This window comes from Periplaneta americana, chromosome 8 (assembly GCF_040183065.1).
Source record: "Periplaneta americana isolate PAMFEO1 chromosome 8, P.americana_PAMFEO1_priV1, whole genome shotgun sequence".
Classification (NCBI taxonomy): Eukaryota; Metazoa; Arthropoda; class Insecta; order Blattodea; family Blattidae; genus Periplaneta; species Periplaneta americana.
The window spans coordinates 6,659,506-7,812,938 of record NC_091124.1 but is presented as its reverse complement, the minus strand read 5'-3'; the positions used below and the strand labels follow the sequence as shown (position 1 = coordinate 7,812,938).

The following is a 1,153,433-nucleotide window of genomic DNA, read 5'->3' as shown; positions in this document are numbered from 1 at the left end:
TTAAACCCAAAACGTTCATCTATTATGTAAAAACAGAATATTTGTGTTATCACACTTGTAAATTGATAAGTCTGACGGCCTTAACAATACAACCTTGATGCATTAAAAGTGTTTCTATCTGTTTTCACTACCGTAGACCGCTATAGCAACTTTCAATCTTTACTTACTTACTGGCTTTTAAGGAACCCGGAGGTTCATTGCCGCCCTCACATAAGCCCGCCATCGGTCCCTATCCTGAGCAAGATTAATCCATTCTCTATCATCATATCCCACCTCCCTCAATCCATTTTAAAATTATCTTCCCATCTACGTCTCGGCCTCCCTAGAGGTCTTTTTCCCTCCGGCCTCCCAACTAACACTCTATATGCATTTCTGGATTCGCCCATACGTGCTACATGCCCTGCCCATCTCAAACGTCTGAATTTAATGTTCCTAATTATGTCAGGTGAAGAATACAATGCGTGCAGTTCTGTGTTATGTAACTTCATCCCTCTTAGCCCCAAATATTTTTTGAGAACATTATTCTCAAAAACCCTTAACCTATGTTTCTCTCTCAAAGTGAGAGTCCAAGTTTCACAACCATACAGAACAACCGGTAATATAACTGTTTTATAAATTCTAACTTTCAGATTTTTTGATAGTAGACTGGATGATAAAAGCTTCTCAACCGAATAATAACAGGCATTTCCCATATTTATTCTGCTTTTAATTTCCTCCCGAGTATCATTTATATTTGTTACTGTTGCTTCAAGATATTTGAACTTCTCCATCTCTTCGAAAGATAAATTTCCGATTTTTATATTTCCATTTCGTACAATATTCTCGTCACGAGACATAATCATATACTTTGTCTTTTCAGGATTTACTTCCAAACCTATCTCTTTACTTCTTCCAGTAAAATCCCCGTGTTTTCCCTAATCGTTTGTGGATTTTCTCCTAACATATTCAAGAAGCTGATGTAACCCGTTCAATTCCAAACCCTCTCTGTTATCCTGGACTTTCCTAATGGCATACTCTAGAGCAAAATTTTCAATCCTTATTTACTAAAAATAAAGACGAATACTTCAGTCTGCAAACAATTGAGATAATAAATAATAGTAATAATAGTAATAATAATAATGATGATAATGATAATACTTAATAATAATAATAATTTAAAAATACGAAAATTTTGGTAATTTAAGAATCATAGCAACATTGACCTGAGTTGATGATGATGATGATGATGATGATGATAGTGATGATAATGATGATAAAAGGAGAATTCACCTCGCCTGCCCAGAGAGGGCCGAGAAATTTTGAGCTTCCGCATCCAGATGTATTGCAAAACACCATGTGTCTCATGCTGAATAACCTGTTACTAAAATCGTTATTGTGCACAGCACAGCCTATGCGGGCACCGCAAATGGAGAGACGGGAAAGGGATTTATAGTGAAATAATGCGAGTGGAATACGCCGCTAAATCGTCTGGTAATGCTCTATTAGCAGCCATGGGGGCGGAGATGCAGCGTGTGCAGGCGGTGGCTTCATCGTATCAGCCAGGTTCACTCCCACTCGTCTCTCCCAGCTCCATTTCATGAGAGCCAATTTTCATCCCCATATTCGAAATTAGTGCATCAGAGCAGTTTCCACCTGTTCGATAAATTAAGGCCGTTTTAAACAATCTCCTGAGCTCAGATAAACATTGTTTACAACTTATTCTATCCTGCCGTAGTACCAGCGACATTCACAGAGCAATTTTGGCACTGTGTAGAGGCTATGTTCTAGATTTAGAATTCTGTTTAGGAAAGAGATTGCACAACAATACCCCAGTAACTTTGAAGGGCTATATTTTGGCAAAATGAGAACTTAGAGCCCCACTGGACATGTCATGGTGGAGATGGTGGCGCTCTGAAATTTCATTTGGTTGGTTGCCGAGAGATGTTGCTTGGATTGTATTGTATTGTATTGTATTGTATTTATTAACATTCCATGGTATTCATACATGCTTACAGCTAGAATATGGAACAAGTCAAAAAACTTAATAATATTATAAAATCTTAATTCATAGTCACAGTCTAGATGAAATATATACAGACGACATTTACAATATAGTCTACTAGTACAACACAAAGTTTTAGTATCAATTTCATGAAGTGTTATTGAATGTCATGAATTCACCTACAGAATAGAAGGCGTGAGAAATTAGGTACTTCTTTAATTTGGCCCTAAATAATTTTATGTTTTGAGTTTGATTTTTTACATCGATAGGAAGGCTATTAAAATTTTTACTGCCATATAACGCACTCCTTTTTGATAGCATGATAGACTTGCCGATGGAGTATGAAAGTCATTTTTTTGACGTGTATTTATGCTATGAACTGTTGAATTAGTTACAAAGTTTTCACGATTACATACGAGGAAGACTATTAACGAAAAGATATACCGACAAGCCATGGACATTATTTGTAGTTTTTTGAAAATAGTCCTACACGACTCCCTAGATTTCGCACCTACTATTATTCTAATTACTCTTTTTTGTAATAGAAATATATTGTTACTATCTGTGGAATTTCCCCAGAATATTATTCCCAAACTCATTACCGAGTGGAAGTATGCAAAGTATATTGTTTTTAAGGTATTGATATTTACTATCTTTTGCATAGCTCTAATAGCAAAACAAGCTGAATTTAGTTTGGGGGTAATTTCTTTAATATGATTTTTCCAATTTAACACATTATCGATTTTTAAGCCAAGAAATTTGGTTGTTGTTGTTTCTAATAGGGATCTATTATTAATTATTGCGCTAAAAATTTGCGAGGTTGAATTTGGACGGGATTTAAATTGAATTATGTTAGTTTTTTTTACAATTTAATACCAATTTATTGACTGACAACCAGTCAGATATTTTGAAAAGAATTTCCTCTGTTGAAGATTGGAACGTGTTGGAGTTATTGGCTGTAATTACTATACTTGTGTCATCTGCAAATAATATGGGATGACCTACATCTTTTATTAGGGGAGCAAGATCATTTATAAACACTAGAAAAAGTAGGGGACCTAATATTGATCCTTGGATGAAGAACAGAGATTTGATTTTTTGTGAATTTGTGCTCAATTAGATCGCGGAAGACAATTCCTTCACATCTGACAAGGAAACATTCTGATTGGGGCAGATAAAAAAGTTAAATTTTTTTCTTCCATCATGTTAATAATGCCAAAAGAAGTGCTTATACCAGTTTTGGCCGCTCTACCGCAATTACAAGGCCGTCTAGAAAGTGATTTTCCTTGGGGCCGTTTACAGAAAACAGCACAGTTGCATGGAGAGATTTATTGAAACAGATACAGCAATTGTTGCGCTATTTGTAAACATATCCCCTACTGGAACTGAGACATTTGTCATATCATGGAATCTATTTTTGTATCCTTGTGTCGTAGAAGTCTGCCGCCTGGGATCGGAACCAGCGTTTGACAGTCGTCTACACCTCTCTGTCGATCCCATGATACGACAAATGTCTTCGGAAATAAGCTCCGTAAGTGGCGGTAAATCCTTGTGAATCACCCTGTATATAAAACTTAATTTGTGCCGCTTGTATATTTATAAGTTACATATCTTCTCATGATCATGAAATAATGCAAATATCAGACGACGGTTTTATGCGGGCACCAAACTGAAGTTTCAATCATTAATTTATTTACACGATGTATGAGTTTCAGATTACATTGAAAGCTACAAATAAGATTTAATATGGATTTTTAGTTCAATACAACATGCAAGTATTTAAGTAACTGATTAACTAGCGGACTTACTCGTGTTAATTATGTAAGTCTGTGCGACTTACAGCTGTTTCGGTGCTTCATCACATCATCCTCAGAGCCTACTAGATCCCGACGTCATCTCGAACTTCTCTGCCTGTTGTGTGGGTGGGTTTGATTGTTGAAAAGTGGAGTGAAATAGTGTGTGTGTACTGAAATTGATCTCTGTGTTAAGAATTTGATCAGGGTATGTTTTAGTGTGTTTGTATTAGAGTCCTGCAAAACCGGTTGAAAACTGAAGGAACTTACATAGAGCTACTGAACGCCTGGCTTTATAGGCAGTATGCGAAGTACATCTGCTTGCGTACTGCCTCAGTATTCGGTTTAACGTGTATTCGAGTTGATTCGATCTCTCTGTGGGTGGACGGCTCTGGCGTATAAAATGAAGATCACAGTGAACCAGCCAGATATTATAGCTGCGGATCATCAAGAGGAACATACAGCATGCAGCGTGAAACTACAGACGTTGTAAAGCGTAAATTGCAGAAAAAAACTTTCGGTATCTACAAATTACCAAGGTTGTAATTTTTGCTTACACTAGAAAACTGAATTATAATATTACAATAATGACACACTTAAAAACAGTGAACTCGATCAATAGTAAAACTAAAACAGAAATAACTTTATATCTTCTGAAACCTACTACAACCAATGCTTTTAGTATGTTTACTATGACTAGAGTCATAAACGTAATACAGGTTTTCCATTCAGTTAAGTGAACCTTATCGCCCCGTACAATCTGCAAGGTTATTTCACTTCTACTCTGTATATGAATAGCTACTGTTTTGGAGGAATGCATTTAGAGTTAATAATTATTTAATTTTATGTTTTGTGATGAATTGTAATTCTATTTTGAATTTATTTTCTTATTATATCTCACATTATACATTATACTCATTTCATTTTCTACATACTAAATTGATGGAAAGATCACCAAACAACTCTAACCTCTCTAGCAACATTTGTGAAACGAATATTGGCCATTCCATGAATAAGTGTTTCCACCGAGCGTACCTTTAGACTAGTAAAACAGATTTATTAATACATAAACACAAGAAGTCAATTCTGATCATGTAGTCTATGATAATAGGCATAATAGGCCCTAATAATAATTGTGAACATCAAATAGTTGATATTAGCACGTGTGTAATAAAATAGTTCTTTGAATGACACTTGTTTTCTCTGAAGTAGATCTTTTCTATACAGAATGATTTGTTTCTAAACCTTGCTATTCTTTTGTTATTCGTAGTTTAGAAATGTGTAAATTATACTTATTTTGTACAGAACAACAACCATTGGAAGCCAAAGTAATTGTATTGTTGAAAATAACATTACTGTTTTTAAAGTACAAAAGTCATAATGGACTTATGTACTTATTTCCTATTTTGCTTTATAATGAATTGTAATTATATTTTTGAATATGTTTACATTATGATATTTCACATTATATATTACGTCTATTGCCTTTGATGTCACTGTGTCCATTGTTCATTTATTTGTTACTAGTCAAATTACTGCAAGTTCGAAATACAAAAATAAATGTATTAAAGTGTCAAATTATTTAGTATTCCTATTTGAAGCAAACATATTTTTGTAATTAAACAAAATAAATATCCTTCAATATTATTACTCTGTTTGTATAGCCTACTGAGAAAATGTTAAAGAGTTATTGTATGATTAAATGTACCTGGTGTTATTTGGAGATCGTATTTTCTTCCTCCTTACCATTTCTTTCTGTGTGAGATTTGTGTTCTAAATAATTCGCGATCTTACATGAACTTATGTAATATCGATCATTGGGTTATACAAATCGAACAAGATTCAGTCAATATGTGACGAGAAAGAGTTACGACGTAATCAAATGATGAAGTTATGACGTATACTGTTTAACACTGGTACAGAAAAACGCCAGCTATATAGCGTTTATGGGTAAGAAAAATATACATGGCTTGTGCACGTCTTGTTCTGTGAAAAACTATAACATTGTTTAAGATATCTATTAAGCAACTTTCATTAGTAAAACTCTAAAAGTTTAAAATATAAACGATACTTATAAAGTTACTGCAAGTTCACAATAATAAAGAAAATATAATAGTGTCGAATGAATTGTAAGAATACTTGCAAACACTTTTTTTTTCAATAAGACAACGTAAATTTCCTTGTTACTCAGGTTGTGTACTCGAAAAACGTTAGTTTCGTGTAAATCCGCCTGATGTTCTGTCTACTCTGCAATACATCAGGCGTAACCGCTCGACAACCGAATTATTCGGCCCGATGTTCATCGTAGTCGGTTGAGCTCCGACCGGTCGAATCTAAACCGGTTGTGTGCGCAGTTTTGGAGGTCTCTAGTTTGTATATTTCATATTGTTCTAGTGTGTTGAGTTTTTGGTTCTTGGGTTGTATGTGTAGGATTTCCAGTCCGCATTTATGTTATTGTATGTGTGGTTAGCATTGGTTATGTGATCGGCGTATGTAGATGTATTGTGTCCTCTGGTTATTGCTTTAATGTGTTCTTTGTAGTATGTTTGGAATGATCTGCCTGTCTGTCCAATGTAGAACTTGTTGCAATTATTACATGTGAGTTTGTATACACCTGTGTGGTCGTATTTATTTGTTTGTGTTTTTTGTGTGTTGAGATGTATTTGTAGAGTGTTTTCTATTCTGTATGCTATGTTGTATTTCTGCTTTCTGAATGAAGATGCGATCTTATGTGTGCTTTTTTTTCATATGTTAGTGTAATGTATTTCTTCTGTTTGTGTTGTGTTTTGCGTGTTTTTGTGTTTGTTAAATTTTTGTTTTGTCTTTCTTATGATGTTGTCTATTATGTTTGGATTGTAACCGTTTTCTTGTGTTATGTATTTGATTGTATTCACTTCTTCATTGTAGTGTTGTTGGCTCGTGGGTATGTTGAGTAATCTGTGTACCATTGTCCTGAATGCAGCATGTTTGTGTTGTATGGGGTGGTTAGATGTGTTGTGTATGTGTGTGGTGGTGGTGGTGGTGGTTGTTTTTCTATATATTTTGTAGGTGTGTTTGTTGTCAATTTTTGTCACGGTGATGTCTAAGAAATTTATGGATTTGTAGTTTTCAAGTTCCAGTGTGTATTGAAGTTTTGGGTGTATTTTGTTTATGTATTGGTGTAGTTTGTGTATTTGTCTTTTGTTTCCTTTGTATAGTATGAGTATGTCGTCTATATTTTATGTTGTCTGCATGTCTAGTTAATCAATTACTTATATTCAAGTGTTAAAAGAGTGTACGCAAGATTCAAAATGTATGCAAGTATTTATTGAGTAAGACATGTTTACCGGAGTACCCAAAACATTGTAGGGGGTCCGCCAAAATAGAGTGTGAGCTTTACGAGTCCGTGACACTGAAAAGGTTAGGAATCTGCACTAGACCAAGGATGACATCGATGAGAGCGTGAACGTACATGGGTGACGTCGAACGTCCCCACACGAGCGGGCGACTTCGCCTCCCCCACGGGACACGTGACAGTACACAAAGCCTTGCAAATGCCAGGCAAATAGGATGAAAGACTGCAGCTTGACCGGCGGCGGCAGTGGGTAGGCGTCGGCGAACCTGTCAAGATGTTCAACCTGTACCAGACCATGTCGCGCAAGGAGGGCGCCGACAAGGAGCCGCAGACCACGGGCCACGACCGCTTCTGCTCGCACCAGGAGCGCTTGCCCCGCAGCTACTACCGGCGCCGCAAGCGGGCCATGACCCGGAGGGCGCAGTCCGCCTCCGAGCTCAACACGCGCCCCGGCGCCAGCGCGCGCTTCGGCCTGCGCAAGCAGCGATCCGCCTGCACCGACGACGAGGACGACATCGGCTTCCTGAAGGCGGGCGTTGTGGCCCTGCCTGGGGAACGAACCCCGCTCCTCGCTAACAGATTCGACTCGCTCGCCAAACTCTTCTCTTGCGTTAGTCTGTCGCCCACTGACACCAAGCCGAAAGCCAAAGGCTCCCAGCGGTGAGTTGTGCCTTACATTGCTTTATCGTCAGTACTTGTACCCATAGGCGGAGAGAGAACCGTTTCCTTGGGGGGGGGGGGGCAAAGCAAAACCATAACGAGGTTATGGGGGACATCATTTACCTCCTCCCCCCCCTTTATAGCTTGACTATGGTACAGTATATCGGAATATGATTATTTAATCAAGGTATTTTCGAGGGCATATTTATTACAGTGTTATATCCACAACCGCGATGTTTCGGACCGAGTTGTATAAGGCCTGAACTGTAGGTTTACTACGAATTATAATAGGGCATCACCCTAGAACACATATGTAGAGTTGCCTCGTTTAATTATTAGGCAGCGGCATTCCTTTTAAGATTTGTAGGTCTTTATTGCATGCACCGATAATAAAATGAAAATGCGACGTTGTCACGTCTTCTTTGTTGCTGTTATATATTAATATAACATGAATATGGGCTAGGCTTAATTGCTCAAAGGATGAGTTAATTTTAAGAATATTTATATTATTTAGATTATTTATTTTAAATTAATTATTTAAAGAACTGTAATATAATTAATTTTCACTGTGAACTAGAACAAGACACACTGCTAAAATTTGCAACTCTGGTTTATACACTCCGCGTGGAGTTATTGGAGCGGCCTTCAAAAGACTTGACGACGACAATGGACAGCGCGACATAATTAAAATTATTGAAACTACAAAGCTTCCGTCCTCTTTGACACCGCTAGCCTACTAATTGAACGTGGCTACTTTAACAAATATGTCGGCCTTATAGGCTTAGAAATTAACAACTTTTGTCAGGTTTACTATGCTGCCATCTAGTTGTTACATAAGGAGTCACGTCACAATTCCCATTTTTGAATTGCATTAGCGACTGTACTGCCATCTCGTGTTCGTTTACGGCGGAAGAGTGGCGATCCTGGCGGTTGTTCTCTTCAAAGTGCTGCCGATTTTAACATAGCGATGAATTATCTGTTACATATATGATGTAGGGCGTAACTTAAAACAACCTACCTCTTTTTCTCTCTCGTACATAAACACATGCACACATCAATAAAACTACGTAACAGTGCTAACAGCAGCTTTTTTATGTAAAGCGTATCTTCCTGAAGATATCATAATTATGAAATGCAAACTCTAATTATTTTATTTAATCTCGTCTTTAAGTTTACACATTATACAGGGATCACTTTTCTTTTTTCTGCATTGTTGTGCGGTATGTTATTCATATTTCTCCAAGTGGCGGCCTGAACACCTGCAGACTTCTATAGGCTGTTACAAAAGAAACATTACAGTGCTTCCATTCCTCAAATAAGGTGTAGAAATTCTTATACATTCAGAAATTTAAAATAAATATTATAGTCCAGAGACATGATCTGAAGACATTATTAGGCCTAATTCATCAATTTAAGAACAGAAACTTAATCATAAACAAAAGCAAAAAAGATCCTTTGAATTCAACATTTTCTAACGTTGTAGAAAAAAAGTTCAGACAAGTTTGGGAGGGAGCAGTGCCACCCATGCCCCCCCCCATAACTCCGCCTATGATATCCTTTATTAGTATTGCCAAAGCGTATAGCTAGGGCGCACCACTGTAGCTTTATTTACCTTCCAATGGCGTCAATATGTTTATACATACATTAAGCGTACTGTAAGCTGGCGACCGGTAACTCAAAGCCTGCATCGGACGGTTCGCACGTATCACATTTATACGGTCATAGCTAGACTTCGTGGAATTGCCACGAGAATCGAAAGGTTTACTACGCACGCGGTATAGACTGTATGAGAAGGGGGCGTGCAACGGATGAAGTACAGTAGGCCTATGCCTCTGATGTAAACACTGAGCAGTATACTGCGGTTACAATAAAACCTGTATCCTGCATTCAAGAAATATACAGTAATGAATGATCATTGAAGTAGGAAATGTCTAAACATGTAAATACACAATTATTTTGTAGTGAGATATTCTAACTCTTAAAATTTAATGTAATATACTCACATCATCCTTGAATATGTGCATTGGAGTGAAGAGTTACGTACATTTTGAGCGACTGCAAAGTAATCTCCTCCGATGGTCACTCAAACAGTTTTTCTTTTGGGAAAATGTACGTTCAATATCACACGATGTAATAGGTGCATATTTGACGAACGGAAAGTCACTACTTTTAGTACACGAACTTCAGCCGTCTTGTCGCGACCTGATAGTACATAATTTATAATACGAAGTTGTGAATAGGCAGAATTTTTAGCAATAACGTTTCTCAACTCACATTTCACTTTTTCTGAAATTAGTGAATTGTTATTTTGGATAACGGTTTGTGGTACTTTATCCATTATATTAAGGGCTTCTGAGAGTTGTAGTTTAGACGATTCTAACAGGCTGATGCTTTTGGACACGATTTTAAAATTAGAGTCAATGAACACAATATCTTCCAATATTCAGAAGGCAATGATTTTACAGCTGCAACAGCGGAACTGTCTGTGCTATCCAATGCATCAATTACCTCCATTATTTTGCTGTAATGTTCTGCATAATAATTAACAGAATCCAACCACGTTCCCCAACAGGTCAAGACTGGCTGCGGGGGTAAGGGTATTCCAGGGGCAATTGTTTGTAACAGCAACACCCTCATTGTAGTATGTTTGATTGAATTCTTGTCTGCACTGAACAATGTTAAGCTTTGACTGTTCCAACCACAGTAATGCAAAAACAAGTGCTTACATAGGTATACATTAGCTGTAGCTGCTCTATCTATTTGGACCGGTCACAACTCTTAACATGAACTGCTTATACTACGAGACCGGGAGGTCGCTCACCTCCTCTATACTACCGTACATCGGCAACCAGATAGCATGCTGCGTGTGGCAATTCAACGAAGTCTAGTCATAGCTTTTACTGTCTTCCATACAGAGTGATTCAGAAGGAATGGCAAATATTTTAAGGGTTGGTAGTGTGGACTAGTCTGAGTAAAAAAATTAATATAAACATGTGTCCAATTTTCACTGGATGTGGAGATACAGCTGTTTGGAAGTTACGCATAACAAGGCTTGTAAATAGTACGAAGGAAGGAAAATGATTACGTATAGATGAGGAAGCGAGACCTGACATGTGAACTATGCGATAGGAGAAAGAATGAGGTAGCAGAAAGAGAGTTTGTTTCGTGAAGGTTAGTATTATAGGAATCCACCGAAACGGAAGTTCATCTCACAAGCAAACATTCTCATGAGGGCAGATAAAAAAGTTATTTTTTTCTTCCACCATGTTAATAATGTCGAAATAAGTGCTTTTGCAAATTTTGGGCATTCGAACTCAATTACGAGGGCCGTAAAAATAAGTTTCCCTGGGCCTGTTTACAGAAAGAAAACACAATTTCATGGAAATATATATTGAAACAGATACAGTGATTGTTGAGCTATTTTTCAACATATTCTCCACCGGAATTGAGTCGTTTGTCATACCGTGGGTCAACTTTTGTATCCCTGTGTCGTAGAAGTCAGCCGCCTGGGATCGGAACCAATGTGCGACAACTGTCTGCACCTCTCTGTCGATCCCATGGTATGACAAATGTTTCAATTTCAGTGGGGAATATTTTGAAAAATAGCTCAACATTTGTTGTATCTACGTAAAGATTACTATTTTTTTGGTCCTACAGAAAATTCGCTCATTTTTTCTCCTCTAATATTAATTGTTACCATAACAGATGTAGGCTATTCTGTAGGACCAAAAAATAATAATCTTTACGTAGATTCTTCTAGCAACAGTGCATATTTCTGTACAGATTACTGTGCACGTTACTGTGGAATCCCGGCCACCAAGTCACTCAACTGAGTGTGCTCCTTGTAATAATAATAATAATAATAATAATAATAATAATAATAATAATAATAATAATAATGGTTTATTTTAACTGGCAGAATTAAGGCCATTCGGCCTTCTCTTCCACTCAACCAGTATGATAGAAAATTACTACAATGCTATGAATATAACATAATTAATGCAATACAATTCAAAGCAATACAATACTACAATACAAGATTATATAATACATAATTAATACAATACAATGATAATTCTTTTCATCTTCACTACACGAATAAAATAATTATGTAATAATAATAATAATAATAATAATAATAATAATAATAATAATAGTAATGATAGTCATACCTAAATTAAATTAAATTATTAAACTCGATCACAATTATAACTTCAATTTGACTGCGCCCGTAAGAAATCGTTTAGCCTTTTCTTGAAAGTGGTTATTGTCTGGCAGCCCCTAATCTTCTGAGGTAGAGAATTCCATTCACGGGGGACTGAGACAGTAAAAGAGGATGAATAGTGGGATGTTCTGTGGACAGGAATTGCTAGGATTTGGCTCTCCTGTGACCTGGTGTTTAGATTGTGATTGGAGGATAAGTAGTTAAACCGGGAACGAAGATAATTTGGAGTAGAAGTGTGGAGAACTCGAAACAGAAGAGACAGCGAATGAAGTGTTCTACGGTTACTAAGTTGCAGCCAGGATAAAGATTTGAACGAGGGTGTAATGTGGTCAAATTTGTGAGCATTACTGATGAATCTGACACACATATTGTGCACACGCTGTAGCTTGTTCGAAAGGTCAGTTGTCAAGTCTGTAAGTATTACGTCACAATAGTCAAACAGTGGTAGTACGAGGGTTTGCACTAAAGTTTGTTTTAATTCTGGCGGGAGGAAGTTTCTGAATGGGTTAAGAGAATGCATGCTATAGCACACTCTCTTGGATATTTCCTTTATTTGGCATTCCCAATTTAAATTTTCGTCCAAGAAAATGCCAAGGTTTCTGACGACGGAATGGTACGGAATAGTGGCAATAATGGCAGTTGACTTAATATAAAATGTCAACATACATGCCCAGCTTGGAGTCAAGCCACAAAGGGAAAAACACTGGAGGAGATGGGTTCGATCCGATGCCGTGGATTGGACTTCGGCGTAGCTCAATGGTGAGAGCGCTTGGTAGACTACGTAGAACCAAGGACCCAGGTTCGATCCCCGGTGCCGGAGCCAATTTTTCTCCTCTAATATTAGTTGTATCTGTTTAAATAAATTTGTCTAATGAAATTGTGTTTTCTTTCTGTAAACGGTCCAGACAAACTTATTTTTACGGCCCTCGTAATTGCGCTCGAGTAGTCAAAATTTGTATAAGCACTTGGTTTGAAATTATTAATATTGATAATAATCGAACCTATATTTATAGGAACATTTTCTTTCTCAAAACGATGTGCAAAGCTGGTTCTTAAAGCGCTGGTCATACTTCATGACACAGCCCGTATATTGATTGTCCCTACGAAGAAAGCACTTAAAGCAATGGCGTGGTATGCCCTTCTCGGAATTATAAGTAATCGCATAAACAACCAAAATGCTAACACATTATTATTATTATTATTATTATTATTATTATTATTAATTTTAATAATCATTTGTCCATATATTTCTTGCATTTGGTCTATTGATTCATGTAGACCATTCCATTATTTCAATTCTCATTGTACTAATTTTATAATTATTATTTGATCAATGATTGATGTAGACCATTATATTGTTTGTATTTCATCTCATTGCCATTTTCTATCATTCATTCTCATCATCATTTGTTGTTTTGTTCTGTTTTGTATCGTGCAAAACTGTAATTGGCCTTGTGCTGTTGTTTTTGCACGTTAATATTCTAAATAAATAAATAAATAAATAAATAAATAAATAAATAAATAAATAAATTATTATTATTATTATTATTATTATTATTATTATTATTATTATTATTATTATTATAGGCCTACTTTATTATACCGTAGATATACGCTTTAATTCTTCACATTGTATCGTTGCAATAACATCCAGCCTTTGTCTGTTTATTATTTCTTCTACATTATAAACAAAAGAACACCATCGCTTGAATATTGTGACATGACGTTCAGACGCGTATGATTTATCGAACGCGATGGCGACAAAAAGAACTACAGTTTCGGCGCGTGGTTCCTAGATGGGGGTGCTGTGGTGAATGACGCAACCCGACATTGGGAAAGTAAAAATATTTTCGTGCGGTCCACTCGATGCGATCTAGTGGACGTTTGCATTAATTACAGTCGATGCTGTACTCAGTTCGTCAGGCGCATGCGTCTTGATTGTTCTATCAACAAACTTGAACGCTTCTCAGTGAGGCACGTGACAGGGCAGTAATTAAGCGTACAAGTGACTTAATGTTTTTTTTTTTTTGTTCATTTTGGATAGTTTTTTTTACATCTAAGCTCCACCTTATAGTCACTTTGGTTCGTACGTGCTACACAACGTTTCTTAAATTGGATGAAGAAGAAGCAAGAAGACTTTTTGAAAGAAACACGTGACTTTTTGTAATGAGCAGACATTCTCATCTCTTAAAGAAAGCTATTCTTGGGAATAGTTCCTATTTTTACGTAAATACGTCTATGCTGAAAGGTGATTCGAAAAACATTGCGTAACCGTAAAGTAAGATAACATCCAACGCTGCGCCAACTTTAACTGTTACTTGCTCAGTAACGGATAGGTATAGGCCTACATCATACATGTAACGGACGTCATAGAAAAATATTTGTTAAATTGTTCAATAACTCGCGATAAGTTAAAAAGGGAGGGAAGGATGATAATAAAACATACAGCTATACAAAAGTATCAGAAATATTAAAAAAAAAACTACAGTCTGATCCGTTTGGGTATGGATAATATTAATTTATTATTATAAAGCTATTATGATAATAGGAAAAATTTCTTGCCGGTTATATTATGATTAAAAGATGGGAGTTTCCACATATTATGACAATCAACAATGCATAATCTGAAAAGACAAATTAAAATCGTAGGTGATTAAAATGGCTACTACAAATCAACAGCGGACACAATATTATGTTCTTTGGTATGCTAAATTTGAGAGTGTTAAAGAGTTCAAAGGGTATCTCGACGTGAGTATGGCGTGCGTAATGTACCTAAATACGATTCCATAATGTTGTGGATCGAACATTTGTAGAAACAGATTCTGTGTTAAAAAATGCAGGAGGTCGCTGGCGAAACCCACTACGATAAGCAGCTATCTCTTGCCTTGGTCCCCAAACTCCCCAGATCTAACCCCTCCTGATTACTTTGTACTTTGTGTGGGGTTTTGTTAAAGACATTGTCTATTCACAGAAACCCAGGAACATTGATGATCTATTCAAGCTTTTCAATAAATCGCCCCTCTTACGTTACAACGGACATGGGCTGAATTGCATCACCGTTATGAGCTGTGCAGGGGGCGCAATGGGGGTCATGTTGAGCTCTGAGGAATCTCCCATCTTTCAGTGTTGTATGCACAAAGTTTCAACAAATAGAGTTCAGCAGTTATTCAAGGGCAGGTTCTTCACTGCAAACCCAGCATCCAGTCTTCCCGTCTTTCCACTTTCCTCTCCGTCTCAGTATGTGATCCATATACTTACTTATTGGCTTTTAAGGAACCCGGAGGTTCATTGCCGCCCTCACATAAGCCCGCCATTGGTCCCTATCCTGAGCGAGATCAATCCAGTCTCTACCATCATATCCCACCTCCCTCAAATCCATTTTAATATTATATTCCCATCTACGTCTCGGCCTCCCCAAAGGTCTTTTTCCCTCTGGCCTCCCAACTAACACTCTATATGCATTTCTGGATTCGCCCATACGTGCTACATGCCCTGCCCATCTCAAACGTCTGAATTTAATGTTCCTAATTATGTCAGGTGAAGAATACAATTCGTGCAGCTCTGCGTTGTGTAACTTTCTCCATTCTCCTGTAACTTTATCCCTCTTAGCCCCAAATATTTTCCTAAGCACCTTATTCTCAAACACCCTTAATCTCTGTTCCTCTCTCAAAGTGAGAGTCCAAGTTTCACAACCATACAGAACAACCGGTAATATAACTGTTTTATAAATTCTAACTTTCAGATTTTTTGACAGCAGACTGGATGATGTGAGCCATATACTGTATCTTAATGTTGTCTATCAACCGATTTCTTCTCCCGTTCACCATTCCTTCCAGTACATTAATCAATAGACAGTTTTTAGTTGGTTATTTAATGACGCTGTATCAACTACTAAGTTATTTAGCGTAGATTGGTTTGGTGACAGCGAGGTTGTATTTGGCGAGATGAGGCCGAAGATTCGCCATAGATTACCTAATATTCGCCTTATGGTTGAGGAAAACGTCGAAAATAAATCCAACCAGGTAATCAGCCCAATCTAGCACAGCTTCATTTCTTATTTTGTCTGCCCATTTCAGACGCTCCATTCCTCTCCATTCTAGATGTGCAGCGTACAAAATACTGCTTTCTGACATGAAGTAAAAACGTTATTTTGTATTACAAAAGATACTTGAACATTTTTATAGGACCGGGAAGTTTTAAAGCAGATATGGACATTTTTTCTAAGAAACTAATTCTGTATTGTGTTACATTTAAAGAAAACTTCAAGTCTGAAGAAAACACGTGTTCCCACTTCAGTTCAATATTTCACCCCTCTAAAAACTTATAACAGGAAAAATCTAATGCTGCGCTACTCTCTGCAAAATGCAGGGTATGCGACCACGTGAAAGATACTGTATACAGCGACTTCTCCTGGGCTCAATAAAGTCTGAAGTTTACATGAATATAAAACCATTTGTCACTCCAGAAAGGGATTTAACTTGATGATAATATTCATGACAGCGGTTTTTTTTATTATGCTTTTTTACTCTGTTTAAGTGAGAGGTCACATCACAATTATCTGCTAAGAATAGTAACACAGTCTAGTATATACAGTCATGAAGCTCAATACGTAGTAAATATGCATCTATAGATAGTTGCTAAACACTAGAATCGCTAATATTGCCTCATTACAGACAATGCGAAATAATACCGGCACAGTCTACTGGTCCTAGCACCCTCACAAGTCAAGCTTCGTGACTGTATATACAGGGTGCGTCAGAAAGAACGGATGGATTTCACATGGCAAGGAAATTGTAAAGATTCATCAAATCAAAAATTTATTGTTATCAACATATTCACCAATACATGCAGTTTATTTATGGAAAACAACATTATCCATATGATGTCCTTGGCTTTCAATACAGGCATCGAGGCGTTTTCTGATGTTCGCCGTCACTTTCACAGTCATAGCTGGTGCAATTGCCACGATTTCTTCATGAATCGCTGTCTTCAGTTCGTCCATTGTATGTGGTTACTTACGCCTTCAAATGGTCCCAAAGAAAGAAGTCGCAGGGCGCGAGATCTTACCGTAGCCTCGGACAATCTCAGTGCAATAGAATTTCGTCCAGGTGATTTCTTCTTTAATGTTGAACCTGTGATACGAAATGAAGCCACCCACCGCAAAATTGTATTCCGAGTTGGAATCCTAGCGTGACATCCGATGTCGAAATGAGTCCTGAGTGGCGATCACAGACTCTTCATTTTTCAAAAATGTCTCTACGATGAAAGCACGTTGTACACCAGACCAACACCATATTCTCAACTGAAACTGCATTCTATGGCTGACCCAACAGTCGTGGTCCCCCTCACTACATCTCTCTCCTCGTTGCGTATCGATAGTTTGAAATCCATCCGTTCTTTCTGACGCACCCTTTACTAGACTGATAGTACGTTGATGATACTGTACACTGGAGTCAGAGCAGTGTGGAGTTCCCATTTCCTGCGATCTATAGGCCAGTCGTCGGACATGTGTACTTCAGACGTGTTGACATCTACTGGCTTGTACACTGACGTTCAAAGATATCTGACCTACGATTTCATGATCGTGTAAGCGAACTTTCTATCCACGGGATAAGTCAGAACCAAAGATATAAGAAATTGACTAACTCTGAAATAGTTCCGCTAGTTCTCAATAGGTGACTCTATTATTGGGATGGTTAAAAAAGTATTTGGGGGAATGTTGACATAGATTAAGTATAAATTATTCTCATAATTAACATTATCAGCGGTTTCTCGCTAAATCTAATGTTTTTACACAATCATTAGAGGGGAATGAAATTTTGAATTTTATAATGCGGGTAATTATATTTATATACTATTGGCGACACTGACTGTTACCTTCGCAATCTATTCATAGAAGTAATAACTAAAGAAGCGACACTTATATCAACAAGTTATCTAACACTATCGATTAGTGAGGTCAGATATTTTTAAACGTCAGTGTACCCGATGTTGCAGCTCATATATTATGTATTGCCATCTAGTGTTCATATCTGAGTAGTCTGCCAGTGTGCTATTATAAATTGAGGTCTTATGAATAGGTGTCTTTGTCTTTGCTTATAGTTGAAGTGGGAAACCATTCGGTATTTGCTTTGAAATAACCATATTCCTACTTATTTATGTTCGAGGAAACCACAAAAGATTACAATTAGATTGACCGATACCAGGATTTGAACCCAGGACTTCCCGAATAGAAGTCATAGTTTTTACCACTGAGCCACTCATTCGGTTTTAGCAGCCTTTATTTCCAGGTACCAAATGAAGCTTATATGAGTTATTGGTATTGTGAATCTTTTACAAGTGTTTCAGCAGGTAAATAACACCGGCAACAGCTATTTGAAAATTCGGAAAAGAGATTTGTAGTAGGTTGACTGCTGATGTGACAAACCCTTACTTCTGATATTACTTGATGGAACCACTACGACCCAACACTGCGACCTTGTAGATTTTTTTGCTAAGCCACCAACTAGGTCCACTTCAAACTCGCATCATCTGACTACGCTAAGGTTTTCTGCGTACCTAGTTTTCGAAGCAGGCGCTCTCTTTTGTCTCTAGATGCCCGGGCTTGCCAGCCGTTGATCTGGAAACGCTATGGCATGACAGTGAAATGGAAATTGGACGGAACGATGTTGCTGCCTAACATGGGGAAACGGGATAACCTCGAGAAAAGTCCCAACTGCGATTTTGTCCGAAACAAGTGTCACGAATTTTTCAATATAAATTCTCAGGCTTAACAGGGATTCGAATCTGGATCGTCTGTGTGACTGACTGATGTTCTAGATCAGGCCTGCACAAGGTTTACGCTCTCCGAGCCGGCTCACAGCTCAGGAGCGGAATGCAGATATTAGCTGCGCTCTGTATAAGGATGGACTGGAAGAAGGGGTGATCTCGTACAAAATATACACAAAAGGAAGTACTATTACGAGTGCTTATGAAATGAATTCCCGTTCAGTGTTTGCAAAACTATCTTGGACTATTATTAATTAATAAAGAAATATTTATTTTACAGAAGTAATAGAAATTCTATAGCTACTTAAATGTACAATATCATTTTGTTATATTTTTATTTATCAGTACATGAAAACGAGGTTTTATGCTGTTGGAAGCTGAAAGGAACAGTAGCCTACTGATCGTAATGAAACATCAGTTACAGATGTTCGATGTCTGCCTTTATTAAAGTTGATTATAGAAAACAGTTTCTCATAAATATAAATGTTGAGCCAAACATAGCAATCATTTTCACAGCCAGCCTGTGTAGTCGTGGCTATTGTTGCTAATGTTTAGTCTTGTAAAACTCAACCAGGCTAGTAGTATTATTCAAACGATCTTTAGTCCTTAGGTCACATTGAAGATCAATAAGTTCGAGCTGTAAATCGTTAAATGTTATGTTCCGTCTTTTAGATTCCTCCATACTGTACCATAGCAGTAGGTAAGCAACGTGAAACAGTTACTGAGAATAGGCCTACACACTGCACTCCACTAGATAACTGAGTGGTCGTTTCCCTCTCCTCTACCCATAGCAAGTCTATGCCATTCTGACGTATCTTCCTCTCCGTTTCGGCGAGCGGTAAACACCGCTCTCCCGCTCCGAAAGAGCGCGCGCGCTCGTTGAGCGCTGTTTGTGCAGGTATGGTCTAGATCATTTAGCATCTTCACTTATAATAATTATTTTAATTTACTGATAGTACTTAAAATATTTTAAGAAAGTACGTATCATTTAACGTCATAAAATAACGTTTATAAAATTTACTGCTGTACCAAGGTTAAATGTTTTGTAAAAACCAAATTTACAGATTAAAAGATGGAATGAATTGTTATGTAACTTAAGAAAATACTCATATTTATGGCAAGTTGCATTTTGCCTGGGCTTTGCATTTCGTTTGGTTGGGTGTCATTAGATATTGAATGAGAACTTCCTTGGATTCGGCTATTCCGTTAGTGTTAATTATACATATTTATTCATTGGTCCGAAGAGGTGAAAGACGCTGCAAAGTCTGGATTGCCGTCAGTGCCTCTTACATTGGGTGGTGTTGCAACGGTCACTGGTCGGCCGGAACGAGCTTCGTCGGCGGCCCGCTTCGAAGAAGCTGTACCACCTGAAGATGCTGTTACTGTCCATACTATCAGCACTATAGACTTCCAACATTTCCCTGTGGATTTCACTTGATCTTTTCGTTTTACCGACAAAAAACGGACTACACCTCACTGTTCTTCACAAGTAGACGATGTTAGCACACATATCATTTTTACTCTGTAGTTACCGCTCTTTGCGCCAGGATGACACCTGTTCGAGCCATTGCTGTCTGTAGAGCATGAATCAAACTAACTATCTGTCAATTTTGAACATGCTAACCAAAATAGTATTCCGTAAAAAAATTATTGTGCGTTATTTTTCGATCCTCCTTCGTATTTCTGAGGTAGCCAGTAATTGCAAGGAAGAATTAAGCTACAATTGATCCCAGTGATAGGATACTAGAGCTATATGATGAACAGATTTTAAATTTCATTTGGGCAATAAACAGCTTTTAAGATAAATATTGTTGGCCTGTTTTATCTAATAATTGGCTGTGACTTGTTTCTTGTGCTTTATAACCAAGGTGTGGAATCCCCAGCTTCATTTCTCTTCCAAAGGAAGCCGTGCTTTGTATGTGTTTGGACCCACGAACCTTTGATCTATCCACTCGACCTTCGAGAGGACAAATAGCTGTAGCAAATTCGCTTCGATTTTTCCTGGTATACTTTTGTGTCAGTTTGCGTTATAAAAAGGTTCGACAGTATAAATAATTTCCGCTTTAACGAACTCGCGGACACGCAGAGTTTTGTTTCAGTGGGTCTTCAAGTTGCCACACAAAGTCAGTTGGTGCGCTGCTTTCCGGAAGCCCCATAAGTCCAATGTCCGGCAGAAGGTCAGGTCGGGTCGCCTTAACGTTCGCAAACCTGCTCCACATGCTCCAGTTGCTTAGATCCTTACATAATGGAGGACGGAAATACATGATTTTAAAGTTTTACGATTCACCGTACGTAAATGAAGCGAAATTTCTCAGAACTATTAAAATACAGGGAAACAAATAGCGTAGAACATAACAAAATTCGTCCCAAATTATTATCTACTTCATTTGTATATAAGTACGGTCAACATGCATTTGTGTGTATATTAAATGAAGTTCACGGTTGTGGCTGAAACTGCAGTCTTTACAGCTACACGTGGAGAGGGTCTGTTTTTTTAAGGAGAACTACGTCATTCCCCGAGTGTAGATGAGGGTACCTACGGAGTTTCGGATACCGTATCCCAAAAAGTGGAACATTCGAAACACTTACTTACTTACAAATGGCTTTTAAGGAACCCGAAGGTTCATTGCCGCCCTCACATAAGCCCGCCATCGGTCCCTATCCTGTGCAAGATTAATCCAGTCTCTATCATCATATCCCACCTCCCTAAAAATCCATTTTAATATTATCCTCCCATCTACGTCTCGGCCTCCCCAAAGGTCTTTTTCCCTCCGGCCTCCCAACTAACACTCTATATGCATTTCTGGATCGCCCATACGTGCTACATGCCCTGCCCATCTCAAACGTCTGGATTTAATGTTCCTAATTATGTCAGGTGAAGAATACAATGCATGCAGTTCTGCATTGTGTAACTTTCTCCATTCTCCTATAACTTCATCCCGCTTAGCCCCAAATATTTTCCTAACTTATGATCCTCTCTCAGAGTGAGAGTACAAGTTTCACAACCATACAGAACAACCGGTAATATAACTGTTTTATAAATTCTAACTTTTAGATTTTTTGACAGCAGACTAGATGACAAAAGCTTCTCAACCGAATAATAACATGCATTTCCCATATTTATTCTGCGTTTAATTTCCTCCCGAGTGTCATTTATATTTGTTACTGTTGCTCCAAGATATTTGACAAAAGTGATATTCCTCGAAAGTTACCACAGTTGGTTTTGTCGCCCTTCATTCGAAACACTTACTACACGGAAACTATAAGAGCTACGTTAATATACAGGGTGTTTCAGAAATACTTTGACAAACCTTAGAGGCATGTTCCTCACACCAAAACAAGAAAAAAAAAAGTTAATATAGGCTAAACATATGTCCAAAAATACATATGCCCACGTGCATCAACGTCGATTAGTGTAACCACTAGTTAAAATTGTCACCTAACCCCTGGTTAAGCATTTTTATGGTGGATCGACTTCGGTTACGACTTAAATAGAAGGTTAACCACAGTAATCTCTAACCGGCCATATTCGAGCGGTTAAAGGAGATAACCAGAGATTAGTAGAGGAAGTAAAGCAAAATGGCGGCCAGAGCCACAGATGTTTATTTCGAAGACGATTATTATTGTACAGTACTTGAATTACTTGGATAGGCCTAGAGCGTGAGTGTGAAGTTTCTATAGTGGAAAGAGAGAATTCTTACGAGACAGAAAATTTCAGGAGGATGTCGTTTAACAAAATCTACAAATGGCTCACTTGAAATAACACAAAAACAATCATATTTCTTCTATTGATCGGTTGCTTATGTTACGATTCTATGTAACTTATTTTCTATATTTTAAGAGGGAATACTTGAAAATCTCTTTCTCTATGTCACTGGCTAAACAAAGAGAAGTTATGGATGGATCTTAGGATAATGAACAGTAACCTGGTGTAAATGAGGTCCTGGATCGTACACACATTCCTACTAATCTTCTCCATCCTTTTCCTTTATGGAATATTCCTTCTTTTTTATGTAATATATTTAAATATAGTAAGTAAGTCTATCGATACTTTAACCTCATATTGGAATATAATCGTTTTTGGATTCAATTTTCTATTTTGTACGATTTTAACCTAACACTGAAAAACAAAGAAATGCAACTCGCAAATATAACATCGCCCAAAGGCAAACAAATGCAACGCGAAAATGTAGGACATGTTCATTTCGATGTAGAACGGAGTGAGCGCAGTCGTTTTTAGACGTTGACTATTATCTTTGCAGCGGTATGGATGCTTTCCTTTTGTCATTTTGTAGAAACAGTGTACCATCATAGACTTTACTCTGGTTAAATGAGGTGTCAGTTAACCAATGTTAAGTAATCGGTGATTATGAATGATGCACAGAAATTACATTTTAACCACCGTTACTGTTTAACCGTCGTTTCGTAATCTATGATTACAGCGTTTTTAACCGATGTTGATGCACTTCGCCATTAGTTATTTAGTTATTAATGAAAGAACATAATGAACATCTGTTAGATGTTGTAGCTTGGTAGCAAGTGTTGCAACTTTAATCAATTTAGAAACTCGTCACAAATGTTCAAAATGTTCTTCTCTTGCTTCCACTTTCATGTTTTAAGTTTCTGAACTGGTTAAAGTTGCAACACTTGCTACCAAGCTGACAATATCTAACAGATGTTTCAATATGTTCTTTCATTAATGACTAAAAAACTAAGGATTTTCGGACATATGTTTATATGAACTTTTTTTCTTGTTTTGGTGTGAGGAACATGAGTTGGATAGAGAACAGATGCCGCTTCTTAACAGTATATAAACCAGTTGGACTAGCTCCGTGAGGGGAGCGCGGAGAAAATGGCCGTCTTTTGCGTCTTCGGTGCGGCTTCATTGTATGAGTCAGGATCGATTACGTCAGTGTAACTTGAGATACGGAAGAGAGTAGTACCTCATTTTATAGCTTTAAGAAAACGGTGTCAGTGTATAAAATACTACTTTTATTCGACCATACTATAATACGCTAAGTACATGTGACGTAACTGTACCTTAATAACATACATTAAAGTACTACTATTCATTATGTTAGCCATCTGAATTTTCCAAGTTTCACTTATAACATAATGCGTATGCGCGGCCAAAATATTGTTTCTGGGTCTTTACATGTATACTGAAACAAGGTTTTTGTAATGTTTTAAATTTTGGAGATATTACAGGAAGTAATGTATTTGAAATCGTTCAAAAATATTTATTTATTTACTGAATATGACAGAATTAAGGCCATAAGGTCTTCTCTTCCGTCCTACAAGATAGTACATAGAAATATAAAAAAATACAAACAGTGACAAAAATGATATAAATTAAATTAAAGCCATATAGAGGGTCTACAGTCAAATAACACTCTAGACCACTTATTAAGTTAATACAATAATAAAAGATCGTTAATTTAACAGGAATAGCAATGATGGTAATCTAGGCTACTGCAACTGAACCACATTTTCTTAAAAGTTTCTTGATCTTTGAAGTTATTCTTTTATACATGAAAAAAAAATACCATGTGTTGATGTTCAATAATACTTCTAGGGTGAAGCGATCTTATATACTGGAGTCTCTGCCCCACAACCACCATTCACATATTTGAAATCAGACTAAGTTATTTGAATATCTTTGGCGATAGTCTGTCCTTGTCACATTTACAGTTTCTCCTGTTGCTCCGTATATTATAAATATGAATATAGGCTAAATTCACCATTAGTGAATCCTTCCACTATATCGAATATTGATGAGTGAGCTTTCTGCAAGGTTAAAAACCCTTCTGGCTGATACAGAATGTTCTGAGTACATGTGATCGAAAGACGTGCGTATAGTCTAAACTGACAGGCGTTTCATAGTATTAAGTATTATTGACATCAGAAGACAATTATAAATGTGTAAGAAGTTGTAATTCATCAAAGACCTTCTCCTTTGTGGATCCACAGGAGTCTGCGGACCACCAATTAGGAACCACTATTCTAAATAATTGGCACATGTTTCAGTCTAAATCAGGAATGCAGGTTTGTTTTCATATGTCAATTACGCCAATCAAACTCAGATATTTACTACTGCGTCACGGCACGTAGGCCTATGTATTGTTGGATACTGCTCTACATAGTTTGCACATGCTTCAGTGTAAAGCACAGATTCATAACAGGTACAGTAAAGGTGCGGTCACACGTCGCTACTTTTGCTGCGCAACTTTTCTTCTACAGATGCAAAATTTGCGTGTTCACACCTAAACCGAAAACAGCGTGCAACGAGATACTTTTCATGTCATGCAAATCGAGAGCTGCAAAATTAGCGACAGGAGATAGCGAGTCTGTTCACACACAAGGCGCTACTTTGCATCCGCATTTTAGCTCCAGCTTTGCATCTCTGTGTTGATTATTCAATGCATTTTGTTGGCATTATTTCGTAAACAATATTGGCAACTTTCTTGCTTGAATGGAAATTAAAAATAAACTGTATCATCGTCATACTGGGTGCACCAATAAAATATACCTGTTTATAGTATTTTTATATTTCGTAAAGTTGGTACACTTTTTCTTGTTTTAAGGTAACTGTTATGCAGGCTTTGGAGAATATTTCACAGTGGTTTTAATTACGCAACAAACAACTAATAGTAACAATAGTTACAAGAGCGGTATGTTGAAGTTTTCGTGTTCGAGGAAAAGTTTGAAAAAGCGAAACGTAGTTGAGCTTTTTTAATTTCCGAGAATTGAAAGAAAACATACCGCTCGTGTATCGTACATTATTTTGTGCGAAGATCGTTTATTACATACCTGAAAGAGGAATTTCTAATTAGTTGCAATGAAATCTCCATTTTGGTTTCTGTTCAATGACGGCAAATTTGCAAAACAAAAATATCTATCTTCAACATTGTTGCTATAAAATGTTTTCTGTGTTTACTATATTCCAGGAGGCTGTGATATACGTCTGTCTTTTTTTCCCCCAGTCTATGCATGCGAACGGTAAGGTTATGTAATGATTTATTTTTCATTTTAATATTTTAACAATATTATTTATATAACATATTGCAGTAATAACATCGGCATCTGGAATCTTGGTGATTTTTTCACGGCTTCCTTAATGTTACTTGCATCACGAATGCAGTAACTTTAGTGGAGTTGTAGAGTTTACTTAATTTTTGCAAATGTTTAAAAACAATAATTAACATTGCAATTTAGGTGAAATTGCAGTGGTAAGTTTCCAATTTATAATTATTACTATATTGAACGTCTCTAAAAATAATATGTTAGAAGCCTAAAGCAGTAAAATCAATATATCACTTAAGCGGTAAGAAGAGGGAAATTGTTATGTGTGTTAGGTTGATAATACTGAATGTGGAATTTTACACTTTCCGCGGATTGGTTTTGTGCGGAAATCAAGCAAATACGCACGATCTCGCACAAAATTCTTTTACTTTATTTGGAAACAAAATGATGGAAGACAACGACGAATGCGTCAAGAATGTGGGGTTTACAGACGAAGCGCATTTCCATCTTTTAAAGCATTAGTGAATTGCCTTGATGTGACGTTTCTGAGTTCTGGTCTATCAAACGATGTCACGGAACAGTCTTATCAAGCAAAAAATGCACTATTCGTTGAAACATTTGCACATTTCAACACGTGAAATCTGGTATTGAACTGTTAGCTAGTGTGCATTGTTTACGGAAACAATATATGAGTATTCTTTTTTTTTTTTCAAAATTCTTTTTGCCGGATATTCGACGCGGCGTCAGTTCTTGCGCAGCATCTTTTTTTTGGGCTCTGATTGACTTGATTTCCGTACAACTTCAATGTTTTCTTTGTCCTCGCCATCCTCCATCTTCCTGAATTTCTTTTTTCAGTATAAGAATGGTTCCTTTTTCTTTGAGTTTCTTACTACACTATATTGTTACGTCAAACGCTAAAATATTTATAAACAATATGTGTATGTAATGCTTACCCACTTCACTTTGCGTGATTCGAGTTACTGCGGATAGATGGCAGGACTGTGACTCATTTTCAAGCTGCGCACCACTTCGGCGGGTCACGTTATGCATGATGTGTATCTGTGAAGAGTTATGTCGTGTACTAGGGTGAGTGTTTGTTAAATTTTCGTGTAAGTATAGTGTAGGGAATGGATGAGGATGGGAGTAGGGGAAACCCGGTGCCGGCACGTAGCCTAATCCAGTCAAATAGTACCAAGGGGGCCACCAAGCTTAACGTCCCCGTCCGATGGACGAATCATTATCAACATTGACATATGCCTTCCCTTCATATGCACTGCGGAGAGATTTGGGATTTAATCCAGGCATATTTTTATTTTTTATTTTAATAGGTTATTTTACGACGCTTTATCAACATCTCAGGTTATTTAGCGTCTGAATGAGATGAAGGTGATAATGCCGGTGAAATGAGTCCGGGGTCCAGCACCGAAAGTTACTCAGCATTTGCTCGTATTGGGTTGAGGGAAAACCCCGGAAAAAAACCTCAACCAGGTAACTGTCCCCGAACGGGAATCGAACCCGGGCCACCTGGTTTCGCGGCTAGACGTGCTAACCGTTACTCCACAGGTGTGGACAATCCAGGCATATTGGTGCACAATTTAGTGATTAGAAGTTGTGGATCGCCATCTCCCCGAGGTAGAAATTTTACAAGAAAACTTCTGACAATATTGAACAATATAAAGTAGTGCCCCATCTGTTTGCAACCGCTGCTAAAGTTTCAACAAAACCATTATCAAAAATTCTGCGGCTGAAACTCTGAAAACTCTGCTCACAGGTCGCTATTTAATGTTGCGAACAGTTGGTTCGATAGCCGATAATTTTCGAGTTACCCTGTTCCCACATTATAGGACGTAAGTAGCGCGATATTTTTATGCACAGCTGTTGAGATGGCATAATTATATGACCGTAGTTATATGCCTTATTTTCAAACTTTAATTACGGAAACTTTATGAGAGCTGAGTATTTGACCTGAACTTTCTACGGCATTTTCAAACCAACTTTTGTGTTCTGTAGCTTGTGTTGGCAGCTACATTTTTATAGGGTCACTTTACCTTTACAGTAATTATAGGTGTTCTCACTTTGAAGGAAGAGTGGTTTCGACCCGACGAGGAAGCGCTTCCTTGGGAACTGCTTTGCTTTGCATACCATACTTCGGGATCTCTGCGTCAGTCGCGTCCCATCCTCCATTATCGTAATTCTGTTAACACATTATTATGTCTGAATAACGTCTGTATCGAATGGAGACAGTAACTAATTACTACAGACCACACTATATGTTGAAGTCTCATCACAAGAATAAGCACAACTCAGACATATCTCAATCATATAATTGTCAAAATCGGATTTTTGCGTACTGAAAGTTAATATTTCAACTAGCTGCAGTTATAAGCGAGTAAGCAATACCTTAATCCTGATATTAATAATGCCGATGCTTTTGAGAGTAGTGGCCAATTGTAATGAATGGCGATGTAATTGGCTACAGTTTTCCCTGATGTAAATTTCTAGGTAGCATTAGGCCTACTAGTTTGTGCTCTCTTTATAAACGCTTCTGTCTCAACTGTTGGTTACAAACTAGCTAATGCACTTCACTAGCTGCAGTCTCCAATCTTTGTGACACACCTGTCCTGTGTTAGATTTCAGTGTGTTCTTATCAAGGCCTCATCACGGTTCTAACCTCTATCAAATACACTTATTTATACACGGTGTCATTTTAAAGTTTTACTACATAAATATTCACCTCTAATTAATCTTTTCATTTTCATTATCATTATGATCACCATCACCACCACCCACACCATAATTATCGAAACGACTTTCACAGATAGGCCTAGAGCTTTTGATCTGTTCTGTCTCTGAATTATAAAATTATTATGAACTTGTTCACCGAGGGATTTCTTGGACTTCAAATGTTTTTCTTCCCTTAAAAGTGATTCTCCTTATCTTCTCCTTGTTTTCCCCATATTCCCCTTGTTTTTCTTGCTTTCTCCCTGTTTACCTTGCTTTCCTTTTGTTCTCCTTTTCTTCCCTATGTTTTCCTTGCCTTTCCCTTCTTCAACTTGTCTTCCCTTTGTTTACCTTGTTTTCCCTTTGTTGTTCTTCTTGCCTTACCCTTGTGCGCCTTGCATTCCCCTTGTTCTCCTTGCAATCCCCTTGTTCTCCTTGATTTTACTTTGTTCTCCCTGTCTTCTCCTTGTTTCCTTGTCTTCTCCTTGTTCTCCTTGTCTTTTTCTTGTTCTCTTTGTATTACCCTTGTTCTTTTTTTCTTCCCCTTGTTCTATTTGTCTTATCCTTATACTCCTTGTCTTACTCTCGTTCTCCTTGTCCCATTGTTATCCTTGTCTTCCCCTTGTTCTCCTTGTCTTCTCCTTGTTCTCCTTGTCTTTTTCTTGTTCTCTTTGTCTTACCCTTGTTCTTTTTGTCTTCCCCTTGTTCGCCTTGTCTTCCCCTTGTTCGCCTTGTCTTACCCTTGTACTCCTTGTCTCACTCTTGTTCTCCTTGCCTTACCTTTGTTCTCCTTGCTTTATCCTTGCTCTCCTCGTCTTTCGATTATTCTCCTTGTATTCCCTTCTTCTCTTTGTCTTACCCTTGTTCTCCTTGTCTTACCCTTCTTCTCCTTGTTCTCTTTGTCTTACTCTTGTTCTCCTTGCCTTATCCTTGTTCTCCTTGCCTTACCTTTGTTCTCCTTTCTTTCTCCTTGTTCTCCTTATCTTTTGATTGTTCTCCTTGTATTCGCCTTAACATTTTTGACTTGTGCCACTTTTCCCGAGCACTACAGAAATACGAAGTAGTATAAGGAAGAAATTAAAAAATAACTAAACGTTGAATGTGTCAACATTATGTGTACAAACAATAAATTGAAAATAACATCTTGAACATATGGTACAATCAAGTACAATTAAAATTGCAATGAGCCATGAACCTAAAGGACGTGGAAGAGTAGGTGGACACAATAAAACAAGGCGAGTAGTAGAAACAGACAAAAATGGCCAAACCATTTGTTTGATGTTATTGTTGATGATGATTATGACAATCTGAACAGTTATTATATCCTTAGCAGCAAACGATAAAAGATTTTAACATTGTGATGTGAGTTGGTTCGAATCCTGCTTACGGAAAGACAACGTGTTGTATCGGGGAATCAAAGTTCCTTCTGGCTTAACATAGCATCAGGTATACCACAGGGGTCGGTACTGGGACCATTGTTGTTCACAATATATGTCAATGGCATTACATCTCTTGTAAGGCATTGTAACTATCACTTGTCTGCTGACAACCTTCAGTGTTACATCTCTTCCCGCTTAGACCGAGTAAACGACGTTATAGATAAATTTAACGAAGGCATCTACTGGATTGTGACATGGGCAAAGGAACTCCATCTTAAAATCAGTTCTGGAAAGACACAAGCAATTATATTAGGACACAAACGGCAAACCGACGCTGTAAAGCACCTCGACATTTCCCCCGTTAAAGTAAGTACAGTGCATATCCCCTTCAGTTCTTCATTAAAAAATCTTGGCATTCACATGGATAATAATCTAAACTGGGACATGCAAATCACAGAAACCTGCAGAAAAGTAGATCCTATTATCCATGTGCTAAAAAGGATAAATGTTCATCGCCCCTCTTGATTAAAAAAGCCTCTTGTGCAGACGCTTGTACATTCCTATTTTGACTATGTTGACATTTTACTGACTGATCTTTCCAGCGACAACAAAAAGAAACTTCAACGTGCTCATAATTTGTGTGTACGTTTTGTAAGCAATTTCGCAAATATCATATTACCCCATCCGTGGAAGCAATAGGTTGGCTTAAGCTAGATAAGAAAAGAAATGTACGCTCACTTCTCCTTCTCTTCGAAATCTTGAACTCTTCTATTCCTTCGTACCTGTCGTCTCACTTCACTTACCTTTCTTCCCACCACAATCTGAACACACGCTCTCGCCATGAAACAATGCTAACAATACCATCCCATCGCACCTCCTCATACTCATCCTCTTTCACAATAGCTCTGCCAAGACTCTGGAATTCGCTACCTGCTAGCATCAGGGACTGTCGAAATAAAATTGAATTCAAACACAAACTTACTAGGCACTTGGTCAGACTTCTTGTAAAATATAGTTATCTTAATCTATCACGAAATATTTCAATATCTGGTAATTTCATTACTATACAATTTTGTTATTCTACGTTTAATTTGTAATTGAATAAATACAATTATATTACATTACATAATATTATATTATATTATATTATATTATATTATATTATATTATATTATATTATATTATATTATATTATATTATATTATATTATATTATATCATATTACATTACATTACATTACATTACATTACATTATAAATTGTTTAGATTTCATTAATCAGGTAAACTTTTCGTACTTTGATTCTTATTGTAATTGTAAATTTAATATTAATTGTAATTTTATTCTCCATATTGTCGTTGTAATCCCCTGGTAGAGGGGCAGAGAAGACCTTACTGCATTATCTCTACCAGGTTAAATAAATTTTAGTAAATACTACATAATGATTACGCTTACTTTAATAAATATAAATGCTTAATTTGAATAATTATTTTAGTGATAATAGTTTTATTTTCCCTGGCAGAGTTAAGGCCATTGTTTTATAATTATTAATTAATAATAATATTAATTGTTTAGTAGTGAAATGTTATTCGGCTTTAATGGTTTCTGGGTTTTCAAGAAATGAATTTAATTCATTTATTATTATTATTATTATTATTATTATTATTATTATTTATACTTCTATCTTTTATTTTATTAATATGAATGTTATGGAAGATAAGCTCTTTGGTATATATTTTTAATTTTTATCATTTTAATTAGTGTTGGTTTTATAATAACTATCCGTTTAATTTTGTTAAAATTTTATTTTTTCGAGAACCTTTTACGGTATGCAAAGGCATAGGTCGCAGTTATAAAAAATAGCTCTTGGTAATGTATCCAACACGCAGATTTCCTTTTCCTTGTTTCCCTTTATGATGGAGTCCTTACATAACTCCAAAACTCTGGATGTTTCAACATCTGTGACACGATGAAAGAATAAAAAATATCTCGCACCACGTCGAACATCGTCACAATTTTAAATCATCAAATTTAGCATACTGCTAGCTGGTGATAAATATACAACTGCTTTCCTGAATGTTTTAAATCGTATTGAAATAGTGTGGGCAGGAGAGGAAAAGTAAGCCATCTTCTGTACTCAACTTTCCTTAAAGCAAAATTCCTTCGCATTGTTTCAAATATACGTTGTCGATTATTAATCTAAGAGGATTCGAAACCCTGGCAGTGACATCTACGCAGTATGTAAACTACGCCATAACCGTTGCGTTACATTTGTTTCAATCGGAATGTGTCTGACCTTCAGTAGGAAGTGATAATATAAATCTGCTCCTTGTCTTGCAGCCTCATTCGGATCTGTTTGACAGGTCTTTCAGTTTAAGTGTTGGCAGGTTCTTGATCCTACGCGTAAGATAAATATAATTCTCGAGGAGCTTGCATATGAGATAGGCCATGTGTTTTGCGTCCAGCATCAACAAATCTTGTGTTACTCCAGAGTCTTCCGCTGCTCTGCTGCCGGGAGAAAATCGTCCTGCGCTTCACTTCTCGTGCAGACTTAATCTACATTTATGCCGAAAGTGAGCAAAATGCCAAAAATGAATATAAGGTACGTTTGAGACTCTTCTGTATCTTCGTAACAGCATTCCTTCATTTTACTATCACTATTTCTTAGAAATAAATACAATAACAATCAAATACGGCTGATAATAACGTTTGTATCTTAAAACTCAAATGAAATAGGTTCGATTACCAGTTAGAAACAATAATGTTAAATTTTTTTCTCTGTTTTTTTGTGTTGTTTCAAAAGATAGTTTCACTCCTTACTGACCACATGATTCAAGATCCTGCTAACACTGGATGCTTATTATTTCGGCGGATTATTTTCTTTCCCGAGTTAGATACTCTGTTTACCATTGCTGTAGAACAGCGGTGACCAAAGCGGGTGTCGTGATTACATCGTGTAATCACAGACATTCAATCGGGTACGAGGAGTTTCCTGTACATTGCTGTGTGTTTCATTCACGTACTGAAAGCAAGCAGTGGCAGTATCATGTCGCTCTACAAACTCTGTCTCTACAAGCAGTAAGAGGTGGTTTCGTAAAGAATGAGGAGAACTTTTTTTGTTGTTCTGTCGGACAAAATGTAATATGTTTACTTTGCTTAACGCTTGAATTAGGAGTATATAGAAACATTAATTTCCACGCTGAATAATGTATTATTATTATTATTATTATTATTATTATTATTATTATTATTATTATTGACCACTAAGTATGTGTTTCTATAATTCTTCTGTACATTCATGAATATTGATATTTTTATATCTTCTCCCTTTAAGGATAAAAATTATGAGGTTTCATTTCAATGTTAATCTCCATAATCTTTAGATGAGGGTAACTATTTATTATTCATTTAATAATAATATTGTAGAATAACTGATTCAATATTATGTGCCAACGAACTGTTAAACGCCAGGAATTGACATGTCTTAAATCATAGCCAGGAAGAGAAAGATGACATAAATAAATGTAAGGAAGTCGGCTACCTAATGGGGTTTGAAATATCTCGTGTTCTAAAGCCTTTTAATAGAACAGAATTTCTCAAAAGAGTAATGATTAAAATATCTTAAATAACTTGTTCATAAGAAGTTTTTAGCTTTGAAAAACTATGAATTTCTTGACCAAGTATCGAGAGAAGAATTTAGAAAATTCCTGATTATATTCAAGATGAAGGTTAAAAAAAAGAAGCAAGAAAAATCGTATATTATTCACTGGCTCTTGATGACAGCAGTGACATTACTGATACAGTAAAGCTTGAGATTTTTATCCGCGGGATTGATCAAGATGTTAGTACAGGAACCGCCACTGGTTGTAGTTTTCATGCCAAGTACCTTTCCTCCGTCTCCTTACTTCATAGGCTGTCTGTCGCATGTAATCACAGCAGCTCGAGTTTTGGTCACCTCTGCTGTAGAAGAAGGGCAGATTTAATAGACTTACTGCTTTAAAGCGATATTGTCACTATTGTGGCTTCTTTTAATGAAGTGTATTAGAGGCAAGTTATGTATGACCTAAGTAGAAGCCAGAAGGAACTGGATATGCATAAGTGCAAGAAGAGATCTCCTCTCGAAGTTAACGTTCGTAAGTTGAAAGTTCATATGCCTTCTTGAATCCTAGAAGTAGGAAAACTGTATTATGTTTCGCAACTATTATTTGTAAAATATGTACCTATGATATTGTAAATAGTCCTATAACTGTAGAATTAATGTGTCTGAATTTAGTTTCCTTTAGAGGCAATATACAATTCGTATCACTTACTTGATACTAGAAAGGCCTTAGTTTCGTCCGTATAATTATGCTTCATACCACAGTCTAGTATATACAGTCACGAAGCTCAATACGTAGTAAATATGCATCTGTAGATAGTTGCTAACCACTAGGATCGCTAATATCGCCTCATTACAGACAATGCGAAATAGTACCGGCACAGTCTATTGTTCCTAGCACCCTCACAACTCAAGCTTCGTGACTGTATATACTAGACTGTGCTTCATACTGCGATATTTTAAGATTTTGGTAATTATTCTTGTTCATTATAACTTGAAATTGTGCAGAACAGGATTATTTTCTTTCCTGAGTTAGCTATTCTGTTTGTTTACCATTGCTGCAGAAGAAGGGCAGATTTCCTAGACTCACAGCTTTAAAGCGCTATTGTTACTATTATGGCTTCTTCTAATGAAGTGTATTAGAGGCACGGTTATGTATGACGTAAGTAGAAGCCAGAAGGTACTGGATACGCGTAAGTGCAAGGAAGGATCTTCTCTCGAAGTTGACGTTCGTAAGTTGAAAGTTCATATGAAGGGTTTAGAGCCATAGTGGGCCAAGCGCCATTTATTAAAAACGGAGAAAGCAAGGGTTAAAGTTAAGTGAATACCATATTTTAATGAAGACTGATATATCATTTAGTTTGAATGTGTATACTTTATATTACTTGCCATATGTTTCCATTTAATTATGGTAATAACTTCATTTTAACCCTTATTTTCTACGGTTTTAGTAAATGGCGCTTGGCCCACTATGGTTCTGAACCCTTCATATGCCTTCTTGGATCTGAGAAGTAGAAAACTGAAGCAAGCAAAATCTATGCCAATACCTTAAGACAAAGATATATCATTTCATGATGAAATGTATGCCAAAAGTGAATAAGGACTAATAATCTTCTGTGTTTATTCGTAACTGAGAACACTCACTAAGGGCTGGGTGCTTATTTTGCACCATCCAGAAATTTCACTTATGAAAAGTGGAATTGCTAGATTATTTCCTTTATTTTATGTTTCCATATCCTTGGTTTCAAATTTTTTACTTATGAAACATAATCTATGTTGAAATTACCAATGAATTTTAGCCCATATTTTGGTATTGTAAGTTGAATTTTTATTAATGTTGTATTTTATGTTCGTCACATTCCATATTGAAAAATTTACAGTGATTCAGAGATCGAAAAAGTCACAGTGATTCGGAGACCGAAAAAGTCACAGTGATTCAGAGATCAATCATAGATATTTAGGCTCAAATTAACAGTGATATCTGATTAAAAAGAGATTATAAGACAAGTATTCTCTATCATTATTTAAAATAATATACTTTTAAATATGAGTTTTGAAAAGGTTGTAATTGCAAATCTGAACTCATCTGAGATATTTAGGAATAAAGATGTTCTATTTGCATAATGACAGAAATATCGTCAAATTGCAGTACGAGAGAGATAGGAGAAATAATGGTAAAACGGGCATGCCCTTGCTTAAGTTCAGGAAAAGTTAAATTTATTATCCAAATATGTTTAAAGTTTTCTTTTGAAACCGAACTTCAGAGTTCTCCTAAAAAGAAAGAATGAATGCAAATAGAACCTTTTATTCGCACCTAGTTTATATGTAGTCTATGTGCCTAACGTTAATTCATATTTGGTTTCCAGTTCGAAATACTTGATAAAGAAATTCAATAGCTCATTTGACTATCGTGCTAGAGTAAATCTTTGATAGATTCGTAAACATTTTCATATATAAAACTAATGCAAAAGATTTAGAATATTTTATATCATTATTACTAGTAATATTATTAAAAAATTCAATAAAGAACAATATTCGAAATAATTTAAGTGTGCAAGGTATAAGTACAACATGTCACCACATACTATGCTATTAACCCCTTCAGACCTGAATTTATATTTAAAAAATTGAAAAACAAAACTGGTCACATAATCATTCTGGGGATCCAAAATTTCCAAAACAAATCGTCACAGAAAATCAAAATTTGGGGACAATTTTGACCCCTGGGGCCCAAAAATTTTAAATTTAATTTTAATTGAGGTGTAGAAACGTTCCAAATTAAGTAATATTCTCCATTTCTATCGCATTGAATTTTTCAAAATATTTAAAAGTATCGAAGACATTCCAAAAAAGAAAAATAAAAAAAGAAACAATGTACAGTAGTGGCAAAAAAAAACCGGACCGACGGAATAATCAAAGTCCCCGAAATGAGCCACTGCGCATGCCACGTCCGCATTCACAGGATAGCGAGTAATCTATTGAAATTGTTGTAGTTTCGACTGCTGACATAGCCCATTTCGAAAGCCATTAGAAAATAAGCTGGTAACATTCATGTTCTGGGAATAATAAGTTAATTAAATAGTAAAATATCGCTGCAATCGAAAAGTATTGGGAATAAATTTGAATAAGGAACAAAAAAAGTTTCCTTCCCAGGCAGGATTCGAACCACGAAAGTCTTAGTTACCAGTCTATCGTGCTATCACTTTGAACAAGGCTCCGAAATCAGCCACAAGGGTCGGTCCGTTTTTTTTTTGCCCCTACTGTACACTATAATGTACATCAGGCCTGAAGGGGTTAAACGCCAAGCACTATGTGCATTTGAAAGCAAGAAAGGAGGTAAATATAGAAAACGATATTGTGGAATAGCTAAGAGCTATCCAAAGGAGGAGAGGAAAAACAAAAATAACTATTAAATAAATTTTTATTTTATTTTATTGGGTTATTTTACGACGCTGTATTAACATCTAGGTTATTTAGCGTCTGAATGATATGGTGATAATGCCGGTGAAATGAGTCCGGGGTCCAGCACCGAAAGTTACCCAGCATTTGCTCGTATTGGGTTGAGGGAAAACCCCGGAAAAAACCTCAACCAGGTAACTTGCCCCGACCGGGATTCGAACCCGGGCCACCTGGTTTCGCAGCCAGACGCGCTGACAGTTACTCCACAGGTGTGGACACTATTAAATAAATAAATAAATAAATAATAATAATAATAATAATAATAATAATAATAATAATAATAATACCGTATTTCCTCGAAAACCACGCGCAATTTTTTTCCCGAAATGTATACAATTGAAAAGTGGGCCGAATAACGGTTTATGTTACAATCGGCTGACTGTTACATCGTAGACCGTTGTTTCAACTAAGAAATTCATGGTTGTAACTCGTGTAGAAGCGCTCTGGTACAGATATTGAAAAACAATTTTTGTGACAGCTGTGTAAGACTATATAGAGCATTATTCCATTAAAAAGTCGGTTTTGAAAAAATTGTAACATAGACCGTTATTCGGCCCAACGCTTCAATTAAAAAAATACGGGTGCGCGGTTTATTTGAAATGAAATTGGCAACGTTGCCCGATTTTCTTTTCGCGCAATTTCTGAGGTAGTAGCGCATGACATTATCTTCCCTCGCGCGTATTTCAATTCTTAACATTGTTAAATGACGTTTGTATTAGCAGTGCATGTCAGAATCAAGTTCATGTGTGATAAGTAGGGTTTTTCATAGCACTAGTGATTAGCGCATAGTTTGTTGTTCAAAGAGTTTCAAAAAGTGTAGCATCTCCAATCAGCTGGACGGAATAGAGAACGATTGTGTATGGAGAAGTGATAGTGAACACGAATGTCCGGGCGACGAAGATGATCGTGACCTGATGACGAAATCAGTGAAGAATAAAGATATTTATAGTGATGACTAGTATTAATTATTATAATAAACCACGTAGCATAATACAAAATAAAGGTAGTTACTTTATTGACGCGTGTTATTAATATTGTAAGAGCTACTGGCGTGGCTCGGTCGGTTAAGGCGCTTGCCTTCCGATCTGAAGTTGCGCTCGGGCGCGGGTTCGATCCTCGCTTGGGCTGATAACCTGGTTGGGTTTTTTCCGAGGTTTTCCCTAACCGTAAGGTGAATGCCAGGTAATCTATGGCGAATCCTCGGCCTCATCTCGCCAAATACCATCTCGCTATCACCAATCTCATGGACGCTAAATAACCTCGTAGTTGATACAGCGTCGTTAAATAACCAACTAAAAAAAATGTTGTAAGATATCAAAACATCGTGTAAATAGCCATTATTAAGCAAGACAACTGACATGCGAACGCATAGGATGATTTTGAAATTCTTCCTGATCCAGGATAAAGTTTATTGTTAACTGAATTGTATTTGTGTGCGTTTGTTTTTTTATTTATCGTGGATAAATTAGTTGAAAGTTTTATTTTTGTATTTTTTTTCCGCCCTTCAAAAGTGTGGTGCGGTGCTTATTCGAAAGCGCGGGATATTCGGAAAAATACGTTAATAATAATAATAATAATAATAATAATAATAATAATAATAATAATAAATAATAATGATATATATGATAATGATAATGATGATAATAATAATAATAATAATAATAATAATAATTAGACTATCCGCTTTATAGACCTATAGATAGCCTAAGTTGCAAACCTTGTCCTTGCTTAAAGATCACGTTCTTGGGTTTGGATGTCACCTAAGTAGAGTTGCAAACTTTTTTTCAAGAAAATACGGGAGACTAAGGAATCGACAAAATTTCACATAGAAAATTAACAAATGATTCAGTTCAGTTACTAAAATACAACTTTATTCTACACTTCGGCAGCTAGGCTTAAATTAAGAGATTTTGAGACAGATTTTGTCTTGCATAATAGTTGAATTAGACTACAGTTTGCAGCCCTGATTTGATTAGATGTGTGGTGCTCCTGTTTTCTAACATCTGTCCAATTATTGTTCATGAGATAAATCATCCTCTCTATATGAGCATTACTACTTACAGCAATACTCACCAGTTTTTCCAAATTTATAACATTAATATGATTTGATTTTAAACGGGTGAGCACTGAAACCCATTTCTGGCAAGCATTCTTCACCTGACATAATTAGGAACATTAAATCCAGACGTTTGAGGTGGACAGGGCATGTAGCACGTATGGGCAAATCCAGAAATGCATATAGAGTGTTAGTTGGGAGGCCGGAGGGAATAAGACCTATGGTGAGGCCGAGGCGTAGATGGGAGGATAATATTAAAATGGATTTGAGGAAGATGGGATATGATGGTAGGGACTGGATTAATCTTGCTCAGATAGGGACCGATGGCGGGCTTATATGAGGGCGGCAATGAACCTCCGGGTTCCTTAAAAGCAATAAGTAAGTAAGTGAGTAAGTAAGTATTACTTTCTAAAAGGCTGCACATTTTAATTCCTTCTTGAATAATAAAATTCATCATACAAATTATCATTCATGGCAAAATAAAATGTCCAGAATACAAATTTGTATATTATGCAAAAATAAGAGAGAAAAATTCTCGAAGAGAAGAATAATACGGGAGCTGGGAGTCTGTTAAAATTTGGGGCAAATACGGGACATCTCGGGAAATACGGGAGAGTTGGCAACTCTACACCTAAGGCATGAATGTTTGTTTGTGGTCAATTTGATATCCTGTGTTGCATTAGTAGGAAGTTGGGCGTCATGCTGATGTCACGTTACGAGAGACTGTCTAATGTCAGCTTGAAAATACTGAATGACAACCAGTAACAAGTAAGGAAGCCTAAGAAGAAAGAAGAAGAAATGATGAATAAATTATACATTTACCAAACCATTAACCAATATACTTACCAACTCCAAATCATATAAGTATTTCATGTCCTTCTTGAATAGAATATTCGTGAAACTGTAAAATGTTAAATTATTCTGGGGGAAAAAAAATCGTATTAGTTCTAATCAACTATAATGAAACTGTAAGTCTTCAATTTCGCATACTATAATATTGTACTACTGGTTTTAATTTTTATTTTAATTAGGCATTTGATTTCTAATTTTGAGCCATTTCTTGTAATACCTGATTATTGCCAATTGTTGTTACTAAATAATGTATTTAATTCGTAAATTTTAAGCCATCTCTTAGTATAGCTATTTATTGCTTCCAAAATAACATGTTTAATAGCTATTATATATATATATATATATATATATATATATATATTTCTTCCTATAACCATTAGATATAAATATAGAGACATGCCTTGAGGCTTTATGAAACGATCCATTCTTTCATTAAGGTGCATTCTTGTACATAATTCATGTGAATTGTAACCTTGACCACAATTTTGTATGATAATTTTATTATTGTTAATTGCTTATAAAATATGTATTTTGATACCAACTATAACAACCCTAATATACCTCAGGGTGAAATAGGGTTTATTAAATTGGATAATAAAAAAAAATGATGAATAACATAATAATTAGTGTAGCGTTTAAGTACGCCACTGATTTTGTTGGTGTTAATACAGCGGAAAGCTTTTTTTTTTTCAATGTATTTTTGTCATTAGTGGTCTGTATTTTTTTATGGAACGGATGAATGTTAAGCTCACCTGTGCAACGCCACTGAGGCTGTTCGTCCTCCATAGCCACGCAGTGTTGCTTGTGACTTGAAGAGTCTTGTGCTGCAAGAGGGAGCTCTGCTTGTGATCAGTGTTCTGTGCCAGTGAAATAGTGAAAATAGTTCAGTTTCAAGTGAAGTGAAGGCCAATTTATAATGTGAGGAAAAGTGAAATTAATTTTACAACCGCTTTAGTAGTTAGTTATTTTCTGACTCGTCCTTAGAATAATTCAGGGGGTAGTTTTCAGTGTATTTTATGACAAAAATAAGATTTTTCAGCACATTTTATGGGGTGATTAGGGATAGGTTTTGAATACTTTCCACTGAATAATTGGGATACTATTGGATATGTTAAACTGAATAATTAGGGATAGGTTTCGGTTCATTGTTCTGAACAATTGGGGATAATTTTCGGTAATAATTAAATTAATTTATACGAGGTAGAGTCAGAAAGTAACCTTAATAATTGCTTTATTAATTGAATATGTACAATAAGACTACAAACACTTCATCACTTTTCAATAAAGTATAACAGGAACACTTGCATTGAACGTAGTGGGGACTATGTTGAAAAGTGATGAAGTTTTCATAGTCTTATTGTACATATTCAACTAATAAAACAATATTATTAAGGTTACTTTTTGGCTCTCCCTCGTATAATTTGCATGTAATACATTTACTGAAGATAGAATAAAAACTACCTTTGAGTCATATGGGTAGAAAAAATATTAGAGTTTAAAATTACTTTTTCCTAAAATTCTGAATGAAATGTAATCTAATTCTTATAATAATTATTACATACAAAACATCTTTAACCACTATGATAGAAACCTCTTAAAATGAAACAAATTTCTGTAAATCTTTGTTGATAATTTAAAATGTTTAACTAAAAATACGCTGTAGTACTATGAAGTAATTTAATTATTTCTAACGTGTTTTAAATGCAGTAACAAAAAAAATAACTTTTTGAAATTCTCCATGCGAGTTACTAGAATTTATTTCTCTGTATAACTTTTAAAAATTCCTTTTGTAAGTATCAAATTTAGTTGCATTAGATTTTAAAACAGTTAAATTTACTTAGAAACAAATTAATGATTGACGAGAAATTGTTTTCAGTTTGGTCTGAGTGTATCAAGTCAACAACAAAAATTCACAAAAACTTTAGTCAAACTGCGTTTCTTGTGTTGGAGAATAAAGATTAATACCTACGAAATAAACAAAACAACATTAAGAAGATAATAATAAAATAAAATAAATAAAAGCAAAGACATTTCCTTACGAAAACTATTCTTTAAAGAAGAAAATTAAATTGAATATAATAAGTAACATAGTTACGAACATAAGCTCGCTAATTGAACTCGGAAAGGGAGAAAGGGTGAGTGAAATAATTGGATTGTAGCGTGTGGCCTCAAGACGTGTAACACGTGGTGTTCGTGCTGGTGGATCATGGTGGAGTCTCCCCCCCCTCCCAGTCATGATATATTCAATTACCGTCACCCAGCAGTGGACTACGACCAGTTCCCCAGACGAGATCTGCACAGATCTCTAAGGAAACAGAAACCGTGTCCTGAGAAAGAGGTGGAGAAGATACCAAGTCGCAGATCTGCTTATTCCAAATGGATCAGTGTGTTTAGACATTTTCGCAAGCCGAAAGACCCCAGCCTCAATGTTTCAGGCCATTTAACCGACGGGTGAGTGCATGTAGTTCTTTTATTCGACTATGCTTTTAACAATATACTCCAACCTCTAGTAGTGCTTTTCCTGTTCTCTGTTCAATGTCATTCCTATTTATTCACCCATTCTTCCCTTCTCCTTCTCTTCGTTCACTTCCTCCCACCAAACAGGATTGACAGATTGTTTCATCAGGAATCCAGGACAGATGATGATGCTTCGTACCTTAACGTCAATAAACATTCGAAGTATAATTAAATTTACAATAACCTGATTTTATGAATATAAGGCCTAAGCTTTTAATTTTGTTACATTTTTGATAAGATTATTAAATTTCGTTTGAATTATATATATATATATATATATATATATATATGAGGCATTAGATTACATATTATAAAGTCTTGAATTTTATTAATAAACGAATATAGCTCCTTTACGCAATATTAACTATTACCAAAATGTAAAGAATGTGTTTCATGTATAGATCAGGCTGTAATATGACATTTTAATCAGACTTTATCGCGCCACATAAACAGAGTTAAAAGATTGCCACCCCATGTCAGAAACGGTAACCTGTAGAAGAGAACAACATGTCGATTAGTAACGACCGCCAGATGGAAGTACAGTTGCTCCATGCAATTCAAATGGGAGTTACAACGTGACTTCTTTTATTGTCGCTAGATGGCAGCATAGTGAAATTGATATAAGTTGTTGCCTTCAAAGCCCATAAGAGTGATCAATCTATTATATATGTGATCTGGGCTAATACTTAAGAACAGCTATATATGCAAGAACAAAATTAATCGACTAGCACTCTCATTGCACGCAGCTCCTCAATTTTCTACTTAAAGTTACTGGTATTAGCCTATCGAGAATTGCGGCGAGTAATCAGATATTTATTGTCGATATTTATTATGTATCCATTTGCTAATTTTAATTTATAAAGGCTATTGGTATATATTTATATTTTTACTTATTTAAACGAATATTCTATCTTATTAATTATTTCAATAGATTGGTTAACATATGGATAAATATTTGAACCTATGTCATGTCATTTCGGGTGAAGAAAACCAGTTGCCTTTTTCGTTTTAAAAAAGCGTTACGATCTCTTTCCCGAACAGAACCCGTTACTCGCTATTTCAAGAATGTTAAACAATACGCCGTATTGAAGAATGGGTGATGATGTCTTAAGATCTCTCTCGCCCACAATATTGGATCATTTTAAAGGCAGTAAACATGTCACAAGTGTTGCATTGCGTGCAATATATCATCTGAAAGCTACTTGGTATAGAGCCCGCATAAGTTGTGGGATAGATCTGATGGAAAAAGTATGTAACTTTTATCATCTATAGCAGCACAAAGAAGTTACTGCTCGATGTAAAATTCTAATTTTTTTTTTGGTCTACGTGAAAAAAGTCTGTGTGAAAAATAATTACTCATTCATTCATAGTGTTCTGCCCAAGGACAGGTCTTTCACTGCAAGCCCAGCATTCTCCAGTCTTTCCTATTTTCTGCCTTCCTCTTTGTCTCCTCATATGATCCACATATCTTAATGTCGTCTATCATCTGATATCTTCTTCTGCCCCGAACTCTTCTCCCGTTTTTCCATTCCTTCCAGTGTATCATTCAGTAGGCAGTTTCTTCTCAAACAGTGACCCAACCAATTCTTTTTTTCTCTTCCTGATACGTTTCAGCATCATTCTTTCTTCATCCACTCTTTCCAACACAACTTCATTTCTTATTCTGTCTGTCCACTTCACATGCTCCATTCTTTTCCATATCCACATTTTAAATGTGTCTATTCCTTTCTCTTCATTTCGCCGTAATGTCCATGTTTCTGCTCCATACAATGCTACACTCCACATAAAGAACTTCACTAGTCTCTACCTCAGTTCTTTTTTCAGAGGTCCGCAGAAGATGCTCCTTTCTCTATTAAAATCTTCCTTTGCATTACTATCCTCCTTTTGACTTCCTGGCAGCAGCTCATGTTACTGCTTATAGTACACCCCAAGTATTTGAAGCTGTCCACTTGCTCTACTGCCTCATTTAGAATTCGCAAGTTTACCTTCTTTACTTTTCTTCCTACGACCATGCTCTTCGTCTTGTTGGCATTTATCTTCATTTCATACTGCTTACAGCTGCATAGAGTACTATTATTCTTTTTACTTGACTTCGTTCATAGGCCTATGTCTCATCAGCTTCGTGGCTACAATATTTTGTAAGGGAGCATGTAATATTTAAATTATTTTATGCTCGACCATGCCGAAATGTAGTAATTATACACCTGGTAGCAGTCCTTTAATGCATGTCATTAAAGTACACCTACTCATTAAAGTACAGGTCTTCAGCCAATGACAAGTCAGCTTTGTACCGTTATATCGATTATTCTCGGATATGCAATCGACAGACAATTAGCGAAAAGTTACAGAGGCTGGAAATCCAATACTGTCGCAGAAGGTTATGTTCTGTTACTATAATAATTAGCGTTAATTGTAAATAATATTCAAATAAATTCAATTTGTCAGCTCGTTTTTCAATTCTAAATCAATTTCCAGGTTATATCAGAGCAATGTTCATTCTTATTCTGTGCCAAAGTCAATGACATTCGGCCTCGGAAAAAATCAATACTTTCGCGTCTGCGCACATCTCACAATTCAGGTCAGTTCGCACATAACCATAAAAAGACCTAATTTTCAATACTTTCAAGTTAGAAATATGGTCGAGCATAAAAAGTCGTATGAAACTTGCCTATAATTGTAATTAAGACGCTCGTATGAAAATTATGAAACTCGCTTGCGCTCGTTTCATAAACAAACATACTTGCGTCTTAATTACTACCATTATAGGCTCGTTGCATAATGTACTAATCACTAACAGTGATTGTTGTAAGTCTTAACATTACAACTAGGCAACGTTGCTTAAGTGCGAATGGCTCATATTGTTCTGGATGGCAAAAAAACTGCATCTTCCATGAACTAAGTCGCGTGAAAAGGGGTATAATAATATCTAAAAGTGGTATTTAACCAATGATTAGAAATAGAAATTCCAATTTTAAGAGCCAATGTAACAACCAAAGAAAAGCATCACAACAAATTAGGCAAACCACTTAGAGAAATACAGTTGCTTCAGAAATACTCTATTAGGAATTGGTTGGGTCACTGGCTGAGAATAAACTGCCTACTGAAGGGTGCACTGGAAGGAATGATGAACGGGAGAAGAAGATATCAGGTGATAGACAACATTAACATATACAGAGTGTTAAAAAATAACGTTTACAACGTTCCAGGGATGATAGAGGACAAACATCTGTTTTAAGTGACAAAACTTTAGCGGATGCACCGTTTTGCCGCTAGATGGCCTGAAGGATAGATGACTTGACTTCCGTCACAACACACACTGGTTGTATGTGTATGTATGTATTTATTCACACTGCAGTGGGTATATACCCGGTGGCAGTGGTAACTAATTACACTCAATAATGACAATAATAAACTTATTAATTAAAAATACAATTAATAATAATACTAATAATTAATACTAACAATAATTAATAATAATAATAATAATAATAACAACAACAACAACAACAGGGAATATACTAAATTAAATGAAACGATCACTTAAAATAACATTTGAAATAAATCTAATTTGTATCTTAAAACTAAGATCGAACTAAAACCCACGAATATGATATGTTCATATCTGCACAAGTACCTTTCAAATTACACTCATTTCGCTGTCAACTCACTCACTGCACTGGAACTACGACACATTTCACTGATTCTATCCTGATTTCACTAACACTTAAAAACATTTCACTGTTCAAATACTATGCACTGCCACTATAAACTATAAAGCTTCACTGACAGGAACACGTTTCACTTACACAGCACACTTCACTGACACGACATACTTCTTCACTGATACAACACACTTCACTGACACAACATAATTCTTCACTGATACAACACTTCAATAACAACATATCATTTACACCCTTTAAATACTGCGTATAATTATCGTCTATTAGTAAGGTCCTTAAGCCTATTTTTAAATACATTTTTGGTTGTTGGTAAAGACTTTAGTAAGTCTGCAGGTAAAGCATTCCAGTCCCTGATAGTACGATTGAGAAAAGAAAACTTTCCAGTGTCCGTCCTCTGCCTTCTTTCCCTCAATTTATATGAGTGGTCGTTCCTTGAAGAGTAATTTGGCGGCTGCAACCTATTTTTTATTTCTCTCCAGGCAGGCTCACCTCTGTATGTTTAGTTCTGTTTGTGCACGACCATCTTGTAGGGCCTTGTCTGTTGCCTAACAGTCTCCTTGGTGGTAATTATTTTGTTTTTCTAAGCGACGTCCTACCAGCACTTTTAGAACAATCTCATTGAACATCAGAGAACGAATATGGTTTCAGCATGATGGTGCCCCTCCACACTTTGATCGTAGTGTCAGGAACCACCAAAATGCTACATTCTCCGATCGTTGGATTGACAGGGATGGGCCGGTACCGTGGCCACCTCGATCACCGGACCTAACCCCACTGGATTTCTTTTTCTGGGGAGACGTGAAACGTTTTGTGTATGAGACACCGATCGATACGGCAGAAGACTTAGTTGCTCGCGTTGTTGAAGCTGCACATGTTATTAGAGACAATGTTGGCCTTTTTGAGCGTTGCAGACACTCCATAGTACGAAGGTACCAGTTGTGCAATGCCTTCAATGGACGGCAGTTTGAACACCACTTCTAAAACGACAATTGGTCTCGTTCCTTATGGATTATACTAACACTTACGTACACGATAAACGGCGCAGTCGACCTGGTTGGCAAGTTGATATAGCGCTGGCCTTCTATGCCTAAGGTTGCGGGTTCGATCCCGGGCCAGTTCGATGGCATTTAAGTGTGCTTAAATGTGACAGGCTCATGTCAGTAGATTTACTGGCATGTAAAAGAACTCCTGCGGGACAAAATTCCGGCACATCCGGCGACGGTGATATAACCTCTGCAGTTGCGAGCGTCGTTAAATAAAACATAACTTTTTTTTAAACGGCGCATCTGCCAAAGTTTTGTCCCTTACAAAATACATTTGTTTTTACCTCTTCTATTATCCCTGAAACGTTGTAAAAGTTATTTTAACACCCTGTATGTATCATATGCGAAGACTAAAATGGAGGCTGAAAATAGGGAAGATTGGAAAATGCTGGGTTTGCAGTGAAACACCTGCCCTTGGGCAGAAAGCTATGAATGAATGAAAACTCTTTCGGAACTGGGGGACTATTTTACAGGCTTTCTACAATGGAGGAAGACGCATTCAATCGACTCTCCACGTTTCACCATGAGAGCCAAGAAATTGCTGCATATCTCAGCTTCAGCTGTGTCCTGTAAACCGGTGTTCTAAGATGCTAGTCACATCGTCAATAGCTGTGTCTTGTTCAGCGCATGTGAATATGAGTTATTAGTGGAGGTCCCAGTATTTTCAAACTGAGAGACATGTGATAGAGCTTAATAACGGATGAGTGACACCTAGTGGCTGAATCATAGTCATTCTTAAAAGTGAGTATTTATTATGAAGGCTGCTAGATTTTCTATGTTTTCTAATTAATTTATATATTTTGTTGTTCTTTTTAGTGCTTTACATTTAGTAATAGTCTGCATTGTACGCCTTAAGGAGTAAGGTATACAGTACGATCATTTAGTCCTGACAGTCGCCGGAGATGTGCGCGTAGGACAGGCGAGTCCATTTAGTTATGCCAAGGGGTGTTTAGGTTATTTACCGACCGCTCGCCCTATCTCTACTCCGGAACTCTCCCCACTCCTCCTATTACTTCCCCTCTTTCGCGTCGCTAAGCTGTCAGGACTAAATAATCGGTCTGTACTTACTTACTTACAAATGGCTTTTAAGGAACCTGCAGGTTCATTGCCGCCCTCACATAAGCCCGCCATCGGTCCCTATCCTGTGCAAGATTAATCCAGTCTCTATAATCATATCCCACCTTGTCCACACCTGTGGAGTAACGGTTAGCGCGTCTGGCCGCGAAACCAGGTGGCCCGGGTTCGATTCCCGGTCGGACAAGTTACCTGGTTGTGGTTTTTTCCGGGGTTTTCCCTCAACCCAATATAAGCAAATGCCGGGTAACTTTCGGTGCTGGACCCCGGACTCATTTCACTGGCATTATCACCTTCATCTCATTCAGACGCTAAATAACCTAAGATCCATTTTAATATTAGCCTCCCATCTACGTCTCGGCCTCCCCAAAGGTCTTTTTCCCTCCCGCCTCCCAACTAACACTCTATATGCATTTCTGGATTCGCCCATACGTGCTACATGCCCTGCCCTTCTCAAACGTCTGAATTTAATTAAGGAGTAAGGTATATCTTTAATAATTATTATGATGTTTTCATGTTAATACACCAATTTAAAATGTTTCAATCCGTTGAGTTAGTATTATTCTTTTCAGTTCATAACTATGTAAGCCTACTTTACACAACTGTTGAAACTGGCTTCACACATATTTCCTGTTTTTTCTGTTTTTTTTTTTTTTTTTTTTGTGACCTTACATTCTGAATTATTGAATCAATTTAATGATTTTATGCTTGGTCAAAAGATTTGTAATTCCCGCCGTTGTCGCCATGTTGTTGTGTATACTGAATCTTCGCTACGCCTGTTCAATGTACGGGGAAAGATGGAGCTGATAAAGCCCAAAAGATAAAGGTTAACTTGAGGTTACGATAATTTTCTGAAGAATCAGGGATGTAATTGCTTCATATCTGAGCCATTCTTTATCGTTATTGCTACAAAGTAAGATGACGTAACGCCAGCGAAATCGTAAAGTCATCTTCAATTGTCTTCGCATACCATTTTAAGCATTGGATCAGAGTTCCGCGGATTCAAACCCGACCAAGAGCGACAAAATCCTTAGCATTGGCTTCCCTGGGGAGGAAAGTAAAGCTAGGGGTTCCGTGTCGTAGATTTACGGTACGTGAAAGATTTCTGTCTTTATTAGAGTGCTCCAGGTATTTCTCACCCACTTGAATTTCGAACATGAATAAACCCTGCCGTTGAAAGCATCGTTAAATAAACTACTACTAGCCTACTTTTATCTGTAGTAATGTCACAAGACCTCGAGTAACATTTATTAGGACTATTTCGTGAATAAAATAAAAATATAAATAATATATCGCTAAAATTCACTCACTAAATGTTAATAATTGTATATTTATGAATACTTAACCTATTCATACATTGTGAAGTCGAAATAAATGAATAACGATTACTGCAATTAAGAAATTGAATGTTATTCAGTAATGCCAATTGAGAAGAGCGAAATACAGGTTTAAAAATGTTAATTACATGTACTGCGCTTTTCTCTTGTTATTATAACAGAAATACGTTTTCATTATCTGCTGGAATCATAATTTAATTTAAACATTTTATAGTATAATTACAAATAACCTGATTAATACATTAATAATTAAGTGAACAGTTGTTACGAAGGAGTTATTTTCTTTAGATACAATGGACATGGAATTAGAAGATGAAGATGTAGATGTGGAAGTAGGATTTCGCACTTTATTTACTACAATGGATTCATGCTCATCGATTTACGTGGAAACAGTTGGCGACACTGACTAAACAAAAGAACGACAGAAATTATCGCGATGTATGACTGTGATTGGTTGGAATTCAAAATGTGATTACACTTCATTGGCCGAAAATGAAATGACGTCATATAAACGAAATAGTCATCACATAATTTTATAACAATGTAAATGTATCTGTGTTACATTAGTAATTTTTTGTTTTGTGTCTTTCGCTGTAGGAAAGAGCTGTTGGTAATGACAGCATGGAATTGTTGGGTATAAATACACACGCAGGAAGTGCGCTTTGATGCGTACAAAAAGTATGATAGTCCTAATAATTAGTCTTTGACCGCATGTCGAAGGATAGCATATCCCATTTGTAATGGAAAGCAATTAGCGTTACCTGCCAGTACTGTGGTGAATGCTACGTGACCACAAACGCGACATCGTCGTCCTATAGTAGGCTCCGAACCAAATGTTAGTTTAATACTTTCTCATTAGGCCTACACGAAATATGAAGAGACAGTTTTTAATCTACAAGTATCGATTTAGAGATTTTCGAATGATTACATGTTTTCACCATCCCTCCTACCGAAGAAGTTGTTTCCGATATGTCTCATGTAGTCTGTATCTTTTTTCTCTTCTTGTACGAATTTTGTTCATGCATGTAGCACGTGTGGGTGAATCCAGAAATGCATATAGAGTGTTAGTTGGAAGACCGGAGGGAAAAAGACCATTGGAGAGACCGAGACGTAGATGGGAGGACAATATAAAAATTAATTTGAGGAAGGTGGGATAAGATTGTGGAGACTGGATTAATCTTGCTCAATATAGAGACCGATGGCGGGCTTATGTGAGGGCGGAATGAACCTCCGGGTTCGTTAAAAGCCGTAAGTAAGTTAATATCTACGAGTTAATTCAACGAGAATTAACAAACGTAAAATGGAATTCTTTTACTGAAAAGTTAATGGGTCCTTATTGTTAGGAGCAGAACTAGGAAGTTGGTGCCAAAACTATTAAGTTGTTTTTGCTTGGACTAATGTTAATGTTATTTTTTATTTAACTGCTGAGGTTATATCAGCGTCGCCAGTGTGCCGGAATTTTGTCCCGCAGAAGTTCTTTTACATGCCAGTAAATCTACTGACATGAGCCTGTCGCATTTAAGCACACTTAAATGCCATCGACCTAGCCCGGGATCGAATCCACAACCTCGGGCATAGAAGGCCAGCGCTATACCAACTGTGCCCACCAGGCCGACGGCTGCTTGGACTATATCTCTACCGAATGAACAGAAGTAACGCAGCTCTAAACGTCAATAAACAGCACAAGAAACACGTACAGACTTAGAAAAAAAACTTTGTCTCATAGATACTTTAATTTTTTTTAATTATGGTTTATTTAACGACACTCGCAACTGCCGACGTTATATCAGCGTCGCCAGTGTGCCGGAATTTTCTCTCGCAGGAATTCTTTTACATGCCAGTAAATCTACTGGCATGAGCCTATCGCATTTAAGCACACTTAAATGCCATCGAACTGAGCCCGGATTAAACCGGCAACCTCGAGCATAGAAGGCCAGCGCTATACCGACTGCGCTACCCAGGCCGACCAGATAAAATATAAGTCCCAGAAAGGACATACAACGAAACAGAACTAATTTTATTACCTCAACTAGTCCTCTTGTGACCCAGGTCGTACGTCCTCTGATCATGCGCACTGCCACCTTTCTGAGACTTATAAAGTATCTGTACGACAAAACTACAGCTGCTTCTGCTACAGTTACTAGCCTATTAGGGCTTCTACTACTTTTGCTAATGCAATTGCTGCTTCTGCTACTGTTACTAGTACTACTGCTTCTCCTACTGTCACTAGTACTGCTGCTACTTCTGTTACTACTGACAATAATTCTGCTTCTGCTAAAACACTATTACTGCCACTGTTACTTCTGCTACTTTTATTAGTATTACTGCTACTTCTGGTACTATTGTAAGCACTATTTCTGCTACCATTACTATTACTACCACTGCTACATTTGCTACTGCTACTTCTGGTACTATTGTAAGCACTATTTCTGCTACCATTACTATTACTACCACTGCTACATTTGCTACTGCTACTTCTGGTACTATTGTAAGCACTACTGTTAGACTGGAAACAACTAAAAAACAACTTATGTCATGGCAGTATCTATGTTTAAAAGATTACATAAGTCTGTACACACTGTTAACTATAATACATTAATAATAAAACATAATGTTTTAAAATGCTGGATGATTAATCATCCCTTTTATAGTATTAGTGAATACTTTGAGTCCTCCGTTAATAACTTATGTTTTAATATAATTTTATTCACTCTGTTTGTTTCATTATGACTATGCCCATAGTATTTGTATAATACTCATGACTTTAATAAAATCTAATCTAATCTAATCTAAACTACTTCTGCTACCATTACTATTACTACTACTGCTACTTCTGATACTATTATAAGCACTACTTCTGCTATTAGCCTACTATTACTGCTTTCGCTACTTCTATTAATGCCACTGGTCGCCCTCGGTAGCGCAGTTTGCATAGCGCTGGCCTTCTATGCTCGAGGTTGCAGGTTCAATCCCGGCCGAGGTCGATGGCATTTAAGTGTGTTTAATTGCGACAGGCTCATGTCAGCAGATTTACTGGCATGTAAAAACTCCTGCGGGACAAAATTCCGCCACACCGGCGACGCTAATATAACCTCTGCAGTTGCGAGCGTCGTTAAATAAACCATAATTTAATTGTTAATGCCACTGCTGCTTCTGTTACTGTTACTGATACTATTTCTGGTACTATTGTTGGCACTACTACTTCTTCTGCTACCATTACTGCTGCTGATACTTTTACTAATGCCACTGCTGCTTCCTCTACTATTAACTAGTACTACAGTAACTTCTGGTACTGTTGCTGGTACTATTGCTGCTTCTGCTACTTTTACAAGTGCCATTACTGCTTTTGCTACTGTTATTACTACTGCAATGCTACTTCTGATACTATTTATGGCACCACTGCTGCTTCTGCTATCATTAATATTACTGCTTCTGCCACTTTTACTAATATCACTACTGCTTTTGCTACTGTTACTAATACTATTTGGTATTATTCGTGGCACTACTGTCCTTCCCCTACTATTACTAATGCCATCGCTGCTTTTATTACTATTGCTAGTAACACTGCTTAATCTGCTATTACTAGCATTATCGCTATTTCTGTTATTTCTAGTACTGTTGTTTCTGCTATTATTAGTACTACTACTGCTTTTGTTAAAAACTAGTACTACCGCCAAATCTACTATACATAGTACTACTGCTATTGTTACTATTACCATTGCTACTTCACCTTTTATTACTAGTACCACTGCCGAATTTGCTATTACTACTACTGCTACTTATTCTGTTGTTACTAGTACTATTGTTTCGCCTATTAATTGTACTACTGCTACTATTATTAGTACTACTGCTACTGTTATTAGTTCTACTGTTACGTTATTAATACTACTGCTGTTAACATTGGTACTACTGATACTTTTATCAGTATTACCGCTACTACGAGGTTTATTAGTACTACTGCTGCTATTGTTATTGCTTCCATTGCTGTTAACTGTTCTCATTATTATATCAAATATTGTTATAATGATGCTATTTCTTTAGCTGCAACTTTTGAATAATATTGACTGAAGTACATGTAGGCCTAAGAACTTCCTCAGCCTAATACCAAATATTGTGCACGTGGTACCTCTGTGACTTTGAATTGGCATAGGTCTAGACATCTGTGTAAGACAACAGATGACATACTGTACTGTACTTTGAGGACGGATGCACACTCTTTGTATAATCTTCCATGTAGTTATACCACAGTCTACTATATACAGTCATGAAGCTTGAGTTTTGAGGGTGCTAGAAACAATATACTGTGCCGGTACTATTTCGCATTGTCTGTAATGAGGCGATATCAGCGATCCTAGTGGTGAGCAACTACCTATGTATGCATATTTGCTACGTATTGAGTTTCGTGACTGTATATACTAGACTGTGGTTATATTGTAGGCATCTCCTCTTAATAACATCTATATTTAAGAGGGTAGTTTGAGAATAATTTCCTGTTTTCAGTAATATTGACAACACTGTTCCACTTCCTTTGTTTTGACAATGATGTGTGTGATACAAATATGTACACGTACAATACCGACAAAAGTTTTATCGGAACTGTTGTCTTCTTTTATACAGTGGTGTTTTCATTGAACATTAGCGGAATTCCTCCGTCTTTTGTTCGCGATCGTTGTTTGCTCGTTGCTGTTTTGTCTGTTGATAGCACCTGTCATAAAGTGCTGGCTGCATGGTTTGAATGTAGTTTCCCTCTATTGATTAACTGTCTTTGTTCCGGTTTCAATATGAGGGAGGTGAATTACTGGCTCTATGCATGGTGTAATAACGACGATTGTTCAGTGTGATGATATTTTAAAATGACAAAAAGCATCCTTTTACAATAAAACAAGCTATTAAACCCAGGTTTTACTTCCAATTCTGACTCGTACGTACGATATACAGACATTCTACAAAAATATATACAAGCTTCTTTTCGTTTATATCCTCATAATGAAAATGGGCCGTGTTGACATTTACATTTACTTTTTCCATTTTATATCCTTCACTTAACTGAAGTCGTGTATATATAAATTATATCACTCTTCCCTCTTTCATATCACATTATTCTCTCACTATCCGCCTCTCTTTTATGTTATTTCCTTGATATATTCTTCTTATTATTTAAATTGAGTATATAATATAAGTAGAATCCATATTCCAGCTACCTATAAACTGGAATGAAGTTGCCCGATTCGAAGTACATGTGACGTCACAGCGCAGGTACAGGTACGTTCGTATACAAAATAGTTACGCATCCTCTGTCCTCTTCGTCTAGAAAGTCAAATCGGAATGCAATTATAGTGTCTTATCGATCAATGCTGTTACTAAATGTATTACTTGAATAATTACATCTTTATGACTGGTTGAAGGTTCGTTGCAGAAGTAAAATGTCTTAGATAAGACGCTCAAGCGTGTAATATTGCAGGGCATAGTTGAGGATATTTAATATTTTCACTGTCAATATAGACAACATTACATAACAATTGTGTAAAATAGCCATAAAAGCGACAAAAACAGTGCACTGAAAAGTACTTCAATACCAAAAGGCACAAAACGTTTATTGAACGTAATGTGTCTCAGTGAAACTTGCAGCAGAGTCCGTATAGGCCAGTTTCTATCTGATGCTTTTCCAATTCACTGCGGGCTAAAGCAAGGAGATGCACTATCACCTTTACTTTTTAACTTCGCTCTAGAACATGCCATTAGGAAAGTTCAGGATAATAGACAGGGTTTGGAGTTGAATGGGTTACATCAGCTTCTTGTCTATGCGGATGACGTGAATATGCTAGGAGAAAATACACAAACGATTAGGGAAAACGCGAAAATTCTACTTGAAGCAAGTAAAGCGATAGGGTTGGAAGTAAATCCCGAAAAGACTAAGTATATGATTATGTCTCGTGACGAGAATATTGTACGAAATGGAAATATAAAAATTGGAGATTTATCTTTCGAAGAGTTGGAAAAATTCAAATATCTTGGAGCAACAGTAACAAATATAAATGACACTCGGGAGGAAATTAAACGCAAAATAAATATGGGAAATGCGTGTTATTATTTGACTGAGAAGCTTTTGTCATCTAGTCTTCTGTCAAAAAATCTGAAAGTTAGAATTTATAAAACAGTTATATTACCGGTTGTTCTGTATGGTTGTGAAACTTTGACTCTCACTTTGAGAGAGGAACAGAGATTAAGGGTGTTTGAGAATAAGGTTCTTAGGAAAATATTTGGGGCTAAGAGGGATGAAGTTACAGGAGAATGGAGAAAGTTACACAACGCAGAGCTGCACGCATTGTATTCTTCACCTAATATAATTAGGAACATAAAATCCAGACGTTTGAGATGGGGAGGACATGTAGCACGTATGGGCGAATCCAGAAATGCATATAGAGTGTTAGTTGGGAGGCTGGAGGGAAAAAGACCTTTGGGGAGGCCGAGACGTAGGTGGGAAGATAATATTAGAATGGATTTGAGGGAGGTGGGATATGATGGTAGGGACTGGATTAATCTTGCTCAGGATAGGGACCAATGGCGGGCTTATGTGAGGGCGGGAATAATAATAATAATAATAATAATAATAATAATAATGTTTTATTTTCGCTGGCAGAGTTAAGGCCATAAGGCCTTCTCTTCCACTCAACCAGCCTTAATCAATACAATACATAAATTTAAATTACAAATATTTTCACTACACTTAAAAGGTTCTCCAGCAATACTCTTCACTACACATTTATTTAAATTTAGATAAATCTATAAGGTAAAGTAGTAACTTAATTTATGAGCTAATTTAATTCAATGAATTGCTAATTTAATTCAATGAATGAACCTCCGGGTTCCTTAAAAGGCAGTAAGTAAGTAAGTAATCCAAAAGAACCAGTACCATCAAAATCTGAAAATTATGAAGATATTATCTCGACGTTTAGCATGGATTTGTGTAGCCTATCATGTTGTTCAGTGCTAACATCCCAATTAATAAATTATATAATCTACAGTTAAGAGAATTCTAGAAAAGTATACAGAAAATGAGATGAGCGACATATGGAATATCCTAATGAAACACAAAAAAATCAGACAATACGAATACCTTGTACTACATCATGCACCAATAACGTCATGTACTAATGAAATAATTTCTGCAATATCATCATTTCAAGTGACATCCGCATATGTTCAAGTTCCGTAACTTACGAATGCACGTTATTACTCACTGCAAAGAGCACGATGAAAATGAACATCACGGCTCAAGCATGTGTTTACTAGTATAGCTTCATAATGTCGGGAGTTGACTGTACTCCACGAACACGCAGCGACGACCTGTTTGTTTATATATAAGGATTACCTGTGTTCGGCGTACTATATACCCAATGTGTCTTTAACTTCAGTCTTTAGGTAGCTGGAATACGAAGCCTAAATATAAGACTTTTTTAGTCTCTGAAACACTTAAATAGAATAAGAATAAGAACAGCCCATGAAATCCATTAGCCTCTTCAGTCCTGAGACAGTTGTCTTATTTTTAAAGGTCAATACAATTTTACGCTTCAAGAAAAGTCACTGAAATGAGGAAAAATGCTGAAAAAATTCTGCAGGTTACAGTTAGGGCACAAATGCAGGTATATTATAGTATACTTCGAGTCTCTGCACATACATCTTGTATCATAATCATGGTATAGTATAGTATACTCAGGAGGTTAAGGCAAGGGCCTGCTGTAATGCTTGTTACGGGGTTAGCTCAATTTATTACTCTCAAATTGTCGAGCCAATCCAATTGAGATTTTTGCTCCCCTCGCTGACTTCCTCTGGTTAATTCCTTACTCTCTGTTTGTGCCTTCCGTTTTTGTACTATGTAAACTAAAATATGCACTATAGGGTAAAATTGCCTATTTCCGTGATACTCCTAATCCCGTGATACTTTTTAAAAATTGAATGTATGTCAAAGCTTTTGCTGTTCAACCATAGCGCCAGACATATTTCTCGAAAGAGTGCAGCTTTCGTCTACTTTTGAGACATCGGTGAGCTTTCTAGCAAGATACCCAATCCCGTGATATTCAGTGAAAAAACGTATCACGGAATTAGGAATATCACGGAATTAGTCAACTTTACCTTACATATAGTCCTACCATTCACATGTCTTATTTATATGAAGCGCAGAACAAATCAAAGTACCACTATATCTTGTTAATATTACAAAAACACATAATCATGCAAATTTTTATAAAAGTGCCTGAATATCCAATTTCCCATAACTCTTTAATATTCATGTCCATGGATAGGCAAAATCATAGTTTTCAATCAATGATATTATAACACAAACTCCTATTAATCTTTTTGCACACTTTTTGAATGTAGGGGAGACGTATCTTGAATCACTTTTCACATTAGAGTAGATGAGGGTAATTGTAAACAGGGGGGGGTAATTTTAAACAAATGCTGTGAGAAATACAAAACTGTCAATATAAAAATTTTAATTCGGAGAATATTTAAATTAACATGTTGGCTAACCTACAAAGCAGTTTGGCGCCAAATAGGAGTAACTGCTTAGTTGTGAACAAATGTTTTGTAAGAGTCTACAAAAAAGTTGAGAAAGAATTTTGCTTCACCTTCATTTTTGGCATTGTAAGCAAACGTACAGTGCTATTTTTAAGAATATGTTGTTTTTATGAGTAATGTATAGTAGTTAACATTATTATTACAATGGTTTTGAGATCTCCTATAACCTCATTTCATTAAATTATGATGTGTTTCCATTTGCCCCATAGTTTTAATTGCTTGCTGGTAATTGTAAACATGTTTTACTATGGTTAAATTTCGCACTTTTCAGTAATCAAAGAGACCCCCACCCAACTACACTGTGGAGGATTTAGAGAGGGCTGTCACAGATGTGAAAAATAGTAACTACAGTTATCGTGAACCTCAGGAGAGGTACTGAGTTCTATATCGTCATATATCATAGCTTGTAGGGACGAAATGTACCAGTGACCAAAATTGGAGTTGGAAGGAGTACAGCTCTTTCTTCTGAAGCAGAACAAAAAATGTTCAGTGTCTGATAGCCCGTGCGAAAATTGGTGTTTACAATTACCCTCCTCTCAAAGGGGTAAATGTAAACAGGTGGGGTAAATGTAAACTTGTAATTAAAAGATGAAAAAAGTTAACCTTATTACTTTAAACCCATTTTCAGGGAAAAGAAAGATCTAAAAATAATGCAATGTTTCTTTGTCATGCTTACCGTTACTGAGTGCTGTGTGTTGTTGAAATATATTTGAAATCTGTAAAAGTGTTTACAATTACCCTGGTCTACCCTATGTATTTTTTTTTTTAATTTTGAAAAATGAAATTTTTAAACTGAAAAAATGCTTGAAATAATTATATAAGACTATTTTACAACTTCCTACAGGTATTTTCCTGTTTTACAGATCTATTAAGGATAAAAAAAAATAAAATGAAGGGATATGTAAAGTGTTCCATGGTACAACAGGTTCGTGTACCTTGGATCATACCCTCTTGTACCTTTGACCATTTGAACACAGGGAATATAGGTGGAAATATAGCTGTAAAAGCTACAATAATTAAAAAAATGTATTATTCATCATTTGAAGGCTTCTCTGGTTGACATTTTATTTCCTGGAGGAGTCATAACTGCTTCAACAGCTTTCTTCAAGGCATCCGGATCAATTGGAGTCTTCGTAACTCCAGACTTACTTCGTGGCATGATCTTAAAATAAAAGAAAACCAAAACTGATAGCATTATGTACGTTGGAACATGTTCCTTGGTACAAGATGTTTTGTGATCCAATGTACAAAAGAGTGCACGTTTAAACAAATATGGCTGCCTAAACTAGAGATGAGAATAAATCATGGAAATTAACATAAACGTATTTACTCACCAGATGATAGGGAACACACCGTACTTGATTGATGTTTATGTTAGAAAACATATAACATTAACGAAATATTTACTTTCGGTACCAAAAAATTGTTTTGTCCATGGAAACCTAGGTCATATATACCCAGACAGCTCGGCCTTATAGGCTTTGACGGCAACAACTTTTGTCAGGTTTACTACGCTGCCATCTAGTTTTTACATAAAGAGCCACGTCATAATTCCCATTTGAATTGCATTAACGACTGTACTGCCATCTCGTGTTCGTTTACGGCGGACGGGTGGCGATGCTGGCGGTTGTTCTCTTCAAAGTGCTGACGATTTTAACATAGGAATGAACTATCTTGTTACATATATGATCTAGGATAGAACTCAAACTTTGTAATATATCAAACCGGAACTATGACCAGAGCTACCTAGCGACTTTCTCTAAAATCTACTGCAGTTCTAGGTCAGAAAGTAATACTTCTGTGTACGGTGAGATTCTACGGACGAGGCGTTAGCCAAGTCCGGAATTTCGAAACGAGTGCGTGAAAACATTTTCGTAGTACTTACGTAGCATACTTTTTGGCTGAATTACATGGAAATGCTATGTGAATTAATTAACTTATTAAATAAATCGCAGACTATTGAGATTTTTGTATGCTAGGAATCACAGAAACTGTAGTAGTCTTGTCTTTATAGTAGTTCTAATTACAACGTCATGAAGTTGTTTTTGTAAGTGAAGCTAAATAAAAATATTTTGTGTCTTAAAAAAAAGTTTGAGTCGGCTAGGTAACATCAAAAACCAGAAACAAAAAATGATCCAAGGAACACTATGCTCAAGGTACAACAGTCTCCCCTATAATAGTTATTATTATTGTTATCCAAATATTGAAACCCTATTTTACCTTTGGTATATTAGGGTTGTAGTTTGTTACATGTGAAATACATTATGTAGTGATAATACACAATTTTAAAGAATTAATAGTAGGTGTGAATCATAGTTACAATATAAATACACTAATTAAGAGACAGTAAACAATACTAAATACGTTATGCAATAATTACTTTCAGTTAAAACAAAATGAAATAAAATTAGAAATTATAATCGAAGGTGTAGAGAAATTGCAAGATTATTACATTAATTTGTGATCTTATACACAATTTTAAGCAATATTAATGAGATAATGCACATAATTGGCGTAGTTACAAATAAAATACCTATTATATAGTTGGTTTGCGATAGTAAAGAAAAAATAAAAACAAAATTACTTATGGTTACAAACTATATACCTGTCATCAAATACTCAACAATAGTAAAATCTATAATACAAACATAGTTATTGTTGTCATTACTATTATTATGTCCCAAAGATAGACACCTTGTTTTACATAGTGCATTAGGATTTTGTAACATCATTAACTTATATACAATTAACAGCTACAGTCTTGCGTGGATGTGGTGTATAAACTCTGTGAATTGTTTGTAACAACATTTTTTTCTACATTGACTAAAATGGCGGCGCATCAACAAACTCTTTTCTTAGTTACTTAGTTTCTATGGCTTTACAATGACACAATACGCGCAAAGCCTTTGAAAAAAACTTACTCCATATTTTCAATGCAAAACATATCGTACACATTATACAGTATTTACAATTCTAAAACATGACCGTACAGAAAATAGTATGGAGTATATAGTCACGTCGATTTCGTCCCGTCTTTTCTAGCTTCTTGTCGATTATGTTATACTGCGCTTGTCGGAATATACTCTGTCATGGCTACCTACTTAATGGTCAGCTGCATTAATCCATATTATGTAAATTTTAAATAATTCTTTCGTAACGCCTCATACACGGCCTGAATGTACGCTCTTCGACTCGATATGTATTCCACCCTCAGTCATTTGGAATTCAAAATTGTTACTTCAGAGAAGGAAGGTCGATTTGGAACAGGCTCAAGTGTACCGCAAAGTTATTGTTTTATGTAGAGAATATCGGATCTCTTCTCGCTTGCTAGGATCAGTTTACTCAGGCTTTCTACATCCCTTTGTCTTCCACTATTCCCGTTGTATAGGAATTGAATGGTGAATTTGCAAAACGACTTAAGTCCACATTTTTGGGGTTTTGAGTTGAAAGCATGATTATGTTACTGTGTGCAAGGGACATCGTTTAGTAGCAGAACGACTTTAATCCGCGACTTTTGTATAATTTTTATTAGCAGCAGAATACAGCACAATATTTGGTTAAGGGGTAAAGCGACTTTAGTCCAGTAAGTAAGTATATATATAGATATTGTGGCGCCATTTGGAATGTTCTCGTTGAGTCAGGGAGCTGCGCGCGCATCTAGCAAAAGGAGGTGAGGGGAAACACGAACCCCCTACGCTAGCCGCGGTACGGAGCGAGGGGCGGGGAGAAAAGCTACTGTGACCGGGCGGAATTAAGGAAGCATCGAGAAGCGGATTTCTCTCGAAGTTTCTGAAAGCCACGCGAATCGAAGATTCCAGAACATGTGGTTTAGTAATAAAAGCGCGAGTGGCCGACAGTTAGTCTTGAGTCTTCAAGTCTACAAGTGAGTCTTCGAGCAAGGAAGCCAGCCTTCGAGAGCAGCGACGTGTAGTGAACCGCATCTGAAGGACCTGAGTTCGACATGCAGTGGACACAGCAAGGAAGACCTGAGTTCGACGTGCAATGGACGTAGCCAGGAAGATCTGGGTTCGACGTGCAGTGAACTTGAACAGTGAGCTAGAAGAACTAGTCAAGGCAAGCGAACTGTGAACTGAGAACTGACAGTTTTGTTCTGCACATAGTGCTTTGTGAACATTAATTGAAATTAGGAGTACATTGTTGTTCTTCTCAATAATACATTTCGTGTATTGTCATTGTCGCTATGTGGAGTGCAATAACGATTATCGTGTTGCTGTGTTAAGTGGAATACCCATTGTTGTAGGGTGAATTATTAAAAAGAAGTCACATTGTTGTCGGGTGTGTGGTGGTTAGAGGAGAATAAAAGTCACAATATATAGTAGGAAATAAAATTAATTTGTGTTAACGTTGTATCAGATTCACTTTTTATAAAGAATTAACAACTCTTAAATATCCATTCCCGTATGATCATGTTTTCCTGTCAATATTCTTCGACTTCCTTCTATGCTCTATCGCTTTCCGATTTACAGGGATCTTGCTCCGCGTGTTATAATCAAAGCTCGGAACTTGGGGACTTGCGTCTTTGCACGTGGCTAAGCGACCGGACTTCAATGTCAACAAACTCCCGCTTCCAGCACAGAGGTACTGTCAGGTCTGCTATAAAGGTGGTTCCTGGCCGGAACAACATATTGATAATATTATGGTAGCTTGAAACACGTAATTTTAAAGAATTATATATATATATATATATATATATATATATATATAAACATGCAAAATTTATCAAATTTACAGTTCTGCTCTGTACATTTTATTACAGTATATGACTACATGGATTCGAAGATTTTCGAACCCATAACTTCTTCGTCTGTTAGTTAAACATGATTTGAAACGAAAGAAACTTATTTCCACGTCACATGAAGTGACCGGAGCAAACTTAAAATACTGAATGTTTTCACTGTCACTGTTTCCTGTTCGATTTTCAGCAGTTGCTAGCTGATCTCGTATCTGAGAAAGATAAGTACTCGTATTCTAAATTTTTCTCGAAAATAGTTTTCAATTTCTGTGTCACTACTAGGGAAGGTTCCACTACTACTTGATCCATGGCTATGGACAAATTTTCCACCAATTTAAGAGACTGCAATGTCTTTGAATGAATGCCCGTTTCCAGTCTCTAGTTTATGTGTGGCACAACTTACAAAATATAAACTCTTCATTCGAAGAAAATAATGTATCTCCTCAGAATTCCTCCACGAAATTCTGTACCTAAAATTTAAGAAATATATTTTCAAACTTCTATAATACCCATTCGAATACCACGTATTTTCTCATTCCTCTAACAGACCGTTTACCTGTAATTCTCTGAATGTCATTTGCTTCGACATGACACAGTTTCTTCGTTCGTCTTCTTGCCATTCGATGTGACCACGTTCTTAGTACATACTACTGTCCCTGAGCACTTGCAGGGTAAGCTTTGTATACGTTGTACCTGTAACCTTACTCATGCACACGACACACATGTCCCCAAGTTCCGAGCTTTGGTTATAATATCTAAGTAGGTGAACATTGACTTGTTTGCAGGATTTTCCTCTCTTTTCTCATCTTTTCTGCATTTCGCTCTGTCTAGTCATAATGCTTGTTATCGAAAGTCTTCTATATTTTAGGAACGTATGTATAAGTATTTACTCTGCCCTTTTTGTGCTTACTTTTGAAATGGAATTTAAAATGTATTACATACTTTAAGAGGGCGTAAGAACGTACAGTACACATTTTGAAATACTGCATAATATATTACTCTTATCAAACTGGGAATATCCCTCGTTTCGTAGCAGCGCAGGCTGCCGACAGACGTAGTGCGTAATTGGATAGGACATGAATTACACACACGACAGAGCGCGGGGATGAGGTGCGGCCAGACCTCTTGCAGTATCGACTCGCTCTGACAGATTCTGTTCCGCGAAACACGATTACATACCCGGCCGGGATGAAATTACGTACGTCTGTGAGGCAGAGCCATCTGATAGCAGCTGTGGCAACTAATAGCACTCCGCATGACGTATGTAATGTGAAATCCTGGTGAATATGTCCACGTGTTGCAATGAATTATGAACAGAACTTTACATAGCGTGTTCAGTTTTTCTCTTATTTCAAATAAATTTAACTAACTGTCAATTTTATTACTTTCGCATTAATTGAATAACTGGTAATTCATTAACTATTTTTTTTTGTAAATATTCCCCTTTCCGGAGGCGTATAATATTCTCTTGAAAAATAATAATCACTACAACAGGAGCGGCTTTAAGGGTAGTGCCCTCGTGACATGTCGGTGCCTAAATAAAATATAATTAAATCTAATTTAAATGTACATTCAGAGCGCTGTAAGATCACAAATACCATATCAAAACATGGATTTATCATGGAGTGATTCCAGCAGAACGTTGATTTGAACTACTGCACCACGTCGTGTCAGAGTAACAATGCTGTTCGTCCGCTCATGCGCTGCTGCAGCGTTGCCAACCTGAACACGAGCGATTCGGCTACAAACATCCCGAAATTCAGCTACAAAGACTGAAATTAAGCTACGCTCAAAACTTGAAGAATTTGCGTATGTGTTGTTCAATGTGCTGCGTTAAACGATTGTTTCATTGCCCGTTATATTAATTTAATAAAAATAATTCGAAAGAGCTACGAATACAATTATTATTATTATTATTATTATTATTATTATTATTATTATTATTATTGTTATTATTAATGTTAATATTTATAATAATCATTATTATTTCTTACAAACCGAAAAATCAATACATAGGCCTAAGCATCAACACACTTCTGTAGGTTTGGTAAAGCCATGCACCAATATAAAAAAGGGAAAGTATCTCACCTAATGAAATCTAGTCGATCCTTCTGATAACACTAGCTAAAATTTTAACTGTAAATATGTACCTATAAATACGTAGACAAATATGTATAAACACATGGACACTGTGTTTAGGACAAAGTGTCGCAGCAAGTGGACAATGGGATAGATATGCGTGGGAAGGGCCAGTTTTTTTAATCTAGTTTCTTTTTATTTGAAGTCGGAGTACGGTTAATTTTGCGGAGTAGGCGACCCCTAATAAAAACTCTGCTGTGTGCCGGGAAGTTCACAAACAGAGGAACTGTCAGGTTACTGGTTTACTTTTGTTGGATAGGCGACCCCTAATAAACCGCCTGACGGGTGTCTGCAAATTCACGAGTACAGAAATTGTGAGTTAGGTAATAGGCGCTATTCACATAATAGGAAAATAAAACTGAAAATAGCAATGCTATCCTTGCCATAAATGCGGGTCGCATTGTTCAGAATTCAGTCTGTGACACAAAGTTTCTACCGGTATGTTTTCGTAACTTTAATGAGGAAATTCTGGTGGGTATTAGTATGACAAAATAAATTTGTTAAAAGAAAGTGTTTACACATAAAACTTAAGTATTCACAGATGGTCGCTCCATCGAATCTCATTTCGGCTACATTTTGACGTTCGGCTACGACCATTCTGCTACAAGCTACATGACTAAAAATTAAGCTACGTTTAGCCGAATTCGGCCACGGTTGGCAACGCTGTCTGCTGTATAGCTGTACATAACTTTGTCATTCGAGCCAGCTGCCTACCACCTCAGTATGGGCATGCGCAGAAGTGTTTTGTAATCCATTCGATGGAGCTTCACGGTGGTGCAAAGGGCAAGGGGAAAGGTCTTATCCGTGCCATTCAGTTGACAACTCGATTCGAGGTGGCAGCACTAAATAACGAATATTTGTTCCATACCAGGGCTGACTTTCTTCCCGGAAAATACGTTATTGGAAAGAGCGCGAGCGTAGAGAAAACATCATATGAAGATAAACAGAAAGTAAATATATATGGGAAGACTAACTCTAGATTTGTTGATGTGATATTAAAAGTCTTTCATCTGTTTTCCTTGTGTTCTTTTTAATTGTTTGTTTCTGGCATTGGCCTAAGAAAGGTGTGATGGAATTAGTTCACTTCTGGTAGCAAGATCTCCAGTTTTAGCCAGAAAGTCATTGAACTTTTTGCTGAAAATTACGGAAAAATAGAGTTGAAGTATAGAACAGTTTAGAAAATTTCAAAGTTCCGTGAATTTATTATATTAATTTATTACTAGGTCTATTATTATTATTATTATTATTATTATTATTATTATTATTATTATTATTATAAAATATTCACGATATAAAACGGTACATTATCGTTACTTTTCATTTCTGACTTGAATGTTCTGGCACTACTCAGACAAAGTGGCTTCAGCCGCCACTGCACTACAATACGTTTAAAGTATTTCTTTATTGGAGTGGGATATCATCTTAGTTCTTTTATTTACCATCATAAAAATAGGAGTTTTCTTAACTGTTTTGTGCGTGAAAAGTAGGCCTTTTCTGAACATAGTGATATGATAGTAGGCTTAGCCTATATTATGAAACAAGTTTATAATGTTATATTTCTTTGCACGAATCAGTGAGTTTCATCATTTTGACCAATGCAACAATTGTATAACATTATAAACGTGCTTAATATACTATTTTTGTACGACAGCATTATAAAACAATTAATAAAGAATTAACATATTAAATTTGTAATGTTGAGTAGTTTTATATAATTTTCTCTTTATGAAAAAGGGGGGTTACTATGACAACAATGATGTATTAAATATTATTGCACGGCAAATAGTTTTATAATATGAACTTTATGGCAAAAGTTATACGGACATAGATGTCATGACGTTTTAGTTGGTATCGTAATATTTCACGGCTCTGGTACAATAATGTGGCATATTTTAGGCATGATTTTGACTAATAATAACGCTTCAATGCTCGCCATATAATTTGTGACAAAATAATCAATTCTTTTGCACTTATGAATATAGGCCTATAATTTTACAACATCTTATACCTATACGGGCCTAATAATATTACTTTACTGATTCTATGAAACTATTTATGATATAACGGTGTAACACTGTTTCAAATGTAATATTTAAATCAGTGATGTCAATAAAATATAAGTGATATTATGACCCAAACAATGTAACTAAAAACTCTATTGTTATTATATAGGCTTAATTGTTAGTTATTATAAACTACACTCTACAGTTAACATTTTCTGCCCCTAAAATTTAAGGCACTATTGGGTTCAAGTTTATGCATGTTTCATGTGAGAAGAAATCATTGTTCTGCATTATCAAATATGTCCACGTAATCATTTATATTTGAGGATAAAGTAACCACTGCAGCAATGGAAAATACGTGTAGAAATGAGTTGTGAACGGCTCATAGGAATAAAACACATTATAAATAAGGCAAACGAAAATACGCGCTTGTATTCTCACCTGTTACAACACTGGCGTCAACACTCGTGCGGATTACAATTGTAATCACTCTAGAAATGTATATATTAATTACTAAGCAAAAGGAGTCACAATTACATCCAAATACTCCAGACATCAGTTCTAAACTGTAACAATAAGGTACTAAAAATTTCATGCTATCAACATTGAAAGCTGAGATGTGATGACGTAATAACTAGCAATGGATTACAAATGTATGCCGCGAGTACTGGAGGGATAAAGATTGTTTATAATCGTAGTGTACAAGAAAAGTTATTTTAACGCACATTTAATGGCGTTTTCTATTCTATCACTTGTCACCATAGAAACAGAATGGTAGGCCTATTACTTACTTAGGTACAAATAGCTTTTGTGCGTGATCGTGCGTATTTGCTTGTTTTCCGCACAGAACCAATACGCGGTAAGTGTGAAATACCACATTCAGTATTCCCAACGTAACACACATAACAATTTCCCTCTTCTTACCGCTTAAGCGCGACATTCATTTTTGTGCTTTAGGCTTTTAACGTATTATTTTTAGAGACATTTAACATAGTAATAATTATAAATTGGAAACTTACCACTGCAATTTCACCTAAATTGCAATGTTAATTATTGTTTTTAAATATTTGCAAAAATTAAGTAAAGTCTACTACTCCACGAAACTTATTGCATTCCTGATACAAGTAACATTAAGGAAGCCGTGAAAAAATCAACAAGATTCCAGATGCCGATGTTATTACTGCAATATGTTATATAAATAATATTGTTAAAATATTAAAATGAAAAATAAATCATTACATAACCTTACCGTTTGTTTTAAGTTCGCATTTATAGACTGGGGGGAAAAAAAAAGACAGACGTATATCACGGCCTGCTGGAGTATAGTAAATACAGAAAACATTTTATAGCAACAATGTTGAAGAAAGATATTTTGGCTTTCCGAAGTTGCCGTCATTAAACAGAAACCAAGATGGAGGTTTCATTGCAACAAATTAGAAATTCGTCTTTCAGGTATGTAATAAACGATCTTCGCACAAAATAATGTACGATACACGAGCGGTATGTTTGTTTTCATGTTCTCGGAAATTAAAAAAGCTCAACTACGTTTCGCTTTTTCAATCTTTTCCTCGAACATGAAAACGTCAACAGACCGCTCTTGTAACGTATATTACTATTAGAGAACCCAGAGGTTCATTGTCGCCCTCACATAAGCCCGCCATCGTTCCCTATTCTGAGCAAGATTAATCCAGTCCCTACCATCATATCTCACCTACCTCAAATCCATTTTTAATATTATCCTCCCATTTAGTGTTCCTAATCATGTCAGGTGAAGAATACAATGCGTGCAGCTCTGTGCTGTGTGCTGTTCTCCAACCAGGAGATAAACCGTGAAAGGAATATGCTTACTATTGCGTCATCTATTGGAGCGAAGTAGAGAGATAATATTAGAGTTATAACGTCAGTTTAAATATCATGCGCTCTCCTGCATGTATGTTAGTTCCTGTAGGGAGGGATTAAAAGACCAAGGGATTAACATTGATCTAATTTTGTAAATAGGGTAGTATAAAAATGTTTATAACAGTGTTATAGTTTGTGCTTTGAGAGATAGCCAATAGAGATACGAATACCCACGCGTGTGACCTAATGACATCTTATGACATCAACATTCATTCACAGCATCACACCGCTTCGTTTCATTCCCTGGAGACATCGTGGTTGGAGTACAGTAACTTTCTCCATTCTCCTGTAACTTCATTCCTCTTAGCCCAAAATATTTTTCTAAGCAACTTATTCTCAAACACCCTTAGCCTCTGTTCCTCTCTCAAAATGAGAGAATGCTGTTGCTGTTAATGTTAAAATTGATCCATGATCTACTGTAATCTACTAGAGACTCTGTTCTCTTTGGACATCGTACAGTATGTTGTTGTTAGAGAGTGATATTAAGTATTCTAGAAAATGTGTATTTTGTTATTGTAATAAATAATAGTAATTTTTTGCTACAAGAGAGCAAAGTAGGATTTTAATCACGAATGGAATAGTTGTCCCCGAAGCGCAAGCCGAGGATGAATTTCCACGAATGCATAAAGTTTGTTTACTCTCATGTGGCATACAATATTTATACAACACGACGTTTAAAAAACTGTTATAATAATTTAATATTCAATACCGTTATTATTTTAATAAATAAAGTTATCTTTAACATTCATGTCACTGTTGCTAGTAACAACGTTTGTATAAAAGTTTACTACGGCATCGAGTAACAACTGCAAAATAGCTAAAATAGAATTACCCACTCCTTGTTCCTAGCAATAAAAACACAAATGTAAAAGATCACTCCATGCATTAGATATCAACATAACGGACTATTTTGTTGGGAAATGATTCGATAATAGTATTGTTAGGAAACTGGTTTATATACCACGGATTTTAAGCTCGTTTAGCGAAGGCTGAAACATACATTCTTTAATGCGCCTAGTAATAGGCATTATCATCGCGCGAGTGTTTGCCGTGTTGCATATATTTACGTATTTTTACATAAAATTGTTGCAACCTATCCTATTCGAGCCTAAAAATCCGAGGTCTATTTATAACATAATGGTATGCAGGGAGATGCACTATCACCTTTACTTTTTAACTTCGCTTTAGAATATGCGATTAGGAAAGTCCAGGATAACAGAGAGGGTTTGGAATTGAATGGGTTATATCAGCTTCTTGTCTATGCGGATGACGTGAATATGTTAGGAGAAAATCCACAAACGATTAGGGAAAACACGGGAATTCTACTTGAAGCAAGTAGCCTAAAGCGATAGGTTAGGAAGTAAATCCCGAAAAGACAAAGTATATGATTGTCTCGTGACCAGAATATTGTACGAAATGGAAATATAAAAATTGGAGATTTATCCTTCGAAGGGGTGGAAAAATTCAAATATCTTGGAGCAACAGTAACAAATATAAATGACACTCGGGAGGAAATTAAACGTAGAATAAATGTGGGAAATGCGTGTTATTATTCGGTTTAGAAGCTTTTATCATCTAGTCTGCTGTCAAAAAATCTGAAAGTTACAATTTATAAAACATTTATATTACCGGTTGTTCTGTATGGTTGTGAAACTTGGACTCTCACTCTGAGAGAGGAACATAGGTTAAGGGTGTTTGAGAATAAGGTGCTTAGGAAAATATTTGGGGCTAAGCGGGATGAAGTTACAGGAGAATGGAGAAAGTTACACAACACAGAACTGCACGCATTGTATTCTTCACCTGACATAATTAGGAACATTAAATCCAGACGTTTGAGATGGGCAGGGCATGTAGCACGCATGGGCGAATTCAGAAATGCATATAGAATGTCAGTTGGGAGACCGGAGGGAAAAAGACCTTTCGGGAGACCGAGGCGTAGATGGGAGGATAATATTAAAATGGATTTGAGGGAGGTGGGATATGATGATAGAGACTGGATTAATCTTGCACAGGATAGGGACCGATGGCGGGCTTATGTGAGGGCGGCAATGAACCTTCGAGTTCCTTAAAAGCCATTTGTAAGTAAGTAAGTATACTTTATTCTATGAGTCAATGTTTAGGAAATTTTTCCTAATTTTTACGAACATAATAAGTGTGTAATATTATAATCGTGTGTTATACGTTATTTTTTGTACCACAGCATTATAAAACAATTAATAAAGAAATAACGTATCAAATTTCTAATGATGAGTAGTTTGATATTCTTATATGAAGAATGAACATACTGGAACTCTAGTGTTAAAGGCTCTGTGACCAAGAAATTATTCTTTCCCAATGTACAAGACAGACTATGTTGCAGTCAGTTCTCAACCGACTTCTTTTACACCCAATTTATGACCGGCCATGGAAAATTCGGTTCCTACTTCGAAAGATTTAGGATCAAAAGTGCAGAAGAATCTCTGTGCATATGCAAAGAGAATCAGACTGTTGAACATTTGATTTTTCACTGCCCAGTGTTCGAAAGGAAAAGACACTTTTTAAGATATCATATCTCGGATTGCAATTTAAATTACTCCACACCCCTTTACCATTTTCTTAGAAAAAAATGTTGTTACAAACAATTCACAGAGTTTATACACCACATCCACGCAAGACTGTAGCTGTTAATTGTATATAAATTAATGATGTTATAAAATCCTAATGCACTATGTAAAACAAGGTGTCTATCTTTGGGACATAATAATAGTAATGACAACAATAACTATGTTTGTATTATAGATTTTATTATTGTTGAGTATTTGATGACAGGTATATAGTTTGTAACCATAAGTAATTTTGTTTTTATTTTTTCTTTACTATCGCAAACCAACTATATAATAGGTATTTTATTTGTAACTACGCCAATTCTGTGCATTATCTCATTAATATTGCTTAAAATTGTGTATAAGATCACAAATTAATGTAATAATCTTGCAATTTCTCTACACCTTCGATTATAATTTCTAATTTTATTTCATTTTGTTTTAACTGAAAGTAATTATTGCATAACGTATTAGTATTGTTTACTGTCTCTTAATTAGTGTATTTATATTGTAACTATGATTCACACCTACTATTAATTCTTTAAAATTTTGTATTATCACTACATATTGTATTTCACATGTAACAAACTATAACCCTAATATTCCAAAGGTAAAATAGGGTTTCAATATTTGGATAACAATAATAATAATATATGAAGAATGAGTTGCTATGACAGCAGTGATGTATTAAAATAATTGCATGGAAATTCATATATTAATATTAATTTTTTGTTACAATTTATGCCGTCATTAGGCTACGTTTTATTTGACATGGTATTAGTTCACGACACTGGAACAATAATGTGGCATATTGTGAACGATTTTAACTAATGATAAAGACTATTTATATTGCCGATTTACAAAACAAAAATATCTATGTAACTTGTGTGTGGCGTGGACTTTTTTTTTTGCACTCGTGTAATTTCAGTAGGCTCGTACTGAGAATCTTTCTTCTCGTGCAAAAAAAAAGTTCCATTTTGCACAGAAGTTACAAAAATAACCATTCTCTTCACAAAAGAAATACCGCAGTATTGCAAATTGTCAATATCTCTCTAGTCAATGTTCTCCAAACTTTTGTGGAAGGACCCAATCAGTTAGGCCTGTAATAAACGAGACTCATCATTAGAGCTAGAGTTCTTAGGTAAATAAATATTTTATTCATTCATTCATTCATTTTATTCCATAGATCTTACATGAGCAATGAAGCTTTAAGATGTGGAACATGTCAACATTTTACAATATTACAATTACAATTTTTACAAATTTTTATAGTTTTACAATTTAGTAATTTTCTACAATTTTTACAATGTTGTACAATTTTTTTTTTACATTTTGGCGAGATGTAGTGAGATGAGATGAGGTCCGAGGATTCGCCAAAATATTACCCGGCATTTGCCTTTTCGGTGGGGGAAACCTCGGAAAAACCCAACCAGGTAATCAAATCAAAGGGGGTAATCAAATCAAAGGTGTTGATGCCAAGGACTCGCCATAGATCATCCGGCTTCAGTCCCACGGCTGTGGAAAACCTCCGAAGAAACCAAAGTCCAAAGGGGGGTCCAACCCAAGCCCGAACGCAGCTCCGGAACAGCAGCCCAGCGAGTCTGCCGACTGAGCTACATCGATGGCTCTACTAAAAGTATACAATACATAGCCAATCAGATTATTAAATTTACAAACGCAAACGATCATTCATAAGTTGAGCTATATTATAATACAAAACAATTTAATTAAATTTAAGGCATAAACAATTCAACCAGTTGTGATATACAGAAATTGATAATACATATCATGCAAACTACTTCAAATTACAAACACAAACAATTTATCAGTAGAGCTATATAGATTACTATTCAATTTAAAGCATATACAATTCATCGGCCAAAACTATACAAATATATACAATACAAAGTAGCATACTTTCATTAAGCTATACAAATTTGTGCAATTAATATCAAGTAGATTAATTCAATTTATAATCATAAACAATTCATCAGTTGAGCTATACATATTACCATTCAATTTACAGTAGGTCTATATACAATTCCTCAGTAGAGCTCCACAGACTAGTAATCATTTTAAGAACATATACAATTCATCAGCCAAACTATACACACTATGCACACCGGCCATTATTCTTATAGCTTTCTTTTGTAAAACTGTACTGCACTGTAATAGAAACTCGCAATTGTGTTTTAAGTTTCGGACAAAGTCACCTGAGCATGTAGGCTATTCAAAATTCTATTTCACATAAAAACACATAATATTTTTAATTTTTAAATGTAAATACATATTTTAAAATATTCACATAAAACACATACAAATTAAGTTTTCATCAAATAATTTTCGAAAAAAAGCTCCATTTCAGATTAATTACCACCCGAATTTCAGTGCATTTGCTTAGACGTGACAGATGGCAACTGTTTCTCGGAATTGCTTATCTGTGGACCTTTGGACCAGTGGAATTGAGTCTGCTCTCTCATCACAAGCGATAAGAGCTGTCACCACTAAAAAAATTGTATTGTAACACACACAAACATTGATGTGTCATTTAATAGGAGTGCTTTGTAAGTTATCATAACGCTGATTCCGAAAGCATTACAATTTCATATTCATTCATTCATTCATTCATTCATTCATTATCTTCCATAGATCTTACATGAGCAATGAAGCTTTAAGATGTAGAACAAGTCAAAATTTTACAATATTACAATTACATTTTTACAAATTTTTACAATATTTTACAATTTTTACAGTTTTACAATGTAGTAATTTTCTACAATGATGAGGTGAGGTCCGAGGATTCGCCAAAAGATTACCCGGCATTTGCCTTTTGGTTGGGGAAAACCTCGGAAAAACCCAACCAGGTAATCAAATCAAAGGGGGAAATGAAGTGATGCCGAGGACTCGCCATAGACAAACATCATAAACATCAGCTGCCTCTGTTTTCGTCTCCAATCATAAACATGTATCCAAGGAGTGCATTGTTGTTTCTCAAAGACCAGGGCGCTCTTTTTCCCAGTACAAGGCAGAATTCCGCGATAATCGTCAGTCATTTGTGATGGACAACTTGAGGATGAATCTGATTGTGTTCCGTAATTCGTCAGTAGATGGCGAGACAGCATAATTTATACTGGTGACTTCTGCATATTGTTTATATGACATAAAATAATTGAAGCATAATTAAATATTTTTCCTTTTTTGTAACATATTTTCCAAATTTTTAGCATATAAACTTTTGGAAGATTTCCTGAACGCATGCGAAATAAAGGGTGCGGCAAAACATCCTCCTTAATTTAAAGTTTAAATAAAAAACAGATGGATCAAAATAAGGAAACTTTATTAATATGAATGGTATCTTAAGAGTGGGAATTTTTCATTTTTTTGAATAACGTGTCTCTCAAGTGGTGTCCTTTGCTATCAATGCATTGTTGAATGTGACTTCGGAAATTCTGCATCACTCTAACTAGCATTTCTTGAGGAATAAGACCAATTTCTTCCTGTATTGCATTTCTTAGGTCTGGCAAAGTCCTCGGCCGATGTTTGAACACCTCAACCTTAAGATGCCTTAATGTGTAATGCAGATGCTGAAGATGCTGTGGTTCTTTTTAGTGATGAAGCACATTTTCAGTTATCGGGATGCGTGAATCATCAAAATTTCCGATACTGGAGTGGACAGAACCCTCGTGAACTTCATGAATAACCTCTACATAACGACCGTGTTACTGTATGGTGCGCGGTTGCAAAAGTTGGGATACTTGGTCCTTACTTTTTTGAAGAAGATGGTGCTACTGTGACAGTGAACTCTCAGCGGTACACTTCTATGATCAACAATTTTTTGGCACAAAGACTCAGTGCGCTGCAGATTGACCAGATATGGTTTCAGCAGCACGGAGCCACCTCTCACACAGCTCAGATTTCTCTCCAAGTCCTGAGACAGATGTTTCCCGACGCTTAATTTCTTTACGTGGCGACGTCCCCTGGCCAGCACGATCACCAGACCTTGCACCCTTCGATTTTTTGGTATGGGGGCATCTTAAGGCTGAGGTGTTCAGACATCGGCCGAGGACTTTGCCAGACCTAAGAAATGCAATACAGGAAGAAATTGGTCTTGTTCCTCAAGAAATGCTAGTTAGAGTGATGCAGAATTTCCGAAGTCGCATTCAACAATGCACTGATAGTGAAGGACACCACTTGAGAGACACGTTATTCAAAAAATGAAAAATTCCCACTGTTTGGATACCATTCATATTAATAAAGTTTCCTTATTTTGATCCATCTGTTTTTTATTTAAAGTTTAAATTAGGGAGGATGTTATGCCGCAACCTTTATATTTACTAGAAAATGTTAACAAGTCACATGGGCTCTGTTCACAGACATGGTGGTCGGTACGAGTACACGGCGCTGGAAGCGGACTCCAGCGTGCACGAGCGCCTGGAGCTGGAGAGGAAGGCTCGGGAGCGGGCTCAGAATGCGTGCCAGCACTACTTGCGGTCGTGTCCCCGATACACCCTGCTGCACCACCTCAACGACATCGGTGAGTGTGTGACGTGTGGCAACCTGTATTGTTCAATAATTTCGAAGGAAAAATTGTTCCCGGGCCGGGTATCGAACCCAACCCAACGTACCAACGCTCTCCCAACTGAGCTACCCAGGAACTCTACCAGACACCGATCCAATTTTTCCCTCTGTATCCACAAACCTCAAAGTGGGCTGACAACCATCAAGCAAACAGCATTGGGTGCACACTAACTCTGTGTGACTTAAATTGTGGTTTTCTGTCAACGAACAGTGACGAGTATTATGCAAATCAAGCTTTCAGATATAACTCCCTGTAAAGTTGATTCGAATAATTTCGAAGGCTTGTTCCGGGACCTTTGGTTAAACGTACGAACGCTCTACCAACTGAGCTACCCAGGAACTCTACCAGACACCGATCCAATTTTTCCCTCTGTATCCACAGGCCTCAAAGTGGGCTGACAACCGTCAAGCAACCAACATTGAGTGCACACTAACTCTGTGCAACTTAAATTGTGGTTTTCTGTTAACGAACAGTGACGTGTATTATGCAAATCAAGCTTTCAGGTATAACTCCCTGTAAAGTTGATTTGAATAATTTCGAAGGAAAAATTGTTCCGGGACCTTTTGTTAAACGTACCATCGCTCTACCAACTGAGCTACCCGGGCACTCTACGAGACACCGATCCAATTTTTCCCTCTGTATCCACAGACCTCAAAGTGGGCTGACAACCGTCAAGCAATCACCATTGAGTGCACACTAACTCTGTGTGACTTAAATTGTGGTTTTCTGTTAACGAACAGCGATGAGTATTATGCAAATCAAGCTTTCAGGTATAACTCCCTGTAAAGTTGATTTGAATAATTTCGAAAGAAAAATTGTTCCGGAACCTTTGGTTAAACGTATAAACACTCTACTAACTGACCTACCCGGGAACTCTACCAGACACCGATCCAATTTTTCCCTCTGTATCCACAAACCTCAAAGTGGGCTGACAACCGTCAAGCAACCACCATTGAGTGCACACTAACTCTGTGCGACTTAAATTGTGGTTTTCTGTTAACGAACAGTGACGAGTATTATGCAAATCAAGCTTTCAGGTATAACTCCCTGTAAAGTTGATTTGAATAATTTCGAAAGAAAAATTGTTCCGGAACCTTTGGTTAAACGTACCAACGCTCTACCAACTGAACTACCCAGGAACTCTACCAGACACCGATCCACGTGTATTGTTGTTATTGTCAATTGATTATAGGATGAAAACACAGTTTATTTTGTGTAATTTCCTAAATTTAATCAATAAGGATGATTTCTGTTTTCCCTTGAAGGGTATGCACCATTTTAAAATAATTTAATACATAAACACAACTATAACATGAAATGCTCAATAGTTTTTCTAGCTTTGTCCTCTTCATCTGTAATCAACAATAATAATCCAGGTTACCACGGGACAGTGCAACGCTTTCCGCTACCAAGGCCGTGACAAGTCGGCAGAAAATTTTCTTCTAAGTCAAGACACCCGTCATATTGTATCTTAGTAACCTCCCGGAAGGGGGGGAACAGTTTCCATCTGTAGCTCTTACCAGAAATCCTGCAGAGTATGCTTGACAGAAGGGATTTTTAATACCTGTCTACTATTCAGCTCTGGATATAGTGCAGTTTATTGGCTTTTTGTGTACGCCTTGATGAAGGATTTTGTCTAGAGTGCAACATAACCGTCAAGGGGGTGTAATTAGTGTGTGTATGCTTTCATTAGATACACAGTAATGCGGTAGTAATTAGGCTTAATAAATAAACTAACAGTATGACAGGAACATACTGAAATGTATTCTACATAATTAAGTAAAGAAATGACGTTGACTTGGCTAGACAAAAAGTCAGTACCATACAAATGACGCATATTCTCATTATCATTATACTCGTATATGCTGTGCGTTTCGCAACATTTCTTTTCTTTATGATGTTATTACCAACGCTATTAATGTCTGCAGCTAATTTCCTCTAATTATCAGTTGCGACATACTTGTAATATGTCGCGCATCTACAGTAAGTAAGAAAATAAAACTTTCACTTTGTACATTGCATAAAAGATATTTTTCCTTGCATTCCCAGGAAGTGTTAGATACTCATATCTACCTCATTGTTATTAATTTAATTTCTTCCTGTAACCACTTCAATGACAAATTATTTTTCTTCACTTTCTCGCACTCATACCATATTAATGAGAAACTAAACTAACAGCTATGAAAATAAATAAGAACTTTGAAACAAAGAACGAAGGCGACGATCTGTGACAGATCCGAGCGACTGTACTCCAAGGCTTTTCGTTAACAAGCGACGGGATATTGCGCTCAATAGTTTTCAGATTGCACAATATATTTCAAAATGTTTTGATGCATGCAATAATACTTACTTATTAAAGACCTTACCAATAACGAAAAATGTGTTTAAAAATAGGCTTAAGGACTTTACTAGGAGACAGTACGGTAGTATATTATACACACTATAAACAGCAGAAATAACTAAAATGCTCTCTCAATTAATACCACTCAATAAAAGAATTGTATTCCAATGGATACCATCCCGTTGTGGAATCCTGGGAAACGAGAATGCGGATGCTTCAGCAAAGAAGGGCAGCACTGCTACTTACAGACCTGTTACTAAATCTACGTATTACTCTGTGAAAAGATTTATTAAATCTACATACTTAGACTTCAACAAACAAAATTTGATAACACAATCCCAAGGGAAAAAATGGAACTCTCTGCATCACAATCCACAGTTAATTCCCGATTTACCACGAAAATCGTCTGTAGCTGCATTTAGATTGGCAACAGACTATGATTGTTTGGCCAAACACCTGCATAGAATTGGAATATATCAGTCCCCTAACTGCCCATTGTGCAACTCAGACCAAGAAATGGATTCGGAACACCACAAAATCTGTGCTTCAGTGGCTAGTCATGATAATATCTTTGAAAAATATTGGAGTGCAAGAGGTCAAATGACTTTATTATCAAACGCCTGGCATTAGAAAACAACAACATATTATACACACTATTTAAAGGGTGTAATTTATGTTTTGTTATTTGAAATGTTGTATCAGTGAAGAAGTAACCTATGTTTTGTCAGTGGAGTATGTTTGTGTCAGTTTATAGTGGTAGTGCAAAGTATTTGAAAAGTGAAATGTTTTGAAGTGTTAGTGAAATCAGGATAGTGTCGGTGAAATGTGTCGTAGTTCCAGTGCAGTGAGTGAATTGATAGCGAAATGAGTGTAGTGCTGAAAAGCACTTGTGCATGTATAAACATATCATACTCGTGGATTTTAGTTCGAACTTAGAGTTAAGATACAAATTAGATTTACTTTAAATGTTATTTTAAGTGATCGTGCTTCATTTATTTATTTTATTTAACTAGTGAGTACAAATTAAAATTATAAAACAACAATTTTTCTAGCCACTACCGTAAGAGCCAGGCTCGTGTACGGTGTGGTCTCAGCCAATAATATAACATAAAATTTACAAGGATAGTTTACTAAATACAGTAAGTAACCTCATTCAAACACACAAAAAGAGAGAGAGAGAGAAAAAAACACATTTAATAGAAACTGACAATCAGAGAGAAGCCAGTGATATTTAATAAAAACATGAATATAGTCGACAGAAATAAAGGGTAAAAAAATTCATACATTTGTTAATATTATAATCAGGGAACGGATTTATATGGACTAAAAATATATGAAATATGTAAATATATATGTAGTTATTTTTACCAAAATATGGAATTAAATATGGATTTTTACCAAAATATGGAATTAAATATGGACTTAAAATTATAAAAAAATGACTATGTACGTTAAATATTGGTACATTTTAATCAAACTAAACAAAAAATATAATGGACGTACCTTATCTTCCAATGTAGTTTCAACAAAACACAATTTTTATTGTCTGTTACCATAACAATAGGTTACAAACATTTCTTTCAAGTGCTGAAAAGTGAATCTTCTTCTATTGTCTCTGAGGATAGATTTATACTGACTAAAAGAGCGTTCGACGTCACAAGAAGTAACTGGTACATAATTCAATTTCACAATGTCTGCTGGGGATAAGTCCAAGTTAATCTTCACTGTTGATTCACCACTCATCACAGCAACAACCTTTTGTAGTTCTTCATATCCAGGGTTTTTTGAAAGTACAGTGTCCACCTTAGCTCTTACTGCATCTGCAACTTTACCTCTACCACGATTCAGTTGTTCCACAGTACTATTTATAATTTCAAAACTTTCAGATAGTGAAAGGTGCCTATTTTGGAGACTTTTGAGCGTTTTTATGATGCATGAAAATGTATGCTGAATGTGAGCTAAGTCATTCTTCACACTTATGTCACAGGTAACTGTTTTCGCAGTATCAATTGAGACTGCATCTTCAGAGTCCAATGCAAGGAGACCATTGTTAATAGAGTCTATATGTTCGGCATAATATTCAACTGCTTCTAGCCATGTACCCCATCTAGTTAAAATTGGCTTTGGTGGCAATGGAATTTCAGGGTACATTTCTTTCAACACGTTAACTCTACTGGGAGCTTTGAGAAATACTTTTTTCACTGATGAAATCAACAAATCTACTTTAGGGAAATTGTCTCTGACCACTTCTGCCACACGATGAAATGCATGCGCCACACAAGTAAAATGAGTCAATTTAGGATATACAACAGATAATGCTTGTCCAGCTTTGACCATATAAGGGGCAGCATCGCTAATAAAGAATAACACATTATCGTACATAATACCCTTTGGCCACAGGATACCCATAGCTTCGTTGAACAGTTTAACTATAGTTTTGTTATTGCACTTTTCTAGAACATCACAATGTAAAAGAATTCGTTCAGAATATTGTTCACTTAACAAACCGATAACTACATTACCAACAAGTCTACCTTCTTTGTCGGGAGTCTCATCAATGGAAACCCAAATTGAACTATCTTTAATTTCATCTCTTATCTTCTGTATTGTCTCATCGTAGATGGATGGAGCGTACGTCTTCCTAAGTGTTGACTCATCCGGGATTGTATGTTGAGTATATTTTTCAAGGAATTCCCTGAAGACCTTATTCTTTAGTTTGTAGAGAGGAATATCAGCAGAGATGAGAGAACGGCACAGGTCGATGTTAAACTCAGATCTTACATTCGATGTTGTTGGTTGTGTTAAAAACAATTGTCTCTGCTTGGAATTTAGTTGTTTGTTGGCCTGATGTTTACTAGTTGTAATGTGTTGTTGCACCAGGAACTTTTGTGTAGATGATACTGCACACTGACACAAATTACAAAATAATATTTTATTGTCAGTTGATAAACCATCTTCTTTAAATTCTGAAATGTAACTTGTTAGTTTTGATTTTAAATTGACTGAATGACGTACTTTTGGCATATTTACCGTCTTTATAGTATGATTTACAAAACTGAACCTATGTGTACTCTGACTGGCATTTAACTGTTGAGCTGCACAACTGAAGTCTGTTAAAAATTTTAAATTAAATTAATACAGTTTTGTAACTTACTTTCCCATTGTTGATAGGACTGCTAATTTTCAAATAACTCTGATGTTAAAGGGATTACTGAACATGTGTTTAAATCTCTATTGTTGAAATGTATTTTTAAAAGTTAATGGAATTTTGTTTTGTTTTATTGTTAAACCTAATATAATATGGACTGTTTTATATGAAATATGGAAAATATATGGAAATTAACGAAAATATGTACTAAACTCTAAAATATGGAAAAATATGGAAAATAAAAGTAGGATTTTTCAACCCTACACATTGTGAAACATAAAGATAATGCAAAATATAAATTATATTAGCTTTATAAGTAAATATGTATTTACATATAAATCCTTTCCCTGATTATAATATTTGTTATATCATGTATAATTCATTTTATAAATTTCTTTTTTAAAAGCTTAAATTTTAAAATATCTCAAATTTGGAAAATGGTTTGTAATTTTATTATAAAGTCTTTGGCCGAAAATAGCACCATGTTTAAGAGCTGCACTTCTATGACATTTAGGCTCAATTAGTGGGAACGTATACGTTTGCCTTCAAGTACCGGTACGATATTCATGTCGATTAGAGTTATGTTTTATTTGATTTCTGTGGTAGTAAATTAGTAAACTACATTTATAAATTTCTTCAACAGTTAATACTTTAAAATCTGTATAAATTAAATTTGTTGGGTAATCCATATTTTTGGTCAGACAAATTTTTATTTATCTTCTGTGTAATAAAATTAATGGATTAAGTATAGATGATGCTATTCCACCCCAATTTATTATAATATATTGCAATTTACGGCGGCCGGGTAGCTGAATTGGTTCGATCCCAAGTGGTGACGGGATTTTTCTCATTGCCAAACTTCCAGAATGGCCCTATAAAATTGAGTACCGGGTCTTTCCCGGGGGTAAAAGGCGGTCAGAGCGTGGTGCCGACCACACCACTTCATTCTAGTGCCGAGGTCATGGAAAGCATGGGGCTCTACCTCCATGCCCCGCAAGTGCCTTCATGGCGTGTGACGGGGATACCTTTACCTTTTATATCGCAATTTTAATTTAGGATGCTTCTTGTCATTGTTATTATTATTATTATTATTATTATTATTATTATTATTATTAGTTGTATTTATTATTAATTGTCATTATTGAGTGTAGTTACTATTGCCACCAGGTATTTAGGCCTACCCATTTGCAGTGTAAATAAATACATACATACAATATTGCGCATCTTTTCAATCTAACTTACGCACGTTCAATATTATTGCGCAACCTTAAATATTGTGCAATAATATTGAACGTCTAAGGGCTGCTTAACAGTATGGATGATTATTATGACCTGTGTAAAAAATATCAGTAAATAAAGAGGCAGAAGGTTTGGCAGGGCCGACTTTAGAGAGAAACAAGTCATTCTGGTGGCGCCAACCTTGTTGCCCGTGCGGCTTCTGAATGTGTTGAACCGTTGCCATGCCGACAGGCTCTCGAGTGGACAAGCACTGGTTCGTGGTACGCGACACATCGGTGAAGACAGAGCGCCTGCTCACGCTGGTGCCCCTCAGCTCCAACTGCGCCATCGAGTGCAACCCTAGCACCAGGGGCACGATCCTAGAACTGTTCCTGGCTCTCCAGCACCCCTACATCTACCCCGTGTTAGACCTCGACTTCCGGGACGTGTCGGGCCAGACGTATGTGATCCTCGTCCTGCCCTTTAACAACAAGGGCAGTCTCAAGGACCTCATTTACAAGGTGGGCTACGCGACAGATTTTAAATATAAACCTTTAATCTTAATTGCATATAACCTATTGGCTTCATGTGCAACCTCACTTTTCTTGTAAAACAGTGATCGTCAGCACTCGCTGAAATGTGCAAAGGGTACGCGGTGCTGTCCCGTGTGCACTGTCGTGCAACAGGGAGAGATAGAGAGCATACCCGCTAGCAGCTACGGAGTGCACCCTAGTGCATTGCGTTTTCCGCGGGTAAGAGAGACTAGCTCCAGCGTGCTCTGTGCTGACGATCCCTGTTGTAAAAGTTGTGACATGTAGGCCCCAAGTTATATTTTGAACTGAATATGGCATAAGTAAATAAACTTCCATATGCAAGAAGAACTTAACAACTAGGCCTAATAGTTTGAGAACTGTAAGTTCGATACTTTTCTTTTCTATATAGGCCTACATCTGCAATATGATGTAATTTTATTCCAACTCGATTAAAAATTAGTTAATTCAGCTTGTGCTCCGAAGCTCTGTAATGATATGGCGTGGCACTTGAAAATCTTCGAAATGAAAGTGAAAACAAGGTAGCAGTAAGTATTTAAACACATATTATTATTATTATTATTATTATTATTATTATTATTATTATTATTATTATTATTATTATTATTATTATTACTACTACTACTACTACTACTACTACTACTACTACTACTACTACTACTACTACTACTATCATCATCATCATTACCTATTATCGTAATTACGAGGGGGATCCAGGAAATAACGACCGTTTTGTTGTAATAATTAAAAAAAAATATTTATTTGAAAAAACAAAGTCTGTTACATAACTGAAGCTTCCTTTACTTCTCTACATAATGACCACCTACATTTAAACATGTGTCGTATGTGTTCACTAGCTTTAGAATTTCCATGTTATACTCCTCTGCCGCCAGTTCATTAAGCCAGGTGTTCACTGTCTTCTTCAACTCTTCATCACTTCCAAAACGCGTACCACCCAGAAAGTCTTTCAGCTTAGTGAAAAGGTGAAAATCGCAAGGACTATAGGGCGGACGATCAAAGATGTCCCAACCGAATTGATCCAGCAATTCTCGAGTTGAAGCAGCAGTGTGCGGGCGGGCACAGATTTTGTGGTAGCCAAGATGTTGCGACACAATTTCACCAAGCAAAGAACGAGAAATGTCAGGAAAGGCAATATGCAATTCGTCGAGTGATGTGCGCCTGTCTTGCAAGATTCTGTCGTTCACTTTAGTCTTCAGGTCTTCTGTGATGAGTGATGGGCGTCCGGGTCGAGTTTCATCGTGGACATTTGTTCGCCCATTGTTGAACATTTCGCACCATTTTCTCACATTTCTTTCCATTCATTACAGTATCACCATACACTTCTTTCAATTGCCGGTAAATTTCTGCAGGTTTCAAATGTCGGGCATTCAAAAATCGAATCACACTCCTCACCTCACAGTCGGCGGGATTATCAATCACGTCGTTCATTTTGAAGTAACACAAAATGCACAATGGCGACTTGTTGCAACCAGTACTCACAACATTATGAGAACACATGTTAAGGAAGCCAGTTGACCTTCAAACAAGGAAGGGGAGTCAGCTGCGCGGCGGGTATGCGCGAACGGTCGTTATTTCCTGGATCCCCCTCGTAATTATCCAGAAATGAAATTTGGATTTGTTAAAATAATGTCCCTTAAGAGGTTAGGTACAGCTTACAGGAGTAAAATTTTGGAAATATTCAACATTTATTTCCTCCATTACTGTATCTTGTAGAATAATGACAATTGTCCACACCTGTGGAGTAACAGTCAGCGCGTCTGGCCGCGAAACCAGGTGGCCCGGGTTCGATTCCCGGTTGGGGCAAGTTACCTGGTTGAGGTTTTTTCCGGGTATTCCCTCAACCTAATATAAGCAAATGCTGGGTAACTTTCGGTGCTGTACCCCGGACTCATTTCACCGGCATTATCACCTTCATCTCATTCAGACGCTAAATAACCAAAGCTGTTGATAAAGCGTCGTAAAATAACCTACTACAAAAAATAATAAAAATTAGTATGTGTAAAACACTGTCCTGCTATATGAAAAATATATTGTTACGATTACAAAAAATTATTTACAGTTTTTTTTTTTTTTTTTTTTTTTTTTTTCCAAATTCAGTTCACTATGCAGTGATGAAGCGTATCCCACATAGCTCAAAAACTATCCAACATTCTGTGATGAAATTGTTTGTGTATATTTACGCATGTCATACCTACAATATGATGCAAAATCACTTCTCTACCTTTGATAGATTGTCTGATAAAAAATGAATTCATTAAAAAATGGTCAAATATCAGTATTTTCTTCTAACACAAAATAAAATATATATATATATATATATATATATTATTTATTAAGGAATGTAGTTGAAAGAGCATGATATTGTAAACATGAGTTTCAGCAATAAAATAAAAGAGGGAGAACATGAAAAAGTTGAAAAATGTATGAGTTATGAGGGAAATGCTTCATAAATAACTTTTTAAATCGTATTTTTTTTTTCATATATCAGAAGGACAATGTTTTACACATACCAATTTTCATTATTGTACAAGCTACAGTAATGGAGGAAAAAAATGTTGAATATTTCCAGAAATTTTACTGCTGTAAGCTGTACCTAACCCTTTAAGATATGAACTTGTGCTATACTGACCACATGGCCTAAGACTACCTTTACTTATGGTGATGTAGTGTTAATAATTTCTGCGATAGTAATGTACGTGATAATTGTGGTTGTGGTGGTGGTGTTCACCTTATTTTAAATTCGATGGGTCACACTTAGAACCATTTCTAGGCCATTCGTTATCTCGCAAAACCAATTGCGCTTTCACTTGCAGCTAGCTAACTCATTTATCCCCCACCATAAGGTTCTTACTATAAGCTACGGCGCACGCATGAGCTAGCAAATGGCTTGTAGTTTTGATTGCCGCAGGTTTATATCACTATGTTAAGAGGAAGCATATTTTAAGCGAATTTCGCGTCGAAGTTCTTGGATAGTTTTCTTGCATTGAAGAAATTCTGCCTCCTTACAGAGTCGATGGCAAGATGACTGGAGTCAGAAGTATGGACAGCGTAGTACGGGTTTGCCTATCTCGCAGGTACAGCGGTTAGGCCGTCAAATTTTAGAGGCCCTCTTGTTCCTGAAAGACCGTGGCTTCCCTCCCTGCAGTCATCTTCATTCTGGTAACATCATACTACAAAATGGAGTTGCCAGGTATATAGGCTAAATGAAAGTAATTTTTATTATACCTTAATTGTAATATTTTGAAGTCTGTCATGAAATAAAAAAAAAGACTGACACAAATTAATCTGAAAATGATTTCACATACTGACTGAATGTGAATTGGAAGACTGTGACCGCAACAGGAAGAAAGAACTTGAAGTTTCAGTAACATTAAATGCCTAGTCTGTATTAAAAAACTGACTATACAAAAATATAATTTTTAATTAAAGTATTATTGTAACTTATGTAACTAGTGTATAATGTTTGTAATTACCTTATACAGGGACATCATTTTATTTTTACTTCAATTTTTATTGTACCTGAGTTTTTGAATGTACTTCACTCCCACCCCTTCTACTAATGAAGTTCAACCGTCCTCCACACAGATCCAAGACCGCATATACAGTCATAGTAGCCTTAAGGTCACAGTTAACAGTACGTTCAAAAAATATGTTCTCGTTTTCCAGTGACGAAAGAGCTTTCAATATTGAATCATTTTCGCACAGGTACTCTCGTCCATTTGCCTACGTCGCATCCCGGTTTCCCCTACCAGCTTTTATTCGCCAGCTAGTGGCTGGGCTGTCTTAGCTCTTTTCTGAAAACATTAATTTCTGTTAGGAATTGGACATCTACGTAATATTATACAACTATTTAAAATAATTTAAATGAAAGAGCCTCGTTATGTAATTAACTGTCACGTGATTTCCCCCCCTTTCTATGACCCTACGACAAAACCCCTTGGACGGACAGTATATAGTATGTCTGAGTAATTTTATCTTTTCGGATCGGGCAGAAGTGAAGATTGAATTTACAGTACGTAAGGTACTCTTTTATAAGGTAGGTAAAGAATTATTTCAACATGAGTTACTAGTACGAAGGACGAAATTGGTAATTGGGATTACGTACAATAGTTTATAGTGCGATAATATGCACATTAGAACTGAAGCCTGTATCGAAATCAATGGCCACCATTTTAAAAAGTGTCATTAAATATCCATAGGCTATTATGATTATTTTTCAATTTAACTTCATTCTCAATAGTGTAAGCTAATGTATTGTAGACAGTATAATGTACACTGCATAATGACTACGTCCGCATGGACAGCTCAGTTCGTGAGTAAAAACACTCATTGTTAATACTGTACTGTATTTTGATTAAACAAAAACCTAATGAAAATTATCAAACTCAAAATCGCGATATTTCCAAGTTTACGTAAATGGATGAACTACTTTTCTTCTCTCCTATACCTAGTAAAGTGATTTGTTTGTGTTTTACACCAGTATCATCGAACTCTAGTCGTGGAAGGGAGTAGCAAACGGCGTTGATCCAGAGGTATAGGCAAGTTAATATTAAAAATGTTAGTAAAAATAAAATGATGTCCCTGTATAATGGTTTATAGGCCTAATGAAGATTATTCACATGTTACACCTACGTTTTGTGTTATTCTAGCATTAAAATATGTAAAAAAAATACTACGATATTATAAATTTACAAAATGTAACGTTATGAGGTAGTAGAGACATGAGTACTGGACATGACGTAATATATTGCATGGTTGCTAAGTAACCGTTTCTAAGACAATGTTATTTTGTTGTTGTTTTGAAGCTTTTTCTTACAGGTACGTTGTATAAAATTGTGTTGTGAAGGCGGTGATGACGTCATGAAATACTAATTCAGGGATGCAGAATTGGGGAAAAAAGGGGTGGAAGCATGGAGAAAGAGTTTGTTCCCCCGTCCACAATCCTCCGGCTTCAATGACGTATCTGTGACGTTTGGCAAGGACACTGAATACATATCTCTTCTTCCCCTACCATGACCAATGACACAAAGGTTGAAGGGAAGGGATGAGTTACATGTTCCGGCTTGTGACGTCTGACACAATTGTAGCACAGTTTTGCATCCCTGTTAGTTGCTAGGTAACCTTTTCTGGCACCAGCATCACTCCTATGATTACCATTATCGCTTCTCAATGAAATATTATGTTAATATCGGTATTGTTTTCCACTTTCACAATATGCTGGTAATTACCTTCCCAGTCTTCTTTGAAAATTGAGTCCAGAGCCATTTCCGTCAGTTCTTTTAATTTTTTTCAGAGACAAATCTGCTACATTATTTTTCCTCACTATGTGTTTCATCTCCAACCATGCTACTTCAATTTGTGATGAGTCACACATGTAAAGAGGATGCCTCAACATGGTGTGTCCACAATCTGCTAGTCTCTGATCCACTCTGAAAGTTTTTACCTGGGGCACATGATTCTGAATTAGTTTGTAGAGGTGGAGTTTTTCGCTAAATACAACCCTCTTTGTTCTCAGCCACTATTTCATATTAGGTCCCCTACTTTTTCTAGTGTTTATAAATGATCTTGCCCCCCTAATAAAAGATGTAGGTCAGCCCATATTATTTGCAGATGACACAAGTATAGTAATTACAGCCAATAACTCCAACACGTTCCAATCTTCAACAGAGGAAATTCTTTTCAAAATATCTGACTGGTTGTCAGTCAATAAATTGGTATTAAATTGTAAAAAAAACTAACATAATTCAATTTAAATCCCGTCCAAATTCAACCTCGCAAATTTCTAGCGCAATAATTAATAATAGATCCCTATTAGAAACAACGACAACCAAATTTCTTGGCTTAAAAATCGATAATATGTTAAATTGGAAAAATCATAATTACCCCCAAACTAAATTCAGCTTGTTTTGCTATTAGATCTATGCAAAAGATAGTAAATATCAATACCTTAAAAACAATATACTTTGCATACTTCCACTCGGTAATGAGTTTGGGAATAATATTCTGGGGAAATTCCACAGATAGTAACAATATATTTCTATTACTAAAAAGAGTAATTAGAATAATAGTAGGTGCCAAATCTAGGGAATCGTGTAGGACTATTTTCAAAAAACTACAAATAATGCCCATGGCTTGTCAGTATATCTTTTCATTAATAATCTTCCTCATATGTAATCGTGAAAACTTTGTAACTAATTCAACAGTTCATAGCATAAATACACGTCAAAAAATGACTTTCATACTCCATCGGCAAGTCTATCATGCTATCAAAAAGCAGTGCGTTATATGGCAGTAAAAATTTTTAATAGCCTCCCTATCGATATAAAAAATCAAACTCAAAACATAAAATTATTTAGGGCCAAATTAAAGAAGTACCTAATTTCTCACGCCTTCTATTCTGTAGGTGAATTCATGACATTCAATAACACTTCATGAAATTGATACTAAAACTATGTGTTGTACTAGTAGACTATATTGTAAATCTCGTCTGTATATATTTCATCTAGACTGTGACTATGAATTAAGATTTTATAATAGTATTACGTTTTTTGACTTGTTCCATATTCTAGCTGTAAGCAATGTATGAATACCATGGAATGTTAATAAATACAATGCAATACAATGTCATTATTCAGCACATATCGATTTGGAGACTTATCAATCTGAACAGAATGATGGGGGGAGCATTGTCCATAGCAACCACTGACCGAGGAGGAAGATTAGGAATTAGTTTTTCATTCACCCATTTCTCAAAATTGACATGGTTCATCTATCCGTGGTAAACTCCATTCGCAGAGCCAACTTCGTATTATCGCCGCGGCCTCATGCTTAACATGTCGGCATCATACAATAACGTGCGGTATGCTTTTAAAACAATTTTGCCGACCGATTGTTGCTCTGTAGGTTTCACTCTAAGCGTCACGTTGTCACATCTACTTCTTTGGTTAGAATAAGCACTAGTTTGTTATATTGTTAAATGGCTATTATACGAATACGTTGACGTTCTTAATTCTTAATAATAAGTCTTTAATAATAATTTTTAATCACATACCTTAATGTTCGTCCTCAGCACAAGACGTTGCAACCTCGGTTTTAGTCCACGTGGATTAGACAAGTAGGTGTCATTTAATAATGGAAGCAGCTTATTTGTTGCAGCATTGAAATTGAGGCGAGTGATTGGAGCGGCGACACAAATTGAAAACAATAATACAATTAAATTTCAAAGACCTACCGAATGTTATGCACGAGACCGCTCAAAGACCTGCCGAATATGAACCATGAGAGCACGGGGATTGTACACGAGTTGTGCATTGTTGAGGAAACCATTAAATTTCTGCTTCATGCATATAGGACAATAAGCCTATTTCCTGTACTGTGATTAATCTGTAGCTATGCCAAAATTTTTTGAAAGTTAAATTTCTGTACACCCAGGTTTCATCCACATAAAAAATTTCTCTCCCTTCATTACGAAATTCTTCAATCTTCTTGAGATAATTTCTACTATTACTTTCCTCTTGTTCTGGCACTTTACCCATCTTTTCAGTAATCAATTCAATGATCTGCCACTCCAAGGAAAATTAATTTTATTTTTAATCACAGGCAGAAGTTTTCCAACTGTCGACACTTTCTTTTCCTGAACGTAGAAATCATTAATCGTGTTTTAATGATTTCTACGTTCAGGATTTCTACGTTCTACAACACAAACAGTCGTATGCTCAAGGCGAGTTAGCTGTTTTTTCCCAGGAGTAGAGAGCTTTTCACCAGGATAACAGTTTCTTTCTAAATTCTCCTTTCTTACTTGTTTATGGTAGACTCTGCACTCCAGTGTAATATGTTGCTCTGTTAGTGGCATGAGTAATTAATGTGTAAATTTGTTGTTTTTTGCCTCTTTATCACACATTTCTATTATTTTTTCTATTACTTCACGACCCTCGAAGTGAATTATTTTCTTCTTCTTTGGTGGTGTCATGATTATACACACTGTATCAATACCTAAAGTGTACACAAAACACTACAAACTAAATGAAAATATGTCACTAATTACCTAATTACTCGACACAACATACTGTGAAGTATGAACTTCAACATGTTTTCCCCCATTACTTGATCACCAGCTTAATCTGATCCGAACAAATATGGCATTGTAAAATTTCTTTGCAGAACGAAAAATTATATTTTTGTTCGGATCAAACGACCAAACTAAAATTCTTTCAATAATTATTTATTATCATAATACACTGCTCTCTTAAAATGACTGAGTATATTGGGAATTAAATCAGTGGCTTCCCCAAAATACGCTATGAAAGGTTTAATATAAAATAATTTTATCTAAAAAATGAAACAAAAACGAGCAAAATTGTATTAAATATTTTTGTTTGAAATATCTCAAAGAATAACCGCCTGAAATTGACAGTATTTACGGGTCACTCTATGTAGCTCCAGGAGCTGCCTCCTTTTTGCAACTAAACGATTGTTAGCTCAGCTCCAATTCCACTGTAACTTACTACCAAATATTTATAATATCAATTTTTGTTTACCACCTGTGCTTATCTTAATATTTGGATTTATATGAACGTTTTCGACACTCGGTGTGTGTCATCTTCAGATATGGGGTCTATGTCATTGTGTGTTGTGAAGCCCTAGCTTCTTAATTATGTTGTGGGTTGTTCACTTGTGTATGGCCTTTCATGATTTCTTAGTTTACTATAAGCAGTATGTGGTTGGTTATTGTGATTCTGTTAAGTTCTATCTTTTGAAAAACCCGTATAGGACAATAAAATTATGTTAAAAACATTATAACGGGTTTTTCAAAAGATAGAACTTAACAGAATCACAATAAAACCAACCACATACTGCTTATAGTAAACTAAGAAATCATGAAAGGCCATGCACAAGTGAACAACCCACAACATAATTAAGAAGCTAGGGCTTCACAACACACAATGACATAGGCCCCATATCTGAAGATGACACACACCGAGTGTCGAAAACGTTCATATAAAACCAAATATTAAGATAAGCACAGGTGGTAAACAAAAATTGATATTATAATACAGTGAGCTTATCGGCATCTCCAAAATGAAACTAACTTACTACCAAATGCTGGGAATCACTACCGTTCTTGCACTAAATGGTCGGACATATTTTTTAGTGTATGAAACCAATGGCGGCTGGTGCTTCAAAATTTTGGTCGTTTACTTTCTTACTACAAAATATTAGGTCTACCATACTACAGTCGTAAAAATTTGCAAAAACTCCCTCGACTTTTCGTGTTTTTAGAGTGATCCTGGAGATGCTGGATGTCACTAACACCGTCCTTTGTCCACGCCTCTTCTCCGAACAAAACACAAGGAAAATAGAACAAATACTTTCTTCTTTCATAGCCACATAACTACTGAAACTTCTTGTACGCGTCAGAAATACTGGCACAAATAACACTATTAATTTATTAAAACAAATTCTTATGCGCCACCACGTGCTCTCAACCAATTCGACTTTACTGGAGTGGACACGGAAACCAAAAACACCAATAAAATACAAGCTCGCCCTCTAAAAAAAATTGTTTTCGCACCCAACTGCAGTCACGGGGCAGGCATGCTCTGCCTCTCTGACTCATTCTTTGTCGCTCATCACTAGCTCTGTGACCTACTGCCATCTGTTTCCATTTTACAAAGCTCGTTTACCTCCCTGTTCGTTTATCAACAACTTAATAATAATAATAATAATAATAATAATAATAATAATAATAATAATAATAATAATAATAATAATAAGGTTCACTCGATTGAGTATTTGTGTTTGAAATTGTTCACTCTTTGCTGTATTCGGATAGTGTTTTTTTCCTGTTCTTGCACTTCAGGAGATGATATCTGTCACATTTGTCGTTGCACAAACTATAATCTTTTCGCTGTAAGAAAAATCCTAATGTAAACAATAGCACGTGACTGAAGTGATGCTTCATTGGCCACTGTTTGGCGCCATAGATTCTCAGTATATGTTCCCGCCTACTGGTGTACATTCTGTTTCATGTTAAACATTTCCCGTTATTCGTCAAGTAGATCTAACCTCACTATTGTGCATCCGTTTGCTCAGGAAACTTTTACTTTATAATTATTGTAATTAAAACTCACTTAACTTATTATATACATTTAAGACTATTTGTTTTTCTCCGTTTTTGAAAGGGTTTCCACTCTTATGTTTAATAACCACACACACCGAGGATGCAGAAGCCATACTTCAGTACCACGTGCTTACTGAACAACTACGAGCTCAAGTGACGCCAGCTTGTTACAAGAACAGACTACCTCAGTATTACGTTGGTATTCATCCGCGTTCATAGTACATAACAAAATATAAAAGTAGCTTTTCTTTTACATAGCGTTTTACATATGAGTGAAGTTATATGTTTCATCGTATTTAACAACTAGAATTCAATTTTTTATTTTCAAACAATGCAAGATTATGGTTTCCAAATACGAACTATATTCTCCTGCGTCGTGTGAGTGTTTCGACTGTGAGCCAATCACGGGTTTGACAGCCACGTGCTTGTGTTTACATTAGGATTTTTCTTACAGCGAAAACAGTATACATACACAGTTCTCCTCTGGGCTATGGAATCTCGTCGTTGCACAAATCTTGTGGTGGAATCCATGGATCGCGTATCTGGTGATTGTATGTCTCTGCTGTTAGTTTTATTTGGTCCAGTTTCTTTCTATCATTGCGTCGACTCCATAGAATTCCAGGCCAATCTCGGCTCGTTTCCTTTCTAGCTCCTCCCGCAAGCTTTGGTGTTTGGTAGTGTCATGCTCAAGTCTTCGACGTAGTAGTTCTCTCCCGCTAGGACGTACACCAGTCGACTTGGAGCAGTTGTTCCAACTCCTAGCACTCTTTTGAGGTATTTCGCCTTCACTTTTTCTATCCTTTGCTTATCAACAACTTAAAATCCACACTGGACATCACCCCTCTCATCCCCTCGCCCCGAAGAGATACCCAAAATCAAGCCAGTCCCCATAAGAAGAACGGTCGTTTACTGTGGCAAGTCCTCGATGAGACTCCTACAAACGATTCTAGTTGGATGAGAAACTCACTACAGTTGATCATAATAATGGTGTACTTAGATCACAATAATTTAACTTGTAAATTTTTTTCAGGTGTAGCGCAAACTTGCTACAACCTTAAGGAGCCGCGCCTATGTGAAACAAAACATTAATTTCACCAAAAAGTGGAACCACCCCCTTTTTGCAGGGAGCCCTTCAATTGTTTAATTCAAATTTTTAACTATATCATACTTCAATGTGACGACAGTACTGTCAATCTTTGTCATTCCTCCAAGAGTGGATGTTGGTGTAACAAACTGTTGAAAAGCGTAAACCTTTCATTAGAGTAAGAAGTTACATACAGACATTTCAAGGCATGCATTGATTTCAGGTTGACAGGACTGGAGAACACTTTGCTGGGACACACATCTCGCATCCACCCTGTGATCTGGAGTCGAGCTCGGACAGAACCGGTTGCAGTGGATTCCATATGCTTTGGTAATAATACATGTTCGTGCTATCTACAATTGCAGGTCCACCGCTGTGGAGTAACATTTAGCATGCCTGTCCGCCCGGGTTCAAAGTTCAAATCTTGTTTGGGACAAGTTACTGGTTGAAGTTTTTCCGGGGTTATCCTTAAACCCATTAAGAGCAATTGCTGGGTAACTTTCGGCGCTGGACCCTGGACTCATTTCTCTAGCATAATCACCTTCATCTCATTCAGACGCTAGACAACCACGGCAGTTTATTAAAACATCGTAAAATAACCAGTTCAAAAAATCTGCAAATTACTGAAAGTGGAAATCTCTACATAATAATAAATGAATGTTAGTTAAGTGATACATGGAATGTTTATTGTTAAATGGTTAAACACATATATTAACAATGAATGAGAAGATACATATTGAGCAAATATGATATGTATTCATTATTTCATATTTCATTGTTTAAAATATTAGACCTACGATTTTATAAGAAATTACTTTCGAAACTAGGAAGTGGTACTGACGGTCAAAGATATTTGACCCGTGATTTTATGATAATATAAGCGAACTTTCTAACCACGCGAAAAGTCAGAACCAAAGATAATTAAAATTGACAAATTTTGAATTATCTCCGCTAGTTCTCAATAGGTGACACAATTATTGGGGCGATTAAAAACAGTATCTGGGGAAAATGATGATGTAGATCAAGCATAAATTATTCTCCATAATTGTCAATATCAGCGGTTTCCAGTTAAACACAGTTTGTTTTACATTCGGGCAATCAGCAGAGGGGGATCAAATTGAATTCTATAATGAGGATATATTTATGTACGATTGGCAACATTGACTATTATTTTCGACATCTATCATAGAAGTTATAACTAAAGAAGCCACACTCACACCAACAAATTATCGATCACTATCAATTAGTAGGGTCAGATATCTTTGAACGCCAGTGTACAAACTTACTCTGACTATTAATTTTGCAATTCATGTGAATCAAGCATCCGTATTAAACAAAATCTTAACAGTAGGCCTACTATAGTATTATAGCTGTTATAAACTTGTAAAGAGACAATCAATGTACTATGTTGAGTTGTTTCTTGTTAATATAAACAATAAGACCATATAGCCTATTGGTTTGAAGTTATGACAATTATTTGAAACAGATATAAAACTAGTCATTTGGTTCATTTACGAGGGCTATTCATAAAGTAATTTAGTAAGTAAAGCAAAATCCAAATAGGATAAAAATTTTATTGTGCCTAAATGTTGATTTAATTAAATTCTTCTTAAAAAGCTGTTGGCTACCAAAATAATCATGAAGTACACTTACTAAACAAGCGCTCAGAACTTTAAGATAATCAGTGGTAAAATTTTCATAGAAATATTTGTAATACTTTCTGAGATACTAACTTTTTTTATAAAAAAGCCGCCCTAAATAAGGGTTCGAATAGATCGGCCTACTAATCAATTCATAAAGAATAATCATGAAAACCAATTTTGTGACAATTTGAAAGGAAAAAGAAAACATTAAGATAAATGATATGAAACATAGGAAATCATTTACAATAAAAGTTTGTTGGGTACAAATGATTACTAATTACAGCTAAGGATGATTTTAACACACGAGATCCTATGACATCAATCAATAGGCTACTTAAAATGATTAATGTAACATCTTTCATCTTGCTTTTTCGGTGTATCCCAGTTATAATTTTATTATGTAATGTAACAATTTTGTAATAGCCTATGAGTGTGCATAATGTAAGAAATTCCAAACATAGTTTAAGTAAGTAAGTAGGTTTAAGTAGGTAATATAGAGCCTCAGATCTCACCTTAAATAAAGACGAATGCCGGATTGGATCCCAATTACCACGAAATAATAGACAATACAACAGCAACAAACACTTCTAATAGTAACCTACAGACAGTCGCGATTTGACCTAGGAGTTAAAGCGACTATAAATAAAGATAAATTACTTTTTCTTCTTGCTAAATCAGAACCTTTCGAACATTTCGAGGGCACACAGAGATTTGCCTAATTAATTGAACACTAATTATTTTACCATTAATAAACATTTACTGTGCTAGTAAATGACTAGGAGATAATAGCTAGGCTCTTATATGATTATAACTTGTAATGCCAAAGTACAGTACTGGTACCTACAGTTCACTTTGCACTAGATTTCAGTGCATTTCATTGCCATTATGTAATAGTTTTGTGGCTTCTTAAAGCAAAATTTCTACAATGCAATAACATTATACCCTTGGATTCGTAAATACGTGCAATAGCATATTTATTCAATGTAAATATAATTTGTTCAATTTCTCTTTCGTTTCTTTCTCTACTTTTTCTTGTCTTTTATTTCTCCTCCTCCTATTTATCCCACACTCTTCGCCCTCTTGCAAAACCCATTCTGAGGGCAATAATATTGTTAATACATCTAATTTTTGTTCGTCTGTAATACCTTTCTCAAGTTCTTTTGATATAATGGAATTTTGAAGGTACTGGTAATTGATTACATTAAATAAAATTAAATTTCTGTATACCATTATTTTTCTAGGTCATGTGTTGTTCGAGATGTGTGCAGGCTATGAATTGTGCACCCCACAACCGAGCCAGGGGCACCTTCTTGATCTCAAAAACTATCCACAGGTCAGTGCTTTTAATAACCAAGTTGTAAAATATGTCGCTGAATAACAATATATAATACACCGTGTTCCGCTTATAAGTATAATAAAAGAAATAGTTATAATTTCATAACAATGCATGCAAATGGGTTAAGATTGGTACCATTGTAAAGAGGAAATTGGGAAGTTTTAATCCATTGTTGTTACTTATTTTTAGAAGACTCACGCATGCGCAGATCATTAAATAAGAGAATTCGTATCGTATCTTTAGTCAGTCAGCATGTGGACGCCACAGCAGAAAGCCTTTTGTGTGCTGTCATTAGCAGAACATAGATCCATAATTCGTGTATACTTGGCTCGGAAACATGACGGCCTCTGTTCTTGGAATTGGTAATCCCTCATAAACCCCCATCCTCTACTCAACCCCTAGCCGCGTGGCAGAAATACAATAGATCCCAGCATTGCCAAATCTAACTGTCTTTGCCTCTAATACCTGATGGCTTTTACCCTCTTACAGTCAGTCGTTTCAGCTATTAGTCGAGGTCTTGTTTCATACTGTTGTGCGCTTCGATATGTCTGATTTTTTTCGGCCGTGGTTAACGAGTGGTGGAGTAGGTTATCCGCAGCCAGGGCCTTCTAATTCACCTGAAGATGCTGGACCATACTATACTATAGCCATTTTTATTTTCTATGTCACAAATTGATTATTTCCTTGTAACTCAAACAAAGTTTAACTTTTTCGTGAGCCACCGACATAGCTCAGTCGGCTGAGGCGCTCGTTTACCAGTTCGGAGTTGCGCTCGGGCGTTGGTTCGATTCCCGATTGGGCTGATTACCTGGTTTGGTTTTTTGCGAGGTTTTCCCCAACCGTAAGGCGATTGTCAGGCAATATATGGAGAATCCTCGGCCTCATCTTGCCAAATACCATCTCGCTATCACGAATCCCATCGACGCTAAATAACCTAATAGTTCATAGAGCGTCGTTAAATAATTTTTTTGTGTGTTTAGAAGCTTAAAGATAGCTCCATACATCTACATGTTTCTAACGAAATTAATTATACTTTTAATTTATTTGTAATAAACTTTCAAGGTGTTTTATTGCTTATTTTTTTAGACAAAATGTTATAAATGTAAATTTTATAGGTGCATGATTCTGGCCTGAATTGTACGTTGTGTTAAGAATGCAGAAAAATTTCATTCGGTTCCATCCAGTAGTTTCGGAATTATCAGAGAAACGGATTTCAGAAATATAGTTTGTTATAAAAAAACTCATACCGTTTTCCACTTACATCTCTATAACCAATGCCGCACCTCACATTAAAAATCATAACTTCAGGTCTAATACAGCTTCTTTTACGAGAAGTTGGTGTAGAAATTTAAATGTTTTATTGTATTTTATATAACAGACTTTTAAGGTGTAAAAACTGTACACATTCTCTTAATTAATAAATAATTAATTCGCATTTCGCATCTTATAACATTTCTTAGGCTTACAGAAAATTTGCATCGACATCACGCAACTAAACTAGCAGAGAAATAAGTGTGTTATTTTGTGGTTTAGTATGATTTTTGTGTTATGAAAGAAAGGATGCACAAGGAATTTATTCACAACTGGTATCTAAACTCGTCTTTATTTCACCGTCCTTAGCAACCTAACAATGACTTTATTCATAGCAGTGACTTAAAAGTTAACTCATAGCATTGAATTAAAATTTTAAGTTACTCTCTCCATGGCAACCAATACACTAGCAACAACAGAATTCATATTCTTTAATTTATAGCTTCTTCACAAACAACACATCACAAAAATTGGCCTACAGTTTGAAATTAAATTTAGACACCAGTAATGGATAAAATATTGTGTAGCACACGGAGTAAACAGAACTATAAATTACTATTCTATGATCAAAGTTTCCGAAAATTTTACCCGCGCAAAACCTTTAGTTAAATATGAAACTTGAATAACATAAGCCTTTTACACATTATATAATTTTGAATATCTTTGTTTATTATTTGGGAAAAACATTAGTGGAAATATAAGTACACATTTTTGTAAGTAAGTTTGTTAATTTTTATACCGATTTTGCTTTAGTAATTATAAATTAATGTATATTACAAAGATCATGGTATCGCTGAAAATCTCGGTTTCACGGAACACGTTTGTAAAACTTTTGCATATGACAATGACTTCAAGAATTGGCAACTCAGCTAAGGGTTTATCCCTTGCGCGTGCCTGCAGTTAAATGGTGAAGGGGATGAGGGAAGGTCGTCATGTTTTCGAGCCAAGTATACAGCGCTTGTTTCGCCGTCAGTACAATCTTAGACCGAGGGAAGCTGTACCGACGTACGTCTCAATAATGAAATGGGATAGGCAGCTCAGAGAAACAGGAAGTTTGTTGTCTAATGCAGGTAAACATTCCAAGCGTAAAGTGTCTGACGAAAATGTCGAACGCATTCGCGAGGCATTTCAGAGAAGCCCGCGGAAATCCATTCGACAGGCTAGTGTGCAGTTGAACATCCCACCAACAACAGTGCATACAGTGCTCCATAAAAGATTGCGTTTGCGAGCGTACAAGCTGCAACTTCATCAGATGATTACGCCGAATGATAAACTGGAACGAAAACGCTTTGCAGAAACAATGTTGGATAAAGTGGACGATGACGACACATTTCTAACTCGAGTCTGTTTCTCAGATGAGGCAACCTTCCACGTCAGTGGAAAAGTAAACCGACACAATTGTCGCATCTGGGGGTCGGAAAATCCAATTGTCGTAATTGAACACCAACGGGATTCCCCTAAATGGAATGTTTGGTGTGGGATCATGCGTGACAGAATCATTGGTCCCTATTTCTTTGCTGAAAAGACAGTCACTGCAAACACGTACCTGGATATGTTGCAACTGTATGCTGTGCCACAACTCCCAGATGGAGCAATTTTCCAGCAAGATGGGGCTCCACCACACTTTGCCAACATGGTTCGCACATTCTTAGACGAACAATTCCCTGCAAGATGGATCGGAAGAGGATCACCGTACATCACATGGCCTGCCAGATCACCAGATCTAACACCACCTGATTTTTTCCTGTGGGGGTTTGTTAAGGACCAGGTCTACAGGACGCCAGTACGTGATTTGGCAGACTTACAAGAAAGAATTTATGCTGCTGTCAACAATGTTACACCACAGATGCTTCATAACACTTGGGTCGAGGTTGAATACCGGTTGGATATTTCCCGTGCCACCAATGGAAGCCATGTTGAGGTTTATGGAACATAAGGTAACAAAAATTCCCAGTTTTCATTCTTTGTAGCAGTTGGTTTCAACTATATACTTGTATTAATTCAGAAGTTATAGCTATTTCTTTTGTTATACTTATAAGCGGAACACGGTGTATATGTATAAGATTCAAGTTCATGTCTTATGTACCCAGCTTTCATTTCAAAACTTTCCAATCTAAATAACTACCGTATTTACTTCAATTCAATTTCATTTAAACAAGAAGCATGTCAATTTAGATAGGTATCAAGAAAGAACTTTAAAATCAGTTTTAATTGCATTTTAGGTTTCATCCCTTCAACCCCCTCTGAAATATCAAATGGCATTGTGTGTGTGTGTGCGTGCGTGCGTGCGTGCGTGCGTGCGTGCGTGCGTGCGTGTGTGTGTGTGAAATATTGTTAATAACTTCTTAAATTTTAATTTTACAAAAAAAAAGTTTTATATAAAAACTGTTGGAGATAAACGATACAATATTATGCTAGTGTTCGAAAACAGTTATTCAGACATACAGAGTGTGACAGTGAACTTTTTTTTAAATAGCACCCTATATTAAAATGTACCGGTAAATATTCCGAATCGCCATTAAATTTACGTCTGAATGCATTGAAACTTTACCCATTCTCCTGTTTCTTGTCTCGTAATTATTTATTAAACTTGTTTTGTGAACTTCAAATTTGAGACAAATATGTAAAATCCATGTATTGTGGGTCCCTATCACCACGGCATGGCGCGTCCTCAGGTTGCGGATCAAGGAGACGGCCTCCAGATATGGAGGGTACCTGTGAATATATTGAATAAGCAGTCACGGACAGCCGATGAGGGGTGGTCCTACAGCTTGGGGGTTGGGTGAAGGGCTAACAACCCTTCACCGTAAAAAACAGCTTGTTACGAATCCTTCAAATAAGCCACGGAATGGGACTGATTCTCTGGCACGACCACAGCAAAGGCGAATCCAGAAATGCATATAGACTGTTAGTTGGGAGGCCGGAGGGAAAAAGACCTTTAGGGAGGCCGAGACGTAGATCGGAAGATAATATTAAAATGGATTTGAGGGAGGTGGGATATGATGATAGGGAATGGATTAATCTTGCTCAGGATAGGGACCAATGGCGGGCTTATGTGAGGGCGGCAATGAATCTCCGGGTTCCTTAAAAGCTTAAGTAATTAAGTATGTAAAATCATTAATATTTAATTAATATTTGAGGAGAAAAATTCGCTCAGCGCCGGGGATCGAACCCGGGTCCTTGGTTCTACGTACCAAGCACTCTGACCACTGAGCTACGCCGAATTCAATCCACAGCACCGGATCGAACCTTCCTCCTTCAATGTTTCCCTTTGTGGCCTGACTCCAAGTTAGGCATATACGTTGATGTATATGTCCAGTGTCAACTGCCATTATACTAGGAGCGCACTCAGCTGAGTGACTTGTTTGGCCGGGATTCCGCAGTTAAGTGCACAGTAATCTGTACAGATATATGCACTGCAGCTATGAGAATATTTTAGATTTATTAATTTGTCCTACAAAATAATATCTGTAATATTGACAATTAATAAATATGTAAAATCATGTTGAGTAGGCCATAAACTAAATAAAACACTATGACTAATCAAACTTTATCACAGGTGCTTCAAATGAGAACCATTCACAGCCAAACAGTATCCCAGTCTATTACGAAACACTCCATTGTAGATATGAGGTGGAACAGAACAGTCATGTAACTGTGATATGAGATAGAACAGAACAATCATATAACTGTGAGGAAGACAATCTACACCTACTTAAAATGAGAGGGATCCAATCCGGCATCGGAACTTGAATCTGGTGTGGCTTAGTGGTTAAGTGCCAGCGCATAAAGCTGGAAACCCGGGTTCGAGTCCCAATATCAGAGAGAATTTTTCTCCCTTCTACCAATTCTTCACCATATGGAAATGCAGAATTACTGCACTGAAACTCTACATGTTCTTGGGTACATCGTAGTAATAAAATGGGGTAGGTTTAAAAGAACTCTTAATATTACATGTACAATAAAACCTGTTACAGTACATCATTATTGCATTGTAGTCATCTGCAAGTTTACAAGTGCTAAAAATGGTGCAGAACCAAGGAGATCATTATAGGAGGAATAAAGTCAATTGCACTTGAGGTCATGCATATTAATCAGGGGCGGCTTTCGAAGGAGGGCTGCGGAGCTGCAGCACCCCCAAATATTTGTGGCTCTTGTCTCTTTTATGTTGTGAAATACATTTATTATACAGTCTCTATTTAGTGGCTCGAATTTTTAAAAAAAATTTCGCTCTCATTGGCACGCACGCAATCGTTAGTGAAGTCACTTCCTCCCCTGGTGCTGCCAGAGCGAAACGAGAGACAAGGACGGATTGGTAAAGCCACTTCCTCCTCTGGAGCTGCCAGTCTCGTCTCGGATGCTTTGCGCGTTAGTTTTACCCCTCCCCCTGCTGCCCCTCGCCGTGAATCCAGAGTTTCCTGGCGCTGCAAAATTTGCAGCAGTTTGTCAGCAGCACGCAGTTTTAAATACATTTTCTTTAATGTTGTGAGTATTACAAGTGCAACAATTTATTTTTTATTTATTTATTTATTCATTTGTTGTTGAACATAACAGGCAAAGCCCAATTACAATGTTATTTCGTACAATATTTACAGTTTATTCAGTTCAGTACCTTAACAATTCAGGAGAAATGTGAAATTAAGTGCCCATCAGTTGAATCTCATAACGGAAAGAGTCGCTAAACAAAATAGCCTACAAAGCTCGCATATTGTTTGCTAATTTGTCCAGTATCCACACAGTCTGTATTAGATTAATGTGTTTCAAAGACAATTTATTCCATCAGCTGGGCAACAAGATGGAGTTTTAAAATAAGAACAGTAAATGTAGTTCATGAGAAGAAGGAGACATTGCTAGAATGTTTTCAAACCATAATGTAATCTGAAACATCTAACAATATCACAACAAATGAGGCAAGCGCCCTGGTGCGTACTCTCGAAGAGCCTGAATTCAATTTCTGGCTCAGTTTTTTAATTTATTGATGTATCATGTAGATATATTATACAACTAGCTACATCATTGGCAGTTAGATATTTCTAAGATTCAAATCTGCATATAAAAATTAAATTATGGTTTATTTCACGACACTCGCAACTGCAGGGATCATATCAGCGTCGCCGGTGTGCCGGAAATTTGTCCCGCAGTATTTTTTAAATGCCAGTAAATGTACTGACATGAGCCTGTCTCATTTAAACACATTTAAATGCCATCGATTTGTGCCGGGATCGAACCCGCAACCGACTATGCTACCGAGGCCGACTCTGCATATCAAGCTTTGTTAATGCCATACAGACAATACGGAACAGTGCACAGTTGAGCAGCGAGGTCCGTGAAAATGAAAACCCTAAAAAGCGTCTAAGGTCGAAGGGATTCAGACAAGAGTTGCGGCAGCCAAGGAAGTGTGTGACCTCATTTTCACACAAGCCAACACCCGATACCAGTTCATTGATCATCTCTTCCGTGTCAAGAAAAATTTGAATGCTACAAAAGATCATTTCTTGAAAATGACCTAAATGTATGTGAAGCTTTTTCCAATGTTCGATAAATACAAACTAAAAACGGAACTCACTGTGTTGTATCAGAGACAAGAATTCAGAAATATCAGTGACGCAGTCAAGCTCTTGCAGTTTCTTCTATCTGAGAACTTGCAGGCCTCATTTTCAGAAGTTGTGGAACTACTGCGCATAGCTATCACCATACCAGTGACAACTTCCGAACCAGAACGTTGCTTTTCGTGTTTGAAGAGAGTAAAATCCTAACTTAGAAATATGATGAGAGAAGAGAGACTGACCGCATTAGCTATGTTTTCCATTGTAAAGACTATGTTAAATGACATATTGGATTTTAATAAGAAGATGATTCAAAAGTTTGCAACCTACAAGACAAGACACATGGAACTAATCTTTAAACAAGATAAGTTCCATGGTTTATTTCTGTATGCAGCTCCCCCGAATTCAATACCCACGAGCCGCCACTGATATTAATACAAAAAATTATCCAGTATCACTGAAATTACAAGACAAAATGTTTACAATACGAAAAAGTAGACTCTGACTCTCTGTAAATAAATAGAAAAACAGTTCTGTTTCTTCTAACAAACTTCAAATGCAACAATTTTTTATAAAAAGAGTACCGGTAACAATTCCAAAAAGGAAAAAGAAAGTAGGTACTTTAGGAAGTTGTAGTTAATATAGAGCAAATAATAGCTATGAAAAAGAACACATTAAAATCCAGTATTATTTTCTACAACATCGAATTAAAAAGAGAGAGGTTACTACCACCGCTCCTAAAATATTGACAATACAACATTACAACATTAAAATAATAGCTATCCATCTGAAAAATGGCTTCATGTTTACACTAGTGGATCCCTAACGTTATGAAACAAGATCAGGGACTGGCAAAACATGTCCTTCCTTTTCATTTCACTGTCATGTCAGAGAATTTTGATACGGAAGTAGTAGTTATTAAAACGTACAGCTAAAACTAAACATATCAGATACATGTTTACTAAAGCTGTTATAGCTTGTAACTGGTAAGCAACTGTTAAGACACTTTTAAACACTACTGAAGCAAGAGAATGAAGTAAGATTATCTCTCCGTTTTAAAAGTCTGACACAAAATGCAAAGTAGACAATTTGAACTCTTTAAACCAGAAATAAGTTAGAACGTCATCTCACCTCGGTTAAAATATATATTAAAGAAAGAAGCAAAACGATAACAGAAACCAAAACAAATTAAGAATAAGAGATGAACGTCACTTCCACGAAAATCCAGAAATAGTTTTCAATGCACCCAATGGTTGGCCACGGAATTAAGTTGCCTTGTCCATCATAGATTGGACAATATTTCCTTTCCCGAAATGTATCTTGTGTAACAGTGAAAAGGAAATGAATGGAACACATCTGCTGACATATGTGTCCGTCAACTCAGAAAATTGCATTGGATATGATACTACAAGGCAGACTGGTTCTGATTTTATCGTCAAATGTAGTTCATCAGACACCAACCAACCATTTCCAAGTGCCTGTGAGAAACCTTTTATCTTTCAACAAAATTATGTTAGGCTTACTCATATAATAAGAAAACTATTTTATTTTTGAAATTGAAATTGACAAAATAGTATTTCCCACTTAAATGGTAGAAAAAATATTTTTCTTACTCATACCAAAGAATTGAAAATACCATAATTCAGTAAAATCCTTCGTAACTGGCACCCAAAAATCGGCAATACCAAAAGAATGGCAGTTTTGGGTGGGCAAAAAAAAAAGTTTAAATCTGCCACATTGCCACAGTCTGGGCCGTCAGTTTTGCCACATTAGAAAGTTCACACGAACTTTCATTTTTTTTTGTGAATATTCGAACCTAAAATTAGTGAATTATTTGTGTGATGTGCTTTTATGTTTATTTAGTTATGTTTGGGCCGTCAGTGTTGCCACAATTATGAAATTCGCACGAACTTTCATTTTCTGTGAACATTCGGACCTAGAATTAGTGTTTTATATCTGTTGTGTGACGTGTTTTAATAAGGAAAATCCACACAGTTTTTATGTTTATTCAGTTATGAACAAGTGGTAGAGAAATAAACTTCACATGGCTTCAGTTTCAACATTTGGCACCATGAAATACGAACTTTTTTTTTCTCTATACATATATTTATTCAATTACCGGCAAAATTTAGTATCTGGAACTAACCTGGTCCCTTTGGTGATTTGGCTTTTGTAGGAGGTTAAAGAACACAATAGATGAGGATAAATTGAAATTTATAAATACATTACAATTATTTTGGAAGCATTGTAATTGATTGCTATTGTGGTGATTGTATCTAAAGCAACTTATTGAGAAACATTTACAAATGTAATCTTCATCTTACGATGTTTGGTGACGTATACACGTCCGTTGATGTGACATATTAAAGAATTTAAATACTATTGTAGTCACAATCATGCCATGGTATGAAAGAAAAATTTCACAACCTCGAGCGGGAATCGAACCTGCGACTTCCTGTTCTCCGGTCAGGCGCTCTACCACTGAGCTATCGAGTTCGTCTCATGCCAAAGGCCTGGAATTATCCTTTCATACTGGCGACTCTGTTATAGAGTTCTGTCCATAGCGTCTGATCTAGTGGTTGTGGCTCGAGGTTGTGAAATTTTTCTTTCATACCATGGCATGATTGTGACTATAATAGTATTTAAATTCATTATTGAGAAACAATTGACTTTGAAACTCAATGAATGATGCAGCATGTCTTTTATAGTGTTTTATGGCCATATTCGTAATAATTTGGTGGGAATGATATGTACAAAGATATACTGTGTGCTATTTGTTTATCTTTCTTCCTTGGACTGTAACTGTAAGAATGGTATTATTATACACATCTAGATTACACAACTTTTAACACTGTATCACTTCGGAATATGTATGATAAGAACTTTCTTGTGTTAAATTTTTAACGTACCTTATTAACATATTTCGACCTATTTTCGGTCATCTTCGGAACTGGTCGTTGTTGGTCTTGGCGCCTCTTGTTTCCTGTGTGGGTGCATTCATAGTGTAGAGTCAAAGAGTGTGTGTGTTTTGTATACGCCTGTGTGATTTTATTTGTTTGTTTGTTTGTTTGTTTGTTTGTTTGTGTTGTTTGTGTGTTGAGATGTTTTTGTAGAGTGTTATTTGTTAGGTATACAAACTCAAATGTAACACCTGCAACAACTTCTACATAGGACAGACAGGCAGATCATTTCAAACACGTTACAAAGAACACATCACAGCCATAACAAAATTACAAAACACCTCCACATATGCAGAACACATCACAAATGCCAACCACACCTACAGAGACATCAACACAGACATGGAAATACTGCACATCCAACCAAAAAGCCAGAAACTCAACACACTAGAACAATATGAAATATACAGACACACGAAAACACACCCCAACGATATTCTCAACACACAACTCAATTTCAAAACACACACACTCTTTGACTCTACATTACGAACGCACCCACACAGGACACAAGAGGCACCAAGACCAACAACGATCAGTTCTGAAGATGACATTTCAGCTCTGTTATTGATTTCTGTGATGTGTCCGACCAAGAGGTGCCAACCTTTCAAGTGGGTTGTCACTTATCAGTAATACCATAGTGTGTGTGCCTCCCCATCTGGAAAAGTCATACATAAGGCACATTGTATATAATTACACTTTTGTGGGAGTGGGAGAGCACTTTATAGCATGTTTTGCAGCAAATTTCTTCTTGAAGCATACTTCTTCTCTTTGTGATGTCATCTTGATATTCTGGTTCAGAAGTGATTCGAGTGATAGGTCGAAACATGTTAACAAGGTACGTTAAAAATTTAACACAAGAAAGTTATCATCATACGTATTCCGAGGTATTGTTATATTGGCAGCATTTTCGAAAAATGAGAATTTAGCCTGATTCTAAAAATTTGGAAAGAACATATCGGTGTTAAGTATTATGATTCATTTTCATGACATAAACTGTAGCACACATTGCTTCTGTCTATGAGTTGCTACTGTTCCTTATGGTGATATGTCTTCTTTCGTAGGTGGTAGAGGTGTTGGAGTTTATCTTCCAGAACCCTGAGAGGCGATTCCCATCGGTGGAGGAATTGCTGATGTGTGACTTCTTCCGTAACATTGATCTGAGGGAAATGAGAGCCACACCGCTACCGGTATTAAGTTATGATTATGTCTTCTAAAAATAATTGTCAGATTTTAAACCTTGATATAAGGGCAGCCCGAGGTTAAATCCTCCTCGACACTCAAATTATAGTAAATTTTAAAATTGACTGTATGCCTGCATATGTAATTTTTTTCAAGATGACCAGGTTCCTTTTATGGTCTGAAAGTGAATATCCAGCTGTTTTTATCATACTGGTATATCGCATTTCTGCTATTGTGAATCTATGCTGATCCGATTTCTTTATTAGTCCAAGCCTCACTTCATAAGACCTACTAGTACATGATGGTGTTACCAAAGTTTTATAAATTTTTAACTGAGTGTGCTTTTGCATTAGAGAGGGTTTCAAAATTGGATTTATGATTACAAAATCTGTATAAATTTTGTTATTTTCGTAGACATACAAGTATCTTTTCCTTCAATGTACGATATTTCAGTCGACCTGGTTGGCGCAGTTGGTATAGCACTGGCGTTCTATGTCCGAGGTTGCGGGTTCGATCCCGGGCGAGTTTGATGGCATTTAAGTGTGCTTAAATGCGACAGGCTCATGTCAGTAGATTTACTGACATGTAAAAGAAATCCTGCACACCGGCGACGCTGATATAACCTCGGCAGTTGCGAGCGTTATTAAATAAAACGTAAGATTTAACGATATTTTACAGCCTAAACAATTAAATGAATTAAAACAAATTTTATTTTTGACATCGTCTTTTCAGAGACAGTTATAACTTTACTTAAGAACAACAATAATGAGCAATAGTAATAATAGGCTATTATCTAACTATATTGCAAGTATTATCGTAAAAAAATATTCTTTGAGTTGCCAACTATTAGCTATATCCAGTCCTTTCGCTCACACCACACTCCGAAAGAGAAATAGTCTCAATCATAAATTAATACCAGTAAAGACATTTCATTTAAATACATAAGTAGATTGGTGTGTGGATAAACTTCGGGGCTTCTACCACGTTGTCTTGGTGTTGGTGGCTACGTTTTGACTGCTATGTTGTGGTCATCTTCAGAGCAGTTGTTAGATAAGGAAATAGTCTGCGAGCTCGTATATATATAGGCTATAACAACTGCTCTGAAGATGACCACAACACAGCGGTCGAAACGTCAGCTACCAACACCAAGACAAAGCGGTAGAAGCCCCAAAGCTTATCCACAAACCATGTACACCAGCCATGGAAGCCTAAGCGAACACTTAACATAAGTAGATTACTTTTTATTCTCTTGCATTGGCCCCTAGAAGATAAAATATAACAGAACAAATAAAATAATAACTAGGCCTAAGTGTATAAATAAATATAATGTTAAAAATAATTTTGGACATTAGTTAAAAACAAAATGCAATTAGAGATATCATTTAAATTAGTCCTTCTAAAATGTTTACATGATTTTCATTTTTACATTTTATATTTTGTCTTTTTATCTTACCTTTATCTCTTATTAATTCATAATACCGATAATGATTTTATTTATGAAAGTAATTGATTAGTACTGTACCTATTTGTGTTAATTTTCACTTAACACATTTCACTGTGAAACTTCTTAAAAAAAAGACTATATTCATGTTAAAATGCAAATATTTATTTAGAAGTACGAAGTACTATTAGGTCTCACTAAAGACAATTAACAATATAAAATCTTTATAAAAGCAAAAAGTTCTGAAACTGAATAATTTGCAAATAAAATATTCCATTTCCTCATAATTCTGTCCGTCACAGTTTATTACCGGTATTATCAAATCCTCTTCCCTCAAATATAACCTTCATACTTGTTTTGAATAGTTTAGCATATCGTAAATAAATGAGTAAGTTACAGAGATGAAATTTTAATAGAAACATATTTTCTTCCTTGTAGCAAGCATTTCAAGCACGCTTAACAACCTCGACCATGAGCCTGCTGAATGAAATCAAGCGTCAACAGAATGGTAGGAGGTATGTATATTTATTTGGTATTGCAAACTTACTAACTATATTGAAGTTGTTCAGTGTTCGTGGCAATTTGGCAAGAAGTACTAAAAGTAAAACCTAAAATCTATTTCACTAAATAATGTGTATTTCAATTAGACATTGGAATGCTTATGTGATAAATGTGAACTTGGTTCGCTTCAACTCTAAGCACATAATACAGTAGCCATCACATCAATTCATACTATAGGAGTTTAGGCTGAATTCTAAAGACTAGTGGACTTGTTTTCCTCAGTACTTTCTTAAAAATCCACTATAATTCATTATATACGGTGTTTCAAAAGTTAGTTCAAACATTAAACGGCTATAAATATTATAATATTTGAGATAGGGGAAAAAAACAAAAACATCACATTGTTGGGCAAGCAACGGAGTTTACAAAACATTGGGAAGATGTCCGCCGTTCTCTTGTTCAATGTACAGCATTCTGTCTGCGACACCATGCACAGCATTTTGCAGATAATGCCTTGGAATATTAGCAATTTCTTGCGAGATGGCATCTTTCAGTTGCAGTAGGGTTGTTGGATGTGTCAGGAAAACTCGTTCTTTAAAATAACCCCACAACCAAAAGTCGGCCAGATTGTAATCTGGAGGTAGCGGAGGCCACATTGTTGGAATCACCAAATCTATAAGACAATAACACTGTTGAATAATCGTATAAATGAAAGATAAAATATTTAACTTGCAAAATTGATCGTGCTACGAGTATATTTTTCTCTACTAATAACTTCATATTTTCATAAAAGTTGTACAGCATAGACTAATTTTATTTGAATATCTATGAACAAATTCAGTAGCTTAAATAACAATTAAAACTACACTTCTTGCATAATAAAATTTTGCATGCTATGTCAATCTTTAATTGGTGAAACAAAATACAAAAAGTTTTAAACTTTAACTTCACTATTTCGAAGGTTAACAGTCCGATTAGGTGCCTATATTACCATCATAGCGCCATAGTCCATGAAGAACCAAGGCTGACCGACTGCTGATCCCACGTCCACATGCCTCAGCAGAGGTTAAAGAACATGCATCTAATATGGGAGTGTCATATGGTCAGCATAATGATGCCCCCAACTATTATAGCTGGATTTTTAAACCGGATTTCACTATGTGTTCTAGCTCCCAAACTTTATCATGATGCTGTGGATGCACCAATGCCATACTTTGCCGAAATTTCGTGACAATATTTCTTCCCCATGAGGATTCGAACCATCGCTCATTCTGTAATGCGAGTCCAGACATGATGCCTTAGACCATGATGTTATTGTGTGAGGTGTATTACCGCTCCATTAATATCTGAGTATACCGGTACCATGCAACCAAGATTTCATGTTGTGTCATATTCAGATATAAAGTTATTAAACGATCACATCAAAACATACGGAACACATTTAAGAGATGGTTAGTAAGAAATATATTATTTGTGTATGTGTGCAATGAATAGAATTTCAACAAGAAAATCTACCTTTTAATTTGTAGAATGCTTTATTACTACGACAGGGTTATATTTCGCAGAGCCATATATTCGAAAAGTTTCATTATTACCATGATGACACGGTGGAAAAAGGACCCATGCCAGAAAAACTAAATTTTGTAGGAAAAGCATTTATTCCACTGAGATTCTCTCTTCAAGTAAAGAAGAGGCATACCATGTCTGCTAGACACATGCCATAAGACTGGAATTTCATAAAGGGTATCTTAGATGGTAAGATCTGTCTTATCGAAGAAACTAAAAATCGACAGGAATGTGGCATGGGCCCCTTTTTCATTGGGCCCCTCAATTGAAATCCTATTAAGAGAAAAAGTTTTGCCTTTTTTTTTATAAACTAATACCGGTACTCTTAGAATTTTTCCATATTATCAGTTTTCTCGAAGATAATAAAGATTGGCTAATTTGTCAATAAATGATTAATATTAAGACAAAACAAATATCTATAATATGTTAGAAGTCGCTGTAGTACCTAAAATTGGAGGTATGTTGTAGATCAGTTTAACCTTTTTCTGCTCATGTTTTCACACATTTATTTTAATTTTTAATTTTTAGTCATATTTTAAACTTCTTAGCAATTAGCATTATTATTTATAATTTAATTATGTATATGACAATTGTTTTTTAACCATGAAACTATTTGCATATCAACTTTATAAAGTGTTCATACTTTGTTAACACCACTTCTTAAAGATCTGAAAATGGAAAATTATTGCCAAAAACGTTCATCAATTTAAATTGTTCTACATGTTATGCTAATTATGTGAATAAATGATCACTTAGCATTTTGATAAGCTATCTAAGACTGCAAATACATTATGTAGTTATTTATTTAATTCCTATATTTAGCTTATCAAAAACCATCCAACATGCCTATAAAATTTGATGTGACATTGTTGTAGTTCAGTCAACTGTCCGAAGACAGGTCTGAATCTCACAAGCAATACAAAGAAGACACCACTTATGAGGCAACTAGGCCAGGAGATAATGGGGTAGGGTGGCCAGTTCCTTTCCCCCTGTACTAATAAACCTGTCACTAAGAAATCTAAATCTAAAAACATAATGAAAATCGTTCCTGGCCCTAGGAGACGAGCTCGCTAGAGAGCTATTTGTCACATTTGTGGATCGAAGAAAAACCACAGAACACAACTGGCATGCAACGATTGTGGAAAATGCGGTTGCAAAAACCACTGCAGTATACATGCAACACTTGCTTGGAAGATAGGGAAGAAGGTAGTGATTTGGAGTAAACTCAGGGAAAAGATCTACTAGAATGATTTGTTTTTCTGTTTTTTTTTTTTCTTCTAAAGTTATTTTTCTTTCTAGTTTGTATTCTTCTACCAAACTGCCTACTTGTTTTTACGAATTTACACTAAGGTATACTTGCTTATGTAAGAGATAATGACGTGTTCTTTTCTGTGTTTTAAACTGTTCTGTGATTTAAGGATTAAAGTTTTGTGTTCAAAAATACGCATTTGAAATTATTTGAGGGTTCACCAATCAAACCTGCCATCATTTAAGGGACTAAACTAGAGAAGAATCTATAAAAAAAAAAAAAAAGACAAAATGTGACGGGTGGCAGATAGAGCCTTGCGAGTGCTTGTGTGATTTAAAAGGGCTCGAATGCACGAAGTTTAACATAACAGTAAAGGTACATTAAATGTTAATTGAAAACAGTTAAAAATATTAAGCGATATTATAACAGCAATACTCTTTCTTTTGTTAACAGAGGTCGAAGAACACACTCTGCTTCTTCAGCGACAGAAACTGGATCATCAGGCATGAGGGAGCGCAGGTGAGTGAGTGTTCAGTAAGATCTCAAGGAATAATACAATTATTATTAAACTTATTAAACTTTATTCATTAATTACCACAAGGGCATTCAGAAGTTTTCATATGCATGGGATTTATTTACAAATGAAATTATTTTAATTATCCATGTTGAATCTTGCGTACACTACTTTTAACAATTGAATATAATTAATTGCTAACTAGTGGACTTACTCGTGTTAATTATGTAAGATTTGTCCGGCTTACAGCTGTTTCAGTGCTTCACGCACCATCCTCACCGTCTGATGATGGTGCGTGAAGCACTGAAACAGCTGTAAGCCAGACAAATCTTACATAATTAACACGAGTAAGTCCACTAGTTAACAATTAATTATTTTAATTATCTTTGACAAACATGGAAGAACTATACAGTAGGTACTGTACTTCGTCCCCAAACGGAGGATATTTATTATATTATGTAAACTGCATTACCGGGATAAATTTTCTTCTAAAATATTCATTTAATCAGTAAATAAAAGTAAGCTAAATTGAGAATATTTTAATTAATTTTAATATTAATTTATTGATTATCTTTATAACTTTTTACTGTGTTAAAAGTGTCTAACTAACAATGATTTCATTTATTTTATTTTGTTTTATTTTATTTCTGTGTTACAAAACTCATTCATTCATTCATTCATTCATTCATTCATTCATTCATTCATTCATTCATTCAATTTTTTCTTTCACTGCAAACCAGCATTTTCCAATCTTTCCTATTTTCTGCCTTTCTCTTAGTATCTGCATATGATCTATTTATCTTAATATTGTCTATCATCTGATATCTTCTTCTGCCCCGAACTTTCACCATTCCTTCCAGTGCACCCTTCAGTAGGCAGTTCCTTCTTAGCCCGTGACCCAGCCAATTTTATTTTCTCATTCTGATCAGTTACAGCATTGTTTTTTTTTTCCACTCATTCTTTCTAGCACAGTTCTTGTCTGTCCATTTCACATGCTCTCTTATAGTGCCACACTACCCACAAAACACTTCACTAGTCTCTACCTTAGTTCTTTTCCAGAGGTCTGGTCTTTTTCTATTAAAAGCTTCCTTTGCCATTGCTATCCTTCTTTTGACTTCCTGGTAGCAGCTGATGTTATATACAATAAATTGACTTTACTTTCTTTATTTTTCTTCCAATAATCTTGGTCTTCATTTTGTTTGCATTTGTCTTTATTCCATACTGCTCACAGCTGTCATTTAGCTTCAGTAGCATACCCCTTAATATCATCTCCTCTTCTGCTAAAAATGCCATATCGTCAGCAAATCTTACTTACACACTTTATTCTTCTTCCTTCTATTATCACCCCTCCTATGTTCTGAAAATAGTTCTTCACTAATAGTTACATATTAATTTAAAATTAAGGCATAGGCCTAACCTATAAAATACATACGTAATTGAAATGCACAAATCTTGCTCTGAAGCCATCTTAATACAGATGTGAAATGTTTGCTTATCGACTAAGCAGAGGAGAATTTGATGATGATGATGATGATGATTATTATTATTATTATTATTATTATTATTATTATTATTATTATTATTATTATTATTATTATTATTATTTTGCAAAATTATGGAGTTTTGATTGAAACTGAAAAAAATATTTATAATTTACAGACTTTGATTTGTATATGTATACATGAACAAATAAATTTTATTTTAATTTTTTTTTAATGAGCCTACTCAAGATGGTGTTTCAAAATTTCTTCGTTAATATAAAGCATAGCCTATTCTGTGATCCAGGATTTCTGAATCAAAATTTAACTAAAGTATATTAACGATGGCATTCCTATTATATGTCAAGGAATAGAGGAATGGAGAGAAGTTACATGTTTCAGGTTCGATGTAGTGAAAGATAAACAAAACAAGATGCTAGGTAAGAGGATCTGGAGGTATGGATAATTTTAAGTAGTAATAAGAGGGAGTTAAAGAGTTCTCTTTCTTTAAGTGGATTCCAAGACAACAGTTCTAGTGACAGTATTACATGATCGAATTTTCTAATGTTACAAACGAAACGAACGCAGATATTGTGAACACACTGTATGTTTTACTGGTATGATATTAAAATCAGTTAGATTACGTTGTTAAAACTTCTATAACAATATATTGTTGCATTGGTATTTAATTGCAACAGACATGCTTATGGAAACTTGTAAGAATTTGTTTAAATATGTGATGTAGCCCATAAGTTATATTTTTGAGAACTGAACACAGTTTTTTTTTTTGTTATTGGCAATAAGTCAGTAAACTGTGAATACAGACATTGAGTGTGTATTTGTATATGTGCATGTATCCTTCTGAATTTGCCTTTGAAAATAATTTCATTGAAATTACTGACTGGAACTTTAATGCTGTTGGTGCTCAATATAGTGTGTGTAGAAAAAGAATTGGTTAATTGTACTATGTTGTAAGAAAGCTTTAATATTTGTCCTTTACAGCTAAATCAATATACCTATATGTTTTAACACCTGGTAGAAAATATTAAGTGATTCTGGAATATTGAACAAGTTTAATGTAGATAAATATTGAAAGGCTTATATTAGTGTAACAAGTAAACCGTATATTTCTAAAGAAATATTATATAAATATTGTTGTAAGACAAAATAATACAATTTAGAATATCTGATGTCCTTAGATCATGCTTCATTATTAGTGTAAAATAAATTGATTCCAGGATCATCTCCTTTGTTGTAATAGAGTTTATAATTTCTGAATGTTTGAATTTGCAATTGAATTTTACGTTGTAATACTTTGTGTTATTGCTTATTATCAAGTAACTACAGTGAATGCCTAATATTGTGCAAATTTATTTTAATTCACCGTTAAGTGTTTGAAGAAATATGGTAGGCCTACACATGTGTATCTGCAATATGTTGATCCTTAATAGAAAATTATGGTATCTGGCACTAAGCTTTATTTATTTCTTCAAGCATGTTTATATATATTATTAATACACTACATAATTTCTGTTGTATATATACATTAATTAATGGGGTCTAGGATCACTTTTAAAATTACACTTAGCATGTTATTGTCATTAATGCAGTACTTTCTTAGCCTTTACATTTCAAGATTAAAATCTTTCACCAAACTTAACAGTTTTTAACTTTATTTTTTATCTACTTTATATCTAACTCTTGTTGACCAATAACTAACAAATAACAATAATAACCTACTAATAAATATTTATATGTTTACAAAGAGTACAACCTTAAAGCCGTAAAAAATTTTGCCTCAATAAATGTAAAGATAATAATTAATTTAAATCAATTCAGCTGACCTCCCTAATTCAGTCACTGCTAACAGAATTAGGAAGTAAATTGCTGCCTATCTTATACTAAATTATGCACCATAAAAATTAATGATTGGATTCTGTTTGGGGGGATCTTTGCAGAACAATTACTCTTGAGACTGCAGAGCCTCTGACGGACGAAGCAGAAATCAAAGTAGAAAAATATATTACAATGGTTTTGTAATGCCGAAGTATTTAAGGATCTAGAAAGACAAGTTCTCAGTACTATACGTACATTATTAAATGTAGCTGAAAGTTGGAATTTATGAAACAGTTATATTACCGGTTGTTCTGTATGGATATGAAACTTAGACTCTCACTTTGAAAGAGGGACAGAGGTTAAGGGTATTCGAGAATAAAGTGCTTAGGAAAATATTTGGGGCTAAGACGGATGAATTTACTGGAGAATGGAGCAAGTTACACAACCAGAACTGCACACATTATGTTCTTCACCTGACATAATTAGGAACATTAAATCCAGACGTTTGAGATGGGCAGGGCATGTAGCACGTATGGGTGAATCCAGAAATGCATATAGAGTGTTAGTTGGAAGATCTGAGGGGGGGAAAGATCTTTGGGGAGACCAAGACGTAGATGGAAGGATAATGTTAAAATAGATTTGAGGAAGGTGAGATATGATGGTAGGGACTGGATTAATCTTGCTCAGGATAGGGACTGATGGCGGGCTTATGTGAGGGCGGCAATGAACATTCGGGTTCCTTAAAGGCCATTTGTAGGTAAATAACCCAGTACTGTATCGAAACATTCTGGAGGATCCTGCCCCACACTTGCCTTTGGGATGTTCGATTCATTAATACGTAAACATATCCAAGCAATAATAACACCAACATTTTAAATTTTGGGTGACATTTGGATGGACAGTATAAGATGAAGGCGGGAAACCCTCCTCCTTTGTGTTATATGTCGTTAAACTTGTTTTGAAAGTAGAGTATATTATTATTACTGATCAAGACAATCGTTTCTGGTATTAAATGTTAGTACTGATGAGCATACGATACATTTTTTCCTTATCCACTGCCCAGACACTAAATAAAAGAGATTAAGATGAAATTAGAAGACTTTTAACAAATTCGAACATGAACATTATACTCCATGCATGAATTTGTTAGGAAGACGTTGTGAGAAAAATATAATAAATAAATAAATAAATAAACAAATAAGTTTAGTTTGAAGTATTCTGAAACAGAGTTTAGCTGCGCTTTTACTAGCCTATTTGTGTGGCATAGGGAGACCAAAAGGGTGGGCGACGTCTCTGTCTCTTCTTTATATCATTGAAAGTAATGGTACAGTATAAACTTTCTGCGATAAGAAGAGTAAAACAATTTAAATTGCAAATACCGATATTGGAAATTTAGGAACTATCCTAATCGGAACTCCCTGGCTCTCTGCTATAGTTTTAGAAGCTACAACGACTGTTACCACATCACTGGGTTTAGCTTTAAATTATCAGGAAATGATGTGCACATTTCTTTCACGTGTTTTTGACAGAAGAAGCAGGAGCTTCAAAAAAACACTTACTTTTTTCTCCATATCAAGCAATCAATAAAGAACGATTTCAAGAATAAACTGGAAACCCGAACACAAAAAAACAATGGAGAAACATAGCCCAAACTACTTCAGATGCACCCAATAAAAAGAAGTTAGTGCATACTTTCCGTTGAATACAAGACACATGACTGCCTTGCAGCTCATCTCTTTCGATTTGGAATTTATGAGAGCCCCCACTGTCCACTTTGTGTTACAAACATCAACATGCTACAGTGCTAGATGCTCCACTCTACTATGCTACATGATAGATACTGGGAAGCAAGAGAGAAATTCTATTAATTGATTTTTATTGTGTTTCTGATGATTTATCTGTATTTATGGGCAATGACAAGCTGTCAAACCCCACTGAATTTGAATAAATAATTAAATACATTTTTTTTTTTATTTTACCATAAATTTTCATACAGAAATATTGGTTTCGTCAAGATAGTTCAAAATATTCTATACACTCATTTACACTATAAAAATCAATGGCAGTCCATCAGGGGAAGCAAAGGAAGCACTGCTAGGATAACTAAAATTGGCTGGGGCAACTAAAATTAAAATAATAAAAATGTACCGGTACATTTGGGCCTATTCATTTTCCTCTCCAGATGGTATATCTAGTCAGAATGTACTTCTAAGAATTCCACGTGGGTTCTCGATGGCTTGGTGACTTACGTTTAAAATACTGCAAAGTTAGGATAAAAGAGGCTAGCTGGGATTTCTCTCTCTTTCTAGAGGTATTCCTATCCTTTAATTTACTACACGTCTTTGAATGGCTATGACAGGGGTCAGAGTGAGAAGCAAAAGCTATCAGGGTGTTCTCTTTCTCTCTACACCTCTTTTTCTCTCTGTCTTCTACTTCATGTGACATGTGTGGGGAAGGATTGCAAATGCTTGGTAGAAGCTAGCAGGGTGTTCTTTCTCTTTCTGAAACTCTCACACGCATTCTCATTATCATCCTTCATCGCAGAAAGAACATTGCAGAAACCAGTCAAAATATTGCTGCTACAGTGAGAGGAAATTTCGAAAATGTTTATGTAGAAACTGTAAGGAATGTTGGAGTATGTACCTTTCAAAGAATAATCTACAAACTATCGGCGTGTATACTGGGAGATATTTGATAATGTGTACACTCACCATGACATGAGGTTTGAAGATTGAATATTTGCAGGCTTAACTGCTACTATTATGTGGTGAAAATACTCAACAAATAAAAACAATTTTCGAAATTACTGCACTATTATGGCAGCAGGTTTGAAAATATCAGGTTAAAAATGGGCTCACTGTAGGCCTACTTAGGGTAGGAAAGAGTTTGAAAACAAAACCCCCTATGAATTATAACAAATACTGTCATTAGACAAGGAAAACTAGGCGAAGAAGAATATGTCCTTATGTAAGCACTGCTATAAATCAAACTTTTAAGCTCTAGGTATATTTTATTGCGTATTTGGATATTCGCAGAGTTGTTAACTGTGTTGTCTGGAAATACTCTGTTAAAATACATAGTCCTACTACATTTAAGAAAATTCACTGCTTCTCTTGACTATACACTCACTGCACGCCAATGTTAAAAATAATGTTTTATACCGGTACGTCTTGATTACACAACTTTTAACACTGTATCACTTCGGAACAGTGGCGTATACTGGTTAAAGGGTTTGGGCTACCGCTGACCCTATTATTACACAAAATATATCTAACAATTACTTTAATTTTAATTACTATGGTAAAACTAATAATACTAAATTATTACATTATGTTATATTATAAACTTTTTCTTTTGTAATTTCCTTGGGCTACCGCCGGTAGCCCCGGTAGCACGCAAAATACGCCCCTGCTTCGGAATATGTATGATAAGAACTTTCTTGTGTTAAATTCTAACGTACCTTGTTAACATGTTTCGATCTATTTTGGGTCATCTTCGGAACTGGTCGTTGTTGGTCTTGGCGCCTCTTGTTTCCTGTGTGGTTGCGTTCGTAGTGTAAAGTGAAAGAGTGTATGTGTTTTGAAATTGAGTTGTGTGTTGAGAATATCGTTGGGGTGTGTTTTCGTGTGTCTGTATATTTCGTATTGTTCTAGTGTGTTGAGTTTCTGGCTTTTTGGTTGGATGTGCAGTATTTCCATGTCTGTGTTGATGTCTCTGTAGGTGTGGTTGGCATTTGTGATGTGTTCTGCATATGTGGAGGTGTTTTGCAACCACACCTACAGAGACATCAATACAGACATGGAAATACTGCACATTCAACCAAAAAGCCAGAAACTCAACACACTAGAACAATATGAAATATACAGGCACACGAAAACACACCCCAACGATATTCTCAACACACAGCTCAATTTCAAAACACATACCAGTACACTCTTTGACTCTACACTACGAACGCACCCACACAGGAAACAAGAGGCGCCAAGACCAACAACGACCAGTTCCGAAGATGACCGAAAATAGGTCGAAACATGTTAACAAGGTACGTTGAAATTTAACACAAAGTTCTTATCATACATATTCCGAAATAATGTTTTAGTACAAATTTTCTTACATTGCTACAGTCCATCTCTGTTCACCACAAATTTCACATGATCACTGAGATTTAAACCTAATAAGTAGTTATGTTTGAAAAGCTGATGAACTTGATCTATGACCAACGGTGTTCTCATGATTGAATGCTAGTGTCCAGCGTATTGAAGTTTATCTGAAAATCATAGTTTCTCCTAGTGTAATATTGTCAGGAATTCCATTTCTGACTTAGAACACCGGTAATTCTGAATATCTTGCAGTATGATGCAAACTGTGGGCCTGTATGTGTTGAAAATGGACCTTGTTTGGATAATTTCAATTACATTTTCTCGAAGCAAGCAATAAGGAGGTTAGGCTATATATACAACTTTTCAGATGGAGACTGGTCCTTTTCTTTTTATAACTATTAGCCTGGGTGTTTGTATGCCCTGCATTTTGCTGAGGCTTGTGTCGTCTTAAATTCTTCCTGTTACAGCTTCTGAGAGGGGTGAAATATCAAGTTGAAGTGACAACACACGTTTTCTGAAGATTTTTGACTTTCTTATAGTGTATCATAATATACTTTTTTTTTTAAATGAATGTATATATCTGCTTTAACACTTTCTGGCCCTATTGTGTTCAACTGACTTCTGTACTGCAATGTACATATTTTTATTTTATTTTATTTTAGGAAAGGATAAGTTGTCTGGCGAAATACCTGCATTCAAGGAAAGGTTTAGGAACTCTGAAAGGGGAATAATAAATCCGAATAGGATTAGAAGTTCATTGACTTTACAAAGATATGACAGTACTTATTCCATCATAATTGAGCTACTGGTTTGACAAATATTTTCTCTACATAAAACTGTGTATTGTTTGAATATATTTCTTCTAGCAGGTAATTGCCAACACTTACGAAGTCAGCTAGAGAGAGGGACAAATTTGCAACACCTTCCATTTTTATATGATTGTTACTTGAATTTGATATTTAATAAATGCTCATATAGTGGCCAGCACTGGTTAATATTTTGATACAAACTGACCCTTCTTTTTTTTTTTTTTTTAAGTTAAATGAAGTGGCAGCTTATCACTATAATTTCGCTTGTAAATTTCGAACGAACCTGTCTCTTTGCATAGAACTACCATTGAAAAATTTACCATGACTTAAACAAGATCCATGACTGTGATTTCCATTACACATTGAGATTTTCAATACACTTATCAGTACTTCATATGTATGTCTCATCTTCACTGGCCTTCTCCACCACTTTACATCAGAAATTAAGCAGGATTAGAAAAATAATCTTCATAACCAGGCAGATGAAAGTAGTTGGCAAGTACCATTGTGAAACTCCTTTTCCTTCATAAGAAATCTAGATTTACAAGGTCAGTGTAATGATTGACCTGAAATATCTGTAGGTAAGTTACTTACCTATCTTAGAAAAAACGTCGATTCAACTGTGTTCAAATGGCAGTGAGGAAGAAAATTGTGTAAATAATATTTGTTTATAAAAATAAATAAGCACAGGAAAAGATCATTTTTTGCAATAAGAATATGGCCCAAGATCATATGTTTCACATGAATGTGCTTATACGTCTTAACTCACTATAAATACATTTTTGATTATCATTAATAAAAATAGGGTTGTGATTCAGACTATTTGCATATTATTGTTATGTTTTGTATTGTACTTATTAGCTGTCTTTTAGTAGGAGCAATTGATATTGTCAAAATACAAAGTTAAAATTATTGCAATGGGTACACAATATAATATTACTTACATCACTAAGGATGAAACAAGTTTATCCTAAACACTGGTTAGAATTTAAAATTGGGAGTCAAGATTCTAAAAAAGTATGCCCACTAGATAAATAAAGCTTACAACACATTTATCCCAAACAATATTTGACACTTTCTGTTTACAAAATAAGATAAGAGTTAACTTAGTAACAATTTATGATAAAATAATTAATAACTATACATACCTGTTACCAAACAATAAAAAAAAATCTACAAGTTGATTTTTCAATTCGAAATAACCTTTTACAGAATGAGAAGCCAGGTTTTCACTTTTACCTCTAATTTTTCTAGGAGACTTCCTGTTTTTCTTTTGGTAATATGTTTAACATTTCATATTATGTGGCAGTAAAGAGGTGATAAGGATGTAGCTTTTGATAAAGATAACATCACAGAAGGAAGTACATTTTTTCTATCTGTCTGTGTATAGGATGAACTATTAGATGAATTTTGTTGATACGCATTTTCTACAAGATCGTTTATCTGGTAATGAAAATGAACTACTTATAATAACTTTAGTGAAACTTGAACAGAGAAGTCAAAGATAATAGTTTTTTTTAGAAAAAACACATATTAGTGAGAGGGATTGTCCAGAGAAGGTTGCCCAAGTGATCCTAATTAGATATAGCCTACACAGAAAGAAACCTAACTTAATCAGCTAGCAGTAGTGAGTGTTCTGTGATAGCTGTATTCAAGAATGGCCATATATTGTTACTGAAAACAACACAACAATGGTTTAGTTGAAAACATTATTGACGAATTTTTCTTGAATTTGTTTACACTAAACCGTCCAAATGAAATGGTATACATCCTACTGTTGTGTCCCATTGCATTTTTTTTCCTAGAAAATATAATAATTATTTACAGAAGTGTATTCCAATCTTATTCAAACCAAAAATTATAGCACATATTTACAAATGTATTTATGCGAATTAAACTAAAAAAAATAATGTAACTCATAGCCTTTTGTCAGATGAAGCAAGAAATGGCACACCGGTATGAATCGGTACACTGATATTTTTTGCCTTACAAAAATAACAATAATTATTGTAGAACAAATATGTCGTTGCCTAACTTTACCTCAGTTAGTCTGCTGACAATTTCTAACCAGACAAGCTGGGTCTTTGACAGGTCTTCAAAAGATTTGTATATCGTATCATATTATATAATTTACTGTATTCCATAAATTTTACATTAGCACTGTAAGTTTGACATGTGAAACAAGCAAAAAAATTATAGAAAAATATATAGGCTTAAACAGGTCAATAGGGTAGAAGTTATGAATATGGGAAGATTTTGTTGCTGGTAATTCTATTCTAAACTTTTTCTCTTGGCCCTCCAAGGTTTTAAGACAATTAGGCAGTGCATTGAATACCGGTACTGTAGACCTAATACATAAATAATGAACTCATTTTTTTTGGGTACAGCTGAGACGAAGGAATAGATAGAAATTTGATTTGTGTCTTGTATTAAAATTGCGGATATTCTGATTAGTACCGGTACTAAAAGTATCTTCATTTTTATCTTGAAACTACATTAGGGAAAGACTGTAGGTAGGTAGTGAACAGAGTGGTTTTGGAGCACATTTACTATGAATAATGAACAGGAAATTCTTTTTGAAATCTCCCTTTACCATTACTTATTATAGATCTTAATCTCATCGCAATTAAATATATTACCTGTAAACTTCATCTTACGATGTTGCATAAGCAGTGCTGACTAGATCAGACGCTATGGACAGTACTCTATAACATAGTCGCCAGTATGAGAGGAGAATTTCGAGCCTTTGGCGTGAAACGAACTCGATAGCTCAGTTGGTAGAGCGCCTGACCAGAGTACAGGAAGTCGCAGGTTTGAATCCCGCTCGAGGTTGTGAAATTTTTCTTTCATTCCATGGCATGATTGTGACTATATCAGTATTTAAAATTCATCAATATTACCTGTAGTTTTCATACCGGTACTGTTAAGAAATAAAGTAAACCAAATTATATCAAAGTTAGATTATGGAAACAGAAAATTTGAGGAAGAAATCCAGAATTTCTTGGAGTGACACCTACATAATTTATTAATGATAACGAAGTGTTTTCCGAAAACCTGCCTTTCAGATGATAGATTTCTTTTATTTATTCATTCTATTTTAACTATAGGCCTACACTGAAAATAATACAGTACAACTATTTGAGTGTAATTAAAAGTGACCCAAGACTACCAGTAACTCTATTTAAAAAAATGGAGCTTCCCTGCAATAGGCCTACAACCAATACAATGATCAGTTGAAACGTCTTCTTTGCAGATGTGACCAAGATTCATCTAGTCCCGAGGTAGACAACAGTTGTTCTAGTAGCTTGAACGGAAGTTGTCATGATCAGGAGGAGGGGAAAATAAATTTTCGATATTTTTGGGAAACTCAAGTGTAACATGAGAAATTATAACCAAGTCAATATCAATATTAGTTTCATATTAACAAAAGTGTCCTGTACAATGGTTTAAAATTCTGTGATTATAAACTTAGGCACTTAGACTTGCTAACAAAGCTAATAGTGTAAAACATTACTATTTCAGAAAACTGCAACAAATTTTATAAATGATACAGTACTGAATGTTAGAATAAAACTCGACCACAATGATAATCAAAACCAAATGTGAATTAAATTTGTGTTTAATATGAAACAAAACCTATACTGATACAGTACCTATTTATTTAGGATGCCTATTTTGAGGTTAACAATAGTATATACGGTATAATATTTATGATAGAATTTGGAAACCATTGTACAACAATAGGTATCTAGAAACTAATCTGTTGAACTCCTAAAGACATATTCAGGGAATTTCTATATCCTTTATTTGTTATGCTATTAATAAAAAAGAAACATATTAATAATCGTTAAATGTTTTATAAAATATGTGGATGTTTGTATTTAGTGTTATCTGCATTTGTATATTGTTGGAATGTGTGCAATGTTTACTTGCTAATTTGTAATTTACACTTAATACTGCACCTTGTATCATAATATTATATTAAAATGAGCTTAAAATGTTGAATAAAACTAAAAGCATTAACCTTGTTTGTATCCCTTGCTTTTTGACTGCACTGCTTTATATTGTTAAGATTTGCTTACCCCAATTTTGTTCCTCCCTTTTGCTTCTAAGACCTGTTATACTGTGATTAATTTTGATCTTGTGGTGTGTTTCTTATTGTTTCATGTGCATGTCTCTTTTCCTTCTCTTTGCATCATGCAGACACTATACTGAAGACTATGACGTTTGGCTTGCTTGAAGGTAAACACTTGAAATGTTCACTATTCAGTTCTGTTATCTCACATAAGCACGTTCAATTGCATTTAGTACTCTGATATTGGGCACTGCAAGGAAAGTTACTGAACCATACTTAACTTTGTTTTGTATAACTAACAACATCACTGCAATTTATTTTTATATTCCTTTCCACTCACTGGATAAAAATACATTTACTTTAAATATAATGTTAGATTTTGGTACAAGAATCAAGGCAGTTGAGGTATGTATGAGCCATAGTATAGAAAATTATGTGATGTTACGGTATTTGATAAGGTGGCCATATTCTTCACAGTTGAAGCTGGGACCCCCCTCCCTCGATAATATTGCTGATTAGGTACAAACGTTATTGTATGTGTGATCATAACTTCCTGCTCCTCTATGCTGATGCACTTACAGAGGGGCATCGACTATGAGTCATAAAACGCGAATAAATAATCTTACGATTGTTTTCTATTCTAAAGCTGATTCAACAATGTCATATAGGCCTACATGCTAGGAATTTTACTAGGGACTCATTTTTGTAATTGGGTTTACTTGATAAAATGCGAGAAATATTGTTACTGGTATGGAGAGATGTTCTTTTTATTAAGTCCATTTATAAATAATGTAGTTTGAATGTTTCTTGCTAATTGTCAACAATAGTTATAATTTATGCTCTACATAGTGCAATTCAACAATGATCAATAGTAATTAAAGGGGTGGATGAAAAAAGGGTGTAATTCAAATAGGTTAGTTTTTAGATAAATAAGAAAAACTATCTGTAAGTCACACATGTTGTACTACAACAGAAATAAATTTATATGTTTGCAGATACATTGTAAACTTAAGTATACCGTATATAATTATGTATGGGCCCTATGTCTACATTAGATATGTACAATTACTCTAAAATTATTTTTTTTAAGTTGAAGTTACACTCATATTCCAAATATCCTATATTCATGGTTTATGAAGATTATTTGAATAAAAATATTTATCTTAATATAAACATCATATTTGTACATTTATGCTTCAAAACCAGAATACTGACAACAAAAGAAGCTGTGCCGTACAAATTATAACTGAAAACAAAAAATTAAATTCTTCTAGTACAGAAAAATATTACCGGTACCGTAACATAATAATATTATGACTTTCTCATACATAAAAAAAAATGACTAGACAATATCAGTACCAGTACTCTTCGAAGTCTGTTTCACCTCCTGGCGCCTCAGCAGACTGTGCTTCCCTGAAAATACCCATATGCCATTCACACTCATCTTCATTTACGTCATATTTTAGTAAATCAGTGACATCTTTCACTTTAGCTGCTTTTATGCCAACATGTGGAACTCCTGAAAGATTACTGACAACAGAGGCGTTTTCCTTCTGTAATAGAAACTTATCTTTACCAAACTAGATTAAGTTTGTGACGTCTGAACACTGCCATCTTGTGTATAGGTTAGTGCAACATATTTCTATATGGCAAATTTCGCACCACCTGGGGTATGGGTGATTGAAGGAACTAACTTCCATGTTTTATAAATATGCCAGTAGAGAGTGCAAATAACTGATCTTCAGAAAATAAGTGTAACCTGATTACCGCCATTCTTCATCCACCCCTCAATATTGCATAATATTATTGAAGCTAACGACAGAATGAATTAAATAAAGTGAATAATTAGAGGCCTCTACATTCAAAGACTGATAACACCCATAAAATAATATAGAATACAATATTAAACTAATAGGTAAAACATAGGCCGCGAGGAAAAAGATCTTAAGTAAAAATTTTGGTAATTTGCTAGAAGACGGGCAAAATCCAACATGGCTGACGAAAACTACCAAAAACGTTCTGCCAACTATGAAGTCCAAATGTCACCAAACATCGCAAAATCAAAGATGAAAAATGAGATATATATTCATATTTTTAAAGAAGAACAAGCCCTCCAAAAAAATGAAAATATATTTAATTTTTCGCCTTTGATTTTTTTTGGCGTTTCGTGGCATTCGAACTTCATAGTTGGTAGTACTTTTCTGGCAGTTTTCGTCAGCACTTTACCCCCAAAAATCACTAAAACACAAAACAAAACATAATCATTTATCACCTTATCAAATAAAATTCAATTCTCATTGACGTCTTCATCGACAACCACTTCACTTCCAGTACAAATGACACAGGCTTTAAGGCAATCTAAACTTAAACCATGCAAGCAACAAAGAACTAAACCAACACTTTGTCGTACAGTCAACTTTGCATAAATAAACCACGTCTTTACACTAAATGAAATTCTCTTCGAACACTTATTACACCTTAACTTCTACAGAAAATTAAGTAAATAATTCCTTTAAACCCAGAAAAACAGTTTTCTCACATTCAACACAATCCTCATTCACCAGCGAAAAAAGTAAACCAAAATCGACACAAAATTTAATAAATAATTTCAGAACACGGATTCCTTCCTTCCCTCTTACTTCAAAATTCCAACCTTGTGCACACAAAATAAATTATTACCACTGAAAAGTGCCTTTTCGTAAGCATGGTGATGCGCATTCGACAAATGCAGACAAATCTATAATGTAACACCGCTCACGTCAAACAACCAAGAAGAACTGACAACGTCATTATCCATTCAAAATTAATCAAAATTCTAGAATAAATTACAACTATAACTAATCAAATCGAAATAAAATCACAAAAATCATAAAATGACAAACTTTCAATAGCTTTATCCATCAGACACAACATAACACCACTCACGTCAAACAACCAAGAACAAATGATAACGTCATTATCCATTCAAAATTAACGAAAATTCTAAAACAAATGACAACTAAAACCAATCAAATTAAAAGAAAATCACGACGACACCTAGTATAAAAAACCTAGAATTAACATGTAAAAGTCACTAACATTTAACTCTGAAATAAAAAAAGTTGGTAATACTATATTCAACCAAGTGCCCGTCTTCTATCAAATTACCAAAATTTTATACTTTTCAGGAAAGCAGTAATTAGAGAGATTGAAATTGGTGTCAATTATAGAGGATATTACTTCTTCATATTTCTTCTAAAATAGGTTATGTTGCTCATTTAACAATTTTCTTGATTATTTCCAAAAATAGCCGCACTTAAGCCCTTTTAAGACTAGAAGCCAAACTGAGTAGAGGAGACTATTAAACATAAGACCTTTTCATGTCAAAATAAATGAGAAATGCAAATTATTAGGAATGCAAAATGGGTCTTAAACAATTATAGGACTGTTTACCCTGGTGCTTAAAGTTTTGAAAGGAAAGGGCATCAGTATGTGATAAAATGGCTAAAATACAATTTAGACCCTTTTATAGGGAAGCATGGAAAGAAAACATGTGATGGTTTGTAAGGAATAAAGTATTAAATATTCTTAAGTCCTTTATTCTGTGTGTGCTCGATTCAAAAAGTACTTAGAATATTTGGTAATGCTCTATAAATCCAGTCATGATTCTTATTTGATTTTAGACGTTTTACCAGAGTGTAGAGAATTGTTTCCGCTTTCAGAATATAAAAAAAATCTCATTTTCAAAAAAGATTGACTTAAAACCTTTTTCCTCCCGGCCACAGAAGTATAGTGTTAGAATATGGACATATGCATAGAATTCAGTCCTTAGTGGCTATGCAAGCTACTATGGTACATTACACAAATTATTTATATTTTATACTACTGCTGTTACAAAGAGTCTCAAGTACACAACACGAAATGGTACCTACATCATAACACGAGTTTTTTTTTACCCACGACTTGACATATGGTAATGCTAACATTCTAACTCTGCCTGTAGGCAGTTAAACAATAAATATTTACAATCGCATTTCATTTGACTTGGGAAAACTGGAACAACCAAGCATTCCGGCCCAAACCTGGCAGGGACAAAGGGACATGACTCTGAAAACCGGAACTGTCCCGGCTAAATTGGGACATCTGTTCATCTTATATTCGAGCCAATCAATGATCTTCAGTCTGCTTGGAGTATCTGTCCTGTTTAGAGCTGTGATTTGCTCTGTACCAGTACATTAGTGTGGTTGAATAAAACTAAATGTCTTGAATTTTTTGTGCATATTTATTTTTATTTTTATTTTTTTTTGATAACAGAACACTGTACAAAAAGTTTCAAGTAAATCACACTACATTGCTTTAAATTTAACGATGAGGAAGGAAAAAATATTAGGCCTACAATGTACACTTTCCCTTTCAGGACATAAGGTACGGTCAAAAACGTCCACGTCTATTTTTTATCCATGTAAAATGGTTCTTGATAATTTGTCCTATTTGAGTCGTCCATATAGATAGAATTTGGTGTATGCTGATGCTTCATATGTTAAAACGTCCATGAGAATATTCAGTAAACAGTTCGTATTAGCATTAGAAAATAACAACAACGTTTTATGCTCTTCTAGCATTGAAATATGCAAAAAAAAAAAAAAAAAAAAAAAAAAAAAAAAAAAAAAAAAAAATTATAAATTTACAAAATGTAATGTTATGACGTAGTAGAAACATGAGTACTGGATATGACGTTATATAATGTATGGTTGCTAAGTAACCGTTTCTAAGACAATGCTATTTTGTTGTTTTGAAGCTTTTTCTTACAGGTGTGTTGCATAAAATTGTGTTGTGAAGGCGGTGATGACGTCATGGAATACTTGTTGCTAGGTAACCTTTTCTGGCACTGGTGCCAGAATTAGTCCAATTGTGCACGATTTATAGCATCATAACAAGCGTGTTTTAATGCTAGAATTGCATACAGAAAATATTATTGTGTTCTTGTAGCCTCTTCATAGACATAATATATGACAGTAGTTGGTAAATTTTGCGCGATAAAACCAAACTTTCCTCTAAATAAATATAAAAGCTACTGTTTTCTAATTAATTCATTACGAACCTACACTTAGAATACAAATATAGCTTGTGTGTATGGTTTTAATTTTTACGAGTACCATTATTAAGAATTACACGTTTGAAATTTCTAATGAAAGTAAAGGAATCTCAGTAGCGTTGTATTTGACATTCATTGCCAGAATACCATTTAATTTTCTTTCATTTTTAATATCAGTCAATACTAATGGAAGAGGTAATTTCTGTTGCAGTGTCCAAGTTATTGAATTTAAATATTTTCTTTAAATAATTAGTAAAGTGTTTATATAAGAACAAAGTGTTCAGGGTTTCAGTACTTAGGCCTACAGTATTTATATTCACCTTGGTGTTATTATTAAGTTACACAGAAGTGGTTAATAGTCTCAGTAAAACAATAATATTGTTAAATTTATTGAGTAAAACAATAATTGTTAAGTTTATTGAGAGAATAGATTCATTTTTGTTTATGTTTTTATCCTCTCATAAGTTCCACAATGAAAACTATGATTTTGTCAACAGTAATCTCACTAGAGGTTTGATTTATCTAGAGAAAATCAAAACTCGAGTGGGATTTAATTGACATTTCACGACTAGAAGAAAGTAGGTATATAAAGATTAGAAGACATAAAATATTCTAATACAATAAAATATTAATTGACTTACTAAAATCCTTTTTCACTAATGTTAGATTCACCAAAACGTTTGAATGGAGCCGCAATTTTCAGTTGACTATCTATGCGGTAAACAAATGACGATCGTAAAACATGTTTGAAATTTTGGCAAACAAATGGTAAGGAGGTGATAAAAACAGAAGAAAGTACCCGTATATAAAGATTAGAAGAAATGAAGTAATCTAATACAATAAAATAGGTATTAATTGACTTAGTAAATTCTATGTCACTAATGTTAGCTTTACCAAAATGTTTGAACGGAGCCACCATTTTCAGTTAACTATCTATGCGTTAAACAAATGACAATTGCAAAGCATGTTTTATAGTACCGTAAAGAATTTGCATTTTGAAATGTTGGCAAACAAAGAAACAAAAGCTAGGGATGTAATAAAATTATAGCGATGATCGTTTGAAACACGTCCTTTCGTGCCGTTTTATTGGTCAGAAGTAGTATGACGTAGTAAAAGTATAATAGTCGATAGTAATCTCACTAGAGGTTTTCATTTATCTAGAGAAAATCAAAACTCGAGTGGGATTTAATTGACATTTCACGATTAGAAGAAAGTATATAAAGATTAGAAGACATACAATACTTTAATACAATAAAATATTGACTTACTGTACTAAAATTCAATTTTATTAATGTTTGAATGGAGCCGTCATTTTGAGTTGACTATCTATGCGGTAAACAAATGACGATCGCAAAGCATGTTTTATAGTACCGTAAAGAATTTGCATTTTGAAATGTTGGCAACAAGGAAAAAATGCTAGGGAAGTGATAAAATTGTAGCGATAAACAGCCGTGATTTGTTGAAACACGTCCTTTCGTACCGTTTTATTGGTTGAAAGTAGTATGACTTAGTAAAAGTGTAATAGTCATATAAAATAACATTTAAAGATGTTTGTAAATTACAATACCCTTAATCTTTATGTACCTGTGTCAGGAATTGAAAAAATGGGTTCTTGTAATGAAATTATCGTCACCATTTAGAAAATTCCAAGCTATTACTCTACTCAATAGTTCATCATTGTTTTACAGTTATTTGGAACCGTTGTAATGCGTGGTTATAATTTTTCCGACGTCTTATAGGTTATTTTATGTACAAAAATATTATAATTCCTAACAGTTGACATATTTATTTAAAAACGACTTACGTAATGGCCTCTGGAATCTACAGGTACTCCATTGAATAATTTAAGATAAATTTCTCTTGTACAAAATTATTTTTAAAAGTAATGCACTTATTGATATGAACTACGTAAATTAATGATTTATAAATGAAAATTAAGGACTACACAGCAAGACAATTCGAGGTAAGAAATCTAGTTATGTCGTGTTTAGTATGTTTTCCGTTAAAGAATGGCAACGGAAAAAAGTGGCTCCAAATATGGCCAACAAATATTGTGCTTTAGGAGCTGTATTTAGTCTGGTAGATTATATTAAATGATAGATGAATAACGGTTGAAGAGATTGTTAGAGTAAATTTCACAACAATCCTATTGAGATCACCATCGGAGGTTAGAGTCCCTCGATAATAATTGAATGTATTAGGTGGTATCAAAGAAGAAGTAAAAAGTGAAGAAGAACGTATGAAGTAAGGAAGAAAAGGGGGAGAAATAGTGAAAGATAGGACTAGAAAAAAGAAGAATAAAAAAAGACAAACTGATGGCTCAAAGAATAAGAGGTGTCGGAAGGCAAAGGAAATCACTGCTGCGAGGGTGGTAACACTATCATATGTAATTTCACTACCTCTAAAAATTTAGTACATGACTTGTAAATAGGAATAATTAATCTTTATATTATGCCACTCTCCAATTTCACTCTTCACGAGCCGCCACTGGTCAGATATCTTTGAACGCCAGTGTACCTTCTCATTATTTTGAACTATCTTATTGAACATCTCTTGTTCTCTGAGGCATCATTTTGTCTTTCTTTTTATCCGTCTGTTTTTCTTGTCCTACCTTCACTCTACTTTGCCTCCTTTCCACCTTAGGCCTACTTCTTAAGTTCTTCTTTACTTTTTACTACTCCATTTTCCTTTTCCATTCCCACTTACTATTCCTTAGGCCAGCGGTGGCGAAAATGTAATCATGCGCCGAGCCACTGTGTAAACTGCAACGTGCATAGCACCTATGGAGGGAGGCGGACACCCGAAGGGGAAGTAAAGCAACGTCTGACTTATTGACGGATTTTCATTTTCCTTACGTCAAGCACTTAAATACAATTTTATACAGTACAAGGCTACAAACTAATGTTTAGTACGTGTAACGAAGAAAGAAATGAACAATAAATGAACAATATCACAACCTAAAATTAACTGTCTTCAGAATGTCTCTGCGACAGAGTTTCAAAATCAGGAATTATGTCACTTACTGCCACTCGTAGTTGATCACGAAGGTATTTGTCTGTCAGTCGTGATCTAAATTTGGTTTTTATTATTTTCATTGTTGAAAACAATTTTTCACAAACGTAAGTTGTAGCGAACATGGCTTCAACAGAGCAAGCGAAAGAACGAAGCTTCGGATATTTATTTTTTATTCAACATTTGTCAAGTCCTTACATCTAGCTTTCATTTGACATCACATTGTAAATAAGTGAGTTCAAATTGAAGAGCTAACCGCATTATTCGTACATCTGCTGAAAAAGGGTCGACGTACAGAGATGATGATGATGATGATGACACTTAACCTTTTAATGTTTCATCAGTAACATGTAGTATAATGCCGTTTTATGTTATACAACCGTTTTCCCCGTAATACTTGTGAACAAACCATACATTTAATATTCTCATCATATTGACAGCAAAAAAATGCGTCCTCCCATCCTACTTGGAACTTTCGTACATGGTTTCGAGAGAGACATATGCCACTCGCAGGTCAGAGACAAATACAAATGGAACGGAGTTTGACTCCAGTGAGTGAGAGGGTGGGGGTTGGCGGGGGTTAGAAGCAGCTATCACTGCGAGCCACAATGTCTCGCGAGTCACGTTCTCGCTACAGCTGCCTTAGGCTATTAATTTCTGTTTTCCTTTTTACCTCGTAAATTCTTTCTCTACCCACTTCATTTCTTTCTTGTCCTCGTTCCAATCCTCGACCTCGTCTTTTCCATTTCGGTCATAATTTATCTCATTCTTCCTCTTGTCCTAGAACACATATTCTCCTTTTTCTCCGTCCTGTTTCACTCTTGATTCCTCTTCTTCGTTTTTCTTCACCATCTGGTGCTCCGTCTCATTTTTTCCTCCTCCGCTACGTATTCCATCCACAATAGAAAAGGTCTAACGAAAAATGTGTGTTCTTTGCCATCTTTTTTATCCGAAAAAGAAGAGTTGCTTTTATGATCTAAGTACACCTAGAATTTATGGTTGGATAGTCAACATTAGCACATAAAGGCATTTTATTAGGTACTTCAACTTGTTGTTTAGCTTCTTAAATCTTTTGTATTCGAAGTGTCTTTAACGAGGTCGGTATAAAGTTTTTAATAGTTTATTACGAAGCTATAAAGTAAACGCACCGTACTCTCCTGGAAGTAATCGATCAAAAGTTGGTATACACGTTTTGTTATACTCCTCTACTTTCAATTTAAGGCAATCTACATCAAGTTCAGATTTATATAGAGTTGTTAGAAATACGGTAACTAGATGGTTGTTTTCAAGCACTGTAGTATTTCTTTGCTTTAATGATGAAACAAAGGAGATGAAATTCCTTTATTTCCTTCTTTCAGTTCAATATTTGAATTCCAAGTTTTTAGACCCCTTTCGTTTGGTCATGTCTGCAGAATTTCCAGTCTTCATAAGTTAGGCCTATAATGACACATTGTGAGGACCGTGGCAGGTAACGAGGTAAGCAGTTTTCGTCAAATGAAGCCACTCGCGCAGTTACAGTTTCATGAAGGTTATCCTAAGAGACATGTTACAGAATGCTTGGAGACTCAGGATGTCCAAACGCAGGACTCTACAGTCTATACAAAACTAGAAAGGTATTGACAGTTCTCTCTCGCATACGCGGAAAAGGAGCGACGTTGTGAAGTTGTGCGGTAGTGCAGAGCGGTTCTTTGCGCCGCCTGTCTGCCGTGTCGGAACTAAGCAGTTGATACGAAATCGTAAACTCATAAATTTGTATCATACGGTAGTCTTTGACCAGACTAATATGATGATGATGATGATGATGATGATAATAATAATAATCAACACTTCCGAACAAAGCACGTGCTCGCTGCGAAACAGTCGGCAACGTCGGCCTGTTGTCATGGTCTCTGATTGGCTAGTTTGAGCGAGTGCCATGGTGACGCCTAGAAGCCGCTGAACTGTCAATACCTTTCTAGAGTCGACGGCAATTCGGAAGGCGGTAGTCTGCTAGCGTTTGCGTCGAGAGAGACAGATAGAGAGGACAAGAAGCGTACAACATTGCATCGTACTTCACGCGCACGTGCGATACAAATAGCGCAGGAGAGAATTTAAATTATCAAAAACAATAATGAACTTAGCCTTTGATTACTGTAAGCATGACACCAAACAAACCCTGTTTCCTTCACTAACAATATTCTTTGCACGGTTCTCAATCCCACACCACATGCTTCTGCAATCATTTCTTGCACGAGCTTCAAAATGGCCGGCAGCGTTCTGCTCGTCAACGTTTTTAAAATAATTACACACCTTAAACAATATTTTCCGCACCTGCCTGTGCAATACTTGTCTTTTTACAGCCTCTTCTTCCATTTATTTATCTTACACACACACACACAGTAAATGTTAGTTTTACTTATTCAGTATATTGAAACACTCACACGTGAACAAACGAACTCTGGAAGTACTTGTTACAGACTGATTCCGATTGGTTCTACTGTACAAGCTTGTGACGTCACATGCCAGAAATGCTACGGCGCATATAGCAGTCGACCGCCTTCGGAACTGCCGTCTAGTCTAGTTTTGTATAGACTGTAGTATGACATAAACACCTTGAAAAGCTCAGACCATCCTTCGCACACACTTTGATTTGCGTTACCTATAGCATTCAGATTAAAAAGAAATCAATGGCGCTGGTGCCATCTTTTAAGTAAAGGAGAAATGGATGTTTTCATATTATTTCGGTTTGAATTTCATTATAAGTTGTTGTTTAGTCAACTGTCCTAAGACAGGTTTGAACCTCATAAGTGATACCAATAAGGCATCACTCATGAGGCAACAAAGCCAGGAGATAACCAATAAAATTATGAATGCCTAAATTTATCTTTTGAGTAGTCTAAGTTATCAACACAATTTTTTGTATAGAACAAGATAAATAATCATATTAACAAGTTATCCTATTGTCATAATATTATCTACAATCATTATAATAATAATAATAATAATAATAATAATAATAATAATAATAATAATAATAATATAACAACATTATCAAAAAAAACAAATTGAGGATTATTATTTTTTGTTGTTGTACTAGTTTAGATATTTATACTGTTATGATGCTGATTGTCGTCTTCTAATTCTAATTGTGCATTATTGAGTGAGTTGCGTTCTACCCTCAGGAATCAAACGAATGTTTGATGTTATCTGTTCGGAATACTTTCTCTTCCGTTGAAGCTTCGCCGCGCTATTACTATATTAGCACGGTCTAGTACAAGCTCAATACGTAGAGAATATGCATCCAATGACAGTTAAACTTTAGTTGCTAGCCACTAGGATCGCTACTATCGCCTCATCACAGGCAATGCGAAATAGTACTGGCAGTCTGTTGTTCCTCGTAGGTACTCTCAGTTGCTAACCGCTTGGAACGCTGTATCGCGAGAAATGCAAAAAATCACCTCAAGCTTCGTGACTGTATGATATCAGACTGTGATATTACTTTGTACAGTGAAGACTAATGTCGTATTATTATTAAATTTATTATTAAATTATTATGATTGAATTTGTAGAGTAATGTAGACATTCGGTGACATGACAATCTTCCCATTAAGGCGATCTGCTGCTCTCGCACAACGTTGCATATTGTCTCCCTTAATCCCCGCCTGATTGTCGACAACACGCTATTCTGCCTCGTGAGCTTCTGCTGGATAATTTTGCCTTGATAGATTGACTGCAGCTGACGTCACATAAGCTTGCATAGCTATCCATGAATTTGTTCTCCAAGCGTGTGCAATTATCGACTCAATACTGAGAACAGGGAGAAGAGATCGAAAACCCGGACAATTGAATAGTGAATGAGTATGGCTTCCATGGTGCTACAGCCACACGAGGGGCCAGGACCGAGCTAAGCACCTGCCATCTAGTAGTTAAATGCGTAACTACTAGACGGGATAGGGGTGCTGCGAGTTTCCATAGGTGTTCTTAATCGTCAGTATCTAAATTATTTTGTCGATCCGTTACACACCTTACAACAGGGGTGTCAAGGTCAACGTCACGAATAAGTGGCCGCAGCACAGGAGCAATTGAGGAACAAATTATTGTTTCCGCTAAACTGGAGAATTATCACGTTAGCTTTGAACTGTGCCATTACAGTTACGACCAAATTTAACTAAATACACAATGTTGCCAACATAAGAACATGACTTTGGTCTGTGGTGGTGTTAGAAGGAGAAATTTGTTTATTTTTCTCTCTACCTCCTTCGTACTGAACATTACTGAGAGACAGCACCACTGTTACTCTTATTATTTATTTATTTATTTATTTAATAATAACATATACATAAAAACGTTACATTAAAATACCCCGAAAGAGCAAAGCTCGTGTTCGGGGACAGTTCCGTTACATAGATACACATACTTTGTAGACAAAATACTTAAGAAAAAAGCTCACATAAAGATTGTAATAAAATTAGTAAATAATAATACTAATAATAACTGAGTGAAAAAAGAGACGATGTTTAGATTGATGGATTAATATTAAATTATTATTAGTAGTATAATTAGTGCAGGTCATGTTGAGATAGTAACCAAGATAAAATAGAAAAATACACTTAGGATAGAAATAAACTTGTTTTACAATACATGGTACATAATATATATACAGGGAAGTCTGTCATATAAATTTTTTAATTCTGGATCTGAAAATTTCATTGCTTAAAGTAGTCAATTCTGGATGAAATTTTATTATCGAATTATATAGCCGTGGACCATAATTTGTACTGTGTAGTAAAGCAGCAGATGTGAAATATTTAGGTTCAACTAATTTAAGAATTTCATTTCGTCTCGTATTATGAGCATGTGGCTGAGCTACAAATTTCGTTCTATTTTTATGATAGAATTTCATTAAAGAGTATTCATAAATTTGGTCAATTCTAAAAACATTCAATTCAGAATGGATCAAATTTGTTGGATAATCCAGTCGCCTTTTCAAACAAATTTTGATTATACGTTTTTGCAACATAATTAGAGGAAAAAGAGCAGTTTTTGTAATGCCTCCCCATCCAATTATACCATATTGGATAACAGATTCAACTAGAGCCAAATAAACCAAACGTAATACGTGAGTAGGCAAGTACCTAGCCTATTTCAATGATTTTCCCAGGACCACCAATTTGTTTGGACATTTTTACCTAGAAGATTAAGACAGATATTACAAGCGTTCTCCATTATTACTAACAGTATGGTCATAAAAATTGTGTGTCCATTTTAACTCGAACTAAAATCTCTCTCGCATTTTCTTTTGTTTCATCATGGCCGAATGGGTTTATCTCTTCGGTATCGATGTTTCTAGTCGGCCATGGCGTTTATGACGTTTTTGTTTCGTAATATTGATAAACAATAATATAATTAAAGCGGTGAATAATTTCATGACCCCTATTTTTTTTTTTTTTTTTCGTAAAAGGCTAGTTGTTTTCTCTAGACCACAAATAAAACTGCAACGGGGTCATAATTACGTACTTCACGCTTTGGCGAACATTGACCGGAAATTTACTTTCCATTATTTAAGTCATATTCCATAAAACACGCTTTTTTCCCCCTTTATTTCGTTGTCATAACCTACTTTAACATCTTAATATATATGCATTTTCTTTTGGTACATTCAAAACATCGTCGTTGTACTGCATAAATTTTGCACTTGACTAACGGAGTGATTTATTTAAGAATATAGTCGCGAATTTTACTACCACCATTTCTATTGTCTTTTGTTTGACACGGCTCGGTACGGCCCGGTGACTAGTGGCCAGCGAGTAACGTCGACTATCGACATTGCTCTGCCGTGCGTATTATCCAGTTGTTCCGTTGTTTCAAAAGATAATTACATAGTCGTACATTTAACTAAAACATTATGCTTGTATTTGAATGCAATAAATCTGGAAAGCGTTTATATTTCACTTGACACGTAGTCACTTTCTATTTTTGTAATATTAGCATTAACACCATATTACATAACATTTTCAGAATATACTCTTATCAACGTCAAATACTAAACAGTCTCTCTTAAAAATGTAATTCAATTATTATACTAATTACAATATACTGTCAAAATAAAATATAAATAAAAATAATTTTATTTAAGAGGAGAAGGTAGTTAATACACAAAATATATTTCAAATTTCCCAAAACAAAAAAATGTAGATGACTCAAGTCGGGGGATCTGGGAGACCATAGTGCTGGTAAGTCACGGCCGATACACTTGTTCTAGAAGCATGTGCGTAAGAACTCTCGAACGTTCAAATAAAAGTGAGTCAGTACTCCGTCATGCATGCACTACAGCAGCTGCCTTTCTCAAAGAGGCACATCATCCGAAAGATCGCATAGCTATTATTTGCACAAAAATGGAGGTACGCACCACCATTAAGTCTGCCATATAATACATGAGTTCCAAACGTTGTAACGGTTGGAAATGTACTAGATGTATTTAGTTCGTGGCCACAGTGATGACATATATTATCTCGTTTAAACCGTTGAGTTCCGAACCTATGTTTATTAGAACATTTTGCCTTTTTATTGCCCTCTAGTCATCCCAGCAGTCTATACCTGTAATCTGAAACACTCAGTATTTATTAACATACCGTAATGTTTTTTTTTTATGATAAACCTTTTGATCCTGACACGTGTTGGTATAACAAACGTTCGTTCATTACTTTATTTTATTTATTCGCTCTTTCGTTCATTTGTTAGTTATTTAATTAATTATTTATATGCTCGACCATGCTGAAATGAAGTAATTATACACCTGGTAGCAGCCCTTTAATGGACCTCATTTAAGTACACCTATTCATTAAAGATCAGGTGTTCCAACAATCAGAAAACACCATTGTAGCAATATGAAAGCGCAAGTATCGATTATTCTCGGATATGCAATCGAAAGACACTAGCGAAACGTCACGGAGGCTGCAAATGCAATACTGTCGCAGAAGGTTATGTTCAGTTACTATAATAATTAGCGTTATTGTAAAAAATATTCAAATAAATTCAATTTGTCATCTCGTTTTTCAATGTCTAAATCAATTTCAAGGTTATATCAAGATTAATCTTTATTTTACTCTCTAGATTATATCAAGGTCAATGACATTTGTTTCTAGGAAAAAAAATCAATACTTTCGCGTCTGCACACATCTCACAATTTACGAGATATTGCACAAGGTCAGCTCCGCTCCCCAGTCAGATAAGAATAACATGAATACTTATGAATAATTTGAAGTTAGGAATATGGTCGAGCATAAAAAGTCGTATGAAACTTGCCTATAATGGTAATTAAGACGCTCGCTTGCGCTCGTTTCATAAACATACGCGCGTCTTAATTACTACCATTATAGGCTCGTTGCATAATGTACTATCTTCTGTCCTCTGTAATTTCGTGTCACTAACACAGTAAACATTGGAAACTACTACATATAGGCTATTTATTTCGCTTGGGGATCTCACTTTGAATTATATACAGCGATACAAAAAGTATTGGAATAATTAATAACTTTCGCTTTTTGCATTCATACCCGTAGTATACTTCAATATTCCAACAATTAAAAACCAAATTAGGCTATTCCAGAACCCTTTGCTGCAATAGCTGTATTAAAAAATCCACAAGTCAAAAGAAAATACCAGGACTTTGAATTTCGTTTTCACTATATTTTCCCCGAAAGGAATTTAAAATAAGCATAACATTATATATTTCTTTCTTTGTCGTGTTTCACCCTCTCCTTTGATACCAACTTTCAATGAAATATGGCGAAGTGAGGGACCGACACTAGAAAGGTACAGATCTCGTATTTTATCTCTGCCTTTCATAAGTACTTACGAGTTCGAAATTGTTTTCTACATATAGGTGGACTCCCATCAAGACTCGCTTCAAATTTTAATTCCGTATCTATACATAGGTTTTGAATTTTATTAAAAGGGTATTGCAGTATATTCTATTCTTGCTTCCCGCCGACATATGTCACAGAGGACTACGTAATTATTCTTAAATATAACAGTGCTTTATTGACAAATTATACCAATATAATAATAAAAACTAGTTATCTGAAATCTGGGTACATACGTCTGAGTCAACAAAAGTGTGTATGTAGAGTCGAAAAAAAATTTGTCGCACAGAAAGAAGGAAATGCGCATGATCAGATATATAACGAAACAAAATTAATTTTATTACCTCAAACGAGCTATTCCATTTCAAATCTACCGAAATATAGAGAAAATTGACCTTACAATTTCTAAATACAATGAAACTTTTTTGTACGTAGAGAACTGTGATACAATGCTTTGTGCAAAGTTTGAGACATCAGAACTTCATAGTGTTTAAATAAAAAATATTTAAATTTATCGTATTTTCATAAAATTAACAATTTTAAACTGTTGTAGCTCCGAAACCCTTTCACCCAATAATCAAAATCATGGTTTATTTTGATGCTGAGAAATTAAAGGTTATATTGACATATAAACAGATTTTCTTACTTTTTATGGAAATGCAGAAATTTAGATTTTTCCTCATTAAGACGCTTTCGCTTAGGAAAAATTATTTTAAAAATATATAGTTAGATTCCGCATTGAAAGTACAAATAAACACATATTTTTTTACTGATGGTATGTTGATAAGAAAGTATTGAAAATATCAAATAAAGAAAATAAATAGTACGCGCGTGAACTAACCAGCTGACTGTGAGACGGGAGCTAGACGAGACAAGCAAGGCCAGGAGACAAACACGTGATGTTTCGTCTAGTAGCGCATAGCTGGGCTAGCTTTATCACAAGTTTTGATAAACACAGGAGTAAAATGACGCCCAACGCTCGCTTATCATCATCTCTCGGCCAGTGCGTGCGGTACTGCGCCGTTCAAGTCTAGGCGTGTGAAAATAATTTATTTAATACCCTCTAAACTTATCGCCGTACCACTAAGCAAACAATGCCGAATCCCTCTTAATAATGCAAGGTTTTTTCTCAATATTTTTTTACATTTTTACAAATGAGCAAAAAGCCTAAAAGTAAGTAAAATCAGATTATCTGTCTCTCTGTACACAATAAAAACAAGGATTACTTCTTATCATAACCTACCAAATGTCAGCTTCAAAATAAGCTCTCGTTCAATGTTCTGCAGTAAATGGTTCCAGAGTTCTGAGCGCTGAAAGAGGCTTGTTTTTATAAAATACGCTAAATTTGTCGCTCAACAATACGAAAACCGTTTGACTTTCGATAGTATATTTTTGCAAATGCACTCTCCTCAGCACCTTGTATAAGTAGGGAAAAAATTAGAGTATAAAAAATGCGAGGTTTTTTACTGGCCGATTTCATATGGAATAGCACAAATAGTCTTCCCTTGTGACTCGGGTCGCTCGTCCTCTGATCATGCGCACTGCCTTCTTTCTGGCACTTATGAAGTATATGTGCGACAAAGCTTTTTTCTAAGACTGTATCTAAATGGGATATAAAGGAAGCTGTTGTTGTTAATACGAAGTAGTAACAGGTGGGTGTTTGTACTAGCGTGATTGTGTTATGGCCTGCAGAAGCAGCTGCAGCGAGGGAGGGGACGACGCAGGAGGCAGTTCTGGAGGGAGCGGCGGAGCCTGGGGTCGCGACGAGGACTCCACGGAAGAGCAAGCCGCTGAGCGCCCGCCCTCTCCTGCTCAGGTGGGCCGCGCCTTCCTGTTAACAGTGGCACTGTACGCATCCTAGCTCTATTGGCCCTGGATGGGATGTAAACAACGCAATGCTTATCTATACTTACTTACTTACTTACAAATGGCTTTTAAGGAACCCGGAGGTTCATTGCCGCCCTCACATAAGCCCGCCATCGGTCCCTATCCTGTGCAAGATTAATTCAGTCTCTATCATCATATCCCACCTCCCTCAAATCCATTTTAATATTATCCTCCCATCTACGTCTCGGCCTCCCTAAAGGTCTTTTTCCCTCCGGTCTCCCAACTAGCACTCTATATGCATTTCTGGATTCGCCCATACGTGCTACATGTCCTGCCCATCTCAAACGTCTGGATTTAATGTTCCTAATTACGTCAGGTGAAGAATACAATGCATGCAGTTCTGTGTTGTGTAACTTTCTCCATTCTCCTGTAACTTCATCCCTCTTAGCCCCAAATATTTTCCTAAGCACCTTATTCTCAAGAGGGCAGACGAAGCATCATGCATAGGTTGAGTAACAATAATTAAGATGCACATATTGTATATGTACGTGTGTGTATGTAAATAAAAAAATTCCAAATTATGTTTTATTTAACGATGTCTCGTGACCAGAATATTGTACGAAATGGAAATATAAAAATTGGAGATTTATCCTTCGAAGAGGTGGAAAAATTCAAATATCTTGGAGCAACAGTAACAAATATAAATGACACTCGGGAGGAAATTAAACGCAGAATAAATATGGGAAATGCGTGTTATTATTCGGTTGAGAAGCTCTTATCATCCAGTCTGCTGTCGAAAAACCTGAAAGTTAGAATTTATAAAACAGTTATATTACCGGTTGTTCTTTATGGTTGTGAAACTTGGACTCTCACTCTGAGAGAGGAACATAGGTTCAGGGTGTTTGAGAATAAGGTGCTAAGGAAAATATTTGGGGCTAAGCGGGATGAAGTTGCAGGAGAATGGAGAAATTTACACAACACAGAACTGCACGCATTGTATTCTTCACCTGACATAATTAGGAACATTAAATCCAGACGTTTGAGATGGGCAGGGCATGTAGCACGTATGGGCGAATCCAGAAATGCATATAGAGTGTTAGTTGGGAGACCGGAGGGAAAAAGACCTTTAGGGAGGCCGAGACGTAGATGGGAGGATAATATTAAAATGGATTTGAGGGAGGTGGGGTGTGATGATAGAGACTGGATTAATCTTGCACAGGATAGGGACCGCTGGCGGGCTTATGTGAGGGCGGCAATGAACCTTCGGGTTCCTTAAAAGCCATTTGTAAGTAAGTAAGTAAGTTTTATTTAACGACGCTCGCAACTGCCGAGGTTATATCAGCGTCGCCGATGTGTCGGAACTTGATCCAGCAGGAGTTCTCTTACATGCCACTAAATCTAGTGACATAAGCCTGTCGCATTTAAGCACACTTAAAAGCCATCGACCTGGGCCGGGATCGAACCCGCAACCTCGGGCACAGAAGGCCAGCGCTATACCGCCTGTGCCACCTAGGGCTATGTATGTATGTATGTATGTATGTATGTATGTATGTATGTATGTATGTATGTATGTATGTATGTATGTATGTATGTATGTATATGTTTTCGTTCTGAAAAAAATTGTGAAATGTTATGTTTCTTCGAATCAAATTTCTGCACATTTAAAGGACAAAACTAAAATTCTTGTCATTTATTATTACAATACCCTGCTCTCTTAAATTGGCTGAGGATATTTGGAATTAAATCGATGGCTTTTATATGAAATATTTCATATAAAATAATTTTCATCTCGGAAAGAAAGCAAAAAGGAGTAAAATTAATAATAATTAAATAGGCATGTCCGTCAAATTGCTTATCAAAGCCACAATGCTATAATTAGTAAAATATGACAACAATTGCAGTGTTAAACGTTTTCGGCACAAACTGTCTTCTTCAGAACACGTAACAATACAAGAATATGAACACTTCGTGTGGGAACATTATGGCTAAGACACATATGTTGATTACATATTAAAATATTTAAAACTAGACTGTATACGACATGTACATATAAAATGAATGGTGAATGATAAAATAAAAATTACATGACTCATATATATGGGGCCAAAACCTATGTAAAGAATCAAATGTTGGTAGTACCATTTCCCGTAACAACCGGAAGTAGGAGTAACCTATGGCCAACTTCGAAATTTCAAATGAGAACATGGGTCATTGAAGGTGCCATTGGAAACTACTTTAAAAAAAGAAACAACTTTTACTGAAACTTTTTTTAACGTTTTGCTGAACTTAGTGGAGTAAATATAGGCTCTATTGCCTTTCTTTCTCTCCCTTTTATTTGGAAGCCCATTTTATATTTTGTTTTCACTTATTTTCCTTTATGTCGTCGCCATAGAGATCATAAAATCATAGACAATCAACATTTGTGTTTATTTACAGCCCGACGTGTGGTGGTTGTCTGCCCCTCAGGAGCATCGAGATCTGAGCCTACACCTCCAGGACGACAGCCCTGTCTCCATGGAAACGCGGTGTCTCCTCAGGTAGCCGCAGAGACAAGAACCGACATCTTTCATCACGCTTGCCGGAATCAAGCATGTCTTTAATACTCTATGTAGATCAGTAGCTAGTAAGTCTATCGAGGATTATTGAGCGTGTAAGTCATCGAAACATTATATTACTATGGGCGTTTACGATTAATATCAATTTTTTCTCCCCCATTACACTTTCCATTTGATATAACAAGCGGTTGAAGTGATTTTTCAACAAATTAACCATATCATCTCACTGATTGGGCATCGCGAGGAAATTCATTGACCAAACATTTATCAATAGATATACACAACTTTAATTAAAGTGTAATAAAGATCCAGTCAAATATACGAATGCATGGAAAGCATTTTAAATGAGTTAGCGAGGAAAATTTTGTGTGGTGGCTATGAGTTTAATGAGACGTGTGAGTAAAAGGGATTGAGGTAATTGAAAAAAAAATGCTATTTTAATAATGTATAGAGCATTCCCTTACACTCGGATCTGCTACATGGCATTATAATTCTCGGTCGGCATGCGAGATCATGCGGGATATACTGGTATGTATTACGGAAGTAATTTATATAATAAAATGTATTTATGTCAAAGAAAATACTAAATTATTAAGAAATATTGCACCTACTGAATAACTTATGCATGGTACCTATCTAGTGTTTTTTTCTGTGACAATTGTCGTATGTAATTTGGTATCTTCCGTTGTAGTATTGCTTTCCGATATTGATAGAACTTCATAGGTTCTGATTTGTAAAATATTAATTTCTTCCGGTTCACTGCGTATCGAAAAAAATTTCTTATTTGGCTCAAAATGTCCCGCTTCGTAGCGTCGTGGTCTAAGGTATCATTTTTGGACTCGCTTGAGCTGAACACCTGGTTAGGTTTTTATTCCGAAGTTTTTCCCAACTCTGTGACGAATGTCAGGTAATCTATGGCCAATCCTCGGCCTCATCTCACCAGATACCTCTCGCTGTCAATTCCATCAACGCTAAATAACCTAATAGTTGATACAGTTTCGTTAAATAATAGACTAAAAACTTCTGTGAACTTCAAAAGTCTCCATTGTCAATCGAAGCTTTGTTCCAGTAATTGAATGGTTTTATATCGGAAATACACTCCCTTATTTTCATGTCGGATGCCTCTTTTTCCTTCGATGCATTTTTATATGTTCTGAATTTAAGTTTCTTGTGTTATGACATTTTGTCACTGTGACACGTTGAGTAACTGAGAGATTGATTTGGTAGCCTACTGATGAAGTCGTAATATGTAGATTGGTTGTTGCTTTCCAGGTGTGAGAATTGCCAGAATACACACTAGCTAAGAGTTGAGTACTTTCTGAATACGCTATAATATAGAATCATTATATTGTAACATAGAAAAATCTATTCGAAACTACTGTTTGGCTGTAGATGTTATAAAATATTACCTCTCCTACTATTTAAGTGAAATTGTGACGAATTTGGAAAATTTTAAGACGTCAAAGTACAGAGAACAACTTTATTGTCCATTTCTGTAATATGATTGAATTTTTATGATGAAAGTACTTGTCTTTGTCGTTGAAATTCCAACGTCTTTTTATAGAATATGAAAGGTTGCTATTTCGTACTTCAGTTTTCTATCGCTGTACTGCCATGTAGCGGATCCGTAAGTGAGAAAACGTTCTATAAAGTTCGATTATTTTGAATTACTTGGTATATCGTTTTCTAGTGATAACCGAGACAATGGAAGAGCTGAACAGACACTTCATATCTGCAGAAGTGTTTTCACAAGCGCAGTTAAGCATGAGACGCTTTCTTTATACTTTTGGTATTGAAATATGTTTATTTTCGTTAACTGTGATTACAAATCTTTCTGTACATCTACAGACGTGGACAAATTATTAGCAAAATTGAAGATTTTTATTATATATTTTTACAAAATATGATTCTTCAATTTAGACTACAGTTGACATTTTTGTGTATTTCCAAATAATTAGCCAAATTGAAGATTTATATTGTACATTTTTCAAAATTTAACTCTTCAATTTGGACTTCATTTGATATTTTTGCATATTTACAAATTATTAGCAAAACTGAAGGTTTTTATTGTATATTTTTACAAAATTCGATTCTTCAATTTGGACTACAGTTGACATTTTGGATATTTCCAAATTATTAGCAAAACTGAAGATTTTTGTTTTATATTTTTACAAAATTTGGCTCTTCAATGCAGTTGACATTTTTGCTAATTTATAAATTATTAGCTAAATTGAAGATTTTTATTATATATTTTTACAAAACTTGACTCTTCAATTTTAACTACAGTTGACATTTTTACATATTTCTGTCTACTGTAATGATGGAAATATGCAAAACTGTCAACTGTAGTTTAAATTGAAAAGTCAAATTTTGTAAACAGAATTATCATAAAAATCGTCAATTTTGTTAATAATTTGTCCACGTCTGTATATAGGTTTTCCACATTTCAGCGATTGGCTGTTCCCACATGCCATTGATGGCTGTTTCTCCAAAACTCTTCTTAAAGAACTCTCTTATCCATATCTTTCTTGATAATTCTTCTCTAAGTAACCCTGGGTCTCTCTTCGCATTGTGTCTCAGAGTATGAGTGAAACTTCTACCTTACTTTGAGGCCACAGTTCACACACTTTCGTAATATATCTCCACCATAACACAGTTCTGGATTTTATCCTATAGTCCATCTATCATAAGATCCACTCTTAACATAGATATGTATCATTCCGCACACTAACCATACTTCAACCTGTTATGTTGCAGCTTATTTATTTCAAATGTATTTTTCCCATTTTTAGGCCTCTGACGACATATATATTAAACGAAACAACTCAGTTATTTATACATTTTTACAAATGCCAATATTTGACAAACACATTAGCATTGACCACCTTATTTGTTACTCGTTGACACAACAAGCCTTCATTTGCCAATAATATAGATCACCTTTATGTACAATTTTACATTATACGAGATATTGTTAGATAAATAACTCTTTCTTACCCTCTCAAAATGAACTACAAAAGTCAATTAATCTTTTAAAGTTAACTCGAAACATATAGCCTATAACCTCAAAATATCAAAATATCAAGACGTAAGACAATGACATCGAATGGTAAATATCCAGTGAGAATTACAATTTTAATTTAAGTTTATACTGAAAAAGTACAGTACTTTAAGTAGGGAAGTGTATTAATTTTAATGATGACAAGAATGTAGATTGGATGTTTTGTACACAACCGCCATTACAAAGCAGTAACGATTTTATATCATCATTTATAACATACAACATTACATTATCTCTGCCACTCTAGAAAATTAATATAATATAGGTATGGAGTGTATGAAAAACAAAATAAAAATTGTTTCATGCGTTTCGATTATTTTTGAAGCGTCCATCTTAACACAACTTCGAAATCTCCCGCTAGAGATTTTTGTCATCACCATAGTAGTAGTGACAACATCAGAAAGACGAAATTAGCGAATGAAAGATTAATAAAAATGGAAAACAATTTTACGCACATACTTGCTTTTATAAGAGTTTTTCCCCTGTACCAAAATTATAATAAGGCTAGTAGAAATGGGAAACAGTTTTATGAAAATATTTTTGTCCTTTTTGCACGAGTATTTTTATGGAAGAAAAGGTACAAAAGAAAACAAATTCGAGAACTGGGACAAGATTGGTCCGATGCATATTCACGTACTACCATATCCTCTTCATGTGTTGGTAGCCCTGAAAATTTGACGTCATTACGAGGAAGCTGGCATTCGAAATTGACTGCTTCGGTACTTTTAGTATATAAGGAACATATCAGTTTGTGGTGGGCTGATGGGATCGTATTTTTAAGTGTCCTCTATGGTTTTTAGATTTCCAAATAAATTTTACAAGGCGTTTAAAAGTGATGGTTGTGTGTTAGTCATTTACATTAGGCCTACATATAGGTAGGGTAAATTAGGGTCTGTTGGACAGTCGGGCATGTTGGACACTTTGTACTTTAACGTGTTACCTCGCCACTTGTGGGCACCACATTCTGCTAGAAGTCAATGACTGAAGTAGTCCCACTCGTGGCTATTTCCGCCATTGACTTCTAGCCACAAGTGGCGAGGTAACACGTTAAATTACAAAGTGTCCAACATGCCCGACTGTCCAACAGACCCTAATTTACCCTATAGATCTTAAATTACACAGATATCAAACAATATCTGTAACAATTAACACGATATCGAGAAATTTGAGTATAAGAAATGAAATTTTTAAGATTCGTTAAAGGTTGCACACAAATGTGTAGGGCACCCGATGAGATATTTAGAAAGGAATTAGATTATATCTCCAGTGGATGACAAAATAGGAAAATAGAAATGAAATAGGAAAGAATATCTTCAAAGAATGACAGGAGTAAGGATCCACAAATGACCGTACATTATAAATATAAAGAGAAGAGAGATATAGGAAGATAATTTTAAAGATCGAACTGAGACCGGAATAGATCGATAGGCTTGTTTTGGAAAGATGCGCTATATTATTTTTTTGTTTCATTTGTAATTAGCTAAGTACATCACAAATAATTACAGACACCTTTACCACGAGTCTGAAATGAGTTAAAAAATCCGCTACATTCGCACGATGCTCCAAATGGTTTTAGAGTCTCTAGCAAGTAACGCTCACATAGTATTACCTTTTAACTTTGAACGGGAGAGTTAATGGACGAAAAAGGGTGAAAATAAGGTCACGTTGGATGGAAAACTCTCCTTTTCTCTAGACATCGTTACCTACCGGTATCTAATGTCTCGTGGGGTGGAAGCATTAGGGAAATTCAATTATCGAATTATCTATTAACGACAGAGTGACAATCGATGCTTCGGCAATAAGTTTAACTTTTCCAGTAATCTACGAGTAAATCTCTACGCAGATGGGAAATTCGGATGTCTGTCTAATTTTTGTATTTCAACGGAGAACGTTAATACGGCCAACGTCCTTTATTTAGCCATGTCTACTTCATTTTAGACATTTTTAATATTAGATAACAATTTAATTAAAGGACAGTTAAACATTAAAAAAAATCCTTTAATGAAAATTCAGTTTTAAAAGTTAACTTACTTTCCGAGAAGACCTTATAAAGTTATTATTTCGTTTCCATGTCTCTTGGAAACTGTTACATATTTCAATCTTTAATTACTGAATCTTATTAATATACGTATAATTTAGTTTTAATAAGTACGATATTAACCCGGGAGAAGGCGTATACGCATTATAACATGAGGAGGTACATGCGGTCAAAAAGACCGCGCTACTGAAAATGAGTTATTAAGCTCAACTTATTGATTTTTGCTTGAGCATTTTGTCACGTAATGTTATTTCTATTTTAAACATTACAAGATTTTCTATAATACAACCTTGGAACATTTTATTACATTTTCGTATTACATTTTTTTTTTTCTGTTTCAAAAGTTGATTACAGAGTTTATTTTTTTCTTTAATGCTATAATCTAAATTGCAGCAGCACAATGGTTGAATTAAATCTCTAATAAAAATGTGGAAAATATCATAGTACTTTTTAAAATAAAGTAACACAACAAGAAAAATTCAGAAGAAATTAATATTACAATATTATGTAGAAAATATGAAATAATATATTTTACATTTCACAATGAATCCAATCGAATATTACAAAAGTAATATTAACAGAACTAATAAAGTTACACAAATAATGTATAAATATTTTATGAATAATGCAGATTCGTTCTTCATATAAAATGCAGAACAGAAAATTAAGCTGTTATTTATATAACATGAGGATTGTCCGACAACTCAGAAAGAACGAGCACAAGTGCACAGCTGTGAGTGTTACATACACAAAATGTCAACAATGCTCCAATTAAGGTTGTGATGGAGTGGGGAAGTCACGCCATCACAATGTTGCCTTACTGGGATACGGTGCAATGCATTTTCATGTTGTAACATGAGAGAGCGTACTCGGTCAAAAACACCGCGTTATAAAAAGATCAAGCATAGGCCTATGTTCGAAATAGAGCACAACTTTGATTATTTCAGGTATACAAATTCCCAACAAGACATTAATTAAGGATATGAAAGAGTGAGGAGACCAGAGTTTTTCTGTCATTAAAGCAGTGCAGATTTAAAACAAAGTGCGGTCTTTTCCCCGCTATACGCCTTCTCCCGGGTTGCGATAGAATTGTGTACAGAACATGAAAATAGGGCATGGTTCATTAGGAAATAAGTAGATCTCGAATTTCCACAGCTGAAATGAAGTTCTTGAGAATAGTTGCTGGATATTCTTAATTGGATCAGAAAAACTCATGAAAATTTTTCAAAACGTTCAAATTACTCCAATGAAGACTGTTTAAAACAACATAGATACAATTGACTTGTTCATGTAAATGGAATAGATCCTGAATACGACAAAATTTTCGATACTTCCCTCGAGAGACACGATTTTTGTTAAGACCAGCAAGATATGGAGGGAAACATTACCGGGTCACTAGGTCCAACAAGGGAAAGGATGATGATGATGACGACGACTTTCAGATTATACCGAGTGTTTCAGAAATACTTTAACAAACCTTGGGAGCATGTTCCTCACACCAAAACGAAAAAAAGTTCATATAAACATATGTTCGAAAATCCTTAGTTTTTTAGTTATTAATGAAAGAACATAATGAAACATCTGTTAGATATTGTCAGCTTGGTAGCAAGTGTTGCAACTTTAATCAATTCAGAAACTCATAACAATGAAAGTTTACGTTCAACGCGTTTCGAGGTACAATCCAATAACTTAACTTAAGTTTGTAACCGATAACAATATTCATTTTATTAGAAAATCAAATGATGTTATCGATACAAGTCTGCTGACGCATCCATTGTATCCTAGATGGCTATGTGTTGACAAGGAGTCCATGATCCGACGAGTGCATACGTGTGTGGAAGCAAGAGGAGAACATTTTGAACATTTGATACGAGTTTCTGAATTAATTAACATTGCAACACTTGCTACCAAGCTGACAATATCTAAGAGATGTTTAATTATGTTCTTTCATTAATAACTAAAAAACTAAGGATTTTCGGACATACAGTATGTTTATATGAACTTTTTCCCTTGTTTTAGTGTGAGGAACATGCCCCAAGGTTTGTCAAAGTATTTCTGAAACACCCTGTATAAACTATTTTGAAATAAAACGAATGAGAAGGAAACTATATTAATAATACAGGGCGTTTGAGCCGTTTACATAGGAAAAATGGTCGGTCGCTTATTCCAGTTATGTCAAGTTCGGTCAGTGGTGGCAGTTACCACAGGTTCGCCCCAAGTTCGGGTCCAGGGCATCTCGTGGTCCGAGCTGCTAGCGCAATGCTTTGACAGGAGGAGACGTAAGAACTTCAAGTCCAAGAAATGGCTGCATCTAAATCCGTAGGCATGATCCGCGCTGAATCCCCTACTTTGTGTAGATTTTTAAATACAGAATGGGAGAATCTATTTTTATGTAGGCTTTTAGCAAATCATATACAATGCTTAGTATACAAAGAGTACTTTTTTATATAAAAAAGTACAATATATAACGACATTACGAGTTGAAACATATGGCGGATTATGAAGGATTTGATGGAGAAGAACGAGTTGTTCTAGTAAAGAGCCTGAAAGTGGAGTAGTACAGACCGATTATTTACTCCTGACAGCTCAGCGACGCGAAAGAGGGGAAGTAATAGGAGTAGTGGGAAGAGCTCCGGAGTAGAGATAAGGGCGAGCGGTCGGTAAAGGAATGCATTACAGCTTAATTGTATTAGAAACATACCGCTCTACCGCACGCATGACATCCGATCGCACCTTGCACATCGCCGGAGACTGTCAGGACTAAATAATCGTACTGTAGTTCATTCAAGCTGTGAGATATTACAATAAAATTATTTGTCTAACAAGTTAAATGTTATTTACCGTAGTTGCACAGTTCATAGAATTTACTGATTAGTAGCCTACACCAGATCTATTTACTGACGTACAATCGTAAGAGGAAACTAAAAATCTATTTCATATAATCTTAGTTAATATGTAAAAAAAAACGTACCAGTAACATAGGTAATATTAATGATCGGAACCTGCATTTCGTTGACCCAAAGAAATATAAGATTGATCATTAAGTTCATAATACTAAAGTTCAAAATATAATGATGATGATGATTATTATTATTATTATTATTATTATTATTATTATTATTATTATTATTATTACACTTGTACAGTATCTTACAATAATATTCTCCACTTATCAACTTTTACTCCCTGTCGTATTATTGAAGATGATCAATATTGGTAATTTAGAAGTTTCCCTAGTTTTACATTCGCTCACTGCAATATGATCGGTCACAGAACTCTGAATGACGCCGCTTATTAGGTACGATTGAATAGTCGTGTGTATTACGTCATCTGCCCCGAGTCTTGTACAGAGACCTGCATCAGAGCGAGCGCGGGATATCGTTATCAGTCCAGGAAGGCACTGACGGAATGAATAGCGATCATCTACGAATATTTCCGATAAATCACGAAGTAAAGAAACACACCGAGCGATCGGGTCTGAGGACGAGCGCTCGGTGTTCATGAGTGCTCTTCCGGTAGCAGTAAGCAGTAGGTGAATTGTAGACTTGTCTAATCAGTACGTTACATCAAAACGAATGTTGAAGATGATTCAATAGTATCGACGTCGATCTCAAGCAGATGCTCGGACACAGTCTCTGTTGGTGGTAAAAGATTACAAGACACGATGTCGAAAGTATATACCGAAAATAAAATTAAATTAGCAGAGTCAGAGTATTGGAAAAAAGGGAAAGCAGTTACTAGCTCTGCTTGGACTAAATTCAGAGAAGTAAGGGATAAGAATACCTTAAAGTACATAGGATTGTCCACACCAGGTGGCCCGGGTTCGAATCCTGGTCGGGGCAAGTTACCTGGTTGACGGTTTTTCCGGGGTTTTCCCTCAACCCAATACAAGCAAATGCTGGGTAACTTTCGGTGCTGGACCCCGGACTCATTTCACTGGCATTATCACCTTCATTTCATTCAGACGCTAAATAACCTAAGCGTCGTAAAATAAAAAATAAAAATATTCCCAAGTTAGTATGAGTAAAGTTCATACTACGTCCGAGATGAAACAAAATATATCGCTACTAATTTATTATTTGCATTTCATACATCGATAGACATTTTTAGTTATCACGTATTAAATTGTAATTTGTCTGTTTTATATACGTTTTATAGTAATATAACCAAACATTTCATTTGCATTTACAGTAATTATCACGATTAATTGTTAAACTAAGTAGGAATGAAATACATTTATACAGAAAATCATTTCAGGCTATTTCAATCTAAACAAAGAAAAATGTGTGTAATTAATTAAATTTCCACTAAATATATATAATTGTTCAGAACAATCGAATGATTTCTATAATGATTATTCCATTGTAGGATGAAATCATTCGAATGCATGAATGAATTGTTCAATAAAATTGCAGTATGTTGATTACTCATTCTATACGTAGGTCTATAGTCTGAGAGCAGCGCTCTTTTTTCTAATCGCCATGTAGGTCAGGTGTTTAATTTAATGAAGATCAGGGTCAGATTCTGGGGCTGTTAGAAGAGTCAGTACGCAACACCTACACAGAACATTAAAAGCTTATCATTCTATTGTTGCGTCATATGATTCTGAACTCGAAGCTCTTATCATTATCATAAAATGGAACATATTCTGTTATGCGAGTACATATTTTGTATAACTTCATATGGCTTGTTGTGGTGGTAAGGAAAGTTAATGAATAATCGAGTGATATTGTGAATATTTCTATTATTTCGAATGGTTTTGATAATCAAATGAATTCATTCGATTTCTACCAATACTGCACTACGTAGTACTGTAGCATACTGCTTCGCATAGTCGTTGAAGCGAGCGCTCGTTCTGACAGGGGAGCGATCCCCCGGGCGATCTCGAGCGAGCGGAGGCCAAACCCGAGCTCGAGCGATTACACACGAAGAGCATTCGGTAAAACCGATCTCAGATATCGTTAAGCATCGCTCTCTTGCAGGTCTCTGGTCTTGTACCGTGTTCTGTGTAGGTTTATGGTGGCATTGAGTTTGACATGACTGGCTTATTCGGTAGGATCCCATGGATCCGCCGCTAAGAGGGGATGCGCGCATTCGACAGTGACAGTGACTGTGACCGTTTGGCTGTGATAGAGTGCAGGTCGTTCGTTCTGTCAGTTGTGCGGCAATGGTAAACCAATATTCATTTAAAGCAGGCGTCTCAAGGCCAACGCATAAAAGTTGTTACAAAGAGCTAGTGTAGATAACGTAGTCAGCTGAAGAGATAAACGTAGTACCAGAAGATAGCCGATCTGATTCATGTCACACGCATGAGCGAGCTAAATTGTAACTGTCGCGGGAGAAATGATACAAAGCTGCACTTTTGAGTTGTACTGTCACAATAGGCGGTTGTTTTCGGAAGGAATAAAATTTCTTAAGTAGTTTGCGGTAGTAGTAGTAGTAGTAGTAGTAGTAGTAGTAGTAGTAGTAGTAGTAGTAGTAGTAGTAGTAGTAGTAGTAATACATTTATTTTCTAGTTACATATTAATAAGTAAAACGAAGGGATCTGAAGCATGAAGAACCATACATATTACGTAATTATTTAAGCACAAGGAACTGGCCACCCTATCCCATTATCTCCTGGCCTAGTTGCCTCATAAGTGGTGCCTTGTTGGTATCATTTGTGAGGTTCACACCTGTCTTCGGACAGTTGACTAGACAACAACAGTACTTCATTTCTAATAAGTGGTTTGTGGTATCTTTCTTTGTTTTAAGTTTATACTATATTTAATAAAATAAAATAAAATTATAATAATTAAATTACAATTAAACTTGTTTGTTGTTAAGGTACGTATTCTTACGACACGTCGATATTAATATATCAATTACAATAATAGTTAAATATTATGTTTAGTAATGGTTTCAATAATTAACAATAACCAAAACATCTCAGAAATCCACAATTATTTTAAATTAGAATTATTCAAATCTTAAATCTGGTCTCAAATTCTTTTCTCAAATCCTTCAGTACTTTACTATATTTGTTACACTGGTCTTGATTCAAATGAGGTAACAATTTTAGATTAATGAAGTAATAACAGTTACCCAGTGACACTTGCGATTCCCACAATTTCATGTAACTATGAAAGCTTTTATTTCTTCATACATATCCTTTCCTCGAAAATGGAGACAACATCGAAACGGTTGCAGATGTTTATTCAAACGTCGCGGCCAATGACGTCATCCAGAGATACACGAACTGGTCCCGCATCTTGTTCCACTCTTACATTGAAAAAGAGAGAGAGAGGAGGAAATGCTCCGAGGAGGCCCTATTGAGACGTCTGATTTAAAGGAACGTACGTACAGTTCGATTCAGCGTTATTGGCCCTTGTCCTTGGTTGTTTGGCTAGTGAGCGATCTGTGTGTTGCGTCATAAGAAAGAAATTTAATCACAAACGTGCATAGGAGGGGAAGAGGGAAGAGGAAGAATGAAAAAAATATCTATGCTCGCAGCTGAGAGACACTCATGTCAAGAAAATATAAATCATCATAACATTGTTCAGTCAACAGACATAATGGTTAGTGACGGAACGTGTGGAAGAATATTGTGTTTTAAGACGGAGAGTACCGCGACATGATAAGAAGGAAGCCTTAGGTGTTACGACTGTTTGGCCTGACCTATGTGACCCAGTCCGACTGCAGTGATGAGTAACTCGCTCATAGTCTGTCTATTTACTTTTTGCAAGGATCAAAATCCCTTAATCAAGCTATACATAGCCTACATAACACGTGAATAAAGAATAAGAATTCATGTAGTACAACCAGGCGAAAATGCAAACGTGAATATCCTGGCAGGCCAGTAGCTCTAAATGTACAATATTAAAGATTACTTGAAGACTCGATGAAGCAGGTTCTATAAGTCACAGAAAAAGACAAAAGTGTCGTGTTCTAACGTAGGAATAAATTAATGAAATTGGAGCACCTTTGGAACGTATTCCTCACAAATTCCTGATTGTGAGACTAAGCACAGGAGACAGGAATCTGTAAAACAGCTGCAGGAGTGGCAACAAAATTATGGACCATATTACGCAAAAAACAATAAAAATTCTGTTCAATAGAACTGATGCTTGTGAATGACAATTTATTGAGAAGTTGTTACATATGTGTAAGCGAATATGGACATCACATACAGCACCTTCCGTGAGCAGGGTGAGTACCAAATGTTGTGTTATACAGGGTGATTCAATTAAAGCGTACAAAAATTGCACCGAAAGAAAAGCATGAACTCCTAACATTTTGAGATAGGAAACTTGGAATCTGCGAAGTCAGCTTAAATAGATATGGACTTAAACATATCTATCGTTATCGCTTACTGTTTCCATATTATTTACACTTTAAAATTATTTTCATTACAAACCTGAGTTAACATCATACCATTTTGTACCTCACAACAGTTGCTCAAAATGACGGGGTCACCAACTTCAGTGCAAGCATGATATCGGCGTACAAGATTCTTTCGCACCTCTTCAAATATCTCTGACGTGTTTTTGATCACATCACATCACTGAGTTCTTATAAACAAGCAGTTTGCATATTTTCTCATAGGGAATAATCGAGTGGATTAATGTCGGATGACCTCGTTGGGTATAGTATAGAGCCTCCTCTTCCAATCCAGCGACCAGGAAATATGTAATCCAAATTAATGCGGACGTCTACACAGAAGCGAGGTGGTGCTGCTCGTGCTGCAGCCACATCCTTGGATAGCAAAGGGCACGTCCTTCAATAACTCAGGCAAAACGTTTTGCACTAACCGAAAGTGCATGGGTACATGTGACCTTTCAGACGGGTAAGTAGGAAATATGGCCTAATGAGATAGTCTTCTAGCTTACAACTGACTTGATCGACTTAATCGTCGACTTGGTTGGCGAGTTGGTATAGCGCTGGCCTTCTATGCCCAAGGTTGCGGGTTCGATCCCGGGCCAGGTCGATGGCATTAAGTGTGCTTAAATGCGACAGGCTCATGTCAGTAGATTTACTGGCATGTAAAAGAACTCCTGCGGGACAAAATTCCGGCACATCCGGCGACGCTGATATAACCTCTGCAGTTGCGAGCGTCGTTAAATAAAACATAACATTAACATCGACTTAATCTGGCTTCGCAGGTCCAAGTTCCCCATCTCAAAATGTTCATTAGTGCATCCTTTATTTCAGGCTGGGGCATTAATACCTCTATTGAGGTACTGCAGACTACCCCTTAACTCCCCACTGCACATTCCCTGGCAGAGACAGTTAAGGTATTAACATCATAGCTTTCCTCTCTCGCTGATCGTCTAAAATCCACCACTGATGCATAATTATTTACTATGTATTCGTTTCTGAAGCGGTGAAGCGAAAAGGAAATGGGCGGGGGTATAGCCTTTCCTTTTCCCTTCCCCCCTTATGCCCAGACCTGCTCTGTTTCCTGTTTCAGTTTTGCACGCGTTTATTGAATCACTCTGTATATACTTAAGTTTTAATTCACTTAACTTCCATGAGCACGCACTCTCGTTTAGCATTAGAGATATGGCTTCTTATCGAATAAACGACCGACCAATTTCCCGATCTAGAATGCTCAAGGTCTGTATTAAAATGAAGACATAATATATCAGTTTTAGAAAGTTCATCTTGCTCAAAGAACACTTGTAGATCTTTCAAAGGTATGTCTAGTTCGCAACTTAAAAATTTCAGAATTATTTATAGTCAACAGTTTGAATCTATATTTTAACCAAGAGCCTCAATAGTTTGTGCGTATATTAAAGAATATGTAGTAATTATAACAATATGCAATAAGATGGTTTGCATAATTTTCACAGACATATAAAATGAATAGCCTACCATACACTTACATTTTTAAGCGCCAAAATTCTCTGTCTTTACAAACTATAGCTCTCTTACGCTCATTGCTTAATTTAAATTGTGCCTTGTAGCTTTTCATTTTTTAAGTTTAGTTGTGCTAATTTTACTTCAAACACCCCTTGTATGTGGTCTTCCCAACATTATCTATTTAAAATTTTCTACAACTTCGCGGCCACCACTAAAACTCACCGGCTTTCTAACCAAGTTATTGTTGATTCTCTTAACACATTGCATAGTACAAATGCCATATAAAATATACATCATTTACATGAAACATAATATACAGGGTGAGTCAGAAACACTTGTACAAATTTTTGTGCGAGTTCTTCATACCTACAAACACACATTTCCGAAAAAGCCTGCTTTATTAATAATAATCATAAGATGCATTTAACGCTTGGTTTTCTAGGTATAATCCAAAAACTTATTGACCCAATGAATTGCCCCACTCAATTCATGTTGTCAATAACACAACTCTAACTGCCCATGTAGGTACATTGAAGGTGGCCATGATCCGACTTCTCCATGTGTGAACTGAAGCAGATGGAGGACATTTTGAGCATTTGTTATGAATTGTGAGTAGATAACTACTGATTGAACTGATAATGTGTTGTAAATGTATTCTGCCAATTTGAAGTAAAATATGATAGCTATGTTTTGTCGAATATCATCTTATGATTGTAATTCCCAAATCAGGCATTTCCGGATAAACGTGTGTACGACTTTTGTTTAGATACGAACACACCCCTCGAAATTTGTACGAATTTTTCTGAATCACCCTGTATATTATTCTTTTTCTACGTAAGTAAACGACTGTTTAACAGTGTTACCTCCAAAAAAAAATTCATCACCTTATAATTGAACAATAATAAGTTGTAATTGAAATATCAATTAATGTAGATTGCCATTCTTTCCTATTTATTTAATTTAATGAGAGTTATTCTAGTTTTTACAAGTGATGCATATTTTACCGATAATTCTATTCCAATACGCATATGTGTAAAGAATAATGGAATTTGAATTTGCTCAATTATTCTACGCCATAAAAATCTGCTAAAAGTTTCTCGTCTGAATTTTCTTGTATATCATTAAAATTATTATAAATCTGACAAAATTTGGAATTGATTAATCTTTAATTAAGTTTTGTAGAATTCAAATTACAAATATTTTATGAAAGTTTTGTACAGCGAATTGTTTATTGTTATGGTTACAGAAGTGGTCGCGGCGCTAAAGATGCAATATGCAAAAATCAAGAAAATGTTGGAAACAAGATAATGCCCTCGCAGCTGAATTTTGACAGACTACATTCCTTTACTTGTGATTTGGAGAGTGTGGTTACATCCGAGAAATACCATGACCAGTGATATCCCTTTCAGTAATGGTGTAATATGAGATGGAAATTATTCCATACGTATATAAAATCATGACAAATCTACACACAGTATTTTGAACTTGAGAATTTATTTCAGTGATGGAGAAACATAACTCTGGGTCCTAGTCAAGAGTGTGATTTTGTAACATCGCCCGTTAAACTCCGAAAACTTTTACAGATACGTTCAATTCGTCGCTACAAATTCTGCTGTGTCCAGAATGTCAGTGACTTACACTAGTGACTCCAGGCGACCCCAAAAGTAAAAGTCTAAAGGATTCATGTCTGGTGATCTGGCTGGCCAACCAACTGATCCTCCATGATTTTACCATTTCATTGCGACATAACAATAAAATAGACTAATGCACTTTCATAAAATGTGTTATAGGAAGTTTTAGTCTTGCTGCATTGCACCCATCTAATATTTGCACTTACTTATGAATCACCCTGTATAGCAACACATTTATTATAAAGTTTTTGTTTTAGTACAGAAGTCAGTTTGAGTTATAGTTACATTTCAGAGACAGTTAATATAAAATTATTTCTTTTTTTAGTTTGTGCAGACCACAAATTAAATTTACAGTAAATTATAGTGCGACTAATTCCTTGATATCCCGCTGCCAAGAATTTCCTTGCTGCGGGCAGGCCTAGTCACATTCCCGAGAACTCTGACCAGGAGGACCTGGCAAACAGGATAAGCATAGATATTGCTGGATGTGATGGCCGTTTGGATGTACACGTTTCTGACACATTAACCAAAAATTGTTGCTCATACGGCGACGTTCCCCATTACAAAGTGATGCTATCTACCTCCAAATACTGTCATTTAGTTCCTCCAAGGTGTGGATATTGCTTTTGTAAACCTTCTCTTTTTGGGGTCACATCGGAGAAGCGCGTAGAATACAATAAATTGCTAATAAACTTATCTTCAAACACCGTCGTTACTTCATTTACTGAAGCACGAACACTAGCGGAAACTTGTTGGAAGACTCTATGTCGAATTCTTGGTCAGTCAAGTCTCAGAAGAATGTCTCCTTAATTCTCTAGCAATTCCTGTTTTTATACACGTTGCTCTGTGTACTTAAGGTTTGCCACCAAAATTTAACAAACTGAGACAAGTAATATAAAATAGTGACCTCTCAACAGAGTGCAAAAGCACACACAAACAGTTTAATATTCTCCCAAGATGGTTTAAAAATCACAATTAATAGTTAACGTACTGTCTGAGCGCCAGGTCTGAAACCGCGACAGAAATTCGGCATGGAACCGAAAAGCGGGTGTTGACGTAAGACTGTACTGTACTAGCTAAAAATATACAACGCGGGAGGGATGCGACGTAGGAGCATTAAGCGTGTGTTTTTATTTTAGCTTTTTCGTCACGCTTTTCAATTATATTACTTATTTCCACGACCTTCAGAATGTAATACTTGATTTTTCTTCCGCATCGACACATCAGTAGTAGTTCACCACTCAATAGTTAATGTTAGTGCTAGGAAGGAAACATCAACACACACTCCCTAGATGTCCGTGCTGAGTCACGTACCCCCGCTCCCCACTTCCTCATACCGCACGGTTTCAAAGCTGACATTCAGTCAGTAATCTACACTGTCGGTCAGGAGGCAGACGACCTCTGGAGCTGGTTCTGTCCAGAGCAGTGTATATTGGAGAGTACCTCACTCTTTTGATCCTATAAATGCCGACACGGCGGCCATATTTACTCCTGCGGAGACTCAGTACACCGCAAGACTTGCGAAGGAACACAGGTTTCTAGTGCGATATTCCATCGTTATCTTGAAGAATGTCGTGTTATTGTGCAGTTAATTGTGTAATCAATTGCCGTTGTACAAAATTAGCATTAACCCACAAACAAGAGAAGGAATATACTTCAATGATTAATTTTCTCAACGACAATATTTTGACTGCGGGCTAAAGCAAGGAGATGCACTATTTCCATTACTTATTAACTTTCCTCTAGAATATCTCATTAGGAAAGTTCAGGATAACAGAGAGGGTTTGGAATTGAACGGATTACAGCTTCTTGTCTATGCGGGTGACATGAATATATTAGGAGAAAATCCACAAACTATTAGGGAAAACCGGGAACTTTACTTGAAGCAAGTAAAGCGATAGGTTTGGAAGCAAATCCCGAAAAGACAAAGTATAAGATTATGTCTCGTGACCAGAATATTATATGAAATGTAAATATAAAAATTAGAAATTTATCCTTCAAAGAGGTAAAAAAATTAATATATCTTAGAGGAACAGTAATAAATATAAATGACACTCGGGAGGAAATTAAACGCAGAATAAATATGGGAAATGCTTGTTATTATTCGGTTGAGAAGATTTTGTCATCTGGTCTATCAAAAAATCTGAAAATTAGAATTTATAAAACAGTTATATTACCGGTTGTTCTGTATGGTTGTGAAACTTGTATTCTCACTTTGAGAGGAACAGAGGTTAAGAGTGTTTGAGAATAAGGTAATTAGGAAAATATTTGGGGTTAAGAGGGATGAAGTTACAGGAGAATGGAGAAAGTTACACAACACAGAACTGCACGCATTGTATTCTTGACCTGACATAATTAGGAACTTTACATCCAGACGTTTGAGATGGGGAGGGCATGTAGCACGTATGGGCGAATCCAGAAATGCATATAGAATATTGTTGGGAAGCCGGAGGGAAAAAGATCTTTTGGGAAGGTCGAGACGTAGATGGGAGGATAATATTAAAATGGATTTGAGGTAGGTGTAATATAATGGTAGAGACTGGATTAATCTTGCTCAAGATAGGGAACGATGGCGAGCTTATGTGAGGACGGCAATGAACCTTCGGGTTCCTTAAAAGCCTTAAGTAAGTATAATGATATAATACTTATAATTGAAAATATCAAGGTGGGCAAAAGCGGACGTTGGAAACTATTCCAAACTGGTAATACTGGTAATAAAACAGTTCTTGATTTTCAAGAAATTTGTCTTAATAAAGGGAACTTCAAATATCTTATGCTAGATAGATGCACTCAGGATGTGTTAGAAAATTTATTTTCTACTGTCTGTTCCTTAAATCCAATCCCGGATGCAATAGAATTCAAACACTGCATTACGATTTATCAGTTTTCTTTAAAAAAAAAAACGAAGCATGGAAATTATGCAGTTTGCGATCCTGAACAATTAGTTGAGTTTCTAGATACCGATGTAAGTAAACCCGGAATAGAAAGGTCTAGTGAAGATGAATGTGAGCAAAAGAAATTTATATAGTCTAAATTGTAATTTAATTGAAAATAGAGATATTGACTTGAGTGAACAACAAGCACTGTACTATTTGTTGGGATCAGTTCTGTTCAAAATAAAACAATATAAGTTATATAGTATTTGTGAAACTGTTTTTCATCTCTAATAACTGATAACAGGGATGAATCTATAAATTTTATTAGCACATTAGTGACTCTCAAGTCGTACAAGGAAATGTCACTTGTATACCCTTGTAAATTCGTGTTTGATATAATTCTAAATGCAGGAAAATGTCAAACGTTGGTAGAAAATGAGTTGACAGTAAAGGATTTGAAGTCTGTATTCATTAACACTTCAACTCATACGTTCCCAACTTGTTATATTATTTTTGAAAAAGTCTTATCACTGTATTTTAGGACTAGAATGTATTTATTGTTAAAAAAATTTTCTGTTATAGAAAATGCACTACAACAATCTGCTAAATGTAGCAGTCGAAGTGTTGGTATGAGAATTGCAGTAGAAAATTGCTAATGTTATCCCCAAAGCTCGGATCTTGGGGACTTGTGTGTCGTGTGCTTGAGTAAGGTTACAGGCATAACGTACACAAAGCTCACGCTGCAAGTGCTCAGGGACAGTCGTTTGTACTAAGAAAGTGGTCACATCGAATGGCAAGAAGACGAACGAATAAACTGTCTCACGTCGAAGCCAATGACATTAAGAGAATTACAGGTAAACGGTCTGTTTGAGGAATTAGAAAATACGTGTTATTCGAATGGGTGTTATGTTTTTTTAAAAATGCATTTCTTAAATTTTAGGTACAGAATTTCGTGGAGGAATTCTGAGGAGATACATTATTTTCTTCTAATGCAGAGTTTATATCTTGTAAGTTGTACCACACATAAACTAGAGCTGGAAACGGGCATTCATTGAAAGACATTGCAGTCCTTTAAATTGATGGAGAATTTGTCCATAGCCATGGATCAAGTCGTAGAGGGACCTTCCCTAGTAGTGATACACTAATTGAAAACTATTTGCGAGAAAAATTTAGGATATACTTATCTTTCTCATATAAGAGATCTGCTGAAAATCGAACAGGAAACAGTGACAGTGAAATATTCAGTATTTTATTTAGGCCCAAGACTTTATAATAAAATTTCAAACCATTTTCCAAATTTGAAATTTTTTAAAATTGAAACTTTTAAAAAGGAATTTTGTAAAATTATCCATGATATATAATAGTAACAAATGTACTTTTTTTACCTTTTATTTCTATCGACTATATTCATGTTTTTATTGAATATCACTGGCTTCTGTCGGATTGTCAATTTATATTAAATGTGTATTTTTCTCTCGTTTTCCCTTTCTTCTTTATTCTTGCTCTTGTGTTGTATTTATTGGTTTGAATTAAGTTAATTACTGTATTTAGTAAACTGTCCTTGTAAATTTTATGTTATATTATTCACTAAGACTACACCGTACACGAGCCTGACTCTTACGGTAGTGGCTAGAAACATTTTTATTTTATAAATGCAATTTGTACTCACTAGGTAGCTAGTTAAAATAAATAAAATAAAAAAATTAAAGTTTGCTCCCGTCACTTCATGTGACGTGGAAATAAGTTTCCTTCGTTTCAAATCATGTTTAACTAACAGACGAAGAATTTATGGGTTCGAAAATCTTCGAATGCATGTAGTCATACACTATAATGAAATGTACAGAGCAGAACTGTAAATTTGATGTATTTTGCATGTTTATTTATATATATGCTATAAAATTAGATGTTTCAACCTATCATAATATTACCATTATGTTGTTCCAGCCAGGAACCACTTTTATAGCAGACCTGACAGTACCTCCGTGCTGGAAGCGGGAGTTTGTTGACATTGAAGTCCGGTCGCTTAGCCACGTTCAAAGACACAAGTCCCCAACTTCCGAGCTTTGGTTATCCCTATTGAAATAGACATAACAATAAAATAATAAAGTGCTATCTGTCATGAGTAATTTCACTATGACAATAATGTTTATTAATTCTTGTCTCCTGTGTTCAATAAACTGCAACAACATGTATGATATCGCCTTTAATCACCATCGTTCTAGCATTACTGCTTACGCTTCTGTGCCGAGCAAGGAGTAAATATGGCTGCCGCCGTCGAGAATGCGGTACTCTCTAATATACAGTACACTGCTCTGGTTCTGTCTATTGGTCTCGCAACCACGGATTACCGACGGAAGGAATGCGAATCAAACAATGCGATAAGGAAGAGCGGGCGACAGGAAAGGTCACGAAATAGCTTGAATGATATTCAAGAGTACAGTCGGAAGAGAAATGATATCGATAGAATCAGTCTTGCGTTGTGATAGTTACATTACGACTTTAGTTTGTTCCATTGCATGTGAATGCGTGTCTTGTATCGCACGGTATTATTATTTCATTCGTAAACATAATGTTGCGCGTTTAATTAGCTTCGAATTTTTCTCTTGCTACGTTCTTTATTTCCACAACGATGTCCTCATTTGTTCATCTTCTTGGAAGAGACAGTACTTCCATCGGCCCGTGCCTCTCCCCCCTCGGCGTGCCTACATACACACGTCAAAACAGAGAGCAACGCCACCATTGGTTTTCGGTAATAGTTTCTTGCGCGAGCTGTACCTGCCGTGGGGATCTATTGGCAGCGGGCCATCAAGCAAATAATCGCTATGTAGTTTCAAATTTAATCATTAGCAATGCGATAAATTGAACTTCGTACTTCAGTGTGTAGTTACTATATGTTTGGTAACAAAAAAAAAATATTTTAACGAAGAATAGCATTCAAGAACATATCTGAAATATTGTATATTGAAATTGAAACTGAATTTTTATAGTGGATTTTTAAATCTTCTAGGTAAATTATTTTCAGTAATAAAATAGCCTAGATCGTATTACAGGGTGTTTCAAAAGTAATGGTAAAAATTTTAGGGATGAGAAGTAAAAACGAAGACAAGCAAAATAATTCCAGTAAACATGGGGCGCAAATTAACTGTTTACGAGGTAATACGATTTTGTGTTGGTTGGGGCCCGCTGAATACTATGTACTAATTTCAACAAAGACGGTCTCATTTTTCTTTTATTTACTTACCGATCACGAGACCGTGAATTTTATAATTTTGGCTTCAACACCACAGAAATGTGATTCAACACACAAAAAAGAAACTTTTTTGTTTGAACAACAGTAAAGTTTGTGGATAAATTAAGGTACAGTACAATATGAACATGTTAACTGAAGAATTATTTTACAGCAGGTGTTCAAAATGCTGGCCATGCTCTTGAATGCATCTGTGTAATCTTTTCTCCAAAGACCCGCGAATGCGCTCGAGCAATTCCGGACCATTCTTCATTTTCTGGAAGGCATCTATAATCCGATGCTGCAGTTCTTCAGTTGTGGTGATGTCTATTGTGTAAATTAGGCTTTTGCATAACTCCAGACACAAAAATCCAAAGTATTTCAATTCGGTGATCTAGCTACAGGTCCTCCTCTACCTATCCACCGTTCATCATATCATCTGTTTAGAATAGTTATCGTCTCACACTTAGAAGGCAATGGGATGGGGAGAGTGCAGCATATGTACGAAGCATAAATCTTGCCGTTTTACCGTACTCAGGCGCTCGGTTCACTGCGAAACGGTTAATTTGCTGACCTATGTTTACTGGACGTTTTTGCTTCTCTTCATTTTTACTTCTCATCCTTAAATTCTTGACCATCACTTTTCAAACACCCTGTATATTCCAACACTTCGGCCACAGTTGTTGGATATTGTTTAGGAACTTCAGTTACGTAGTCGATAGATACTATTTCTCCATTCATTCATTCATTCATTCATTCATTCATTCATTCATTCATTCATTCATTCATTCATTCATTCATTCATTCATTCAGTATTCTGTCCAAGGGCAGGTCTTTCACTACAAACCCAACTTTCTCCAATCTTTCCTATTTTCTGCCTTCCTCTTTCTTATTGTCTGTCCATTTCACGTTCCAGCCTTCTCCATATCCACATTTCAAATGCTTTTATTCTCTTCTCTTCACTTCGCCGTAATCTCCCTGTTTCTGCCCCATACAATGCCACACTCTACTAGTCTCTTCCTTAGTTCTTTTTCCAGAGGTCCGCAGAAGATTTTCTTTTTTCTATTAGAAGCTTCCTTGGCTATTACTATTTCTTTTTGACTTTCTGGCAGCAGCTCATGTTGCTGCTTATCATACATGCATATACACACACATATATATGTACACATACACACACACACATATATATATATATATACACATACACATGAATTTAAAATATAACATTGTTTTTAAGTTCATAAACATTATTTTCTCGTTTTTTCAAAAAACGTAATTCCGTTCACATAAAATATGAATATTGAATACGTTGTTATTAATTTTATATTGTGTGTTTAATACGATATTGTCTATAAAGTATATTAGAAAACAATAAAATTATGGGTACTTGACTTGTAAATGTACCGTAACTGCAATTTATTGCAGTCTGTACTGCATGTTCTATCAACATTTAAGCAATTTAGAATTCGTAGCAATGGCAATAATGTGTGAATACAATTTTGCACGTCACAGTGCCACCACGATGACCCTCTGCAATCCGAGCTGCATACGTTTAATTCACACAAGTTCCTGACCCTCCGCGTAATCACGTCATGTAGATTGGGTTCTCCGTAAGCGAGGAATGTTTATGATCGAGTCAAGTTGGGATACTCCCACCGGGAATGGATTGCTCTGTGACCGATTGTCTAGCTCCTGATTGTAAATCCGACGTCATTACATGTCGCCATGGCAGCGAAACAATGGCGAAGCGCCTACTAATAACGTGGGCCTGGTCATTAGTTGCATGCATGTAACATCATATTGAAAATTAATCTAACTTCGCTTTTGCCGTAAACAACAAATTTCACAACGTCATCGTATGCCTAGGTGATAGAAGGGTTTTTGTGTTTGTCATTAGAGAGCGGATTGTAAGCCAGACAAGAGCTATGATTTTTTTGTTATACGCTTTAACATCTCTGGTCATATCGTGTATGTAGGGTCTTTGGGTGCGTCAGTAGGCCATTGTCTATAGTTGTGTTTCTGTTTGGGTCTAGGAATTCTCGTCACCGGAGATGTCGCCATTATACCTTCTTTTCATCGATTACATTTTAGTCCTGCGTTCTGGCCACCAGTTACATTTTAGTCATCGGTGTTCTCGTCACTGATTACATTTAATACTTTATTAATGTTTTATTGGAAAAATTAAACGAGATTTAAATTTCATTGTAAGGTTGTTTTCGTGGTTACGCTTATAAGTATAATGAGATTTAAATGCTATTTTAAGGTTGTTTCCGTGGTTACAGATATAAGCATAATGAGATTTAAATGTCATTGTAAGGTTGTTTCCGTGGTTACGCATATAAGTATAATGAGATTTAAATGTAATTGTAAGGTTGTTTCCGAGGTTACGCATATAAGTATAATGAGATTTAAATGTAATTGTAAGGTTGTTTCCGAGGTTACGCATACAAGTATAATGAGATTGAAATGTCATTGTAAGGTTGTTTCCGAGGTTACGCATACAAGTATAATGAGATTTAAATGTCATTGTAAGGTTGTTTCCGAGGTTACGCATACAAGTATAATAAGATTTAAATGTCATTGTAAGGTTGTTTCCGAGGTTACGCATACAAGTATAATGAGATTTAAATGCCATTGTAAGGTTGTTTCCGAGGTTACGCATATAAGCATAATGAGATTTAAATGTCATTGTAAGGTTGTTTCCGTAGTTACGCACATAAGCATAATGAGATTTAAATGTCATTGTAAGGTTGTTTCCGTAGTTACGAATGCAAGTCTAATGAGATTTAAATGTCATTGTAAGGTTGTTTCCGTGGTTACGAATGTAAGTCTAATGAGATTTAAATGTCATTGTAAGGTTGTTTCCATGGTTACGAATGTAAGTCTAATGAGATTTAAATGTCATTGTAAGGTTGTTTCCGTGGTTACGAATGTAAGTCTAATGAGATTTAAATGTCATTGTAAGGTTGTTTCCGTGGTTACACAAATAAGTATTTGGCAAAATAATTTCAGTTATCATCAAAATAATTTCAGTTATCATCAAATTTATTGTGTTGATGAGCATCACGAAGGAAAATATCGATTCACTCGAAATATTAGAGACTTTAGGGTTATTGCGAAGGTCACTCCTCATCCCGTAAAAAGAAGAAAGTGGAGGATTTAAACAGAAGGATCGCAGAATGATACCCTGATATCCTGGCTATAAAAAAGATGGTGATGTTCTTACATAAATCAGTCATCGGACAAAATTTGGATGGCATTTTGAAACATAAATCATGTAACATTTTATGCTGTGTGGCAATTTTCAATTAAATTGATATTTCAAACAAAAACGTTTAATACAATTTTGCTCATTTTTGCTTCCTTTACGATATCAAAATTGTTTTATATGAAATATTTCATATCATGTTTTGAAAAAGCCATTGATTTAATTCCCATTATGCTCAGTCATTTTGAAAGATTAGTGTATTATGATAATATTATTGAAATATTTTTAGTTTTGTTGTATAAATGTGCAGAAATTTGATCCGAACAAATGTAATATTGTAAAATTTCTTTGCAGAACGAAAAGTTACATTTGTTTGGATCAAATTTCTGCACATTTGAGGGACAAAACCAAAATTCTTTCACTAATTTATTGTCATAACACAATACTCTCTTAAATTGATTAAGCATATTAAGAATTTAATCAGTGGCTTTCCCAAAACACGCCAGAAATGTTTCATATGAAACAATTTTTATCTCGAAAAGGAAGGAAAAATGAGAAAAGTTGTATTAAACGTTTTTGTTTGAAGTATCTCAAAGAATAATTCCTAAAATTAATTGAAATACTTACGGTTCATTCTGTATATTGGTAGTACTGAAATTTGTTTGCCACTATAAATTTTCGTACATAAGAAAGGCCTCAATATAGTGTGGGTAGGATTATAGCTATCACAGTGTTTTAATTGTGCTCTTTCATTCTCTATATTATCTGAATGATTTCAAAATTGTCACGAAATGGCGTTATTGTGTTAGCCATTTAGATTTACTACAGTTTCTTTCTTTTCTGTATATTAGTTCCAATTTTGTCTATTAAGAATTTGAAATCAGAAGGAGAAATCCGAACTTAATGCTATATAGGCTATAGGAGCGTCACTTGGCTTTCTTTTCGGCAAAGTTCATTTTTATTTGTTTCAAAATGCAACAAATGCGCATAAATTATAATTTTCTTTCTTATGTGCATGTTATACACTTTTCTAACACTTGATCTTGGTGTAGATAGAAAGTTGAACTTAAGTAATAACAAACACTTTTAAACGATCTTAACTTCGAGATTATGAATGGAAATTTTGTAGAACAATGTTTATTAACTTTTAATATGAACGCACTCTTAAGTTTTCATAGTTAATTATTATTAAGCTTCATGTAAGTCAGTCATCAGTAGTCTTTCATTTTCGTACGAACTCTGCTGGGATTTAAGGAAACTTGTGGCATTCCTAATTGTTATTTATCCTCACGTTCACTGGCGCGGACGCATGCTCATGCATGTCATCATCTCGTTGACTAAATTGGGCAAAGGATTGCTACATACACGCAGATGTCTGATAGCTCCTCCAGTCTGTCTCCAAATCGATTGATAGCGCCTGTTTGCGCTGACTTCAATGTGAACATGACACAGAATATCAGTCTCACGATGTGAAGGCCACCATACCCCTTGTACTGACCTGTATTCAAGCTTTAATTACTGCTAAGGACCAGAAAATATATACAAGTAATATATGATTTCAATGTACGTTTTCAGAGTATCAGATAAAATGATAATTCCTCACCTTCACTACAGGGTGTTAACAGAAAGGCATTACAGGCTTTAAGGGCGAACAAAATTAACATATAGAGGGTGATTCGCTACTAATAACTCGTGCTTCAGGAATTAATTCTATGAGTCATTTCGAGCATAAATGTCATGTGAACGTAGATCCCATTATTATCAACTGTTAAGAAGTTACAGCTGATTGAATCCTACGAAAATAACAGTGGTAGAAAATTACTAAAAATTAACATAAAATACACAGAACGATTAATTCAAAATAGGTACTGTATTAATCACAAAATAAACATACCTCAGTTTGTAAGCAGAGTTTCAAAATATCCCTTCTTCCACTTCAATGCACTTGGCCGCACGGATGTGAATGGCGCGCGTAGTTTTCAGCACCAGAATGCACAGACGGGCAGACCTATCTTCCCCTTTCTCCCGTACTTCACGTCATAGCATACTCCTACGTTTAGTTTATGTTCCAAAGTCCGTATTATGATGCAAGCAACTCCAGAGCCTGATTCACAGTATAACGTTTCGATTTTTACAATATATTTAAAACTTCAATACGACTCCAATTCTGTGAATGGTTGTAAGCGTACCGTGGCTTAGTAAACAATGATGATGTCAGTTCAGACACTGACACCCAGCACGTCACAGACGGTAAGAGATGTGTGTCAAGTGGACGTTTTTAAAAATGTAACAGAAACTGCAATTTATTGGTCTAATTGAAAATGGCGAAAACTTTAAACGTATCGCAAGTAATTATAATATTAGTGTTAAAATTCTAAACAAAAATTGGAATAAATTACTTATATATGAAGTTGAAAGGGCGATTCCTAAATAAAGAAACCTTATGACTGTAAAATCCACTAGTCATTAGCAACCGGGACACTTTAGCAACCAATGTACGCACAACTTGACTATAGAGCTCCTTGAACATAGTAGACAGACATACTGTGAATGTAAACAACGACGTCATTGTGCTGCGTTATATTCTACTGTTAATAGTACAATATAGTGACGGTGGAAAATGAAGTAGGGTACATACCTCACAAGTTTTCATGTCCCTCGGCGACGTTGAAGGCGTTAGCGTTACAATGAACAACTATGTACATACTGTTGACTATGAATTGAAAATGCACTGTGATGGCCTGAGTTCGTTTCCTAGGGAGAGACGGAAGATCTCTGTACCTCTGATCACGAACCGGATTGTACACTAACGCACAGGTAAACAAAACTCAACGCGCCATGTCACTCCATGTGTACTCTGTTGCACTGTAACTTCACTTCATTCTTAAGGGGTTAGGTACAGATTACACCAGTAAAATTTTAGAAATATTCAGCATTTTTCCTCCATTTCTGTGTCATGTACAATAATGAAAATTAGTATGTGTAAAACAATGTCTTTCTGCTATATGAAAAAAATATTTTTACGATTTAAAAAAATATTTGTTTTTTTTTTTTTTCAAAATTCAAAATGGTGACAGTTCACTGTGCAGTGATGAAGCGTTTCTGTCATAACTAAAAAACTATCCAACATTCTGTGATGAAATTTTTTGTATGTATTTATGCATGTCATATCTACTATATGATGCAACATCACTTCTCTACCTTTCATAGATTGTGTTATAAAAATAAATTAATTTAAAAAAATGGTCAAATATTAGTATTTTCTTCTAACACGAAAAATGTGATTTATTAAAGAATGTAGTTGAAAGAGTACGATATTGTAAACATGAGTTTCAGCAATAAAATAAAAGAGAGAGAACATGAAAAAGTTAACAAGTTTATGAGTTACGAGAGAAACTCTTCATCACTGCACAGTGAACTGCCACCAATTTGAATTTTGAAAAATATAAAAATAATTTTTTCTTAAACTGTAAAAATATTTTTTCATGTAACAGAAAGACAGTGTTTTACACACACCAATTCCCATTATTGTACAAGATACAGTAATGGAGGAAAAAAATGTTGAATATTTCCAAAAATTTTACTGTTGTAATCTGTACCTAACCCCTTAAGCTGTCTCGGACTCTAAGCCTGGTCATTATACTACCAGACACGACTCTTATCATGGATGTTTGTAAAATACTATTTATTATTTTAAGAACAAAATAAAACTATGTTTGTTAGGAACTCTTTAGTCCTAAAAATATCATCATCATCATCCTTCACGAATTAGGCCTCTGTAGACCTGTTTCGGCCCCATCTAGCAGTCTCCTAAAAGGTCTTCCTGGTCGATGATGTCCTCTAGGTTTATACTGCATCATAATTTTTGGGATTCTTGAATTTTCCATTCTTCTTACATGATCTAGTCAATTGAATTTGTATCTGCTGATTTTTTCTTCTACTGACTCTACTTCTAATTGTTCTAAAATTTCTTCATTCCTTTTTCGGTCTAAAAGAGTATATCCTGCTGTCCTCCTGAAAAATTTCATTTCCGTTGCTTTGATTCTGTTCATGTCTTTTTTCTTTAATGTCCAAATCTTGCTTCCGTATAAAAGGGAGGGTAATGCTAGTGTAGGGGAAGGTGTTGTACCTTGGGTCAGTTGTACCTTGGGTCATTCATCATTTCTCTGCCATATGTGTTTTGAAAAATGAAGTATTACAATCAAGTTACATATTTGTACACAAGAGTCCTCTCACAAAGCTCGGTGATCTTCAGATACAGTGGTTTGCTTTATTTGTGAAGAAATTTGTTTTTGATCTCAGAAAGTATTTTATTTGTAGTGTGTTCTTAATTTTTTTACGGGGCTGTGTTATAATTCAAGACATTTCCAATAGTAAGGCAAGATCTTTGTTTCTTTCTTGTTCGAATGGTATATTAGGTTATTGTTAGAATATAATCTAACCTTTGAAACATGATGTTCAGTTCACAATGAGCAGTAGTTGTATCTCGGTCCACTTGAAGCATTGTACCTTGGGTCGACCCAAGGTACAACATTGAATTGATGATGAGCAGAAGTGTACAAATCATTATAACTTATTAGTTAATTTAATACTAACGGACACACCAGAAAAAGAAGAAATTGAAAGAAGTAGACTAAAAAATAAAAACCCAGTACCGGTAAAGAAAACAAAGAGGCAGCTTTCAGAGAAGAAACTTCAGAAGAAGAACAAGACATTGATGAATTAATATTACAGGATTCCAGTGACGATGACCTAACAACTTTGCTGGAAAAAGAGAATGCTGATGACGATGATGATGGAAACTCTGAAGAAGGCATAAGAGAAGGAAATTATACACTTGTCCGTTTTGCTGGAAGGAAGAAAGTTTCACATTACATAGCAAAAGTGTTGAGTGTTGATAAAGAAGAGTGTGAAGTCCAATTTCTGAAAAAACTTCCTGACTCCAACAAGTATGTTATCGCGAAAGATGATGAATATAGTGTGCCTTTAAGTGACATAGTCATGAAGCTACCACCTCCCTACCAACATGATTAATCTAAGAGACAAACTTCCCAACTACAATTCGCAGTTGATTTCAGTAGTTATGATGTTAAGTAGATCGATTTTGTGTTTGTTATCTGCTTAAAATGCATTATTGCATGAACATGTTGCAAAGGAATTGTATTTTTAATTTGTTTCCTATTATAGTCCAGAAGTTTCGTGATTTTTAGATATGTACACTTTGCATTCATATTTAAGTTTATCCACAATTTGTATTCTTGTTTCTTTTCTTGTAGCCTAAATTTATAATGTGACCCAAGGTAAAACATCGGGTGACCCAAGGTACAACCTCATGTTGTACCTTGGTCCATTATACTTGTACACATTTAATTGAATATAAAAATTATCAGAGTAATTAAATTCGTAAATAAAGATTACCAATGATATCTCAAAGAGTAGCTTCCATCTTATTTTATAATTTGGACAACCTAATAATCATAATATGGCAAAAATAGAAGCTAAATGTAAAAATGACCCAAGGTACAACACCTTCCCCTATTATATATTTTTATTCTTGTAGATTTTTGTACTAATTTAGCTTTTAATGTATGTCCTAAAAATATTACAGCTCATAAAAGAAAAAATTATTTGATATATGAAGGTGTAATTTGTGTTTAGTAGCCTATTAGAGCAAACGTTACTTTATATAACACTACGTACTTATTTTTGATACTTTCGTGAGTATGGGTCTTTTCCTAATGCGCCTACTTCGGTGCGATCTTAGTGACCCAAAAGAGGTGTGTGAAGGATTTTATACAGAATTGGAGTTGTACAGTAATAATAATTGGACCCATGTTCATATAACATTTTATGCCCAAAATGGCCTATAGAACTGCTTCCTAAAGCGCGAATCATTAGTCGTGAATCACCCTGTATAAACAAAAGTCCTAATGAATCTGTGTTCCTGGTGCACATTATTTTATTATGAGTGCTTTATGTGATTTTCAGTCATTTCTACACAATCTTTAGCCTTCGGAGCACAGAACCACACAGCGTTAAGTGCCCTGACTGTTGTTAGGGACTTCATCGATGGCAGAAAGGCCTTGTAGGCTATATGAAAAGGTTCTGCTACCTGTAACGTTCACACATAGATAAGGTCAAAATGTTTGAAGTACCCATATTGTAAATGTACAAATTTCATGTTCACTATATTTTATGATTCAAAATCCAATAATATAAATATAAATTTGCTGAAATTGTGCTCGTCATAGCTTTGTAAAAGTAATAATGTTTATGGTAATAAGGAACAATAATAAATTGGAATTCAGCTCAACAGTGTTCTATGAAGAGTTGAGTAATGATTACTTTCGTATGTATTCGAGCACGTAACGTACCATATGCAGATTTGTAGCATGATTATAGACTGTTTCTTGAGTAATTCTTTATCTTCAATCTGCATTCTTACTTACGTGAACAGTATAATAATCAATAATATCCTTGTAACACTTCTATAAATAAATATGTTAGCTGGAATCTACTAAGGAAGAGACTAGCGAAGTGCTTTGTGTGGAGTGTGCCATTGTATATTTGTCAGCCTGGATGGCTCAAGCTCTGGGGGCACGGCATGTGTCTATCGCTTGGTCCGAAAGGTTGTGGGTTCGAGTCCCGCCTTGGGCATGGGTGTTGTGTACGCACTAGTTTAAAAAAACGGAAAACAGAAAGCAGAGAAAGAGAAACGAAAAAGGGGGGAAAGAAAAAATGGAAAAAGGGGAAAAAAACAAAGTAGAGTAAATTTCTACAAAAAATAAAAAAGAAAAAAGAAAATATGGGGGCAGAAATATGGACATTACTACGAAATGAAGAGAATCGATTTAGAGGGTTTTTGGAATTCAATTATTGATGCGACAACGGAAAAGAAGGAAGTGTCGCGAGGATACTTATACAAATCAATCTTTAATAATAATAATAATAATAATAATAATAATAATAATAATAATAATAATAATAATAATAATAATAATAATAATAATAATCCGTGGCGCCACAGCCCATGAAGGGCCAAGACCGACCAGCCGGCTGACGGCCATATGCCGAAGCAGAGGTGGACGATCATCCAACCAGAATGGAGGTATCGTGTGGTTAGCACGATGAGCCCCCCAGCCGTTATAGCTGGTTTGCGTAACCCGATTTCGCTACCTATCGTAGCTTCCCAAGTGCATCACGATGCTGGGTGGACACCGGTCCCATACACTGGCCGAAATTTCATGGGAAAATTTCTTCCCCCATGAGGACTCGATCCAGTTCGCATTCCGTAACACGAGTTCTTGGCAGGATGCCTCAGACCACGACGCCACGGCGCGGGACACAAATCAACCTTTAGCAATTAAAATTTAGTTTTAGTCGATGCACCAGCCTTTCTATCATCGATCTGCCTATATTATTTCACACTTCAGCTGTGGAGTGTAACAAAATTTTGAGGATAAAAGTAGAACTTGAAAGAAGTAAAGTAAATAGCAGTGAATGCTTATTAAATTTTGAGTTAAAGAAATTATAAAATATTTACTTTTTCACGAGAAAAGGCTGTAAACTGTGCACAAATAAATGAAAATTATATAAAGCACCCGATTTAGTTTAACAATGAGGTAACTCTTTGCTCAGTAATATTGTTTTTATATTCTTTTGTTTTGGTGAATGCTATTCGTCCTTCATGCAGGCAGGCCTTTTCAGTTAACACACTTTATAATCTGACCGTCCACAAGTAAACTATGTGAATAGAAGTAGACACTTTCTAATAAGTTAATTAATTTAATTTTCTCAAAAAGAAAATTGTTGTTAGGAATTTAGTCACAATAAGTTCTTATATAATAAATGCTTTACTTTCTTTACTATATCGAAACACATCCATCTCAGAAAACGTCCATTGTGTACAGAAATGTCCATTAAATACTAAATATATAAAATTGAAGTAAACGCGATATCCTAGAACAGCAACAACGGGAATTTAAGTCTCTGAGAATTCTAATAAGATAATAATTTTACTGGGAAATGCTCACTGTTGTAATTTAAATTATATTGTGGAAGGTAACATGAAAGTGCATACAGGGTGTATGAGGAAATGTGGGACAAACTTCAGGGTGTAATTCCAGGCAGTGTAACGAAGAAAACTGTATATTTATAAAAATGTTTTCCAAACCTTCGTCCTCAGTTATTGATCTATTATCATGATTGCTACCGGTATTTTATCCAAAATGGGTGAGTTCAAAACCGGCCTAGAGTGATTGAATTTGAAGAGTGATTCTTTTGGAATTGAAGTAAAGCTGGAATATTCGTGTCGTAAAATTACGGTATATCACATAATTAAACAGCTTGACCTACATTTTATCGCCCATGTCAATATTCAACATTCTCAGCAATTATTTTAATTTCATTTATTGTATGTATTCCATAGAATTTTACATCAGTAGTGTAGCTTTGATATATGAAAATAGTAACAAATTATGCATAAATATTTTTTACAATTCATTTTGAAGGTGTTTCAGATAAATCTCTGGATAATATCAATGAATGCTTATGGTTTCAGTCAAGACTTATCATACAATATTCAAAGAATAAATTCTTTTATATTACATATTTTATGATTTGTAAAAACATTTTCGTCGCACTTGCAACATCATACATACAATTTCAAATATGTTAAACTCCAGTTATAAGTAGAGCAGATATTAATCAATATTAAGGTGAATGCAAAAATTGAGCTAAAAGTAAAAGATTAAAACATTACAAACATTTTGAAATATTACGAGCTTTTACTTACTTATACAATAAGCATTTCTTTGTTGATCATCTGATATTTTTTCTGCCCGAAGATAAGAATCTTAACGAAGCTCAATTTAAGAGAAATATAATTAAAAGTCTGTTTAATCCTTGTCCGTGCAGGGTAATGAATTCCATCATACAGGTCCCCACTTCAGAAATTGAATTTTTTACACTGTAAGACCAGACGCTTCCAGAAATGCCTGAAAATAGCCGCATCTGAAAACATAAAAAATCAGTTACTTTCGTCTTTAAATGTCTGGAATCACTTCCTGAAGTTATGGCCCAATTTTTTTCCTTCATTCTGTATTTCAAAGCATACGCTTCATTTTTACTGAATGGAATTGCTGTAACTATGTACTTATATTACCTATTTATCTATGTTTAGTATATTATTAAATTTTATATTTTTATCGGAAGGTGTGTAACAGTCAAAGACTGTGCTGGACTGTTGCTATGGTTAAGGTTAAGTTGTATCACTTGTTATTATTTTAACTGCACTTTTAAGGTATTGCAGAGTACTGTTTTAAAAATCGAATGCAGTTAAATTGAAATGTAACCATGCATTACGATGCATGGCTTAGCACGGTACGATAATACTACAAGGCAATAACGTAAATAAAAACAAGAAAGCAGCGTCTCGCACACAGATATTACCTGCATTTTTTACTGTTTGTGAAGTTGCTTTCATTCAGTGTTCTGTGTTTCGTCATTTGAGGAACGAAAATCAATGTGTATGTACACGTTGCGTGTCTTGTGGAAGTATGCTTTGCGATGGACAGCAGTGTTAAATAAGCATCTATGCGAGTTTGTAGAGGGTAAGAAACATGCACATTTATGTATGACTGTTGCATTAGTCTTAAGAAATAAATTATTTAGGATATTTTAATTACAGCTCTACAGGGTGTATTTAAATAAATCTGACAAAGTTATAAGAGATAATAAGAATATTTATACACATTTTTAATTTTATCATGCGACACTTGAAGACTGAGAAGTTGAGGTCAATTATAAGAATTCTGGCTCTGCCTATCTTTCGTCTTAGGAATCCCGTAGAATAGGTCTCCTGGTAATTTTATGTAATGGTAATGAGAATTATTATGGATTTTGAATGAACGGTCGGTTGGCGACAGAAGAAATGGAGGTGTCGTAGTGGCGAAGCCAACATTTTAGTTTGGGGTGACATTTTGGTAGGCAGAACTTATCCAAAGTAAACAATGCTTCTCTCTGTATCCAGTATCATTTAAATTGGTATGGAAATAGATTACTGTTATTATTATAGGTAAAGACAACTATTACTTTGTAATGTAACTGTTAATAATGATTGGCATATGGATCATTTTCAATTTCCGTGTTAGACGTGAAAAAATAAGCAAATTGAAGCCATACATCAGAAAAATTAATATATTTTGTAAATAGCTGATGTCTGTCATTGTAAAACTCAAAATAGTGCATAATTATAATTAAAATATTGCACAGAAATCATATATTTTAGCAGTACATTTTCCTGCTTCAAGTACACTATGAAGGTAATTGCAAATAAAAGTTGTAAGCTAAATATTACAGTAATAAGCAATGAATATTGTATTTGTTGGAAGTGTTCTAAAACAAATTGCAGCTGCACTTTAAATATTTGTGTAACTTGGGGAGGAGAAAGAAAGGGCACGAGTTCAATTATTTGGATAGGCACAAGTCCCACGGAAATGCTACTTCTAGCGCTGCCCTTCGATTATAGAGCGAAAATCTTCACCATTATCGTGTTCTTTTACCGAAGATTTGATTTAAACTCATTTACGAACTCCATAGGATTCCTACAACGAACTTTCCACTGAAAAAGCATTTTCTATTACTTTTCAATATTCAAGCTAATATTTGATTTTAAAAGATTAAGGAAGTGTATGTTTTTATGATTTGGTACTTTCCCGGTGTTCAACATGGTGGAAAATTTTTATACTATGTCGTAGGTATAGATTCACCCAACATTTCGTACTGTAGAATAGCACAACAATATAGGTTCCTCAAAAATTTCGTGCCAATTAAATATTTTCACTAAACATGTAAAAGATTCTTCCTTATTGTTTAAAAGAATGAGTATTATAAATCTGTACATAGGACCGACGTTTCGCTTATTGAATATGGCATCACAGAAGCAAATTTGAAATATTTCTACAGGATATATGTATATAAATAATTTCAATATTGTCAGTTTAATTTATTTACACCCTGTACAGTGTAGCTTCGACCAGAAACGAATGTTGTTTTGCAGTAATAATTTCAATGTATAATATGTATATTATGAAGGTAAAGTGTTTTAGCTCAGACTCAGTTGCTAAGAAACATCGATTTTTGGAATTTTATTCAAGTGCATTTTACATTTTTTAAATCCCAATTTAAGTTCTTAAACTATTTTGTCTGCGAACCGTTTCATAAGGAATATGAAACAAATTGAACAGAATTTCAGGCGAAATTGGTCAAGTAACAGGATTTGAAATAGTTTATACGTGAGACAAGTTGTAAGAGTAGCGAAAATCATCATATAAACCACCTTAATTAATCTTGTGAGATACGATATATGATTGTAGTTCAGAAATAACATCCAATGATTTTCTCTTACTAGAGGCATACCAAAAGTGACAAGTACATTAATATTACGAAGGAAAATTATTCCTAGAAATATATTCGTCATAACACAAACGAAATACATATTTTCTTTGCTTCTCCACAAATTTCCTTTGTTGAACAACTCATTATTTACTACCTTTATATAAAAATGAAATATAATGGAACTTATTTCATAAGGCATAACATGTTTGATATTATTGTCAGTCTCGAAGCAACGGGATAGCATATGATCCTTTATACAATCAAACATGTGGAAATACGTGAGAGCCAGATCTGGACTGTATGATGTGTATACAGAAATTACTATCGATTCTTCTCAATTCTATTTTTGTGCAGAGATGTGAAGGATATGCTACGCGTTCTCATCTTGAATAATATTTTTCTTAGCCTGGACATTTATAAATGTAATTTTATTGATTGGATTAATCCAGAATACTGAAGATGTCCAACGGGCTGTAAGACGTTTTCTTATTAACAGTATGATTCAGTGGACTGTTTTATTTGATTATACCATTAATATGTGGGTCACTTTTGGTACGACTCTCATAATTCAAGTATTACATCCATCATTCTATGACTAAATACTTCACTTCATAAGTGTAGAAAATCTAAAGAACTTTTCAATAATTACATCTGTTTACTGACTATGTAGTGTCTACGAATTAGAGTACAATTAAAAGTTCTCGAGTTGTTAAAGATTTCCTCCGTTAAACTTGCAGCACGCATTATAGATTTCTTTGATTAACTCTTACAGGATGTTAGTCTTTATATTATATGTTTTAATTGCCAATTTAAAACTTTATTTCGAAATATTTTATTTGGTTCCATTTTATCAGCGTATTCTGACAAGCTTGAGTTTAACCCTTTGCGGTAACATGACAGTTTACAAGAACTGTTTCTCATGTATTAGAAGAAGTATATAACTCCTACATTTTTGGAGATATGGAATACATTATTTCACAAGAAGAAAGATAAAATATATTCTATAAAAATAAATTGATAAATGTTACTTTTGACGCATAAAGGCTTACCTTTAGCTTTAAAGTTCTATCAACCATTATTGTTACGTGAACACGTGTTGATTGTTGCCATTTGCTCTCATTTCTTTGTATGAATATCTCAAAAACTGTTCACAAACGATCACAATGGTATTAGACTTTTCAGCCTTTCCGGGAAAACTGGGAATTCCAATGAAAATATCTTTTTCAGAATTATTTGTTTATTATTAGTATAAGGCATATGTAAGGCTCTAAATTTAAATATTCTAATGTTTTATTTTCAAAAGCAAAATATTTTACAAGTTTTATAGGCATTAAATCTGAGTGAACTTGGCTGTGTAATAGGTAGGCCTACTTTTTGTTTCCTTTAAGTTTGCAACACTTAGAGAGATCAGCTGTTAATGTATGTTTTTTCAAGGAGCTTTTGTTGAAGAAATGTTTTGAGAGTCTGCACTGTTAATTCCAGAGCTCCAAGGAAATTTTTACTCTACTATAATAAAATTATCCTTTCTGCCATTTATTTTCAATAGTTTGGGTTAGTAACAGTTACAGTTCAATTAGTATTTTGACTTAAAAGTGTCACAGTTGTTTGGAAACTGAAAAAATGAAGAACTTTAACTCATCTGTAACATTCCTGACAAAATGTGTGTAACATCCATAACTTGGAAGAAACAGCTATAAAATATTGTAAATTTATTCCAACTCAACAATGTAACTTTTATTCAAAGCAACAATAATAATTACTTCCTACAATTTAATTTCACTCCCGTCAACAATGGGATTTGCTCTCCGCACAGCAATACAGCGTTCGTTATTGCACTCCACAAACGACAATGACAATTTACTTGGACTATTACGAACAGAAATGAACTGTTAATCTTAACTAATATTCACAAAGCATTATTTACAACACAGAACTGTCAGTTCCCAGTTCACAGCTCGTTTGTCTTGGCTAGTTCTTCTAGCTCAGTCACACGCGTTCACAGAATCTCGAACCCCAGACCTTCAGAGACGATCCGCTGAACTTCGAACTCAGGTCCCCCAACTGCGGTCCACTGCACTCGAACTCCGAGCTTCAGACTCCACAGTTACGGACACAACTCAAGTCGCGCTCTGGTCTCGAAGCTGGCTTCACTGCTACACAAGACTAACTCGCTTACTGTCCAAGTCTGCTCGCGTTTCTTCTTTTATAACTAAACCATAGTTACGAGAAATTTCTACGGGTGTCCAGAGATAGCTCTCTCGAATTATCTGGATATCTCCACTTCGTTGCCGCAGTCGCTCTTTCCCCTTTCTGCCGCGGAACAGCGTGTCGCAACCTCCTCTCTCCTCTCCACGCCGCGCGCCGTCCCCCAGTGCTCCGTGGAGCCCGTGTCGACTCACGCGCGACCTGCTCTCTTGCGGGACGCTGGTCGTGAGTTCGAATCTCACGTCGCTGTCAGAATATTTACCGATTATGTCTTTGTGAACTAATTAGATGCCATTAAATTTACATAGCTTTCGCATGGACACTATGAAAATGAATCTCTTTTTGGTTGAGGCGGAGACCTGAGTTTTACACTTTTTGCTAATAAGATGCGAAGTGAGTTCATAAATCTTGTAATATCCGTGACAGAACCTTTTCTTTATTTTATGCAATAATAATAAATTTTATTCAACAACTTTTTTTCCTGTAAAATGATACTGACCTTCTAAATTAATTCCAATAATAAAAGTTGACGAATATTATTCCATTTTCAATATAATATAGAGTTTGAAAATAGTACAAATTTAACATCCGTGGCAACTGGAATGGCTGTCCCCTCCCTGATTCATCTTTCAAATATTACTTTTTTATTCCCTTGACACCCAATATATGAACTTGATAATACAGAGTGTATCTATATATGTGTCCATAAATGTGAGGGCATATTCCTGACACCAAAACATAACAAAAAGTTCATATGAACATCGGTCCGCAAACCCTTCATTAGGGAGTTATGAAAGGAATTTCCCGTAGTGACCCCTGATTATGTAATTCACCTCAAACTTGCATTTTTCCCACTTTCTTCTTTACAGTTGGTCATGACATTTGTTTTGTTTTATCTGATTGCCTTTTGTTTGTGTTATTCATCACATCACAAGATGTATTGAGTGAGAGAAATGACAGATATGCACTACATTTATGGCCTAGCAGATGGGAATACGGTAGCAGCACGTCAACTTTATGCAGAAGGGTACCCTGGGAGGCACTTACCTACGGTTTCTCAGAACTGAGTTGCTGCATTTACTTGATGCTGTACCTCTAGATGTCATTCAAAGAATGTGGTTTATGCACGATGGTGCTCCACCTCACTTTACTGTGATAATTCGCCAGTATCTCGATAACCAGTTTGCGAACAGATGGATTGATCGAAGGGGATCCATTTCATGGCCTGCCCGATCGCCAGATTTAAATCCAATGGATTTTTACCTCTGGGGGCATTTAAAATCCTTGGTGTATTCAACACCTGTACCTAATATCGATGTTCTGAGGGAGCGTACTCAAAATGGATTTGATGAAATCCGTAACGCCCCAGGACATTTGCACAGAGTACGGCAAAGCATGGAAGCAGGCTGAGGGCATGCATCGAAGCAGAAGGAGGTCACTTTGAGCAATTTTTGTAAATGTGTGTTGTTAAATGTATCACATGTACATTACCAATAAACCCATAACTCCCTAACGAAGGGTTTGCGGACCCATGTTCATATGAACTTTTTGTTATGGTTTTGTGTCAGGAATATACCCCCACATTTATGGACACATATATAGATACACCCTGAATTTTTGTTCGAATGAATCATCAGTGGTGAAGTAGATAAAACATTTTTTTCAAGAACATTGTAACAAACAGTACCACTTGAAGGGTTAAACTCATGCTTTAAAATTACTTTTCAGAAATGAGACAGAGTCAGGGTTTTAGATTTCAATTATATGATCACTGAGTTATTTTTTACACAAGACTCAACAGTGTCACTAATGGCCAATAACTTCAGTCCGTCTACTGTTATAGTCTTAGAGTAAAATTGTGATTTCCATGTACAGCAACTTCGCTACTATACGAACTGTTACTAACATAGCTAATCGAATATTATGCTTAATTAAGTCATAGCTTTAGCATTAAAAATCGGAGCTTACCAATTATTTGTGGTGTATAATTTAGTGTAATTGTTATTCTCTGGCCTATACTGAGCGCCTAAGTCTTAAGGAACTTTCGAACCACATATCACTTCTTAACAGCAGTCTGGTCTCGTAATAATGCCCGCCATTCTGTCTAACTTTTCGTCAGTTGATTACTATACGTTAGACAACGCTTCATTGAATCATACTTATTGCAGTTCCTTTTCTTGTGTTCTGTGTGCTGGACTGTCCGAACTCACATTCCATTATCGAAAATGTAAGTGACGTCGACATGATACATTTTCTCTGTACATTTATTGGTGTACTGTACATCTACGTGCAACGTACATTTTGTACCCGTTTATTATATTGTAAATAAATACTCCTAAAATTTCCATGAATTAAAATCATTAATTTATTATTTACTTTTAATTTTCATACCCCAAACCCAACAATTGAAAGGATGAGGATGATAAAGTCCTAAGTGACACAGACAAAATTTTACAGTAGAGCGTATTGAAGGTTTAGAGTCCAATGCTATTAGGTACGGTATCATAATTTGTTCGGCGTATACTTACGTCATCTGTCGAGTAATGTTTATAATGTTTTAATAGTACAGGGACATCATTTTATTTTTACTTTCATTTTTATTGTACCTGCATTTCTGAATGTACTTCACTCTCACCCCTTCACTAATGTCCTTGCTCCCGTCAGACACACAAACTTACGGCCGCTGTTGCATTCGAAGTCTTCAAGCAGTGAAGTAAACACTGCAGTGTATAGTGTGTTTCATAAATATGATTGCGTTTTCTATAGAAGAAAGAACCTATATTTCTAAAAATTATATTCAAGAAACGATAAATTCAATTTCAGAGAATATACTTCAAAATGTTTTTAATAATATGCGTACTGAATTGAAGCCTGCATTGTAATGAACGGCCATTTTCAGCAACTTGTTTAAAAATTCAGATTAGCTTATTTTGAATTGAGGTGACTAGAAGCAAAGGAATGCTAGTGACATTTGTAATAACATGAGTTAAGTGCATCCAGTGTAAGCAAAAGTATCTAAAATTTTAGTGGCAAAGGGATATTTTAATCGCATCACACATTAAAATTTAAATAAAAATTTCACCGATTTTACGAAAGCTTAAATATTTAAACCCCATTTTCCCAAAAGTAACTTAAGTGTACTTACAGTCCTTTACTTATGACCCCCCTCAATTTAAATGCACTCTCTATATTGTATGTTAACACCAATAATTAATATGCTAAATAAAGTAGACATTACATAACGAACATAGCCGCCTGAAAAGTTGAGTTTTTGAAAAAAAAGTTTTACTACTCTACTGTATTTTGATAAATTCCGTAAAGGTGATGATCAAACTGAAAATCGTAATATCGTATTTCCCTACAACATAAATGGATACACTACTTTTCTCTCCTCCTATACCTAGTAAAATGATTTGTTTACATACTGCACTAGTAACATCAAACTCCTGTAATGGAAGGGAGCAACAGTGTTTCCGAGTATAGCCAGGTTAATGTTAAAAATGTTGGTAAAAATAAAGTGATGTCCCTGTAGTTTCTCCATATGTAAAAGAAATAAACTCGCACAAAAGACTATTTTTGTTAAAAGTGTGGCTTTGGACTACCTCATTCCCATCCCTTAAATTATTAAAAGAGAAATTTTTTCAGCAAGAAGATTCAAGCACGTTACAGAGAACACATCGCAGCCATAACCAAATTACACAACATATCCACATACGCAGAATACATCACAAACGCCAACCACACCTACAGCAACATAGACACAGACATGGAAACTCCACATGTCCAACCGAAAAATCAGAAACTAAACACACTACAACAATACGACATATAGAGATACACAAAAACACACCACAACAAATCCTCAACACACAACTGAATTTCAAAACACACTCTACTTTACTCCACACTACACACACAAACGCACGCCCCCAGAAGACGCAAGGACCATGAAGATCTGAAGACGGCTCCAAAGCCGAAACTAGTCAACTAAGGTATTTTTAAACGTATAGTTCAAATTAACAAGTGAAATTCATATACATATTTTTATTCCTAAGTGATATAGTGGAGAGTCGGGTAATATCGGACATCGGGTAGTATTATACAGTGCGTTTCTTCCATCTACCACCATATGGTAGTACCTGAATGACATGGTTACGTTTCTCTATGCGACATCACAGAAACGTAACCATGTCAATCAGGTACTATCATCGTGTAGTAGATGAAAGAAACTCACTGTCCGATATTACCCGATGTCCGATACTACCCGACTCTCCCCTAGTGTTAAAAGTTATGTAATCAAGATGTATAATCAAGAAAATTAATCACCATCATCATCGTCGTCGTCATCGTATCGACATATTTACCACCACCACCACCATTACCACTACTATCACCATTACCACTCTATGTAATCTTAATTTCCCTTAAAAGCACCACGTGCCGTCTTGTGTATCGATGTCTATGTCATTCGTTATCTCGTAAAATCAAATGATTGCGTGCGCCGTAGCATATAGTAAGAAACTCATGGTGAGGTAAGTGTGCTCGCTTGCTACACGTAGAAGCGTAGCGAGGGAGGTAAGTTTTTCAGCCCACTTTCTTTTTCCCCTGGCTCGCAGGTAGGTTCCACGAGATGCCAAATGGCCTATACCTTACGAGATTAAAAGAGCTGGCTGGCTGGCTGCCTTTACGAGGGTTGGACCGTCCCAGGTCTCAGGTCCAGGGTCCAGCCCCGTTACGGGCCCACACAATTAGACACGCTTGACCCAGTGTCCGTCCTATACATGCAATTAGTGTCAGGTCCGACAGGTGGCCTGGGTAACATTCGTGAGTCCGATGCTGAAAGGTGGGCCCTTGTTTCAGTCCCTGATAAATGCAGATCCCATCCGCATACCAATAGCCTGATAAGCTCCAGGGACTCGTAGCCCAAAGTCCTCTCTATATCGACATCAGAAACCCATACTACTCCCTAGACTTCACCCCAGCCTGTTACTACGTAGATGATAGATGAAATGAGGTGGCGGCAGTGTGTGTTGGAGGAATGATAGTGGGAATCCGCAGCACACCCAGAAAAATCCTCTGTTTTGTTAACCACAAATTCCATCACAACCTGGCCGGGGATCGAAACCGGGCCGCCGGAATGGAAAATCAACAGTGCTGGCACTTTAGTACCAGAGCACTTTGCCGTGTGTAATTTATATACTTGTATTTATTTTTCTTTTTTGTAAACTACATTGCATCTTGTGTCACTAAAGCAGTGATGTCAAAGCAAGCGCTAAGTATGGAAAGAGGAAGGGTTGTGTATATGAACAAGCAACCTGTTGGATTAAGAAAACAGTGGTGCACAAACTTCAAACGGAACGTGAAATTTTATGTCGTTATTTTTATATGGCTTCTTTCTGTTTAATATTATCTATATTGTCTGTAAAACAAAAGTACTAACACTGATTTTTTAATATTGCACCTGTGTTTTAAATCTTAATAACATAATAGAGGTTAAGAAGGAATATTCACTTAAATTCCATAGTAGTATAATATTATACTGTATTAAGTGAATGAAACACATCATTCATAAAGAAAGTGATATTCCAAAGAAAGAGATTGAGTATGACATGATAAGTTGGAATTTATATTGATGGTATCTTTAGCCTTACAAAAATAATAAATAAACTAATCAAAACAATATTACAGTACAAAGCAAAGTTACCTAGGTACTGTATATGTTTTAAGTGTAACTAATATTACATAACAAAACCCTTATCGCATTATGCTTTTAAGGTGATATTTGTGAGCAACTTCCTATCATCAGAACATTAAATTATTTTCTTGAAATCTACTGAAGCTATAGAGCTGACATTTTTACAACAGATGGGCACGTATCTTTTGCTTATGATGTAACAGTAGTTGCTTTGTTAATTCATTTCCTTACAAACAATTTCCATGCGAATATTTTCAAAATTTTCAATACACTATCTTCAGTAATACGTATATACGGTGTATTAGATTTACGAAAACATTCTGTAAGGCTACTAAATAAATAGGCCTATACCTGAAAATTTCACTTTTCTATACGAAAAGTTGAGAAAATATTTCTTTTGAATAGAAAAAAAATCAAACTTGTGAAAAATGAGTATTAAAATTAAAACTTACATTCTTATAATGCACTTATACTTCTCAGGCAAATCTAAAAATTAACATGGATACAGTTTTAATAAGCTCTCTTCCCTTCATCTATTGAATCAGTGCTGGCCAACCCTGAATATAGCTCGACCAAGCGGCATATACCACCTCTTTCGTCTGTCTCTTTCCTTTCCGCTGTAAAGCGCTCAGGCTCTCCTGGGCTCTAAAGCGCGCGCTTGCTCCTGTGAGCATCAATTGACATGCCTGCACTAAAGTATATCGTGTAACATTTTGATTCTATGATTTTATTTTTAATACAGTGCGCCTCCTCTTGAAATCGTGTGCATGGGAGAGCTGCTTCTCTCCAGCTAGGTTTGGTAGGGTCTTGTCACGTGCATGGTTTAACAACAGTCTAGTACAGGATTGGAGAACTGGGCGACAATTGTGGCGTTACATCACTCATCGGATACGTAATTCACCCCTTCCTTCCATCCCCGCGTCATTGACGTGGTAGGGAAGAGGATTTGTATTCAGTGTCTGTCTTATGTGATTGCGTACGGGCCACAGATACGTCATTCAACGCCGGTGGACTGTGGACGGGGAACCAACGCTTTCCCCATGCTTTCCACCTCTCTCTCGCCAGTTACGTACCCCTGGTCTAGTATATACAGTCACGAAGCTTGAGTTGTGAGAGTACTAGGAACAATTTACCACGATACTATTTCGCATTGTCTGTGATGAGGCGATAGTACTGTGCTCCAACCACGAGAAAGTCTCTGCCGGATGAGACGAAGGGGAGTAATGCTGTGAATGAATGTTGATGTCATAAGATGTCATAAGGTCACACACATGGGTACTCTTATCTCTATTGGCTAGCTCTCACAGTACAAATCATAACATTGATACAGACATATTGATACTATCCTAGTTACAAAATTAGATCACAGTTAATCTCCTGGTCTTTTAATCTCTCCATACAGGAAATAACATATGCAGGAGAGCGCATGGTTTTTAAACTGGCGTTATAACGGTAATATTATTTATCTTACTAGGACTATGTTACAGGGAGAAAATATATATATTTCTATTTCTACAATGAGAATATTAATGTAATTGCCATTAGAGGTTTTGTAAATCTATTTAGAGAAGTTAATGATAATAATAATAAGAATGGACAGATGTTAGTTTCATTAAAAGTAACAAATATTAATCAGCAATTAATCTGTTAACAACTCCTTATATCACTCGGAAGCGAGTTCCAATTTCTAGCAACTGAAACTGTATAGGATGAAGAATATAAAGATGTCTTGTGGTAGGGTATAATGAGTAAATTGTTATGATGAGATCTTGTACTTAGCTGATGATATGCAGATAAATTTTGAAAACGAGAAGCCAAATAGATTGGGGTAGCGGTGCGCAGAATTTGAAATAAGAGAACAAGAGAATGCAGGGCTCGTCGATCGCTTAGCCTTAGCCAAGACAGAGTTTGGAAAGACGGGGAAACATGATCATACTTACGAATATTACAAATATAACGGACGCACGCATTATGCACACGTTGTAGCCTGCTGCTCAAATTTGCATTTGGGTTACTTAATATAATATCGCAGTAGTCAAAGTGTGGCATCACGAGTGTTTGTACAAGGATTAATTTTAATTTATCAGGAAGAAAGTGCTTCAGTCGCTTTAATGAGTGAATAATGGGAAATATTTTTTTGGAAGTGTGATTCACTTGTTCATTCCATTCCAGGTGACAATCCATATAAATACCAAGGTTCTTCACAGTCGAGCTGTATGGAATAGTAGTATTATTTACAATTATCGGTGGCAAATTTTGTTTGTCACACTTCGATTTTTGATGTTCTATTAAGATTGCCTGCGATTTACTTGCATTTAAATTAAGTCCGTGCGTTTTCGACCATATGGACATAAAATTCAAGTCATCATTAACTTTAGTTATAGCGTCATTTATGTAGTTAGGTCGAGTATGCAGATAGATTTGTATGTTGTCAGCATAAATATTGTGTCGGCAGGACATATCATATCATAAAGAGCAGCGTTGAAGATAAGCGAAGTAGTAAATCCACCTCAACCCACCGATATTCGAGTCTGGATTACCAGAATGTAAACCCGAGGCTCTAGCCATCTGGATATCGGTGCGTCATTTAGTTTTTCTTTGTTCATAATTTTTTAATACAAACGCATGGTCAGCTAGCAGGAGGGCAAGAAAGAAGCCGTGGAATTATAAATCATTCAGTTGCCGTGGATACCGACTTCAGATTAATGTTTCACACAGCCTTGCATTACGAGTATTGTTCCGTCGTCGCTTGCAAAACGCGCGGCGATGCGCTATTGTGTACTGCATTATGTAGAACCAGCGTTGCCAACCTGAACACGAGCGAGTCGGCTACAAACATCCCGAAATTCAGCTACAAAAACTGAAATTAAGCTACGCTCAAAACTTGGAGAATTTGCGTATATGTTGTTCAATGTGCTGCGTTTAATGATGATTTCATCGCCCATTATATTAATTTAATAAAAATAATTCGAAAGAACTACGAATATGATAATAATAATAATAATAATAATAATAATAATAATAATAATTATTATTATTATTATTATTATTATTATTATTATTATTAATGGGGTTGTTAATGTTAATATTTATAATAATCATTATTATTTCTTACAAACCGAAAAATCAATACATAGGCCTAAGCATCAACACACTTCTATAGATTTAGTAAAGCGTTGCTCAACCCAATCTACAAACCATGCAGCAATATAAAAAAGGGAAAGTATTTATTAACTCACCTAATGAAATTCAGTTGATCCCTCTGATAACACTTGCTAACATAAGTATACAAAAAAGTCACAGTGCCCATGTGTTTATACATATTTGTCTACGTATTTATAGGTACATACTTACAGTTATTGAGTAATAAATAGAATCGACGATCAATGTTATGATGTTTACAATGTTTTCGACAACGTGTCGCAGCAAGTGGACAATGGGATAGATATGCGTGGGAAGGGCCAGTTTTTAAAATCTAAGAGGCTTAAGTTTCATTGTTATTTTGAAGTCGGAATACGGTTCTTTTTGCGGAGTAGGCGACCCCTAATAAAAACTCCGCTGTGTGCCGGGAAGTTCACAAGCAGAGGAACTGTCAGGTTACTGGTTTACTTTTGTTGGGTAGGCGACCCCTAATAAACCGCCTGACGGGTGTCTGCAAATTCACGAGTACAGAAATTGTCTGTTAGGTTAATAGGCGCTATTCACATAATAGGAAATAAAACTGAAAATAGCAATGCTATCCTTGCCATAAATGCGGGTCGCATTGTTCAGAATTCAATCTGTGACACAAAGTTTCTACCGGTATGTTTTCGTAATTCTAATGAGGAAGTGAGGAAATTCTGGTGGGTATTAGTATGAGAAAATAAATTTGTTAAAAGAAAGTGTTTACACATAAAATTTGAGTATTCACAGATGGTCGCTCCATCGAATCTCAATTCGGCTACATTTTGACATTCGGCTACGACCATTCTGCTACAAGCTACATGACTAAAAATTAAGCTACGTTTAGCCGAATTCGGCTACGGTTGGCAACGCTGTGTAGAACAATGTTCCCCAAGAGGGAGCGCAACTGGTAGACTTCTCTCTCCCGTGAACAGTTGAACATCGCTCGCATACACGTTCAGTTGTTTACATCCGTATCAATCCTTACAGAAGAGCTTACGTGGTTTCATTTCCATGGAAAATGCTTACCAGCAAATGTCGAAGGCTCTCGTATGCGAGTGGTTAACCCTTTCGAGGAATCTGTTGGCACACAGGTCCCAGTCCCTCGATACTTTTCGGTAGCAATTTCTGTATTGCAGATATTCTGAAAGCAACAAAGAAACATTTACTAGGTTACGTGAAGGTTTTCAATGGTAGTATTAAAATAACATACTTTAAATTTAACTATTAGAAGTAGGCTTTTGTATTCAGCGCGCTCCTTTAGAAATGTGACTGGTTTTATTTCATTATTATCTATAAAGGTAAAGGTAAAGGTATCCCCGTAACATGCCATGAAGGCACTTGGGGGGCATGGAGGTAGAGCCCCATGCTTTCCATTATTATCTATATTAATAATAAATCTGTAGCCGAAATTTTTCTGGTAATTTTCGATTTTCCAAAAATAATTGGTCCTAACATATATAATTAACCACCCTGAAACCGAAAATCGCTTTTTTGAAATTTTTGTTTGTATGTATGTCTGTCTGTCTGTCTGTATGTTTGTTACCTTTTCACGCGATAATTGATAAACGGATTTCGATGAAAATTGGAATATAATTTATGTTCGTTGTAACTTAGATTTCAGGCTATATGGCATTCAAAATACATTATTTAAAAGGGGGGTTATAAGGGAATGTGAATTAAATAAATCGTAATATCTCGCTTATTATTGATTTTTGTGAAAAATGTTACATAACAAATGTTTCTTTAAAAATAATTTGCGATAAGTTTTATTCTTTGAAACATTTTGATAGGACGGATATTTAATGAGATAAATGAGTTTCAAAATTAAAATAACTGCCATCTAAGGCCGTATAATGAATTAAAAAACAAATGACCGTCTATAAGGGGCCTTGGACAGCAACAATCGAAAGCTATGAAAGATAGCCTACAGAGAATGTTTCTATGTTTTTATGAAGTAATATCGGAAGCTAAATTAACCGATTTGTATAATTAATTATTATTTCACCATTGGAAAGTGTAGTTTCTCTAGATGGATATAATGCTACAATGTTATTACAGTAACTTCTGATATAATATAATGTAATGTAATATAATATAATATATTATATTATATTATATTATATTATATTATACAACTTACTTACAAATGGCTTTTAAGGAACCCGAAGGTTCATTGCCGCCCTCACATAAGCCCGCCATCGGTCCCTATCCTGTGCAAGATTAAGCCAGTCTCTATCATCATACCCCACCTCCCTCAAATCCATTTTAATATTATCCTCCCATCTACGTCTCGGCCTCCCTAAAGGTCTTTTTCCCTCCGGTCTCCCAACTAACACTCTATATGCATTTCTGGATTCGCCCATACGTGCTACATGCCCTGCCCATCTCAAACGTCTGGATTTCAAGTTCCTAATTATGTCAGGTGAAGAATACAATGCGTGCAGTTCTGTGTTGTGTAACTTTCTCCATTCTCCTGTAACTTCATCCCGCTTAGCCCCAAATATTTTCCTAAGCACCTTATTCCCAAACACCCTTAACCTATGCTCCTCTCTTAGAGTGAGAGTCCAAGTTTCACAGCCATATAGAACAACCGGTAATATAACTGTTTTATAAATTCTAACTTTCAGATTTTAGGACAGCAGACTGGATGATAAGAGCTTTTCAACCGAATAATAACAGGCATTTCCCATATTTATTCTGCGTTTAATTTCCTCCCGAGTGTCATTTATATTTGTTACTGTTGCTCCAAGATATTTGAATTTTTCCACCTCTTCGAAGGATAAATCTCCAATATTTATATTTCCATTTCGTACAATATTCCCGTCACGAGACATAATCATATACTTTGTCTTTTCGGGATTTACTTCCAAACCGATCGCTTTACTTGCTTCAAGTAAAATTTCCGTGTTTTCCCAAACCGTTTGTGTATTTTCTCCTAACATATTCACGTCATCTGCATAGACAAGAAGCTGATGTAGCCCGTTCAATTCCAAACCCTGCCTGTTATCCTGAACTTTCCTAATGGCATATTCTAAAGCGAAGTTAAAAAGTAAAGGTGATAGTGCATCTCCCTGCTTTAGCCCGCAGTGAATTGGAAAAGCATCAGATAGAAACTGACCTATACGGACTCTGCTGTATGTTTCACTGAGACACATTTTAATTAATCGAACTAGTTTCTTGGGAATACCAAATTCAATAAGAATATCATATAATACTTCCCTCTTAACCGAGTCATAAGCCTTTTTGAAATCTATGAATAACTGATGTACTGTACCCTTATACTCCCATTTTTTCTCCATTATCTGCCGAATACAAAAAATCTGATCAATAGTCGATCTATTACGCCGAAAACCGCACTGATGATCCCCAATAATTTCATCTACGTACGGAGTTAATCTCCTCAAAAGAATATTGGACAAAATTTTGTACGACGTCAACAAAAGTGATATTCCTCGAAAGTTACCACAGTTGGTTTTGTCCCCCTTTTTAAAAATAGGTACAATTATGGACTCCTTCCATTGTTCTGGTACAATTTCCTTTTCCCAAATAGCAAGTACAAGTTTATAAATTTCGCTATATAATGCACTTCCACCCTCTTGTATTAATTCTGCTGGAATTTGATCGATACCTGGAGACTTGTACTTTTTCAGATTTTCTATCGCAATTTCGACTTCTGAAAGCGTGGGTTCGGGTATAAATGGCTCAGCAGTTTGTATTTCAATTTCGTCCCGATATTATTATATTATATTATATTATATTATATTATATTATATTATATTATATTATATTATATTATATTATATTATATTATATTATATTATATTATTTAAGTTATTTGAAGGGTTCAGAACCATAGTGGGCTAATCGCCATTTACTGAATACGTAGAAAACAAGGGTTAAAATTAAGTTATTACCATAATTCAATGGAAACATATAGGCTAGCAAGTAAAATAAAGTATACACATTAAATCTAAATGATGTCAATGTTCATTAAACTATGGTTGCATGTAATAAAAATTAGAAACATGTTAAAGGAATTGTCATTGCACCAATGAGTGGTCTCTGGACCAAAATGATCGCATTTTAATTATTTGGATGCAATTTAAATTAAGTAACATATTAAGTGATTTATCCTTCTATCAAACACGAATGTTCCCTGGATCAAATGTCCTATTTTAATTATGTAATTGCTTCATATTTATTTCTAACGGGTACAGCGGAGCGCACGGGTACGGCTAGTAGTATAATATTATACAGGGACATCATTTTATTTTTACTTCAATTTTTATTGTACCTGAGTTTTTGAATGTACTTCACTCCCACCCCTTCTACTAGTAAACTTCCAACCGTTCACGACACAGAGCCGAGGGCGCGTAAGCAGTACTGAGTTAGGAGTATAGTCATCATCATCATTGGCATTACGGCCCTTATAGTTTAGCCTTAGCCTCCCTCAGAACATCCGACCAATCACTCCTGTCTAATGCTCGTGTTCTCCATCTTCTAATTCCAACTTTTGTTAGGTCAGCCTGAACGAGGAGTATAGTACTTTCCAGAAATATCTTCGCGTTTTCCAGTGACGAAAGAGCTTTCAATATTGAATCATATTTTCGCACAGGTACTGTCGTCCGTTTGCCTACGTCGCATCCCGGTTTCCCCCACCTGCTTCTGTTCCCCCTCTGTAAAGTCGAGTAGCTGGGCTGTCTTAGCTCTTTTCTGAAAAACATTAATTTCTGTTAGGAATTGGACGTCTACGTAATATTATACAACTGATTAAAATAACTTAAATAAAAGGGCCTCGTTAAGTAATTAACTGTCACGTGATCTCCCCCCCCCTTTCTACGACCCTGCGACAAAACCACTTGAACGGACAGTAGATAGCATTTCTGAGTAATTTTATCTTTTCGGATCGGGCAGAAGTGAAGATTGAATTTACAGTACGTAAGGTACTCTTTTATAGAGTAGGTACAGAATTATTTCTACATGAGTTACTAGTACGAAGAACGAAACTGGTAATTGGGATTAGGTACAATAGTCTATAGTGTGATAATATGCACAAAAGAACTGAAGCCTGTATCGAAATGAACGGCCACCATTTTCAAAAATGTGTTTAAATATCCATATTATGATTATTTTTCAATTTAACTTCATTCTCTATATATTATTTTAATGTACCGAAGTACATATGATAGTTCAATATATCTTTGTGTAAAATTGTTGTATGTAATGTGTCTGTGATCTATTATATATAATAATAATATGATATTTCCATGCAGATATTCTGCGTCATCATATGATGAAAGAGTAATGGAACGGAGAAAATTATCTCCGGCGCCGGGATTTGAACCCGGGTTTTCAGCTCTACGTGCTGACGCTTTATCCACTAAACCACACCGGATTCCACCCCGGCGTCGGAAGAATCGTCTCAGTTTTAAGTTCCAACTCTTGGGTTCCCTCTAGTGGCCGCCCTCTGCACTACGTCATAGATATCTATGAACCTAAGACCGAAGTCCACACATGTGCTGAGGTGCACTCATTATGAGTGACTAGTTGGCCGGGATCCGACGGAATAAGCGCCGTCTTAAATCACGAAGCGATTTACGCATATCGTATATATTATTTTAATGTACCGAAGTACATATGATATTTCCATGCAGATATTCTGCGTCATTCTGTGGACTTCGGTCCTAGGTTCATAGACATCTATGACGTAGTGCAGAGGGCGGCCACTAGAGGGAACCCAAGAGTTGGAACTTAAAACTGAGACGATTCTTCCGACGCCGGGGTGGAATCCGGTGTGGCTTAGTGGATAAAGCGTCAGCACGTAGAGTTGAAAACCCAGGTTCAAATCCCGGCGACGGAGAGAATTTTTCTCCGTTCCATTACTCTTTCATCGTATTCATTCTCTATATTGTACGCTAATGTGGTGTAACAGTACAATATACACTGCATAATTAATACGTCCGAATGGATAGCTCAATTCGTGAGTAAAAACACTAAGTGTTAATACAGTACTGTATTTTGGTTAAACAAAAACCTAATGAAAATTATCAAACTCAAAATTGCGATATTTCCTAGTTTACATAAATGGATGAACTACTTTTCTTCCCTCCTATACCTAGTAAAGTGATTTGTATTTTACGCCAGTATCATCGAACTACAGTCATGGAAGGGGGGTAGCAAACTGTGTTTCCGGCTTTCTAAAAGTATAGCCAGGTTAATATTAAAAATGTTAGTAAAAATAAAATGATGTCCCTGTATGAACTATAAACAAGAAATACTGTGATGTTGCAAAAAAGTCGACTTGGACGTTTTAGCGGAAATACATGTTGTTAGCATCCATGATACTGTATTATTATGATGTACCGAAGTACATATGATATTTCAGTTCAGATATTCTGCGTCATCACATGATGAAAGATGAGTGGAACGGAGAAAAATTCTCTCCGGCACCGGAATTTGAACCCGGGGGAACCCAAGAGGTGGAACTTAAAGTGAGAGGATTCGATCCGACATCGAGGTAGGAATCCGGTGTGGCTTAGTGGATAGAGCATCAGCACGTAGAGCTGAAAACCCGGGAAGAAGTAATCTGTCTGTGCCACGATTTTATTTAAACTAACTGTCGGAATAACTTTAGACCAACCGTGGAAAATTTAAATCTGTAGTATGAGAATCTTCTGAAAACGAATTGCCATAAATACAAAGGAGTAACAGTCACGAAGTCATATATAAATTCAAGAACATTTTTGTTTTAGGTTGGTACCACGTTAAGATATTAGGGCATAATTTTCCTTCCCGCTTTTTTCAGACTGGGACTGGCACACGAATAAACGCGTGGTGTGGTTAAAAATTATGTTCTTATATTTTAATGCCTTAAAGCACGTCGCAAAACAAGTGAAATGATTTTTTTTAACTAAAGGAAGTCATCAGTACTAGAAATTTTGCTTTCTCTGTGTTTTTGTAGTTTATGTAATTTTGAAATTTCAGTTGTCTGTTTTATATTTTTCTCATTTTCTTGGCCTGTCCTGTATGTGTATTTCATTAATTCTCAAATAAGTTTCTGTTTGAATGTTTTTTAACCGAAATTATCTTAAAAATATCAGGTGTGAGCTGTAAAATATGGCGTTGAATTTTCTGTGAAATGCCTCACATGAGTTGGTTATGTGAGTGATTTCAGACGACTGCTAGGCCCATATTGCAGGAGAGAATGCGGCCTCATCAGATATGTAGTAATCAATGGGCACCCAAACACTATCAGAAGAGAGGAGGTAAACTTACCTCCTCCTACTCATTGCAAAAGAATGAAGCGTTCATGCAAGCGTTATGTTTAAAAACGTCTCCACTAATTACTTTGTTTCAGTGGCGGATCTACGGGTTGCAAGGTCGTTATTTTTTATGAAAAGACAGTAATTGCCCACATACACTTATGCCTCTGGTTTTAAGCTAGCTCAACTTTCTTGCGTGTACTTCTATGGCATGATTTACGTTTAACCAGTTCATCAATATTTGTTTCAAAAAAAAGAAGTTCAAAGCCTCAGAAGATAAACTAAGTGATTGTCAATTAACATGCTGCGATATTCATTCTTAAGTAGTTGAGTTTTGAAGACGTTTCTTCGTCTAGGGCAAGAGAAAAATAAGTTATAGAGGAACAACTTACAAAACTCCGTTGGTCTACGCATGCGTCAGTCTTAAAGAGTGAAACAATCTAATTGTCAGCCAATATTAGCGCGTACTGATAGCAGTGATGCGTCAGATGACTTGTCAATCTGTAGCGACAATGGTTCAGATTAATGGAGGGAAACTCCAGACTCCGCCTCCAGCACAGCAGCAAGGTTTAGTAACCTCCTTCAACGGAGTTTTTCCAATTGTAGGCATTTAGTGATTGTATTGTTTCCTTTTGTCAAATTTCGCAAAAGACTTACAGATTTAAACATACCTACTAAATCTGATTAGTCTAATAATGTAGCTAATCTGCGATGTATGTAATGGAAGGTGAAAGGAACTGGCCACCCTGTCCCATTATCTCTACTCTACCGCTAGTCTAGTTGCCTCATAAGCAGGCTTCGAGACTTTGGACCCGATACAATAAGTTTACTGTGCTTATACTATAGGTTGTTGACTCGCTGCAGGTAGTGAAAGGTAGATGTGTTGAGGTAACAACGTTGTTATTTAGAATAGAGTACAGTAGTATGGGGAAACGCACACATATGGACATTCTGAAAGTAAATATACATTACACAATGACAATGTCAAAATAACGTGAAAAGCATTTATTCTCCTGTCTTTTATAAGCATTTGTGTTTAATTATACACGGTGTTAAGGTGAAAATAAACATGTAGCAATTTTAATCTCTTCATTTATCCTATTGGTCGTCTTTAGGAAGTGCAGTTACAGTACAGAATTGCAATGTACTACAAGATACATTTCCAGTGTCTCAAACGTAATCTTTTTCAGTTGTCTACCAAACACAGTTTGTACTGTGAAAACTTACGCTCTACGTCGCATGACTTTATAGGAGCAAAACGAAAAAACCTAACATCATTGCAGTCTCTAAAAGACAGTCCTTTATTCTCGGGTGACTCTATGTCCACTAATTTGGTGTTTATATTACACAATGTTCCATACCCGTTATTTTTACATAAAATTGATTTCCACTTCTGTTTTACACGTTCAGTAACCTGTGTACTTTGTGTCTCATTAATTCTCTGCGTCATTTCCTCAACTAATTTGAGAGCTTCCGGCATCTCTTGCTCTGATTTTTCTAACCGTGTAATAGTTTCAGACACAGTTTGAAAATGGGTTTGTATGAAAACCAAACTATTCGTCAGAACCTTCAAATCCAGAGCGTTTTCCTTTGCGTGCTTGTTGTCATTCATTCTACAGTACCACCACCCACTGTACGCTTTACCACTATACTCAGTACGCCGTTATGCGGATTTCCCACTGAACTGCTCTATCGGGATTAAGATTTAATTTGGGTGTAGAATTTCAATTTGTTTAGGTCTGTTCGACCTTTAAAATCTTACATGATCTGAGTTCAGACCGGCGAGAGCCAGGTCGGTTTCTATCTATAATAAATTTTATATCTTAGTACGAGAGGACCAGATATTTAAAATAATTTTTTATTTATGATTATTATTAATTGTTACTGTTTTGGCAGATAAGAAGTCTCGAAGCCTGCTCATAAGTGTGCCTTGTTGGTATCACTTGTGAGGTTCAGATCTGTCTTCGGACAGATGACAAAACAAAAAACTAAGTAGTATTTGATAAATTCTCTTTCACTAAATTACTTCACATTTTTCCCAATTGAGTTTCACAATTTTATTCTATACGAAAACTTTCAAACATTCTCAATATTAGGAACATAATAAGCTTGTCGTTTCAAATGTTTAAGTTTCTATGATCTGGCTTCGCCTTGAAATAAACAATTCTGAATAATAATACAACTATTATAAATTAGATTGAAATGTTATTAACTCATAATGAACACACTAACAATTTGCAGTTTAACGTTGCTGTTTACATACCGGAGAGAATATATTTACCGTAGTTGTTATGGTGGTATTTATTGAAATGCTTTCCAATGTTATAACGGAATACACACGATAAATGTTTATTGCAAATAAAATACTTAATACTATCCCAGTCTCGGATACAGAATCGTTCTTCTTGCCATTCAACATAAAAGTTGTGTCTTGATGCTGAAGATGATATTGTCACTTACTTACGTTCGTCACTGCTTTGCGCAGAAATGAGATTTGTTTCACGGTTTTTGTCCTTGTACTGCGACATGCGTTCGCGACAGGATCATCTTGGCTGTAAGATAATTGCGCATGCGCGGAATGTGCAGACTTGGTTAATAAAAGCCTAAACTAACCAAATCTCATCTTCGTATATGCAAGATATGTAACCGGAGCACGAAGGGAACTTATTGATGTGATCTCGAATGTCCACGCGAAAATAAATCCAGGTAAGAATCACGCTGGCACTGGATGAGAGGTCCGCGCATGCGCCACAGCCAAACTGTTCCTGTGCTGCGAACCATTATTCTTATTGTTATGCAGAAAGAATGAAACAAAACACTATGCTGTAATCGATAGTGATCGTAAATGTTAGAGAATAGCCATTCTACCACAGTCTAATATCGTATACAGTGATATTTTGCATTTCTCGCGATACAGCGCGCCAAGCGGTTAGCAACTGAGAGTACTAGGAACAATAGATAGTGATGGTACTATTTCGCATTGTCTGTGATGAGGCGATAGTAGCGATCCTAGTGGCTAGCAACTAAAGTTCAACTGTCGTTGGATGCATATTCCCTACGTATTGAACTTCATGAATGTATGTACTGGACTGTGATTCTACCACAGTCTAGTATATACAGTCATGAAGTTCAATACATAGGGAATATGCATCCATAGATAGTTGCTAACCACTAGCATCGCTACTATCGCCTCATCACAGACAATGCGAAATAGTACCGGCACAGTCTATTGTTCCCAGTACCCTCACAACTCAAGCTTTATGATTGTCTGTCAAGAAAATAACAAGTGACTATCACAGTTTACCGCGGTAGACTTGTTACTGCAGTAAGAAAATTTTATGAAACAAGAAATTTTTCTCCGGGAGAAATTTAATATTTACTGGAGTAAGCTACTGCTGTAATTATTGGCCTTTTATGAAACATGCTACTAGTCTTGATTGATTCAGTTTCACGAGGGCTGGACCCGGAAGTTGGATCCTTGGGCACTTAGGCCGTTTAGGCCCATTTTTACGCCCTACGTGCGATTGAGGGAAAGAATACAGAGGACGGACACGGGAAAGTTTTCTTTTCTCAATCGTACTATCAGGGACTGGAATACTTTACCTGCAGACTTGCTAAAGGCTTTACCAACAACCAAAAATGTATTTAAAAATAGACTTAAGGACTTTACTAATAGACGGTAGTATATTATACAAACTAAAGGGTGTAATTGATATCTTGTTATTTGAAGTGTTCTATCAGTGAGGAAGTGTGTTGTGTCAGTGAAGTATGTAGTGTCAGTGAAGTCTATTGTATAAGTGAAGTGTTTTGGTGTCAGTGAAGTGGCTGTGCAAAGTATTTGAACAGTGAAATGGTTTTGAAGTGTTAGTGAAATCAGGTAGAATAGTGCAGTGAGTGAGTTGACAACGAAATAAGTGTAGTGCCGAAAGGTACTTGTGCAGGTATGAACCTGTCACACTCATGAGTCTTAGTTCGAACTTAGGGTTAAGATACAAATTAGATTTACTCTAAATGTTATTTTAAGTGACCATGCTTCATTTAATTTAGGATGCTCCTTATTATTATTATTATTATTATTATTATTATTATTATTATTATTATTATTATTAATTTTTGTTTTTATTGGTTTGTTTATTATTAATTGTCATTATTGATTGTAATTAGTTACCATTGCCACCGGGTATATACCCATTTGCAGTGTGAATAAATACATACACATATATTGTGCAAGTCCTACGGATGGCCTTGGTGGCATTCGTGAATCCTACGCTGACAGGCGGGCCAGCCTTCCTCGACCCTGTAGATAAAATTCCATTATCAACTGTCGGACCCGAACCCAGACCCTGGAGCACCAAACCCTTAGAACCTAGATCGGTATTAGAAACCTATAACTTACCATCCCCAGACATCATCCCAGCCTATTTCTACTATTACAGATGATAGATAAAATGAGGAGGAAGTGAAGTGTTGGTGGAATGAAAGAGAGACACTGGGTTGCCCTAAGAAAAATCCTCCGTAATTCTGTTTTGTCCAACACAGATTCCACTTATCGAAGATCGGGGATCGAACCCTTGTTAGCATTGTAGTCACAGACGCGGCCCAGTAGATCTTACGACCAAGTCTTGATAAACTGGTTCACTGCTGCCTAACGGTGTTCTGAGCGAGTATTAGCAACGCCCCTACAAAATTTACATGAACTACTAAGCTAAACAAAACATTGATTTAAGTTCTAATTCACTTTTATTACCACACTGATTTAAGTTAAGCACTACTCTAAATTCTAACGAACCCTCACTAATTTAACTCCATTATCTGTTCTTTCTTTGTTTTACTATGCTGTGTTCGACTCACTAAATAGGGGGAAACTGATCGAGAAACTGAAAGGCATGATTGGGGAGAGACACCCGCTAGTAAGAGCAATTGAATCCTGTCTACAGCGAAATCTAATTGAAATAAACAACAGCGTTGAAATCTCCGAGAAAATCATACAGACGAATGGAATTCTCCAAGGCGACCCGATAAGTCCCACGCTGTTCAACATCTACACAGCAGATGTGACAAACATAATAGGGGAAGACTCACAAGCAGAAATGATTCTTTACGCAGACGACATGGTGATAGGGTCGGAAGTAAAAGAGGACGTGCAGAAGGCGCTACAAAATCTAGAGAACTGGGCAGAGGAAAACGACCTGGATGTAAACAAAGAGAAGACAGTGCAAATGACATTCAGGAAGGGCGGAAAAATAGCACCCAATGACAGAATAACCTTATATGACGAGCCCCTACAAGTTGTAGGGAAATATAAATACCTGGGAATTACATTACAGACAACAGCAACATCTTTCGGTATGCACGTTCAAGAAAGAGCAGCAGCAGCCATCAAAGCCTCATACAACATTCCGAACATAACCAATCTGTCGACAAGCACAGCGATGACACTATTCAAAACGGTAGTAGCGCCAGTTATAACGTACGGAATAGAGTTCATTTGGGAAAAACTCAAGATTGGTGACATGATTAGAATAGAAAAAGTCAAGACTATGTTTATGAAACGGATACTAGGAGTCGGAAAAGCAGCACCATCCCGCCTTGTATATGAGCTCATGAGAGAGACATATTTCGCAGATGATATCAGATCGCAGCACTGGCTACCATCCACAGGACCCTACCAGGAACTGGTAAGCATAAGAGACCGGAAGAAGAAGGAGATAGACCTAGAGTTCTACAACACATCAGCCATGCTAGACGACAGCTGGACCAGGGAGTGTAGGAGCCAGAGACACGTGACAACAAGACTCGCAATACACGGGTTTCATCATAAAATATGTGTGAACAACAAGTTCCATGAACCGAACGAAGACTGCAAATGTGTGCTGTGCGGTCAAAGATGTAGGAAATACCACATCACAACGTGTGCGAAGAGAGTTAAACCAATAACAGACTATGGCAAAGACTAAATTTGGACATTAATGCTCAACTCGAGCGCATTTTTCTCATTATTATTATTACTATGCTGTGTTCATATTCTGCTGTTGTACGTTAACAACGTCGACCAATAGGAAACCGTTATTTCAACATACTGGAAAAGCTGCCTAGGAAATAAAATCTTGTCGAACGTGTTTCGGGATTGTATTTGATATAGGTGCTGACATCTAGCGATATGCATCAGAAATAAATGCCGCAAAACATATACCAAGCTTCTTTTTTTATAGTACTTTCAGTAATCGGATAAATAGATTGTGGCAGGGTGACCGTGGTTTTGTGCTAATCGCTTTTTGTTTGGCTTTACAGAATAGTGTTGCTTCAATATTTATGTAATTTGTTAACAAGTGAAGTGATATCTGTCCGTGAAGTATGTTTTTTTTTTTTTTATTGTGGACTGTGCTAAAATAAGGTGTTATCAAACGCGTCCATTTGTTACACACTTGATAACTTTTCGTATTCCAATATTCGATAGTCCTACAAATACTGTACAATAACGGTGAAATCGCGAAGCGCTAACTATTCCACTGAATTTAAAATTATGTCCTGCAAGCGGAGATCAATAAATACTGAAGGTAAGTGCAGCCCATAACTACTGGGTGTTCAGTTCAAAGTGTGTCATGGCTCGCTGTATGCCGTCATATGGCTAGTCGATGAGCCTAGAGAATTCAATCTTCCTACACTTCCGCAAAGACGAATTAACTATGTGGCAGAAAAGTTGCCTAGCAAGTACGGCGTTCATTCTGAAGAGTACGTACCGATACGTACGGTAACGCTGGTAGTGGCAGGAATGTGAACTGTTTAGAAACACGTAGTCTACTGAGGTGAGTTTTTTTTTTAACTGTCGGGGATGTGGGGAGAGAGTCAAAACGATTACTTACGTATTTGTTGACATTAACTTCGACGGTCAACATGGACACGGAGCATTTGATTTGTATTGTGGAATGTTGCCGTACGCAACCGATGATAACAAATACCCTGCGTACGACTTTCTCGAGCAAAACACAGTTCGAAAGAGGTTATGATAGCACCGTTGCTTACACAAGCTGGCGCATAGCACGCTCGAGAGTAGGTCTCTGTGAGTCATGACAATTTCTGCCGCTAGGTTCGCCTCTCTGCCCTATGAAATGATGAATAGTACCATTACAAAGCATTGTGCATCGTGAAAATAGTTCGATTAATTGTGCATTACTCATTGAGTACGAATATTACAAATATGCCAAGCATATTACAGTGTTATTTGAAGTTTGTTCAGCTAAGTTATATTCGAAAATTGTCTGTGTTTTGCTATGTGAAGAACTCTGTACCAACAGGTCGTATATTTATAGGTTAAAGTAAATGTCAAAGTTCTCTCATATAACAAGCAATGCTATGTTAAAAGTGGCGAATTGCATTTTCCGACTCTCGAATGATGTGACCCAAAATGTAAAATAATTTCATGCATTGTTTCACTTACCAAGCATTGCTGATATAGGCCTAATGAAAATGTGAACGACGTGATGTAAACATTGAAGATAATGTTGTTACTGTTTTCCCTTTCTCTTTTAGAAAATACCGACAAAAGTAATGAATTATCTTCATGCTGTACTTATTAGGTAATTAATGTGTATTTGTCTGTATTTTAGACCTGTGTATTGTTACGTAATTATCAGTGAATTAGGTAAGAGAACTTAACAAGGTTAGTACGAGATTAGGTAATGCACCTCAAACTGGTAACTAATGGCTGCTGCGAAATAGGCTGAGGTGGTTATCGTGTGAATCAAATTATATCTAGAATATCTAGTTTTATTATATACGGATACTTAAAGTTTTTTTTTTTTTTTTTTTTTTTTTAGCATGTGTTTGTAATTTTGTGAGGTTATGTCTAGCCTAATTTCTTTTTATTCTTGTATCATTACCAATACATTAATTTATTTTATATTCATTTCAGGTGTTACGGAGGTGTTACATCTATGGTGGCAACTCTACTTATGTTAGGATATGAAGTAACAGTATATATTCAACTTCATCATTTGCTAAAAATTAAAGAAAACTGTATGTCTTCGACTCATTCCATCGTCATTTCTTCTTATGTATGTGAACCACGTTCATTCTAAAAGTGCTACATTAAATGAACACTATAGACAACCTGATGGAACAATTTACAAGTTACTGTTAAAGTGCTCAACATTTTCAAGTGGTGCGATACCCATTGTTTCAAAATGTACATACATATTTTTACATTTCTATAAGTGGTGTCATAAATTATTTCAGCATATTTGTAAATTCTTCAAAATTAATTCTTCTAATTAAGACCATAAAGTAATGAAATAATATAGCCTAGGCCTATATGTGATTTTATACTACCGGTATTGATGTTGATCTTGGTAAATTAATCCAATTTCACAGTGTTGTCTTTTGTATTGTGGTTCATAACAATTATAACAGTATGTACGTGGAAATGTTTTTAAAATAATAAATTCTAGCTCATGATTTTAAGTGGTCGTTTCAATGGGAGGTTATATTGGAAAGATGATCACAAATGGATAATTTACTGCAAGATACAAGAACTGAATATAAGTGAGTGTTCCGTTGAAAGTGAAAGTGAAAATTTCGTTTTACAAGAGCTAAGTAGGCGTAATATTTATTTTAGAAATGATTTGAAAGCTACAGAATATGAAGAATAGACCTGTAACCATAGAAATCAACTGCGCATGGTGAGTGGCCAGGTTTCATTAATAATTGAAAGGAAGTAAAAATTATTTTCGGTTATTTGTAAGAAGTCGTCGCTGAACGATTCACATCGTTTATAGTTCACTTCTAGGGTATTGTTACACAAGATGGATGCACTGAACGATTCACATCATTTATAGTTCACTTCTGTGAACGATTCCATTGTCTATTGTTACACAACACACTAAACCTGGAGTAATTTAAGCTTATTAATCAAATAAATAATTCTACTTACTGTTTTTTATATGCTCACCTGTATGTAATTTCTATTTTATACATATTTCATTGTTATTTTCCATCCGAAGATCATTAAGAACGATGAATATTACTTAATATCTCCCATCTTTCTTCAAATAGTGTTTATATGCCATGTTAATTTTCATTTGTTTTCATAAGTTAACAATGATGCACATTGGGAGCAACTTATAAGAAATTATTTTCCTACACAATCCACGCTATATTCACGTTGTTTTGGAATTATTAATCGAAGAAGGTTTGCTTATTGTTTATTACACGCACATTTGTATGTAATTTTTATTCCATACGGTTTTTTTTCTATCCCCCGATCATTAAGAATGGTGAATATTGTTCATGCTTGTTTCTTGTATTTCTTAAAATAATGTTATGTGGCATGTTAGTTTTTATTTGTCGTTATTTACGTAAAAATGATGCGCCAAAAAATAAAAAATAATAATAATTTCGTACTCACTCCACATCCTATGTATTCACATTTGTTTTTCAGTGATTTATTAAAGAATGTACCGGTATTTAAAAGACTAATAATTTAGAAACATGTTACATAAATCATCCTTGTGCCAAAAGAGAATGCTCCCTGGACCAAACTGTCGTATTTTGCAGTGGTCGTCAGTATTCGCTGAAATGGGTAATAATAATATAATAAAATAATGTTGTACGTAGCATTTAGAAACATGTTACATAAATCATCCTTGTGCCATAAGAGAATGCTCCCTGGACCAAATTATCGTATTTTGCAGTGGTCGTCAGTACTCGCTGAAATGGGTAATAATATAATATAATTGTTTTGCACGTAGCAAGCGGGGTATTGGGGCTGCAAGCCCTGATGATGATCCTACGTGTAGCACATGATGTAAAAAGCGGGGTATCGGGGCTACAAGCCTCCATGATGATCCGACGTGTAGCACATGATGTAAAAAGCAGGGTATCGGGGCTCCAAGCCCCGATGATGATCCGATGTGTAGCACATGATGTAAAAAGCGGGGTATCGGGGCTGCAAGCCCCGATGATGATCCGACGTGTAACACATGACGTAGAAAGCGGGATATCGGGGCTGCAAGCCCCGATGATGATCTGACGTGTAGCACATGATGAAAAAAGCGGGGTATCGGGGCTGCAAGCCCCGATGATGATCCGACATGTAGCACATGATGAAAAAAGCGGGGTATCGGGGCTGCAACCCCCGATGATGATCTGACTTGTAGCACATGATGAAAAAAGCGGGGTATCGGGGCTGCAACCCCCGATGATGATCTGACTTGTAGCACATGATGAAAAAAGCGGGGTGTCGGGGCTGCAAGCCCCGATGATGATCCGACATGTAGCACATGATGAAAAAAGCGGGGTATCGGGGCTGCAAGCCCCGATGATGATCTGACTTGTAGCACATGATGAAAAAAAGCGGGGTGTCGGGCACTTAAAAGTGCCTTTTCGAAGGCATGGTGATGCGCATTTGACAAACGCAGTGTACGTACTTTCTAATAATCCCTTTTTATTTTTCGTTATTTACGTAAAAATGATGCGCCAAAAAATAATAATAATTTCGTACTCACTCCACTTCCTATATTTACATTTCTTTTTTCAGTGATATATTAAAGAATTTACCGGTATTTAAAAGACTAATAATTTAGAAACATGTTACATAAATCATCCTTGTGCCAAAAGACAATGCTTCCTGGACCAAATTATCGTATTTTGCAGTGGTCGTCAGTGCTCGCTGAAATGGGTAATAATATAATATAATATAATTATGTTGTACGTAGCAAGATCGATTATTCAATTGATAGGATATTTTATGAGGTTGTCATGACTGAGATATCTATTGTCAATTGCTTTTATTTGTCAGAAGGCCTTGACTGACGGGTATATAAGGACCGGCGGGGTTTGGGATGGCTTACAAGTAACAAGGGAGAGGGACACCAAGTATTTTAAAGATTTATGTCGTTCACTAGATGAGTTGATTCAACTAACCTGGAAATAATGTGAATCGTTCAGCGACGACTTCTTGTAAATAACCTTATTTTCTTCTTATCATCCTGTTTTCAATATTTAAATTTAAGCACCTTTCTCTTCCTTGTTATTTCGTGAGAGATTACTTCATACTAACACATATAAGCTAATTTTTTTCTGTACAGATAATAAAAATTACATACATAAGTAGGCTACTTGAATACTGACGATACAAACTTCATATACATACCTCATCAGGTATATTCAAGAAGACATCTAATGTACTGTAACCAGCACATGATTAAAATACTGATCAGATGTCCAACAGTTTCTTACTGCACTCTTCACTTCAAAAGTTTGGCACATAGTTAATGAAAATCTTGATCAGGAAATCATTCATAAAAAAGTTAAATGTACACGTTTAAAACTTTCCTATAACATAGGGCATCCTCATTGTTACTTTTAAATTTTAGGAATGTGCGCTTATAACTGTATCACAATCTGAAATAATCATAATATTTATAACACGAGGGTCCTTGTAGATAGTTCCAGTGTTCTATATGTAATTAAGAAATGGCCCAGTTTATTGCACTTTCAGCACTTTTCTATTTAGGGGCTTCTGATTAAGTTTCCTAATCACTTCGTATTTACTGGAAATATCTTTGGCAATATTGTCCAGTAGTGGCTTCACAAGTTTTCCCAAAAGAAAGAGGGACATTTCCTCATCTTTACATGTGTCGCACTTCAGTTCTTGCGAAAATCTTGGCTTCAGAAAAGAATACTACAGCGTTTACTATTACTATGCTCAATAGATTAATCAGTAGGCCTATAGAAATGTTTTCACCACTGCAAGAAAAAATCGCGTATTAATTATACTTCTCAATTATTGTGACGTTCGTATTTTTTTAAAAGAGAGGGAAAAGTTACGCCTTCTTGCAAATGCTTAATTATGAATTCAAGGAAATTAAAGATAATGCAGTACCTTAATTAGTTGCAATATCTTATTTAATAACAATATTAATAATATCAGGTGAAAAGGGTAGGCTATAGTGCGTATATGTAAGATGTCAAGTTAATTTATTTCCGGAAATGTTTGGTGTATGAACTGAAGTACAGAGCAGACAGTTCCTCAGTTTATACGTAATATGTTTTAATATCAAGAATGACAGCCTTTTATTGTAATATAATTGAGGAGTAGAAGTTTGCAAATTACGTCTATTGTCCATAAAATATTGTACGAAGCATTTAATAAGCAATGGTGAGTCCTTTAAATGTCCCAAATGTCAATGTCTTTTAAGTGTTCTGCTATGAATATATAGGGCAGAACAGCGCTCCGAGCGGCGGAATTGGCATTACGAGGGAACCACTTCAGACTCGTTTTTCAAGCTCTATGCGCCAGCTTGTGTAATCTCGTAAGCAACGGATAGCACACAGACCGTACAGTCCGCCATCTGTTGCTACGACGTTCAAGTTATACCGTACACGTTCTCATGTTCAGATTGAACGCCTTAAATATAGGCAACTTCTCTGACATAAAAGCTGAAACTCTCTTCAAATCGTTGACTCACAACAGTGACGTCATGACACATTTTGAAATGAACATCCAGTATAACTGTTACAGTTTTTCTAGCTTAGTAGCTTTTTTAAATTTCACGTGAGACTTTATGATGCACCATGTAGTAACTGAATAGGCACTATGGAAGTTCGAATACTGTAATATTTATAACTTAGTGCTTTCGGTCCAGGTTTGGTGAATATTTTGAGATATTTCATATGAGTCCGTTATTATCTTTGATAATTCATTACAATATGAAATGGGTGTACCACTGCACGCAGATGGGTCCGCTATTTTCACAATATGCAGGGTGTAAGGGGTATAAGTGTCGTCCTTTTCACAGTCGTCGGGGATCAAAAAGTATCCATACAACATAGGGTCAAAACTTGATAGTTTTTCCAGAAAAAATATTTCTTCTTTTATTTTATTCGCGTTATACTGCGCATATCGTTAGTAAAATTACGAAAACAATTACATCAGTAGGTATAGCCTATCTAGCAAAGAGTTAATATTAGTTTAAATACGTATTGTCCATACCTGTGGAGTAACGGTTAGCGCGTCTGGCCGCGAAACCATCTGGTCCGGGTTCGATTTCTGGGTGAATTTTTATTAATGTATTGCCAGCATAGGAAATTAAAAACAAAAACTGAAAATACTTTAGTTTTGTAGTGTGGAGTAGTAGAAACTCGACGTGATCACTGGGAGAGCTGTGGTCCCACCAACCCGCCCTAAATAGGTTCCTTACTTATATAGGAAAATCGTCGTACTTGAAGGAAGAAGGCGGCCATATTTCGTCGTTGTGACGTTATTTGAGGTGGAGTGGGAGAATGATTGCAGTGTCGCCAACTGTGGTAACCATTCATAGTATCTTACACATCTAACAAAACCTAACCTAACTTAACCTAACCTAACCTAACGGTTAGCGCGTCTGGCGCGAAACCAGCTGGTCCGGGTTAGATTCCTGGGTGAATTTTTGTTAATGTACTGCCAGCATAGGAAATTAAAAACAAACACTGAAAATACTTTAGTTTTGTAGTGTGGAGTAGTAGAAACTCGATGTGATCACTGGGAGAGCTGTGGTCCCACCCAACCCGCCCTAAATAGGTTCCTTACTTATATAGGAAAATCGTCGTACTTGAAGGAAGAAGGCGGCCATATTTCGTCGTTGTGACGTTATTTGAGGTGGAGTGCGAGAATGAATGCAGTGTCGCCAACTGTGGTAACCATTCATATTATCTTACACACCTAACAAAACCTAACCTAACCTAACCTAACGTGCTGCGCACCTATTGTAACATTCCTAACGTTTAGCACACCTGTTGTAACATTCCTCGTCCACACCTGTGGAGTAACGGTCAGCGCGTCTGGCTGCGAAACCAGGTGGCCCGGGTTCGATTCCCGGTAGGGACAAGTTATCTGGTTGAGGTTTTTTCCGAGGTTTTCCCTCAACCCAATATGAGCAAATGCTGGATAACTTTCGGTGCTGGATCCCGGATTCATTTCACCGGCATTATCACCTTCATCTCATTCAGACGCTAAATAACCTAAGAAGTTGAGAAAGCGTCGTAAAATAACCTACTAAAATAAAAAAAAAATTAAAAAAAAGTAACATTCCTCACAGTTTCATTTTGTTTGCCGATATTGGCATCCCTGCTATGCTTCTGCTGGAACTCAAGAGTCATCTAGTGGAAGTGAAGTGAAACTGCTATTCTGTTAATAACGTTTCCGAAGTTGTTTCTGTGTTATCTGCAAGAATTATTGTGTCGTTGTAGTGATAATTGCATTTATATTGTGCAGTAAAAATTGAAATGTGTCGTGGCTGAGATAAAAGTGTTCTAAATTGATTTCCAGCGTCACAATCCCAGTGATAAATGTGTGAATATTCGTTAGGAGTCCGTTGGAAGTGTCCGTAGAGTAATAAAAATTGACCGATTCCTGATTGGGACAAGTTACCTGGTTGAGATTTTTCCGGGGTTTTTCCTCAACCCAATAAGAGCAAATACTAGGTAACTTTCGGTGCTGGACCCCGGACTCATTTCACCGGCATTATCACCATCTCATTCAGACGCTAAATAGCATAAGATGTTGATAAAGCGTCGTAAAATAACCTACTAAAATAAAAAAATATGTATTTGTGTGTTCTATTACGTTTTCGTGAAATTAAATAAAATTGCATGCTTAAATGTATTAATATTCTGGCGTGAGAGACGTGGCAACGTGTTCAGCAGGCAGTACTCTGCACAGACGTAAGTACGAGTCAGCTGAATTCAAGCTCCCAGGGGCCTGTTTCTCAAAGCTCATGGACTAGTAATACTAGTCTGTACAGTAGTAATATTAGTTTATTTTACAAGTCTGTGTTTCTAAAAACTACAAGGTTAAAGTAGTAGTTACCAGGGGCCTGTTTCTCAAAACTCATGGACTAGTAATACTAGTCTGTACACTAGTAATATTAGTTTATTGTACAAGTCTGTGTTTCTAGAAACTACAAGGGTAAAGTAGTAGTTACCAGTTCACAGACTAGTAATATTGGTCGATTTCACCAGTTCAGAAGTGATTGTTTCTCAAAATGCTAATCTAGTTGATTATACTAGTATTCAACAGGAATATTCCTACAAGACTCTAAAGACTGGTGATTTCTATATTATCAGTTACCAGTGACAACCTTTCTCAGATAAACAAAACAAGATATTGTATTTATTTTTTTAATACATGTGGTTTAGTGATTCCGATTGAAGTGATGAAGTTGTTGTGAGAAGAGCTAAAACTATATCGAGAAAGAACAATTATTATTCCTTTACGAGAGCATTGTTTAAATATAATGAACGGTTTAAATAATGTGCTGAAAAGCTTGGAGAGTTGTTAAATATAGTGGGACCTGCCACAACAAGACAAACAAATAGAAGTCATGCATTATCAGCAAAGCTTCAAATAGAAATACAAATCGGGATGTTGATTATTTTCCAATGCCATCTGGTTTTTCTGCCCTAGACCAGCAACACATGCAGATTTTTTTCCTAATAATCTAATACCAATTCATCAACTGCAGTAATTTTTGCTGGCTTTCCTCCTCCACTGCCAGTTCTTCTGACATTGTCAACTTTAGCCTACAAATTAAATACAAAACGACACTAATTTATGAATAGATCAAACCTAAAACTGAAAAAAAAAAAAAAAAAAAAATAGCGATTTTTTTTTCAAGTCATAAGTGGCATCCATGTCGCCAGTAGACTCACTTGCTACATAATATGTTCATATTATGATACTGTGAACTTGAATTGGTACTCGTCAAAGTTGCTTTCTTAATGTTGGCCCAATAAGTGTCCCTAACGTATGCATAATCTTTGTTCTGAGGTATCAGTTCCATAGCCTCACTTATTACAAATTTTTTTGTCCAGTCGTTTACTTTATCATTTTTGTTATTATGCTTGAAAACGCACCGAATGATATATCCTTTGAGTCATTAATCATATTGAGTATAGTTAATTTGCTTTCAATTGATGGAATTTCAAGAGAAGAGAGAAGTAAGAACCAAAACACAAACAACTAATAACAATACCTACCAATGACTATAAACAAATGAACTCAATCAGCTGACCAGTGAAAGAGATCATGTGACTAGTGAAAAATTGTCACAAGTTACTAGACTGGTGAAATAGTTTGAGAAACAGAATCTACTAGAGCTGGTGAAATATACTCTGGTAACTAGTAACTGGTGAACTACTAAACTAGTATTTTTGAGAAACAGGCCCCAGGTGATATTATGACGGGGATAAAATTTATGTGTTGGCGACACTGCTGACGGGGATACAATTTATGTGTTGGCGACACTGGTGGTTTTCGGTGCGGCGTTTGAGGAAGAGAATTGTTATTGTAACGGTAAGTAGCAATATTTTATTTAATTTATTAAATTGTGATGTTTATTTAATCTGCGCTTTAGCAGTTATTATTGTGATATTTATATGCTTTAGCAAAAGAACTAGCCAGATATAGAATAGATTTCGTGGGAGTACAAGAAGTTAGGTTAGATGGGAATGGCATGTTACAAATCTTGTTGTATTATGGAGAAGGAAACAATAATCACCAATTAGGAACAGGATTCTTTGTTCATAAAATAATAAAATTAGCAGTAAAAAAGGACGAATTTATCAGTGACAGGTTATCGTATTTAGTACTTATCGTAGTTATAAATGCTCACGCCCCTACAGAAGAGAAAGACGACCATATAAAGGATAGCTTCTATGAGGAATTGGAACACACTTTTGATCAGTTATCTAGATATCACATGAAAATTTTATTGAGGGATTTCAACGCTAAAGTAGGACGGGAGGATATTTTTAAACCAACTATTGGAAAAGAGAGCCTACATATAACTAGTTAGGTTAGTTAACTTTTGCCACATCAAAGTAGAGTTAAGTTGTACTGCATTCCATGTCCGACCGCTCGCCCTTATCTCTACTCCGGAACTCTCCCCACTAATCCTATTACTTCTCCTCTTTCGCGCCGCTGAGCTGTCAGGACTAAATAATCGGTCTGTACAACATTCCGTCATAAGGATATACATAAATATACTTGATCACATCTTGATAGATAAACGAAGACATACTAGTATAGTAGATATTCGAACTTTCAGGGAGCAGACTGTAATTCTGACCATTATTTGGTAATTGGAGAATGAAGAAAAAGACTATCAGTAGCCAAGCGAGTAGAGCAACACGCTAATATTAGTAGATTCAATATTCTGAAATTAAAGGACGAGGAAACTAAGCAACGTTGTCTGGTCGAAATTTCGAATAGGTTTGCTGCTTTAGCAACTTCCGACGAAGTTGAGGAAGAGTTAGATGTTAATAGCGTATGGGAGAATATCCGAGATAATATCAAAATTGCAGCTGAGCAGAGCATAGGTTATTATGAAACTAAGAAAAAGAAACCATGGTTTGATGAAGGTTGTTCCATTGTACAGTGAGTTCGTAGGTTGGCCAGACGGTTTCGAGTCGTTAAATAACCAACTAAAAAATCAACAAGTAGAATATGTGTTTGAAAATTGAATTCCCGTCTTTCTAAATCATTTCGTATTCATAAACGGTTATTTTTATCGATGCTTCAAATTATTGTTATCTAATGTCGATGGAATTGGTGATGGTGAGATCAGGTCGCCGTGGAACAGTCTGGCCGAGTTACAAACGCATGGTAGTAGATAGAAGGAAACAGGCAAAATTGAAACTCTTACAGGATCCAATTGAGAATAGAGATAATTATTTCAATGAAAGACTAGAAGCAAGTCGTACACTTAGGAATAAAAAGAGAGATTACTTGAAGGAAAAACTGAAGGAGGTAGAAACAAATAGTAAGAATAAAAACATTAGAGATATCAGCAAGGGTAAACAACCTCCTGTCTTTCTAATCCACACCTATTGTCAGGGCTGGGCAAAATACTGACATCCAAGTATTTCAAATACAAATACAAAATACTTCAAAAAATTGTATTTGAAATACAAATATAAAATACTTAAAAAAAATTAACCAAAATTCATTTGTATTTCAAATACTCGATACAATATATAGGCCTAGACCTAAAGAAATATATCGTTGGCTTACTTAGGGTCACAATCAAACCTTACCAAAAATATGATACATATAAATTCAGTTCTTTTAAATACTTTTCCCTGACATTTTATTTAAGGTATCTGTCCTGTGACTAACAACCTAGTGCATGAATTTTCAAAATGATTTCATATTTATAAATTTAAAATTATCTGAATACCAATTCAGCTCCAAGCAGCCATGTTGAAAGACTATCACTGAATGCAGTATTGTCACCATAGGCAACTCCAGGGTTGCCAGATGCAAAGTTAAAATTTAAAAATGTTAGTTACAGGACACCATGGGTATTGGCAAACACAAAAGATAATTTATAATAGTGTGTGCAGGTTTGAATACATTTTATATTATTCTATACCTTACAGCCATTATGCCAAATTATATTAGGCTACTTGTGACTTTGAAAAATAACTTATAAAGACCTGAAAAAATATAAGGTATGTCCTGTGACTAACTTGAAATTGCTGACTGCCATAAGTATAATCATGAAAAAAGTGGTGAACCGAAAGGAAACAGCTGTTATGACTCACATATCTTCAAACTACATGAAATAAATTTTCAAGTGACATATAACAAGAAACTATAAGATTAATTTTTTTTTTTTTTTCACTGTAAAGTGATCACTTACTGTGGAATGACCCTATAACAATATTGTATTATAGCATGGGAACTAAAGGGGGTCACTTGATCCACCAGATTTCTTTTACAGAGCCCTCATAAAATTCCTTTGCTAGGGGATGAAATAAATAGAGAGAATTTGCAATTTACGAGATATAAAATCTTTGTAAGGAGTGATTTCTTATTCAAATATAAATGTTTGTTATTTGAAATACAAGTATTGAGCGCATGTTTGTAAAGAACTAATTTTGGACATGCGACGCAATCTTCCTTATAAATATATATTTCAGTATCCTATTACATCATCAGTGAATGCGCATCATTACAGAACTTCTTCCTCATTTCTAGAGCCCTGCAAGTGACATCTCAATGAAGGTGTGGTCGAAAGCAGCATTGCGACGGATCCTGCAGCCATCAATGTTGTTTTCTCTTCTCATAGTTCAGAGTAATGTTGAATTGTACTCAATTATTTTTTTAGTTCAGGATTCGTAAATATCTACAACAGTTTCTATTCTCATCTTATTGTATTGTATTGTATTTATTAACGTTCCATGATATTCATACATTGCTTACCGCTAGAATATGGAACAAGTCAAAAAACTTAGGGGAGAGTCGGGTAGTATCGGACATCGGGTAGTATCTGACAGTGCGTTTCTTTCATCTACCACCATATGGTTGTACCTGAATGACATGGTTACGTTTCTCTATGCGACATCACAGAAACGTAACCATGTCAATCAGGTACTATCATCGTGTGGTAGATGAAAGAAACTCACTGTCCGATATTACCCGATGTCCGATACTACCCGACTCTCCCCTAATACTATTATAAAGTCTTAATTTATAGTCACAGTCTAGATGAAATATATACAGACGAGATTTACAATATAGTCTACTAGTACAACACAAAGTTTTAGTATCAATTTCATGAAGTGTTATTGAATGTCATGAATTCACCTACAGATTAGAAGGCGTGAGAAATTAGGTACTTCTTTAATTTGGTCCTAAATAATTTTATATTTTGAGTTTCATTTTTTATATCGATAGGGAGGCTATTAAAAATTTTTACTGCCATATAAAGCACTCCTTTTTGATAGCACGATAGACTTGCTGATGGAGTATGAAAGTCATTTTTTTGACGTGTATTTATGCTATGAACTGTTGAATTAGTTACAAAGTTTTCACGATTACATATGAGGAAGATTATTAATGAAAAGATATACTGACAAGCCATGGGCATTATTTGTACTTTTCTGAAAATAGTCCTACACGATTCCCTAGATTTGGCACCTACTATTATTCTAATTACTCTTTTTTGTAATAGAAATATACTGTTACTATCTGTGGAATTTCCCCAGAATATTATTCCAAAACTTATTACCGAGTGGAAGTATGCAAAGTACAGTATATCATTTTAAGGTATTGATATTTACTATCTTTTGCATAGATCTAATAGCAAAACAAGCTGAATTTAGTTTGGGGGTAATTTCTTTAATATGATTTTTCCAATTTAACACATTATCGATTTTTAAGCCAAGAAATTTGGTTGTTGTTGTTTCTAATAGGGATCTGTTGTTAATTATTGCGCTAGAAATTTGCGAGGTTGAATTTGGATAGGATTTAAATTGAACTATGTTAGATTTGTTACAATTTAATACCAATTTATTGGCTGAGAACCAGTCACATATTTTGAAGAGAATTTCCTCTGTTGAAGATTGGAATGTGTTGGAGTTATTGGCTGTAATTACTATACTTGTGTCATCTGCAAATAATATGGGATGACCTACATCTTTTATTAGGGGGGCAAGATCATTTATAAACACTAGAAGAAGTAGGGGACCTAATATTGATCCTTATGGAGACGAATTAAAACATTTCAGAGTGCATGTAGTCGTCAAATTTACGTTTTCTTCTCATAATTTGGAGGCGCTTTGAATTTAGCTAAATCTATTTTCAGAATTTAGGCATTCGTAGAATTTATAATATTTTTACATTTCTCTCAGTTTAGAAACGCATTAACTAAGTCTATTTTCACAGTTCAGGATTTCGTCGAATTATACAAAATATACTCCTTCCACAGGTCAATTACGTATAGAATCCTGCAAGATTTCTGCTCTCACTTTTTCGAAAATATAATCATCTAACAATAATTATTATCTTTTTCCACAGCTTTGAATAGCGTGCACTTCTTCACGATCTACTGTTGTGATTGTTCAATCAGCTCGTCCTGTACTCAAGTGCCAATGGTTTTCGCAGGCCACATCACTATATTCTTGGGGTGCTTAATTGCAGGTAATGAACATTTAATTTAATTAATTCTGTACGTTATTTCTCTCTTGTTAAAACCTGGTTTGCTTCATAATTAATTGCCAGTAGCCTTTTGTATTGCTTACTTACTTACTGGCTTTTAAGGAACCCGGAGGTTCATTGCTGCCCTCACATAAGCCTGCCATTGGTTCCTATCCTGAGCAAGATTAATCTAGTCTCTATCATCATATCCCACCTCCCCCTTTTGTATTACTACCATCCATAATATTAAATTGGAATTATATGTAATTATTTTCACCCATAACTATAGTAAATGCAGTATTTTAATCTTCCTGCGGTAGCAGACTTATAAAAGTAATGTTTATAATACTATATGTAATTTATTATCAATATCATAATGTGTATTTCTAATTAGATACGTATAACTTAGAGTTGCCAGATGGCAGTATAAATATTAGGGAAATTCCCTTTTTTTGTACAAAAATTCGGGAAACTGATATTTTAGATATATCACACTGTTTCTTAAACTAAGTAAGATAGCAGGCCGAAACATTTTAACAAGGTAGTATAAAATTTAACATAAGAAAGACAAATAATACGTTTTCCGAAGTGATACAGTGTTAAAAGTTGTGTAATCAAGATGTATAAGTAAGATTATTTATTCCATTGACTGGAAAAAGTTATGAAACTTAATTGATGAGTATCATAAACAAAAGAATATTTCCAAGTTTAGGCTACTTCAATTTGACTGTTTAATATTTCTCTTAACAGTGACACATCATTTCTCACATCATTATAAAAATCTTGAAAGTCCAGTTTTGAATTGTCACAGCCTTAAAATTTCTGATTTAATTAAAACAGTGGAGCATCTATTTCTGCCGTTTGACCATTTGTGATTCATTGTGAGCTTTGTTAGTATTATTCTGCGTGGGCGGAAAGTCAATTGTATACATCTTACCACCTTCTTAAATAAACACTTTTTTTTTTTTTTTTTTGAAAGAGGATCCTCATCCCCAGAATTTTGCATCCCTAAATATGTAGACAGCATAATTAAGCCACGCATTACTTTAAATTTACTATTTATTATTTAGATCACATAATAGAAAACACGGAAATTTTACTTGAAGCAAGTAAAGCGATCGGTTTGGAAGTAAATCCCGAAAAGACAAAGTATATGATTATGTCTCGTGACGGGAATATTGTACGAAATGGAAATATAAATATTGGAGATTTATCCTTCGAAGAGGTGGAAAAATTCAAATATCTTGGAGCAACAGTAACAAATATAAATGACACTCGGGAGGAAATTAAACGCAGAATAAATATGGGAAATGCGTGTTATTATTCGGTTGATAAGCTCTTATCATCCAGTCTGCTCTCCAAAAATCTGAAAGTTAGAATTTATAAAACAGTTATATTACCGGTTCTTCTATATGGCTGTGAAACTTGGACTCTCACTCTGAGAGAGGAACATAGGTTCAGGGTGTTTGAGAATAAGGTGCTTAGGAAAATATTTGGGGCTAAGCGGGATGAAGTTATAGGAGAATGGAGAAAGTTACACAACACAGAACTGCACGCATTGTATTCTTCACCTGACATAATTAGGAACTTGAAATCCAGACGTTTGAGATGGGCAGGGCATGTAGCACGTATGGGCGAATCCAGAAATGCATATAGAGTGTTAGTTGGGAGACCGGAGGGAAAAAGACCTTTAGGGAGGCCGAGACGTAGATGGGAGGATAATATTAAAATGGATTTGAGGGAGGTGGGGTATGATGATAGAGACTGGCTTAATCTTGCACAGGATAGGGACCGATGGCGGGCTTATGTGAGGGCGGCAATGAACCTTTGGGTTCCTTAAAAGCCATTTGTAAGTAAGTAAGTAATAGAAACACAAAGACACATTTCCAAAATAAAGTGAAAATCCGGATTTCCGCTTTCTCATGACGTCGCTATCGAGTATTGATTAGTGTGAGAGTGATCATGATCGAGTGATTACTCGTACACTGGTGTTCAAAGATATCTGACCTACGATTTTATGATCGTGTAAGCAAACTTTCTAACTATGGGATAAGCCAGAACCAAAGATATAAAGAAATTGATAAACCTTGAGAGAGTTCCACTAGTTGGCACCATTATTGAGGTGATTAAAAAAAGCGCCAGAGAAAATAATAATGTAGATTAAGCATAAATTATTCTCATAATTTATTGGCAATATCAGCTGTATCCAGCTAAACCGAGTATTGTTTTACAATCAATAGTGTGGTATGAAAAAGTGAATTCTATAATGCGGGTATATTTATGTACCATTGGCGACACTGAATATTATCTTCGCCATCTATTCATAGAAGTAATAGCTAAAGAACCCACACTTACATCAACAAATTATCGACCACTATCTATTAGTAGATTCAGGTATCTTTGAACTTCAATGTACGTATATGTTGAGCAAGTTTCAGTGCCCTGTAGCACTGGAAGCATGAACATTACGTCATATTTAAATGGCTGTGCTCTTGAATTTGAATTCCATGCAAACTTCACAAGCTGTTTTCTCACACTTCTTCTTTCAACACCATGTTTAAAAGTGTAAAGACTTACAATTTTGATGCTGGGAACATGAAAGTTTTACTACATGTTCTATATATTGTGATTAACAAAACAAAGTAGCATTTTTTTATAAATTAAATACTTTCGAAATTAAAAATAAAACATAATATTTAGTTGAAAATAAAAATTTGAAATTTTGAAGTTGCATATATTTTTAGAAAATATGCTTTCCGTTTATAGATGTAAATTTAAAATTCTATATACTGATAGATAGTTATTTTCTAACCATATCATACATTTTGTAAAAAAAAGTCATGCATGAAACTTGATTAAATTTTGTAAGAGGAGATAGATTTTGGAAATATACAAATTTTTAAATTTTAATAACTCAAAAACCATTCATGTTATCATAAAAAGGTAAAAGGTAAAGGTATCCCCGTAACATGCCATGAAGGCACTTGGGGGGCATGGAGGTAGAGCCCCATGGTTTCCATGACCTCGGCACTAGAATGAGGTGGTGTGGTTGGCACCACGCTCTGATGCTGCAACTTAATATGCAAGAATACTTATAGGAAGAGTATAAAATTTACAAAATATGAAAGTCTATACCTTAAAAATGATATAAAACAAAAAAATTTACCCCTCACCCCTCTCAACGTATGTACTATTATCTAAAGCATGCATCAACGAAGTAGGACAATCTCGAAAATTTGTTTTCAGCTCGATTTTTTTTATTTCCTCAAATTTTTTCCACCGCTACGAATTCGCCACCCTGGGACCGGGCTCATGTGACCTAATTGTAAGTATATTAGGTATACTTTCATTTCTAAATATGATAATGCAGTATTTTAAGTGAACCCCACCTAAACTGATAGATCATTGCAGTGCGCTACTGTTCCCACTACATTTTCATAATATTGTACTGTACAAATTTCACGAGAGGATTCTTGCGAGGGGAATATGGCCCTTGCGGCATATGAGGAGAGGGTAAGCTAGTAATTCAGCGTCTCTGAAGGAGCAGGTGGATGGGGTGGTGTCATTGCCAGCTGGGACAAACAAGGTTCAATCATTGGCCAGTCGGTTCCGTGTTGGGAGTTGGTTTTAAGAGTGGAGGGAAAACTCGTATTCCTTACATGGATCTTCTCCTAAAATACGAACAGTATTGGTTTATGCAATGGAACGTAAACATATCTTATGTGTTACACAGTCTCTAATTTAATGCGCGATCATACAGTTTGAAGAATGGTTACTGAACTGTTTGCTTTGATCCAGGTTTTGGCTTGATACTGAGGACCATTACGTCTCATGAGTTGCGTGCAAGAGAAGGAAACAGCCTTACACTACAAACATACGTGGAATTACAGGAAGATAATCTGTGGTTATTTGGACCAGGAAACATTGAAATAGGCGACTCCGATCAGAGGGTAGACATAACCAGAGAGGAGTTGGTGATATAACTTCATATCTGGAGAGTAGATCGTTTCCAATCTGGGGTCTACTTCCTAAAGGGGTTTGATGTCTGGAGTAATGCACAACTTAACTGGTCTGTTATATTAGAAGGTTGTTGTTGTTTTCTAATGCTAGGCGTTTGACAATAAAGTAATTTGACCTCTTGCACTCCAATATTTTTTAAAGATATTATCATGGTCAATCACTGAAGCACAGATTTTGAGGTGTTCCGAATCCATTTCTTGGTTTGAGTTGCACAATGGGCAGTTAGGGAACTGATATATTCCAATTCTATGCAGGTGTTTGGCCAAACAATCATGGCCTGTTGCCAATCTAAATGCAGCTACAGACGATTTTTGTGGTAAATCGGGAATTAACTGTGGATTATGATGCAGAGAGTTCCATTTTTCCCCTTGAGATTGTGTTATCAAATTTTGTTTTTGAAGTCTAAGTATGTAGATTTAATAAATCTTTTCACAGAGTAATACGTAGATTTAGTAACAGGTCTGTAAGTAGCAGTGCTGCCCTTCTTTGCTAAAGCATCCGCATTCTCGTTTCCCAGGATTCCACAATGGGATGGTATCCATTGGAATACAATTCTTTTATTGAGTGACATTAATTGAGAGAGCATTTTAGTTATTTCTGCTGTTTGAGATGAAGGTGTGTGTTCAGAAACTATTGATAGAATAGCTGCTTTGGAGTCTGACAATATGTTGTTGTTTTCTAATGCCAGGCGTTTGACAGTAAAGTCATTTGACCTCTTGCACTCCATTATTTTTCAAAGATATTATCATGACCAGTCAATGAAGCACAGATTTAGTCTCACAATATAACTGCATTCTTAAATTTATTGATGTGGCATAGAAGATTCCTGAGACTTTCACTTATTGCAATGATTTCTCCATCAAAACTTGTTGTTCCATATCCAAGAGATCTATAAAGTGAGAAGAGACAGCACATAACACCTGCACCGGCACCTTGTTCTCTGGAGATCAAGGATCCGTCGGTGTATAAATGAAGCCAGTTTTGTGGAGGGTACATAATATTAATTGTCTCTAAAGACAATTGTTTCATTATTTCAGTGTTTATTTCTGATTTCAGTATTTCTTCTGTTAAATTTAGATTATTTCTATATTTAAGATGAGTTTATAGTTCTTAAATATTAATAAATATTGCTCAACTCTACCACACTGAACACGTGTGTTGAGTGCTCATATACTGTATGCTTGCAGTTGCGGCTGATTTTCACGTTTCCATGGGTACCATCTCCACGTTTGACGTACCTGAAGTGTCCTGCACAGCTCAGCAATACGATGACGTCACATGGACAAAAATCAGAAACTCCTTTCCGAACATGAACAATGCGAGGTGAGTATCTCTCATACAAATATTTATATTTTATGAATTAATTAGATCCAATTACATTTCAAGTTGCAGGTTTATGTCTCTACTGAAGTATAGCAATCAGATTTCAAATACTCCATTCTCTACATTGTTCGGTTTATTTTCTCTGTACTTTTTCCTTTTTCGACAAAATTTAATTTCTGCAATTTTAAAGTGTAAAAAATTTGATTTGTTTCATTTGTCATTTTACATTTTGTTTCTTCTGAAATCAAATCTTTTTGTTTCTGTTTGATTTAACATGGAGTTTCATGAGACTGGGACAGAAATAACATATTGTTGACACATTCATTCATCATTCATTTAACCCATAGTTACATAGTCGGAACATAGATCCTTCCAAGCGGAGGTTTCCATATCTGCGAGGAATTTAGTTACACTTATTTTCCGACAGGGGGCAGATGGACAAGTGATAGGCTCATCGCCTCAAAAGGAACCTATATTCCATTTCTGAAATCTGTAAAGTAAGTTGATGAGCTGATGAGAAGCGAATGGGCGGAGTCTATAAATGCGGAAGTGTCTTGCGGGCTGCATTGTTTATTTTAGTCCTGGACCACAGTTTTCAAGTGAGAACAAAATTTCTTTCACTGCCTTACTCCTAAACGAACACAAATTAAATTTTGAAAACGATTTTCCTCATCTTATCCCATTAAGGAAAAATTACATTTAAGTTTTTGAAAATTTCAAACATAAAAATTAAAAAATGTAAGATTTTACAGTTTTAAATTAACTTTCAGGATACAGTTTATAGTTTGGCACTTAGTTACAATAATCAGCTTCATTTATGTGCAAGATTGATGAAAATATTCAACTCTAAGTGCACTTTGTGTTAACATTAGTGTTGTAAAATGCTGTAAACTGAACCTGTAGAAAAATAATCCTGAGGGTATGAAAAATTGTAAAATGAAACATACAGCTTCCTGACTGTATGAAACATTAATATAATCAAACTCTACCGCCAAATTCGAATCGTTATTACACGGAAAGTGTGTAAAAATTGGCAGAATGTGACGGAATGACACTTGCTGAACTACACTTCCAGTTTAAACACTCAGCTAATTAAATCTGATAAGTGTCTGTTTTGGAAAGTCAAAATGACGATTTTTTTTTTAATTTCCCGGCCTCTATAGTCCATATGGCTGGGGGTAGGGGTTGTCCTTTGCACCACAGATAGAGTTGAAGGAGCTCCATCCGCCCCACTTATCACCAATTTTATCACTACACATACAGCGGAGTTATGTTGGCAGAATAGAGGTTTTTTTGGTGTTTTTTTCTCGAAAATTAGCTTGTGTTCAGCATTCCCAATTTGATGCTATCTTCAGCATAGTAAGTCAAGGGGGAATACAACACCATACTCCGTTCCTCGATATCGCCATTATTTCCTGAGATTAGAGACAAACATTTGAGGTAGTCAAAAAAAAAGTCTAGAAAAAAAGTACAACAGAATTGTTCGCTTTTACATGTGATTACTACATAACATGCGGGGATGCTACTGTGAACAGGACGGGTCTCTGAGCTCCTTCGTTCTCCTCTTGTAGAGAAACATCTGTTTTGGAAGGTCAACATGACCATTTTTTGAAATTTTGTCGGCCTCTCCCGTCCAAATGCACGGGGATAGAGAGTTGTCCTTTATACTGAAGATAGACTTTGAGGACCTGTATTCAACGCACTCATCGGCTTTGAACTCACTACATGTACTGCGGACTTATGGCGGCAAGAATGTGGGAGAAATAGTAACTCCCATTTTTTTTTTTTTTTCCGAAAATCAGCTTGTGTTCGCGGATTCCCATTTTGATGCTATCGTGTAAGAAGTAAGTCAAAGGAGATTACAGGACCGCATCCTGTTCCTCGGTATCGCCATTATTTCCGGAATTCCGGACTGAAATATTTTAGGTACCCAAAAAAACAAGCTGGAAAAAGGATTCTACAGTTAAAAGGCCAGGTCTATGAGCCGCTTCGTTCTCCTTGTGTAGAAAAAAGTCAGTTTTGGAAGGTCAAAATGATCATTTTTTGAAATTTTGCCGGCCTCTCCCATCCAAACGCACGGGGGTACAGAGTTGTCCTTTATACTGAAGATAGAGTTCGTCAAGCTGTATTCAACGCACTCATCGGCTTTGTTCTAACTACACGTACTGCGGAGTTATGGCGGCAAGAATGTCGGCGGAATGGTGGTTTAAACCCTACCCCTTTTTACTCGAAAATGAGAAAGTGTTCTCGATTGCCATATTGATGATATTGTGTAAGATGTAAGTCAGGGAGTAATACAGGGCCGCAACCCCTTCCTCGGTATGGCCATAATTTCCGGAATTAGAGACTCAAATGTTTTAGTTACCAAAAATTAAGGCTACAAAAAGTGCGCCGGATTTGCCGGAATTTTGCGGTCATTACTAGGGAAGATGCGGGGGTTGCTACAGTTAAAAGGCAGGACCTCTGAGCAGCTTCGTTCTCCTTGTGTAGAAAAAAGTCTGTTTTCGAAGGTCAACATGATCATTTTTTGAAATTTTGCCGGCCTCTCCTGTCCAGACGTAGGAGGATAGACAGTTGTCCTTTATACAGGAGATAGAGTTCGGCGAGCTGTATTCAACGCACTCATCGGCATTGCTGTGACCACACGTACTGTGGAGGTATGGCGGGAAGATATTCGGTGGAAGGGTGGTTTAAACCCTTTCTCTTGTTTTCTCTAAAATCATAATGGGATGATGTGGGGATGATACACTTAAATGGATGGGAGTCTGAGCCGCTTCGGTCTCCTTGTGTAGAAAAAAGTCTGTTTTAGAAGCTCAAAATGACCTTTTTTTTTAATTATGCCGGCCTATCCCGTCTAAACGCAGGGGGATAGAGAGTTGTCCTTTATACTGGAGATAGAGTTCCACGAGCTATATTCAACGCACTCATCGGCTTTGTTGTGACTACACGTACTGCGGAGTTATGGCGGCAAGAATGTCGAAAATCAGAAAGTATTCGCATTTGCCATTTTGATGCTATCGTGTAAGAAGTAAATCAAGGGGGAATACGGGGCCGCATCCCGTTCCTCGGTATGGCCATTATTTCCGGAATTAGAGACTCAAATATTTGAGGTACCCTTCCCCTCTTTTTCTCGAAAATCAGAAAGTGCTCGCGATTGCCATTTTGATGCTATCGTGTAAGAAGTAAGTCAAGGGGGAATACAGGGCCGCATTGCGTTCCTCGGTATGGCCATTATTTCCGGAATTAGAGACTCAAATATTTCAGGTACCCAAAAATTAAGGCTAGAAAAAAGTGCGGCGGATTTGCCGGAATTTATCGGTGATTACTAGGGAAGATGCGGGGATGCTACAGTTAAAAGGGCGGGCCTCTGAGCCGCTTCGTTCTCCTTGTGTAGAAAAAAGTCTGTTTTGAAAGGTCAAATTGACCATTTTTTTAAATTTTGCCGGCCTCTCCTGTCCAAACGCAGGAGGATAGACAGTTGTCCTTTATACAGGAGGTAGAGTTCGGCGAGCTGTATTCAACGCACTCATCGGCTTTGTTGTGACCACACATTCTGTGGAGGTATGGCGGGAAGATATTCGGCGGAAGGGTGGTTTATACCCCTCCTCTTGTTTTCTCGAAAATCATAATGCGATGATGTGGGAATGTTACACTTAAATGGGTGGGAGTCTGAGCCACTTCGGTTTCCTTGTGTAGAAAAAAGTCTGTTTTAGAAGGTCAAAATGACCATTTTTTTAAATTATGTCGTCCTCTCCCGTCTAAACGCAGGGAGATATAGAATTGTCCTTTATACTGGAGATAGAGTTCGACGAGCTGTATTCAATGCACTCATCGGCTTTGTTGTGACTACACGTACTGTGGAGTTATGGCGGCAAGAATGTCGGCGGAAGGGTGGTTTAAACCCTTCCCCTTTTTTTCTCGAAAATCAGAAAGTGTTCGGGATTGCCATTTACATGCTATCGTGTAAGAAGTGAGTCAAGGCGGAATACAGGGCCGCATCCCGTTCCTCGGTATGGCCATTATTTCCGGAATTAGAAACTCAAATATTTCAGGTACCCAGAAATTAAGCCTAGAAAAAAGTGCGGCTGATTTGCCGGATTTTATCGGTAATTACTAGGGAAGATGCGGGGATGCTACAGTTAAAAGGGCGGGCCTCTGAGCCGCTTGGTTCTCCTTGTGTAGAAAAAGGTCTGTTTTGGAAGGTCAAAATGACCATTTTTTGAAATTTTGCCGGCCTCTCCCGTCCATATGCAGGGGGTAGAGAGTTGTCCTTTATACTGGAGATAGACTTCGACGAGCTGTATTCAACGCACTCATCGGCTTTGTTGTGACTACACGTACTGCCGAGTTATGGCGGCAAGAATGTCGGCGGAAGGGTGGTTTAACCTTCCCCTTTTTTTCTCGAAAATCAGAAAGTGTTCGCGATTGCCATTTTGATGCTATCGTGTAAGAAGTAAGTCAAGGGGGAATACAGGGCTGCTTCCCGTTCCTCGGTATGGCCATTATTTCCGGAATTAGAGACTCAGATATTTCAGGTACCCAAAAATTAAGGCTAGAAAAAAGTGCGGCGGATTTGGCGGAATTTATCGGTGATTACTAGGGAAGATGCGGGGATGCTACAGTTAAAAGGGCGGGCCTCTGAGCCGCTTCGTTCTCCTTGTGTAGAAAAAAGTCTGTTTTGGAAGGTCAAAATGACCATGTTTTGAAATTTTGCCGGCCTCTCCCGTCCAAACGCAGGGGGATAGAGAGTTGTCCTTTATACTGGAGATAGAGTTCGACGAGCTGTATTCAACGCACTCATCGGCTTTGTTGTGACTACACGTACTGCGTTGTTATGGCGGCAAGAATGTCGGCGGAAAATCGAAAATCAGAAAGTGTTCGCGGTTGCCATTTTGATGCTATCGTTTAACCCGTAAGCACACGCGCTGGGGTAAAAAATACCCAGGCGTTATTTTATTTGCTGGCAACACTGTCCATCAATTTTAAATTCATCCCGCGTTTTCAGTATCTTTCTTTCAGATCTTTGTGCATTGTTGTACGTATGATTGAGTTAGTTTTCTTGTGGCTGCACAAGTTTACACATGTTTATATAAAGACCGGGTAAGAAATACCCCGCGCGTGTGCTTAAGGAGCAGTAGTAGCGAATAATTTTGATAGAGTTCCATTTGTATTTTACATTTCAAAATGGGTTTAGAGTCTACGCAAAGTCGTCAAATAGTAGGCTGGCTGGATGAAGAGGACGAACAAGAAATTATTCAAGGTGAATCGGAAGATGAAGATGATCATATTTCGGAAAGTGAACATAATACCGATACAGAACAGGAACAGAAACAGGAAGCAGATAGTAGTGATGACGACTGTGACGACAACGCTCCACTATCTCAGTTTACTACTTACAAAGGTAAAGACGGAACTTCTTGGAGGAAGAGTGTACCACCTCGAAATGTTAAGACCAGAGCGTGCAATATAGTTACTCACCTTCCGGGCTGTAAGGGACAAGCTCGCCAAGCAAAGTTACCATTAGAATCCTAGTCGTGTCGTATAGATGATAACATCATAGATGATATTGTCAAGTACACAAATATTTACATCAGATCTATCCAGAACAACTTTGTTCGCGAACGTGATGCTTCGATAACTGATCAGACTGAGATAAAAGCACTTTTTGGTCTGTTATATTTTGCTGGTGCACTGAGGGCAGCTAAACTCAACGCTAAAGATTTGTGGACAACTGATGGAACAATGGGAATAAACAGTTTCTTCTTTCTTTTGCGGTGCCTTCGTTTCGATGACATTACTACAAGAGAAATTAGAAAAGCGACTGATAGACTCGCTCCAATCAGAAGTGTTTTGACTCTATCATAAAGAACTTCCAGAAAAGTTATACAGTTGCTGAATATTGCACTATCGATGAAAAATTGGAGCCCTTCTGAGGACACTGCTTATTCAGACAGTATATCAAAAGCAAACCAGCCAAATATGGCATAAAAATATTTGGACTAGATGATTCCCGCACTTTCTATGTGTTGAACTTGGAAATATACTGTGATATGCAACCAGAAGGCCAATACCGTCAATCAAATTCTCCATCTGATGTAGTCAAACGGCTGATTACTCCTATTAGTGGAACTGGAAGAAATGTTACGTTTGATAATTGGTTTATGAGTGTGCCACTTGCCAAAGAACTTCTCAGTGATCACAACTTAACATGTGTTGGAACTGTAAGACTAAATAAACATGAAATTCCTCCTGAATTTGTGCAGAAAAGGCGTGAACAATTTTCCAGTATTTTTGGATTCCAAGATAGACTGACTCTCACTTCCTATGTTCCAAAACCAGGAAAAGTGGTTCTAGTAGCTTCACTATGCATTATGATGATGCCATTGATCCAGACACCAGAGAGGAAAAGAAACCGGAAATAATAACGTTTTACAATGCTACTAAAGGAGGAATTGATGTAGTGGATGAACTATGCGATACATACAGTGTGTCCAGAAAATCCCGACGTTGGCCACTTCCCGTGTTTTTTGGTCTTCTCAACATTACAGGAATTAATTCTTTAGTTATTTATAAAACTAACAATGCTACTTCACAAGGACCAATCATCCGCCGATCATTTCTGAAGGAACTGGCTCTCGGATTGGTGAAAAATCATTTGGCTCATCGGTTGACATTGAAGAATTTGCCTTTGGAAATCAGATCCACTGTTCGAAGAATGAATGGTGTGGAGGAACTAACCTAACCAACACAGAAACGAATGAAGATGTCCTCAAGTCGATGTGAGGTATGTCCTAGGAAGAAGGATCGTAAAACTAATACATCATGCCATAGGTGCAAAAGATGATTTGTAAAGAACATTCGGTGCCTTTTTGTGATGAGTATGCTGATACCAGAAGTGGTGATAGTGAATGAGTGGACGAGTGACGCCCATGAATACTTTTTCTTTCATTTTTACATTTGTGTTAGCACTGAGATCAAAAATATAAGATTGTGGTGTTTTTTTGTGGAAGACTTTCATTCAAAGTCAGTATTCATATGATTAATTGTTAAATTAAAAAGGAATGTTCAAATTACTTTAAAATATTCCTAACAATTATAAAATTATAGCATTTCAGTATTAATTATATTTTGTTGTTAGTAACACTTTATTTATTTTGGGGTAAAAAATACCCAACGCGTGTGCTACCGCTATAAAATAATGTGCGTGTGCTGACGGGTTAAGAAGTAAGTCGGGGGGAATACAGGGCCGCATCCCGTTCCTCGGTATGGCCATTATTTCCGGAATTAGAGACTCAAATATTTCAGGTACTCAACAATTAGGGCTAGAAAAAAGTGCGGCGGATTTCGCGGAATTTATCGGTGATTACTAGGGAAGATGCGGGAATGCTACAGTTAAAAGTGCGGGCCTCTGAGCCGCTTCGTTCTCCTTGTGTAGAAAAAAGTCTGTTTTGGAAGGTCAAAATGACCATTTTTTGAAATTTTTCCGGCCTCTCCCGTCCAAACGCAGGGGGATGGAGAGTTGTCCTTTATACTGGAGATAGAGAACGACGAGCTGTATTCAACGCACTCATCGGCTTTGTTGTGACTACACGTACTGCGGACTTATGGCGGCAGGAATGTCGGCGGAATCAGAGAGTGTTCGCGATTGCCATTTTGATGCAATCGTGTAAGAAGTAAGTCAAGGGGGAATACAGGGCCGCATCCCGTTCCTCGGAATGGCCATTATTTCCGGAATTAGAGACTCAAATATTTCAGATACCCAAAAATTAAGGCTATAAAAAAGTGCGGCGGATTTGGCGGAATTTATCGGAGATTACTAGGGAAGATGCGGGGATGCTACAGTTAAAAGGGCCGGCCTCTGAGCCGCTTCGTTCTCCTGTGTAGAAAAATGTCTGTTTTGGAAGATCAAAATGACCATTTTTTTAAATTTTGCCGGCCTCTCCTGTCCAAACGCAGGAGGATAGACAGTTGTCCTTTATACAGGAGATAGAGTTCGGCGAGCTGTATTCAACGCACTCATCGGCTTTGTTGTGACCACACGTACTGTGGAGGTATGGCGGGAAGATATTCGGCGGAAGGGTGGTTTATACCCCTCCTCTTGTTTTCTCGAAAATCATAATGGATGATGTGGGAATGTTACACTTAAATGGGTGGGAGTCTGAGCCACTTCGGTCTCCTTGTGTAGAAAAAAGTCTGTTTTAGAAGGTCAAAATGACCATTTTTTTTAATTATGTCGTCCTCTCCCGTCTAAACGCAGGGGGATATAGAATTGTCCTTTATACTGGAGATAGAGTTCGACGAGCTGTAGTCAACGCACTCATCGGCTTTGTTGTGACTACACGTACTGTGGAGTTATGGCGGCAAGAATGTCGGCGGAAGGGTGGTTTAAACCCTTCCCCTTTTTTTCTCGATAATCAGAAAGTGTTCGGGATTGCCATTTACATGCTATCGTGTAAGAAGTGAGTCAAGGCGGAATACAGGGCCGCATCCCGTTCCTCGGTATGGCCATTATTTCCGGAATTAGAAACTCAAATATTTCAGGTACCCAAAAATTAAGCCTAGAAAAAAGTGCGGCGGATTTGCCGGATTTTATCGGTAATTACTAGGGAAGATGCGGGGATGCTACAGTTAAAAGGGCGGGCCTCTGAGCCGCTTGGTTCTCCTTGTGTAGAATAAGGTCTGTTTTGGAAGGTCAAAATGACTTTTTTTTTTAATTTTGCCGGCCTCTCCCGTCCAAACGCAGGGGGCTAGAGAGTTGTCCTTTATACTGGAGATAGAGTTCGACGAGCTGTATTCAACGCACTCATCGGCTTTGTTGTGACTACACGTACTGTGGAGTTATGGCGGCAAGAATGTCGGCGGAATGGTGGTTTAAACCCTACCCCTTTTTACTCGAAAATCAGAAAGTGTTCTCGATTGCCATATTGATGATATCGTGTAAGATGTAAGTCGGGGGGTAATACAGGGCCGCAACCCCTTCCTCGGTATGGCCATAATTTCCGGAATTAGAGACTCAAATGTTTTAGTTACCAAAAATTAAGGCTACAAAAAGTGCGCTGGATTTGCCGGAATTTTGCGGTCATTACTAGGGAAGATGCGGGGGTTGCTACAGTTAAAAGGCAGCACCTCTGAGCAGCTTCGTTCTCCTTGTGTAGAAAAAAGTCTTTTTTCGAAGGTCAACATGATCATTTTTTGAAATTTTGCCGGCCTCTCCTGTCCAGACGTAGGAGGATAGACAGTTGTCCTTTATACAGGAGATAGAGTTCGGCGAGCTGTATTCAACGCACTCATCGGCTTTGATGTGACCACACGTACTGTGGAGGTATGGCGGGAAGATATTCGGTGGAAGGGTGGTTTAAACCCTTTCTCTTGTTTTCTCTAAAATCATAATGGGATGATGTGGGGATGATACACTTAAATGGATGGGAGTCTGAGCCGCTTCGGTCTCCTTGTGTAGAAAAAAGTCTGTTTTAGAAGCTCAAAATGACCTTTTTTTTAATTATGCCGGCCTCTCCCGTCTAAACGCATGGGGGTAGAGAGTTGTCCTTTATACTGGAGATAGAGTTCCACGAGCTATATTCAACGCACTCATCGGCTTTGTTGTGACTACACGTACTGCGGACTTATGGCGGCAAGAATGTCGAAAATCAGAAAGTATTCGCATTTGCCATTTTGATGCTATCGTGTAAGAAGTAAATCAAGAGGGAATACAGGGCCGCATTGCGTTCCTCGGTATGGCCATTATTTCCGGAATTAGAGACTCAAATATTTCAGATACCCAAAAATTAACGCTAGAAAAAAGTGCGGCGGATTTGGCGGAATTTATCGGTGATTTCTAGGGAAGATGCGGGGATGCTACAGTTAAAAGGGCGGGCCTCTGAGCCGCTTCGTTCTCCTTGTGTAGAAAAAAGTCTGTTTTGGAAAATCAAAATGACCATTTTTTTTAATTTTGCCGGCCTCTCCTGTCCAAACGCAGGAGGATAGACAGTTGTCCTTTATACAGGAGATAGAGTTCGGCGATCTGTATTCAACGCACTCATCAGCTTTGTTGTGACCACACGTACTGTGGAGGTATGGCGGGAAGATATTCGGCGGAAGGGTGGTTTATACCCCTCCTGTTGTTTTCTCGAAAATCATAATGCGATGATGTGGGAATGTTACACTTAAATGGGTGGGAGTCTGAGCCACTTCGGTCTCCTTGTGTAGAAAAAAGTCTGTTTTAGAAGGTCAAAATGACCATTTTTTTTAATTATGTCGTCCTCTCCCGTCTAAACGCAGGGGGATATAGAATTGTCCTTTATACTGGAGATAGAGTTCGACGAGCTGTATTCAATGCACTCATCGGCTTTGTTGTGACTACACGTACTGTGGAGTTATGGCGGCAAGAATGTCGGCGGAAGGGTGGTTTAAACCCTTCCCCTTTTTTTCTCGAAAATCAGAAAGTGTTCGGGATTGCCATTTACATGCTATCGTGTAAGAAGTGAGTCAAGGCGGAATACAGGGCCGCATCCCGTTCCTCGGTATGGCCATTATTTCCGGAATTAGAAACTCAAATATTTCAGGTACCCAAAAATTAAGCCTAGAAAAAAGTGCGGCGGATTTGCCGGATTTTATCGGTAATTACTAGGGAAGATGCGGGGATGCTACAGTTAAAAGGGCGGGCCTCTGAGCCGCTTCGTTCTCCTTGTGTAGAAAAAAGTCTGTTTTGGAAGGTCAAAATGACCATTTTTTGAAATTTTGCCGGCCTCTCCCGTCGAAACGCAGGGGGATAGTGAGTTGTCCTTTATACTGGAGATAGAGTTCGACGAGCTGTATTCAACGCACTCATGGGCTTTGTTGTGACTACACGTACTGCGGAGTTAAGGCGGCAAGAATGTCGGCGGAAGGGTGGTTTAAACCCTTCCCCTTTTTTTCTCGAAAATCAGAAAGTGTTCGCGATTGCCATTTTGATGCTATCGTGTAAGAAGTAAGTCAAGGGGGAATACAGGGCCGCATCCCGTTCCTCGGTATGGTCATTATTTCCGGAATTAGAGACTCAAATATTTCAGGTACCCAAAAATTAAGGCTAGAAAAAAGTGCGGCGGATTTGGCGGAATTTATCGGTGATTACTAGGGAAGATGCGGGAATGCTACAGTTAAAAGGGCGGGCCTCTGAGCCGCTTCGTTCTCCTTGTGTAGAAAAAAGTCTGTTTTGGAAGGTCAAAATGACCATTTTTTGAAATTTTGCCGGCCTCTCCCGTCCAAACGCAGGGGGATAGAGAGTTGTCCTTTATACTGGAGATAGAGTTCGACGAGCTGTATTCAACGCACTCATGGGCTTTGTTGTGACTACACGTACTGCGGAGTTAAGGCGGCAAGAATGTCGGCGGAAGGGTGGTTTAAACCCTTCCCCTTTTTTTCTCGAAAATCAGAAAGTGTTCGCGATTGCCATTTTGATGCTATCGTGTAAGAAGTAAGTCAAGGGGGAATACAGGGCCGCATCCCGTTCCTCGGTATGGTCATTATTTCCGGAATTAGAGACTCAAATATTTCAGGTACCCAGAAATTAAGGCTAGAAAAAAGTGCGGCGGATTTGGCGGAATTTATCGGTGATTACTAGGGAAGATGCGGGAATGCTACAGTTAAAAGGGCGGGCCTCTGAGCCGCTTCGTTCTCCTTGTGTAGAAAAAAGTCTGTTTTTGAAGGTCAAAATGACCATTTTTTGAAATTTGGCGGCCTCTCCCGTCCAAACGCAGGGGGATAGAGAGTTATCCTTTATACTGGAGATAGAGTTCGACGAGCTGTATTCAACGCACTCATGGGCTTTGTTGTGACTACACGTACTGCGGAGTTAAGGCGGCAAGAATGTCGGCGGAAGGGTGGTTTAAACCCTTCCCCTTTTTTTCTCGAAAATCAGAAAGTGTTCGCGATTGCCATTTTGATGCTATCGTGTAAGAAGTAAGTCAAGGGGGAATACAGGGCCGCATCCCGTTCCTCGGTATGGTCATTATTTCCGGAATTAGAGACTCAAATATTTCAGGTACCCAAAAATTAAGGCTAGAAAAAAGTGCGGCGGATTTGGCGGAATTTATCGGTGATTACTAGGGAAGATGCGGGAATGCTACAGTTAAAAGGGCGGGCCTCTGAGCCGCTTCGTTCTCCTTGTGTAGAAAAAAGTCTGTTTTGGAAGGTCAAAATGACCATTTTTTGAAATTTTGCCGGACTCTCCCGTCCAAACGCAGGGGGATAGAGAGTTGTCCTTTATACTGGAGATAGAGTTCGACGAGCTGTATTCAACGCACTCATGGGCTTTGTTGTGACTACACGTACTGCGGAGTTAAGGCGGCAAGAATGTCGGCGGAAGGGTGGTTTAAACCCTTCCCCTTTTTTTCTCGAAAATCAGAAAGTGTTCGCGATTGCCATTTTGATGCTATCGTGTAAGAAGTAAGTCAAGGGGGAATACAGGGCCGCATCCCGTTCCTCGGTATGGTCATTATTTCCGGAATTAGAGACTCAAATATTTCAGGTACCCAGAAATTAAGGCTAGAAAAAAGTGCGGCGGATTTGGCGGAATTTATCGGTGATTACTAGGGAAGATGCGGGAATGCTACAGTTAAAAGGGCGGGCCTCTGAGCCGCTTCGTTCTCCTTGTGTAGAAAAAAGTCTGTTTTTGAAGGTCAAAATGACCATTTTTTGAAATTTGGCGGCCTCTCCCGTCCAAACGCAGGGGGATAGAGAGTTATCCTTTATACTGGAGATAGAGTTCGACGAGCTGTATTCAACGCACTCATGGGCTTTGTTGTGACTACACGTACTGCGGAGTTAAGGCGGCAAGAATGTCGGCGGAAGGGTGGTTTAAACCCTTCCCCTTTTTTTCTCGAAAATCAGAAAGTGTTCGCGATTGCCATTTTGATGCTATCGTGTAAGAAGTAAGTCAAGGGGGAATACAGGGCCGCATCCCGTTCCTCGGTATGGTCATTATTTCCGGAATTAGAGACTCAAATATTTCAGGTACCCAAAAATTAAGGCTAGAAAAAAGTGCGGCGGATTTGGCGGAATTTATCGGTGATTACTAGGGAAGATGCGGGAATGCTACAGTTAAAAGGGCGGGCCTCTGAGCCGCTTCGTTCTCCTTGTGTAGAAAAAAGTATGTTTTGGAAGGTCAAAATGACCATTTTTTGAAATTTTGCCGGCCTCTCCCGTCCAAACGCAGGGGGATAGAGAGTTGTCCTTTATACTGGAGATAGAGTTCGACGAGCTGTATTCAACGCACTCATGGGCTTTGTTGTGACTACACGTACTGCGGAGTTAAGGCGGCAAGAATGTCGGCGGAAGGGTGGTTTAAACCCTTCCCCTTTTTTTCTCGAAAATCAGAAAGTGTTCGCGATTGCCATTTTGATGCTATCGTGTAAGAAGTAAGTCAAGGGAGAATACAGGGCCGCATCCCGTTCCTCGGTATGGTCATTATTTCCGGAATTAGAGACTCAAATATTTCAGGTACCCAAAAATTAGGGCTAGAAAAAAGTGCGGCGGATTTGGCGGAATTTATCGGTGATTACTAGGGAAGATGCGGGAATGCTACAGTTAAAAGGGCGGGCCTCTGAGCCGCTTCGTTCTCCTTGTGTAGAAAAAAGTCTGTTTTGGAAGGTCAAAATGACCATTTTTTGAAATTTTGCCGGCCTCTCCCGTCCAAACGCAGGGGGATAGAGAGTTGTCCTTTATACTGGAGATAGAGTTCGACGAGCTGTATTCAACGCACTCATGGGCTTTGTTGTGACTACACGTACTGCGGAGTTAAGGCGGCAAGAATGTCGGCGGAAGGGTGGTTTAAACCCTTCCCCTTTTTTTCTCGAAAATCAGAAAGTGTTCGCGATTGCCATATTGATGCTATCGTGTAAGAAGTAAGTCAAGGGGGAATACAGGGCCGCATCCCGTTCCTCGGTATGGTCATAATTTCCGGAATTAGAGACTCAAATATTTCAGGTACCCAAAAATTAAGGCTAGAAAAAAGTGCGGCGGATTTGGCGGAATTTATCGGTGATTACTAGGGAAGATGCGGGAATGCTACAGTTAAAAGGGCGGGCCTCTGAGCCGCTTCGTTCTCCTTGTGTAGAAAAAAGTCTGTTTTGAAAGGTCAAAATGACCATTTTTTGAAATTTTGCCGGCCTCTCCCGTCCAAACGCAGGGGGATAGAGAGTTGTCCTTTATACTGGAGATAGAGTTCGACGAGCTGTATTCAACGCACTCATGGGCTTTGTTGTGACTACACGTACTGCGGAGTTAAGGCGGCAAGAATGTCGGCGGAAAGGTGGTTTAAACCCTTCCCCTTTTTTTCTCGAAAATCAGAAAGTGTTCGCGATTGCCATTTTGATGCTATCGTGTAAGAAGTAAGTCAAGGGGGAATACAGGGCCGCATCCCGTTCCTCGGTATGGTCATTATTTCCGGAATTAGAGACTCAAATATTTCAGGTACCCAAAAATTAAGGCTAGAAAAAAGTGCGGCGGATTTGGCGGAATTTATCGGTGATTACTAGGGAAGATGCGGGAATGCTACAGTTAAAAGGGCGGGCCTCTGAGCCGCTTCGTTCTCCTTGTGTAGAAAAAAGTCTGTTCTGGAAGGTCAAAATGACCATTTTTTGAAATTTTGCCGGCCTCTCCCGTCCAAACGCAGGGGGATAGAGAGTTGTCCTTTATACTGGAGATAGAGTTCGACGAGCTGTATTCAACGCACTCATGGGCTTTGTTGTGACTACACGTACTGCGGAGTTAAGGCGGCAAGAATGTCGGCGGAAGGGTGGTTTAAACCCTTCCCCTTTTTTTCTCGAAAATCAGAAAGTGTTCGCGATTGCCATTTTGATGCTATCGTGTAAGAAGTGAGTCAAGGGGGAATACAGGGCCGCATCCCGTTCCTCGGTATGGTCATTATTTCCGGAATTAGAGACTCAAATATTTCAGGTACCCAAAAATTAAGGCTAGAAAAAAGTGCGGCGGATTTGGCGGAATTTATAGGTGATTACTAGGGAAGATGCGGGAATGCTACAGTTAAAAGGGCGGGCCTCTGAGCCGCTTCGTTCTCCTTGTGTAGAAAAAAGTCTATTTTGGAAGGTGAAAATGACCATTTTTTGAAATTTTGCCGGCCTCTCCCGTCCAAACGCAGGGGGATAGAGAGTTGTCCTTTATACTGGAGATAGAGTTCGACGAGCTGTATTCAACGCACTCATCGGCTTTGTTGTGACTACACGTACTGCGGAGTTAAGGCGGCAAGAATGTCGGCGGAAAGGTGGTTTAAACCCTTCCCCTTTTTTTCTCGAAAATCAGAAAGTGTTCGCGATTGCCATTTTGATGCTATCGTGTAAGAAGTAAGTCAAGGGGGAATACAGGGCCGCATCCCGTTCCTCGGTATGGTCATTATTTCCGGAATTAGAGACTCAAATATTTCAGGTACCCAAAAATTAAGGCTAGAAAAAAGTGCGGCGGATTTGGCGGAATTTATCGGTGATTACTAGGGAAGATGCGGGAATGCTACAGTTAAAAGGGCGGGCCTCTGAGCCGCTTCGTTCTCCTTGTGTAGAAAAAAGTATGTTTTGGAAGGTCAAAATGACCATTTTTTGAAATTTTGCCGGCCTCTCCCGTCCAAACGCAGGGGGATAGAGAGTTGTCCTTTATACTGGAGATAGAGTTCGACGAGCTGTATTCAACGCACTCATGGGCTTTGTTGTGACTACACGTACTGCGGAGTTAAGGCGGCAAGAATGTCGGCGGAAGGGTGGTTTAAAACCCTTCCCCTTTTTTTCTCGAAAATCAGAAAGTGTTCGCGATTGCCATTTTGATGCTATCGTGTAAGAAGTAAGTCAAGGGAGAATACAGGGCCGCATCCCGTTCCTCGGTATGGTCATTATTTCCGGAATTAGAGACTCAAATATTTCAGGTACCCAAAAATTAGGGCTAGAAAAAAGTGCGGCGGATTTGGCGGAATTTATCGGTGATTACTAGGGAAGATGCGGGAATGCTACAGTTAAAAGGGCGGGCCTCTGAGCCGCTTCGTTCTCCTTGTGTAGAAAAAAGTCTGTTTTGGAAGGTCAAAATGACCATTTTTTGAAATTTTGCCGGCCTCTCCCGTCCAAACGCAGGGGGATAGAGAGTTGTCCTTTATACTGGAGATAGAGTTCGACGAGCTGTATTCAACGCACTCATGGGCTTTGTTGTGACTACACGTACTGCGGAGTTAAGGCGGCAAGAATGTCGGCGGAAGGGTGGTTTAAACCCTTCCCCTTTTTTTCTCGAAAATCAGAAAGTGTTCGCGATTGCCATATTGATGCTATCGTGTAAGAAGTAAGTCAAGGGGGAATACAGGGCCGCATCCCGTTCCTCGGTATGGTCATAATTTCCGGAATTAGAGACTCAAATATTTCAGGTACCCAAAAATTAAGGCTAGAAAAAAGTGCGGCGGATTTGGCGGAATTTATCGGTGATTACTAGGGAAGATGCGGGAATGCTACAGTTAAAAGGGCGGGCCTCTGAGCCGCTTCGTTCTCCTTGTGTAGAAAAAAGTCTGTTTTGAAAGGTCAAAATGACCATTTTTTGAAATTTTGCCGGCCTCTCCCGTCCAAACGCAGGGGGATAGAGAGTTGTCCTTTATACTGGAGATAGAGTTCGACGAGCTGTATTCAACGCACTCATGGGCTTTGTTGTGACTACACGTACTGCGGAGTTAAGGCGGCAAGAATGTCGGCGGAAAGGTGGTTTAAACCCTTCCCCTTTTTTTCTCGAAAATCAGAAAGTGTTCGCGATTGCCATTTTGATGCTATCGTGTAAGAAGTAAGTCAAGGGGGAATACAGGGCCGCATCCCGTTCCTCGGTATGGTCATTATTTCCGGAATTAGAGACTCAAATATTTCAGGTACCCAAAAATTAAGGCTAGAAAAAAGTGCGGCGGATTTGGCGGAATTTATCGGTGATTACTAGGGAAGATGCGGGAATGCTACAGTTAAAAGGGCGGGCCTCTGAGCCGCTTCGTTCTCCTTGTGTAGAAAAAAGTCTGTTCTGGAAGGTCAAAATGACCATTTTTTGAAATTTTGCCGGCCTCTCCCGTCCAAACGCAGGGGGATAGAGAGTTGTCCTTTATACTGGAGATAGAGTTCGACGAGCTGTATTCAACGCACTCATGGGCTTTGTTGTGACTACACGTACTGCGGAGTTAAGGCGGCAAGAATGTCGGCGGAAGGGTGGTTTAAACCCTTCCCCTTTTTTTCTCGAAAATCAGAAAGTGTTCGCGATTGCCATTTTGATGCTATCGTGTAAGAAGTGAGTCAAGGGGGAATACAGGGCCGCATCCCGTTCCTCGGTATGGTCATTATTTCCGGAATTAGAGACTCAAATATTTCAGGTACCCAAAAATTAAGGCTAGAAAAAAGTGCGGCGGATTTGGCGGAATTTATAGGTGATTACTAGGGAAGATGCGGGAATGCTACAGTTAAAAGGGCGGGCCTCTGAGCCGCTTCGTTCTCCTTGTGTAGAAAAAAGTCTATTTTGGAAAGTGAAAATGACCATTTTTTGAAATTTTGCCGGCCTCTCCCGTCCAAACGCAGGGGGATAGAGAGTTGTCCTTTATACTGGAGATAGAGTTCGACGAGCTGTATTCAACGCACTCATGGGCTTTGTTGTGACTACACGTACTGCGGAGTTAAGGCGGCAAGAATGTCGGCGGAAAGGTGGTTTAAACCCTTCCCCTTTTTTTCTCGAAAATCAGAAAGTGTTCGCGATTGCCATTTTGATGCTATCGTGTAAGAAGTAAGTCAAGGGGGAATACAGGGCCGCATCCCGTTCCTCGGTATGGTCATTATTTCCGGAATTAGAGACTCAAATATTTCAGGTACCCAAAAATTAAGGCTAGAAAAAAGTGCGGCGGATTTGGCGGAATTTATCGGTGATTACTAGGGAAGATGCGGGAATGCTACAGTTAAAAGGGCGGGCCTCTGAGCCGCTTCGTTCTCCTTGTGTAGAAAAAAGTATGTTTTGGAAGGTCAAAATGACCATTTTTTGAAATTTTGCCGGCCTCTCCCGTCCAAACGCAGGGGGATAGAGAGTTGTCCTTTATACTGGAGATAGAGTTCGACGAGCTGTATTCAACGCACTCATGGGCTTTGTTGTGACTACACGTACTGCGGAGTTAAGGCGGCAAGAATGTCGGCGGAAGGGTGGTTTAAACTCTTCCCCTTTTTTTCTCGAAAATCAGAAAGTGTTCGCGATTGCCATTTTGATGCTATCGTGTAAGAAGTAAGTCAAGGGGGAATACAGGGCCGCATCCCGTTCCTCGGTATGGTCATTATTTCCGGAATTAGAGACTCAAATATTTCAGGTACCCAAAAATTAGGGCTAGAAAAAAGTGCGGCGGATTTGGCGGAATTTATCGGTGATTACTAGGGAAGATGCGGGAATGCTACAGTTAAAAGGGCGGGCCTCTGAGCCGCTTCGTTCTCCTTGTGTAGAAAAAAGTCTGTTTTGGAAGGTCAAAATGACCATTTTTTGAAATTTTGCCGGCCTCTCCCGTCCAAACGCAGGGGGATAGAGAGTTGTCCTTTATACTGGAGATAGAGTTCGACGAGCTGTATTCAACGCACTCATGGGCTTTGTTGTGACTACACGTACTGCGGAGTTAAGGCGGCAAGAATGTCGGCGGAAGGGTGGTTTAAACCCTTCCCCTTTTTTTCTCGAAAATCAGAAAGTGTTCGCGATTGCCATATTGATGCTATCGTGTAAGAAGTAAGTCAAGGGGGAATACAGGGCCGCATCCCGTTCCTCGGTATGGTCATAATTTCCGGAATTAGAGACTCAAATATTTCAGGTACCCAAAAATTAAGGCTAGAAAAAAGTGCGGCGGATTTGGCGGAATTTATCGGTGATTACTAGGGAAGATGCGGGAATGCTACAGTTAAAAGGGCGGGCCTCTGAGCCGCTTCGTTCTCCTTGTGTAGAAAAAAGTCTGTTTTGAAAGGTCAAAATGACCATTTTTTGAAATTTTGCCGGCCTCTCCCGTCCAAACGCAGGGGGATAGAGAGTTGTCCTTTATACTGGAGATAGAGTTCGACGAGCTGTATTCAACGCACTCATGGGCTTTGTTGTGACTACACGTACTGCGGAGTTAAGGCGGCAAGAATGTCGGCGGAAAGGTGGTTTAAACCCTTCCCCTTTTTTTCTCGAAAATCAGAAAGTGTTCGCGATTGCCATTTTGATGCTATCGTGTAAGAAGTAAGTCAAGGGGGAATACAGGGCCGCATCCCGTTCCTCGGTATGGTCATTATTTCCGGAATTAGAGACTCAAATATTTCAGGTACCCAAAAATTAAGGCTAGAAAAAAGTGCGGCGGATTTGGCGGAATTTATCGGTGATTACTAGGGAAGATGCGGGAATGCTACAGTTAAAAGGGCGGGCCTCTGAGCCGCTTCGTTCTCCTTGTGTAGAAAAAAGTCTGTTCTGGAAGGTCAAAATGACCATTTTTTGAAATTTTGCCGGCCTCTCCCGTCCAAACGCAGGGGGATAGAGAGTTGTCCTTTATACTGGAGATAGAGTTCGACGAGCTGTATTCAACGCACTCATCGGCTTTGTTGTGACTACACGTACTGCGGAGTTAAGGCGGCAAGAATGTCGGCGGAAGGGTGGTTTAAACCCTTCCCCTTTTTTTCTCGAAAATCAGAAAGTGTTCGCGATTGCCATTTTGATGCTATCGTGTAAGAAGTGAGTCAAGGGGGAATACAGGGCCGCATCCCGTTCCTCGGTATGGTCATTATTTCCGGAATTAGAGACTCAAATATTTCAGGTACCCAAAAATTAAGGCTAGAAAAAAGTGCGGCGGATTTGGCGGAATTTATAGGTGATTACTAGGGAAGATGCGGGAATGCTACAGTTAAAAGGGCGGGCCTCTGAGCCGCTTCGTTCTCCTTGTGTAGAAAAAAGTCTATTTTGGAAGGTGAAAATGACCATTTTTTGAAATTTTGCCGGCCTCTCCCGTCCAAACGCAGGGGGATAGAGAGTTGTCCTTTATACTGGAGATAGAGTTCGACGAGCTGTATTCAACGCACTCATCGGCTTTGTTGTGACTACACGTACTGCGGAGTTAAGGCGGCAAGAATGTCGGCGGAAAGGTGGTTTAAACCCTTCCCCTTTTTTTCTCGAAAATCAGAAAGTGTTCGCGATTGCCATTTTGATGCTATCGTGTAAGAAGTAAGTCAAGGGGGAATACAGGGCCGCATCCCGTTCCTCGGTATGGTCATTATTTCCGGAATTAGAGACTCAAATATTTCAGGTACCCAAAAATTAAGGCTAGAAAAAAGTGCGGCGGATTTGGCGGAATTTATCGGTGATTACTAGGGAAGATGCGGGAATGCTACAGTTAAAAGGGCGGGCCTCTGAGCCGCTTCGTTCTCCTTGTGTAGAAAAAAGTCTGTTTTGGAAGGTCAAAATGACCATTTTTTGAAATTTTGCCGGCCTCTCCCGTCCAAACGCAGGGGGATAGAGAGTTGTCCTTTATACTGGAGATAGAGTTCGACGAGCTGTATTCAACGCACTCATGGGCTTTGTTGTGACTACACGTACTGCGGAGTTAAGGCGGCAAGAATGTCGGCGGAAGGGTGGTTTAAACCCTTCCCCTTTTTTTCTCGAAAATCAGAAAGTGTTCGCGATTGCCATTTTGATGCTATCGTGTAAGAAGTAAGTCAAGGTGGAATACAGGGCCGCATCCCGTTCCTCGGTATGGTCATTATTTCCGGAATTCGAGACTCAAATATTTCAGGTACCCAAAAATTAAGGCTAGAAAAAAGTGCGGCGGATTTGGCGGAATTTATCGGTGATTACTAGGAAAGATGCGGGAATGCTACAGTTAAAAGGGCGGGCCTCTGAGCCGCTTCGTTCTCCTTGTGTAGAAAAAAGTCTGTTTTGGAAGGTCAAAATGACCATTTTTTGAAATTTTGCCGGCCTCTCCCGTCCAAACGCAGGGGGATAGAGAGTTGTCCTTTATACTGGAGATAGAGTTCGACGAGCTGTATTCAACGCACTCATGGGCTTTGTTGTGACTACACGTACTGCGGAGTTAAGGCGGCAAGAATGTCGGCGGAAGGGTGGTTTAAACCCTTCCCCTTTTTTTCTCGAAAATCAGAAAGTGTTCGCGATTGCCATATTGATGCTATCGTGTAAGAAGTAAGTCAAGGGGGAATACAGGGCCGCATCCCGTTCCTCGGTATGGTCATAATTTCCGGAATTAGAGACTCAAATATTTCAGGTACCCAAAAATTAAGGCTAGAAAAAAGTGCGGCGGATTTGGCGGAATTTATCGGTGATTACTAGGGAAGATGCGGGAATGCTACAGTTAAAAGGGCGGGCCTCTCAGCCGCTTCGTTCTCCTTGTGTAGAAAAAAGTATGTTTTGGAAGGTCAAAATGACCATTTTTTGAAATTTTGCCGGCCTCTCCCGTCCAAACGCAGGGGGATAGAGAGTTGTCCTTTATACTGGAGATAGAGTTCGACGAGCTGTATTCAACGCACTCATGGGCTTTGTTGTGACTACACGTACAGCGGAGTTAAGGCGGCGAAAATCAGAAAGTGTTCGCGATTGCCATATTGATGCTATCGTGTAAGAAGTAAGTCAAGGGGGAATACAGGGCCGCATCCCGTTCCTCGGTATGGTCATAATTTCCGGAATTAGAGACTCAAATATTTCAGGTACCCAAAAATTAAGGCTAGAAAAAAGTGCGGCGGATTTGGCGGAATTTATCGGTGATTACTAGGGAAGATGCGGGAATGCTACAGTTAAAAGGGCGGGCCTCTGAGCCGCTTCGTTCTCCTTGTGTAGAAAAAAGTCTGTTTTGAAAGGTCAAAATGACCATTTTTTGAAATTTTGCCGGCCTCTCCCGTCCAAACGCAGGGGGATAGAGAGTTGTCCTTTATACTGGAGATAGAGTTCGACGAGCTGTATTCAACGCACTCATGGGCTTTGTTGTGACTACACGTACTGCGGAGTTAAGGCGGCAAGAATGTCGGCGGAAGGGTGGTTTAAACCCTTCCCCTTTTTTTCTCGAAAATCAGAAAGTGTTCGCGATTGCCATTTTGATGCTATCGTGTAAGAAGTAAGTCAAGGGGGAATACAGGGCCGCATCCCGTTCCTCGGTATGGTCATTATTTCCGGAATTAGAGACTCAAATATTTCAGGTACCCAAAAATTAAGCCTAGAAAAAAGTGCGGCGGATTTGGCGGAATTTATCGGTGATTACTAGGGAAGATGCGGGAATGCTACAGTTAAAAGGGCGGGCCTCTGAGCCGCTTCGTTCTCCTTGTGTAGAAAAAAGTCTGTTTTGGAAGGTCAAAATGACCATTTTTTGAAATTTTGCCGGCCTCTCCCGTCCAAACGCAGGGGGATAGAGAGTTGTCCTTTATACTGGAGATAGAGTTCGACGAGCTGTATTCAACGCACTCATGGGCTTTGTTGTGACTACACGTACTGCGGAGTTAAGGCGGCAAGAATGTCGGCGGAAGGGTGGTTGTAAACCCTTCCCCTTTTTTTCTCGAAAATCAGAAAGTGTTCGCGATTGCCATTTTGATGCTATCGTGTAAGAAGTAAGTCAAGGGAAAATACAGGGCCGCATCCCGTTCCTCGGTATGGTCATTATTTCCGGAATTAGAGACTCAAATATTTCAGGTACCCAAAAATTAGGGCTAGAAAAAAGTGCGGCGGATTTGGCGGAATTTATCGGTGATTACTAGGGAAGATGCGGGAATGCTACAGTTAAAAGGGCGGGCCTCTGAGCCGCTTCGTTCTCCTTGTGTAGAAAAAAGTCTGTTTTGGAAGGTCAAAATGACCATTTTTTGAAATTTTGCCGGCCTCTCCCGTCCAAACGCAGGGGGATAGAGAGTTGTCCTTTATACTGGAGATAGAGTTCGACGAGCTGTATTCAACGCACTCATGGGCTTTGTTGTGACTACACGTACTGCGGAGTTAAGGCGGCAAGAATGTCGGCGGAAGGGTGGTTTAAACCCTTCCCCTTTTTTTCTCGAAAATCAGAAAGTGTTCGCGATTGCCATATTGATGCTATCGTGTAAGAAGTAAGTCAAGGGGGAATACAGGGCCGCATCCCGTTCCTCGGTATGGTCATAATTTCCGGAATTAGAGACTCAAATATTTCAGGTACCCAAAAATTAAGGCTAGAAAAAAGTGCGGCGGATTTGGCGGAATTTATCGGTGATTACTAGGGAAGATGCGGGAATGCTACAGTTAAAAGGGCGGGCCTCTGAGCCGCTTCGTTCTCCTTGTGTAGAAAAAAGTCTGTTTTGAAAGGTCAAAATGACCATTTTTTGAAATTTTGCCGGCCTCTCCCGTCCAAACGCAGGGGGATAGAGAGTTGTCCTTTATACTGGAGATAGAGTTCGACGAGCTGTATTCAACGCACTCATGGGCTTTGTTGTGACTACACGTACTGCGGAGTTAAGGCGGCAAGAATGTCGGCGGAAAGGTGGTTTAAACCCTTCCCCTTTTTTTCTCGAAAATCAGAAAGTGTTCGCGATTGCCATTTTGATGCTATCGTGTAAGAAGTAAGTCAAGGGGGAATACAGGGCCGCATCCCGTTCCTCGGTATGGTCATTATTTCCGGAATTAGAGACTCAAATATTTCAGGTACCCAAAAATTAAGGCTAGAAAAAAGTGCGGCGGATTTGGCGGAATTTATCGGTGATTACTAGGGAAGATGCGGGAATGCTACAGTTAAAAGGGCGGGCCTCTGAGCCGCTTCGTTCTCCTTGTGTAGAAAAAAGTCTGTTCTGGAAGGTCAAAATGACCATTTTTTGAAATTTTGCCGGCCTCTCCCGTCCAAACGCAGGGGGATAGAGAGTTGTCCTTTATACTGGAGATAGAGTTCGACGAGCTGTATTCAACGCACTCATGGGCTTTGTTGTGACTACACGTACTGCGGAGTTAAGGCGGCAAGAATGTCGGCGGAAGGGTGGTTTAAACCCTTCCCCTTTTTTTCTCGAAAATCAGAAAGTGTTCGCGATTGCCATTTTGATGCTATCGTGTAAGAAGTGAGTCAAGGGGGAATACAGGGCCGCATCCCGTTCCTCGGTATGGTCATTATTTCCGGAATTAGAGACTCAAATATTTCAGGTACCCAAAAATTAAGGCTAGAAAAAAGTGCGGCGGATTTGGCGGAATTTATAGGTGATTACTAGGGAAGATGCGGGAATGCTACAGTTAAAAGGGCGGGCCTCTGAGCCGCTTCGTTCTCCTTGTGTAGAAAAAAGTCTATTTTGGAAGGTGAAAATGACCATTTTTTTAAATTTTGCCGGCCTCTCCCGTCCAAACGCAGGGGGATAGAGAGTTGTCCTTTATACTGGAGATAGAGTTCGACGAGCTGTATTCAACGCACTCATCGGCTTTGTTGTGACTACACGTACTGCGGAGTTAAGGCGGCAAGAATGTCGGCGGAAAGGTGGTTTAAACCCTTCCCCTTTTTTTCTCGAAAATCAGAAAGTGTTCGCGATTGCCATTTTGATGCTATCGTGTAAGAAGTAAGTCAAGGGGGAATACAGGGCCGCATCCCGTTCCTCGGTATGGTCATTATTTCCGGAATTAGAGACTCAAATATTTCAGGTACCCAAAAATTAAGGCTAGAAAAAAGTGCGGCGGATTTGGCGGAATTTATCGGTGATTACTAGGGAAGATGCGGGAATGCTACAGTTAAAAGGGCGGGCCTCTGAGCCGCTTCGTTCTCCTTGTGTAGAAAAAAGTCTGTTTTGGAAGGTCAAAATGACCATTTTTTGAAATTTTGCCGGCCTCTCCCGTCCAAACGCAGGGGGATAGAGAGTTGTCCTTTATACTGGAGATAGAGTTCGACGAGCTGTATTCAACGCACTCATGGGCTTTGTTGTGACTACACGTACTGCGGAGTTAAGGCGGCAAGAATGTCGGCGGAAGGGTGGTTTAAACCCTTCCCCTTTTTTTCTCGAAAATCAGAAAGTGTTCGCGATTGCCATTTTGATGCTATCGTGTAAGAAGTAAGACAAGGTGGAATACAGGGCCGCATCCCGTTCCTCGGTATGGTCATTATTTCCGGAATTCGAGACTCAAATATTTCAGGTACCCAAAAATTAAGGCTAGAAAAAAGTGCGGCGGATTTGGCGGAATTTATCGGTGATTACTAGGGAAGATGCGGGAATGCTACAGTTAAAAGGGCGGGCCTCTGAGCCGCTTCGTTCTCCTTGTGTAGAAAAAAGTCTGTTTTGGAAGGTCAAAATGACCATTTTTTGAAATTTTGCCGGCCTCTCCCGTCCAAACGCAGGGGGATAGAGAGTTGTCCTTTATACTGGAGATAGAGTTCGACGAGCTGTATTCAACGCACTCATGGGCTTTGTTGTGACTACACGTACTGCGGAGTTAAGGCGGCAAGAATGTCGGCGGAAGGGTGGTTTAAACCCTTCCCCTTTTTTTCTCGAAAATCAGAAAGTGTTCGCGATTGCCATATTGATGCTATCGTGTAAGAAGTAAGTCAAGGGGGAATACAGGGCCGCATCCCGTTCCTCGGTATGGTCATAATTTCCGGAATTAGAGACTCAAATATTTCAGGTACCCAAAAATTAAGGCTAGAAAAAAGTGCGGCGGATTTGGCGGAATTTATCGGTGATTACTAGGGAAGATGCGGGAATGCTACAGTTAAAAGGGCGGGCCTCTGAGCCGCTTCGTTCTCCTTGTGTAGAAGAAAGTCTGTTTTGGAAGGTCAAAATGACCATTTTTTGAAATTTTGCCGGCCTCTCCCGTCCAAACGCAGGGGGATAGAGAGTTGTCCTTTATACTGGAGATAGAGTTCGACGAGCTGTATTCAACGCACTCATGGGCTTTGTTGTGACTACAGGTACTGCGGAGTTAAGGCGGCAAGAATGTCGGCGGAAGGGTGGTTTAAACCCTTCCCCTTTTTTTCTCGAAAATCAGAAAGTGTTCGCGATTGCCATTTTGATGCTATCGTGTAAGAAGTAAGTCAAGGGGGAATACAGGGCCGCATCCCGTTCCTCGGTATGGTCATTATTTCCGGAATTAGAGACTCAAATATTTCAGGTACCCAAAAATTAAGGCTAGAAAAAAGTGCGGCGGATTTGGCGGAATTTATCGGTGATTACTAGGGAAGATGCGGGAATGCTACAGTTAAAAGGGCGGGCCTCTCAGCCGCTTCGTTCTCCTTGTGTAGAAAAAAGTATGTTTTGGAAGGTCAAAATGACCATTTTTTGAAATTTTGCCGGCCTCTCCCGTCCAAACGCAGGGGGATAGAGAGTTGTCCTTTATACTGGAGATAGAGTTCGACGAGCTGTATTCAACGCACTCATGGGCTTTGTTGTGACTACACGTACAGCGGAGTTAAGGCGGCGAAAATCAGAAAGTGTTCGCGATTGCCATATTGATGCTATCGTGTAAGAAGTAAGTCAAGGGGGAATACAGGGCCGCATCCCGTTCCTCGGTATGGTCATAATTTCCGGAATTAGAGACTCAAATATTTCAGGTACCCAAAAATTAAGGCTAGAAAAAAGTGCGGCGGATTTGGCGGAATTTATCGGTGATTACTAGGGAAGATGCGGGAATGCTACAGTTAAAAGGGCGGGCCTCTGAGCCGCTTCGTTCTCCTTGTGTAGAAAAAAGTCTGTTTTGAAAGGTCAAAATGACCATTTTTTGAAATTTTGCCGGCCTCTCCCGTCCAAACGCAGGGGGATAGAGAGTTGTCCTTTATACTGGAGATAGAGTTCGACGAGCTGTATTCAACGCACTCATGGGCTTTGTTGTGACTACACGTACTGCGGAGTTAAGGCGGCAAGAATGTCGGCGGAAGGGTGGTTTAAACCCTTCCCCTTTTTTTCTCGAAAATCAGAAAGTGTTCGCGATTGCCATTTTGATGCTATCGTGTAAGAAGTAAGTCAAGGGGGAATACAGGGCCGCATCCCGTTCCTCGGTATGGTCATTATTTCCGGAATTAGAGACTCAAATATTTCAGGTACCCAAAAATTAAGCCTAGAAAAAAGTGCGGCGGATTTGGCGGAATTTATCGGTGATTACTAGGGAAGATGCGGGAATGCTACAGTTAAAAGGGCGGGCCTCTGAGCCGCTTCGTTCTCCTTGTGTAGAAAAAAGTCTGTTTTGGAAGGTCAAAATGACCATTTTTTGAAATTTTGCCGGCCTCTCCCGTCCAAACGCAGGGGGATAGAGAGTTGTCCTTTATACTGGAGATAGAGTTCGACGAGCTGTATTCAACGCACTCATGGGCTTTGTTGTGACTACACGTACTGCGGAGTTAAGGCGGCAAGAATGTCGGCGGAAGGGTGGTTGTAAACCCTTCCCCTTTTTTTCTCGAAAATCAGAAAGTGTTCGCGATTGCCATTTTGATGCTATCGTGTAAGAAGTAAGTCAAGGGGGAATACAGGGCCGCATCCCGTTCCTCGGTATGGTCATTATTTCCGGAATTAGAGACTCAAATATTTCAGGTACCCAAAAATTAAGGCTAGAAAAAAGTGCGGCGGATTTGGCGGAATTTATCGGTGATTATTAGGGAAGATGCGGGAATGCTACAGTTAAAAGGGCGGGCCTCTGAGCCGCTTCGTTCTCCTTGTGTAGAAAAAAGTATGTTTTGGAAGGTCAAAATGACCATTTTTTGAAATTTTGCCGGCCTCTCCCGTCCAAACGCAGGGGGATAGAGAGTTGTCCTTTATACTGGAGATAGAGTTCGACGAGCTGTATTCAACGCACTCATGGGCTTTGTTGTGACTACACGTACTGCGGAGTTAAGGCGGCAAGAATGTCGGCGGAAGGGTGGTTTAAACCCTTCCCCTTTTTTTCTCGAAAATCAGAAAGTGTTCGCGATTGCCATTTTGATGCTATCGTGTAAGAAGTAAGTCAAGGGGGAATACAGGGCCGCATCCCGTTCCTCGGTATGGTCATTATTTCCGGAATTAGAGACTCAAATATTTCAGGTACCCAAAAATTAAGGCTAGAAAAAAGTGCGGCGGATTTGGCGGAATTTATCGGTGATTACTAGGGAAGATGCGGGAATGCTACAGTTAAAAGGGCGGGCCTCTGAGCCGCTTCGTTCTCCTTGTGTAGAAAAAAGTCTGTTTTGGAAGGTCAAAATGACCATTTTTTGAAATTTTGCCGGCCTCTCCCGTCCAAACGCAGGGGAATAGAGAGTTGTCCTTTATAGTGGAGATAGAGTTCGACGAGCTGTATTCAACGCACTCATGGGCTTTGTTGTGACTACACGTACTGCGGAGTTAAGGCGGCAAGAATGTCGGCAGAAGGGTGGTTTAAACCCTTCCCCTTTTTTTCTCGAAAATCAGAAAGTGTTCGCGATTGCCATTTTGATGCTATCGTGTAAGAAGTAAGTCAAGGGAGAATACAGGGCCGCATCCCGTTCCTCGGTATGGTCATTATTTCCGGAATTAGAGACTCAAATATTTCAGGTACCCAAAAATTAGGGCTAGAAAGAAGTGCGGCGGATTTGGCGGAATTTATCGGTGATTACTAGGGAAGATGCGGGAATGCTACAGTTAAAAGGGCGGGCCTCTGAGCCGCTTCGTTCTCCTTGTGTAGAAAAAAGTCTGTTTTGGAAGGTCAAATTGACCATTTTTTGAAATTTTGCCGGCCTCTCCCGTCCAAACGCAGGGGGATAGAGAGTTGTCCTTTATACTGGAGATAGAGTTCGACGAGCTGTATTCAACGCACTCATGGGCTTTGTTGTGACTACACGTACTGCGGAGTTAAGGCGGCAAGAATGTCGGCGGAAGGGTGGTTTAAAACCCTTCCCCTTTTTTTCTCGAAAATCAGAAAGTGTTCGCGATTGCCATTTTGATGCTATCGTGTAAGAAGTAAGTCAAGGGGGAATACAGGGCCGCATCCCGTTCCTCGGTATGGTCATTATTTCCGGAATTAGAGACTCAAATATTTCAGGTACCCAAAAATTGAGGCTAGAAAGAAGTGCGGCGGATTTGGCGGAATTTATCGGTGATTACTAGGGAAGATGCGGGAATGCTACAGTTAAAAGGGCGGGCCTCTGAGCCGCTTCGTTCTCCTTGTGTAGAAAAAAGTCTGTTTTGGAAGGTCAAAATGACCATTTTTTGAAATTTTGCCGGCCTCTCCCGTCCAAACGCAGGGGGATAGAGAGTTGTCCTTTATACTGGAAATAGAGTTCGACGAGCTGTATTCAACGCACTCATGGGCTTTGTTGTGACTACACGTACAGCGGAGTTAAGGCGGCAAGAATGTCGGCAGAAGGGTGGTTTAAACCCTTCCCCTTTTTTTCTCGAAAATCAGAAAGTGTTCGCGATTGCCATTTTGATGCTATCGTGTAAGAAGTAAGTCAAGGGGGAATACAGGGCCGCATCCCGTTCCTCGGTATGGTCATTATTTCCGGAATTAGAGACTCAAATATTTCAGGTACCCAAAAATTAAGGCTAGAAAAAAGTGCGGCGGATTTGGCGGAATTTATCGGTGATTACTAGGGAAGATGCGGGAATGCTACAGTTAAAAGGGCGGGCCTCTGAGCCGCTTCGTTCTCCTTGTGTAGAAAAAAGTCTGTTTTGGAAGGTCAAAATGACCATTTTTTGAAATTTTGCCGGCCTCTCCCGTCCAAACGCAGGGGGATAGAGAGTTGTCCTTTATACTGGAGATAGAGTTCGACGAGCTGTATTCAACGCACTCATGGGCTTTGTTGTGACTACACGTACTGCGGAGTTAAGGCGGCAAGAATGTCGGCGGAAGGGTGGTTTAAAAAACCCTTCCTCTTTTTTTCTCGAAAATCAGAAAGTGTTCGCGATTGCCATTTTGATGCTATCGTGTAAGAAGTAAGTCAAGGGAGAATACAGGGCCGCATCCCGTTCCTCGGTATGGTCATTATTTCCGGAATTAGAGACTCAAATATTTCAGGTACCCAAAAATTAAGGCTAGAAAAAAGTGCGGCGGATTTGGCGGAATTTATCGGTGATTACTAGGGAAGATGCGGGAATGCTACAGTTAAAAGGGCGGGCCTCTGAGCCGCTTCGTTCTCCTTGTGTAGAAAAAAGTCTGTTTTGGAAGGTCAAAATGACCATTTTTTGAAATTTTACCGGCCTCTCCCGTCCAAACGCAGGGGGATAGAGAGTTGTCCTTTATACTGGAGATAGAGTTCGACGAGCTGTATTCAACGCACTCATGGGCTTTGTTGTGACTACACGTACTGCGGAGTTAAGGCGGCAAGAATGTCGGCGGAAGGGTGGTTTAAACCCTTCCCCTTTTTTTCTCGAAAATCAGAAAGTGTTCGCGATTGCCATTTTGATGCTATCGTGTAAGAAGTAAGTCAAGGGGGAATACAGGGCCGCATCCCGTTCCTCGGTATGGTCATTATTTCCGGAATTAGAGACTCAAATATTTCAGGTACCCAAAAATTAAGGCTAGAAAAAAGTGCGGCGGATTTGGCGGAATTTATCGGTGATTACTAGGGAAGATGCGGGAATGCTACAGTTAAAAGGGCGGGCCTCTGAGCCGCTTCGTTCTCCTTGTGTAGAAAAAAGTCTGTTTTGGAAGGTCAAAATGACCATTTTTTGAAATTTTGCCGGCCTCTCCCGTCCAAACGCAGGGGAATAGAGAGTTGTCCTTTATACTGGAGATAGAGTTCGACTAGCTGTATTCAACGCACTCATGGGCTTTGTTGTGACTACACGTACTGCGGAGTTAAGGCGGCAAGAATGTCGGCGAAAATCAGAAAGTGTTCGCGATTGCCATTTTGATGCTATCGTGTAAGAAGTAAGTCAAGGGGGAATACAGGGCCGCATCCCGTTCCTCGGTATGGTCATTATTTCCGGAATTAGAGACTCAAATATTTCAGGTACCCAAAAATTAAGGTTAGAAAAAAGTGCGGCGGATTTGGCGGAATTTATCGGTGATTACTAGGGAAGATGCGGGAATGCTACAGTTAAAAGGGCGGGCCTCTGAGCCGCTTCGTTCTCCTTGTGTAGAAAAAAGTATGTTTTGGAAGGTCAAAATGACCATTTTTTGAAATTTTGCCGGCCTCTCCCGTCCAAACGCAGGGGGATAGAGAGTTGTCCTTTATACTGGAGATAGAGTTCGACGAGCTGTATTCAACGCACTCATGGGCTTTGTTGTGACTACACGTAATGCGGAGTTAAGGCGGCAAGAATGTCGGCGGAAAATCAGAAAGTGTTCGCGATTGCCATTTTGATGCTATCGTGTAAGAAGTAAGTCAAGGGAAAATACAGGGCCGCATCCCGTTCCTCGGTATGGTCATTATTTCCGGAATTAGAGACTCAAATATTTCAGGTACCCAAAAATTAGGGCTAGAAAAAAGTGCGGCGGATTTGGCGGAATTTATCGGTGATTACTAGGGAAGATGCGGGAATGCTACAGTTAAAAGGGCGGGCCTCTGAGCCGCTTCGTTCTCCTTGTGTAGAAAAAAGTCTGTTTTGGAAGGTCAAAATGACCATTTTTTGAAATTTTGCCGGCCTCTCCCGTCCAAACGCAGGGGGATAGAGAGTTGTCCTTTATACTGGAGATAGAGTTCGACGAGCTGTATTCAACGCACTCATGGGCTTTGTTGTGACTACACGTACTGCGGAGTTAAGGCGGCAAGAATGTCGGCGGAAGGGTGGTTTAAAACCCTTCCCCTTTTTTTCTCGAAAATCAGAAAGTGTTCGCGATTGCCATTTTGATGCTATCGTGTAAGAAGTAAGTCAAGGGGGAATACAGGGCCGCATCCCGTTCCTCGGTATGGTCATTATTTCCGGAATTAGAGACTCAAATATTTCAGGTACCCAAAAATTAAGGCTAGAAAAAAGTGCGGCGGATTTGGCGGAATTTATCGGTGATTACTAGGGAAGATGCGGGAATGCTACAGTTAAAAGGGCGGGCCTCTGAGCCGTTTCGTTCTCCTTGTGTAGAAAAAAGTCTGTTTTGGAAGGTCAAAATGACTATTTTTTGAAATTTTGCCGGCCTCTCCCGTCCAAACGCAGGGGGATAGAGAGTTGTCCTTTATACTGGAGATAGAGTTCGACGAGCTGTATTCAACGCACTCATGGGCTTTGTTGTGACTACACGTACTGCGGAGTTAAGGCGGCAAGAATGTCGGCGGAAGGGTGGTTTAAACCCTTCCCCTTTGTTTCTCGAAAATCAGAAAGTGTTCGCGATTGCCATTTTGATGCTATCGTGTAAGAAGTAAGTCAAGGGGGAATACAGGGCCGCATCCCGTTCCTCGGTATGGTCATTATTTCCGGAATTAGAGACTCAAATATTTCAGGTACCCAAAAATTAGGGCTAGAAAAAAGTGCGGCGGATTTGGCGGAATTTATCGGTGATTACTAGGGAAGATGCGGGAATGCTACAATTAAAAGGGCGGGCCTCTGAGCCGCTTCGTTCTCCTTGTGTAGAAAAAAGTCTGTTTTGGAAGGTCAAAATGACCATTTTTTGAAATTTTGCCGGCCTCTCCCGTCCAAACGCAGGGGGATAGAGAGTTGTCCTTTATACTGGAGATAGAGTTCGACGAGCTGTATTCAACGCACTCATGGGCTTTGTTGTGACTACACGTACTGCGGAGTTAAGGCGGCAAGAATGTCGGCGCAAGGGTGGTTTAAAACCCTTCCCCTTTTTTTCTCGAAAATCAGAAAGTGTTCGCGATTGCCATTTTGATGCTATCGTGTAAGAAGTAAGTCAAGGGGGAATACAGGGCCGCATCCCGTTCCTCGGTATGGTCATTATTTCCGGAATTAGAGACTCAAATATTTCAGGTACCCAAAAATTAGGGCTAGAAAAAAGTGCGGCGGATTTGGCGGAATTTATCGGTGATTACTAGGGAAGATGCGGGAATGCTACAGTTAAAAGGGCGGGCCTCTGAGCCGCTTCGTTCTCCTTGTGTAGAAAAAAGTCTGTTTTGGAAGGTCAAAATGACCATTTTTTGAAATTTTGCCGGCCTCTCCCGTCCAAACGCAGGGGGATAGAGAGTTGTCCTTTATACTGGAGATAGAGTTCGACGAGCTGTATTCAACGCACTCATGGGCTTTGTTGTGACTACACGTACTGCGGAGTTAAGGCGGCAAGAATGTCGGCGGAAGGGTCCCTTCCCCTTTTTTTCTCGAAAATCAGAAAGTGTTCGCGATTGCCATATTGATGCTATCGTGTAAGAAGTAAGTCAAGGGGGAATACAGGGCCGCATCCCGTTCCTCGATATGGTCATTATTTCCGGAATTAGAGACTCAAATATTTCAGGTACCCAAAAATTAAGGCTAGAAAAAATTGCGGCGGATTTGGCGGAATTTATCGGTGATTACTAGGGAAGATGCGGGAATGCTACAGTTAAAAGGGCGGGCCTCTGAGCCGCTTCGTTCTCCTTGTGTAGAAAAAAGTCTGTTTTGGAAGGTCAAAATGACCATTTTTTGAAATTTTGCCGGCCTCTCCCGTCCAAACGCAGGGGGATAGAGAGTTGTCCTTTATACTGGAGATAGAGTTCGACGAGCTGTATTCAACGCACTCATGGGCTTTGTTGTGACTACACGTACTGCGGAGATAAGGCGGCAAGAATGTCGGCGGAAGGGTGGTTTAAACCTTTCCCCTTTTTTTCTCGAAAATCAGAAAGTGTTCGCGATTGCCATTTTGATGCTATCGTGTAAGAAGCAAGTCAAGGGGGAATACAGGGCCGCATCCCGTTCCTCGGTATGGTCATTATTTCCGGAATTAGAGACTCAAATATTTCAGGTACCCAAAAATTAGGGCTAGAAAAAAGTGCGGCGGATTTGGCGGAATTTATCGGTGATTACTAGGGAAGATGCGGGAATGCTACAGTTAAAAGGGCGGGCCTCTGAGCCGCTTCGTTCTCCTTGTGTAGAAAAAAGTCTGTTTTGGAAGGTCAAAATGACCATTTTTTGAAATTTTGCCGGCCTCTCCCGTCCAAACGCAGGGGGATAGAGAGTTGTCCTTTATCCTGGAGATAGAGTTCGACGAGCTGTATTCAACGCACTCATGGGCTTTATGTGACTACACGTACTGCGGAGTTAAGGCGGCAAGAATGTCGGCGGAAGGGTGGTTTAAAACCCTTCCCCTTTTTTCTCGAAAATCAGAAAGTGTTCGCGATTGCCATTTTGATGCTATCGTGTAAGAAGTAAGTCAAGGGGGAATACAGGGCCGCATCCCGTTCCTCGGTATGGTCATTATTTCCGGAATTAGAGACTCAAATATTTCAGGTACCCAAAAATTAAGGCTAGAAAAAAGTGCGGCGGATTTGGCGGAATTTATCGGTGATTACTAGGGAAGATGCGGGAATGCTACAGTTAAAAGGGCGGGCCTCTGAGCCGCTTCGTTCTCCTTGTGTAGAAAAAAGTCTGTTTTGGAAGGTCAAAATGACCATTTTTTGAAATTTTGCCGGCCTCTCCCGTCCAAACGCAGGGGGATAGAGAGTTGTCCTTTATACTGGAGATAGAGTTCGACGAGCTGTATTCAACGCACTCATGGGCTTTGTTGTGACTACACGTACTGCGGAGTTAAGGCGGCAAGAATGTCGGCGGAAGGGTGGTTTAAACCCTTCCCCTTTTTTTCTCGAAAATCAGAAAGTGTTCGCGATTGCCATATTGATGCTATCGTGTAAGAAGTAAGTCAAGGGGGAATACAGGGCCGCATCCCGTTCCTCGGTATGGTCATTATTTCCGGAATTAGAGACTCAAATATTTCAGGTACCCAAAAATTAAGGCTAGAAAAAAGTGCGGCGGATTTGGCGGAATTTATCGGTGATTACTAGGGAAGATGCGGGAATGCTACAGTTAAAAGGGCGGGCCTCTGAGCCGCTTCGTTCTCCTTGTGTAGAAAAAAGTCTGTTTTGGAAGGTCAAAATGACCATTTTTTGAAATTTTGCCGGCCTCTCCCGTCCAAACGCAGGGGGATAGAGAGTTGTCCTTTATACTGGAGATAGAGTTCGACGAGCTGTATTCAACGCACTCATGGGCTTTGTTGTGACTACACGTACTGCGGAGTTAAGGCGGCAAGAATGTCGGCAGAAGGGTGGTTTAAACCCTTCCCCTTTTTTTCTCGAAAGTCAGAAAGTGTTCGCGATTGCCATTTTGATGCTATCGTGTAAGAAGTAAGTCAAGGGGGAATACAGGGCCGCATCCCGTTCCTCGGTATGGTCATTATTTCCGGAATTAGAGACTCAAATATTTCAGGTATCCAAAAATTAAGGCTAGAAAAAAGTGCGGCGGATTTGGCGCAATTTATCGGTGATTACTAGGGAAGATGCGGGAATGCTACAGTTAAAAGGGCGGGCCTCTGAGCCGCTTCGTTCTCCTTGTGTAGAAAAAAGTATGTTTTGGAAGGTCAAAATGACCATTTTTTGAAATTTTGCCGGCCTCTCCCGTCCAAACGCAGGGGGATAGAGAGTTGTCCTTTATACTGGAGATAGAGTTCGACGAGCTGTATTCAACGCACTCATGGGCTTTGTTGTGACTACACATACTGCGGAGTTAAGGCGGCAAGAATGTCGGCGGAAAATCAGAAAGTGTTCGCGATTGCCATTTTGATGCTATCGTGTAAGAAGTAAGTCAAGGGAAAATACAGGGCCGCATCCCGTTCCTCGGTATGGTCATTATTTCCGGAATTAGAGACTCATATATTTCAGGTACCCAAAAATTAAGGCTAGAAAAAAGTGCGGCGGATTTGGCGGAATTTATCGGTGATTACTAGGGAAGATGCGGGAATGCTACAGTTAAAAGGGCGGGCCTCTGAGCCGCTTCGTTCTCCTTGTGTAGAAAAAAGTCTGTTTTGGAAGGTCAAAATGACCATTTTTTGAAATTTTGCCGGCCTCTCCCGTCCAAACGCAGGGGGATAGAGAGTTGTCCTTTATACTGGAGATAGAGTTCGACGAGCTGTATTCAACGCACTCATGGGCTTTGTTGTGACTACACGTACTGCGGAGTTAAGGCGGCAAGAATGTCGGCAGAAGGGTGGTTTAAAACCCTTCCCCTTTTTTTCTCGAAAATCAGAAAGTGTTCGCGATTGCCATTTTGATGCTATCGTGTAAGAAGTAAGTCAAGGGGGAATACAGGGCCGCATCCCGTTCCTCGGTATGGTCATTATTTCCGGAATTAGAGACTCAAATATTTCAGGTACCCAAAAATTAAGGCTAGAAAAAAGTGCGGCGGATTTGGCGGAATTTATCGGTGATTACTAGGGAAGATGCGGGAATGCTACAGTTAAAAGGGCGGGCCTCTGAGCCGTTTCGTTCTCCTTGTGTAGAAAAAAGTCTGTTTTGGAAGGTCAAAATGACTATTTTTTGAAATTTTGCCGGCCTCTCCCGTCCAAACGCAGGGGGATAGAGAGTTGTCCTTTATACTGGAGATAGAGTTCGACGAGCTGCATTCAACGCACTCATGGGCTTTGTTGTGACTACACGTACTGCGGAGTTAAGGCGGCAAGAAAGTCGGCGGAAGGGTGGTTTAAACCCTTCCCCTTTTTTTCTCGAAAATCAGAAAGTGTTCGCGATTGCCATATTGATGCTATCGTGTAAGAAGTAAGTCAAGGGGGAATACAGGGCCGCATCCCGTTCCTCGGTATGGTCATTATTTCCGGAATTAGAGACTCAAATATTTCAGGTACCCAAAAATTAAGGCTAGAAAAAAGTGCGGCGGATTTGGCGGAATTTATCGGTGATTACTAGGGAAGATGCGGGAATGCTACAGTTAAAAGGGCGGGCCTCTGAGCCGCTTCGTTCTCCTTGTGTAGAAAAAAGTCTGTTTTGGAAGGTCAAAATGACCATTTTTTTAAATTTTGCCGGCCTCTCCCGTCCAAACGCAGGGGGATAGAGAGTTGTCCTTTATACTGGAGATAGAGTTCGACGAGCTGTATTCAACGCACTCATGGGCTTTGTTGTGACTACACGTACTGCGGAGTTAAGGCGGCAAGAATGTCGGCGGAAGGGTGGTTTAAACCCTTCCCCTTTTTTTCTCGAAAATCAGAAAGTGTTCGCGATTGCCATTTTGATGCTATCGTGTAAGAAGTAAGTCAAGGGGGAATACAGGGCCGCATCCCGTTCCTCGGTATGGTCATTATTTCCGGAATTAGAGACTCAAATATTTCAGGTACCCAAAAATTAGGGCTAGAAAAAAGTGCGGCGGATTTGGCGGAATTTATCGGTGATTACTAGGGAAGATGCGGGAATGCTACAGTTAAAAGGGCGGGCCTCTGAGCCGCTTCGTTCTCCTTGTGTAGAAAAAAGTCTGTTTTGGAAGGTCAAAATGACCATTTTTTGAAATTTTGCCGGCCTCTCCCGTCCAAACGCAGGGGGATAGAGAGTTGTCCTTTATACTGGAGATAGAGTTCGACGAGCTGTATTCAACGCACTCATGGGCATTGTTGTGACTACACGTACTGCGGAGTTAAGGCGGCAAGAATGTCGGCGGAAGGGTCCCTTCCCCTTTTTTTCTCGAAAATCAGAAAGTGTTCGCGATTGCCATATTGATGCTATCGTGTAAGAAGTAAGTCAAGGGGGAATACAGGGCCGCATCCCGTTCCTCGATATGGTCATTATTTCCGGAATTAGAGACTCAAATATTTCAGGTACCCAAAAATTAAGGCTAGAAAAAATTGCGGCGGATTTGGCGGAATTTATCGGTGATTACTAGGGAAGATGCGGGAATGCTACAGTTAAAAGGGCGGGCCTCTGAGCCGCTTCGTTCTCCTTGTGTAGAAAAAAGTCTGTTTTGGAAGGTCAAAATGACCATTTTTTTAAATTTTGCCGGCCTCTCCCGTCCAAACGCAGGGGGATAGAGAGTTGTCCTTTATACTGGAGATAGAGTTCGACGAGCTGTATTCAACGCACTCATGGGCTTTGTTGTGACTACACGTACTGCGGAGTTAAGGCGGCAAGAATGTCGGCGGAAGGGTGGTTTAAACCCTTCCCCTTTTTTTCTCGAAAATCAGAAAGTGTTCGCGATTGCCATTTTGATGCTATCGTGTAAGAAGTAAGTCAAGGGGGAATACAGGGCCGCATCCCGTTCCTCGGTATGGTCATTATTTCCGGAATTAGAGACTCAAATATTTCAGGTACCCAAAAATTAGGGCTAGAAAAAAGTGCGGCGGATTTGGCGGAATTTATCGGTGATTACTAGGGAAGATGCGGGAATGCTACAATTAAAAGGGCGGGCCTCTGAGCCGCTTCGTTCTCCTTGTGTAGAAAAAAGTCTGTTTTGGAAGGTCAAAATGACCATTTTTTGAAATTTTGCCGGCCTCTCCCGTCCAAACGCAGGGGGATAGAGAGTTGTCCTTTATCCTGGAGATAGAGTTCGACGAGCTGTATTCAACGCACTCATGGGCTTTATGTGACTACACGTACTGCGGAGTTAAGGCGGCAAGAATGTCGGCGGAAGGGTGGTTTAAACCCTTCCCCTTTTTTCTCGAAAATCAGAAAGTGTTCGCGATTGCCATTTTGATGCTATCGTGTAAGAAGTAAGTCAAGGGGGAATACAGGGCCGCATCCCGTTCCTCGGTATGGTCATTATTTCCGGAATTAGAGACTCAAATATTTCAGGTACCCAAAAATTAAGGCTAGAAAAAAGTGCGGCGGATTTGGCGGAATTTATCGGTGATTACTAGGGAAGATGCGGGAATGCTACAGTTAAAAGGGCGGGCCTCTGAGCCGCTTCGTTCTCCTTGTGTAGAAAAAAGTCTGTTTTGGAAGGTCAAAATGACCATTTTTTGAAATTTTGCCGGCCTCTCCCGTCCAAACGCAGGGGGATAGAGAGTTGTCCTTTATACTGGAGATAGAGTTCGACGAGCTGTATTCAACGCACTCATGGGCTTTGTTGTGACTACACGTACTGCGGAGTTAAGGCGGCAAGAATGTCGGCGGAAGGGTGGTTTAAACCCTTCCCCTTTTTTTCTCGAAAATCAGAAAGTGTTCGCGATTGCCATATTGATGCTATCGTGTAAGAAGTAAGTCAAGGGGGAATACAGGGCCGCATCCCGTTCCTCGGTATGGTCATTATTTCCGGAATTAGAGACTCAAATATTTCAGGTACCCAAAAATTAAGGCTAGAAAAAAGTGCGGCGGATTTGGCGGAATTTATCGGTGATTACTAGGGAAGATGCGGGAATGCTACAGTTAAAAGGGCGGGCCTCTGAGCCGCTTCGTTCTCCTTGTGTAGAAAAAAGTCTGTTTTGAAAGGTCAAAATGACCATTTTTTGAAATTTTGCCGGCCTCTCCCGTCCAAACGCAGGGGGATAGAGATTTGTCCTTTATACTGGAGATAGAGTTCGACGAGCTGTATTCAACGCACTCATGGGCTTTGTTGTGACTACACGTACTGCGGAGTTAAGGCGGCAAGAATGTCGGCGGAAGGGTGGTTTAAACCCTTCCCCTTTTTTTCTCGAAAATCAGAAAGTGTTCGCGATTGCCATTTTGATGCTATCGTGTAAGAAGTAAGTCAAGGGGGAATACAGGGCCGCATCCCGTTCCTCGGTATGGTCATTATTTCCGGAATTAGAGACTCAAATATTTCAGGTACCCAAAAATTAAGGCTAGAAAAAAGTGCGGCGGATTTGGCGGAATTTATCGGTGATTACTAGGGAAGATGCGGGAATGCTACAGTTAAAAGGGCGGGCCTCTGAGCCGCTTCGTTCTCCTTGTGTAGAAAAAAGTCTGTTTTGGAAGGTCAAAATGACCATTTTTTGAAATTTTGCCGGCCTCTCCCGTCCAAACGCAGGGGGATAGAGAGTTGTCCTTTATACTGGAGATAGAGTTCGACGAGCTGTATTCAACGCACTCATGGGCTTTGTTGTGACTACACGTACTGCGGAGTTAAGGCGGCAAGAATGTCGGCGGAAGGGTGGTTTAAACCCTTCCCCTTTTTTTCTCGAAAATCAGAAAGTGTTCGCGATTGCCATTTTGATGCTATCGTGTAAGAAGTAAGTCAAGGGGGAATACAGGGCCGCATCCCGTTCCTCGGTATGGTCATTATTTCCGGAATTAGAGACTCAAATATTTCAGGTACCCAAAAATTAAGGCTAGAAAAAAGTGCGGCGGATTTGGCGGAATTTATCGGTGATTATTAGGGAAAATGCGGGAATGCTACAGTTAAAAGGGCGGGCCTCTGAGCCGCTTCGTTCTCCTTGTGTAGAAAAAAGTCTGTTTTGGAAGGTCAAAATGACCATTTTTTGAAATTTTGCCGGCCTCTCCCGTCCAAACGCAGGGGGATAGAGAGTTGTCCTTTATACTGGAGATAGAGTTCGACGAGCTGTATTCAACGCACTCATGGGCTTTGTTGTGACTACACGTACTGCGGAGTTAAGGCGGCAAGAATGTTGGCGGAAGGGTGGTTCCCTTCCCCTTTTTTTCTCGAAAATCAGAAAGTGTTCGCAATTGCCATTTTGATGCTATCGTGTAAGAAGTAGGTCAAGGGGGAATACAGGGCCGCATCCCGTTCCTCGGTATGGTCATTATTTCCGGAATTAGAGACTCAAATATTTCAGGTACCCAAAAATTAAGGCTAGAAAAAAGTGCGGCGGATTTGGCGGAATTTATCGGTGATTACTAGGGAAGATGCGGGAATGCTACAGTTAAAAGGGCGGGCCTCTGAGCCGCTTCGTTCTCCTTGTGTAGAAAAAAGTCTGTTTTGGAAGGTCAAAATGACCATTTTTTTAAATTTTGCCGGCCTCTCCCGTCCAAACGCAGGGGGATAGAGAGTTGTCCTTTATACTGGAGATAGAGTTCGACGAGCTGTATTCAACGCACTCATGGGCTTTGTTGTGACTACACGTACTGCGGAGTTAAGGCGGCAAGAATGTCGGCGGAAGGGTGGTTTAAACCCTTCCCCTTTGTTTCTCGAAAATCAGAAAGTGTTCGCGATTGCCATTTTGATGCTATCGTGTAAGAAGTAAGTCAAGGGGGAATACAGGGCCGCATCCCGTTCCTCGGTATGGTCATTATTTCCGGAATTAGAGACTCAAATATTTCAGGTACCCAAAAATTAGGGCTAGAAAAAAGTGCGGCGGATTTGGCGGAATTTATCGGTGATTACTAGGGAAGATGCGGGAATGCTACAATTAAAAGGGCGGGCCTCTGAGCCGCTTCGTTCTCCTTGTGTAGAAAAAAGTCTGTTTTGGAAGGTCAAAATGACCATTTTTTGAAATTTTGCCGGCCTCTCCCGTCCAAACGCAGGGGGATAGAGAGTTGTCCTTTATACTGGAGATAGAGTTCGACGAGCTGTATTCAACGCACTCATGGGCTTTGTTGTGACTACACGTACTGCGGAGTTAAGGCGGCAAGAATGTCGGCGCAAGGGTGGTTTAAAACCCTTCCCCTTTTTTTCTCGAAAATCAGAAAGTGTTCGCGATTGCCATTTTGATGCTATCGTGTAAGAAGTAAGTCAAGGGGGAATACAGGGCCGCATCCCGTTCCTCGGTATGGTCATTATTTCCGGAATTAGAGACTCAAATATTTCAGGTACCCAAAAATTAAGGCTAGAAAAAAGTGCGGCGGATTTGGCGGAATTTATCGGTGAATACTAGGGAAGATGCGGGAATGCTACAGTTAAAAGGGCGGGCCTCTGAGCCGCTTCGTTCTCCTTGTGTAGAAAAAAGTCTGTTTTGGAAGGTCAAAATGACCATTTTTTGAAATTTTGCCGGCCTCTCCCGTCCAAACGCAGGGGGATAGAGAGTTGTCCTTTATACTGGAGATAGAGTTCGACGAGCTGTATTCAACGCACTCATGGGCTTTGTTGTGACTACACGTACTGCGGAGTTAAGGCGGCAAGAATGTCGGCGGAAGGGTGGTTTAAACCCTTCCCCTTATTTTTCTCGAAAATCAGAAAGTGTTCGCGATTGCCATTTTGATGCTATCGTGTAAGAAGTAAGTCAAGGGGGAATACAGGGCCGCATCCCGTTCCTCGGTATGGTCATTATTTCCGGAATTAGAGACTCAAATATTTCAGGTACCCAAAAATTAAGGCTAGAAAAAAGTGCGGCGGATTTGGCGGAATTTATCGGTGATTACTAGGGAAGATGCGGGAATGCTACAGTTAAAAGGGCGGGCCTCTGAGCCGCTTCGTTCTCCTTGTGTAGAAAAAAGTCTGTTTTGGAAGGTCAAAATGACCATTTTTTTTTTAATTTTGCCGGCCTCTCCCGTCCAAACGCAGGGGGATAGAGAGTTGTCCTTTATACTGGAGATAGAGTTCGACGAGCTGTATTCAACGCACTCATGGGCTTTGTTGTGACTACACGTACTGCGGAGTTAAGGCGGCAAGAATGTCGGCGGAAAATCAGAAAGTGTTCGCGATTGCCATTTTGATGCTATCGTGTAAGAAGTAAGTCAAGGGGGAATACAGGGCCGCATCCCGTTCCTCGGTATGGTCATTATTTCCGGAATTAGAGACTCAAATATTTCAGGTACCCAAAAATTAAGGCTAGAAAAAAGTGCGGCGGATTTGGCGGAATTTATCGGTGATTATTAGGGAAGATGCGGGAATGCTACAGTTAAAAGGTCGGGCCTCTGAGCCGCTTCGTTCTCCTTGTGTAGAAAAAAGTCTGTTTTGGAAGGTCAAAATGACCATTTTTTGAAATTTTGCCGGCCTCTCCCGTCCAAACGCAGGGGGATAGAGAGTTGTCCTTTATACTGGAGATAGAGTTCGACGAGCTGTATTCAACGCACTCATGGGCTTTGTTGTGACTACACGTACTGCGGAGTTAAGGCGGCAAGAATGTCGGCGGAAGGGTGGTTTAAACCCTTCCCCTTTTTTTCTCGAAAATCAGAAAGTGTTCGCGATTGCCATTTTGATGCTATCGTGTAAGAAGTAGGTCAAGGGGGAATACAGGGCCGCATCCCGTTCCTCGGTATGGTCATTATTTCCGGAATTAGAGACTCAAATATTTCAGGTACCCAAAAATTAAGGCTAGAAAAAAGTGCGGCGGATTTGGCGGAATTTATCGGTGATTACTAGGGAAGATGCGGGAATGCTACAGTTAAAAGGGCGGGCCTCTGAGCCGCTTCGTTCTCCTTGTGTAGAAAAAAGTCTGTTTTGGAAGGTCAAAATGACCATTTTTTTGAAATTTTGCCGGCCTCTCCCGTCCAAACGCAGGGGGATAGAGAGTTGTCCTTTATACTGGAGATAGAGTTCGACGAGCTGTATTCAACGCACTCATGGGCTTTGTTGTGACTATACGTACTGCGGAGTTAAGGCGGCAAGAATGTCGGCAGAAGGGTGGTTTAAACCCTTCCCCTTTTTTTCTCGAAAATCAGAAAGTGTTCGCAATTGCCATTTTGATGCTATCGTGTAAGAAGTAAGTCAAGGGGGAATACAGGGCCGCATCCCGTTCCTCGGTATGGTCATTATTTCCGGAATTAGAGACTCAAATATTTCAGGTACCCAAAAATTAAGGCTAGAAAAAAGTGCGGCGGATTTGGCGGAATTTATCGGTGATTACTAGGGAAGATGCGGGAATGCTACAGTTAAAAGGGCGGGCCTCTGAGCCGCTTCGTTCTCCTTGTGTAGAAAAAAGTCTGTTTTGGAAGGTCAAAATGACCATTTTTTGAAATTTTGCCGGCCTCTCCCGTCCAAACGCAGGGGGATAGAGAGTTGTCCTTTATACTGGAGATAGAGTTCGACGAGCTGTATTCAACGCACTCATGGGCTTTGTTGTGACTACAGGTACTGCGGAGTTAAGGCGGCAAGAATGTCGGCGGAAGGGTGGTTTAAACCCTTCCCCTTTTTTTCTCGAAAATCAGAAAGTGTTCGCGATTGCCATTTTGATGCTATCGTGTAAGAAGTAAGTCAAGGGGGAATACAGGGCCGCATCCCGTTCCTCGGTATGGTCATTATTTCCGAAATTAGAGACTCAAATATTTCAGGTACCCAAAAATTAAGGCTAGAAAAAAGTGCGGCGGATTTGGCGGAATTTATCGGTGATTACTAGGGAAGATGCGGGAATGCTACAGTTAAAAGGGCGGGCCTCTGAGCCGCTTCGTTCTCCTTGTGTAGAAAAAAGTATGTTTTGGAAGGTCAAAATGACCATTTTTTGAAATTTTGCCGGCCTCTCCCGTCCAAACGCAGGGGGATAGAGAGTTGTCCTTTATACTGGAGATAGAGTTCGACGAGCTGTATTCAACGCACTCATGGGCTTTGTTGTGACTACACGTACTGCGGAGTTAAGGCGGCAAGAATGTCGGCGGAAGGGTGGTTTAAACCCTTCCCCTTTTTTTCTCGAAAATCAGAAAGTGTTCGCGATTGCCATTTTGATGCTATCGTGTAAGAAGTAAGTCAAGGGGGAATACAGGGCCGCATCCCGTTCCTCGGTATGGTCATTATTTCCGGAATTAGAGACTCAAATATTTCAGGTACCCAAAAATTAAGGCTAGAAAAAAGTGCGGCGGATTTGGCGGAATTTATCGGTGATTACTAGGGAAGATGCGGGAATGCTACAGTTAAAAGGGCGGGCCTCTGAGCCGCTTCGTTCTCCTTGTGTAGAAAAAAGTCTGTTTTGGAAGGTCAAAATGACCAATTTTTGAAATTTTGCCGGCCTCTCCCGTCCAAACGCAGGGGGATAGAGAGTTGTCCTTTATACTGGAGATAGAGTTCGACGAGCTGTATTCAACGCACTCATGGGCTTTGTTGTGACTACACGTACTGCGGAGTTAAGGCGGCAAGAATGTCTGCGGAAGGGTGGTTCCTTCCCCTTTTTTTCTCGAAAATCAGAAAGTGTTCGCGATTGCCATTTTGATGCTATCGTGTAAGAAGTAAGTCAAGGGGGAATACAGGGCCGCATCCCGTTCCTCGGTATGGTCATTATTTCCGGAATTAGAGACTCAAATATTTCAGGTACCCAAAAATTAAGGCTAGAAAAAAGTGCGGCGGATTTGGCGGAATTTATCGGTGATTACTAGGGAAGATGCGGGAATGCTACAGTTAAAAGGGCGGGCCTCTGAGCCGCTTCGTTCTCCTTGTGTAGAAAAAAGTCTGTTTTGGAAGGTCAAAATGACCATTTTTTGAAATTTTGCCGGCCTCTCCCGTCCAAACGCAGGGGGATAGAGAGTTGTCCTTTATACTGGAGATAGAGTTCGACGAGCTGTATTCAACGCACTCATGGGCTTTGTTGTGACTACACGTACTGCGGAGTTAAGGCGGCAAGAATGTCGGCGGAAGGGTGGTTTAAACCCTTCCCCTTTTTTTCTCGAAAATCAGAAAGTGTTCGCGATTGCCATTTTGATGCTATCGTGTAAGAAGTAAGTCAAGGGGGAATACAGGGCCGCATCCCGTTCCTCGGTATGGTCATTATTTCCGGAATTAGAGACTCAAATATTTCAGGTACCCAAAAATTAAGGCTAGAAAAAAGTGCGGCGGATTTGGCGGATTTTATCGGTGTTTACTAGGGAAGATGCGGGAATGCTACAGTTAAAAGGGCGGGCCTCTGAGCCGCTTCGTTCTCCTTGTGTAGAAAAAAGTCTGTTTTGGAAGGTCAAAATGACCATTTTTTGAAATTTTGCCGGCCTCTCCCGTCCAAACGCAGGGGGATAGAGAATTGTCCTTTATACTGGAGATAGAGTTCGACGAGCTGTATTCAACGCACTCATGGGCTTTGTTGTGACTACACGTACTGCGGAGTTAAGGCGGCAAGAATGTCGGCGGAAGGGTGGTTTAAACCCTTCCCCTTTTTTTCTCGAAAATCAGAAAGTGTTCGCGATTGCCATTTTGATGCTATCGTGTAAGAAGTAAGTCAAGGGGGAATACAGGGCCGCATCCCGTTCCTCGGTATGGTCATTATTTCCGGAATTAGAGACTCAAATATTTCAGGTACCCAAAAATTAAGTCTAGAAAAAAGTGCGGCGGATTTGGCGGAATTTATCGGTGATTACTAGGGAAGATGCGGGAATGCTACAGTTAAAAGGGCGGGCCTCTGAGCCGCTTCGTTCTCCTTGTGTAGAAAAAAGTATGTTTTGGAAGGTCAAAATGACCATTTTTTGAAATTTTGCCGGCCTCTCCCGTCCAAACCCAGGGGGATAGAGAGTTGTCCTTTATACTGGAGATAGAGTTCGACGAGCTGTATTCAACGCACTCATGGGCTTTGTTGTGACTACACGTACTGCGGAGTTAAGGCGGCAAGAATGTCGGCGGAAGGGTGGTTTAAACCCTTCCCCTTTTTTTCTCGAAAATCAGAAAGTGTTCGCGATTGCCATTTTGATGCTATCGTGTAAGAAGTAAGTCAAGGGGGAATACAGGGCCGCATCCCGTTCCTCGGTATGGTCATTATTTCCGGAATTAGAGACTCAAATATTTCACGTACCCAAAAATTAAGGCTAGAAAAAAGTGCGGCGGATTTGGCGGAATTTATCGGTGATTACTAGGGAAGATGCGGGAATGTTACAGTTAAAAGGGCGAGCCTCTGAGCCGCTTCGTTCTCCTTGTGTAGAAAAAAGTCTGTTTTGGAAGGTCAAAATGACCATTTTTTGAAATTTTGCCGGCCTCTCCCGTCCAAACGCAGGGGGATAGAGAGTTGTCCTTTATACTGGAGATAGAGTTCGACGAGCTGTATTCAACGCACTCATGGGCTTTGTTGTGACTACACGTACTGCGGAGTTAAGGCGGCAAGAATGTCGGCGGAAGGGTGGTTTAAACCCTTCCCCTTTTTTTCTCGAAAATCAGAAAGTGTTCGCGATTGCCATTTTGATGCTATCGTGTAAGAAGTAAGACAAGGGGGAATACAGGGCCGCATCCCGTTCCTCGGTATGGTCATTATTTCCGGAATTAGAGACTCAAATATTTCAGGTACCCAAAAATTAAGGCTAGAAAAAAGTGCGGCGGATTTGGCGGAATTTATCGGTGATTACTAGGGAAGATGCGGGAATGCTACAGTTAAAAGGGCGGGCCTCTGAGCCGCTTCGTTCTCCTTGTGTAGAAAAAAGTCTGTTTTGCAAGGTCAAAATGACCATTTTTTGAAATTTTGCCGGCCTCTCCCGTCCAAACGCAGGGGGATAGAGAGTTGTCCTTTATACTGGAGATAGAGTTCGACGAGCTGTATTCAACGCACTCATGGGCTTTGTTGTGACTACACGTACTGCGGAGTTAAGGCGGCAAGAATGTCGGCGGAAGGGTGGTTTAAACCCTTCCCCTTTTTTTCTCGAAAATCAGAAAGTGTTCGCGATTGCCATTTTGATGCTATCGTGTAAGAAGTAAGTCAAGGGGGAATACAGGGCCGCATCCCGTTCCTCGGTATGGTCATTATTTCCGGAATTAGAGACTCAAATATTTCAGGTACCCAAAAATTAAGGCTAGAAAAAAGTGCGGCGGATTTGGCGGAATTTATCGGTGATTACTAGGGAAGATGCGGGAATGCTACAGTTAAAAGGGCGGGCCTCTGAGCCGCTTCGTTCTCCTTGTGTAGAAAAAAGTCTGTTTTGGAAGGTCAAAATGACAATTTTTTGAAATTTTGCCGGCCTCTCCCGTCCAAACGCAGGGGATAGAGAGTTGTCCTTTATACTGGAGATAGAGTTCGACGAGCTGTATTCAACGCACTCATGGGCTTTGTTGTGACTACACGTACTGCGGAGTTAAGGCGGCAAGAATGTCGGCGGAAGGGTGGTTTAAACCCTTCCCCTTTTTTTCTCGAAAATCAGAAAGTGTTCGCGATTGCCATTTTGATGCTATCGTGTAAGAAGTAAGTCAAGGGGGAATACAGGGCCGCATCCCGTTCCTCGGTATGGTCATTATTTCCGGAATTAGAGACTCAAATATTTCAGGTACCCAAAAATTAAGGCTAGAAAAAAGTGCGGCGGATTTGGCGGAATTTATCGGTGATTACTAGGGAAGATGCGGGAATGCTACAGTTAAAAGGGCGGGCCTCTGAGCCGCTTCGTTCTCCTTGTGTAGAAAAAAGTCTGTTTTGGAAGATCAAAATGACCATTTTTTGAAATTTTGCCGGCCTCTCCCGTCCAAACGCAGGGGGATAGAGAGTTGTCCTTTATACTGGAGATAGAGTTCGACGAGCTGTATTCAACGCACTCATCGGCTTTGTTGTGACTACACGTACTGCGGAGTTATGGCGGCAAGAATGTCGAAAATCAGAAAGTGTTCGCGATTGCCATTTTGATGCTATCGTGTAAGAAGTAAGTCAAGGGGGAATACAGGGCCGCATCCCGTTCCTCGGTATGGTCATTATTTCCGGAATTAGAGACTCAAATATTTCAGGTACCCAAAAATTAAGGCTAGAAAAAAGTGCGGCGGATTTGGCGGAATTTATAGGTGATTACTAGGGAAGATGCGGGAATGCTACAGTTAAAAGGGCGGGCCTCTGAGCCGCTTCGTTCTCCTTGTGTAGAAAAAAGTCTGTTTTGGAAGGTCAAAATGACCATTTTTTGAAATTTTGCCGGCCTCTCCCGTCCAAACGCAGGGGGATAGAGAGTTGTCCTTTATACTGGAGATAGAGTTCGACGAGCTGTATTCAACGCACTCATGGGCTTTGTTGTGACTACACGTACTGCGGAGTTAAGGCGGCAAGAATGTCGGCGGAAGGGTGGTTTAAACCCTTCCCCTTTTTTTCTCGAAAATCAGAAAGTGTTCGCGATTGCCATTTTGATGCTATCGTGTAAGAAGTAAGTCAAGGGGGAATACAGGGCCGCATCCCGTTCCTCGGTATGGTCATTATTTCCGGAATTAGAGACTCAAATATTTCAGGTACCCAAAAATTAAGGCTAGAAAAAAGTGCGGCGGATTTGGCGGAATTTATCGGTGATTACTAGGGAAGATGCGGGAATGCTACAGTTAAAAGGGCGGGCCTCTGAGCCGCTTCGTTCTCCTTGTGTAGAAAAAAGTCTGTTTTGCAAGGTCAAAGTGACCATTTTTTGAAATTTTGCCGGCCTCTCCCGTCCAAACGCAGGGGGATAGAGAGTTGTCCTTTATACTGGAGATAGAGTTCGACGAGCTGTATTCAACGCACTCATGGGCTTTGTTGTGACTACACGTACTGCGGAGTTAAGGCGGCAAGAATGTCGGCGGAAGGGTGGTTTAAACCCTTCCCCTTTTTTTCTCGAAAATCAGAAAGTGTTCGCGATTGCCATTTTGATGCTATCGTGTAAGAAGTAAGTCAAGGGGGAATACAGGGCCGCATCCCGTTCCTCGGTATGGTCATTATTTCCGGAATTAGAGACTCAAATATTTCAGGTACCCAAAAATTAAGGCAAGAAAAAAGTGCGGCGGATTTGGCGGAATTTATCGGTGATTACTAGGGAAGATGCGGGAATGCTACAGTTAAAAGGGCGGGCCTCTGAGCCGCTTCGTTCTCCTTGTGTAGAAAAAAGTCTGTTTTGGAAGGTCAAAATGACCATTTTTTGAAATTTTGCCGGCCTCTCCCGTCCAAACGCAGGGGGATAGAGAGTTGTCCTTTATACTGGAGATAGAGTTCGACGAGCTGTATTCAACGCACTCATGGGCTTTGTTGTGACTACACGTACTGCGGAGTTAAGGCGGCAAGAATGTCGGCGGAAGGGTGGTTTAAACCCTTCCCCTTTTTTTCTCGAAAATCAGAAAGTGTTCGCGATTGCCATTTTGATGCTATCGTGTAAGAAGTAAGTCAAGGGGGAATACAGGGCCGCATCCCGTTCCTCGGTATGGTCATTATTTCCGGAATTAGAGACTCAAATATTTCAGGTACCCAAAAATTAAGGCTAGAAAAAAGTGCGGCGGATTTGGCGGAATTTATCGGTGATTACTAGGGAAGATGCGGGAATGCTACAGTTAAAAGGGCGGGCCTCTGAGCCTCTTCGTTCTCCTTGTGTAGAAAAAAGTCTGTTTTGGAAGGTCAAAATGACCATTTTTTGAAATTTTGCCGGCCTCTCCCGTCCAAACGCAGGGGGATAGAGAGTTGTCCTTTATACTGGAGATAGAGTTCGACGAGCTGTATTCAACGCACTCATGGGCTTTGTTGTGACTACACGTACTGCGGAGTTAAGGCGGCAAGAATGTCGGCGGAAGGGTGGTTTAAACCCTTCCCCTTTTTTTCTCGAAAATCAGAAAGTGTTCGCGATTGCCATTTTGATGCTATCGTGTAAGAAGTAAGTCAAGGGGGAATACAGGGCCGCATCCCGTTCCTCGGTATGGTCATTATTTCCGGAATTAGAGACTCAAATATTTCAGGTACCCAAAAATTAAGGCAAGAAAAAAGTGCGGCGGATTTGGCGGAATTTATCGGTGATTACTAGGGAAGATGCGGGAATGCTACAGTTAAAAGGGCGGGCCTCTGAGCCGCTTCGTTCTCCTTGTGTAGAAAAAAGTCTGTTTTGGAAGGTCAAAATGACCATTTTTTGAAATTTTGCCGGCCTCTCCCGTCCAAACGCAGGGGGATAGAGAGTTGTCCTTTATACTGGAGATAGAGTTCGACGAGCTGTATTCAACGCACTCATGGGCTTTGTTGTGACTACACGTACTGCGGAGTTAAGGCGGCAAGAATGTCGGCGGAAGGGTGGTTTAAACCCTTCCCCTTTTTTTCTCGAAAATCAGAAAGTGTTCGCGATTGCCATTTTGATGCTATCGTGTAAGAAGTAAGTCAAGGGGGAATACAGGGCCGCATCCCGTTCCTCGGTATGGTCATTATTTCCGGAATTAGAGACTCAAATATTTCAGGTACCCAAAAATTAAGGCAAGAAAAAAGTGCGGCGGATTTGGCGGAATTTATCGGTGATTACTAGGGAAGATGCGGGAATCCTACAGTTAAAAGGGCGGGCCTCTGAGCCGCTTCGTTCTCCTTGTGTAGAAAAAAGTCTGTTTTGGAAGGTCAAAATGACCATTTTTTGAAATTTTGCCGGCCTCTCCCGTCCAAACGCAGGGGGATAGAGAGTTGTCCTTTATACTGGAGATAGAGTTCGACGAGCTGTATTCAACGCACTCATGGGCTTTGTTGTGACTACACGTACTGCGGAGTTAAGGCGGCAAGAATGTCGGCGGAAGGGTGGTTTAAACCCTTCCCCTTTTTTTCTCGAAAATCAGAAAGTGTTCGCGATTGCCATTTTGATGCTATCGTGTAAGAAGTAAGTCAAGGGGGAATACAGGGCCGCATCCCGTTCCTCGGTATGGTCATTATTTCCGGAATTAGAGACTCAAATATTTCAGGTACCCAAAAATTAAGGCTAGAAAAAAGTGCGGCGGATTTGGCGGAATTTATCGGTGATTACTAGGGAAGATGCGGGAATGCTACAGTTAAAAGGGCGGGCCTCTGAGCCGCTTCGTTCTCCTTGTGTAGAAAAAAGTATGTTTTGGAAGGTCAAAATGACCATTTTTTTAAATTTTGCCGGCCTCTCCCGTCCAAACGCAGGGGGATAGAGAGTTGTCCTTTATACTGGAGATAGAGTTCGACGAGCTGTATTCAACGCACTCATGGGCTTTGTTGTGACTACACGTACTGCGGAGTTAAGGCGGCAAGAATGTCGGCGGAAGGGTGGTTTAAACCCTTCCCCTTTTTTTCTCGAAAATCAGAAAGTGTTCGCGATTGCCATTTTGATGCTATCGTGTAAGAAGTAAGTCAAGGGGGAATACAGGGCCGCATCCCGTTCCTCGGTATGGTCATTATTTCCGGAATTAGAGACTCAAATATTTCAGGTACCCAAAAATTAAGGCTAGAAAAAAGTGCGGCGGATTTGGCGGATTTTATCGGTGTTTACTAGGGAAGATGCGGGAATGCTACAGTTAAAAGGGCGGGCCTCTGAGCCGCTTCGTTCTCCTTGTGTAGAAAAAAGTCTGTTTTGGAAGGTCAAAATGACCATTTTTTGAAATTTTGCCGGCCTCTCCCGTCCAAACGCAGGGGGATAGAGAATTGTCCTTTATACTGGAGATAGAGTTCGACGAGCTGTATTCAACGCACTCATGGGCTTTGTTGTGACTACACGTACTGCGGAGTTAAGGCGGCAAGAATGTCAGCGGAAGGGTGGTTTAAACCCTTCCCCTTTTTTTCTCGAAAATCAGAAAGTGTTCGCGATTGCCATTTTGATGCTATCGTGTAAGAAGTAAGTCAAGGGGGAATACAGGGCCGCATCCCGTTCCTCGGTATGGTCATTATTTCCGGAATTAGAGACTCAAATATTTCAGGTACCCAAAAATTAAGTCTAGAAAAAAGTGCGGCGGATTTGGCGGAATTTATCGGTGATTACTAGGGAAGATGCGGGAATGCTACAGTTAAAAGGGCGGGCCTCTGAGCCGCTTCGTTCTCCTTGTGTAGAAAAAAGTATGTTTTGGAAGGTCAAAATGACCATTTTTTGAAATTTTGCCGGCCTCTCCCGTCCAAACGCAGGGGGATAGAGAGTTGTCCTTTATACTGGAGATAGAGTTCGACGAGCTGTATTCAACGCACTCATGGGCTTTGTTGTGACTACACGTACTGCGGAGTTAAGGCGGCAAGAATGTCGGCGGAAGGGTGGTTTAAACCCTTCCCCTTTTTTTCTCGAAAATCAGAAAGTGTTCGCGATTGCCATTTTGATGCTATCGTGTAAGAAGTAAGTCAAGGGGGAATACAGGGCCGCATCCCGTTCCTCGGTATGGTCATTATTTCCGGAATTAGAGACTCAAATATTTCACGTACCCAAAAATTAAGGCTAGAAAAAAGTGCGGCGGATTTGGCGGAATTTATCGGTGATTACTAGGGAAGATGCGGGAATGTTACAGTTAAAAGGGCGAGCCTCTGAGCCGCTTCGTTCTCCTTGTGTAGAAAAAAGTCTGTTTTGGAAGGTCAAAATGACCATTTTTTGAAATTTTGCCGGCCTCTCCCGTCCAAACGCAGGGGGATAGAGAGTTGTCCTTTATACTGGAGATAGAGTTCGACGAGCTGTATTCAACGCACTCATGGGCTTTGTTGTGACTACACGTACTGCGGAGTTAAGGCGGCAAGAATGTCGGCGGAAGGGTGGTTTAAACCCTTCCCCTTTTTTTCTCGAAAATCAGAAAGTGTTCGCGATTGCCATTTTGATGCTATCGTGTAAGAAGTAAGTCAAGGGGGAATACAGGGCCGCATCCCGTTCCTCGGTATGGTCATTATTTCCGGAATTAGAGACTCAAATATTTCAGGTACCCAAAAATTAAGGCTAGAAAAAAGTGCGGCGGATTTGGCGGAATTTATCGGTGATTACTAGGGAAGATGCGGGAATGCTACAGTTAAAAGGGCGGGCCTCTGAGCCGCTTCGTTCTCCTTGTGTAGAAAAAAGTCTGTTTTGGAAGGTCAAAATGACCATTTTTTGAAATTTTGCCGGCCTCTCCCGTCCAAACGCAGGGGATAGAGAGTTGTCCTTTATACTGGAGATAGAGTTCGACGAGCTGTATTCAACGCACTCATGGGCTTTGTTGTGACTACACGTACTGCGGAGTTAAGGCGGCAAGAATGTCGGCGGAAGGGTGGTTTAAACCCTTCCCCTTTTTTTCTCGAAAATCAGAAAGTGTTCGCGATTGCCATTTTGATGCTATCGTGTAAGAAGTAAGTCAAGGGGGAATACAGGGCCGCATCCCGTTCCTCGGTATGGTCATTATTTCCGGAATTAGAGACTCAAATATTTCAGGTACCCAAAAATTAAGGCTAGAAAAAAGTGCGGCGGATTTGGCGGAATTTATCGGTGATTACTAGGGAAGATGCGGGAATGCTACAGTTAAAAGGGCGGGCCTCTGAGCCGCTTCGTTCTCCTTGTGTAGAAAAAAGTCTGTTTTGGAAGATCAAAATGACCATTTTTTGAAATTTTGCCGGCCTCTCCCGTCCAAACGCAGGGGGATAGAGAGTTGTCCTTTATACTGGAGATAGAGTTCGACGAGCTGTATTCAACGCACTCATCGGCTTTGTTGTGACTACACGTACTGCGGAGTTATGGCGGCAAGAATGTCGAAAATCAGAAAGTGTTCGCGATTGCCATTTTGATGCTATCGTGTAAGAAGTAAGTCAAGGGGGAATACAGGGCCGCATCCCGTTCCTCCGGTATGGTCATTATTTCCGGAATTAGAGACTCAAATATTTCAGGTACCCAAAAATTAAGGCTAGAAAAAAGTGCGGCGGATTTGGCGGAATTTATCGGTGATTACTAGGGAAGATGCGGGAATGCTACAGTTAAAAGGGCGGGCCTCTGAGCCGCTTCGTTCTCCTTGTGTAGAAAAAAGTCTGTTTTGGAAGGTCAAAATGACCATTTTTTGAAATTTTGCCGGCCTCTCCCGTCCAAACGCAGGGGGATAGAGAGTTGTCCTTTATACTGGAGATAGAGTTCGACGAGCTGTATTCAACGCACTCATGGGCTTTGTTGTGACTACACGTACTGCGGAGTTAAGGCGGCAAGAATGTCGGCGGAAGGGTGGTTTAAACCCTTCCCCTTTTTTTCTCGAAAATCAGAAAGTGTTCGCGATTGCCATTTTGATGCTATCGTGTAAGAAGTAAGTCAAGGGGGAATACAGGGCCGCATCCCGTTCCTCGGTATGGTCATTATTTCCGGAATTAGAGACTCAAATATTTCAGGTACCCAAAAATTAAGGCAAGAAAAAAGTGCGGCGGATTTGCCGGAATTTATCGGTGATTACTAGGGAAGATGCGGGAATGCTACAGTTAAAAGGGCGGGCCTCTGAGCCGCTTCGTTCTCCTTGTGTAGAAAAAAGTCTGTTTTGGAAGGTCAAAATGACCATTTTTTGAAATTTTGCCGGCCTCTCCCGTCCAAACGCAGGGGGATAGAGAGTTGTCCTTTATACTGGAGATAGAGTTCGACGAGCTGTATTCAACGCACTCATGGGCTTTGTTGTGACTACACGTACTGCGGAGTTAAGGCGGCAAGAATGTCGGCGGAAGGGTGGTTTAAACCCTTCCCCTTTTTTTCTCGAAAATCAGAAAGTGTTCGCGATTGCCATTTTGATGCTATCGTGTAAGAAGTAAGTCAAGGGGGAATACAGGGCCGCATCCCGTTCCTCGGTATGGTCATTATTTCCGGAATTAGAGACTCAAATATTTCAGGTACCCAAAAATTAAGGCAAGAAAAAAGTGCGGCGGATTTGGCGGAATTTATCGGTGATTACTAGGGAAGATGCGGGAATGCTACAGTTAAAAGGGCGGGCCTCTGAGCCGCTTCGTTCTCCTTGTGTAGAAAAAAGTCTGTTTTGGAAGGTCAAAATGACCATTTTTTGAAATTTTGCCGGCCTCTCCCGTCCAAACGCAGGGGGATAGAGAGTTGTCCTTTATACTGGAGATAGAGTTCGACGAGCTGTATTCAACGCACTCATGGGCTTTGTTGTGACTACACGTACTGCGGAGTTAAGGCGGCAAGAATGTCGGCGGAAGGGTGGTTTAAACCCTTCCCCTTTTTTTCTCGAAAATCAGAAAGTGTTCGCGATTGCCATTTTGATGCTATCGTGTAAGAAGTAAGTCAAGGGGGAATACAGGGCCGCATCCCGTTCCTCGGTATGGTCATTATTTCCGGAATTAGAGACTCAAATATTTCAGGTACCCAAAAATTAAGGCTAGAAAAAAGTGCGGCGGATTTGGCGGAATTTATCGGTGATTACTAGGGAAGATGCGGGAATGCTACAGTTAAAAGGGCGGGCCTCTGAGCCGCTTCGTTCTCCTTGTGTAGAAAAAAGTCTGTTTTGGAAGGTCAAAATGACCATTTTTTGAAATTTTGCCGGCCTCTCCCGTCCAAACGCAGGGGGATAGAGAGTTGTCCTTTATACTGGAGATAGAGTTCGACGAGCTGTATTCAACGCACTCATGGGCTTTGTTGTGACTACACGTACTGCGGAGTTAAGGCGGCAAGAATGTCGGCGGAAGGGTGGTTTAAACCCTTCCCCTTTTTTTCTCAAAAATCAGAAAGTGTTCGCGATTGCCATTTTGATGCTATCGTGTAAGAAGTAAGTCAAGGGGGAATACAGGGCCGCATCCCGTTCCTCGGTATGGTCATTATTTCCGGAATTAGAGACTCAAATATTTCAGGTACCCAAAAATTAAGGCTAGAAAAAAGTGCGGCGGATTTGGCGGAATTTATCGGAGATTACTAGGGAAGATGCGGGAATGCTACAGTTAAAAGGGCGGGCCTCTGAGCCGCTTCGTTCTCCTTGTGTAGAAAAAAGTCTGTTTTGGAAGGTCAAAATGACCATTTTTTGAAATTTTGCCGGCCTCTCCCGTCCAAACGCAGGGGGATAGAGAGTTGTCCTTTATACTGGAGATAGAGTTCGACGAGCTGTATTCAACGCACTCATGGGCTTTGTTGTGACTACACGTACTGCGGAGTTAAGGCGGCAAGAATGTCGGCGGAAGGGTGGTTTAAACCCTTCCCCTTTTTTTCTCGAAAATCAGAAAGTGTTCGCGATTGCCATTTTGATGCTATCGTGTAAGAAGTAAGTCAAGGGGGAATACAGGGCCGCATCCCGTTCCTCGGTATGGTCATTATTTCCGGAATTAGAGACTCAAATATTTCAGGTACCCAAAAATTAAGGCTAGAAAAAAGTGCGGCGGATTTGGCGGATTTTATCGGTGTTTACTAGGGAAGATGCGGGAATGCTACAGTTAAAAGGGCGGGCCTCTGAGCCGCTTCGTTCTCCTTGTGTAGAAAAAAGTCTGTTTTGGAAGGTCAAAATGACCATTTTTTGAAATTTTGCCGGCCTCTCCCGTCCAAACGCAGGGGGATAGAGAGTTGTCCTTTATACTGGAGATAGAGTTCGACGAGCTGTATTCAACGCACTCATGGGCTTTGTTGTGACTACACGTACTGCGGAGTTAAGGCGGCAAGAATGTCGGCGAAAGGGTGGTTTAAACCCTTCCCCTTTTTTTCTCGAAAATCAGAAAGTGTTCGCGATTGCCATTTTGATGCTATCGTGTAAGAAGTAATTCAAGGGGGAATACAGGGCCGCATCCCGTTCCTCGGTATGGTCATTATTTCCGGAATTAGAGACTCAAATATTTCAGGTACCCAAAAATTAAGGCTAGAAAAAAGTGCGGCGGATTTGGCGGAATTTATCGGTGATTACTAGGGAAGATGCGGGAATGCTACAGTTAAAAGGGCGGGCCTCTGAGCCGCTTCGTTCTCCTTGTGTAGAAAAAAGTCTGTTTTGGAAGGTCAAAATGACCATTTTTTGAAATTTTGCCGGCCTCTCCCGTCCAAACGCAGGGGGATAGAGAGTTGTCCTTTATACTGGAGATAGAGTTCGACGAGCTGTATTCAACGCACTCATGGGCTTTGTTGTGACTACACGTACTGCGGAGTTAAGGCGGCAAGAATGTCGGCGGAAGGGTGGTTTAAACCCTTCCCCTTTTTTTCTCGAAAATCAGAAAGTGTTCGCGATTGCCATTTTGATGCTATCGTGTAAGAAGTAAGTCAAGGGGGAATACAGGGCCGCATCCCGTTCCTCGGTATGGTCATTATTTCCGGAATTAGAGACTCAAATATTTCAGGTACCCAAAAATTAAGGCAAGAAAAAAGTGCGGCGGATTTGGCGGAATTTATCGGTTATTACTAGGGAAGATGCGGGAATGCTACAGTTAAAAGGGCGGGCCTCTGAGCCGCTTCGTTCTCCTTGTGTAGAAAAAAGTCTGTTTTGGAAGGTCAAAATGACCATTTTTTGAAATTTTGCCGGCCTCTCCCGTCCAAACGCAGGGGGATAGAGAGTTGTCCTTTATACTGGAGATAGAGTTCGACGAGCTGTATTCAACGCACTCATGGGCTTTGTTGTGACTACACGTACTGCGGAGTTAAGGCGGCAAGAATGTCGGCGGAAGGGTGGTTTAAACCCTTCCCCTTTTCTTCTCGAAAATCAGAAAGTGTTCGCGATTGCCATTTTGATGCTATCGTGTAAGAAGTAAGTCAAGGGGGAATACAGGGCCGCATCCCGTTCCTCGGTATGGTCATTATTTCCGGAATTAGAGACTCAAATATTTCAGGTACCCAAAAATTAAGGCTAGAAAAAAGTGCGGCGGATTTGGCGGAATTTATCGGTGATTACTAGGGAAGATGCGGGAATGCTACAGTTAAAAGGGCGGGCCTCTGAGCCGCTTCGTTCTCCTTGTGTAGAAAAAAGTCTGTTTTGGAAGGTCAAAATGACCATTTTTTGAAATTTTGCCGGCCTCTCCCGTCCAAACGCAGGGGGATAGAGAGTTGTCCTTTATACTGGAGATAGAGTTCGACGAGCTGTATTCAACGCACTCATGGGCTTTGTTGTGACTACACGTACTGCGGAGTTAAGGCGGCAAGAATGTCGGCGGAAGGGTGGTTCCTTCCCCTTTTTTTCTCGAAAATCAGAAAGTGTTCGCGATTGCCATTTTGATGCTATCGTGTAAGAAGTAAGTCAAGGGGGAATACAGGGCCGCATCCCGTTCCGTTCCTCGGTATGGTCATTATTTCCGGAATTAGAGACTCAAATATTTCAGGTACCCAAAAATTAAGGCTAGAAAAAAGTGCGGCGGATTGGCGGAATTTATCGGTGATTACTAGGGAAGATGCGGGAATGCTACAGTTAAAAGGGCGGCCTCTGAGCCGCTTCTTTCTCCTTGTGTAGAAAAAAGTCTGTTTTGGAAGGTCAAAATGACCATTTTTGAAATTTTGCGGCCTCTCCCGTCCAACGCAGGGGGATAGAGAGTTGTCCTTTATACTGGAGATAGAGTTCGACGAGCTGTATTCAACGCACTCATGGGCTTTGTTGTGACTACACGTACTGCGGAGTTAAGGCGGCAAGAATGTCGGCGGAAGGGTGGTTTAAACCCTTCCCCTTTTTTTCTCGAAAATCAGAAAGTGTTCGCGATTGCCATTTTGAAGCTATCGTGTAAGAAGTAAGTCAAGGGGAATACAGGGCCGCATCCCGTTCCTCGGTATGGTCATTATTTCCGGAATTAGAGACTCAAATATTTCAGGTACCCAAAAATTAAGGCAAGAAAAAAGTGCGGCGGATTTGGCGGAATTTATCGGTGATTACTAGGGAAGATGCGGGAATGCTACAGTTAAAAGGGCGGGCCTCTGAGCCGCTTCGTTCTCCTTGTGTAGAAAAAAGTCTGTTTTGGAAGGTCAAAATGACCATTTTTGAAATTTTGCCGGCCTCTCCCGTCCAAACGCAGGGGGATAGAGAGTTGTCCTTTATACTGGAGATAGAGTTCGACGAGCTGTATTCAACGCACTCATGGGCTTTGTTGTGACTACACGTACTGCGGAGTTAAGACGGCAAGAATGTCGGCGGAAGGGTGGTTTAAACCCTTCCCCCTTTTTTTCTCGAAAATCAGAAAGTGTTCGCGATTGCCATTTTGATGCTATCGTGTAAGAAGTAAGTCAAGGGGGAATACAGGGCCGCATCCCGTTCCTCGGTATGGTCATTATTTCCGGAATTAGAGACTCAAATATTTTCAGGTACCCAAAAATTAAGGCTACAAAAAAGTGCGGCGGATTTGGCGGAATTTATCGGTGATTACTAGGGAAGATGCGGGAATGCTACAGTTAAAAGGGCGGGCCTCTGAGCCGCTTCGTTCTCCTTGTGTAGAAAAAAGTCTGTTTTGGAAGGTCAAAATGACCATTTTTTTGAAATTTTGCCGGCCTCTCCCGTCCAAACGCAGGGGGATAGAGAGTTGTCCTTTATACTGGAGATAGAGTTCGACGAGCTGTATTCAACGCACTCATGGGCTTTGTTGTGACTACACGTACTGCGGAGTTAAGGGCGGCAAGAATGTCGGCGGAAGGGTGGTTTAAACCCTTCCCCTTTTTTTCTCGAAAATCAGAAAGTGTTCGCGATTGCCATTTTGATGCTATCGTGTAAGAAGTAAGTCAAGGGGAATACAGGGCCGCATCCCGTTCCTCGGTATGGTCATTATTTCCGGAATTAGAGACTCAAATATTTCAGGTACCCAAAAATTAAGGCTAGAAAAAAGTGCGGCGGATTTGGCGGAATTTATCGGTGATTACTAGGGAAGATGCGGGAATGCTACAGTTAAAAGGGCGGGCCTCTGAGCCGCTTCGTTCTCCTTGTGTAGAAAAAAGTCTGTTTTGGAAGGTCAAAATGACCATTTTTTGAAATTTTGCCGGCCTCTCCCGTCCAAACGCAGGGGGATAGAGAGTTGATCCTTTATACTGGAGATAGAGTTCGACGAGCTGTATTCAACGCACTCATGGGCTTTGTTGTGACTACACGTACTGCGGAGTTAAGGCGGCAAGAATGTCCCCTTTTTTTCTCGAAAATCAGAAAGTGTTCGCGATTGCCATTTTGATGCTATCGTGTAAGAAGTAAGTCAAGGGGAATACAGGGCCGCATCCCGTTCCTCGGTATGGTCATTATTTCCGGAATTAGAGACTCAAATATTTCAGGTACCCAAAAATTAAGGCAAGAAAAAAGTGCGGCGGATTTGGCGGAATTTATCGGTTATTACTAGGGAAGATGCGGGAATGCTACAGTTAAAAGGGCGGGCCTCTGAGCCGCTTCGTTCTCCTTGTGTAGAAAAAAGTCTGTTTTGGAAGGTCAAAATGACCATTTTTTGAAATTTTGCCGGCCTCTCCCGTCCAACGCAGGGGGATAGAGAGTTGTCCTTTATACTGGAGATAGAGTTCGACGAGCTGTATTCAACGCACTCATGGGCTTTGTTGTGACTACACGTACTGCGGAGTTAAGGCGGCAAGAATGTCGGCGGAAGGGTGGTTTAAACCCTTCCCCTTTTTTTCTCGAAAATCAGAAAGTGTTCGCGATTGCCATTTTGATGCTATCGTGTAAGAAGTAAGTCAAGGGGGAATACAGGGCCGCATCCCGTTCCTCGGTATGGTCATTATTTCCGGAATTAGAGACTCAAATATTTCAGGTACCCAAAAATTAAGGCTAGAAAAAAGTGCGGCGGATTTGGCGGAATTTATCGGTGATTACTAGGGAAGATGCGGGAATGCTACAGTTAAAAGGGCGGGCCTCTGAGCCGCTTCGTTCTCCTTGTGTAGAAAAAAGTCTGTTTTGGAAGGTCAAAATGACCATTTTTTGAAATTTGCCGGCCTCTCCCGTCCAAACGCAGGGGGATAGAGAGTTGTCCTTTATACTGGAGATAGAGTTCGACGAGCTGTATTCAACGCACTCATGGGCTTTGTTGTGACTACACGTACTGCGGAGTTAAGGCGGCAAGAATGTCGGCGGAAGGGTGGTTCCTTCCCCTTTTTTTCTCGAAAATCAGAAAGTGTTCGCGATTGCCATTTTTATGCTATCGTGTAAGAAGTAAGTCAAGGGGGAATACAGGGCCGCATCCCGTTCCTCGGTATGGTCATTATTTCCGGAATTAGAGACTCAAATATTTCAGGTACCCAAAAATTAAGGCTAGAAAAAAGTGCGGCGGATTTGGCGGAATTTATCGGTGATTACTAGGGAAGATGCGGGAATGCTACAGTTAAAAGGGCGGGCCTCTGAGCCGCTTCGTTCTCCTTGTGTAGAAAAAAGTCTGTTTTGGAAGGTCAAAATGACCATTTTTTGAAATTTTGCCGGCCTCTCCCGTCCAAACGCAGGGGGATAGAGAGTTGTCCTTTATACTGGAGATAGAGTTCGACGAGCTGTATTCAACGCACTCATGGGCTTTGTTGTGACTACACGTACTGCGGAGTTAAGGCGGCAAGAATGTCGGCGGAAGGGTGGTTTAAACCCTTCCCCTTTTTTTCTCGAAAATCAGAAAGTGTTCGCGATTGCCATTTTGAAGCTATCGTGTAAGAAGTAAGTCAAGGGGGAATACAGGGCCGCATCCCGTTCCTCGGTATGGTCATTATTTCCGGAATTAGAGACTCAAATATTTCAGGTACCCAAAAATTAAGGCAAGAAAAAAGTGCGGCGGATTTGGCGGAATTTATCGGTGATTACTAGGGAAGATGCGGGAATGCTACAGTTAAAAGGGCGGGCCTCTGAGCCGCTTCGTTCTCCTTGTGTAGAAAAAAGTCTGTTTTGGAAGGTCAAAATGACCATTTTTTGAAATTTTGCCGGCCTCTCCCGTCCAAACGCAGGGGGATAGAGAGTTGTCCTTTATACTGGAGATAGAGTTCGACGAGCTGTATTCAACGCACTCATGGGCTTTGTTGTGACTACACGTACTGCGGAGTTAAGACGGCAAGAATGTCGGCGGAAGGGTGGTTTAAACCCTTCCCCTTTTTTTCTCGAAAATCAGAAAGTGTTCGCGATTGCCATTTTGATGCTATCGTGTAAGAAGTAAGTCAAGGGGGAATACAGGGCCGCATCCCGTTCCTCGGTATGGTCATTATTTCCGGAATTAGAGACTCAAATATTTCAGGTACCCAAAAATTAACGCTAGAAAAAAGTGCGGCGGATTTGGCGGAATTTATCGGTGATTACTAGGGAAGATGCGGGAATGCTACAGTTAAAAGGGCGGGCCTCTGAGCCGCTTCGTTCTCCTTGTGTAGAAAAAAGTCTGTTTTGGAAGGTCAAAATGACCATTTTTTTTAAATTTTGCCGGCCTCTCCCGTCCAAACGCAGGGGGATAGAGAGTTGTCCTTTATACTGGAGATAGAGTTCGACGAGCTGTATTCAACGCACTCATGGGCTTTGTTGTGACTACACGTACTGCGGAGTTAAGGCGGCAAGAATGTCAGCGGAAGGGTGGTTTAAACCCTTCCCCTTTTTTTCTCGAAAATCAGAAAGTGTTCGCGATTGCCATTTTGATGCTATCGTGTAAGAAGTAAGTCAAGGGGGAATACAGGGCCGCATCCCGTTCCTCGGTATGGTCATTATTTCCGGAATTAGAGACTCAAATATTTCAGGTACCCAAAAATTAAGTCTAGAAAAAAGTGCGGCGGATTTGGCGGAATTTATCGGTGATTACTAGGGAAGATGCGGGAATGCTACAGTTAAAAGGGCGGGCCTCTGAGCCGCTTCGTTCTCCTTGTGTAGAAAAAAGTATGTTTTGGAAGGTCAAAATGACCATTTTTTGAAATTTTGCCGGCCTCTCCCGTCCAAACGCAGGGGGATAGAGAGTTGTCCTTTATACTGGAGATAGAGTTCGACGAGCTGTATTCAACGCACTCATGGGCTTTGTTGTGACTACACGTACTGCGGAGTTAAGGCGGCAAGAATGTCGGCGGAAGGGTGGTTTAAACCCTTCCCCTTTTTTTCTCGAAAATCAGAAAGTGTTCGCGATTGCCATTTTGATGCTATCGTGTAAGAAGTAAGTCAAGGGGGAATACAGGGCCGCATCCCGTTCCTCGGTATGGTCATTATTTCCGGAATTAGAGACTCAAATATTTCACGTACCCAAAAATTAAGGCTAGAAAAAAGTGCGGCGGATTTGGCGGAATTTATCGGTGATTACTAGGGAAGATGCGGGAATGTTACAGTTAAAAGGGCGAGCCTCTGAGCCGCTTCGTTCTCCTTGTGTAGAAAAAAGTCTGTTTTGGAAGGTCAAAATGACCATTTTTTGAAATTTTGCCGGCCTCTCCCGTCCAAACGCAGGGGGATAGAGAGTTGTCCTTTATACTGGAGATAGAGTTCGACGAGCTGTATTCAACGCACTCATGGGCTTTGTTGTGACTACACGTACTGCGGAGTTAAGGCGGCAAGAATGTCGGCGGAAGGGTGGTTTAAACCCTTCCCCTTTTTTTCTCGAAAATCAGAAAGTGTTCGCGATTGCCATTTTGATGCTATCGTGTAAGAAGTAAGTCAAGGGGGAATACAGGGCCGCATCCCGTTCCTCGGTATGGTCATTATTTCCGGAATTAGAGACTCAAATATTTCAGGTACCCAAAAATTAAGGCTAGAAAAAAGTGCGGCGGATTTGGCGGAATTTATCGGTGATTACTAGGGAAGATGCGGGAATGCTACAGTTAAAAGGGCGGGCCTCTGAGCCGCTTCGTTCTCCTTGTGTAGAAAAAAGTCTGTTTTGGAAGGTCAAAATGACAATTTTTTGAAATTTTGCCGGCCTCTCCCGTCCAAACGCAGGGGATAGAGAGTTGTCCTTTATACTGGAGATAGAGTTCGACGAGCTGTATTCAACGCACTCATGGGCTTTGTTGTGACTACACGTACTGCGGAGTTAAGGCGGCAAGAATGTCGGCGGAAGGGTGGTTTAAACCCTTCCCCTTTTTTTCTCGAAAATCAGAAAGTGTTCGCGATTGCCATTTTGATGCTATCGTGTAAGAAGTAAGTCAAGGGGGAATACAGGGCCGCATCCCGTTCCTCGGTATGGTCATTATTTCCGGAATTAGAGACTCAAATATTTCAGGTACCCAAAAATTAAGGCTAGAAAAAAGTGCGGCGGATTTGGCGGAATTTATCGGTGATTACTAGGGAAGATGCGGGAATGCTACAGTTAAAAGGGCGGGCCTCTGAGCCGCTTCGTTCTCCTTGTGTAGAAAAAAGTCTGTTTTGGAAGATCAAAATGACCATTTTTTGAAATTTTGCCGGCCTCTCCCGTCCAAACGCAGGGGGATAGAGAGTTGTCCTTTATACTGGAGATAGAGTTCGACGAGCTGTATTCAACGCACTCATCGGCTTTGTTGTGACTACACGTACTGCGGAGTTATGGCGGCAAGAATGTCGAAAATCAGAAAGTGTTCGCGATTGCCATTTTGATGCTATCGTGTAAGAAGTAAGTCAAGGGGGAATACAGGGCCGCATCCCGTTCCTCCGGTATGGTCATTATTTCCGGAATTAGAGACTCAAATATTTCAGGTACCCAAAAATTAAGGCTAGAAAAAAGTGCGGCGGATTTGGCGGAATTTATCGGTGATTACTAGGGAAGATGCGGGAATGCTACAGTTAAAAGGGCGGGCCTCTGAGCCGCTTCGTTCTCCTTGTGTAGAAAAAAGTCTGTTTTGGAAGGTCAAAATGACCATTTTTTGAAATTTTGCCGGCCTCTCCCGTCCAAACGCAGGGGGATAGAGAGTTGTCCTTTATACTGGAGATAGAGTTCGACGAGCTGTATTCAACGCACTCATGGGCTTTGTTGTGACTACACGTACTGCGGAGTTAAGGCGGCAAGAATGTCGGCGGAAGGGTGGTTTAAACCCTTCCCCTTTTTTTCTCGAAAATCAGAAAGTGTTCGCGATTGCCATTTTGATGCTATCGTGTAAGAAGTAAGTCAAGGGGGAATACAGGGCCGCATCCCGTTCCTCGGTATGGTCATTATTTCCGGAATTAGAGACTCAAATATTTCACGTACCCAAAAATTAAGGCTAGAAAAAAGTGCGGCGGATTTGGCGGAATTTATCGGTGATTACTAGGGAAGATGCGGGAATGTTACAGTTAAAAGGGCGAGCCTCTGAGCCGCTTCGTTCTCCTTGTGTAGAAAAAAGTCTGTTTTGGAAGGTCAAAATGACCATTTTTGAAATTTTGCCGGCCTCTCCCGTCCAAACGCAGGGGGATAGAGAGTTGTCCTTTATACTGGAGATAGAGTTCGACGAGCTGTATTCAACGCACTCATGGGCTTTGTTGTGACTACACGTACTGCGGAGTTAAGGCGGCAAGAATGTCGGCGGAAGGGTGGTTTAAACCCTTCCCCTTTTTTTCTCGAAAATCAGAAAGTGTTCGCGATTGCCATTTTGATGCTATCGTGTAAGAAGTAAGTCAAGGGGGAATACAGGGCCGCATCCGTTCCTCGGTATGGTCATTATTTCCGGAATTAGAGACTCAAATATTTCAGGTACCCAAAAATTAAGGCTAGAAAAAAGTGCGGCGGATTTGGCGGAATTTATCGGTGATTACTAGGGAAGATGCGGGAATGCTACAGTTAAAAGGGCGGGCCTCTGAGCCGCTTCGTTCTCCTTGTGTAGAAAAAAGTCTGTTTTGGAAGGTCAAAATGACAATTTTTTGAAATTTTGCCGGGCCTCTCCCGTCCAAACGCAGGGGATAGAGAGTTGTCCTTTATACTGGAGATAGAGTTCGACGAGCTGTATTCAACGCACTCATGGGCTTTGTTGTGACTACACGTACTGCGGAGTTAAGGCGGCAAGAATGTCGGCGGAAGGGTGGTTTAAACCCTTCCCCTTTTTTTCTCGAAAATCAGAAAGTGTTCGCGATTGCCATTTTGATGCTATCGTGTAAGAAGTAAGTCAAGGGGAATACAGGGCCGCATCCCGTTCCTCGGTATGGTCATTATTTCCGGAATTAGAGACTCAAATATTTCAGGTACCCAAAAATTAAGGCTAGAAAAAAGTGCGGCGGATTTGGCGGAATTTATCGGTGATTACTAGGGAAGATGCGGGAATGCTACAGTTAAAAGGGCGGGCCTCTGAGCCGCTTCGTTCTCCTTGTGTAGAAAAAAGTCTGTTTTGGAAGGTCAAAATGACCATTTTTTGAAATTTTGCCGCCTCTCCCGTCCAAACGCAGGGGGATAGAGAGTTGTCCTTTATACTGGAGATAGAGTTCGACGAGCTGTATTCAACGCACTCATGGGCTTTGTTGTGACTACACGTACTGCGGAGTTAAGGCGGCAAGAATGTCGGCGGAAGGGTGGTTCCTTCCCCTTTTTTTCTCGAAAATCAGAAAGTGTTCGCGATTGCCATTTTTATGCTATCGTGTAAGAAGTAAGTCAAGGGGGAATACAGGGCCGCATCCCGTTTCCTCGGTATGGTCATTATTTCCGGAATTAGAGACTCAAATATTTCAGGTACCCAAAAATTAAGGCTAGAAAAAAGTGCGGCGGATTTGGCGGAATTTATCGGTGATTACTAGGGAAGATGCGGGAATGCTACAGTTAAAAGGGCGGGCCTCTGAGCCGCTTCGTTCTCCTTGTGTAGAAAAAAGTCTGTTTTGGAAGGTCAAAATGACCATTTTTTGAAATTTTGCCGGCCTCTCCCGTCCAAACGCAGGGGGATAGAGAGTTGTCCTTTATACTGGAGATAGAGTTCGACGAGCTGTATTCAACGCACTCATGGGCTTTGTTGTGACTACACGTACTGCGGAGTTAAGGCGGCAAGAATGTCGGCGGAAGGGTGGTTTAAACCCTTCCCTTTTTTTCTCGAAAATCAGAAAGTGTTCGCGATTGCCATTTTGAAGCTATCGTGTAAGAAGTAAGTCAAGGGGGAATACAGGGCCGCATCCCGTTCCTCGGTATGGTCATTATTTCCGGAATTAGAGACTCAAATATTTCAGGTACCCAAAAAATTAAGGCAAGAAAAAAGTGCGGCGGATTTGGCGAATTTATCGGTGATTACTAGGGAAGATGCGGGAATGCTACAGTTAAAAGGGCGGGCCTCTGAGCCGCTTCGTTCTCCTTGTGTAGAAAAAAGTCTGTTTTGGAAGGTCAAAATGACCATTTTTTGAAATTTTGCCGGCCTCTCCCGTCCAAACGCAGGGGGATAGAGAGTTGTCCTTTATACTGGAGATAGAGTTCGACGAGCTGTATTCAACGCACTCATGGGCTTTGTTGTGACTACACGTACTGCGGAGTTAAGACGGCAAGAATGTCGGCGGAAGGGTGGTTTAAACCCTTCCCCTTTTTTTCTCGAAAATCAGAAAGTGTTCGCGATTGCCATTTTGATGCTATCGTGTAAGAAGTAAGTCAAGGGGGAATACAGGCCGCATCCCGTTCCTCGGTATGGTCATTATTTCCGGAATTAGAGACTCAAATATTTCAGGTACCCAAAAATTAACGCTAGAAAAAAGTGCGGCGGATTTGGCGGAATTTATCGGTGATTACTAGGGAAGATGCGGGAATGCTACAGTTAAAAGGGCGGGCCTCTGAGCCGCTTCGTTCTCCTTGTGTAGAAAAAAGTCTGTTTTGGAAGGTCAAAATGACCATTTTTTTAAATTTTGCCGGCCTCTCCCGTCCAAACGCAGGGGGATAGAGAGTTGTCCTTTATACTGGAGATAGAGTTCGACGAGCTGTATTCAACGCACTCATGGGCTTTGTTGTGACTACACGTACTGCGGAGTTAAGGCGGCAAGAATGTCAGCGGAAGGGTGGTTTAAACCCTTCCCCTTTTTTTCTCGAAAATCAGAAAGTGTTCGCGATTGCCATTTTGATGCTATCGTGTAAGAAGTAAGTCAAGGGGGAATACAGGGCCGCATCCCGTTCCTCGGTATGGTCATTATTTCCGGAATTAGAGACTCAAATATTTCAGGTACCCAAAAATTAAGTCTAGAAAAAAGTGCGGCGGATTTGGCGGAATTTATCGGTGATTACTAGGGAAGATGCGGGAATGCTACAGTTAAAAGGGCGGGCCTCTGAGCCGCTTCGTTCTCCTTGTGTAGAAAAAAGTATGTTTTGGAAGGTCAAAATGACCATTTTTTGAAATTTTGCCGGCCTCTTCCCGTCCAAACGCAGGGGGATAGAGAGTTGTCCTTTATACTGGAGATAGAGTTCGACGAGCTGTATTCAACGCACTCATGGCTTTGTTGTGACTACACGTACTGCGGAGTTAAGGCGGCAAGAATGTCGGCGGAAGGGTGGTTTAAACCCCTTCCCCTTTTTTCTCGAAAATCAGAAAGTGTTCGCGATTGCCATTTTGATGCTATCGTGTAAGAAGTAAGTCAAGGGGGAATACAGGGCCGCATCCCGTTCCTCGGTATGGTCATTATTTCCGGAATTAGAGACTCAAATATTTCACGTACCCAAAAATTAAGGCTAGAAAAAAGTGCGGCGGATTTGGCGGAATTTATCGGTGATTACTAGGGAAGATGCGGGATGTTACAGTTAAAAGGGCGAGCCTCTGAGCCGCTTCGTTCTCCTTGTGTAGAAAAAAGTCTGTTTTGGAAGGTCAAAATGACCATTTTTGAAATTTTGCCGGCCTCTCCCGTCCAAACGCAGGGGGATAGAGAGTTGTCCTTTATACTGGAGATAGAGTTCGACGAGCTGTATTCAACGCACTCATGGGCTTTGTTGTGACTACACGTACTGCGGAGTTAAGGCGGCAAGAATGTCGGCGGAAGGGTGGTTTAAACCCTTCCCCTTTTTTTCTCGAAAATCAGAAAGTGTTCGCGATTGCCATTTTGATGCTATCGTGTAAGAAGTAAGTCAAGGGGGAATACAGGGCCGCATCCCGTTCCTCGGTATGGTCATTATTTCCGGAATTAGAGACTCAAATATTTCAGGTACCCAAAAATTAAGGCTAGAAAAAAGTGCGGCGGATTTGGCGGAATTTATCGGTGATTACTAGGGAAGATGCGGGAATGCTACAGTTAAAAGGGCGGGCCTCTGAGCCGCTTCGTTCTCCTTGTGTAGAAAAAAGTCTGTTTTGGAAGGTCAAAATGACAATTTTTTGAAATTTTGCCGGCCTCTCCCGTCCAAACGCAGGGGATAGAGAGTTGTCCTTTATACTGGAGATAGAGTTCGACGAGCTGTATTCAACGCACTCATGGGCTTTGTTGTGACTACACGTACTGCGGAGTTAAGGCGGCAAGAATGTCGGCGGAAGGGTGGTTTAAACCCTTCCCCTTTTTTCTCGAAAATCAGAAAGTGTTCGCGATTGCCATTTTGATGCTATCGTGTAAGAAGTAAGTCAAGGGGGAATACAGGGCCGCATCCCGTTCCTCGGTATGGTCATTATTTCCGGAATTAGAGACTCAAATATTTCAGGTACCCAAAAATTAAGGCTAGAAAAAAGTGCGGCGGATTTGGCGGAATTTATCGGTGATTACTAGGGAAGATGCGGGAATGCTACAGTTAAAAGGGCGGGCCTCTGAGCCGCTTCGTTCTCCTTGTGTAGAAAAAAGTCTGTTTTGGAAGATCAAAATGACCTTTTTTTGAAATTTTGCCGGCCTCTCCCGTCCAAACGCAGGGGGATAGAGAGTTGTCCTTTATACTGGAGATAGAGTTCGACGAGCTGTATTCAACGCACTCATCGGCTTTGTTGTGACTACACGTACTGCGGAGTTATGGCGGCAAGAATGTCGAAAATCAGAAAGTGTTCGCGATTGCCATTTTGATGCTATCGTGTAAGAAGTAAGTCAAGGGGGAATACAGGGCCGCATCCCGTTCCTCCGGTATGGTCATTATTTCCGGAATTAGAGACTCAAATATTTCAGGTACCCAAAAATTAAGGCAAGAAAAAGTGCGGCGGATTTGGCGGAATTTATCGGTGATTACTAGGGAAGATGCGGGAATGCTACAGTTAAAAGGGCGGCCTCTGAGCCGCTTCGTTCTCCTTGTGTAGAAAAAAGTCTGTTTTGGAAGGTCAAAATGACCATTTTTTGAAATTTTGCCGGCCTCTCCCGTCCAAACGCAAGGGGATAGAGAGTTGTCCTTTATACTGGAGATAGAGTTCGACGAGCTGTATTCAACGCACTCATGGCTTTGTTGTGACTACACGTACTGCGGAGTTAAGGCGGCAAGAATGTCGGCGGAAGGTGGTTTAAACCCTTCCCCTTTTTTCTCGAAAATCAGAAAGTGTTCGCGATTGCCATTTTGATGCTATCGTGTAAGAAGTAAGTCAAGGGGAATACAGGGCCGCATCCCGTTCCTCGGTATGGTCATTATTTCCGGAATTAGAGACTCAAATATTTCAGGTACCCAAAAATTAAGGCAAGAAAAAAGTGCGGCGGATTTGGCGGAATTTATCGGTGATTACTAGGGAAGATGCGGGAATGCTACAGTTAAAAGGGCGGAGCCGCTTCGTTCTCCTTGTGTAGAAAAAAGTCTGTTTTGGAAGGTCAAAATGACCATTTTTTGAAATTTTGCCGGCCTCTCCCGTCCAAACGCAGGGGGATAGAGAGTTGTCCTTTATACTGGAGATAGAGTTCGACGAGCTGTATTCAACGCACTCATGGGCTTTGTTGTGACTACACGTACTGCGGAGTTAAGGCGGCAAGAATGTCGGCGGAAGGGTGGTTTAAACCCTTCCCCTTTTTTTCTCGAAAATCAGAAAGTGTTCGCGATTGCCATTTTGATGCTATCGTGTAAGAAGTAAGTCAAGGGGGAATACAGGGCCGCATCCCGTTCCTCGGTATGGTCATTATTTCCGGAATTAGAGACTCAAATATTTCAGGTACCCAAAAATTAAGGCTAGAAAAAAGTGCGGCGGATTTGGCGGAATTTATCGGTGATTACTAGGGAAGATGCGGGAATGCTACAGTTAAAAGGGCGGGCCTCTGAGCCGCTTCGTTCTCCTTGTGTAGAAAAAAGTCTGTTTTGGAAGGTCAAAATGACCATTTTTTGAAATTTTGCCGGCCTCTCCCGTCCAAACGCAGGGGGATAGAGAGTTGTCCTTTATACTGGAGATAGAGTTCGACGAGCTGTATTCAACGCACTCATGGGCTTTGTTGTGACTACACGTACTGCGGAGTTAAGGCGGCAAGAATGTCGGCGGAAGGGTGGTTTAAACCCTTCCCCTTTTTTTCTCAAAAATCAGAAAGTGTTCGCGATTGCCATTTTGATGCTATCGTGTAAGAAGTAAGTCAAGGGGGAATACAGGGCCGCATCCCGTTCCTCGGTATGGTCATTATTTCCGGAATTAGAGACTCAAATATTTCAGGTACCCAAAAATTAAGGCTAGAAAAAAGTGCGGCGGATTTGGCGGAATTTATCGGAGATTACTAGGGAAGATGCGGGAATGCTACAGTTAAAAGGGCGGGCCTCTGAGCCGCTTCGTTCTCCTTGTGTAGAAAAAAGTCTGTTTTGGAAGGTCAAAATGACCATTTTTTGAAATTTTGCCGGCCTCTCCCGTCCAAACGCAGGGGGATAGAGAGTTGTCCTTTATACTGGAGATAGAGTTCGACGAGCTGTATTCAACGCACTCATGGGCTTTGTTGTGACTACACGTACTGCGGAGTTAAGGCGGCAAGAATGTCGGCGGAAGGGTGGTTTAAACCCTTCCCCTTTTTTTCTCGAAAATCAGAAAGTGTTCGCGATTGCCATTTTGATGCTATCGTGTAAGAAGTAAGTCAAGGGGGAATACAGGGCCGCATCCCGTTCCTCGGTATGGTCATTATTTCCGGAATTAGAGACTCAAATATTTCAGGTACCCAAAAATTAAGGCTAGAAAAAAGTGCGGCGGATTTGGCGGATTTTATCGGTGTTTACTAGGGAAGATGCGGGAATGCTACAGTTAAAAGGGCGGGCCTCTGAGCCGCTTCGTTCTCCTTGTGTAGAAAAAAGTCTGTTTTGGAAGGTCAAAATGACCATTTTTTGAAATTTTGCCGGCCTCTCCCGTCCAAACGCAGGGGGATAGAGAGTTGTCCTTTATACTGGAGATAGAGTTCGACGAGCTGTATTCAACGCACTCATGGGCTTTGTTGTGACTACACGTACTGCGGAGTTAAGGCGGCAAGAATGTCGGCGAAAGGGTGGTTTAAACCCTTCCCCTTTTTTTCTCGAAAATCAGAAAGTGTTCGCGATTGCCATTTTGATGCTATCGTGTAAGAAGTAATTCAAGGGGGAATACAGGGCCGCATCCCGTTCCTCGGTATGGTCATTATTTCCGGAATTAGAGACTCAAATATTTCAGGTACCCAAAAATTAAGGCTAGAAAAAAGTGCGGCGGATTTGGCGGAATTTATCGGTGATTACTAGGGAAGATGCGGGAATGCTACAGTTAAAAGGGCGGGCCTCTGAGCCGCTTCGTTCTCCTTGTGTAGAAAAAAGTCTGTTTTGGAAGGTCAAAATGACCATTTTTTGAAATTTTGCCGGCCTCTCCCGTCCAAACGCAGGGGGATAGAGAGTTGTCCTTTATACTGGAGATAGAGTTCGACGAGCTGTATTCAACGCACTCATGGGCTTTGTTGTGACTACACGTACTGCGGAGTTAAGGCGGCAAGAATGTCGGCGGAAGGGTGGTTTAAACCCTTCCCCTTTTTTTCTCGAAAATCAGAAAGTGTTCGCGATTGCCATTTTGATGCTATCGTGTAAGAAGTAAGTCAAGGGGGAATACAGGGCCGCATCCCGTTCCTCGGTATGGTCATTATTTCCGGAATTAGAGACTCAAATATTTCAGGTACCCAAAAATTAAGGCAAGAAAAAAGTGCGGCGGATTTGGCGGAATTTATCGGTTATTACTAGGGAAGATGCGGGAATGCTACAGTTAAAAGGGCGGGCCTCTGAGCCGCTTCGTTCTCCTTGTGTAGAAAAAAGTCTGTTTTGGAAGGTCAAAATGACCATTTTTTGAAATTTTGCCGGCCTCTCCCGTCCAAACGCAGGGGGATAGAGAGTTGTCCTTTATACTGGAGATAGAGTTCGACGAGCTGTATTCAACGCACTCATGGGCTTTGTTGTGACTACACGTACTGCGGAGTTAAGGCGGCAAGAATGTCGGCGGAAGGGTGGTTTAAACCCTTCCCCTTTTCTTCTCGAAAATCAGAAAGTGTTCGCGATTGCCATTTTGATGCTATCGTGTAAGAAGTAAGTCAAGGGGGAATACAGGGCCGCATCCCGTTCCTCGGTATGGTCATTATTTCCGGAATTAGAGACTCAAATATTTCAGGTACCCAAAAATTAAGGCTAGAAAAAAGTGCGGCGGATTTGGCGGAATTTATCGGTGATTACTAGGGAAGATGCGGGAATGCTACAGTTAAAAGGGCGGGCCTCTGAGCCGCTTCGTTCTCCTTGTGTAGAAAAAAGTCTGTTTTGGAAGGTCAAAATGACCATTTTTTGAAATTTTGCCGGCCTCTCCCGTCCAAACGCAGGGGGATAGAGAGTTGTCCTTTATACTGGAGATAGAGTTCGACGAGCTGTATTCAACGCACTCATGGGCTTTGTTGTGACTACACGTACTGCGGAGTTAAGGCGGCAAGAATGTCGGCGGAAGGGTGGTTCCTTCCCCTTTTTTTCTCGAAAATCAGAAAGTGTTCGCGATTGCCATTTTGATGCTATCGTGTAAGAAGTAAGTCAAGGGGGAATACAGGGCCGCATCCCGTTCCTCGGTATGGTCATTATTTCCGGAATTAGAGACTCAAATATTTCAGGTACCCAAAAATTAAGGCTAGAAAAAAGTGCGGCGGATTTGGCGGAATTTATCGGTGATTACTAGGGAAGATGCGGGAATGCTACAGTTAAAAGGGCGGGCCTCTGAGCCGCTTCGTTCTCCTTGTGTAGAAAAAAGTCTGTTTTGGAAGGTCAAAATGACCATTTTTTGAAATTTTGCCGGCCTCTCCCGTCCAAACGCAGGGGGATAGAGAGTTGTCCTTTATACTGGAGATAGAGTTCGACGAGCTGTATTCAACGCACTCATGGGCTTTGTTGTGACTACACGTACTGCGGAGTTAAGACGGCAAGAATGTCGGCGGAAGGGTGGTTTAAACCCTTCCCCTTTTTTTCTCGAAAATCAGAAAGTGTTCGCGATTGCCATTTTGATGCTATCGTGTAAGAAGTAAGTCAAGGGGAATACAGGGCCGCATCCCGTTCCTCGGTATGGTCATTATTTCCGGAATTAGAGACTCAAATATTTCAGGTACCCAAAAATTAAGGCTAGAAAAAAGTGCGGCGGATTTGGCGGAATTTATCGGTGATTACTAGGGAAGATGCGGGAATGCTACAGTTAAAAAGGGCGGGCCTCTGAGCCGCTTCGTTCTCCTTGTGTAGAAAAAAGTCTGTTTTGGAAGGTCAAAATGACCATTTTTTTGAAATTTTGCCGGCCTCTCCGTCCAAACGCAGGGGGATAGAGAGTTGTCCTTTATACTGGAGATAGAGTTCGACGAGCTGTATTCAACGCACTCATGGGCTTTGTTGTGACTACACGTACTGCGGAGTTAAGGCGGCAAGAATGTCGGCGGAAGGTGGTTTAAACCCTTCCCCTTTTTTTCTCGAAAATCAGAAAGTGTTCGCGATTGCCATTTTGATGCTATCGTGTAAGAAGTAAGTCAAGGGGGAATACAGGGCCGCATCCCGTTCCTCGGTATGGTCATTATTTCCGGAATTAGAGACTCAAATATTTCAGGTACCCAAAAATTAAGGCTAGAAAAAAGTGCGGCGGATTTGGCGGAATTTATCGGTGATTACTAGGGAAGATGCGGGAATGCTACAGTTAAAAGGGCGGGCCTCTGAGCCGCTTCGTTCTCCTTGTGTAGAAAAAAGTCTGTTTTGGAAGGTCAAAATGACCATTTTTTGAAATTTTGCCGGCCTCTCCCGTCCAAACGCAGGGGGATAGAGAGTTGTCCTTTATACTGGAGATAGAGTTCGACGAGCTGTATTCAACGCACTCATGGGCTTTGTTGTGACTACACGTACTGCGGAGTTAAGGCGGCAAGAATGTCCCCTTTTTTTCTCGAAAATCAGAAAGTGTTCGCGATTGCCATTTTGATGCTATCGTGTAAGAAGTAAGTCAAGGGGGAATACAGGGCCGCATCCCGTTCCTCGGTATGGTCATTATTTCCGGAATTAGAGACTCAAATATTTCAGGTACCCAAAAATTAAGGCAAGAAAAAAGTGCGGCGGATTTGGCGGAATTTATCGGTTATTACTAGGGAAGATGCGGGAATGCTACAGTTAAAAGGGCGGGCCTCTGAGCCGCTTCGTTCTCCTTGTGTAGAAAAAAGTCTGTTTTGGAAGGTCAAAATGACCATTTTTTGAAATTTTGCCGGCCTCTCCCGTCCAAACGCAGGGGGATAGAGAGTTGTCCTTTATACTGGAGATAGAGTTCGACGAGCTGTATTCAACGCACTCATGGGCTTTGTTGTGACTACACGTACTGCGGAGTTAAGGCGGCAAGAATGTCGGCGGAAGGGTGGTTTAAACCCTTCCCCTTTTTTTCTCGAAAATCAGAAAGTGTTCGCGATTGCCATTTTGATGCTATCGTGTAAGAAGTAAGTCAAGGGGGAATACAGGGCCGCATCCCGTTCCTCGGTATGGTCATTATTTCCGGAATTAGAGACTCAAATATTTCAGGTACCCAAAAATTAAGGCTAGAAAAAAGTGCGGCGGATTTGGCGGAATTTATCGGTGATTACTAGGGAAGATGCGGGAATGCTACAGTTAAAAGGGCGGGCCTCTGAGCCGCTTCGTTCTCCTTGTGTAGAAAAAAGTCTGTTTTGGAAGGTCAAAATGACCATTTTTTGAAATTTTGCCGGCCTCTCCCGTCCAAACGCAGGGGGATAGAGAGTTGTCCTTTATACTGGAGATAGAGTTCGACGAGCTGTATTCAACGCACTCATGGGCTTTGTTGTGACTACACGTACTGCGGAGTTAAGGCGGCAAGAATGTCGGCGGAAGGGTGGTTCCTTCCCCTTTTTTTCTCGAAAATCAGAAAGTGTTCGCGATTGCCATTTTTATGCTATCGTGTAAGAAGTAAGTCAAGGGGGAATACAGGGCCGCATCCCGTTCCTCGGTATGGTCATTATTTCCGGAATTAGAGACTCAAATATTTCAGGTACCCAAAAATTAAGGCTAGAAAAAAGTGCGGCGGATTTGGCGGAATTTATCGGTGATTACTAGGGAAGATGCGGGAATGCTACAGTTAAAAGGGCGGGCCTCTGAGCCGCTTCGTTCTCCTTGTGTAGAAAAAAGTCTGTTTTGGAAGGTCAAAATGACCATTTTTTGAAATTTTGCCGGCCTCTCCCGTCCAAACGCAGGGGGATAGAGAGTTGTCCTTTATACTGGAGATAGAGTTCGACGAGCTGTATTCAACGCACTCATGGGCTTTGTTGTGACTACACGTACTGCGGAGTTAAGGCGGCAAGAATGTCGGCGGAAGGGTGGTTTAAACCCTTCCCCTTTTTTTCTCGAAAATCAGAAAGTATTCGCGATTGCCATTTTGAAGCTATCGTGTAAGAAGTAAGTCAAGGGGGAATACAGGGCCGCATCCCGTTCCTCGGTATGGTCATTATTTCCGGAATTAGAGACTCAAATATTTCAGGTACCCAAAAATTAAGGCAAGAAAAAAGTGCGGCGGATTTGGCGGAATTTATCGGTGATTACTAGGGAAGATGCGGGAATGCTACAGTTAAAAGGGCGGGCCTCTGAGCCGCTTCGTTCTCCTTGTGTAGAAAAAAGTCTGTTTTGGAAGGTCAAAATGACCATATTTTGAAATTTTGCCGGCCTCTCCCGTCCAAACGCAGGGGGATAGAGAGTTGTCCTTTATACTGGAGATAGAGTTCGACGAGCTGTATTCAACGCACTCATGGGCTTTGTTGTGACTACACGTACTGCGGAGTTAAGACGGCAAGAATGTCGGCGGAAGGGTGGTTTAAACCCTTCCCCTTTTTTTCTCGAAAATCAGAAAGTGTTCGCGATTGCCATTTTGATGCTATCGTGTAAGAAGTAAGTCAAGGGGGAATACAGGGCCGCATCCCGTTCCTCGGTATGGTCATTATTTCCGGAATTAGAGACTCAAATATTTCAGGTACCCAAAAATTAACGCTAGAAAAAAGTGCGGCGGATTTGGCGGAATTTATCGGTGATTACTAGGGAAGATGCGGGAATGCTACAGTTAAAAGGGCGGGCCTCTGAGCCGCTTCGTTCTCCTTGTGTAGAAAAAAGTCTGTTTTGGAAGGTCAAAATGACCATTTTTTTTAAATTTTGCCGGCCTCTCCCGTCCAAACGCAGGGGGATAGAGAGTTGTCCTTTATACTGGAGATAGAGTTCGACGAGCTGTATTCAACGCACTCATGGGCTTTGTTGTGACTACACGTACTGCGGAGTTAAGGCGGCAAGAATGTCGGCGGAAGGGTGGTTTAAACCCTTCCCCTTTTTTTCTCGAAAATCAGAAAGTGTTCGCGATTGCCATTTTGATGCTATCGTGTAAGAAGTAAGTCAAGGGGGAATACAGGGCCGCATCCCGTTCCTCGGTATGGTCATTATTTCCGGAATTAGAGACTCAAATATTTCAGGTACCCAAAAATTAAGGCTAGAAAAAAGTGCGGCGGATTTGGCGGAATTTATCGGTGATTACTAGGGAAGATGCGGGAATGCTACAGTTAAAAGGGCGGGCCTCTGAGCCGCTTCGTTCTCCTTGTGTAGAAAAAAGTCTGTTTTGGAAGGTCAAAATGACCATTTTTTGAAATTTTGCCGGCCTCTCCCGTCCAAACGCAGGGGGATAGAGAGTTGTCCTTTATACTGGAGATAGAGTTCGACGAGCTGTATTCAACGCACTCATGGGCTTTGTTGTGACTACACGTACTGCGGAGTTAAGGCGGCAAGAATGTCGGCGGAAGGGTGGTTTAAACCCTTCCCCTTTTTTTCTCGAAAATCAGAAAGTGTTCGCGATTGCCATTTTGATGCTATCGTGTAAGAAGTAAGTCAAGGGGGAATACAGGGCCGCATCCCGTTCCTCGGTATGGTCATTATTTCCGGAATTAGAGACTCAAATATTTCAGGTACCCAAAAATTAAGGCTAGAAAAAAGTGCGGCGGATTTGGCGGAATTTATCGGTGATTACTAGGGAAGATGCGGGAATGCTACAGTTAAAAGGGCGGGCCTCTGAGCCGCTTCGTTCTCCTTGTGTAGAAAAAAGTCTGTTTTGGAAGGTCAAAATGACCATTTTTTGAAATTTTGCCGGCCTCTCCCGTCCAAACGCAGGGGGATAGAGAGTTGTCCTTTATACTGGAGATAGAGTTCGACGAGCTGTATTCAACGCACTCATCGGCTTTGTTGTGACTACACGTACTGCGGAGTTATGGCGGCAAGAATGTCGAAAATCAGAAAGTGTTCGCGATTGCCATTTTGATGCTATCGTGTAAGAAGTAAGTCAAGGGGGAATACAGGGCCGCATCCCGTTCCTCGGTATGGTCATTATTTCCGGAATTAGAGACTCAAATATTTCAGGTACCCAAAAATTAAGGCTAGAAAAAAGTGCGGCGGATTTGGCGGAATTTATCGGTGATTACTAGGGAAGATGCGGGAATGCTACAGTTAAAAGGGCGGGCCTCTGAGCCGCTTCGTTCTCCTTGTGTAGAAAAAAGTCTGTTTTGGAAGGTCAAAATGACCATTTTTTTAAATTTTGCCGGCCTCTCCCGTCCAAACGCAGGGGGATAGAGAGTTGTCCTTTATACTGGAGATAGAGTTCGACGAGCTGTATTCAACGCACTCATGGGCTTTGTTGTGACTACACGTACTGCGGAGTTAAGGCGGCAAGAATGTCGGCGGAAGGGTGGTTTAAACCCTTCCCCTTTTTTTCTCGAAAATCAGAAAGTGTTCGCGATTGCCATTTTGATGCTATCGTGTAAGAAGTAAGTCAAGGGGGAATACAGGGCCGCATCCCGTTCCTCGGTATGGTCATTATTTCCGGAATTAGAGACTCAAATATTTCAGGTACCCAAAAATTAAGGCTAGAAAAAAGTGCGGCGGATTTGGCGGAATTTATCGGTGATTACTAGGGAAGATGCGGGAATGCTACAGTTAAAAGGGCGGGCCTCTGAGCCGCTTCGTTCTCCTTGTGTAGAAAAAAGTCTGTTTTGGAAGGTCAAAATGACCATTTTTTGAAATTTTGCCGGCCTCTCCCGTCCAAACGCAGGGGGATAGAGAGTTGTCCTTTATACTGGAGATAGAGTTCGACGAGCTGTATTCAACGCACTCATCGGCTTTGTTGTGACTACACGTACTGCGGAGTTATGGCGGCAAGAATGTCGAAAATCAGAAAGTGTTCGCGATTGCCATTTTGATGCTATCGTGTAAGAAGTAAGTCAAGGGGGAATACAGGGCCGCATCCCGTTTCTCGGTATGGTCATTATTTCCGGAATTAGAGACTCAAATATTTCAGGTACCCAAAAATTAAGGCTAGAAAAAAGTGCGGCGGATTTGGCGGAATTTATCGGTGATTACTAGGGAAGATGCGGGAATGCTACAGTTAAAAGGGCGGGCCTCTGAGCCGCTTCGTTCTCCTTGTGTAGAAAAAAGTCTGTTTTGGAAGGTCAAAATGACCATTTTTTGAAATTTTGCCGGCCTCTCCCGTCCAAACGCAGGGGGATAGAGAGTTGTCCTTTATACTGGAGATAGAGTTCGACGAGCTGTATTCAACGCACTCATGGGCTTTGTTGTGACTACACGTACTGCGGAGTTAAGGCGGCAAGAATGTCGGCGGAAGGGTGGTTTAAACCCTTCCCCTTTTTTTCTCGAAAATCAGAAAGTGTTCGCGATTGCCATTTTGATGCTATCGTGTAAGAAGTAAGTCAAGGGGGAATACAGGGCCGCATCCCGTTCCTCGGTATGGTCATTATTTCCGGAATTAGAGACTCAAATATTTCAGGTACCCAAAAATTAAGGCTAGAAAAAAGTGCGGCGGATTTGGCGGAATTTATCGGTGATTACTAGGGAAGATGCGGGAATGCTACAGTTAAAAGGGCGGGCCTCTGAGCCGCTTCGTTCTCCTTGTGTAGAAAAAAGTCTGTTTTGGAAGGTCAAAATGACCATTTTTTGAAATTTTGCCGGCCTCTCCCGTCCAAACGCAGGGGGATAGGGAGTTGTCCTTTATACTGGAGATAGAGTTCGACGAGCTGTATTCAACGCACTCATGGGCTTTGTTGTGACTACACGTACTGCGGAGTTAAGGCGGCAAGAATGTCGGCGGAAGGGTGGTTTAAACCCTTCCCCTTTTTTTCTCGAAAATCAGAAAGTGTTCGCGATTGCCATTTTGATGCTATCGTGTAAGAAGTAAGTCAAGGGGGAATACAGGGCCGCATCCCGTTCCTCGGTATGGTCATTATTTCCGGAATTAGAGACTCAAATATTTCAGGTACCCAAAAATTAAGGCTAGAAAAAAGTGCGGCGGATTTGGCGGAATTTATCGGTGATTACTAGGGAAGATGCGGGAATGCTACAGTTAAAAGGGCGGGCCTCTGAGCCGCTTCGTTCTCCTTGTGTAGAAAAAAGTCTGTTTTGGAAGGTCAAAATGACCATTTTTTGAAATTTTGCCGGCCTCTCCCGTCCAAACGCAGGGGGATAGAGAGTTGTCCTTTATACTGGAGATAGAGTTCGACGAGCTGTATTCAACGCACTCATGGGCTTTGTTGTGACTACACGTACTGCGGAGTTAAGGCGGCAAGAATGTCGGCGGAAGGGTGGTTTAAACCCTTCCCCTTTTTTTCTCGAAAATCAGAAAGTGTTCGCGATTGCCATTTTGATGCTATCGTGTAAGAAGTAAGTCAAGGGGGAATACAGGGCCGCATCCCGTTCCTCGGTATGGTCATTATTTCCGGAATTAGAGACTCAAATATTTCAGGTACCCAAAAATTAACGCTAGAAAAAAGTGCGGCGGATTTGGCGGAATTTATCGGTGATGACTAGGGAAGATGCGGGAATGCTACAGTTAAAAGGGCGGGCCTCTGAGCCGCTTCGTTCTCCTTGTGTAGAAAAAAGTCTGTTTTGGAAGGTCAAAATGACCATTTTTTTGAAATTTTGCCGGCCTCTCCCGTCCAAACGCAGGGGGATAGAGAGTTGTCCTTTATACTGGAGATAGAGTTCGACGAGCTGTATTCAACGCACTCATGGGCTTTGTTGTGACTACACGTACTGCGGAGTTAAGGCGGCAAGAATGTCGGCGGAAGGGTGGTTTAAACCCTTCCCCTTTTTTTCTCGAAAATCAGAAAGTGTTCGCGATTGCCATTTTGATGCTATCGTGTAAGAAGTAAGTCAAGGGGGAATACAGGGCCGCATCCCGTTCCTCGGTATGGTCATTATTTCCGGAATTAGAGACTCAAATATTTCAGGTACCCAAAAATTAAGGCTAGAAAAAAGTGCGGCGGATTTGGCGGAATTTATCGGTGATTACTAGGGAAGATGCGGGAATGCTACAGTTAAAAGGGCGGGCCTCTGAGCCGCTTCGTTCTCCTTGTGTAGAAAAAAGTCTGTTTTGGAAGGTCAAAATGACCATTTTTTGAAATTTTGCCGGCCTCTCCCGTCCAAACGCAGGGGGATAGAGAGTTGTCCTTTATACTGGAGATAGAGTTCGACGAGCTGTATTCAACGCACTCATGGGCTTTGTTGTGACTACACGTACTGCGGAGTTAAGGCGGCAAGAATGTCGGCGGAAGGGTGGTTTAAACCCTTCCCCTTTTTTTCTCGAAAATCAGAAAGTGTTCGCGATTGCCATTTTGATGCTATCGTGTAAGAAGTAAGTCAAGGGGGAATACAGGGCCGCATCCCGTTCCTCGGTATGGTCATTATTTCCGGAATTAGAGACTCAAATATTTCAGGTACCCAAAAATTAAGGCTAGAAAAAAGTGCGGCGGATTTGGCGGAATTTATCGGTGATTACTAGGGAAGATGCGGGAATGCTACAGTTAAAAGGGCGGGCCTCTGAGCCGCTTCGTTCTCCTTGTGTAGAAAAAAGTCTGTTTTGGAAGGTCAAAATGACCATTTTTTGAAATTTTGCCGGCCTCTCCCGTCCAAACGCAGGGGGATAGAGAGTTGTCCTTTATACTGGAGATAGAGTTCGACGAGCTGTATTCAACGCACTCATCGGCTTTGTTGTGACTACACGTACTGCGGAGTTATGGCGGCAAGAATGTCGAAAATCAGAAAGTGTTCGCGATTGCCATTTTGATGCTATCGTGTAAGAAGTAAGTCAAGGGGGAATACAGGGCCGCATCCCGTTCCTCGGTATGGTCATTATTTCCGGAATTAGAGACTCAAATATTTCAGGTACCCAAAAATTAAGGCTAGAAAAAAGTGCGGCGGATTTGGCGGAATTTATCGGTGATTACTAGGGAAGATGCGGGAATGCTACAGTTAAAAGGGCGGGCCTCTGAGCCGCTTCGTTCTCCTTGTGTAGAAAAAAGTCTGTTTTGGAAGGTCAAAATGACCATTTTTTGAAATTTTGCCGGCCTCTCCCGTCCAAACGCAGGGGGATAGAGAGTTGTCCTTTATACTGGAGATAGAGTTCGACGAGCTGTATTCAACGCACTCATGGGCTTTGTTGTGACTACACGTACTGCGGAGTTAAGGCGGCAAGAATGTCGTCGGAAGGGTGGTTTAAACCCTTCCCCTTTTTTTCTCGAAAATCAGAAAGTGTTCGCGATTGCCATTTTGATGCTATCGTGTAAGAAGTAAGTCAAGGGGGAATACAGGGCCGCATCCCGTTCCTCGGTATGGTCATTATTTCCGGAATTAGAGACTCAAATATTTCAGGTACCCAAAAATTAAGGCTAGAAAAAAGTGCGGCGGATTTGGCGGAATTTATCGGTGATTACTAGGGAAGATGCGGGAATGCTACAGTTAAAAGGGCGGGCCTCTGAGCCGCTTCGTTCTCCTTGTGTAGAAAAAAGTCTGTTTTGGAAGGTCAAAATGACCATTTTTTGAAATTTTGCCGGCCTCTCCCGTCCAAACGCAGGGGGATAGAGAGTTGTCCTTTATACTGGAGATAGAGTTCGACGAGCTGTATTCAACGCACTCATCGGCTTTGTTGTGACTACACGTACTGCGGAGTTATGGCGGCAAGAATGTCGAAAATCAGAAAGTGTTCGCGATTGCCATTTTGATGCTATCGTGTAAGAAGTAAGTCAAGGGGGAATACAGGGCCGCATCCCGTTCCTCGGTATGGTCATTATTTCCGGAATTAGAGACTCAAATATTTCAGGTACCCAAAAATTAAGGCTAGAAAAAAGTGCGGCGGATTTGGCGGAATTTATCGGTGATTACTAGGGAAGATGCGGGAATGCTACAGTTAAAAGGGCGGGCCTCTGAGCCGCTTCGTTCTCCTTGTGTAGAAAAAAGTCTGTTTTGGAAGGTCAAAATGACCATTTTTTGAAATTTTGCCGGCCTCTCCCGTCCAAACGCAGGGGGATAGAGAGTTGTCCTTTATACTGGAGATAGAGTTCGACGAGCTGTATTCAACGCACTCATGGGCTTTGTTGTGACTACACGTACTGCGGAGTTAAGGCGGCAAGAATGTCGGCGGAAGGGTGGTTTAAACCCTTCCCCTTTTTTTCTCGAAAATCAGAAAGTGTTCGCGATTGCCATTTTGATGCTATCGTGTAAGAAGTAAGTCAAGGGGGAATACAGGGCCGCATCCCGTTCCTCGGTATGGTCATTATTTCCGGAATTAGAGACTCAAATATTTCAGGTACCCAAAAATTAAGGCTAGAAAAAAGTGCGGCGGATTTGGCGGAATTTATCGGTGATTACTAGGGAAGATGCGGGAATGCTACAGTTAAAAGGGCGGGCCTCTGAGCCGCTTCGTTCTCCTTGTGTAGAAAAAAGTCTGTTTTGGAAGGTCAAAATGACCATTTTTTGAAATTTTGCCGGCCTCTCCCGTCCAAACGCAGGGGGATAGGGAGTTGTCCTTTATACTGGAGATAGAGTTCGACGAGCTGTATTCAACGCACTCATGGGCTTTGTTGTGACTACACGTACTGCGGAGTTAAGGCGGCAAGAATGTCGGCGGAAGGGTGGTTTAAACCCTTCCCCTTTTTTTCTCGAAAATCAGAAAGTGTTCGCGATTGCCATTTTGATGCTATCGTGTAAGAAGTAAGTCAAGGGGGAATACAGGGCCGCATCCCGTTCCTCGGTATGGTCATTATTTCCGGAATTAGAGACTCAAATATTTCAGGTACCCAAAAATTAAGGCTAGAAAAAAGTGCGGCGGATTTGGCGGAATTTATCGGTGATTACTAGGGAAGATGCGGGAATGCTACAGTTAAAAGGGCGGGCCTCTGAGCCGCTTCGTTCTCCTTGTGTAGAAAAAAGTCTGTTTTGGAAGGTCAAAATGACCATTTTTTGAAATTTTGCCGGCCTCTCCCGTCCAAACGCAGGGGGATAGAGAGTTGTCCTTTATACTGGAGATAGAGTTCGACGAGCTGTATTCAACGCACTCATGGGCTTTGTTGTGACTACACGTACTGCGGAGTTAAGGCGGCAAGAATGTCGGCGGAAGGGTGGTTTAAACCCTTCCCCTTTTTTTCTCGAAAATCAGAAAGTGTTCGCGATTGCCATTTTGATGCTATCGTGTAAGAAGTAAGTCAAGGGGGAATACAGGGCCGCATCCCGTTCCTCGGTATGGTCATTATTTCCGGAATTAGAGACTCAAATATTTCAGGTACCCAAAAATTAAGGCTAGAAAAAAGTGCGGCGGATTTGGCGGAATTTATCGGTGATTACTAGGGAAGATGCGGGAATGCTACAGTTAAAAGGGCGGGCCTCTGAGCCGCTTCGTTCTCCTTGTGTAGAAAAAAGTCTGTTTTGGAAGGTCAAAATGACCATTTTTTGAAATTTTGCCGGCCTCTCCCGTCCAAACGCAGGGGGATAGAGAGTTGTCCTTTATACTGGAGATAGAGTTCGACGAGCTGTATTCAACGCACTCATGGGCTTTGTTGTGACTACACGTACTGCGGAGTTAAGGCGGCAAGAATGTCGGCGGAAGGGTGGTTTAAACCCTTCCCCTTTTTTTCTCGAAAATCAGAAAGTGTTCGCGATTGCCATTTTGATGCTATCGTGTAAGAAGTAAGTCAAGGGGGAATACAGGGCCGCATCCCGTTCCTCGGTATGGTCATTATTTCCGGAATTAGAGACTCAAATATTTCAGGTACCCAAAAATTAAGGCTAGAAAAAAGTGCGGCGGATTTGGCGGAATTTATCGGTGATTACTAGGGAAGATGCGGGAATGCTACAGTTAAAAGGGCGGGCCTCTGAGCCGCTTCGTTCTCCTTGTGTAGAAAAAAGTCTGTTTTGGAAGGTCAAAATGACCATTTTTTGAAATTTTGCCGGCCTCTCCCGTCCAAACGCAGGGGGATAGAGAGTTGTCCTTTATACTGGAGATAGAGTTCGACGAGCTGTATTCAATGCACTCATGGGCTTTGTTGTGACTACACGTACTGCGGAGTTAAGGCGGCAAGAATGTCGGCGGAAGGGTGGTTTAAACCCTTCCCCTTTTTTTCTCGAAAATCAGAAAGTGTTCGCGATTGCCATTTTGATGCTATCGTGTAAGAAGTAAGTCAAGGGGGAATACAGGGCCGCATCCCGTTCCTCGGTATGGTCATTATTTCCGGAATTAGAGACTCAAATATTTCAGGTACCCAAAAATTAAGGCTTGAAAAAAGTGCGGCGGATTTGGCGGAATTTATCGGTGATTACTATGGAAGATGCGGGAATGCTACAGTTAAATGGGCGGGCCTCTGAGCCGCTTCGTTCTCCTTGTGTAGAAAAAAGTCTGTTTTGGAAGGTCAAAATGACCATTTTTTGAAATTTTGCCGGCCTCTCCCGTCCAAACGCAGGGGGATAGAGAGTTGTCCTTTATACTGGAGATAGAGTTCGACGAGCTGTATTCAACGCACTCATCGGCTTTGTTGTGACTACACGTACTGCGGAGTTATGGCGGCAAGAATGTCGAAAATCAGAAAGTGTTCGCGATTGCCATTTTGATGCTATCGTGTAAGAAGTAAGTCAAGGGGGAATACAGGGCCGCATCCCGTTCCTCGGTATGGTCATTATTTCCGGAATTAGAGACTCAAATATTTCAGGTACCCAAAAATTAAGGCTAGAAAAAAGTGCGGCGGATTTGGCGGAATTTATCGGTGATTACTAGGGAAGATGCGGGAATGCTACAGTTAAAAGGGCGGGCCTCTGAGCCGCTTCGTTCTCCTTGTGTAGAAAAAAGTCTGTTTTGGAAGGTCAAAATGACCATTTTTTGAAATTTTGCCGGCCTCTCCCGTCCAAACGCAGGGGGATAGAGAGTTGTCCTTTATACTGGAGATAGAGTTCGACGAGCTGTATTCAACGCACTCATGGGCTTTGTTGTGACTACACGTACTGCGGAGTTAAGGCGGCAAGAATGTCGGCGGAAGGGTGGTTTAAACCCTTCCCCTTTTTTTCTCGAAAATCAGAAAGTGTTCGCGATTGCCATTTTGATGCTATCGTGTAAGAAGTAAGTCAAGGGGGAATACAGGGCCGCATCCCGTTCCTCGGTATGGTCATTATTTCCGGAATTAGAGACTCAAATATTTCAGGTACCCAAAAATTAAGGCTAGAAAAAAGTGCGGCGGATTTGGCGGAATTTATCGGTGATTACTAGGGAAGATGCGGGAATGCTACAGTTAAAAGGGCGGGCCTCTGAGCCGCTTCGTTCTCCTTGTGTAGAAAAAAGTCTGTTTTGGAAGGTCAAAATGACCATTTTTTGAAATTTTGCCGGCCTCTCCCGTCCAAACGCAGGGGGATAGGGAGTTGTCCTTTATACTGGAGATAGAGTTCGACGAGCTGTATTCAACGCACTCATGGGCTTTGTTGTGACTACACGTACTGCGGAGTTAAGGCGGCAAGAATGTCGGCGGAAGGGTGGTTTAAACCCTTCCCCTTTTTTTCTCGAAAATCAGAAAGTGTTCGCGATTGCCATTTTGATGCTATCGTGTAAGAAGTAAGTCAAGGGGGAATACAGGGCCGCATCCCGTTCCTCGGTATGGTCATTATTTCCGGAATTAGAGACTCAAATATTTCAGGTACCCAAAAATTAAGGCTAGAAAAAAGTGCGGCGGATTTGGCGGAATTTATCGGTGATTACTAGGGAAGATGCGGCAATGCTACAGTTAAAAGGGCGGGCCTCTGAGCCGCTTCGTTCTCCTTGTGTAGAAAAAAGTCTGTTTTGGAAGGTCAAAATGACCATTTTTTGAAATTTTGCCGGCCTCTCCCGTCCAAACGCAGGGGGATAGAGAGTTGTCCTTTATACTGGAGATAGAGTTCGACGAGCTGTATTCAACGCACTCATGGGCTTTGTTGTGACTACACGTACTGCGGAGTTAAGGCGGCAAGAATGTCGGCGGAAGGGTGGTTTAAACCCTTCCCCTTTTTTTCTCGAAAATCAGAAAGTGTTCGCGATTGCCATTTTGATGCTATCGTGTAAGAAGTAAGTCAAGGGGGAATACAGGGCCGCATCCCGTTCCTCGGTATGGTCATTATTTCCGGAATTAGAGACTCAAATATTTCAGGTACCCAAAAATTAAGGCTAGAAAAAAGTGCGGCGGATTTGGCGGAATTTATCGGTGATTACTAGGGAAGATGCGGGAATGCTACAGTTAAAAGGGCGGGCCTCTGAGCCGCTTCGTTCTCCTTGTGTAGAAAAAAGTCTGTTTTGGAAGGTCAAAATGACCATTTTTTGAAATTTTGCCGGCCTCTCCCGTCCAAACGCAGGGGGATAGAGAGTTGTCCTTTATACTGGAGATAGAGTTCGACGAGCTGTATTCAACGCACTCATGGGCTTTGTTGTGACTACACGTACTGCGGAGTTAAGGCGGCAAGAATGTCGGCGGAAGGGTGGTTTAAACCCTTCCCCTTTTTTCTCGAAAATCAGAAAGTGTTCGCGATTGCCATTTTGATGCTATCGTGTAAGAAGTAAGTCAAGGGGGAATACAGGGCCGCATCCCGTTCCTCGGTATGGTCATTATTTCCGGAATTAGAGACTCAAATATTTCAGGTACCCAAAAATTAAGGCTAGAAAAAAGTGCGGCGGATTTGGCGGAATTTATCGGTGATTACTAGGGAAGACGCGGGAATGCTACAGTTAAAAGGGCGGGCCTCTGAGCCGCTTCGTTCTCCTTGTGTAGAAAAAAGTCTGTTTTGGAAGGTCAAAATGACCATTTTTCGAAATTTTGCCGGCCTCTCCCGTCCAAACGCAGGGGGATAGAGAGTTGTCCTTTATACTGGAGATAGAGTTCGACGAGCTGTATTCAACGCACTCATGGGCATTGTTGTGACTACACGTACTGCGGAGTTAAGGCGGCAAGAATGTCGGCGGAAGGGTGGTTTAAACCCTTCCCCTTTTTTTCTCGAAAATCAGAAAGTGTTCGCGATTGCCATATTGATGCTATCGTGTAAGAAGTAAGTCAAGGGGGAATACAGGGCCGCATCCCGTTCCTCGGTATGGTCATAATTTCCGGAATTAGAGACTCAAATATTTCAGGTACCCAAAAATTAAGGCTAGAAAAAAGTGCGGCGGATTTGGCGGAATTTATCGGTGATTACTAGGGAAGATGCGGGAATGCTACAGTTAAAAGGGCGGGCCTCTGAGCCGCTTCGTTCTCCTTGTGTAGAAAAAAGTCTGTTTTGGAAGGTCAAAATGACCATTTTTTGAAATTTTGCCGGCCTCTCCCGTCCAAACGCAGGGGGATAGAGAGTTGTCCTTTATACTGGAGATAGAGTTCGACGAGCTGTATTCAACGCACTCATGGGCTTTGTTGTGACTACACGTACTGCGGAGTTAAGGCGGCAAGAATGTCGAAAATCAGAAAGTGTTCGCGATTGCCATTTTGATGCTATCGTGTAAGAAGTAAGTCAAGGGGGAATACAGGGCCGCATCCCATTCCTCGGTATGGTCATTATTTCCGGAATTAGAGACTCAAATATTTCAGGTACCCAAAAATTAAGGCTAGAAAAAAGTGCGGCGGATTTGGCGCAATTTATCGGTGATTACTAGGGAAGATGCGGGAATGCTACAGTTAAAAGGGCGGGCCTCTGAGCCGCTTCGTTCTCCTTGTGTAGAAAAAAGTCTGTTTTGGAAGGTCAAAATGACCATTTTTTGAAATTTTGCCGGCCTCTCCCGTCCAAACGCAGGGGGATAGAGAGTTGTCCTTTATACTGGAGATAGAGTTCGACGAGCTGTATTCAACGCACTCATGGGCTTTGTTGTGACTACACGTACTGCGGAGTTAAGGCGGCAAGAATGTCGGCGGAAGGGTGGTTTAAACCCTTCCCCTTTTTTTCTCGAAAATCAGAAAGTGTTCGCGATTGCCATTTTGATGCTATCGTGTAAGAAGTAAGTCAAGGAGGAATACAGGGCCGCATCCCGTTCCTCGGTATGGTCATTATTTCCGGAATTAGAGACTCAAATATTTCAGGTACCCAAAAATTAAGGCTAGAAAAAAGTGCGGCGGATTTGGCGGAATTTATCGGTGATTACTAGGGAAGATGCGGGAATGCTACAGTTAAAAGGGCGGGCCTCTGAGCCGCTTCGTTCTCCTTGTGTAGAAAAAAGTCTGTTTTGGAAGGTCAAAATGACCATTTTTTGAAATTTTGCCGGCCTCTCCCGTCCAAACGCAGGGGGATAGAGAGTTGTCCTTTATACTGGAGATAGAGTTCGACGAGCTGTATTCAACGCACTCATGGGCTTTGTTGTGACTACACGTACTGCGGAGTTAAGGCGGCAAGAATGTCGAAAATCAGAAAGTGTTCGCGATTGCCATTTTGATGCTATCGTGTAAGAAGTAAGTCAAGGGGGAATACAGGGCCGCATCCCGTTCCTCGGTATGGTCATTATTTCCGGAATTAGAGACTCAAATATTTCAGGTACCCAAAAATTAAGGCTAGAAAAAAGTGCGGCGGATTTGGCGGAATTTATCGGTGATTACTAGGGAAGATGCGGGAATGCTACAGTTAAAAGGGCGGGCCTCTGAGCCGCTTCGTTCTCCTTGTGTAGAAAAAAGTCTGTTTTGGAAGGTCAAAATGACCATTTTTTGAAATTTTGCCGGCCTCTCCCGTCCAAACGCAGGGGGATAGAGAGTTGTCCTTTATACTGGAGATAGAGTTCGACGAGCTGTATTCAACGCACTCATGGGCTTTGTTGTGACTACACGTACTGCGGAGTTAAGGCGGCAAGAATGTCGGCGGAAGGGTGGTTTAAACCCTTCCCCTTTTTTTCTCGAAAATCAGAAAGTGTTCGCGATTGCCATTTTGATGCTATCGTGTAAGAAGTAAGTCAAGGGGGAATACAGGGCCGCATCCCGTTCCTCGGTATGGTCATTATTTCCGGAATTAGAGACTCAAATATTTCAGGTACCCAAAAATTAAGGCTAGAAAAAAGTGCGGCGGACTTGGCGGAATTTATCGGTGATTACTAGGGAAGATGCGGGAATGCTACAGTTAAAAGGGCGGGCCTCTGAGCCGCTTCGTTCTCCTTGTGTAGAAAAAAGTCTGTTTTGGAAGGTCAAAATGACCATTTTTTGAAATTTTGCCGGCCTCTCCCGTCCAAACGCAGGGGGATAGAGAGTTGTCCTTTATACTGGAGATAGAGTTCGACGAGCTGTATTCAACGCACTCATGGGCTTTGTTGTGACTACACGTACTGCGGAGTTAAGGCGGCAAGAATGTCGGCGGAAGGGTGGGAAGGGTTTACCTTCCCCTTTTTTTTCTCGAAAATCAGAAAGTGTTCGCGATTGCCATTTTGATGCTATCGTGTAAGAAGTAAGTCAAGGGGGAATACAGGGCCGCATCCCGTTCCTCGGTATGGTCATTATTTCCGGAATTAGAGACTCAAATATTTCAGGTACCCAAAAATTAAGGCTAGAAAAAAGTGCGGCGGATTTGGCGGAATTTATCGGTGATTACTAGGGAAGATGCGGGAATGCTACAGTTAAAAGGGCGGGCCTCTGAGCCGCTTCGTTCTCCTTGTGTAGAAAAAAGCCTGTTTTGGAAGGTCAAAATGACCATTTTTTGAAATTTTGCCGGCCTCTCCCGTCCAAACGCAGGGGGATAGAGAGTTGTCCTTTATACTGGAGATAGAGTTCGACGAGCTGTATTCAACGCACTCATGGGCTTTGTTGTGACTACACGTACTGCGGAGTTAAGGCGGCAAGAATGTCGGCGGAAGGGTGGTTTAAACCCTTCCCCTTTTTTTCTCGAAAATCAGAAAGTGTTCGCGATTGCCATTTTGATGCTATCGTGTAAGAAGTAAGTCAAGGGGGAATACAGGGCCGCATCCCGTTCCTCGGTATGGTCATTATTTCCGGAATTAGAGACTCAAATATTTCAGGTACCCAAAAATTAAGGCTAGAAAAAAGTGCGGCGGATTTGGCGGAATTTATCGGTGATTACTAGGGAAGATGCGGGAATGCTACAGTTAAAAGGGCGGGCCTCTGAGCCGCTTCGTTCTCCTTGTGTAGAAAAAAGTCTGTTTTGGAAGGTCAAAATGACCATTTTTTGAAATTTTGCCGGCCTCTCCCGTCCAAACGCAGGGGGATAGAGAGTTGTCCTTTATACTGGAGATAGAGTTCGACGAGCTGTATTCAACGCACTCATGGGCTTTGTTGTGACTACACGTACTGCGGAGTTAAGGCGGCAAGATTGTCGGCGGAAGGGTGGTTTACCTTCCCCTTTTTTTCTCGAAAATCAGAAAGTGTTCGCGATTGCCATTTTGATGCTATCGTGTAAGAAGTAAGTCAAGGGGGAATACAGGGCCGCATCCCGTTCCTCGGTATGGTCATTATTTCCGGAATTAGAGACTCAAATATTTCAGGTACCCAAAAATTAAGGCTAGAAAAAAGTGCGGCGGATTTGGCGGAATTTATCGGTGATTACTAGGGAAGATGCGGGAATGCTACAGTTAAAAGGGCGGGCCTCTGAGCCGCTTCGTTCTCCTTGTGTAGAAAAAAGTCTGTTTTGGAAGGTCAAAATGACCATTTTTTGAAATTTTGCCGGCCTCTCCCGTCCAAACGCAGGGGGATAGAGAGTTGTCCTTTATACTGGAGATAGAGTTCGACGAGCTGTATTCAACGCACTCATGGGCTTTGTTGTGACTACACGTACTGCGGAGTTAAGGCGGCAAGAATGTCGGCGGAAGGGTGGTTAAACCCTTCCCCTTTTTTTCTCGAAAATCAGAAAGTGTTCGCGATTGCCATTTTGATGCTATCGTGTAAGAAGTAAGTCAAGGGGGAATACAGGGCCGCATCCCGTTCCTCGGTATGGTCATTATTTCCGGAATTAGAGACTCAAATATTTCAGGTACCCAAAAATTAAGGCTAGAAAAAAGTGCGGCGGATTTGGCGGAATTTATCGGTGATTACTAGGGAAGATGCGGGAATGCTACAGTTAAAAGGGCGGGCCTCTGAGCCGCTTCGTTCTCCTTGTGTAGAAAAAAGTCTGTTTTGGAAGGTCAAAATGACCATTTTTTGAAATTTTGCCGGCCTCTCCCGTCCAAACGCAGGGGGATAGAGAGTTGTCCTTTATACTGGAGATAGAGTTCGACGAGCTGTATTCAACGCACTCATCGGCTTTGTTGTGACTACACGTACTGCGGAGTTATGGCGGCAAGAATGTCGAAAATCAGAAAGTGTTCGCGATTGCCATTTTGATGCTATCGTGTAAGAAGTAAGTCAAGGGGGAATACAGGGCCGCATCCCGTTCCTCGGTATGGTCATTATTTCCGGAATTAGAGACTCAAATATTTCAGGTACCCAAAAATTAAGGCTAGAAAAAAGTGCGGCGGATTTGGCGGAATTTATCGGTGATTACTAGGGAAGATGCGGGAATGCTACAGTTAAAAGGGCGGGCCTCTGAGCCGCTTCGTTCTCCTTGTGTAGAAAAAAGTCTGTTTTGGAAGGTCAAAATGACCATTTTTTGAAAATTTGCCGGCCTCTCCCGTCCAAACACAGGGGGATAGAGAGTTGTCCTTTATACTGGAGATAGAGTTCGACGAGCTGTATTCAACGCACACATGGGCTTTGTTGTGACTACACGTACTGCGGAGTTAAGGCGGCAAGAATGTCGGCGGAAGGGTGGTTTAAACCCTTCCCCTTTTTTTCTCGAAAATCAGAAAGTGTTCGCGATTGCCATTTTGATGCTATCGTGTAAGAAGTAAGTCAAGGGGGAATACAGGGCCGCATCCCGTTCCTCGGTATGGTCATTATTTCCGGAATTAGAGACTCAAATATTTCAGGTACCCAAAAATTAAGGCTAGAAAAAAGTGCGGCGGATTTGGCGGAATTTATCGGTGATTACTAGGGAAGATGCGGGAATGCTACAGTTAAAAGGGCGGGCCTCTGAGCCGCTTCGTTCTCCTTGTGTAGAAAAAAGTCTGTTTTGGAAGGTCAAAATGACCATTTTTTGAAATTTTCCCGGCCTCTCCCGTCCAAACGCAGAGAGATAGAGAGTTGTCCTTTATACTGGAGATAGAGTTCGACGAGCTGTATTCAACGCACTCATCGGCTTTGTTGTGACTACACGTACTGCGGAGTAATGGCGGCAAGAATGTCGAAAATCAGAAAGTGTTCGCGATTGCCATTTTGATGCTATCGTGTAAGAAGTAAGTCAAGGGGGAGTACAGGGCCGCATCCCTTTCCTCGGTATGGTCATTATTTCCGGAATTAGAGACTCAAATATTTCAGGTACCCAAAAATTAAGGCTAGAAAAAAGTGCGGCGGATTTGGCGGAATTTATCGGTGATTACTAGGGAAGATGCGGGAATGCTACAGTTAAAAGGGCGGGCCTCTGAGCCGCTTCGTTCTCCTTGTGTAGAAAAAAGTCTGTTTTGGAAGGTCAAAATGACCATTTTTTGAAATTTTGCCGGCCTCTCCCGTCCAAACGCAGGGGGATAGAGAGTTGTCCTTTATACTGGAGATAGAGTTCGACGAGCTGTATTCAACGCACTCATGGGCTTTGTTGTGACTACACGTACTGCGGAGTTAAGGCGGCAAGAATGTCGGCGGAAGGGTGGTTTAAACCCTTCCCCTTTTTTTCTCGAAAATCAGAAAGTGTTCGCGATTGCCATTTTGATGCTATCGTGTAAGAAGTAAGTCAAGGGGGAATACAGGGCCGCATCCCGTTCCTCGGTATGGTCATTATTTCCGGAATTAGAGACTCAAATATTTCAGGTACCCAAAAATTAAGGCTAGAAAAAAGTGCGGCGGATTTGGCGGAATTTATCGGTGATTACTAGGGAAGATGCGGGAATGCTACAGTTAAAAGGGCGGGCCTCTGAGCCGCTTCGTTCTCCTTGTGTAGAAAAAAGTCTGTTTTGGAAGGTCAAAATGACCATTTTTTGAAATTTTGCCGGCCTCTCCCGTCCAAACGCAGGGGGATAGAGAGTTGTCCTTTGTACTGGAGATAGAGTTCGACGAGCTGTATTCAACGCACTCATGGGCTTTGTTGTGACTACACGTACTGCGGAGTTAAGGCGGCAAGAATGTCGGCGGAAGGGTGGTTTAAACCCTTCCCCTTTTTTTCTCGAAAATCAGAAAGTGTTCGCGATTGCCATTTTGATGCTATCGTGTAAGAAGTAAGTCAAGGGGGAATACAGGGCCGCATCCCGTTCCTCGGTATGGTCATTATTTCCGGAATTAGAGACTCAAATATTTCAGGTACCCAAAAATTAAGGCTAGAAAAAAGTGCGGCGGATTTGGCGGAATTTATCGGTGATTACTAGGGAAGATGCGGGAATGCTACAGTTAAAAGGGCGGGCCTCTGAGCCGCTTCGTTCTCCTTGTGTAGAAAAAAGTCTGTTTTGGAAGGTCAAAATGACCATTTTTTGAAATTTTGCCGGCCTCTCCCGTCCAAACGCAGGGGGATAGAGAGTTGTCCTTTATACTGGAGATAGAGTTCGACGAGCTGTATTCAACGCACTCATGGGCTTTGTTGTGACTACACGTACTGCGGAGTTAAGGCGGCAAGAATGTCGGCGGAAGGGTGGTTTAAACCCTTCCCCTTTTTTTCTCGAAAATCAGAAAGTGTTCGCGATTGCCATTTTGATGCTATCGTGTAAGAAGTAAGTCAAGGGGGAATACAGGGCCGCATCCCGTTCCTCGGTATGGTCATTATTACCGGAATTAGAGATTCAAATATTTCAGGTACCCAAAAATTAAGGCTAGAAAAAAGTGCGGCGGATTTGGCGGAATTTATCGGTGATTACTAGGGAAGATGCGGGAATGCTACAGTTAAAAGGGCGGGCCTCTGAGCCGCTACGTTCTCCTTGTGTAGAAAAAAGTCTGTTTTGGAAGGTCAAAATGACCATTTTTTGAAATTTTGCCGGCCTCTCCCGTCCAAACGCAGGGGGATAGAGAGTTGTCCTTTATACTGGAGATAGAGTTCGACGAGCTGTATTCAACGCACTCATGGGCTTTGTTGTGACTACACGTACTGCGGAGTTAAGGCGGCAAGAATGTCGGCGGAAGGGTGGTTTAAACCCTTCCCCTTTTTTTCTCGAAAATCAGAAAGTGTTCGCGATTGCCATTTTGATGCTATCGTGTAAGAAGTAAGTCAAGGGGGAATACAGGGCCGCATCCCGTTCCTCGGTATGGTCATTATTTCCGGAATTAGAGACTCAAATATTTCAGGTACCCAAAAATTAAGGCTAGAAAAAAGTGCGGCGGATTTGGCGGAATTTATCGGTGATTACTAGGGAAGATGCGGGAATGCTACAGTTAAAAGGGCGGGCCTCTGAGCCTCTTCGTTCTCCTTGTGTAGAAAAAAGTCTGTTTTGGAAGGTCAAAATGACCATTTTTTGAAATTTTGCCGGCCTCTCCCGTCCAAACGCAGGGGGATAGAGAGTTGTCCTTTATACTGGAGATAGAGTTCGACGAGCTGTATTCAACGCACTCATGGGCTTTGTTGTGACTACACGTACTGCGGAGTTAAGGCGGCAAGAATGTCGGCGGAAGGGTGGTTTAAACCCTTCCCCTTTTTTTCTCGAAAATCAGAAAGTGTTCGCGATTGCCATTTTGATGCTATCGTGTAAGAAGTAAGTCAAGGGGGAATACAGGGCCGCATCCCGTTCCTCGGTATGGTCATTATTTCCGGAATTAGAGACTCAAATATTTCAGGTACCCAAAAATTAAGGCTAGAAAAAAGTGCGGCGGATTTGGCGGAATTTATCGGTGATTACTAGGGAAGATGCGGGAATGCTACAGTTAAAAGGGCGGGCCTCTGAGCCGCTTCGTTCTCCTTGTGTAGAAAAAAGTCTGTTTTGGAAGGTCAAAATGACCATTTTTTGAAATTTTGCCGGCCTCTCCCGTCCAAACGCAGGGGGATAGAGAGTTGTCCTTTATACTGGAGATAGAGTTCGACGAGCTGTATTCAACGCACTCATGGGCTTTGTTGTGACTACACGTACTGCGGAGTTAAGGCGGCAAGAATGTCGGCGGAAGGGTGGTTTAAACCCTTCCCCTTTTTTTCTCGAAAATCAGAAAGTGTTCGCGATTGCCATTTTGATGCTATCGTGTAAGAAGTAAGTCAAGGGGGAATACAGGGCCGCATCCCGTTCCTCGGTATGGTCATTATTTCCGGAATTAGAGACTCAAATATTTCAGGTACCCAAAAATTAAGGCTAGAAAAAAGTGCGGCGGATTTGGCGGAATTTATCGGTGATTACTAGGGAAGATGCGGGAATGCTACAGTTAAAAGGGCGGGCCTCTGAGCCGCTTCGTTCTCCTTGTGTAGAAAAAAGTCTGTTTTGGAAGGTCAAAATGACCATTTTTTTTTAATTTTGCCGGCCTCTCCCGTCCAAACGCAGGGGGATAGGGAGTTGTCCTTTATACTGGAGATAGAGTTCGACGAGCTGTATTCAACGCACTCATGGGCTTTGTTGTGACTACACGTACTGCGGAGTTAAGGCGGCAAGAATGTCGGCGGAAGGGTGGTTTAAACCCTTCCCCTTTTTTTCTCGAAAATCAGAAAGTGTTCGCGATTGCCATTTTGATGCTATCGTGTAAGAAGTAAGTCAAGGGGGAATACAGGGCCGCATCCCGTTCCTCGGTATGGTGATTATTTCCGGAATTAGAGACTCAAATATTTCAGGTAGCCAAAAATTAAGGCTAGAAAAAAGTGCGGCGGATTTCGCGGAATTTATCGGTGATTACTAGGGAAGATGCGGGAATGCTACAGTTAAAAGGGCGGGCCTCTGAGCCGCTTCGTTCTCCTTGTGTAGAAAAAAGTCTGTTTTGGAAGGTCAAAATGACCATTTTTTGAAATTTTGCCGGCCTCTCCCGTCCAAACGCAGGGGGATAGAGAGTTGTCCTTTATACTGGAGATAGAGTTCGACGAGCTGTATTCAACGCACTCATGGGCTTTGTTGTGACTACACGTACTGCGGAGTTAAGGCGGCAAGAATGTCGGCTGAAGGGTGGTTTACCTTCCCCTTTTTTTCTCGAAAATCAGAAAGTGTTCGCGATTGCCATTTTGATGCTATCGTGTAAGAAGTAAGTCAAGGGGGAATACAGGGCCGCATCCCGTTCCTCGGTATGGTGATTATTTCCGGAATTAGAGACTCAAATATTTCAGGTACCCAAAAATTAAGGCTAGAAAAAAGTGCGGCGGATTTGGCGGAATTTATCGGTGATTACTAGGGAAGATGCGGGAATGCTACAGTTAAAAGGGCGGGCCTCTGAGCCGCTTCGTTCTCCTTGTGTAGAAAAAAGTCTGTTTTGGAAGGTCAAAATGACCATTTTTTGAAATTTTGCCGGCCTCTCCCGTCCAAACGCAGGGGGATAGAGAGTTGTCCTTTATACTGGAGATAGAGTTCGACGAGCTGTATTCAACGCACTCATGGGCTTTGTTGTGACTACACGTACTGCGGAGTTAAGGCGGCAAGAATGTCGGCGGAAGGGTGGTTTAAACCCTTCCCCTTTTTTTCTCGAAAATCAGAAAGTGTTCGCGATTGCCATTTTGATGCTATCGTGTAAGAAGTAAGTCAAGGGGGAATACAGGGCCGCATCCCGTTCCTCGGTATGGTCATTATTTCCGGAATTAGAGACTCAAATATTTCAGGTACCCAAAAATTAAGGCTAGAAAAAAGTGCGGCAGATTTGGCGGAATTTATCGGTGATTACTAGGGAAGACGCGGGAATGCTACAGTTAAAAGGGCGGGCCTCTGAGCCGCTTCGTTCTCCTTGTGTAGAAAAAAGTCTGTTTTGGAAGGTCAAAATGACCATTTTTTGAAACTTTGCCGGCCTCTCCCGTCCAAACGCAGGGGGATAGAGAGTTGTCCTTTATGCTGGAGATAGAGTTCGACGAGCTGTATTCAACGCACTCATCGGCTTTGTTGTGACTACAAGTACTGCGGAGTTATGGCGGCAAGAATGTCGAAAATCAGAAAGTGTTCGCGATTGCCATTTTGATGCTATCGTGTAAGAAGTAAGTCAAGGGGGAATACAGGGCCGCATCCCGTTCCTCGGTATGGTCATTATTTCCGGAATTAGAGACTCAAATATATCAGGTACCCAAAAATTAAGGCTAGAAAAAAGTGCGGCGGATTTGGCGGAATTTATCGGTGATTACTAGGGAAGATGCGGGAATGCTACAGTTAAAAGGGCGGGCCTCTGAGCCGCTTCGTTCTCCTTGTGTAGAAAAAAGTCTGTTTTGGAAGGTCAAAATGACCATTTTTTGAAAATTTGCCGGCCTCTCCCGTCCAAACACAGGGGGATAGAGAGTTGTCCTTTATACTGGAGATAGAGTTCGACGAGCTGTATTCAACGCACACATGGGCTTTGTTGTGACTACACGTACTGCGGAGTTAAGGCGGCAAGAATGTCGGCGGAAGGGTGGTTTAAACCCTTCCCCTTTTTTTCTCGAAAATCAGAAAGTGTTCGCGATTGCCATTTTGATGCTATCGTGTAAGAAGTAAGTCAAGGAGGAATACAGGGCCGCATCCCGTTCCTCGGTATGGTCATTATTTCCGGAATTAGAGACTCAAATATTTCAGGTACCCAAAAATTAAGGCTAGAAAAAAGTGCGGCGGATTTGGCGGAATTTATCGGTGATTACTAGGGAAGATGCGGGAATGCTACAGTTAAAAGGGCGGGCCTCTGAGCCGCTTCGTTCTCCTTGTGTAGAAAAAAGTATGTTTTGGAAGGTCAAAATGACCATTTTTTGAAATTTTGCCGGCCTCTCCCGTCCAAACGCAGGGGGATAGAGAGTTGTCCTTTATACTGGAGATAGAGTTCGACGAGCTGTATTCAACGCACTCATGGGCTTTGTTGTGACTACACGTACTGCGGAGTTAAGGCGGTAAGAATTTCGGCGGAAGGGTGGTTTAAACCCTTCCCCTTTTTTTCTCGAAAATCAGAAAGTGTTCGCGATTGCCATTTTGATGCTATCGTGTAAGAAGTAAGTCAAGGGGGAATACAGGGCCGCATCCCGTTCCTCGGTATGGTCATTATTTCCGGAATTAGAGACTCAAATATTTCAGGTACCCAAAAATTAAGGCTAGAAAAAAGTGCGGCGGATTTGGCGGAATTTATCGGTGATTACTAGGGAAGATGCGGGAATGCTACAGTTAAAAGGGCGGGCCTCTGAGCCGCTTCGTTCTCCTTGTGTAGAAAAAAGTCTGTTTTGGAAGGTCAAAATGACCATTTTTTGAAATTTTGCCGGCCTCTCCCGTCCAAACGCAGGGGGATAGAGAGTTGTCCTTTATACTGGAGATAGAGTTCGACGAGCTGTATTCAACGCACTCATGGGCTTTGTTGTGACTACACGTACTGCGGAGTTAAGGCGGCAAGAATGTCGGCGGAAGGGTGGGAAGGGTTTACCTTCCCCTTTTTTTCTCGAAAATCAGAAAGTGTTCGCGATTGCCATTTTGATGCTATCGTGTAAGAAGTAAGTCAAGGGGGAATACAGGGCCGCATCCCGTTCCTCGGTATGGTCATTATTTCCGGAATTAGAGACTCAAATATTTCAGGTACCCAAAAATTAAGGCTAGAAAAAAGTGCGGCGGATTTGGCGGAATTTATCGGTGATTACTAGGGAAGATGCGGGAATGCTACAGTTAAAAAGGCGGGCCTCTGAGCCGCTTCGTTCTCCTTGTGTAGAAAAAAGTCTGTTTTGGAAGGTCAAAATGACCATTTTTTGAAATTTTGCCGGCCTCTCCCGTCCAAACGCAGGGGGATAGAGAGTTGTCCTTTGTACTGGAGATAGAGTTCGACGAGCTGTATTCAACGCACTCATGGGCTTTGTTGTGACTACACGTACTGCGGAGTTAAGGCGGCAAGAATGTCGGCGGAAGGGTGGTTTAAACCCTTCCCCTTTTTTTCTCGAAAATCAGAAAGTGTTCGCGATTGCCATTTTGATGCTATCGTGTAAGAAGTAAGTCAAGGGGGAATACAGGGCCGCATCCCGTTCCTCGGTATGGTCATTATTTCCGGAATTAGAGACTCAAATATTTCAGGTACCCAAAAATTAAGGCTAGAAAAAAGTGCGGCGGATTTCGCGGAATTTATCGGTGATTACTAGGGAAGATGCGGGAATGCTACAGTTAAAAGGGCGGGCCTCTGAGCCGCTTCGTTCTCCTTGTGTAGAAAAAAGTCTGTTTTGGAAGGTCAAAATGACCATTTTTTGAAATTTTGCCGGCCTCTCCCGTCCAAACGCAGGGGGATAGAGAGTTGTCCTTTATACTGGAGATAGAGTTCGACGAGCTGTATTCAACGCACTCATGGGCTTTGTTGTGACTACACGTACTGCGGAGTTAAGGCGGCAAGAATGTCGGCGGAAGGGTGGTTAAACCCTTCCCCTTTTTTTCTCGAAAATCAGAAAGTGTTCGCGATTGCCATTTTGATGCTATCGTGTAAGAAGTAAGTCAAGGGGGAATACAGGGCCGCATCCCGTTCCTCGGTATGGTCATTATTTCCGGAATTAGAGACTCAAATATTTCAGGTACCCAAAAATTAAGGCTAGATAAAAGTGCGGCGGATTTGGCGGAATTTATCGGTGATTACTAGGGAAGATGCGGGAATGCTACAGTTAAAAGGGCGGGCCTCTGAGCCTCTTCGTTCTCCTTGTGTAGAAAAAAGCCTGTTTTGGAAGGTCAAAATGACCATTTTTTGAAATTTTGCCGGCCTCTCCCGTCCAAACGCAGGGGGATAGAGAGTTGTCCTTTATACTGGAGATAGAGTTCGACGAGCTGTATTCAACGCACTCATGGGCTTTGTTGTGACTACACGTACTGCGGAGTTAAGGCGGCAAGAATGTCGGCGGAAGGGTGGTTTAAACCCTTCCCCTTTTTTTCTCGAAAATCAGAAAGTGTTCGCGATTGCCATTTTGATGCTATCGTGTAAGAAGTAAGTCAAGGGGGAATACAGGGCCGCATCCCGTTCCTCGGTATGGTCATTATTTCCGGAATTAGAGACTCAAATATTTCAGGTACCCAAAAATTAAGGCTAGAAAAAAGTGCGGCGGATTTGGCGGAATTTATCGGTGATTACTAGGGAAGATGCGGGAATGCTACAGTTAAAAGGGCGGGCCTCTGAGCCGCTTCGTTCTCCTTGTGTAGAAAAAAGTCTGTTTTGGAAGGTCAAAATGACCATTTTTTGAAATTTTGCCGGCCTCTCCCGTCCAAACGCAGGGGGATAGAGAGTTGTCCTTTATACTGGAGATAGAGTTCGACGAGCTGTATTCAACGCACTCATGGGCTTTGTTGTGACTACACGTACTGCGGAGTTAAGGCGGCAAGAATGTCGGCGGAAGGGTGGTTTACCTTCCCCTTTTTTTCTCGAAAATCAGAAAGTGTTCGCGATTGCCATTTTGATGCTATCGTGTAAGAAGTAAGTCAAGGGGGAATACAGGGCCGCATCCCGTTCCTCGGTATGGTCATTATTTCCGGAATTAGAGACTCAAATATTTCAGGTACCCAAAAATTAAGGCTAGAAAAAAGTGCGGCGGATTTGGCGGAATTTATCGGTGATTACTAGGGAAGATGCGGGAATGCTACAGTTAAAAGGGCGGGCCTCTGAGCCGCTTCGTTCTCCTTGTGTAGAAAAAAGTCTGTTTTGGAAGGTCAAAATGACCATTTTTTGAAATTTTGCCGGCCTCTCCCGTCCAAACGCAGGGGGATAGAGAGTTGTCCTTTATACTGGAGATAGAGTTCGACGAGCTGTATTCAACGCACTCATGGGCTTTGTTGTGACTACACGTACTGCGGAGTTAAGGCGGCAAGAATGTCGGCGGAAGGGTGGTTAAACCCTTCCCCTTTTTTTCTCGAAAATCAGAAAGTGTTCGCGATTGCCATTTTGATGCTATCGTGTAAGAAGTAAGTCAAGAGGGAATACAGGGCCGCATCCCGTTCCTCGGTATGGTCATTATTTCCGGAATTAGAGACTCAAATATTTCAGGTACCCAAAAATTAAGGCTAGAAAAAAGTGCGGCGGATTTGGCGGAATTTATCGGTGATTACTAGGGAAGATGCGGGAATGCTACAGTTAAAAGGGCGGGCCTCTGAGCCGCTTCGTTCTCCTTGTGTAGAAAAAAGTCTGTTTTGGAAGGTCAAAATGACCATTTTTTGAAATTTTGCCGGCCTCTCCCGTCCAAACGCAGGGGGATAGAGAGTTGTCCTTTATACTGGAGATAGAGTTCGACGAGCTGTATTCAACGCACTCATCGGCTTTGTTGTGACTACACGTACTGCGGAGTTATGGCGGCAAGAATGTCGAAAATCAGAAAGTGTTCGCGATTGCCATTTTGATGCTATCGTGTAAGAAGTAAGTCAAGGGGGAATACAGGGCCGCATCCCGTTCCTCGGTATGGTCATTATTTCCGGAATTAGAGACTCAAATATTTCAGGTACCCAAAAATTAAGGCTAGAAAAAAGTGCGGCGGATTTGGCGGAATTTATCGGTGATTACTAGGGAAGATGCGGGAATGCTACAGTTAAAAGGGCGGGCCTCTGAGCCGCTTCGTTCTCCTTGTGTAGAAAAAAGTCTGTTTTGGAAGGTCAAAATGACCATTTTTTGAAAATTTGCCGGCCTCTCCCGTCCAAACACAGGGGGATAGAGAGTTGTCCTTTATACTGGAGATAGAGTTCGACGAGCTGTATTCAACGCACACATGGGCTTTGTTGTGACTACACGTACTGCGGAGTTAAGGCGGCAAGAATGTCGGCGGAAGGGTGGTTTAAATAAACCCTTCCCCTTTTTTTCTCGAAAATCAGAAAGTGTTCGCGATTGCCATTTTGATGCTATCGTGTAAGAAGTAAGTCAAGGGGGAACACAGGGCCGCATCCCGTTCCTCGGTATGGTCATTATTTCCGGAATTAGAGACTCAAATATTTCAGGTACCCAAAAATTAAGGCTAGAAAAAAGTGCGGCGGATTTGGCGGAATTTATCGGTGATTACTAGGGAAGATGCCGGAATGCTACAGTTAAAAGGGCGGGCCTCTGAGCCGCTTCGTTCTCCTTGTGTAGAAAAAAGTCTGTTTTGGAAGGTCAAAATGACCATTTTTTGAAATTTTCCCGGCCTCTCCCGTCCAAACGCAGAGAGATAGAGAGTTGTCCTTTATACTGGAGATAGAGTTCGACGAGCTGTATTCAACGCACTCATCGGCTTTGTTGTGACTACACGTACTGCGGAGTTATGGCGGCAAGAATGTCGAAAATCAGAAAGTGTTCGCGATTGCCATTTTGATGCTATCGTGTAAGAAGTAAGTCAAGGGGGAGTACAGGGCCGCATCCCTTTCCTCGGTATGGTCATTATTTCCGGAATTAGAGACTCAAATATTTCAGGTACCCAAAAATTAAGGCTAGAAAAAAGTGCGGCGGATTTGGCGGAATTTATCGGTGATTACTAGGGAAGATGCGGGAATGCTACAGTTAAAAGGGCGGGCCTCTGAGCCGCTTCGTTCTCCTTGTGTAGAAAAAAGTCTGTTTTGGAAGGTCAAAATGACCATTTTTTGAAATTTTGCCGGCCTCTCCCGTCCAAACGCAGGGGGATAGAGTTGTCCTTTATACTGGAGATAGAGTTCGACGAGCTGTATTCAACGCACTCATGGGCTTTGTTGTGACTACACGTACTGCGGAGTTAAGGCGGCAAGAATGTCGGCGGAAGGGTGGTTTAAACCCTTCCCCTTTTTTTCTCGAAAATCAGAAAGTGTTCGCGATTGCCATTTTGATGCTATCGTGTAAGAAGTAAGTCAAGGGGGAATACAGGGCCGCATCCCGTTCCTCGGTATGGTCATTATTTCCGGAATTAGAGACTCAAATATTTCAGGTACCCAAAAATTAAGGCTAGAAAAAAGTGCGGCGGATTTGGCGGAATTTATCGGTGATTACTAGGGAAGATGCGGGAATGCTACAGTTAAAAGGGCGGGCCTCTGAGCCGCTTCGTTCTCCTTGTGTAGAAAAAAGTCTGTTTTGGAAGGTCAAAATGACCATTTTTTGAAATTTTGCCGGCCTCTCCCGTTCAAACGCAGGGGGATAGAGAGTTGTCCTTTATACTGGAGATAGAGTTCGACGAGCTGTATTCAACGCACTCATGGGCTTTGTTGTGACTACACGTACTGCGGAGTTAAGGCGGCAAGAATGTCGGCGGAAGGGTGGTTTAAACCCTTCCCCTTTTTTTCTCGAAAATCAGAAAGTGTTCGCGATTGCCATTTTGATGCTATCGTGTAAGAAGTAAGTCAAGGGGGAATACAGGGCCGCATCCCGTTCCTCGGTATGGTCATTATTTCCGGAATTAGAGACTCAAATATTTCAGGTACCCAAAAATTAAGGCTAGAAAAAAGTGCGGCGGATTTGGCGGAATTTATCGGTGATTACTAGGGAAGATGCGGGAATGCTACAGTTAAAAGGGCGGGCCTCTGAGCCGCTTCGTTCTCCTTGTGTAGAAAAAAGTCTGTTTTGGAAGGTCAAAATGACCATTTTTTGAAATTTTGCCGGCCTCTCCCGTCCAAACGCAGGGGGATAGAGAGTTGTCCTTTGTACTGGAGATAGAGTTCGACGAGCTGTATTCAACGCACTCATGGGCTTTGTTGTGACTACACGTACTGCGGAGTTAAGGCGGCAAGAATGTCGGCGGAAGGGTGGTTTAAACCCTTCCCCTTTTTTTCTCGAAAATCAGAAAGTGTTCGCGATTGCCATTTTGATGCTATCGTGTAAGAAGTAAGTCAAGGGGGAATACAGGGCCGCATCCCGTTCCTCGGTATGGTCATTATTTCCGGAATTAGAGACTCAAATATTTCAGGTACCCAAAAATTAAGGCTAGAAAAAAGTGCGGCGGATTTGGCGGAATTTATCGGTGATTACTAGGGAAGATGCGGGAATGCTACAGTTAAAAGGGCGGGCCTCTGAGCCGCTTCGTTCTCCTTGTGTAGAAAAAAGTCTGTTTTGGAAGGTCAAAATGACCATTTTTTGAAATTTTGCCGGCCTCTCCCGTCCAAACGCAGGGGGATAGAGAGTTGTCCTTTATACTGGAGATAGAGTTCGACGAGCTGTATTCAACGCACTCATGGGCTTTGTTGTGACTACACGTACTGCGGAGTTAAGGCGGCAAGAATGTCGGCGGAAGGGTGGTTTAAACCCTTCCCCTTTTTTTCTCGAAAATCAGAAAGTGTTCGCGATTGCCATTTTGATGCTATCGTGTAAGAAGTAAGTCAAGGGGGAATACAGGGCCGCATCCCGTTCCTCGGTATGGTCATTATTACCGGAATTAGAGATTCAAATATTTCAGGTACCCAAAAATTAAGGCTAGAAAAAAGTGCGGCGGATTTGGCGGAATTTATCGGTGATTACTAGGGAAGATGCGGGAATGCTACAGTTAAAAGGGCGGGCCTCTGAGCCGCTACGTTCTCCTTGTGTAGAAAAAAGTCTGTTTTGGAAGGTCAAAATGACCATTTTTTGAAATTTTGCCGGCCTCTCCCGTCCAAACGCAGGGGGATAGAGAGTTGTCCTTTATACTGGAGATAGAGTTCGACGAGCTGTATTCAACGCACTCATGGGCTTTGTTGTGACTACACGTACTGCGGAGTTAAGGCGGCAAGAATGTCGGCGGAAGGGTGGTTTAAACCCTTCCCCTTTTTTTCTCGAAAATCAGAAAGTGTTCGCGATTGCCATTTTGATGCTATCGTGTAAGAAGTAAGTCAAGGGGGAATACAGGGCCGCATCCCGTTCCTCGGTATGGTCATTATTTCCGGAATTAGAGACTCAAATATTTCAGGTACCCAAAAATTAAGGCTAGAAAAAAGTGCGGCGGATTTGGCGGAATTTATCGGTGATTACTAGGGAAGATGCGGGAATGCTACAGTTAAAAGGGCGGGCCTCTGAGCCTCTTCGTTCTCCTTGTGTAGAAAAAAGTCTGTTTTGGAAGGTCAAAATGACCATTTTTTGAAATTTTGCCGGCCTCTCCCGTCCAAACGCAGGGGGATAGAGAGTTGTCCTTTATACTGGAGATAGAGTTCGACGAGCTGTATTCAACGCACTCATGGGCTTTGTTGTGACTACACGTACTGCGGAGTTAAGGCGGCAAGAATGTCGGCGGAAGGGTGGTTTAAACCCTTCCCCTTTTTTTCTCGAAAATCAGAAAGTGTTCGCGATTGCCATTTTGATGCTATCGTGTAAGAAGTAAGTCAAGGGGGAATACAGGGCCGCATCCCGTTCCTCGGTATGGTCATTATTTCCGGAATTAGAGACTCAAATATTTCAGGTACCCAAAAATTAAGGCTAGAAAAAAGTGCGGCGGATTTGGCGGAATTCATCGGTGATTACTAGGGAAGATGCGGAAATGCTACAGTTAAAAGGGCGGGCCTCTGAGCCGCTTCGTTCTCCTTGTGTAGAAAAAAGTCTGTTTTGGAAGGTCAAAATGACCATTTTTTGAAATTTTGCCGGCCTCTCCCGTCCAAACGCAGGGGGATAGAGAGTTGTCCTTTATACTGGAGATAGAGTTCGACGAGCTGTATTCAACGCACTCATGGGCTTTGTTGTGACTACACGTACTGCGGAGTTAAGGCGGCAAGAATGTCGGCGGAAGGGTGGTTTAAACCCTTCCCCTTTTTTTCTCGAAAATCAGAAAGTGTTCGCGATTGCCATTTTGATGCTATCGTGTAAGAAGTAAGTCAAGGAGGAATACAGGGCCGCATCCCGTTCCTCGGTATGGTCATTATTTCCGGAATTAGAGACTCAAATATTTCAGGTACCCAAAAATTAAGGCTAGAAAAAAGTGCGGCGGATTTGGCGGAATTTATCGGTGATTACTAGGGAAGATGCGGGAATGCTACAGTTAAAAGGGCGGGCCTCTGAGCCGCTTCGTTCTCCTTGTGTAGAAAAAAGTCTGTTTTGGAAGGTCAAAATGACCATTTTTTGAAATTTTGCCGGCCTCTCCCGTCCAAACGCAGGGGGATAGAGAGTTGTCCTTTATACTGGAGATAGAGTTCGACGAGCTGTATTCAACGCACTCATGGGCTTTGTTGTGACTACACGTACTGCGGAGTTAAGGCGGCAAGAATTTCGACGGAAGGGTGGTTTAAACCCTTCCCCTTTTTTTCTCGAAAATCAGAAAGTGTTCGCGATTGCCATTTTGATGCTATCGTGTAAGAAGTAAGTCAAGGGGGAATACAGGGCCGCATCCCGTTCCTCGGTATGGTCATTATTTCCGGAATTAGAGACTCAAATATTTCAGGTACCCAAAAATTAAGGCTAGAAAAAAGTGCGGCGGATTTGGCGGAATTTATCGGTGATTACTAGGGAAGATGCGGGAATGCTACAGTTAAAAGGGCGGGCCTCTGAGCCGCTTCGTTCTCCTTGTGTAGAAAAAAGTCTGTTTTGGAAGGTCAAAATGACCATTTTTTGAAATTTTGCCGGCCTCTCCCGTCCAAACGCAGGGGGATAGAGAGTTGTCCTTTATACTGGAGATAGAGTTCGACGAGCTGTATTCTACGCACTCATGGGCTTTGTTGTGACTACACGTACTGCGGAGTTAAGGCGGCAAGAATGTCGGCGGAAGGGTGGTTTAAAACCCTTCCCCTTTTTTTCTCGAAAATCAGAAAGTGTTCGCGATTGCCATTTTGATGCTATCGTGTAAGAAGTAAGTCAAGGGGGAATACAGGGCCGCATCCCGTTCCTCGGTATGGTCATTATTTCCGGAATTAGAGACTCAAATATTTCAGGTACCCAAAAATTAAGGCTAGAAAAAAGTGCGGCGGATTTGGCGGGATTTATCGGTGATTACTAGGGAAGATGCGGGAATGCTACAGTTAAAAGGGCGGGCCTCTGAGCCGCTTCGTTCTCCTTGTGTAGAAAAAAGTCTGTTTTGGAAGGTCAAAAGGACCATTTTTTGAAATTTTGCCGGCCTCTCCCGTCCAAACGCTGGGGGATAGAGAGTTGTCCTTTATACTGGAGATAGAGTTCGACGAGCTGTATTCAACGCACTCATCGGCTTTGTTGTGACTACACGTACTGCGGAGTTATGGCGGCAAGAATGTCGAAAATCAGAAAGTGTTCGCGATTGCCATTTTGATGCTATCGTGTAAGAAGTAAGTCAAGGGGGAATACAGGGCCGCATCCCGTTCCTCGGTATGGTCATTATTTCCGGAATTAGAGACTCAAATATTTCAGGTACCCAAAAATTAAGGCTAGAAAAAAGTGCGGCGGATTTGGCGGAATTTATCGGTGATTACTAGGGAAGATGCGGGAATGCTACAGTTAAAAAGGCGGGCCTCTGAGCCGCTTCGTTCTCCTTGTGTAGAAAAAAGTCTGTTTTGGAAGGTCAAAATGACCATTTTTTGAAATTTTGCCGGCCTCTCCCGTCCAAACGCAGGGGGATAGAGAGTTGTCCTTTATACTGGAGATTGAGTTCGACGAGCTGTATTCAACGCACTCATGGGCTTTGTTGTGACTACACGTACTGCGGAGTTAAGGCGGCAAGAATGTCGGCGGAAGGGTGGTTTAAACCCTTCCCCTTTTTTTCTCGAAAATCAGAAAGTGTTCGCGATTGCCATTTTGATGCTATCGTGTAAGAAGTAAGTCAAGGGGGAATACAGGGCCGCATCCCGTTCCTCGGTATGGTCATTATTTCCGGAATTAGAGACTCAAATATTTCAGGTACCCAAAAATTAAGGCTAGAAAAAAGTGCGGCGGATTTGGCGGAATTTATCGGTGATTACTAGGGAAGATGCAGGAATGCTACAGTTAAAAGGGGGGACTCTGAGCCGCTTCGTTCTCCTTGTGTAGAAAAAAGTCTGTTTTGCAAGGTCAAAATGACCATTTTTTGAAATTTTGCCGGCCTCTCCCGTCCAAACGCAGGGGGATAGAGAGTTGTCCTTTGTACTGGAGATAGAGTTCGACGAGCCGTATTCAACGCACTCATGGGCTTTGTTGTGACTACACGTACTGCGGAGTTAAGGCGGCAAGAATGTCGGCGGAAGGGTGGTTTAAACCCTTCCCCTTTTTTTCTCGAAAATCAGAAAGTGTTCGCGATTGCCATTTTGATGCTATCGTGTAAGAAGTAAGTCAAGGGGGAATACAGGGCCGCATCCCGTTCCTCGGTATGGTCATTATTTCCGGAATTAGAGACTCAAATATTTCAGGTACCCAAAAATTAAGGCTAGAAAAAAGTGCGGCGGATTTGGCGGAATTTATCGGTGATTACTAGGGAAGATGCGGGAATGCTACAGTTAAAAGGGCGGGCCTCTGAGCCGCTTCGTTCTCCTTGTGTAGAAAAAAGTCTGTTTTGGAAGGTCAAAATGACCATTTTTTGAAATTTTGCCGGCCTCTCCCGTCCAAACGCAGGGGGATAGAGAGTTGTCCTTTATACTGGAGATAGAGTTCGACGAGCTGTATTCAACGCACTCATGGGCTTTGTTGTGACTACACGTACTGCGGAGTTAAGGCGGCAAGAATGTCGGCGGAAGGGTGGTTTAAACCCTTCCCCTTTTTTTCTCGAAAATCAGAAAGTGTTCGCGATTGCCATTTTGATGCTATCGTGTAAGAAGTAAGTCAAGGGGGAATACAGGGCCGCATCCCGTTCCTCGGTATGGTCATTATTTCCGGAATTAGAGACTCAAATATTTCAGGTACCCAAAAATTAAGGCTAGAAAAAAGTGCGGCGGATTTGGCGGAATTTATCGGTGATTACTAGGGAAGATGCGGGAATGCTACAGTTAAAAGGGCGGGCCTCTGAGCCGCTACGTTCTCCTTGTGTAGAAAAAAGTCTGTTTTGGAAGGTCAAAATGACCATTTTTTGAAATTTTGCCGGCCTCTCCCGTCCAAACGCAGGGGGATAGAGAGTTGTCCTTTATACTGGAGATAGAGTTCGACGAGCTGTATTCAACGCACTCATGGGCTTTGTTGTGACTACACGTACTGCGGAGTTAAGGCGGCAAGAATGTCGGCGGAAGGGTGGTTTAAACCCTTCCCCTTTTTTTCTCGAAAATCAGAAAGTGTTCGCGATTGCCATTTTGATGCTATCGTGTAAGAAGTAAGTCAAGGGGGAATACAGGGCCGCATCCCGTTCCTCGGTATGGTCATTATTTCCGGAATTGGAGACTCAAATATTTCAGGTACCCAAAAATTAAGGCTAGAAAAAAGTGCGGCGGATTTGGCGGAATTTATCGGTGATTACTAGGGAAGATGCGGGAATGCTACAGTTAAAAGGGCGGGCCTCTGAGCCTCTTCGTTCTCCTTGTGTAGAAAAAAGTCTGTTTTGGAAGGTCAAAATGACCATTTTTTGAAATTTTGCCGGCCTCTCCCGTCCAAACGCAGGGGGATAGAGAGTTGTCCTTTATACTGGAGATAGAGTTCGACGAGCTGTATTCAACGCACTCATGGGCTTTGTTGTGACTACACGTACTGCGGAGTTAAGGCGGCAAGAATGTCGGCGGAAGGGTGGTTTAAAAACCCTTCCCCTTTTTTTCTCGAAAATCAGAAAGTGTTCGCGATTGCCATTTTGATGCTATCGTGTAAGAAGTAAGTCAAGGGGGAATACAGGGCCGCATCCCGTTCCTCGGTATGGTCATTATTTCCGGAATTAGAGACTCAAATATTTCAGGTACCCAAAAATTAAGGCTAGAAAAAAGTGCGGCGGATTTGGCGGAATTTATCGGTGATTACTAGGGAAGATGCGGGAATGCTACAGTTAAAAGGGCGGGCCTCTGAGCCGCTTCGTTCTCCTTGTGTAGAAAAAAGTCTGTTTTGGAAGGTCAAAATGACCATTTTTTGAAATTTTGCCGGCCTCTCCCGTCCAAACGCAGGGGGATAGAGAGTTGTCCTTTATACTGGAGATAGAGTTCGACGAGCTGTATTCAACGCACTCATGGGCTTTGTTGTGACTACACGTACTGCGGAGTTAAGGCGGCAAGAATGTCGGCGGAAGGGTGGTTTAAACCCTTCCCCTTTTTTTCTCGAAAATCAGAAAGTGTTCGCGATTGCCATTTTGATGCTATCGTGTAAGAAGTAAGTCAAGGGGGAATACAGGGCCGCATCCCGTTCCTCGGTATGGTCATTATTTCCGGAATTAGAGACTCAAATATTTCAGGTACCCAAAAATTAAGGCTAGAAAAAAGTGCGGCGGATTTGGCGGAATTTATCGGTGATTACTAGGGAAGATGCGGGAATGCTACAGTTAAAAGGGCGGGCCTCTGAGCCGCTTCGTTCTCCTTGAGTAGAAAAAAGTCTGTTTTGGAAGGTCAAAATGACCATTTTTTGAAATTTTGCCGGCCTCTCCCGTCCAAACGCAGGGGGATAGAGAGTTGTCCTTTATACTGGAGATAGAGTTCGACGAGCTGTATTCAACGCACTCATGGGCTTTGTTGTGACTACACGTACTGCGGAGTTAAGGCGGCAAGAATGTCGGCGGAAGGGTGGTTTAAACCCTTCCCCTTTTTTTCTCGAAAATCAGAAAGTGTTCGCGATTGCCATTTTGATGCTATCGTGTAAGAAGTAAGTCAAGGGGGAATACAGGGCCGCATCCCGTTCCTCGGTATGGTCATTATTTCCGGAATTAGAGACTCAAATATTTCAGGTACCCAAAAATTAAGGCTAGAAAAAAGTGCGGCGGATTTGGCGGAATTTATCGGTGATTACTAGGGAAGATGCGGGAATGCTACAGTTAAAAGGGCGGGCCTCTGAGCCGCTTCGTTCTCCTTGTGTAGAAAAAAGTCTGTTTTGGAAGGTCAAAATGACCATTTTTTGAAATTTTGCCGGCCTCTCCCGTCCAAACGCAGGGGGATAGAGAGTTGTCCTTTATACTGGAGATAGAGTTCGACGAGCTGTATTCAACGCACTCATGGGCTTTGTTGTGACTACACGTACTGCGGAGTTAAGGCGGCAAGAATGTCGGCGGAAGGGTGGTTTAAACCCTTCCCCTTTTTTTCTCGAAAATCAGAAAGTGTTCGCGATTGCCATTTTGATGCTATCGTGTAAGAAGTAAGTCAAGGGGGAATACAGGGCCGCATCCCGTTCCTCGGTATGGTCATTATTTCCGGAATTAGAGACTCAAATATTTCAGGTACCCAAAAATTAAGGCTAGAAAAAAGTGCGGCGGATTTGGCGGAATTTATCGGTGATTACTAGGGAAGATGCGGGAATGCTACAGTTAAAAGGGCGGGCCTCTGAGCCGCTTCGTTCTCCTTGAGTAGAAAAAAGTCTGTTTTGGAAGGTCAAAATGACCATTTTTTGAAATTTTGCCGGCCTCTCCCGTCCAAACGCAGGGGGATAGAGAGTTGTCCTTTATACTGGAGATAGAGTTCGACGAGCTGTATTCAACGCACTCATGGGCTTTGTTGTGACTACACGTACTGCGGAGTTAAGGCGGCAAGAATGTCGGCGGAAGGGTGGTTTAAACCCTTCCCCTTTTTTTCTCGAAAATCAGAAAGTGTTCGCGATTGCCATTTTGATGCTATCGTGTAAGAAGTAAGTCAAGGGGGAATACAGGGCCGCATCCCGTTCCTCGGTATGGTCATTATTTCCGGAATTAGAGACTCAAATATTTCAGGTACCCAAAAATTAAGGCTAGAAAAAAGTGCGGCGGATTTGGCGGAATTTATCGGTGATTACTAGGGAAGATGCGGGAATGCTACAGTTAAAAGGGCGGGCCTCTGAGCCGCTTCGTTCTCCTTGTGTAGAAAAAAGTCTGTTTTGGAAGGTCAAAATGACCATTTTTTGAAATTTTGCCGGCCTCTCCCGTCCAAACGCAGGGGGATAGAGAGTTGTCCTTTATACTGGAGATAGAGTTCGACGAGCTGTATTCAACGCACTCATGGGCTTTGTTGTGACTACACGTACTGCGGAGTTAAGGCGGCAAGAATGTCGGCGGAAGGGTGGTTTAAACCCTTCCCCTTTTTTTCTCGAAAATCAGAAAGTGTTCGCGATTGCCATTTTGATGCTATCGTGTAAGAAGTAAGTCAAGGGGGAATACAGGGCCGCATCCCGTTCCTCGGTATGGTCATTATTTCCGGAATTAGAGACTCAAATATTTCAGGTACCCAAAAATTAAGGCTAGAAAAAAGTGCGGCGGATTTGGCGGAATTTATCGGTGATTACTAGGGAAGATGCGGGAATGCTACAGTTAAAAGGGCGGGCCTCTGAGCCTCTTCGTTCTCCTTGTGTAGAAAAAAATCTGTTTTGGAAGGTCAAAATGACCATTTTTTGAAATTTTGCCGGCCTCTCCCGTCCAAACGCAGGGGGATAGAGAGTTGTCCTTTATACTGGAGATAGAGTTCGACGAGCTGTATTCAACGCACTCATGGGCTTTGTTGTGACTACACGTACTGCGGAGTTAAGGCGGCAAGAATGTCGGCGGAAGGGTGAGTAAGTCAAGGGGGAATACAGGGCCGCATCCCGTTCCTCGGTATGGTCATTATTTCCGGAATTAGAGACTCAAATATTTCAGGTACCCAAAAATTAAGGCTAGAAAAAAGTGCGGCGGATTTGGCGGAATTTATCGGTGATTACTAGGGAAGATGCGGGAATGCTACAGTTAAAAGGGCGGGCCTCTGAGCCGCTTCGTTCTCCTTGTGTAGAAAAAAGTCTGTTTTGGAAGGTCAAAATGACCATTTTTTGAAATTTTGCCGGCCTCTCCCGTCCAAACGCAGGGGGATAGAGAGTTGTCCTTTATACTGGAGATAGAGTTCGACGAGCTGTATTCAACGCACTCATGGGCTTTGTTGTGACTACACGTACTGCGGAGTTAAGGCGGCAAGAATGTCGGCGGAAGGGTGGTTTAAACCCTTCCCCTTTTTTTCTCGAAAATCAGAAAGTGTTCGCGATTGCCATTTTGATGCTATCGTGTAAGAAGTAAGTCAAGGGGGAATACAGGGCCGCATCCCGTTCCTCGGTATGGTCATTATTTCCGGAATTAGAGACTCAAATATTTCAGGTACCCAAAAATTAAGGCTAGAAAAAAGTGCGGCGGATTTGGCGGAATTTATCGGTGATTACTAGGGAAGATGCGGGAATGCTACAGTTAAAAGGGCGGGCCTCTGAGCCGCTTCGTTCTCCTTGTGTAGAAAAAAGTCTGTTTTGGAAGGTCAAAATAACCATTTTTTGAAATTTTGCCGGCCTCTCCCGTCCAAACGCAGGGGGATAGAGAGTTGTCCTTCATACTGGAGATAGAGTTCGACGAGCTGTATTCAACGCACTCATCGGCTTTGTTGTGACTACACGTACTGCGGAGTTATGGCGGCAAGAATGTCGAAAATCAGAAAGTGTTCGCGATTGCCATTTTGATGCTATCGTGTAAGAAGTAAGTCAAGGGGGAGTACAGGGCCGCATCCCGTTCCTCGGTATGGTCATTATTTCCGGAATTAGAGTCTCAAATTTTTCAGGTACCCAAAAATTAAGGCTAGAAAAAAGTGCGGCGGATTTGGCGGAATTTATCGATGATTACTAGGGAAGATGCGGGAATGCTACAGTTAAAAGGGCGGGCCTCTGAGCCGCTTCGTTCTCCTTGTGTAGAAAAAAGTCTGTTTTGGAAGGTCAAAATGACCATTTTTTGAAATTTTGCCGGCCTCTCCCGTCCAAACGCAGAGGGATAGAGAGTTGTCCTTTATACTGGAGATAGAGTTCGACGAGCTGTATTCAACGCACTCATGGGCTTTGTTGTGACTACACGTACTGCGGAGTTAAGGCGGCAAGAATGTCGGCGGAAGGGTGGTTTAAACCCTTCCCCTTTTTTTCTCGAAAATCAGAAAGTGTTCGCGATTGCCATTTTGATGCTATCGTGTAAGAAGTAAGTCAAGGGGGAATACAGGGCCGCATCCCGTTCCTCGGTATGGTCATTATTTCCGGAATTAGAGACTCAAATATTTCAGGTACCCAAAAATTAAGGCTAGGAAAAAGTGCGGCGGATTTGGCGGAATTTATCGGTGATTACTAGGGAAGATGCGGGAATGCTACAGTTAAAAGGGCGGGCCTCTGAGCCGCTTCGTTCTCCTTGTGTAGAAAATAGTCTGTTTTGGAAGGTCAAAATGACCATTTTTTTAAATTTTGCCGGCCTCTCCCGTCCAAACGCAGGGGGATAGAGAGTTGTCCTTTATACTGGAGATAGAGTTCGACGAGCTGTATTCAACGCACTCATGGGCTTTGTTGTGACTACACGTACTGCGGAGTTAAGGCAGCAAGAATGTCGGCGGAAGGGTGGTTTAAACCCTTCCCCTTTTTTTCTCGAAAATCAGAAAGTGTTCGCGATTGCCATTTTGATGCTATCGTGTAAGAAGTAAGTCAAGGGGGAATACAGGGCCGCATCCCGTTCCTCGGTATGGTCATTATTTCCGGAATTAGAGACTCAAATATTTCAGGTACCCAAAAATTAAGGCTAGAAAAAAGTGCGGCGGATTTGGCGGAATTTATCGGTGATTACTAGGGAAGATGCGGGAATGCTACAGTTAAAAGGGCGGGCCTCTGAGCCGCTTCGTTCTCCTTGTGTAGAAAAAAGTCTGTTTTGGAAGGTCAAAATGACCATTTTTTGAAATTTTGCCGGCCTCTCCCGTCCAAACGCAGGGGGATAGAGAGTTGTCCTTTATACTGGAGATAGAGTTCGACGAGCTGTATTCAACGCACTCATGGGCTTTGTTGTGACTACACGTACTGCGGAGTTAAGGCGGCAAGAATGTCGGCGGAAGGGTGGTTTAAACCCTTCCCCTTTTTTTCTCGAAAATCAGAAAGTGTTCGCGATTGCCATTTTGATGCTATCGTGTAAGAAGTAAGTCAAGGGGGAATACAGGGCCGCATCCCGTTCCTCGGTATGGTCATTATTTCCGGAATTAGAGACTCAAATATTTCAGGTACCCAAAAATTAAGGCTAGAAAAAAGTGCGGCGGATTTGGCGGAATTTATCGGTGATTACTAGGGAAGATGCGGGAATGCTACAGTTAAAAGGGCGGGCCTCTGAGCCGCTTCGTTCTCCTTGTGTAGAAAAAAGTCTGTTTTGGAAGGTCAAAATGACCATTTTTTGAAATTTTGCCGGCCTCTCCCGTCCAAACGCAGGGGGATAGAGAGTTGTCCTTTATACTGGAGATAGAGTTCGACGAGCTGTATTCAACGCACTCATGGGCTTTGTTGTGACTACACGTACTGCGGAGTTAAGGCGGCAAGAATGTCGGCGGAAGGGTGGTTTAAACCCTTCCCCTTTTTTTCTCGAAAATCAGAAAGTGTTCGCGATTGCCATTTTGATGCTATCGTGTAAGAAGTAAGTCAAGGGGGAATACAGGGCCGCATCCCGTTCCTCGGTATGGTCATTATTTCCGGAATTAGAGACTCAAATATTTCAGGTACCCAAAAATTAAGGCTAGAAAAAAGTGCGGCGGATTTGGCGGAATTTATCGGTGATTACTAGGGAAGATGCGGGAATGCTACAGTTAAAAGGGCGGGCCTCTGAGCCTCTTCGTTCTCCTTGTGTAGAAAAAAGTCTGTTTTGGAAGGTCAAAATGACCATTTTTTGAAATTTTGCCGGCCTCTCCCGTCCAAACGCAGGGGGATAGAGAGTTGTCCTTTATACTGGAGATAGAGTTCGACGAGCTGTATTCAACGCACTCATGGGCTTTGTTGTGACTACACGTACTGCGGAGTTAAGGCGGCAAGAATGTCGGCGGAAGGGTGGTTTAAACCCTTCCCCTTTTTTTCTCGAAAATCAGAAAGTGTTCGCGATTGCCATTTTGATGCTATCGTGTAAGAAGTAAGTCAAGGGGGAATACAGGGCCGCATCCCGTTCCTCGGTATGGTCATTATTTCCGGAATTAGAGACTCAAATATTTCAGGTACCCAAAAATTAAGGCTAGAAAAAAGTGCGGCGGATTTGGCGGAATTTATCGGTGATTACTAGGGAAGATGCGGGAATGCTACAGTTAAAAGGGCGGGCCTCTGAGCCGCTTCGTTCTCCTTGTGTAGAAAAAAGTCTGTTTTGGAAGGTCAAAATGACCATTTTTTGAAATTTTGCCGGCCTCTCCCGTCCAAACGCAGGGGGATAGAGAGTTGTCCTTTATACTGGAGATAGAGTTCGACGAGCTGTATTCAACGCACTCATGGGCTTTGTTGTGACTACACGTACTGCGGAGTTAAGGCGGCAAGAATGTCGGCGGAAGGGTGGTTTAAACCCTTCCCCTTTTTTTATCGAAAATCAGAAAGTGTTCGCGATTGCCATTTTGATGCTATCGTGTAAGAAGTAAGTCAAGGGGGAATACAGGGCCGCATCCCGTTCCTCGGTATGGTCATTATTTCCGGAATTAGAGACTCAAATATTTCAGGTACCCAAAAATTAAGGCTAGAAAAAGTGCGGCGGATTTGGCGGAATTTATCGGTGATTACTAGGGAAGATGCGGGAATGCTACAGTTAAAAGGGGGGACTCTGAGCCGCTTCGTTCTCCTTGTGTAGAAAAAAGTCTGTTTTGCAAGGTCAAAATGACCATTTTTTGAAATTTTGCCGGCCTCTCCCGTCCAAACGCAGGGGGATAGAGAGTTGTCCTTTGTACTGGAGATAGAGTTCGACGAGCTGTATTCAACGCACTCATGGGCTTTGTTGTGACTACACGTACTGCGGAGTTAAGGCGGCAAGAATGTCGGCGGAAGGGTGGTTTAAACCCTTCCCCTTTTTTTCTCGAAAATCAGAAAGTGTTCGCGATTGCCATTTTGATGCTATCGTGTAAGAAGTAAGTCAAGGGGGAATACAGGGCCGCATCCCGTTCCTCGGTATGGTCATTATTTCCGGAATTAGAGACTCAAATATTTCAGGTACCCAAAAATTAAGGCTAGAAAAAAGTGCGGCGGATTTGGCGGAATTTATCGGTGATTACTAGGGAAGATGCGGGAATGCTACAGTTAAAAGGGCGGGCCTCTGAGCCGCTTCGTTCTCCTTGTGTAGAAAAAAGTCTGTTTTGGAAGGTCAAAATGACCATTTTTTGAAATTTTGCCGGCCTCTCCCGTCCAAACGCAGGGGGATAGAGAGTTGTCCTTTATACTGGAGATAGAGTTCGACGAGCTGTATTCAACGCACTCATGGGCTTTGTTGTGACTACACGTACTGCGGAGTTAAGGCGGCAAGAATGTCGGCGGAAGGGTGGTTTAAACCCTTCCCCTTTTTTTCTCGAAAATCAGAAAGTGTTCGCGATTGCCATTTTGATGCTATCGTGTAAGAAGTAAGTCAAGGGGGAATACAGGGCCGCATCCCGTTCCTCGGTATGGTCATTATTTCCGGAATTAGAGACTCAAATATTTCAGGTACCCAAAAATTAAGGCTAGAAAAAAGTGCGGCGGATTTGGCGGAATTTATCGGTGATTACTAGGGAAGATGCGGGAATGCTACAGTTGAAAGGGCGGGCCTCTGAGCCTCTTCGTTCTCCTTGTGTAGAAAAAAGTCTGTTTTGGAAGGTCAAAATGACCATTTTTTGAAATTTTGCCGGCCTCTCCCGTCCAAACGCAGGGGGATAGAGAGTTGTCCTTTATACTGGAGATAGAGTTCGACGAGCTGTATTCAACGCACTCATGGGCTTTGTTGTGATTACACGTACTGCGGAGTTAAGGCGGCAAGAATGTCGGCGGAAGGGTGGTTTAAACCCTTCCCCTTTTTTTCTCGAAAATCAGAAAGTGTTCGCGATTGCCATTTTGATGCTATCGTGTAAGAAGTAAGTCAAGGGGGAATACAGGGCCGCATCCCGTTCCTCGGTATGGTCATTATTTCCGGAATTAGAGACTCAAATATTTCAGGTACCCAAAAATTAAGGCTAGAAAAAAGTGCGGCGGATTTGGCGGAATTTATCGGTGATTACTAGGGAAGATGCGGGAATGCTACAGTTAAAAGGGCGGGCCTCTGAGCCGCTTCGTTCTCCTTGTGTAGAAAAAAGTCTGTTTTGGAAGGTCAAAATGACCATTTTTTGAAATTTTGCCGGCCTCTCCCGTCCAAACGCAGGGGGATAGAGAGTTGTCCTTTATACTGGAGATAGAGTTCGACGAGCTGTATTCAACGCACTCATGGGCTTTGTTGTGACTACACGTACTGCGGAGTTAAGGCGGCAAGAATGTCGGCGGAAGGGTGGTTTAAACCCTTCACCTTTTTTTCTCGAAAATCAGAAAGTGTTCGCGATTGCCATTTTGATGCTATCGTGTAAGAAGTAAGTCAAGGGGGAATACAGGGCCGCATCCCGTTCCTCGGTATGGTCATTATTTCCGGAATTAGAGACTCAAATATTTCAGGTACCCAAAAATTAAGGCTAGAAAAAAGTGCGGCGGATTTGGCGGAATTTATCGGTGATTACTAGGGAAGATGCGGGAATGCTACAGTTAAAAGGGCGGGCCTCTGAGCCGCTTCGTTCTCCTTGTGTAGAAAAAAGTCTGTTTTGGAAGGTCAAAATGACCATTTTTTGAAATTTTGCCGGCCTCTCCCGTCCAAACGCAGGGGGATAGAGAGTTGTCCTTTATACTGGAGATAGAGTTCGACGAGCTGTATTCAACGCACTCATGGGCTTTGTTGTGACTACACGTACTGCGGAGTTAAGGCGGCAAGAATGTCGGCGGAAGGGTGGTTTAAACCCTTCCCCTTTTTTTCTCGAAAATCAGAAAGTGTTCGCGATTGCCATTTTGATGCTATCGTGTAAGAAGTAAGTCAAGGGGGAATACAGGGCCGCATCCCGTTCCTCGGTATGGTCATTATTTCCGGAATTAGAGACTCAAATATTTCAGGTACCCAAAAATTAAGGCTAGAAAAAAGTGCGGCGGATTTGGCGGAATTTATCGGTGATTACTAGGGAAGATGCGGGAATGCTACAGTTAAAAGGGCGGGCCTCTGAGCCGCTTCGTTCTCCTTGTGTAGAAAAAAGTCTGTTTTGGAAGGTCAAAATGACCATTTTTTGAAAATTTGCCGGCCTCTCCCGTCCAAACGCAGGGGGATAGAGAGTTGTCCTTTATACTGGAGATAGAGTTCGACGAGCTGTATTCAACGCACTCATGGGCTTTGTTGTGACTACACGTACTGCGGAGTTAAGGCGGCAAGAATGTCGGCGGAAGGGTGGTTTAAACCCTTCCCCTTTTTTTCTCGAAAATCAGAAAGTGTTCGCGATTGCCATTTTGATGCTATCGTGTAAGAAGTAAGTCAAGGGGGAATACAGGGCCGCATCCCGTTCCTCGGTATGGTCATTATTTCCGGAATTAGAGACTCAAATATTTCAGGTACCCAAAAATTAAGGCTAGAAAAAAGTGCGGCGGATTTGGCGGAATTTATCGGTGATTACTAGGGAAGATGCGGGAATGCTACAGTTAAAAGGGCGGGCCTCTGAGCCGCTTCGTTCTCCTTGTGTAGAAAAAAGTCTGTTTTGGAAGGTCAAAATGACCATTTTTTGAAATTTTGCCGGCCTCTCCCGTCCAAACGCAGGGGGATAGAGAGTTGTCCTTTATACTGGAGATAGAGTTCGACGAGCTGTGTTCAACGCACTCATGGGCTTTGTTGTGACTACACGTACTGCGGAGTTAAGGCGGCAAGAATGTCGGCGGAAGGGTGGTTTAAACCCTTCCCCTTTTTTTCTCGAAAATCAGAAAGTGTTCGCGATTGCCATTTTGATGCTATCGTGTAAGAAGTAAGTCAAGGGGGAATACAGGGCCGCATCCCGTTCCTCGGTATGGTCATTATTTCCGGAATTAGAGACTCAAATATTTCAGGTACCCAAAAATTAAGGCTAGAAAAAAGTGCGGCGGATTTGGCGGAATTTATCGGTGATTACTAGGGAAGATGCGGGAATGCTACAGTTAAAAGGGCGGGCCTCTGAGCCGCTTCGTTCTCCTTGTGTAGAAAAAAGTCTGTTTTGGAAGGTCAAAATGACCATTTTTTGAAATTTTGCCGGCCTCTCCCGTCCAAACGCAGGGGGATAGAGAGATGTCCTTTATACTGGATATAGAGTTCGACGAGCTGTATTCAACGCACTCATGGGCTTTGTTGTGACTACACGTACTGCGGAGTTAAGGTGGCAAGAATGTCGGCGGAAGGGTGGTTTAAACCCTTCCCCTTTTTTTCTCGAAAATCAGAAAGTGTTCGCGATTGCCATTTTGATGCTATCGTGTAAGAAGTAAGTCAAGGGGGAATACAGGGCCGCATCCCGTTCCTCGGTATGGTCATTATTTCCGGAATTAGAGACTCAAATATTTCAGGTACCCAAAAATTAAGGCCAGAAAAAAGTGCGGCGGATTTGGCGGAATTTATCGGTGATTACTAGGGAAGATGCGGGAATGCTACAGTTGAAAGGGCGGGCCTCTGAGCCTCTTCGTTCTCCTTGTGTAGAAAAAAGTCTGTTTTGGAAGGTCAAAATGACCATTTTTTGAAATTTTGCCGGCCTCTCCCGTCCAAACGCAGGGGGATAGAGAGTTGTCCTTTATACTGGAGATAGAGTTCGACGAGCTGTATTCAACGCACTCATGGGCTTTGTTGTGATTACACGTACTGCGGAGTTAAGGCGGCAAGAATGTCGGCGGAAGGGTGGTTTAAACCCTTCCCCTTTTTTTCTCGAAAATCAGAAAGTGTTCGCGATTGCCATTTTGATGCTATCGTGTAAGAAGTAAGTCAAGGGGGAATACAGGGCCGCATCCCGTTCCTCGGTATGGTCATTATTTCCGGAATTAGAGACTCAAATATTTCAGGTACCCAAAAATTAAGGCTAGAAAAAAGTGCGGCGGATTTGGCGGAATTTATCGGTGATTACTAGGGAAGATGCGGGAATGCTACAGTTAAAAAGGCGGGCCTCTGAGCCGCATCGTTCTCCTTGTGTAGAAAAAAGTCTGTTTTGGAAGGTCAAAATGACCATTTTTTGAAATTTTGCCGGCCTCTCCCGTCCAAACGCAGGGGGATAGAGAGTTGTCCTTTATACTGGAGATAGAGTTCGACGAGCTGTATTCAACGCACTCATGGGCTTTGTTGTGACTACACGTACTGCGGAGTTAAGGCGGCAAGAATGTCGGCGGAAGGGTGGTTTAAACCCTTCCCCTTTTTTTCTCGAAAATCAGAAAGTGTTCGCGATTGCCATTTTGATGCTATCGTGTAAGAAGTAAGTCAAGGGGGAATACAGGGCCGCATCCCGTTCCTCGGTATGGTCATTATTTCCGGAATTAGAGACTCAAATATTTCAGGTACCCAAAAATTAAGGCTAGAAAAAAGTGCGGCGGATTTGGCGGAATTTATCGGTGATTACTAGGGAAGATGCGGGAATGCTACAGTTAAAAGGGCGGGCCTCTGAGCCGCTTCGTTCTCCTTGTGTAGAAAAAAGTCTGTTTTGGAAGGTCAAAATGACCATTTTTTGAAATTTTGCCGGCCTCTCCCGTCCAAACGCAGGGGGATAGAGAGTTGTCCTTTATACTGGAGATAGAGTTCGACGAGTTGTATTCAACGCACTCATGGGCTTTGTTGTGACTACACGTACTGCGGAGTTAAGGCGGCAAGAATGTCGGCGGAAGGGTGGTTTAAACCCTTCCCCTTTTTTTCTCGAAAATCAGAAAGTGTTCGCGATTGCCATTTTGATGCTATCGTGTAAGAAGTAAGTCAAGGGGGAATACAGGGCCGCATCCCGTTCCTCGGTATGGTCATTATTTCCGGAATTAGAGACTCAAATATTTCAGGTACCCAAAAATTAAGGCTAGAAAAAAGTGCGGCGGATTTGGCGGAATTTATCGGTGATTACTAGGGAAGATGCGGGAATGCTACAGTTAAAAGGGCGGGCCTCTGAGCCGCTTCGTTCTCCTTGTGTAGAAAAAAGTCTGTTTTGGAAGGTCAAAATGACCATTTTTTGAAATTTTGCCGGCCTCTCCCGTCCAAACGCAGGGGGATAGAGAGTTGTCCTTTATACTGGAGATAGAGTTCGACGAGCTGTATTCAACGCACTCATGGGCTTTGTTGTGACTACACGTACTGCGGAGTTAAGGCGGCAAGAATGTCGGCGGAAGGGTGGTTTAAACCCTTCCCCTTTTTTTCTCGAAAATCAGAAAGTGTTCGCGATTGCCATTTTGATGCTATCGTGTAAGAAGTAAGTCAAGGGGGAATACAGGGCCGCATCCCGTTCCTCGGTATGGTCATTATTTCCGGAATTAGAGACTCAAATATTTCAGGTACCCAAAAATTAAGGCTAGAAAAAAGTGCGGCGGATTTGGCGGAATTTATCGGTGATTACTAGGGAAGATGCGGGAATGCTACAGTTAAAAGGGCGGGCCTCTGAGCCGCTTCGTTCTCCTTGTGTAGAAAAAAGTCTGTTTTGGAAGGTCAAAATGACCATTTTTTGAAATTTTGCCGGCCTCTCCCGTCCAAACGCAGGGGGATAGAGAGTTGTCCTTTATACTGGAGATAGAGTTCGACGAGCTGTATTCAACGCACTCATGGGCTTTGTTGTGACTACACGTACTGCGGAGTTAAGGCGGCAAGAATGTCGGCGGAAGGGTGGTTTAACCCTTCCCCTTTTTTTCTCGAAAATCAGAAAGTGTTCGCGATTGCCATTTTGATGCTATCGTGTAAGAAGTAAGTCAAGGGGGAATACAGGGCCGCATCCCGTTCCTCGGTATGGTCATTATTTCCGGAATTAGAGACTCAAATATTTCAGGTACCCAAAAATTAAGGCTAGAAAAAAGTGCGGCGGATTTGGCGGAATTTATCGGTGATTACTAGGGAAGATGCGGGAATGCTACACTTAAAAGGGCGGGCCTCTGAGCCGCTTCGTTCTCCTTGTGTAGAAAAAAGTCTGTTTTGGAAGGTCAAAATGACCATTTTTTTTAATTTTGCCGGCCTCTCCCGTCCAAACGCAGGGGGATAGAGAGTTGTCCTTTATACTGGTGATAGAGTTCGACGAGCTGTATTCAACGCACTCATGGGCTTTGTTGTGACTACACGTACTGCGGAGTTATGGCGGCAAGAATGTCGAAAATCAGAAAGTGTTCGCGATTGCCATTTTGATGCTATCGTGTAAGAAGTAAGTCAAGGGGGAATACAGGGCCGCATCCCGTTCCTCGGTATGGTCATTATTTCCGGAATTAGAGACTCAAATATTTCAGGTACCCAAAAATTAAGGCTAGAAAAAAGTGCGGCGGATTTGGCGGAATTTATCGGTGATTACTAGGGAAGATGCGGGAATGCTACAGTTAAAAGGGCGGGCCTCTGAGCCGCTTCGTTCTCCTTGTGTAGAAAAATGTCTGTTTTGGAAGGTCAAAATGACCATTTTTTGAAAATTTGCCGGCCTCTCCCGTCCAAACGCAGGGGGATAGAGAGTTGTCCTTTATACTGGAGATAGAGTTCGACGAGCTGTATTCAACGCACTCATGGGCTTTGTTGTGACTACACGTACTGCGGAGTTAAGGCGGCAAGAATGTCGGCGGAAGGGTGGTTTAAACCCTTCCCCTTTTTTTCTCGAAAATCAGAAAGTGTTCGCGATTGCCATTTTGATGCTATCGTGTAAGAAGTAAGTCAAGGGGGAATACAGGGCCGCATCCCGTTCCTCGGTATGGTCATTATTTCCGGAATTAGAGACTCAAATATTTCAGGTACCCAAAAATTAAGGCTAGAAAAAAGTGCGGCGGATTTGGCGGAATTTATCGGTGATTACTAGGGAAGATGCGGGAATGCTACAGTTAAAAGGGCGGGCCTCTGAGCCGCTTCGTTCTCCTTGTGTAGAAAAAAGTCTGTTTTGGAAGGTCAAAATGACCATTTTTTGAAATTTTGCCGGCCTCTCCCGTCCAAACGCAGGGGGATAGAGAGTTGTCCTTTATACTGGAGATAGAGTTCGGCGAGCTGTATTCAACGCACTCATCGGCTTTGTTGTGACTACACGTACTGCGGAGTTATGGCGGCAAGAATGTCGAAAATCAGAAAGTGTTCGCGATTGCCATTTTGATGCTATCGTGTAAGAAGTAAGTCAAGGGGGAGTACAGGGCCGCATCCCGTTCCTCGGTATGGTCATTATTTCCGGAATTAGAGACTCAAATATTTCAGGTACCCAAAAATTAAGGCTAGAAAAAAGTGCGGCGGATTTGGCGGAATTTATCGGTGATTACTAGGGAAGATGCGGGAATGCTACACTTAAAAGGGCGGGCCTCTGAGCCGCTTCGTTCTCCTTGTGTAGAAAAAAGTCTGTTTTGGAAGGTCAAAATGACCATTTTTTGAAATTTTGCCGGCCTCTCCCGTCCAAACGCAGGGGGATAGAGAGTTGTCCTTTATACTGGAGATAGAGTTCGACGAGCTGTATTCAACGCACTCATGGGCTTTGTTGTGACTACACGTACTGCGGAGTTAAGGCGGCAAGAATGTCGGCGGAAGGGTACCCTTCCCCTTTTTTTCTCGAAAATCAGAAAGTGTTCGCGATTGCCATTTTGATGCTATCGTGTAAGAAGTAAGTCAAGGGGGAATACAGGGCCGCATCCCGTTCCTCGGTATGGTCATTATTTCCGGAATTAGAGACTCAAATATTTCAGGTACCCAAGAATTAAGGCTAGGAAAAAGTGCGGCGGATTTGGCGGAATTTATCGGTGATTACTAGGGAAGATGCGGGAATGCTACAGTTAAAAGGGCGGGCCTCTGAGCCGCTTCGTTCTCCTTGTGTAGAAAAAAGTCTGTTTTGGAAGGTCAAAATGACCATTTTTTGAAATTTTGCCGGCCTCTCCCGTCCAAACGCAGGGGGATAGAGAGTTGTCCTTTATACTGGAGATAGAGTTCGACGAGCTGTATTCAACGCACTCATGGGCTTTGTTGTGACTACACGTACTGCGGAGTTAAGGCGGCAAGAATGTCGGCGGAAGGGTGGTTTAAACCCTTCCCCTTTTTTTCTCGAAAATCAGAAAGTGTTCGCGATTGCCATTTTGATGCTATCGTGTAAGAAGTAAGTCAAGGGGGAATACAGGGCCGCATCCCGTTCCTCGGTATGGTCATTATTTCCGGAATTAGAGACTCAAATATTTCAGGTACCCAAAAATTAAGGCTAGAAAAAAGTGCGGCGGATTTGGCGGAATTTATCGGTGATTACTAGGGAAGATGCGGGAATGCTACAGTTAAAAGGGCGGGCCTCTGAGCCGCTTCGTTCTCCTTGTGTAGAAAAAAGTCTGTTTTGGAAGGTCAAAATGACCATTTTTTTAAATTTTGCCGGCCTCTCCCGTCCAAACGCAGGAGGATAGAGAGTTGTCCTTTATACTGGAGATAGAGTTCGACGAGCTGTATTCAACGCACTCATGGGCTTTGTTGTGACTACACGTACTGCGGAGTTAAGGCGGCAAGAATGTCGGCGGAAGGGTGGTTTAAACCCTTCCCCTTTTTTTCTCGAAAATCAGAAAGTGTTCGCGATTGCCATTTTGATGCTATCGTGTAAGAAGTAAGTCAAGGGGGAATACAGGGCCGCATCCCGTTCCTCGGTATGGTCATTATTTCCGGAATTAGAGACTCAAATATTTCAGGTACCCAAAAATTAAGGCTAGAAAAAAGTGCGGCGGATTTGGCGGAATTTATCGGTGATTACTAGGGAAGATGCGGGAATGCTACAGTTAAAAGGGCGGGCCTCTGAGCCGCTTCGTTCTCCTTGTGTAGAAAAAAGTCTGTTTTGGAAGGTCAAAATGACCATTTTTTGAAATTTTGCCGGCCTCTCCCGTCCAAACGCAGGGGGATAGAGAGTTGTCATTTATACTGGAGATAGAGTTCGACGAGCTGTATTCAACGCACTCATGGGCTTTGTTGTGACTACACGTACTGCGGAGTTAAGGCGGCAAGAATGTCGGCGGAAGGGTGGTTTAAACCCTTCCCCTTTTTTTCTCGAAAATCAGAAAGTGTTCGCGATTGCCATTTTGATGCTATCGTGTAAGAAGTAAGTCAAGGGGGAATACAGGGCCGCATCCCGTTCCTCGGTATGGTCATTATTTCCGGAATTAGAGACTCAAATATTTCAGGTACCCAAAAATTAAGGCTAGAAAAAAGTGCGGCGGATTTGGCGGAATTTATCGGTGATTACTAGGGAAGATGCGGGAATGCTACAGTTAAAAGGGCGGGCCTCTGAGCCGCTTCGTTCTCCTTGTGTAGAAAAAAGTCTGTTTTGGAAGGTCAAAATGACCATTTTTTGAAATTTTGCCGGCCTCTCCCGTCCAAACGCAGGGGGATAGAGAGTTGTCCTTTATACTGGAGATAGAGTTCGACGAGCTGTATTCAACGCACTCATGGGCTTTGTTGTGACTACACGTACTGCGGAGTTAAGGCGGCAAGAATGTCGGCGGAAGGGTGGTTTAAACCCTTCCCCTTTTTTTCTCGAAAATCAGAAAGTGTTCGCGATTGCCATTTTGATGCAATCGTGTAAGAAGTAAGTCAAGGGGGAATACAGGGCCGCATCCCGTTCCTCGGTATGGTCATTATTTCCGGAATTAGAGACTCAAATATTTCAGGTACCCAAAAATTAAGGCTAGAAAAAAGTGCGGCGGATTTGGCGGAATTTATCGGTGATTACTAGGGAAGATGCGGGAATGCTACAGTTAAAAGGGCGGGCCTCTGAGCCGCTTCGTTCTCCTTGTGTAGAAAAAAGTCTGTTTTGGAAGGTCAAAATGACCATTTTTTGAAATTTTGCCGGCCTCTCCCGTCCAAACGCAGGGGGATAGAGAGTTGTCCTTTGTACTGGAGATAGAGTTCGACGAGCTGTATTCAACGCACTCATCGGCTTTGTTGTGACTACACGTACTGCGGAGTTATGGCGGCAAGAATGTCGAAAATCAGAAAGTGTTCGCGATTGCCATTTTGATGCTATCGTGTAAGAAGTAAGTCAAGGGGAAATACAGGGCCGCATCCCGTTCCTCGGTATGGTCATTATTTCCGGAATTAGAGACTCAAATATTTCAGGTACCCAAAAATTAAGGCTAGAAAAAAGTGCGGCGGATTTGGCGGAATTTATCGGTGATTACTAGGGAAGATGCGGGAATGCTACAGTTAAAAGGGCGGGCCTCTGAGCCGCTTCGTTCTCCTTGTGTAGAAAAAAGTCTGTTTTGGAAGGTCAAAATGACCATTTTTTGAAATTTTGCCGGCCTCTCCCGTCCAAACGCAGGAGGATAGAGAGTTGTCCTTTATACTGGAGATAGAGTTCGACGAGCTGTATTCAACGCACTCATGGGCTTTGTTGTGACTACACGTACTGCGGAGTTAAGGCGGCAAGAATGTCGGCGGAAGGGTGGTTTAAACCCTTCCCCTTTTTTTCTCGAAAATCAGAAAGTGTTCGCGATTGCCATTTTGATGCTATCGTGTAAGAAGTAAGTCAAGGGGGAATACAGGGCCGCATCCCGTTCCTCGGTATGGTCATTATTTCCGGAATTAGAGACTCAAATATTTCAGGTACCCAAAAATTAAGGCTAGAAAAAAGTGCGGCGGATTTGGCGGAATTTATCGGTGATTACTAGGGAAGATGCGGGAATGCTACAGTTAAAAGGGCGGGCCTCTGAGCCGCTTCGTTCTCCTTGTGTAGAAAAAAGTCTGTTTTGGAAGGTCAAAATGACCATTTTTTGAAATTTTGCCGGCCTCTCCCGTCCAAACGCAGGGGGATAGAGAGTTGTCATTTATACTGGAGATAGAGTTCGACGAGCTGTATTCAACGCACTCATGGGCTTTGTTGTGACTACACGTACTGCGGAGTTAAGGCGGCAAGAATGTCGGCGGAAGGGTGGTTTAAACCCTTCCCCTTTTTTTCTCGAAAATCAGAAAGTGTTCGCGATTGCCATTTTGATGCTATCGTGTAAGAAGTAAGTCAAGGGGGAATACAGGGCCGCATCCCGTTCCTCGGTATGGTCATTATTTCCGGAATTAGAGACTCAAATATTTCAGGTACCCAAAAATTAAGGCTAGAAAAAAGTGCGGCGGATTTGGCGGAATTTATCGGTGATTACTAGGGAAGATGCGGGAATGCTACAGTTAAAAGGGCGGGCCTCTGAGCCGCTTCGTTCTCCTTGTGTAGAAAAAAGTCTGTTTTGGAAGGTCAAAATGACCATTTTTTGAAATTTTGCCGGCCTCTCCCGTCCAAACGCAGGGGGATAGAGAGTTGTCCTTTATACTGGAGATAGAGTTCGACGAGCTGTATTCAACGCACTCATGGGCTTTGTTGTGACTACACGTACTGCGGAGTTAAGGCGGCAAGAATGTCGGCGGAAGGGTGGTTTAAACCCTTCCCCTTTTTTTCTCGAAAATCAGAAAGTGTTCGCGATTGCCATTTTGATGCTATCGTGTAAGAAGTAAGTCAAGGGGGAATACAGGGCCGCATCCCGTTCCTCGGTATGGTCATTATTTCCGGAATTAGAGACTCAAATATTTCAGGTACCCAAAAATTAAGGCTAGAAAAAAGTGCGGCGGATTTGGCGGAATTTATCGGTGATTACTAGGGAAGATGCGGGAATGCTACAGTTAAAAGGGCGGGCCTCTGAGCCGCTTCGTTCTCCTTGTGTAGAAAAAAGTCTGTTTTGGAAGGTCAAAATGACCATTTTTTGAAATTTTGCCGGCCTCTCCCGTCCAAACGCAGGGGGATAGAGAGTTGTCCTTTATACTGGAGATAGAGTTCGACGAGCTGTATTCAACGCACTCATGGGCTTTGTTGTGACTACACGTACTGCGGAGTTAAGGCGGCAAGAATGTCGGCGGAAGGGTGGTTTAAACCCTTCCCCTTTTTTTCTCGAAAATCAGAAAGTGTTCGCGATTGCCATTTTGATGCTATCGTGTAAGAAGTAAGTCAAGGGGGAATACAGGGCCGCATCCCGTTCCTCGGTATGGTCATTATTTCCGGAATTAGAGACTCAAATATTTCAGGTACCCAAAAATTAAGGCTAGAAAAAAGTGCGGCGGATTTGGCGGAATTTATCGGTGATTACTAGGGAAGATGCGGGAATGCTACAGTTAAAAGGGCGGGCCTCTGAGCCGCTTCGTTCTCCTTGTGTAGAAAAAAGTCTGTTTTGGAAGGTCAAAATGACCATTTTTTTAAATTTTGCCGGCCTCTCCCGTCCAAACGCAGGGGGATAGAGAGTTGTCCTTTATACTGGAGATAGAGTTCGACGAGCTGTATTCAACGCACTCATGGGCTTTGTTGTGACTACACGTACTGCGGAGTTAAGGCGGCAAGAATGTCGAAAATCAGAAAGTGTTCGCGATTGCCATTTTGATGCTATCGTGTAAGAAGTAAGTCAAGGGGGAATACAGGGCCGCATCCCGTTCCTCGGTATGGCCATTATTTCGGGAAATAAAGGCCATATCGAAGAACTCGAAGTATTCTTGTATTCGCCCTTTACTTACTTCGGACTCGATACCGTGAAAATGGGAATCCTGAACACAAACTGATTAAACTGAAAAAAAACCAAGGCTTTAAACTTCTGTTGCGCCTACATTTTCTCCGCCATATCTTCGCCGTATGTGTAGTGAGAAGAGAGCTGGTAAATGCGGCGAGTAGATCTTCACGAACTTTATCTATAGTATAAGAGACAACTCGCTGTTGCCAGGCATATGGACGGTAGGGGCCGTGATAATTAAAAAAGTGCTCATTTTGGCTTTGCAAAATCAGAATTTTCTCGACACGAGTAGAACGAAGGGGGCTCAGAGGCCCGCCCTTTTCACTGTAGCATACCCACATGTCACTAATATTCACGAATAAAATCGAGCAAATCCTTTGCACTTTTTCGTAGGCTCGTGTTGTTCAGATGTGCATTTTTTATCCCTTGCTATGAGATAATTCATCTTGACACTGATTGTTGTTTGCCATTAGGTATAGGTCTACATCGACTTTAGAAATGTGAGATTCGTTCAAAATGTTGGCATTTAGTGTTTTTTGTCTCATCTGGAAGCTCCTTTTTTATAGTTTAAAAAAATATATATATATATATATATATATATATATATAATTTTTACTCATTATCTAAATAGTCTCGTAATTATTTGGACATTTTTTGTAGTAATAAACGCATTGTACTTCGGATACCTTATACCATCTGCAGTGTCTGTTTCTCGTATTTCACATTTTCTGACATTTATTATTCTTGCAAGGGACAAAATGTAGATTCCAAATTGGGCAAAAGACTTCAGTGAGATACCAAGTCCAAGTTCAAAATTGTAGCTATGTTGCAAACTGAAATTATTATTTTAAATTGAATGTAGTTATTGAATTCCATGATTATAGTGATATAATTATTCTAATGTGGGATATGTTTTGAATGTTCGATTTTTCAGTTATGAATATTTTTCCTTTGGCATTCTTCATTTGCTTTGTCTTGTTTATGTATTTCATTATGTCTTTGTTGCATTGTTGATATGAAACATAGAGATATTAGAGCTATAACATTGCTTTTGCTTATGTTTGCAGGCTGATTCCTCGGGTAGATGGCAGTATGTCGCTGGAGTGCCTGACAGTTAAGTTTCCTTCATGTCGCAGACTGGTGTGGTCATATTGGCAGCACTGTCCTCGTGACATGCTACAGCCGGACACGTAAAGAGTTGCAATGTGAGGAGAAGGCAAGGTTGAAAGAGTGAGTGGCTTAGTTAAATAATACCAGTTTATTTCATGAAATGTATTAAACAACTTAATTGCACTATAATACGTGTGTGTGTAATATGTATAAAGGAATAGAGGAGAAATAATTCTTAACAATAAGAGACATACTGTAAACTGCATAAAAGCTAATTTCATTGTCAATGACTTTCAGTACCCAACATGTTACAACTGTTGATAAGAGGCTCACAGTATAAAATGTTGACGTCATTATGTCTAGTGTTTCGTAAAGAGAAGGTGTTGAAGGAATAGATAATGGAGACGCAATTTGTATTGAATAACCTTCAGTATAGTGACTACAACATTAAATGAGTGGTGTTATAAGTTTATTCAGCAATGTAGAAACAGGATATATTTATGAAGTCTATTTTAACAAAGGAATGCTAGTATAATGTTGATGATAGTTTTTTAAATAATCATTTGAATATAAATGTTTGACTATGCCTGTATACTTTGTATTTTATGACGATAAAGTAATGTCAATATGAACAAAATGACATGAAGGACGAATGCTTCCTGTGGACTCTTTGCTTGGAAGCGATCAGCACTTTGTACTTAACTAGTGACCTAACATAACATGCATTTACGTCATTGAGTTCATACCTTACATTGCAATTGAGGCTAACTACACATGTGTATGACTAGATTTCAGTCTGGTGTGAACAGGGCGCACAGCTGAATAGGACTTAACACGTCCAGCGCCTGAGTGGTCTCTGGGGTCTGCTATCTATATTTTTTGTGCGTGAAGGCAGTCCATATGGCTGTCAGCATGCCACTTTATTTCGCGAGATCTACAGATCTCCTGACGGCTGAATACGGATCGGGCCGCTGTGGCCCTATTCTATCGTTGGGGTTTGGATGGGGTTTATTATAAAATCATAAATCTAAACATAATAAGATGCATATCACTATGAATACAACATTTTATTTTGATCATTATTTTGTAATGAACTTACAGTAACATTGATACTAACGAATGAACATTGCATCGTACTCTCTTGCTTTAAAATGTTCGAAATACAGTGGAAGATGCTGTGAGGAATAAAAATGTAAATGTTTTCTTTTAAATTGGGTTGGGAATATCGACGAGAGTGGGAGGGAAAAAATATTTTCTACATAGTTTAACATTTTCGTCACCAGGTGCTATGCTAAATGCATGGAGTAATTAGTTTTTGTTTTCGCTACTTGGTGCGCTGCTAGATGTAAAAAGTTCTAGCCCGTCCAACAGATGGCAACAAGATCAGTTCCTACATTAGCGCCTCTAGCATGAGTTACGGAAAACTCAGTAAGTTTCGCATCCTGTTATAATCATCCATGACATCGCCGCGACCCGAAGTGGACTATGAAAATATTCCCGTCGTCGTCGACTTCGTCTGGTCGTCGTCTTTGGCTCGTCATCATCGAATTCATCTCGTCGTCGACTTCATTTCTTCGTCGTTGTCGATTTTGTCTAGTCGTTGCCGTCCACTTTGTCTCGTCGTCGTAGACGACATCGTCCCTACTTGCCGTCGACTTCGTCCCGTCTTCATCGACTTCTCGTTGTCATTTTCATCTGCCTCGTCGTCGACTTCGTCCCGTCTAATTTCGTGTAGGTGGCATTATCGATTTAGTCTCTTCGTAGTTGAAAAGTCATCTAGGTCTCGTTATCGTCTACTTCGTCTCGTCGTCGAAATCGTCTCGTCTCCGCCGTCTTCCTTTTCGTCGTCGACTTCGGCCATGTTCCCTGTCCAGGACGCCGGGATCTATGTACAGGCCTCCGCTTTCAGGATTCCGGGTTCCGGGAAAACTACTTTACGTTCCGGGTCCAAGACTCGCGGACATGGATAAAGAACAACCGGTTCCGGTTAGGGTTCTGGGACAACACTGTCTTCCGGGTCCAGGACAGCGAGTTCCGGATTCAGGACTCAGTTTACGGGTGGAGGACACCCAAACTCCCGGTTCCGGTTCCCAAACTCTGGGTTACGGTTCCCAAAATCCGGGTTCCGGTTTCCAAACTCGTATGTAATCCATCCATAATTGGATCATATATGTAATCCACACAGATTTCATTACGTAAGCAATCCATCCATAATTGGATTACAAATGTAATCCATCCGTAATTGGATTACATATGTAATCCACACAGATTTGGAATACGTATGTCTATAATTGGATTACACATGTAATCCATCCATAATTGGATTACACATGTAATCCATCCATAATTGGATTACACATGTAATCCATCCATAATTGGATTACATATGTAATCCACACAGATTTGGATGTCATATGTAATCCATCCATAATTGGATTACACATGTAATCCATCCATAATTGGATTACACATGTAATCCATCCATAATTGGATTACACATGTAATCCATCCATAATTGGATTACACATGTAATCCATCCATAATTGGATTACAAATGTAATCCATCCATAATTGGATTACATATGTAATCCACACAGATTTGGATCAAGTATGTAATCCATCTATAATTGAATTGCACATGTAATAAATCCATAATTGGATTACATATGTAATCCACTCAGATTTGGATCACATATGTAATCCATCCAAAACTGGATTACACATGTTTTCCACACAGATTGGGATTACATACGTAATCCATCCATAATTGGATCACATATGTAATCCATCTATAATTGGATTACATATGTAATCTACTGAGTTTTGGATTATGTATGTAATCCATCCATAATTGGATTACATATGTAATCCACAGATTTGGATGCCATATGTAATCCATCCATAATTGGATTACACATGTAATCCATCCATAATTGGATTACACATGTAATCCATCCATAATTGGAATACAAATGTAATCCATCCATAATTGGATTACATATGTAATCCACACAGATTTGGATCACGTATGTAATCCATCTATAATTGAATTTTACATGTAATCCATCCATAATTGGATTACATATGTAATCCACTCAGATTTGGATCACATATGTAATCCATCCAAAACTGGATTACACATGTTTTCCACGCAGATTGGGATTGCATACGTAATCCATGCATAATTGGATCACATATATAATCCATCTATAATTGGATTACATATGTAATCCATCCATAATTGGATTACACATGTATTCCATTCATATTTGAATTACATACGCAATCGAGGCATAATTGTTTCACATATGTAATCCACGTATTTGAATCACATATGTAATCTATCCATAATTGGATTACGTATGTAATCCACACAGATTTGGATTACGTATGTAATCCTAAACTCCGTGTAGGGATCCAAACTCCGAGTTCCGGTTCCCAAATACCGGGCAGGGTTACAAAACACCGGGTTCCGGGTCCCAAACACCAGGTTCCGGTCCCAAACTCCGTCTTCCGGTTCCCAAACTCCGGGTAGGGAACAATAACTATAGGTTCCGGTTCCCAAACTCCGGGCTGGGTTCCAAACTCCGAGTTCCGGCTCTCAAACTACGGGCAGGGTCCCAAAACTCAGGGTTCGGGGTCCAAAACTCCTGGTTCCGGGTGCCAAACACCGGGTTCCGGTTATAAACTCCGGGCTATGGCTCCAAAACTAGGGATCCCAATCTCCGTATCCCAAACTTCGGGTTACGTGTCGCAATCTCTGGGTTCCGGTCCCAAAGTCCGGATAATGTTCCAACACTCCGGGAAGGGTTCCAAAACTCCGGGTACCAGGGTCCCAAACTCCGGGATCCGGGTCGAATCTCCGGTTCCAGGTTAACAATTCCTGGTCCCAATCTCCGTATCCCAAACTCCGGGTTTCTAATCCCAAACTCCCGATTCCGGTCCCCAAACTACGGGTTCCGGGTCCCAAACTCTGGGTTACGGTTCCAAACTCCGGGTTTCGGTTCCCAAATTGCAGGTAGAGTTCCAAAACTCCGGCTTCCGGGGGTTCAAAACACTGAGTTCCGGTGTCCAAACTCCGATTTCCGGGTACCAAATTCCGTTTTCCCGGTACAAAACTCCGAGTTCCGGTTCGCAAACTCCGGGGTACTGTTCCCGCACTCCAGGTAGGGTTCGAAATCTCCGAGTCCCAAACTCCGGGTTCAAGGTCCCAACCTCCGGATTCCGGTTTCCAACACTCCGGGTTCCGGTTCCAGAAACTCCGGGTTACGGTTCCCAAATTCTGTGCCCCAAATCTGAGGATCCTGTTCCCAAACTCCGGGTTCCGGTTCCCAAAATCAGGTTTCCGGTTCCAAACTCCGGGTTCCTGGTCGGAAACCCCGGGTTCTGGATTCAAAACTCCGGGTTTCTTATTCAAAAGTCCGGGTTCCGGTTCCCATCTCAGGGTTCCGGGTCAGAAACTACGGGTTCCGGGTCCCAAACTCCGGGTTCCGTCTCCAAAACTCCGGGTTCCGGGTCCCAAACTCCGGGTTACGGGTCCCAAACTCTGGGTTACGGTTCCAAACTCCGTGTTCCGGTCCTAAACTCCGGGTTCCGGGTCTCAAACTCCGGACCCAAACGGTCACCAAACTCCGGGTTTCGGTTCCCAAACTGCTGGTAGAGTTCCAAACCTCCGGTTTCCGGGGGTTCAAAAGTCTGGGTTCCGGTGTCCAAACTCCGGTTTCCGATTACGAAATTCCGGTTTCGGGTTACAAAACTCCGGGTTCCGGTTCGCAAACTCCGGGCTACTGTTCCCGCACTCCGGGTAGGGTTCTAAATCTCCGAGTCCCAAACTCCGGGTTCCAGGTCCCAACCTCCGGGTTCCGGTTCCAGAAACTCCGGGTTACGGTTCCCAAGCACCGTGCCCTAATTTCCTGGTTCCAGTTCCCAAACTCCGGGTTCCGGGTCCCAAATTTCGGATTCCGGTTCCAAACTCCGGGTTCCTGGTGGGAAACTCCGGTTGCCGCGGTCCAAACTGCGGGTTTTGGATTAAAAATCCGTGTTCCGGTTCTCAAACTCAGGTTTCCGGGTCGGAAACTCCGTGTTCCGGCCCCAATCTCCGGGTTCCGGGTCCCAAACCCCTGGTTCCGTGTCCTAAACTCCTGGTTCCGGGTCCCAAACTCCGGGTTCCGGTTCCCAAACTCCCGAGTTCCGGATTCAAAACTCCGGGTTCCGGGTGCCAATTTCCTGTCTCCGGGTCCTAAACTGCGGGTTCCGGATCGCAAACTCCGGATAACTGTTCCCGCTCTCCGGATAGGGTTCAAAATCTCACAGTAACAAACTCCGGGTTCCGGTCCCAATCTCCGGGTTCTGCGTCCCAAGCTCCGGGTTCCGGTTTCCAACACTCCGGGTTCCTGTTCCCAAACCCCGGGTTACGGTTTCCAAACTCCATGCCTCAAATTCCGGGATCCGGTTTCCAAACTCCGGAATGCGGGTCCCAAACTCTGGGTTATGGGTCCCAAACTCTGGGTTCCGGTTCCAAACTCCGGGTTCCGGTTCCAAACTCCGGGTTTCGGTTCCCAAACTCCGTGTTCCAAATTTAGGGATCCGGTTCCCGTACTCCGGTTTCCGGTCCCAAATTCCAGGTTCCGGTTGCAAACTCCGGGTTACGGTTCCTAAAATTCCGTTTCCCAAATTCCAGGATCCGGTTCCCAAACTCCGGGTTTAGGCTGCTAAACACCGGTTCCGAAACTCCGGGTTCCGGTGCTCAAACTCCGGGTCAGAAACTTCATGCTCCGTTTCCCAATCTTCGGGGTCGTAACCCTAAAATGCGGGTTCCTGTCAAACTCATGGTTGCGGGTCCTAAACAAAAAATTAAAAAAACAAATTGAAGACTCAAAAAGATTTCCAAAACGGCAATATATTAAAAATAATTTCAAGCAAATTTTTGTTCTGAAATTTTTAAAATTTTTTTTTTAATTTCAATTTTTTAAATTTTTTTTGTAAATTTTTTTTAAATTTTTTTTGAGAAAATTTTTCAAACAAAAATTGTCAAAAAAATTTTCAAAAAATCTTAAATAATAAATTTTTCAAAAAATTGTACTAAAATGTCAAAAAAATTTTTCAAAAAAAATTTCAAAACATTTTGAAACAAATTTAAAAAGGAATTTCAGTTTTGAAAATTTTTCTGAAATTTTTTTTAACTTTTTTGAAATGAATTTTTGAATTCGTTTTAAATTTTTTTTAAATTTTTGTTCATAATTTTTTTGAAATTTTTTTTTGTAATTTTTTTTTGTTTGAAAAATTTTCTTGAAAATGTATTTTTGTAACTTTTTTAATTCTTTTTTTTATTTTTTAAATTTTTATGTACTGTTTTTTGAAAAATTATTTTCAAAATTTCTTTTCGCAATTTTTTTAAGTTTTTAGAAAATTTTTTTGACAATTTATATTTTTTTGATAATTTTCTTTTAACTTTTTCGAAAATATCTTTTTAAAAGTGTTGCTTGAAATTATTTTTAATATATTGCCGTTTTGGAAATCTTTTTGAGTCTTCAATTTTTTTTTTAATTTTTTTTAGTTTAGGACCCGCAACCCTGAGTTTGACAGGAACCCGCATTTTAAGGTTACGACCCCGACGTTTGGGACCCGAAACCCGGTGTTTGGAACCCTTATTTTGGGATCAGGACCCCTTAGATTGTGAAACGGAACATGAAGTTTTGGACCCGGAGTTTGGGCACTGGAACTCGGAGTTTGGGAACCGGTGTTTAGCAGCCGAAACCAGGAGTTTGGGAACCGGATCCCGCAATTTGGGACACGGAATTTTGGGAACCATAACACGGAGTTTGCAAACTGAACCAGGAATTTGGGACCGGAACCCGGAGTATGGGAACCGGATCCCGGAATTTGGAACACGGAATTTGGGAACCGGAACCCGGAGTTTGGGACCCATAACCCAGAGTTTGGGACCCATAACCCAGAGTTTGGGACCCGGACTCCGGAGTTTGGAAACCGGATCCCGGAATTTGGGGCATGGAGTTTGGAAACCGGAACCCGGAGTTTGGGACCCGGAAACCAGAGTTTGGAACCGGAACCCGGAGTTTGGGAACCGGATCCCGGAATTTCGGGCATGGAGCTGGGAAATCATAAACCGGGGTTTGCGACCCGGAAAGCGGAGTTTGGAACTGGAACCCGGAGTATGATAACCGGATCCCGAAATTTTGGGACCGGAACCAGGAGTTTGTTACTCGGAGATTTTGTACCCTATCCGGAGTGCGGGAACAGTTATCCGGAGTTTAGGACACGGAAACCGGAATTTGGTACCTGGAAACCGGAGTTTGCAAACCGGAAACCCGAGTTTTGGAACCGGAACCCGGAATTTTGAATCAGTAACTCGGGGTTTGGGACCGCAACGCGGAGTTTGTTTCTCGGAAATGTTGAACCCTATCCGGAGTATAACCGTTCGGTTACCCGGAGTTTGCGAACCTGAACTCGGAGTTTGGGAGCCGGAACCCGGAGTTTGGGAACCGGAACCCGGAGATTGGGAACAGGAACGCGGAGTTTTGGCACACGGAACCCGGAGTTTCAAACCGGAAACCTGAGTTTGGGAAACGGAACCCGGAGTTTGGAATCCGGAACCCGGAGTTTGGGACCGGAACCCGGAGTTTCCGACCCGGAACCCGGAGTTTGGAAACGGAAAACTGAGTTTGTGAACCGGAAACCGGAGTGTTGAATCCGGAACCCGGAGTTTGGGCCCCGGAACCCGGAGTTTCCCTCCAAGAACCGGGGGTTTGGAAACAGAATTAGGAGTTTGGGACCCGTAACCCGGAGTTTGGGAACCGGATCCCGGAATTTGGGAACCGTAACCCGGAGTTTCTGCAACCGGAACCCGGAGTGTTGGAAACAGGAACCCGGAGGTTGGGACCCGGAATTTGGGACTCGGAGATTTCGAACCCTACCCGGAGCGCGGGAACAGTACCCCGGAGTTCGCGAACCGCAACCCGGAGTTTTGTTCGCGGAAACCGGAATTTGGTACCCGGAAACCGGAATTTGGACACCGGAAACCAGAGTTTTGAACCCCCGTAAACCGGAGTTTTGGAACTCTACCTGCAGTTTGGGAACCGAAACCCGGAGTTTGGTGACCTTTGTTTGGGTCCGGAGTTTGAGACCCGGAACCCGGAGTTTGGGACCGGAACACGGAGTTTGGTCCCGTAACCCGGAGTTCGGGACCCGGAACCCGGAGTTTGGGACCCGTAACCCGGAGTTTCCGACCCGGAAACCAGAGTTTGGGAACCGGAACCGGAGTTTTGAATCCGGAACCTGGAGTTTGGGCCCTGGCACCCGGAGTTTCCCACCAGGAACCCGGAGTTTGGAACCGGAATCCGGAGTTTGGGACGCGAAACCCGGAGTTTGGGAACCGGATCCCGGAATTTGGGACACGGAATTTGAGAACCGTTACCCGGAGTTGCTGGAACCGCAACCCGGAGTGTTGGAAACCGGGACCCGGAGGTTGGGACCCGGAACCCGGAGGTTGGGACCCGGAACCCGGAGGTTGGGACCCGGAACCCGGAGTTTGGGACTCGGTGATTTGGAACACTACCCTGAGTGCGGGAACAGTAACCCGGAGTTTGCGAACCGGAACCCGGAGTTTGGGAACTGGAACCCGGAAATTGGGGCACGGTGCTTGGGAACCGTAACCCGGAGTTTCTGGAACCGGAACCCGGAGTTTTGGAAACCGGAACCCGGTGGTTGGGACCTGGAACCCGGAGGTTGGGACCTGGAACCCGGAGTTTGGGACTCGGAGATTTAGAACCCTACCCGGAGTGCGGGAACAGTAGCCCGGAGTTTGCGAACCGGAACCCGGAGTTTTGTAACCCGAAACCGGAATTTCGTAATCGGAAACCGGAGTTTGGACACCGGAATCCAGACGTTTGAACCCCCGGAAACCGGAGGTTTGGAACTCTACCAGCAGTTTGGGAACCGAAACCCGGAGTTTGGTGACCGTTTGGGTCCGGAGTTTGAGACCCGGAACCCGGAGTTTAGGACCGGAACACGGAGTTTGGAACCGTAACCCAGAGTTTGGGACCCGTAACCCGGAGTTTGGGACTCGGAACCCTGAGTTTTGGAGACGGAACCCGGAGTTTGGGACCCGGAACCCGTAGTTTCTGACCCGGAACCCTGAGTTGGGTACTGGAACCCGGACTTTTGAATAAGGAACCCGGAGTTTTGAATCCAGAACCCGGGGTTTCCGACCAGGAACCCGGAGTTTGGAACCGGAAACCTGATTTTGGGAACCGGAACCCGGAGTTTGGGAACAGGATCCCCAGATTTGGGGCACAGAATTTGGGAACCGTAACCCGGAGTTTCTGGAACCGGAACCCGGAGTGTTGGAAACCGGAATCCGGAGGTTGAGACCTTGAACCCGGAGTTTGGGACTCGGAGATTTGGAACCCTACCCGGAGTGCGGGAACAGTACCCCGGAGTTTGCGAACCGGAACTCGGAGTTTTGTACCGGGAAAACGGAATTTGGTACCCGGAAATCGGAGTTTGGATACCGGAACTCAGTGTTTTGAACCCCCGGAAGCCGGAGTTTTGGAACTCTACCTGCAATTTGGGAACCGAAACCCGGAGTTTGGAACCGTAACCCAGAGTTTGGGACCCGGAACCCGTAGTTTGGGGACCGGAATCGGGAGTTTGGGATTAGAAACCCGGAGTTTGGGATACGGAGATTGGGACCAGGAATTGTTAACCTGGAACCGGAGATTCGACCCGGATCCCGGAGTTTGGGACCCTGGTACCCGGAGTTTTGGAACCCTTCCCGGAGTGTTGGAACATTATCCGGAGTTTGGGACCGGAACCCAGAGATTGCGACACGTAACCCGAAGTTTGGGATACGGAGATTGGGATCCCTAGTTTTGGAGCCATAGCCCGGAGTTTGTAACCGGAACCCGGTGTTTGGCACCCGGAACCAGGAGTTTTGGACCCCGAATTATAGATGGATTACATATGTGATCCAATTATGGATGGATTACGTATGTAATCCCAATCTGTGTGGAAAACATGTGTAATCCAGTTTTGGATGGATTACATATGTGATCCAAATCTGAGTGGATTACATATGTAATCCAATTATGGATTTATTACATGTGCAATTCAATTATAGATGGATTACATACTTGATCCAAATCTGTGTGGATTACATATGTAATCCAATTATGGATGGATTACATTTGTAATCCAATTATGGATGGATTACATGTGTAATCCAATTATGGATGGATTACATGTGTAATCCAATTATGGATGGATTACATGTGTAATCCAATTATGGATGGATTACATGTGTAATCCAATTATGGATGGATTACATATGACATCCAAATCTGTGTGGATTACATATGTAATCCAATTATGGATGGATTACATGTGTAATCCAATTATGGATGGATTACATGTGTAATCCAATTATGGATGGATTACATGTGTAATCCAATTATAGACATACGTATTCCAAATCTGTGTGGATTACATATGTAATCCAATTACGGATGGATTACATTTGTAATCCAATTATGGATGGATTGCTTACGTAATGAAATCTGTGTGGATTACATATATGATCCAATTATGGATGGATTACATACGAGTTTGGAAACCGGAACCCGGATTTTGGGAACCGTAACCCGGAGTTTGGGAACCGGAACCGGGAGTTTGGGTGTCCTCCACCCGTAAACTGAGTCCTGAATCCGGAACTCGCTGTCCTGGACCCGGAAGACAGTGTTGTCCCAGAACCCTAACCGGAACCGGTTGTTCTTTATCCATGTCCGCGAGTCTTGGACCCGGAACGTAAAGTAGTTTTCCCGGAACCCGGAATCCTGAAAGCGGAGGCCTGTACATAGATCCCGGCGTCCTGGACAGGGAACATGGCCGAAGTCGACGACGAAAAGGAAGACGGCGGAGACGAGACGATTTCGACGACGAGACGAAGTAGACGATAACGAGACCTAGATGACTTTTCAACTACGAAGAGACTAAATCGATAATGCCACCTACACGAAATTAGACGGGACGAAGTCGACGACGAGGCAGATGAAAATGACAACGAGAAGTCGATGAAGACGGGACGAAGTCGACGGCAAGTAGGGACGATGTCGACTACGACGACGAGACAAAGTGGACGGCAACGACTAGACAAAATCGACAACGATGAAGAAATGAAGTCGACGACGAGATGAATTCGATGATGACGAGCCAAAGACGACGACCAGACGAAGTCGACGACGACGGGAATATTTTCATAGTCCACTTCGGGTCGCGGCGATGTCATGGATGAATTATAACAGGATGCGAAACTTACTGAGTTTTCCGTAACTCATGCTAGAGGCGCTAATGTAGGAACTGATCTTGTTGCCATCTGTTGGACGGGCTAGAACTTTTTACATCTAGCAGCGCACCAAGTAGCGAAAACAAAAACTAATTACTCCATGCATTTAGCATAGCACCTGGTGACGAAAATGTTAAACTATGTAGAAAATATTTTTTCCCTCCCACTCTCGTCGATATTCCCAACCCAATTTAAAAGAAAACATTTACATTTTTATTCCTCACAGCATCTTCCACTGTATTTCGAACATTTTAAAGCAAGAGAGTACGATGCAATGTTCATTCGTTAGTATCAATGTTACTGTAAGTTCATTACAAAATAATGATCAAAATAAAATGTTGTATTCATAGTGATATGCATCTTATTATGTTTAGATTTATGATTTTATAATAAACCCCATCCAAACCCCAACGATAGAATAGGGCCACAGCGGCCCGATCCGTATTTAGCCGTCAGGAGATCTGTAGATCTCGCGAAATAAAGTGGCATGCTGACAGCCATATGGACTGCCTTCACGCACAAAAAATATAGATAGCAGACCCCAGAGACCACTCAGGCGCTGGACGTGTTAAGTCCTATTCAGCTGTGCGCCCTGTTCACACCAGACTGAAATCTAGTCATACACATGTGTAGTTAGCCTCAATTGCAATGTAAGGTATGAACTCAATGACGTAAATGCATGTTATGTTAGGTCACTAGTTAAGTACAAAGTGCTGATCGCTTCCAAGCAAAGAGTCCACAGGAAGCATTCGTCCTTCATGTCATTTTGTTCATATTGACATTACTTTATCGTCATAAAATACAAAGTATACAGGCATAGTCAAACATTTATATTCAAATGATTATTTAAAAAACTATCATCAACATTATACTAGCATTCCTTTGTTAAAATAGACTTCATAAATATATCCTGTTTCTACATTGCTGAATAAACTTATAACACCACTCATTTAATGTTGTAGTCACTATACTGAAGGTTATTCAATACAAATTGCGTCTCCATTATCTATTCCTTCAACACCTTCTCTTTACGAAACACTAGACATAATGACGTCAACATTTTATACTGTGAGCCTCTTATCAACAGTTGTAACATGTTGGGTACTGAAAGTCATTGACAATGAAATTAGCTTTTATGCAGTTTACAGTATGTCTCTTATTGTTAAGAATTATTTCTCCTCTATTCCTTTATACATATTACACACACACGTATTATAGTGCAATTAAGTTGTTTAATACATTTCATGAAATAAACTGGTATTATTTAACTAAGCCACTCACTCTTTCAACCTTGCCTTCTCCTCACATTGCAACTCTTTACGTGTCCGGCTGTAGCATGTCACGAGGACAGTGCTGCCAATATGACCACACCAGTCTGCGACATGAAGGAAACTTAACTGTCAGGCACTCCAGCGACATACTGCCATCTACCCGAGGAATCAGCCTGCAAACATAAGCAAAAGCAATGTTATAGCTCTAATATCTCTATGTTTCATATCAACAATGCAACAAAGACATAATGAAATACATAAACAAGACAAAGCAAATGAAGAATGCCAAAGGAAAAATATTCATAACTGAAAAATCGAACATTCAAAACATATCCCACATTAGAATAATTATATCACTATAATCATGGAATTCAATAACTACATTCAATTTAAAATAATAATTTCAGTTTGCAACATAGCTACAATTTTGAACTTGGACTTGGTATCTCACTGAAGTCTTTTGCCCAATTTGGAATCTACATTTTGTCCCTTGCAAGAATAATAAATGTCAGAAAATGTGAAATACGAGAAACAGACACTGCAGATGGTATAAGGTATCCGAAGTACAATGCGTTTATTACTACAAAAAATGTCCAAATAATTACGAGACTATTTAGATAATGAGTAAAAATTATATATATATATATATATATATATATATATATATATATATATATATATATATATATATATATATTTTTTTTTAACTATAAAAAAGGAGCTTCCAGATGAGACAAAAAACACTAAATGCCAACATTTTGAACGAATCTCACATTTCTAAAGTCGATGTAGACCTATACCTAATGGCAAACAACAATCAGTGTCAAGATGAATTATCTCATAGCAAGGGATAAAAAATGCACATCTGAACAACACGAGCCTACGAAAAAGTGCAAAGGATTTGCTCGATTTTATTCGTGAATATTAGTGACATGTGGGTATGCTACAGTGAAAAGGGCGGGCCTCTGAGCCCCCTTCGTTCTACTCGTGTCGAGAAAATTCTGATTTTGCAAAGCCAAAATGAGCACTTTTTTAATTATCACGGCCCCTACCGTCCATATGCCTGGCAACAGCGAGTTGTCTCTTATACTATAGATAAAGTTCGTGAAGATCTACTCGCCGCATTTACCAGCTCTCTTCTCACTACACATACGGCGAAGATATGGCGGAGAAAATGTAGGCGCAACAGAAGTTTAAAGCCTTGGTTTTTTTTCAGTTTAATCAGTTTGTGTTCAGGATTCCCATTTTCACGGTATCGAGTCCGAAGTAAGTAAAGGGCGAATACAAGAATACTTCGAGTTCCTCGATATGGCCTTTATTTCCGGAAATAATGGCCATACCGAGGAACAGGATGCGGCCCTGTATTCCCCCTTGACTTACTTCTTACACGATAGCATTAAAATGGCAATCGCGAACACTTTCTGATTTTCGACATTCTTGCCGCCATAACTCCGCAGTACGTGTAGTCACAACAAAGCCCATGAGTGCGTTGAATACAGGTCGTCGAACTCTATCTCCAGTATAAAGGACAACTCTCTATCCCCCTGCGTTTGGACGGGAGAGGCCGGCAAAATTTAAAAAAATGGTCATTTTGACCTTCCAAAACAGACTTTTTTCTGCACAAGGAGAACGAAGCGGCTCAGAGGCCCGCCCTTTTAACTGTAGCATTGTCGCATCTTCCCTAGTAATCACCGATAAATTCCGCCAAATCCGCCGCACTTTTTTCTAGCCTTAATTTTTGGGTACCTGAAATATTTGAGTCTCTAATTCCGGAAATAATGACCATACCGAGGAACGGGATGCGGCCCTGTATTCCCCCTTGAATTACTTCTTACACGATAGCATCAAAATGGCAATCGCGAACACTTTCTGATTTTCGAGAAAAAAAGGGGAAGGGTTTAAACCACCCTTCCGCCGACATTCTTGCCGCCTTAACTCCGCAGTACGTGTAGTCACAACAAAGCCCATGAGTGCGTTGAATACAGGTCGTCGAACTCTATCTCCAGTATAAAGGACAACTCTCTATCCCCCTGCGTTTGGACGGGAGAGGCCGGCAAAATTTAAAAAAATGGTCATTTTGACCTTCCAAAACAGACTTTTTTCTACACAAAGAGAACGAAGCGGCTCAGAGGCCCGCCCTTTTAACTGTAGCATTCCCGCATCTTCCTTAGTAATCACCGATAAATTCCGCCAAATCCGCCGCACTTTTTTCTAGCCTTAATTTTTGGGTACCTGAAATATTTGAGTCTCTAATTCCGGAAATAATGACCATACCGAGGAACGGGATGCGGCCCTGTATTCCCCCTTGACTTACTTCTTACACGATAGCATCAAAATGGCAATCGCGAACACTTTCTGATTTTCGAGAAAAAAAGGGGAAATTCTTGCCGCCTTAACTCCGCAGTACGTGTAGTCACAACAAAGCCCATGAGTGCGTTGAATACAGCTCGTCGAACTCTATCTCCAGTATAAAGGACAACTCTCTATCCCCCTGCGTTTGGACGGGAGAGGCCGGCAAAATTTCAAAAAATGGTCATTTTGACCTTCCAAAACAGACTTTTTTCTACACAAGGAGAACGAAGCGGCTCAGAGGCCCGACCTTTTAACTGTAGCATTCCCGCATCTTCCCTAGTAATCACCGATAAATTCCGCCAAATCCGCCGCACTTTTTTCTAGCCATAATTTTTGGGTACCTGAAATATTTGAGTCTCTAATTCCGGAAATAATGACCATACCGAGGAACGGGATGCGGCCCTGTATTCCCCCTTGACTTACTTCTTACACGATAGCATCAAAATGGCAATCGCGAACACTTTCTGATTTTCGAGAAAAAAAGGGGAAGGGTTTAAACCACCCTTCCGCCGACATTCTTGCCGCCTTAACTCCGCAGTACGTGTAGTCACAACAAAGCCGATGAGTGCGTTGAATACAGCTCGTCGAACTCTATCTCCAGTATAAAGGACAACTCTCTATCCCCCTGCGTTTGGACGGGAGAGGCCGGCAAAATTTCAAAAAATGGTCATTTTGACCTTCCAAAACAGACTTTTTTCTACACAAGGAGAACGAAGCGGCTCAGAGGCCCGCCCTTTTAACTGTAGCATTCCCGCATCTTCCCTAGTAATCACCGATAAATTCCGCCAAATCCGCCGCACTTTTTTCTAGCCTTAATTTTTGGGTACCTGAAATATTTGAGTCTCTAATTCCGGAAATAATGACCATACCGAGGAACGGGATGCGGCCCTGTATTCCCCCTTGACTTACTTCTTACACGATAGCATCAAAATGGCAATCGCGAACACTTTCTGATTTTCGAGAAAAAAAGGGGAAGGGTTTAAACCACCCTTCCGCCGACATTCTTGCCGCCTTAACTCCGCAGTACGTGTAGTCACAACAAAGCCCATGAGTGCATTGAATACAGCTCGTCGAACTCTATCTCCAGTATAAAGGACAACTTTCTATCCCCCTGCGTTTGGACGGGAGAGGCCGGCAAAATTTCAAAAAATGGTCATTTTGACCTTCCAAAACAGACTTTTTTCTACACAAGGAGAACGAAGCGGCTCAGAGGCCCGCCCTTTTAACTGTAGCATTCCCGCATCTTCCCTAGTAATCACCGATAAATTCCGCCAAATCCGCCGCACTTTTTTCTAGCCTTAATTTTTGGGTACCTGAAATATTTGAGTCTCTAATTCCGGAAATAATGACCATACCGAGGAACGGGATGCGGCCCTGTATTCCCCCTTGTCTAAACTTCTTACACGATAGCATCAAAATGGCAATCGCGAACACTTTCTGATTTTCGAGAAAAAAAGGGGAAGGGTTTAAACCACCCTTCCGCCGACATTCTTGCCGCCTTAACTCCGCAGCACGTGTAGTCACAACAAAACCGATGAGTGCGTTGAATACAGCTCGTCGAACTCTATCTCCAGTATAAAGGACAACACTCTATCCCCCTGCGTTTGGACGGGAGAGGCCGGCAAAATTTCAAAAAATGGTCATTTTGACCTTCCAAAACAGACTTTTTTCTACACAAGGAGAACGAAGCGGCTCAAAGGCCCGCCCTTTTAACTGTAGCATTCCCGCATCTTCCCTAGTAATCACTGATAAATTCCGCCAAATCCGCCGCACTTTTTTCTAACCTTAATTTTTGGGTACCTGAAATATTTGAGTCTCTAATTCCGGAAATAATGACCATACCGAGGAACGGGATGCGGCCCTGTATTCCCCCTTGACTTACTTCTTACACGATAGCATCAAAATGGCAATCGCGAACACTTTCTGATTTTCGAGAAAAAAAGGGGACATTCTTGCCGCCTTAACTCCGCAGTACGTGTAGTCACAACAAAGCCCATGAGTGCGTTGAATACAGCTCGTCGAACTCTATCTCCAGTATAAAGGACAACTCTCTATCCCCCTGCGTTTGGACGGGAGAGGCCGGCAAAATTTCAAAAAATGGTCATTTTGACCTTCCAAAACAGAATTTTTTCTACACAAGGAGAACGAAGCGGCTCAGAGGCCCGCCCTTTTAACTGTAGCATTCCCGCATCTTCCCTAGTAATCACCGATAAATTCCGCCAAATCCGCCGCACTTTTTTCTAGCCTTAATTTTTGGGTACCTGAATTATTTGAGTCTCTAATTCCGGAAATAATGACCATACCGAGGAACGGGATGCGGCCCTGTATTCCCCCTTGACTTACTTCTTACACGATAGCATCAAAATGGCAATCGCGAACACTTTCTGATTTTCGAGAAACCCTTCCGCCGACATTCTTGCCGCCTTAACTCCGCAGTACGTGTAGTCACAACAAAGCCGATGAGTGCGTTGAATACAGCTCGTCGAACTCTATCTCCAGTATAAAGGACAACTCTCTATCCCCCTGCGTTTGGACGGGAGAGGCCGGCAAAATTTCAAAAAATGGTCATTTTGACCTTCCAAAACAGACTTTTTTCTACACAAGGAGAATGAAGCGGCTCAGAGGCCCGCCCTTTTAACTGTAGCATTCCCGCATCTTCCCTAGTAATCACCGATAAATTCCGCCAAATCCGCCGCACTTTTTTCTAGCCTTAATTTTTGGGTACCTGAAATATTTGAGTCTCTAATTCCGGAAATAATGACCATACCGAGGAACGGGATGCGGCCCTGTATTCCCCCTTGACTTACTTCTTACACGATAGCATCAAAATGGCAATCGCGAACACTTTCTGATTTTCGAGAAAAAAAGGGGAAGGGTTTAAACCACCCTTCCGCCGACATTCTTGCCGCCTTAACTCCGCAGTACGTGTAGTCACAACAAAGCCAATGAGTGCGTTGAATACAGCTCGTCGAACTCTATCTCCAGTATAAAGGACAACTCTCTATCCCCCTGCGTTTGGACGGGAGAGGCCGGCAAAATTTCAAAAAATGGTCATTTTGACCTTCCAAAACAGACTTTTTTCTACACAAGGAGAACGAAGCGGCTCAGAGGCCCGACCTTTTAACTGTAGCATTCCCGCATCTTCCCTACTAATCACCGATAAATTCCGCCAAATCCGCCGCACTTTTTTCTAGCCATAATTTTTGGGTACCTGAAATATTTGAGTCTCTAATTCCGGAAATAATGACCATACCGAGGAACGGGATGCGGCCCTGTATTCCCCCTTGACTTACTTCTTACACGATAGCATCAAAATGGCAATCGCGAACACTTTCTGATTTTCGAGAAAAAAAGGGGAAGGGTTTAAACCACCCTTCCGCCGACATTCTTGCCGCCTTAACTCCGCAGTACGTGTAGTCACAACAAAGCCCATGAGTGCGTTGAATACAGCTCGTCGAACTCTATCTCCAGTATAAAGGACAACTCTCTATCCCCCTGCGTTTGGACGGGAGAGGCCGGCAAAATTTCAAAAAATGGTCATTTTGACCTTCCAAAACAGACTTTTTTCTACACAAGGAGAACGAAGCGGCTCAGAGGCCCGCCCTTTTAACTGTAGCATTCCCGCATCTTCCCTAGTAATCACCGATAAATTCCGCCAAATCCGCCGCACTTTTTTCTAGCCTTAATTTTTGGGTACATGAAATATTTGAGTCTCTAATTCCGGAAATAATGACCATACCGAGGAACGGGATGCGGCCCTGTATTCCCCCTTGACTTACTTCTTACACGATAGCATCAAAATGGCAATCGCGAACACATTCTGATTTTCGAGAAAAAAAGGGGAAGGGTTTAAACCACCCTTCCGCCGACATTTTTGCCGCCTTAACTCCGCAGTACGTGTAGTCACAACAAAGCCCATGAGTGCGTTGAATACAGCTGGTCGAACTCTATCTCCAGTATAAAGGACAACTCTCTATCCCCCTGCGTTTGGACGGGAGAGGCCGGCAAAATTTAAAAAAATGGTCATTTTGACCTTCCAAAACAGACTTTTTTCTACACAAGGAGAACGAAGCGGCTCAGAGGCCCGCCCTTTTAACTGTAGCATTCCCGCATCTTCCCTAGTAATCACCGATAAATTCCGCCAAATCCGCCGCACTTTTTTCTAGCCTTAATTTTTGGGTACCTGAATTATTTGAGTCTCTAATTGCGGAAATAATGACCATACCGAGGAACGGGATGCGGCCCTGTATTCCCCCTTGACTTACTTCTTACACGATAGCATCAAAATGGCAATCGCGAACACTTTCTGATTTTCGAGAAACCCTTCCGCCGACATTCTTGCCGCCTTAACTCCGCAGTACGTGTAGTCACAACAAAGCCCATGAGTGCGTTGAATACAGCTCGTCGAACTCTATCTCCAGTATAAAGGACAACTCTCTATCCCCCTGCGTTTGGACGGGAGAGGCCGGCAAAATTTCAAAAAATGGTCATTTTGACCTTCCAAAACAGAATTTTTTCTACACAAGGAGAACGAAGCGGCTCAGAGGCCCGCCCTTTTAACTGTAGCATTCCAGCATCTTCCCTAGTAATCACTGATAAATTCCGCCAAATCCGCCGCACTTTTTTCTAGCCTTAATTTTTGGGTACCTGAAATATTTGAGTCTCTAATTCCGGAAATAATGACCATACCGAGGAACGGGATGCGGCCCTGTATTCCCCCTTGACTTACTTCTTACACGATAGCATCAAAATGGCAATCGCGAACACTTTCTGATTTTCGAGAAAAAAAGGGGAAGGGTTTAAACCACCCTTCCGCCGACATTCTTGCCGCCTTAACTCCGCAGTACGTGTAGTCACAACAAAGCCCATGAGTGCGTTGAATACAGCTCGTCGAACTCTATCTCCAGTATAAAGGACAACTCTCTATCCCCCTGCGTTTCGAAGGGAGAGGCCGGCAAAATTTCAAAAAATGGTCATTTTGACCTTCCAAAACAGACTTTTTTCTACACAAGGAGAACGAAGCGGCTCAGAGGCCCGCCCTTTTAACTGTAGCATTCCCGCATCTTCCCTAGTAATCACCGATAAATTCCGCCAAATCCGCCGCACTTTTTTCTAGCCTTAATTTTTGGGTACCTGAAATATTTGAGTCTCTAATTCCGGAAATAATGACCATACCGAGGAACGGGATGCGGCCCTGTATTCCCCCTTGACTTACTTCTTACACGATAGCATCAAAATGGCAATCGCGAACACTTTCTGATTTTCGAGAAAAAAAGGGGAAGGGTTTAAACCACCCTTCCGCCGACATTCTTGCCGCCTTAACTCCGCAGTACGTGTAGTCACAACAAAGCCCATGAGTGCGTTGAATACAGCTCGTCGAACTCTATCTCCAGTATAAAGGACAACTCTCTATCCCCCTGCGTTTGGACGGGAGAGGCCGGCAAAATTAAAAAAAATGGTCATTTTGACCTTCCAAAACAGACTTTTTTCTACACAAGGAGAACGAAGCGGCTCAGAGGCCCGACCTTTTAACTGTAGCATTCCCGCATCTTCCCTAGTAATCACCGATAAATTCCGCCAAATCCGCCGCACTTTTTTCTAGCCTTAATTTTTGGGTACCTGAAATATTTGAGTCTCTAATTCCGGAAATAATGGCCATACCGAGGAACGGGATGAGGCCCTGTATTCCCCCTTGACTTACTTCTTACACGATAGCATCAAAATGGCAATCGCGAACACTTTCTGATTTTCGAGAAAAAAAGGGGAAGGGTTTAAACCACCCTTCCGCCGACATTCTTGCCGCCTTAACTCCGCAGTACGTGTAGTCACAACAAAGCCGATGAGTGCGTTGAATACAGCTCGTCGAACTCTATCTCCAGTATAAAGGACAACTCTCTATCCCCCTGCGTTTGGACGGGAGAGGCCGGCAAAATTTCAAAAAATGGTCATTTTGACCTTCCAAAACAGACTTTTTTCTACACAAGGAGAACGAAGCGGCTCAGAGGCCCGCCCTTTTAACTGTAGCATTCCCGCATCTTCCCTAGTAATCACCGATAAATTCCGCCAAATCCGCCGCACTTTTTTCTAGCCTTAATTTTTGGGTACCTGAAATATTTGAGTCTCTAATTCCGGAAATAATGACCATACCGAGGAACGGGATGCGGCCCTGTATTCCCCCTTGACTTACTTCTTACACGATAGCATCAAAATGGCAATCGCGAACACTTTCTGATTTTCGAGAAAAAAAGGGGAAGGGTTTAAACCACCCTTCCGCCGACATTCTTGCCGCCTTAACTCCGCAGTACGTGTAGTCACAACAAAGCCCATGAGTGCGTTGAATACAGCTCGTCGAACTCTATCTCCAGTATAAAGGACAACTCTCTATCCCCCTGCGTTTGGACGGGAGAGGCCGGCAAAATTTAAAAAAATGGTCATTTTGACCTTCCAAAACAGACTTTTTTCTACACAAGGAGAACGAAGCGGCTCAGAGGCCCGCCCTTTTAACTGTAGCATTCCAGCATCTTCCCTAGTAATCACCGATAAATTCCGCCAAATCCGCCGCACTTTTTTCTAGCCTTAATTTTTGGGTACCTGAAATATTTGAGTCTCTAATTCCGGAAATAATGACCATACCGAGGAACGGGATGCGGCCCTGTATTCCCCCTTGACTTACTTCTTACACGATAGCATCAAAATGGCAATCGCGAACACTTTCTGATTTTCGAGAAAAAAAGGGGAAGGGTTTAAACCACCCTTCCGCCGACATTCTTGCCGCCTTAACTCCGCAGTACGTGTAGTCACAACAAAGCCCATGAGTGCGTTGAATACAGCTCGTCGAACTCTATCTCCAGTATAAAGGACAACTCTCTATCCCCCTGCGTTTGGACGGGAGAGGCCGGCAAAATTTAAAAAAATGGTCATTTTGACCTTCCAAAACAGACTTTTTTCTACACAAGGAGAACGAAGCGGCTCAGAGGCCCGACCTTTTAACTGTAGCATTCCCGCATCTTCCCTAGTAATCACCGATAAATTCCGCCAAATCCGCCGCACTTTTTTCTAGCCATAATTTTTGGGTACCTGAAATATTTGAGTCTCTAATTCCGGAAATAATGACCATACCGAGGAACGGGATGCGGCCCTGTATTCCCCCTTGACTTACTTCTTACACGATAGCATCAAAATGGCAATCGCGAACACTTTCTGATTTTCGAGAAAAAAAGGGGAAGGGTTTAAACCACCCTTCCGCCGACATTCTTGCCGCCTTAACTCCGCAGTACGTGTAGTCACAACAAAGCCGATGAGTGCGTTGAATACAGCTCGTCGAACTCTATCTCCAGTATAAAGGACAACTCTCTATCCCCCTGCGTTTGGACGGGAGAGGCCGGCAAAATTTCAAAAAATGGTCATTTTGACCTTCCAAAACAGACTTTTTTCTACACAAGGAGAACGAAGCGGCTCAGAGGCCCGCCCTTTTAACTGTAGCATTCCCGCATCTTCCCTAGTAATCACCGATAAATTCCGCCAAATCCGCCGCACTTTTTTCTAGCCTTAATTTTTGGGTACCTGAAATATTTGAGTCTCTAATTCCGGAAATAATGACCATACCGAGGAACGGGATGCGGCCCTGTATTCCCCCTTGACTTACTTCTTACACGATAGCATCAAAATGGCAATCGCGAACACTTTCTGATTTTCGAGAAAAAAAGGGGAAGGGTTTAAACCACCCTTCCGCCGACATTCTTGCCGCCTTAACTCCGCAGTACGTGTAGTCACAACAAAGCCCATGAGTGCGTTGAATACAGCTCGTCGAACTCTATCTCCAGTATAAAGGACAACTCTCTATCCCCCTGCGTTTGGAGGGGAGAGGCCGGCAAAATTTCAAAAAATGGTCATTTTGACCTTCCAAAACAGACTTTTTTCTACACAAGGAGAACGAAGCGGCTCAGAGGCCCGCCCTTTTAACTGTAGCATTCCCGCATCTTCCCTAGTAATCACCGATAAATTCCGCCAAATCCGCCGCACTTTTTTCTAGCCTTAATTTTTGGGTACATGAAATATTTGAGTCTCTAATTCCGGAAATAATGACCATACCGAGGAACGGGATGCGGCCCTGTATTCCCCCTTGACTTACTTCTTACACCATAGCATCAAAATGGCAATCGCGAACACTTTCTGATTTTCGAGAAAAAAAGGGGAAGGGTTTATACCACCCTTCCGCCGACATTCTTGCCGCCTTAACTCCGCAGTACGTGTAGTCACAACAAAGCCCATGAGTGCGTTGAATACAGCTGGTCGAACTCTATCTCCAGTATAAAGGACAACTCTCTATCCCCCTGCGTTTGGACGGGAGAGGCCGGCAAAATTTCAAAAAATGGTCATTTTGACCTTCCAAAACAGACTTTTTTCTACACAAGGAGAACGAAGCGGCTCAGAGGCCCGCCCTTTTAACTGTAGCATTCCCGCATCTTCCCTAGTAATCACCGATAAATTCCGCCAAATCCGCCGCACTTTTTTCTAGCCTTAATTTTTGGGTACCTGAAATATTTGAGTCTCTAATTCCGGAAATAATGACCATACCGAGGAACGGGATGCGGCCCTGTATTCCCCCTTGACTTACTTCTTACACGATAGCATCAAAATGGCAATCGCGAACACTTTCTGATTTTCGAGAAAAAAAGGGGAAGGGTTTAAACCACCCTTCCGCCGACATTCTTGCCGCCTTAACTCCGCAGTACGTGTAGTCACAACAAAGCCCATGAGTGCGTTGAATACAGCTGGTCGAACTCTATCTCCAGTATAAAGGACAACTCTCTATCCCCCTGCGTTTGGACGGGAGAGGCCGGCAAAATTTAAAAAAATGGTCATTTTGACCTTCCAAAACAGACTTTTTTCTACACAAGGAGAACGAAGCGGCTCAGAGGCCCGCCCTTTTAACTGTAGCATTCCCGCATCTTCCCTAGTAATCACCGATAAATTCCGCCAAATCCGCCGCACTTTTTTCTAGCCTTAATTTTTGGGTACCTGAATTATTTGAGTCTCTAATTGCGGAAATAATGACCATACCGAGGAACGGGATGCGGCCCTGTATTCCCCCTTGACTTACTTCTTACACGATAGCATCAAAATGGCAATCGCGAACACTTTCTGATTTTCGAGAAACCCTTCCGCCGACATTCTTGCCGCCTTAACTCCGCAGTACGTGTAGTCACAACAAAGCCCATGAGTGCGTTGAATACAGCTCGTCGAACTCTATCTCCAGTATAAAGGACAACTCTCTATCCCCCTGCGTTTGGACGGGAGAGGCCGGCAAAATTTCAAAAAATGGTCATTTTGACCTTCCAAAACAGAATTTTTTCTACACAAGGAGAACGAAGCGGCTCAGAGGCCCGCCCTTTTAACTGTAGCATTCCAGCATCTTCCCTAGTAATCACTGATAAATTCCGCCAAATCCGCCGCACTTTTTTCTAGCCTTAATTTTTGGGTACCTGAAATATTTGAGTCTCTAATTCCGGAAATAATGACCATACCGAGGAACGGGATGCGGCCCTGTATTCCCCCTTGACTTACTTCTTACACGATAGCATCAAAATGGCAATCGCGAACACTTTCTGATTTTCGAGAAAAAAAGGGGAAGGGTTTAAACCACCCTTCCGCCGACATTCTTGCCGCCTTAACTCCGCAGTACGTGTAGTCACAACAAAGCCCATGAGTGCGTTGAATACAGCTCGTCGAACTCTATCTCCAGTATAAAGGACAACTCTCTATCCCCCTGCGTTTGGAAGGGAGAGGCCGGCAAAATTTCAAAAAATGGTCATTTTGACCTTCCAAAACAGACTTTTTTCTACACAAGGAGAACGAAGCGGCTCAGAGGCCCGCCCTTTTAACTGTAGCATTCCCGCATCTTCCCTAGTAATCACCGATAAATTCCGCCAAATCCGCCGCACTTTTTTCTAGCCTTAATTTTTGGGTACCTGAAATATTTGAGTCTCTAATTCCGGAAATAATGACCATACCGAGGAACGGGATGCGGCCCTGTATTCCCCCTTGACTTACTTCTTACACGATAGCATCAAAATGGCAATCGCGAACACTTTCTGATTTTCGAGAAAAAAAGGGGAAGGGTTTAAACCACCCTTCCGCCGACATTCTTGCCGCCTTAACTCCGCAGTACGTGTAGTCACAACAAAGCCCATGAGTGCGTTGAATACAGCTCGTCGAACTCTATCTCCAGTATAAAGGACAACTCTCTATCCCCCTGCGTTTGGACGGGAGAGGCCGGCAAAATTAAAAAAAATGGTCATTTTGACCTTCCAAAACAGACTTTTTTCTACACAAGGAGAACGAAGCGGCTCAGAGGCCCGACCTTTTAACTGTAGCATTCCCGCATCTTCCCTAGTAATCACCGATAAATTCCGCCAAATCCGCCGCACTTTTTTCTAGCCTTAATTTTTGGGTACCTGAAATATTTGAGTCTCTAATTCCGGAAATAATGGCCATACCGAGGAACGGGATGCGGCCCTGTATTCCCCCTTGACTTACTTCTTACACGATAGCATCAAAATGGCAATCGCGAACACTTTCTGATTTTCGAGAAAAAAAGGGGAAGGGTTTAAACCACCCTTCCGCCGACATTCTTGCCGCCTTAACTCCGCAGTACGTGTAGTCACAACAAAGCCGATGAGTGCGTTGAATACAGCTCGTCGAACTCTATCTCCAGTATAAAGGACAACTCTCTATCCCCCTGCGTTTGGACGGGAGAGGCCGGCAAAATTTCAAAAAATGGTCATTTTGACCTTCCAAAACAGACTTTTTTCTACACAAGGAGAACGAAGCGGCTCAGAGGCCCGCCCTTTTAACTGTAGCATTCCCGCATCTTCCCTAGTAATCACCGATAAATTCCGCCAAATCCGCCGCACTTTTTTCTAGCCTTAATTTTTGGGTACCTGAAATATTTGAGTCTCTAATTCCGGAAATAATGACCATACCGAGGAACGGGATGCGGCCCTGTATTCCCCCTTGACTTACTTCTTACACGATAGCATCAAAATGGCAATCGCGAACACTTTCTGATTTTCGAGAAAAAAAGGGGAAGGGTTTAAACCACCCTTCCGCCGACATTCTTGCCGCCTTAACTCCGCAGTACGTGTAGTCACAACAAAGCCCATGAGTGCGTTGAATACAGCTCGTCGAACTCTATCTCCAGTATAAAGGACAACTCTCTATCCCCCTGCGTTTGGACGGGAGAGGCCGGCAAAATTTAAAAAAATGGTCATTTTGACCTTCCAAAACAGACTTTTTTCTACACAAGGAGAACGAAGCGGCTCAGAGGCCCGCCCTTTTAACTGTAGCATTCCAGCATCTTCCCTAGTAATCACCGATAAATTCCGCCAAATCCGCCGCACTTTTTTCTAGCCTTAATTTTTGGGTACCTGAAATATTTGAGTCTCTAATTCCGGAAATAATGACCATACCGAGGAACGGGATGCGGCCCTGTATTCCCCCTTGACTTACTTCTTACACGATAGCATCAAAATGGCAATCGCGAACACTTTCTGATTTTCGAGAAAAAAAGGGGAAGGGTTTAAACCACCCTTCCGCCGACATTCTTGCCGCCTTAACTCCGCAGTACGTGTAGTCACAACAAAGCCCATGAGTGCGTTGAATACAGCTCGTCGAACTCTATCTCCAGTATAAAGGACAACTCTCTATCCCCCTGCGTTTGGACGGGAGAGGCCGGCAAAATTTAAAAAAATGGTCATTTTGACCTTCCAAAACAGACTTTTTTCTACACAAGGAGAACGAAGCGGCTCAGAGGCCCGACCTTTTAACTGTAGCATTCCCGCATCTTCCCTAGTAATCACCGATAAATTCCGCCAAATCCGCCGCACTTTTTTCTAGCCATAATTTTTGGGTACCTGAAATATTTGAGTCTCTAATTCCGGAAATAATGACCATACCGAGGAACGGGATGCGGCCCTGTATTCCCCCTTGACTTACTTCTTACACGATAGCATCAAAATGGCAATCGCGAACACTTTCTGATTTTCGAGAAAAAAAGGGGAAGGGTTTAAACCACCCTTCCGCCGACATTCTTGCCGCCTTAACTCCGCAGTACGTGTAGTCACAACAAAGCCGATGAGTGCGTTGAATACAGCTCGTCGAACTCTATCTCCAGTATAAAGGACAACTCTCTATCCCCCTGCGTTTGGACGGGAGAGGCCGGCAAAATTTCAAAAAATGGTCATTTTGACCTTCCAAAACAGACTTTTTTCTACACAAGGAGAACGAAGCGGCTCAGAGGCCCGCCCTTTTAACTGTAGCATTCCCGCATCTTCCCTAGTAATCACCGATAAATTCCGCCAAATCCGCCGCACTTTTTTCTAGCCTTAATTTTTGGGTACCTGAAATATTTGAGTCTCTAATTCCGGAAATAATGACCATACCGAGGAACGGGATGCGGCCCTGTATTCCCCCTTGACTTACTTCTTACACGATAGCATCAAAATGGCAATCGCGAACACTTTCTGATTTTCGAGAAAAAAAGGGGAAGGGTTTAAACCACCCTTCCGCCGACATTCTTGCCGCCTTAACTCCGCAGTACGTGTAGTCACAACAAAGCCCATGAGTGCGTTGAATACAGCTCGTCGAACTCTATCTCCAGTATAAAGGACAACTCTCTATCCCCCTGCGTTTGGAGGGGAGAGGCCGGCAAAATTTCAAAAAATGGTCATTTTGACCTTCCAAAACAGACTTTTTTCTACACAAGGAGAACGAAGCGGCTCAGAGGCCCGCCCTTTTAACTGTAGCATTCCCGCATCTTCCCTAGTAATCACCGATAAATTCCGCCAAATCCGCCGCACTTTTTTCTAGCCTTAATTTTTGGGTACATGAAATATTTGAGTCTCTAATTCCGGAAATAATGACCATACCGAGGAACGGGATGCGGCCCTGTATTCCCCCTTGACTTACTTCTTACACCATAGCATCAAAATGGCAATCGCGAACACTTTCTGATTTTCGAGAAAAAAAGGGGAAGGGTTTATACCACCCTTCCGCCGACATTCTTGCCGCCTTAACTCCGCAGTACGTGTAGTCACAACAAAGCCCATGAGTGCGTTGAATACAGCTGGTCGAACTCTATCTCCAGTATAAAGGACAACTCTCTATCCCCCTGCGTTTGGACGGGAGAGGCCGGCAAAATTTCAAAAAATGGTCATTTTGACCTTCCAAAACAGACTTTTTTCTACACAAGGAGAACGAAGCGGCTCAGAGGCCCGCCCTTTTAACTGTAGCATTCCCGCATCTTCCCTAGTAATCACCGATAAATTCCGCCAAATCCGCCGCACTTTTTTCTAGCCTTAATTTTTGGGTACCTGAAATATTTGAGTCTCTAATTCCGGAAATAATGACCATACCGAGGAACGGGATGCGGCCCTGTATTCCCCCTTGACTTACTTCTTACACGATAGCATCAAAATGGCAATCGCGAACACTTTCTGATTTTCGAGAAAAAAAGGGGAAGGGTTTAAACCACCCTTCCGCCGACATTCTTGCCGCCTTAACTCCGCAGTACGTGTAGTCACAACAAAGCCCATGAGTGCGTTGAATACAGCTCGTCGAACTCTATCTCCAGTATAAAGGACAACTCTCTATCCCCCTGCGTTTGGACGGGAGAGGCCGGCAAAATTTAAAAAAATGGTCATTTTGACCTTCCAAAACAGACTTTTTTCTACACAAGGAGAACGAAGCGGCTCAGAGGCCCGACCTTTTAACTGTAGCATTCCCGCATCTTCCCTAGTAATCACCGATAAATTCCGCCAAATCCGCCGCACTTTTTTCTAGCCATAATTTTTGGGTACCTGAAATATTTGAGTCTCTAATTCCGGAAATAATGACCATACCGAGGAACGGGATGCGGCCCTGTATTCCCCCTTGACTTACTTCTTACACGATAGCATCAAAATGGCAATCGCGAACACTTTCTGATTTTCGAGAAACCCTTCCGCCGACATTCTTGCCGCCTTAACTCCGCAGTACGTGTAGTCACAACAAAGCCCATGAGTGCGTTGAATACAGCTCGTCGAACTCTATCTCCAGTATAAAGGACAACTCTCTATCCCCCTGCGTTTGGACGGGAGAGGCCGGCAAAATTTCAAAAAATGGTCATTTTGACCTTCCAAAACAGACTTTTTTCTACACAAGGAGAACGAAGCGGCTCAGAGGCCCGCCCTTTTAACTGTAGCATTCCCGCATCTTCCCTAGTAATCACCGATAAATTCCGCCAAATCCGCCGCACTTTTTTCTAGCCTTAATTTTTGGGTACATGAAATATTTGAGTCTCTAATTCCGGAAATAATGACCATACCGAGGAACGGGATGCGGCCCTGTATTCCCCCTTGACTTACTTCTTACACGATAGCATCAAAATGGCAATCGCGAACACATTCTGATTTTCGAGAAAAAAAGGGGAAGGGTTTAAACCACCCTTCCGCCGACATTCTTGCCGCCTTAACTCCGCAGTACGTGTAGTCACAACAAAGCCCATGAGTGCGTTGAATACAGCTCGTCGAACTCTATCTCCAGTATAAAGGACAACTCTCTATCCCCCTGCGTTTGGACGGGAGAGGCCGGCAAAATTTCAAAAAATGGTCATTTTGACCTTCCAAAACAGACTTTTTTCTACACAAGGAGAACGAACTGGCTCAGAGGCCCGCCCTTTTAACTGTAGCATTCCCGCATCTTCCCTAGTAATCACCGATAAATTCCGTCAAATCCGCCGCACTTTTTTCTAGCCTTAATTTTTGGGTACCTGAATTATTTGAGTCTCTAATTCCGGAAATAATGACCATACCGAGGAACGGGATGCGGCCCTGTATTCCCCCTTGACTTACTTCTTACACGATAGCATCAAAATGGCAATCGCGAACACTTTCTGATTTTCGCCGTTCCGCCGACATTCTTGCCGCCTTAACTCCGCAGTACGTGTAGTCACAACAAAGCCCATGAGTGCGTTGAATACAGCTCGTCGAACTCTATCTCCAGTATAAAGGACAACTCTCTATCCCCCTGCGTTTGGACGGGAGAGGCCGGCAAAATTTCAAAAAACACTTTCTGATTTTCGCCCTTCCGCCGACATTCTTGCCGCCTTAACTCCGCAGTACGTGTAGTCACAACAAAGCCCATGAGTGCGTTGAATACAGCTCGTCGAACTCTATCTCCAGTATAAAGGACAACTCTCTATCCCCCTGCGTTTGGACGGGAGAGGCCGGCAAAATTTCAAAAAATGGTCATTTTGACCTTCCAAAACAGACTTTTTTCTGCACAAGGAGAACGAAGCGGCTCAGAGGCCCGCCCTTTTAACTGTAGCATTCCCGCATCTTCCCTAGTAATTACCGATAAATTCCGCCAAATCCGCCGCACTTTTTTCTAGCCTTAATATTTGGGTACCTGAAATATTTGAGTCTCTAATTCCGGAAATAATGACCATACGGAGGAACGGGATGCGGCCCTGTATTCCCCCTTGACTTACTTCTTACACGATAGCATCAAAATGGCAATCGCGAACACTTTCTGATTTTCGAGAAAAAAAAGGGGAAGTGTTTAAACCACCCTTCCGCCGACATTCTTGCCGCCTTAACTCCGCAGTACGCGTAGTCACAACAAAGCCCATGAGTGCGTTGAATACAGCTCGTCGAACTCTATCTCCAGTATAAAGGACAACTCTCTATCCCCCTGCGTTTGGACGGGAGAGGCCGGCAAAATTTCAAAAAATGGTCATTTTGACCTTCCAAAACAGAATTTTTTCTACACAAGGAGAACGAAGCGGCTCAGAGGCCCGCCCTTTTAACTGTAGCATTCCAGCATCTTCCCTAGTAATCACTGATAAATTCCGCCAAATCCGCCGCACTTTTTTCTAGCCTTAATTTTTGGGTACCTGAAATATTTGAGTCTCTAATTCCGGAAATAATGACCATACCGAGGAACGGGATGCGGCCCTGTATTCCCCCTTGACTTACTTCTTACACGATAGCATCAAAATGGCAATCGCGAACACTTTCTGATTTTCGAGAAAAAAAGGGGAAGGGTTTAAACCACCCTTCCGCCGACATTCTTGCCGCCTTAACTCCGCAGTACGTGTAGTCACAACAAAGCCCATGAGTGCGTTGAATACAGCTGGTCGAACTCTATCTCCAGTATAAAGGACAACTCTCTATCCCCCTGCGTTTGGACGGGAGAGGCCGGCAAAATTTAAAAAAATGGTCATTTTGACCTTCCAAAACAGACTTTTTTCTACACAAGGAGAACGAAGCGGCTCAGAGGCCCGCCCTTTTAACTGTAGCATTCCCGCATCTTCCCTAGTAATCACCGATAAATTCCGCCAAATCCGCCGCACTTTTTTCTAGCCTTAATTTTTGGGTACCTGAATTATTTGAGTCTCTAATTCCGGAAATAATGACCATACCGAGGAACGGGATGCGGCTCTGTATTCCCCCTTGACTTACTTCTTACACGATAGCATCAAAATGGCAATCGCGAACACTTTCTGATTTTCGAGAAACCCTTCCGCCGACATTCTTGCCGCCTTAACTCCGCAGTACGTGTAGTCACAACAAAGCCCATGAGTGCGTTGAATACAGCTCGTCGAACTCTATCTCCAGTATAAAGGACAACTCTCTATCCCCCTGCGTTTGGACGGGAGAGGCCGGCAAAATTTCAAAAAATGGTCATTTTGACCTTCCAAAACAGACTTTTTTCTACACAAGGAGAACGAAGCGGCTCAGAGGCCCGCCCTTTTAACTGTAGCATTCCCGCATCTTCCCTAGTAATCACCGATAAATTCCGCCAAATCCGCCGCACTTTTTTCTAGCCTTAATTTTTGGGTACATGAAATATTTGAGTCTCTAATTCCGGAAATAATGACCATACCGAGGAACGGGATGCGGCCCTGTATTCCCCCTTGACTTACTTCTTACACGATAGCATCAAAATGGCAATCGCGAACACATTCTGATTTTCGAGAAAAAAAGGGGAAGGGTTTAAACCACCCTTCCGCCGACATTCTTGCCGCCTTAACTCCGCAGTACGTGTAGTCACAACAAAGCCCATGAGTGCGTTGAATACAGCTCGTCGAACTCTATCTCCAGTATAAAGGACAACTCTCTATCCCCCTGCGTTTGGACGGGAGAGGCCGGCAAAATTTCAAAAAATGGTCATTTTGACCTTCCAAAACAGACTTTTTTCTACACAAGGAGAACGAACTGGCTCAGAGGCCCGCCCTTTTAACTGTAGCATTCCCGCATCTTCCCTAGTAATCACCGATAAATTCCGTCAAATCCGCCGCACTTTTTTCTAGCCTTAATTTTTGGGTACCTGAATTATTTGAGTCTCTAATTCCGGAAATAATGACCATACCGAGGAACGGGATGCGGCCCTGTATTCCCCCTTGACTTACTTCTTACACGATAGCATCAAAATGGCAATCGCGAACACTTTCTGATTTTCGCCCTTCCGCCGACATTCTTGCCGCCTTAACTCCGCAGTACGTGTAGTCACAACAAAGCCCATGAGTGCGTTGAATACAGCTCGTCGAACTCTATCTCCAGTATAAAGGACAACTCTCTATCCCCCTGCGTTTGGACGGGAGAGGCCGGCAAAATTTCAAAAAACACTTTCTGATTTTCGCCCTTCCGCCGACATTCTTGCCGCCTTAACTCCGCAGTACGTGTAGTCACAACAAAGCCCATGAGTGCGTTGAATACAGCTCGTCGAACTCTATCTCCAGTATAAAGGACAACTCTCTATCCCCCTGCGTTTGGACGGGAGAGGCCGGCAAAATTTCAAAAAATGGTCATTTTGACCTTCCAAAACAGACTTTTTTCTGCACAAGGAGAACGAAGCGGCTCAGAGGCCCGCCCTTTTAACTGTAGCATTCCCGCATCTTCCCTAGTAATTACCGATAAATTCCGCCAAATCCGCCGCACTTTTTTCTAGCCTTAATTTTTGGGTACCTGAAATATTTGAGTCTCTAATTCCGGAAATAATGACCATACCGAGGAACGGGATGCGGCCCTGTATTCCCCCTTGACTTACTTCTTACACGATAGCATCAAAATGGCAATCGCGAACACTTTCTGATTTTCGAGAAAAAAAAGGGGAAGTGTTTAAACCACCCTTCCGCCGACATTCTTGCCGCCTTAACTCCGCAGTACGCGTAGTCACAACAAAGCCCATGAGTGCGTTGAATACAGCTCGTCGAACTCTATCTCCAGTATAAAGGACAACTCTCTATCCCCCTGCGTTTGGACGGGAGAGGCCGGCAAAATTTCAAAAAATGGTCATTTTGACCTTCCAAAACAGAATTTTTTCTACACAAGGAGAACGAAGCGGCTCAGAGGCCCGCCCTTTTAACTGTAGCATTCCAGCATCTTCCCTAGTAATCACTGATAAATTCCGCCAAATCCGCCGCACTTTTTTCTAGCCTTAATTTTTGGGTACCTGAAATATTTGAGTCTCTAATTCCGGAAATAATGACCATACCGAGGAACGGGATGCGGCCCTGTATTCCCCCTTGACTTACTTCTTACACGATAGCATCAAAATGGCAATCGCGAACACTTTCTGATTTTCGAGAAAAAAAGGGGAAGGGTTTAAACCACCCTTCCGCCGACATTCTTGCCGCCTTAACTCCGCAGTACGTGTAGTCACAACAAAGCCCATGAGTGCGTTGAATACAGCTGGTCGAACTCTATCTCCAGTATAAAGGACAACTCTCTATCCCCCTGCGTTTGGACGGGAGAGGCCGGCAAAATTTAAAAAAATGGTCATTTTGACCTTCCAAAACAGACTTTTTTCTACACAAGGAGAACGAAGCGGCTCAGAGGCCCGCCCTTTTAACTGTAGCATTCCCGCATCTTCCCTAGTAATCACCGATAAATTCCGCCAAATCCGCCGCACTTTTTTCTAGCCTTAATTTTTGGGTACCTGAATTATTTGAGTCTCTAATTCCGGAAATAATGACCATACCGAGGAACGGGATGCGGCTCTGTATTCCCCCTTGACTTACTTCTTACACGATAGCATCAAAATGGCAATCGCGAACACTTTCTGATTTTCGAGAAACCCTTCCGCCGACATTCTTGCCGCCTTAACTCCGCAGTACGTGTAGTCACAACAAAGCCCATGAGTGCGTTGAATACAGCTCGTCGAACTCTATCTCCAGTATAAAGGACAACTCTCTATCCCCCTGCGTTTGGACGGGAGAGGCCGGCAAAATTTCAAAAAATGGTCATTTTGACCTTCCAAAACAGACTTTTTTCTACACAAGGAGAACGAACTGGCTCAGAGGCCCGCCCTTTTAACTGTAGCATTCCCGCATCTTCCCTAGTAATCACCGATAAATTCCGTCAAATCCGCCGCACTTTTTTCTAGCCTTAATTTTTGGGTACCTGAATTATTTGAGTCTCTAATTCCGGAAATAATGACCATACCGAGGAACGGGATGCGGCCCTGTATTCCCCCTTGACTTACTTCTTACACGATAGCATCAAAATGGCAATCGCGAACACTTTCTGATTTTCGCCCTTCCGCCGACATTCTTGCCGCCTTAACTCCGCAGTACGTGTAGTCACAACAAAGCCCATGAGTGCGTTGAATACAGCTCGTCGAACTCTATCTCCAGTATAAAGGACAACTCTCTATCCCCCTGCGTTTGGACGGGAGAGGCCGGCAAAATTTCAAAAAATGGTCATTTTGACCTTCCAAAACAGACTTTTTTCTGCACAAGGAGAACGAAGCGGCTCAGAGGCCCGCCCTTTTAACTGTAGCATTCCCGCATCTTCCCTAGTAATTACCGATAAATTCCGCCAAATCCGCCGCACTTTTTTCTAGCCTTAATTTTTGGGTACCTGAAATATTTGAGTCTCTAATTCCGGAAATAATGACCATACCGAGGAACGGGATGCGGCCCTGTATTCCCCCTTGACTTACTTCTTACACGATAGCATCAAAATGGCAATCGCGAACACTTTCTGATTTTCGAGAAAAAAAAGGGGAAGTGTTTAAACCACCCTTCCGCCGACATTCTTGCCGCCTTAACTCCGCAGTACGCGTAGTCACAACAAAGCCCATGAGTGCGTTGAATACAGCTCGTCGAACTCTATCTCCAGTATAAAGGACAACTCTCTATCCCCCTGCGTTTGGACGGGAGAGGCCGGCAAAATTTCAAAAAATGGTCATTTTGACCTTCCAAAACAGAATTTTTTCTACACAAGGAGAACGAAGCGGCTCAGAGGCCCGCCCTTTTAACTGTAGCATTCCAGCATCTTCCCTAGTAATCACTGATAAATTCCGCCAAATCCGCCGCACTTTTTTCTAGCCTTAATTTTTGGGTACCTGAAATATTTGAGTCTCTAATTCCGGAAATAATGACCATACCGAGGAACGGGATGCGGCCCTGTATTCCCCCTTGACTTACTTCTTACACGATAGCATCAAAATGGCAATCGCGAACACTTTCTGATTTTCGAGAAAAAAAGGGGAAGGGTTTAAACCACCCTTCCGCCGACATTCTTGCCGCCTTAACTCCGCAGTACGTGTAGTCACAACAAAGCCCATGAGTGCGTTGAATACAGCTCGTCGAACTCTATCTCCAGTATAAAGGACAACTCTCTATCCCCCTGCGTTTGGAAGGGAGAGGCCGGCAAAATTTCAAAAAATGGTCATTTTGACCTTCCAAAACAGACTTTTTTCTACACAAGGAGAACGAAGCGGCTCAGAGGCCCGCCCTTTTAACTGTAGCATTCCCGCATCTTCCCTAGTAATCACCGATAAATTCCGCCAAATCCGCCGCACTTTTTTCTAGCCTTAATTTTTGGGTACCTGAAATATTTGAGTCTCTAATTCCGGAAATAATGACCATACCGAGGAACGGGATGCGGCCCTGTATTCCCCCTTGACTTACTTCTTACACGATAGCATCAAAATGGCAATCGCGAACACTTTCTGATTTTCGAGAAAAAAAGGGGAAGGGTTTAAACCACCCTTCCGCCGACATTCTTGCCGCCTTAACTCCGCAGTACGTGTAGTCACAACAAAGCCCATGAGTGCGTTGAATACAGCTCGTCGAACTCTATCTCCAGTATAAAGGACAACTCTCTATCCCCCTGCGTTTGGACGGGAGAGGCCGGCAAAATTTAAAAAAATGGTCATTTTGACCTTCCAAAACAGACTTTTTTCTACACAAGGAGAACTAAGCGGCTCAGAGGCCCGACCTTTTAACTGTAGCATTCCCGCATCTTCCCTAGTAATCACCGATAAATTCCGACAAATCCGCCGCACTTTTTTCTAGCCATAATTTTTGGGTACCTGAAATATTTGAGTCTCTAATTCCGGAAATAATGACCATACCGAGGAACGGGATGCGGCCCTGTATTCCCCCTTGACTTACTTCTTACACGATAGCATCAAAATGGCAATCGCGAACACTTTCTGATTTTCGAGAAAAAAAGGGGAAGGGTTTAAACCACCCTTCCGTCGACATTCTTGCCGCCTTAACTCCGCAGTACGTGTAGTCACAACAAAGCCCATGAGTGCGTTGAATACAGCTCGTCGAACTCTATCTCCAGTATAAAGGACAACTCTCTATCCCCCTGCGTTTGGACGGGAGAGGCCGGCAAAATTTCAAAAAATGGTCATTTTGACCTTCCAAAACAGACTTTTTTCTACACAAGGAGAACGAAGCGGCTCAGAGGCCCGCCCTTTTAACTGTAGCATTCCCGCATCTTCCCTAGTAATCACCGATAAATTCCGCCAAATCCGCCGCACTTTTTTCTAGCCTTAATTTTTGGGTACCTGAAATATTTGAGTCTCTAATTCCGGAAATAATGACCATACCGAGGAACGGGATGCGGCCCTGTATTCTCCCTTGACTTACTTCTTACACGATAGCATCAAAATGGCAATCGCGAACACTTTCTGATTTTCGAGAAAAAAAGGGGAAGGGTTTAAACCACCCTTCCGCCGACATTCTTGCCGCCTTAACTCCGCAGTACGTGTAGTCACAACAAAGCCCATGAGTGCGTTGAATACAGCTCGTCGAACTCTATCTCCAGTATAAAGGACAACTCTCTATCCCCCTGCGTTTGGACGGGAGAGGCTGGCAAAATTTCAAAAAACACTTTCTGATTTTCGCCCTTCCGCGGACATTCTTGCCGCCTTAACTCCGCAGTACGTGTAGTCACAACAAAGCCCATGAGTGCGTTGAATACAGCTCGTCGAACTCTATCTCCAGTATAAAGGACAACTCTCTATCCCCCTGCGTTTGGACGGGAGAGGCCGGCAAAATTTCAAAAAATGGTCATTTTGACCTTCCAAAACAGACTTTTTTCTGCACAAGGAGAACGAAGCGGCTCAGAGGCCCGCCCTTTTAACTGTAGCATTCCCGCATCTTCCCTAGTAATTACCGATAAATTCCGCCAAATCCGCCGCACTTTTTTCTAGCCTTAATTTTTGGGTACCTGAAATATTTGAGTCTCTAATTCCGGAAATAATGACCATACCGAGGAACGGGATGCGGCCCTGTATTCCCCCTTGACTTACTTCTTACACGATAGCATCAAAATGGCAATCGCGAACACTTTCTGATTTTCGAGAAAAAAAAGGGGAAGTGTTTAAACCACCCTTCCGCCGACATTCTTGCCGCCTTAACTCCGCAGTACGTGTAGTCACAACAAAGCCCATGAGTGCGTTGAATACAGCTCGTCGAACTCTATCTCCAGTATAAAGGACAACTCTCTATCCCCCTGCGTTTGGACGGGAGAGGCCGGCAAAATTTCAAAAAATGGTCATTTTGACCTTCCAAAACAGACTTTTTTCTACACATGGAGAACGAAGCGGCTCAGAGGCCCGACCTTTTAACTGTAGCATTCCCGCATCTTCCCTAGTAATCACCGATAAATTCCGCCAAATCCGCCGCACTTTTTTCTAGCCATAATTTTTGGGTACCTGAAATATTTGAGTCTCTAATTCCGGAAATAATGACCATACCGAGGAACGGGATGCGGCCCTGTATTCCCCCTTGACTTACTTCTTACACGATAGCATCAAAATGGCAATCGCGAACACTTTCTGATTTTCGAGAAAAAAAGGGGAAGGGTTTAAACCACCCTTCCGCCGACATTCTTGCCGCCTTAACTCCGCAGTACGTGTAGTCACAACAAAGCCCATGAGTGCGTTGAATACAGCTCGTCGAACTCTATCTCCAGTATAAAGGACAACTCTCTATCCCCCTGCGTTTGGACGGGAGAGGCCGGCAAAATTTCAAAAAATGGTCATTTTGACCTTCCAAAACAGACTTTTTTCTACACAAGGAGAACGAAGCGGCTCAGAGGCCCGCCCTTTTAACTGTAGCATTCCCGCATCTTCCCTAGTAATCACCGATAAATTCCGCCAAATCCGCCGCACTTTTTTCTAGCCTTAATTTTTGGGTACCTGAAATATTTGAGTCTCTAATTCCGGAAATAATGACCATACCGAGGAACGGGATGCGGCCCTGTATTCCCCCTTGACTTACTTCTTACACGATAGCATCAAAATGGCAATCGCGAACACTTTCTGATTTTCGCCCTTCCGCCGACATTCTTGCCGCCTTAACTCCGCAGTACGTGTAGTCACAACAAAGCCCATGAGTGCGTTGAATACAGCTCGTCGAACTCTATCTCCAGTATAAAGGACAACTCTCTATCCCCCTGCGTTTGGACGGGAGAGGCCGGCAAAATTTCAAAAAACACTTTCTGATTTTCGCCCTTCCGCCGACATTCTTGCCGCCTTAACTCCGCAGTACGTGTAGTCACAACAAAGCCCATGAGTGCGTTGAATACAGCTCGTCGAACTCTATCTCCAGTATAAAGGACAACTCTCTATCCCCCTGCGTTTGGACGGGAGAGGCCGGCAAAATTAAAAAAAATGGTCATTTTGACCTTCCAAAACAGACTTTTTTCTACACAAGGAGAACGAAGCGGCTCAGAGGCCCGCCCTTTTAACTGTAGCATTCCCGCATCTTCCCTAGTAATCACCGATAAATTCCGCCAAATCCGCCGCACTTTTTTCTAGCCTTAATTTTTGGGTACCTGAAATATTTGAGTCTCTAATTCCGGAAATAATGACCATACCGAGGAACGGGATGCGGCCCTGTATTCCCCCTTGACTTACTTCTTACACGATAGCATCAAAATGGCAATCGCGAACACTTTCTGATTTTCGAGAAAAAAAGGGGAAGGGTTTAAACCACCCTTCCGCCGACATTCTTGCCGCCTTAACTCCGCAGTACGTGTAGTCACAACAAAGCCCATGAGTGCGTTGAATACAGCTCGTCGAACTCTATCTCCAGTATAAAGGACAACTCTCTATCCCCCTGCGTTTGGAGGGGAGAGGCCGGCAAAATTTCAAAAAATGGTCATTTTGACCTTCCAAAACAGACTTTTTTCTACACAAGGAGAACGAAGCGGCTCAGAGGCCCGCCCTTTTAACTGTAGCATTCCCGCATCTTCCCTAGTAATCACCGATAAATTCCGCCAAATCCGCCGCACTTTTTTCTAGCCTTAATTTTTGGGTACATGAAATATTTGAGTCTCTAATTCCGGAAATAATGACCATACCGAGGAACGGGATGCGGCCCTGTATTCCCCCTTGACTTACTTCTTACACGATAGCATCAAAATGGCAATCGCGAACACATTCTGATTTTCGAGAAAAAAAGGGGAAGGGTTTATACCACCCTTCCGCCGACATTCTTGCCGCCTTAACTCCGCAGTACGTGTAGTCACAACAAAGCCCATGAGTGCGTTGAATACAGCTCGTCGAACTCTATCTCCAGTATAAAGGACAACTCTCTATCCCCCTGCGTTTGGACGGGAGAGGCCGGCAAAATTTCAAAAAATGGTCATTTTGACCTTCCAAAACAGACTTTTTTCTACACAAGGAGAACGAAGCGGCTCAGAGGCCCGCCCTTTTAACTGTAGCATTCCCGCATCTTCCCTAGTAATCACCGATAAATTCCGTCAAATCCGCCGCACTTTTTTCTAGCCTTAATTTTTGGGTACCTGAATTATTTGAGTCTCTAATTCCGGAAATAATGACCATACCGAGGAACGGGATGCGGCCCTGTATTCCCCGTTGACTTACTTCTTACACGATAGCATCAAAATGGCAATCGCGAACACTTTCTGATTTTCGAGAAAAAAAGGGGAAGGGTTTAAACCACCCTTCCGCCGACATTCTTGCCGCCTTAACTCCGCAGTACGTGTAGTCACAACAAAGCCCATGAGTGTGTTGAATACAGCTCGTCGAACTCTATCTCCAGTATAAAGGACAACTCTCTATCCCCCTGCGTTTGGACGGGAGAGGCCGGCAAAATTTCAAAAAATGGTCATTTTGACCTTCCAAAACAGACTTTTTTCTACACATGGAGAACGAAGCGGCTCAGAGGCCCGACCTTTTAACTGTAGCATTCCCGCATCTTCCCTAGTAATCACCGATAAATTCCGCCAAATCCGCCGCACTTTTTTCTAGCCATAATTTTTGGGTACCTGAAATATTTGAGTCTCTAATTCCGGAAATAATGACCATACCGAGGAACGGGATGCGGCCCTGTATTCCCCCTTGACTTACTTCTTACACGATAGCATCAAAATGGCAATCGCGAACACTTTCTGATTTTCGAGAAAAAAAGGGGAAGGGTTTAAACCACCCTTCCGCCGACATTCTTGCCGCCTTAACTCCGCAGTACGTGTAGTCACAACAAAGCCCATGAGTGCGTTGAATACAGCTCGTCGAACTCTATCTCCAGTATAAAGGACAACTCTCTATCCCCCTGCGTTTGGACGGGAGAGGCCGGCAAAATTTCAAAAAATGGTCATTTTGACCTTCCAAAACAGACTTTTTTCTACACAAGGAGAACGAAGCGGCTCAGAGGCCCGCCCTTTTAACTGTAGCATTCCCGCATCTTCCCTAGTAATCACCGATAAATTCCGCCAAATCCGCCGCACTTTTTTCTAGCCTTAATTTTTGGGTACCTGAAATATTTGAGTCTCTAATTCCGGAAATAATGACCATACCGAGGAACGGGATGCGGCCCTGTATTCCCCCTTGACTTACTTCTTACACGATAGCATCAAAATGGCAATCGCGAACACTTTCTGATTTTCGAGAAAAAAAGGGGAAGGGTTTAAACCACCCTTCCGCCGACATTCTTGCCGCCTTAACTCCGCAGTACGTGTAGTCACAACAAAGCCCATGAGTGCGTTGAATACAGCTCGTCGAACTCTATCTCCAGTATAAAGGACAACTCTCTATCCCCCTGCGTTTGGACGGGAGAGGCCGGCAAAATTTCAAAAAATGGTCATTTTGACCTTCCAAAACAGACTTTTTTCTACACAAGGAGAACGAAGCGGCTCAGAGGCCCGCCCTTTTAACTGTAGCATTCCCGCATCTTCCCTAGTAATCACCGATAAATTCCGCCAAATCCGCCGCACTTTTTTCTAGCCTTAATTTTTGGGTACCTGAAATATTTGAGTCTCTAATTCCGGAAATAATGACCATACCGAGGAACGGGATGCGGCCCTGTATTCCCCCTTGACTTACTTCTTACACGATAGCATCAAAATGGCAATCGCGAACACTTTCTGATTTTCCGCCGACATTCTTGCCGCCTTAACTCCGCAGTACGTGTAGTCACAACAAAGCCCATGAGTGCATTGAATACAGCTCGTCGACCTCTATCTCCAGTATAAAGGACAACTTTCTATCCCCCTGCGTTTGGACGGGAGAGGCCGGCAAAATTTAAAAAAATGGTCATTTTGACCTTCCAAAACAGAATTTTTTCTACACAAAGAGAACGAAGCGGCTCAGAGGCCCGCCCTTTTAACTGTAGCATTCCCGCATCTTCCCTAGTAATCACTGATAAATTCCGCCAAATCCGCCGCACTTTTTTCTAGCCTTAATTTTTGGGTACCTGAAATATTTGAGTCTCTAATTCCGGAAATAATGACCATACCGAGGAACGGGATGCGGCCCTGTATTCCCCCTTGACTTACTTCTTACACGATAGCATCAAAATGGCAATCGCGAACACTTTCTGATTTTCGAGAAAAAAAGGGGAAGGGTTTAAACCACCCTCCCGCCGACATTCTTGCCGCCTTAACTCCGCAGTACGTGTAGTCACAACAAAGCCCATGAGTGCGTTGAATACAGCTCGTCGAACTCTATCTCCAGTATAAAGGACAACTCTCTATCCCCCTGCGTTTGGACGGGAGAGGCCGGCAAAATTTCAAAAAATTGTCATTTTGACCTTCCAAAACAGACTTTTTTCTACACAAGGAGAACGAAGCGGCTCAGAGGCCCGACCTTTTAACTGCAGCATTCCCGCATCTTCCCATTCCGCCAAATCCGCCGCACTTTTTTCTAGCCTTAATTTTTGGGTACCTGAAATATTTGAGTCTCTAATTCCGGAAATAATGACCATACCGAGGAACGGGATGCGGCCCTGTATTCCCCCTTGACTTACTTCTTACACGATAGCATCAAAATGGCAATCGCGAACACTTTCTGATTTTCGAGAAAAAAAGGGGAAGGGTTTAAACCACCCTTCCGTCGACATTCTTGCCGCCTTAACTCCGCAGCACGTGTAGTCACAACAAAACCGATGAGTGCGTTGAATACAGCTCGTCGAACTCTATCTCCAGTATAAAGGACAACACTCTATCCCCCTGCGTTTGGACGGGAGAGGCCGGCAAAATTTCAAAAAATGGTCATTTTGACCTTCCAAAACAGACTTTTTTCTACACAAGGAGAACGAAGCGGCTCAAAGGCCCGCCCTTTTAACTGTAGCATTCCCGCATCTTCCCTAGTAATCACTGATAAATTCCGCCAAATCCGCCGCACTTTTTTCTAACCTTAATTTTTGGGTACCTGAAATATTTGAGTCTCTAATTCCGGAAATAATGACCATACCGAGGAACGGGATGCGGCCCTGTATTCCTCCTTGACTTACTTCTTACACGATAGCATCAAAATGGCAATCGCGAATAATTTCTGATTTTCGAGAAAAAAAGGGGACATTCTTGCCGCCTTAACTCCGCAGTACGTGTAGTCACAACAAAGCCCATGAGTGCGTTGAATACAGCTCGTCGAACTCTATCTCCAGTATAAAGGACAACTCTCTATCCCCCTGCGTTTGGACGGGAGAGGCCGGCAAAATTTCAAAAAATGGTCATTTTGACCTTCCAAAACAGACTTTTTTCTACACAAGGAGAACGAAGCGGCTCAGAGGCCCGCCCTTTTAACTGTAGCATTCCCGCATCTTCCCTAGTAATCACCGATAAATTCCGCCAAATCCGCCGCACTTTTTTCTAGCCTTAATTTTTGGGTACCTGAAATATTTGAGTCTCTAATTCCGGAAATAATGACCATACCGAGGAACGGGATGCGGCCCTGTATTCCCCCTTGACTTACTTCTTACACGATAGCATCAAAATGGCAATCGCGAACACTTTCTGATTTTCGAGAAAAAAAGGGGAAGGGTTTAAACCACCCTTCCGCCGACATTCTTGCCGCCTTAACTCCGCAGTACGTGTAGTCACAACAAAGCCCATGAGTGCGTTGAATACAGCTCGTCGAACTCTATCTCCAGTATAAAGGACAACTCTCTATCCCCCTGCGTTTGGACGGGAGAGGCCGGCAAAATTTAAAAAAATGGTCATTTTGACCTTCCAAAACAGACTTTTTTCTACACAAGGAGAACGAAGCGGCTCAGAGGCCCGACCTTTTAACTGTAGCATTCCCGCATCTTCCCTAGTAATCACCGATAAATTCCGCCAAATCCGCCGCACTTTTTTCTAGCCATAATTTTTGGGTACCTGAAATATTTGAGTCTCTAATTCCGGAAATAATGACCATACCGAGGAACGGGATGCGGCCCTGTATTCCCCCTTGACTTACTTCTTACACGATAGCATCAAAATGGCAATCGCGAACACTTTCTGATTTTCGAGAAACCCTTCCGCCGACATTCTTGCCGCCTTAACTCCGCAGTACGTGTAGTCACAACAAAGCCCATGAGTGCGTTGAATACAGCTCGTCGAACTCTATCTCCAGTATAAAGGACAACTCTCTATCCCCCTGCGTTTGGACGGGAGAGGCCGGCAAAATTTCAAAAAATGGTCATTTTGACCTTCCAAAACAGACTTTTTTCTACACAAGGAGAACGAAGCGGCTCAGAGGCCCGCCCTTTTAACTGTAGCATTCCCGCATCTTCCCTAGTAATCACCGATAAATTCCGCCAAATCCGCCGCACTTTTTTCTAGCCTTAATTTTTGGGTACATGAAATATTTGAGTCTCTAATTCCGGAAATAATGACCATACCGAGGAACGGGATGCGGCCCTGTATTCCCCCTTGACTTACTTCTTACACGATAGCATCAAAATGGCAATCGCGAACACATTCTGATTTTCGAGAAAAAAAGGGGAAGGGTTTAAACCACCCTTCCGCCGACATTCTTGCCGCCTTAACTCCGCAGTACGTGTAGTCACAACAAAGCCCATGAGTGCGTTGAATACAGCTCGTCGAACTCTATCTCCAGTATAAAGGACAACTCTCTATCCCCCTGCGTTTGGACGGGAGAGGCCGGCAAAATTTCAAAAAATGGTCATTTTGACCTTCCAAAACAGACTTTTTTCTACACAAGGAGAACGAACTGGCTCAGAGGCCCGCCCTTTTAACTGTAGCATTCCCGCATCTTCCCTAGTAATCACCGATAAATTCCGTCAAATCCGCCGCACTTTTTTCTAGCCTTAATTTTTGGGTACCTGAATTATTTGAGTCTCTAATTCCGGAAATAATGACCATACCGAGGAACGGGATGCGGCCCTGTATTCCCCCTTGACTTACTTCTTACACGATAGCATCAAAATGGCAATCGCGAACACTTTCTGATTTTCGCCGTTCCGCCGACATTCTTGCCGCCTTAACTCCGCAGTACGTGTAGTCACAACAAAGCCCATGAGTGCGTTGAATACAGCTCGTCGAACTCTATCTCCAGTATAAAGGACAACTCTCTATCCCCCTGCGTTTGGACGGGAGAGGCCGGCAAAATTTCAAAAAACACTTTCTGATTTTCGCCCTTCCGCCGACATTCTTGCCGCCTTAACTCCGCAGTACGTGTAGTCACAACAAAGCCCATGAGTGCGTTGAATACAGCTCGTCGAACTCTATCTCCAGTATAAAGGACAACTCTCTATCCCCCTGCGTTTGGACGGGAGAGGCCGGCAAAATTTCAAAAAATGGTCATTTTGACCTTCCAAAACAGACTTTTTTCTGCACAAGGAGAACGAAGCGGCTCAGAGGCCCGCCCTTTTAACTGTAGCATTCCCGCATCTTCCCTAGTAATTACCGATAAATTCCGCCAAATCCGCCGCACTTTTTTCTAGCCTTAATATTTGGGTACCTGAAATATTTGAGTCTCTAATTCCGGAAATAATGACCATACGGAGGAACGGGATGCGGCCCTGTATTCCCCCTTGACTTACTTCTTACACGATAGCATCAAAATGGCAATCGCGAACACTTTCTGATTTTCGAGAAAAAAAAGGGGAAGTGTTTAAACCACCCTTCCGCCGACATTCTTGCCGCCTTAACTCCGCAGTACGCGTAGTCACAACAAAGCCCATGAGTGCGTTGAATACAGCTCGTCGAACTCTATCTCCAGTATAAAGGACAACTCTCTATCCCCTGCGTTTGGACGGGAGAGGCCGGCAAAATTTCAAAAAATGGTCATTTTGACCTTCCAAAACAGAATTTTTTCTACACAAGGAGAACGAAGCGGCTCAGAGGCCCGCCCTTTTAACTGTAGCATTCCAGCATCTTCCCTAGTAATCACTGATAAATTCCGCCAAATCCGCCGCACTTTTTTCTAGCCTTAATTTTTGGGTACCTGAAATATTTGAGTCTCTAATTCCGGAAATAATGACCATACCGAGGAACGGGATGCGGCCCTGTATTCCCCCTTGACTTACTTCTTACACGATAGCATCAAAATGGCAATCGCGAACACTTTCTGATTTTCGAGAAAAAAAGGGGAAGGGTTTAAACCACCCTTCCGCCGACATTCTTGCCGCCTTAACTCCGCAGTACGTGTAGTCACAACAAAGCCCATGAGTGCGTTGAATACAGCTGGTCGAACTCTATCTCCAGTATAAAGGACAACTCTCTATCCCCTGCGTTTGGACGGGAGAGGCCGGCAAAATTTAAAAAAATGGTCATTTTGACCTTCCAAAACAGACTTTTTTCTACACAAGGAGAACGAAGCGGCTCAGAGGCCCGCCCTTTTAACTGTAGCATTCCCGCATCTTCCCTAGTAATCACCGATAAATTCCGCCAAATCCGCCGCACTTTTTTCTAGCCTTAATTTTTGGGTACCTGAATTATTTGAGTCTCTAATTCCGGAAATAATGACCATACCGAGGAACGGGATGCGGCTCTGTATTCCCCCTTGACTTACTTCTTACACGATAGCATCAAAATGGCAATCGCGAACACTTTCTGATTTTCGAGAAACCCTTCCGCCGACATTCTTGCCGCCTTAACTCCGCAGTACGTGTAGTCACAACAAAGCCCATGAGTGCGTTGAATACAGCTCGTCGAACTCTATCTCCAGTATAAAGGACAACTCTCTATCCCCCTGCGTTTGGACGGGAGAGGCCGGCAAAATTTCAAAAAATGGTCATTTTGACCTTCCAAAACAGACTTTTTTCTACACAAGGAGAACGAAGCGGCTCAGAGGCCCGCCCTTTTAACTGTAGCATTCCCGCATCTTCCCTAGTAATCACCGATAAATTCCGCCAAATCCGCCGCACTTTTTTCTAGCCTTAATTTTTGGGTACATGAAATATTTGAGTCTCTAATTCCGGAAATAATGACCATACCGAGGAACGGGATGCGGCCCTGTATTCCCCCTTGACTTACTTCTTACACGATAGCATCAAAATGGCAATCGCGAACACATTCTGATTTTCGAGAAAAAAAGGGGAAGGGTTTAAACCACCCTTCCGCCGACATTCTTGCCGCCTTAACTCCGCAGTACGTGTAGTCACAACAAAGCCCATGAGTGCGTTGAATACAGCTCGTCGAACTCTATCTCCAGTATAAAGGACAACTCTCTATCCCCCTGCGTTTGGACGGGAGAGGCCGGCAAAATTTCAAAAAATGGTCATTTTGACCTTCCAAAACAGACTTTTTTCTACACAAGGAGAACGAACTGGCTCAGAGGCCCGCCCTTTTAACTGTAGCATTCCCGCATCTTCCCTAGTAATCACCGATAAATTCCGTCAAATCCGCCGCACTTTTTTCTAGCCTTAATTTTTGGGTACCTGAATTATTTGAGTCTCTAATTCCGGAAATAATGACCATACCGAGGAACGGGATGCGGCCCTGTATTCCCCCTTGACTTACTTCTTACACGATAGCATCAAAATGGCAATCGCGAACACTTTCTGATTTTCGCCCTTCCGCCGACATTCTTGCCGCCTTAACTCCGCAGTACGTGTAGTCACAACAAAGCCCATGAGTGCGTTGAATACAGCTCGTCGAACTCTATCTCCAGTATAAAGGACAACTCTCTATCCCCCTGCGTTTGGACGGGAGAGGCCGGCAAAATTTCAAAAAACACTTTCTGATTTTCGCCCTTCCGCCGACATTCTTGCCGCCTTAACTCCGCAGTACGTGTAGTCACAACAAAGCCCATGAGTGCGTTGAATACAGCTCGTCGAACTCTATCTCCAGTATAAAGGACAACTCTCTATCCCCCTGCGTTTGGACGGGAGAGGCCGGCAAAATTTCAAAAAATGGTCATTTTGACCTTCCAAAACAGACTTTTTTCTGCACAAGGAGAACGAAGCGGCTCAGAGGCCCGCCCTTTTAACTGTAGCATTCCCGCATCTTCCCTAGTAATTACCGATAAATTCCGCCAAATCCGCCGCACTTTTTTCTAGCCTTAATTTTTGGGTACCTGAAATATTTGAGTCTCTAATTCCGGAAATAATGACCATACCGAGGAACGGGATGCGGCCCTGTATTCCCCCTTGACTTACTTCTTACACGATAGCATCAAAATGGCAATCGCGAACACTTTCTGATTTTCGAGAAAAAAAAGGGGAAGTGTTTAAACCACCCTTCCGCCGACATTCTTGCCGCCTTAACTCCGCAGTACGCGTAGTCACAACAAAGCCCATGAGTGCGTTGAATACAGCTCGTCGAACTCTATCTCCAGTATAAAGGACAACTCTCTATCCCCCTGCGTTTGGACGGGAGAGGCCGGCAAAATTTCAAAAAATGGTCATTTTGACCTTCCAAAACAGAATTTTTTCTACACAAGGAGAACGAAGCGGCTCAGAGGCCCGCCCTTTTAACTGTAGCATTCCAGCATCTTCCCTAGTAATCACTGATAAATTCCGCCAAATCCGCCGCACTTTTGTCTAGCCTTAATTTTTGGGTACCTGAAATATTTGAGTCTCTAATTCCGGAAATAATGACCATACCGAGGAACGGGATGCGGCCCTGTATTCCCCCTTGACTTACTTCTTACACGATAGCATCAAAATGGCAATCGCGAACACTTTCTGATTTTCGAGAAAAAAAGGGGAAGGGTTTAAACCACCCTTCCGCCGACATTCTTGCCGCCTTAACTCCGCAGTACGTGTAGTCACAACAAAGCCCATGAGTGCGTTGAATACAGCTGGTCGAACTCTATCTCCAGTATAAAGGACAACTCTCTATCCCCCTGCGTTTGGACGGGAGAGGCCGGCAAAATTTAAAAAAATGGTCATTTTGACCTTCCAAAACAGACTTTTTTCTACACAAGGAGAACGAAGCGGCTCAGAGGCCCGCCCTTTTAACTGTAGCATTCCCGCATCTTCCCTAGTAATCACCGATAAATTCCGCCAAATCCGCCGCACTTTTTTCTAGCCTTAATTTTTGGGTACCTGAATTATTTGAGTCTCTAATTCCGGAAATAATGACCATACCGAGGAACGGGATGCGGCTCTGTATTCCCCCTTGACTTACTTCTTACACGATAGCATCAAAATGGCAATCGCGAACACTTTCTGATTTTCGAGAAACCCTTCCGCCGACATTCTTGCCGCCTTAACTCCGCAGTACGTGTAGTCACAACAAAGCCCATGAGTGCGTTGAATACAGCTCGTCGAACTCTATCTCCAGTATAAAGGACAACTCTCTATCCCCCTGCGTTTGGACGGGAGAGGCCGGCAAAATTTCAAAAAATGGTCATTTTGACCTTCCAAAACAGACTTTTTTCTACACAAGGAGAACGAACTGGCTCAGAGGCCCGCCCTTTTAACTGTAGCATTCCCGCATCTTCCCTAGTAATCACCGATAAATTCCGTCAAATCCGCCGCACTTTTTTCTAGCCTTAATTTTTGGGTACCTGAATTATTTGAGTCTCTAATTCCGGAAATAATGACCATACCGAGGAACGGGATGCGGCCCTGTATTCCCCCTTGACTTACTTCTTACACGATAGCATCAAAATGGCAATCGCGAACACTTTCTGATTTTCGCCCTTCCGCCGACATTCTTGCCGCCTTAACTCCGCAGTACGTGTAGTCACAACAAAGCCCATGAGTGCGTTGAATACAGCTCGTCGAACTCTATCTCCAGTATAAAGGACAACTCTCTATCCCCCTGCGTTTGGACGGGAGAGGCCGGCAAAATTTCAAAAAATGGTCATTTTGACCTTCCAAAACAGACTTTTTTCTGCACAAGGAGAACGAAGCGGCTCAGAGGCCCGCCCTTTTAACTGTAGCATTCCCGCATCTTCCCTAGTAATTACCGATAAATTCCGCCAAATCCGCCGCACTTTTTTCTAGCCTTAATTTTTGGGTACCTGAAATATTTGAGTCTCTAATTCCGGAAATAATGACCATACCGAGGAACGGGATGCGGCCCTGTATTCCCCCTTGACTTACTTCTTACACGATAGCATCAAAATGGCAATCGCGAACACTTTCTGATTTTCGAGAAAAAAAAGGGGAAGTGTTTAAACCACCCTTCCGCCGACATTCTTGCCGCCTTAACTCCGCAGTACGCGTAGTCACAACAAAGCCCATGAGTGCGTTGAATACAGCTCGTCGAACTCTATCTCCAGTATAAAGGACAACTCTCTATCCCCCTGCGTTTGGACGGGAGAGGCCGGCAAAATTTCAAAAAATGGTCATTTTGACCTTCCAAAACAGAATTTTTTCTACACAAGGAGAACGAAGCGGCTCAGAGGCCCGCCCTTTTAACTGTAGCATTCCAGCATCTTCCCTAGTAATCACTGATAAATTCCGCCAAATCCGCCGCACTTTTTTCTAGCCTTAATTTTTGGGTACCTGAAATATTTGAGTCTCTAATTCCGGAAATAATGACCATACCGAGGAACGGGATGCGGCCCTGTATTCCCCCTTGACTTACTTCTTACACGATAGCATCAAAATGGCAATCGCGAACACTTTCTGATTTTCGAGAAAAAAAGGGGAAGGGTTTAAACCACCCTTCCGCCGACATTCTTGCCGCCTTAACTCCGCAGTACGTGTAGTCACAACAAAGCCCATGAGTGCGTTGAATACAGCTCGTCGAACTCTATCTCCAGTATAAAGGACAACTCTCTATCCCCCTGCGTTTGGAAGGGAGAGGCCGGCAAAATTTCAAAAAATGGTCATTTTGACCTTCCAAAACAGACTTTTTTCTACACAAGGAGAACGAAGCGGCTCAGAGGCCCGCCCTTTTAACTGTAGCATTCCCGCATCTTCCCTAGTAATCACCGATAAATTCCGTCAAATCCGCCGCACTTTTTTCTAGCCTTAATTTTTGGGTACCTGAAATATTTGAGTCTCTAATTCCGGAAATAATGACCATACCGAGGAACGGGATGCGGCCCTGTATTCCCCCTTGACTTACTTCTTACACGATAGCATCAAAATGGCAATCGCGAACACTTTCTGATTTTCGAGAAAAAAAGGGGAAGGGTTTAAACCACCCTTCCGCCGACATTCTTGCCGCCTTAACTCCGCAGTACGTGTAGTCACAACAAAGCCCATGAGTGCGTTGAATACAGCTCGTCGAACTCTATCTCCAGTATAAAGGACAACTCTCTATCCCCCTGCGTTTGGACGGGAGAGGCCGGCAAAATTTAAAAAAATGGTCATTTTGACCTTCCAAAACAGACTTTTTTCTACACAAGGAGAACTAAGCGGCTCAGAGGCCCGACCTTTTAACTGTAGCATTCCCGCATCTTCCCTAGTAATCACCGATAAATTCCGACAAATCCGCCGCACTTTTTTCTAGCCATAATTTTTGGGTACCTGAAATATTTGAGTCTCTAATTCCGGAAATAATGACCATACCGAGGAACGGGATGCGGCCCTGTATTCCCCCTTGACTTACTTCTTACACGATAGCATCAAAATGGCAATCGCGAACACTTTCTGATTTTCGAGAAAAAAAGGGGAAGGGTTTAAACCACCCTTCCGTCGACATTCTTGCCGCCTTAACTCCGCAGTACGTGTAGTCACAACAAAGCCCATGAGTGCGTTGAATACAGCTCGTCGAACTCTATCTCCAGTATAAAGGACAACTCTCTATCCCCCTGCGTTTGGACGGGAGAGGCCGGCAAAATTTCAAAAAATGGTCATTTTGACCTTCCAAAACAGACTTTTTTCTACACAAGGAGAACGAAGCGGCTCAGAGGCCCGCCCTTTTAACTGTAGCATTCCCGCATCTTCCCTAGTAATCACCGATAAATTCCGCCAAATCCGCCGCACTTTTTTCTAGCCTTAATTTTTGGGTACCTGAAATATTTGAGTCTCTAATTCCGGAAATAATGACCATACCGAGGAACGGGATGCGGCCCTGTATTCTCCCTTGACTTACTTCTTACACGATAGCATCAAAATGGCAATCGCGAACACTTTCTGATTTTCGAGAAAAAAAGGGGAAGGGTTTAAACCACCCTTCCGCCGACATTCTTGCCGCCTTAACTCCGCAGTACGTGTAGTCACAACAAAGCCCATGAGTGCGTTGAATACAGCTCGTCGAACTCTATCTCCAGTATAAAGGACAACTCTCTATCCCCCTGCGTTTGGACGGGAGAGGCTGGCAAAATTTCAAAAAACACTTTCTGATTTTCGCCCTTCCGCGGACATTCTTGCCGCCTTAACTCCGCAGTACGTGTAGTCACAACAAAGCCCATGAGTGCGTTGAATACAGCTCGTCGAACTCTATCTCCAGTATAAAGGACAACTCTCTATCCCCCTGCGTTTGGACGGGAGAGGCCGGCAAAATTTCAAAAAATGGTCATTTTGACCTTCCAAAACAGACTTTTTTCTGCACAAGGAGAACGAAGCGGCTCAGAGGCCCGCCCTTTTAACTGTAGCATTCCCGCATCTTCCCTAGTAATTACCGATAAATTCCGCCAAATCCGCCGCACTTTTTTCTAGCCTTAATTTTTGGGTACCTGAAATATTTGAGTCTCTAATTCCGGAAATAATGACCATACCGAGGAACGGGATGCGGCCCTGTATTCCCCCTTGACTTACTTCTTACACGATAGCATCAAAATGGCAATCGCGAACACTTTCTGATTTTCGAGAAAAAAAAGGGGAAGTGTTTAAACCACCCTTCCGCCGACATTCTTGCCGCCTTAACTCCGCAGTACGTGTAGTCACAACAAAGCCCATGAGTGCGTTGAATACAGCTCGTCGAACTCTATCTCCAGTATAAAGGACAACTCTCTATCCCCCTGCGTTTGGACGGGAGAGGCCGGCAAAATTTCAAAAAATGGTCATTTTGACCTTCCAAAACAGACTTTTTTCTACACAAGGAGAACGAAGCGGCTCAGAGGCCCGCCCTTTTAACTGTAGCATTCCCGCATCTTCCCTAGTAATCACCGATAAATTCCGCCAAATCCGCCGCACTTTTTTCTAGCCTTAATTTTTGGGTACCTGAAATATTTGAGTCTCTAATTCCGAAAATAATGACCATACCGAGGAACGGGATGCGGCCCTGTATTCCCCCTTGACTTACTTCTTACACGATAGCATCAAAATGGCAATCGCGAACACTTTCTGATTTTCGAGAAAAAAAGGGGAAGGGTTTAAACCACCCTTCCGCCGACATTCTTGCCGCCTTAACTCCGCAGTACGTGTAGTCACAACAAAGCCCATGAGTGTGTTGAATACAGCTCGTCGAACTCTATCTCCAGTATAAAGGACAACTCTCTATCCCCCTGCGTTTGGACGGGAGAGGCCGGCAAAATTTCAAAAAATGGTCATTTTGACCTTCCAAAACAGACTTTTTTCTACACATGGAGAACGAAGCGGCTCAGAGGCCCGACCTTTTAACTGTAGCATTCCCGCATCTTCCCTAGTAATCACCGATAAATTCCGCCAAATCCGCCGCACTTTTTTCTAGCCATAATTTTTGGGTACCTGAAATATTTGAGTCTCTAATTCCGGAAATAATGACCATACCGAGGAACGGGATGCGGCCCTGTATTCCCCCTTGACTTACTTCTTACACGATAGCATCAAAATGGCAATCGCGAACACTTTCTGATTTTCGAGAAAAAAAGGGGAAGGGTTTAAACCACCCTTCCGCCGACATTCTTGCCGCCTTAACTCCGCAGTACGTGTAGTCACAACAAAGCCCATGAGTGCGTTGAATACAGCTGGTCGAACTCTATCTCCAGTATAAAGGACAACTCTCTATCCCCCTGCGTTTGGACGGGAGAGGCCGGCAAAATTTAAAAAAATGGTCATTTTGACCTTCCAAAACAGACTTTTTTCTACACAAGGAGAACGAAGCGGCTCAGAGGCCCGCCCTTTTAACTGTAGCATTCCCGCATCTTCCCTAGTAATCACCGATAAATTCCGCCAAATCCGCCGCACTTTTTTCTAGCCTTAATTTTTGGGTACCTGAAATATTTGAGTCTCTAATTCCGGAAATAATGACCATACCGAGGAACGGGATGCGGCCCTGTATTCCCCCTTGACTTACTTCTTACACGATAGCATCAAAATGGCAATCGCGAACACTTTCTGATTTTCGAGAAAAAAAGGGGAAGGGTTTAAACCACCCTTCCGCCGACATTCTTGCCGCCTTAACTCCGCAGTACGTGTAGTCACAACAAAGCCCATGAGTGCGTTGAATACAGCTCGTCGAACTCTATCTCCAGTATAAAGGACAACTCTCTATCCCCCTGCGTTTGGACGGGAGAGGCCGGCAAAATTTCAAAAAATGGTCATTTTGACCTTCCAAAACAGACTTTTTTCTACACAAGGAGAACGAAGCGGCTCAGAGGCCCGCCCTTTTAACTGTAGCATTCCCGCATCTTCCCTAGTAATCACCGATAAATTCCGCCAAATCCGCCGCACTTTTTTCTAGCCTTAATTTTTGGGTACCTGAAATATTTGAGTCTCTAATTCCGGAAATAATGACCATACCGAGGAACGGGATGCGGCCCTGTATTCCCCCTTGACTTACTTCTTACACGATAGCATCAAAATGGCAATCGCGAACACTTTCTGATTTTCGCCCTTCCGCCGACATTCTTGCCGCCTTAACTCCGCAGTACGTGTAGTCACAACAAAGCCCATGAGTGCGTTGAATACAGCTCGTCGAACTCTATCTCCAGTATAAAGGACAACTCTCTATCCCCCTGCGTTTGGACGGGAGAGGCCGGCAAAATTTCAAAAAACACTTTCTGATTTTCGCCCTTCCGCCGACATTCTTGCCGCCTTAACTCCGCAGTACGTGTAGTCACAACAAAGCCCATGAGTGCGTTGAATACAGCTCGTCGAACTCTATCTCCAGTATAAAGGACAACTCTCTATCCCCCTGCGTTTGGACGGGAGAGGCCGGCAAAATTAAAAAAAATGGTCATTTTGACCTTCCAAAACAGACTTTTTTCTACACAAGGAGAACGAAGCGGCTCAGAGGCCCGCCCTTTTAACTGTAGCATTCCCGCATCTTCCCTAGTAATCACCGATAAATTCCGCCAAATCCGCCGCACTTTTTTCTAGCCTTAATTTTTGGGTACCTGAAATATTTGAGTCTCTAATTCCGGAAATAATGACCATACCGAGGAACGGGATGCGGCCCTGTATTCCCCCTTGACTTACTTCTTACACGATAGCATCAAAATGGCAATCGCGAACACTTTCTGATTTTCGAGAAAAAAAGGGGAAGGGTTTAAACCACCCTTCCGCCGACATTCTTGCCGCCTTAACTCCGCAGTACGTGTAGTCACAACAAAGCCCATGAGTGCGTTGAATACAGCTCGTCGAACTCTATCTCCAGTATAAAGGACAACTCTCTATCCCCCTGCGTTTGGAGGGGAGAGGCCGGCAAAATTTCAAAAAATGGTCATTTTGACCTTCCAAAACAGACTTTTTTCTACACAAGGAGAACGAAGCGGCTCAGAGGCCCGCCCTTTTAACTGTAGCATTCCCGCATCTTCCCTAGTAATCACCGATAAATTCCGCCAAATCCGCCGCACTTTTTTCTAGCCTTAATTTTTGGGTACATGAAATATTTGAGTCTCTAATTCCGGAAATAATGACCATACCGAGGAACGGGATGCGGCCCTGTATTCCCCCTTGACTTACTTCTTACACGATAGCATCAAAATGGCAATCGCGAACACATTCTGATTTTCGAGAAAAAAAGGGGAAGGGTTTATACCACCCTTCCGCCGACATTCTTGCCGCCTTAACTCCGCAGTACGTGTAGTCACAACAAAGCCCATGAGTGCGTTGAATACAGCTCGTCGAACTCTATCTCCAGTATAAAGGACAACTCTCTATCCCCCTGCGTTTGGACGGGAGAGGCCGGCAAAATTTCAAAAAATGGTCATTTTGACCTTCCAAAACAGACTTTTTTCTACACAAGGAGAACGAAGCGGCTCAGAGGCCCGCCCTTTTAACTGTAGCATTCCCGCATCTTCCCTAGTAATCACCGATAAATTCCGTCAAATCCGCCGCACTTTTTTCTAGCCTTAATTTTTGGGTACCTGAATTATTTGAGTCTCTAATTCCGGAAATAATGACCATACCGAGGAACGGGATGCGGCCCTGTATTCCCCGTTGACTTACTTCTTACACGATAGCATCAAAATGGCAATCGCGAACACTTTCTGATTTTCGAGAAAAAAAGGGGAAGGGTTTAAACCACCCTTCCGCCGACATTCTTGCCGCCTTAACTCCGCAGTACGTGTAGTCACAACAAAGCCCATGAGTGTGTTGAATACAGCTCGTCGAACTCTATCTCCAGTATAAAGGACAACTCTCTATCCCCCTGCGTTTGGACGGGAGAGGCCGGCAAAATTTCAAAAAATGGTCATTTTGACCTTCCAAAACAGACTTTTTTCTACACATGGAGAACGAAGCGGCTCAGAGGCCCGACCTTTTAACTGTAGCATTCCCGCATCTTCCCTAGTAATCACCGATAAATTCCGCCAAATCCGCCGCACTTTTTTCTAGCCATAATTTTTGGGTACCTGAAATATTTGAGTCTCTAATTCCGGAAATAATGACCATACCGAGGAACGGGATGCGGCCCTGTATTCCCCCTTGACTTACTTCTTACACGATAGCATCAAAATGGCAATCGCGAACACTTTCTGATTTTCGAGAAAAAAAGGGGAAGGGTTTAAACCACCCTTCCGCCGACATTCTTGCCGCCTTAACTCCGCAGTACGTGTAGTCACAACAAAGCCCATGAGTGCGTTGAATACAGCTCGTCGAACTCTATCTCCAGTATAAAGGACAACTCTCTATCCCCCTGCGTTTGGACGGGAGAGGCCGGCAAAATTTCAAAAAATGGTCATTTTGACCTTCCAAAACAGACTTTTTTCTACACAAGGAGAACGAAGCGGCTCAGAGGCCCGCCCTTTTAACTGTAGCATTCCCGCATCTTCCCTAGTAATCACCGATAAATTCCGCCAAATCCGCCGCACTTTTTTCTAGCCTTAATTTTTGGGTACCTGAAATATTTGAGTCTCTAATTCCGGAAATAATGACCATACCGAGGAACGGGATGCGGCCCTGTATTCCCCCTTGACTTACTTCTTACACGATAGCATCAAAATGGCAATCGCGAACACTTTCTGATTTTCGAGAAAAAAAGGGGAAGGGTTTAAACCACCCTTCCGCCGACATTCTTGCCGCCTTAACTCCGCAGTACGTGTAGTCACAACAAAGCCCATGAGTGCGTTGAATACAGCTCGTCGAACTCTATCTCCAGTATAAAGGACAACTCTCTATCCCCCTGCGTTTGGACGGGAGAGGCCGGCAAAATTTCAAAAAATGGTCATTTTGACCTTCCAAAACAGACTTTTTTCTACACAAGGAGAACGAAGCGGCTCAGAGGCCCGCCCTTTTAACTGTAGCATTCCCGCATCTTCCCTAGTAATCACCGATAAATTCCGCCAAATCCGCCGCACTTTTTTCTAGCCTTAATTTTTGGGTACCTGAAATATTTGAGTCTCTAATTCCGGAAATAATGACCATACCGAGGAACGGGATGCGGCCCTGTATTCCCCCTTGACTTACTTCTTACACGATAGCATCAAAATGGCAATCGCGAACACTTTCTGATTTTCGCCCTTCCGCCGACATTCTTGCCGCCTTAACTCCGCAGTACGTGTAGTCACAACAAAGCCCATGAGTGCGTTGAATACAGCTCGTCGAACTCTATCTCCAGTATAAAGGACAACTCTCTATCCCCCTGCGTTTGGACGGGAGAGGCCGGCAAAATTTCAAAAAACACTTTCTGATTTTCGCCCTTCCGCCGACATTCTTGCCGCCTTAACTCCGCAGTACGTGTAGTCACAACAAAGCCCATGATTGCGTTGAATACAGCTCGTCGAACTCTATCTCCAGTATAAAGGACAACTCTCTATCCCCCTGCGTTTGGACGGGAGAGGCCGGCAAAATTTCAAAAAATGGTCATTTTGACCTTCCAAAACAGACTTTTTTCTGCACAAGGAGAACGAAGCGGCTCAGAGGCCCGCCCTTTTAACTGTAGCATTCCCGCATCTTCCTTAGTAATCACCGATAAATTCGGCCAAATCCGCCGCACTTTTTTCTAGCCTTAATTTTTGGGTACCTGAAATATTTGAGTCTCTAATTCCGAAAATAATGACCATACCGAGGAACGGGATGCGGCCCTGTATTCCCCCTTGACTTACTTCTTACACGATAGCATCAAAATGGCAATCGCGAACACATTCTGATTTTCGAGAAAAAAAGGGGAAGGGTTTAAACCACCCTTCCGCCGACATTCTTGCCGCCTTAACTCCGCAGTACGTGTAGTCACAACAAAGCCCATGAGTGCGTTGAATACAGCTCGTCGAACTCTATCTCCAGTATAAAGGACAACTCTCTATCCCCCTGCGTTTGGACGGGAGAGGCCGGCAAAATTTCAAAAAATGGTCATTTTGACCTTCCAAAACAGACTTTTTTCTACACAAGGAGAACGAAGCGGCTCAGAGGCCCGCCCTTTTAACTGTAGCATTCCCGCATCTTCCCTAGTAATCACCGATAAATTCCGCCAAATCCGCCGCACTTTTTTCTAGCCTTAATTTTTGGGTACCTGAAATATTTGAGTCTCTAATTCCGGAAATAATGACCATACCGAGGAACGGGATGCGGCCCTGTATTCCCCCTTGACTTACTTCTTACACGATAGCATCAAAATGGCAATCGCGAACACTTTCTGATTTTCGAGAAAAAAAGGGGAAGGGTTTAAACCACCCTTCCGCCGACATTCTTGCCGCCTTAACTCCGCAGTACGTGTAGTCACAACAAAGCCCATGAGTGCATTGAATACAGCTCGTCGAACTCTATCTCCAGTATAAAGGACAACTTTCTATCCCCCTGCGTTTGGACGGGAGAGGCCGGCAAAATTTAAAAAAATGGTCATTTTGACCTTCCAAAACAGAATTTTTTCTACACAAAGAGAACGAAGCGGCTCAGAGGCCCGCCCTTTTAACTGTAGCATTCCCGCATCTTCCCTAGTAATCACTGATAAATTCCGCCAAATCCGCCGCACTTTTTTCTAGCCTTAATTTTTGGGTACCTGAAATATTTGAGTCTCTAATTCCGGAAATAATGACCATACCGAGGAACGGGATGCGGCCCTGTATTCCCCCTTGACTTACTTCTTACACGATAGCATCAAAATGGCAATCGCGAACACTTTCTGATTTTCGAGAAAAAAAGGGGAAGGGTTTAAACCACCCTCCCGCCGACATTCTTGCCGCCTTAACTCCGCAGTACGTGTAGTCACAACAAAGCCCATGAGTGCGTTGAATACAGCTCGTCGAACTCTATCTCCAGTATAAAGGACAACTCTCTATCCCCCTGCGTTTGGACGGGAGAGGCCGGCAAAATTTCAAAAAATTGTCATTTTGACCTTCCAAAACAGACTTTTTTCTACACAAGGAGAACGAAGCGGCTCAGAGGCCCGACCTTTTAACTGCAGCATTCCCGCATCTTCCCATTCCGCCAAATCCGCCGCACTTTTTTCTAGCCTTAATTTTTGGGTACCTGAAATATTTGAGTCTCTAATTCCGGAAATAATGACCATACCGAGGAACGGGATGCGGCCCTGTATTCCCCCTTGACTTACTTCTTACACGATAGCATCAAAATGGCAATCGCGAACACTTTCTGATTTTCGAGAAAAAAAGGGGAAGGGTTTAAACCACCCTTCCGTCGACATTCTTGCCGCCTTAACTCCGCAGCACGTGTAGTCACAACAAAACCGATGAGTGCGTTGAATACAGCTCGTCGAACTCTATCTCCAGTATAAAGGACAACACTCTATCCCCCTGCGTTTGGACGGGAGAGGCCGGCAAAATTTCAAAAAATGGTCATTTTGACCTTCCAAAACAGACTTTTTTCTACACAAGGAGAACGAAGCGGCTCAAAGGCCCGCCCTTTTAACTGTAGCATTCCCGCATCTTCCCTAGTAATCACTGATAAATTCCGCCAAATCCGCCGCACTTTTTTCTAACCTTAATTTTTGGGTACCTGAAATATTTGAGTCTCTAATTCCGGAAATAATGACCATACCGAGGAACGGGATGCGGCCCTGTATTCCTCCTTGACTTACTTCTTACACGATAGCATCAAAATGGCAATCGCGAACACTTTCTGATTTTCGAGAAAAAAAGGGGACATTCTTGCCGCCTTAACTCCGCAGTACGTGTAGTCACAACAAAGCCCATGAGTGCGTTGAATACAGCTCGTCGAACTCTATCTCCAGTATAAAGGACAACTCTCTATCCCCCTGCGTTTGGACGGGAGAGGCCGGCAAAATTTAAAAAAATGGTCATTTTGACCTTCCAAAACAGACTTTTTTCTGCACAAGGAGAACGAAGCGGCTCAGAGGCCCGCCCTTTTAACTGTAGCATTGTCGCATCTTCCCTAGTAATCACCGATAAATTCCGCCAAATCCGCCGCACTTTTTTCTAGCCTTAATTTTTGGGTACCTGAAATATTTGAGTCTCTAATTCCGGAAATAATGACCATACCGAGGAACGGGATGCGGCCCTGTATTCCCCCTTGAATTACTTCTTACACGATAGCATCAAAATGGCAATCGCGAACACTTTCTGATTTTCGAGAAAAAAAGGGGAAGGGTTTAAACCACCCTTCCGCCGACATTCTTGCCGCCTTAACTCCGCAGTACGTGTAGTCACAACAAAGCCCATGAGTGCGTTGAATACAGGTCGTCGAACTCTATCTCCAGTATAAAGGACAACTCTCTATCCCCCTGCGTTTGGACGGGAGAGGCCGGCAAAATTTAAAAAAATGGTCATTTTGACCTTCCAAAACAGACTTTTTTCTACACAAAGAGAACGAAGCGGCTCAGAGGCCCGCCCTTTTAACTGTAGCATTCCCGCATCTTCCTTAGTAATCACCGATAAATTCCGCCAAATCCGCCGCACTTTTTTCTAGCCTTAATTTTTGGGTACCTGAAATATTTGAGTCTCTAATTCCGGAAATAATGACCATACCGAGGAACGGGATGCGGCCCTGTATTCCCCCTTGACTTACTTCTTACACGATAGCATCAAAATGGCAATCGCGAACACTTTCTGATTTTCGAGAAAAAAAGGGGACATTCTTGCCGCCTTAACTCCGCAGTACGTGTAGTCACAACAAAGCCCATGAGTGCGTTGAATACAGCTCGTCGAACTCTATCTCCAGTATAAAGGACAACTCTCTATCCCCCTGCGTTTGGACGGGAGAGGCCGGCAAAATTTCAAAAAATGGTCATTTTGACCTTCCAAAACAGACTTTTTTCTACACAAGGAGAACGAAGCGGCTCAGAGGCCCGACCTTTTAACTGTAGCATTCCCGCATCTTCCCTAGTAATCACCGATAAATTCCGCCAAATCCGCCGCACTTTTTTCTAGCCATAATTTTTGGGTACCTGAAATATTTGAGTCTCTAATTCCGGAAATAATGACCATACCGAGGAACGGGATGCGGCCCTGTATTCCCCCTTGACTTACTTCTTACACGATAGCATCAAAATGGCAATCGCGAACACTTTCTGATTTTCGAGAAAAAAAGGGGAAGGGTTTAAACCACCCTTCCGCCGACATTCTTGCCGCCTTAACTCCGCAGTACGTGTAGTCACAACAAAGCCGATGAGTGCGTTGAATACAGCTCGTCGAACTCTATCTCCAGTATAAAGGACAACTCTCTATCCCCCTGCGTTTGGACGGGAGAGGCCGGCAAAATTTCAAAAAATGGTCATTTTGACCTTCCAAAACAGACTTTTTTTTACACAAGGAGAACGAAGCGGCTCAGAGGCCCGCCCTTTTAACTGTAGCATTCCCGCATCTTCCCTAGTAATCACCGATAAATTCCGCCAAATCCGCCGCACTTTTTTCTAGCCTTAATTTTTGGGTACCTGAAATATTTGAGTCTCTAATTCCGGAAATAATGACCATACCGAGGAACGGGATGCGGCCCTGTATTCCCCCTTGACTTACTTCTTACACGATAGCATCAAAATGGCAATCGCGAACACTTTCTGATTTTCGAGAAAAAAAGGGGAAGGGTTTAAACCACCCTTCCGCCGACATTCTTGCCGCCTTAACTCCGCAGTACGTGTAGTCACAACAAAGCCCATGAGTGCGTTGAATACAGCTCGTCGAACTCTATCTCCAGTATAAAGGACAACTCTCTATCCCCCTGCGTTTGGACGGGAGAGGCCGGCAAAATTTCAAAAAATGGTCATTTTGACCTTCCAAAACAGACTTTTTTCTACACAAGGAGAACGAAGCGGCTCAGAGGCCCGCCCTTTTAACTGTAGCATTCCCGCATCTTCCCTAGTAATCACCGATAAATTCCGCCAAATCCGCCGCACTTTTTTCTAGCCTTAATTTTTGGGTACATGAAATATTTGAGTCTCTAATTCCGGAAATAATGACCATACCGAGGAACGGGATGCGGCCCTGTATTCCCCCTTGACTTACTTCTTACACGATAGCATCAAAATGGCAATCGCGAACACATTCTGATTTTCGAGAAAAAAAGGGGAAGGGTTTAAACCACCCTTCCGCCGACATTCTTGCCGCCTTAACTCCGCAGTACGTGTAGTCACAACAAAGCCCATGAGTGCGTTGAATACAGCTGGTCGAACTCTATCTCCAGTATAAAGGACAACTCTCTATCCCCCTGCGTTTGGACGGGAGAGGCCGGCAAAATTTCAAAAAATGGTCATTTTGACCTTCCAAAACAGAATTTTTTCTACACAAGGAGAACGAAGCGGCTCAGAGGCCCGCCCTTTTAACTGTAGCATTCCCGCATCTTCCCTAGTAATCACCGATAAATTCCGCCAAATCCGCCGCACTTTTTTCTAGCCTTAATTTTTGGGTACCTGAATTATTTGAGTCTCTAATTCCGGAAATAATGACCATACCGAGGAACGGGATGCGGCCCTGTATTCCCCCTTGACTTACTTCTTACACGATAGCATCAAAATGGCAATCGCGAACACTTTCTGATTTTCGAGAAACCCTTCCGCCGACATTCTTGCCGCCTTAACTCCGCAGTACGTGTAGTCACAACAAAGCCCATGAGTGCGTTGAATACAGCTCGTCGAACTCTATCTCCAGTATAAAGGACAACTCTCTATCCCCCTGCGTTTGGACGGGAGAGGCCGGCAAAATTTCAAAAAATGGTCATTTTGACCTTCCAAAACAGACTTTTTTCTACACAAGGAGAATGAAGCGGCTCAGAGGCCCGCCCTTTTAACTGTAGCATTCCCGCATCTTCCCTAGTAATCACCGATAAATTCCGCCAAATCCGCCGCACTTTTTTCTAGCCTTAATTTTTGGGTACCTGAAATATTTGAGTCTCTAATTCCGGAAATAATGACCATACCGAGGAACGGGATGCGGCCCTGTATTCCCCCTTGACTTACTTCTTACACGATAGCATCAAAATGGCAATCGCGAACACTTTCTGATTTTCGAGAAAAAAAGGGGAAGGGTTTAAACCACCCTTCCGCCGACATTCTTGCCGCCTTAACTCCGCAGTACGTGTAGTCACAACAAAGCCAATGAGTGCGTTGAATACAGCTCGTCGAACTCTATCTCCAGTATAAAGGACAACTCTCTATCCCCCTGCGTTTGGACGGGAGAGGCCGGCAAAATTTCAAAAAATGGTCATTTTGACCTTCCAAAACAGACTTTTTTCTACACAAGGAGAACGAAGCGGCTCAGAGGCCCGACCTTTTAACTGTAGCATTCCCGCATCTTCCCTACTAATCACCGATAAATTCCGCCAAATCCGCCGCACTTTTTTCTAGCCATAATTTTTGGGTACCTGAAATATTTGAGTCTCTAATTCCGGAAATAATGACCATACCGAGGAACGGGATGCGGCCCTGTATTCCCCCTTGACTTACTTCTTACACGATAGCATCAAAATGGCAATCGCGAACACTTTCTGATTTTCGAGAAAAAAAGGGGAAGGGTTTAAACCACCCTTCCGCCGACATTCTTGCCGCCTTAACTCCGCAGTACGTGTAGTCACAACAAAGCCCATGAGTGCGTTGAATACAGCTCGTCGAACTCTATCTCCAGTATAAAGGACAACTCTCTATCCCCCTGCGTTTGGACGGGAGAGGCCGGCAAAATTTCAAAAAATGGTCATTTTGACCTTCCAAAACAGACTTTTTTCTACACAAGGAGAACGAAGCGGCTCAGAGGCCCGCCCTTTTAACTGTAGCATTCCCGCATCTTCCCTAGTAATCACCGATAAATTCCGCCAAATCCGCCGCACTTTTTTCTAGCCTTAATTTTTGGGTACATGAAATATTTGAGTCTCTAATTCCGGAAATAATGACCATACCGAGGAACGGGATGCGGCCCTGTATTCCCCCTTGACTTACTTCTTACACGATAGCATCAAAATGGCAATCGCGAACACATTCTGATTTTCGAGAAACCCTTCCGCCGACATTCTTGCCGCCTTAACTCCGCAGTACGTGTAGTCACAACAAAGCCCATGAGTGCGTTGAATACAGCTCGTCGAACTCTATCTCCAGTATAAAGGACAACTCTCTATCCCCCTGCGTTTGGACGGGAGAGGCCGGCAAAATTTCAAAAAATGGTCATTTTGACCTTCCAAAACAGAATTTTTTCTACACAAGGAGAACGAAGCGGCTCAGAGGCCCGCCCTTTTAACTGTAGCATTCCAGCATCTTCCCTAGTAATCACTGATAAATTCCGCCAAATCCGCCGCACTTTTTTCTAGCCTTAATTTTTGGGTACCTGAAATATTTGAGTCTCTAATTCCGGAAATAATGACCATACCGAGGAACGGGATGCGGCCCTGTATTCCCCCTTGACTTACTTCTTACACGATAGCATCAAAATGGCAATCGCGAACACTTTCTGATTTTCGAGAAAAAAAGGGGAAGGGTTTAAACCACCCTTCCGCCGACATTCTTGCCGCCTTAACTCCGCAGTACGTGTAGTCACAACAAAGCCCATGAGTGCGTTGAATACAGCTCGTCGAACTCTATCTCCAGTATAAAGGACAACTCTCTATCCCCCTGCGTTTGGAAGGGAGAGGCCGGCAAAATTTCAAAAAATGGTCATTTTGACCTTCCAAAACAGACTTTTTTCTACACAAGGAGAACGAAGCGGCTCAGAGGCCCGCCCTTTTAACTGTAGCATTCCCGCATCTTCCCTAGTAATCACCGATAAATTCCGGCAAATCCGCCGCACTTTTTTCTAGCCTTAATTTTTGGGTACCTGAAATATTTGAGTCTCTAATTCCGGAAATAATGACCATACCGAGGAACGGGATGCGGCCCTGTATTCCCCCTTGACTTACTTCTTACACGATAGCATCAAAATGGCAATCGCGAACACTTTCTGATTTTCGAGAAAAAAAGGGGAAGGGTTTAAACCACCCTTCCGCCGACATTCTTGCCGCCTTAACTCCGCAGTACGTGTAGTCACAACAAAGCCCATGAGTGCGTTGAATACAGCTCGTCGAACTCTATCTCCAGTATAAAGGACAACTCTCTATCCCCCTGCGTTTGGACGGGAGAGGCCGGCAAAATTTCAAAAAATGGTCATTTTGACCTTCCAAAACAGACTTTTTTCTACACAAGGAGAACGAAGCGGCTCAGAGGCCCGACCTTTTAACTGTAGCATTCCCGCATCTTCCCTAGTAATCACCGATAAATTCCGCCAAATCCGCCGCACTTTTTTCTAGCCTTAATTTTTGGGTACCTGAAATATTTGAGTCTCTAATTCCGGAAATAATGGCCATACCGAGGAACGGGATGCGGCCCTGTATTCCCCCTTGACTTACTTCTTACACGATAGCATCAAAATGGCAATCGCGAACACTTTCTGATTTTCGAGAAAAAAAGGGGAAGGGTTTAAACCACCCTTCCGCCGACATTCTTGCCGCCTTAACTCCGCAGTACGTGTAGTCACAACAAAGCCGATGAGTGCGTTGAATACAGCTCGTCGAACTCTATCTCCAGTATAAAGGACAACTCTCTATCCCCCTGCGTTTGGACGGGAGAGGCCGGCAAAATTTCAAAAAATGGTCATTTTGACCTTCCAAAACAGACTTTTTTCTACACAAGGAGAACGAAGCGGCTCAGAGGCCCGCCCTTTTAACTGTAGCATTCCCGCATCTTCCCTAGTAATCACCGATAAATTCCGCCAAATCCGCCGCACTTTTTTCTAGCCTTAATTTTTGGGTACCTGAAATATTTGAGTCTCTAATTCCGGAAATAATGACCATACCGAGGAACGGGATGCGGCCCTGTATTCCCCCTTGACTTACTTCTTACACGATAGCATCAAAATGGCAATCGCGAACACTTTCTGATTTTCGAGAAAAAAAGGGGAAGGGTTTAAACCACCCTTCCGCCGACATTCTTGCCGCCTTAACTCCGCAGTACGTGTAGTCACAACAAAGCCCATGAGTGCGTTGAATACAGCTCGTCGAACTCTATCTCCAGTATAAAGGACAACTCTCTATCCCCCTGCGTTTGGACGGGAGAGGCCGGCAAAATTTAAAAAAATGGTCATTTTGACCTTCCAAAACAGACTTTTTTCTACACAAGGAGAACGAAGCGGCTCAGAGGCCCGCCCTTTTAACTGTAGCATTCCAGCATCTTCCCTAGTAATCACCGATAAATTCCGCCAAATCCGCCGCACTTTTTTCTAGCCTTAATTTTTGGGTACCTGAAATATTTGAGTCTCTAATTCCGGAAATAATGACCATACCGAGGAACGGGATGCGGCCCTGTATTCCCCCTTGACTTACTTCTTACACGATAGCATCAAAATGGCAATCGCGAACACTTTCTGATTTTCGAGAAAAAAAGGGGAAGGGTTTAAACCACCCTTCCGCCGACATTCTTGCCGCCTTAACTCCGCAGTACGTGTAGTCACAACAAAGCCCATGAGTGCGTTGAATACAGCTCGTCGAACTCTATCTCCAGTATAAAGGACAACTCTCTATCCCCCTGCGTTTGGACGGGAGAGGCCGGCAAAATTTAAAAAAATGGTCATTTTGACCTTCCAAAACAGACTTTTTTCTACACAAGGAGAACGAAGCGGCTCAGAGGCCCGACCTTTTAACTGTAGCATTCCCGCATCTTCCCTAGTAATCACCGATAAATTCCGCCAAATACGCCGCACTTTTTTCTAGCCATAATTTTTGGGTACCTGAAATATTTGAGTCTCTAATTCCGGAAATAATGACCATACCGAGGAACGGGATGCGGCCCTGTATTCCCCCTTGACTTACTTCTTACACGATAGCATCAAAATGGCAATCGCGAACACTTTCTGATTTTCGAGAAAAAAAGGGGAAGGGTTTAAACCACCCTTCCGCCGACATTCTTGCCGCCTTAACTCCGCAGTACGTGTAGTCACAACAAAGCCGATGAGTGCGTTGAATACAGCTCGTCGAACTCTATCTCCAGTATAAAGGACAACTCTCTATCCCCCTGCGTTTGGACGGGAGAGGCCGGCAAAATTTCAAAAAATGGTCATTTTGACCTTCCAAAACAGACTTTTTTCTACACAAGGAGAACGAAGCGGCTCAGAGGCCCGCCCTTTTAACTGTAGCATTCCCGCATCTTCCCTAGTAATCACCGATAAATTCCGCCAAATCCGCCGCACTTTTTTCTAGCCTTAATTTTTGGGTACCTGAAATATTTGAGTCTCTAATTCCGGAAATAATGACCATACCGAGGAACGGGATGCGGCCCTGTATTCCCCCTTGACTTACTTCTTACACGATAGCATCAAAATGGCAATCGCGAACACTTTCTGATTTTCGAGAAAAAAAGGGGAAGGGTTTAAACCACCCTTCCGCCGACATTCTTGCCGCCTTAACTCCGCAGTACGTGTAGTCACAACAAAGCCCATGAGTGCGTTGAATACAGCTCGTCGAACTCTATCTCCAGTATAAAGGACAACTCTCTATCCCCCTGCGTTTGGAGGGGAGAGGCCGGCAAAATTTCAAAAAATGGTCATTTTGACCTTCCAAAACAGACTTTTTTCTACACAAGGAGAACGAAGCGGCTCAGAGGCCCGCCCTTTTAACTGTAGCATTCCCGCATCTTCCCTAGTAATCACCGATAAATTCCGCCAAATCCGCCGCACTTTTTTCTAGCCTTAATTTTTGGGTACATGAAATATTTGAGTCTCTAATTCCGGAAATAATGACCATACCGAGGAACGGGATGCGGCCCTGTATTCCCCCTTGACTTACTTCTTACACCATAGCATCAAAATGGCAATCGCGAACACTTTCTGATTTTCGAGAAAAAAAGGGGAAGGGTTTATACCACCCTTCCGCCGACATTCTTGCCGCCTTAACTCCGCAGTACGTGTAGTCACAACAAAGCCCATGAGTGCGTTGAATACAGCTGGTCGAACTCTATCTCCAGTATAAAGGACAACTCTCTATCCCCCTGCGTTTGGACGGGAGAGGCCGGCAAAATTTCAAAAAATGGTCATTTTGACCTTCCAAAACAGACTTTTTTCTACACAAGGAGAACGAAGCGGCTCAGAGGCCCGCCCTTTTAACTGTAGCATTCCCGCATCTTCCCTAGTAATCACCGATAAATTCCGCCAAATCCGCCGCACTTTTTTCTAGCCTTAATTTTTGGGTACCTGAAATATTTGAGTCTCTAATTCCGGAAATAATGACCATACCGAGGAACGGGATGCGGCCCTGTATTCCCCCTTGACTTACTTCTTACACGATAGCATCAAAATGGCAATCGCGAACACTTTCTGATTTTCGAGAAAAAAAGGGGAAGGGTTTAAACCACCCTTCCGCCGACATTCTTGCCGCCTTAACTCCGCAGTACGTGTAGTCACAACAAAGCCCATGAGTGCGTTGAATACAGCTCGTCGAACTCTATCTCCAGTATAAAGGACAACTCTCTATCCCCCTGCGTTTGGACGGGAGAGGCCGGCAAAATTTAAAAAAATGGTCATTTTGACCTTCCAAAACAGACTTTTTTCTACACAAGGAGAACGAAGCGGCTCAGAGGCCCGACCTTTTAACTGTAGCATTCCCGCATCTTCCCTACTAATCACCGATAAATTCCGCCAAATCCGCCGCACTTTTTTCTAGCCATAATTTTTGGGTACCTGAAATATTTGAGTCTCTAATTCCGGAAATAATGACCATACCGAGGAACGGGATGCGGCCCTGTATTCCCCCTTGACTTACTTCTTACACGATAGCATCAAAATGGCAATCGCGAACACTTTCTGATTTTCGAGAAACCCTTCCGCCGACATTCTTGCCGCCTTAACTCCGCAGTACGTGTAGTCACAACAAAGCCCATGAGTGCGTTGAATACAGCTCGTCGAACTCTATCTCCAGTATAAAGGACAACTCTCTATCCCCCTGCGTTTGGACGGGAGAGGCCGGCAAAATTTCAAAAAATGGTCATTTTGACCTTCCAAAACAGACTTTTTTCTACACAAGGAGAACGAAGCGGCTCAGAGGCCCGCCCTTTTAACTGTAGCATTCCCGCATCTTCCCTAGTAATCACCGATAAATTCCGCCAAATCCGCCGCACTTTTTTCTAGCCTTAATTTTTGGGTACATGAAATATTTGAGTCTCTAATTCCGGAAATAATGACCATACCGAGGAACGGGATGCGGCCCTGTATTCCCCCTTGACTTACTTCTTACACGATAGCATCAAAATGGCAATCGCGAACACATTCTGATTTTCGAGAAAAAAAGGGGAAGGGTTTAAACCACCCTTCCGCCGACATTCTTGCCGCCTTAACTCCGCAGTACGTGTAGTCACAACAAAGCCCATGAGTGCGTTGAATACAGCTCGTCGAACTCTATCTCCAGTATAAAGGACAACTCTCTATCCCCCTGCGTTTGGACGGGAGAGGCCGGCAAAATTTCAAAAAATGGTCATTTTGACCTTCCAAAACAGACTTTTTTCTACACAAGGAGAACGAACTGGCTCAGAGGCCCGCCCTTTTAACTGTAGCATTCCCGCATCTTCCCTAGTAATCACCGATAAATTCCGTCAAATCCGCCGCACTTTTTTCTAGCCTTAATTTTTGGGTACCTGAATTATTTGAGTCTCTAATTCCGGAAATAATGACCATACCGAGGAACGGGATGCGGCCCTGTATTCCCCCTTGACTTACTTCTTACACGATAGCATCAAAATGGCAATCGCGAACACTTTCTGATTTTCACCGTTCCGCCGACATTCTTGCCGCCTTAACTCCGCAGTACGTGTAGTCACAACAAAGCCCATGAGTGCGTTGAATACAGCTCGTCGAACTCTATCTCCAGTATAAAGGACAACTCTCTATCCCCCTGCGTTTGGACGGGAGAGGCCGGCAAAATTTCAAAAAACACTTTCTGATTTTCGCCCTTCCGCCGACATTCTTGCCGCCTTAACTCCGCAGTACGTGTAGTCACAACAAAGCCCATGAGTGCGTTGAATACAGCTCGTCGAACTCTATCTCCAGTATAAAGGACAACTCTCTATCCCCCTGCGTTTGGACGGGAGAGGCCGGCAAAATTTCAAAAAATGGTCATTTTGACCTTCCAAAACAGACTTTTTTCTGCACAAGGAGAACGAAGCGGCTCAGAGGCCCGCCCTTTTAACTGTAGCATTCCCGCATCTTCCCTAGTAATTACCGATAAATTCCGCCAAATCCGCCGCACTTTTTTCTAGCCTTAATATTTGGGTACCTGAAATATTTGAGTCTCTAATTCCGGAAATAATGACCATACGGAGGAACGGGATGCGGCCCTGTATTCCCCCTTGACTTACTTCTTACACGATAGCATCAAAATGGCAATCGCGAACACTTTCTGATTTTCGAGAAAAAAAAGGGGAAGTGTTTAAACCACCCTTCCGCCGACATTCTTGCCGCCTTAACTCCGCAGTACGCGTAGTCACAACAAAGCCCATGAGTGCGTTGAATACAGCTCGTCGAACTCTATCTCCAGTATAAAGGACAACTCTCTATCCCCCTGCGTTTGGACGGGAGAGGCCGGCAAAATTTCAAAAAATGGTCATTTTGACCTTCCAAAACAGAATTTTTTCTACACAAGGAGAACGAAGCGGCTCAGAGGCCCGCCCTTTTAACTGTAGCATTCCAGCATCTTCCCTAGTAATCACTGATAAATTCCGCCAAATCCGCCGCACTTTTTTCTAGCCTTAATTTTTGGGTACCTGAAATATTTGAGTCTCTAATTCCGGAAATAATGACCATACCGAGGAACGGGATGCGGCCCTGTATTCCCCCTTGACTTACTTCTTACACGATAGCATCAAAATGGCAATCGCGAACACTTTCTGATTTTCGAGAAAAAAAGGGGAAGGGTTTAAACCACCCTTCCGCCGACATTCTTGCCGCCTTAACTCCGCAGTACGTGTAGTCACAACAAAGCCCATGAGTGCGTTGAATACAGCTGGTCGAACTCTATCTCCAGTATAAAGGACAACTCTCTATCCCCCTGCGTTTGGACGGGAGAGGCCGGCAAAATTTAAAAAAATGGTCATTTTGACCTTCCAAAACAGACTTTTTTCTACACAAGGAGAACGAAGCGGCTCAGAGGCCCGCCCTTTTAACTGTAGCATTCCCGCATCTTCCCTAGTAATCACCGATAAATTCCGCCAAATCCGCCGCACTTTTTTCTAGCCTTAATTTTTGGGTACCTGAATTATTTGAGTCTCTAATTCCGGAAATAATGACCATACCGAGGAACGGGATGCGGCTCTGTATTCCCCCTTGACTTACTTCTTACACGATAGCATCAAAATGGCAATCGCGAACACTTTCTGATTTTCGAGAAACCCTTCCGCCGACATTCTTGCCGCCTTAACTCCGCAGTACGTGTAGTCACAACAAAGCCCATGAGTGCGTTGAATACAGCTCGTCGAACTCTATCTCCAGTATAAAGGACAACTCTCTATCCCCCTGCGTTTGGACGGGAGAGGCCGGCAAAATTTCAAAAAATGGTCATTTTGACCTTCCAAAACAGACTTTTTTCTACACAAGGAGAACGAAGCGGCTCAGAGGCCCGCCCTTTTAACTGTAGCATTCCCGCATCTTCCCTAGTAATCACCGATAAATTCCGCCAAATCCGCCGCACTTTTTTCTAGCCTTAATTTTTGGGTACATGAAATATTTGAGTCTCTAATTCCGGAAATAATGACCATACCGAGGAACGGGATGCGGCCCTGTATTCCCCCTTGACTTACTTCTTACACGATAGCATCAAAATGGCAATCGCGAACACATTCTGATTTTCGAGAAAAAAAGGGGAAGGGTTTAAACCACCCTTCCGCCGACATTCTTGCCGCCTTAACTCCGCAGTACGTGTAGTCACAACAAAGCCCATGAGTGCGTTGAATACAGCTCGTCGAACTCTATCTCCAGTATAAAGGACAACTCTCTATCCCCCTGCGTTTGGACGGGAGAGGCCGGCAAAATTTCAAAAAATGGTCATTTTGACCTTCCAAAACAGACTTTTTTCTACACAAGGAGAACGAACTGGCTCAGAGGCCCGCCCTTTTAACTGTAGCATTCCCGCATCTTCCCTAGTAATCACCGATAAATTCCGTCAAATCCGCCGCACTTTTTTCTAGCCTTAATTTTTGGGTACCTGAATTATTTGAGTCTCTAATTCCGGAAATAATGACCATACCGAGGAACGGGATGCGGCCCTGTATTCCCCCTTGACTTACTTCTTACACGATAGCATCAAAATGGCAATCGCGAACACTTTCTGATTTTCGCCCTTCCGCCGACATTCTTGCCGCCTTAACTCCGCAGTACGTGTAGTCACAACAAAGCCCATGAGTGCGTTGAATACAGCTCGTCGAACTCTATCTCCAGTATAAAGGACAACTCTCTATCCCCCTGCGTTTGGACGGGAGAGGCCGGCAAAATTTCAAAAAACACTTTCTGATTTTCGCCCTTCCGCCGACATTCTTGCCGCCTTAACTCCGCAGTACGTGTAGTCACAACAAAGCCCATGAGTGCGTTGAATACAGCTCGTCGAACTCTATCTCCAGTATAAAGGACAACTCTCTATCCCCCTGCGTTTGGACGGGAGAGGCCGGCAAAATTTCAAAAAATGGTCATTTTGACCTTCCAAAACAGACTTTTTTCTGCACAAGGAGAACGAAGCGGCTCAGAGGCCCGCCCTTTTAACTGTAGCATTCCCGCATCTTCCCTAGTAATTACCGATAAATTCCGCCAAATCCGCCGCACTTTTTTCTAGCCTTAATTTTTGGGTACCTGAAATATTTGAGTCTCTAATTCCGGAAATAATGACCATACCGAGGAACGGGATGCGGCCCTGTATTCCCCCTTGACTTACTTCTTACACGATAGCATCAAAATGGCAATCGCGAACACTTTCTGATTTTCGAGAAAAAAAAGGGGAAGTGTTTAAACCACCCTTCCGCCGACATTCTTGCCGCCTTAACTCCGCAGTACGCGTAGTCACAACAAAGCCCATGAGTGCGTTGAATACAGCTCGTCGAACTCTATCTCCAGTATAAAGGACAACTCTCTATCCCCCTGCGTTTGGACGGGAGAGGCCGGCAAAATTTCAAAAAATGGTAATTTTGACCTTCCAAAACAGAATTTTTTCTACACAAGGAGAACGAAGCGGCTCAGAGGCCCGCCCTTTTAACTGTAGCATTCCAGCATCTTCCCTAGTAATCACTGATAAATTCCGCCAAATCCGCCGCACTTTTTTCTAGCCTTAATTTTTGGGTACCTGAAATATTTGAGTCTCTAATTCCGGAAATAATGACCATACCGAGGAACGGGATGCGGCCCTGTATTCCCCCTTGACTTACTTCTTACACGATAGCATCAAAATGGCAATCGCGAACACTTTCTGATTTTCGAGAAAAAAAGGGGAAGGGTTTAAACCACCCTTCCGCCGACATTCTTGCCGCCTTAACTCCGCAGTACGTGTAGTCACAACAAAGCCCATGAGTGCGTTGAATACAGCTGGTCGAACTCTATCTCCAGTATAAAGGACAACTCTCTATCCCCCTGCGTTTGGACGGGAGAGGCCGGCAAAATTTAAAAAAATGGTCATTTTGACCTTCCAAAACAGACTTTTTTCTACACAAGGAGAACGAAGCGGCTCAGAGGCCCGCCCTTTTAACTCTAGCATTCCCGCATCTTCCCTAGTAATCACCGATAAATTCCGCCAAATCCGCCGCACTTTTTTCTAGCCTTAATTTTTGGGTACCTGAATTATTTGAGTCTCTAATTCCGGAAATAATGACCATACCGAGGAACGGGATGCGGCTCTGTATTCCCCCTTGACTTACTTCTTACACGATAGCATCAAAATGGCAATCGCGAACACTTTCTGATTTTCGAGAAACCCTTCCGCCGACATTCTTGCCGCCTTAACTCCGCAGTACGTGTAGTCACAACAAAGCCCATGAGTGCGTTGAATACAGCTCGTCGAACTCTATCTCCAGTATAAAGGACAACTCTCTATCCCCCTGCGTTTGGACGGGAGAGGCCGGCAAAATTTCAAAAAATGGTCATTTTGACCTTCCAAAACAGACTTTTTTCTACACAAGGAGAACGAACTGGCTCAGAGGCCCGCCCTTTTAACTGTAGCATTCCCGCATCTTCCCTAGTAATCACCGATAAATTCCGTCAAATCCGCCGCACTTTTTTCTAGCCTTAATTTTTGGGTACCTGAATTATTTGAGTCTCTAATTCCGGAAATAATGACCATACCGAGGAACGGGATGCGGCCCTGTATTCCCCCTTGACTTACTTCTTACACGATAGCATCAAAATGGCAATCGCGAACACTTTCTGATTTTCGCCCTTCCGCCGACATTCTTGCCGCCTTAACTCCGCAGTACGTGTAGTCACAACAAAGCCCATGAGTGCGTTGAATACAGCTCGTCGAACTCTATCTCCAGTATAAAGGACAACTCTCTATCCCCCTGCGTTTGGACGGGAGAGGCCGGCAAAATTTCAAAAAATGGTCATTTTGACCTTCCAAAACAGACTTTTTTCTGCACAAGGAGAACGAAGCGGCTCAGAGGCCCGCCCTTTTAACTGTAGCATTCCCGCATCTTCCCTAGTAATTACCGATAAATTCCGCCAAATCCGCCGCACTTTTTTCTAGCCTTAATTTTTGGGTACCTGAAATATTTGAGTCTCTAATTCCGGAAATAATGACCATACCGAGGAACGGGATGCGGCCCTGTATTCCCCCTTGACTTACTTCTTACACGATAGCATCAAAATGGCAATCGCGAACACTTTCTGATTTTCGAGAAAAAAAAGGGGAAGTGTTTAAACCACCCTTCCGCCGACATTCTTGCCGCCTTAACTCCGCAGTACGCGTAGTCACAACAAAGCCCATGAGTGCGTTGAATACAGCTCGTCGAACTCTATCTCCAGTATAAAGGACAACTCTCTATCCCCCTGCGTTTGGACGGGAGAGGCCGGCAAAATTTCAAAAAATGGTCATTTTGACCTTCCAAAACAGAATTTTTTCTACACAAGGAGAACGAAGCGGCTCAGAGGCCCGCCCTTTTAACTGTAGCATTCCAGCATCTTCCCTAGTAATCACTGATAAATTCCGCCAAATCCGCCGCACTTTTTTCTAGCCTTAATTTTTGGGTACCTGAAATATTTGAGTCTCTAATTCCGGAAATAATGACCATACCGAGGAACGGGATGCGGCCCTGTATTCCCCCTTGACTTACTTCTTACACGATAGCATCAAAATGGCAATCGCGAACACTTTCTGATTTTCGAGAAAAAAAGGGGAAGGGTTTAAACCACCCTTCCGCCGACATTCTTGCCGCCTTAACTCCGCAGTACGTGTAGTCACAACAAAGCCCATGAGTGCGTTGAATACAGCTCGTCGAACTCTATCTCCAGTATAAAGGACAACTCTCTATCCCCCTGCGTTTGGAAGGGAGAGGCCGGCAAAATTTCAAAAAATGGTCATTTTGACCTTCCAAAACAGACTTTTTTCTACACAAGGAGAACGAAGCGGCTCAGAGGCCCGCCCTTTTAACTGTAGCATTCCCGCATCTTCCCTAGTAATCACCGATAAATTCCGCCAAATCCGCCGCACTTTCTTCTAGCCTTAATTTTTGGGTACCTGAAATATTTGAGTCTCTAATTCCGGAAATAATGACCATACCGAGGAACGGGATGCGGCCCTGTATTCCCCCTTGACTTACTTCTTACACGATAGCATCAAAATGGCAATCGCGAACACTTTCTGATTTTCGAGAAAAAAAGGGGAAGGGTTTAAACCACCCTTCCGCCGACATTCTTGCCGCCTTAACTCCGCAGTACGTGTAGTCACAACAAAGCCCATGAGTGCGTTGAATACAGCTCGTCGAACTCTATCTCCAGTATAAAGGACAACTCTCTATCCCCCTGCGTTTGGACGGGAGAGGCCGGCAAAATTTAAAAAAATGGTCATTTTGACCTTCCAAAACAGACTTTTTTCTACACAAGGAGAACTAAGCGGCTCAGAGGCCCGACCTTTTAACTGTAGCATTCCCGCATCTTCCCTAGTAATCACCGATAAATTCCGACAAATCCGCCGCACTTTTTTCTAGCCATAATTTTTGGGTACCTGAAATATTTGAGTCTCTAATTCCGGAAATAATGACCATACCGAGGAACGGGATGCGGCCCTGTATTCCCCCTTGACTTACTTCTTACACGATAGCATCAAAATGGCAATCGCGAACACTTTCTGATTTTCGAGAAAAAAAGGGGAAGGGTTTAAACCACCCTTCCGTCGACATTCTTGCCGCCTTAACTCCGCAGTACGTGTAGTCACAACAAAGCCCATGAGTGCGTTGAATACAGCTCGTCGAACTCTATCTCCAGTATAAAGGACAACTCTCTATCCCCCTGCGTTTGGACGGGAGAGGCCGGCAAAATTTCAAAAAATGGTCATTTTGACCTTCCAAAACAGACTTTTTTCTACACAAGGAGAACGAAGCGGCTCAGAGGCCCGCCCTTTTAACTGTAGCATTCCCGCATCTTCCCTAGTAATCACCGATAAATTCCGCCAAATCCGCCGCACTTTTTTCTAGCCTTAATTTTTGGGTACCTGAATTATTTGAGTCTCTAATTCCGGAAATAATGACCATACCGAGGAACGGGATGCGGCCCTGTATTCCCCCTTGACTTACTTCTTACACGATAGCATCAAAATGGCAATCGCGAACACTTTCTGATTTTCGAGAAAAAAAGGGGAAGGGTTTAAACCACCCTTCCGCCGACATTCTTGCCGCCTTAACTCCGCAGTACGTGTAGTCACAACAAAGCCCATGAGTGCGTTGAATACAGCTCGTCGAACTCTATCTCCAGTATAAAGGACAACTCTCTATCCCCCTGCGTTTGGACGGGAGAGGCCGGCAAAATTTCAAAAAATGGTCATTTTGACCTTCCAAAACAGACTTTTTTCTACACAAGGAGAACGAAGCGGCTCAGAGGCCCGCCCTTTTAACTGTAGCATTCCCGCATCTTCCCTAGTAATCACCGATAAATTCCGCCAAATCCGCCGCACTTTTTTCTAGCCTTAATTTTTGGGTACCTGAAATATTTGAGTCTCTAATTCCGGAAATAATGACCATACCGAGGAACGGGATGCGGCCCTGTATTCTCCCTTGACTTACTTCTTACACGATAGCATCAAAATGGCAATCGCGAACACTTTCTGATTTTCGAGAAAAAAAGGGGAAGGGTTTAAACCACCCTTCCGCCGACATTCTTGCCGCCTTAACTCCGCAGTACGTGTAGTCACAACAAAGCCCATGAGTGCGTTGAATACAGCTCGTCGAACTCTATCTCCAGTATAAAGGACAACTCTCTATCCCCCTGCGTTTGGACGGGAGAGGCTGGCAAAATTTCAAAAAACACTTTCTGATTTTCGCCCTTCCGCGGACATTCTTGCCGCCTTAACTCCGCAGTACGTGTAGTCACAACAAAGCCCATGAGTGCGTTGAATACAGCTCGTCGAACTCTATCTCCAGTATAAAGGACAACTCTCTATCCCCCTGCGTTTGGACGGGAGAGGCCGGCAAAATTTCAAAAAATGGTCATTTTGACCTTCCAAAACAGACTTTTTTCTGCACAAGGAGAACGAAGCGGCTCAGAGGCCCGCCCTTTTAACTGTAGCATTCCCGCATCTTCCCTAGTAATTACCGATAAATTCCGCCAAATCCGCCGCACTTTTTTCTAGCCTTAATTTTTGGGTACCTGAAATATTTGAGTCTCTAATTCCGGAAATAATGACCATACCGAGGAACGGGATGCGGCCCTGTATTCCCCCTTGACTTACTTCTTACACGATAGCATCAAAATGGCAATCGCGAACACTTTCTGATTTTCGAGAAAAAAAAGGGGAAGTGTTTAAACCACCCTTCCGCCGACATTCTTGCCGCCTTAACTCCGCAGTACGTGTAGTCACAACAAAGCCCATGAGTGCGTTGAATACAGCTCGTCGAACTCTATCTCCAGTATAAAGGACAACTCTCTATCCCCCTGCGTTTGGACGGGAGAGGCCGGCAAAATTTCAAAAAATGGTCATTTTGACCTTCCAAAACAGACTTTTTTCTACACAAGGAGAACGAAGCGGCTCAGAGGCCCGCCCTTTTAACTGTAGCATTCCCGCATCTTCCCTAGTAATCACCGATAAATTCCGCCAAATCCGCCGCACTTTTTTCTAGCCTTAATTTTTGGGTACCTGAAATATTTGAGTCTCTAATTCCGAAAATAATGACCATACCGAGGAACGGGATGCGGCCCTGTATTCCCCCTTGACTTACTTCTTACACGATAGCATCAAAATGGCAATCGCGAACACTTTCTGATTTTCGAGAAAAAAAGGGGAAGGGTTTAAACCACCCTTCCGCCGACATTCTTGCCGCCTTAACTCCGCAGTACGTGTAGTCACAACAAAGCCCATGAGTGTGTTGAATACAGCTCGTCGAACTCTATCTCCAGTATAAAGGACAACTCTCTATCCCCCTGCGTTTGGACGGGAGAGGCCGGCAAAATTTCAAAAAATGGTCATTTTGACCTTCCAAAACAGACTTTTTTCTACACATGGAGAACGAAGCGGCTCAGAGGCCCGACCTTTTAACTGTAGCATTCCCGCATCTTCCCTAGTAATCACCGATAAATTCCGCCAAATCCGCCGCACTTTTTTCTAGCCATAATTTTTGGGTACCTGAAATATTTGAGTCTCTAATTCCGGAAATAATGACCATACCGAGGAACGGGATGCGGCCCTGTATTCCCCCTTGACTTACTTCTTACACGATAGCATCAAAATGGCAATCGCGAACACTTTCTGATTTTCGAGAAAAAAAGGGGAAGGGTTTAAACCACCCTTCCGCCGACATTCTTGCCGCCTTAACTCCGCAGTACGTGTAGTCACAACAAAGCCCATGAGTGCGTTGAATACAGCTCGTCGAACTCTATCTCCAGTATAAAGGACAACTCTCTATCCCCCTGCGTTTGGACGGGAGAGGCCGGCAAAATTTCAAAAAATGGTCATTTTGACCTTCCAAAACAGACTTTTTTCTACACAAGGAGAACGAAGCGGCTCAGAGGCCCGCCCTTTTAACTGTAGCATTCCCGCATCTTCCCTAGTAATCACCGATAAATTCCGCCAAATCCGCCGCACTTTTTTCTAGCCTTAATTTTTGGGTACCTGAAATATTTGAGTCTCTAATTCCGGAAATAATGACCATACCGAGGAACGGGATGCGGCCCTGTATTCCCCCTTGACTTACTTCTTACACGATAGCATCAAAATGGCAATCGCGAACACTTTCTGATTTTCGAGAAAAAAAGGGGAAGGGTTTAAACCACCCTTCCGCCGACATTCTTGCCGCCTTAACTCCGCAGTACGTGTAGTCACAACAAAGCCCATGAGTGCGTTGAATACAGCTCGTCGAACTCTATCTCCAGTATAAAGGACAACTCTCTATCCCCCTGCGTTTGGACGGGAGAGGCCGGCAAAATTTCAAAAAATGGTCATTTTGACCTTCCAAAACAGACTTTTTTCTACACAAGGAGAACGAAGCGGCTCAGAGGCCCGCCCTTTTAACTGTAGCATTCCCGCATCTTCCCTAGTAATCACCGATAAATTCCGCCAAATCCGCCGCACTTTTTTCTAGCCTTAATTTTTGGGTACCTGAAATATTTGAGTCTCTAATTCCGGAAATAATGACCATACCGAGGAACGGGATGCGGCCCTGTATTCCCCCTTGACTTACTTCTTACACGATAGCATCAAAATGGCAATCGCGAACACTTTCTGATTTTCGCCCTTCCGCCGACATTCTTGCCGCCTTAACTCCGCAGTACGTGTAGTCACAACAAAGCCCATGAGTGCGTTGAATACAGCTCGTCGAACTCTATCTCCAGTATAAAGGACAACTCTCTATCCCCCTGCGTTTGGACGGGAGAGGCCGGCAAAATTTCAAAAAACACTTTCTGATTTTCGCCCTTCCGCCGACATTCTTGCCGCCTTAACTCCGCAGTACGTGTAGTCACAACAAAGCCCATGAGTGCGTTGAATACAGCTCGTCGAACTCTATCTCCAGTATAAAGGACAACTCTCTATCCCCCTGCGTTTGGACGGGAGAGGCCGGCAAAATTTCAAAAAATGGTCATTTTGACCTTCCAAAACAGACTTTTTTCTGCACAAGGAGAACGAAGCGGCTCAGAGGCCCGCCCTTTTAACTGTAGCATTCCCGCATCTTCCTTAGTAATCACCGATAAATTCCGCCAAATCCGCCGCACTTTTTTCTAGCCTTAATTTTTGGGTACCTGAAATATTTGAGTCTCTAATTCCGAAAATAATGACCATACCGAGGAACGGGATGCGGCCCTGTATTCCCCCTTGACTTACTTCTTACACGATAGCATCAAAATGGCAATCGCGAACACATTCTGATTTTCGAGAAAAAAAGGGGAAGGGTTTAAACCACCCTTCCGCCGACATTCTTGCCGCCTTAACTCCGCAGTACGTGTAGTCACAACAAAGCCCATGAGTGCGTTGAATACAGCTCGTCGAACTCTATCTCCAGTATAAAGGACAACTCTCTATCCCCCTGCGTTTGGACGGGAGAGGCCGGCAAAATTTCAAAAAATGGTCATTTTGACCTTCCAAAACAGACTTTTTTCTACACAAGGAGAACGAAGCGGCTCAGAGGCCCGCCCTTTTAACTGTAGCATTCCCGCATCTTCCCTAGTAATCACCGATAAATTCCGCCAAATCCGCCGCACTTTTTTCTAGCCTTAATTTTTGGGTACCTGAAATATTTGAGTCTCTAATTCCGGAAATAATGACCATACCGAGGAACGGGATGCGGCCCTGTATTCCCCCTTGACTTACTTCTTACACGATAGCATCAAAATGGCAATCGCGAACACTTTCTGATTTTCGAGAAAAAAAGGGGAAGGGTTTAAACCACCCTTCCGCCGACATTCTTGCCGCCTTAACTCCGCAGTACGTGTAGTCACAACAAAGCCCATGAGTGCATTGAATACAGCTCGTCGAACTCTATCTCCAGTATAAAGGACAACTTTCTATCCCCCTGCGTTTGGACGGGAGAGGCCGGCAAAATTTAAAAAAATGGTCATTTTGACCTTCCAAAACAGAATTTTTTCTACACAAAGAGAACGAAGCGGCTCAGAGGCCCGCCCTTTTAACTGTAGCATTCCCGCATCTTCCCTAGTAATCACTGATAAATTCCGCCAAATCCGCCGCACTTTTTTCTAGCCTTAATTTTTGGGTACCTGAAATATTTGAGTCTCTAATTCCGGAAATAATGACCATACCGAGGAACGGGATGCGGCCCTGTATTCCCCCTTGACTTACTTCTTACACGATAGCATCAAAATGGCAATCGCGAACACTTTCTGATTTTCGAGAAAAAAAGGGGAAGGGTTTAAACCACCCTCCCGCCGACATTCTTGCCGCCTTAACTCCGCAGTACGTGTAGTCACAACAAAGCCCATGAGTGCGTTGAATACAGCTCGTCGAACTCTATCTCCAGTATAAAGGACAACTCTCTATCCCCCTGCGTTTGGACGGGAGAGGCCGGCAAAATTTCAAAAAATTGTCATTTTGACCTTCCAAAACAGACTTTTTTCTACACAAGGAGAACGAAGCGGCTCAGAGGCCCGACCTTTTAACTGCAGCATTCCCGCATCTTCCCATTCCGCCAAATCCGCCGCACTTTTTTCTAGCCTTAATTTTTGGGTACCTGAAATATTTGAGTCTCTAATTCCGGAAATAATGACCATACCGAGGAACGGGATGCGGCCCTGTATTCCCCCTTGACTTACTTCTTACACGATAGCATCAAAATGGCAATCGCGAACACTTTCTGATTTTCGAGAAAAAAAGGGGAAGGGTTTAAACCACCCTTCCGTCGACATTCTTGCCGCCTTAACTCCGCAGCACGTGTAGTCACAACAAAACCGATGAGTGCGTTGAATACAGCTCGTCGAACTCTATCTCCAGTATAAAGGACAACACTCTATCCCCCTGCGTTTGGACGGGAGAGGCCGGCAAAATTTCAAAAAATGGTCATTTTGACCTTCCAAAACAGACTTTTTTCTACACAAGGAGAACGAAGCGGCTCAAAGGCCCGCCCTTTTAACTGTAGCATTCCCGCATCTTCCCTAGTAATCACTGATAAATTCCGCCAAATCCGCCGCACTTTTTTCTAACCTTAATTTTTGGGTACCTGAAATATTTGAGTCTCTAATTCCGGAAATAATGACCATACCGAGGAACGGGATGCGGCCCTGTATTCCTCCTTGACTTACTTCTTACACGATAGCATCAAAATGGCAATCGCGAACACTTTCTGATTTTCGAGAAAAAAAGGGGACATTCTTGCCGCCTTAACTCCGCAGTACGTGTAGTCACAACAAAGCCCATGAGTGCGTTGAATACAGCTCGTCGAACTCTATCTCCAGTATAAAGGACAACTCTCTATCCCCCTGCGTTTGGACGGGAGAGGCCGGCAAAATTTCAAAAAATGGTCATTTTGACCTTCCAAAACAGACTTTTTTCTACACAAGGAGAACGAAGCGGCTCAGAGGCCCGACCTTTTAACTGTAGCATTCCCGCATCTTCCCTAGTAATCACCGATAAATTCCGCCAAATCCGCCGCACTTTTTTCTAGCCTTAATTTTTGGGTACCTGAAATATTTGAGTCTCTAATTCCGGAAATAATGACCATACCGAGGAACGGGATGCGGCCCTGTATTCCCCCTTGACTAAACTTCTTACACGATAGCATCAAAATGGCAATCGCGAACACTTTCTGATTTTCGAGAAAAAAAGGGGAAGGGTTTAAACCACCCTTCCGCCGACATTCTTGCCGCCTTAACTCCGCAGCACGTGTAGTCACAACAAAACCGATGAGTGCGTTGAATACAGCTCGTCGAACTCTATCTCCAGTATAAAGGACAACACTCTATCCCCCTGCGTTTGGACGGGAGAGGCCGGCAAAATTTCAAAAAATGGTCATTTTGACCTTCCAAAACAGACTTTTTTCTACACAAGGAGAACGAAGCGGCTCAAAGGCCCGCCCTTTTAACTGTAGCATTCCCGCATCTTCCCTAGTAATCACTGATAAATTCCGCCAAATCCGCCGCACTTTTTTCTAACCTTAATTTTTGGGTACCTGAAATATTTGAGTCTCTAATTCCGGAAATAATGACCATACCGAGGAACGGGATGCGGCCCTGTATTCCCCCTTGACTTACTTCTTACACGATAGCATCAAAATGGCAATCGCGAACACTTTCTGATTTTCGAGAAAAAAAGGGGAAGGGTTTAAACCACCCTTCCGCCGACATTCTTGCCGCCTTAACTCCGCAGTACGTGTAGTCACAACAAAGCCGATGAGTGCGTTGAATACAGCTCGTCGAACTCTATCTCCAGTATAAAGGACAACTCTCTATCCCCCTGCGTTTGGACGGGAGAGGCCGGCAAAATTTCAAAAAATGGTCATTTTGACCTTCCAAAACAGACTTTTTTCTACACAAGGAGAACGAAGCGGCTCAGAGGCCCGCCCTTTTAACTGTAGCATTCCCGCATCTTCCCTAGTAATCACCGATAAATTCCGCCAAATCCGCCGCACTTTTTTCTAGCCTTAATTTTTGGGTACCTGAAATATTTGAGTCTCTAATTCCGGAAATAATGACCATACCGAGGAACGGGATGCGGCCCTGTATTCCCCCTTGACTTACTTCTTACACGATAGCATCAAAATGGCAATCGCGAACACTTTCTGATTTTCGAGAAAAATAGGGGAAGGGTTTAAACCACCCTTCCGCCGACATTCTTGCCGCCTTAACTCCGCAGTACGTGTAGTCACAACAAAGCCCATGAGTGCGTTGAATACAGCTCGTCGAACTCTATCTCCAGTATAAAGGACAACTCTCTATCCCCCTGCGTTTGGACGGGAGAGGCCGGCAAAATTTCAAAAAATGGTCATTTTGACCTTCCAAAACAGACTTTTTTCTACACAAGGAGAACGAAGCGGCTCAGAGGCCCGCCCTTTTAACTGTAGCATTCCCGCATCTTCCCTAGTAATCACCGATAAATTCCGCCAAATCCGCCGCACTTTTTTCTAGCCTTAATTTTTGGGTACATGAAATATTTGAGTCTCTAATTCCGGAAATAATGACCATACCGAGGAACGGGATGCGGCCCTGTATTCCCCCTTGACTTACTTCTTACACGATAGCATCAAAATGGCAATCGCGAACACATTCTGATTTTCGAGAAAAAAAGGGGAAGGGTTTAAACCACCCTTCCGCCGACATTCTTGCCGCCTTAACTCCGCAGTACGTGTAGTCACAACAAAGCCCATGAGTGCGTTGAATACAGCTGGTCGAACTCTATCTCCAGTATAAAGGACAACTCTCTATCCCCCTGCGTTTGGACGGGAGAGGCCGGCAAAATTTCAAAAAATGGTCATTTTGACCTTCCAAAACAGAATTTTTTCTACACAAGGAGAACGAAGCGGCTCAGAGGCCCGCCCTTTTAACTGTAGCATTCCCGCATCTTCCCTAGTAATCACCGATAAATTCCGCCAAATCCGCAGCACTTTTTTCTAGCCTTAATTTTTGGGTACCTGGATTATTTGAGTCTCTAATTCCGGAAATAATGACCATACCGAGGAACGGGATGCGGCCCTGTATTCCCCCTTGACTTACTTCTTACACGATAGCATCAAAATGGCAATCGCGAACACTTTCTGATTTTCGAGAAACCCTTCCGCCGACATTCTTGCCGCCTTAACTCCGCACTACGTGTAGTCACAACAAAGCCCATGAGTGCGTTGAATACAGCTCGTCGAACTCTATCTCCAGTATAAAGGACAACTCTCTATCCCCCTGCGTTTGGACGGGAGAGGCCGGCAAAATTTCAAAAAATGGTCATTTTGACCTTCCAAAACAGAATTTTTTCTACACAAGGAGAACGAAGCGGCTCAGAGGCCCGCCCTTTTAACTGTAGCATTCCCGCATCTTCCCTAGTAATCACTGATAAATTCCGCCAAATCCGCCGCACTTTTTTCTAGCCTTAATTTTTGGGTACCTGAAATATTTGAGTCTCTAATTCCGGAAATAATGACCATACCGAGGAACGGGATGCGGCCCTGTATTCCCCCTTGACTTACTTCTTACACGATAGCATCAAAATGGCAATCGCGAACACTTTCTGATTTTCGAGAAAAAAAGGGGAAGGGTTTAAACCACCCTTCCGCCGACATTCTTGCCGCCTTAACTCCGCAGTACGTGTAGTCACAACAAAGCCCATGAGTGCGTTGAATACAGCTCGTCGAACTCTATCTCCAGTATAAAGGACAACTCTCTATCCCCCTGCGTTTGGAGGGGAGAGGCCGGCAAAATTTCAAAAAATGGTCATTTTGACCTTCCAAAACAGACTTTTTTCTACACAAGGAGAACGAAGCGGCTCAGAGGCCCGCCCTTTTAACTGTAGCATTCCCGCATCTTCCCTAGTAATCACCGATAAATTCCGCCAAATCCGCCGCACTTTTTTCTAGCCTTAATTTTTGGGTACCTGAAATATTTGAGTCTCTAATTCCGGAAATAATGACCATACCGAGGAACGGGATGCGGCCCTGTATTCCCCCTTGACTTACTTCTTACACGATAGCATCAAAATGGCAATCGCGAACACTTTCTGATTTTCGAGAAAAAAAGGGGAAGGGTTTAAACCACCCTTCCGCCGACATTCTTGCCGCCTTAACTCCGCAGTACGTGTAGTCACAAGAAAGCCCATGAGTGCGTTGAATACAGCTCGTCGAACTCTATCTCCAGTATAAAGGACAACTCTCTATCCCCCTGCGTTTGGACGGGAGAGGCCGGCAAAATTTCAAAAAATGGTCATTTTGACCTTCCAAAACAGAATTTTTTCTACACAAGGAGAACGAAGCGGCTCAGAGGCCCGCCCTTTTAACTGTAGCATTCCCGCATCTTCCCTAGTAATCACTGATAAATTCCGCCAAATCCGCCGCACTTTTTTCTAGCCTTAATTTTTGGGTACCTGAAATATTTGAGTCTCTAATTCCGGAAATAATGACCATACCGAGGAACGGGATGCGGCCCTGTATTCCCCCTTGACTTACTTCTTACACGATAGCATCAAAATGGCAATCGCGAACACTTTCTGATTTTCGAGAAAAAAAGGGGAAGGGTTTAAACCACCCTTCCGCCGACATTCTTGCCGCCTTAACTCCGCAGTACGTGTAGTCACAACAAAGCCCATGAGTGCGTTGAATACAGCTCGTCGAACTCTATCTCCAGTATAAAGGACAACTCTCTATCCCCCTGCGTTTGGAGGGGAGAGGCCGGCAAAATTTCAAAAAATGGTCATTTTGACCTTCCAAAACAGACTTTTTTCTACACAAGGAGAACGAAGCGGCTCAGAGGCCCGCCCTTTTAACTGTAGCATTCCCGCATCTTCCCTAGTAATCACCGATAAATTCCGCCAAATCCGCCGCACTTTTTTCTAGCCTTAATTTTTGGGTACCTGAAATATTTGAGTCTCTAATTCCGGAAATAATGACCATACCGAGGAACGGGATGCGGCCCTGTATTCCCCCTTGACTTACTTCTTACACGATAGCATCAAAATGGCAATCGCGAACACTTTCTGATTTTCGAGAAAAAAAGGGGAAGGGTTTAAACCACCCTTCCGCCGACATTCTTGCCGCCTTAACTCCGCAGTACGTGTAGTCACAACAAAGCCCATGAGTGCGTTGAATACAGCTCGTCGAACTCTATCTCCAGTATAAAGGACAACTCTCTATCCCCCTGCGTTTGGACGGGAGAGGCCGGCAAAATTTCAAAAAATGGTCATTTTGACCTTCCAAAACACACTTTTTTCTACACAAGGAGAATGAAGCGGCTCAGAGGCCCGCCCTTTTAACTGTAGCATTCCCGCATCTTCCCTAGTAATCACCGATAAATTCCGCCAAATCCGCCGCACTTTTTTCTAGCCTTAATTTTTGGGTACCTGAAATATTTGAGTCTCTAATTCCGGAAATAATGACCATACCGAGGAACGGGATGCGGCCCTGCATTCCCCCTTGACTTACTTCTTACACGATAGCATCAAAATGGCAATCGCGAACACTTTCTGATTTTCGAGAAACCCTTCCGCCGACATTCTTGCCGCCTTAACTCCGCAGTACGTGTAGTCACAACAAAGCCCATGAGTGCGTTGAATACAGCTCGTCGAACTCTATCTCCAGTATAAAGGACAACTCTCTATCCCCCTGCGTTTGGACGGGAGAGGCCGGCAAAAATTCAAAAAATGGTCATTTTGACCTTCCAAAACAGAATTTTTTCTACACAAGGAGAACGAAGCGGCTCAGAGGCCCGCCCTTTTAACTGTAGCATTCCAGCATCTTCCCTAGTAATCACTGATAAATTCCGCCAAATCCGCCGCACTTTTTTCTAGCCTTAATTTTTGGGTACCTGAAATATTTGAGTCTCTAATTCCGGAAATAATGACCATACCGAGGAACGGGATGCGGCCCTGTATTCCCCCTTGACTTACTTCTTACACGATAGCATCAAAATGGCAATCGCGAACACTTTCTGATTTTCGAGAAAAAAAGGGGAAGGGTTTAAACCACCCTTCCGCCGACATTCTTGCCGCCTTAACTCCGCAGTACGTGTAGTCACAACAAAGCCCATGAGTGCGTTGAATACAGCTCGTCGAACTCTATCTCCAGTATAAAGGACAACTCTCTATCCCCCTGCGTTTGGACGGGAGAGGCCGGCAAAATTTAAAAAAATGGTCATTTTGACCTTCCAAAACAGACTTTTTTCTACACAAGGAGAACGAAGCGGCTCAGAGGCCCGACCTTTTAACTGTAGCTTTCCCGCATCTTCCCTAGTAATCACCGATAAATTCCGCCAAATCCGCCGCACTTTTTTCTAGCCATAATTTTTGGGTACCTGAAATATTTGAGTCTCTAATTCCGGAAATAATGACCATACCGAGGAACGGGATGCGGCCATGTATTCCCCCTTGACTTACTTCTTACACGATAGCATCAAAATGGCAATCGCGAACATTTTCTGATTTTCGAGAAAAAAAGGGGAAGGGTTTAAACCACCCTTCCGCCGACATTCTTGCCGCCTTAACTCCGCAGTACGTGTAGTCACAACAAAGCCCATGAGTGCGTTGAATACAGCTCGTCGAACTCTATCTCCAGTATAAAGGACAACTCTCTATCCCCCTGCGTTTGGACGGGAGAGGCCGGCAAAATTTCAAAAAATGGTCATTTTGACCTTCCAAAACAGACTTTTTTCTACACAAGGAGAACGAAGCGGCTCAGAGGCCCGCCCTTTATCTGTAGCATTCCCGCATCTTCCCTAGTAATCCCTGATAAATTCCGCCAAATCCGCCGCACTTTTTTCTAGCCTTAATTTTTGGGTACCTGAATTATTTGAGTCTCTAATTCCGGAAATAATGACCATACCGAGGAACGGGATGCGGCCCTGTATTCCCCCTTGACTTACTTCTTACACGATAGCATCAAATAGGCAATCGCGAACACATTCTGATTTTCGAGAAAAAAAGGGGAAGGGTTTAAACCACCCTTCCGCCGACATTCTTGCCGCCTTAACTCCGCAGTACGTGTAGTCACAACAAAGCCCATGAGTGCGTTGAATACAGCTGGTCGAACTCTATCTCCAGTATAAAGGACAACTCTCTATCCCCCTGCGTTTGGACGGGAGAGGCCGGCAAAATTTAAAAAAATGGTCATTTTGACCTTCCAAAACAGACTTTTTTTCTACACAAGGAGAACGAAGCGGCTCAGAGGCCCGCCCTTTTAACTGTAGCATTCCCGCATCTTCCCTAGCAATCACCGATAAATTCCGCCAAATCCGCCGCACTTTTTTCTAGCCTTAATTTTTGGGTACCTGAATTATTTGAGTCTCTAATTCCGGAAATAATGACCATACCGAGGAACGGGATGCGGCCCTGTATTCCCCCTTGACTTACTTCTTACACGATAGCATCAAAATGGCAATCGCGAACACTTTCTGATTTTCGAGACATTCTTGCCGCCGTAACTCCGCAGTACGTGTAGTCACAACAAAGCCCATGAGTGCGTTGAATACAGCTCGTCGAACTCTATCTCCAGTATAAAGGACAACTCTCTATCCCCCTGCGTTTGGACGGGAGAGGCCGGCAAAATTTTAAAAAATGGTCATTTTGACCTTCCAAAACAGACTTTTTTCTACACAAGGAGAACGAAGCGGCTCAGAGGCCCGCCCTTTTAACTGTAGCATTCCCGCATCTTCCCTAGTAATCACCGATAAATTCCGCCAAATCCGCCGCACTTTTTTCTAGCCTTAATTTTTGGGTACCTGAATTATTTGAGTCTCTAATTCCGGAAATAATGACCATACCGAGGAACGGGATGCGGCCCTGTATTCCCCCTTGACTTACTTCTTACACGATAGCATCAAAATGGCAATCGCGAACACTTTCTGATTTTCGAGAAACCCTTCCGCCGACATTCTTGCCGCCTTAACTCCGCAGTACGTGTAGTCACAACAAAGCCCATGAGTGCGTTGAATACAGCTCGTCGAACTCTATCTCCAGTATAAAGGACAACTCTCTATCCCCCTGCGTTTGGACGGGAGAGGCCGGCAAAAATTCAAAAAATGGTCATTTTGACCTTCCAAAACAGAATTTTTTCTACACAAGGAGAACGAAGCGGCTCAGAGGCCCGCCCTTTTAACTGTAGCATTCCAGCATCTTCCCTAGTAATCACTGATAAATTCCGCCAAATCCGCCGCACTTTTTTCTAGCCTTAATTTTTGGGTACCTGAAATATTTGAGTCTCTAATTCCGGAAATAATGACCATACCGAGGAACGGGATGCGGCCCTGTATTCCCCCTTGACTTACTTCTTACACGATAGCATCAAAATGGCAATCGCGAACACTTTCTGATTTTCGAGAAAAAAAGGGGAAGGGTTTAAACCACCCTTCCGCCGACATTCTTGCCGCCTTAACTCCGCAGTACGTGTAGTCACAACAAAGCCCATGAGTGCGTTGAATACAGCTCGTCGAACTCTATCTCCAGTATAAAGGACAACTCTCTATCCCCCTGCGTTTGGACGGGAGAGGCCGGCAAAATTTCAAAAAATGGTCATTTTGACCTTCCAAAACAGACTTTTTTCTACACAAGGAGAACGAAGCGGCTCAGAGGCCCGACCTTTTAACTGTAGCATTCCCGCATCTTCCCTAGTAATCACCGATAAATTCCGCCAAATCCGCCGCACTTTTTTCTAGCCATAATTTTTGGGTACCTGAAATATTTGAGTCTCTAATTCCGGAAATAATGACCATACCGAGGAACGGGATGCGGCCCTGTATTCCCCCTTGACGTACTTCTTACACGATAGCATCAAAATGGCAATCGCGAACACTTTCTGATTTTCGAGAAAAAAAGGGGAAGGGTTTAAACCACCCTTCCGCCGACATTCTTGCCGCCTTAACTCCGCAGTACGTGTAGTCACAACAAAGCCCATGAGTGCGTTGAATACAGCTCGTCGAACTCTATCTCCAGTATAAAGGACAACTCTCTATCCCCCTGCGTTTGGACGGGAGAGGCCGGCAAAATTTCAAAAAATGGTCATTTTGACCTTCCAAAACAGACTTTTTTCTACACAAGGAGAACGAAGCGGCTCAGAGGCCCGCCCTTTTAACTGTAGCATTCCCGCATCTTCCCTAGTAATCACCGATAAATTCCGCCAAATCCGCCGCACTTTTTTCTAGCCTTAATTTTTGGGTACATGAAATATTTGAGTCTCTAATTCCGGAAATAATGACCATACCGAGGAACGGGATGCGGCCCTGTATTCCCCCTTGACTTACTTCTTACACGATAGCATCAAAATGGCAATCGCGAACACATTCTGATTTTCGAGAAAAAAAGGGGAAAGGTAAAAAACCACCCTTCCGCCGACATTCTTGCCGCCTTAACTCCGCAGTACGTGTAGTCACAACAAAGCCCATGAGTGCGTTGAATACAGCTGGTCGAACTCTATCTCCAGTATAAAGGACAACTCTCTATCCCCCTGCGTTTGGACGGGAGAGGCCGGCAAAATTTAAAAAAATGGTCATTTTGACCTTCCAAAACAGACTTTTTTCTACACAAGGAGAACGAAGCGGCTCAGAGGCCCGCCCTTTTAACTGTAGCATTCCCGCATCTTCCCTAGTAATCACCGATAAATTCCGCCAAATCCGCCGCACTTTTTTCTAGCCTTAATTTTTGGGTACCTGAATTATTTGAGTCTCTAATTCCGGAAATAATGACCATACCGAGGAACGGGATGCGGCCCTGTATTCCCCCTTGACTTACTTCTTACACGATAGCATCAAAATGGCAATCGCGAACACTTTCTGATTTTCGAGAAACCCTTCCGCCGACATTCTTGCCGCCTTAACTCCGCAGTACGTGTAGTCACAACAAAGCCCATGAGTGCGTTGAATACAGCTCGTCGAACTCTATCTCCAGTATAAAGGACAACTCTCTATCCCCCTGCGTTTGGACGGGAGAGGCCGGCAAAATTTCAAAAAATGGTCATTTTGACCTTCCAAAACAGAATTTTTTCTACACAAGGAGAACGAAGCGGCTCAGAGGCCCGCCCTTTTAACTGTAGCATTCCAGCATCTTCCCTAGTAATCACTGATAAATTCCGCCAAATCCGCCGCACTTTTTTCTAGCCTTAATTTTTGGGTACCTGAAATATTTGAGTCTCTAATTCCGGAAATAATGACCATACCGAGGAACGGGATGCGGCCCTGTATTCCCCCTTGACTTACTTCTTACACGATAGCATCAAAATGGCAATCGCGAACACTTTCTGATTTTCGAGAAAAAAAGGGGAAGGGTTTAAACCACCCTTCCGCCGACATTCTTGCCGCCTTAACTCCGCAGTACGTGTAGTCACAACAAAGCCCATGAGTGCGTTGAATACAGCTCGTCGAACTCTATCTCCAGTATAAAGGACAACTCTCTATCCCCCTGCGTTTGGAAGGGAGAGGCCGGCAAAATTTCAAAAAATGGTCATTTTGACCTTCCAAAACAGACTTTTTTCTACACAAGGAGAACGAAGCGGCTCAGAGGCCCGCCCTTTTAACTGTAGCATTCCCGCATCTTCCCTAGTAATCACCGATAAATTCCGCCAAATCCGCCGCACTTTTTTCTAGCCTTAATTTTTGGGTACCTGAAATATTTGAGTCTCTAATTCCGGAAATAATGACCATACCGAGGAACGGGATGCGGCCCTGTATTCCCCCTTGACTTACTTCTTACACGATAGCATCAAAATGGCAATCGCGAACATTTTCTGATTTTCGAGAAAAAAAGGGGAAGGGTTTAAACCACCCTTCCGCCGACATTCTTGCCGCCTTAACTCCGCAGTACGTGTAGTCACAACAAAGCCCATGAGTGCGTTGAATACAGCTCGTCGAACTCTATCTCCAGTATAAAGGACAACTCTCTATCCCCCTGCGTTTGGACGGGAGAGGCCGGCAAAATTTCAAAAAATGGTCATTTTGACCTTCCAAAACAGACTTTTTTTTACACAAGGAGAACGAAGCGGCTCAGAGGCCCGCCCTTTTAACTGTAGCATTCCCGCATCTTCCCTAGTAATCCCTGATAAATTCCGCCAAATCCGCCGCACTTTTTTCTAGCCTTAATTTTTGGGTACCTGAATTATTTGAGTCTCTAATTCCGGAAATAATGACCATACCGAGGAACGAGATGCGGCCCTGTTTTCCCCCTTGACTTACTTCTTACACGATAGCATCAAATAGGCAATCGCGAACACATTCTGATTTTCGAGAAAAAAAGGGGAAGGGTTTAAACCACCCTTCCGCCGACATTCTTGCCGCCTTAACTCCGCAGTACGTGTAGTCACAACAAAGCCCATGAGTGCGTTGAATACAGCTGGTCGAACTCTATCTCCAGTATAAAGGACAACTCTCTATCCCCCTGCGTTTGGACGGGAGAGGCCGGCAAAATTTAAAAAAATGGTCATTTTGACCTTCCAAAACGGACTTTTTTTCTACACAAGGAGAACGAAGCGGCTCAGAGGCCCGCCCTTTTAACTGTAGCATTCCCGCATCTTCCCTAGTAATCACCGATAAATTCCGCCAAATCCGCCGCACTTTTTTCTAGCCTTAATTTTTGGGTACCTGAATTATTTGAGTCTCTAATTCCGGAAATAATGACCATACCGAGGAACGGGATGCGGCCCTGTATTCCCCCTTGACTTACTTCTTACACGATAGCATCAAAATGGCAATCGCGAACACTTTCTGATTTTCGAGACATTCTTGCCGCCGTAACTCCGCAGTACGTGTAGTCACAACAAAGCCCATGAGTGCGTTGAATACAGCTCGTCGAACTCTATCTCCAGTATAAAGGACAACTCTCTATCCCCCTGCGTTTGGACGGGAGAGGCCGGCAAAATTTTAAAAAATGGTCATTTTGACCTTCCAAAACAGACTTTTTTCTACACAAGGAGAACGAAGCGGCTCAGAGGCCCGCCCTTTTAACTGTAGCATTCCCGCATCTTCCCTAGTAATCACCGATAAATTCCGCCAAATCCGCCGCACTTTTTTCTAGCCTTAATTTTTGGGTACCTGAATTATTTGAGTCTCTAATTCCGGAAATAATGACCATACCGAGGAACGGGATGCGGCCCTGTATTCCCCCTTGACTTACTTCTTACACGATAGCATCAAAATGGCAATCGCGAACACTTTCTGATTTTCGAGAAACCCTTCCGCCGACATTCTTGCCGCCTTAACTCCGCAGTACGTGTAGTCACAACAAAGCCCATGAGTGCGTTGAATACAGCTCGTCGAACTCTATCTCCAGTATAAAGGACAACTCTCTATCCCCCTGCGTTTGGACGGGAGAGGCCGGCAAAAATTCAAAAAATGGTCATTTTGACCTTCCAAAACAGAATTTTTTCTACACAAGGAGAACGAAGCGGCTCAGAGGCCCGCCCTTTTAACTGTAGCATTCCAGCATCTTCCCTAGTAATCACTGATAAATTCCGCCAAATCCGCCGCACTTTTTTCTAGCCTTAATTTTTGGGTACCTGAAATATTTGAGTCTCTAATTCCGGAAATAATGACCATACCGAGGAACGGGATGCGGCCCTGTATTCCCCCTTGACTTACTTCTTACACGATAGCATCAAAATGGCAATCGCGAACACTTTCTGATTTTCGAGAAAAAAAGGGGAAGGGTTTAAACCACCCTTCCGCCGACATTCTTGCCGCCTTAACTCCGCAGTACGTGTAGTCACAACAAAGCCCATGAGTGCGTTGAATACAGCTCGTCGAACTCTATCTCCAGTATAAAGGACAACTCTCTATCCCCCTGCGTTTGGACGGGAGAGGCCGGCAAAATTTCAAAAAATGGTCATTTTGACCTTCCAAAACAGACTTTTTTCTACACAAGGAGAACGAAGCGGCTCAGAGGCCCGACCTTTTAACTGTAGCATTCCCGCATCTTCCCTAGTAATCACCGATAAATTCCGCCAAATCCGCCGCACTTTTTTCTAGCCATAATTTTTGGCTACCTGAAATATTTGAGTCTCTAATTCCGGAAATAATGACCATACCGAGGAACGGGATGCGGCCCTGTATTCCCCCTTGACGTACTTCTTACACGATAGCATCAAAATGGCAATCGCGAACACTTTCTGATTTTCGAGAAAAAAAGGGGAAGGGTTTAAACCACCCTTCCGCCGACATTCTTGCCGCCTTAACTCCGCAGTACGTGTAGTCACAACAAAGCCCATGAGTGCGTTGAATACAGCTGGTCGAACTCTATCTCCAGTATAAAGGACAACTCTCTATCCCCCTGCGTTTGGACGGGAGAGGCCGGCAAAATTTAAAAAAATGGTCATTTTGACCTTCCAAAACAGACTTTTTTCTACACAAGGAGAACGAAGCGGCTCAGAGGCCCGCCCTTTTAACTGTAGCATTCCCGCATCTTCCCTAGTAATCACCGATAAATTCCGCCAAATCCGCCGCACTTTTTTCTAGCCTTAATTTTTGGGTACCTGAATTATTTGAGTCTCTAATTCCGGAAATAATGACCATACCGAGGAACGGGATGCGGCCCTGTATTCCCCCTTGACTTACTTCTTACACGATAGCATCAAAATGGCAATCGCGAACACTTTCTGATTTTCGAGAAACCCTTCCGCCGACATTCTTGCCGCCTTAACTCCGCAGTACGTGTAGTCACAACAAAGCCCATGAGTGCGTTGAATACAGCTCGTCGAACTCTATCTCCAGTATAAAGGACAACTCTCTATCCCCCTGCGTTTGGACGGGAGAGGCCGGCAAAATTTCAAAAAATGGTCATTTTGACCTTCCAAAACAGAATTTTTTCTACACAAGGAGAACGAAGCGGCTCAGAGGCCCGCCCTTTTAACTGTAGCATTCCAGCATCTTCCCTAGTAATCACTGATAAATTCCGCCAAATCCGCCGCACTTTTTTCTAGCCTTAATTTTTGGGTACCTGAAATATTTGAGTCTCTAATTCCGGAAATAATGACCATACCGAGGAACGGGATGCGGCCCTGTATTCCCCCTTGACTTACTTCTTACACGATAGCATCAAAATGGCAATCGCGAACACTTTCTGATTTTCGAGAAAAAAAGGGGAAGGGTTTAAACCACCCTTCCGCCGACATTCTTGCCGCCTTAACTCCGCAGTACGTGTAGTCACAACAAAGCCCATGAGTGCGTTGAATACAGCTCGTCGAACTCTATCTCCAGTATAAAGGACAACTCTCTATCCCCCTGCGTTTGGAAGGGAGAGGCCGGCAAAATTTCAAAAAATGGTCATTTTGACCTTCCAAAACAGACTTTTTTCTACACAAGGAGAACGAAGCGGCTCAGAGGCCCGCCCTTTTAACTGTAGCATTCCCGCATCTTCCCTAGTAATCACCGATAAATTCCGCCAAATCCGCCGCACTTTTTTCTAGCCTTAATTTTTGGGTACCTGAAATATTTGAGTCTCTAATTCCGGAAATAATGACCATACCGAGGAACGGGATGCGGCCCTGTATTCCCCCTTGACTTACTTCTTACACGATAGCATCAAAATGGCAATCGCGAACACTTTCTGATTTTCGAGACATTCTTGCCGCCGTAACTACGCAGTACGTGTAGTCACAACAAAGCCCATGAGTGCGTTGAATACAGCTCGTCGAACTCTATCTCCAGTATAAAGGACAACTCTCTATCCCCCTGCGTTTGGACGGGAGAGGCCGGCAAAATTTAAAAAAATGGTCATTTTGACCTTCCAAAACAGACTTTTTTCTACACAAGGAGAACGAAGCGGCTCAGAGGCCCGACCTTTTAACTGTAGCATTCCCGCATCTTCCCTAGTAATCACCGATAAATTCCGCCAAATCTGCCGCACTTTTTTCTAGCCATAATTTTTGGGTACCTGAAATATTTGAGTCTCTAATTCCGGAAATAATGACCATACCGAGGAACGGGATGCGGCCCTGTATTCCCCCTTGACTTACTTCTTACACGATAGCATCAAAATGGCAATCGCAAACACTTTCTGATTTTCGAGAAAAAAAGGGGAAGGGTTTAAACCACCCTTCCGCCGACATTCTTGCCGCCTTAACTCCGCAGTACGTGTAGTCACAACAAAGCCGATGAGTGCGTTGAATACAGCTCGTCGAACTCTATCTCCAGTATAAAGGACAACTCTCTATCCCCCTGCGTTTGGACGGGAGAGGCCGGCAAAATTTCAAAAAATGGTCATTTTGACCTTCCAAAACAGACTTTTTTCTACACAAGGAGAACGAAGCGGCTCAGAGGCCCGCCCTTTGAACTGTAGCATTCCCGCATCTTCCCTAGAAATCACCGATAAATTCCGCCAAATCCGCCGCACTTTTTTCTAGCCTTAATTTTTGGGTACCTGAAATATTTGAGTCTCTAATTCCGGAAATAATGACCATACCGAGGAACGGGATGCGGCCCTGTATTCCCCCTTGACTTACTTCTTACACGATAGCATCAAAATGGCAATCGCGAACACTTTCTGATTTTCGAGAAAAAAAGGGGAAGGGTTTAAACCACCCTTCCGCCGACATTCTTGCCGCCTTAACTCCGCAGTACGTGTAGTCACAACAAAGCCCATGAGTGCGTTGAATACAGCTCGTCGAACTCTATCTCCAGTATAAAGGACAACTCTCTATCCCCCTGCGTTTGGACGGGAGAGGCCGGCAAAATTTCAAAAAATGGTCATTTTGACCTTCCAAAACAGACTTTTTTCTACACAAGGAGAACGAAGCGGCTCAGAGGCCCGCCCTTTTAACTGTAGCATTCCCGCATCTTCCCTAGTAATCACCGATAAATTCCGCCAAATCCGCCGCACTTTTTTCTAGCCTTAATTTTTGGGTACATGAAATATTTGAGTCTCTAATTCCGGAAATAATGACCATACCGAGGAACGGGATGCGGCCCTGTATTCCCCCTTGACTTACTTCTTACACGATAGCATCAAAATGGCAATCGCGAACACATTCTGATTTTCGAGAAAAAAAGGGGAAGGGTTTAAACCACCCTTCCGCCGACATTCTTGCCGCTTTAACTCCGCAGTACGTGTAGTCACAACAAAGCCCATGAGTGCGTTGAATACAGCTCGTCGAACTCTATCTCCAGTATAAAGGACAACTCTCTATCCCCCTGCGTTTGGACGGGAGAGGACGGCAAAATTTCAAAAAATGGTCATTTTGACCTTCCAAAACAGACTTTTTTCTACACAAGGAGAACGAAGCGGCTCAGAGGCCCGCCCTTTTAACTGTAGCATTCCCGCATCTTCCCTAGTAATCACCGATAAATTCCGTCAAATCCGCCGCACTTTTATCTAGCCTTAATTTTTGGGTACCTGAAATATTTGAGTCTCTAATTCCGGAAATAATGACCATACCGAGGAACGGGATGCGGCCCTGTATTCCCCCTTGACTTACTTCTTACACGATAGCATCAAAATGGCAATCGCGAACACTTTCTGATTTTCCCTTCCGCCGACATTCTTGCCGCCTTAACTCCGCAGTACGTGTAGTCACAACAAAGCCCATGAGTGCGTTGAATACAGCTCGTCGAACTCTATCTCCAGTATAAAGGACAACTCTCTATCCCCCTGCGTTTGGACGGGAGAGGCCGGCAAAATTTCAAAAAATGGTCATTTTGACCTTCCAAAACAGACTTTTTTCTACACAAGGAGAACGAAGCGGCTCAGAGGCCCGCCCTTTTAACTGTAGCATTCCCGCATCTTCCCTAGTAATCACCGATAAATTCCGCCAAATCCGCCGCACTTTTTTCTAGCCTTAATTTTTGGGTACCTGAAATATTTGAGTCTCTAATTCCGGAAATAATGACCATACCGAGGAACGGGATGCGGCCCTGTATTCCCCCTTGACTTACTTCTTACACGATAGCATCAAAATGGCAATCGCGAACACTTTCTGATTTTCGAGAAAAAAAGGGGAAGGGTTTAAACCACCCTTCCGCCGACATTCTTGCCGCCTTAACTCCGCAGTACGTGTAGTCACAACAAAGCCCATGAGTGCGTTGAATACAGCTCGTCGAACTCTATCTCCAGTATAAAGGACAACTCTCTATCCCCCTGCGTTTGGAAGGGAGAGGCCGGAAAAATTTCAAAAAATGGTCATTTTGACCTTCCAAAACAGACTTTTTTCTACACAAGGAGAACGAAGCGGCTCAGAGGCCCGCCCTTTTAACTGTAGCATTCCCGCATCTTCCCTAGTAATCACCGATAAATTCCGCCAAATCCGCCGCACTTTTTTCTAGCCTTAATTTTTGGGTACCTGAAATATTTGAGTTCTAATTCCGGAAATAATGACCATACCGAGGAACGGGATGCGGCCCTGTATTCCCCCTTGACTTACTTCTTACACGATAGCATCAAAATGGCAATCGCGAACACTTTCTGATTTTCGAGAAAAAAAGGGGAAGGGTTTAAACCACCCTTCCGCCGACATTCTTGCCGCCTTAACTCCGCAGTACGTGTAGTCACAACAAAGCCCATGAGTGCGTTGAATACAGCTCGTCGAACTCTATCTCCAGTATAAAGGACAACTCTCTATCCCCCTGCGTTTGGACGGGAGAGGCCGGCAAAATTTCAAAAAATGGTCATTTTGACCTTCCAAAACAGACTTTTTTCTACACAAGGAGAACGAAGCGGCTCAGAGGCCCGCCCTTTTAACTGTAGCATTCCCGCATCTTCCCTAGTAATCACCGATAAATTCCGTCAAATCCGCCGCACTTTTTTCTAGCCTTAATTTTTGGGTACCTGAATTATTTGAGTCTCTAATTCCGGAAATAATGACCATACCGAGGAACGGGATGCGGCCCTGTATTCCCCCTTGACTTACTTCTTACACGATAGCATCAAAATGGCAATCGCGAACACTTTCTGATTTTCGAGAAAAAAAGGGGAAGGGTTTAAACCACCCTTCCGCCGACATTCTTGCCGCCTTAACTCCGCAGTACGTGTAGTCACAACAAAGCCCATGAGTGCGTTGAATACAGCTCGTCGAACTCTATCTCCAGTATAAAGGACAACTCTCTATCCCCCTGCGTTTGGACGGGAGAGGCCGGCAAAATTTAAAAAAATGGTCATTTTGACCTTCCAAAACAGACTTTTTTCTACACAAGGAGAACGAAGCGGCTCAGAGGCCCGCCCTTTTAACTGTAGCATTCCCGCATCTTACCTAGTAATCACCGATAAATTCCGCCAAATCCGCCGCACTTTTTTCTAGCCTTAATTTTTGGGTACCTGAAATATTTGAGTCTCTAATTCCGGAAATAATGACCATACCGAGGAACGGGATGCGGCCCTGTATTCCCCCTTGACTTACTTCTTACACGATAGCATCAAAATGGCAATCGCGAACACTTTCTGATTTTCGCCCTTCCGCCGATATTCTTGCCGCCTTAACTCCGCAGTACGTGTAGTCACAACAACGCCCATGAGTGCGTTGAATACAGCTCGTCGAACTCTATCTCCAGTATAAAGGACAACTCTCTATCCCCCTGCGTTTGGACGGGAGAGGCCGGCAAAATTTCAAAAAACACTTTCTGATTTTCGCCCTTCCGCCGACATTCTTGCCGCCTTAACTCCGCAGTACGTGTAGTCACAACAACGCCCATGAGTACGTTGAATACAGCTCGTCGAACTCTATCTCCAGTATAAAGGACAACTCTCTATCCCCCTGCGTTTGGACGGGAGAGGCCGGCAAAATTTCAAAAAATGGTCATTTTGACCTTCCAAAACAGACTTTTTTCTGCACAAGGAGAACGAAGCGGCTCAGAGGCCCGCCCTTTTAACTGTAGCATTCCCGCATCTTCCCTAGTAATTACCGATAAATTCCGCCAAATCCGCCGCACTTTTTTCTAGCCTTAATTTTTGGGTACCTGAAATATTTGAGTCTCTAATTCCGGAAATAATGACCATACCGAGGAACGGGATGCGGCCCTGTATTCCCCCTTGACTTACTTCTTACACGATAGCATCAAAATGGCAATCGCGAACACTTTCTGATTTTCGAGAAAAAAAAGGGGAAGTGTTTAAACCACCCTTCCGCCGACATTCTTGCCGCCTTAACTCCGCAGTACGCGTAGTCACAACAAAGCCCATGAGTGCGTTGAATACAGCTCGTCGAACTCTATCTCCAGTATAAAGGACAACTCTCTATCCCCCTGCGTTTGGACGGGAGAGGCCGGCAAAATTTAAAAAAATGGTCATTTTGACCTTCCAAAACAGACTTTTTTCTACACAAGGAGAACGAAGCGGCTCAGAGGCCCGCCCTTTTAACTGTAGCATTCCCGCATCTTCCTTAGTAATCACCGATAAATTCCGCCAAATCCGCCGCACTTTTTTCTAGCCTTAATTTTTGGGTACCTGAAATATTTGAGTCTCTAATTCCGAAAATAATGACCATACCGAGGAACGGGATGCGGCCCTGTATTCCCCCTTGACTTACTTCTTACACGATAGCATCAAAATGGCAATCGCGAACACATTCTGATTTTCGAGAAAAAAAGGGGAAGGGTTTAAACCACCCTTCCGCCGACATTCTTGCCGCCTTAACTCCGCAGTACGTGTAGTCACAACAAAGCCCATGAGTGCGTTGAATACAGCTCGTCGAACTCTATCTCCAGTATGAAGGACAACTCTCTATCCCCCTGCGTTTGGAGGGGAGAGGCCGGCAAAATTTCAAAAAATGGTCATTTTGACCTTCCAAAACAGACTTTTTTCTACACAAGGAGAACGAAGCGGCTCAGAGGCCCGCCCTTTTAACTGTAGCATTCCCGCATCTTCCCTAGTAATCACCGATAAATTCCGCCAAATCCGCCGCACTTTTTTCTAGCCATAATTTTTGGGTACCTGAAATATTTGAGTCTCTAATTCCGGAAATAATGACCATACCGAGGAACGGGATGCGGCCCTGTATTCCCCCTTGACTTACTTCTTACACGATAGCATCAAAATGGCAATCGCGAACACTTTCTGATTTTCGAGAAAAAAAGGGGAAGGGTTTAAACCACCCTTCCGCCGACATTCTTGCCGCCTTAACTCCGCAGTACGTGTAGTCACAACAAAGCCCATGAGTGCGTTGAATACAGCTCGTCGAACTCTATCTCCAGTATAAAGGACAACTCTCTATCCCCCTGCGTTTGGACGGGAGAGGCCGGCAAAATTTCAAAAAATGGTCATTTTGACCTTCCAAAACAGACTTTTTTCTACACAAGGAGAACGAAGCGGCTCAGAGGCCCGCCCTTTTAACTGTAGCATTCCCGCATCTTCCCTAGTAATCACCGATAAATTCCGCCAAATCCGCCGCACTTTTTTCTAGCCTTAATTTTTGGGTACCTGAAATATTTGAGTCTCTAATTCCGGAAATAATGACCATACCGAGGAACGGGATGCGGCCCTGTATTCCCCCTTGACTTACTTCTTACACGATAGCATCAAAATGGCAATCGCGAACACTTTCTGATTTTCGCCCTTCCGCCGACATTCTTGCCGCCTTAACTCCGCAGTACGTGTAGTCACAACAAAGCCCATGAGTGCGTTGAATACAGCTCGTCGAACTCTATCTCCAGTATAGAGGACAACTCTCTATCCCCCTGCGTTTGGACGGGAGAGGCCGGCAAAATTTCAAAAAACACTTTCTGATTTTCGCCCTTCCGCCGACATTCTTGCCGCCTTAACTCCGCAGTACGTGTAGTCACAACAAAGCCCATGAGTGCGTTGAATACAGCTCGTCGAACTCTATCTCCAGTATAAAGGACAACTCTCTATCCCCCTGCGTTTGGACGGGAGAGGCCGGCAAAATTTCAAAAAATGGTCATTTTGACCTTCCAAAACAGACTTTTTTCTACACAAGGAGAACGAAGCGGCTCAGAGGCCCGCCCTTTTAACTGTAGCATTCCCGCATCTTCCCTAGTAATCACCGATAAATTCCGCCAAATCCGCCGCACTTTTTTCTAGCCTTAATTTTTGGGTACCTGAAATATTTGAGTCTCTAATTCCGGAAATAATGACCATACCGAGGAACGGGATGCGGCCCTGTATTCCCCCTTGACTTACTTCTTACACGATAGCATCAAAATGGCAATCGCGAACACTTTCTGATTTTCGAGAAAAAAAGGGGAAGGGTTTAAACCACCCTTCAGCCGACATTCTTGCCGCCTTAACGCCGCAGTACGTGTAGTCACAACAAAGCCGATGAGTGCGTTGAATACAGCTCGTCGAACTCTATCTCCAGTATAAAGGACAACTCTCTATCCCCCTGCGTTTGGACGGGAGAGGCCGGCAAAATTTCAAAAAATGGTCATTTTGACCTTCCAAAACAGACTTTTTTCTACACAAGGAGAACGAAGCGGCTCAGAGGCCCGCCCTTTTAACTGTAGCATTCCCGCATCTTCCCTAGTAATCACCGATAAATTCCGTCAAATCCGCCGCACTTTTTTCTAGCCTTAATTTTTGGGTACCTGAATTATTTGAGTCTCTAATTCCGGAAATAATGACCATACCGAGGAACGGGATGCGGCCCTGTATTCCCCCTTGACTTACTTCTTACACGATAGCATCAAAATGGCAATCGCGAACACTTTCTGATTTTCGAGAAAAAAAGGGGAAGGGTTTAAACCACCCTTCCGCCGACATTCTTGCCGCCTTAACTCCGCAGTACGTGTAGTCACAACAAAGCCCATGAGTGCGTTGAATACAGCTCGTCGAACTCTATCTCCAGTATAAAGGACAACTCTCTATCCCCCTGCGTTTGGACGGGAGAGGCCGGCAAAATTTCAAAAAATGGTCATTTTGACCTTCCAAAACAGACTTTTTTCTACACATGGAGAACGAAGCGGCTCAGAGGCCCGACCTTTTAACTGTAGCATTCCCGCATCTTCCCTAGTAATCACCGATAAATTCCGCCAAATCCGCCGCACTTTTTTCTAGCCATAATTTTTGGGTACCTCAAATATTTGAGTCTCTAATTCCGGAAATAATGACCATACCGAGGAACGGGATGCGGCCCTGTATTCCCCCTTGACTTACTTCTTACACGATAGCATCAAAATGGCAATCGCGAACACTTTCTGATTTTCGCCCTTCCGCCGACATTCTTGCCGCCTTAACTCCGCAGTACGTGTAGTCACAACAAAGCCCATGAGTGCGTTGAATACAGCTCGTCGAACTCTATCTCCAGTATACAGGACAACTCTCTATCCCCCTGCGTTTGGACGGGAGAGGCCGGCAAAATTTCAAAAAACACTTTCTGATTTTCGCTCTTCCGCCGACATTCTTGCCGCCTAAACTCCGCAGTACGTGTAGTCACAACAAAGCCCATGAGTGCGTTGAATACAGCTCGTCGAACTCTATCTCCAGTATAAAGGACAACTCTCTATCCCCCTGCGTTTGGACGGGAGAGGCCGGCAAAATTTCAAAAAATGGTCATTTTGACCTTCCAAAACAGACTTTTTTCTACACAAGGAGAACGAAGCGGCTCAGAGGCCCGCCCTTTTAACTGTAGCATTCCCGCATCTTCCCTAGTAATCACCGATAAATTCCGCCAAATCCGCCGCACTTTTTTCTAGCCTTAATTTTTGGGTACCTGAAATATTTGAGTCTCTAATTCCGGAAATAATGACCATACCGAGGAACGGGATGCGGCCCTGTATTCCCCCTTGACTTACTTCTTACACGATAGCATCAAAATGGCAATCGCGAACACTTTCTGATTTTCGAGAAAAAAAGGGGAAGGGTTTAAACCACCCTTCCGCCGACATTCTTGCCGCCTTAACTCCGCAGTACGTGTAGTCACAACAAAGCCCATGAGTGCATTGAATACAGCTCGTCGAACTCTATCTCCAGTATAAAGGACAACTTTCTATCCCCCTGCGTTTCGACGGGAGAGGCCGGCAAAATTTAAAAAAATGGTCATTTTGACCTTCCAAAACAGAATTTTTTCTACACAAGGAGAACGAAGCGGCTCAGAGGCCCGCCCTTTTAACTGTAGCATTCCCGCATCTTCCCTAGTAATCACTGATAAATTCCGCCAAATCCGCCGCACTTTTTTCTAGCCTTAATTTTTGGGTACCTGAAATATGTGAGTCTCTAATTCCGGAAATAATGACCATACCGAGGAACGGGATGCGGCCCTGTATTCCCCCTTGACTTACTTCTTACACGATAGCATCAAAATGGCAATCGCGAACACTTTCTGATTTTCGAGAAAAAAAGGGGAAGGGTTTAAACCACCCTCCCGCCGACATTCTTGCCGCCTTAACTCCGCAGTACGTGTAGTCACAACAAAGCCCATGAGTGCGTTGAATACAGCTCGTCGAACTCTATCTCCAGTATAAAGGACAACTCTCTATCCCCCTGCGTTTGGACGGGAGAGGCCGGCAAAATTTCAAAAAATTGTCATTTTGACCTTCCAAAACAGACTTTTTTCTACACAAGGAGAACGAAGCGGCTCAGAGGCCCGACCTTTTAACTGCAGCATTCCCGCATCTTCCCATTCCGCCAAATCCGCCGCACTTTTTTCTAGCCATAATTTTTGGGTACCTGAAATATTTGAGTCTCTAATTCCGGAAATAATGACCATACCGAGGAACGGGATGCGGCCCTGTATTCCCCCTTGACTTACTTCTTACACGATAGCATCAAAATGGCAATCGCGAACACTTTCTGATTTTCGAGAAAAAAAGGGGAAGGGTTTAAACCACCCTTCAGCCGACATTCTTGCCGCCTTAACGCCGCAGTACGTGTAGTCACAACAAAGCCCATGAGTGCGTTGAATACAGCTCGTCGAACTCTATCTCCAGTATAAAGGACAACTCTCTATCCCCCTGCGTTTGGACGGGAGAGGCCGGCAAAATTTCAAAAAATGGTCATTTTGACCTTCCAAAACAGACTTTTTTCTACACAAGGAGAACGAAGCGGCTCAGAGGCCCGCCCTTTTAACTGTAGCATTCCCGCATCTTCCCTAGTAATCACCGATAAATTCCGCCAAATCCGCCGCACTTTTTTCTAGCCTTAATTTTTGGGTACCTGAAATATTTGAGTCTCTAATTCCGGAAATAATGACCATACCGAGGAACGGGATGCGGCCCTGTATTCCCCCTTGACTTACTTCTTACACGATAGCATCAAAATGGCAATCGCGAACACTTTCTGATTTTCGAGAAAAAAAGGGGAAGGGTTTAAACCACCCTTCCGCCGACATTCTTGCCGCCTTAACTCCGCAGTACGTGTAGTCACAACAAAGCCCATGAGTGCGTTGAATACAGCTCGTCGAACTCTATCTCCAGTATAAAGGACAACTCTCTATCCCCCTGCGTTTGGAGGGGAGAGGCCGGCAAAATTTCAAAAAATGGTCATTTTGACCTTCCAAAACAGACTTTTTTCTACACAAGGAGAACGAAGCGGCTCAGAGGCCCGCCCTTTTAACTGTAGCATTCCCGCATCTTCCCTAGTAATCACCGATAAATTCCGCCAAATCCGCCGCACTTTTTTCTAGCCTTAATTTTTGGGTACCTGAAATATTTGAGTCTCTAATTCCGGAAATAATGACCATACCGAGGAACGGGATGCGGCCCTGTATTCCCCCTTGACTTACTTCTTACACGATAGCATCAAAATGGCAATCGCGAACACTTTCTGATTTTCGAGAAAAAAAGGGGAAGGGTTTAAACCACCCTTCCGCCGACATTCTTGCCGCCTTAACTCCGCAGTACGTGTAGTCACAACAAAGCCCATGAGTGCGTTGAATACAGCTCGTCGAACTCTATCTCCAGTATAAAGGACAACTCTCTATCCCCCTGCGTTTGGACGGGAGAGGCCGGCAAAATTTCAAAAAATGGTCATTTTGACCTTCCAAAACAGACTTTTTTCTACACAAGGAGAACGAAGCGGCTCAGAGGCCCGCCCTTTTAACTGTAGCATTCCCGCATCTTCCCTAGTAATCACCGATAAATTCCGCCAAATCCGCCGCACTTTTTTCTAGCCTTAATTTTTGGGTACCTGAAATATTTGAGTCTCTAATTCCGGAAATAATGACCATACCGAGGAACGGGATGCGGCCCTGTATTCCCCCTTGACTAAACTTCTTACACGATAGCATCAAAATGGCAATCGCGAACACTTTCTGATTTTCGAGAAAAAAAGGGGAAGGGTTTAAACCACCCTTCCGCCGACATTCTTGCCGCCTTAACTCCGCAGTACGTGTCGTCACAACAAAACCGATGAGTGCGTTGAATACAGCTCGTCGAACTCTATCTCCAGTATAAAGGACAACTCTCTATTCCCCTGCGTTTGGACGGGAGAGGCCGGCAAAATTTCAAAAAATGGTCATTTTGACCTTCCAAAACAGACTTTTTTCTACACATGGAGAACGAAGCGGCTCAGAGGCCCGACCTTTTAACTGTAGCATTCCCGCATCTTCCCTAGTAATCACCGATAAATTCCGCCAAATCCGCCGCACTTTTTTCTAGCCATAATTTTTGGGTACCTCAAATATTTGAGTCTCTAATTCCGGAAATAATGACCATACCGAGGAACGGGATGCGGCCCTGTATTCCCCCTTGACTTACTTCTTACACGATAGCATCAAAATGGCAATCGCGAACACTTTCTGATTTTCGAGAAAAAAAGGGGAAGGTAAACCACCCTTCCGCCGACATTCTTGCCGCCTTAACTCCGCAGTACGTGTAGTCACAACAAAGCCCATGAGTGCGTTGAATACAGCTCGTCGAACTCTATCTCCAGTATAAAGGACAACTCTCTATCCCCCTGCGTTTGGACGGGAGAGGCCGGCAAAATTTCAAAAAATGGTCATTTTGACCTTCCAAAACAGACTTTTTTCTACACAAGGAGAACGAAGCGGCTCAGAGGCCCGCCCTTTTAACTGTAGCATTCCCGCATCTTCCCTAGTAATCACCGATAAATTCCGCCAAATCCGCCGCACTTTTTTCTAGCCTTAATTTTTGGGTACCTGAAATATTTGAGTCTCTAATTCCGGAAATAATGACCATACCGAGGAACGGGATGCGGCCCTGTATTCCCCCTTGACTTACTTCTTACACGATAGCATCAAAATGGCAATCGCGAACACTTTCTGATTTTCGCCCTTCCGCCGACATTCTTGCCGCCTTAACTCCGCAGTACGTGTAGTCACAACAAAGCCCATGAGTGCGTTGAATACAGCTCGTCGAACTCTATCTCCAGTATACAGGACAACTCTCTATCCCCCTGCGTTTGGACGGGAGAGGCCGGCAAAATTTCAAAAAACACTTTCTGATTTTCGCCCTTCCGCCGACATTCTTGCCGCCTAAACTCCGCAGTACGTGTAGTCACAACAAAGCCCATGAGTGCGTTGAATACAGCTCGTCGAACTCTATCTCCAGTATAAAGGACAACTCTCTATCCCCCTGCGTTTGGACGGGAGAGGCCGGCAAAATTTCAAAAAATGGTCATTTTGACCTTCCAAAACAGACTTTTTTCTACACAAGGAGAACGAAGCGGCTCAGAGGCCCGCCCTTTTAACTGTAGCATTCCCGCATCTTCCCTAGTAATCACCGATAAATTCCGCCAAATCCGCCGCACTTTTTTCTAGCCTTAATTTTTGGGTACCTGAAATATTTGAGTCTCTAATTCCGGAAATAATGACCATACCGAGGAACGGGATGCGGCCCTGTATTCCCCCTTGACTTACTTCTTACACGATAGCATCAAAATGGCAATCGCGAACACTTTCTGATTTTCGAGAAAAAAAGGGGAAGGGTTTAAACCACCCTTCCGCCGACATTCTTGCCGCCTTAACTCCGCAGTACGTGTAGTCACAACAAAGCCCATGAGTGCATTGAATACAGCTCGTCGAACTCTATCTCCAGTATAAAGGACAACTTTCTATCCCCCTGCGTTTCGACGGGAGAGGCCGGCAAAATTTAAAAAAATGGTCATTTTGACCTTCCAAAACAGAATTTTTTCTACACAAGGAGAACGAAGCGGCTCGGAGGCCCGCCCTTTTAACTGTAGCATTCCCGCATCTTCCCTAGTAATCACTGATAAATTCCGCCAAATCCGCCGCACTTTTTTCTAGCCTTAATTTTTGGGTACCTGAAATATGTGAGTCTCTAATTCCGGAAATAATGACCATACCGAGGAACGGGATGCGGCCCTGTATTCCCCCTTGACTTACTTCTTACACGATAGCATCAAAATGGCAATCGCGAACACTTTCTGATTTTCGAGAAAAAAAGGGGAAGGGTTTAAACCACCCTCCCGCCGACATTCTTGCCGCCTTAACTCCGCAGTACGTGTAGTCACAACAAAGCCCATGAGTGCGTTGAATACAGCTCGTCGAACTCTATCTCCAGTATAAAGGACAACTCTCTATCCCCCTGCGTTTGGACGGGAGAGGCCGGCAAAATTTCAAAAAATTGTCATTTTGACCTTCCAAAACAGACTTTTTTCTACACAAGGAGAACGAAGCGGCTCAGAGGCCCGACCTTTTAACTGCAGCATTCCCGCATCTTCCCATTCCGCCAAATCCGCCGCACTTTTTTCTAGCCATAATTTTTGGGTACCTGAAATATTTGAGTCTCTAATTCCGGAAATAATGACCATACCGAGGAACGGGATGCGGCCCTGTATTCCCCCTTGACTTACTTCTTACACGATAGCATCAAAATGGCAATCGCGAACACTTTCTGATTTTCGAGAAAAAAAGGGGAAGGGTTTAAACCACCCTTCAGCCGACATTCTTGCCGCCTTAACGCCGCAGTACGTGTAGTCACAACAAAGCCGATGAGTGCGTTGAATACAGCTCGTCGAACTCTATCTCCAGTATAAAGGACAACTCTCTATCCCCCTGCGTTTGGACGGGAGAGGCCGGCAAAATTTCAAAAAATGGTCATTTTGACCTTCCAAAACAGACTTTTTTCTACACAAGGAGAACGAAGCGGCTCAGAGGCCCGCCCTTTTAACTGTAGCATTCCCGCATCTTCCCTAGTAATCACCGATAAATTCCGCCAAATCCGCCGCACTTTTTTCTAGCCTTAATTTTTGGGTACCTGAAATATTTGAGTCTCTAATTCCGGAAATAATGACCATACCGAGGAACGGGATGCGGCCCTGTATTCCCCCTTGACTTACTTCTTACACGATAGCATCAAAATGGCAATCGCGAACACTTTCTGATTTTCGAGAAAAAAAGGGGAAGGGTTTAAACCACCCTTCCGCCGACATTCTTGCCGCCTTAACTCCGCAGTACGTGTAGTCACAACAAAGCCCATGAGTGCGTTGAATACAGCTCGTCGAACTCTATCTCCAGTATAAAGGACAACTCTCTATCCCCCTGCGTTTGGACGGGAGAGGCCGGCAAAATTTCAAAAAATGGTCATTTTGACCTTCCAAAACAGACTTTTTTCTACACAAGGAGAACGAAGCGGCTCAGAGGCCCGCCCTTTTAACTGTAGCATTCCCGCATCTTCCCTAGTAATCACCGATAAATTCCGCCAAATCCGCCGCACTTTTTTCTAGCCTTAATTTTTGGGTACCTGAAATATTTGAGTCTCTAATTCCGGAAATAATGACCATACCGAGGAACGGGATGCGGCCCTGTATTCCCCCTTGACTTACTTCTTACACGATAGCATCAAAATGGCAATCGCGAACACTTTCTGATTTTCGAGAAAAAAAGGGGAAGGGTTTAAACCACCCTTCCGCCGACATTCTTGCCGCCTTAACTCCGCAGTACGTGTCGTCACAACAAAACCGATGAGTGCGTTGAATACAGCTCGTCGAACTCTATCTCCAGTATAAAGGACAACTCTCTATCCCCCTGCGTTTGGACGGGAGAGGCCGGCAAAATTTCAAAAAATGGTCATTTTGACCTTCCAAAACAGACTTTTTTCTACACAAGGAGAACGAAGCGGCTCAAAGGCCCGCCCTTTTAACTGTAGCATTCCCGCATCTTCCCTAGTAATCACTGATAAATTCCGCCAAATCCGCCGCACTTTTTTCTAACCTTAATTTTTGGGTACCTGAAATATTTGAGTCTCTAATTCCGGAAATAATGACCATACCGAGGAACGGGATGCGGCCCTGTATTCCCCCTTGACTTACTTCTTACACGATAGCATCAAAATGGCAATCGCGAACACTTTCTGATTTTCGAGAAAAAAAGGGGAAGGGTTTAAACCACCCTTCCGCCGACATTCTTGCCGCCTTAACTCCGCAGTACGTGTAGTCACAACAAAGCCCATGAGTGCGTTGAATACAGCTCGTCGAACTCTATCTCCAGTATAAAGGACAACTCTCTATCCCCCTGCGTTTGGACGGGAGAGGCCGGCAAAATTTCAAAAAATGGTCATTTTGACCTTCCAAAACAGACTTTTTTCTACACAAGGAGAACGAAGCGGCTCAGAGGCCCGCCCTTTTAACTGTAGCATTCCCGCATCTTCCCTAGTAATCACCGATAAATTCCGCCAAATCCGCCGCACTTTTTTCTAGCCTTAATTTTTGGGTACCTGAAATATTTGAGTCTCTAATTCCGGAAATAATGACCATACCGAGGAACGGGATGCGGCCCTGTATTCCCCCTTGACTTACTTCTTACACGATAGCATCAAAATGGCAATCGCGAACACTTTCTGATTTTCGAGAAAAAAAGGGGAACCACCCTTCCGCCGACATTCTTGCCGCCTTAACTCCGCAGTACGTGTAGTCACAACAAAGCCCATGAGTGCATTGAATACAGCTCGTCGAACTCTATCTCCAGTATAAAGGACAACTTTCTATCCCCCTGCGTTTCGACGGGAGAGGCCGGCAAAATTTAAAAAAATGGTCATTTTGACCTTCCAAAACAGAATTTTTTCTACACAAGGAGAACGAAGCGGCTCGGAGGCCCGCCCTTTTAACTGTAGCATTCCCGCATCTTCCCTAGTAATCACTGATAAATTCCGCCAAATCCGCCGCACTTTTTTCTAGCCTTAATTTTTGGGTACCTGAAATATGTGAGTCTCTAATTCCGGAAATAATGACCATACCGAGGAACGGGATGCGGCCCTGTATTCCCCCTTGACTTACTTCTTACACGATAGCATCAAAATGGCAATCGCGAACACTTTCTGATTTTCGAGAAAAAAAGGGGAAGGGTTTAAACCACCCTCCCGCCGACATTCTTGCCGCCTTAACTCCGCAGTACGTGTAGTCACAACAAAGCCCATGAGTGCGTTGAATACAGCTCGTCGAACTCTATCTCCAGTATAAAGGACAACTCTCTATCCCCCTGCGTTTGGACGGGAGAGGCCGGCAAAATTTCAAAAAATTGTCATTTTGACCTTCCAAAACAGACTTTTTTCTACACAAGGAGAACGAAGCGGCTCAGAGGCCCGACCTTTTAACTGCAGCATTCCCGCATCTTCCCATTCCGCCAAATCCGCCGCACTTTTTTCTAGCCATAATTTTTGGGTACCTGAAATATTTGAGTCTCTAATTCCGGAAATAATGACCATACCGAGGAACGGGATGCGGCCCTGTATTCCCCCTTGACTTACTTCTTACACGATAGCATCAAAATGGCAATCGCGAACACTTTCTGATTTTCGAGAAAAAAAGGGGAAGGGTTTAAACCACCCTTCAGCCGACATTCTTGCCGCCTTAACGCCGCAGTACGTGTAGTCACAACAAAGCCGATGAGTGCGTTGAATACAGCTCGTCGAACTCTATCTCCAGTATAAAGGACAACTCTCTATCCCCCTGCGTTTGGACGGGAGAGGCCGGCAAAATTTCAAAAAATGGTCATTTTGACCTTCCAAAACAGACTTTTTTCTACACAAGGAGAACGAAGCGGCTCAGAGGCCCGCCCTTTTAACTGTAGCATTCCCGCATCTTCCCTAGTAATCACCGATAAATTCCGCCAAATCCGCCGCACTTTTTTCTAGCCTTAATTTTTGGGTACCTGAAATATTTGAGTCTCTAATTCCGGAAATAATGACCATACCGAGGAACGGGATGCGGCCCTGTATTCCCCCTTGACTTACTTCTTACACGATAGCATCAAAATGGCAATCGCGAACACTTTCTGATTTTCGAGAAAAAAAGGGGAAGGGTTTAAACCACCCTTCAGCCGACATTCTTGCCGCCTTAACGCCGCAGTACGTGTAGTCACAACAAAGCCGATGAGTGCGTTGAATACAGCTCGTCGAACTCTATCTCCAGTATAAAGGACAACTCTCTATCCCCCTGCGTTTGGACGGGAGAGGCCGGCAAAATTTCAAAAAATGGTCATTTTGACCTTCCAAAACAGACTTTTTTCTACACAAGGAGAACGAAGCGGCTCAGAGGCCCGCCCTTTTAACTGTAGCATTCCCGCATCTTCCCTAGTAATCACCGATAAATTCCGCCAAATCCGCCGCACTTTTTTCTAGCCTTAATTTTTGGGTACCTGAAATATTTGAGTCTCTAATTCCGGAAATAATGACCATACCGAGGAACGGGATGCGGCCCTGTATTCCCCCTTGACTTACTTCTTACACGATAGCATCAAAATGGCAATCGCGAACACTTTCTGATTTTCGAGAAAAAAAGGGGAAGGGTTTAAACCACCCTTCCGCCGACATTCTTGCCGCCTTAACTCCGCAGTACGTGTAGTCACAACAAAGCCCATGAGTGCGTTGAATACAGCTCGTCGAACTCTATCTCCAGTATAAAGGACAACTCTCTATCCCCCTGCGTTTGGACGGGAGAGGCCGGCAAAATTTCAAAAAATGGTCATTTTGACCTTCCAAAACAGACTTTTTTCTACACAAGGAGAACGAAGCGGCTCAGAGGCCCGCCCTTTTAACTGTAGCATTCCCGCATCTTCCCTAGTAATCACCGATAAATTCCGCCAAATCCGCCGCACTTTTTTCTAGCCTTAATTTTTGGGTACCTGAAATATTTGAGTCTCTAATTCCGGAAATAATGACCATACCGAGGAACGGGATGCGGCCCTGTATTCCCCCTTGACTTACTTCTTACACGATAGCATCAAAATGGCAATCGCGAACACTTTCTGATTTTCGAGAAAAAAAGGGGAAGGGTTTAAACCACCCTTCCGCCGACATTCTTGCCGCCTTAACTCCGCAGTACGTGTCGTCACAACAAAACCGATGAGTGCGTTGAATACAGCTCGTCGAACTCTATCTCCAGTATAAAGGACAACTCTCTATCCCCCTGCGTTTGGACGGGAGAGGCCGGCAAAATTTCAAAAAATGGTCATTTTGACCTTCCAAAACAGACTTTTTTCTACACAAGGAGAACGAAGCGGCTCAAAGGCCCGCCCTTTTAACTGTAGCATTCCCGCATCTTCCCTAGTAATCACTGATAAATTCCGCCAAATCCGCCGCACTTTTTTCTAACCTTAATTTTTGGGTACCTGAAATATTTGAGTCTCTAATTCCGGAAATAATGACCATACCGAGGAACGGGATGCGGCCCTGTATTCCCCCTTGACTTACTTCTTACACGATAGCATCAAAATGGCAATCGCGAACACTTTCTGATTTTCGAGAAAAAAAGGGGAAGGGTTTAAACCACCCTTCCGCCGACATTCTTGCCGCCTTAACTCCGCAGTACGTGTAGTCACAACAAAGCCCATGAGTGCGTTGAATACAGCTCGTCGAACTCTATCTCCAGTATAAAGGACAACTCTCTATCCCCCTGCGTTTGGACGGGAGAGGCCGGCAAAATTTCAAAAAATGGTCATTTTGACCTTCCAAAACAGACTTTTTTCTACACAAGGAGAACGAAGCGGCTCAGAGGCCCGCCCTTTTAACTGTAGCATTCCCGCATCTTCCCTAGTAATCACCGATAAATTCCGCCAAATCCGCCGCACTTTTTTCTAGCCTTAATTTTTGGGTACCTGAAATATTTGAGTCTCTAATTCCGGAAATAATGACCATACCGAGGAACGGGATGCGGCCCTGTATTCCCCCTTGACTTACTTCTTACACGATAGCATCAAAATGGCAATCGCGAACACTTTCTGATTTTCGAGAAAAAAAGGGGAACCACCCTTCCGCCGACATTCTTGCCGCCTTAACTCCGCAGTACGTGTAGTCACAACAAAGCCCATGAGTGCGTTGAATACAGCTCGTCGAACTCTATCTCCAGTATAAAGGACAACTCTCTATCCCCCTGCGTTTGGACGGGAGAGGCCGGCAAAATTTCAAAAAAATGGTCATTTTGACCTTCCAAAACAGACTTTTTTCTACACAAGGAGAACGAAGCGGCTCAGAGGCCCGCCCTTTTAACTGTAGCATTCCCGCATCTTCCCTAGTAATCACCGATAAATTCCGCCAAATCCGCCGCACTTTTTTCTAGCCTTAATTTTTGGGTACCTGAATTATTTGAGTCTCTAATTCCGGAAATAATGACCATACCGAGGAACGGGATGCGGCCCTGTATTCCCCCTTGACTTACTTCTTACACGATAGCATCAAAATGGCAATCGCGAACACTTTCTGATTTTCGAGAAACCCTTCCGCCGACATTCTTGCCGCCTTAACTCCGCAGTACGTGTAGTCACAACAAAGCCCATGAGTGCGTTGAATACAGCTCGTCGAACTCTATCTCCAGTATAAAGGACAACTCTCTATCCCCCTGCGTTTGGACGGGAGAGGCCGGCAAAATTTCAAAAAATGGTCATTTTGACCTTCCAAAACAGAATTTTTTCTACACAAGGAGAACGAAGCGGCTCAGAGGCCCGCCCTTTTAACTGTAGCATTCCCGCATCTTCCCTAGTAATCACTGATAAATTCCGCCAAATCCGCCGCACTTTTTTCTAGCCTTAATTTTTGGGTACCTGAAATATTTGAGTCTCTAATTCCGGAAATAATGACCATACCGAGGAACGGGATGCGGCCCTGTATTCCCCCTTGACTTACTTCTTACACGATAGCATCAAAATGGCAATCGCGAACACTTTCTGATTTTCGAGAAAAAAAGGGGAAGGGTTTAAACCACCCTTCCGCCGACATTCTTGCCGCCTTAACTCCGCAGTACGTGTAGTCACAACAAAGCCCATGAGTGCGTTGAATACAGCTCGTCGAACTCTATCTCCAGTATAAAGGACAACTCTCTATCCCCCTGCGTTTGGAGGGGAGAGGCCGGCAAAATTTCAAAAAATGGTCATTTTGACCTTCCAAAACAGACTTTTTTCTACACAAGGAGAACGAAGCGGCTCAGAGGCCCGCCCTTTTAACTGTAGCATTCCCGCATCTTCCCTAGTAATCACCGATAAATTCCGCCAAATCCGCCGCACTTTTTTCTAGCCTTAATTTTTGGGTACCTGAAATATTTGAGTCTCTAATTCCGGAAATAATGACCATACCGAGGAACGGGATGCGGCCCTGTATTCCCCCTTGACTTACTTCTTACACGATAGCATCAAAATGGCAATCGCGAACACTTTCTGATTTTCGAGAAAAAAAGGGGAAGGGTTTAAACCACCCTTCCGCCGACATTCTTGCCGCCTTAACTCCGCAGTACGTGTAGTCACAACAAAGCCCATGAGTGCGTTGAATACAGCTCGTCGAACTCTATCTCCAGTATAAAGGACAACTCTCTATCCCCCTGCGTTTGGACGGGAGAGGCCGGCAAAATTTCAAAAAATGGTCATTTTGACCTTCCAAAACAGACTTTTTTCTACACAAGGAGAACGAAGCGGCTCAGAGGCCCGCCCTTTTAACTGTAGCATTCCCGCATCTTCCCTAGTAATCACCGATAAATTCCGCCAAATCCGCCGCACTTTTTTCTAGCCTTAATTTTTGGGTACCTGAAATATTTGAGTCTCTAATTCCGGAAATAATGACCATACCGAGGAACGGGATGCGGCCCTGTATTCCCCCTTGACTTACTTCTTACACGATAGCATCAAAATGGCAATCGCGAACACTTTCTGATTTTCGAGAAAAAAAGGGGAAGGGTTTAAACCACCCTTCCGCCGACATTCTTGCCGCCTTAACTCCGCAGTACGTGTAGTCACAACAAAACCGATGAGTGCGTTGAATACAACTCGTCGAACTCTATCTCCAGTATAAAGGACAACTCTCTATCCCCCTGCGTTTGGACGGGAGAGGCCGGCAAAATTTCAAAAAATGGTCATTTTGACCTTCCAAAACAGACTTTTTTCTACACAAGGAGAACGAAGCGGCTCAGAGGCCCGCACTTTTAACTGTAGCATTCCCGCATCTTCCCTAGTAATCACTGATAAATTCCGCCAAATCCGCCGCACTTTTTTCTAGCCTTAATTTTTGGGTACCTGAAATATTTGAGTCTCTAATTCCGGAAATAATGACCATACCAAGGAACGGGATGCGGCCCTGTATTCCCCCTTGACTTACTTCTTACACGATAGCATCAAAATGGCAATCGCGAACACTTTCTGATTTTCGAGAAAAAAAGGGGAAGGGTTTAAACCACCCTTCCGCCGACATTCTTGCCGCCTTAACTCCGCAGTACGTGTAGTCACAACAAAGCCCATGAGTGCGTTGAATACAGCTCGTCGAACTCTATCTCCAGTATAAAGGACAACTCTCTATCCCCCTGCGTTTGGACGGGAGAGGCCGGCAAAATTTCAAAAAATGGTCATTTTGACCTTCCAAAACAGACTTTTTTCTACACAAGGAGAACGAAGCGGCTCAGAGGCCCGACCTTTTAACTGTAGCATTCCCGCATCTTCCCTAGTAATCACCGATAAATTCCGCCAAATCCGCCGCACTCTTTTCTAGCCTTAATTTTTGGGTACCTGAAATATTTGAGTCTCTAATTCCGGAAATAATGACCATACCGAGGAACGGGATGCGGCCCTGTATTCCCCCTTGACTTACTTCTTACACGATAGCATCAAAATGGCAATCGCGAACACTTTCTGATTTTCGAGAAAAAAAGGGGAAGGGTTTAAACCACCCTTCCGCCGACATTCTTGCCGCCTTAACTCCGCAGTACGTGTAGTCACAACAAAGCCCATGAGTGCGTTGAATACAGCTCGTCGAACTCTATCTCCAGTATAAAGGACAACTCTCTATCCCCCTGCGTTTGGACGGGAGAGGCAGGCAAAATTTCAAAAAATGGTCATTTTGACCTTCCAAAACAGACTTTTTTCTACACAAGGAGAACGAAGCGGCTCAGAGGCCCGCCCTTTTAACTGTAGCAGTCCCGCATCTTCCCTAGTAATCACCGATAAATTTCGCCAAATCCGCCGCACTTTTTTCTAGCCTTAATTTTTGGGTACATGAAATATTTGAGTCTCTAATTCCGGAAATAATGACCATACCGAGGAACGGGATGCGGCCCTGTATTCCCCCTTGACTTACTTCTTACACGATAGCATCAAAATGGCAATCGCGAACACTTTCTGATTTTCGAGAAAAAAAGGGGAAGGGTTTAAACCACCCTTCCGCCGACATTCTTGCCGCCTTAACTCCGCAGTACGTGTAGTCACAACAAAACCGATGAGTGCGTTGAATAAAACTCGTCGAACTCTATCTCCAGTATAAAGGACAACTCTCTATCCCCCTGCGTTTGGACGGGAGAGGCCGGCAAAATTTCAAAAAATGGTCATTTTGACCTTCCAAAACAGACTTTTTTCTACACAAGGAGAACGAAGCGGCTCAGAGGCCCGACCTTTTAACTGTAGCATTCCCGCATCTTCCCTAGTAATCACTGATAAATTCCGCCAAATCCGCCGCACTTTTTTCTAGCCTTAATTTTTGGGTACCTGAAATATTTGAGTCTCTAATTCCGGAAATAATGACCATACCAAGGAACGGGATGCGGCCCTGTATTCCCCCTTGACTTACTTCTTACACGATAGCATCAAAATGGCAATCGCGAACACTTTCTGATTTTCGAGAAAAAAAGGGGAAGGGTTTAAACCACCCTTCCGCCGACATTCTTGCCGCCTTAACTCCGCAGTACGTGTAGTCACAACAAAGCCCATGAGTGCGTTGAATACAGCTCGTCGAACTCTATCTCCAGTATAAAGGACAACTCTCTATCCCCCTGCGTTTGGACGGGAGAGGCCGGCAAAATTTCAAAAAATGGTCATTTTGACCTTCCAAAACAGACTTTTTTCTACACAAGGAGAACGAAGCGGCTCAGAGGCCCGACCTTTTAACTGTAGCATTCCCGCATCTTCCCTAGTAATCACCGATAAATTCCGCCAAATCCGCCGCACTTTTTTCTAGCCTTAATTTTTCGGTACCTGAAATATTTGAGTCTCTAATTCCGGAAATAATGACCATACCGAGGAACGGGATGCGGCCCTGTATTCCCCCTTGACTTACTTCTTACACGATAGCATCAAAATGGCAATCGCGAACACTTTCTGATTTTCGAGAAACCCTTCCGCCGACATTCTTGCCGCCTTAACTCCGCAGTACGTGTAGTCACAACAAAGCCCATGAGTGCGTTGAATACAGCTCGTCGAACTCTATCTCCAGTATAAAGGACAACTCTCTATCCCCCTGCGTTTGGACGGGAGAGGCCGGCAAAATTTCAAAAAATGGTCATTTTGACCTTCCAAAACAGAATTTTTTCTACACAAGGAGAACGAAGCGGCTCAGAGGCCCGCCCTTTTAACTGTAGCATTCCCGCATCTTCCCTAGTAATCACTGATAAATTCCGCCAAATCCGCCGCACTTTATTCTAGCCTTAATTTTTGGGTACCTGAAATATTTGAGTCTCTAATTCCGGAAATAATGACCATACCGAGGAACGGGATGCGGCCCTGTATTCCCCCTTGACTTACTTCTTACACGATAGCATCAAAATGGCAATCGCGAACACTTTCTGATTTTCGAGAAAAAAAGGGGAAGGGTTTAAACCACCCTTCCGCCGACATTCTTGCCGCCTTAACTCCGCAGTACGTGTAGTCACAACAAAGCCCATGAGTGCGTTGAATACAGCTCGTCGAACTCTATCTCCAGTATAAAGGACAACTCTCTATCCCCCTGCGTTTGGAGGGGAGAGGCCGGCAAAATTTCAAAAAATGGTCATTTTGACCTTCCAAAACAGACTTTTTTCTACACAAGGAGAACGAAGCGGCTCAGAGGCCCGCCCTTTTAACTGTAGCATTCCCGCATCTTCCCTAGTAATCACCGATAAATTCCGCCAAATCCGCCGCACTTTTTTCTAGCCTTAATTTTTGGGTACCTGAAATATTTGAGTCTCTAATTCCGGAAATAATGACCATACCGAGGAACGGGATGCGGCCCTGTATTCCCCCTTGACTTACTTCTTACACGATAGCATCAAAATGGCAATCGCGAACACTTTCTGATTTTCGAGAAAAAAAGGGGAAGGGTTTAAACCACCCTTCCGCCGACATTCTTGCCGCCTTAACTCCGCAGTACGTGTAGTCACAACAAAGCCCATGAGTGCGTTGAATACAGCTCGTCGAACTCTATCTCCAGTATAAAGGACAACTCTCTATCCCCCTGCGTTTGGACGGGAGAGGCCGGCAAAATTTCAAAAAATGGTCATTTTGACCTTCCAAAACAGACTTTTTTCTACACAAGGAGAACGAAGCGGCTCAGAGGCCCGCCCTTTTAACTGTAGCATTCCCGCATCTTCCCTAGTAATCACCGATAAATTCCGCCAAATCCGCCGCACTTTTTTCTAGCCTTAATTTTTGGGTACCTGAAATATTTGAGTCTCTAATTCCGGAAATAATGACCATACCGAGGAACGGGATGCGGCCCTGTATTCCCCCTTGACTTCTTACACGATAGCATCAAAATGGCAATCGCGAACACTTTCTGATTTTCGAGAAAAAAAGGGGAAGGGTTTAAACCACCCTTCCGCCGACATTCTTGCCGCCTTAACTCCGCAGTACGTGTAGTCACAACAAAGCCCATGAGTGCGTTGAATACAACTCGTCGAACTCTATCTCCAGTATAAAGGACAACTCTCTATCCCCCTGCGTTTGGACGGGAGAGGCCGGCAAAATTTCAAAAAATGGTCATTTTGACCTTCCAAAACAGACTTTTTTCTACACAAGGAGAACGAAGCGGCTCAGAGGCCCGCACTTTTAACTGTAGCATTCCCGCATCTTCCCTAGTAATCACTGATAAATTCCGCCAAATCCGCCGCACTTTTTTCTAGCCTTAATTTTTGGGTACCTGAAATATTTGAGTCTCTAATTCCGGAAATAATGACCATACCAAGGAACGGGATGCGGCCCTGTATTCCCCCTTGACTTACTTCTTACACGATAGCATCAAAATGGCAATCGCGAACACTTTCTGATTTTCGAGAAAAAAAGGGGAAGGGTTTAAACCACCCTTCCGCCGACATTCTTGCCGCCTTAACTCCGCAGTACGTGTAGTCACAACAAAGCCCATGAGTGCGTTGAATACAGCTCGTCGAACTCTATCTCCAGTATATAGGACAACTCTCTATCCCCCTGCGTTTGGACGGGAGAGGCCGGCAAAATTTCAAAAAATGGTCATTTTGACCTTCCAAAACAGACTTTTTTCTACACAAGGAGAACGAAGCGGCTCAGAGGCCCGACCTTTTAACTGTAGCATTCCCGCATCTTCCCTAGTAATCACCGATAAATTCCGCCAAATCCGCCGCACTTTTTTCTAGCCTTAATTTTTGGGTACCTGAAATATTTGAGTCTCTAATTCCGGAAATAATGACCATACCGAGGAACGGGATGCGGCCCTGTATTCCCCCTTGACTTACTTCTTACACGATAGCATCAAAATGGCAATCGCGAACACTTTCTGATTTTCGAGAAAAAAAGGGGAAGGGTTTAAACCACCCTTCCGCCGACATTCTTGCCGCCTTAACTCCGCAGTACGTGTAGTCACAACAAAGCCCATGAGTGCGTTGAATACAGCTCGTCGAACTCTATCTCCAGTATAAAGGACAACTCTCTATCCCCCTGCGTTTGGACGGGAGAGGCCGGCAAAATTTCAAAAAATGGTCATTTTGACCTTCCAAAACAGACTTTTTTCTACACAAGGAGAACGAAGCGGCTCAGAGGCCCTCACTTTTAACTGTAGCATTCCCGCATCTTCCCTAGTAATCACTGATAAATTCCGCCAAATCCGCCGCACTTTTTTCTAGCCTTAATTTTTGGGTACCTGAAATATTTGAGTCTCTAATTCCGGAAATAATGACCATACCAAGGAACGGGATGCGGCCCTGTATTCCCCCTTGACTTACTTCTTACACGATAGCATCAAAATGGCAATCGCGAACACTTTCTGATTTTCGAGAAAAAAAGGGGAAGGGTTTAAACCACCCTTCCGCCGACATTCTTGCCGCCTTAACTCCGCAGTACGTGTAGTCACAACAAAGCCCATGAGTGCGTTGAATACAGCTCGTCGAACTCTATCTCCAGTATAAAGGACAACTCTCTATCGCCCTGCGTTTGGACGGGAGAGGCCGGCAAAATTTAAAAAAATGGTCATTTTGACCTTCCAAAACAGACTTTTTTCTACACAAGGAGAACGAAGCGGCTCAGAGGCCCGCCCTTTTAACTGTAGCATTCCCGCATCTTCCCTAGTAATCACCGATAAATTCCGCCAAATCCGCCGCACTTTTTTCTAGCCTTAATTTTTGGGTACCTGAAATATTTGAGTCTCTAATTCCGGAAATAATGACCATACCGAGGAACGGGATGCGGCCCTGTATTCCCCCTTGACTTACTTCTTACACGATAGCATCAAAATGGCAATCGCGAACACTTTCTGATTTTCGAGAAAAAAAGGGGAAGGGTTTAAACCACCCTTCCGCCGACATTCTTGCCGCCTTAACTCCGCAGTACGTGTAGTCACAACAAAGCCCATGAGTGCGTTGAATACAGCTCGTCGAACTCTATCTCCAGTATAAAGGACAACTCTCTATTCCCCTGCGTTTGGACGGGAGAGGCCGGCAAAATTTCAAAAAATGGTCATTTTGACCTTCCAAAACAGACTTTTTTCTACACAAGGAGAACGAAGCAGCTCAGAGGCCCGCCCTTTTAACTGTAGCATTCCCGCATCTTCCCTAGTAATCACCGATAAATTCCGCCAAATCCGCCGCACTTTTTTCTAGCCTTAATTTTTGGGTACCTGAAATATTTGAGTCTCTAATTCCGGAAATAATGACCATACCGAGGAACGGGATGCGGCCCTGTATTCCCCCTTGACTTACTTCTTACACGATAGCATCAAAATGGCAATCGCGAACACTTTCTGATTTTCGAGAAAAAAAGGGGAAGGGTTTAAACCACCCTTCCGCCGACATTCTTGCCGCCTTAACTCCGCAGTACGTGTAGTCACAACAAAACCGATGAGTGCGTTGAATAAAACTCGTCGAACTCTATCTCCAGTATAAAGGACAACTCTCTATCCCCCTGCGTTTGGACGGGAGAGGCCGGCAAAATTTCAAAAAATGGTCATTTTGACCTTCCAAAACAGACTTTTTTCTACACAAGGAGAACGAAGCGGCTCAGAGGCCCGACCTTTTAACTGTAGCATTCCCGCATCTTCCCTAGTAATCACTGATAAATTCCGCCAAATCCGCCGCACTTTTTTCTAGCCTTAATTTTTGGATACCTGAAATATTTGAGTCTCTAATTCCGGAAATAATGACCATACCAAGGAACGGGATGCGGCCCTGTATTCCCCCTTGACTTACTTCTTACACGATAGCATCAAAATGGCAATCGCGAACACTTTCTGATTTTCGAGAAAAAAAGGGGAAGGGTTTAAACCACCCTTCCGCCGACATTCTTGCCGCCTTAACTCCGCAGTACGTGTAGTCACAACAAAGCCCATGAGTGCGTTGAATACAGCTCGTCGAACTCTATCTCCAGTATAAAGGACAACTCTCTATCCCCCTGCGTTTGGACGGGAGAGGCCGGCAAAATTTCAAAAAATGGTCATTTTGACCTTCCAAAACAGACTTTTTTCTACACAAGGAGAACGAAGCGGCTCAGAGGCCCGACCTTTTAACTGTAGCATTCCCGCATCTTCCCTAGTAATCACCGATAAATTCCGCCAAATCCGCCGCACTTTTTTCTAGCCTTAATTTTTCGGTACCTGAAATATTTGAGTCTCTAATTCCGGAAATAATGACCATACCGAGGAACGGGATGCGGCCCTGTATTCCCCCTTGACTTACTTCTTACACGATAGCATCAAAATGGCAATCGCGAACACTTTCTGATTTTCGAGAAACCCTTCCGCCGACATTCTTGCCGCCTTAACTCCGCAGTACGTGTAGTCACAACAAAGCCCATGAGTGCGTTGAATACAGCTCGTCGAACTCTATCTCCAGTATAAAGGACAACTCTCTATCCCCCTGCGTTTGGACGGGAGAGGCCGGCAAAATTTCAAAAAATGGTCATTTTGACCTTCAAAACAGAATTTTTTCTACACAAGGAGAACGAAGCGGCTCAGAGGCCCGCCCTTTTAACTGTAGCATTCCCGCATCTTCCCTAGTAATCACTGATAAATTCCGCCAAATCCGCCGCACTTTATTCTAGCCTTAATTTTTGGGTACCTGAAATATTTGAGTCTCTAATTCCGGAAATAATGACCATACCGAGGAACGGGATGCGGCCCTGTATTCCCCCTTGACTTACTTCTTACACGATAGCATCAAAATGGCAATCGCGAACACTTTCTGATTTTCGAGAAAAAAAGGGGAAGGGTTTAAACCACCCTTCCGCCGACATTCTTGCCGCCTTAACTCCGCAGTACGTGTAGTCACAACAAAGCCCATGAGTGCGTTGAATACAGCTCGTCGAACTCTATCTCCAGTATAAAGGACAACTCTCTATCCCCCTGCGTTTGGAGGGGAGAGGCCGGCAAAATTTAAAAAAATGGTCATTTTGACCTTCCAAAACAGACTTTTTTCTACACAAGGAGAACGAAGCGGCTCAGAGGCCCGCCCTTTTAACTGTAGCATTCCCGCATCTTCCCTAGTAATCACCGATAAATTCCGCCAAATCCGCCGCACTTTTTTCTAGCCTTAATTTTTGGGTACCTGAAATATTTGAGTCTCTAATTCCGGAAATAATGACCATACCGAGGAACGGGATGCGGCCCTGTATTCCCCCTTGACTTACTTCTTACACGATAGCATCAAAATGGCAATCGCGAACACTTTCTGATTTTCGAGAAAAAAAGGGGAAGGGTTTAAACCACCCTTCCGCCGACATTCTTGCCGCCTTAACTCCGCAGTACGTGTAGTCACAACAAAGCCCATGAGTGCGTTGAATACAGCTCGTCGAACTCTATCTCCAGTATAAAGGACAACTCTCTATCCCCCTGCGTTTGGACGGGAGAGGCCGGCAAAATTTCAAAAAATGGTCATTTTGACCTTCCAAAACAGACTTTTTTCTACACAAGGAGAACGAAGCGGCTCAGAGGCCCGCCCTTTTAACTGTAGCATTCCCGCATCTTCCCTAGTAATCACCGATAAATTCCGCCAAATCCGCCGCACTTTTTTCTAGCCTTAATTCTTGGGTACCTGAAATATTTGAGTCTCTAATTCCGGAAATAATGACCATACCGAGGAACGGGATGCGGCCCTGTATTCCCCCTTGACTTACTTCTTACACGATAGCATCAAAATGGCAATCGCGAACACTTTCTGATTTTCGAGAAAAAAAGGGGAAGGGTTTAAACCACCCTTCCGCCGACATTCTTGCCGCCTTAACTCCGCAGTACGTGTAGTCACAACAAAGCCCATGAGTGCGTTGAATACAACTCGTCGAACTCTATCTCCAGTATAAAGGACAACTCTCTATCCCCCTGCGTTTGGACGGGAGAGGCCGGCAAAATTTAAAAAAATGGTCATTTTGACCTTCCAAAACAGACTTTTTTCTACACAAGGAGAACGAAGCGGCTCAGAGGCCCGCACTTTTAACTGTAGCATTCCCGCATCTTCCCTAGTAATCACCGATAAATTCCGCCAAATCCGCCGCACTTTTTTCTAGCCTTAATTTTTGGGTACCTGAAATATTTGAGTCTCTAATTCCGGAAATAATGACCATACCAAGGAACGGGATGCGGCCCTGTATTCCCCCTTGACTTACTTCTTACACGATAGCATCAAAATGGCAATCGCGAACACTTTCTGATTTTCGAGAAAAAAAGGGGAAGGGTTTAAACCACCCTTCCGCCGACATTCTTGCCGCCTTAACTCCGCAGTACGTGTAGTCACAACAAAGCCCATGAGTGCGTTGAATACAGCTCGTCGAACTCTATCTCCAGTATAAAGGACAACTCTCTATCCCCCTGCGTTTGGACGGGAGAGGCCGGCAAAATTTCAAAAAATGGTCATTTTGACCTTCCAAAACAGACTTTTTTCTACACAAGGAGAACGAAGCGGCTCAGAGGCCCGACCTTTTAACTGTAGCATTCCCGCATCTTCCCTAGTAATCACCGATAAATTCCGCCAAATCCGCCGCACTTTTTTCTAGCCTTAATTTTTGGGTACCTGAAATATTTGAGTCTCTAATTCCGGAAATAATGACCATACCGAGGAACGGGATGCGGCCCTGTATTCCCCCTTGACTTACTTCTTACACGATAGCATCAAAATGGCAATCGCGAACACTTTCTGATTTTCGAGAAAAAAAGGGGAAGGGTTTAAACCACCCTTCCGCCGACATTCTTGCCGCCTTAACTCCGCAGTACGTGTAGTCACAACAAAACCGATGAGTGCGTTGAATACAACTCGTCGAACTCTATCTCCAGTATAAAGGACAACTCTCTATCCCCTTGCGTTTGGACGGGAGAGGCCGGCAAAATTTCAAAAAATGGTCATTTTGACCTTCCAAAACAGACTTTTTTCTACACAAGGAGAACGAAGCGGCTCAGAGGCCCGCACTTTTAACTGTAGCATTCCCGCATCTTCCCTAGTAATCACTGATAAATTCCGCCAAATCCGCCGCACTTTTTTCTAGCCTTAATTTTTGGGTACCTGAAATATTTGAGTCTCTAATTCCGGAAATAATGACCATACCGAGGAACGGGATGCGGCCCTGTATTCCCCCTTGACTTACTTCTTACACGATAGCATCAAAATGGCAATCGCGAACACTTTCTGATTTTCGAGAAAAAAAGGGGAAGGGTTTAAACCACCCTTCCGCCGACATTCTTGCCGCCTTAACTGCGCAGTACGTGTAGTCACAACAAAGCCCATGAGTGCGTTGAATACAGCTCGTCGAACTCTATCTCCAGTATAAAGGACAACTCTCTATCCCCCTGCGTTTGGACGGGAGAGGCCGGCAAAATTTCAAAAAATGGTCATTTTGACCTTCCAAAACAGACTTTTTTCTACACAAGGAGAACGAAGCGGCTCAGAGGCCCATCAAAATGGCAATCGCGAACACTTTCTGATTTTCGAGAAACCCTTCCGCCGACATTCTTGCCGCCTTAACTCCGCAGTACGTGTAGTCACAACAAAGCCCATGAGTGCGTTGAATACAGCTCGTCGAACTCTATCTCCAGTATAAAGGACAACTCTCTATCCCCCTGCGTTTGGACGGGAGAGGCCGGCAAAATTTCAAAAAATGGTCATTTTGACCTTCCAAAACAGAATTTTTTCTACACAAGGAGAACGAAGCGGCTCAGAGGCCCGCCCTTTTAACTGTAGCATTCCCGCATCTTCCCTAGTAATCACTGATAAATTCCGCCAAATCCGCCGCACTTTTTTCTAGCCTTAATTTTTGGGTACCTGAAATATTTGAGTCTCTAATTCCGGAAATAATGACCATACCGAGGAACGGGATGCGGCCCTGTATTCCCCCTTGACTTACTTCTTACACGATAGCATCAAAATGGCAATCGCGAACACTTTCTGATTTTCGAGGAAAAAAGGGGAAGGTAAACCACCCTTCCGCCGACATTCTTGCCGCCTTAACTCCGCAGTACGTGTAGTCACAACAAAGCCCATGAGTGCGTTGAATACAGCTCGTCGAACTCTATCTCCAGTATAAAGGACAACTCTCTATCCCCCTGCGTTTGGACGGGAGAGGCCGGCAAAATTTCAAAAAATGGTCATTTTGACCTTCCAAAACAGACTTTTTTCTACACAAGGAGAACGTAGCGGCTCAGAGGCCCGCCCTTTTAACTGTAGCATTCCCGCATCTTCCCTAGTAATCACCGATAAATTCCGCGAAATCCGCCGCACTTTTTTCTAGCCTTAATTTTTGGGTACCTGAAATATTTGAGTCTCTAATTCCGGAAATAATGACCATACCGAGGAACGGGATGCGGCCCTGTATTCCCCCTTGACTTACTTCTTACACGATAGCATCAAAATGGCAATCGCGAACACTTTCTGATTTTCGAGAAAAAAAGGGGAAGGGTTTAAACCACCCTTCCGCCGACATTCTTGCCGCCTTAACTCCGCAGTACGTGTAGTCACAACAAAACCGATGAGTGCGTTGAATACAACTCGTCGAACTCTATCTCCAGTATAAAGGACAACTCTCTATCCCCCTGCGTTTGGACGGGAGAGGCCGGCAAAATTTCAAAAAATGGTCATTTTGACCTTCCAAAACAGACTTTTTTCTACACAAGGAGAACGAAGCGGCTCAGAGGCCCGCACTTTTAACTGTAGCATTCCCGCATCTTCCCTAGTAATCACTGATAAATTCCGCCAAATCCGCCGCACTTTTTTCTAGCCTTAATTTTTGGGTACCTGAAATATTTGAGTCTCTAATTCCGGAAATAATGACCATACCAAGGAACGGGATGCGGCCCTGTATTCCCCCATGACTTACTTCTTACACGATAGCATCAAAATGGCAATCGCGAACACTTTCTGATTTTCGAGAAAAAAAGGGGAAGGGTTTAAACCACCCTTCCGCCGACATTCTTGCCGCCTTAACTCCGCAGTACGTGTAGTCACAACAAAGCCCATGAGTGCGTTGAATACAGCTCGTCGAACTCTATCTCCAGTATAAAGGACAACTCTCTATCCCCCTGCGTTTGGACGGGAGAGGCCGGCAAAATTTCAAAAAATGGTCATTTTGACCTTCCAAAACAGACTTTTTTCTACACAAGGAGAACGAAGCGGCTCAGAGGCCCGACCTTTTAACTGTAGCATTCCCGCATCTTCCCTAGTAATCACCGATAAATTCCGCCAAATCCGCCGCACTTTTTTCTAGCCATAATTTTTGGGTACCTGAAATATTTGAGTCTCTAATTCCGGAAATAATGACCATACCGAGGAACGGGATGCGGCCCTGTATTCCCCCTTGACTTACTTCTTACACGATAGCATCAAAATGGCAATCGCGAACACTTTCCGATTTTCGAGAAAAAAAGGGGAAGGGTTTAAACCACCCTTCCGCCGACATTCTTGCCGCCTTAACTCCGCAGTACGTGTAGTCACAACAAAGCCGATGAGTGCGTTGAATACAGCTCGTCGAACTCTATCTCCAGTATAAAGGACAACTCTCTATCCCCCTGCGTTTGGACGGGAGAGGCCGGCAAAATTTAAAAAAATGGTCATTTTGACCTTCCAAAACAGACTTTTTTCTACACAAGGAGAACGAAGCGGCTCAGAGGCCCGCACTTTTAACTGTAGCATTCCCGCATCTTCCCTAGTAATCACCGATAAATTCCGCCAAATCCGCCGCACTTTTTTCTAGCCTTAATTTTTGGGTACCTGAAATATTTGAGTCTCTAATTCCGGAAATAATGACCATACCAAGGAACGGGATGCGGCCCTGTATTCCCCCTTGACTTACTTCTTACACGATAGCATCAAAATGGCAATCGCGAACACTTTCTGATTTTCGAGAAAAAAAGGGGAAGGGTTTAAACCACCCTTCCGCCGACATTCTTGCCGCCTTAACTCCGCAGTACGTGTAGTCACAACAAAGCCCATGAGTGCGTTGAATACAGCTCGTCGAACTCTATCTCCAGTATAAAGGACAACTCTCTATCCCCCTGCGTTTGGACGGGAGAGGCCGGCAAAATTTCAAAAAATGGTCATTTTGACCTTCCAAAACAGACTTTTTTCTACACAAGGAGAACGAAGCGGCTCAGAGGCCCGACCTTTTAACTGTAGCATTCCCGCATCTTCCCTAGTAATCACCGATAAATTCCGCCAAATCCGCCGCACTTTTTTCTAGCCTTAATTTTTGGGTACCTGAAATATTTGAGTCTCTAATTCCGGAAATAATGACCATACCGAGGAACGGGATGCGGCCCTGTATTCCCCCTTGACTTACTTCTTACACGATAGCATCAAAATGGCAATCGCGAACACTTTCTGATTTTCGAGAAAAAAAGGGGAAGGGTTTAAACCACCCTTCCGCCGACATTCTTGCCGCCTTAACTCCGCAGTACGTGTAGTCACAACAAAACCGATGAGTGCGTTGAATACAACTCGTCGAACTCTATCTCCAGTATAAAGGACAACTCTCTATCCCCTTGCGTTTGGACGGGAGAGGCCGGCAAAATTTCAAAAAATGGTCATTTTGACCTTCCAAAACAGACTTTTTTCTACACAAGGAGAACGAAGCGGCTCAGAGGCCCGCACTTTTAACTGTAGCATTCCCGCATCTTCCCTAGTAATCACTGATAAATTCCGCCAAATCCGCCGCACTTTTTTCTAGCCTTAATTTTTGGGTACCTGAAATATTTGAGTCTCTAATTCCGGAAATAATGACCATACCGAGGAACGGGATGCGGCCCTGTATTCCCCCTTGACTTACTTCTTACACGATAGCATCAAAATGGCAATCGCGAACACTTTCTGATTTTCGAGAAAAAAAGGGGAAGGGTTTAAACCACCCTTCCGCCGACATTCTTGCCGCCTTAACTGCGCAGTACGTGTAGTCACAACAAAGCCCATGAGTGCGTTGAATACAGCTCGTCGAACTCTATCTCCAGTATAAAGGACAACTCTCTATCCCCCTGCGTTTGGACGGGAGAGGCCGGCAAAATTTCAAAAAATGGTCATTTTGACCTTCCAAAACAGACTTTTTTCTACACAAGGAGAACGAAGCGGCTCAGAGGCCCATCAAAATGGCAATCGCGAACACTTTCTGATTTTCGAGAAACCCTTCCGCCGACATTCTTGCCGCCTTAACTCCGCAGTACGTGTAGTCACAACAAAGCCCATGAGTGCGTTGAATACAGCTCGTCGAACTCTATCTCCAGTATAAAGGACAACTCTCTATCCCCCTGCGTTTGGACGGGAGAGGCCGGCAAAATTTCAAAAAATGGTCATTTTGACCTTCCAAAACAGAATTTTTTCTACACAAGGAGAACGAAGCGGCTCAGAGGCCCGCCCTTTTAACTGTAGCATTCCCGCATCTTCCCTAGTAATCACTGATAAATTCCGCCAAATCCGCCGCACTTTTTTCTAGCCTTAATTTTTGGGTACCTGAAATATTTGAGTCTCTAATTCCGGAAATAATGACCATACCGAGGAACGGGATGCGGCCCTGTATTCCCCCTTGACTTACTTCTTACACGATAGCATCAAAATGGCAATCGCGAACACTTTCTGATTTTCGAGGAAAAAAGGGGAAGGTAAACCACCCTTCCGCCGACATTCTTGCCGCCTTAACTCCGCAGTACGTGTAGTCACAACAAAGCCCATGAGTGCGTTGAATACAGCTCGTCGAACTCTATCTCCAGTATAAAGGACAACTCTCTATCCCCCTGCGTTTGGACGGGAGAGGCCGGCAAAATTTCAAAAAATGGTCATTTTGACCTTCCAAAACAGACTTTTTTCTACACAAGGAGAACGAAGCGGCTCAGAGGCCCGCCCTTTTAACTGTAGCATTCCCGCATCTTCCCTAGTAATCACCGATAAATTCCGCGAAATCCGCCGCACTTTTTTCTAGCCTTAATTTTTGGGTACCTGAAATATTTGAGTCTCTAATTCCGGAAATAATGACCATACCGAGGAACGGGATGCGGCCCTGTATTCCCCCTTGACTTACTTCTTACACGATAGCATCAAAATGGCAATCGCGAACACTTTCTGATTTTCGAGAAAAAAAGGGGAAGGGTTTAAACCACCCTTCCGCCGACATTCTTGCCGCCTTAACTCCGCAGTACGTGTAGTCACAACAAAACCGATGAGTGCGTTGAATACAACTCGTCGAACTCTATCTCCAGTATAAAGGACAACTCTCTATCCCCCTGCGTTTGGACGGGAGAGGCCGGCAAAATTTCAAAAAATGGTCATTTTGACCTTCCAAAACAGACTTTTTTCTACACAAGGAGAACGAAGCGGCTCAGAGGCCCGCACTTTTAACTGTAGCATTCCCGCATCTTCCCTAGTAATCACTGATAAATTCCGCCAAATCCGCCGCACTTTTTTCTAGCCTTAATTTTTGGGTACCTGAAATATTTGAGTCTCTAATTCCGGAAATAATGACCATACCAAGGAACGGGATGCGGCCCTGTATTCCCCCATGACTTACTTCTTACACGATAGCATCAAAATGGCAATCGCGAACACTTTCTGATTTTCGAGAAAAAAAGGGGAAGGGTTTAAACCACCCTTCCGCCGACATTCTTGCCGCCTTAACTCCGCAGTACGTGTAGTCACAACAAAGCCCATGAGTGCGTTGAATACAGCTCGTCGAACTCTATCTCCAGTATAAAGGACAACTCTCTATCCCCCTGCGTTTGGACGGGAGAGGCCGGCAAAATTTCAAAAAATGGTCATTTTGACCTTCCAAAACAGACTTTTTTCTACACAAGGAGAACGAAGCGGCTCAGAGGCCCGACCTTTTAACTGTAGCATTCCCGCATCTTCCCTAGTAATCACCGATAAATTCCGCCAAATCCGCCGCACTTTTTTCTAGCCATAATTTTTGGGTACCTGAAATATTTGAGTCTCTAATTCCGGAAATAATGACCATACCGAGGAACGGGATGCGGCCCTGTATTCCCCCTTGACTTACTTCTTACACGATAGCATCAAAATGGCAATCGCGAACACTTTCCGATTTTCGAGAAAAAAAGGGGAAGGGTTTAAACCACCCTTCCGCCGACATTCTTGCCGCCTTAACTCCGCAGTACGTGTAGTCACAACAAAGCCGATGAGTGCGTTGAATACAGCTCGTCGAACTCTATCTCCAGTATAAAGGACAACTCTCTATCCCCCTGCGTTTGGACGGGAGAAGCCGGCAAAATTTCAAAAAATGGTCATTTTGACCTTCCAAAACAGACTTTTTTCTACACAAGGAGAACGAAGCGGCTCAGAGGCCCGCCCTTTTAACTGTAGCATTCCCGCATCTTCCCTAGTATTCACCGATAAATTCCGCCAAATCCGCCGCACTTTTTTCTAGCCTTAATTTTTGGGTACCTGAAATATTTGAGTCTCTAATTCCGGAAATAATGACCATACCGAGGAACGGGATGCGGCCCTGTATTCCCCCTTGACTTACTTCTTACACGATAGCATCAAAATGGCAATCGCGAACACTTTCTGATTTTCAAGAAAAAAAGGGGAAGGGTTTAAACCACCCTTCCGCCGACATTCTTGCCGCCTTAACTCCGCAGTACGTGTAGTCACAACAAAGCCCATGAGTGCGTTGAATACAGCTCGTCGAACTCTATCTCCAGTATAAAGGACAACTCTCTATTCCCCTGCGTTTGGACGGGAGAGGCCGGCAAAATTTCAAAAAATGGTCATTTTGACCTTCCAAAACAGACTTTTTTCTACACAAGGAGAACGAAGCGGCTCAGAGGCCCGCCCTTTTAACTGTAGCATTCCCGCATCTTCCCTAGTAATCACCGATAAATTCCGCCAAATCCGCCGCACTTTTTTCTAGCCATAATTTTTGGGTACCTGAAATATTTGAGTCTCTAATTCCGGAAATAATGACCATACCGAGGAACGGGATGCGGCCCTGTATTCCCCCTTGACTTACTTCTTACACGATAGCATCAAAATGGCAATCGCGAACACTTTCTGATTTTCGAGAAAAAAAGGGGAAGGGTTTAAACCACCCTTCCGCCGACATTCTTGCCGCCTTAACTCCGCAGTACGTGTAGTCACAACAAAGCCCATGAGTGCGTTGAATACAGCTCGTCGAACTCTATCTCCAGTATAAAGGACAACTCTCTATCCCCCTGCGTTTGGACGGGAGAGGCCGGCAAAATTTCAAAAAATGGTCATTTTGACCTTCCAAAACAGACTTTTTTCTACACAAGGAGAACGAAGCGGCTCAGAGACCCGCCCTTTTAACTGTAGCATTCCCGCATCTTCCCTAGTAATCACCGATAAATTCCGCCAAATCCGCCGCACTTTTTTCTAGCCTTAATTTTTGGGTACCTGAAATATTTGAGTCTCTAATTCCGGAAATAATGACCATACCGAGGAACGGGATGCGGCCCTGTATTCCCCCTTGACTTCTTACACGATAGCATCAAAATGGCAATCGCGAACACTTTCTGATTTTCGAGAAAAAAAGGGGAAGGGTTTAAACCACCCTTCCGCCGACATTCTTGCCGCCTTAACTCCGCAGTACGTGTAGTCACAACAAAGCCCATGAGTGCGTTGAATATAGCTCGTCGAACTCTATCTCCAGTATAAAGGACAACTCTCTATCCCCCTGCGTTTGGACGGGAGAGGCCGGCAAAATTTCAAAAAATGGTCATTTTGACCTTCCAAAACAGACTTTTTTCTACACAAGGAGAACGAAGCGGCTCAGAGGCCCGACCTTTTAACTGTAGCATTCCCGCATCTTCCCTAGTAATCACCGATAAATTCCGCCAAATCCGCCGCACTTTTTTCTAGCCTTAATTTTTGGGTACCTGAAATATTTGAGTCTCTAATTCCGGAAATAATGACCATACCGAGGAACGGGATGCGGCCCTGTATTCCCCCTTGACTTACTTCTTACACGATAGCATCAAAATGGCAATCGCGAACACTTTCTGATTTTCGAGAAAAAAAGGGGATTTGGCGGAATTTATCGGTGATTACTAGGGAAGATGCGGGAATGCTACAGTTAAAAGGGCGGGCCTCTGAGCCCTTCCGCCGACATTCTTGCCGCCTTAACTCCGCAGTACGTGTAGTCACAACAAAGCCCATGAGTGCGTTGAATACAGCTCGTCGAACTCTATCTCCAGTATAAAGGACAACTCTCTATTCCCCTGCGTTTGGACGGGAGAGGCCGGCAAAATTTCAAAAAATGGTCATTTTGACCTTCCAAAACAGACTTTTTTCTACACAAGGAGAACGAAGCGGCTCAGAGGCCCGCCCTTTTAACTGTAGCATTCCCGCATCTTCCCTAGTAATCACCGATAAATTCCGCCAAATCCGCCGCACTTTTTTCTAGCCATAATTTTTGGGTACCTGAAATATTTGAGTCTCTAATTCCGGAAATAATGACCATACCGAGGAACGGGATGCGGCCCTGTATTCCCCCTTGACTTACTTCTTACACGATAGCATCAAAATGGCAATCGCGAACACTTTCTGATTTTCGAGAAAAAAAGGGGAAGGGTTTAAACCACCCTTCCGCCGACATTCTTGCCGCCTTAACTCCGCAGTACGTGTAGTCACAACAAAGCCCATGAGTGCGTTGAATACAGCTCGTCGAACTCTATCTCCAGTATAAAGGACAACTCTCTATCCCCCTGCGTTTGGACGGGAGAGGCCGGCAAAATTTCAAAAAATGGTCATTTTGACCTTCCAAAACAGACTTTTTTCTACACAAGGAGAACGAAGCGGCTCAGAGGCCCGCCCTTTTAACTGTAGCATTCCCGCATCTTCCCTAGTAATCACCGATAAATTCCGCCAAATCCGCCGCACTTTTTTCTAGCCTTAATTTTTGGGTACCTGAAATATTTGAGTCTCTAATTCCGGAAATAATGACCATACCGAGGAACGGGATGCGGCCCTGTATTCCCCCTTGACTTACTTCTTACACGATAGCATCAAAATGGCAATCGCGAACACTTTCTGATTTTCGAGAAAAAAAGGGGAAGGGTTTAAACCACCCTTCCGCCGACATTCTTGCCGCCTTAACTCCGCAGTACGTGTAGTCACAACAAAACCGATGAGTGCGTTGAATACAACTCGTCGAACTCTATCTCCAGTATAAAGGACAACTCTCTATCCCCCTGCGTTTGGACGGGAGAGGCCGGCAAAATTTCAAAAAATGGTCATTTTGACCTTCCAAAACAGACTTTTTTCTACACAAGGAGAACGAAGCGGCTCAGAGGCCCGCACTTTTAACTGTAGCATTCCCGCATCTTCCCTAGTAATCACTGATAAATTCCGCCAAATCCGCCACTCTTTTTTCTAGCCTTAATTTTTGGGTACCTGAAATATTTGAGTCTCTAATTCCGGAAATAATGACCATACCAAGGAACGGGATGCGGCCCTGTATTCCCCCTTGACTTACTTCTTACACGATAGCATCAAAATGGCAATCGCGAACACTTTCTGATTTTCGAGAAAAAAAGGGGAAGGGTTTAAACCACCCTTCCGCCGACATTCTTGCCGCCTTAACTCCGCAGTACGTGTAGTCACAACAAAGCCCATGAGTGCGTTGAATACAGCTCGTCGAACTCTATCTCCAGTATAAAGGACAACTCTCTATCCCCCTGCGTTTGGACGGGAGAGGCCGGCAAAATTTCAAAAAATGGTCATTTTGACCTTCCAAAACAGACTTTTTTCTACACAAGGAGAACGAAGCGGCTCAGAGGCCCGACCTTTTAACTGTAGCATTCCCGCATCTTCCCTAGTAATCACCGATAAATTCCACCAAATCCGCCGCACTTTTTTCTAGCCATAATTTTTGGGTACCTGAAATATTTGAGTCTCTAATTCCGGAAATAATGACCATACCGAGGAACGGGATGCGGCCCTGTATTCCCCCTTGACTTACTTCTTACACGATAGCATCAAAATGGCAATCGCAAACACTTTCTGATTTTCGAGAAAAAAAGGGGAAGGGTTTAAACCACCCTTCCGCCTACATTCTTGCCGCCTTAACTCCGCAGTACGTGTAGTCACAACAAAGCCCATGAGTGCGTTGAATAAAGCTCGTCGAACTCTATCTCCAGTATAAAGGACAACTCTCTATCCCCCTGCGTTTGGACGGGAGAGGCCGGCAAAATTTCAAAAAATGGTCATTTTGACCTTCCAAAACAGAATTTTTTCTACACAAGGAGAACGAAGCGGCTCAGAGGCCCGCCCTTTTAACTGTAGCATTCCCGCATCTTCCCTAGTAATCACTGATAAATTCCGCCAAATCCGCCGCACTTTTTTCTAGCCTTAATTTTTGGGTACCTGAAATATTTGAGTCTCTAATTCCGGAAATAATGACCATACCGAGGAACGGGATGCGGCCCTGTATTCCCCCTTGACTTACTTCTTACACGATAGCATCAAAATGGCAATCGCGAACACTTTCTGATTTTCGAGAAAAAAAGGGGAAGGGTTTAAACCACCCTTCCGCCGACATTCTTGCCGCCTTAACTCCGCAGTACGTGTAGTCACAACAAAGCCCATGAGTGCGTTGAATACAGCTCGTCGAACTCTATCTCCAGTATAAAGGACAACTCTCTATCCCCCTGCGTTTGGAGGGGAGAGGCCGGCAAAATTTCAAAAAATGGTCATTTTGACCTTCCAAAACAGACTTTTTTCTACACAAGGAGAACGAAGCGGCTCAGAGGCCCGCCCTTTTAACTGTAGCATTCCCGCATCTTCCCTAGTAATCACCGATAAATTCCGCCAAATCCGCCGCACTTTTTTCTAGCCATAATTTTTGGGTACCTGAAATATTTGAGTCTCTAATTCCGGAAATAATGACCATACCGAGGAACGGGATGCGGCCCTGTATTCCCCCTTGACTTACTTCTTACACGATAGCATCAAAATGGCAATCGCGAACACTTTCTGATTTTCGAGAAAAAAAGGGGAAGGGTTTAAACCACCCTTCCGCCGACATTCTTGCCGCCTTAACTCCGCAGTACGTGTAGTCACAACAAAGCCCATGAGTGCGTTGAATACAGCTCGTCGAACTCTATCTCCAGTATAAAGGACAACTCTCTATCCCCCTGCGTTTGGACGGGAGAGGCCGGCAAAATTTCAAAAAATGGTCATTTTGACCTTCCAAAACAGACTTTTTTCTACACAAGGAGAACGAAGCGGCTCAGAGACCCGCCCTTTTAACTGTAGCATTCCCGCATCTTCCCTAGTAATCACCGATAAATTCCGCCAAATCCGCCGCACTTTTTTCTAGCCTTAATTTTTGGGTACCTGAAATATTTGAGTCTCTAATTCCGGAAATAATGACCATACCAAGGAACGGGATGCGGCCCTGTATTCCCCCTTGACTTACATCTTACACGATAGCATCAAAATGGCAATCGCGAACACTTTCTGATTTTCGAGAAAAAAAGGGGAAGGGTTTAAACCACCCTTCCGCCGACATTCTTGCCGCCTTAACTCCGCAGTACGTGTAGTCACAACAAAGCCCATGAGTGCGTTGAATACAGCTCGTCGAACTCTATCTCCAGTATAAAGGACAACTCTCTATCCCCCTGCGTTTGGACGGGAGAGGCCGGCAAAATTTCAAAAAATGGTCATTTTGACCTTCCAAAACAGACTTTTTTCTACACAAGGAGAACGAAGCGGCTCAGAGGCCCGACCTTTTAACTGTAGCATTCCCGCATCTTCCCTAGTAATCACCGATAAATTCCGCCAAATCCGCCGCACTTTTTTCTAGCCTTAATTTTTGGGTACCTGAAATATTTGAGTCTCTAATTCCGGGAATAATGACCATACCGAGGAACGGGATGCGGCCCTGTATTCCCCCTTGACTTACTTCTTACACGATAGCATCAAAATGGCAATCGCGAACACTTTCTGATTTTCAAGAAAAAAAGGGGAAGGGTTTAAACCACCCTTCCGCCGACATTCTTGCCGCCTTAACTCCGCAGTACGTGTAGTCACAACAAAGCCCATGAGTGCGTTGAATACAGCTCGTCGAACTCTATCTCCAGTATAAAGGACAACTCTCTATCCCCCTGCGTTTGGACGGGAGAGGCCGGCAAAATTTCAAAAAATGGTCATTTTGACCTTCCAAAACAGACTTTTTTCTACACAAGGAGAACGAAGCGGCTCAGAGGCCCGACCTTTTAACTGTAGCATTCCCGCATCTTCCCTAGTAATCACCGATAAATTCCACCAAATCCGCCGCACTTTTTTCTAGCCATAATTTTTGGGTACCTGAAATATTTGAGTCTCTAATTCCGGAAATAATGACCATACCGAGGAACGGGATGCGGCCCTGTATTCCCCCTTGACTTACTTCTTACACGATAGCATCAAAATGGCAATCGCAAACACTTTCTGATTTTCGAGAAAAAAAGGGGAAGGGTTTAAACCACCCTTCCGCCTACATTCTTGCCGCCTTAACTCCGCAGTACGTGTAGTCACAACAAAGCCCATGAGTGCGTTGAATAAAGCTCGTCGAACTCTATCTCCAGTATAAAGGACAACTCTCTATCCCCCTGCGTTTGGACGGGAGAGGCCGGCAAAATTTCAAAAAATGGTCATTTTGACCTTCCAAAACAGAATTTTTTCTACACAAGGAGAACGAAGCGGCTCAGAGGCCCGCCCTTTTAACTGTAGCATTCCCGCATCTTCCCTAGTAATCACTGATAAATTCCGCCAAATCCGCCGCACTTTTTTCTAGCCTTAATTTTTGGGTACCTGAAATATTTGAGTCTCTAATTCCGGAAATAATGACCATACCGAGGAACGGGATGCGGCCCTGTATTCCCCCTTGACTTACTTCTTACACGATAGCATCAAAATGGCAATCGCGAACACTTTCTGATTTTCGAGAAAAAAAGGGGAAGGGTTTAAACCACCCTTCCGCCGACATTCTTGCCGCCTTAACTCCGCAGTACGTGTAGTCACAACAAAGCCCATGAGTGCGTTGAATACAGCTCGTCGAACTCTATCTCCAGTATAAAGGACAACTCTCTATCCCCCTGCGTTTGGAGGGGAGAGGCCGGCAAAATTTCAAAAAATGGTCATTTTGACCTTCCAAAACAGACTTTTTTCTACACAAGGAGAACGAAGCGGCTCAGAGGCCCGCCCTTTTAACTGTAGCATTCCCGCATCTTCCCTAGTAATCACCGATAAATTCCGCCAAATCCGCCGCACTTTTTTCTAGCCATAATTTTTGGGTACCTGAAATATTTGAGTCTCTAATTCCGGAAATAATGACCATACCGAGGAACGGGATGCGGCCCTGTATTCCCCCTTGACTTACTTCTTACACGATAGCATCAAAATGGCAATCGCGAACACTTTCTGATTTTCGAGAAAAAAAGGGGAAGGGTTTAAACCACCCTTCCGCCGACATTCTTGCCGCCTTAACTCCGCAGTACGTGTAGTCACAACAAAGCCCATGAGTGCGTTGAATACAGCTCGTCGAACTCTATCTCCAGTATAAAGGACAACTCTCTATCCCCCTGCGTTTGGACGGGAGAGGCCGGCAAAATTTCAAAAAATGGTCATTTTGACCTTCCAAAACAGACTTTTTTCTACACAAGGAGAACGAAGCGGCTCAGAGACCCGCCCTTTTAACTGTAGCATTCCCGCATCTTCCCTAGTAATCACCGATAAATTCCGCCAAATCCGCCGCACTTTTTTCTAGCCTTAATTTTTGGGTACCTGAAATATTTGAGTCTCTAATTCCGGAAATAATGACCATACCGAGGAACGGGATGCGGCCCTGTATTCCCCCTTGACTTACTTCTTACACGATAGCATCAAAATGGCAATCGCGAACACTTTCTGATTTTCGAGAAAAAAAGGGGAAGGGTTTAAACCACCCTTCCGCCGACATTCTTGCCGCCTTAACTCCGCAGTACGTGTAGTCACAACAAAGCCCATGAGTGCGTTGAATATAGCTCGTCGAACTCTATCTCCAGTATAAAGGACAACTCTCTATCCCCCTGCGTTTGGAGGGGAGAGGCCGGCAAAATTTCAAAAAATGGTCATTTTGACCTTCCAAAACAGACTTTTTTTCTACACAAGGAGAACGAAGCGGCTCAGAGGCCCGCCCTTTTAACTGTAGCATTCCCGCATCTTCCCTAGTAATCACCGATAAATTCCGCCAAATCCGCCGCACTTTTTTCTAGCCTTAATTTTTGGGTACCTGAAATATTTGAGTCTCTAATTCCGGAAATAATGACCATACCAAGGAACGGGATGCGGCCCTGTATTCCCCCTTGACTTACATCTTACACGATAGCATCAAAATGGCAATCGCGAACACTTTCTGATTTTCGAGAAAAAAAGGGGAAGGGTTTAAACCACCCTTCCGCCGACATTCTTGCCGCCTTAACTCCGCAGTACGTGTAGTCACAACAAAGCCCATGAGTGCGTTGAATACAGCTCGTCGAACTCTATCTCCAGTATAAAGGACAACTCTCTATCCCCCTGCGTTTGGACGGGAGAGGCCGGCAAAATTTCAAAAAATGGTCATTTTGACCTTCCAAAACAGACTTTTTTCTACACAAGGAGAAAGAAGCGGCTCAGAGGCCCGACCTTTTAACTGTAGCATTCCCGCATCTTCCCTAGTAATCACCGATAAATTCCGCCAAATCCGCCGCACTTTTTTCTAGCCTTAATTTTTGGGTACCTGTAATATTTGAGTCTCTAATTCCGGAAATAATGACCATACCGAGGAACGGGATGCGGCCCTGTATTCCCCCTTGACTTACTTCTTACACGATAGCATCAAAATGGCAATCGCGAACACTTTCTGATTTTCAATAAAAAAAGGGGAAGGGTTTAAACCACCCTTCCGCCGACATTCTTGCCGCCTTAACTCCGCAGTACGTGTAGTCACAACAAAGCCCATGAGTGCGTTGAATACAGCTCGTCGAACTCTATCTCCAGTATAAAGGACAACTCTCTATTCCCCTGCGTTTGGACGGGAGAGGCCGGCAAAATTTCAAAAAATGGTCATTTTGACCTTCCAAAACAGACTTTTTTCTACACAAGGAGAACGAAGCGGCTCAGAGGCCCGCCCTTTTAACTGTAGCATTCCCGCATCTTCCCTAGTAATCACCGATAAATTCCGCCAAATCCGCCGCACTTTTTTCTAGCCATAATTTTTGGGTACCTGAAATATTTGAGTCTCTAATTCCGGAAATAATGACCATACCGAGGAACGGGATGCGGCCCTGTATTCCCCCTTGACTTACTTCTTACACGATAGCATCAAAATGGCAATCGCGAACACTTTCTGATTTTCGAGAAAAAAAGGGGAAGGGTTTAAACCACCCTTCCGCCGACATTCTTGCCGCCTTAACTCCGCAGTACGTGTAGTCACAACAAAGCCCATGAGTGCGTTGAATACAGCTCGTCGAACTCTATCTCCAGTATAAAGGACAACTGTCTATCCCCCTGCGTTTGGACGGGAGAGGCCGGCAAAATTTCAAAAAATGGTCATTTTGACCTTCCAAAACAGACTTTTTTCTACACAAGGAGAACGAAGCGGCTCAGAGACCCGCCCTTTTAACTGTAGCATTCCCGCATCTTCCCTAGTAATCACCGATAAATTCCGCCAAATCCGCCGCACTTTTTTCTAGCCTTAATTTTTGGGTACCTGAAATATTTGAGTCTCTAATTCCGGAAATAATGACCATACCGAGGAACGGGATGCGGCCCTGTATTCCCCCTTGACTTCTTACACGATAGCATCAAAATGGCAATCGCGAACACTTTCTGATTTTCGAGAAAAAAAGGGGAAGGGTTTAAACCACCCTTCCGCCGACATTCTTGCCGCCTTAACTCCGCAGTACGTGTAGACACAACAAAGCCCATGAGTGCGTTGAATATAGCTCGTCGAACTCTATCTCCAGTATAAAGGACAACTCTCTATCCCCCTGCGTTTGGACGGGAGAGGCCGGCAAAATTTCAAAAAATGGTCATTTTGACCTTCCAAAACAGACTTTTTTCTACACAAGGAGAACGAAGCGGCTCAGAGGCCCGACCTTTTAACTGTGGCATTCCCGCATCTTCCCTAGTAATCACCGATAAATTCCGCCAAATCCGCCGCACTTTTTTCTAGCCTTAATTTTTGGGTACCTGAAATATTTGAGTCTCTAATTCCGGAAATAATGACCATACCGAGGAACGGGATGCGGCCCTGTATTCCCCCTTGACTTACTTCTTACACGATAGCATCAAAATGGCAATCGCGAACACATTCTGATTTTCGAGAAAAAAAGGGGATTTGGCGGAATTTATCGGTGATTACTAGGGAAGATGCGGGAATGCTACAGTTAAAAGGGCGGGCCTCTGAGCCCTTCCGCCGACATTCTTGCCGCCTTAACTCCGCAGTACGTGTAGTCACAACAAAGCCCATGAGTGCGTTGAATACAGCTCGTCGAACTCTATCTCCAGTATAAAGGACAACTCTCTATTCCCCTGCGTTTGGACGGGAGAGGCCGGCAAAATTTCAAAAAATGGTCATTTTGACCTTCCAAAACAGACTTTTTTCTACACAAGGAGAACGAAGCGGCTCAGAGGCCCGCCCTTTTAACTGTAGCATTCCCGCATCTTCCCTAGTAATCACCGTAGTAGTCACAACAAAGCCCATGAGTGCGTTGAATAGAGCTCGTCGAACTCTATCTCCAGTATAAAGGACAACTCTCTATCCCCCTGCGTTTGGACGGGAAAGGCCGGCAATATTTCAAAAAATGGTCATTTTGACTTTCCAAAACAGACTTTTTTCTACACAAGGAGAACGAAGCGGCTCAGAGGCCCGCCCTTTTAACTGTAGCATTCTCGCATCTTCCCTAGTAATCACCGATAAATTCCGCCAAATCCGCCGCACTTTTTTCTAGCCTTCATTTTTGGGTACCTGAAATATTTGAGTCTGTAATTCCGGAAATAATGACCATACCGAGGAACGGGATGCGGCCCTGTATTCCACCTTGACTTACTTCTTACACGATAGCATCAAAATGGCAATCGCGAACACTTTCTGATTTTCGAGAAAAAAAGGGGAAGGGTTTAAACCACCCTTCCGCCGACATTCTTGCCGCCTTAACTCCGCAGTACGTGTAGTCACAACAAAGCCCATGAGTGCGTTGAATACAGCTCGTCGAACTCTATCTCCAGTATAAAGGACAACTCTCTATCCCCCTGCGTTTGGACGGGAGAGGCCGGCAAAATTTCAAAAAATGGTCATTTTGACCTTCCAAAACAGACTTTTTTCTACACAAGGAGAACGAAGCGGCTCAGAGGCCCGCCCTTTTAACTGTTACATTCCCGCATCTTCCCTAGTAATCACCGATAAATTCCGCCAAATCCGCCGCACTTTTTTCTAGCCTTAATTTTTGGGTACCTGAAATATTTGAGTCTCTAATTCCGGAAATAATGACCATACCGAGGAACGGGATACGGCCCTGTATTCCCCCTTGACTTACTTCTTACACGATAGCATCAAAATGGCAATTGCGAATACTTTCTGATTTTCGAGAAAAAAAGGGGAAGGGTTTAAACCATCCTTCCGGCGACATTTTTGCCGCCTTAACTCCGCAATACGTGTAGTCACAACAAAGCCGATGAGTGCGTTGAATACAGCTCGTCGAACTCTATCTCCAGTATAAAGGACAACTCTCTATCCCCCTGCGTTTGGACGGGAGAGGCCGGCAAAATTTCAAAAAATGGTCATTTTGACGTTCCAAAACAGACTTTTTTCTACACAAGGAGAACGATGCGGCTCAGAGGCCCGCCCTTTTAACTGTAGCATTCCCGCATCTTCCCTAGTAATCACCGATAAATTCCGCCAAATCCGCCGCACTTTTTTCTAGCCTTAATTTTTGGGTACCTGAAATATTTGAGTCTCTAATTCCGGAAATAATGACCATACCGAGGAACGGGATGCGGCCCTGTATTCCCCCTTGACTTACTTCTTACACGATAGCATCAAAATGGCAATCGCGAACACTTTCTGATTTTCGAGAAAAAAAGGGGAAGGGTTTAACCACCCTTCCGCCGACATTCTTGCCGCCTTAACTCCGCAGTACGTGTAGTCACAACAAAGCCCATGAGTGCGTTGAATACAGCTCGTCGAACTCTATCTCCAGTGTAAAGGACAACTCTCTATGCCCCTGCGTTTGGACGGGAGAGGCCGGCAAAATTTCAAAAAATGGTCATTTTGATCTTCCAAAACAGACTTTTTTCTACACAAGGAGAACGAAGCGGCTCAGAGGCCCGCCCTTTTAACTGTAGCATTCCCGCATCTTCCCTAGTAATCACCGATAATTTCCGCCAAATCCGCCGCACTTTTTTCTAGCCTTAATTTTTGGGTACCTAAAATATTTGAGTCTCTAATTCCGGAAATAATGACCATACCGAGGAACGGGATGCGGCCCTGTATTCCCCCTTGACTTACTTCTTACACGATAGCATCAAAATGGCAATCGCGAACACTTTCTGATTTTCGAGAAAAAAAGGGGAAGGGTTTAAACCACCCTTCCGCCGACATTCTTGCCGCCTTAACTCCGCAGTACGTGTAGTCACAACAAAGCCCATGAGTGCGTTGAATACAGCTCGTCGAACTCTATCTCCAGTATAAAGGACAACTCTCTATCCCCCTGCGTTTGGACGGGAGAGGCCGGCAAAATTTCAAAAAATGGTCATTTTGACCTTCCAAAACAGACTTTTTTCTACACAAGGAGATCGAAGCGGCTCAGAGGCCCGCCCTTTTAACTGTAGCATTCCCGCATCTTCCCTAGTAATCACCGTAGTAGTCACAACAAAGCCCATGAGTGCGTTGAATACAGCTCGTCGAACTCTATCTCCAGTATAAAGGACAACTCTCTATCCCCCTGCGTTTGGACGGGACAGGCCGGCAAAATTTCAAAAAATGGTCATTTTGACGTTCCAAAACAGACTTTTTTCTACACAAGGAGAACGATTCGGCTCAGAGGCCCGCCCTTTTAACTGTAGCATTCCCGCATCTTCCCTAGTAATCACCGATAAATTCCGCCAAATCCGCCGCACTTTTTTCTAGCCTTAATTTTTGGGTACCTGAAATATTTGAGTCTCTAATTCCGGAAATAATGACCATACCGAGGAACGGGATGCGGCCCTGTATTCCCCCTTGACTTGCATCTTACACGATAGCATCAAAATGGCAATCGCGAACACTTTCTGATTATCGAGAAAAAAAGGGGAAGGGTTTAAACCACCCTTCCGCCGACATTCTTGCCGCCTTAACTCCGCAGTACGTGTAGTCACAACAAAGCCCATGAGTGCGTTGAATACAGCTCGTCGAACTCTATCTCCAGTATAAAGGACAACTCTCTATCCCCCTGCGTTTGGACGGGAGAGGCCGGCAAAATTTCAAAAAATGGTCATTTTGACCTTCCAAAACAGACTTTTTTCTACACAAGGAGAACGAAGCGGCTCAGAGGCCCGCCCTTTTAACTGTAGCATTCCCGCATCTTCCCTAGTAATCACCGATAAATTCCGCCAAATCCGCCGCACTTTTTTCTAGCCTTAATTTTTGGGTACCTGAAATATTTCAGTCTCTAATTCCGGAAATAATGACCATACCGAGGAACGGGATGCGGCCCTGTATTCCCCCTTGACTTACTTCTTACACGATAGCATCAAAATGGCAATCGCGAACACTTTCTGATTTTCGAGAAAAAAAGGGGAAGGGTTTAAACCACCCTTCCGCCGACATTCTTGCCGCCTTAACTCCGCAGTACGTGTAGTCACAACAAAGCCCATGAGTGCGTTGAATACAGCTCGTCGAACTCTATCTCCAGTATAAGGACAACTCTCTATCCCCCTGCGTTTGGACGGGAGAGGCCGGCAAAATTTCAAAAAATGGTCATTTTGACCTTCCAAAACAGACTTTTTTCTACACAAGGAGAACGATGCGGCTCAGAGGCCCGCCCTTTTAACTGTAGCATTCCCGCATCTTCCCTAGTAATCACCGATAAATTCCGCCAAATCCGCCGCACTTTTTTCTAGCCTTAATTTTTGGGTACCTGAAATATTTGAGTCTCTAATTCCGGAAATAATGACCATACCGAGGAACGGGATGCGGCCCTGTATTCCCCCTTGACTTACATCTTACACGATAGCATCAAAATGGCAATCGCGAACACTTTCTGATTTTCGAGAAAAAAAGGGGAAGGGTTTAAACCACCCTTCCGCCGACATTCTTGCCGCCTTAACTCCGCAGTACGTGTAGTCACAACAAAGCCGATGAGTGCGTTGAATACAGCTCGTCGAACTCTATCTCCAGTATAAAGGACAACTCTCTATCCCCCTGCGTTTGGACGGGAGAGGCCGGCAAAATTTCAAAAAATGGTCATTTTGACCTTCCAAAACAGACTTTTTTCTACAGAAGGAGAACGAAGCGGCTCAGAGGCCCGCCCTTTTAACTGTGGCATTCCCGCATCTTCCCTAGTAATCACCGATAAATTCCGCCAAATACGCCGCACTTTTTTCTAGCCTTAATTTTTGGGTACCTGAAATATTTGAGTCTCTAATTCCGGAAATAATGACCATACCGAGGAACGAGATGCGGCCCTGTATTCCCCCTTGAGTTACTTCTTACACGATAGCATCAAAATGGCAATCGCGAACACTTTCTGATTTTCGAGAAAAAAAGGGGAAGGGTTTAAACCACCCTTCCGCCGACATTCTTGCCGCCTTAACTCCGCAATACGTGTAGTCACAACAAAGCCGATGAGTGCGTTGAATACAGCTCGTCGAACTCTATCTCCAGTATAAAGGACAACTCTCTATCCCCCTGCGTTTGGACGGGAGAGGCCGGCAAAATTTCAAAAAATGGTCATTTTGACGTTCCAAAACAGACTTTTTTCTACACAAGGAGAACGATGCGGCTCAGAGGCCCGCCCTTTTAACTGTAGCATTCCCGCATCTTCCCTAGTAATCACCGATAAATTCCGCCAAATCCGCCGCACTTTTTTCTAGCCTTAATTTTTGGGTACCTGAAATATTTGAGTCTCTAATTCCGGAAATAATGACCATACCGAGGAACGGGATGCGGCCCTGTATTCCCCCTTGACTTACTTCTTACACGATAGCATCAAAATGGCAATCGCGAACACTTTCTGATTTTCGAGAAAAAAAGGGGAAGGGTTTAACCACCCTTCCGCCGACATTCTTGCCGCCTTAACTCCGCAGTACGTGTAGTCACAACAAAGCCCATGAGTGCGTTGAATACAGCTCGTCGAACTCTATCTCCAGTGTAAAGGACAACTCTCTATGCCCCTGCGTTTGGACGGGAGAGGCCGGCAAAATTTCAAAAAATGGTCATTTTGATCTTCCAAAACAGACTTTTTTCTACACAAGGAGAACGAAGCGGCTGAGAGGCCCGCCCTTTTAACTGTAGCATTCCCGCATCTTCCCTAGTAATCACCGATAAATTGCGCCAAATCCGCCGCACTTTTTTCTAGCCTTAATTTTTGGGTACCTGAAATATTTGAGTCTCTAATTCCGGAAATAATGACCATACCGAGGAACGGGATGCGGCCCTGTATTCCCCCTTGACTTACTTCTTACACTATAGCATCAAAATGGCAATCGCGAACACTTTCTGATTTTCGAGAAAAAGAGGGGAACCACCCTTCCGCCGTCATTCTTGCCGCCTTAACTCCGCAGTACGTGTAGTCACAACAAAGCCCATGAGTGCGTTGAATACAGCTCGTCGAACTCTATCTCCAGTATAAAGGACAACTCTCTATCCCCCTGCGTTTGGACGGGACAGGCCGGCAAAATTTCAAAAAATGGTCATTTTGACCTTCCAAAACAGACTTTTTTCTACACAAGGAGAACGAAGCGCCTCAGAGGCCCGCCCTTTTAACTGTAGCATTCCCGTATCTTCCCTAGTAATCACCGATAAATTCCGCCAAATCCGCCGCACTTTTTTCTAGCCTTAATTTTTGGGTACCTGAAATATTTGAGTCTCTAATTCCGGAAATAATGAGCATACCGAGGAACGGGATGCGGCCCTGTATTCCCCCTTGACTTGCATGTTACACGATAGCATCAAAATGGCAATCGCGAACACTTTCTGATTATCGAGAAAAAAAGGGCCGACATTCTTGCCGCCTTAACTCCGCAGTACGTGTAGTCACAACAAAGCCCATGAGTGCGTTGAATACAGCTCGTCGAACTCTATCTCCAGTATAAAGGACAACTCTCTATCCCCCTGCGTTTGGACGGGAGAGGCCGGCAAAATTTCAAAAAATGGTCATTTTGACCTTCCAAAACAGACTTTTTTCTACACAAGGAGAACGATGCGGCTCAGAGGCCCGCCCTTTTAACTGTTACATTCCCGCATCTTCCCTAGTAATCACCGATAAATTCCGCCAAATCCGCCGCACTTTTTTCTAGCCTTAATTTTTGGGTACCTGAAATATTTGAGTCTCTAATTCCGGAAATAATGACCATACCGAGGAACGGGATGCGGCCGTGTATTCCCCCTTGACTTACTTCTTACACGATAGCATCAAAATGGCAATCGCGAACACTTTCTGATTTTCGAGAAAAAAAGGGGAAGGTAAAAACCACCCTTCCGCCGACATTCTTGCCGCCTTAACTCCGCAGTACGTGTAGTCACAACAAAGCCCATGAGTGCGTTGAATACAGCTCGTCGAACTCTCTCTCCAGTATAAAGGACAACTCTCTATCCCCCTGCGTTTGGACGGGAGAGGCCGGCAAAATTTCAAAAAATGGTCATTTTGATCTTCCAAAACAGACTTTTTTCTACACAAGGAGAACGAAGCGGCTCAGAGGCCCGCCCTTTTGACTGTAGCATTCCCGCATCTTCCCTAGTAATAACCGATAAATTCCGCCAAATCCGCCGCAATTTTTTGTAACCTTAATTTTTGGGTACCTGAAATATTTGAGTCTCTAATTCCGGAAATAATGACCATACCGAGGAACGGGATGCGGCCCTGTATTCCCCCTTGACTTACTTCTTACACGATAGCATCAAAATGGCAATCGCGAACACTTTCTGATTTTCGAGAAAAAAAGGGGACATTCTTGCCGCCTTAACTCCGCAGTACGTGTAGTCACAACAAAGCCGGTGAGTGCGTTGAATACAGCTCGTCGAACTCTATCTCCAGTATAAAGGACAACTCCCTATCCCCCTGCGTTTGGACGGGAGAGGCCGGCAAAATTTGAAAAAATGGTCATTTTGACCTTCCAAAACAGACTTTTGTCTACAGAAGGAGAACGAAGCGGCTCAGAGGCCCGCCCTTTTAACTGTGGCATTCCCGCATCTTCCCTAGTAATCACCGATAAATTCCGCCAAATCCGCCGCGCTTTTTTCTAGCCTTAATTTTTGGGTACCTGAAATATTTGAGTCTCTAATTCCGGAAATAATGACCATACCGAGGAACGAGATGCGGCCCTGTATTCCCCCTTGAGTTACTTCTTACACGATAGCATCAAAATGGCAATCGCGAACACTTTCTGATTTTCGAGAAAAAAAGGGGAAGGTAAACCACCCTTCCGCCGACAGTCTTGCCGCCTTAACTCCGCAGTACGTGTAGTCACAACAAAGCCCATGAGTGCGTTGAATACAGCTCGTCGAAGTCTATCTCCAGTATAAAGGACAACTCTCTATCCCCCTGCGTTTGGACGGGAGAGGCCGGCAAAATTTGAAAAAATGGTCATTTTGACCTTCCAAAACAGACTTTTTTCTACACAAGGAGAACGAAGCGGCTCAGAGGCCCGCCCTTTTAACTGTTACATTCCCGCATCTTCCCTAGTAATCACCGATAAATTCCGCCAAATCCGCAGCACTTTTTTCTAGCCTTAATTTTTGGGTACCTGAAATATTTGAGTCTCTAATTCCGGAAATAATGACCATACCGAGGAACGGGATACGGCCATGTATTCCCCCTTGACTTACTTCTTACACGATAGCATCAAAATGGCAATCGCGAACACTTTCTGATTTTCGAGAAAAAAAGGGGAAGGGTTTAAACCACCCTTCCGCCGACATTCTTGCCGCCTTAACTCCGCAGTACGTGTAGTCACAACAAAGCCCATGAGTGCGTTGAATACAGCTCGTCGAACTCTATCTCCAGTATAAAGGACAACTCCCTATCCCCCTGCGTTTGGACGGGAGAGGCCGGCAAAATTTCAAAAAATGGTCATTTTGACCTTCCTAAACAGACTTTTTTCTACACAAGGAGAACGAAGCGGCTCAGAGGCCCGCCCTTTTAACTGTAGCATTCCCGCATCTTCCCTAGTAATCACCGATAAATTCCGCCAAATCCGCCGCACTTTTTTCTAGCCTTAATTTTTGGGTACCTGAAATATTTGAGTCTCTAATTCTGGAAATAATGACCATACCGAGGAACGGGATGCGGCCCTGTATTCTTACACGATACCATCAAAATGGCAATCGCGAACACTTTCTGATTTTCGAGAAAAAAAGGGGAAGGGTTTAAACCACCCTTCCGCCGACATTCTTGCCGCCTTAACTCCTTACTTCTTACACGATAGCATCAAAATGGCAATCGCGAACACTTTCTGATTTTCGAGAAAAAAAGCCGACATTCTTGCCGCCTTAACTCCGCAGTACGTGTAGTCACAACAAAGCCCATGAGTGCGTTGAATACAGCTCGTCGAACTCTATCTCCAGTATAAAGGACAACTCTCTATCCCCCTGCGTTTGGACGGGAGAGGCCGGCAAAATTTCAAAAAATGGTCATTTTGACCTTCCAAAACAGACTTTTTTCTACACAAGGAGAACGATGCGGCTCAGAGGCCCGCCCTTTTAACTGTAGCATTCCCGCATCTTCCCTAGTAATCACCGATAAATTCCGCCAAATCCGCCGCACTTTTTTCTAGCCTTAATTTTTGGGTACCTGAAATATTTGAGTCTCTAATTCCGGAAATAATGACCATACCGAGGAACGGGATGCGGCCCTGTATTCCCCCTTGACTTACTTCTTACACGATAGCATCAAAATGGCAATCGCGAACACTTTCTGATTTTCGAGAAAAAAAGGGGAAGGGTTTAAACCACTCTTCCGCCGACATTCTTGCCGCCTTAACTCCGCAGTACGTGTAGTCACAACAAAGCCCATGAGTGCGTTGAATACAGCTCGTCGAACTCTATCTCCAGTATAAAGGACAACTCTCAATCCCCCTGCGTTTGGACGGGAGAGGGCGGCAATATTTCAGAAAATGGTCATTTTGACCTTCCAAAACAGACTTTTTTCTACACAAGGAGAACGAAGCGGCTCAGAGGCCCGCCCTTTTAACTGTAGCATTCCCGCATCTTCCCTAGTAATCACCGATAAATTCCGCCAAATCCGCCGCACTTTTTTCTAGCCTTAATTTTTGGGTACCTGAAATATTTGAGTCTCTAATTCCGGAAATAATGACCATACCGAGGAACGGGATGCGGCCCTGTATTCCCCCTTGACTTACTTCTTACACTATAGCATCAAAATGGCAATCGCGAACACTTTCTGATTTTCGAGAAAAAGAGGGGAACCACCCTTCCGCCGTCATTCTTGCCGCCTTAACTCCGCAGTACGTGTAGTCACAACAAAGCCCATGAGTGCGTTGAATACAGCTCGTCGAACTCTATCTCCAGTATAAAGGACAACTCTCTATCCCCCTGCGTTTGGACGGGACAGGCCGGCAAAATTTCAAAAAATGGTCATTTTGACCTTCCAAAACAGACTTTTTTCTACACAAGGAGAACGAAGCGCCTCAGAGGCCCGCCCTTTTAACTGTAGCATTCCCGTATCTTCCCTAGTAATCACCGATAAATTCCGCCAAATCCGCCGCACTTTTTTCTAGCCTTAATTTTTGGGTACCTGAAATATTTGAGTCTCTAATTCCGGAAATAATGAGCATACCGAGGAACGGGATGCGGCCCTGTATTCCCCCTTGACTTGCATGTTACACGATAGCATCAAAATGGCAATCGCGAACACTTTCTGATTATCGAGAAAAAAAGGGCCGACATTCTTGCCGCCTTAACTCCGCAGTACGTGTAGTCACAACAAAGCCCATGAGTGCGTTGAATACAGCTCGTCGAACTCTATCTCCAGTATAAAGGACAACTCTCTATCCCCCTGCGTTTGGACGGGAGAGGCCGGCAAAATTTCAAAAAATGGTCATTTTGACCTTCCAAAACAGACTTTTTTCTACACAAGGAGAACGAAGCGGCTCAGAGGCCCGACCTTTTAACTGTAGCATTCCCGCATCTTCCCTAGTAATCACCGATAAATTCCGCCAAATCCGCCGCACTTTTTTCTAGCCTTAATTTTTGGGTACCTGTAATATTTGAGTCTCTAATTCCGGAAATAATGACCATACCGAGGAACGGGATGCGGCCCTGTATTCCCCCTTGACTTACTTCTTACACGATAGCATCAAAATGGCAATCGCGAACACTTTCTGATTTTCAATAAAAAAAGGGGAAGGGTTTAAACCACCCTTCCGCCGACATTCTTGCCGCCTTAACTCCGCAGTACGTGTAGTCACAACAAAGCCCATGAGTGCGTTGAATACAGCTCGTCGAACTCTATCTCCAGTATAAAGGACAACTCTCTATTCCCCTGCGTTTGGACGGGAGAGGCCGGCAAAATTTCAAAAAATGGTCATTTTGACCTTCCAAAACAGACTTTTTTCTACACAAGGAGAACGAAGCGGCTCAGAGGCCCGCCCTTTTAACTGTAGCATTCCCGCATCTTCCCTAGTAATCACCGATAAATTCCGCCAAATCCGCCGCACTTTTTTCTAGCCATAATTTTTGGGTACCTGAAATATTTGAGTCTCTAATTCCGGAAATAATGACCATACCGAGGAACGGGATGCGGCCCTGTATTCCCCCTTGACTTACTTCTTACACGATAGCATCAAAATGGCAATCGCGAACACTTTCTGATTTTCGAGAAAAAAAGGGGAAGGGTTTAAACCACCCTTCCGCCGACATTCTTGCCGCCTTAACTCCGCAGTACGTGTAGTCACAACAAAGCCCATGAGTGCGTTGAATACAGCTCGTCGAACTCTATCTCCAGTATAAAGGACAACTCTCTATCCCCCTGCGTTTGGACGGGAGAGGCCGGCAAAATTTCAAAAAATGGTCATTTTGACCTTCCAAAACAGACTTTTTTCTACACAAGGAGAACGAAGCGGCTCAGAGACCCGCCCTTTTAACTGTAGCATTCCCGCATCTTCCCTAGTAATCACCGATAAATTCCGCCAAATCCGCCGCACTTTTTTCTAGCCTTAATTTTTGGGTACCTGAAATATTTGAGTCTCTAATTCCGGAAATAATGACCATACCGAGGAACGGGATGCGGCCCTGTATTCCCCCTTGACTTCTTACACGATAGCATCAAAATGGCAATCGCGAACACTTTCTGATTTTCGAGAAAAAAAGGGGAAGGGTTTAAACCACCCTTCCGCCGACATTCTTGCCGCCTTAACTCCGCAGTACGTGTAGACACAACAAAGCCCATGAGTGCGTTGAATATAGCTCGTCGAACTCTATCTCCAGTATAAAGGACAACTCTCTATCCCCCTGCGTTTGGACGGGAGAGGCCGGCAAAATTTCAAAAAATGGTCATTTTGACCTTCCAAAACAGACTTTTTTCTACACAAGGAGAACGAAGCGGCTCAGAGGCCCGACCTTTTAACTGTGGCATTCCCGCATCTTCCCTAGTAATCACCGATAAATTCCGCCAAATCCGCCGCACTTTTTTCTAGCCTTAATTTTTGGGTACCTGAAATATTTGAGTCTCTAATTCCGGAAATAATGACCATACCGAGGAACGGGATGCGGCCCTGTATTCCCCCTTGACTTACTTCTTACACGATAGCATCAAAATGGCAATCGCGAACACATTCTGATTTTCGAGAAAAAAAGGGGATTTGGCGGAATTTATCGGTGATTACTAGGGAAGATGCGGGAATGCTACAGTTAAAAGGGCGGGCCTCTGAGCCCTTCCGCCGACATTCTTGCCGCCTTAACTCCGCAGTACGTGTAGTCACAACAAAGCCCATGAGTGCGTTGAATACAGCTCGTCGAACTCTATCTCCAGTATAAAGGACAACTCTCTATTCCCCTGCGTTTGGACGGGAGAGGCCGGCAAAATTTCAAAAAATGGTCATTTTGACCTTCCAAAACAGACTTTTTTCTACACAAGGAGAACGAAGCGGCTCAGAGGCCCGCCCTTTTAACTGTAGCATTCCCGCATCTTCCCTAGTAATCACCGTAGTAGTCACAACAAAGCCCATGAGTGCGTTGAATACAGCTCGTCGAACTCTATCTCCAGTATAAAGGACAACTCTCTATCCCCCTGCGTTTGGACGGGAAAGGCCGGCAATATTTCAAAAAATGGTCATTTTGACTTTCCAAAACAGACTTTTTTCTACACAAGGAGAACGAAGCGGCTCAGAGGCCCGCCCTTTTAACTGTAGCATTCTCGCATCTTCCCTAGTAATCACCGATAAATTCCGCCAAATCCGCCGCACTTTTTTCTAGCCTTCATTTTTGGGTACCTGAAATATTTGAGTCTGTAATTCCGGAAATAATGACCATACCGAGGAACGGGATGCGGCCCTGTATTCCACCTTGACTTACTTCTTACACGATAGCATCAAAATGGCAATCGCGAACACTTTCTGATTTTCGAGAAAAAAAGGGGAAGGGTTTAAACCACCCTTCCGCCGACATTCTTGCCGCCTTAACTCCGCAGTACGTGTAGTCACAACAAAGCCCATGAGTGCGTTGAATACAGCTCGTCGAACTCTATCTCCAGTATAAAGGACAACTCTCTATCCCCCTGCGTTTGGACGGGAGAGGCCGGCAAAATTTCAAAAAATGGTCATTTTGACCTTCCAAAACAGACTTTTTTCTACACAAGGAGAACGAAGCGGCTCAGAGGCCCGCCCTTTTAACTGTTACATTCCCGCATCTTCCCTAGTAATCACCGATAAATTCCGCCAAATCCGCCGCACTTTTTTCTAGCCTTAATTTTTGGGTACCTGAAATATTTGAGTCTCTAATTCCGGAAATAATGACCATACCGAGGAACGGGATACGGCCCTGTATTCCCCCTTGACTTACTTCTTACACGATAGCATCAAAATGGCAATCGCGAATACTTTCTGATTTTCGAGAAAAAAAGGGGAAGGGTTTAAACCATCCTTCCGGCGACATTTTTGCCGCCTTAACTCCGCAATACGTGTAGTCACAACAAAGCCGATGAGTGCGTTGAATACAGCTCGTCGAACTCTATCTCCAGTATAAAGGACAACTCTCTATCCCCCTGCGTTTGGACGGGAGAGGCCGGCAAAATTTCAAAAAATGGTCATTTTGACGTTCCAAAACAGACTTTTTTCTACACAAGGAGAACGATGCGGCTCAGAGGCCCGCCCTTTTAACTGTAGCATTCCCGCATCTTCCCTAGTAATCACCGATAAATTCCGCCAAATCCGCCGCACTTTTTTCTAGCCTTAATTTTTGGGTACCTGAAATATTTGAGTCTCTAATTCCGGAAATAATGACCATACCGAGGAACGGGATGCGGCCCTGTATTCCCCCTTGACTTACTTCTTACACGATAGCATCAAAATGGCAATCGCGAACACTTTCTGATTTTCGAGAAAAAAAGGGGAAGGGTTTAACCACCCTTCCGCCGACATTCTTGCCGCCTTAACTCCGCAGTACGTGTAGTCACAACAAAGCCCATGAGTGCGTTGAATACAGCTCGTCGAACTCTATCTCCAGTGTAAAGGACAACTCTCTATGCCCCTGCGTTTGGACGGGAGAGGCCGGCAAAATTTCAAAAAATGGTCATTTTGATCTTCCAAAACAGACTTTTTTCTACACAAGGAGAACGAAGCGGCTCAGAGGCCCGCCCTTTTAACTGTAGCATTCCCGCATCTTCCCTAGTAATCACCGATAATTTCCGCCAAATCCGCCGCACTTTTTTCTAGCCTTAATTTTTGGGTACCTAAAATATTTGAGTCTCTAATTCCGGAAATAATGACCATACCGAGGAACGGGATGCGGCCCTGTATTCCCCCTTGACTTACTTCTTACACGATAGCATCAAAATGGCAATCGCGAACACTTTCTGATTTTCGAGAAAAAAAGGGGAAGGGTTTAAACCACCCTTCCGCCGACATTCTTGCCGCCTTAACTCCGCAGTACGTGTAGTCACAACAAAGCCCATGAGTGCGTTGAATACAGCTCGTCGAACTCTATCTCCAGTATAAAGGACAACTCTCTATCCCCCTGCGTTTGGACGGGAGAGGCCGGCAAAATTTCAAAAAATGGTCATTTTGACCTTCCAAAACAGACTTTTTTCTACACAAGGAGATCGAAGCGGCTCAGAGGCCCGCCCTTTTAACTGTAGCATTCCCGCATCTTCCCTAGTAATCACCGTAGTAGTCACAACAAAGCCCATGAGTGCGTTGAATACAGCTCGTCGAACTCTATCTCCAGTATAAAGGACAACTCTCTATCCCCCTGCGTTTGGACGGGACAGGCCGGCAAAATTTCAAAAAATGGTCATTTTGACGTTCCAAAACAGACTTTTTTCTACACAAGGAGAACGATTCGGCTCAGAGGCCCGCCCTTTTAACTGTAGCATTCCCGCATCTTCCCTAGTAATCACCGATAAATTCCGCCAAATCCGCCGCACTTTTTTCTAGCCTTAATTTTTGGGTACCTGAAATATTTGAGTCTCTAATTCCGGAAATAATGACCATACCGAGGAACGGGATGCGGCCCTGTATTCCCCCTTGACTTGCATCTTACACGATAGCATCAAAATGGCAATCGCGAACACTTTCTGATTATCGAGAAAAAAAGGGGAAGGGTTTAAACCACCCTTCCGCCGACATTCTTGCCGCCTTAACTCCGCAGTACGTGTAGTCACAACAAAGCCCATGAGTGCGTTGAATACAGCTCGTCGAACTCTATCTCCAGTATAAAGGACAACTCTCTATCCCCCTGCGTTTGGACGGGAGAGGCCGGCAAAATTTCAAAAAATGGTCATTTTGACCTTCCAAAACAGACTTTTTTCTACACAAGGAGAACGAAGCGGCTCAGAGGCCCGCCCTTTTAACTGTAGCATTCCCGCATCTTCCCTAGTAATCACCGATAAATTCCGCCAAATCCGCCGCACTTTTTTCTAGCCTTAATTTTTGGGTACCTGAAATATTTCAGTCTCTAATTCCGGAAATAATGACCATACCGAGGAACGGGATGCGGCCCTGTATTCCCCCTTGACTTACTTCTTACACGATAGCATCAAAATGGCAATCGCGAACACTTTCTGATTTTCGAGAAAAAAAGGGGAAGGGTTTAAACCACCCTTCCGCCGACATTCTTGCCGCCTTAACTCCGCAGTACGTGTAGTCACAACAAAGCCCATGAGTGCGTTGAATACAGCTCGTCGAACTCTATCTCCAGTATAAGGACAACTCTCTATCCCCCTGCGTTTGGACGGGAGAGGCCGGCAAAATTTCAAAAAATGGTCATTTTGACCTTCCAAAACAGACTTTTTTCTACACAAGGAGAACGATGCGGCTCAGAGGCCCGCCCTTTTAACTGTAGCATTCCCGCATCTTCCCTAGTAATCACCGATAAATTCCGCCAAATCCGCCGCACTTTTTTCTAGCCTTAATTTTTGGGTACCTGAAATATTTGAGTCTCTAATTCCGGAAATAATGACCATACCGAGGAACGGGATGCGGCCCTGTATTCCCCCTTGACTTACATCTTACACGATAGCATCAAAATGGCAATCGCGAACACTTTCTGATTTTCGAGAAAAAAAGGGGAAGGGTTTAAACCACCCTTCCGCCGACATTCTTGCCGCCTTAACTCCGCAGTACGTGTAGTCACAACAAAGCCGATGAGTGCGTTGAATACAGCTCGTCGAACTCTATCTCCAGTATAAAGGACAACTCTCTATCCCCCTGCGTTTGGACGGGAGAGGCCGGCAAAATTTCAAAAAATGGTCATTTTGACCTTCCAAAACAGACTTTTTTCTACAGAAGGAGAACGAAGCGGCTCAGAGGCCCGCCCTTTTAACTGTGGCATTCCCGCATCTTCCCTAGTAATCACCGATAAATTCCGCCAAATACGCCGCACTTTTTTCTAGCCTTAATTTTTGGGTACCTGAAATATTTGAGTCTCTAATTCCGGAAATAATGACCATACCGAGGAACGAGATGCGGCCCTGTATTCCCCCTTGAGTTACTTCTTACACGATAGCATCAAAATGGCAATCGCGAACACTTTCTGATTTTCGAGAAAAAAAGGGGAAGGGTTTAAACCACCCTTCCGCCGACATTCTTGCCGCCTTAACTCCGCAATACGTGTAGTCACAACAAAGCCGATGAGTGCGTTGAATACAGCTCGTCGAACTCTATCTCCAGTATAAAGGACAACTCTCTATCCCCCTGCGTTTGGACGGGAGAGGCCGGCAAAATTTCAAAAAATGGTCATTTTGACGTTCCAAAACAGACTTTTTTCTACACAAGGAGAACGATGCGGCTCAGAGGCCCGCCCTTTTAACTGTAGCATTCCCGCATCTTCCCTAGTAATCACCGATAAATTCCGCCAAATCCGCCGCACTTTTTTCTAGCCTTAATTTTTGGGTACCTGAAATATTTGAGTCTCTAATTCCGGAAATAATGACCATACCGAGGAACGGGATGCGGCCCTGTATTCCCCCTTGACTTACTTCTTACACGATAGCATCAAAATGGCAATCGCGAACACATTCTGATTTTCGAGAAAAAAAGGGGATTTGGCGGAATTTATCGGTGATTACTAGGGAAGATGCGGGAATGCTACAGTTAAAAGGGCGGGCCTCTGAGCCCTTCCGCCGACATTCTTGCCGCCTTAACTCCGCAGTACGTGTAGTCACAACAAAGCCCATGAGTGCGTTGAATACAGCTCGTCGAACTCTATCTCCAGTATAAAGGACAACTCTCTATTCCCCTGCGTTTGGACGGGAGAGGCCGGCAAAATTTCAAAAAATGGTCATTTTGACCTTCCAAAACAGACTTTTTTCTACACAAGGAGAACGAAGCGGCTCAGAGGCCCGCCCTTTTAACTGTAGCATTCCCGCATCTTCCCTAGTAATCACCGTAGTAGTCACAACAAAGCCCATGAGTGCGTTGAATACAGCTCGTCGAACTCTATCTCCAGTATAAAGGACAACTCTCTATCCCCCTGCGTTTGGACGGGAAAGGCCGGCAATATTTCAAAAAATGGTCATTTTGACTTTCCAAAACAGACTTTTTTCTACACAAGGAGAACGAAGCGGCTCAGAGGCCCGCCCTTTTAACTGTAGCATTCTCGCATCTTCCCTAGTAATCACCGATAAATTCCGCCAAATCCGCCGCACTTTTTTCTAGCCTTCATTTTTGGGTACCTGAAATATTTGAGTCTGTAATTCCGGAAATAATGACCATACCGAGGAACGGGATGCGGCCCTGTATTCCACCTTGACTTACTTCTTACACGATAGCATCAAAATGGCAATCGCGAACACTTTCTGATTTTCGAGAAAAAAAGGGGAAGGGTTTAAACCACCCTTCCGCCGACATTCTTGCCGCCTTAACTCCGCAGTACGTGTAGTCACAACAAAGCCCATGAGTGCGTTGAATACAGCTCGTCGAACTCTATCTCCAGTATAAAGGACAACTCTCTATCCCCCTGCGTTTGGACGGGAGAGGCCGGCAAAATTTCAAAAAATGGTCATTTTGACCTTCCAAAACAGACTTTTTTCTACACAAGGAGAACGAAGCGGCTCAGAGGCCCGCCCTTTTAACTGTTACATTCCCGCATCTTCCCTAGTAATCACCGATAAATTCCGCCAAATCCGCCGCACTTTTTTCTAGCCTTAATTTTTGGGTACCTGAAATATTTGAGTCTCTAATTCCGGAAATAATGACCATACCGAGGAACGGGATACGGCCCTGTATTCCCCCTTGACTTACTTCTTACACGATAGCATCAAAATGGCAATCGCGAATACTTTCTGATTTTCGAGAAAAAAAGGGGAAGGGTTTAAACCATCCTTCCGGCGACATTTTTGCCGCCTTAACTCCGCAATACGTGTAGTCACAACAAAGCCGATGAGTGCGTTGAATACAGCTCGTCGAACTCTATCTCCAGTATAAAGGACAACTCTCTATCCCCCTGCGTTTGGACGGGAGAGGCCGGCAAAATTTCAAAAAATGGTCATTTTGACGTTCCAAAACAGACTTTTTTCTACACAAGGAGAACGATGCGGCTCAGAGGCCCGCCCTTTTAACTGTAGCATTCCCGCATCTTCCCTAGTAATCACCGATAAATTCCGCCAAATCCGCCGCACTTTTTTCTAGCCTTAATTTTTGGGTACCTGAAATATTTGAGTCTCTAATTCCGGAAATAATGACCATACCGAGGAACGGGATGCGGCCCTGTATTCCCCCTTGACTTACTTCTTACACGATAGCATCAAAATGGCAATCGCGAACACTTTCTGATTTTCGAGAAAAAAAGGGGAAGGGTTTAACCACCCTTCCGCCGACATTCTTGCCGCCTTAACTCCGCAGTACGTGTAGTCACAACAAAGCCCATGAGTGCGTTGAATACAGCTCGTCGAACTCTATCTCCAGTGTAAAGGACAACTCTCTATGCCCCTGCGTTTGGACGGGAGAGGCCGGCAAAATTTCAAAAAATGGTCATTTTGATCTTCCAAAACAGACTTTTTTCTACACAAGGAGAACGAAGCGGCTCAGAGGCCCGCCCTTTTAACTGTAGCATTCCCGCATCTTCCCTAGTAATCACCGATAATTTCCGCCAAATCCGCCGCACTTTTTTCTAGCCTTAATTTTTGGGTACCTAAAATATTTGAGTCTCTAATTCCGGAAATAATGACCATACCGAGGAACGGGATGCGGCCCTGTATTCCCCCTTGACTTACTTCTTACACGATAGCATCAAAATGGCAATCGCGAACACTTTCTGATTTTCGAGAAAAAAAGGGGAAGGGTTTAAACCACCCTTCCGCCGACATTCTTGCCGCCTTAACTCCGCAGTACGTGTAGTCACAACAAAGCCCATGAGTGCGTTGAATACAGCTCGTCGAACTCTATCTCCAGTATAAAGGACAACTCTCTATCCCCCTGCGTTTGGACGGGAGAGGCCGGCAAAATTTCAAAAAATGGTCATTTTGACCTTCCAAAACAGACTTTTTTCTACACAAGGAGATCGAAGCGGCTCAGAGGCCCGCCCTTTTAACTGTAGCATTCCCGCATCTTCCCTAGTAATCACCGTAGTAGTCACAACAAAGCCCATGAGTGCGTTGAATACAGCTCGTCGAACTCTATCTCCAGTATAAAGGACAACTCTCTATCCCCCTGCGTTTGGACGGGACAGGCCGGCAAAATTTCAAAAAATGGTCATTTTGACGTTCCAAAACAGACTTTTTTCTACACAAGGAGAACGATTCGGCTCAGAGGCCCGCCCTTTTAACTGTAGCATTCCCGCATCTTCCCTAGTAATCACCGATAAATTCCGCCAAATCCGCCGCACTTTTTTCTAGCCTTAATTTTTGGGTACCTGAAATATTTGAGTCTCTAATTCCGGAAATAATGACCATACCGAGGAACGGGATGCGGCCCTGTATTCCCCCTTGACTTGCATCTTACACGATAGCATCAAAATGGCAATCGCGAACACTTTCTGATTATCGAGAAAAAAAGGGGAAGGGTTTAAACCACCCTTCCGCCGACATTCTTGCCGCCTTAACTCCGCAGTACGTGTAGTCACAACAAAGCCCATGAGTGCGTTGAATACAGCTCGTCGAACTCTATCTCCAGTATAAAGGACAACTCTCTATCCCCCTGCGTTTGGACGGGAGAGGCCGGCAAAATTTCAAAAAATGGTCATTTTGACCTTCCAAAACAGACTTTTTTCTACACAAGGAGAACGAAGCGGCTCAGAGGCCCGCCCTTTTAACTGTAGCATTCCCGCATCTTCCCTAGTAATCACCGATAAATTCCGCCAAATCCGCCGCACTTTTTTCTAGCCTTAATTTTTGGGTACCTGAAATATTTCAGTCTCTAATTCCGGAAATAATGACCATACCGAGGAACGGGATGCGGCCCTGTATTCCCCCTTGACTTACTTCTTACACGATAGCATCAAAATGGCAATCGCGAACACTTTCTGATTTTCGAGAAAAAAAGGGGAAGGGTTTAAACCACCCTTCCGCCGACATTCTTGCCGCCTTAACTCCGCAGTACGTGTAGTCACAACAAAGCCCATGAGTGCGTTGAATACAGCTCGTCGAACTCTATCTCCAGTATAAGGACAACTCTCTATCCCCCTGCGTTTGGACGGGAGAGGCCGGCAAAATTTCAAAAAATGGTCATTTTGACCTTCCAAAACAGACTTTTTTCTACACAAGGAGAACGATGCGGCTCAGAGGCCCGCCCTTTTAACTGTAGCATTCCCGCATCTTCCCTAGTAATCACCGATAAATTCCGCCAAATCCGCCGCACTTTTTTCTAGCCTTAATTTTTGGGTACCTGAAATATTTGAGTCTCTAATTCCGGAAATAATGACCATACCGAGGAACGGGATGCGGCCCTGTATTCCCCCTTGACTTACATCTTACACGATAGCATCAAAATGGCAATCGCGAACACTTTCTGATTTTCGAGAAAAAAAGGGGAAGGGTTTAAACCACCCTTCCGCCGACATTCTTGCCGCCTTAACTCCGCAGTACGTGTAGTCACAACAAAGCCGATGAGTGCGTTGAATACAGCTCGTCGAACTCTATCTCCAGTATAAAGGACAACTCTCTATCCCCCTGCGTTTGGACGGGAGAGGCCGGCAAAATTTCAAAAAATGGTCATTTTGACCTTCCAAAACAGACTTTTTTCTACAGAAGGAGAACGAAGCGGCTCAGAGGCCCGCCCTTTTAACTGTGGCATTCCCGCATCTTCCCTAGTAATCACCGATAAATTCCGCCAAATACGCCGCACTTTTTTCTAGCCTTAATTTTTGGGTACCTGAAATATTTGAGTCTCTAATTCCGGAAATAATGACCATACCGAGGAACGAGATGCGGCCCTGTATTCCCCCTTGAGTTACTTCTTACACGATAGCATCAAAATGGCAATCGCGAACACTTTCTGATTTTCGAGAAAAAAAGGGGAAGGGTTTAAACCACCCTTCCGCCGACATTCTTGCCGCCTTAACTCCGCAATACGTGTAGTCACAACAAAGCCGATGAGTGCGTTGAATACAGCTCGTCGAACTCTATCTCCAGTATAAAGGACAACTCTCTATCCCCCTGCGTTTGGACGGGAGAGGCCGGCAAAATTTCAAAAAATGGTCATTTTGACGTTCCAAAACAGACTTTTTTCTACACAAGGAGAACGATGCGGCTCAGAGGCCCGCCCTTTTAACTGTAGCATTCCCGCATCTTCCCTAGTAATCACCGATAAATTCCGCCAAATCCGCCGCACTTTTTTCTAGCCTTAATTTTTGGGTACCTGAAATATTTGAGTCTCTAATTCCGGAAATAATGACCATACCGAGGAACGGGATGCGGCCCTGTATTCCCCCTTGACTTACTTCTTACACGATAGCATCAAAATGGCAATCGCGAACACTTTCTGATTTTCGAGAAAAAAAGGGGAAGGGTTTAACCACCCTTCCGCCGACATTCTTGCCGCCTTAACTCCGCAGTACGTGTAGTCACAACAAAGCCCATGAGTGCGTTGAATACAGCTCGTCGAACTCTATCTCCAGTGTAAAGGACAACTCTCTATGCCCCTGCGTTTGGACGGGAGAGGCCGGCAAAATTTCAAAAAATGGTCATTTTGATCTTCCAAAACAGACTTTTTTCTACACAAGGAGAACGAAGCGGCTGAGAGGCCCGCCCTTTTAACTGTAGCATTCCCGCATCTTCCCTAGTAATCACCGATAAATTGCGCCAAATCCGCCGCACTTTTTTCTAGCCTTAATTTTTGGGTACCTGAAATATTTGAGTCTCTAATTCCGGAAATAATGACCATACCGAGGAACGGGATGCGGCCCTGTATTCCCCCTTGACTTACTTCTTACACTATAGCATCAAAATGGCAATCGCGAACACTTTCTGATTTTCGAGAAAAAGAGGGGAACCACCCTTCCGCCGTCATTCTTGCCGCCTTAACTCCGCAGTACGTGTAGTCACAACAAAGCCCATGAGTGCGTTGAATACAGCTCGTCGAACTCTATCTCCAGTATAAAGGACAACTCTCTATCCCCCTGCGTTTGGACGGGACAGGCCGGCAAAATTTCAAAAAATGGTCATTTTGACCTTCCAAAACAGACTTTTTTCTACACAAGGAGAACGAAGCGCCTCAGAGGCCCGCCCTTTTAACTGTAGCATTCCCGTATCTTCCCTAGTAATCACCGATAAATTCCGCCAAATCCGCCGCACTTTTTTCTAGCCTTAATTTTTGGGTACCTGAAATATTTGAGTCTCTAATTCCGGAAATAATGAGCATACCGAGGAACGGGATGCGGCCCTGTATTCCCCCTTGACTTGCATGTTACACGATAGCATCAAAATGGCAATCGCGAACACTTTCTGATTATCGAGAAAAAAAGGGCCGACATTCTTGCCGCCTTAACTCCGCAGTACGTGTAGTCACAACAAAGCCCATGAGTGCGTTGAATACAGCTCGTCGAACTCTATCTCCAGTATAAAGGACAACTCTCTATCCCCCTGCGTTTGGACGGGAGAGGCCGGCAAAATTTCAAAAAATGGTCATTTTGACCTTCCAAAACAGACTTTTTTCTACACAAGGAGAACGATGCGGCTCAGAGGCCCGCCCTTTTAACTGTTACATTCCCGCATCTTCCCTAGTAATCACCGATAAATTCCGCCAAATCCGCCGCACTTTTTTCTAGCCTTAATTTTTGGGTACCTGAAATATTTGAGTCTCTAATTCCGGAAATAATGACCATACCGAGGAACGGGATGCGGCCGTGTATTCCCCCTTGACTTACTTCTTACACGATAGCATCAAAATGGCAATCGCGAACACTTTCTGATTTTCGAGAAAAAAAGGGGAAGGTAAAAACCACCCTTCCGCCGACATTCTTGCCGCCTTAACTCCGCAGTACGTGTAGTCACAACAAAGCCCATGAGTGCGTTGAATACAGCTCGTCGAACTCTCTCTCCAGTATAAAGGACAACTCTCTATCCCCCTGCGTTTGGACGGGAGAGGCCGGCAAAATTTCAAAAAATGGTCATTTTGATCTTCCAAAACAGACTTTTTTCTACACAAGGAGAACGAAGCGGCTCAGAGGCCCGCCCTTTTGACTGTAGCATTCCCGCATCTTCCCTAGTAATAACCGATAAATTCCGCCAAATCCGCCGCACTTTTTTCTAACCTTAATTTTTGGGTACCTGAAATATTTGAGTCTCTAATTCCGGAAATAATGACCATACCGAGGAACGGGATGCGGCCCTGTATTCCCCCTTGACTTACTTCTTACACGATAGCATCAAAATGGCAATCGCGAACACTTTCTGATTTTCGAGAAAAAAAGGGGACATTCTTGCCGCCTTAACTCCGCAGTACGTGTAGTCACAACAAAGCCGGTGAGTGCGTTGAATACAGCTCGTCGAACTCTATCTCCAGTATAAAGGACAACTCCCTATCCCCCTGCGTTTGGACGGGAGAGGCCGGCAAAATTTGAAAAAATGGTCATTTTGACCTTCCAAAACAGACTTTTGTCTACAGAAGGAGAACGAAGCGGCTCAGAGGCCCGCCCTTTTAACTGTGGCATTCCCGCATCTTCCCTAGTAATCACCGATAAATTCCGCCAAATCCGCCGCGCTTTTTTCTAGCCTTAATTTTTGGGTACCTGAAATATTTGAGTCTCTAATTCCGGAAATAATGACCATACCGAGGAACGAGATGCGGCCCTGTATTCCCCCTTGAGTTACTTCTTACACGATAGCATCAAAATGGCAATCGCGAACACTTTCTGATTTTCGAGAAAAAAAGGGGAAGGTAAACCACCCTTCCGCCGACATTCTTGCCGCCTTAACTCCGCAGTACGTGTAGTCACAACAAAGCCCATGAGTGCGTTGAATACAGCTCGTCGAAGTCTATCTCCAGTATAAAGGACAACTCTCTATCCCCCTGCGTTTGGACGGGAGAGGCCGGCAAAATTTGAAAAAATGGTCATTTTGACCTTCCAAAACAGACTTTTTTCTACACAAGGAGAACGAAGCGGCTCAGAGGCCCGCCCTTTTAACTGTTACATTCCCGCATCTTCCCTAGTAATCACCGATAAATTCCGCCAAATCCGCAGCACTTTTTTCTAGCCTTAATTTTTGGGTACCTGAAATATTTGAGTCTCTAATTCCGGAAATAATGACCATACCGAGGAACGGGATACGGCCATGTATTCCCCCTTGACTTACTTCTTACACGATAGCATCAAAATGGCAATCGCGAACACTTTCTGATTTTCGAGAAAAAAAGGGGAAGGGTTTAAACCACCCTTCCGCCGACATTCTTGCCGCCTTAACTCCGCAGTACGTGTAGTCACAACAAAGCCCATGAGTGCGTTGAATACAGCTCGTCGAACTCTATCTCCAGTATAAAGGACAACTCCCTATCCCCCTGCGTTTGGACGGGAGAGGCCGGCAAAATTTCAAAAAATGGTCATTTTGACCTTCCTAAACAGACTTTTTTCTACACAAGGAGAACGAAGCGGCTCAGAGGCCCGCCCTTTTAACTGTAGCATTCCCGCATCTTCCCTAGTAATCACCGATAAATTCCGCCAAATCCGCCGCACTTTTTTCTAGCCTTAATTTTTGGGTACCTGAAATATTTGAGTCTCTAATTCTGGAAATAATGACCATACCGAGGAACGGGATGCGGCCCTGTATTCTTACACGATACCATCAAAATGGCAATCGCGAACACTTTCTGATTTTCGAGAAAAAAAGGGGAAGGGTTTAAACCACCCTTCCGCCGACATTCTTGCCGCCTTAACTCCTTACTTCTTACACGATAGCATCAAAATGGCAATCGCGAACACTTTCTGATTTTCGAGAAAAAAAGCCGACATTCTTGCCGCCTTAACTCCGCAGTACGTGTAGTCACAACAAAGCCCATGAGTGCGTTGAATACAGCTCGTCGAACTCTATCTCCAGTATAAAGGACAACTCTCTATCCCCCTGCGTTTGGACGGGAGAGGCCGGCAAAATTTCAAAAAATGGTCATTTTGACCTTCCAAAACAGACTTTTTTCTACACAAGGAGAACGATGCGGCTCAGAGGCCCGCCCTTTTAACTGTAGCATTCCCGCATCTTCCCTAGTAATCACCGATAAATTCCGCCAAATCCGCCGCACTTTTTTCTAGCCTTAATTTTTGGGTACCTGAAATATTTGAGTCTCTAATTCCGGAAATAATGACCATACCGAGGAACGGGATGCGGCCCTGTATTCCCCCTTGACTTACTTCTTACACGATAGCATCAAAATGGCAATCGCGAACACTTTCTGATTTTCGAGAAAAAAAGGGGAAGGGTTTAAACCACTCTTCCGCCGACATTCTTGCCGCCTTAACTCCGCAGTACGTGTAGTCACAACAAAGCCCATGAGTGCGTTGAATACAGCTCGTCGAACTCTATCTCCAGTATAAAGGACAACTCTCAATCCCCCTGCGTTTGGACGGGAGAGGGCGGCAATATTTCAGAAAATGGTCATTTTGACCTTCCAAAACAGACTTTTTTCTACACAAGGAGAACGAAGCGGCTCAGAGGCCCGCCCTTTTAACTGTAGCATTCCCGCATCTTCCCTAGTAATCACCGATAAATTCCGCCAAATCCGCCGCACTTTTTTCTAGCCTTAATTTTTGGGTACCTGAAATATTTGAGTCTCTAATTCCGGAAATAATGACCATACCGAGGAACGGGATGCGGCCCTGTATTCCCCCTTGACTTACTTCTTACACTATAGCATCAAAATGGCAATCGCGAACACTTTCTGATTTTCGAGAAAAAGAGGGGAACCACCCTTCCGCCGTCATTCTTGCCGCCTTAACTCCGCAGTACGTGTAGTCACAACAAAGCCCATGAGTGCGTTGAATACAGCTCGTCGAACTCTATCTCCAGTATAAAGGACAACTCTCTATCCCCCTGCGTTTGGACGGGACAGGCCGGCAAAATTTCAAAAAATGGTCATTTTGACCTTCCAAAACAGACTTTTTTCTACACAAGGAGAACGAAGCGCCTCAGAGGCCCGCCCTTTTAACTGTAGCATTCCCGTATCTTCCCTAGTAATCACCGATAAATTCCGCCAAATCCGCCGCACTTTTTTCTAGCCTTAATTTTTGGGTACCTGAAATATTTGAGTCTCTAATTCCGGAAATAATGAGCATACCGAGGAACGGGATGCGGCCCTGTATTCCCCCTTGACTTGCATGTTACACGATAGCATCAAAATGGCAATCGCGAACACTTTCTGATTATCGAGAAAAAAAGGGCCGACATTCTTGCCGCCTTAACTCCGCAGTACGTGTAGTCACAACAAAGCCCATGAGTGCGTTGAATACAGCTCGTCGAACTCTATCTCCAGTATAAAGGACAACTCTCTATCCCCCTGCGTTTGGACGGGAGAGGCCGGCAAAATTTCAAAAAATGGTCATTTTGACCTTCCAAAACAGACTTTTTTCTACACAAGGAGAACGATGCGGCTCAGAGGCCCGCCCTTTTAACTGTTACATTCCCGCATCTTCCCTAGTAATCACCGATAAATTCCGCCAAATCCGCCGCACTTTTTTCTAGCCTTAATTTTTGGGTACCTGAAATATTTGAGTCTCTAATTCCGGAAATAATGACCATACCGAGGAACGGGATGCGGCCGTGTATTCCCCCTTGACTTACTTCTTACACGATAGCATCAAAATGGCAATCGCGAACACTTTCTGATTTTCGAGAAAAAAAGGGGAAGGTAAAAACCACCCTTCCGCCGACATTCTTGCCGCCTTAACTCCGCAGTAAGTGTAGTCACAACAAAGCCCATGAGTGCGTTGAATACAGCTCGTCGAACTCTCTCTCCAGTATAAAGGACAACTCTCTATCCCCCTGCGTTTGGACGGGAGAGGCCGGCAAAATTTCAAAAAATGGTCATTTTGATCTTCCAAAACAGACTTTTTTCTACACAAGGAGAACGAAGCGGCTCAGAGGCCCGCCCTTTTGACTGTAGCATTCCCGCATCTTCCCTAGTAATAACCGATAAATTCCGCCAAATCCGCCGCACTTTTTTCTAACCTTAATTTTTGGGTACCTGAAATATTTGAGTCTCTAATTCCGGAAATAATGACCATACCGAGGAACGGGATGCGGCCCTGTATTCCCCCTTGACTTACTTCTTACACGATAGCATCAAAATGGCAATCGCGAACACTTTCTGATTTTCGAGAAAAAAAGGGGACATTCTTGCCGCCTTAACTCCGCAGTACGTGTAGTCACAACAAAGCCGGTGAGTGCGTTGAATACAGCTCGTCGAACTCTATCTCCAGTATAAAGGACAACTCCCTATCCCCCTGCGTTTGGACGGGAGAGGCCGGCAAAATTTGAAAAAATGGTCATTTTGACCTTCCAAAACAGACTTTTGTCTACAGAAGGAGAACGAAGCGGCTCAGAGGCCCGCCCTTTTAACTGTGGCATTCCCGCATCTTCCCTAGTAATCACCGATAAATTCCGCCAAATCCGCCGCGCTTTTTTCTAGCCTTAATTTTTGGGTACCTGAAATATTTGAGTCTCTAATTCCGGAAATAATGACCATACCGAGGAACGAGATGCGGCCCTGTATTCCCCCTTGAGTTACTTCTTACACGATAGCATCAAAATGGCAATCGCGAACACTTTCTGATTTTCGAGAAAAAAAAGGGGAAGGTAAACCACCCTTCCGCCGACATTCTTGCCGCCTTAACTCCGCAGTACGTGTAGTCACAACAAAGCCCATGAGTGCGTTGAATACAGCTCGTCGAAGTCTATCTCCAGTATAAAGGACAACTCTCTATCCCCCTGCGTTTGGACGGGAGAGGCCGGCAAAATTTGAAAAAATGGTCATTTTGACCTTCCAAAACAGACTTTTTTCTACACAAGGAGAACGAAGCGGCTCAGAGGCCCGCCCTTTTAACTGTTACATTCCCGCATCTTCCCTAGTAATCACCGATAAATTCCGCCAAATCCGCAGCACTTTTTTCTAGCCTTAATTTTTGGGTACCTGAAATATTTGAGTCTCTAATTCCGGAAATAATGACCATACCGAGGAACGGGATACGGCCATGTATTCCCCCTTGACTTACTTCTTACACGATAGCATCAAAATGGCAATCGCGAACACTTTCTGATTTTCGAGAAAAAAAGGGGAAGGGTTTAAACCACCCTTCCGCCGACATTCTTGCCGCCTTAACTCCGCAGTACGTGTAGTCACAACAAAGCCCATGAGTGCGTTGAATACAGCTCGTCGAACTCTATCTCCAGTATAAAGGACAACTCCCTATCCCCCTGCGTTTGGACGGGAGAGGCCGGCAAAATTTCAAAAAATGGTCATTTTGACCTTCCTAAACAGACTTTTTTCTACACAAGGAGAACGAAGCGGCTCAGAGGCCCGCCCTTTTAACTGTAGCATTCCCGCATCTTCCCTAGTAATCACCGATAAATTCCGCCAAATCCGCCGCACTTTTTTCTAGCCTTAATTTTTGGGTACCTGAAATATTTGAGTCTCTAATTCCGGAAATAATGACCATACCGAGGAACGGGATGCGGCCCTGTATTCTTACACGATAGCATCAAAATGGCAATCGCGAACACTTTCTGATTTTCGAGAAAAAAAGGGGAAGGGTTTAAACCACCCTTCCGCCGACATTCTTGCCGCCTTAACTCCTTACTTCTTACACGATAGCATCAAAATGGCAATCGCGAACACTTTCTGATTTTCGAGAAAAAAAGCCGACATTCTTGCCGCCTTAACTCCGCAGTACGTGTAGTCACAACAAAGCCCATGAGTGCGTTGAATACAGCTCGTCGAACTCTATCTCCAGTATAAAGGACAACTCTCTATCCCCCTGCGTTTGGACGGGAGAGGCCGGCAAAATTTCAAAAAATGGTCATTTTGACCTTCCAAAACAGACTTTTTTCTACACAAGGAGAACGATGCGGCTCAGAGGCCCGCCCTTTTAACTGTAGCATTCCCGCATCTTCCCTAGTAATCACCGATAAATTCCGCCAAATCCGCCGCACTTTTTTCTAGCCTTAATTTTTGGGTACCTGAAATATTTGAGTCTCTAATTCCGGAAATAATGACCATACCGAGGAACGGGATGCGGCCCTGTATTCCCCCTTGACTTACTTCTTACACGATAGCATCAAAATGGCAATCGCGAACACTTTCTGATTTTCGAGAAAAAAAGGGGAAGGGTTTAAACCACTCTTCCGCCGACATTCTTGCCGCCTTAACTCCGCAGTACGTGTAGTCACAACAAAGCCCATGAGTGCGTTGAATACAGCTCGTCGAACTCTATCTCCAGTATAAAGGACAACTCTCTATCCCCCTGCGTTTGGACGGGAGAGGCCGGCAATATTTCAGAAAATGGTCATTTTGACCTTCCAAAACAGACTTTTTTCTACACAAGGAGAACGAAGCGGCTCAGAGGCCCGCCCTTTTAACTGTAGCATTCCCGCATCTTCCCTAGTAATCACCGATAAATTCCGCCAAATCCGCCGCACTTTTTTCTAGCCTTAATTTTTGGGTACCTGAAATATTTGAGTCTCTAATTCCGGAAATAATGACCATAACGAGGAACGGGATGCGGCCCTGTATTCCCCCTTGACTTACTTCTTACACGATAGCATCAAAATGGCAATCGCGAACACTTTCTGATTTTCGAGAAAAAAAGGGGAAGGGTTTAAACCACCCTTCCGCCGACATTCTTGCCGCCTTAACTCCGCAGTACGTGTAGTCACAACAAAGCCCATGAGTGCGTTGAATACAGCTCGTCGAACTCTATCTCCAGTATAAAGGACAACTCTCTATCCCCCTGCGTTTGGACGGGAGAGGCCGGCAAAATTTAAAAAAATGGTCATTTTGACCTTCCAAAACAGACTTTTTAATACACAAGGAGAACGAAGCGGCTCAGAGGCCCGCCCGTTTAACTGTAGCATTCCCGCATCTTCCCTAGTAATCACCGATAAATTCCGCCAAATCCGCCGCACTTTTTTCTAGCCTTAATTTTTGGGTACCTGAAATATTTGAGTCTCTAATTCCGGAAATAATGACCATACCGAGGAACGGGATGCGGCCCTGTATTCCCCCTTGACTTACTTCTTACACGATAGCATCAAAATGGCAATCGCGAACACTTTCTGATTTTCGAGAAAAAAAGGGGAAGGGTTTAAACCACCCTTCCGCCGACATTCTTGCCGCCTTAACTCCGCAGTACGTGTAGTCACAACAAAGCCCATGAGTGCGTTGAATACAGATCGTCGAACTCTATCTCCAGTATAAAGGACAACTCTCTATTCCCCTGCGTTTGGACGGGAGAGGCCGGCAAAATTTCAAAAAATGGTCATTTTGACCTTCCGAAACAGACTTTTTTCTACACAAGGAGAACGATGCGGCTCAGAGGCCCGCCCTTTTAACTGTAGCATTCCCGCATCTTCCCTAGTAATCACCGATAAATTCCGCCAAATCCGCCGCACTTTTTTCTAGCCTTAATTTTTGGGTACCTGAAATATTTGAGTCTCTAATTCCGGAAATAATGACCATACCGAGGAACGGGATGCGGCCCTGTATTCCCCCTTGACTTACTTCTTACACGATAGCATCAAAATGGCAATCGCGAACACTTTCTGATTTTCGAGAAAAAAAGGGGAAGGGTTTAACCACCCTTCCGCCGACATTCTTGCCGCCTTAACTCCGCAGTACGTGTAGTCACAACAAAGCCCATGAGTGCGTTGAATACAGCTCGTCGAACTCTATCTCCAGTATAAAGGACAACTCTCTATCCCCCTGCGTTTGGACGGGAGAGGCCGGCAAAATTTCAAAAAATGGTCATTTCGACCTTCCAAAACAGACTTTTTTTCTACACAAGGAGAACGAAGCGGCTCAGAGGCCCGCCCTTTTAACTGTAGCATTCCCGCATCTTCCCTAGTAATCACCGATAAATTCCGCCAAATCCGCCGCGCTTTTTTCTAGCCTTAATTTTTGGGTACCTGAAATATTTGAGTCTCTAATTCCGGAAATAATGACCATACCGAGGAACGGGATGCGGCCCTGTATTCCCCCTTGACTTACTTCTTACACGATAGCATCAAAATGGCAATCGCGAACACTTTCTGATTTTCGAGAAAAAAAAGGGGAACCACCCTTCCGCCGACATTCTTGCCGCCTTAACTCCGCAGTACGTGTAGTCTCAACAAAGCCCATGAGTGCGTTGAATACAGCTCGTCGAACTCTATCTCCAGTATAAAGTACAACTCTCTATCCCCCTGCGTTTGGACGGGAGAGGCCGGCAAAATTTCAAAAAATGGTCATTTTGATCTTCCAAAACAGACTTTTTTCTACACAAGGAGAACGAAGCGGCTCAGAGGCCCGCCCTTTTAACTGTAGCATTCCCGCATCTTCCCTAGTAATCACCGATAAATTCCGCCAAATCCGCCGCACATTTTTCTAGCCTTCATTTTTGGGTACCTGAAATATTTGAGTCTCTAATTCCGGAAATAATGACCATACCGAGGAACAGGATGCGGCCCTGTATTCCCCCTTGACTTGCATCTTACACGATAGCATCAAAATGGCAATCGCGAACACTTTCTGATTTTCGAGAAAAAAAGGGGAAGGGTTTAAACCACCCTTCCGCCGACATTCTTGCCGCCTTAACTCCGCAGTACGTGTAGTCACAACAAAGGCGATGAGTGCGTTGAATACAGCTCGTCGAACTCTATCTCCAGTATAAAGGACAACTCTCTATCCCCCTGCGTTTGGACGGGAGAGGCCGGCAATATTTCAAAAAATGGTCATTTTGACCTTCCAAAACAGACTTTTTTCTACACAAGGAGAACGAAGCGGCTCAGAGGCCCGCCCTTTTAACTGTAGCATTCCCGCATCTTCCCTAGTAATCACCGATAAATTCCGCCAAATCCGCCGCACTTTTTTCTAGCCTTAATTTTTGGGTACCTGAAATATTTGAGTCTCTAATTCCGGAAATAATGACCATAACGAGGAACGGGATGCGGCCCTGTATTCCCCCTTGACTTACATCTTACACGATAGCATCAAAATGGCAATCGCGAACACTTTCTGATTTTCGAGAAAAAAAGGGGAAGGGTTTAAACCACCCTTCCGCCGACATTCTTGCCGCCTTAACTCCGCAGTACGTGTAGTCACAACAAAGCCCATGAGTGCGTTGAATACAGCTCGTCGAACTCTATCTCCAGTATAAAGGCCAACTCTCTATCCCCCTGCGTTTGGACGGGAGAGGCCGGCAAAATTTCAAAAAATGGTCATTTTGACCTTCCAAAACAGACTTTTTTCTACACAAGGAGAACGAAGCGGCTCAGAGGCCCGCCCTTTTAACTGTAGCATTCCCGTATCTTCCCTAGTAATCACCGATAAATTCCGCCAAATCCGCCGCACTTTTTTCTAGCCTTAATTTTTGGGTACCTGAAATATTTGAGTCTCTAATTCCGGAAATAATGACCATACCGAGGAACGGGATGCGGCCCTGTATTCCCCCTTGACTTACTTCTTACACGATAGCATCAAAATGGCAAACGCGAACACTTTCTGATTTTCGAGATAAAAAGGGGACATTCTTGCAGCCTTAACTCCGCAGTACGTGTAGTCACAAGAAAGCCGATGAGAGCGTTGAATACAGCTCGTCCAACTCTATCTCCAGTATAAAGGACAACTCTCTATCCCCCTGCGTTTGGACGGGAGAGGCCGGCAAAATTTCAAAAAATGGTCCCATTAGCATTCCCGCATCTTCCCTAGTAATCACCGATAAATTCCGCCAAATCCGCCGCACTTTTTTCTAGCCTTAATTTTTGGGTACCTGAAATATTTGAGTCTCTAATTCCGGAAATAATGACCATACCGAGGAACGGGATACGGCCCTGTATTCCCCCTTGACTTACTTCTTACACGATAGCATCAAAATGGCAATCGCGAACACTTTCTGATTTTCGAGAAAAAAAAGGGGAACCACTCTTCCGCCGACATTCTTGCCGCCTTAACTCCGCAGTACGTGTAGTCACAACAAAGCCCATGAGTGCGTTGAATACAGCTCGTCGAACTCTATCTCCAGTATAAAGGACAACTCTCTATCCCCCTGCGTTTGGACGGGAGAGGCCGGCAAAATTTCAAAAAATGGTCATTTCGACCTTCCAAAACAGACTTTTTTTTCTACACAAGGAGAACGAAGCGGCTCAGAGGCCCGCCCTTTTAACTGTAGCATTCCCGCATCTTCCCTAGTAATCACCGATAAATTCCGCCAAATCCGCCGCGCTTTTTTCTAGCCTTAATTTTTGGGTACCTGAAATATTTGAGTCTGTAATTCCGGAAATAATGACCATACCGAGGAACGGGATGCGGCCCTGTATTCCCCCTTGACTTACTTCTTACACGATAGCATCAAAATGGCAATCGCGAACACTTTCTGATTTTCGAGAAAAAAAAGGGGAACCACCCTTCCGCCGACATTCTTGCCGCCTTAACTCCGCAGTACGTGTAGTCACAACAAAGCCCATGAGTGCGTTGAATACAGCTCGTCGAACTCTATCTCCAGTATAAAGGACAACTCTCTATCCCCCTGCGTTTGGACGGGAGAGGCCGGCAAAATTTCAAAAAATGGTCATTTTGATCTTCCAAAACAGACTTTTTTCTACACAAGGAGAACGAAGCGGCTCAGAGGCCCGCCCTTTTAACTGTAGCATTCCCGCATCTTCCCTAGTAATCACCGATAAATTCCGCCAAATCCGCCGCACATTTTTCTAGCCTTCATTTTTGGGTACCTGAAATATTTGAGTCTCTAATTCCGGAAATAATGACCATACCGAGGAACAGGATGCGGCCCTGTATTCCCCCTTGACTTACATCTTACACGATAGCATCAAAATGGCAATCGCGAACACTTTCTGATTTTCGAGAGAAAAAGGGGAAGGGTTTAAACCACCCTTCCGCCGACATTCTTGCCGCCTTAACTCCGCAGTACGTGTAGTCACAACAAAGGCGATGAGTGCGTTGAATACAGCTTGTCGAACTCTATCTCCAGTATAAAGGACAACTCTCTATCCCCCTGCGTTTGGACGGGAGAGGCCGGCAATATTTCAAAAAATGGTCATTTTGACCTTCCAAAACAGACTTTTTTCTACACATGGAGAACGAAGCGGCTCAGAGGCCCGCCCTTTTAACTGTAGCATTCCCGCATCTTCCCTAGTAATCACCGATAAATTCCGCCAAATCCGCCGCACTTTTTTCTAGCCTTAATTTTTGGGTACCTGAAATATTTGAGTCTCTAATTCCGGAAATAATGACCATAACGAGGAACGGGATGCGGCCCTGTATTCCCCCTTGACTTACATCTTACACGATAGCATCAAAATGGCAATCGCGAACACTTTCTGATTTTCGAGAAAAAAAGGGGAAGGGTTTAAACCACCCTTCCGCCGACATTCTTGCCGCCTTAACTCCGCAGTACGTGTAGTCACAACAAAGCCCATGAGTGCGTTGAATACAGCTCGTCGAACTCTATCTCCAGTATAAAGGCCAACTCTCTATCCCCCTGCGTTTGGACGGGAGAGGCCGGCAAAATTTCAAAAAATGGTCATTTTGACCTTCCAAAACAGACTTTTTTCTACACAAGGAGAACGAAGCGGCTCAGAGGCCCGCCCTTTTAACTGTAGCATTCCCGTATCTTCCCTAGTAATCACCGATAAATTCCGCCAAATCCGCCGCACTTTTTTCTAGCCTTAATTTTTGGGTACCTGAAATATTTGAGTCTCTAATTCCGGAAATAATGACCATACCGAGGAACGGGATGCGGCCCTGTATTCCCCCTTGACTTACTTCTTACACGATAGCATCAAAATGGCAAACGCGAACACTTTCTGATTTTCGAGATAAAAAGGGGACATTCTTGCAGCCTTAACTCCGCAGTACGTGTAGTCACAAGAAAGCCGATGAGAGCGTTGAATACAGCTCGTCCAACTCTATCTCCAGTATAAAGGACAACTCTCTATCCCCCTGCGTTTGGACGGGAGAGGCCGGCAAAATTTCAAAAAATGGTCATTTTGACCTTCCAAAACAGACTTTTTTCTACACAAGGAGAACAAAGCGGCTCAGAGGCCCGCCCTTTTAACTGTAGCATTCCCGCATCTTCCCTAGTAATCACCGATAAATTCCGCCAAATCCGCCGCACTTTTTTCTAGCCTTAATTTTTGGGTACCTGAAATATTTGAGTCTCTAATTCCGGAAATAATGACCATACCGAGGAACGGGATACGGCCCTGTATTATCCCTTGACTTACTTCTTACACGATAGCATCAAAATGGCAATCGCGAACACTTTCTGATTTTCGAGAAAAAAAGGGGAACCACCCTTCCGCCGACATTCTTGCCGCCTTAACTCCGCAGTACGTGTAGTCACAACAAAGCCGATGAGTGCGTTGAATACAGCTCGTCGAACTCTATCTCCAGTATAAAGGACAACTCTCTATCCCCCTGCGTTTGGACGGGAGAGGCCGGCAAAATTTCAAAAAATGGTCCCATTAGCATTCCCGCATCTTCCCTAGTAATCACCGATAAATTCCGCCAAATCCGCCGCACTTTTTTCTAGCCTTAATTTTTGGGTACCTGAAATATTTGAGTCTCTAATTCCGGAAATAATGACCATACCGAGGAACGGGATACGGCCCTGTATTCCCCCTTGACTTACTTCTTACACGATAGCATCAAAATGGCAATCGCGAACACTTTCTGATTTTCGAGAAAAAAAAGGGGAACCACTCTTCCGCCGACATTCTTGCCGCCTTAACTCCGCAGTACGTGTAGTCACAACAAAGCCGATGAGTGCGTTGAATACAGCTCGTCGAACTCTATCTCCAGTATAAAGGACAACTCTCTATCCCCGTGCGTTTGGACGGGAGAGGCCGGCAAAATTTCAAAAAATGGTCATTTCGACCTTCCAAAACAGACTTTTTTTTCTACACAAGGAGAACGAAGCGGCTCAGAGGCCCGCCCTTTTAACTGTAGCATTCCCGCATCTTCCCTAGTAATCACCGATAAATTCCGCCAAATCCGCCGCGCTTTTTTCTAGCCTTAATTTTTGGGTACCTGAAATATTTGAGTCTCTAATTCTGGAAATAATGACCATACCGAGGAACGGGATGCGGCCCTGTATTCCCCCTTGACTTACTTCTTACACGATAGCATCAAAATGGCAATCGCGAACACTTTCTGATTTTCGAGAAAAAAAAGGGGAACCACCCTTCCGCCGACATTCTTGCCGCCTTAACTCCGCAGTACGTGTAGTCACAACAAAGCCCATGAGTGCGTTGAATACAGCTCGTCGAACTCTATCTCCAGTATAAAGGACAACTCTCTATCCCCCTGCGTTTGGACGGGAGAGGCCGGCAAAATTTCAAAAAATGGTCATTTTGATCTTCCAAAACAGACTTTTTTCTACACAAGGAGAACGAAGCGGCTCAGAGGCCCGCCCTTTTAACTGTAGCATTCCCGCATCTTCCCTAGTAATCACCGATAAATTCCGCCAAATCCGCCGCACATTTTTCTAGCCTTCATTTTTGGGTACCTGAAATATTTGAGTCTCTAATTCCGGAAATAATGACCATACCGAGGAACAGGATGCGGCCCTGTATTCCCCCTTGACTTACATCTTACACGATAGCATCAAAATGGCAATCGCGAACACTTTCTGATTTTCGAGAAAAAAAGGGGAAGGGTTTAAACCACCCTTCCGCCGACATTCTTGCCGCCTTAACTCCGCAGTACGTGTAGTCACAACAAAGGCGATGAGTGCGTTGAATACAGCTTGTCGAACTCTATCTCCAGTATAAAGGACAACTCTCTATCCCCCTGCGTTTGGAGGGGAGAGGCCGGCAATATTTCAAAAAATGGTCATTTTGACCTTCCAAAACAGACTTTTTTCTACACAAGGAGAACGATGCGGCTCAGAGGCCCGCACTTTTAACTGTTGCATTCCCGCATCTTCCCTAGTAATCACCGATAAATTCCGCCAAATCCGCCGCACTTTTTTCTAGCCTTAATTTTTGGGTACCTGAAATATTTGAGTCTCTAATTCCGGAAATAATGACCATACCGAGGAACGGGATGCGGCCCTGTATTCCCCCTTGACTTACTTCTTACACGATAGCATCAAAATGGCAATCGCGAACACTTTCTGATTTTCGAGAAAAAAAGGGGAAGGGTTTAACCACCCTTCCGCCGACATTCTTGCCGCCTTAACTCCGCAGTACGTGTAGTCACAACAAAGCCCATGAGTGCGTTGAATACAGCTCGTCGAACTCTATCTCCAGTATAAAGGCCAACTCTCTATCCCCCTGCGTTTGGACGGGAGAGGCCGGCAAAATTTCAAAAAATGGTCATTTTGACCTTCCAAAACAGACTTTTTTCTACACAAGGAGAACGAAGCGGCTCAGAGGCCCGCCCTTTTAACTGTAGCATTCCCGCATCTTCCCTAGTAATCACCGATAAATTCCGCCAAATCCGCCGCACTTTTTTCTAGCCTTAAGTTTTGGGTACCTGAAATATTTGAGTCTCTAATTCCGGAAATAATGACCATACCGAGGAACGGGATGCGGCCCTGTATTCCCCCTTGACTTACTTCTTACACGATAGCATCAAAATGGCAAACGCGAACACTTTCTGATTTTCGAGATAAAAAGGGGACATTCTTGCAGCCTTAACTCCGCAGTACGTGTAGTCACAAGAAAGCCGATGAGAGCGTTGAATACAGCTCGTCCAACTCTATCTCCAGTATAAAGGACAACTCTCTATCCCCCTGCGTTTGGACGGGAGAGGCCGGCAAAATTTCAAAAAATGGTCATTTTGACCTTCCAAAACAGACTTTTTTCTACACAAGGAGAACAAAGCGGCTCAGAGGCCCGCCCTTTTAACTGTAGCATTCCCGCATCTTCCCTAGTAATCACCGATAAATTCCGCCAAATCCGCCGCACTTTTTTCTAGCCTTAATTTTTGGGTACCTGAAATATTTGAGTCTCTAATTCCGGAAATAATGACCATACCGAGGAACGGGATACGGCCCTGTATTCCCCCTTGACTTACATCTTACACGATAGCATCAAAATGGCAATCGCGAACACTTTCTGATTTTCGAGAAAAAAAGGGGAAGGGTTTAAACCACCCTTCCGCCGACATTCTTGCCGCCTTAACTCCGCAGTACGTGTAGTCACAACAAAGGCGATGAGTGCGTTGAATACAGCTTGTCGAACTCTATCTCCAGTATAAAGGACAACTCTCTATCCCCCTGCGTTTGGACGGGAGAGGCCGGCAATATTTCAAAAAATGGTCATTTTGACCTTCCAAAACAGACTTTTTTCTACACAAGGAGAACGATGCGGCTCAGAGGCCCGTTCTTTTAACTGTTGCATTCCCGCATCTTCCCTAGTAATCACCGATAAATTCCGCCAAATCCGCCGCACTTTTTTCTAGCCTTAATTTTTGGGTACCTGAAATATTTGAGTCTCTAATTCCGGAAATAATGACCATACCGAGGAACGGGATGCGGCCCTGTATTCCCCCTTGACTTACTTCTTACACGATAGCATCAAAATGGCAATCGCGAACACTTTCTGATTTTCGAGAAAAAAAGGGGAAGGGTTTAACCACCCTTCCGCCGACATTCTTGCCGCCTTAACTCCGCAGTACGTGTAGTCACAACAAAGCCCATGAGTGCGTTGAATACAGCTCGTCGAACTCTATCTCCAGTATAAAGGACAACTCTCTATCCCCCTGCGTTTGGACGGGAGAGGCCGGCAAAATTTCAAAAAATGGTCATTTTGATCTTCCAAAACAGACTTTTTTCTACACAAGGAGAACGAAGCGGCTCAGAGGCCCGCCCTTTTAACTGTAGCATTCCCGCATCTTCCCTAGTAATCACCGATAAATTCCGCCAAATCCGCCGCACTTTTTTCTAGCCTTCATTTTTGGGTACCTGAAATATTTGAGTCTCTAATTCCGGAAATAATGACCATACCGAGGAACGGGATGCGGCCCTGTATTCCCCCTTGACTTACTTCTTACACGATAGCATCAAAATGGCAATCGCGAACACTTTCTGATTTTCGAGAAAAAAAGGGGAAGGGTTTAAACCACCCTTCCGCCGACATTCTTGCCGCCTTAACTCCGCAGTACGTGTAGTCACAACAAAGCCCATGAGTGCGTTGAATACAGCTCGTCGAACTCTATCTCCAGTATAAAGGACAACTCTCTATCCCCCTGCGTTTGGACGGGAGAGGCCGGCAAAATTTCAAAAAATGGTCATTTTACCTTCCAAAACAGACTTTTTTCTACACAAGGAGAACGAAGCGGCTCAGAGGCCCGCCCTTTTAACTGTAGCATTCCCGCATCTTCCCTAGTAATCACCGATAAATTCCGCCAAATCCGCCGCACTTTTTTCTAGCCTTAATTTTTGGGTACCTGAAATATTTGAGTCTCTAATTCCGGAAATAATGACCATACCGAGGAACGGGATGCGGCCCTGTATTCCTCCTTGACTTACTTCTTACACGATAGCATCAAAATGGCAATCGCGAACACTTTCTGATTTTCGAGAAAAAAAGGGGAAGGGTTTAAACCACCCTTCCGCCGACATTCTTGCCGCCTTAACTCCGCAGTACGTGTAGTCACAACAAAACCGATGAGTGCGTTGAATACAACTCGTCGAACTCTATCTCCAGTATAAAGGACAACTCTCTATCCCCCTGCGTTTGGACGGGAGAGGCCGGCAAAATTTCAAAAAATGGTCATTTTGACCTTCCAAAACAGACTTTTTTCTACACAAGGAGAACGAAGCGGCTCAGAGGCCCGCACTTTTAACTGTAGCATTCCCGCATCTTCCCTAGTAATCACTGATAAATTCCGCCAAATCCGCCGCACTTTTTTCTAGCCTTAATTTTTGGGTACCTGAAATATTTGAGTCTCTAATTCCGGAAATAATGACCATACCAAGGAACGGGATGCGGCCCTGTATTCCCCCTTGACTTACTTCTTACACGATAGCATCAAAATGGCAATCGCGAACACTTTCTGATTTTCGAGAAAAAAAGGGGAAGGGTTTAAACCACCCTTCCGCCGACATTCTTGCCGCCTTAACTCCGCAGTACGTGTAGTCACAACAAAGCCCATGAGTGCGTTGAATACAGCTCGTCGAACTCTATCTCCAGTATAAAGGACAACTCTCTATCCCCCTGCGTTTGGACGGGAGAGGCCGGCAAAATTTCAAAAAATGGTCATTTTGACCTTCCAAAACAGACTTTTTTCTACACAAGGAGAACGAAGCGGCTCAGAGGCCCGACCTTTTAACTGTAGCATTCCCGCATCTTCCCTAGTAATCACCGATAAATTCCGCCAAATCCGCCGCACTTTTTTCTAGCCTTAATTTTTGGGTACCTGAAATATTTGAGTCTCTAATTCCGGAAATAATGACCATACCGAGGAACGGGATGCGGCCCTGTATTCCCCCTTGACTTACTTCTTACACGATAGCATCAAAATGGCAATCGCGAACACTTTCTGATTTTCGAGAAAAAAAGGGGAAGGGTAAAACCACCCTTCCGCCGACATTCTTGCCGCCTTAACTCCGCAGTACGTGTAGTCACAACAAAGCCCATGAGTGCGTTGAATACAGCTCGTCGAACTCTATCTCCAGTATAAAGGACAACTCTCTATCCCCCTGCGTTTGGACGGGAGAGGCCGGCAAAATTTCAAAAAATGGTCATTTTGACCTTCCAAAACAGACTTTTTTCTACACAAGGAGAACGAAGCGGCTCAGAGGCCCGACCTTTTAACTGTGGCATTCCCGCATCTTCCCTAGTAATCACCGATAAATTCCACCAAATCCGCCGCACTTTTTTCTAGCCATAATTTAGGGTACCTGAAATATTTGAGTCTCTAATTCCGGAAATAATGACCATACCGAGGAACGGGATGCGGCCCTGTATTCCCCCTTGACTTACTTCTTACACGATAGCATCAAAATGGCAATCGCAAACACTTTCTGATTTTCGAGAAAAAAAGGGGAAGGGTTTAAACCACCCTTCCGCCTACATTCTTGCCGCCTTAACTCCGCAGTACGTGTAGTCACAACAAAGCCCATGAGTGCGTTGAATACAGCTCGTCGAACTCTATCTCCAGTATAAAGGACAACTCTCTATCCCCCTGCGTTTGGACGGGAGAGGCCGGCAAAATTTCAAAAAATGGTCATTTTGACCTTCCAAAACAGAATTTTTTCTACACAAGGAGAACGAAGCGGCTCAGAGGCCCGCCCTTTTAACTGTAGCATTCCCGCATCTTCCCTAGTAATCACTGATAAATTCCGCCAAATCCGCCGCACTTTTTTCTAGCCTTAATTTTTGGGTACCTGAAATATTTGAGTCTCTAATTCCGGAAATAATGACCATACCGAGGAACGGGATGCGGCCCTGTATTCCCCCTTGACTTACTTCTTACACGATAGCATCAAAATGGCAATCGCGAACACTTTCTGATTTTCGAGAAAAAAAGGGGAAGGGTTTAAACCACCCTTCCGCCGACATTCTTGCCGCCTTAACTCCGCAGTACGTGTAGTCACAACAAAGCCCATGAGTGCGTTGAATACAGCTCGTCGAACTCTATCTCCAGTATAAAGGACAACTCTCTATCCCCCTGCGTTTGGAGGGGAGAGGCCGGCAAAATTTCAAAAAATGGTCATTTTGACCTTCCAAAACAGACTTTTTTCTACACAAGGAGAACGAAGCGGCTCAGAGGCCCGCCCTTTTAACTGTAGCATTCCCGCATCTTCCCTAGTAATCACCGATAAATTCCGCCAAATCCGCCGCACTTTTTTCTAGCCTTAATTTTTGGGTACCTGAAATATTTGAGTCTCTAATTCCGGAAATAATGACCATACCGAGGAACGGGATGCGGCCCTGTATTCCCCCTTGACTTACTTCTTACACGATAGCATCAAAATGGCAATCGCGAACACTTTCTGATTTTCGAGAAAAAAAGGGGAAGGGTTTAAACCACCCTTCCGCCGACATTCTTGCCGCCTTAACTCCGCAGTACGTGTAGTCACAACAAAGCCCATGAGTGCGTTGAATACAGCTCGTCGAACTCTATCTCCAGTATAAAGGACAACTCTCTATCCCCCTGCGTTTGGACGGGAGAGGCCGGCAAAATTTCAAAAAATGGTCATTTTGACCTTCCAAAACAGACTTTTTTCTACACAAGGAGAACGAAGCGGCTCAGAGACCCGCCCTTTTAACTGTAGCATTCCCGCATCTTCCCTAGTAATCACCGATAAATTCCCCAAATCCGCAGCACTTTTTTCTAGCCTTAATTTTTGGGTACCTGAAATATTTGAGTCTCTAATTCCGGAAATAATGACCATACCGAGGAACGGGATGCGGCCCTGTATTCCCCCTTGACTTACTTCTTACACGATAGCATCAAAATGGCAATCGCGAACACTTTCTGATTTTCGAGAAAAAAAGGGGAAGGGTTTAAACCACCCTTCCGCCGACATTCTTGCCGCCTTAACTCCGCAGTACGTGTAGTCACAACAAAGCCCATGAGTGCGTTGAATATAGCTCGTCGAACTCTATCTCCAGCATAAAGGACAACTCTCTATCCCCCTGCGTTTGGAGGGGAGAGGCCGGCAAAATTTCAAAAAATGGTCATTTTGACCTTCCAAAACAGACTTTTTTCTACACAAGGAGAACGAAGCGGCTCAGAGGCCCGCCCTTTTAACTGTAGCATTCCCGCATCTTCCCTAGTAATCACCGATAAATTCCGCCAAATCCGCCGCACTTTTTTCTAGCCTTAATTTTTGGGTACCTGAAATATTTGAGTCTCTAATTCCGGAAATAATGACCATACCAAGGAACGGGATGCGGCCCTGTATTCCCCCTTGACTTACATCTTACACGATAGCATCAAAATGGCAATCGCGAACACTTTCTGATTTTCGAGAAAAAAAGGGGAAGGGTTTAAACCACCCTTCCGCCGACATTCTTGCCGCCTTAACTCCGCAGTACGTGTAGTCACAACAAAGCCCATGAGTGCGTTGAATACAGCTCGTCGAACTCTATCTCCAGTATAAAGGACAACTCTCTATCCCCCTGCGTTTGGACGGGAGAGGCCGGCAAAATTTCAAAAAATGGTCATTTTGACCTTCCAAAACAGACTTTTTTCTACACAAGGAGAACGAAGCGGCTCAGAGGCCCGACCTTTTAACTGTAGCATTCCCGCATCTTCCCTAGTAATCATCGATAAATTCCGCCAAATCCGCCGCACTTTTTTCTAGCCTTAATTTTTGGGTACCTGAAATATTTGAGTCTCTAATTCCGGAAATAATGACCATACCGAGGAACGGGATGCGGCCCTGTATTCCCCCTTGACTTACTTCTTACACGATAGCATCAAAATGGCAATCGCGAACACTTTCTGATTTTCAAGAAAAAAAGGGGAAGGGTTTAAACCACCCTTCCGCCGACATTCTTGCCGCCTTAACTCCGCAGTACGTGTAGTCACAACAAAGCCCATGAGTGCGTTGAATACAGCTCGTCGAACTCTATCTCCAGTATAAAGGACAACTCTCTATTCCCCTGCGTTTGGACGGGAGAGGCCGGCAAAATTTCAAAAAATGGTCATTTTGACCTTCCAAAACAGACTTTTTTCTACACAAGGAGAACGAAGCGGCTCAGAGGCCCGCCCTTTTAACTGTAGCATTCCCGCATCTTCCCTAGTAATCACCGATAAATTCCGCCAAATCCGCCGCACTTTTTTCTAGCCATAATTTTTGGGTACCTGAAATATTTGAGTCTCTAATTCCGGAAATAATGACCATACCGAGGAACGGGATGCGGCCCTGTATTCCCCCTTGACTTACTTCTTACACGATAGCATCAAAATGGCAATCGCGAACACTTTCTGATTTTCGAGAAAAAAAGGGGAAGGGTTTAAACCACCCTTCCGCCGACATTCTTGCCGCCTTAACTCCGCAGTACGTGTAGTCACAACAAAGCCCATGAGTGCGTTGAATACAGCTCGTCGAACTCTATCTCCAGTATAAAGGACAACCCTCTATCCCCCTGCGTTTGGACGGGAGAGGCCGGCAAAATTTCAAAAAATGGTCATTTTGACCTTCCAAAACAGACTTTTTTCTACACAAGGAGAACGAAGCGGCTCAGAGACCCGCCCTTTTAACTGTAGCATTCCCGCATCTTCCCTAGTAATCACCGATAAATTCCGCCAAATCCGCCGCACTTTTTTCTAGCCTTAATTTTTGGGTACCTGAAATATTTGAGTCTCTAATTCCGGAAATAATGACCATACCGAGGAACGGGATGCGGCCCTGTATTCCCCCTTGACTTCTTACACGATAGCATCAAAATGGCAATCGCGAACACTTTCTGATTTTCGAGAAAAAAAGGGGAAGGGTTTAAACCACCCTTCCGCCGACATTCTTGCCGCCTTAACTCCGCAGTACGTGTAGTCACAACAAAGCCCATGAGTGCGTTGAATATAGCTCGTCGAACTCTATCTCCAGTATAAAGGACAACTCTCTATCCCCCTGCGTTTGGACGGGAGAGGCCGGCAAAATTTCAAAAAATGGTCATTTTGACCTTCCAAAACAGACTTTTTTCTACACAAGGAGAACGAAGCGGCTCAGAGGCCCGACCTTTTAACTGTGGCATTCCCGCATCTTCCCTAGTAATCACCGATAAATTCCGCCAAATCCGCCGCACTTTTTTCTAGCCTTAATTTTTGGGTACCTGAAATATTTGAGTCTCTAATTCCGGAAATAATGACCATACCGAGGAACGGGATGCGGCCCTGTATTCCCCCTTGACTTACTTCTTACACGATAGCATCAAAATGGCAATCGCGAACACTTTCTGATTTTCGAGAAAAAAAGGGGATTTGGCGGAATTTATCGGTGATTACTAGGGAAGATGCGGGAATGCTACAGTTAAAAGGGCGGGCCTCTGAGCCCTTCCGCCGACATTCTTGCCGCCTTAACTCCGCAGTACGTGTAGTCACAACAAAGCCCATGAGTGCGTTGAATACAGCTCGTCGAACTGTATCTCCAGTATAAAGGACAACTCTCTATCCCCCTGCGTTTGGACGGGAGAGGCAGGCAAAATTTCAAAAAATGGTCATTTTGACCTTCCAAAACAGACTTTTTTCTACACAAGGAGAACGAAGCGGCTCAGAGGCCCGCCCTTTTAACTGTAGCATTCCCGCATCTTCCCTAGTAATCACCGATAAATTCCGCCAAATCCGCCGCACTTTTTTCTAGCCTTAATTTTTGGGTACATGAAATATTTGAGTCTAATTCCGGAAATAATGACCATACCGAGGAACGGGATGCGGCCCTGTATTCCCCCTTGACTTACTTCTTACACGATAGCATCAAAATGGCAATCGCGAACACTTTCTGATTTTCGAGAAAAAAAGGGGAAGGGTTTAAACCACCCTTCCGCCGACATTCTTGCCGCCTTAACTCCGCAGTACGTGTAGTCACAACAAAGCCCATGAGTGCGTTGAATACAGGTCGTCGAACTCTATCTCCAGTATAAAGGACAACTCTCTATTCCCCTGCGTTTGGACGGGAGAGGCCGGCAAAATTTCAAAAAATGGTCATTTTGACCTTCCAAAACAGACTTTTTGCTACACAAGGAGAACGAAGCGGCTCAGAGGCCCGCCCTTTTAACTGTAGCATTCCCGCATCTTCCCTAGTAATCACCGGTAAATTCCGCCAAATCCGCCGCACTTTTTTCTAGCCATAATTTTTGGGTACCTGAAATATTTGAGTCTCTAATTCCGGAAATAATGACCATACCGAGGAACGGGATGCGGCCCTGTATTCCCCCTTGACTTACTTCTTACACGATAGCATCAAAATGGCAATCGCGAACACTTTCTGATTTTCGAGAAAAAAAGGGGAAAGGTTTAAACCACCCTTCCGCCGACATTCTTGCCGCCTTAACTCCGCAGTACGTGTAGTCACAACAAAGCCCATGAGTGCGTTGAATACAGCTCGTCGAACTCTATCTCCAGTATAAAGGACAACTCTCTATCCCCCTGCGTTTGGACGGGAGAGGCCGGCAAAATTTCAAAAAATGGTCATTTTGACCTTCCAAAACAGACTTTTTTCTACACAAGGAGAACGAAGCGGCTCAGAGGCCCGCCCTTTTAACTGTAGCATTCCCGCATCTTCCCTAGTAATCACCGATAAATTGCGCCAAATCCGCCGCACTTTTTTCTAGCCTTAATTTTTGGGTACCTGAAATATTTGAGTCTCTAATTCCGGAAATAATGACCATACCGAGGAACGGGATGCGGCCCTGTATTCCCCCTTGACTTACTTCTTACACGATAGCATCAAAATGGCAATCGCGAACACTTTCTGATTTTCGAGAAAAAAAGGGGAATGGTTTAAACCACCCTTCCGCCGACATTCTTGCCGCCTTAACTCCGCAGTACGTGTAGTCACAACAAAACCGATGAGTGCGTTGAATACAACTCGTCGAACTCTATCTCCAGTATAAAGGACAACTCTCTATCCCCCTGCGTTTGGACGGGAGAGGCCGGCAAAATTTCAAAAAATGGTCATTTTGACCTTCCAAAACAGACTTTTTTCTACACAAGGAGAACGAAGCGGCTCAGAGGCCCGCACTTTTAACTGTAGCATTCCCGCATCTTCCCTAGTAATCACTGATAAATTCCGCCAAATCCGCCGCACTTTTTTCTAGCCTTAATTTTTGGGTACCTGAAATATTTGAGTCTCTAATTCCGGAAATAATGACCATACCAAGGAACGGGATGCGGCCCTGTATTCCCCCTTGACTTACTTCTTACACGATAGCATCAAAATGGCAATCGCGAACACTTTCTGATTTTCGAGAAAAAAAGGGGAAGGGTTTAAACCACCCTTCCGCCGACATTCTTGCCGCCTTAACTCCGCAGTACGTGTAGTCACAACAAAGCCCATGAGTGCGTTGAATACAGCTCGTCGAACTCTATCTCCAGTATAAAGGACAACTCTCTATCCCCCTGCGTTTGGACGGGAGAGGCCGGCAAAATTTCAAAAAATGGTCATTTTGACCTTCCAAAACAGACTTTTTTCTACACAAGGAGAACGAAGCGGCTCAGAGGCCCGACCTTTTAACTGTAGCATTCCCGCATCTTCCCTAGTAATCACCGATAAATTCCGCCAAATCCGCCGCACTTTTTTCTAGCCTTAATTTTTGGGTACCTGAAATATTTGAGTCTCTAATTCCGGAAATAATGACCATACCGAGGAACGGGATGCGGCCCTGTATTCCCCCTTGACTTACTTCTTACACGATATCATCAAAATGGCAATCGCGAACACTTTCTGATTTTCGAGAAAAAAAGGGGAAGGGTAAAACCACCCTTCCGCCGACATTCTTGCCGCCTTAACTCCGCAGTACGTGTAGTCACAACAAAGCCCATGAGTGCGTTGAATACAGCTCGTCGAACTCTATCTCCAGTATAAAGGACAACTCTCTATCCCCCTGCGTTTGGACGGGAGAGGCCGGCAAAATTTCAAAAAATGGTCATTTTGACCTTCCAAAACAGAATGTTTCTACACAAGGAGAACGAAGCGGCTCAGAGGCCCGCCCTTTTAACTGTAGCATTCCCGCATCTTCCCTAGTAATCACTGATAAATTCCGCCAAATCCGCCGCACTTTTTTCTAGCCTTAATTTTTGGGTACCTGAAATATTTGAGTCTCTAATTCCGGAAATAATGACCATACCGAGGAACGGGATGCGGCCCTGTATTCCCCCTTGACTTACTTCTTACACGATAGCATCAAAATGGCAATCGCGAACACTTTCTGATTTTCAAGAAAAAAAGGGGAAGGGTTTAAACCACCCTTCCGCCGACATTCTTGCCGCCTTAACTCCGCAGTACGTGTAGTCACAACAAAGCCCATGAGTGCGTTGAATACAGCTCGTCGAACTCTATCTCCAGTATAAAGGACAACTCTCTATTCCCCTGCGTTTGGACGGGAGAGGCCGGCAAAATTTCAAAAAATGGTCATTTTGACCTTCCAAAACAGACTTTTTTCTACACAAGGAGAACAAAGCGGCTCAGAGGCCCGCCCTTTTAACTGTAGCATTCCCGCATCTTCCCTAGTAATCACCGATAAATTCCGCCAAATCCGCCGCACTTTTTTCTAGCCTTAATTTTTGGGTACCTGAAATATTTGAGTCTCTAATTCCGGAAATAATGACCATACCGAGGAACGGGATACGGCCCTGTATTCCCCCTTGACTTACTTCTTACACGATAGCATCAAAATGGCAATCGCGAACACTTTCTGATTTTCGAGAAAAAAAGGGGAACCACCCTTCCGCCGACATTCTTGCCGCCTTAACTCCGCAGTACCTGTAGTCACAACAAAGCCGATGAGTGCGTTGAATACAGCTCGTCGAACTCTATCTCCAGTATAAAGGACAACTCTCTATCCCCCTGCGTTTGGACGGGAGAGGCCGGCAAAATTTCAAAAAATGGTCCCATTAGCATTCCCGCATCTTCCCTAGTAATCACCGATAAATTCCGCCAAATCCGCCGCACTTTTTTCTAGCCTTAATTTTTGGGTACCTGAAATATTTGAGTCTCTAATTCCGGAAATAATGACCATACCGAGGAACGGGATACGGCCCTGTATTCCCCCTTGACTTACTTCTTACACGATAGCATCAAAATGGCAATCGCGAACACTTTCTGATTTTCGAGAAAAAAAAGGGGAACCACTCTTCCGCCGACATTCTTGCCGCCTTAACTAAGCAGTACGTGTAGTCACAACAAAGCCGATGAGTGCGTTGAATACAGCTCGTCGAACTCTATCTCCAGTATAAAGGACAACTCTCTATCCCCCTGCGTTTGGACGGGAGAGGCCGGCAAAATTTCAAAAAATGGTCATTTCGACCTTCCAAAACAGACTTTTTTTTCTACACAAGGAGAACGAAGCGGCTCAGAGGCCCGCCCTTTTAACTGTAGCATTCCCGCATCTTCCCTAGTAATCACCGATAAATTCCGCCAAATCCGCCGCGCTTTTTTCTAGCCTTAATTTTTGGGTACCTGAAATATTTGAGTCTCTAATTCCGGAAATAATGACCATACCGAGGAACGGGATGCGGCCCTGTATTCCCCCTTGACTTACTTCTTACACGATAGCATCAAAATGGTAATCGCGAACACTTTCTGATTTTCGAGAAAAAAAAGGGGAACCACCCTTCCGCCGACATTCTTGCCGCCTTAACTCCGCAGTACGTGTAGTCACAACAAAGCCCATGAGTGCGTTGAATACAGCTCGTCGAACTCTATCTCCAGTATAAAGGACAACTCTCTATCCCCCTGCGTTTGGACGGGAGAGGCCGGCAAAATTTCAAAAAATGGTCATTTTGATCTTCCAAAACAGACTTTTTTCTACACAAGGAGAACGAAGCGGCTCAGAGGCCCGCCCTTTTAACTGTAGCATTCCCGCATCTTCCCTAGTAATCACCGATAAATTCCGCCAAATCCGCCGCACATTTTTCTAGCCTTCATTTTTGGGTACCTGAAATATTTGAGTCTCTAATTCCGGAAATAATGACCATACCGAGGAACAGGATGCGGCCCTGTATTCCCCCTTGACTTACATCTTACACGATAGCATCAAAATGGCAATCGCGAACACTTTCTGATTTTCGAGAAAAAAAGGGGAAGGGTTTAAACCACCCTTCCGCCGACATTCTTGCCGCCTTAACTCCGCAGTACGTGTAGTCACAACAAAGGCGATGAGTGCGTTGAATACAGCTTGTCGAACTCTATCTCCAGTATAAAGGACAACTCTCTATCCCCCTGCGTTTGGACGGGAGAGGCCGGCAATATTTCAAAAAATGGTCATTTTGACCTTCCAAAACAGACTTTTTTCTACACAAGGAGAACGATGCGGCTCAGAGGCCCGTCCTTTTAACTGTTGCATTCCCGCATCTTCCCTAGTAATCACCGATAAATTCCGCCAAATCCGCCGCACTTTTTTCTAGCCTTAATTTTTGGGTACCTGAAATATTTGAGTCTCTAATTCCGGAAATAATGACCATACCGAGGAACGGGATGCGGCCCTGTATTCCCCCTTGACTTACTTCTTACACGATAGCATCAAAATGGCAATCGCGAACACTTTCTGATTTTCGAGAAAAAAAGGGGAAGGGTTTAACCACCCTTCCGCCGACATTCTTGCCGCCTTAACTCCGCAGTACGTGTAGTCACAACAAAGCCCATGAGTGCGTTGAATACAGCTCGTCGAACTCTATCTCCAGTATAAAGGACAACTCTCTATCCCCCTACGTTTGGACGGGAGAGGCCGGCAAAATTTCAAAAAATGGTCATTTTGATCTTCCAAAACAGACTTTTTTCTACACAAGGAGAACGAAGCGGCTCAGAGGCCCGCCCTTTTAACTGTAGCATTCCCGCATCTTCCCTAGTAATCACCGATAAATTCCGCCAAATCCGCCGAACTTTTTTCTAGCCTTCATTTTTGGGTACCTGAAATATTTGAGTCTCTAATTCCGGAAATAATGACCATACCGAGGAACGGGATGCGGCCCTGTATTCCCCCTTGACTTACATCTTACACGATAGCATCAAAATGGCAATCGCGAACACTTTCTGATTTTCGAGAAAAAAAGGGGAAGGGTTTAAACCACCCTTCCGCCGACATTCTTGCCGCCTTAACTCCGCAGTACGTGTAGTCACAACAAAGCCCATGAGTGCGTTGAATACAGCTCGTCGAACTCTATCTCCAGTATAAAGGCCAACTCTCTATCCCCCTGCGTTTGGACGGGAGAGGCCGGCAAAATTTCAAAAAATGGTCATTTTGACCTTCCAAAACAGACTTTTTTCTACACAAGGAGAACGAAGCGGCTCAGAGGCCCGCCCTTTTAACTGTAGCATTCCCGCATCTTCCCTAGTAATCACTGATAAATTCCGCCAAATCCGCCGCACTTTTTTCTAGCCTTAATTTTTGGGTACCTGAAATATTTGAGTCTCTAATTCCGGAAATAATGACCATACCGAGGAACGGGATGCGGCCCTGTATTCCCCCTTGACTTACTTCTTACACGATACCATCAAAATGGCAAACGCGAACACTTTCTGATTTTCGAGATAAAAAGGGGACATTCTTGCAGCCTTAACTCCGCAGTACGTGTAGTCACAACAAAGCCGATGAGAGCGTTGAATACAGCTCGTCCAACTCTATCTCCAGTATAAAGGACAACTCTCTATCCCCCTGCGTTTGGACGGGAGAGGCCGGCAAAATTTCAAAAAATGGTCATTTTGACCTTCCAAAACAGACTTTTTTCTACACAAGGAGAACAAAGCGGCTCAGAGGCCCGCCCTTTTAACTGTAGCATTCCCGCATCTTCCCTAGTAATCACCGATAAATTCCGACAAATCCGCCGCACTTTTTTCTAGCCTTAATTTTTGGGTACCTGAAATATTTGAGTCTCTAATTCCGGAAATAATGACCATACCGAGGAACGGGATACGGCCCTGTATTCCCCCTTGACTTACTTCTTACACGATAGCATCAAAATGGCAATCGCGAACACTTTCTGATTTTCGAGAAAAAAAGGGGAACCACCCTTCCGCCGACATTCTTGCCGCCTTAACTCCGCAGTACCTGTAGTCACAACAAAGCCGATGAGTGCGTTGAATACAGCTCGTCGAACTCTATCTCCAGTATAAAGGACAACTCTCTATCCCCCAGCGTTTGGACGGGAGAGGCCGGCAAAATTTCAAAAAATGGTCCCATTAGCATTCCCGCATCTTCCCTAGTAATCACCGATAAATTCCGTCAAATCCGCCGCACTTTTTTCTAGCCTTAATTTTTGGGTACCTGAAATATTTGAGTCTCTAATTCCGGAAATAATGACCATACCGAGGAACGGGATACGGCCCTGTATTCCCCCTTGACTTACTTCTTACACGATAGCATCAAAATGGCAATCGCGAACACTTTCTGATTTTCGAGAAAAAAAAGGGGAACCACTCTTCCGCCGACATTCTTGCCGCCTTAACTCCGCAGTACGTGTAGTCACAACAAAGCCGATGAGTGCGTTGAATACAGCTCGTCGAACTCTATCTCCAGTATAAAGGACAACTCTCTATCCCCCTGCGTTTGGACGGGAGAGGCCGGCAAAATTTCAAAAAATGGTCATTTCGACCTTCCAAAACAGACTTTTTTTTCTACACAAGGAGAACGAAGCGGCTCAGAGGCCCGCCCTTTTAACTGTAGCATTCCCGCATCTTCCCTAGTAATCACCGATAAATTCCGCCAAATCCGCAGCACTTTTTTCTAGCCTTAATTTTTGGGTACCTGAAATATTTGAGTCTCTAATTCCGGAAATAATGACCATACCGAGGAACGGGATGCGGCCCTGTATTCCCCCTTGACTTAATTCTTACACGATAGCATCAAAATGGCAATCGCGAACACTTTCTGATTTTCGAGAATAAAAGGGGAAGGGTTTAACCACCCTTCCGCCGACATTCTTGCCGCCTTAACTCCGCAGTACGTGTAGTCACAACAAAGCCCATGAGTGCGTTGAATACAGCTCGTCGAACTCTATCTCCAGTATAAAGGACAACTCTCTATCCCCCTGCGTTTGGACGGGAGAGGCCGGCAAAATTTCAAAAAATGGTCATTTTGATCTTCCAAAACAGACTTTTTTCTACACAAGGAGAACGAAGCGGCTCAGAGGCCCGCCCTTTTAACTGTAGCATTCCCGCATCTTCCCTAGTAATCACCGATAAATTCCGCCAAATCCGCCGCACATTTTTCTAGCCTTCATTTTTGGGTACCTGAAATATTTGAGTCTCTAATTCCGGAAATAATGACCATACCGAGGAACAGGTTGCGGCCCTGTATTCCCCCTTGACTTACATCTTACACGATAGCATCAAAATGGCAATCGCGAACACTTTCTGATTTTCGAGAAAAAAAGGGGAAGGGTTTAAACCACCCTTCCGCCGACATTCTTGCCGCCTTAACTCCGCAGTACGTGTAGTCACAACAAAGGCGATGAGTGCGTTGAATACAGCTCGTCGAACTCTATCTCCAGTATAAAGGACAACTCTCTATCCCCCTGCGTTTGGACGGGAGACGCCGGCAATATTTCAAAAAATGGTCATTTTGACCTTCCAAAACAGACATTTTTCTACACAAGGAGAACGATGCGGCTCAGAGGCCCGCCCTTTTAACTGTTGCATTCCCGCATCTTCCCTAGTAATCACCGATAAATTCCGCCAAATCCGCCGCACTTTTTTCTAGCCTTAATTTTTGGGTACCTGAAATATTTGAGTCTCTAATTCCGGAAATAATGACCATACCGAGGAACGGGATACGGCCCTGTATTCCCCCTTGACTTACTTCTTACACGATAGCATCAAAATGGCAATCGCGAACACTTTCTGATTTTCGAGAAAAAAAAAGGGGAACCACCCTTCCGCCGACATTCTTGCCGCCTTAACTCCGCAGTACGTGTAGTCACAACAAAGCCGATGAGTGTGTTGAATACAGCTTGTCGAACTCTATCTCCAGTATAAAGGACAACTCTCTATCCCCCTGCGTTTGGACGGGAGAGGCCGGCAAAATTTCAAAAAATGGTCATTTTGACCTTCCAAAACAGACTTTTTTTTCTACACAAGGAGAACGAAGCGGCTCAGAGGCCCGCCCTTTTAACTGTAGCATTCCCGCATCTTCCCTAGTAATCACCGATAAATTCCGCCAAATCCGCCGCACTTTTTTCTAGCCTTAATTTTTGGGTACCTGAAATATTTGAGTCTCTAATTCCGGAAATAATGACCATACCGAGGAACGGGATGCGGCCCTGTATTCCCCCTTGACTTACTTCTTACACGATAACATCAAAATGGCAATCGCGACACTTTCTGATTTTCGAGAAAAAAAGGGGAAGGGTTTAAACCACCCTTCCGCCGACATTCTTGCAGCCTTAACTCCGCAGTACGTGTAGTCACAACAAAGCCGATGAGAGCGTTGAATACAGCTCGTCGAACTCTATCTCCAGTATAAAGGACAACTCTCTATCCCCCTGCGTTTGGACGGGAGAGGCCGGCAATATTTCAAAAAATGGTCATTTTGACCTTCCAAAACAGACTTTTTTCTACACAAGGAGAACGAAGCGGCACAGAGGCCCGCCCTTTTAACTGTGGCATTCCCGCATCTTCCCTAGTAATCACCGATAAATTCCGCCAAATCCGCCGCACTTTTTTCTAGCCTTAATTTTTGGGTACCTGAAATATTTGAGTCTCTAATTCCGGAAATAATGACCATACCGAGGAACGGGATACGGCCCTGTATTCCCCCTTGACTTACTTCTTACACGATAGCATCAAAATGGCAATCGCGAACACTTTCTGATTTTCGAGAAAAAAAGGGGAACCACCCTTCCGCCGACATTCTTGCCGCCTTAACTCCGCAGTACGTGTAGTCACAACAAAGCCGATGAGTGCGTTGAATACTGCTCGTCGAACTCTATCTCCAGTATAAAGGACAACTCTCTATCCCCCTGCGTTTGGACGGGAGAGGTCGGCAAAATTTCAAAAAATGGTCCCATTAGCATTCCCGCATCTTCCCTAGTAATCACCGATAAATTCCGCCAAATCCGCCGCACTTTTTTCTAGCCTTAATTTTTGGGTACCTGAAATATTTGAGTCTCTAATTCCGGATATAATGACCATACCGAGGAACGGGATACGGCCCTGTATTCCCCCTTGACTTACATCGTACACGATAGCATCAAAATGGCAATCGCGAACACTTTCTGATTTTCGAGAAAAAAATGGGGAACCACCCTTCCGCCGACATTCTTGCCGCCTTAACTCCGCAGTACGTGTAGTCACAACAAAGCCGATGAGTGCGTTGAATACAGCTCGTCGAACTCTATCTCCAGTATAAAGGACAACTCTCTATCCCCCTGCGTTTGGACGGGAGAGGCCGGCAAAATTTCAAAAAATGGTCATTTCGACCTTCCAAAACAGACTTTTTTTTCTACACAAGGAGAACGAAGCGGCTCAGAGGCCCGCCCTTTTAACTGTAGCATTCCCGCATCTTCCCTAGTAATCACCGATAAATTCCGCCAAATCCGCCGCGCTTTTTTCTAGCCTTAATTTTTGGGTACCTGAAATATTTGAGTCTCTAATTCCGGAAATAATGACCATACCGAGGAACGGGATGCGGCCCTGTATTCCCCCTTGACTTACTTCTTACACGATAGCATCAAAATGGTAATCGCGAACACTTTCTGATTTTCGAGAAAAAAAAGGGGAACCACCCTTCCGCCGACATTCTTGCCGCCTTAACTCCGCAGTACGTGTAGTCACAACAAAGCCCATGAGTGCGTTGAATACAGCTCGTCGAACTCTATCTCCAGTATAAAGGACAACTCTCTATCCCCCTGCGTTTGGACGGGAGAGGCCGGCAAAATTTCAAAAAATGGTCATTTTGATCTTCCAAAACAGACTTTTTTCTACACAAGGAGAACGAAGCGGCTCAGAGGCCCGCCCTTTTAACTGTAGCATTCCCGCATCTTCCCTAGTAATCACCGATAAATTCCGCCAAATCCGCCGCACATTTTTCTAGCCTTCATTTTTGGGTACCTGAAATATTTGAGTCTCTAATTCCGGAAATAATGACCATACCGAGGAACAGGATGCGGCCCTGTATTCCCCCTTGACTTACATCTTACACGATAGCATCAAAATGGCAATCGCGAACACTTTCTGATTTTCGAGAAAAAAAGGGGAAGGGTTTAAACCACCCTTCCGCCGACATTCTTGCCGCCTTAACTCCGCAGTACGTGTAGTCACAACAAAGGCGATGAGTGCGTTGAATACAGCTTGTCGAACTCTATCTCCAGTATAAAGGACAACTCTCTATCCCCCTGCGTTTGGACGGGAGAGGCCGGCAATATTTCAAAAAATGGTCATTTTGACCTTCCAAAACAGACTTTTTTCTACACAAGGAGAACGATGCGGCTCAGAGGCCCGTCCTTTTAACTGTTGCATTCCCGCATCTTCCCTAGTAATCACCGATAAATTCCGCCAAATCCGCCGCACTTTTTTCTAGCCTTAATTTTTGGGTACCTGAAATATTTGAGTCTCTAATTCCGGAAATAATGACCATACCGAGGAACGGGATGCGGCCCTGTATTCCCCCTTGACTTACTTCTTACACGATAGCATCAAAATGGCAATCGCGAACACTTTCTGATTTTCGAGAAAAAAAGGGGAAGGGTTTAACCACCCTTCCGCCGACATTCTTGCCGCCTTAACTCCGCAGTACGTGTAGTCACAACAAAGCCCATGAGTGCGTTGAATACAGCTCGTCGAACTCTATCTCCAGTATAAAGGACAACTCTCTATCCCCCTACGTTTGGACGGGAGAGGCCGGCAAAATTTCAAAAAATGGTCATTTTGATCTTCCAAAACAGACTTTTTTCTACACAAGGAGAACGAAGCGGCTCAGAGGCCCGCCCTTTTAACTGTAGCATTCCCGCATCTTCCCTAGTAATCACCGATAAATTCCGCCAAATCCGCCGAACTTTTTTCTAGCCTTCATTTTTGGGTACCTGAAATATTTGAGTCTCTAATTCCGGAAATAATGACCATACCGAGGAACGGGATGCGGCCCTGTATTCCCCCTTGACTTACATCTTACACGATAGCATCAAAATGGCAATCGCGAACACTTTCTGATTTTCGAGAAAAAAAGGGGAAGGGTTTAAACCACCCTTCCGCCGACATTCTTGCCGCCTTAACTCCGCAGTACGTGTAGTCACAACAAAGCCCATGAGTGCGTTGAATACAGCTCGTCGAACTCTATCTCCAGTATAAAGGCCAACTCTCTATCCCCCTGCGTTTGGACGGGAGAGGCCGGCAAAATTTCAAAAAATGGTCATTTTGACCTTCCAAAACAGACTTTTTTCTACACAAGGAGAACGAAGCGGCTCAGAGGCCCGCCCTTTTAACTGTAGCATTCCCGCATCTTCCCTAGTAATCACTGATAAATTCCGCCAAATCCGCCGCACTTTTTTCTAGCCTTAATTTTTGGGTACCTGAAATATTTGAGTCTCTAATTCCGGAAATAATGACCATACCGAGGAACGGGATGCGGCCCTGTATTCCCCCTTGACTTACTTCTTACACGATACCATCAAAATGGCAAACGCGAACACTTTCTGATTTTCGAGATAAAAAGGGGACATTCTTGCAGCCTTAACTCCGCAGTACGTGTAGTCACAACAAAGCCGATGAGAGCGTTGAATACAGCTCGTCCAACTCTATCTCCAGTATAAAGGACAACTCTCTATCCCCCTGCGTTTGGACGGGAGAGGCCGGCAAAATTTCAAAAAATGGTCATTTTGACCTTCCAAAACAGACTTTTTTCTACACAAGGAGAACAAAGCGGCTCAGAGGCCCGCCCTTTTAACTGTAGCATTCCCGCATCTTCCCTAGTAATCACCGATAAATTCCGACAAATCCGCCGCACTTTTTTCTAGCCTTAATTTTTGGGTACCTGAAATATTTGAGTCTCTAATTCCGGAAATAATGACCATACCGAGGAACGGGATACGGCCCTGTATTCCCCCTTGACTTACTTCTTACACGATAGCATCAAAATGGCAATCGCGAACACTTTCTGATTTTCGAGAAAAAAAGGGGAACCACCCTTCCGCCGACATTCTTGCCGCCTTAACTCCGCAGTACCTGTAGTCACAACAAAGCCGATGAGTGCGTTGAATACAGCTCGTCGAACTCTATCTCCAGTATAAAGGACAACTCTCTATCCCCCAGCGTTTGGACGGGAGAGGCCGGCAAAATTTCAAAAAATGGTCCCATTAGCATTCCCGCATCTTCCCTAGTAATCACCGATAAATTCCGTCAAATCCGCCGCACTTTTTTCTAGCCTTAATTTTTGGGTACCTGAAATATTTGAGTCTCTAATTCCGGAAATAATGACCATACCGAGGAACGGGATACGGCCCTGTATTCCCCCTTGACTTACTTCTTACACGATAGCATCAAAATGGCAATCGCGAACACTTTCTGATTTTCGAGAAAAAAAAGGGGAACCACTCTTCCGCCGACATTCTTGCCGCCTTAACTCCGCAGTACGTGTAGTCACAACAAAGCCGATGAGTGCGTTGAATACAGCTCGTCGAACTCTATCTCCAGTATAAAGGACAACTCTCTATCCCCCTGCGTTTGGACGGGAGAGGCCGGCAAAATTTCAAAAAATGGTCATTTCGACCTTCCAAAACAGACTTTTTTTTCTACACAAGGAGAACGAAGCGGCTCAGAGGCCCGCCCTTTTAACTGTAGCATTCCCGCATCTTCCCTAGTAATCACCGATAAATTCCGCCAAATCCGCAGCACTTTTTTCTAGCCTTAATTTTTGGGTACCTGAAATATTTGAGTCTCTAATTCCGGAAATAATGACCATACCGAGGAACGGGATGCGGCCCTGTATTCCCCCTTGACTTAATTCTTACACGATAGCATCAAAATGGCAATCGCGAACACTTTCTGATTTTCGAGAATAAAAGGGGAAGGGTTTAACCACCCTTCCGCCGACATTCTTGCCGCCTTAACTCCGCAGTACGTGTAGTCACAACAAAGCCCATGAGTGCGTTGAATACAGCTCGTCGAACTCTATCTCCAGTATAAAGGACAACTCTCTATCCCCCTGCGTTTGGACGGGAGAGGCCGGCAAAATTTCAAAAAATGGTCATTTTGATCTTCCAAAACAGACTTTTTTCTACACAAGGAGAACGAAGCGGCTCAGAGGCCCGCCCTTTTAACTGTAGCATTCCCGCATCTTCCCTAGTAATCACCGATAAATTCCGCCAAATCCGCCGCACATTTTTCTAGCCTTCATTTTTGGGTACCTGAAATATTTGAGTCTCTAATTCCGGAAATAATGACCATACCGAGGAACAGGTTGCGGCCCTGTATTCCCCCTTGACTTACATCTTACACGATAGCATCAAAATGGCAATCGCGAACACTTTCTGATTTTCGAGAAAAAAAGGGGAAGGGTTTAAACCACCCTTCCGCCGACATTCTTGCCGCCTTAACTCCGCAGTACGTGTAGTCACAACAAAGGCGATGAGTGCGTTGAATACAGCTCGTCGAACTCTATCTCCAGTATAAAGGACAACTCTCTATCCCCCTGCGTTTGGACGGGAGAGGCCGGCAATATTTCAAAAAATGGTCATTTTGACCTTCCAAAACAGACATTTTTCTACACAAGGAGAACGATGCGGCTCAGAGGCCCGCCCTTTTAACTGTTGCATTCCCGCATCTTCCCTAGTAATCACCGATAAATTCCGCCAAATCCGCCGCACTTTTTTCTAGCCTTAATTTTTGGGTACCTGAAATATTTGAGTCTCTAATTCCGGAAATAATGACCATACCGAGGAACGGGATACGGCCCTGTATTCCCCCTTGACTTACTTCTTACACGATAGCATCAAAATGGCAATCGCGAACACTTTCTGATTTTCGAGAAAAAAAAAGGGGAACCACCCTTCCGCCGACATTCTTGCCGCCTTAACTCCGCAGTACGTGTAGTCACAACAAAGCCGATGAGTGTGTTGAATACAGCTTGTCGAACTCTATCTCCAGTATAAAGGACAACTCTCTATCCCCCTGCGTTTGGACGGGAGAGGCCGGCAAAATTTCAAAAAATGGTCATTTTGACCTTCCAAAACAGACTTTTTTTTCTACACAAGGAGAACGAAGCGGCTCAGAGGCCCGCCCTTTTAACTGTAGCATTCCCGCATCTTCCCTAGTAATCACCGATAAATTCCGCCAAATCCGCCGCACTTTTTTCTAGCCTTAATTTTTGGGTACCTGAAATATTTGAGTCTCTAATTCCGGAAATAATGACCATACCGAGGAACGGGATGCGGCCCTGTATTCCCCCTTGACTTACTTCTTACACGATAACATCAAAATGGCAATCGCGACACTTTCTGATTTTCGAGAAAAAAAGGGGAAGGGTTTAAACCACCCTTCCGCCGACATTCTTGCAGCCTTAACTCCGCAGTACGTGTAGTCACAACAAAGCCGATGAGAGCGTTGAATACAGCTCGTCGAACTCTATCTCCAGTATAAAGGACAACTCTCTATCCCCCTGCGTTTGGACGGGAGAGGCCGGCAATATTTCAAAAAATGGTCATTTTGACCTTCCAAAACAGACTTTTTTCTACACAAGGAGAACGAAGCGGCACAGAGGCCCGCCCTTTTAACTGTGGCATTCCCGCATCTTCCCTAGTAATCACCGATAAATTCCGCCAAATCCGCCGCACTTTTTTCTAGCCTTAATTTTTGGGTACCTGAAATATTTGAGTCTCTAATTCCGGAAATAATGACCATACCGAGGAACGGGATACGGCCCTGTATTCCCCCTTGACTTACTTCTTACACGATAGCATCAAAATGGCAATCGCGAACACTTTCTGATTTTCGAGAAAAAAAGGGGAACCACCCTTCCGCCGACATTCTTGCCGCCTTAACTCCGCAGTACGTGTAGTCACAACAAAGCCGATGAGTGCGTTGAATACTGCTCGTCGAACTCTATCTCCAGTATAAAGGACAACTCTCTATCCCCCTGCGTTTGGACGGGAGAGGTCGGCAAAATTTCAAAAAATGGTCCCATTAGCATTCCCGCATCTTCCCTAGTAATCACCGATAAATTCCGCCAAATCCGCCGCACTTTTTTCTAGCCTTAATTTTTGGGTACCTGAAATATTTGAGTCTCTAATTCCGGAAATAATGACCATACCGAGGAACGGGATACGGCCCTGTATTCCCCCTTGACTTACATCTTACACGATAGCATCAAAATGGCAATCGCGAACACTTTCTGATTTTCGAGAAAAAAATGGGGAACCACCCTTCCGCCGACATTCTTGCCGCCTTAACTCCGCAGTACGTGTAGTCACAACAAAGCCGATGAGTGCGTTGAATACAGCTCGTCGAACTCTATCTCCAGTATAAAGGACAACTCTCTATCCCCTTGCGTTTGGACGGGAGAGGCCGGCAAAATTTCAAAAAATGGTCATTTTGACCTTCCAAAACAGACTTTTTTCTACACAAGGAGAACGAAGCGGCTCAGAGGCCCGCCCTTTTAACTGTAGCATTCCCGCATCTTCCCTAGTAATCACCGATAAATTCCGCCAAATCCGCCGCACTTTTTTCTAGCCTTAATTTTTGGGTACCTGAAATATTTGAGTCTCTAATTCCGGAAATAATGACCATACCGAGGAACGGGATACGGCCCTGTATTCCCCCTTGACTTACTTCTTACACGATAGCATCAAAATGGCAATCGCGAACACTTTCTGATTTTCGAGAAAAAAAAGGGGAACCACCCTTCCGCCGACATTCTTGCCGCCTTAACTCCGCAGTACGTGTAGTCACAACAAAGCCGATGAGTGCGTTGAATACAGCTCGTCGACCTCTATCCCAGTATAAAGGACAACTCTCTATCCCCCTGCGTTTGGACGGGAGAGGCCGGCAAAATTTCAAAAAATGGTCATTTTGATTATCCAAAACAGACTTTTTTCTACACAAGGAGAACGATGCGGCTCAGAGGCCCGCCCTTTTAACTGTTACATTCCCGCATCTTCCCTAGTAATCACCGATAAATTCCGCCAAATCCGCCGCACTTTTTTCTAACCTTAATTTTTGGGTACCTGAAATATTTGAGTCTCTAATTCCGGAAATAATGACCATACCGAGGAACGGGATGCGGCCCTGTATTCCCCCTTGACTTACTTCTTACACGATAGCATCAAAATGGCAATCGCGAACACTTTCTGATTTTCGAGAAAAAAAGGGGAAGGGTTTAACCACCCTTCCGCCGACATTCTTGCCGCCTTAACTCCGCAGTACGTGTAGTCACAACAAAGCCGATGAGTGCGTTGAATACAGCTCGTCGAACTCTATCTCCAGTATAATGGACAACTCTCTATCCCCCTGCGTTTGGACGGGAGAGGCCGGCAAAATTTCAAAAAATGGTCATTTTGATCTTCCAAAACAGACTTTTTTCTACACAAGGAGAACGAAACGGCTCAGAGGCCCGTCCTTTTAACTGTAGCATTCCCGCATCTTCCCTAGTAATCACCGATAAATTCCGCCAAATCCGCCGCACTTTTTTCTAGCCTTAACTTTTGGGTACCTGAAATATTTGAGTCTCTAATTCCGGAAATAATGACCATACCGAGGAACGTGATGCGGCCCTGTATTCCCCCTTGACTTACTTCTTACACGATAGCATCAAAATGGCAATCGCGAACACTTTCTGATTTTCGAGAAAAATCCGCCGACATTCTTGCCGCCTTAACTCCGCAGTACGTGTAGTCACAACAAAGCCCATGAGTGCGTTGAATACAGCTCGTCGAACTCTATCTCCAGTATAGAGGACAACTCTCTATCACCCTGCGTTTGGACGGGAGAGGCCGGCAAAATTTCAAAAAATGGTCATTTTGACCTTCCAAAACAGACTTTTTTCTACACAAGGAGAACGAAGCGGCTCAGAGGCCCGCCCTTTTAACTGTGGCATTCCCGCATCTTCCATAGTAATCACCGATAAATTCCGCCAAATCCGCCGCACTTTTTTCTAGCCTTAATTTTTGGGTACCTGAAATATTTGAGTCTCTAATTCCGGAAATAATGACCATACCGAGGAAACGGATGCGGCCCTGTATTCCCCCTTGACTTACTTCTTACACGATAGCATCAAAATGGCAATCGCGAACACTTTCTGATTTTCGAGAAAAAAAGGGGAAGGGTTTAAACCACCCTTCCGCCGACATTCTTGCCGCCTTAACTCCGCAGTACGTGTAGTCACAACAAAGCCCATGAGTGCATTGAATACAGCTCGTCGAACTCTATCTCCAGTATAAAGGACAACTCTCTATCCCTCTGCGTTTGGACGGGAGAGGCCGGCAAAATTTCAAAAAATGGTCATTTTGACCTTCCAAAACAGACTTTTTTCTACACAAGGAGAACGAAGCGGCTCAGAGGCCCGCCCTTTTAACTGTAGCATTCCCGCATCTTTCCTAGTAATCACCGATAAATTCCGCCAAATCCGCCGCAATTTTTTCTAGCCTTAATTTTTGGGTACCTGAAATATTTGAGTCTCTAATTCCGGAAATAATGACCATACCGAGGAACGGGATGCGGCCCTGTATTCCCCCTTGACTTACTTCTTACACGATAGCATCAAAATGGCAATCGCGAACACTTTCTGATTTTCGAGAAAAAAAGGGGACCGACATTCTTGCCGCCTTAACTCCGCAGTACGTGTAGTCACAACAAAGCCCATGAGTGCGTTGAATACAGCTCGTCGAACTCTATCTCCAGTATAAAGGACAACTCTCTATCCCCCTGCGTTTGGACGGGAGAGGCCGGCAAAATTTCAAAAAATGGTCATTTTGACCTTCCAAAACAGACTTTTTTCTACACAAGGAGAACGATGCGGCTCAGAGGCCCGCCCTTTTAACTGTTACATTCCCGCATCTTCCCTAGTAATCACCGATAAATTCCGCCAAATCCGCCGCACTTTTTTCTAGCCTTAATTTTTGGGTACCTGAAATATTTGAGTCTCTAATTCCGGAAATAATGACCATACCGAGGAACGGGATGCGGCCCTGTATTCCCCCTTGACTTACTTCTTACACGATAGCATCAAAATGGCAATCGCGAACACTTTCTGATTTTCGAGAAAAAAAGGGGAAGGGTTTCTGATTTTCCGCCGACATTCTTGCCGCCTTAACTCCGCAGTACGTGTAGTCACAACAAAGCCCATGAGTGCGTTGAATACAGCTCGTCGAACTCTATCTCCAGTATAAAGGACAACTCTCTATCCCCCTGCGTTTGGACGGGAGAGGCCGGCAAAATTTCAAAAAATGGTCATTTTGACCTTCCAAAGACTTTTTTTTCTACACAAGGAGAACGAAGCGGCTCAGAGGCCCGCCCTTTTAACTGTAGCATTCCCGCATCTTCCCTAGTAATCACCGATAAATTCGGCCAAATCCGCCGCACTTTTTTCTAGCCTTAATTTTTGGGTACCTGAAATATTTGAGTCTCTAATTCCGGAAATAATGACCATACCGAGGAACGGGATACGGCCATGTATTCCCCCTTGACTTACTTCTTACACGATAGCATCAAAATGGCAATCGCGAACACTTTCTGATTTTCGAGAAAAAAAGGGGAAGGGTTTAAACCACCCTTCCGCCGACATTCTTGCCGCCTTAACTCCGCAGTACGTGTAGTCACAACAAAGGCGATGAGTGCGTTGAATACAGCTCGTCGAACTCTATCTCCAGTATAAAGGACAACTCTCTATCCCCCTGCGTTTGGACGGGAGAGGCCAACAAAATTTCAAAAAATGGTCATTTTGACCTTCCAAAACAGACTTTTTTCTACACAAGGAGAACGATGCGGCTCAGAGGCCCGCCCTTTTAACTGTTGCATTCCCGCATCTTCCCTAGTAATCACCGATAAATTCCGCCAAATCCGCCGCACTTTTTTCTAGCCTTAATTTTTTGGTACCTGAAATATTTGAGTCTCTAATTCCGGAAATAATGACCATACCGAGGAACGGGATGCGGCCCTGTATTCCCCCTTGACTTACTTCTTACACGATAGCATCAAAATGGCAATCGCGAACACTTTCTGATTTCGAGAAAGAAAGGGGAAGGGTTTAAACCACCCTTCCGCCGACATTCTTGCCACCTTAGCTCCGCAGTACGTGTAGTCACAACAAAGCCGATGAGTGCGTTGAATACAGCTCGTCGAACTCTATCTCCAGTATAAAGGACAACTCTCTATCCCCCTGCGTTTGGACGGGAGAGGCCGGCAAAATTTCAAAAAATGGTCATTTTGACCTTCCGAAACAGACTTTTTTCTACACAAGGAGAACGAAGCGGCTCAGAGGCCCGCCCTTTTAACTGTAGCATTCCCGCATCTTCCCTAGTAATCACCGATAAATTCCGCCAAATCCGCCGCACTTTTTTCTAGCCTTAATTTTTGGGTACCTGAAATATTTGAGTCTCTAATTCCGGAAATAATGACCATACCGAGGAACGGGATACGGCCCTGTATTCCCCCTTGACTTACTTCTTACACGATAGCATCAAAATGGCAATCGCGAACACTTTCTGATTTTCGAGAAAAAAAGGGGAAGGGTTTAACCACCCTTCCGCCGACATTCTTGCCGCCTTAACTCCGCAGTACGTGTAGTCACAACAAAGCCGATGAGTGCGTTGAATACAGCTCGTCGAACTCTATCTCCAGTATAAAGGACAACTCTCTATCCCCCTGCGTTTGGACGGGAGAGGCCGGCAAAATTTCAAAAAATGGTCCCATTAGCATTCCCGCATCTTCCCTAGTAATCACCGATAAATTCCGCCAAATCCGCCGCACTTTTTTCTAGCCTTAATTTTTGGGTACCTGAAATATTTGAGTCTCTAATTCCGGAAATAATGACCATACCGAGGAACGGGATACGGCCCTGTATTCCCCCTTGACTTACTTCTTACACGATAGCATCAAAATGGCAATCGCGAACACTTTCTGATTTTCGAGAAAAAAAAGGGGAACCACCCTTCCGCCGACATTCTTGCCGCCTTAACTCCGCAGTACGTGTAGTCACAACAAAGCCGATGATTGCGTTGAATACAGCTCGTCGAACTCTATCTCCAGTATAAAGGACAACTCTCTATCCCCCTGCGTTTGGACGGGAGAGGCCGGCAAAATTTCAAAAAATGGTCATTTTGACCCTCCAAAACAGACTTTTTTTTCTACACAAGGAGAACGAAGCGGCTCAGAGGCCCGCCCTTTTAACTGTAGCATTCCCGCATCTTCCCTAGTAATCACCGATAAATTCCGCCAAATCCGCCGCACTTTTTTCTAGCCTTAATTTTTGGGTACCTGAAATATTTGAGTCTCTAATTCCGGAAATAATGACCATACCGAGGAACGGGATGCGGCCCTGTATTCCCCCTTGACTTACTTCTTACACGATAACATCAAAATGGCAATCGCGACACTTTCTGATTTTCGAGAAAAAAGGGGAAGGGTTTAAACCACCCTTCCGCCGACATTCTTGCAGCCTTAACTCCGCAGTACGTGTAGTCACAACAAAGCCGATGAGAGCGTTGAATACAGCTCGTCGAACTCTATCTCCAGTATAAAGGACAACTCTCTATCCCCCTGCGTTTGGACGGGAGAGGCCGGCAATATTTCAAAAAATGGTCATTTTGACCTTCCAAAACAGACTTTTTTCTACACAAGGAGAACGAAGCGGCACAGAGGCTCGCCCTTTTAACTGTGGCATTCCCGCATCTTCCCTAGTAATCACCGATAAATTCCGCCAAATCCGCCGCACTTTTTTCTAGCCTTAATTTTTGGGTACCTGAAATATTTGAGTCTCTAATTCCGGAAATAATGACCATACCGAGGAACGGGATACGGCCCTGTATTCCCCCTTGACTTACTTCTTACACGATAGCATCAAAATGGCAATCGCGAACACTTTCTGATTTTCGAGAAAAAAGGGGAACCACCCTTCCGCCGACATTCTTGCCGCCTTAACTCCGCAGTACGTGTAGTCACAACAAAGCCGATGAGTGCGTTGAATACTGCTCGTCGAACTCTCTATCCCCCTGCGTTTGGACGGCAGAGGTCGGCAAAATTTCAAAAATGGTCCCATTAGCATTCCCGCATCTTCCCTAGTAATCACCGATAAATTCCGCCAAATCCGCCGCACTTTTTTCTAGCCTTAATTTTTGGGTACCTGAAATATTTGAGTCTCTAATTCCGGAAATAATGACCATAACGAGGAACGGGATACGGCCCTGTATTCCCCCTTGACTTACTTCTTACACGATAGCATCAAAATGGCAATCGCGAACACTTTCTGATTTTCGAGAAAAAAAGGGGAACCACCCTTCCGCCGACATTCTTGCCGCCTTAACTCCGCAGTACGTGTAGTGACAACAAAGCCGATGAGTGCGTTGAATACAGCTCGTCGCGAACTCTATCTCCAGTATAAAGGACAACTCTCTATCCCCCTGCGTTTGGACGGGAGAGGCCGGCAAAATTTCAAAAAATGGTCATTTTGACCTTCCAAAACAGACTTTTTTCTACACAAGGAGAACGAAGCGGCTCACAGGCCCGCCCTTTTAACTGTGGCATTCCCGCATCTTCCCTAGTAATCACCGATAAATTCCGCCAAATCCGCCGCACTTTTTTCTAGCCTTAATTTTTGGGTACCTGAAATATTTGAGTCTCTAATTCCGGAAATAATGACCATACCGAGGAACGGGATACGGCCCTGTATTCCCCCTTGACTTACTTCTTACACGATAGCATCAAAATGGCAATCGCGAACACTTTCTGATTTTCGAGAAAAAAAGGGGAAGGGTTTAAACCACCCTTCCGCCGACATTCTTGCCGCCTTAACTCCGCAGTACGTGTAGTCACAACAAAGCCCATGAGTGCGTTGAATACAGCTCGTCGAACTCTATCTCCAGTATAAAGGACAACTCTCTATCCCCCTGCGTTTGGACGGGAGAGGCCGGCAATATTTAAAAAAATGGTCATTTTGACCTTCCAAAACAGACTTTTTTCTACACAAGGAGAACGAAGCGGCTCAGAGGCCCGCCCTTTTAACTGTAGCATTCCCGCATCTTCCCTAGTAATCACCGATAAATTCCGCCAAATCCGCCGCACTTTTTTCTAGCCTTAATTTTTGGGTACCTGAAATATTTGAGTCTCTAATTCCGGAAATAATGACCATACCGAGGAACGGGATACGGCCCTGTATTCCCCCTTGACTTACTTCTTACACGATAGCATCAAAATGGCAATCGCGAACACTTTCTGATTTTCGAGAAAAAAAGGGGAAGGGTTAAACCCTTCCGCCGACATTCTTGCCGCCTTAACTCCGCAGTACGTGTAGTCACAACAAAGCCCATGAGTGCGTTGAGTACAGCTCGTCGAACTCTATCTCCAGTATAAAGGACAACTCTCTATCCCCCTGCGTTTGGACGGGAGAGGCCGGCAAAATTTAAAAAAATGGTCATTTTGACCTTCCAAAACAGACTTTTTTCTACACAAGGAGAACGATGCGGCTCAGAGGCCCGCCCTTTTAACTGTTGCATTCCCGCATCTTCCCTAGTAATCACCGATAAATTCCGCCAAATCCGCCGCACTTTTTTCTAGCCTTAATTTTGGGTACCTGAAATATTTGAGTCTCTAATTCCGGAAATAATGACCATACCGAGGAAAGGGATGCGGCCCTGTATTCCCCCTTGACTTACTTCTTACACGATAGCATCAAAATGGCAATCGCGAACACTTTCTGATTTTCGAGAAAAAAAGGAGAAGGGTTTAAACCACCCTTCCGCCGACATTCTTGCCGCCTTAACTCCGCAGTACGTGTAGTCACAACAAAGCCGATGAGTGCGTTGAATACAGCTCGTCGAACTCTATCTCCAGTATAAAGGACAACTCTCTATCCCCTGCGTTTGGACGGGAGAGGCCGGCAAAATTTCAAAAATGGTCATTTTGACCTTCCAAAACAGACTTTTTTCTACACAAGGAGAACGATGCGGCTCAGAGGCCCGCCCTTTTAACTGTAGCATTCCCGCATCTTCCCTAGTAATCACCGATAAATTCCGCCAAATCCGCCGCACTTTTTTCTAGCCTTAATTTTTGGGTACCTGAAATATTTGAGTCTCTAATTCCGGAAATAATGACCATACCGAGGAACGGGATGCGGCCCTGTATTCCCCCTTGACTTACTTCTTACACGATAGCATCAAAATGGCAATCGCGAACACTTTCTGATTTTCGAGAAAAAAAGGGGAAGGTTTAAACCACCCTTCCGCCGACATTCTTGCCGCGCTTACCTCCGCAGTACGTGTAGTCACAACAAAGCCCATGAGTGCGTTGAATACAGCTCGTCGAACTCTATCTCCAGTATAAAGGACAACTCTCTATTCCCCTGCGTTTGGACGGGAGAGGCCGGCAAAATTTCAAAAAATGGTTATTTTGACCTTCCAAAACAGAATTTTTTCTACACAAGGAGAACGATGCGGCTCAGAGGCCCGCCCTTTTAACTGTAGCATTCCCGCATCTTCCCTAGTAATCACCGATAAATTCCGCCAAATCCGCCGCACTTTTTTTTAGCCTTAATTTTTGGGTACCTGAAATATTTGAGTCTCTAATTCCGGAAATAATGACCATACCGAGGAACGGGATGCGGCCCTGTATTCCCCCTTGACTTACTTCTTACACGATAGCATCAAAATGGCAATCGCGAACACTATCTGATTTTCGAGAAAAAAAGGGGAAGGGTTTAACCACCCTTCCGCCGACATTCTTGCCGCCTTAACTCCGCAGTACGTGTAGTCACAACAAAGCCGATGAGTGCGTTGAATACAGCTCGTCGAACTCTATCTCCAGTATAAAGGACAACTCTCTATCCCCCTGCGTTTGGACGGGAGAGGCCGGCAAAATTTCAAAAAATGGTCATTTTGATCTTCCAAAACAGACTTTTTTCTACACAAGGAGAACGAAGCGGCTCAGAGGCCCGCCCTTTTAACTGTGGCATCCCGCATCTTCCATAGTAATCACCGATAAATTCCGCCAAATCCGCCGCACTTTTTTCTAGCCTTAATTTTTGGGTACCTGAAATATTTGAGTCTCTAATTCCGGAAATAATGACCATACCGAGGAACGGGATGCGGCCCTGTATTCCCCCTTGACTTACTTCTTACACGATAGCATCAAAATGGCAATCGCGAACACTTTCTGATTTTCGAGAAAATAAGGGGACCGACATTCTTGCCGCCTTAACTCCGCAGTACGTGTAGTCACAACAAAGCCGATGAGTGCGTTGAATACAGCTCGTCGAACTCTATCTCCAGTATAAAGGACAACTCTCTATCCCCCTGCGTTTGGACGGGAGAGGCCGGCAAAATTTCAAAAAATGGTCATTTTGACCTTCCAAAACAGACTTTTTTCTACACAAGGAGAACGAAGCGGCTCAGAGGCCCGTCCTTTTAACTGTAGCATTCCCGCATCTTCCCTAGTAATCACCGATAAATTCCGCCAAATCCGCCGCACTTTTTTCTAGCCTTAATTTTTGGGTACCTGAAATATTTGAGTCTCTAATTCCGGAAATAATGACCATACCGAGGAACGTGATGCGGCCCTGTATTACCCCTTGACTTACTTCTTACACGATAGCATCAAAATGGCAATCGCGAACACTTTCTGATTTTCGAGAAAAAATTCCGCCGACATTCTTGCCGCCTTAACTCCGCAGTACGTGTAGTCACAACAAAGCCCATGAGTGCGTTGAATACAGCTCGTCGAACTCTATCTCCAGTATAAAGGACAACTCTCTATCCCCCTGCGTTTGGACGGGAGAGGCCGGCAAAATTTCAAAAAATGGTCATTTTGACCTTCCAAAACAGACTTTTTTCTACACAAGGAGAACGATGCGGCTCAGAGGCCCGCCCTTTTAACTGTTACATTCCCGCATCTTCCCTAGTAATCACCGATAAATTCCGCCAAATCCGCCGCACTTTTTTCTAGCCTTAATTTTTGGGTACCTGAAATATTTGAGTCTCTAATTCCGGAAATAATGACCATACCGAGGAACGGGATGCGGCCCTGTATTCCCCCTTGACTTACTTCTTACACGATAGCATCAAAATGGCAATCGCAAACACTTTCTGATTTTCGAGAAAAAAAGGGGAAGGGTTTCTGATTTTCCGCCGACATTCTTGCCGCCTTAACTCCGCAGTACGTGTAGTCACAACAAAGCCCATGAGTGCGTTGAATACAGCTCGTCGAACTCTATCTCCAGTATAAAGGACAACTCTCTATCCCCCTGCGTTTGGACGGGAGAGGCCGGCAAAATTTCAAAAAATGGTCATTTTGACCTTCCAAAACAGACTTTTTTCTACACAAGGAGAACGATGCGGCTCAGAGGCCCGCCCTTTTAACTGTTACATTCCCGCATCTTCCCTAGTAATCACCGATAAATTCCGCCAAATCCGCCGCACTTTTTTCTAGCCTTAATTTTTGGGTACCTGAAATATTTGAGTATCTAATTCCGGAAATAATGACCATACCGAGGAACGGGATGCGGCCCTGTATTCCCCCTTGACTTACTTCTTACACGATAGCATCAAAATGGCAATCGCGAACACTTTCTGATTTTCGAGAAAAAAAGGGGAAGGGTTTCTGATTTTCCGCCGACATTCTTGCCGCCTTAACTCCGCAGTACGTGTAGTCACAACAAAGCCCATGACTGCGTTGAATACAGCTCGTCGAACTCTATCTCCAGTATAAAGGACAACTCTCTATCCCCCTGCGTTTGGACGGGACAGGCCGGCAAAATTTCAAAAAATGGTCATTTTGACCTTCCAAAACAGACTTTTTTTTCTACACAAGGAGAACGAAGCGGCTCAGAGGCCCGCCTTTTTAACTGTAGCATTCCCGCATCTTCCCTAGTAATCACCGATAAATTCGGCCAAATCCGCCGCACTTTTTTCTAGCCTTAATTTTTGGGTACCTGAAATATTTGAGTCTCTAATTCCGGAAATAATGACCATACCGAGGAACGGGTACGGCCATGTATTCCCCCTTGACTTACTTCTTACACGATAGCATCAAAATGGCAATCGCGAACACTTTCTGATTTTCGAGAAAAAAAGGGGAAGGGTTTAAACCACCCTTCCGCCGACATTCTTGCGACCTTAGCTCCGCAGTACGTGTAGCCACAACAAAGCCGATGAGTGTGTTGAATACACCTCGTCGAACTCTATCTCCAGTATAAAGGACAACTCTCTATCCCCCTGCGTTTGGACGGGAGAGGCCGGCAAAATTTCAAAAAATGGTCATTTTGACCTTTCAAAACAGACTTTTTTCTACACAAGGAGAACGAAGCGGCTCAGAGGCCCGCCCTTTTAACTGTAGCATTCCCGCATCTTCCCTAGTAATCACCGATAAATTCCGCCAAATCCGCCGCACTTTTTTCTAGCCTTAATTTTTGGGTACCTGAAATATTTGAGTCTCTAATTCCGGAAATAATGACCATACCGAGGAACGGGATACGGCCCTGTATTCCCCCTTGACTTACTTCTTACACGATAGCATCAAAATGGCAATCGCGAACACTTACTGATTTTCGAGAAAAAAAGGGGAAGGGTTTAACCACCCTTCCGCCGACATTCTTGCCGCCTTAACTCCGCAGTACGTGTAGTCACAACAAAGCCGATGAGTGCGTTGGATACAGCTCGTCGAACTCTATCTCCAGTATAAAGGACAACTCTCTATCCCCCTGCGTTTGGACGGGAGAGGCCGGCAAAATTTCAAAAAATGGTCCCATTAGCATTCCCGCATCTTCCCTAGTAATCACCGATAAATTCCGCCAAATCCGCCGCACTTTTTTCTAGCCTTAATTTTTGGGTACCTGAAATATTTGAGTCTCTAATTCCGGAAATAATGACCATACCGAGGAACGGGATACGGCCCTGTATTCCCCCTTGACTTACTTCTTACACGATAGCATCAAAATGGCAATCGCGAACACTTTCTGATTTTCGAGAAAAAAAAGGGGAACCACCCTTCCGCCGACATTCTTGCCGCCTTAACTCCGCAGTACGTGTAGTCACAACAAAGCCGATGATTGCGTTGAATACAGCTCGTCGAACTCTATCTCCAGTATAAAGGACAACTCTCTATCCCCCTGCGTTTGGACGGGAGAGGCCGGCAAAATTTCAAAAAATGGTCATTTTGACCTTCCAAAACAGACTTTTTTCTACACAAGGAGAACGATGCGGCTCAGAGGCCCGCCCTTTTAACTGTTACATTCCCGCTTCTTCCCTAGTAATCACCGATAAATTCCGCCAAATCCGCCGCACTTTTTTCTAGCCTTAATTTTTGGGTACCTGAAATATTTGAGTCTCTAATTCCGGAAATAATGACCATACCGAGGAACGGGATGCGGCCCTGTATTCCCTCTTGACTTACTTCTTACACGATAGCATCAAAATGGCAATCGCGAACACTTTCTGATTTTCGAGAAAATAAAGGGGAAGGGGTTTAAACCACCCTTCCGCCGACATTCTTGCCGCCTTAACTCCGCAGTACGTGTAGTCACAACAAAGCCGATGAATGCGTTGAATACAGCTCGTCGAACTCTATCTCCAGTATAAAAGACAACTCTCTATCCCCCTGCGTTTGGACGGGAGAGGCCGGCAAAATTTCAAAAAATGGTCATTTTGACCTTCCAAAACAGACTTTTTTCTACACAAGGAGAACGAAGCGGCTCAGAGGCCCGCCCTTTTAACTGTGGCATTCCCGCATCTTCCCTAGTAATCACCGATAAATTCCTCCATATCCGCCGCACTTTTTTCTAGCCTTAATTTTTGGGTACCTGAAATATTTGAGTCTCTAATTCCGGAAATAATGACCATACCGAGGAACGGGATACGGCCCTGTATTCCCCCTTGACTTACTTCTTACACGATAGCATCAAAATGGCAATCGCGAACACTTTCTGATTTTCGAGAAAAAAAAGGGGAACCACCCTTCCGCCGACATTCTTGCCGCCTTAACTCCGCAGTACGTGTAGTCACAACAAAGCCGATGAGTGTGTTGAATACAGCTTGTCGAACTCTATCTCCAGTATAAAGGACAACTCTCTATCCCCCTGCGTTTGGACGGGAGAGGCCGGCAAAATTTCAAAAAATGGTCATTTTGTCCTTCCAAAACAGACTTTTTTTTCTACACAAGGAGAACGAAGCGGCTCAGAGGCCCGCCCTTTTAACTGTAGCATTCCCGCATCTTCCCTAGTAATCACCGATAAATTCCGCCAAATCCGCCGCACTTTTTTCTAGCCTTAATTTTTGGGTACCTGAAATATTTGAGTCTCTAATTCCGGAAATAATGACCATACCGAGGAACGGGATGCGGCCCTGTATTCCCCCTTGACTTACTTCTTACACGATAGCATCAAAATGGCAATCGCGAACACTTTCTGATTTTCGAGAAAAAAAGGGGAAGGGTTTTAACCACCCTTCCGCCGACATTCTTGCCGCGCTTAACTCCGCAGTACGTGTACTCACAACAAAGCCCATGAGTGCGTTGAATACAGCTCGTCGAACTCTATCTCCAGTATAAAGGACAACTCTCTATTCCCCTGCGTTTGGACGGGAGAGGCCGGCAAAATTTCAAAAAATGGTCATTTTGACCTTCCAAAACAGAATTTTTTCTACACAAGGAGAACGATGCGGCTCAGAGGCCCGCCCTTTTAACTGTAGCATTCCCGCATCTTCCCTAGTAATCACCGATAAATTCCGCCAAATCCGCCGCACTTTTTTCTAGCCTTAATTTTTGGGTACCTGAAATATTTGAGTCTCTAATTCCGGAAATAATGACCATACCGAGGAACGGGATGCGGCCCTGTATTCCCCCTTGACTTACTTCTTACACGATAGCATCAAAATGGCAATCGCGAACACTTTCCGATTTTCGAGAAAAAAAAGGGAAGGGTTTAACCACCCTTCCGCCGACATTCTTGCCGCCTTAACTCCGCAGTACGTGTAGTCACAACAAAGCCGATGAGTGCGTTGAATACAGCTCGTCGAACTCTATCTCCAGTATAAAGGACAACTCTCTATCCCCCTGCGTTTGGACGGGAGAGGCCGGCAAAATTTCAAAAAATGGTCATTTTGATCTTCCAAAACAGACTTTTTTCTACACAAGGAGAACGAAGCGGCTCAGAGGCCCGTCCTTTTAACTGTAGCATTCCCGCATCTTCCCTAGTAATCACCGATAAATTCCGCCAAATCCGCCGCACTTTTTTCTAGCCTTAATTTTTGGGTACCTGAAATATGTGAGTCTCTAATTCCGGAAATAATGACCATACCGAGGAACGTGATGGGGCCCTGTATTCCCCCTTGACTTACTTCTTACACGATAGCATCAAAATGGCAATCGCGAACACTTTCTGATTTTCGAGAAAAAATTCCGCCGACATTCTTGCCGCCTTAACTCCGCAGTACGTGTAGTCACAACAAAGCCCATGAGTGCGTTGAATACAGCTCGTCGAACTCTATCTCCAGTATAAAGGACAACTCTCTATCCCCCTGCGTTTGGACGGGAGAGGCCGGCAAAATTTCAAAAAATGGTCATTTTGACCTTCCAAAACAGACTTTTTTCTACACAAGGAGAACGAAGCGGCTCAGAGGCCCGCCCTTTTAACTGTGGCATTCCCGCATCTTCCATAGTAATCACCGATAAATTCCGCCAAATCCGCTGCACTTTTTTCTAGCCTTAATTTTTGGGTACCTGAAATATTTGAGTCTCTAATTCCGGAAATAATGACCATACCGAGGAACGGGATGCGGCCCTGTATTCCCCCTTGACTTACTTCTTACACGATAGCATCAAAATGGCAATCGCGAACACTTTCTGATTTTCGAGAAAAAAAGGGGAAGGGTTTAAACCACCCTTCCGCCGACATTCTTGCCGCGCTTAACTCCGCAGTACGTGTAGTCACAACAAAGCCCATGAGTGCATTGAATACAGCTCGTCGAACTCTATCTCCAGTATAAAGGACAACTCTCTATTCCCCTGCGTTTGGACGGGAGAGGCCGGCAAAATTTCAAAAAATGGTCATTTTGACCTTCCAAAACAGAATTTTTTCTACACAAGGAGAACGATGCGGCTCAGAGGCCCGCCCTTTTAACTGTAGCATTCCCGCATCTTCCCTAGTAATCACCGATAAATTCCGCCAAATCCGCCGCACTTTTTTCTAGCCTTAATTTTTGGGTACCTGAAATATTTGAGTCTCTAATTCCGGAAATAATGACCATACCGAGGAACGGGATGCGGCCCTGTATTCCCCCTTGACTTACTTCTTACACGATAGCATCAAAATGGCAATCGCGAACACTTTCCGATTTTCGAGAAAAAAAAGGGAAGGGTTTAACCACCCTTCCGCCGACATTCTTGCCGCCTTAACTCCGCAGTACGTGTAGTCACAACAAAGCCGATGAGTGCGTTGAATACAGCTCGTCGAACTCTATCTCCAGTATAAAGGACAACTCTCTATCCCCCTGCGTTTGGACGGGAGAGGCCGGCAAAATTTCAAAAAATGGTCATTTTGATCTTCCAAAACAGACTTTTTTCTACACAAGGAGAACGAAGCGGCTCAGAGGCCCGTCCTTTTAACTGTAGCATTCCCGCATCTTCCCTAGTAATCACCGATAAATTCCGCCAAATCCGCCGCACTTTTTTCTAGCCTTAATTTTTGGGTACCTGAAATATGTGAGTCTCTAATTCCGGAAATAATGACCATACCGAGGAACGTGATGCGGCCCTGTATTCCCCCTTGACTTACTTCTTACACGATAGCATCAAAATGGCAATCGCGAACACTTTCTGATTTTCGAGAAAAAATTCCGCCGACATTCTTGCCGCCTTAACTCCGCAGTACGTGTAGTCACAACAAAGCCCATGAGTGCGTTGAATACAGCTCGTCGAACTCTATCTCCAGTATAAAGGACAACTCTCTATCCCCCTGCGTTTGGACGGGAGAGGCCGGCAAAATTTCAAAAAATGGTCATTTTGACCTTCCAAAACAGACTTTTTTCTACACAAGGAGAACGAAGCGGCTCAGAGGCCCGCCCTTTTAACTGTGGCATTCCCGCATCTTCCATAGTAATCACCGATAAATTCCGCCAAATCCGCTGCACTTTTTTCTAGCCTTAATTTTTGGGTACCTGAAATATTTGAGTCTCTAATTCCGGAAATAATGACCATACCGAGGAACGGGATGCGGCCCTGTATTCCCCCTTGACTTACTTCTTACACGATAGCATCAAAATGGCAATCGCGAACACTTTCTGATTTTCGAGAAAAAAAGGGGAAGGGTTTAAACCACCCTTCCGCCGACATTCTTGCCGCGCTTAACTCCGCAGTACGTGTAGTCACAACAAAGCCCATGAGTGCATTGAATACAGCTCGTCGAACTCTATCTCCAGTATAAAGGACAACTCTCTATCCCCCTGCGTTTGGACGGGAGAGGCCGGCAAAATTTCAAAAAATGGTCATTTTGACCTTCCAAAACAGACTTTTTTCTACACAAGGAGAACGAAGCGGCTCAGAGGCCCGCCCTTTTAACTGTAGCATTCCAGCATCTTCCCTAGTAATCACCGATAAATTCCGCCAAATCCGCCGCAATTTTTTCTAGCCTTAATTTTTGGGTACCTGAAATATTTGAGTCTCTAATTCCGGAAATAATGACCATACCGAGGAACGGGATGCGGCCCTGTATTCCCTCTTGACTTACTTCTTACACGATAGCATCAAAATGGCAATCGCGAACACTTTCTGATTTTCGAGAAAAAAAGGGGACCGACATTCTTGCCGCCTTAACTCCGCAGTACGTGTAGTCACAACAAAGCCGATGAGTGCGTTGAATACAGCTCGTCGAACTCTATCTCCAGTATAAAGGACAACTCTATATCCCCCTGCGTTTGGACGGGAGAGGCCGGCAAAATTTCAAAAAATGGTCAATTTGATCTTCCAAAACAGACTTTTTTCTACACAAGGAGAACGAAGCGGCTCAGAGGCCCGTCCTTTTAACTGTAGCATTCCCGCATCTTCCCTAGTAATCACCGTTAAATTCCGCCAAATCCGCCGCACTTTTTTCTAGCCTTAATTTTTGGGTACCTGAAATATTTGAGTCTCTAATTCCGGAAATAATGACCATACCGAGGAACGGGATGCGGCCCTGTATTCCCCCTTGACTTACATCTTACACGATAGCATCAAAATGGCAATCGCGAACACTTTCTGATTTTCGAGAAAAAAAGGGGAAGGGTTTAAACCACCCTTCCGCCGACATTCTTGCCGCCTTAACTCCGCAGTACGTGTAGTCACAACAAAGCCCATGAGTGCGTTGAATACAGCTCGTCGAACTCTATCTCCAGTATAAAGGACAACTCTCTATCCCCCTGCGTTTGGACGGGAGAGGCCGGCAAAATTTCAAAAAATGGTCATTTTGACCTTCCAAAACAGACTTTTTTCTACACAAGGAGAACGAAGCGGCTCAGAGGCCCGCCCTTTTAACTGTGGCATTCCCGCATCTTCCCTAGTAATCACCGATAAATTCCGCCAAATCCGCCGCACTTTTTTCTAGCCTTAATTTTTGGGTACCTGAAATATTTGAGTCTCTAATTCCGGAAATAATGACCATACCGAGGAACGGGATGCGGCCCTGTATTCCCCCTTGACTTACTTCTTACACGATAGCATCAAAATGGCAATCGCGAACACTTTCTGATTTTCGAGAAAAAAAAGGGGAACCACCCTTCCGCCGACATTCTTGCCGCCTTAACTCCGCAGTACGTGTAGTCACAACAAAGCCGATGATTGCGTTGAATACAGCTCGTCGAACTCTATCTCCAGTATAAAGGACAACTCTCTATCCCCCTGCGTTTGGACGGGAGAGGCCGGCAAAATTTCAAAAAATGGTCATTTTGACCTTCCAAAACAGACTTTTTTCTACACAAGGAGAACGATGCGGCTCAGAGGCCCGCCCTTTTAACTGTTACATTCCCGCTTCTTCCCTAGTAATCACCGATAAATTCCGCCAAATCCGCCGCACTTTTTTCTAGCCTTAATTTTTGGGTACCTGAAATATTTGAGTCTCTAATTCCGGAAATAATGACCATACCGAGGAACGGGATGCGGCCCTGTATTCCCTCTTGACTTACTTCTTACACGATAGCATCAAAATGGCAATCGCGAACACTTTCTGATTTTCGAGAAAATAAAGGGGAAGGGTTTAAACCACCCTTCCGCCGACATTCTTGCCGCCTTAACTCCGCAGTACGTGTAGTCACAACAAAGCCGATGAATGCGTTGAATACAGCTCGTCGAACTCTATCTCCAGTATAAAAGACAACTCTCTATCCCCCTGCGTTTGGACGGGAGAGGCCGGCAAAATTTCAAAAAATGGTCATTTTGACCTTCCAAAACAGACTTTTTTCTACACAAGGAGAACGAAGCGGCTCAGAGGCCCGCCCTTTTAACTGTGGCATTCCCGCATCTTCCCTAGTAATCACCGATAAATTCCTCCAAATCCGCCGCACTTTTTTCTAGCCTTAATTTTTGGGTACCTGAAATATTTGAGTCTCTAATTCCGGAAATAATGACCATACCGAGGAACGGGATACGGCCCTGTATTCCCCCTTGACTTACTTCTTACACGATAGCATCAAAATGGCAATCGCGAACACTTTCTGATTTTCGAGAAAAAAAAGGGGAACCACCCTTCCGCCGACATTCTTGCCGCCTTAACTCCGCAGTACGTGTAGTCACAACAAAGCCGATGAGTGTGTTGAATACAGCTTGTCGAACTCTATCTCCAGTATAAAGGACAACTCTCTATCCCCTGCGTTTGGACGGGAGAGGCCGGCAAAATTTCAAAAAATGGTCATTTTGTCCTTCCAAAACAGACTTTTTTTTCTACACAAGGAGAACGAAGCGGCTCAGAGGCCCGCCCTTTTAACTGTAGCATTCCCGCATCTTCCCTAGTAATCACCGATAAATTCCGCCAAATCCGCCGCACTTTTTTCTAGCCTTAATTTTTGGGTACCTGAAATATTTGAGTCTCTAATTCCGGAAATAATGACCATACCGAGGAACGGGATGCGGCCCTGTATTCCCCCTTGACTTACTTCTTACACGATAGCATCAAAATGGCAATCGCGAACACTTTCTGATTTTCGAGACAAAAAGGGGAAGGGTTTTAACCACCCTTCCGCCGACATTCTTGCCGCGCTTAACTCCGCAGTACGTGTAGTCACAACAAAGCCCATGAGTGCGTTGAATACAGCTCGTCGAACTCTATCTCCAGTATAAAGGACAACTCTCTATTCCCCTGCGTTTGGACGGGAGAGGCCGGCAAAATTTCAAAAAATGGTCATTTTGACCTTCCAAAACAGAATTTTTTCTACACAAGGAGAACGATGCGGCTCAGAGGCCCGCCCTTTTAACTGTAGCATTCCCGCATCTTCCCTAGTAATCACCGATAAATTCCGCCAAATCCGCCGCACTTTTTTCTAGCCTTAATTTTTGGGTACCTGAAATATTTGAGTCTCTAATTCCGGAAATAATGACCATACCGAGGAACGGGATGCGGCCCTGTATTCCCCCTTGACTTACTTCTTACACGATAGCATCAAAATGGCAATCGCGAACACTTTCCGATTTTCGAGAAAAAAAAGGGAAGGGTTTAACCACCCTTCCGCCGACATTCTTGCCGCCTTAACTCCGCAGTACGTGTAGTCACAACAAAGCCGATGAGTGCGTTGAATACAGCTCGTCGAACTCTATCTCCAGTATAAAGGACAACTCTCTATCCCCCTGCGTTTGGACGGGAGAGGCCGGCAAAATTTCAAAAAATGGTCATTTTGATCTTCCAAAACAGACTTTTTTCTACACAAGGAGAACGAAGCGGCTCAGAGGCCCGTCCTTTTAACTGTAGCATTCCCGCATCTTCCCTAGTAATCACCGATAAATTCCGCCAAATCCGCCGCACTTTTTTCTAGCCTTAATTTTTGGGTACCTGAAATATGTGAGTCTCTAATTCCGGAAATAATGACCATACCGAGGAACGTGATGCGGCCCTGTATTCCCCCTTGACTTACTTCTTACACGATAGCATCAAAATGGCAATCGCGAACACTTTCTGATTTTCGAGAAAAAATTCCGCCGACATTCTTGCCGCCTTAACTCCGCAGTACGTGTAGTCACAACAAAGCCCATGAGTGCGTTGAATACAGCTCGTCGAACTCTATCTCCAGTATAAAGGACAACTCTCTATCCCCCTGCGTTTGGACGGGAGAGGCCGGCAAAATTTCAAAAATGGTCATTTTGACCTTCCAAAACAGACTTTTTTCTACACAAGGAGAACGAAGCGGCTCAGAGGCCCGCCCTTTTAACTGTGGCATTCCCGCATCTTCCATAGTAATCACCGATAAATTCCGCCAAATCCGCTGCACTTTTTTCTACCCTTAATTTTTGGGTACCTGAAATATTTGAGTCTCTAATTCCGGAAATAATGACCATACCGAGGAACGGGATGCGGCCCTGTATTCCCCCTTGACTTACTTCTTACACGATAGCATCAAAATGGCAATCGCGAACACTTTCTGATTTTCGAGAAAAAAAGGGGAAGGGTTTAAACCACCCTTCCGCCGACATTCTTGCCGCGCTTAACTCCGCAGTACGTGTAGTCACAACAAAGCCCATGAGTGCATTGAATACAGCTCGTCGAACTCTATCTCCAGTATAAAGGACAACTCTCTATCCCCCTGCGTTTGGACGGGAGAGGCCGGCAAAATTTCAAAAAATGGTCATTTTGACCTTCCAAAACAGACTTTTTTCTACACAAGGAGAACGAAGCGGCTCAGAGGCCCGCCCTTTTAACTGTAGCATTCCAGCATCTTCCCTAGTAATCACCGATAAATTCCGCCAAATCCGCCGCAATTTTTTCTAGCCTTAATTTTTGGGTACCTGAAATATTTGAGTCTCTAATTCCGGAAATAATGACCATACCGAGGAACGGGATGCGGCCCTGTATTCCCTCTTGACTTACTTCTTACACGATAGCATCAAAATGGCAATCGCGAACACTTTCTGATTTTCGAGAAAAAAAGGGGACCGACATTCTTGCCGCCTTAACTCCGCAGTACGTGTAGTCACAACAAAGCCGATGAGTGCGTTGAATACAGCTCGTCGAACTCTATCTCCAGTATAAAGGACAACTCTATATCCCCCTGCGTTTGGACGGGAGAGGCCGGCAAAATTTCAAAAAATGGTCAATTTGATCTTCCAAAACAGACTTTTTTCTACACAAGGAGAACGAAGCGGCTCAGAGGCCCGTCCTTTTAACTGTAGCATTCCCGCATCTTCCCTAGTAATCACCGATAAATTCCGCCAAATCCGCCGCACTTTTTTCTAGCCTTAATTTTTGGGTACCTGAAATATTTGAGTCTCTAATTCCGGAAATAATGACCATACCGAGGAACGGGATGCGGCCCTGTATTCCCCCTTGACTTACATCTTACACGATAGCATCAAAATGGCAATCGCGAACACTTTCTGATTTTCGAGAAAAAAAGGGGAAGGGTTTAAACCACCCTTCCGCCGACATTCTTGCCGCCTTAACTCCGCAGTACGTGTAGTCACAACAAAGCCCATGAGTGCGTTGAATACAGCTCGTCGCACTCTATCTCCAGTATAAAGGACAACTCTCTATCCCCCTGCGTTTGGACGGGAGAGGCCGGCAAAATTTCAAAAAATGGTCATTTTGACCTTCCAAAACAGACTTTTTTCTACACAAGGAGAACGAAGCGGCTCAGAGGCCCGCCCTTTTAACTGTGGCATTCCCGCATCTTCCCTAGTAATCACCGATAAATTCCGCCAAATCCGCCGCACTTTTTTCTAGCCTTAATTTTTGGGTACCTGAAATATTTGAGTCTCTAATTCCGGAAATAATGACCATACCGAGGAACGGGATGCGGCCCTGTATTCCCCCTTGACTTACTTCTTACACGATAGCATCAAAATGGCAATCGCGAACACTTTCTGATTTTCGAGAAAAAAAGGGGAAGGGTTTAAACCACCCTTCCGCCGACATTCTTGCCGCCTTAACTCCGCAGTACGTGTAGTCACAACAAAGCCCATGAGTGCATTGAATACAGCTCGTCGAACTCTATCTCCAGTATAAAGGACAACTCTCTATCCCCCTGCGTTTGGACGGGAGAGGCCGGCAAAATTTCAAAAAATGGTCATTTTGACTTTCCAAAACAGACTTTTTTCTACACAAGGAGAACGAAGCGGCTCAGTGGCCCGCCCTTTTAACTGTAGCATTCCCGCATCTTCCCTAGTAATCACCGATAAATTCCGCCAAATCCGCCGCACTTTTTTCTAGCCTTAATTTTTGGGTACCTGAAATATTTGAGTCTCTAATTCCGGAAATAATTACAATACCGAGGAACGGGATACGGCCATGTATTCCCCCTTGACTTACTTCTTACACGATAGCATCAAAATGGCAATCGCGAACACTTTCTGATTTTCGAGAAAAAAAGGGGAAGGGTTTAACCACCCTTCCGCCGACATTCTTGCCGCCTTAACTCCGCAGTACGTGAAGTCACAACAAAGGCGATGAGTGCGTTGAATACAGCTCGTCGAACTCTATCTCCAGTATAAAGGACAACTCTCTATCCCCCTGCGTTTGGACGGGAGAGGCCGGCAAAATTTCAAAAAATGGTCATTTTGACCTTCCAAAACAGACTTTTTTCTACACAAGGAGAACGAAGCGGCTCAGAGGCCCGCCCTTTTAACTGTAGCATTCCCGCATCTTCCCTAGTAATCACCGATAAATTCCGCCAAATCCGCCGCACTTTTTTCTAGCCTTAATTTTTGGGTACCTGAAATATTTGAGTCTCTAATTCCGGAAATAATGACCATACCGAGGAACGGGATACGGCCCTGTATTCCCCCTTGACTTACTTCTTACACGATAGCATCAAAATGGCAATCGCGAACACTTTCTGATTTTCGAGAAAAAAAGGGGAAGAAACCACCCTTCCGCCGACATTCTTGCCGCCTTAACTCCGCAGTACGTGTAGTCACAACAAAGCCCATGAGTTCGTTGAATACAGCTCGTCGAACTCTATCTCCAGATTAAAGGACAACTCTCTATCCCCCTGCGTTTGGACGGGAGAGGCCGGCAAAATTTCAAAAAATGGTCATTTTGACCATCCAAAACAGACTTTTTTCTACACAAGGAGAACGATGCGGCTCAGAGGCCAGCCCATTTAACTGTTACATTCCCGCATCTTCCCTAGTAATCACCGATAAATTCCGCCAAATCCGCCGCACTTTTTTCTAGCCTTACTTTTTGGGTACCTGAAATATTTGAGTCTCTAATTCCGGAAATAATGACCATACAGAGGAACGGGATGCGGCCCTGTATTCCCCCTTGACTTACTTCTTACACGATAGCATCAAAATGGCAATCGCGAACACTTTCTGATTTTCGAGACAAAATTGCCGACATTCTTGCCGCCTTAACTCCGCAGTACGTGTAGTCACAACAAAGCCGATGAGTGCGTTGAATACAGCTCGTCGAACTCTATCTCCAGTATAAAGGACATCTCTGTATCCCCCTGCGTTTGGACGGGAGAGGCCGGCAAAATTTGAAAAAATGGTCATTTTGACCTTCCAAAACAGACTTTTTTCTACACAAGGAGAACGAAGCGGCTCAGAGGCCCGCCCTTTTAACTGTAGCATTCCCGCATCTTCCCTAGTAATCACCGATAAATTCCGCCAAATCCGCCGCACTTTTTTCTAGCCTTAATTTTTGGGTACCTGAAATATTTGAATCTCTAATTCCGGAAATAATGACCATACCGAGGAACGGGATGCGGCCCTGTATTCCCCCTTGACTTACTTCTTACACGATAGCATCAAAATGGCAATCGCGAACACTTTCTGATTTTCGAGATTTTTCCGCCGACATTCTTGCCGCCATAACTCCGCAGTACGTGTAGTCACAACAAAGCCGATGAGTGCGTTGAATACAGCTCGTCGAACTCTATTTCCAGTATAAAGGACAACTCTCTATCCCCCTGCGTTTGGACGGGAGAGGCCGGCAAAATTAAAAAAAATGGTCTTTTTGACATTCCAAAACAGACTTTTTTCTACACAAGGAGAACGAAGTGGCTCAGAGGCCCGCCCTTTTAACTGTAGCATCCCCGCATCTTCCCTAGTAATCACCGATAAATTCCGCCAAATCCGCCGAACTTTTTTCTAGCCTTAATTTTTGGGTACCTGAAATATTTGAGTCTCTAATTTCAGAAATAATGGCCATACCGAGAAACGGGATGCGGCCCTGCATTCCCCCTTGACTTACTTCTTACACGATAGCATCAAAATGGCAATCGCGAACACTTTCTGATTTTCAAGAAAAAAAGGGGAAGGGTTTAAACCACCCTTCCGCCGACATTCTTGCCGCCGTAACTACGCAGTACGTGTAGTCACAACAAAGTCGATGAGTGCGTTGAATACAGCTCGTCGAACTCTATCTCCAGTATAAAGGACAACTCTCTATCCCCCTGCGTTTGGACGGGAGAGGCCGGCAAAATTTCAAAAAATGGTCATTTTGACCTTCCAAAACAGACTTTTTTCTACTCAAGGAGAACGAAGCGGATCAGAGGCCCGCCCTTTTAACTGTAGCATCCCCGCATCTTCCCTAGTAATCACCGATAAATTCCGCCAAATCCGCCGCACTTTTTTCTAGCCTTAATTTTTGGGTACCTGAAATATTTGAGTCTCTAATTCCGGAAATAATGGCCATACCGAGGAACGGGATGCGGCCCTGTATTCCCCCTTGACTTACTTACGCGATAGCATCAAAATGGCAATCGCGAACACTTTCTGCTTTTCGAGAAAAAAAGGGGAAGGGTTTAAACCACCATTCCTCCGACATTCTTGCCGCCATAACTACGCAGTACGTGTAGTCGCAACAAAGCCCATGAGTGCGTTGAATACAGCTCGTCGAACTCTATCTCCAGTATAAAGGACAACTCTCTATCCCCCTGCGTTTGGACGGGAGAGGCCGGCAAAATTAAAAAAAATGGTCTTTTTGACCTTCCAAAACAGACTTTTCTACACAAGGAGAACGAAGCGGCTCAGAGGCCCGCCCTTTTAACTGTAGCATTCCCGCATCTTCCCTAGTAATCACCGATAAATTCCGCCAAATCCGCCGCACTTTTTTCTAGCCTTAATTTTTGGGTACCTGAAATATTTGAGTTCCTAATTCCGGAAATAATGACAATACCGAGGAACGGGATGCGGCCCTGTATTCCCCCTTGACTTACTTCTTACACGATAGCATCAAAATGGCAATCGCGAACACTTTCTGATTTTCGAGACAAAATTGCCGACATTCTTGCCGCCGGAACTACGCAGTACGTGTAGTCACAACAAAGCCGATGAGTGCGTTGAATACAGCTCGTCGAACTCTATCTCCAGTATAAAGGACAACTCTCTATCCCCCTGCGTTTGGACGGGAGAGGCCGGCACAATTTCAAAAAATGGTCTTTTTGAACTTCCAAAGCAGACTTTTTTCTACACATGGAGAACGAAGCGCCTCAGGGGCCCGCCCTTTTAACTGTAGCATCCCCGCATCTTCCCTAGTAATCACCGATAAATTCCGCCAAATCCGCCGCACTTTTTTCTAGCCTTAATTTTTGGGTACCTGAAATATTTGAGTCTCTAATTCCGGAAATAATGGCCATACCGAGGAACGGGATGCGGCCCTGTATTCCCCCTTGACTTACTTCTTATACGATAGCATCAAAATGGCAATCGTGAACACTTTCTGATTTTCGAGAAAATCCTTCCGCCGACATTCTTGTCGCCATAACTCCGCAGTACGTGTAGTCACAACAAAGCCCATGAGTGCGTTGAATACAGCTCGTCGAACTCTATCTCCAGTATAAAGGACAACTCTCTATCCCCCTGCGTTTGGACGGGAGAGGCCGGCAAAATTAAAAAAAATGGTCATTTTGACCTTCCAAAACAGACTTTTTTCTACACAAGGAGGACGAAGCGGCTCAGAGGCCCGCCCTTTTAACTGTAGCATCCCCGCATCTTCCCTAGTAATCACCGATAAATTCCGCCAAATCCGCCGCACTTTTTTCTAGCCTTAATTTTTGGGTACCTGAAATATTTGAGTCTCTAATTCCGGAAATAATGGCCATACCGAGGAATGGGATGCGGCCCTGTATTCCCCCTTGACTTACTTCCTGCAAGATAGCATCAAAATGGCAATCGCGAACACTTTCTGATTTTCCGCCGACATTCTTGCCGCCTTAACTCCGCAGTACGTGTAGTCACAACAAAGCCGATGAGTGCGTTGAATACAGCTCGTCGAACTCTATCTAAAGTATAAAGGACAACTCTCTATCCCCCTGCGTTTGGACGGGAGAGGCCGGCAAAATTTCTAAAAATGGTCATTTTGACCTTCCAAAACAGACTTTTTTCTACTCAAGGAGAACGATGCGGCTCAGAGGCCCGCCCTTCTAACTGTTACATTCCCGCATCTTCCCTAGTAATCACCGATAAATTCCGCGAAATCCGCCGCACTTTTTTCTAGCCTTAATTTTTGGGTACCTGAAATATTTGAGTCTCTAATTCCGGAAATAATGACCATACCGAGGAACGGGATGCGGCCCTGTATTCCCCCTTGACTTACTTCTTACACGATAGCATCAAAATGGCAATCGCGAACACTTTCTGATTTTCGAGAAAAAAAGGGGACATTCTTGCCGCCTTAACTCCGCAGTGCGTTGAATACAGCTCGTCGAACTCTATCTCCAGTATAAAGGACAACTCTCTATCCCCCTGCGTTTGGACGGGAGAGGCCGGCAAAATTTCAAAAAATGGTCATTTTGACCTTCCAACACAGACTTTTTTCTACACAAGGAGAACGAAGCGGATCAGAGGCCCGCCCTTTTAACTGTAGCATTCCCGCATCTTCCCTAGTAATCACCGATAAATTCCGCCAAATCCGCCGCACTTTTTTCTAGCCTTAATTTTTGGGTACCTAAAATATTTGAGTCTCTAATTCCGGAAATAATGACCATACCGAGGAACGGGATGCGGCCCTGTATTCCCCTTGACTTACTTCTTACACGATAGCATCAAAATGGCAATCGCGAACACTTTCTGGTTTTCTAGAGAAAAAGGGGAAGGGTTTAAACCACCCTTCCGCCGACATTCTTGCAGCCTTAACTCCGCAGTACGTGTAGTCACAACAAAGCCGATGAGAGCGTTGAATACAGCTCGTCGAACTCTATCTCCAGTATAAAGGACAACTCTCTATCCCGCAGCGTTTGGACGGGAGAGGCCGGCAAAATTTCAAAAAATGGTCATTTTGACCTTCCAAAACAGACTTTTTTCTACACAAGGAGAACGAAGCGGCTCAGAGGTCCGCCCTTTTAACTGTAGCATTCCCGCATCTTCCCTAGTAATCACCGATAAATTCCGCCAAATCCGCCGCACTTTTTTCTAGCCTTAATTTTTGGGTACCTGAAATATTTGAGTCTCTAATTCCGGAAATAATGACCATACCGAGGAACGGGATACGGCCCTGTATTCCCCCTAGACTTACTTCTTACACGATAGCATCAAAATGGCAATCGCGAACACTTTCTGATTTTCGAGAAAATAAGGGGAAGGGTTTAAACCACCCTTCCGCCGACATTCTTGCCGCCTTAACTCCGCAGTACGTGTAGTCACAACAAAGCCCATGAGTGCGTTGAATACAGCTCGTCGAACTCTATCTCCAGTATAAAGGACAACTCTCTATCCCCCTGCGTTTGGACGGGAGAGGCCGGCAAAATTTCAAGAAATGGTCATTTTGACCTTCCAAAACAGACTTTTTTCTACACAAGGAAAACGAAGCGGCTCAGAGGCCCGCCCTTTTAAATGTGGCATTCCCGCATCTTCCCTAGTAATCACCGATAAATTCCGCCAAATCCGCCGCACTTTTTTCTAGCCTTAATTTTTGGGTACCTGAAATATTAGAGTTTCTAATTCCGGAAATAATGACCATACCGAGGAACGGGATGCGGCCCTGTATTCCCCCTTGACTTACTTCTTACACGATAGCATCACAATGGCAATCGCGAACACTTTCTGATTTTCGAGACAAAATTGCCGACATTCTTGCCGCCTTAACTCCGCAGTACGTGTAGTCACAACAAAGCCGATGAGTGCGTTGAATACAGCTCGTCGAACTCTATCTCCAGTATAAAGGACAACTCTCTATCCCCCTGCGTTTGGACGGGAGAGGCCGGCAAAATTTGAAAAAATGGTCATTTTGACCTTCCAAAACAGACTTTTTTCTACACAAGGAGAACGAAGCGGCTCAGAGGCCCGCCCTTTTAACTGTAGCATTCCCGCATCTTCCCTAGTAATCACCGATAAATTCCGCCAAATCCGCCGCACTTTTTTCTAGCCTTAATTTTTGGGTACCTGAAATATTTGAATCTCTAATTCCGGAAATAATGACCATACCGAGGAACGGGATGCGGCCCTGTATTCCCCCTTGACTTACTTCTTACACGATAGCATCAAAATGGCAATCGCGAACACTTTCTGATTTTCGAGATTTTTCCGCCGACATTCTTGCCGCCATAACTCCGCAGTACGTGTAGTCACAACAAAGCCGATGAGTGCGTTGAATACAGCTCGTCGAACTCTATCTCCAGTATAAAGGACAACTCTCTATCCCCCTGCGTTTGGACGGGAGAGGCCGGCAAAATTAAAAAAAATGGTCTTTTTGACATTCCAAAACAGACTTTTTTCTACACAAGGAGAACGAAGGGGCTCAGAGGCCCGCCCTTTTAACTGTAGCATCCCCGCATCTTCCCTAGTAATCACCGATAAATTCCGCCAAATCCGCCGAACTTTTTTCTAGCCTTAATTTTTGGGTACCTGAAATATTTGAGTCTCTAATTTCGGAAATAATGGCCATACCGAGAAACGGGATGCGGCCCTGCATTCCCCCTTGACTTACTTCTTACACGATAGCATCAAAATGGCAATCGCGAACACTTTCTGATTTTCAAGAAAAAAAGGGGAAGGGTCTAACCACCCTTCCGCCGACATTCTTGCCGCCGTAACTACGCAGTACGTGTAGTCACAACAAAGCCGATGAGTGCGTTGAATACAGCTCGTCGAACTCTATCTCCAGTATAAAGGACAACTCTCTATCCCCCTGCGTTTGGACGGGAGAGGCCGGCAAAATTTCAAAAAATGGTCATTTTGACCTTCCAAAACAGACTTTTTTCTACACAAGGAGAACGAAGCGGATCAGAGGCCCGCCCTTTTAACTGTAGCATTCCCGCATCTTCCCTAGTAATCACCGATAAATTCCGCCAAATCCGCCGCACTTTTTTCTAGCCTTAATTTTTGGGTACCTAAAATATTTGAGTCTCTAATTCCGGAAATAATGACCATACCGAGGAACGGGATGCGGCCCTGTATTCCCCTTGACTTACTTCTTACACGATAGCATCAAAATGGCAATCGCGAACACTTTCTGGTTTTCTAGAGAAAAAGGGGAAGGGTTTAAACCACCCTTCCGCCGACATTCTTGCAGCCTTAACTCCGCAGTACGTGTAGTCACAACAAAGCCGATGAGAGCGTTGAATACAGCTCGTCGAACTCTATCTCCAGTATAAAGGACAACTCTCTATCCCGCAGCGTTTGGACGGGAGAGGCCGGCAAAATTTCAAAAAATGGTCATTTTGACCTTCCAAAACAGACTTTTTTCTACACAAGGAGAACGAAGCGGCTCAGAGGCCCGCCCTTTTAACTGTAGCATTCCCGCATCTTCCCTAGTAATCACCGATAAATTCCGCCAAATCCGCCGCACTTTTTTCTAGCCTTAATTTTTGGGTACCTGAAATATTTGAGTCTCTAATTCCGGAAATAATGACCATACCGAGGAACGGGATGCGGCCCTGTATTCCCCTTGACTTACTTCTTACACGATAGCATCAAAATGGCAATCGCGAACACTTTCTGGTTTTCTAGAGAAAAAGGGGAAGGGTTTAAACCACCCTTCCGCCGACATTCTTGCAGCCTTAACTCCGCAGTACGTGTAGTCACAACAAAGCCGATGAGAGCGTTGAATACAGCTCGTCGAACTCTATCTCCAGTATAAAGGACAACTCTCTATCCCGCAGCGTTTGGACGGGAGAGGCCGGCAAAATTTCAAAAAATGGTCATTTTGACCTTCCAAAACAGACTTTTTTCTACACAAGGAGAACGAAGCGGCTCAGAGGCCCGCCCTTTTAACTGTAGCATTCCCGCATCTTCCCTAGTAATCACCGATAAATTCCGCCAAATCCGCCGCACTTTTTTCTAGCCTTAATTTTTGGGTACCTGAAATATTTGAGTCTCTAATTCCGGAAATAATGACCATACCGAGGAACGGGATACGGCCCTGTATTCCCCCTAGACTTACTTCTTACACGATAGCATCAAAATGGCAATCGCGAACACTTTCTGATTTTCGAGAAAATAAGGGGAAGGGTTTAAACCACCCTTCCGCCGACATTCTTGCCGCCTTAACTCCGCAGTACGTGTAGTCACAACAAAGCCCATGAGTGCGTTGAATACAGCTCGTCGAACTCTATCTCCAGTATAAAGGACAACTCTCTATCCCCCTGCGTTTGGACGGGAGAGGCCGGCAAAATTTCAAGAAATGGTCATTTTGACCTTCCAAAACAGACTTTTTTCTACACAAGGAAAACGAAGCGGCTCAGAGGCCCGCCCTTTTAAATGTGGCATTCCCGCATCTTCCCTAGTAATCACCGATAAATTCCGCCAAATCCGCCGCACTTTTTTCTAGCCTTAATTTTTGGGTACCTGAAATATTAGAGTTTCTAATTCCGGAAATAATGACCATACCGAGGAACGGGATGCGGCCCTGTATTCCCCCTTGACTTACTTCTTACACGATAGCATCACAATGGCAATCGCGAACACTTTCTGATTTTCGAGACAAAATTGCCGACATTCTTGCCGCCTTAACTCCGCAGTACGTGTAGTCACAACAAAGCCGATGAGTGCGTTGAATACAGCTCGTCGAACTCTATCTCCAGTATAAAGGACAACTCTCTATCCCCCTGCGTTTGGACGGGAGAGGCCGGCAAAATTTGAAAAAATGGTCATTTTGACCTTCCAAAACAGACTTTTTTCTACACAAGGAGAACGAAGCGGCTCAGAGGCCCGCCCTTTTAACTGTAGCATTCCCGCATCTTCCCTAGTAATCACCGATAAATTCCGCCAAATCCGCCGCACTTTTTTCTAGCCTTAATTTTTGGGTACCTGAAATATTTGAATCTCTAATTCCGGAAATAATGACCATACCGAGGAACGGGATGCGGCCCTGTATTCCCCCTTGACTTACTTCTTACACGATAGCATCAAAATGGCAATCGCGAACACTTTCTGATTTTCGAGATTTTTCCGCCGACATTCTTGCCGCCATAACTCCGCAGTACGTGTAGTCACAACAAAGCCGATGAGTGCGTTGAATACAGCTCGTCGAACTCTATCTCCAGTATAAAGGACAACTCTCTATCCCCCTGCGTTTGGACGGGAGAGGCCGGCAAAATTAAAAAAAATGGTCTTTTTGACATTCCAAAACAGACTTTTTTCTACACAAGGAGAACGAAGGGGCTCAGAGGCCCGCCCTTTTAACTGTAGCATCCCCGCATCTTCCCTAGTAATCACCGATAAATTCCGCCAAATCCGCCGAACTTTTTTCTAGCCTTAATTTTTGGGTACCTGAAATATTTGAGTCTCTAATTTCGGAAATAATGGCCATACCGAGAAACGGGATGCGGCCCTGCATTCCCCCTTGACTTACTTCTTACACGATAGCATCAAAATGGCAATCGCGAACACTTTCTGATTTTCAAGAAAAAAAGGGGAAGGGTTTAAACCACCCTTCCGCCGACATTCTTGCCGCCGTAACTACGCAGTACGTGTAGTCACAACAAAGCCGATGAGTGCGTTGAATACAGCTCGTCGAACTCTATCTCCAGGATAAAGGACAACTCTCTATCCCCCTGCGTTTGGACGGGAGAGGCCGGCAAAATTTCAAAAAATGGTCATTTTGACCTTCCAAAGAGACTTTTTTCTACACAAGGAGAACGAAGCGGATCAGAGGCCCGCCCTTTTAACTGTAGCATTCCCGCATCTTCCCTAGTAATCACCGATAAATTCCGCCAAATCCGCCGCACTTTTTTCTAGCCTTAATTTTTGGGTACCTGAAATATTTGAGTCTCTAATTCCGGAAATAATGACCATACCGAGGAACGGGATGCGGCCCTGTATTCCCCCTTGACTTACTTCTTACACGATAGCATCAAAATGGCAATCGCGAACACTTTCTGATTTTCTAGAGAAAAAGGGGAAGGGTTTAAACCACCCTTCCGCCGACATTCTTGCAGCCTTAACTCCGCAGTACGTGTAGTCACAACAAAGCCGATGAGAGCGTTGAATACAGCTCGTCGAACTCTATCTCCAGTATAAAGGACAACTCTCTATCCCCCTGCGTTTGGACGGGAGAGGCCGGCAAAATTTAAAAAAATGGTCATTTTGACCTTCCAAAACAGACTTTTTTCTACACAAGGAGAACGAAGCGGCTCAGAGGCCCGCCCTTTTAACTGTAGCATTCCCGCATCTTCCCTAGTAATCACCGATAAATTCCGCCAAATCCGCCGCACTTTTTTCTAGCCTTAATTTTTGGGTACCTGAAATATTTGAGTCTCTAATTCCGGAAATAATGACCATACCGAGGAACGGGATACGGCCCTGTATTCCCCTTGTCTTACTTCTTACACGATAGCATCAAAATGGCAATCGCGAACACTTTCTGATTTTCGAGAAAATAAGGGGAAGGGTTTAAACCACCCTTCCTCCGACATTCTTGCCGCCTTAACTCCGCAGTACGTGTAGTCACAACAAAGCCCATGAGTGAGTTGAATACAGCTCGTCGAACTCTATCTCCAGTATAAAGGACAACTCTCTATCCCCCTGCGTTTGGACGGGAGAGGCCGGCAAAATTAAAAAAAATGGTCATTTTGACCTTCCAAAACAGACTTTTTTCTACACAAGGAGAACGAAGCGGCTCAGAGGCCCGCCCTTTTAACTGTAGCATTCCCGCATCTTCCCTAGTAATCACCGATAAATTCCGCCAAATCCGCCGCACTTTTTTCTAGCCTTAATTTTTGGGTACCTGAAATATTTGAGTTTCTAATTCCGGAAATAATGACCATACCGAGGAACGGGATGCGGCCCTGTATTCCCCCTTGACTTACTTCTTACACGATAGCATCAAAATGGCAATCGCGAACACTTTCTGATTTTCTAGAGACATTCTTGCAGCCTTAACTCCGCAGTACGTGTAGTCACAACAAAGCCGATGAGAGCGTTGAATACAGCTCGTCGAACTCTATCTCCAGTATAAAGGACAACTCTCTATCCCCCTGCGTTTGGACGGGAGAGGCCGGCAAAATTTCAAAAAATGGTCATTTTAACCTTCCAAAACAGACTTTTTTCTACACAAGGAGAACGAAGCGGCTCAGAGGCCCGCCCTTTTAACTGTAGCATTCCCGCATCTTCCCTAGTAATCACCGATAAATTCCGCCAAATCCGCCGCACTTTTTTCTAGCCATAATTTTTGGGTACCTGAAATATTTGAGTCTCTAATTCCGGAAATAATGACCATACCGAGGAACGGGATACGGCCCTGTATTCCCCTTGACTTACTTCTTACACGATAGCATCACAATGGCAATCGCGAACACTTTCTGATTTTCGAGAAAATAAGGGGAAGGGTTTAAACCACCCTTCCGCCGACATTCTTGCCGCCTTAACTCCGCAGTACGTGTAGTCACAACAAAGCCCATGAGTGAGTTGAATACAGCTCGTCGAACTCTATCTCCAGTATAAAGGACAACTCTCTATCCCCCTGCGTTTGGACGGGAGAGGCCGGCAAAATTTCAAAAAATGGTCATTTTGACCTTCCAAAACAGACTTTTTTCTACACAAGGAGAACGAAGCGGCTCAGAGGCCCGCCCTTTTAACTGTAGCATCCCCGCATCTTCCCTAGTAATCACCGATAAATTCCGCCAAATCCGCCGCACTTTTTTCTAGCCTTAATTTTTGGGTACCTGAAATATTTGAATCTCTAATTCCGGAAATAATGACCATACCGAGGAACGGGATGCGGCCCTGTATTCCCCCTTGACTTACTTCTTACACGATAGCATCAAAATGGCAATCGCGAACACATTCTGATTTTCGAGATTTTTCCGCCGACATTCTTGCCGCCATAACTCCGCAGTACGTGTAGTCACAACAAAGCCGATGAGTGCGTTGAATACAGCTCGTCGAACTCTATCTCCAGTATAAAGGACAACTCTCTATCCCCCTGCGTTTGGACGGGAGAGGCCGGCAAAATTAAAAAAAATGGTCTTTTTGACATTCCAAAACAGACTTTTTTCTACACAAGGAGAACGAAGGGGCTCAGAGGCCCGCCCTTTTAACTGTAGCATCCCCGCATCTTCCCTAGTAATCACCGATAAATTCCGCCAAATCCGCCGAACTTTTTTCTAGCCTTAATTTTTGGGTACCTGAAATATTTGAGTCTCTAATTCCGGAAATAATGACCATACCGAGGAACGGGATACGGCCCTGTATTCCCCCTAGACTTACTTCTTACACGATAGCATCAAAATGGCAATCGCGAACACTTTCTGATTTTCGAGAAAATAAGGGGAAGGGTTTAAACCACCCTTCCGCCGACATTCTTGCCGCCTTAACTCCGCAGTACGTGTAGTCACAACAAAGCCCATGAGTGCGTTGAATACAGCTCGTCGAACTCTATCTCCAGTATAAAGGACAACTCTCTATCCCCCTGCGTTTGGACGGGAGAGGTCGGCAAAATTTCAAGAAATGGTCATTTTGACCTTCCAAAACAGACTTTTTTCTACACAAGGAAAACGAAGCGGCTCAGAGGCCCGCCCTTTTAAATGTGGCATTCCCGCATCTTCCCTAGTAATCACCGATAAATTCCGCCAAATCCGCCGCACTTTTTTCTAGCCTTAATTTTTGGGTACCTGAAATATTAGAGTTTCTAATTCCGGAAATAATGACCATACCGAGGAACGGGATGCGGCCCTGTATTCCCCCTTGACTTACTTCTTACACGATAGCATCACAATGGCAATCGCGAACACTTTCTGATTTTCGAGACAAAATTGCCGACATTCTTGCCGCCTTAACTCCGCAGTACGTGTAGTCACAACAAAGCCGATGAGTGCGTTGAATACAGCTCGTCGAACTCTATCTCCAGGATAAAGGACAACTCTCTATCCCCCTGCGTTTGGACGGGAGAGGCCGGCAAAATTTCAAAAAATGGTCATTTTGACCTTCCAAAGAGACTTTTTTCTACACAAGGAGAACGAAGCGGATCAGAGGCCCGCCCTTTTAACTGTAGCATTCCCGCATCTTCCCTAGTAATCACCGATAAATTCCGCCAAATCCGCCGCACTTTTTTCTAGCCTTAATTTTTGGGTACCTGAAATATTTGAGTCTCTAATTCCGGAAATAATGACCATACCGAGGAACGGGATGCGGCCCTGTATTCCCCCTTGACTTACTTCTTACACGATAGCATCAAAATGGCAATCGCGAACACTTTCTGATTTTCTAGAGAAAAAGGGGAAGGGTTTAAACCACCCTTCCGCCGACATTCTTGCAGCCTTAACTCCGCAGTACGTGTAGTCACAACAAAGCCGATGAGAGCGTTGAATACAGCTCGTCGAACTCTATCTCCAGTATAAAGGACAACTCTCTATCCCCCTGCGTTTGGACGGGAGAGGCCGGCAAAATTTAAAAAAATGGTCATTTTGACCTTCCAAAACAGACTTTTTTCTACACAAGGAGAACGAAGCGGCTCAGAGGCCCGCCCTTTTAACTGTAGCATTCCCGCATCTTCCCTAGTAATCACCGATAAATTCCGCCAAATCCGCCGCACTTTTTTCTAGCCTTAATTTTTGGGTACCTGAAATATTTGAGTCTCTAATTCCGGAAATAATGACCATACCGAGGAACGGGATACGGCCCTGTATTCCCCTTGACTTACTTCTTACACGATAGCATCAAAATGGCAATCGCGAACACTTTCTGATTTTCGAGAAAATAAGGGGAAGGGTTTAAACCACCCTTCCTCCGACATTCTTGCCGCCTTAACTCCGCAGTACGTGTAGTCACAACAAAGCCCATGAGTGAGTTGAATACAGCTCGTCGAACTCTATCTCCAGTATAAAGGACAACTCTCTATCCCCCTGCGTTTGGACGGGAGAGGCCGGCAAAATTAAAAAAAATGGTCATTTTGACCTTCCAAAACAGACTTTTTTCTACACAAGGAGAACGAAGCGGCTCAGAGGCCCGCCCTTTTAACTGTAGCATTCCCGCATCTTCCCTAGTAATCACCGATAAATTCCGCCAAATCCGCCGCACTTTTTTCTAGCCTTAATTTTTGGGTACCTGAAATATTTGAGTTTCTAATTCCGGAAATAATGACCATACCGAGGAACGGGATGCGGCCCTGTATTCCCCCTTGACTTACTTCTTACACGATAGCATCAAAATGGCAATCGCGAACACTTTCTGATTTTCTAGAGACATTCTTGCAGCCTTAACTCCGCAGTACGTGTAGTCACAACAAAGCCGATGAGAGCGTTGAATACAGCTCGTCGAACTCTATCTCCAGTATAAAGGACAACTCTCTATCCCCCTGCGTTTGGACGGGAGAGGCCGGCAAAATTTCAAAAAATGGTCATTTTGACCTTCCAAAACAGACTTTTTTCTACACAAGGAGAACGAAGCGGCTCAGAGGCCCGCCCTTTTAACTGTAGCATTCCCGCATCTTCCCTAGTAATCACCGATAAATTCCGCCAAATCCGCCGCACTTTTTTCTAGCCTTAATTTTTGGGTACCTGAAATATTTGAGTCTCTAATTCCGGAAATAATGACCATACCGAGGAACGGGATACGGCCCTGTATTCCCCTTGACTTACTTCTTACACGATAGCATCACAATGGCAATCGCGAACACTTTCTGATTTTCGAGAAAATAAGGGGAAGGGTTTAAACCACCCTTCCGCCGACATTCTTGCCGCCTTAACTCCGCAGTACGTGTAGTCACAACAAAGCCCATGAGTGAGTTGAATACAGCTCGTCGAACTCTATCTCCAGTATAAAGGACAACTCTCTATCCCCCTGCGTTTGGACGGGAGAGGCCGGCAAAATTTCAAAAAATGGTCATTTTGACCTTCCAAAACAGACTTTTTTCTACACAAGGAGAACGAAGCGGCTCAGAGGCCCGCCCTTTTAACTGTAGCATCCCCGCATCTTCCCTAGTAATCACCGATAAATTCCGCCAAATCCGCCGCACTTTTTTCTAGCCTTAATTTTTGGGTACCTGAAATATTTGAATCTCTAATTCCGGAAATAATGACCATACCGAGGAACGGGATGCGGCCCTGTATTCCCCCTTGACTTACTTCTTACACGATAGCATCAAAATGGCAATCGCGAACACATTCTGATTTTCGAGATTTTTCCGCCGACATTCTTGCCGCCATAACTCCGCAGTACGTGTAGTCACAACAAAGCCGATGAGTGCGTTGAATACAGCTCGTCGAACTCTATCTCCAGTATAAAGGACAACTCTCTATCCCCCTGCGTTTGGACGGGAGAGGCCGGCAAAATTAAAAAAAATGGTCTTTTTGACATTCCAAAACAGACTTTTTTCTACACAAGGAGAACGAAGGGGCTCAGAGGCCCGCCCTTTTAACTGTAGCATCCCCGCATCTTCCCTAGTAATCACCGATAAATTCCGCCAAATCCGCCGAACTTTTTTCTAGCCTTAATTTTTGGGTACCTGAAATATTTGAGTCTCTAATTTCGGAAATAATGGCCATACCGAGAAACGGGATGCGGCCCTGCATTCCCCCTTGACTTACTTCTTACACGATAGCATCAAAATGGCAATCGCGAACACTTTCTGATTTTCAAGAAAAAAAGGGGAAGGGTTTAAACCACCCTTCCGCCGACATTCTTGCCGCCGTAACTACGCAGTACGTGTAGTCACAACAAAGCCGATGAGTGCGTTGAATACAGCTCGTCGAACTCTATCTCCAGTATAAAGGACAACTCTCTATCCCCCTGCGTTTGGACGGGAGAGGCCGGCAAAATTTCAAAAAATGGTCATTTTGACCTTCCAAAACAGACTTTTTTCTACACAAGGAGAACGAAGCGGATCAGAGGCCCGCCCTTTTAACTGTAGCATTCCCGCATCTTCCCTAGTAATCACCGATAAATTCCGCCAAATCCGCCGCACTTTTTTCTAGCCTTAATTTTTGGGTACCTGAAATATTTGAGTCTCTAATTCCGGAAATAATGACCATACCGAGGAACGGGATGCGGCCCTGTATTCCCCCTTGACTTACTTCTTACACGATAGCATCAAAATGGCAATCGCGAACACTTTCTGATTTTCTAGAGAAAAAGGGGAAGGGTTTCAAACCACCCTTCCGCCGACATTCTTGCAGCCTTAACTCCGCAGTACGTGTAGTCACAACAAAGCCGATGACAGCGTTGAATACAGCTCGTCGAACTCTATCTCCAGTATAAAGGACAACTCTCTATCCCCCTGCGTTTGGACGGGAGAGGCCGGCAAAATTTCAAAAAATGGTCATTTTGACCTTCCAAAACAGACTTTTTTCTACACAAGGAGAACGAAGCGGCTCAGAGGCCCGCCCTTTTAACTGTAGCATTCCCGCATCTTCCCTAGTAATCACCGATAAATTCCGCCAAATCCGCCGCACTTTTTTCTAGCCTTAATTTTTGGGTACCTGAAATATTTGAGTCTCTAATTCCGGAAATAATGACCATACCGAGGAACGGGATACGGCCCTGTATTCCCCTTGACTTACTTCTTACACGATAGCATCAAAATGGCAATCGCGAACACTTTCTGATTTTCGAGAAAATAAGGGGAAGGGTTTAAACCACCCTTCCTCCGACATTCTTGCCGCCTTAACTCCGCAGTACGTGTAGTCACAACAAAGCCCATGAGTGAGTTGAATACAGCTCGTCGAACTCTATCTCCAGTATAAAGGACAACTCTCTATCCCCCTGCGTTTGGACGGGAGAGGCCGGCAAAATTAAAAAAAAATGGTCATTTTGACTTTCCAAAACAGACTTTTTTCTACACAAGGAGAACGAAGCGGCTCAGAGGCCCGCCCTTTTAACTGTAGCATTCCCGCATCTTCCCTAGTAATCACCGATAAATTCCGCCAAATCCGCCGCACTTTTTTCTAGCCTTAATTTTTGGGTACCTGAAATATTTGAGTTTCTAATTCCGGAAATAATGACCATACCGAGGAACGGGATGCGGCCCTGTATTCCCCCTTGACTTACTTCTTACACGATAGCATCAAAATGGCAATCGCGAACACTTTCTGATTTTCTAGAGACATTCTTGCTGCCTTAACTCCGCAGTACGTGTAGTCACAACAAAGCCCATGAGTGAGTTGAATACAGCTCGTCGAACTCTATCTCCAGTATAAAGGACAACTCTCTATCCCCCTGCGTTTGGACGGGAGAGGCCGGCAAAATTTCAAAAAATGGTCATTTTGACCTTCCAAAACAGACTTTTTTCTACACAAGGAGAACGAAGCGGCTCAGAGGCCCGCCCTTTTAACTGTAGCATTCCCGCATCTTCCCTAGTAATCAGCGATAAATTCCGCCAAATCCGCCGCACTTTTTTCTAGCCTTAATTTTTGGGTACCTGAAATATTTGAGTTTCTAATTCCGGAAATAATGACCATACCGAGGAACGGGATGCGGCCCTGTATTCCCCCTTGACTTACTTCTTACACGATAGCATCAAAATGGCAATCGCGAACACTTTCTGATTTTCGAGATTTTTCCGCCGACATTCTTGCCGCCATAACTCCGCAGTACGTGTAGTCACAACAAAGCCGATGAGTGCGTTGAATACAGCTCGTCGAACTCTATCTCCAGTATAAAGGACAACTCTCTATCCCCCTGCGTTTGGACGGGAGAGGCCGGCACAATTTCAAAAAATGGTCTTTTTGAACTTCCAAAGCAGACTTTTTTCTACACTAGGAGAACGAAGCGCCTCAGGGGCCCGCCCTTTTAACTGTAGCATCCCCGCATCTTCCCTAGTAATCACCGATAAATTCCGCCAAATCCGCCGCACTTTTTTCTAGCCTTAATTTTTGGGTACCTGAAATATTTGAGTCTCTAATTCCGGAAATAATGGCCATACCGAGGAACGGGATGCGGCCCTGTATTCCCCCTTGACTTACTTCTTACACGATAGCATCAAAATGGTAATCGCGAACACTTTCTGATTTTCGAGAAAAAAAGGGGAACCACCCTTCCGCCGACATTCTTGCCGCCATAACTCCCCAGTACGTGTAGTCACAACAAAGCCGATGAGTGCGTTGAATACAGCTCGTCGAACTCTATCTCCAGTATAAAGGATAACTCTCTATCCCCCTGCGTTTGGACGGGAGAGGCCGGCAAAATTTCAAAAAATGGTCATTTTGACCTTCCAAAACAGACTTTTTTCTACACAAGGAGAACGAAGCGGCTCAGAGGCCCGCCCTTTTAACTGTAGCATCCCCGCATCTTGCCTAGTAATCACCGATAAATTCCGCCAAATCCGCTGCACTTTTTTCTAGCCTTAATTTTTGGGTACCTGAAATATTTGAGTCTCTAATCCCGGAAAAAATGGCCATACAGAGGAACGGGATGCGGCCCTGTATTCCCCCTTGACTTACTTCCTACACGATAGCATCAAAATGGCAATCGCGAACACTTTCAGATTTTCGAGAAAAAAAGGGGAAGGGTTAACCACCCTTCCGCCGACATTCTTGCCGCCATAACTCCGCAGTACGTGTAGTCACAACAAAGCCCATGAGTGCGTTGAATAGAGCTCGTCGAACTCTATCTCCAGTATAAAGGACAACTCTCTATCCCGCAGCGTTTGGACGGGAGAGGCCGGCAAAATTTCAAAAAATGGTCATTTTGACCTTCCAAAACAGACTTTTTTCTACACAAGGACAACGAAGCGGCTCAGACGCCTGCCCTTTTAGCTGTAGCATCCCCGCATCTTCCCTAGTAATCACCGATAAATTCCGCCAAATCCGCCGCACTTTTTTCTAGCCTTAATTTTTGGGTACCTGAAATATTTGAGTCTCTAATTCCGGAAATAATGGCCATACCGAGGAATGGGATGCGGCACTGTATTCCCTCTTGACTTACTTCTTACACGATAGCATCAAAATGGCAATCGCGAACAATTTCCGATTTTCGAGAAAATCATTCCGCCGACATTCTTGCTGCCATAACTCCGCAGTATGTGTAGTCACAACAAAGCCGATGAGTGCGTTGAATACAGCTCGTCGAACTCTATCTCCAGTATAAAGGACAACTCTCTATCCCCCTGCGTTTGGACGGCAGAGGCCGGCAAAATTTAAAAAAATGGTCATTTTGACCTTCCAAAACAGACTTTTTTCTACACAAGGAGAACGAAGCGGCTCAGAGGCCCGCCCTTTTAACTGTAGCATTCCCGCATCTTCCCTAGTAATCACCGATAAATTCCGCCAAATCCGCCGCACTTTTTTCTAGCCTTAATTTTTGGGTACCTGAAATATTTGAGTCTCTAATTCCGGAAATAATGACCATACAGAGGAACGGGATGCGGCCCTGTATTCCCCCTTGACTTACTTCTTACACGATAGCATCAAAATGGCAATCGCGAACACTTTCTGATTTTCGAGAAAAAAAGGGGAAGGGTTTTTTAAACCACCCTTCCGCCGACATTCTTGCCGCCTTAACTCCGCAGTACGTGTAGTCACAACAAAGCCCATGAGTGCGTTGAATACAGCTCGTCGAACTCTATCTCCAGTATAAAGGACAACTCTCTATCCCCCTGAGTTTGGACGGGAGAGGCCGGCAAAATTTCAAAAAACGGTCATTTTGACCTTCCAAAACAGACTTTTTTCTACACAAGGAGAACGAAGCGGCTCAGAGGCCCGCCCTTTTAACTGTAGCATTCCCGCATCTTCCCTAGTAATCAGCGATAAATTCCGCCAGATCCGCCGCAATTTTTTCTAGCCTTAATTTTTGGGTACCTGAAATATTTGAGTCTCTAATTCCGGAAATAATGACCATACCGAGGAACGGGATGCGGCCCTGTATTCCCCCTTGACTTACTTCTTACACGATAGCATCAAAATGGCAATCGCGAACACTTTCTGATTTTCGAGAAAAAAAGGGGAAGGGTTTAAACCACCCTTCCGCCGACATTCTTGCCGCCTTAACTCCGCAGTACGTGTAGCCACAACAAAGCCGATGAGTGCGTTCAATACAGCTCGTCGAACTCTATCTCCAGTATAAAGGACAACTCTCTATCCCCCTGCGTTTGGACGGGAGAGGCCGGCAAAATTTCAAAAAATGGTCATTTTGACCTTCCAAAACAGACTTTTTTCTACACAAGGAGAACGAAGCGGCTCAGAGGCCCGCCCTTTTAACTGTAGCATTCCCGCATCTTCCCTAGTAATCACCGATAAATTCCGCCAAATCCGCCGCAATTTTTTCTAGCCTTAATTTTTGGGTACCTGAAATATTTGAGTCTCTAATTCCGGAAATAATGACCATACCGAGGAACGGGATGCGGCCCTGTATCCCCACTTGACTTACTTCTTACACGATAGCATCAAAATGGCAATCGCGAACACTTTCTGATTTTCGAGAAAAAAGGGGGAAGGGTTTAAACCACCCTTCCGCCGACATTCTTGCCGCCTTAACTCCGCAGTACGTGTAGTCAAAACAAAGCCGATGAGTGCGTTGAATACAGCTCGTCGAACTCTATCTCCAGTATAAAGGACAACTCTCTATCCCCCTGCGTTTGGACGGGAGAGGCCGGCAAAATTTCAAAAAATGGTCATTTTGACCTTCCAAAACAGACTTTTTTCTACACAAGGAGAACGATGCGGCTCAGAGGCCCGCCCTTCTAACTGTAGCATTCCCGCATCTTCCCTAGTAATCACCGATAAATTCCGAGAAATCCGCCGCACTTTTTTCTAGCCTTAATTTTTGGGTACCTGAAATATTTGAGTCTCTAATTCCGGAAATAATGACCATACCGAGGAACGGGATACGGCCCTGTATTCCCCCTTGACTTACTTCTTACACGATAGCATCAAAATGGCAATCGCGAACACTTTCTGATTTTCGAGAAAATAAGGGGAAGGGTTTAAACCACCCTTCCGCCGACATTCTTGCCGCCTTAACTCCGCAGTACGTGTAGTCACAACAAAGCCCATGAGTGCGTTGAATACAGCTCGTCGAACTCTATCTCCAGTATAAAGGACAACTCTCTATCCCCCTGCGTTTGGACGGGAGAGGCCGGCAAAATTAAAAAAAAATGGTCATTTTGACCTTCCAAAACAGACTTTTTTCTACACAAGGAGAACGAAGCGGCTCAGAGGCCCGCCCTTTTAACTGTAGCATTCCCGCATCTTCCCTAGTAATCACCGATAAATTCCGCCAAATCCGCCGCACTTTTTTCTAGCCTTAATTTTTGGGTACCTGAAATATTTGAGTTCCTAATTCCGGAAATAATGACAATACCGAGGAACGGGATGCGGCCCTGTATTCCCCCTTGACTTACTTCTTACACGATAGCATCAAAATGGCAATCGCGAACACTTTCTGATTTTCGAGACAAAATTGCCGACATTCTTGCCGCCTTAACTCCGCAGTACGTGTAGTCACAACAAAGCCGATGAGTGCGTTGAATACAGCTCGTCGAACTCTATCTCCAGTATAAAGGACAACTCTCTATCCCCCTGCGTTTGGACGGGAGAGGCCGGCAAAATTAAAAAAAATGGTCTTTTTGACATTCCAAAACAGACTTTTTTCTACACAAGGAGAACGAAGCGGCTCAGAGGCCCGCCCTTTTAACTGTAGCATTCCCGCATCTTCCCTAGTATTCACCGATAAATTCCGCCAAATCCGCCGCACTTTTTTCTAGCCTTAATTTTTGGGTACCTGAAATATTTGAATCTCTAATTCCGGAAATAATGACCATACCGAGGAACGGGATGCGGCCCTGTATTCCCCCTTGACTTACTTCTTACACGATAGCATCAAAATGGCAATCGCGAACACTTTCTGATTTTCGAGATTTTTCCGCCGACATTCTTGCCGCCATAACTCCGCAGTACGTGTAGTCACAACAAAGCCGATGAGTGCGTTGAATACAGCTCGTCGATCTCTATCTCCAGTATAAAGGACAACTCTCTATCCCCCTGCGTTTGGACGGGAGAGGCCGGCAAAATTAAAAAAAATGGTCTTTTTGACATTCCAAAACAGACTTTTTTCTACACAAGGAGAACGAAGCGGCTCAGAGGCCCGCCCTTTTAACTGTAGCATCCCCGCATCTTCCCTAGTAATCACCGATAAATTCCGCCAAATCCGCCGAACTTTTTTCTAGCCTTAATTTTTGGGTACCTGAAATATTTGAGTCTCTAATTTCGGAAATAATGGCCATACCGAGAAACGGGATGCGGCCCTGCACACCCCCTTGACTTACTTCTTACACGATAGCATCAAAATGGCAATCGCGAACACTTTCTGATTTTCAAGAAAAAAAGGGGAAGGGTTTAAACCACCCTTCCGCCGACATTCTTGCCGCCGGAACTACGCAGTACGTGTAGTCACAACAAAGCCGATGAGTGCGTTGAATACAGCTCGTCGAACTCTATCTCCAGTATAAAGGACAACTCTCTATCCCCCTGCGTTTGGACGGGAGAGGCCGGCACAATTTCAAAAAATGGTCTTTTTGAACTTCCAAAGCAGACTTTTTTCTACACATGGAGAACGAAGCGCCTCAGGGGCCCGCCCTTTTAACTGTAGCATCCCCGCATCTTCCCTAGTAATCACCGATAAATTCCGCCAAATCCGCCGCACTTTTTTCTAGCCTTAATTTTTGGGTACCTGAAATATTTGAGTCTCTAATTCCGGAAATAATGGCCATACCGAGGAACGGGATGCGGCCCTGTATTCCCCCTTGACTTACTTCTTATACGATAGCATCAAAATGGCAATCGTGAACACTTTCTGATTTTCGAGAAAATCCTTCCGCCGACATTCTTGTCGCCATAACTCCGCAGTACGTGTAGTCACAACAAAGCCCATGAGTGCGTTGAATACAGCTCGTCGAACTCTATCTCCAGTATAAAGGACAACTCTCTATCCCCCTGCGTTTGGACGGGAGAGGCCGGCAAAATTAAAAAAAATGGTCATTTTGACCTTCCAAAACAGACTTTTTTCTACACAAGGAGGACGAAGCGGCTCAGAGGCCCGCCCTTTTAACTGTAGCATCCCCGCATCTTCCCTAGTAATCACCGATAAATTCCGCCAAATCCGCCGCACTTTTTTCTAGCCTTAATTTTTGGGTACCTGAAATATTTGAGTCTCTAATTCCGGAAATAATGGCCATACCGAGGAATGGGATGCGGCCCTGTATTCCCACTTGACTTACTTCCTGCAAGATAGCATCAAAATGGCAATCGCGAACACTTTCTGATTTTCGAGAAAAAAGGGGGAAGGGTTTAAACCACCCTTCCGCCGACATTCTTGCCGCCTTAACTCCGCAGTACGTGTAGTCACAACAAAGCCGATGAGTGCGTTGAATACAGCTCGTCGAACTCTATCTCCAGTATAAAGGACAACTCTCTATCCCCCTGCGTTTGGACGGGAGAGGCCGGCAAAATTTCAAAAAATGGTCATTTTGACCTTCCAAAACAGACTTTTTTCTACTCAAGGAGAACGATGCGGCTCAGAGGCCCGCCCTTCTAACTGTTACATTCCCGCATCTTCCCTAGTAATCACCGATAAATTCCGCGAAATCCGCCGCACTTTTTTCTAGCCTTAATTTTTGGGTACCTGAAATATTTGAGTCTCTAATTCCGGAAATAATGACCATACCGAGGAACGGGATGCGGCCCTGTATTCCCCCTTGACTTACTTCTTACACGATAGCATCAAAATGGCAATCGCGAACACTTTCTGATTTTCGAGAAAAAAAGGGGACATTCTTGCCGCCTTAACTCCGCAGTGCGTTGAATACAGCTCGTCGAACTCTATCTCCAGTATAAAGGACAACTCTCTATCCCCCTGCGTTTGGACGGGAGAGGCCGGCAAAATTTCAAAAAATGGTCATTTTGACCTTCCAAAACAGACTTTTTTCTACACAAGGAGAACGAAGCGGATCAGAGGCCCGCCCTTTTAACTGTAGCATTCCCGCATCTTCCCTAGTAATCACCGATAAATTCCGCCAAATCCGCCGCACTTTTTTCTAGCCTTAATTTTTGGGTACCTGAAATATTTGAGTCTCTAATTCCGGAAATAATGACCATACCGAGGAACGGGATGCGGCCCTGTATTCCCCCTTGCCTTACTTCTTACACGATAGCATCAAAATGGCAATCGCGAACACTTTCTGATTTTCTAGAGAAAAAGGGGAAGGGTTTAAACCACCCTTCCGCCGACATTCTTGCAGCCTTAACTCCGCAGTACGTGTAGTCACAACAAAGCCCATGAGTGCGTTGAATACAGCTCGTCGAACTCTATCTCCAGTATAAAGGACAACTCTCTATCCCCCTGAGTTTGGACGGGAGAGGCCGGCAAAATTTCAAAAAACGGTCATTTTGACCTTCCAAAACAGACTTTTTTCTACACAAGGAGACCGAAGCGGCTCAGAGGCCCGCCCTTTTAACTGTAGCATTCCCGCATCTTCCCTAGTAATCAGCGATAAATTCCGCCAGATCCGCCGCACTTTTTTCTAGCCTTAATTTTTGGGTACCTGAAATATTTGAGTCTCTAATTCCGGAAATAATGACCATACCGAGGAACGGGATGCGGCCCTGTATTCCCCCTTGACTTACTTCTTACACGATAGCATCAAAATGGCAATCGCGAACACTTTCTGATTTTCGAGAAAAAAAGGGGAAGGGTTTAAACCACCCTTCCGCCGACATTCTTGCCGCCTTAACTCCGCAGTACGTGTAGCCACAACAAAGCCGATGAGTGCGTTCAATACAGCTCGTCGAACTCTATCTCCAGTATAAAGGACAACTCTCTATCCCCCTGCGTTTGGACGGGAGAGGCCGGCAAAATTTCAAAAAACGGTCATTTTGACCTTCCAAAACAGACTTTTTTCTACACAAGGAGAACGAAGCGGCTCAGAGGCCCGCCCTTTTAACTGTAGCATTCCCGCATCTTCCCTAGTAATCAGCGATAAATTCCGCCAGATCCGCCGCACTTTTTTCTAGCCTTAATTTTTGGGTACCTGAAATATTTGAGTCTCTAATTCCGGAAATAATGACCATACCGAGGAACGGGATGCGGCCCTGTATTCCCCCTTGACTTACTTCTTACACGATAGCATCAAAATGGCAATCGCGAACACTTTCTGATTTTCGAGAAAAAAAGGGGAAGGGTTTAAACCACCCTTCCGCCGACATTCTTGCCGCCTTAACTCCGCAGTACGTGTAGCCACAACAAAGCCGATGAGTGCGTTCAATACAGCTCGTCGAACTCTATCTCCAGTATAAAGGACAACTCTCTATCCCCCTGCGTTTGGACGGGAGAGGCCGGCAAAATTTCAAAAAATGGTCATTTTGACCTTCCAAAACAGACTTTTTTCTACACAAGGAGAACGAAGCGGCTCAGAGGCCCGCCCTTTTAACTGTAGCATTCCCGCATCTTCCCTAGTAATCACCGATAAATTCCGCCAAATCCGCCGCATTTTTTTCTAGCCTTAATTTTTGGGTACCTGAAATATTTGAGTCTCTAATTCCGGAAATAATGACCATACCGAGGAACGGGATGCGGCCCTGTATCCCCACTTGACTTACTTCTTACACGATAGCATCAAAATGGCAATCGCGAACACTTTCTGATTTTCGAGAAAAAAGGGGGAAGGGTTTAAACCACCCTTCCGCCGACATTCTTGCCGCCTTAACTCCGCAGTACGTGTAGTCACAACAAAGCCGATGAGTGCGTTGAATACAGCTCGTCGAACTCTATCTCCAGTATAAAGGACAACTCTCTATCCCCCTGCGTTTGGACGGGAGAGACCGGCAAAATTTCAAAAAATGGTCATTTTGACCTTCCAAAACAGACTTTTTTCTACACAAGGAGAACGATGCGGCTCAGAGGCCCGCCCTTCTAACTGTAGCATTCCCGCATCTTCCCTAGTAATCACCGATAAATTCCGAGAAATCCGCCGCACTTTTTTCTAGCCTTAATTTTTGGGTACCTGAAATATTTGAGTCTCTAATTCCGGAAATAATGACCATACCGAGGAACGGGATACGGCCCTGTATTCCCCCTTGACTTACTTCTTACACGATAGCATCAAAATGGCAATCGCGAACACTTTCTGATTTTCGAGAAAATAAGGGGAAGGGTTTAAACCACCCTTCCGCCGACATTCTTGCCGCTTTAACGCCGCAGTACGTGTAGTCACAACAAAGCCCATGAGTGCGTTGAATACAGCTCGTCGTACTCTATCTCCAGTATAAAGGACAACTCTCTATCCCCCTGCGTTTGGACGGGAGAGGCCGGCAAAATTAAAAAAAAAATTGTCATTTTGACCTTCCAAAACAGACTTTTTTCTACACAAGGAGAACGAAGCGGCTCAGAGGCCCGCCCTTTTAACTGTAGCATTCCCGCATCTTCCCTAGTAATCACCGATAAATTCCGCCAAATCCGCCGCACTTTTTTCTAGCCTTAATTTTTGGGTACCTGAAATATTTGAGTTCCTAATTCCGGAAATAATGACAATACCGAGGAACGGGATGCGGCCCTGTATTCCCCCTTGACTTACTTCTTACACGATAGCACCAAAATGGCAATCGCGAACACTTTCTGATTTTCGAGACAAAATTGCCGACATTCTTGCCGCCTTAACTCCGCAGTACGTGTAGTCACAACAAAGCCGATGAGTGCGTTGAATACAGCTCGTCGAACTCTATCTCCAGTATAAAGGACAACTCTCTATCCCCCTGCGTTTGGACGGGAGAGGCCGGCAAAATTTCAAAAAATGGTCATTTTGACCTTCCAAAACAGACTTTTTTCTACACAAGGAGAACGAAGCGGCTCAGAGGCCCGCCCTTTTAACTGTAGCATTCCCGCATCTTCCCTAGTATTCACCGATAAATTCCGCCAAATCCGCCGCACTTTTTTCTAGCCTTAATTTTTGGGTACCTGAAATATTTGAATCTCTAATTCCGGAAATAATGACCATACCGAGGAACGGGATGCGGCCCTGTATTCCCCCTTGACTTACTTCTTACACGATAGCATCAAAATGGCAATCGCGAACACTTTCTGATTTTCGAGATTTTTCCGCCGACATTCTTGCCGCCATAACTCCGCAGTACGTGTAGTCACAACAAAGCCTATGAGTGCGTTGAATACAGCTCGTCGATCTCTATCTCCAGTATAAACGACAACTCTCTATCCCCCTGCGTTTGGACGGGAGAGGCCGGCAAAATTAAAAAAAATGGTCTTTTTGACATTCCAAAACAGACTTTTTTCTACACAAGGAGAACGAAGCGGCTCAGAGGCCCGCCCTTTTAACTGTAGCATCCCCGCATCTTCCCTAGTAATCACCGATAAATTCCGCCAAATCCGCCGAACTTTTTTCTAGCCTTAATTTTTGGGTACCTGAAATATTTGAGTCTCTAATTTCGGAAATAATGGCCATACCGAGAAACGGGATGCGGCCCTGCATTCCCCCTTGACTTACTTCTTACACGATAGCATCAAAATGGCAATCGCGAACACTTTCTGATTTACAAGAAAAAAAGGGGAAGGGTTTAAACCACCCTTCCGCCGACATTCTTGCCGCCGGAACTACGCAGTACGTGTAGTCACAACAAAGCCGATGAGTGCGTTGAATACAGCTCGTCGAACTCTATCTCCAGTATAAAGGACAACTCTCTATCCCCCTGCGTTTGGACGGCAGAGGCCGGCACAATTTCAAAAAATGGTCTTTTTGAACTTCCAAAGCAGACTTTTTTCTACACATGGAGAACGAAGCGCCTCAGGGGCCCACCCTTTTAACTGTAGCATCCCCGCATCTTCCCTAGTAATCACCGATAAATTCCGCCAAATCCGCCGCACTTTTTTCTAGCCTTAATTTTTGGGTACCTGAAATATTTGAGTCTCTAATTCCGGAAATAATGGCCATACCGAGGAACGGGATGCGGCCCTGTATTCCCCCTTGACTTACTTCTTATACGATAGCATCAAAATGGCAATCGTGAACACTTTCTGATTTTCGAGAAAATCCTTCCGCCGACATTCTTGTCGCCATAACTCCGCAGTACGTGTAGTCACAACAAAGCCCATGAGTGCGTTGAATACAGCTCGTCGAACTCTATCTCCAGTATAAAGGACAACTCTCTATCCCCCTGCGTTTGGACGGGAGAGGCCGGCAAAATTAAAAAAAATGGTCATTTTGACCTTCCAAAACAGACTTTTTTCTACACAAGGAGGACGAAGCGGCTCAGAGGCCCGCACTTTTAACTGTAGCATCCCAGCATCTTCCCTAGTAATCACCGATAAATTCCGCCAAATCCGCCGCACTTTTTTCTAGCCTTAATTTTTGGGTACCTGAAATATTTGAGTCTCTAATTCCGGAAATAATGGCCATACCGAGGAATGGGATGCGGCCCTGTATTCCCCCTTGACTTACTTCCTGCAAGATAGCATCAAAATGGCAATCGCGAACACTTTCTGATTTTCGAGAAAAAAGGGGGAAGGGTTTAAACCACCCTTCCGCCGACATTCTTGCCGCCTTAACTCCGCAGTACGTGTAGTCACAACAAAGCCGATGAGTACGTTGAATACAGCTCGTCGAACTCTATCTCCAGTATAAAGGACAACTCTCTATCCCCCTGCGTTTGGACGGGAGAGGCCGGCAAAATTTCAAAAAATGGTCATTTTGACCTTCCAAAACAGACTTTTTTCTACTCAAGGAGAACGATGCGGCTCAGAGGCCCGCCCCTTCTAACTGTTACATTCCCGCATCTTCCCTAGTAATCACCGATAAATTCCGCCAAATCCGCCGCACTTTTTTCTAGCCTTAATTTTTGGGTACCTGAAATATTTGAGTCTCTAATTCCGGAAATAATGACCATACCGAGGAACGGGATGCGGCCCTGTATTCCCCCTTGACTTACTTCTTACACGATAGCATCAAAATGGCAATCGCGAACACTTTCTGATTTTCGAGAAAAAAAGGGGAAGGGTTTAAACCACCCTTCCGCCGACAATCTTGCAGCCTTAACTCCGCAGTACGTGTAGTCACAACAAAGCCGATGAGTGCGTTGAATACAGCTCGTCGAACTCTATCTCCAGTATAAAGGACAACTCTCTATCCCCCTGCGTTTGGACGGGAGAGGCCGGCAAAATTTCAAAAAATGGTCATTTTGACCTTCCAAAACAGACTTTTTTCTACACAAGGAGAACGATGCGGCTCAGAGGCCCGCCCTTCTAACTGTTACATTCCCGCATCTTCCCTAGTAATCACCGATAAATTCCGCGAAATCCGCCGCACTTTTTTCTAGCCTTAATTTTTGGGTACCTGAAATATTTGAGTCTCTAATTCCGGAAATAATGACCATACCGAGGAACGGGATGCGGCCCTGTATTCCCCCTTGACTTACTTCTTACACGATAGCATCAAAATGGCAATCGCGAACACTTTCTGATTTTCGAGAAAAAAAGGGGACATTCTTGCCGCCTTAACTCCGCAGTGCGTTGAATACAGCTCGTCGAACTCTATCTCCAGTATAAAGGACAACTCTCTATCCCCCTGCGTTTGGACGGGAGAGGCCGGCAAAATTTCAAAAAATGGTCATTTTGACCTTCCAAAACAGACTTTTTTCTACACAAGGAGAACGAAGCGGATCAGAGGCCCGCCCTTTTAACTGTAGCATTCCCGCATCTTCCCTAGTAATCACCGATAAATTCCGCCAAATCCGCCGCACTTTTTTCTAGCCTTAATTTTTGGGTACCTGAAATATTTGAGTCTCTAATTCCGGAAATAATGACCATACCGAGGAACGGGATGCGGCCCTGTATTCCCCCTTGACTTACTTCTTACACGATAGTATCAAAATGGCAATCGCGAACACTTTCTGATTTTCTAGAGAAAAAGGGGAAGGGTTTAAACCACCCTTCCGCCGACATTCTTGCAGCCTTAACTCCGCAGTACGTGTAGTCACAACAAAGCCGATGAGAGCGTTGAATACAGCTCGTCGAACTCTATCTCCAGTATAAAGGACAACTCTCTATCCCCCTGCGTTTGGACGGGAGAGGCCGGCAAAATTTAAAAAAATGGTCATTTTGACCTTCCAAAACAGACATTTTTCTACACAAGGAGAACGAAGCGGCTCAGAGGCCCGCCCTTTTAACTGTAGCATTCCCGCATCTTCCCTAGTAATCACCGATAAATTCCGCCAAATCCGCCGCACTTTTTTCTAGCCTTAATTTTTGGGTACCTGAAATATTTGAGTCTCTAATTCCGGAAATAATGACCATACCGAGGAACGGGATACGGCCCTGTATTCCCCTTGACTTACTTCTTACACGATAGCATCAAAATGGCAATCGCGAACACTTTCTGATTTTCGAGAAAATAAGGGGAAGGGTTTAAACCACCCTTCCGCCGACATTCTTGCCGCCTTAACTCCGCAGTACGTGTAGTCACAACAAAGCCCATGAGTGAGTTGAATACAGCTCGTCGAACTCTATCTCCAGTATAAAGGACAACTCTCTATCCCCCTGCGTTTGGACGGGAGAGGCCGGCAAAATTAAAAAAAATGGTCATTTTGACCTTCCAAAACAGACTTTTTTCTACACAAGGAGAACGAAGCGGCTCAGAGGCCCGCCCTTTTAACTGTAGCATTCCCGCATCTTCCCTAGTAATCACCGATAAATTCCGCCAAATCCGCCGCACTTTTTTCTAGCCTTAATTTTTGGGTACCTGAAATATTTGAGTTTCTAATTCCGGAAATAATGACCATACCGAGGAACGGGATGCGGCCCTGTATTCCCCCTTGACTTACTTCTTACACGATAGCATCAAAATGGCAATCGCGAACACTTTCTGATTTTCGAGATTTTTCCGCCGACATTCTTGCCGCCATAACTCCGCAGTACGTGTAGTCACAACAAAGCCGATGAGTGCGTTGAATACAGCTCGTCGAACTCTATCTCCAGTATAAAGGACAACTCTCTATCCCCCTGCGTTTGGACGGGAGAGGCCGGCAAAATTAAAAAAAATGGTCTTTTTGACATTCCAAAACAGACATTTTTCTACACAAGGAGAACGAAGTGGCTCAGAAGCCCGCCCTTTTAACTGTAGCATCCCCGCATCTTCCCTAGTAATCACCGATAAATTCCGCCAAATCCGCCGAACTTTTTTCTAGCCTTAATTTTTGGGTACCTGAAATATTTGAGTCTCTAATTTCGGAAATAATGGCCATACCGAGAAACGGATGCGGCCCTGCATTCCCCCTTGACTTACTTCTTACACGATAGCATCAAAATGGCAATCGCGAACACTTTCTGATTTTCAAGAAAAAAAGGGGAAGGGTTTAAACCACCCTTCCGCCGACATTCTTGCCGCCGTAACTACGCAGTACGTGTAGTCACAACAAAGCCGATGAGTGCGTTGAATAGAGGTCGTCGAACTCTATCTCCAGTATAAAGGACAACTCTCTATCCCCCTGCGTTTGGACGGGAGAGGCCGGCACAATTTCAAAAAATGGTCTTTTTGAACTTCCAAAGCAGACTTTTTTCTACACTAGGAGAACGAAGCGCCTCAGGGGCCCGCCCTTTTAACTGTAGCATCCCGCATCTTCCCTAGTAATCACCGATAAATTCCGCCAAATCCGCCGCACTTTTTTCTAGCCTTAATTTTTGGGTACCTGAAATGTTTGAGTCTCTAATTCCGGAAATAATGGCCATACCGAGGAACGGGATGCGGCCCTGTATTCCCCCTTGACTTACTTACGCGATAGCATCAAAATGGCAATCGCGAACACTTTCTGCTTTTCGAGAAAAAAAAGGGGAAGGGTTTAAACCACCCTTCCGCCGACATTCTTGCGCCATAACTACGCAGTACGTGTAGTCACAACAAAGCCCATGAGTGCGTTGAATACAGCTCGTCGAACTCTATCTCCAGTATAAAGGACAACTCTCTATCCCCCTGCGTTTGGACGGGAGAGGCCGGCAAAATTAAAAAAAATGATCTTTTTGACCTTCCAAAACAGACTTTTCTACACAAGGAGAATGAAGCGGCTCAGAGGCCCGCCCTTTTAACTGTAGCATTCCCGCATCTTCCCTAGTAATCACCGATAAATTCCGCCAAATCCGCCGCACTTTTTTCTAGCCTTAATTTTTGGGTACCTGAAATATTTGAGTCTCTAATTCCGGAAATAATGGCCATACCGAGGAACGGGATGCGGCCCTGTATTCCCCCTTGACTTACTTCTTACACGATAGCATCAAAATGGCAATCGCGAACACTTTCTGATTTTCGAGAAAAAAAGGGGAAGGGTTTAAACCACCCTTCCGCCGACATTCTTGCCGCCTTAACTCCGCAGTACGTGTAGTCACAACAAAGCCCATGAGTGCGTTGAATACAGTTCGTCGAACTCTGTCTCCAGTATAAAGGACAAACTCTCTATCCCCCCTGCGTTTGGACGGGAGAGGCCGGCAAAATTTCAAAAAATGGTCATTTTGGCCTTCCAAAACAGACTTTTTTCTACACAAGGGAGAACGAAGCGGCTCAGAGGCCCGCCCTTTTAACTGTAGCATTCCCGCATCTTCCCTAGTAATCACCGATAAATTCCGCCAAATCCGCCGCACTTTTTTCTAGCCTTAATTTTTGGGTACCTGAAATATTTGAGTCTCTAATTCCGGAAATAATGACCATACCGAGGAACGGGATGCGGCCCTGTATTCCCCCTTGACTTACTTCTTACACGATAGCATCAAAATGGCAATCGCGAACACTTTCTGATTTTCGAGAAAAAAAGGGGAAGGGTTTAAACCACCCTTCCGCCGACATTCTTGCCGCCTTAACTCCGCAGTACGTGTAGTCACAACAAAGCCGATGAGTGCGTTGAATACAGCTCGTCGAACTCTATCTCCAGTATAAAGGACAACTCTCTATCCCCCTGCGTTTCGACGGGAGAGGCCGGCAAAATTTCAAAAAAAGGTCATTTTGACCTTCCAAAACAGACTTTTTTCTACACAAGGAGAACGAAGCGGCTCAGAGGCCCGCCCTTTTAACTGTAGCATTCCCGCATCTTCCCTAGTAATCACCGATAAATTCCGCCAGATCCGCCGCAATTTTTTCTAGCCTTAATTTTTGGGTACCTGAAATATTTGAGTCTCTAATTCCGGAAATAATGACCATACCGAGGAACGGGATGCGGCCCTGTATTCCCCCTTGACTTACTTCTTACACGATAGCATCAAAATGGCAATCGCGAACACTTTCTGATTTTCGAGAAAAAAGGGGGAAGGGTTTAAACCACCCTTCCGCCGACATTCTTGCCGCCTTAACTCCGCAGTACGTGTAGTCACAACAAAGCCGATGAGTGCGTTGAATACAGCTCGTCGAACTCTATCTCCAGTATAAAGGACAACCCTCTATCCCCCTGCGTTTGGACGGGAGAGGCCGGCAAAATTTCAAAAAATGGTCATGTTGACCTTCCAAAACAGACTTTTTTCTACACAAGGAGAACGAAGCGGCTCAGAGGCCCGCCCTTTTAACTGTAGCATTCCCGCATCTTCCCTAGTAATCACCGATAAATTCCGCCAAATCCGCCGCACTTTTTTCTAGCCTTAATTTTTGGGTACCTGAAATATTTGAATCTCTAATTCCGGAAATAATGACCATACCGAGGAACGGGATGCGGCCCTGTATTCCCCCTTGACTTATTTCTTACACGATAGCATCAAAATGGCAATCGCGAACACTTTCTGATTTTCGAGATTTTTCCGCCGACATTCTTGCCGCCATAACTCCGCAATACGTGTAGTCACAACAAAGCCGATGAGTGCGTTGAATACAGCTCGTCGATCTCTATCTCCAGTATAAAGGACAACTCTCTATCCCCCTGCGTTTGGACGGGAGAGGCCGGCAAAATTAAAAAAAATGGTCTTTTTGACATTCCAAAACAGACTTTTTTCTACACAAGGAGAACGAAGCGGCTCAGAGGCCCGCCCTTTTAACTGTAGAATCCCCGCATCTTCCCTAGTAATCACCGATAAATTCCGCCAAATCCGCCGCACTTTTTTCTAGCCTTAATTTTTGGGTACCTGAAATATTTGAGTTTGTAATTCCGGAAATAATGACCATACCGAGGAACGGGATGCGGCCCTGTATTCCCCCTTGACTTACTTCTTACACGATAGCATCAAAATGGCAATCGCGAACACTTTCTGATTTTCGAGATTTTTCCGCCGACATTCTTGCCGCCATAACTCCGCAGTACGTGTAGTCACAACAAAGCCGATGAGTGCGTTGAATACAGCTCGTCGAACTCTATCTCCAGTATAAAGGACAACTCTCTATCCCCCTGCGTTTGGACGGCAGAGGCCGGCAAAATTAAAAAAAATGGTCTTTTTGACATTCCAAAACAGACATTTTTCTACACAAGGAGAACGAAGTGGCTCAGAGGCCAGCCCTTTTAACTGTAGCATCCCCGCATCTTCCCTAGTAATCACCGATAAATTCCGCCAAATCCGCCGAACTTTTTTCTAGCCTTAATTTTTGGGTACCTGAAATATTTGAGTCTCTAATTTCGGAAATAATGGCCATACCGAGATACGGGATGCGGCCCTGCATTCCCCCTTGACTTACTTCTTACACGATAGCATCAAAATGGCAATCGCGAACACTTATTGATTTTCAAGAAAAAAAGGGGAAGGGTTTAAACCACCCTTCCGCCGACATTCTTGCCGCCGTAACTACGCAGTACGTGTAGTCACAACAAAGCCGATGAGTGCGTTGAATACAGCTCGTCGAACTCTATCTCCAGTATAAAGGACAACTCTCTATCCCCCTGCGTTTGGACGGGAGAGGCCGGCACAATTTCAAAAAATGGTCTTTTTGAACTTCCAAAGCAGACTTTTTTCTACACTAGGAGAACGAAGCGCCTCAGGGGCCCGCCCTTTTAACTGTAGCATCCCCGCATCTTCCCTAGTAATCACCGATAAATTCCGCCAAATCCGCCGCACTTTTTTCTAGCCTTAATTTTTGGGTACCTGAAATATTTGAGTCTCTAATTCCGGAAATAATGGCCATACCGAGGAACGGGATGCGGCCCTGTATTCCCCCTTGACTTACTTCTTATACGATAGCATCAAAATGGCAATCGTGAACACTTTCTGATTTTCGAGAAAATCCTTCCGCCGACATTCTTGTCGCCATAACTCCGCAGTACGTGTAGTCACAACAAAGCCCATGAGTGCGTTGAATACAGCTCGTCGAACTCTATCTCCAGTATAAAGGACAACTCTCTATCCCCCTGCGTTTGGACGGGAGAGGCCGGCAAAATTAAAAAAAATGGTCAAATTGACCTTCCAAAACAGACTTTTTTCTACACAAGGAGGACGAAGCGGCTCAGAGGCCCGCCCTTTTGACTGTAGCATCCCCGCATCTTCCCTAGTAATCACCGATAAATTCCGCCAAATCCGCCGCACTTTTTTCTAGCCTTAATTTTTGGGTACCTGAAATATTTGAGTCTCTAATTCCGGAAATAATGGCCATTCCGAGGAACGGGATGCGGCCCTGTATTCCCCCTTGACTTACTTCTTACACGATAGCATCAAAATGGTAATCGCGAACACTCTGATTTTCGAGAAAAAAAGGGGAACCACCCTTCCGCCGACATTCTTGCCGCCATAACTCCCCAGTACGTGTAGTCACAACAAAGCCGATGAGTGCGTTGCATAAAGCTCGTCGAACTCTATCTCCAGTATAAAGGATAACTCTCTATCCCCCTGCGTTTGGAAGGGAGAGGCCGGCAAAATTTCAAAAAATGGTCATTTTGACCTTCCAAAACAGACTTTTTTCTACACAAGGAGAACGAAGCGGCTCAGAGGCCCGCCCTTTTAACTGTAGCATCCCCGCATCTTCCCTAGTAATCACCGATAAATTCCGCCAAATCCGCTGCACTTTTTTCTAGCCTTAATTTTTGGGTACCTGAAATATTTGAGTCTCTAATTCCGGAAATAATGGCCATACCGAGGAATGGGATGCGGCACTGTATTCCCTCTTGACTTACTTCTTACACGATAGCATCAAAATGGCAATCGCGAACACTTTCCGATTTTCGAGAAAATCATTCCGCCGACATTCTTGCCGCCATAACTCCGCAGTATGTGTAGTCACAACAAAGCCGATGAGTGCGTTGAATACAGCTCGTCGAACTCTATCTCCAGTATAAAGGACAACTCTCTATCCCCCTGCGTTTGGACGGGAGAGGCCGGCAAAATTTCAAAAAATGGTCATTTTGACCTTCCAAAACAGAGTTTTTTCTACACAAGGAGTACGAAGCGGCCCAGAGGCCCGCCATTTTAACTGTATCATCCCCCCATCTTCCCTAGTAATCACCGATAAATTCCGCCAAATCCGCCGCACTTTTTTCTAGCCTTAATTTTTGGGTACCTGGAATATTTGAGTCTCTAATTCCGGAAATAATGGCCATACCGAGGAACGGGATGCGGCCCTGTATTCCCCCTTGACTTACTTACGCGATAGCATCAAAATGGCAATCGCGAACACTTTCTGCTTTTCGAGAAAAAAAGGGGAAGGGTTTAAACCACCATTCCTCCGACATTCTTGCCGCCATAACTACGCAGTACGTGTAGTCACAACAAAGCCCATGAGTGCGTTGAATACAGCTCGTCGAACTCTATCTCCAGTATAAAGGACAACTCTCTATCCCCCTGCGTTTGGACGGGAGACGCCGGCAAAATTAAAAAAAAATGGTCTTTTTGACCTTCCAAAACAGACTTTTCTACACAAGGAGAACGAAGCGGCTCAGAGGCCCGCCCTTTTAACTGTAGCATTCCCGCATCTTCCCTAGTAATCACCGATAAATTCCGCCAAATCCGCCGCACTTTTTTCTAGCCTTAATTTTTGGGTACCTGAAATATTTGAGTCTCTAATTCCGGAAATAATGGCCATACCGAGGAACGGGATGCGGCCCTGTATTCCCCCTTGACTTACTTCTTACACGATAGCATCAAAATGGCAATCGCGAACACTTTCTGATTTTCGAGAAAAAAAGGGGAAGGGTTTAAACCACCCTTCCGCCGACATTCTTGCCGCCTTAACTCCGCAGTACGTGTAGTCACAACAAAGCCCATGAGTGCGTTGAATACAGCTCGTCGAACTCTATCTCCAGTATAAAGGACAACTCTCTATCCCCCTGCGTTTGGACGGGAGAGGCCGGCAAAATTTCAAAAAATGGTCATTTTGACCTTCCAAAACGGACTTTTTTCTACACAAGGAGAACGAAGCGGCTCAGAGGCCCGCCCTTTTAACTGTAGCATTCCCGCATCTTCTCTAGTAATCACCGATAAATTCCGCCAAATCCGCCGCAATTTTTTCTAGCCTTAATTTTTGGGTACCTGAAATATTTGAGTCTCTAATTCCGGACATAATGACCATACCGAGGAACGGGATGCGGCCCTGTATCCCCACTTGACTTACTTCTTACACGATAGCATCAAAATGGCAATCGCGAACACTTTCTGATTTTCGAGAAAAAAGGAGGAAGGGTTTAAACCACCCTTCCGCCGACATTCTTGCCGCCTTAACTCCGCAGTAAGTGTAGTCACAACAAAGCCGATGAGTGCGTTGAATACAGCTCGTCGAACTCTATCTCCAGTATAAAGGACAACTCTCTATCCCCCTGCGTTTGGACGGGAGAGGCCGGCAAAATTTCAAAAAATGGTCATTTTGACCTTCCAAAACAGACTTTTTTCTACACAAGGAGAACGATGCGGCTCAGAGGCCCGCCCTTCTAACTGTAGCATTCCCGCATCTTCCCTAGTAATCACCGATAAATTCCGAGAAATCCGCCGCACTTTTTTCTAGCCTTAATTTTTGGGTACCTGAAATATTTGAGTCTCTAATTCCGGAAATAATGACCATACCGAGGAACGGGATACGGCCCTGTATTCCCCCTTGACTTACTTCTTACACGATAGCATCAAAATGGCAATCGCGAACACTTTCTGATTTTCGAGAAAATAAGGGGAAGGGTTTAAACCACCCTTCCGCCGACATTCTTGCCGCCTTAACTCCGCAGTACGTGTAGTCACAACAAAGCCCATGAGTGCGTTGAATACAGCTCGTCGAACTCTATCTCCAGTATAAAGGACAACTCTCTATCCCCCTGCGTTTGGACGGGAGAGGCCGGCAAAATTAAAAAAAAATGGTCATTTTGACCTTCCAAAACAGACTTTTTTTTCTACACAAGGAGAAAGAAGCGGCTCAGAGGCCCGCCCGTTTAACTGTAGCAATCCCGCATCTTCCCTAGTAATCACCGATAAATTCCGCCAAATCCGCCGCACTTTTTTCTAGCCTTAATTTTTGGGTACCTGAAATATTTGAGTTCCTAATTCCGGAAATAATGACAATACCGAGGAACGGGATGCGGCCCTGTATTCCCCCTTGAATTACTTCTTACACGATAGGATCAAAATGGCAATCGCGAACACTTTCTGATTTTCGAGACAAAATTGCCGACATTCTTGCCGCCTTAACTCCGCAGTACGTGTAGTCACAACAAAGCCGATGAGTGCGTTGAATACAGCTCGTCGAACTCTATCTCCAGTATAAAGGACAACTCTCTAGCCCCCTGCGTTTGGACGGGAGAGGCCGGCAAAATTTCAAAAAATGGTCATTTTGACCTTCCAAAACAGACTTTTTTCTACACAAGGAGAACGAAGCGGCTCAGAGGCCCGCCCTTTTAACTGTAGCATTCCCGCATCTTCCCTAGTATTCACCGATAAATTCCGCCAAATCCGCCGCACTTTTTTCTAGCCTTAATTTTTGGGTACCTGAAATATTTGAATCTCTAATTCCGGAAATAATGACCATACCGAGGAACGGGTTGCGGCCCTGTATTCCCCCTTGACTTACTTCTTACACGATAGCATCAAAATGGCAATCGCGAACACTTTCTGATTTTCGAGATTTTTCCGCCGACATTCTTGCCGCCATAACTCCGCAGTACGTGTAGTCACAACAAAGCCGATGAGTGCGTTGAATACAGCTCGTCGATCTCTATCTCCAGTATAAAGGACAACTCTCTATCCCCCTGCGTTTGGACGGGAGAGGCCGGCAAAATTAAAAAAAATGGTCTTTTTGACATTCCAAAACAGACTTTTTTCTACACAAGGAGAACGAAGCGGCTCAGAGGCCCGCCCTTTTAACTGTAGCATCCCCGCATCTTCCCTAGTAATCACCGATAAATTCCGCCAAATCCGCCGAACTTTTTTCTAGCCTTAATTTTTGGGTACCTGAAATATTTGAGTCTCTAATTTCGGAAATAATGGCCATACCGAGAAACGGGATGCGGCCCTGCATTCCCCCTTGACTTACTTCTTACACGATAGCATCAAAATGGCAATCGCGAACACTTTCTGATTTTCAAGAAAAAAAGGGGAAGGGTTTAAACCACCCTTCCGCCGACATTCTTGCCGCCGGAACTACGCAGTACGTGTAGTCACAACAAAGCCCATGAGTGCGTTGAATACAGCTCGTCGAACTCTATCTCCAGTATAAAGGACAACTCTCTATCCCCCTGCGTTTGGACGGGAGAGGCCGGCACAATTTCAAAAAATGGTCTTTTTGAACTTCCAAAGCAGACTTTTTTCTACACATGGAGAACGAAGCGCCTCAGGGGCCCGCCCTTTTAACTGTAGCATCCCCGCATCTTCCCTAGTAATCACCGATAAATTCCGCCAAATCCGCCACACTTTTTTCTAGCCTTAATTTTTGGGTACCTGAAATATTTGAGTCTCTAATTCCGGAAATAATGGCCATACCGAGGAACGGGATGCGGCCCTGTATTCCCCCTTGACTTACTTCTTATACGATAGCATCAAAATGGCAATCGTGAACACTTTCCGATTTTCGAGAAAATCCTTCCGCCGACATTCTTGTCGCCATAACTCCGCAGTACGTGTAGTCACAACAAAGCCCATGAGTGCGTTGAATACAGCTCGTCGAACTCTATCTCCAGTATAAAGGACAACTCTCTATCCCCCTGCGTTTGGACGGGAGAGGCCGGCAAAATTAAAAAAAATGGTCATTTTGACCTTCCAAAACAGACTTTTTTCTACACAAGGAGGACGAAGCGGCTCAGAGGCCCGCCCTTTTAACTGTAGCATCCCCGCATCTTCCCTAGTAATCACCGATAAATTCCGCCAAATCCGCCGCACTTTTTTCTAGCCTTAATTTTTGGGTACCTGAAATATTTGAGTCTCTAATTCCGGAAATAATGGCCATACCGAGGAATGGGATGCGGCCCTGTATTCCCCCTTGACTTACTTCCTGCAAGATAGCATCAAAATGGCAATCGCGAACACTTTCTGATTTTCCGCCGACATTCTTGCCGCCTTAACTCCGCAGTACGTGTAGTCACAACAAAGCCGATGAGTGCGTTGAATACAGCTCGTCGAACTCTATCTAAAGTATAAAGGACAACTCTCTATCCCCCTGCGTTTGGACGGGAGAGGCCGGCAAAATTTCAAAAAATGGTCAATTTGACCTTCCAAAACAGACTTTTTTCTACTCAAGGAGAACGATGCGGCTCAGAGGCCCACCCTGTTACATTCCCGCATCTTCCCTAGTAATCACCGATAAATTCCGCCAAATCCGCCGCACTTTTTTCTAGCCTTAATTTTTGGGTACCTGAAATATTTGAGTCTCTAATTCCGGAAATAATGACCATACCGAGGAACGGGATGCGGCCCTGTATTCCCCCTTGACTTACTTCTTACACGATAGCATCAAAATGGCAATCGCGAACACTTTCTGATTTTCGAGAAAAAAAGGGGAAGGGTTTAAACCACCCTTCCGCCGACAATCTTGCAGCCTTAACTCCGCAGTACGTGTAGTCACAACAAAGCCGATGAGTGCGTTGAATACAGCTCGTCGAACTCTATCTCCAGTATAAAGGACAACTCTCTATCCCCCTGCGTTTGGACGGGAGAGGCCGGCAAAATTTCAAAAAATGGTCATTTTGACCTTCCAAAACAGACTTTTTTCTACACAAGGAGAACGATGCGGCTCAGAGGCCCGCCCTTCTAACTGTTACATTCCCGCATCTTCCCTAGTAATCACCGATAAATTCCGCGAAATCCGCCGCACTTTTTTCTAGCCTTAATTTTTGGGTACCTGAAATATTTGAGTCCCTAATTCCGGAAATAATGACCATACCGAGGAACGGGATGCGGCCCTGTATTCCCCCTTGACTTACTTCTTACACGATAGCATCAAAATGGCAATCGCGAACACTTTCTGATTTTCGAGAAAAAAAGGGGACATTCTTGCCGCCTTAACTCCGCAGTGCGTTGAATACAGCTCGTCGAACTCTATCTCCAGTATAAAGGACAACTCTCTATCCCCCTGCGTTTGGACGGGAGAGGCCGGCAAAATTTCAAAAAATGGTCATTTTGACCTTCCAAAACAGACTTTTTTCTACACAAGGAGAACGAAGCGGATCAGAGGCCCGCCCTTTTAACTGTAGCATTCCCGCATCTTCCCTAGTAATCACCGATAAATTCCGCCAAATCCGCCGCACTTTTTTCTAGCCTTAATTTTTGGGTACCTAAAATATTTGAGTCTCTAATTCCGGAAATAATGACCATACCGAGGAACGGGATGCGGCCCTGTATTCCCCCTTGACTTACTTCTTACACGATAGCATCAAAATGGCAATCGCGAACACTTTCTGGTTTTCTAGAGAAAAAGGGGAAGGGTTTAAACCACCCTTCCGCCGACATTCTTGCAGCCTTAACTCCGCAGTACGTGTAGTCACAACAAAGCCGATGAGAGCGTTGAATACAGCTCGTCGAACTCTATCTCCAGTATAAAGGACAACTCTCTATCCCCCTGCGTTTGGACGGGAGAGGCCGGCAAAATTTCAAAAAATGGTCATTTTGACCTTCCAAAACAGACTTTTTTCTACACAAGGAGAACGAAGCGGCTCAGAGGCCCGCCCTTTTAACTGTAGCATTCCCGCATCTTCCCTAGTAATCACCGATAAATTCCGCCAAATCCGCCGCACTTTTTTCTAGCCTTAATTTTTGGGTACCTGAAATATTAGAGTTTCTAATTCCGGAAATAATGACCATACCGAGGAACGGGATGCGGCCCTGTATTCCCCCTTGACTTACTTCTTACACGATAGCATCACAATGGCAATCGCGAACACTTTCTGATTTTCGAGACAAAATTGCCGACATTCTTGCCGCCTTAACTCCGCAGTACGTGTAGTCACAACAAAGCCGATGAGTGCGTTGAATACAGCTCGTCGAACTCTATCTCCAGTATAAAGGACAACTCTCTATCCCCCTGCGTTTGGAGGGGAGAGGCCGGCAAAATTTGAAAAAATGGTCATTTTGACCTTCCAAAACAGACTTTTTTCTACACAAGGAGAACGAAGTGGCTCAGAGGCCCGCCCTTTTAACTGTAGCATTCCCGCATCTTCCCTAGTAATCACCGATAAATTCCGCCAAATCCGCCGCACTTTTTTCTAGTCTTAATTTTTGGGTACCTGAAATATTTGAATCTCTAATTCCGGAAATAATGACCATACCGAGGAACGGGATGCGGCCCTGTATTCCCCCTTGACTTACTTCTTACACGATAGCATCAAAATGGCAATCGCGAACACTTTCTGATTTTCGAGATTTTTCCGCCGACATTCTTGCCGCCATAACTCCGCAGTACGTGTAGTCACAACAAAGCCGATGAGTGCGTTGAATACAGCTCGTCGAACTCTATCTCCAGTATAAAGGACAACTCTCTAACCCCCTGCGTTTGGACGGGAGAGGCCGGCACAATTTCAAAAAATGGTCTTTTTGAACTTCCAAAGCAGACTTTTTTCTACACTAGGAGAACGAAGCGCCTCAGGGGCCCGCCCTTTTAACTGTAGCATCCCCGCATCTTCCCTAGTAATCACCGATAAATTACGCCAAATCCGCCGCACTTTTTTCTAGCCTTAATTTTTGGGTACCTGAAATATTTGAGTCTCTAATTCCGGAAATAATGGCCATACCGAGGAACGGGATGCGGCCCTGTATTCCCCCTTGACTTACTTCTTACACGATAGCATCAAAATGGTAATCGCGAACACTTTCTGATTTTCGAGAAAAAAAGGGGAACCACCCTTCCGCCGACATTCTTGCCGCCATAACTCCCCAGTACGTGTAGTCACAACAAAGCCGATGAGTGCGTTGAATACAGCTCGTCGAACTCTATCTCCAGTATAAAGGATAACTCTCTATCCCCCTGCGTTTGGACGGGAGAGGCCGGCAAAATTTCAAAAAATGGTCATTTTGACCTTCCAAAACAGACTTTTTTCTACACAAGGAGAACGAAGCGGCTCAGAGGCCCGCCCTTTTAACTGTAGCATCCCCGCATCTTCCCTAGTAATCACCGATAAATTCCGCCAAATCCGCTGCACTTTTTTCTAGCTTTAATTTTTGGGTACCTGAAATATTTGAGTCTCTAATTCCGGAAAAAATGGCCATACAGAGGAACGGGATGCGGCCCTGTATTCCCCCTTGACTTACTTCCTACACGATAGCATCAAAATGGCAATCGCGAACACTTTCAGATTTTCGAGAAAAAAAGGGGACATTCTTGCCGCCTTAACTCCGCAGTGCGTTGAATACAGCTCGTCGAACTCTATCTCCAGTATAAAGGACAACTCTCTATCCCCCTGCGTTTGGACGGGAGAGGCCGGCAAAATTAAAAAAAATGGTCTTTTTGACATTCCAAAACAGACTTTTTTCTACACAAGGAGAACGAAGTGGCTCAGAAGCCCGCCCTTTTAACTGTAGCATCCCCGCATCTTCCCTAGTAATCACCGATAAATTCCGCCAAATCCGCCGAACTTTTTTCTAGCCTTAATTTTTGGGTACCTGAAATATTTGAGTCTCTAATTTCGGAAATAATGGCCATACCGAGAAACGGGATGCGGCCCTGCATTCCCCCTTGACTTACTTCTTACACGATAGCATCAAAATGGCAATCGCGAACACTTTCTGATTTTCAAGAAAAAAGGGGAAGGGTTTAAACCACCCTTCCGCCGACAATCTTGCCGCCGTAACTACGCAGTACGTGTAGTCACAACAAAGCCGATGAGTGCGTTGAATAGAGCTCGTCGAACTCTATCTCCAGTATAAAGGACAACTCTCTATCCCCCTGCGTTTGGACGGGAGAGGCCGGCAAAATTTCAAAAAATGGTCATTTTGACCTTCCAAAACAGACTTTTTTCTACACAAGGAGAACGAAGCGGATCAGAGGCCCGCCCTTTTAACTGTAGCATTCCCGCATCTTCCCTAGTAATCACCGATAAATTCCGCCAAATCCGCCGCACTTTTTTCTAGCCTTAATTTTTGGGTACCTGAAATATTTGAGTCTCTAATTCCGGAAATAATGACCATACCGAGGAACGGGATGCGGCCCTGTATTCCCCCTTGACTTACTTCTTACACGATAGCATCAAAATGGCAATCGCGAACACTTTCTGATTTTCTAGAGAAAAAGGGGAAGGGTTTAAACCACCCTTCCGCCGACATTCTTGCAGCCTTAACTCCGCAGTACGTGTAGTCACAACAAAGCCGATGAGAGCGTTGAATACAGCTCGTCGAACTCTATCTCCAGTATAAAGGACAACTCTCTATCCCCCTGCGTTTGGACGGGAGAGGCCGGCAAAATTTCAAAAAATGGTCATTTTGACCTTCCAAAACAGACTTTTTTCTACACAAGGAGAACGAAGCGGCTCAGAGGCCCGCCCTTTTAACTGTAGCATTCCCGCATCTTCCCTAGTAATCACCGATAAATTCCGCCAAATCCGCCGAACTTTTTTCTAGCCTTAATTTTTGGGTACCTGAAATATTTGAGTCTCTAATTCCGGAAATAATGACCATACCGAGGAACGGGATACGGCCCTGTATTCCCCTTGACTTACTCCTTACACGATAGCATCAAAATGGCAATCGCGAACACTTTCTGATTTTCGAGAAAATAAGGGGAAGGGTTTAAACCACCCTTCCTCCGACATTCTTGCCGCCTTAACTCCGCAGTACGTGTAGTCACAACAAAGCCCATGAGTGAGTTGAATACAGCTCGTCGAACTCTATCTCCAGTATAAAGGACAACTCTCTATCCCCCTGCGTTTGGACGGGAGAGGCCGGCAAAATTAAAAAAAATGGTCATTTTGACCTTCCAAAACAGACTTTTTTCTACACAAGGAGAACGAAGCGGCTCAGAGGCCCGCCCTTTTAACTGTAGCATTCCCGCATCTTCCCTAGTAATCACCGATAAATTCCGCCAAATCCGCCGCACTTTTTTCTAGCCTTAATTTTTGGGTACCTGAAATATTTGAGTTTCTAATTCCGGAAATAATGACCATACCGAGGAACGGGATGCGGCCCTGTATTCCCCCTTGACTTACTTCTTACACGATAGCATCAAAATGGCAATCGCGAACACTTTCTGATTTTCGAGATTTTTCCGCCGACATTCTTGCCGCCATAACTCCGCAGTACGTGTAGTCACAACAAAGCCGATGAGTGCGTTGAATACAGCTCGTCGAACTCTATCTCCAGTATAAAGGACAACTCTCTATCCCCCTGCGTTTGGACGGGAGAGGCCGGCAAAATTAAAAAAAATGGTCTTTTTGACATTCCAAAACAGACATTTTTCTACACAAGGAGAACGAAGTGGCTCAGAGGCCCGCCCTTTTAACTGTAGCATCCCCGCATCTTCCCTAGTAATCACCGATAAATTCCGCCAAATCCGCCGAACTTTTTTCTAGCCTTAATTTTTGGGTACCTGAAATATTTGAGTCTCTAATTTCGGAAATAATGGCCATACCGAGAAACGGGATGCGGCCCTGCATTCCCCCTTGACTTACTTCTTACACGATAGCATCAAAATGGCAATCGCGAACACTTTCTGATTTTCAAGAAAAAAAGGGGAAGGGTTTAAACCACCCTTCCGCCGACATTCTTGCCGCCGTAACTACGCAGTACGTGTAGTCACAACAAAGCCAATGAGTGCGTTGAATACAGCTCGTCGAACTCTATCTCCACTATAAAGGACAACTCTCTATCCCCCTGCGTTTGGACGGGAGAGGCCGGCACAATTTCAAAAAATGGTCTTTTTGAACTTCCAAAGCAGACTTTTTTCTACACTAGGAGAACGAAGCGCCTCAGGGGCCCGCCCTTTTAACTGTAGCATCCCCGCATCTTCCCTAGTAATCACCGATAAATTCCGCCAAATCCGCCGCACTTTTTTCTAGCCTTAATTTTTGGGTACCTGAAATATTTGAGTCTCTAATTCCGGAAATAATGGCCATACCGAGGAACGGGATGCGGCCCTGTATTCCCCCTTGACTTACTTCTTACACGATAGCATCAAAATGGTAATCGCGAACACTTTCTGATTTTCGAGAAAAAAAGGGGAACCACCCTTCCGCCGACATTCTTGCCGCCATAACTCCCCAGTACGTGTAGTCACAACAAAGCCGATGAGTGCGTTGAATACAGCTCGTCGAACTCTATCTCCAGTATAAAGGATAACTCTCTATCCCCCTGCGTTTGGACGGGAGAGGCCGGCAAAATTTCAAAAAATGGTCATTTTGACCTTCCAAAACAGACTTTTTTCTACACAAGGAGAACGAAGCGGCTCAGAGGCCCGCCCTTTTAACTGTAGCATCCCCGCATCTTCCCTAGTAATCACCGATAAATTCCGCCAAATCCGCTGCACTTTTTTCTAGCTTTAATTTTTGGGTACCTGAAATATTTGAGTCTCTAATTCCGGAAAAAATGGCCATACAGAGGAACGGGATGCGGCCCTGTATTCCCCCTTGACTTACTTCCTACACGATAGCATCAAAATGGCAATCGCGAACACTTTCAGATTTTCGAGAAAAAAAGGGGAAGGGTTAACCACCCTTCCGCCGACATTCTTGCCGCCATAACTCCGCAGTACGTGTAGTCACAACAAAGCCCATGAGTGCGTTGAATAGAGCTCGTCGAACTCTATCTCCAGTATAAAGGACAACTCTCTATCCCGCAGCGTTTGGACGGGAGAGGCCGGCAAAATTTCAAAAAATGGTCATTTTGACCTTCCAAAACAGACTTTTTTCTACACAAGGACAACGAAGCGGCTCAGACGCCTGCCCTTTTAGCTGTAGCATCCCCGCATCTTCCCTAGTAATCACCGATAAATTCCGCCAAATCCGCCGCACTTTTTTCTAGCCTTAATTTTTGGGTACCTGAAATATTTGAGTCTCTAATTCCGGAAATAATGGCCATACCGAGGAATGGGATGCGGCACTGTATTCCCTCTTGACTTACTTCTTACACGATAGCATCAAAATGGCAATCGCGAACACTTTCTGATTTTCGAGATTTTTCCGCCGACATTCTTGCCGCCATAACTCCGCAGTACGTGTAGTCACAACAAAGCCGATGAGTGCGTTGAATACAGCTCGTCGAACTCTATCTCCAGTATAAAGGACAACTCTCTATCCCCCTGCGTTTGGACGGGAGAGGCCGGCAAAATTTCAAAAAATGGTCATTTTGACCTTCCAAAACAGACTTTTTTCTACACAAGGAGAACGAAGCGGCTCAGAGGCCCGCCCTTTTAACTGTAGCATTCCCGCATCTTCCCTAGTAATCACCGATAAATTCCGCCAAATCCGCCGCACTTTTTTCTAGCCTTAATTTTTGGGTACCTGAAATATTTGAGTTCCTAATTCCGGAAATAATGACAATACCGAGGAACGGGATGCGGCCCTGTATTCCCCCTTGACTTACTTCTTACACGATAGCATCAAAATGGCAATCGCGAACACTTTCTGATTTTCGAGACAAAATTGCCGACATTCTTGCCGCCTTAACTCCGCAGTACGTGTAGTCACAACAAAGCCGATGAGTGCGTTGAATACAGCTCGTCGAACTCTATCTCCAGTATAAAGGACAACTCTCTATCCCCCTGAGTTTGGACGGGAGAGGCCGGCAAAATTTCAAAAAATGGTCATTTTGACCTTCCAAAACAGACTTTTTTCTACACAAGGAGAACGAAGCGGATCAGAGGCCCGCCCTTTTAACTGTAGCATTCCCGCATCTTCCCTAGTAATCACCGATAAATTCCGCCAAATCCGCCGCACTTTTTTCTAGCCTTAATTTTTGGGTACCTGAAATATTTGAGTCTCTAATTCCGGAAATAATGACCATACCGAGGAACGGGATGCGGCCCTGTATTCCCCCTTGACTTACTTCTTACACGATAGCATCAAAATGGCAATCGCGAACACTTTCTGATTTTCTAGAGAAAAAGGGGAAGGGTTTAAACCACCCTTCCGCCGACATTCTTGCAGCCTTAACTCCGCAGTACGTGTAGTCACAACAAAGCCGATGAGAGCGTTGAATACAGCTCGTCGAACTCTATCTCCAGTATAAAGGACAACTCTCTATCCCCCTGCGTTTGGACGGGAGAGGCCGGCAAAATTTCAAAAAATGGTCATTTTGACCTTCCAAAACAGACTTTTTTCTACACAAGGAGAACGAAGCGGCTCAGAGGCCCGCCCTTTTAACTGTAGCATTACCGCATCTTCCCTAGTAATCACCGATAAATTCCGCCAAATCCGCCGAACTTTTTTCTAGCCTTAATTTTTGGGTACCTGAAATATTTGAGTCTCTAATTCCGGAAATAATGACCATACCGAGGAACGGGATACGGCCCTGTATTCCCCTTGACTTACTCCTTACACGATAGCATCAAAATGGCAATCGCGAACACTTTCTGATTTTCGAGAAAATAAGGGGAAGGGTTTAAACCACCCTTCCTCCGACATTCTTGCCGCCTTAACTCCGCAGTACGTGTAGTCACAACAAAGCCCATGAGTGAGTTGAATACAGCTCGTCGAACTCTATCTCCAGTATAAAGGACAACTCTCTATCCCCCTGCGTTTGGACGGGAGAGGCCGGCAAAATTAAAAAAAATGGTCATTTTGACCTTCCAAAACAGACTTTTTTCTACACAAGGAGAACGAAGCGGCTCAGAGGCCCGCCCTTTTAACTGTAGCATTCCCGCATCTTCCCTAGTAATCACCGATAAATTCCGCCAAATCCGCCGCACTTTTTTCTAGCCTTAATTTTTGGGTACCTGAAATATTTGAGTTTCTAATTCCGGAAATAATGACCATACCGAGGAACGGGATGCGGCCCTGTATTCCCCCTTGACTTACTTCTTACACGATAGCATCAAAATGGCAATCGCGAACACTTTCTGATTTTCGAGATTTTTCCGCCGACATTCTTGCCGCCATAACTCCGCAGTACGTGTAGTCACAACAAAGCCGATGAGTGCGTTGAATACAGCTCGTCGAACTCTATCTCCAGTATAAAGGACAACTCTCTATCCCCCTGCGTTTGGACGGGAGAGGCCGGCAAAATTTCAAAAAATGGTCATTTTGACCTTCCAAAACAGACTTTTTTCTACACAAGGAGAACGAAGCGGCTCAGAGGCCCGCCCTTTTAACTGTAGCATTCCCGCATCTTCCCTAGTAATCACCGATAAATTCCGCCAAATCCGCCGCACTTTTTTCTAGCCTTAATTTTTGGGTACCTGAAATATTTGAGTTCCTAATTCCGGAAATAATGACAATACCGAGGAACGGGATGCGGCCCTGTATTCCCCCTTGACTTACTTCTTACACGATAGCATCAAAATGGCAATCGCGAACACTTTCTGATTTTCGAGACAAAATTGCCGACATTCTTGCCGCCTTAACTCCGCAGTACGTGTAGTCACAACAAAGCCGATGAGTGCGTTGAATACAGCTCGTCGAACTCTATCTCCAGTATAAAGGACAACTCTCTATCCCCCTGCGTTTGGACGGGAGAGGCCGGCAAAATTTCAAAAAATGGTCATTTTGACCTTCCAAAACAGACTTTTTTCTACACAAGGAGAACGAAGCGGCTCAGAGGCCCGCCCTTTTAACTGTAGCATTCCCGCATCTTCCCTAGTATTCACCGATAAATTCCGCCAAATCCGCCGCACTTTTTTCTAGCCTTAATTTTTGGGTACCTGAAATATTTGAATCTCTAATTCCGGAAATAATGACCATACCGAGGAACGGGATGCGGCCCTGTATTCCCCCTTGACTTACTTCTTACACGATAGCATCAAAATGGCAATCGCGAACACTTTCTGATTTTCGAGAAAAAAAGGGGAAGGGTTTAAACCACCCTTCCGCCGACAATCTTGCAGCTTTAACTCCGCAGTACGTGTAGTCACAACAAAGCCGATGAGTGCGTTGAATACAGCTCGTCGAACTCTATCTCCAGTATAAAGGACAACTCTCTATCCCCCTGCGTTTGGACGGGAGAGGCCGGCAAAATTTCAAAAAATGGTCATTTTGACCTTCCAAAACAGACTTTTTTCTACACAAGGAGAACGATGCGGCTCAGAGGCCCGCCCTTCTAACTGTTACATTCCCGCATCTTCCCTAGTAATCACCGATAAATTCCGCGAAATCCGCCGCACTTTTTTCTAGCCTTAATTTTTGGGTACCTGAAATATTTGAGTCCCTAATTCCGGAAATAATGACCATACCGAGGAACGGGATGCGGCCCTGTATTCCCCCTTGCCTTACTTCTTACACGATAGCATCAAAATGGCAATCGCGAACACTTTCTGATTTTCGAGAAAAAAAGGGGACATTCTTGCCGCCTTAACTCCGCAGTGCGTTGAATACAGCTCGTCGAACTCTATCTCCAGTATAAAGGACAACTCTCTATCCCCCTGCGTTTGGACGGGAGAGGCCGGCAAAATTTCAAAAAATGGTCATTTTGACCTTCCAAAACAGACTTTTTTCTACACAAGGAGAACGAAGCGGATCAGAGGCCCGCCCTTTTAACTGTAGCATTCCCGCATCTTCCCTAGTAATCACCGATAAATTCCGCCAAATCCGCCGCACTTTTTTCTAGCCTTAATTTTTGGGTACCTAAAATATTTGAGTCTCTAATTCCGGAAATAATGACCATACCGAGGAACGGGATGCGGCCCTGTATTCCCCCTTGACTTACTTCTTACACGATAGCATCAAAATGGCAATCGCGAACACTTTCTGGTTTTCTAGAGAAAAAGGGGAAGGGTTTAAACCACCCTTCCGCCGACATTCTTGCAGCCTTAACTCCGCAGTACGTGTAGTCACAACAAAGCCGATGAGAGCGTTGAATACAGCTCGTCGAACTCTATCTCCAGTATAAAGGACAACTCTCTATCCCCCTGCGTTTGGACGGGAGAGGCCGGCAAAATTTCAAAAAATGGTCATTTTGACCTTCCAAAACAGACTTTTTTCTACACAAGGAGAACGAAGCGGCTCAGAGGCCCGCCCTTTTAACTGTAGCATTCCCGCATCTTCCCTAGTAATCACCGATAAATTCCGCCAAATCCGCCGCACTTTTTTCTAGCCTTAATTTTTGGGTACCTGAAATATTTGAGTCTCTAATTCCGGAAATAATGACCATACCGAGGAACGGGATGCGGCCCTGTATTCCCCCTTGACTTACTTCTTACACGATAGCATCAAAATGGCAATCGCGAACACTTTCTGATTTTCGAGAAAAAAAGGGGAAGGGTTTAAACCACCCTTCCGCCGACATTCTTGCCGCCTTAACTCCGCAGTACGTGTAGTCACAACAAAGCCCATGAGTGCGTTGAATACAGCTCGTCGAACTCTATCTCCAGTATAAAGGACAACTCTCTATCCCCCTGCGTTTGGACGGGAGAGGCCGGCAAAATTTCAAGAAATGGTCATTTTGACCTTCCAAAACAGACTTTTTTCTACACAAGGAGAACGAAGCGGCTCAGAGGCCCGCCCTTTTAAATGTGGCATTCCCGCATCTTCCCTAGTAATCACCGATAAATTCCGCCAAATCCGCCGCACTTTTTTCTAGCCTTAATTTTTGGGTACCTGAAATATTAGAGTTTCTAATTCCGGAAATAATGACCATACCGAGGAACGGGATGCGGCCCTGTATTCCCCCTTGACTTACTTCTTACACGATAGCATCACAATGGCAATCGCGAACACTTTCTGATTTTCGAGACAAAATTGCCGACATTCTTGCCGCCTTAACTCCGCAGTACGTGTAGTCACAACAAAGCCGATGAGTGCGTTGAATACAGCTCGTCGAACTCTATCTCCAGTATAAAGGACAACTCTCTATCCCCCTGCGTTTGGAGGGGAGAGGCCGGCAAAATTTGAAAAAATGGTCATTTTGACCTTCCAAAACAGACTTTTTTCTACACAACGAGAACGAAGCGGCTCAGAGGCCCGCCCTTTTAACTGTAGCATTCCCGCATCTTCCCTAGTAATCACCGATAAATTCCGCCAAATCCGCCGCACTTTTTTCTAGCCTTAATTTTTGGGTACCTGAAATATTTGAATCTCTAATTCCGGAAATAATGACCATACCGAGGAACGGGATGCGGCCCTGTATTCCCCCTTGACTTACTTCTTACACGATAGCATCAAAATGGCAATCGCGAACACTTTCTGATTTTCGAGATTTTTCCGCCGACATTCTTCCCGCCATAACTCCGCAGTACGTGTAGTCACAACAAAGCCGATGAGTGCGTTGAATACAGCTCGTCGAACTCTATCTCCAGTATAAAGGACAACTCTCTATCCCCCTGCGTTTGGACGGGAGAGGCCGGCAAAATTAAAAAAAATGGTCTTTTTGACATTCCAAAACAGACTTTTTTCTACACAAGGAGAACGAAGTGGCTCAGAAGCCCGCCCTTTTAACTGTAGCATCCCCGCATCTTCCCTAGTAATCACCGATAAATTCCGCCAAATCCGCCGAACTTTTTTCTAGCCTTAATTTTTGGGTACCTGAAATATTTGAGTCTCTAATTTCGGAAATAATGGCCATACCGAGAAACGGGATGCGGCCCTGCATTCCCCCTTGACTTACTTCTTACACGATAGCATCAAAATGGCAATCGCGAACACTTTCTGATTTTCAAGAAAAAAAGGGGAAGGGTTTAAACCACCCTTCCGCCGACAATCTTGCCGCCGTAACTACGCAGTACGTGTAGTCACAACAAAGCCGATGAGTGCGTTGAATACAGCTCGTCGAACTCTATCTCCAGTATAAAGGACAACTCTCTATCCCCCTGCGTTTGGACGGGAGAGGCCGGCAAAATTTCAAAAAATGGTCATTTTGACCTTCCAAAACAGACTTTTTTCTACACAAGGAGAACGAAGCGGATCAGAGGCCCGCCCTTTTAACTGTAGCATTCCCGCATCTTCCCTAGTAATCACCGATAAATTCCGCCAAATCCGCCGCACTTTTTTCTAGCCTTAATTTTTGGGTACCTGAAATATTTGAGTCTCTAATTCCGGAAATAATGACCATACCGAGGAACGGGATGCGGCCCTGTATTCCCCCTTGACTTACTTCTTACACGATAGCATCAAAATGGCAATCGCGAACACTTTCTGATTTTCTAGAGAAAAAGGGGAAGGGTTTAAACCACCCTTCCGCCGACATTCTTGCAGCCTTAACTCCGCAGTACGTGTAGTCACAACAAAGCCGATGAGAGCGTTGAATACAGCTCGTCGAACTCTATCTCCAGTATAAAGGACAACTCTCTATCCCCCTGCGTTTGGACGGGAGAGGCCGGCAAAATTTCAAAAAATGGTCATTTTGACCTTCCAAAACAGACTTTTTTCTACACAAGGAGAACGAAGCGGCTCAGAGGCCCGCCCTTTTAACTGTAGCATTCCCGCATCTTCCCTAGTAATCACCGATAAATTCCGCCAAATCCGCCGAACTTTTTTCTAGCCTTAATTTTTGGGTACCTGAAATATTTGAGTCTCTAATTCCGGAAATAATGACCATACCGAGGAACGGGATACGGCCCTGTATTCCCCTTGACTTACTTCTTACACGATAGCATCAAAATGGCAATCGCGAACACTTTCTGATTTTCGAGAAAATAAGGGGAAGGGTTTAAACCACCCTTCCTCCGACATTCTTGCCGCCTTAACTCCGCAGTACGTGTAGTCAAAACAAAGCCCATGAGTGAGTTGAATACAGCTCGTCGAACTCTATCTCCAGTATAAAGGACAACTCTCTATCCCCCTGCGTTTGGACGGGAGAGGCCGGCAAAATTAAAAAAAATGGTCATTTTGACATTCCAAAACAGACTTTTTTCTACACAAGGAGAACGAAGCGGCTCAGAGGCCCGCCCTTTTAACTGTAGCATTCCCGCATCTTCCCTAGTAATCACCGATAAATTCCGCCAAATCCGCCGCACTTTTTTCTAGCCTTAATTTTTGGGTACCTGAAATATTTTAGTTTCTAATTCCGGAAATAATGACCATACCGAGGAACGGGATGCGGCCCTGTATTCCCCCTTGACTTACTTCTTACACGATAGCATCAAAATGGCAATCGCGAACACTTTCTGATTTTCGAGATTTTTCCGCCGACATTCTTGCCGCCATAACTCCGCAGTACGTGTAGTCACAACAAAGCCGATGAGTGCGTTGAATACAGCTCGTCGAACTCTATCTCCAGTATAAAGGACAACTCTCTATCCCCCTGCGTTTGGACGGGAGAGGCCGGCAAAATTAAAAAAAATGGTCTTTTTGACATTCCAAAACAGACATTTTTCTACACAAGGAGAACGAAGTGGCTCAGAGGCCCGCCCTTTTAACTGTAGCATCCCCGCATCTTCCCTAGTAATCACCGATAAATTCCGCCAAATCCGCCGAACTTTTTTCTAGCCTTAATTTTTGGGTACCTGAAATATTTGAGTCTCTAATTTCGGAAATAATGGCCATACCGAGAAACGGGATGCGGCCCTGCATTCCCCCTTGACTTACTTCTTACACGATAGCATCAAAAGGGCAATCGCGAACACTTTCTGATTTTCAAGAAAAAAAGGGGAAGGGTTTAAACCACCCTTCCGCCGACATTATTGCCGCCGTAACTACGCAGTACGTGTAGTCAAAACAAAGCCAATGAGTGCGTTGAATACAGCTCGTCGAACTCTATCTCCAGTATAAAGGACAACTCTCTATCCCCCTGCGTTTGGACGGGAGAGGCCGGCACAATTTCAAAAAATGGTCTTTTTGAACTTCCAAAGCAGACTTTTTTCTACACTAGGAGAACGAAGCGCCTCAGGGGCCCGCCCTTTTAACTGTAGCATCCCCGCATCTTCCCTAGTAATCACCGATAAATTCCGCCAAATCCGCCGCACTTTTTTCTAGCCTTAATTTTTGGGTACCTGAAATATTTGAGTCTCTAATTCCGGAAATAATGGCCATACCGAGGAACGGGATGCGGCCCTGTATTCCCCCTTGACTTACTTCTTACACGATAGCATCAAAATGGTAATCGCGAACACTTTCTGATTTTCGAGAAAAAAAGGGGAACCACCCTTCCGCCGACATTCTTGCCGCCATAACTCCCCAGTACGTGTAGTCACAACAAAGCCGATGAGTGCGTTGAATACAGCTCGTCGAACTCTATCTCCAGTATAAAGGATAACTCTCTATCCCCCTGCGTTTGGACGGGAGAGGCCGGCAAAATTTCAAAAAATGGTCATTTTGACCTTCCAAAACAGACTTTTTTCTACACAAGGAGAACGAAGCGGCTCAGAGGCCCGCCCTTTTAACTGTAGCATCCCCGCATCTTCCCTAGTAATCACCGATAAATTCCGCCAAATCCGCTGCACTTTTTTCTAGCTTTAATTTTTGGGTACCTGAAATATTTGAGTCTCTAATTCCGGAAAAAATGGCCATACAGAGGAACGGGATGCGGCCCTGTATTCCCCCTTGACTTACTTCCTACACGATAGCATCAAAATGGCAATCGCGAACACTTTCAGATTTTCGAGAAAAAAAGGGGAAGGGTTAACCACCCTTCCGCCGACATTCTTGCCGCCATAACTCCGCAGTACGTGTAGTCACAACAAAGCCCATGAGTGCGTTGAATAGAGCTCGTCGAACTCTATCTCCAGTATAAAGGACAACTCTCTATCCCGCAGCGTTTGGACGGGAGAGGCCGGCAAAATTTCAAAAAATGGTCATTTTGACCTTCCAAAACAGACTTTTTTCTACACAAGGACAACGAAGCGGCTCAGACGCCTGCCCTTTTAGCTGTAGCATCCCCGCATCTTCCCTAGTAATCACCGATAAATTCCGCCAAATCCGCCGCACTTTTTTCTAGCCTTAATTTTTGGGTACCTGAAATATTTGAGTCTCTAATTCCGGAAATAATGGCCATACCGAGGAATGGGATGCGGGACTGTATTCCCTTTTGACTTACTTCTTACACGATAGCATCAAAATGGCAATCGCGAACAATTTCCGATTTTCGAGAAAATCATTCCGCCGACATTCTTGCCGCCATAACTCCGCAGTATGTGTAGTCACAACAAAGCCGATGAGTGCGTTGAATACAGCTCGTCGAACTCTATCTCCAGTATAAAGGACAACTCTCTATCCCCCTGCGTTTGGACGGGAGAGGCCGGCAAAATTTCAAAAAATGGTCATTTTGACCTTCCAAAACAGACTTTTTTCTACACAAGGAGAACGAAGCGGCTCAGAGGCCCGCCCTTTTAACTGTAGCATTCCCGCATCTTCCCTAGTAATCACCGATAAATTCCGCCAAATCCGCCGCACTTTTTTCTAGCCTTAATTTTTGGGTACCTGAAATATTTGAGTCTCTAATTCCGTAAATAATGACCATACCGAGGAACGGGATACGGCCCTGTATTCCCCCTTGACTTACTTCTTACACGATAGCATCAAAATGGCAATCGCGAACACTTTCTGATTTTCGAGAAAATAAGGGGAAGGGTTTAAACCACCCTTCCGCCGACATTCTTGCCGCCTTAACTCCGCAGTACGTGTAGTCACAACAAAGCCCATGAGTTCGTTGAATACAGCTCGTCGAACTCTATCTCCAGTATAAAGGACAACTCTCTATCCCCCTGCGTTTGGACGGGAGAGGCCGGCAAAATTAAAAAAAAAATGGTCATTTTGACCTTCCAAAACAGACTTTTTTCTACACAAGGAGAACGAAGCGGCTCAGAGGCCCGCCCTTTTAACTGTAGCATTCCCGCATCTTCCCTAGTAATCACCGATAAATTCCGCCAAATCCGCCGCACTTTTTTCTAGCCTTAATTTTTGGGTACCTGAAATATTTGAGTTCCTAATTCCGGAAATAATGACAATACCGAGGAACGGGATGCGGCCCTGTATTCCCCCTTGACTTACTTCTTACACGATAGCATCAAAATGGCAATCGCGAACACTTTCTGATTTTCGAGACAAAATTGCCGACATTCTTGCCGCCTTAACTCCGCAGTACGTGTAGTCACAACTAAGCCGATGAGTGCGTTGAATACAGCTCGTCGAACTCTATCTCCAGTATAAAGGACAACTCTCTATCCCCCTGCGTTTGGACGGGAGAGGCCGGCAAAATTTCAAAAAATGGTCATTTTGACCTTCCAAAACAGACTTTTTTCTACACAAGGAGAACGAAGCGGCTCAGAGGCCCGCCCTTTTAACTGTAGCATTCCCGCATCTTCCCTAGTATTCACCGATAAATTCCGCCAAATCCGCCGCACTTTTTTCTAGCCTTAATTTTTGGGTACCTGAAATATTTGAATCTCTAATTCCGGAAATAATGACCATACCGTGGAACGGGATGCGGCCCTGTATTCCCCCTTGACTTACTTCTTACACGATAGCATCAAAATGGCAATCGCGAACACTTTCTGATTTTCGAGAAAAAAAGGGGAAGGGTTTAAACCACCCTTCCGCCGACAATCTTGCAGCCTTAACTCCGCAGTACGTGTAGTCACAACAAAGCCGATGAGTGCGTTGAATACAGCTCGTCGAACTCTATCTCCAGTATAAAGGACAACTCTCTATCCCCCTGCGTTTGGACGGGAGAGGCCGGCAAAATTTCAAAAAATGGTCATTTTGACCTTCCAAAACAGACTTTTTTCTACACAAGGAGAACGATGCGGCTCAGAGGCCCGCCCTTCTAACTGTTACATTCCCGCATCTTCCCTAGTAATCACCGATAAATTCCGCGAAATCCGCCGCACTTTTTTCTAGCCTTAATTTTTGGGTACCTGAAATATTTGAGTCCCTAATTCCGGAAATAATGACCATACCGAGGAACGGGATGCGGCCCTGTATTCCCCCTTGACTTACTTCTTACACGATAGCATCAAAATGGCAATCGCGAACACTTTCTGATTTTCGAGAAAAAAAGGGGACATTCTTGCCGCCTTAACTCCGCAGTGCGTTGAATACAGCTCGTCGAACTCTATCTCCAGTATAAAGGACAACTCTCTATCCCCCTGCGTTTGGACGGGAGAGGCCGGCAAAATTTCAAAAAATGGTCATTTTGACCTTCCAAAACAGACTTTTTTCTACACAAGGAGAACGAAGCGGATCAGAGGCCCGCCCTTTTAACTGTAGCATTCCCGCATCTTCCCTAGTAATCACCGATAAATTCCGCCAAATCCGCCGCACTTTTTTCTAGCCTTAATTTTTGGGTACCTAAAATATTTGAGTCTCTAATTCCGGAAATAATGACCATACCGAGGAACGGGATGCGGCCCTGTATTCCCCCTTGACTTACTTCTTACACGATAGCATCAAAATGGCAATCGCGAACACTTTCTGGTTTTCTAGAGAAAAAGGGGAAGGGTTTAAACCACCCTTCCGCCGACATTCTTGCAGCCTTAACTCCGCAGTACGTGTAGTCACAACAAAGCCGATGAGAGCGTTGAATACAGCTCGTCGAACTCTATCTCCAGTATAAAGGACAACTCTCTATCCCCCTGCGTTTGGACGGGAGAGGCCGGCAAAATTTCAAAAAATGGTCATTTTGACCTTCCAAAACAGACTTTTTTCTACACAAGGAGAACGAAGCGGCTCAGAGGCCCGCCCTTTTAACTGTAGCATTCCCGCATCTTCCCTAGTAATCACCGATAAATTCCGCCAAATCCGCCGCACTTTTTTCTAGCCTTAATTTTTGGGTACCTGAAATATTTGAGTCTCTAATTCCGGAAATAATGACCATACCGAGGAACGGGATGCGGCCCTGTATTCCCCCTTGACTTACTTCTTACACGATAGCATCAAAATGGCAATCGCGAACACTTTCTGATTTTCGAGAAAAAAAGGGGAAGGGTTTAAACCACCCTTCCGCCGACATTCTTGCCGCCTTAACTCCGCAGTACGTGTAGTCACAACAAAGCCCATGAGTGCGTTGAATACAGCTCGTCGAACTCTATCTCCAGTATAAAGGACAACTCTCTATCCCCCTGCGTTTGGACGGGAGAGGCCGGCAAAATTTCAAGAAATGGTCATTTTGACCTTCCAAAACAGACTTTTTTCTACACAAGGAGATCGAAGCGGCTCAGAGGCCCGCCCTTTTAAATGTGGCATTCCCGCATCTTCCCTAGTAATCACCGATAAATTCCGCCAAATCCGCCGCACTTTTTTCTAGCCTTAATTTTTGGGTACCTGAAATATTAGAGTTTCTAATTCCGGAAATAATGACCATACCGAGGAACGGGATGCGGCCCTGTATTCCCCCTTGACTTACTTCTTACACGATAGCATCACAATGGCAATCGCGAACTCTTTCTGATTTTCGAGACAAAATTGCCGACATTCTTGCCGCCTTAACTCCGCAGTACGTGTAGTCACAACAAAGCCGATGAGTGCGTTGAATACAGCTCGTCGAACTCTATCTCCAGTATAAAGGACAACTCTCTATCCCCCTGCGTTTGGAGGGGAGAGGCCGGCAAAATTTGAAAAAATGGTCATTTTGACCTTCCAAAACAGACTTTTTTCTACACAAGGAGAACGAAGCGGCTCAGAGGCCCGCCCTTTTAACTGTAGCATTCCCGCATCTTCCCTAGTAATCACCGATAAATTCCGCCAAATCCGCCGCACTTTTTTCTAGCCTTAATTTTTGGGTACCTGAAATATTTGAATCTCTAATTCCGGAAATAATGACCATACCGAGGAACGGGATGCGGCCCTGTATTCCCCCTTGACTTACTTCTTACACGATAGCATCAAAATGGCAATCGCGAACACTTTCTGATTTTCGAGATTTTTCCGCCAACATTCTTGCCGCCATAACTCCGCAGTACGTGTAGTCACAACAAAGCCGATGAGTGCGTTGAATACAGCTCGTCGAACTCTATCTCCAGTATAAAGGACAACTCTCTATCCCCCTGCGTTTGGACGGGAGAGGCCGGCAAAATTAAAAAAAATGGTCTTTTTGACATTCCAAAACAGACTTTTTTCTACACAAGGAGAACGAAGTGGCTCAGAAGCCCGCCCTTTTAACTGTAGCATCCCTGCATCTTCCCTAGTAATCACCGATAAATTCCGCCAAATCCGCCGAACTTTTTTCTAGCCTTAATTTTTGGGTACCTGAAATATTTGAGTCTCTAATTTCGGAAATAATGGCCATACCGAGAAACGGGATGCGGCCCTGCATTCCCCCTTGACTTACTTCTTACACGATAGCATCAAAATGGCAATCGCGAACACTTTCTGATTTTCAAGAAAAAAAGGGGAAGGGTTTAAACCACCCTTCCGCCGACAATCTTGCCGCCGTAACTACGCAGTACGTGTAGTCACAACAAAGCCGATGAGTGCGTTGAATACAGCTCGTCGAACTCTATCTCCAGTATAAAGGACAACTCTCTATCCCCCTGCGTTTGGACGGGAGAGGCCGGCAAAATTTCAAAAAATGGTCATTTTGACCTTCCAAAACAGACTTTTTTCTACACAAGGAGAACGAAGCGGATCAGAGGCCCGCCCTTTTAACTGTAGCATTCCCGCATCTTCCCTAGTAATCACCGATAAATTCCGCCAAATCCGCCGCACTTTTTTCTAGCCTTAATTTTTGGGTACCTGAAATATTTGAGTCTCTAATTCCGGAAATAATGACCATACCGAGGAACGGGATGCGGCCCTGTATTCCCCCTTGACTTACTTCTTACACGATAGCATCAAAATGGCAATCGCGAACACTTTCTGATTTTCTAGAGAAAAAGGGGAAGGGTTTAAACCACCCTTCCGCCGACATTCTTGCAGCCTTAACTCCGCAGTACGTGTAGTCACAACAAAGCCGATGAGAGCGTTGAATACAGCTCGTCGAACTCTATCTCCAGTATAAAGGACAACTCTCCATCCCCCTGCGTTTGGACGGGAGAGGCCGGCAAAATTTCAAAAAATGGTCATTTTGACCTTCCAAAACAGACTTTTTTCTACACAAGGAGAACGAAGCGGCTCAGAGGCCCGCCCTTTTAACTGTAGCATTCCCGCATCTTCCCTAGTAATCACCGATAAATTCCGCCAAATCCGCCGAACTTTTTTCTAGCCTTAATTTTTGGGTACCTGAAATATTTGAGTCTCTAATTCCGGAAATAATGACCATACCGAGGAACGGGATACGGCCCTGTATTCCCCTTGACTTACTTCTTACACGATAGCATCAAAATGGCAATCGCGAACACTTTCTGATTTTCGAGATTTTTCCGCCGACATTCTTGCCGCCATAACTCCGCAGTACGTGTAGTCACAACAAAGCCGATGAGTGCGTTGAATACAGCTCGTCGAACTCTATCTCCAGTATAAAGGACAACTCTCTATCCCCCTGCGTTTGGACGGGAGAGGCCGGCAAAATTAAAAAAAATGGTCTTTTTGACATTCCAAAACAGACATTTTTCTACACAAGGAGAACGAAGTGGCTCAGAGGCCCGCCCTTTTAACTGTAGCATCCCCGCATCTTCCCTAGTAATCACCGATAAATTCCGCCAAATCCGCCGAACTTTTTTCTAGCCTTAATTTTTGGGTACCTGAAATATTTGAGTCTCTAATTTCGGAAATAATGGCCATACCGAGAAACGGGATGCGGCCCTGCATTCCCCCTTGACTTACTTCTTACACGATAGCATCAAAATGGCAATCGCGAACACTTTCTGATTTTCAAGAAAAAAAGGGGAAGGGTTTAAACCACCCTTCCGCCGACATTCTTGCCGCCGTAACTACGCAGTACGTGTAGTCACAACAAAGCCAATGAGTGCGTTGAATACAGCTCGTCGAACTCTATCTCCAGTATAAAGGACAACTCTCTATCCCCCTGCGTTTGGACGGGAGAAGCCGGCACAATTTCAAAAAATGGTCTTTTTGAACTTCCAAAGCAGACTTTTTTCTACACTAGGAGAACGAAGCGCCTCAGGGGCCCGCCCTTTTAACTGTAGCATCCCCGCATCTTCCCTAGTAATCACCGATAAATTCCGCCAAATCCGCCGCACTTTTTTCTAGCCTTAATTTTTGGGTACCTGAAATATTTGAGTCTCTAATTCCGGAAATAATGGCCATACCGAGGAACGGGATGCGGCCCTGTATTCCCCCTTGACTTACTTCTTACACGATAGCATCAAAATGGTAATCGCGAACACTTTCTGATTTTCGAGAAAAAAAGGGGAACCACCCTTCCGCCGACATTCTTGCCGCCATAACTCCCCAGTACGTGTAGTCACAACAAAGCCGATGAGTGCGTTGAATACAGCTCGTCGAACTCTATCTCCAGTATAAAGGATAACTCTCTATCCCCCTGCGTTTGGACGGGAGAGGCCGGCAAAATTTCAAAAAATGGTCATTTTGACCTTCCAAAACAGACTTTTTTCTACACAAGGAGAACGAAGCGGCTCAGAGGCCCGCCCTTTTAACTGTAGCATCCCCGCATCTTCCCTAGTAATCACCGATAAATTCCGCCAAATCCGCTGCACTTTTTTCTAGCTTTAATTTTTGGGTACCTGAAATATTTGAGTCTCTAATTCCGGAAAAAATGGCCATACAGAGGAACGGGATGCGGCCCTGTATTCCCCCTTGACTTACTTCCTACACGATAGCATCAAAATGGCAATCGCGAACACTTTCAGATTTTCGAGAAAAAAAGGGGAAGGGTTAACCACCCTTCCGCCGACATTCTTGCCGCCATAACTCCGCAGTACGTGTAGTCACAACAAAGCCCATGAGTGCGTTGAATAGAGCTCGTCGAACTCTATCTCCAGTATAAAGGACAACTCTCTATCCCGCAGCGTTTGGACGGGAGAGGCCGGCAAAATTTCAAAAAATGGTCATTTTGACCTTCCAAAGCAGACTTTTTTCTACACAAGGACAACGAAGCGGCTCAGACGCCTGCCCTTTTAGCTGTAGCATCCCCGCATCTTCCCTAGTAATCACCGATAAATTCCGCCAAATCCGCCGCACTTTTTTCTAGCCTTAATTTTTGGGTACCTGAAATATTTGAGTCTCTAATTCCGGAAATAATGGCCATACCGAGGAATGGGATGCGGCACTGTATTCCCTCTTGACTTACTTCTTACACGATAGCATCAAAATGGCAATCGCGAACAATTTCCGATTTTCGAGAAAATCATTCCGCCGACATTCTTGCCGCCATAACTCCGCAGTATGTGTAGTCACAACAAAGCCGATGAGTGCGTTGAATACAGCTCGTCGAACTCTATCTCCAGTATAAAGGACAACTCTCTATCCCCCTGCGTTTGGACGGGAGAGGCCGGCAAAATTTCAAAAAATGGTCATTTTGACCTTCCAAAACAGACTTTTTTCTACACAAGGAGAACGAAGCGGCTCAGAGGCCCGCCCTTTTAACTGTAGCATTCCCGCATCTTCCCTAGTAATCACCGATAAATTCCGCCAAATCCGCCGCACTTTTTTCTAGCCTTAATTTTTGGGTACCTGAAATATTTGAGTCTCTAATTCCGGAAATAATGACCATACAGAGGAACGGGATGCGGCCCTGTATTCCCCCTTGACTTACTTCTTACACGATAGCATCAAAATGGCAATCGCGAACACTTTCTGATTTTCGAGAAAAAAAGGGGAAGGGTTTAAACCACCCTTCCGCCGACATTCTTGCCGCCTTAACTCCGCAGTACGTGTAGTCACAACAAAGCCCATGAGTGCGTTGAATACAGCTCGTCGAACTCTATCTCCAGTATAAAGGACAACTCTCTATCCCCCTGAGTTTGGACGGGAGAGGCCGGCAAAATTTCAAAAAACGGTCATTTTGACCTTCCAAAACAGACTTTTTTCTACACAAGGAGAACGAAGCGGCTCAGAGGCCCGCCCTTTTAACTGTAGCATTCCCGCATCTTCCCTAGTAATCAGCGATAAATTCCGCCAGATCCGCCGCACTTTTTTCTAGCCTTAATTTTTGGGTACCTGAAATATTTGAGTCTCTAATTCCGGAAATAATGACCATACCGAGGAACGGGATGCGGCCCTGTATTCCCCCTTGACTTACTTCTTACACGATAGCATCAAAATGGCAATCGCGAACACTTTCTGATTTTCGAGAAAAAAGGGGAAGGGTTTAAACACCCTTCCGCCGACATTCTTGCCGCCTTAACTCCGCAGTACGTGTAGCACAACAAAGCCGATGAGTGCGTTCAATACAGCTCGTCGAACTCTATCTCCAGTATAAAGGACAACTCTCTATCCCCTGCGTTTGGACGGGAGAGGCCGGCAAAATTTCAAAAAATGGTCATTTTGACCTTCCAAAACAGACTTTTTTCTACACAAGGAGAACGAAGCGGCTCAGAGGCCCGCCCTTTTAACTGTAGCATTCCGCATCTTCCCTAGTAATCACCGATAAATTCCGCCAAATCCGCCGCACTTTTTTCTAGCCTTAATTTTTGGGTACCTGAAATATTTGAGTCTCTAATTCCGGAAATAATGACCATACCGAGGAACGGGATGCGGCCCTGTATCCCCCCTTGACTTACTTCTTACACGATAGCATCAAAATGGCAATCGCGAACACTTTCTGATTTTCGAGAAAAAAGGGGGAAGGGTTTAAACCACCCTTCCGCCGACATTCTTGCCGCCTTAACTCCGCTGTACGTGTAGTCACAACAAAGCCGATGAGTGCGTTGAATACAGCTCGTCGAACTCTATCTCCAGTATAAAGGACAACTCTCTATCCCCCTGCGTTTGGACGGGAGAGGCCGGCAAAATTTCAAAAATGGTCATTTTGACCTTCCAAAACAGACTTTTTTCTACACAAGGAGAACGATGCGGCTCAGAGGCCCGCCCTTCTAACTGTAGCATTCCCGCATCTTCCCTAGTAATCACCGATAAATTCCGAGAAATCCGCCGCACTTTTTTCTAGCCTTAATTTTTGGGTACCTGAAATATTTGAGTCTCTAATTCCGTAAATAATGACCATACCGAGGAACGGGATACGGCCCTGTATTCCCCCTTGACTTACTTCTTACACGATAGCATCAAAATGGCAATCGCGAACACTTTCTGATTTTCGAGAAAATAAGGGGAAGGGTTTAAACCACCCTTCCGCCGACATTCTTGCCGCCTTAACTCCGCAGTACGTGTAGTCACAACAAAGCCCATGAGTGCGTTGAATACAGCTCGTCGAACTCTATCTCCAGTATAAAGGACAACTCTCTATCCCCCTGCGTTTGGACGGGAGAGGCCGGCAAAATTAAAAAAAAATGGTCATTTTGACCTTCCAAAACAGACTTTTTTCTACACAAGGAGAACGAAGCGGCTCAGAGGCCCGCCCTTTTAACTGTAGCATTCCCGCATCTTCCCTAGTAATCACCGATAAATTCCGCCAAATCCGCCGCACTTTTTTCTAGCCTTAATTTTTGGGTACCTGAAATATTTGAGTTCCTAATTCCGGAAATAATGACAATACCGAGGAACGGATGCGGCCCTGTATTCCCCCTTGACTTACTTCTTACACGATAGCATCAAAATGGCAATCGCGAACACTTTCTGATTTTCGAGACAAAATTGCCGACATTCTTGCCGCCTTAACTCCGCAGTACGTGTAGTCACAACAAAGCCGATGAGTGCGTTGAATACAGCTCGTCGAACTCTATCTCCAGTATAAAGGACAACTCTCTATCCCCCTGCGTTTGGACGGGAGAGGCCGGCAAAATTTCAAAAAATGGTCATTTTGACCTTCCAAAACAGACTTTTTTCTACACAAGGAGAACGAAGCGGCTCAGAGGCCCGCCCTTTTAACTGTAGCATTCCCGCATCTTCCCTAGTATTCACCGATAAATTCCGCCAAATCCGCCGCACTTTTTTCTAGCCTTAATTTTTGGGTACCTGAAATATTTGAGTCTCTAATTCCGGAAATAATGGCCATACCGAGGAACGGGATGCGGCCCTGTATTCCCCCTTGACTTACTTCTTATACGATAGCATCAAAATGGCAATCGTGAACACTTTCTGATTTTTGAGAAAATCCTTCCGCCGACATTCTTGTCGCCATAACTCCGCAGTACGTGTAGTCACAACAAAGCCCATGAGTGCGTTGAATACAGCTCGTCGAACTCTATCTCCAGTATAAAGGACAACTCTCTATCCCCCTGCGTTTGGACGGGAGAGGCCGGCAAAATTAAAAAAAATGGTCATTTTGACCTTCCAAAACAGACTTTTTTCTACACAAGGAGGACGAAGCGGCTCAGAGGCCCGCCCTTTTAACTGTAGCATCCCCGCATCTTCCCTAGTAATCACCGATAAATTCCGCCAAATCCGCCGCACTTTTTTCTAGCCTTAATTTTTAGGTACCTGAAATATTTGAGTCTCTAATTCCGGAAATAATGGCCATACCGAGGAATGGGATGCGGCCCTGTATTCCCCCTTGACTTACTTCCTGCAAGATAGCATCAAAATGGCAATCGCGAACACTTTCTGATTTTCGAGAAAAAAGGGGGAAGGGTTTAAACCACCCTTCCGCCGACATTCTTGCCGCCTTAACTCCGCAGTACGTGTAGTCACAACAAAGCCGATGAGTGCGTTGAATACAGCTCGTCGAACTCTATCTCCAGTATAAAGGACAACTCTCTATCCCCCTGCGTTTGGACGGGAGAGGCCGGCAAAATTTCAAAAAATGGTCATTTTGACCTTCCAAAACAGACTTTTTTCTACTCAAGGAGAACGATGCGGCTCAGAGGCCCGCCCTTCTAACTGTTACATTCCCGCATCTTCCCTAGTAATCACCGATAAATTCCGCCAAATCCGCCGCACTTTTTTCTAGCCTTAATTTTTGGGTACCTGAAATATTTGAGTCTCTAATTCCGGAAATAATGACCATACCGAGGAACGGGATGCGGCCCTGTATTCCCCCTTGACTTACTTCTTACACGATAGCATCAAAATGGCAATCGCGAACACTTTCTGATTTTCGAGAAAAAAAGGGGAAGGGTTTAAACCACCCTTCCGCCGACAATCTTGCAGCCTTAACTCCGCAGTACGTGTAGTCACAACAAAGCCGATGAGTGCGTTGAATACAGCTCGTCGAACTCTATCTCCAGTATAAAGGACAACTCTCTATCCCCCTGCGTTTGGACGGGAGAGGCCGGCAAAATTTCAAAAAATGGTCATTTTGACCTTCCAAAACAGACTTTTTTCTACACAAGGAGAACGATGCGGCTCAGAGGCCCGCCCTTCTAACTGTTACATTCCCGCATCTTCCCTAGTAATCACCGATAAATCCCGCGAAATCCGCCGCACTTTTTTCTAGCCTTAATTTTTGGGTACCTGAAATATTTGAGTCTCTAATTCCGGAAATAATGACCATACCGAGGAACGGGATGCGGCCCTGTATTCCCCCTTGACTTACTTCTTACACGATAGCATCAAAATGGCAATCGCGAACACTTTCTGATTTTCGAGAAAAAAAGGGGACATTCTTGCCGCCTTAACTCCGCAGTGCGTTGAATACAGCTCGTCGAACTCTATCTCCAGTATAAAGGACAACTCTCTATCCCCCTGCGTTTGGACGGGAGAGGCCGGCAAAATTTCAAAAAATGGTCATTTTGACCTTCCAAAACAGACTTTTTTCTACACAAGGAGAACGAAGCGGCTCAGAGACCCGCCCTTTTAACTGTAGCATTCCCGCATCTTCCCTAGTAATCACCGATAAATTCCGCCAAATCCGCCGCACTTTTTTCTAGCCTTAATTTTTGGGTACCTGAAATATTTGAATCTCTAATTCCGGAAATAATGACCATACCGAGGAACGGGATGCGGCCCTGTATTCCCCCTTGACTTACTTCTCACACGATAGCATCAAAATGGCAATCGCGAACACTTTCTGATTTTCGAGATTTTTCCGCCGACATTCTTGCCGCCATAACTCCGCAGTACGTGTAGTCACAACAAAGCCGATGAGTGCGTTGAATACAGCTCGTCGAACTCTATCTCCAGTATAAAGGACAACTCTCTATCCCCCTGCGTTTGGACGGGAGAGGCCGGCAAAATTAAAAAAAATGGTCTTTTTGACATTCCAAAACAGACTTTTTTCTACACAAGGAGAACGAAGGGGCTCAGAGGCCCGCCCTTTTAACTGTAGCATCCCCGCATCTTCCCTAGTAATCACCGATAAATTCCGCCAAATCCGCCGAACTTTTTTCTAGCCTTAATTTTTGGGTACCTGAAATATTTGAGTCTCTAATTTCGGAAATAATGGCCATACAGCGAAACGGGATGCGGCCCTGCATTCCCCCTTGACTTACTTCTTACACGATAGCATCAAAATGGCAATCGCGAACACTTTCTGATTTTCAAGAAAAAAAGGGGAAGGGTTTAAACCACCCTTCCGCCGACATTCTTGCCGCCGTAACTACGCAGTACGTGTAGTCACAACAAAGCCGATGAGTGCGTTGAATACAGCTCGTCGAACTCTATCTCCAGTATAAAGGACAACTCTCTATCCCCCAGCGTTTGGACGGGAGAGGCCGGCAAAATTTCAAAAAATGGTCATTTTGACCTTCCAAAACAGACTTTTTTCTACACAAGGAGAACGAAGCGGATCAGAGGCCCGCCCTTTTAACTGTAGCATTCCCGCATCTTCCCTAGTAATCACCGATAAATTCCGCCAAATCCGCCGCACTTTTTTCTAGCCTTAATTTTTGGGTACCTGAAATATTTGAGTCTCTAATTCCGGAAATAATGACCATACCGAGGAACGGGATGCGGCCCTGTATTCCCCCTTGACTTACTTCTTACACGATAGCATCAAAATGGCAATCGCGAACACTTTCTGATTTTCTAGAGAAAAAGGGGAAGGGTTTAAACCACCCTTCCGCCGACATTCTTGCAGCCTTAACTCCGCAGTACGTGTAGTCACAACAAAGCCGATGAGAGCGTTGAATACAGCTCGTCGAACTCTATCTCCAGTATAAAGGACAACTCTCTATCCCCCTGCGTTTGGACGGGAGAGGCCGGCAAATTTTCAAAAAATGGTCATTTTGACCTTCCAAAACAGACTTTTTTCTACACAAGGAGAACGAAGCGGCTCAGAGGCCCGCCCTTTTAACTGTAGCATTCCCGCATCTTCCCTAGTTATCACCGATAAATTCCGCCAAATCCGCCGCACTTTTTTCTAGCCTTAATTTTTGGGTACCTGAAATATTTGAGTCTCTAATTCCGGAAATAATGACCATACCGAGGAACGGGATACGGCCCTGTATTCCCCTTGACTTACTTCTTACACGATAGCATCAAAATGGCAATCGCGAACACTTTCTGATTTTCGAGAAAATAAGGGGAAGGGTTTAAACCACCCTTCCGCCGACATTCTTGCCGCCTTAACTCCGCAGTACGTGTAGTCACAACAAAGCCCATGAGTGAGTTGAATACAGCTCGTCGAACTCTATCTCCAGTATAAAGGACAACTCTCTATCCCCCTGCGTTTGGACGGGAGAGGCCGGCAAAATTTTAAAAAATGGTCATTTTGACCTTCCAAAACAGACTTTTTTCTACACAAGGAGAACGAAGCGGCTCAGAGGCCCGCCCTTTTAACTGTAGCATTCCCGCATCTTCCCTAGTAATCACCGATAAATTCCGCCAAATCCGCCGCACTTTTTTCTAGCCTTAATTTTTGGGTACCTGAAATATTTGAGTCTCTAATTTCGGAAATAATGGCAATACCGAGAAACGGGATGCGGCCCTGCATTCCCCCTTGACTTACTTCTTACACGATAGCATCAAAATGGCAATCGCGAACACTTTCTGATTTTCAAGAAAAAAAGGGGAAGGGTTTAAACCACCCTTCCGCCGACATTCTTGCCGCCGTAACTACGCAGTACGTGTAGTCACAACAAAGCCGATGAGTGCGTTGAATACAGCTCGTCGAACTCTATCTCCAGTATAAAGGACAACTCTCTATCCCCCTGCGTTTGGACGGGAGAGGCCGGCACAATTTCAAAAAATGGTCTTTTTGAACTTCCAAAGCAGACTTTTTTCTACACTAGGAGAACGAAGCGCCTCAGGGGCCCGCCCTTTTAACTGTAGCATCCCGCATCTTCCCTAGTAATCACCGATAAATTCCGCCAAATCCGCCGCACTTTTTTCTAGCCTTAATTTTTGGGTACCTGAAATGTTTGAGTCTCTAATTCCGGAAATAATGGCCATACCGAGGAACGGGATGCGGCCCTGTATTCCCCCTTGACTTACTTACGCGATAGCATCAAAATGGCAATCGCGAACACTTTCTGCTTTTCGAGAAAAAAAGGGGAAGGGTTTAAACCACCCTTCCGCCGACATTCTTGCCGCCATAACTACGCAGTACGTGTAGTCACAACAAAGCCGATGAGTGCGTTGAATACAGCTCGTCGAACTCTATCTCCAGTATAAAGGACAACTCTCTATCCCCCTGCGTTTGGACGGGAGAGGCCGGCAAAATTTCAAAAAATGGTCATTTTGACCTTCCAAAACAGACTTTTTTCTACACAAGGAGAACGAAGCGGCTCAGAGGCCCGCCCTTTTAACTGTAGCATTCCCGCATCTTCCCTAGTAATCACCGATAAATTCCGCCAAATCCGCCGCACTTTTTTCTAGCCTTAATTTTTGGGTACCTGAAATATTTGAATCTCTAATTCCGGAAATAATGACCATACCGAGGAACGGGATGCGGCCCTGTATTCCCCCTTGACTTATTTCTTACACGATAGCATCAAAATGGCAATCGCGAACACTTTCTGATTTTCGAGATTTTTCCGCCGACATTCTTGCCGCCATAACTCCGCAATACGTGTAGTCACAACAAAGCCGATGAGTGCGTTGAATACAGCTCGTCGATCTCTATCTCCAGTATAAAGGACAACTCTCTATCCCCCTGCGTTTGGACGGGAGAGGCCGGCAAAATTAAAAAAAATGGTCTTTTTGACATTCCAAAACAGACTTTTTTCTACACAAGGAGAACGAAGCGGCTCAGAGGCCCGCCCTTTTAACTGTAGCATCCCCGCATCTTCCCTAGTAATCACCGATAAATTCCGCCAAATCCGCCGAACTTTTTTCTAGCCTTAATTTTTGGGTACCTGAAATATTTGAGTCTCTAATTTCGGAAATAATGGCCATACCGAGAAACGGGATGCGGCCCTGCATTCCCCCTTGACTTACTTCTTAAACGATAGCATCAAAATGGCAATCGCGAACACTTTCTGATTTTCAAGAAAACAAGGGGAAGGGTTTAAACCACCCTTCCGCCGACATTCTTGCCGCCGTAACTACGCAGTACGTGTAGTCACAACAAAGCCGATGAGTGCGTTGAATACAGCTCGTCGAACTCTATCTCCAGTATAAAGGACAACTCTCTATCCCCCTGCGTTTGGACGGCAGAGGCCGGCACAATTTCAAAAAATGGTCTTTTTGAACTTCCAAAGCAGACTTTTTTCTACACTAGGAGAACGAAGCGCCTCAGGGGCCCGCCCTTTTAACTGTAGCATCCCGCATCTTCCCTAGTAATCACCGATAAATTCCGCCATATCCGCCGCACTTTTTTCTAGCCTTAATTTTTGGGTACCTGAAATGTTTGAGTCTCTAATTCCGGAAATAATGGCCATACCGAGGAACGGGATGCGGCCCTGTATTCCCCCTTGACTTACTTACGCGATAGCATCAAAATGGCAATCGCGAACACTTTCTGCTTTTCGAGAAAAAAAGGGGAAGGGTTTAAACCACCCTTCCGCCGACATTCTTGCCGCCATAACTACGCAGTACGTGTAGTCACAACAAAGCCGATGAGTGCGTTGAATACAGCTCGTCGAACTCTATCTCCAGTATAAAGGACAACTCTCTATCCCCCTGCGTTTGGACGGGAGAGGCCGGCAAAATTTCAAAAAATGGTCATTTTGACCTTCCAAAACAGACTTTTTTCTACACAAGGAGAACGAAGCGGCTCAGAGGCCCGCCCTTTTAACTGTAGCATTCCCGCATCTTCCCTAGTAATCACCGATAAATTCCGCCAAATCCGCCGCACTTTTTTCTAGCCTTAATTTTTGGGTACCTGAAATATTTGAATCTCTAATTCCGGAAATAATGACCATACCGAGGAACGGGATGCGGCCCTGTATTCCCCCTTGACTTATTTCTTACACGATAGCATCAAAATGGCAATCGCGAACACTTTCTGATTTTCGAGATATTTCCGCCGACATTCTTGCCGCCATAACTCCGCAATACGTGTAGTCACAACAAAGCCGATGAGTGCGTTGAATACAGCTCGTCGATCTCTATCTCCAGTATAAAGGACAACTCTCTATCCCCCTGCGTTTGGACGGGAGAGGCCGGCAAAATTAAAAAAAATGGTCTTTTTGACATTCCAAAACAGACTTTTTTCTACACAAGGAGAACGAAGCGGCTCAGAGGCCCGCCCTTTTAACTGTAGCATCCCCGCATCTTCCCTAGTAATCACCGATAAATTCCGCCAAATCCGCCGAACTTTTTTCTAGCCTTAATTTTTGGGTACCTGAAATATTTGAGTCTCTAATTTCGGAAATAATGGCCATACCGAGAAACGGGATGCGGCCCTGCATTCCCCCTTGACTTACTTCTTAAACGATAGCATCAAAATGGCAATCGCGAACACTTTCTGATTTTCAAGAAAACAAGGGGAAGGGTTTAAACCACCCTTCCGCCGACATTCTTGCCGCCGTAACTACGCAGTACGTGTAGTCACAACAAAGCCGATGAGTGCGTTGAATACAGCTCGTCGAACTCTATCTCCAGTATAAAGGACAACTCTCTATCCCCCTGCGTTTGGACGGCAGAGGCCGGCACAATTTCAAAAAATTGGTCTTTTTGAACTTCCAAAGCAGACTTTTTTCTACACAAGGAGAACGAAGCGCATCAGGGGCCCGCCCTTTTAACTGTAGCATCCCCGCATCTTCCCTAGTAATCACCGATAAATTCCGCCAAATCCGCCGCACTTTTTTCTAGCCTTAATTTTTGGGTACCTGAAATATTTGAGTCTCTAATTCCGGAAATAATGGCCATACCGAGGAACGGGATGCGGCCCTGTATTCCCCCTTGACTTACTTCTTATACGATAGCATCAAAATGGCAATCGTGAACACTTTCTGATTTTCGAGAAAATCCTTCCGCCGACATTCTTGTCGCCATAACTCCGCAGTACGTGTAGTCACAACAAAGCCCATGAGTGCGTTGAATACAGCTCGTCGAACTCTATCTCCAGTATAAAGGACAACTCTCTATCCCCCTGCGTTTGGACGGGAAAGGCCGGCAAAATTAAAAAAAATGGTCATTTTGACCTTCCAAAACAGACTTTTTTCTACACAAGGAGGACGAAGCGGCTCAGAGGCCCCCCTTTTGACTGTAGCATCCCCGCATCTTCCCTAGTAATCACCGATAAATTCCGCCAAATCCGCCGCACTTTTTTCTAGCCTTAATTTTTGGGTACCTGAAATATTTGAGTCTCTATTTCCGGAAATAATCGCCATACCGAGGAACGGGATGCGGCCCTGTATTCCCCCTTGACTTACTTCTTACACGATAGCATCAAAATGGCAATCGCGAACACTTTCTGATTTTCGAGATTTTTCCGCCGACATTCTTGCCGCCATAACTCCGCAGTACGTGTAGTCACAACAAAGCCGATGAGTGCGTTGAATACAGCTCGTCGATCTCTATCTCCAGTATAAAGGACAACTCTCTATCCCCCTGCGTTTGGACGGGAGAGGCCGGCAAAATTAAAAAAAATGGTCATTTTGACCTTCCAAAACAGACTTTTTTCTACACAAGGAGGACGAAGCGGCTCAGAGGCCCGCCCTTTTAACTGTAGCATCCCCGCATCTTCCCTAGTAATCACCGATAAATTCCGCCAAATCCGCTGCACTTTTTTCTAGCCTTAATTTTTGGGTACCTGAAATATTTGAGTCTCTAATTCCGGAAAAAATGGCCATACAGAGGAACGGGATGCGGCCCTGTATTCCCCCTTGACTTACTTTCTACACGATAGCATCAAAATGGCAATCGCGAACACTTTCAGATTTTCGAGAAAAAAAGGGGAAGGGTTAACCACCCTTCCGCCGACATTCTTGCCGCCATAACTCCGCAGTACGTGTAGTCACAACAAAGCCCATGAGTGCGTTGAATAGAGCTCGTCGAACTCTATCTCCAGTATAAAGGACAACTCTCTATCCCCCTGCGTTTGGACGGGAGAGGCCGGCAAAATTTCAAAAAATGGTCATTTTGACCTTCCAAAACAGACTTTTTTCTACACAAGGAGAACGAAGCGGCTCAGAGGCCCGCCCTTTTAACTGTAGCATTCCCGCATCTTCCCTAGTAATCACCGATAAATTCCGCCAAATCCGCCGCACTTTTTTCTAGCCTTAATTTTTGGGTACCTGAAATATTTGAATCTCTAATTCCGGAAATAATGACCATACCGAGGAACGGGATGCGGCCCTGTATTCCCCCTTGACTTATTTCTTACACGATAGCATCAAAATGGCAATCGCGAACACTTTCTGATTTTCGAGATTTTTCCGCCGACATTCTTGCCGCCATAACTCCGCAATACGTGTAGTCACAACAAAGCCGATGAGTGCGTTGAATACAGCTCGTCGATCTCTATCTCCAGTATAAAGGACAACTCTCTATCCCCCTGCGTTTGGACGGGAGAGGCCGGCAAAATTAAAAAAAATGGTCTTTTTGACATTCCAAAACAGACTTTTTTCTACACAAGGAGAACGAAGTGGCTCAGAGGCCCGCCCTTTTAACTGTAGCATCCCCGCATCTTCCCTAGTAATCACCGATAAATTCCGCCAAATCCGCAGAACTTTTTTCTAGCTTTAATTTTTGGGTACCTGAAATATTTGAGTCTCTAATTTCGGAAATAATGGCCATACCGAGAAACGGGATGCGGCCCTGCATTCCAACTTGACTTACTTCTTACACGATAGCAACAAAATGGCAATCGCGAACACTTTGATTTTCAAGAAAAAAAGGGGAAGGGTTTAAACCACCCTTCCGCCGACATTCTTGCCGCCGTAACTACGCAGTACGTGTAGTCACAACAAAGCCGATGAGTGCGTTGAATACAGCTCGTCGAACTCTATCTCCAGTATAAAGGACAACTCTCTATCCCCCTGCGTTTGGACGGGAGAGGCCGGCAAATTTTCAAAAAATGGTCATTTTGACCTTCCAAAACAGACTTTTTTCTACACAAGGAGAACGATGCGGCTCAGAGGCCAGCCCTTTTAACTGTTACATTCCCGCATCTTCCCTAGTAATCACCGATAAATTCCGCCAAATCCGCCGCACTTTTTTCTAGCCTTAATTTTTGGGTACCTGAAATATTTGAGTCTCTAATTCCGGAAATAATGGCCATACCGAGGAATGGGATGCGGCACTGTATTCCCTCTTGACTTACTTCTTACACGATAGCATCAAAATGGCAATCTCGAACACTTTCTGATTTTCGAGAAAATCCTTCCGCCGACATTCTTGCCGCCATAACTCCGCAGTATGTGTAGTCACAACAAAGCCGATGAGTGCGTTGAATACAGCTCGTCGAACTCTATCTCCAGTATAAAGGACAACTCTCTATCCCCCTGCGTTTGGACGGGAGAGGCCGGCAAAATTTCAAAAAATGGTCATTTTGACCTTCCAAAAGAGACTTTTTTCTACACAATGAGAACGAAGCGGCTCAGAGGCCCGCCATTTTAACTGTATCATCCCCCCATCCTCCCTAGTAATCACCGATAAATTCCGCCAAATCCGCCGCACTTTTTTCTAGCCTTAATTTTTGGGTACCTGAAATATTTGAGTCTCTAATTCCGGTAATAATGGCCATACCGAGGAACGGGATACGGCCCTGTATTCCCCCTTCACTTACTTACGCGATAGCATCAAAATGGCATTCGCGAACACTTTCTGCTTTTCGAGAAAAAAAGGGGAAGGGTTTAAACCACCCTTCCGCCGACATTCTTGCCGCCATAACTACGCAGTACGTGTAGTCACAACAAAGCCCATGAGTGCGTTGAATACAGCTCGTCGAACTCTATCTCCAGTATAAAGGACAACTCTCTATCCCCCTGCGTTTGGACGGGAGAGGCCGGCAAAATTAAAAAAAATGGTCATTTTGACCTTCCAAAACAGACTTTTTTCTACACAAGGAGGACGAAGCGGCTCAGAGGCCCGCCCTTTTAACTGTAGCATCCCCGCATCTTCCCTAGTAATCACCGATAAATTCCGCCAAATCCGCCGCACTTTTTTCTAGCCTTAATTTTTGGGTACCTGAAATATTTGAGTCTCTAATTCCGGAAAAAATGGCCATACAGAGGAACGGGATGCGGCCCTGTATTCCCCCTTGACTTACTTCTTACACGATAGCATCAAAATGGCAATCGCGAACACTTTCTGATTTTCGAGAAAAAAAGGGGAAGGGTTTAAACCACCCTTCCGCCGACATTCTTGCCGCCTTAACTCCGCAGTACGTGTAGTCACAACAAAGCCGATGAGTGCGTTGAATACAGCTCGTCGAACTCTATCTCCAGTATAAAGGACAACTCTCTATCCCCCTGCGTTTGGACGGGAGAGGCCGGCAAAATTTCAAAAAAAGGTCATTTTGACCTTCCAAAACAGACTTTTTTCTACACAAGGAGAACGAAGCGGGTCAGAGGCCCGCCCTTTTAACTGTAGCATTCCCGCATCTTCCCTAGTAATCACCGATAAATTCCGCCAAATCCGCCGCAATTTTTTCTAGCCTTAATTTTTGGGTAGTTGGAATATTTGAGTCTCTAATTCCGGAAATAATGGCCATACAGAGGAACGGGATGCGGCCCTGTATTCCCCCTTGACTTACTTCTTACACGATAGCATCAAAATGGCAATCGCGAACACTTTCTGATTTTCGAGAAAAAAAGGGGAAGGGTTTAAACCACCCTTCCGCCGACATTCTTGCCGCCTTAACTCCGCAGTACGTGTAGTCACAACAAAGCCCATGAGTGCGTTGAATACAGCTCGTCGAACTCTATCTCCAGTATAAAGGATAACTCTCTATCCCCCTGCGTTTGGACGGGAGAGGCCGGCAAAATTTCAAAAAATGTTCATTTTGACCTTCCAAAACAGACTTTTTTCTACACAAGGAGAACGAAGCGGCTCAGAGGCCCGCCCTTTTAACTGTAGCATTCCCGCATCTTCCCTAGTAATCACCGATAAATTCCGCCAAATCCGCCGCACTTTTTTCTAGCCTTAATTTTTGGGTACCTGAAATATTTGAGTCTCTAATTCCGGAAATAATGACCATACCGAGGAACGGGATACGGCCCTGTATTCCCCCTTGACTTACTTCTTACACGATAGCATCAAAATGGCAATCGCGAACACTTTCTGATTTTCGAGAAAATAAGGGGAAGGGTTTAAACCACCCTTCCGCCGACATTCTTGCCGCCTTAACTCCGCAGTACGTGTAGTCACAACAAAGCCCATGAGTGCGTTGAATACAGCTCGTCGAACTCTATCTCCAGTATAAAGGACAACTCTCTATCCCCCTGCGTTTGGACGGGAGAGGCCGGCAAAATTTCAAAAAATGGTCATTTTGACCTTCCAAAACAGACTTTTTTCTACACAAGGAGAACGAAGCGGCTCAGAGGCCCGCCCTTTTAACTGTAGCATTCCCGCATCTTCCCTAGTAATCACCGATAAATTCCGCCAAATCCGCCGCACTTTTTTCTAGCCTTAATTTTTGGGTACCTGAAATATTTGAGTTTCTAATTCCGGAAATAATGACCATACCGAGGAACGGGATGCGGCCCTGTATTCCCCCTTGACTTACTTCTTACACGATAGCATCAAAATGGCAATCGCGAACACTTTCTGATTTTCGAGATTTTTCCGCCGACATTCTTGCCGCCATAACTCCGCAGTACGTGTAGTCACAACAAAGCCGATGAGTGCGTTGAATACAGCTCGTCGAACTCTATCTCCAGTATAAAGGACAACTCTCTATCCCCCTGCGTTTGGACGGGAGAGGCCGGCAAAATTAAAAAAAATGGTCTTTTTGACATTCCAAAACAGACATTTTTCTACACAAGGAGAACGAAGTGGCTCAGAGGTCCGCCCTTTTAACTGTAGCATCCCCGCATCTTCCCTAGTAATCACCGATAAATTCCGCCAAATCCGCCGCACTTTTTTCTAGCCTTAATTTTTGGGTACCTGAAATATTTGAGTCTCTAATTTCGGAAATAATGGCCATACCGAGAAACGGGATGCGGCCCTGCATTCCTCCTTGACTTAGTTCTTACACGATAGCATCAAAATGGCAATCGCGAACACTTTCTGATTTTCAAGAAAAAAAGGGGAAGGGTTTAAACCACCCTTCCGCCGAAATTCTTGCCGCCGTAACTACGCAGTACGTGTAGTCACAACAAAGCCGATGAGTGCGTTGAATACAGCTCGTCGAACTCTATCTCCAGTATAAAGGACAACTCTCTATCCCCCTGCGTTTGGACGGGAGAGGCCGGCACAATTTCAAAAAATGGTCTTTTTGAATTTCCAAAGCAGACTTTTTTCTACACTAGGAGAACGAAGCGCCTCAGGGGCCCGCCCTTTTAACTGTAGCATCCCCGCATCTTCCCTAGTAATCACCGATAAATTCCGCCAAATCCGCCGCACTTTTTTCTAGCCTTAATTTTTGGGTACCTGAAATATTTGAGTCTCTAATTCCGGAAATAATGGCCATACCGAGGAACGGGATGCGGCCCTGTATTCCCCCTTGACTTACTTCTTACACGATAGCATCAAAATGGCAATCGTGAACACTTTCTGATTTTCGAGAATATCCTTCCGCCGACATTCTTGTCGCCATAACTCCGCAGTACGTGTAGTCACAACAAAGCCCATGAGTGCGTTGAATACACCTCGTCGAACTCTATCTCCAGTATAAAGGATAACTCTCTATCCCCCTGCGGTTGGACGGGAGAGGCCGGCTAAATTTCAAAAAATGGTCATTTTGACCTTCCAAAACAGACTTTTTTCTACACAAGGAGAACGAAGCGGCTCAGAGGCCCGCCCTTTTAACTGTAGCATCCCCGCATCTTCCCTAGTAATCACCGATAAATTCCGCCAAATCCGCTGCACTTTTTTCTAGCCTTAATTTTTGGGTACCTGAAATATTTGAGTCTCTAATTCCGGAAAAAATGGCCATACAGAGGAACGGGATGCGGCCCTGTATTCCCCCTTGACTTACTTCCTACACGATAGCATCAAAATGGCAATCGTGAACACTTTCAGATTTTCGAGAAAAAAAGGGGAAGGGTTCAAACCACCCTTCCGCCGACATTCTTGCCGCCATAACTCCGCAGTACGTGTAGTCACAACAAAGCCCATGAGTGCGTTGAATAGAGCTAGTCGAACTCTATCTCCAGTATAAAGGACAACTCTCTATCCCGCAGCGTTTGGACGGGAGAGGCCGGCAAAATTTCAAAAAATGGTCATTTTGACCTTCCAAAACAGACTTTTTTCTACACAAGGACAACGAAGCGGCTCAGACGCCTGCCCTTTTAGCTGTAGCATCCCCGCATCTTCCCTAGTAATCACCGATAAATTCCGCCAAATCCGCCGCACTTTTTTCTAGCCTTAATTTTTGGGTACCTGAAATATTTGAGTCTCTAATTCCGGAAATAATGGCCATACCGAGGAATGGGATGCGGCACTGTATTCCCTCTTGACTTACTTCTTACACGATAGCATCAAAATGGCAATCTCGAACACTTTCTGATTTTCGAGAAAATCATTCCGCCGACATTCTTGCCGCCATAACTCCGCAGTATGTGTAGTCACAACAAAGCCGATGAGTGCGTTGAATACAGCTCGTCGAACTCTATCTCCAGTATAAAGGACAACTCTCTATCCCCCTGCGTTTGGACGGGAGAAGCCGGCAAAATTTCAAAAAATGGTCATTTTGACCTTCCAAAAGAGACTTTTTTCTACACAAGGAGAACGAAGCGGCTCAGAGGCCCGCCATTTTAACTGTATCATCCCCCCATCTTCCCTAGTAATCACCGATAAATTCCGCCAAATCCGCCGCACTTTTTTCTAGCCTTAATTTTTGGGTACCTGGAATATTTGAGTCTCTAATTCCGGAAATAATGGCCATACCGAGGAACGGGATGCGGCCCTGTATTCCCCCTTGACTTACTTCTTACACGATAGCATCAAAATGGCAATCGCGAACACTTTCTGATTTTCGAGAAAAAAAGGGGAAGAAACCACCCTTCCGCCGACATTCTTGCCGCCATAACTACGCAGTACGTGTAGTCACAACAAAGCCCATGAGTGCGTTGAATACAGCTCGTCGAACTCTATCTCCAGTATAAAGGACAACTCTCTATCCCCCTGCGTTTGGACGGGAGAGGCCGGCACAATTAAAAAAAATGGTCTTTTTGACCTTCCAAAACAGACTTTTCTACACAAGGAGAACGAAGCGGCTCAGAGGCCCGCCCTTTTAACTGTAGCATTCCCGCATCTTCCCTAGTAATCACCGATAAATTCCGCCAAATCCGCCGCACTTTTTTCTAGCCTTAATTTTTGGGTACCTGAAATATTTGAGTCTCTAATTCCGGAAATAATGGCCATACCGAGGAACGGGATGCGGCCCTGTATTCCCCCTTGACTTACTTCTTACACGATAGCATCAAAATGGCAATCGCGAACACTTTCTGATTTTCGAGAAAAAAAGGGGAAGGGTTCAAACCACCCTTCCGCCGACATTCTTGCCGCCTTAACTCCGCAGTACGTGTAGTCACAACAAAGCCCATGAGTGCGTTGAATACAGTTCGTCGAACTCTATCTCCAGTATAAAGGACAACTCTCTATCCCCCTGCGTTTGGACGGGAGAGGCCGGCAAAATTTCAAAAAATGGTCATTTTGACCTTCCAAAACAGACTTTTTTCTACACAAGGAGAACGAAGCGGCTCAGAGGCCCGCCCTTTTAACTGTAGCATTCCCGCATCTTCCCTAGTAATCACCGATAAATTCCGCCAAATCCGCCGCACTTTTTTCTAGCCTTAATTTTTGGGTACCTGAAATATTTGAGTCTCTAATTCCGGAAATAATGACCATACCGAGGAACGGGATGCGGCCCTGTATTCCCCCTTGACTTACTTCTTACACGATAGCATCAAAATGGCAATCGCGAACACTTTCTGATTTTCGAGAAAAAAAGGGGAAGGGTTCAAACCACCCTTCCGCCGACATTCTTGCCGCCTTAACTCCGCAGTACGTGTAGTCACAACAAAGCCGATGAGTGCGTTGAATACAGCTCGTCGAACTCTATCTCCAGTATAAAGGACAACTCTCTATCCCCCTGCGTTTGGACGGGAGAGGCCGGCAAAATTTCAAAAAAAGGTCATTTTGACCTTCCAAAACAGACTTTATTCTACACAAGGAGAACGAAGCGGCTCAGAGGCCCGCCCTTTTAACTGTAGCATTCACGCATCTTCCCTAGTAATCAGCGATAAATTCCGCCAGATCCGCCGCACTTTTTTCTAGCCTTAATTTTTGGGTACCTGAAATATTTGAGTCTCTAATTCCGGAAATAATGATCATACCGAGGAACGGGATGCGGCCCTGTATTCCCCCTTGACTTACTTCTTACACGATAGCATCAAAATGGCAATCGCGAACACTTTCTGATTTTCGAGAAAAAAAGGGGAAGGGTCTAAACCACCCTTCCGCCGACATTCTTGCCGCCTTAACTCCGCAGTACGTGTAGCCACAACAAAGACCATGAGTGCGTTGAATACAGCTCGTCGATCTCTATCTCCAGTATAAAGGACAACTCTCTATCCCCCTGCGTTTGGACGGGAGAGGCCGGCACAATTTCAAAAAATGGTCTTTTTGAACTTCCAAAGCAGACTTTTTTCTACACAAGGAGAACGAAGCGCCTCAGGGGCCCGCCCTTTTAACTGTAGCATCCCCGCATCTTCCCTAGTAATCACCGATAAATTCCGCCAAATCCGCCGCACTTTTTTCTAGCCTTAATTTTTGGGTACCTGAAATATTTGAGTCTCTAATTCCGGAAATAATGGCCATACCGAGGAACGGGATGCGGCCCTGTATTCCCCCTTGACTTACTTCTTATACGATAGCATCAAAATGGCAATCGTGAACACTTTCTGATTTTCGAGAAAATCCTTCCGCCGACATTCTTGTCGCCATAACTCCGCAGTACGTGTAGTCACAACAAAGCCCATGAGTGCGTTGAATACAGCTCGTCGAACTCTATCTCCAGTATAAAGGACAACTCTCTATCCCCCTGCGTTTGGACGGGAGAGGCCGGCAAAATTAAAAAAAATAGTCATTTTGACCTTCCAAAACAGACTTTTTTCTACACAAGGAGGACGACGCTGCTCAGAGGCCCGCCCTTTTAACTGTAGCATCCCCGCATCTTCCCTAGTAATCACCGATAAATTCCGCCAAATCCGCCGCACTTTTTTCTAGCCTTAATTTTTGGGTACCTGAAATATTTGAGTTTCTAATTCCGGAAATAATGACCATACCGAGAAACGGGATGCGGCCCTGTATTCCCCCTTGACTTACTTCTTACACGATAGCATCAAAATGGCAATCGCAAACACTTTCTGATTTTCGAGACAAAATTGCCGACATTCTTGCCGCCTTAACTCCGCAGTACGTGTAGTCACAACAAAGCCGATGAGTGCGTTGAATACAGCTCGTCGAACTCTATCTCCAGTATAAAGGACAACTCTCTATCCCCCTGCGTTTGGACGGGAGAGGCCGGCAAAATTTCAAAAAATGGTCATTTTGACCTTCCAAAACAGACTTTTTTCTACACAAGGAGAACGAAGCGGCTCAGAGGCCCGCCCTTTTAACTGTAGCATTCCCGCATCTTCCCTAGTAATCAGCGATAAATTCCGCCAAATCCGCCACACTTTTTTCTAGCCTTACTTTTTGGGTACCTGAAATATTTGAGTCTCTAATTCCGGAAATAATGACCATACCGAGGAACGGGATACGGCCCTGTATTCCCCCTTGACTTACTTCTTACACGATAGCATCAAAATGGCAATCGCGAACACTTTCTGATTTTCGAGAAAATAAGGGGAAGGGTTTAAACCACCCTTCCGCCGACATTCTTGCCGCCTTAACTCCGCAGTACGTGTAGTCACAACAAAGCCCATGAGTGCGTTGAATACAGCTCGTCGAATTCGATCTCCAGTATAAAGGACAACTCTCTATCCCCCTGCGTTTGGACGGGAGAGGCCGGCAAAATTAAAAAAAATGGTCATTTTGACCTTCCAAAACAGACTTTTTTCTACACAAGGAGAACGAAGCGGCTCAGAGGCCCGCCCTTTTAACTGTAGCATTCCTGCATCTTCCCTAGTAATCACCGATAAATTCCGCCAAATCCGCCGCACTTTTTTCTAGCCTTAATTTTTGGGTACCTGAAATATTTGAGTTTCTAATTCCGGAAATAATGACCATACCGAGGAACGGGATGCGGCCCTGTATTCCCCCTTGACTTACTTCTTACACGATAGCATCAAAATGGCAATCGCGAACACTTTCTGATTTTCGAGACAAAATTGCCGACATTCTTGCCGCCTTAACTCCGCAGTACGTGTAGTCACAACAAAGCCGATGAGTGCGTTGAATACAGCTCGTCGAACTCTATCTCCAGTATAAAGGACAACTCTCTATCCCCCTGCGTTTGGACGGGAGAGGCCGGCAAAATTTCAAAAAATGGTCATTTTGACCTTCCAAAACAGACATTTTTCTACACAAGGAGAACGAAGCGGCTCAGAGGCCCGCCCTTTTAACTGTAGCATTCCCGCATCTTCCCTAGTAATCACCGATAAATTCCGCCAAATCCGCCGCACTTTTTTCTAGCCTTAATTTTTGGGTACCTGAAATATTTGAATCTCTAATTCCGGAAATAATGACCATACCGAGGAACGGGATGCGGCCCTGTATTCCCCCTTGACTTACTTCTTACACGATAGCATCAAAATGGCAATCGCGAACACTTTCTGATTTTCGAGATTTTTCCGCCGACATTCTTGCCGCCATAACTCCGCAGTACGTGTAGTCACAACAAAGCCGATGAGTGCGTTGAATACAGCTCGTCGATCTCTATCTCCAGTATAAAGGACAACTCTCTATCCCCCTGCGTTTGGACGGGAGAGGCCGGCAAAATTAAAAAAAATGGTCTTTTTGACATTACAAAACAGACTTTTTTCTACACAAGGAGAACGAAGCGGCTCAGAGGCCCGCCCTTTTAACTGTAGCATCCCCGCATCTTCCCTAGTAATCACCGATAAATTCCGCCAAATCCGCCGAACTTTTTTCTAGCCTTAATTTTTGGGTACCTGAAATATTTGAGTCTCTAATTTCGGAAATAATGGCCATACCGAGAAACGGGATGCGGCCCTGCATTCCCCCTTGACTTACTTCTTACACGATAGCATCAAAATGGCAATCGCGAACACTTTCTGATTTTCAAGAAAAAAAGGGGAAGGGTTTAAACCACCCTTCCGCCGACATTCTTGCCGCCGTAACTACGCAGTACGTGTAGTCACAACAAAGCCGATGAGTGCGTTGAATACAGCTCGTCGAACTCTATCTCCAGTATAAAGGACAACTCTCTATCCCCTTGCGTTTGGACGGGAGAGGCCGGCACAATTTCAAAAAATGGTCTTTTTGAACTTCCAAAGCAGACTTTTTTCTACACAAGGAGAACGAAGAGCCTCAGGGGCCCGCCCTTTTAACTGTAGCATCCCCGCATCTTCCCAAGTAATCACCGATAAATTCCGCCAAATCCGCCGCACTTTTTTCTAGCCTTAATTTTTGGGTACCTGAAATATTTGAGTCTCTAATTCCGGAAATAATGGCCATACCGAGGAACGGGATGCGGCCCTGTATTCCCCCTTGACTTACTTCTTACACGATAGCATCAAAATGGCAATCGCGAACACTTTCTGATTTTCGAGACAAAATTGCCGACATTCTTGCCGCCTTAACTCCGCAGTACGTGTAGTCACAACAAAGCCGATGAGTGCGTTGAATACAGCTCGTCGAACTCTATCTCCAGTATAAAGGACAACTCTCTATCCCCCTGCGTTTGGACGGGAGAGGCCGGCAAAATTTCAAAAAATGGTCATTTTGACCTTCCAAAACAGACTTTTTTCTACACAAGGAGAACGAAGCGGCTCAGAGGCCCGCCCTTTTAACTGTAGCATTCCCGCATCTTCCCTAGTAATCACCGATAAATTCCGCCAAATCCGCCGCACTTTTTTCTAGCCTTAATTTTTGGGTACCTGAAATATTTGAATCTCTAATTCCGGAAATAATGACCATACCGAGGAACGGGATGCGGCCCTGTATTCCCCCTTGACTTACTTCTTACACGATAGCATCAAAATGGCAATCGCGAACACTTTCTGATTTTCGAGATTTTTCCGCCGACATTCTTGCCGCCATAACTCCGCAGTACGTGTAGTCACAACAAAGCCGATGAGTGCGTTGAATACAGCTCGTCGATCTCTATCTCCAGTATAAAGGACAACTCTCTATCCCCCTGCGTTTGGACGGGAGAGGCCGGCAAAATTTCAAAAAATGGTCATTTTGACCTTCCAAAACAGACTTTTTCTACGCAAGGAGAACGAAGCGCCTCAGAGGCCCGCCCTTTTAACTGTAGCATCCCCGCATCTTCCCTAGTAATCACCGATAAATTCCGCCAAATCCGCTGCACTTTTTTCTAGCCTTAATTTTTGGGTACCTGAAATATTTGAGTCTCTAATTCCGGAAAAAATGGCCATACTGAGGAACGGGATGCGGCCCTGTATTCCCCCTTGACTTACTTCCTACACGATAGCATCAAAATGGCAATCGCGAACACTTTCAGATTTTCGAGAAAAAAAGGGGAAGGGTTAACCACCCTTCCGCCGACATTCTTGCCGCCATAACTCCGCAGTACGTGTAGTCACAACAAAGCCCATGAGTGCGTTGAATAGAGCTCGTCGAACTCTATCTCCAGTATAAAGGACAACTCTCTATCCCCCAGCGTTTGGACGGGAGAGGCCGGCAAAATTTCAAAAAATGGTCATTTTGACTTTCCAAAACAGACTTTTTTCTACACAAGGACAACGAAGCGGCTCAGACGCCTGCCCTTTTAACTGTAGCATCCCCGCATCTTCCCTAGTAATCACCGATAAATTCCGCCAAATCCGCCGCACTTTTTTCTAGCCTTAATTTTTGGGTACCTGAAATATTTGAGTCTCTAATTCCGGAAATAATGGCCATACCGAGGAATGGGATGCGGCACTGTATTCCCTCTTGACTTACTTCTTACACGATAGCATCAAAATGGCAATCTCGAACACTTTCTGATTTTCGAGAAAATCCTTCCGCCGACATTCTTGCCGCCATAACTCCGCAGTATGTGTAGTCACAACAAAGCCGATGAGTGCGTTGAATACAGCTCGTCGAACTCTATCTCCAGTATAAAGGACAACTCTCTATCCCCCTGCGTTTGGACGGGAGAGGCCGGCAAAATTTCAAAAAATGGTCATTTTGACCTTCCAAAAGAGACTTTTTTCTACACAATGAGAACGAAGCGGCTCAGAGGCCCGCCATTTTAACTGTATCATCCCCCCATCCTCCCTAGTAATCACCGATAAATTCCGCCAAATCCGCCGCACTTTTTTCTAGCCTTAATTTTTGGGTACCTGAAATATTTGAGTCTCTAATTCCGGTAATAATGGCCATACCGAGGAACGGGATACGGCCCTGTATTCCCCCTTCACTTACTTACGCGATAGCATCAAAATGGCATTCGCGAACACTTTCTGCTTTTCGAGAAAAAAAGGGGAAGGGTTTAAACCACCCTTCCGCCGACATTCTTGCCGCCATAACTACGCAGTACGTGTAGTCACAACAAAGCCCATGAGTGCGTTGAATACAGCTCGTCGAACTCTATCTCCAGTATAAAGGACAACTCTCTATCCCCCTGCGTTTGGACGGGAGAGGCCGGCAAAATTAAAAAAAATGGTCATTTTGACCTTCCAAAACAGACTTTTTTCTACACAAGGAGGACGAAGCGGCTCAGAGGCCCGCCCTTTTAACTGTAGCATCCCCGCATCTTCCCTAGTAATCACCGATAAATTCCGCCAAATCCGCCGCACTTTTTTCTAGCCTTAATTTTTGGGTACCTGAAATATTTGAGTCTCTAATTCCGGAAAAAATGGCCATACAGAGGAACGGGATGCGGCCCTGTATTCCCCCTTGACTTACTTCTTACACGATAGCATCAAAATGGCAATCGCGAACACTTTCTGATTTTCGAGAAAAAAAGGGGAAGGGTTTAAACCACCCTTCCGCCGACATTCTTGCCGCCTTAACTCCGCAGTACGTGTAGTCACAACAAAGCCGATGAGTGCGTTGAATACAGCTCGTCGAACTCTATCTCCAGTATAAAGGACAACTCTCTATCCCCCTGCGTTTGGACGGGAGAGGCCGGCAAAATTTCAAAAAAAGGTCATTTTGACCTTCCAAAACAGACTTTTTTCTACACAAGGAGAACGAAGCGGGTCAGAGGCCCGCCCTTTTAACTGTAGCATTCCCGCATCTTCCCTAGTAATCACCGATAAATTCCGCCAAATCCGCCGCAATTTTTTCTAGCCTTAATTTTTGGGTAGTTGGAATATTTGAGTCTCTAATTCCGGAAATAATGGCCATACAGAGGAACGGGATGCGGCCCTGTATTCCCCCTTGACTTACTTCTTACACGATAGCATCAAAATGGCAATCGCGAACACTTTCTGATTTTCGAGAAAAAAAGGGGAAGGGTTTAAACCACCCTTCCGCCGACATTCTTGCCGCCTTAACTCCGCAGTACGTGTAGTCACAACAAAGCCCATGAGTGCGTTGAATACAGCTCGTCGAACTCTATCTCCAGTATAAAGGATAACTCTCTATCCCCCTGCGTTTGGACGGGAGAGGCCGGCAAAATTTCAAAAAATGTTCATTTTGACCTTCCAAAACAGACTTTTTTCTACACAAGGAGAACGAAGCGGCTCAGAGGCCCGCCCTTTTAACTGTAGCATTCCCGCATCTTCCCTAGTAATCACCGATAAATTCCGCCAAATCCGCCGCAATTTTTTCTAGCCTTAATTTTTGGGTACCTGAAATATTTGAGTCTCTAATTCCGGAAATAATGACCATACCGAGGAACGGGATGCGGCCCTGTATCCCCTCTTGACTTACTTCTTACACGATAGCATCAAAATGGCAATCGCGAACACTTTCTGATTTTCGAGAAAATAAGGGGAAGGGTTTAAACCACCCTTCCGCCGACATTCTTGCCGCCTTAACTCCGCAGTACGTGTAGTCACAACAAAGCCCATGAGTGCGTTGAATACAGCTCGTCGAACTCTATCTCCAGTATAAAGGACAACTCTCTATCCCCCTGCGTTTGGACGGGAGAGGCCGGCAAAATTAAAAAAAATGGTCATTTTGACCTTCCAAAACAGACTTTTTTCTACACAAGGAGAACGAAGCGGCTCAGAGGCCCGCCCTTTTAACTGTAGCATTCCCGCATCTTCCCTAGTAATCACCGATAAATTCCGCCAAATCCGCCGCACTTTTTTCTAGCCTTAATTTTTGGATACCTGAAATATTTGAGTTTCTAATTCCGGAAATAATGACCATACCGAGGAACGCGATGCGGCCCTGTATTCCCCCTTGACTTACTTCTTACACGATAGCATCAAAATGGCAATCGCGAACACTTTCTGATTTTCGAGACAAAATTGCCGACATTCTTGCCGCCTTAACTCCGCAGTACGTGTAGTCACAACAAAGCCGATGAGTGCGTTGAATACAGCTCGTCGAACTCTATCTCCAGTATAAAGGACAACTCCCTATCCCCCTGCGTTTGGACGGGAGAGGCCGGCAAAATTTCAAAAAATGGTCATTTTGACCTTCCAAAACAGACTTTTTTCTACACAAGGAGAACGAAGCGGCTCAGAGGCCCGCCCTTTTAACTGTAGCATTCCCGCATCTTCCCTAGTAATCACCGATAAATTCCGCCAAATCCGCCGCACTTTTTTCTAGCCTTAATTTTTGGGTACCTGAAATATTTGAATCTCTAATTCCGGAAATAATGACCATACCGAGGAACGGGATGCGGCCCTGTATTCCCCCTTGACTTACTTCTTACACGATAGCATCAAAATGGCAATCGCGAACACTTTCTGATTTTCGAGATTTTTCCGCCGACATTCTTGCCGCCATAACTCCGCAGTACGTGTAGTCACAACAAAGCCGATGAGTGCGTTGAATACAGCTCGTCGATCTCTATCTCCAGTATAAAGGACAACTCTCTATCCCCCTGCGTTTGGACGGGAGAGGCCGGCAAAATTAAAAAAAATGGTCTTTTTGACATTCCAAAACAGACTTTTTTCTACACAAGGAGAACGAAGCGGCTCAGAGGCCCGCCCTTTTAACTGTAGCATCCCCGCATCTTCCCTAGTAATCACCGATAAATTCCGCCAAATCCGCCGAACTTTTTTCTAGCCTTAATTTTTGGGTACCTGAAATATTTGAGTCTCTAATTTCGGAAATAATGGCCATACCGAGAAACGGGATGCGGCCCTGCATTCCCCCTTGACTTACTTCTTACACGATAGCATCAAAATGGCAATCGCGAACACTTTCTGATTTTCAAGAAAAAAAGGGGAAGGGTTTAAACCACCCTTCCGCCGACATTCTTGCCGCCGTAACTACGCAGTACGTGTAGTCACAACAAAGCCGATGAGTGCGTTGAATACAGATCGTCGAACTCTATCTCCAGTATAAAGGACAACTCTCTATCCCCCTGCGATTGGACGGGAGAGCCGGCAAAATTTAAAAAAATGGTCATTTTGACCTTCCAAAAGAGACTTTTTCTACACAAGGAGAACGAAGCGGCTCAGAGGCCAGCCCTTTTAACTGTAGCATCCCCGCATCTTTCCTAGTAATCACCGGTAAATTCCGCCAAATCCGCCGCACTTTTTTCTAGCCTTAATTTTTGGGTACCTGAAATATTTGAGTCTCTAATTCCGGAAATAATGGCCATACCGAGGAACGGGATGCGGTCCTGTATTCCCCCTTGACTTACTTCTTACACGATAGCATCAAAATGGTAATCGCGAACACGTTCTGATTTCCGCCCACATTCTTGCCGCCATAACTCCGCACTACGTGTAGTCACAACAAAGCCGAGGAGTGCGTTGAATACAGCTCGTCGAACTCTATCTCCAGTATAAAGGACAACTCTCTATCGCCCTGCGTTTGGACGGGAGAGGCCGGCGAATTTTAAAAAAATAGTCATTTTGACCTTCCAAAACAGACATTTTTTTCTACACAAGGAGAACGAAGCGGCTCAGCGGCCCGCCCTTTTAACTGTAGCATCCCCGCATCCTCCCTAGTAATCACCGATAAATTCCGCCAAATCCGCCGCACTTTTTTCTAGCCTTAATTTTTGGGTACCTGAAATATTTGAGTCTCTAATTCCGGAAATAATGGCCATACCGAGGAACGGGATGCGGCACTGTATTCCCTCTTGACTTACTTCTTACACGATAGCATCAAAATGGCAATCGCGAACACTTTCTGATTTTCGAGAAAATCCTTCCGCCGACATTCTTGCCGCCATAACTCCGCAGTACGTGTAGTCACAACAAAGCCGATGAGTGCGTTGAATACAGCTCGTCGAACTCTATCTCCAGTATAAAGGACAACTCTCTATCCCCATGCGTTTGGACGGGAGAGGCCGGCACATTTTCAAAAAATGGTCATTTTGACCTCCCAAAACAGACTATTTTCTACACAAGGACAACGAAGCGGCTCAGAGGCCCGCCCTTTTAACTGTAGTATCCCCGTATCTTCCCTAGTAATCACCGATAAATTCCGCCAAATCCGCCACACTTTTTTCTAGCCTTAATTTTTGGGTACCTGAAATATTTGAGTCTCTAATTCCGGAAATAATGGCCATACCGAGGAACGGGATGCGGCCCTGTATTCCCCCTTGACTTACTTCTTACGCGATAGCATCAAAATGGCAATCGCGAACACTTTCTGATTTTCGGGAAAAGAAGGGGCAGTGTTTAAACCACCCTTCCGGCGACATTCTTGCCACCATAACTCCGCAGTACGTGTAGTCACAACAAAGCCGATGAGTGCGTTGAATACAGATCGTCGAACTCTATCTCCAGTATAAAGGACAACTCTCTATCCCCCTGCGATTGGACGGGAGAGGCCGGCAAAATTAAAAAAAATGGTCATTTTGACCTTCCAAAAGAGACTTTTTTCTACACAAGGAGAACGAAACGGCTCAGAGGCCCGCCCTTTTAACTGTAGCATCCCCGCATCTATCCTAGTAATCACCGGTAAATTCCGCCAAATCCGCCGCACTTTTTTCTAGCCTTAATTTTTGGGTACCTGAAATATTTGAGTCTCTAATTCCGGAAATAATGGCCATACCGAGGAACGGGATGCGGCCCTGTATTCCCCCTTGACTTACTTCTTATACGATAGCATCAAAATGCCAATCGTGAACACTTTCTGATTTTCGAGAAAATCCTTCCGCCGACATTCTTGTCGCCATAACTCCGCAGTACGTGTAGTCACAACAAAGCCCATGAGTGCGTTGAATACAGCTCGTCGGACTCTATCTCCAGTATAAAGGACAACTCTCTTTCCCCCTGCGTTTGGACGGGAGAGGCCGGCAAAATTAAAAAAAATGGTCATTTTGACCTTCCACAACAGACTTTTTTCTACACAAGGAGGACGAAGCGGCTCAGATGCCCGCCCTTTTAACTGTAGCATCCCCGCATCTTCCCTAGTAATCACCGATAAATTCCGCCAAATCCGCCGCACTTTTTTCTAGCCTTAATTTTTGGGTACCTGAAATATTTGAGTCTCTAATTCCGGAAATAATGGCCATACCGAGGAACGTGATGCGGCCCTGTATTCCCCCTTGACTTACTTCTTACACGATAGCATCAAAATGGCAATCGCGAACACTTTCTGATTTTCGAGAAAAAAAGGGGAACCACCCTTCCGCCGACATTCTTGCCGCCATAACTCCCCAGTACGTGTAGTCACAACAAAGCCGATGAGTGCGTTGAATACAGCTCGTCGAACTCTATCTCCAGTATAAAGGATAACTCTCTATCCCCCTGCGTTTGGACGGGAGAGGCCGGCAAAATTTCAAAAAATGGTCATTTTGACCTTCCAAAACAGACTTTTTTCTACACAAGGAGAACGAAGCGGCTCAGAGGCCCGCCCTTTTAACTGTAGCATCCCCGCATCTTCCCTAGTAATCAGCGATAAATTCCGCCAAATCCGCTGCACTTTTTTCTAGCCTTAATTTTTGGGTACCTGAAATATTTGAGTCTCTAATTCCGGAAATAATGGCCATACCGAGCAACGGGATGCGGCCCTGTATTCCCCCTTGACTTACTTACGCGATAGCATCAAAATGGCATTCGCGAACACTTTCTGCTTTTCGAGAAAAAAAGGGGAAGGGTTTAAACCACCCTTCCGCCGACATTCTTGCCGCCATAACTACGCAGTACGTGTAGTCACAACAAAGCCGATGAGTGCGTTGAATACAGCTCGTCGAACTCTATCTCCAGTATAAAGGACAACTCTCTATCCCCCTGCGTTTGGACGGGAGAGGCCGGCAAAATTAAAAAAATGGTCTTTTTGACCTTCCAAAACTGACTTTTTTCTACACAAGGAGAACGAAGCGGCTCAGAGGCCCGCCCTTTTCACTGTAGCATCCCCGCATCTTCCCTAGTAATCACCGATAAATTCCGCCAAATCCGCCGCACTTTTTTCTAGCCTTAATTTTTGGGTACCTGAAATATTTGAGTCTCTAATTCCGGAAATAATGGCCATACCGAGGAACGGGATGCGGCACTGTATTCCCTCTTGACTTACTTCTTACACGATAGCATCAAAATGGCAATCGCGAACACTTCCTGATTTTCGAGAAAATCCTTCCGCCGACATTCTTGCCGCCATAACTCCGCAGTACGTGTAGTCACAACAAAGCCGATGAGTGCGTTGAATACAGCTCGTCGAACTCTATCTCCAGTATAAAGGACAACTCTCTATCCCCATGCGTTTGGACGGGAGAGGCCGGCACAATTTCAAAAAATGGTCATTTTGACCATCCAAAACAGACTTTTTTCTACACAAGGACAACGAAGCGGCTCAGTGTCCCGCCCTTTTAACTGTAGCATCCCCGTATCTTCCCTAGTAATCACCGATAAATTCCGCCAAATCCGCCACACTTTTTTCTAGCCTTAATTTTTGGGTACCTGAAATATTTGAGTCTCTAATTCCGGAAATAATGGCCATACCGAGGAACGAGATGCGGCCCTGTATTCCCCCTTGACTTACTTCTTACGCGATAGCATCAAAATGGCAATCGCGAACACTTTCTGGTTTTCGAGAAAAGAAGGGGCATTTTTGCCACCATAACTCCGCAGTACGTGTAGTCACAACAAAGCCGATGAGTGCGTTGCATACAGATCGTCGAACTCTATCTCCAGTATAAAGGACAACTCTCTATCCCCCTGCGATTGGACGGGAGAGGCCGGCAAAATTTAAAAAAATGGTCATTTTGACCTTCCAAACGAGACTTTTTTCTACACAAGGAGAACGAAGCGGCTCAGAGGCCCGCCCTTTTTAACTGTAGCATCCCCGCATCTTTCCTAGTAATCACCGGTAAATTCCGCCAAATCCGCCGCACTTTTTTCTAGCCTTAATTTTTGGGTACCTGAAATATTTGAGTCTCTAATTCCGGAAATAATGGCCATACCGAGGAACGGGATGCGGCCCTGTATTCCCCCTTGACTTACTTACGCGATAGCATCAAAATGGCATTCGCGAACACTTTCTGCTTTTCGAGAAAAAAAGGTAAAGGGTTTAAACCACCCTTCCGCCGACATTCTTGCCGCCATAACTACGCAGTACGTGTAGTCACAACAAAGCCGATGAGTGCGTTGAATACAGCTCGTCGAACTCTATCTCCAGTATAAAGGACAACTCTCTATCCCCCTGCGTTTGGACGGGAGAGGCCGGCAAAATTAAAAAAAATGGTCTTTTTGACCTTCCAAAACAGACTTTTTTCTACACAAGGAGAACGAAGCGGCTCAGAGGCCCGCCCTTTTCACTGTAGCATCCCCGCATCTTCCCTAGTAATCACCGATAAATTCCGCCAAATCCGCCGCACTTTTTTCTAGCCTTAATTTTTGGGTACCTGAAATATTTGAGTCTCTAATTCCGGAAATAATGGCCATACCGAGGAACGGGATGCGGCACTGTATTCCCTCTTGACTTACTTCTTACACGATAGCATCAAAATGGCAATCGCGAACACTTCCTGATTTTCGAGAAAATCCTTCCGCCGACATTCTTGCCGCCATAACTCCGCAGTACGTGTAGTCACAACAAAGCCGATGAGTGCGTTGAATACAGCTCGTCGAACTCTATCTCCAGTATAAAGGACAACTCTCTATCCCCATGCGTTTGGACGGGAGAGGCCGGCACAATTTCAAAAAATTGTCATTTTGACCATCCAAAACAGACTTTTTTCTACACAAGGACAACGAAGCGGCTCAGAGTCCCGCCCTTTTAACTGTAGCATCCCCGTATCTTCCCTAGTAATCACCGATAAATTCCGCCAAATCCGCCACACTTTTTTCTAGCCTTAATTTTTGGGTACCTGAAATATTTGAGTCTCTAATTCCGGAAATAATGGCCATACCGAGGAACGGGATGCGGCCCTGTATTCCCCCTTGACTTACTTCTTACGCGATAGCATCAAAATGGCAATCGCGAACACTTTCTGGGTTTCGAGAAAAGAAGGGGCATTTTTGCCACCATAACTCCGCAGTACGTGTAGTCACAACAAAGCCGATGAGTGCGTTGCATACAGATCGTCGAACTCTATCTCCAGTATAAAGGACAACTCTCTATCCCCCTGCGATTGGACGGGAGAGGCCGGCAAAATTTAAAAAAATGGTCATTTTGACCTTCCAAACGAGACTTTTTTCTACACAAGGAGAACGAAGCGGCTCAGAGGCCCGCCCTTTTAACTGTAGCATCCCCGCATCTTTCCTAGTAATCACCGGTAAATTCCGCCAAATCCGCCGCACTTTTTTCTAGCCTTAATTTTTGGGTACCTGAAATATTTGAGTCTCTAATTCCGGAAATAATGGCCATACCGAGGAACGGGATGCGGTCCTGTATTCCCCCTTGACTTACTTCTTACACGATAGCATCAAAATGGTAATCGCGAACACGTTCTGATTTCCGCCGACATTCTTGCCGCCATAACTCCGCACTACGTGTAGTCACAACAAAGCCGAGGAGTGCGTTGAATACAGCTCGTCGAACTCTATCTCCAGTATAAAGGACAACTCTCTATCGCCCTGCGTTTGGACGGGAGAGGCCGGCGAATTTTAAAAAAATAGTCATTTTGACCTTCCAAAACAGACATTTTTTTCTACACAAGGAGAACGAAGCGGCTCAGCGGCCCGCCCTTTTAACTGTAGCATCCCCGCATCTTCCATAGTAATCACCGATAAATTCCGCCAAATCCGCCGCACTTTTTTCTAGCCTTAATTTTTGGGTACCTGAAATATTTGAGTCTCTAATTCCGGAAATAATGGCCATACCGAGGAACGGGATGCGGCACTGTATTCCCTCTTGACTTACTTCTTACACGATAGCATCAAAATGGCAATCGCGAACACTTCCTGATTTTCGAGAAAATCCTTCCGCCGACATTCTTGCCGCCATAACTCCGCAGTACGTGTAGTCACAACAAAGCCGATGAGTGCGTTGAATACAGCTCGTCGAACTCTATCTCCAGTATAAAGGACAACTCTCTATCCCCATGCGTTTGGACGGGAGAGGCCGGCACAATTTCAAAAAATGGTCATTTTGACCATCCAAAACAGACTTTTTTCTACACAAGGACAACGAAGCGGCTCAGAGTCCCGCCCTTTTAACTGTAGCATCCCCGTATCTTCCCTAGTAATCACCGATAAATTCCGCCAAATCCGCCACACTTTTTTCTAGCCTTAATTTTTGGGTACCTGAAATATTTGAGTCTCTAATTCCGGAAATAATGGCCATACCGAGGAACGAGATGCGGCCCTGTATTCCCCCTTGACTTACTTCTTACGCGATAGCATCAAAATGGCAATCGCGAACACTTTCTGGGTTTCGAGAAAAGAAGGGGCATTTTTGCCACCATAACTCCGCAGTACGTGTAGTCACAACAAAGCCGATGAGTGCGTTGAATACAGATCGTCGAACTCTATCTCCAGTATAAAGGACAACTCTCTATCCCCCTGCGATTGGACGGGAGAGGCCGGCAAAATTTAAAAAAATGGTCATTTTGACCTTCCAAACGAGACTTTTTTCTACACAAGGAGAACGAAGCGGCTCAGAGGCCCGCCCTTTTAACTGTAGCATCCCCGCATCTTTCCTAGTAATCACCGGTAAATTCCGCCAAATCCGCCGCACTTTTTTCTAGCCTTAATTTTTGGGTACCTGAAATATTTGAGTCTCTAATTCCGGAAATAATGGCCATACCGAGGAACGGGATGCGGTCCTGTATTCCCCCTTGACTTACTTCTTACACGATAGCATCAAAATGGTAATCGCGAACACGTTCTGATTTCCGCCGACATTCTTGCCGCCATAACTCCGCACTACGTGTAGTCACAACAAAGCCGAGGAGTGCGTTGAATACAGCTCGTCGAACTCTATCTCCAGTATAAAGGACAACTCTCTATCGCCCTGCGTTTGGACGGGAGAGGCCGGCGAATTTTAAAAAAATAGTCATTTTGACCTTCCAAAACAGACATTTTTTTCTACACAAGGAGAACGAAGCGGCTCAGCGGCCCGCCCTTTTAACTGTAGCATCCCCGCATCTTCCATAGTAATCACCGATAAATTCCGCCAAATCCGCCGCACTTTTTTCTAGCCTTAATTTTTGGGTACCTGAAATATTTGAGTCTCTAATTCTGGAAATAATGGCCATACCGAGGAACGGGATGCGGCACTGTATTCCCTCTTGACTTACTTCTTACACGATAGCATCAAAATGGCAATCGCGAACACTTTCTGATTTTCGAGAAAATCCTTCCGCCGACATTCTTGCCGCCATAACTCCGCAGTACGTGTAGTCACAACAAAGCCAATGAGTGCGTTGAATACAGCTCGTCGAACTCTATCTCCAGTATAAAGGACAACTCTCTATCCCCATGCGTTTGGACGGGAGAGGCCGGCACAATTTCAAAAAATGGTCATTTTGACCTCCCAAAACAGACTATTTTCTACACAAGGACAACGAAGCGGCTCAGAGGCCCGCCCTTTTAACTGTAGTATCCCCGTATCTTCCCTAGTAATCACCGATAAATTCCGCCAAATCCGCCGCACTTTTTTCTAGCCTTAATTTTTGGGTACCTGAAATATTTGAGTCTCTAATTCCGAAAATAATGGCCATACCGAGGAACGGGATGCGGCCCTGTATTCCCCCTTGACTTACTTCTTACGCGATAGCATCAAAATGGCAATCGCGAACACTTTCTGATTTTCGGGAAAAGAAGGGGCACCCTTCCGGCGACATTCTTGCCACCATAACTCCGCAGTACGTGTAGTCACAACAAAGCCGATGAGTGCGTTGAATACAGATCGTCGAACTCTATCTCCAGTATAAAGGACAACTCTCTATCCCCCTGCGATTGGACGGGAGAGGCCGGCAAAATTAAAAAAAATGGTCATTTTGACCTTCCAAAAGAGACTTTTTTCTACACAAGGAGAACGAAACGGCTCAGAGGCGCGCCCTTTTAACTGTAGCATCCCCGCATCTTTCCTAGTAATCACCGGTAAATTCCGCCAAATCCGCCGCACTTTTTTCTAGCCTTAATTTTTGGGTACCTGAAATATTTGAGTCTCTAATTCCGGAAATAATGGCCATACCGAGGAACGGGATGCGGTCCTGTATTCCCCCTTGACTTACTTCTTACACGATAGCATCAAAATGGCAATCGCGAACACTTTCTGATTTCCGCCGACATTCTTGCCGCCATAACTCCGCAGTACGTGTAGTCACAACAAAGCCGAGGAGTGCGTTGAATACAGCTCGTCGAACTCTATCTCCAGTATAAAGGACAACTCTCTATCCCCCTGCGTTTGGACGGGAGAGGCCGGCAAAATTTCAAAAAATGGTCATTTTGACCTTCCAAAACAGACTTTTTTCTACACAAGGAGAACGAAGCGGCTCAGAGGCCCGCCCTTTTAACTGTAGCATCCCCGCATCTTCCCTAGTAAACACCGATAAATTCCGCCAAATCCGCCGCACTTTTTTCTAGCCTTAATTTTTGGGTACCTGAAATATTTGAGTCTCTAATTCCGAAAATAATGGCCATACCGAGGAACGGGATGCGGCCCTGTATTCCCCCTTGACTTACTTCTTACACGATAGCATCAAAATGGCAATCGCGAACACTTTCTGATTTTCGAGAAAAAAAAATGGGAAGGGAACCACTATTCCACCGACATTCTCGCTACTATAACTCCGCAGTACTGTCCGTTCAGTGTTGCCAGGTTTTTACGAAAGAAAATCCCTCAGATGGGTTGAAGAATCCCTCAAATTTAAAAAAAAATCTCCCTTTTGTGGTGGTCTGGTCTAAACTCCAAAATACATATTTTAAAAACGAATTGAAATAATAAATTAGAACAGGACAATGTTTCTAAGAAATATCACAGTGCAACAGAGCACTCACCCTCAGATCGGCATTTTATTGATGATCCTTTTCTGATTCCCCTTCTCAATCTTCTTCTGCAACCAGCAGCACAGCTATTTCGTTCTTTCTTGAATCCTTAATGAAGAAATAATATAATTTTAGTTTTGTTTCCGTCTTTACTTATTTTTATGTTAACCCAGAAGTATCTTTGTTAACACATTTTAATATTTTACTTGTGAACGTTTTCGCCCATTTTGGGCATCTATAGATCTTAAATATATCTGTGCATAATTGCATAGTACATACATATTGCAATTCTACAAACAATTAGTGGAAATTTATAAATACACTAAAAACATTTTCTAAAAGGGTACACCTAATACACCAACAAATGGTAGTTGTATGAGAAATATGCATATTTAATGTCATATTATAATCATTCATGACAGCTAGAGATCGCGAACGAGTTATTATATTGGAACAATAAACTGTATGACGTCTCAAAACTGAATAATTGTTTAACAGTAAGACTCTTAAGTTAAATGTGCATATCTTACCAGAAAGTCACATGAAAATATTACATATCAATAGAACTTAATATCATCAAAAAAGTTCAGAAAAGTGTAAGGAGTCTAGTTGATAGTTAATATTGAAGGTGGTGTAAATAGGATGTGGATTGAAGGCGAAAGGTTTGGAATGACAAAATGAATGTTAAATGTAGTTTATACAAACTTAGGTGATGCTGTGATAATCTATTAGACAACATATGTTGTGAATATCCACTATTGTGAAAGTTGCAATATAAAATGCAGTCAATTTGTTACAAGTATGTGTCGTTAAGATGAATCCTTGAATGCTTGTTGTAGGCTACATATTTTCACTGAACAGTTTCAACATTTCGTCGGTGATTGGATAGTTGTAACACTTTCTGTTCATGTTGCTCACGTTAAGTTGCACCCTCACTAGAGACGACACTGTTTTTGCTGATAGTTTACTTCTTTTATTCGTATTTATATCACTAACCATTGAAAATATGCGTTCACAGCTGAACTAGAATGGGGCAAAGAAAGGCAAATTTTGGCTAGTTTTCCTCAACTTTTTCACATAAATTCAGAATTGAAATTGTGACATTCTTCTATTCGCTTCCAAAATTCTAGTACAGGGAAATTTAGATAAGCAGTTTTCTCTTTAGAAAAAAAAAAAAAGCAATTGGGTTAAAGACTAAATTCATTTAATACCGATTCTTGGTTCACTTTTGTCTTATACTTATCAACTATTGAAGTAAATGTGTTACTAGAACTTTCAACAATCTTACTGACACCTAATGCAATTTTTGTATCTAGAAAAGTCAAATTACTTATAACATCTTCTTGAAGGGGCAATCTTATCAAGGACTAATTGAAAGCTACTTGATAGAACTCCAAACATCGTAATCTGAACTTTTACTTTGTCATCAGATGGCTTTCTTGTAAAAACACTGGTAATTCTGGAGACATTTTTCAACTGTAATGCATTTTTTATGCGAAGGCGTGGAGCTGTGTCTTTCTAATTCACTCTTACCGGCCGATAGTTCCTTTTCGCAACACAAACATTTTACTTTATAGGAATTATTAGATTTAGCCAACCAACCTTTAAAATGAGATTACTCCAACCATAATTCAACGAATGATTGTTTCCTCCAAGACTTCTCACTTCTAGATAACTCTTTCCTATTTTTAATTTTTTTTTCGGCATGGACGGCCCTTCTTGAGGATCACTCATTGTACCAATAAAATAAACACACGCTTAAAAATATCAGTAATTTAAAACTAAGAAAATAAACAGACATTTTAAAAAATATCGAATTAAAACTATGGTCATAATGTACAATATGTGCACTTTATCCCGGCTCTTAACACAAGAATTGGAAATATAGTATATTCCTAACGTATTCATGTTCATAACAATCTGTCTACCGAAGTACTGAATCGATTTGAATATAAAGTGGGAAGACGCAAACGACAATGGTAAATGGCAGCCAATAAACAGTAAAATTAAATCTCATTGCTCGCTTCTATATGAATCACTCAACTCTTTGAATTAAAATGATGTTATAACAACCCATTATTAACTAACCAAATATTAAGCATATAATAGAGTCTTCAGTATTAAATCACTTTTATGTGCTTTTAATAAAAATTAAGAAACCTATTTCATATCTGAAAAATAAAAATATTTTGAAAAATATTTAAAAAAAAAATAGAAAAATTGGAAAGGTGTGAAAATCCCTACATATTGTGTCATTCTGTCAAAAAATCCCTCAATCCCTTTTGGATCAAAAAATCCCTACGCCGAGGAATAAATCCCTCAACCTGGCAACACTGTGTCCGTTACTCAGGATAAGACGAGCAGAAAGAATGTGACCTTCTTGAGTATCGCTGTTGATCATTATAAACATCGCTCAGATAAGCATCCCAGTAACCAGGTTATTACTCATGCAGGAAACATGAGTAACAATGCGTATGGAAATTAAAGCTCAGTTGAACAGAAGGAGACCTAATGTTTCTGCTTATTGCAATACAAATATTGCACGTATTGTCGTACATTATCTGTGCACATCCCTTCCTTCTCAGTCCGCTCTCGTCTTCTCCTGAGTCACTGACAGTACGTGTAGTGACAACAAATCCGATGAGTGAGTTGAATACAGCTCCTCGAGCTCTATCTTCAGTGTAAAGGACAACTCTCTAAACCCGATCGTTTGGACAGGAGAGGCCGGCAAAATATAAAAAAATTGCCATTTTTACCATCCAAAACAGAATTTTCTCTACACAAGGACAACGAAGGGGTTCAGAGGCCCGTCCTTTTAACTGTAGCATCCCCGCATGTTCACTGATAATCACCGCTAAAATCCAGCAAATCCGACGTTCTTTTTTCTAGCCTTATTTTTCAGGTACCTAAAATATTTCAGTCTCTAATTCCGGAAATAATGGCCATACCGAGGAACGGGGTGCGGCCCTGTATTCCCCCTTGACTTACTTCTTACGCGATACCATCAAAATGGGAATCGCAAACACAAGCTGATTTTCGGGGGGGGGGGGGGGGGAGAAAAAAAAAACTATTCCGCCGACATTCTCGGCGCCATAACTCCGCAGTACGTATAGTGACAACAAAGCCGATTAGTCCGTTGAATAGAGCTCCTCGAGCTCTATCTTCAGTGTAAAGGACAACTCTATCCCCGTTCGTTTGAACGGGAGAGGCCGGCAAAATTTCAAAAAATGGTCATTTTGACCTTCCAAAACAGAATTTTCTATACACAAGAGAACGAAGGGACTCAGAGGCCCGCATGTTCACTAATAATCATCGCTAAAATCGAGAAAATCCGTCGCACTTTTTTCTAGCCTTATATTTCAGGTACCTAAAATATTTCAGTCTCTAATTCCAGATATAATGGCCATACCGAGGAACAGGGTGCGGTCCTGTATTCCCCCTTGATTTACTTCTTACGCGATACCATAAAAATGGGAATCGCGAACACATGCTGATTATCGAAAAAAAAAATGGGAAGGGAACCACTATTCCACCGATATTCATGCCGCCATAACTCCACAGTACTGACCGTTCAGTGCTGCCAGATTTTTACGAAAGAAAATCCCTCAGATGGGTTGAAAAATACCTCAAATTTAGAAATAATCCCCCTTTTGGAGTGGTCTGGTCTAAACTCCAAAATACATATTTTCACCTGACGCTTATCGAGGGATAGCCCTCGAGTGCGCCCCTTTCAAAGTGCTCACGAAGCTATTATTAAACCGCATTCTACCTCAAGCCATGTTACATATACCAGACGAACAATTTGGGTTCATCACCGGCAGGTCCACAATCCAGGCAATCGAGAGGGTACTCGACATCATATGGGATGCAACACACACAAACGGAGGCTTCATATACGCCATCTACGTGGACTATGCCAAAGCATTCGATGGAGTCAACAGAACATTACTAATGAAGAAACTAACAGATACCCTAGGACAAAGAAACTCTTATCTACAACTAATATAAAACATATTGAGCTTCAACCGGCTAACGGTTAGTGACAAAGTTGGCCGCTCTGAGCTTATAACCCAGACGAATGGCGTTCTTCAAGGAGACCCCCTCAGCCCAATGCTATTTAACCTGTTGACGCACGACGTGATCGAAGAGATGGCCTCAGAAGATATATCAATGCTGCTTTATGCCGATGACATAATAATGCTGTCAAGAAACAGGCCAGCCCTTCAGCAGGGACTCAACGCGCTCAGCGAATGGTCAAAAAGAAATGAACTAGAAATAAACACTAGCAAAATTAAGGTTATGAAATTCAGACGAGGAGGAAACATAGCCAGAACAGACGTCTTCACATGTGGCAACGACAACCTTGAGATGGTAAACTCTTACAGGTATTAGGACTAACCATGCAAGTAACGGGGAAAACATTTACCAAGCATATAGAGGAAAGATGCACGGCAGCAATCAACTCCATATATGAAATCAAGAACCTCGAGAAACTATCCCTAAAAACAGCCCTAAGACTCTTCAATATCAAGATAGCACCGATAGCATGCTATGCAGTGACCAAAATATGGGCTCACCTCACCAAGGATAACTGAAAAGGCTGGAAGCTGTAAAGACTACGTACATAAAAAGAGCACTACGAATACCAAAAACCGCGCGGACAAGACTTGTGCACGTACTAGCAGACACCGACTTCTTCATCAGGGAATTGAGAGCAAACAACAACCTAGGCAGCACAACAGCGTACGAAGCCCACATCAAAGACAGGGAGCAAAAGGCATCTGCAACTGACCCAGACTTCTTCTGGACGCCCGCAATGAACGCAGAGGACTGGAAAGGGCCAAACTTCGAACTCAAGCACGTCTTCACGAGGACCGCGGCACATGGCTTTCATCACAAAGTTGTGACCAAAGAGGATATCACCAGGCATCGTCCCACTGTTCCTGCACGCTGTGCGGTCAGCACTGCCCACAATATCACCTAATTGCATGCCCCACAAGGACTCACTCAATGAACTTTCACGCAAATGAGGAGAACTACCAGTGAACATTCATATTTTAAATTGTACACAGTGGGTTTAATAAATATATATATATATATATATATATATATATATATATATATATATAAAAAATACGTATTTTAAAAACGAATTAAAATAATAAATTAGAAGAGGACAATGTTCCTAATAAATATCACAGTGCAACAGAGGACTCACCCTCAGATCGGCATATTATTGATGATCCTGTTCACATTCTTCTTCTCCCTCTTCTTCTGCAACCAGCAGCGCAGCTATTTTGTTCTCTCTTGAATCCTTAATGAAGAAATAATATAATTTTAGTTTTGTTTTCATCTTGACTTATTTTAATGTTAACCCAGAAGTATATTTGTTAACACATTTTAATATTTTACTTGTGAACATTTTCGCCCACTTTGGGCATCTTCAGATCATAAAGATATCTGTACATAATTGCATAATACATATTGAAAATCTACGAACAATTAATGGAAATTTAAAAATACACTAAAAACATATTCCAAAAAGGTACACTAAATACACCAACAAATGGTAGTTGTATGAGAAATATGCATATTTAATGTCATATTATAATCATTCATGACAGCGAGAGATCGCGAACGAGTTATTATATTGGATCAATAAACTGTATAATGACTCAAAAGTGAATACTTGTTTAACAATAAGACTCTTAGGTTAAATGTGCATATTTTAACAGCAGGGGCGGCCCTTCTTGAGGATCACTCATTGTACCAATAAAATAAACACATGTTTAAAAATATCAGTAATTTAAAACTAGAAAATAAACAAACACTTAAAAAATATCAACTTAAAACTATGGTCATAATGTACAATATGTACATTTATCCCAGCTCTTAACACAAGAACTGAAACTATAGTATATTCCTAACAATCTGTCTACCGAAGTACTGAATCGATTTGAGTATAAAGTGGGAAGACGCAAACGACAATGGCAAATGGCAGCCAATAAGCAGTAAAATTAAACTTCATTGGTCGCTTCTATATGAATCACTCAACTCTTTGAATTAAAATTATGTTATAACAACCCATTATTAACAAACCAAATATTAAGCATATAACAGAGTTTTCAGCAATAATGTGCTTTTAATAAAAATTAAGAAACTTCTTTCATATCTGAAAAATAAAAATATTTTGAAATTATTTAAAAAAAATAGGAAAAATGGAAAGGTGTGAAAATCCCTACATATTGTGTCATTCTGTCAAAAAAATCCCTCAATCCCTTTTCGATCAAAAAATCCCTATGCCGAGGGATAAATCCCTCAACCTGGCAACACTGTGTCCGTTACTCAGGACAAGACGAGCGGAAAGAATGTGACCTTCTTGACTTTCGCTGTTGATTATTATAAACATCGCTCAGATAAGCATCCCAGTAGCCAGGTTATTACTCGTGCAGGAAACATGAGTAACAATGCATATGGAAATTAAAGCTCAGTTGAACAGAAGGAGACCTAATGTTTCAGCTTGCTGCAATACAAATATTGACGTGTTGTCGCACGTTATCTCTTCACATCCCTTCCTCCTCAGTCTGCTCTCATCTTCTCCTGAGTCACATACAGTACGTGTAGTGACAACAAAGCTGATGAGTCCGTTGAATAGAGCTCCTCGAGCTCTATCTTCAGTGTAAAGGACAACTCTCTAAACCCGATCGTTTGGACAGGAGAGGCCGACAAAATTTCAAAAAGTGATCATTTTGACTTTCCAAAGCAGAATTTTCTCTACACAAGGAGAACGAAGGGGCTCAGAAGCCTGCCATTTTAACTGTAGCATCCCCGCATGTTCACTAATAATCACCGCTAAAATCCAGCAAATCCATCGCACTTTTTTCTAGCCTTCTGGTCCTAAAATATTTGAGTCTCTAATTCCGGAAATAATGGCCATACCGAGGAACGGGATGCGGTCCTGTGATGAGTCTGTTGAATAGAGCTCGAAACTCTCTATCTCTGTTCATTTGGACGGGGGAGACCGGCAAAGTTTCAAAAAATGGTGTTTTTGACCATCCAAAACAGAATTTTCTCTACACAAGGAGAACGAAGCGGCTCAGAGGCCCGCCCTTTTAACTATAGCATCCCCGCATGTTCACTAATAATCACCGCTAAAATCCAGCAAATCCGTCGCACTTTTTTCTAGCCTTCGGGTACCTAAAATATTTGAGTCTCTAATTCCAGAAATAATGGCCATACCGAGGAACGGGATGCGGTCCTGTATTGCCCCTTGACTTACTTCTTACACGATAGTATCAAAATGGCAATCGCGAACTCTCCCAGCGCCGGAAAACGCAGCAACCGGAAAAAGGAGAATCTTGAAACATGCTTCGGGGCTTTACGGTATCAGCCCCAGTGCCGGAAAGTGCAACAACCGGCAATAAGAGACTTGAAACGTGCCTCGGGGGTAAGCGAGGGCCGCCTCAGCGCTGGGAAACGCGGCTACCGGAAAAATGACAAACTTGAAATATGCGTTGGGGCTCCTCGAGGGCCTCCCCAGCGCCGGAAAACGAGGCAACGGGAGGAAAATGAAAATTCAAACATGATTCGGGGCTCTGCGGGGGTTGACCAGCGCCGGAAAACGCGGCAACGGGAAGAAAAAAGAAACTTCAAACATGATTCGGAGCTCTGCAGGGGTTGCCCCAGCGCCGGAAAACGCAACCAGAAAAACAAGAGTCTTGAAACATGCCTAGGGGGCCTGTAGGGCCGACCAGTGCTGAGAAACGCGGCAACGGGAAGAAAGAGAAATTTGAAACATGATTCGCGGCTCTGCGAGGTCTGGCCAACGCCGGAAAACGCGGCAACCGGAAAATCGAGAAACTTCAATGACTTAGTGCACTGACTATATTGTCCATTGAAAATAAACTTCTGAGACATAACAAACTTTAATGAGAAAGTAATGGGTAAGTTCGCAGTAAAGGAGTTGGATGAACTTTTCATGCAGTCATATGCCTATACTAAAGATACGGTCTATTGTTTCCTTTGATAAATATTACCAAATATTAAAAACCAATAATAGGCCTATAGTAATTTTCATGTAGCATACTACCTAGTCTTATCTAAATATTTAGTAATGCTCATAAAAATGAAAACTGCACACGCTAGACGAGCGCTACTTCTGTAAAGTGTAAAAAAAAAAAAGTGAAAAATTATTAATGGTAAATTATATGAGTGGAAAAGAAAAGTATGGAACGTAAAATGAAATGGATAGGAGATAACGGTAAGAGTAAGTAAATATAAAGGGAGTAAGTTATAGGCCTATCAGTAATACTGAGGTAGGCCTATAAGTAGCTTACAAAAGAAGTACGTTTCCGAAAACCTTCAACACCGGAACCACTGAGCATAAAATGCTTACAAAACCGTATTTTTCTTATTTTTTATGCTAGAAAAATTAAAATATTCCTTGGGAGGCTTCGTAACGCCCTTCAAAGTAGATTTACGAAAACCGTCAACATTGGAAACATGCTCACCATAAAAGAAATGGAATGCTCACAAAAACGTATTCCTCTTCATTTTTAAGTGCCACAATCTTCGTACGATAATTACCCCAAATACCGAAATAATTGTAACAGTGTGCCATTATCCAGGGGGGGAAAGGTTGTGGAATTCTGTGCAGAATATATTATAGCGGAAGGTAAGACAATACCCTCCAGTTCACGGAAATTGTCGTTTCTAACCTCACTTTCGTCCAGGTTCAACACTTTAAAGGACTAAGTAAAGTTCAAAGAAAAATTACAGTAAAACATGATTATTAACACATTTCTCGCTTTCATAAGAAAAACACAATAAAAAGATAGCATTCTATCAGGAAAAAAAAGCACTGTTTATAACTGACATAGAACATGCTACAGAAGACTTCAGCCTGTTAACAAGACAACAGTTTGTAGCAGAAATATCGGCTTACCTAATTTTGCAATTCTATGTTTACAGGATCTTCATGGCAGATATATCATCAATATTATCACACAAAAAAAAAAGGTATTTAAATCTATTACATTCACTCACAACCACACGCCACAATTTTTAAAAGACCAGTGTTACCAACATAATATTACAATTATCCTCTTCCCAGAGCATAACATTTCCCTATTTACAAATAAATTTCTCTACTAGATAAATACTCAGTGTCATCAACATGCTAGTTCTATTATAACGAGTTTTCGAGTTACCTGGCGACAAATATAACGATATTTTAAGTTCAAAGCACACTCAAGCCCGGTTCAGACCATAGACCGCGGATAGTTCGCCTGCGTGGTCACTCGCCGGAAGTAATCCGCTCTGGTGACTCTGTGGATGGCTAGCTTGCTGGATTTCGAGGGTAAGTTCCTTCAACGAGTTAGAAAGAGAAGACTATAGAGTGGTCATGTTGTCCTGTACAGCGCTCTTTGCGGTGCCACCGCGAAACACGGCAGATCTGAGCTAAGCGCCCACCTTTGTAAAAATTCGTCTGCTTGCAATGTTGTATAACGGAGGTAAGAAGCACAAAAAAACGAAGAAAAAACATGCCTGTTGTGTGTGCTGCATATAACTGCAATGTTAAAAGGAAAAAGACAACTGATATATCATATTTCATGTAAATTTTATGAAGTTAAGTCCATAGTTTTGTTAATTAGCAGCATTTTTTTAATGCATAAATGAGTAACAACGCCCGGAATAAACAAAATAAATGGTTCACTGGTAATGTACTTAAATTAGATACGGATAAAATCAATACAATTCTGTTTCAGACCCAGTGAAAAACAAATAGCAATACAATATTAAAACTGTATTTCGACACCGGCATCCTTTATTTCTGCTCTTTCTGTCCTTACTGCTTATAGAAGAAGACGATGAGCTGTAGCTTATAAGAAGTAGGCCTATTTCGAAGACAAACGATTAATCAAATAAATGGTTCACTAGTAATAAAGTTAAACTAAATACGGATAAAACCGCTACAATTCCGTTTCAAACCTAGTAATAGCAATCAAATATTAAAATTGTATTTCGACACTCGCATCCAAAATAACGCAAAACTCTGGGGTAGGTCGTATTGTTGTTAGTATTTTGACTGGAAGGACATGAAAGAACATAATTGAGCACCCACGTGCAATAATGGGGTAAGTATGAATATATATTTTCGTAACTACTTACCCATTATAGTACGTGGGTGCTCAATTATACACTAATAATTATCTGTGGTGCCACAGGCCTTGAAAGGCTCAGACAGACCAGCCGGCTGTTGGCTTCACGTTCACACTTCGATAATAATTATACTTTACTGTAACAAAAAAAACTGAAAGCGAGTTTTGTCATGTTTCACCCACGTTACAAGCTTGGAGGTAAAGGTTGTTTACTACAGATAGGGCCTACTTTCATTCTATATCTTATGGTATAGTAAATAGTAATGCAACGTGTAGAGACTGGGAAAACAATTTAATAAAATCATCCGAATCATACTCGTTCATTTTATAGGCAATCTTGCAGGTCGCATTTAAAAGAACCTAGGAATATTAACATTTTCTTCAGTATATTTGCTAGGACTTCTTGTCATACTGCATGACAATTTTGCTTAGGTTATTCTTTTAAGCATTCCTTCTAGGAATAGCTCAAGTGTTTTAAATTTAGCGTACATAAGTTTAGATTAAGTTCCTAGCACGTATTTGACGAAATACTAGGTTTTTCCACTTCAGTTTAACTGATTTATGCAAACGAAATTAAGACAGCTGACGATTCTAATGTCAGTTATCACCACGCCCACTTTGTTTTGGGCGCATAAGTTCATTACCGACGGTCGTTCAATTTTCTTCAAACATGGCGGCGCAATGACCACTCTATATCTTTCTCTTTCTAACTCGTTGGGTTCCTTGCTATATTTCGTGATGGTTTGCAGGCTGGAAACCAAAGATGATCATATAATATCATCTCTGAAACCAAGTCGCCATGTTCGTTGTTTTCCAGCTAAATCTGCTTTTTTTATATTCTTTAGTTTCTAAGAAACAATACCTATATCGGACTTTAGTTGTTTTGCACTTATGGTTTAATTACTTTAGTACGACATTTACTACTGTTAGTGTAGGACTTTAGTTGTTTTCCACTCACGGTTTAGTTTTTTTTTGACCATGAGTATTGGCAACAGATAAAACCAGATGATTTTCCAATTTGAACTGTGAAAAGAGCTAGCACAGTCACCGTAGCCAACAGTCAACACGGGAGCCAGCAAGTGACCACGCAGGGTTGCCATCAGCGTAGCCTCCTTGGAATCCATCACAGAAACTTGCACCGTCTGAACCAGGCTTCACTATCGAGCGTTCGCGGAGAATAGTCTCCTTTTTTTTTTTTTTTTTTTTAAGTTATCGCTTTCTGAACTTTAGAGTACAAATTGATCGTGCCTTTACTCTCATATTTTGTATATTGTGACCCGATTATCCGTCACCCTATTAACGGAATGTTGGATTATCCGACTTATTTTTCCAAGCTTTTTTTTGCTACAAAAAAAATATGAAGTACTGTACAATACCGTATGTTTCTATATGTTTCTAGGTAATTTTCCAAAAGTACCTTTACTCTTACACAGTATATACGTAGGCCTACTTGGTAGGAATGCTTTGCTGTCGGGAATAGAAATAGTTACTTGTAAAATAGTCACTATCTGCTTTCAAAGAAATTACCCCAAGAACTTTCACAAACCCTGTACCATTCAGACACGGACCACAAGACAGTAGTCCTCGAAGTCTGCCTTCATGGTCTTCTCAGACTGAAAATGTATTTGGTAAAACCGAACATTTGTTCGGGAAAGACGGAGAAAAATCACTCTGTTTTTGAGAACCAACCACAAAGTAACGTGTAGGCCTAAATATATTTTGTTGGGAACATTTCGGAAATGCAATTTTATTATCTCTGTTCTCGACTCAACGACAAAAAAAGGTGGATTGCCGTTGGAAATATTTAATTTCTATTAAATGGGAACATGTCTTGTACAACTTACACCATCCATTATGTTAATAAAATAATAATACCCAACATGATAAATAAATGTTTTCATTTTCATATTATACAATATAATTATAACATACTATCCAGCCTGTTAAATAAAACAAATTATTTCATTTTTATACTATGCATTACTGTTGTGCATGACAGACATTATGTTCGGTTCATTTTGTCGAGTTTGGGGAAGTTCGATATTTTCCTATGTTCGCTTTGCAGAAGGAGGCATATTATGTTTGTTCACCAATATTATGAAAATATTTGATGTTCTCCTCTCCCATCCCTTCATGCTTTAAACTAGCATCTTGCATTACAGGCATTATGGTTTGTTCAAGTTTGTCGAGTATGGCAAAGTTCGATATTCGCCGATGTTCGCTCTGCAGGAAAAGCCCTGTCGTGTTTGTTCCACCTTGTTATACAAAATTCGCTGTCCTCCACTCTCACCACTTCATGTTTTAACTGCTTAAGGATGTTAGCACACATCTTGCGATTAGTTTGTAATATGAAATAAGACGAAGTTTGTACAGTCTTGGTTACCGCTCTCATGTTCTAACATCCCAGGACACTATTTTAAACCGCTTAAGGATTTGATCACATATCTTGCGATTAGTTTTCATATGAAATAAGACGAAGTTTGTAGTGTTTTGGTTTCTTTCGTCCTGTTTGAACATTAGATAAGATAAGATAAATTTTATTGTCAGAGACATATATGCATAGACATTGTCAATAAAATACATTAATGATTAGGCCTAGGATTTTGATAAATTTGCATCTTTTTTCTAGTAAGCCAGAAACATAGCTGCTTTAGTATTTATATGTTATGTGATAAACTGAGTGTTTTAAGACATATATGTTAGGGCATTTTTTTTTTTTTTTTTTGCATTTTTTGCCTGTTTCATTCATTTAATTTTGGCCACAAATCCCCATTATTAATATAAAATAATATTTATTTTCTTTGATGTCTACATATTTTGTCCATTAATACCCATTATTTTTTTACTTGGTTATTTAACGATGCTGTATCAACTACGAGGTTATTTAGTGTCGATGGAATTAGTGATAGCGATATGATATTTGGCGAGAGGAGGCCGAGGATTCGCCATAAATTACCTGACATTTGTCTTATAGTTGCTAAAAACCTCGGAAAAAAACCCAACCAGATAATCAGCCCAATCGGGAGTCGAACCCGCGACCGAGTGAAACTCCGAATCGGTAGGCAAGCGCCTTAACCGACCAATCTACGCCTATGGCTAGTACCTATTATTTTGTATAATATTTTAATCGTTTCTCTACACAAATATTGCCATTTTAACGTAGTACACTCCAATCACCCCTTCAATATAGACTCCTCTATACCTGCTAATTCCGGTTAACAGTGGCCTTGTGGTGAGCTACATGGAAATTACATCAGGTAAAATAATTAATTAAAGTGTGCCACTTAGAAAAAATTACGTAAAATTAAGTAAACTTAAATGTTGGTACTATTCGTAGAATTTAATTTAATTACTATACTTGTTTTTTTTTTAAGATGAGACATGACAGTTAAGCGGCCGAGCTTGGAACTGCAGTGCCATATTGCCAATATGGACTACCATGCTGCCAGCTGATGGAAGCTAGCAATTGACATTAAGATGGCTGATGTTAAAACATTCATTGACAACAGTGGCGGCTCGTGCCGGATAAATTAGGTGAAGGTCAATAGAATTCTAGGTAATTTCCTGGAATCGTTATATAGCCGTGACGTCGCGTTTTTGTAACCTATACCCTAGATCATATATACTAACAGATAGCTCTTTTATATAGGCTTTAGGGTTTGCAGTCGAGGCCGGCTTGATGTAGTTCAATAATCGTCAACAGATGGCACAATGACCAACACCACCACGAGACACGAACTCTGAACCGGTCTGGTCGGTCTAAATCGATTATTTCTTGCTTACGAGATATTCTACTGTCGACAATTGATGACCATGGATAAATATTATTGGCCTATATGACCTAGGCAAGTTCGGAACGAGGGAGTTCTAATTATAGTTGTCACGTGGGCGAAGCGGAGAGATAAGATAAAGTACGCCTTTGTATTGAATAGAATACAATGCAGAGTCTCGCGCAAAGCCAATCTACCTAGAATTTTTAGGCCATGTTATAAAGTTATCGGTGGGCTAAATTATGATTCGTTATCTCTCCTGTTTTTATATATTTGTCGTGAATATTATTTATATTATCAACTGAGTGTATAACATAATTTATCCGTTAATTGATATTTCACTAATGATAAATCCAAAGAACAATGGGAAATAAGGGACTAACACTGAAAAATAAATAAAATAAGAGAATTTGACGTTCATAATTATAATGTTGTCGGAGTTTTGTTATACTTTACTTTGAATTATTTTAATTTGCACCACAAAAACTTATGGAAATTAATGTTAACATTACCTATTTAGTTATGATAGTAGTATATTGGAAAATTTGTGCATATAGCCTGATTACAATATATAAGTAATCCTATCCTAACCTAACCAATGGTAGTCTTGTTTATTTCAGATATGTTCGTATAATTATACAAAAACAAGAATAGTCTAGTTTGCAGCCTGTGATATTGTCTCGTTTACAGTATTATATAATATACATATTACGATATTTACTAGGTACTTTAACAATATATAGTTAATAATATTATAAAATATACGGGCCTAATCCATTACCAAGAAATAGCCCTTCCCTCACATGTTCAATACTGTTTACGTCAAAAGGCCTTCAAACCTTAAAAACTATTAGAAACTGGATTAAAATAGTCATGTCGATGTAGGCCTACAACATTACATTTTTTGTCACTACTCCTGATCCCATTCTAACAGTTTCAGGTTTTGTAATTTGTAACAATACTAACAATACTGATGGGTCATTCCATAGTCACACACGTAACATTTTCGAAGTAACTATGATCTTCACAGGATACTTAATCAAATACTTAGGAGTTCATGAAAGACACATCACTGTTTTTTAACGTAAGCATTCCAAAATATAAACAGAAAATCATAATGAAAAGGAATAATTAATAATGTAAAAAATATTAAATATTATATGGTGTGACACATGAACATTTTCTTGCCACTTAATTTATTACCAAAATGGAAAATGTTCATATTATTGTGCCAAATGTCATAAATGCATTTAGTTGTTTTTGAAACAATTAAGACATTTGTGAAGTACATGTAACTGCTAAATCGCATACTTTAATAAAAATAACAGTGCCATTAACAAATAAAATATTACAAATTATATTGTGACACACGAACATTTCTGTCAAGTTGATTACTAATCTTTTCAAATGCATATAGAGATTTACCGTATACACTGTGCCTACAGTTCTTATTATACAAAGCAACACTTGATTACACTAAAGTGTCTACACCTGTGGAGTAACGGTCAGCACGTCTGACTGCGAAACCAGGTGGCCCGGGTTCGAATCCCGGTCGGGGCAAGTTACCTGGTTGAAGTTTTTTCCGGGGTTTTCCCTCAACCCAATACGAGCAAATGCTGGGTAACTTTCGGTGCTGGACCCCGGACTCATTTCACCGGCATTATCACCTTCATATCATTCAGACGCTAAATAATTTAGATGTTGATACAGCGTCATAAAATAACCCAATAAAAAAAAATTACACTAAAGTACACTTTCAGATTTAAAATATCCACGGTTGTTTACAACTATATGTGGTGATATCTCCTGTGTAATGTCACGTAACAAATACATCAATATAGGCTATCCACTTTTTCTGCCATTTGTAGTACTTCCCTTTTTTTAACAACACAGACGCTTTAAATTCTTCGCCACTACAAGCTTTTGTAACTTCCTCTGCTTATCTGACGTCTTTTTTTTAAATTGATTATTTAACGATGTTGTATCAACTACTAGGTTATTTAGCCTCGATGGAATTGATGACAGTGAAATTATATTTGGCGAGATGAGGTTGAGGATTCGCCATAGATTACATGACATTCGCCTTACAATTGGGGAAAACCTCGGAAAAAACCTCAACCAGGTAACTTGTCCCAATCAGGATTTGAACCCGGGCCCACTCATTTCACGGTCAGATGTGCCTACCATTACTCCACAGCAGTGGACCGAACATGGGTTATGTACATTAATTCTTTTGACTTTCGGTTAGCTTTCTTAAGAATACGCATAAAGAAATGTAGTGTTTTCCAGGCTATCCTTGTAATATTAGTGACTTATTTCAACCAGTTTGTTACTAAAATATATACAGTACCTAAGTGTTTACTTGTGACACTGGTGATCCATTTAATTGGTATATGAGACGAATTTAATTTTGTGTTTTACAGAAGGATACATATTGATTTACATTTGCTCACATTGATTTTAATTTTATTTGTTGTAGTCCAGTTTTCAATAACGTCAAGCTAGTTTTGCAAGGCGGTGATATAAGATTTATCACTAATTTTTTCTGTATATTATACAGTCATCCACGAATAACCTTGCCTGAGAAGTGACATTTCTATTCAAATCCTACAATAATTTTCAGTAAATATTTTGCACCGAGAAGCTATTATACATTTAATTTTACTTCTGAGACCAGTGAAATATATGCCAATTTTATTAGAAAGGTGCATGTATAATTATCCAATAGCATGATATTATCTGCAACAAAAACTAAAGGGCATGAAAGAAAAGAAGAAAACATTAATGCTGTGGTTCTTAGAGTTCCATTAGAGTTACACGTTCATTGTCCACTGAAAGTTGTATTTCTCTATTGAAGTGTAAAAGAGAAACTCTCATAAATTATGTCAGAAACAAAGAAAGGCACCACCCAAATATGTGGGACAATTAATTTAATAATGTTATTACCGGGACTTGAAAAAAGCAATCATATGTAATGGGTGGGGAAAAAAATACTTTTTAATCGCGCTTCTATAGTTCGACAATGCTGACTATTCAGAGTTTTGCCTGACAGGGTGAGCTACCATAAATTCCTTGAAGTCCTAGTTATTACTGAAGCCAAATGTGTGTCTCTTGTCAAGAGTCCATTTTATTTATACTTGTTAAGACATCATTCATAGACTAGTTACCGCTTTCAGTTTTGATACTACATACACTGAAATTAATTTATTATTATTCGTCCTATTTATACATTTATATTGAATGATTCGGTCTACCTTCATAACACATCTCATCAACAATACTCGATAAGAGTTGAATTAGCTTCCATGCTGCGTTGTATTTATTTTGTCATGTTCCTATAGCAGGAATATTAAATAGGAATTCCTTAAAACAGATTTATATTCACTCCTATGCCTTTATATAGAATACCAGTACATATACTGTATTTCTTAAGATTTGGTTACTTTATAAACAGTATGTTAGTGCAAGAACTCTTTTTTTCATATTTAATAATTCTGGCATGTGTCAATAAATATGCTTGAGACCTCTGTCTCTCTGAATTACTTTTTACTAATTGGAAACATATTCCAAATTTATATTTTAAAAAAGTATTAAAATAGCCTCACAATTTAGAGCATAACAATTCCCGAAATAATCATCCTACATTAAATTATTAAGATAAAAATGATTCAATCTATCGCTTGTAACAATACCTTTATGGTCCTAATAAATTAAGAAATAATTTACATCCAACAGATTTATTTTAAAATGGCCTGCAGTTATTATTTTGAATTTTATTCTACCTTAATAAATTGAGTTAAGGTACAATAAAATTTCATCAAGTTTCAAACAAAGTAATTCCATCTTTCCAACAGGGGGACAATAAATACTTAAAGTAATGCTAAACTCGAAAAACTTATTGATGCAACTTAATTTCATATTCTATACCACTAACACCAAAAAAAAGTGTCCTATTATTCATACTGATACAAGATGAATAGTTTCTTAGTGTTTGTCCATTCCACTTTTTTTATTGTCCTTCCCATTTCTATTTCTCTCATATTTAGTAGGTACTTCACATGTAGTATATGTTTATTTTAATACATATAATAACCATGAAGATATTTGGATATGTCTTACAAAATTCTTGCTGAAGACCATTGTGGTAATATTCTGCCGCATCTGTAGTTTGTACATTTCGAAATTTTCGTGCTTCAGCCCAGAATTCAGGCGGGGGGAGGGGAGGTTGATGTGCCAATGTAGTTTTCCAGAATATAATAATATTCAAAACATTCTCTAATAGGAGGGGCCTCTGATATTAGCTCTGCAAAAAATCTGATATCGGTACTTCTGTTGCTGGTAAATAAGAAAGAACGAAATATAAACATTTTTAACCACTTTCGAATTTCAGGTGCTTTGTGTCTCAGCTGCTGGTTTGATATACTGTTTGTTTCCTTTAATTTTCCAGAGAAAAAACTGTCCTAAGCGAAATTTACACTCTGTAATTTTAACACTGGGAACATTTATTTTGGGAGCATTGTGTGATGCTATTTCATAATATAACAAGAGCTTTGAAATGATTAACTGCTAACTACTTACCTGGGTGAAGCGGTTCCTGTGATTTCTGAAGTGAAAACCGTTCAATTTATAAGGAATTTTTTTGTGGAGATGCATTTGATTGTATATGCAAGGTGTAAAAGTGCCTAAACTAACTGACCCCAGTGCTGTCATGGAGACCACACGAGGCCATATATCGTATGGAACCTACAATTTTTTTTAATTAATCGTATGGGGAAATGAAAATTTTGTCTGTAAGGAGCCATACGGCATATGGGTGCCTAAGTTTTGTACGTGGAGATCTATACAGATCTTAGATGATCTCTTCCTGTTCCTACTGTACCTACCGCCTATTTTGTTTGATGTTCATAAACAAAAATTATCCACCTCTTCAGCACTGGAATCCAGAATTATATAAAATAATGGTTGAAAAACAAGAAGTGCTGCAAATATACACTCCAAGATTCATCGAGACAAGTGTGCATCTATGGTGGTGCTACATGGTGTATTCTTTAAATCAAACTTGTACAATTAAATTGTAAAGCAAAACAATTTCTTTACTTCTTCTTTAATATTAAAAAAAAAATTAAATGACAATTGGAGAAATAGAGAGGAGAGTAAAATATATTTCAAGGGAGAAAACAAGGGGTGGGGTGTATCACCAAGAAAAAATTACCATGACAGCACTGACCAAACCTAACCTGTTACAGACTCTTGTATGTAAGGTGAATAAGCTGAGTATGAAGGAAACTACCTCAGCGCTAATTTAACTCTTATAGATGAACTATATAAAGAACTTCAAGTGTCAATATTGTCTCAAAGGTTTCTGTGTAACAAACTTCATTTAGAAATGCCCATCTGCGATTATGTTAACTGTAGAAGAAGGAAGAAATATTGTCGTCATATGAAGTTACTCAAATTTCCAATTAAGGACAAGGAAAGGCTACAAAAGTTATTTTTGATTTCACCCTTATAAATTGAACGATTTTCACTTCAGAAATCACCGTAACTACCTCAGCACTAGTTTCAGTAATTTAAGGACCAGTATAAAGTAAATTTGATTAAAGTGAGAAAGAAATTCGTAAGGGAGGCGGTCAGGAGGGATTGAGGTTGTCTACTAATTCGTTGCAAACAACTATTATAGGCTATTTCATTTGACTAACGATGATTTGTAGAGAGCAAAATACCTACAGTAGGGTAAAGAATCTAAATCAGTACGTTTGAGAACGGATATAAAAGTGTCAGGAAAATAACAGAATTACCGTATATTGCAATTAACTCTGCATTGGCAGAGAAACCGCACAAGGGTATCGTAAATCTGCTGAAAATTAGAAAATTGTGTAAAAAAATGCATTCAGAGCGAATTTTCCAGCCTGACAATATCTCGCCCACGTTATGGACATAATTCAATACCGTAAGACTGATATAAAACGAATACTAGAACAATTTGTTAACCAAAGACGATGTTCAGTAGTTATTTAACAACATACAGGGCAAATAAAAACACAAACGCATATTCTAGCAATAGTTCAGATGAAAAGAAAATGATTAGTACGACCGCTTATTCGTAAAAAGAACACTGCCGGCTGTGTAGCCTACATGAAGCAATATATCAGGTCTACGTTATGAACACGTTGAATTTAATGTGGACGAGAAACGTACAGTTATTATTTATCTGCTTCCATATCGCATCATATAATACACCTGTAAAATGAAAACATATAGGCCTAGAAAAGAGGAAACATGTTTGGGGATAGGGAGTTGTAATTCTTCCCCTTTCGGATAAATTTCAGAAGAGGGATACCCGCTTTTCCTTCATATTCAAAAATTGTAATCTTGTTCACACAAAATAAATTAGTGCCTTTTCGTGAGCATCATGATGTGCATTCAACAAACGCAGACAAATCTGCTCTTTTTAGTATTTTGTGATAATTGTTGCTAGGGAGGTATTGTATACTGAAAATTAAAAACAATCAGATTTCGTACATCAAATGATGACAGATTATATATTGAACGCAAACAACATTATATCAGCCATGTACCAAAATGTCATCTATGTGTGTTGATGAATTTGGGTAAAGCAAACTTCTGTATACTACAATTTAACGACACATTAAAGTCTTATTGTAACATAACCTCACATTACAATGAGAAAGAAATTTGGAGGTGGCATGACGTAAAAAAGTCATCCCACAGTCGTATTACTCTATGTACTGTTCAGGTACTCTGCCATCTAGTGTTTGTTATTGCAAGCTCATTTCTCGACACTAGCGACGCAAAGCGTCCGTTATTTTCCAGTTGCGTCTAAATTTAATATAAGCTTGATCAATCTGTTTTATATATGATCTAGGCCTATACGATGGCCATATTGAATTAATGTAATATATTCACCATTTTTCTTAAGTTTTATGAAAAGCACAGCATATAAAATAAACAAATTTTCAACATTTTCGGAAGCTACGTCCCCTTAATCCCGAAGAATTCACTGTCCCAACAAAACTTCCACACAACACATACCACAACATAATAAAACAACCACAAGTCCACATGACATAAAGAGACAAAATCTAACACATTTTATACAACACATCAAATTAAAAGAGTACACAAGAAATAGGACCCATAACAAAATTCAAAATCACAATCATAATCGTAAACTGTATTCATGTTTTAAATCAACTTCGGAACATGCAACTTCCAATATAAGCTTACCTATCCAGTAAAATCAGTAGCTACGATTAAATCAAAGCAGTATTCTGTTGAACAGAAAACTTACACTTGAACGGAAAAGAAAGGGGCACTAGTAATTTCATCTCTTACAAGTTCATTGATGCATTCAGAAATACAATCAATTATTTAATTTTGAATCGTTTTAGATTTCCCAGAAAGAACAGGCCTAATTTTTTCATAGTGATTTCTAATTTTCATAGGGCCAATGAAATGAGAGCCAATAATTCTTTGAAATTCTCCGTTCTGTGACGAAATACTCTCATCATGACCGCGAAAAGCCAACTCCTGCTTGCTTAGAAACAATACCGTATCGATTACGGTGTGCATTACCAGTCTATTTAAACGTACGTTTTCATTAAATTGACTTACGTATAACCTATAACTTTCCTTTAGTGCATCCGCAATGGTGTTCATGTTCTTCTGAAGTGCCTTTAATTGCAAAATACATTTAATGTGTTCAGCTGAATCTGCATGGCTGTGAAGACCGCGATTGACATTTTTGAAATCGCAAAATCCAGTTCAATTCCAAGCGAGTTTCTTGTTCCCCAGAAGACAAGGCCAACAATATAACTTCTCGTTATAGTGACTCCCACATAACCAGTTGTAATCGGCACACCACGAATCTTGAAACTGAATATTGTATGACCGACCACCACTTTTCACTTTTTTCATAGTTATATTAATGTGACGTGTTGTTCTGCGGTATTTAAAAATATCTTGCTTATCTTCTGCACACCAACGAGAGAACGGTGGCTCCAAAAGATTACACACTAAATCGTTTAACGGATTCATGTTTTCATCGCATTAATACACGTAGTAACACCTTCACACTTCGCTGCACGTGTCACAACAAAGAATACGTAAAGCGAAATCGTTGGTCAGCGCGGGTCAAATGTACAACGTAGTTTCAAATGTTATGCCAACTTTCTTTATTACAGGGTACTCAAATTATTTCAAAATCCATACAAAAAATAAAATTCAAGAGGTGCTAACGTTAAAAAATACCAAAATATATACGTTATATACTAAATTTAAACAATATTTAACTTCTTTACAGAATATTTTATGTTTTCTTATTTAGTTGCAAAATATTACAGTTTGCCACCCTTATCCAATGTTTGGACGAGAGAGAGATTCTGTCTTTCAAGAATAGAGAAAGGAGATGAATGCCTGCTCCACAGACCTTCATAATAGCTTCGCAAAAGGGACCGGTAATTCATAGTAAGCAACTCGTTGTCATGGCAACCGGGTGTGTTTACTGAAGGCGAAAAGAAAAGTCTCATTCGGACCTTCAGCTGGTCTGCTAGCCACGTGGCCTGACTGGTGAGGGGTTCGTGTGAAGTGCTGCAGTGAACGTTAACTGAGCGGATTAAGCCAAACAAGATATTAAAAAATAGAGCAAAATATGGTTTAGTGAAGAATTCATTTTATTTTAATTTATTGATAAAATATATTTTATTAAAGCACGAAAAAAGGGGTGAAGGTGGCCTTCATGAACTTCACTTGAATAACCGCCACTGATTGACAATTGACGCGAAGGTAAGAAAACAATACAAAAATCGACAGAGAATCAAAGACGAAACGTACCAATGCTAACATTGTGTGCACAATAAATGTCGCCAAGAGCGCTATTAAGCACTCGCCAGGTGGGAACGGTAAGTTTGGCAACTCAACCGTTGTTACCATAGCAACAGGCCTACCACGCTATGTGACATTCAGTTGTTTTTCCGATCGCAACGCTCCTGTCATGTCCCATCTTTCAAAAAAACAAGTATAGTCTAAATATTAAGTAGTACAAAATCTCTTTTTCTACTAAGTCAATTATGCAAGAACAATATTAGGGCATTTTTTAAAGATTTTTAGGTCATAAATGCATTGTTTTAGGACATTTTTCATGATTTATAGGTCATCAAAATCCTAGCCCTATTTAATACATTCAAAGGCCCACACGTACATCTTCTATAGACTGTAAGGACACAAATGTATTAATTTCTTTTTTTATATATTTCCTGAATTTAAGAGTATTATTTGTATATTTAATATCCTCAGGCAAGCTATTGAAAATTTTAATACCATTGCACAATACTAGTCGGTAGAATGAACATATGCGTTTTTTCTTTAATATATTTTTTTTATTTATTTATATGTATATTTTTGTGAATGTTTAGTCATATTAAAACAAAAATAACCTACACTCATTACTACGCGTAACTTCGCAAGATGTCTCTGGCGTCCTTATGCAGCTAAAGCATAAAAGCGCAGGGAGAGGAGGAACTAAGGATCATCCTGCCTAAGGTTTTTCCGTGGTTTTCCTAAGGCGCTAAGACAAATGTCGGGATGAGCCCTAAAAGAAATGGGCCACGGACGTGCACTCATATCCCCATGAATCCCCCTAATTACTCTAAATTAATTAATAATTATATCTCTCCCCTCTCTTCGTAATTGAGTCACCATAAAGCCAAATGGCTGGTCTCTAAATTGAGACGATTCAAGAAGGCTCATGACAACAATCACCTCCTACCTAATAGCCAAATTGGCTAGTCTCTTATATGAGACAACTCATCCTGCCTAAGGTATTCCGTGGTTTTCCTAAGGCGTAACACAAATGTCGGGATGAGCCCTAAAAGAAATGGGCCACGGACCTATATGCCCTTCCCCGTATATATTCCCCTTTTCTTGTAAACGATGTATGCCCTAGTTCAGAACCTATAAATTATCTATTAAATGTACGAGGTTACTCAATTAGTCGCAATTTGAAAGAACAGGGAACCTCTCAAATTGCAGATTTAGATTTCACGGCGCTTCTTCTGACGGCCTTCACTTGCGTTGTCATCGAACAGCAGATGACAGAGTCTTCACTTGCACTGCGAAATGGCTAAGCCCCTTTCAATGTGCAAGATAACACCTGCCATCCTAACGGCAAACACCAGCCATCTCCTCCTCGCCCCGTTCCGTGAACACTTGATCACATTTCCGTCCCCGTCGTGTATGTGGTACCTAAGAGGTTAGTCCATTTTCGGTTTTCCCCTTCAAAATTTTCTAGAGCTCCTTCAGTGGAGCAGCGTAACCCGGAGTGAGACTAGTGGCCAACAGGCTTGAAGCTCACATATTTAGTTTCCTACAGCCCCCAACCCCTTGCAAGGACGCGTTTTGCGTACCTTTTAAATTTGTCCTCCCAATTCTCCTCTCTTTTTCGGTTTTTCGATTTTTTTTTTCGATCGGAACTAAGGAGAAAGGAAGGGGAAAGATTGAACAAACGCAAAGGGAGCTTCGGATCTACAGAGACTCGGCAAACTTGAACCGAACTTAAGGCCTCAACAGACTCGGTCATCTTAGTCATTTCCACGTACTGCTGGATGCCTAAGGAGTAGGCCGAAGTTCGTAGTACAGTATCATGTTCGAACATCGCACGACAGTAGTAGTTCAGTCACTAGTGTATCTTGATACTCTTATTCAAAAGGTCCCATGTTTAAATTCCGGGCCGGCCAACCTGCCTGGCTTTTCCACGGTTTGCCCCAGTTATTTAAGCAAATTTCGCGTAGAGGCAGGTGTCTCAATATACCAGTCTCTTCTACTTTAAAGAAATACACTACTTCAAATGAACAGGAGACTCAATATATATTTCACACATATCCAGAATAATATTAATATACTGTAATTGAAAATGTGACGAATCTTCGATCCCGCTTCGCACAACAAACAGGAGAAAAAACCTACTTAAAGTAAAAAGAATAACCTTGCACTTCGCTCTAAATCTATCCAAACATCTTTGTTTCTTATATACCCAACCAATGATTTTTAATTGCATTTTCACACGAAATCATCACGTAATCCAATGGTACCACCATTATATTTTACTACGGTGTAAAGCACCAGTGTTGCCAGATTGTGACAAATTTCCCACACACGAGGGAAAAATAAGCAAAAATATTTAGGCCTACTTGTGAGGAAAAATAGGGGGGAGGGAGAGAAAACACGTAAAAAATCGTAAACATCGAGCAAATCCATTGCACTTTTTCCTACCCTTATTTTTTGCCTACCTGAAAAGTTGCAGTCTCTGATCTCCGGAAATAATGGCGATATCGAGGGAAGGCATGCGGTGTTATATTCCCCCTTGCCTCACTTCGTATATGTTAGCATCAAAATGGGAATTCCGAACACAAGCTGATTTTCGACAAAAAATACCAAGGCTTTAAACTTCTGTTCCGCCAACTTTCTTGCCGCCATAACTCTGCCGTATGTGTAGCTAGAAGAAAGCTGATTATTGCAGCGAATTGAACTGTATCTGTTGTGTAAAGAGCAGCCCTCTACCCCAAAATTGTGAGTTATCAAAATTACATCAATATTTTTAAAATTTTAATTTTTGGAAATTGCATGAACGTTTGAAATATTTGTGAAATTTTTAATTTCCGAAAATTTTTGAAATATTGAAAATTTTTTAATTTCGAAAATATTTGAAAACTTTTTTGAATTTTTGAAAACTTTGAAAATGCTCTGAATTTTTTCATTCTTTGACATTTCTTTGGACTTCTAAAATCATTGTATTTTTGAAGATTCTGAAAATATTTTGAATATTTTGAAATTTCGAAATTTTTTCATTCCGAAAATTGTTTGAAAATTTTTTTGTTTTTCAATTTTTTTTTTTTGAATTTATGGATTTTGAAAATTTTTTGTATTGAAAATTTTTTAATATCTTGGAATATTTTTATAATTTTTTATATTTCTTGAATTTTTTAAAATTTTGTGCGATTTTTTAAATACTTCGGATTTTTTAAAATTTTGAATTTTTTTTTAATTTTTCAATATCTTTTAATTTCTGAAATTCAGAAAATTTTTTGAACTTTTTTTTTTAATTTTTGGAAAAATTTAGAGTTTTTTTTAAATCTTAAAATTTTTTAAAATTTTTTCTATTTTTTACTTTGCTCAAATTTTTTGAATTTTTTAAATATTGTCAATTTCTGAAAATATTGAATTTTTTTTTAATTTTTATATTTCATATATATTTTTTAATGTTTTCATGTTTGAAAATATTTTGAATGTTTGAAAACTTTTTAATTTCTTTAAATTTGTTATAAATTGAAAATTTAGAAAAATTTTTCAATGTTTGAACAATTTTTTAATTTTTGAAAATATTGAATTTTTTTTAATTCTCGACGTTTTTTAAATTAAAACGTTCAATCATTTTAAATTTTGAAAATTTTTAGGATTTCTGAAATATTATTTGGTTTTGAAATTTTTGGAAATTTTATGTATTTTTTAAAATTTTGAAATATTTTGTATAATTGAAAAATTTTTTAATTTTCTCACAATTTTGTGAAGTCCATTGTCAAGTAGGATAGAATGAACTATCACAACAACAGATTGTATAAGACTGCACACGACTGTAGAAAATGATAATGCTGTTACATGCTTCAATTTCCTAAATGAAGTAGAAATCTGGCAGGATTCTGCACGGCTAACCTGTGAGAACTGAAGATTTGTTAATCCCACGAGCTCCTGAACTGCAAAAATAGATTTAGTCTCTAATCTGTGAGAAATCAAGATGTTATAAATATCACGATTTCCTGAACTCTTAAATCAAACTTTATACGATTCAACTCGATTCTGTGTAATAAGATCAGAAACTATTTTAGAAATTATTAAGACCTGAATTGAAAAAATTGACTGAACAGGATTCAGAGCTTCTCTAAAATGATAAGACCAGAAAGCAATGCTATGATTGCGAGGCTGACATTATGTACAGCAGGATATTTCCTGTTACACCCTCATCTAGACGTCAGTGGATGTACTGGATAGATAAGGAACATCTCAAATGCACACACGTTAATGATGTAACAGGAAGCGGAAATATTTTCAACACATATTTTGAAGGAAGCTTATGTCGATGTCGAAAGTCAGAGAAAACAGAAATCTTTAAAAACATGAGAACAATACTTGTAATATCCACAGCTTTGAAGTTTTTATTACGCATTTCAGAATTTTCCATTCATTACTGTATTTACCATGATGAAAGCATAGCACTCTAATTATGTAATTTCTTAATTCGTAACAGGCATACGATTCATTCACTTACCATTCCTCCATACACATGTTGAAAAATTGAGAAAACGTAACTGACATAGCAAAAAATTCTTAAGGAATCCAAATGAGTGTTGTTTCGTGTAGCAGCAGAGCCATCTGATGGCACCTACAGTAAATAACATGCCATTATTTTGCCATGTGCGCAATATTCTTCATATATCCTTTAAGTACCATGTACTCTCTAGAAGCCAAGTTCCCTTCGGGTATCTTCGCTACAATTCGGGAACAGGCAATGTTACATGTTGTTGGATCATGTTGCCTGATACCTACAGTTATAATTAAAGTATTCTGTGTGTTACTTTATAGCATAATGGTAGCATTCCGGCCTATTATCGTCAGGTCCTGCGTTCGAACACAACCTACTGTTCTTATGTTCTTTTTGTTTTGTTTTTAAGAGAGAGAGAGAGAGAGAGAAAATATACATAATTGCTCCTGCCTCTTTTATGATTATTTTAGTAGTTAACATCAGGTTCTTGAATATATTATGCCATGACTTCATCATTATTTATTATGACATTATGGCTGCAAATGGAAAGAAAATAAGATTTTATTCTCAACAAAAATACAAAACAAACTTACTTTCGTCTGCCTTATAACATTCAAACAATTAATGAACTTTACACTTTAAAAGAATTTCATAAATGTTTTCTTCATCCTCGAATTCTATACAAATGATACAGTATCGTAAATGTAGTTGATTGTATAGATAAATGAAATTTTCATAAATAAAAATGTTAATATTACGAATGTTGTGGGCTATAGTTCGAACCTTAGCAATCATCCAGTTCCTTAATAAAAATACAAGAGAGTATGCACCGAAGAAGTATAATAATACTAAAAAGATAAGTTGTTTACAAAGTTTTAAGGTGCAAAGCATGGATTAATGAAGCTGAACTTTTGTTTGTTTTCTTTCAGCAATTACATTTTGATTGTTACCCCCTTTACCATGAAAAGAAAAGATTTATGTTGCAATAAACCTGCAATAAGTGTATTTTATAGATTTATTATTTATGCTGGGTTGGGTTGTATCAAGATGGCAATGTGCGCATTAGTGCTGCCTTCAGCTGTCTAATGTTGTCCAGTACGGATGGGCCACTCTATTCTATTCGATACTCTTTGGTTTAAACAATGTACAATTTCATTTCGGTAATAAAATACACAATATTTTTGTTTTAAACCATTCTTTATTCTTTCATTTGGAAATAACATGTTCTACATAGACGATGGATTTAAACCTAACAGATGTTTTTTTCTCTGGGGACATTTCATATCCACAGTTTATGCAATTCTTTTGCCTAATTTTCAAGTTCTGGGACAGTAAATCCTAAATGGATTGAACAAATACAAAACAATCCAGGCGTTTTCAACAGAGTGTGCCAGAGCATAGAACCCAGGCCACAGGACAGGAGGAGGCCACTTTGAGAGATGTTTGTAAAAAGTTGTTTAACAGAAGCTTATTTGTTAGCAATAAAGCAGAATAACTCTGAAAATAAGGATTATCAGGACTATGTTCATGTGAAAGTATTTTAATGTTTTGTTGCTAGGAATACATCTCCAATATATTTGACACCGATTTGCATACATCCTGCATAATGTTAGACTAAATTAAAGTCGTCCAAATTACACAATTCATTTTGAAAATAATCATGTATATTCAGTGACTCGCAAGTAGCACTGAATGCAAAAAATTACAAATATAACAATTATTCAAACCCAATTGCTCTTTCAAAAAGATTGGAAGTTCAACAATTCTCCGATGGCTTTCCTTCCTAGATACATGGGCGCACAAAATTCACAGGAAACAAAAAAAGGGAATCAACTTGCGAAAGCAGCTGCTGCATCTCATACGGAAATTTTATGCAACAAATCTCCAATGTCTTATGAAAAACGTAAAATAAAAACTATACAAATTATAAGAAGAACGATCTCTGGACCTCAGCATCAAAAGGATCAGTCAGCAAGGAACTTTTCTTTCCTGAAGTGAACTTCATCTTCAGTGCAAACTGCTGATGCCTGACTTTCTATTCATCAATTTCTTTCTGGGCATGGAAAGTTTGAAAATAAAACTTCGACAGATTTAAAATAAAGATTGAAAGTGCCTACTCTTGCTAAATTGTTGTTTTCCACATCTAGTAAATCGTTTTTTATATGATTGTTCTATGTTTTGAATATCAAGATAGTGCGTATTTTAGAATGCTATTTAAATTGTTGTTTTATAGTTGTGAAACTTGGACTCTCACTTTGAGAGAGGAACATAGGTTAAGGGTGTTTGAGAATAAGGTTCTTCGGAAAATACTTGGGGCTAAGAGGGATGAAGTTACAGGAGAATGGAAAAAGTTACACAACACAGAACTGCACGCATTGTATTCTTCACCTGACATAATTAGGAACATTAAATCCAGACGTTTGAGATGGGCAGGGCATGTAGCACGTATGGGCGAATCCAGAAATGCATAAAGAGTGTTAGTTGGGAGGCCGGAGGGAAAAAGACCTTTGGGAAGACCGAGTAGTAGATGGGAAGGATAATATTAAAATGGATTTGAGGGAGGTGGGATATGATGATAGAGACTGGATTAATCTTGCTCAGGATAGGGACCAATGGCGGGCTTATGTGATGGCGGCAATGAACCTCCGGGTTCCTTAAAAGCCAGTAAGTAAGTAAGTATTTAAATTGTTGTGGTCTGAAACTTCCGAAGTTGTTGCAGAAACAATGCTATTACATCAGTTCGTACAACATATTCGTAATAATTTGAAAATTCAAAAATCGAAGATTATTTATGAAAAAATGTATGGGCGATTCACGGGCTGGAGATTTTGTAAGTTTGTACCACGTCAACAAAAGTGATATTCGTCGAATGTTACTGCAGGTAGTCTTGTCCCCCTTCTTAAAGATAGGTACAATTATGTGTTCCTTCCATTGTTCTGGTACAATTTTCTTTTTTCAAATAGCAAGTACAGGCTTATAAATTTTGCTCGATAACGCACTTCCACTCTCCTGTATTAAATCTGCCGGAATTTGATTGATATCTGGAGATTTCTGCTTTTTTAGATACAGAGGTGTGAAAATTATTAGAATAATCTTAATTTTAAAAGTTTTTAATAGTTCCTTCACAAATATTAATTGAATTGATGAATATTGGTATATATTACTATACTGATGTAGGATATATTTACTATTAACAATGCCGGAAAGCATTGTTGTACATTGGTATTTTTCTTATTTTACAATTGTTATGGGAATTCAGAAATTATTATATTATGTTGGCGGAATTGGAAACATAAACAATTATATGCACAAATTGATGTACACGTTCATTTGAACCTTCACAACAATGTAAACGCAAAGAACAATTTGTTTAAAGCATTTCTTAATTAATTTTTTATGTTTCCAATTCCGTCAACATAATATAATAATTTCTGAATTCCCATAACAATTGTAAAATAAGAAAAATACCAATGTACAACAATGCTTTCTGGCATTGTTAGTAGTAAATATATCCTACATCAGTATAGTAATATTATATACCAATATTCATCAATTCAATGAATATTTGTGAAGGAACTATTAAAAAACCTTTAAAATTAAGATTATTCTAATAATTTTCACACTTCTGTATATATAATAGTATGAACGTAATATTAAATATGATGTGTTATGTTCTTATATATAATAAACATAAGTAAACAAAATAATATTTACGAATAATTTATGTAATAGAATTAAAATTGCCTTCTATGATGTTCATATCTTACTATGCAAATTATAACGTACAGTGCAATAAATTGTTTCAAATTAAAAAAAAAAAAAGTATAAACCAGGGATGTAAAACTGTCCTACAATTGAGGCAGAGGTCACAAGCCGGAACACGTAACTCACCCCTTCCCTTCAACCCTCGCGTCATTGTAGGATAGGGGAAAAAGAGAGTGTATTCAGTGTCCTTGCCAAATGTCACACAAACGTCAATGAAGGCTCCGAACTTGTGGACAGGGAACAAACTCTTTTCCCATGCTTCCATCCACTTTTCCCCAGTTCTGCAACCCTAGTATAATCACTTGTAATATAAATATATATACATCTTGATTACACAACTTTTAACACTGTTCACTTCGGAATATGTGTGGTAAGACTTTCCTGTGTTACATTTCAACGTACCTCGTTTACATGTTTCGACCTATTTATGGGTCATCTTCAGAACTGGTCGTTGTTGGTCTTGGCGCCACTTGTTCTGTTTCCTGTGAGGGTGTGTTCCTGTGGTATAGTGTAGAGTCAAAGAGTGTGTGTGTTTTGAAGTTGAGTTGTGTGTTGAGAATTTCGTTGGGGTGTGTTTTTGTGTGTCTGTATATTTCATACTGTTCTAGTGTGTTGAGTTTCTGGCTTTTTGGTTGGATGTGAAGTATTTCCATGTCTGTGTTGATGTCTCTGTGAGTGTGGTTAGCATTTTGTGATGTGTTCTGCATATGTGGAGGTGTTTCGTAATTTTGTTATGGCTGTGATGTGTTCTTTGTAACGTGTTTGAAACGATTTGCCTGTCTGTTTTATGTAGAACTTGTTGCAGGTGTTACATTTGAGTTTGTATACGCCTGTGCCGTTGTATTTGTTTGTTTGTGTTGTTTGTGTGTTAAGATGTTTTTGTAGAGTGTTATTTCTTCTGTAACCAATGCGAAGTTGCAAATTAAATTCTTGAATGAGGTTGCAATTTTGTGTGTGTTTTTGTTTTCGTATGTTAGCGTGATGTATTTTTTATATTCTTGTGTTTGTGTTGTATTCTAATGTTTTTTTGTGTTTTTTGTGATCATGTTTTGTCTTACGTATTATGTTATCTACTATGTTAGGGTTGTATCCGCTATCTTGTGCCATGTATAATATATGTATAAATATATAGCCTAGTAATTATAATACAGTAAAAAAGGAAACTAGGTGACGAAGTGTCTTAAACTTCAGAATGTCGTGACGCTACCAGCATGAAATAATCACACCATTACAGCATGGCACAAGACAATTCGTGTAACTACAGCCTAATGTCATTTTTCAGTCCTGACAGATATTCAACTACTGTGGATCTGTTCGCCTCCCTGGCCAAGTCTAAGGGTGTCTTGCCAGTTCTATCACTAGCTGTAGGGCTCACACCAGAACTAATAAGGAACTCAACTATTCGTAAATGGCCCTTAAATGCCGCCCAGTGAAGGGCTGTTTTTCCTTCACTGTCCACAATATCAAGAACAGCGCCTGCCTTGATAAGAATCTCAACGTCTTGCAAGTTACCATTTTCTGCCGCAAGATGCAGCGGTATCTTCCCTTCATCGTCCACTATGTTTGGGTTAGCGCCTGCTTTGACAAGAATCTGAGTAATTTCAAAGAAACCTCTATGTGCCGCCAGATGGAGCGGTGTTAAACCTTCTTTTCCAACAACGTCTGGCTTAGCGCCTGCTTTGATAAGAATCTGAGTAACATGCAAATGACCCATATTTACAGCCAAGTGGAGCGCTGTCTCACCATCATTATCCACAATATCTGTCCTAGCACCTGCCTTGATGAGAAGTTCAGTCATTTCAAAGTAACCATTAAATGCAGCAAAACAAAGCAGTGTGTTGCCTTCACTGTTCACAATGTCCGGATCCGCGCCTCTTTCGAGAAGTAACTGACAAATTTTTAAGTGATTCTTCCTTGCAGCCAAGGAGAGCGGTGTATTACCATCATTGCCCACAAGATCTATGCTAGCGCCTGCTTCGATGAGGTACTGAGTAACTTGCAAATAATCCAATTTTGCTGCCCAGTGGAGCGGTGTAAGACCCTGATTGTCCACAAGATCTATGCTAGCGCCGGCTTTGATAAGGTACTGAGTAACTTGCAAAAAATCATATATTCCTGCCCAGTGGAGTGGTGTATAACCCCTAATGTCCAAAACATCTATGCTAGCGCCTGCTTTGATGAGGTACTGAGTAACTTGCAAATGATCATTCATTGCTGCCAAGTGAAGCGGTGTATAACCGTATTTGTCCACAAGATCTGTGCTAGCACCTGCTTCGATAAGGCACTGAGTAACTTGCAAGTGACCCTCTTTTGCTGCCAAGTGCAGTGGTGTATCACTGTTTATGTTCTTAAGATCCAAGCTAGCACCTGCCTCGATAAGACACTGAGTAACCTGCAAGTGATCCATACTTGCTGCATAGCGGAGTGGTGTTTCACCCCCAGGATCCACAAGATCTCTGCTAGCGCCTGCTTGGATAAGATACCGAGTAACTTGCAAGTGATCCCCTATTGCTGCCAAATGGAGCGGTGTATAACCCCTATTGTCAGCAAGATTTATGCTAGCTCCTGCTTTGATAAGATACTGAGTAAGCTGCAAGTGACCCTCTATTGCTGCCCAGTGGAGCGGTGTATTACCCCTATTGTCCAAAAGACTTATGCTAGCGCCTGCTTCGATAAGGGACTGAGTAACTTGCAAGTGACCCTCTTTTGCTGACCAGTGGAGCGCTGTTCTCCACTCTTTGTCCACAGCGTCTGTCCGAGCTCCCGCTTTGATAAGTGACTGAGTAATTTGCAAATGACCCATAACTGCTGCCAAAAGAAGTGGTGTCTTACCTTCATTGTCCACAACATTTACTTTAGCGCCAGCACTGATAAGAAACTGAGTAAGTAAAAAGTCATTTTTAAGGATCGTTATGTGTATTAGTGACCGTCCCAGCCTATCCTTTGAGGAAGGACTCACTCCCAAATTTAGAAATATTTCCATCATCAAAACGGATTCCGAATGTGTTGCAGGAACAATAGCTGTTTCGTTGAAAGAGTTCTTATGCAAAGGGTCTGCACCAAGGGACATGAGAAATTTCACTACAGACACCGAGCCTGATCTAGCAGCGAAGAACAAGAGACTGTCACCATTAACATCAACAGACCGTGGCTTCGCACCTAAGTCTATCAATTTCCGAACAAGCAAATCAGATCCTGATCGTGCTGCATAAAATATCGCAGTACGATCTTCGCTGTCCGTGCAATTCCAATCAGCGCCCCAGAATATGAATGCTTCAACGAGTGGTACAGATCCTGACAGAGCCGCGAACAGAAAGGGTGGAACAGCATGAACAGTTTCATTGTTAGAGATTGGGTTTATGCCGCGAGCAAGAAATATTTCTACTACAGAAAGTGATCCCGACCACACTGCACAATGAAAGGGAGTTAATATCTTTCTGTACTCAAATCCATCTCCGAATATATTACAAAGAAATCCTGCAGAAAAATTTGCACCTGTGTTCAAAAGTAGTTGTGTTAATTCGATGTGCCCCTGTCGGGAAGCCTCACAAAGTGGATTTTTGTCAGAATCTTCCCCTGTATCTACTGGTGTTCCCAACATCAGCAGCACAGATGCCAATATGACGTCTCCAATCTTGGCTGTTTCTAACAGACGTTTTTGTCTCTCAGCAGAATCAAGTGTAGAGAGTTCCTGTGAAGAAACACATTGCATCAGGTTATGTGTGGTCAGTGTTCGAATTGAAGTGGGGAAAGCCGGAGAATTTCCCCTTCCTGGACTTCCCCCCCCCCATCTTCTATATTCTTGCATTCATTCCGTTCCTGGGAAAGAAAATTCCTCTCTTTCGTTCTTACATGCTCTAATATTATTAGCGATTCTTTCTCTGACATTGCATTTCCGAAGACTTCCTCTGAAATTTTGTGCTGCGGTCAAAGCATTTTCGCCCTCTAGAGTGAATTTGGTATAGTGAGCTTATTCTAAATGCAGTTTGTAAACGAGGGTTTCAAAGCGAAAGTGATGAAAGTCAGGTGTTTTCACATTTCCACTTATGAATACCACAAAAATCTGTGAACTTTTCTTTTGTTTCTAAATTTCAAACAACATTATACTTGCACAAATAGCCATTTAAATCGTATTTCAAAACATATTTCAATAATTGTAAAATGTTAAATATATCTTATTTCTTGCAATTGCTGACTTACATCGCTGTTGCTTTTCATCCTTCAAATATAACCTGGATTTCAACATCAAAATATTATCCTTATATCTAAATATAATATATTAAACATTTTAGGCACTGTTCTTTTTAACTATGCCAGAAATAGGCTTCGACGTTCCTTATTTTCATGAATGTTTGTCACTATTGTAGTTTTCATAATACAGTTTTGTAATTAATTGACTTGTGATTTATCGACCACATATGGTGTAGCAAAGCAAGTATTATCATGGCACCAGATATTCAAAATACCATGTCAGGTGCCATAGTAATTAAAATTGATGTTAATGACAATAATAAGCAGGGAAAGGATTTATATGTAAATACATATTTACTTATAAAGCTAATATAATTTATATTTTGCATTATCTTTATGTTTCACAATGTGTAGGGTTGAAAAATCCTACTTTTATTTTCCATATTTTTCCATATTTTAGAGTTTAGTACATATTTTCGTTAATTTCCATATATTTTCCATATTTCATATAAAACAGTCCATATTATATTAGGTTTAACAATAAAACAAAACAAAATTCCATTAACTTTTAAAAATACATTTCAACAATAGAGATTTAAACACATGTTCAGTAATCCCTTTAACATCAGAGTTATTTGAAAATTAGCAGTCCTATCAACAATGGGAAAGTAAGTTACAAAACTGTATTAATTTAATTTAAAATTTTTAACAGACTTCAGTTGTGCAGCTCAACAGTTAAATGCCAGTCAGAGTACACATAGGTTCAGTTTTGTAAATCATACTATAAAGACGGTAAATATGCCAAAAGTACGTCATTCAGTCAATTTAAAATCAAAACTAACAAGTTACATTTCAGAATTTAAAGAAGATGGTTTATCAACTGACAATAAAATATTATTTTGTAATTTGTGTCAGTGTGCAGTATCATCTACACAAAAGTTCCTGGTGCAACAACACATTACAACTAGTAAACATCAGGCCAACAAACAACTAAATTCCAAGCAGAGACAATTGTTTTTAACACAACCAACAACATCGAATGTAAGATCTGAGTTTAACATCGACCTGTGCCGTTCTCTCATCTCTGCTGATATTCCTCTCTACAAACTAAAGAATAAGGTCTTCAGGGAATTCCTTGAAAAATATACTCAACATACAATCCCGGATGAGTCAACACTTAGGAAGACGTATGCTCCATCCATCTACGATGAGACAATACAGAAGATAAGAGATGAAATTAAAGATAGTTCAATTTGGGTTTCCATTGATGAGACTCCCGACAAAGAAGGTAGACTTGTTGGTAATGTAGTTATCGGTTTGTTAAGTGAACAATATTCTGAACGAATTCTTTTACATTGTGATGTTCTAGAAAAGTGCAATAACAAAACTATAGTTAAACTGTTCAACGAAGCTATGGGTATCCTGTGGCCAAAGGGTATTATGTACGATAATGTGTTATTCTTTATTAGCGATGCTGCCCCTTATATGGTCAAAGCTGGACAAGCATTATCTGTTGTATATCCTAAATTGACTCATTTTACTTGTGTGGCGCATGCATTTCGTGTGGCAGAAGTGGTCAGAGACAATTTCCCTAAAGTAGATTTATTGATTTCATCAGTGAAAAAAGTATTTCTCAAAGCTCCCAGTAGAGTTAACGTGTTGAAAGAAATGTACCCTGAAATTCCATTGCCACCAAAGCCAATTTTAACTAGATGGGGTACATGGCTAGAAGCAGTTGAATATTATGCCGAACATATAGACTCTATTAACAATGTTCTCCTTGCATTGGACTCTGAAGATGCAGTCTCAATTGATACTGCGAAAACAGTTACCTGTGACATAAGTGTGAAGAATGACTTAGCTCACATTCAGCATACATTTTCATGCATCATAAAAACGCTCAAAAGTCTCCAAAATAGGCACCTTTCACTATCTGAAAGTTTTGAAATTATAAATAGTACTGTGGAACAACTGAATCGTGGTAGAGGTAAAGTTGCAAATGCAGTAAGAGCTAAGGTGGACACTGTACTTTCAAAAAACCCTGGATATTAAGAACTACAAAAGGTTGTTGCTGTGATGAGTGGTGAATCAACAGTGAAGATTAACTTGGACTTATCCCCAGCAGACATTGTGAAATTGAATTATGTACCAGTTACTTCTTGTGACGTCGAACGCTCTTTTAGTCAGTATAAATCTATCCTCAGAGACAATAGAAGAAGATTCACTTTTCAGCACTTGAAAGAAATGTTTGTAACCTATTGTTACGGTAACAGACAATAAAAATTGTGTTTTGTTGAAACTACATTGGAAGATAAGGTACGTCCATTATATTTTTTGTTTAGTTTGATTAAAATGTACCAATATTTAACGTACATAGTCATTTTTTTATAATTTTAAGTCCATATTTAATTCCATATTTTGGTAAAAATCCATATTTAATTCCATATTTTGGTAAAAATAACTACATATATATTTACATATTTCATATATTTTTAGTCCATATAAATCCGTTCCCTGATAATAAGGTTTACAATATACAATTTTTTAATAATAAACTTTAAAACAGAATATATCGAGGACATCATTCCAAGAAGGACGTACCTACAAAATTGCACGTTTTCATTAGAGCCATTTTAATATAAACCAATTTTTTCTATGCTTGTCTACTTAACAGGTTACTTTCTCTGGTTCTTCCTCATGCCAGTTGTAGATCTTAAATGATTGTCTTCGAACATTAATAGACTGCATTAAATTATTTCAATAATGCTGCATTTGTTGATACGTCCTTGTTGTATGAGGCTCTTGATATTATAATGGATGTAAATATTAAAAAAAAAAATAGTTGAATAGTGATGAGAAAATAACATGACAGAATCTAATCGTTAACAAATAAGACATGTTGAAAAGGGGGATTGAACCTAGCTTAGCTTCGATTTCAGATCTTGCCGCTAACATTGTTGTTATTATTATTATTGTTATTATTATTATTATTATTATTATTATTATTATTATCATCATCATCATCATCAACATCGTCATTATTAATAATATTATTGTAGGATTATGTGAAATTTATTTTCCTTTACTAACTCATAGTGTATATTTAACACCAGTATGAAAAATGGTACAATCTCTACATTACGAGGAAATCAGTAATTAGTCCTCTATCTAGAAACGAGAAAAGAAATTATGTTACAAATTACAGATCAAAATTTATTCCAAATGATTACAAAAACAAATTAAACTATTTATTTCATGTGAAAAATAAACTAAAGCTCAACACAACACGGATTTACTAATACTTAGTCCTCAGTAACTAATCTCATCTCAAACGCGGCGACAAACTGGTTCTATGTATTCAATGGTGGCTCGTGAACTTGTGGATTGGGGGAGCTGCAGTAGATGTTGGTACATAAAAATTTCACTTCTTGATATCATTACTAATAAGTATAGGACAAAAATAAATGCACTACATATCGAAAAACCAAAACTTTCTGTATTAGTTGGGAGATGTCTGTGGCATCATTTGCCGTAATTGCTGAAAAAAAAAACTAATACCATCGATTTCAGTCTGAATTTCAAATTGGCAGACACTCAACATGCAATCTACCAGTTCATCCTGAATTGTTTTATAATTGCCTTTAAACAGTGGCATGTTCCAAATGATTTGTGAGGCTCGTTTAGATTACTCACGGACTGCTGCAACCCACGAAATACACCAGAGTCCTTCGAATCGTTTTTTCATCATGTCCCCTAAGGGGAAGTTCATATTGGCCACAAAATTTGATACAATCAATATTTTAAAAATAATTTCACGATTTTTTTTTCACTTCTTGATTATGTTTGAGAATGTTTGTTCTGTTCGCTTCACTTAATTGCGCAGCAATATTAGTTTTTCCTAACATAGCCAATGAAACAACATTTTTCAGGGGAGACTGCGAAGATTCGCGCTTTCTAATTTTTAGGGGCAAATATCCTAAATCTGTCACACCACTCCTAGTCACTGCAGGATCATCACCGAAGAGGAGGCAAGGAAAACAAAATACAGCATTTTTTTTTTTTGTTCACATCCACGTAACCACAAATGCTTGGCGTAAATTTCATTGTTATACTTTCTTACATATATGCACTATTTCGGCCAGATGAAGTTTGAGTAAGATTTAAGTCAGGTAACGGACGACACTGTAATTTCACTTCATTACATCAATCTTCTCCACGAGGGAAAGTTGAGAAAAATAAAATTAATATTTCGTAATTCACAAACACACTGATGCTTGCACATTTGCACTGGTTAAGTTACGGTACTAAGACGTCACACCAAAGCAACACTCAGATATACTGATGGTCAACAATTTTATAAAACTAGGAAAGAAGTCTCCTTCGTATTTTACGTGCTATATCAAAAGGATTCTACTCGTGTAATCATTTTGAGTTAAGGCAAATCCTAAGGTTCTACTGGAGGCTGGATATATACGTAATAATAAGGCAAAAAATATTAATTTCGTTATATTAACTCGATAAGATTCTACAACAATAAGTATGTGAATAGAAAATAAAAATGTTGCCATTAAGTTTGAAGGGGATAGAGAATCCATTTGATGGAGGAAATATCTCTCCTTGTGGCCTGGCTCTGCAAGCCACTGCAGCGAAATATGGGTTTTAAACAGTGGCAGTTTCCCTCTGTTTCCCTTCACCTCTCTACTCTCTATGAGCTGCCCACCCTGCAGATCCCAGGACGACTTTGAATGCAGTGTCAATTCCAATAAAGTCGACCCGCAAAAAGATTATCTACAAGATAATAGTACATATTCCTGGCCGGATGAAATATAAAACAATTTACCAATTAAAGCTGTAACAATTTTTCTACAAATTAAAACAAATATTATTATTATTTTCCTGTCAAAGCAGGGAGTGCTGCAGCTCCGCAGCTCTTATGGATAGGCAGTCCCTGTATGTATTTCAATTACAGCCAAGCATTCAACGTAGTTCCATATAACATTTTGGTTCATAAGACAGTCTTTCTCTAAGTTATGTAAACTGATTTGAAAACTGTCTTACATACAAGTACATTTATTTAACTAACTCTGAGTCCGTATAACTTGAGCTGTATTCCTACTGATTTCTTCCTAAGTCATCAGCAGAATAAGTGAAAAGAGTGAAATGCAATGTATCTACTCATTTTACATATCAGATATCTGAGGAACACTCACCCCACATTGGTCGTATTCTTTCATTATATTGTGGTTCCAGTCCCTGATGGTGACGTCACACCCCTCATACTCCCATGTAATGCCACCGTCATGCGAAGTTCCACAGCTCAGTTCTGGTTCCTCAACACTGATGCCGCACGAGGAGGCGGTTTCCATGGAAACGTGAAAATCAGGAACAACTGCAACCACACAGACACGGATTCAACAGGCATGCATTCATTGTGCCCTGGTTGTGAAATACCACCACAAAAGTATGGGGAACCAACCTTGTACGATCACAGTCCAGTTGAGGCGTTCATTACTCCAGACGTCGAACCCTTTCAAAAAGTAGATGCCGGACTGAAACCGGTCCACCCTCCAGATATGAAGCTCTATTTTAAACTCCTCCCTGGTGATGGTCACTCTGTGATCGAAATCTCCCAGTTTCATATTTCCTGGACCGAAGAACCACAGGTTATCTTCGTCTGACTCCACATACGCTTCCAGTGTCACGCTGACCCCTTCTCTCACGCGTACTACATGTGGTGTTAAGGGCTTTAGAACCAAGCTGTGACCTGAATCAGAACAGGTAGTTCAAAGTCTGTCGTTGTCCTTCATTAAGGACATAATATTCACTGCACTTCAGAGAGGAAGTTCTTAACATTATCATGAACATCCAAGCAGCCATACAATCTATAATTTCACAACAGTCTACAAAACGTGCTAAATTCAATACTGTAAGAAAATTACCTATTATATAAAGAAAGAATCAATTTCACAATGGTATTCTTCCCATTGTGGTGTAAATGGAAAAGGGATAAAAGGGTACTGAAATTTCACAATCGTCTAATAACGGACTTCTATTCTATTCTGTAAAACAACTAATTATAATTAAATTCAGATCTCTCCAATAACAACGAATTTCGGATACAAGAAAAGGCAAAACCCGGGAAATTTTATTGACTAACTTCGAGATTATTCCAGAAGGTCCAAATATATCTGCTGTTGTAATGTTCAGGTTGGTAACAGGTCATGGTTGTTTGGCAAACCACCTGCACAGGATCAGAATTTCCTATACATGCGCCTATGCACTGTGATGCAAATGAAGAGATGCACATGGGACACATCAAATGCTACAAGGACATTAAAGTCATACAAATGTACCTGCGTGCAAGACGGCATTCGTCCAACAGCACTGCTCAAAACAATTTGGGAACAAACATAATAAATTGTACAGGTTTTTGTTTTCGAAGCTGTGATGGTGAAAATTGGTAAATATATAAACTGAAACATATATTGTGTCTATGGTTAAGAATTTTAAATATTAACGGCCTCAATTCAGAGTAATTACCTGAAATAAGAAAAGTCTGATTATGGAAGGCCCTGACAACTTCTAATTGGTCAGCTTTCTGACATTGCTATGGTATCAAGTGCTGATTATTACCTTGTTTATTAAAGCTAGTGACAAAATGAGACATTTCAATGAGTTTAAAGTGTATCATGATACTCTACTTCTCTTACGAAAAGGTCAAACCTCTGCAAAAAATGCTACAGAGTTTGATGTTTCTCCTTCAGTGGTCTCCACATTACGCAACAGGCACACAGAGACAGATCAATATTGTTGAAAGTTAATAATTTTGTGAATTATTGAAATCTGAATGCACATTGTTACTTCATTATAAATCTATACCAGAGGTTCCCTTCTCAGTTATGTAGTCAGAGTCATGAGTGTGAGAACCACAGATTGGGCCGAGAAGAGCCCAATATGGAGGAGGAATAGGCATTCTTATTTTCAAATTTTAGTTATTTATTGTCGATATACAAAAAAACTAACATTTTATAAATACAATGATTATTGATTAATACGCAAATCTGTTTGCAGATTACAATTTTTTATTTTTTCTGTCTGAGAAATAAGAAAGAAAAGCCAGATTTCTAACTAGTTACTGACACCAAAATGTATAGCAAATTCTTTGAAGAAAATGTGGCAAATACATTTATGAAAATAATAACAGGAAAGGTTGAAGAATGTTGGGTTTGTAGTGAAAAATTTGCCCTTGGGCAGAACTCTATTAATGAATAAATATATCAGTTATATAGTCTAATTCTAATTTCGTATGAATGTCAACAAGAAGAGTCCAGAAGTAATTAAATTATAATACAGTCCAGGTTGCCACACTGGAAACAAAGCAAACAACTGATAAAATTTTAAAAAGCGTTACTTACATGCAATGATGCACCCCAGGAGTATAGCGATGTGTCCTGCAAAATCCATTGTCAACTGGAGCCTAGGATGAGCTGATTTAACTATCACAACAATAGATCGTGTATGACTGCACGTGACTTGAATCTGTAGGAAAAGGTAACGCTGTTACATCCTTCAATTTTCTGAAATAATGCAGAAATCTGGCAGGATTCTGCACGGCTAACCTGTGAGAACCGAAGATTTGTTAATCCCACGAGCTCCTGAACTGTGAAAATATATTTAGTCTCTAATCTGTAGCAAATCAAGATGCTATAGATTTCATGAGTCCCTCAACTCTAAAAATGGATTTACTAATATTAAAGAACTTTACAAAGTCTGAGAAATTAAAATATAAATTCCACGATTTCCTGAACTCTTAAATCAAACTTTATACGATTCAACTCGAATCTATGTAATAAGATCAGAAACTATTTTAGAAATTATTAAGACCTGAATTGAAAAAATTGACTGAACAGGATTCAAAGCTTCTCTAAAATGATAAGACCAGAAAACAACGCTATGATTGCGAGGCCGACATTATGTACCACAGGACATTTCCTGTTACACCTCATCCAGAAGTCAAATGATGTACTGAATAGATAAGGAAGATCTCAAAACGCACATGAGTTAATGATGTAACAGGAAGCGGAAATATTTTCAACACATATTTTGAAGGAAGCTTATGTCGATGTCGAAAGTCAGACAAAACAGAAATCTTTAAAAACATGAGAACAATACTTGTAATATCCACAGCTTTGAAGTTTTTATTATGCACTTAAGAATTTTCCATTCATTATTTACCACGATGAAAGCATAGCACTCTAATTATGTGATTTATTAATTCATTACAGGCATAAGAGTCATTCACTTACCATTCCTCCATTCACATGTTGAAAAATTGAGAAAACGTAACTGACATAGCAAAAAATTCTTAAGGAATCCAAATGTGTGTTGTTTCCTGTAGCAGCAGAGCCATCTGATGGCACCTACAGTAAATAACATGTCATTATTTTGCCATGTGCGCAATATTCTTCATATATCCTTTAAGTACCATGTACTCTCTAGAAGCCAAGTTCCCTTCGGGTATCTTCGCTACAATTCGGGAACAGGCAATGTTACATGTTGTTGGATCATGTTGCCTGATACCTACAGTTATAATTAAAGTATTCTGTGTGTTACTTTATAGCATAATGGTAGCATTCCGGCCTATTATCGTCAGGTCCTGCGTTCGGACACAACCTACTGTTCTTATGTTCTTTTTGTTTTGTTTTAAGAGAGAGAGAGAGAAAATATACATAATTGCTCCTGCCTCTTTTATGATTATTTCAGTAGTTAACATCAGGTTCTTGAATATATTATGCCATGACTTCATCATTATTTATTATGACATTATGGCTGCAAATGGAAAGAAAATAAGATTTTATTCTCAACAAAAATACAAAACAAACTTACTTTCGTCTGCCTTATAACATTCAAACAACTTTACACTTTAAAAGAATTTCATAAATGTTTTCTTCATCCTCGAATTCTATACAAATGATACAGTATCGTAAATGTAGTTGATTGTATAGATAAATGAAATATTCATAAATAAAAATGTTAATATTACGAATGTTGTGGGCTATAGTTCGAACCTTAGCAATCATCCAGTTCCTTAATAAAAATACAAGAGAGTATGCACCGAAGAAGTATAATAATACTAAAAAGATAAGTTGTTTACAAAGTTTTAAGGTGCAAAGCATGGATTAATGAAGCTGAACTTTTGTTTGTTTTCTTTCAGCAATTACATTTTGATTGTTACCCCCTTTACCATGAAAAGAAAAGATTTATGTTGCAATAAACCTGCAATAAGTGTATTTTATAGATTTATTATTTATGCTAGGTTGGGTTGTATCAAGATGGCAATGTGCGCATTAGTGCTGCCTTCAGCTGTCTAATGTTGTTCAGTACGGATGGGCCACTCTATTCTATTCGATACTCTTTGGTTTAAACAATGTACAATTTCATTTCGGTAATAAAATACACAATATTATTGTTTTAAATCATTCTTTATTCTTTCATTTGGAAATAACATGTTCTACATAGACGACGGATTTAAACCTAACAGATGTTTCTCTCTGGGGACATTTCATATCCATAGTTTATGCAATTCTTTTGCCTAATTTTCAAGTTCTGGGGCAGCAAATCCTAAATGGATTGAACAAATACAAAACAATCCAGGCGTTTTCAATAGAGTGTACCAGAGCATAGAACCCAGGCCACAGGACAGGAGGAGGCCACTTTGAGAGATTTTTGTGAAAAGTTGTTTAACTGGAGCTTATATATTAGCAATAAAGTAGAATAACTCTGAAAATAAGGATTATCAGGACTATGTTGATGTAAAAGTATTTAACGTTTTGTTGCTAGGAATACATCTCCAATATATTTGACACCGATTTGCATACATCCTGCATAATGTTAGACTAAATTAAAGTTTCCAAACTACACAATTCATTTTAAAAGTAATCATGTATACTCAGTGACTCACAAGTAGCACTGAATGCAAAAAATTACAAATATAACAATTATTCAAACCCAATTGCTCTTTCAAAAAGATTAGAAGTTCAAAATTCACAGGAAACAAAAAAAGGGAATCAACTTGCGAAAGCAGCTGCTGCATCTCATACGGAAATTTTATGCAACAAATCTCCAATGTCTTATGAAAAACGTAAAATAAAAACTATACAAATTATAAGAAGAACGATCTCTGGACCTCAGCATCAAAAGGATCAGTCAGCAAGAAACTTTTCTTTCCTGAAGTGAACTTCATCTTCAGTGCTAACTGCTGATGCCTGACTTTGTATTGATCAATTTCTTTCTAGGCATGAAAGTTTGAAAATAAAACTTCGACAGATTTAAAATAAAGATTGCAAGTGCCTACTCTTGCTAAATTGTTGTTTTCCACATCTAGTAAATCGTTTTGTATTTTTGAATACTATTTAAATTGTTGTGGTCTGAAACTTCCGAAGTCGTTGCAGAAACAATGCTATTACATCAGTTCGTACAAGATATTTGTAATAATTTGCAAACTCAAAAATCGAAGATTATTAATGAAAAGTGTATGGGCAATTCATGGGCTGGAGATTTTGTAATTTTGTACCACGTCAACAAAAGTAATATTCGTCGAATGTTACTGCAGATAGTCTTGTCCCCCTACTTAAAGATAGGTACAATTATGTGTTCCTTCCATTGTTCTGGTACAATTTTCTTTTTCCAAATAGCAAGTACAGGCTTATAAATTTCGCTCGATAATGCACCTCCACTCTCCTGTATTAAATCTGCTGGAATTTCATTGATATCTGGAGATTTCTGCTTTTTTCAGCTATATATATATCTATATATATAATTTGAACTGGTAATGGAAATTACGGGAGACGGCTGAACGGATTTTAATGAATGAACCGTCATTTTGAAGCTTGGCATCTAAGGATTTTCAGAAAAATAGTAACTTTCAGTGAAGAGTTAGTTTTTGTACATAATTTTCTTATTTTCCAAAATCCATCTTTCGTCAGTTTTGAGAACTAATTGCATTTCAATATAAAACAAAACACACACTACAATAAACAATAGGATATTACATGAAGGCCATGACCTACAGGATTGCTGACATATTTAGAGTTCAAATTCAATTGGCTATTAAAACATTTCAAGACTTATATATTATTGTGTATATTATTCTAATGTACCGAAGTACATATGATATTTCCATGCAGATATTCTGCATCATCATACGATGAAATCCCAGTGGCGGAGAGAATTTTTTCTCCGTTCCATTACTCTTTAATCGTATTTCAAGACTTACTAAAAATAATTTACAGGTCTGATTCTGCGGTGTGTAATTTTCTGAATGCAGCTGTGTATTGGATATTGAAATCTACAAAACTTGAGGAGGTTTGATGACATTATTACCATTAGAAATGAAATATTATTATAGTTAATGCCATGGTGTGACTATTTTTCGTTAATTATACATATTAATACTGTATTGATGTGAACGTGAAACGTTTTGGGGTTATGTAAGTAGATGTGGAGAATATCTTAAATTAGATCTTCATTTCTATAATTTACTGAGTGGCAGCTATATAGTATACAACTACAAAACTTACGTAAGATAATAATATTGTTATTAAAAATCAAATATTTTTATAGTTATTAATCAAGTGGGGTTGGGTCTCTTCATAAACTTCATGGTGGCGTAGTGTAGATATTTATATGCGTCATTCTCTTCAGTATTGGCTCGAGAGAGCGCAAAAAATACAGTTCCTACAGAAAGACCAAAAGGTATTACTTACTGATAAAATAAGAAGCCTACAAAATTATGTAGTCTCCCAATCATTTCAGCAAGATCTCTTAGCAGGATAAAATGATTTTACCCTCTACATGCAGAAGCTATACCAAGATACTATTGTTCGAAAGCATAGTAAACCTGACATTTTTTTAACTTTCACCTACAATCCACAATGACCTGAAATAGCTATTTCTTTTCTCCCACATGAAAAACCCACTGATCGTCCTGACATTGTTACTTGCGTTTTCACGTTGAAACTCTAAAACTGAAGGTGGTTAGGTTCAAGAAAAAGTATTTGACATAAAAAAAAACATTCAGAGGGAATATGTTTCATTATTACGGAAGGAAATAACTTTCAAAAGGTATTCTTCACTGAAAATAAATCTGAAAAAATTTTATTTGAACGTGTAATGAACTTAATTTGCGGCATATACTGCACAAGCCACTAGTAATAGTATAAATGTAATATTAAATATGATGTGTTATGTTCTTATATATAATAAATGTAAGTAAACAAAATAATATTTACGAATAATTTATGTAATAGAATTAAAATTGCCTTCTATTGTGTTCATATCTTACTGTGCAAATTATAACGTACAGTGCAATAAATTGTTCCAAATAAAAAAAATATATAAACCAGGGATGCAAAACTGTCCTACAATTGAGACATAGGTCACAAGCCGGAACATGTAACTCACCCCTTCCCTTCAACCCTCGCGTCATTGTAAGATAGGGGAAAAAGAAAGTATATTCAGTGTCCTTGCCAAACGTCACTGAAGGCTACGAATTTGTGGACAGGGAACAAACTTTTTTCCCATGCTTCCTTCCCTCTAATCCCCAGTTCTGCAACCCTGGTATAAACACTTGTAATATAAATATATAGCCTAGTAATTATAATACAGTAAAACAGGAAACTATGTGAGGAAGTGTCTTAAACTTCAGAATGTCGTGATGCTCCCAGAATGCAATAATCACACCATTATAGCATGGCACAAGACAATTCGTGTAACTACAGCCTAATGTCATTTTTCATTCCTGACAGATATTCAACTACTGTGGATCTGTTCGCCTCCCTGGCCAAGTCTAAGGGTGTCTTGCCAGTTCTATCACTAGCTGTAGGGCTCACACCAGAACTAATAAGGAACTCAACTATTCGTAAATGACCCTTAAATGCCGCCCAGTGAAGGGATGTTTTTCCTTCATTGTCCACAACATCAGGGTCAGTGCCTGCCTTGATAAGAATATCAACGTCTTGCAAGTTACCATTTTCTGCCGCAAGATGCAGCGGTGTCTTCCCTTCATTGTCCACTACGTTTGGGTTAGCGCCTGCTTTGACAAGAATCTGAGTAATTTCAAAGAAACCTTTAAGTGCCGCCAAATGGAGTGGTGTTAAATTTCCTTTGTCAACAACGTCTAGGTTAGCACCTGCTTGGATAAGATACTGAGTAACTTGCAAGTGACCCTCTATTGCTGACCAGTGGAGTGGTGTATGACCCCCACTGTCCAAATGATTTATGATAGCACCTGCTTTGATGAGGTATTGAGTAACTTCCAAATGATCCTTTATTGCTGCCAAGTGCAGTGGTGTATAATCCCTAATGTCTACAAGATTTATTCTAGCACCTGCCTCGATAAGACACTGAGTAACTTGCAAGTGACCCTCCATAGCTGCCCAGTGGAGCGGTGTATTACCCACTCCGTCCAAAATATTTATGCCAGCGCCTGCTTGGATAAGATACTGAGTAACTTGCAAGTGACCCCCTTTTGCTGCCCAGTGTAGTGGTGTATGACCCCCATTGTCCACAAGATTTATGCTAGCGCCTGCTTGGATAAGATACTGAGTAACTTGCAAGTGATCCTCTATTGCTGACCAGTGGAGCGGTGTCTGACCCCTATTGTCCATAAGATTTATGCTAGCACCTGCTTCAATGAGATACTGAGTAATTTGCAAGTGACCCCTTTCTGCTGTCCTGTGCAGTGGTGTATGACCCCCATTGTCTACAATATTTATGCGAGCGCCTGCTTCGATAAGACACTGAGTAACTTGCAAGTGACCCTCTATTGCTGCCCAGTGGAGTGGTGCATAACCGTCTTTGTCCATAATATTTATGCTAGCACCTGCTTCAACAAGGTACTGAGTAACTTGCAAGTGACCCTCGTATGCTGCCCAGTTGAGCGGTGTATTACCTTCTTCGTCCATAATATTTATGCTAGCACCTGCTTCGACAAGGTACTGAGTAACTTGCAAGTGACCCTCCATTGCTGCCCAGTGGAGCGGTGTATTAGCCTCTTTGTCCATAATATTTATGCTAGCACCTGCTTCGACAAGGTACTGAGTAACTTGCAAGTGACCCTCTTTTGCTGACAAGTGGAGCGCTGTTCTCAACTCTCTGTCCACAGCGTCTGTCCGAGCTCCTGCTTTGATAAGTGACTGAGTAATTTGCAAATGACCCATAACTGCCGCCAAAAGAAGTGGTGTCTTACCTTCGTCGTCCAAAACATTTACTTCAGCGCCAGCACTGATAAGAAACTGAGTAAGTAAAAAGTCACTTTTAAGGATTGTTATGTGTATTAGTGACCTTCCCAGCCTATCCTGTGAGGAAGGACTCACTCCCAAATTTAGAAATATTTCCATCATCAAAACGGATCCTGAATGTGTTGCAGGAACCATAGCTGTTTCGTTGAAAGAGTTCTTATGCAAAGGGTCTGCACCAAGGGACAAGAGAAATTTCACTACAGACATGGAGCCTGATCTAGCAGCGAAGAACAAGAGACTGTTACCATTAACATCAACAGACCGTGGCTTCGCACCTAAGTCTATCAATTTAAGAACAAGTGAATCAGATCCTGATCGTGCTGCATAAAATATCGCAGTACGATCTTCGCTGTCTGTGCAATTCCAATCAGTGCCCCACAACAGGAATGCTTGGACGAGTGGTACAGATCCTGACAGAGCCGCAAACAGAAAGGGTGGAACAGCATGAACAGTTTCATTGTTAGAGATTGGGTTTATGCCGCGAGCAAGAAATATTTCTACTACAGAAAGTGATCCCGACCACACTGCGCAATGAAAGGGAGTTAATATCTTTTTGTACTCAAATCCATCTCCGAATATATCACAAAGATATCCTTCAGAAAAATTTGCACCTGTGTTCAAAAGTAGCTGTGTTAATTCGATGTGCCCCTGTCGGGAAGCCTCACAAAGAGGATTTTTGTCATAATCTTCCCCTGTATCTACTGGTGTTCCCAACATCAGCAGCACAGATGCCAGTATAACGTCTCCAATCTTGGCTGCTTCCAACAGACGTTTTTGTCTCTCAGCAGAATCAAGTGTAGAGAGTTCCTGTGAAGAAACACATTGTATCAGGTTATGTGTGGTCAGTGTTCGAGTTGAAGTGGGGAAAGCCGGAGAATTTTCCCTTCCTTGACTTTTTCCCCCCATCTTCTGTATTCTTGCATTCATTCCGTTCCTGGGAAAGAAAATTCCTCTCTTTCATTCTTATATGTTTTAATATTATTAGCGATTCTTTCTCTGACATTGCATTTCCGAAGACTTCCTCTGATTTTCTGTGCTGCGGTCAAAGCATTTTCGCCCTCTAGAGTGAATTTGGTATAGTGAGCTTATTCTAAATGCAGTTTCTAAACGAGGGTTTCAAAGCGAAAGTGATGAAAGTCAGGTGTTTTCACATTTCCACTTATGATGGCCACAAAAATCTGTGAACTTTTCTTTTGTTTTTAAAATATCAAACAACATTATACTTGCACAAATAGCCATTTAAATTGTATTTCAACACATATTTCAATAAATGCGAAATGTTAAATATATCTCATTTTTTGCAATTGCTGACTTATATCGCTGTTGCTTTTAATCCTTCAAATATAACCTGGATTCCAACATCAAAATATTATCCTTATGTATAAATATAGTATATTAAACATTTTAGGCAGTGTTCTTTTTAACTATGCCAGAAATAGGCTTCGACATTCCTTATTTTCATTAACGTTTGTCACTATTGTTGTGTTCATAATACAATTTTGTAATTAATTGATTTATAAATTATCGACCACATATGGTGAAGGATAGCAACGGTTATCATGGCACCAGATATTCAAAATAACATGTCAGGTGCCACAATAATTAAAATTGATGTTAACGACAATAATAAAGTTTATAATATACAAACTTTAAAACAAAATATATCAAGGACATCATTCCAAGAAGGACGTACCAACAAAACTGCACGTTTTCATTAGAGCCATTTTAATGTAAACCAATTTTTTCTATGCTTGTCTACTTAACAGGGTACTTTCTCTGATTCTTCCTCATGCCATTTGTAGTTCTCAAATGATTGTCTTCGAACATTAATAGACTGCATTAAAATATTTCATTAACGCTGCATTTGTTGATACGTCCTAGTTGTATGAGGCTCTCGATATTATAATGGATGTAAATATAAAAAAAAAACGAAAATTATTATGTCAATGACAAATTATCCCTCGCCTTATATTTTTATCACTTCAAATATTGTGTGTGACCTGATTCCATAATCTACTACAATCGATCCCAACTAATATTCAAGTTGAAGAGTGATGAGAAACTGACATGACAGAATCGAATCGTTAAAAAATAAGACATGTTGAAAAGGGGGATTGAACCTAGCTTGGCTTTGATTTCAGATCTTGCCGCTAACATTGTTATTATTATTATTATTATTATTATCATCATCATCATCATCATCATCATCATCATCATCATATCCCTCACGTATTAGACACTACAGGATTTGTTAAGGTCTCATGCCAGCGCTTTCGTGGTCTTCCCAATTTCCTCTTTCCTCTTGGTACATAAGTAAGAATCTGTTTAGGCCATCTAGTGCGATCCATCCTTTCGACATGTTTTTTCCACTGAAGTCGATATTGTTGAACAAAATTAACTATAGCATCCATGTTTAGTTCCTGCAATATGTGCACATTTATACGGTGTTCCAGCAAAGAGCATCCCGCTGTTCGTCGCATGAACCTCATTTCAGCTGTCGTCAGCCTTTGCCCATCAGCTTTTCTGATTGTCCATGCCTCGCTACCGTAAGTGAGGACCGGTCGAGCTAGTGTTTTATATACCTTTAGCCTTGTATGTTTCTGAACATGGGAGGATTTGAAGACGGCATTAATGACGCCAGTGATTTTTATAAATTTAGATAATTTGTTTGACATATCTTCATCAGTGATGTAAGAGAGGTTATAAACGCCTGTCCAGAAGGCTATTAAGGTAGCAGCCCTACCACTGGACTACTGTGCGACAGGCTTGTAACCTATCCAAAGGAACTCCATATTACATTCAAGTCTCATAATATTATTATTATTATTATTATTACTATTATTATTATTATTATTATTATTATCATCATCATCATCATTATTAATAATATTATTGTAGAGTTATCTCAAATTTATTTTCCTTTGTTAACTCGTGTGTATATATATATATATACACGAGGGGGATCCAGGAAATACATTTAAACATTTGTCGTATCTGTTCACTAGCTTTAGAATTCCCGTGTTATACTCCTCTGCCACCAGTTCATTAAACCAGGTGTTCACTGTCTTCTTCAACTCTTTATCACTTCCAAAACGCGTACCACCCAGAAAGTCTTTCAGCTTAGTGAAAAGGTGAAAATCGCTAGGAGCAAGGTCTGGACTATAGGGCGGATGATCAAAGATTTCCCAACCGAATTGATCCAGCAATTCTCGAGTTGAAGCAACAGTGTGCGGGCGGGCGTTGTCGTGAAGAAGCACAACTCCTCTCAAAAGCATTCCTCGCCTCTTGTTTTGGATGGCTCGCCGTAGTTTTCGTAAAGACTCACAATAACGATTTGCATTGATCATAGTGCCTTTTGGCATGAAATCCAGCAAAAGAACACCTTTGCGATCCCAAGAGACAGTAGCCATGACTTTTTGTGTTGAGAGAGTCTGTTTGAATTTTCTCGGTTTCTTGGGTCATGAGGGATGATGCCACTGACGTGATTGGCGCTTGGTCTCTGGGGTGTTGTGAGACATCCAGGTCTCGTTACCAGTCACAATTTGATCAAGAAAGGCGTCTCCATCTGTGTGATATCGCATCAAGAATGTCAATGCTGAGGCCATTCTCTGAGTTTTGTGTTGGTCACTCAGTTGCCGTGGAACCCATCGTGCACAGATTTTGTGGTAGCCAAGATGTTGCGACACAATTTCACCAAGCAAAGAACGAGAAATGTCAGGAAAGGCAATATGCAATTCGTCGAGTGATGTGCGCCTGTCTTGCAAGATTCTGTCGTTCACTTTAGTCTTCAGGTCTTCTGTGATGAGTGATGGGTGTCCGGGTCGAGTTTCATCGTGGACATTTGTTCGCCCATTGTTGAACATTTCGCACCATTTTCTCACATTTCTTTCATTCATTACAGTATCACCATACACTTCTTTGAATTGCCGGTAAATTTCTGCAGGTTTCAAATGTCGGGCATTCAAAAATTGAATCACACTCCTCACCTCACAGTCGGCGGGATTATCAATCACGTCGTTCATTTTGAAGTAACACAAAATGCACAATGGCGACTTGTTGCAACCAGTACTCACAACATTATGAGAACACATGTTAACGAAGCCAGTTGACCTTCAAACAAGGAAGGGGAGTCGGCTGCGCGGCGGGTATGTGCGAATGGTCGTTATTTCCTGGATCCCCCTCATATATATATATTGATTGATTTATTTATTTATTTAACCTGGTAGAGATAAGGCCATCAGGCTTTCTCTTCCCCTCTACCAGGGGATTACAACTACAATATTAAGACTACAATTACTATTTTAATTACAATTAATATTAAATTTACAAACACAATAAAAATCAATGTACTAAAAGATTAACTGATTAATAAAAGCTAGACAGTTTATTGTAAAAGTTAAGAAGAGAGAAACATTTTTTTTATTAATTAAGTAAAAATTAAACCTACTCTACGGAATAAGAAAATGCTCCATAAGTTTCCTTTTGAACGCTACTAAATTCCGACAGTCTCTGATGTCACTGGGTAGGATATTCCACAAGCACGAGAGCGAGATTGTGTATGATGATGAATACAATGATGTCTTATGTGTTGGTATGAGTAGTATGCGGATATTTTGGGTGCGTGTGAAGAGATTATGATATGATGACAGGTAACTGAAACGGGAGGCAAGGTAGGTAGGTGTAGAGGTGTGAAGGACTTGGAAATGGAGAACAAGGGAATGAAAATTTCTACGTTCGTTAAGCCGTAGCCAGTTTAGAGTTTGCAAGGATGAAGTAATGTGGTCAGCGCGACGGACATCGCAGACGAAGTGAACACAAGAATTATGAACACGTTGTAATCTTTGCGACTGGTTGACATTGAAGTCAGCCAGTAGAAAATCACAATAATCGAAGTGGGGCATTACTAGTGTTTCCACTAATATTTTCTTGAGTGATAGCGAGAGGAATTTTCGAATGCTGTTTAATGAATGGCACCTACTCTTTTGGTAATATGGGTTACTTGGTTATTCCAGTTTAAATGCGTATAAAAGTAAACGCCAAGGTTTTTAACACAGGAAGCAAAAGGGATATTTAACACCAGAATGAAAAATAGTACAATCTCTACATTACGAAAACAAACAGCAATTAGTCCTCTATCTAGAAATGAGAAAAGAAATTATGTTACAAATTACTGATCAAAATTTATTCCAAATGATTGCAAAAACAAATTAAACTATTATTTGCAAACACATTTCATTTTATGTCAAAAATAAACTAGAGCCCAACACAACACGGATTTACTAATACTTAGTCGACAGTAACTAATCGCATCTCAAACGAGGCGACAAACTGGTTTTATGTATTTAAATTACAGCCAAGCATTCAACGTAGTTCCATATAATATTTTGGTTCATAAGACAGTCTTTCTCTAAGTTATATAAACTGATTTGGAAACTGTCTTACATACAAGTACATCTATTTAACTAACTCTGAGTCCGTATAACTTGAGCTGTATTCTTACTGATTTCTTCCTAAGTCATGAGCAGAATAAGTGAAAAGTGTCAAATGCAATATATCTACTCATTTTACATATCAGATATCTGAGGAACACTCACCCCACATTGGTCGTATTCTTTCATTACATTGTGGTTCCAGTCCCTGATGGTGACGTCACACCCCTCATACTCCCATGCAATGCCACCGTCATGCGAAGTTCCACAGCTCAGTTCTGGTTCGTCAACATTGATGCCGCACGTGAAGGCAGTTTCCATGGAAACGTGAAAATCAGGAACAACTGCAACCACACAGACACGGATTCAACAGGCATGCATTCCTTGTGCCCTGGTTGTGAAATACCACCACAAAAGTATGGAGAACCAACCTTGTACGATCACAGTCCAGTTGAGGCGTTCGTTACTCCAGACGTCAAACCCTTTCAAAAAGTAGACGCCGGACTGAAACCGGTCCACCCTCCAGATATGGAGCTTCATTTTAAACTCCTCCCTGGTGATGGTCACTCTGTGATCGAAATCTCCCAGCTTCATATTCCCTGGACCGAAGAACCACAAGTTATCTTCGTCTGACTCCACGTAAGCTTCCAGTGTCACGCTGACCCCTTCTCTCACGCGTATTACGTGTGGTGTTAAGGGCTTTAGAACCAAGCTGTAACCTGGATCAGAACAGGCAGTTCAAAGTATGTCATCGTCCTTCATTAAGGAGATAATATTCACTGTGGTTCAAAGAGGAAGTTCTTAACATTATCATGAACATCCAAGCAGCCATACAATCTATAATTTCACAACAGTCTACAAAATGTGCTGAAATTCAACATTGTAAGAAAATTACCTATTATATAATGAAAGAATCAATTTCACAATGGTATTCTTCCCATTGTGGTGTAAGTGGAAAACGGATAAAAGGGTACTGAAATTTTACAATCATCTAATAATGGACTTCTATTCTATTCTGTAAAACAACTAATTATAAGTAAATTCAGATCTCACCAATAACAACGAATTTCGGATGCAAGAAAAGGCAAAACCTGGTAAATTTTATCGACTAACTTCGAGATTATTCCAGAAGGTCCAAATATATCTGATGTTGCAATGTTCAGGTTGGTAACAGGTCATGGTTGTTTAGCAAACCACCTGTACAGGATCAGAATTTTCTATACATGCGCCTATGCACTGTGATGCAAATGAAGAGATGCACATGTGACACATCAAATGCTACAAGGACATTAAAGTCATACAAATGTACCTGCGTGCAAGACGGCCAATGACTTTATTGTCAAGTGCTAGGCATTCGTCCAACAGCACTGCTCAAAACAATTTGGGAACACCTATAATAAATTGTATTGGTTTTTCGTTTTCGAAGCAGTGATGGTGAAAATTGGTAAATATATAAATTGGAACATATATTTCATCTATGGTTAAGAATTTTAAATATTAACGGCCTCAATTCAGAGTAATTACCCGAAATAAGAAAAGTTTGATTATGGAAGGCCCTGACAACTTCTAATTGGTCAGCTTTCTCCCATTGTTATGATAACAAATACTGATTATTGCCTTGTTTATTAAAGCTTCTGACAAAATGAGACATTTCAATGAGTTTAAAGTGTATAATGTGCTCTACTTCTCTTACGAAAAGGTCAAACATCTGCAAAAACTGGCTACAGAGTTTGATCTTTCTCCTTCTGTGGTCTCCACATTACGCAACAGGCACACAGAGACAGATCAATATTGTAGAAAGTTAATAATTTTGTGAATTATTGAAATCTGAATGCACATTGTTACTTCATTATAAATCTATACCAGAGATTCCCTTCTCAGTTATGCAGTCAGAGTCATGAGTGTGAGAACCACTGACTGGGCCGAGAAGAACCCAATATGGTGGAGGAATGGGCATTGTTATTTTCAAATTTTAGTTCTTTATTTTCGATAAACATAAAAACTAACATTGTATAAATACAATGATTATTGATTAATACGCAAATCTGTTTGCAGATTACAATTTTTTATTTTTTCTGTCTCAGAAATAAGAAAGAAAAGCCAGATTTCTAACTAGTTGCTGACACCAAAATGTATAGCAGATTCTTTGAATAAAATGTGGCAAATACATTTATGAAAATAATAAAAGGAAAGGTTGGAGAATGTTGGGTTTGTAGTGAAACACCTGTCCTTGAGTAGAACTCTATTAATGAATGAATATCAGATATAGCCTAATTCCAATTTCGTATGAATGTCAACAAAAGAGTCCAAAGGTAATTAAATTATAATACAGTCCAGGTTGTCACACTAGGGAACAAAGCCAACAACTGATAAAATTTAAAAAAAGAAACGTAACTTACATGCAATGATGCATCCCAGGAGTATAGCGATGTGTCCTGCGAAATCCATTCTCAACTGGGTCTAGGATGAGCTGGTTTAACTATGACAAAAATAGATCGTGTAGAACTGCACGTGACTTGAACCTGTAGAAAAAGGTTAATGCTGTTACATGCTTCAGTTTTCTGAAATAAGGCAGAAATCTGGCAGGATTCTACACGGCTGACCTATGAGAATTGAAGATTTGTTAATCCCACGAATTCCTGAACTGTGAAAATATATTTAGTCTCTAATCTGTAGCAAATCAAGATGCTATAAATTTTACGAGTTCCTCAACTGTGAAAATAGATTTAGTAATATTAAAGAACTTTACAAATCTGAGAAATTAAAATATAAATTTCACGATTTCCTAAACTCTTAAATCAAACTTTATACAATTGAACTCATCCTATGTAATGAGATCAGACACTATTTTAGAAATTATTAGGACACGAATTGAAAAAAAATAGACTGAACAGGATTCAACACATCTCTAAAATGTTAAGACCAGAAAACAACGCTAGGATTGTGAGGCCAACATTATGTACCGCAGGACATTTCCTGTTACACCTCATCCAGATGTCAATTGATGTACTGAATAGATAAGGAAGATCTCAAAACGCACATGAGTTAATGATGTAACAGGAAGCGGAAATATTTTAACCACATATTTGGAAGGAAGCTTGTGTCGATATCCAAAGTCAGAAAAATCGGAAATCTTTAAAAACATGAGAACAATACTTGTAATATCCACAGTTTTGAAGTTTTTATTATGTATTTCAAAATTCTCCATTGATTATTTACCATGGTGAAAGCATAGCACTCTAATTATGTGAGTTATTAATTCGTTGCAGACATACGATTCATTCACCTTACATTCCTCGATATACTTGTTGAGAAATTATGAACATGTAACTGATTAAGCAAAATATTCTTAAGGAATTGAAATGTAAGTTCTTTCGTGTAGCAGCAAGGCCATCTGATGGCACCTACAGTTAATAACATGTCATTATTTTGGCATATGTGCACGTAATTACCTGTACGCTATAATATGTTCTTCGTATATTCTGCAAGTTCCATGTATATCATATTCTCAACACCCACACAAAGGACACACAGACAATCTACCAGAAAATGAGGACATACAACACACACGCAAACTCACTCACCTAGAATTTAGTAATATATTAAACACACAGTTGCCCAGGGATCAATTTTAGGTATATTATCATAATCATCATCAAATGCTCTTAGGATTAGTCCGTTGGGCCTGTTCCGTCTCCTGGATTCAGCTGGTCCCTCCAACGCTTCTTCAGTCTGCCAATGTTTCTCCTTCCTCTTGGTGTGAAGTTTAGGATATTTTGTGGTATTCTTTCTGGGGGCATTCTCATCACATGATCGTACCAACGTCTTCTGTATGTATCTAGAATTGTAGTTATGTTTTGTATTTTTAATATGTTGTGAATGTCCTCGTTTCTTTGGTGATCAAGAAGTGTATAACCTGCTAGTGGCCTTAAGAGTCGCATCTCTGCTGCTTCTAGTCTTCTGATCTGCTGTGAGGTGAGTGGCCATGTTTCAGAACCATATAATAGTGTTGGTACGATTAGTGTTTTGTAAAATTTCAAAACAGTCTCAGTTCTAACCTTCTTCAACAGTGTTCTTTTAGTAGTGCTTATGAGTTGCTGATATTTAGCCATTTTATTGTCAAAATCCTTAGGGAAAATGTGAGAGAGGTTGCAACCTAAATAATCAAAAGAGTTAACTTGTTCTAATATATGATTATCTACAACTATTTTTGATCTGATGGAATTTGACCCAGAGAATGCTAAAACCTTGGTTATTTTTGGTTGAAATTTTCAAATTATATGTTTTCGAAAGTTTTCCTATTTTTGCATATTATCTTCTGAGTCAGCAACTACGATTTGGTCATCTGCAAACAGTAATGTGTCTAAGGTTGTATCATTTAGCAAATACTGTGTGTTCAATTGTTCTTTCCATTCCCTGGTCAACTCATCTACATATAAATTAAATAATAGTGGGGATAGTGGACAGCCTTGTTTCACACCTTTGTGTTGTTTTCCTTGAATTTTTCGAGGTTTTATTTTTTATTCTCACACTAATTTCTGCAATTATATACAGGATTTGTATTGCCCTTACTAATTTTGTGGTATATCTTTCAATTGTAGGATTGACCATAGCTTTCTCCTGTTCACATTGTCCAATGCCTTTTCATAGTCTATAAATGTTATAAATGTGGGTACATTGAACTCGCGATGTTTTTCTATTAGTTGTGACACTGAGAATACACAGTCTATGCATGATCTGTTGCGTCTAAACCCCATTCTGCTCTTCAAGGAGGATTATATTATTATTATTATTATTATTATTATTATTATTATTATTATTATTTCCTATTTCAAATTAATTATACAATGGACATACAGACAATCGATCATAAAATGAGAGCAAACTTCTGTAAAAGATTTAACCTGTCCCATGAGATGAAGGTCTGAGAATGAGATAGTCATATTTTTAACAAAAATAGCTTTTTGTGCGAGTGCATCCTTACACAAATAGGAAAGCTACTAGTAAAATATTATAAAAATTACTCAACAAAAGACGTAAGTATATGTTGAAATAATTATGATACCGCACCTAACGGCATTGGACCCTAAACTTTTAATACACTCTCCTGTATAATTATGTATTTGTGATTAGTATTAAATCATTGTCACCTCTTCATTTCAGTGGCTGTTTAAGCGACGGAACATTTAATCAGCAATAGTTTTGACCTTCCCCCCAGAAAACTAAATCGACATGTTCTTTTACAAAATCATCACATCCTCCGCATATCTAAAATTATTAACGGTTGGAAGTTTTGAAAAGAACATACAGTATATTACCTTCTGCATTCTACTGTGTAATGCTTTTTGTGTTATGTATATATGATATGTGTTGTTTTTTTTTTGTTTCTATTGTTACATATCGGATATATTAATTTAATTGCCGCAAAATACAAAATAAGTAACTTTAAACAACTCGTTTATTTTTAATGGCTCTTGTGTTTGGTTGTGCCTTACACTTAATGTGGATTAGATTAGATTAGATTAGATTAGATTAGATTAGATTAGAATTAGATTAGATTAGATTAAAGTCCCTGTTTTGTCCATTCCCCACATTTCTCTTTTGTGGTCGGTTTTTGTTTTCACTCTGTGTGTTATGCTTTGTCCAATGAGGCAATCCCGTTATTGGGAAAGCTGAAAGAGTGTTTTTACAATACATCATGACGCATTTCTTTTAAGGTACACATATGCTACGGACATAGTCAATATAAAACAAAACAAAGTGAATATGTTATTAACAAAGGACTGAAAGTATTCACCAATACTATAAAAGGGATGGTTAATCATCCATTGCTTTAAAACATTCTTAAATGTATTATAGCTAACAGTGTGTGCAGACTTATGTAATCTATTAAACATACTATAGATACTGCCATTGACATAAATTATTTTTCTTTTTTTCCCCCAGTCTAACATTAGATTCAGCCAAGTAAAATTGTATCTTGTATTATAATTATAATGATCAGATCTGTGATAATAATTTGCCAAGTTATTCTTTACCTTCAGCACAGAAGTGTAGATGTACAGCAGTGTCGTATGCTGAACCTGAAGTTTGGGTGTTCTGTTAAAAAATATATAGTTGGTCTATCTCGCACAATTATTATAGGCCTAAGTGAAATATCGGGTCAACATTAACTGCCATTTTTAATATATAATTATATAATTTATAAATAATAACTATGGGGCGGATGTTGATGACCTAAAAATCTACTTAAAATGATCATTAAAATGCCCTTAAACTAAAGGAAAAATGACATAACATTAAAAGAAAATGACATTTAAATATTATTCAAAGTACTCGCACCAAAACTTCTTAAAAATTAATCACCTTGTTTCAATGATGCCCTGCAAATGCCGGAGAAAAAGAGGCAACTACAAATAACGTTATTCAAAATTGCATTATTTATGATCAAACAATAACTATGGCCAGCAAAATAACCTGTTTGAAGTTCCACAACCCTCTAACTATTCTACAATTTCATATTGTGAAATAGAAAAATGTCTAGTGTATTGTTCGCTTTTTGTTTTATATTGTTGCACTAAATTCGGAAGTGGCGGGGTAGGTCTACCCTTATTCACTATATGTAATTTCTCTCCTAGTGGGCGAGAAGAGAATGGCTTTTGCAAAAGATCTTTTACAGTGCACATTTCCAAGTGCTATTATAATTAAATAAGTCATTTAAATTGTTCACTGCGCTGGCAGACAACTATGAACCCTAGTAAAACCTAAACACAGTAGATTCACTCACACAAACAGTAAACACACACGTCAAACACAATATTTTGTATCGCTATTGACAAGTTGAGCTGCCTGTATGCAGTACGACCTGCGAGCTTGAGAGAAGCGAGTATCCCCACCATGCCACCTTGCGCGCACAGAGAATTATGGCAGTAACTCTCAGTAAGGGTTGTTCTTTTGTATGGACAGGACAACCAGATCAGAACTCATCCTCCTTCGTCAGGCAGAGCGTACGTTATAAAAACAAAAACGAAAGCCGTTCTGGGGATGGTATGCACATTCAACCAGCAGGCATTTAAAATATTTTAATGGTAATGAATTAAAATTAGTCTTGAACTTTATAGTCAACTTCCAATGAGATTACCACGCATTTAAATTGTGATAAACTAAAATTATTGTTGCATTATATAAAACAACTTAAAATAAAAAATGAGATTACCGAATTTACAGGGTGTCCAGCACACACCTTGAACATCTGCAATATACGCCCCTGATGTAAAGATTAATAACAGTAAGAATAGCCTCAGTTATGAATAGTGGCTTACAGCGCGCATCATAAACAGAACCAATTAAAACACGTAAGGCTTTATTTGTAATAGGAGAACATTAGATACTCTAGAACTATTTCCACATACAATAATACCATAGGTTATTATGCCATTAAAGAAGGCAAAATAAGCACTTCTTACATATGTTTTAGGCACCAGTATTTTCAATTTACTTAATAAATAAATAACTGTTGACAGTTTAGTACAAACATAATCAATATGGGGGGCCCCAAGATAATTTGGGATCCAGTACAATTCCTAAAAGTTTAGCAAATGACTGATAGTTGAAAATTGAGGGATCACATAACGTAAATAACACATGTTGTGTCTTAGTCTGAGTTAAACAGAATCCATTAGCCTCAAATCACGCAGCTGCCTCATTAAAGGAATTGTCCATAATAAAACAATTATGCCATCACTAGTATGATACAAATTAGTATCATCAGCAAATACAATCGAGTTACTATAAATATTTTAGGCAGATTATTTATCATAATTAAAACTAACAGAGGTCCCAAAACAGAGCCTAGAGGGACCCCAACAGAAACGGATTCAGAATTAGAATTAAAAACATTCAAGGCGACACATTCACTATGATCAGAGAAATAATTTATTATCAGGTCCAAATTAATTCCATTGATACCATAATATTTAAGTTCAGAAATTAAAATTTCGTGAGAAACAGTATCAAATGCTTTTCATAAGTCGCACAAGGAAGCAAAGGTATTGCAATGTTTATCAAATCCTGAAGTGTTGAACATATCAACTGCATCAATAGTAGTTACACTCTTGCTAAAACCACATGGAGAACAACTAAACAAATGATAAGATTTAAAATATTCAAACAATTTTAAATACACAACTGTTTCAATAATTTTGGAAAAATTAGGAACTAATGAAATGGGTCTGTAGTTTTCAGACTTAGCTCGGTCATCCTTTTTAAATACAGGAATTAGTTTGGCAAACTTTAACATACCAGGAAAAACACAAGTAGAAAAGCATTGATTAAAGCAATGTGTGAGGGGTACCAAATATAAGGAATAATCTGCTTGATCATGTCAGTTCTTATATCATAAATATCTCTACCTTTGCTTGGTAAGTAACCTAGGCTATTTAAGACTCTCAGCTTCACAATATTCTGAGAGGGATAATGTTCATTATTTTACATCAATAGCACAATTCATTCATTGTGCCTCACAAGTTTTGCCTTAATTACAATTATTCAAGGTGGTAGATTTAAAATAATATTCCTATTTTTACTCTTACACATTATGTTTATGTCTGTAGATGTCTCTCTTTTCATATCACTTTATATTTTGTTCAATTTTCATGACGTAAATGAATATAAATTTGTACTGCCTATTATTACTAGGGCTTTGCCCTCTTGTAGGCAACCAAATAAATAAATTTAATCAAGTCTCTAACATGTCAGTGTTCTCTGAATTTTGATTCTGTCCTGCTCACATTTGACTGAGAATAGGTGGCCGATCTGGATGGATTTCGTTAAAAATTCTGAATACCTCTTGTTGTCAACGTCTTTTGTCACCAAATGCGATCATCATCATCTCTTGAAATGTAACATATAGTCAGAGTTTACATTGTACTTGGGTCTTCTGTCACCAAATGCGATCATCATCATCTCTTGAAATGTAACATATAGTCTGAGTTTACATTGTACTTGGGTTGTTCAGAGGTAACAATCATTTCTCCTAAAGTTAGACTATATTTATTTATTTACTTATTTAGAAATGGGTCCCCAATACAGTATATTAAATTATTGATAAACATTTTTATTTCAATATCAATGTAATACCGTATGCGGTAAAAGAAATGACACTGGAATTAATGAGTCAAAACAAATGACACTGAATTTATTGCTCATCTCTTGTCCACGTTTCCCTAGTGACGAAATATTTATTTATTTATTCATTTATTTATTTATTTATTTATTTATTGTATATAATAGCCTAGATCATACATGTAACAGATAGGTCATCACTATGTTAAAATCGTTTGCACTTTGAAGAGAACAACCGCCAGGAATGCCACTCGTCTGCCGTAAACAAACACGAGATGGCACTACAGTAACTAATGCAATTAAAATTGGAATTATGACATCACTCCTTATGTAACAACTAGATGGCAGCATAGTAAACCTGACAAAAGTTGTTAATGTCAAAGCCTATAAAGCCGACCTATCTGGGGTAAGTTATATGTGATCTAGAATTCTAGAATAATAGCTTGACACATTGTGAATTCAGTGTTGTGTTGATTTCTGCAATTATGTTTCTCACAACATAGGAGAAGGTATTTATTGCGGAACATTTATTTCCTGTCACATGGAGTAGGACATCAGGACGGGACAAATTTGTCCCACATTAAAGAACAGTATCAGGATCCATATGCAACATACACTTTTCAGATGAAAGTCATATTCACCTTCATGACTACATCACCCGAAAAAACAATTCGTTTTTTAGGTTTTTAACAGCCTAATGTCATTATACAGAAAGCACCTCACAGAACGCAGGTTATGATTTGGTTCACAGTGCCCGTTCATGTAGTATTGTGCCCTTATTTCGTCGAGGATTCTGCACAGAATCCAAAAACAGTAACCCACGTGCTCTACAGAGATCTCAATATTACCCCATTCGTGCGGGACTTGCAAGGTTTTTGTCGCGCCAGAAACTTACTCTTCCAACGACAATGGATGCAGCAAGATGGCTCTACAACCCACATCTCAGGGAAGTCACTTGACCTTCTGCAACGACACTTTGTACATTGCCTAATTTCTCGTGGAAATCCATTCACTTGGATGACCACTAAACTAATAATTAATCATAAAATAAGTGCAGAACAAAACTGTCAGTTCTCAGTTCACAGTTCGCTTGTTCTTGCCTAGTTCTTCTAGCTCACTGTTCAAGTTCACTGCACGTCGAACTCAGATCCTCCGGATGCGTCGTCTTCGCCAGGCCACTGCCACAGTTATGGACTCACTCAAGTTCACTGCACGTCCAACTCAGATCCTCCGGATACGTCGCCGCTGTCCAAGACAAGACTTGAAGGCTGACTGAAGACTAACTAACTCTCGTCAGCAGCTCATGGTGTTATTTATTTACCACGGACATTTGGAATGTTCTGCGTCGCGAAGCTTCTGGACCTCCAAAGCAATCTGCTCCCAGATGCTTTCTTAGGTCTGCCCAGCCACAGCAGCTTTTCTCCCCCCTTGCTCCGTACCACTGCTAGCTTCAGGGGTTAATTTTTCCATTTCCCCGCAACCTTCCTTCTCGCCAGATGCGCGCACAACTCCCCGACACAACCAGAATATTCCAAAAGGCGCCACATTATGTATTTATGTATATATGTATATTATATATATATATATAATATGATGATGTGTTATGTTCTTATAATACACATAAGTAAACAAAATAATATTTACAAGTAATTTATTAATATTAAAATTTCCTTGCATCACGTTTATATCGTTATATCGTCCACACCTGTGGAGTAACGGTTAGTGCGTATAACCGCAAAACCAGGTGGCATAGGTTCAATTCCCGGTCGGAGCAAGTTACCTGGTTGAGGTTTTTTCGGGGCTTTCCCTCAACCCAATATTAGCAAATGCTGGGTAACATTCGATGCTGGACCCCGGACTCATTTCACCAGCATTATCACCTTCATCTCATTCAGACGCTTAATAACCTAAGATGTTTATAAAGCGTCGAAAAATAACCTACTAAAATAAAAAAATGTTTATATCTTACTGTGCAAATTATAACGAATAGCGCAACTAATAACTTCAAATTAAAAAAACAAAAAGAAAAAAAAAACCACTTATATTGATATATAGCCTAGCAATTCCTGTAACAGTAACAAAGGAAAGTAGGTAAGGAACTGTCTTAAACTTCATAACGCTATCAGCATTACAGCATCGTACAAGATAATTCATGCAACTACAGCACAATGTCATTCTTTCAGTCCTGACAGATATTCTACCACTTCACGTCTGTTCGCCTGCCTGGCCAAGTCTAACGGTGTCTTGCCACTTTTATAACTAGCTATAGGGCTCACACCAGACCCGATAAGAAACCCAACTATTTGTAAATGACCCTCAAATGCCGCCCAGTGAAGGGCTGTTTTTCCTTCATTGTCCACAACATCAGGGACAGCGCCTACCTTGATAAGAATCTCAACGTCTTGCAAGTTACCATTTTTTGCCGCATGATGGAGCGGAGTCTTGCCCTCATTGTCCACTACGTTTGGATTAGCGCCTGCTTTGACAAGAATCTGACTAATTTCAAAGAAACCTTTAAGTGCCGCGAAATGGAGCGGTGTTAAACCTTCTTTACCAACAAAGTCTAGGTTAGCACCTGCTTCGATAAGATACTGAGTAACTTGCAAGTTACCCTCTATTGCTGCCCAGTGTAGTGGTGAATAACCCTCATTGTCCAAAAGATTTATGCTAGCGCCTGCTTGGATAAGATACTGAGTAACTTGCAAGTGATTCCCTATTGCTGCCCAATGGAGTGGTGTATAACCCCTATTGTTAGCAAGATTTATGCTAGCACCTGCTTTGACAAGATACTGAGTAACTTGCAAGTGACCCTCCATTGCTGCACAGTGGAGCGGTGTATTACCCCCATTGTCCAAAAGATTTATGCTAGCGCCTGCTTCGATAAGATACTGCGTAACTTGCAAGTGATCTTCTATTGCTGCCCAATGGAGCGGTGTATAACCCCCATTGTCAGCAAGATTTATGCTAGCGCCTGCTTTGATAAGATACTGAGTAATTTGCAAGTGACCCTCTATTGCTGCCCAGTGGAGCGGTGTATGACCCCCATTGTCCACAAGATTTATGCTAGCGCTTACTTCGATAAGATACTGCGTAACTTGCAAGTGATCCCCTATTGCTGCATAATGGAGCGCTGTATTACCCCTACTGTCAGCAAGATTTATGCTAGCGCCTGCTTCAATAAGATACTGAGTAACTTGCAAGTGATCCTCTTTTGCTGACCAGTGGAGCGCTGTTCTCCGCTCTCTGTCCACAGCGTCTGTCCGAGCTCCCGCTTTGATAAGCGACTGAGTAATTTGCAAATGACCCATAACTGCTGCCAAAAGAAGTGGTGTCTTACCTTCGTTGTCCACAACATTTACTTCAGCGCCAGCACTGATAAGAAACTGAGTAAGTAAAAAGTCACTTTTAAGGATTGTTATGTGTATTAGTGACCTTCCCAGCCTATCCCGTGAGGAAGGACTCAATCCCAAATTTAGAAATATTTCCATCATCAAAACGGATCCTGAATGTGTTGCAGGAACTATAGCTGTTTCATTGAAAGCGTTCTTATGCAAAGGGTCTGCACCAAGGGATACGAGAAATTTCACTACAGACACAGAGCCTGATCTAGCAGCGAAGAACAAGAGACTGTTACCATTAACATCAACAGACCGTGGCTTCGCACCTATGTCTATCAATTTACGAACAAGTGAATCAGATCCTGATCGTGCTGCATAAAATATCGCAGTACGATCTTTGCTGTCCGTGCAATTCTGATCAGTGCCCCATGACAAGAATGCTTGGACGAGTGGTACAGATCCTGACAGAGCCGCAAACAGAAAGGGTGGAACAGTATCAACACTTTCATTGTTAGAGATCGGGTTTATGCCGCGAGCAAGAAATATTTCTACTACAGAAAGTGATCCCGACCACACTGCGCAATGAAAGGGAGTTAATATCTTTCTGTACTCAAATCCATCTCCAAATATATCACAAAGAAATCCTGCAGAAAAATTTGCACCTGTGTTCAAAAGTAGCTGTGTTAATTTGATGTGCCTTTGTCGGGAAGCCTCACAAAGTGGATTTTTGTCAGAATCTTTCCCTGTATCTACTGGTGTTCCCAACGTCAGCAGCACAGATGCCAATATGACGTCTCCAATCTTGGCTGCTTCTAACAGACGTTTTTGTCTCTCAGCAGAATCAAGTGTAGAGAGTTCCTGTGAAGAAACACATTGCATCAGGTTATGTGTGGTCAGAGTTCGAGTTGAAGTGGGGAAAGCCAGACAATTTCCCCTTCCTGGACTTTTTCCCCCATCTTCTGTATTCTTGCATTCATTCCGTTCCTGGGAAAGAAAATTCCTATCTTTCGTTCTTACATGTTCTAGTATTATTAGCGATTCTTTTCTAACATTGCATTTCCGAAGACTTCCTCTGATTTTCTGTGCTGCGGTCGAAACATTTTCCTCCTCTAGAGTGAATTTGGTATAGTGAGCTTATTCTAAATGCAGTTTGTAAACGAGGGTTTCAAAGCCAAAGTGATGAAAGTCAGGTGTTTTGACATTTCGACTTATGAATGCCAGAAAAATCTGTGAACTTTTCTTTTGTTTCTAAATTTCAAACAACATTATACTTGCACAAATAGCCATTTAAATCGTATTTCAACACATATTTCAATAATTGCAAAATGTTAAAAATATATCTTATTTTTTGCAATTGCTGACTTACATTGCTGTTGCTTTTATTCCTGCAAATATAACCTGGATTACAACATCAAAATATTATCCTTATGTCTAAATATAATATATCAAACATTTTAGGCAGTGTTCTTTTTAACTATGCCAGAAATAGCCTTCGATGTTCCTTATTTTCATGAACGTTTGTCACTACTGTAGTTTTCATAATACAATTTTGTAATTAATTGACTTGTGAATTATCGACCACATACGGTGTAGCAAAGCAAGTATTATCATGGCACCAGATATTCAAAATACCATGTCAGGTGCCACAGTAATTAAAATTCATGTTAACGACAATAATAAAGTTTATAATATACAATTTTATAATAATAAACTTTAAAACAGAATATATAGAGGACATCATTCCAAGCACGACGTACCAACAAAACTGCACGTTTTCATTAGAGCCATTTTAATATAAACCAATTTTTTCTATGCTTGTCTACTTAACAGGGTACTTTCTCTGATTCTTCCTCATGCCAGTTGTAGTTCTCAAATGATTGTCTTCGAACATTAACAGACTGCATTAAAATATTTGAATAACGCTACATTTGTTGATAACGTCGTAGTTGTATGAGGCTTTCGATATTATAATAGGTGTAAATATAAAAAAAAAGAAGAAAAAAAACGAACATTATTATGTCAATGACAAATTACCCTCTGCCTTATATTTTTATCACTTGAAATATTGTGTACGACCTAATTCCATAATCTACTACAATTGAACCCACCTAATATTCAAGTTGAATAGTGATGAGAAAATGACACGACAGAAACGAATCGTTAAATAATAAGACATCATGTTGAAGAGGGGGATTGAAACTAGCTTGGCTTCGATTTCAGATCTTGCCACTAACATTAATGTTGTTGTTGTTGTTATTATTATTATTATTATTAAAATTATTATCATCATCATCATCATTATTCATAATATTATTGTAGGGTTATCTCAAATTTATTTTCCTTTGTTAACTCATAGTATATCTAGCACCAGTATGAAAAATTGTACAGTCTCTACATTACAAAACAAACAGCAATTAGTCCTCTATCTAGAAACGAGAAAAGAAATTATGTTACAAATTGTAGATCAAAATTTATTCCAAATGATTACAAAAACAAATTAAACTATTATATGCAAACACATTTCATTTATGTGAAAACTAGAGCCCAACACAACATGGATTTACTAATACTTAGTCGACAGTAACTAATCGCATCTCAAACGAGGCGACAAACTGGTTTTATGTACTTCAATTATAGCCAAGCATTCAATGTAGTTCCATATAATATTTTGGTTCATAAGACAGTCTTTCTCTGAGTTATGTAAACTGATTTCAAACCTGTTTTACATAAAAGTACATCTATATAACTAACTCTGAGTCCGTATAACTTGAGCTGTATTCCTACTGATTTCTTCCTAAGTCATCAGCAGAATAAGTGAAAAGTGTGAAATGCAATATATCTACTCATTTTACATATCAGACATCTGAGGAACACTCACCCCACATTGGTCGTATTCTTTCATTATATTGTGGTTCCAGTCCCTGATGGTGACGTCACACCCCTCATACTCCCATGCAATGCCACCGTCATGCGAAGTTCCACAGCTCAGTTCTGGTTCCTCAACACTGATGCCGCACGTGGAGGCAGTTTCCATGGAAACGTGAAAATCAGGAACAACTGCAATCACACAGATACAGATTCAATAGGCATGCATTCATTGTGTCCTGGTTGTGAAATACCACCACAAAAGTATGGAGAACCAACCTTGTACGATCACAGTCCAGTTGAGGCATTCGTTACTCCAGACGTCGAACCCTTTCAAAAAGTAGACGCCGGACTGAAACCGGTCCACCCTCCAGATATGGAGCTTCATTTTAAACTCCTCCCTGGTGATGGTCACTCTGTGATCGAAATCTCCCAGTTTCATATTTCCTGGACCGAAGAACCACAAGTTATCTTCGTCTGACTCCACGTAAGCTTCCAGTGTCACGCTGACCCCTTCTCTCACGCGTATTATGTGTGGTGTTAAGGGCTTTAGAACCAAGCTGTAACCTGGATCAGAACAGGCAGTTCAAAGTATGTCATCGTCCTTCATTAAGGAGATAATATTCACTGTGGTTCAAAGAGGAAGTTCTTAACATTATCATGAACATCCAAGCAGCCATACAATCTATAATTTCACAACAGTCTACAAAATGCGCTGAAATTCAACATTGTAAGAAAATTACCTATTATATAATGAAAGAATCAATTTCACAATGGTATTCTTCCCATTGTGGTGTAAATGGAAAACGGATAAAAGGGTACTGAAATTTTACAATCGTCTAATAATGGACTTCTATTCTATTCTGTAAAACAACTAATTATATGTAAATTCAGTGGTCCCCAATAACAACGAATTTCGGATGCAAGAAAAGGCAAAACCTGGGAAATGTTATTGACTAACTTCGAGATTATTCTAGAAGGTCCAAATATATCTGCCGATGTAATGTTCAGGTTGGTAACAGGTCATGGTTGTTTGGCAAGCCACCTGCACAGGATCAGAATTGCAAATCAAGATTTCAGGTATAACTCCCTGTAAAGTTGATTTGAATAATTTCGAGGGAAAATTTGTTCCGGAGCCGGGTATCGAACCCGGGAACTTTGGTTTAACGTACCAGAATTTCTATACATGCGCCTATGCACTGTGATGCAAATGAAGAGATGCACATGGGACACATCAAATGCTACAAGGACATTAAAGTCATACAAAAGTACCTGCGTGCAAGACGGCCAATGACTTTATTGTCAAGTGCTAGGCATTCGTCCAACAGCACTGCTCAAAACAATTTGGGAACACCCATAATAAATTGTACAGGTTTTTCGTTTTCGAAGCTGTGATGGTGAAAATTGGTAAATATATAAACTGAAATATTTATTGCATCTATGGTTAAGAATTTTAAATATTAACGGCCTCAATTCAGAGTAATTACCTGAAATAAGAAAAGTTTGGTTATGGAAGGCCAAGACAACTTCTAATTGGTCAGCTTTCTCACATTGCTATGATAACAAATACTGATTAGTGCCTTGTTTATTAAAGCTTCTGACAAAATGAGACATTTCATTGAGTTTAAAGTGTATCATGCTCTACTTCTCTTACGAAAAGGTCAATCTCTGCAAAAAAAAAGGGCTACAGAGTTTGATGTTTCTCTTTCTGTGGTCTCCACATTACGCAACAGGCACACAGAGACAGATCAATATTGCAGAAAATTAATAATTTTGCGAATTATTGAAATCTGAATGCACATTGTTACTTCATTATAAATCTACATCAGATGGTTCCCTTCTCAGTTATGTAGTCAGAGTCATGAGTGTGAGAACCACCGACTGGGCCGAGAAGAATCCAATATGGAGGAGGAATGGGCATTGTTATTTTCAAATTTTAGTTCTTTATTTTCGATAAACATAAAAACTAACATTGTATAAATACAATTAACTTTGATTAATACGCAAATCTGTCTGTAGATTACAATTTTTAATTTTTTCTGTCTGAGAAATAAGAAAGAAAAGCCAGATTTCTAACTAGTTGCTGACACCAAAATGTATAGCAAATTCTTTGAAGAAAATGTGGCACATACATTTATGAAAATAATAACAGGAAAGGTTGGAGAATGTTGGGTTTGTAGTGAAACACCTGCCCTTGAGTAGAACTCTATTAATGAATCTATATCAGATATAGCCTAATTCCAATTTCGTATGACTGTGAACAAAAGAGTCCAAAGGTAATTAAATTATAATACAGTCCAGGTTGTCACACTAGGGAACAATGCAAACAACTGATAAAATTTAAAAAAGCGTTACTTACATGCAATGATGCACCCCAGGAGTATAGCGATGTGTCCTGCGAAATCCATTCTCAACTGGGTCTAGGATGAGCTGATTCAACTATCACAACAATAGGTTGTGTACGACTGCACGTGACTTGAATCTGTAGAAAAAGATAATGCTGTTACATGCTTCAATTTTCTGAAATAAGGCAGAAAACTGGCAGGATTCTGCACCGCTAACCTGTGAGAACCGAAGATTTGTTAATCCTACGAGCTCCTGAACTGTGAAAATATATTTAGTCTCTAATCTGTAGCAAATCAAGCTGATATAAATTTCATGAGTTCCTCAACTCTGAAAATGGATTAACTAATATTAAACAACTTTACAAAGTCTGAGAAATTAAAATATAAATTCCACGATTTCCTGAACTCTTAAATCAAACTTTATATGATTCAACTCGAATCTATGTAATAAGATCACAAACTATTTTAGAAATTATTAAGACCTGAATTGAAGAAATTGACTGAACAGGATTCAAAGCTTCTCTAAAATGATAAGACCAGAAAACAACGCTATGATTGCGAGGCCGACATTATGTACCGCAGGACATTTCCTGTTACACCTCATCCTGACGTCAAATGATGTACTGAATAGATAAGGAAGATCTCAAAACGCACATGAGTTAATGATGTAACAGGAAGCGGAAATATTTTCAACACATATTTTGAAGGAAGCTTATGTCGATGTCGAAAGTCAGACAAAACAGAAATCTTTAAAAACATGAGAACAATACTTGTAATATCCACAGCTTTGAAGTTTTTATTATGCACTTAAGAATTTTCCATTCATTATTTACCACGATGAAAGCATAGCACTCTAATTATGTGATTTCTTAATTCATTACAGGCATAAGATTCATTCACTTACCATTCCTCCATACACATGTTGAAAAATTGAGAAAACGTAACTGACATAGCAAAAAATTCTTAAGGAATCCAAATGTATGTTGTTTCCTGTAGCAGCAGAGCCATCTGATGGCACCTACAGTAAATAACATGTCATTATTTTGCCATGTGCGCAATATTCTTCATATATCCTTTAAGTACCATGTACTCTCTAGAAGCTAATTTCCCTTCGGGTATCTTCACTACAATTCGGGAACAAGCGATGTTACATGTTGTTGGATCACGTTCCCTGATACCTACAGTTATAATTAAAGTATTCTGTGTGTTACTTTATAGTGTAATGGTAGCGTTCTGGCCTAATATTCGTGAGGTCCTGCGTTCGAACACAACCTAGTGTTTTTATGTTCCTTTTGCTTTGTTTTTAAGAGAGAGAGAGAGAGAGAAAATAAACATAATTGCTCCTGTCTCTTTTATGATTATTTTACCAGTTAACATCAGATTCTTGAATATATTATGCCATGATATCATCATTATTTATTATGACATTATGGCTGCAAATGGAAAGAAAATAAGATTTTATTCTCAACAAAAATACAAAACAAACTTACTTTCGTCTGCTTTATAACATTCAAACAATTAATTAACTTTACACTTTAGAAGAATTTGATAAATGTTTTCTTCATCCTCGGATAGCACTCTAATTATGTGATTTATTAATTCGTTGCAGACATACGATTCATTCACCTTACATTCCTCGATATACTTGTTGAGAAATTATGAACATGTAACTGATTAAGCAAAAAATTCTTAAGGAATTCAAATGTAAGTTCTTTCGTGTAGCAGCAAGGCCATCTGATGGCACCTACAGTTAATAACATGTCATTATTTTGGCATGTGTGCACATAATTATCTGTACGCTATAATATGTTCTTCGTATATTCTGCAAGTTCCATGTATGTCATATTCTCAATACCCACACAAAGGACACACAGACAATCTACCAGAAAATGAGGACATACAACACATACGCAAACTCACTCACCTAGAATTTAGTAATACATTAAACACACAGTTGCGCAGGAATCAATTTTAGGTATATTATTATTATTATCATCATCAAATGCTCTTCGGATTAGGCCATTCGGCCTGTTCTGTCTCCTGGATTCAGCTGGTCCCTCCAATGCTTCTGCAGTCTCCCGATGTTTCTCCTTCCTCTTGGTGTGTAGTTTAGGATATTTTGTGGTATTCTTTCTGGGGCATTCTCATCACATGGTCGTACCAACGTCTTCTGTATGTATCTAGAATTGTAGTTATGTTTTGTATTTTTAATATGTTGTGAATGTCCTCGTTTCTTTGGTGATCAAGAAGTGTATAACCTGCTAGTGACCTTAAGAGTCGTAGCTCTGTTGCTTCTGGTCTTCTGTGAGGTGAGTGTCCATGTTTCAGAACCATATAATAGTGTTGGTACGATTAGTGTTTTGTAAAATTTTTAAACAGTCTCAGTTCTAACCTTCTTCAGCAGTGTTCTTTTAGTAGTGCTTATGAGTTGCTGATATTTAGCCATTTTATTGTCAAAATCCTTAGGGGAAATGTGAGAGAGGTTGCAACCTAAATAATCAAAAGAGTTAACTTGTTCTAATATATGATTATCTACAACTATTTTTTGATCTGATGGAATTTGACCCAGAGAATGCTAAAACCTTGGTTTTTTTTTTTTTTTGTTGAAATTTTCAAATTATATGTTTTCGAAAGTTTTCCTAATTTGTATATTGCTCTTCGCATATTATCTTCTGAGTCAGCAACTACGATTTGGTTATCTGCAAACAGTAATGTGTCTAAGGTTGTATCATTTAGCAAATAATGTGTGTTCAATTGTTCTTTCCATTCCCTGGTCAACTCATCTACATATACATTAAATAATAGTGGGTATAGTGGACAGCCTTGTTTCACTCCTTGTGCTGTTTTCCTTGAATTTTTCGAGGATTTATTTTTTATTCTCACACTAATTTCTGCAATTATATACAGGATTTGTATTGCCCTTACTAATTTTGTGGTATATCTTTCAATTGTAGGATTGACCATAGCTTTCTCCTGTTCACATTGTCCAATGCCTTTTCATAGTCTATAAATGTTATAAATGTGGGTACATTGAACTCGCGATGTTTTTCTATTAGTTGTGACACTGAGAATACACAGTCTATGCATGATCTGTTGCGTCTAAACCCCATTCTGCTCTTCAAGGAGGATTATATTATTATTATTATTATTATTATTATTATTATTATTATTATTATTATTTCCTATTTCAAATTAATTATACAATGGACATACAGACAATCGATCATAAAATGAGAGCAAACTTCTGTAAAAGATTTAACCTGTCCCATGAGATGAAGGTCTGAGAATGAGATAGTCATATTTTTAACAAAAATAGCTTTTTGTGCGAGTGCATCCTTACACAAATAGGAAAGCTACTAGTAAAATATTATAAAAATTACTCAACAAAAGACGTAAGTATATGTTGAAATAATTATGATACCGCACCTAATGGCATTGGACCCTAAACTTTTAATACACTCTCCTGTATAATTATGTATTTGTGATTAGTATTAAATCATTGTCACCTCTTCATTTCAGTGGCTGTTTAAGCGACGGAACATTTAATCAGCAATAGTTTTGACCTTCCCCCCAGAAAACTAAATCGACATGTTCTTTTACAAAATCATCACATCCTCCGCATATCTAAAATTATTAACGGTTGGAAGTTTTGAAAAGAACATACAGTATATTACCTTCTGCATTCTACTGTGTAATGCTTTTTGTGTTATGTATATATGATATGTGTTGTTTTTTTTTTGTTTCTATTGTTACATATCGGATATATTAATTTAATTGCCGCAAAATACAAAATAAGTAACTTTAAACAACTCGTTTATTTTTAATGGCTCTTGTGTTTGGTTGTGCCTTACACTTAATGTGGATTAGATTAGATTAGATTAGATTAGATTAGATTAGATTAGATTAGAATTAGATTAGATTAGATTAAAGTCCCTGTTTTGTCCATTCCCCACATTTCTCTTTTGTGGTCGGTTTTTGTTTTCACTCTGTGTGTTATGCTTTGTCCAATGAGGCAATCCCGTTATTGGGAAAGCTGAAAGAGTGTTTTTACAATACATCATGACGCATTTCTTTTAAGGTACACATATGCTACGGACATAGTCAATATAAAACAAAACAAAGTGAATATGTTATTAACAAAGGACTGAAAGTATTCACCAATACTATAAAAGGGATGGTTAATCATCCATTGCTTTAAAACATTCTTAAATGTATTATAGCTAACAGTGTGTGCAGACTTATGTAATCTATTAAACATACTATAGATACTGCCATTGACATAAATTATTTTTCTTTTTTTCCCCCAGTCTAACATTAGATTCAGCAAAGTAAAATTGTATCTTGTATTATAATTATAATGATCAGATCTGTGATAATAATTTGCCAAGTTATTCTTTATCTTCAGCACAGAACCAAAAAGATATATAAGGCTTTATTTGTAATAGGAGAACATTAGATACACTACAACTATTTCCCCATACAATAATACCAAAGGTTATTATGCTATTAAAGAAGTCAAAATAAGCACTTCTTACATGGGTTTTAGGCACCAGTATTTTCAAATTACTTAATAAATAATTAAATAACTGTTGAGAGTTTAGTACAAACATAACCAATATGGGGGGCCCCAAGAAAATTTGGGATCTGTATAATTCCTAAAAGTTTAGCAAATGACTGAGATTTGAAAATTGAGGGATCACATAACGTAAATAACAAGTGTTGTGTCTTACTCTGATTTAAACAAAATCCATTAGCCTCAAATCAGGCAGCTGCTTCGTTAAAGGAATTGTCCAAACAAACTTTATATCAATTATGTCATCATTAGTATGATACAAAGTAGTATCATGAGCAAATACAATCGAGTTACTATAAATATTTTAGGCAGATCATTTATCATAATTAAAAATAACAGAGGTCCCAAAGCAGAGCCTAGAGGGACCCCAATAGAAACGGATTCAGAACTAGAATAAGAAACATTCAAGAAGACACATTGACTATCATCAGAGAAATAATTTATTATCAGGTCCAAATTAATTCCATTGATACCATAATATTTAAGTTCAGAAATTAAAATTTCGTGAGAAACAGTATCAAATGCTTTTGATAAGTCGCACAAGGAAGCAAAGGTACTCCAATGTTTATCAAAACATAAGGGATTGAACATATCGACTGAATCAAAAGTAGTTACACCCTTCCTAAAACCAGATGGAGAACAACTAAACAAATGATTAGATTCAAAATATTCAAACAATTGTAAATACACAAATGTTTCAATAATTTTGGAAAAATTAGGAACTAGTGAAATGGATCTGTAGTTTTCAGCCTTAGCTCGGTCATCCTTTTTAAATACAGGAATTAGTTTGGCAAACTTTAACATACCAGGAAAGCACAAGCAGAAAAGCATTGATTAAAGCAATGTGTGAGGGGTAGCAAAATATAAGGAATAATCTGCTTGATCATGTCAGTTCTTATATCATAAATATCTCTACCTTTGCTTGGTAAGTAACCTAGGCTATTTAAGACTCTCAGCTTCACAATATTCCGAGAGGGATAATATTCATTATTTTACATCAATAGCACAATTCATTCATCGTGCCTCACAAGTTTTGCCTTAATTACAATTATTCAAGGTGGTAGATTTAAAATAACATTCCTATTTTTACTCTTACACATAATGTTTATGTCTGTAGGTGTCTCTTTTTTCATGTCACTTTATATTTTTTTCAATTTTCATGACGTAAATGAATATAAATTTGTACTGTCTATTATCACTAGGGCTTTGCCCTCTTGTAGGCAAGCAAAGAAATAAATTTAACCAAGTCTCTAACATGTCAGTGTTCTCTGAATTTTGCTTCTGTCCTGCTCACATTTGACTGAGAATATGTGGCCAATCTGGATGAATTTCGTTAAAAATTGTGCAGACTTCTTGTTGTGAACGTCTTCTGTCACCAAATGCGATCATCATCATCATGTAATGTAACATAATTATATTCTGAGTTTACATTGTACTTGTGTTGTTCAGAGGTAAAGATCATTTCTCCTAAAGTTACTGTGGATTCCCAATACAGTAATTAAATCATTGATAAACATTTTTATTTCAATATCAATGTAATACCGTATGCAGCAAAACAAATGACACTGAAATTATTGCTCATCTCCTGTCCACGTTTCCTTAGTGACGAAGTATTTATTCATTTATTTATTTGCTGTATATAATAGTTTGACACATTGTGAATTCAGTGTTGTGTTGATTTCTGCAATTATGTCTCTCACAACATAGGAGAAGGTATTTATTGGGGAATATTATTTCTTGTCACATGGAGTAGAAAGTCAAAATGAGACAAATTTGTCCCACCTTAAAGAACAGTATCATGGGAACAGATGCATTATAGGACCCACCCTAAATACAAGAATTTGCAAAGCCACAAAAAAAGGTCAATGGAAGTAGCGTTTCGAACAATTAAATTATCGATTTATATGGTTTTTATTATGTTGCCAACCAACGAATATTTTTGTAATTAGTTTTATTTTAATCATAGTGGCAATTTCGAATTCAATTGTTAAATACCAAAAAGAAATGGATCAAATTCTTCCTGTTGGCTTAAAATGTAAGCCTAGAATTTGAAATTATGGAATTATAAAGAGAACCTTTATGCATGAATACAAATGCGTTCTATGGTTTTTTTATATGCTTGTAGTTTATTTAAAAGAGAAATGTTCTGCGAAAGCTGTAATTCCGGGATGAGTTTGAAGAAATGTAAAAGTAAGTGAGATGCACTCATGTAGAGATTTCATCTGAAATTACAAAGTATAATATGATGAACACATCTGTTCACCTTCATGACTACATCACCCGAAAAAACAATTCGTTTTTTAGATTTTTAATGGCCTAATGTCATTATACAGAAAGCACCGCACAGTGCACGGGTTACGATTTGGTTCACAGTGCCCGTTCATGAAGTATTGTGCCCTTATTTCGTTGAGAATTCTGCACAGAATCCAAAAACAGTAAACCAGGTGCTCTACAGAGATCTCATTACCCCATTCGTGCAGAACTTGCAACGTTTTTGTCGCCCCAGAAACTTACTCTTCCAAAGACAATGGATGCAGCAAGATGGATCTACAGCCCACACCTCAGGGAAGTCGCTTGACCTTCTGCAACGACACTTTGTACATTGCCTAATTTCTCGTGGAAATCCATTCACATGGATGATCACTAAACTAATAATTAATCATAACATAAGTGCAGAACAAAACTGTCATTTCCCAGTTCACAATTTGCTTGCCTTGGCTAGTTCTTCTAGCTCATTGTTCAAGTTCACTGCACGTCGAACTCAGATCCTCCGGATGCATCTTCGCCTGGCCACTGCCACAGTTACGGACTCACTCAAGTTCACTGCATGTAGAACTCAGATCCTCCGGATACGTCGCCGCTGTCCAAGACAAGACTTGAAGGCTGACTGAAGACTAACTAACTCTCGTCGGCAACTCACAGTGTTATTTATTTACCACGGACATCTAGAATGTTCTGTGTCGCGAAGCTTCTGGACCTCCGCAACAATCCGCTCCCAGATGCTTCCTTAGGTCTGCCCAGCCACAGTAGCTTTCCCCCCATGGCTCCGTATCGCTGCTAGCGTCAGGGGTCAATGTTTCCATTTCCCCACACCTTCCTTCTCGCCAGATGCGCGCACAACTCCCCGACGCGACCAGAATATTCCAAATGGCGTCACATTATATATACACAGGGCGATTCCCGAGGAAAGGTAAAAAATTTTGGATGTGAATTCTGAAGTCATTCTGAGTGAAAAAGTTCATATGAATATAGGTCCGTTTTCGAATGGTTACGGAGATATGGATCTTTGATTTCACGAAAACTTCTGAGATTCCATTGTACTAACTCGCATTTAGAGACAGATAACGGACAAATTTTAAGTTTATATTCACGTATGTATACATACATAATATTCTAGAAGTCGGAGTTGATGTTTTCGCCATTTTCAAAAGTACTTCCTTCTGCTTCAATGCACTGTTGCGCTCGGACGTGTATCGCGCTCATCGCTCGGGAGAGTTGCACTTGGCTGTCTTAATGTCGCATCCAAAATACGGTCGATTAGCGCCTTTCTCGTTTCCCCATTCCTTTGCTATATCAAATCTTTCATCCAACCCCATAGACAATAAATACCCTTCTGTTCAGAAAGCATCATTCATATTCTGCGATGGCACGCAAAGGAACTTCCATCGCACAAACCATAAACATACACAATATCGGCGTATTCTGCAGTCGAAAATTTATAACTCATCTTGAAAAACACAACTGAACACTTCCGATAACTGTACCTGTATAACTACTGTACTGTAGGTAACTGACTGAACTGCTGTGAACCGATAAGAGATAGCATATTTGTTGTGACATTTGTAATGCCCCACCACCTGGTTTGTTTCTCTTCTCTTATCTACATCGCTCACAATGCAGATTCCAATGTTACATCATTCATCGGTGACCTTGTCTCAAGTCAGTAGCATATGGTAACGTCTGATTCACATTGGAGCAAGACGTTTTACCAAAAAATGCATCTAGCTCTGCCATCGTTCGAAAACGGACATGATCATATGAACTTTTTCATTCAAAATGGCCTAAGATATCGTATCCTAAATTTTTTACCTTTTCCTCGTGAATCACCCTGTATGTGTGTATATATAAAATATGATGTGTTATGTTCTTATAATAAACATAACTAAACAAAGTAATATTTACAAGTAATTTATTAGTATTAAAATTTCCTTGTCTCACGTTTATATCTTACTGTGCAAATCATAACGAATAGCACGACTAATAACTTCAAATTTAAAAAAAAAACAAAAAGAAAAAACCACTTGTAATATTAATATATAGCCTAGAAATTCCAGTAATGATAAAAAAGGAAAGTAGGTAAGGAACTGTCTTAAACGTCATAACGTCATAATGCTACCAGCATTACAACATCGCACAAGACAATTCATGCAACTACAGCAAAACGTCATTCTTTCAGCCCTGACAGATATTCTACCACTTCGCGTCTGTTCGCCTGACTGGCCAAGTCTAAGGGTGTCTTGCTAGTTCTATCATTAGCTGTAGGGTTCACACCAGATCTGATAAGAAAATCAACTATTCGTAAATAGCCCTTAAATGCTGCCCAGTGAAGGGCTGTTTTTCCTTCACTGTCCACAACATCAGGGACAGTGCCTGCCTGGATAAGAATCTCAACATCTTGCAAGTTACCATTTTCTGCCGCAAGATGGAGCGGTGTCTTGCCTTCATTGTCCACTATGTTTGGGTTAGCGCCTGCTTTGACAAGAATCTGAGTAATTTCAAAGAAACCTTTAAGTGCCGCCAAATGGAGTGGTGTTAAACTTTCTTTGTTAACAACGTCTAGGTTAGCACCTGCTTTGATAAGAATCTGAGTAACATGCAAATAACCACTATGTACAGCCAAGTGGAACACTGTTTCACCATTATTCAAAATATCTGTCCTAGCACCTGATTTGATGAGAAGCTTAGTCATTTCAAAATAACCCTTAAATGTAGCGAAAAGAAGTGCCGTGTTGCCTTCACTGTTCACAATGTCTGGATCTGCACCACTTTCGAGAAGTAACTGAGAAATTTTTAAGTGATTCCTCCTTGCAGCCAAGGAGAGAGCTGTATTACCATAGTTGTCCACAAGATCTATGCCAGCACCTGCTTCGATGAGGTACTGAGTAACTTGCAAATGATCCTTTATTGCTGCCAAGTGCAGTGGTGTATAATCCCTATTGTCTACAATATTTATGCTTGCGCCTGCTTCGATAAGATACTGAGTAACTTGCAAGTGACCCTCTATTGCTGCCCAGTGGAGCGGTGCATGACCTTCATTGTCCAAAAGATTTATGCTAGCGCCTGCATCGATAAGATACTGAGTAACTTGCAAGTGACCCTCCATTGCTGCCCAGTGGAGCGGTGTATTACCCCCATTGTCCACAAGATTTATGATAGCGCCTGCTTCGATAAGATATTGAGTAACTTGCAAGTCACCCCCTTTTGCTGCCCAGTGTAGTGGTGTATGACCCCCATTGTCCACAAAATTTATGATAGCGCCTGCTTGGATAAGATACTGAGTAACTTGCAAATGACCACCTTTTGCTGCCCAGTGCAGTGGCATATGACCCTCATTGTCCACAAGATTTATGCTAGCACCTGCTTCAATAAGGTACTGAGTAACTTGCAAGTGACCCTGCATTGCTGCCCAGTGGAGCGGTGTATTACCCCCATTATCCACACGATTTATCCTAGCGCCTGCTTCGATAAGGTACTGAGTAACTTGCAAGTGACCATCTATTGCTGCCCAGTGGAGCGCTGTTCTCCGCTCTCTGTCCACAGCGTCTCTCCGAGCTCCTGCTTTGATAAGTGTCTGAGTAATTTGCAAATGACCCATAACTGCCGCCAAAAGAAGCGGTGTCTTACCTTCGTTGTCCACAACATTTACTTTAGCGCCAGCACTGATAAGAAACTGAGTAAATAAAAAGTCACTTTTAAGGATCGTTATGTGTATTAGTGACCGTCCCAGCCTGTCCTCTGAGGAAGGACTCACTCCACAATTTAGAAATATTTCCATCATGAAAACGGATCCCGAATGTGTTGCAGGAACAATAGCCGTTTCTTTGAAAGAGTTCTTGTGGAAAGGGTCTGCACCAAGGTACATGAGAAATTTCACTAAAGAAACGGAGCCTGATCTAGCAGCGAAGAACAAGAGACTATCACCATTAACATCAACAGACCATGGCTTCGCACCTAAGTATATGAATTTATGAACAAGCGAAACAGATCCTGATCGTGCTGCATAAAATATCGCAGTACGATCTTCGCTGTCCGTGCAATTCCAATCAGTACCCCATGACAAGAATGCTTCAACGAGTGGTACAGATCCTGACAGAGCTGCAAACAGAAAGGGTGGAACAGCATGAACAGTTTCATTGTTAGAGATCGGGTTTATGCCGCGAGCAAGAAATATTTCTACTACAGAAAGTGATCCCGACCACACTGCACAATGAAAGGGAGTTAATATCTTTCTGTACTCAAATCCATCTCCAAATATATTACAAAGAAATCCTGCAGAAAAATTTGCACCTGTGTTCAAAAGTAGCTGTGTTAATTCGATGTGCCCCTGTCGGGAAGCCTCACAAAGTGGATTTTTGTCAGAATGTTTCTCTGTATCTACTGGTGTTCCCAACGTCAGCAGCACAGATGCCAATATGACGTCTCCAATCTTGGCTGCTTCCAACAGACGTTTTTGTCTCTCAGCAGAATCAAGTGTAGAGAGTTCCTGTGAAGAAGCACATTGCATCAGGCTATGTGTGGTTAGTGTTCAAGTTGAAGTGGGGAAAGGCGAAGAATTCCCCCTTCCTAGACTTTTTCCCCCCATCACCTGTTTCTTGTATTCATTCCCATTCTGGGAAAGAAAATCCTCTCTCTGAATACATGTTATAATATTATTAGAGATTCTTTCTCTGACATTGCATTTGGAAAGATTTTTTCCGATTTTCTGTGTTGCGGTCAAAACTTTTTCTCCTCTAGAACGAATTTGCTATAGTGAGCTTATTCTAACTGTAGTTTGTAAATGAGGGGTTCAAAGCGAAAGTGATGTAAGTCAGATTTTTTGACATTTCGACTTATGAATGCCAAGAAAAGAAAAAAAAATATGTGTCAACTTTTCCCTTGTATTTCAAATATTTAACAACATTATACTTTCACAAATAGCCATTTAAATCGTATTTAAACATATTTTCCAATAATTGCAAAATGTTAAAAATATCTTATTTCTTGCAACGGCTGACTTACATCACCATTGATTTTACAATTGTTTATTAAATAATCCTTTTTATTCTACTGCTGAGTTTTTCAACACAAATTTGTATGAAATTCTATTTTAATAAATAAGTTTAATTACAATTTAGTTAGTTTCCTTCAATTTAAAAGTTTCAAATTATTTCATGTTTTCATTGTATTACTTAAATTTTACTGTTCCTGTTATTAGTGTTTTTTTAAATGTATTTATATGTTTTTTCAATGTATTCTGACGAAGTCTAAAACTGTATGCCTAATGGCCAAATAAACTGAATTGAATTGAATTGAATCCTTCAAATATCACCTGGATTTGAACTTCAAAATATTATCCTTTGATATAAAAATAGTATATTATACATCTTAGACGGTACTTTTTTAACTAGGCCAGAAATAGTCCTCCTATACCCTCCTTGTTTTCATGAACGTTTGTGGCTATTGTTGTTTTCATAATAAGACTTTGCCAGTAATTGATTTGCGAATTATCGAGCACCTATGGTGTAGGATAGCAACGGTTATCATTGGCCCAGATATTCAAAATAACGTTAAGGTTAACGACAATAATAAACTTAATTATATACAACTTTATAATAATAAACTTTAAAACAAAACATATCGAGGGCATCATTCCAGAAGGACGTACCAACAAAACTGCAGTTTATATTAGAGCCATTTAAATATAGAATAATTTTTCCTATGCTCGTCTACTTAACAGGGTAATTTCTTTGATTCTCCCTCATGCCAATTGTAATTCTCAAACGATTGTGTTCGAACATAAATAGATGTATTAAATTATTTCAATTATGCTGCATTTGTTGATACGTCATCCTTATATGATGCCCACGATATTATAATGGATGTAATTATTTTTAAAACACAAACAAAATAAATTATTATGTCAACCCTTTACATTTTATCAATTCAAATATTGTCTGTGACCTAATTCTATAATAAACCCAACTCACATTCAGGTTGAATAACGGTGGGAAAATAACATGGCAGAATCGAATCTTTCGAAAATAAGACTTCATGATCGAGAGAGGGTTTGGAACAAGCCTAGCTTCGATTTCTAACCTTAGTGCTATTATTATTATTATTATTATTATTATTATTATTATTATTATTATTAGTATTATTATTATCATCATCATTTATTTATTTATTTATTTATTTATTTATTTATTTATTTATTTATTTATTTATTTATTATTATTATTATTTATTTATTTATTTATTCTGGTGTAGTTAAGGCCATCAGGCCTTCTCTTCCACAACACCAGGAATACAAATACAATAATAGAAATAAACAGAGAAAAAAATACACTATTTACAAAATAAAGCTACACAAAAAATAAAGAGAGAGAGAGAAAAAAAAACACTATAAACAAAGTAAAGCCACACAAAATATACACAGGTTGCAGTCACACAAACTTTAAATGAGTGATTAAGTATCATAATTAATTGTATCCTAACAAATTAAGTAACATAAACAAGAAACTTACAATTTTAATCTAGATTAAAAAAAGAACGAAAGAAAAAAACACAAATCAATACTTCTAGCAATACCTAAAAACATTAACTAAGACAAAAATTTCCAATTTAATTTTGAATTGTGATAAAGTCCGGCAGTTCCTGACGTCATTAGGTAACGAATTCCAGAGGCGAGGTATTTCTACAGAATAGGAAGATGAGTATAAAGACGTTCTATGATGAGGGATAGAAAGAAGTGCTTGATGTCAGTTTCGAAGAGTTGTAAGAAATTGAAAGCGCGATAACAGATAATTCGGAGTAGAAGTATGCATGATTCTGAACAGTAGAGACAGTGAATGTATTGTTCTTCATTCCTTCAGATGCACCCGTGAAAGTAATTATTATTATATTATCATTATTATTATTATTATTATTATTATTATTATTATTATTATTATAATCCTTTGCTGACTCATATATTTAACACCAATCTGAAAAATGCTAAATTTCCTACATTGCGAGAACAAACAACAATAATTAATCCTACACTTTGAAGAGAGAAAAGAAATTATGTTAGAATTTTCATATCAAACATTAGGCCTATTCCAAATAATTACAAAAACGAAAATTAAACTATTATTCGCAAACACATCTCATTTTAACAGAAAATAAACTAAAGCCCAACATAACACGGACTTATTAATGCTAAGTGAACACTAACTAATGTGCTCTCAAAGGACACATCAGACTGATTCATTATATTTCGACTACACTGAAGTGTTCGACGTAGCTCCAAATAATATCTTGGTTGATAAGTATTCGTCCGTCTCTAGGATATGTAAACCAATTTGAAAACTATCTAACATACAATAATAATATAATGTATGTCAGATATTTTTCAAATTGTACATCTGTGTAACAAAACTCTGAGATCCACAGAATTTGATTTCTTCCTCAAGTCATCAGCAGAGGAATAAGTGAAAAGTGTGAAATTCATTGTATCTACTCATTTTAAATATCAGATATCTGAGGAACACTCACCCCACATTGGTCGTATTCTTTCATTATATCGTGGTTCCAGTCCCTGATAGTAACATCACACCCCTCATACTCCCATGTAACGCCACCGTCATGCGAAGATCCACAGTTCAGTTCTGGTTCCTCAACACTGATGCCGCACGTGGAGGCGGTTTCCATGGAAACGTGAAAATCAGGAACAACTGCAATCACACAGACACGAACTCAACAGGCATGCGTTCATTGTGCCCAGGTTGTGAAATACCACCACAAAAGTATGGAGAACCAACCTTGTACGATCACAGTCCAGTTGAGGCGTTCATTACTCCAGACGTCGAACCCTTTCAAAAAGTAGACGCCGGACTGAAACCGGTCCACCCTCCAGATATGAAGCTTCATTTTAAACTCTTCCCTGGTGATGGTCACTCTGTGATCGAAATCTCCCAGTTTCATATTCCCTGGACCGAAGAACCACAGGTTATCTTCGTCTGACTCCACGTAAGCTTCCAGTGTCACGCTGACCCCTTCCCTCACTCGTACTACATGGGGTGTTAAGGGCTTTAGAACCAAGCTGTGACCTGGATCAGAAGGGACAATTCAAAGTCTGTCATCGTCCTTCTATAAAGACGTAATTTTCACTGTGCCTGATTCACTGTGCTTCAGAGAGGAAGTTCTTAACATTATCATGAACATCCAAGCAGCCATACAATCTATAATTTCACAACAGTCTACAAAACGTGCTAAAATTAAACATTCTAAGAAAATTACCTATTATATAATGAAAGAATCAATTTCACAAGTGTATTCTTCCCACTCTGGTGTAAAGGGAAAAGGGATAAAAGGGTACTGAAATTTTACAATCGTCTAATAACAGACTTCTATTCTATTCTGTAAAACAACTAATCAAAAGTAAATTCAGATCTGCCCAATAACAACGAATTTCGGATGCGGCAAAAGATGAAACGTGGGAAATTTTATTACTAACCCCGAGATTATTCCCCAAGGTTGCGATGTTCAGGTTGGAAACAGGTCATGACTGTTTGGCAAGCCATCTGCACAGGATAAGAATTTCCCATACATATGCCTGTGCATTGTATGATGCAAATGAAGAGATGGACATGGGACACATCGAATGCTACATGGAGATTAAAGTCATACAAAAGTACAGGAGTTTAAAAAACGACCAACGATTTTATTATCAAGGCTAGACATTCGTCCAACAGCACTGCTCAAAACAATTAGGGGACACCTATACAAATTGTATAGGGTTTTCGTTTTCGAAGCTGTGATGGTGTAAATTGGTAAATAGGCTATATAAATTAAAACAAATTAAGAATTTTAATGATTCATGGCCTCAATTCACAATAATTAATAAGAAAACTTTGGAATATGTATGATAAGAACTTTCTTGTGTTAAATATTAACGTACCTTGTTAACATGTTTCGACCTATTTTCGGTCATCTTAGGTCGAAACATGTTAACAAGGTACGTTAATATTTAACACAAGAAAGTTCTTGTCATACATATTCCGAAGTGATACAGTGTAAAAATTGTGTAATCAAGATGTAGAAAACTTTGATTACAGAAGGCCCTGACAGCTTCTAATTGTCAGCTTTCTGACATTGCTATGGTAACGACTGCTGATTATTGCCTTGTTTATTAAAGCTTCTGAAAAAATGAGACATTTCAATGAGTGTAAAGTATATCATGCTCTACTTCTCCTTACGAGAAGTTCAAACTCTGCGAAAAATAGCTACAGAGTTTGATGTTTCTCCTTCTGTAGTGTCCACCTTATGGAAAAGGCACACAGAGACAGACCAGTATTGTAGAAAGTTAATAATTTTGTGAATTATTGAAATCTGAATGCACATTGTTACTTCATTATAAATCTATACCTGATGGTTCCCTTCTCAGTTATGTAGTCAGAGTCATGAGTGTGAGAACCACCAACTGGGCCGAGAAGGACCCAATATGGAGGAGAAATGGGCATTGTTATTTTCAAATTTTAGTTCTTTATTTTCTGCAGTTTACAATTTTTTATTTTTACTGTCTCAGAAGTGAGAAGGAAAAGCCAGATTTCTAACTAGTCGCTCACACCAAAATCTATAGCAAATTGTTTGTTCAAAAACATCAGAACTAGCCATAAAATCGTTCACTTCGCAACAATAGCTACAAGCCATAATTTGTATCATTATGGCATTGAGAGTTCTACCATCAAGATTCTGATGATGTAGAATGAAGAAAATGTGGCAAATACATTTATGAAAATAATAACAGGAAAGGTTGGAGAATGTTGGGTTTGTAGTGAAACACCTGCCCTTGAGTAGAACTCTATTAATGAATCTATATCAGATATAGCCTAATTCCAATTTCGTATGAATGTCAACAAAAGAGTCAACAGGTAATTAAATTATAATACAGTCCAGGTTGCCACACTAGGGAACAAAGCCAACAACTGATAAAATTTAAAAAAGGGTTACTTACACGCAATGATGCATCCCAGGAGTATAGCGATGTGTCCTGCGAAATCCATTCTCAACTGGGTCTAGGATGAGCTGATTCAACTATCACAACAATAGATCGTGTAGGACTGCACGTCACTTGAACCTGTAGAAAAAGGTAACGCTGTTACATGCTTGAGTTTTCTGAAATAAGGCAGAAATCTGGCAGGATTCTACACGGCTGACCTGTGAGAACTAAGGATTTGTTAATCCCACGAGCTCCTGAACTGTAAAATTAAATTTAGTCTCTAATCTGTAGCAAATCAAAATGCTATAAATTTGATGAGTTCCTCAACTGTGAAAATAGATTTAGTAATATTAAAGAACTTTACAAAGTCTGAGAAACTGAAATATAAATTCCACGAGATTCTGTACTCTGAAATCAAACTTTATATGATTAAACTCGATTCTATATAATAAGATCAGAAACTATTTTATAAATTATTAGGACCTGAATTGAAAAAATAGACTGAACAGAATTCAATGCTTCCCTAAAATGTTAAGACCAGAAAGCAATGCTACGATTGCAAGGCAGACATTATGTACCACAGAATATTTCCTGTTTCACCTCCATCCAGACGTCAGTGGATGTACTGTATAAATAAGGAAGATCCCAAAACGCACATGAGTTAATGTTGTAACAGGAAGCAGAAATATTTTAACCACATATTTGGAAGGAAGCTCGTTTTTATGTCCAAAGTCAGAAGAAACGGAAATCTTTATAAACATGAGCCCAATACTTGTAATTTATTACGCATTTCACAATTTTCCATTGATTATAATTTACCAAGATGAAAGCATAACACTCTAATTATGTGATTTGTTAATTCGCTACAGACATACGATTCATTTACTTACCATTCCCCCATATACATGTTGAGAAATTGAGAAAACGTAACTGACCAAGCAAAAAATTCTTAAGGAACCCAAATGTAAACTCTTTCGTGTAGCAGCAAGGCCATCTGATGGCACTTACAGTCAATAACACGTCATTATTTTGGCATGTGCGCAGGTATTCATCTGTACACTAAACATTCTTCATATATTCTGTCAGTACTATGTACCGTACATCAAGGAACATACGCATGCATACATGAGAAGACAAAAACGTACATTCTCAATACTCACACAAAGGGCATACAGACAATCTGTCATAAAATGAAGGCATACAACACATACACAGAGTCACTCACTAAGAATTTAGTAATATTTTAAACACACAGTTCTCCAGCAATCAATTTTAGGTATATTATTATTTTTTTCCTATCTTATAACAATGGACACATAAAATAAGAGCAAACTTCTATAAAAGATTTAACATCTTTCTTTTTACACTTATTATCAGTGATTAACTTTCCAACTTCTTTACTGTGTTAATATTTAGGAATTTACCTGGCGACTAGTTTCGAAATGTTGTTCTTCATTGTCCAAAGCCTAAGTAAAGAAGTTGGAAAGTTAATCAGTATACTAAAAGATTTTATCGTATTTTGAATCCTAAAGATTGGTTAACAGAGGTTCATCTATGTAAGTAAAGTACTACTTAAAGAGCTAGCACCTTTTACTTTACACTTAATGGGCTAGCAGCTTTTATTTTACATGTAAATAACTATATGATATTTGATTTTATTTTTCTACCATAGTAACCAATTATGACGTTTTTCCTATAATGGAAACTGATTAAAACGATTCTCAATAGTTATTGCATCTACAAAATTCTCAATTATTTCTATTCCAACAACATGTGAAATATAATTATTAATTTATTTTCTCTTAAGATATAGGATTCAAAATACCATAAAACGTTGTACAATACACGACCAACATGTTCACATGGATAACTAAACTCCTTCTTGCTCGTTTAGAGGCCGGCCCGGATGGCTCAAGCGTTAGGGGCACGGCATGTCCCTATCGCTTGGTCCGAAGGGTTGTGGGTTCGAGTCCCGCCTCGGGCATGGGTGTTGTGATTGTATTAGTAATAAGTAAAAAAAACGAAGGAAACAAAGGTAAACAAACAGAAAACAAAAATAGATAACTTTGGAAAACGGCCTCTGGCCGGTTGAAATTTAAAAAAAAAAAAAAAAGTTAAATTCCATATTGGCATATTAAGTTCTACGTAATGGTCTTGTCTCGTAAATAACTATCTTCTACATTTAATGGCTCTAATGTAAACTGCACTTTTGTTGGTATGTCCTTCTGGAATGATGCCCTCGATATATTTTGTCTTAAAATTTATTATTTTAAAGTTGTATGTAATTAAGTTTATCATTGTCGTTAACGTTAACGTTATTTTGAATATCTGGGGCAATGATAACCGTTGCTACCCTACACCGTAGGTGCTCGATAATTCACAAACCAATTAATGGCAAAGTTTTATTATGAAAACAAAAATAGCCACAAAAGTTCATGAAAACAAGGAACGTATAGGAGGACTATTTCTGGCATATATCTTCTTCATCCTTGCACTCTATACAAATGGTATAGTATCGTAAATGCAGTTGATTGTACAGATAAATTAGATATTCATAAATAAAAATATTAATATTACGAATAATAGTGTTTTTTCTATGTGTATTATGTTGTAGCCTTATAGTTCGATCCTTAGCAATCATCCAATTTCTTATAAAAAATATAAGAGTCGATGCAACCAAAAACCAACAGTTTAATAATACTAAAAAGCTAAAATGTTTACATAGCTTCGTGGTGCAAAGCATGGATTAATGACACTGAAATTGTGTTTGTTTTCTTTGAGAATTTCAATTTTGATTGTTGCTCCATTACCATGAAAAGAAAAATATTTATATTGCATAAACCTGCAATAAGTTTACTTTATAGATGTATTATTTATGCCAGGTTGGGTTGTATGAAGATGGCGATGTGTGCATTGGTGCTGCACTCAGCTGTCTAATGCCATATGGATCGGTCACTCTATTATGTTCGATACTCTTTGGTTTAAACAAAGTACAATTTTATTTCGGTAATAAAGTAATCATTTTCTTATAAATCAATCTTTATTCTTTCATTTACATATAACATTAACACCCTTAGCCTCTGTTCCTCTCTCAAAGTGAGAGTCCAAGTTTCACAACCACACAGAACCAATAATACAACTGTTTTATAAATTCTAACTTTAAGACTTTTTGACAGCAGACCAGATGACGAAAGCTTCTCAACCAAATAATAACAGGCATTTCCCATATTTATTCTGCGTTTAATATCCTCCTAAGTGTCATTTATATTTGTTACTGTTGCTGCAAAATATTTGAAATTTTCCACCTTTTCAAAAATAAATTTCCTATTTTTAATTTCCATTTCTTGCTATGTTGTTATGGAGGAGGGCGGCGGTACCATCATCCACTCCTCCTCTTTATCTTTCTTATATTGGCTGCCTTCGCAAGGTGGACGGCACATTGGAAGGATTGGGTGTGCGCAGTGGAAGACTTTTAGAAATGAATAGTGTGAATTTGTAAAACAAATATAATTAACTATAATAAATAACAATGTACATAAATGGAAAATGAAATAACAATAAATATGAAATAGATGAATGAAAATAGGACAAACTAATCTGAAATGATATCCCCAGGATATGTAAATCATGAAAGTATCACAAGGCTGGGGCCAACACACTTATAAGTGATAAAACAGTCCAATATGGCCGTCTCTCGATAATCAGTGACTAACCTATTAACCATATGTTCATGAACCACTCTCTAAAAATATATATATATATATATATATATATATATATATAAACTATCTGAGTATTAATCTGAACACAACACCCAGCCAGCTCATTAACTTAATACATGATCCATTCGACCATAGATACCACTCAGTCTGACTAACGAAACTAAAGATACATGTAGACTCAATAACAGAGAAACTGTATCCAGCATAAGGCATCACATGACTGATCACTATACCTTACCCATTGCACATATTGCGCACATAAACTGTGGAAGTTGCACTAACACAAATCTCTGCACTTTACAAAATGAATACCCAACGGAGAGAGAGAGGGATGGAGACAGACACACGTAATAAGTAACGGACGATAATTCCAATCTCAAAGATCATTTAAATAGCAACAAAACTCGACGTACATGATAACAAAAATAGCGGCGAAGGAAACCAACAATCAAACTGGAGCAGGGAAAACACTAAAACAGTATGTGAGACCGTAATCGCTGCTCTATCACTCTAACCGTCTCGGAACATGAACTCACGTTTGAAATCAAATCTCATTACATAATTCCCAATGCAATTTACCTCAAACACATATATCTCACAAATATATTATTCAAATGCAAATACTAAAACTTGCTCCCAAGACGTATCACTAGCAAGCGATGTTTCAAACTACGAACCACTACAATCCCAAACACACACAACGCAATTTAACTACTCTACTGATCTATCTCAAGCGCATACGAAGCCCGAGTCACGTTGTCTATATCTGCCGTGTACAAAAATCCTAAGTCTTGTTAAATGTTTCTGCCACATACGAGAGCTTGAATCTGAGCCAAGTGTTTCCGTGTATCTCCCGCGTACAAGAGCCTAAGTCTTGTTAAGTGTATCCGCCGCGTACCGGAACCCGAGAGTGACGTCCCGTGTATCTCCGTTAAAACAGGTAAACTCTCTCTCCCTCTATCCTCGTGAGACGTAATGAACCGGCCAATAGGATTATTTGGAAAGAACAAATGAAAGGATTGATGGCGCAATCTATACTGTGACATCTGAGAGCGCTCTGACGGATGAAGTGACGTACTAGGTGAACGGCCGTGGTAGTGGGCACGGCTCAATGTTCTGGTCACGAGACATAATCATATATTTTATCTTTTCGGGATTTACTTCCAAACTTATCTCTTTACTTGCTTCAAGTAAATTTCCCGTGTTTTCCCTAATCGTTTGTGGATTTTTCCCTAACATATTGTGACAGCCACATCGAGACTCGATCACGCGTCCCGCAAGAGAGCAGGTCGCGCGTGAGTCGACACGGGCTCCACGGAGCACTGGGGGACGGCGCGCGGCGTGGAGAGAAGAGGGGAGGAGGCGACATGCTGTTCGGCGGCAGAGAGGGGAAAGTAAAGCAGCTGGTGACTGAGGAGAAAGATCCAGAGAAGTCTGGATATCCGTTATCTTCTAGGCATCTGTCGACCGACCGCGAACTCTCCAGAAACTATGGTTTAGTTATAAATACAACACGCGAGTGAACTTGAGCAGCAGTTTGTTATAGTCGGTGGACAGCAAGCCAGCCAGTCTTGGGTAGCGGTGAAGCCAGCTTGGAGACCGAAGTTCGACTTGAGTTGTGTCCGTAACTGTGGAGTCGGAAGTCCTGAGTTTGAGTGCAGTGGACCGCAGTTGGGGGACCTGAGTTCCAAGTTCAGCGGATTGTCTCTGAATGTCTGGGGTTCGAGATACTGTGAACTCGAGTCACTGAGCTAGAAGAACTAGCCAAGGCAAACGAGCTGTGAACCGAGAACTGACAGTTCTGATTTGTAAATAGTGCTTTGTGAACATTAGTTAAGATTAACAGTTCATTGTTGTTCTCAATAATCCAAGTGAATTGTCATTGTCGTGTGTGGAGTGCAAATCCCATTGTTGACGAGAGCGTTTAAAGTGAATTGTAGAAAGGAATTATTGTTGAAATAATAAAATTTCATTGTTCTTTTGAAATAAAAGTTACAATATTCATGTCAACAGCATAAACAAGAAGCTGATGTAACCCGTTCAATTCCAAACCGTCACTGTTATCCTGGACTTTCCTAATGGCATATTCTAGTGAAAAGTTAAAAAGTAAAGATGATAGTGTATCTCCATGTTTTAGTCCACAGTGAATTGGAAAAGCATCAGACAGAAACTGGCCCATACGGTCTCTGCTATAAGTTTCACTGAGACACATTTTAATTAATCAAACTAGTTTCTTAGGAATACCAAATTCAATAAGAATATTGTATATAATTACTTTCTTAACTGAGTCATATGCTTTTTTGAAATCTATGAATAACTCATGTACTGCACCCTTACACTCACATTTTTTCTCAAATATATGTAGTTGATCTATTATGCCTAAAACCACACTGATGATCCGCAATAATTTCATCTACATATAGAGTTAATTTTCTCAAAAGAATAATGGACAAAATTTTGTATGATGTCAACAGAAGCGATATTCCCAGAAAGTTACTACACCAAAGTTTTTCCTCTTCTTAAAGATAGATACAATTATGTGTTCCTTCCATTCTTATGGTACAATTTTCGTTTTCCAAATACCAAGTACAAGCTTATAAATTTCGCTAGATAACATGCTTCTATCCTCTTATCCTCTTGTATTAAATTTGCTGGAATTTGATCAATACCTGGCGACTTGTACTCTTTCAGCTGTATTTACTAGTATATATGTATTCCAAATATGATATGTTATGGTCTTATAATAAACATAAGTAAACGAAATAATATTCGCAATTAATTTAATTTTATTAAAATTGCCATGTATTACGTTCATATCTTATTGTGCAAATTACAACGAATAGTGTGATAAATATTCCCAAATTTAAAAAAAAAGAAAAACACTTGTAATATTAATATATACCAGATGAAAGAGGAAACTAAAATAGGTAAGGAGGTGTTTTAGACTTCAGAATGTCGTGATGTTACCAGCATACAATTATCTCAACATTACCTCATTCCACAAGACAATTGTGCAACTACAGAACATTGTCATTCTTTCATTCCTGACAGATATTCTACCCCATTGCATCTGTTCGCCTCCCTGGCCAATTCTAAGGGTGTCTTGCCAGTTCTATCTCTAGCTGTAGGGCTCACCCCAGAATTGATAAGAAACTCAACTATTCGTAAATGTCCCCTAAATGCCACCCAGTGAAGGGTTTTTTTTTCCTTCAATGTCCACAACATCAGGGACAGCACCTGCTGGATAAGAATCTGAACATCTTGCAAGTTACCATTTTCTGCAGCATGATGGAGCAATGTCTTGTCTACCCTGTCCACTACATTTGGGTCAGCGCCTGCTTTGACAAGAATCTGAGTAATATCAAAGAAACCTTTAAGTGCCGCCCAATGGAGTGGTGTATTACCCTCATTGTCCACAAGATCTACGCTAGCACCTGCTTCGATAAGGTACTGAGTAATTTGCAAGTGATTACTACTGCCCAGTGGAGCAGTGTATTACCCTCATTGTCCACAGGATCTATGCCAGCACCTGCTTCGATAAGGTACTGAGTAACTTGCAAGTGACCCTCTATTACTGCCCAGTGGAGCGGTGTATTACCCTCATTATCCACAGGATCTATACTAGCATTTGCTTTGATAAGGTACTGAGCAACTTACAAGTGACCCATTACTACTGCCCAGTGGAGCAATGTATTACCCTCATTGTCCACAGGATCTATGCCAGCACCTGCTTCGATAAGGTACTGAGTAACTTGCAAGTGACCCTGTATTACTGCCCAGTGGAGCGGTGTATTACCCTCATTATCCACAGGATCTATACTAGCACCTGCTTTGATAAGGTACTGAGTAACTTGCAAGTGACCCTGTATTACTGCCCTGTGGAGTGTTGTATAACCCTCACTGTCCACAGGATCTATGCTAGCACCTGCTTCGATAAGGTACTGAGTAACTTGCAAGTGACCCTGTATTACTGCCCAGTGGAGCGTGTATTACCCTCATTGTCCACAGGATCTATGCTAGCACCTGCTTCGATAAGGTACTGAGTAACTTGCAAGTGACTCTGTATTACTGCCCAGTGGAGCGGTGTATTACCCTCATTGTCCACAGGATCTATGCCAGCACCTGCTTCGATAAGGTACTGAGTAACTTGCAAGTGACCCTGTATTACTGCCCAGTGGAGCGTGTATTACCCTCACTGTCCACAGGATCTATGCCAGCACCTGCTTCGATAAGGTACTGAGTAACTTGCAAGTGACCCTGTATTACTGCCCAGTGGAGCGTGTATTACCCTCATTGTCCACAGGATCTATGCCAGCACCTGCTTCGATAAGGTACTGAGTAACTTGCAAGTGACCCATTACTACTGCCCAGTGGAGCGTGTATTACCCTCATTGTCCACAGGATCTATGCCAGCACCTGCTTCGATAAGTTACTGAGTAACTTGCAAGTGACCCTGTATTACTGCCCAGTGGAGCGTGTATTACCCTCATTGTCCACAGGATCTATGCCAGCACCTGCTTCGATAAGGTACTGAGTAACTTGCAAGTGACCCTCTATTACTGCCCAGTGGAGCGGTGTATTACCCTCATTGTCCACAGGATCAATGCTAGAACCTGCTTTGATAAGGTACTGAGTAACTTGCAAGTGACCCTGTATTACTGCCCAGTGGAGCAGTGTATTACCCTCATTGTCCACAGGATCTATGCTAGCACCTGCTTCGATAAGGTACTGAGTAACTTGCAAGTGACCCATTACTACTGCCCAGTGGGGCGGTGTATTTCCCTCATTTGCCACAGGATCTATGCTAGCACCTGCTTCGATAAGGTACTGAGTAACTTGCAAGTGACCCTGTATTACTGCCCAGTGGAGCGGTGTATTACCCTCATTGTCCACAGGATCTATGCTAGCACCTGCTTCGATAAGGTACTGAGTAACTTGCAAGTGACCCTCTATTACTGCCCAGTGGAGCGGTGTATTACCCACATTGTCCACAGGATCAATGCTAGAACCTGCTTTGATAAGGTACTGAGTAACTTGCAAGTGACCCTGTATTACTGCCCAGTGGAGCAGTGTATTACCCTCATTGTCCACAGGATCTATGCTAGCACCTGCTTCGATAAGGTACTGAGTAACTTGCAAGTGACCCATTACTACTGCCCAGTGGAGCGGTGTATTACCCTCATTGTCCACAGGATCTATGCTAGCACCTGCTTCGATAAGGTACTGAGTAACTTGCAAGTGACCCATTACTACTGCCCAGTGGAGCGTGTATTACCCTCATTGTCCACAGGATCTATGCCAGCACCTGCTTCGATAAGTTACTGAGTAACTTGCAAGTGACCCTGTATTACTGCCCAGTGGAGCGTGTATTACCCTCATTGTCCACAGGATCTATGCTAGCACCTGCTTCGATAAGGTACTGAGTAACTTGCAAGTGACCCTCTATTACTGCCCAGTGGAGCGGTGTATTACCCACATTGTCCACAGGATCAATGCTAGAACCTGCTTTGATAAGGTACTGAGTAACTTGCAAGTGACCCTGTATTACTGCCCAGTGGAGCAGTGTATTACCCTCATTGTCCACAGGATCTATGCTAGCACCTGCTTCGATAAGGTACTGAGTAACTTGCAAGTGACCCATTACTACTGCCCAGTGGAGCGGTGTATTACCCTCATTGTCCACAGGGTCTATGTAGCACCTGCTTCGATAAGGTGCTGAGTAACTTGCAAGTGACCCTGTATTACTGCCCAGTGGGGCGGTGTATTTCCCTCATTTGCCACAGGATCTATGCTAGCACCTGCTTCGATAAGGTACTGAGTAACTTGCAAGTGACCCATTACTACTGCCCAGTGGGGCGGTGTATTTCCCTCATTTGCCACAGGATCTATGCTAGCACCTGCTTCGATAAGGTACTGAGTAACTTGCAAGTGACCCTGTATTACTGCCCAGTGGAGCGGTGTATTACCCTCATTGTCCACAGGATCTATGCTAGCACCTGCTTCGATAAGGTACTGAGTAACTTGCAAGTGACCCTCTATTACTGCCCAGTGGAGCGGTGTATTACCCACATTGTCCACAGGATCAATGCTAGAACCTGCTTTGATAAGGTACTGAGTAACTTGCAAATGACCCTGTATTACTGCCCAGTGGAGCAGTGTATTACCCTCATTGTCCACAGGATCTATGCTAGCACCTGCTTCGATAAGGTACTGAGTAACTTGCAAGTGACCCATTACTACTGCCCAGTGGAGCGGTGTATTACCCTCATTGTCCACAGGATCTATGCTAGCACCTGCTTCGATAAGGTACTGAGTAACTTGCAAGTGACCCATTACTACTGCCCAGTGGGGCGGTGTATTTCCCTCATTTGCCACAGGATCTATGCTAGCACCTGCTTCGATAAGGTACTGAGTAACTTGCAAGTGACCCTGTATTACTGCCCAGTGGAGCGGTGTATTACCCTCATTGTCCACAGGATCTATGCTAGCACCTGCTTCGATAAGGTACTGAGTAACTTGCAAGTGACCCTCTATTACTGCCCAGTGGAGCGGTGTATTACCCACATTGTCCACAGGATCAATGCTAGAACCTGCTTTGATAAGGTACTGAGTAACTTGCAAGTGACCCTGTATTACTGCCCAGTGGAGCAGTGTATTACCCTCATTGTCCACAGGATCTATGCTAGCACCTGCTTCGATAAGGTACTGAGTAACTTGCAAGTGACCCATTACTACTGCCCAGTGGAGCGGTGTATTACCCTCATTGTCCACAGGATCTATGCTAGCACCTGCTTCGATAAGGTACTGAGTAACTTGCAAGTGACCCATTACTACTGCCCAGTGGAGCGTGTATTACCCTCATTGTCCACAGGATCTATGCCAGCACCTGCTTCGATAAGTTACTGAGTAACTTGCAAGTGACCCTGTATTACTGCCCAGTGGAGCGTGTATTACCCTCATTGTCCACAGGATCTATGCTAGCACCTGCTTCGATAAGGTACTGAGTAACTTGCAAGTGACCCTCTATTACTGCCCAGTGGAGCGGTGTATTACCCACATTGTCCACAGGATCAATGCTAGAACCTGCTTTGATAAGGTACTGAGTAACTTGCAAGTGACCCTGTATTACTGCCCAGTGGAGCAGTGTATTACCCTCATTGTCCACAGGATCTATGCTAGCACCTGCTTCGATAAGGTACTGAGTAACTTGCAAGTGACCCATTACTACTGCCCAGTGGAGCGGTGTATTACCCTCATTGTCCACAGGGTCTATGTAGCACCTGCTTCGATAAGGTGCTGAGTAACTTGCAAGTGACCCTGTATTACTGCCAAGTGGGGCGGTGTATTTCCCTCATTTGCCACAGGATCTATGCTAGCACCTGCTTCGATAAGGTACTGAGTAACTTGCAAGTGACCCATTACTACTGCCCAGTGGGGCGGTGTATTTCCCTCATTTGCCACAGGATCTATGCTAGCACCTGCTTCGATAAGGTACTGAGTAACTTGCAAGTGACCCTGTATTACTGCCCAGTGGAGCGGTGTATTACCCTCATTGTCCACAGGATCTATGCTAGCACCTGCTTCGATAAGGTACTGAGTAACTTGCAAGTGACCCTCTATTACTGCCCAGTGGAGCGGTGTATTACCCACATTGTCCACAGGATCAATGCTAGAACCTGCTTTGATAAGGTACTGAGTAACTTGCAAGTGACCCTGTATTACTGCCCAGTGGAGCAGTGTATTACCCTCATTGTCCACAGGATCTATGCTAGCACCTGCTTCGATAAGGTACTGAGTAACTTGCAAGTGACCCATTACTACTGCCCAGTGGAGCGGTGTATTACCCTCATTGTCCACAGGATCTATGCTAGCACCTGCTTCGATAAGGTACTGAGTAACTTGCAAGTGACCCATTACTACTGCCCAGTGGAGCGTGTATTACCCTCATTGTCCACAGGATCTATGCCAGCACCTGCTTCGATAAGTTACTGAGTAACTTGCAAGTGACCCTGTATTACTGCCCAGTGGAGCGTGTATTACCCTCATTGTCCACAGGATCTATGCTAGCACCTGCTTCGATAAGGTACTGAGTAACTTGCAAGTGACCCTCTATTACTGCCCAGTGGAGCGGTGTATTACCCACATTGTCCACAGGATCAATGCTAGAACCTACTTTGATAAGGTACTGAGTAACTTGCAAGTGACCCTGTATTACTGCCCAGTGGAGCAGTGTATTACCCTCATTGTCCACAGGATCTATGCTAGCACCTGCTTCGATAAGGTACTGAGTAACTTGCAAGTGACCCATTACTACTGCCCAGTGGAGCGGTGTATTACCCTCATTGTCCACAGGGTCTATGTAGCACCTGCTTCGATAAGGTGCTGAGTAACTTGCAAGTGACCCTGTATTACTGCCCAGTGGGGCGGTGTATTTCCCTCATTTGCCACAGGATCTATGCTAGCACCTGCTTTGATAAGGTACTGAGTAACTTGCAAGTGACCCTGTATTACTGCCCAGTGGAGCGGTGTATTACCCTCATTGTCCACAGGATCTATGCTAGCACCTGCTTCGATAAGGTACTGAGTAACTTGCAAGTGACCCTCTATTACTGCCCAGTGGAGCAGTGTATTACCCCCATTGTCCACAGGATCTATACTAGCACCTGCTTTGATAAGGTACTGAGTAACTTGCAAGTGACTCTCTATTACTGTCCAGTGGAGCGTGTATTACCACCATTGTCCACAGGATCTATGCTAGCACCTGCTTTGACAAGAATCTGAATAATTGAGGACTGTTTTAACATAACGCAACAAATGCCATTTTTTTCGAATTGCGGGTTTTGACGGATTCTGGTCAACTGTAGTGAGAGGAAGATGATGCAGTGCTCATAATATCACAAATTTTCCATTGAAAAGAGTGCCTCAATGCAGAGAGTTTTCACAAAACTCAACATCTCCAGTTCTTAAATTTTCACAACAGTCAACATATCCTTTAAATCAACATTTCACACTTATATCATGTTTCACAAGCTACAATATTTTACAAAAAATATAATACATTTGCATTTTGACAACAATGACACATTTCGAAACTCAAATATTATATATTTTTTTGTTTCCTGAGTTAGTTCAGTATAAATCTGGCCGCTGTTGTAAGTGCATATATTCTGTGAGTAATGATGAAAAATGGATAAGAACCCTAAGTATTCAAAATCCGTTCAAGCTACTGAAAGGGGCAGGAAGAATAGGAGCAGAGTACATTAATCTAAGGGTAAGAAATATATAGTTGCGCCTAAAAAAAATGACATTCATCCAAACTAAACTGTAATCATTGAGAACAGGGAAAAAAGAAAACGTGCTGCAGTTTCTTTCTGCTTAAATGATCTAATTAATGTTCGAGACAATTTATGCAGAAATAGTACAAAAGTTGAACAGGACAATTTTTTGCTAAGATGTATGAAAGTTGATCTACCTAAATGGCGTAGAAGGACTTCAAAAAGCTAGAAAGATTTGTGTCTATTTCATATTTCGTAAGAGGTGAAAATGGAGATGATTTCCCAGTAGGCTTATGTGCTGCTACGTTTAGAAAAGTGACAGGTATGTTATTACGACATTGAAGGATTACATAGGTAGTTTAGGAAAAATGTTTACTCCCAGAAAAATCCAGAAATTTAACTCTTAGATTGTTTTCGGATTCTTATGGGTCTCAGAATAAAAACTGCATAATGGTTGCTATGCTTGTTAGTTTTCTGGAAAGCTTTGAAGCTTTTAAAGAAATTAAACATTTATTTCATGTCCTTTGAAATTATAAAATTATGTCTCTGGACCATGTTTCGATTGATTGAGAAAGAGCTGAGAAGACATGAATACATTACATTGTTATAAGAATATTATGAAATTATGGCAATGTTTGGGGACGTAGAAGTTTTGGGCAAAGACTGGCATAGGCTACTTATGATTTAAAATCGATGGCAAAAAATTTTGTAAAAGCCAAATTACCACTTAAAATGTCAGAGATGAGAGTACTCACGTACCAAAAAACTTGTAAGAATTGTGTAAAGTGTTATGTACAAAACATATTTTTAGCACCAACAGAATTTCGACTGTTTAAACCAAGGAAGGCAAGTGCTTCTGTAATGTCTAAAGCACCTGACCTTCCACTGATGAACCACATCGGCAAAAGCAAAGCTAAGAATGTGGGCAAGTTAATGAGTTACTTTCATAATGATATTTCGGAAGAGGTTAAGGTATTTAATGACAAAGTTTTAAAGGGATGTGCCAGAGATTCTGACAATAAAATGGATTAATAATGAACCACTGCACTGATATTATTCTGCACAATTTTGATTTTCAGTGATTTTGGTAATGCTTTGCACAAATAAAAATATTTAATTCATGAAAATATAGAGATCCTGTAAGTCAAAAACAAATTTTGAAGGAAAAGAAAAAAGGCTTGAAATTAGGTTTCAGTGTCTACAATTAACTGGTTTTTAATTCAGTAGTACTCAAGTATTATTTTAAAATACGTATTAATGATCTTGATGAGGATTTTACCAGCTTCGAATGAAAAATAATTAAACATTTTAAGGTATGTACATTTAATAAAGTGGATATGTTGAGTTTTGCAAAATTCTTAACTTTTCTCATATTTTTTTTTCCAAATAAGTAAGATAGCAATCACAGTTGCATTTTATATCATTTAACGCATCTCTGAAAGAAAAACAATGTCTATTTTTTTCAGAATTGCAATCTCAAAGGTCTAAAAATAAACTAAAAAAAAGGTTTCCTGTAAAATTTAAGTGCCGTTTGTTGAGTTTTGTGAAAACGGCCTTCAATTTTAAAGAAACCATTAAGTGCTGCCCAATGGAGCGGTGTATAACCCTTATTGTCGACAAAATTTATGCTAGCACCTGCTTCGATAAGGTACAGAGTAACTTGCAAGTGACCCCGTATTACTGCCCAGTGGAGCAGTGTATTACCCTCATTGTCCACAAGATCTATGCTAGCACCTTCTTCGATAAGGTACTGAGTAACTTGCAAGTGACCCTCTATTACTGCCCAGTGGAGTGGTGTATTACCCTCATTGTCCACAGGATCTATGCTAGCGCCTGCTATTACAAGAATCTGAGTAATTTCAAAGAAACCTTTAAGTGCAGCCCAATGGAGCGGTGTATAACCCTTATTGTCCACAAGATCTATGTCAGTACCTGCTTCGATAAGGTACTGAGTAACTTGCAAGTGACCCTCTATTACTGCCCAGTGCAGCAGTGTATTACCCCCATTGTCCACAGGATCTATGCTAGCACCTGCTTCAATAAGGTACTGAGTAACTTGCAAATGACACTCTATTACTGCCCAGTGGAGTGTGTATTACCCTCATTGTCCACAGGATCTATACTAGCACCTGCTTCGGTAAGGTATTGAGCAACTTGCAATTCACCCATTACTGCTGCCACGTGGAGCGGTGTATTACCCTCATTGTCCACAGGATCTATTCGAGCTCCTGCTTTGACAAGAATCTGAGTAATTTCAAAGGAACCTTTATGTGCCGCCCAATGGAGCGGTGTATCACCCTCATTGTCCACAGGATCTATGCTAGCACCTGCTTCGATAAGGTACTGAGTAACTTGCAAGTGACCCTGTATTACTGCCCAGTGGAGCGGTGTATTACCCTCATTGTCCACAGGATCTATGCTAGCACCTGCTTCGGTAAGGTACTGAGCAACTTGCAATTCACCCATTACTGCTGCCAAGTGGAGTGGTGTATTACCGTCATTGTCCACAGGATCTATGCGAGCTCCTGCTTTGACAAGAATCTGAGTAATTTCAAAGGAACCTTTAAATGCCGCCCAATGGAGCGGTGTATCACCCTCATTGTCCACAGGATCTATGCTAGCATCTGCTTCGATAAGGTACTGAGTAACTTCCAAGTTACCCTGTATTACTGCCCAGTGGAGCGGTGTATTACCCTCATTGTCCGCAGGATCTATGCTAGCACCTGCTTCGATAAGGTACTGAGTAACTTGCAAGTGACCCTGTATTACTGCCCAGTGGAGCGGTGTATAACCCTCATTGTCCACAGGATCTATGCTAGCACCTGCTTCGATAAGGGACTGAGTAACTTGCAAGTGACCCTGTATTACTGCCCAGTAGAGCGCTGTATAACCCTCATTGTCCAAAGGATCTATGCTAGCACCTGCTTTGATAAGTGACTGAGTAATTTGCAAATGACCCATAACTGCTGCAGAATGGAGCGGTGTCTTACCTTCATTGTCTATAACGCTTACATTAGCATCAGCATTGATAAGAAACTGAGTAAGCAGAAAGTCACTTTTAAGGATCGTTATGTGTATCAGTGACCGTCCTAGCCTGTCCTTTGAGGAAGGGCTTGTTCCCCACTTTAGAAACATTTCCATCATGAAAACAGATCCCGAATGTGTTGCAGGAACAATAGCCGTTTCATTGAAAGCATTTTTATGCAAAGGGTCTGCACCAAGGTACATGAGAAATTTCACTAAAGAAACGGAGCCTGATCTAGCAGCGAAGAACAAGAGACTATCACCATTAACATCAACAGACCATGGCTTCGCACCTAAGTATATGAATTTATGAACAAGCGAAACAGATCCTGATCGTGCTGCATAAAATATCGCAGTACGATCTTCGCTGTCTGTGCAATTCCAATCAGTGCCCCATGACAAGAATGCTTGAACGAGCGGTACAGATCCTGTTAGAGCTGCAAACAGAAAGGGTGGAACAGCATGAACACTTTCATTGTTAGAGATCGGGTTTATGCCGCGAGCAAGAAATATTTCTACTACAGAAAGTGATCCCGACCACACTGCGCAATGAAAGGGAGTTAATATCTTTCTGTACTCAAATCCATCTCCGAATATATTACAAAGAAATCCTGCAGAAAAATTTGCACCTGTGTTCAAAAGTAGCTGTGTTAATTCGATGTGCCCCTGTCGGGAAGCCTCACAAAGTGGATTTTTGTCAGAACCTTTCCCTGTATCTACTGGTGTTCCCAATGTCAGCAGCACAGATGCCAATATGACGTCCCCAATCTTAGCTGCTTCTAACAGACGTTTTTGTCTCTCAGCAGAATCAAGTGTAGAGAGTTCCTGTGAAGAAACACATTGCATCAGGGTATGTGTGGTCGGTGTTCGAATTGAAGTGGAGAAAGCCTGAGAATTTCCCCTCCTGGACTTTCTTCCCATCTTCTGCATTTTTGTGTTCATTCCCTTTCTGAGAAATAAAATTCCTTGCTCTCTCTCAATACATGTTCTAATAATATTAGCAATTCTTTCTCTGACATTGCATTTCTGAAGACTTTCTCCGATTTTCTGTTTGTGGTCAAAACTTTTTCTTCTCTACAGCGAATTTGGTATAATGAGCTTATTCTAACTGTAGTTTGTAAATGAGGGGTTCAGAGCGAAAGTGATGTAAGTCCGATTTTTTGACATTTCGACTTATGAATGTCAAAAAAAAAAAAAAAAAAAAAAGTGTGAACTTTTCTCTTGTATTTATAATATCTAACAACATTATACTTTCACAAATAGCCATATAAATTGTATTTCAACACATTTTTCAATTGCAAAATATAAAAAATATCTTATTTCTTGCAATTGCTGACTTATATTGCTTTTGTTTTTAATCCTTCAAATATCACTTGGATTTGAACATCAAAATATTATCCTTTGATATAAAAATAGTGTATTAAACATTTTAAAAAGAAACCGTGGTTTGATGAAGATTGTTCCATTGTAGTACATAGAAGGAAACAGGCAAAATTGAAATTCTTACAGGATCCAATTGAGGAGAATAGAGATAATTATTTCAATGAAAGACGGGAAGAAAGTCATACACTTAGGATTAAAAAGAGAGGTTACTTGAAGGAAAAACTGAATGAGGTAGAAACAAATAGTAAGAATAAAAACATTCGAGATTTATATAAGGGTATAAAATAATTTAAAAACGGATATCAGGCAAGGGTAAACGTGATTAAGGATGAGAATGGTGACTTGCTTGCAGAGTCTCATTCAATCTTGAACAGATGGAAAAACTATTTTGGGCAACTACTAAATATACATAGGCCAAATAGAAATGATCGGGACGAAATTCAAATACAAACTGCTGAGCCATTTATACTGGAATCCACACTTTCTGAAGTCGAAATTGCAATAGAAAATCTGAAAAAGTACGAGTCTCCAGGTATTGATCAAATTCCAGCAGAATTAATACAAGAGGGTGGAAGCGTATTATCTAGCGAAATTTATAAACTTGTACTTGCAATTTGGGAAAAGGAAATTGTACCAGAACAATGGAAGGAGTCCATAATCGTACCTATTTTTAAGAAGGGGGACAAGACTAACTGTAGTAACTTTCGAGGAATATCACTTTTGTTGACATCGTATAAAATTTTGTCGAATATCCTTTTGAGAAGATTAACTCCATATGTAGATGAAATTATTGGGGATCATCAGTGTGGTTTTAGGCGTAATAGATCGACTATTGGTCAGATTTTTTGTATTCGACAGATATTGGAGAAAAAATGGGAGTATACTTTAATCAATGAATAAGGGTACTGTACATCAGTTATTCATAGATTTCAAAAAGGCGTATGACTCCGTTAAGAGAGAAGTTTTATATGATATTCTTATTGAATTTGGTATTCCCAAGAAACTACACTAGTTCGATTAATTAAAATGTGTCTTAGTGAAACTTACAGCAGAGTCCGTATAGGCCAGTTTCTATCTGATGCTTTTCCAATTCACTGCGGGCTGAAGCTGGGAGATGCATTGTCACCTCTACTTTTTAACTTTGCTCTAGAATATGCCATTAGGAAAGTTCAGGATAACACAGAGGGTTTGGAATTGAACAGGTTACATCAGCTTCTTGTCTATGCGGATGACGTGAATATGTTAGGAGAAAATCCACAAACGATTAGGGAAAACACGGAAATTCTACTTGAAGCAAGTAAAGTGATAGGGTTGGAAGTAAATCCCGAAAAGACTAAGTATATGATTATGTCTCGTGACCAAAATATTGAATGAAATGGAAATATAAAAATTGGAGATTTATCCTTCGAAGGGATGGAAAAATTCGTGGAGCAACAGTAACAAATTTAAATGACACTCAGGAGGAAATTAAACGCAGAATAAATATGGGAAATGCGTGTTATTATTCAGTTGAGAAGCTTTTGTCATCTAGTCTGCTGTCAAAAAATCTGAAAGTTAGAATTTATAAACCAGTTATATTACCAGTTGTTCTATATGGTTGTGAAGCTTGGACTCTCACTTTGAGAGAGGAACAGAGATTAAGGGTGTTTGAGAATAAGGTTCTTAGGAAAATATTTGGGGCTAAGAGGGATGAAGTTACAGGAGAATGGAGAAAGTTACACAACACAGAACTGCACGCATTGTATTCTTCACCTGACATAATTAGGAACTTAAAATCCAGACGTTTGAGATGGGCAGGGCATGTAGCACGTATGGGAGAATCCAGAAATGCATAAAGAGTGTTAGTTGGGAGACCGGAGGGAAAAAGACCTTTAGGGAGGCCGAGATGTAGATGGGAGGATAATATTAAAATGGATTTGAGGGAGGTGGGGTATGATGATAGAGACTGGATTAATCTTGCACAGGATAGGGACCGATGGCGGGCTTATGTGAGGGCAGCAATGAACCTCCGTGTTCCTTAAAAGCCAATAAGTAAGTAAGTATTAAACATTTTAGGCAGTAGTTTTTTGACTATGCTAGAAATAGGCGTCTTATAAGTTCCTTGTTTTCATGTTTGTGGTTATTTTTTTCATAATACAAGTTTGTAACTAATTTATTTGTGAATTATCGAGCACTTATGATGTAGTATAGAAGTGTTATCATGGTGACAGATATTCAAAATTACATGTCAGGTGTCACAGTAATTAAAATGGACGTTAACGACAATAATAAAGTTAATAATATACAAGTCTATAACAATACATTTTAAAACAGAATATATCGAGGGCATCTTTCGACAAGGACGTAATCTACAAAACTGCAAGTTTGCATTAGAGCCATTTAATATACAATAATTTCTCCTATCCTTTCTACTTAACAGGACACTTCCTTTGACTGTTCTTCATGGCCACTGTAATTAACAAATGATTGTTTTCGAACCTTAATAGACTGCATTAAAATATTTCAATAACGCTGCATTTGTTGATACGCCCTTCTTGTAAGATGCCCTCGATATTATAATGGATGTAAATATTTAAAAAAACACAAACAAAAATTATTATGTCAACGACAAGTTATCCCCTTTACATTTTTATCAATTCAAATATTGTGTGCGACCTAATTTCATAATCGACTACAATCGAACACAACTAATATTCAGGTTGAATAGTGATGAGAAAACAAAATGACAGAATCAAATCATTCGAAAATAAGACGTCATGATCAAGACAGGGATTGGACCTAGCCTAGCTTCGATTTCAAACCTTGTTGCTATCATTATCATCATCATCATCATCATCATCATCATCATCATCATCATCATTATTAGTATTATTATTATTATTAATATTATTATTATCATCATCATCATCATCATCATCATTATTAGTATTATTATTATTATTAATATTATTATTATTATTATTATTATCATCATCATTATTATTATCATTACTGATTTATTATTGTAGGGTGATCTCAAATATATTTTCCTTTTTTAACTCATATATATTTAACACCAGTTCTGAAAAAAGTAAAATCTCTACATTACGAAAACAAACAGCAATTAGTCCTATACCTAGAAGCGAGAAAAGAAATTATGTTATGAACTACAGATCAAAATTTATTCCAAAAAAATCAGAAAAACAAATTAAGCTAGTACGAGACGTCTTCTTAAAGTAAGGTCCATTTTCAATTATAGCTGTCGCATCACTGCAATCGTTATTTTGCGCATACGTGTTTTCTTCTTCAGTCCATCAGGCAAGCTGTGCATGCAGTTTCAGAGCTTCAGTCCGTGTGTGTGGTTAGTTGTGATCAGTTGAAATGTTTAAAGTGGTCGAGCACCCCACCGACTGTGAGATGCTGTCTGTTATCCGTTTCTTGAATGCGAGAAACATCAAACTAGCTGACCATCATCAAGTTTGTGGGGTGTATGGTGATGATGCCATTAGTGATGGAATAGTCAGGAGATGGGTTAGGAAGTTCAACGAGGGCCGCATCTCTGTGCATGACGAGCAGGGTACTGGTCGGCCATCTTTGATCAATGACGATTTGGTGCGTGCTGTCGATGAAAAAATTCATGAGGACAGGAGGTGCACAATTTCTTCGCTTTCCTTGAATTTTCCACCAATGTCATGGAGTGTTCTGTACAAAATTGTGACAGATCGATTACGATATCGAAAATTGTGCTCACCATGGGTACCCAAGATGCTCACTGAGGAACACAAAACCAAACGAGCTTCCACTGCATTGAGCTTTCTCACACGTTATGGTCACCTATTGTCAGACCTTGAAGAAGCTCCATCGTGCAATTCAGAACAAGAGACGTGGGATGCTGACCGACGGAGTTGTGTTGCTTCATGACAATGCTCAGCCGCACACAGCTCATGATACCCAAAATCTCATCTCCAAATCTGGGTGGAAACAAATTGACCATCACTCCGGATTTGGCTCTGAGTGACTTTCATCTCTTCCTGCACCTCAAGACGTTCCTCGGTGGTCAACGTTTTGATGGCGATGATGAAGTGAAAACAGCAGTGTGGGAGTGGTTGGCATTGCACGTGAGCGAATTCTACAATGAGGGGATAGAAAGACTTGTGCCACGACTCGATAAATGCCTCAATAATGGTGGAGATTATGTTGAGAAGTAATTGAAGTGAGGGGAATACAATGCAACACAAATGGTTTGTATATATCTTCCCGTTTTCTTACTACACTCAATAATGGTGGAGATTATGTTGAGAAGTAATTGAAGTGTGGGAAATACAATGCAACACAAATAGTTTGTATATATCTTCCCGTTTACTTACTACACCCTTTTGGAACTTACTTTAAGAACACGCCTTGTATTTACAAACACATTTCATTTTATGTGAAAAATAAACTAGAGCCCAACACACCACGGATTTAGTAATTCTCAGTGCACAGTAACTAATCTGATCTCAAACAAGGGGACAAATTGCTTCTATATATTTCGATTACAGGGAAGCGTTCAGCATAGTTCCACATAATATCTTGGTTCATAAGTATTTGTCTTTCTCTAAGTTACGTAAACTGATTTGAAAAGTATCTGACATACAATTATATGTATATCTGTTTAAATAACTCTGAGTCCGTATAATTTGAACTGAATTTCTCCTGATTTCTTCCTTAAGTCATCAGCAGAGGAACAAGTGAAAAGTGTGACATGCATTGTATCTACTAGTGTCGTGCATTTCATGCTCTATGTTCAATTCAAGTTTGTCGAGCATGACAAGAACCAAAGTCTGCTTCGAAGAAGCAGATCTGTATCGCTCGCTCGGTCTTGCCCCTTTCACGACCTGTGCCCTTTAAGTTTGCTGGCCTCTGCTACACTCCTCTCCCAACCCTTCATGCTTTTAGCTGAGTAAGGATTTTAGAACAAATCTTGTAAAGTTTTATTTAGATGTAAGAACTGGTAATTTTTATTACAAAAATATGATTAAACTTCGACAGAAATATACGTACATATAGGTACATCACATTATGTTTTTAAAATACATGACAGTTGTTACTGTAGAAATTGCCGAAAGAAAATAGCTGTAATTACATTCTTCGCATGACATTCAAATAAATCACAGTTGCTCGGTAACAATAGGCCTATTTGAAGGACTATACGGATGATGGAAGTATTACAGGCACTGTGCTCGATTGAAGTTATTCGAGTATGGCGAAGTTCGACATTCGCCGATGTTCACTCTGTCATGTTTGTTCCATTTTGTTACAAAAATATTTGCTGTCCTCCACTCACACCCTTTTAGCATAGACCTTCCGATTAGTTTTTCATATAAAATTAGACGAAGTTTGTAATGTCTTGATTGCCTCTCTCATGTTCGGATTGCAGGACACTATTTTAAACCACTTAAGGATATGAGCACATATCTTGCCATTAGTTTTTTCATATGGTATAAGATGAGGTTTGCAATGTTTTGGTTTCCTCATGTTTGAACTTTGCACATATTAATCGGTACTTTGAACATATATGTTTTCTAAATATATTTTGATTTATTTATACGTATATTAATGTGAATGTTTGGTCATATTCATAACAAGAAAAATTACCTATAGTCATTACTATGCATAACATCGCAAGATATGTGCCTGATATCCGTATGCAGCTAAAGCGTAAAGGCGCAGGGAGAGGAGGAACTAAGGAGAAAGGCACCGAACATATCTAACGAATGGGAAAGAATTGAACAAATGCAAAGAGAGCTTCAGTTCTACAAAGACTCAGCAAACATGAACCAAACATAAGGCTTCTTACTGGTTTTTAATGGACTCGGTTATTTTAGTTTACATGTTTCACTTCCAAGTACTGTTTTTTTTTTTTTTTTTTTTCATTGGGTTATTTTACGACGCTGTATCAACATCTAGGTTATTTAGCATCTGAATGATATGAAGGTGATAATGCCGGTGAAATGAGTCCGGGGTCCAGCACCGAAAGTTACCCAGCATTTGCTCGTATTGGGTTGAGGGAAAAACCCGGAAAAAACCTCAACCAGGTAACTTGCCCCGACCGGGATTCGAACCCGGGCCACCTGGTTTCGCAGCCAGACGCGCTGACCGTTACTCCACAGGTGTGGACTCCAAGTACTGTTGGGATGCCTAAGGAGTAGGGCAAAGTTTGTAGTATCTTGATATCCCCTCTCATGTTCGAACATTGCACGACATTAGTATCTACTCATTTTACATATCAGATAGCCTATCTGAGGAACACTCACCCCACATTGGTCGTATTCTTTCATTATAGTGTGGTCCAAATCCCTGATGGTGACGTCACACCCCTGATACTCCCATGTAACGCCACCATCATGCGAAGTTCCACAGCTCAGTTCTGGTTCCTCAACATCGACGCCACACGTGGAGGCAGTTTCCATGGAAACGTGAAAATCAGGAACAACTGCAACCACACAGACCAGACTCAACAGCATGCGTTCATTGTACCCTGGTTGTGAAATACCACCACAAAAGTATGGAGAACCAACCTTGAACGATCACAGTCCAGTTGAGGCGTTCGTTACTCCAGATGTCGAACCCTTTCAAAAAGTAGACCCCGGACTGAAAGCGGTCCACCCTCCAGATATGAAGCTTCATTTTAAACTCATCCCTGGTGATGGCCACTCTGTGATCGAAATCTCCCAGTTTCATATTCCCTGGACCGAAGAACCACAAGTTATCTTCGTCTGACTCCACGTAAGCTTCCAGTGTTACACTGACCCCTTCCTTCACGCGTACTGCGTGTGGTGTTAAGGGCTTTAGAACCAAGCTGTGACCTGGATCAGAATGGACAATTCAAAGTACGTAATTATCCTTCATTAAGGACATAATATTCACTGTCTGCTTCACTGCACGTCAGAGAGAAAGTTCTTAACATTATCATGAACATCCAAACAGCCATACAATCTATAATTTCAAAACAGTCCACAAAAAGGTGCTAAAATTAAAGATTGTAAAAAAAAATATCTTTTATCTAATGAAACTACAGTAAACAATCAGCTTCACAATGATTTTCCTTCCATTGTGGTGTAAAAGAAAAAGGGCTAAAAGCACACTGAAATTTTACAATCATCTAATAACAGAATTCTATTCTGTAAAACAGTTCATCAAAAGTAAATTCAGATCTGCCCAATAACAACAAATTTTGGATTCAGCAAAAGATGAAACCTGGGAAATTTTATTACTAACCACGAGATTATTCCCCAGGATCCAAATATATCTGCTGTTGCGATGTGCGTTGGTAACAGGTCATGATTGTTTGGCAAGCCATCTACACAGGATAAGAATTTACCATACTTCCGCGTGTGTATTGTGTGATGTAAATGAAGAGATGAATATGGCACACATCAAATGCTACAAGGAGATTAAAGTCATACAAAATAATGTTATGTTTTATTTAACGACACTCGCAACTGCAGAGGTTATATCAGCGTTGCCGGATGTGCTGGAATTTTTGTCCTGCAGGAGTTCTTTTACATGCCAGTAAATCTACTGACATGAGCCTGTCGCATTTAAGCACACTTAAATGCCATCGACCTGGCCCGGGATCGAACCCGCAACCTTAGGCATAGAAGGCCAGCGCTATACCAACTCGACAACCAGGTCGATGAAAGTCATACAAAAGTACAGGCATGCAAGATGGCCAATCATTTCATTGTCAAGTGCTAGGCATTCATCCAACAGAAACTTAATACATTGCTCAAAACAATTAGGGCACACCTATAATAAACTGCATGGGTTATTCGTTTTTGAAGCTGTGATGGTGAAAATTGGTAAACATATAAATTGAAACATATGAAGAGTCCACTGCAAGAATGATGGATGTCACTTTCTTGTCGAAAATGAACCAGGACTGTCAATGCATAGCTTAAGATATATATGGAATGTACATACAGACTTATATGGCATTAACACTGATAGTCATTGTCCAGTAATGTTCGGAAAATCACAGTTAAGCTTTGAGCGCTAAGCATTTCAAACTTTCAATTGCTTCTCCTGCAAAATGTATTGCAAATAACATCCATCATTCCTGCAGTGGACTCTTCATATATTTCATCTACGGTTACTTACTTACTTACTGGCTTTTAAGGAACCCGGAGGTTCATTGCCGCCCTCACATAAGCCCGCCATCGGTCCCTATGCTGAGCAAGATTAATCCAGTCTCTATCATCATATCCCACCTCCCTCAAATCCATTTTAATATAATAATAATAATAATATATCAGAGTTAAATAACAATTCAAATTCAAAAGCTAGACCAAAATTATGTGAGCAGTGTCAAACGTTTGTGTGCAATGCTCACACGTATGTTCTGAAAAACAATTTAAGTCAAGGAAAAATTTCGGAGACATTTAAAATTCTTAAATTAAATAGAAATACTGTAAGTAAAATTGTAAAAATGGGACCTAACACACCTAAAAAGCGTGGACGCAAAGTCATAAAATTTAATAAAGTAGATGGTTTTACGTGTGATTACATTTGCCGTGAAATATATAGTTCTTACAATAAGGGCCAATCCATAACAATAAAAGAATTATTACAAAAAGTCAAACTTTCCGGTTTTCCTTATGGAGAAACAACCTTAAGAGAATGGGTTAAAAAACTTGGGTTTCGTTTTCGTATCCTGAAAAGGAAACAAGCTATTATGGAATCCGCAAGAATTGTGGCATGGCATTATAATTATTTGCAATGCCTAAATAAACTGCGGTCTGAAGGATCCCAAATTGTATTTCTTTATGAAACATGGTACAATACGCACGATGTTGTTTGGAAAGGATGGGATGATGGCACATGCAATTGTATTTTGAAATCTCCATCTTCAAGAGGAAAGCATATCATGCTGCTTAATGTTGGGGGGAAGAGAGGGATGGGTTCCCAATTGTCTTTATTTATCTGCAAGAAACATACAATATTCTAAAGTGGATAGTCACGATGAAATGACAGGTGAAGTTTTCGAAAATTGGTTCCAAACTAGATTACTCCAAAATTTACCAAGAGACAAAAATTGTGTTATTGTTATGGATAATGCGAGTTATCACTCCAGGCAAGCTATCAAATTTCCCACTCTTAGATCATCTGTGAAAGACATCATAAATTTCATGCAATATCACAAAATTCCAGTGCCTCATCCCATTCCTATTAAAGCAGCCATGATGCAAACAATTAGAAAAGCCAATATTAATAAAACATACATAGTGGACGAATTAGCTACCACTTATGGACATGAAGTTCTTCGTCTCCCCCCTTATCATTGTGTTCTTAACCCGATAGAGCTGGTATGGGCTCGCCTTAAGTCCCATGTGAGGAAAAACAATACAACCCCAACTCTCAGTGCTAGTGTGTGTGAGCATTTAAGAGAAGGAGTTGAAAATTTAAATTCTAACCTCTGGTTGTCCTGTGTTGACCACACAATCAAGTTCGGAGAATGGTACTGGATACAAGACACAACAGGAGATGGGGAACGTTTCATTGTGGATTTAAGAGAAAGTGACACGGATGATGAATAGATATTAAAAAGTAAGTATGCCTATTTTAATTAATTATTTATATTTAAAATAAAATTACATAATTTTTACTTATATTACTTTATTTTATTAATAATTTATTCTATTTAATTATGTCTTTAAATAATTAATTTAAAATAAATAATCTAAATAATATAAATAATCTTCAAATTAACTCATGCTTTGAGCAATTAAGCCTAGCCCATATCCATGTTATATTAATATATAGCAGCAACAAACAAGATGTGACAACGTCGCATTTTCATTTTATTATCGGTGCATGCAATAAAGACCTACAAATCTTAAAAGGAATGCTGCTGCCTAATAATTAAACGAGGCAACTATAAGAGAATGTGGAGTTTGTAGTGAAACATCTGCCCTTGAGTAGAACTCTATTAATGAATGAATATCAATACAGCCCAATTCCAATTTCGTATGAATGTCAACAAAAGAGTCCACAGGTAACTAAATTATAATACAGTCCAGGTTGTCACACTAGGGAACAAAGCCAACAACTGATAAAATTAAAAAAAAAAAAAAAAAAAAAAAAACGTAACTTACATGCAATGATGCATCCCAGGAGTATAGTGATGTGTCCTACGAAATCCATTCTCAACTGGGTCTAGGATGAGCTGATTCAACTATCACAACAATAGATTGTGTAGGACTGCACGTGACTTGAATCTGTAGAAAAAGGTAACGCTGTTACATGCTTCAGTTTTCTGAAATAAGGCAGAAATCTGGCAGGTTTCTACATGGCTCACCTGTGAGAACTGAAGATTTGTTAATCCCACGAGCTTCTGAACTGTGAAATTAGATTTAGTCTCTAATCTGTAGCAAACCAAGATGCTATAAATTTTACGAGTTCCTCAACTGTGAAAATAGATTTAGTAATATTAAAGAACTTTACAAAGTCTGAGAAATTAAAATATAAATTCCACGAGATTCTGAACTCTGAAATCAAACTTTATATGATTCAACTCGATTCCATGTAATAAGATCAGAAACTATTTTATAAATTATTAGGACCTGAATTGAAAAAAATGGACTGAACAGCATTCAATGCTTCCCTAAAATGTTAAGAACACAAAGAAATGCTACGATTGCAAGGCAGGCATTATGTACCACAGAATATTTCCTGTTACATCTTCATCAAGACGTCAGTGGATGTACTGGATAGATAAGGAAGATCTCAAAATGCACATAAGTTAATGATGTAACAGGAAGCGGAAATATTTTAACCACATATTTGGAAGGAAGCTTGTGTCGATATCCAAAATCAGTACTGGGGGATACTTCCTTTTGCGCCTTCATCCAGCCATCAGTGGATGTGCTGGTTAGATAAGGAAGTTATCAATGACGCACATAAGTTAATGCTGTAACAGGAAGCTCAAATATTTTTAACCATATATTTGGAAGGAAATTTCTGCCCATGTACAAAGTCAAAAAACTGAAGTCTTTAAAAACACGATCCAGTACAATTCCTAAAAGTTTAGCAAATGACTGATAGTTGAAAATTGAGGGATCACATAACGTAAATAACACATGATGTGTCTTAGTCTGATTTAAACAGAATCCATTAGCCTCAAATCACGCAGCTGCCTCGTTAAAGGAATTATCCATAATAAAATAATTATGCCATTATTAGTATGATACAAAGTAGCATCATCAGCAAATACAATCGAGTTACTATAAATATTTTAGGTAGATCATTTATCATAATTAAAAATAACAGAGGTCCCAAAACAGAGCCTAGAGGGACCCCAATAGAAACGGATTCAGAACTAGAATAAGAAATACGGTATTTAAAGGAGACACATTGACTACGATCAGAGAAATAATTTATTATCAGTTCCAAATTAATTTCGTTGATACCATAATATTTAAGTTCAGAAATTAAAATTTCGTGAGAAACAGTATCAAATGATTTTGATAAGTCGCACAAGGAAGCAAAGGTATTGCAATGTTTATCAAAACCTGAAGTGTTGAACATTTCAACTGCATCAATACTAGTTACACCCTTCCTAAAATCATATTGAGAACATTTCAACAAATTATTAGATTCAAAATATTTAAACAATTGTAAATACACAGATGTTTCAATAATTTTGTAAAAATTAGGAACTAATGAAATGGGTCTGTAGTTTTCAGCCTTAGCTCGGTCATCCTTTTTAAATACAGGAATTAGTTTGGCATTCTTTAACATACAAGGAAAAACACAAGTAGAAAAGCATTGATTAAAGCAATGTGTGAGGGGTACCAAATATAAGGAATAATCTGCTTGATCATGTCAGTACTTATATCATAAATATCTCTACCTTTGCTTGGTAAGTAACCTAGGCTATTTAAGACTCTCAGCTTCACAATATTCCGAGAGGGATAATGTTCATTATTTTACATCAATAGCACAATTCATTCATTGTGCCTCACAAGTTTTGCCTTAATTACAATTATTCAAGATGGTAGATTTAAAAAAATAAATCCTAGTTTTACTTTTACACATTATGTTTATGTCTGTAGAAGTCTCTTTTTTCATGTCACTTTATATTTTTTTTCAATTTTCATGACGTAAATGGATATAAATTTGTACTGTCTATTATTACTAGGGCTTTGCCCTGTTGGAGGCAAGCAAATAAATAAATTTAATCAAGTCTCTAACATGTCAGTGTTCTCTGAATTTCGCTTCTGTCCTGCTCACATTTGACTGAGAATAGGTGGCCGATCAGGATGAATTTCGTTAAAAAGTGTGCATACCTCTTGTTGTCAACGTCTTCTGTCATCAAATGCGATCATCATCATCATCTCTTGAAATGTAACATATAGTCTGAGTTTACATTGTACTTGTGTTGTTCAGAGATAATGATCATTTCTCCTAAAGTTACACTATATTAATTTATTTAGATGTTGGTCCCCAATACAATATATTAAATTATTGATAAACATATTCATTTTAATACTGATGTAATACCATATGCAGTAAAACAAAAACAAATGACACTGAAATTATTGCTCATCTCCTGTCCACGTTTCCCTAGGGACGAAGTATTTATTTATTTATTTATTCATTTATTTATTGTATATAATAGTTGGACACATTGTGAATTCAGTGTTGTGTTGATTTCTGCAATTATGTTTCTCACAACATAGGAGAAGGTAGTTGCGGAACATTATTTCCTGTCACATGGAGTAGGACGTCAGAATCGGACAAATTTGTCCCACCTTAAAGAACAGTATCAGGATCCATATGCAACATACAGTTTTCAGATGAAAGTCATATTCACCTTCATGACATCACCCGAAAAAACAATTCGTTTTTTAGATTTTTAATGGCCTAATGTCATTATACAGAAAGCACCGCACAGTGCACGGGTTACAATTTGGTTCACAGTGCCTGTTCATGAAGTATTGGGGCCTTATTTGGTCAAGGATTCTGCACAGAATCCAAAAACAGTAAACCACGTGCTCTACAGAGATCTCAATATTACCCCATTCGTGCGGAACTTGCAACGTTTTTGTCGCCCCAGAAACTTACTCTTCCAAAGACAATGGATGCAGCAAGATGGATCTACAGCCCACACCTCAGGAAAGTCGCTTGACCTTCTGCAACGATACTTTGTACATTGCCTAATTTCTCGTGGAAATTCATTCACATGGATGACCACTAAATTAATAACACTAGTCTACAGCATTTTTTGTGCCGACAAACAGAATTCTGATTATTGCCAAGTCTGATACGCTGATTACGAATATCTAATTAGATTTTTTCCATCACGTCAGGTTTCTGAGCACTGCAACAATATTACATTTTATGAATAGCCATAAATACAGTGCGGGCGGGAAGTAACTAGGTATTATTAATTGGCTGCAGCATTTTTAATATCGATGGAACCATAATGAAAATAGTGTGTACATTTAGGTCATTAAATATAGTTTGAACTTTTACGCGTCTGTAGTACAAATAGTGGCCGTGAGAGGTGGTTCGCGCAACAATAGCAAAGATGGTCAATCACCTGTTCGTTCGCGAGCGAGTGCAGATTGGTACACACTATTAAGTGTGGAATTCCGTTGTTCTCGTTCAGAGACAGCGGCATACAGTTAAAGGAAGAACTGTCACAATCCATCCAGAGACAATAAAGAATATTGGAAGCACGGATTCAGGGCGCTATCAACAATGCCCCACGCGACTTCCTCCAGAAGACTGTGGATTCCATTACCGGCCGCTTGAAGAAACTAGTGGAAGCCACAGGTGCCTACGTTTAATTTTGAGGTATTCATACGTATTCCCACTTAACAAGGTACATATGAAATAAATTTAAATAATTTAGCATTATAAATATAGATTTATACGCAGTTCTGAATACTTAGTATATATGTAGCACTTCTTTGGTTTCCATCCATTAAACAAAGACCCTCTTAACTTGACACATCTGAATTATGGTTTGCTGATACTTGAAAGATAAGATAGACTTAGAGGGTGCCTGGTAATGAAAACAAAGACAGTCAGTCTGTACTTTGTTCAGTTCAGGTGTAGAAGTTTTGTTAGCAGAGTGAGTTGTTCTGTGTGAAATGAAATGAAGAAGCAAAGGCGTAGTTGTAAAAACCCTCCGAATATATTTTGTTACATATGTGGTGAGTTTACTCCGAAATCTCAGAGGCGCGAAATTACTAATCTTGTTAAGACGGCATATAAATTTTATTTCAATTGCGGCCTTGGGGATCAGGATCGTGTCTGGGCACCCCATGTGAGTTGTAAAACATGTAATTCAAGACTGACTCAGTGGTTAAAGGGCAGGAAAGAGCACTTACCTTTCGGTGTACCAATGGTGTGGCGTGAACAAAGCAACTACGAAGATGACTGTTATTTCTGCTTAACCAATGTTACTGGATTTTCTTAAAAAAATAACAGACTTAGTCAGTATCCTAATCTTCCATCAGCTATAAGACCAATACCTCATGGAGAAAATTTACCTGTTCCCATTCCACCTTTTACATGGCAAGAAGAATCGGAATCTGACATATTGTCATCTGATGATGTGCAGCCCTCTACATCAAGGGATGACGTCTACATTCCAGATGAAGTGGAAGAAGAACAGCCACATTTAATAACGCAAGTAGAACTCAACGATCTGGTACGTGATTTGTACTTACCTAAACAGCTGGCTGAGCTTCTAGGAGTCCACACCTGTGGAGTAACGGTCAGCGCGTCTGGCCGCGAAACCAGGTGGCCCGGGTTCGAATCCCGGTTGGGGCAAGTTACCTGGTTGAGGTTTTTTCCGGGGTTTTTCCTCAACCCAATATGAGCAAATGCCGGGTAACTTTCGGTGCTGGACCCCGGACTCATTTCACCGGCATTATCACCTTCATTTCATTCAGACGCTAAATAACCTAGATGTTGATAAAGCGTCGTAAAACAACCCAATAAAAAAAAAAAAGCTTCTAGGATCTCGTCTTCAGGAATGGAAGGTGCTAGATAAAGATACTAATGTTTCAGTATTTAGAAACAGAAATAAGGATCTATTGCCATTTTTCATAGTTACAAATTCTGGAGTTTGTGCATGCAGCGATGTAAATGGGCTGATGTTAAAACTAGGTATTGGATATAATGCTGAAGAGTGGCGCTTATTTATAGATGCTTCTAAAATTGGTCTGAAAGCCGTTTTATTACACAATAGCAATAAGCTTCCCTCTATACCTGTAGCATACAGTGCGGCAATGAAAGAAACATATGAAAACATGTGTCATATTCTTCAAGCCATTAAATATGAAAACCATTGTTGGAATATTTGCGGGGATCTTAAAGTTATTGGTCTTCTACTTGGAATGCAGAGTGGATTCACTAAATATCCTTGTGTTCTATGTCTCTGGGGCAGCCGGGATACTCAACATCACTATGTAGTCAAGGAATGGCCAAGAAGAGAAGATTTCACTCCCGGAGAACATAATGTAAAATTTAAACCTTTAGTTGACCCACAAAAAATATATCTCCCTCCTTTACAAATTAAATTAGGGCTCATGAAGAACTTTGTGAAAGATGTGGACACAACAGGCGAAGGTTTCAAATATCTACGAAGAATGTTCCCTGGCTTGAGTGATGCAAAATTAAAAGAAGGAATATTCATTGGACCTCAGATTAAAAAAGTGATGGGTGACCAATCTTTTTTAGAAAAATTAACTCCAAACGAACTTGCAGCATGGGAGTCATTTAAAAGTGTTGTGAATGGGTTCCTGGGCAACAAGAAGGAAGAAAATAGTGACGAACTAGTTCGGAGTCTCCTTCAAAATTATAAGAATTTGGGATGCAGGATGTCTCTCAAAATTCACTTCCTGCATTCTCATTTAAATTTTTTTCCTAAAAACTTGAGTGCAGTGAGTGACGAACAAGGGGAACGCTTTCACCAAGACATTTTACAGATTGAACAGCGCTATAAGGGGAGATGGGATCCATCTATGATGAGTGATTACTGCTGGTTCCTACAAAGAGAGGATACAACAACACACAAAAAGAAAACTGTTTTAAAGCGACGCCTGCCTTCTACTACGTAAATGTAAGTAGCCATTTACATCATTATAACATGAAGGATACTTCATTTCTACTACTAACACTATTATAATATTGGAATATTATGTTTATGCATTCTGCATTAGATATTAAAAGTGTGAACTGCTTAGATAGTATCGAACTTTTCACAAGTGTAATAAGGGTAATAACTGAAAATCTGAGGGTGCTGTTGAAAAATGGGTTCCATTTTTGGATTCAGCATAGCAAATATGTAGATAATAACAATATTTCATTTCGGCACAATTTTCAAAGTTAAAATTTGTAGACTAGTGTAATTAATCATAACATAAGTGCAGAATAAAACTGTCAGTTCTCAGTTCACAATTCGCTTCCTTTGCTAATTCTTCTAGCTCACTATTCAAGTTCACTGCACGTCGACCTCAGATCCTCCGGATGCGTCGTCTTCGCCTGGCCACTGCCACAGTTACGGACTCATTCAAGTTCACTGCACGTAGAACTCAGATCCTCCGAATACGTCGCAGCTGTCCAAGACAAGACTTGAAGGCTGACTGAAGACTAAATAACTTTCGTCAGCAATTCACAGTGTTATTTATTTAGAACGGACATCTAGAATGTTCTGCGTCGCAAAGCATCTGGACCTTCACAACAATCCGCTCCCAGATGCTTCCTTAGGTCTGCCCAGCCACAGTAGCTTTCCCCCCATGGCTCCGTTCCACTGCTAGTGTCAGGGGTTCATGTTTCCATTTCCCCGCACCTTCCTTCTCGCCAGATGAGAGCACAACTCCCCGACGTGACCAGAATATTCCAAATGGCGCAACATTATGTATTTATGTATATTATATATATATATATATATATATATATATATATATATATATATATAAATGTAATGTGTTATGTTCTTATAACAAACATAAGTAAAAAAAATAATATTTACAAGTAATTTTATTAGTAACCGCGAAACCATGTGGCACAGGTTCGATTCCCGGTCGGGGCAAGTAACCTGGTTGAGTTTTTTCTGGCGCTTTCCCTCAACCCAATATGAGCAAATGCTGGGTAACGTTCGGTGTTGGACCCCGGACTCATTTCACTGGCATTATCACCTTCATCTCATTCAGATGCTAAATAATCTAAGATGTTGATAAAGCGTCGTAAAATAACCTACTAAAATAAAAGAAAGTTTATATCTTACTGTGCAAATTATAACGAATAGCACAACTAATAACTTCAAATTAAAAAAACAAAAAGAAAAAAAAAAACCACTTGTCATATTGATATATAGCCTAGCAATTCCTGTAACAGTAAAAAAGGAAAGTAGGTAAGGAACTGTCTTAAACTTCATAACGCTATCAGCATTACAGCATCACACAAGACAATTCATGCAACTACAGCACAATGTCATTCTTTCAGTCCTGACAGATATTCTACCACTTCACGTCTGTTCGCCTGCCTGGCCAAGTCTAAGGGTTTCTTGCCAGTTCTATCACTAGCTGTAGGGCTCACACCACATCTGATAAGAAACTCAACTATTCGTAAATGGCCCTTAAATGCCGCCCAGTGAAGGGCTGTTTTTCCTTCATTGTCCACAACATCAGGGACAGCGCCTACCTTGATAAGAATCTCAACATCTTGCAAGTTACCATTTTCTGCCGCAAGATGCAGCGGTGTCTTGCCTTCATTGTCCACTGCGTTTGGGTTAGCGCCTGCTTTGACAAGAATCTGAGTAATTTCAAAGAAACCTTTAAGTGCCGCAAAATGAAGCAGTGTTAAACTTTCTTTATCAACAAAGTCTAGGTTAGCACCTGTTTCGATAAGATACTGAGTAACTTGCAAGTTACCCTCTATTGCTGCACAGTGTAGTGGTGAATAACCCTCATTGTCCAAAAGATTTATGCTAGCGCCTGCTTGGATAAGATACTGAATAACTTGCAAGTGATTCCCTATTCCTGCCCAACGGAGTGGTGTATAACCCCTATTGTTAGCAAGATTTATGCTAGCGCCTGTTTCGACAAGATACTGAGTAACTTGCAAGTGACCCTCCATTGCTGCACAGTGGAGCGGTGTATTACCCTCATTGTCCAAAAGATTTATGCTAGCGCCTGCTTCGATAAGATACTGCGTAACTTGCAAGTGATCTCCTATTGCTGCCCAATGGAGCGGTGTATAACCACTCTTGTCACCAAGATTTATGCTAGCGCCTGCTTTGATAAGATTCTGAGTAACTTGCAAGTGACCATCCATTGCTGCACAGTGGAGTGGTGTATCACCCCCAATGTCCAAAGGATTTATGCTAGCACCTGCTTCGATAAGATACTGTGTAACTTGCAAGTGATCTCCTATTGCTGCCCAATGGAGCGGTGTATAACCAATATCGTCAGCAATATTTATGCTAGCGCCTGCTTTGATAAGATACTGAGTAACTTGCAAGTGACCCTCTATTGCTGCCGAATGGAGCGCTGTACCACCCACAAAGTCCAAAAGATTTATGCTAGCACCTGCTTCGATAAGATACTGAGTAACCTGCAAGTGATTCCCTCCTGCTGCATAATGGAGCGCTGTATTACCCCTATTGTCAGCAAGATTTATGCTAACGCCTGCTTCGATAAGATACTGAGTAACTTGCAAGTGACCCTCTTTTGCTGACCAGTGGAGCGCTGTTCTCCGCTCTCTGTCCACAGCGTCTCTCCGAGCTCCTGCTTTGATAAGTTTCTGAATAATTTGCAAATGACCCATAACTGCTGCCAAAAGAAGTGGTGTCTTACCTTCGTTGTCCACAACATTTACTTCAGCACCAGCACTGATAAGAAACTGAGTAAGTAAAAAGTCACTTTTAAGGATTGTTATGTGTATTAGTGACCTTCCCAGCCTATCCTGTGAGGAAGGACTCAATCCCAAATTTAGAAATATTTCCATCATCAAAACGGATCCTGAATGTGTTGCAGGAACCATAGCTGTTTCATTGAAAGAGTTCTTATGCAAAGGGTCTGCACCAAGGGATACGAGAAATTTCACTAAAGAAACGGAGCCTGATCTAGCAGCGAAGAACAAGAGACTGTTACCATTAACATCAACAGACTGTGGCTTCGCACCTAAGTCTATCAATTTCCAAACAAGCAAATCAGATCCTGATCGTGCTGCATAAAATATTGCAGTACGATCTTCGCTGTCCGTGCAATTCCAATCAGCGCCCCAGGATATGAATGCTTCAACGAGTGGTACAGATCCTGACAGAGCTGCAAACAGAAAGGGTGGAACAGCATGAACAGTTTCATTGTTAGAGATTGGGTTTATGCCGCGAGCAAGAAATATTTCTACTACAGAAAGTGATCCCGACCACACTGCGCAATGAAAGGGAGTTAATATCTTTCTGTACTCAAATCCATCTCCGAATATATCACAAAGAAATCCTGCAGAAAAATTTGCACCTGTGTTCAAAAGTAGCTGTGTTAATTCGATGTGCCTTTGTCGGGAAGCCTCACAAAGTGGATTTTTGTCAGAATCTTTCCCTGTATCTACTGGTGTTCCCAACGTCAGCAGCACAGATGCCAATATGACGTCTCCAATCTTGGCTGCTTCTAACAGACGTTTTTGTCTCTCAGCAGAATCAAGTGTAGAGAGTTCCTGTAAAGAAATACATTGCATCAGGTTACGTGTGGTCAGTGTTCAAGTTGAAGTGGGGAAAGGCGAAGAATTTCCCCTTCCTGGACTTTTTCCCCCCTCTTCTCTATTCTTGCATTCATTCCGTTCCTGGGAAAGAAAATTCCTATCTTTCGTTCTTACATGTTCTAGTATTATTAGCGATTCTTTTCTAACATTGCATTTCCGAAGACTTCCTCTGATTTTCTATGCTGCGGTCAAAACATTTTCCTCCTCTATAGTGAATTTGGTATAGTGAGCTTATTCTAAATGCAGTTTGTACACGAGGGTTTCAAAGCCAAAGTGATGAAAGTCAGGTGTTTTCACATTTCCACTTATGTTTTTAAAATATCAAACAACATTATACTTGCACAAATAGCCATTTAAATAGTATATCAACACATATTTCAATAATTGCGAAATGTTAAATTTATCTTATTTTTTGCAATTGCTGACTTACATCACTGTTGCTTTTAATCCTTCAAATATAACCTGGATTTCAACATCAAAATATTATCCTTATATATAAATAAAGTATATTAAACATTTTAGGCAGTGTCCCTTTTAACTATGTCAGAAATAGGCTTCGACGTTCCTTATTTTGATGAATGTTTGTCACTATTGTTGTTTTTATAATACAATTTTGTAATTAATTTATTTGTGAATTATCAACCGCATATGGTGTAGGAAACCAAGGGTTATCTTGGCACCAGATATTCAAAATAACATGTCAGGTGCCACAGTAATTAAAATTGATGTTAACGACAATAATAAAGTTTATAATATACAATTTCACAATAATAAACTTTAAAAGAGAATATATCGAGGACATCATTCCAAGAAGGACATACCAACAAAACTGCAGTTTACATTAGAGCCATTTTAATATAAACCAATTTTTTCTATGCTTGTCTACTTAACAGGTTACTTTCTCTGATTCTTCCTCATGCCAGTTGTAGATCTTATATGATTGTCTTCGAACATTAATACACTGCATTAAAATATTTCAATAACGCTACATTTGTTGATACGTCCTTGTTGTATGAGGCTTTCGATATTATAATGGATGTAAATATTTAAAAAAAAAAAAAAAACGAAATAGTTGAATAGTGATGAGAAAATGACATGACAGAATCGAATCGTTAAAAAAAATAAGACATGTTGAAAAGGGGGATTGAACCTAGCTTAGCTTCGATTTCAGATCTTGCCACTAACATTATTATTATTATTATTATTATTATTATTATTATTATTATTATTACTATTATTATTATTACTATTATTATTATTCTCATCATCATCATTATTATTAGTAATACTATTGTAGGGTTATCTCAAATTTATTTTCCTTTGTTAACTCATAGTATATATTTAACACCAGTATGAAAAATAGTACAGTCTCTACATTACGAAAACAAACAGCAATTAGTCCTCTATCTACAAACGAGAAAAGAAATTATGTTACAAATTACAGATCAAAATTTATTCCAAATGATGAAAAACAAATTAAACTATTATTTGCAAACACATTTTATTTTATGTGAAAAATAAACTAGAGCCACACACAACACAGATTTACTAATACTTAGTCGACAGTAACTAATCTCATCTCAAACGAGGCGACAAACTGGTTTTATGTATTTAAATTACAGCCAAGCATTCAACGAAGTTCCATATAATATTTTGGTTCATAAGACAGTCCTTCTCTAAGTTAAGTAAACTGATTTGAAAACTAGTAGTAGTAGTAGTAGGGTTTAAAAAAGAGCGCGTCAGCTACTATGGCTACTTGCGCCCTTATCTAAACTTCTTTATAAAACAATGACATAAATAATATAACAATCAGAGTTCTAAAGAAACTAAAAAGCATTGTCACGGTAAAACGAGGTATACAAATGCAGTATACACAAGGTGATTTGTACAGAATCATAAAAGTGTACAATTCTAGGACCCTAGGTGGTATTCAAAATGTAGGTATGTATGTATTTATTCACACTGCAACGGGTATATACCCGGTGGCAGTGGTAACTAATTACACTCAATAATGACAATAATAAACTTATTAATTAAAAATGCAATTAACAATAATACTAATAATTAATATTAATAATAATAACAACAACAACAACAACAACAGGGAATATACTAAATTAAATGAAACGATCACTTAAAATAACAGTTGAAATATTCTAATTTGTATCTTAAAACTAAGATCGAACTAAAACCCACGAGTATATGTTCATATCTGCACAAGTACCTTTCAACATTACACTCATTTCGCTGTCAACTCACTCACTGCACTGGAACTACGACACATTTCACTGATTCTATCCTGATTTCACTAACACTTCAAAAACATTTCACTGTTCAAATTCTTTGCACTGCCACTATAAACTATAAGGCTTCATTGACAGGAACACGTTTCACTTACACAGCACACTTCACTGACACGACATACTTCTTCACTGATACAACACACTTCACTGACACAACATAATTCTTCACTGATACAACACCTCAATAACAACATATCATTTACACCCTTTAAATACTGTGTATAATTACCGTCTATTAGTAAGGTCCTTAAGCCTATTTTTAAATACATTTTTGGTTGTTGGTAAAGCCTTTAGTAAGTCTGCAGATAAAGCATTCCAGTCCCTGATAGTACGATTGAGAAAAGAAAACTTTCCAGTGTCCGTCCTCTGCCTTCTTTCCCTCAATTTATATGAGTGGTCGTTCCTTGAAGAGTAATTTGGCGGCTGCAACCTATTTTTTATTTCTCTCCAGGCAGGCTCACCTCTGTATGTTTTGAACAGTGCGCATAATCGAATTCGCGTTCTCCTGTCCGTGAGTGTGTCCCATTTTAATGGTGAATTTTTCCGACAACACTTAAGAGCCCGTTTTTTAATCTTTTCCAGTGTCTTAATATGTTCTAATCTGTAAGGATCCCAACATGCAGCACCATATTCCATTACCGGGCGTACTAGTGATTTATATGCAATCTCTTTGGATTTATCAGAGCCTTTTCTTAGTACCCTCATCACAAAGTGTAATGCTCTCCATGCCTTTCCCGCTGTGTCCGTAACGTGTTCCCCCCATGTAATGTGTTCCCCCCAGGGACAAATAAAATAATAAAACTAAGGCCACCAGAGATAAATTGTGTATTACATTTCAAAAACTATACAATTTTATAAAATATTCGGATGTATACAGTCCGAAATGTCAACAATATAAAATCAAATATAAAACAACAAATGTAACCTCCAGATGTAAAGGGTCCAGAGGATAAGTAAAACGGGTCAATAAAAAAACTAAATCACCTTATCCAATCCTGTATTCGATAAAAATCTCAGAGCTGCATTTGTACAATTAATATCATTTCCAAGAGTGTCACATAGTGTCGGCCGAATTCCATATTGCCAGCAGACACAGTCATATTTTCTGCAATGCAATAAAAAATGTTCCACCATAAGTGGAACACGGCACATATCACACTCCGGCTGAGGCTCGCCACGTAGGAGATGGCCATGTGTCAGATGATAGTGGCCAATCTTCAACCGGGTTAGTAAAACCTCCCCGTGTCATGACGCTCTTGTGGACGAATCCCAAACTCGAACAGTATCCTTTATTTTTCGTAACTTGTTTCCCTCTTATGCAGACCATTTTCCTTCCCATTGCCACCATATTCTATATTTCAAATGATTTTGTAAGTCTTGCCACCTCTCGGGCCAATATACCAGAGAGCCATTCATAGCACCATCTTTGGCTGCAACATCTGCGGCCTCTTTCCCCGGAATTCCAACATGGCCTGGAATCCACACTACTCCAATCTCGGAGTCAGAGCTTAGGAGTGTGCAGAATAGATGCTGTGTTCGTAACACGAGGGGATCATCTGAGTTGAAAGACTGCAGAGACTGAATGGCACTTAAAGAGTCGGAGCAGATTAGATATCTACCCCGAGGTTGTCTAATTAAAAACAATAAAGCTCTGTAAAAAGCATATAATTTGCAGTAAAAACACTAGTATATTCGCTCAGTTTATATTTAGATATCTGTCCATTTGAAACCTATCTTTCATACAAGTACATCTATTTAACAAACTCTGGGACCGTATAACATGAGCTGTATTACTACTGATTTCTTCCTAAGTCATCAGCAGAATAAGTGAAAAGTGTGAAATGCAATGTATCTACTCATTTTACATATCAGATATCTGAGGAACACTCACCCCACATTGGTCGTATTCTTTCATTATATTGTGGTTCCAGTCCCTGATTGTGACGTCACACCCCTCATACTCCCATGTAACGCCAGAGTCATGCGAAGTTCCACAGCTCAGTTCTGGTTCCTCAACATTGATGCCGCACGTGAAGGCGGTTTCCATGGAAACGTGAAAATCAGGAACAACTGCAACCACACAGACACAGATTCAACAGGCATGCATTCATTGTGCCCTGGTTGTGAAATACCACCACAAAAGTATGGAGAACCAACCTTGTACGATCACAGTCCAGTTGAGGCGTTCGTTACTCCAGACGTCGAACCCTTTCAAAAAGTAGACGCCGGACTGAAAGCGGTCCACCCTCCAGATATGAAGCTTCATTTTAAACTCCTCCCTGGTGATGGTCACTCTGTGATCAAAATCTCCCAGTTTCATATTCCCTGGACCGAAGAACCACAAGTTATCTTCGTCTGACTCCACGTACGCTTCCAGTGTCACGCTGACCCCTTCTCTCACGCGTATTACGTGTGGTGTTAAGGGCTTTAGAACCAAGCTGTAACCTGGATCAGAACGGGTAGTTCAAAGTATGTAATTGTCCTTCATTAAGGGCATAATATTCACTGTGTCTGATTCACTTTGCTTCAGAGAGGAAGTTCTTAACATTATCATGAACATCCAAGCAGCCATACAATCCATAATTTCACAACAGTCTACAAAACGTGCTAAAATTCAACATTGTAAGAAAATTACCTATTATCTAACGAAAGAATCAATTTCACAAGTGTATTCTTCCCATTGTGGTGTAAAGGGAAAACGGATAAAATGGTACTGAAATTTTACAATCGTCTAATAACAGACGTCTATTCTATTCTGTGAAACAACTAATCAAAAGTAAATTCAGATCTGCCCAATAACAACGAATTTCGGATGCAGCAAAAGATGAAACCTGGGAAATTTTATTACTAACCCCGAGATTATTCCCCAAGGTTGCGATGTTCAGATTGGTAACAGGTCATGATTGTTTGCCAAGCCATCTGCACAGGATAAGAATTTCCCATACATATGTCTGTGCATTGTATGATGCAAATGAAGACATGGACATGGGACACATCAAATGCTACATGGAGATTAAAGTCATACAAAAGTACAGGAGTTTAAAAAACGACCAACGATTTTATTATCAAGGCTAGACATTCGTCCAACAGCAATTAGGGGACATCTATAAAAATTGTATAGGGTTTTCGTTTTCGAAGCTGTAATGATGTAAATTGGTAAATATATAAATTAAAACATATATTTCATCTACGGTTAAGAATTTTAAAGATTCATGGCCTCAATTCACAGTAAGAAAACTTTGATTATGGAATGCTCTGACAACTTTTAATTAGTCAGCTTTCTGACATTGCTATGCAATCGAGTGCTGATTAGTGCCTTGTTTATTAAAGCTTCTAACAAAATGAGACATTTAAATGAGCTTAAAGTGTACCATGCTCTACTTCTCCTTACGAGAAGTTCAATCTCTGCGAAAAATAGCTACAGAGTTTGATGTTTCTCCTTCTGTAGTGTCCACCTTATGGAAAAGGCACACGAGACAGACCAGTATTGTAGAAAGTTAATAATTTTGTGAATTATTGAAATCTGAATGCACAGTGTTACGTCATCATAAGTCTACACCAGATGGTTCCCTTCTCAGTTACGTAGTCAGAGTCATGAATATGAGAACCACCGATTGGGCCGAGAAGAACCCAATATGGAAGAGAAATAGGCATTGTTATTCTCGAATTTTAATTCTTTATTTTCGATAAATATAAAAAAAGGTACTAGTGTATAAATAGAATAAATATTGATTAATACGCAAATCTGTCTGCAGTTCAAAATTTTTTATTTTTACTGTCTCAGAAGTGAGAAGGAAAAGCCAGATTTCTAACTAGTCGCTCACGCCAAAATCTATAGCAAATTGTTTGTCCAAAAACATCAGGTCTAGCTATAAAATCGTTCACTTCGCAACAATGGCTACAAGCCATAATTTTATTATTATGGTATTGAGAGTTCTACCATCCACATTCTGATCATGTAGAATGAAGGAAATGTGGCAAATACATTTATGAAAATAATAACAGGAAAGGTTGGAGAATGTTGGGTTTGTAGTGAAAAATCTGCCCTTCAGCAGAACTCTATTAATGAATCTATATCAGATATAGCCTAATTCTAATTTCCTATGAATATCAACAAAGCGAGTCCACATGTAATTAAATTATAATACAGTCCAGGTTGCCACACTAGGGAACAAAGCCAACAACTGATAAAATTTTAAAAAGCGTTACTTACATGCAATGATGCAACCCAGGAGTATAGCGATGTGTCCTGCGATATCCATTCTCAACTGGGTCTAGGATGAGCTGATTCAACTATCACAACAATAGATCGTGTACGACTGCACGTGACTTGAACCTGTAGAAAAAGATAATGCTGTTACATGCTTCAGTTTTCTCAAATAAGGCAGAAATCTGGCAGGATTCTACATGGCTCACCTGTGAGAACTAAGGATTTGTTAATCCCACGAGCTCCTGAACTGTAAAATTAGATTTAGTCTCTAATCTGTGAGAAATCAAGATGCTATAAACTTTTCGAGTTCCTCAACTGTTAAAATAGATTTAGTAATATTAAAGAACTTTACAAAGTCTGAGAAATTAAAATATAAATCCCACGAGATTCTGAACTCTGAAATCAAACTTTATATGATTCAACTCGATTCTATATAATAAGATCAGAAACTATTAGGACTTGAATTGAAAAAATAGACTGAACAGGATTCAATGCTTCCCTAAAATGTTAAGACCAGAAAGCAATGCTACGATTGCAAGGCAGGCATTATATACCGTACCACTTCCTGTTACACCTTCATCCAGACGTCAGTGGATGTACTGTATAAATAAGGAAGATCTCAAAATCCACGAAAGATGTTGTAACAGGAAGTGGAAATGTTTTAACCACATATTTGGAAGGAAGCTTGTGTTTATGTCCAAAGTCAGAAGAAACGGAAATTTTTACAAACACGAGCCCAATACTTGTAATTTATTATGCATTTCAAAATTTTCCATAGATTATAATAATCTACCACAATGAAAGCATAGCACTCTAATTATGTGATTTGTTAATTCGTTACAGACATAAGATCCATGCACTTACCATTCCCCCATACACATGTTGAGAAACTGGGAAAACATAATTGATGAAGCAAGAAATTCTTAAGGAATCCAAATGTAAATTGTTTCGTGTAGCAGCAAGGCCATCTGATGACATCTACAGTACATAACATGTCATTACATTCCCTTTCTCTCTTACACCGAATTTTGCACACCTCTACTCCCTCTTACTTATCTGTCCGATTCCACAGTCTTTCTCGGTATCATAACTTAGATACTCGGTCACAATATGACAACACGCTACAAATACCACTCCACACATCATCTCTTTATTCTTAGTCTTTTACTGTTGCTACTTCTCGTCACTGGAATTCTCTGCCGCCTGAAGTCAAGGGCTGCCGAACTTTAATTTCCTTTAAATGTAAATTAGAAAAGTATCTTATGATGAGTTGCCAGACCTAACGTGTTGCAAATGTGTTCCACTGTATTTATTTTTATTTTATTTTTTTTTTTTGTTATCTAAATCGTGTTTATTTACCACTTAAGCTTAATGCCAATATGTATCCCACTGTGTTGTTGTTTTTTATTATTAATCTATTTTTTCTGTACATTTTATTCAATTGTCGGTTTCTGGTTTAATTATGTAAATCCTACTTAATTGTGATCTAATACTAATATGTATACTAGTGTGTTTATTTTTATTTTTACCGTGTACATTTTTCTTTTTTTTTTTTTTATTGAATTATCGGCTTCTGTTTTTATGTGATTCGCATTTGATTCTAACAAATTAACATGTATTTCACTATGTTTATTTTTATTTTATGAGGTAAATTTTATGTAACTACCTCTTTTGATCTCATTATGTATCAGTATGTAATTACTTAATTCTGATCAAGTTTTATGTTCAACTGTGTAAGCAAGTTTTAATCCTGGTTGAGTGTAAGAGAAGGCCTTAAGGCCTTAACTCTGCCAGGTTAAATAAAGCCATTATTATTATTATTATTATTATTATTTGTACACATGTTCTTCGTACTATATACCGTACATCAAGAAACATCCACATACATGAGAAGAGAAAAACTTATATTCTCAATACCCACACAAAAGACACACAGACAATCTATCATAAAATGAGAGCATACTACACATACACAAAATTACTCACTTAGAATTTAGGAATATATTAAACACAGAGTTCTCAGGGTCTAACTCATCTGAAGCTACATATATTTTTACATTACAAAAGAATGCTGTAAGAATAATGACTGGTGAGTATAAGAGGACACCATGTAAAATGATTTTCCAAATTTGAGAAATACTAACCTTATCCTAAGAATATATTATTTCCCTGATGATGTTTTATATTATAAACCAAGATACATTTATTGCTAATAAAATAACCTGTTATAAAAAAGGAGTTCACTATCCATGTATTACGATCTTCAATGCACTGTATATTTATCTTGAACCTCTGAAGGGTTAACAGAAAAGTTTCAGAACAGATTTTACAAAATTCTTCCATATTCAATATGCAGATCTATGCAGATGATGTTATAATATGGGTTACGAACAACGATCCAAATGAAACATTAAGAGTTGTACAAACAGCTGTAAATAATATCAGTAATTGGGCATGCAAATGGACTCTATCTATCTCACAATCAAAAACTGAATATACTGTCTTCACAAGAAGATACATATAGCTTAAAAAAATATAAACCTCACATTTATTTGAATAATCAAGAAATTCAGTACAATCCAACTCCTAAGATCCTAGTATTAGATACGTAGATGACATATTAATACTATAGAAAGGAAACAAAAGACAGATCCAAAACCTGCATCAACACAAACAAAATACACCCAAAGCTACACTACACATTAGAAATTGAAAACAACAAATCCATACATTTTCTAGACATCACAATAACAAAAGTAGACAATAAACACACATTCAAAGTATACAAATAACCCACAACAACAACACACATACACAACACATGCAATCACCCAGCACAACACAAACAAGCTGCATTCCGAACAATGGTACACAGACTACTCAACATACCAATGAACCAACAGGATTACAAAGAAGAACTAAACACAATCAAATACATAGCACAAGAAAACGGATACAACCCCAACATAATAGACAACATAATACGTAAGACAAAACAAAACCACAAAAAACAGAAGAATACAACACAAACACAAGAACATAGAAAATACATCACACTAACATACGAAAACAAAAACACACACAAAATTGCCACCTCATTCAAAAAATTTAATTACAACATCGCATACAGAACAAATAATACTCTACAAAAACATCTCAACACACAAACAAATACAACCACACAGGCGTATACAAACTCAAATGTAACACCTGGAACAACTTCTACATAGGACAGACAGGCAGATCATTTCAAACACGTTACAAAGAACACATCACAGCCATAACAAAATTACAAAACACCTCCACATATGCAGAACACGTCACAAATGCTAACCACACTTACAGAGACATCAACACAGACATGGAAATACTGCACATCCAACCAAAAAGCCAGAAACTCAACACACTAGAACAATATGAAATATACAGACACACGAAAACACACCCCAACGATATTCTCAACACACAACTCAATTTCAAAACACATACACTCTTTGACTCTACACTACGAATGCACCCACAAAGGAAACAAGAGGCGCCAAGAACAACAACGACCAGTTCCGAAGATGACCGAAAATAGGTCGAAACATGTTAACAAGGTAGGCTATGTTAAAATTTAACACAAGAAAGTTCTTATCATACATATTCCGAAGTGATACAGTGTTAAAAGTTGTGTAATCAAGATGTATTAATTTTTTGTTGCTTCGCAGTCTCTACTATGATTAAATCTCTTGAAGATCATAGCTAATAAGGAATAGGGATCAGATATCATGACAATGCGTTTCTTTTATAATCCTTATATACTATCAAAATTGACCTATGGATATGAAATAGGGGGAGGAGCATCAGCAACTCATCTACAAAAAATTTCTGTTCTTCAGAATTCAGCCCTAAGATTATGCCTAGGAGTACCAAAAACCACATCAACTGTTGCCCTAGAAATTTAATGTAATATTCGACCACTCAGACACTATGTATTAAAAAAGGATATAAAAGTACATTTAAAACTGCAAGCCTCATCCAGATCTCAGATGTTCTTCAAACTGTCAGATAATATCCTGTGTAATTTCTACAAAATAAACAAAGAAGAAATACCAATCTATATCACAGACACATTCATTGCTAAAACTCTAGTTGTGAACAAAATTCCTCCATGGAAATGGGTAATTCCAGAACATAGCATACAAATTCCAGGAAATCATTCCAAAAATGATCCTCCATACATTCTTAAGTTAGATGCCATGGAACTGATCTGCAGCACATATAAGGATCACTTTCAAATTTATACAGATAGGTCCCTAAATCTTAATAATGGGACATCAGGAGCAGGGTATTATATTCCAAAATATCAAGAAAGTTACTTCATACCATGTTCATTCTCCTCCAGTCTTGACACTGAATTGCTAGCTACTGATGCTGCTTTTCAGTGTGTTACTCAAATTTCTGAAAAATCTATTTGCATACTGATCAACTCCAAGGGAGATATATTTAATATAATCAAATATGTACCAAACCTGGCGGCCGGGTAGCTCAGTTGGTAGAGTAGCTGGCTATGGACTGGAAGGTCCGGGGTTCGATCCCCGGTGGTGACAGGATTTTTTCTTGTTGCCATACTTTCAGAACGGCTCCGAGGTTCACTCAGCCTCCTATAAAATTGAGTACCAGGTCTTTCTTGGGGGTAAAAGGTGGTCAGAGCATGGTGCCGACCACACCACCTCATTCTAGTGCTGAGGTCATGGAAAACATGGGGCTCTACCTCCATGCCCCGCAAGTGCTTCATGGCATGTTACGGGGATACCTTTACTTTTTATGTACCAAACTTATACACACATAGAATTATTCCAATTCAGAAACAACTAAGTAAACTAAAAAAACTCCAAAAGGAAATAACATTTCAATGGATAGGTAGTCATTGTGGCATACCTGGAAACGAGAAAGTCGATAATATTGCAAAACAGGCAACATATTTGCAACCAAGACCTCTTCAAGTGATATCTCTATCCAGTGCTTTTGCTTCAGTAAAGTCTCATTTTACAAACCTATGGATCAACAATTGGCTCTCTTCTGACAAAAGAAAAATTTTACAGTCCATTCAAAAGAAACCAAATGACCTGGAAATGTACAAAAACTTGCTCAGACATGTTCAAACATATTTAACAAGAGCCAGAACAGGTCAAATTGTCCTACACCGATTTCACCTTTCTGATATTCCTACTTGTCCATGATGTAATAATCATGATGAAGCTCTGGAACACATTCTTCTATACTGTCCATCCATAAACCACAAAAGAAGTAAATTAAAATCATCAGTACCAGTTGCAGAAGACACAGCCCTGCAGTATATATTGACTACACCCCAACTCTGGCTACTAGCAACAGGCATCTATAATGAACACTGATCAAAATACCCCTCATTTCTCATGAAAAACAAGAACTGAAAAGACTACAGTCGACTATAGTAGACTTTATGTTGTCAGCAAACAGCTGGATACATTAAGAAGATTGATTGATTACATATTCATCACGTAATGAATTGTTTATGTTTCTAAATTGGATTAACATTATTTTGAATAAGGTAATATTTAAATGTTTATTATTGTCAAATTAATTTATTTGTCTTTTATTTATTAACAGTCCAGGCTTCAAATTTGAAAAATTCTAGTTATCTTTTTTTCTGGTTCCCTGTGGTCACCTTCAGCAGAAGGCAGATGATTTTCTAATAAATCTTTCATCATTGTATATTTTCGTAAAACATTTGACTTGTTTCACATCTGAAACCAGAGTTCGAATAAAACGTTTTGATGTGGTGGTAAAGTTAAATGTTAGTGCTATTAGCAATTTATTAACATGATATTATATTTTTCGTCATAGCATTTTTTTACATGTAATGGTGGACCTCACATTTTCACATATACGGTGCCACCATTAACAACTGTTATAAATAACACTTCTCTCCAGTACACTTTATTAAAACTACCCTAATCCTACTAGCTATCTTCTCTTGCTGCTCAGTCCATCGTCTATTTAATACTTATCCTACCTTGTTTCGCTAGTCATTATTTATTCACTAGCTTCACATATACCTTATTGTTTATACCAGTTCACTTCTACAGCCAATTCGTTATTCAGTCCACTGTGTGCACCATCAGTAATTTCTACTATTCACATCTTCGTTACTCTGATGTCTTTATATTAATCTTTCCATATAATCTTTTCTTGATCTTTCACTAGTTCATTAATATTGGTCACTTATTAACTCGAAAAATACAGTCTTTATCATCACTAATCTTTACCTCTTTCACTGACTACTCCTCCCCTTTCTTCGTAACTAGCACTTTCTTCACTCGCTTGTCTTCCTTAGGGTATGGACACGTTGGAGCGACGATAAACGATAAAAGAAGCAGCGATGCTATATCAGAGAGAATTGAAGCATGCACTGTCATTGAGGTGTGCATATTGGAGTAACGATAAAAGCGAAGATACACGATAAAAGCGACGAAAAAGAAAAGTTCCATTTTCTTCGCTCTTGTCGTTTATATGATCTCTGATTAAGATAATATTAATCTGTATAATTACCAGTGGTTGTCAATATATCCGAATATTAATCGATTTATTATTATTTCGGCGTATTAAATTAATTATTGTAGATATTAGCAAATTGATCAGTTGTGTATTTATTCGTCATATGTTATGTGATCACAAGAACCAATCACAACACAACGAATTTATACTATCTTTGGGATGAGAAACGGGTTTAATTTTGTACGTATGTAAGTTATATTAACCTTGAACTTAGCAGCTGATATTTCCTATAATCTTCTTTCATTAAGTGGATGCATAAAATATCTTCTACTGATAAATCAAAATGTTCGCTTCCCACATCCTCGTTGCTCCGATATGAACACCTAATTCTTTGATAATACCAAAGTGTCGCTAGATCGTTTCTTTTATCGTTTATCGTTGCTCCAACGTGTACTTACCCTTATACTACCCACTCTCCTCTCCCTCACCATATTTTTCGCTAATTTTCGTTATGCACCATGGCTCACTTAACATTTAATTTAATTCCCCCAATTTTTTTACCATCATGCTCCTAAAATCTTTAAAATCCCCAAAAAATATCACCAGCAAACACTGCATTAGAGTCTTTTAAATCACTTCTTTCCTTCCCACCCTTATTACTATCACTTCCTCTCCGGACTCAACATCTTGACTCATGGATTACTTTCTTCCCACAACTAGTCTTCTTTCCTTTTCCCACGCTCCTTGAATTGACTTAAACTAGATTGCTAAGACTGTTGCTGCATTGTTGTGGTTTGTGCAGAGGAAATGACAAACAGTCTCGGGAAGGATACATAAGTTACGTTAAACCAAACAAGAGAAATTGCACTCTTTTATAATTATAATCTCAAAAATATTACATTGCTTTATTCCCGTCTTCTTCAACTGTTAATGACTTGATCACTCTAAAATAGTTTCAATATGAATTCACCTGATTTGTATGTCTTGCAGCTGCCTTTTTATTTTTGTTTCCCGATGCCCATCTTATCTACATAAATTTTCACAAAATTTTCGTAAACTTCTAAGATGTATTCCGTTTCAAATTCTGAATCAATCATGTCGAAACAAACAGCGTGTCAAGAATCACTGTTTGCTTTATTTGAAGTGTGGTGTAGTTTATGCTGCGGGGGATTTTTATGTGATAGTGTTGGCTACATTGTTCCTTTTTTTGTTGTGAACGCACCCTCATTTTCGCCTCCTCTGATTGGAGGAACAAGGGAGTGGGGCGGCTGCCTGCTGGAGGAGCTAGCAGCGGCCTCGAGAGACGGGACTCTGGTTCGAAGCGAGTCAGAGAGAAGACGTCGAGTCTCCAACCTACACGGGAGGATTCGTCGGTTGTTTGTACTTCGCCAATGACGGTTTTTGAGTCGACCCGCCTGGTTGAAAAGGAACGACTCTGGTTATGTGTGGGACGCATCACCTATAGAACATCGTTTCCATATTGCAGCTACATAGACCCGGTGGCGGTCTGCTTCATCTCTAACAGAGCATTGGCCAGCTCTATTAATTATCATATTCTACACAGCGTGGGATCGTCGACACCTTTTAGATGACAGTGAAGTTTCTTCGAGTCTATCGTGACGAGGTATTCTACATGGACCTGCACCGGCAATCAGCTAAAGGTTGGAGTGTTGAACTTTATGGAATTTCTCGGAGCCTGTGTGCCATGGAGAATTGTACTTTATGTGGGGGGGGGGGTTTGATCACTCGTAGTGTATAGTACCATATTTTCACTTCTCATTCCATGTTAGTTATTAGTCCTCTCTCTCTCGGCAATTTACGCTGTTATCAGAGTTTAGTATTTAAAATTTCTTTTATTATCCCCACTTCCTGCTTGGGGGTATTCTTATGTTTTCACAGTTCTTAATTTGTATATTTGTAGCTTCTTTATCTCTACTTGTTTGTGGTTTATTAAATTATGTTTATGACGGCTTGTATTATAAGTACTATTGTTAGAGGCAACCAAAATCCTTGAACCATACGATCCTCTTTATTTTTCCTTCCTGGGTTTTCCCCAGGCACGCCAACACGACAGAAGGTGGAACAGAGATTCAATTGTGAATCTGAAGTAATACGCCATGATGACCGAAATTGACGTCACCACTTGGTGTATTCTTTTGTATCTTTGTATTTTGAAAGAAGTAAGCTGTAGGACTGTTTCTTTAGGTATTTTCGAATCAAGTCTTTGAGCGGAACACATCCTAGAATTTTGACTGTTAAAATTTGTAACAATGAATATACGTAATGGTTCTCAATTATGTATTGTTAGAGGTGAAAATAAATTTACAAAAATATTGATTATTGAAGGCATCACTGAAAGCTATAACATTTAAAAATTTTGGTAGTCATATAATTCAGGAATGAATCAATATTCAGTACTACTAATATTGCTGCAGCCTCATGCTTAACATGTTGGCATCATACAATAACATGTGGTGTGCTTTTAAAACATAATTTTGCTGACCGATTGTTGCTCTGTAGGTTTCACTCTAAGTGTCACGTTGTCACGTCTACTTCCTCGATAAGAATAAGCACTATAGTCCCGTTGCTCTAATTTCCAGCAGCCAATCGCTTTGCAGGTCGGCTACATTAAAACGTGTGCATCTTGTGATTCGCTTATGAAGACGTTATTCATTTCCTAAGGCTCGATAAATATTAATATAATCGCCCGCCATTTTGGCTCTTTCGTTGGCGTTCGCAGAAAGCACACGAAGACGTTATTTGCCGCTTAATTATTTGCTGAATTACAGTGCGTTTGATTTATTATCATAGGAGCTACGACATGATAATGTTTAACGGTGTGGCAAATAGATTCCTCGTGTGGTAGCTCGGGAACCAAAGAACAAAAATGGCGAACGATACTACCTACCTAGACTTTATAGAGCCTTCACTTCCTAAGACGTGATCAAAGAGGCAGAGTCACGCCGGAAATAACGACGTCGCAACTATAGTTTGTTATATTGTTAAATGGCTATTATTATTATTATTATTTCATATATGAGTACGTTGAAATTCTTAACTCTTAATAATAACTCTTTAATAACAATTTTTAATCACATACCTTAATGTTCGTCCTCAGCACAAGACATTGCAACCTCGGTTTTAGTCCACGTGGATTAGACAAGTAGGTGTTATTTAATAATGGAAGCAGCTTATTGGTTGCAATACTGAAATTGAGGCGAGTGAATGGAGCGGCGACATAAGAAATTGAAAACAATAATGCAATTAAATTTCAAAGACCTGCCGAATGTTATGCATGAGGCCGCTCAAAGACCTGCCAAATGTTAACCATGAGAGTGCGGTGATAATACAGTTACTGTCACAATTTGGGGCAGAGAGCATCAATAGAAGAGATTAAAAAATATGGATTGTTATTTCAAAAATATTTCTATAATTCCTACATGTATAACATAAGAACGAAATGAAATCCAATTAAAATTCCATATGAAACTCAATATGAGACATTAATGACGACAAATGGAAAGCAGAAAGCTGTGACTGATCTGAGAAACGAATAAATGCTTTCAGAATGTTCTGAATGACCCCATGTTACTTATATGTAAGAGCAACATAAGTATCAGGGATGTATGGAGAAATCTAGCGGCAGATTTGGAAGTACTGTGGCTACGCCATGTTTCTAGTCTATTTGCACAGATGATGCATTATTATATCTCTGCCAGTGAGCGACTGTTACATTTCAAGTGGCTTGTTTTGGTCGTGGGTATCAGAGTATTAAAAGCATTACAATCTTTTGCTATCTCTCGTTCCCCTCACTGCAAACTATGATGTTGCACAGAGGCAGAGATATAATAAAAGATCTGTATACCGTCACATTACAGCTCATGGCTGTTGTACAGGTCAAAAAACTATGAAGTCGTCACTCTCGATGTATCCAAGTCTTTGGCTGTCCTGGTATTCCAGCATAAGTACCAATCCAAGTCTGTAGGTGTCTCCACTTACAAGCGGGGCATCCCACAGTTCACCCCAAGAGCCAGACATGCTTCCTTCCTTTCCACTGCCAATCATCACTCTGCCATCGTTCTCCAGTTCATGCTGTGCAATAGACGGGATGAAAGTGAAAAATAGAGAACTTCTTTTCAACAATAGTTAATATAAATGAAAATACATAAACAAATAACATTTGAAATAATATTAAAAAACACTCGTTCCATTATAAATAATAAAACGCACATTACTATATAAACAAAAATTACAAAAAGATATATATATTTTAGAAATAATTGTAATATAGAATAAAGTGAACAACAAATTTGAGAAAATCAAATATAAAATGACATGAATAAGAAACATAAATTAGGCCTAAATATAAAATAAGTACTACAAGCAATAAAACATAAATAAATATTACAGAATAATGTAAGTAAAAATTTAAAACATTACAAGGAATAAAACTTTATATAAATAATATAAATATAAATAATGTAATAATAAAATCTATACTAATAATAAATCTGTAGCCGAAATTTTTCTGGTAATTTTCGATTTTCCAAAAATAATTGGTCCTAACATATATAATTAACCACCCTGAAACCGAAAATCGCTTTTTTGAAATTTTTGTTTGTATGTCTGTCTGTCTGTTACCTTTTCACGCGTTAATGGCTGAACGGATTTCAATGAAAATTGGAATATAAATTAAGTTCGTTGTAACTTAGATTTTAGGCTACATGGCATTCAAAATACATTATTTAAAAGGGGGTTATAAGGGGGCCTGAATTAAATAAATCGAAATATCTCGCTTATTATTGATTTTTGTGAAATATGTTACATAACAAACGTTTCTTTAAAAATGATTTCTGATAAGTTTTTATTCTCTGAAAAATTTTGATAGAACTGATATTTAATGAGATAAATGAGTTTTAAAATTAAAATAACTGCCATCTAAGGCGGTGTATTGAAATAAAAAACAAATGACTTCGTCTATAAGGGGCCTTGGACACAACAATCGAAAGCTATGAAACATAGCCTACAGACAATGTTTCTGTGTTTGTATGAAGTAATATCGGAAGCTAAATTAACCGATTTGTATAATTAATTATTATTTCATCATTGGAAAGTGTAGTTTCTCTGGATAGACATAATGCTATAATGTTATTACAGAAACTTGTGAGTGAATTGAGGACAGGTAAGATTAAAATAGCTTCTTATGCACAGAAAACCTGATAGGTTATTCTGTATATTCATTTCCTGTATTTCTTATAATAATGTTTATGAACATATTCATTTTTATCTCAGAGAATTAACGAACAACGAGAGTGTATTGATTTAGTATGCAGTAATAGTATGTTAGCTTAGCAATCCATTATTTTATAATTCAAATTTTAACTATGCTCAATTGAATCGTGTTAAAATACATAAAATACATATGCAATAAATGCAATGCAAAAAAATTGGGTAATGAGCCAAGCAGATTATGTTGCGCTGTTGTAAAAGTTGTTCCTCCTGAGATTCAAGAGCTCCCACAACAAATTAAAAACTTTCTAATTCGAGTACATCCGTTATCAACACACTTTTTCATAATATAATATAATATAAACATAATAATAAATCTGTAGCCAAAATTTTTCTGTTAATTTTCGCTTTTCCAAAAATAATTGGTAATAACAATTAAGAAACGTGTTAAAGGAATTGTCATTGCACCAAATGAATGGTCTCTGGATCAAAATGATCGCATTTTAATATTTTAAATACAATTTAAATTAAGTAACATATTAAACAATTTATCCTTCTATCAAACACGAATGTTCCCTGGATCAAATGTCCTATTTTAATTATGTAATTACTTTATATTTATTTCTAAATGAAACTGTACAATATCGCAAATAAAAGGTAACATATTATAAATAATGTATAATAAAATTTATTATTATTATTAGTATTATTATAATATTATTATTATTATAATTATTATTATTATTATTATTATTATTATTATTATTATTATTATTATTATTGTAACTACTGTCATAGCACTTAAAATAATAAAACATAGTAACATAAGTGAAACATAAAATTTTAAACATTAAAATATCAGCTAATATAAAAATAACATACAATAATAAAAGTAACACAACTCAAAATATTGATCACTACACGTCATGTAATAAAATAATCTAACATTAATGCTATAAATAAAAATATTATAAAACAAAATAAAAGAAATAAAGCAGAACACGAGATGACACTAAAGCTTATTTCACAGCTATGAGTAATATGGGATGAAGATAAATGCAGACAAGACGAAGACTATGGTTATCGGAAGAAAAATAAAGAAGGTAATCGTGCGAATCCGAAATAAGGCAGTGTCACAAGTGGACAGCTTCAAATACTTGGGGTGTACTATAAGCAGTAACACGAGCAGCTGCCAGGAAGTCAAAAGGAGAATAGCAATGGCAAAGGAAGCTTTTAATAGAAAATGGAGCATCTTCTGGACGTCTGGAAAAAGAACTGAGGAAGAGACTAGTGGAGTGCTTTGTGTGGAGTGTAGCACTGTATGGTGCAGAAACATGGACATTACGACGAAATGAAGAGACGCGAATAGAAGCATTTGAAATGTGGATATGGAGAAGAATGGAGCGTGTGAAATGGACAGACAGAATTAGAAATAAAGCTGAGCTAGAAAGAGTGGGTGAAGATAGAATGATGCTGAAACTGATCAGAAAGAGAAAAATAAATTGGCTGAGTCAGTGGCTGAGAAGAAACTGCCTGCTGAAGGATGCACTGGAAGGAATAGTGAACGGGAGAAAATTAAACTGAAAAATTTTGTCTTATTCCATGGTTTTTAAGTATTGCTATAATACGTGCTGATTTGTTTTTTTTTTTTACTTTACATTAAAATTGTTGGTTTCTCGTTTGTGTTTGTTAATTACCAAGGATATAATTAATTTTATCCATGACCATAACGAAAAACATGCCTTTACTAAATACTTTTGCGTTTGTAAAGTAGGCTTTTATTCAACATTACTTTATTCCACTAGTGAGATAAAGACTTTACCTCACAGTTTGGACTTTATCTCACAGTTCATTAGTATTTTCGTAGTACCCGGGCACACACGTATACTTTTCCATTGAACTATTACTCAAGAAGTTAATATATTAGTTATTAGATGTCACTACCTCTACTTCTTTATTACCATTTCTTAAATATACATACACACAATCTCCTTCTCCTTTCTCTATCTGCTACGTCGTAATTTGTGCGTTGCATCCATATCTAATATGTTTTTTTTTTTTTTTTAATTTGTAATAAATTTATCTTTTGGGAGGCGAGGAGACTTGAACCTGCGAAGTTGGATTTATAGGATTTTATAACAACAAGCGTTAGTCAACTGAGCTAAACAGACACGATGATTTCATTACGTTTTAATATTCCTCTTAAGTTTACAGAAGTAAAATGTGAAATTATTTTAATCACATTAGTCCCGTCAACACTTCTAAATAATCCCTGAAACTTCAAAAGGATGAATATACACGTTTAAAATGAAAAAAATATATATTAAAATTATATAATTAATTATAATTTGTTATTTATCCAACGCCTTAGATACCATTCTTCACTAATCATGGCCTCCTACATCATGGCCTACCTAGTACACATATCGATTCTAAAATCCATGCCATGATATGTGATTATATGACTTATTTTCAACATATTTTCTTTTATAAAACAGAATTTTTCGTTATGGTCATGGATAAAATTACGTATGGTACTTGTGAGCGTGATCTTTGTTGCGCTCGTGTAATTTAAATCTTTCCACTCGCGTAATAAAGATTCACTTACCTCACAAGTACCATAAATAACTATTATTATGGTACTTAATCACTCAAAGTTTGTGTGTCTGTAATCTGTGTATATTTTTGTGTGCTTTACTTTGTTTACAGTGTGATTTTTTTTTATTTCTATTATTGTATTTGTATTTCTGGTGGTGTGGAAGAGAAGGCCTGATGGCCTTAACTACACCAGAATAAATAAATAAATTACAAATTACAAAAAGGAATTCTGCCCAAGTTCCGTAAGATTTCGCATCCTTGGCATGGATTAGAGCATGGGTACCTGTTCGAATTCTGCCACTACATAGAACTTCCCATCCACCAACTGGTTCAACTCTTCCTCCAGCAGGCTGTCCCATATTGTGGAGTTGGGGGCGTCCATGTAACCATCGCTGAACTGCGACCGTGGCAGAATTAGTAGCAGGTAGCCGCTGCAACAAACACAACAATTCACATGTAGAAAGCACATCTATTATACACGAAGCAAAATAACCCAATGCAAACAAATGTAATTCTGAACAACTGAACATTCGAGGTTATAATAATTTAAGATCCAGAAAAACAGTCGAATCAAAGCAGAGATGATAGGAATAAAGGTTCCATGAAATAAAAACAACTGAATGTTTGAGGCTATAAGATCTGGATAACAATGGAATCAAACTAGAAATAATAGGAATAAAAGGTTTCTTGAAATAAAAAACAACTGAATATCTGAGGTTATAAGATCCAGAAAAACAATAGAATCAAAGCAGAGATGGTAGGAATAAAAGGTTCCTTGGAATAAAAACAACTGCACATCTGAGGTTATAAGATCCAGAAAAACAATAGAATCGAAGAAGAGATGATAGGAATAAAAGATTCCTTGGAATAAAAACAACTGAACATCTGATGTTATAAGATCCAGATAAACAATAGAATCAAAGCAGAGATGATAGGAATAAAAGGTTCTTTGGAATAAAAACAACTGAACATCTGATGTTATAAGATCCAGAAAAACAATAGAATTGAAGCAGAGAAGATAGGAATAAAAGGTTCCTTGGAAGAAAAACAACTGAACATCTGAGGTTATAAGATGCAAAAAAACAATAGAATCAAAGCAGAGATGGTAGGAATAAAAACAACTGAACATCTGATGTTATTACAACACTTTCTTTTGAACTCTTTTTTTTTTCCATTGTTTATCTATAATTTGAACAGGTTTAATTTCATTGTAAACCATTTATACATATAATAATTAATTATTGTTGCATGTTGAGACTGTAAGCATGGATAAATATATAATAGGATGCGAAACTGCGGTCAGCACCATCTGGCCGTGGGGGGCTGAAATAAGATGATCAGCGCCCAACGTCATAGGTGGTAAACGTTAGAACTACGTGTTGGGTACATTATCCAGAGTTCTCTATTTATCCATTCGAGATATTGCTCGAGAGTCAAGGAGACGAGATGGCAGATAGAAACTTGCTAATAAGTGAACATAAAGTGATACGTGTGTGTATAAACAGTGTATGTTAAACAGTGATGTTTATGGACGTTGTAAAAATAGTGTTGTTGAATGTATTGTAAAGTAATAGTAATATAATAAATTGAATTATCTAAGTAGTTCTTGCAGACTTTTCCATTGCGCTGTACAATAAATACCCAAAGAATACAATCCCAATTATCTAACCTTTTGCTTTATTTTTTGTCTCTGTCTGGTTATATTTTAATTGGGTAGTGTAAAAAAAGATCGTCTCTTTTATCTTCCTGTTGGCTCCGGTAAGAATTTTCAGTAGAATATGCCGTGAGGAATAAAACTGTAAATGTTTTATTTTAAATTGGGTTAGTTTTGAATATTGATGAGGGTGGGAGGGAATACTTTCTGCACAGTTTAACATTTTCGTCACCAGGTGCACTGCTAAATGCATGGAGTAATTACTCTTTTCACTACTTGGTGCGCTGCTAGATGTAATAACGCCTCTCCCACAAACAGATGACAGCAAGATCAATTTCTACAACAGCGCCTCTAGTATGTGTAACGGGAACGCAGTAAGTTTCGCATCCTATTATATATTTATCCATGCTGTAAGTCTGACATAATCATCTGATTGCTGATACATAGAAGCAAGGGAGATGCAAATAAAACATTTATTAATTTTGAGCTGAATGCTTTTAACTATCGGTGTAACTCGATTCTATTAGTTCAATATATCGTCTATGAGTTCGTTCTTTGACTGAGAAACATTTGCGTGGGATTACCACTAATAGTACGACACAAATTACAATTTATTTCACTCTCAATTATGTTCACAATCCTTACAAATAAGAACCACTTCTTATAATCTAAGTATCACAGTAACAGCCAACACAGAGCATAAACATTTGACATAATTTCGGAAATACTGTGAATCTCCTGTCAGTTTTTCCCCTGCCTATTCTTTTCCTTCCCCTCTTAATTGTAGCTTAAATCCTGATCCTGAATCTTACGCTGTGCCGGATGCCCAGACTTACCTGACCAGTCCCTGATACGACATGGCTGGGTGCACAAGGACGGGAAAGGTCTCGTTGGCTTTGACGGGCACCACGATGACCGGTGCCTGGTGCAGCGCCGGGGTGGGCGGCAGCGTGTGGACCGTCACATTCACACTCGGGCCCATGGTCACTGTCTTGGCAGACACGCTCACCACGTACGAGGAGGCGGGTCTCAGGTCAGAGAACTGCAAGCAGACACATGCGGCTCGACTAGAAATAGCCTACGTGAAACCTCTCTACAAGACAACTCCCATTACGAGAATAACCCTCTTAGAGGCAGAGTTTTCTTAGAACTAATGTGTTGTTGTTGTTGTTTTCTAATGCCAGGCGTTTGACAATAAAGTCATTTGACCTCTTGCACTCCAATATTTTTCAAAGATATTATCATGGTCAGCCACTGAAGCACAGATTTTGAGGTGTTCCGAATCCATTTCTTGGTTTGAGTTGCACAATGGGCAGTTAGAGGACTGATATATTCCAATTCTATGCAAGTGTTTGGCCAAACAATCATGGCCTGTTGCCAATATAAATGCAGCTACAGACGATTTGCGTGGTAAATCGGGAATTAACTGTGGATTTTGATGCAGAGAGTTCCATTTTTTCCCTTGTGATTGTGTTATCAAATTTTGTTTGTTGAAGTCTAAGTATGTAGATTTAATAAATCTTTTCACAGAGTAATACGTAGATTTAGTAACAGGTCTGTAAGTAGCAGTGCTGTCCTTCTTTGCTAAAGCATCCGCATTCTCGTTTCCCAGGATTCCACAATGGGATGGTATCCATTGGAATACAATTCTTTTATTGAGTGATATTAATTGAGAGAGCATTTTAGTTATTTCTGCTGTTTGAGATGAAGGTGTGTGTTTAGAGACTAATGTAAGAACTCATAAAAACAAAAGTACTTTTACTTCCATTTAAGGACCATTCCTTTCCCTGACCACTGAATACCCGTTTTGTTAATTTTAGCTCTTTTAAGACACCAGATTTCAAAATTAGAGTACAGAATTACAATTTTACAATACAGTAATTCATTGCAGTGATGCTCAACCGGGAAGTCACGGCCCCCTAGGGGTCCACAGAGCAGTTAATATAGGGTGGTGAACAAAATTAATAATAATAATAATAATAATAATAATAATAATAATAATAATAATAATAATAATAATAATAAGTTAATAAAAATAACTTATAACTTATTTATGATTGATGGATTGATTGATTGGCTGGCTTATTGATTGACTGATTGATTGATTGGTTAATTGATAGATTGAATGACTGATTTATTGACTGCCTGGTTGACTGATTGATTGATTGATCGATCGATCAATACTAAAATGCATTTTGTCTGATAAATGAAACACACTGTCTGACAAAACGGTTTACAATTCATGAGATCTAACCCAAAAGTCTATTTTATTTGAACACATGACATGATTTGTAGAAATGCCGAAAACCGAGTACCTGCTTATTAATTTTTACCTCATTATTTATTAGTATTGTTGTTGTTTAGTCAACTGCCCAAACACAGGTTTGAAACTCATAAGTGACAGCAATAAGGCATTACCTGTGAGGCAACTAAACCAGAGTATAATAGGGTAGGCTGGCCAGTTTCTTTCCCCCTACATTGTATACATCACTGACTAGTAACATTTATTTGTATTAATAATTATTAAGTAACGTTCAGATTTCAAATGACGCTTGCTAGTAACTTTGTTCCATTAATGTTGGCAACTTCTTCAAAGAGAAACGATGCTGTCAATGTAACAGTTGGAAAGTAATTGCCAATTGCATTACTTGTGAGCACAGAAATTCGAAACAAAGCTGGCAAAAGAAAATTCAACCTGACAACTAACATATTACGTAGTAACAGGGTGGAGAATGGTTAGGTATACAGATAAGAAGACATGGAATATGCCCTACTCCCCGTACTTCATACCACAATGGAACCCAACTCCCCTTACTGCAGATCCCACTGTTTATATTAAGAAGCAAACAAGTTACAAGCCTGATTCACAATACAGCATATGGATTTTTACAAATAATAAATAAAACAAATGATAACGTACCTATGTTCATAACGCCATTTTCGCTAAGTGTCCTATAGAATGATTGCTAAGACTGTATACTTTTCCTACGTATGTAAGTAGAAAGTATTACTCCAATCTGTAGTGAAGCTTACCTGCAGAGTGTAAGTACTTTCTTCAGCTTGCGTCACGATTTCTTGTACAGGGAAGTACTGGCAGCATTCTGTGTCGTTGAAAGAGTCAGTTTCCTCGATATTGATGACAAACGACCTGAGTACTCCGTTAAGATGCAGCGGAAGACCCCACTCAAAGGTCATGCTTGTGTCGTCATGTTTAACTAGTCGCAGGAAAGTTGGCGGTCCGGGGGCTACAAGCACAACAACAGATGTAATCAATTTCCGAAACATTGTGCTGTTAATGTAAATAAATATCTACAAATAATAATATATAATGTGTGTGTCAATACCTAGACGTTTGGCAACAAAGCCAATACTTTTACACCAAAGTAACTTCTTTCTCCACAGCTGCACATCTTTTAAGATGTTCCATATTCGTTTCTTCATTGCTGTTACATAGCATACAGGAAGGTCCGTGGTAAGAATAGACAAGAGTATATAGTATATACTGGACTTTTTTTAGTATATACTCTTGTTAGTAAGAATAAAAACATTTGAGTACCTACTCATTTTTGATTACATACTCATAACATAGAAGCATAGTAGAATATACTCAAGTGTCCATCTTGTACAGAATATATACTCATGCTTGATAAGAATAAAAGCTAGTATATTCTCATATTTATAAGTTCGTTCTCATGTTATTCTGAGTATGGTTTGTAGCAGGCTCAATTCTGAATATTTGTTGATTTGTGTTCAGCTGAAAGTTAAATAAAAAAAAAAGGCAGAATTTATGAACGATATAGTACCTCATGGAAAAATATAGAAAAAGACGTGAACTTCAGAAGCCTTTAACACTTCACAAAAGTGAATGTGAAAAAGGTTAAACACGTATTTGTTAGTCATAAAAAACATAACCTATAAAAATATGAATGGCTATCAAATTATAAGGTTACATTGTATTGTTAAATATAATTAACAATTACAGTTTATTTTGTAAAATTTGAATTGCAAAATGCAATTACTTGTAACTTTAAATTATATATATATAACTCTCTATAATAAAAAATACAGTTAGCATAACTGGAATCCTATAAATGGATTGTAATCTCTATCCAACATCCTGTAATGACGATTTCCCAGTACTATTATCTTGTTTCCTGTTTATTAACGTCACTTATCTGATTCACTCTCTCTTTCATGTTTATTTATTTATTCATTTATTTATTTACTTATTTATTTGTTTATGTAATTTATTTATTTTATTATTTAATTAATTAATTAATATTTATTTGTTTATTTATTTATTTACTTATTTATTTATTTATAAAAAGCAAAACACAAACCACTACATCATGCGGATAGCATGTGAAAGTCTATAAAAAAACTGAGCATCACGGTGCAATGTGGTCAAAGAGGATAGGTAACACAAGTACATACTAACTTTTAAACGATCAAGAAGGCTGTAGAGATGAGTATATATTCGCGTTAGGTAGAATGTCTTTATTCTTACGAATATGAGTATGTTCTAGTGGTTACAAGTATATAATCGCAGGAAGTGCTCATACTCAAAAGTATAAACCTTGAGAAAGTACTTAAGCTTTAGTCTTACTACCCACTGAATACTCCTATGCTCTGTAAATGGCTTGATAAATAATCATGACCTGTCACCAATCTAAACAATGTGACAGCAGATATTCATGGTGGTGCTTGTGAAATTTCTTCAGGATTTCTTAATATTATTTCCCATGATTTGTCTTCTATTTTGTCCTCTATTTCTTTTACCTGGTTTAAATTAAATTTGTTGTGGATTATTTGTTTTGTAGAATGAAAAGAAAATGCCTGGCTTTGCTTTTGTATTATTGTTATCTCTTTTTGTCACGGCACATGCTATTTCATTTGCATGTTACGAGGTGAGGCGATCCATTGTATACTAATGATTTTTTTTAAATAGATCAAATGATTTATAATATTTCTAGGTTCCTGGATTTTAACACTTTTTTAGTTGATAACCCATCTACTGCTTGTATAGCGGCAGAATTACAACTTTCTGGAATGTATACATGTATGATATTGAGAAGAAGTCCATATATGAACCTTGTCTGCCTTATCTTTCTCAAAAGTACAACGTCCCTCTTAAACAATGGTCTGTCATTGGTTTGCTGTTTGGCAGTAGAGGTTCTATTTCCAAATTCACGTGGAATTATCTTAAGGAACTTCACATTCCTTTTGATTATGTAATGTCTGTCCTTATAAATATTATCAGGGATTCTCTTCAAATATTTCATCATCATCTCTATTTCAATTAATCCACTTATATTTGCCTTCAACAATTAACTTTTTTTTTTCTTTAATGTATCACATCACATTATATTGTACATGTTTGTTGTATTCAGGACCCTTGTGGTCACTCAAATTCTTTGAGCTGATGTCTATAATTTAGAAATTTATTTATCTGTATAACAGATTCTGTAAAGCTATGCAGATATCTGTTATTTCTCCATCAAAATTTGTTGAATGTGGACCAACATTGTGGTAAACTGAAAAATTAGGGCATATAACTAATTCTAGCTGCAATATCGGTGATCTGAGTTACCCCTCTGTAAAGATCTGCAGCCATTCTGTATGTGATTGATGCCTTCTATTGCTAAAGCTCTCATTACTGTTGAGAAATTATATTCAGTCTATTTACAGTAAGTATTTGTATCGTAAATATTCAATCACACCAAGATTTTCCTTTCCGAAAACCACACAGTCCTTATTTCAAAATGCACCGACGTATTTATTCTGTCTACAAACTAATATATTTGCTTTATTAGTGCTAATATTAATTTTTATTCCGATATATTTACAAATTAGCAGGCTTCATCAATTTGTAAAACAAGAGAACATCAGAATTTGACTTAGCAACCATAAATGATGTTTTCTTGTTTTACAAATTGTCAAAGCCTGCTGATTTCTAAATATAGCCGTCTGATTAGGTTCTTTCTTCATTTTTTATACATATGGCAATGTTAAATCTCTACGTCAAAACATACGTGTAGTAAAGAAATGGGAACAGTTCGCCCAGTCATTTTATTTGTGCAAATTCAACTAGGATCTGAATCACATTCTATACATACCGCTTTCTCTAGTAAAAGCTGTTACTGTGGCAACCTCTCCATCAGCATCCACTTCTGTGTTTCGAGCTCGAACCTGAAATTTAAAGCCAAACAAACAATTTCAGTAATGTAGTCGAGAAAGGACGAGCAGGAAACTGTAACAACTGAAATAACGCGATGTCCAAGCACCAATATCGTAAAGCGAATTGTACTAATGGAGTGAGACAAATGGCCTTTAGGCTAGGAGCTCGCATAAATGTTAAGATTAGTCCCGAAAACCCTTACAGGAATGTGACGTCGTGTAATAACTTAGTTAAATAATATTTTTTCCTTGTCCCTCACTGAGGCTCCGATTGCGATTAATGTGATGCCTGATGGATATGCTTTCTGCAGAATACGAGACTAGAAGAAATTGCTGTCTATGTAAGGCAATTCGCTGTTAGTACAGAGATCAATCAGACGAATTGTAAAACCCCACCACAATCTAACATATTTATCTATTATCATGATGCAAAGAAGTGGAGAAAAATAACTTTGCTGTTTCTTCTGAACATTTCCGCAAATAAAGGTGATCAAAACGTGCAGTTGCTTTGTTTGAACGAGCTCTGTGACTGTTCCCTTTCAATATTTTTCCAGGGTGCTGAGATTAATAAAAACGCCTGATGGTTATGCTATCTGCACAATAGTCAAGTAGAAGTTTCTGCCATAGCAAGAACAGTCATACATTTATTTTGTAAACCCAACACACTGGAAGAAAAGTGAAGAAAAATAACTTAATCGTTTAGTCTGAATATTTCCACAAAAGAATCTCTTCCATGATACAACCCTAACAGATAAACCTGGGATTTCAGGGCAAATGCCTATTTTTTTTCAAACATTAACTAATAAAAATGTAAAAATATGACCAGAATTCATGAAAAATCAAGGAACCTGGCAGTTTTATAGCACCCTAAAATAGCCTATTTGGGTTTTAAACATCTATTTTACGATTTTGTACTGTACCCTTATACTCCCATTTTTCTCCATTATCTGTCGAATACAAAATACCTGGTCAATAGTCGATCTATTACGCCTAAAACCACATTGATGATCCCCAATAATTTCATCTACATATGGAGTTAATCTTCTCAAAAGAATATTGGACAAAATTTTGTATGACATCAACAAAGGTGATATTCCTCGAAAGTTACTACAGTTAGTCTTGTCCCCTTTCTTAAAGATAGGTACGATTATGGACTCCTTCCATTGTTCTGGTACAATTTCCTTTTCCCAAATAGCAAGTACAAGCTTATGAATTTCGTTAGATAATGCACTTCCACCCTCTTGTATTAATTCTGCTGGAATTTGGTCGACACCTGGAGACTTATAATTTTTCAGATTTTCTATCGCAATTTCGAGTTCAGAAAGTGTGGGTTCGGGTATATTTACCAAACTCTAGTGTTTTAAAATATCACAAAACTCACATATGTTTCTGAAATTAAGTAAAAAGTGAATTTCATATAGTTGTAATGTATATGTAAGATCTGGTAAAAATTTAGGACTAACGGCATCATTAGTTTGTCACCTGCGTGATATTACATTTCAGCATATTTTCCATATGTTGCAATAATTAAACAAATTGTTTAGGACAAGTGACTATTCTAAATTATGTGAACTGTATGTCATTCAATTCAGCTTTCTTTCGAGATTCAATGGTAAAATTTATATATGGCTATCATAAAAATATTGTGGTAGATATTGTCAAAAGTGCCAGTGCATGTTTTGCCATAATATTTGTATGCGTTCTTAGCCCACTGCCCTTAAGCCATCAGAAATTGTCTGTTATTATTGGAACTGAGTTTTAACAAATTCACAGAATGATAACTTGAAAAATATTTAAAATAGGATTTTGGGATTTTCGCTAGCATATTTCTTTACTCTGTAGCTGCTACCACAATTAATTTGTTGGACCATTTTTTAAACATCCTGTATACATTAATATCAAAATATAGTGTTAAAGAAAGTACAATATTCTATCTTCACACTTTCTTTCGAGTACAATGGAATTCTTTTAATCCCCATGTCGCTTTTTGTTTCAATCTAGAATCTTCAACAATTGAAGAGAAATGAGCTAGTACCAGTATACGAAACTCTTTGCTACTGTGAAGCATTATAAATTTGCTCATAATGAAACACTGCATTACAAACCTTCGCACATTGTCTGGGAGGTGACAGAGGGCACTTGGAAGCCCTGGAAGCTGCTTCCGTCTTGGTCAATGATGACAATTCTTATCCGGTAGTTTGTGCCGGGCTTCAGACCCGTCAGCTTGGCCCTCACGGGAATGGACGAACTCAAGGGTGGCAACATTATGTGCTTCTCTGTGTCTGTCCACGTGTCGCAGTCGTCCACCTCCTGTCCAAATGCCACAAACTGTGAACTGTACTGCAAACCACTTACAACCCACTTGGCGGTTTATTTACAAGAACTACACAAGTCACTGTGACATTGCCAGCACGTAGAGAATTACAACTTGCAATATTTGAGACTAAGGGCCGAATTCATAGTCAACACTTATCGTAAGGAAACACTTAAGCAGCTGCTTATAATAATTTCCAATTCATAATCCCATGAAGTGAACACTTATTCAAATAAGGTAGCTTGTCAGCTTACTCAAGTGTTTCCTCATATGCATTGTAATCAGCTGATTCGGTATACAATATTATGATTTTATGATTATGATTTTATTTTATTTTATGTATTGAGTTCTGTAATTAAAATTAAAATGAGTTTCGGCAAGCAAAATATATATATCAGAGATATGGAAAACGTTTTAGAGATGTATAATGATCAACAATTTAAGAGGAGATACCGTTTCGACAAGAACAGTGTTGTGGATATTCTGGTGTATCTCATTTCAATTCACAATACAACCATGAGGCTTACCGATTTCGCCACTGCTGAAAGTACTGGTTGCTCTGAGATTTTATGATACAGCAGCATTTCAGGTAGATTTGAGTGGCATTTTTTTTTTTTTTCGAAAAGTATTCACGTCCCAACAAAGTCTTATTTGCATTTTTGTTTGTATTCTACCCAAGGAATAAGCTGTTAAAATTTGCGTAATTATATCATTTCCACTTTGTTTAGCATAAAAATAACTGAAAACTAAATTAAAACGATTTACTTACAGGAATATTTCCGGAGTTTGCATTAAACTCAACTCCAATTTTGTTCCATGTCAGTTTCTTCTTTTGGAGAGAACAATTATCAATTTTTTTTTTACTTTCGACGATATCTCCATATTTCATAACTAGTTATCTTAGCTCACTTCTTTCTTTTCTGTAAAATGCTTTCTGGACATCTTGTATAATTTTTAGCTCTATAATATTTACTTCTGTATTTGTGTACGACAATAATGCCGATTTAACAATTTGAAGGTGCTGGAAAACAATTGAATGTTGGAAAGCGCTCACGTCTAGCCATGTTGCCATATTTCTTTCAATGTCAAGGGAATGCTCAGGGCATATGAATGAGTAGCGTCTCTGCAATACGATCTGAAATAAGTGCTCAGGAAATGCTCATTACTTAAGTGTTTCCTCATTTTATAAGTGACGACTATGAATTCCACCCTAAGGAAAAGAAAAGAATCTATATTTTTCATTTTATTGGGTTATTTTACGACGTTGTATCAGCATCTAGGTTATTTAGCGTCTGAATGATATGAAGGTGATAATGCCGGTGAAATGAGTCTGGGGTCCAGCACCAATAGTTACCCAGCATTTGCTCATATTGGATTGAGGCAAAACCCCAGAAAAAACCTCAACCAGGTAACTTGCCCCGACCGGGATTCGAACCCGGGCCACCTGGTTTCGCGGCCAGACACGCTGACCGTTACTCCACAGGTGTGGACAAGAATCTATAACTATATGACTGGGGATAATATGACAAACCTTCCCTTAATATAGTGATTGCTTGTGTCACTTCGTAGGATATGAAATGTGTTCCTGAAAGGTTTCCATTGCAAGCTTATTGCAGAAGTATTACACACTCTACGTGATGAGCCAAGTGGTGAAATGCGAGTACCTTGTACTGCACTTTGTAGAAGAGCGGGACTCCGAGGCCCTTGAGGTTGGTGGTGCCCACGTCTGCCACCACCGTCAGCTCCGAGTAGCCCACCTCAGCAACAGAGGGTGCGGTGGACACGTGCTTGTATGCTGTGAGAGAGGAGGGATAGATAACACTACACTGGCAAGGTGCTACAAACACTGGCAAAATATTCTAACATAAATTTCGCTAGCATATTTACATTCTACGTCCACATTCATTCACTAATTTACTCTTCCATCCTAACTTTCCACACCCCCTCTCTTATTCACACACACATTCATCCTTTCATCCACAGTACATTCACTTATTCATCGTCTCAATTTTACTAATGTATTTACTCTTTCATCCGTCCATTCATCTATTAGCTTCACTCGTTTATTCGGTAATTAAAGAATGCATTTACTTCACATCTGCTAAGAGAGAAGTTTTATATGATATTGTTATTGAATTTGGTGTTCCCAAGAAACTAGTTCGATTAATTAAAATGTGTCTTAGTGAAACGTACAGCAGAGTCCGTATAGGTCAGTTTCTGTCAGATGCGTTTCCAATTCACTGTGGGCTAAAGCAAGGAGATGTACTATCACCTTTACTTTTTAATTCTGCTCTAGAATATGCCATTAGAAAAGTCCAGGATAACAGAGAGGGTTTGGAATTGAACGGGTTACATCAGCTGCTTGTCTATGCGGATGACGTGAATATGTTAGGAGAAAATCCACAAACGATTAGGGAAAACACGGGAATTTTACTTGATGCAAGTAAAGAGATAGGTTTGGAAATAAATCCCGAAAAGACAAAGTATATGATTATGTCTCGTGACGAGAATATTGTACGAAATGGAATTATAAAAATTGGAAATTTATCTTTTGATGAGGTGGAGAAGTTCAAATATCTTGGAGCAACAGTAACAAATATAAATGATACTCCGGAGGAAATTAAACACAGCATAAATATGGGAAATGCCTGTTATTATTCGGTTGAGAAGCTTTTATCATCCAGTCTGCTGTCAAAAAATCTGAAAGTTAGAATTTATAAAACAGTTATATTATTGATTGTTCTTTATGGTTGTGAAACTTGGACTCTCACTTTGAGAGGGGTACAGAAGTTAAGGGTGTTTGAGAATAAGGTGCTTAGGAAAATATTTGGGGCTAAGAGGGATGAAGTTGCAGGAGAACGAAGAAAGTTACACAACACAGAACTGCACGCATTGTATTCTTCACCTGACATAATTAGGAACATTAAATCCAGACGTTTGAGATGGGCAGGGCATGTAGCATGTATGGGCGAATCCAGAAATGCATATAGAGTGTTAGTTGGGAGGCCTGAGGGAAAAAGACCTTTAGGGAGGCCGAGATGTAGATGGGAAGATAATATTAAAATGGATTAGAGGGAGGTGGGATATGATGACAGAGACTGGATTAATCTTGCTCAGGATAGGGACCGATGGCGGGCTTATGTGAAGGCGGCAATGAACCTCCGGTTCCTTAAAAGCCAGAAAGTATTTACTTCACATTTGTATTCAACTATTCATTCATTTGTTTCACTCATTCATTCATTAAATAATTAACTAATTTCATAGTCACTTCACTCATATACTGGCATATTAAGTTATCTCTTCATTTATTCAACCTTCCACTTCACTCATTCATTAAATAATTAACTAATTTCATAGTCAGTTCACTCATATAATCACAAAGTTACCCAGCATTTGCTCTTAACAAGTTGAGGAAAACCCCGGGAAAACCTCAACCAGATAACTTGTCCCAACCAGGATTTGAACCCAGGCCCACTCGTTTCACAGTCAGACATGCTAACCGTTACTCCACAGCGGTGGACTAGTCATTCAACTTCATCCTCCACCCATTCGATGTGTTTCTTCAGATTCTGACGTGTTGAACAAAACTCATTTTGCTGGCACAGCGTCGCAGCAGTGCAGGCAGGTCCCGGTGTAGAGGTCGCACACTGTGCAGTGGCAAGCACCGCAGTTGTAGCCACAGTCCGGCCCGTAGTTGCCGCTGCTGCACGCTGCGCAAAGAAACAGTTGACTGCACACCATACAAATCAATAAAAGTGACGGAAAAATTTCCCGAAAAATTATAATTAGAAGTAAAAGGGAGAGAACAGAAAGGCAGAGAATGAAAATATGATAAATGTAAGCAAATGGGGAAGCCAGCAATACAAGAATGTAGGCTAAAGAAAGAAAAAGTAAAACAGAAGGACAAAAGAAAGAGAAGACAAACGAGGAAACAAGAATAGAAAGAAGAGGAAGCAAGAAGAATAAGAGTAAAATGAGAAGAAATTAAAGAAGAGGAATAGAATGCAGATGAAGTGAATATGTTAGGAGAAAATCCACAAACGATTAGGGAAAACACGGGAATTTTACTGGAAGCAAGTAAAGAGATAGGTTTGGAAGTAAATCCCGAAAAGACAAAGTATATGATTATGTCTTGTGACCAGAATATTGTATGAAATGGAAATATAAAAATTGGAAATTTATCTTTTGAAGAGGTGGAGAAGTTCAAATATCTTGGAGCAACAGTAACAAATATAAATGATACTCGGGAGGAAATTAAACACAGAATAAATATGGGAAATGCCTGTTATTATTCGGTTGAGAAGCTTTTGTCATCTAGTCTGCTGTCAAAAAATCTGAAAGTTGGAATTTATAAAACAGTTAGCCTATATTACTGGTTGTTCTGTATGGTTGTGAAATTTGGACTCTCACTTTGAGAGAGGAACATAGGTTAAGGGTGTTTGAGAATAAGGTGCTTAGGAAAATATTTGGGGCTAAGTGGGATGAAGTTACAGGAGAATGGAGAAAGTTACACAACACAGAACTGCACGCATTGTATTCTTCACCTGACATAATTAGGAACATTAAATCCAGACGTTTGAGATGGGCAGGGCATGTAGCACGTATGGGCGAATTCAGAAATGCATATAGAGTATTAGTTGAGAGGCCGGAGGGAAAAAGACCTTTAGGGAGGCTGAGACGTAGATGGGAAGATAATATTAAAATGGATTTGAGGGAGGTGGGATATGATGATAGAGAATGGATTAATCTTGCTCAGAATTGGGACCAATAGCGGGCTTATGTGAGGGTGGCAATGAACCTCCGGGTTCCTTAAAAACCAGTAAGTAAGTGAAGAATAGAAGGCAAAAGGTGAAAAGGAAAATCAAGGACAAGAAATGAAGAAGAGAAACGGAAGAGAAAAATGGTGGCAATTACGAGTAAAAGAGGAAGAATAAAGCTAAGAAGTTAGAAGATAGCGAAGGGGACTAGGAGATGTACAAGAAAAAAATGGAAAACGAAGGAAATGAACTGATTGAAGAACAATGTTGAGGAAAAGACGTAAATTTATGCCAGTCATTGTTTCCACTATTATGTAATAATCATCAGTGTGACGAACACTCACGGACATTGCAGAGGAAGCCTGTGAAGCCTGGAGCACAAGAGCAGCCCAGAAGGGGGCGGCACATGACCAGATCCCTGCAGCCCCTCTGCGACCAGGAGCACATCCCCCCGCAGTCGTCCCCGTAACTGTTGGGTCCGCAGCCTGTGCACACGTAACACTTGCCGCCATCATTCGGTAGGACAACAACAGTACAACACTAAGCAGTGGTCAATTTTTATTACTCTACTGCCACTTCCAACGGACTCCTAACGAATATTCACACGTTTATCACTGGGATTGTGGCACTAGAAATCAATTTAGAACACTTTTAACTCAGCCATGACACATTTCAATTTTTATTGTACAATATAAATGCAATTATCACTACAATGACACAATAATTCTTGCAGATAACACAGAAAAAACTTCGGAAACGTAATTAACAGAATAGCAGTTTCACTTCACTTCCACTACATGACTCTTGAGTTCCAGCAGACGCATAGCAGGAATCCCAATATCGGCAAACGAAATGAAACTGTGAGGAATGTTACAACAGGTGTGCTAAACATTAGGAATGTTACAATAGGAGTGTAGCACTTTAGGTTAGGTTCGGTTAGATTAGGTTTTGTTAGGTGTGTAAGATAATATGAATGGTTACCACAGTTGGCGACACTGCAATCATTCTCCCACTCCACCTTAAATAACGTCACAACGACGGAATATGGCCGCCTTCTTCCTTCAAGTACGACGATTTTACTATATAAGGAACCTATTTAGGGCGGGTTGGGTGGGATCATGGCTCTCCCAGTGATCACATCGAGTTTCTACTACTCCATACTACAAAACTAAGGTATTTTCTGTGTTAGTTTTTAATTTCCTATGCTTGCAATACATTAATAAAAATTCACCCATGAAGAAATACAACTACACATTATTAGTGTGCATTGTTCCAAAGAACACTTCATACAATTGATCGCACATGTCACTTTTTGTAAATTATGTCCTTCAGGTGCCCACCATTGTTGGCGATGCAATCTTCTGCACGAACACGCAGGCTCGCCATAACCTTACGAAGAGTGACGCCTGTTATGGCCTCGATTTCGGCGTGAATGTTGTTTTTCAAGTCCTGAATAGTTGTTGGCCTGTTAGCGTACACTTTGGATTTCAGAAATCACCACAGAAAATAATGGTGAATCTTGAATTTGGTATTGCCAGTATACGGAATTAAAAACAAACACTGAAAATACCTTAGTTTTGTAGTGTGGAGTAGTAGAAACTCGATGTGATCAGTGGGAGAGCTGTGGTTCCACCCAACCCAACCTAAATAGGTTCCTTACTTATATAGGAAAATCGTCGTACTTGAATGAAGAAGGCGGCCATATTTCGTCGTTGTGACGTAATTTGAGGTGGAGTGGGAGAATGAATGCAGTGTCGCCAACTGTGGTAACCATTCATATAATCTTACACACCTAACCTAACGTACTACACACCTATTGTAACATTCTTCACGTTTAGCACACCTGTTGTAACATACAAATCTGCTCTTTTTAGTATTTTAAGACATAATTTGGTGGGTGCAATCCGTGTTCTAAAATTTTCCCCAAAATTGATTTCCAGCGCCACAATCCCAGTGATAAACGTGTGAATATTCGTTAGGAGTTCGTTGGAAGTGGCAATAGGAAAATACAGATTGACCAATAATCACAAGCCGATAAATCAGGCGAACGGGCTGGCCAGTTGGAAACACCAAAGTGGGAAACAGGATGCTGTCATGGAAGTTCTGACTGTGCGAGCGGTTACACCGTCCTGTTGGAACCACGACTGCATATGAATATTTTTACGGCGGATTCCCTGCATTACGAACAGTTGAAACATAACATATAGATCTGATGTTACAGTGACACTCACCTGCGTCATTCTACGGACCAAGAATATCCTGCACAGACACGCCACACCACACAGTAACATATTACTATTTGATAAGCACTTGGTTCATCCACCACTATTTAACTTTAATGCTTCTTACTTACGTCAAAACATATCACGCCATATTGGCTTGTATGGTTCCAACAGTGTTGCCATGGTATCTCCAGCGAATAGGGATTATAAAGAATGGACACTGAGCGAAATTTCCTGTGTTTTGTTTCTTTGTGCGCCAGCGTATAGTTCCACTTTCAAGCGCTAGAGGTTAGTGTAATCGAGGATACGCTAAGATAATAATTGAGAACAGAGTTAAGACCGGCAGACACAGGATCCAAACATCGCCTACCTTATTGCATAACCCAGTAACGCTTTGCTTCAAATAAATTCGAGTTAACGGCTTTTCCTTATTTCTCAGTGACAAACTAGTTGTAATTATAATTGTTTATATTTCAGATATAATAAATTATATTATAAAATAATATAATATATTATAAAATTAAGTATCGAATTCGTTTAATATTTGTATATAATATAATATAGGTACATGGTTTTACTTCTCGTAAGAGTTTTGTTTTTCCATTTTCATCGCTATCACATCATTACATATTTTAATTGTTGTTGGAGTCAACATCTCAGCTCTCATTATAAAGGAACTCTAGAGTCTAGACATTACAGTTAATGACGGATTTATTATTTTATGGATCCAGTTTATTTTATTTGAGTACATAGTGTACCTAAATGTATTAATTATATGTGTTATATTTCCGCTGTGTCGACTGCTAGCTGGTGTGATGTCAGCACCAACTCTAGGGAGAAAGCAGAATCTCACGCTTTAAATGGCTTGAAGGTCATTGAAATCAGTCCGGCTACATCAAAGGTACCGACGCGAAGTGTCCATTCTTTATAATCCCTATTCGCTGGTATCTCCGTCAAAATTAAAAAAAAAATAATAAGACCCAATATAGGCCTATATATAAGAAAATTTTAACACAACTTACTTATCAATTGTGATTAAAATAATCATTCGTCAACATCTGACTTGATTACGAGTAAATCTGAAACAGGGAATTCTTAAACATACTGTAATACGGAACAGGCAGGGCTGTTCAAATAAAAAGTAAAATCTCCCAAAAATTAAACAATTAAAAATGACAGACGCTAGAGATGTCAAAAGACGATGTAAATCGTAATTTCCGCCAGAAAATCTGTCACCCATCATAGCCATTCATTTATTCATTTATGTTATTCCATAGATCTTACATGAGCAATGAAGCTTTAAGATGTGGAACAAGTCAAAATTTTACAATATTACGATTACAATTTTTTTCTCGTCCGCTACGTTGAAATTTCGTCAATTTTCACGGAATTTCCGTCCCGTTGGCAACACTGGGTACCAAGGGCCCGTGCGTTCTTTTTTAAAGCGAATATATTTATCCATGGAGAAACACTGCAGCAAGCGTGCAGCAAATCCAACAACGGCTTTACGAGTTTGCTGCACGATCCATCATGACCGAATCCGTGTTTTGGTCTTTTGCAACGTTCATTATTGTTAAAATCAGGCGCGGATCTAGAATTTAATAATAGGGGGGGGCTAATAATAATTGAGGGGCTGGGTGCAAGAAGGGCATTTTAGAGGATGTGCCCTTCTTGAGCAAAACACTTTATTGTGTTCTCTGATCTGTTATGCATATGATCACAAAGTTGTAGTTCAATACTGTAATCATAGAGGTCAGGAGTACCGGTACCCAAAATGTAAAGGCGTGCATAGATAACATTATTACGATTTGAATTTCCAACATCAATTTTCTCAAAACTTGCATTTGAGAGAGGTGCCTTTCTTGCACCAACCCCTCAATTAACATATGAATACAGTAGTATAATCATAACACAGAACAATGGAATTAAAAACAAATAAATAAACCACAACAATATTGTCACTCTTAGGTTCTAAGTCTTCAGTTAGTTCTAATTCTAAAGGAAATGGCGACTGGAATGGAAAGTCGATTAAATGTTACTTACAGTTTAACGAAGCTGAAGTCGTCTGAGATGTTTTACTATGGTTAAACTCTTCAACAATTTTCTTTTCAATAATGGTGCCACAACAGTTTATGAGATCGTTTTGCATTGTTTTACTTGTTAGAGAAGAGATTTTGGGGGCATTTTTAAGATGAATATGCAGAATCCGATCACCGGCATCAACGCGATATTTAAGAAGCTCCTTGGAATTACCTTCGTTTTGATTTTCGCTTTCGAAGGCAATCGCACCATCATCCCTGTGTCCTTTTAATGGAATATTTTGTCGGCCGCACAAAATAATTGTTTTTACTATTGGGACAAGTTCCATCCTGTTTTCGCGCACTGTTTGTAACACTTCATTATTCAATTGAACCAGAAAGTTCTCTACCTTACCTTCAAACACTCGTTTAAAGTTGTCACATTTTAAGAGAGCAGTTTTGTTATAACTGTTCTCTGAATGTCTCCTGAACATTTCAGAGGTCTTTTTGAATTTTCTTAGAGGTTTCGTAACTAAATTATGTAACGTAACTTTGCTTCGCCCTCCCTCTTTAGGTCCGAATAAAACGCACACGTGACAGAACGCACCTTCATCCTTCTTACTGTAAGACAGCCATGGAAATCTTTTAAGCCACGCATGCTGAAATTGTCTAGACTGTCCCGATTCTAGTGTCCTCGGAAATGGATATTTTTCGTCTGGAACCCATGGATTTGTTAGAGCTTTGTATTTTATCTCGTCACTGCATATTTCTTTTTCCACTAAGCAACCAATATCTAATACATTATGAGTCGTCGAACTAGCGTCATCACTTTCACCGCACATAACCGATTCCCTGTTACGGTATTAACAGGCATACACTTTTCTTCATCAGTTGTATCATTGTCATCCGTACTGCACTTTTCTTTCACTTCACCACACGGCTTCTTGACGAATTGTAAGATATTTGTTTGAAACTTACGTTCCGACATTTTATAATTTCTCATAACTGTTACACTAAATAATTCACCTGTGTGGACTGATCACTTCTCGTCTCAATTCAGAAGTCGAATGTAGTGGCTATTGTAAAGTACGATAACAAAGATATTGGTAGCAGCCTAGCTACAGTGTGGTAGGGGTGGTTACCGTTAGATTTCCTTTCCGAAGTCCGAGCTATTGTTAAACCCCATGGTAACGACCCCTAAGGAATGCGACCACTTACCTGATCTATTCACTGCGAACTGTAAAGAGAGTTTGTATGCCGAAGTAAAATAGCAAAATAATATGAAGTTTAGTGAGTGAAGAATCATATCAGTTATATGAATGAAAAAATAATGCTTTGTACATTTTAAATAAAAAAAAAGTCTTTGAAATGATAGGGGGGTCTATAGCCCCCCAGACCCCCCCTTGTATCCGCGCCTGGTTAAAATCGTCTAGTAATAGTAATTTCATGTCATTATCATGGACGTCCAAACTATTTAACATGTTCGTTTCTTTTAAAATTAAATTTATTACTGCAGTAATAGAAGCCAATATTAATTGTCCACCATTTTGCTAGTCAGTGACCTAATTGAGTTTTTTTTTCGAACCTCATTTTGCTGCAACAAAGGCATGAAAGCGCTTTAAAAAACGCACGGGTCTATGGATAGTTATTACAAGGTATATGATATATATATAGGGTGATTCAGACCACCCGTAACAATCATTTATTTCGGAAACTAGTGCATTAAAATTTTCGAGACACAAATATTTATATTAAAGCACATATGAACTTTCACTTGAGCTTGATTTCATCAATCAGCTTAACAGGAAGTAGGTCAGTGGCGTATTACTTTAAAATTTCAAATGGGAGTCGTGGTCAAAGATGGTACCATTTGATAGAGCTCTTCAAAACAAACAGCTTTCATAGGAAACGTTTTTATTAATGCCTACTCTTTCAATGAGAAAACGTACGAAAAGACAATGTCATCAATATTGAGAAATGTTACAATACGAAAATCTAAACAAGGCAATTATTAATGTTGACATGTTACTGAAAGACTGGACAATACCATTGATTTTTTATAAATGTTAAAACTGTCTGCCGTTCTGAGCAGCACACACCCGTACTCTTCTTCTAACACTGTCAGCATCTCCCAACACTTCGGCGTGGTCAAGTGACTGGAAGATCTCTCCGATTCGCTGTTTCATGTCATCTCTTGTTGTGGAACAATCTTGATAGACGATGTTTTTTAACCGTCCCCAAAGATATAAATCCAAATATTCAAGTCAGGAGATCGTGCTGGCCATGCCACAGGACCGAATCTGTTTGTAGTACGTAGGAGGTATTTGTAATCACTCTTAACTTTTAGGTAATTATTTTATTAGTCACAAAAGTAATTGCAAAACTAGAAAAATGTACATATGTAGATACAGAGAAAAACAAAACATTTCCGTCTTATTGTACATTGTTGGGCAAGGCCACCTGAGCTTATTACCTCCTGGCTAAGTGCAGTGTACATGTAGACCTGGCCGTAGATACTGTATTGCGGTGACTAAAAGAAACACTTGAGCGAGCAAAGGGGAAGGGGTAGTTTACTTGTATTCACCCCTCGACAGTCCTGCCAGCCATTACGTCTACATTCAGTCAGGTAATTGTGCGTGTGTACTACCCTATCTCAACATTTAGGCCGTGTCTCAAAGCTACATTTTCAGCTGAAGTGAACTAGATTGTTGACTAAATAGCCGGATGTGACGTCTGAAGTCATGATCCAAAGCTACATAGTCCATAGCAATCAAGTCCGTAGTAGCTAGTCAACGAAAATGCTTGCTTGATTGTTGACTTGTTCACTAAACAAACATGGATACCTCATCAGCAAATGGGGTTATGAAATCTGAAAATGCTTTGGAAGTAAAATAATGTAAATATAATTTAGAATAACACGTTAACTTTGAACACTGATATTGTTAGTACCTTCTGTAGAATGTTTTAATCATTACTGTAATATATTAAGCCCTTATCTTTTCCATATAACTCGTAATGAAACTGCATTAGGACACTGCCTTCTTAATTTAGTGCTGCACCGTAATGTCATGGTTTTTAGAAAAATAATCTATGAAGAAGGCCATGTTTCAAGCATACATGTCCAAAGCTCCCTAGTGTGTAGTTCACAAGTCATCTAGTTGCTAGTCACTAGTGTGTAGTATGGACTTGAGCTTTGAGACACGGCCTAAATGTACTTATCTAGTTTACATTTTCTTCTCGTAGGCTACATTTCTCAGTATTAATGACATTATCCTTTCGTACGTTTTCTCATTGAAAGAATAGGAATTGATAAAAACGTTTCTTATGAAAGTTGTTTGTTTTGAAGAGCTCTATCAAAAGATACCATAATTGACCCCGACTCCCATTTGAAATTTTAAAGTAATACGCCACTGACCCTATTTTCTGTTAAGGCTGATTGTTGAAATCAAGGTCAAGTGTAAGTTCACATGTGCTTTAGTTGCAAATATTTTTGTCTCGAAAATTTTAATGCACTAGTTTCCGAAATAAATTACTTACGGGTGGTCTGAATCACCCATTGTCTTTTCGTACGTTTTCTCATTGAAAGAGTAGGCATTAATAAAAACGTTTCCTATGAAAGTTGTTTGTTTTGAAGAGCTCTATCAAATGGTACCTACCATCTTTGACCACGACTCTCATTTGAAATTTTAAAGTAATACGCCACTGACCCTACTTCCTCTTAAGGCTGATTGATGAAATCAAGCTCAAGTGAAAGTTAATATGTGCTTTAGTGATAAATATTTTTGTCTCGAAAATTTTAATGCACTAGTTTCCGAAATAAATTACTGTTACGGGTGGTCTGAATCACTCTGTATAGCCACTACGAGAGGCTCGAGCCGGGATCATGGAGGCTGCAAGATGATTAAGTGCGCATGCGCGAACATCTCATGCACTGCCTGTACGATCCTTACCTTACTTCATGTGAATAAATGGAATGTTATTGGAATTGTTTATGTATATTTACATTCTCTTGCCAATTCATATGCCAAGCGTGATAGTGTATACTTGGATATACTCACAACTCTTTCTAGAAACGCTGCTTTCATTCTCTCTAATTCCCTCAGGTCTTTTTTTTTTGTACTTGGTTATTTAACGACACTGTATCAACTACGAGGTTATTTAGCGTCGATGAGATCGGTTATAGCGAAATGGTATTTGGCAAGATGAGGCCGAGGATTCGCCATAGGTTACCTGGCATTCACCTTACGGTTGGGGAAACCTCGGAAAAAATCCAACCACGTAATCAGCCCAAACAGGGATCGAACCTGCGCCCGAGCGCAACTTCAGATCAGCAGGCAAGCGCCTTAACTGACCGAGTCACGCTGGTGGCTCCTCGGGTAAATTGAATTAATCTACTTGATATGAATTGTAGAATTTTGTATAGCTTAATGAAAATATGTTTGTAAATTGAATTAATTTGTCTACTATGTATTGTACTAGCTGAAAGCACCCGGCGTTTCTCAGGTTTTCCTTTCTGCTTCTATTTTTAATTAAACTGGTCATTAAATTTTCGGAAATCTCGGAAACCTAACTGTACACAACCAAAACGAATTGTCTTTACTAAGCTTTCCTCGCCCATAAAGATGAATCTTTACTTAACATTACTTACATGAATTAATGAACTCCTTAGCCAAATGCCTGCCAGGGTTAACTCAATTTAAAACAGTTGTAAATCAGCCACCGAAAAGAAAACATTTCATTATGTGCCTGACGTTAAACTGTTGTTTTAAATTTATTTGTTTTTATTTATTCATTTCTTTTATTTATTTATTTATTTATTCTGGTGTAGTTAAGGTCATTAGGCCTTCTCTTCCACACCGCCAGAAATACAAATAAAGTAATAGAAAAATCAAACTATAAACAAAGTAAAACCCAACGAAAATATAATTCCTTCTCCTCTTTCTGATCAGTTTCAGCATCGAATCATATATACATATATAATTTAATTTATATTGGAAGATTTTTTTTACCTCTTGACCGGACCATTGTACATTCACTTATATTATACCCAGTTTTTTTTAATATAACTTGAAACTTTATCTTATAAATTCAAAACATACTGTATTAATTCTAATTTTATACACAGAATACAGATACAATATAAACTAGCAATAAGTCATTTTGTAACATAAAGACTAATATTCTGAGAAACGTATAAGGCCTACCGGTATTTTAGAAATTAAGAGATTTTTATTTCCACAATGCTTAACATACTAAATTTGCAATGTGATTATACAGATATAATTTCACAGCAACACATTTTTGGGACGTGAACAACAATATTTTGAGAATTAATACAATGTTATTTTCAGTGTGCTTATGTACATTCACATATTACATTAGCAACATGACAAAAGTATCATTGAATTCCTTATTGATATGTGTAAAATCTTTTTTTTTTTCCCACTTCTTTGTATAAAATATAGTTGAGGATGTGAAAAACACGCAGTTTTTAAGTTAATGTCTGCAACTTTGAGCGACTGTACTTGAGCATCATTTTAATATGGCCATTACACATGCTAGTGGCATTGAAATTGCAGTTACTTAAAATTGAATGAGTATCCTAGCAATACGTGGAATAAAAACATCTCCTTTTATTTTTGCAGTTAATATTACCAATTCTATTACATTTCGTATGAGTTTTTTTACACCAATTCTTATTCGTGCATAATTTTGGTGGGTCAGTATTTCGCAGTAGTACTATTGGTTATTCAGTATTAAGTAAATTATATGTTAGCAATCCTTGTAGTTTCAAAGAATTCTAGAATTCAGTTGTATAAAACAGTTTGCTCAATATCTACAAAACTGCATCGAGTAATTCATAATATGGTCCTGGACTGCGTAAAGATACATATTGCATGAATTATCTAGTTTTAGTCTTCATGATCTGTAACAACAATGTAATTTAATTTCGTGTTAACATTTCCATGGTCTCATGAAAGTCGATGTTGAATAAAACAGACAATAATAAAGAACAGTTGACTGTAGAAGATTTTGCATTTTAATATTACACAAGAATATTTGATCTATTTATTTTTATTTTTTACAATTTTAATTGATTTAACTTCCATTTGCACAATTTTAATGTAGCCTATGTTCTTCTCCTGGTTATGAAGGTTAAATGTGCAAACTTTGGCACATATCGGTCAAAGCGTATAGATTTGTATAGAGAACACACACACACACACACACACACACACACACACATATATATATATATACATACATACATACATACATACGTACATACCCACATTCAATTTTATATATTAAGATATGTTTGTATAGTTTGGCTGATGAATTGTATATGCTTTTAAAATGAATAGTAGTCTGTATAGCTCAACTGATGAATTGTTTATGATTATAAATTGAATTAATCTACTTGATATGAATTGTGCAAATTTGTATAGTTTAACGAAAGTATGCTTGTAAATTGAATTAATCTAATTAATTGATTAACTGGCGGACTTACTCGTGTTAATTATGTAAGATTTAATCTGTTTACTTTGTATTGTACATGTTTGAATAGTATGGCTGATGAATTGTATATGCTTTACATTGAATAGTAATCTGTATATCTCTATTGATGAATTGTTTATGTTTGTAATTTAAAGTAATTTGCTTGATATGTATTATTAATTTCTGTATATCTCAACTGATGAATAATCGTTTGTGTTGTAAATTTAATAATCTGATTGGCTATGTACTGTATATTTTTAGTAGAGCCATCGATGTAGCTCAATCTGCAGACTTGCTGGCCTGCTGATCCGGAGCTGCGCTCGGGCTTGGGTCCCATTGGTTTCTTCAGAGGTTTTCCCGTGGACTGAAGCCGGATGGTCTATGGCGAGTTCTCGGCTACACTTCATTTCACCCCCTTTGATCTGATTACCAGGTTGGGTTTTTTTCCGAGATTTTCCCCAACCCTAAGGCAAATGCCAGGTAATCTTTTGGCGAATCCTCGGACTTCACCTCATCTCACTACATCTCGCCAAAATATTGTAAAAATTATAATTGTAATCTTGTAAAATTCTGACTTGTTCCACATCTTAAAGCTTCACTGCTAATGCAAGATCTATGGAATATAATGAATGAAATGAAAAAAAAAACGTCACTAACAGAATTACCAACACACGCGTCAGCAAAAATTGCTAAACAGTTTACAGTACTGCAAAGGTCGTCAGATTCCTTATCATGAATACAGAAACCGTGATTTTTTCGCTTGAGGGTATGTAAAAAGTTACTAAATTTCTATTTAAGCAATATAAAAGAGAAAACACCTTGTTGGGAAAAAAAAAAAAAAAAATCAGTTTTAAATCATTACATTTCACGACAAAATAGCTCAATTGGCAATACTCCTAACCATCATCTCAGACTCTCCAAGATGCCGCGCCATCTCACGAAGAAACGAAGAACGAACAGAGCCAAGGCCTTAAACTCTATTTTGATCTACTTTCTCCTCTCTATATTCTTCTCTATTACCCCCTCTATTTCTTCCACTATTTTCCCTCTATTTTCCTTTTATTTTAACATCTATTTTCCCTTATATTTCCTCCTCTACTTTACCCTATATATTCCCTAAATTATCCTCTCCATTTTTCTCTTAATATTTTCTCCTTCATTTGTCTCTCTGTTTTCCATTTCGGTCTATTTTCTTCTCTACTTTCCCCTCTATTGTCCCTGTATTCAATCTACTTCCTCTCCTTTCCCCACTATGTTCCACCATATTTTCACCTCCATATTCTTCTCTGCTTTTCTCTACTATCACCTCCACTTTCTCCTTTACTGTCCCTTCTATTTTCCCTCTATTATCCTTTCGTTATTCCCACCATTTTCTCCTCTATTATCCCCTCTACTTTTTCGCTATTAACCCTCTATTTTATCCTCTATTACGCCCTCAAATTTCTCTCCATTATCCATCTATTTTCTCCTCCTTTTTTCCTCTATTTTACCCTCTACTTTCTATTCTATGCATTATTATCCCCTCTATTTTCTCCTCTATTATCCCTTTATTTTCTCTTCCATTGCCCCCTCTATTTTCTCTCCTATTTATTATCCCCACTATTTTCTCCATTTTTCTCAGCTATCTCCTCTATTTTCTTCCCTATTTATTATCCCCACTATTTTCTCTTCTTTTCTCAGTTATTTCCTCCATTATCCCCTCTATTTTCCGTTTAATATTTCGTCTATTTTCTTCTGCATTTCGCCCACTTTGCCATTTACTTTCTCTCTATTTTCTATTCTATGTTCTCTCTATTTTCCCTCTATTTCCTCCTCTAATTTCGCTATATTTTTCCTTTACTCTCCCCCTATTTCCATCCCTTTAACTTCTTTATTTTCCCTCTACTTTCTCCTCTAGAAAGAGATAATAGAGAAATAACAGAGGATACAATAAAGAAGATAATAGAGGGAAACTATACAGAGAAAATATAGGCAAAATGGAAGGAGATTAGAAAAGAAAACAGAGGGATAATAAAGACGAAAATAGAGGGGAAAAAAAGAGGGGAAATAGATGAGAAAAAGAGACAATGTAGAAAGAAATTTGAGGAGAAAGTAGAGGGAATAACAGAGGACAAAGTAGAGCGATAATAGAGGGGGTAACAGAGGAGAAAATACAGGAGAATATAGACGAGAAAATACGGGGGAAATAGAGGAGAAAATTCAGAGGAAAATAAAAGAGAAAATAGAGGAATTAGTAGGGAAAATACAGAGGTAATAAAGAAAATAGAGGAGGAAATAGAAAGGAAAATACAGGAGAAAATAGATTGAAAATGGAGAAGAAAATCGAGCTGAAAATACAAGGGGAAAATGGAGGGAAAATACATAAGAAAAGAGACAAGATAATAGAGGAGAAAACAGATGGGATAATAAAAGAGAAAATAGAGGGGATAAGAGAAGAATACAGAGAGAATAATAGAGAAGAAAATTGGGGAGGAAACAGAGAGAAAATGAGATGAAAAATAGAGGTGAAATTAGTGGAGAAAATACAGATGACATTATAGGGAAGAAAAGAGGAGAAAATAGAGCGAAAAATGGATGAAAAAATAGAGGAGAAAACAGAAGAGAAAATAGAATGAAAATAAAGGGACAAGAGAGCAGAAAATAGAGGAGTTAATAGAAGAAAAATGGAAAGGAAAAGAGGAGAGAATAAAAGAAGAAATTATAGAGAAAGTATAGGATAAAATAGAGGGAAAAATGGAGGGCAAAATATAGGGGAAAATGGAGAAGATAATAGAAGAGAAAGAACGAGGGGAAAATAAAGCAGAAAATACAGAGAAAATAAATGGAATGCAGAGGTAATAGAGGGAGAAACAAGGGATAATTGGAGAAAAATTGAAGGGAAAAGAGAGTATAATAGAGAAAACAATGGACGAGAAATATGGGAAAACAGAGTTGGACATAGAGACAAATTATAGAAGACAATAGTGAGAAAATAGAAGGGAAAACAAGCGACAAAATAGTAGAGAAAATAGACGAGCAAATATACGGTAAAATATAGGAGAAAATACACGGGAAAATAGAGAGGGAAATACATGAGCAAATAGAGAGAAAATAGAGAAGGAAATAGAGGAGAAAATAAAGGACAAAATAGAAGAGAAAATAGAGTGCAAATTAGAGAAAATAGAGGGATAATACAAGGAAAATAGAGGATAAAATAGTGGGAAAATAGAGGAGAAAATGGAGGGAAAATAGAGACGCAATAAAGGAGAAAATAGAGGGAGTATTAGAGGAGAAACTAGCCGAAAAAATAGAGGGATAATAGTGCAAAAAAAATTGGTAGAAAATAAAGGGAAAAAATAAAAAACATAGAGTAAATATAGATGAGAAAATGGAGGAGAAATAAAGGGGGAAATAGTGGGATAATAGAAATGCTGATGGAGACGAAAAGAGAGGGTAAATAGAGAGAAAATAGAAGGAAAATGGAGGAGATAATGGATGCATAAAATATAGAGGATTATAGAGGAGATAATACAGGGAAAAGAGGACAAAATAGTGGTATAATAGGTGAGAAAACAGAAGGGTAATAGAGAAGAAAATAGGGGATAATAAAGGGGAAATAGAGGGGATAACAGAGAAGGAGCTAGGGAGAAAATAGATAAAAATAGATGAGAATACTGAGGAAATAGAGGGAAAATGCAATCTCTGCTCTCTCTGTCCCCTCTGTGCAAGCCGTCGACAATGGTTAATGTCAGGCAGGGCAAACTAATTCATTGTTGAAACACATTTTTCTTTCTTTCTTTCTTTCTATTCTTTTGTAGTGTGCAGCAAAAACAAATCTCTTTCTTCAATATTATCATCTCCCCATCATTAGGTAGGCCTATATGAGATTATTTTCTATTCAATAAATTTCTAGAATTTTATCCAAACAAGTGGAACAGTGTTAATCTTGTAAGAGCTGATGCGTACCGCCACAGATCTGCATGTTTTAGAACTTCCGGCACTCTGTTTGGACAATTCTATAACTACCGATACTGAAGCCCTGGCTCAGTGATGTGTGGTGATATGAAGGTTCAGTTTCTTAAAAGCCTGCTTTTCATCCATACAATTGTGAATTAAGAAATGCGAGTGCAGAGCAACAAATTATACGTGGAAATAATAATTATTCAGTTTCTTCTCATTATTACGACATTACGAGTAAGTATTTTCATTTCCCATTTGCAACTTGGATAAATTTATTATACTGCAAAAGGGAAACATAAAATCATGAGAAACATGAAACTGGCGAAAATGTTGAGCCACTGACAGTAAGAGGTGCAACAGCTTCTGTTCCATCATGGATGTTAGTGCGAACAAGTCGAAAATCCCTAAAAATGTTAGTACTAAAATGAATCGAACATTAAATTGATGAATCAGTGGATGTTTCTGATGAAGTAACTGCTCCCTCATCTTCAATTTTATAAATTTATCCAGAAGCAGCTTTTGCACCTCTTCAATAATGATGCAGAGTAGAAATTACCATTTTATAATGACAAATAATATCCAAATAAATATCTATTATTATGACAATAGGTTTGGGGCAGAAGAAAGTATCAGACAACATAAGGTAGTATATGGAGCCTAACTAGAGAAGATTGCAGAATGCTGGGTTTGTAATGAAAGAACTATCCTTGGGCAGAAAACTATGGTTAAATGAATGAATGGCAATAGAAAAATATACTTATATAATATAGATCTACAGTATGTATTATTATTGCAATAGAAGAAAAACATCTATATAAAATTGTAAGCATCTTTAATATAATAACTTAAACAATAAGAACTGCCTTAGCTTACAATGTCTGCATGGAGTTATGTTTGTGGTAGACGTCACTCATTTCAACATTCTCCCACAATGGTGTGGTGTGACTGAGGATGACAGGACTCTGCTGGAATCTTAAGATATTGACAGATGGCACCACACAGTTGAGTCATGATAAGTACAAAAGCACGTCAGTTCGTACTTTAAAAATCTTCTTCAGTATAGGAGCTAAGGCACAATAAGCCCACTAGAGGCTGCAATGCTAGCCTTCGAAAGTGGTATGTTACAGATTGTGGTCTACAGTGGTTGTACAGCTGAGAATTAGCCTTGCAACAAGTGGCTGCTCAGCGTCAGGGCTGGGCAATATTTGAAATACATTTGTATTTTGTAATTTGTAAGGATTTTCGAAAGTATTGTGTATTTAGATACATAAAATTGATGTATTTTGTATTTCAAATACTCAAAATAATTTCTTCTTCTTCTTCTTCTTCTTGTCCTTCAAGTTTTGGATTTAGATTTGAAGAATGAACTTTTGTCTTATTTGACTACCCATTTCAGATGTGCTAGCCGTACACTTAGTTTTCTTGCCACAACTGATTTCCTTAATGCCATAAGAAATCTCCAACAGCATCAAGGATCCAACATCCAACACTTGCTAAATGTTCAGCATTATGGAATGCGTCTAGGAGACTCATATCCTCAGAAATTATATCAGACATCTTGAAATATTTATTAAGTTTCCTTGCCCAACTCGATGGAATTCTATTTATGACTCAATCTCTCAAATATTGCAATTCAAACACGATTTAAACAATATATGTGAAAAACTGGGATTGCCAGACTTCAAAGATGTTGAGTTTCAGTACCTTGAAGAATATTGTGCAGTTCTGAAACCCATTGCCGTAGCCCTTGATTTAATGCAAAATGAGAAGATGTACTATTATGGCCAACTTTTGTCCACATTAATTTCCCTCAAAAACAGATTACATATTCTGTTATCTAGTAATCTACGGCATCTATTCCAAACTCCAATCCTAATAGGTTCACTTTCATCAAGATTTAAAGCGATGTTTGATCTGACCCCAGAAGCTAATTGAGCTATATTAGCAGCTTGCTTCCACCCATCTTTCAAGACGAGATGGCTACCTGACACTGCCTCACCAAATGATAATAAAAGGATACAGAATAAGTGTGCGAAATCAGCTGACCAGGAAGTTCTCTGCTACACCTTTGGTCAGTTCAGATGATGAAAACAATTCTTATGTTTTCAACTCAAGTACAACAGACTTTGAAAAGCAAAAAGAAAAGAACTTGTCTACTGCGGAGTATGAGCTCATACAATTCTTCAATGGCAGTGCACTCCAGAGAATTACTCAACAGTGAGACAAGCTTTTATAAAGTATAATACAAGTTTGTGTTCCTCTGCGCCTGTACAAAGACTGTTCTGTTTTGCAGGATTTATTCATTGACCAGCAAGGGAATCTTCATCTGATGAAGTTTTTGAGAAACTTTTTTTTTTTTAAGGGAGCAGTAATTATTCATATGTAGCATAATTTCATTCCTGACTGGGAAAAGGAAGAATGTTCAGTCACAGTGTTTATATAAAACTTCGAGGTAAAAATACTTTTAATGTTACTATAATATTTTAGATTTTCAGTAATATTATTTCTTTATATATTGTATTGAGTATTTGAAATACAAATGTATTTTGAGTATTTGAAATAAAAATGTATTTTGGTTAATTTTTCAAAAGTATTTTGTATTTGCATTTCAAATACTATTCTTTGAAGTATTTTGCATTTGTATTTGAAATACTTGGATGTCAGTATTTTGCCCAGCCCTGCTCAGCGTTTAAGAGCTTACATACACACAAAAATAAAAGTGAAGTTCTCTGGTTCGAAAAGGACACAGAGCAAAAAACTATTCTGCCAAAGTCAATATGACTTCAATATCTGATCTACATAGGAAATTATCATGTATATTTACACAAATGAATTTGTGTATATATATATATATATATATATATATATATATATATATATATTCATTACAATAAAAAGAAGTCATGGTTACATCCAAAGTGACAATCTATTTTACATACAAAATATTTCAATATTCAAGCAAATATGTTAAATGTTCAATGCTAATATAATATTTGGTATTTCATAAAAGCTTATATGATTGTGTAGGGCTCAATACAGACTGGACTGCAGTAAGCTAGTTGGAGTAACCAGTATACTGGGTGTTCATTTCAAAGTGTGTCATGACGTCACTGTTGTTGGGTCACCGATTTGACGCGAGTTTCAGCTGATATGTTAGAGAAGTTGCCTATTATTTAAGGCGTTCTTCAATCTGAACTTGAGAACGTGTACGGTATAACTTGAACGTCGTAGCAACAGATGGCGGTCTGTACTGTCTGTGTGCTACCATAACCTCTTTCGAACTGTGTTTTGCGCCGGCAAGTCGTACGCAGGGTATTTGTTATCATCGGTTGCGTACGGTAACATTCCACAACACAAATCAAATGCTCCGTGTCCATGTTGACCGTCGAAGTTAATGTCAACAAATACGTAAGTAATCGTCTTAACCCTCTCCCCATATCCCGACAGTACGTATTTCCAAACAGTTCACATTCCTGCCACTACCGGCGTTATCGTACGTATCGGTACGTACTCTTCAGAATGAACGCCGTACTTGCTAGCCATCTTCTCTGCCTCTTAGGTTATACACCTGAGCTGCGGAAGTGTAGGAAGATTGAATTCTCTAGGCTCATCAACTAGCCACATGACGGCATACAGCGAGCCAAGACACATTTTGAACTGAACACCCAGTATACTTATAGCAGTGAGCAGCACTGTCGCTTTTCCTACACAAAAGCATTTCTGTTACAGAGGATGGGCTTGTTTTTAATTGCTGCAGTCACGTATAATCAAATTTAATTCAATGTCAATAAGACCGTTACCGGCACACTTGAAGGAAGCACTGTGAGCAGTAACAGCTCTGCCTGCACACGTAGCAATTTAAAAGTCATGTCGAGGTTAACGTTCAGATAAGTTGAATGATATGTAATAAGGAAAATTATATTACAATTTCAGTCAACAACTTATCAGATTGGTACAAAAACAAGTTTTGTTACAATAATCTCGCAGGTAATTATAGATGAAATGTTGGTCATGTGATTCAATTGAATGAACGATTCCTGTTGCTAGGTGACTCACTCAGAATTAAATAATTCACTTAAATGAATGATTCTCTGGTGACAGCTGTATAGTTCACAAACACACGAACGCCATATCGTAACACTTTGTGAAATCACTCGGATAATGGAGAAAATGAAATGGAACATTTCCAGTGAGGTCCATGGTAAAATGCTAATTTTTACACCAAATTTTTTTGATCCAGGGAAAATACTAGTAAAAAAGTGTTTTTGTGAAAGACTAGTATTTTCCCTGGACCAAAAATTCAGTATAAATGGAGTAAAATTAGTATTCTACGTGGACCATATTAAATTTGTGGTAAAACGGAGATTTCATTTTTACTGTTAACTGAAGACTTCCTACAATATTATATATAATACGCAGCACTACCACTATAGTTCACTGGGCATTTCGCTTAATAATTAAACACTTCCTAAAAAAATCATTTGTGTGACACTATCACTCACTGCTGAGGAACCATGTGTTGTGGGTTACAGACGTTTCCTTTTTCCTTTGCCAATAAATTCTCACTATCTCTTCAGTTGCAACTCGCACATTTCTTTTCACTTTTATCAGGTATTAGTTTATATGACATTGCGAAATCACTCTCATCTTCTTCACTTCTCAAATTACAATTATTTTTACTTTCCATGGCTAATATTGTTACTATCGTACTATCTTGAAAATGGCGCTTCAACTAACAAAGTTTGTTTATCAGGTTGCTTTGGAAATGTGACGTCACAGATAATGCTTGTCAATATTGTCCTCTTTATGCACATTTTTCCAGCTTTTCTTTGCTATAAACACGTAAATTGTTATTTCTTTAAATGTCAAGAATAATTTAGATTACCGAAATTTGCTTTATCTATTTTATTTTCTTTAATCCTACCCTAAACATAAGAGACGTATTTTAAACTTCATTTCACGACATAGCTGTTTAGTCGAGGTATTATGGTGCCAAAGGTCCCAGAAACGAATCCCATCCAAACCCCACAGGTAAGAAAAATTGGATTTGTACGATAAAGTAGTATAGTTTGAGATATGTAGAATTACATGATAGAATAAAGTAGTAAAATAAAAGTAGAGACATGTAGGAGAGAATAGAAGAAGTGGTACAATAAGAGATAGGGACATCTAGGAGAGAAAAGTTGAAGATAAAACAGAAGAAGGGGCGACATGTAGGAGATAGAAAAAAAGCCTTAAAATAATCTTAATTCAATTAAAAAGAACTAATTCAATTGAATCATTGACTCAGCGACATGTCGTCTATAATTACCATTTAAATTATCGATACCTATTGTTTGAATAATTGAGAACCAAAGTTTGTTTGTTTGTCACCATGGCGCGTATTTAAACACTACAAGATCCAGGGAAAATATCTGCTTAAAAACTATAATGAATACGTTTGGAGAAGGCAGTGACATCATGTATTATTGAAATATATAAAAAAAAAAAAATGAATTAATTTTATTAACTTGGCTATATTAGAATAACAATCGATAATATACTATATCCAGATAAGAATATGAATTGATATTATCAAATAGACTGGGGTACCTATATTTTGTCACACAAGCCATGTAACGTGTCGATGAGCTGATTTCAGCATCTGACCCCGCTCCATCTTTAACTTCGTAAGTATTAACAGAAAAGCACTATTGATGCTCCCTAATTAATTCTCTTTTTTAACTATTGTTCGTAAAATCCCTATTGATTAATTTCAGATGTCTTAATCATCTCATCGACTAGAGTGACAAAATATTCCATAGAACTTCAGTTTTCAACTACTATGAAAATATGGCACCATACATACATATATCTTACATTTATATCCTTGTAATCATTAACAATCCAAAAGATATATGCAAATGCATCACTTCTTGAATGCATGGTATCATTTTATAAGTTGTTTTTAATAATTTGACATATGATCATGCTTCTACACTGTTTTATTTCATTATGTATGCATTTTATATTTCACTTGTGTTCAATTTGTCTAATTTATTGCTTTTCCACCTGATGATGATTTCTTTGAAAATCGAAAATATTCGTGGATACAACCAAGAATTATAATGTGATTATTGTAACAAAACTTGTTTTTGCACCAATCTGATAAGTTGTTGGCTGAAATTGTAATATAATTTTCCTTATTACATGTAGCAATGTCAAGACATTCGGTGTATCATCAGCATTCAAATAACTATCATAAACAAAACTTTGTTAGCCTATACCACTCATGTGATGTGTTTCTGGCCAAATATCACTCTGGATAACTGAACCTCCTCCATCATTGTTGATACATGAGGTATACTCTCAAGATTTTCATCGAGTCACCAAAAATTAAGCAACATTGGCAACATTGGAGCTGGTTGCTTGATATCCAACAATAACAATTCTATATCTGCAAGTCTTGAGTATGAAAGTCTGAAATGATTTTATCCAAATAAAATTACTCTTCACAGAAATATATTCTCTCATTTTATCTATCATACATAGAAAAGTTCACTTTTTATTATTTGCTCCAGCTGATATTTCGTAATATTACATATACTCAGGTGCAGTGTACACCAAAATGAAGAAAGCGGAATTTGAAATGGCCAGAAAGTGATGCTGAAATGAGGATGTTCTAATTTGATATCAGTTCCAAAGAAAGCATCAGCTACACACATTACAATAACATTATTACTGACTTCCAATTGCTAATCATAACATTACTAGTGACTTCTCTGATAGGAGTGGTGATAACGATCTGAGCATGAGAAGCAATCTTTATCTACTGGTACACAGGGCCCAAAGTCATACATGTCATGGCATAGCCTGTAGAGCCAGGGACTTTGTTAGTCTAAACATGCTGCATTAATGCTAATGTTAACATATGGCAAATGCAATTTAAAAATAGATTTCGTGCTGTTTTTTTTTACACATTTCCATTATTTTTAATTATGTATTAAACTTTCGTAATTAAAAATTGTATTACATTTTTGGACATATTTCTTTTGAAATCTTTGATATTTCCTTGCCTTGTGAAAAATAGTCACCAAAGAGTATGCATCCAGTAATTCAATAGTGAACAAAATGACTTTGATATCTATGAGAGATTACTGCAGTAGTGGAAGAAATGGTGAAAAAACTGGTTAAATCAAGAGGACTAACAACAGCTGCAAATGAACTAAAAAAAAAAACACTTTTCAAGACACTGCTGGAACTGAAACGTGATTAATCATAAACTCACCAGAAAATATAACATGCTTTATATATTATTAATTTACTCATGAGACACACAAATCTTTTCCTGTTAGAAAGCAAAGAGTTTTACTTTTAGAATCTGAAAATAAATATTGTAGCTACCAGCAATATTTAGATAAGATTTTTATCCTAATTTGGTTAGTGTTACTTACATGCGAATATATACTCAGTTTTATAAATTTATATAAAACATTACATCTAAGTGTTATTTAATCAGTCTTACTAATAAACCGTGTATAGTTTTTATACCAGACTTATCCAGAGTTGAGACAGAAAACGTTACTAATAAACCTTGAATAAGCTATGGACGTATAAACAGGCTGTAACTATACAATGGGAATTGCTTTGCAGTAGTTATATACACGAAACCCTTGTTTAAGCGTTGTATATAGCGAAAAAATGGCCGCCCCTCTAACAGCTGTTCGTATCGACTGTCATTTTATGATGATGGTTACCTTGTAACCACAGAAGAACAAACCAAAGATCATAGAATTATTAGGATAATATTGCTGTAGCTTGCACTCTTTGACCAAAATATAGTGTGGTAATCGATTAGAGCCAGTTGTACTATCGATATTTAAAACGCCACACTACAGCGCTCTACCGGATGCAATAGAGAACCTCAGATATTCTATTACCTTTCGTAAGGAAGTAATGACGAAACTATGACGTATCTGTGTAACAGTTATACTGTTATACACGACGTATGTACTGATTATTAGTAAGGAATTTACACACGACTTATAAACGAGCTACTCATTGTATAAGTATAAGACAGTTAAACGTCTATATATAGAGTTTTTATTAGTAAGACCGTTAAAGTATAATGTATTTAATACTACAAAAGATGGAAGCAAGCAGACATGGTTTCAAAAATGAATTTTAAGGTTTGTTTCTGCAGCAGTTTTCAACAGTTTGAACGTCGTGAGCATGTGCATGCTCATAGTGCTGCAGAAACAAATGAAAGCTAAGGCTATAGAAAATAAAGCAGTGACTGAATTTCATATTTTATTAGAGCATATTTGCATGCATATTTCTTCATTTAATAGATCATTAATTCCTGGGCCCTGATTACAAGAATTGAAGAGTACAGGCAAAGAAGGGATAATTCAGTTTCTTTGTAGGCTGGTTTCTACATTACAAAAAGGAAGTGAAAAAATAACCGTGAGAGAGAAAGAGAGAGAGAATACTTAGATTTCAGTTACTCCTCAATCAACACAATGCCATCTAACCAATTCTCCAGATATATGTATATACAAGCTCAATATTACGTGTTAATTATGCTCGTTATTGAAGAACATAAGTTTACTTTCATTATAACTATATTTTTTATACTAGGGCTGGATAAAAAGTAATGGCAACAGTTCGGTATTTCTGACATGGCTTTATTCACAGGGGTATAACATTTACGTACCTTCTATATAGTCGCCCCCCTTATTTATCACCTTTTGCCAAATGTTTGGAAGGCGTCGCACACCATCAGCGCGTCCATCTTTGTTGATGTTCTGTACTGACCGCCCTATAGCACGGATAAGTTCATCTCTGGTATTGTACCGGGTCCCTCGCAGTGGTTCTTTCACTTTGGTGAAAAGATCGTAATCGCATGGACTCATATCGGGTGAGTACGGTGGATGTTCCAGAATCTCCCATTGCCAGCGGCGCAAGAGGTCCTTGACAGCAGCAGCGGTGTGACTCCTTGCATTATCATGAAGAATGATGGGGTTCTGTACCACCAAGTGTCGTCGTTTTCTCCTGAGGGCTGGACGAAGGTGGTGCTGCAGGAACCTGCAGTAGTAGTCCGCATTTGCCGTCTGCCTTGGAGGTACAGCGTGGTGCAGTATTACATCATCAATGTCATATGCCATAATGAACATCACCTTCACAGCACTTTATGTAGGGAGCACTTTCTTCAGACGAGAAGAACCTGGATGCTTCCATTCATTTGATTGACGTTTCAAGTTTGGTTGGTTCGTATGAGCGAGCCCATGTTTCGTCCATAGCGACGATTCGTCCAAGAAAGTCGTCATCTTTCCTTTGGTACCGGTCCAACAAGGCCTGTGCGACTGCATAGCAGTGCTATTGTTAAACCTCGGAAATTTCATGGGGTATCCAACGCCCTGTAATTTTGCGGTAACCCAGAATGTGGAGCACAGTTTTGTGACATAATCCGATTTCCGCTGCTAACTCACGCGCAGTCCATCGGCGATCAGCATCCAACAGGGAAGCAAGGAGTTGAACTGAGTTGTCATCCACATGGGGTCGTCCTGTATGGAGGTTGTTCTGAACGGCATCCATGCCTTCCCGGAACGCTTTAACCCATCGTGCCACTGTACGATATGGCAACGCTGCATCGGCACATGCTTCACGCAGTCCCTGAAAACATTCTTGTGCACTACGACCTCGTGTCACTTCAATTTTGATCCAGAAACGTTGCTCTAGTTTTGTAAACGTGGTCTTAGGGCGCTCGCACTATCCCTATGAAAGTCAATGTTCTACACACTACAGTAGATTGACAGAGTACTGTCGCCGCTGGCTGCACTAACTCATTTAACAGTCCTTGTTCATGTCCACACAGCTGGCAGCTCTGGAACGCACCATCATCACGTGACAGCAGTGTTGCCATAACTTTTTATCCAACCTATGTAGAATTAACTGTATTCACATTTGTACTCATCATCTTTCTTTCCCTATTGCACATCTGTGTATCACAACTTCGTATATTTTAACAAAATTTACATCAATAAATATACTTTTTCTAATGTGAAATTCGGCTATGGTTTAAATAAGGACTGTATACTCATGGAAAGCAAAATTGACCAGCTGAGAATTGACCTTACAACGGCCATGCAGTACAGCTGTACAGATATTTTTTCATGACTGTGCTTTTGTCGTATTTATAGCTATTGTTGTTAGGCCTTGAAAGTTATAATTCCCACAAAAAAACTTTTTGCTAAGGAAACCATTCTTCATAAAATAAAACTATACTGAAACAGATCCATTACAGTGCAGTTATTGTTACTTAGTTACCATTAAAGTGCAGTTTTGTGAAGACTTTGGAATAATATTGTTCAAAATTTTCAATGTAAAGTATGTTGCATTTGCAATTTTAAAAATATGATCGTGCACAAAAAAAATCTTGTACAATATATGTTTATGAACTGAATTACAAAATCTCAGGAACTGAAAAACTCATTCTGCTCGTTTTTCAAACTTTCCCTCACTTTTGTAAAAAGCACTTCCTAACCTTGTATCACAATATACCGTTGCATCACACTATCTTCATGTCTTCCCTTCTAAGCCTTTACAATGAACCTAACCCTGTTCTGCCGTTATCTGTCTTTAATTGAGATAATAAAACAGCAAGAAACTTCAAAATACGCGAATTTAACAACAAACATGTTTTCAGGTGCCCAGAGTAGCACCCTGCACACATGTGGTAAACACTTATTGCAGAAGTGTTCGGCAACTCATTGGTAAACTGCTTGACTGTGAAACAAAAGTTACCATGTTCGGTCCTAGCCAATTCATTGATTTTTTTAATTTATATTTTCACTGAAACTTGATTAATATATTTCAGTATTATTTGTATTTATCCTGGTAATAATGAACAGTTTGACTCGTAGACATTTTGTTTTTCAGCATTAATTTCCCATGATTGTACGAGAAGATTAGAAGAGAACGGCAGTTACGTAGACCTTCGGCCCCCCCTACTACCAATAATGCACAACACAATGTCAATACGGCGGTTGCTGTCGTCTGCGATACAACAAACTTTTCTTGTTGATTTTCGAGTTCATTTTTTTTTTTCTGGTTATTATATGCTTATTTAAGTTGTGTTAACTCTCGCTAGTGGTTTTATATTTTATTTTATCCGTCTTAGTATTTATTTTATTATTGTAAATATTTTTGTTTTATTATTATTATTATTATTATTATTATTATTATTGAGTTAATTTGTATTACTATCTTTGTATAATCTCTGTCACGGATATTCTATTATTATTATTATTATTATTATTATTATTATTATTATTATTATTATTATTATTGAGTTAATTTGTATTACTATCTTTGTATAATTTCTGTCACGGATATTCTATTATTATTATTATTATTATTATTATTATTATTATTATTATTATTATTGTTACTATTATTTCTATCATCAGCATTATTATTTGATCCTTGTAAAATTTATGTAGACTACTGGATTGTACCCGAACACAAGCATATGCTCATTTCGGGTATCTATTCATATGTATCATTTCAAATGTAAGTTGCGAATAAATTTGAATCTGAATTTGAAAAAAAAAAAAGTCATATTACTTTATTCCATTACCACTGTCGTAATATTTTGCTCATATTATGTGTTATTAGTACCGGTATGGAAATTTACTGACCTACCCAAAACAGTGACTCAATTTTTTTGTGCTCACATTTGTTGTTGTTGTTGTTGTTAGGAATCCGTAGTTTGTGTTTATGCTCGACGAGATTTTAACTGTGATAAAAGAACTTGTACTATTAAAGTCCATTGCTACAAACAACAATATACACTTAAATGATATAATACAATCACACAGTGATGCCAAATTACTTCAACGTGACAATGCCAATTTTACTTTAACTAGAAGCTCTGTCTGCACCTCGTGGTGTATTGGCTATGATATGCATTAAAACCTGATGAGGACCAAACGTGTTAATGAGCTATATTTTGTCGTTCGTTCATAAAGTAACAAAAATTAAAAAAATTCAGTAATTAAATTTACATAAACCTTTCATATAATTTTATTCTTATTTCTTTCATTTAATATTTCATCGTTAATATTTTCATAATATTAATGTTATGCAATAATTATTCCAGTTGTAAAAAATACGAAAAGACTATGACACAAACGTTAACTACACTCTGTAAATTATTATTATTATTATTATTATTATTATTATTATTATTATTAAATTTATGATGATTTGATTTCAATCAAACATTTTAAATATTTAGTTGGTATTCTCGTCCTTCATTCATTTTACAGTAGAGTGGAATTCATAGTGATTTGATAACGTTTGCCATATATACATGGCAATTATAAATTAATGTTCTGGTATATCTGGTTTAATATTACAATACGCTTCCGCAAGTATTAACAATTAGTGTATACTTTCCCATTTGATTACAAGAAGTCAGTGACAAGAGAGGTTATTGATGTGTATATTGAATGGACACCCAACAACAGCTCTTACATGATTTAGCAAAATGTATTCAAGAAACATACAATAATTCTGAGTAACTCACATTCAAATTCCAAAGATGTAATAATAGACCATTATTAAAACAAAATTCCTCTGATTGACGTTCTGGCTGATATGTATATCTATATGTATATCTCTCTTGACAATAGGTGTCAGAGGAACAACAATTGGACGGAGTTATGCAATAAAAGATCAAGCGCCAAAAACCTGTTTCGAGATATTGGTCATTGAAATAAATCTGCTTTTTTATAAAACATTTTATGCAAGAAGTATTATAACACTCATACTATTACAAAAAATAGCACAAATAATACCAAAAAAGGCTAACCGATTTTGATTAAGAGACCAGCAGCTGAATTAATATTTCAAAGCAAAATAAATAAATAAATAAATAAATTTTATGCAATAAACGAATTTTTGCTTATAAATAGCAGCAAAATTCAGATATCGCATTCTTGATTTTTTCCGAGTTAAATTAGCCTGCCATCAACAGATTTGTAGAAATATCTCATTTTTCTCAAATTGTCGGTTGGTCTATTATTGCGTAACTCCGTCCAATTGTTTGTACACATCTGAAGTCTGATTGTGTAATATGTAGCTAGTCGGCAATGTATGCAATGGAGGCGGAAAGGAACTGGCCACTCTATCCCATTATCTCCTGGCCTAGTTGCCTCATAAGTGGTGCCTTCTTGGTATCACTTGTGATGTTCAGATCTGTCCTTGGACAGTTGACTAAACAACAAACAATAAAAAAACAGTCACGGCCGGGGATCGAACATGGAACATTTTGTAAACAGGCTAGTGTGATATGCATTCAACTACCAGTATGAAAAAGATACGGGATGCATGCGTATAACACTGCAGTTACTTGACATAAACTAGAGCCGACGGCAATTTGGAAGGCGGTACCGGTAGTCTGCTAGCATTGGCGTCGAGAGAGACAGATAGAGAAAGCAAGGCAGCGTACAACATTGCCACATCGTACTTCACGCGCACGTGCAATACAAATAGCGCAGGAGAGAATTTAAATTATCAAAAGACAATAATGACCTTAGCCGTTGATTACTGTAAGTATGACAACAAACAAACCCTCTTTCTTTCACTAACAATATTCTTTGCATGGTTCTCAATCCCCCACCACATGCTTCTGCAGTCGTTTCTTGCACATTGGCAACGTTGCAGCCAGCATCAAGATGGCCGGCAGCATTCTGTTCGTCAAAGTTTTTAAAATAATTATACACCTTAAACACTATTTTCCGCGCCTGCCTGTGCAGTACTTGTCTTTTCACAGTCTCTTCTTCCATTTATTTACCTTACACACACAGTAAATGTTAGTTTTACTTATTCAATGTATTGAAACACTCGCACGTGAACAAAGGAACTCGGGAAGTGCTTGTTATAGACTGATTCTGATTGGTTCTACTGTACAAGCTTGTGACGTCACATACCAGGTATGCTACGGCACATATAGCAGCTGACCACCTTCCGAAATGCCGTCTAGTCTAGTACAGTATTATAATCAACAAGCTTTACACAACATTCTAGGCACCACAACATCAGGATTATATTAATGTGACATATTCAGGTTGAATTTACGCTGATTACTGTACCGTTTGCCGGTACATGACTTATCACTTTTTGTTTCCATGAGTGTACCCTGGGAGTGATTGGAAATTTTTATATCGTTTTTCGAGGACTCTAGAGAACTGGTGAAGTCAAAATTAATTAATTCTGAAAAATTACCCGAAATGGGAATACATTCAAACTTCATTTTAATTCTTATTTTTCTTTAATTTTTTATGTTTTATTTCATAATAATTAACAAAATTACATTTGTAATTATTATAGTAACTTCGATGTATTAAAATAAAATACGAGACGCCAATTGAAAATATCATCGGCTTACAAGCAAAACACATTAAATCAAAAATATTACCTCTAAGAAAAAGGCATTATGGAAGCTCGTAACAAAACTGAATCCTCAAAATATTAATTTAGTAAGTTGTTTTTCTTTCTATGCATTTAATTTTTCAATTCTATGTTTTTATAAATACATTATGTACATTATATACGCCTTTTTTTTTCAGAAGTAATATTTTTTACTTAATGTGTTTTGCTTGTAAACCGATGACATAAAACAACAACAATAACAGTTAGAAATGAAACGTTTCTTCCAAGTTTTTATTTAACAAATTACTGAATGAGCAAAGAAGTAAGATTTGGAGGTGGGTTTATAAGCACGATATTTTGTAAAATTGCTTTTATGTATTATTAAATAGTGGGACAAAGCCTAAAAAAAAAATGCCAATTTTGGTATGACTATAAAAGCAACAACAGAGATTATAATAAGTTTTGTTTATCTATCAAAGTCCCCTTGAAACAAAAATTTATTACAATTTCTAATTAATGGCAGTGTACAGACCCAGGAACAAAATTCAGGTGGCCTAAATTTTGTTTCTGGGTCTATACATACATTATTTTCACTTAAATTTAAGAAATTAATATACAATATTCTTTAAACTTTAAAATGCTACACAAGAAATTTTATGACTATAGATATTCCACTCTTTACCTTGTACTCTTCAACAAAACACAAATTTATATAATAATAATAATAATAATAATAATAATAATAATAATAATAATAATAATAATAATAATGTACTCGTAATGAAATTATTATGGAATACTTACATAATATGAATACAAAACCTCCCTCAAATCAGAACTCGACTTTCATCTACAAACAAGAACTTGACTGTTAATATTGTAAGGCATGTCACATGAAGCTGATTACAAAGTAAGTGATGGAATATCCCCTATTCGAGGTACAAAAACTTTTAATCTGCCTGATTATAAGAAATTAAAGACTTTCGAAGTCCACTGCAAAGACAAAAAGTCCAAGTTCACTAAAGTTGTAAACATAACATGTCATGTCAGGTCAAGTCTCTTCTCTAGAATTTAAAATTACGCAAGGTTATCACTGCACTGAGATCAGTGTTCATACGGGGGGAAGGGCCCAGAGCGTAGCTGTTTTGTCTGCACTCGTGCTCAGAAATGAGAATTCCGTTGGATGCCAGCGTCCAGAGATCACTTTATCCTGGTGCTGGGCCACCACCACACTCGGCAACGGCATCGTCAGGTCCCCTGGAGCACAGACAAAAGCATTGCACATATCAAGCACATGCTCAAATCTTCGTGGCAATATTATTTTATTACTTATTATGACAGTGATTCCTTTTTTACAACAGCAATAAAATTCGTTGACTGGCCAAGGTGCTAGTAAGGGAAATAAATATCAGAACACCAGTATCACTGTGTTTATATTGCTAATGCTGCATCCATTTCATTTCCTTTTCAATTGCTGAAACTGTAAACACTAGAACAGTGTGAAGGACAGACTGAATTCAGCAGTTACAGATGGAGAGAAAACAAGTTACTGACTGAAGCAGGGGCAGTTCATAAGAGCGCAAGGAAGCATGCCCCCTGAAAAGTTTAAGGCATTACAATTAATATTAATCTCATGGATTTTAAGACCATTTTATAGGAAATACAATCGAACCCCTCTTTTATATTTTTCAAGGGACTCTGAAAAAAATAGTGTCAATTGAGGGAAAGTATAAATTATGAGAAATGGTTTACGCATATCAAGAACATTAAGAATACATAACACACAGGACTATATTAAATATAATATAATTATTAAATATCCATTCTTGAATACACTCTTTTAACACTTATATAATCACTTATGAACTATGAAGTCATTTAATTAAATAAATAACACCAATACATAAACAAAATACACCCAAAACTCCAATACACACTGGAACTTGAAAACAATAACTCCATAAATTTCCTAGACATCACCATAACAAAAGTTGACAACAAACACACCTTCAAAATATACAGAAAACCAACCACCACCACCACACACATACACAACACATCTAATCACCCCACACAACACAAACATGCTGCATTCAGGACAATGGTACACAGATTACTCAACATACCCATGAGCCAACAACACTACAATGAAGAAGTGAACACAATCAAATACATAGCACAAGAAAATGGTTACAACCCAAACATAATAGACAACTTCATAAGGAAGACAAAACAAAAACTAAACAAACACAAAAACACACAAAACACAATACAAATACAAGAACACAAGAAATACATCACACTAACATACGAAAACAAAAACACACACAAGATCGCATCCTCATTCAGAAAACAGAAATACAACATAGCATACAGAACAGAAAACACACTACAAAGACATCTCAACACACAAACAAATAAATACAACCACACAGGCGTATACAAACTCACATGCAATAGTTGCGACAGTTTCTACATTGGACAGACAAGCAGATCATTCCAAAGAACACATTAAAGCAATAACCAGAGGACACAATACATCTACATATGCCGAACACATAACTAATGCTAACCACACATACAATAACATAAATACAGACATGGAAATCCTACACATAAAAACCAAAAACTCAACACACTAGAACAATATCAAATATACAGACACACTAAAACACACCCCAGTCAAATTCTCAACACACAGATCAATTTCAGAACACACACACTATTTGACACAACTCTTCATCACATGAACGCACCCACACAACAGGCAGCGAAGTTGAGATAGCGCCGAGATCTAGTAGGCTCTGAGGATGGTGTCGAATGGCACCGAAACAGCTGTAAGCCGCACATGCTTACATAATTAACACGAGTAAGATCGCCATTTAATCAATTATTTAGATTTCAAGTGTTATCTTTGAAAAATATTGGAGTGCAAGAGGTCAAATGACTTTATTGTCAAATGCCTGGCATTAGAAAACAACAACAACATATTTCAAGTGTTAAAAGTAGTGTAAGAAAGATTCAACATGGAAAGAAATTAAAGCGCTGGCGAACAATAGAGTAGGATGGCATGCTTTCATCAAGGCACTATCACTACCACCACTACTGTTTTGAATTTCCTTTGTTAAAACTCAAAAGTTCTTTAAATTCGTAATCGGGTGGTATCCATTGATTTTGAGTAAACTTACAGTTGTCTGCAATTTTACAGGGACTTGTATTTTGCGAATATGGTCAAGAAACAATCGGGGGTCACAAACAGAAGACTCACCCAAAAGTTGGTCGTGCCTTCAGGAATTTGGGAACAACTAATCTAACAAAACAAGCAATCAATACAATTTAATTAATTCATATAGGAACTTAAAAAGCGATTGACGAGCACGTACACAACATCCAGGGTGAGGGATGACGAAAGCGCTTTTGCACAAAAATCCTCAATACATTTTTTGTAGTACGTATCATAATACTTTCTCTAATGATTAAGTGGAAAGTAGAAATCTGTTTCTTATGAGTGATCTACCAACTAAGACGCAGGACAAACCTTGAAGGTCAGTGAGCACCAGCTTGTTGTCGTAGCCACCCGTCAGCAGGTAGTAGGCACTGGGAGAGAAGCGGATGGAGCGAACGTCCGATGAATGTGGCTTGAAGCACTGGACATTGCGGCCACCCCGGATGTCGAACAACACGCAGGAAGAGTCCTCATGTCCCGACACCAGCAGACGCCCTGACGGGTCAACACAGACAGCAGCCACAGGAGAGCCCTGCGAAACAAAAGGCAACTTCACATCTGACATATTATGAAGGGGTGAGGAAGAGAGTCGAAAACCACACTTTAATATATATATATATATATATATTTTTTTTTTTTTTGCTCTAAACCTTTAACACGCTCTCCTGTAAAATTTTGTCTGCGTCGTCGCTTAGAATTAAATCCTTCTCACCCCTTCGTATGAAAATGTCCAATTTATGAATTAGAATACACTTTAACAAATGACGACTGATGAGGTAGGCAAATTTTCGGTTTCAATAGAATGATTAGCACTACAACGAAAATGTCAGTTTAACGTAATAAAAATTCGTCCTGCTACAAAATAAAATTCAGTGTAACGAAATGTTTATATAATATGCAGTTAGAAATTATCCTGTTATTCCAAGTCGTTTGTCAGTATATTGGGCACTCTGCCTTTATCAACAATTAAAAGTGAAATTTCTGCACTGCGCAGAAAAGTAAAGTAAGAAATACTGTAATTAAAATTGCATACTGATTTTATAATAATTTATCTGTGAAAGTATCACAGTATGGAAAAAACCAAAAGAAGAGAAAATTCCTGTAAGTAGTATGGCAATAAGTGCACAGACACTCTCAAAGAAGTGCTGATAATTGTAACTTATCAAATTTCATTTCATTGTGCCATACTTGCAATGAGCACATCTAACCAAGATACTGTTGCACTCTTTTCTTAACGACTTTAATTATTGCTATAAACTGGTTTCATTACGAGCTGTGAAAGATTCCAATGTTAAAAATAATAATCAGGTGTAAGAACTCACAAGCAAGAAGAACTGACTTCTTAGCTAATAAAAACTAATATTCCAAAGCTTCAATTGATGAAGTTCGCTTATTCCTACAACTTGTGGGTGGCTTCATTAGGTGGTCCTTGCTCTCCTCAAGGTCTCAAAACATCACATCCACTGCAGTGTACTAGTCATAAGAGAAGCGCTCTTCTGTTTTGCACAATTCTATTCACCAATGGAGTCCAATCAATCGGAGCAATAACATCGACTTTACATCGTCACTAATGATTCAAATCAGTGAAGAACACTACAACCTAGTTCTCAATAAACTCCGCCAATAATAATCAATTTGATCATCATCGAGTGTGACACTTTCATAATTATTCTACTTTTAATTCAGTTTCTATCTTTTTAAATTTCACTGAATTTATAATGAAATGAATAGTAATCATTATTGCACTGGAGTTGGTAGTTAATACTAGATTGCTCTAGTCGTCGTCGTCGTCGTCGTCGTCGTCGTCGCCGTCGTCGTCATCATCATCATCATCAGCTTCAGGCCTTAAGCCATAACTGGCTCGTTCTGGTCTCATGAATTTCAACTGTTGTATTCATTTCCTTCTCGGTCTGCCAACATTCCTTACACCTTTTGGTTTATAATTTAAAATTAATTTTGGAATGCGGTCATCTTCCATCCGTTCTACATGCTCCATCCAATTGTTCCTATATTGAGATATTTTTTCTGTTAATTTGAATATTTTGAGTTCTTTTCCACTGCCATTTCTTTTCCTTTCCCATAAAGTATATCCAGCCACACCTCTCAAAAATTTAATTTCTGCAGCTTCTATTCTGCGTTCTTCTTTCTTATTTAGAAGCCAAAATTCTGCACCATACATCAACATAGGAACTGCTACCACTTTGTAAAATTTAAGTTTGGTGTCTTTCCGCATAGCCTTTAAACATCATCTTATTTTGCCGCATACGTAATTGAATTTATTTATTTTATTTGTAAAGTCTTCGTTTTTCAAATATGATATGTTGCAAACGAGGTAATTAAAGCAGTTGGCCTGTTCAATAGGTTTTCCTTTGTAATATAATTTTAGCTCTTATTGTTTCCGATGTTCTAAATCAAAACACTTTTGCTTTATTAGGAGAAATGTTTAAAGAGTAATTTTTACTTATTATATTTAATTTGAATAAGGTTCTTTGCAGATCATCTTCTGAGCTAAGATGAAAACTTGATCTTCAGCAAACAATAATGTGTCTAGTCGTAATTGTAAATATTTTCTTCTTTGCGTTATTAGTTTAATTATATTAATTGTTTATTATTCTATTCGCGAAATAATCTCATTAAATATCACGCTAGGTTTTCATTTTCGTTGGATAAATTCATGTGTAGAGTCAACCAGCACGCATTTCAATGGTCGGCCAAGACATGACTCACCCGACTGCCTGGAGCCGTTGCTGGAGTAACCATGTTCACACAACCACGTGTTCGGAGATCCCAGAAACGAACTGTCTTATCTTGCGAACCACTCACAAACATAGCACCACCCCAATTATAGAGGGTCAGCACATGACCTGGAACACAGAGCAGATATTAACAATCACACTGGCTATGACATTATCTATAACATATTATCATTATCATTAAATAATTTAATAATAATAATTTATTATTATTTAATAAATTATTATTATTATTATTATTATTATTATTACTATCTCTGTAAGCTATGTAAACTGGTTTGAAAATTATTTATTTAATAGACAATCAGTTGTACGATTGGCTAATACTCTCTCTGATCCATTCAACATTTTATGTGGCATCCCACAGGACTCTACATTGGGAACTCTCCTGTTTTTAGCGTTTATTGATATATGTAAAAGAATAAGTTCAGAGTGTCTATTATTCGCTGATGATCTTAAAATTTTTCATATAATCGAAAGTACTGCTGATTGTCAAATTCTTCAAGATAACATCAACATAATTGTTAAATGTTCTGATGATAATGAGATGTAAATTGACACCAAAACTTAAGTAATATCATTTACTCGTAAAACTTTTACTCTAAAATTTAACTGTTTCCTAAATAATGCACTAATAAACCGAGAAGATTGTAAATTATATTTCCATAATCATGTTAATAACACATACAATCATTCCATAAGAATGCTAGGAATAATAAGGTCTGCAACTTATTCTTTTTCTACACCTAATTCTCTTTTAATGTTATACTATGCATTAGTGAGATCGAAACTTGAATAATATGCATCTGTAGTTTACAACTCTATTACAACTACGGATTCAGTTAAATTGGAAAATATTCAAAGAAAATTTATATCCTTATGTGGATGGAGATTTCTACCCACTACCTCAGGGTATAGCTCTGAGCTAAAAAGTGAATACTTTAAATGTCGAAGCTCATATGCTTGACGACATGAACTGGGTTACTTATTCTTTTCTAAGATCATCAAAAGAGAGATTATCTTTGAATCTCCCTTTCTTTCATGGTGCATAGTAGACCATGTGTTTCTTGTTCAAATTTAATTTACTTTAAATAATTAGTCATTTAGACTGGGAAGTTTTGAAATGAGAGCCCTGTACTGTACTTTACTGTAATGACTAAGGAGCGGATTCCTATGTAATTAAATATTCTTTTTGCGTGTGATAAAACACAATTAACAAAATTACAAATTCCGAACATGAAGTTTCAAGTTTAAAACCCGAATTTTATTTCACATAAAAACACATATTTTCACAAAAAAATTATGTAAATACATATTTTCAGGAAATCTATTATAAACACATAAATCTTGGAGTTTTTTACTTAAATATTTTTTTACAAGAACTTTTAAATATTTTAAAACTAAATCAACTATATCACTCAGAAGTACGTTATCTTTTTTAAGAATTCTTGGTTGCTTCGTGTTTCTACGCACTGTGTGGTGTATCCGTGATCCATGTTCGTAATAGTAACGCCTCAAGTTCTGAGAACTGCTAGGCAGCATATCAGTGTTATTATTAGAGAATAAATTAACATGGACAAGGAGGAGAGATCTTGTAACACATAATTAGGAATGTTTATTGTTGCTGAAGATGATTTCATTCCACGCTTTGTTTGTGAAACATAACAGATAAGAGCTCAGGTATGAACATTATTTAATTTAAACAAATCTCTCGCCTCTCGCTCATGTCTATCAAGTAAGGCAATATATCTCGTTGTGATTCCCTGTTGTCAGGCTTCGTCAATCGATATCCATCAAGATTACTGAAAGATGGTTACTTAAAAAACGATTTGTCTTTCCTATCAGAAAATATAAGCTTTTTGTGTGACACCATAAAAAAACTCCAAACATCCACAAACCTGTTGTCTGAAACAGTTAGGGAGGTGCGTGCTGTGGGAATTAAACTAGACTCGCTACCAGGTTCAGAATACAAGTACTAAGGGACAAATTCCGGAATGCGTCTGGGAGAAACAGTGAATATAAAAAATTGTGTAAAGTTGCTGAAGTACTGGAGGATGTGCCTGTAGATGATATTGACGGTGTTTATGTTTGTGACATTCCTCTCTTTAAATATGCACGTCTGACGTCCTGTGATGTGGAAAGATCGTTTTCACAGTATAAGTCGTTGTTCAGAGATAATCGGCATGCATTTGTGATGGAGAATTTGGAGATGACCTTTGTTGTTCATTGAAATTCTCGGCCAACTACTAGCACTCAAGTGTCGTTGGTGAGTACCTAGTAACATTTTTTTTTCCCAAGCTAAGTAAGGTATTTTTGTCATATTAAAAAAAAAAATTTATTTTTAGCAAATATTTTCGTACTTTTTAGCACATAAAAAATAAATATATTTAAATTTTTTAGCACATAAAAATCCGCTCCCTAGTAATGAACATCAGAGCTAATCTCATAATCAATATAATAATGTTGTGCGATTACATTTCCATAACTGTACACCAATTAAATTAACCTCAAGTCTAATACATATTAATGTAGTGAGACAATTATTATTTTTTGTACAATATTGGGGTTAAACTATGTTGTTTGGGGGGGTTGTTATGTCCATACCTGAGTGCCCACTGAGGGCTTGGAAAGGCGTCCCAGTGGCGCAGTCTGTGACGTAAATCTTGCAGTCACCAGCACCGCCACTGATGAGGAGGCTGGACTTGTTGCTGGTGTCCTCTAGAAAGCAGAGATCCCGTACTGTGCCGTCGTGCATCGTCAGCTCGATCTCTTGGCCTGCAGCATAAGATGATCCACTGTTACTAACAAGCCAAATAGGCACTTTATTCCCTACAATTTTCTTTTATATTCACAATTAAAGTATACAAAATATGAGGTCCAGCAATCATAGGCGCCGACTATGGGGGTGCTTTGCATTTTGAGCATCCCCAAAATAATTACTAGGGGTGCCATTTTCTAATTGGTGGTTTGAATGACTGTGATAAGAAACTGGAAGCAATTCTCTCATTTTACGGAGATGACTTGGGCAAGGGGAGTCTACATTTACGTAGGGACACGTTATTAGATATTGCAAGCTCAAAACTGCACCACATCACAGATTTTCAGAATGTTTTCCATCTTCGGAAAGAAGCTTTCCTTCATGACATACTACTAGAACTTGTAAAGTTCTTACAATACCGTGTCTACCTCTACTGCTGAGCGATCATTCTCCTCTCTCTGCACTAGTCTACCATGGGTCAACGGCAAATGAATGATGTAGCTGTCATCCATTCTCACAGAGAAGAAGCTCTGCATTTAGATTTGGATGAAACAGCAAATCAGTTCATCATTAGAAATGAAATTCGCAGGCAGACGTAATTCGCAAAAGGGCCGCCTTTCTGTGGTACAACATGTTAAGATTTTATTAATCCTCATGAAAAATGGTAGTGTTGTTAATAATGAAATAATTATATTGATTAAACAGACTATGAACAGAGTGTTTATGTTTACCAATTAGCAATGTCGTTTGTTGTAATGAAGAAGGTCTTTCAACAGATTCAACATAAATTATATTAAAACTTGAATGTAGTTTTTCTTTTCTGAGTGAGCACCCCCAATAAATTTTACAAGTTGGCGCCTATGCCAGCAGTTAGTTCTGACAAATTTCAGCACGATGTCCTAAAGTGACTGTCATCATCTAAGAAATCTCTGACTGCAATTGTTTATTTATTTTTCTCTATTTAAGATTACTCTGTCTCAAAACAACTGCTGTCAATTTACCTCAAGTGCCAGATCAAAAAGGCAAATACTCAAAATATGTCGGAAAAAAACAAACTTCCAAGTAAAATTCTGGTATCATTGTAATACTACAAATTCTGTTAATGATGTTTTATATGTAGGCTTCTATAAGTTTCATATTAGAGTGTGTTAATTGGATTTTTCACAGCAACACGAAACTCTAAAATACAGTTACCTCAAAACTACAAATTTTTAGTTGTTTCCCTTTTGAGTAACTGGACATGTAGCATGACTGGCACACAACTATAGGATCTCTTTCTCATAGTGATAGAAGAAATAGAGGAACTTGGTTGAATGCGACTTCGGGAATCCTGAATCACTCTAACTAGCATTTCTTGAGGAATAAGACCAATTTCTTCCTGTATTGCATTTCTTAGGTCTGGCAAAGCCCTCAGACGATGTTTGAACACCTTAGCTTTAAGATGCCCCCATAGAAAAAAATCGCAGGGTGCAAGATCTGGTGATCGTGCTGGTCAGGGGGCGCCGCCACGTGAAGAAATTAAGCGTCTCCGAAAAGCACGCTGGGCAGCAACAATGGAATTACCACTTACCAGAAACAATACCACAGCGTAAGCACGTTCTTCACCCGTCCACGGCATAGTTGGAATTCGTTACAGGTTACAATTTGCACTAATTGAATATCAGTTCCGTGTATTCAATGTCCTATTCAATTCTTGTTGTTTTGCGCATGACATTTGATATCGCTATGGCAACGCATGTAAACCTAAATTTCCCACTGTTTAGATACAATTCATTTTAATAAAGTTTCCTTATTTTGATCCATCTGTTCTTTATTTAAACTTTAAATTAGGGAGGATGTTTTGCCGCACCCTTTACATGCATGAAGCCTATTTCCAAATTCACAAAGTGTTTTAAGTTTTCCTCCCTAGATGATCCTTGTTTGGTGTCACTTTTGTTGTTGTAGCTTATAATATAGTATTTGCTACTTCCACTGTCTCTGTGTGTGTGGGCGCGCTATGCGTGCCCGTAATTATAGCTTTCGTTGTTTCGGATGATCAAACTTTACAAGTATTTTTAAATGGATACAATCAGTCACTTGCATATCACATGCAGATAATGAAAATAATTACTGTAAAGATCACTGGTTTTCAAAATCTTTATAAAAGTTTCTTAAGATACATCATCATCATCATCATCATCATCATCATCATCATCATTATCAAACTTCTAAACATTTTTAACTTTTCACATAAAAGATTTTTTGGCTTTTAAACGATGAAAATTAATTTCAGACAGTAACACCAGTGCTACGCAGTACAATGCTGGCACAAAGGTCAGGTGACTTCTCTCATACGCTCGTGCGCCATGGCCTGTCATTCTCATTGAGCTTAGTTCAAACAGTTATGACAGATGGAGGAAAATTTTCGTTCATTGGAAAAATTCTTAATGTCATGAGAGAGGAAAAAAATAATATTTTCGAGAGAATTTACATTAATAATGTTGCAAACCAGAAACTCAATTACTACAGTTCCATAAAGATAATCACTTTTAACAGAAAGGAATCCTTCAATGTCATGCCAAAAATAAATATATTTATAGGCTTATGTATTCAGATTTAACTATTTCATGCTAGATTGTCTGGAATTCAATTACACTGGTAACGAAATGCAAACATATTTTTCAATTTCTCATTATACACAGTCACAAAACCAATTTTTAATTTTATCGTGTCCAAATATAAGGTTTAGGCTGTAACTTGTGTTGGGCAAGGCCATGGCCCAGGTACCACGGGAGCTCCAGTTCCCTCATCTCATGTCTCATATCTCATCTCATAGATGTAGTGTAGACCAGCCTCCTATAGTGCACCATGGGCAATGTTTCTGTCGGAACATGGCTTCATATGGGTGAATGACGAACAGTCAAGTATACTAACACAGAACTGATGAATTAAAAAAGTATATCGAAGACATCCAAGATTTTCAATACAGTATTTTGAAATCCAAAAATCAAAGTTTTTTTTTTTTTTTTCCATTTACGGTCATTGTAAAAAATTGTAGTTTTTAATGTATGAGTGTGGATGATTTTGAAATTAATCACTTTAAATTTAAACTGTTGGTATTATAGGCAATAAAATTGTAAGAATCTCCTGAAAACTCTTGGAGTAAATTGCGCAGAATCCAGAGTGAAGTTGCAAAATATTACACATAGAGAATACTGTGTGAAATTTAAGACTACGAAACACTGCCTAATATCTTGATACATATACAGGAACTCAGTACTGCCTTCATACAAGCGAGCAACTACTAACAAGCGAGGTTATTCTGTTTATTGTAGCATGCTGCATTCAGTTTGTTGTTACACAGAGTTGGGCAGATAAAACCGGCCTCTCTCATTTCATTTGATTTGAAATTATGTTGGCTATCCTTTCTTCCACATGTTTAGTTGCACTGTTGCCTGTTATAAGCTATAACTTGCAAATTATTTATAAACTGTTCTGTTTGTTGTTGTAATGTAAAGAGTTGTTTTTTGAAAAAGAAGAGTTGTTTTCTATTATTGTTTGTTTCAAACCGAATGAGATGAGACCAGCTCGTTTTATCTGCCCAACCTTCTATAATATGTTATAAAACATTGAAATAGAATTTGTTTCCTTGTAACAATGTTTTCTCCAGTTTAAACCTTACTTACTTACTGGCTTTTAAGGAACCCGGAGGTTTATTGCCGCCCTTACATAAGCCAACCATCGGTCCCTATCCTGTGCAAGATTAATCCATTCTCTATCATCATATCCCACCTCCCTTAAATCCATTTCAATATTATCTTCCCATATACGTCTCGGCCTCCTAAAGGTCATTTTCCCTCCGGCCTCCCAACTAACACTCTATATGCATTTCTGGATTCGCCCATACGTGCTACATGCCCTGCCAATCTCAAACGTCTGGATTTAATGTTCCTAATTATGTCAGGTGAAGAATACAATGCGTGCAGTTCTGTGTTGTGTAACTTTCTCCATTCTCCTGTAACTTCATCCCTCTTAGCCTCATATATTTTCCTAAGCACCTTATTCTTAAACACATTTAACCTATGTTCCTCTCTCAAAGTGAGAGTCCAAGTTTCACAACCATAAAGAACAACCGGTAATATAACTGTTTTATAAATTCTAACTTTCAGATTTTTTGAAAGCAGACTGGATGATAAAAGCTTCTCAACCGAATAATAACAGGCATTTCCCATATTTATTCTGTGTTTAATTTCCTCCCGAGTATCATTTATATTTGTTACTGTTGCTCCAAGATATTTGAACTTCTCCACCTCTTCAAAAGATAAATTTCCAATTTTTATATTTCCATTTCGTACAATATTCCCGTCACGAGACATAATCATATACTTTGTCTTTTCGGGATTTACTTCCAAACCTATCTCTTTACATGCTTCAAGTAAAATTTCCGTGTTTTCCCTAATGGTTTGTGGATTTTCTCTTAACATATTCACGTTATCCGCATAGACAAGCAGCTGATGTAACCCGTTCAATTCCAAACCCTCTCTGTTATCCTGGACTTTCCTAATGGCATACTCTAGAGCAAAGTTAAAAAGTAAAGGTGATAGTGCATCCAGTTTAAACATTATTATTATTATTATTATTATTATTATTATTATTATTTTATGTTAAATATTCGGTTCTTATTAGTTTCATTAAATCTGGTTCAAAAGTGTGTTTATGTAACAACTATAGACTACAAAACTCTATCTCACCTTCCAGGTTTGAAGTGTCGCTGTTGAACCGCATCAGCTTCACAGTCTTGTCATTACTCCCAGTGGCCATCAGATCGCCAATCGGGGTCCAAGCTAGGCAGTAGATGGAGCCCTTGTGATGCTTGGTTCGTTTGAACAACACTGTTGGCTGATATGTAGCATGGTCCTCCCTATGAACATTTATTACAAACTGTTGTGTCAGCTTTCTTATGTACAAGGGACAGTCAGAAAGTGTGATCAATGGTTCGTGCATGCATAATAACCAGGGAACGGATTTATATGGACTAAAAATATATGAAATATGTAAATATATATGTAGTTATTTTTACCAAAATATGGAATTAAATATGGATTTTTACCAAAATATGGAATTAAATATGGACTTAAAATTATAAAAAAATGACTATGTACGTTAAATATTGGTACATTTTAATCAAACTAAACAAAAAATATAATGGACGTACCTTATCTTCCAATGTAGTTTCAACAAAACACAATTTTTATTGTCTGTTACCATAACAATAGGTTACAAACATTTCTTTCAAGTGCTGAAAAGTGAATCTTCTTCTATTGTCTCTGAGGATAGATTTATACTGACTAAAAGAGCGTTCGACGTCACAAGAAGTAACTGGTACATAATTCAATTTCACAATGTCTGCTGGGGATAAGTCCAAGTTAATCTTCACTGTTGATTCACCACTCATCACAGCAACAACCTTTTGTAGTTCTTCATATCCAGGGTTTTTTGAAAGTACAGTGTCCACCTTAGCTCTTACTGCATCTGCAACTTTACCTCTACCACGATTCAGTTGTTCCACAGTACTATTTATAATTTCAAAACTTTCAGATAGTGAAAGGTGCCTATTTTGGAGACTTTTGAGCGTTTTTATGATGCATGAAAATGTATGCTGAATGTGAGCTAAGTCATTCTTCACACTTATGTCACAGGTAACTGTTTTCGCAGTATCAATTGAGACTGCATCTTCAGAGTCCAATGCAAGGAGAACATTGTTAATAGAGTCTATATGTTCGGCATAATATTCAACTGCTTCTAGCCATGTACCCCATCTAGTTAAAATTGGCTTTGGTGGCAATGGAATTTCAGGGTACATTTCTTTCAACACGTTAACTCTACTGGGAGCTTTGAGAAATACTTTTTTCACTGATGAAATCAACAAATCTACTTTAGGGAAATTGTCTCTGACCACTTCTGCCACACGATGAAATGCATGCGCCACACAAGTAAAATGAGTCAATTTAGGATATACAACAGATAATGCTTGTCCAGCTTTGACCATATAAGGGGCAGCATCGCTAATAAAGAATAACACATTATCGTACATAATACCCTTTGGCCACAGGATACCCATAGCTTCGTTGAACAGTTTAACTATAGTTTTGTTATTGCACTTTTCTAGAACATCACAATGTAAAAGAATTCGTTCAGAATATTGTTCACTTAACAAACCGATAACTACATTACCAACAAGTCTACCTTCTTTGTCGGGAGTCTCATCAATGGAAACCCAAATTGAACTATCTTTAATTTCATCTCTTATCTTCTGTATTGTCTCATCGTAGATGGATGGAGCATACGTCTTCCTAAGTGTTGACTCATCCGGGATTGTATGTTGAGTATATTTTTCAAGGAATTCCCTGAAGACCTTATTCTTTAGTTTGTAGAGAGGAATATCAGCAGAGATGAGAGAACGGCACAGGTCGATGTTAAACTCAGATCTTACATTCGATGTTGTTGGTTGTGTTAAAAACAATTGTCTCTGCTTGGAATTTAGTTGTTTGTTGGCCTGATGTTTACTAGTTGTAATGTGTTGTTGCACCAGGAACTTTTGTGTAGATGATACTGCACACTGACACAAATTACAAAATAATATTTTATTGTCAGTTGATAAACCATCTTCTTTAAATTCTGAAATGTAACTTGTTAGTTTTGATTTTAAATTGACTGAATGACGTACTTTTGGCATATTTACCGTCTTTATAGTATGATTTACAAAACTGAACCTATGTGTACTCTGACTGGCATTTAACTGTTGAGCTGCACAACTGAAGTCTGTTAAAAATTTTAAATTAAATTAATACAGTTTTGTAACTTACTTTCCCATTGTTGATAGGACTGCTAATTTTCAAATAACTCTGATGTTAAAGGGATTACTGAACATGTGTTTAAATCTCTATTGTTGAAATGTATTTTTAAAAGTTAATGGAATTTTGTTTTGTTTTATTGTTAAACCTAATATAATATGGACTGTTTTATATGAAATATGGAAAATATATGGAAATTAACGAAAATATGTACTAAACTCTAAAATATGGAAAAATATGGAAAATAAAAGTAGGATTTTTCAACCCTACACATTGTGAAACATAAAGATAATGCAAAATATAAATTATATTAGCTTTATAAGTAAATATGTATTTACATATAAATCCTTTCCCTGATAATAACTAACAAGTCATGTATTGGCGTGGTTATAGTAGTAATAACTGTAGCAGAAGTTCATAACTATAAAAAAAGTCGCGACGCTGTTATTCCCGGCGTGACTCCGCGTCTTTGCTTACGTCTTAGGAAGTGAAGGCTCTATAAAGTCTAGGTAGGCAGTATCGTTCGCCATTTTTATTCTTTCGTTGCCGAGCTACCAGACGAGGGATCTATTTGCCACACCGTTAAACATTATCATGTCGTAGCTCCTATGATAATAAATCAAACGCACTGTAATTCAGCAAATAACTGAGCGGCAAATAACGTCCTCGTGTGCTTTCTGCGAACGCCAACGAAAGAGCCAAAATGGCGAGCGATTATATATTAAGTATTTATCCAGCCTTAGGAAATGCTTTACATCTTCATCAGCGAATCACGAGACGCACACATTTAAATGTAACTGACCTGCAACGTGATTGGCTGCCGGAAATTAGAGCGACGGGACTATAGTTTATGCAAGGTTTACGGGCTTGGCTTGACAGGAGTGAAGAATGGATGAACAAGCAGGGGGGCCGGCCCTGATTTGTGGACTTTTTTAAATTTTACTTGATTATTTAACGACGCTGTATCAACTACGAGGTTATATTTAGCGTCGATGGATTTGGTGGTAGCGAGATGATATTTGGCGAAATGAGGTCGAGGAATCGCAATAGATTATCTGATATTTGTCTTACGGTTGGGGAAAACCTCGGAAAAAACCCAACCAGGTAATCAGCCCAAGCGGGAATCGAACCCGCGCGCGAGCGCAACTCCGGAGCGCCTTAACCGAATGAGCTATGCCGGTGGCTCTGATTTGTGGAACTTGTGGACAAGAAAACTCACGAAAATCAGCACTTCATAATTTTGGAATTGGTAACATATTTTCCAAATTTAATGTAATACAATAAAATCTGTGCACCATATGTACAAAAGAAAACGGGCGTTTACAGAAATCAGCAAATAGTTTTAGCTTTAACATTCCTTCAGTACTAAGAGAAAGATGGCACTGGTGATGAGCTGTGGATTTCGTACACAAATGTAGAAATGTAGAAATAGGCAATGACAATGACCACGATAAGAATAACGAGAAGGACCCTACGAGGACAAATAATCACGATAAGAATTATTACAAAGACAATGACAATGACCACGATAAGAATAACGAGGACACTACGAGGACAAATAATCACGATAAGAATTATTACAAAGACAATGACAATGACCACGATAAGAATAACGAGGACACTACGAGGACAAATAATCACAATAAGAATTATTACAAAGACAATGACAATGACCACGATAAGAATAACGAGAAGGACCCTATGAATACAAATAATCACGATAAGAATTATTACAATGACAACGACCACGATAAGAATAACGAGAAGGACCCTACGAAGACAAATAATCACGATAAGAATTATTACAAAGATAATGACAATGACCACGATAAGAATAACGAGAAGGACCCTACGAAGACAAATAATCACGATAAGAATTATTACAAAGACAATGACAATGACCACGATAAGAATAACGAGAAGGACCCTACGAGGACAAATAATCACAATAAGAATTATTACAAAGACAATGACAATGACCACGATAAGAATAACGAGAAGGACCCTACGAGGACAAATAATCACGATAAGAAATATTACAAAGACAATTACAATGGCCACGATAAGAATAACGAGAAGGACCCTACGAGGACAAATAATCACGATAAGAATTATTACAAAGACAATGACAATGACCACGATAAGAATAACGAGGACACTACGAGGACAAATAATCACGATAAGAATTATTACAAAGACAATGACAATGACCACGATAAGAATAACGAGGACACTACGAGGACAATGATGACCATTAAATGATCACAATAAGGATCACTACAAGGACGAATGACCACGATAAGGATCATGATAAGGTCCACTACGAGGACAATAACCACGATAAAGATCGTGATAAGGACAATAACTACGATAACAGCCCACTATAAGGACACTGCCAATGATCCGATAAGTATCACATGGACTACAAGGACAATGACAATGACCACAATAAGGATGACGATAAGGACCACTACAAGGACAATGACTGACCACGATAAGGACCACTACAAGGATAATAACAATGACGACGATAAGTATCACGACATGGACCACTACAATAACAATGACCACATAAGGATCACAATAAGAACCAGGACTACGATAAAGACTATGAGAAAGACAACAAGGACCAGGATAATGATCACAACAACCATTATAAGGACCACGACAAGGAGAACAAGGAAAACGACGAAGACCACTGTAACACGAAGCACCAGGATAAAGATTACATTAAAGACCACGGCATGTATTACAAGGACCAGGATAACGATTACGAAATGGACAACAAAGATCACGATAAGAACTACGATACGGGCCGCGATAAGGATCACAAAGACGAAGAAAAGAGCACGATAAAGATAGCGATTAGAACCAAGGTAAGGTCTAAGACCAAATATAACAAAGACAAGAAGAACGATAAGGGCCATTACAAGGACAACAAATACCACATTAAGGCACATGACAAAGACAATCGGAAGAACTATAAAGGTCATTGCATGAAAATAAGGGCAACGAGAAAGACATCACGATAAAAAGCATGACAAAGACATTAATGACCACGATAAGGACACGACATGACAAGGGCCACGATAACGAACATGTCAAAACAACAAGGACCACAAAGATAACAAAGACATGGACCACGATAAGTCTGAAGACATGGACCAGGACAAGCACTACAACAAGGATCACGATAAGGTCCACAACATAGATGACGAAAGGACAACGATAAAGACTACGACAAGGACCATAACAAAGACAATAAGGATCATGATAAGGATCACAAGGACAAAATAAAGAGAAGGACAACGTAACGACCAAGACATTGACCACGACAAGCGGTACAGTAAGGACCGTGAAAAACATAAGGACCACGACACGGACAAAGACAACTGCCACGATATGGACCACAAGCACCACAAGCAACAAAGACCATGACTCAAAACGTGCCGTAAGGAACACAATAAAGACAATAAAATCGCGATAAGAACCATGACAAAGTCAAGGACAACGATAAAGATCACGACAAATACAACAAGGATAAAGATAAGGACCATAGCAGAGACAACAAGGACCGAATAAGAACCACGATGAGCTGAACGGGAAGGACCGCGATAAGGCTCACAACAAGAATCACGACAATGACCAAGATATGACACACTGTAAATCAGGGATCTCGACTTGGTCTTGTTGTCTTTATCGTGGTCCATGTTGTGCTTGTCGTGGTCCCTTTCATGATTGCTGTCTTGGTGCTCGTGATATAGCGTTGTTTTTCAGTATTTTGGAACGGAACCTGCCTATGGTGAGACCAAACGGCTGGTTAAACACTTGTGTTGCCACTCGTCTCGGTGGCTCATACGGTTATTATTCAAAAGTAATTATTATTGCTATTTAAATTGAGTTTCTTAATGCTTATTAAAACTTTCTAAATTTCATTATTATTATTGTTATTATTATTATTATTATTATTATTATTATTATTATTGTTGTTGAAAAATTACTTCATTTACAATAACATCTTAATTTCCAAATTATAATAATAATTTGTTAAAATATATCGCAGAGTCACGCATTTTTAAATATATATTTTTCATAATTAACGCATTCATTAATTTTTTTAAGTATCATAATTTTGTATTGTCTGTGACCATTCACACTTATCGAAAGCAAGTGTCATTGTGCTCTCGATCGACCACTTCACTCTGTAAGACTCAGTTTTAAAGTTATTAAATAATTTAAAAAAAGAACTCGCGGGTATAGGGCTCGAACCTGCTCCCTTCCACGAAGAAGCTTTAGCCGACCGAGCTACTGAGTCGAGGTGGAAGGTGAGCACGCACCCCTGTACACACAGTGTATATATAATTTTACAACACATTTACATTTTTTGCAGGTTTCCAAGTACGTTTCGGAAGTAGTTCCAATAACAAAACAAACAGACTGAATTACGCGTTATCTTGTGTATCTGGGCTCCGATCATGCGCAGTTCTTGTATCTGGGACTTTATACATTTCATCGTCTCATTCCTCTTTTTGGGGAACTGTAACATCATTCCCTAGCTTTCTAGTCAATAATTAACCGGCATTCCTTTATGTTCAAAGATCTTGATCATAAACAAGAAATTGAATGCAATAAGATAGCAAAATATTGTAAAAGTTCTCATGTACGTTATATTAATATTAGGATTTTGTAGTTGCATACAAGCCTGTAAATTACACGCCAATGTTCACTTTAGATTCTGCAACAGTGTATTCACATTTTAAACCAATGCCAAAACCTCAAAGACTGACTAAAATGTGAAACAAAACCATTAATCGGACTTCGTGAGCGTCTAGTCTACATTCCTTCAAGTTTATTCGACATATAGCAAATAGCACTCGCTGCACGATGAATGCTGAAGCAGCAATTATCAAATTATTCACAGATCAGAGAAAGTTGTGTAACTTAATGGCGAGGCGACTTTCTCTGCACAGCGAGCCTCACACGGCTGACAGCACTGCGGCCGGCTCGTCCTCCAAGAACATTGTGTATGCGGATAACTTGTTTGGCAATAAGTGCACAAAGTTAGCTTCAAATATGTGTGTACATGTGCCAATTCACAAAATGTTTTACAGAAGACCAACACTGCACTCAATAGTAACAGTGGCGATAAGCCCATAATAGCTGCCATTCCTGAAAAATATGCCTATGTATGCCTCAGCAGATACTTTTGTCGAGCTGTACGTAGCGGCTCTGCTGTGCCCAACAAGGCTCATACGATGCATTAAATCCAGAGATATGCCGCACATCAATACACGCACTTTCTTTTAATTGTCAGATACTGAGGGACAAAAGTAATATTTTCAACAGTATTTTACCATGGCAGTAAGGACGACAGGATCATGGCGGGCATGTTGTTATTTTAATTCATTTTATAGACTGCTTTGAACATAGTTTAAAGACTGTCTGTATGTCAGCTGATAAAGACGAAACACGGTCGGAAATTTCGACCGTTCTTTTAGAAAAGTAGCCATTTTATTGGCAATTCATTTGAAAAAAAATATATTGTTAACTATGGAAAATTTTAAAGAAAGTATAATGATGTTAAATAACTGGTAAGGTTCAAGACAGTGTGCAACTGCAACACCTATCTCGTGAATAAGGATCACATCCACATATTCGTCACTTGAAAACATGTTGCAGTGTCTTTTAGCAACAAAGAGTCAAATGCTATGAAAATTATTTTGTAACCATTCAAACATCATGGTCTATATCGTCGCGGTCTCATGCTTAACATTCGACAGGTCTTTGAAATTTAAGTGTATTATTGTTTTCAATTTCTTATGTCGCCGCTCCAATCACTCGCCTCAATTTCATTGTTGCAACCAATAAGCTGCTTCCATTATAAAATGACACCTACTTGTCTAATCCACGTGGACTAAAACCGAGGTTGCAATGTCTTGTGCTGAGGACGAACATTAAGGTATGCGACTAAAAATTATTATTAAGTGTGAAGAATTCAACGTCCTCGTATATGAAACAATAATGATAATAATAATAATAATAATAATAATAATAATAATAATAATAATAATAATAATAATAGCCATTTAACAATATAACAAACTAGTGCTAGGAAGTAGACGTGACAACGTGACGCTTAAGGCTGGTTCACAATAAACCGGAAACGAGAATCGGAACGAAAACGAAAACGGTAAAATTGTTAAAATGTGTACATTTAAATGTGAGCATTCACAATTAACGAAAAGCTTGCCGGAGCCCTGGATCGGGAACGGAGAGTTGGCCAAGTTTCAACTTTGGCGTTCACGTTTCCGATCACAGCCCACTAGATCCATTCTATTGACATGTAAAAGCTATTTTGTCGTATATTTTGTAGCAAGAAGACCGTGACATAACCTATGCATTATTTAGTTTGTGCTATGCATCATGGAGCAAGTTTTATTTGATGAGATTCTAATATTGAGTGTTGAGGAAAATTATCGTGTTTACGATAAGCGGCGCGCTTCGTATAAAGATGAGAAAATGACAGAGTGAAACCTACAGAGAGTAACAATCGGTCGGCAAAATTATGTTTTAAAAGCACACCGCACGTTATTGTATGATGTCGGCATGTTAAGGCTGGTTCACAATAAACCAGGAATGAGAATCGGAACGAAAACGAAAACGGTAAAATTGTTAAAATGTGTACATTTAAATGTGAGCATTCACAATTAACGAAAAGCTTGCCGGAGCCCGGGACCGGGAACGGAGAGTTGGCCAAGTTTCAACTTTGGCGTTCACGTTTCCGATCACAGCCCACTAGATTCATTCTATTGCCATCTAAAAGCTATTTTGTCGCCATATATTTTGTAGCAAGAAGACCGTGACATAATCTATGCATTATTTAGTTCTGTGCTGTGCATCATGGAGCAAGTTTTATTTGATGAGGTTCTAATATTGAGTGTTGAGAAAAATCCTCACGTTTACGATAAGCGGCGCGCCTCGTATACAGATGAGAAAATGAAGAAAATACATATCTTTGAACACCGATCGTAAGTGAATCATATTTTATTACTATATTGGTTGTATTACACACTACATATCCATGCTTCAATTCAATAACTACTGTTGTGTTAATTTTTGTTCTATTACAAATGTTTCTTCTCTAATTATTTTACGTTATGGTAGACTTAAAATAGGTTGTGATAATAAAGATGCATGGGCATATTTATAGTACCGTACCTAATGAAATGTTTCAGTTGAAATTTCGAAGTTGGTTAACCTGGCTGCTTTGTAGTCATGAGAGAACGCCATTGGTCAATTATACACAAATAACATCAGAATGCGTAATATCGACTTTACATATCGTTATTGACATGCATATCGATATGCATAGTCGTCTACGTTCTCGGTTTATTGTGAATCAAAAATTTTCACATTCATGTCCTCTGCTTCTCGTTTTCATTCTGGTTCTCGTTCCCGGTTTATTGTGAACCAGCCTTTAAGCATGAGGCCGCGGGAATTAACGGTGTCATTAATACCTACAATAAGATGTTGACGCTGTAGTATGTTATACTTAGTTTCAGTACATTTTGAGCTATCATTACAAACCGGAGGTCTGACAGCTTGGGGTAGGAGCAGATGCGCAGAGTCTTGGAGTTGGAGCCCACGGCGTACAGCTTCCCCTGTGGATGGAACTCTGCGCAGCGAACAGCCTGCACGTCCTCCAGGGAAGTGACGGCCACGAACCGAGGTCTCCCAGCGGCGCCTGAACTGCCATTCACTTCCGCATCTGCTCGGGGCACAGGCTGCAAGCAAACACAAGAAACTGTAACACAGGGAACGGTGCATATATCCGAGGACGCCCCTATTGTAGAGTGGCCAGATTTCCAGAATAAAAGTGGACACGAATCAACATTTTATCTAAACTTCCATTATTACTTGTGTTTATATAATGTCAGTGAGCAGTAAGGTCCACTTTTATCTATTTCTAAGTAATAAACACTACACTGTTTACAATAATAATAATTATACAAGTGCATAATAAAGTAGCATGGATACTTGGCGTAAGCCATTGTTGACAAATTTTTATACTACAACTAGTCTGGATTAATTAGGTTAACTTATCTGTTTAAAAATTACTTCAGGTTAATTACCCTTGCATCATATCCATGTCACTGTATTCTGAATTTGTTTCATAACAAAACTTTTACCTCATATTACTTTTAAACTATTATAACATTCTTCATGGAGATCAACTGTACAATCTGCATTATATTTCTTTGATGAGTGACTTTGTTGGCCTTTCCTTCAGGAACCCTTTGAAGTTCAATGCAAGACACATTAATCAAAATCCACAGTTAATTCCCGATTTACCACGAAAATCGTCCGTAGCTGCATTTAGATTGGCAACAGGCCATGATTGTTTGGCTAAACACCTGCATAGAATTGGAATATATCAGTCCCCTAACTGCCCATTGTGCAACTCAAACCAAGAAATGGATTCGGAACACCTCAAAATCTGTGCTTCATTGGCTGGTCATGATAATATCTTTGAAAAATATTTGAGTGCAAGAGGTCAAATGATTTTATTGTCAAACGCCTGGCATTAGAAAACAACAACATTTTGTGATTAACATGGCTTTTATGGTTTTAACTGAAAACTGATACCTTTCGTCACACCAAATCCAATTCATCAATGGAAACTCTCTTTCTGATGATGCATTGATGCCAGACATTCCTAACACAAAACTTACAATCTGATTTATGATAAAATAGAAGAAAAATATTTTAACAACAAATTAGGGAAACGGGATACCATATTAAAAATGGGACATTTGGCGTCCCGAGCATACTTTTCTCGGGACAGGGGACAAGAGGCTGAAAAAAAGGAACAATTCCGTTAAAAACGGGACGTCTGGTCACCCTAGCCTACTGTGCGGACGAATTAAGACGATATTGTTTTCTTGGCTACATCCCTGAGGCTCGCCACTCAACGGATGATCAGGGACTCCCTTCTCCCTTTTAACGTCAAACGTTTATGTCGAATGAATAAGTTACGAAAATGTAACATGTGACGTCAGATCCTTAACAACTAGACGCCGTTACCGGGAGGGGGGTGGAGACAAGGGGGACGTGTTCCCTCAATTCAGAGTATGAAAACGATTATCTGCAGATATTTCTAATCATAATAAATAAAGACCTTTAGCAGTTCCTCCCATATAAAAGATGAAAGCTCTTTCCGTAACTTCCTCCGCCTCTTCCCAAGCATCTCTTAAAGTTTTTTTAATAATTATTCTGAATTTTAGGATTTCATAGAATGTCCTTTCTTTGTACAATTCTATAAGGAACTAAATATTTTCTTCACTGCATACAGAGCAGTGGCGTGCAGTAGCATGGCGTGAAGGGAAGCAGTGACTGTATGTAAGCCATTGCTCGACTGGGCTTCGATGCCTGTTGCCTACATACAGGGTTCCCATGGAATTGCTTCCCCGAAAACGTCATCACCGCACGCCGCTGCAGACACGCAACTGTTCACGCCAAAGCGATATGAGTTGCACGGCACGCATCACGGGTATCTTCCCAAATATAACATTCCCGAAATATTTTTCACGAGTTCAAACGCTATTAGTGTATACCGAATCTCACCGGACCGGTGGACATCAATGACGTCACGCTGTAGCGAAAAAGTCCAACAAAACGCTGGAAAGCAGTGGCGTAGCATGAAATTTTGAGTAGGGGAAACTAATTCAAGTTGTCTTTCATGCAATATGAGAAAACGTATTACAAAAATACAGTCTTAAAATAAATAGTAGTCAATGTCAAGTCAGCAGTCGAAGATTGGTTGGAACATCGTAAGTAACACCAATAAGGCATGACCTCAAATGGTACGTAGTAAAATATGATTTCACGGTTTGCACATATTTTTAACAAATAGACACGTATACATATAACATTAGCTCACTCCCTGTCATAGTTAGAGAAATCACAATATTAGTATCATTACATAAGTATGCGTCTGTCTTTTGGTTGTGTCCTTCATTGACAGCAAGGGAGTCGGTCATTTGTTTTTTAGATCACACTTTTGTTCGTAAGTCAGTCTTGATAATAGAATTGTCCTAAAAATTCAAGTAAATTAGTGTCACGAACTGTTATTTCACTCATTATTTATTATATCAGCCACAATGCACACTAACACTTCAACTGAACACAACTGACGAAAAGGGATAACTCGGAAACTACTTATTTTCAAAGTCAAAGCTAGCTTCTTGCTAGCCTTGCGACCAGTGTAGTTTAGTTAGAAAGGGATGGAAAATCTGCGGGTGGGTTACACAGAAGAATGAGTGTAAGAAATCAGTCTGCTTGGAAGCTGGTGTTTGCAGGCTTCTTGTTTACTGCTGCATCACAAATCATTCTGAGCTGCCGCATCACAATATTTAACGTGTAAATATAAATTCTATTAAAATTAATAAATAATTTTGTCCATAGACTGCAGGTTTATTATGAAATTATTATTAACTGGGGAAGCTGAGCTTTTTAGCTTACATTGACGCTACGCCACTGCTGGAAGGTTCAATGGCTATCATAGCGGGTGTACGAGTTGTATGCGCTAAGCTAGCATGCTGTCATCTCGCTTAGAGAAAAAATAGCATGATCGAGTAATAATAATAATAATAATAATAATAATAATAATAATAATAATAATAATAATAATCAGGGAACGGATTTATATGGACTAAAAATATATGAAATATGTAAATATATATGTAGTTATTTTTACCAAAATATGGAATTAAATATGGATTTTTACCAAAATATGGAATTAAATATGGACTTAAAATTATAAAAAAATGACTATGTACGTTAAATATTGGTACATTTTAATCAAACTAAACAAAAAATATAATGGACGTACCTTATCTTCCAATGTAGTTTCAACAAAACACAATTTTTATTGTCTGTTACCATAACAATAGGTTACAAACATTTCTTTCAAGTGCTGAAAAGTGAATCTTCTTCTATTGTCTCTGAGGATAGATTTATACTGACTAAAAGAGCGTTCGACGTCACAAGAAGTAACTGGTACATAATTCAATTTCACAATGTCTGCTGGGGATAAGTCCAAGTTAATCTTCACTGTTGATTCACCACTCATCACAGCAACAACCTTTTGTAGTTCTTCATATCCAGGGTTTTTTGAAAGTACAGTGTCCACCTTAGCTCTTACTGCATCTGCAACTTTACCTCTACCACGATTCAGTTGTTCCACAGTACTGTTTATAATTTCAAAACTTTCAGATAGTGAAAGGTGCCTATTTTGGAGACTTTTGAGCGTTTTTATGATGCATGAAAATGTATGCTGAATGTGAGCTAAGTCATTCTTCACACTTATGTCACAGGTAACTGTTTTCGCAGTATCAATTGAGACTGCATCTTCAGAGTCCAATGCAAGGAGAACATTGTTAATAGAGTCTATATGTTCGGCATAATATTCAACTGCTTCTAGCCATGTACCCCATCTAGTTAAAATTGGCTTTGGTGGCAATGGAATTTCAGGGTACATTTCTTTCAACACGTTAACTCTACTGGGAGCTTTGAGAAATACTTTTTTCACTGATGAAATCAACAAATCTACTTTAGGGAAATTGTCTCTGACCACTTCTGCCACACGATGAAATGCATGCGCCACACAAGTAAAATGAGTCAATTTAGGATATACAACAGATAATGCTTGTCCAGCTTTGACCATATAAGGGGCAGCATCGCTAATAAAGAATAACACATTATCGTACATAATACCCTTTGGCCACAGGATACCCATAGCTTCGTTGAACAGTTTAACTATAGTTTTGTTATTGCACTTTTCTAGAACATCACAATGTAAAAGAATTCGTTCAGAATATTGTTCACTTAACAAACCGATAACTACATTACCAACAAGTCTACCTTCTTTGTCGGGAGTCTCATCAATGGAAACCCAAATTGAACTATCTTTAATTTCATCTCTTATCTTCTGTATTGTCTCATCGTAGATGGATGGAGCATACGTCTTCCTAAGTGTTGACTCATCCGGGATTGTATGTTGAGTATATTTTTCAAGGAATTCCCTGAAGACCTTATTCTTTAGTTTGTAGAGAGGAATATCAGCAGAGATGAGAGAACGGCACAGGTCGATGTTAAACTCAGATCTTACATTCGATGTTGTTGGTTGTGTTAAAAACAATTGTCTCTGCTTGGAATTTAGTTGTTTGTTGGCCTGATGTTTACTAGTTGTAATGTGTTGTTGCACCAGGAACTTTTGTGTAGATGATACTGCACACTGACACAAATTACAAAATAATATTTTATTGTCAGTTGATAAACCATCTTCTTTAAATTCTGAAATGTAACTTGTTAGTTTTGATTTTAAATTGACTGAATGACGTACTTTTGGCATATTTACCGTCTTTATAGTATGATTTACAAAACTGAACCTATGTGTACTCTGACTGGCATTTAACTGTTGAGCTGCACAACTGAAGTCTGTTAAAAATTTTAAATTAAATTAATACAGTTTTGTAACTTACTTTCCCATTGTTGATAGGACTGCTAATTTTCAAATAACTCTGATGTTAAAGGGATTACTGAACATGTGTTTAAATCTCTATTGTTGAAATGTATTTTTAAAAGTTAATGGAATTTTGTTTTGTTTTATTGTTAAACCTAATATAATATGGACTGTTTTATATGAAATATGGAAAATATATGGAAATTAACGAAAATATGTACTAAACTCTAAAATATGGAAAAATATGGAAAATAAAAGTAGGATTTTTCAACCCTACACATTGTGAAACATAAAGATAATGCAAAATATAAATTATATTAGCTTTATAAGTAAATATGTATTTACATATAAATCCTTTCCCTGATAATAATAATAATAAGCCATTAGGCAAAACACACCGCCATGACACAACGTGCACTGCCAATCATTCCGCCCCTTACGAGAACCAATCAGATTCAATGATGAAGGTTGACGGACACTGCCACCACGTCTGCACGCTGATGGAAGCTCTGTAGCATCAATGACGTCATCGCTGAAATTCCCTCGCAGAAACGTGGAATTGTTTTTCTCCAATACGTCTTCATTCATTTTCAGTTAGAAATAGACTGGAGTGAAATCTTTGCTGTAGTACTGGTTTGGGAAGGACATGCTTCCGGCCTGTTCTACAGAACTTTTTCTCTCATAACATGTTACTAATAATTTAAATGACGACGCCTCCCTATGACATCCAGATAAACAGAAGCCTGCATTACATTAAGGAAGCATCAACATTTGTACAATTGCAAGTGGCTCGTATTCAATACGGCGTTGGCACATAATCATTATTAGTAACGGTATGTCAGGATTTAGAAGACGGAATAGATTCCAATAGCCAAGTAGATGCAGTGATTATTGACTTTTCACGCGCATTCGATGTAGTCCCACACGATATATTGTTGGTTAAACTACAATCAACGGGGATTGACTTCAGAGTGCTCCAGTGGATCAAGGAATTTTTAACTTGTTGCACTCGGAGAGTACGGGTAGGGGAGGAATTATCGAACCCAATTGAAATTACTTCCGGGGTCCCGCAGGGGAGTGTCTTGGGGCTCCTTCTATTCCTTGCTTTTGTAAATGATCTGCCAGTTAATATCTTGTCTAGGGTTCGCTTATTCGCGGATGATTGTATGGTATACAGGGAAATAAAAAGTCATGAAGATACTACTCTTCTCCAGAATGACCTCAATAGAATAAACGATTGGTCAATAGCCAACAAAATGAAAATAAATTCTCTAAAGAGCAAAGCCATCAGCTTTACAAGGAAAAGAAATAAAATAGTCGCATCGTATACGTTAGGGGGTGAAACCATTCCGGAAGTTAACAAATGTAAATACCTAGGAATAATCTCGGCTGGGGGGAACACGTTACAGACACAGCGGGAAAAGCATGGAGAGCGTTACACTTTGTGATGAGGGTACTAAGAAAAGGCTCTGATAAATCCAAAGAGATTGCATATAAATCACTAGTACGTCCAGTAATGGAATATGGTGCTGCATGTTGGGATCCTTACAGACTAGAACATATTAAGACACTGGAAAAGATTAAAAAAACGGGCTCTTAAGTGTTGTCGGAAAAATTCACCATTAAAATGGGACACACTCACGGACAGGAGAACGCGAATTCGATTATGCGCACTGTTCAAAACATACAGAGGTGAGCCTGCCTGGAGAGAAATAAAAAATAGGTTGCAGCCGCCAAATTACTCTTCAAGGAACGACCACTCATATAAATTGAGGGAAAGAAGGCAGAGGACGGACACTGGAAAGTTTTCTTTTCTCAATCGTACTATCAGGGACTGGAATGCTTTACCTGCAGACTTACTAAAGGCTTTACCAACAACCAAAAATGCATTTAAAAATAGGCTTAAGGACCTTATTAATAGACGGTAATTATACACAGTATTTAAAGGGTGTAAATGATATGTTGTTATTGAAGTGTTGTATCAGTGAAGAATTATGTTGTGTCAGTGAAGTGTGTTGTATCAGTGAAGAAGTATGTCGTGTCAGTGAAGTGTGTTGAGTAAGTGAAACGTGTTCCTGTCAGTGAAGCTTTATAGTTTATAGTGGCACTGCAAAGAATTTGAACAGTGAAATGTTTTTGAAGTGTTAGTGAAATCAGGATAGAATCAGTGAAATGTGTCGTAGTTCCAGTGCAGTGAGTGAGTTGACAGCGAAATGAGTGGAATGTTGAAAGGTACTTGTGCAGATATGAACATATACTCGTGGGTTTTAGTTCGATCTTAGTTTTAAGATACAAATTAGAATATTTCAAATGTTATTTTAAGTGATCGTTTCATTTAATTTAGTATATTCCCTGTTGTTATTATTATTATTATTATTATTATTATTATTATTATTAAGTATTAGTATTATTATTAATTGTATTTTTAATTAATAAGTTTATTATTGTCATTATTGAGTGTAATTAGTTACCACTGCCACCGGGTATATACCCATTGCAGTGTGAATAAATACATACATACATACATACATACATACACAACGCTTACTTTGTTAATTCAAATGGCATTTATTATATTCCTCCGCTCTTTATCTTAAGAGGGGTATTCGCTGTATTACATTATGGAGGGACGCCCCTTCACCTGCTCGTAAAATCGAATAGTCATTCGCACCTATTTAACCAAAGAATTCTCACAAGGTCTTTTTTGCGACATTATGTCCCCACAACCTGGAACACTCGGGTAGATAGCCTACCCCATTCCCTGTGCATTTTGCTGTTCCAGAGGAACAACGACGTGTAGTGCAACATTACTTTTTATCTAAAATGTTTTTCACGAGAAGAAAAAACAAAACCGTTTTAAAAATTGGAAAAAAAAAAAAAAAAATGTTATGACAATCGAAATAACGCAGAATATCAACAACTTAAATTAGTCTGATAGGGATGTTGTCACTGTTCTTCCGTTGGTTTCGCCTAGCCACTGCACATTTTCTTCACCAAAAGTCAGAACTACAGAGAGCAGAGACTGCAGCTTTTTTGTTCATGAAGGCGGGCAGGCAATCATTTTGACAAAGCAACCTCCCTCTATAAGTTGAGGCACCTACTTGGCTTGTTCCAGTTTACAACTTTTTATCTTCATCCAAAATAAATATCCAAACATCTTTGTTTTCGATCCACCCTATAATGTACACTATAACTGAAATTCTGAAAGGATCATGTACGGTTGCTTTCTTTGTGAGATCATATATTATAAATATTCGTATCAACGTTAAGAAGTTTAATAGTTATGCAATTTATATAAGATGGTACTTTTGATGTTTTCTGAATTACATTTCATCAATCGGATTCATATCTGATTTACAATTCAAAAATCTCATTACATGCGACCTTTTCTGAAATCCTGATGCTTTCTGATTTTGAAAACCCTTAATTAGTCTACACCTGATTTTTTCCTGAAATTCACCTGATTAATCTGAAATATAATTGCTCTTTCTTAATTACAGCTCAAAAAGGTGTAGCTAGTATCAAATGAGTCTCTGAACAAAATATCCGTCATTGACGACGATGTTTTCAAGTCACAAACATTTCCGACATTCTTCAGGAGCGTAAGTTTAACTTATTTTCTTATAAAGATATCGTACATACGTACTACCCAAGACAAAAGAAAATAGATGTTTTGTACTACTGAGAAAAGAACAATAGAACACTCAACAAATATCTTCAAAAAGCAAGAGGCACTGCCTTTGACGAGTTACGGGTTCAACACTTCTAACAGAACGATATCATGGAGACAACTATGTCTACTTTATCTTGAAATTATAGGTGACATTAGCATGCATACAAAAAAGATTACCAACTTTAGAAAAGCTTTTGTTTCTTCATGTGTTATATTGACTTAATCTGTTTACTGTGCATTGTATATTTTTGTTTAGCATAACTGATGAATTGTATATGCTGTAAATTGTATAGTAGTCTGTATAGCTCAACTGATGAATTGTTTATGATTATAAATTGAATTAATGTACTTGATATTAATTGCACAAATTTGTATAGCTTAATGAAAGTACTGTATGCTTGTAAATTAAATTAGTCTGCTTACTTTGTATTGTATATATTTGTATAGTTTTGGCCAATGAATTATATGCGCTTTAAATTGAATAGTAATCTGTACAGCTCTGTTGATAAATTGTTTGTGTTTGTACTTTGAAGTAGTTTGCATGATATGTATTATCAATTTCTGTATATCACAACTGGTTGAATTGTTTATGCCTTAAATGTAATTAACTTGTTTTGTATTATATAGCTCAACTTATGAATGATCGTTTGCGTTTGTAAATTTAATAATCTGATTGGCTATGCATTGTATACTTTTAGTAGAGCCATCGATGTAGCTCAGTCGGCAGACTCGCTGGGCTGCTGATCCGGAGCTGTGTTCGGGCTTGGGTTGGATCCCCTTTGGTTTTTGGTTTCTTCCGAGGTTTTCCACAGCCGTGGGACTGAAGCCGGATGGTCTATGGCGAGTCCTCGGCATCAACCCCTTTGATTTGATTATCTGGTTGGGTTTTTCCGAGGTTTCCCCAACCAAAAGGCAAATGCCGGGTAAAATTTTGGCATATCCTCGTACCTCACCTCATCAAACCACATCTCGCCAAAATATTGTAAAAAATTGCACAAAATTGTAAAAATTGTAGAAAATTACTAAATTGTAAAACTGTAAAAATGTGTAAAAAATTGTAATTGCAATATTGTAAAATTTTGACTTGTTCCACATCTTAAAGCTTCATTGCTCATGTAAGATCTATGGAATAAAATAAATGAATGAATAAAATGAATGAATGAATAAAAACTTCGATAAAGCACGAGTTACATTTGTAGATATTTTCAATTAGTTTCGCTTAGAAATAAAGTCGTGGAGTCAAGGAAAACTTTCCAGTTTTGGCCAAGTATCAAAACCTAAGATTGTGTAGTCCCTACAATGCAATAGAAGGGCAGGAATGTGAGTAGGAATATTTGATAGCTGGTTCAACTGGGTCAATATCACATCTCAACAAATATATTTCCATTGCACAAAATTTAATTTCATATTTGGTATATTTTAAGCAGCAATCCTAGATCCCAAAACCAGAATATGCAATTCACAGTGGGGCATATGGTTTTCCATATAAAAAATTAAATTCCTACCCGTACCTATCCTAGACGAGACAAAATGACAAATACTTTCCGTGTGAGCGGTTCTGTCGAAACGGGCTATGCCAGGACGCAGTGAAAGTTGAGACGAACGCCGGAAGAGAAAGTGTTTCGGCTAAGGGATTTAATGTACATCAGCGTGCTCTCAGCAGCACAAAAATGCAGTGACTGAAATAGCTGCACGGATTTACGACTGCAAACGGTATGATCATCATCATCATCATCATTATTATTATTATTATTATTATTATTATTATTATTATTATTATTATTAGCATAGCTGAAGTTGGTTTCAACTAACAAACAGGCACATCAGCAAGAGAAGTAGACATACACGAACCCTCAAAGAAAATTACGATTACTACACAACTATAGAATTCTACACCACAACTGTAACATGCAAAGGCAAGAGTCGACTTTAAACCAGTGAGATGATATTTCTGAAGTAACAAGACAAGGTTCATTAAAAATGAAATCATAAGAAACAATCACATATGAATCCTATAGATTCAAAATCCCCTATATCCATTTTCACAAATTGAAGAATTTTGACAGTAACTGGTGACAAATAGAAAGAATTTTCAACCTTACAATGACTTTTAACAAACCTTTTTCTTTACATTTAATGGGTTTTCGAATTCGAACTATATAAATCATTAGAATTCATTCTTAGCAAGCAATATGTGGGCATAACTCCATTGAAATACTACTTGACTCCATTGAAATACTACTTAATAATACTGGAATAAAGGACGTCGATTGTACAAAATTTTTAGGAATATGGATTGATTCCAACCTCACGTGGGAAAGTCATATTCAATTCTTAACTGATAAACTAAGTCGTTTGTGTTATGCTTTCCGTGTCCTAACCAATATAACTCCCAAGGAACTACTTAGAGCAGTTTACTTTGGCTATGTTCACTCTGTATTATCATATGGGATAATTATCTGGGGGTCATCATCAAAACTTGCACAAGTGTTTAGACTGCAAAAGAGAATATTGAAAATTATAAAGAAAGTACCTATTCGCTCGGATAGTAAAAAAATATTCAAAGAGTTTGATATTTTGCCCCTACCTTGTATTTACATTCTTGAAACAGTCTGTTTCATCCACCAAAATTATGATAGTTTTAAAATAAACTCTGATTATCACAACTACAGCACAAGAACATGCAATAATTTACATTTTAATCATCATAGGTTATCCAAAAGTCTCAATAGCTTATCACATACAGGGATAAGACTTTACAACAAACTCCCTGTTGAAACTAAAGCCCTTAGCTATGCTAGATTTAAAAAGTCAGTGAAACATATTTTACTTTTCCACATGCCTTTTACTGTCAATGAGTATCTTAGTTTAGCACTCCAAATTTAGCTCACAGTAGTTAGTATCTCCTTTTGTGTTTACTGCTCTTCTTTTCTATCTGATTCATGTCTGGGGTGAGACTGCCCAAGAGGATAAGGAAACCAAGAACCTTGTACAAGTAATGGTCTGAAGAAAACTGTGGAGAATTGACTTCATTACTGAATGTATTGATTGTATATTATTTGTATATTATTGTAGATATCTTGTATGTCGGAAAAACATGTATGTAACCGCATATTTATTATGTATTCACTCTGACGATGCCATGAAATCATTGTATTTCCTAAGGCTAATAAATATCTATCTATCTATGAATAAAATGGTCTTTAGGGGGTTTTGAATCTAGAGGATTCATATTGAAAAGCAGCTGTGATGAGGCGTATGAATTAAGAACACAGGACTATTAAACAAAAAGCGTGCTTGAAAACATCAGTGACTAGTGGACGAAATTAGGCCATATTCACCATACACCAGGCACATGATATAAAATTAACGCTACAACACTTCGCAAAATATCACAAAATGGCAAGTTAAACAAAACAGATCCTAATGAGTTTCTGTAACGATCTCAAAAACTCTTGTGGCAGGAACATCAACTATAAATATGCCTCCAATCGAAAACTTCTCCCTCAGATTCAGATCTACATCTGCTTTGCAACAAGTAACGACATGGTAATTTATTTCTGGTAATCTCATGACAGTCCTTTACGTCCAACACTGATAGATTTTGTAAAGGAATTTTAAAAAAAAACTGATACCACTTCTCCCTAGAATCATAATTAACCAAGAACATAAAATAACTATTAGGTAGTAATGGTCGAATATTTTTTCTGATTTCATTTCATAATCAACCATTTGTTCATAGCTACGCACGCTACTAACACAACTCATATTCTTTATGAGGCATGTCGCCATTGTTAGTGGTCAGTTTACATTAGTTCAAGCATGTAAAATCATAATTTTCTGTCGACTAAGTTACATTTTGTGTATTTTAATTTTGAAGTTTGTGCGCGAAACAGATTGACAAAAATGGAAAATTTCGAGCTTCTTGCTGTCATTATATATTTCGTAAAAAAGAGAATGAGTTCAACAGACTGGGGAATACCCTCCAGCGTTTTCAACTGTGAACAAATGGGAGGCACTATATAAACATGGCTGAGAGAGTGTAGAAGGCGATCCCCACAGCAAGAAATAAGAATGACCGTCGAGTGAAAGTGCGGGAAATTAGCGAAGTTATGCGTATCTCAAGTGAACGGGTGTGAGCCTCATCTTAGTCAATGTATTGGGCATGTCCAAGGTCTCCGCAAGGTGGGTTTCGAGTCTGCTAACAGAGGATATCAAATTTCGAGGGAGTGTGGCTCGATTCGAGAAAAATAACAAACTGTGAGAGAATATTATTCAAATCTCCTACAGCAACTGAAAGGGCCGGGTACTGACCAACAAGAAATTGTTGTTTCATCACGACAGTGCACCTGCTCACGAAGTACGGTTCGAATTGTTGCCACAACCCTCCTCCTCCTACTCACCAGATGTCACACCCTCAGACTTCTTTCTTTTCCCAAAGCTCAAAGCTCACATGACTGGGAAGAAATTTTCGTCAAATGAAGAGGTTATCGCCACAGCAGAAGGCTTTCTTTGCAGACAAGGAGTATAGCAGCATTGGTAGTGGACCAAGTGTGTGACTCTCAGGGGAAATTATGTTGAGAAATAGAGACTGTTTCACAATAATCCTAGTTTAATTTCTATGCCAAGCTAATCACATTCAATTTTTCTACACCACATGTGGGTCTATTGCATTTTCACTACAAATTCTACGTTTTTTAATGTATGGGGCACAATCTATAAAGCAAAGCGAGGGCGAATGTTCTATTCACCTTAAGTTCACATCGCAGGCGCTGCTTCTTCAAGTAGAAAGGGGAACAAACGTCATCCGCAGAAAGATCACAATGAAGCAGTCACTGGTAGCTGTTTATACGCATGTGCAGTTCGAAAGGAAACTAACTAATTAAAAATATGTGAACTCATTTAACCTATTATTATTATTATTATTATTATTATTATTATTATTATTATTATCATCATTATTATTAAGTTTTGAAATCATGTTCCCTCCATCTCTTCCAAATGACCCTGGCTTCAAGAACTTTAATCTTGAACAACCTCAATACTACATAATGTCTTCAGCACGCTTTGGTTCCGAGTTCCCAACACTGGCTCAACTCTGAACAGATGCTTCTTGCATATCATTCTCCATAACAGTACTGTCATGTCCATCTGACCCAGAATCACGTTTGCAATTTGAAGTAAGCCAACATTGTTTTCTGTTCCATTTCATTATTATTCATTTCGAACGAAACTACCGGAAAAGCTTACTTCGAAGGACTCATCCAGAGTCTGATCTACCCCGGCACAGACTTCTTGACGCCGCCGCACAGTGCAGAGTCCACAGAAAACCTCCGTTAAAGTTGTATTTAGAACTATGAATGTAACTGTTATTACCAAGCAATAGGTTCTGGAGTTGTTCGATTAATTCTACTTTCAAGCTTGGTATTATGTTAGACCTAACAGCGTCTGAAATATAATAGATTTGTAAGAACTGAAGGTTGTTACTCTCAGCTGGAAGAAGGTCTTGTCACCAAACGATACAGTTTGAAATAAGGTGTTGTACTGCCCTATATTATTTAAAACGTGTGTTTATAACGGATGTACGACTGAAAGTACCTACCTAAGTCTTTAATTGGCTATGGGGGCTCTTGAATCTCAGGAAGAAAAACTTTTCCAGCAGCGCAACGTATTCAAGACTAATTTACAAACGTTAAACGAATTATTCTGGGAACGAAAACGGATGCTCCCTAGACCAAATAGTCGTATTTCAATCATGTAATTACTGCATAGTTTCATCTGGTATTGTATGACGTTATGACTGAAATACTTAAGTTAATTGTTTGTATTGTAACATTCGGCCATAACTAACAGAGTATATAAGATCTCGCGCTCAGAGGAGTGGAGTTTGGGGTTTGAGATGGCCTACAAACCACAAGTCATGCTGAAGATGTTGGTTTGTTAATTATTCAATGTGGAGTATTATGCAATACATAGAACTGTTACCTATTAAGTATACAATACCGTAGCTCACCCAAATACGTAATTAAGCACTAAAAATATGTAGTTATGTTAATGGAATAATTATTACTTAATATGTGCCGCGTGTATATTTGTAAAATTATTCCATCTCTGGCTTTCATTCTTTCATATAAAACGCAACACAAATCAGACATCAAATTTCAGTACGGTACCTCCAAACAGCATTAAATTTAACTGCAGTACATATAGCTAATTATATAAAGTTTTCTGTGCCTAAGGTTCTGTTTAGTCCTACCTTATATTATCATGCATTTGTGTCCAGTCCTCGATTCACTCATGCATGGGCTTCTGTAATGACATAAAGCCTACGTCCATCTAAAGGAAGTACACTTTCAAATGACGAAAAAATTATTTAAATCTATTAAATAGTTTATTGAGATTGCTTCATACAAACACACAAACATTCTCTCTTTATAATATAATAATATTTAGTATATTATAAACATATATCATATCATCCGTATATTAATCCGATTGTTGTCCAAGGACTCCAAGGCCGCCTTAAATAAATGCAGTCATTTGTTTTATCTTTATTCTTCTTCTTCTTCTTCTTTGACATTCCCCATTTAGGAGTTAGTCTTTTGTTTCCAAAATTGCCGGTTATTCCAGTCTCCTATTTGCAGTCCACGTTCTTCCATAGCATTAGCTATGTGAGATTTCCATTTCATAGCCGATCTTCCTCTAAGAAATACAAAGGACTTGGTCTTTATAAAGCAAGCTGGGAAGCTTTTCTACAGTTTATCAACGCCTGCAAATTACTTGCAAAGACAAACAACATATATGTTTCAAATACACGTGATTTGACCAATGAAATACAAGCAAGTCTGGATAAACTTGGATTGGCAAATATTGACTCCCCTGATCAGGTAAACGTATCATCTTTACGAAAACTCCTACGAGACAAAGAATTTGATTCCTGGTGTACGTTGCCTCATAAAGGAAAGGGAGTCATTCTATATAAAGAATACACGCCTGGTAATAAATGGCTATCTAAACCGAATGGATTGACCAGCAGCGAATGGAAGGACGCTATTAAGATGACTGCCAATGTCTGCCCAGTACGTGCTCTACCAGGCAGGTCTAGAATGGAACCCACTGCCGACATTGTCGGAGTGAGAAAGAATCACTTGCTCACATTCTGGGAGCCTGTCCTCATGGAGAACTACTGAGGAATAGTCGTCACCACAAGATTCGATCCCTCCTAGCATCGGCCCTACGAGGGAAAAAAACTACCAAGTAGAGGAGGAGGTCCGTGGTTTGTCCACAAATGGATCTACAAGGCGCATTGACATCATCGCTATCCGCATCGCGGATTCATAATTGATCCAACTGTAAGGATGGAAACGTGCGAAAATCAACCTGCTGAGGTACATCAGGAAAAATGCGACATATACGACCCCACTATACCATATTATAAGGAAAACTATCATCTAACGTCGATCGAAGTTATTGGATTACTGATTGGGGCTAGAGGAACCATCACAAAAAGATTCGCGCATTTTTGCAAGCAGTTTGGTCTAGGAAAAACTCTTGTCATTGAAGTGTCTATGTCTGCAGTGAAGGGATCTATAAAAATCCTAAGAAACCATCTCTACAGTTATATAGATTGAGCTCCTTGCTATGGCGATCTGCTCACTTAAGTTGGGTCTTGCAACCAGTGCTAAATAGACGACTGTGATCATCCAATAGCTAATAGATACTAGGACATTTTCTGTTTCTTCTGGAATTAATGATGTATTGTTTAGTCTTTTCCAATTATTTCTAATTGTGCTATTTCTTATTCTTTTTCTTCTCCATTGTTTTATTTTTTTTTTTTTCCATTATAACAACAATTTTATGGTAAGCTTCGTCTTCTAGGCAGCCTTCAGTTGGAGGAAGCTGAATAAAATTTATTCGAAATAAATCGTATATTAATCTGACGTGGACATGATAATATAAAAACCATTGTTATTTTAAAACTGATATATCTCGCCATATGGTTGGTAATGCAGAATTCCTACACGGAAATATTATGTACTTCGGTACATCACAATAATATCAGTCCTATCAAAAATTTTGCATAGAATAAAACTTATCGGAAATCGTTTTTAAAGAAACTTTTGTTATATAATATTTTTCATAAAAATCAATAATAAGCGAGATATTTCGATCTATTTAATTCAGGCCCCCTTATAATCCCCCTTTTAAATAGAGTATTTTGATGACATATAGCCTATAATCTAAGTTACAATGAACTTAATTTATATTCCAATTTTCATATAAATCAGTTCAGCCATTAACGCGTGAAAAAGTAACAAACATCCAAACAGACATACATACATACATACATACATACATACATACATACATACATACATACATACATACATACATACATACATACAAAAATGTCAAAAAAGCGATTTTCGGTCTCAGGATGGTTAATTATACATGTTAACACCAATTATGTTTGGAAAATCGAAAATTACCAGAAAAATTTTGGCTACAGATTTATTATTAGTATAGATTTCAAAGTAACAACAAAAAGTTGCAATAAAAATTATGTATACAAAATGTATGTCATGTACGAATATTTCTGAAAATATACAACCAAGAAAAATGTATAGCCTATTACTCAAGTTTAAATAGACTTGAGTAATATATATTTTTATGCAAAGATTAAAACCTAACAGACTGTTAGGATAAAAAGACACATTTTTTCTTAATGTCTTTCAAACTTCGGTGAATTGATTCTTGGGAATAAAGTAAGCAATTTATATAATTCAAACATGAGAATTATATTGAACTAGTGGCTTGTGCAGCAAATGCTGCTGCAAACTAAGTTCGTTAGACGTTCAAATAAAAATTTTTCACATTTATTTTCAATGAAGAATACTTGTCTTTTTGATAGTTATTTACTTCCATGATAATGAAACATACTCCCTCTGAATGGATTTTTTTAAGCCAAATACTTTTTCTTGAACCTATCCAACTTCAGTTTTTGAGTTTCAACGCGAAAACGCAAGTATCAATGTCAGGACGATAGCAGTAGCTATTTCAGGTCATTGTGGATTGTAGGCAAAAGTTAAAAAAATGTCAGGTTTGCTAAGCTTTCGAACAATAGCATTTTCGTATAGCTGCTGCATGTAGAACTTGAAATGTAGAGCGTAAAATCATTTTATCCTACTAAGAGATCTTGCTGAAATGATCTGGACACTGCAAAATTTTCTAGGCCTCTTATTTTATCAGTAAGTAATACCTTTTTTGTCTTTCCTTAGGAACTGTAATTTTTGCGCTCTCTAGAGCCAATACTGAAGACAATGACATATATCAATATCTACACCACACCGTCATTAAGTATATGAAAAAGACTCAACCCCAGTGGGTTAATAAGTATAAAAATTATTGATTTTTAATAACATTATTATCTTAAGTTTTGTAGTTATATATAGCAGTCACTCAGTAAATTATAGAAATAAAGATCTAAATTTACTTACCTAACCTCAAAACTTTTCACTTTCATATCACTATAGCATCAATACTATGTACACGCATCATGATATTAACTATAACAATATTTAATTTCTAATGGTAATAATGTAATTAAACCACCTCAAGTTTCGTAGATTTGAATATCCAATACAAAGCTGTACTCAGAAAATTATACACTGCAGAATCAGTTTTTAATAAATTGAATTGAGCTCTAAATATGTCGGCAATCCTGCAGGTCATGGCCTTCGTGTAATAGCCTATTGTTTATTGTAGTCTGTGTTTTGTTCTGAAATTCAATCAAGTCGGCCGTGATTGAATACAATTAGCCTAGTTCTCAAAACTGACAACAGATGGATTTTGGAAAATAGGAAAATTATGTAGGAAAATTGACATTTCACTGAAAACTACTACTTTTCCGAAAAACTTTGGGTTCCAAGCTTCAAAATGAGGGGCCATTTATTAAAATCCGTTCAGCCGTTTTCCCGTAATTTCCATTACCAGTTCAAATTATATATATATATATATATATATATATATATATATATATATATATATATATATATATATATATATATTTGGGGGCACAAAGGAATTTTTATTTGAAAAAATTAATAAAATTTTGGACTGATCTAATTCCATTAGAAACTGATCTAGAGTAAAACTTATTTCACCAAAAATGATCCCCTACATATGGAGAACGTTATTTATCTTGAGCCATTCAAGAGATAAGCCACCATTATGTAAAAATCCACATGTTTAAGGTTTAATTTTTGCAAGTGACAATGAAAAGTGTGAAATTTTCGCAGACACCTTTCAAGCCTCTTTCATACCAAACCCAATCAAGAATAAAGAATTCAACGAAGAAATAGAACTTTTTCCGAATAATTATCCTTCAGCACCATTGCCCGTAAACTTCACCTCGCCAAATGAGATCCACTCAATAATTCAGAAACTTCCAACAAAGAAATCTCCTGGATACGATCTCATCCCAAACTTTGTATTGAAGTATCTTACTCGTAAAGCTCTAGCAAACCTAGCTTCATTATTCAATGCTCTACTTCGTCTGGAATATTTCCCTGATACTTGGAAACATGCAGTAATAATTGTAATTCATAAACCTGGAAAACCTGCTTCGAATCCAACAAGTTACAGTCCCATAAGTCTTTTATCAACTATATCCAAAGTCTTTGAAAAGGTTTTGCTGAAACGCTTGGATACGTTTCTAATTCAGATATCCATCCTACCTCCATATCAGTTTGGCTTTCGTCGAAATCACTCTACCAACCATCAAGTGCTTCGTATCACTGAACAAATTGCACAGGGCTTTGAAAACAAAGACCAGACTGCAGTCGCATTTCTTGACTTCACTCAAGCATTTGATCGAGTTTGGCATAAAGGTCTTCGGTACAAATTACACAAGTCCGGCGTTCCAGATTACCTATGCAACATAATGACTAGTTTCTTGTCAAATCGCACATTCTCAGTAAAAGTGGGTTGTACTCACTCCTCTGTTAGACCCATTAGTGCTGGCGTTCCACAAGGCTCTATCTTAGGTCCGATATTATTCAATGTATATACCTCGGACATTCCTGCAACACCAACTGCACAAATTGCTATGTATGCAGACGATACAGCTATTTATGCAACCCATCGCAACATTAACATAGCCTCAAATCACCTTCGAGAAGCCTTAAACATCATATGCCCTTGGATTGAAAACTGGCGCATCGCACTGAACTACAATAAATGCGAAGCAATGATATTTACTTTGTGTCGTCCTGCTAATCCTCCATGCATAAATCTTTCAACCAACGTGATACCGTGGAAACCAAAGGATGAAGCTGTAAAATATCTTGGAGTGCACTTAGATCGCCGTCTGTCATGGAAACATCACATCAACAACAAACTTAAATTGGCCTACTCAAGACTCGCTAAATTATATCCGCTCCTCAACAAGAAATCATCTCTAAAGCTACAAAATCGCATGCTACTTTACACATCTCTATTACGACCTCTACTGCTTTATGCCTGTCCTTGGTTTGTCCGTAACAGCCAACTACACAAAATCAAACAGTTCATTCATTCACAAGCTAAGAAGTTCTATAACAACCTAGAAAATGTTCCAGGCGCCGTCCATTACTCTCTCGGAAAGAAGTCCACATTTCCCACCAGAATCAAGAGCCGACTTCCAATGGACCTCATATTATAATCAAAATTTATCTTCACACCAACCTATGCAAACAATTTCTTATTAACAATTATTTTTGTTCATTGAGGAGCCCAATCTAGGCTGCCCTCAATTCAGTGTCATATATTGTATTTATAATTTTTAGAAATGATCTGTATAGCGCTAAATGCGCTGATCGATCAATAAATTGTTTAAGAAAAAAAAGGTTTAATTTGGTACCTCAATGAAATCTTTTGCCCAGTTGGAAGTCTACTTTTTGTCCCTCGGAAGGATAACAAATGTCGGAAAAGTCAAATAGGAGTAAACAGACACTGAAGATGGCGTAAGGTCTAGAAAGTATAGTGCGCTTATATTATAAATTCCCAAATAATTACGAAATTATTGAGATAATGGGTACAAGTTATATATTTTTGAAAATTAGAAGAAATGAGCTTCTAGATGAGGCGAAAACAAAGTTTATCAAATTTTTTTTAAAGAAATCTGACATTTCTAGAGTCGTATAATGCAGAAGTTAACAATTCTCAATATGGTTATTAGAGGAGAAAAATTTGCTCCGGCGCCGGGGATCGAACCTGGGTCTTTGGTTCTACGTACCAAGTGCTCTAACACTGAGCTACGCCGAAGTTCAAATCCACAGCACCGGATCGAATTCCCCTCCTTTAGTGTTTTTCCCTTTGGGCCTAACTCCAAGTTCGACATATATGTTGCCAATATATATTAAGTCAACTGTCATTATACAAGGATTGAACTTCGGCGTAGCTCAGCAGGTAGAGCACTTGGTACATAGAATCAGGGCCCCGGGTTCGATTCCCAGCGCCGGAGCGAATTTTTCTCCTCTAATAACCAATGTTACCATAACAGATACATTCTGTAGGACCAAAAAATAATCTTTACGTACATTCTTCGCCCAACAGTGCATAATACTTACTGTGAAATCTCGGCCACCAAGTCACTCAATTGAGTACGCTCCTTGTATAATGACAGTTGACTTAATATGTCAACATATAATTATGTCGAACTTGGAGTTACGTCACAAAGGGAAAAACACTAGAGGAGGGGGATTCGATCTGGTGCTGTGGATAGAACCAGGGACCCGGGTTCGATCCTCGGCGCCGGAGCGAATTTTTCTCGTCTAATAACCATTGTTACCATTAACAGATATATTCTGTAGGACCAAAAATTAATCTTTACGTAAATTCTCATTATGCAGACAACTTTACACAGCAACATGCAAATATGGATAAGAGGCCTATGTAATGTTGGAACGTCATCGTCCCAAGGGCAGTGCATGCCAGGTTAACAGACACGGGTGACACATTCGACGGTTCGTGGTTCTAATAACGCCATCATGCTGAGTCAGACCAAAAAGCAGACAAAGATAACTCCATTACGAGACGAAACATCAGCCCGTTAAAACGGGACCGACCCGAAGGACGGTCGCATATCGCAGCTGTGCCTCCACGCGGCCGACTGACTTCTTGCTGGTTCCGATCAAGGATGTTCTCCTTGGAAACACTTTTAATGCTTAAACATGGGTAATGATATTTTCAGAAGAAATTGACTAAAACGTTTTAAGTTTTACAATTAGTATTTTTCTTTAATTTCGCATCAGCCCAAGAATTGTAGGCGGTGGCGAAGATATGCAGAAAAATAAAAAGTAAGATACTGTTATTGGTACTGATGGCATCGCTCTTACTTCAGAACGTCGGAATGGAGACGTAAGCCAATGCGTCGTTTATCTTTGCCACAATGCATCTGCCTGCCTTGCAGCCATACTTCACACGATCACAGACCGAGATCGCTCACCAGTATTTAATCAAATGTTATGTTTTATTTAACGACGCTCGCAACTGCAGAGGTTATATCAGCGTCGCCGGATGTGCCGGAATTTTGTCCCGCAGGAGTTCTTTTATATGCCAGTAAATCTACTGACATGAGCGTGTCGCATTTAAGCACACTTAAATGCCATCGACCTGGTCCGGGATCGAACCCGCAACCTTGGGCACAGAAGGCCAGCGCTATACCAACTTGCCAACCAGGTCGACTATTTAATCAAATTCATGTAGGAATAATAATAATAATAATAATAATAATAATAATAATAATAATAAAAACAGTGAACACAATATTTTTAGGTACACACAGTAAGGAAAATTATGATTATATATATAGCTCAAGTTAACACATTACAGATATACCATTATCGCATTATTGGAGTAATCACATTTTGAAGGTTTTGCATTGCTCTTAGAGGACTATAATCTGATATGGTAATCTCAACATTGGTCGGAAGGGACCTTTAGAAAGCTCTCTACTGTAATAATAATAATAATAATAATAATAATAATAATAATAATAATAATAATAATATAACAATAATAATATCATCAATACATAAAATTTAAAACACCGATAATGTAAACTGTAAATAATTTTAATTCTAACCGTCCACACCTGTGGAGTAACGGTCAGCGCGTCTGGCTGCGAAACCAGGTGGCCCGGGTTCGAATCCCGGTCGGGGCAAGTTACCTGGTTGAGGTTTTTTCCGGGGTTTTCCCTCAACCCAATACGAGCAAATGCTGGATAACTTTCGGTGCTGGACCCCGGACTCATTTCATCGGCATTATCACCTTCATATCATTGAGACGCTAAATAACCTAGATGTTGATACAGCGTCGTAAAATAACCCAATAAAATAAAATAAATAAATAATTCTAACCCTCCTTCTTAACAAAATTCTGCATACGCCACTGTAAAGGATTGATGGCTGACATTCGTCATGCTAATAGAGTTTTTTGACGGGATTTATTGAGATTTATAGATCCGGCTTTGTGATAGGTGAAATCGAAGTATTATGTGAACAGAAATCTGAACAATGCAGGAATGATGCTCTAGTCAAATGTTTGTCGTAAGCTGAACAATAAAGTTGATCGTGAGTTTATTGCGAAGAAAATTCAGTCTATGAGAGACACTTTCAGGAAAGAGCTTAAAAAATGCGAGAAGTTTAAGAAAACTGGTGCTTCGAGCGATGATCAATAATGTACCAGCCTGTCGTATTTTGATCTATTATTGTTAATTACGTTCAGTGGCGAGGAAACGGAGAGTAGTGTTAAATTCAGAAATTTGTCGAAGGTTTCTCCACTCATCCTTAAGTAAAGGCCCATTCACAATGAAAATTAAACATAAACATAACGTAAGCATAAAACCTTGTGTCCATGTTATTTAATGAAAGCATTCACAATGAATTACATAAGCATAAACTTAATCTTAATCATAAGACGTTAACATGAAAGTTTGCAAACTCCAAACTTTCATGCTTATGTTTATGCGATTTGGAAACAGTACACAAGCTGAAAGCGTGTTTTCACTTTTTGTTTAACATCTCATGGGCTTTGCCTACAAGCAATATTTTGATCTATTGGCCGTGATGATAGCTAGGCGCGCAATATGGAATCATATGACGAAAAGTTGATTATTTTATACCAAGAAAACCCTTGTCTATACGACAAGAAACATAAAACATACAAAGATGTTACATTAAAAGAGAATGTATGGAAAAAAATAGCACAGAAAATGAATTCTGAAGATTGGTATTAGTTAAATCATTTTATAGCTAACATTATTTTATAGTTCAAAGAATTAGTGTTTCAAAATATATTAGTATGTGAATGTGGTTATAAAAGTCCCCCTGTTGTATTCTTCTCTAATTCAATAGATGAATCCATCCTCGTTTTTTACATCTCCGTTTCTTTGATTTCAAGTATTGAAAGCCATATACTGATGCCATTGTAGTTATTAGAAACATAAATTGAATAGCTACATCATCAGTCATTGTGCAATTCTCCATTTTTATGTAATAGATTCTGTAGTTTTGTTGATTCGGTATGTTTGTTTCCACACACGTGTTATGTTTATGTTATGTTTAATTTTCATTGTGAATGGGCCTTGGCTACTTAAGTTTGTGGCATATGTTTATGTGCTTATGTTAATGTTTACGTTATGTTTAATTTTCATTGTGAATGGGCCTTAATTCTTAAAATCCTCCGGGTTATTCTATTTTATGTTAGTTCTCTCATTAGAGACATGTGACAATACCTATTACCTCTTTCAGCTAGCCAGGTCTTCTGCTAGAAACATCCTTTTCTTTATTTCTGTTAAATGAAGTTCCTATAATAGCACAGACAATTACACATATTTTTTTCTTTTCTCTCTCCAAATAGTTAAATTTCAACACGCGCGCTTCGCCTCTCAAGCACGTGCGACATACTGAGTCACGTTGAAAATTTGTACATGACAACGTCTAGATGACAGTTTTTGACCATACACTCACGGAAACGGAACGCGCCACGCTATCAAGTGAAAAATCCCCTGGTGACTTATTTACGGTGTATGGGCGAAGGCAGTATTCCACGCACCGTTCTTTCTTGCGCGCCAACCGTGCATTTCCAAAACGCCACGATTTTACAGAGGAAAAAATGTGTATGGCCAGCTAATGAAAATTACTATTAAAAGTTGCCGCTACTCAAAATGTTTGTTGGTTTTCAAGGTACGACGAGTTAAACAAATGTGCGTTTTCGTTTGGCGGACAAGTCAAGACTCAACCGTTTGTCTGTCAAAAGAGAAGAAACAGAAATCTTCGCGCTAATTTCAAATCCGTTTACAAAATGTTTCCATTGTCTAAGTTTGAGTTAAACGTGAGTTTCCAAATTTAATTTAAATATTTAATAAATGTACCGTAAAATATTAATATAATTTAATTAAGATAAATGTAACTGAAATATTAAAATAAATGTAATTACAATATTAAAAGAAAATCAAAATAGCGGACGATGATATCTAGTATTTAGATGTTGTGCTTGCTGTTGTCGAAGAATGATATCTGTGGAGGACAGAACTCATAGAAAAAAGGAATGAAGTCTGGATGAGAAAGTAGAGTCCACGGAGATGGCATTGGAAGATTCTCAGTTATTTAGAAATTTTCTACAAACTGTAAAACATCATGTAAAACCATATTAGTACTGTAAAATCAATAAATTCATATTTGCAAACAATCCTTTTACCTTAATTGTACGCGTTTGTATTATAATGTAATATAATGCGTCTAATCCCCCACATTATTTTCCATGTGTTCAATTTTCATCAATTTTACTCCGTTGGGCCCAAGATACAATAACAAAACAATACCAATTTTTACTAATGTTTTTAGAAAACTAATACTCCCTTGACTGAAATGCGTTTTCAATACAAGAAGTATCGAAGAATTTGTAGTCTATTTGCAGTTCTAATACATGATTTTTTAGAAGTGGCAACTATGCTGCAGCGAAGGAGCCAGGCAATATTGTTTATACCACAGGTCTTACATGCCTCCCCCCCCCTCCATGTCTGTTCACAGTGACAACAATAAGACGAGCAGTTGTGAGCAAGCGGTTGCAGAATACAGTCGCAATGCTTTCAAAGGAGGAACAGAAAAGCTGGTTAAACACAGTTCTCAGAACTTGAGGCGATACTATTACAAAAATGGATCACTGATACACCACACAGCCCATAGAAACACGAAGCAACCAAGAATTCTTAAAAAGATTGTTTCTAATAGATTTCCTGAAAATATGTATTTACATAATTTTTTTTGTGAAAATATGTGTTTTTATGTGAAATAAAATTCGGGTTTTAAAGTTGAAACTTGACATTCGGAATTTTTAACTTTGTTAATTGTGTTTTATCACACGCAAGAAAAATATTTAATTACATAGGAATCCGCTCCTTACAGTCATTACACAAAGTGCTGGAAGGCCAGGGATAGGATGCGAAAAAAGGACCTGATCCGATTATTTTTAGTCTGTTCTTTGACAACGCTCTATCAACTTCGGTGGAACTATGAGAAAAAGTCTAAGGATTCGTCAAAGGCTCGAGCACTTAATGTTGCAGGCTCCGGACACGATGGAATGTGGAATCTGTAATTCCACGCACGGCCCAATTCGCGACGCTGCGTTACAAATCGTCAAGTTGCCAGCCTATGAACACAGATGGTCTTCAAAATACGCATGGGATATCTGACTGTTTTACGTCGACTCGTAAGCAAACAAAAGACTGTTTATTTATTGAAATAAAACAAAAGCCTTGTGAATTCCGGTGTTTTTATTGTCTAATACCACCTAAACGTTAATGAACTAGTAATTTATACCATAAGAGAGTAAAATTAGATTTTATCCGCGAGTCAACAGTTTAAAGTTCGAGGACGCATAAAATCTGTTTACAATATTTTATCCATTACTGATATCTAAATTTAATTTTAAATAGTATGTCTTTTCTTTGTCATGTGTTGTTTGTAAATGAATGAATGTATGAATTTTATTGTTACTAATGTGTTGGTTGTCAAAGAAAGAGCGATTAAAAAGTAACTCACTGCTGTGAAGTTTACGTTACTAAGGACGGTGAAATAAAGATCAGTTTTGATAATAGTTGTTTATGAGACAAGTTCGTAAAGGCGCGAGGGCCAAAAGATGACTTTACGAATGTATGTTATACAATGTTTTTCCTACGATAGCACAAATTTACATTAAATAAATATTTCAAGTTGGAGAGGTTATAAGATCACGATGTCATCTAAACTCAGAACATTAAGAAGTATCCATGGAATGGCAACCTATTTTATTCATATTCAAGATTTCATGGTCGTCTAGACGGGCCACATAATCAAGAAAGCTGTTAGGAACAGTTGAATGATAAATCTTGTTACAATGAGTACTACATGTAACTTCAGAATAATAAGGGCTAAAATGTAGATATGAATGTTCAATTTGTTACTTATTTGTGCTACGTGTAATATTTCAGTAATGAAAGATCGAGGTAAGGAGTTAATTTCTTATTGAATGAAGTTTGTATATTGAATATTACATTTTTTTTTTTGGCAGTGCGTAAAGTGAATAACAGTGCCCAAGTGATTTACTTTTTTAGTCACTAGTATTTAAAGGCTCACTTCTTCGCACTGATAACAGTGGGTAAAATACAACTTTACGCAATATCATAGAAAAAAATATTTATTTTACTCGTATAACCTTTCGAAATACCTCAATTTCCAGATCGCTACAATAGGAAATATTGACCACTGCCTCCTAGATTGCGAATATGAATTTGAAATCCTTTTCGTGTTTTAATGACCCTCTGTACTGTATATATACTCGTTGCATTCCCTCACTGATTTCGAATTCTTTCTGATACATACAGCGCACGCACACAAACACACGCACATTAAAAAAAAGGAACAGAAGCCCGAAGTAAATGAATGTTTGAAATACGTAACAAATTATCGCATCTTTGCTGAAAACCAAATATGACACAAGGAACATGCGATCAAGTCCTATGAAGGGATTAAAATCTACAATTGTTGCTAGCCAAGAAAAAACTGATTTCACGAAGTATACACGCACAATTTCGCATTATGTTTCGCAACAATTCACCTCTTTTGTGAGGTTGCGAACGCTTTATCAGTTTATACAAGTTTATTTTCTTTTAACTATTATTCAAAAGACAAGCAGTACCTACACGGCAATGAGAGAAACCTTATTTTTCTCAATTCCAAGTATCTTTACACAAACTGCTCATCGTGATACTTTTTCTAAATTATAATATGGCTACTAGTGCCTCAGAGGCTCCTGCAAACACGTTCTAAAACGAACTGCTTTAGAAACTCACCGTTTTATGTGACGAGAGTAAACGAAACAGAAATATAAATAATAGTCTCTGTTGTTCATTTCATAATACACATCACTTTTTTTACACTGACACTTCCAAAAAAAAATTGCCCTTTTTCCGCCGAGCCTTGTGTCCTGTTTTCCGGGACGTTGCACTCACGAACCGCAACAAGGACGCGGCAGTCAGCTGACGCCAGTGTGCCAGGTCAAGCAGACGCGTTTGATAGTGGTACAGCTTCCTCATATACATATTATACCTGCCTGATGCGGTAACTTAATAATAGAAAGTTTAATACGATCCTAAAGCTCATTCCTTTTTAAGTTACTAAAATCCTCACAGGTTAAAGGTCAGCTTTAGCGTCCATCTCTTTCGTGTATAATTAACTCATATAAAACAACAAATATGTTTCTACTAATATCAGCAGTGTTATACACTGCCGGAGCCGAGAAGCGGGGACCAACAGACCACTACCAAGTGGACCTCAACAGACAAATGTGCAATGTCTCGGTTGAGTTATGCCACGACGAAAGTAACAAGTGGCCCGGATCTGTTACGAAGTCACAAGAAATCTTGTTCCCTTTTGCGTGACCTTCAAATACAAAACGGACATCACTGATCTTGCAAATCAAGATTTCAGGTATAACTCCCTGTAAAGTTGATTCGTTTACTCTCGTCACATAAAATCAACTTTAAAGGGAGTTATACCTGAAATCTTGATTTGCATAATAAACGTCACTGTTCGTTAACAGAAAACCACAATTTAAGTCACACGGAGTTAGTGTGCACTCGAAGTTGGTTGCTTGACGGTTGTCAGCCCACTTTGAGGTCTGTGGATATAGAGGGAAAAATTGGATCGGTGTCGGTTAGAGTTCCCGAGTAGCTCAGTGGTAGAGCGTTGGTACGTTAAACCAAAGGTCCCGGGTTCGATACCCGGCCCCGGAACAATTTTTCCCTCGAAATCACTGATCTTGCACTTCTCGTAATGTCGGTAAAAGTCAAAATGCTCTGAGAATATGTGTAATTAAGCATTTCCATTTCCTTCAAAATAAATCGATTTCGAACGATCTATAATCTACTACTTAAACGCAAAATTAAAATTTTGCCCCCCCATACTTTAAGTATGGCAGTATGAACAATTTTACTGAACTTTGGTTAGCCTTCAAACGTAGATGTTGGACTCAGTCACTTAATTCTGACATTCATTTCCAATAATTCAAAAGTTATAAAATGCGAACTGTGGAATTTAAAGACGACATCTATTCATAACGCATTACATTTAACACATGGATGCACGAGAAGCTATACGAAGGAATGAGGTTACAGAAAGTGTAACAGGGGAATAGAAACTGCTATGCGTTCAGAGTACCTCGGAGTTCTCACACACTTTTCTCCAAGTCGGTACAACCTCCATTCCAAATGCTACGTTAATTACCATGTAACAACTATCACAAAACTATAATCATATTTATCGACATCACAACGTAAGCAGAGGTCACAGTCAAGCTGTTAGATGCGGTGATTCTAACAACACATTCAAGACAACACTGTAGCCCTATTATATTTTCAGAGTGTTTACCATTTATGTAAAGCATACATGGGCACGCACAATTTTCGGTTACGTGAGGCACTCGATTTGAAATAGTTTGTTTACTAGGAGAGGAGACTTCAGAGTAGGATGGGAAACATAAACTGCTGTGACCTGCGTCACCTTATCGTAATCGCTAAGGCGGTCAGTGGCGAATTATTAGGAAAACGTCTCGTTAACGTGAGAGACTCGAAAACTTTTATTTAATTAGGCAAATTAATTCGGTAGCTTTAATCATAAACCTCTTTACTGTTTCTCCATCATTGAATTGATTTAAATCACAGGCGAGAAATTGCGTAACTAGCCAATAATATTCCATCACGTTGTCTACGTTTATTTTCTTGAATATTCTGGCGTTTCTCAAGATTACTTAATAGATTTGCACGTTCTCGACCTAAAATAATTTCAGAAAATCATATTTCGTTTTCTACGCACATTTGATATTTTTTTTTTATAAATTTCTTTTGGAAATAATACGTACAAACAACATTTAATTCCTCGTACCTTTTAATGCAGCGTGTTTAAGGTATAATGTCGTATTTAGTATACTATGCAAATGTTAAGATCATAAATTTTCTTCGGAATAGTATGAAAAATAACATTTAATTTGTCTTACCTTCTAATTCAGCATGTTCTTTATGACATAAGGAGTAATGTCGTTGTATATTAAATTTATTAATGCCTAATAGGATTTTCGAGCATAACATACGTCGTATGTTCTCCCCTTCTAAACAGCAAAAAAACTCTTCCTCCCATTTCTCATGAAATAATCGTTTTCTAACGCGTACATGCTGCTTTGATAATGCTATTATACCACCACTGATATTGCTTATGAAACTGATACAGAACCTGCCCACGCCTAGAAGCTTCGCGAGGGAGGAACGGGGACTGTGAAGATGATGTCACTCAGAGCGATAAGCTCTGTGAAGTTCAGTGAGGCACAAATTCTCAAGTGAGGCACGATGCCCGTCTATGATGTAAAGGGGACATGAACAAGATACGACTGTCTGGTGCAAGTAGGCCTATTGAGAAGACTACTCGCATGACTTTCAAAAATCCATTTAGGAAGTTTTCAAAACATTAAGAATTCCACCTTTACATGTACTTGAATTCGTGCCCTTCCACACAACAGCGTGAGAATTGTGTCAAAGTACAATTTACTCCAGCCTCACGTTGTGACAAAAGGAGGAATTGGTTCAATTAAGTAAACAGTCCCTTTTAACTACAAGAACATGAAATGTTTACATGAAGTAAACAGTCCCGTTTAACTACACCATTACGAGAACATTTTTTATTTTAGTAGGTTATTTTACGACGCTTTATCAACATCTCAGGTTACTTAGCGTCTGAATGAGATGAAGGTGATAATGCCGGTGAAATGAGTCCGGGGTCCAGCACCTAAAGTTACCCAGCATTACGAGAATATGGAATCTTTACATTAAGTAAACAGTTCCGTTTAACTATATATTACGAGAACATGAAAAGTTTAAAAACTAATAAATGCACCTATTTGGCAGGAAGAAATATCGAAGATGAGGAAAATATGCCAAACAAACGTCCACCCAACTCCAACGCTGCCCTATTGGTGCATCCGCTAGCAGACACATCAGACATCCGATGCACTATAGCCCAGGCAGGAATCAAGTCTAGCGGGAAAATGTAGCTTTTTACAGTTGAGAGAAAACATTTTAACTTATCTTTGTTGGCACTCTTGGAGGTTCACGTGTGAAGTTATGACTAGGCCTCGGATGTTTAGGCACTAAAACTGTGTACGGTATCTTATGCGCCAAAAATAGAAGACAAATTAGGCACTGAGAAATCAAAATACGCACTGAATAAACATTTTTTTGGTCACTTCCCTGACTAAAATATATTACAAACACTGAAGTTCAAATATTGACACGACAGCGAGATAATGGACTTCTTTTTTTGTTTAACACTTTCATTCCTGTTCCGTCTGTCTGCCATAATTGGCATGGCAATCAATCATTTCCAAATGTGTGGGATCTAAACTATGCACCATTTTATATGCAGAAAAAGATCGTTCGACCACTGATCCCATAGATGCATACTGTGGTGTTGCATAGCACTGTCTCGGGATTCCGATTCAGGACGTCATCGCGTCCATTACTGATTCCAAGCACACATTTTAACTTCTGTGACTGTAAGGAATCATGTAGACAGTTTGCTCGAGATTCTAATTCTGTAAGCTTTCCTGCTAGAAATCTCAAGTTTGAGTGTATGCATGCAACATCGCACTTCACATTTTCTTCAGACACAACACACGCAGCATCCTGCCACAACTTCTTCGATGGCTTCAAAATAGTCTACTTCACTACTTTGCTCTTACTTTATATTAACGATGTTCCGTTAAATCTACCAAATGCACGTGTAACAATGTTTGCTGACGACTAAAATCGGTACAAGAACCCTACTTTACACATTTTCATAACTGGTTGCTAGAAATCAGCTCATGATTAATACTGCCAAAACTAAATTCATATTTTTCAAGTCCTGTCATCCGGCGAGCAGCGCAGTAGAGGAAGTCTCAACTTCTATTTGAATTATAAAGGTCACGTGCACCACCTCCAAATCAACTGTCAAGCTCCGCCTATCACGTCTCTCAATACTGCAGCAAGAAAACTCATGTCTTGATGTTGTACTCCAGTATAAAATGCAATATAGTGCAGCAGATCAGAACTTAATAGGTACATAGAATTCTTATCCTACAAAAACGAATAAGTTAATTAGGACTATTTTCAAAATTAAACTTCGCGACTCTTGCAAACGTCCATCTTTATCTTGGACTATGTCCAATATGCTCTCAAACATAAAAATTTATTCAAGCGAAATTTTTATTAGCATGCTTATGATACTTTAAACAAGAACGCCATAACCCTCTCTAAACTTTTACTTATGTTCCAAAATCTTTAAATCCCTTATCTGCAGTCAGGAAGCAGAACATTCCTTTCGAAGCATTTCCTTGTTTTTATAAGTTGGACGAATACTTCAGAAACGGACAACTAACGTAGGCACTACAAACTCAGCATACTGCAGGTTTCTATCAAACTCCTTATTTCTCTCTGTAGGCCTATCTGCTGCTCTGCTATTCACCTCGATTTGTTTGCTCTGCTCCGTTACTAGTTCTGTGAATTATTGTTAATTTTAGTTAGTTGTAATTTGCCATTTACGAGTAATTAAACATTCATTTGTATTGTATTTGCTAAATTCAGTTAGCTTGTAATTTGCTATTTAATTAAAAATTCTTTTACACTGCTGCCAATTTAGTCAGCTTTTGATCTGTGATTTACTTTACAAGTGCATTTGCATTATTATTAATTTTAGTTAGCTTCTGATTTACTATTAACTTCAAAAATGTATTTGTACTGTTTTCGTAAATTTTACTTTGCCTGTGATTTGCTATTTTAACATTCAACTAAACTTCTGTTGTTAATTTTACTCAGTTTGAAATTTGCTATTAATTTGTGTTTGTAATTACGATTTTCAATTAGCAAGTCATATTATTGTATAATCTTGTTATTGTATTTATATTCCACGTCCAACCACTGTTTCTCGTATGAATAATGCCGATTGAGTACTCGGTAGTTGCGTTTTAAAAGCCAGGATTCTAGAAGGACATTTACAAAATATTCGTTTCATGTTTGACATCAGACTATTCACTTTCGGAAATTAATTTCTAACATGTTCAGCTATTCGGTTTAAGGTACTGTATGTGCGAGACATGTCACATGGATCAATGTGGGCAGCAGCAAGCATATGCAATATGAAGCTGCATCTGTACTTAGTAAGAGGATCTTAATACCATCCACTTCTTTTGGATATAAAACGTTCAAATCTTTGTTTACAAAACATGCAATTTGTTGTGCGTAAAGTGTGATCAATTTACCCACTGACGTCCGAGAGCATCTGTTATCGCATCCACAGAAGCATCACCAATATCATTTCGTCAAGTGTGGCATTATACGTGGATTTCAAACCGTTTTTTCTCAATGCTGATTCAGAAGGAATACTCTGACTACCGAATGTTTGTAAGAATCATATCAATATCGGATTTTCAATTGTGTTCCATGGTATGTTTGAAGCTGAAGATGATGATGATGATGATGATGAATTAGTAAAATTAAATCCTCGTACGAAATTTAAAAAAATAAAACTGTGTTTCCTAATTCTCAAAGAACAGCAATGGCTATCTTCAGACCAGTAACTTAGTCTCTGGCAGAACTGGGGTTTATACATCAAAATATGTTCTCTGTAGAGAAAAAAGATTCAACTATGAATGCAGCACATACTAAACTGCACAGCTATCAACATTTCAGATAATAAACGTGTTAATAAAATCACAGATTTTTACTGGCATATTAGAAAGTAATGAAGAAAATCCATTGTTATGAGTAGAGAGCGGATCCGTGTGCGAGCAGTCCATGCAACGCCATCCGCCTCCTATATGAGCATTTGGTTCATTATTTCAGATTTATGAAACTTTGTACAGAAGCTACAGGTAGCTTACAAACGTAATCAGAGTTTGTGCACAAAAAATGCTGCCTGTAACTTCTGTACAAAGTTTCATAGAAATGGAGAGAAGTTATTAATTTTATTTTGTCTAATGCACTCACATACAAGCGTAATCAAAGTTTATACAAAAAATATATTCTACTTCGAACTTTTGTGTAAAGTTTCATAAAAGTCTATTATATATACAAATTACTGTATTATATTCAAAACTACCCCATATAAGGTGGTAGTTTTCCCTACGTAAGTGTAATAGGTTTTGTACAGGAAAAAATGTGCTACATATAACGTCTGTACAAAGTTTCGTAAAAATCTGTTATATCAGACAGAAATTATTAATTTTGTCTAAATGCACCCCTCATAAAGGGGTAGTTCCTCTTATACAAATCAGAGTTTGTACAAAAAAAAAATATGCTACCTGTAACTCCTGTACAAAGTTTCGCGAATTTCTCTTAGGAAAAAATTTATTAATCCTGTTCAAAACCACCATCTATAAAGAGGTAGTTTCTCTTATACAAACGTAATCAGAGTTTTCACACACAAAATATGTGCTACCTTCAACACCTGTTTATATAATAGTAATTCAAAAACTATTGTCGAAAATGTCCATAAAGTCATTTAAATATGCGCTCTTGCATACATGACATATATGTCTGAAATGCAGGTAGTAGGCAATCGATAATACAAAGGAGAGTTCGGCCGGCACCAAGAACCGGGTTTCGACATAGCTCAGATGGAAAGAGCGCTTACCGCGCAAAGCTGAGAGGTCCTGCATTCGATTCCCGGTGCCGGAACGAATTTTTCTCCAATAATAGGTATATACAATGTTTTGTGAAAATCAGTTAGATAGGAGAAGGTTTATTAATTTTATCTAAAATCACTCCCTATCACTCCTCTCATGCAAACGTAATCAGAGTTTGTACGCAAAGCATATATGTTATCTGTAACTCCTGTACATAGTTTCATAAAAATATGTTCTGTAGGAGAGAAGTCCTTAGTTTTTTCCAGCTAGATTTGCGTTCTGTCCCAATATGCGATGGTAAGAAAATGGGCGTTTTCTGTTTCTTCACTCAGAAAAGATCTTGCAGAAATATTTCAGAAGTTCTTTTCTGGCTATTAATTAATTGCAGTTCCTGTGGTTTTGACAAAATTTCCACCAAGCAACTAAGGCTTGCAAGTTTAGGAATTTCAACAACAAAATTAAGTTCTATTTTTAATATTATTATTCATTTATTTTCACATTGCTTAATAGTTATTTATACAACTAGAGGTCAAAGTGAAACCTTGTATCACCAGTGGTTCATCATCGGCACGAGCCGAAGACGATTGTCCTAAGAACCACGAGTTTGACTAAACACTACGATTCATGAGACCTAGACAAGGGCCCTAAGAACGAGTGAATGGAGTTCATTGGTTTTACTAAACACTACGATTCATGAGACCTAGACAAGGGCCCTAAGAACCAGGAGTGAACGGAATTCATTTGTTTTACTAAACATTACGATTCATGAGGCCTAGACAAGGGCCCTAAGAACCAGGAGTGAACGGAATTCATTCGTTTTACTAAACACTACGATTCATGAGGCTAGACGAATGCCGTAAGAACCACGAGTGAGTTAAATTAATTAGTTTGACTAACACTACGTTTCATGAGACCTATACGAGTGCCCTAAAAACCACCAGATTTGAATAAACAGTTTAAGATTCATGAGACCTAACCTAAAAATTTATTTTGTTTGACCACATGAAATGATTAGTACCAACTGCGAAAACCGAACATGAGTTTAAAGTCTATACTGTTCATTTGTTACAGTATTAGTTTTATTAATATTAAGATATTATTAATTACGTTCATATTTCAAATAAAACTCTCACTAGTAACTTTCGCTTCATGAACGTTGGCAGCTTTTTCAAAGGTCAGCATAAGAAGAAGTAAATGCCAGTTGTAGTATTTGTCAGTACCGAAATTGGGAACGAAGTTGGCGAAAGAAAATCCAACCTGTCGACTAGGAAATCGCTATAATCTACTAGCATACGTAGTAAAAGCAAAGACGTTTTATAGCGAGTAAAAGGGGGAAAATGGTCAGGTTTCATCCTGACGGTATGCAGTAAGAACACCCGAACTATAGCCTTCAGCCTCCAATTATATGCGTAAGTTGGTAGTCTTGCAAATGAAACAATAATTCAGAAAAGTTTGCTTTATTAAAATTATCTCGTGTTCGTATTGTTTCAAGATGTATTTTAGTTTTCAACATGGATGATCTTTTATGTGATAGGAAAAAGTAATCCAAATCATTCGCAATTACTTTTTAACTCTTGCATGGGTTCTCCACGTGATAAGACACGATGTATATCTCACATGCCACCTGGACTGTATCGATTTTTAAAACAATTCCTTAAAATACGAGTAGATTAAAACTTCGTAAATCTGTCTTTATAATGGTACTTAAATTAAAGAAAACATCTGTATTATGAATAGATAGTCAGATACCAAAAATATAATTTGAGGCATAGCAAAGAAACAAACCTGAGGTCGGCATAGTCCACATGATAATGTAACAGTTTGTTACCGAAGTGGGTCTGTGGTCAGCTTGGAAAAGAAAGTGGAATGCAATGCTTGATTGGAATCAGTGAAGACAATATTGTGGCCTGCTGACCGCGATATCCAGATTCCACCTCGCTTCTTCCTATTTTAAAACAAACTAAATGCGTCTTTAAAATCTGAAAGACTAAATGGTGTCTGTATCTACAGTTGCGGTCGTCGGCAATGGATCAATTATATCTACTTGGATTAACTTTATTTATTTGTAACAAAAATGTACATCAGAAAACTTACAATGTTGCTGAAATTGTTTATAGTTTACACCTTTTTTCTGCTTTTACAGAATTCTTTTGGTAAAGAACAAAATTGATTTATTCTAATGCCATCTCCAACACAACAACAGATTGTTCATGGAAGAGCTCCCACAATAACAAGAAAGAAAGTTAAGTTGTTAATTTGATATCTGTGAAAATCGTGATGAATGACGTCAAAGCAGGCTGTCAATATGATATTCAAAGCCACGAGGACAGCGTCATCTGCAGGAATGGCTTTCACACGTTATGCACCGTTAAAACTGATGTCAAGGAATGTACAGTTGCATGCACTTTCGAAAGCAGAATTTGCGGCGCTTATCTCTACAGATCTCTTCCACAAATAGAACAGAATTCAGAGACAACTAAATGTCACATATCGGATTTATCCAATAAAAGATAAAATATACAAGGTTTAATGTATACAAAACTTGGGCAGTTGGGAGAATATTAAACACGGCAGGGGATGAGATTTCTGAGAATAGCTGAATACAGAGGGGGGGGGGACACTATTAAAATTGTTTACAATTTACATTAGGCATATCGGTATTTTAAATTCTGAGTATTATTATTATTATTATTATTATTATTATTATTATTATTATTATTATTATGTTACGGTATAATTATCTTACACTATGTTCTAACATGGAATATATTCATGAATATCCTTGTAAAATCTTTGAAACGTAATTTTTTCACAGCCATCCAATTTTTAACAAACAATAAGTTAAATTTCATATGGTGTCAGCTTCATTTTATTACTAGGCGGTAGGTTTCTCTTTAATAGAGATAGCGTTGTTATAATTCGAACGTGCCACGGCACCAAGCAAAGGGAGGGCTAGGAGGACTATGTATTATGTCGATGTAGATTTTGTTACTTCAACAGTAAAAAAATAGACAAGGGGAAACGATTATGGAAAAAAAAAAAATAGTAAAATGCAAATAGTCTATGTTTTTTTTTTTTTTTTAACTTTCAAGGGGAGGGTTCAAACCCGGTAACCCCTCCTTGTGTACGCCCATGGCTAAATATAAACGAAAGGAAAGACGAAGTTTTACAGAAACTGGAAATCATACAAAATAAAATTAAATAATCGATAAAGAAATGCTAGAAAAAGAAATTAATGCAAACTACCTCTACAAAATGAATCTCATGGTTTAATATTTCATGATGATGATGATGATGATACCTTAGTATCAGCAACTAAGATGAGACTTTAAAGTTACGTTCAGAGTTTTTATCAACAGAAGACGTCCAAAAGACCGTAACCCAAGCATTAAACAGGGTCTCAAAAGATGAGTTTCACAGCTACTACAAGCAACGTTGGAATAAGTGTGTGCAGTCTCAAGGGAACTACTTTGAAGGTAGTTGATCACTAGGGCTAGGATTTTGATGAAATTGCATCTTTTTTCTAGTAAGCCAGAAACATAGCTGCTTTAGTATTTATATGTCATGTGAAAAACTGAGTGTTTTAAGACATATTTGTCAGGGCATTTTTTTTTGCATTTTTTGCCTGTTTCAATTCATTAGAGCATCTTTTGTTTTATTCCGTCATTTTCTAGGCATTTCCATTTAATTTTGGCCATAAATTCCCATTATTAATGTAAAACAATGTTTATTTCCTTCGATATTTTCTCTACATATTTTGTCCATTAATACTCATTATTTTGTATAATATTTTAATCGTTTTTCTACACAAATATTGCCATTTTAACGTAGTACACCCCACGTAATGGATGAGTCCAACCACCCCTTCAATATAGACTCATCTATACCTGCTAATTCCGGATAAGAGTGGTCTTGTGATAGACTACATGAGAAATAAAAGTAAAGTAAATCCATAGTGCTACAGCCCATGAAGGGCCAAGACCGACCAGCCGACTGCTGACCTCACGTCCATATGCCGACGCAGAGGTGAACGATCATACATGGAAGCAACACCAGGTAAAATAATTAAGTAAGTGTACTACTTAGAAAAAATTATGTAAAATTTAATTTAATTACTAGTCTAAATATTAAGTAGTACAAAACCTCTTTTTCTACTAAGCCAATTTAGTAAGGTCAATTTTTAGGGCATTTTTGAAAGATTTTTAGGTCATAAATGCATTGTTTTTAGGACATTTTTTCATGATTTATAGGTCATCAAAATCCTAGCCTTAGTGATCACATTGTAGCTGATTAAAAATGTAAGTAAAAGTGTTTTTTAATCCAGTCTCATTAGTTTATTGTCCAACCTCGTAATAATGACGGCAGAAGCAACAGCTAGCGAAGACATGGCCATCCGCACTTTTCACACTGCCTTTCGCTAGAGCTGATGTGTTGGCTCTACCGCTTATAGGGTAAAGAAACTATATCGAGCTGTCAACATTGAGGTCACTGAATGTTAGAGGTTGCTGATGTCTTCTGATTTTCATATTTGCTCTTTTACCTGCAACGTCATTTACGAGGGTTATTTCATAAATAATGCACAGGCTGACAGAACTGTGAAGTTGGTGACGCAACACCAATGAAAATTACGTCAGTTGCAATTGAAAGATTGACGAAGAAGCACGTTTGTTCGTTTCGTCCATAGCATACTCTGTGTTTAGGTAACGAGAGCTAGAAATGGAGCCTACACGTATCTCGGGTACTGTGACGATTGAAGGCCAAAGATCGAGGCAAAACCCCCCACAGAGCTTTGAGTAGTTTCTCGTTTCCGTGTTGGTCCTACCAGCAAGTTTGCGATGTCCAGGCGTTTCTGCTTCTGTCGAGCAGTCAAGCAGTGAGGGACTCATTTTTATCTTCTTCAAATTCTTTGTCAAAGTATGGACTACTGAAATTCCCGTGGCTTCTGAAATTTCCTCACACGATCTTCTTGAAGAGTATCCACTTTGTTCATGTATTGATGTTTTCGGCCTTCCTGGTCTAAGCTGACTCCGGTCCACTGTAAGCTCACAACAAACTCCGCTCCGCTGTGGATTTCTGTGAGATTTTGTCACATAAAGATTATATCTTTGATCTTCAATCATCACAGTACCCAAGACACGTGTAGGCTCCATTTCTAGCTCTCATTACCTAAACACAAGAGTATGTTTTGGACGAAACGAAGACGCGTGCTTCTTCAACCCTTCAACTGCAAGTGATGTAATTTCCAATGGTGTTGCAGCATCCATTTCACGGTTCTGCCAATCTGTGCGTTATTTATGAAATGACCCTCGCATTGCTATTGTTCATATTTCTGGCACTCACTACTGTTATCCCATCTTTGCGGTTACTCTGCGCTCTTTTAATTTACAGACAAATATCTCTGTGTGTAATTAACTTATTTCTTGCTTTTTGTTAAAATCACTCCTGACAGAAACGCTTGAATCGTGCTTCGCTGCAGTAGACAGATAAATAAATGTCAGCTACATATCGGTCACAACGATGTGTTAATGTATAACTACTGAACATGGAAAAATGATGGAGTCACTTCTTTGTGCCAGATTTATGGTTTTATAAAATACCGCTCAGCACTCCAGATACAAGCTACTTCCGCCATGTTGATATTTGGTAATTAATAAGTAGATTCCGACCAGACGGGCTTCTACCAATGCAAGCATTCCTTACGCAAACAGGTCCGAACCGTAACGGATGCAACCCTACCAAACTATCATCAAATACATGACCATCGTAGCAGCACGAAACAAATTAGTCTGGGACTTATCTACACTTTTTCCAGAAAAGATCAATAGTCCTTCAGAAATAGGTCGGTCACAGTACGCCAGCTGTAATGTCAAGAAATCGAAATTCTGAAAAGATCAAAGCATTTGAAATGTGGATCCACACGCCACATGTCCGCACTTGTACCTGTCCGCCGGGCTCCAGCAGGTTCTCCATGGAGCGCCTCCCGCGCGCTTGCAGGGGCCGGGGCGCGCTCCAGGGCCCGTCGTCCTCCCAGTCGCTGTTGGCGTCGGAGCGCACGTCCTCCAGGGACCGCGCCCTCTGCAGGCAGGGACAGGGCGCGCGGGCGCGTCGCAGCAGAGCGTGGTGGCGGGGTGACAGGTTCAGGGGCGGCGGCGGCGGAGGCGGAGGCGGCAGCGCGTGGCGGTACAGAGGCGCCATGAGGTAGTAGTCGCGCCCCTTGTTGTAGCAGAAGCGCGGGCGGTACAGGGGCGGCCAGGGACGCCGCAGCACGGTGCCGCGCCACACGTCCAGGTCCATCGCAGCACTACAGCGCGCGAGCCATGCTGGCCGACGACTGACCCACTGCCGCAGCCCCTCCACTCGCTCGCTACCAACTTTCTCATTTCTCATTTGCTACAACGAGTCATCTTCACACTTGCTCTTCCTTCCATTCTTTCCATGTCTTCTTGCGTCCCCCGTCTTCAATCTTCTGGTGTTTTGTATTCTCTTTACAACACAGCACCACCACAACCAATTTTTTTCGAACTACATGTATAACTCGCGTAATTCTTATTAACCTCTTCCCTTACTATATATTTTATCAGTTTTGTGAAAAAAGTGTCATTTTTTTATTTTCGTAAAGAGGTCATTTAATATTGCAGAATCAATGTACATCACTAATTTTCTTACATACCTAAAAAAATCCCTATGAAATAGACATACATCCAGACCTGAATGCACCTTGATTCCAGCTCTGGTAGTTGTCCCACTTTGATTTTCTCCTGAACTATTTACCAACTTATGTTTTTTTTATGGAGTAATTTATGAGGTACAATACCAGTGCTGTTATCAAGGCGTTAAATGTTGCTTGTCGTGTGATAGACTCGAAAGCAGGGTATTACGCACAGTGGCACATTGCATTCCGGACAGTAGTATCTGCTCTCCTATATGAGAGCGTTTTGGGAAGAATGGTGTAGCAGTCATTGAATATTTGTACCAGTACATCTGTTCTTCAGGTTTGTGAATAATGTTCTGCAGTACCACTATACCCAAAAGTACACGTATTTAAGAGTCTGTAGTAGGCCGCCATGAATTATTTTCAGCATTCTGTGAACACTTATTAGCATGCCGAATCGTCTCCTCGAATATAATGTTGATGAGGTCATTATTAAAGAATAATTTTAAAAATTGAGAATTATCGTTATCAGAAACAATGTTAAAATTTCAGGGAATGGGGACCTCGGAGGTGCAGAAGAAATGGTGCCAGATGACTTTATTCAAACCACTGTCGAAAAGACGCGACATCAACTGATCTGGATTTGTTTGTTGGCCTATAACTTCGTCTTCTGATACCGATGTTTCATTTCCTAATCTTCTACAGGAATATATTCCTGATCAAAAGTTTCGGAATCACTAACTTGATCCATCTTTACACAAAACAGCACAAAAAACACTAAGCACAAACAGAAACCGCCAAAACTAACTAGCATCTACTCACTACTGTGTGTGAATACTATATGAGCATAGAATTCCACTCGCAAGGAAGAAGTACAAAAAACACCACCAGATATAGCAATATCACTAACTTCTTTTAGCCATCTAGTGAGGAAAAGGTTAATGAAAGAATGGAAACGTATATATTCGGGATATAATCCTTAGCAGCGAAGATGGGACTCAAACGAGTTAACTCGGGATAATAAATTTTGACACAAGTTAGCAGCCCGAGTTAACTCGGGTTAATCAGGGAAGTGGTAAAAATGTGTGTCAAAATGAATGCTTAGTGGAATTTTCCTAATGGAATTTATAAGAAATCTCTACAAGCTGTAAAAATTGATTTAAAAAGTCTATCTTATTTTGTTTGTCAATTAATATTTATTTTGTTTTTGCAATTATGGCGAAGTCGACAACTTTATTACAATCGACATATTTCTAACAATTTAGTTCACATTTTGAGTGCCGGTTTGTCTAGTCTAGACCACCGCGGTCTGGAGGAAGACCGGCTGGTAAATGGCATCAGGTCACAAACTGGAAACGTTACTCGAATGGTTTAAGAGCCAACAGGAGAGGAAAGGATAGCATGACCTACCGTAGTTTTACGAGATACCATATTACAGAACTGGATATTTACACATCTTCCCTTGGAAGTATGACTGACATGATTCTGTGCAGCCCGCCACATAAAGTTGCGTAGGAAATAGAATAAGTGCGATGTTTTAAAACAATGCATTTTTACAGCGCGTTGCCGTCATGTCCTACTAGTAATAAATTCATTCATTCATTCTTCATTCATTCGTTCATTCAGTGTTCTGCCCAAAGGCAAGTCTTTCACTACAAACCCAGCTTTCTCCAATTTTTCCTATATCCTGCCTTTCTCTTTGTCTTCTCATGTGATCCGTGTAAGTAATTAGTTTATGTTATAACTAAGTTCTGATAGGTATTCAATGTATACATTAATGTTTACGAAGTACTAACAATAATAATAATGCTTTCAACTGTAGGCTCTTGACTTCCTTCGTTCAGCCCAGCACCTGACCTCTCGATGTCTGTCTATCTATTTCCTGTGGTCGATCCTCTGATTGAGGTTCTGTAGCTACATCTATTATCAGGCAGTACATCTCACTTGACGATATGTGTCAGAGGAAGAACAGTTGTTTGTATACATCTGAAGTCTGATTAGTGTAATATGTAGCTAGTCGGCGATGTATGCAATGGAGGGGAAAAGGAACTGGCCACACTACCCCATTATCTCCTGGCCTAGTTGCCTCATAAGTGGTGTTGACTAAACAACAACAGGTGGTCTGCATTCATTGTGGAGATTGAGGTGTAGGTGGTGTTGGCTATCAGTCTACCTTTTTCAGTTGCAGGAATGATGAGCCATTCCACCTCTAAACCCATTTTTACGTGATTTATCCCTCTTTCTTGTTCTGTACTGATTTAGACTGTGTAGTGGTGCTCCTCTATTAGTTACCCTTTTCCATGCAATCCCACAAGTAGAATGATAAGTTTCTGTAAAGGCTCATTCACAATGAAAATTAAACATAACGTAAGCATTAACTTAAGAATATAAACGTTAGGTAAAATCAAGAAGTCATACCATCATTTACGATGGGAAAATAAACATAACAGCAAACATACTTGGTAACCATGGAAACATAACAACGACGCCATTTCCTCATATTCTGTCGTATACTTCAGCGCTCCACGATTGTGTTCTGTTTGCAAATCACGTAAGCATGAGCATGAAAGTTTGGAGTTTGCAAACTTTCATGTTAACGTCTTACGGTAATGTTTATGTCAATGCTTATGTGAATCATTGTGAATGATCCCATTTGGTAGCCTGGGCGCAAACTTCTGTGTTTATGTTACGGTTATGTTTAATTTTCATTGTGAATGGGCCTTAAGGCACGAAGCAGAGTTCGACACTCTACTATTTCTTTGTTTTTTTTTTTATTTTTTTTTGGAGGGGAGGGTTGTTGGATGCTACTGCTTGTCTTGGAATCTATCAAAATGACAACTTTGTTGAAGTTGTAATAATAATAATAATAATAATAATAATAATAATAATAATAATAATACCGGTACATGAAATACACAAGCAATGTACTGGACAGCAGAAGTGACGAATTGAAACACCAGCACAGCGGGATACTTTCCCTTACAATATTTGAAGTTCCGGAAGGTCACGCCTTCCACTAACTTCAGCTCGCACTACCTAACAATAACCAATACACTGCTGTGAGAAGACTCGAACCCTCGCACTCCGGATGCGGGGCACTTCCTGGAGCAGGCTGATAAATAAATTAACAATTAAAATGTGGGAACGAAACGTGGCAGGCAGCAGTGGAGTTCAGCATAACAGTAGTCGCGAGACTTTCTGGGTTACCGATGACGCTGCTGCATGCTCGATCGTGTAACTGGTCCAGTTGGGTCTGCCCCACTAGCCGAGAAAGTACAGCGATCCGATCAGCTGTCATTATGTACAGTTTAAAAATGTCTCGCACATCGTCTCCTTATTTGGAAATACTGTGGTCCTAATTTGTTCACATTGCATATCTACGAGTCAGTTTAACTGAAAATGAACATGAAATGTAATTTTATGCAGAAAAACTAATGGATCTCCATAGAATGCTGATCTACTCTAATATATTCTTCGTATACTTAACGTCAAAAGAAAAAGTTAATCAACAGTACCCTAATATCACAAAGTCATGCCAACTTGGTCATCCTGAATGTCTCTAAATGCTATGCAAAAAGTCTCCATTTTCAAGTAAAATACCATAAATTTGAAAGAAATTATATTATTATTATTATTATTATTATTATTACTAGCCGTACCCGTGCGCTCCGCTGCACCTGTTAGAAATAAATATAAAGTAATTACATAATTAAAATAGGACGTTTGATCCAGGGAACAACTTTTACAACAGCGGAAGATAATCTGCTTCGCTCATTACCCAATTTTTTTTGCATTGCATTTATTGCATATATATTTTATGTATTTTAACACGATTCAATTGAGCATAGTTAAAATTTGAATTATAAAATAATGGATTGCTAAGCTAACGTACTATTACTGCATACTAAATCAATACACTCTCGTTGTTCGTTAATTCTCTGAGATTAAAATGAGTGTACATAAATATTATTTTAAGAAATACAGAAAACGAATGTACAAAATAGCCTATCAAATTTTCTGTGCATTAGAAGCTATTTTAATCTTACCTGTCCTCGATTTACTCAGACGTTACTGTAATAACATTATAGCATTATGTCCATCTAGAGAAACTACACTTTCCAATGGTGAAATAATAATTAATTATACAAATCGGTTAATTTAGCTTCTGATATTACTTCATACAAACACAGAAACATTCTCTGTAGACTATGTTTAATAGCTTTCGACTGTTGATGTCCAAGGCCCCTGTTTCGATTGTTGTTGTCCAAGGCCCCTTATAGACGAAGTCATTTGTTCTTAATTCATTGCACCGTCTTAGACGACGTTATTTTAATTTTAAAACTCATTTATCTCATTAAATATCAGTCCTATCAAAATTTTGTAAAGAATAAAACTTATCGGAAATCATTTTTAAAGAAACTTTTGTTATGTAACACTTTTCACAAAAATCAATAATAAGCGAGATATTTCGATTTATTTAATTCAGGCCCCCTTATAACCCTCCTTTTAAATAAAGTATTTTGAATGCCATATAGCCTAAAATCTAAGTTACAACGAACTTAATTTATATTCCAATTTTCATCGAAATCCGTTCAGCCATTATCGCGTGAAAAGGTAACAAACATACAAACAGACATACAAACAAAAATTTCAAAAATGCGATTTTCGGTTTCAGGGTGGTTAATTATATATGTTAGGACCAATTATTTTTGGAAAATCGAAAATTACCAGGAAAATTTCGGCTACAGATTTATTATTAGTATAGATTATAAATTACAACAGTATAGACGAGAATGGCATGAACAACTACTAAGAAAGGACCAACACCGTAAACTTACTTACAAATAAATCAAATAGTGTAAGTTTCTTACAGTCAATTACTTAACAATATTACATACATTGAACCTTTATGTTATTACATGAAGTACTATTTAAAAGTTATGACAAACGTTTTCGCCAATAATTTGGCATCTTCAGGTCACATTAAAAGAACACAGTAATACAAAATGAACACTTACGATATTCAGTTAAACACAATCGTTAAAAATTAAAAACTGGTATGTTGAATGTATAACATTAATTTGGGAATAATTTAATTAGAGTTTAAAATTTAAAAAATCATCATATTTTCCCCTAAAACATATGACCTTACCCTAACAAAATTGTTAATCCCAAACATAAAAATTTTAGTCGCTATTGTGTTTCTTAAAAACCCCTAGACTTAGGCCTGACTTTCCCCCAATTGTCAGTTACTGTACATATTTGTGTGTTTGTGTTTAGTCAGCAATCCAAAAACTGGTTGGAACCGCGTAAGTAACACCAAAAAGGCATTACTGTCGAGGCAACTAAGCCAGGAGAAAATGAGGTGGCCTGTTTCTTACTCCCAATATTTATATCTTGTAATCAATTCTATGAATACTTCAAATTCACGTTGGGATATAATCCATTTCGATTTTTATTTCCCATTTTCTACGATTTCTTAACCTAACTGCAACCCGAAAACATAACAACGTCGAAAGGCAAATAATGCAACACGAAAATAAAGAATACGTTCGTCTCGATGTACAACGGAGTAGGCGACGACTATAATTTTTGCAGACGTAAGGATGCTTTCCTTTTGTCACTCTGTACAGAGGATCATCACAAACTTTACCCTGGTTAAATGAGGTAAGTAACCGGTGATTACGGTTGATCCACATCACCAATAGAATAGTCTATTACGAACCATTAATATCTTGTTAATTTCTCTATATGGTATAAAAATCGTTTTGTGTGCGATCGGAAAAACAAAAGTTCACCTTTTCGACTAGGCGCAGATGAAAACTGCACAGAAAGTATGTGTAGATTCGTGACGCCAATTTATAGTTCATTATATTTTTGGCAGTTACAGACAGCGGAGAACATCGAGAAGATTGCGCGGATCTCCCGGGTTTCGTTGTGTTCAACCTATGATCTAAAATCAGTTTTAAGTTATCATTTAATGTTACACAACACAGAACTGCACGCATTGTATTCTTCACCTGACATAATTAGGAACATTAAATCCAGACGTTTGAGATGGGCAGGGCATGCAGCACGTATGGGCGAATCCAGAAATGCATATAGTGTTAGTTGGAAGGCCGGAGGGAAAAAAGACCTTTAGGGAGGCCGAGACGTAGATGGGAAGATAATATTAAAATGGATTTGAGGGAGGTGGGATATGATGATAGAGAACGGATTAATCTTGCTCAGGATAGGGACCAATGGCGGGCTTATGTGAGGGCGGCAATGAACCTCCGAGTTCCTTAAAAGCAAGTAAGTAAGTATCATCATTTAATTAAACTAAGGTTGAAGTAACTGAATAAAATCCTGAAAACGTTTGATCCTCATTCATTGTTTATCTTTTAAATCAGAAGAAAGAAGTGTATGAGGATTCGATCCAATTATTCATTCTCCTAGAATTCATTGATGAAATACGAACTCTTAAGTGAGGCAAAGTCAAGAAACTTGTCAACGGCGCTGTTTTCTTCTAAATACTCTGGCCCAGCCTGCCTAGCAAAACAACAACTATTTGCACTTAACACACACTCACTATTACTGACGATATGCAGCCTCACATGAAAATTCCTCGTAGCAATGCAGATACAGTAGTTCACAAAGAAGTGCATCTAAAACAGTATTTCCATTTTATTTTACTTTATTTATTTACATTTCATGGTATTCCTACATCGCTTCATACCTAGAATATGGAACATGTAAAAAAAAATCGTAATCTATACTAATAATAAATCTGTAGCCGAAATTTTTCTGCTAATTTTCGATTTTCCAAAAATAATTGGTCCTAATATAGGCTATATAATTAACCACCCTGAAACCGAAAATAGCTTTTTTGAAATTTTTGTTTGTATGTCTGTCTGTCTGTCTGTATGTTTGTTACCTTTTCACGCGATAATGGCTGAACGGATTTCGATGAAAATTGGAATATAAATTAAGTTCGTTGTAACTTAGATTTTAGGCTATATGGCATTCAAAATACATTATTTAAAAGGGGGGTTATGAGGGGGCCTGAATTAAATAAATCAAAATATCTCGCTTATTATTGATTTTGTGAAAAATGTTACATAACAAAAGTTTCTTTAAAGATAATTTGCGATAAGTTTTATTCCTTGAAAAATTTTGATAGGACTGATATTTAATGAGATAAATGAGTTTTAAAATTAAAATAAGGCCCTTTATAGACGAAGTCATTTGTTTTTTAATTCATTACACGGCCTTAGATGGCAGTTATTTTAATTTAAAAAAATTTTCAATTGTTGGACAGCAACAATCGAAAGCTATGAAAGATAGCCTACAGAGAATGTTTCTGTGTTTGTATGAAGTAATATCGGAAGCTAAATTAACCGATTTGTATAATTAATTATTATTTCACCATTGGAAAGTGTAGTTTCTCTAGATGGACATAATGCTATAATGTTATTACAGTAACTTCTGATATAATATAATATAATATAATATAATATAATATAATATAATATAATATAATATAATATAATATAATATAATATAATATAACATAATATAATATAATATAATATAATATAATATAATATAATACGTAATATTATATAATATAATTTAAGTTATCTGAAGGGTTCACAACCATAGTGGGCCAAGCGCCATTTACTGAATACGTAGAAAACAAGGGTTAAAATTAAGTTATTATCATAATTCAATGGAAACATATAGCAAGTAAAATAAAATATACACATTAAATCTAAATATCAATCTTCATTAAACTATGGTTGCATGTAATAAAAATTAAGAAACATGTTAAAGGAATTGTCATTGCACCAAATGAGTGTCTCTGGACCAAAATGATCGCATTTTAATTATTTGGATGCGATTTAAATTAAGTAACATATTAAACGATTTATCCTTCTATCAAACACGAATGTTCCCTGGATCAAACGTTCTATTTTAATTATGTAATTACTTTATATTTATTTCTAACGGGTGCAGCGGAGCGCACGGGTACGGCTAGTAGTACTATAAAGTCTTAACTGTACGGAGTTATGTAATAATAGACTAACAGAGAATTCGAAAAAATGAGATATTTGCACAAATCTGTTGATGGCAGAATAATTTAACTAGGAAAAAATCAAGAATGCGATACCTGAATTTTGCTTATAAATAGCTACTATTTATAAAAAAAATTCGTTTATTTATTTTGCTTTCAAACATTAATTCAACTGCTGGTCTCTTATTAAAAATTGGTTAGCCTTTTTTCGGTATTATTTGTGCTAGTTTTTGTAATAGTATGAATGTTATAATATTTCTTTCATAAAATGTTTTATGAAAAAAAAAAAAAAAACAGATTTATTTCAATGGCGAAATCTCGAAACAGGTTTTTGGCGCTTGGTCTGTTATTGCGTCCAATTATAGTTGAAATATAAGAGTTTCACGATATAGTCTATTACTGCAACACAAAGTTTGAATATCAATACTTAATACAACACACAAATATTCATGAAGCGTTGTTGAATGTCATGAATCCACATACAGAATAGAAGTCGTGAGAAATTAGGTACTTCTTTAATTTGGTCCCAAACAATCTTATGTTTTGAGTTTCAATCTTTATATCCATAGGGAGGCTTTTAAAAATGTTTTACTTCCATATAGCGCAATCCTTTTTGATAGCACGATAGACTTGCCGATGGAGTATGAAAGTCATTTTTGACTAGTATTTACACAATGAACTGTTGAACTAGTTACAAAGTTTTCCCGATCACATTCGAGGAAGATTATTAATGAAAAAATATACTGACAAGCCATTCTAATCACTCTTTTCCGTAGTAGTAATATACTGTTACTATGTGTAGAATTTCCCCAGAATATTATTCCAAACTCATTACCGAGTGGAATTATGCAAAGTATATTGTTTTTAAGGTATTTTTTGCATAGATCCAAAAGCAAAAATTCTGACTTTAGTTTAAGGGTAATTTCTTTAATATGATTTTTCCAGTTTAACACATCGGTTTATAAGCCAAGAAATGTGGTTGTTGTTGTTGTTTCTATTAGGGACCTATTGTTAATTATTGCGCTTGAAATTTGTAAGGTTGAATTTGGACAGGATTTCATTGAATTAAGTTAGTTATGTTACAATTTAATACTAATTCATTGCATGAGAATCAATCATATATTTTGAGGAGAATTGCCTCTGTTGAAAATAGGAATGTGTTGGGGTCATTGGCCAACCTTGTAGCACAGTCTACTATATACAGTCGCGAAGCTTGATGTGATTTTTTGCAAATCTCGTGATAAAGCGCTCCAAGCGGTTAGCAACTAGAAACAATAGACTATCCACGGTCGACTTTGGACTGAATCGTATTTCCATCGAGTGCTAGCTCGTTGCGTATTTCACATTGATGCTTGTGAAATGTTCGTTATTGGTTGTAATGAAAATGTTAATGGCTAAAATACAATAATTGGAATAATATTTTACTAGAGACGTAGAAAAATTAAGTTTGTTTTAATGAAATTTATTGACCACGTTTTATTTTCAATTCTGGTGGGATTATTATTGCTTAGGCCTACTTTTTTTTTTTTTTTCAAAGGATATGTTTTTAATTATAGCTGTTAATTTTGTTGTTATTTTTATTTCTTACTTTATTAGAGACGTAGAAAAAGTCTGTTACAATAAAATTTATTAATCACGTTTTATTTCCAATTCTGGTGTGATTATTATTGCTTAACCTCAACTACGTAAGCCTACACTACAAGTACCGGTACACGTACATAAGTTACTCCATTAATTCATATTTCCATTATTGTTGTAAAGGGAAATGCAAATTAATATTTATTGGTTTCATCGTTAATTATCGCTATAATCTTGAATGAGTGAAGCGATTATAGTAAATTTCAGTTCGTTTTGCACAAACAAAAATAATATTAACCTATTTCTTGCAGGTATCTTCGAGTTTATGGTGGAATTTAATATACTTCATTAAAATAATAAATTAACTTTATGCATTTAATATTTCAATAATGGAAGGAAGGTGTTCCAAAAGAACACAACGAAAGTGTAACATATTTTGTCGGCTACTAGGAGAGAGATCTGCGATGATAAGGCGATAGTAGCGATCCTAGTGGTGGGCAACTATCCACGTTTGCATTTTTACTACATATTGAGCTTCGCGACTGTATATAGTAGACTGTGCTTGTAGCTTAATACTCTGTACATTCATTGCATTCATTTGATTCACTGTTCATTGGACTGGTGGCCAGATGTTAATAAAATTATAATGAAGTTACAAATGCATCTGATAGGGATTATACTAACCAACATACAAATATGTGCTAGATAAAGGTAAAAATAATACGTAACTTCTCCTTGTTACGATTTCCTAAAGAATATAAAAAATAGCTTTGTTTACAGCAATGTCCAAGTTTGTGCTAGTCATAATCATCACCACTGTCATTCCCTGCTTTGTCACGGCATTCGCTCCTTCCTTGCGACCTCTCCAGAATTTTTGGTTCGCTTAAGGGGAGAGGATGGTATTTTTTGGTGAAAAATGAGTAAATTAAAAAAAAATCTTTAAAATACCCTGTGATATATGTGGAATGCATAGCATAACATTTTGTGGGTATTTGTGCCCTTATCGGATGTTGAGTCACCATTTTTAAACTTCCTGCGTTATGGATTTTTAAATCACTCGCCCACTTTTATTGTTGTTTCCGGTAAATTAAATTTTCATAAAATTTTTTTTCTTTAAAATACCCTTTGATATGTGTGGAATGCATAGCATAACATTTTGTGGGTATTTGTGCCCTTATCGGATGTTGAGTCGCCATTTTTAAACTTCCTGCGTTATGGATTTTTAAATCACTCGCCCACTTTTATTGTTGTTTCTGGTAAATTAAATTTTCAAAAAAAATTGTTTCTTTAAAATACCCTTTGATATGTGTGGAATGCATTGCATAACATTTTGTGGGTATTTGTACCTTTATCGGATGTTGAGACGTCATTTTTAAACTTCCTGCGCTATGGATTTTTAAATCACACGCCCGCTTTTATCGGTTTCCAGTAACTTTATTTTTTTTCCTACATTGCCAGACAAAAATGCATATAATTTCTGAATTTTCTCTGTAACAAAATTTTGTTAATTGATTTCATTTTTAAAATACGTCAGTTTGTTTGCAAGAAAGGAAATCAGAAAATTGTTATTGCATTTTAATTGTTTATTTTACAAACGTAGGGACTAATATCAAAATTCTGTTACAGACAGTTTGTAGAACATGCTTTTGCAAATACATTGTATTGTATTGTATTGTATTTATTAACATTCCATGGTATTCATACATGCTTACAGCTAGAATATGGAACAAGTCAAAAAACTTAATACTATTATAAAATCTTAATTTATAGTCACAGTCTAGATGAAATATATACAGACGAGATATACAATATAGTCTACTAGTACAACACAAAGTTTTAGTATCAATTTCATGAAGTGTTATTGAATGTCATGAATTCACCTACAGAATAGAAGGCGTGAGAAATTAGGTACTTCTTTAATTTGGCTCTAAATAATATTATGTTTTGAGTTTCATTTTTTATATCGATAGGGAGGCTATTAAAAATTTTTACTGCCATATAACGCACTCCTTTTTGACAGCACGATAGACTTGCCGATGGAGTATTTTGACGTGTATTTATGCTATGAACTGTTGCAAAAAACTGTTTGAATCTATCTTTAAAAAACGGTTTAGATATATCGGTTTTAGTACAACCCTGCATTGGGTATATTTTTTTCAAATTTGGGCCCCCAAATAATTTTTTTTTCCAAAATATTTTTATTTGGTTGAGTTACCACAGCTATGAGCTCTCTACATACAAAAAATTAATATTTTATACCAAATAGGAAAAAAGTTTAAAAAAATACCGTCCTCTCCCCGTAACAACTTTCGAACGCTAAGGGCAAAGATTTTTGTCCTTTCTGTGAGAAAAGAGATGCATTTGAGATCACAGGATCAGAGCTTAATAAAGGAAAGTTTAACACATCTATAATGTTGTCGTGTTGCATTTCCTTCTGTATATCTTCCGTGTTTGTTGTAGCTTCTTGGGAGAGCATTCCAAGATTGCAGATCTAATTAGCTATTCTGCACCCATAAGGACGAATGGCGGCAGTTAGACAATAGCGAAATTTCATCATATAATAGGAACAACGTAGACTAATATTTCTACTTGTTGTGCTAGGTCGGAAAAAATCGCAGCAAATCTTAACGCTGCTGTCAGTCAACAGAAATCGGCTTCGTTCGTCCCAAAGTCACGTGACTCGTCAGTGTTTCGTTGTTGATACCCTGACGTGCAGAAGCCTTCTTGCATGGCCAAGAAGTGAAATCTCGTATATACAAAAATGGTCATTTAGTTTAACTACATTATTATTATTTAGAATAACTACGTTGTTATTATTATTATGTTGGACTGTGAACTAATATTTTGTCCTTAAGTATAAGATCTTGCAAAACAGAAACATACATAAAAAGAGTGTCTATTTTGAGAGAAATTAATTTTTAAAGCAGTTTTCTGATTCACCTGCAAATTTACAGATACGAGTTATCACTTCTTAGCCAATAGGGATATCTTATGCGAAGTTTTATCACTAGATGGCAGGAGCGTTCCATGCGGCACAACATGTTGTAGGGCTATGGTATGTCATATGCTACAGTTGATTACATTCTCCCGCTTGTTGGTTTTCTGTGCGTGTCAATTATATTTACAATTATTTTGTATAACCTAGTATAATTTAATATAATTCAATATTTTCTGACCTCATAAACTAATTTAATTTACAATAAGTAATATCGTAAACTTGTATAACACTGAGCGATTCCCCTTAAGAGATGGGTGGGGAAATCTGCAGTATGCAGAATATAGATACGAGTAAATTGAATATTCATGAACCGAAACTTTGAGAACAAGGTGCACGAATAAAAATAAATAAATAAATAAAATAGCAACTTTGTCCATAGTAAATATTACCTCTTTAATCACTAGTATTGTAAGTGCCGTACGCTAAAAACAGGATATGCAGCCACCAATGTGTTTTTTTTTTATAGGGAAGGGACAATCGAGATTGAATTCCTCGTATTTTTTTTTCTCTAGTTGCAGAAAGAGTAAATGCAATGTTTGATAGGATGTTATAATATGATCGCAGTAGCTAGTATCAAGATTATTCCTGTGTTTTGTAGGTTAAGAACGTGCAGTTTTGAATACCATATAGGATGGTTTTGAAAATTTGAAGTAAAAACATGGTTTTAATAATTAATCTACAGCACATTAAAAAATCATTCACGAAATGGATTTCACTATCGTGGATAATAAACATCTCAGTTACTCGAGAGTTTACTTCAGGCGTAAACTTCGGAGACTCCTAGAAATACTGAATATAATCTAAGCTAACATAGCTTGCTGCGAGGTTGCATATGTTTTTATTAATTTAATTTTCCCTCTTCCAAAATGAAACTGTAGCCAACAATTCCTTACTTGAAGTAATTATTTTTGTTTAATTGCTAGCACTTTCTACGCGCAATTTCATTAGTTAAATTTTTAAGGTTCAAACCATATATTCAAAATATTTCGGGACCTGAATTAAGACAAAAGGCTTTCCCTGGTTTTACATATAGGAACACAACAAAAATTTGCCATTTTGAGTTGTTTTTAAAAGTATTTAATGTACTAATACACTATGTAAACCCTCAATGTGTATATACCGGAAAACAAATGCACACGCAAAGCGCATCCCTCGAAGTACACGTGCGCTATCTGTTGGTGCTAGTTCAGGATATCCCTATTATATTATACTAACTCTATGGTTTTGAACTATGTTTGGAGATTTTCCGTACACTTCAATTGGCAACACTGGCGGTGAGTGACCTCCATTCCACAACACAACAGTGAAGAAGTTAATAAACCACCCGCCAGACGGCGACAAGACAGTTTCTATATACGACGGTAGATTGCGACCGAATCAGCGCCAATACAAAACAAGCCGCCACCATCACATTATTTTTGCAAAAGAATTAACTCATATCTTCGACACTGCTATTTCTCTACAAAATGGAAAGAGTCCACTATTGTAGCTCTCCCAAATCCATTACATCCAGACAATTTACCACGTAACCGTTCTAAACTCAGTGAACCAGGCCTGCCTATGTGTATTCTTTATTACAGGAAAAGCATTCGACGCTACAGAACTTGGGCTTATTATACATTCGTATCATAAGCAACAGAACCTTCCAAGTCAAAATAAATTTATTCTCAATACTTCATTGAAAAGTCTATAACGCGGGCGCAACTCTTTCTCAAACACCTTCCAACATCTGTACAGTAGACTTTCCCGCAATATTACGATATTATAACTTGTGACTGGAATACACAAAACATTATAATCCAAAATTACGTAAATTCAATTGAAAAATAAAGACAAATGCAGCAAAAAGCTTTGTAATAATCACCAGAAGAAGCATATATAGAAGCCTATAGAAGCATTTCATATTTCGAACATAAATATAAATTTTAGTCGTGTATAATGTGTGTATTTTTTTAAATTTCATAAAAATGCGAAATTTGATATCGATAACAAAACATGTAATATGCCACTACTTAGCGGCAGGGAGAAAGCAACTGGCCACCCTACTCCATTACCTCCTGGCTTAGTTTCCTCATGAGTGATGCCTTATTTCTTATTTGCGTCACTTGTGATGTTACAACCTGTCTTCGGACAGTTGACCAGTTAAAAATATTAAAATTAAAATTAGTTCAAATTCATTGGTAGTCTAAACATGCTACATCTGACAGAGCAGAACACAACACCAATCAAGATGGGACAGCATGTTTAGTGACTACGATTGAATATGAACTAATTTTAATTTATTTATATATTATTATTATTATTATTATTATTATTATTATTATTATTATTATTATTATTAGAATTAGAATATTTCAAATATTATTTTAAGTGATCGTTTCATTTAATTTAGTATATTCCCTGTTGTTGTTGTTGTTGTTATTATTATTATTATTATTATTAATTATTAGTATTATTAATAGTATTTTTAATTAACAAGTTTATTATTGTCATTATTGAGTGTAATTAGTTACCACTGCCACCGGGTATACACCCATTGCAGTGTGAATAAAAACATTATTATTATTATTTTATTACGATGTACCGTAGTACATATGATATTTCCGTGCAGAAATTCTGCGTCATCATAATATCATATTATGATGGATGAGTGGAACAGAGAAAAATTCCCTCCGGCACCGGGATATATGATATGCGAAAAATAATCACTTAGTGATATAAGACGGCGCTTATTCCGTCGGATCCCGGCCACTTACTCACTCGTAACGAGTGCACTTCTGCACATGTGTGGACATTGTGCCACTGTCATACATCTATGTCGCAGTGCATGAGGGTAGGCCACTAGAGGGAACCAAAGTGGTGGAACTTAAACTGAGAGGATTTAATCCGACATCGGGATGGGAATCCGGTGTGGCTTAGTGGCTAGAGCGTCAGCACGTAAAGCTGAAAACCCGGTGCCAGAGGGAATTTTTCTCTGTTCCACTCATCCTTCATCATATAATTTTAATTTGTTTTTATAATGTTTTATATTATTATCAAATTTCACATTTTTAAGAGCCATTCCAATTACAACTTTTCAATGAAACAATTCCTAAAATAAATTATTGAATCTCCCATGTTACTACTGACGTCTGACTTGTGACACATTATTTCACGATTAAATGAAACTAAGATATAGTGTAACTTTACTATACTGAAAAAATAAATAAGCGAGTTTTCGTACGGTCGAGGATCAGTGACAGGTTAGGTTCGTTCAGGCTTTAGGTATGCCTTGCATATAATTATGTTTTTGTTAGAAAGACGCAGAAATAAATTTACCCTGGACCGAAAAAGGACTCCTTTCCCGCGTAGTGCAACATGCATACCTGATGAACACACAAGTTAAATTATACGAGTGTGCAAAAATCAAAAGAATACTAGCAGTTAATGTGTTATATTTGTGTAGAAAATTATTTTCAATAAGGGTTCCAAGTTTAATTTTCATTTATCTCCAAACTCATTTTTATGACTTATCTCCCTTTACCCAAACAACACAGATATTAGCATAATGTCAATGAGGTTTAACATAACAGTTTAAATCTACACTGCAGAAGGTTTAATTTTGAACTGCATCTAAGCTGATCCTGAGTCGAAGTTTTGAAGTACTTCAAGGTTGTTCTTTAAATCTACGCATAACAGTGAAATTGGTCGAGACAATACATTTAACGAAGTATACGCCGTTCTCATGACACTTACTGCGGACCCGCCACGGATATCTTCGAAAGCAATCAACAATATTTTTATACTCGTATAGGCCATACTTGTCCGTAAGGGGAAGAAGATATTGTAATCACTCCCTATGCTTCGACTTGCAGATAGCTAGCCCACTTACCCTCATCAAAGGTTTTTGCTCTGAGCTACTGCGCACGCATCCATTTGGTTTCACGAGATAACGAATGACGTATAAATAATGATAGAGTACACTCTTTGCGGGAAAGGCAATGCCATGATGGATTATCAGACCATGATGCACAAGTACTTCGTTTATGTGCTAATGTGAATGAACTTCAACGATGTCAGTCAAAACTTAGTGATGACGAAAATATTATTGTGTCACCAGTCAAGAACTGTTGTAGATATCATACATCACGGGAATGTGTCACCGGTCAAGAACTGTTGTAGATATCATACATCACGGGAATGTGTCACCGGTCAAGAACTGTTGTAGATATCATACATCACGGGAATGTGTCACCGGCCAAGAGCTGTTGTAGATATAATACATCACGGAATGTGTCACCGGCCAAGAACTGTTGTAGATATCATACATCATGGGAATGTGTCACCGGCCAAGAACTGTTGTAGATATCATACATCACGGAATGTGTCACCGGCCAAGAACTGTTGTAGATATCATACATCACGGGAATGTGTCACCGGCCAAGAACTGTTGTAGATATCATACATCACGGGAATGTGTCACCGGCCAAGAACTGTTGTAGATATCATACATCACGGGAATGTGTCACCGGCCAAGAGCTGTTGTAGATATCATACATCATGGGAATCTGTCACCGGCCAAGAACTATTGTAGATATCATACATCACGGAATGTGTCACCGGCCAAGAACTGTTGTAGATATCATACATCACGGGAATGTGTCACCGGCCAAGAACTGTTGTAGATATCATACATCACGGAATGTGTCACCGGCCAAGAACTGTTGTAGATATCATACATCACGGGAATGTGTCACCGGCCAAGAGCTGTTGTAGATATCATACATCATGGGAATGTGTCACAGGCCAAGAACTGTTGTAGATATCATACATCACGGGAATGTGTCACAGGCCAAGAACTGTTGTAGATATCATACATCACGGGAATGTGTCAAGGCCAAGAACTGTTGTGGATATCATACATCACGGGAATGTGTCACCGGCCAAGAACTGTTGTAGATATCATACATCACGGGAATGTGTCACCGGCCAAGAACTGTTGTAGATATCATACATCACGGGAATGTGTCACCGGCCAAGAACTGTTGTAGATATCATACATCACGGGAATGTGTCACCGGCCAAGAGCTGTTGTAGATATCATACATCATGGGAATGTGTCACAGGCCAAGAACTGTTGTAGATATCATACATCACGGGAATGTGTCAAGGCCAAGAACTGTTGTGGATATCATACATCACGGGAATGTGTCACCGGCCAAGAACTGTTGTAGATATCATACATCACGGGAATGTGTCACCGGCCAAGAGCTGTTGTAGATATCATACATCATGGGAATGTGTCACCGGCCAAGAACTGTTGTAGATATCATACATCACGGAATGTGTCACCGGCCAAGAACTGTTGTAGATATCATACATCACGGGAATGTGTCACCGGCCAAGAACTGTTGCAGATATCATACATCATGGGAATGTGTCACCGGCCAAGAACTGTTGTAGATATCATACATCACGGGAATGTGTCACCGGCCAAGAACTGTTGTAGATATCATACATCATGGGAATGTGGCACCGGCCAAGAACTGTTGTAGATATCATACATCACGGGAATGTGTCACCGGCCAAGAACTGTTGTAGATATCATACATCATGGGAATGTGGCACCGGCAAGAACTGTTGCAGATACTGTATTAAAGAGCACATGCATGTGCCAGAGTAGGGCCATGTTGGGAAGAGCACGGCTACAAGGATGTGTTGAATGTTACATCAACTAGGGCGTCGTCTATACCAGAAGCGTGGGCAGTCAAAATGGCGAGTAAACGATTGTTGCTCGTGCTCGAGGTCAAGCCCACGACACTACACTGTTACATAAGACACGAGGGTGCCAGCTAAGATTTTACGCACTTCACGACGGAAATATTGACTGTTTTACTTCGTATAAAATTCGATTGGCAAACTTTGCTGGTGACTTAAAATAACAAACATTACATTTTAAATTTATAAGTTTAATATTTTGTTTCAGCTACAAATTTCATATTTTGAATTCTAGGCAGTAGAAATGGGAAACTGTCAATAGACATTAAGTACGTTTGGCTCATATTTACTTAAAACACGAATTAGAATATATTTTACAAACATAACTGAATTGAATGTTGCCAAGTGAATGCCAGGAGGTCAACATTGTGAAGCAGTACAACCAAATAAATAAATAATACTGAATTTAATAGTTATACACTGCGCTGAATGATACTCAAGGTCCAATCCTAAGTCAGAAAGATGTTGCTTCAGATAAGCCAGCAAAGTTTGCCAATCGAATTTTATACGAAGCCCGTACAGGTTTAAATCAGCAGACTGAAGAGGAGTTCTCAGTAGTTTAGGTACGTCCCAAATTAACCAAGTCTTATTTACTCGTATTTCGGCCGTATGTGTTGCAATATGTATGTAGGCGCCATACCCAATTTTGCCGCACTTTGTTTCACATTCTTCTTAAGAATGTCCACGTACACTTCCCTGTCCATTAGACCATCTATCAACTGCATATTCCCACCCTCTCTTGCTGACATGCACCCCCACAACATCACTACCCCCATGCTTTATGGGCGATTCTACAATTAGGGGACAGTTTCATGTCTCAGTTCCGTGAAACTGTTTACTGTGCTGGCTGAGAAATTTCAAATAATTTTCCATAAAGAAGGTTCAGTTCCCCCAAATTGTCTTGGAAAATCACTGCAAAATGGGAAGGAAAAAAAATTATATATACAATTTGTCATTAGCATGGATGTCCATCATATGATCTGTTGAAGATCGAATTAAATATTTTTCCAAATGTCACGTTATTTTTCGGAAGTAAACGTATGTTTAATAATTAATAATTAGCAGGGATGAATTTAATTTGACCATAGGAAGGAAGGGAATTTTTTTCTTTGTTTAATAGTAGTATGTGTGGTAGCACTGATCCAAGCTACAGTGAGTGGCAGTGTGTTGTGAGACTGATATTTCTACAAATATTTTTCTTCAGAAACTGAGGTTAGTATGCAAGCTGGTTGTTACTAGCATGGACTACGTACAATAACAGTACAATAATTATGATTACATAATACATTTACTTATTGAAATGTTCAATGTCAAGGGCCCAAACTTGGGGGCAGTACAACACAACAAAGGGAACTACTACTTTGTCATTGGCATGGACATCACCAATGTCATTAGATGTATTTTGTCCATTCCAATGATGCTTTGCCATGCTAATGATACTTCTAGTTAGTTTTTACTAAAGCATGTGTGATTTATTTTTTAACAAGTTACTAGCTCAAATTAAAATTGAATGACATTTACTAGTACATTCATAGTAACAATTTCTATATATACAGAGCGTAGTTATGAAACATACGAATGTTAAAAAAATTAAGTGAGGTTGGTTTTTATTAGGTTTTAGGTTTTCTACAAGATCTCAGCATCAGGCCTATTGAGTTATTAGCATGGACGCAATATCGTTACCAGAAGCATCAACTTTTAATAAAAAAACATCTGTTTATGAAAATTCAGTTCTCCTGGCTATACAGGGTATATCTAAATTGGTGTCAAATATTTCGGGGACATGTTCCTAACACCAAAACACTACAAAAAGTTGAAATGAACATTGGTCTCAAAATAATTTATTTCAGAGTTACAAGACAAAATTTAATGTTACAAAAATTGCTCAGAGTGACTTCCTCCTGCTTCGATGTGTCCCCTAAACCTGCGTTACATACTCTGGCGTACTCTGTTGAAAATTCCTGGAGTGTTTCGTATTTCGTGAAATCCAGTTTGGATACCCTCTCAGAATATCAACATTAAGTACAGGAGTCGCATAAACCAGCGACTTTAAATGTCCCCAGACGAAGAAATCCATTGGATTCAAATCAGGCGATCGAGCAGGCCATGCAATGAATCCCCTTCGACCAATACATCCTTGGGGAAATCGATCATTAAAAAAATTACGAACTATCAGACTGAAATGAGCTGGAGTAGCATCGTGTTAAAACACATTCGTTGGATGACGTCCAGAAGCACATCATCAATTAAAATGATGCAAATCATTTCGTTCTGTTCACTCACAGAATACATTTTCTTCTGATTTCTTTGCTCAACAAAATACAAACAAACAAAAAACCATCAAACAATCAGCGGTCAATGAACGGACAAATCCTTTAATAACTCCCTAACAAATGGTTTTCAAATCCATGTTCTTATTAACTTTTTTAATTGTTTTGATGTTAAGAACACGTCCCCGAAATATTTGACACGAATTCAAATACACCCTGTATATCATCAAAATAATGATTCACTACCGAGTAAATCTGTTTTCGTATTTCTTTTTCCAACTTCAAAAATAATGTTTTACGAAGTTGAAAATGTCTCCTGATCGTAGGCCTAGTGGGAAGTGTGTTGTCCTCACTCTGCTGACGCCATCACAGCCAAATGTTAACTGCAGTCTCATCAGACCAGACAACATTACTGGCTCTTATGCACCTGCATGTTCTCCTGTATTGCTCTTCTTTATAGTTCTACCGTGGTGACCCTGTCTACGAAGTACCCGACGGACAGTAGTTACTTCCAGTGATGGGCTCGATTTTACTTGTCTCACAATGGCTCGTTCCTCTTTTTCACTTAACTTCATTTCTTTCGGTTTTCTTGGTACATTCTACCCTATTTTTCTTAAATAATATCCCTTTAGGACAGTGATATCAATTGATGGCCATAGGAGCAAGCGCGCGCTTTAGAGCCCAGGAGAGCCTGAGCGCTTTACAGCGGAAAGGAAAGAGACAGACGACAGACGTGGTATATGCCGCTTGGTCGAGCTATATTCAGGGATGGCCAGCACTGATTCAATAGATAAAGGGAACAGAACTTATTAAAACTGTATCCATGTTAATTTTTAGATTTGTCTGAGAAATATAAGTGCATTACAAGAATGTAAGTTTTAACTTTAATGTTCATTTTTCACAAGTTTGCTTTTTTATTCAAAAGGAATATTTTCTCAACTTTTTTTACAGAAAAGTGAAATTTTCAGATATGTTTGTTTAGTAGCCTTATAGGTACTAAAACAATGTTTTCGTAAATCTAATATATCGTAAATACGTATTACTGAAGATAGTGTATTAAAATGTTTGAAAATATTCGCATGGAAAATGTTTGTAAGGAAATGAATTAACAAAGCAAATACTATTACATCACAAACAAACGATATGTACCCATGTGTTGGTACAAGGTCAGCTCTATAGCTTCAGCAGATTTCGAGATAATTTAATATTCTGATAACAGAAAGTTGCGCACCAATATCACCTAAAAGCATAATGCGATAAGAGTTTTATTATGTAATATTAGTTACAGTTAAAACATATACCTAGGCAACTTTGCTTTGTACTATAATATTGTTTTGATTACTTTTATAAGGCTAAAGATACCATCAATATCAATTTCAATTTATCATGTCATATTCAGTGTCTTTCTTTGGGATAACACTTTCTTTATGAATGATGTGTTTAATTCACTTAGTACAGTATAGTTGTAGTTATTATGGAATTTGTGTGAATATTCCTTCTTTACTCTTTATTATGTTATTAACGTTTAAAACACAACTGCAATATTAGGCTAAGAAATAGGTGTTAGTACTTTTGTTTTACAGACAATATAGATAATATTAAACAGAAAGAAGCCATATAAAAATAACGACATAAAATTTCACGTTCCGTTTGAAGTTCGTGCACCACTGTTTTCTTAATCCAACAGGCTGCTTATTCCTCCTAGCATACCTAGAGCTTAATGCCCGCGCACGACGTCAAAGCCAGAAAAATGCGCTTGCTTTGACACCACTGCTTCAGGGCTAGATTATGACAATATTGTCGCCTTGAGGTAGAAACTGAGCTCTTTAAGTATATTTACTACCTAACAAAGTAGGCTAAACAAAAGAAAGCGAACAATGCCTGCGACTCTTTGTGCCTACTACATACTCTATGCTTGTATTTTGGGTTAAAATACTTATTTTGTTACAAATAAAACAATTTACTGTAGGTTTGAAGTGCTTTTTTCTTTGTATATTTACATATACTATTTTTATATATCCAAATACATTTCAAAATTTGCAATACCTTAATTAAAAATATTGCTTGGCTGTGCATGATAGGCAAGACTCGTGCCAATTCTTCGCTCGAACAATTCCCTGCAGAAATCAGTGCGAGGCCCGGGAGTCGAACCGGGTACACGCCAGTAACGTTACCGCTCTGTTAATTTGAATTTTCTACTGCGCCGGATTCGCTTGCTATAAATGGACACGATTTCTTTCACACCGGTTACACAAGATGAGATTTCTCCGCGGAACCTGATCGCGCACTAGGTTAATGGGCATCACAATACGCTCAACCTCTCTTTACATCAGCGAACGAAAGACTTTTCCTAATTTGTATTGTCGTGAATCATGAGCCTTTACTCCACGAAACTTGCGGCGCGCGGGCATTTTGTATGCGCAAACGTGGTTTTCCGGACACCAGACAGCCTACAGTGTCCTTGACAACGCTAACAGATGCTGATACAACAACGAAGCGTTGCATATACAAATCTCTCATAATAATGACTTCATTACAAATGACATTACTGCAGGATAAACAATAATTAATATTCATCTTCACATAATGTTGCGAATGAATTACATGCTCTAACCAGTGATATTCTATCACAGATGGCTTTATCGTTTGAATCTAATGGTTTTTTGCTTAATCAAGAAAATATTATCAACATAATTTTTACCCTAAACCATGTAATAAAAAAGGACAACATACAAAACTATACCAAATTTCTAGGACTTCTTATAGACTCCAGTTTAACACGGGAAAAACATATCGAATATATATGCACAAAATTATCAAGACTTATATATTTATTAAAGAAATTAGTGACTTACGTTTCTCAAAATTATTTAAGATGTGCCTACTTTTCGTTCTTTCAATCGATAATTAGGTATGCCTTAATTTTCTGGGGAAATGGTAGTAAAATTGGGAGTGTCTTGATTTTGCAAAAGAAGGCCATTAGAATTCTATGTCAATCTAACTATCTTGAACATCGTCGACCTCTTTTCAAACAATCACAGATATTAACTGTCAAATTTATATATATATATATATATATATATATATATATATATATATATATATATACGACCTAGTCCTTTACACTCGACAAAAATATAGACAATTACTTATTAATAGCCAATATACTTACATGATCATGAAATTAGAAATAGTGAACAAATTAATATTCCATACTGTAGATTACATAAAACTAGTACAAATTTTTCTGTCATGGGAATGAAATTATATAATAAGCTTCCCAGTCAATATTATAAGTTACCAACCAATAGTTTCAAAGCTAGATTTTATAATTGGCTTTTAATGAATCCTTTCTATTCTGTAGATGAGTTTCTTAACATAAATTCATGAGAAATTGTTTTTAATAAATAAAGTTATTTAGATTAGTTACATAAGAGTGTTTTCATTAATTTTGTGTTTTCATTCTAATTACTGTTTTCAATTATATTATGTATTTTCAAATGTATGTTTTTTTTATGACGAAGCCTATCACTGTATGTTTAATGGCTTAATAAATTGAATTGAATGATATTACTGTGCGTAACTCATTTTCTTGAACTGTTTGTTATTCACAAGATGTAGATAAGGTCTACCTAAACCAAATCGCTTACCCTGCACCTAAATAAGATACAAATGTTCTTCCTTGGATTGCATACCCTTAATTCCTTTTGTACGCTTCGATACGTGTTATTAATTCGCTATTCAACACTGTAATCATTACGAACTTTGGCTTGAAAGTTAACCTAGCTGATGTCAGTAATTCCAGGGGATTATTCTTTCAGATATTTCAAACAAAAAAGTTTCATACTATTTTGCTCGTTTTTGCTTCCTTTTCGAGATAAAAATTGTTTCAAAGGAAACATTTCATAGCGTGTTTTGGGAAAGTTATTGATTGAACTCCCAATATGCTGAGTCAGTTTCAGAAAGCAATGTACTATGATAAATGATAATACATGATTGATAGAATTTTAGTTTTCTCCTTTAAATGTGTAAAAATTTGATCCGAACAAATATAACATAAATTCTATCAATTATTTATTATTGTAATACACTGCCCTCTTAAATTTACTGAGCATATATGTATATATTTCCGCTGAAATTCGTCTACGCGTGGATTTAGAACGAGTGACAGCTAATCCTTTAAGAAACAGGTACCTTGCCTATCTGTCTATCACCGAAGGCACTATGAGGTTATGCATGTCATAATAGTATAAAGTAACTACGAACCAATTTGTTAGTTTATTCTACAAACACTACAAAGATTTCGACTAGACCACCAATGTGTTTTAACACTAACTCACCTTTTACTAAACATTTAAATATCATAATGTGCTTCATCCCCTGATAAATTGACTCGTAGATACTGAATATGAACAAAATCCGTCTAATAGTTTAGTAGAAATCGCTGTACACAGACAGACCAGTACTAAAATTATTATATTTGACGTACATCATTCCTTGGGTAAATTAACTCGTAGATACTGAATATGAACAAAATCAGTCCAATAGTTTACTTTAGTAGAAATCGCTGTACACAGACTACTACTAAAATTATTATATAGGATTGAAATAAAAATAATCTTAATTCCTTTTTTTTCTTCTTCTTCATTTCCTACGCAATCTTAAAAATTCTAGCACTGGCTTATTACATAAGAAATTTGATTTTTTTGCATCGCCATGACAACGAGGTTGTTTCTAAATGTTCTGGTGATCGTGTTATCAGTGGGCACTTTAGTGTAACTTGGCCCGCAAGATCGCCAGATTTTAACTCACCAGATTGGTTATCTGAAGAACAGTATTCTTGAGTAAACCTACGAGAATTGAGTTGAACTTCAAGGCATAGTGGCAGATATTCCAGAACATGAACATACGTCTACGAAGCAATGGATCGTGATCCACATCGCAGAATATCGCGCTAAACAGTCACATCATACAAACTGCGGGTACCTTAACTGTGCCGCTCTCCTCCCAAATCGGGTCGTCCCATCCCCCGGAGCTGCTCGATGACCCTCGTCGGCCAGGGTCCCACGAGTTGCGACGCCCGGCGTCCAGAGAGTCCGTGGAGAAGCGACGTCTGGAGCCCTGAGAGTCCCGACGCAAAGGCACGGCGAGCGAGTCCCGGCGCAGGGACCCGGTGGAGCCCAGCGAGTCGCGGCGCAGGGTGGACGGGAAGGCGGACGGGTGCAGGGGGGCCCCCAGCGAGTCCCGTCTGCGGCCCGCCACGTGCAGGGCGGGCATCGACTCCCGGCGCGGCCCCACAGATTCCCGATGCCGGCTATGCAGGACGCTGCCCAGCGACCCCCGGCGCGTGGCGTGGACGTCGCAGCCGCGCGTCTCCAGCGCAGTCTGCACGTGCACGTGGTCCAGGTTCACGTCCCGGAACAGCGCTTCCAGGCGCTTCACGGCGGCGGCGCTCGACATGGCAGCTCGGCACACACTGAGTCAGCCGCACGGCCACACTTTCCTTCCCGCCAGCCGATCTGCCTTATTTGGCCATATGAAGCCCGCCGCGCCGCGGGTGGGGACACGTCCACGCTCACTCGCAGTGTTCATTCCCGCTGCAACTTCTATCTTCTGATATGATCATGCAATGTTTATACATCAGCGAGATCTGTCTCATTACCTCACGATGTTATTAATATGATTTGTCTAATTTTCGGCGACGACCAAGATGTGATAGCAAATTCAGTGGAATGTCTTCAGATTGCGCCTTACAAATTATACAGGGACATCATTTTATTTTTACTTCAATTTTTATTGTACCTGAGTTTTTTAATGTACTTCACTCCCACCCCTTCTACTAAGGAAGTTCCAACTCCACACAGAACCAAGACCGCAGATAGTAAGCAGTACTGAGTTACTGGGTATAGTACGTTCCAGAAATATGTTCGCGTTTTCCAGTGACGAAAGAGCTTTCAATATTGAATCATATTTTCGCACAGGTACTGTCCGTTTGCCTACGTCGCATCCCGATTTCCCCCACCTGCTTCTGCTCGCCCCTCTGTAAAAGCTGGGCTGTCTTAGCTCTTTTCTGAAAACATTAATTTCTCTTAGCAATTGGACGTTTACGTAATATTATACAGCTGTCTAATTTAACTTAAATAAAAGGGCCTCGTTAAGTAATTAACTGTCACGTGATTTCCTCCCTTTCTACAATCCTGCGGCATAACCACTTGGACGGACAGTAGATAGCATGTCTGAGTAATTTTATATTTTCGGGTCGGGCAGAAGTGAAGATTGAATTCACAGTACGTAGAGTAGGTACAGAATTATTTCAACATGAGTTACTAGTACGAAGGACGAAACTGGCAATTGGAATTAGATGCAATAGTCTATAGTGCGATAATATGCACAAAAGAACTGAAGCCGGTATCGAAATGAACGGCCACCATTTTCAAAATTGTGTTTAAATATTCATATTATGATTATTTTTCAATTTAACTTCTTTCTCTATGTTGTACGCTAATGTGCTGTAGACAGTATAATATAGGCCTACACTGCATAATGAATACGTTCGCATGGACAGCTCAGCTCGAGAGTAAAAACACTCATTGTTAATACAGTACTGTACTTTGATTAAAGAAAAACCTAATGAAAATTATCAAACTCAAAATCGCGATATTTCCTAGTTTACGTAAATGGATTAACTACTTTTCTTCCATCCTATACCTAGTAGAGTGATTTGTGTTTTACGCCAGTATCATCGAACTCCAGTCTTGGAGGGGGGAGCAAGCGGTGTTTCCGGTTCTCTAACGGTATAGACAGGTTAATATTAAAAATGTTAGTAAAAATAAAATGATGTCCCTGTATAACTAAGGAATATGATTTTAAAATATCAAGCAAAGCAATGGAATTTGTAGGGAGTCATCACAAAAGATCAAAGATAGTTATAAATCTGCTGTAGATTCAAAAAATATAGAACAACCAAGAAATATTCAGAATGTACAATAGCTAATAATAAAAATATGGACGTGGATTAAAAACTGTATGAATACCAATATACAGTATATGCGGGACAAGTCTAAGAAACTCAACTGAAGTACAGAACAGTGGCTCTATACCAGTACTGCATGGCGTCAAAAAGAGACGAAAGGAGCACAGGATCTTCGGAGATGAGGCAGCAATATCATTAACCGAACACAGACGAAACGAGGTTATCAGGAAGGAGCTACAGATTGAAGGAAGAAGATCGCATCCCTTAGAGAGGGAGAAGGAACTGGCCATGATGAACATAAACAGCCATTCTTTGGTTTGCAATGCAGAGCATTAAGAACTGCAATTTTTACGAGACAATTTGAATGAGTCACACAAAACACACCCTCCTCCCAGAACTTGACTTTGTGGAGATGTGTTAAACATTCGTTGTTTATGGAAAGTCTAAACTTCTCCCAAGACATGAAGAACAACAGCCGCGGATAAGGTATGTTTCTGAACACACAGGCAACTGTAACCAAAACCCGAGTCACACGGGGATAGTTTACAGGAGTCAAGTGCTCGAAGCCTCTAAACTTGATGCTATATTTGTGATCACACGGAGACATTAAACTTGAAACCATGCTTGAAAAAAAGCGCGCGCTGAATGTTGTATTCGTAGTGGTGTTTGAATTCTTGTATTCTGTTATAATTAATAAAAATCAATAGTGAACTGGCATTTTTAGTTTGGTGAAACTCAAGAAGCCACCAGCACATATTCAAGCGTGTGTGCAGCTAATTGGCGCCTTGTTATTGTATGAATTACAAAATATTCTTGAAAAAAAGGAAAAGAGAACATGGGTTAAGAAATGGATTCGTAAAAGAATTATGCACGGTGCATCTAATACCTTGTTGAAAGAATTAGCTGAAGAAGATCCTGCAGAATACAGGAAGCATCTCAGAATGAGTCCTGTTTTAAGGGTTTTTAACTTCTTTCGAACCACTTCTACGTCTATGTTTTCGAAACCTTGTCCCATGAGTTCACTGACTAGTTTCTGGAATAATAATTCCCGCTTGTTTTTATTGAGGTATTCTTTGTCACGTACATATATTCCATACAAGTTCATACTTCTCATACACTTCCAAAAACTTTATGATATCGTTGGAATTCCACTTAGGGGCGCTCATTATTAATTTACTTCGACAATAGACCTAAAACTACAAACTTTCTACTTGCCAAGTTGCTACAAGTTCGCATTCACATGCGGGAAGTGGTGGAGTCAAGTTGGTCACGTGACGGGAAAGTGGACACAAAAGTTGACGAGTCGTCAACTCATTCTGCTTGACCGCCAAGTCACAACTTGACTGTCTCGACCATATCACACGGGGAAAGTTGAAGGAAAGTCGACTTGCTCCAAGCACTTGACTCCTGTAAACTATCCCCGTGTGAATTGGCCTTAACAGTCAAAGCGATTTAGGGCATAAGTTTATGCGGAACCCACATGATATGAAACACCATCTGACGTAATGCATTACATGTGGAACTGCTCTCTGCCTTGAATAGCCCTGATTCAACAACTCTAATCAGATCACGACTTCTCGGAAGCGAGCAACCGCAGCGTTCCGGCTCCTGGACACATGAATTCCTTTCCAACATGCTGTAAATCTGCAGTACTGCAGTGCTTTGTACTTCTCATTGGGTTTCCACAGTTTTCTGAATCACTTGAGAATCTTGACAATTATTTTTGTGCGAGATCGTGCGTATTTGCTTGTTTTCCGCACAGAACCAATACGCGGTAAGTGTGAAATACCACAGTCAGTATTCCCAACGTAACACACATAACAATTTCCCTCTTCTTACCGCTTAAGCGCCACATTCATTTTACTGCTTTAGGCTTTTAACATATTATTTTTAGAGACGTTCAATATAGTAATAATTATAAATTGGAAACTTACCACTGCAATTTCACCTAAATTGCAATGTTAATTATTGTTTTTAAATATTTGCAAAAATTAAGTAAAGTCTACTACTCCACGAAACTTATTGCATTCCTGATACAAGTAACATTAAGGAAGCCGTGAAAAAATCAACAAGATTCCAGATGCCGATGTTATTACTGCAATATGTTATATAAATAATATTGTTAAAATATTAAAATGAAAAATAAATCATTACATAATCTTACCGTTTGTTTTAAGTTCGCATTTATAGACTGGGGGGGGGGGGGAAGACAGACGTATATCACGGCCTGCTGGAGTATAGTAAACACAGAAAACATTTTACAGCAACAATGTTGAAGAAAGATATTTTGGTGTTCCGAAGTTGGCGTCATTAAACAGAAACCAACATGGAGATTTCATTGCAACAAATTAGAAATTCGTCTTTCAGGTATGTAATAAACGATCTTCGCACAAAATAATGTACGATACACGAGCGGTATGTTTATTTTCAGGTTCTCGGAAATTAAAAAAGCTAAACTACGTTTCGATTTTTCAATCTTTTCCTCGAACATGAAAACGTCAACATACCGCTCTTGTAACGTATATTACTATTACACGCTTTACTTTCAATGACGTGTTTCACACTAATGGCGCCAAATCAATCATTCTTTTATAAGCAACTGTCTATTAGCAGCCAGTATGACAACTGAGGGGTATTATATGACGGCTGTACAAAAAGAAATTGATTTTTCTTTAGTAAAATAACTATTTAAAACGACTATCTAACAATTTTGTACGCAACAAGTGCGAAATGTGCGTATTACGCACTTCACGTGTTGTCCACCGAAGTGAACTGCGTAAAAACACACATTTCGAAATTTGTCATACAAACAGTTATTTCGGTATCGCGAGTGCTGAAAACGTGTGTTTTCGTGAAAATATTATGTGTGCGGTATCACAGCACTTTCTCTTTATGCTTCGTGTGATGAGAAAGCAAGTGATCGCAGCACATGTCACACGGATGCCCGCGATCAGCTTTCGATTATCGTCCGCCTGTCATTTTTACACACGGCGCAACGTAGTCTGTAGATACAAATGCGAAAAGTTACTAAAGACGGATTACTGTGGTCACCATAACATCAATATCGTAGGAACTCGCGTAAATCTTCTTAAAAAATTCCCTTCAAGTAAGAAAGGTATCAAAATCGTTAATATTCACTGCTTTATGCAATTTTGCTAATAAGATTCACAGGCAAACTCCAAAGTTGCAAAATTTACAAAAAAAAAAAAATGTCCTAAGCTGAGCATATGTGGAATTTCGAAAGTCGTCAAAAATTACATTCTTGTATGTTACTAACGTAATACTGAAATATGAACAAATGGAAGTATATCCACAATATTCTATATATTTAATTTTAACATTTTTAGAGAACTATAAACAGGCCAGGCGGCGCCCGGCAACTTACTATTTTCCGAGGCCGGGTGGCGCGGGGGCGGTTTTAAGATTTTCATATCATCAAACTTTTGATTTAGACCTATACAAAGTCATATTTAAATAATTTCATAGTGAGATCTACTCCGCAGACCTCACAACCTCTTCGAATCCATATATTTCATAAGTAGGGAGCGGATTTTTATGTGCTAAATAATTTAAATATATTTTTATGTGCTAAAAAGTACGAAAATATTTGCTAAAAATAAAAAAAAAAATATTTTTTTTTTGAAATATGACAAAAATACCTTACTTAGCTTGGAAAAAAAAAAGTTACTAGGTACTCACCAACCACACTTGAGTGCTAGTAGTTGGCCGAGAATTGCAGTGAACAACAAAGGTCATCTCCAAATTCTCCATCACAAATGCATGCCGATTATCTCTGAACAACGACTTATACTGTGAAAACGATCTTTCCACATCACAGGACGTCAGACGTGCATATTTAAAGAGAGGAATGTCACAAACACAAACGCCGTCAATTTCACCTACAGGCACATCCTCCAATACTTGAGCAATTTTACACATTTTTTATATCCACTGTTTTTCCCAAACACATTCTGGAATTTGTCCCTTAGTACTTGTACTTCTGAACCTGGTAGCGAGTCTAGTTTAATTTCCAAGGCACGCACCTCCCTGTTTCAGACAACGGGTTTTTGGATGTTTCGAGTTTTTTTTATGATGTCACACAAAAAGCTTGGATTTGCTAATAGGAAAGCCAAATCGTTTTTTAAAAAACAACCATCTTTCAGTATATCTTGAAGGATATCGATTGACGAAGCCCGATAACAGGGAATCACAACAAGACGTATTGCCTTACTTGATAGACATGAGCGAGAGGCGAGAGATTTGTTTAAATTAAATAATGTTCATACCCGAGCTCTTATCTGTTGTGTTTCACAAACAAAGCGTGGAATGAAATCATCTTCAGCAACAATAAACATTCCTAATTATGTGTTGCAAGATCTCTCCTCCATGTTAATTTATTCTCTAATAATAACACTGATATGCTGCCTAGCAGTTCTCAGAACTTGAGGCGATACTATTGCAAAAATGGATCACGGATACATCACACAGCGCTTAGAAACACGAAGCAACCAAGAATTCTTAAAAAGATAACGTACTTCTGAGTTACATAATTTGGTTTAGTTTTAAAATGTTTAAAAGTTCTTGTAAAAAAATTATTTAAGTAAAAAAAAAACTCCCAAGATTTATGTGTTTATAATAGATTTCCTGAAAATATGTATTTACATAATTTTTTTGTGAAAATATGTGTTTTTATGTGAAATAAAATTCGGGTTTTAAACTTGAAACTTCATGTTCGGAATTTTTAACTTTGTTAATTGTGTTTTATCATACCCAAGGAATCCGCTCCTTATTCATAAGTGTGGTGGTGGTGGTGGTGATGGTGGTTGATGACGAAGACAACCTTTACCACTACCGGTACTACCGAAATCCCAGAACCAGGTTTAGAAATACACAGCTGACTATAAAACCTATGAGATTGTGTTATGTCTCAGTCGAGAGCTATGAACATCGTGGTTGCGTGAAAAATATAACTATGTTAAAATTTTGATGTGAAATTATTTAAAAACTCATCATAAACAAATTCGGTAACAATCTCTAGCACAATACAATACACTCGTTCGTTTGTTCCGCGAGATGTACGTCAGCCGTGGACTGATGGCGGCTGGTCTATGGCGAGTCCTCGGCCTCATTTCATTTCATCCCCTTTGGTCCGATTATCTGGTTGGGTTTTTTCCAAGGTTTTCCCCAACCATAAGGCAAATGCAAGGTAATCTTTTGGCGAATCCTCGGACCTCACCACATCTCACTACGTCTCGCCAAAATATTGTAAAAAGTTATAGAAAATCGCAAAATCGCAAAATTGTAAAATTGTAATTGTAATCTTGCAAAATGTTGACTTGTTCCACATCTTAAAGCTTCATTGCTCATGTAAGATCTATGGAATATAATAAATGAAATGACAGTAAATTCTAAATGGAGAGCGTTATGTCAATACTGTTCTCCAACCAGGAGATAAACCGTGAAAGGAATGTGCTTACTATTGTGTCATCTATTGGAGCGAAGTAGATAGATTTTTTTTATTTCAGTTGGTTATTTAAGGATTCGCCAGAGATTACCTTGTATTCACATTACGGTTGGGGAAAACCTCGAAAAAAACCCAACCAGGTAATCAGCCCAAGCGGGGATCGAACCCGCGCCCGAACGCAACTTCAGACCGGCAGGCAGGCGCCTTAACCGACTGAGCCACGCCGGTGGCTAAGTAAATAGATAATGTTATCGTTATAACGTCAATTTAAAAACCATGCGCTCTCCTGCTTTTGTTATTTCCTATATGGTGGGATTAAAAGACCAGGAGATTGATAGTGATCTAATTTTGTAACTAGGGTAGTATAAATATGTGTGTAACAATGTTATTGTTTGTGCTGTGACAGCGAGCCAATAGAGATACGAGTAGCCACATGTGTGACCTTATGACATCTTATGACATCAACATTCATTCACAGCATTACCCCGCTCCGTTTCATTCCGCAAAGACTTTCTCGTGGCTGGAGCACAGTATGTGAAAATGTTAATGTTGGAAGAAAATATTTCGTGATTCTCACTGCGTTGCAAAGGGGTCCTTTCATAAGTGCCTACAGCCGTCCAACGAAGCGTGGTAGGGCTTATATGCAGCAACTATCATACGCGTGCGCGTGAAATCTGGGAAGGACATCGAACGACACAAGTTGGAAACGCACGTTCAATTAAATCGCATGCAGATTTTGTGTCTACATCGTGCGCAGTGTTGAATGTTATCTTCACTACGTATAACTTATTTCCCAAAATTGAGGTTGAACACTCCACGGACACTCCTGCTCGCGATCATTTTCAATACAGCAAATCGTACTTGCCGCCATTTCAGCTTAAAAGGTCCAACATCACCAAACTGCTAATCCTCCATGCATAAATCTTTCAACCAACGTGATACCGTGGAAACCAAAGGATGAAGCTGTAAAATATCTTGGAGTGCACTTAGATCGCCGTCTGTCATGGAAACATCACATCAACAACAAACTTAAATTGGCCTACTCAAGACTCGCTAAATTATATCCGCTCCTCAACAAGAAATCATCTCTAAAGCTACAAAATCGCATGCTACTTTACACATCTCTATTACGACCTCTACTGCTTTACGCCTGTCCTGTCTGGGGAGGAGCTGCAATAAGTGAAATTAAACACAGCCAGTCATTTCAAAATAAGGTCCTACGAATTTCACTCAATTCTCCTTGGTTTGTCCGTAACGCCAACTACACAGAGAAACTGGTATTGACACAATCAAACAGTTTATTCATTCAAAGCTAAGAAGTTCTATGACAACCTAGAAAATGTTTCAGGCGCCATCCACTACTCTCTCGGAAGGAAGTCCACATTTCCCACCAGAATCAAGAGCCGACTTCCAAAGGACCTCATATTATAATCAAAATTTATCATCTCACCAACCTATGTAAACAATTACTTATTAACAATTATTTTTGTTCATTGAGGAGCCCAATCTAGGCTGCCCTCAATTCAGTGTCATATATTGTATTTATATTTTTTAGAAATGATCTGTATAGCGCTAAATGCGCTGATCGATCAATAAATTGTTAAAAAAAAAAAACATCACCAAACAGGACAATTTTCAGTTTACTCACGGCCACCCACAACAATACCTGCTGTTCAACGAAACAAGACACTTTATTGCTGCATGCGCTGTGATAGTTTTTAGTGGAAAAAGGCTTGCAGAATTGAACGAGTTTCGTGCATTAATGCTTGCATTGCTTGAAGACATACAGTGCAAGTTTGCTGGTCGACCAATAAATCAATTTAAAATAAAGACATAAAAGTCTATATTAATGGCGTTGGTATAATACCATAAACTAACACTGCCAACTTTTTGAAGAAAATGCGGGAGACAAAGGAATCGACAAAATTTCACATGTAGGCCTAAAATAGACAAATTATTTGGTTCAGTTACTAACAGTCAAACTTATTCTACACTTCGACAGCTAGGCTTATGGCTGAATTAAGAGTATTTTGAGACAGATTTTGTCTCGCGTACCGTAACAGTTGAAGTCGACTGCAGTTTGCACCTCTTATTTCATCAGATGTATGTATTTATTCACACTGCAAAAGGGTAGCAGTGATAACTAATTACCCTCAATGATGACAATTAATAATAAATTACACTTAACAATAATAATAAATAACAATAGTATAATAATATTAACAAAGAGCATTCTAAATTAAATGAAGCAGGATCACTTAAAATAACATTTGTGTCGTGTTCAAGTTTTGAATATCTTTCCACTTAATTATTGTTCATGAGATGAAACCTCCTCTTTGTATGAGCTATGCTTAGAACAAAATTAGCGAGTGTCGCCCCCCCCCCACATTAACACGGATTGATTTTAGACGGGTTAACACTAAAACCCATTACTAGCTAACAACCCATCACCGTAAAAAACAGCTTGTTACGTATCCCTATAATAAGATGGGCAGGGCATGTAGCACGTATGGGCGAATCCAGAAATGCATATAGAGTGTTAGTTGGGAGACCGGAGGGAAAAAGACCTTTAGGGAGGCCGAGACGTAGATGGGAGGATAATATTAAAATGGATTTGAGGGAGGTGGGGTATGATGATAGAGACTGGATTAATCTTGCTCAGGATAGGGACCGCTGGCGGGCTTATGTGAGGGCGGCAATGAACCTTCGGGTTCCTTAAAAGCCATTTGTAAGTAAGTAAGTAACTAGCAAGCATTACCTCCAACAAAGACTGCATATTTTAAAGCATCTGTTGAACAACAAAATTCACCATATAAATCATCATGCACGGCAAAATAAGGAGAAAAATGACCGAAGAGAAGAATAATACGGGAGCCGGGAGACTTAAAAATTAGGGGCAAATGGGAGATCTCGGGAAATACGGGAGGGTTGGCAACCCTACCAAGAACAGAGCATCAAGACAGGAAACGTAAATGAAGACAGTGCAAGCGTTACGATGTAGCGTTTCATTTTAAAGGAGTGATCGTAAATGAGCATTTGAATTAATGTTGACGCAACGGTTTAGCGTGTATCAACCAGACAGAGAATCGCTTCCAAGACTATCAAACCGTAATATCATGCATGGTTCATGGTGAGTGAAAGCTACAGTTTTATTGGACAACATACTCAGGATACATCATCATTATTATTTTTTCCTATTCTTTCATTATTATTATTATTATTATTATTATTATTATTATTATTATTATTATTATTATTATTATTATTAGGCATAAGCTGAAGTTCTTGGCATGCGTCACTACAAGAAACCGGTCGGGCGCTGCATTACCATGTTTGAACAGCGAACTTGGTAAGCTGCCTTCTTGATTACACTATCATATGTGCGAAGAAAACAAATGAAACTGAAAACAGAATCATGAGAACTTAATTGTTGGTAAACGCATTTGTGAGGTCGGCATTGAGACAGAAATGTGTAACAAATAAAAGAAAAATATAGAGATACTGAACGAAAGTTTGCAAAACAAAAAATATCAAAGGAAAGAAGCTATCATTCGTACAACACCGTGTACCAATAAGAAAACGAGGTGTACATTCTTAGGAAAACAAATGAACAAAGTATGTAATTGTCGGGCGATGGATATTGATACTAAACATAAAAATGGTTATGCCTTCTTACTGCTGAAAGTACAATGTAAGTATCACGCCTACTCCTGATCACAGATTGACCATTCCCGTGTGTTGTACTAGCAGACTATATTGTAAATCTCGTCTATATATATTTCATCTAGACTGTGACTATAAATTAAGACTTTATAGTAGTATTAAGTTTTTTGACTTGTTCCATATTCTAGCTGTAAGCACGTATGAATACCATGGAATGTTAATAAATACAATACAATACACCCATGGTGGAAACATAGTTATTATGTTTCCACCATGAATACACCTATGTCGATTAGTAACGATCGCTAGATGGAAGTACAGTTGCTCCATGCAATTCAAATGGCAGTTATAACATGACTTTTTATACTGTCGCTAGATGGCAGCATAGTGGAATTGCTAAAAGTTGTTGCCTTCAAAGCCCGTAAGTTATCAGATAAAATATTTTTGCGAGATCGTGCGTATTTGCTTGGTTTCCGCACAAAACCAATCCGCGGAAAGTCTAAAATTCCACATTCAGTATTCCCAACCTAACACACATAATTTCCCTCTTCTTACCGCTTAAGTGACATATTGATTTTACTGCTTTAGGCTTTTAACATATTATTTTTAGAGACGTTCAATATAGTAATAATTATAAATTGGAAACTTACCACCTAAATTGCACTGTTAATTATTGTTTTTAAATAATTGCAAAAATTAAGTAAGCTCTACAACTCCACTAAAGTTACTGCATTCGTGATGCAAGTAACATTAAGGAAGCCGTGAAAAAATCAACAAGATTCCAGACTCATCATGGCGGCTACTTTGACCGGCAAAATTAAACTTGCCGATGTTATTACTGCAATATGTTATATAAATAATATTGTTAAAATATTAAAATGAAAAATAAATCATTACATAACCTTACCGTTTGTTTTAAGCTCGCATTTATAGACTGGGGGGGGGGGGAAGACAGACGTATATCACGGCCTGCTGGAGTATAGTAAACAGAAAACATTTTAAAGCAACAAGGTTGAAGATAGATTTTTTTTTTTTTTTTTTTTTTTTTTTTTTTTTTGCAAATTTGTCGTCATTGAACAGAAACCAAGATGGAGATTTCATTGCAACTAATTAGAAATTCCTCTTTCAGGTATGTAATAAACGATCTTCGCACAAAATAATGTACGATACACGAGCGGTATGTTTTCTTTCAATTCTCGGATATTAAAAAAGCTCAACTACGTTTCGCTTTTTCAAACTTTTCCTCGAACATGAAAACTTCAACGCATAATATACTATTGTATTTTCACTCTTGCCTACATTCTCCGACAGAATCATTTTTATTACACTGGATCAATAAATTCCATGACTACAAGCCATATACGGTATACCGAGGAATAACATCCACAGCATTAAAAGGGAACTCGGAGGAGTCGCCCGCATCGCGGCACAGACAATATAATTTCGGATATTTTCGCAAAACGAGAAAACAGGTACCGTTACAGAAATAACATAGAATATAATGGTTCAAGTTCCTTTGTGAGTCTCTATACTATAAGTTTCCTTAAAACTTTAAAATTAGTTTTAAAATATGAGGAGTGGAAGTGAAATAGCCTTGCAGATTTCCAGAGCGAATAGCTCATGTTATGTAACAAAAACTACAGAGGTGTGAAAATTATTAGAATAATCTTAATTTTAAAGGTTTTTTAATAGTTCCTTCACAAATATTAATTGAATTGATGAATATTGGTATATATTACTATACTGATGTAGAATATATTTACTATAACAATGCCGGAAAGCATTGTTGTACATTGGTATTTTTCTTATTTTACAATTGTTATGGGAATTCAGAAATTATTATATTATGTTGGCGGAATTGGAAACATAAAAAATTATATGCACAAAACAGATGTATACGTTCATTTGAACCTTGACAACAATGTAAACGCAAAGAACAATTTGTTTAAAGCATTTCTTAATCAATTTTTTATGTTTCCAATTCCGCCAACATAATATAATAATTTCTGAATTCCCATAACAATAGTAAAATAAGAAAAATACCAATGTACAACAATGCTTTCCGGCATTGTTAGTAGTAAATATATCCTACATCAGTATAGTAATATTATATATCAATATTCATCAATTCAATGAATATTTTTTAAGGAACTATTAAAAAACCTTTAAAATTAAGATTATTCTAATAATTTTCACACCTCTGTATAATATCATATTGGTGGAAAGTTTATAGTTTTTTCAGAAAAAATGTTCAAATGTTTAACAATCTCTTATTCGAAACTATTGCGAGTAGGATCGTGATTTTTGTCCATATCGATAGCAAAACTAATAAAGATTGCACGTTCTTTCTGACATTTCTTCTCCTATCCTGACTTTGACTCTTGTTTCATATAAAGATTACTGAACAGCCTCCTCTCTTTCCAATCCACACCTATTTTCTTTAGGATCCCTATCAGTTTATTCCAATCCACTCTGTCAAAAGCCTTTTCTAGGTCCACAAATAGCCTACTACATAAACTTCTTTATTCTTCTCTAGGTATATTTCGCCGATTGGTCGTAGTAGTCCAATTGCAATTTCTCGTACCTTTTCCCTTCCTGAAGCCAAACTGCTCTTCTTCCCTCTTAGAATATACGCGTCGATTCAGTATTCGCAGGAGAATCTTCGCCGAGTGCGATATCAGGCTGATAGTCCTGAACTCCTTACTCCTTTCGTCTCGTTTCTCTTATCTATACTCTAACCACGACGTAAATACCAGATCACTTATCTGTGGCACGCTAAATATACCTCTTCATAGAACATCTTGTTATTCCTCATCTTTTACAATATCCACCTCGCGTCAATGGAATTCCTTGTCACAAAGTATTAGGGGCTGCAAGACAACAAACACCTTTAAGAACAGCTTAAAAGATAACCTTATTAGCATTTCACTCCAATCATACTGATTTAAAATATTACAGACTACACTGTTGCTTTTTTTCTTTAGACATCATCCTGATTGTGCTGCATTTTCAAAATTGTCTCATAATAATCTCTTTCTATTATCTAATATAATTTGAAATATATTAACATTCTATGTATTTTAGTTTAATTCTGCTACCCAGTTTATTTCAGTGTTTAATTAATAGTTCATAGTATTTTGTTGTTTAATTCGTAAATAACTCTTGCATACATGTAACTCTCATCTAAATCAAATTGTTGAATTCTTTGTAAGTTCATGCATATGTATATACACTTTTTGCTGGTTGTGTGGAAGAGAAGGCCTTACGGCCTTAACTCTGCCAGCTAAAATAAATCATTATTATTATTATTATTATCATTATTATTATTATTATTATTATTATTTATTGGCATTATTTTTCTTCAATATTGGAAGCAACACTGTCTCCGTAAAATCTTCAGGCCATTCGCTTTTCTCATTCCATAATGATAGAATTTTCTTCTTGTATTCACCCAAGCATTTCACAAATTCAATGGGAATTCCATCAACTCCGGTTGCTTTCCCATTCTTCAATTGTTCTTGTGTTCGTCCATGATTTGGAATTTAGGTTAAGCTCAGATTTAAGACCTCTTTCGGCGCCACATAATCTCATATCATCACGTAACGTAATTCCGCTTTGCAGGCACTCTAGCCTAAGGAATGAATTACACATAAGCCACTGCCAGGAGAGAAGATCAGAAATATGTCGAAACACAGCTTGGAGGCATTAATTAAAAAATTGTATATACAGAGTGTTAAAAAAAACTGAATATTTTGAGGGGTGGTAGTATGCATCACAAGGAAAAGAAGTCCAATAAACGTAGGGGAGAGTCGGGTAGTATCGGACATCGGGTAATATCGGCCAGTGCGTTTCTTTCATCTACCACCATATGGTAGTACCACAGTCTACTATATACAGTCGCGAAGCTTGAGGTGTTTTTTTGCAAATCTCGTGATAAAGCGCTCCAAGCGGTTAGCAACTAGAAACAATAGACTGTCCATGGTCGACTTTGGACTGTGTCGTATTTCTATCGAGTGCTAGCTCGTTGCGTATTTCACATTGATGCTTGTGAAATGTTCGTTATTGGTTGTAATGAAAATGTTAATGGCTAAAATATAATAATTGGAATAATAATATGGGACAAGGAGGAGACATATGTAGTGATATAAATTGTGGCAACAGTAAGAGAAAGAGGCCAGAGTTATCCTTTTTCCGAAAGATTTAGAAAGGTTCCTGGGTTTTCACAAGAATGCTGTGCAGAAACAAAACTGTTAATTTTGAAGTTCTTTGTGACTGTTAGAATACATTATATCCTTAAATTTCACAATGAAATGTTTCAGTCTAACCGAAAGGACATTAGATACCGGTTAAAGTTCTGTCACTTAGGCTGCTAATTTTGCAGAGAAATAAAGGTTAGGTCTACTTTTTTTTTTTCATATGATATATTTTTAATTGTAGCTATTAATTTTGTTATTATTTTTATATGTTATTTTACTAAAGACGTAGAAAAATTAAGTTTGTTTTAATGAAATTTATTGATCACGTTTTATTTTCAATTCTGGTGGGATTATTATTGCTTAGGCCTACTTTTTTGTCAAAGGATATGTTTTTAATTATAGCTGTTAATTTTGTTGTTATTTTTATTTGTTGCTTTACTAGAGACGTAGAAAAAGTCTGTTACAATAAAATTTATTGATCACGTTTTATTTCCAATTCTGGTGTGATTATTATTGCTTAACCTCATCCCACTTTGTTAACTAGGTAAGCCTACACTACAAGTACCGGTACTCGTAAGTTACTCCATTTATTCATATTTCCATTATTATTGTTGTAAAGAGAAATGCAAATTAATATTTATTGGTTTCATAGTTAATTATCGCTATAATCTTGAATGAGTGAAGCTATTATAGCAAATTTCAGTTCGTTTTGCACAAACAAAAATTATATTAACTTATTTCTTGCAGGTATCTTCGAGTTTATGGTGGAATTTAATTTACTTCATTAAAATAATAAATTAACTTTATGCATTTAATATTTCAATAATGGAAGGAAGGTGTTAATTTTTCCAAAAGAACACGACAACGAAAGTGTAACATATTTTGTCGGCTGCTAGGAGAGAGATCTGCGATGATGAGGCGATAGTAGCGATCCTAGTGGTGGGCAACTACCCATGTTTGCATTTTTACTACATATTGAGCTTCGCGACTGTATATAGTAGACTGTGGTAGTACCTGAATGACATGGTTACGTTTCTCTATGCGACATCACAGAAACGTAACCATGTCAATCAGGTACTATCATCGTGTGGTAGATGAAAGAAACTCACTGTCCGATATTACCCTATGTCCGATACTACCCGACTCTCTCCTAAGTCTTGACATTAATATTTACGAAAAACGTACTTCAAAATTTGAGTGTTGGTGACAGGTTAATGGGACCAAACATTCTACCAGCAGGTTCGACGTCTCTTAGCAAACCAATTGCTGGAGGATGTGCCGTACCATCAAAGACTGTAAAATATGGTTTATGCATGACAAATCACGGGCTCATTTCCATAACAGGGTCAGATGACATCTAGCACAGGTATTTAATCTTCCTGCACCTTCCCCAGATCTTGATCCCTTGGACTTTCGATTATGGGGGCACTTCAGGCCTTAGTGTATGCAACACGCACTGAAGACGTTCAAACACTACAGAAGCGAGTCGTCAACGCCTTTCAGCACATCAGCATGTTTGAAAGGTTGCGTGGTGAAGTAGCATTGAAAGTTCCAATATCTTGACACATGCTACACTTCTTTATGTAATGCAACTTTCACCGTCTCAAATGGCTGGGCTCACAGCATATTGTCTTCAAGATATAATCTGCAGAAATTAGAGCACGTTCGATTAACCTAACGACGCAGTTCTTTACAAATGCAACGCCGACATGCGCAGACCTTGAAATCCACGCGTTCGAGCTACCACACAGTTAAGGAAAACGGAAGGGTGTCCACTACGCCTCAAAATATGTTGTCCGCGATTACGGAGAACTACAATCAAGTTCTTGAATAGAACGAATTTAATCGAAACAAAATAAAACTGTTAATTTTAATCGCCGGTCACAAAAGTAACTGCAGCTGCTTTTGAACGGAAATCGCCTTCTACAGACATCGATCGAAACATTCGTTAACGTGCGTTAATTCAATTCGAATGACGTGAAATAAAATTCTAGCTGGCCTGTCCGAAGTCACTAGTCTAAAATGGACTTCGTGCACCCCACAGCCACGTTGGCATTAATAATACAGCCTTTTCTAAAGATACACTTTTCACAACGATATCTTAAGTGAACTATTTATATTAGACGCTCGGCAACTATACCGATCAGAGCACTCTGGTGCCGTTCTTGAGTAGTATTTTACTTTAAAAAACTCATCGCATTTAGAAGCTGCCAAACTGACCAAATCCCTGTTACAATAAAATTGTAAACTGTAAAAAATGCACCCAACTTGTAATCCAAGTATTTAATATAATCTTACTCAAATAGGTGAGACGTTGCCAAAAACAAGATTTGAAATACATAAGTGATTGACATAAACTGAAATTTAATTACTGACAATGTACGAGTAAGATCATGAAAATTTGGATTAATACAAAAAGATAAAAAATAAAATGAAATAGGATTCAATTGAAAAGTACACAGGAGAAACAATCGAAGTTACAATAAATTATTCTCTTAAGGGTCATGTTATCTAATTCACTAATTACGGTACTGAAAATGTTGCGTGCTTTTCTTATTAAAACTGGTAAAAAGAAGAATTATCGCCACGGATAGTCATCTTTTTCTACTTTTTCATTAGGAACAGTAATAAATTTTGCAGTAATATACTGAATTATAGTCGCGACGCTGTTATTCCCGGCGTGACTCCTCCTCTTTGCTTACGTCTTAGGAAGTGAAGGCTCTATAAAGTCTAGGTAGGTAGTATCGTTCGCCATTTTTGTTCTTTCGTTGCCGAGCTACCATACGAGGAATCTATTTGCCACACCGTTAAACATTATCATGTCGTAGCTCCTATGATAATAAATCAAGCGCACTGTAATTGAGCAAATGATTGAGGGCAAATAACGTCTTCGTGTGCTTTCTGCGAACGCCGACGAAAGAGCCAAAATGGCGGGCGATTATATTAAGTATTTATCGAGCCTTAGGAAATAAATAACGTCTTCACCAGCGAATCACAAGACGCACACGTTTAAATGTAGCCGACCTGCAACGCGATTGGCTGCCGGAAATTAGAGCGACGGGACTATAGATTATGACATAACTATTAATAGAATTGACTTTGATTGTTTTTCTTTTGTACTCTTCAAATGTAGTTTGAATCTGAGTACAAGTGTCACTGTAAAATCAGTGGAGAACCCTCCAAAGCTAGCATAGAAATGTTTCTTATTGTGGTTGTTGTTGGGACTCCAAATTTATGACAGAATGACACGAGTTGTTTTGTTATGGCCCCTCTTGCACCCTCCATTGATTTCTATATCCCTGAGTTTATGTGATGTTTTGTAATAAGGAGTAGTCGGTTCATAAATTGCCTTTTCTCTTGATGAATCTGATGGTCGGGTCCAGTCGGCTGTACCATAGACTGTGTAGCCATTGTTACGATTACAAACCTGATCTTACGATGTTTGCTTTTACAAAAAGTTTTGCCAAATGGGCGTGAACCCAAGACATGAGCCAAAGTTTCTACCTCACAGTGATACCGGTCACTCGGAGCTACAAAGGCCTGCATGATGCAGAGAAGCCCAGGAATGCAAGACAAGGGAGAATTTTATTGGCAACAGAACTTAAGTTTACTCGATTTCATACAGAAGTTGCACACTGCAATCTTCCGGATTGCGGTGTAGCTTGCAGTGGCGGCTCGTGAACTTGTGGATTGGGAGAGCTGCAGTAGATTTTGGTACATAAAAATTTCACTTCTTGAGATCATTACTAATAAGTATAGGACAAAAATAAATGCACTACATATCGAAAAACCAAAACTTTCTGACTTAGTTGGGAGATGTCTGTGGCATTATTTGCTTAAAAAAATAGCATCGATTTCAGTCTGAATTTCTGATCGGCAGACACTCAACTTGCAATCTACCAGTTCATTCTGAATTGTCTTAGAATTACCTTTAAACAATGGCATGTTCCAAATGATTTTTGAGAGGCTCGTTTAGATTACTCACGGACTGCTGCAACCCACGAAATACACCAGAGTCCTTCGAATCGTTTTTTCATCATGTCCCCTAAGGGGAAGTTCATATTGACCACAAAATTTGATACAATCAATATATTTTTTTTTAAATAATTTCACGATTTTTTCTCACTTCTTGATTATGTTTGAGAATGTTTGTTCTGTTCGTTTCACTTAATTGCGCAGCAATATTAGTTTTGCCTAACATAGCCAATGAAACAACATTTTTCAGGTAAGGTTGCGAAGATCCGTGCTTTTTAATTTTTAGGGGTAAATGTCCTAAATCTGTCAAACCATTCCTAGTCTATACAGTATCATCACCGAAGAAGAGGCAACCACAAATGCTCAGCGTAAATTTCATTGTTATACTTCCTTACATATATGCACTATTTCGGCTGGATGAAGCTCGAGTAAGATTTAAGTCGGGTAACGAACAACCCTTTAATTTCACTTCATTACATCAGTTTTCTCCGCAAGGGGAAGTTGAGAAAAATAAAATTAATATTCTGTAATTCACACACACTCATGCTTGCACATTTGCAGTGGTTAAGTTACGGTACTGGTACTAAAACGTCACACCTAAGCAACACTCAGATATACTGATGGTCAACAATTTTCTAAAACTGGAAAAGAAGTCTCTTTCGTATTTTACGTGCTATATCAAAAGGATTCTACTCGTGCAATCATTTTGAGTTAAGGCAAATATTAGGTTCTGCTGGATATATACGTAATAATAAGGCCAAAGAGAATATTAATTTCGTTATATTAACTCGATAAGATTCTACACCAATAAGTATGTGAACAGAAAATAAAAATTTTGTCATTAAGTTTCAAGGGAATAGAGAATCCATTTGACGTAGCATTACAATAGCGGTGTGGGAGGGGAGGAAAGATCTTCCCTTGTGACCTGTTCTGCAAGCCACTGCAGCGAAATATGGGTTTTAAACAACGGCAGTTTCCCTCTGCTTCCCTTCACCTCTCTTCCCCTGACCGTGCAAGACACACTCTCCATGAGCTGACCACCCTGCAGATCCCAGGACGACTTTGAATGCAGTGTCAATTCCAATACAGTCGACGTGCAAAAAGATAATGCATAAGATAATAGTACACATTCCCGGCCAGATGAAATATAAAGCAATTTACCGATAAAAGCTGTAACAATTCTTCTAAAAAATTAAAATAAATATTATTTTTATTTTCCTGTCAAACCAGGGAGGGCTGCAGCTCCGCAGCTCTTATGGACGAGCCGCCCCTGGTAGCTTGTAACGTAAACTTCTAAGGCTGTGTGGCGATCTCTGTGCATGTTTTACCAACGAAGCCTGTATGAAATGAAGAGTTTGAGGAAAAAACGATGAATGTCACAGTCCTCTTAAGGTTGATGTCATTATCTATTTCAATGGATTACTGCGAAATTTAATGTCGTTCTTATGAAAAATGGTAAAAAGGAAAATTATCACCACGAATACAGTAATCCTTTCCTTCATTTTCTATAGAAACAGCATTACATTTTGCAGTTATAGACTCAATTAGATCATTATGTAATCCTTAATAGAAATGTGACAGTCATCGTTTTTCCCGCAAGCTCTTCAAATGTGATTGGCTCTGTACGTATCCTTCTGAAGACTTCACCGTGCCAGATAGAACTCTAAATCTTTAATGTATGAAGATTAAAAAAATTACAAAACTTCAAGGAAAACATATGAGATGGTCCTGGATGCAATGCAAATAGAAACCTATGCCTAGTTTGTAGACGACTCAGACGGATTGGACGTGTCAGCGCTACAGACAGAGAATAAGACGCCCACGGCAAAGTTATACAGAAAGGCTACGCTGGAATAAAAACAACAAATCCTAATTTTGCATTATTTGGTAGTCCTCATTACTTGTACAGCCCTGAACACGATCATCCGCCTCAAGGAAAACTGCTGGTTTCCACACGCTCCATTTCCGGGCAAGGAAGTGAGGGCTTCGCAAGCCAGAACCTCCTTCCCACCGCGCCGCGGCTACTCGTGGCGTGGCAGTTTCTCTCTATCTGAACGAAACTGCACCGACAAACGTTTCTCAGCTGCACCTACCGGTGTACATTCAAACTACTTGATGAATCACGGTACACGCTAGCGGTATCTGTTGATATACAGAGAACTGTGTGCAGAATGAATGTGTAGTTCACAGATCACTCACAGATTTTCCAACGAGCCACGGTCGACTCGTGAACGAGCTAACTTTTCGTTCTGCAAATGAATTTTAGAATCTCACAATTCTCCGCAGCAAATTTCTGCACATTTAAAGACAAAAGTTAAATTCTTTCAAGCTTTTATCAACAGCAGGGTAGCTCAGTTGGTAGAGCAGCTGGCTACGGACTGGAAGGTCCGGGGTTCGATCCCAGGTGGTGACAGGATTTTTTCTCGTTGCCAAACTTTCAGAACGGCCCCAAGGTTCACTCAGCCTTCTATAAAATTGAGTACCGGGTCTTTCCCGGGGGTAAAAGGCGGTCAGAGCGTGGTGCCGACCACACCACCTCATTCTAGTGCCGAGGTCATGGAAAGCATGGGGCTCTACCTCCATGCCCCCCCAAGTGCCTTCATGGCATGTTACGGGGATACCTTTTTTTTTATCAACAGTAATCTCACTAGAGGTTTTGATTTATCTAGAGAAAATCAAAACTCGAGTGCGATTTAATTGACTATTACACGATTAGAAGAAAGTATATAATGATTAGAAGTAACGAAGTACTCCAATACAATAAAATATTGACTTAAGAAAATACAACTGTCTTCAAATGTATTATTGTACCATCTCAACATTACAAATATTACGCTAGATGGCAGTAGTGAGCAATGCCTTCTCGTCGAGAAGTTCTCGATCTATTATACCAAATTATACACGATGGCAATGTTATTAGTCAAGAAGGCTTTGTTGATTCAGTTTCATTTTTATTAAAATGCAACATTCCACGTCAATTATCCGAATCCCAGTAATCAACGTCACTTGACAGATGATTTTCAATAAATCTTAATATTAAACAATCTGAAAGTTAGAATATATAAAACAGTTATATTACCGGTTCTTCTATATGGCTGTGAAACTTGGACTCTCACTCTGAGAGAGGAACATAGGTTAAGGGTTTTTGAGAATAAGGTGCTTAGGAAAATATTTGGGGCTAAGCGGGATGAAGTTACAGGAGAATGGAGAAAGTTACACAACACAGAACTGCACGCATTGTATTCTTCACCTGACATAATTAGGAACTTGAAATCCAGACGTTTGAGATGGGCAGGGCATGTAGCACGTATGGGCGAATCCAGAAATGCATATAGAGTGTTAGTTGGGAGACCGGAGGGAAAAAGACCTTTAGGGAGGCCGAGACGTAGATGGGAGGATAATATTAAAATGGATTTGAGGGAGGTGGGGTATGATGATAGAGACTGGCTTAATCTTGCACAGGATAGGGACCGATGGCGGGCTTATGTGAGGGCGGCAATGAACCTTCGGGTTCCTTAAAAGCCATTTGTAAGTAAGTAAGTATTAAACAATCTCTGATACGTGACTATCCATAATATCATATAGCAGAAGCTATAACATAACAACATAACGTAACTAATATACACAAGTGTTAGAAAAGTTTTAATTAACGACGATGACATAAAAAATAAACATGAATAATTTTAAAAGGAATAATTATTGAATGTACAATTTTCAAATGTGAATGTGGTTGGTGGTTCAATTGATGTTATATTGGACGTGTGCGTAATAGAAGTGGAACTCGTTGATTTAGGCCTACATGGTGTATTCAACTTATTCAGAATTTCCGAATGAATAATTTTAAAAGGAATAATTATTGAATGTACAATTTTCAAATTTGAATGTGGTTGGTGGTTCAATTGATGTTATATTGGACGTGTGCGTAATAGAAGTGGAACTCGTTGATTTAGGCCTACATGGTGTATTCAACTTATTCAGGATTTCCGAATGGTGCTCTTCATTTATTTGTAAATCGGATTTCAGAAGATGCATAGGTATGATCAGTGATTTTTATTAATTATTATTCTTGAATGCCAATGCGAGTCATATTTGAAACTGCTGTGCATCGACTGGAGTGGTTTGTAATTATATATATATATATATATATATATATATATATATTTTTTTTTTTTTTTTTTTTTGACGTCCAGACCAGCGCAGTTTCAAATGTTGGCAAACAAAGAAACAAATGCTAGGGACGCGATAAAATTAAACAAATGCTAGGGACGCGATAAAATTGTGCGATAAGCAGCCATGATTGGTTGAAATACGTCCTTTCGTACCGTTTTATTGGTCAAAAGTAGTATGACGTAGTAAGAGTGTAACAGTCACCATAATACAATCATCCCTTAAATTGACTGAGCATATTGGAAATTCAATCAATAACTTTCTTTAAGAATTTGAGTGCTGATTTTTTTTTAATTTCAAGAGATGGTATTAATAATTGTTTTAAAAAATTATATGTAAATTTTGTGAAGAACTCCGAGCACCACAAAGTAAACCTGTTACTGACCAACTGAAGAGAGGGTTGTTATACTCGGCACTAAGGCAGGGAATACAAGGCTCATAAATGGTCCTCTTTTCATGATCAACCTGATGAACTTAGTTCAAGTGCTAGCATATTAGGTTTCGATTCCTGACCAGCTCGTGATGGAATTTGTTTCGGCCAAGAAAACATTACAGGAGGCTTCTATTAGAGCACGAGTATTCCAGTTTCCCTTGATCAGTGCACCAACATATTTCATCTACCATCTCCAATAGGTCGGGGTATTACGGGTTTCCGACGCTGATATAGGAAGGGAGTGGTGCTCCGGGCCCCTGGGGCTTATCAGGCTACTCGCCCGCGAAACGGGACCTGGCTCTGTAAGACTTATGATGTCCCTCACAGCGACAGTTCTAGTGTTAAAATGCAACTTTTCCAAGGTTGCCCCAATTTGTTCTTTGGGATGGGCCGTGTCCATTTTGTTATTTAACTGCAGAATAATAATGATAAATATAATTACACTGGTAATTTTCTGGAATGTTTGTCCGGTGCGTTCTGGTCTAACTAAACCACTCATTTCATCTAAACAGGATATCTGGACATTCCTTTTTTTTTTTTTTTTTCCAAAAAAACACTTAAACTACCGTAACCTAATATTTACTGTTCCTTTTCAAAATAAAAATCGAAAAGTCCATCAGATAAATATTTTTTTTTCCTTGGTGAATGTACAACTCCTGCAGAAGAGGATAGTCTTCATAGGCGTGAACCAGTGGTAGGCAAAATGAACGCAACCCACAAGACAGGATTTAAATGACAACTACTGGATGTTCAGTTCAAAATGTGTCATGGCTCTCTGTATGTCGTCATGTGGCTATCCGATGAGCCTAGAGAATTCAATCTTCCTACACTTCCGCAAAGGCGTATTACCTAAATGCGAGAGAAGTTGCCTAGCAAGTACGGCGTTCATTCTGAAGATTACTTACCGATACGTACGGTAACGCCAGTAGTGGCAAGAATGTGAAGTGTTTGGAAACACGTACTGAAGTGAGTTTTTTTTTTCTTACTGTCGGGATATGGGGAGAGGGTTAAGACGATTACTTACGTATTTGTTGACATTACCTTGGACGGTCAACATGGACACGGAGCATTTTGATTTGTGTTGTGGAATGTTGCCGTACGCAATCGATGATAACAAATACCCTGCGTACGACTTGCCCGCGAAAAACACAGTTCGAAAGAGGTTATGGTAGCACACAGACTTTACAGACCGCCATCTGTTGCTACGACGTTCAAGTTATACCGTACACGTTGTCAAGTTCAGATTGAACGCCTTGATTAATAGGCAACTTCTCTGACATAAAAGCTGAAACTCGCTTCAAATCGCTGACTCATAACAGTGACGTCATGACACACTTTGAAATGAACACCCAGTATAAGCCTACAGTGGGAGAGATTGCACTCTACAGTGCAGTGACGGATTTACAGACAGTTGAGCCAATACACGCCTACCTGCCATATGTAATTAGAAGAGTTCATTCACGTCATATTTAATTAATCGTTTTTCAAAGCAATTCCTTCGAAATTGGGATTTATATCTGTGCATGCTATTTTCAGTTGCGCAAGGAGATGAGGATCTGTGGCTGGACTTCATAAATGTAATTTCAGAAAACAGCTGTTCGCACTGGTAGGTTGATGAATACATACATACTCATTATTTCTGAAGCAAACTGTCCGAGCAGGGGATATGTAGTACTGGACATCTTTTCAAAAATGTTAACCCCCAGCAGACCTTCACATTCTGCTACCATTCTGCAAATCTAGTATCTCTAACTGCAATTCTGGGATAACAATTTCAATTTCAACAATGAAAAGGAGTGACAAAAATATTGAAGTCTTTCTCCATCCTTTGAAAATCACTGAATCTGTGTTCTTTAAACTTGTATAATAGGTGATCTATTTTAAGGACGTACTTATTTAAGTTAGCGTCCTGAATATTTGTAACTGATCCTAAACTTGAGAAATGAAAGAACCCCCTTTCTTGCAAGTGTGATATCTTCTCGATTCAGATGATTCTGCAAAAGACTTTGAAGCTCCGAAGTACAGCAATCCGCCAAGTACATGCACAATATTTTCGTGGGGTGGGGGAAAGGTTGAAGCTTCGCTCGGGTCTGACGTCACTGCGGCAATGCCACAGCAATGTCTGCCACTGGTGCAGACGAACACAAACTTGTATTATACTTGATAAAGGCTTGCTTCACTAGTGCATAATTGTCTAAAGTGCTCGCAGAGTTAAAAGAAAAATATTGTTAATATTTTAAATACAAAATACATCGATTTTGTGCATTTAAATAATAAATACGAAAACCTTTCGAAAATTCTTTCAAATTACAAATGTATTTCAAGTACTGCCCAGGGCTGCCAATAGCAGCAGTGTCTTGCAAAGGACAGCTAGCCAGACCTGTGAATATGCAGCAACCTGATTACCAAGAAGCGACCTCCATCCGGACATGTTCTGGCATAAAGTGATTCAACTTGGTTTTATAATTTTATGATAATGATTTTGTAATTATTTAGTAGCAGTACAGATTTCACATTTCTACTCCTACGTATGAGACTGTGGCTAGATTCGCACTAGCTGTCCCCAACGAAAGCAGAATAACGAACCTTTCAGTTCATTAACATTGTGACACCAATCTTGTATTCAATGTGAGACAAAGTTGAAATTCTGCTGTCTAGATAAATGTTCAAAACCACTAATACAATGTTTCTTCTTACAGGATGGTGAACTGGCTAAAACCCAAAGCAAGAACCAAACTGTCAGCATCTATGACAAATTGAACGCTCCTAGCTTCCCGGTCTTGCAATTCCACAATGTTTCAATAATCAAATAACATATTCACTTCTGGTTCCTGAGAGCGCCAATGAATGCACTGCACCAACTGCTATCCACGAATTTTCATTCGTGTGAAAGCAAGATGAGAAATAAGACAATCATCCACTATAACACATTACATGTTGCTGTAGTTAAAAGCATTGCTATTTTCGGCCAAATCTATTACATATCTTTGTTTCTATAACTAAAATGAAGTAATTTCTCAAGTGTATGATAAACATGAATATTTTAAAATGTTCATCACAAACTCCTAACATCCCTGCTGTGATTCAGCCAGAAAACACTTAGTTTTTAATATTCATTCTATGCAGGCAAGTTAATATCAGATGATGGGATTTAAAAACAGTGTGTTAATAACCATGATACTGACTTTGATGGGTGGCTAATGAAAGATAAACTGTCTCTCATAGCAGACAGTTTGGTGTGGCTGTTATTCCAATCCTGCAGAGACGTCTGCAGAGATCAATCTAAATATGGCTATTGCTGCTTTAGGTATCAATCCAGGATCCTTGATAATTTTCCTCCAATCAGAATTATCATTTTCATAGATTAATTTGAAATTGTAAATACAAGCGAAGTTCTTTTTATGATTTGTTTTATAAAATCGTATGTGGATTATTTGACGACAAATAATATTTTATTTGTATTTATTTATTTTTTTGCTAACATATAAGCTCTCATTTCCATTGATGACACAATGTGCTCGAATCTCGTGTGTGTGCGTGCGTGCGTGCGTGCGTGCGTGCGTGCGTGCGTGTGTGTGTGTGTGTGTCTAATGCTCTGGATTTAACAATGAAGTCATCATCCTTCTTGCTTCCCAATATTTTGATGGAAGGTCCACAAATGTCCTAAGAGTTTCACAATTAGTCAGGTGCTCCATCTCCATGTCCTCTCCTCTGGTGCACAGTAAGCATTTAGGTGAATTCAGTACTCCAATATGATGGAGGTATTTACTGAGGCAATCATGACCAGTAATCTATCTAAACATGGCCACGGCAGATTTTCGAGGTAGATCAGGAATTAGTTTTGGATCTTTGAATGATTCTTTCCATCGATTGTAAAACTACGGTTTTACCTCAATTTTCTATTTGTTTATCGCGCTATGAATTACTTAATTTTTTTCCTGGACATGTGACAGTTGCTATTGCTTCAATCGGAGTTAGTTAGTAGGGTTTAAAAAAGGGCGCATCAGCTACTATGGCTATTTGCGCCCTTATCTAAAATCATTCACTAAACACCAACACAATACAACAACCAGAATGCTTAGAAGAACTAAAAAGTGTTGCCACGGTTAAAACGAGGCAAACAAATGCAGTTTCAACGAGGTGAAGCATAAAAACCATAAAAGTGAGAAATTCTTAGACCCTAAGTAGTATTTAAAAAGAAACAACAAAATAATAAAACAAATGCCACCAGAAATAAATTGTCTGGAGCATTTATAAAATACACAGATGTAAAAGGTCGGTATGTCAAATTTGTTAAAATAATATAACCTTCGGATGGAAAGAGTCCGGAGGATAGGTAAAACTGGTCATTAAAAAACTACATCACCTTGTCAAGTCCTGTATTCGATAAAAATCTCAGAACTGCACTTGTACAATTAAAATAATTTCCAAGAGCGTCACGCAGAGTCGGCCAAATTCCATACTGCAGACGGACAAGGTCGTATTTTCTACACTGTAATAAAAAATATTCCACTATCAGTGGAACATGGCAGCTTCAATCGGAACCTTAGAATCAGATAATATAGCAATTTTCTTGCAGTGTTGTTTTGTAGAGCTGTATAAATTGCTTCAAAATCTGTGGTGTGTTTGCTTACTTTCTCGTTAGAAGAGAAGAACTGACAACTTCAAGCTGCACCAGCTCCTTCAGTTAACTGCTCTGCAAATATCTTGAAAATCGCACTACTAGAGAATAGATTTTAATACTATCAATAGCACGTCTGAACATAAAATCGTCTAGGGTAAATATAGTGATGTTTGTATGGACTGAGACAAAGCAATGACAGCACGTATCAAAGAGGTTGCTGCCATTGTGAACTTTTCCTCGCATGCAGATGAGTACAAGTCTGCTTACCTTCACAGCATCGTAGTGGCCCTCCTGAAGTGCATTCTCCCCGTGGTATGAGGTTGGAGGCTGGGGGTTCCTGTGGAATACGAAACACAAGGATTAAAAATAGTTTGACAAATGTGAAATGTGATTGGGTGAATTCAACGTAGTGTCACTGCCAGTTTTCAGATTTTTTTTTTAACTAATGGCGGGTACTTGACTTTTTCGTCATTCATCCACATGAAGAATGTTAACTTTTATTAGCGGTTCCTATGAGCAAATGCTGGGTAACTTTCGGTGTTGGACCCCGGACTCATTTCACCGGCATTATCACCTTCATCTCATTCAGACGCTAAATAACCTAAGATGTTGATAAAGCGTCGTAAAATAACCTACTAAAATAAAAAAATTAGCGGTTCCTGCTCAGTAACGTCATTATTACAAGTCACATCTTCAAGTCGTTGACAAAAATAATGTTCAGTATACGAAACTATAGAAATATTCACTCTTTAGACTACAGAAAGTGAACTTTCATTGGCAGTTTTATTTTACTTTAAAAATGGTATAAGTTATACTCTTTATCAAATACAGATACGACAGATGGTGATGGTGATGACGACGACGATATTAAGTATGGTGGAAAAAAATCCTCCGATACGGCAGATTAGTAGGCCTAAAATACACAATACAAAACAAAAAATAAAATTAGAAAAAAAATCTGCTAAGAAACACATTGAAGGAGCGTACTCAACAGATAGAATGCAAAGAAACAGCTGTGGGATTAGTACTAGCTTTATCCACAGTTTTAATGAAAAGTTCACTCAATAATAATAATAACAATAATAATAATAATAATAATAATAATAATAATAATAATAATCATAACACTAATGGTAATGATACTACTACTAATAGTAGTAATAATAATAATAATAGTAATAATAATAAACATAACACTAATGATAATTATACTACTATTACTAATAGTAATAATAATAATAATAATAATAATAAACATAACACTAATGATAATGATAATGATAATACTAATGCCAACAACAACAACAACAATAATAATAATAATAATAATAATAATAATAATAAACATAACACTAATGATAATGATAATGATAATACTAATGCCAACAACAACAACAACAATAATAATAATAATAATAATAATAATAATAATAATAATAAACATAACACTAATGATAATTATACTACTACTACTAATAGTAGTAGTAATAATAATAATAATAATAATAATAATAATAATAAACATAACACTAATGATAATTATACTACTACTACTAATAGTAATAATAATAATAATAATAATAATAATAAACATAACACTAATGATGTAATTTTATCAAGTATGTCACAAACAATAGCCAATATTTCCAAAACGAGGGATCATTGGCCACCCATACCAGGTATGACTTTAAACAGCACGTCTTGTACTTTCATCTCACACAATCTTATTCCATTCGGTGATATACAGAGCGTGTCCTCTCCTTGTAAGACTATGTACATCAATACAAACATCAACAGAACTTACAAGCAACTGAACAGCAGCTATCAGTTGCAATGTGTTCTTGAAGGCAGGGAAAGAGAAAGATTGTAGTGGACCCCGTTCATCGGGAGGCCCACTTGCCACTGAGTGCCGTAGATGTACTATGATGGAAAGCAGTGCTCGTTGGCTCAAGCAAAAGTAATGTATCCATGCCTTTGGCTTTGTATATGACCTAAAATATATGTGACTTGCATTCGAAAATTTCTGACTTACTACTACAATTAATGTTAAGAATAAATAAGAAGCAAGTATAATAGTGATTAAATTTGTTGGTTGATTATATAACTTTGCTAATGAATTCATGACTTCATTTTGTTTATTATAAATGTTTTCATGAACCATATATTTACAGTAGGAATGGATGTTGATACATGAGCATATTTTACATCAGCTACTATAATTATTGCAGTGCCAACAGGAATTAAAATTTTTAGTTGATTAGCTACTGTATACGGTTCACAATTATCTTATAGAGCACCTTGTTTATGATCATTAGGATTTGTATTTTTATTCACTAAGAAAATTTCATTAACCCTAAAAAGATTTTCATTATAACGGCGGTATACATATATTGATCTTGGTAAGGTTCAACGCGGACTATCGATTAAGGTACAGATTCCTCTAAAAAGACTAAAATACCGCCAAATTCTTTAAGTTTCAAGACCTTAACTAATACTACTCAAGTTAAAAATAATTTATATCTAAAATAAACTATTTCCCTTCTTCCGCGAATAAAAAATGTATCACGAAAGTGGTACGTCATGCTTTGATTAAGAATTCCTTCACCACGCTGCGAACGATATTACATTTCATGGTTTATTATTAGAGACATTAATTGCTAAATAAATGCCACCCACAGAATAGCCGCATTCTCTACATTAAGAGAATCACTTCATTTGCATACTAGGCTATACGATTTCGGTACATCTTGTAATTTATTCATGTTTCACAAATTTACATCAAATAGTTGTCGTGATCCATGTCACTTACTGAATTTGCACCGAAAAACAGAAATAAATTTGTACTAAATCGTGAACACGCTAAATTACTTTTCTAAAACTGCAGCAGGGACAAAGTGATGACAAGCAATAGTGATACGACTGGGAACGTCACATGCCTTGACGGGTGGTTGGTAAAGGCTGGTTCACAATAAACCGGAAACGAGAATCGGAACGAAAACGGTAAAATTGTTAAAATGTGTACATTTAAATGTGAGCATTCACAATTAACGAAAAGCTTGCCGGAGCCCGGGATCGGGAACGGAGAGTTGGCCAAGTTTCAACTTTGGCGTTCACGTTTCCGATCACAGCCCACTAGATTCATTCTATTGCCATCTAAAAGCTATTTTGTAGCAAGAAGACCGTGACATAACCTATGCATTATTTTGTTCTGTGCTGTGCATCATGGAGCAATTTTATTTGATGAGATTCTAATATTGAGTGTCGAGGAAAATCCTCACATTTACGATAAGCCTCGTATAAAGATGAGAAAATGAAGGAGAATACGTGGCTTTCAATACCTGTATCTTTGAACACCGATCGCAAGTGAATCATATTTTATTACTGTATTGGTTGTATTACACACTACATATTCACGCTTCAATTCAATAACTACTGTTGTGTTCATTTTTGTTCTAATACAAATGTTAATGTTAATGTTATGTTTTATTTAACGACGCTCGCAACTGCAGAGGTTATATCAGCGTCGCCGGATGTGCCGGAATTTTGTCCAGCAGGAGTTCTTTTACATGCCAGTAAATCTACTGACATGAGCCTGTCGCATTTAAGCACACTTAAATGCCATCGACCTGGCCCGGGATCGAACCCGCAACCTTGGGCATAGAAGGCCAGCGCTATACCAACTCGCCAACCAGGTCGACTACAAATGTTTCTTCCCTACTTATTTTACATTATGGTAGACTTAAAATAGGTTGTGATGCACGGACATATTTATAGTACCGTACCTAATGAAATGTTCCAATTGAAATTTCGAAGTTGGTTAACCTGTGTTTAAGTTGGCTGCCTTGTACTCATGAGAGAACGCCATTGGTCAATTATACACAAATAACATCAGAATGCGTAATTAAAATGGATTTGAGGGAGGTGGGATATGATGATAGAGACTGGATTAATCTTGCTCAGGATAGGGACCAATGGCGGGCTTATGTGAGGGCGGCAATGAACCTCCGGGTCCCTTAAAAGCCAGTAAGTAAGTATGCGTAATATCGACTTTAAATATCGTTATTGACATGCATATCGATATGCATAGTCGTCTACGTTCTCGGTTAATTGTGAATCAAAAAAAGTTTTCAGCTCAGTGGTAGTGCGCTGGTACGTTCAACCAGAGGTCCCGGGATCGATACCCGGCCCCGGAACAATTTTTCCCTTGAAATTATTCAAATCTGCTTTACAGGGAGCTTCACCTGAAAGACTAGATTTGCATAATATATACGTCACTGTGTACGTTAACAGAAAACCACAATTCCTAGTCACACAGAGATTGTGTGCACTCGTTGTGGGTCTCTGGCGTTTCGTCAGCCCACGCGAGTTGTGTGGATATAAAGGGAAAAGTTGAGACGGTGTCGGGTGGAGTTCCCGGGTAGCTCAGTGGTAGAGCGATGGTACGTTCAACCAGAGGTCCCGGGATCGATACCCGGCCCCGGAACAATTTTTCCCATGAAATTATTCAAATCTGCTTTACAGGGAGCTTCACCTGAAAGACTAGATTTGCAAAAATGTTCATATTCACGTCCTCTGCTTCTCGTTTTCATTCTGGTTCTCGTTCCCGGTTTATTGTGAACCAACCTTAAGACTTTCGCCAATACAATATAGGCTACTTTTCACAAGAGCTGTACAGCTGCTTCGGCAGCACTTCGTTACTTTGCAATCAATCACCTGATGGAGTCGACGGCGCCGTTGACGCTGGGCTGCAGGGAGGAAGCCTGGCCGCTCACGGCGACCCTGCCGCTGGCCGGCGGGTTGGTGCGCACGATCACGGTGCCCGTGGGGGCTGCGGGCTGCTTCAGGCTGCAACAGAATGCAGACAGAGGCTCATATCTCTTTCCAACTAGTACAGTGTTCGAGGCCTGTCAAATAAAAAGAAAACTATGAATGCCACAACAAAACATTACACATTATATGAGGGGCTTAGAACAAAAAGCAGGTAAGTGACATTATTTAAAAAAATGAGGTAAGTGCGTGTTGTGATAGCCCAAAAGGATGTTTCTTTGGGATAAAATCAGGTAAGAGATCACACTGTGCAGTGCTGCTATATGGGCATCATTTCACCAAACTAGTGTATAATATTTCAATGCATGTAGAACTTTAACTGTAATTTCCTCAAAACTAGGTTTATGTCACTTACCTGCTTCTTGTTCTAAGCCCCTCATATATAAATTAAAAAACAAAGAGGAAAGAAAAAGAGAAATTCACTACATTAGAATCCACACCTGAGAATAGTAAATAGTAACCGGACTCATCTAAAAGCTGTATACAGACAACAGCAGAAGAAACAATAAGATACCCGTGTACACATTTCTTCCTTCCTGTCGGTACCTATGACATCGTCCCTCTCAATTCCTTGTTCCCACAGCCTTCAACAACTGGTGGAAGATGGCTCTCTTAAATCAGGTCCTCACAGCACGTAGGACTGAAGGCGGACCTTCCTTATAGTCATTACACAACTTACTGCGTTGTTATGAACTATTCTTTTAAAATAACTTAATTTTGGGCAGAAACTGAGGAAATTTACTTAGCAGTGCACTAGTCAGAGCTATTCTTGACATTAGCTATATGAAGAACATTACGTGAGATGATTGTCCAACTCTAGCGTACTGACAGCGCGTGATCTTGCGTTACTGTTTGCATTATCCAGCCATCCATTGCACCGAGTGGATTACTAAAATGCCTACTGCGAGTATTATACTCGTTCACATAGTTGATTCACGCGATCGCAGCTGTACACTGAAGGTAAACGAAGTTTCACGATAACCTTACCGTTTGTTTTAAGTTCGCATTTATAGACTGGGGGGGGGGGAAGACAGACGTATATCACGGCCTGCTGGAGTATAGTAAACACAGAAAACATTTTATAGCAACAATGTTGAAGAAAGATATTTTGGTGTTCCGAAGTTGCCGTCATTAAACAGAAACCAACATGGAGATTTCATTAGAAATTCGTCTTTCAGGTATGTAATAAACGATCTTCGCACAAAATAATGTACGATACACGAGCGGTATGTTTGTTTTCATGTTCTCGGAAATTAAAAAAGCTCAACTACGTTTCGCTTTTTCAATGTTTTCCTCGACCATGAAAACGTCAACATACCGCTCTTGTAACGTATATTACTATTCTTACATCAAGTCATCAGATGCATGGGGGTCCTCAGCTGTTTACGTGTTTATTTTCATATCGGCTTCTTGTACAACTTTTTATTCAATAAAATAAAACAGACCTTTTAGTGAAAATCCTGTATGTAACCGTTTATCTAGTTCTAGGGTAACCAAACGTCATTTTATATTCTTGTTTCAGTGTTCCGGAAAGCGATTGCCGGAACGTTGGTTTGTTCCGGATTCTCAATTTTGTAAATGTTTGTGGAGAAAAGACCTTCAACATAAGAAATATTACAGTTGCGCAATATAATAATCCGGAGTTGCAGCCCTTAAGGGCCCAGACCGACCCACCGCTTGCCACATGCCCAAGCAGAAGTGGACGAATGGAAGTATCGTGTGGTCCCACCAGCCGTTCTAGCTTGCTTTCGGATCCAGATTCCGCTACCTATCTGCATCACGATGCTGAGTAAGCACCGGTCCCAGACACTGCGAAATGTCATGAGAAAATTTCTTCCCCCATGAGGACTCGAACCAGCGTGCAGTGCTAGCCAGGATGCCTTAGCCTTAGACTACGTCGCCATGGCGCGGCACAATACTGTCTTTTAATTTTAACACTCACAATTAAAATGTTTTCTGAGTAAATAGCCTTCAGAATCAGAAACTAACATTGTATTTGTGTAGTAATATTATTATTTTCTTTTTTAACTTTAATTCTTAATGTTTTGTGACGAATAAGTTTTGTTCTTCAAAAATGTCCCGAATTTTGGCTCAGATAATTTGTTCGGCCCTGCGTCCTGTTACCTACTGTCCTTCCTAGGTTATGTCGCATCCTAGTTCCCCCATCCGTACTTGCTGTCCATTCTCCAATTGCTAGTGACCGGGCTGTTAGGCTCTTTCTTGAAAATATTTGCTGTGCGGAACTGGAAATCTGCATAATATTATACAACAGTTTAAAATTATTTAAAGCAAACAGTCCTATCAAGTAACGGTCACGTTATCTCGCACTGCAGTAGTGTGTGTTTACCGTGAGCTGGGCAGAGTCCTCCAGGCCGGGTCCGTCTTGCTCATGGCGACGCTGGCACGCCCAATACATCACTGATCGGTTCACGAACATCCGCAGGGAACATCACGACCGCGAAAGCGGCGTTGCCGCATCTCATGAAGGTTCCCGCTACCTCATGCCCTATGATCAGGGGTCACGTCACGAGGCAATGCATCCATTCATAAGCCACGCAGGTGAGTATGACACACAATTATTGCGTCATTCCACAGCAACAAAACACGACCTCCTCGTAAAATGTAATGAGTCGAATTTTTTTTCATGAATTCCAGACATCAAATAAGGAAAACCGTATTGCTTTATTTCCACATTATTAATCATTTGTGCAGTTATGACTATTTTAAATTACGCAAATTATGCGCGCACTGTTATAAGAAGCTCACGTGGAACTCTGAGTCTACATATAATTGAGATTTGGGGTTTGGCGCATTTGAAAGACTAAATACAACACTTTTTATTACTTTAGGCATATCACAAATAAATTTAAAATTTGGCCTAATTTTTTAATAATTTCTTTTTCAAAGCAAAATTATTACATTAATAAACCAAGTTAATCTGAAAACAATATAGACTTGTTCCCTGATGTATTATCTGTAAACTACTGCATTTAAAAATTTGGAATCTGCAGACATACATTTGCAACAATTTATTTTCCGGAGGCATGCACGCGCTAATGAACTGCTTGCGGCCGTAGTTGGAGCAGTTTTTCGATCACGCGTCTGAAGAAATCTGCTGGCTTGTATGAAGTTAAACAAGTCGTCTAGCCAAGTTTGTAAAGCATCTTCGTTATCAAAGGAGTTCCCTTGAAATTGTTGCATAGAGAACGGAAAAGGTGGAAATCTGAGAGCGCAAGATCGGGAGAGTGGGGGGATGTCGAATCACCTCCTAACCAATTGCTTTCGTAATGTTCGCGGAGTGCAAGCGAGCATTATCGTGTTACAGCAGCACTTGATGCAGTCTCAATAAGGCAGCGTCTCAAGGCCAACGCATAAAAGTTGTTACAAAGAGCAAGTCTAGATAACATAGTCAGCTGAAGAGATAAGCGCAGTACCCGAAGATAGCCGATCGCTGATTAATGTCACACGCATGAGCGAGCTAAGTTGTAACTGTCGTGGGAGAAATGCCACAAAGCTGCACTTTTGAGTTGTACTGTCACAATAGACGGTTGTTTTCGGAAGGAATTTCTTAAGTAGTTTGCAGTAACAATAATAATAATAATAATAATAACAATAATAATAATAGGCTACATTTATTTTCTAATTATATACTATCAATGAGTAAAAAGAAGAAATCTGAAGCATGAAGAACCATACATGTTACATAATTATTTAAGCGCAAGGAACTGGCCATCTTACACCATTATCTCCTGGCCTAGTTGACTCATAAGTGGTGCCTTGTTGGTATCACTTGTGAGGTTCAGACCTGTCTTCGGACAGTTGACCAAACAATAACAATATTTCATTTCTAGTAAAGGTTTTTGGTATCCCTCTCTTTTTTTTTTTTGAGTTTATACTATATTTAATAAAATATTTTTATTTTGTTATTTTACGACGCTGTATCAACATCTAGGTTATTTAGCGTCTGAATGATATGAAGGTGATAATGCCGGTGAAATGAGTCCGGGGTCCAGCGCCGAAAGTTACCCACCATTTGCTCGTATTGGGTTTTGAGGGAAAAGCCTGGAAAAAACCTCAACCAGGTAACTTCCCCCAACCGGGATTCGAACCCGGGCCACCTGGTTTCGCGACCAGACCGTTACTCCACAGATGTGAACTATTTAATAAAATAAAATTCAATTAAATAATAATAATAAAATTACAATTAAACTTGTTGGTTATTAAAGTAAGTATTCTTACGTTACGCTAATATTAATATATTAATTACAATAATAGTTAAATAATATATTTCGTAATGTTTTCAATAATTAAAAATAACCTAAACATCTTAGAAGTTCACAAGCAATTATTTTAAATTATAACTATTCAAATTTTAAATCTCGTCTCAAATTCTTTTCTCAAGTCCTTCAGTACATCTTTATATTTGTTACACTGGTCTTGATTCAAATCAGGTAACAATTTTAGATTAATAAAGTGGTAACAGTTGCTCACTGAAACTTGCGTCTCCCACAATTTCGCTTTCCCTATGAAAGTTTTTATTTCTTCATACATTTGCGATAATAAGAACATTCTTTCCTCGGAGATGGTAGCAGATGTCTATTCAAACGTCGCGGTCAATGGCGTCATCCGGAGATACACGAACTGGTCCTGCATCTTGTTCCACTCTTACATTGAAAAAGAGAAAGAGGAGGAAGTGCTCTGAGAAGGTCCTATTGAGACGTCTGCAATAAGGCGTCAGAGTTGTTCATCTTCCGTGGATGGACACTAACTTTTGAACCACATTCCTGCAGTGCACTCCCCGTACACGGCCGTCTCCCAAACAGAAGAATACGTAGGAAGTTTTCGTTTTTCCTCCACTTGACACTCCACCTTCTTCTTAGCCATAAATAGCATAAACTTTCTCCAAGTGCGCAAAATTCAAGGTGTATTTACAAACACAAAACGCCAAACAACAAATGACAAACGATAAAGAATCTCATAAGAACGCAGTGTTCTGATGTTTTGGGAGCGGATTCCTATTTCATTAAAGATTTTTCTTGCATGTGATTAAAGCCAATTATTATATAAGTTAAAAATTTCGAATGTGAAGTTCCAAGCATAAAAATCTAATTTTATTTCACATATTTACACAAAAAAATCATCAGGAAATAATATATTGCAAACACACGAATTGTAAAGTATTTACTTATATTGACTTTTAGAAGAATTTTTAAATACATATTTTAAATCTAAATAAATTATATCGATCTGGAGTACGTTACCTTTTTAAAGATGTTTTTACGCCAATCGGTATCCTTCAAGATTGTATGTATTTATTCACACTGCAATGGGTATATACCCGGTGGCAATGGTAACTAATTACACTCAATAATGACGATAATAAACTTATTAATTAAAAATACAGTTAATAATAATACCAATAATTAATACTAATAATAATAATAATAATAATAATAATAATAATAATAATAATAAGGGAATATCCTAAATTAAATGAAGCACGATCACTTAAAATAACATTTAAAATAAATCTAATTTGTATCTTAAATCTAAGTTCGAACTAAAACCCACGAGTACGATATGTTCATATCTGCACAAGTACCTTTCCACATTACACTCATTTCGCTGTCAACTCACTCACTGCACTGGAACTACGACACATTTCACTGATTCTATTCTGATTTCACTAACACTTCAAAAACATTTCACTGTTCAAATACTTTGCACTGCCACTATAAACTATAAAGCTTCCCTGACAGAAACACGTTTCACTGACACAACACACTTCACTGACACAACATAATTCTTCACTGATACAACACTTCAATAACAAAATATCATTTACATTCTTTACATACTGTGTATAATTACCGTCTATTAGTAAAGTCCTTAAGCCTATTTTTAAATACGTTTTTGGTTATTGGTAAAGCCTTTAGTAAGTCTGCAGGTAAAGCATTCCAGTCCCTGATAGTACGATTGAGAAAAGAAAACTTTCCAGTGTCCGTCCTCTGTCTTCTTTCCCTCAATTTATATGAGTGGTCGTTCCTTGAAGAGTAATTTGGCGGTTGCAACCTATTTTTTATTTCTCTCCAGGCAGGCTCACCTCTGTATGTTTTGAACAGTGCGCATAATGGAATTCGCGTTTTCCTGTCCTTGAGTGTGTCCCATTTTAATGGTGAATTTTTCCGACAACACTTGAGAGCCCGTTTTTTAATCTTTTCCAGTGTCTTAATATGTTCTAACCTGTAAGGATCCCAACATGCAGCACCATATTCCATTACTGGACGAACTAGTGATTTATATGCAATCTCTTTGGATTTATCAGAGCCTTTTCTTAGTACCCTCATCACAAAGTGTAACGCTCTCCATGCTTTTCCCGCTGTGTCCATAACGTGTTCCCCCCAGCCGAGATCGCTGCTAAATGTTATTCCGAGGTATTTACATTTGTTAACTTCCGGAATGGTTTCACCCCCTAACGTATACGATGCGACTATTTTATTTCTTTTCCTTGTAAAGCTGATGGATTTGCTCTTTAGAGAATTTATTTCCATTTTGTTGGCTATTGCCCAATCGTTTATTCTATTTAGGTCAGTCTGAAGAAGAGTAGTATCTTCATAACTTTTTATTTCCCTGTATACCATACAATCATCCGCGAATAAGCGAACCCTAGACAAGATATTAACTGGCAGATCATTTACAAAAGCCAGGAATAGAAGAGGCCCCAAGACACTCCCCTGTGGGACTCCGGAAGTAATTTCAATTGGGTTCGATAATTCCTCCCCTACCCGTACTCTCTGAGTGCGACAAGTTAAAAATTCCTTGATCCACTGGAGTACTCTGAAGTCAATCCCCGTTGATTGTAGTTTAACCAACAATATATCGTGTGGGACTACATCGAATGCGCGTGAAAAGTCAATAATCACTGCATCTACTTGGCTACTGGAATCTATTCCGTCTTCTAAATCCTGACATACAGTTACTAATTGACTCTCACATGAATAGCTCCCACGAAATCCATGCTGACAGTTATGTAACAATTTGAGTTATCCCAATGCTGCCTTAGATAAGCTGAAATCAAGTGTTCCATCTGTTTGCAAACCAGATGAGGCTGACCGGTCTGTAATTTTTTGTATCTGAGCGAAACCCTGACTTATAAATTGGCACCACCATTGCATCTTTCCAATCTCGCGGGACAGTACCATTGTTAATTGATATTTCAAATGTACTCACTAGATAGGGAATCATGGCTTCCCCTCCCAATTTCAGTACGTCTCCGGCGATAATATCAGGTCCTACTGATTTATGAGTTTTCAATTTAGAGATCCTTCTCCTTATGTCCCTAGGCTTGATAGAAAACTGACCCGTATTTTCCACAGAAGCTAAGTGTGGTACTATTGTCCTCATCCCAAAAACAGTGGCATAATAGGAATTTAATGTTTCTGCTTTTTCGCTGTCCTGTACGATAAATTGATTGCGGTCATTTTTTAGGGGGAGGCTCGAATAGTTTTCCTTGCGTCGTCTCTTCACATATTTATAAAATTCCCCCCACCCGTTTTGTTCACCTTTGAAAAGTTTATTTAGGTAATTTTCCTGCGCTATCTTCTTTACTGAAAGATGGACGTTTAAAAAACGTTTTGGCTTTATAGTCACCAATTCTAAGCTTTTTATGTGACACCATAAAAAAGCTTGAAACCCCCAAAAACCTGTTTCCCGAAACAGTTAGGGAGGTGCGTGCCGTGGGAATTAAGCTGGACTCGCTACCAGGTTAGAAGTACAGGGACATCATTTTATTTTTACTTCAATTTTTATTCTACCTGAGTTTTTGAATGTACTTCACTCCCACCCCATCTACTAGTGAACTTCCAACTGTTCTCCTCACAGAACCAAGCGTATACAGTCAAAGTCGCCTTAAGGTCGTAGTAAACACAAACAGTATTGAGTTAGTGAGTATAGTACGTTCCAGAAAAAAGATGTTCGCGTTTTCCAGTGACGAAAGAGCTTTCAATATTAAATCATATTTTCGCACAGGTACTGCCGTCCGTTTGCCTACGTCGCATCCCGATTTCCCTCATCCGCAACTGTTTAAAATAACTTAAATAAAACTAATTAACTGTCACGTGATTTTCCCCCTTTCTACGATCCTGCGACATAACAACTTGGACGGACAGTAGATAGCATGTCTGAGTAATTTTATATATGCGGGTCGGGCAGAAGTGAAGATTGAATTTACAGTACGTAAGGTACTCTTTTATATAGTAGGTACAGAATTATTTCAACATGAGTTACTAGTACGAAGGACGAAACTGGTAATTGGGATTAGATGCAATAGTCTATAGTGCGATAATATGCACATTAGAACTGAAGCCTGTATCGAAATGAACGGCCACCATTTAAAAAAAATGTGTTTAAATATCCATATTATGATTATTTTTCAATTTAACTTCATTCTCTATATTTATACGCTAATGTGCTGTACACAGTATAATATACACTGCATAATGAATACGTCCGAATGGATAGATCAGTTCGTGAGTAAAAACACTCATTGTTAATACTGTACTGTATATTGATTAAACAAAAACCTAATGAAAATTATCGAACTCAAAATTACGATATCTCCCAGTTTACATAAATGGATGAACTACTTTCCTTCCCTCCTATACTTAGTAAAGTGATTTGTTTGTATTTTACGCCAGTATCATCGAACTTCAATCGTGGAAAGGGGTAACAAATGGTGTTTCCGGCTCTGAACCATTAATCCAAAGGTATAGCCAGGTTAATATTAAAAATGTTAGTAAAAATAAAATGATGTCCCTGTACAAGCACTAAGCAACCTTAAATACATTACCGACTGCAACCCTGCGACTGCTTTTTGCGGCTAAAAGTCAAGGGCCTTAAGGGACAAATTTCAGAACGTGTTCGGGAGAAACAGGAGATATAAAAAAGTGTGAAGCTGCTGAAGCATTGGAAGGTGCTCCTGTAGATGAAATTGACGGTGTATGTGTTGTGACATTCTATGCACGTCTGACGTCCCGTGATTTGGAAAAGTCGTTTTCACAGTATAAGGCCCGATTGTATAAACCATTTAATCTTAGATCAGAGGTTAAATTGATCCTTGTTTCAGCTGAACTTGGAATTTTGTGTTGTATAAAGTCTAATCTGAGATTAATTTGTCTCAAACTAAAGTCAACTTTGACTGAAGAAATTTCTCCGATTAAGTTAGATGATCCAAGTTCAGTTATTTCTTTTCTGTTTGAAATATACGAGTGACAGATTGTGCAAATAAAATATCCATTATTATTAATATTAATAGATATGATAGGTACATTTATATATATTTCTTTCAATTTCTTGCCTTAATACACAAACAATCTTATATTTTATAAGGCTCTATCGTGTTCAGCCGTATCAAATAACATAACCTATAATTATATTATGTTTATAACAACCATTAATTATTAATGGATATGATAGGTACATTCATAAATTTTCAATTAACTGTATTACTAAACGAAAATTGTCGTTTTATAAAGCTTTATTATGTTTAGCAGTATCAAACACCATAACATAACAACTCGGAGAACAGTCAACCTTCTTATTGTCCGCCATTATTTACATTGCACAAAAAACCAGTGTCTCCAACAGAGTGTACGGAAAGTCGCCAAAAAGTAGTTGTAAAGTCGCTAGATTTCTCATTATCAACAAAGAAAGATTAAATTTTGTCACTATGGGGTGCTAAAAAGGTCACTGAATCCCTATTTAAGCAATATAAAAGTTAAAAGAAATTGTTGTTGAAAAAGAGTTAAAGTCGCTAGATTGGCAACACTGAACAAACCTGTCCGCGCATCACGTATTTCACCTGTTTATGCGATGTTGCCAAATCCTTTTCACGTGAACTTAGATTGCATTTGAACCAAGGTAATTTGATCGCAGAAAAGTTTTATACAATAGAAGAAGTGTCTGAACTCGGTTCACTTTTCGATCTTCGATCAAAGTTGATCTTTAGTCAGGGAGTTTTATACAATTGGGCCTAAGTCGTTGTTCAGAGATAATCTCAATCATTGTGATGAAGAATTTGGAGATGACCTTCGTTGTTCACTGCAATTCTCGGACAACTACTACAAACTGTTACGCAAGTGTGAGTGATGAGTATTTCTTTACAAACTAAGCAGCCATATTTAAACAAAAAATATATATATTTTTATTATAGTAAATATTTTCGTACTTTAGCACATAAAAATAAATATATTACAATTTTCGGTACATAAAAATCCATTCCCTATAGAGAAGGAACAAAAATGCTACGGTGTTGACGATAATTATGATCGACATCGTTTCTACCAATAACATTGTGGCCTTGCATTATACACATGCAAAGGAAGCTACAATGGTTCTGCTACTTTCTTCAATGTCACGTGTGTAGTGTGCATGGATCTGAACAGGTTGCGCCTTAAAGATGAGTTATGTATGAGTCTATAATTCAAAAGGCTTGAATAGATCTGTTTACACTACCACGCACAGAATTACATTAATGGAGAGTCCTTTTATCTATGACCACAGTCTAGTATACAATACACTCACGAAGCTCGAGGTGATGAGAGTACTATACCTGGTAAGGTTTATCTTGTCTCAGTAGCAATAAAACCAAGTCCCTTCAAATGAGGGTGGAGATTATAGGAGGGTTGTAAATTTTCAGGATTCCTTTCAAAACCTTGTTATTGTACAGGCTGCTGGAACTCAGTTTCTTGAAAGACAAGCTCAGTGTCGGAACTACACAGTACGAAGAGAGATATTTTGTTATTTTATTTTGTGCTACAGAATGTATCAACTAGTCCCTTCCGCCACTGGATGGATGGACGGCATCGCTCCACTCCCCCATTGCCATAACAATACCGACGAGGTAAGACATCTCCTTTCTCTCTCTTTTCACAATGAGACAAGATACATCACACAGACTTTAGGAACAATAAACTGTGCCAGTACTATTTCGCATTGTCTGTAATGAGGCGATGTAGCGATCATAGTGGTTAGCAACTATCTATAAAAAGCGTATTCCCTACGCAATGAGCTTCGTGACTGTATATACTAGACTGTGCCGTGACCTTTAATGATATACTGTAGGACAGGTAGTAGTAGTAGGAGCAGTAGAAGCAGTAGTAGTAGTAGTAGTAGTAGTAGTAGTAGTAGTAGTAGTAGTAGTAGTAGTAGTGGTGGCAGCAGTAGTAGTAGTAGTAATAGTGGCAGCAATAGTAGTAGTAGTGGCAGTAGTAGCAGTAGTAGTAGAAGCAGTAGTAGCAGTAGTAGTGGTAATAGTAGTAATACTAACAGTAGTAGTAGTAGCAACAGCAGCAGTAGTAGTAGTAATAGTGGCAGCAATAGTAGTAGTAGTAGTAGTAGTAGTAGTGGCAGCAGCAGCAGCAGTAGTAGCAGTAGTAGTAGAAGCAGTAGTAGCAGTAGTAGTGGTAATAGTAGTAATACTAAGAGTAGTAGCAGTAGCAACAGCAGCAGTAGTAGTAGTAGTAGTAGTAGTGGCAGCAGTAGTAGTAGTAGTAGTAGTAATAGTAGTAGTGGTAGTAGTGGCAGCAGCAGTAGTAGTAGAAGTAGTAGTGGCAGCAGTAGTAGTAGTAGTAGTAGTGGCAGTAGTAGTAGTAGTAGTAGCAGTAGTAGTGGTAATAGTAGTAATACTAACAGTAGTAGCAGTAGCAACAGTAGTAGTAGTAGTAGCAGTGGTGGCAGCAGTAGTAGTAGTAGTAGTAATATTAGTAGTAGTAGTAGTAGTGGCAGTAGTAGTAGTAGTAGTAGTAGTAGTAGTGGCAGCAGCAGCAGTAGTAGTAGTAGTAGTAGTAGTGGCAGCAGCAGTAGTAGTAGTAGTAGTGGCAGCAGCAGTAGTAGTGGTAGTAGTGGAAGCAGTAGTAGTAGTAGTAGTAGTAGTGGTAGTAGTAGTAGTAGTGGCAGCAGCAGTAGTAGTAGTAGTAGTAGTGGCAGCAGCAGTAGTAGTAGAAGTAGTAGCAGCAGTAGTAGTAGTAGTGGCAGTAGTAGTAGTAGTAGTAGTGGCAGCAGCAGTAGTAGTAGTGGCAGCAGCAGCAGCAGTAGTAGTAGTAGTAGTAGTAGTGGTGGCAGCAGTAGTAGCGGTAGTAGTAGTAGTAGTGGCAGCAGCAGTAGTAGTAGTAGCAGTAGTAATAGTGTTTCATTAGAATTAAACAGAAAGTTTATAACGACTGAGAACCCCTATGCTGCAACATGGGAGTCAATGAGAAACCAACGATTGCAGCTCCAACATCTTACCCTATTATAGATTTGTGAAAGATGTATTAAGTTTTGGTGTGTGAACTAAATGCCGTTATTTGTATTCCCGACTGAGAGAAATAGAAGGAATTTCAATACAGGATAGGATCGCACTCGAATCCTATCACAGACACACCAGTTGTAAGCCGATATTAACAGCTATTCATTATTGTATGGAACTGTTATTTTCGAATTGCTGTTCGCTACTAGATATCTCAGGAACTTGCAACTGCACACCAGGTCGGTCAGGTGTGTAGCGAACCTCTGACCCAAAAGATGCCGCGCATTAAAACAGTACATCACGAGAGGACTCATTAAGGTTCAGGGTTCGGCGCTCATACAGACAAATTCTGAGAACTCTGACCTAGCCGTTCCAGTAACAGATTTGTATGAAGCCAGGTGTTGCCAGACTCAATTTTATATGAAATGTAACGTGCATTTGCGTGTGTTTTACAACAGATCCCCGGCAGTCAGTTATGTATCGAACCGATACGAGTAGACTTGGAGGCATGCATCATAGCTTCAGACTCTAGCTGCTCGCTTAAAATCCACCACAGCTGCACTGTTCGTTCCTGAAGCGGTAAGGACAAGGGCGGGGGTATCTGCTTACCACTTTCCTTCTTTCTGCCCAGGGCTGTTTTACAGTATCTTCTTCTTCTGGCTGGTTCCCATTCTCTGTCAAGCCTACCCTCCGCTCTGGATGAGTTACCTTGCCTTTATGTAACTTTAGGCTCGACTAAATTTATAGAACAGATTTAATATAACAGGTTCTGGTAATGATGTGAACTATATATCACACAACATGCAAAATATGACTAGAGTGAAGACTTTCAATGTAAAAAATTATTATCAGTGACAGGGGCGGCTCTACAATAAGAACTGCAGAGCTGCAGAACCGCCATTTAAATGGACCTGAAAAAATTAAAAATGTAAAACGTGCTTTTATGTAATCTAGTTCATTGTTTCATTTATTTTTCCAATTCATTCTCCTTCGATTCGAGATTTTACTGTCTGTAGGAGCCTTGAACTGCTCGAGAATTTTAGCTGTAGTATACTTTTCGGATCTGTGATCGGCAGTTCCTGGAGCTCGAAATACTCCTCTTGAGCTCAACGTAGGGTAGTCGGCAGCAGAAAACTGGTTTTCTTCACCGTCCCATAAGACTGCATTAGAGCTGCAACCGAAGCAGCTCTCTCCGAATATACAAAAGAACCGTCAACACCCTCATCTCTTTATGACCTGCGTTAGAACACACAGGCTTCTGGACTACTGAATATCATTACAGTTCCAGTGTGTTATAGTACTGTGGGTGGTGTGATGTGATTAGTCAGTGTGTCTAAGGAAATATTTTATATTAAAAATTAATGAAATGAAAACCTAATCAACCAACCCTTTTCGAAATTAAAAGAGAAATTGCATGTTTACGTAAAAAATTAGGACGTCCTACACAAAATTTAAATATTGAAATTTCTGAAAAAAGTCGAGGAAATCATGTAGCCTACTAGTCATTTTAATACTGAAATGTGTAATGGAAACGATTGGTTTTTTGCTGCGCTCATGAAAACGCTTTCTGTATTCTGTTTAGAGGAGAAAATACATGAACAAACACCGGAGTGAAAGATTTAGTTAATTTGACTTAAAAAACTAGAAAAGCTTTTGGGGCACATCTCCACTACGTGACTAGTTGTTCCAGGTGGGAGAGGTGTAGCGCACGGATGGTTGGAGTACAATTTCGGGTGCACAGTCAACTTCGAGAAGGGGCTGTAATTACACGCGTCATCCGATTTAGATGCAATAAACAGCATGCGTTTGCTAAATACACCATTTTTCATGCAGAACTGCCAACCTTTGTAACCGCGGGCCGCTACTGATCAGTGACATAATGGCCTCTTTGGGCTCTTTGAAGTTGTTACCCGATTAACTACACCGAATTTTACCCTTGTCCTTCTGAAGTGTCGTAAGATATTTCGTAATTTCTATACCTAATCTAATGCCTGAAACGTATGGACTCTACTACGTTCCATATATTCTGTCCCGTAATTCTTATGACAATCCATAATAGTTGGCACCTATGCAACGCATTTCATATGCATTGATATATTCCTTCGAAGACAGTCATGTAAGAAAGAAGGTACACCAACACGTAACACATTTTCCTTCTTGTACTACTCAGAAGCATTTAAAGTGCACGTGAAGATCATGATCGAAATATTCACCCAGCATGAATTGCGGCGAACTCCACGTGACGCGCGGTTCGTTCAACCCGTCCCGCCAATTAAAACGTTCCAGTCTGCCGATTTAGTCCAGATACGAACGAGCAAGTGTCGTAGTGATCATCACGTTCATATCTTAATCATAGGTATTACACTGATTTCCGTTCCCGCTTCATTTTCTGTCAGTTGCTTGTTTCGACAATCTTCGATTTATAATTCTCAGTGTGTATTCCAATTTTAATCTCTTTACTGCCCTTAAAACTTTCATTTTCGGAGTGTGCATTGTATCCACATCTCTGATCCTCCACAATGTGCTGTGGAGGCCAAGCCTCAGATGCAATGTAGGCCTATAAGTGACCGTCTTCAATCTTGGCAAATCAGAACATTCAGGTTTCCCGACATTTACATGTAATATTCTTATAGTAGGGGAGACTGTTGTACCTTGAAACACTTTTCATATATATATATATTTTTTTTAATTTTTGGAAATGAATTTTTTTAAATGAAAAAATGCTTGAACTAATTATTGAAGATTCCTTTACAACTTCCTGTATATATTTTCCTGTTTTACAGATCTATTAAGGATGGAAAAAATAAAATGAAGAGATATGTAATGTGTTCAAAGGTACAACAGGATCATGTACCTTGGAACATACCCTCTTGTAAGTTGGAACACATGCAATATAGGTGGGAAAATAGCTGTAAAAACTGACAATTATATTTAAAATGTATTTTCAATCATAAACCAGAGCAGGCTTCTCTGATTGAGATTTTATTTCCTGGAGAAGCAATAACTGCTTCAACAGCTTTCTTCAAGACATCCGAATCATTTGGGGACCTCTTAACTCCAGACTTACTTCGTGACATGACCTTAAAATAAAAGAAAAACAAAAACCGATAGTATCGTGTAATTTGGAACATGTTCCATGGTACAAGATGTTTTGTGTTCAAAGGTACAAGAGGGTGCACGTTTAAACAAATATGGCTCCGAAAACTAGAGATTCTAATAAATCATGGAAATTAAAATATGTTATTACTCACTAGATGATAGGGAACACACCGTACTTGAAAGATATCAACAAATACAATCTGGTTTTGTGTTAGAAAACACACATCAATGAACGAAATGTTTACTTTTGGTGCTAAAAAACTTATTTTGTCCACGGAACTCGCATTTTGCAATAAATCAAACAAACTACAACCAGACCTACTTAGCGGCTTTATCTACAATCTACTTCATTTTGAGTCCTCTAGGTAGCAGCAAAAATTAAAAAACAAAAAATGTTCAAAGGTACACTATGCTAAAGGTACAACAGTCTCCCCTACATTACGCAACGAACCTATAATGATATTAATTAAGACGCAAATATGGATGTTTATGAAACGAGCGCAAGCGAGTTTCATAATATTCATACGAGCGTCTTAATTACCATTATAGGCAAGTTTCATACGACTTTTTATGCTCGACCATATTTCTAACTTGAAATTATTCAGATGTATACATTTTATTTGTATCTAACAAGATCGGAAGTGACCTTGTTCTAGGTCGTGAATTGTGAGATGAGCGCAGACGCGAAAGTATTGATTTTTTTCCGAGGAACAATAATGTCATTGACTTTGATGTAATCCCGTTAAAATTGATATAACCTTGATTATTGAATTAGACATTGAAAAACGAGATGACAAATTGAATTTCTTTGATTATTATTTACAATTAACGCTAATTATTATAGTAACAGAACATAACCTTTTGCGACAGTATTGGATTTCCAGCCTCCGTGACTTTTCGCTAATTCTCTTTCGATTGCATATCCGAGAATAATCGATACTTGCGGTTTTATAACGGTGCAAAGCTGGCTTGTCATTGGCTGAACACCTGTACTTTAATGAGTAGGTGTACTTTAATGACATGCATTAAAGGACTGCTAGCAGGTGTATAATTAGTACATTTCGGCATGGTCCAGCATAAAATCTTTTAAAATTCCCTTTTATGAGATTTTGATGGAAATTCTGAAGGCCTCTCTTCAAATTCTACACTATCATTTATATGTTAACACATAAATTTGTGTTTTAATGTATAAAGCGAATAATTATTTTACCGATTTTATTTTTCTTTATATTTTGATGCTTGTAATTTCGGATCCCAGTGGTCAACCTCACTTGAGGACGGAGGATTTTCAATAAATTTTAGTAATACCTCGACGAGTTTCGGTAATAACAATAAAATTAGTATAGTAAGTCTTTCACAAGTTTTGCACACAATATTTTACTAGTGTTACTTCCATCAGCTCACAGAATGCCAAGCAAGACGCTCTCCGACGATATCCGTTAAGGATGTTTTGACAACATGAATCATTTCCATGAACTAAGTTTTCTTTCCAGTAGAAATGTTTCAGCTTCTGTTAATCACCAATTCCAGGCACTTTACAAAGAGGTTCGTAAATCCGTAATATTACAGTTTTCTACATTTATATTTGGCAAACTGTTTTTTAGAATTATCTCTTGACTCATCGTATTTAGAAGAATTCGCATCCAACTCTGTGCGCTTTATTCTAGGTTGTATCAAAAGTACCCCTAAACTCCTCACAAATGGCTCTGAAATCCTGATCATATAACAGATTGGCCGTTCTCATGTTAAAAACGGTAACGTGCGGAAGACATCCACCAGAATCGCCGCTGTCGATTGGTAACGACCGCTAGATGGAAGTGCAGTCGCTTTATGCAATTCAAATAAGAGTTATAACTGTCTTCTTGTGCAGTCGCTAGATGGCAGCATAGCGAAACTGATAAACGTTTTTGCCTTCAAAGCCCATAAAGACTGATCAATCTGTTATAAGTGATATGGAGTAGGCTATAACCAAAGAGAACAGACATATGAAAGAAATCGAACGACTGCAGTGTATTGCTTTTGCTTTGATATCTGACTTTGTTTTCAGGATCATGCATTTCAGAATAATTAGTCAAAACTGGAGGTTTGTAGGACAGAACGGTTACCCTTCCATGATATCTACTTCTTCCAACTAAGGGAACGAAAAGAGAAGGAACATCTTTCAAAATTTAAGCGATGAATAATCTATCTGATGGTATTCAGAGAGGCTGCTTGTCTGCGTTACCTCAGAGTAGCATTTCTAACTTCATTTGACTTCATAACTGTTCCCTGTGGTGCAATATTGAACAGTCACACCGTGCAAGATAACAGGATGGGATACATTTAGAACTGCAATCAATGCAGTATTTCAGGATCCTGTTTAGACTTCACACTACAGTTCAAGCCTTAAGACCTTCCCACAACTGTGATTGGTGGACACTTTTATCTCAATACTTATCCTACTTCAAAGCTAGATGTCTCAACATTTACAATGTCAAACCGCTTAAAGCAATGAATGAAGTAAGGCTCATTATGCAAGCATTGTTACAATACTAACGTTGACTGCACATGAATTATTATTCCCGCCTTTTGATCTTTGCTATGTGAAGGAGGAAAGAAACTCCAAAGTATTAACCAAAATGCTCTGCCCTCTCACTGCTAACGTTGCTAGTCTACGCACCACATCGTTCTTCGTCATGGTCGAGTTCTGTATCATAATATTACCTTAGGACGTGTCTTATCTGCATGCTCAACAAGTCAGTTCGCTGAAAAGCCAAATTTCTAACTCGTGTTTTGTTGCTGTTGGTCAACTGTCCGAAGACAGGTTTTAACTTCACAAGTGACACCAATAAAGTATCACTCATTAGGCAACTAAGCCAAAAGATAATGGAGTAGGATGGACAGTTCCTTTCCCCCCTCCATGGCATACATCGCTGACTAGCTACATATTACACTAGTCAGACTTCGTCAAGTGAGATGAAGTCCAATTACAAGTAGCAATCGGCGGGAGAGTCGCAGTTGCCCAGTTCTTCACGAACCACGGCTTTTCACCTAAAAGCATAAATTAGGTTCCAAGCCTTTCCAAATCAAAATATCGCAAACTTAAACTCGCATATGCGAAATGTTTCGTTTTAGAACGCATTTATTCGGAACAGAATTTATTGTTTTAGTTTTATTTTTAATATTATATATTTATTTGAATGGTTTTAATTATGAATTATTTTTTAGAATAGTTTTTTTTTTTTTTTACATTTTCCGTTTGCTAGTGTTAAGAGAAATTTTGATTTTTTTTGTACTCAAAAAATATCGATGTGGTATGGAATGACTCGACTTCTTTGATATACATTTGTTTTAATTAGGTTGTGAGATTTTCTTAATTAAAATAGAAGTGCATTAATATTTATGTACAACATCTTCAATTTATATTTAAACAATTATTTCAACAAAGAATTTTGAATCTAATACCCAAACCGTATTTCGAGTGACTATTTTTAAATATAGACTAAAGCAGAAATAGCCTGAATGTTATGTGGTCCCTTGCTATTAGTTTATATTATTCACACGCAGTATGAAAGCCTTGACACGATTTTCTCTACACGATAGGTACAGACGAGGAGACGAGACCTGGCATGTGAGAGGGGAAAGAATGAGCTATCAGAAAGAGTTTGTTGCATGAAGTATGACGTTTAATATTATATGAATCTACCGACGTGGAAGTTGATCTCAGACTGAAACCTATCTTCGTCCTCCATACAGGTCACAGGACAGGTCTTGCCCCCTCTACTCTAAGTGCCGATACAAAACTGTAAATATTATTAAAATGTACATTGCCTTGATGATCCAGAATTCCAGTCCTTGCAGAAATTTACAGTAATATATTTTGCAAGACTAGAGTCAAAAAGTTATTTCTTTTCTTTTTTTTTTTAACGAGAATTAACATCAAATTTATATTTTTGCTCGAAATAACACCAAAACTGACCAAGCTTCACACCGAAATTTAAGATTCTTATTCACCGTAAAACAGGATCCCCAATAACATTTTATTACGTTTACAATGACTTTCCTATGCAATTGCACAGGGCAGGGGTTGGAAAAATCGGTCACGTTTTTAAATTTATTTAATGTTAATTGTTATCCAATTATAAATTAAAAGAGAACAATTTTTTCAGGGTTTAAATGTTTTATGTAATGAATAATAATGTTTTGAGTAATCAATAAAAATAGTTTGACAAAGTTCTATCAGCACTTGGAACCTTGCCTCATACTGAAAAGTCATTATGGAAGCACAAAGTTCTAACTGCAAAATTAAATATTCTAAATGAAATGAATAAGTGGTCTAATTAGGCTATGAAAGTAAGTAATCCTAAGTTCAATGCTTTAAGATGCCATACGGTAACATTTCATAAGTATAAGAAACTAAATGTTCATATTACAATAAATTGAAACTTTGAAGCGCTTTATCTCAAAAGCAGTTAGAACCTTGTCAAACCAAGGCCACGACAGCAAGTTCGAATGAAGAAGATCTTTCAAGATCTGAAGACCCAAGTAACGTGAGCAGAACCCAGTACGGATATCTCGGAGGTCAATGGACAGAATATTAAGAAAAGATTGACACCTGTGTCCATTAGTGCAAGAACTGCAGGTTAGAATTGAGAGCACAATATCATGTGAAAGGTTCAGTCTCAGCTGCAGTGTCTCTCGACAGTTCTCCATACTCCTTTACTTCAAACCCACTCTCAAGAGCACGTCTTCTGTATTCATCGTGACACTCCCATTTTCCTTACGTTTTGGGCCAAAGGAAAATATCTCAATCAACGTTTAATTAACAAGGTTACTTTTTCTCATCTATGGCCCCGTTTTTTCTCGAAGTCAAAGGCAGTACCATTCTTCACATCTCTTAGTATCTAGCTTTACGCAACGACTTCTCCACGCAAGTTGTTTTGTTCGACAATCATGCTGATCAGGCAAGTCGTAACATATGCAAGCGTGCACGTACCTGGAGTCTTGCAGACGGTTGTCCGTAGTCTGCAGTTGGCGCACCAGTTCCTCCCGCTCCCGCTCCTTGAGCTGCAGCGTCTCCTGCAGCCGCTGCTTCTGACGCTGGTATTCCTTGAGCAGGTCGCCGTCGAAGCCTTGCTCGGAGTCAGCGCCTGTCAGCACGACGGTCGTGGCAGGTTTCTCCGTCAGCGAGTCGCGTCTCGACGACCTGGCTGTGGACGTGGCGGGCGACTCCCTTCCCCTGTGCTCCGGCGTCGATGCGGCAGAAGACACGGCTCCGCCCTTCTTATCGGGGCTGCGGGAGCGACCCCTGGCCCTCGGAGGAGGCTGAGGTTTGGGGGCGCTCTCCAGGATAGCCGGCAGCTGCTGGAAGTCGGCGTAGCTGCTGCTGAGGAAGACGTCGCCGTCGTTCTCGAACAGTCTGTCCACAGACGTGTTCATCAGCTTGTTGCTCTTGTAGCCAGTGAGGTGGAAGCTGGCGAAGGAGGACCTGGACATGGCGTCGCTCGCCGATAGCGCCGTCGCTAGGGGGCTCGCGTTGCGGTGGTGGGCGCCGCCCCCTTGCTGGCCCGCCAAGCCGAAGGGCAGACCGTCCAGCGCCGGAAGTAAGGATCGCGACATGATATCTGCTGCCGAGCGAGGTCTGGTGAACGGCATCGCCGAATGTGGAAACAGCTTGGGCTTGATCGGAGTAACTAGCATGTGCTCGGTCCAGGAGGTCTCCAGCGACGGCCGCTCCAGCCGCTCGATGTCCACGTTCAGTGTGCGCTGCTCGAACGGGACAGAGAAGGTCTCCGAAGGAATGCTCTGCAGCCAGGACAGCAGGCTGAGGTCGGAGTCGCTGTACCCCACGGAGCCGTCCAGCAGCCTGGAGAACGTCATCTCGTGCTGCTGCTGGGACTCCTTGGACCCCGTGGCCTTCGCCTGGCAGTAGTTGACGCAGGACTCGTACAGAATGCCCTTGATGATCAGGTGGATCAGGCGGTCGTTCTTCGCAGCCGCCGCACCCGACGAAGCCTCTGCGGCCTTCCTGTCGCCGGGTAGGAACTTCTCCACCAGAGGGAATACCTCGCGAAAGCACTGCACTCGCGCGTTGCTGGGGTTCCAGTCTTTGTACTGTAGGTGATCCGACAAACGTGGCAGCGTCAGCAGCAGACACAGGTTCGAGTAGTCCTCTTTCGACGGCGCCACCCGCTCCAGCTCGTTCAGAACCTGCGGCCAGAATCAAATAATGAATGCGACTTTAAAGTCATTCTGTTTCAGCTGCCAGGCCATTTTCATCTTGCCCAAGAGCTCACAAATGTTGTGAAGAGTAGTTTTTAATGCTTTCAGGATTGACTGATTGATTAAAAGAAGTTCTGTATATTTACTATACCAATACCCTGAACTAACCAAGCCTAACATGTCACTGATCGTAGACCAAAGTGCTGCATTGGAGTTAAATCGCTCGCTTGAACTCGGTCGAATGTCGCACCCTCGAGTGAGATAAGGTCTGTCGTGATACGCTCGTAATAAATAGAAGCACAGTACAAGGTCATTTTACCGACATGTCTTATCTTGTATGGAAGGCGACAGATAAGATACACATATGTTTTGCTCACACCGTAAAAATAAGGCTTTATTTTCTGCGTTTATGACAAACGTCTAATGGAACGTACCAAAACAGTAACGTGGACTTATAAATGAAATAGTGTGAAAAACTTCGATATACAGTTATTATTGCTAATTAATAATTATTCAATATGTGATTTACCACATATATAATATGATAGGTCCATACTTAGTGTTCCGCCTATATACTGCGACACAAACGTTTTACAAAATATTGTTGATATAGCAGTAGATTAATAACAATATTAGTACAGCGATAACGTCACAGAAAATATAATAAAACGAATAATCATGCTGCACAACTGTTACAGACGCAAAGATTGATACACTAAGTATCACAAGTAAGAATTTGTCCCACACATCACTCTTCATACCTTCTTTAGGACTTAACTTGTATTCCTTGTTGAGTAGTTTCAACTTTACTACATCTCTTAGCTCGCTCTCCATTTTTGACAGTGTACTTCTTGACAGTAACAAGAACGCATGCCTAACGCTCGGCTTATACTGGGTGTTCATTTCAAAGTGTCATGACGTCACTGTTGTGAGTCAGCGATTTGAAGCGAGTTTCAGCTTTTATGTCAGAGAAGTTGCCTATTAATCAAGGCGTTCAATCTGAACTTGAGAACGTGTACGGTATAACTTGAATGTCGTAGCAACAGATGGCGGTCTGTAAAGTCTGTGTGCTACCATAACCTCTTTCGAACTGTGTTTTGCGCGGGCAAGTCGTACACAGGGTATTTGTTATCATCGATTGCGTACGGCAACATTCCACAACACAAATCAAAATGCTCCGTGTCCATGTTGACCGTCCAAGTTAACAAATACGTAAGTAATCGTCTTAACCCTCTCCCCATATCCCGACAGTAAGAAAAAAAACTCACTTTAGTACGTGTTTCCAAACAGTTCACATTCTTGCCACTACTGGCGTTACCCTACGTAGTAATCTTCAGAATGAACGCCGTGCTTGCTAGGCAACTTCTCTCGCATTTAGGTAATACGCCTCTGCGGAAGTGTAGGAAGATTGAATTCTCTAGGCTCATCGGCTAGCCACATGACGACATACAGCGAGCCATGACACATTTTGAACTGAACACCCAGTACTATTCAAGGATTTATCGCTCGCGACAATTTTACCCATCATGCATGTGCGCTACCTATCGGATGTTATGAACTACTTGGCGCTCGAGCGAAAACGTCCGATCAGACCTCTGTCGTAAACCTTACGAAACCTCACTTTCTACTTATCTACCTATCTACTAACCAGCCAAAAAGCATACATATAAGGCATACCTAACTTGTCACTGGAAGCTAATTTTTTGTTTCCAGATATTGACACCCACTTCAAATGCCTGGGCTGGATAATGTCGACCAGTAATATGTGAAGTGTGTGTAATTCATACCTTGACGACGTCCTCGACGGCGCTGTCGACGCTGCCGGCGGGCCCCGAGCTCACGAGCGCCTCGGACTTGATGCACAGCAGCTCCACGTACTTGTGGCGCAGGATGGAGTAGCGGAAGCGGCGCATGTCGAAGGCCTGCAGCGCCTCCAGCGGCTGGATGAACTCCAGCACGTCGTCCCACTGGCCGTCCAGGATCAGCTGGCGCAGGAACAGCACGTCGTCCGAGAAGGCGCCGTTGATCACGCCGGTCTCGCGCTCCAGGCTGAGCTGCGAGATGTGCAGCTCGCGCGTGTGCAGGAACTCCAGCGTGAGGCGCACCACGTCCTCCTCGCGCAGCGTCAAGTGCGCCGACGGCATCACGTACCGGATGCGCAGTCTGCAACAGTGCCAATCGGACAACTGTAACCGAGTCGGCATCATTTGTATTTGAAAAAGCTCCCAACGTTCATGAAAAAAAGGTACTGGAGAATGTTACTTGAAACTTGACCATGATTAATAATACAGTATTAATACACTGGTCAAAAAAAGTTAAGCATAATTAGGCAAATAACGGTTTTTATTAATTAAAATAAAATAGATAAATTATAATTGGGTTTCTTGGTTCCACAGAATAAACTTAAAAGTAGAAATACACTATTTGTTAACAATGGACTCTATATGAAATGAAAAAGTTGCATTGTTTGGAAACAACGGAAAAGATAAGGGAAGTTGAAATTCGTACATCATCAAAGAAAAGGAAATGGTGCTTTCAGTGCCCTGTTTAATAACGTGTTGGTCCTCCACGAACCCTGAGGCACTCTTGTATGTGACGGGGCGTACTCAGTACCAACGCATCTAAGCTTTCCTGAGGCAAATTGACCCATTCTTCCAAGGCAGCATTCCTGAGTTCTTGAATCGTTAATGGGTGATGTGGACGATTGGAAATGGCTCTCCTGAGAAGGCTCCATGCATGCTCTATGCAGTTCATATCCAGTGAGCATGCTGGCCAATCCATTCTTCGGATCCCATGCTCTACCAGATACCGCTGCACACTATGAGCACGGTGAGGCCGAGCATTATCGTCCTGTAGAGTGAACCCTTCTCCTAAAGTCTCTGCAAAACTACTTACTATGGGTTGGAGGATGTTGTTCTGATACACGGCAGCAGTCATGTTTTCCTCTATTGAAACCAGTGGTGTGCGGCGGCCAAACATGACACCTGCCCAAAACAAGATTGAACCACCAAACTGTTGGTGACGTTCCACGGTCATTGAGGGATGATTTCGTTCCCCTGTTCGTCTCCATACGCGAATAGAGTTATTGTCAGGGTGTAGGCCCATTCTCACTTCGTCTGAGAATAAATTTCTGGTCCATTGGTCTCGAGTCCAATTCTCATGTGCTCTAGCCCATCATGCACGAGCACCCCTGTGATGTGGACGGAGTGCTGGAGTCTTGAGTGGTCTTCGAGCATACAACCCTATGTCATGAAGTCTATTGCGCACAGTTTGGCTACTTACAACACCAGTGGCTTCGCGCAGGTCATGGCGCAGAGTTGTAGCTGAGGCTATAGGGTTCCTACGTGCAGATAACCTTACATACCGGTCCTGACCTGGTGTTGTTTTGCGTGGACGGCCCTCGCGAGGTCCATCTGCTATTGACTAGGTTTCCTGGAACTTTCTCCACAGTCTGGAGACAATACTCTGATTCACATGAAGGATGTTAGCAACATCAACTTGTCTCATGTTTTGTTCCATCAAAGTGATGATTTTGATGCGGTCTGCCATTGTAAGGGTGTTCCGAGCCATTGTACTGCACTATGAAGCAAAACGACACTGATTGAACTTCGCTCGAATTACAGACTTTGTTTACTAGCCGTGATTTGGACGTTACCTAGTGATGCAGAATAAAACAAATGAAAGAATTTGAATTAGTAAACATAATACGTGCCACATAAAACCAAAAGAAACATAAATATCAGGTATTATAGGGTAAACTAGAAATATGCTTAACTTTTTTTGACCAGTGTATATTTATACCTTTGCTCCATCATACTTGCCATCATGAGTTCTCCAGGAGAGTCTACCGTACTCAGTAAACGTCATACATATGAACATCTATAAGACAATTACGTTTTCACGTCTTTGCTGCAAAAGACCTGGCTTCAGAGATTGGTAGAAGTCTGGTGATTATTACTAGAGACCTTCGCTGCAACGATTATCTACAACGAAGCAGTAGCAGCGAGAATTTTGGAGATCTATTCAGAGTCTGGATGAAGTTTTCATTTGAATATCGGATGTGATAGTTCTCACGTCAGCATCTTTAGTATAATATTATTAGTCGTTGCGATTTATGGATCAAGACTACCTACAATAGAGAAATAGCCAAAGAACTTTATGGTGTAACAACACTTGAAAATGATCATCTAAGTATATATTTCCACTTACGTAATAAGTAGTTATATTATATTAATATTTTTTTCAATAAATCCCATTAGTAGTTTATACAGGGACATCATTTTACTTTTACTTGCATTTTTATTGTACCTGCATTTCTGAATGTACTTCACTCCTACCCCTTCACTAATGTCCTTGCTCCCGTCAGACACACAAACTTACGGCCGCTGTTGCATTCGAAGTCTTCAAGCACTGAAGTAAACACTGCAGTGTATAGTGTATTTCAGAAATATGGTTGCGTTTTCTATAGAAGAAAGAACCTATATTAATAATATCGTACTAAAAATTATATTCAAGAAACGATAAATTCAATTTCAGAGAATATGCTTCAAAATGTTTTTAATAATATGCATTAAAGAATTGAAGCCTGCATTGTAATGAACGGCAACCATTTTCAGCAATTTATTTAAAAATTCAGATTAGCTTATTTTGAATTGAGGTGGCTAGAAGCAAAAGAATGCTAGTGACATTTGTAATGACATGAGTTAAGTGCATCCAGTGTAAGCTAAAGTATCTAAAATTTTAGTGGCAAAGGGATATTTTAATCGCATCACACATTAAAATTTAAATAAAAATTTCACAGATTTTACGAAAGCTTAAATATTTAAACCCCATTTTCTCAAAAGTAACTTAAGTGCACCTACAGCCCTTTACTTATGCCCCCCTCAATTTAAATGCACTCTCTATATTGTATGTTAACACCAATAATTAATATGCTAAATAAAGTAGACATTACATAACGAACATAGCCGCCTGAAAAGTTGAGTTTTTTTTTAAAAATGTTACTACTCTACTGTATTTTGATAAATTCCGTAAAAGTGAAAATCAAACTGAAAATCGTAATATCGTATTTTCCTACAACATAAATGGATACACTACTTTTCTCTCCTCCTATACATAGTAAACTGATTTGTTTACATATTGCACTAGTAACATCAAACTCCTGTAATGGAAGGGGGCAACAGAGTTTCCGAGTATAGCCAGGTTAATGTTAAAAATGTTGGTAAAAATAAAGTGATGTCCCTGTATGTTTGTTTATCACAGGGAAAACTCCAATACAAGAGACAATACAAAATTATATTCATGTATGTCATACAAATGAAAAAAGAGGTAAATACAATATGTAAATGTAAAAATTAAAATTAAAGAGCAAGAAATGGGTAGCAATATTGTTTTAAATAGACTAACTTCACTAAAGTTTATATCTAATATAAGAAATGATGGAATTTAAATCCCATACTTCACATTCATTCATTCATTCATTCATTCATAGATTTCTGCCCAAGAGAAGGTCTTTCACTGCAAAACCAGCGTTTTCCAAACTTTTCTATATTCTGCCTTCCTCTTAGTCTCCGCCTGTGATCCATATATCTTAATGTTGTCTATTACTTGATACATTCTTTTGCCTCTAACTACTTTTCTCCCGTTCACCATTCTTTCCAATGCATCCTTCAATAGGCAGTTTCTTCTCATACAATTCCTTTTACGTACCGGTAGTTAAAAAAATTACCCTTTCGAAATGGTATGGGTTTCAATAAAATAATGTGACGTGCCCTTATTTGTTTTCTTTGTTGATATATGTTATGTTTTATTTAACGACGCTCGCAACTGCAGAGGTTATATCAGCGTCGCCGGATATGTCGGAATTTTGTCCCGCAATAGTTCTTTTACATGCCAGTACTGACATGAGCCTGTCGCATTTAAGCACACTTAAATGCCATCGACCTGGCCCGGGATCGAACCCGCAACCTTGGGCATAGAAGGCCAGCGCTATACCAACTCGCCAACCAGGTCGACTTGTTGATATATTCCTATTAAAATGACTTGCTATTTTAAGTTTAAAAATGGCGTAGTCCAACTCGCATTTCGATCTGGAGATCATCACTAGCAAATGGAATGCTTAGGATGAAACCCGGATTGGATTTAGGAGGTCAGGCTTGCCAGTATGTCACCCGTTAGGTCAGCAAGGTGCGAGGGCATATTACGAACTGTGACCCGCGAAACCAGCACAGCACACATCCTGCTTTACCTACATCAAGTGACCAATGGTGAAGAGTGGAATTCAGAAGTGTAAAGAAGAGAGCATGAAAAGCCAACTACTTTATTTTAGCGATGATAAAGTGTAAAATACGTGTATTTCTGCTTCTCATCAGTTAATCTATTTTTGTTTTTAATACGTTACACAATTCGGAATCAAATGAACAATATGTTGAAGTTCCTACTCGTAAATTCAAGCGGGAAATGCGAATTGCATGATTATTTATAATTCTGAAGATATGGTTTGTTCTTAAAAAGTACTATTCTGACACGTGAGGCTTGAAAGTTATTCTGAAAGCCAACTAGCCTGGCTAGCAGCCAACGAGTAGTGCCATGGTAGTTTCTGTATTTTTGTCAATATACCTGATTTTAGTCACGATATTCAACGTTGTGTGAAGGTTTTTTTTTTTTTTTGCATTTTTTCAGCGTGTCATAATCCCTTCCGTTCCTTCTTTCTTTGCTCATTTTTATTATTCTTACTTCTTCCCATAAATCAGCACATTTCATAATAGCCATCACTAGGGGGCGGATTCATATGCACTAAAAAAACGGCAAAATATGTATGCACTTAAAAGCCAAGATATATGCACTAAAATAACAAAATATGCAGTGTTGAAATAAAAAAACTTATTTTATTTTAAGCAAATTACAATAATTACCGATGGTCTTGGATACCACCAGTTGTTAAAGTTGCGTATCCTTCAACCCACTACTTACGCAGTAGGCCTATACTTCTGGCCCATTTTTCGTTCGTCATGGTTGATAAAACAAATTCAAAATTGATCCCATGGTATGGCAAATATCTCATTTCCAGTGGGAGGATATGTTTACAAATAACGCAACCGTTGCTGTATCTATTTCAATAAATCTTTCCATGCAACTGTGCTTTTTCTGCAAACAGCACCAGAGAAAATCACTTTCTGGAAGGTCTCGTAATTGCGGTCGAATGGCCAAAATTTGTATAAACACTTCTTTTGATATTATTAACATGGTGGAAAAAAAAACTTTTTATGTGCACCCATCAGAATGTTTGCTTGTTAGCTCATTGGTTTTAGTACCATCCGAGTAGTCTGCCTGAAACAATAACGAAAATGGAAGCACCGTGTTCTCCTTGTCCTTGGTTCGCAATGTTATTTAAGCTTTGACCCCTGAAACACACGAAATTGACAAAAAAATGTTTCTGAAATATTTCAGTCAATTTTTGCAAAAACTTGTGGATAGCATTCTATTTGTAAGATAGCAGAATACGTGACGAAGCAACAAAATTAGAAGAGGAATTGACAGCAGAAATGTGCAGGTTTATCACATGCACCTTTGTGATGTGGAGAGGATATTCTCTATGTACAAAAATATGTATTCTGATAGGCATAGGAGCTTCAGCATGGATAACATGAAGATGACATTCATAGTTTCCTGCAATTCTTAGCTTTAATGTGGGTAAAAGACAGAAATTTTATGTATGTATGTACATATGTATTTATTCACACTGCAAATGGATATATACCCGGTGGCAGTGGTAACTAATTACACTCAATAATGACAATTAATAATAAACATAACTAATAAAAAACAATTAATAATAGTAATAATAAAATAATAATAATAAGGAGCATCCTAAATGAAATGAAGCATGGTCACTTAAAATAACATTTAAAGTAAATCTTAAGTTGTATCTCAACCCTAAGTTCGAACTAAGACCCACGAGTGTGACAGGTTCATATCTGCACAAGTACCTTTTCGCACTACACTTATTTTTGCTGTCAACTCACTCACTGCATTGATTCTACTTGATTTCACTAACACTTCTAATCATTTCACTGTTCAAATACTTTGCACAGCCACCTCACTGATACCAACACACTTCACTTATATAATAGACTTCACTGACACTACACACTTCACTGACACAACACACTTCCTCACTGATAGAACACTTCAAATAAGATATCAATTACACCCTTCAAGTAGTGTGTATAATATACTACCTTAAGCCTATTTTTAAATACATTTTTGGTTATTGGTAAAGCTTTTAGTAAGTCTGCAGGTAAATCATTCCAGTCCCTGATAGTACGATTGAGAAAAGAAAACTTTCCAGTGTCCGTCCTCTGTCTTCTTTCCCTCAATTTATATGAGTGGTCGTTCCTTGAAGAGTAATTTGGCGGCTGCAACCTATTTTTTATTTCTCTCCAGGCAGGCTCACCTCTGTATGTTTTGAACATTGCGCATAATCGCAATACTTCAAGTAATATTAGTAGTGACACACTTAACTGTGTTTTAGTGTAATGTACAATGTTTTACACAACTTTCAACAAATTGTGCTTGCACCGAGAAGTTAAAAAAAGTATTTTTTTTACTCCATTTACAAGTAAAAATATTTACTAGGTGCTAATTTATATCGCATATTTCAAGCTTTTTAAATTACATAAATCCGGTCTCTACTTATGATTTATTATAATGCATAAGCGTCAAGTAATTATATAACAATTATTTTATCTAGAATGGAGAGAACATCATAAATCAATTTCCAACAGAACTCAAGAGTTCAAAGATTTACCATTCACTGCCATGTAGGCCTAAGCTAACAATTCTTCTCACGTGCGTTGCTGCCATCCGCAGACAAGTGCAATCAACCCACGTAACGGAGCTGCGGTTAATCCAACACGGACATCAGTAAAACTAACACACGCGCCGGCTTCAGATTTAAAGAAAGGAACAATCTTTGAATATGTTGTGGAAGAGATTATTTTTTATACAACGTTGCACGCAATTTCATCCTTCGTACTTTAATAAAAAATGTTTTTAAAATGCATATTAATTCGACGGCCCAATTCAAAAGGTTTTCAGAAACCTGAATTTTAAAGCTTCATGTTGCTGTGATATTTTATACTATAAGTTTCAAATTAGAGTTTGTTAATTGGATTTTTCACAGCAATATGAAGCTTTAAAATTCAGGTTTCTCAAAACTTCAAATTTTGAGTTGTTTCCCTTCTGAACTGGGCCATCGAATTTAATTCGCGGGTCCAGAGTCACATAATCGAAATTTTTGTTATGGAGTTGCACTATCGGCAGAAAGTTTAAACTCACTTGCTATATTTTGTTTTATACCTGTTTATAATGTTATTCATTCCACTAAAATTATTTTTCTATAAAATATTTGAAAATATATGACGAAGTGCATTCTATATTTCTGTATATAATTAGTAAACAGTGAGTGTACTCTGCTTCTGATCCTTATCCGTGGTGGGTGTTGCTTGTTTATACATCTCGCCCTACCCACTTATGGCTAGACTTCGAAGTTGAGGCACATTTACTCTGACGTTGTTTACAAGGCAGCCCTCTGCACCAACATACATATGATGTCAGCTGAATGGAGCTGTTGCAAAAAATTAAACGTTCGCCTGAAGGATAAACGTAAATATTATAGAATACACTGCGTTATCGTCTCTCTGGTGTACAAACGTAATATTTCTCTTAGGCCTATAAACAGTTACACACGGCAGTACTAATTACAAAGGTACTTTGTAACAATTTTCATAATAATAATAATAATAATAATAATAATAATACTTTATTATTAGAATATCGGAACACATACCATTTGTAACTGTAGGTCTATATAAACTACAAAATAAGAAAAGAAACGACAAACACAGTAATCATAAAACATACAGTGAGTCACTTAATTATTCGGACATGAAGGGTATAAGTGCACTAAGGACATTTGTCTCTTTACATATAACTTTTGAAAGGAAAAATATAATTCTTTACTTTTGTCACACATATACAATCATATCTTAATTAAACATATACGTTAATAGTTATAAACAGAAATAAAATTCATAATAAATTAAAACTTAAGTCATTCTTTGGTTAACAAAATTATTCGGACACAGGACATCTTTCTAAATAAAATTAGTTTTGTACCTCTATAAAAATATTCTATACCTGGCTGACCTCCCTTTCATTTTTATAACTTCTGCTAATCATTCAGATATACTTTGCACCAATTTCCTTGTGTAAACCATGCTCACGTTTCGCCATTCTTTCTGAAGCCTCTCCTTAAGATGTTGTTTTGATTTTATTGGAGGTTTCCTCACTTGTTTTTCTAACCTGTTCCATACATGTTCAATCACATTCATGTCTGGAAACTGCGGAGGAGGTTGGAGTACCTTGGAGCAGTGGTACAGCGACCAGAGATGTACAATATAGGACGTATGCTTGGAGTCACTATCTTGGTAGAATGCGAACAGGTCATGAATTCCCATTTTTTCCGCACTTTTCTGTAGATTATCCTTCAGGAGTTGAAGGTATGAATACTTGTCCATTTTTCCGTCAATGAACACTAGATTGCCAACTCCGCTTGTGGACATACACCCCCATACCCTTACACTGCCGACATCATGCTTAACTGTCGCTTGCATATTTTCCTCGCGAAACTCGTCATTGGGTCTTCGCCATACTGTAATCTTGCCATCTGATTCGCTGATATTAAATTTACTCTCGTCTGAAAAGATAACTCGATTCCACCAATCCTGATCCTTTTCTAGCTACTCTTTTGCGAACAGTAGTCTTTTACTCTTGTTTCTTTTGTTGATGTAGGGGTTATTTCTTGTCACCCGGCCATGAAAATTGTTTCTCCTGAGAACTTTTCTAATAGTCTCGGGATGGACTTGTTTCCCTAATTCTTCATTGACCTCAGAAGCAATTTTTGGAGCACTTAATCTAGGATTTTTTTTTACCTTCCGTACTATTATCGCTTTTCTCTCATGGAAAATGTCCTTGGATGTCCTGAGTGAGGATACGATTCAAGTCTGTCTTCATCTCTGAATATCTTCGAACAATATCCGCCACTGAGCTTTTCTTCATCTGTAGTAATATCGGCAATGTGTCGGTAGGATTTCCCCCTTGCATGGTGGAAGACCACTGACTGACGCTGCTCGAACATACTGTCTTTTCCTCTACGCCCCATTTGTTTCTATCCACCACACAATACTGAGCTACTGAAGGCACACACTGTTACTGACTATTCGTATATCTGACTACATTACTGTGTAGACTGCAGACAACTTACCTGTAGTCTCTGATTGGTGTCCGAAAACTTATGTTGATGTCACATTAAGACGTATATGGGTTCGAGCCGCACTACTGCTTCCTAATCAAAGTGAAAATATACGTTAAACCCACTATGTATAATCTTTGAAAAGTAAACTTTCCAACAGTTCACTTAAAATTCTTTATTAATACTTTTTACACATGTGACCGTATTATTTAGTAATAAATGGGCATTGTCCGAATAATTTAGTGATTCACTGTAGGTCACAGACAGAGACTTGTCTGAAACTAATTGCATTAGGCCTACTATAAAAGAAACAATCGCCACCATAAAGTGAGAAGCTCCATCGCAACCACTCTTCGGAAGGCAAAGTGGGAGGTTTACGAAGAAGTGCTGAGAATGGGTCAACGAGAAGAGCAGACATTATAGCCATCGATCGCCGGAATCAAAGAAGCCTCATTCTTGACCCCACTGTCCGTTTTGAGAAGGATGATCAACAAGCCAATAACGTTAACGTTGAAAAGAAGTCTATTTACAACCCATGTATTCCTCACTTCAGTGAGAGATACAAAATGAATATTAATACATGGGAAGTGAAAGGACTTCTTTTTGGCGCTAAGGGAACTTCATTTAAGTTAACCAAAACCATTTTCCTTTCTCTTAAATTTTCTAAAGAGGACATCAACAAAATTTGTCTAATGGTATTGAGAGATTCATTATCCATTTTACACAATCACATGTATAATACTATGTAATTTTTTTTACTTCATTTCATTACTCTTGAATGTATTTTCATCTCATGTTTCTTCGAAATCAAATTGTATTTTATTTTTTAATTTATCATTGTTCCGTATTCTCTCTGCAATCATATTGTATCTTATTTTTAATTTAACCTCTACTTTGTATTCTGGATCCTAGTGGTCAGCCGTAGATTTCGGCCAGATGTCCCAAATTGTGGAATTTGTGTAGATGAGGCATTAGAAAACAATATGTTCTATTTAATATAAACCTAACCCATGCATGAGTAAAATTCATTACCAAGAAACGAAGATAATAGGCTATTATACTTCAAATGAAAATAACTGAAGTACTCTATTTAGTAAGAATTTAATATTTGTAAGGAGTCAAAATGAAAATGTTGTAGGTTAATTTGATAACAAAATAGAGTAAATTGACAATGGGAATCAAATGAATTAAAATGAAGTACCGGCATCACAAATTCACAAGCTACCTATTTAAATACAGACTATGTAAAATACAGGATGAATAAAAAGTCTGGAACCATATAAATATCTTCCATATGCTTGATTTTCGATAGGTGTTACCAGTATTTGTAAGACCAAATGCTCTACCAGTGACACATTCGATTCTAGCCCTCAGTTATCTCAAAAGCCGCCATTTTGGATGCAACTTTGAAAGGGGGTCATGTAGGTACTCAAAATCATGTGAAATTTTCTGAAAAAAAAAAAATCAATGGTGTAATCTGTTTTGAGATATCTCTAAACGCTTTCAAGTTAAAGATACAAACATTAGTTATTGCATCCACACATATTTTGTAACATGGTACAAAGGAGGCTTTGGAAAAGGTATTTTTATGCAATTCTGGTAATTAACTTTTCCTGCTTTACTGTTTGGTTAAGCTGAGGGCTAGAATCGAATGTGTCACTGGTAGAGCATTTAGTCTTATAAATACTGGTAATACCTATAGTAATCGAAAATCAAGCATATGGTAGATATTTATATGGTTCCAAACTTTTGATTCAGCTTCCACAATTAAGGCTGTTTTTTTTTTGCCAGAAATTGTGACGCATTTTGCCACTCCAAAAATATTTCTTTCTACTGTAAGGTTTTTCGTGGAAAGAATTTAATTAATTAATTAATTAATTAATTAATTAATTATTTATTTATTTATTTATTTATTTATGCCTATAACAGGGCAAGCCCCAATTATAATAGACAGTACAGATATTCGTTTACAAAAAGAAAAAAAAACACAGATAACATGAAAAAAAAGAGATGAAACAGATACAAGTGTAAATACAAATTAAAATGGAAAATGAGAAAGGGAAAGAAAAAAAAAGAATAGACAAATAGATACTACCTAAATAAGAGATACAGATATAGATATACGAGGGGGATCCAGGAAATAAGGACCGTTTTGTTGTAATAATTAAAAAAAAAAAAAGATTTGAAAAAACAAAGTCTGTTACATAACTGAAGCTTCCTTTACTTCTAAACATAATCACCACTTACATTTAAACATTTATCGTATCTGTTCACTAGCTTTAGAATTCCCGTGTTATACTCCTCTGCCGCCAGTTCATTAAGCCAGGTGTTCACTGTCTTCTTCAACTCTTCTTCACTTCCAAAACGCGTACCACCCAGAAAGTCTTTCAGCTTAGTGAAAAGGTGAAAATCGCTAGGAGCAAGGTCTGGACTAAAGAGCGGATGATCAAAGATTTCCCAACCGAATTGATCCAGCAATTCTCGAGTTGAAGCAGCAGTGTGCGGGCGGGCGTTGTCGTGAAGAAGCACAACTCCTCCCGAAAGCATTCCTCGCCTCTTGTTTTGGATGGCTCGCCATAGTTTTCGTAAAGTCTCACAATAACGATTTGCATTGATGGTAGTGCCTTTTGGCATGAAATCCAGCAAAAGAACACCTTTGCGATCTCAAAAGACAGTAGCAAAAAATGTAAAATGTAGCTATAATTGGCAAATTACAGAGTAACAAATAGCAATATTATATAAAATCAACTACCTTCAGTATGTTAATAAGAAAATGTTTGTATTCCATGTAAGAAATGCAGAAATCTAGATCCCATGTTTTACATATTTCATTGAAATTTGAGCACATTTTTAACACAGGTGAATTTTTATGTGCTGAAGTGTTTGGTTTTTTATAATATAACAATTGACGATTTCTTAAGTGTGATGTTCTAGCGTTAATCTGGATTTGTGATAATATTTCGCTATTATCCAGTAGACCGTTGAATATTTTATATAATAAAATATTATATAAAATATTCAGCGGTCTACTGGATAATGTACATTAAAAATTTGTTCCAATTGAATTTCGTTCTCGACATCGCAATGACTTCACGTAGTCCAAACTGTCCCAGCCTCAGTGCTTCCGGACCGGAAAAGTAAACACGTCCTAGCCTGTTATACACCCCAACACTCCGCTATCAGTATCTCCTCCATCGGGACCTGAACTTCAAGAATGTTGAAGGCGTGTCTGTGAAATATGGAATAGTAAAGTTCGAGATTAAGTAAAAGTGGATGGTATTTGGGAAAAAGAAATAGTATCATCGGATGCTGCGCCCTCTGGTGCAAGATTTGTTGGGCGTGGCTTTGTTCTCCAACAAGACGACCCTAAACATATTCCAAAGCTGTGCAAGAATTATGTCAGTAGTAAAGTAACAACGGGAGTGCTAAAATCCATTATCTGGCCGCCACAGTCTCCGGACTTGTCACTAATTGAACTTCTCTGGGAAAAGTTGGACAGGATTTAAAACAGGCGATCCTTAATAATGTGGATGAGCTGTGGAAGTGTTCTTTTTCCAGGTCTGGGTTTCTATAACTATAGAGGTGTTAAAACCAGGATTGCAAGGATCCCCCGAATTTGTAAAGCAAGAGGTGGTCATATTGATGAACAAAAAACTTGAACTACTTTCTTACTTCATAAAAAAATACGATTTCTTAGTCTTAAAATATGTTTTAAATGCGTGTTTTGTGCGAAGTTCATATATGCATTGAAGCTTGTAGAATAAAACTAGCAATTGCCTACTATATTTACTGAAGGAAATTCTCTTCAAAATATGTGACTGGTTCTCAGTCAATAAATTAGTATTAAATTGTAACAAAACTAACATAATTCAATTTAAATCCTGTCCAAATTCAACGTCGCAAATTTCTAGCGCAATAATTAACAATAGATCCCCATTAGAAACAACAACCAAATTTCTTGGCTTAAAATCGATAATGTGTTAAATTGGAAAAATCATATTAAAGAAATTACCCCCAAACTAAATTCAGCTCGTTTTGCTATTAGATCTATGCAAAAGATAGTAAATATCAATACCTTAAAAACAATATACTTTGCATACTTCCACTCGGTAATGAGTTTTGGAATAATATTCTGGGGAAATTCCACAGATAGTAACAATATATTTCTATTACAAAAAAGAGTAATTAGAATAATAGTAGGTGCGAAATCTAGGGAGTCGTGTAGGACTATTTTCAAAAAACTACAAATAATGCCCATGGCTTGTCAGTATATCTTTTCATTAATAGTCTTCCTCGTATGTAATCGTGAAAACTTTGTAACTAATTCAACAGTTCATAGCATGAATACACGTCAAAAAAATGACTTTCATACTCCATCGGCAGGTCTATCGTGCTATCAAAAAGGAGTGCGTTATATGGCAGTAAAAATTTTTAATAGCCTCCCTATCGATATAAAAAATGAAACTCAAAACATACAATTATTTAGGGCCAAATTAAAGAAGTACCTAATTTCTCACGCCTTCTATTCTGTAGGTGAATTCATGACATTCAATAACACTTCATGAAATTGATACTAAAACTTTGTGTTGTACTAGTAGACTATACTGTAAATCTCGTCTGTATATATTTCATCTAGACTGTGACTATAAATTAAGATTTTATAATAGTATTAAGTTTTTTGACTTGTTCCATATTCTAGCTGTAAGCATGTATGAATACCATGGAATGTTAATAAATACAATACAATGCAATACATAAAATGTTTAATTAAACGTGATAAACTTTATGTCGTTAGTCAAATATGTAGTTATATAAGAAAAGCAAGTGCGAATGATTATGTAGATCTGCGCGATTGTCCAAAATGAAAGAATAATGAGGAACAAATACAAGAACTGGCGGACAGTAAATGCGCAGGGACCATTGCAGTCACTCGCAAATATCACTTAATTGATTGTTACTCACGAGATAAAGCGGCAGGGGGCAGTACGCAATAACGATACTATTCATCAAACAAAAAATATGCAGACTTCGGAAATTTCTGCAAGTGACAAGTTAAGCTACTAATTACAATTCGCTCTAGACTGAGCATCATTAATAATTTTATTACTAGTCTATCCAAGGATGGCCTTCATCACCTACCCTGTTCAACATCTATACTTGGAGGATTTAGTGAACAACTATTTTCAGAAGATAGCAGCGGTAATAGTAGAAGGAAGAAGAATAAAATGCATGAGATTTGCTGATGATATGGCGTTGTTAGCAGAAGAGGAGACGATACTAAGGGATATGCTACTGGAGCTAAATGACAGCTGTAAGCAGTATGAGATGTAAATAAACGCAAACAAGACGAAGACCATGGTTATAGGAAAGAAAAGTAAAGAAGATAAACGTGCGAATTCTAAATGAGGCAGTAGAGCAAGTGGACAGTCTCAAATATATGAGATGTGAGACATGTGTGGCAGCACAAGGATTTGTTGTACGTTCCGGATCTTGCCGGAATAAAGTCATCTGCCCCGTGTCCCTAAAATGCTTTTCGGGCGATCAGAATTGAAAATGAACACCGATTTTTGCTCCATGTAATAGTACATTAAAAATCATCATTCATTTATGCATGTCTGTTACATGTATTACTGTAATCTATACTAATAATAAATCTGTAGCAGAAGTTTGTCTGGTAATTTTCGATTTTTCAAAAATAACTGGTCCTAACATATATAATTAACCGCCCTGAAACCGAAAATCGCTTTTTTTTTTTTAATTTTTGTTTGTATGTCTGTCTGTCTGTCTGGATGTTTGTTACCTTTTCACGCGATAATGGCTGAACCGATTTATATGAAAATTGGAATATAAATTAAGTTCGTTGTAACTTAGATTTTAGGCTATATGGCATTCAAAATACTTTATTTAAAAGGGGGGTTATAAGGGGCTTGAATTAATTAAATCGAAATATCTCCCTTATTATTAATTTTCATGAGAAATGTTACATAACAAAAGTTTCTTCAAAAATAATTTCCGATAAGTTTTATTCTATACAAAATGTTGATAGGACTGATATTTAATGAGATAAATGAGTTTTAAAATTACAATAACAACGCCATCTAAGGCGCTGTACTGAAATAAAAACAAATGACTTCGTCTATAAGGGGCCTTGGACAACAACAATCGAAAGCTATTAAACACAGCCTAAGAGAATGTTTCTGTGTTTGTATGAAGTAATATCGGAAGCTACTTAATTGTTTAATTATTATTTCACCATTGGAAAGTGTAGTTTCTCTAGATGGACATAATTCTGCAATGTTATTACAGTAACTTCTGAAACATATAGCAAGTAATATAAAGTATACACATTAAAACTAAATGATATGTCAATCTTCATTAAACTATGGTTGCATGTAATAACATTAAGAAACATGTTAAAGGAATTGTCATTGCACTAAATGATTGCTCTCTGGACCAAAATGACCGCATTTTAATTATTTAAATACAATTTAAATTAAGTAATTAAACGATTTATCCTTCTATCAAACACGAATGTTCCCTGGATCAAACGTCCTATTTTAATTATGTAATTACTTTATATTTATTTCTAACAAGTGCAGCAGAGCGCACGGGGACTGCTAGTATTGAAATAATAACAGATTTTCAAACATTTCACAAACGAGTCCATTTTCGAGCTATCATAACTAGGGGGCGGATTCATATGCATAGAAAAAGGCAAAATATGCATGCACGTATGCACTTAGGAACCGGGATATATGCATTAAAAATAACCAAATATGCACTGTTAAAATTTTAAGCAATTTACTATTGTTAATGGTTTTTCTCCTATGCATCTACGGCCAGACGAGCTGTAGCTGCCGTAATTGTCGCAAAATGGGTGGCCACACGGCGCTACAATTACTGCTCAGTTTCTGTGTTAAATGTAGCTACGTGTGGCCACAATACATGCCACGCTAGCGACATTTGTAGCTAGTTCTTTTGCGATTTGCAGCACTCAGCTACTCTTTAAAAGATTTTCTCTCTCCTTAACACTACTTCCATTTTCATGACATATCTTGTACATAATTACGGTCACACACAATGATAATGCGCATGAGAAGAAAATTTATAGCAGTGCCATAAAGGAAACTTTTATTCCTGTGTCGGTTTTTCAACAGGCAATATTGTTCATCAGTAGCAATCGAAAGTACGGTGTGGGTGAAGGGTTTGCTGAAAGGCTGTATGAAGACCTAATTTCTCGTGGTTCTTTAGAAAGGTCATTACAAAGATTAGACATGTCCCTTATTCCCTAAAACACAACTCAAAAAGGAAATGTGTTTGTAACATATTTGAGAGATCTGTCTTGTAAAAGAGGTTGTTTTTTTTTTTTTTTTTTTTTTTTTTTTTTTTTTTTTTTTTTTTTTTTAACCAAATGAAGTCGCTGTGAAGGGTTTACTGAATGCGTATAGATTTTATTATTGAAGAGCACCATTGGTCGAAAATGAAAGGAAAAAATGTGTACTCTCAAAGAACGATATTTTGAAAACAGTACAAGTAAACATATCTATTATAAAAGTTCCCTTTTTCTTGGTTTTGCAGAATGCTTATTGGATGTTGCGACAAATTAAACTTGATCCTTATATCCCAAAATATAACTCAAAGTGGAAATATATTTATAACACAATATTTATAAACAATATTGGTTTGTGAGGTACGTTTTTTACCAAACATAATCGCTGTGAAGGGTTTGCTAGAACGCTTTTGTATACATTTTATTACTGAAGAATTATTTAGGTCGAAACTGAAAGAAGAAAAATGTATGTACTTTAAAAGAAAGATATTTTGAAGAGAGTTAAAACATGGGGCAACTTGGCCTCGACTATACATAAGCGAAGCAATATTTATTGGCACCGTATTGTTAGTAACAAAATATGTCATATTTATTGACATCGTATTGTTAGTAACAAAATATGTCATTTATTGGCACCGTATTGTTAGTAACAAAATATGTCATTTATTGGCACCGTATTGTTAGTAACAAAATATGTCATATTTATTGGCACCGCATTGTTAGTAACAAAATATGTCGTATTTATTGGCACCGTATTGTTAGTAACAAAATATGCCATATTTATTGGCACCGTATTGTTAGTAACAAAATATGTCATTTATTGGCACCGTATTGCTAGTAACAAAATATGTCATATTTATTGGCACCGTACTGTTAGTAACAAAATATGTCGTATTTATTGGCACCGTATTGTTAGTAACAAAATATGTCATATTTATTGGCACCGTATTGTTAGTAACAAAATATGTCATATTTATTGGCACCGCATTGTTAGTAACAAAATATGTCATATTTATTGGCACCGCATTGTTAGTAACAAAATATGTCATATTTATTGGCACCGCATTGTTAGTAACAGAATATGTCATATTTATTGGCACCGTATTGTTAGTAACAAAATATGTCATATTTATTGGCACCGTATTGTTAGTAACAAAATATGTCATTTATTGGCACCGTATTGTTAGTAACAAAATATGTCATATTTATTGACATCGTATTGTTAGTAACAAAATATGTCATATTTATTGGCACCGTATTGTTAGTAACAAAATATGTCATATTTATTGGCACCGTATTGTTAGTAACAAAATATGTCATATTTATTGGCACCGCATTGTTAGTAACAAAATATGTCATATTTATTGGCACCGCATTGTTAGTAACAAAATATGTCATATTTATTGGCACCGCATTGTTAGTAACAAAATATGTCATATTTATTGGCACCGCATTGTTAGTAACAAAATATGTCATATTTATTGGCACCGTATTGTTACTAACAAAATATGTCATATTTATTGGCACCGTATTGTTAGTAACAAAATATGTCATATTTATTGGCACCGTATTGTTAGTAACAAAATATGTCATATTTATTGACACCGTATTGTTAGTAACAAAATATGCCATATTTATTGGCACCGTATTGTTAGTAACAAAATATGTTATATTTATTGGCACCGTATTGTTAGTAACAAAATATGTCATATTTATTGGCACCGTATTGTTACTAACAAAATATGTCATATTTATTGGCACCGTATTGTTAGTAACAAAATATGTCATATTTATTGGCACCGCATTGTTAGTAACAAAATGTCATATTTATTGGCACCGTATTGTTAGTAACAAAATATGTCATATTTATTGACATCGTATTGTTAGTAACAAAATATGTCATATTTATTGGCACCGTATTGTTAGTAACAAAATATGTCATATTTATTGGCACCATATTGTTAGTAACAAAATATGTCATATTTATTGACACCGTATTGTTAGTAACAAAATATGTCATATTTATTGACACCGTATTGTTAGTAACAAAATATGTCGTATTTATTGGCACCGTATTTTTAGTAACAAAATATGTCATATTTATTGGCACCGTATTGTTAGTAACAAAATATGTCATTTATTGGCACCGTATTGTTAGTAACAAAATATGTCATATTTATTGACATCGTATTGTTAGTAACAAAATATGTCATATTTATTGGCGCCGTATTGTTAGTAACAAAATGTCATATTTATTGGCACCGTATTGTTAGTAACAAAATGTCATATTTATTGGCACCGTATTGTTAGTAACAAAATGTCATATTTATTGGCACCGTATTGTTAGTAACAAAATTTGTCATATTTATTGGCACCGTATTGTTAGTAACAAAATATGTCATATTTATTGGCACCGTATTGTTAGTAACAAAATTTGTCATATTTATTGGCACCGTATTGTTAGTAACAAAATATGTCATATTTATTGGCACCGTATTGTTAGTAACAAAATATGACATATTTATTGGCACCGTATTGTTAGTAACAAAATATGTCATATTTATTGGCACCGTATTGTTATAAATCCGTCATTATAATAATTTCCCATCATTTTAAATTGAGAGAGTCAAAGAATATACAAGTCAAAAGACTTTTATCTCCTAACTGATACTAAATAAAGAATAAAATATCATGCAAAAAAAAATTGTAATAGAAGTGCAAACAACCATGTAAAATGAATGGCCATGCTTTAATTTTTTAGGAATGAGATATAAAGGGAAAAGCATATTATGTCATATAAAGGACACATGGATGAAGGCTTTAAAAAGAGTGAAATAACAAATCATAGTTATTTTTTCATCTTGTTTGCTACATCTTGTCCTGTTTCGTGTTCCAACTACTCGTATTCAGTTTCGTCACAGCATGTTACTTTCCGTCTGTAGAAAATACACCTAATATGACATTGTCAAGTAGGTTAGGTTATTTTACGACGCTTTATCAACAGCTTAGGTTATTTAGCGTCTGAATGAGATGAAGGTGATAATGCCGGTGAAATGAGCCCGGGGTCCAGCACCGAAAGTTACCCAGCATTTGCTCATATTGGGTTGAGGGAAAACCCCGGAAAAAACCTCAACCAGGTAACTTGCCCCGACCGGGAATCGAACCCGGGCCACCTGGTTTCGCGGCCAGACGTGCTAACCGTTACTCCACAGACATTGTCAAGTATCAGTCTTATTATTTCACTGTGTTAATATGACAGTGTATTACGTTTCTGTTTCACGTAAGTTTTCATTTCATATATTGCTGCAGTGAATAACAAACCACATTTTCAAATATTCAAAGGAGAATGATTACCACAGCCTTATGTCTAGAGAAACTTCGTTCCACTTGTGCAGAAACAATAACATATTCGAAATATTTTACACAAGCATTATTTATTTCAAAATAAGTATCATTATTACAAATTTCCTCATTTGAAATTAAGTCACAAATTTCGTCCTTGGCATCTTGCTATTATTCTTCTTTACAAGACGCTGAATGTTGTCTGTTAGAATAGCAGTATTCGGTCGTAATGTAACCGATCAACTAAAGTTCCCTGCTGAACGAAACACACTGAAATCCTCACCCCAACGCAAGTACGTACTGGTACCTAAAGTCAGAGGCGCAATGTTACGGCATACAATTTTCTTAGCTCTAGCGATGACATATACAAACTATATATGAGAAAACCTGCGACAAATGTAGCTCGTGTGGTACGTTTTTCGTTCATCGCCGTCTAAAAAGTGGGGCCGTTTATAGAAAAAGAAAAGCACAATTACATGAAAGAGATACAGCAATTGTTGCGCTATTTGTCATACCATGGGGTCAGAATATTTCATTTCATTATGGTGACGTGTTAAGGAAACTTCGACAGTAAATTTAGAGTGTGTTGTATTTTAGAATAGCTAGTTTTTGTAACCTTGAATCGTAGAAGTCAGCCTCCTGGGATCGGAACCAGCGTTTGACAGCCGTCTGCACCTCTCTGTCGATCCCATTATACATACTAGGTTCAAAAAGTTCTCGGAATTTGCTAGTATCGTAGAAACAACGTACCTTAAACACTATTCTACAGCATTCCCTTCAAAATAGTTGCCTTCCGCAACAACACACTTTTGCCAACGCGTGTAGAGTTCCTGGAAGCAGGCCTGGAAGCCATTTTGTGAAACCCGTCTTAGTGCTCTCGTCGCGTTTGCGATAACCTCTTCAGCATTGAATCTCCGTCCTTTCAGATGACTTTTCAGACGGGGAAACAGAAAGTAATCAGGTGGTGAGAGATCAGGAGAGTATGGTGGGTGATCCAAAGCAGTTATGTTGTGCCCGGCAAGAAAATTCTTTACAATAATTGCGCGATGAGCAGGTGCATTGTCATGCATAAGGAACCAGTTGTTTTCTACCCACTTTTCTGGACGTTTCCTTCTCACTGCGTCCCGGAGGCGACGGAGGATTTCTACGTACAATTCTTTCGTTACAGTACGACCTTCTGGAATGAACTCATGTTGGATGAGACCCTGAGAGTCGAAGAAAACTTCCAACATAACTTTGCCTTTGGAAGTGTCCCTAGGAAATTTTTGCTTCCGAGGAGATGTTTTCGATTTCCACTCAGATGACTGTCGTTTAGGGACTGGGTCGTACAAGTAGCACCAAGTTTCATCACCAGCAATAATTTTGTTTAAGAAATCACCATCTTCATCAGCCATACTGATCATGTCCCCAGCAAGAGTCATTCTTGTTTCTTTCTGTTCTGCCGACAACATTTTCGGAACTAACTTCTGAGACACGTAATGCATGTTGAGATGCTTGTGAAGAACAATGTGTAATCTTAATGTCTCTGCAGGAGTTTTGTGTTTGTACGTTGCTCTGTGGACATTAATTACAAAATGCGACGAACAAACAAAACACTATGATAAACAATTGCCTACAACTCAAAACCAACAATCGCCATTATCAACAAACTTTAAGGAAATGACATCATGAATGTTACCAACAAAACAAATGTATAACATCCCTTGTTATATATTAATACGAAAAATGGTAGTAAAATTCCGGGAACTTTTTGAACCAAGTAGTATGATAAATGTAGGGAATATGTTGAAAAATAGCACAACAATTATTATGAGCCACATGCTCATAATACAAGACGAAATGAAATTCTTAAATTAGTTGAACCTAAATATTTCACATCTGCTGCTTTACTACACAGTACAAATTATGGACCACGGCAATATAATTCGATAATAAAATTTCATCCAGAATTGACTACTTTAAGCAATGAAATTTTCAGATCCAGAATTAAAAAATTTATATGACAGACTTGCCTGTATATATATTATGTACCATGTATTGTAAAACAAGTTTATTTCTATCCTAAGTGTATTTTTCTATTTTATCTTGGTTACTATATCAACATGACCTGTACTAATTATACTACTAATAATAATTTAATATTAATCCATCAATCTAAACATCGTCTCTTTTTTCACTCAGTTATTACTAGTATTATTATTTAATAATTTTATTATCATCTTTATGTGAGCTTTTTTCTTAAGTATTTTGTCTACAAAGTATGTATATCTATGTAACGGAACTGTCCCCGAACATGAGCTTTGCTCTTTCGGGGTATTTTAATGTAACGTTTTTATGTATATGTTATTATTAAATAAATAAATAAAATAAAAATAATTGCTGTCTGTTCCAATAAATGTTTGCAATGAAACTATGGTTTTTTTCTGTTAACATTCTCAGGCGAACTTATTTTTACGGCCCTCGTAATTGCGGTCGAGTGGCCAAAATTTATATAAGCACTTCTTTTAACATTATTAACACGGTGAAAGAAATAAAATAACTTTTTTTATCTGCTCCCATCAGAATGTTTGCTTGTGAGTGAAACCTCCCTTCTTGATGGCAAGAAATCGTTTGTCTGTCCAAGCTGTCACGATATCTTCTGACTTGAGCTTAATAATCGTGTTTCCTACAACGACCTCTAGTACAACACTTCCATGTTATTTACATCAACATACTTGTCATGTTAAGCTCTGGTCTTCTTGGAGTAAATTTAATTCAGCTAATCATTCGACTTTTCTCAAAACTGACATCTGCAAAAGCCAATGTCAACCTTCGCATTAACAACCTTACGGTAAGTCTAAGATTTTTTTTTTTTTCAGAAAAACGTAATAAAACGTAACATATGAAGAGTCCACTGCAAGAATGATGGATGTCACTTTCTTGTCGAAAATGAACCAAGACTGTCAATGCATAGCTTAAGACATATAGAATGTACATACAGAGTTATATGGCATTAACACTGATAGTCATTGTCCAGTAATGATCGGAAAATCACAGTTAAGCTTTGAGCGCTAAGCATTTCAAACTTTCAATTGCTTCTCCTGCAAAATGTATTCCAAATGACATCCAACACTCTTGCAGTGGACTCTTCATATCTTTGTATTTATGAATTTTCAAAGTTACATTCACAAGCTAATACAAAAATTTAATATCACTATGAATTTATTAGGGATGCTTAATTCACTACATTATACAAATATTTAATGAGTACTGCATGTTTATCGGCCTAATTCATGCAAAACATTTCAGGGGGCCCATCAAAATGAAGTATGAACTTTCAGGGGTCCGCGAACCACCGGCATAACCAAACAAAAATGGTGCTGAAGACGAAATGGGTTCAACAGGTATCACCAACGTGTCCTCACGATATGGACCTCTTTCACAATACAAGCATAACTGACGAATGAAACAGTATAACATATCTTAACATTATTAATTGGCTGAAGAATTATACCTCCGATGCAAAAACTAATTCGGACAAGTATTTTAGGTTTGAGAGAGTTCTTAATTAAGTTTCGTGTCACGACCTTGCACTAATCCAAATGTAGCGCGACGGACACCGAAATCCTGCGGATGACCTCGATTCGGTAGGAAATCCACATGGCAAGAATGCCGCGGCGGAGCAGGTGAACGACCAGTAGCCGGCAACCGGGACCTTCCGGGGACGACAGCGAAGTCTTGGGTCGCAGCCCATTGCTACTGTGCGGCGGGTTCCTCGGGTCTAAACAGCCCCTTCAAAGTTTAACACGTAAATACAGGGACATCATTTTATTTTTACTAACATTTTTAATATTAGCCTGGCTATACCTTTGGATTAACGGTTGAGACCCGGAAACACCGTTTGCTACCTCCTTCCACGACTGGAGTTCGATGATACTGGCGTAAAATAAAAACAAATCACTTTACTAGGTATAGGAGGGAAGAAAAGTAGCTCATCCATTTACGTAAACTAGGAGATATCGCGATTTTGAGTTTGATAATTTTCATTAGGTTTTTGTTTAATCAAAATACAGTACAGTATTAACAATGAGTGTTTTTACTCATGACCTGAGTTATCCATGTGGACGTATTCATTATGCAGTGTACATTATACTGTCTACAGCACATTAGCGTACGATATAGAGAATGAAGTTAAAATGAAAAATAATCATAATATGGATATTTAAACACATTTTTTAAACTGGTGGCCGTTCATTTCGATACAGACTTCAGTTCTTTTGTGCCTATTATCGCACTATAGACTATTTCATGTAATTCCAATTACCAGTTTCGTCCTTCATACTTAGTAACTCATGTTGAAATAATTCTGTACCTACTCTATAAAAGAGTACCTTACGTACTGTAAATTCAATCTTCACTTCTGCCTGACCCTCACAGATAAAATTACTCAGACATGCTATCTACTGTCCGTCCAAGTGGTTATGTCGTCGCTTATTCCGTCGGATCCCGGCCAACTAGTCACTCATAACGAGTGCACCTCAGCACATGTGTGGACTTTGGTCCTTCGTTCATAGACATCTATGACGTAGTGCAGAGGGCGGCCACTAGAGGGAACCCAAGAGTTGGAACTTAATCTGAGACAATTCTGTCCGGCGCCGGGGTGGGTATCCGGTGTGGCTTAGTGGTTAAAGCATCAGCACGTAGAGCTGAAAACCCGGGTTCAAATCTCGGCGCCGGAGAGAATTTTTCTCCGTTCGATTACTCTTTCATCGTATGATGACGCAGAATATCTGCATGGAAATATATGTACTTCGGTACATTAAAATAATATATATTGAGGTTTGTTTACTACCCGCCAACAACAATAAAGAAGGTCCAAGCCAGAATATTATATTACAGTGATTTAAGTGCCGCAAAATCCCTCATGCGAGCATCTTAATCCGTTACTTAACGAAGCTGTATAACAGCGAGGTGCAACAGAAATTACCTAACATTCGTCTTACTGCGGGGAAAGGAACCGGCCACCCTATCCCACTATCTCCTGGCCTAGTTTCCTCATAAGTGGTGCCTTGTTGGTATTACTTGTGAGGTTCAGATCTGTCTTCGGACAGTTGACTAAACAACAACGTCTTACTGCCCCTCCGCAAAGCTACAAGTGATTCACATTTGACGCCACTCAGTTTGGACGATGACGTCATCTCTATGCAAGTCGACGGTATTACATCCTGCTGCATTCTATATCGACCTGAAACCGTTGACTGATGACAGATGAAATTAATAATGATAGAGTGAAACGCCGAAAATTTGACAGCATTTGCTTCGAACTGGTGGAGGATTTCAAAGCGCGCCTGTTAGTTCCATACTCGGACATGTGGACTCAGGCAGGATACGAACGTGTTCCTCATTCGCCGCCCGTGTTTTCTTTTAATTAAATTTGTAATTTTAAATAAACTAAGTGAATTTTATATTAAGGGAATATTAATTAATAAATACAAATTTAGACATTTAATAATATCCCAGATGGAAACCACTTACAATTTTGAGGGCTTGGTGGAAAAATTCGCAAAGTCAGAGTGTGAATATTGTGGGATAATGAGATTATGGTTTGGGGAAACCCAAAGTTTTGTATTTGGAATATTTGTTGAAAATTGCAAGCTTAATTTTGACTTAGTGAGTTGTTACAAATTGTACTTCAGAATGTAGTCTACAATGACTTGACAGTGCGACAGCCTGCGGAAGAGGGCCGGGCGGCAACGACAGCGCGTTCACTGCTCAAAATTATATTTTTTTAGTATGTTATTTTACGACGCTTTATCAACATCTTTGGCTATTGAATGTATGAGATGAAGGTGATAATTCCGGTGAAATGAGTCCGGGGTCCAGCACCGAAAGTTACCCAGCATTTGCTCATATTGGGTTGAGGTAAAACCCCGGAAAAACCTCAACCAGGAAACTTGCCCCGACCGGGAATCGAACCCGGGCCACCTACTTTCGCGGGCAGACGCGCTGACCGTTACTCCACAGGTGTGGACTCAAAATTATAACGTGTGTTGCAAATGTGGGCGACCAATTATGATGAAAGTGTAAACAACACTTTTCCATCGGAATAAGAAGGTATTTTCTATCCGTTCGTCATAATACAATGGATCACATTGCAATGTGTAGCAGACCGCGCTTCGAAACCCGAGTGTCATGATTGATGCATTTTAATTTGAGTAAGAGAAAAGGAGCTTTGTTTAGTTTTGGTGTTAAAAAATCTTATGCTGAAAGAATATTGACGCAAATAACGAAGCAGCCTCAAGTTCTCGAAAACCAAGGACCAACGTCACGATGCACAAGACGAGGAAATAACTGCTGTTACAATTCAAAAGGATCTGAATTCATTCGTAAGTGCTTGAAATTTTGTTTTGATTCAATGTGAGAGAAGGAAATAACTGCTGTTACAATTCAAAAGGATCTGAATTCATTCGTAAGTGCTTGAAATTTTGTTTTCATTCAATGTGAGAGGAGGAAATAACTGCTGTTACAATTAAAAAAGGATCTGAATTCATTCGTAAGTACTTGAAATTTCGTTTCATTCAATGTGAGAGGAGGAAAAAACTTGTCACAATTAATTCGTAAGTACTTGAACTTTAGTTTCATTCAATGTCAGGGGGAGAAAGAACTTATGTTAGAATTAAAAAGGATCTGAAGTCATTCGTAAGTACATACTTGTAATTTGGTTTCATTCAACGTCAGGGGAAGAAAGAATTTCTGTTACAATTGAAAACGATCTGAATCGGAAATTGGTTTCATTAAACGTAAGAACTTCTTTTACAATTAAAAGGGATCTGCATTCATTCGTAAGTACTTGGAAATTGGTTTCATCCGTAACTACTTGGAATTTGGTTTCATTCAACGTAAGAACTTCTTTTACAATTAAAAGGGATCTGCATTCATTCGTAAGTACTTGGAAATTGGTTTCATCCGTAACTACTTGGAATTTGGTTTCATTCAACGTAAGAACTTCTTTTACAATTAAAAGGGATCTGCATTCATTCGTAAGTACTTGGAAATTGGTTCCATTCAACGTAAGAACTTCTTTTACAATTAAAAGGGATCTGCATTCATTCGTAAGTACTTGGAAATTGGTTTCATCCGTAACTACTTGGAATTTGGTTTCATTCAACGTAAGAACTTCTTTTACAATTAAAAGGGATCTGCATTCATTCGTAAGTACTTGGAAATTGGTTTCATCCGTAACTACTTGGAATTTGGTTTCATTCAACGTAAGAACTTCTTTTACAATTAAAAGGGATCTGCATTCATTCGTAAGTACTTGGAAATTGGTTTCATCCGTAACTACTTGGAATTTGGTTTCATTCAACGTAAGAACTTCTTTTACAATTAAAAGGGATCTGCATTCATTCGTAAGTACTTGGAAATTGGTTCCATTCAACGTAAGAACTTCTTTTACAATTAAAAGGGATCTGCATTCATTCGTAAGCACTTGAAAATTGGTTTCATCCGTAACTACTTGGAATTTGGTTTCATTCAACGTAAGAACTTCTTTTACAATTAAAAGGGATCTGCATTCATTAGTAAGTACTTGGAAATTGGTTTCATCTGTAAGTACTTGGATTTTGGTACCGTGAATTTGTTTAATTTTTCTTAAATGCAATGAAATAAAACGAGTTGTGTTTGCGAATTATATCAACAAACGAGGTGTATCAATACTTTTTTACACTCACTGTATGTTTCTCTGCCAAGGACAAGGAAACGATGATCAGTGCTTCATTCGTAAAAAAGAATAGTCTGCAACAACAACCAAAAACACTATTAAGCGCCATTACAAGCCCCACTATGAATGAACTTACAAATTTTATTCAGGAGAAGAGAGAAATAAACTGGTAGCCAATTTCACAAGTGCGACGTGCATTACAACGTGCTTTGAATGGGCTAGTACATCAATGGGGGCTACTACGTGAGGCAAGAAACATCCCGTCTGAGGCGCGAGTCGCTTTCGATAGTTGGAAGGGGTCCGCGGACTGCTGTTCTAAACAGTGATACAACTATAGTCGCGACGCTGTTATTCCCGGAGCGACTCCTCCTCTTTGCTTACGTCTTAGGAAGTGAAGGCTCTATAAAGTCTAAGTAGGTAGTATCGTTCGCCATTTTTGTTCTTTCGTTGCCGAGCTACCATACGAGGAATCTATTTGCCACACCGTTAAACATTATCATGTCGTAGCTCCTATTATAATAAATCAAACGCACTGTAATTCAGAAAATAATTGAGCGGCAAATAACGTCTCCATGTGCTTTCTGCGAATGCCAACTAAAGAGCCAAAATGTCGGGCGATTATATTAAGTATTTATCGAGCCTTAAGAAATGAATAACATCATCAGCGAATCACAAGACGCACACGTTTAAATGTACCCGACCTGCAACGCGATTGGCTGCCGGAAATTAGAGCGACGGGACTATAACTTAATGGATCTTCGTTCATTGCTGGTGCAAATTTCTAGACAGTGCGTATTTCGGAGGCCTTGACCGCAGCAGGAAGAAAGCAGTGGAGTCAGAGAGTGTCCAAGGAGGTCATATTTCGACGTAATTAATAATCGTGCTTTACATTTAAATGATTAACCCGCTCGCTTGTGACGTTTGACGTGTATACATCCATTCAGTTCTAGGTTATTCTGTGGGAAGAGTATTGGGTGCTTAGTACCTACGTCTACACCAGTGGTCGTCAGCACTCGCTGAAATGGGTAAAGAGTAAGAAGTGTCTCGGAATGTGCTCCGTCGTACAGAAGGGAGGGCACAAAGCATACCCGCCAGCAGCCACGGATGCATGCCAGTGCATCTCTTATTCGCGGGTAAGGGACGCTAGTCCGAGGGTGCACTGTGCTGATGACCGCTGGTCTACTCGTATACTGTTCGTAGTATGCAATAAAATTATTAAAGAAAAAATGATGCCTGCTTTGGTACAGCTCTTAAGTAGAAATACCCATTTTTTATTATCAGGCTTACATTAACATAATTTATAATATTGTATTTCAATACGAGTAATTGTTTATAATACTATAAGAAACAGGAAGATTGTATTCTGCAAATCAATATAATTATTATCACATTAAGTTTTGTTAATTCCTGCAATAGAGAGAGAATTCACTTAGACAGCCGCCTCAATCAGGGAACCAGTATGATCGGCACAACTCAAACTCCCTTCCTCCAGCACGCGTGCTCAAATCGTGACAATGCTGTCGCTGACGATCCACTCCGCGCAGCTGCAAGTGATGAGCAGGGGAGCAATCTCACCAAAATATCACTAAATGGAGCTACGGTATAAGGAAGACGAGAACCAGCGATGATGGGCGATTAAGCTCTTTTAAAAAACGGAAGATTCCAGTTCTCGTGACGGAAAAATAAGGGCATTTTTTGTTTTGTTTTGTTTTGTTTTATTATTATTATTATTATTATTATTATTATTATTATTATTATTATTATTATTATTATTAAGCATGTAGAGGATTTAAGTTAATTTCATTTGAGTCTTAGAAGTTTTTAATGTATGGTTTGATATTAATTTCACAATTTTCATCATTACGTGGTTGCCTTTGGGAATTTACACACAAGAAATGAGAAATATAACGTTTAATATGCAAATCAGCAAAAAAAAAACGCGTCGTAATTACGAGCTTTTCATTGCAAGTGCGGCTTAGATAGTCACTCTATTTCGTTCATGTTATGAAAAAGATGCCTGATTTGTTGACTAGTGTAATTAAGAAATGTGTTATACAGGGACATCATTTTATTTTTACTTCAATTTTTATTGTACCTGAGTTTTTGAATGTACTTCACCCCCATCCCTTCTACTAATGAAGTTCAACCGTCCACACAGATCCAAGATCGCATATACAGTCACAGTAGCCTTACAGTCATAGTAAACAGTACGTTCCAAAAATATGTTCGCGTTTTCCAGTGACGAAAGAGCTTTCAATATTGCATTATTTTCCCTTTGCCTACGTCGTATCCCGGTTTCCCCCACCAGCTTTTATTCGCCAGCTAGTGGCTGGGCTGTCTTTGCTCTTTCTGAAAACATTAATTTCTGTTAGGAATTGGACATCTACGTAATATTATACCAATACAATTGTTTAAAATAACTTAAATAAAAGGGCCTCGTTAAGTAATTAACTGTAACGTTGATTTCCTCCCTTTCTATAACGCTGCGACGTAACCACTTGGACGGACAGTAGATAGCATGTCTGAGTAATTTTATCTTTTCGGATCGGGCAGACGTGAAGATTGAATTTACAGTACGTAAGGTCTCTTTTATAGAGTAGGTACAGAATTATTTCAACACGAGTTACTGGTACGAAGGACGAAATTGGTAATTGGAATTAGGTACAATAGTCTATAGTGCGATAATATGCACATTACATCTGAAGCCTGTATCGAAATGAACGGCCACCACTTTAAAAAACGTGTTTAAATATCCATATTATGATTATTTTTCAATTTAACTTCATTCTCTATATTGTACGCTAATGTGCTGTAGACAGTATAATATACACTGCATAATGAATACGTCCACATGGACAGCTCAGTTCGTAAGTAAAAACACTCATTGTTACTACTGTACTGTATTTTCATTAAACAAAAACCTGATGAAAATTATCAAATTCAAAATCGCGATATTTCCTAGTTTACGTAAATGGATGAACTACTTTTCTTCCCTCCTATACCTAGTAAAGTGATTTGTTTGTATGTTACGCCAGTATCATCGAACTCCAGCCGTGGAAGGGGATAGCAAACGGTGTTTCCGATTCTTAATCGTTGATCCAAAGGTACAGCCAGGTTAATATTAGAAATGTTAGTAAAAATAAAATGATGTCCCTGTATTTGTCAAGTAAAAAAAGCTAGGAAACTTTATCGCTTTAAAACAATCTAGAGCACGATCTAAATAACTAGACTCTCCTCGTGAACATGATTACCATCAGCTTGTGAAATTAACAGCTGACTACAAACTGAACGTTTCAGTTGCACTTGTATTTATAAATCAGAACATCTTCAGCAGACTCAAATCTACACGGTATGATCGTACTACATACAATTCGATGGGTTTGGGTAAAGGGATGCAATTCATAAAAATGAGTTTTGAGATTAATTTTCATTTAATTTCGGGCATTTATTGCAAATAATTTTATATACAAATAAAACACATAAAATGCTAGTATTATCTTCTTTTTTGCACACCCACTTGCATTCGTAGAATTTAACTTGTGTATTCACCTGGGGAACAAAACTCCATTTGCACAAAAAATGACTTAACCCCCTTTACTCAAACACCATCGAATTATACCAATTTCCCATGAATCAATGGCTTGGGTCATTATCCAACCAGCTTCAAGCTTCACAGGGTTGCCTGATGCTTCACATTCTCACCGACAGCTAACTTACTATTTTTTTTTTTTTTAATTTCGAACAAATGATTAATTTCTACAAACTTTCGACACTTTCTTCATTTAGTGGAGCAGCTCCAACAAACAATCACGCACGATTCACAAGCTTTTATGAGGAAAAGTGCACCGAATTCAAAGCTTTAGCAAATTGCCGAGCATTAAGAAAATAAAACTGACTGACACTGATATTGATATTTATACTCTCAGGACTCAGGAGGATATACTACAAAATCTTTGGTTTATTTTCAAGGTTATGTGGTGGAATTTTCGTTTTCGCAGTGGACTACTTCAATTTCATCATTCAGCTGTTCTGTGAATGATTTACTTTTTGTTGAAGCAATCTGGCGAGATTTTATTTTTAAAAAATCTGTTTTTGAACCTAAAACCTCAGCAGTTTTTAAATTAATTAAATATTTCAAATTAACTTTTTACATACATTAAAAAACTTAATCTATATTTTTAAACCCTGTTATTCTAGCTACGAACCTTGTGGTTATTGGCTTGTTTTCCTAACCTCAATGTGGTCATTGGCTTGTTTTCCTAACCTCAGTGTGGTTATTGGCTTGTTTTCCTAACCTCAATATGGTTATTGGCTTGTTTTCCTAACCTCAATGTGGTTATTGGCTTGTTTTCCTAACCTCAATGTGGTTATTGGCTTGTTTTCCTAACCTCAGTGCGGTTATTGGCTTGTTTTCCTAACCTCAATGTGGTTATTGGCTTGTTTTCCTAACCTCAATGTGGTTATTGGCTTGTTTTCCTAACCTCAATGTGGTCATTGGCTTGTTTTCCTAACCTCAATGTGGTTATTGGCTTGTTTTCCTAACCTCAATGTGGTTATTGGCTTGTTTTCCTAACCACAATGTGGTTATTGGCTTGTTTTCCTAACCTCAATGTGGTTATTGGCTTGTTTTCCTAACCTCAATGTGGTTATTGGCTTGTTTTCCTAACCTCAATGTGGTTATTGGCTTGTTTTCCTAACCTCAATGTGGTTATTGGCTTGTTTTCCTAACCTCAGTGTGATTATTGGCTTGTTTTCCTAACCTCAATGTGGTTATTGGCTTGTTTTCCTAACCTCAATGTGGTTATTGGCTTGTTTTCCTAACCTCAGTGTGATTATTGGCTTGTTTTCCTAACCTCAATGTGGTTATTGGCTTGTTTTCCTAACCTCAATGTGGTTATTGGCTTGTTTTCCTAACCACAATGTGGTTATTGGCTTGTTTTCCTAACCTCAATGTGGTTATTGGCTTGTTTTCCTAACCTCAATGTGGTTATTGGCTTGTTTTCCTAACCTCAATGTGGTTATTGGCTTGTTTTCCTAACCTCAATGTGGTTATTGGCTTGTTTTCCTAACCTCAGTGTGATTATTGGCTTGTTTTCCTAACCTCAATGTGGTTATTGGCTTGTTTTCCTAACCTCAATGTGGTTATTGGCTTGTTTTCCTAACCTCAGTGTGATTATTGGCTTGTTTTCCTAACCTCAATGTGGTTATTGGCTTGTTTTCCTAACCTCAATGTGGTTATTGGCTTGTTTTCCTAACCACAATGTGGTTATTGGCTTGTTTTCCTAACCTCAATGTGGTTATTGGCTTGTTTTCCTAACCTCAATGTGGTTATTGGCTTGTTTTCCTAACCTCAGTGTGATTATTGGCTTGTTTTCCTAACCTCAATGTGGTTATTGGCTTGTTTTCCTAACCTCAATGTGGTTATTGGCTTGTTTTCCTAACCTCAATGTGGTTATTGGCTTGTTTTCCTAACCTTAGTCTTGAACACTGGCTCCTGATGTACCTAGCGACGGTGTATCTGGGGACAACTGTCTTCAGGCGGACCTCGTTGTATTTTAAATATTTTTGTAAATAACTTACTCCTATGATGAGTAATCAAAAACAGTATTTAGTAATGACTTGTATGGGTTTCAAGCTTCAGAGGAAATGCCACGCAGCAAATTAAAATTCAAGAGCAAACCCCATTATGCTCTTCCGAGGAAAATAACAACTCATAATCCTAAAAAGGGAAAGACAAGCGTTTTAACAGATACGCCAGAGAAAACCGACATAGAAGAAAGAAAAATTAAGTTGAGTGAGAACAGAAATATGATGAATAAAATTAAAAAACGAAAGAAGTTGAAGCCACAAGTTCTGTTTCCAGAAGATAATTCGGAAGAGATTGCAAATGAGCCGAGGAATGTGTTAGTGCTTATGATAATGACACTGAGTTGGTTGCTCGAGCAAATTTAGAAGAAATAAGAGAAGAAAATTTTGTTTTCATTCGTGTAGCAGGAAAGAGAGACTAATTATAATTTTTTTGTCGGTAGAATTTGTAAGAAGATTTGTGAAATTGTGAAACAGAATTTATCTTTTTTAGATGATGAGCATTCAGAAATTGTTGACCTTTCTTCAGAGGATATTGTGATCAAACTTCCACACCTTCTCAAAGAAAAGGTTCAAGATTAAGGGGCACTAAGAAATATGTTTTCAAAATGTCATTTGAAGGATACGCCCTTGGATAATAAGAAATTCATTTAAATGGAAAGCCTAATATTATTTTTGTCAAGAAAACTGAGAATTATTTTAAGACTTAGCAACATCATCACTATTGTTATTACATTAAATTTAAAGGCAAAATCTATTATTAATATTAATCATAAAAAAGTAAACTGCCTGTATTTTGTATAATTATAAACTTAATAAAATACTGGTTACATTAATATTATGTCGAACCATGTCCCAAGGTATGTCATCCTATGTCTCAAGGTACAACACCCTAATGTACCTAGGGACAGTATGTAGCACTTTAGGAAAATTAAGAAAATTATTTAATTAAACCTTTTTTTTAAGATACTTTACACTTCAAAGATACTGTTGTTAATAATAAAAAGTTATAAAAGCTTATACAAAAATTTAAAAAAATTACATTTAAAAACTGTCCCTAGGTACAACAGCTTCCCCTATGTTGTGTGTAGTGAAATCTATTAATAATAATAATAATAATAATAATAATAATAATAATAATAATAATAATAATAATAATACAATTTTACACACAAAACTGAATAAGATAATAATAATAATAATAATAATAATAATAATAATAATAATAATAATAATAATAATAATGTAATGTAAACAACAAGTAAGTAGAAATCAGACATAATATATAACATACAGAAAGAATGGAAAAAGCATAATAAAATGCGAACAGCAGGTCAGAATAAATGAGACCAAGTATAAAAAATGAGACAATTATTGATAATAATAATGACAATAGTAATTATTATTGTTATTATTATTATTATTATTATTATTATTTACCACCTGATGACAATTTTATTATCCATGGTTATATTTTAATCGTAATGAATTGCAACATTTTGAAAATATGCGTAATAATTCAGGAGAAAAATATAAAATTACATATACCAAACATATCATTCAAATAACAATTCATATTGCAATGTCTTCCGTAAGCTTCCATTTAACTGCTACTTTCAGTCGAATGCTTTACACTGCACAGATACTTAAAAACGATTTTCTATCATTTTTAACGTCCACTTAATTCGACTGTGTAACATGTTAAACTAAGTAGCTTGATCAATACATTATGTCCGTTCAGTATTTCGGTGGTTCTACAGAAAACCTGTAATTTCATGTCACTGAGCATTAGAATAAAAACTGTTTAATATTTTGTCACTTTTTAAATTCACACGTTAATTGAAAGTTTACACTGTTATCTAGTGAAGTATTTTTTTGAAAATAATATAAAAATTGATAATAAATAATGCCCACAGTACGTCACAACTTAGAGTTGGACAGTTTGAAGTTCATACTGCTTTATTTTCTCACGTATTTTAAATATAAAAATTGCTACCAAATCAGAAAACTCTTCAACTTAAAATGTGCGTTTAGTATTTTTTATTCATTACAACTAAGAATAGTTTTGCACCGAAGTTCCTGTCACAGACTTCAGTCCCAACTTCTGTGGACATTCAAAAACTTCCAAAAAAATCCACAAGGCGCGCTAGTTGTTAAATAATTTCGGCCACATGGAGAAGGAGAAGTGTCATTTTGGATTGTGAAGTGATTTTGTTCCTGTGAGACTTATTTGTAGAGTACATATCTGCTTATTGTTCGAATGTTACAATTAGTAAAGCTCATCCCATCACTTCTGTCGTCATTTCTAAATGTAAATGTTAGTTTCAAAAATGATTTAACTGGCCAGGACAATTTAATACTCTGAATGATACAGGATCCTAACCTCACACTGCAAAGCGAAGTAGTCCACAAAAGTGACCTGTTAATTCATTTTTTGCCATTTTGTTATTCGAAATAATCCGTAACATTGATTGATTACACTGCCAAGTGCTAATTTTTACCCATTTCGTCGACTTATTTTCTGGTACAAAGTAACTATATTCCCGTAGCCATATTTACTGTTTTCAACGTAAAAACCATTGAAATCATACTAGTTTCCATTTTAAAGCAAGGAAGTGGTCATTTGCAAGGCAAAAAAAAAAACATTAATAACATAACACTCCTCGCGTTTTAGAAGTTACTAATTAAGAAAAATATGTCTGGGTTGTTGTAATCAAAGACTGTGACGTTCCAATCTTAAATATCTTATACTCCATTTTTGCAGCAGAATACCAAGAGCGAAGAGAAACTTGTCTAAGGAAGAGGAAAAGAAGAGGAGAGAATAAAAGAATAAAGCATGAAGAAATGAAAAATGGGGACAAGAATAAACTAGGAAAGGTGAAGTTTATTTCGCGGTTGAGATAAAGAGAAGAAGAAAATTTGTATAAAGGGGAAAAGGCGCAAAGAATTATCGAGATTCACAAAAACTTAAAAAGAAACAACAAACTTGGTTCAGAGTGAAACACCACCTGTCGGTCCAGATCCAGAACCAATAACCAATAACGTATTTAGTCCGTGGTAAAGGAATGGAGAAGTAATGTCTTGTTTCTTACCATTCCTTCACTCATTTTGCTGTCAACAGATTCGATTATCATGAAGTGAATCCAAAAGAAGTGATTTTATTAAGACAATCTACAATAAGACGGCGGTGTTGAAAAGAGAATTGAACTATTTGGGAAAAGAAAATCATTGCAAATCAAGATTTCAGGTATAACTCCCTGTAAAGTTGATTTGAATAATTTCGAGGGAAAAATTGTTCCGGAGCCGGGTATCGGTGTCGGTTAGAGTTCCCGAGTAGCTCAGTGGTAGAGCGTTGGTACGTTAAACCAAAGGTCCCGGGTTCGATACCCGGCTCCGGAACAATTTTTCCCTCGAAATTATTCAAGAAAATCATTAATCAAAACTTCATGTCACTCCACTTTGTATTCCATTTTGAGTAAAAGTTGTCTTATGCGTAATTCATTAGCACTGTCTGTTTCATTTGTCCCGTTTCTCCTGCAGAAATTTACTACTTCAGGTATAATATTCATGAAAATTTAGTACTGTTGTCGCTTCCATGGCCAACTTTATTTTTTATAATTTGTTTATTGTCAACCAAAACGAGATGACCTTAACTCCATACATTGTGGATGTACCTAAGTACTACCAATTTTTTCTAAAGATATTCTTGCAATTTAAAATGTAATTTTTCCCATCGAAATTATTGGGAAAAGAAAATCATTAATCAAAACTTCATGTCACTCCACTTTATATTCCATTTTCAGTAAAAGTTGTCTTATGCGTAATTCATTAGCACTGTCTGTTTCATTTGTCCCGTTTCTCCTGCAGAAATTTACTACTTCAGGTATAATATTCATGAAAATTTAGTACTGTTGTCGCTTCCATGGCCAACTTTATTTTTTATAATTTGTTTATTGTCAACCAAAAGGAGATGACCTTAACTCCATACATTGTGGACGTACCTAGTACTACCAATTTTTTCTAAAGATATGCTTGCAATTTAAAATGTAATTTTTCCCATCGAAATTATTGTAGGTTTTTTTTTAGATTCACCCATTTGTGTGCTGCAAACTTGATAAGCAAGCAGCCCCAACTCACCCGCAACAGAAATGTTCCCGTCTGTCCAGAGCGAGGCAGTTCAGGTGTCTGGAAGCGACCACCCCCGCATGGTGCGGCTGCTTGGTACGGAGATGCACGACGACCTCGCCTGACGGCGACGAGCGGGCGACTAACAGCGAGATGGCGAGCAGGCACGCGTGAGTCCGACACTGACCGGCCCACGTCACACCGGCCGCGCTTCCCATGCCAACTTTCTCCGCGAATGTAAGACAGTACCGACTGAGGCAAAGGGGGCCGCCACACTGAATTTGCACAAGAAGACTGTCGAGGAAGCAACGCACAAGAAGGCTAATGGCGATAATTTCAAGAGAACCAATATCATTTAGAAAAATTAACTTCGAAATTGAATAGAATGTAACATAGAGCCTATTTGAAAACTTGGATTACAAAAATCACAAACACACCCCCTAGCATGCAACATAATTTTAAAATTACAGAACGTTATTCATATCTAACCAGGGGCGGCTCGTCCATAAGAGCTGCGGAGATGCAGCACTCCCTGCTTTGACAGGAAAATAAAAATAATATTTATTTTAATTTGTAGAAGAATTGTTACAGCTTTTATTGGTAAATTGTTTTATATTTCATCTGGCCGGGAATATGTACCGTTATCTTATACATAATCTTTTTGCGCGTCGACTGTATTGGAATTGACACTGCATTCAAAGTCGCCCTGGGATCTGCAGGGTGGTCAGCTCATTGAGAGTGTGTCTTGCATGGTCAGGGGGTAGAGGGGTGAAGGGAAGCAGAGGGAAACTGCCGCTGTTTAAAACCCATATTTCGATGCAGTGGTTGCAGAGTCAGGCCACAAGGAATCTTTCCTCTCCTCCCACACCGCTATTGCAATGCTGCGTCAAATGGATTCTCTATTCCCTTGAAACTTAATGACAAAATTTTTATTTTCTTTTCACATACTTATTGTAGAATCTTATCGAGTCAATATAACGAAATTAAATTCTCTTCTGCCTTATTATTACGTATATATCCACCCTCCAGCAGAACCTAATATTTGCCTTAACTCAAAATGATTGCACGAGTAGAATCCTTTTGTTATAGCACGTAAAACACGAAAGAGGCTTCTTTTCCAGTTTTAGAAAATTGTTGACCATCAGTATATCTGAGTGTTGCTTTGGTGTGACGTCTTAATACCGTAACTTAACCAGTGCAAATGTGCAAGCATGAGTGTGTGTGAATTACAGAATATTAATTTTATTTTTCTCAACTTCCCCTTGCGGAGAATGTCGATGTAATGAAGTGAAATTAAAGGGTCGTCCGTTACCCGACTTAAATCTTACTTAAGCTTCATCCAGCCGAAATAGTGCATATACAGTATGTAAGGAAGTATAACAATGAAATTTACGCTAAGTATTTGTGGTTACGTGGATGTGAACCAAAAAAATCTGTGTTTTGTTTTCCTTGCCTCCTCTTCGGTGGCGATGCTGCATGGACTAGGAGTGGTGTGACAGATTTAGGACATTTGCCCCTAAAAAGCAAAATGCACGAATCTTCGCAGTCTCACCTGAAAAATGTTGTTTCATTGGCTCTGTTACGCAACTCATACTGCTGCGCAATTAAGTGAAACGAACAGAACAAACATTCTCAAACATAATCAAGTGAGAAAAAATCGTAAATATTGATTGTATCAAATTTTGTGGCCAGTATGAAGTTCCCCTGAGGGGACATGATGAAAAAACGATTCGAAGAACCCTGATGTGTTTCGTGGGTTGCTACAGTTCGTGAGTAATCTAAACGAGCCTCTCAAAAATCATTTGGAACATGCCACTGTTTAAGGTTATTCTAAGACAATTCAGAATGAACTGGTAGATTGTAAGTTGAGAGTCTGCCGATCTGAAATTCAGACTGAAATCGATGGTATTAGTTTTTCAAGGCCCAATTGTATAAAACTCCCTGACTAAAGATCAACTTTGATCGTAGACTGAAAAGTGAACCGAGTTCAGACACTTCTTCTATTGTATAAAACTTTTCTGCGATCAAATTACCTTGGTTCAAATGCAATCTAAGTTCACGTGAAAAGGATCTGACAACATCGCATAAACAGGTGAAATACGTGATGCGCGGACCATGTTATACAGGTTTGCTCAGTGTTGCCAATCTAGCGACTTTAACTCTTTTTCAACAACAATTTCTTTTTAACTTTTATATTGCTTAAACAGGGATTTAGTGACCTTTTTAGCACCCCAATAGTGACAAAATTTAATCTTTCTTTGTTGATAATGAGAAATCTAGCGACTTTACAACTACTTTTTGGCGACTTTCCGTATTACACTCTGTTGGAGACACTGTTTTTTTTTTTTTTCAATGTAAATAATGGCGGACAATAAGAAGGTTGACTGTTCTCCAAGTTGTTATCATGTTATGGTGTTTGATACTGCTAAACATAATAAAGTTTTATAAAACGACAATTTTCGTTTAGTAATACAGTTAATTGAACATTTATGAATGCACCTATCATATCCATTAATAATTAATGGTTGTTATAAACATAATATAATTATAGGTTATGTTATTTGATACTGCTGAACACGATACAGTCTTATAAAATATAAGAATGTTTGTGTATTAAGGCAAGAAATTGAAAGAAATATATATAAATGTACCTAATATATCTATTAATATTAATGATCATGGATATTTTATTTGCACAATCTGTCACTCGTATATTTCAAACAGAAAAGAAATAACTGAACTTGGATCATCTAACTTAATCGGAGAAATTTCTTCAGTCAAAGTTGACTTTAGTTTGAGACAAATTAATCTCAGATTAGACTTTATACAACACAAAATTCCAAGTTCAGTTGAAAGAAGAATCAATTTAACCTCTGATCTAAGATTAAATGGTTTATACAATCGGGCCTTAGGGATTAGCAAATGGTCCCACAGACATCTCCCAACTAAGTCAGGAAGTTTTGGTTTTTCGATATGTAGTGCATTTATTTTTGTCCTATACTTATTAGTAATGGTATCAAGAAGTGAAATTTGTATGTACCGAAATCTACTGCAGCTCTCTCAATCCACAAGTTCACGAGCCGCCACTGTATCTAACAGACTAAACAGGATCTACAGATTCCCATGCTGGACAGATTGTGCAGCCTGTCTGAAGCAGATATTGGTCTGTGAATTAGAAGTTGACACTTTGTATTAAACATTTATAACAATTAAAATTACGTAAAGGAGCTTTCATCGTATTCATAATATGTAAAATAAATAAAATGAAGTGTGAGTGGTAATCTTACATAAAGGTAGGCCTATATTAAATTCACATTTTGTCAGTCTTAATAACAGTAAGATTGTTTTCCGTACCCAGTTCGTACAGCTGGTGACTACATAATGTGATAATCAGAATGCAGTACATTTCCCTATAATTCTATTTTAAACTCAAGACATTACATTCTCCCCCCCCCCCCCAAATAATCGTAGTTGTTCGAACATGAGAAAAGGCTTTAGAAAAATCAAAACAACGAACGCTACGGCACGTGACTACATTACCGAGTGGTTACTCTAGAAGACAACTCGTGTAATAGCTTGGGTTCGACTCCTGGCGGGATTCTATTTTTTTGTTTCATGTTTTCTTTGGCGTACAGTATTACCCTGTCTCCGAATTCAGAGTTATATTTTTGGTTTTGTTTTTTACAGCGCAGTCACCTCCTTCAGGTATTTCCTACACGAAGAGTAAGGAGTCAGCTGTGGATTCGAACATCAGCGCACACAGCTCCACGCTCAACCACGGAATTAATACGTATAGCTTTAATATGAAATTCTGCAATTGGAAACTAAGCACTTGACGTAGCTCATGTCAACCGCGTGTTTGGATTTAATCATTTCAAAGCGGGAAATTTTTCGTCCACTATCATACGAGTACATACCATAAAGACAGTTTAAAAGATATCTAGATTTCAATACTTTAGACAGACTTTTACATCATATAGTAGAAGGAATGTAACATAACGTAGAGCAACTATTCCACGTTGCAGCTTCGGGTATCAATCAAACATGGCACGCCGAGGAGAAGGTCAAGACATTTTAATTAGATTGAATGCGATAAAAACTTGCAAGCATGGCTACATCACAAATGAATATTTCATACAGTTGCAGTTCACAGATTATACGAAACCGAAACTTGATTTACGACAAAAAATAAAAAAGACAAGCAACGGAAATCACAGTAAGGACAGAGATACACTGCTGACATGTAACGGTTAGCACATCTGACCGTGAAACTAGCGGGCCCGGGTTCAAATCCTGGTTGGGACAAGTTACCTGGATGAGATTTTTTCCGGAGTTTTCTCTCAACCCATTAAGAGCAAATGCTGGGTAACTTTCGGTGTTGGACCCTGGACTCATTTCGCTAGCATTATCACCTTCATCTCACTCAGACGCTAGATAACCATAGAAGTTGATGAAGCGTCGTAAAATAACAAAAAAATAATGAGAGACCATCACACGACCGGACTACTGATACCTGGCACAACTACATCTGCTCGCCCAGCAAGCCTCACTCCAGGAGGGAAGTGACATCCTGAGTCCCGGATTTACACCAGGCACAAAGCAGGAACTATCAACAGTTAGAGTTCTTCACAGTTTAAACGGAGCTGCAAGGCAAGATATCAAATACTCTTTTTGTAATTATTCGTGGATTATATTCCCAACCTTCATTAATCCACTTCTTTTCAAAAGCAACAAAGAATTCGAAGATCACGTTATGTGAAACTGGCAAATTGTGTGACGTGTTTACATGTTATGCCATAGCATTTCAACTATTTGAAGAATATCGGTCGCTAAGCCAACCATATATATTAACATTATCCATGACCATAACGAAAAACATGCGTTTACTAAATACTTTTGTGCGAGATCGTGCGTATTTGCTTGTTTTCCGCACAGAACCAATACGCGGTAAGTGTGAAATACCACATTCAGTATTCCCAACGTAACACACATAACAATTTCCCTCTTCTTACCGCTTAAGCGCGACATTCATTTTACTGCTTTAGGCTTTTAACATATTATTTTTAGAGACGTTTAACGTAGTAATAATTATAAATTGGAAACTTACCACTGCAATTTCACCTAAATTGCAATGTTAATTATTGTTTTAAATATTTGCAAAAATTAAGTAAAGTCTACTACTCCACGAAACTTATTGCATTCCTGATACAAGTAACATTAAGGAAGCCGTGAAAAAATCAACAAGATTCCAGATGCCGATGTTATTACTGTAATATGTTATATAAATAATATTGTTAAAATATTAAAATGAAAAAATAAATCATTACATAACCTTACTGCTTGTTTTAAGTTCGTTCGCATTTATAGATTGGGGAAAAAAAAAGACAGGCGTATATCACGGTCTGCTGGAGTATAGTAAACACAGAAAACATTTTATAGCAACAATGTTGAAGAAAGATATTTTGGTTTTCCGAAGTTGCCGTCATTAAACAAAAACCAACATGGAGATTTCATTGCAACTAATTAGAAATTCGTCTTTCAGGTATGTAATAAACGATCTTCGCACAAAATAATGTACGATACACGAGCGGTATGTTTGTTTTCATGTTCTCGGAAATTAAAAAAGCTCAACTACGTTTCGCTTTTTCAATCTTTTCCTCGAACATGAAAACGTCAACATACCGCTCTTGTGACGTATATTACTATTGCGTTTGTAAAGTACGGTAGGCTTTTATTCAACATTACTTTATTCCACTAGTGAGATAAAAACTTTACCTCACAGTTTGAACTTTATCTCACAGTTCATTAGTATTTTCCTAGTACCCGGGCACACACGTATACTTTTCCATTCAACTATTACTCAAAAAGGTAATATATTAGTTACTAGACGTCACTACCTCTACTTCTTTATTACCATTTCTTAAATATACATACACTCAATCTCCTTCCCTTTTCTCTATCTACTACGTCGTAATTTGTGCATTGCATCCATATCTAATAGGCCTACGTATTTTTTTTAAATTTGTAATAATTTACCTTTTGGGAGGCGAGGAGACTTGAACCTGCGAAGTTGGGTTTGTAGGAATTTATAACAACACGCGTTAGTCAACTGAACTAAACAGACACGATGATTAACTACGTTTTAATATTCCTCTTAAGATTACAGAAGTAAAATGTGAAATTGTTTTAATCACATTAGTCCCGTGAATACTTCTAAATAATCCTTGAAACTTCAAAAAGACGAAAATACACATTTAAAATGAAAAAAATATATATTAAAATTATATAATTAATTATAATTTGTTATTTATCCAACGCCTTAGATACCATTCTTCACTAATCATGGCCTCCTACATCATGACCTACCTAGTACACGTATCGATTCTAAAATCCATGCCATGATATGCGATTATATGAGGACTTATTTTCAACATATTTTCTTTTACAAAACATAATTTTTCGTTATGGTCATGGATAAAATTACGTATGGTACTTGTGAGCGTCATCTTTATTGCGCTCGTGTAATTTAAGCACTCGGCTGACGCCTCGTGCTTAAATCTTTCCAATCGTGCAATAAAGATGCACTTACCTCACAAGTACCATAAATAACTATTATCCCTTAGAAAGCATGAAGGCTACTTACAACCAGAGAGAGACCGCTGCTCTGCCGTCGGCGTCTACATGAATGAGAGTGCCCGGCGCTCACCTGCACAAAAGGAACTTCAATTAGCCATACATAGTAACTAGGCGCTGCATTTCTGTAAGCACAGATCTGCGCTAGCAAATGATTACACTGCTTGTTAAAAAAAAAAGACAATTATGAAAAAATCAATGTCCGCCAAACAGATTTCGGAAGTATGCCCACATACAACCCCCAGTATCTTGTCAGAAGACACAAAATTTGAAACAGCCATTGCACCACACAGTCTTGGGAGACAGGCGAGGATATCACAGAAGTTATTAAGATCAATGACTTATATTTGTTATAATATAAGCAGAAGGGTAGAAGTTAAACGTTAGCACAAAATAGTTTATCAGCATAGTTAAAATAATATAAATTACATCACAATTCAAATCAATGTTACATAATAAAAACGAAAAAAAAATTATTACACGCTAGGCCTACTAACAATTAGCCTTGGTAGTATGTAACATTTAAAGAAGGCGAATTGCACAGTATTGTGTTCTTTCTGTCATTTCTTTTGTATTAACGGAAAGAGAACGTTTTTCGTTTCGTTCTTCATAGGCATAAGCGATTGTGGTGAAGGTAGAAGGTTGATCTCGGTAAGAATTAATAGCCTCACTGCATCGGCATTTGACATACACGGAGGACTCATCAGGCTCGTTGTCATAATGCACACGACCTAGATCCAGTATTTTAAACAAACTCCATGTGGGGTGCATTAAAATATTGAGCAATTGTACAAATTATTGAGAATTTAATATAACAACGCGCTTGGCATTCATTGATTACCATAAGGCATTCGATACAGTTGACAGAACAAAACTTTGGGATGTTTTAGTTGAAATGGGAATATCCCAACATTTAATTTACACAAAAATCAAATTAAAAGTGAATAACACTTTAAGCAAGAAAGCTAGAGCAATAAATCAAGGAGTAAAGCAAGGCTGCCCAATGTCACTCACCTTATTTAATATTTATATAAATAACATTAGCAAAAATTGGGAAGACGAATTGTTCACAAATTTTATGACTGACAACTTCCCACTTAACACATTACTTTACGCAGATGATCAGATAATCTTAGCAAATTCTGAAGACAATTTACAAAGAGCAATACACACACTATACAAGGTAGCAAAAAATTATAATTTGGAAATCTCTATAAAAAAAAACCAGAATCATGGCCTTCCAAAGAAAGAAGCCACGTATGTCAAATATCTGGGTATCATTACTGATCAGAATTTAAAATGGCCTCATCACATTACTTATCTTTGTAAGAGGCTTCGTAAAACAATTTATAAATTCGTTAATCTTCGATGCTACTTACCTACTAGAGTTCTACGAAATGTTTATTTGGCCATTATTCAGTCTGTCATTCAATATGGTATAATTGTTTGGGGTGGAAGTACAAAAATTAATCTTAGTCCGTTAAATTTACTACAAAAACGAATCATTAAAATTTGTTTGAAGAAACGTTTCGATTATCCAACTAAATTAATTTATTCTGAATTTAATGTATTTAATATTGAACAAATTTATAAATATAAGCTGTTAAAATTTTATCATAAAAATCGTAATAAGTTTGTATTACAGACACACAATTATGACACAAGACGAAATATTAATTCAACATTAGTAGAACCTAAATGTCTCACATCTGCTGGTCTAAAGCATAGCATAAATTTTGGCCCTCGGTTGTACAATGCTTTAACTAAATTACACCCAGAACTTCTAACATGTAACCCACTAACATATAACAAGAAAATTATAAACGTGTTAATATCTTCAATTTGATTAAATAAATTTATAGCCTATGTGTATGAATTAATCAACCTATATTATATTTGTATTCTATAATTTTGAAATATATATTAGTCCTACTTTTCACGTGCGATATTATTCTTCTCTAGTGTTAATATTATATTATATAATTCCACTGCCGCTGTAATTATATTTTAGTTCCTATTTTATTTTACTTATTTATTTATATTATTATTATTTTTTTTTTTTATTTTAATATTATATCTGAACTGCGACCGAGCACGAGCGCTGCTCATTCGGTCTCATATTTTGTTAATACTACTATAACTTCTTTTTATATTGCTTGTATTATTTTATTTGTATTTCTCTTTGTTTGTTTTGTAATTATATTTCTTTATTCTGTATATTTAAATTTAAATAAAATAAATAAAAAAAAAATAATAACTGTATAGAACAAGTCAACACAGTCAACTATCTTGGCTGCAATCTTTCTTATATAAACTCCAGGGACGTAGATATTAAACTTGCCAATTTTCAGCAACTGTTAAGAACAATCAAATCAACTCTATTAAAGAAAGTTCGACCAGAAAGAATTTTGAAATTTTATAAAGTTATGGCAGGCCCGGCATTATTATATGGATCAGAGACATGGTCATTAACGAAAGGACAACTTCGAAGAATAGAAGCTGCTGAAATGCGATTTCTAAGACCTCTTGCAGGATATACTCTTCACGACCATAAAAGGAACGCTGACATCCGAGCAGAATTGAATATCACCGCTATTACGGATACTATAGAATCTTACCGCAACGACTGGTGTGAACATGTATTAAGAATGCCCAACAATAGGTTACCCAAGAGACTATTGGACTATACACCTCATGGAAAACGAGACATGGGAAGACCAAGGAAGAGATGGAAAGATCAACTTTCTTCTGGAAACGGAACAGGCTAGGAGGCCTAATCCAAGACTGTTATTGATGATGATGATGATGATGATGACGATGATGATGATATTTTAGAATTTACTTGTGTATTCCCCTGGTGAAAAAAAAACTCCACTTACCCCAACACCATAGAATTAATTGATTAACTAGCGGACTTACTCGTGTTAATTATGTAAGATTTGTGCGGCTTACAGCTGTTTCAGTGCTTCACGCACCATCCTCAGAGCCTACTAGATCTCGGCGTCATCTCGAACTTCTCTGCCTGTTATGTGGGTGTGTTTGATTGTTGAAAGGTGTTGAAGAGTGGAGTCAAATAGTGTGTGTGTACTGAAATTGATCTGTGTGTTGAGAATTTGATCGGGGTATGTTTTAGTGTGTATATTTCGTATTATTCTAGTGTGTTGAGTTTTTGGTTCTTGGGTTGTATGTGTAGGATTTCCATGTCTGTATTTATGTTATTGTATGTGTGGTTAGCATTGGTTACGTGATCGGCATATGTAGATGTATTGTGTCCTCTGGTTATTGCCTTAATGTGTTCTTTGTAGCGTGTTTGGAATGATCTGCCTGTCTGTCCTATGTAGAACTTATCGCAACTATTACATGTGAGTTTATATACACCTGTGTGGTCGTATTTATTTGTTTGTGTTTTTTTTTTTTGTATTGAGATGTCTTTGTAGTGTGTTTTCTGTTCTGTATGTTATGTTGTATTTCTGCTTTCTGAATGAAGATGCGATCTTATGCATGCTTTTGTTTTCGTATGTTAGTGTGATGTATTTCTTGTGTTCTTGTGTTTGTTTTTGTGTTGGTTAAGTTTTTGTTTGTCTTTCTTATGATGTTGTCTGTTATGTTTGGGTTGTAACCGTTTTCTTGTGCTATGTATTTGACTGTGTTCACTTCTTCATTGTAGTGTTCTTGGCTCATGTGTACGTTGAGTAATCCATAGAATTGCAGACATGTGAATGCTGTATAGTTGACGGTACTAAATCGCAGTGCGTCCAACTCCAGAAACAGAAATTCGCTATGAAGCTGCCCTGCTGAGTGCAACTGATAATATCTTCCCTTTCACCCGCACTGCACATCACAGCGTAACCCTCCGTTTAGTTTATGTTCCAATATTTCTATTACGATGCAAGCAACTCCAAAGCCTAGTTCACAGTATGACGTTTGGACTTTTACGAATGACTTTCAAACTAATAATAACCGGACCCATGTCCATATGACATTTCATGCTACAGAACTCATTCCTAAAGCACGGGTCACTATGTGATCAGAGGTAAAATAAAGGTTTATCAGATTCCTCCCCAGGCGAATCCTGTGCTGTTCTAAAGCTGCATCTATACGGTTCAATTTTTCATGCCCGTATGCATGCAATCTGGGAAAAGTTGTGACATTTTGATTTCAAGGTCCTAATATGATTTTTTTTTTAATTTCGCTACACTTCGCTAGACTTAAATTCGATTTCACTGTGGTCACACAAATTTGGATTAAGGTTAAATCCAGAGAAGTCGCAAGCAATCGTAATGGGACATAATCGTCTACGAAGTACTCTTGATAGTGGTACTATACCACATATAACATTGAATGGGATTATTGTTAAATACAGTGAAACAGTTAAAAATCTTGGCATTTTTATGGATAGCGATCTAAATTGGAACACCCAAGTAACACACACTTGCAAAAAAATATTTTCTCAACTTCACTCTTTGTTTCATATGAAAGAATTTCTACCACTTAGTCTAAAAAAGAATCTTATTCAGACCCTTGTAATGCCCCATTTTGATTATTGCGATTCCTTACTAACTAATGTAAGTTCACTCTTAGCTGAGAGACTACAACGTGTTCATAATGTGTGCATACGATTCATCTGCAATACTCGTAAATTTGACCATATAACACCTTCCCTCCAGTTACTTTCATGGGTGCGTCTGAAGGAACGAAGAACAATACATTCACTGTCTCTTCTGTTTAGAATCATGCATACTTCTACTCCGAATTATCTCTTATCGCGCTTTCAATTTCTTACAACTCTTCGAAACCGACATCAAGCACTTCTTTCTATCCCTCATCATAGAACGTCTCTATACTCATCCTCCTACACTGTAGAAATACTCGTCTCTGGAATTCGCTACCTAATGATGTCAGGGACTGCCGGACTTTATCACAATTCAAAATTAAATTGGAAAATTTTGTCTTGTTTAATGCTTTTAGATATTGCTAGAAGTGTTGATTTGTGTTTTTTTTTACTCCAGATTAAAATCGCAAGTTTCTTGTTTATGTTAGTTAATTAGGATACAATTAATTATACTTAATCACTTATTTAAAGTTTGTGTGACTGCAACCTGCGTATATTTTTGTGTGACTTTACTTCGTTTATAGTGTTTTTTTTTTCCTTTTTATTTCTGTTATTGTATTTGTATTCCTGGTGTTGTGGAAGAGAAGGCCTGATGGCCTTAACTACACCAGAATAAATAAATACATAAATACATTTCAGGTCGATTTCGATTATAATCGCTACGTCTCCAGAAGCCTCAAATTCCGCTACGCGTAGCGGAATTCCGCTACAGTTGGGCACACTGTCTGATTGTTACACAATAATTTAAAATGGACCACTGAAACGACTTAGCCTTCCTTCCATCTCTGCGCCTCAAAATCTAACGGCATGACCAGCACGAGGCGGAACGAAAGCGAGCTAACGAGACTGAGACAAACAAAGCAGCTCAAGAGGAAAGCGGTCAGCAGGAGCGACAACCTGGCACAGCCACAATTTGGTTCTGTGAGGTGGGTTGAAATGTGTTTTTTCAAAAACTGACTATAATAGCAGTGGCGGTTCCTCGGGGGAGGGAAGGGAGGAACGTCCTCCTCACATTTTCTTCTTTTGAAAGTAAATACCAAATAAAATATATGGCTTGAAATTCGAGGAAGATTCGATAATTAAGTTCACAGCTATAGGAAAAACTCGGTTGATCGAGTTTTAAACGACGCACGCTCATGTGCTGTAGAAAACTGTAAGAAAGGTGCGAGATTGTCTTTGTAGAGGAAAGGCACTCCATTCCTCCTCTACTGCAGTTAACACACATAGACAACAGCGCACTAGCGGCCAGAGAAAGAAGCAGAGTTTTAAAGCAAGTAAATGAACGGAGAGGGAGGAGATCCTCCTCTGAATCAGTCATGGGCGGGAAATAGAAACCGACTGGTCGTGCAGCAAGCTCGCTACCGCTGCCATCTAACGATGTTGCATTCAACCAGAATATAACACATCTAGGAGGATACACAACAAAAACAATTTTAACGCAAAGCTATGAAAGACACCATGTAAACTTTTTTTTTAAATTATAAATCAAAAATATTATTCATTGGACTTTATATAGGCTACTATTCATGGTTTGAAACTTTCGTGGATATTTGAAAGTTAAAATCGGGTTCATGTAAAACAAAGAGGAAATAGTTCTACGTAGTTGGCCCCTGAAATTCACTTCTATTCATTGTTTACTAGACAGTGCAACAGCCAAGTTGTCAGTTTTGTACAAATATATTTGAAACCGAAAGTAGGTTACTCGAAACTACATCATTTTTAACATAAAAAAATTAATCGGCCACCGGCAGCTTTGAACAATAATGATAGTATGACTTTACAAGAACTGACATTCTTCAAAAGCATGTGATACTGAACTTGTAAAATGTACATGTGGCAACACAGGCCACGTAGGTGGGTGCAGTGTTCTCGCTTTCCTCAGATTATTTCCCATTTCCATTTCCGTAAAACGGTTCCGGTTACGAGTTAGTAGCTAGTCTCTTCCAACACGTGTGATGCTGTAGTGTGCTCGAAAAATGCTACGAGGTTGTGAATTTCCTTGTAATTGTTAATTTGCGCAATTATTCAACAATGAATGGAAGTGAAAACATAACATATTTTGGACAATTTAGGAAACTCAGTTTACAAGAACAAATTATTGCTATACATAAGGGAAGGCCAACCCCAACACTACCTGGTCTTACATGTATGCATGTAGGCTAATTTGTAGCATGCTTCATTCAAGAAGGTGTCATTTCGTGCTGTTAACTTCTTTCCTCCTCTTAAGAAATATGCAGGTGCCGCCACTGTATAATAGGCCTATAGCCTAAACTTCAACGTGCCATTACTACTTTATAACTTACGGCTTCAATGAAATAGAACTTCCCATTGGACAAATAGGACCCCAGCTAAAGCAAACAGAAATCCATTTGCTGCCATGATCACAAATGCAGTACATACTGTACGCTACGCAAATGCACAATGCGTTATCACGGCCTGGGAGTACCGTCAAAAAATGTTTTTTTTTTTAATTTTTATTTTTATGTCACACCAGGTATCGCTTATTGTGCTGATGCGTAAACATGAAACGTAAATTTTTCTCCCTGCAGTTCATTTCGTCGCATTTTACCCTTGCGACATACTATAGCTTTCATTTCATCGCACTTCTTTATTAACGAGACTTCAATATAGCCCCAAAGTATTTTAGCGAATTTATTTTAAACAAATGCTGTTTCAGAATTTCAAATAAGTTAAGTGTATATTTTAACGTGTTAATATTTTATAAACAAATTTCCTTTTAGAGTTTTACATAAGTATGTGTATTTCAACATGATAAGATTTTATAAACACGGACTTTGAAATAATAAAAAGTAACAAAGGAAGTTTAAAGTGAAACAGACTGAAAAATTGAAGCTTTTAAACGCTGATAGAACCATTTCAACATATATTTTTAAAAATTCGTAAAGCATTGAAAAGAATGACAAAATTTTGAGATTATTTTTTTCTCTGAAATTGATCCATGCAGGCAGGCAGGCAGGCAGGCAGGCAATTATAGGAAACTTTGTAAAATACTTTCTTCCGTTCTTTCTTCCATCGATATATAACATGCTTCTAACGAAAATGTAGTTAGGTACACACATTGGGGGACAGTTTTCGTATGTGGACGGCAACAGTAAAAATTGTCTTAATAAATTGCAAAAGAAATCGAACTTTTTTCACGAATAATGAATGCATTATTGTTTTGATTGACAGTTCATTTGGTCATATTTCCAACCATTTCTATCACACGTACATCGTACATTACATTCGTGTATTTATGTTTCTAATATTCCTGTGGTTACTTGTATTTTTGCCAAATGCTAATACCCAAACACATAACAACATGTGTTGCTTTCTGAAGAAATTGTGTCTCCAAACATGCAGTTAGGCCTAGTCATTTCAAAGCTTTTGTTAAATTATGAAATAGCATCACACAATGCTGCCGAAATTAATTATCCCAGTATTAAGATTACAGAGTGTAAGCTTCACTTAGGACAGAGTTAGCTTAGGAAAACTAAGGGAAACAGTATATCAAACCAGGAGCTTCGAAACAAAACATCTGAAATTCGAAAGTGGTTCAAAGCTTTTATTTTTTGGTCTTTCCTATTTACCAGCGTCAGACGTACCATATTATGTTTTTGCAGAGCTAGTATCAAAGGCTCCTCCTGTTAGTGAACGTTTTGAATTTTCTCATTATATTCTGGAAAACTATATCGAAACATCAACCTTCCTCCTGAATTATGTATGGACTGACGCAGCACAATTCCGAACTGTACGAACTACAAACATGACAGAATGTTACCACAACAGACTGCAGCATGCATTCTGTAAGACATGAGCAGGCAGCGCATTTTTGTTCCCAAACGTACAGAGGATGGAGTAGTTTTCTATCACGTCATGTCGATGCATAAACAGACTATGAATCATAGTAAAATACAGGCGCCCCATCGTCAAGAATGATGGATGTCACTTTCTTGTCGAAAATGAACCAAGACTGTCAATGCATAGCTTAAGACATATAGAATGTACATACAGTTATATGGCATTAACACTGATAGTCATTGTCCAGTAATGATCGGAAAATCACAGTTAAGCTTTGAGCGCTAAGCATTTCAAACTTTCAATTGCTTCTCCTGCCAAATGTATTCCAAATGACATCCATCATTCTTGCAGTGGACTCTTCATAATATGTAAAACACCAAGTTACGACTACATTGTGATCTGATACTAATACTGAGTAAGTTGCATTTTCATTCAGACTTTTGTGTTAATATTATTTTAATTTATCAACTATGTTATGTTGTATTTCATTTTTATCTGTATTTTATATATATTGTGTAAAATATAAATATTGTTAATTTGTATATTAATTTTTGTTATTATAATTATTGTGTCACTGTAACGTCTTATGACGTAGGAAGAACATTTTCTTAGCTTAAACAAGTTTTTACTGACAGTTATGGTGAAAGATATGAATTTCATAATCTCAGAATATATATTTTTGTTTACCGTAACGGAGCTCATTTTGTTAAATGAAACAATTGTATACATTGTGTTTATAGAGTGTATCATGTTTACTATTATGTTCTATAATATACTAGTTCAATATTATCATCGATCTAATTATATTTCCTGTAATATGTAGCACTAATATTTTGCACAGCGCTAGTTTCGCAATGTTAGTGCGTTTATGTCGTTAAAAAGTATCTGGACAGACCATTTCAATTTAGTAGCAATCCCACTTACAGTTGTCATGCTCTATTATTATTATTATTATTATTATGTTATGGTATATTTATTAATATTATACTATGTTCTTTTACCTCTGATTGAGGTTCTGGCTAATATGTACAGTTCCCCAAAAAAGGAATGAGACGACTCTTGGTCGTCGAAGTTCTACAGCGCGGTTCACTCGATATCGACGTAGCCAAGAAGACATTTGGTCGTGCATGCGTAGGCCTATTTTCATCCTACTCTGAAGTACACACCAGTGCAAAACGTTATCAGTTGTCAGTCTGATGTAGGTCTCTTTTCACGTCCTTGATCGTTTCCCTTTCATGAAAGTTTGAAATATAGGCCTACGTGTAACACGAAAGCCTTTCGCCAAAGTGGGAGAACAATATTAATTTTGAAATGACAAATGTGGACCTATGGCAAAGACGGCAAGGAACATTGTAAGGGCCACGACAAGGACAAAGATCAGCACCACGATAATATATTAGAAGAAACACGACAAACACCACGACAAGAATTATGATAAATACCACGACATAGATCACGATAAGGATTACAAGGACCAGAATCATAAAAAGGACTATTAGAAAGACAACAAGGACTACGATAAGGACAAAGATCAGGACCACGATAATATACAAGAAACACGACAAACACCACAAGGATTACGATAAATACTACGACATGGACCACGATAAGGATTACAAACACCGGGACCACGAAAAGGACTATTATTTAAAATAAATTTCTTAATGTTTGTTGTTAAAACATTTTTCTTAATGTTTGTTGTTAAAACATTTTACATATTTCAATTTCAGTGGAATTGTTAGTTTTTAATATATATGAATTTACACTGTATATACAGTACTGTCCGTGTCTCACGTCCTGAACCGAGAGTTCCCTAGTGCTTATAACCACGCCTCTTAGGTCTGCTCGGACCGCCACGGCAGCTGCAGCGTGCGGCACGGTAGCATATTACATGTTCTGAAAACATTATCCTATGCCATTCCAGGGATCTTTACTGATTATAATATTGGAGACTCTAATCGTGGTTATCACTATCGCTATTATCTCTGATGGCGATTTCCGAAAATGTATGTATATACTAGGCCACTCTTCGTTCAGTCTGGACAACTGCTGAATTACAATAGAGCAGCGTTTCAAAGTATGTTCCGGGGTTCCTTCATTTAAATTTTATTTTATACTTTTTACTTGCTTATTTAACGATGTTGTATCAACTGCTAGGTTATTTTGCATCGATGGGATTGGTGATAGCGAAATGGTATTTGGTGAGATGAGGCCGGAGATTCGCCATAGATTACCTGACATTCGCCTTACAGTTGGGAACAACCTCGGAAAAATCCAATCAGGTAATAGGCCCAAGTGGGAATCGAACCTTCGCCCGAGCGCAACTCTGGAACTAAAACAAAATACCTAAAAGACAAATGCAGTAGAAATGAGACTACAACTTTCCGCCATAAAACCAGATTGCAGGCTTAAAAAGAAAATACATTCGTCCCACTGAACAGAATTATTGAGATATTAGTTTTCACTTGTCTGTTAATTATTAAATACTAATAAAATACTACAAGGATTCCGCAGTTACACTTTAGATTAAAAGGGGTTTGAGAAACACTGTCATAGAGGAAAGAGTTTACGGATGTGTACACATGACAACCGTAATCGCGATTAGATCGATAATCTCAAGTAGAGACTGTAGTGTACCACTGGTATTAGTGTTTAGTTACAGGAATTGATGAGTAAGACATAATTTGTTTTGTGAGGGGATAGCCTATACATTCCCTTGTCCATAGCTGACGACAGGAATCTAAAAAGTCCTACTACGTAGGGTAGTAAGCACATGCGGTACCCAGCACCTCCCACTCTCCCCCTCTGCGTCTCGCCCCGCAAAGAAACAGCTCAGGAAGTGAGACATGGGCAGTATGTATAATATATAAATGGTGTAAATGCATTCATTAGATTAACATTTAAAATATTATAATTTGTAACTTTGTATTGTCTGTGATCATTAACACTTCTCAGGACTCTGTAAAACTCTATTCCAACCTTATTCAGACAAAAAAAAAAAAGGTTGGTACAGACTAAGAATCGAACCCGCTCTCTTTCGCACATTATTCTGAAGACTTTGCGTCTGAGCTATTGAGACGACAAGAAAGCTTTCATTTCTGCGTGGAGTGTCGATATAGTTATGAAAGTTCAAATGTCGATTTAACTACACGATTTATCTATATATTTATCAATTATTTACGTCACATTACCAATTTTTTTTGCAGTTTTTGAAGTGAATTTCGGAACGATGCTAGCAAGAAACCAAAAAGCCTCAATTTAAGTAACTCAAATATTCGTTATCCTGTGTATGAGTGTTCTGGTCTCCGATCATGCGCAGTGTCTTACATCTGAGACAAGAATATTCTATCATCTCATTCCTTTTTTTGGAGCATTGTACACCTCTTATCAGGCAGTACATCTCACCTACGATGTGTCAGAGGAAGAACAAATGTTTGTAAGCATCTGAAGTCTGATTAGTGTAATGTTTCTAGTCAGCGATGTATGCAATGGAGGGGGGGGGGCAGGAACTGGCCATCCTACCCCATTATCTCCTGACTTAGTTGCCTCATGAATGTCTTTATTAGTGTCACTTGTGAGGTTTAAACATGTTTTCTGACAGTTGATTAAACAACAACATACTATGTTCTAATAGAACATATTCATGAATATCCTTATAAAATCTTTGAAACGTAATTTCTTCACAACCATCCAATTTTTAACAAATTGTAACTTCTATTTAATTTTGTATAATAAAAAATGCTTGTGTCATTATTACAGTTACATAATAATCACATATTTAAATTATTTAGCCAACAGTTATTTGTATATTATTATGATAGATAAGACACTTTACATAATAGGAAAATTCATGGAAACAATAAAATATGAGCCGTTCAGAGCAGAAGTGGTGTAAGTCAAAATTGGGTAATGAGGTTTAAAGTAAAAATTCTGTAAAATACAGCGCAAAGTAGCATTTAGTATGTCCTTCGTACTAACCACTTACTAATAATTTAAATAAATTGAATATTAATTGCTACTTTGCGCTGTATTTTACAGAATGTTTACTTTAACCCTCATTACCCATTTTTGACTTACACCACTTCTGCTCTGCACGGCTCATATATTGAAATAAATTTAATCATTAAACACAATAATGGAACATGGACTCACCAAGGATGAAAAATGAAACTGGCATGATGAGTATATTGCGGAGGGTTAGGAAGGCTATGTCTTATGTCTATTCAGATTTTGTTACTGTGATAGTGAAAAATTAGAGCAGCGAAAACGATTATGCATAAAAAGTGATTCAAATCTAAATTTCATTTTTTAAGTTGAAGGGGGCGGGGGGTTCAAACACGGTACTTCCCCCCCTGCGTATGCTCCTGATGAAATACAAGAGTTTTAAATAAGTGTAACTCTATCGTTTTATGTTCCATCTAATGTAATGTTTCCTACAGAATGCCTGATCTTCATATTTTCTACAAATAAATGAGTTTGGTTGGCAAGGGTTTTGTAATGCCTTTCAGTAAGTAAGAACATACTGAAATACTCCAGCAAGAAAACCAACCACGGAAATAGAATCCGGAAGTTGAAATGACTGCACAATTAAGAAATAGTAGACACTCCTTGTCTAGAGAAATTATTTTTACACTTAGCATGCGTGGGTTGTATAGGGGGAGACGAAAATAGCAATTATTATTGGATCCGTCTGACAAGCCAGAAAACCACAACTACCGACCAGACCCTAGTTAGAGGAATCAGACAAGGGTGCCTAAATTATTTTATGTTTACATGAATGAAATGAAACGATACTGAGGGAATTGTTATACAGTTTAATACGAAGGGAAGTACATTATTAAATGAACTTCAGTAGCGGCTCGTGATCAAATTATTTCATGGGGCACAACTTATAACACTAATATTGAATTAATTGAACCCATAGGTTCCTCACTACACGAACATAGGCTTGCCATATGGAATAATTGCTGAAAATTCCAATAGCAAAATGTAAATATAAAGAATGCATTATAAACGAACCTTTCTATTTAAAGATTAAGTCCATTCTTCGATCCTTAGCCCGAACAAATACTTCGATAACTCGCTGACTGAAGTTGGGTATCAAACGCACCATTTTACTCTTAATTGAAAGCATTGCTAATGCTGTCTGTCTTTTTTGGCTCATTGCGTTCCTGAGGAAGATTTTTATTCGATTTAAAGTAGAGAAGCACCTTTCACTTTCCACAGTTGACATACGTATTGTAACAATGATGCTTAGTAATCGAACACACTCGTGAAATGTTTCTTGCATATTGTTGCGCAAAAAGAGTTGCAAAAGTGCTGCAGCTCCTTCGGCCGCACGCAAGTCTATCCCGGAATATAGCACTTCAAGCTCGGTTCTGAGCGTAGATTTTGAATACCTATGTGTTGACAGTTGCCGCAAAATCTTTCTCTGGGAACCGATTACAATATTCTTGAAAACTAGATACACGGAAAAGTTTGGCAGCCGCCAAGTGGCCTGTGAAACGAAATCGTTCTTCTGCTTGCGACACAATATCACACGTTTCCAATGCACCGACTCGTTTTTGTTGATCGACATTTCGATGTCGTTTAGTAGGGACCGGACTGTCGTCATCATTATGTTCTCCTAAATCAGAACGAATCCTTCTGATGTTGCGTTCTTCTCTTCGCATGCACACAACCATTTCGCTGTTATATTTTCTGTTTTTGCCTTCCGTCTGCTATATAATGACCATATCATGCCGGGGTGTGCCCACAGTCTTATACATACAGTCGCGCAACTTCAACACTTTTTTTGCCAACATTCGCGACACTAGCGCCCAAGCGGCAGGCAAGGCACTGGTCATAGGGTTGATACAGCCAGCACGTGCTTTAAAGGGATGCGAGATGTTATAATAACGTTTTAATCATGCGTTGGAATAAAGGCAATGTGTGCAATGACGAAAATTGCAGTAACAACAAGTTTAAATCTCCGAATTTGTCGTTCTTCAGATTCCCTAAAGACCAAGAGAAAATCATAACTCAGTCATAACCAATAATCCACGTTGTAGATAGCCTACGTATTGTGTTCTATAAAACATTTATTAGTTATCGGTTACCTATTTGTATGTCAGGAAGAACAGTTTAAATAAAAACAAAGTAAATACCTGTTACAGTATATTATTTTTTTGCAGAGATCATATGTGTAAATGTGTAACCATTCCGATTTTGGATAATATATCTACAGTTTTTAATGCAAGTAATTCCATAATTTTTGTATTCGTGTTTTTTTCTTTATATTTTTAAAAAGTTGAATGTTATATAGCATTCAAGTAGGTATCATGGTATTAATTTTGCAAGAATTCATGGAGTATAGTAATCCTTTTGCAAAATATTCACTTCTTGAATAAATCCAGACTGTGTCGATAAATTTCTGATGTGTTAGTGTAGATTCATGTGGCAGACGTATTAAGTTCTCAAGAAATAAAAGAGCCTTTTTAAATTTAATATAAAAAGCAATCTTTTCTGTAATAATTTGCATGACTGTTATTGGTGTTGATTTTACATTCCCAGTGATTATTTGAGCCGTTCAGTGCAGAAGTGGTGTAAGTCAAAAGCAGGTAATGAGGTTTAAAGTAAGAATTCTGTAAAATACAGCGCAAAGTAGCAATTAATATATCCTTCGTTCTATTCACCGACTATTAATAGTTTAAATACATTCAATATTACCTGCCACTTTGCGCTGTATTTTACAGAATGTTTACTTTAACCCCTAATTACCCATTTTTGACTTACATCACTTCTGCTCTGAAAATAAAATTAGGCCTACATTTTCTGAGTTAATTGAAGTTACAATTTTTTTTAACAAAATTGTGTGTTCATTTATTTGTTCTCACCTACGTCATATTAACAGTAAGTGCATGTAAATTACGTATTATATAGGTAGGATAAGTTAAACTTAGGCATTATGTGTGAAAACTGGAAATGTAATGTAAAATGCGGTAAACTTGCCATAAAAATTTAAACCATAACATCAGCGCTATTTGTGACTCAAAATAATAAAGGAAATACAGGTTCTTAAGAAATGGAAAAATAATGAACTTCATATTAATGTTTAAATCCTCCCCTTTTCTTTATTTTCAAGTTTACCCCAATTTGCGGTATGCAAAATCGTTAATTTCTCAGGAAATAGGGAGAGGAGTTCACCACGCGATGTACCCTACAAGATATGCCCTACAATTCTGAAGCTACTAATTTTTACTCTTCTCACAGGAAATACAAAGTTCCAATGATTCATAAATATATTTAGGAATGAATGAATTAACCGACCACGCACGAACAATTATATTATTTCAAACCATGATACGTGATCAGAGCCATGATTCAGTTGTAAGGAGCAGAAAGAATTACTTTTATTCCCAGCTTCTGAAACTTGTAGATTAGCTGCGTGTGAAATTCTTTCAGGATTCTAAAGTAGAATTAATAAGAACCATATACACTTATTGTATAGCACAAAAATATAAAATAAACTACGCAAAACCTGTTTTCTGATGTGTTATAAGTCGTGTGCACACTTTTAACTTGCCTGCCGCTAGAGGGCTACTGTCGCGCCAGCTGTCAAATGTTGGCATATTTTATACGTATGAGTTGCGTGACTATCTATTAGACTGTGGTGTGCCTAAATTCTTGGCGCGAACTCTGCTGTCGGAATCTAATTGCTTTCCAATTAGTTCACTAACTTTATTCATATTGAAATGAACAAGCACACAACGAACGCTAATGTAACTAACTTCACTCTTCACACTTAAAATAAAAGGAAGAGAATTATTAACACCACTCAGAATGTTATTGCCGCTACGAATACAACCGCGATAATCGAGACATGTATTTCGTACGATTATCAATGTTGCCAACACTCTTAATAAAAATGCAGCCTACCATAATTTTGAATATAGGTAAACTACTACATTAACAATGTTAAACAATTTAATTTTAGTAGCTAAATTAATCAGAAAACATAGTTAAGCATTGCCTCTGATATGAAGTATAGCAATTATAGTAAATAATCTAAAAAAGATAGATCTAGCTACAGTACAGCTAAGATGGCAACTCAATTGATTGTTCGGGCCATGGCAGTGTTACCATCATATTTCTATCACAGTCTACTATATAGTCACGAAGCTTGAGTTTTGAAGGTGCTAGAAACAATAGACTGTGCCGGTACTATTTTGCATTGCCTGTAATGAGCCGACATTAGCGATCCTAGTGGTGAGCAACTAACTAATGTTTGCATATTTACTACGTACTGAGCTTCGTGACTGTATATATTAGACTGTGCTTCTATATGTAACGGTAGCTTCCTTCTCGTCGGCATAGAGTACTACATGTTAAAACCATTTGCGCATGTGCAAAGAATGACCACGCGAATGTCTGTGCCCTAGCAGACGCTTTCCCTCTGATCTTTCCGCCCCGCATCCATCACATCACACCGCTCTCCACGCACTTGAAACTGGAGTTATTTGTACGCATGTGCAAAGGATGGGCACTAGTACTAAGGTACCCGAGAGTTGAAATCATTCACATTTCACAGTATGTTTATACCTCTCAAATCATTACGTTTTGAGCAGATAATTTTAAACAAAAATTGCTTTTTTTTTTTTTTTTTGTGGGAAACTAAAACGAATGGGGGGGGGGGGGCACGTGCCCATGTGCCCCTTAATGCGAGCCGCCACTGCTTTTAGCTATCACAGATGAAGACACACTTTCTGAACCACTACTGTACCACCAATGGATAAGAGATAGTGAAGGCAAAATGATAAAACGCTGTATTGAAGATTCTACTGTCAGTGATGCACTTACAGCATTAACTGTTATGTCACCAAAGTACCCCTTCCACTGTTATGTGAAGAAAAAGCAGTCTACTTTTTTTAGAATGCTTCTTTACAATGCTTCTGATACTGAAGTTCTCCTCTAGATAGACTTCAGCGAGAACTACAGCATCATCCATCAAAATGAGGTGCAAAGTGCACAATGGTCGCATGATCAAGTAACTTTGTTCACAGCATGCTTTTGGTACATAGATAAAGTGAAAAGTTACGTGATTGTATCTGACTATATGACACATGACAAGTATGCTGTTGCACAATTTGTTAATGTACTTGTTGATGAACTTAAAAGTGTTGATCCAAATGTCAGAATCCTTAATATTTTTTTCTGACGGAGCTGCTCAACATTTCAAACAGCGGTTCATTTTATCTTTGACTACTGCTCCAGTTCCCATTAACTGGCAGTTCTTTGCCACTTCTCATGGCAAAGGGGCAGTTGAAGGGGTTGGTGGTACAGTGAAACGGAGTGTATTTGATGGTATGCGAGCAGGTCGTTTTGATCCCATTGACGCCAGATCTTTTTCTGTATCAGCTGTATCAGGGAAGACAACCATCTTGTTTATTTCCAGAAATGACATTGAAAACAAGAAAAAAGGCCTCGATATTTTGTGGAATGGAATTGAGAAACTCCCTGACATACATAAGCTTCACTGCATCTGGGCACAACAACCCTTCGTTGCAAAAATAACAGTAATTTCCGAAGAAGAGGGGTCATTGTTTGCCTTTAATAAAATTGAAGCATTCCATGATGTAAATCCAACAGTGACACCAACTGAAAACTCCAAAGAGCCAGTGTGTCATATCAAATGTGAAAACTGGTATGCAGTGGATTGGCCATGATTTCAGTACTGGTTTATTGGCCGAACCATATCTGTTGAAGAAGACAAAATTAAATTCCAATTTCTTCATCAGAAGAATCCTGAGTTAAATCAGTTTGAGGAAGTTAATGACATTGCTTACGCTGATCCTGACAACATATTCTACTATCAGAACCTCCATATCCATGTCATCTACAAGGTCTCGATATCTCAAGAGCAGTAACTGTGACTTCAAGAACATTAAAACCCTCTTTGTAAATAGGAATAAAGTATAATCTGTGTTTTGTTCAGGAACATTAATGTAATTTTAGTGGTTTATTGTTAATTTAATATATTAATGTACGGTACTACACTCTACATATTACTTAGTCAGTTTTGGTAGGATTATTTAATACATTTAATGAACTTGTAAATATTCACTTAAGTTCTTTTATACAACTGTTTTATGTGCTACACGTCGGATCATCATCGGGGCTTGCAGCAAAATGTCCCTTAAAATCCATTTTCTCCACTACCACCTAGACTTTTTCCCTCCTAGTTGTGGAGCTTTCAGTGATGAACACGGAGGAAGGTTCCATCACGATATTTCTGTTATGGAACAAAGATATCAGGGCCGCTGGAATGAAACAATGCTTGCGGATTACTGCTGTCTTTGCGTAGGGATGCTCCGGAACTCACTTACAAGAGGCAAGCTAAAAGACGACGATCTCATGAAGCCACACATGATTCTCTTCAGACCCAACCATCTGCCAGATATTCTTCCATAAATTTAGAACTCTTAGAATGTAACTGCCATTTAAAAAAAAATTAAATTCACTTTCAATGTTGTTGGCATATGTAATTAAAATGTATCGTTTTCTCTTAATCCGTTAAACTGAAATACTTTCTCCTATTGTGTATCACAGAAACTAGAGCTAAGAAAAATTTTTCATTGTCATATTCGTTTTTCTCAACCCAAAATTAGTAAGAATTGACCCATGAAGTGCAAGAAACATTCAAAAATTTTTTTTTTGTTGGCCAGTGTTATTAGTCTTTTAAATACGGGTACATTCTTTAATAAATCACTGAAAAACAAATGTGAATGTATAGGATGTGGAGTGAGTACGAAATTATTATTATTTTTTATTTTTTGGCGCATCATTTTTACGTAAATAACGATAAATAAAAACTAACATGCCACATAACATTATTTTAAGAAATACAGGAAACAAGAATCAATAATATTCACCATTCTTAATGATCTTGGGATAGAAAAAAACGTATGGAATAGAAATTACATACAAATGTGAGTGTAATAAACAATAAGCAAACCATCTTCAATTACTCATTTCAAAACAACGTGAATATAGCGTCGATTGTGTAAGAAAATAATTTCTTATATGTTGCTCCCAATGTGCATCATAGTTAACTTATGAAAACAAATGAAAATTAACATGGCATATAAACACTATTTGAAGAAAGATATTACCGGTTGTTCTGTATGGTTGTGAAACTTGGACTCTCACTCTGAGAGAGGAACATAGGTTAAGGGTGTTTGAGAATAAGGTGCTTAGGAAAATATTTGGGGCTAAGCGGGATGAAGTTACAGGAGAATGGAGAAAGTTACACAACACAGAACTACACGCATTGTGTTCTTCACCTAACATAATTATGAACTTAAAATCCAGACATTTGAGATGGGCAGGGCATGTAGCACGTATGGGCGAATCCAGAAACGCATACAGAGTGTTAGTTGGGAGACCGGAGGGGAAAAAGACCTTTAGGGAGGCCGAGACGTAGATGGGAGGATAATATTAAAATGGATTTGAGGGAGGTGGGGTGTGATGATAGAGACTGGATTAATCTTGCACAGGATAGGGACCGATGGCGGGCTTATGTGAGGGCGGCAATGAACCTTCGGGTTCCTTAAAAGCCATTTGTAAGTAAGTAGGAGATATTAAGTAATATTCATCGTTCTTAATGATCTTCGGATGGAAAATAACAATGAAATATGTATAAAATAGAAATTACATACAGGTGAGCATATAAAAAAACAGTAAGTAGAATCATATTTGATTAATAAGCTTAAATTACTCCAGGTTTAGTGTAAGAGTGGCCTATATCTAACGATGTCTCCCAGCAAAGTAGGCTACAAGTCAACAAAATAAAACCGACTGTTAATTTAGAAGTTGGCAATATATTTATGTCGATTATAACAACAATACACATCGATAGTAGCATTCATAGTTTCATACCATTCAACCAATAAGGAGATTGGCCCCTATAATGCATCTGTGCTTCCTCTTTAATCTTCAAACTAGGTCGTTACTTGAATAAAAATGTTGTACTTATTTGAGGTGAATACAATGTGGACAAAAAATGTTAGTCTGTAACCATTATCTGTTAGTCTGTAACAAATATAACAGTACCGTAAATATATTATGTATAGGTAATCTATCTTGATAATGTGATAAGGTATCCTTTGCTATGGAATGTACTCTACAAAGTGAAGTATAAAACACGTCCTAAGGTACTTTAAACAGTGAAATTCCTACTTATTTCAACCATTGGATAATCTTGTCCATTCTCTGTTAGTCTGTAACTAAATGTTTAAGATGATCCAGAATTTGTAAACTACTTAAAATACAGCAGGTAAACATCTTATTTGAAAGCGCAAGTTCTTTTCTACCAATTGATATCAAATTCATGACAAATCACGTGCTTAAGATGCAAAGCATGAATATAGACGTTTATTAATATTGTACAAATGTTAGTCTGTAACCATGGAATTGCCCAAATACAAGTAAGTAGGTAGTTTAAGTACCCGTACTAGTTAAGCAGAATGAATACTGTAATTCTTTACAATAGTTTCTCATGTGTCTATATCTGTCCCCGGAAGTTGTGTAAAAAGTCTGGTAATTTCGGCATGTCACTTGGGTACGGACCTAACCTCTCACCAAACACACTCTAACTTTATTACAAGCCTCGGCGTACGTTACTACAGAATATAGTGGTGCTTACCCGTATTCAAGTGTGGCCAAAAATTATTTTCAGCTTAGTAGGGAGTTCACATCATATATTTTAAAAAAAAGTCCAGAACTTACATAATTATAACAAAGGCAGGGAAAAATCGTTAAACAGGGACCCTTTCCTTCTTTTCCAGGTTACCATAGTCAACCCATCTCTTCAATAATCGAATTTGCAACAAGTGTTATGTCTAATATTAATCCAAAATCAAGTACGATCAATTTATTTCACTTGTGTTTGTACTTTTTGATACATAATAAGGCAACAGCTTAAAGGAACAATTTCATACTGACGGTTTGTACTCACCTAGCGTTCCGTTTATTACAAGACAGAATCCAGTTTAATAGCACTATCGATATTCACACACATAAGAACTTTAAGTATAAATTTAATTTATAAATACACGTTGTAAATGCAACATATGCAGCACATCCAATTCACTTCTAAATAGTAAATCCGACACACTTCCTTCTCATACGCCCATAAAGTACAATAAATCTAAGTATCTCACACAAAATATACGACACGCAGTTACATCTAACAGATTTCTAAAACTATACCGCTTCCTTCACTTGTTACGGTATAATTATGTATATATTATTGCAAACGATATATTGGTTGAAAACATCATTCCTCAGGGCAACATTTCACATCATTACACTAGGGTTATGTGCATTGCTGAACTGCATGAAACTTCTGACGTTTAAGTTCTTTGACATTTGTTTCTGGTGGCCAATAGCGCAATTACATAAAACAAATGCGCTGTGTTAAGCGATGTAGTCGAGAGTTAAGGTTTAGGTTTGAATTATTGTGAAAATACAAATGCCTATTAAATAAAAGTCATGATTTAAAATTTATATGCATTTTAATTTTGTATCCAACATTTCTCTTTACCCTAATATTAATACAAGCGTAATAATTACCTATACCGTACTGTAAATAACATGTCACATTCACTAAAACGTGCAGTGCTAACCTGATCTGAAGAGTGTGTTACAGTACTTTAATGATTTAAGTTGTATATAAATTATCTAATATGTCTGATTCTATATTGAACTTAAATATTGGCATTTTAGGACACGTAGATAGTGGTAAAACGTCGCTGGCAAAAGCTCTCAGCACAACAGGAAGTACAGCATCGTTTGATAAAAATCCACAATCACAAGAAAGAGGAATTACAATTGATCTTGGTTTCAGTTCATTTTTTATTGACGTACCGGATCACTTGAAAAGTTTACTTTCAATAGAAAAAATACAGATAACATTAGTGGACTGTCCTGGCCATGCTTCATTAATTCGGACTATAATTGGAGGTAGAGTAACATGTGCACATTATTGAACTCACCTTGCAAATGCATTATTAGAGTTTCTTGAACTGAAAGAATTTTTGTCTCAGATGCATCACTTTCTTCTCCCGCTAATCTTGTACAAATTGCATTTTGTACATCGACGTAATATTGGTCCTTAGGGTAGCTTAAACTGGGTCAAGTTAGAGCTTGCCAGTGTTTATCGACATTATAATACTGTAGGTCGTATTCCGAGTATCCTTATGGGTTTATTTATTTACGCAATATGTATTTAATGTTGACACTTCCTTAATCAGTAGCCTAATATACAAAGCCTTGACAATGTGTATAATTTATCACACTTCTGTCAATGCTTAACCCCACCTAAGATGCACGCTCTCTTCCTTGCTTTCTGCTTAAACGAGTTAGATACATAGCCTCCTATTTCATTATGAGCTGCATAGTGTATTAGGCAATGGCAGTGGTAGGGTTATCAGATGAAAAAATGAAAAGCTGGACATTTTACTTGAAAAGCAGCATTCTCCGCTTTAAAAAGGCAGAACATCAGCATGCAGCATGTCATTTGAAGTTACTTTCAGTATTTTATAATTAACTTATTGTTTAGTCAACTGTCCAAAGACAGGTTTCAACCTCATAAGTGACACCAATAAGGAATCACTCATGACCCAACTAAGCCAGGAGATAATGAGGTAGGGTGGTCAGTTCCTTTCTCCCTCCACTGCATACATTGCCACCTAGTCTTGTACAGTAAAATGTAAGTTAGTAAGAATGAAAGAAAGAAAGCAGTGGTAGGGTTGTCGACTTCGGGAAAACTTTCTTGCAGAATTTTTTACTTTGGTTTAAGGCAAATTAATTTAGGCTACAAAGGCAATTGTATCATCCATCATTAGAATCAGGGCTGGGCAAAATACTGACATCCAAGTATCTCAAATACAAATACAAAATGCTTCAAATAATTGTATTTGAAATACAAATACAAAATACTTTTAAAAAATTAACCAAAATACATTTGTATTTCAAATACTCGATACAATATATAGGCCTAAATAAATAAGAATATTACTGAAAATCTAAAATATTATATTAACATTAAAAGTATTTTTACCTCGAAGTTTTATATAAACACTGTAACTGAACATTCTTCCTTTTCCCAGTCAGCAATGAAATTATGCTACATATGAATAATTACTGTTCCCTTTCAAAACAACCAGTTCCTCAAATGGTTCATCAGATAAGGATACCCTTGCTTGTGAATGAATAAATCCTGCAAAACAGAACAGTCTTTCTAAAGGCGCAGAGGAACACAAACTTGTATTATATTTATAAAAGCTTGTTTCACTGTTGGGTAATTCTCTAGAGTGCACAGGGTTGTCCCTTTGCCATTGAAGAATTGTGTGAGCTCATACTCCACAGCAGACAAGTTCTTTTCTTTTTGCTTTTCAAAGTCTGTTTTACTTGAGTAGAAAACATAAAAATTGTTTTCATCGTCTGAACTAACCAATGATATAGCAGACAGCTGCTCAGTTGATTTCACACACATATTGTGTGTCCTCTTCTTATCATTTAGTGATGCAGTGTCAGTTTGCCATCTCATCTTCAATGATGGGTGGAGCAAGCTGCCAAAATAGCTCAATTTGCTTCTGGGATCAGATCAAACATCACTTTAAATCTTGATGAAAGTGAACTTATTAGGATTGGAGTTACTTGGAATAGATGGCGTAGATTACTAGGTAACAGAATATGTAATCTATTTTTAAGGGAAATTGATGTGGACAAAAGTTGGCCGTAATAGCACGTCTTCTCATTTGCATTAAATCAAGGGCTACGGCAATGGGTTTCAGAACTGCACAATATTCTTCAAGGTACTGAAACTCAACATCTTTGAAGGTTGGCAATCCCAGTTTTTCACATGTACTGTTTATATCATGTTTGAATTGCAATATTTGAGAGATTGAGTCATAAAGAGAATTCCATCAAGTTGGGCGAGGAAACTTTAATGAATATTTCAAGATATCTGATATAATTTCTGAGTATTTGAGTCTCCTAGACGCATTCCATAATGCTGAACATTTAGCAAGTGTTGGGTGATGGATCCTTGATGCTGTTGGAGATTTCTTCATGGCATTAAGGAAATCAGTTGAGGCAAGAAAACTAAGTGTATGGCTAGCACAACTGAAATGGGTAGGCAAATAAGACAAAGTTCATTTTTCAAATCCAAATCCAAAACTTGAAGAACAAGAAGAAGAAAAAAGTATTTTGAGTATTTGAAATACAAAATACATCAATTTTATGTATTTAGATACAAAATACTTTCGAAAATCCTTACAAATTACAAAATACAAATGTATTTCAAATACTGCCCAGCCCTGATTAGAATCAACTTGTCCATTCCACTCCTTATTGAAATATGTGGCAGATCGTTCAGCATTTCTTATGACACAGTAATGGAAGCAAATTAAAGCAGATTCTGAATCCTTTATTAAATTATGTCTTATTTATGTTACAAATGTAGTATTTGATCACAGATTTTGCTTGCTTGAGGAACTTTTGGTCATGAAAATTATTGGTGACCTGTAGCTCTAACTTAATGAAGAATAAAACTTTCTCTGCAGAGATCTAAAAATAAAATCTATGGTTTGGAATAGTTTTCTTTTAATTTCTTTAAAAATGCCTTTGTTCTTAAACATAATGGTTTCTTCCAAATAACATAATGTCTCTGCATACATTTCATCTATGTAGCAACATATTTGGAGTGTTCTAACTGCAGTATTGGTAACTCCAGTTCCAGAGTAAGTTTAATATCATATTAAGATCATATCCATCAAATTCAATGTACTCTTCAGAATAAGTATTTTCATAAAATTTCAGTTAGCCATTCAAAATTTTGTTTGCTTCCTCAAATGCTATTCCTGTTCTAAGCAGGAAATTTTCTTTAATGTAAGTTTCAATGAAGCATTGAACGAAGCTGAGTCTATAAAAAGTTTAAGTGTTTGTCGTGAAATAGGGGAAGAGAAGTACACAGGAAAATCGGGACAGTTGTAAATCCTCTTTCCTCAGGAGCGCAGATCATAGACCTGATGATGCTGGTGGTGGACGTGACCAAAGGTGTGCAGACCCAGACAGCAGAGTGCCTGGTCATCGGGGAGGTGACGTGCCAGAAGATGATAGTTGTGCTCAACAAAACTGACCTGCTGCCTGCGGAGAAGAGATCTTCAATAACTGAAAAGGTTTGCATTTCTTTATGAATTCAACTGCATACAGCACAGGAACGAAGACTGCTGCATTTTAACCTCATTGCGAAATTTATTAGGCACATTGCAAACATTTGAGGGAGGTGGGGTATGACTGTAGAGACTGGATTAATCTGGCTCAGAATAGGGCTTATGTGAGGGCGGCAATGAACCTCCAGGTTCCTAAAAGCCATAAGTAAATAAATATATTGCAAACATCAAATGTATTTGCTGTTAACCAGGATCATGAGCAGTGGCGGCTCGTGAACTTGTGGCTTGGGAGAGCTGCAGTAGATTTTGGTACATACAAATTTCACTTCTTGATACCATTACTAATCAGTATAGGACAAAAATAAATGCACTACATATCGAAAAACCAAAACTTCCTGACTTAGTTGGGAGATGTCTGTGGGACCATTTGCTAATCACTAAAAAAAAACTAATACCATCGATTTCAGTCTGAATTTCTGATCGGCAGACACTCAACTTTCAATCTACCAGTTCATTCTGAATTGTCTTAGAATTACCTTTAAACAGTGGCATGTTCCAAATGATTTTTGAGAGACTTGTTTAGATTACTCGCGAACTGTAGCAACCCACGAAATACACCAGAGTCCTTCGAATCGTTTTTTCATCATGTCCCCTAAGGGGAAGTTCATATTGACCACAAAATTTGATACAATCAATATTTTTAAAAATAATTTCACGATTTTTTCTCACTTCTTGATTATGTTTGAGAATGTTTGTTCTGTTCGCTTCACTTAATTGCGCAGCTATATTAGTTTTGCCTAACATAGCCAATGAAACAACATTTTTCAGGTGAGATTGCGAAGATTCGTGCTTTTTAATTTTTAGGGGTAAATGTCCTAAATCTGTCACACCACTCTTAGTCTATGCAGTATCACCACCGAAGAGGAGGCAACCACAAATGTTCAGCGTAAATTTCATTAAAATAAATGTCTAAATTATAGACATCAGCTCAAAGAATTTTGAGTGACCACAAGGGTCCTGAATACAACAAACATGTACAGTAATGGGATGTGATACATTAAAGAAAAAAGAAAGTTAATTGTTGAAGGAAAAATATAAGTTGATTAATTGAAATAGAGATGATGATGTAATATTTGAAGAGAATCCTTGATAACATTTATAAGAATAGACATTACATATTCAAAAGCAATGTGAAGTTCCTTAAGATAATTCCACGTAAATTTTGTGATTGAACCTCTACTGCCAAACAGCAAACCAATGACGGACCATTGTTTAAGAGGGACGTTGTACTTTTGAGAAAGATACAGCAGACAAGGTTCATATGTGGACTTCTTCTCAATATCAACCTCGGTGGCCTGATTTAGGTTTCTTTCGAAACGGATAGTAGGGTCAAGAACAAGAGCCCGTTTTAAGCGTCCGTTGATAGCAATAATGTCTGCCTGTCTAAAAGAACCATCTGATGATACACAATGTACTTCCTCATGAATCTCCCAATTTAAAGTTTTTAACGATATCGCCAAAGCATGTCGTACACAATGATGTCTAGCATTGATCAGCAGCTCGCCTTTGGGGCATTTTCCAAGCACGTGTCCAAGTGTTTCAAGCTCGCTACAGTCTGGATGACGGCAGCGGGTGGTGCTTAGAGTTCTGCCCGGTATTGCACAAACCGCCGAAATATTGCTATACTTCCTTACATATATGCACTATTTCAGCTGGATGAAGCTTGAGTAAGATTTAAGTCAGGTAACGAACGACCCTGTAATTTCACTTCATTACATCAGTTTTCTCCGCAAGGCAAAGTTGAGAAAAATAAAATTAATATTCTGTAATTCACACACACTCATGCTTGCACATTTACACTGGTCAAGTTACAGTACCGATACTAAAACGTCACACCTAAGCAACACTCAGATATACTGATGGTCAACAATTTTCTAAAACTGGAAAAGAAGTCTCTTTCGTATTTTACATGCTATATCAAAAGGATTATACTCGTGCAATCATTTTGAGTTAAGGCAAATATTAGGTTCTGCTGGAGGCTGGATATATATGTAATAATAAGGCAAAAGAGAATATTAATTTCATTATATTAACTCGATAAGATTCTACACCAATAAGTATGTGAAGAGAAAATAAAAATTTTGTCATTAAGTTTCAAGGGAATAGAGAATCCATTTGACGTAGCATTACAATAGCAGTGTGGGAGGGGAGGAAAGATCTTCCCTTATCGCCTGGCTCTGCAAGCCACTACAGCGAAATATGGGTTTTAAACAGCGGCAGTTTCCCTCTGCTTCCCTTCACCTCTCTACCCCCTGACCATGCAAGACACACTCTCTATGATCTGTCCCACCCTGCAGATCCCAGGACGACTTTGAATGCTGTGTCAATTCCAATACAGTCGACGCGCAAAAAGATTATGCATAAGATAATAGTACATATTCCCGGCCAGATGAAATATAAAGCAATTTAGCAATAAAAGCTGTAACAATTCTTCTACAAATTAAAATAAATATTACTTTTATTTTCCTGTCAAAGCAGGGAGTGCTGCAGCTCCGCAGCTCTCATGGACGAGCCGCCCCTGATCATGAGACACATTCATAAGAGTTGTCTTTTATTCTCTCTGTTAAGAAGTATCACATTAATCACATTTTGTTCTTTCTGTTGCAGATGAAAAAGAAAATGAAACACACCCTGGCTGGCTCCGTGTTCAAGGACGCTCCTGTTGTGAGTGTAGCAGCAAAGCCAGGAGGACCAGAAGCTCCAGAATCCTGCACCCCTGAAGGCATGACGTCACTCTTAAGTAGAATTGACATGAAAGTGACGAGTGGGGAAAGTTGGAATTAAATGTTCACGTATAGCTCTGGTACACCTTGATCCGTATTCTTCACATGCACTATTTCTTATCAAGTAATGTAGAGCTTGTCGCAACTCTTCTTTTATTTTTTAACGACGTTGTATCAGCTATTACTTAGGTTATTTAGTGTTAATGGACTTTGTGATAGTGAAATGGTGTTTGGCGAGATGAGGCCGAGGATTCGTTATAAATTACCTGACATTCGTCTTACAGTCCGTGAAAACTTCGGGGAAAAACCCAACCTGGCAATCATTTCTAGCAGTAATCGAACTCATGCCTGAATTATGCCGGGGCCAATACAACAGATTTCAGCTGCATCCAACTTTGTAAGATGTTCTTCATGTTTTGCAATCATCACTCTGTAAAATTTCAAAACTCGTATCATTGCAGGACTAGGAGACTTGATAGAAGAGCTGAGGAAGTTGGCATTCCTGCCAGAGCGCCTCACATCCAGTCCCTTCCTCTTCGCAGTGGACCACTGCTTCGGTGTGCGGGGGCAAGGCACCGTCATGACAGGCACTGTACTGCAGGGAAGCATAAGTATCAACGACGTATGTGCCAACTAAAATATCTCAAAGACTTCTTCTAAAACATATCTTTCGCAAATGAGGAGGAGTTAATGGGTGGTTAAGAATTTTAGCTAAATTTGATTATTCACTTAAATAACTTCAAAAAAATCTATACTAATAATAAATCTGTAGCCGAAATTTTTCTGGTAATTTTCGATTTTCCAAAAATAATTGGTCCTAACATATATATTTAACCACCCTGAAACCGAAAATCGCTTTTTTGAAATTTTTGTTTGTATGTCTGTCTGTATGTTTGTTACCTTTTCACGCGATAATGGCTGAACGGATTTCGATGAAACTTGCAATATAAATTAAGTTCGTTGTAACTTAGATTTTAGGCTATATGGCATTCAAAATACATTATTTAAAAGGGAGGTTATAAGGGGGCCTGAATTAAATAAATCGAAATATCTCGCTTATTATTGATTTTTGTGAAAAATGTTACATAACAAAAGTTTCTTTAAAAATAATTTGCGATAAGTTTTATTCCTTGAAAAATTTTGATAGGACTGATATTTAATGAGATAAATGAGTTTTAAAATTAAAATAACTGCCATCTAAGGCCGTGTAATGAATTAAAAAACAAATGACTTCGTCTATAAGGGGCCTTGGACAGCAACAATCGAAAGCTATGAAAGATAGCCTACAGAGAATGTTTCTGTATTTGTATGAAGTAATATCGGAAGCTAAATTAACCGATTTGTATAATTAATTATTATTTCACCATTGGAAAGTGTAGTTTCTCTAGATGGACATAATGCCATAATGTTATTACAGTAACTTCTGATATAATATAATATAATATAATATGTAATATTATATAATATAATTTATTTGAAGGGTTCAGAACCATAGTGGGCCAAGCGCCATTTACTGAATACGTAGAAAACAAGGGTTAAAATTAAGTTATTACCATAATTCAATGGAAACCTATAACAAGTAAAATAAAGTATACACATTAAATCTAAATGATGTCAATCTTCATTAAACTATGGTTGCATGTAATAAAAATTAAGAATCATGTTAAAGGAATTGTCATTGCACCAAATAAGTGTCTCTGGACCAAAATGATCGCATTTTAATTATTTGGATGCAATTTAAATTAAGTAATATAATTATGTAATTACTTTATATTTATTTCTAACGGGTGCAGCGGAGCACATGGGTACGGCTAGTTACAAATAAAAATTCATTACATAACAGCACATAAATTGGTAGCTCAGTTGGTAGAGCAGCTAGCTACGGACTGAAAGGTCCGGGGTTCGATCCCAGGTGGTGATAGGATTTTTTCTCGTTGCCAAACTTTCAGAATGGCCCCAAGGTTCACTCAGCCTCATATAAAATTCAGTACCGGGTCTTTCCCGGGGGTAAAAGGCGGTCAGAGCGTGGTGCCGACCACACCACCTCATTCTAGTGCCGAGGTCATGGAAAGCATGGGGCTCTACCTCCATGCCCCCCAAGTGCCTTCATGGCATGTTACGGGGATAGCTTTACCTTTTTAACAGCACATAAATTAACATTTTTTAAATGAATAACTTAAAAAAATCTTTGACCTCCAACGACAAGTAAGGTTTAAAAAAATAGAATACAATATTTCAAGAAGTTGTAATTCGTACTTTTTTAGAAAAGTGTACCTATGTGAATTGATATACAGTATGTGCAAAACAAACGACACTAAATGTTATTCAATTGCATTGGTACAGCACGTGTTCAAAATATGTACCATCATGTGCCACACACATTGTTCAAAACGTTTCTGAACATTATTGAACATGTTGATGAACAAAGGTTACTGTAAGGACACAAAAATGATGTTATCTTCTCGCGTAATTCAGAAATATTTGTAGGTGGGTCATCTGTCTTGAAAACTAATTCTTTCAACATGCCCCATATGTAAGCATCTGGGGAGCAGGAAGGGAATGGAGTTCCACGAGAAATGCGGTATGCAAACCGCCCAGCTCTTTAAACATCCGGCAAACAAACCTATCGCTCAAATCAAATTTCGGCAATGTTCGTTGTAGGCTACGCTTTGGGAACTGTAACACCTGTTGGAGAAGTCGTCCATGATTCTAGTTTGTGGTGATAGTTCTTGGGCGCCCTGTTGCCCCCCTTCGTTGACATAAGACTGATCCCGTATGATGTAACTTGTCAATGACAGCTAACATTTTCTGTTCCTTGGTGTCTCATTGTACTGTTCTGTAACATGAAGCAAACTTGGCCCATTCTGACATCCTACTCCGTATGACCAGAAATAATCTCCACGATAAACATCTTCTCCTCTGTTGTGAGAACCATAACTGCACTGAATTCACAATAACTTACATATGTCAAACTATTATATACAAGAGGTTGTGTGCAGCACACTCTTCAATTTCTGCAGGAAGGTTAAAAACTAATTCTGATGGAGAACTGGAAGAAATACGCATTGCCCTGTCCCAACTTTGTGTTAGATTAAATTCATTCCACAAAGTGGCTATATTTTGTGACTCCACCTCTGCTATCCAAGCCATATCAAGTCCAAGATAAATACCGACATCCAAAGTTTCGGAAATCAAAATATTAATCAAGAGTATATATTATTTTAATGTACCGAAGTACATATATTTCCTTCGTGATTTAAGACGGTGCTTATTCCGTCGGATCCCGGCCAACTAGTCACTCATAACGAGTGCACCTCAGCACATGTGTGGACTTCGGTCCTACGTTCATAGACATCTATGACGTAGTGCAGAGGGCGGCCACTAGAGGGAACCCAAGAGTTGGAACTTAATCTGAGACGATTCTGTTCGACGCCAGGGTTGTATCCGGTGTGGCTTAGTGGATAAAGCATCAGCACGTAGAGCTGAAAACCCGGGTTCCAATCCCGGCGCCGGAGAGAATTTTTCTCCGTTCCATTACTCTTTCATCATTAATCAAGAGATTACAACAAGCAGGCAAAGAAATCACACTCCAATGGATTCCTTCTCATGTTGGTATCAAAGGAAATGAGACAGCTGATCTTCTGGCGAAAAAAGGCACAAAAATAGTTGACTCTCCATAGGAAACAACTCTATCTTTTTGTTCAGCAAAATCAATAATCATTTCCACTTTTAGAAAGGAAAGATCAAACCAACTGAAAGAAATTAGCCAAGGGAAGATGTGGACGAAATTGGCAACGGAAAAAAACATCATTCAGAAAACTTGCCGAAGTGAAGCTGTAGCAGCATACAGGACACGACTGCTTGGCAGAACACCTGCATCACTTCAACATTCTGGATTATGCTGTGCAGAAGAAATGCCAACATGAACTGCGACCATCTTAGGAAATGAACTGCACTTCACAAATTCTGGAACGGGACGAATGGACAAATATATTGGGAGGCTAGAAGACTGATGGCTGAGTTCCAATAGTCTGGAGCATTAGATTAATAATATAAAAAATATAAAAAATTGTTAACTGCCTCCCATTGGAGGTAGCCCAGAAGGACTCAATATACTCTTCTACATGAATTTTACATTAAATGTTTACATAAATTTGTTAACAGAAAATTAAAATACTTCGTTGCTAGGGAAACGTGGACAGCAGACGAGCAATAATTGCAGTGTCATTTGTTTTGCCATATACCATTATGTTGTACTATGATTTTGCATATCATAAAGCAATCAGCAACGAGAGCTATGATAATTTTAATTACACTTAAAGTTTTCATGATCCTATCTAAATCTATTGGAGAGTTAATTTTGAAATTCTTATGTGTTAACATGAAAAAAGCATGCAGGACACTTAAGACTGATTGATTAATTTCTATATAATTTTAAGTTCTTTAATGCCCTCCTCTACTGCTCCTCTTCTCCTCCGATTTAAATGCCAAGTTAAAATCTTCTCCATGTGCTTTAAAAAAAACTGAAGATGTACGTACATGGTTACAAACTTTGCTAACGATACAATTTCAGTTCCCATAATTGTCCCATTCTCTGAAGCTCATTTCATTTGCAGACTGTCGAGATACCTTCCATGAACGTGACCAAGAAGGTGAAGTCCATCCAGATGTTCAAGAAGCCAGTGGACAGGGCCATGCAGGGTGATCGCATCGGGCTCTGTGTCACACAGTTCGATCCGAAGCAGTTGGAGCGGGGCATAGCCTCCATGCCCGGTTACGTCACCTTCGTCTGGGCAGCCATCATCTCAGTTCAGAAAATAAAATACTTCAAGGATAATGTCAAGACTAAAGCCAAATTCCACATCAGTATGGGGCACGAAACAGTGATGGCAAAGTTATCATTCTTTGGTTCGACACGTGATGACAACTTGACGAGTTTCGATTATAAACAAGAGTACAAATTCCAAGATGAGCTTACAGGCAATGATGAGGATCCTCCAAGTAGGCAATATGCGCTGCTGGAATTCAACCAGCCTGTTATAGCCGTGCCCAGGTGCCTCGTGATAGGCTCTAAGCTGGACACAGATATCCACAGCAACACGTGCAGACTAGCTTTCTGGGGACACCTTCTAGACGGCATCGACAACAAGAACTACCAGGCAACCGTACTGCCAGACCTGAAGGTTTACAAAGAAAAGTGCAAGACTGGAACAGTAGACAGGGCTTCCAACGAGTATGAAGTAATAGGAAGAAACCTGTTTAAGAAGGAAACCAACATCCAACTGTTTGTGGGCTTGAAAGTTTGCCTATCCACAGGAGAAACAGGCATCATCGAAGGTTCATTTGGACAGAGTGGTAAAGTCAAGATACATGTACCAGGTTTGTTACTGCACCATTCTCTTCCTCTTGGTATCCTTGTAATTTTAGCAACATGTTATCATTTGTACAGTCAAGTTCTGTGAAGTAATGGCAGTATCTGTAATAAATCACATGGATTCTCATGCCTGTATCTTGGCATCCGTTCCATGTTCGTACATTGTTTGTATTTTCAGATGGACTGAAGGAAGCTACATTGTCGCAGCTGTCTGCCACAACAAAAAAGCGAGGAAAACAAGTGGAGCCTAACAAGCCTACATCAGACTCACAACCAGTGCAGATTGTGCTCCGGTTCAGAAGATATGTCTATGATACCAATAAGAAGATCATCCAGTTATAGCGAATGTAAATTGATCATGTAAACCGAAATTTTATCTTGTTTTACAAAGTGAAAATAAATATCGTATTGTTATAAACTGCATCTACACAGAGTCGAATTTACATCTCTTCTTATTCTTACAGTTTCCGTAATTACAAACTAATTTCCCCATTGAACGAAAATACTCATTTTGAAGTTTTCTAACACCTTTCCATGTGCAGATCTGACAGCCACTAAGCTAACATTAATCAACCTTCAGCTTTTTTTTTTTTACCTGTAATTATTTTCTTTTTGGCGTGGATATGTCTTAAAAATTTGTTCCATAGGGATACCAGCGAATAGGTATTATAAAGAATGGACACTTCGCGTCGGTACCTTTGATGTAGCCGGACTGATTTCAATGACCTTCAAGCCAGCTAGAGCGTGAGATTCTGCTTTCTCCCTAGAGTTGGCGCTGACATCACACCAGCTAGCAGTCGACACAGCGGAAATATAACACATAATTAGTACATCTAGGTACATTATGTACTCAAATAAAATAAACTGGATCCATCATTAACTGTAATGTCTAGACTCTAGAGTTCCTTTATAATGAGAGTTGAGACGTTGACCCTAACAACAATTAAAATATGTAACGATTTTATAGCACTGAAAATGGAAAAACAAAACTCTTACGAGAAGTAAAACCATATACCTATATTATATTATATACAAATAAAAGGTAAAGGTATCCCCGTAATATGCCATGAAGGCACTTGGGGGGCATGGAGGTAGAGCCCCATGCTTTCCATGACCTCGGCACTAGAATGAGGTGGTGTGGTCGGTACCACGCTCTGACCGCCTTTTACCCCCGGGAAAGACCCGGTACTCAATTTTAATTATATACAAATATTAAACAAATTTGATACTTAATTTTATAACGTATTATATTATTTTATAATAAAATTTATTATATCTGAAATATAAAAAAAATATTATTACAACTAGTTCGTCACTGAGAAATAAGGAAAAGCTGTTAACTTGAATTTATTTGAAGCAAAGCGTTACTGGATTATGCAATAAGATAGGCGATGTTTGGATCCTGTGTCTCAACTCTATACTCAATTATTATCTTGGAGTGTGCTCGATTACACTAACCTCTAGCGCTTGAAAGTGGAACTAAACGCCGGCGCACAGAGGAACAAAACACAGGAAAATTCGCTCAGTGTCCATTCTTTATAATCCCTATTTGCTGGGGATCCCTATAAGAAAAACAGTGGTATAGAACTTTATTTAATATCTCAAAAAGCACGTATGCTGGAGCATCCTGAGTCACGTGTCTTCAAGTCAGCATATCTCGGTGGGATGGTGATATGGGTCTGAACGAGATGTAACTAGAAAACGCTACAGCATAAGTATCTAAATGCTTAGTGAAAAGTTGTAAGTGAGAATCATGAAAAATAAGTGACTAAAATCGAAAATATTTGCAGCAAACATCCGAGTCCAAACACAAGAAATATACATCAGATGAAAGAGGAGCTCAAAAGGAATCGATAATTACGCCAAAAATAACCCAAGTCGAATGATGCAGGGCTTATGGAGAGAGGAGGAAAGCGAAAGTGGCGCAACTCGGAGAGCCCAACCAAGCACCTCTACCGCAAGTAAGTGCGGACACTCAATACAGTTCAATAGAAGCAAAACACACATATCGAGCAGGAAATGTTAGATTTCAAGAAAAATGTGAGCAAATACGACACGAATGAACCAAATGAAATGACAGGACAATAAACCATGCTTGTGCTACTTCTCATACCACCACCTTTAATAAATAAACTTCTACTATAGTTAACTTGTCTTACTGTACAACACGAATCCACGCACATAAAGCCCTGTGGGTGTGTTACCGACACACCTACACAGAATTTCAGAATGCATCTACTTTTAATTTATCCTGCCTGTTGATATATATTTCGAAAAACTTGGACTGTTATCTCATATCTTCACATATTTCATCCATTGCTATGGTGTATAAACAACACAATGAAACCCAGCATTAAGTGCATTACAGAAGCAGGATGTGTTCCAAGTTCACAAATAAAATGATGATGATGATGGTGTTGGAAGTTTGTGGTTTACTTTCGTCTTGTGGAATAACTTATTTACAGAAACGAACCAATTTTTTTAATTTCTGAAGTCACTACATATAAACAAAAGTAATTTAACTTATATAATCTGGATGTTGGGTTTGGAATTGAACAGGTTACATCAGCTGCTTGTCTATGCTGATGACGTGAATATGTTAGGAGAAAATCCACAAACGATTAGGGAAAACACGGAAATTTTACTGGACGCAAGTAAAGAGATAGTTTGGAAGTAAATCCCGAAAAGACAAAGTATATGATTATGTCTCGTGACCAGAATATTGTACGAAATGGAAATATAAAAATTGGAAATTTATCTTTTGAAGAGGTGGAGAAGTTCAAATATCTGGGAGCAACAGTAACAAATATAAATGATACTCGGGAAGAAATTAAACACAGAATAAATATTGGAAATGCCTGTTATTATTCCGTTGAGAAGCTTTTATCATCCAGTCTGCTGTCAAAAAATCTGAAAGTTAGAATTTATAAAACAGTTATATTACCGGTTGTTCTGTATGGTTGTGAAACTTGGACTCTCTCTTTGAGAAAGGAACATAGGTTAAGGGTGTTTGAGAATAAGGTGCTTAGGAAAATATTTGGGGCTAAGAGGGATGAAGTTACAGGAGAATGGAGAAAGTTACACAACACAGAACTGCATACATTGTATTCTTCACCTGACATAATTAGGAACATTAAATCCAGACGTTTGAGATGGGCAGGGCATGTAGCACGTATGGGCGAATCCAGAAATGCATATAGAGTGTTAGCTGGGAGACCGGAGGGAAAAAGAGGCCGAGACGTAGATGGGAAGATAATATTAAAATGGATTTGAGGGAGGTGAGATATGATGATAGAGACTGGATTAATCTTGCTCAGGATAGGGACCAATGGCGGGCTTATGTGAGGGCGGCAATGAACTTCCGGGTTCCTTAAAAGCCAGTAAGTAAGTAATCTGGATGTTACATACGTCATAGCAGATTGCTTGAAAACAAAACTAACTTCATTCACTTACGTCTCAACACGATACTCTTGTCGCAAACTTTAATTCTACTACAACATAAATAAATCCACAATACCTACTGACTGCAGTGCACCTCTTCATCACCAGCTACTCTTGTGTTTGTTGAAGCCATACGTCGTCACGCACTTCTCCTTCAGGAATATTTTTACAGACTGATTTTCTCTGTGTGACTGTTTCGTCACAAATATCGTTAATCCCTTTTGGAACTGCCAAAGAAAAGTGAAGGGAATGCAAAAACAACTATTCTGCTCTGCCACAGCACAACACACAACACCTGCTCGCCAGTCAACACAGCGGAATAGCTCGGTGGCTAAGGTGCTTGCCTGCCGATCCAGGAGCTGATTACCTGGTTTGGTTTTTTCCGAGGCTCTTCCAACCATAAGGCGAATGTCAAGTAATCTATGGCGAATCCTCGGCCTTATCTCGTATCATGAATATCATCGATGCTAAATAACCTAACAGTTGATAGATGTTAATGTTATGTTTTACTTAACGACGCTCACAACTGCAGAGGTTATATCAGCGTCGCCGGATGTGCCGGAATTTTGTCCCGCACGAGTTCTTTTACATGCCAGTAAATCTACTGACATGAGCTTGTCGCATTTAAGCACACTTAAATGCCATCGACCTGGCCCGGGATCGAACCTGCAACCTCAGTTGATAGAGCATCGTTAATAATAACCACCTATAAAAACCAGTGAAGTGCAAATGTTATTAAATTAATCACCACAGATATATTTTGAAGGAAATGGAGGAGGAAGGGGAGGTTCAATATATTTCTTAACAAGACAACATGAAGCTCCAGTTACATATTTATGTATCATGAAATGGCAATTTCAATTTAAATATTTCAGAATCTGCTAGCATTTCGTATAAATTTGAAGATGTACATTAGCTGCATTTGATCTTGTTTTGTAGCAATTATGTACGTTACAAAATTTAGCAACAATAATATTTGGTGTAAACAATCCAAGAACTTGAAACAAAGTCACATATTTTACTGTGCAAAGCCGTGTTATTCGTACATGTATTATAAATCATGCTCATTTTATGTTTCAACAAAAAATTTGTGACCGGTTCTCTCTAAAATGAGAGACTGCTTTCAATAATTACAATATTGTTTTTGGGTGGCTACATTTAATCAAAATACACAAGTAAATATAGATAACATTGCTTCTGCATATTATTACTGTTGTTATTATTATGATTATTATTATTATTACAATTTGTAGCCCAAGAAATAATGCCAAGTGACCTAATGTACAACAAGAAATGCTATATACACATGGCGAATCATCTACGTTCTACGACAAAGTGTACAATGTATCGGGAAATGAAAATGTACTTATCACCCAGCACTACTGACACACACTCAGCTATTGTACAGACATATTTCTTAAATAATAAAACGAATACATTAACAACAATTCAAACAAAGTACTACAGCTTGCCTATAGATCAATCAATCATTTTCTTAAATGTGATGTGAAAAAAAAAAAAAAACATATCTATATATGTATATATAAAACATACTGAACAGTGTATGTACACTATACAACTCAACAGACACTGGTACGTGTTCAAACTTTAAAATTCATTTTATATATTTCAGTCTATATTTACCAACAAAACATTCAATGCAGTAAAGGAAGAAATCGGTCATTATCAAATGGCACTTAACAATGGAATGCTACATAATTAATTCAGACCTCAAACTATTCTAACATATGGATTATCCACCAGCTACTAACTGTGGTATAAAATGTCCGGGCCACTGACACTGCGTTACTAACCACACACAGAAGAGGATCAAATCAAACAGATAACATTGGTGCTTTCAAGGAATGTCACTGATTGTACCTTTCAAATTATCTTTGGATATCTCCCCCCCACCAATATTTGCAGTATGAAGATAGAAATATCATCACAGAATCTACAGGTTAGTGGAAAATACTCACCAGTCCTATGTTTATAGTCAATTGTCCTTCTGCACTCATAGTTCTCACCAAACTTAGACGGCCCTCTCTCTCCAAAACTGTGGCTGACCCGAACCTTATTAAATCATACATTGCATGCTCGTTAATTATGCAGTGTTGAATCAGCCCAGCTGCTAACTACTACGTTTCAGCAGTTGTTTCTGGCAAGCTAAAGCACTCTATTCCCCAAGCAGACCAATCTGCCAAGTTGAATCCCAAACGAGTGACGTGATGTGACGTCTGTGACAATACGGAAAGTAAAAGATCTGACATGTGGATGCATTTTAGTTTTAAACTGTCTCATTAATTTTACCCAGTGATTGGTTGTGCGGCTCCAAATCGTACAAATAGAGCTAATGGTAAACAGGGAGTCCACAAATTCTACAGTTTTCCTGCTGACAAAGAAAGAAGTGGCTCGTAATTTCGAGACGCAAAGATTGGAAGTCAACCTGTGATGTAAGTCTGATTCAACATATTTTATAGTGAAATATTCCAAGAAATGAAATGAGATTCCAATATTTGCATTCAGTAGTCATAAGGGAATTCTAAGTGCATTCGTTAACGTTTAACTTCATAGCAGACAGTTTAATTTCATTGTTGTCACTGATAGTGTAGTGGTTAAAATGCTGGCCTTTAAGCCGGAAGTTCGAGTCTTCACTTGCACCTCTACTTTTTAGTTGTAATTGCTTTGTACCTTTAAATTACCGGTAATTGATTAATTTCCATTGAAACATTAATCCACATAGGGGCTACTTTACTTCATACTTTTAAATTAGTTACTGAATTAATTAATTTTCGTCTAAAATTAACGCACATAGGGTCTACTTTACTTTATATTTTAAATTAATTACTTCATTAATTTTCACTTAAATTAATACACATAGAAATTACTTTACTGCACCACTTCATTCATGGAGAGACGCTTTAGTCAGGATCCTCTAATCAAAAGTAAATTAATGTCTGCTAATTGCACACGATCCCATGTTAAAATTGTTATGTCTCCTTGACTGTGGAATTAAAAATGGCGGGTTGTTCTGCTTGTATAACAAAAGTGCTCTATTATTAGCCATTACTGCAATACCTCTGAGGGATCATCAGCCCAGCATTGGACAGTACAAGAGAGTTGTGGCAATGTCGTACTTCAAATTCTAGAGCCATCAATACACGGCCTCCTGCAGTAACATAAGCTGCCCTCCAGACTGTCTAAGTTTGGCGAGGAGATTATAACGACCTTTATGAATCTTATTCACGTAAACACGAGTCCAGTAATTCTAATTAACAACTTGAATTTTAAAACAGTAACACTAATATTATTGTTGCTTGGTTTCTATAGGAACGAACTCAACTGATACCCACAGCAGTCCAGTTATGACTTGACAAGCTCTTACTTTTCTCCATATCTGCTACCAAAATAGTAAGTGCGGATCTGAACATAATTTTTTTTTATCTTTATTCATGAAAAAAGTTTTCATTTATGTATAGTGAAACTATTACATAGAACTGATGTCTTTATTCCCTCACCCAATAGATAAGATAATTCTGCCTAAAAATGCACGTCCTTAGCTGAGATTCTACCTAGAGTTTGAGAAAGATGTTGCAGTACAAATGGCATTACAGTTGAAGGTAAGTTTGTGTAACATACCACCCACAGCCTTCCTTCCATCCTGCAGGAATCCATACTTTTAATTTTTTCGTTCAAAGAAATCTACTTTGGGCCATAGCAGACTGGCCAGGTGACTCAACAGAAGGCTGTACACTTTGTACAACACGTCTGTGTATGTTAGTCTCAAAGAGAATATTCATCTCCCCCCCCCCCCCAACCACAGAACATAAATTATGCATTTTCATACAGTATCAAAACATTTGCAGCAGATTTTCAGGAATTTCACTTACTGCTTCAAAGCCGTTCCAACTATCTGGAATCCGTGTTCACATGAAGAAGATCCCTCTTGCTTATCCTACAGAATAAAAACCGTCTAATGAGGTACGGAAATTGCTGCGAAACAAAATGGAGTGCATTATCCTAACTCTTAACAGTTACATTTGAAGATGCGTGCTTACCTTATTGGATAAATGGTAAACGGTATTTATAACAGTCTTTATGAGAATGCAGAAAATTTTCTATCATAGCTGCCATTACTAGGAATTTAAAATTTATGTAGACGTAAGATTACTGTACATGTTTGAAGATATTCATACAGAGTGGTTTACTTGATGTGACTTCTGATATTAACCATATGGGTCATCAGTTATTAATAGACTGTGCTGATATACATTCAGATGCTTGCAAGGACATACAAAATGACACAATGAAACATTCATGTTTAAAACAGAAGTACAATTCCTTAAATGAAACATAGGCCTACAAGTTTTTCAAGGCAGAATTCAAATACAGGGAGAGATTATATATTAACAACGTCTGTCTCAATATTTGAACCCAATACTTCCAGAGATGACAAAGATGATGTCTGCATGGACAGGACTGGTACAATAATTGTAATTTCAATGCATGTATTGTGCAACTTTCTTCCAGAAGAACTAAGTCTGTGGCTAAAACATGAGCCACACCTATGTATGTATATAAGATATACATTCTTTCTTCTCCTAACCTAACCTAATCTCTCTTCTACGCAAAAAGAATAAAATCATGGACAACAATCATCTGGCTGTGTGTAATGTCATTCCATCCTAGACAAATATTGGACTGAAGAAGGCAGATTGCCAAACACCTCGGCACTGGACAAAAGCATTTTCTAAATACATATACATATAAATAAAAATACTACGAAACCATTAATATGACGTAAATGTCATTCCTTGAGTTTTATAATTCAATGTGCGTAACTAAAAATGTGTTCAGTTTAACAAAATCAAATAAATAAAAAAGGAAACAATTAAAATAATATTCATTCAGACAAATGGCTGGACACTCCAGTCCTCTATCAAACAAGGAAAATTGTTCCATGATTAATGACTGGGTAGATCTAAAGGACCTTTCATCATGATTTTCTATTGTATACTGTAGGGGTGAAATAGTCAACAAGCATTAAAAAGTGGTGCCACATTACAAAGAGTCAAAGAGCTTAAAAAGAAAGGAAAAAGCAGATTGATATGGAACACGTGTCAGTAAGAGAATTTAGCAAGAAGTAAGGAAGAAAACCACTGGCAGGATTAGAGATGTGAACGGCTCACTATGCATCTAAGTGTATGTCAACATGGTTCAGACTATCGAGATAAACGTCGTGAGTATATTCTTCCTTTGCCTTCAAGAACGTGCATGTTTTGTTTAGAAAACTGTACATTTCTGTTTTAAATATTATTTTCCGTGTTATTTGTAGGTTAACAAGGAGTCGTTCTGCATGTCTCTCCAAATATTTCAATGTCCGTAAAAACAGAATCTTAATATATTGAACCATAGAGAAAATACAAGTAATCACAATGTTAAGAGTACCACCCTGTATATGTGGGATTAAAAAATTAAATGGACTCCTCTAAAAAAAAAAAACCTAATAGATTTGTAAACAATGACGTTACGATCACTCACTCCACACACTTCAAGTCACGATGAACAGGATGATCACCACTACCATGATCCCTGACAGCACCGCAATCGCTATCCACTGCCTCCGATCTGCAAACAGACACAATCATTAAGTACGATCCTCATCTTTAGCACATTACCCATGATATTCCTGTTTCCTGTTTATTTTCTTAAACTATCGTCCAAAAATTAAACATAAATTAAATATTTGACTATATTTGCAGTGATTTAAATCGGCAAATACAGCCAACACATGTTCAAAGTGATCTAAACTTTTAAAGTGTTTATACAAAGTGTTCACATTTCAATAACTACGCTAATAGTGGTTACAATTCTTAAACAATTTTATTTTACATTTTAGATCATATCACATGACTCGCAGTGATTCAACCTAACATAGCATGTATATCATAGATCAACCTAAGTTAAGTCCAAGCAACCACACTAATATGACCCGAAAATTACCACATTAAGTTCCATCTAATAGGCAAGGTTTTCATCATATTAACACAGTCTACTACATACAGTCGCGAAGCTTGAGGTGTTTTTTTGCAAATCTCGTGATAAAGCGCTCCAAGCGGTTAGCAACTAGAAACAATAGACTGTCCATGGTCGACTTTGGACTGTGTCGTATTTCTATCGAGTGCTAGCTCGTTGCGTATTTCACATTGATGCTTGTGAAATGTTCGTTATTAGTTGTAATGAAAATGTTAATGGCTAAAATATAATAATTGGAATAATAATATGGGACAAGGAGGAGACGTTTGTAGTGCTATAAATTGTAGCAACAGTAAGAGAAAGAGGCCAGAGTTATCCTTTTTCCGATTTCCGAAAGATTCAGAAAGGTTCCTGGGTTTCCACAAGAATGCTGTGTAGAAACAAAACTCTTAATTTTGAAGTTCTTTGTGACTGTTAGAATACATTATATCCTTAAATTTCACAATGAAATGTTTCAGTCTAACCGAAAGGACATTAGATACCGGTTAAAATTCTGTCACTTAGGCTGCTAAATTTCCAGAGAAATAAAGGTTAGGTGTACTTTTTTTTCAGAGGATATATTTTTAATTGTAGCTATTGTGTTATTACTTTTATGTGTTATTTTACTAAAGACGTAGAAAAATTAAGTTTGTTTTAATGAAATTTATTGATCACGTTTTATTTTCAATTCTGGTGGGATTATTATTGCTTAGGCCTATTTTTTTTTTCAAAGGACATGTTTTTAATTATAGCTGTTAATTTTGATGTTATTTTTATTTGTTGCTTTACTAGAGACGTAGAAAAAGTCTGTTACAATAAAATTTATTGATCACGTTTTATTTCCAATTCTGGTGTGATTATTATTGCTTAACCTCATCCCACTTTGTTAACTACGTAAGCCTACACTACAAGTACCGGTACACGTAAGTTACTCCATTAATTCATATTTCCATTATTATTGTTGTAAAGGGAAATGCAAATTAATATTTATTGGTTTCATAGTTAATTATCACTATGATCTTGAATGAGAGAAGCTATTATAGTAAATTTCAGTTCGTTTTGCACAAACAAAAATTATATTAACTTATTTCTTGCAGATATATTCGAGTTAATGGTGTAATTTAATATACTTCATTAAAATAATAAATTAACTTTATGCATTTAATATTTCAATAATGGAAGGAAGGTGTTAATTTTTCCCAAAAGAACACGACAACGAAAGTGTAACATATTTTGTCGTCTGTTAGGAGAGAGATCTGCGATGATGAGGCGATAGTAGCGATCCTAGTGGTGGGCAACTACCCATGTTTGCATTTTTACTACATATTGAGCTTCGCGACTGTATATAGTAGACTGTGATATTAATCTAACTTCACATCTGAAGATGATACACATGTATCGAAAACGTTAATGAAAATTTATTTATTTTATGATAAGCAAAGGCGGTTTTGTACACATATATTTATAGTCAAACATTAATAGCTTATCGGCAAACTTCAACATGAAATTGATAAATTAAATAGCTAACAATGCATAGAGATACGAAAATGAACTTTCGTGTTCTGTATTGCATACACAAACTTTTATAATGCCCACGACTTAATACAGATTAACGAGATGTAAAATATTGTGACTGCTTGTATTCTTATTTTATCGTTTACCGAAACAGACTTTTAAATCTGAGAGGAATATTAAAAGCTGTCGTCAGTGGTTTATAGCGGAATTCCAACTATACACAGTGCAATGGGGGAGGAAATGGGGGATGAATTGACAAATGAAACATGGGGGCATTATTTATTCAGAGCAGCTTCCTATTGCAAACAGCAATCATGAAGTACATGGATGGCATAGTGTTCAGTGTTTTGGCTGCAGTCCTTCCAATGATGTGAAAATATAACTTCACAGTTAAGCCATAATTCAGTATTCAAATTTCTAACACATATTCTACAAGATTATTTGCAGGAAAACTTAGCTGTTTAGAGCCAAAGCTGGCTAATATATTACACTTCAAATGCCAATCCAGAAAATTTTAATTCGGGTCTAGGGGTTTTCGTCACAGATACAAATAGACACATTATCTTAGTCATAGTATGTGTGGTCACACTGTGTGTTTTGGTCACACCAATTACCGGTAATTTAAAGGTACAAAGCAATTACAGCGAAAAAGTAGAGGTGCATGTGACGACTCGAACCTTCGAACTTCCGGCTTAAAGACCAGCATTTTAACCACTACACTATCAGTGACAACAATGAATTAAACTGTCTATATGAAGTAGTGCCGCCTGAATAAACGTTAATGAATGCACTTAGAATTCCCTTACGACTGCTGAATGCAAATATTGGAATCTCATTTCATTTCTTGAAATATTTCACTATAATATTATGTTGAATCAGACTTACATCACAGGTTGACTTCCAATCTTTGCATCTTTGGGCAAGTAGTCACATTGTAAAATAGTCACAATGGTGCTTTTCGTCACGGGAAAATTCAACACAGGCAAAGATGGTCACAGATAAATAAACGACCAGTTCTGAAGATGACCCATAAATAGGTCGAAACATGTAAACGAGGTATGTTGGAATTTAACACAGGAAAGTCTTACCATACATATTCCGAAGTGGTACAGTGTTAAAAGTTGTGTAATCAAGATGTATAAATATTTGTATTCTTTCAGAGTGGGTTGTACAATTTTACAACTAAAAACTTCCAGCAATACAGAGTGGACTGCTCGAATGTACCTAATTCCAATTGTATGTGATTGGTAACAGTTGAAGATAGAAACCTACAGTAACATTTATATGAAAGGACAACTCAACAAGTTTCGATATGCACATCACCATATCTCTACGTGAGCTCCAGCTGTCACTGTGACGATATCGAGGCGATGAACGATTTCTTGCCAAGCACGTTGGAGCATGTCTTCTGGAATGCTCTCAATAGCCTCTATGATGCACTCCCGAAGATCACGAAGGTCTCTGACTGGGGTAGCGTACACTTTATCTTTGACGTAGCCCAGAGAAAGAAATCGAGCAGTGTTAAATCCAGATATCTCGGGGGCCAAGCAATCGGTCCTCCCCTACCAATCCAACGGCCAGGGAACATGTTATCTAAAGTCGTACAAACGTCACTGAACCAGTGTGGAGGAGCGCCATCTTGCTGGAAAAGGATGTTAGGCTGCAGGTGTTCAATTTGTGGAAAGAAGAACTGCTCCAGCATGTCAAGATATGTGGTATCACACACAGTTTTCTCAGTGAAGAAAAACGGTCCAATGACCTGCTGCTGTGACAAATCGCACCACACATTTAACTTGAGACTATCACGAACGTGCGCTTGTATAGCGTGAGGATTCTGCGATCCCCAGATCTGCACATTATGCCAGTTCACGTTACCTGACACATGGAATGTGGCTTCGTCTGAGAAGAAAATCTTGGACATAAAATCAGGATCAGTGCCGAGACGGTCTAGCATCGTTTGGAGAATTCCACTCCTTTGGGTTTGCCATTCGACTCCAGACGTTGCATTAACTGCACTTTGTATGCGTACAGTTTGAGACGTTTGTGGACAATTTGTGGCAGTGTTGATTTTGGTACTTGAAGTTCCCGTGAAGCTCTTCTTAATGACTTCCACGGGCTTCGCTCATACGCGGCTTGAACATCTGCAACCATTTCGTCGGATGTTCTACGACCACCACCATGCTTCTTCAACACCGATCCTGTAGCTAAAAATGTATCATACTACTTCTTAATGCTTTTAGCAGTTGGAGCATCATGGTTAAACACTCGCCGATACTCCCTTTGAACTCTAACAACTGATTTAAACTCTGCATACCACAATACAGTTTGCACTTTCATCTACGGTGTTGCCATTTTGACAATCAATACAATCTACAAAAAGAAACAGTGTCTGCGCACCAACTACTGACAGGATTCGAAACTTGTTGAGTTTTCCTTTCATATAAACGTTACCGTAAGGTTCTATCTTCAATCGTTCACCAGTCACATACAACTGAAATTAGGTACATTCGAGCAATCCACCCTGTATTAATGCAGATAACCGAGAATATCACCACTATTCTTATAGTTCTCACAGCATTCCACAATCTTAGAAATCCTGGCATCTGTATTAAGATACTGTCTCTTCTTCTCAGTGGGTGAGAAGCCAGACTGCAATCTTTCGATGTCTCAATCAATTACTGCTACCTCATCTCTAGCTGTTGAAGAACATGAAAATATTTAGGATGTCGTTTTCCCTATTAATTCTCCTATGCCATGCTTCGTAAGTACTGTTCTCAGTAAATTTTTTCGAGACGCAATGAACTGCAACTATGTAGACAGTAAACAATGAAGTACATAACAAAGCTGCTTAAACAAATTCTTCATAAAGTGAGTAACAGTGCCTCTTGCGTCTACTAGAAGCGTTAATTTGTAGTAAACAGTAACAATTTCGTAGTAAACACTAACAATGAAGTATTAAGTGTCGAAAATGTAATGTGTGACGAAAATTCCGCATGTCAAAAAATGTATGATGAAACTGCCGGATCCCAACTAATTCTTCTCATGTGATCTTCATTTAATGACACGTGATTATTTCACAAAAAGTCATTTACTAGGGACTGCCTGCTCTTAAGGAATAAACCACGCCCTCAAATTGTGATAACTGTTCCATAATTTGTTCAGTTACATCATGGAGTGTTACGAAACATTTCTAAAGCAGTAGCAGGACACAAGACTGCTGGAGCCAGACAGGACGGGACTATTTTTATACATCATTAAAAAAACTCCAATATCCTGGATTAAGGAGAATATGATAATAGATTATACTTAAAATTTAAAAAGTCTGACCTAAATTTATTTTTTATATAGAGAGAACCAGCCTATTAGAAACGAGTTATGCATGCTCTTTTTATTTTCGATATACTTTAAAATTAAAAAAAATAATAAATCTGTTTTAGTGATTTGTGAACCTCTCGGTATAGGTTTTCATGTATTTGTTTTACTTTTTTTTTAAAGGCGCAGTTCATATATAGCAACTCTTTTATAGCACACCAAGAATATTTTCAAAATTACATTTGAACTAATCACAAGAAAGTAGTATTCGAAACTTTGTCCTTCACTTTAGAAAAATTATACATTTTACTTTGTCAGCTAGCTCTAAACAGTTCCCTCCTCAGATAGAACACACAATACTGTGAGATCAAGTCCAACTACATCACATCCAGGACTGGTGAATGTGACACCCAGAAAAGTAGACTTAGTAAAAATGTTACATTTCATCTGCAAATTTGCTGGGTATATTAACTTATTAGGAAAGTATGGCGGAAAATTGTAGATAAGGCCAAAACGTTCAGCAAATGAAGTTGCAGAGCCGAAGAAGAAGAATATTAATTTATGAATATATCTATATCCAATAGTTGTATGGATAAACGAACATAAATATAGGCCAAGAAGAAGTGTACAAGATCAACAACAAATTATGACAAATTATGACAATTTACTCCATCAAACAAACTACAGCGGAAAGATAAGAAAGCAGAGAGCTGCTATGTCACATCACATCTTTATTCTGGTGTTCAGTGCAACTCTGTACACCGAAGTTGTACAGCTTAAAAGAATATCGAAGTCTAATGTCATCTGGTGTACTATCCACAACAAGAAAGGTTCGTAATAAGTCACTTGTCAGTTCCCATCCCAATATTTGTTCACAATCTACATGCATTTCTTGTGGTTTGTTACTTAATGTACATTTTAAATTTCAGCAATTTTAATTTCAAAGTTTTTCCTAAAATTTTCAATTTCTTAAGATGTATGAGGTATTTTTGTTGTGTCTGGGATCTCAATATACAAAACAACAACCCAGGACTCACCATTCGACATGTGAAGTACTTTGGCTACTTTCTTCATTGTGGTGTCAAGTTTAGAATCTGTATTTTCTAGTTCATTTCCAAACTCGTCTAACATCCTGAAAGAGAAAAGAAAAAATGCAAGTGTAAAAAATCTGCATGCATTCTGCAACAAGTAATCAACACAATGTCCTCCATTTTTAATAGCAGAAGGTGCCATTTTGTAGAAACTAGTTGGACATGGCAAGTGTAAGTTTTCTGTGCACAGCGACTTTCTGGTCACTCCGTATAACTGCATATCGTATGATAATGAAGATTAATGGCGATATTAGATGTGTCCATGCTTTTAAAGAGATTGGCAATTCTATTGAGAGTTTCTCATTCCCCCAGCAGTTTTCCCTAAGATTATATTAGCACTTTCATCGAGCTGATATCGAGTAGGACTTCCGCTATGTGGGGTCAGCATGAAGCCTGATTACCATCAGTCTGCAGCCAACAATGCATGATCAGTATAAATAAATAATCTATCACTGAAACTTGTATAGAAATATTCTGACACGTTCTACTGATTTACTTAACAAGTTCTTCGCTGCATGCTTCCCCACCCCACATACAGGAAATCAATAACTTGATCGTCAAAAGTGAGTTGCAACTTCATTATCATGAGTAGGACTCAGATAATTATGTTATTTCTTGTGCTTAAAATTTTTAATATGTGCTTATAAAACATCTTCAAGTGAAAATATATATTCTTTCAAGAGGTATGTGCTTAAAATTGACAAATATACAAAATGCATGCTTAAATTTATACAGTGGAACCTCGTTAATCCGGACCAATTGGGGCTGAGAATTGTCCGGATTAGCAAAAGTCCGGATTAACAGAAATAAGAGAAAAAATTATATTTCCTGACTAAGAACAAAAAATTGTATACACTAATAATATAATAAAGAACAGTACCTGTGTAATTATTAAAAGTTATCCATTATACTGTTGTTACTTTGGTTTAAAAAAACTGTCAATTTTCTTTTGAGGTTTCTCGCACATTTCTTTCACTACAAGTTCACGCAGGTGCCTCATGTGACAGTAGTAGGCAGATATTTGTTTATTGTCACTTCGTTGAATGAAATTAATCACTGAATTCAAATGTTCTTTCACCTCACTTAATTTCATTTTTGGCAGTTCCATATCTGGATCCTCATCTTCATATTCATAGTCTCGATCGTCGTTTACGCTATCCACTATTTCGTCTTCATTCATTATGTAGTAGCCGGGATCACCTTCATCATTGTCTAACCAGTCCTCAATCTCTTCTACTGTGACGGATTTCTCACCACCCCTTACGAGTGCTTCATGATAGTCCTTTAATTCAATGCCTTTGCTCTCGAGTTCAACACTGTTGTCACACAAAATTTTATTCCATGCATTGGCCAAAGTAGAAGGTGCTATATCTTTCACTGCAGCCGCAAAATTGAAAATCATAGACCTGAAGTTGTATGACTTGATATTTTGCAGTGTTTTTTCTGCTCTTCTGTCTTCGCCATCTGTAGATTCTTCAACTTCAAAGACTTCAGACAGAAATCTCTTTCTATACAACCTCTTTGCAGTATAGATGACGCCTTGGTCCATTGGTTGCATTAGCGATGTTGTATTGGGAGGTAAGAATAGACATCTGATTTTACCGTCTGCACTACAAAGCTTTTTTTCATCGGGATGAGCAGGTGCATTATCCAATAAGATTATGGCTTTCACTTCAGTATTTGACTTATCCATTTGATGTCTTCTTATTTCTGGCACAGCGTAGTTATGGAACCAATCAGATGTGATATTTGCTGTGAACCAAGCATTTTTAGAATGGTAGTAATGGACAGGCAAATTAGACATAATGTTTTTAATAGCCCTTGGCTGTTTACTCTTGCCTACAATGACAGTCTTTAGGATATGGCTTCCATCGGCGTTAGCACACAACAATGCAGAGACACGTTCTTTACTGATCTTGCGACCAGGTGTATTTCTTATGGATTTTGATGCTTGTGTATTATCAGGCAGAGCGCGCCAACACAGGCCTGTTTCGTCGGCATTATACACCTGATTTAAACCTAACCCTTCTTCCTTCATGATAGAATGCAGTTTTTTCTTGAATGGCTCTACAGCACTTGCATCTGCACTTAGACTCTCCCCACACATTTTTCTGTTCACTATGTTGTGGCGTTTGCGAAATCTAAACAGCCAGCCCGCACTAGCCGTAAACCCATTTACACCAAGTTGTTTTGCCAGGCGTTCGGCTGCAGCTTGAATTTCTACTCCTCTCACTGCTATTCCACTTGCACGAAATTGTTCGTACCACTTGTACACTGCAGCGTCCAATTTTTGGTCCGCTGGCGCCCGCATTCGCTTAACTCGACAAGTTTCTTTATCCACATTACACTTCAAAGCAAATAACAACAGTTCGCTTTTTTTCTTTCGTATATCGGAAACTGTTTGTTTAGCAATTCCATACTCTGCACAAACACTGGCAACAGTGGCACCATTTTCAAGATTTTCAATGATCTTTAATTTCTCATGCAAAGATATAGCTTTATGTTTTCGCTTTCCGGACGAAGCAGCTGGTTTACTGAATGACATTGTCCACCTTGAATTGATTCACTAATTTAAATTAACACTGTATAGAAGAGAGAATACTGTACTGTACTACTGTAGTGTTAAACTGAGTCGAAGTCTTACAGGGTTTGTAATAGCACAAGGGTGGAGGGTGAAAGTTGCATTCCAGGCGGATGAGGGTGGCAGTGATGGTCAAGGACAAGGTCATTGGATACATTTACAACTCTGGAAATACGAATATAGTATGCCGAAACTTAAGCTGCGCCATGCGAGAATATTTTCATTTATTTTCCACTTTTTTTCAACAAATATAATTTTTTAAGAATACTTGTCCGGATTAAGCGATATCCGGTTTAACGAGGTCCGGATTAACGAGGTTTTACTGTATATATTTTTTTTCTGCCACCGGCAATTTCAAAATGAATGCTGACATCATTATTCCCACTTCAGCTTACATAAATCAGTTCGTATTATATATCAGAGTCAGATTTCTTTCCATTGATAGGTTTGAACTGTGAAAGACACATGAAACATGACAAAACAATGTTACAAAAATTTGGATAACATACAGTTTACGCTTATCCATGTTAATTTGTACTCACATTTGTCACACTTTCAAATTACAATGCACAGATTTGGAAAACTGACTGAGGGACTGCTGACACAGGTTTTGTATGTAACAACAAAAGACTTGAAGACATGCCTGCAAAAACGGGTTAACCCACACTTTCTTAAAATGCAAAAAAAATAGAGGTTTTTGAACGAGGTTAAAAAAAAAACACAAATTATCTTCACTTGTTTTTGTGAACATGAGGTGCAAGCATGAAGTATGAATTAACATATGAGACAAATACAATAATATGTAAACGGAAAATATGTTAAACTTCTTTGAACATTCACAAAAACTATCTCCTACATAAAAAAATATTTCTATTCATTATTAACCCAAAAATAACATTGAAATCTTTTATGTAGTATTTCCTGAATTATACCTCCTTTTTCGGTAATTTCCACTATTTTCGTTATTATAGAACTTTGTAAGAGTTACTCATTAATACATTTCTCATTTACAACATTTGACTGTTTTTTTGCCATTTTGCTTATCCACTAGTTCCGATATTCTCCACTAGAGAGCCGGTGTATTGCAGCAATTGATTAGCCCGTTCTTGAAATTATAGAAAAAGCATATCCTGAAACACAAGAATTGTGATTCACTACATTTAACATAATACAATCACTGGAGATTAGCACAATGTCAAGAAGGATAGATCATGTACAGATTGCAGCACTTAACTCGACACAATGTTAATTTTGACAGTTACCCATTTCTCTGTGCATGTCTTCAATTAGGGATGGGAAAGAGAAGCAGACATGCTGTGGAAATGATTTAGTTTAGGGGCGCTATACTGTAGAATGATTGGTGAAGGAGGATTTATTTAGGACAGTCATAAAATTACTTTGTAACCAAAAAATTTCGTTTCTATAGGATATAATTATATGAATGTGAGAATTCACGAGTACTGACTTTTCTTAAAAAAATAAAGAAAATACGTATTTATAACTAAGCATACCGATACTATAGTACATTATGCAACGAGCCTATAATGGTAGTGATTAAGACGCGAGTATGTTTATGAAACGAGTGCGAGTTTCATAATTTTCATACGAGTGTCTTAATTACCATTATAGGCAAGTTTCATACGACTTTTTATGCTCGACCATATTTCTAACTTGAAATTATTCATAAGTATTCATGTTATTCTTATCTGAGTGGGGAGAGTAACTGACCTTGTGCAATACCTCGTAAATTGTGAGATGTGCGCAGACGCGAAAGTATTGATTTTTTCCGAGAAACAAATGTCATTTACCTTGATATAATCTAGAGTGTAAAATAAACATTAATCTTGACATAACCTTGAAATTGATTTAGACATTGAAAAACGAGATGAGAAATTGAATTTATTTGAATATTATTTACAATTAACGCTAATTATTATAGTAACAGAACATAACCTTCTGCGACAGTATTGGATTTCCAGCCTCCGTGACGTTTCACTAGTTGTCTTTCAATTGCATATCCGAGAATAATCGATACTTGCGCTTTCATATTGCTACAATGGTGTGGAACACCTGAACTTTAATGAACAGGCGTACTTTAATGATGTCCATTAAAGGGCTGCTATCAGGTGTATAATTACTACATTTCGGCATGGTCGAGCATAAAAATATTTAAGTAACCTGAATGTCTGAATATGTATGTGTTTAAAAATCTACTACGTGCCTATTCAAATTACCTAAGTTTAAACACGCATATGTTTCACTAGTAAACTTTGTGCATCCAATGCCTACCCACTTCACTTGCGTGATTCGGGTTCCGAATATTGCGGATAGATGGCAGGACTATGACTCATTTTCAAGTTGCACACCACGATGTGTATTTATCCGAGCCCTAACGTTCACTTACACAGCCTGCTCGTCCAGCTCGCTGCCGATCTGCCTGGACACGGTCTTGAGCGTGCCGATGGAGTCGCTGATCATGTCCAGCTGCTCGTCCTGGGTCCTCACGATGTGGTTCTGCTGCTGCAGTGTGTCATCCAGGAACTGCCGGTTGGGGCTGTCCAACTCGTTCTCCAGCTTGGAGTATTTGGTAGTGCCGTGACTCGTGGGCACTCTCACGGGGCTGTTCTCCAGCAGGGGCTGCACAACACATCATAATGTTGTCCCACTCTCTTCTGTTTTATTGTAATTCATACGAAATGCAAATTTTAAACTACTATGTTCTGTCACAACAGTACCAAAAAACGAAAATTTTTAATTCTCGGTGTACAGATGAGAGTTAATTCGTTCTCTGTTGAGTGTTCTCATCTGAATCAGTTACAAAATTACTTTAGAAGTACAAAATGGGCCAGGAATATTCTTAATAAGCTACATTTACCATTTGAGCAGGAACTACATCCAGTTTTACATTATATATTCATTACTCTTTATTATTTCATGTATTTTGTGAGAGATCGTGCGTATTTTCTTGGTTTCCACACAAAACCAATCCGCGGAAAGTCTAAAATTCCACATTCAATATTCCCAACCTAACACACATAACAATTTCCCTCTTCTTACCGCTTAAGTGACATATTGATTTTACTGCTTTAGGCTTTTAACATATTATTTTTAGAGACGTTCAATATAGTAATAATTATAAATTGGAAACTTACCACTGCAATTTCACCTAAATTGCACTGTTAATTATTATTTTTAAATAGTTGCAAAAATTAAGTAAACTATACAACTCCACTAAAGTTACTGCATTCGTGACGCAAGAAACATTAAGGAAGCTGTGAAAAAATCAACAAGATTCCAGACTCATCATAGACTGGGGGGAAAAAAAAGACAAACGTATATCACGGCCTGCTGGAGTATAGTAAACACAGAAAATATTTTAAAGCGACAATATTGAAGATAGATATTTTTGTTTTGCAAATTTGCAGTCATTGAACAGAAACCAAGATGGAGATTTCATTGCAACTAATTAGAAATTCCTCTTTCAGGTATGTAATAAACGATCTTTGCACAAAATAATGTACAATACACGAGCGGTATGTTTTCTTCAATTCTCGGAAATTAAAAAAGCTCAACTACGTTTTGCTTTTTCAAACTTTTCCTCAAACATGAAAACTTCAACAAACCGCTCTTGTAACGCATATTACTATTATTGACAAATCTTACAGAAATTGAAGAAAAATTCTGTGTTTATCTGAAACAATGCATTTGTGAGAGTAAAACAAAGTGACTGCAGGATGTGTCACTTATAATATTTACATCTTTATCGTAAGTTTTAGAGTTTATTTTTAAATATGAGGAAGGCAAACTGATCTGGCTGTGACCCATTCTTGACTCAGCATGTTATATCACTTCAAAACAAGTACTGGCAAATATCCCACATACTGGCATCTATTCCATACCTACAAAGTTCTTATAAGACTTTCATCTTTTCCAGAACAATAAAATTGAGTATGTGACTGCAACTGGAAAAACTTTGTAATATCCTACATTTTCATACGGATTTCACAATTAAACAGCAGCAACTACAACACCACCAATCTGTCCGTGACACATGTAAGTCCGTCGTTTCTGTGGGCCAGCAGATCACACAATACAATAATTCGTAATTTTGATACGAAATCAAGTCAATAGATAAATATCACTTTGTGTCTAATGAGATTGAAATATGTTTTGTTGGTCCAGTGCCTAGGCACTTGACAATGAAGTCATTCACAGTCTTGCACTCCAGTATTTTTGTACGATGTCATCTTCTTGTAGCAATGCTGTCCATTGTTTGATGTGTTCTTTCATTTGCGTCACACAATACACAGACAGAAGTATGGGGATTCATATCCTCTGCAGGTAACTTGTCAAACAATACTGACCTGTTACCAACCTGAACATCGCAACACATTTATGTGGCCCTTGGGGATTATCTTGGAATTGGTCAATAAAATTTCCCAGAATTTATCTTTTGCTCCATCAGAACCTTGTTGTTTTTGGGCAGATCTGAATTTGCTTTTCATAAGTTGTTTTATAAAATAAAATGGAAATCTATTCTAGTAAAATTGCAACGGTCTTTTTAGTCAAAAATTCTACTGTTGCATGGCATAACGGGAAGGAATCCACTGTAAACTAATTTTTGTCTCCAGTTTAGTTAGGTAACAGATAATTTTCTTACTTACTTACTGGCTTTTAAGGAACCCGGAGGTTCATTGCCGCCCTCACATAAGCCCGCCATTGGTCCCTATCCTGAGCAAGATTAATCCAGTCTCTACCATCATATCCCACCTCTCTCAAATCCATTTTAACATTGTCCTCCCATCTACGTCTCGGCCTCCCCAAAGGTCTTTTCCCCTCTGGCCTCCCAACTAACACTCTATATGCATTTCTGGATTCGCCCATACGTGCTACATGCCCTGCCCATCTCAAACGTCTGGATTTAATGTTCCTAATTATGCCAGGTGAAGGATACAATGCGTGCAGCTCTGTGTTGTGTAACTTTCTCCATTCTCCTGTAACTTCATCCCTCTTAGCCCTAAATATTTTCCTAAGAACCTTATTCTCAAAAATCCTCAATCTCTGTTCCTCTCTCAAAGTGAGAGTCCAAGTTTCACAGCCATACAGAACAACCGGTAATGTAACTGTTTTATAAATTCTAACTTTCAGATTTTTTGACAGCAGACTAGATGACAAAAGCTTCTCAACCGAATAATAACAGGCATTTCCCATATTTATTCTGTGTTTAATTTCCTCCCGAGTGTCATTTATATTTGTTACTGTTGCTCCAAGATATTTGAATTTTTCCACCTCTTCAAAGGATAAATCTCCAACTTTTGATAATTTTCTTACAATTCTGAATTTTAGTCCTTTTTGTAGACTTCTGTGAAATTACAGTTTGTATAGCTGCCCTTGAATATTATAATCTGGCATTGTTTTGGAATTTATTTAATGTATATAAATAGCAGTAACTTCCCCTTCAAAATTTGTTGTATATTCTCCTACAGAACGGCAAAATGAAAGGAGAGGACATATTTCTCCAGCTCCTGCTCCTCTTAAGTGTGATATAAGGGATCCAATCGCACAAATTTGTAAGCACTCCTTACGCGGGTATCTTGTCTCAACTATTTCTATAACCAAGTCTTCAAAACTAGTTTGCCTGTTTCACATTTTTTAACATTGCCCATGAGGACCAAACTATGTTCTGTACGAATGGTAAGCAATAAGTTGTCTTTCATTAATAAATTTCCTTTCCTGTGAGGAATACTTAAGTATTTTTTAAGCTTGTGCACTAATTTATAAAGATTGAGTGTGTTTTAATCTACCCATAGTTTAGATATTATATTAACTGTTTTCTGTATATGGCAATCTAAATAATTTTTCTTACTGTATTAGTGTTGGTTCTTTCAATTTTTCCTCAATTATATTAAGACATTCATAAGAATCTGCTTAGCAATAATTGGAGTTACTTTTCTGCTCCACTACCAGCAATTAATCTCAAGACCTGATTTTGAGGTAAACTGAGTTTATCCAGATAGTTTTTGGGTGATGCTATCAATACTGGATACTTGGTTTGAGGTACATATTGCATGTTGTATTCCGAGTTTCTCTTGTGCATCCCCATTTTTTTCTGCCAGCCTTTTTATAAGTGAAAGTCTTCTTGTTCACTTCTCTGAGATATTATCGACGTGGGGGTCAAAATATAAACGTCTGAAAATTAAGCTTGTGCCAATTAGTCCTGATTATGTAAACTATCATAAAGGCTGTCCCAACATTTGTCAAAACTTGTGATAGACAAATTTACATATTACCTGGAAATAGTCTAGGCAGCTGGATGTAATCTGAAGCGAATCTTCGAAAATATAATGACGACAATGATATCTTTCAACATATTACACACTATGAAAAAAAATAATAATAATAAAAATTAATAATAATAATAATAATAATAATAATAATAATAATAATGATGATTTATTTTACCTGGCAGTTAAGGCCGTAAGGCCTTCTCTTCCACTCAACCAGCAAAAAGTATATACACATATGCATGAACTTACAAAGAATTCAACAATTTAATTTAGATGAGTTTTACATGTATACAAGAGTTATTTACGAATTAAACAACAAAATACTATGAACTATTAATTAAACGCTGAAATAAACTGTGTAGCAGAATTAAGCTAAAATACATAGAATGTTAATATATTTCAAATAATATTAGATAATAGAAAGAGACAATTTTGAAAATACAGCACTATCAGGATGATGTCTAAAGAAAGAAGTAACAATGTAGTCAGTGATAGTTTAAGTCAGTATGATTGGAGTGAAATGCTAATAAGGTTATCTTTTAAGCTGTTTATAAAGGTGTTTATTGTCTTGCAGCCCCTAATACTTTGTGACAAGGAATTCCATTGACGTGAGGTGGATACTGTAAAAGATGATGAATAACAACATGTTCTATGAAGAGGTATACTTAGCGTGCCACAGATAAGTGATCTGGTATTTACGTCGTGGTTAGAGTATAGATAAGAGAAACGAGACGAAAGGTAATTTGGTGTTGAGGTGTGCAGAATTCGAAAGAGTAAAGACAAAGAGTGTAAAGTTCTGCGTTCTTTAAGTCGGAGCCACGAAAGACTTGCGAAGACCGGTGATAAGTGAGCATATCGTCGGATGTTGCACACGTATCTGATGCACATATTCTGAGCTCGCTGTAACTTCACTGACAGTTCAGAACTTAGGTCACTTTACAAAACGTCACAATAATCGAAGTGCAGCATTACTAGGGTTTGTACTAGGGTAAGACCAGAAAGTAACTATCAGGTGGATACTACAGAAGAAGGCAATTGAAAAACTAATTCATTTCTGTCACATTCTACATACTCTCAACAGCTGACAACCTTTGGATGATCTAGTTCTGAACAATCTCCATTGCTACTGAATCTCAACTTCGGACTGCAGAGGAGAGTAGGGGACTGCTGCAACCCACAACCCACAACCCAACTGTTTACTGTGAACTCTTTGGTATGAAATCCACCAACACAATCCCACAAAAATGAACCACATTATTATCATATGGCTGCAAAAGGGTATTTGTCGAATACAGGGGGGCAGCCATTAATCCTTCTCACTGAGGAACCAACCTGCACAAATACCCAATGTCCCATCCCTCCTTCCCGTGGTGCAGCTGTTAGTAACTAAAGGGAGGGGCTACTCATCAATTAGCACTGGTCAGCTTGATGTGTTAATGACTGAATTTGGTATAATTTTTTTCTATTCAATACCTAATTCCCTCTTTACCCTTTCCTATCCAGTCCTCTGACTGAACTCTTACTTTCTTCGACCCCAATGGTATCAGAGCATTCGAGGCCTAGGGGTTCATTTCACATTCCTTCCTACCCTTCCTACTTTTCTGTTCCTAGTGCTGACCTGCTATGGCACTAAAATCGTCCTCCAGTGACTTAAGAAGGGAAAGCTGGTTCCTAGTGCTGACTGCTATGGCACTAAAATCGTCCTCCAGTGACTTAAGGAGGGAAAGCTGGTGATCAACAAGATCTCCCAACTAAGTCCAGTGGACCCGTCAACCAACAGCAGGTGTGGTCCTCCAGACATTCTGGGGGTTGTGTGTAGATGAAGTAGCCACCAAAATGTTAAAATATGGTGTTCACTTAAATCGGCTACAACTTGCCATTTAATCATGATAATATCTTTGAAAAATATTGGAGTGCAAGAGGTCAAATGACTTCATTGTCAAATGCCTGGCATTAGAAAACAACAACATTATTATTATTTTCTGCACAGAGTATCTGCTTGGATTTCTCGGCTTCTCACAGCCAGTATCCTGTGATGTCCCATGGCGTAAATTCACATTTTGTCAGTGACAATTTTCTAGAAACCATTTTCTCCTTCCTATGAAAAAATTCACACAATGGTCCTATGTGTTCAGTTTTGCAAACTTTTGTCACAATTTTGGGAAATCATGTCCAATATAATTTCTTGAAGTGCAAATTTTCAGTACAATTTATGCAACAAAGATCGTGGAACATAAAAAATTGTTGTAACAATTCAGGACTTGTTAATTGTCTATTCAATAGACTTTCCTCTTCATCCTTCAGCAGCAAATGTTTGCTGGCTAGAGACATCAACCACTGTGCTGCTTGGCATGAAAGTTTTCCCTTCCTTCATAAGTTACATAAATTAATAATACCTTGACTCATCACATTCTGTCCTTACACTTCGCAATCTTCACTCCTCAAAATATTTATGAAGCTCCAAAACCCCTAATTAATTTTTCGCAACCAACATGCCAAATGATTTCTTTGAACAAGAACCCTTGATCACATATTAACAGATTAAGCAGCCTTATGGGCTTTGACGGCAACAACTTTTATCAATTTCACTATGCTGTCATCTAGCAATTGCAGAAGAAATCACGTTGTAACTCTCATTTGAACTGCATGGAGTAACTGTACTTCCATCTAGCAGTCGTTACCAATCCTGGTGGTTGTTCTCTTCCACATGTTACAGTTTTCAACATGGGGATGGCAAATCTGTTATATATGTGGAACTAACTATGTACACACAGCCCTGACATTGCCACATGCACGGAAAGTCTCTACTATTATGTTACTGAAATTGTAAGAATACTGTAACAGAAAAAGTTCAGGGAGAATGTTTATTTGATGGAAATATAAATGTCCAACATACATTAGTTCAACAAAGAAATATAAAAAATGTAATTCTTCCTGCAGACACATACACTTTGCTTATATAGCATTCGTTTACATACTTCATGATCCAGAAGTCTGTTCGTGAATTCGTGCACAATACAAATGCGGGAGTTTTGTTCGATTCTTGCCAAGAAGAAGACAACACAGGTCCTGTTTGGGAGAACAATTAAATTCTATAAGATTGTGATGCTCACCTGTCTGGCAGTTCTGTCTCTGTCTCTTCCCCGGGAGATATTCATCTTGTCTTTCATAGTCTGCAAAGAAACGAGAAACAAGAATAATGCATAAACCAAGAGAACAGAGGCTCTCATTATGCACAATTGATGACGTACTTTCCTATCAAATACTGGTCTCTCATATGAATGTATTTTACTAATGGCTCCACAACAAAAGGAATTCTTTGCGACCCAAATCTATGCAATATCTACTGCCCTGCATTTTAACATTGAGGTCACTCCTCCTCTTGGTTGCTACTGTTCAATAACAATTATCGGTATTTATTACTGCTAATATGCTAGCACAATAGGTACAATAACAATAAAATTACAATGTTAATGACAATTGATACAAGTACACCCACTCAAAATTAAATCTATCCATTAAACTGACAAATTTAAAGAAGTTGCTATTGTTTATAGATGTAGAAAAAACAGAACAATAATAACGGCAAAGATTGACAATGGTATTCTTGTTGTTTCGTCAACTGTCCAAAGATAGGTGACACCAATTAGGCACCACTTAGAAGGCAACAAAGCTAGGAGATAATGGGGTAGTGTGTCCAGTTCCTTTCCCCCTACATTACATTCATCACTGACTAGTAACATATTACAATAATTAATTGATGAACTAGTGGACTTACTCGTGTTAAATATGTAATATTCGTCCAGCTTACAGCTGTTTCAGTGCATCACGCACCATCATCAGAGCCTACTAGATCGCGGCGTCATCTCGAACTTCTCTGCCTGTTAGGAAGGTGTGTTTTATTGTTGGAATGTGTTGGATTGTGGAGTCGAATAGTGTGTGTGTACTGAAATTGATCTGTGTGTTGAGGATTTGATCAGGGTGTGTTTTAGTGTGTTTGTATATTTCGTATTGTTCTAGTGTGTTGAGTTTTTGGTTCTTGGGTTGTGTGTGTAGGATTTCCATGAAACAGCTGTAAGCCGGATGAATATTACATATTTAACACGAGTAAGTCCACTAGTTCATCAATTAATTATATTCAAGTGTTAAAAGTGGTGTACGCAAGATTCAAAAATGGATATTACACTAATCAGACTTCAGATGCATACAAACAATTGTTCTTCCTCTGACACATATCGTCAAGTGAGATGTACTGCCTGATAATCAGAGGTAAACAATGATATTAATGGTAAATATTTACAAGTTTAAAGAAGTAAGTCTTTAGATTAAAAACCAAGTCTATACATTACATGAATCGAATTCAATACTATGTATGTTGGCATTTTTAACGAATCTGGAGACTGGAAAGAGGTTTAGAATTTCTATTACAGAAAAGTTTGTGAGCTCTCATGTCTTTCATAGCAACTCGAAAGCTAATGCTGTTTATGAAAGAATCACATGTTGTAATATATCACCTTCACGGATCTTGCATAAGAATAGATATAAGCTTCGACAATTAAAGAAATCACAGTTTTTCCACTGGCAGAAATCTATATGAACATCCCTAATTTAGCAGAAACAGTTGTAACGGAATTCCAGACTACAGATGTATATTGAATTCTCATAGAGCAGAGTATTAGAAGAGAAGAGAGCCACGACATAGCTGCCAATCTGGAGTTGTGCTCGGGCATGGGCTGATTATCTGATTGGATCTTTTCCGAAGTTTTCCCAACTGTAAGGCGAATGTAAGATAATCTATGGCGAATCCTTGGACTCATCTCGTCAAATATCACCTCACTATCACCAATCCCATTAATGCTAAATAACCTAGTAGTGATACAGCGTCATTAAATAAGCAAGTAAATCCTTTTGTAATGTATATAAGTACATTAAGAGAATGAGGAGAGAAAGAATAAGTTGCTGACCGTTTTATTCCCTGCATTCTGACTGCATTAGCGTACAAAATGTTATCTACATGCTTGTGAAAATACAGTTTACTGTCAGTTAATACTTCAAAGTCTTTAACACAATCTGTTCTGATGATGATGGTGGTGGTGGTGGTGGTGTAATAATAATAATAATAATAATAATAATAATAATAATAATAATATACAGTATTAAAAGAAATATTTATAAAAATAATGAATAATCTGCTCTCAAATATAGAATGACCTCAGAGATCAAGAAATATCAGACGATAAATTTTTTTTAATGTATAAAAATAAAACTTGTAAAATAGTGAATTTTACATAGTTTTCATACTGCAGACTAACTTATAAAAACATTTCAACAAAATACAACATATTTCATACGTATATAATTGACACATATACATTAACTACTAAAATATAAATTATATTGTAAAAGTTGTCATGAATCCTTGACAATCTGAAGTACAATTCGGTCAATTTCAAAAGTTGTAATTTTTAACAATTTGAATCTCTATCCCAAATAATTAATCCAACGATTGTCCAATTAGATAGACGAATCTTAAACTTGAGTGCAACATATGGCAAACAAGGTTCATACATTGCCTGTTGCACATCCTATTCAAAACAGACAATTGGATCTAGTAGCACCTCGGTTAATAAATAAATTGAGTTTAAAAATAACTTAATTGAACTGAACTTACACATCCTGAACTGAGGATGAAGTCTGATGTATTTGCTATTTTAATGCTTATGATGGGGTCCACTAAGGATGAGACAAGTGTGAAAGGGATAGATATTCTCACCTTCACTTCCTCACGGGTTTGGTCGATGAAGCTTCTTCTGCTGCTCAGCTCCTTGTTGTCGATCTTGAACTTGCTGGGATTCTTTTCAACAATACGTTAAGTCAAAGTTAAGGATAATAATAATAATAATAATAATAATAATAATAATAATAATAATAATAATAATAATAATAATAACACATTTCATTTGCACTGGACTTCATTTCCAATTGCACCAATCCTAATTCCAAGGAACTAAATTGTTCTACACTGTACATCACAAATGCCTACGTACAGTGACCTATAGTGTTCATAATTGTAACTAATGTATTCACTTTACGAATTATGACATTAGAAATTGAAAACAACAAATCCATAAATTTTCTAGACATCACAATAACAAAAGTAGACAACAAACACACATTCAAAGTATACAGAAAACCCACAACAACAACAACACACATACACAACACATCCAACCACCCCACACAACACAAACAAGCTGCATTCCGAACAATGGTACACAGACTACTCAACATACCAATGAACCAACAGGATTACAACGAAGAGCTAAACACGATCAAATACATAGCACAAGAAAACGGATACAACCCTAACATAATAGACAACATAATACGTAAGACAAAACATAACCACAAAAAACATAAGAATACAACACAAACACAAGAACACAAAAAATACATCACACTAACATACGAAAACAAAAACACATATAAAATTGCAACCTCATTCAAGAAATTAAACTACAACATCGCATACAGAACAAATAACACTCTACAAAAACATCTCAACACATAAACAAACAAATACAACCACACAGGCGTATACAAACTCAAATGCAACACCTGCAACAACTTCTACATAGGACAGACAGGCAGATCATTTCAAACACGTTACAAAGAACACATCACACCCATAACAAAATTGCAAAACACCTCCACATATGCAGAACACATCACAAATGCCAACCACACCTACAGAGATATCAACACAGATATGGAAATACTGCACATCCAACCAAAAAGCCAGAAACTCAACACACTAGAACAATATGAAATATACAGACACACGAAAACACACCCCAACGATATTCTCAACACACAACTCAATTTCAAAACACACACACTCTTTGACTCTACACAACGAACGCACCCACACAGGAAACAAGAGGTGCCAACACCAACAACGACCAGTTCCGAAGATGACCGAAAAATAGGTCGAAACATGTTAACAAGGTACGTTAATAATATTTAACACAAGAAAGTTCTTACCATATAAATTCCGAAGTGATACAGTGTTAAAATTTGTGTAATCAAGATGTATAAAAAAAAAGAACTTCGAAGTTTGAAAAATCACGCCTAAACTAGTCACTAAGGTGGAGTACCATATAAGTTAACACAGCGAAGAATAAAAGATGTTACTTCAACAAGTTGTAATTATCATTAATGACAAAAGTAAAGTAAAGAGTGATTTTATAAATGTTTATGAGCGTATATTCGACATATGTTACTGATGCTAATTTTCATAAGTGAGGCCTAGTAAATTCTTTAAGCATTAATAGAGTATTAATCTTAGAAGAATTGTGTTCACTACTTCAAAACTGTACTGTTGCATTTGAAGAAGATGGATTTTACGAAGAATTGTGTGGAATTAGAAAAATCTTGCAACCTGCACTGGCAAAACAGCTTGGTTCTGTCCCTAAAAGTACTTGTACATGTGTAAAACCTCTGACAATGAATGGTGCCTGAAAAAGTGATAACTTTTCAAAGAATATCTTCATTCCAAAAGAATACCAGTTTAAAGTTCTGACAGGGAAAGGATTTCCTCTATCACGAAATAAACGTGAATTGATATTAGGAACAACCTGGACGTTTATTCTGCTATATGTGAGCTACAGGTGCTAAGTAATTCTATCTAAATAGTGCAGTGAAATGTACGATATTTTTCTGAAGACAAAACTTTACTGCAAAGTGCTTGCAGTAAGAATAAGAACACCAATCATAGTGAGAAAAGAGACAACAATGATGGGGCATTTCCTGTGGAAGAAGTACATAGTGTCCTACTAACTTAGCAGTTTCCTGCTTATTTAATGCACGATATAGGCTGCAATACACGTTAATTATTTTAACTTGTGCATAATGTTTCTATTCCATCCCAAGAATCAGTGCCCTCTTTTCTTCATTTTTTTCTCTGGTTATCTTATGTACGAGTAAAATCTCTTTTCCAGACTAGGCAATATCATGACTTGGGAGTCCACACCTGTGGAGTAATGGTCAGCGCGTCTGGCCGCAAAACCAGGTGGCCCGGGTTCGAATTCCGGTCGGGGCAAGTTACCTGGTTGAGGTTTTTTCCGGGGTTTTCCCTCAACCCAATACGAGCAAATGCTGGGTAACTTTCGGTGCTGGACCCCGGACTCATTTCATCGGCATTATCACCTTCATATCATTCAGACGCTAAATAACCTGGATGTTGATACAGCATCGTAAAAAACCCACTAAAATAAAAATAAAAAAAAATCATGACTTGGAGAAGTACGGTTTTCTAGAGCAGTGGTTCCCAAACTTCATGAAGACGACCTACTTTTGTGTGACCCTCCGTCCACTACTGTACAGGTACTTAACCCCATTCCAAAAATATAAATTCCTATACAATTGAAAATAACGAGTAATTATACTCAAAACCATTGCATACCACAAAAAAAAGACCAAAATAGAAGTATATGGTACAACAATTACACGAAATATTAAGTAAACATCTTCTCTAGTACTTCGAATTATTCCCACAGTGGTGCTGAGGTAATAATTAAATAAAAAATAATATATTCCATCAAAGGAAGAGCATTGCAAACTCGTATGGGTTTGTTAAAGATGAAAATATTCGTCATCACACAGAAGTAAAATGGCTTTTGTGGGGTGGCGTGTTGAAAAGACTTCTACAATTCAGAGCAGAACTTTTAATGTAATTACCAGTATCGGTACGTAGAAGATGAGAAACTGGAATATGCAACATTATTTCCCATTTCTCTTTGGCTCTTAGATGACTTCCTTGCTGATATTTTCGAACACTTAAACACTTTGAATAGTAGTTTGTGAGGCCAAGATGTTAATGTTATGTCAACCAGGAATATAAAGCCATTTCTGGTCAACATCACTTGATAAATTTAATTCATTTCAGTCTACTACAGAACTTATGTATGATATGACACACACTGAGTTTGTTTTTATGGACATACAATTAAGTTTCCACAATTTTAAACAGCGACTTTTTGAGTATTTCCCCAAATAAACTCGAAACAATGACGACAGTCACAGATGGATACGACAGTTCCATTTAAGTGGCTAAAATTCCAGAAAATATGAAAGAGAAACTCGCTGAAATATGAGACTTGCAGAATGTAGACCAGTTCTGGATCAAAAGAATTCAAGAATACCTCGAACTTGTGAAAGTACGTCGTTTTTATTAAACTGTTGATAATATTATACAAAATTGGTTTCTTATCTATGATCATCATCAAAACAAAAGCAAGAAATTTTCCTGATATCACTGTGTGTCCAGATCTGAGAATTAAGCTACTTTCTGAAAAACAGGCACATTTATTGCATTAAATATTTACTTTATAACTGCTAAAAGATTTTTTTATTTGTAGGACCTATGTTCAACGTTGTTCATGTTTGTTTCTAAATACAACATAAATGTTGTCTGCCGTATCTTTCTCAAAAGCACAACGTCCCTCTTAAACAATGGTCCGTCATTGGTTTGCTGTTTGGCAGTAGAGGTTCTATTACAAAATTCACATGGAATTATCTTAAGAAACTTCACATTCCTTTTGATTATGTAATGTCTATTCTTATAAATATTATCAAGGATTCTCTTCAAATATTACATCATCATCTCTATTTCAATTAATCAACTTATATTTGCCTTCAACAATTAACTTTCTTTTTTCTTTAATGTATCACATCACATTATTATACATGTTTATTGTATTCAGGACCCTTGTGGTCACTCAAAATTCTTTGAGCTGATGTCTATAATTTAGAAATTTATTATAATGATGAGTTTTTGTCTATTTTGTGAATCATCTCGCAACCACTTCAGTTCCTCACACGACTCCCACTTTGGGAATCCCTGTTCTAGAGACTTCTATTCTAGACATTCTTCCTACCGTGTTCGTTCATGATATGTGTTGCCACGCACTGATAACATAGCAAATTTGGTATGTTCACCTTGACTCCTATCTTCAATGTCACAAAACACTTTATGACTAGCATTCAGCTTTATCTCTTGCGTGTGTATGGTCTTCTTCCATTGCTGGTATCTTCCTCCTGCACTGCTCAATCACTGCATTACTTTCTTTTTTTTTATCAATTGGATTTTATGTACGATTTTCTGCAAAATTTGAATTATGAATCTAAAAAAAAAGCGGTTCTTTCTTACTTAAGACTGCCCTCAATTCCGCAACAGATCAATATAGGTAACTGTTTTCTTCATCAGTCACACAATCACTCCCCAGGTCATATTGATAGGACCATCGTTAGACACTCTACAACGTCCGATCTTATAAGGATACACAAATTTTAATCTTCTGTCAGAAAGCGATACAGCATGTGTCACACACTCAAGATGAGGCAGGATATTATGTACAGATTTCTGTCTCTAACCTGGTACTCAATTCAGTAGATCACTCCTTCTTGAAGCAGACTGTCTACATTTTTAATATTCAGGTAACAGTGAATTCCATTCCCTGCGTAGAAAGTATTGGACATTCTACTACAGTACAAAATTCTCACAATTATCCATCTGACAATTAAGGCACTTGAACTTCAATACAAATTAATCATTGTACAAGTTAAATGTGCACGGATAAAAAGATGGAGTTGAAATTCAGTTTTCAAAACTATGAATTACACAAGACAGCATTGAAACATTTTCTCCTCCAACTTGACATTAGTGGTTACCCAAGGTCCTTCACTGAGGAAAATATGAATTTGCTATAGACAAGCAACAGTAAACCAATATGTCTCATTTTACTTCCTCATTAAGATGTTGTTGTTTTCTAATGCCAGGCGTTTCACAATAAAGTCATTTGACCTCTTGCACTCCAATATTTTTCAAAGATATTATCATGGTCAGCCACTGAAGCACAGATTTTGAGGTGTTCCGAATCCATTTCTTGGTTTGAGTTGCACAATGGGCAGTTAGGGGACTGATATATTCCAATTCTATGCAGGTGTTTGGCCAAACAATCATGGCCTGTTGCCAATCTAAATGCAGCTACAGACGATTTTCGTGGTAAATCGGGAATTAACTGCGGATTATGATGCAGAGAGTTCCATTTTTTCCCTTGTGATTGTGTTATCAAATTTTGTTTGTTGAAGTCTAAGTATGTAGATTTAATAAATATCTTCTCAGAGTAATACGTAGATTTAGTAACAGGTCTGTAAGTAGCAGTGCTGCCCTTCTTTGCTAAAGCATCCGCATTCTCGTTTCCTAGGATTCCACAATGGGATGGTATCCATTGGAATACAATTCTTTTATTGAGTGATATTAGTTGAGAGAGCATTTTAGTTATTTCTGCTGTTTGAGAGGAAGGTGTGTGTTTAGAGACTATTGATAGAATAGCTGCTTTGGAGTCTGACAGTATAACTGCATTCTTAAATTTATTGATGTGGCATAGAAGATTCCTGAGACTTTCTCCTCATTAATATGTGAATTGATATAATCCACATAAAATTAAATACCTAGGATCCAAGCACATCACAGTCGAGAAAATCAATTAAGCAACTTATCAGAATGAATAATTGATATCTTAAATACATCGGTCACGTTACCAGAGATACAGAAGAAACAAAAATTTAAAAAGTGGTTAGATAATATAAAACACATTAAAAACCACAGCAAGGTATGACAATAATTTAGGAAGTATTCAAAAATTCTAACTGGAAGTCATTCTGACAATGCAGTCGCATATGAACTACACTGTGAGCTTCGCAGATTAGAATACTTTGCAATATTATTATACGAATGAATCTTTACAATGCAATAGTTTCTCTTTAACCAACACTACACTCACTTCCCGTTCCTCAAGAATGGAGGACCAATCCACCATCCTATGTAACAAATATCAATTAATACCAGAAGCTAAAGAAGCCTTCCAGAAAAATAAAAGCTGTTCTTGGTCAAATTTTATGTATAGATCCAGAGTATGATGTTTAAAATTGTACACTGGATGTCATTTTCTTTTATGTAGTTAATTGTAGCAAGTGATTTTAATAGGTTAATTACTTTTATTAAATATGTTGCAACATTTCAAAGCTGGAAACTTCAGCCATGAGGATCCTCCTGCCCAATACAGATTCACTGTATTATTATCTTTATCATATTTGTTAGTCCTTGAATTTGTGTTGCGTAAAACATGGCAGTCTTTTAGATGTGAAGCATCCATAACCCTTGAGCTGGCACGAAAACTTTTCAAAGAAAGTGAAGCTCCAAGGGAGACTATGTTACTCTCAATATAATGTAAATGTTGGTCTAAGATGGCAATTCTGAGATTTGTTATATTTAAGTGAGCACTTAGGGGTGGGGCAATGATGAAAAAGAATCATCCCTAAATAATGAGAATTTTAAGGAATTATTAAAAATATTAACATCCAAGAAAGCTTTAGAAATACAAAATTACTATTAAAAAAAAATAAAAATTTGTTCAGTGGTGATTCAAAACAACAAAAAATTAAGTAATAGACCCCCCATTTTTTAATATATCCATTATCATAAAAACACAACCTAAAGATGCATTTGCTTTTTCCATTCAAGCTGAACCTCGGAATGATCTACTAGTTAGTAGGTGCATGGAAGGATGTTAGGGTCTTAACAATATGTGTGGATACGTTAGTAGGCGAATGGAAGGATGTTAGGGTCTTAACAATATGTGTGGATACGTTAGTAGGCGAATGGAAGGATGTTAGGTCTTAACAATATGTGTGGATACGTTAGTAGGCGAATGGAAGGATGTTAGGGTCTTAACAATATGTGTGGATACGTTAGTAGGCGAATGGAAGGATGTTAGGGTCTTAACAATATGTGTGGATACGTTAGTAGGTGAATGGAAGGATGTTAGGGTCTTAACAATATGTGTGGATACGTTAGTAGGTGAATGGAAGGATGTTAGGGTCTTAACAATATGTGTGGATACGTTAGTAGGTGAATGGAAGGATGTTAGGGTCTTAACAATATGTGTGGATACGTTAGTAGGTGAATAGAAGGATGTTAGGGTCTTAACAATATGTGTGGATACGTTAGTAGGTGAATGGAAGGATGTTAGGGTCTTAACAATATGTGTGGATACGTTAGTAGGTGAATGGAAGGATGTTAGGGTCTTAACAATATGTGTGGATACGTTAGTAGGTGAATGGAAGGATGTTAGGGTCTTAACAATATGTGTGGATACGTTAGTAGGTGAATGGAAGGATGTTAGGATCTTAACAATATGTGTGGATACGTTAGTAGGTGAATGGAAGGATGTTAGGGTCTTAACAATATGTGTGGATACGTTAGTAGGTGAATGGAAGGATGTTAGGATCTTAACAATATGTGTGGATACGTTAGTAGGTGAATGGAAGGATGTTAGGGTCTTAACAATATGTGTGGATACGTTAGTAGGTGAATGGAAGGATGTTAGGGTCTTAACAATATGTGTGGATACGTTAGTAGGTGAATGGAAGGATGTTAGGGTCTTAACAATATGTGTGGATACGTTAGTAGGTGAATGGAAGGATGTTAGGGTCTTAACAATATGTGTGGATACGTTAGTAGGTGAATGGAAGGATGTTAGGGTCTTAACAATATGTGTGGATACGTTAGTAGGTGAATGGAAGGATGTTAGGGTCTTAACAATATGTGTGGATACGTTAGTAGGTGAATGGAAGGATGTTAGGGTCTTAACAATATGTGTGGATACGTTAGTAGGTGAATGGAAGGATGTTAGGGTCTTAACAATATGTGTGGATACGTTAGTAGGTGAATGGAAGGATGTTAGGGTCTTAACAATATGTGTGGATACGTTAGTAGGTGAATGGAAGGATGTTAGGATCTTAACAATATGTGTGGATACGTTAGTAGGTGAATGGAAGGATGTTAGGATCTTAACAATATGTGTGGATACGTTAGTAGGTGAATGGAAGGATGTTAGGATCTTAACAATATGTGTGGATACGTTAGTAGGTGAATGGAAGGATGTTAGGATCTTAACAATATGTGTGGATACGTTAGTAGGTGAATGGAAGGATGTTAGGTTCTTAACAATATGTGTGGATACGTTAGTAGGTGAATGGAAGGATGTTAGGGTCTTAACAATATGTGTGGATACGTTAGTAGGTGAATGGAAGGATGTTAGGGTCTTAACAATATGTGTGGATACGTTAGTAGGTGAATGGAAGGATGTTAGGGTCTTAACAATATGTGTGGATACGTTAGTAGGTGAATGGAAGGATGTTAGGGTCTTAACAATATGTGTGGATACGTTAGTAGGTGAATGGAAGGATGTTAGGGTCTTAACAATATGTGTGGATACGTTAGTAGGTGAATGGAAGGATGTTAGGGTCTTAACAATATGTGTGGATACGTTAGTAGGTGAGTGGAAGGATGTTAGGATCTCAACAATATGTGTGGATACGTTAGTAGGTGAGTGGAAGGATGTTAGGATCTCAACAATATGTGTGGATACGTTAGTAGGTGAATGGAAGGATGTTAGGATCTCAACAATATGTGTGGATACGTTAGTAGGTGAATGGAAGGATGTTAGGATCTTAACAATATGTGTGGATACGTTAGTAGGTGAATGGAAGGATGTTAGGGTCTGAACAATATGTGTGGATACGTTAGTAGGCGAATGGAAGGATGTTAGGGTCTTAAGAATATGTGTGGATACGTTAGTAGGCGAATGGAAGGATGTTAGGGTCTTAAGAATATGTGTGGATACGTTAGTAGGCGAATGGAAGGATGTTAGGGTCTTAACAATATGTGTGGATACGTTAGTAGGCGAATGGAAGGATGTTAGGGTCTTAACAATATGTGTGGATACGTTAGTAGGTGAATGGAAGGATGTTAGGGTCTTAACAATATGTGTGGATACGTTAGTAGGTGAATGGAAGGATGTTAGGGTCTTAACAATATGTGTGGATACGTTAGTAGGTGAATGGAAGGATGTTAGGATCTTAACAATATGTGTGGATACGTTAGTAGGTGAATGGAAGGATGTTAGGATCTTAACAATATGTGTGGATACGTTAGTAGGTGAATGGAAGGATGTTAGGGTCTTAACAATATGTGTGGATACGTTAGTAGGTGAATGGAAGGATGTTAGGGTCTTAACAATATGTGTGGATACGTTAGTAGGTGAATGGAAGGATGTTAGGGTCTTAACAATATGTGTGGATACGTTAGTAGGTGAATGGAAGGATGTTAGGGTCTTAACAATATGTGTGGATACGTTAGTAGGTGAATGGAAGGATGTTAGGGTCTTAACAATATGTGTGGATACGTTAGTAGGTGAATGGAAGGATGTTAGGGTCTTAACAATATGTGTGGATACGTTAGTAGGTGAATGGAAGGATGTTAGGGTCTTAACAATATGTGTGGATACGTTAGTAGGTGAATGGAAGGATGTTAGGGTCTTAACAATATGTGTGGATACGTTAGTAGGTGAATGGAAGGATGTTAGGATCTTAACAATATGTGTGGATACGTTAGTAGGTGAATGGAAGGATGTTAGGATCTTAACAATATGTGTGGATACGTTAGTAGGTGAATGGAAGGATGTTAGGATCTTAACAATATGTGTGGATACGTTAGTAGGTGAATGGAAGGATGTTAGGGTCTTAACAATATGTGTGGATACGTTAGTAGGTGAATGGAAGGATGTTAGGGTCTTAACAATATGTGTGGATACGTTAGTAGGTGAATGGAAGGATGTTAGGGTCTTAACAATATGTGTGGATACGTTAGTAGGTGAATGGAAGGATGTTAGGGTCTTAACAATATGTGTGGATACGTTAGTAGGTGAATGGAAGGATGTTAGGGTCTTAACAATATGTGTGGATACGTTAGTAGGTGAATGGAAGGATGTTAGGGTCTTAACAATATGTGTGGATACGTTAGTAGGTGAATGGAAGGATGTTAGGGTCTTAACAATATGTGTGGATACGTTAGTAGGTGAATGGAAGAATGTTAGGGTCTTAACAATATGTGTGGATACGTTAGTAGGTGAATGGAAGGATGTTAGGGTCTTAACAATATGTGTGGATACGTTAGTAGGTGAATGGAAGGATGTTAGGATCTTAACAATATGTGTGGATACGTTAGTAGGTGAATGGAAGGATGTTAGGATCTTAACAATATGTGTGGATACGTTAGTAGGTGAATGGAAGGATGTTAGGGTCTTAACAATATGTGTGGATACGTTAGTAGGTGAATGGAAGGATGTTAGGGTCTTAACAATATGTGTGGATACGTTAGTAGGTGAATGGAAGGATGTTAGGGTCTTAACAATATGTGTGGATACGTTAGTAGGTGAATGGAAGGATGTTAGGATCTTAACAATGTGTGGATACGTTAGTAGGTGAATGGAAGGATGTTAGGGTCTTAACAATATGTGTGGATACGTTAGTAGGTGAATGGAAGGATGTAAGGATCTTAACAATATGTGTGGATACGTTAGTAGGTGAATGGAAGGATGTTAGGATCTTAACAATATGTGTGGATACGTTAGTAGGTGAATGGAAGGATGTTAGGATCTTAACAATATGTGTGGATACGTTAGTAGGTGAATGGAAGGATGTTAGGGTCTTAACAATATGTGTGGATACGTTAGTAGGTGAATGGAAGGATGTTAGGATCTTAACAATATGTGTGGATACGTTAGTAGGTGAATGGAAGGATGTTAGGGTCTTAACAATATGTGTGGATACGTTAGTAGGTGAATGGAAGGATGTTAGGATCTATACAATATGTGTGGATACATTAGCTGGGAATTTGTCTTAACTACAGGATGGTGTTTTAAGATATTTCTATGATGGGCAAGAAAAAAATGTATACTATTGCACAGTGCTACGATGAACTGTATTATGTTCACACAATTAAAACAATTAAGGATAAGGCTCTTCACGCTGTTTTTGTATGGTGCATCATTTAAATTTCAATTTGCAACAAAATCGCAAAAAAAAAAAAAAAAAAAAAAAACCATCCCTAAAACATGTTGGTGTTCCAACTCTAGATTATACAGTTGCTGGGAAGGCAAGTCAAACATATCTGAGCTACTTATACCATTAGACTGTGAAAGTGATTTCTCAATGAGTTCAATAACTCTGAATTTGCTTTTTCGCCGTGGTCTTATTCAATGATGACTTTGGTTTGACCGATATTCTTTTTGAAAACCTGACAAAGAAAAATCTTTTGACATTATTACTGCATCACCATTCATGCACTGAATGGACTGAACTTTGTGTAACACTTTGGAGGAGAAGTAACATCTCAACTGAAATTATGACAAGCTGTACTATGAAATACAGATGCTGTTTTGATGGAAATGCAAGTGAGATTTCGAAACTGTGACACCTGCAATGTCTTGGTGTTCCTGATTCATCAAACAACTCCCTGTTACTTCTCTTCTGAATTTACAATAGAATCGGTTATTGTTGAAGGGAACTATTATGTGTACAATATATGTTGGTTTAATCTTCGATAGATTATCCACAAAACAGTATTTTTCGATTATCTCAAAACCTTAAAAAGTGGACTTAGTTCCTTTCAACAATAACCGATTCAATAATGCTACCTTTACATATTCAGCAATATTGCATGTTTAAATAATAAAACTTATACATCACATCTTCATTTTGTATGAGGTCTTGCCCACCTCATTGAATACTACACAGCTACTATGAAGTAGCCAATATGTATTATTACTATTTAATACGAGAAAAATTCGTGTCCCGCCACAGCTCAGTTGTAAAGAGCGCTCAGTGTGCAGAGCTGAGAGGTCCTGGGTTCGATTCCCGGTGCCGGTACGAATTTTTCTCGTATTAAATAGTAATAATACATATTAGCAACTTCATAGTAACCGTGGTGGGCGAGACCTCATACAAAATGAATATGTGATGTATTAACTGTTAGCAGTTGTCATAAACTGATGTTGAATATGGCCACAAAGTCATTTAAATATGAGCTCCTGCATATATGACTTGTATCGTCTCAAATGCAGGTAGTAAGGCCGTAAAAAGCATTACGAGAGGGGTTCGGCTGGCACTGTGGATCGTGTCCCGGCATAGCTCAGTTGGAAAGAGCGCTCAGCGCGCAGAGCTGAGAGGTCCTGGGTTCGATTCCCGGTGCCGGTACGAATTTTTCTCGTATTAAATAGTAATAATAAAACTTATACCGATGAATCTTATAGAAACAAAAAGACGACAGAAACCATCCAAGAGTTTAATGTTTAGTTTGGTGCTGATTATTATCTGTATCTGTGGAAGGTAGCTTTTCCTGTCTCAAAAGACTGAAAAATTTTCCAAGAAATACAATATTGCAGAACAGGCTTTGAGTATCAGAAAAAAATTCCGTACACCACAATTTTCTGTCCAAATTCACTGAGAAGCAGCATTTTATGAGCGTGTTATCAATAGGTTTGCCAGAATAAACTTTATTTACAAAAAAAATAGGGTGAGTTTTGAACATTTTCTGTTTTAACATTTTGGATTGCTTCTTTGTGGGACTGCATTTTGTTATTTCAACAATTCTAAACTCCTTCAGTTAATTTAAACCCTGTAACTACAGCAATAATTAGGTGAAAAATATTGTGCAGTGATTAGGCCTAATAATAATACTTACTTACTTACAAATGGCTTTTAAGGAACCCGAAGGTTCATTGCCGCCCTCACATAAGCCCGCCAGCGGTCCCTATCCTGTGCAAGATTAATCCAGTCTCTATCATCATACCCCACCTCCCTCAAATCCATTTTAATATTATCCTCCCATCTACGTCTCGGCCTCCCTAAAGATCTTTTTCCCTCCGGTCTCCCAACTAACACTCTATATGCATTTCTGGATTCGCCCATACGTGCTACATGCCCTGCCCATCTCAAACGTCTGGATTTAATGTTCCTAATTATGTCAGGTGAAGAATACAATGCATGCAGTTCTGTGTTGTGTAACTTTCCCCATTCTCCTGTAACTTCATCCTTCTTAGCCCCAAATATTTTCCTAAGCACCTTATTCTCAAACACCCTTAACCTATGTTCCTCTCTCAGAGTGAGAGTCGAAGTTTCACAACCATACAGAACAACCGGTAATATAACTGTTTTATAAATTCTAACTTTCAGATTTTTGGACAGCAGACTGGATGATAAGAGCTTCTCAATCGAATAATAACAGGCATTTCCCATATTTATTCTGCGTTTAATTTCTTCCCGAGTGTCATTTATATTTGTTACTGTTGCTCCAAGATATTTGAATTTTTCCACCTCTTTACATACAAAGAAAATATTTTGCAGCAAAAAAAGCCTGATGTTTTTACTATCTGGATGCCTATCACTTTATCACCAGTCACCAGTGATCTGTACACAGAAACAATTGGCAATGATTTAGTTGGTCTTGTCTTTTTTAATGGAAGACAGAATTGGAAGAAATTACACTCAATATCGTATTTCCCATGTGGTTTATGCCAAGTTCCTACATGCTTGACCAGACTTTAATACTGTTATTAGTAGGCCTAAAGTAACACATCAATAACAGAGAAAAAAAGAGGCCTAACCAAACTTCTGAAACAAACAAATTGAATTCATGTTTACGCAAAACGATTTTATTCTCCTCAACATTGAAATGAGTTCCACATACTGAAAGGATATCAATGGTATCTTCCAAGTCCTCTAAATCCCATTCAATGCTACGAAGTGCATTTCGTAATTCAGTTGTTGTCCATTCCAGTTCATCTTTGGAAACATTTGTAGTGTCGTCCTGCAACTCCAGCCACCGACGGTACAGGCCCCTCGTCTTGTTCAGCGCTTTGCAGACCTCACTGAAACAAAGCAATTCATGTACTGCAGGCACCAACATACTCATTTTTACCCAACATACTGACAAGTCACCTGTGAGGTGGTCACAGAGTGGAGGTATGCATGGGGAGGAAGCATATCGTACTCATTAGAAGAGAAGCAGCAACTACACTGTAATGGATACAGCGGGTGTTTCAGACCACCCGTATGAGGCTTTTTTCTCGAAAACTATAGGCCTACAGTACTGGTTTGTTCATAAAAAAATTTTGATAACCAAAACCTATGTAAAGAATCGATTGGTGGTAGTACCATTTCCCGTAACAAACTGGAAGTACGGGTACCTGTGGTCAACTTCGAAATTTCAAATGAGAACATAGGTCACTGAAGGTATCATTGGAAACTACTTTTAAAAAGAAACAACTTTTACTGAAACTTTTTTTTCTAATTTTTATTGCTTACTCACAAAGCAACAAAAATGATATCTTCTGAGAAATGTTGTATGTTGTTTATGTACGTACTGTACCGGTAGTAGGTACACGATAATTGTAAACACTCCACGCCTTGAAACCAAGTCACTTTCAACTGTCTTTTATTTTGCATAGCAACAGTGAATTTTATTCGTCCATATGACATCGTCTCCCTTTGGGTTTGCTATTTGGAAAATGCCTTTCACAAATGAAGACGCATTCGGCAGTTGATGATACTTGGAGAATCCCATAGAAGCAGCACATGTTTACGCACAGAGATATCCACTGCACACTTATCATTCGTACAATGTTCTTCAGCGTCTTGCAGAGCATGTGCGTACAAACGGCGTCGTGCAGCCAAAACACAACAAGGATGTGCGTATCAGACGACCTGTGAGGAATGAGAAAGAAGCTGCCAATGTCCTTGCTGTGGTGATAGTTAATCCTCATGACTCTACAAGAAGGATTGCCCGTGACTCAGGACTGCACCATAGTACAGTGTTTAGAATTCTCAAAGACAACAAATTTCATCCATACCATATTCATCTCCATCAGGAACTTGAGGGACATGACTTCCAGACTCGTGTTGATTTCTGCAAGTGGTTTCTAAACACGAACCGTGATTTCGAGCTCAGAATTCTGTGGACTGATGAGACAATTCGCCCTCACATATCTGGTCCAACCAGTTTATATATTGTTAGGAAGTGGCATCTGTGCTCTATCCAATTGTAGTTCAAAGTGTTGAAGAGGGGCCCATCTGTCATAAAGGTACATTACCTTTCTTAAAATTGTAATGCTTTTATCGTTTTAACTATAGAATCCAAAACTCCAAACGTACCACCTCACCCAAGCAAGTGTCACCTGTGATGGCTAATACAATCAACATAGTTTACTGGCCAGGCATAACAGAGTAGATCTGATCTGGTATTACATAGGCTTTATATTACGTTACATATGAAGGAACCTGCAATTGTTCCCAAATGTTGGAAATATTACGTTCAAATACTTACTTACTCGGTGTCAAACTCAAAACAGATCTAGTGTTCTAAACATAATCACCACAGAAGCTTAAACCATACACGTATAACTTTTGCCAAAAACCTCGCAGTTGCAAAGTCGTCGCAGTAGATAAAGTCATGATACGAAATTAAATGGAATTCGGGTAATTAGGTAGTAAGCATCAAAGGTCCAGGGCACATACTTAGCTGTTACATAGTGAAGAGACTGACAATATGTCAATCTTAAGAAAACGTTCAAAATTTACTTAAAATATGTATATTTAGTAATGTATGTGTCCTGAACCTCTATTGCAGAAAGATTACCTGGCTGGCACTTACCAGTGCTAGGCCTACATAGGATTACTAGAGCTTTTAGCAAAGTGAATGTGCAATGAATAGTCCACATGATAAATTTTTTGACAAAACCCTTGTGGAAAAAGCAGCCAAACACGGAACTGATGTTTATTTTTCATTTACTTAAAAATGAAACTGTGCAATACAATGTGAAAACAATCGTTTATCACATTCGTACTGTCACGTAACTACGGTCATACACAACTTCATAAAAGTTAGGTTAGATTTGCCAGTTCTTATTATCCTTGAGTCATGAATGTCTAGCATGTAACAGCATGTTTCTGGAACCATGCACATTAGTGCATGTATTCTCAGCTCTTTAATTGCCTTTTGTTTATTCAAATTTTGATTTTCGATAGAACTTCGGTATCTTCCCCACACTACGTATGGGAGAGGAAACGTACTTAAAACACTGAAACCTTTCCACATTCTTCGGGCTCACGTCACTTATCTACCTATCCTCTCAACTAACCTACTAATCTTGTCACATACCTCGGCCTCACTTAGCTATCCCTTCATTTAACATATCTAAATCATAACGAAAATCAGACGTCAGGGACGTGTGTGGTGTGGGAAGAAGTCGAAGATTGACCAAAGGGTAGGCTATTAGCTTACTGATGGGGCTAGTTAGTTACTTTGTTTATGTGAATATGGATTCATATTTTAACATTTTAAATCGCAGTTAACACATAGTGTTTAAATCTCATGCCTATTATTACATTCTCATGATTACATCATCAAATAATCACATCCAGCTGCAGAAATAAGTGAAATATTTGAAATCTGTCACTTGACATTCAAAGTAATAACCTAAATAGGTATATGAAACACTTCCAGAAGTATTTTACTGGATTATAAAACTTCACATCCCTGTTTCAAAGCTTCTTTTATTCTTAATATAACATCTACTTACTCTTTCACAACGAAAAAAGGATCTTCGAGTGTCATGTCAGCATTCAACGACACTCAAACACTGATCCCTTGCTATATAATTCACACAATACACCTAATATCACACTCATCAGGAAGGTGTAATTTGCAAATACCGTAACAGTAAGAAATAAAACACACAGTAGCTCCTCAAGAGTTTATTTACGAAGAGTGGTGTGATACTTTCACGGAAATTTTACTTAATGTCACTAACACTTCACGACAATAACCATTATCAAGTGAAAACTCTCTACAGACAGCATTCAGGGCAGCAAACATTTGAAATCAAACTGTGAATGTCACGAATTAGAGAAATATACTTACTAATCATATTTCTCAATTTATAAGAGACAAATTACATTCAGTATTATTAACAAATTTTAAATTCCTGTCTAATTTCAATTTCTCACAACTTTTCAATGTTTCAGCCTCATCAATGGTTGGCACAAATTTGCTACATTCAGCAGCATGTGAACTTTCAACAATCCTCTGACGTCAATTTGACGTCGAGGCGGTAAATTTGACATGAAAAATTACAAGCATTTAAGTTTCAATTGCAGTGAAATTTTTCAGCAACCATATGACACATATCTCTGATAGGCCTTCTTCCCACATAAGAATATTGGAAAAATAATTAAATTAAATGTCATTCGAAACGAGATACGTCTTAGAAATGCTCCCATCACTGAAAATCTCATTCTAAGTATAGATCTACACGACTACTTCATTGCTCATACAGTATATGACAGAATTTTACCCGCTGTAAAATTGTTCAATTCCATTTAATTTTTTATTAATTTTATTTTTTTTATTAGAACCTTTGATAGTATGGTTTACGATTGCATATTTCATAAGCACCCTCTTAACGAGATATTTAAGTACTTCTTCCCATTGTTATAAAAATAATCTGCATCCAAAAAGAGGAAGAATAAAGTTAATTTATCAGATTCATAATTGAATCAGTGAGTAGAAAAAGGGAATAACTACTTTGAACCCAACTTTTCAGGAAACAAAAAAAACTTTCTACAGCTTTTCTGTTAAGTTTGATTTAAATGTTGTCAAGAGTAAAAATGTTCACTATTGTTTGTAGTATATATATTATTATCAAATTTTGCTCTATGCCTTGTTAATATTTGTATACAAGTTTTTTAAATTTTAAAACTTATTTCCTTTTTCCACTCAATAATCATACACTTACTTTATTAGCTTCCTAACCTCTCCTCCATTTTTGTTCTTCTTTAAAAATGTATATAAATGATTAAATAGGTCAATAACGACTTCCACATTACAATTTTATGGAAAAAAATATACAGAGTGAATCAAAAGTCTAGAACCATATAAATATATTCTATATGCTTGATTTTCGATTACTATTTGTGTTATCAGTATTTGTAAGACCAAATGCTCTACCAGTGACACATTCGATTCTAGCTCTCAGCTATTTCAAAAGCCGCCATTTTGAATGCAACTTCGAAATTTTAAATGAACAGGGGGTCATGTAGATACTCAAAATCATGTGAAATTTTCTGAGAAAAACAATGGTGCAATCCGTTTTGAGATATCTCTAATCGTTTTCAAGTTATTTAAAGATAACTGTAATAATGACACAAATATTAGTTACTGCATCTACAGATATTTTGTAACATGGTACGGTACTAAGGAGGCTTTGGAAAAGGTGCTTTTATGCAATTCTGGCAATTAACTTTTCCTGCTTTACTGTTCGGTTAATCTGTGATAGTCTCAGTGCATTGTTGTGATTATTTGAAGCTTTCCTGTAAGAAATTTCTTGATGGCATTATCGAAAGAGGAAAGAATTGATATCATTCTTCGTTCTGGTAGGTTAAGCCACAGAAATGTTGCAGCAGACTGAACGAACAGTTCCCTAGACATTAAATTGGTCGACGTGGACCAGTAGAATGGCCGGCCATGTCTCCAGATTTAACACCTCTTGATTTTTTCTTTTGGGATTACATAAAGAGCTTGGTAGGATGAAGAGAAAATTGAGAATGTGAAACATTTAATGAAATGTATCATTGAAGCCTGTGCTAAAATCACCCCGGGAATGCTATAAAATGTTCTATCCATATTCTCAATTCTCTCTTCATATATCAAGCTCTTTATGTAACCCCAAAAGAAAAAATCAAGAGGTGTTAAATCTGGAGATCTCGTCGACCATTCTACTGGTCCACGCTGACCGATCCAATGTCCAGAGAACTGTTCGTTCAGTCTGCTGCAACATTTCTGTGGCTTAACCTACCAGAATGAAGAATGATATCAATATTCCTTCCACTTTCGATAATACCATCACGAAAATCAAGAAATTTGTTAAGGAAAGCTTCAAATAATTACAACAATGCATTGAAACTGTCACAGGTTAACCAAACAGTAAAGCAGGAAAAGTTAATTACGAGAATTGCATAAAAATACCTTTTCCAAAGCCACCTTAGTACTGTATCATGTTACAAAATATCTGTAGATGCAGTAACTAATGTTTGTGTCATAACTTGAAAACTATTAGATATATCTCAAAACGGATTGCACCATTGTTTTTCTCAGAAAATTTCACATGATTTTGAATACCTACATAACCCCCTTTCCCTCATGGTATGTGTAGAAAACAGACGTGTTGTTAGAAAGATTATGAATACAGAATAAGTACATTCAAAGCTTGCGAAGATAAAACATCATTCTCCTGTACAGGAATGAAGGGAAGTGACAAGTTCTGCATGTAGTCCCTTTGTTTACATGTATCAGTTACTTCATGTAGCTTATTATTAGTTTATTATACAACTTTTTCAATATTAGCTGTAATAGAACAGCTGAGTCAGCCCTGGCACAATCTTGAGTGGAAAAAGGGAACTACTACAGAAGTTATTTCCTTCTTCCACTCAACACAGAACAGACATGAGATTTTACTCGGGTAAGAATGCTAGTAATATTCCCTTTTTCAGTTCATCCAATGGGTCTATCATTGAGGAACAAAATGGCTATCTCAGTTCAATTTAGCAAAAAAGTGTAGTTATTCCCTTTTTCCACTCATCGGTTCAATTATTACCGTGATAACCAACAGTCTCACCTAATAACTATTGCTAGTTAACAAATAAAAGTGTTGAAAGTACTGTCCTCTGCATTAGGCCTACTGATTAGGTTTAAATTACTACCCACCGTATTATACAAATTATTTGTGTATTAGCCTACTACTCTTATTATTACTATTCTTTATTACTGTATATTGTTGAGTAGATGAAACAAATATATAATTTATAACTTAATTGGGATATTGTATATCATGTAATCTCCATCTTACGATATTTGGTGACGTATACACGTCCGTTGATGTGACATAAGAAACTTTACAACCCATAAGCAGTGCCGACTAGATCAGACGCTATGGACAGTACTCTATAACAGAGTCGCCAGTATGAAAGGATAATTCCGAGCCATGGGCGTGAAACGAACTCGATAGCTCAGTGGTAGAGCGCCTTACCGGAGAACAGGAAGTTGCAGGTTCGATTCCCGCTCGAGGTTGTGAAATTTTTCTTTTATACCATGGCATGATTGTGACTATAATAGCATTTAAATCCATTGTATATCATATAGTCAACTTATTTAGACTGCTTGGTGCAAAAAATGTTCTAAATTATGAACTATGAATCAACTTTAGGGCCAACTATGACACGAACAACTTTCTCAATCAGTTACGTGATGATGCTGTAAGAACTATAGCATCAGTGAAATTAGTAATACAAATGTGGTTTGTGATTTGAGTCTGAAAATTCGCCATTGCTTTACCTGTCACACGCTGGTTCCATTCACAGGTGGCAGAGTTCTACAATAGAGGGATACAAAAGTTGATCCCATGATACGACAAGTGTCTCAATTCTGATGGTGGCTATGTTGAAAAATAGCTGAAACATTGCTGTACCTCTTGCCAATAAATGTTTTCCTGAAACTTACTTCTGGATACGCCTCGTATAAAGCCTCGACTAAATTTACCTTTATTTTGCTATATAAAATGTTACAGCATACATTTTATTGGAGTATAGTGTATTTCTTGATAATCCAGTGTATAGACTGAAATCACAAATTACTTTTATTGCACTAGTTAAAGAATTAAAGGGTTAAACACGATTCCTTGAGAGAAAAGAAAGAAAGCTTAAAGGTGCATCTATATGGTTCAACTTTTCTTTCAACTTTACGCATTCAAGCAATGCATGCAAGATTGAACGAAAAGCATTCAATTGTGCATGTCTTTTTCCACTAAATATGAGAATGCATGCAGCAAATGAAAGTTACCCATCGCCATTGAGTATCTTATGCATTATTTCGTTCAACATCAGCATGTAATGTGCAGCTGATTGTTCTAGGTGAAGTGAATAAACTGAAAATTGTTTTGTTTGGTGATAGTGGATCTTTCAAGCTGAAAATGGCGGCAAGTACGATTAGCTTTATTGAAGATCATCTCAATAAATACGAGTACTTTGAGAATCAAGTAGCCTAAGTATTGGATTGATATTTAATAGTAATTAATATAATATAAAAAGTGAAGAGGACATTCAACACAGCACACCATGCATCTTAATTAAACATGCGTTTTCAACTTAATTAAAATTATGTGCCTCACTGCTCACAAGATGTGTTTTTATTAATTTCCCAAATTTAAGTTT

General features: G+C 39.9%; 12 protein-coding genes and 2 long non-coding RNA genes across 31 annotated transcripts in view; 4 read left to right on the top strand and 10 right to left on the bottom strand.

The window, feature by feature from the left end:
* The window catches only part of Slob (Slowpoke binding protein), a 595,498-nt gene extending 429,157 nt beyond the window's left edge, over positions 1 to 166,341 (top strand). The window contains exons 1-13 of one of the 6 annotated variants that reach the window (XM_069832324.1): positions 7,373 to 7,768; positions 75,831 to 75,991; positions 82,996 to 83,264; positions 86,324 to 86,505; positions 94,743 to 94,849; positions 97,404 to 97,495; positions 108,380 to 108,505; positions 110,377 to 110,453; positions 113,708 to 113,773; positions 143,689 to 143,812; positions 146,260 to 146,360; positions 160,844 to 160,926; positions 161,565 to 161,697. In XM_069832324.1, the coding sequence (XP_069688425.1) occupies positions 7,383 to 7,768; positions 75,831 to 75,991; positions 82,996 to 83,264; positions 86,324 to 86,505; positions 94,743 to 94,849; positions 97,404 to 97,495; positions 108,380 to 108,505; positions 110,377 to 110,453; positions 113,708 to 113,773; positions 143,689 to 143,812; positions 146,260 to 146,360; positions 160,844 to 160,889 (1,737 nt within the window). In that variant the 5' untranslated portion in view covers positions 7,373 to 7,382 and the 3' untranslated portion in view covers positions 160,890 to 160,926; positions 161,565 to 161,697. Of the gene's footprint in view, positions 1 to 7,372; positions 7,769 to 41,800; positions 42,299 to 75,830; positions 75,992 to 82,995; positions 83,265 to 86,323; positions 86,506 to 94,742; positions 94,850 to 97,403; positions 97,496 to 108,379; positions 108,506 to 110,376; positions 110,454 to 113,707; positions 113,774 to 125,244; positions 126,002 to 126,194; positions 126,234 to 143,688; positions 143,813 to 146,259; positions 146,361 to 160,843; positions 160,927 to 161,564 lie in introns of those variants that run through there. The other 5 variants (XM_069832323.1, XM_069832325.1, XM_069832327.1 and 2 more) reach the window with 5 other exon arrangements.
* A 13,576-nt stretch (positions 166,342 to 179,917) lies between these two features.
* LOC138704451 (uncharacterized) lies at positions 179,918 to 694,636 on the bottom strand. 2 transcript variants are annotated; one of them, XR_011333351.1, is made up of 5 exons: positions 694,446 to 694,636; positions 690,720 to 690,815; positions 685,514 to 685,609; positions 194,748 to 194,862; positions 179,918 to 180,271 (listed from the first exon to the last, which is right to left on the bottom strand). It is a non-coding gene; the product is annotated as an uncharacterized lncRNA (long non-coding RNA). The 2 variants fall into 2 exon arrangements; XR_011333350.1 differs by lacking the exons at positions 179,918 to 180,271; positions 194,748 to 194,862 and adding an exon at positions 371,320 to 372,021 and having other exon boundaries at positions 694,446 to 694,601.
* On the top strand, positions 207,455 to 372,462 carry LOC138704449 (uncharacterized). Of its 3 annotated transcripts, none has more exons than XM_069832331.1 (5): positions 217,184 to 217,313; positions 220,002 to 220,098; positions 221,823 to 221,945; positions 227,150 to 227,285; positions 372,052 to 372,462. In XM_069832331.1, the coding sequence occupies exons 1-5, from the start codon at positions 217,251 to 217,253 to the stop codon at positions 372,095 to 372,097; spliced, it is 465 nt and encodes a 154-aa protein (XP_069688432.1). In that variant the 5' UTR covers positions 217,184 to 217,250; the 3' UTR covers positions 372,098 to 372,462. The 3 variants fall into 3 exon arrangements, with proteins under 3 accessions (XP_069688433.1, XP_069688432.1, XP_069688431.1); XM_069832330.1 differs by lacking the exon at positions 372,052 to 372,462 and adding an exon at positions 359,176 to 359,885 and having other exon boundaries at positions 217,201 to 217,313; XM_069832332.1 differs by lacking the exons at positions 217,184 to 217,313; positions 220,002 to 220,098; positions 372,052 to 372,462 and adding exons at positions 207,455 to 207,540; positions 359,176 to 359,883.
* Positions 694,637 to 713,513: 18,877 nt separating the features above from the next.
* LOC138704439 (ankyrin-1-like) lies at positions 713,514 to 769,399 on the bottom strand. 8 transcript variants are annotated; one of them, XM_069832314.1, is made up of 8 exons: positions 769,261 to 769,399; positions 758,135 to 758,257; positions 756,055 to 756,342; positions 755,789 to 755,967; positions 728,136 to 728,259; positions 726,197 to 726,484; positions 725,931 to 726,109; positions 713,514 to 720,220 (listed from the first exon to the last, which is right to left on the bottom strand). In XM_069832314.1, the coding sequence occupies exons 2-8, from the start codon at positions 758,181 to 758,183 to the stop codon at positions 717,788 to 717,790; spliced, it is 3,540 nt and encodes a 1,179-aa protein (XP_069688415.1). In that variant the 5' UTR covers positions 758,184 to 758,257; positions 769,261 to 769,399; the 3' UTR covers positions 713,514 to 717,787. The 8 variants fall into 8 exon arrangements, with proteins under 8 accessions (XP_069688415.1, XP_069688413.1, XP_069688414.1 ...); XM_069832312.1 differs by lacking the exons at positions 755,789 to 755,967; positions 756,055 to 756,342 and adding exons at positions 740,615 to 740,793; positions 740,881 to 741,168; XM_069832313.1 differs by lacking the exons at positions 755,789 to 755,967; positions 756,055 to 756,342; positions 769,261 to 769,399 and adding exons at positions 740,615 to 740,793; positions 740,881 to 741,168; positions 758,603 to 758,711.
* LOC138704270 (ankyrin-1-like) lies at positions 751,744 to 753,789 on the bottom strand. The gene has a single exon (XM_069832141.1). The coding sequence runs from the start codon at positions 753,787 to 753,789 to the stop codon at positions 751,744 to 751,746; it is 2,046 nt and encodes a 681-aa protein (XP_069688242.1).
* Positions 762,535 to 791,681, bottom strand: LOC138704441 (serine/threonine-protein phosphatase 6 regulatory ankyrin repeat subunit A-like). The gene is made up of 5 exons (XM_069832318.1): positions 791,582 to 791,681; positions 774,947 to 775,069; positions 772,752 to 773,039; positions 772,486 to 772,664; positions 762,535 to 769,456 (listed from the first exon to the last, which is right to left on the bottom strand). Exons 2-5 carry the CDS (start codon positions 774,993 to 774,995, stop codon positions 767,138 to 767,140), a joined length of 2,835 nt encoding a protein of 944 aa, XP_069688419.1. The 5' UTR covers positions 774,996 to 775,069; positions 791,582 to 791,681; the 3' UTR covers positions 762,535 to 767,137.
* On the bottom strand, positions 789,879 to 811,972 carry LOC138704373 (ankyrin repeat domain-containing protein 50-like). Its single transcript, XM_069832204.1, has 5 exons — positions 811,835 to 811,972; positions 802,451 to 802,573; positions 798,875 to 799,162; positions 798,611 to 798,789; positions 789,879 to 791,777 (listed from the first exon to the last, which is right to left on the bottom strand). Exons 2-5 carry the CDS (start codon positions 802,497 to 802,499, stop codon positions 790,002 to 790,004), a joined length of 2,292 nt encoding a protein of 763 aa, XP_069688305.1. The 5' UTR covers positions 802,500 to 802,573; positions 811,835 to 811,972; the 3' UTR covers positions 789,879 to 790,001.
* Positions 809,343 to 822,009, bottom strand: LOC138704442 (ankyrin repeat domain-containing protein 50-like). The gene is made up of 5 exons (XM_069832319.1): positions 818,795 to 822,009; positions 818,592 to 818,714; positions 816,536 to 816,823; positions 816,270 to 816,448; positions 809,343 to 812,030 (listed from the first exon to the last, which is right to left on the bottom strand). The coding sequence occupies exons 2-5, from the start codon at positions 818,638 to 818,640 to the stop codon at positions 809,808 to 809,810; spliced, it is 2,739 nt and encodes a 912-aa protein (XP_069688420.1). The 5' UTR covers positions 818,641 to 818,714; positions 818,795 to 822,009; the 3' UTR covers positions 809,343 to 809,807.
* Positions 822,010 to 824,403: 2,394 nt separating this feature from the next.
* On the bottom strand, positions 824,404 to 840,787 carry LOC138704443 (uncharacterized). Its single transcript, XM_069832320.1, has 5 exons — positions 840,708 to 840,787; positions 837,625 to 837,836; positions 835,428 to 835,633; positions 833,221 to 833,368; positions 824,404 to 829,202 (listed from the first exon to the last, which is right to left on the bottom strand). The coding sequence occupies exons 2-5, from the start codon at positions 837,784 to 837,786 to the stop codon at positions 829,008 to 829,010; spliced, it is 711 nt and encodes a 236-aa protein (XP_069688421.1). The 5' UTR covers positions 837,787 to 837,836; positions 840,708 to 840,787; the 3' UTR covers positions 824,404 to 829,007.
* A 2,048-nt stretch (positions 840,788 to 842,835) lies between these two features.
* On the bottom strand, positions 842,836 to 850,212 carry LOC138704438 (uncharacterized). 3 transcript variants are annotated; one of them, XM_069832309.1, is made up of 5 exons: positions 850,071 to 850,209; positions 848,821 to 849,968; positions 848,184 to 848,324; positions 844,747 to 844,877; positions 842,836 to 843,078 (listed from the first exon to the last, which is right to left on the bottom strand). In XM_069832309.1, the coding sequence occupies exons 3-5, from the start codon at positions 848,284 to 848,286 to the stop codon at positions 842,866 to 842,868; spliced, it is 447 nt and encodes a 148-aa protein (XP_069688410.1). In that variant the 5' UTR covers positions 848,287 to 848,324; positions 848,821 to 849,968; positions 850,071 to 850,209; the 3' UTR covers positions 842,836 to 842,865. The 3 variants fall into 3 exon arrangements, with proteins under 3 accessions (XP_069688410.1, XP_069688409.1, XP_069688408.1); XM_069832307.1 differs by having other exon boundaries at positions 842,851 to 843,078; positions 848,184 to 848,467; positions 850,071 to 850,208; XM_069832308.1 differs by lacking the exon at positions 848,821 to 849,968 and having other exon boundaries at positions 842,838 to 843,078; positions 850,071 to 850,212.
* A 17,660-nt stretch (positions 850,213 to 867,872) lies between these two features.
* On the bottom strand, positions 867,873 to 1,061,777 carry LOC138704435 (WD repeat-containing protein 47). Its single transcript, XM_069832303.1, has 11 exons — positions 1,061,557 to 1,061,777; positions 1,023,936 to 1,024,311; positions 1,020,923 to 1,022,136; positions 1,000,449 to 1,000,580; positions 996,003 to 996,072; positions 900,092 to 900,288; positions 890,402 to 890,571; positions 885,518 to 885,688; positions 882,888 to 883,024; positions 880,473 to 880,692; positions 867,873 to 878,191 (listed from the first exon to the last, which is right to left on the bottom strand). Exons 1-11 carry the CDS (start codon positions 1,061,760 to 1,061,762, stop codon positions 878,046 to 878,048), a joined length of 3,039 nt encoding a protein of 1,012 aa, XP_069688404.1. The 5' UTR covers positions 1,061,763 to 1,061,777; the 3' UTR covers positions 867,873 to 878,045.
* On the top strand, positions 969,742 to 994,576 carry LOC138704437 (uncharacterized). Its single transcript, XR_011333347.1, has 2 exons — positions 969,742 to 970,987; positions 993,811 to 994,576. It is a non-coding gene; the product is annotated as an uncharacterized lncRNA (long non-coding RNA).
* A 28,273-nt stretch (positions 1,061,778 to 1,090,050) lies between the features above and the next one.
* Positions 1,090,051 to 1,102,386, top strand: eEFSec (eukaryotic translation elongation factor, selenocysteine-specific). Its single transcript, XM_069832304.1, has 6 exons — positions 1,090,051 to 1,090,591; positions 1,093,643 to 1,093,812; positions 1,096,474 to 1,096,588; positions 1,097,051 to 1,097,211; positions 1,101,206 to 1,101,968; positions 1,102,142 to 1,102,386. The coding sequence occupies exons 1-6, from the start codon at positions 1,090,315 to 1,090,317 to the stop codon at positions 1,102,303 to 1,102,305; spliced, it is 1,650 nt and encodes a 549-aa protein (XP_069688405.1). The 5' UTR covers positions 1,090,051 to 1,090,314; the 3' UTR covers positions 1,102,306 to 1,102,386.
* Positions 1,102,387 to 1,110,787: 8,401 nt separating this feature from the next.
* Positions 1,110,788 to 1,149,039, bottom strand: Syx6 (Syntaxin 6). Its single transcript, XM_069832302.1, has 7 exons — positions 1,148,750 to 1,149,039; positions 1,145,871 to 1,146,040; positions 1,131,979 to 1,132,073; positions 1,129,319 to 1,129,378; positions 1,122,323 to 1,122,555; positions 1,117,284 to 1,117,378; positions 1,110,788 to 1,111,032 (listed from the first exon to the last, which is right to left on the bottom strand). The coding sequence occupies exons 1-7, from the start codon at positions 1,148,782 to 1,148,784 to the stop codon at positions 1,110,956 to 1,110,958; spliced, it is 765 nt and encodes a 254-aa protein (XP_069688403.1). The 5' UTR covers positions 1,148,785 to 1,149,039; the 3' UTR covers positions 1,110,788 to 1,110,955.
* Between the last annotated feature and the right edge of the window lie 4,394 nt (positions 1,149,040 to 1,153,433).

Excerpts from the sequence above, each read along its gene's own strand:
- LOC138704443 (XM_069832320.1), bottom strand. The coding sequence starts at position 837,786 with ATGACCTTTGAGTGGGGTCTTCCGCTGCATCTTAACGGAGTACTCAGG. Across the intron at positions 835,634-837,624 it reads AAAGTACTTACACTCTGCAG|TTCTCTGACCTGAGACCCGC; the intron begins GTAAGCTTCACT and ends GTCTGCTTGCAG. Across the intron at positions 829,203-833,220 it reads TAGTGGCAGAATTCGAACAG|CATGAACTGGAGAACGATGG; the intron begins GTACCCATGCTC and ends TCTATTGCACAG.
- LOC138704441 (XM_069832318.1), bottom strand. The coding sequence starts at position 774,995 with ATGGATTTCGCAGGACACATCGCTATACTCCTGGGATGCATCATTGCG. Across the intron at positions 772,665-772,751 it reads CTGGACTGTGATCGTACAAG|TTGTTCCTGATTTTCACGTT; the intron begins GTTGGTTCTCCA and ends GTGTGATTGCAG. Across the intron at positions 769,457-772,485 it reads AAGAATACGACCAATGTGGG|GAACTCTCTACACTTGATTC; the intron begins GTGAGTGTTCCT and ends GCTTCTTCACAG.
- LOC138704449 (XM_069832330.1), top strand. The coding sequence starts at position 217,251 with ATGTGTTGGCGACACTGGTGGTTTTCGGTGCGGCGTTTGAGGAAGAGA. Across the intron at positions 217,314-220,001 it reads AGAGAATTGTTATTGTAACG|AGCCCTGCAAGTGACATCTC; the intron begins GTAAGTAGCAAT and ends CCTCATTTCTAG. Across the intron at positions 220,099-221,822 it reads TTCTCTTCTCATAGTTCAGA|CTTTGAATAGCGTGCACTTC; the intron begins GTAATGTTGAAT and ends CTTTTTCCACAG.
- LOC138704435 (XM_069832303.1), bottom strand. The coding sequence starts at position 1,061,762 with ATGGGAAGCGCGGCCGGTGTGACGTGGGCCGGTCAGTGTCGGACTCAC. Across the intron at positions 900,289-996,002 it reads GCCACTACGATGCTGTGAAG|CCTGTGCCCCGAGCAGATGC; the intron begins GTAAGCAGACTT and ends GTTTGCTTGCAG. Across the intron at positions 880,693-882,887 it reads CAACGGCTCCAGGCAGTCGG|GGCTCTCCTGTGGCTGCTGT; the intron begins GTGAGTCATGTC and ends TTTGTTTCGCAG.
- Syx6 (XM_069832302.1), bottom strand. The coding sequence starts at position 1,148,784 with ATGACACTCGAAGATCCTTTTTTCGTTGTGAAAGA. Across the intron at positions 1,132,074-1,145,870 it reads GGACTTGGAAGATACCATTG|GTATTGTTGAAAAGAATCCC; the intron begins ATATCCTTTCAG and ends CTTTGACTTAAC. Across the intron at positions 1,129,379-1,131,978 it reads AAACCCGTGAGGAAGTGAAG|ACTATGAAAGACAAGATGAA; the intron begins GTGAGAATATCT and ends GTTTCTTTGCAG.
- LOC138704438 (XM_069832308.1), bottom strand. The coding sequence starts at position 848,286 with ATGTGCTCCTGGTCGCAGAGGGGCTGCAGGGATCTGGTCATGTGCCGC. Across the intron at positions 844,878-848,183 it reads AGGCTTCCTCTGCAATGTCC|CATACAAGCACGTGTCCACC; the intron begins GTGAGTGTTCGT and ends CCTCTCTCACAG. Across the intron at positions 843,079-844,746 it reads TCTACAAAGTGCAGTACAAG|GAGGTGGACGACTGCGACAC; the intron begins GTACTCGCATTT and ends GCATTTGGACAG.
- LOC138704373 (XM_069832204.1), bottom strand. The coding sequence starts at position 802,499 with ATGGATTTCGTAGGACACATCACTATACTCCTGGGATGCATCATTGCA. Across the intron at positions 799,163-802,450 it reads CCTGGGATGCATCATTGCAT|GTCACAGCTTGGTTCTAAAG; the intron begins GTAAGTTACGTT and ends ATTCTGATCCAG. Across the intron at positions 798,790-798,874 it reads CTGGACTGTGATCGTTCAAG|TTGTTCCTGATTTTCACGTT; the intron begins GTTGGTTCTCCA and ends GTGTGGTTGCAG.
- eEFSec (XM_069832304.1), top strand. The coding sequence starts at position 1,090,315 with ATGTCTGATTCTATATTGAACTTAAATATTGGCATTTTAGGACACGTA. Across the intron at positions 1,090,592-1,093,642 it reads AATTCGGACTATAATTGGAG|GAGCGCAGATCATAGACCTG; the intron begins GTAGAGTAACAT and ends CTCTTTCCTCAG. Across the intron at positions 1,093,813-1,096,473 it reads GATCTTCAATAACTGAAAAG|ATGAAAAAGAAAATGAAACA; the intron begins GTTTGCATTTCT and ends TTTCTGTTGCAG.
- LOC138704442 (XM_069832319.1), bottom strand. The coding sequence starts at position 818,640 with ATGGATATCGCAGGACACATCGCTATACTCCTGGGTTGCATCATTGCA. Across the intron at positions 816,449-816,535 it reads CTGGACTGTGATCGTACAAG|TTGTTCCTGATTTTCACGTT; the intron begins GTTGGTTCTCCA and ends GTGTGGTTGCAG. Across the intron at positions 812,031-816,269 it reads AAGAATACGACCAATGTGGG|GAACTCTCTACACTTGATTC; the intron begins GTGAGTGTTCCT and ends ATTTCTTTACAG.
- LOC138704270 (XM_069832141.1), bottom strand. The coding sequence starts at position 753,789 with ATGCAATGTGTTTCTTCACAGGAACTCTCTACACTTGATTCTGCTGAG.
- LOC138704439 (XM_069832314.1), bottom strand. The coding sequence starts at position 758,183 with ATGGATTTCGCAGGACACATCGCTATACTCCTGGGGTGCATCATTGCA. Across the intron at positions 755,968-756,054 it reads CTGGACTGTGATCGTACAAG|TTGTTCCTGATTTTCACGTT; the intron begins GTTGGTTCTCCA and ends GTGTGATTGCAG. Across the intron at positions 726,485-728,135 it reads CCTGGGGTGCATCATTGCAT|GTCACAGCTTGGTTCTAAAG; the intron begins GTAAGTAACGCT and ends GTTCTGATTCAG.